At 37.8% G+C, this 1,153,433-nt stretch overlaps 6 protein-coding genes and 1 long non-coding RNA gene across 35 annotated transcripts; 4 read left to right on the top strand and 3 right to left on the bottom strand.

The window, feature by feature from the left end:
- The first annotated feature begins 57,848 nt into the window (after positions 1–57,848).
- Positions 57,849–60,063, top strand: LOC120308112. Its single transcript, XR_005556747.1, has 3 exons — positions 57,849–57,913; positions 59,484–59,511; positions 59,962–60,063. It is a non-coding gene; the product is annotated as an uncharacterized LOC120308112 (long non-coding RNA).
- Positions 60,064–150,709: 90,646 nt separating this feature from the next.
- On the bottom strand, positions 150,710–156,232 carry OXSM (3-oxoacyl-ACP synthase, mitochondrial). 5 transcript variants are annotated; one of them, XM_039343696.1, is made up of 3 exons: positions 156,099–156,232; positions 152,887–153,894; positions 150,710–151,417 (listed from the first exon to the last, which is right to left on the bottom strand). In XM_039343696.1, exons 2-3 carry the CDS (start codon positions 153,867–153,869, stop codon positions 151,015–151,017), a joined length of 1,386 nt encoding a protein of 461 aa, XP_039199630.1. In that variant the 5' UTR covers positions 153,870–153,894; positions 156,099–156,232; the 3' UTR covers positions 150,710–151,014. The 5 variants fall into 5 exon arrangements, with proteins under 5 accessions (XP_039199630.1, XP_039199629.1, XP_039199628.1 ...); XM_039343695.1 differs by lacking the exon at positions 156,099–156,232 and adding an exon at positions 155,785–155,923; XM_039343694.1 differs by lacking the exon at positions 156,099–156,232 and adding an exon at positions 155,367–155,743.
- NGLY1 (N-glycanase 1) lies at positions 155,846–189,485 on the top strand. The gene is given in 13 exon segments (XM_039343700.1): positions 155,846–156,119; positions 165,159–165,273; positions 165,905–166,037; positions 166,040–166,113; positions 175,726–175,888; positions 176,731–176,950; positions 177,618–177,739; positions 178,988–179,133; positions 179,334–179,444; positions 183,108–183,272; positions 184,330–184,515; positions 185,953–186,130; positions 188,548–189,485. Coding segments are annotated over 13 exon segments (1,914 nt in total). The 5' UTR covers positions 155,846–155,991; the 3' UTR covers positions 188,721–189,485.
- On the bottom strand, positions 166,929–174,348 carry LOC120308125 (paraneoplastic antigen Ma1 homolog). The gene has a single exon (XM_039343699.1). It carries the CDS (start codon positions 173,179–173,181, stop codon positions 172,255–172,257), a length of 927 nt encoding a protein of 308 aa, XP_039199633.1. The 5' UTR covers positions 173,182–174,348; the 3' UTR covers positions 166,929–172,254.
- A 7,946-nt stretch (positions 189,486–197,431) lies between the features above and the next one.
- On the top strand, positions 197,432–266,348 carry TOP2B (DNA topoisomerase II beta). 4 transcript variants are annotated; one of them, XM_039343675.1, is made up of 36 exons: positions 197,439–198,742; positions 212,582–212,752; positions 213,020–213,110; positions 214,940–215,003; positions 222,615–222,760; positions 223,431–223,528; positions 224,054–224,266; positions 224,348–224,521; positions 226,720–226,821; positions 226,943–227,080; positions 227,764–227,902; positions 228,253–228,410; positions 228,507–228,632; positions 229,690–229,800; positions 230,440–230,545; positions 230,821–230,930; positions 234,441–234,533; positions 234,608–234,722; positions 235,205–235,326; positions 235,716–235,864; positions 237,076–237,307; positions 243,495–243,629; positions 243,714–243,914; positions 247,367–247,562; positions 247,671–247,762; positions 249,129–249,284; positions 249,893–249,976; positions 254,697–254,894; positions 255,645–255,789; positions 259,745–259,903; positions 260,733–260,937; positions 261,277–261,356; positions 262,912–263,022; positions 263,444–263,566; positions 265,602–265,699; positions 265,879–266,348. In XM_039343675.1, the coding sequence occupies exons 1-36, from the start codon at positions 198,629–198,631 to the stop codon at positions 266,035–266,037; spliced, it is 4,914 nt and encodes a 1,637-aa protein (XP_039199609.1). In that variant the 5' UTR covers positions 197,439–198,628; the 3' UTR covers positions 266,038–266,348. The 4 variants fall into 4 exon arrangements, with proteins under 4 accessions (XP_039199611.1, XP_039199610.1, XP_039199609.1 ...); XM_039343677.1 differs by lacking the exon at positions 265,879–266,348 and having other exon boundaries at positions 197,432–198,742; positions 265,522–265,659; XM_039343676.1 differs by lacking the exon at positions 249,893–249,976 and having other exon boundaries at positions 197,438–198,742.
- A 30-nt stretch (positions 266,349–266,378) lies between these two features.
- Positions 266,379–724,933, bottom strand: RARB (retinoic acid receptor beta). Of its 13 annotated transcripts, none has more exons than XM_039343681.1 (10): positions 724,570–724,933; positions 519,373–519,829; positions 455,221–455,262; positions 353,890–354,038; positions 324,466–324,607; positions 294,740–294,900; positions 282,697–282,873; positions 273,020–273,224; positions 271,456–271,614; positions 266,379–267,942 (listed from the first exon to the last, which is right to left on the bottom strand). In XM_039343681.1, exons 2-10 carry the CDS (start codon positions 519,548–519,550, stop codon positions 267,746–267,748), a joined length of 1,410 nt encoding a protein of 469 aa, XP_039199615.1. In that variant the 5' UTR covers positions 519,551–519,829; positions 724,570–724,933; the 3' UTR covers positions 266,379–267,745. The 13 variants fall into 13 exon arrangements, with proteins under 13 accessions (XP_039199615.1, XP_039199616.1, XP_039199617.1 ...); XM_039343682.1 differs by lacking the exon at positions 724,570–724,933 and adding an exon at positions 593,201–593,336; XM_039343683.1 differs by lacking the exon at positions 455,221–455,262 and having other exon boundaries at positions 724,570–724,932.
- Positions 724,934–864,942: 140,009 nt separating this feature from the next.
- THRB (thyroid hormone receptor beta) lies at positions 864,943–1,153,130 on the top strand. 10 transcript variants are annotated; one of them, XM_039343665.1, is made up of 10 exons: positions 865,137–865,257; positions 961,731–961,840; positions 1,000,860–1,000,961; positions 1,005,343–1,005,380; positions 1,077,960–1,078,022; positions 1,115,929–1,116,076; positions 1,119,909–1,120,114; positions 1,124,663–1,124,809; positions 1,131,267–1,131,525; positions 1,146,708–1,153,130. In XM_039343665.1, the coding sequence occupies exons 3-10, from the start codon at positions 1,000,892–1,000,894 to the stop codon at positions 1,146,947–1,146,949; spliced, it is 1,173 nt and encodes a 390-aa protein (XP_039199599.1). In that variant the 5' UTR covers positions 865,137–865,257; positions 961,731–961,840; positions 1,000,860–1,000,891; the 3' UTR covers positions 1,146,950–1,153,130. The 10 variants fall into 10 exon arrangements, with proteins under 10 accessions (XP_039199607.1, XP_039199599.1, XP_039199605.1 ...); XM_039343672.1 differs by lacking the exons at positions 865,137–865,257; positions 1,146,708–1,153,130 and adding exons at positions 902,701–905,104; positions 1,133,270–1,134,555; XM_039343663.1 differs by lacking the exon at positions 865,137–865,257 and adding an exon at positions 902,706–905,104.
- Positions 1,153,131–1,153,433: the final 303 nt, after the last annotated feature.

The raw sequence follows: 1,153,433 nt of genomic DNA, 5'->3' as shown, positions 1-1,153,433 counted from the left end.
TCGCTTTGTTTCCGAAGAAACAAAGACAGCTGAGAGGCGGAGAAGGCAATGAACTCCGAGGGAACCCTCTTTCTACCCCCCTAAAAATAAAAATCCAGGGAGAGTTAAGAGGTTCTACCTCTATTCATGCGATCTCTACCCCTTCCCTTCGCCCGGGAAGGGGATTGCGAGCCGCGGGCCAGCTGGTAAACGCTGTGCTCCGCGGATCTGACACCTTCTCAGGAGGACGGCTACAAAGTAGCCGCCATCTCCACCGCTTTAACCACCGGAAGTCCATATAGATCTGTGATTTTAATGGGAGACTGGAATGGTGTCTTAGATATACAAATGGACAAAAAAGGCTCTTCTACCTTTTTTAAACAGGCTAAATTACCTAAAGCCTTTTTTGATATGAAAGAAGATTGGGAATTGAGAGACTATTGGCGTGAACGTAATCAAGAAGAAAAGGATTTTACGTTTTTTCTCAGATAGACACCAATCTTTCTCAAGAATTGATTTCTTTTTGATCACAACAGATTTATACAACAGGGTGAAGAATGTAAAAATTTTTCCTAGGACATTGTCCGATCATAGTCCAGTTTGGATGGAACTGTTTGTAGAGAAGGAAGATAGGAGATCCTGGAGGGTGAATGAGAATTTATTTAAACAAGAAAAAAATGTTCATAAATTAAAGGAATGTTTAAAGGAATATTTTACTCTAAATATGAACAAGGGAACATCAATGTCAATGGTCTGGGATGCAAGTAAAGCTTTCATGCGTGGTATTTTGATAAAAATGAATAATTTGCATAGACAGAAACAGACTCAGAAACGGAAAGACTTGGAAGAGGAGATTAAATTAAAAGAGAAACTTTTAATTTTAAATCCCTTAGATGAAAAGGTTAAAGGAGCTTTAAAATTGTTAAAAACACAATTTAACATGCTGATGGCTGATCAAGCTGCAACTAATTTGCTATTTATGAAACAAAAGACATTTTGTAATGCTAATAAACCAGGGAGATGGTTGGCTTATCAGTTAAGAAAAAAACAGAAACAGAGGAACATAGATAAAATAAATTATAATGGTAAATTGGTTTATCAGAAAGAATTGATTAAGAAATCTTTTTTAGAATACTATCAAAAATTATATAAGGGTACTAATATTCAAATTACAGATATAAATAATTATTTAGGCAAAGTTAACTTTCCTAAATTAACAGAAGATCAGGAAAAAAAGATTAACGGTTTAATTACTAAGGAAGAAATTGTTACAGCTATTAAACAATTGAAATTGGGCAAAGCGCCGGGTACGGATGGGTTGACATCTATTTATTATAAAGCTTTAGTAGAAGAGATGATTCAACCGTTGTGTGAACTGTTTAATAATTTATTACAGGGGTTAGAGATCCCTCCATCCTGGCGTAATGCATTTATATCATTGATTCCAAAAGATAGTCAAGATCTTACTTTGCCTAAAAATTATAGGCCTATATCTCTTTTAAATGTGGATTATAAAATTTTTGCAAAAATTTTAGCTAACAGGCTTATGGGGATCTTGCAGCAGTTTATACATAGGGATCAATCGGGTTTTATAACTGGAAGGTATATGAAGAATAACGTTAGACAAATTATTAATTTATTAGAGTATTTAGAAAAGAATAACCAAGTCTCTGCAGGCCTGATATTTTTGGATGCTGAAAAAGCCTTTGACCAAGTGAATTGGCAGTTTATGCTGTGTTTAATCAAGGAGATGAATTTTGGACAAAATATATTACAAGTATTATCCAATATATATCAAAAACAGACTGCTCAAATTATTGTAAATGGGGGTTTGTCAGAGGCTTTTGTAATAGAAAAAGGAACAAGACAGGGATGCCCGTTGTCTCCGTTATTGTTTGTTTTAACACTGGAAATTTTGTTGATTAAAATTCGGGAGTCTCAAGAAATAAAAGGAATAGAAATTAATAAAAAAGAATATAAATTAAGAGCCTTTGCAGATGACTTGGTTGTTACTTTGTCTCAACCTGTTTCTTCGGTGGTGAAATTATTACAATTGATTCAACAATATGGACGTGTTTCTGGCTTTAAAATTAATAATAATAAGACCAAAATATTAGCCAAAAACATGACTAATGGTGATAAACAGGCTCTAGTTAACTTAACAGATTTTGAAATTGTTGATAAGGTAAAATATTTGGGGGTTACATTATCTGCTTCTAATGTAAAATTGTATAAAAATAATTATGAAAAGCTGTGGATGGAGGTACAGAAGGATTTAAAAAACTGGAATAATTTACAGTTATCCCTTATGGGCAGAATTGCAGTTATTAAAATGAATGTCCTGCCAAAGTTTATTTTTTTGTTTCAAATGTTACTTATTTTAAAGAATGAACGTAATTTAGATGAATGGCAAAAAGGTATTAATAAATTTGTTTGGGCAGGGAAAAAACCAAGGGTGAAACTTAAAATAATGCAAGATTTTCGTGAGAGAGGTGGACTCAAGGTACCAAATATGAAATTGTATTATGATGCTGTAGTATTGACATTGATTAGCGACTGGGTGAATTTAACAAATACAGAAATACTTCATTTGGAAGGCGGGGACCTACTTTTTGGATGGCATGCCTATTTAATATTTAATAAAAAAGTGGATTGGGTTTTTAAGTCTCATATTATAAGAAACTCTTTGCTAAGAGTGTGGAGAAAGTATTATAAAAGTGACTTTAAAATACCATTATGGGCTATACCTCGGCATGCCATAGAAGGTATAAGGAAAGGGGTAAATATGGACAAGGTCTCTTACGTACAGTTACTAAGATGGGATGGCCAAGACTGGCAGTTAAAATCTTTGGAAGAATTAACACATGAAAACTTAACTTATTCATGGTTCCAATATAGACAAATAGTGGATAGATGGAAGATGGATTGTAAAATGGGCTGGCTTAGAGAAGATGAAATTTTTTTAAAACAAGTAAGAGATCAAAGGCCAACCCATATTAAGAGAGTTTATGGGGTTTTAGTGGAATTAGATTCAGAACTTGAACTAGTTAAAGATTGTATGATTAAATGGGCACAGAATATTGGTGAAACGATTTCAATGGATACTTGGGAACTTATTTGGATAAGAAATGTTAAATTCACACAAGCGCAAAATTTAAGAGAGAATTTTTATAAGATGTTTTATAGATGGCACCTTGACCCAAAGAAAATGTCCATTATGTACCCTAATCTACAGCCGAAATGCTGGAGATGTGGATATTTGGATGCTACCTATTACCATATTTGGTGGACGTGTAAGCATATAAAAGCTTTTTGGATTAAGATATGGTGGAATATTCAAAGAATTTTTAAAAGAAGGGTAAAATTTACTCCGCAATTATTTTTACTAGGTATTGTTATTGACTGTGATGCTAAGGAGGTTATATTGATGTTAAATTTGATTACAGCCGCTAGGTTGTTAATAGGACAATATTGGAAGAAGGAATCTTTGCCTACTTTACAAGAATGGTTTCATAAAGTTTCGTATTTGGCAGAAATGGCAAAGATTTCAGCTTTCTTAAAGGAGCAATCTCAAGAAAAAATTTTTGCGGTATGGGAAAAATGGATAAATTTTATACAACAAAATCTGGATATGGAAAAATATTATTTAGCCTTTTTATAATTTGTAATGATTGTTTTTTCTTTCTTTCTTTCTTCTTTTTCTTTTTTATATATATACATTTTTTTACGTATTATTATTCATATATTTTTTTTTTATATATATATGCTTTATTCTTCGTCTACTTTCTTCTTTCTTCTTTCTCTCTCTCTCTTCTTTTTTTATTTTTTTTTAGTATATATTATTCATTTTAAAGTTCATGTTATGTATATTATTATTATATATATTATTACTGTGATTTTTATTATTATTATTAATTATTTTATAAGTTGCAAATGTTATTTTTAAAATATTTGTTAAATAATCCTATATTCAGTTCTGGGAAGTCGGGGGGGGTGGGGTGGTTGGGGAGGGGGGGGTGGATTCTTACTTGTAAAACTTTTGAAAAATTTCAATAAAAAAAAAAAAAAAAAGAACTACCTGTACATGAGAAGCCTATTTCTCCTTTACATGGTTATGTTGATAACATCAGAATCCAACTCAGAGATGCAAATGTAGCATTAGTGCCAATATCTAATCTGCAAGACTTCATCATAAATATTACTTTAGCTATTGTTTATTACTTATCTGCTGATTGATTTCTCCCTTATGTTTATATGGGTACAGCCTTCATTTTATCCTGCCTACCATTCTGTGAGGCCCAAAGTCATCCTATGAGCTTTCATAGTTATAAGCAGACTTGAACCTTGATCTCCTAAATCCTAATTCAACACCTTAACTATTGTGCCACAGGAGATATATGTATTACATTAGTTAACTCCATTTATTCCTGGAGAGCTTAACTAGAGTGAAGAAGTGGTGTCATATGCAAAATTGCAAAGAATCTCTGATGAAAAAGCATCCCGTCATATTCATGTAGAAATTCTTCTCAGCAATACTGAATTAATATTTTTATTCTTAATCTTTGCTAATAATGAACCTGGACTCTGAAAGTGAAACTTTACTAGAAAACCTTTTTGCAAAACTAAGACATATTAATAATATTTTTCCTGCATTAAGCTTTCATGGCTAACACTAGAACAGTTCTTTATTTATTTTTTTTGCTTAATCCTACTCATGTCCTCTAAGCTGAAATAGAATCATGCTTATTACTTTACATTTGTACTAGCTGGAAATTTTTTAAAAGAGACGCAGTATTTGAGTTTTTCCTACAATCTGAGGAATCCTACTATTAATAAAGTTCATTTTCTCAGCAAAAAATAGTTGCTAACGTTATACTTAGGAACTGAGTATAGAAAAAACCTTAGGAGGTTTTTTCCTACCTTAGGTAATCAAAGCTCATCAAAATGCAAATTAGCAGAGTAACAGAAATTCTCTTTGGGGATTACCTGTTCGTTCCTATTTTATTTTTTGGTTTGTTCATGCACTGTTTTTTTTAAAAAAAATTAACAAAACTGAGATGCACAGAGATAAATTTTCTCAAATGGTGCTATAAAAAAGAATTTGTTGTTGTTAGTTGCGAAGTCATGTCCGACCCATTGCAACCCCATGGACAACATTCCTCCAGGTTTCCTGTCCTCTACCATCTTTTGGATTTAAGCTCACACCTACTGCTTCAGTGACTCCATCCAGCCACCTCATTCTCTGTCGTCCCATTCTTCTATTGCCCTCAATCTTTCCCAGCATTAGGCTCTTCTCCAGTGAATCCTTCCTTCTCATTAGGTGGCCAAAGTACTTGAGTTTCAACTTCAGGATCTGGCCTTCTAAAGAGCAGTCAGAGTTGATCTCCTCTAGGACTGACCGGTTTGATCACCTTCAAGTCCAGGAGACATGCAGGAGTCTTCTCCAGCACCATAGTTCAAAAGCCTCAATTCTTTTGCGCTCAACCTTTCTTATGGTCCAACTTTCACAGCCATACATTGCAACTGGGAAAACCATGGCTGTTATGTCCTGGGCCTGTGATTGACAGAGCAGGTGAAGGAAGTTGTAGAGAGACCCAGGCATACCGCGTGTCCTGCCCAGGCCAGATAGGCTGTCTCCAGCCTATTGTGCTTGTGCAGAGTGGGAAAATATGTTGCATTTATTGACTGACACTGTTCTCTGCAACAGGTATAAAAGGGATCAGCGGCATTTTGTGTTGTTCTGTTGAAGCTTGAATAAAGAAGCAACTGTTGTTACTCCTGCCTCGTCTCAATGCCTTACCAACACACAGAACAGAACATTGGTGACAAAGGTGGGATCGTGCTGCAAGAAAGCAACTAGGCTGACTCACAACGGGAGGCCGAAGTGCTTGGAAGTTCGGCGTTCCAACTTGTGCGACTCTGCCTGCCAGTACGAAGACGCTGGAGGAAAGCTCGGCAAGATTCATCCTCGAATCCCTTCACAAGCCTGAGCAGCACAAAGCATTGAACGAGGCCACCAAGAATAAACAATGGCTAAGGTAGGGCATCTGTCCAAATTCGATACAGCATACCCTGAATGTTGGAGTTGCCAGAGTAGAAAACTAGGGTAAACCAAGTTCGGGAGAAGGGCTCAAAGCCGCAATGTTACTGTGTGTCTGTGGGCAAGAGACATTTGATATTGCTGAAAATGTGGTTGCCCCAGCACCTTTGGAATCCATCGCTTATACAGAGCTAAAGAAAATGTTAAAGGACCATTTTGAACCGAAGCTATCAGTGATTGCATAGTGTCATGCATTTGAACAGCAGGACCAATGTCCAGGAGAGTCTGCTGCAGACTTTATTGCTGCTATGCAGCAAGCTGTAAGGCCCTGTGAGTTTCAAAAACTTAGAACAGCAGTTCTTAACCTGTGGGTCGCAACCCCTTTGGGGGTCGAACGACCCTTTCACAGGGGTTGCCTAAAATAACAGATAACAGCTGTCGGTTTTGGTTTCCCATTCCCGAATGGGCCGGGCCCTGGGCGGCTTCTTAAGGCACTCCCAGTTTCATGTCTCCCCGGTGCATTCATGCTGCCATCCAGCACTGCTGGGTCCCCCCAGTTGCTGCATTTAACCATGGACAAGCTGCTCTCTGCAAACCAAGTGGGCTGGCTTGAGCGCTCTTTCATGGCCAAATGGCAGGCGTGGAGGTAGACTTTTTTGCCCTGAGTAGCACTAGCGGGTAGCCAGCCAACCGCACACGGCCCCAGTGCTTTCTGCCTCCTCCAAGCAGATGCTATTCCTTCGGTGGTGCCAACCCCGCGGGAGCACATCCGGGCGGCCTGGTTGCAGAGCACTTTGCAGTGCCGACTCGAGCAGGCACTTTGGGGTGCTTGGGGCAGAGTCCTGCCGCTCTTCTCCTATAGCCCTGGCAGAGCAGCGCTGGAAAAGGGCTTCTTGATTCAGGACGAGCAGGGCCTACCAGAGACGCAAGCCTTTTTGGAAGAGCTCTTGGGAGTCCTTGTGGGAAACATGATAGCAGTATTCCAGTATTTGATGGGCTACCAGAGAAGAGAGGGTCAATTTATTTTCCAAAGCAAGGAACATTCCATTTCCAACAACATATCTTTGTGAAATAGGGTTTTCCAGCTTGTTGGTTATCAAGTCTAAATACAGAAGTAGACTTGTTGTGGAAGATGATCTTCGTAGTGTTCTTGCAAAGACTGCCCCGAGAATTTCTGATCTGGTGAGAAAGAAGCAATCTCAACCTTCACACTGATGTTGGCTTTTTACGCATCTGTCGCAAAACGTAGCAATGTAGTTTACTATTGTTATATTAAGACTGTTACCCATGCTACACCATGCTTCAAGACAAAATTTCATTTATTTGTAATTAGAAATAAATATTTTACAATATATAATTACATATAATGCTTTAATTATGTTCCATTTGTAACAATGAAAATACATCTTGCATATCAGATATTTACATTACGATTCAGAACAGTAGCAAAATTACAGTTATGACGTAGCAATGAAAATAATTTTATGGTTGGGGGTCACCACAACATGAGGAACTGCATTAAAGGGTCGCGGTATTAGGAAGGTTGGGAACCACTGACTTAGAAGAATGGCTACGGGATAGGCTAGTTTGTAGCTTGAGGAGCCGAGAACTGCAGCAAAAGATTTTTGCAAAGGAAGACTTTTCCTTCCAAGATGTGCTAAGGGAGAAAATTGGGAGAAGTTGCAATTATCTCTTTTGGGAAGAATTGCGGTGATCAAAATGAATGTCCTGCCTGAGTTCCTTTTCTTATTTCAAATGATACCTATCTTAAAGAATGAGGTCAATTTAAATGAATGGCAGAAAGGTATCAATAAATTTATCTGGGCAGGGAAAAAACCAAGAGTAAAGCTTAAAATTATACAAGATACTTGTATAATTTTATACAAGAGGTGGACTCAAGGTACCGAATTTGAAATTGTACTATGATGCTGTGGTTTTAACATTAATTAGTGATTGGGTTAATTTAACAAATGTAGAAATACTCCTCTTGGAGGGTTGGGACTTACTTTTTGGATGGCATGCCTATTTAATTTTTAATAAAAAAGTTGATCGGGTTTTTAAATCCCATATTATAAGGATTTCTTTACTTCGGGTTTGGAGGAAATATTATAGAAGTGATTTTAAAATACCATTATGGGCTATACCTTGGCATGCGATAGAGGGTATAAAGAGAGGAGTTAAGATGGATAGCGTTTCCTACGCACAACTACTCAGATGGGATGGTAAAAATTGGCAGTTAAAATCTTTGGAAGATTTAGCACTAGAAAACATATATTCATGGTTTCAGTATAGACAAAATAGTGGATAGATGGAAGATAGACCGTAATGTGGGCCTGCTTAGAGAAGATGAAAATTTTTTTAAACAAGTAAAGGATCAAAGGCGAACTCACATTAAGAGAATTTATGGGGTGCTAGTAGAATTGGATTCAGAACCAGAATTAATTAAAGATTGTATGATTAAGTGGGCACAAAATTTCGGTGAACCAATTCTACTAGATACCTGGGAAACCATCTGGGTGAGGAATGTTAAATTTACTCAAGCCCAGAACTTAAGGGAGAATTTTTATAAAATGTTTTATAGATAGCACCTTGATCCACAAAAATTGTCTCGTATGTATCCTGACCTACAGCCTAAATGCTGGAGATGTGGTTGTTTGGATGTTACTTATTATCATATCTGGTGGTCGTATAAAAATATAAAAGCCTTTTGGATTAAGATATGGTGGAATATTCAAAGAATTTTTAGAAGGAGGGTTAAATTTACCCCACAATTGTTTCTGTTAGGTATTGTTACTGATTGTGACACTAAGGAGGTTATATTGATGTTAAATTTAATCACAGCTGCAAGGTTGTTAGTAGGGCAATACTGGAAGAAGGAATCTTTGCCTACTTTGCAAGAGCGGTTTTCTAAAGTTTCTTATTTGGCAGAAATGGCAAAGATTTCAGCTTTTTTAAAGGATCAATCGCAAGAGAACTTCTTTGCGGTATGGGAAAAATGGATAGATTTTGTACAACACAGGTTGGATATAAAAAAATATTATTTAGTTTTTCAATAACTTATATATAAATTTTATATTTTATAGATTGTATTTTTTTTCTTTTTTCTTTCTTGCTTCTTATATCTTTTATTTTTACTTTAATTTTTTATATTTCTTTTCCTCTTTTTTCTCCTTTATTCTTCTTCTTTCTAAGCATTTTTTTTCTTTTTTCTCTAATAGTTATGCTTTTTACATATATATATATTATTGTTAATTATTTTATAAGTTGTATAAGTATTGTATTTAGACTTATTTATGGTTTATATTCTTCTTCTTAAAATTTTAAGAAACTTAAGAAATTTTAATTAAGCCTATATTCAGCTCTGGGAAGGTGGAGGGAGGGAGTGGGAGGGTTGGGGTGGGTCGGGTAGGGTTGTTTTTCTTTTTTTTGTAAAAATTTTAAAAATTTTCAATAAAAAAAAGATGTGCTAAGGGAGATCACAGCCAATGAAGCAGCGGGAGGAGCTTTTAAGGCCTTGCGGCTTTCCAAGAACCCTATGAGTTCAGGCTCAATCCATCAAGAGGTTGCTCGAGAGGTATCCGAACTGGATTCCAAAAATGAGATTGACCGTCTGCAGCAGCCAGCAGAGAGAAAGCCCCAAGAGTAAGCTGACAAGGGGTCTGACAAGACAGTTCTATTCCCTCAGTGTTTCAGATGTGGAGGATGCCACAAGCGTTCTGACTGTTGTTTTCACTCTGCTACTTGCTAGGCGTTTGGCCAGCAAGGCCACATAGCTGCCATCTGTTTGGATCGCAAGAAAGACCGTCCATCGGAAGAATTGCCTCGGAAAGGTATCAGGGTCCCCAGCCGGAATAGGGTGGGTTTCTGTGCGTTCCGCAGGAGCGTTTTGAGAACAGGGGCCCATCGGCCATTGAAGAAGAAGCTGTGTATTGATGTCAAATTGCAGGGGGTCCCCTTAACGATGGAGTTGGACATGGGTTCAGCTCTGTCAATCATTTCCCAGAAAACCCTCAAGCAGATCTGCTGTAGAAGCGGCCAGAGAGTTAAACTCAGGCTATCAAATCTTATTTTAACAGACTTCCAGAATCCCCAAGTCAGTAGAAAGAGGAGGCCACGCTCAGAGTGCAGCGTAGGAATTTCAAAGGGTTTCTGGACATTGTTGTGATTGAGGGTGACCGCACGAGTCTAATCGGACTCGATTGGCTCGAGACACTTGGGATTCAAGTGACTGGGCTACACAGCTTGCAAACAGCAGGCCTTGAGGAAGTTTGCAAGGAGTTTGCTGATGTGTTCAGCCCAGACCTAGGGTCATACAAGGGGCCTCCAATTGCTTTGTGGTTAGATCCCTCCATTGCACTGATTAAGATTAACCCTCATCAGGTACCTTTTGCGCTTAAGCAAAAGATTAATGCTGAGCTGGATAAACTGCTACAGCAAAGTATTTTGGAACTTGTGGGTAGCAGTCCATGGGAAGCACCCATAGTCATGCCACTCAAGGCCAACAGGAAAGTCCACATTTGTGCTGACTATAAATGCACGCTAAACAAAGCGTTACAGAGCACTCTTATCTGGTGCCTGTGGTGAGCCACATTTTGGCCTCACTTAAAGGAGGCCGAGTTTTCGCCAAACTCAATTTGGCTCAGGCCTAACAACAGCTACCAGTTGATGATGCAACGGCAGAGGCTGAGACAATCATAACGCACCGGGGAGCTTTCAAGGTAAGAAGATTGCATTTTGGGGTTAATGTAGCTCCTGGCATTTTCCAAAGCATGATGGAGCAAATGCTCTGTAACATTCCGGGAGTTTGCCCATATTTTGATGATGTCCTCATCGCAGGGGAATCAATCGAAAACCTGGCTGAAAGGCTTTGGTCCATTTTGCTGCGTTTTCACAAAGTGAGGCTGAAACTTAAGCAGGAAAAATGCAAAATTGGAGTAACTTCCATGGAATTCCTGGGGTTTTGCATAGATGCCAAAGGCATCCATCCTGCTGAATCTAAGCTCAAAGCGATTCAGCAGGCCCCAAGTCCCAAGATGAAGAGCGAGCTTCAAGCCTTCCTTGGGCTTCTAAATTTTTACCAATCCTTCCTCCCTCACAAGGTTGCAGTGGCAGAGCCATTACACTGGCTCTTGGATAAACAGTCTCCATGGAAGTGGACACAGGTCCACGAAAAGAGTTTTGCTGAGGTCAAGGCATTGTTGTCTTCAAATGCTGTTCTCAGTCATTTCAATGAGCAGCTGCTAGTGTGTATAGCCTGTGATGCATCCCCTTATGGGATCGGGGCTGTCTTAAGTCACCTCAAGGGGTTTTGCCAATGAGGCGGCTCCTGACTCTGTCACTGGGTCCATGGGACATTACACACAACTGGCTTTTCATGCCACACCTACTGCAGGCCTTGTGCCTACGGGACAGTACTCCCAACCGGGGTCTCTCACTGACCTGGGGAATTCCACCCCACCAAGGAACTCTGGTGTGGGCTTACCGGAAAGAGCCAGCTGAAGTCAATTGGACAAAGGGTTGGGCCTACCGGACCAGGCCAGCCAGAAAGATCCAGGTTTGCCCGCATCAAATGGATCTCAAAGTCCCGGCCTGCCGAGCCTGGCAGGTGAGCTCGCAGACCAGGCACTTGCAGCAGCTCCGAGACGCTTGGAGCAGGACAGAGGCCCTCCTAAATTCTTACAAGATTATGTAAGGTTCCTGTCAGTAAGTGGGCAGGCCTAGTGTTTCCTAGAAATCAGAACACGCTCAAAAGTCTACTGTGATGTTGTAAAGTATTAAATATGCTATGGAGAGTGATTTGTAGTAGTTGAAATAGTAGTATCTATTTTTTTTAACTAAGAGGAGAGGGGTGTTATGTCCTGGGCATGTGATTGACAGAGCAGGTGCAGGAAGCTGCAGAGGTTCTTTTTCTGGTCCCCTTAAAGCTTGGTACAATGGTTTAGCTGTGAGAGCGAAGTTAGGAATCCAAATTCTACAGAAGCCTGTAATTCCCAAAAAGGCACTAACTTCCTGTTTTGTTTGTGGGATGGGAATCTGTAACACAGCTTGCTTTCTCTGGGGGCCCAAAGTTCTTTGTCCTTGTGAAAGTTCATAGCCTAAATACATTACAGTCTCTTGAATTAATTATGCTTTCTTTTTGGATACTCTATAACCACAGTCTTGTAACAATTGGAGCAGTCTGGACGAGTTTTCAAAGCAATCCTCCCTGCTTTGGCCAGTTACTAAGACATCATTGACATATTGAAGGCAACAATCCTCTTGTCTGAATAACTTCAGATAAGCAAGATCTTGGGCTAGGGCTTAACTAAAGCACGTTGGCAAATTTTTAAATATACGGCTACCACAAGGATTTGATTGCTTGCCAATAGATTTATTTAGAACAGATCTGGTGGCTCCCTTGTCAACTAGCATCGGGACAACCTGTCCTCCCACCCTTATTTTAACAATGGGCTCTGGGGGTGGGGCGATAAAACCCTGTCCTCTTCAGTCTTCCCATTCCATGTCAGCTAAGCCGATCATGTTTTCTTCTCTTTCCTCTGTCTGATTGGGATAAACTGGATGCCCTCTTCCTTTGAAGCTCTTTCTGAAGCCTCTCTGGAAAGTCCCTCTAAATCCTCTTCCTCTTCCTCTTCCATACTGGTGAGATTGTCCCCTGGGTTGGCCATTCCTCTGGGGGCACTCCCTTTGCCAGTGTACTTCTTGTTTACAGATGGCACACTGATTGGGTCCTAGGCATGTTCCTCCCAATGCCACGGCTAACATTTCAACTTTCTTTTTTTCTTTTTGATCTGATTTGCGTTCCTCCTCCCTGTCACGGTTACGGAACACTTTCCTTGTGATTTCCATAATCTCTGCTATATTTTTCCCTAAGGCCCCTTCTGTCCGCTGTAGTTTCCTTCGTATATCTGGGGCACTCTTGGTAATAAATCTTTCAATTAGGAGCGGGCGGTTTTCAGCCGTCTCCATATCAAGACCTGTATTTACTTTGTAAGCTTCTATTAATCTGCTAAGGAAAGCAGTTGGGGATTTATTTTTCTCCTGCCAAACATTGGTTACGGCAGAATAATTAACTGGGCGGATGGCTGCTTCCCTTAAAGCTTCTAAACATAACATCTGATAAGCTTTTAACAAAGTCTGATGTTGGGCATTATTGGAATTCCAGTCTGGTCTCTGTTCCACAGCGTCTGTATTTCTGTGTGCCTCATAATTAACTCCTCCTTCTGGATGTCTTCTGGCTAAAACTTTGATTTTTCCTAATTTATATTTTTCTCTGCCTTCAACATCTAGTAAAGTAGCAATAAGCTGTTGGATATCATCCCAATTAGGATTATGAGTTTGAATGATATTTGCAAATAAATCAATTATCTCTTGGGGTTTTTCTGAAAATGGCCCAAAATGTAATTTCCAATTCAAAAGGTCGGTGGTTGTAAAAGGAACATATTGTAGCATTGATATGTTAGTGTTATCTGGTCCAGGAACCAACACCTCTCTTAGAGGGGCAATATTTTCTTCTGTTTTTATTTCTAACTTGCTCCTGGTGCGGCTAGAAACTGAGGTTTCACTTTCAAAGTTATTCAAGCTTTTATCTGTTTCTTGAAGGGATCCAGCTGTTGCTAATTTTCCTTCCTCACCGGCTTCTGGCTGAAATTGGGCTTCTCTTTCAGGAAGAGGGAATGGAATTTGCTGATTTATTCTCCCTTCTTCTCTTCTAGGAACGTACGGGGGTGGTCTGGCAATTTCCTCCCTATCTTCCTGGCTGAAAATCTTAGCTTTTGTTTGAGGCTTGGCTTTTTGGCTTGCCAAATATATCTTTGCACATTCTATCTGACATTTTGCTAACCATCTGGGTCTCTGTGCAATGTTGATTTTCCACTGGTCAATGTAGGAGTACTGGTCCCAATAACCATTTCCAGTCACAATTTGATGAACCCGTGCAACGAGTTCGGGATTCGCCGATCCCATTTTTGGCCACCCTAGGCCCAGGGCAGTCCACTCAGATTCACAGAATCTTTTTAACATGGCTGGATTTGGTTTTGGATCTCCATAATCCCTAGAAAAACCCTTTTTGAAATTCTTTAACATGCACTGGAGTGGCGTCTGGTCAACGCTCTCCTTTGACTTTTTCCCACCAATCTCTCTAATACACTACCATTGATCACTCAAGCATGAGCTACAAAGGTTTAACCTCCCACACAATCCTGCCTACTGAAGGCTTAAGGACGACACCTTTGCCTTCTCAGGGGGTGATCGGTCCCCTCTTCCGATCCAAAAGGGATCAGGTTTCCCCTGTTTTACAATACTTGCCTGCAGGCGTTTTCCAGACTCCTTTGTTGATTTAAGATCTGTCTGTCACCCTCACGGATCCTTAGACAGGAATGCTTCGCTGATGGGTTAATTCCCTTTCCTTCCATCGAGGTCTCCTCATAGTCAAGAGCTACGGAGCTGGCTTTGGAGCTGTCATCGTTTAGGAGAGGGGGGGCCCCACCAGGGCAATCCATCTTGGAAGGTTAAATCCTTTTTCTTAAAAGCCCTTAAAAATGTCCCGGCGGAGAAGTCGCCATAAATCTTGTGGAAAAATAAAGCCTTAAAAAAATAAAGGGCTTTTACGAAATTCCATGGGTGAAAGAGAGATCTTTATTTTTGCGCAAAAAGGTTCAGAAGTGATTTAACAATCAACAAATTTCTGAACAAGGGGGAGGGTCTAAACTAAAGCTTTATAGGTTTCTTTTTCTCAGGAACAAAGGAAGCATAGATGGAATCTTACATTGTATATGGAATCTACTTTGTGTAACATTCAGATAGTTTCTCACACGTTAGGTCCATTTCTCATGGGAATACAATGAAGGCAGTTTTTACTTTTATACAATGTTTCTAAATATGCATTAGGTCATCCACATACTGTTAATACAGCTTTTGGCTAACACAGCTTTCTTTCAGAAGTTATGCTTTTTGCTTTTAGTGATTTTTCATTATTATTATTATTTTACTTTATTCTTCTTTATTCTATGTTATTCTATTTCTTTCCCACTTTAATTTAGTGACAGTTCGAAGTTACAACAGCACGGAAAAGAATGACTTATGAACATTTTTCTCACGTACTGCCCAGAGTCACATGACCAAAATTCAGCTGCTTGGCAACTGACTCGTATTTATGATGGTTGCAGTGTCCTGGGGTCATGTGATCCCCTTTTATGACCTTCTGACAAGCAAAGTTAATGGGGAAGCCAGATTCCCTTATTAAGTGTGTTACTAACTTAATAACTGCAGGGATTTACTTAACAATGGGGGCAAGAAAGGTCGTAAAATGGGGCAAAATTCACTGAAGAGCTGTCTCGCTTATCAACCAAAATGTTGGGCTCAATTGTGGCCATAAGTTGAAGACCACCTGTATTAAGTGATTTATTGATTTAGTTTTCTTCCTAATGATACCAAGTATAGATGTTTTAAGAACAATTGCATAATGTTTGGTACTTTCACTTTCCCTGGGCTGGGGCAGGCTTTTGGAGAGAGTTTGTTGAATGGTTGGCATTCAGAGGACCCTGCATGAAATAGATTATCTGGACTTTTTTTCAGTCTTAATTCAGACCAGGTGCACTTGTGGATGATCTCTGAAAGAATCAGATCAGTGGTGGTACAAAACATTGTTTTGTGGTGACTTTTCATGGCAAAAGTCTATTTTTCAGTGATTTTAGTGATTCCCCAAAATTTTAAAAAAGAGAGAAAGGATCAGATTAGATTAAGTCATGAAAGAGGAAAAAAAGTCATGGCATACATTAGTCAGATGATATTGAGGAAATGCAACTATTCATATATACAGGAAGAAGAGACCACTTTCTCTTTGCTATGATATCAAATGTAAATGTAAGTAAATGCCTACTTATATTTTCTTTAGCAATCTGGGAGTAAATTAATGCACCATCATAGACTTTTATGTTTTAATAATTTTCTGTTTGAATACATTTCAGTGCATTAGTTAATATATTATCTAGATCAAGAAAAACAATAATATTAATTAATTGTTTCAATGGCCAGAATTAGCTTATTCCTGAGAAGTCTCCAGAAAAAAAGAAGAGAGTCTCATGTACACATTATAAAGTAACATATCGACTCAATCTACATGTTATGCTGATTTCGATGAAATGATTGCAGAGATATCCTTCCATTAATATACTCACAGCATGATATATAGAGCTGCTTAAAGACTCTGAACTTTCAAAGAGCTAGGATGTAAACAGTGTGATAAAAGCAGCAAGCCAATGAAACAAGAACTTGAGAGAGTAACCAGATTAATGCTCAAATCAGAATTATACCTGGTGGTTTATTAATACAATGGCAAGGCCCATCTGCCATAACCTCAGGAAAAACCAATCAAATAGCAAAAGTAACACAGATAGAGCTTCATTTCACTGTTATTTGAAAGACAAATAGATACACCTATGCACAAATCCCTTTATGCTCAAGTGTGTCCCATGCATGCATAAATAGCTATCCTTTGCAACCACGTAATCCATTTCCAACTGCAGTGAATTTGACACTAGGGCCATATAACTCTGTCCAGTCAAAGTAATGTCAGAAAAGATAAAATCAATATAAAAGAAAAAGTACATTTGAAGGCACTTATTAGGAGACATGCAGAGGAATGCTTTATAATTTATTTCTTCTCTCTTCTCAAAATAACAGTAGCAGCAACAACAGAAGGTGAAATTATTTAAATCAAGCTTCCTTTCAATCAATTCTTTCCAGATGTGATGGGAGTAAACAGTTCCTCAATGTTCAACTAGAGTATCATTGAAATAACATATTCCAGGGAGGGAGAGAGGTTGTAAGACATGCTTACTGAGTTTGCTTTTGTATCTTTTTAAATGACTTGAAATGATGTGAGTCAAGTGGCTTTAAAATTACTATTGCTGTCACAGTAATTGCATCAGAATTATCTGGAAAAAAATACATTTATGTGTAATTCCCTGAAATCATTGTCCAGTTTTTTTTTCTTTTTTTTTCTTTTCTTTTTTTTTTTTGCAACTTTTCCTGGCTGATGAATACATTTACTAAGTAATAAAACCTATCAAACACTGAACTGACTCCTGAATAAACACTGTCATGCAAACATAACACTGTTACAGGAAAAGTCTATGGAATTATACCTAATCTGCCAACATTTTTTTCTCTTTCTCCAACTCAAAATATAATGTTCTAGTCATAATATAATGAAAAGCTACATAAACTAATTATTCTTTTTCAGGCTGAAATTATTATTTGTATTTTTGCAGATTGTTCTGAATTATTAAAGTAATGCAATAATACATGAGAATTTCCATTAATATGAATTGTTAGCAAGATCAGAACTGAAAATAGTTTTGCTTTTAGTTTCTTCTCTAGGTATTATTAACCTGAATGGAAAATCATTTGTTTTGATATCTATACACTCTGCTTCTTCACCAGAGCTGTAAATTTTGAAGGATGGGGTAGTTTTCACACAAGTTTTCTTAAAGAGAGTATATTTGAATTAGAAAGATAAAACAGCAATACAGAAGTGCTATAAAGTTTTCTATGACTGCATTTTTCACACTTTTTGCAACTATTAAATAAACATGCAGAAAATATGGGGACTGCTGCCACTATCCCTAGGATTCTAGGATTCTGCTTTAGCTCCAGCTGCCACTGAGAAATGGTCCTTCAAGCCCCACATTACAGCCACTCTTGCCAGTACCATTCTCCGAAGCCCCAATTGCTCCCTCCCCTGCACTCTTCAGGATCTGCCATGGCCCACTTATGTTTGCCATTTTCTCCCATTGATAACAGTCATGCTGGCTGCATCAGGCCTTCTTACCAAGGCCATCTGGCGCCATCTAAGCTGCCAATATATTCTCACAATCCTTCTAAAATCTCTAATAAGAGATGGGAACAGTTGCAATGCCCTTGTGGTTGTAAGTCCAGCTGGGCCAGGATAGTAGCTGAGGCTTCCTTTGCCCTGCTGTCTAGATGATTGGCAGTGAATGTGGAGAAGTAGAGGCTCAGGCAAAATGAGCATTGGCCAACCAACTGGCATTCAGGCTAAAAAGGTGAGAGACTTCTATTCCTGGACTTGGGTGGGGGAAAAAAAGGCTATTTTTCTACTAAATATGGGTAGTTCAATTCAGGGAAATGTCACACTTTTTTTGTCAAAAGGGATCCAAGCATGTCATCAAGATAATCAAAATTGAACAAAAACAAAGGACAAATGCTCCTGATCTCTTTTTATAAATCTAGAACATATTTAATATTACAATATACTAATACATAAATAAAATATCTAATCCATCAATAAAAAAAACACAATTTTCATCCAATATTCAATCTCAGGAAGGCCCTGAAAAAATGGCTGGGCCACCATGCTTGATGACTATATGACTGAGGAATTCTGAGAGAATGGCTAGAATTTCAAGATGAAGATTCCCATGCATAATTTTTTTACATTCAGAGCAGAGAGAGGGGCATAACTTTCCCAGGGCAAAGGCTACAGTTGCCCTTTGAATAGTATAGTGATGTCATATTCAAAACTGGGGTGGATGAAGCCAGCACATATCTGGAATGATTTAATTTAATTTACATTTAATTAAATGGATTACAATTAATATAATGATTTTCTAGTTGTACATTTAATAATATTCCTCTACTGTAACCTGAAGATTACAATATGGAATAATTTTTGGATGTTTCCAGAGACACAACTTTAGGATGAGTTGTCTTGTGAATTATGGATTATGGACTTCTTATCTACAATAACACTACTTAAAAGACAGAAAAAATACTCCCAATTTTGTTTTCTTATGCTGGTCCATCGTATAGCAGTATTTCTAATTATTGCTGGTGTTGTACTTTAGTGCATAACCCTTATCCTCATATAATGTTCAGCCCAAAACCAAAACTCTTTCACCATACTCTCTATATTGCTTACTTCATATTTAATAATTGCACTACAGATATAATTACTTAGAATTGCACTGTAAGTCTGCAAAACATTTCCTCCATTCTATTTTATGATTACTGAAAGATGCAAAATAGCCTATCTGCCAAGATAGATTTTTATTCTATTTTTTCACCTTAACCAGCCATATATTTTCTTTCTTTTTCCTTTTCTTTGTGCTGAATATCTAACTGAAAGAAGCATTGTCATAAACCAACAGGTTTGTATACTACTTCACACTATTGCAATTTTTTGTAATTAGTTATTACTTCAGCCATTTCTGCATGCAACTGTTTTGAAGTGAAATAATTTCTATTAGGTTATTAGTGGACTTGAACAGCAGGAGAGTTTCTTAATAACTGCCTATTGTTGAAATCAAAATTTGAAATATTACCATCTTTAGCTGTAGGCAGTCCATCCATTTTTATTTCATTTTTCAGCATAAGGAAGAAGGACTTTTCTTCAAAGATTATGCTTTAGAGAGCACACATAATATTTAGAGGTAGCAGACAATTAACATTAAAATTGATTGATTTTTTTAAAATAAAATAAGGAAATTTTGTTAATATTTCATTACTTTTTTTCAGGACTACTAGATATCTCTCAATAGCTTAATTGCATTTTTATATTTACAATTTGCATTTTTACACATTACATTTCTTTGTAATTTGGGACTTGATGTTTCATAGCAAAAGTTGGCAATCCTCATATGGTCTTCTAAGATGATTGGTACAGTCAAAATAGAACATGCTCACATTTTGACAAAATAGGAAAAGATCTAGCTTCACATTAGCTCTTCCTATTAAAATTTATTAACAAGAGATTTTTTTAAAAATTGCTTAATGTAGGAATCCTGCTGTATCAAGTAAAGCCTAACTGGTTCAAGATGTAAAGCTCCTATGGTACTTTGAAAATATTTTTGAAGCTCACATGTAGCATCTGAAAATAATTGCCTCCTCCCATTTTTATTATCAATCAATTGTTTATCATACTATTATGATTTGTAGCCAATTACAACAGATGTAACTCCATGCATTTATTTATTTCTGTTTGAAGTCATCTAAGTATTACTGCTCCATTTAGGATTTGTAAATTATGAATGTATAACCATGAAGAATTTACCTTTGCCTGTCTTGACTGCTTCTGCATAACTTATTAGATATATGGAATAAGGCAATATTTTGATAACAGAATAATAAGAATGGAAGGTCCCTTGTAAGTCTTCTACTCCAACCCTCTGCCCAAGAGAGAAGACCTTATATCATCCTGAATAAATGGTTGTCCATTTCTTGAAAACTTCCATCCAGAACTCAAGAAGGCAAGCTGTTTCATTGATTAATTGTTCTCACTGTCAGGAAATTTCTTCTTAGTTCCAAGTCAGATATCTCTTTAATAAGCATCTTATTCCTTCTTATGCTAATAAAAAATAAAGTTATTCATATTTATCAGTTTATTCATATTTAGCATTTTATGGCATCATGTTCCTGATATTTTCTATTCCATGAAGTCCAATATTATATACTCTAAATAAGTGACTTTCTAGAATTCTAGGCAGTACTTAATTATGTTTATATTCAAATTTTATTCCAGCTTATCTTTCCCCAATGAGAAATACAGTAAGTTCAGCTGACAGAAACTGATTCAGTCAATGAGCTTTATGGCTGAGTAGGGACTAGAAATTGGGTTTTCTAATTCTACAGCAGTCCAATATTCTAGTACCATATTACTTCTCCTGATCCTGATCCAATTTTAACTAGAGTTGTATATTCTGCCTCTGAGCTCATGGTTATCCCCTTGAGAAGGAATATTAGTATTTCATATCAAAAGAGCAAAAAAAGAAATATAATAGGTTTAGACTTAGAAAATAAGCCCTGAGCCTCCCCAAAAAATCAAAATATATTTTAATCAAAGTGAGATCTTGATTGTGTACCTTTGTGATTAATTGGATTGCATGAATATAGATTTTGCTCAGGATTCTTAAAATGACTAGAATTGAATCCTATCATCTGTAATTTAGAATTAATCCTATGATTTATGGATACTTTGTATTCAGATTTGAACAAAGCATCTCTAAAATCTTCAAGACTTAATCTTCTAGTCATTCAGTAGTTTTCCTAGCCTCCAAGTTTCATTGGATTCAATTGTTCTCAGTCATTCCTTTTTTATAACAACAGGTGATAATGTTGCTGGAAAAGAATTTTAATAGCCAGCCTGACTTTGTATTTGTCAGACTGAGTAGCCAGTAGTGCAATCAGATTCTATCTATGAAGTATCAGATAACAAGACAGTGACAAACAGACCCAGTCTGTTTTATAACTTTCTCCAAGTTATGGAGAAAATATTTTTAATGAATGGGCACTATAGATATGATTAAAGATGCTACCTTTGTTATTTTTACTTTATAATTAATTACAAATATATTATCCAGATCAAAAGAAAGGTTATTTTCAAATAAATGATCAGCATTAAAACAGGAGACACAAACTGAATTGTTTCTCAGTTACCATTGTGCCAGGAATTAAGGAAGTTTAAAATGTGAATATCTCCATGTTCAAAGTATTCAGGTATCCTTTGTTTTAAAATGCCAAGAATATAGAAAAGATTCAAAATTTGAAACTGAGTATGTGTGGAGAGCCAGACCATGAATTTTAGTCTCACCTTGGGAACAAAAGAAACTAGAGTGACCTGGGGCTAATCACTTTCTTTCAGCCCTAGGAAGAAGGCAGTGCCAAATTATTTCTAAAAACCTTGCCAAGAAAACTGCAGAGACTTGTCCAGACAATCTCCAAACTCAACAGAACAAAAGGAAAAATATGTGTGAATAGAAATCTTAATTGTATTTTATAGTTGAATATGTGTGGCCACTTAAAGCCCTTCCAACTTTCCAGTGGATAACTATTACAGCCAGTGCCTAATGTGACCAATAATGACTGTTATTGTTATGGTTGGTTGCCCAGTTGGTCAGATGTTTAGACTGAATTTGGCACTTTGCTCCATCTAGCCGTCCTAAGGAACCTGGATAGTCAGATATTGTTGTTTAATAAAATTAAAGATAATGTCTATTATAATGTCTGTTGTTGTTGTTATGGTTGTTGCACAGTCAGTAGTGTACAGATTGGATTTGATATTTTTGTCTACCTATCAAGTCCTTCTTAACGACCTGGGATAAGCAGATGTGAATATTTGATGGTATTAGAAGTTATCATGGGGGGATGTAAGCTGTTCCAAATAAAGCTGCCTTTTACAATTCATTGGTAGTGAATTTGTCAAGTTGTGCTCCAGCTGTTTTGGGACAGCATTCAAAACACCTATGATTATTGGTATTATCTTTGCTTTCTTTTGTCACAGCTGCTATATTTCTATTTACAAATCTTTCCATTCGTTATCTTTTCCCGTTCTATCTCTTCTATTCTGCAGTCTCCAAGTACTGGACATCAGCTCAAATGAGGAGAAAGAGTCATAAAAGAGTTGCAGATACAACTGAAGACCTTTGAGGCCATGGGAGGAGAAAGTGCACAGTTGCAGCTCGCCAACAGAAATGAGGAGGAATTGCCTCCTCCACCTGATCCGTGAACACACAGACCTGAGAGGAGGAAGGCACAATAGAGGTTGGCAAGGCTACTCACTCATGAGGCAGCAGCCTCACCTCTCATGATGAACAGCACTGGCTAGCAGCTACTTAGCCCAGCATGGAGGGAGGGAGGGAGGGAGAAAGAGAGAGAGAGAGAGAGAGAGAATATCCTTCAGGTATTCTTCCAACATTCTGATGTACTTGCAACATTCCACACACCCATTTTCCTTGATAAGTAGAGTCTATTGATGTCATAAAATACATGAAAGGGCATGATTCATTGTCATTATTTTTCTGGTCTTTCTATAAAAGCCTTTAGTTCTACTTGAGTCCACTCCACTATTCCAGCTTATATCTAATGCCAGGAATTGCCCAGATGTTAATTGCCTTGATGATATGGCCTTCACTGAGTTTAGGTACTTTTTCACTCTCTTGATGTATTCTTTTATAACCTTTTTCTTGACTTCAGTGTGCTTGATGTTGGAAACTTGAAGGATGGCCAGATATTTTTAGTGATGGTCTTCATCTAGACTCTTTATGTTATTTCTGTTATCCCATATCTTTGCCCAAAACTGCATTGCTTCTTCCCTGTCAGGTGCTAACTGATCAGCTGCAATCTCTCCATTGATGGATTGATAAGAATGTATATCATTGTATATCTTTTATTCATTCTAAGTGGAGTTTCTAGTGATGTCATTGCAAGATGAGCACTGGGGAATGAATCTCCCTTCCCCAAGCCCGATTTCTACTAGCTGGGGAGTTCAAAAGGACCGAAAGTCTCCCCAGCGACTGGCTAAAGGGTGAAACTTTGCAAATTGCAGGCCAGCGGTAGCTGGCTTGCTTGATCCAAAGGAAGCCCTCAGGACCCGCAGGAAGAAAGGCCATGTGGTCTGCCAGAAGCAGCTGATCATCGGAGACAATGAATTTTAAAGCAGAAGGCACAATAGCTGATCTGAGTGAGATTACTTTTCTTATCTCTCTACAAGTGGAAATACCAGTTCTAGGAAACAGCATTCAACAGCATTCAAATCACTAAGCTCCAGAGAGGTGGGGAGATTTTTTTCTTATCCTTCCCTCCTGAACTGTAAGCTGCAGTTTAAGCTTTGGGGAAATTAAAACTGACTTATCACAATACTGTGAAGATGACTGAGGCATAAAAGAAGGATAATTTGGAAAACTTTTGGTTTTATAAATCTTATTTGTTTGTTTGTTTGTTTGTTTGTTTCTTGTTTGGAAGCCATCCGGGTTTTTTTATGCCCAGCCATTGCTTATAGTTTAAACATCTTGGTGTCCTTGGAATTGAAAGTCCTGAAGATTGTGGCTGGAAAAGAAAGACTCTTTTTGGATTGCGCTGTCTTACAGTATGGATTACAATTATAAATAAAATCTGTGTTTGAAGTCATCGGACTTCCCTGGATTACAAATACAGCTTGACCTAGAATCTTTACAAGCTGTTTTGAAAGAGTGAATAACAAGAAATCCCTCTGAACAGAATACTTTAGATTACAAATTTTGGTATTTTTTTCTATTTTTTCTTTTTTCCCTTTTGCTCTTTTTTACTTTTTACTATTTTTTACTGGTTTATTTCTCTTATTTGTTAGGAGACTATTGGATTATAAATTTTGACTTACATGGTGGATTACAACATATGATTTAAAGATAAAGAGGAGCACTCCTAACTTATCTAAAATTGGAAAAAAAGAATCTTCTGCAAGTCGAGTTTATCAGAGATCAATTGATACAATGCTTCAACAAAAAAGGCTAATACCTTCCAAAAAGAATTCAAAAAATAGAAGATAAATCAACTGAGGTTGACCAGAAACTAGAAGTTTTAAAAGATGAAAATCAGAAGTTGATCCAAATGAAGAACTAGAAGATTCGATAGCTGGGATCGAAATGGAAAGAGCGTCCTACTTTTTAAGATTTCAAAATATAATGGAAGATAAGGAAGAGGATCTCCTAGGCTTGATAACCGAATTACTGGCAGATGCATTAGGAACTGGGAAACAGCAAATGGAAGGAGAATTAGACCAGATCTATCGAGTCAACTCAAACTATGCTAGAAGAAATAAAGTCCCCAGGGAAGTACATGTCAGATTTCTTCAAAGATATGCAACAGATGAGATTTTGAGCAGAGTAACAGATGAACCTTTGAAATATAAAGAAAAAGAAATTGTAGTACTCAAACAAATTCCTAGGAGAATAAGAGAATCTTGAAGAGAATATCAGTTTTTAACTAGGAAATTAATTGAAAAAGGAGTGAATTTTAGATGGCTGATTTCAGAAGGGATTTTAATTTACTGGGATACGAAAAGATATAGACTGGACACACCACTTAAAGCAATGGAATTCTTTGATAACCATAGAGCATTTTGGAAAGAGGTAACCCTGAATCCAGTAAAAGAGAGAAACAAAGAAACAGGAAGAAATGACAGCATAAGGAGCAGTCAAACCAAAAGAGGAGGAAGAAATTAAAAATACATATATAGAAGAAGGAGCAAGACCAAGAGATCAGAGAAAAGATAAGATCAACTAGAAGATTAAGACCTAAATATAATTGAAAGAGATGGAGGATTTTGTCAATGAATATAAATGGACTAAATTCTCGTTCAAAAAGGAGAAAAATCTTTACACGATTACAAAAATTAAAAATGGATATAATTTGTCTTCAAAAAATGCACATTAAGACACAACATTATAAGGTGTTAGAATCACTGAAAATTGATAAACTTCAAGAAACAAGTAAAAGAAGCAGTGATAACATGGGCAAAGAACTTTGGATATAATATAGAATTAGAAAACTGGCAAAAGTTATGGGAAAGAAATGCTAAATTAACAAAAGCAGTGGCTTACAAAAAACTTTTACAAAATGTTTTGCAGATGGCATCTAACACCGGTGAAATGAGCAAAAATGTTTTAAAATACATCAAACAAGTGTTGGAAATGTAAACAAAAACTAGGTACTTATTATCATATCTAGTGGACATGCCCTAAAGCTAAAAGATTTTGGTCAACAATATACATATAGTTGGAAAAAATGATTAAAAACATATAAATTTCAAGCCAGAACTGTTTATGTTAGGCATAATAGGAGGAAAGATAGTATATGCCAAATTTACATGTATTAATTGCAGCAAGAATTGTATTTGCCCAATATTGAAAAAATGAAAATTGACATTAAAGATAAAAGGGAAAGAAGACTCAGTATACTTTAGAACATGGGACAATTTTTACCAATGGCTAGAAAAGCAAGTTAGAGAGAAAAGAATATGATATGTACTATGTAACATTCAATATATACTAGTAAAAAGAAGATTATTGAGCGATTAACTAATACAGGGCTTTTCAACCTTTTCACCAATTGTACACTTTTAGAATATGGCAATATTCGAGTACCACCAGTCACTTAGCAAGGTGTCAAAAACTTGATGACCAAAAAAATGGAAAAAAGTGGTAAAGTACAGGTAGTCCTTGACTTTCGACAGTTTGCTTAGTGACTGTTCAAAGTTACAACGGCACTAAAAAAAAGTGCCGACAGGCAGCACGTAGTGGCCAATGAGTGCCGGGCAGGGGGCGACTCTTGAGGGGTGGCTAGTGAGTGAGCGCTGCCATTGTGCCTAGTTCAATCGGTATCAGGAGTGGAGAGCAGAGCTCAGCAAGCCTGGAGCAAGGGAGCAGCCCCCCCACCCACAGCCACCCCCTTGGCCACAGCTGCCCCCCTAGTCACCATCAGATGCCTATCACTGAGGGGCCCGTCACCTGCATTTCAAAGCTGCAGGCCCAAGCAAAGAGAAATGCAGCCCATTTGCCCAGAGCCACTTGGCCAAGGGCTCCGGTTGGCGATCGCTGGGGGAAGAAGAAGAAGAAGAAGAAGAAGAAGAAGGAGAAGGAGAAGGAGAAGGAGAAGGAGAAGGAGAAGAAGAAGAAGAAGAAGAAGAAGAAGAAGAAGAAGAAGAAGAAGAAGAAGAAGAAGAAGAAGAAGAAGAAGAAGAAGAAGAAGAAGAAGAAGAAGAAGAGAGGGGGAGGGGGAGGGGAGGGGGAGAGAAGGGAAGCGCAAGTGCCTCTCTCTGTCTCTCTCTCTGCAAATGGTGGAGTACTGAGAGCCGTAGTTGAAGGCTGAAACGCCTTCAGCTGTAACTGCTCACATGTGTTTGTGTGTGTATGAGCACGTGGGCCGGGATCAATGTTGCTTTCCAGGTGATAGGCGCTTTTACAGGGCTCAGCAGATGCGCCGGGATCAGTGCTGCTTTCCAGGAGATTGGTGCTTCTTTGGGGCTCAGCAGAAACATCAGGATCAGCTCCAAGCTCCAGCTGGAACCTGGTGCTAATCCTGGTGCTTCTGCTGAGCCCTGACAGCCCCAAAGAAGCGCCAATCAGCTGATCAGCTGAAAAGCGGATGGTCGCATACCACCTGCCAGGTGCTAATATACCACAGGTGGTACGCATACTACCGGTTGACAAGCCCTGAACTAATATATTGATTATGATAATATAGAAATTAACTCTTACTTACTGTTTTTAAATACATGAACTCAGACAATATGCTGTTTGCTAAATATTAAGAATATTATTTTTAAAAAAACCCAACCCTAATCCTAACCCTAACCCTAAGTCTAACCCTATTAAAATTAATAAAATATATACAAAAAAAGAAAAAAAGGAAACCAATCTATGAGAAACAAACAAAAAATTATAGAACAGGATTATATAAAAATAAAGTACACCTGCAACATTCATCTTACTCATTTATATTTGCATAAAACTTATTTTCATATTCTAGCTCTCAAGCATTTTGATAGCCTTGTTGAGTATGTTGCATAGTAATTCAAGTATGATACTTCAAAATCAGCCATTTTATGAGAAAGTTCTTCATTAAGCATTAATCAAGCTTTTGATTCTCCATTCCTTACTCCATAGGGAAACATGTGAAGTTATCTTAATCAGCCACCTTTATTTTTTAATATGTTCATAAAAAATTAATTGGATATGAGATATTCAAGCATTCAAATATGATTTAAATATTTACACTGACTACATCTTAAATAGAAAAATTAATAAATCAATAATGTATATTTATAGCCAGCTTCTCAAGTTTATACTAATTAGCATAGCAACATTTGTTCTTGCTTTTTTAACTGCTTAGGATACAGAGTTAAATTTGAACTAGAAGCAGTTCAGCCTGGAATTCAAAAACATATTATATTCTAATTTGAAAATTAGAGGAATTTTGTTCCTATCCAAAATTGGGTCTGGGAGATGGGAAAGTAAGCAATTCCTTCTTATGACACTACGTTTCTGAAGGCAAGGTAATAGAGCAAGTGCTTTTTGATGCTTCAGTTTATATCAGAAAAAAGTTGTAATGTTATAATCTTTATTAAAATTGTTGTTACCTTCATCTGGGATAATGCTGCTCATTTGTCCCTTATAGATCTCATTTCATTATATAAAAAAAGTAAATGTTTATACCATCTGCAATTTTTAGGTAGATACTAAAAAAAATTCTATATAGCAGTGTCTTTGCCCTTGCGGTGAGAGAGATTGAGTCAGTAAATGCATGCATTAGATACTATTAAAAATAGTGCAAATTAGTGGGGGGAAAGATATATAGCTCCTAAGGTATAAGTTGATTTTAAAGTACCAAATATTTTATGATGGCCAATTCTATACAAATGACTCTGGAGTGCAGTAATTTATTAAATATGTTCATCATTAAGCAACTTCAAAACGAGATGGGTGGCAAATGAATTTAATAATAAATAAGCACAGAAATCCTACTGTAATTTGTAAAAACAGGATGGAAATAAATTAGGATGAAGAACTTTTAAGTTTTAAATTATTTTATATACTTTATTATTGATATATGAAAGAACAGAAAACATATAGTATGTGCTGAATATCTGTAGTGTATTATGTCTATAATGTGTTATCTTCATCCATTCTGGCTGAATGTATTAAATAAAAGTAGTGATGATTGTGACATTGTATTATAACAGAAGCAAATATATAATACTAAATAATCCTTATCATTTTGAATAGATTACTGTAATACTTTTTCATGGGGCTGACCTTGAAACTATCCCCAAATTCAGATAATCCAAAATGCAATGACCCATATGTTTACTGCTCATTTTCAATACTGCCATGTTGCGCTACTACTGCAGTAGTGTTTCCAAGTGCAATTCAAGGAAGTAGAGTCTACATTTATATAGCTTGAAGCCTGAGTATGTAAGAGATTGCCTTTTCAAGATAAATTCTGTTCACACAATCGGATATCTGCTAAGGAAGGATTGGCAGAGAGTGTTATTTTATAGGATTCTGCTCCTATAGAACAATCAATCCACCAACATGGAGATGCCCTAATTCTGAAAGTTATAAGAATCTGGTTCCTTGGGAGGGCATTTGGGAATTTATTGCAGAGCCATGACCACTGGAATTAGTTATACAACAGTTTTTACTATATTTTCTATAATTTTGTATTTTACTTTCTGCCTACAATCTGGCCAGATAAAGTTATGGACAGATATGGTGCCAAGAAACTGAAGAAGGACTGATTAAAAAGGGGGGAAAGAATATAAGGTAATTACTGTCCAATCAACTCTATGTTCTAAAATAATCAAGAATTGCAGCAAGGACTGTGATGTGGAGGCTATCGTACATCTTGGCACTAACGATCTGTCCCCAAAAGATGTACTCTCTGTGCAGAACAATTTCCAGAGCTTGGGGAAGGAACTTAGCAGAATAGACTGTACGCTTACTTTCTCAGAGGTTTTACCAGTGTACAAGGAGCAAAATGGAAAAGGCCAGCGCATAGCACAATTCAATATGTGGCTAACGGAGTGGTATAAAGGGAAAGGCTTTGGATATATTAGTCATGATGTCTGTAGCTGGTCCAATGAAAAGATGTACAAAAGAGATGGTTTGCATCCATCAAAGAAAGGGACTGAGTTACTTGGCTATAAATTCACAGATTTTCTGGAGGAAAATTTAAACTAAACAGCAGGGACAGTGAGTTAATTGATACAGAACAAACCTGTCCCCGGCAATCTAAAAATTATAGGGCTATCAGTGCATGTAAGAATACCAACCTTGCTGTCAAGCAAAATCAAGCCTCTAATAGTGAGTGCCACACAAAGTGCACTAACCAATTAGGTGGTAAGACAATAGGGGAACTCAGGCACAAAACAGGTTATGTAGAAAGTAAACACAGGGCTGGTCATAAAGGACTCAAATGTCTATACACCAATGCACAGAGTATGAACAGCAAACAGGGTGAACTAGAAATTCAGGTTAATGAGGGCAGATATGATATTGTTGCCATAACGGAAACATGGTGGGACGAAACCCACAAATGGAACACACAGCTACAGGGATTCAAATTATTTAAAAGAAACAGACCAAATAAAAGAGGAGGTGGAGTTTCTATATAAAAAATAACTACATCTCTACAGAAATAGAGCACAACAATGATAAAAACTGTCTGGAATGCATTTAGGTCAATATAAAAGAGGGAAAAATGACATTGCCATAGGTGTATACTACAGGCCACCCAGCCAAACAGAGGAAATAGATAAACTTTTTGCTAGTCACCTAACTAAAGTATGTAGGAAGCACATCACAATATTAATGGGGGACTTTAACTACTCTGACATCAACTGGGAGACAAACTCTGCACCAAGTGGAAGATCACATAAGTTCCTGACAAACCTATCAGACAACTTTGTCTCCCAAAAAGTAGAGAAGGGAACTAGGGGATTAGCCATTTTGGATCTAATTCTCACTAACAGAGATGAAATTATAGAAGGTGTTGAAGCCATAGGAACCCTGGGAGGAAGTGATCATGCAATATTGGAATTCAACATTATGGAAGCACAAGCAATGGAACACAGTCAAACTAGAGTCTTGGACTTCAAGAGAGTTAATTTCAATAAACTTAGAGAGGGCTTGGGAAGGATTCCATGGATGAGAATCCTCAAGGGGAAAACAACTCAAGAAGCTTGGAAAATTTTGAAAAATGAGATAATAAAAGCCCAGTCTAGCACAATACCAACAAAGAGGAAAAATAACAGCTCTCAAAAGAAACCAGCATGGATGCATAAAGAACTCTCTGACAAATTGAAAGATAAAAAGGACAAGTATAGAAAGTGGAAAGAGGGGCACACAACTAAATCAGAATATCAGCAAATAGCCCGAGCTATGCAAAGATGAAGTGATGAAAGCTAAGGCTCAAAATGAACTAAGGCTTGTGACCAAAGTCAAAAATAGCAAAAAAGCTTTTTTCAACGTGTAAAAAACAAGAAAAAAAGTTAAGGACATGATTGGGGAAAAGTAACTCATTTTTTGCATCTGTCTTTACACAAAGGGAAAAAACAGACCAACCTATCAAAAATAGTGCCATAAAAAACAGAATAGAAACACAAGTTAAGATAGGCAAGAAAATGGTAAGTGAGTACTTGTCCAGTCTAGACGAGTTCAGATCACCAGGATCAGATGGATTACACCCCAAGGATCTCAAGGAACTGGCAGATGTGATCTCAGAACCATTGAACTGTACTTACCAAAGATCTTGAAGCACTGGGGAACTACCAGAGGATTGGAAAAGAACCGATGTAGTTCCCATCTTCAAAAAAGGGAAAAATATGGATCCAGGAAATTACAGACCTATCAGCCTGATCTCAATACCTGGGAAGATTCTGGAAAAGATAAACAACAAATCAGCAAACACCTAGAGGCAAACAAAGTCATTACTAAAAGCCAACATGGGTTTGTCAAAAACAGATCATGCCAGACAAATCTTATTGCATTCTTTGACCAAGTGACAAAATTAGTGGATCAGAGGAATGCTGTGGATATAATTTACTTGGACTTCAGTAAGGCATTTGATAAAGTAGATCACAACCTACTACTCGATAAGATAGAAAAATGTGGGTTAGACAGCATCACCACCAGATGGATCTGTAGCTGGCTGACCGGCCGTATTCAGTGTGTGGTCCTCAATGGAACTGCATCTACATGGAGGGAAGTGTGTAGTAAAGTGCCCCAAGGCTCTGTTCTGGGCCCAGTGCTCTTCAACATCTTCATCAATGATTTGGACGAGGGGATAGATGGGGAACTCATCAAATTTGCAGACGACACCAAGCTGGCAGGAATAGCCAACACTCCAGAAGACAGGCTTAGGAAACAGGAGGATCTGAACAGACTCGAACACTGGGCGCTATCTAACAAAATGAAATTCAATGGTGAAAAAAGTAAGGTTCTACATTTAGGCAAGAAAAACCAAATGTACAAGTATAGTATAGGGGGTACCTTGCTCACTAGTAGTAACTGTGAGAGGGACCTCGGAGTCCTAGTGGACAATCACTTAAATATGAGCCAGCAGTGTGCTGCAGCTGCCAAAAAAGCCAACACAGTGCTAAGCTGCATTAACAGAGGGATAGAATCAAGATCACATGAAGTATTAATACCACTTTACAATGCCTTGGTAAGGCTACACTTGGAATAATGCATCCAGTTTTGGTCACCACGATGTACAAAAGATGTTGAGATTCTACAAAGAGTACAGAGAAGAGTAACAAAGATGATTAGGGGACTAGAGGTTAAAACATATAAGGAACGGCTGCTGGAATTGGGTATGTCTAGTTTAATGAAGAGAAGGATGAGGGGTTTGTCAAAAATAGATCATGCCAGACAAATCTTATTGCATTCTTTGACCAAGTGACAAAATTAGTGGACCAGAGGAATGCTGTGGATATAATTTACTTGGATTTCAGTAAGGCATTTGACAAAGTAGACCACAACCTACTACTTGAGAAGGTAGAAAAATGCGGATTAGACAGCATCACCACCAGATGGATTTGTAGCTGGCTGACCGGCCGTACTCAGCGTGTGGTCCTCAATGGAACCACATCTACATGGAGGGAAGTGTGTAGTGGGGTGCCCCAGAGCTCTGTTCTGGGCCCAGTGCTCTTTAACATCTTCATCAACGATCTGAATGAGAGGATAGATGGGGAACTCATCAAATTTGCAGACAACACCAAGCTGGCAGGAATAGTCAACACTCCAGAAGACAGGCTTAGGATACAGGAGATTCAAAAGAGGAGTGAAGAAATCAGACTCTAGAAAAAGTACAGAGAAGAGCAACAAAGATGCTTAGGGGACTGGAGGCTAAAGCATATAAGGAAAGGCTGCTGGAATTGGGTATGTCTAGTCTAATTAAGAGAAGGATGAGGGGGGACATGATAGCAGTATTCCAATATCTCAGGGGATGCCACGAAGAAGAGGGAGTCAAGCTATTTTCCAAAGTGCCTGAAGGCAGGACCAGGAGCAACAGGTGGAAACTAACCAAAGAGAAAAGCAACCTAGAACTAAGGAGAAACTTCCTGACAACTAGAACAATTAACCAGTGGAACAACCTGCCTCCAGAAGCAGTGAATGCGCCAACACTGGAAGTTTTTAAGAAGAAACTGGACAGCCATTTGTCCGAAATGGTATAGGATTTCCTGCCTGAGCAGGGGGTTGGACTAGATGACCTCTAAGGTCCCTTCCAACTTTATCATTATTATTATTATTATTATTATTATTATTATTATTATTATTATTATTATTATTATGGATCATTGCACAGTCAGCCAGATGTTTAGACTGGATTTGGCATTTTGTCTACCTATCGAGTCCTTACCCAGGACCTGGGATAGGCAGATGTGGATGTTTGATGGTATTACAGATGCATGGCTGCATAAAGATGAAATGAGGAAAGCCAAGACTCAAAATGAACTAAGGCTTGCAACCAAAGTCAAAGATAACAAAAAAAGCTTCTTTCAAAATGTAAAAAACAAGAAAAAAGTGAAGGAAATGATTGGTCCATTAGTGGGTGAAAGTGGCAAGAAGGTGACAAGCAACAGGGAGAAAGCAGAACTATTTAACTCGTTTTTTGCATCTGTCTTTACACAAAGGGAAAAAACAGACCAAACTATCAAAAATAGTGCCATAAATAAAAATGCAAGTTAAGATAGGCAAGAAAATGGTAAGTGAGCACCTGTCCAGCCTAGACGAGTTCAAATCACCAGGATCAGATGGATTACACCCCAAGGTTCTCAAGGAACTGGCAGATGTGATCTCAGAACCACTGAACTATATTTTTCAAAGATCCTGGAGCACAGGGGAACTACCAGAGGACTGGAAAAGAGCTGGTGTAGTTCCCATCTACAAAAAAAGAAAAAAATGGACCCAGGAAATTACAGACCTATCAGCTTGACCTCAATACCTGGGAAGATCCTGGAAAAGATAATCAAACAACAAATCAACGAACACCTAGAGGCAAAGAAAGTCATTACTAAAAGCCAACATGGTTTTGTCAAAAACAGATCATGCCAGACAAACCTTATTGCATTATTTGACCAAGTGAGAAAATTAGTGGATCAGAGGAATGCTGTGGACATAATTTACTTGGACTTCAGTAAGGCATTTGATAAAGTAGATCACAACCTACTACTTGACAAGATAGAAAAATGTGGGGTAGAAACCACCACCACCAGATGGATCTGTAGCTGGCTGACCGGCCGTATTCAGCATGTGGTCCTCAATGGAACTGCATCTACATGGAGGGAAGTGTGTAGTGGGGTGCCCCAGGGCTCTGTTCTGGGCCCAGTGCTCTTCAATATCTATATCAACGATTTGGATGAGGGGATAAATGGGGAACTCATCAAATTTGCAGACAACACCAAGCTGGCAGGAATAGCCAACACTCCAGAAGACAGGCTTAAGGATCTGGACAGATTTGAACACTGGGCAGTATTTAACAAAATGAAATTCAATGGTGAAAAAAGCAAGGTTCTACATTTAGGCAAGAAAAACCAAATACACAGGTATAGTATAGGGGGTACGTTGCTCAATAGTAGTAACTGTGAGAGGGACCTCAGAGTCCTAGTGGACAATCACCTAAATATGAGCCAGCAGTGTGCTGCAGCTTCCAAAAAGGCCAACACAGTGCTAGGCTGCATTAACAGAGGGGTAGAATCAAGAGGCTAAAGCATATAAGGAACAGCTGCTGGAGTTGGGTATGTCTAGTTTAATAAAGAGAAGTACAAGGGGGGACATGATAGCAGTATTCCAATATCTCAGGGGCTGCTGCAAAGAAGAGAGAGTCAAGCTATTTTCCAAAGTGCCTGAAGGCAGGACAAGAAGCAATGGGTAGAAACTAATCAAGGAGAGAAGCAACCTAGAACTAAGGAGAAACTTCCTGACAGTTGGAACAATTAACCAGTGGAACAACCTGCCTCCAGAAGGGGTGAATACTCCAACACTGGAAGTTTTTAAGAAGAGACTGGACAGCCATTTGTCCAAAATGGTATAGGGTTTCCTACCTGAGCAGGGGGTTGGATTAGATGACCTCCAAGGTCCCTTCCAACTTTACTACTACTACTACTACTACTACTACTACTACTACTACTACTACTATTATTATTATTATTATTATTATTATTATTATTATTATTATTATATGCCATCAGGAAAGTCCCTCCTGGATGTACATCCCTAACTGGGATGGGACCAGTATCCTCTGGTCCACCACATACTGGTGACCCAGGTGAGATTTAACAGAGAACAGCTGTCCCCCCATAGCCTGGCCCCAAGTCATGCAGAGCTTTAAAGGTAATAATCAGCACCTTGAATTGTATCTGGAATATCGAGATTCAAAAAGATATTGACAAACTAAAACAGTGCAGAAACAGAAAGGCAAGAAAGATTCAACAGAGGCATTTGCAAAGTTAGACATCTGGATAGGATGAATATAAGACATTGAGATCATATTGGGCAACTTTACATAACAAAAGAGTCCAAGTGTTTTGGTAGATCCAAGCTGAATATAACCCAACAGTATGAAATAGTTGTAAAACAAACAAATGCAATCCTAGTTATATCAACAGAAGTATAATATCAACAATAAATGAGGTCATTATTCCTCTCTATTTTGCATTGATCAGGCCATACATACTATAAAACAGACTACTGTATCAAGTTGAAGATACATTTTATGACAGAGATTGACAAATTAGAACATATCTCAAAGAAACTATTACGATTATAAAGGGCCAGAAAGAAAAATCTGAAAAATGGTTGTAATCATTGGGCATGTTTACTTTGATGAAAAATGCAGAGAGACCTAATAGTTGTCTTCAGGTGTCTGAATTGTTGTTAAGGGATAGAATTGTCTAAAGTTGTTTCAAACGACAGAATATTAAATTGCAAGGAAGATTTCTATTGAATATCAGGGAAAAAACCTTATTGATAATTACTGTTGAACCATAGAACAGAGTAACTTGAACGACTGTGACTCACTTTTGCTACAAGTGTTTAATACTATAAAAATGGGTTTTCTGCACAGGGCAGGGGATTAAATTAAATTATTTCCGAGGTCTCTTTCAATGTTTACATTCTGTGATTTTGTGATTATTCCTGGGATACAAAAGAGATTTAAAAAACACTTCCTAGTTCTTATTCAAGAACATACATTGCTAAGCCATGTGTAATTTAGATCAGGGCTTTTCAACCTTTTCACCAATTGTACCACTTTTAGGATATGGCAATATTCCAGTCACCTAGCAAGGTGTCAAAAACTTGATGACCCCCCCCAAAAAAAGAAAAAAGTGATAAAATACAGGTAGTCCTCAACTTACAATAGTTCGCTTAGTGACTGTTCGAAGTTACAATGGCACTGAAAAATGTGACTTATGTCCATTTTTCACATTTATGAAGCATCCCCAGGTCTTGTGATTTACATTTGGATGCTTGGCAACTGATTCATATTTCTGATGGTCACAGTGTCCCAGGTCATGTGATCCCCCTTTGCAACCTTTTTACAAGCAAAGTCAATGGCTAGGGGCCATGGCCAGCTCAATGTCACTCAGGTCAGGAGGCACCTGTGGGGACTCTGGGCAGAGTTGTGAGGGGATCTGATGGAGAGGGGTGGGCACTGGGGTGGGCACTGGGGCATGGTCCACTAGAAGAGCCTTGTTGTCCATCTTGGGCCATGTGGGGGATTCCTGGGCAGGAGAGGGCAAATGCCCAGCCCAGCCCTTGAGCTCCTGGGACACCAAGACTCTGCAGCCCAACCCAGCCCAGCCCCACTTCCCTGAGGGGGTGCCCAGCTGCGGTTACTTCTTCCTCAAGCTGCTGCTGTTGTGCCCACTCTCCTTGGCCAGGTTGCTCACATGGTGGCTGCAGGAGGTCCACTCCCTCTCCATGCGAGGAGACCCAGCTTTGTAACCAAAGCATCCTTTGTGAAAGGATGGGAGACCATCAGGATAGGCCAAGAGGAACAGCGAAGGGGATGGCGAAAGAGCAGCAGGGCTGCTGGTGGTCAAGTGCTAAGGCAGGACCTCCCTTAGACCTTCTCTCCCTCTCATAATCTTTCCTTCTTTCCTTCTTTTCTTCTTTCCTTCCTTCCTCCCTCCCTCCCCTCCTTCCTTCCCTGTTTCTAATTCCCATTGCTTTCCTTCCTCCGCAATCAGGAAGGGATAACAGGAGGGGAGAGATTGCCAGCACTGCCGGTGGCCTTGCTGTTGCCAGCCATAGCTAACCCACTTGAGAAGAGGGCGGTCCCAGTAAAAGGGAAGCCTCATGGCTGCGAGGCTAGGTCAGCGAGCAGGTGTGGTGCTGAACTACAACCTGGTGATGGCCATGAAAGCCAGAACACAATCAGCCTTAGATTCAGGAGCAGGAGGCGGCAAGCATGGAGTGCTGGCATCCTAGGGGAAAGGGAAGCGCTTCTCCTGCCTCTTTTATTTCTGAGCAGTAAGCAGGGGTGCCAGACACTCGCCACCTCCTGTGCACATACCCGGGGGACAGGGGCAGCCACTCACTGGCCCTTTCCTGCCAAAACCTTCTTTCAGATCTTCTGTCACAGTTTAGAGACTGCATTGCAAGAAGGTATCATAAAATATAGGGCATCATCAGTGTTTGTTTTTCTTTACATCCTTTTGTTGGTTTTTGTACACTTTTCAAAATGGAAGCCCCTGATGTTATTTTCTCATTCACTCTGTACTGTGTCCAAAACTCATTTATCAGATCATATCAATTATGTATACATTGGCATATTTCTATTTAAAAATGATCTAAATCTAGCAACAAAAATGCAAAGTGTTACAGATTACACGAACTCTGCTAAAGAGTTGCAATATATTTCCAACAAAGAGTACTTCTCCAAGAACTAATGTAATAAAATAAGTCATGATATTTTAACTCATTCCATTTGCAAAAATAAAATTTTATTTTACTATTAACAATTGCAAGATTTTCTAAAGGCTCATATTTAATGCCTGTATCTATATTAGCCATCAAAGCTGAGCTAATTAATAGATTGGAATAGGAAGCACTCAAGTCTATTTTAATTCATGCTTATGGGTCTAACAAATAAATAAAAGCCCTATATGGGCTTTCAATGGAATTGAAACATTGCATCTAGATCCATGTTTCTCAACCTTAGCAACTTTAAGTTGCATGGATTTCAAATCCCAGAATTCCCCAGTCAGCATGACAAGCTAGAGCAGTGGTTCTCAACCTGTGGGTTGCAACCCCATTTGGGGTCGAACGACCATTTCACGGGGGTCGCCAAACAACGCAGTCCACCATTTTTTTCCCCTTTTCCTTAGCTATGCTACACCCTTTTATTCTATTGGCTTTTGAAAGCCAATAGAATAGACTCTCTTGAATAGAGTCTAATTCTATTGGCTTTCAAAAGCCAATAGGAATTGTCCAGGCTATCTCTGCCCTGCTGAGCCCGCCAAAAGTCCCATTCTGCAAACAGTGCTGCAAGTTGTCTGCAGCAAAGGCAAGCTGTCTGGAAGTTTCCACCCCTCCCTGCTGAACAACTACTAAAAATGTAAGTAAAAGAGGGCCAGGGGTGGGAGGTGGGAGGCCGGTGGGCGCAGGGAGGGTTGCTGCTGTGCGTGGGGCCCGGCGGGTGCCTTACCTCCTTTGGGCTGGGCCAGCTGGTGGCCCAGCCGGTGGTCGGCCTGCTCCGTCTCTGCCGCTTGCCAGCTACGCCTCGGCTGGCGCAGGGGGCGGCACCACGCATGCGCAGTGCTTCCAGGCAGGGAAAGTCCTCGACTTACGACCGGTTGGGTAGTCCTCGACTTACGACCGGTTGGGGGTCGCAGCATTAAAAAGGTTGAGAACCACTGAGCTAGAGAATTCTGGAAGTTGGACACCAGACATCTCAAAGTTGTGGTTGAAAATCACTGAACTAGATACTTCTGTCTTGCCTATAATATTTATCCAAATTCTATCAATCTCACCTATATATGCTTGGGATGATGGGAATTATCACCTTATCAGAAGGATATCAAGGTGAGGAAGGCGGCTCATAAGCTCAATGCAAGACAACCTCTTTATATATAGCAAGTTTTTATTTTGCAATTTAAGACATAGCTCTTCCCAGATCACATCCATACTGCTGCAACGAAAAGTTTTATAAGAGGGGAAATTATTTTTTCTGCAGACATGAACTGAATTTAGCTCCCGACATTACAACAGACCAAGGTTGCTTTCTTTCTTTTGGCTTAGCAATATTTTTAAATTGTTTTGATTATTTGACTGCTATTTTATTATCAGTACAAAGTATGAAACACAAAATTAATGTAGAGGGACACAATTTGAGGTTTCCAAAATCTTTTATTTTAGTCCCAGATCTCCAATCTTCTGCCCCAACCTCCCCAAAAATATATCAGAAAGTTAAAAGGAGTTATTTAAGTCACTATATCCAACACCCAAACCTATGCAAGAATCTAAATATACTTCATTTTAAATTATTAAATATGTGATTGGAGAGTAATTATACTCAGTATAGTCTCAGTGTAATACAGTATAAATAAAATGACATTGAGGATTTTTTTGGGTGAGGGATGGTTGATTCTAGGGATCTTTGTCTTTCTAATCCCATCAGCTCTAAACTTCCTGGATCCAGTCTTTCTGAAAGGATTATCACATCTGTATTTCTACAGACCTGGCCTCTGCTTGCAGCAGAGAGACTTGGGGGGGGGGTTTCCTGCCTTTTAAGATCTTCTCCATTATTCCTTTGGCGAAATATAATATTCCATCTTTTTAATATTCGCCAAAATATTTCTTTCTCTGGGGGGGGTGCTATCTTCCCACATTAATTAGACCCACTATGTTCTGTGTAATACAACTTACAACCAAGCATAGTTTGCAGCCTAGTTTGCATAGTTTGGAAAAAGCTGTGCTGTCAGGTTTGATGTATTATTCATAAATTAAAATTATAGGTCAAACTCTGTTTACAGTTATCAATCAAAAACTTGTGCTATGCTAATATCATTGCAAACAACAGTGTTTGTTTTCATGATTTCACTGAATTAAATGCTTCTAATTAAGTATCTGTCATGGTTCCGACAGACAGAGATGAATAAAGCAGAACTCCAAGTCTTGCAAGTTCCTCAACGAACATGTTTATTAGTTACAAAGTATCGGCACAGTCAACAGTGAAACCAAGTCTGGATACACAAGCAACAATTTCCCAATAAATGCCCCACCCACAAAAGCTATGTAAGCAACTATGTAAGCAACCCCCTCCCTCCATTCTATGTGGCAACCTAGAATGAGAAGAAAAAGGGCTGCAACCATGCTCATTTGTAGAGTTGACAGTATCTTCAAAATTCCGCTAGTCTACCGTGTTTGCTTTATGGATTAATTTATCTGTTCACAAGGAAACCAAAAAGGACAAATACAAAGGCATGTATTTTATACATTCCTTTGGTATAAAAAACAATGTTGATAAACTTATCTAGAAATGTGTCCCAAGTCATATCCTTGCATTTGAAGAGAAAAGAAACTGGATACAATTTGGACTGGCAATATATTCTAGAAAAGCAGGATGACCCAGCTGCCTAGCAGTTCTGGAGCAAATCAGGCAGTTCTTGATTCTTTGAGATGTTTTAAGAAAGATGTTTCCTTGAATCTTTTGCAGATTGCAACAAAGGAAATACTTTTCTCTTTCATTTTCTAAAAGGAATCTACTCTAAGTAGGAAATAGAGAACTCTTTTGGCCAGTGGCCTACAATTATAGGAGTGCATGACAAAGAAGACAGGAGGTCAGAATAATTTTACCTCATTGCCTATTTTCCTTTTGTATTCCTTCTTCTCCATTTTCCCACCTCTTTACTTTCTCGCTTATATTTTTCCCTTTCTTTTTCTTTTTTTTCTCTTTTTATTTCTCCTATTCCAATTATTCGTGATCTAGAATAACTACCATGGGTTATTCTGCATCTGGATTTCTTTTTACAGTGGTTCCATTAATTATCAGAAAATGCTTTAGATCAGGGGTGTCAAACTCAATTTCATTGAGGGCCACATCAGCATTGTGGTTGCCCTGGGCAGGTGGGGGGCACGGTGGTGCAGCCTACTGGTGGGCGTGGATGGAGTGGGTGTTGCCTTCTGGGTGGGCATGGCCAGCTCTACATCATTAGTGTCAAGGGGGCCTGTGGGGGCCTGGGCGAGAATGGGACAGATCTGAGGGTCTCTGGCAGAAAGGGGTGGGATCAGGGCAGAGCCCATCAAGCCGGATATGTGAAGTAGGCGAGGGCCATTCGCTGGCCACTTCCAGGCGATGGTGCATTTCTTCATTCCTCACAAAGGGTGACACACCTTCCCAACATGCACCCAGGGGGTGGGGCCGACGCGGCAGGGGCTGGTTCCTCACTGTTTCCAGATGGCCTTGTGGAGCTAAGACTGAATGCATTTCAGCATAGATGGCACCACAAAATTGTACATTGGCTCCCAGCCGGCCTGGGCCAGGGCCAAGGCAGCGGGGGCTGTTCCCTCACTGTTTCCCGGATGGCTTCGCAGGCCACATGAAATACTTTGCGGGCCGCATCTGACCCCCAGGCCTTGTGTTTGACATGTCTGCTTTAGATCCTCTGATAGGCCATAAGCCCAGGCCCTAGTGCATCTTTTAACAACTCTCCTGAGAAAAATGAAATAAGAATCATCAGTGTAAGTCACAAGTAGAATTACACAATGAATTGCAGAAAAGACTTGGAGATGACTTAGAGATACTTGCAGGGGATGGATGTAGAACAAGGGGAGGGAAGCAGGAAATACTTCTTTATAGACACAGAAAGCCAGAAAAAAAGAACAGGCATGTTACAAAGTACAAGTAGTCCTTATTTAGTATTTGCATTATTTAGCAACCATTGCAGTTATGACAGTGATAAAAAGTAACTTTATAATAATCCTCAGATTTATGACATTTGTAGGTCTGTAGAGCAAAGGAAAGTTGAAATAAGATCATAAGCACAGTGGCGGTTTCACTTAGTGAGCATTATGGTAACTAAAAAGGAACTGCCTTATTTTTTGAGTCAGATTTACTTATAAGATATAAGATCAGGACTTCCGGTGGATCTGCGTTGGGCGATGGCGGCTACTTTGTAGCCGTCCTCCTGGGTAAGTGTAATGAACCGCTATGAACAGCAGACATCAGCTGTTCAGCGGTTCAAAATCCCCCTCCCGGGCAAAGGGGGGGGCAGAGGGTAGTCTGAATAGTGGTAGAGCCTCTTATGTACCTCCAATTTTCCTTTTTTGGGGGTGATAGAGTGCTCCCACGGAGTTCAGACTGTCTCCGCTTCCCAGCTGCTTTTGTCCTTGGGACAAAACAAGCCCTCGCAACCACCTCCGCGTTTAAAGTGATCTAGTGAGTTTTTTTTTAAGAAGCGGACAGAGTTGTTTAGAGGATTTATTTTTTTGCTTTCCTTGACTTTATATGTATTTTAAATTTAAAGGTTTATTCTTTTGTTATAGTCTTTCTTTTTATTTTTTGCTTTTTGCTGAAAGGGAAAGTAAAATGGCGATCGGCAGACTTTCTAGCGTTTTTTTTTTTGGGAAGCTAGAATGGCGATCGGCTTTTTTACCTTCTCTTTTTTTTCTTTCTTTTTTTTAAGGACTGGATGGATTTTAGAGTATTATTAATTTTTGTTGTTTAATTTTCTAAACATTATTGTTTTGGTCTGATTTTTTGTTTTGCTTTTTGTATTTTTAATAGGCAGGCATTTTGGTTTCCCCCCCCCCTTTTTTTTCACTTTAACGATTGGAGTGTATATTCTAATTTCTTTTATTGATCTATTTTTCGCCTTCTTTGATTTTATTTTAAATCCAAAGGTTTATTGTTCTGTTTATAGTCTTTTTTTTCTACTATTTGCTTTTTTGTTGTAAGAGAAAGCAAATGGCGATCGGGAGACCTTCTAGCGTTTTTTTTTTTTTGGGGAAGCTAGAGTGGCGATCGGCTTTTTTTACTTTCTCCTTTTTTTTTCTTTTTAATGAATTGGATGGATTTTAGAAGTATTATTATTGTTTTGGTTTGACTGTTGCTTTGTCTCTTGTATTTTTAAAGGGCAGGCATTCTGGTTTTGGTCTGATTTTTTGTTTTGCTTTTTGTATTTTTAAAAGGCAGGCATTTTGGTTTCCCCCCCCCCTTTTTTTTTTCTCACTTTAACGATTGGAGTGTATATTCTAACTTCTTGTTTTGGTTTGATTTGTGGTTTTGTCTCTTGTATTTTTAAAGGGCAGGCATTCTGGTTTTTTCCCTTCCCTCTTCCTTTTTTTTTCATTTTAATGATTGGAGTGTATATCTTAATTTCTTTTATTTTTTTTTCTTCTTTTCTAACTCCCTTTTTTTATTTTTTTATTTTTCTCATTATTTTAAAGATTTTCCTTTGAGGGAGTTATGATTTTCTTTTGAAGGAATTTTTGTAATTTTTAAGAAGGAGTAAAGTTTTTTTTTTTTTAAGATGGCTCCAAAGCGTCCAGTGAATCTCACAGTTCCTAAATCTTCTGTGGCCCAGCCAACAACTATGAAGGATATGCAAGAAATGATGGGAAATTTTACAATTCAAATTAGGGCAGAAATGAAAAAGATTTTGGAAGAAAATAATAAGATTTTGAGGCAAGACATAGTCTTGGCTTTAAAAGGAGTTGCTTCTGTTCTTGAAAAGTTGAATTCCCATGTGGAAGAAGTAGCTGAAAAAGTGGAATTAATGGAGGGGAAAATTGAAAATATGGAAAAAGAAATGGAAAACGAGATTCTTATGCTTCAATATGGTCAAATGGAATATGCCTTAAGAATTAGAGGCTTGGGAGAGTCCTTGCAAGGAGATCTGAAAGAGATGGTTGCAAAGGACTTTGCTGTAATTTTGAATAAAGAAAAAGAAGGAATACTTAGTGAAATTGAAAAACTATTTAGAGTCAATTCTGCGGTGGCAGTACAAAAGAATTTGCCAAGAGATGTGGTAATTTACTTTGGGAAGAAATCTTTACGCAATGAAATTATACAAGCTTTTTATAAGAAGAGATTTCAAATTGCTTCACAAGATGTTATAATTTTAAAGGAGATCCCATCTAAAATTTTAAGAAGAAGAAAGGAGTTTGCCTTTTTAGCAAATGAACTTAAAATGAGACGAATTTCGTTTAGATGGGATGTTCCGATTGGAATGGTGGTGAATTACCTGGGAATATGTTACAGACTTAATACTGTTTCTCAAGCAAAAGATTTTTATACTTCAGTATTGGGGGCATGTTCATCTCCATCTATTAAGTTCAAGACTTTGGAAGAAATGGATGTAGAATTACAGTTTGAAGACTCTAAAATTGGGGAACCCCTGTTTAAGAGATCTCAACATGTTCAGATTGAGGAGCAGGAGACAACTTGTGTAGCACAAAACTGTAAAGAAAAGCATCAACTGAAGAAGAGTAATGAAATTTCACACCTAGTGATTGCTGAATCTGTGGGAGAAGCAAGACCCATAAATCCTTTGGAGCAACCATTAAGGATGGAAGGGTCATCTGAGATGAAAAAGGGGAAATTTCAGCCTGAGGGGCGTCAACAAGTTGAGAGGAAGGGGCAGAGGAAAATCTGTGCAACATATAATTGTAAAGAAAAAGACCAACAGAATAAGGAGCTTAAGGAATCCCCACATGTACTGGCTTCTGAGTCGTTGGGAGACCCAGAAAATTTGGAGCAGCTTTTGAGGACAGATCCTAAAGCATTTGTTTTAAGCTTTATAACGAAAATGGACAATCGAGGCTGACAATAATAATATCAGTATGATAATGAATGGAGAATGAAAATGGACAATTGAGATTGATAAGGACTGGGTTTTTTGTGGTTGCAACTTGTTATTGATGAAGATTTGAATATCTATTGTGTTTATGGTGGATGGAATTTGCTATAGTGTTTTTTGTGGGTGGAATTTGTTATAAACTGTCTACTTTGGATGGAATCTGATAAGATTTAAATGAGTATAAAGGTGTTTTGTTTTTTTTTTCTTTTTTAAGTTTTAAGTAATGTATAAATTTGTGTTTTGGGGGAGTTTATGAAAATGATAATAATATTTATGATATTAGAAGGATTGGAGTATATTACAATGTGTTTAGTGTTTGGGTGGGGTTTTTAATGTTTAAAGTTTTAAGTAATGTTTAGATTTGTGTTTTTGATTGACTATAATTTGTTTGTTCTAATGTCTCAAGTTCTGATTGTTTAAATTTGTGTTTCGGAGGGACTATAACTTGTTTAACTAAATGAATTTAGATTTGCTTATGACTTATGCTAGACTTTATATTGTAGTTATAGATGTTTAAAGAAAGCAGTGCTTAAAATTGTGTCTTGGAAGAAACTTATGTAGAAGGATGGATAATATTATAAGTAAGATTAGAAGATTTTTAGAGTATATTATAATGTGTTTATTATTATTTTCTAGAAATAATTCATTTAATTTAAGGTTCTTAGGATTGTTTAGGATTTATAGGTGTCTTAAGTTTTATATGTGTTTTAAGTTCTTTTTCTTTTTTTTCTTTTGAAACATTTTGGATAAGCCTGTAATCAACTCTGGGAGGTTCAGGGGAGGGTTAGGGAGGTTTGGGGAGTTGGGGGAGGGTATGGGTGGGTGGGCGGGTTTGGGGAGGGGATTTATTTTGTAAAATGTTAAAAATTCTCAATAAAAAAAAAAAAAAAAGATATAAGATCAGATCATGAGTTTTGTGCAGCTTCTGATGTCATTCTGTTTTGGTTCCTTTTTCATTAAGAAAAACTTCCCAGAATTTCAGCAGAAATATGGTGGGCAGGAAATCTCCGTAGTTTGTATTTTTTTCTCTACCAGGTCAACAGCAGTTTGAGACAAGGATATTTATGAATAGGAAAATAAATACAATGGGATAATTAGAGCTATCATATCAGGTCCACAAAACTGAATTACCATCTGGATTTTTATAGTCCAGTTATGCTAGTTCTTGTTTTTATGGCAGGAATAGGAAGAAAGTGATCACTTTTCAGCTGTTGTACTTCATTTCCAGGCAGCAAATCAAACAATGATTTATAGTTCCCCATTTCTGGCTGAAGCTAATAGCTTCATCTTCATTCTTCCAGATTCATATGAGCAGATCTAATCCCATGTTACTGTAAGATTATTTGCACACTAGTGATTTAAAGCATCATTCAAAACTGACATTATAAAGCCTGTTGTGTTGAAGATTTATTATCATTGTGATGACTGACTGACACTATTAATTGCTACTGTGAAAATTCTCTGTAACTGTTGAAGTGTAAATCCTTGCAACTTCCAGATGGCAGTTCTAAGTTTTGGTGGGCCTTCAGTAAGATGCTCTTCTTCATCTCAAGCTCCATTGGTTTTTTCTCTTCCGTGTCCTAATTACACTTTTCCTACCAAAATAGCAAAGGCAAAACAATTAGAAATGTCAGGAGAAGTGGTTATTTTGTTTTCTATAACTTTTGTTTCTATTTGCATGCTCAAGGTAGTTGAATAAACAATAAACAGTAAATAGAAAATCAAGGATTCTTACTGTTGGCAAAATATTCCCATTTGGTTGTGGCCTTGGCAAGTTCCCCATGTTAATAGCTGCAGCTACTAGGCCAAAGATTGAATTATATACGGTATGCTCAAGGTGTGGGGAATATAACCATTCAGTTGGATGGATGTTCCCATTCAAATGCAATAAAAGTACATGACAGGTAATCTATATATGCAGTGGTCTGTCATTTTTTTAAAATCAATGCTATTTTAAGAAGAAGAATAGCTTAATAAAAGGGAGAGGTTATAATGTGGATGCAGATCCAAAACACAACTTTTGTTCATATTTAAGGGGTGAAATGTTCTTTTAGTTTATTACAACTGGAACGTTTCTAAGTGACTTTTTGGAGCATAAAATTCCAGAAGGATAACTCTTTTTTACCCATCCCTTATGGGTCAGATATTTTCTGGGGAGATACTTGCCCAATTTTAACAAACAAATAAAATAGCTATAAATATGCATATTTCAATTGTACTGGTGCAAAGTTTATTAATGTATTAATTTTTAGATTGTTAAGCAATGTTTTCAGATCCTACCCAGGCATATTTACAACACCTATGGCTACATATTTCTTTCAATAAACAAAAATTGGAGGCCTAACATTCTTTATTGTCCTTTAAGTCCAACATATCAGAAACTATAGAATAGATTATGAGGTGAAGTTAGACTCCTTTATATTATAGAGTTAAGGATTGAGAACATAAGCCCAGACCTACCTATTTGAGTAAGAGTTCAAACACTTAAGGACAAATATGCCTATTTGATAATAATTCAAAACACACAGACTATCCTGGCTGCATGTAAACCATTTTACAATCTTTAATATCTTTATAAAGATTTTAGCATTGATATTCAATGCTATAACACTGAATATTGAAGTGCTTTTACTATCTTTTTTAAAATTGCTTTCAACTCTGTGGTCCAAATAAGTTCTCAGCTACCAAACACTAAACCTTTGAGAATCAAAGCTTTAAAAACATGGATTATCATAAGGAAAAAAAAGTTATTGTGGATCTGAGGGCATGACCTACTCAAATTCTAGCATTTTTGCTACAATGATTGCTTACTGGGATTATATCTATGTAGTTTGTAATTATAAATGAAACTCTTTTAAATTAGTTTTAAATGTTTTCTCAATCTATTATACTTCTGAATGAAGCAAAGAGATAGCAGGAAATTAATTATCTGTGTGGTCCCCTGAATAGCGTGAAAGCATGTATTAAATGAACCAGCAATTTTAGACAGCCAATTATTCTGTGATTACACTGTAGACTTTCTAGAGTTTACATATGGAATATGAGCTAAGCATATATGGATCATTCCCTGAATATGAATTCTACATCAATGTTAGTAAATCAAATGAAAACAACTTACTGGACAGAGTACGTATTTGGAGATGTTAGATTTTTTTATTATAAACTATTAATAAAGATTAAATCTAAATGAAAAGCCATTCTAGCGTAATATATTAAAGTGCACATACTGTACATTAGTGTATCAAAGATTGATTAGCCTAAAATAATGTGGGAAACAATTATTTTGGTTCCCCTCCCCCAATTACTATCAAATGATATGACCTTCATCAAACTTTATTTTATATATTATACTGGCTAATTTGAATGCAATTTAGAATCAACTCATTTTTTGGGAAACTACATTTATATCAATTTTATGAAATTCCACAGAATTAAAATTTTAATTGCTCTTTAGGTGTACAGTACAAAAATCCCAAAGCATAGATATACAATTTCGTACTACAGATCCACAGAACTATGAAGCACAGAACTTTTCTTTTAGCAAGCTATTCTTTAATTACCCCAATTGCAGGAGATACATAGATTTCTTTTTCTTCTCTGTCCTCCTTAGCAGTATCTCTTCTTCCTACTATAGAAAACACATTCCAGCAGATAAATTGGCTAGTAGTTCACTTCCCTTGTACTTCTGTTCATACACTCAGTAGATTTTGAATCCATTTGGACTATAACAGGTACTGTATCACAAAATGGAAATATACTTTGTGCTACTGTGTCTGCATGAAACCTCAATTCTCTAAAACAATAAAAGCAACCTGATACAAAAGGGAATATTGAGATGAGGAGGATATCATGAATCAATTAAATGAGACAGACATAATAATCTCAGAATCAAATAATCTTGTAGACTGGCTCCCTGTTTGCATATGAATTGGTATCACAGGAGAGGGTACAGCTGTTGTATTATTTAGATTCCTAGGTGTAGCCTTTTTGTGGCTCAGCAAGGTCCCAAGTTGAAGCAGTGCTAGAAGGAGCAAGGTGAACACAATTTTATAGAGGCTAAAAAATTGAAAGGTTAGTATTTCCGAACCTTTTCCTTAATAAATAAAATAAAGAAAATCTATGTATTTTTGGAAAATACATTTTATTTCTAAGTATATTTGTGCTCTTGGAAATATGCAAATGAAGTCTAAATTCCATTCACTGCCAAACTGTTGAAAGAAATCAAACAAAGCTTTCATCTCTCATTAGTCTGAATAGAAAATATTATATAAACTGAAATTCATGTTTCATGTGAAAAATCTCCAACAAAGAATATGCAACCAAAGCTTTCTTCCAGGATATATGATGTAACTACCAGCTTTTATTGCTGTGAGTAGACTAAATATAATTGGAAGTTAATTTACCAAGGAAACCTTAATGATATTTGAAATCACAGTTGAATGCATTTGAGAGATAACAGTGAAAGCCGTCATAGCAAAAAATATCCATCATAATAGCGATAATAAATCTTAAACAGTTTGAGACAGTGACTATTAAAATCAGCAATCTTTTTGCTACTTTGTTTGCAAGCCAGTTCATGCATTAGTTTTAGATTCTCCCAGATGGATGGATGGATAAATGGATGGATGGATGGATGGATGGATGGATGGATGAAAGAAAGAAAGAAAGAAAGAAAGAAAGAAAGAAAGAAAGAAAGAAAGAAGAGAGAAAGAAGAAAAAGAGAGAGAGAGAGAGAGAAAGAAAGAACGACACTGCCCTTTTAACATCTTGCTTTTCTTTGCTAAACTTTTCAAAATCAGAAATGTGAAAAACCATTGTTTTTCTCCAAAATATAACAACTGAATTAACTCAAACAATTTAAATGACTGAGAATGACATGACTAAGAATTCATGAGAGCTACAGATAAACCTTTTTCAGTGAAATGTTAACATTATGGTACTATCATTTTCCCAGACTCCAAAGGAAGTAGGTAATGAAGAGAGAAGAGGAAGACATTGCCGATAAAATGGCAGGTCAGTAGTATTGTTCTTCTCCTTGTAGTATGTATATTGAAAAGTAAACCGTCTCATGCTGACGTGAGAACAAAAAATGAGATTCCTTCCCTCAGAGAGAACATCCATTGCTATGCCTATTACAGGATGAAATGAGGTTATGTATGACAATAATGTATTACTCTGCATGTCACTAATTCTTAACCATCTTGAATGTCTAAATTAAGTAGAAAGCAGGTTGTTCTTAGGATATTTCACTGGTATTAATGGTATAATGATTCCTTCTTCCAGCTCCAGAGGTCTTGTCATCTTACTCATTGTTGCGTCCTTCGCGAAATGGCAAGACACGAGAAGCAGTTGTAGTTCTCAGGAACTTCTTTATTTCAGTTGAGCATACTGGTTACAAGACGCCGACAACACCCAAAACTCCCGGCCTCTTTTATAGACCATTCCCGGGTCAATCTGCAACTTTTGGCGCGCCAGCACTTGCGCATGCGCACAAGTACTGGCGACAGCCTGTCTGGTCCTGGGCAGCTTGCACCTGCCCGGGACCGCCTGCAATGCCCCGAGCCTGCTTGCACAGGCTCAGGACATAACACCCCTTCCCCCCGGGCTAAAACTATTGATCATGTCATAATAACATATAACCCATTGCGAGAGTAGCGCCATACTACCTCATGCTATGCATTTCTTTTTTTCTCCCATCAGTCTCAGTGTTCTATTCCCTCTGTGTGCAGGAATGTTCTCTGTTAACTCTGTTTTGCCAATAGAGTTACAAAATCCTCTAAATACTTAGGGGATCTTCTGGCTCTCTGTGACCTCCTAACCTCTGGGTACCTGCCAAGTACCCTTTGACTGAGGGGTGATGTGTATCTGTCCCCCCTATTACACCCTGGTGGTTCCCAAGGGCTGTGGTCCAATGCCTGGCCTGCTTGCTTGCCGACCGGGTTCGTCAGGCCAGGGCTTCTTTCTTTGTTTGACCTGGTTGTCCTGCCTAGCTGCAGGCTCTCTGGCCCCTCTAAGTGACTGTCACTGTTGGGCGATTCTGTGGAACCTCCTAGGTCCGTCCAAGACCTGTCAGGAGGTTGTCTGTCCCCTGGTTCCCGTTCTGTCCCTGGGCTTGTGGGGGTTTCAGTGCCGTCCCACAACTCAGTTGTCCCCTGAGTGAAGTCAGAGGTGTTGTAGTCGGGATTCGGTTCCTCGACCACCTCCTTGTATGTTTGCCCCCTTCTAGGGACAGGGGTAGTGTCGGGCCAACTAGAAGGAGTGTGTGCCAGGTCTCTTGCGGGGTATGGTTTGTTGGGAGGCTCCCGGGTATCCTCCCTGACTGGAGTACTAAGTGATGCGAGTGAGTAGTGATTATGCCCCCGGGGTGACTCCCTGGCTGGAGTAGGCGTTGATGCCTGATGTCTAGTTGAGCTCCTTGAATTCCTGTTTGGAGCACTCGCGGAATCTTGGGATAAGCTGTCTGTAGCTTCCTCATTAATGATGGGCAGCAGCCCATACCCTTCCCTTTGCCCAAAGGGGTCCCCCTCCCCCCCTAGAAAGGATCCAGGAGTCTCAGCGGGAAGATCCCGTCTAGGGCGAAGCTGGTCGATGTGTCGATGCAGGACACGACCATTGTCCAGGGACACCTCGTAAGACAGAGGACCTGTGACCCTGGATATAGTAGCGGGGACCCATGAATGACCGGGCCCGTAATTACAAATTCAAACCGGGGCACCCACAAGTAGTTTTCTAGGTGCCCTGGGGAGTGTGAAAGAAGAAGGCAGTCTGTCCGGATACAACCGATCAAGCTTGGTAGTCAGTTTGCGCCCCCAACAAAGTTCAGCTGGGCTTCTCCCTGTAGAAGTGGACGGTGTTGTGCGATAAGAAAGGAGGATGTCAGCCAACCTGTGATGCCAGTCTCCGTAGGTAATTTTCTTCAAGGCGTCCTTGGTGATGCGAACCATGCATTCAGCCATACCGTTGGTGGACGGGTGGAAAGGTGCAGAGGTGGCATGACGAATCATGTTAGCCTGTAAGAAAGCTTGGAATTCGGAAGAAGTGAATTGAGGGCCGTTGTCCAACACGAGGACGTCTGGAAGCCCATGTGCAGCAAAAATCCCCCTCAGTACTTGAATAGTCTTTGCAGTGGTGGTGGAAGAGACAGGTACAACCTCAAGCCATTTTGAATGGCTGTCAACTAGGACCAAGAAGAATTGACCCTGAAAGAGCCCAGCGTAGTCAATGTGCACCCTAGACCATGGAGACTGTGTTTCCTCCCATCTATGTACAGGAGCTTGGGGCATTTCGGGGCGTGAGCGTTGGCAAAGGTGGCATGCGTGCACCTTAGCTTCAATGTCCCTATCTAACCCAGGCCACCACAAATGGCTGCGCGCAAGCGCCTTCATGAGTACAATGCCAGGATGACCCTCATGGAGGGAACCTAAGACCCTAGTCCTCATTGAGGTAGGAATGACAACTCTGCTTCCCCAAAGCAGACAACCCTGGAAGGTGGACAACTCGTTCCTTTTAGACCAGAAACTCTGAAACTCAGTACCAGGACAGCTCTCTGGCCATTCAGATAAAACCCAAGAAAGGACACGTGAAAGTGTGTGATCTGTGCCTGATTCAGCGGCTACATCTCTGGCATTTAAAGGAGACTCGGGCAAGGCCTGAATGGAGAGAAGATTGATAGCTGGTGCAGGGTCAGCTTCTATTACCGGTAGGGGTAATTCTACTGAGGCCATCAGCATGGCCCATTTCCTTCCCAGGTTTGAGAAATAGGGAGAAATCATAGGCAGAAAGAAAGATAGACCATCTTAGCATTCTGGGGGAGATGATTTGGGGAGTTTGCTTGCGAGTGATAAACAGTCCCAACAAAGGCTTATGGTCAGTGAATTCCGTGAAATGCCTGCCATATAAAAAATCATGGAGTTTTTTAATTCCAGCAACAACAGCTAAAGCCTCCCTGTCTATTTGAGCATAATTACGCTCGGCAGAAGACAAGGTTCTGGAGTAATATGCAACAGGAACCTGAGTTCCATCTGACCTGAGGTGGCTTAATACAGCTCCTACCCCATAAGGAGAAGCATCACAAGCGATGCACACAGGAAGGGATTCATTGAAATGTGCAAGTACACTGTTAGAAGTGAGTAAGGCCTTGACCTCATTGAAGCTTGCTTCATGTTTTTGTGACCACTGCCACACTGCCTGTTTGTCCAATAACCTGTGAAGAGGCTCAGCTACACTAGCCTTATGTGGAAGAAAGGAATTGTAGAAATTCAGAAGGCCCAGAAAAGCCTGTAGTTCGGCCTTAGACTTTGGCCTAGGAGCATGCATAATAGCCTTCAGTTTGGATTCAGCAGGGTGAATTCCAGTAGCATCAATTTTGAATCCCAGAAAATCAGTAGAAGGCACTCCAATTTTACATTTGTCCTTCTTGAGCTTGAGGCCCGTTTTCCTGAACCTTAACAGGACAGCCCTTAATCTCTCAGCTAAATTGTGTGTAAAGTCTCCTGCAATTAAGACATCGTCAAAATAGGGGCAAACCCCTGGTATACCCCGTAGTGTGTTTTCCATTACGCTTTGGAAAATTCCAGGAGCGACATTTACTCCAAATTGTAGCCTCTTCACCTTGAATGCTCCTCTATGGGTCACAATGGTCTGAGCTACAGCATCATCATCATCAACAGGCAGTTGTTGATACGCCTGAGCTAGGTCAAGCTTTGCAAAAACACCCCCCCTTGAGGGAGGCCAGAATATGACTGACCACAGGAACAGGATAGGCATGTTGCTGCAGTGCCCTATTCAGAGTTCATTTGTAATCAGCACAAATGCGAATGTCCCCATTTGCCTTGAGAGGCGTGACAATGGGGGTTTCCCAGGGACTGGAGTCAACAGGTTCTAGAACTCCTTGTTGAATCAATTTGTCCAGCTCAGTGTCAATTTTACCTTTTAAAGCAAAAGGGACACTTCTTGCTTTAATTCTAATAGTAGTGACAGCGGGGTCTAGCTTTAGTGACACAGGGGGTCCTTTGTATGTGCCCAGCTGGGGGCTGAAAACATCTGCAAATTCTTTGCAGACTTCTTGTAGGTCAAGTGTTTGCAGACTATTGAGCCCTGTGACGTGTATTCCCAAGGCCTCAAACCAATCGAGTCCTATGAGACTCGATCGTTCACCCCCTACTACTATCAGATCTAGTGGACCTTCAAAATCCTTATACTGTACATTAAGGGTGGCCTCCCCCTTAACACACACTCTGGAGTTTTGAAAGTCTATTAGCACAATGTCGGAAGGCCTCAACTTGGCCTGAGTTCCACGGCCAGAACAAATCTTCCTAAACGTTTGCATGGAAATGATTGAAAGTGCAGACCCCGTATCCAGTTCCATAGCCAATGGAACCCCTTGTAGCTTCACCTTAAGTGACAGCTTTTTCTTAATGAGCTTGTGTATGCCTGTCCTATAGATGCTTCTTCGCAAAGCGCAAAACCCCACCCTATTTTGGCTGGGAACCCTGGTACCTTTCAGGCGCAATTCTTCCTGAGGTTGTACCTTCTGACGGCCCAGGCACACAGCTGCAATGTGTCCTTGTTTTCCGCATGCCCTGCAGATAGCGGAGCGGAACTTGCAGTCGGTTCTCTTGTGGCGACCTCCACAACCGAGGCACTTGGGGAGAGCTGAAAAGCTTCCTTTCTGTTTCCCTTCCTTCGTGGGGTAGAGACAGTCCACTTCATTGTCAGGATCTTCCTCAGAGTTCCTTTGGACTCCTTCCTGGTGCACGGACGCAGCATCTGGAATGCTTTTGATCGGCCGCATGTTTTTGATGGCGCCACCCGCTGCTTCTTCTGCAGTGACCTCTCTCAAGGCATCTTGGAATGATAAGTCTTCTTTGGCAAAAGGTCTCTGCTGTAACTCTCTATGCCTTAGTCCGCATACAAATCTGTCTCTCAGTCGTTCTTCGAGGTCCTTGAACTCGCAGTGTTTAGCGGCTTTTCTCAGCGTGGCAATGTATTCCTTGGCCGATTCTCCGGGTCATTGATCCCTCTGTTCGAAGGTGTGGTGCCATGCGATGACGGACAACTTGGACTGGAAGTGCTCCTTCAATAGCTTTTTTAGATCTGCGTAGCTGACAGATTCTAGAGGAACAGGTGCTGCAATGTTCTCAGCGATTTCAAATGCATCTTGACCGCAAACGCACAGCAGGGTGGCAGCCTTTAAACTATCTTCCCTTACTTGATTTACCTTGAGATAGTTTTCCACCCTGGCTACGTAGGACTCCCACCTCTCCGGATATGAGATGTCGAATTCCGAAGCCTTCCAATTTTTGCCATTTTGTAGAAAGGAAGGGTCTATCAGCCAGCCTACCCCCGATGCTCGCTGGATTGGCGGGTAGCTGCTGAGTCAATGCCGTTCCTGCCACTCAGGACTCCTCGGGTAAGCTTACACCTTTCTTCTGTCGATGTAAGGCATCCCACCTTCGTCGCCAGTGTTGCGTCCTTCGCGAAATGGCAAGACACGAGAAGCAAGTGTAGTTCTCAGGAACTTCTTTATTTCAGTTGAGCATACTGGTTACAAGACGCCGACAACACCCAAAACTCCCGGCCTCTTTTATAGGCCATTCCCGGGTCAATCTGCAACTTTTGGTGCGCCAGCACTTGCGCATGCGCACAAGTACTGGCGACAGCCTGTCTGGTCCCGGGCAGCTTGCACCTGCCCGGGACCGCCTGCAATGCCCCGAGCCTGCTTGCACAGGCTCAGGACATAACACTCATGTACAGCAAAACTATTAAAAGGTCTTAGGCAACCTTAAAGACATCACAAAAAATACTAAATATTTTATATTTGTGAATTATATTCAACTTTAAGATTGTGTCATCTTTCTATTTTTTTGCTTATCTTTAATTATTAAGACCTTTGCTTTTGTCATTTATATTGAATTGTAGTATACAGATAGTCCTTGACTTTTGATTGCAATTGGGAATAGAATTTCTGTTGCGAAGCAAATTGATTATTAAATAAGTCCTGCTTGATTTTTCAACCTGTTTGCCATGGTGGTTAAGCAAATCACTGCAGTTGTTAAGTGAATCATGCAGTTGTTAAGAGAATCCAGTTTCCCCCATTGACTTTGTTTGTCAGACATCAGCTGGGAAGGTCACAGATGATAATCACATGACTCTGAAATGTTGCAGCCCTTGTGAATACATGATAGTTGCCAAGCATCTGAATTTTGATCATCTGACTGTGAGAATACTACAGTTATAAATGTGAGGACTGATCACATGTCACTTTTTTCAATGCCACTGTAACCTTAAATTGTCACTAAACAAGTGGTTGTATGTCTAGGATTACCTATATTTTTACTCCCATTTACAATAGAAGCAAAAAAAAAAAAAGCTATAACATCCCTTCTGCGGACTCAGAAGAAGTTAAATGGTTTGGGACATTTTCAAGACTATCCAACACTCAAAGCCTAACAGAAATTAATTTGGGATATAAATATAAATTCATTAACTATCTATTGATATCCAAAAAACACAATAGCTAAATTCACACATCGTGCTAAGCAGGATACTATGTTTCCCCAAAAATAAGGCCTAATGCTTCTTTTGGTGCCAAAAAGATATAAGACCGGGTCTTATTTTCAGGGAAACATAGTAAGAGTTTTCTGAGTACTAAAAACATAGCTAATTAATTGTATAATTCTCAGATGTAATTATCATTGATTTCTGTGAAACCTACTCAGATATTCACATTCACATAGATTTATGTAATAGCTTTATCATTTTGTTTGTGGTTGCATTTCTATCCCCTAGAAATCACTTCCTGCTGAAATCAATATGACATTGGTTTGTCTCTAAGGCTTTTCAATTGCAAATCAGAGGTTAAGTGTAATTTTCAGCACACAAAAAAAGGTGAGAATACTATATAAGCTAAACAACCCTTCGTTGAAATAATATTCCCTTAATTTAGGTACAAAGCAGAAATAGGAGTGACATAGGCAACAAAATAGTATGACAAAATTAATATTTAGTCTTTAAACTTGATAGAGTTGTTAGGCTTATGATTTTTAATGCCTAACTATTTATATATATGTTAAGGACCTCTGGACTGAAAATCTTTTATTTTATATATTGGATCAGAAAAAAAATGCATACTGTCCCAGAATCCACCTAGCTGCTTATCCAAACAAAGCATACAATAATAACAATTCAGACAAGAAGAATTAAAAATACACCGATAAAAGGAACCATAATTGGATAAAAATTGAAAAACAGTTTAAATTTTATTAGCTTTTTTCCCCTTCTCCTTAATTCTCCTTAACTATCCTTAGAATATGGGATAATTTTAAATTATCTTTAAAAAGGTAATGAATCCCAAGGACTACTTCTATTTTCCAAAATATTCCTGAGGAAAGCATTTAACATTACTGTAGGAACACTCACCAATTATAGCACCTTAGGTACAGTAATAGTACCTAAGCCATTTAACAAAAATGCCTTAGCTTTTTTGTTTCCTATTTTCTCTTCTTGACTTCTCTCCCCATTTGCGTTTTAAATGTATATCCTGGTATGGTGTCCTCAGGGGTCTCATTGTTTTGAAAATATGCTGGCAGATACGTCAGTGAAGACCCAATCATTCAAGCCAAAGATATCTAAAGGTTGAATCATGGACCAAACTTCATTAATCTGGGATGTTTCATTGCTCATCCAAGCAATTTCATCAGTCAGAGCAGAGAGTCAGAAAGTCGTTGGAATGTACCAACTTTTGCCCTATCAACTTCAGGGCTTTCTGCCCAAAAGGCATTGCAATATGTCAATGAAGGCTCAATCATCCAGGCCAAAGGTGTCTAAGGTTTTGTTTGTATGAAGTTTGTATGAAGTTGATGTGGCAAGAGTTAGTACATTCCAATAACTTTCTGCCTAATTTTGCTCTGACTGATGAGGTTGCTTGGATGAGCAATGAAACATCTCAGATTAATGAAGTTTGGTCCAATTGCCATGATTCAATCTTTAGACACAAACAAGACAAAATTTCACCCCACTATTAGAAGCTGCTATAGAAAATTTACTATCCTTACATTATTAGAACTAGAATATTTCATTTTACACATCATTACACATTTTAAAGTTTAAAATAATTACTGGAAAAATTTGTGCTAGCTGGCTTTGACCCTATTGATGCTCTGGCTCTTCCGACAGGAGGTGAAGGACATCATCAACATAATAGCAACTGGATGTTAATTTGTACTCAAAATAAATTCTCAGAATGGAGATAAGAGGTCAAGTAATCTAGTAAACTCAGTTTACTATTATTATTTTGTTTGTGGAATCGGGCTAGTATTTTTAAAAGGAAGCATTTTATTCTGTGAATTGCAAGGAGCTTTGGCTGTAATTTCTCATGAGATATTGCTAGAATTTAATAATCCTGTGTATGTGTGTGTGAGAGAGAGAAGGGAGGAGAGAGAAAATACATATCTTATGAAAGTAGAGAAAAGAGAAATAATGCAACTCTAAGAGATCTGCTTAAGATTTTTTTAAAAAGCAAGGCTTAAAAGCATCTGGAGTTCAGAAACTCCTTTATCACCTAACTCATGTTTGTACTTTGTGAGACTGGTATCTATCCAATATAATATCTTCTGCACAATCTCATAGGCTTAAAAGCAAAGAAATAAAAACACTTTCTTTCTGCCAAATCTCCTGATATTCAAACCATTCTGAAAAAGTACAAAAGCAACCTGCTCTTTTTAAAATGAACATTTCTTATGGTGTTCCTAATTTTGTACCAAAAGTGCCTGATAGAACAGAGTAATTTTGACATAAGAAAGCAACCATGTGGCTGTTTATACAAATTTAGTATGATCAGGATTATTTTGTTACTTTAGATTTATTCTTACAATATAGATTATAGAGATGGCTTGAAAATATATCTCTAAGTAAGTTTGGCAAAAAAAAATGGAACTGGAGCTCATTGTCCATTAATATGGAGGTCACTGAATTAGATGCACAGTCAATATATCATTAGAGCAGTGGTTCTCAACCTTTTTAATGCCGCGACCCCCAACCGGTCGTAAGTTGAGGACTACTCAACCAGTCGTAAGTCGAGGACTACTCAACTGGTGCAACACCGTTTGCAGAATGGGACTTTTGGTGGGTTCAGCAGGGCAGAGGCAGCCTGGACAATTCCTATTGGCTTTTGAAAGCAATAGAATTAGACTCTATTCAAGAGAGTCTATTCTATTGGCTTTCAAAAGCCAATAGAATAAAAGGGAGTAGCACAGCTAAGAAAAAGGGGAAAAAATGGCGGACTGCGTTGTTTGGCGACCCCCATGAAATAGTTGTTCGACCCCAAATGGGGTCCCAACCCACAGGTTGAGAACCACTGCATTAGAGTTAGAATGATGTGGAACTCAAATTTTCACCAAACTTCCCCTTTATGACCAGTAATAAAGAATGATGGGAGTTGCAGTTCAGCAAATCAAGAAGGCCATAGATTGCCCAAATCCAGAGATTGATCAAGATAAATTCTGTGTTGTACAATTTGCTATACTTGTATAGTCTCTTGTATGCAGATTTATTACCTCCTGAAATTAATTTTTTTTTTTAGACAGGAACATTGATTCAGTTAGCAAATTTCCACAGGCTCTGCTAATATTCTGAATGGATTGTGGACTCATTCTGAATTATGCTTTGATCTATAAATGTAAAGTATTCCAAATTATACAATGTATTGTAGAGTCTGGAGACAATTTGCTATTGGATCTGCTAAAATATTTTGAAGCAGATTACAATGTTGAATCTATATATCTCTAGCCTTATCATAATACTATGATTTTTTTTTTATATGTGCAGATGGAAAAAGTACCAAGAATTGCTACAGGTAATTTTTTGTGGTTTGTGTTTCATTTCTTTCTTAAGAAGAGAACATATACTGTATGATACTCAGCCTATCATACTACAACTACTTAAAATTAAGACACATATACTTTTATTTCCATAAAGGAGTGAGTGAATCAGTATAATTTCATTCTTTTTTTCTATGCTGTTCAGTCCTGAATTAGTTACACTCTGTTCCCCCATTAATTTATAAATATAGAAAAATATACACAATTCTTATTTAAATTCATTCTGATTCCGAAATATCCTGTTTATCAAAATTATATATTTTAAGAATGTTGATACCATGTTGTTGACAATCTTGATAGCTTAAGTACTTCATGCAGCTTTATCTCTTCTCTTCTCTTCTCTTCTCTTCTCTTCTCTTCTCTTCTCTTCCCTTCCCTTCCCTTCCCTTCCCTTCCCTTCCCTTCCCTTCCCTTCTTATTTTCAGATAACTCAGCACTGAACTGCAGCTTCAAGTTGAAAGACATAAAAACAAGATGTTTCCAAAAAGCCAGTATATTTATATTATAATTAATAATTATAATTAAACATTAACTAGTTTGATTGTGACTAATCCTTGCTGATTTCAGTTGACAAACATATGAAGAATTTCTTTGGAATCTTTGAAAAAAACTTGATTTTTTTAAAAAAAATCTTATTCATACCATAGTCAGTAACATTTCTGCCTACAGTATATCAAATGCAGATACAAATGCAAGATTTGATGGTAATAAGATGTTGGTTATTGAGTGATTTGCTGAATGTAACCTTGTCTGTTTTTTCAACACTACAATTATCTCAGATGCTACAAATGGTCAGAACAGGAAAGTATTCTTCTTCTTCTTCTTATACCATATCCATTATCGGACGTTGGCAATCATGTTGGCGATCATGTTTTTATCAGCAGCTGCACAAAAAAGTGCTGCTGAGTTTTGTCCAAAGCAGTCCCTTAGATTTTGAAGCCATGATGTTCTTCTTCTGCCTGGACCTCATTTGCCTTCAATCTTTCCCTGGAGGATTAAATGGAGTATGCCATGTTTTTCTGGGTGTCGCATCACATGTCCGAAATATTCTAATTTTTGTTTTTTAATTGTTTTGATGATTTCCCTTGGCTTTCCCAGGCTGCTTATCACCTCCTCATTTCTGATCTTGTCAACCCAGCTTATATGTAACAACTGCCTGTAAATCCACATTTCAAATGCTTCTAGTCTCTTCAGGTGGCCTTCTGTCAGAGACCAACTCTCTACTCCATAGAGAAGGATAGAAAAAATATAAGATCTCACAAGCCTGATTTTCAATCTTAGGCTTATGTCGTGACTGCAGAGGATCTTTTTCATTTTGAAGAATGCTGTTTGAGCATTCTTGCTTTACTTCAGTGGTCATGTCCCAGCTTTCATGTAAATTAGAACCGAGGTCCGTGATTCTTTCAACTTTTTCTAATGGTATTCCTTCAGAATTTATTGGTAGTAAATTAAGGGGTTGTTTGCTGACAACCATGATCTTGGTTTTTGAGGTGTTAAGCTTCAAGCCATATTTTTCAGATATTTCTGTGATTCTGTTGATGAGGAGCTGAAGGTCTTCATGCTTATTCGGAAGCAGAACTGTATCGTCAGCATATCTTAAATTGTTGATCCAAATACCATTTACTTTGATGCCAGCATCGATGTTCTCCAGTGCCTTGTTGAAGATTGACTCAGAGTAGATATTGAACAACAGTGGAGACAGAATACATCCTTGTCTGATCCTTCTTCATATTTCTGCATCAGCTGAATATTTTTGGCCTAGTCTCACATTTGCTACCTGATGCCAATATAGATTCTTTATGATTTGGATGTCTTTGTCATCTAGTCAGGATTTCTAATAGTTTGCTGTGTCTAATTTTATCAAATGCTTTTTTCAAACAATGAAGCACATGTAAACACTGTGATTAACATCTCTGCAATGCTGTGCAAGAACCTGAATGCTGAATAGCACATCTCATGTACCAAGATTGTTTCTGAAACCAAAGTATGTGTTACCTAGTATATTTTTGTGTGAATTATTCTCAGGAATATTTTCAGAGCATGACTTATTAAGGTTATTGTTCTGTATTCAGTACACTTCTTTGCATTTATTTTTTGGGGGATTGTCACAAAGGTTGATTTTAGCCAATCATTTGGTATCTTTCCTGTTTCATATATTTGATTGAAGAGCTGCAGTAAAAAATTCTTCCCATTGTCTTCCAGCAATTTTAAAATTTCTACTGGGATATCATCAGGTCCTGTGGCTTTTCTTGTTTTTGCTATTTTTATTGCATGTTCAACCTTTTCCATAGTGATGTCTGGTCCAGTTGTTATACTTCCCATATTTATATCATCCCTAATATCCTCAAAAAGTTCTTCGATATATTCCTTCTATCTTTTTAGTTTTTCATCCTCATCTAAGATAATTTTCTCCTCTTTGTTAACTAAGTTGTCGGTTTTCTTTTTGTAGAGGCCTTTTGTGTAAATTGAAATTATCATGCATACGTTCTGTCTCTTCTATTTCCTTGCATTTTTTTGCAAACCACTTTCTTCTGCCAATTGAATATTTCTTCTAATTGTTTTCTGCAATTCATTGTATTTTTCTTTGTTTTTATTTTTATAAGATCTTCTTTCATCCATAAGATGAAGAATTTCCTCTGTCATTCACTATTGTTTCTTGTGGTACCGCTCTCTCTGTTTTGAATTTGTTACCTCTACTATTGCATTTTTAAATTTATTCCAGTTCACTTCTACATCTTCATCATTCAGGTTGTTGGTTTCTCTTAAATGATTTTCTAATTCTTCTTTTATCTTAACTCCATGTTTAATGATGAAGTCTCTGTCAATTCTTGGTTTAGCAGGATTCGGGTTTTTAGTTTCACCTGGACTTCAGCAAGTAGTAGATTATGATCGGATGGTACATCTGCACCTGGGTATGTCTTTACTGATGTTACTGAGTTTCTAAATCTTTTGTTTATTGTTAAATAGTCAATTTGGTTCCTTACTATATTATTTTGTGTATCTGCTGGTGATCTCCAAGTGCAGAGGCATCTTTTTGGCAACTTAAAAAAAGTATTCATCACACATTGCCTATGATCCTTGCAGAAGTCTACAAATCTGTCACCTCTACCATTTCTGGTTCCTAAACCAAAATTCCAACTACAGGAGAATCATTTCCTTCTCCCACTTTTGCACTGAAGTCCCCCATGAGTATTGTGATATCATTACTTTTTAGAGTTTTCAGTAAACTGCTTATATCTTCATAGAACTTCTTTAAATCCTCCTCATCACTGTCAGCTGTGGGAGCTTAAACTTGTATAACATTCATATTTAAATTTACTATTTATTTGGATCATCATCACTCTATCACAGTGGTTCTCAACCTGTGGGTCGGGACCCCATTTGGGGTCGAACGACCATTTCATGGGGGTCGCCAAACCATGCTGTCCACCATTTTGTTCCCTTTTCCCTAGCTGTCCTACTCCCTCTTATTGGTGGCCACACCCACTTGGGGGTCACCACAACATGGGGAACTGTATTATGGGGTCACGGCATTAGAAAGGTTGAGAACCACTGCTCTATCAGATACAGGAATAAAGGACTTGATGCATTTATTTACAAGATTATTTACGATTATAGCTACTCCATTTCAATGGTTTTTGCTATTCTCACCAGAGTAGTAGATAGTATAATTTCCTATTCTACATATTCCATTTTCAGGCCAGCACATTTCGTTCACTCCCAATATAGTGATATTGTATTTGGACATTTCTTAGATAGTGTTGTGTGTTTTCCCAGCTTGGTATAGGCTTCTCAGATTCCATGTATCAATTTGTAGTTTTGGGTTTATCATGCTTCTGGGAGATTCCTAGCAGCCCTGCCCCATTTAGGGTGCCCGTATTCAGGGCCATTGTTAGGTTTTGCCACCATTCACATGATTTTCCTGGGAAATATATAGCATAGTAGTTTTCCCTGTGCTTTCTACACCGCTGTGCACACGCTGTTCAAGTGGCTGCCACCACACCATTTTCTGTTCTTCTAAAGCCGTTCCAACCAATATGGTCTCTGCCTTCAGTCGATACTGGGGAGCCAACTGCCACTCAACAGGCCTGTTGATCCACGGGAGGTATTTGATTCCCTCTAACCTGCTATTATAGCATAAGACTCATAATGGGTAGGGCCTCCAATCTGCCACCTGGGGACACGCTCTGTTGGGGTTCCAGGCTCCCCCTAAGAAAGGAAAGTATTACTGAGATTTAAACAAACTGAGGTCATAAATTCTTTGTCTTCTAGGAAATGCCCTAAGAGAAATAGTTATTATTGTTTTACATTAAGCTAAGACTTGCCTAAAATAGCCCTAGTACTTTAGATTGGTCACCATAACCTCTAATCCTAAGAAATTTGAAACAGAATATCAGAGATAATGCCTTCTTCATATTCATTCATAAAAATTCATACAGATTGTAGACTATTGCAGACCTGATCATAGATCTTCCTACCTTTTCCATGTCCTATGGATATTTGTACTTTCAGTAGCCCCTTCCACTTAAATATAAATCATAGCTATAGTTCAGGTCCATCAAGAATTTTTTTATAGTAATCATTTTGGCATCTGCATGTTTTTAATGTTTCTATTAAGTTGGCCAATCAACATTGTTATTTTATATTGTATTCAGTACTTTTTGCCTATTGCATTACGTAAACCTTCTAGATAGTATATACATGTAATATGAAATTAAATGTAAATGCAAATAGGAAAATAATCATTTTTATTTTTAAAAAAGTCAAAATCCAACACTTTTGTGCCAAAAAGAAAATATGTAAAGGGATATGCAGAAACCTAAGCATTTAATAACACAAGGTTGTTTAACAAAACATGAAGAGTTAGCTAAATCCTGTCTTAAGTAGCTTTGGAAAAGAATTTCATTTTCAACATAGCCAGTGCTTTTTCATAGTTCACAGGAATATAATGAATATTAAATTTAATACTACAATTATATATAGGGAAATGAACAAAGATAATTAAAACTAGATTGTGATTTTTCTTCATTGTTAGTTTTCACTCTTTTCTCATTCCATGATAGATTTAGTGCTTTGTCTTTATTTACATGAGGTTACCTTTTGATTTTTACGAAATGGTGAAAGAAGTCAAATTGACATTCATAATAAATAAATTTGTTATGTTAAGCCAATGCAGTTCTATGCTGCATTAATAGAGAGAAAGAATCAAGATCATGGGATAATATCACTTTGTAATGCCTTTGTAAGAACACACTTGGAATACTGCATCCTGTTTTGATCGTCACAATATAAAAAAGATGTTGAGACTCTAGAAAGAGTATGGAAAAGAGCAACAAAGATGATTAGGGGACTGGAGGCTAAAACATATAAAAAACAGTTGCTGGAATAGTGTATGCCTAGTTTAATGAAAAGAACGACTAGGAGTGATCTGATAGCAGTATTCCAATATCTAAGGGGTTGCCATAAAGAAAAGGGAATCAATCTATTCTCCAAAGCAGCTGAGGGCAGGATAAGGAGCAATGTATGGAAACTAATAAGGACAAATTTCCTGACAGAACAATTAATCAATGGAGAGACTGGCCTCCAAAAGTTGTGGATGCTCCAACATTGGAAGATTTTAAGAAGAGATAGGACAACAATTTGTCTGAATTATATTCCTTCCATTCCCCACCATCCAGTCATTGCTGAAGAAGCTTCTTGATGAGAAACGAAAGGTCTTCAAAGAAAAACAAAAAAGTCTAGTTGCCTCATGAAAAAGCACCTTTGGGATAACAAACGAAGTACATTTTCAAATGGCATTTCACCCTTCATTTTAGGCAGTATGGATCCCTGTGATTTTACAGTATTATTTCTTCAATCTTTTGGTTACTTGAAAGCCTTCACCAAAGCTTCATTTTTTGACCTTTGCTGAAGGAATAGAATAGAATAGAATAGAATAGAATAGAATAGAATAGAATAGAATAGAATAGAATAGAATAGAATAGAATAGCAGAGTTGGAAGGGACCTTGGAGGTCTTCTAGTCCAACCCCCTGCTTAGGCAGAAAACACTATACCATTTCAGACAAATGATTGTCCAATCTCTTCTTACAAACTTCCAATGTTGGAGCATTCACAACTTCTGAAGGCAGGTTGTTCCACTGATTAATTGTTCTCACTGTCAGGAAATTTCTCCTTAGTTCTAAGTTGCTTCTCTCCTTGATTACTTTCCATCCATTGCTTCTTGCCTTGCCTTCAGGTGCTTTGGAGAATAGCTTGATTCTGTCTTCTTTGTGGCAACCCCTGAGATATTAGAACACTGTTATCATTCACTCCTAGTCCCAGAAATGCATTGTGAAGGGATATTGCTAATATATAAAGCAGCAGAAGCTTACAAGTAATGATTAGCCAGTAAGAGCAAATATTGATTGACTGGTACTTTCTGTACCCAGAAGTTTGCCAGCTGCAACTGAGCAATAATTGCTTGAAAGAATTTTCTGAGATCTTGTTTCTTGCCAAGATATAGATAAAACTCTGCTGAAAGCATTGAGATTTGCAGATAATGAAGATTATATGAAAAAAAACATGGGTACTTTTAAGTGTTTTGCAAATGACTAGCAAAGTGAAAATGCTGATGGTGTGACAGATCTTTAAATCTTCAGCCACATTCCAGTCAATCAATAAATACTGTCAGATAAAATCAGAGGGTACTCTCATACCCAACAGGAACTATTTTTATCATTTTATCATTTATTATTATTTCATTATCTGACATGGAACAGTGGGAAAAAAATGGTAACTAAATTGTTATTCTGCTAAATGTAAAATAGCAAATTTAATTTCTAAATGGTTTCAGCTTGCTTGAGATTCTATTTCTATATGAAAGAAACAAAATTTCTTTTAGTTTTCCACCTCTGTATCTAAAGTGCATTGGGAACTATTCAGTCCAATTGTTACCAAACAATCATGATCTGTTCTGAAGATTGTATAATTAAACATTTGCTATTAAGCTAGTGTTCTGCTACCATGATAACAAATTATTCCTTATTTAGCCATTGTATTGTTCACTTTCTATGATTTTTATATGTTGTTATGTAAACCTTAGCACAAAACAAATTAATGAATTAAATCAATACTAAAAAGCTAAAATCCCAATCCCAATATCAAAGACTAGCAATAGCTTCCTAATATAGGATCCTATGTATATATAGATTGCTGTATTTGTCAAAAGAAATCTCACAAATGAAAGAAAATATATGTGTCCCAAGATAATATTGCAGAATCCAATCTGGATCAGTCACAGGGACCATAGGTTTAGTCTTCTGAGCTTTCAGACCTCTGCTGAAGCCCTTCAGGAAACTTCTCTGTACACATTCCAGTGCACACATTCTGATAGAAAGAAGTTCCATGATGATGGACCCCAGCAAGCATCCAAAAGCTTGGAAGACTAAAACTCTGGTCTGAGTGACTAACCCATTTATGATTCTGCAAAAAGATCTAAACCCATGGATCAGCTCAGCCACTTTTTTTAGTAGAAATAACAGAGTAGCACAGTTGGAAGGACTTTGCAAATTTTCTAGTCCAACTCCCTGCTCAGGCAGGAAACCCTATATTATTCCAGACAAGTGGTTGTCAATCTCTTCTTAAAAACTTCTAGTGTGGGAGCACCCACAACTTCTGGAGGCAATTCCACTGATTAATTGTTCTAACTGTTAGGAAATTTCTCCTTAGTTCTAGATTGCTTCTTTCCTTGATTAGTTTCCATACATTGCTTCTTGTCCTACCTTCAGGTGCTTTGGAGAATAGGTTGACTCCCTCTTCTTTATGGCAGCCCCTGAGATATTGGAACACTGCTATCATGTCACCCCTCGCCCTTCTTTTCATTAGACATACTCAACCCCAGCAACTGTTCCTTATATGTTTTAGCCTCCAGTCCCCTAATCATCTTTGTTTCTCTTCTCTGTACTCTTTCTAGAGTCTTTTTTACATTGTGGTGATCAAAAATGGATGTAGTATTCCAAGTATTGTCTTACCATTATAAAGTGATAATTATAAAGTGAAATTAAGACTTCATATGATCTTGATTCTAGCTCTCTGTTAATGCAAACTAGAACTGCTGGCTCATATTTAACTAATTGTCTGCTAGGATTCCATGATCCCTCTCACAGTTACTACCATTGAACTGGGTATCACCTATACTATATCTATGCATTTGGTTTCTCTTGCCTAAATGTAGAATCCTATTTTTTTCACAATTGAATTTCACACTGTTATATAGGGCCCAGTGTTCAAGTGGGGATGGGGAGTGGAGCTGCCTCACGTGTCCCTCATTTTCGTTGCAGCCAGGCCTCCCATGGATCGACACTTGCCTTGCCTTGCTCTCCCAATTCTTTAGTTTCCCCCGACCTGCATTTTGCAGTCAGAAGGCCTGTACAGCTGAGAACTGAGTATGGATTCAATCTGTAGCTCAGTTCTCAGCTGCAGACACCTTTACAGAGGTCTGATAGCAAAATACAGGCCAGAGCTCCATTCTCAGCTACAGAATAAAGCTGCTCCTTTGGCCACAGAAGAAATGGGCTGGCTGGGTGGGGCTGTTGGTGCTGCCATTGCAGGGTGAGTGGAAAAGGCACATACCTTCCCAAAAATAAGAACTTGTGCCTCTTTTGGAGGCAAAAAAAAAAGACCGAGTCTTATATTCGTACAATACACTCTGTGAAATATTAGGGAGGGGCTGTCTTCACCATCTTCTCTCATACATGATATGTTACCTCTTGGTTCTCTGGAATGAATGCCCTCTCTCCTGGGGATTCTCTGTCTCCCTATATTCATCACATCAGAAGAGAACAGGGTAAAAGGTAAGTTTCAGAGCCTGGTCATAACTAAAGAATGTCTAAATTCTGAAGTTCCCAGTGTGATATTATTGGGACCATTATTTCATAAATATTTCTTTTAGTGCCTGCCAGACTCCTTTAAACCCTTGGGGTTTCATTGATTTACATGATAGTCAGGTAATTTTAATTATTGCAAAATAGGTGAATGACATTAATTTCAGTGTAATAACTGTTATGTCCTGGGCCTGCTGAGTGACTCAGCAGTTGCAGGAAGCTGCAGAGAGCCCCGGGCAGACCACGTAGTGCCCAGGACCAGACAAGCTGTCTGCAGCCTATTGCGCACGCACAAGGTGGGAGAATCCGTTGCGTTGATTGGCTGACACTGTCCCTGCAAAGGGATATATAAAGGAATCTGCACCATTTTGTTTGGTTCTGTTGGAGAGTCAATAAAGAAGCATCTGTTGTTCGTCTGCATCATCTCAATGCCTTACCAATGGACAGAACGGAACAATAACTTTTTTTAAAAAGCCTTTCTTGGGCCTCATTTTCTTATGAAATGAAAATGAAAGGTGCCTACATGCCATTACTTGGGAGGGGTTGGTATGCCCATCAAATAAAAAATATGGAGAATAAGGAAGATGAGTTTGACAGAAATATGCCAGATATGTACCAATATAAGGAGGAGAAAAACATGACTTAAGCAGAAAGTACCATAACTGGCTGAGATACACACCTTACTGATTCTAATTCACAGTGATATAGGAAGAGGACAGCATGATCAGACTTGCAAAATAGCCACTTTCAATAAAAATAATCTGACTTCCAGTGGTGTAGCGCTGGCGATGGCGGCTACTTTGTAGCCGTGCTCCTGAGACAGCGTTTAAACCGCTGAGAACAGCAGGTATCAGCTGTGCCGCAGTTTAAAACCTCCTTCCCGGGCCAAGGGAGGGAGGGGAGTCTCACCCTGAATAGTGGTAGAGCCTCTGAAATCCCCAAAGGAGTTTTCTTTTGGGGTGTAAGGAGTGCTCCCACAGAGTTCAGGGTGTCTCCGCTTCTCAGGTGCCTTTGTCCCTTGTTGTTCGGGACAAAGCAAGACGCCGCTCCCACCTCTGCGCTTAAAGAGAACTGGTGAGTTATTTAAAAAGCGGACAGAGCTGATTAGAGGATTTTATTTGGATTTTAAGTTTGGATTTTAAGTTTAAAGAGTTACTTTCATTTTCTCTTTTTTCCTTTGTTGAGAGGGAAAGTAAAATGGCGATTTGAAGGTTTTTTTTTTTTTAAGGAGACGGAACGGATTTTGTCTATTTAATTATTTCTTTTTTCTCTTCTTTTCCTATTTTTTTTTCTTATTACAATGATTTTTTTGAAGGAGGATTTGGGTTTTTGGAGTTAATCTCCCTCTCTTTTGTTTAATTTTTTTTTCTTTTTTTTTCTTTTTTTGTATTTTTTAAAAAGGAGGAAAGAAGAAACAAAATTTTTTCTTTTAAGATGGCTTCAAAGCGCCAAGTAATTTCCACAGTTCCTAAGGTGGCTTCTTCTTCGGCGATATTACCAGTGCAACAACTTAAATCAACATTATTACCTTCTCCTCTTGCACAGTTATTAACGGTAAAAGATTTGCAAGATGCAATGGGAAATGTTATATCTCAAATTAGGGGAGAAGTGAAAGAGATTTTAGTGGAGAATAATAGGATCTTGAGGCAAGATATAGTTTTGGCTTTAAGAGGACTTGCTTCTGTTGTTGAAAAGTTGGATTTTCGTGTTGAACAAGTTGCAGATAAAGTGGAGGTGTTGGAGGAAAAATTTGAAGGCATGGAAAAAAAGATGGAAAATTCACAAGATGAGATTCTTATGTTTCAATATAGAGAGATGGAATTCGCTTTAAGAATCAGAGGCTTGAGAGAAAATTTGCAAGGAGATTTGAGAGAGATGGTTGCAAATGACTTTGCTGTGATTTTGGATAGAGAAAAAGAGGAAATATTCAGAGAAATTGAAAAAATATTTAGAGTCAACTTTTGGGTTGCAAAGCAAAGAAATTTGCAAAGGGATGTGGTAATCTACTTTGGGAAAAGATCCCTGCGTAATGAAATTATACAAGCTTTTTATAATAAGAGGTTTCAGATTGCTGCACAAGATGTTATAATTTTAAAGGAGATCCCATCTAAAATTTTAAGAAGAAGAAAGGAGTTTGCTTTTTTAGCAGATGAACTTAAAAAGAGGCAGATGCGTTTTAGATGGGATATTCCGATTGGAATAGTGGTGAGCTATGCGGGGATACGTTATAGACTTAATACTGTTTTTAAAGCAAAGGAGTTCTATACTTCGGTCCTGGGAGCACGCTCATCACCACCTATTAAAGTTTTGGAAGAGAAGAAGGTAGAACAGCAGTCTGAAGAAGCTGTATTGATGAAAGTTGGAAAACTACAGACTGAGGGGTCTCAACAAGTCGAGATGAAGGAGCAGAGAATGACTCGGGCAGCATACAAACGCAAGGAAAAGGAACAACAGAAAAAGGAGGTACAAGAATTTGTTTCGGAGTCTGTGGGAGAAGCAAGACCTAAGAGTTCTTTGATGCAATTTTCAACGGCAAATCTTCAAGCAGCTTTCTCAAGGTTATTGGATAAGAGAGATGGGTAAAGAATGTAAAGATTGTTCCAAGGTTATTGACAGATTATAGCCCATTGCGGATGGAACTGGTCATTGGAAAAGAGGAGAGAAGATTATGGAGACTGAATGAAAATTTTAGATAAGAAGTGTATGCTTAGAAACTTAAGGAGCATTTAAAGGAATACTTTGCTTTAAATATGTATAAGGGAATTTCAATGGTATAAGTAACGCTTATGTGTGTTTTTGATTGTGTTGATAAAGAAAGATGGATAAACTTTATATAATATAAGTATGATATTAGAAAATATTGTTTAGTTTTTTTGAATAATTTATATTTAAAGTTTATAATATCTTAATGGCGGATTAGATTCCAATTTACTTTATATGAAATATGATATTTTGCAATGTTATTAAGCTAGGGAGATGATTGGTTTATTAATTGTGAAAGAAACAGAAGTTGTGAATTATAGATAAAATAAATTATAATGGTAAATTGGTAGGATTGTAATGATAAAGAAATTATTTTAATGTTAAATTTAATTGGAGCTTCCGGTATGAGGCGACGGCGATGGCGGCTATCTTTTAGCCATCCAGCTGGGGAAGTGTCAGAGCCACGGAGCACAGCGCGCATCAGCTGGCCCGCGGCTCGGAATTCCCTTCCCGGGCAAAGGGAAGGGACAGAGAACGCAGGAATAGAGGTAGAACCCCTGAACCCCCTCTGGATTTATTTCTAGAGGGGGTGAAAGGAGTGTTCCCTCGGAGCTCCTGCTGATCTCCGCCTCCCAGCTGTTTTTGCTTCCTAGGAAGCAAAAGAAACCGCCGCTTCTATCTCCGTGTTTATAGTATTTTGGTGAGTAATTTTTAAACGGACGGAGCAGTTTAAAGGATTTTTGTTATATACTTTAGGTGTTTATTTTTTTATTATTTGATTTTTACTATTTTTCCTCCTTTTCTTTGTTATATTAGTGAAAGGATTTAAGATGGCGTTTTGAAAGTGTCGGAGTTTTTTTTTCCTTTCCCTTTTGTTTTACTTTCCCTTTTTAAGGACTGGCTTTTGCTTTTGCTTTTGGCTTAGAATTTTTTCTTTTGAATTGTTTGCTCTTTTATCTTTTATTCTTTGGATTTTCTCTGGATTTTCAAGGACTATAGTTTGTCTCTTTTTAAATTCTTTTTCTTTTTCTTTCCTCCTCCCTACTTGTGTGGAGGGGAAAGGGAAGTGAGAACTGCGCTTTTTAAAATGGCTTCAAAGAGACAGCAGCCTGCTTCAATACCTAAGGTTGTTTCTTCTCCTATAACTTCCACTGCACAATTACAACAACAATCTAAACATGTACCACCGGCTCAGCCACCACCCTCCCCCCCTCTGCCTGGACTTTCAGCACAAGAGGTCAGAGGCATAATGGGAGAGATTGTAGTTCAAATGAGAGAGGAAATGAAGCAATTTGCCTCACAGATTAAATCAGAAATTAAATCTGATCTTAAAGAAGAGATAACGGGGATAAAGACTAAATTGCAAGAAAATAATAATGATTTACGACAAGATATACTTGCAGCAGTTTCAGGCTTGGCTACTGTGGTGGTTAAGCTCGATGCAAGGCTTGAGGAAGTGGAAAACAAAGTTGATTCCTTTGATGATAAAATTCAAGATGTGGAAAGGAAGGTGGAGTCCTCACAAGAAGATATTTTGATGTTTCAGTACAGACAGATGGAGTATGCCCTGAGGATTAGAGGCCTCAAGGAAGATATGAATCAAGATTTGGTGGAGGTGGTCCTTACTGATCTGGCAGTGGCCTTGGATATGGATAAAGGAGAATTACATAGAGAAGTGGAAAAAATTTATAGACTTAACTCCTGGATTGCTAAGCAGAAGAATTTGCCTAGAGATGTGGTGATTTATTTTACAAAGAAGTCCCTGCGGAATGAGATTATACAAGCCTTTTACAACAAAAGATTTCAGATTGCTGCCCAAGATGTTATCATTCTAAAGGAAATCCCATCCAAAATTTTAAGAAGCAGGAAAGACTTCGCTTTTTTAACCAATGAGCTCAAAGCTAGATTGATGCCATTTAGATGGGAAATTCCGATGGGTATTGTTTTGAGCCATGCGGGGACACGCTACAGATTGAATACAGTTGACAAAGCTAGAGAGTTTTATACTTCGGTCCTGGGTGCAGGCTCAACTCCATCTGGTCAGAAATCTCCGAGTGGCAAGGAAGTCGAGCAGCAATCTGAGGCATTAGGTTTGGTTTCCGCTGGGATGATACAAGCTGAAAGGCAACGCCAGATGGAGGTTAAAGAGCAGAGGATGACTCGTGCAGCTTATAAGCGTAAAGAGAAGGAGCAACGTAAAAAAGAGCCTAAAGAGAATTCTTCTGGAAGTGCATCACCGCCGGTGGGAGGAGCAAGACCCAAGAGTTATGCAACACATGCAGCTCTTTCAGATCTTGATGGTGTCTTCTCCAGGCTGCGTGCCAAGGGAGATGGCAAAGTTTTTGACCTGGAATGTTAATGGATTGAATTCTCCTCAGAAACGGAAAAAAATCTTTTATTATTTGAAGCAACATACCAATGATGTTATTTGCTTACAGGAAACTCATATTTTACTTAAAGATCAGAAATATTTAGTCAATGCTCGTTTGGGATCTCATTTTATATCTTCTGCTCCTGGGAAGAAAGGGGGAGTTGTTATATATGTTAAACAAAACCTACCAGCTTGTCTGGTAGAATCAGATCCCCAGGGGAGATATGTGATGATTGAACTTGGTATATATGGTAAGAAAGTACTTATAGTGGGACTTTATGCTCCAAATCAACAACAGGAACAATTTTATAAGCAGTTACATCAAAAAATAACATTGCTTGACTATAGATCAGTGGTATTAATGGGTGATTGGAATGGTGTCTTAGATATACAAAGGGACAAGAAAGGTTCCTCTCCTTTTCTTAAACAAGCAAGGTTACCTAAAGCTTTTTTTGATATGAAGGAAGACTGGGAATTAAGGGATTATTGGCGGGAATGTAATCAAGAGGAGAGAGATTTCACTTTTTTTTCTGATAGACACCAATCTTTTTCAAGAATTGACTTTTTTTTGATTACTACGGATTTGTATAATAAAGTAAAGAATGTAAAGATTTTTCCTAGATCACTGACGGATCATAGCCCAGTTTGGATGGAGCTGACTCAAGAGAAAGAGGAAAGGAGATCCTGGAGAGTTAATGAAAATTTGTTCAGACAAGAGAAGAATGTTCAAAAGTTAAAGGAGTGTTTAAAGGACTATTTTGCTTTGAACATGTATAAGGGGACTTCAATGTCAATGGTATGGGATGCAGGTAAAGCATTTATGCGTGGTGTTTTGATAAAAATGAATAATTGTCATAAGCGGAAGCAGATTCAGAAACGTAGAGAACTTGAAGATGAAATTAAATCAAAAGAAAGGGCCTTGATTTTAAATCCTTCTGATGAAAGTATTAAAGAATCTGTAAAGTTACTAAGGTCACAATTTAATATGTTGATAGCAGATCAAGTGGCAACCAATTTATTGTTTATGAAACAAAATACATTTTGTAATGCTAATAAGCCTGGGAGATGGTTGGCTTATCAATTAAGAAAGAAACAGAGACAGAGAATTAATAGAGAAAATAAATTACAAGGGTAAATTAGTTTCTCAGAAGGAATTGATTAAAAAATCTTTTTTGGATTATTATCAAAAGTTATACAAATCTACTAATGTGCAACTGCTAGATATAAATAAATATCTAGCTGAGGCAAGTTTTCCTAAACTGACTGAGGATCAGAAACATGAAATTAATGGCTTAATTACTAAGGAGGAAATTGCCTCAGCAATTCAACAATTGAAACTAGGGAAAGCACCGGGTACGGATGGGTTAACAGCTGTTTATTATAAAGCTTTAATGGAGGAGATGATCCAACCATTAAATGATCTTTTTAATGGTATCTTACAGGGTTTAGAGATTCCTCCTTCATGGCGTAGTGCTTTTATATCATTGATTCCAAAGGAGGATCAAGATCTTACTTTACCAAAAAATTATAGGCCTATATCTCTTTTAAATGTGGATTATAAGATATTTGTAAAAATCTTGGTAAATAGGCTTATGAGGGTGGCGCATCATCTTGTGCATAAAGATCAATCAGGGTTTATAACAGGAAGGTATATGAAAAATAATGTTAGACAAATTATTAATCTATTAGAATATTTAGACAAGAACAACCAAGTTCTGCAGGGCTCATATTTTTAGATGCTGAAAAAGCATTTGATCAATTGAATTGGCATTTTATGCTAAGAGTAATGGAAGAAATGAATTTTGGCGAAAAGATATTACAAGCTCTTACGGTAATATATCAAAAACAAATGGCACAACTTATTGTTAATGGAGGTTTGTCGGAGGTTTTTACAATAGAGAAAGGTACTAGACAGGGGTGTCCTTTATCGCCATTGTTGTTTGTTTTAACACTGGAAATATTATTGATCAAAATTCGAGAGTCTCAGGAAATTAAAGGAATAGAAGTTAACAAAAAAGAATATAAGTTGAGAGCTTTTGCGGATGACTTGGTTGTTACTTTGTCGCAACCTGATTATTCTGCAGTAAACTTATTACAGTTGATTCATCATTATGGTTTGGTTTCGGGTTTCAAGATTAATGTAAATAAGACTAAAATCTTACCTAAAAATATGTCTAGTCAGGAGAAGCAGATTTTGGCTAACTTGACGGGTTTTGAGATTGTTAATAAGGTAAAATATTTGGGGGTGATGTTGTCTGTTTCTAATGTAAAATTATTTAAAAATAATTATGAAAGGTTGTGGGTCAGGGTACAGAAGGACTTGAAGAATTGGGAGAAGTTGCAATTATCCCTCATGGGAAGAATTGCAGTGATAAAAATGAATATTCTACCCAAGTTTCTTTTTTTGTTTCAAATGTTACCGATTTTGAAAAATGAGATTAATTTAAGTGAGTGGCAGAAGGGTCTTAATAAATTTATTTGGGCAGGGAAAAAGCCAAGGGTTAAGTTTAAAATTATGCAAGACTTCCGTGAGAGGGGTGGACTTAAGGTACCAAATTTGAAATTATATTACGATGCGGTGGTTTTAACACTAATCAGTGATTGGGTAAATTTGACAAATCCTGAGATACTTCATTTAGAGGGATGGGATTTACTTTATGGGTGGCATGCCTATTTAATATTTAATAAAAAAATGGACTGGGTCTTTAAATCTCATATTTTAAGAATTTCTTTACTTAGGATTTGGAGAAAATATTATAAAAGTGATTTTAAAGTTCCATTATGGGCTATACCTTGGCATGCGATAGAAGGAATAAAAAGAGGAGTAAAAATGGACATGGTGTCTTATAGTCAGTTACTTAGATGGGATGGGCAAAACTGGCAGTTAAGATTACGGGAAGATTTAGCGCAAGAAAATATTATTTATTCTTGGTTTCAATATAGGCAACTAGTAGATAAATGGAAGGTGGATTGTAAATTGGGTTTTCTTAGAGAAGATGGAAATCTTATTAAGCAAGTCAAGGATCAAAGACAAACCCATATCAAGAGAATTTATGGGGTATTAGTTGAAATGGACTCAGAAACGGAATTAATTAAAGATTGTATGATTAGATGGGCGCAGAATTTTGGTGTCCCAGTCTCATTGGACATTTGGGAAACCATTTGGGTGAGAAATGTCAAATTTACACAAGCACAGAACCTTAGGGAGAATTTTTATAAAATGTTTTATAGATGGCACCTTGATCCACAAAAAATGTCTCTTATGTACCCTGACGTGCAACCTAAATGTTGGAGATGTGGTTATAAGGATGCTTCCTATTATCATATTTGGTGGTCATGCAGAGAGATAAAAGCATTTTGGATCAAAATATGGTGGAATATCCAGAGAATTTTTAGAAGGAGGGTAAAATTTACTCCGCAATTATTTTTGTTAGGCATTGTTACAGATTGTGATACAAAGGAGGTTGTATTGATGTTAAATTTGATTACAGCCGCTAGGCTGTTAATAGGACAATATTGGAAGAAGGAATCTTTGCCTACATTGCAGGAATGGTTTCTTAAAGTAGCTTATCTGGCGGAAATGGCAAAGATTTCGGCTTTCTTAAAGCAACAAACGCAAGAGAAGTTCCTTGCTGTTTGGGACAAATGGATAAAATTTATACAATTTAGATTGGGTATACAAAAATATCACATAGCTTTTTTATAAGTTTTATTTTTATATATATATATAGATAATTTTTTATATATATATATAAATATAATTTTTTAATTTAATTTTTTATTTTTATTTCTTAATTTTTAATTAAGCCTATATTCTGCTCTGGGAAGCTCATGGGGGGGAAGGGAGGGTTTTTGTGAGGGGTGGGGGATGGGGGGGGTTTAATATATGTAATGTTTAGTTTCTTTTTTGTATATGTTGTCTTTTGTTTTGTATTGTTTTTGTCTTTTTGTAAAATTTATAAAACTTTCAATAAAAAAAAATGTTAAATTTAATTATAGCGGTATGGTTGTTAATAGGATAGTATTGGAAGAAGGGTTTTTTTCTTTTTTTCTTTTCTTTTTTTTCTTCTTTTTCTCTTTCTATTTTTCATACATAATGGAGTTAAAGTATTTAATAATTCATTTATTGAATGTAATTATATTTGTTTGAGGTTTATTTGAATTTAAAAGTTTTTCCTTTTAAGTTCTAGTTAACCCTGTATTCAGCCCTGGGAAGAAGGGGGGAGGGTTTTGGGGAGGGTTGGGAGGGATTGGGGAAGGGGTTTTTTATTGTAAAATTGTAAAAATCTATAATAATAATAATAAAAAAATAATCTTAGCTTTCCTGTGAAGTTGATTCTGGTTCTGGTTTATTAGGTGGGGCTAACAGAAAAAACCCACAGAAAAATAAGCTGACATAAAAAAGTTGGGGGGGGCTTATGCATTAGCAGAAGTAGCCCAAACCCATGCTTGTAAAAGCACAGAATGGCTGTTTGTGATTGGCAACATCTACTGTGGCAATCATTTTGTACAAGCATCCAGGAAAAGACTTCAAAATTCCACATGAACGTAATACTCCCAAACCTAAGAATTCTTGTCCTAACATACATTCAAATATGTTAGAATACTAACAAACATTCTCAGCTGATTGATTACTTGAATGTTCCTACTTAATCAGGACAATCTTTCATGAGGGTGAATTAGTTATTTTCTGATTTTTAATCAATGAATGAAATATACACATTTTATTTAATACTATACACGTAAATCCCAATATACATCAATTATTTCTGCCCAGGCTGTATTGGCTCTAGTTGAATGCATTCTTAGTGGCTTTTTAAGCATAATATTCGTATATTTTTCCATCAGTCTAAAATGAATTTGAATAAGAAAGGGAGAAGTAGACATATACACTCCACATCGTTGTCTCATTTTGAAAGCAGAGATTCTGTACTTTATCTTGTCTTGGTCAAACCCCAGTTAGAGCATTTTTTCTAGTGGTGATAAATAAGCTCAAGAAGGATTCAGACAAAGTAAAACAGGTTCAAGTAAGGGCAACAAGTATGATCAGAGGACTATAAATTAAAACTTATCAATACAGGTTGAAGAAGCTGCGTGGGCTTTGCATTAAGAAGAGGGGAAAAAAAACAATATAGCACTTCTTAAGTACCTGAAAAAATCACATTGAGAATACAGTTAAATACTGCTGTCTACCATTCTAGAATATGGGAAAGAATGCTTTAAGTTACAGGAAGAATTTTTTTGTCCATAAAGACAGGTAAGAAGACAAATAGAGCAGAGATCCCCAACCTTTTGGGCACCAGGGACCGGTTCCATGGAGAGAGGTTTTTCCACGGACCAGAGGGTGCATGGTTTTGTGTGCTGCCTGCATCTCGCACATGGGGCTTTGTTTGTTTATGCGGACCGGTTACTGGCATGTCGTGGCCCGGTACTAGTCCACAGACTGGGGGTTGGGGACCCCTGAGATAGAGGCTGATGCAGGTAAATTACAGTCATGAAAATCTGTAACTGCAATTTCTGTAACTTATTCCCTGCAGGACAAATAGCTTGCATAAAAAGAAGCAAACTAAATTGTAAATAGTGAATAGCACGTGAATTGGGTATACAATTGATGTTTATATCACCCAACAATAATAAATAACTAATAAAAAGTGGTTCAGTTTTATTTTGCTTTTCACAGCAGTTCATTCCCTGTACCAGTCACAATTCTATCAGATGAGAGATGATTCAAACATTAAACATCACAGATTTCAGCAGTATAATAGCAATATGAGAAACCTGGCCACAAACTATCTTTATTAGACTCTCCATAAACTTGATTATATTTTGCAAACTACATATTTTAAATATATATTTATTACTTTAGTTATGGATTTACCATGCGGAGCTGAAATCATCTATGCTTCTAAAGATGTTTATCTTTTAAAAAATACAATTACTTTGGTAGAATTTAAAAAAACAAATAAAGCAGACCTACCATTTCACTAAAACAGCATTTATGAGAGAGCACTCTAATTAATATTGGGTAAAAGTCAGCACTAGCCGAAGAGCTGCTGAAGCCATTTAACTGCAGTGGAATAGTACTGGGTAAGCTCCTAAATTCACATAATTGCTTTAATTGATACCTCCCAAAAAATGTCTGTAGCACCCCACTCAAATAATTTGATGTCTCTCAGGTCAACTAAGGCAGCCAGCCATAAGACAAGGAAATAGTATCTGTATCTTCCATTTGTGCTGTTATATTTTTTCTGAAAATGGTCTGTATGATCAGAAGGTGCCAGAAAGTTTGCTATAGATTATTTCATTGTACCAAATAATTCTAAAGGGGACTAATTAAACTAGCCAATGTGATGTAGTGATTCTGATATTGGGCTAAGGCCAAGAAGAACCAATCTATGCTTGCCCAGGGAAGGTTACATGTTGCATTAGTCAGTCTCACTCAATTATTTATCTCATTGGTTTGTTCTATTAGTAAAACTGGAGGACAGAATACTATGTTTTCTGTGTTAAGCTTCTAGAAAAAAATTGAGACATAAGTCAAAGCAGACTATGATAGATGGTTGAATGATAATTAATAAAGCATTATGTCACTTCTTAAACTTGAGTTCATTTAACATTTTTATTATACTTTTCTATTTTAAAGGCACTCAAGATAATAGAAAAGAAATAAAAATGTAGCTTATGATTAAAAACTACAAAGTTTACATTGGGAATAATACAGGATAGCCAATTTTAAGTCATCTCAATGCAGCCAGCAAATCTTCAACTTAGGATACGTGAAAAGACTGATTTAATGAGAAAATAAGAGGTATCATGATTGGATGGAACCTCCCCATCTGATCTTCCAGGCTGGGCAGATAAATAAGCAAATATCCAAAGGTGGGGTTCAAATAATTTAACAACTGGTTCTCTGCCCTAATGACCATTTTAAGCATAAAAAATTATATATATTATTTCATATATTTAATACTTAAATAAGAACAATAAAAGAGTATGTTACCATGTTTCCCTGAAAATGAGACTGATCTTATTTTAATTTTTATTTTACCAAAAGATCCATTAGATTTTATTTTCAGCAGATGTCTTACATTACAGCAGGTGGCAAGTGCATGGGGGCAGGGCATGGCCTGCACATGAGGAGGCAGCCCAAGGCCAAAGTGCAGAGCGCCAGAGGTCAGGAAGGGTGCTGAAGCAAGCCGGTGTCCTGTCTGCAGAGCCCATGCCAGTTGCCCCTTCCCTGCCAGAGCCGAAATGCCATTGTGTTTACTGGCTACTTTTTCTCTTTCTTCTCCCTGCTCCCTGCTTCCCTCGCACTGGGTGCTCCACTTCCCGTCTCTCAATTGCAGCACACATTGCAGCCCGGGATCCACTTTGGCAATGACAGGGTTTGGGGGAGAATCTCCATTTGTGGCATGCCTGCTAACCAATCGCCATGCTACGTCTCATGAGAGCACCGAAAAAAGTGTAGTCCATGTGCGACTGCCTCACACTTGTCCTGCATCTGCCATACTCTCCACGGTGTGCTGTAGCTCAGTGGTTCTTAACCTGGGCAATATTGCCCCCCAGGGGGCGATTTTGTTTTTCAAGGGGGCGATGGAACGAAAAGGGGCGACGTGGGGGCGAAGGAACAAAGGGGCAATATGGGGGCGATGGAGTGAGAAGTTTTGGGGACACTTTTGAGATTTTTTTTGTACAGTGAATTGCTGTATATCTGTCATACAAAAACATCAGATGATCGCTATTAGTGGATTGAATTGTGTTTTCAAATGTTCCTCCAGCTAGCTTCAGTACAGAACGCTGTACATATGTGAATATGCATCACTTATCTTCATGTGCTTTGTGCAGCAGGCTCTACCCATAGAGTGGCACGCCATTGGTCAGAATATGGGAGATATGGGAAAAAGACTGGAAATAAATTATTTGCATCAATATGTCCTGATAACAATTTTAAAGAAAACAAAAAAAGTGTTTGCATAAATTGAAGAATTATTTTCTATGTTGTGATTGAGAGATTATGTTGGGGGAGGGGGCGATGACAACTTCCTCATTGGCTCAAGGGGGTGATTCATTCAAAAAGGTTAAGAACCACTGCTGTAGCTGATCCAAGGTGGCCAGCCTCAGATCAGCTGCAGTGCTCTGTGGAGAACATGGTTGATGCAGGCAAGGCAGATGCGCACACAGACTCCATTGTTTCCGGCAGCGCTTCGGTGCCAGGTTGGCTGCCTCAGATCAGCTGCAGCGCTCTGTGGAGAGCATGGTAGACGTGGGATGAATGCAAGGCAGGTGCACACACGAACTCTACTTTTTTCAAGTGCCATTTTAACAACCAGTTCGCTGAACTCCATAGAAAGTAGGTAATGGTTCTGCCGAACCGATGTGAACCGTCTGAATCCCATCACTGTAAATACCCCATTTGATTCATAAGTATCAGTTGAATCTGAAAAAAGTTTTACATGAAACATAAACATCTATATATAATATTTGTATGGGAGGCCGATTAAGAAAAGGAACAGTAAAGCCCTTTACAAAAAAAAAGTATTTGAAGTATCAGCAGATAGTTTATTAAACCAACATTTTGATGAATATCATTCTCCCTGGGATCCAGTTACTTCTGATCTTGCCTTTTTTAAGTCTTTGAAGATCTGGTTTTGTCTCAAATATTGGGACACAATTATTGTCTGCTTTGAATAATCATGTTGATTTTTGAACTGCTTTTGGTTTAATGTTGTATTACATTTTATATTTCTTTTTTAGTATTCTGTTTTAATTGTGTGCCACCTTGAGATTTTTGAAAGAGTAGTTATATAAATCTTCTCCTTCTCTGGCATTGACAGAAGTTAAAAAAAACTTTCAGCCAGCAAGCACTTATAAAAATTTAGATTTTGTACAACAGGTTAACAGACTGAATATAATCTGTTCTTGCACAGGTTTCTTCATATATTTCTTTTTTCTTCCATATTCACTCTGGAGAAACATAATCTCAGAACCATTCTTGTATTCTTCACTAACTCCCTCAAACTATGATCATAAAAAATCAAATCAATGATACTTTTAAATGTAGATTCTTTCCTCTGCCATAATACATATCATTAGAGTTATTAAAACTACATATTTGAAAAGTATTTTTAAAGCAGATATTCACCAAATATATGGCACTTTTATTCAGTTAGAAATTCTGAATAGCCCAATCAGTTTTTCTATACTATCTAATCTTCAGCCCTTTTATTCATAATTAGCCTTGATTGTTCATAATAATACTTTACTTGCATACATATATTTGTCAACTCTGCCCCACAAAATCAGACTATTCAAATTTCTTCTGTTTTTCAGTTTCACAGATGCAGTATACATTTTTATTATTTTCATTTTGTTCATGTCATTCATTAATTCATGTTCTTTACCATTCAATACATGTTGTTTATCATTTACTCTTATCCAAGTAAGAATCTTACTAGGTAATGTTCTATAATATTGACCCCTACTTCTCATCATGGATTTGATCAATCAGAGCTTTCATATGTTCTTTAATAATTGAAAAAGAGAAAAGAATAGATTTCTAGGCTTAGTTGTACTAGCACCACATGTTGCATTCCATGCCAAGATATTAGTTTGGTTTATTTTGGAAAGAATGCCACAAGGGCAACCAAACCCCCATTTTAGCCTACACATTCTCACACAATTCTGTACAAGGTAGGATCTGTTATCTAGCCATTATCTTGTAAGTCAATATAGAAACTGGAAGACCATAAGTTGTAGCCCTACTTTAAGCACATGCTGATTTGGTGGCAGATTTTTAAACAGATTTAGGAAGGCATTTGGAAGGAAGCATCATTTATTCAGTTGTGATTTATAAATGAATAGATTTCACAATAATACACTAGGCATAGTATGGCACTTTGCAATTCAATGTGCCAAATACAATGTGAAGGTCAAAAATATGATAGTTTAGGCTACCCAGAATACTATATTTACATATCTTTATTATGTATTTTTTTTCTGAAAAACAGAAAAATATCCCGTTCCTACTCAGGTATACAAGATTGCTTTGAAATTCAATCTTGTTGACTTGTCATATATTTTTTCATAACTACCCTTGGGCTAATAGAATAATACTGTAGCAGCACCCTGCTACTGTGGAAATGATAAGTTTCAAAGGCATGTACTAGATTAGCTCTACTTTAAGCTTTTCACAATGAATAAAATAAATTTGCTATATGAAATGTATACTGACTTAATTCTTTGGTCTGCAAACCAACTATAAAATTTAAATGTGGGTTTCAATAAACATTTTAACTCATAATTGCTTCTTATTGCCCATGTTGAAAATGAAGTGAGCAGAAGGTGCTTGTATTAGAATTCTTAAATATAAATTTTTATTCCCAAATAATCAAAGTATAAATTATCTCTATTTTTTCTATTATTTTTAAGGAACTGTGGGAAGACAGCATCCCCCAAGCAGGAAATAGTTTGGGGAATATTTAAAAAAAAGCAGAATATATTTCTCCAAAGGAATAATAGAAACTCTTAGGCAGAAACCATCACACACACACACACACACACACACACACACACAAACACACAAGTCTCTCTGCCCCCAGCAGAAACCAGCTTTGTAGAAATGCAGACTTGATAATCCTTTCAAAAAGACTGGAGTCAGGAAGCTTGGAGATAATGATATTAGAAATACAAAGATCCCTAAAAATCTATATTCCCCACCCAAAATCTAAAGACATGACCTTTAGGACATAATAGGATTAACCCATCACCATCAGAATACCAAAAAGACACACACAAAAGCTCAGGTCAAAGTTCATGCCACAGGAACAGGAACAACTCCAAACACAAAAGTCCAAGAAGGTATAAAAACCCATCATTCCCAGCACCAGGTGTCAGCCACCCCAGAAACATGCTGCTGTCACTGAAGTTTCTGGCAACTAAACAAACAAGAACTTTTTTTAAAGCAGTCTCCATTTTGTTTATTCCCGGCTTGGACTGGACCCAGATGAAGATTTTTCTTTCAACAGAACTAATAATAACTTTTTCCTTCTTTGGTTGAGGCTTCTTTTTCTTCTTTGCAGCCAAAAAGGGGAAGGAAATGAATTGAAGCTTTGCAAAGAACCAGGTTAACTATTTTCTCCAAAAACATTTTCATGTTTTATGCTGTTTGAAATTGCTATTAGCTATGCAACAAAAAAAAATCAGATACCATATTCCTTTCCAAAATCAAGAGCACAGTAGCAATTTGAAGATTAGTTAAGACAGTGGTTCTCAACCTGTGGGTCGGGACCCCATTTGGGGTCGAACAACCATTTCATGGGGGTCGCCAAACAACGCAGTCCGCCATTTTTTCCCCCTTTTCCTTAGCTGTGCTACTCCCTTTTATTCTATTGGCTTTTGAAAGCCAATAGAATAGACTCTCTTGAATAGAGTCTAATTCTATTGGCTTTCAAAAGCCAATAGGAATTGTCCAGGCTGTCTCTTCCCTGCTGAGCCCGCCAAAAGTCCCATTCTGCAAATGGTGCTGCACCAGTTGAGTAGTCTTTGACTTACGACCGGTTGAGTAGTCCTCGACTTATGACCGGTTGGGGGTCGTGGCATTAAAAAGGTTGAGAACCACTGAGTTAAGATAAAGGATTAGGATAAGCTATTATTAGTCCTTCCTCAATACTGTGGTTCTAGTTGAAAGTTGCTACATTGTATATTACAATTAAGAAAAAACATTGGAATAACTTATTATCTATAAATTCCTATATTTCCTATAGCATGCCTATTCAGAATGCTGCAAAATTATTCCCTTTAATTTAGTAAATCAGCAGAAAATAGCAATGTGCAGAATTGCACAAATACATCAGGTTTGAAACTTCAGTGTTACCGGAGGGAAACAGGCATATGGACTACTGATTATTGATTATTAGTTATCAAACTTGCTACAGCCTTAACTTAAAAAAACAGATTTGTTGACCCAAGCTCTAAATAAATACAAAAATTCATTTGTTGCCATTCAGAAATATTTGTTATCTTGTACTCAAAGAAAAATTGATTACCATACTATTTTAAATATAGGGGAGTTTTGCCAAATTTGGCATAGATTCTTTTTGGGGGGAAATACTTTTTGGTAATGTAGATTACATCATTTAGAATAATCATAGAAATTTTAAAAATTATAGCCTCCCAAAAAAATATTTCACAAGGAAGGTGCAGTATTTCAATAATGCTCCTGGAATTTTCATTTATATCATGCTTTTGGTGAGTGGACACCTTTGTATATTGTTTGGTAAACCATTTACTGCTGCTTCCCTTGATTATATTTATATTTACTATCCTAATCAACCCCACCCCATTTGAGTTATAAAGCCTCTCATTTCCAATCAGGGCTGTTGCCCTGACTCCTAATACAATTCTAAGTATCTATGTTGGACATTGTTTTGAAATTAATGTAATGTGGTAGCTGTTCATTTCAAATGGAAATGATAAGCAGAAAATACACAGAATGAAAATTCAGAGGACTAAATCATATCCTGATCAAATATTAGACATTTGGTTCTAACCATTCCACTTTTTCATTCCTACTAACCAGCTTTAGAGAGTCAATGGTAAAAGTAACCAGGTGGCAAATCCTTTCTAAGTATAGCTTTATCTTGTTTGCCATCAGTTAAAAAGATCTTGCATTCCAGTGGATAGGTTGTAGTGAATAGTAACTGATTTAGAACAATTAAATTATTAAACAGTTAAATAACAAAATAATCTTGGAAAAGGAAGAAAGGTTAAATATGTGAATGTGATACTAAATTACATCCCTGAAATGTATAACTTTCTAAATATAGTTTATCATAGATGGGCAGAAGGTAGGATTGCTTATTCCACTGGAAAGTCTCCAGTTAGTTTTTCAACCAAAATTGTCAAGGTTGGAAAATGCTGCTCTAATATATTTGATTTAAAATCCAGCACTGATAACATGTGCACATATAAACTGCTGTTTTATATTGTGCAAGATCTAATCAATATGATTATGTATAATCAAGATTGAATTTGTTGTTTAACACTTAATGTTAGGACTTCATTTTATATAGTTATATTGTAAAATGTATTTATATTTTTAAAAATGTAAGCATGAGATTGTGTCAGAGATTTGATAAATTATGAATTTAAGATGAAAGTGAAGAAAAGTCTTTAAACACTCTCTACTACAAATGATAGAAAGGCATCACAGTTATTTTAACAGCAGCCAAAATAATTTGGACCATATCTTGAGAATTCCTACAAGGAGTCAAATATATCTGAAGGAATCTTTAACATTTGCATTTGCACAAAATCATGAACTCTATTCTTCTTAAAGTTTATTTCCTCAGCCAATCAGCTGTGATTTAATATTGCAATGAGATAAGTCACAACAGGCAAACAAGGCAGAAATTTACTTTACCTTACAGTTGGATCTCACACCAAGAATCTCAATGGACATCAGCATTAGATTTTATTGTGCAGCTTTCTCAGAACAAGTTAACAAGAATTATATATCATGTTGCAAATAGTGCAATAATATAACACAATGTAGTATGACTTTCTCCAGAATAATAAAAAAAACATCTAGTATTTCTTAATGAAAATATAATCCCTCTGACTGCAAAATTCTTGGTGTGAGATTCAAAATAATATAATTCATGATTTTTCATTGCAGTGCTTTTGTTTAAAAGATACTACAGTCTCCAAAATTATATACAATGATGGATCTCTTCTAATATGTTTGAACTGAATTTGACATATTTAACAATATGACAGCAACCAAGTTCTAATCGGAGATGAGAGGCTTTTTAATTCAAAGTAGGATGGGGTTGAGTGGATGGTGACTATAAACATAACCACTAGAATCAGCAACAGATATGTGAAGTTAATAATCAAGCAAAAGTACCATGCAAATTGGGATTCCAGGACCATTATTGATATAGTACTGTATAACTGACAGCTCCTTCATATTTCTTTGTCAGGTAATCAATTTTTCTTTGAATATAAGATAAAACTATTTTTAAATGGCAAAGAATGATTTTTGTTATACGTATATAAAACTTGAGATCATTAAACCTGATTCTTAAGTTAATATTTATCCACTAATGGAATTAAATAGTGTAACATTTATGTATAACAATTTTGGTATAATTATTATAGCATTTAAAATACATCAAGCTTATTTTGATTATTTTTATAGTTTTCTTTATAGCTTAATTTTAATCAAGTCACTTTTGAATTAAAATGAAGAAATCCGTTTCTTGAATAGGAATATTCCAAATGGCAATTTCTCCTTTATTGTAGCCTACCTTTGGTGAGCTGCCAGGGTAGTGATGGGTAATATGTGGTGTTGTAGATGCTGTTGAATTTCTTTCTTTCTTTCTTTCTTTCTTTCTTTCTTTCTTTCTTTCTTTCTTTCTTTCTTTCTTTCTTTCTTTCTTTTAGTAGGTCCAGAGCTGCTATAATTTTTGGCACAATTATTTGTGGCTCCTGATACAGTATTGTTTTGTTTTGTTTTTTGAAAAAAAAAATTCATTTCCCAGCAGTTATATGCAACGTGACTAACAGTAAATAGAAATGTGTATAAGGTTACCAGACTGGATGAAGCAAAATATTGCAGAATGGTTGGGTGGGGAGAGGGGATAGTTCTATGCAAGTGGTGGGAAAATGTGGGCGTGCACAGCTCCATTTCTCGCGCAAGTGGGGATGCATGCATACTTGAACTCACCTTTCACTTCCGAATAGCTCTGGTAATGGGCCACAGGCCAGGGGTTGGAGATCCCAGCACTAGAGAGCTAAGAAATATAAAGAACATTTTGCTGCTTATAGTGTCCTGGTAATTACCAGACTGATTGACCTATTCAGTGCTTTTTTTATAAAAAAAAAAAAAAAAAAAGTGCTGGAACTCACACACATCATACAACCCTCCTTGCCTATCCTACAAGGTTCCATCCAAAAAAGGTGCCAGAACTCCATTTTGGGCGTTCTATGAGAAAAAAAGCCTTGGACCTATTGTTGTACTATCTATGTTGCAGGGCAGATTTTCATTTTGCAAATGTTATTTTTGGCATTTTATTATAGATTTGGAAAATGAGTGCTGGACAGTTTGGAGGAAGAATGAGATTTTACTTTGGTTTGGAAATGTATGAGATTTTTCAAGACTCTTGGCTCAGCAGCTACACAGGTCTTTTTTTTTTTGCAGTTGCTCTTGGATTGATTATCTGACAACAAAATGATGTCTTCCACTTGTAGTAGAATGTTGTTTTTATTAGTAAATGACTTTAATAATTTTATACATGAAGCCTTATATGGTGTATATGTACAGTCCTCTGAACAATTTCTGAATTTACATATAAAGTTTAATCTTCTATATAATAGGCTAGAATCTAGAAAGGAAGAAAGCATTTAATGTAATAATACTACCTGGACAACTCAATCTAGTGAAGCCTAGTCCTCATTAAGTTGTCATTTTTAGAATTTCCTGTACATTGGTGGAAATGGCTAACTTATTGTTTTGTCACAGGTTTCTTTTTTAAAAAAAAACTGTATCCAATTAGATTGATTCAGACTCAAATGAACCACAAAAGTACTGGACCATTAATGAATAGGCCATTTTTTTATACCTCCCTAATAACAGTTGGAGAGACTTTAAAAATATCAAGATATAGAGGTGAAATGTGAAATTTAAAAATCTCTATATAAATTCTTTCTATTGTCTAAATTGTATAAATCCAGAGTCACTTTTAAGCATGAGATGGGCGGCATATAAATTATATAAATAAATAATTGTTCTATTGCTATTTTTCCTATATAATTACTATTACCGTACTTTCCGGCGTATAAGACAACTTTCGCAAGCTTTAAAATTGGCGCCGAAGATGGGGGTCGTCTTATACGCTGAGTCATCTTATACACCAGAAATAACGGTAGTTTCTGGCATATAAGACTACTTTCTAGACATGCGACTTGGCGCCAGAGACGGGGGTCGTCTTATATGCTGGGTCGCCTTATACGCCGGAATATACAGTATATTACTATTCAATTATTATTAATTGAATATTTGCTCTATATTAAAGTCTAATAGAACTATTTTATTGTTATAGTATTTCCTCTTTACAATTATTATCTACAGTCTATAATATTACTATACATATTTACATACTTTCCTCTTACAGATCCTGTTTGGTCTTCTGCCTTAATCCTGGTCTCCGAGTTTTCTTCTAGTTCTTCTTCTTCTAATGGCGAGCATGCCGAATATTTTCTCCTTTCCACATTGTGCTTTTCTTTGCTTTATCTCTACACTCCATTTTCAGTGGTGGGATACAATCAGTTTGTACTACTTTGGCAGAATTGGTAGCTAATTTTTTGTTGCCCAGGCCAGAATGAACTTCTGGAAGCGGCATCCACACAGAGAACTGGTTGTTCACATATTTGAATCCTACCACTGTTCATTTTCCTTTGACCATCCAGTCTCTTTTAAGAAAAAACACCTCATTTTATTTTGCTACTTTTCCCTGTTGACTGGTGATTGCAGGGCTTCCAAAACACATGTCTTCTCTATTCTCTTCCCACACCTGTTTCAAAGTTGCAGCTTTATTGGCAAATCTGCTCTGCTGACACTGGGGACAAAGACTCAAATGATAAAGGAGGAAGGCAGCAAAGGTGACTACAACTTTTCTAAGCAGCCTGCTCTCTCACATACAGTATGTTTCTCTTCAGTGAATGAGTTTACTTTGCAATATATATAAATGTAAAATTAGATAAGGTAGTACTGTTGTGAGAATTCTGACATAAGACTTCAAACTTTATGTAACTATGCAGTACAGCTATAACCACTAGCATTTTCTAAATTAACTGGTATAATTCTGCAGAATTCTAAATACAGGAGAATTCTAAGTTTCAGAGCCTGATCATAATTAGAACAACTAAATTATGCAGTTCCCAGATTGTTATTATGAAAACTGTTATATCATAAATATTTCCCTTATGTCTGCCAGATTCCTTTAATCCCTTGAAATGTCATTTATGTTGCAGACAGATAATTTTAATTATTATAAGATAAATACATGGCACCAATGTCAATATAATATTCTTTTTAAAAGCCTGTCTCATTTTGTTAGAAATAAGAAGATGCCTACATGCCATTGCTTGCAGGGATAAGAGTTCTCCTATATGCTCATCCTCCCAAAATATGTGGAGAATAAGGAAGATGAGCTTGACAGAGATGGGTCAGATCTGTTACCAAAGCAACAAGAAGAAAAAAGAAAGCTTGTCCAAAACAAGCAGAAAATAGCCCTAAGTGGGATGAGAGGGAAGAAAGGAGAGGAGAGAGAAAAGAGTGAAGGAGGGGAGAAGGAAGTAGGAAGATTGGAGGAGAAGAGGAAAAGTGGGGAGAAAGGGGAGGAGAGTGGTGAAGGAAAGAGGAGAGGAAAGGAAGAAGAGGGAAGTAGGGAAGAAAGGGAGAAAGAAGGTAGAGAAGAAGGAGTGTGGATGTAGTGAAAGAGGAAATGGGCGAGCAACACCAAAAGTCATGTGTATGTATTTATTTCATTTTATTAAAAGTATCTTATATATGAATGTAAAAAGAATGTATGTTAACATCTGATAAATATCACGGTATATGTATGGGGGAGAGTTTGGAAAAATAAAAAATTATTTTAAAAAAATAGCCCTAAGTGGTTCAACATAGACCTCCCTAATTCACATGGGCAAAGGAAGAAGAGGCATGATCATACTTGTGAGAGTCTGTTTTTATAGCCACTCCAAATAAAAGTGGACTTAACCTTCATGAGTAGTTGATTTTGTGGACATGTAAATGTAATACTGTGGGTGGTCATATTTTTGTTTTCACATTGTATTTGGCACACTGAATAGCACAATGTCATATCTTACCCAATATGTTATGGCAGAACCTATTTATCGCAAAATCACGAGTGATTTTTTTTTCTTTCAAATCTGTTTAAGGCACATATTTATGGAAAATATTCCGCCACTGTTATAAATATTTTTTGTTTGTTTGCATGCCTTTGAGTCAGTGCAGTTTTCTTGGCAATGTTTTTGGAAGTGATTTGCGATTACCTCTTTCTTAGGGTAGCGAAAGAGTAACAGCCCCAAAATCACTGGTCAGCTTTGCGCCTAAGTTGGGGCTAGAATCAATGTCTTCCAGGTTCTAGTCTGATGCCTTAATCACTATACCAAACTGGCTTTCATACATATGTCACAAGGGTATTTTTATATACAACATATATGTCTAACTCCAGGATAACTTATTTTATGCAACTTTCCCTAATATTTTTGGGAATATTTGTATACTTTTTCTTATACAGCCTATCTTATATGCTCTTTTCTGAATAACTTAGATATACTTTCACTTTTAAAAAAAAGAACTCCGATGCTGTAAGATACCTAGTATGAAAAGTTTTGGAGATTGATGGCAAATTGAAAATGATTCAGCAAAATATGGTAGCTGCCAAAAAAGAAAATGCAGTTTTAGGTTCTATTAATAGAAAAGGGTTTTTAAATCAAGGGAATTAATAGTTCTATTATATTTTATATTGGTCAGACACTCTATCTCTTTAAGATAGAAGAATACTGTAAAAGGTGCCAAGAAGAGAAACAACGATGATTAGAGACTGTAAACTAAGTCTTATAGAGGCTGAGGGAACTAGGTTTACTTAGTCACAAGAAAAGACAACAGGAGGGCGGTGGGAGGATATAAAAACATTATTTAAAAGGCTAAATGGATATCACAGTAAGAAGATCCAAATTTATATTGTTCCAGAATATAAAGCAAGGAATAATTATGTGAAGATATGGGAAGGAAGTGTCTGAATGAATATTAGGAAGAACTTCACAGTGAAATCAATTTAATAACATATTTCTTAGTCTGTTGGATGCAGGCAACAGTATGTTGTCTTGCAAGATAATGCTAGATAAAAAAAATCCTAGCTTGTGCAGAATGTGTAAATATGCTGGGAATAAAACTGGTCTTTGGTTGCTGTTAACTTTCCAAAATATGCTAACCTGACTAATACTACCCTGGTGGTTGGTAGAGAATGTCACAGTAGTTACAAATAAGGCTTGATAGAAATCTATTCTACTTTTTCTTCAATTATTAAATAGTATTGCATGAAAGGTCTGATCAATCAAAACCATGATGAGAAATAGAAGTCAGTATTAAACTGTGTCTATCAGGCATAGCCTTAAAATTAAATATTGCCTGGCTTTTTGAGTATTTTTGTTTTGTATTGTTTATATTGTTTCACAACAATAGTCATTCAAACTTTTGTGAATTGTGACCTTGAAAAGTGTCTGTTTCTTTCTTTCTCTGTCTGTTGACAGACTCAACAGCTTAGATTTTTGTTATTTATTTCCTGATTCCAGCAACTGGCTTCAATCCAGCTAAATCTGTGATCACTCTATTGTGTACATCACATGAGTCATTTCTAGGATATCTGAAAAAGTGCAGCATTGTCAATGCTATATTATAGCTAGCACATATTTCTTGAGCTTAAATACTTGTTACGAAAAATATTGTGATTGAAAAAGCAGTATGGCTATTGCTGGAAAAAGTAATTTGATATACATGTAGGCCTAAGTATATTAGTTTGCAGTTTTTCAGTGTAATTTGTGTTGTGGATGCCAAGAAAGTTAAACAGTATCATGTTCTCCTTCTCTCGCCCCAGCCCATTTATTCTCCTTTTCAATTATCTGCATCTTCCTTTGCTTGTTCAGATATCTGGTAAGACTAATTAGTCTAGCATTCTGTGCAGTGCACTCTGGTTCCACAGTAGCCAACAGGAAACAAAAAGTATAGTATGTGCAGTTATGGCTATTTTTATATTCTTTTAAATTTAACATTTGTATTATATTCTTCCTTTATGTAATAAAAATAATTTAAATTTTGTTTAAAAGAAAAAAGAATGGTGATATGTAAAAAAAAGTTTCATCAGTGCCATTGTACCTTTGAATGGTCACTAAACGAGCTGTTGTAAATTGAAGACTTTCTGTATATAAGTTGCCTTTATCTTCTGGCTTGTTTTCTCAAGTTTCCCAATCTAGCTTACAAAGTCTCATCTTTGTAACTAAGTTACAAGTTACAAAGTCTCATCTTGTTTCATTTTGCCTCTTTAAACAGTTGAAAGCTTGTTGCCTTTTAATCCAGGATGTTTGTTTTTTATTTATTTTCTCCCTCTCCACTTTCCAGGGATATGCACTGAGTGGGAAAAGAAAGCAAGTAATGTCAAGTGTTGAATAAATGCATCATGCAAATTACATATTTTTCATAATTTGTGGAAGGACATAATGGCACACATGTTGTTATTGTGGCATGTTCTGGATGTCCATGAGTGATTCATGGTTCTACAAGTATTTTCAATCCATCATTCTTTTTAAGTCTACCTTTTAAGCAACATCTTCAATATCCCATTATCACAGAAAAGACAGGAGCAAGCACTCCGCAAAGAAATGCCATCTACAATTTGGACAGTTATCTCAAATTACCTGGATTACTATACCTGAAAGAACAATTCACATTTCCACTTTGCCTATCTACTTCAGTAAATTAAAAGCAGCCCAAAGAGACAAAATATGAAAGCTACCATTCACTTATTGTTTCTTCTCTGTATTTTAAATCTTGTTACAAGAGCTCCACTTAAATGCAATGGAAAAGTATTAAATAGACCCCACCCCACTACCAATATAATTTACTTCTTCCCAATGTAGAGATCTCTTATTAAAGAATAGTTTCTATTTCACTAATGACAGTCAGCAAAATTCTCAACACAAAGCTACGCAGGATCCATTTTATCTTAAATATAATATTCCTTTCCTTTTATTCTAATTCATTCTGCAGCAATTTGGCTAGGCAAACCACTAAGGAGAATAATTAAATTGAAAATAGGTACCCCTGAGCAAAAACTGCAGGAAAAATAATTATGCTTGATGTCTAATTTAGTTTCTGAATGGAAGCACATTTTATATTGTTAAGGAATCATCATTAAAGTTTTTGATTAGAGTAAGTAAAAGTTTTTCCTTTTTCAAAAGTAATAGTAATAGTAGTAAAGTTGGAAGGGACCTTGGAGGTCATCTAGTCCAACCCCCTGCTCGGGCAGGAAACCCTACACCATTTCGGACAAATGGCTGTCCAGTCTCTTCTTAAAAATCCAGTGTTGGAGCATTTACTGCTTCTGGAGGCAAGCTGTTCCACTGATTAATTGTTCTCACTGTCAGGAAGTTTCTCCTTAGTTCTAGGTTGCTTCTCTCCTTGATTAGTTTCCACCCGTTGCTTCTTGTCCTGCCTTCAGGTGCTTTGGAGCTTAATTCCCTCTTCTTTATGGCAGCCCCTGAGATATTGGAATACTGCTATCATGTCCCCCCTTGTCCTTCTCTTCGTTAAACTAGACATACCCAATTCTCGCAACCGTTCCTTATATGTTTTAGCCTCCAGTCCCCTCCAGTGATGTTTGGCTACAGAAAAAAAGTCACACTAGTACTTGCTGAATTTTTTGTCAAATGATTGTAAATTTTAAACAAAAATACCTTTCAGTTTTCCCACTAGCTTTGAAATTTGTCTAAAGATAGCAGAACACTTTCATTTTGAAAGTTAAAAAAGAAATGTTTTGAATACATAGGCATAGAAAGGGAAAATATCAAAACCCATCTAGCTAATCTTTATGCTAGGGCTACATCTGAGATGCCAAAATCCAGGAGATCACATATGGCAGAAAATAGCTATAGTTTTCCCTTTGCTACTATCTCATGATCTTCTGGAATTTTGCAACCCAGGTCTGGTAACCTGTGCAATCCCATGAGATGACTTTTTCACTTTTTCACATTTCAGTTTTATGCACCCTTAGAGTACAGCTCTTTTAAACTAACACAAATTTAAAAGATGTCAGTGCCAGATTACTTTAGAATTTGCCTCAGGACTTGTCTGATGTACTGTTGTGCATAAATCAGACAGATGCAAATTCAATTGTAGCCTGCATGAGCCATTCATGCAATCAATGTACCTTATGAATTCCAATAACCTAGAAGGAAAATAGTACTTTTAAAATTTCAATGAAATAGAAACTGCCCGGTAAAATAACCTTCCTCAATTATTATCTATACCCTTCAGATATTCTGGGAGGCAAACAAAAATGAAACATATAGTATAATTAGAAAAATGAAACTATATATATGAAACAACCAAAAATTGAAGACCCTGATAAAATCTGCATCCATCAGTCAACCATGTCATGCTTTGGAAAACGTTTTATTGTTATAATAACTTCGTCAGCTCCAAAACCTTTCAGTAGTCTGAAAGGGCAATGCAAGTAATTTGCAAATGCCAATGGAAGAGAATTTGAAAATGGTTTTTGAGAATGACAGATATAGCATTGTTTTTGCATGAATCATTTTTATATATACTGCTGTTCTAGGCAATCTCTTATACTACACTACATAGTACCGTATTTAACTATAACTGGCATTGACTGACTGAAAATAAAATGAGAGACAATCTATTGTTAAGAAAAGCAATTTTCTAGAATTGCTTGGATGTATCTGTTTTTATGGCTTTAAAATGTCATTAGCCACTATTTAGATATGGAAAACTTTTGCTTCTTCTGCTTGAAGATGTATTGTCAGGTCCACATTGGTAGGAATGGTGTCCTGCCATTCAGCTGGAGGGGAGGGGAGGAAGGTTTTTGGCATTCTTTGCATGCTTTCACTTTTGCTTTAACCACTTGGGAATTAGGCAGAGGGATTGTCTTCGAAGAAGAAACAGACTCCTTCCCAGCCAGTTCCAGCCTAGTTCCAAGACCGTCATGTCCTGAAAGTGACCTGTTATCTATCCAGCACTTCAGCATTCTTGTAATATCCCTATAGCATCACATTGGCTGCCACTGAACCTATTAGAAGAGTTGGGTTTGGGGAAAATGAAAGAATTGCTTTGCGCTTTGTGCAGGACCTTCAGATTCCATCTGATTTCTCTACAACCACTATCTCTCAGTAAAAGTTCTTTTGATTAACCTCAGTGGAGTCAAGAGGTTTACTTTCCCGAGGAACCAGATGGCTCAGATGGCTTACAAGTATTTTGCAAACTAGACTGGGCAAAAAATCAATGGTACCTATTTAAATCACTTAAGATTTGCATATGATGTTCTTCTCTTCTCACAAGACTCAGAAGAGATACAAAGACACATACAAAAGCTGCACGATGCAGAAAAACCATTTGGCTTAAAAATAAATCTAAAAGAGAGCCAGGTTATGTTTAATAAATTCACCCAAAAAGAAAAATTTTAATATCTGGAGAAAATTAGAAGTAGTAGACCACTACATATATCTTGGCCAACAGATTTCAGTGGAAGATGATACAACAGAAGAAATTGAATGTGTATATTAAATGTGGTTGGTAGGCATTCGGTAAGCTAAGCATAATTTTCAAGAACAATCTCTCCCTATGCCTAAAGAGAATTTTTTTTATCAGTGTGTGCTACCTGCTCTAATGTATGCCAGTGAAACATGGGCACTAACCTCTGAAAATGAGTTAATGCATTGAATTATATGTGACCTGCTTATCAGCTTCTGAAAATACAGCAAAATATCATATCCAAGATGGAAGAAAACTTACCAAGTTAACTGCAAACTTTACAGTTAATTAACAGCTTCATTTTTACCTTGAACCATACTATATTTCTAAAGATTAAAATAGGAGTTTCCCTGCCTGACAAAGGAACTTACTTGTGTTATCAAATTACTGACAAAAATTGTGACATTGCTGTGCTGCAGGGGATCCAGAGAAATTCCTAGATTTAGATTTTTATCAGTGCTAAGAAGCTAGCCCAGTCTTTAAACATGTTGAAATGACAATTTGATTCTTTTCTGCTTGATTCTTTAAGAAAGGCTATTTAAAAGTATTGGAGATGATTTAGTCATTTGCCTACCCTGGTCTTTCTGATAGAATTTACAGATAACACATTTAAATTAGCTACTACCTCCTACTATGACAAATTATTAATAATCACAGTGGTAGCTTATCTAACTCACAGATATGATAGTTCCCAAACATTGTACCTATGGGGTTGGAAGTACAAAATTTAACACAGTGGGTAATAATCATAATATATAAAGATCTGAAAATTAAAATTGAAAGATTGTGGCATAAACATACCTTAGTGATCCCAATGGTTATTGGCACACTAGTTTCTATACCAAAAAATCCTGGATGGCATTTAAAAAATCTGCACAAAATTTTCATCTGTCTATTGCAAATGGCCACACTGTTTGGATCCACATATATACTATGCCACATTATAACATCCTAGGTTCTTGAGAATATTTTGATGCATATGAAGGCCAATACCTGCTAAGGAACTGGCAGCTATGATTTCACATTGTTATGGATAGAGAATAATAGAATTGCAAACTAGCCATGTATTCTAATTATGTTTTAGATTAGTCATAGCATTCTAATCTTAATTACAAGATTTTCAGTATCTAATATCAATTAATAATCTCACTATCAACCTTTCAAAATGGATCAGAAGCCTAAACATGTTCCATCCCAATTCTGCATCACAAATATTGCCTTGCTGGGATGATACAATAAGTTAGATGCATACTTGGTTTCTGTTAGTATTCCAAATAGGTATTAACATAATTCATTCATCATTTAAAGGCATACATTTAATTTTGGCTTAATATAGCATGTATACCTAGCTAATATAGTTTGTAATCAAAATAGCATAGCATGATACAAGTATAAAAAAGTCAATTGTGGGTTTACTCAGTAAATTGGTAAACAAATTATGACTACACAGTCAGCACAACTGCATCTACAGGCTTCTGTTAACGTTTTTGGAGGATTAAAGAGCTGTACCATGTGTGAAGCCATATCATGTACATACATAAGGTTAGGTTTGGAAAGATTCTGTGGATTTTAAAAAATCATGATTTGTTTCTTTTAGGGCTTACATGACAGTTTTTATTTGTTTTACACCTTGAAATATGAGAAATTGTGACATTAATTTTCATTAATTAATTTCTGAGAGTTGCAGGAGATATTTATGTCCTTATGTGAACAAGTTATTACAAGTTTTTTCATTCCCTATTAACACAATATATGAAACAAATAATCGATATAGGATCAGTACTCATCAAATTGTTTTCCTTGTTTTGTTTTCCTAAGTATCTATATTATATTAGTGTATTGCTTTTTTATTATTACAAATCAGTTTTTAAATATATATTCAGAACATATGAAATCAAACAAAACAAAATACACAAATATTAATGAAACAAACTAACATATAGAGAGAGAAAGAAAAGAAAAAGAAAACCTGAATTATTCTATTCCACTATAATACAAAAATAATAATCATATCTGTCAAAATGACTACTTTTTAAATTGTAAATTAATTTTTGACTGGGCTGAATCATACACTCCTGTCTTTCCTTTCACCGATAAAGAACCAATTCAATACTAGACTTGACAGTTTTCTGAGCCAAATTTTAGGATTCAATATACAAAAGTCTTTTTTGGAACCTCCACCAAATATTCCAATAATATTTCTTGTTAAGTTGGATTATTCAGCAAACATTATACAGTTTTCCAGTTTGCTTTTAGCATAGAAGATAAACTCTTCATATAGGTAAAAGTTAAAAACATAACCAAGGAACAATGCCTAAACCCAAGAGCTTTCTTTATTACCATATGCTGGTAGCTTATGTGTTCCAGAGAAAGAAGGAGTCATTTTTTCAGAAAAAAAGCTTTGGCAAATTGCAAGTGGCCCACAAGCCATCTGTTGCTTACAGTTTAATGCAGATGCACATGTGTGTTCATATTTTCTTGTTTACAAAGGCTTTGTCACCATGTTCTTTAGACATACATGCATTCATACGTTTATAAATAACTTAAATAGTATATCAGTGCATAAGTTGGAGAAGTCATGTTTCATATGATTCTATAATAGCAATGACCTCAGTTAAGGTGACAGAATGATTTGTCCAAAGATGCTGATACAGTTTGTGACTGAGATTGAATTATTTATTTAGCTCAGCAAATGTAGTCCTTGACTCATCTTCTCTGAACTTCGAAGGTAAGCAATATTAGTATTTGGAAGAGAGATATCATAGAATATGAAGGATATAGATTACACTGAAAAGTAAAGAAGAAGAATGCAATAGCAAATGTCCATACTGTATTGTTTCCCTCCCCTCAAAACATATAATGGATCCATCTATGCAATGACAAGTCCTTAAATTTGCTCTAGGATGTCCTTACAGTATATTACACACACGCACACATACCCACACACATCAAACTTACATTCTATCACATTTTATAAAGAACTGAAGAATATAACTATGGATTGGGATCTGAACAAAGATTCATCTGTGTATGAGGCCTTCTGACACTCTAACTGATCTTTCTCCCTTCTTTTATAGGTAACTTTTATTCATTCCATTTGACATTGCATCACAAAGGACTAAAGCAATGCTTTGTATAAACCCTTAGCTACAGTACATTATAGTAACCAAACTTTACTCAGTTTCTTAGCTGAATAAGAGTAGGATTGCCTTTAACAGTATTATGATTCAAATTGCACTGATCAGTCACTGTGCACACTGCACCAAATCCTAATGGTTTTTCACTTTAGCTTTAGCATGATCTATCAGTCCAGTCATTGTGCATTAGTCCATTGTCAGTAGCTTAATGTATTCAGCAAACCATGATTAAATCTATGACTTAAGAGGATATGTGAAATTAGCGTCTACAAATAATTAATTTAGTAAAATGTTTGTTGAAATTCACTATTCTCAATGTAGAAATTTGGGACAATTATTCATATAAATAATGAAACATAGTAATCAGGCTCCCTTATAATGTTTATATTCAAAGTAATATAAATATAGGTGGTTATTTATTTAGAACGTAATCCTGTAGGTCATTGATTGTATCAGGATCCCCTCAGATATCAGACACAGAGTCAAACATCTCTTCTTGTCATTCCCACTTCTCTCCAAAGACCATCAAGTGCCCAAAATGCTGGAAATCACTAGTGGGGAATTAGATGAGAACCGGAGAGCAGGGGATTTGCATCCAAAGCCATGCTGTAACACAAAAGAAAATTTGGAATTTCTTCACCGAATCTATTTTTTTTCTGTTGTTTGTATATAATAGAGGACATGCTCCTATTGTGGCTCACAGGGTCCTCCAATCTATTAATCTAATCTTACCTTTCCTTTAATAAAGGATTTTAAAAAAAAACACCATCATTTCTTGGGCATATATATTTAGATTGTTTCCCTTTGATCTTTTATTATGTAACAAAGTGCCCTAGAATAGACTTTCAGGCAATTGTTTTTAATGTAGCAATTTAAAAGTGTGTTTAATCAGCCTTTTTGATACTTAATGCCAGGCTTCTCAATCTGTTTTACAAAGATGTACATTTGATGAGATATAAAAAATAACAAAGAGTCATTGTGTTTCATATGCCCAGAGAACCAGCAGAAAGATTGTACAATGTGTGGGAGCTTAATGAAATCTTTTGATGAACTGCTGTAAAAAAGAAAGTGATTAGCTCCAAATGAAAAACTATGGCAACTTGTCTGCACAGTCAAGCCAAAGAACGTTCCACCATGTCCAAAGGTTTTGTTATAATTCAGACTTTGACATCTTACTTTATATAAGGAGCTCTAAATATTCATTATTTTTATTATAGCTGTTTAACAATGAGAAACCCTTTACAATTTAAGAGAAAATTGGTACAAAATGTTTTACAGATGGTATATAGCTCCATCAAAAATTACAAAAATAGGCAAACAATGTTACAATAAATGCTGGAAATGCTGAAATAAACATGCCTTACATGAAATAGGTAAGTTTGTGATTATTTTCACATATCAAACCATGATATGGTTAACTTAATTTTGACTTCATTAATTATGTTATACAAGCCACTGTTGTGTAAACCATGGATTATACACAGCCATATGTCTTTCAGTAAATTGGGATACAGCCATGGGTTACCGCAATGTATAAATTCAACTGTTCACTGGAACTGTGCCATTTATGGCTTAAACAATCAGATCCTTCATTCTGAACCTATTCAAAATTATTAGAAGGCCAATTTATGAGACTTGGGACAGCCTAATATTTTATGAGATTAGCTCTTTTGTCTTCCCACAAAATTTTCTACTTATACAAATGCTGAAAGCATTGCTTATAATTGTACCAGAGTATCTATCAGTTGGCTTAACTTCAGAGTGTTTAGAAGAAATTAACCAGCACTGAGGTAAATTGCCTGAGTAAATTGCCTGAGTATTATTTTTTCTTTATATGGAAAAATCATTCCATTGAAACTCTCACTAATAAACTATAAAAAATATATAGTAAATTACATTTAATCATGCTAAAATTCTGTTTTGCCAAAACGCTTCTGAAAAATGTAAGATACTTTTAAGGTTTTCTGAAAAGCTTAGCTTGCAGCAGTTTGGGCTATAATTCTTTTGGGTCTCCAGTTTTATGATTCCTGATTCTCATGAGGAAATTGCCAGAAAAGAGAATCAACAAGCACAATAAACCTTGTAAGAGGCTAAGGCCAAACTATAAATCATGATTAATTGAAAAATCATCACAGATATGGTCACCAGAGGATAAATGGCTTGCAGTTGTGTTTTAAGCCACAAACATGTTGCCAGAAAAACAAAAGATTAATAATGAAGAAGGAGAAGGAGTTCAGTCCTCTTTAGAGATCACATTCTAGTAAAACTTTAATATATCTCTAGAATAACAGGGAAAGGGGAAAGAGTAGATTAAATTAGAATGGAAAATTCAGTGTGAAACTTGATTTGACTGTCATGCTGTTGATTTCATTGAAAAAAATTATTTATGGAGAAAGACATACAAATTCCAATTTCCCCATTCTACTAAAAATCACCTTGTCTGTACTGTATGAAATCTTACCAAACTTTGCTTCTACTTTTCTCATACATAAGCTACCTTTCTTTCCCTTTTTCATATGCATTGTTTCCTATACTGTTCAGTTTATTCAGATCCAGGGCCTGCCTGGCTTAACATTTTTCAATTACCAGAATGCTGAAATCTTTGTTCAGGTCTGCTTTAACTTGGAGATTTTAAGGCAAATCCTAGGAATATATACTTGACAACTATATGTCCTGTTATTTTCTTTTAATTATTGTTTTGTTGTATATTAGGACTTTAGCTATAAGATTTGGAAATTATATAAACAGTACCTCTATGGAAATGAAGTTGTTTATTCTACTTTAAATCATAAAAAAATTGAAACTTTATGATTTCAGGAGTTGGATATAGAAGGATTAAAAAATCCATGTATAAAAGGAAAAAAGAGAAAAAGAAAAAAAAGAGACTTGCCTTTTGTTTTTTCAGTATGGAAACAAAATATCAGAAAATAGTATGAAACATTCCAGGAGAAACCTGAAGAATAGGGACAGAAACTAATAACTACAGGGTCAGCAATGATGTCTGCTTCTATGTCTAAAAGTTATTAAAATAAATACCTTGAAAGATCTACAGTATAGATAGCTGAAACTAACTTTAGTATTAGAGTATAAAGAAATTGTTGAATTACTGAAAAATTAAAAAAATGGATTATAAGACAGAGACGATAATTAAACTGGAAATGCAAATGATCAGTCATGATTCCTTATGGGATTTATAAAAATGGTTTGTTAATGCCACAAACAAATGTTTGAGATAGGGGGAAAAAACTGAAGAGAGATCAAATCACTGAATGAGTGAAAAATCAAGATTTCTAGAAACAAAAGGAAGCAGTACAAAATTGTTTGTTTGACCAAAGTTGAAATAAGACACATTTCACAATTTTTGGAAACCCTTTGTGGACTTTTTGTTGACACCAGAATCAAAATGTTAATAATTTATAGATTTGTACATGCATAAGTAATAATTGTGCTTTATTGCAATGACCCCAGACTATGTAGCTGCAGGACTGTTGTTTTTTCCTTCCCCATTCCAAAAACCCCTTCCAGATCTACTTAGGAAAGCAGAGGATGAAAGTTCTGCTACTGCAAAGCTGTAAGGCTTCATCCATTAGTGTTTTCAAAGCAATTGTATTTTCATTTTATAAAGTCCTCCAGGGAAAGGGATAGCACATTATATGTGTTTCTACTTCTTGGCTGTAAAATAATGCGTTAAACTGATGTTATGTCTTTCATAAATGATACAGCTGCTGATGGTTATGCTGTGTTTCATGCATTGAAATCAACACTTTCAAATGAGACACCAATTATTTCATTTTAATTGTCTGTTATTTGTAATCTATGTCCCACTATTTTTTCCTATCTGATATGTTGATCATAATAACTAATAGCATCTGGATAGAGGGTAGATATGGTTAGAAGTATTGGCTTTGTGTGCCTTCCATCTATTTAGAGCTTAGGTATGATTAACTCTTAGCTTAAATAAGGATATGAAGCTTATAGCTTACAATAGTTACCAATTATGTAAAATAAAATCTGACTTAATATATCCTCATTACAGAGTAGTCTTCAATTTTCAACAGTTGTTTTAATGACCATTCAAAGTTACAATAGCACTAAAACAGTGACTTATAACATTTTTTCACACTTACAACCATTGTAGCATCCCTATAAAAATTTGGATGCTTGGCAACTAATTCATATTTATGACAGTATGTCAGTTTAAGGAACGGTTAGCTCCAATAATCATGATAAGATGCCTAAGCAACACTAATAAGAAGAACGGAAACTTAGAACTCAGAAATGCCTCCAGAAGCAGTAAATGCTCCAACACTGGAAGTTTAGACGAAGAGAAGGACAAGGGGGCACAGTCAGCCAGATCAGACTGGATTTGGCATTTTGTCTACCTATCGAGTCCTTACCCAGGACCTGGGATAGGCAGATGTAGATGTTTGATGGTATTACAGGTATCGTCGCAGGATGGAAGCAGTTCCTAATAAGGCCGCCTTTTGCAATTATTATTATTATTATTATTATTATTATTATTATTATTATTATTATTATTATTATCACCTTTTGCAACCTTCTTACAAGCAAATTCAATGCGAAACCAGATTCACTTAACAGCTGTGTTACTAACTTGACAACTGCAGTGATTCATTAGCAACTATGACATATGGAGCAAAATTCACTTAGTGAATGTTTTGCTTAGCAGCAGAAGATTTGGACTCAGTTATGATTATACGTCACAAGGACAACCTGTATATACAGAAATATCTTTCATTGTTTAAATGAGATGGGTAAATCTCAACCACAACTCAAAGAAATCATTCAAGATTGGAAGATTTCTAAAGACTTGGCCCATAGAATTGCCTGAATGGATAACATGATAGATAACATGATAGACATGACTGAATGGATAACATCATCGTTTTTCAATCAACTTGGTTGAATATTTTTCTTCACACATCCTTTGGTGTGGAATTTTTGGTAAAAATTCTGCTGAATTTCCATTATAGACATATGCACCTGCTCTATCTATTACCCTGATAGTGGGGGAGAGAAATAGGTTGTAGGAAGCTAAGCAGAATTTAGCTTAGCTTTCTTTCTTTCTTTTTTTCTTTCTTTTTATAATATTTTATTACTTTTCTATTTTTACAGATCATAAGTGCTTAGTAAACAGTGTGTTATCTGAGTCCATTTTTTATTTAATAATACATATTAAATTCCTAATCTCTACCACTTTTTTCCAGCCAATGATAAATTACATCTCATATTTGAAATTATCCTATGTCTTCTTTTTCTTTATCCTTCAATATCGATCTGTTCATTTCTACACCGTCTGGTGTTTTCTTGATCATCTCTTCTTCAGGTAGTGTTTCTTCATTTTTCCAGCATTAAGCAAATACAATTCTTACTAATATCAATACATGCAATATTAAATATATACTTTTTTGTGTTTTGGGGTTCGAGGCTTTGAAGCAAGACACATGTTGTAAATAAGTACTTCTTTATTCATTCCTTAACTCACTCAACTCTGCAAACAGGCACGCAGGCCTTTTATAGTCTCCCAAACCCCAGGCAGTCCAGCCAATAGGGAAAACCCTTTTTTCATGCCTTGTGCATGCGCACAAGTCCGGCACCAGCCAGTCTGGTCCCGGGCAGCTTTTAGGTTGCCCAGGACTGTTTGCAACATTTCTGGGCCTGCTGAATTGCTTCAGCAGGCCCAGGACACAACAACTTCCTCATCATATTTTTTCTAATATTATATCTAATAAAAATATTTCCAATTTATAACATCTTTTCTAGCCAACTCATATCTCAATTGTATTTGCAATTGAGGCCACCTTATTAAATCAATACCTGTTCTTCCAACTCTTATTTCAGTTTTGATTGCCCTTTGGTATTCAAAATATCTTTATAGGTTACAATTTTCTCAACATTGATTAAGTTTAGGTGGGCAAAAGCTTTCCTTGTTAAAAATCATTCTGATATTTTCATATTTTCCATACCATAAAAAAATATAAATCATATCCTTCTAAGTATAGTGATCTTTTTGTGTCTAAAGTTTATCTATTTCTTTTAGCCATGTTCAAACACCTGTTTGGTAGTATAGGGCCCCCGCCAGTAGGTCAAGTCCTCTATTTTCTTTAATCTAACTCTAACTTTCTTCCTTTGCCAGATAAATTTCCAAATCAGTGTATTTAAGTCCTAAAAACGTTTTTTATGAGTACTATTTGAAATAGGAAAAACCATTTAGGTAAGATATTTTTGAGGGGGAGTTCAACCATTTATATTCACTGAAAAACTCCGACTTTCCTTCTCCCTCAGCTTCTCTTTTCATTTCTTGTTTCCCAATTTCCCAATGTTTCTCCTAAAAGTTCTATAATTCATTCTATAAAGTCTTGTTCCTTATCTTCAGGTATGTTCTGAAATCTTGAGGGATGGGATGCCTTTTCCATTTCCAGTATTGTCACTGAGTCTTCCAGGTTTTCCTTTGTCTGCATCAGTCTGTGATTTTCTTCCTTTATATCCTCCATCTTTGGATCAGTTTTTTCTGATTTGTCTTCTATTTTCTGAATTCCTTGTTCATTATTTATAGTCATTTTCTGAAGGTTTTCTAGTTATGAGTTTAAGTTAAAAACTTGCTCATTTATCTTATCCAGATTGCCTTAAGTCTCATCATAGTTTTTTCTTGAATCTTCTTTGTTTGGAATAATTGCCTCTTGAATTAATTGCAGTATAGATTACATTTCCTTCTGGAGATTGTTAGCTTTTTCTCTCTGATATACTAAGGTGGGGGCTTCGGGGGCAGATGCTGGGATGGTTTTTTATCAATTTTAGCTAGGTGTGGAGCACTCAATTTTGTTCCCACCCTCCAAACACTCTGTCAACTTTATTATATTCCCCAAATGCTAGCCTTATCTAACACAATCAATCTTATAGTCCAGGGATCTCTCAAACTTGGCTCTTTTATGACTTGCGAACTTCAACTCCCAGAATTCCTCAGCCAGTGTGCCTGGCTGAAGAGTTCTGGGAGTTGAAGTCCACAAGTCATAAAAGGGCCAAGTTTGAAGACCCCTATTATAGTCAATACAACAATATACTAATTAAATTTAAATTTAAAATCATCTCATATTTGTTAACCTTCAAGAACAGCCCCATGTAAAGTATATTGAAATAATCCATATGACAGGTGACAAAGTGATTGATATTAGAGCATCCCAGTCCAGGAATGGCTGCAACTGATGCACAGCACAAAGCTGTGCAAAGGCTCTCTTGGCTATCACATGTTCTTCAAACAGGAGTCATCAGCCCAGAAGACCTCCAATATGCACAAGGTTGTTTGGAGTAGTGCAAACCCATTCAAAGCAAGAGATTGAAAATCCCTGCATTTTGGATTCAGCTGCATGTTTGGGCTGGGTTAATAAAAACTCTTTACCAATATGTTAGCACTCATTGCAACATTTGTAAAGAAGACTTTTACGGATTGATTGTCCCATCTTTTTTTAAAGCAGAGGTTAGCTCTAGGCCAGGGGTGTCATACAGAAGCCACGCCCACCCCTGCTCCCCAAGGGGAAAAAAGCTATGATATGTCGCATCACATCACGTGACATGGTGAGTTTGACAGCTCTGCTCTAGATTCAATACTTTCAAAGGAACAGACATGATTGGATTCAGCTTGCTTTGCTTAAATTGAAAGAAAGTTTACTTCATATATTGCAATTACTCACAATGGAGCTACCTTGGATTTTGCTTTATTTCTTTAGCTTGTTATATACAGCCAGTCTATGTAGTTTGCTAATAACATAATGAAGCCATAAAACAAGGATTTTGTTAACCAGAATTAAATAAACCATGAGTTAGCACAATGTATGAACCCAGAAAATGATGAAGTCTAGCTCATGTGGAAGGATTGTATGCAAAAACTCCCTTTGGCATGTGATTATGTGAATAAGACTAAAGATAATCAGTGGATAATTACTAAGATTAACTTAGGGATGAAGACAGCTGCTTACCATGGCTGATGCACTGAATTCCAAAAGGAGTTGAACAAAGCTAGTGTCTTCTGAATAATCAAAGCCTGATTTTCTCTATTGGGGAAAACAAAGATCAATCTCAAAGCATTTTATTGTTTTAATGGAATGCAGAGCAGACTGAATTATGGCATGCAGGAATAATAAGGAACATTAACTGCATCTCTTTTTAGAAATAATCAAACTGGAATTCTCTGCCTTTGTGACTGCACATCAAATGCAGTGCCCAGTGCTTATATAAACATGACATATTTAAATTGCTGCAGGATAGTTGCTAGTAAAATGTGATCTATGTTTTATATATACAGTTTAAGAACTTTATTGAAATGTAGATTCAAGCTGTCAATAGTCTTTGAACCACAAGATTTGCCATCTCTTTCTAAGGTAATATTAGATGGGTTACACTACTGGCACACTATGTGGAGTAGAATGAGAAAGGCTGAATTTGTTTAGTTGAGAGAAGCCCTGTCTGCTGATGTATGATGCATTCAGCTATATGATACATCCAGGCACCCAAATATGATGACTGCATTAATCAATCCTGCCTTGGCATTGATGGAAATTTCAAAGAGCTATGGATAAATGCAAGTGGGGAATGAAGATATTTTATTTTCCTTCCTTTCCTTTTTTTCCTTTCCCACATAGGAAATGCCAGAAGTTGAACCCATGTAACAACGAGGCAGCTATCAAAGAGATCAAGACTGAGGCAACCAAAGATGAGTAGTGCCCAGAATTACAGAATAGCGCATAAATTGCAATCATTCCAGTTAGCTTGCAAACCCAGATAGGGGTTTGCAAGCTGGAATCCAGAGCTAGACATTTATGTGTCTGACAATTTTATAAGATCATCTTACGTGCATCTATGCTCTACTGTTAGCTAGCCATTTTGGCTAAAGCAACTAATGACTGGTTCCAATGCTCTGCATCAATCACTGCATTCACAGAGCTACTCCAGCTTACTAAAGAAAACCATGAATACCTACAATTTTACTTTGTCTGCCTTTTGCATTTTCTAATTGTGGCCTGGATATGGAATGGTTTCAGGGTCACAATCCATGGAACCATGATGACATTACTTTCAACCCATTCTCTGAATACAAGTTTCATGTCTTATAAAGGATGAATTTCTTATCAATCATCATTTATAGGAAAGAGGCTTTCCAATTTGTCTTCCAAATAGATGAACTATTCAAACATATTTAGAAAAGTAGAAATCTGTATCTTCCTTTCCCCATCAAGTCCTTTGATTGCTCAGTTAAACTTATCTCTGGAGCTCAAGTTCCCACTTGCAATCTATACTACAGTATATGTTGCAGGCATAGTCACTTTGCTTAAAAGAATTCATAACAAGACTCTATTGAGAGGATTTGCCATCCTCTTATCTTGCTAACATTGTGAATAATATCCTTACCTGATTTCTATAACTTCTATTAACAGAAGTCATGAGTTTTCATTAGATAGGACATCAATCAGGCTAATTAGGAAACAATTTTTCATAATTTTTGCATATATAATAATACCAGTATCTTTTAACTTTTCATAAATGCATATCACCTAATTGACTATTTAATGAAATTCTGCCAATGTCAGCAATTCTAATCCTAGGAAAATGACTTGGAGAAAGGAGAGGCTGAGTGACAAAACAGCCATTCTCTTTTAATTTTACCAAATGGTCCTAGTCATACAAAAGAGGAACAATTTAAAGATGGAGTGAAAAATGGTGTGTATAATACATTAAAACCTGGAATTTCCTAAGAAAAGAATGCTAAATATATATCTAATCAACTGCCAGTGTGAGAAATGCAAAACAAAATGTCCATTATTCTGTGGAAAAGGCAGAAAAAAGAAACACTAGTATTAATCCGTAGAATATATTTTTAAAAATGAACTACGTACTCTCTTGGTAGAGGCCTATTGTTTTAAAGGCTCTATCATCATATGTAATAAACATTCTTATCTAGACATAGCGTCTTGAATATCTTGATAGGTTTTGCAATATTGGGATTTAGTTTAATTACAGTGTCTTATAAATTTAGTTTCCTGAGACCAAACTAAACAAATCACATTGTTTTTCAGTACTACAGTAAGCATGGATTCAAAATACACATATAGATGCACAGACATATATTTAACAAAAAAATTTTTTTTTTTAATAATTTTATTAAAGTTTACAGATAAATTCAACTAAGTAAAATATAAAAGTTTTTTAAAATAAAAAGTTCAGATTTTTTTTAAAAGGAAACAAAGAAATACTAAAAAGTAAAAAAGTAAAAACAAAAAATATATCTGTTAAAGTCTTATTATTCACTCCTTTTTATTCAAATTTTTATTTTATTCACAGAAAAGATTAAAAACTCCAAAAAATTAAAAAAATAGAAAAAACCAAACCAAAAAATACAAAACAAGCAACACATTAAAAAAGTGCATTATAAAAGAAAAAAAGAAAAACTTAAAAACTATATGCATATTATTCCCTCTATTGAATACTGATTAACACATTAGTAAAAGATTAATTTCTCATCCATTGCAAAATAGGCCTAAAATATTTTAAACTATCATATCCATTTGCAAATTAATAACCGGTCATCTATATACTATTTTAATGACAAAATAATTAACAGGAAGAACAACAATAAGAAAGAAAGACAAGATTAAAGTTTCAAAAACCCCTGTTAGCAAACTATTGTTATGAACAACCTGTAGAAAATTTTCCATAGCATCTAATCCATCCCATATTATCACAAAGATTAACAATAATTTGTTCTGATTAAATATCCACATTTGTTTTTTAATGCCATTTCTTATCAATTGTTGTCTGATTGAATATAATAATCAAATTCAATTATTATTATTGCAAATCCATTCTCCCATTTCCTTCGATCTTCCTGGAAAGCTAATTTGCTGTAAGTCAAAGAGATATATGCCATCAGCTCAGATGATTCTATTTATATAATCCCAATTTCTTTCCAACAAATCACATTCCTTTTATAAATCTAATTCCAAAATAGCATTCCTCTGAATATTCTCTAGCCATTATCATTTCATTGAATTTTTTAAAGAAGCTTTTGACTTATTAAACGGTCCTTTCAGCCAACTCTAGTCATTGTAATTTGATCCATTGTTGCTCTGTATAAGTTAGTCAGGAAACAAAAAACACTAAAACAAAGTGAAGAAAGAAATTAAACATATTTTCTAGATATGTTGGTCCAAAGTTAAAATAAAAATATAAAATAAGAATCAAACATTTTACCAATTGTACTGTAAAGTACAAAAACCTTGTGGTGAAAGTCTAATATTAATGTAAATCAAATAAAAGCACCATCCAAGGAATGCCATGTTTCAATATAGAAAAGCAAGAATGATTCAAAACAACAACATAAATCATAAGGAGAAAGAATAAAAACAGATAAAATCCAGCAAGGGGTTAAAGTAGATCAGCATTTAATCCACCAAGCAACTTTTAAAGACAAAAAGCAAAGAAAACCAATAAATAAAGTGAAAATTAATACCTAGGCAAGTCTCCTCTTACCATGTTTTCTTTCTAATTCATAACATCTTGCCAGAGAATGATTTCTTACATTTAGATTCAAAATTTTCATATATTTCATATATTTTCATATAATTTTAAACAACTCATAGGAAAGATTTTATTTCCAATCCATCTGCCCCTTAGTCTATTTACAACTTTCCAAAATCAATGTCCTAAACACTCTTTTTGCTGTTTATTAAAAATAATAGATTTTTAAGTCCGTAAATTTACATGAAACTTCTTTCACTAAGGATTGAAAGAGAATTACCTGGTATAATGAAACGTGCCTTTCTGAAGATTCTTAATATCCAAAAAGCAATTAACAAGTAATTTCCAGAAGTGAATAAGAAAATAAGTAGATGAGCCCAGGTCCATTCAAAGGCTCCAAATGGCAGCTTGGGAAAATCTGACTTTCTCTCAATTCCCAAAACTCTAAAACCAATTATGCTATTTTCTGGTCTTCTCATGGGAAGTCTTTGTATAGAGTGCTTATGGGCAGTCCCAGGTTCTCCAGTGAATCCAGATAGGAATTTTGAGAGGCCAATAAACTGTGGTCAGCTTATTTAGTAAAAATGTTTATAAATAGAAATATTATGCATTGGTTGAGGGATACAAAGAGTTATTATTCCAACAAATTGAGAGGAGTTTAATAGTTTCCTCAGTGTTTTAAAATCTACTATTTGCATATGGAAAAAATCTGTGTAAGTACCAACATTTATATTTAAATACATTAATTCACTCTTGTTTATCCCAGTGTGAATAGCAGAAAATAAGTCTGTGTATATTTAAATAAATATTGCCCTTCAGTTTTGCAATCATATTTCAGTAGCCGAAGATCTGCAAACATTTCATTAAAATGTATTTTTAAGTCAAAATTATCAATCTGCTTGAAAGTTTAATAGTTAGAAATATGTTAAGACTTTTAAGATTTAATGCAGATTCCAGATAAAACTGTCTGAACTTCTGCTCCAAATTTTAATTGTATCCTTTAGGCTTCCAAATAATTATTTATTTCAATTAAAAGCTTCTTAGTTATGGCTAAAACAGTTAGTGAGAATCTGAGAATCTGCAATTATAATTTTTTTATTGAAAAGTTTTATACAGTATACAATATCCCAAAACCCACCCACCCCTAACCCTCCCCCCACTTCCCAGAGCTGAGTACAGGGTTACAAATTAATAATCAAATTCTAATTAACATTACCCAACTATATAAGTAACCAAATCCATAAAATACTTTAACTCCCATTTAAGATAAATATAAGTAAATTAAAACAAAAAGAATAATATAAAAAAGTCAATATTAATTAAACCATAGTAATACCAAATCTAAAATGAGTTATTATATTATCAGTAATCTGCAATTATAATTTATCCTAAAAATCAATAGGCATATGTTTTTACTCTTATTCCTTATCTTCATATTTTAATTACAAAATGGAAAATAAAGAAAACACAGAAAAATTAGTGATCTGTTTTAATAATTTGTTGTTTTTCTAAAACTGATTTTATGAGCCTAGATTTTATTAAGAGTATTAATTGATGCAGTTATGTCACACAACTAAGCCAGCACAGGATTGATTTGCTATTTGTCTTTATCTATATATTTTTTAACTTAAAATTTGCTTCTTTATATTAAACATACAGAGATTATATCATTCAATCCCCCCTGAGTATTCTAGGACTTGTAATTCCAATATATCTAGAGTGCTTTAAATTGAGGAAGGCAGATCTCTTTTGGCCAAGTAATAAATTTGTTATAATAACAGATATTTCTCCTATTTTTCTTGTGGAATTCATAGTGATGGCATTTTTCAAAACAGTACTAGAACTGTGTTCATAAATATCTCAACTCATAGGTCACATCCAAGGAGCTGAAAAGAGCATTGGCCACTCTCCCTCCCAATTTATTCTGTGCCTCTCCACTGTGCCTGTTGGGTAATTTAAAAGGGTAAATAGACAGATTCCTATCAATTTCACACCAATTTCATAAATATTTGCAAAATTGGTAAGTGCTCAAGAAAATAAGAGTCCTGGCAGTGAATGACCATCACTGGCACCATCCAAAAGTGAAGTAGGTAAAAATTATATAGAATTAGTTTTGGCACTAAAATAATAAAAATAGTAAAAAGTATACTGCTTAGCAGAGGTTATGGAGAAACCATACTGGATTTATTTTAGACAGAACTAACAATACATAGCTAGAAGAATCAAGGTCTCATTCCCAATTTAACCCAATTCAACTTTCTTGGTCTCCAAAGAATATTAGTCCCTTTTTTATATATAAACACAGATCTATCAGTGTTTCAGAAGACTTATAAATCCATGTTCACAATTATAGCATTCTTTCTGAAAAGAGGAATACTTGAGTTACATAAGGAACTTATTTAAGATCTGTTAAGTGCTTTGGAATGAATCCATCAAGCAGGCAGACCATTCTGAAGAAACCAAGCATCCATTATCCAAGTCAATAGAATATAGTATTTAGTAATTAATATGAAGTGCCCTCAGCAGCTTCGGTCAATGGATAGATCCCAGTCTCTGAAGACCTTATTACCAATATTGTCAGTGAGGCATAACAGACTATATGATAAGATGTCAGGAGTAAAGGAAAAGCCTACTTTAAATCTAGACAGCCACAGAATTTAACTTCCCACCAGGGTCTCTAGTGTACACATCTATAATTTGGGAATGTAATGAATGCAATATCATAAGGTTACAGCCTTTAAAAATGTTTAGCAAAATATTTTCATGCTGCAATTAGCAATATATATCGATGGACAATACGACATTTGCTTACATCTGCAAAAGTATAAAACATAGGCAAACCAACTGTTTTCAGCAACTTATTGCAAACAAAAATGTAAAATATCTGGAAAATAATACATCTCTAGAATAAAGTAACAGAATTATTTTGTTGTGATTTATATATTAATTTAATTTTAACCAAAGATAGTCCTCATCTTATAACCATTCATTTAGTGACCATTCAAAGTTATAATAGCACTGAAAAAAGTCATTTATGTCCATTTTTCATAGGACTATTGCAACATCCCCATGGTGACATACTCAAAATTTGGGTGCTTGGAAATGGGCTTGTGTTTACTCTTCTGGGGGCAGGTGAAGGCCAGATGGCGTCCAATAAGTAAAGTCAATAGGGAAGCCAGATTTGCTTAATGAACTTATGATTCATTTAACAATCACAGTGATTCACTTAACAACTATGGCATAAAAAGTCATAAAATGAGGCACAACTCACTTTACAACTGCCTTGCTTAACAACAGAAATTTTGAGCTCAATAATAGTCACAAGTCAAGGATTATCTGTGTATCAGTTGAATGGCACTTTAGTCTTTAGAAGCTTTCATGATACAATTTTTATCAATATACGATGCTTTAATACTTATAAATAGATAGATAGACAGGCAGACAGATAATTACTACCATAGGTTAAATGTATAAAACATTTCTTTTTGAAATGCTTCCAATTATTTTCATGTACATTCAAATAGCATTTTATTATGTAAATGTTTGTTCCACTATTTATAAAGCACTGTAATGAGAGTAACTGTATGACATGCATTTCATATAAAATGTTCTTTTTGCAAATCAAAGAAATCTATACAAATAATCTAAACAGTAACAGTAAGTGTTGTAGACACAATATAATGTGCCTAATTCCCAGTGCAAATTATCTTAATCAGAGATAAGTATGTCTTCACGGTTACAAAAGAATTGATGATGAAAAATCATCAGCCATATATTTGTTCCCCAGAGCAGACTTACTTGAAAGAAAATTGCCCCGGTGGGAAAGGTGATTTATGTACAATAAAACATTTTAGTATACATTCATAGAAACAAAGCTGTTCAATTTCTCTTATTTACAATTCAAAAATAGAACATGCCAGTGTAACATCTATAAATGAATGCTTCATTCTGTAACTTGCATACTATGCCCTCAAAGTCAAGTACTCAAAAAGCCCCAAAATGAACTGTTGATCGTGATGAATTCTAGCTCATCCTAATTCAAGCAAAGCCATCAGCAGCTCCTTTTATGCTACCTTGGTCTGACAAGATATTTCTCCCATGACTCTGCCATTGGTTCTGCAGTTTCTGAGAAAGAATTGGGAACTTTAAGCTTTGTAACAGCAGCAATGAAGGGAAAAATGAAAAGGACTTGCTTGAGCAACCTTATATTGTAAACTCCTCCATGGACTAGGTGGATGTTGAAACAATAGCTCTCATTTTCTTTATGTTTTATTTTCTCCTAAGCCTTGCCTGTGCTTTTTTTCTGCCAGAGCCTAAAACTGTTTGTGCAATTCTAATTACTGTATTTTCTGGCTTCTTTGAGACATTACGTCAAATCTAATGGACCAGAATTGAATTGATGGGAGCAGACTGAACTGAACCAGAACCCACTAAGTCAACCAGTAATCAAGCTAGAGAACAAGCCAGGAAATGAAGCAATCTCATGCAATTTAGTTAAGGCAGTTAGACAGACATACATTAATCTCCAATAGATCCAATTTACAAAACAATTCAAGAAAAAAAGTAGGACTTGGCTTATAGCCATGAAGAATTGGAAATGACAATATTGGAGCCAGCCTGTTGCCTGGGTGGATAACAAAAATAATAATAAATAAATGATAAATAATTTATTATATTATATATACCCAAAACCATGTTACAAATATAGTCTAAACTTGATCTGGATAAGAAGCATATGGAACAATCACAATTCTAGACTGTTTTCCTATTCATAGCTGAGCAATATTCTGATCTATTAGCACCCTAAGCCTTTATTTATCAATGTAATAATTATTGTTAGCAATAATTCACTTCTCCAGGCAATATGATAAGACTACAATGGGAACCTGTTTATTTGAATTACAGTTACAAAATTTAGGCATCCAGGAAACTATAGTTTTTCATTTGTTTGTGAGCAAAACTGATGGGATATTAACTTTGTAACAACTGAATACCAAAATATGAAGCCAATATCAGGTACTAGTTTTCAGTAAAATACTGCCAATATCGCTCGGATTTGGACAGACCTAGACTCCGATTGGGCAGGGCCTTCTGAGATGACTGGGGCAGGTCTTAGCTCAGTTTTATGGGATGAATTTGAGTCTGTGACCGCTGAGGATGTTGACAGAGCGGTGGGAGCAATGAGCGCCTCCACTTGTTTATTGGACCCGTATCCTTCCTGGTTGGTCTCAGCTGCCAAGGAGGTGACACGAGGCTGGCTCCAGGTGTTGATCAACGCTTCGTTGAGGGAGGGGTCTTTTCCACAATCCCTGAAGGAGGAGGTTGTGAGGCCCCTGCTCAAGAAGCCTACCCTGGACCCGGCTGATTTAAATAACTTCCGTCCAGTCTCCAATCTCCCCTTTGTGGGGAAGGTTGTAGAGAGAGTGGTGGCGCTCCAGCTCCGACAGTCTCTGGATGAAGCGGATTATCTAGACCCTTTTCAATCTGGCTTCAGGCCTGGCTTCAGCACAGAAACCTCTTTGGTCGCGCTGATGGATGATCTCTGGTGGGCCCGAGACAGAGGTTATTCCTCTGTCTTGATGCTACTTGACCTCTCAGCGGCTTTCGATACCATCGATCATGGTATCCTTTTGCGACGACTCGAAGGAGTGGGAGTGGGAGGCACTGTTTTACGGTGGTTCTCCTCCTACCTCTCTGGCCGGTCGCAATCGGTATTGGTGGGAGGGCAGAGGTCAACCCTGAGGCCCCTTGAATGCGGCGTGCCACAGGGGTCGGTCCTCTCTCCCCTCCTATTTAACATTTATATGAAGCCGCTGGGTGAGATCATCAGACAGCACGGGGTGAGGTTTCATCAGTATGCTGATGATACCCAGTTATATATCTCCTCCCCGAGCTCTCTCAGTGAAGCGGCCAATGTGATGGGCCGTTGCCTCGAAGCCATGAGGGTCTGGATGGGGGTTAACAGACTCAGGCTCAATCCTGACAAGACCGAGTGGCTTTGGATGTTGCCTCCCAAGGATCATGTCGACTGTCCAGTGTTGACTCTTGCGGGGGAAAATATACCCCCTTCGGAGCGGGTTCGCAACTTGGGTGTCCTCCTTGATCCACAGCTGAATTTGGAACATCAATTGACGGCTGTGGCTGGGAGGACCTTTGCACAAGTTCGCCTGTTGCACCAGTTGCGACCCTACCTGGACCGGGAGGCTCTCCTTATAGTCACTCATGCCCTTGTCACCTCACGTTTGGACTACTGCAACGTGCTCTACATGGGGCTACCCTTGAAAAGTATTCAGAGACTACAGTTGGTCCAGAATGCAGCCACGCAAGTGATAGTGGGTGCTCCTCAATACACCCACGTTACACCTGTCCTCCGTGAGCTGCACTGGTTGCTTATTGGTCCCCGGGTCCAATTCAAGGTGTTGGTCATTATCTTTAAAGCCCTATATGGCTCAGGGCCAGGCTATTTGCGAGACTGCCTACTACCTCATAGTTCCCTACGTCCGGTTAGATCCCACAGGCTGGGCCTCCTTCAAGCAGTGCCATTTGGCGGGGCCGCAGAGGAGGGCCTTCTCTGTGATGGCGCCCACGCTTTGGAACCAGCTCCCCCCGGAGATTAGGACCGCTCCCACCCTGTTGGTCTTCCGTAAGCTACTTAAGACCTGGCTTTTCCGGCAGGCCTGGGGTTTATAAAACCTTACTCCTGGATGATTGTTTTTATATTGTTGTTTTGTTATGTTTTATGTGTTTTTTATTGTTAGCCGCCCAGAGTCCTTCGGGAGTGGGGTGGCTTATAAATTTTAAAAATAAAATAAAATAAAATAAATATAAATCACAAAACTGCACATGACAATATGACTAATGAGTAAGCTTTTGCAATAAACAAGTATACATAAAGGGGAAGATTAAAATTCTTAATAATATAAATATACAGATGCAATAATAATTATATTAGAGCCTTTTGCTGTGCCTTTCTCAAAAGGAATCCTTTAAGCCTTTCTGTCTGAATATACAATCAAGTTTCCAAACATCTGATCCATAATAAATGTATTTTTAAATAGAAATTTAATTAAAGGTTACATTATAATAAATACTAATACAAACTAAAAAAAGAATAAAAAATGGTGCAGAAAGAAAGAAAAAAGAAGAAAAATAAAAAGAAAGGGGGAAAAAAGAATATAACAAACAAAAGACACACATAAAGAAGTGATTTCCCCCTTTATTACAATAAGTATAATCAATTTTAGTAACTTATCACTTTCTCTTCTTCTCTATAAATAAATGCATAAACCCTTGTCATTTCGGGACTGACATAATAAATATGTTAAGCAGAATAGAATCCTAAAATTAGAAATCATAAAGGAGGCCCATCTAAGCTGGACATACAGTAGTTCATGTACTTCTTCAATGGCTTGTTATAGCTTCATTTTGGCGAAATAGTTACAAATGTGATAAAACATTCCTACACAGATTAGACAAAAACTGTCATTTTAGTGGGAGTTTTCTGAGTTAAACCTATATCGGACTGTATTGTAAAATACTGGGTGCTATTAAAAACAATACATGAATATCCATTAGCAATAGCACTTATATGCCATTTCATAATGCTTTAAAAGCACTCTTTAAGTGGTTTACAGAATCAGCGTATGGCCTCCAACAATCTGGGTCCTAATTTTATCAACCTTTGAAGGATAGAAGACTGAGTTAACCTTGAGCTAGTCAGGATCAAACTTCAGGAAACTCCAACTAATCCAACTAATTTCTATAAAGACTAAGTTCAGTAGTTTACAGTGAAATCACGTGCAAGTAAGTTGGATGACCAATTAAGTTAAAAAGGCTTACTTTGGGGAAAGTGATGATAGTGTTGTAGCCTCAATCCAGAGCAGAGTATGCAATATGAAGCCTTCAGCTAAAGGCAGCCTCTGAAAGATTTGGATGAGTAAAACCTTTCCTCCACCCTAAATTCCTTAAAACATTACCAGCTGAACTTCATAATATGACATAACAAAAACATTGTTAAATGCATTATTTTATTTAACTTAATTTTAAATATCCTTAAAGAAAGGTAATCACTCAAAATTTCTATCTCACTGACTTTTTGACTTTTTCACCCAATTAAAATTTTTCAGTTCTTTTATTCCAGGTAAACAAACTGTATAAAATGTGGAATTCCATCTTTCTCTACAAGTTCAGCTCTACTCCAAATCTTACTCAATTCCTGCCTTGTTCAAATTAATCCCCTTCCATTTGTTCTGCTTGATACATTTTAAGGGGACCCAACCAAGCAATAATGCCAATGTCTTAAAATTACAATGAATAAAAAATTGTTTTTTAAGATTTCAGTTTGACAGTTTATTTATATAAAATCTACTTCCCTGAAGCTACGACTTAATTCTTTTATACTCTAAAGATATATGGTAACACAAACCTTGAAAATGAACAGACAACTTATAGTGCCAAAATGGGACCATTATTATGCTCTATTTATTCTACAGTGTATAATGAGTTGGAGCCAATTAACAAGATCAGTACCACAGTAAAATAATGGTAAATTACTGCAACTCAAGTGAGAAGAATACTTCCCACGTTATAAATACCTCTCTGCAATCTTAAAAATTTTCTTCCTTAAAGTATTGGAACTACAGTCCTTTTACAGTGCCATCATCTATTTTTAAATATGGTGAAATGAACCAGTACAAAATTAATAGGATTTCCCCTGAAACTTTTTACAGGTAGTTCTTGCTTAATAACTGTGCACAGTTCAAAGTTATGACAGTAACCACAAAAGGTACTTATGACCCAATTGCAAGGTTTTCACAGTTGTGCCATTTGCAGCATAGCATGGTCACATGACCAAGATTTTTTATAGTTTTTTGTGAGTTTCCAGTGTTTACTTCCAGTTTATAGCCATTAAATGTTTAATAAACACCACATTCGCTTAATGATTGTGACATTCATTTAACAACCATAGTATTCACTTAACAAGCACCACAAAAAAGATTATTAAAATCAGGTGCAGTCACATGTGACCCATTTAATTATCTCAATGACTTATGACTGTATCTCTGGGCCCAGTTATGAATATAAGTCAAGGATTAACTGTATTTACTTCTGTTTTTTAAAACTAACAATTGTGTAGCCTGCTCTATTAGCAGCGTTCCCTGATTGCCTGGCTGGTTGAGACCTTTTCCCTGGAATGGGGACAGGAGGAAGCCCTGAGGAAGAGGGTTATTTTTTGAATGTGCATTTTATTAAGTAAAAAAACTCAAGGTTAGATGGATGCAATAGATCAAAACTTTCCTGCCATATAACAATAGTCTTCTTTTTCCTGCTACCTGCTAAAATATAATTCATATGTGTTCTAATCTAATTTTAAGGTTGTCCAGTTAAACCATCATTTTTGAAGATGATTTTTTTCACATTTAGAGTTTCTTTTCAGACAGTTTTGGGGCCTTTTCCCTGGAATAGGGACAGGAAGAGTCTCTGAGGGAGTTTTATTTTCTGGGTGATATGGTCTCCAGCAGGAGGAGGACCACTTCAGGATGCTGAGGTAAAACAAAGAATTAAGAGGGAACTGAGGTGGGAAGAAAACAGGACTGAGAGGGAGCGGAAAGAAAAAATAGCTGCTACGACAGAAAGAGGCTGCATTACTTGAGAAAGAAAGAGAGATTGTGAGATTGCCAACCCAAGAAAGAGAAGATGGCTACCATCAGCCTGGAGACTGCATCTTGGCTATCAAAAGAGGGAGACTGGATAGCTCTCTGGCTGGACCTGAGAAAGACATGTTGAAGAGGCAACAGAACTGCCTGTAACTCCCTCCAAGTTGTGTTGGTGTGTCTGGGCTATGTGGGTTGGTCACCTGAGAAAAGGCTAGAAGGGCCTGATTGCCAGCAGCCCTTTTAGGGGAAGTGCTACAATAATAATTGGTAAAGTCCATGACATTAGCCCACGGGTGTCAAACTCGCCATATCATGTGACGTATTGCAACGTATCGCGATTCTTTTTGCATTGCCAGCAATGGGATGGGCGCGGTTTTGGTATGATGAAACCAGCCCATGGGCCAGCAGTTTGACACCCCTGCATTAGCCCAATTCAATTGTAAACATTAGTATAGTAAAGATTTAGATTAAAATTAGGAAGACATGAAAGTCATGTAAACTTATTGGCTGACTTTGAGCCACTTGCTCTCTTTTCAATCAGCCTATCTTGCTGTCATGCTGTTGTGGGTATAAATTTAAAGGAGAACTGCTTGCAAGTCAGACTGAACATTAGAAAGAAAGTTAAGACAGAAATCTAACAAACATTTTTCTCCTGCTAATCAGGTTCTGATCCAGTGATGAAATTTCCTGAGTCAGATCATCCTTTTGACCCTGTGTTATTTGAATGGCAGCAGCACAGCCACCCCTTCCATAAAACTGAAGCCATAGCCTCAAACATCAGATCTGGCTAAGATAAATGAGAAGCAAACTGTTAGTGATTGCTCTATATTTACTGCCAGGATTAGGATGAAGGGCTTCTGAGATTTTCTGCTTTCAGTGTCAACATAATTTGACTGGATTTAGGCATTATGTAATGTGGGGGTATGGGTAGCTATTGCTGCTCTGTTGTAGACAGCAAAGTATCTTTGAAAGATCACTGAATGGGAACTCTTTAAGGATTCAGGAGGAGGACTTATATACAAAGAAATGTCCCATCTTTTGGCTTCAACAGACTAAAGGATAGCTCATTTTTCATCTTTCTTTGACATGTTACCAACTCCCCTCTCCCCCTGGTTCCTACTCTTATTTTAATTTTAGGTACTTATTTATTTTCAATATTTATATAGCCATTTTCATTTTTAGAATACAAAAAGGCATAAAATGTTATCCTTTCCATAAACTTTGGAGTTCTCCTCTGTATCATACAAAACTCCTTTTTCCCCAGTGGACATATTTGACCATAGTGGCCTGATGTTTGTTCTCTGCCTCATGGCTGAAATGTGTAGTTTTAGCAGAAGGATGGTGGATTCTTGGCAGAGAATCGGATTTAGGAACATTGCCTTTGGCACAATGAGCACATTTGTTAAATTTACACAATGTTAATCCCTTCATAGTGATTTACAATCCTATTGTTATCCTTTTCTGTGCCTTTAACTATAGCTCAAATGGCTACAGAGCCACTAAATCAATTAGGAGGCAGCTTTTTGTCATAATTGGTATTTCTTTTTGTACAAAGCAGAAAGGTATATTTCACAAGTGGAAAAGCTGTGGGGTATAATTCAATACCCAGAATCCACAGGGATGGGTGGTTTTTTGTTCCTTACCATTTCTGAGTCTAAAAAGGAAACCAGAAGAAAAATCATATTTTGAAAGGCATACTCAATGCTTTTATTTTATGCTGCTCTCATGCATGCAATAAACTGAGAGTAGTTGGCATTTCTACAGCATGGGATACTTAATTCATAGAAGTCCTTTGAAACTTCTCCACAGAACACTACTAGGATTTATTTTCCAGTCAACATTTTACTCTATCTTTCTATTAATGATTACATAAGTACTAGAGTTGTAGTTTGTAACTGATGGTACATGTACTACAGATAGATCTTGTTCAATGATTGGTCACTTAGTGATCATCTGAAATTTTGATGGACCTTCCAAGAGCTACTTATATTCCATTTTTGAAATTCTGATGGCTTCCCCACTCTCCATGATCACTTGGTTGCATTTTGGATGCTTGACAACCAGATTGCATTTACAGTCATTTGCAGCATCTAGGCCACGTGACCACAAATTTTGCATTTATTTCCAGTTTCTAGCAAGAAACCCCCATTGAGGAAAACAGACTCATTTAAAGGTTGCACCAATCTCTTAACAATCATCACAAAAAAGATAGTAAAGTCAGTCAAAGTTCTGGGTTCAATTACAGTCACAGGTTGACCACCTTACTACTGCAATAGAAACTAGATATTATATGATGAGCAAGTCTTTTTAATTAAATATTTCAATTTTTTCATAAGTGATAAATATAATCTTCAAATATCTGTAAACATATAAATGGATACTGGGATTTTTATTTTTATAATGATAAGAGCAGAGCCAGTGCTTTTTTTGTAAAAAAAAAAAAAAAAAGTGCCAGAACTCACACACTTCATAAAACCTGCTTTGCCTACCCTACAAGGTTTACCTTTATAGTTGAAAAAAAACCCCTTCAATTTTTAGTGTATCTAAAAGACTAGGATTTTGTTCAAGGTAAGTTAATACTACTAATGTTACCATGTACTGTGTGGCTTTAAATTACAAGAAGGAATTTTATTAATCTTTTGTGACATTTACCATTGGTATACCCATTTAGTTTAATGAGTGGAAATGTCAGCTTTCTATGTGGAATGAAATTGGCCCAATAAAACAGAATTCGGTTGCTTGTAAAAGATTGAATTATTTTTAAGAAGTTGTCAAACAAGGTGGAAAAATATACATTTGGAATTTATAAAATAAATAACTCACAATCACCAGGAGAAATAGAAAAAAAAATTAATAAAACGAGCTTTCGTCAGGAACTTCCGACAGGGTTATAGTCAGTTAACAGAAATGCCTTAAATAAAGTTAACTAACATTTACTAACTGGCTATAACCCTGACGATGTCAGAAGTTCCCGACGAAAGCTCGATTTTATTAAATTTTCTCCTATTTCTTCTGGTGATCGTGAGTTATTTATTTTATGATATGAACATACCCAGGAGTCACATTTTTACGGACATTTCTAATCATTTGGAATTTAATATGGATATTGACTTGAAACAAATTAAAGTTGAAACTTTGTCAGTGAAAAGATTATTTTTAATTTACCTTTAAGTTAAACCCAATTTATTAAATAGGTCTGATCAAACCTCAGACTGTAGGTCTACCTTTACATCTGACCAATACATAATTAATGTATATTAATAATAATAATAATAATAATACCTCCAAATCACAAGACATTGGCTTTATTCTTATTCTTCCCCTCTGCAGTTTGAATATAAAGTATAAAAGACTAAAAAGAGATTTTTGTAGACGTCCCAGTCTTTGAACTACCCAAGGAACTGAAACAGAAAATGTTCACTGTCGGGCAAACTTCCACGCCAGCTGCCTTTCTTTCCTCTCACTTTGCCTCTTTTTAACCTCACATACACAGAAGGCTCGCTCATCCTCTCATGAAAGTTGGTCTCCATGTTTATGTGTCTTCCACCACCACCATCGCTTCCACACCACATGGTTTGACCCAGCCAATCAAGCCATGCTCTGGCTGTGGTGCTCTGGCACCTCATGGCTCCTCCTAGAGGAGGCAGACAGCGCTGGAGGGGACCCCATTTGTGCCATACCACCAGCGGGGCATTTTCAAAAGCAAACTAGGATAGAAAGAGCAACAATAGGAAAAGAATGCAACTCTGGAAAATCCATTGGAAAAAAGGTGCCAGAACTCTGTTCTGGTGCATTCTATGACAAAAAAAGCCCTGAGCAGAGCTGTTTTCTAGATTGATTAGAAACTTAAGATATGAAAAAATTACAGAGCTAGAAAAGCAACCCATTAGGTAAAAATCAAATCACTTCTATAACCATTGGCGTTAATCTGGCATTGATCTGTTGGCTGGCCATCAATGAAGGTTTCATTAATATCTTAAGGTTTCTTAAACAAGATTTAGAGAATGTATTTGTGTCAAAACATAGAGCGTAAGGCACTAAACATTGAGAACAGAGGATGAATGAAGCAGATTAGTTTGGGAACCTCCATGGACCTTTCTATGGATAACTTATAGAATAATTCAGAGTAATTACCTATGGCTAGTTAAAACATCAACATGCAGATATATGTAGAAACAATAATCTTTCTTAAAATAACTATTCCTTTCTTGTCATTCATTTTAAACTGTAGTAATTTCTATATCATTCATGTAATAGCCATAATAGCACAGTTACTAAGAACCAGGGCTTTTTTTCTCATAGAACGCCCAGAACGGAGTTCTGACACCTTTTTTGGATGGAACCTTGTAGTGTAGGCAGGAGGGGTTGTATGATGTGTGTCAGTTCCGGCACCTTTTTTTTTTTTTTTTTAGAAAAAAAAGCACTGCTAAGAACTTTACCTATATATAAAAGGGTGGAGGTTTGAAGCCCACCACAAATATTTTAAATGATAACCATTTTCTTTCCTTTAACCAGATAATTCATTTTAAGAAAAATGGGCAGGATTCCAATGTAAAATAGAGAACCTGCATTTTAAAAAATCTGTGGATAATTGAAAAAAAATAGCAACTTCTTATGTGCTATACAAGACTTTTAACTATTGTGCTATTTTAATAATAATGGTAAAGAAAAGATCTTAACCTCTGTTATATCAGAGTAACTATTGCCTCAGTCAAAAGGATTTTGCTTCCTCTGCAAAGTAGGTAATGAGATGCTGAAAATAGCCTGCAAGGAAGTAAAATGTTGCAGCAGAAATAAAGCAGAGAATAAATCTAAAGTAACAAAAAGTTTTAAAATTAATGTTCACTTGAAACCAAATTCTTCTTATTGAAACAAATGGATAAACAATTTAAAAAGAGTTATGGAAAATTGTTTTACGCATAATTTCTGCAAGATTATTTTATGTACAAAAATGGAAAGAGTCCAAAATGGGGAGTCCACGTGGATTCATATAAAGAGACATTGGCTGAAGATGGCAGACTTAGCAGAGCCTGTAAAACTGATTTGTTTAATTAGAGAAAGGACAATAAGTTAATATATTAGATATTGGATATCTCTTGTGGATTTTTTTGCAGCAAGAAAAAAATGAATCTGTAAATTTATGTGTTTGGATGATTAAAAAGGGTAGATTGTGGAAAGAAGGAAATTATGTTGTAACCTTAGAGAGAAAGGGTGAAACATAACTGTATTATAACTGCTGTTAAGAAGACTGGAAGCCTATTCTTTACAACTTTTTCTTTCTTTTTCTTTTCTATTTCTTTTTTTGTACTTTTTCACTTTTATTTTTCCTTATTTTCCATGCTTTTTCCTTTCAAAATTTGTATTGTTTTTATGCCTTGAATAATTTATATAATAAGAATTCTACATATAAAAAAGGAAACCAGAGTGACTTAAGAGAAAAAGCTACTTTCAAACCATAGTAGAAAAATGTATTTGGAGATCTAATTTGGGATGGTAGGGAAGTGAATAAAGGCTGATAGTGTCTGTTTCTGCCCTTAAAAAATAGTTGCTGTCCTGTTCTGGAAATGAGGCAACTGAAAGTAAACAATAAAGAATCAACCATAAAGTTATGTTCAATTAAACTTCCTCTTTAGTCTAGACAGAACTAGCTGTGGACATTCTGGTGCATTTCTATGGTTAGGCTCATCTAATTTTGTTCAAAATTTCTAAAAGACACAGTCTTGTTTCTTTTTTCCTTGAGTTTTTAAGCTTTTCGTGTATGATTTTCAGCTCTGAACATTTTTCTTTTCTTTAATGGATAAAGTCACTCTTTATCACAGTTGGACCACAAGCATAGAGATAGTCCATGTGAGATGCCTAGGGAGAGATATTACTCAGTTATCTGGGAGCAGTTTGATCCTGTTGGCCCTGATGAAGTGGACAGCAGCCTTGATGCTTTCAGCACCACCACCTGTCACTTAGATCCCTTGTCCCTTTCACCTCTTGGATGGCAAAAGTCTCCAGGATGGTGACTAGCTATGGATCCAGGCAGTGATTAATACATCACTAAAGGAGTGGACATTTCCAGAGATTTTTAAGGAAACCCTGTTTCTCCTTCTCTTTATAAAACTACCACCGCCTGAACAATTTTCATCCAATTTCCAGCCTTCTGTTTTTAGGGAAGGTTATACAAAAAATGATGGCCTGGCAACTTCAGAGAATCCTGGATGAAACTGATTATCTGAACTCCTTTCAATCAAGACTCAGTACTGGTTATGGGATGGAAATGGCATTGGTCGCACTTCTTTGATGAGAATGAGATGAGGGTAGTACAACCATCTTCGCTCTCCTTGACTTCTCAGCAGCTTTTAATATCATTGATCATGGTATCCGTTTGGGTTGGCTATGAGGTCTGGGACTGGGTGGAACCATTTTGTCTGATTTGGTTCATTTCTCCATGACCAGTCTCAATCAGTGTTGATAGGGGAGTGAGCATTCCAGTTCTTGGCTGCTATTTTATGATGTACCACAGGGCTTAGTATTATCTTCACTCCTTTTCAACAGTTATATAAAACTGCTGGGTGAGATCAACCGGCACCATGGGTTGAGGGATCTACAGTATGCTGATGATACCCAACTCCATATTTCCAATCTTGATGACCCAAGTGATGCTGCAGTTGTCCTCTCAGGGTGCCTGGAGGCTGTGGGAGTCTGGATGGGAGACAAAGGCTTTTACTGAACCACTGGTAGGATCGAATGGCTTTAGGTGCAGGGGGTTCTGAGATCTGAGACTTTGTTATCTTTAACTGTGGGTGGGGTACCACTGCCCCAGATAGCTCCAATTGCAACTTTGGGATTCTCCTGGACTCATGACTCCTGGTCAAGGAGCAGGGGGCAGATGCAGCTAGGAGAGCCTTTGTGCAACTTTGTGTTGTGCACCATTTGTGGCCTTTCCTGGATCAGGATTCCCTGTGCTCAGTTGTTCAGTCCCTAGTCATCTTACAGTTGGACTATTGTAATGCACTCTACATGGAGCAACTCTCAAAGAGCATTTGGAAGCTACAGCTACATCATTGTGGTGAATTCTTGGGTCCCTAAGAATGGCCCATGTAACACCATTGCTTTGTGAGCTGTATTGGTTGCCAGTCTGCTTTCAGGTACAATTCAAGGTGTTGGTGATCTGATTTAAAGCCCTTCAGGGCATGGGTCCAGGTTACTTGATGGACTGTCTCATCCCACTGGGGTTGCCCATCCCATTCATGCCAGTAGAGAAGGCATGCTGCAAGTCCTATCAGCCTGATTATTCTGGCTGGTGAGGTCTAGGAGAAGAGCCTTCTCTGCTATTGTACCTGCCCTATAGAACATCTTGCCCCCCATGTGAGATTGGACTGAACCCTCCTTTCCTTTTGTAAGGAAGCCTTAAGACCTAGTTCTGCCATTTGACTTGGGGCCCCAATGGGGTAACAACAGTGGTTGATTGAGTAACAACAGATCTCACCTCCCCCCACTCTGCCCCCAGCCTCTCCATGTATAATTAGATTTTAATGGTTGGTTTAACTTATTTATGTTTTAATATATAGAGATATATTTTATGACTATAAGCTGCCCAGGTGGTAAGTTGGGTGGCCAATAAATTTTCTAAATAAATTTTTACCCCATTTATATTGTAAAATTATATTTTACACTTGAATGGGATTGCTAGCTCATAGAGAATGCTGTTACTCTTTTTGCTTTTTTATTTTTTGTTTTAGAAGTCTTTTCAAATTTCATGCTACCTTAAAATTTGTTACCAAGCCATCCCCAAGTTCAGGATAAGCAATTTCATACTATATTTAGGTTATAAGTTTGAATTTAGGCAGCTCCTTTTCTTGGTTAAAGCTAACAATGAAAAAAGTATCATTTAGAGTCAGACTATATCTGAATGTGAATTATCTAATTTTGAGTTTTTAAACCAGTTATTGCTTACTATGGCATCATTCCAAATTTTGAAATTCAATTGGCCAATTTAAAAATTATACTTATTAAAGAAAGCCTATGTGGAGATGTGCCTAGATTCATGACAACAACATCAAACAATATATTATGAAAAATACTTGCAAAAACATTTTACTTTAGATGAAATGACTGCTTAGGTCTAAAAAATATATCTCAGCTCAAATCCAAATGTCTGAGTGTGTGTTGTAAATTTTTCTGAACCAAAATAGAAATGAGTTGTTCTAAATTTCAAAAATGGCAGAAAAAGAAATACAAAAAAATTAAAATTGGCAAAAACAAGAAAGTAGAATTGATAAATTTGCCCTAATTATATATCTCTATTTGTTTTCTTAAGTTTACTTTGGGCATTACTATGTCGTAATGTTTACAAACTTACTTTTTGATTGACCAGACAAGCTTTCATCTGCATATAGAATGGTAATCCAATATTATAACTGTTTCGCTTCAGTAAGGAGGAAGCCTAGTCCTCCCCATTTCCCTGACAGGATGAATCAGGAAGTGCACAGACTACAGGATATTTTTGATGCAACAGCTTTTACTTTAGAACATTTGACAGAATTAATTTGGGATATAAATTGCATTTTGGGGGGGAAAATTACTTGTGTAGAAGAAGGTTCATTGATTTATGAATACCAATTTATAAGCCAATGGCGGATATCAATACAAATAGTTCTACTTTCAATGCTGGCTTTCCTCATTTAGGGAAGCTTCTGAATAGATGCCACCAAAAGACAACAGATAATAAAGTAACCATATCTGTACTGCAAAGTGCAGATGACCATTCAATGGGACCAAGGGAAAGAGAAAACTTTAACACTTTGTTGTCTTTTAGTAATTTCATTGATTGTTTGATTATGTGCCATTACATGTCATCTCTTAGCAAACACATAGATTTTTTCCATGATGATCTGTCCTAATCTGATCCTTCAGGTCTTCCAACAATGTACCCATTACCACTGTAACTGAATCCATCCATCTTGCTCTTAGTTTTCCTTTTCTTTCCTTCTACCTTTGCCATGAACAACGCCATCTCCAGAGAGGTAGGTTTTATCATGATGTGTCCGAAGTAGGATAATTTGTGCCTGCTCATATTGTCTTGAGTGAGAACTCTGGTTTGATTTGTTTGATTATCATTTTGTTTATTTTCTCAGCTACCCGTGGTAATCTTCTCTAACAGCATAATTCAAAAACATCAATATATTTTCTATTCTACTTTTTTAAATATCCAACAAATTTTGCTACCATAAAGTGTCACAGAAATACAATTGTCTATACTATTTTGATGTAGGTATAGACATATTAAGGCATATAAATATTTTTTCCAAGGCTTTCATGGCTGCTCTACAAGTGCTACACTGCAGTATATTTCTTGACTGCTTATTCCTTTACTTTTGATTGTTGACCTTAAAAGACAGAAATTATCTACTACTTCAATATCTTCATTGCCAATGTTATAGCTGGTTGTTGTACTTCTTGTCATTAATTTGATCTTCTTTATATTTAAACTTACTCCCACCTTTTCCCTGTGTTCCTTGATTTTTGTTATACATCTTTGGATTTTTAGCTATCAGCTATCTGTTTAGCAGAGATTATTGATGTTTTTTCTCTAATTTTAATATCATATTCATTTTCTTCCAATCCAGTTTTCTTATTATATATTCAACATTTGGGTTAAATAAATAAAAGGTGAGGATACAGCCTTGTCTTGTTCCTTTGCTAACCTGGAGAGAGTCTATTTCATGATGTTCTCTCCATACTGTGCCATCCTGACCTCTTTGTAAGATAAAATAGATACTTGATAATTTTCTGGTATTCCCATTCTTCTAAAGACAGTCCACAACTTAATGTGATCAACATGATGAAAGGTCTTTCTATAATTGATGAAGTACACAGACTATTTTTCATTCTTTCAATTATGACAAATTAAATATACCATCACCTTTAGTAATGTTTCAATTCTTTGGCCTTTTCTAAAACCACCACCCTCTAGTGTCTTACAGGTTTTTCAGCCCTGATCTTAAAGCAACTTCATCTTTTTTAATTCTGCCTCACATGAAAATCTATTGTAAAAAGGTGCATTTCTTTAGTGAGTAGTAGAGATTTGCTGTGCTCTTATAAGATTTTCTAGACTATTAAAACCATTAACTGCAGTAATTGGCCAGAATTCTGTACTGTTTCATTAACAGAAATTAAAAATGAAAATAAAATAAGAAAATATGATAAACACAGTTCAATTGCATGTGTTTCAGGAATTCTGCCATTGGAGCTTGATGCTTTATTACATTTCAGACTACCAATGGCAGTGTCAATTTTCTTTACAGAGAAGGAAATAAATATACTAGAAATAAAGTAGAATTCTTACTAACTCACAAAACTACTAACTAAACACTAGTAGTTCTAATTTACTAAACTATTGTGGGAAGAATCCAGAGAAAGAAATATTTTGGGAAATATTAAAAAGGCAGAATATATTTCTCCAAAGGAATAATGGAGAAGATCTCCCTCCCCCCAGCCAGAAAACTAAGCAGAAACCAGCTTTTAGAAATGCAAATTCAATAATCCATTCAGGAAGGTTGGGACCAGGAAGCTATGAGATTAGGAAGACAAAGACCTCTAAAATCTACATACCCCACCCTAACTCTAAAAGACATGACCTTTGGGGACATAATAGGATTAACCCACCAATACCAAAAGGGCACACTCAGACTCAGGTCAAAGTACATGACACAGGAAATACAAAGCCTCAAATAGGAACAGGAAACAACCTATTTATATTGAAAAGGTATAAAAACCCACCACTCCCAGCAACATGTGGTCAGCTTTCCCAGAGCCACATTGCTGTCTGGCTCTGCTCTTCAATAAAGTCCAACCTTCTTTCTAAAGCAGTCTCCATTTTGTTTATTCCCAGCTTGGACTGGACCCTGATGAAGATTTTTCTTTCTACACTATTTTATTAAACTATCCTATATCTCTTTACTCAGATTACATTTCTGTCTTGGACCCAGTTCTCTTTTGTCTCACTGTTGTCCTAGTAGTGGTCCTTCTTTCTGTCCCTCAAGCCTTCTTTCTGTCCCTCAACAGTGACATATCAAATAAAACTTTGCTATGTGCCTTGAGATTTGAGAGATTTTCATCTGCCAACTTTTAAATTTAGGTTTTAAAAAATATGGAGCACCTTGGATTGCCTGTATCATGAAACTCTGGATGTCTCTGTAGAGGAGGCACTACAAAAATACAGGATAAGAAGCTTCTAATTCACTATCCCACATGAGACAGAGACTTCCAGTGAATATAGTGTTCTTATATCTGCTCTTGAGAATTGTTGAAAGCATGCTCATAATATAAAGCAACTTTCTACATTTGATGGAATCCAAAAAACCCTGTAAACTATATATAAACAACTGTCAAGCAGCAGGCTATTACCAAACATTCACGAAGAGCTAGTTTAAAGTATTTGTACCATAAACTTGAAATTTGTCCAAAAAGATAATCTGTATCTTTTCATATAACAATCTTAGGTTTTCTTTCAGCAAAGCTAATTATACTTACACTTTTTCTCTAATTTGCATTAATGAAAGCCATCCATATGAAATATCGATAGTAGATACCAAGTAGTCAGTATTATCATATATTCATGAAGGCAATAATGGCCTTGGCAAAAAGACATATACCTCAAGGATTTAGAAGAGAATACATCCCAGGATGGAATGAATAGATGAAGGACTCTACCAGACCTTCCTATAGAGTGGTGATCTGGAGATCGCTGTGTCAGCCTTGTGACAACACAAGAAACTGTAGCCATTTTACTTTTGTTGTTTATTGTAACTTTCCACTCTGTAGCTGGAGATTTTTCACGTAGATAGAATAAGGGGAGAGGTATGAGCATTCTTAGTTAGTCATAACAATTGCAGCTGTATTTTTAATTAAGGTCATTGTGAGCAAAGAATTTTGGCAGTAGGAGGGTGGTGGAGAAAAGCCCACACTTATTTGTCATTGAGGAATGTGATGTGTGACGGCATGGTTTGTGGTAAGATTTACAACTTGTAACTTTGTATCAGTGGAGGGAACTTTCATTTTTGGGTTCAACTATGTAAGTGCCGATATCTTGTTTCCAAATAAAATGTTCTTGAGGACGAATTTTTCTTTTGACTGGCTTCGTTTATTGGAACCATGACACGTTGATGATCTCTTACACAGCTTGGATGCAGTTCAACATAAGAAATGGAAACAATACATAGAATCACTAAATTTCAGCAAATCCAGCAGGAAAGCTTGGAGTTTATTAAAGAAACTGGGTGGAGCTAGACAATCGACACATCAAACACCAGTGTTAACTACTGACCCAATAGACTCTCAATTGTATCTCTTTTCAAAGAACACTCCACTGTCATCAAGAAAGCGCTTTCAGCTTTTCAGCATTTAGGCTAAATGCTTCCTAGGTTTCCTCAGATCCAGATACTGGCTTCTCCATTGGTTCCAACCAGTATTGGTTCTTTGTAGCTTCCCATAGATCCACTCTGCTTTCAAATTCTTCAAAGTTTTTGGTCGATCTAAGAAAGCTTTTTCTGGATTTTAGTCTGCTGAGCTGGTTGAAGGCCATATAGAGGGTGTTGTCTAGACATTGATTATTTGAGTCTCTCTGTGTATGCTGCTTCTTCTCTGTGAACAGCAGGCAAGGCAATGCTGGCTAGATGGTAGATCTTATCTATAAGGGTAGGTTTAAGACATTTGGTATTAATTCTGCAAGCTTCAATTAGCGTAACATCTACTTTCCCAGCATGTGCTGATTTATATCAGACTGGGCAAGTGTATTTGCTTGCTGAGTAGCAAAGAGCTAGAGTTGTTTTCTTAAGGACCTGGGTTTGGCACCCCAGGTAGATCTCATTAATTTCCTGGGGATTTATTTCATCCATTGACCTTCAGTTTAGTGTTGGTGCAGGGCTGCTTATATGTTAGGGTCCTATTTAGAGTGACCTCTAAATATTTAGGGTCCTTTCAAAAAAATAATTGAGGACAAATAAGTAAGGTAAGAAGATTAAACAACGGTTCTCCCACAAGGCTCTGTAATGGCACCTATACTATTCAACTTATACTTATCAGATATGCCAGCAATATGGGGATGCAAATTTGGATACACTGATGATTTGACTATAGCAGTACAAGAAAAAAACCATGAAGGTGGCTGAGAGTCAAATATCATAAAAACTTGGGAAAATTCTTCACTGACTGGAGGCTCACTTCTAGCACCAGCAAAACAGTAACTACATGTTTCCACCTTAACAACAAACTAGCATATGAAGCCCTGAAAGTCTACTTAAACAACTTATTTCTCTATGACTCCCATCTAAAGTACCTTGGAATAACATTGGACTGGACTTTCTCCTACAAGATTCACCTAGAAAATACGTGCCAAAAATCAATATTAGAAACAACATATTCCAGAAATTATGTGGAATTAAATGAGGAGTTTCAGCTGCCACCTTCAGGCCATCAGCAATAGTGTTGGTCCAATCCGCAGCAAAATACTGTGCCCCTGTATAGCTTAACAACTGTCATACTAGTAAATTAGATACCAGACTCAATGACACCATGAGAATTATATAGCAGATGTATTAAAACTTACTGGCTTTACTGTTCTGAGTCATAGAACACCACCGGATTTATCAAAGCAATATGCACTAGTGACAAAACAGAGAAGAATTATGAGCATCTGACACTGACACTGACACTTGTACAATATCTGCCCAACAATTTTAACATCAATTCCCAATGGAAAGCCGAACGTGTCATTCAATGCCCAGACATAGGAAGACATGTAAAGGACCCCACAAAAAAGATGCTAAGCTTTGACTACCATGTCAATAATGGACAATCCTGAATAGGATTTGTATCTGACACAGCATCTGCCAGGACTCTCTGTATAAATGGGGCATAGTGTCTGCCCCTCAATGTGACCGTGGTGTCCCATTTCAAACTGTAAATCACATTGTGACCCAGTGGTAGGCTGGGGCATATACCAGTCCAGTATCTGATATTCTTTTAATATAAATGATGCTGCACTTCAGTGGTTAGATGACTTAGACATTAATATTTGAACATAGATTTTTTTAACATTTATATTTTATTGTATATATTAATTCAGGTGAAATGTTAATATATATTGCTAGTCCATATAATAAATAAATAGAAGAATTCTAAGAAATTTAGACCTGCTGAAGAGCAAAAACCTTAATTAAAAAAGGGGAAAGTACCTATGATTGAGATTAATAAAAGATCAAATAACTAGGAGGAAGAAAAAGAATGAAATGAATAAGAAAAATCAGTGAAGAACTGGAAAAGTGAATACTGTGAACTTATACTGGCACAGTACTGGCACAGCTTGACATTCAAATTAGCTTTTTAAAGTTGCTGAACCCAAGAAATAGTTAAAATAAGCAATCTATAAGTTGTGACTTTTAACATATCATTTTCTATACTGTCAGATCTCAGTCATAATCTTATTGTCAAATATGATGTTTCTTAAAGATTCTTTTTTTGGCTTTAGAAAAAACTGTATATGCAGTAATCATGAATTATTTATTCAATAGTCTCCTCCTGAGACTTCAAAAATGTCAAGATTTAATATTATATTAAATGTATCCATTTTAAAAAAAGAAAAAAACTATCTAAACTATATGATGTACGAAGGTGCCAGATTTGATAAATGTATGCCCTAGGTTATTCGATTCCATAACTGAATAAAGTTTAAAAGAAAAATGCAGAGCAAACTGACACTCTACAGATTACCCATAATGTGGACCAATATTAATTTTTAATATGTCTGGAATTACAATATGATTTAATAAAAAGTTTTAACATAAGAAAGATAGGAGGGACTATTGTGGCTGGTAATTCCTTATTGGTAGATTCAAAGGAATAGGGCATGGTGCGTCACCAGTGTTTCATCCTGAATGAAATCCTTGGCAGAGTATTTGTTTTTCTATTCTACTACAGAATCTGAAGACAATGTTGGTAGCATTGAAAAAGTTCCAAATACGCACAAATATTTATCTTCCTGCTTTATTAGTATATTATATTATTAGATGGGATGGGCACGATTTCCATAATATAAGGAACCAAAGCTTTACAATACATTTATACCAGCATTATGTGTTGCTGTTGGGTATATTGTTACTCTCTTGGGTCATCAAGTTATGAACCCATTAAAGTGCTCTGCTCCCATCCTGGAGGCAGAAGAAAAATATGCTGGTATATTTTATACTGTCCTCATTGATGAGCCCTATTCTGCATCAGTAATGAGGTCAGAAAGTGATGCTGTCCTTAGCATTTTATTGATGAACAAGCAAAATACAATGACTGATGGATGCCCTTGGCTTCCTTTGTGTTCCCAGCTAGAAAGAAAAACATCCATCAAATTGCTCTTATTAACATGAGATGGGGTTGGGGAAATTTATAAAATTGACACATGGCTAGAGTAGTTGGTTTAGTACCCTATCCAAACTTATTATGGCTTTTTGCAAGAATTTTTACCTGCTGTAAGGAAGAGTCTTCTTTGCTTGATTCACAGTTTTCTTAAAATAAGTAGTAGTAGCTTCACTAATCCCTTTCTGTAGATTCTCTTCCTTTCTCAGGAATGTGCATATGTGTCTCTCTCTATATGTATGTACATGCATGCATGCAGCAACCAGCTTTACTTGGTGAGATAAACCAGATGAAGGAAAGAAAGAGTTGCTTGAGATAAGTGTTTTGGTGTTGACATTTTAAATAACAAAAGCTGTTGTTTGTCAAGTGACCCCTTCTTGTCCTGCAATTCTTTTCTTGCTCAGACAGATTGATAGGAAAACCTGTTCACTCCCTCACTGTCCCATACATACATATTCATGAATGAAAAAGAGAGAGAGAGAGATTCCAGAACAGCATTATTTTCAGATTAGCTGCATCCATGTCCAAAAGTTTCTTTTCAGTTGATCAGCTACACTTCCCTTCCTACTCCTCTTTTTCAGATACTTCTCTCAAGGACAGGGCTTCACAGAAATGAACCTTGATAGATAAGAAAAAGAGCAAGAAATAATAGAGCATGATTAACTGCGAAAGTTACCTCTTGTCTACCAACTCAAATATTGAAGCCCTTGTCATTTCTTTCTATTTCTTCCCAAGCTAAAAACATAGATCTTTCAAAAGAGTACTAAGCTTGGGTTCATGGGGAGGAACTCTCAGTACATTAACCAAGCACTTTGAGAAGGCCTGGTCAGATATTACTCAGGCAGATTTTTCCCTAGGAAAATAAATATCTGATGTCTTTCACTGACCAAGCCAAAATAGCCATGATAATGCCAAGAAACCAGAGGAGATGTGGTATGACTATGGCAATCCAAACAGTCAAGAACAATTATGCAAAATGTCAGCCCCAGACTTTGTCATTGTAGTTATTGTAGATTGTTAATACTACAAGATTTGCATCAAGTGAAATTGCTAAAAAACAAAATAATCCTGTTCTTTTAGTAGTCTGGAGTTCACTATCATAAGGATATGACCTTTAAAATTGATAACTAGGACATATTCATGCTGCATTTGGTAGAACATGAGATTGAGCCAATTATGACTCATTCCTGAGGCCTAAACATACCATAGCACAATATTTATATTCAGAATATAAAGATAACATATACATTGATCCAGTCTGTTGGGTCCATGGTTTTTTTAAAATATAAATCTTTTGTGAACATATCACAGTTATCTATTACCTTTCACATTTCCAAACAATTAAACTACATGCATATATAGCTTAATTAATAGATATTTTGAGAACTTTTATTTCATTCTGTTTGCTCCAAAGTTGACTGAAAATTTGTGGCTTCCAAATTCTTATAAAGATGCAAAGGTTGCCATCTTAGAATTATATTCCAATATATTGTGCATGGAGGACTGTGATCAAAGATTTGACTCCCAAAACACTGAACTGGCATTAGAACTATTTATTGTAATTGAAAGTTCTGCCAGATTTCTGTTTCCATATGGCATTATTGGTCAATATCTAATCTCAGTTCAATGCTACAAATCAAAATATAGTAATACCGCTGTCTCTTCTGTATTGTCAGCACAATGATAAATGGAAATGAACAATTACTCTCATGCCCAATGTTAGTGCTTTTAAAAATCTTTAGGTGTTGGCGTGTTGAAAAATAAACAGCACAGCAGACAACCTATGACTGCCCTAAAAAAATGTTCTGATGCTGCAGAATAATATAAAGCAATTATATTGCTTGGGAAGTACCTGAATCTAGTTGTCGATGGCAAAATCTTCCCACTGTGGATGATGATGAAAAGAAGCAGTATTGTATATTCAGAAAGTCCTGTTTCTTTCATTTAATCTATAATATCATTTGTAGGTGTTTACCTTTAAATCAGTCTTGATTCCTGGTGAACACTTGTGTCAATGTGTTTTTCTAGGCAAAATTTTAAAAGTGTTTTGCCATTTCCTTTTTCCTAGATCTGAGAGAGTACAACTGGTATTAAGTTACCTAGCTTGCTTCCTTGCCCAAAGTAAAACTTCCATTTCTTAGATTTAGTGTAGTTCCTTTAATTATTAATTACTGAAGTTAGTCTAAATGATTATTTAAAGAAACCATATACTTTGGTTTGAGATTGCGCTCTCTCTCTCTCTCTCTCTCTCTCTCTCTCTCTCTCTCTCCCTCCCTCCCTCCCTCCCTCCCTCTTTCTCACTCCTTGATTATTGGAGTACAGACATTTGATACCCAATTAGATAATAATAAGTACAGGAAAAAGTGAGATTTGTTATTTGGCAAGAATTATATAGCCTTCTGGTTTGCCTTCTCTGCATGTGCATGGATCATATGCTTCTGTGGGTGGATATTGTTTTGCAAGAGATAGACACTTTCTTGTTGGTAGATTATTTGTTTGGCTGATAAAATGGTGGCTCTGTTTATCTCTGTCTTGGAAGCTAGTTGTGTAATCAGTTGTGTTGATGGCTGTGTGATATAATAGCTCGTAGCAGTAAAAACTAGATTGGAGAATAATGGTTTTATTTGCTAGAACTGGGAAAACCATTATTTTGTTTCTTGTTAGGTGTTGGATAAAATCAGACACCAAATACCTTTATTTCTAATGCAGTGAACTAACATTATCTTAAGACTGAGTCTTAAGGCTCTAGACCTCACGATATATCTGCCCTAATTTTTAGACATTCCTTTTTCCTTTCTATCTAGAAAAGGACAGAATCTGAAAAATTATATATGGGAAATATACCCTACAACCAGTAGTGAGATTCAGATGGTTCACACCGGTTCAACAGAACTGATGCCTAATTTTTTGTTGAGTTCAGTGAACCAGTTATGATCATCTGTTGGTGCAGAAACTAAAAAAATGGGAAATATCACCTAGGGAAAGATACACTACTTTGGACTCCTTGTAACATTCTGGGAATGTCACATGATAAACTACCTTCACTTTTCAATTGTGATACAAATAAAATTTGATTGGATTTCCTCCAGAGGAAGTTAAGAGTTTCTGTCGGGGATAATGGTATCCTCAGCCACGCAGCAGGACCTAGAGCCACCTGCGCTAACCATTCCAATCCGATTCCCTTTGTTCCCGCGTTGTACTGGATTCAATCCCACACTATCCTCTCTGTAGAACTTGGAATACTTGTAGCCACCACCACACCTTTTTGCACAGGAAGACATACACCTAAACACTGTCCCTGTGAAAGGACCTCCAGAGCTGCCATGGCCCACCGGCTCCCCTCTTCTCCCTCAGCAGGCTGCCCCCAAGCTTGGTCCACCAGGAGGAGGAGGTTTCCACAGGAAAGGACCTGGCCCTTTGAGGGTGAAGTGATACTGTGCTTCTTGGAGGAGGCAGGGGCCGAAGCTGCATGGCAGAGCTGGATGCGCCTATAGACACTGGATGGAACTCCCCACCTCCCCTTTAGGCAGGCGCCGGAGCACTAGTGGAAGGAGAAGGACCAGGAGGTGATGGCAACCACTGCCACAACAACCCGGAGCAGCTGCATCGGTTCCCTCTCTTGCCTTGACAGGACATCTCTACCTCCTGCTCCCACCCTTTGGCAGGGCACTTTTTCCCTTTTGCTCAGCCATGGTGACCTTGGTCATCACTCTCTTGATATTGCCACTCTTTCCCGCCTTCTGCTGCCATCGCATCCACCCCTCCTCCATCTTCTTGAGGCTCGAACCCCCCAACATGTTTGTACCACCGGTGACCACAATGAGCAAAAAAGTTGGAGAGGAGAGCCATGCATGGTTAGGGGGCATAGGACTTAGGAATAAATCCTTCATCTCTCTAGTTTCCTGATTGGTGCATACGGGAAAGGGGGCAAGGCCACCAAGTATTAGCTGGGGTTGTGGCAGAGAACCAGTTGTTAAATTATTTGAATCCCACCACTGCCTACAACTCCATTTTGGCTCTTATTAATGTCCTTAAATATTATCTACACTGGACTTCCACAGATTCATCTGCTCTGATATTTATGTATGTACAGGTGGCATTTCCTATTTTCACACAAAGTATCCTTGAAAATTAATATCCAAGAGAGAATTGGTAGTTTGATTCTGGTTCACCTTTCAAACAATTACTTCCTTTATTTCAGGCAACATATCACTTGGCAATTTTTGCAAGAACTGCAGCATTGATGTTTGCATATATATTTAGTAGGCTGAAACTTTTATCCTAACTTCGTCAACAGATAAGTACTAGATGGCATTAAAGATACCAAAAGCTGTAGGTCTTTGCTGACATCTAGCTGTCATCCAGATTTGTAAACTCATTACATACAGACACAGAGACAAAGGGACTGTTGCTATCCCTAATCTTGTGCTCTGAGACCAATGACTGAAGCCTGGGAAAGACCTTTCATCAATCATCAGGAATGCTGATTTACCACCAGCCTATCAAGTACTTAGAGGGCAAGGCTGGGTAGCACAAGCAAACAACAGCTAACAACTTAAAAGGCAGCCATCAACATACCCCAATCAACTTATAAAAAACCTCATAAAACAGGCATTACAAATACCACCCACAGAATAGCACATACTCTGCTAGAGAGAAATTCCCTGAAGATGGGCTTCAGTATGAGTTTGAAAGCTCGGAAAACAAAATGTCTGGTTCCAGTGACTGACCCAGATTGGATCGTGCAACATTATCCTGGGACAGGTACGTTCACTTTAATTTGTTTGAGACTAGTATATGTGTGAAGGATTTGGGTCTTGTTTTTTGGTTACTTTATGCATATAGATACTGACAAATGAATCACAACAGATACTAGTGCTAGCCAAAGATCATTTGTGGTGGTTAGCTAGATTACATTGTTAAATGCTAGTTGTACATGCAGGCCACTCAAGATGATTTTTGAACTGCACTGCTGAAGTGTAGCCTGCACTCACAGCTCATTCCAATCATTGCACATTGTCTGGAAGTGGCATTATCATCTAATGATTGAGAGATCCCTCCACTAAACTCATTAAAGAGCTGCACAGAGCAGAGGTAGCCAATGTGAATCACATGCTGTAAGCAAGGCAATTCTCTCATTACCACCCAAATAGGCCATTTTGAAAAAAGCTAGCTGCTACAAGGAAATCACACTGAATTTAGGATCAAGCTAATCAGTGAGCTCTGCCATGACTGGGTGAAGAAGAGGAGGAACAGCAAATTAAAATGTGCAGAGGAGGAAGGAGAAATTACTTGTAGGAGAAGCATAAACATAGTTATTGGAACTTATCCTTTCAATTCCCATAATTTCAAAAACTTGATATTTTGTGTTAGCTATTAATATTATGTGATATAGCAAGAAAATTGTTAGAATTAGAACTGCTGTATCTTCAAGGCTTCAGATGTTTTGCCTTGAAGTGACTGATCCTTAGCATCACCCAGGTGCTAAGGATGTGATTTAAAAAAAGTCAGGGAGCAAACAGTTTATAGATCTAAATACTCCATATGACGCAGTATGGAGCCCTAGATTGTTATATAAATTAATGTAGGTAATCCCATGCCAAAAAATTATCCAACTTATTGATATTGCTTGCTGACAGAATGTTTTTGGTGACTATGGGAGAGGATATTAGTGCTAAATAATGGATTACCACAAGGTTTGGTTCTTGCGCCCCTTCTTTTCAACTTACCGGTATACATAGCCAATATGCTTCATATAAAGACCAGGAAGTTTGGCTGTGCAGATAACTGGGCTTTAGCCACTCAACATAAATCTTCTGAGATAATTGAAGATGCCCTCACTTTCAACTTAGATGTATTAGATTAGTATTTTCATAAACTGAGGCTACAGTCTAATCCAACCATGATGGAAGTTATAAAGTTTTGTAACAGATCGGTAGGCAGAGAGTTTAATATACATTTCAAGGAAAACCAATTCAATCACAATAAGTATCCCAAATATCTTGGGGTTACCCTGAGTAGGACTCTTTCCTACAAAGAAGACTTGATGAAGACTGCTGACAAATTGAAAAATAAAAATAACATCCTGCACAAATTATGTAGCACTAGTTGGGTGAAAATTGGGACACAGCTTGGTTTAGTCAGCAGCAGAGTATTGTGCCAATATGGCTTCATAGCATATACACAAATAGGATTGATGCACTATTGCATGAATCAATGTGTATTGTTAGTGGGATGATCCAAACTATTTCCACATGTTGGTTGCCTGTTTTAAGTCATTTATTACCCCAGGAGTAAAAGGAAAAAAATGCCCTCTTCCAAGAATATCTGAAGATCATTGATAATCTTCCAGCTAATATTGAGCCTATCTATAGTGAATCAGGTTGAGAAATAGACATCCAGTTATTTCTGCTGCTAAAATACTTGTACAAGATTATTTTAATATACACAATATGTGGAAACAACATTGGATAGAAAATTGCCATCTACAATGATAAAGTTTGCCTTGCACTGTCCATGGTAGATGTGCAGACACTCTCTATAAACAGAGCAGAATACTATCACCAACTTGTAACTGTGGGGCCAAAAAACAAACTATTCAACATGGAGCCAGAGGGCCAAAAATACAGCCTATAGTGGATATTTTGCTAATTTCTTGGCTGTGACAAAAGAAGCAAAAATTATATTTGTAATCTAGACATACATTCATAATATTTTAGATTTTATATTTCATATTTTGTATTTTTATCCATTGTACATCAAAATATGATGTAAATGTGTCATACGATAAACAAACAAACAAATAAATTAGTATCAATAGTTTTCTGCTGGAATAGAATCTCCATGAATAGCAACGACTACCTTTGTAGTATTCATTTTTCCCCACTTGATCTGAGAGAGAGAGAGAGAGACAGAGACAGAGACAGAGAGAGAGACAGAGAGAGAGAGATTGTCATTCCTTCTGTTCATGTGTAAATCATCCAGGGTCACTTAGATGAAATGTGTGGTGTAGAAACGTGATTGATAGATAGAAAGACACAGAGATACAGAGAAAGATAATGATAGAGAGATAGAGAGATAAATTTTTATCATCTTATAGCATATATTCTGATAAGAAAAATAATGTACTTTAATAATTTAAAAAATCACTTCTCTAATCTATACCACACAAAGCAAACTTGCTAGTATGGCTTTAGTGCCATCGTGTGGTCAGTTTGATTTTCTCTCAGAATGGCCTAGATTTTATTCTCCTTTCCTTCTTTGTACTTAAATAATAAAATTAGTCTTTGTTTTCAAAATATAAACATCTGTTCAAAATATATTTATATTAGGGAACAGAAAACATGTTGTATTAGTAATTGACAAAATTCAGCCCATAACTGAAGCTGACAAATAAGCGTGAGCATTAAGTAAATAATACTTAATATGTATTATTTAATACTTAATACTTGCTTAGTGTGAGCACATGGTGACAATCTATGCCTAGGAGGAAGTTAAAAAAAAAATCACTAAGATTCCAAAGAGGGTCTAGTTTGAGAAACTATTTCAAAACCTTTATCATGCATTCTAGATAAGCTCAGGATAATCAGACAATAGACAAAAACTTCCAATAAACAGGTGGTGCCAGGATTCATGCCTTGCCAGGATTTAGACTTCAAAGTACACCAGAATTAAATTATGATTAGAATGAAGAACAAAGACATCATAACAGAGTCAAGTTGAGATAGGATTCAGAACTCTAGGATGCCAAGATATTAAGTATTTTTAATTTGAAATACTGTACGTGGTGACAATGGAAAGGGGATATATTTTTTCAAAGTTTAAAGTTAGATTTTTTGGACAACAGATCCAGTAGTTGCTGTATTTATGTCTACTTTTGATATTTCTAGAAATAAGATTTCTAATTATTTGTTTTTCCATGGGGAAAAATGTATATGTTTAAGTTTTTCTATCTTATAGAACTTTGATTAAATTAAGAACTTTTACTGAATGAAATTAACATTGAAATATACAGTACATGCCAATCTATCACAATGAATAAAAACCTACCTGATCCAAACTATTTACTAACATTCTTCTAATTCTTTCTGAGAAGGAATAAATATGGGAAATCCTCACAAAATGCTTTGTCTTTCCACTCCACTCCATGTAAAAGCCATTGTAATATGGTGATTAAGCATTAGAGATCCAGATTCAAGTCCATTCTTGGTCATAGAAGTTCACTGGATAACCATTGGCCAGTCACTCTCTCTTACTCAATCTAGTCCACAGAGTTGTAGGAAAACCTGTATAGGAAATGCTCCATATGCCATCTTGAACTCCTGAAGGGCTACAAAGCTGACAAATATATTAAGTTTATAAAAGGTCTAACATGTCAAAGGAACATATGGTGAAAACAGATGTCTACTGGCAACTTTCAATACCTACTTGTAATACATACATAATATTGCATACAGTATAAGAATGGCTATCTGCTATTTCATCCTAAAGGAAAAATGCAATATAAGTTTAATTAAGAAATAATAAAAATTGGCTTCTGTATGATTATAAACATAGGAATGCTGATTGCTCCAAAAATTGTTTCTGAAAGTGAAAGCACATTTTGCTAATGTGCTGCTGTGCTAGAATTCTTCTGAGGATATGAATTTTGAAAAGAAAGTCAATGAGATTAAGATGTTTAACTAGGACTAAGGAAATACAGGTTCAAGTCAATCCTCAGCCATGAAAGCTTATTGGACAGCTTTGGTAATATTACTCACTCTCAGCCCAACTAAGTTCAAAAGTGGTTTGAGGGGAAAATCCAAAACTCGTATGCTGCTTTGCATTCCTGGGGGAAGATGGCATAGAAATACTATCATGAAAAAACATAAAAATGCAATATTTTATTTATCAAAAGCAAAAGTATTGAATGGCACCTTTTCTTTCAGATTATAAATGGCACATACATAACATCCCTTATACTATAACAAATATTACTTGCCATTGATACTTCACAGTAAGATTTCCCTAATTCAAACTGACATTCTAAGATCCAATTCTATCCTTAAAGGAAAAAACTATAAAGCACGGGTAATGAATTTTGGCATAATCAGTAGCTAAAATTTGAATTCTTCTTAAAGAGTTCCAAGTACACATAACGTGTACATTAAAAGAACATTAATTGCCCTTATTCAGATAATTTTGTAAACAGCTATCTTACATAACTTCTCAATGCCATTTTATTACTGTTTAATCTGGGTAGATTCCAACAGTATATTGTCAGGACTGCTTATATAGTAAAGTCATATATAGCAGGGCCCCCAACCCCCGGTCCATCGACCAGTACCGGGCCGCGGCATGTCAGCAACTGGTCTGCACAAACAAGGAAAGCCCCATCCACAGGATGCAGGCAGCACACAAAACCACGTCTCCTCTGGTCTATAGAAACCTCTCTCCACGTAACCAGTCCCTGGTGCCCAAAAGGTTGGAGACCTCTGATATATAGTAAAGTCATATATTTATAATAAAGTCAGAGTTGCTCATATAGTAAAAAAAACTTTTAGAATTCTTGGTATTCCTGGTCAGATTCAAATATATTGTATATTCCATGTATAAAAATAATCTTTTCTGGGATCCTACCTACTACAAATCTCCCTCAACATTTGAAACCTGCTCTGAAGTTTTGGAATCCCCAGCCAAACAGGATTCAAGGTGACATGAAAGGATCTATAGGAAATTAAATATTGAATGGAATGGTATTAACTTTAATATAGGAGGTACTTGGGATCTTTATCCCTACATTTTGGCTGCCATTATTTTGCCTCTCAGGAATATTATAGTATCCAAGTAATACTGATACATTTTTTATTATTTTCTGACTTTTAGTAGAAAATAGATTTTTTCCAACAATTAATTACAATTCTTAGAAAAGTTGGAATGGTCTTTTATCATATTACTTGCCAAGAATTATTAATCTGTTTTGTGCACTGAAAATAACATTTATAGAATTCAGTTGTTACTTTCCCTCTTATGCAGATAATCACTATGTATATTATTTCTCATTCATAAAAAACATTTCAATAAATATAGTTATCTGAACCAGTGGTGGGATTCAAATATGTGAACAACCGGTTTTCTATGTGGATGCCACTTCTGGAAGTCCATTTTGGGCCTGGGCAACAAAAAATTAGCTAGCGGTTCTGCCAAGTGGTGCAAACTGGTTGAATCCCACCACTGATCTAAATTCTTTTGTAACATACCATAACTTGTTATTTACTACTATATGGCTTATACTGGCTGTAGCCTGGCTTGTATATTATGTAGAAAATCAGCAAGTAAATTCTAGGAAAAAATATGTTGGCCTAAGTGCTCTGGATATTTAGATATGTTTCAAGCCAAGTCATATTAATATTTAGAATTTATAATAACATTTACATTTATAGAATTTATAGAATATATTGAAGAGAAAACAATGGGAAAAAATTGGTAAACATTTAGGAAATTTTTCAGGGAATAATAAAGGCAGGATATAAGTATCTGTATATGACCATCACAGTAATATCAGTGTTAACTGAAATCATGTGATCAAGCAAACTATCAAACAAACAAAGTTCTCTATTGTATAAGTGCTACTATTATAAGCTGGATCCCTATCCCTTCTGGATACTTTAGATTGGTGAAGGGGTGTGAACTGGATCCAAGAGACGACAGATATTTCTTTAAGAGAGGATGAGATGAAGAAATCATCTCTTGATCCAGCTACACTGGATAACTATTGCCCTGTCTCCAACTTTTCTTTCTGGGAAAAGGTTGAGGGGAAAATAGGGTGGCTTATCTTTAGAAGAAACAGCATTAATCACTTTGGTATGGCACTGTACCCTTCTTAATCCTTTAGAATTCTTAGCAGTTTTTGACACCATCAGTTAGAGCAACTTGCAAAAACCTGGGGCTGCAAATGGGGCTGAAAATTATAAGTACTGTTTTGGAATGGTTCTAAGTTCCACTCCTACCTTAGAAGTAGTTTCTAGTCAGAATTAGAAAAAAAAACTTGGACAGGTGAGTACTCTAGTGTGTGATGCTTCAAACTACCTACTTAACATCTTTATGAGGCTTCTGAGAGAGAGATACCATCAGTTTGGGATGAAAATATCATCAATTTGCTGAATATTCTTCTATACAAGCGGTTCTCAACCTGTGGGTCGGGATCCCATTTGGGGTCGAATGACCATTTCACAGGGGTCGCCAAACAACGCAGTCCGCCATTTTTTCCCCTTTTCCTTAGCTGTGTTACTCCCTTTTATTCTATTGGCTTTTGAAAGCCAATAGAATAGACTCTCTTGAATAGAGTCTAATTCTATTGGCTTTCAAAAGCCAATAGGAATTGTCCAGGCTGTCTCTGCCCTGCTGAGCCCGCCAAAAGTCCCATTCTGCAAACGGTGCTGCAAGTTGTCTGCAGCGAAGGCGAGCTGTCTGGAAATTTCCACCCCTCCCTGCTGAGCAACTACTAAAAATGTAAGTAAAAGAGGGCCAGGGGTGGGAGGTGGGAGGCCGGCGGGCGCAGGGAGGGTTGCTGGCGTGCGTGGGGCCTGGCAGGTGCCTTACCTCCCTTGGGCTGGGCCAGCTGGTGGCTCAGCTGGTGGTCGGCCTGCGTCATCTCTCCTGCTTTCCAGCTACGCCTCGGCCAGCGCAGGGGGCAGCACCACGCATGCGCGGGACTCCCGGGCAGGGAAAGTCCTCGACTTACGACCGGTTGGGTAGTCCTCGATTTACTACCAGTTGGGTAGTCCTCGACTTACGACCAATTGGGGGTCGCAGCATTAAAAAGGTTGAGAACCACCGCTCTATACATTGTTAACCAGGGCTGAGTTGTACATGTTGTGGAAGTCCTAAGTCCTGAAGACCACGATGACTGTATGGGTAGAAACAAACCCAGATCAAATGCCAAGAAAAACACAGTTGCTTACTCTTATCACTACTTGCTTATATTACTGTAATGCACTCTACACTGGACTGCCTCTAAAAATGATCCAGAAGCCACAACTGATATAATATAGAATGTCCAGGGCTTGCTGATCACAGCTGTTATGTATCTTTTAATGCTGTATATTTACAATAGGCTATCAAGTCAAATTCAAAAACTCCATACGGTAAATATAAATATATGTCATATGATTCTTTAGACTGTCTCCTGCCCCACTGGATCCCTCATTTTGTCCTCCCACCCCCAAATATGAAGACCTGGCTGTTCCCAGGCCTAGGGGCCAGGATGTTAATTCACTGGACCTCTGATGTGGGTATATAATCAATATGAGGACAGTAATATTTTCATAAGGGCCTTGATTTGGGTTTTATTGGGGTTTTTAATGGTTTGTCATTTATATTCTTTGCATGGTTTCCCTTGATTTATTTTATTTCTGAGATACTTATCAAGCATTTTCCTTGTGCTATCTGATGAAAAGAATTCAATTATTAGAAGATTTTAATATCTGAGTTCCAGTCTGATGTAATGAATAAGGCACAGGGCCAGAATCCAGGAGTTTGTTCCCTTGTTAGGTACCAAGTGAGCTGGGTGACCTTGGGCCAATTATTCTTTCTTAGCCCTAAGAGAAGGCAATAGAAACCATTTTTGAAATCCTTGCCAAGAAACTTCAGGGGTAAGACCAAACACTCATCAGGAGTGAAAAACTGAGTCAAAGGCACATTAAAAACTGAGTCAAAGGCATATTAAAAAAAAGAGGGACAAAGGCACATTAAAAAAAAGAGATACAAAGGTTGTCATAGGCTTTTAGAGCAGATGCATCAAGCTTAATAAACATTTAAATCTGCTTCTGAAACAAAAGAGAATGGGCAGCTTCTGCCTTAATTTGCTGTAACTAAATCTAGTGCCAGTCAATAGACTATATAGTAGCCCTATGTACACAAGAACTCTTTTTAACCCAGCTATTTAGTTTTACACACTTAGAAATTATTTTCTGCAATATCATACATTTCACTCTAGAGATTGAAGATGTGGGATTTGATTTAGGTGACAACACATTAATCTAATATCTTCCCCAATTTTAAATGTGTACCTTAAAATTATTTAAATGGATTGCTATCTATATTTGATCTATTGAAGAAATGGAAACATGGGTCAGATGGTTGGTAGGCAGAATGTTTTTTGTTAAAAATTTTCACCACTTGTGTCTTTAGTTGGATATAAACTGTAGTGAAGTGTACCAAATAATGCTATTTTCAGAGATGGCAATATAAAAATATACAATCTTTAACTTTTTGTATTAGTTTGGATGCTAGATATTATTATTGTTGTTTAAACTAAATATTTCAAATTATTTTACATTTAATGGATATATGTTTCTATCACTGCTGTCAATGCTGCTAATATTGAATATTCTTGCTTTGACAAAATATGCAGAACTGTCTGGTACTTCTAGAGTTAATTCAGATGAGAATAAGAGAGGAGAAAAAAGCCCGGGGAAGAGAATGGAAGTAAATCTTTGCCCTCCAGGTTAATTGGAAGATGTGAATCATGACCCCAAAATAGGGGAGGGGAAATGCCTGGAATGTTATGTGCAAAGGAAGGGAAATTCAGATCTTGGCATTCTCCATGCCGTGCTGACTCTAAACTAATAAAGACTTTTTAGGTTAAACCATGCCTGAAAGTTCTTTGAAGTGTTTCATTAGTCAGACACATGACATCTGCATTTTCAATATTACACTTGTTTAAAAAATTTCCTTTTACCCTTATTATGAAGTTGGGTTGCTAAGATATTTTATAATATGAAACTATCTATTATAGATAACACACCAAATGTTGATATTTAGCAAATGGAAGTATTTAAAAGTTTTAATTTCGTTAAATTTGTTTGCTTGGAAAAGCAAATTCCAGGGCTTTTCACAGAACCAACCACTCATTCATCTACTCAAATAAAGGAACAAAATAATTACCTCCGAAATATTATATAATGGAAGGGAATAGGAAGTAGACAAAAGAGTGGGAATTTAAAAAATGGAGGAGCACCCTTGCCTAACCTATCTTTCTGTTTAGTGTGCATAAATGTGGCACAGAAACTAGATTAAAGAAATTCGGGACATACTTATTTAATAAATTTTACTTGGCCACCTATCCTATATACATGACTTTGTGTGACTAACATTTCAAAGCAAAATAAAAATGGGATATAATAACCCGGAAGTCCTTTTTTATTCAGAATAGGTATTCACTCACTTCAAATTTTAAACAACTGTTTCAACCCCATGGGGTATTACGAATTCAAAATGTTCTGAATTTAAAACTTTTCGCATCCTTTTAATGAAGAGATTCCAGTCCTCAGAAATTCAACTGAAATAAAGCATTCTAAAGAACAAGCAAGCACTGGTAAAAATAATGTGAATTAAAAAAAATAGACAAATGATTTACATATATACATATATTTGGTAGGTAGGTAAATGGAGGCGGGAGCATGTATTTACATATACAGATTATAAGCTTAAATATTAGCAAAACACAATGATGCATTAGTTCCACCAAAACCAAAGGAATTACTGAGAGCAATAAGCCGCTGTTTACTTTTCCATTCTTGTGGTACTAGTGGAACATAATTGAGATCAAATGGTAGCTCTGTCCGATCCAGATTTAAAGTAGGTGGCAAAATTCCATGATAACAAGCTAAAGCAGTAAAAGCTGCCTCAATAGCACCTGCAGCACCCAAGAGATGACCTGTTGCTCCTTTAGTTGAGGAGACTGCAAGGGCATAGGCATGACCTTTAAAAAGGTCTTTGATAGCTTGATTCTCTGCAGCGTCTCCTAGTGGAGTCGAGGTAGCATGAGCATTGATATATGTTATATCTTCAGGAGAAATTCCAGAATCTTTGATTGCTGCAGACATGCACCTTTGGAACAAAAAGGAAGAAATTAGCTTTATCAAATATCCATTTATGTGCCTGAAAATAAGAAAACATGCAACACTGGAAGGATATAAAATGTCATGTATATAAATGAGCTTTTCTGGAATCTCATCTATTGCAATCCTGCACTGAGGAGATGCTCACCTAAACCAAGAAGTATGAAGAACTTCACAATTAAATGTTGAATTCTTTAAGACATGAATATACATTCTTTTTCTTCTATACTATAATTTTAGTATGTATTGCCAGGTTGATTAAACTAGAAAATTAAGTTCTAGTGAGCTGATAAATTTAATTATTTTGAACCTTCAGTTGTGCTAGTTGGCAAAATATTTCATCAAATGCTATGTCACTTCTTAACTGTTATGTATCATGGAGCTGAACAAGCAGAATCAATTAATAGCTGTAAATGTAGTCTTTTTTACATAATGGGGAAACATCATTATTTTAAGAATGGGTAAGGCAAATTAGTTTAACATTTTATGGAACAGAATTCATCAGATCTAACCCCTATGTAGGTACCACATAATTCATCATTATTTCCTTATTTACAACGAGATAGCATGATTGTCCCATGATTATCTCCAATAATCACAATACTATTTCAAATGGCATTATCCAAAACTATATCAGTTTCACATCCTTTCTAAATAAAAGCTCTATTTCACACTTTCTTTCACCAAATTATGAAAAACAGGTATTAAGCTAACAACTAGTACACTGGATCAGCTGTTTCTCAATTCCTTTTTAAAAATGAAACTATTATTTTGAATAATAATATATTTGAAAATGTAACTAAAAACTTAGACAGTGTAAATGAGGCAGTAATATAAAGCCCAAGAAGCAGGCAAATAAAGGAATAAAAATATTCCATTCATCAACCATAAAAAACAAATGAAAATGAAAAGACATCTTTGTAATAAACGTACTAATGCCAACCTAACTTTTATATGGAGAAACATTTTTTTCAATCAGAGTGTGACCACAAAAAAGGCTTCTCTACTAGTGTACTACTTACATAATTTTAAAGGAAGTCACTTTAAAAGAAGATATCCCTGTCATATCTGGCTTTATCTTGGGAATATGGGTGGTCACCAGAATTTGTCATTGAGCAAATAAAATGAATGCATTGGTGATTAGTTCAAATGACTGTTAAATGGCAGCCAAGGCTAACCCAACAATGTAACTTTGTTTATAGAGTAAATAGCAAGTCACAGTATCTGCTCACTGACCATGGCAGTGCACCATTCTCTTTGCCAGCAGGTTCTTCACACATGGAGACACATATATATGCACACACACACACACATACACATATCTGGTATCACTTTGTTAGCAAACAGATTTCTCAATTAGCTAGTTAATGCTCCCATATAAAAGACCTCTGATCAGCCAAAAGAAAGCCATTCCTATATTAGGAAATTATATCAATGATTTATGATAATAGTTGTTACCTTAAAGCTCCATCTCCATTTGGATCAGGTGCTGTAATGTGGCAGGCATCAGCTGACAATCCATAGCCTAAAATTTCTGCATATGGTTTGACTCCTCTCTGAATAGCATGCACGTATTCTTCCAAAACCAAAACTGCGGCACCTTCTCCCATGACAAATCCTTCTCTTAGTGGATGGAATGGACAACAAGCTTTTTGAGGGTTTGAGTTAAAGCTAGTGCTCAGAGCCCGAGCTCTGGCAAATCCGGCCAGAGCCAATGGGCTAATACAAGCTTCTGTTCCTCCCGCCAACATCATATCAGCATCACCATGAGCTATAAATCGAAAAGAGTCTCCGATGGCATGTGCTCCAGTGGTACAAGCAGTGGACACAGCATGATTTGGTCCTTTCAATTGATGTTTGATACTAATATGACCTGCTGCCATATTGATCAAAATCTTTGGAACAAAAAAAGGGCTGACTTTGTTGTAGCCTTTTGTTTTGAATGTCAAAGCTGTATCATAGATATCTTCCAGTGGAACCATTCCCATTCCTATAGCCACACCAGCTTTCAAACTATCCTGGTCAGATTGCGGAGACCAACCAGAATCTTTTAATGCTAGATCAGCAGCACCTATGGCCATGATGGTGGCAGAAGACACAGCTTTGCTGTCTGATTTTGTTATAAAATTTTCTCCATGGAACTGACCTTCATCAACCCCTTTTGGCACGCAAGCAGCAACTTTACAAGGAACAGAAGCATATTCTTCCCCTTTAAGGGCAACAATCCCACAATTTCCTTGGAGAAGATTATTCCAAACCAACTGGGTTCCAACACCAAGAGGACATACTAATCCTATACCTGTGACAACAACCCTTCTTTGACTGTGAACTAACCTAGTATTCAGACATTTTTTATTGATATCTAGATACTGCTGTACTTGTGAACTTGGAAGGCAGAGGCTTATAGCTCTGAATACAGTTCTCAAGTGCTGGAGAATCATCACTGTATTACCTCAAAGTTTATTCCTATGGAGAAGAGGAAAATAAAATTATTATTTACAAGCTTTCACTAGGGGTAAAGTTTACATTTCTTATAACAGTAAAAAAAGTATTAATCTATCAAACATGCAACATATGATAGTGTACATTTAAGTAAAATGAAATAAATGGTTTCTACATTCTAATTTTCAAGCCTAATTGAAAAATTTATGATTGCAATTTGACAACAGAGGTAAAGATTTTCTCATAAAAAGTTTTGTATATTTCAGAGTCAAATTATTCATAAATTTTCAAGAAATGGCTCTTTGATCATACTAAATTCAATGCATCCAATCAATGTATTAAACTCAAAAATATATGCATGGAAATTTTCAGCTCAAACTTTAAAAGTTTAATTATTATTTTATCTTTCTTGTAAAATTTTAGAAGTAGAACAAAACTTTGGGATTTTATTCTTTTCACAAAAATAAATAAAATAATCTGAAAAATAACTACGCCATAGTTTTGTTATATATACTGTAATACATTTTAGCTTGGAAGCAAACAGTGTCAGGCTTGATTAGTGATTCTATGGGACATCATCAAAGATTATCAAGACTGGAAAACAGACTCAGAAATTTTTTTAAAAGTCCCAGAAAAAGGAAGGATATTGGTGCAATGAAAACGGTATGGATGGTCAGCAACAATCTCAAAAACATGTTGCAGTTGTCAACTTCATAATAAGTAATTCTGTTCATATCCCTGATTTGCACTATATAATTCTCTGAAGTTTAGCCCAATTGGCTCTTAAGCTTTCTGTTTCCTCTCTTTGAGGGAACAATAGCCATGAATTGATTCAGGAGTAAAGGGCTGAAATATGTCCATAAAGACTTTTTATTGTCCGAAATGGTTTAGGTCTCCAGCTTGAGAACGGGTTTGGACTAAGAAACCCAAGATCCCTTCCAACCTTATTATTCTATGTTATTTGTGTTTAACGTGCTCATATAACACATAACCTGTTTTCAGAGGTCTTCTCACTGACTACAGCATATCTGTAATATGATGCTACTCTTTAAGAAACAGAAGTCTCCTCTTCAGCATATAACACTTATTACTGCAAGAGGCTATTTGGATCTCAGCGTAATTGGTAATAAAATGTAGACAGATTTTAATTCCAGATCACCAAAATTCAACTGCATGAGCAACAGATTTACTGTATTAATGAGCTAAGCCATAATAAATTTGACAGACCTTTCAAGTTTCACTTTCAACTGATATACAATGTTTCAGATTTAGGAAATAACTCCCATAAAGGTAAATAGGATTTAACTTTACAGAAAAATAAAAATACAAATCATTTATCATTTTATATTAATATTAATATTCATGCTTAGAATTACAGTGCAGATGCATCCAGTTGAGACTTGTTATGGTGCAATTCATAACTGCCTTGTCTTCATTCATCAAAGGGATGCAGGTGATAGTGTTTTCTATTTATAAAACATCTTGATTTCCCTTACCATTTTTCTTATTTTCTTAAAAGAAAAATGAGAACAAGGAGGATAAGATCCATGTTGCTTTTTTGATTAAAACTGCCAAATCGGAATTGCAAAAACTGGATGAGCACTAGATTACAGGAGAGTTTTCTTATCTTCTAATTATTGCCTGGATTCTGCAACACATATCAGGCAGACATAAAACACTAGCATTACCAAAAATAATTTGCTTGAAAGCGCTAGAGGGTTACCATATCTATTACAGTAATTGACAACAAAGAAGGGTTATTTTGCTGTCAATGCCATTTGGTAGCTCGGATTTCTGTAGCGCAGCGACTGCAAATCTTCAAGAAACCACTTCCGACGCGTAAGGTTCGATAAGTCCAGCAGGCTGGGTGGGGGTGATGGGGGGGGTGACAATGTAGCTTCTGCGCATGCTCACCACTGGGACGGGGAAGCAGTCCTGTCTCACGAATGAAGGCGTCATTGCCATCCCTTTCTGATTCACCATAGTCGGCGCCCCATTTAGACGCATGGTAATCTCAGGCAGCAAGATTTAGAATTGAGTGCGGGCGGGCGCGCCTCAAAAAGGAAGTTTCTTTTCTCCCTCTGGTGACGACTAATAGTAGGCAAATGCCATTGCAATGGGATGGTGGCAGTAGTGGAATCTACCACGTCAGTGCTCTCGCGAGCACTAAGCGGCCTCTCCTAGAATTCTAGAGAAACGTTTTTGGAGGCCTCGGGGTTGCTACTTACCTACGCGGGTAATATCTTCAGGTGAGAAGGAGTGACGGGTCCGCCAAACAGGAGGTGACGACGTTTTTTCCGCGAAGGCCGTCGGGTTGGGACTTCCTTGGGTATATATTAAAACAAAACAACAACAAAAATCTTATGGATCGTGGGCATAACAATTGTTTTCAGTTTCGCGGGCGGGTTACTAGTTGAGAAAGGAATTGTTCAGTTGCGCAATTTCCTGTTTTGTGGTTGATCAATTGCAAATTGAACTGTTTCTCCTGCACCTGTTTAAGGAGAAATAAGTCACCATTAAGATTTGCATTGTATACGGTACAGCACTGCTGGATCATTAGTAGTTTGTCTGTATATGCAGAGTGCATATTCCCTCCACAAAATAATGTTTGTGTTTCAGATTAAAAAGCAAAGTGATTTAATATAATTGGAGTTGCAATAGAATTCATTTTAAAAATTAAGCATATAAAGCTGACTTGGGAGCTGTAATATCATAATGGAAAAGCAGGCAAGAAATGCAGCTATCTGAAACACTTATTACCAGCATATTCAAAGATCAGCACAAAATTATAGGATAAGATTGGAATAATATACCTCTGGGTGTTTGGGGCAGCTCCCTTGTTGTTTAGAAATTAAATTGATCGCCAATGCAGCAGGGGTATTAGATTTGGAAAGGGTATTAATTGTTAAACCATATGTGTGACCTAAAATATATTAAAAATAAAATTATCAAGGTCCAAAGAACCAAATGAGATTAGTTCGATAGCCATTCTCATCCAAATTTTTGAGCTGTTTGATTGCAGAAGGGATGGTTTTTGAAAAATAACACTATATTGCTCCCTTCTAGTTTTGTATAGTACAAAACACATTTGAATGTGTTAACATTGGGAATTCCAGTTTATTCTTAGGGTTGAAATAAGTTCTGATTAAGAAGCACTAGAAGAAATTTAATTAGGGGCAAAATAGTCTCACTAAAATTCAAAGCTGTGATGACTGCCTTATTTATACCTGTCATAGGCAGAAATGGAAGAGACGGAGGAGGAGTTCCTTAGAGCAGACATGTCAAACTTATGATGTCACGTGACATCGTGCAACATATCGGAACTTTTTCCCCATTGCCGGCAATGGGATGCCTTAGAGGGAGTATCTGATACTTCAGGAAAAGCAGAAAGAATAAATGTGTTATATAAACAGTACAGGAATCTAGTGCCTACATTGAAAAGCCAGGGAATTCTGAGGAAGTCTTCTAAAAACAAATGCATTTTTGGAGAAGGTATTTCAGTATTAAACTATTAAATTACAACTCGCTCCTAAGCACACATTCCGATTCCATAAATAGATTAAAATAACTGTAATAGTAACACTTATTATAAAATACAAATCATACTTTAAGAATTACATCCCAAAATTATCTAATTATCTCTTATATAGGGATATCTCACAACTCATATCATTTTCCAAAGGCTTTCTGGAATAATGTGGGTTTTTTTTTAATTTTCCCTTGGTTGAAAAGTGACAGATGTATTGCAACAACAATAGTTTCCTCCAACAGATCCAAAACTTATAAACTTCTACATCTATTTGCAACCCAATTTGACCTTATACATTGCATATATGAAGAAAAAAATAGTTAATAGGGTAAATCAATGGCCTCAACCTTTCTGGCTTCACAGATTGGCAATGGCAGCACATGCATCTGCCATTTGCTCGGTCTGATTCACAATGGGCTGTTGACTGGGGGTTTGAGACTCCTGAGTTAAACAATGCCCTCTGTTAACAATCTATTATTATAATTTACTCGTAGAGAGTCTATAGCAGTTTCTTATCTATCTTAAATAAATTATCTCTGATCTGTCCAGAATCAAATACCCTCATTTGAGTCTTAATAATAAAACCTTTCCTTGGATTTTAATTGGGAACTTTCCCCAAAATTGCATCTCTTTTCCAAAGTTCATAAATCTCTGTTGTGAATATCTCTGCAGCATCCATTGTTGAAAAAGTCTTCTTAAAACACAACATTCATCTTGCCAAGAAAATCCAATTCATCCTTCATCAATTCCTTTATCTCAGAATTTCTTGTATTCATATTCCTTTCAATTTTTTCTGGAAGATCTATAATTTTCAAACCAAATACTTTTTTTCCTCACATTTGGCAGCAACAGATTGTATTCAAATTCATCAAGTTACAAATCAAATCCAACTGTTATTTCCTGCTTTTGGATATCATGCTGGTTTTGGGCCGCTATTGACCCATCAAATTTTTTATTTATATTTTCAAATAAAACCTATAGGTTGGAGAGCATTCTTTTTTCAAATGCTTCCCAGAAAGTTTTATCTCCTTTTAGAGACATTTTGAAAAACACACTGTTCTTTTCAGGGACAAGAGATGCAGATAAATCATAACCATAGAGAAAAGTTGAGATAAAGTTTTTCCCCAAAAAATAAATGATTTAAAAAGGGAAATTTTCCCATCAAAGTTAAAAAATAAAAATCAAAGTTCTTTTTGTTGGTGCTGATCTTATCCTGGTGCTGTTCAAAAGGAGTGGGATAACAGTGGGAATATCCCAGTTTATGACTTCTGATGGTAATATTTTTTCAGATATAGGTACTTGATGGGAATCCTCCTTCAGATCTAACTGAACAGATAGCTACTGCTGGGAGTAGGCAGTCTCAAAGTTATTCAGATCCCTGACCATGTAGAATTTTAAAATGACAACAGCATTTTAAGGTTACAGTAGAATTTGCTAGAAACCAATTGGTAATGAATTCAACCCCTGAAATAGTGATGTTAGGGAGAACATGAAATGTGTCTGCATTTAATCATGTGGTGTGGAGAATAGAGGAAATAGCCAAGAAGGAAAAGAGAAAGCTGCTATCATGGCAACAGTCAGGTATAAAAATGGCCTGGGCACTAAGTAAATGTCTCAGACAAACCTTTCCTAATTCACATTGATTTCTTAGCATGGTCTGTCTTAAATATTTGACACACTGTTGCTTTCTATATCAAGTGTGTCCAAGCTGCATCCTTCAGCTGCAGGCAGACCTGGACAGCTAGTAATGCAAGCCCACAGATCCTAAATTTTTAGTATTATGTGATTTTATATACATTAACCATATTATATTTTTTATATATGGCCCAACAGAATTCCCCTTCCTTCACTCATTACATCCCAGGCAAGCGAAAAGATTGGCAACCATGTTCAACTCCTCTAGGTCAGAGGTTCCCAAACTTTCAGTTCACTACATCCTGTCTCAGTATTTTTTTCACAGACCCCATAGATCATAACTACGCACTTCTCCAGATAACAGCTTGTGTAGTATCCAACTTAGTAATAGTAGTAAAGTTGGAAGGGGCCTTGGAGGTCATCTAGTTCAACCCCCTGCTCAGGCAGGAAACCCTACATCATTTCGGACAAATGGCTGTCCAGTCTCTTCTTAAAAACTTCCAGTGTTGGAGCATTTACTGCTTCTGGAGGCAGGCTGTTCCACTGATTAATTGTTCTCACTGTCAGGAAGTTTCTCCTTAGTTCTAGGTTGCTTCTCTCCTTGATTAGTTTCCATTCGTTGCTTCTTGTCCTGCCTTCAGGTGCTTTGGAGAATAGCTTGATTCCCTCTTCTTTATGGCAGCCCCTGAGATATTGGAATACTGCTATCATGTCCCCCCTTGTCCTTCTCTTCGTTAAACTAGACATACCCAATTCTAGCAACCGTTCCTTATATGTTTTAGCCTCCAGTCCCCTAATCATCTTTGTTGCTCTTCTCTGTACTCTTTCTAGAGTCTCAACATCTTTTTTACATCGTGGTGACCAAAACTGGATGCAGTATTCCAAGTGTGGCCTTACCAAGGCATTGTAGAGTGGTATTAATACTTCACGTGATCTTATTTTGAATATTGTTGTGTTTCCCTCAAAAATTTAAAATATCTTGTAATACTCCTGTGAGTTTGCTGTACATCCTGTTTAGGAACCTTAGTGCAAAAGATTTTCTTTTTAAAATGATAATTATATTAAGGCTTGTTATAGCATATAATACAATGAAAATAAAGTTTAAATAAAAGGGAAGGGAAAATGCAAGATGAGGGAAAAAAGGAGAGAAACAAAGTGTTGACTTCTGACTCATTCCAACACAACAAAATATTAATACATTTGCAACCTCAACTTTTTACATTACCTATAATTATTGAAAGCCAGTAGTATACCTACAAAATTACTAAATCTTCAAACTAAATTTAAATTTATTTATTTATTTTGTATTTCAGGCATTAAAAACCAGAAGTAATAATCCTAATAGAAACAAATCCAGACAAAATCTTTGTTTAAAACAGTTACATCAACAGTTTACAAAAACATTTTTTCCTCTGTTGTGGAAAATGATCTATAGTTCTATTTACACTTACTAATCTTTGTAAGCTATCATAATTTATATTAACAAAATTCATGGTTTTGTTAATATTCTTTCAAATTCTTTAACATTAAAGGAGAAACTATTTTATGTTCATTTTAAGATCCTAGTCCTGGATCGGCAACCTGCGGCTCCGGAGCCACATGCGGCTCTTTGAGACTTCTCTTGCGGCTCCCAGCGTCCTCTGCCATTTGCAGAGAGAGAAAAAGAGACAGAGAGAGGCACTTGCGCTTCCCTTCTCTCTTTCTCTCTCCCTCCCTCTCTCTCTCTCTCTCTCTCTGTAAAAAAGAGACTGGCTTCACCCTGTTCTCCGACAAGCTGACAAGCTTATTGGGTGGGGCTCCTGCCTAGGCTGCGTTTCTGCAGGAAGGGCAGGAGAGAGGCAGCCCAATAAGAATGTGGGTCAGCTTGTTGGAGAACAGCTTGAAGCCAGCTTGCCAGGTGAGCAGAAGATCGGAGAGAGGGAGAGAGGGAGGGAAGAGAGAGAAAGAGACAGAAAAAGACAGAAAGAGGGAGAGGAAGAGAGAGGGAGAGAAAAAAGGGAGAGGGAAAGAGGGAGAGGAAAGGGAGAGGGAAAGAAAGAGGGAGAGGGAGAGTAAAGGGAGAGAAAAGGAGAGAGAAATAGAGAGGGAGGGGAAAGAGGGAAAGAGAAAGGGAGAGAGAAAAAGGGAGAGGAGAGGGAGAGAGAGAAAGAGAGGGAGGGAGGGAGAGGAGAAAGAGGGGGAGAGGAAAGAGCGAGACAGAGAAAGAGGGAGAGAAAGGAAAGAGAAAGAGGAAGAAAGAGAGAGGAAAGAGAGAAAGGGAGAGAGAGGAAAAAGAGAGAGAGAGACCCCTGCCCTAGACATCTTCTTTCAATTGTGTTGGGGGATGTATAAATCACCTTTACACTCTTGGTATCAGATTGATATTTCAAAATTACAGTTAATTTGTTTGTATTGTCAAATACTCAGTAGTTTCATAACTTTCTATCATCCCTGGCTTACTCATCTCTTTTCCAATAATTATTTGAATAATTTGTTCTCTTGCTCCTGTTTTGTAATAATTTTGGAATGTAATTGATGTATAAAGTGAATTGTTTTGTTTAAGTACTTCTCCAAAATAATTTTTGCATTCTCTCTGGTTAAAATTCTTTTGATATTTCTTTACATTCTTCTCTTTAGCTCCCTTTTGTGGTCAAAGCAAACAAACAAAAGGGTTTCTATAGATCAGCTGATAATTCCTTGCCAATCAGAATTCATAAAAATCAGATTTCAGCCTCCCACAACAAAAAATCCAAAATTGCAAATTATAACTCCCAATATCAAATTGTTGTTATTGTTAGTTGCGAAGTCCTGTCCGACCCATTGCGACCCCATGTACAACATTCCTCCAGGTCTTCTTGTCCTCTATCATCTTCTGGAGTCCATTTAAGCTCACGTCTACTGCTTCAGTGACTCCATCCAGCCACCTCATTCTCTGTTGTCCCATTCTTCTATTGCCCTCAATCTTTCCCAGCATTTGGTCTTTTTCCAGCGAGTCCTTCCTTCTCATTAGGTGGCCAAAGTATTTGAGTTTCAACTTCAGGATCTGGCCTTCTAAAGAGCAGTCAGGGTTGATCTCTTCTAGGACTGACCGGTTTGAATGCCTTGCAGTCCAAGGGACTCGCAGGAGTCTTCTTCAGCACCATAGTTCAAAGGCCTCAATTTTTTGTCGCTCAGCCTTTCTTATGGTCCAACTTTCTCATCCATACATTGCAATTGGGAAAACCATGGCCTTGACTATATGCACTTTTGTTGGCAGGGTGATGTCTCTGCTTTTTAGTATGCTGTCTAGATTTGCCATAAGCTTTCCTCCCAGGAACAAGCGTCTTTTAATTTCTTGGCTGCAGTCCCCATCTGCGGTGATCTTGGAGCCGAGAAAAATAAAATCTGTCACTACCTCCATTTCTTCCCCATCTATTTGCCAGGAATTGAGTGGGCTGGATGCCATGATTTTGGTTTTCTTAATATTGAGTTTCAAGCCTACTTTTGCACTCTCCTTCTTCACCCGCATCAAGAGGCTCTTTAGTTCCTCTTCACTTTCTGCCATTAGAGTGGTATCATCTGCATATCTTAGGTTGTTGATATTTCTCCCGGCAATCTTAATTCCAACTTTTGATTCATCTAGCCCTGCCTTTCTCATGATGTGCTCTGCATATAAGTTAAATAGGCAGGGTGACAGTATACAGCCTTGCCGGACTCCTTTTCCAATTTTGAACCAATCAGTGGTTCCGTGTCCAGTTCTCACTGTTGCTTCTTGACCCGCATATAGGTTTCTCAAGAGACAAATAAGATGGTCTGGTATTCCCATCTCTTTAAGAACTTGCCACAATTTGTTGTGATCCACACAATCAAAGGCTTTAGCATAGTCAATGAAGCAGAAGTAGATGTTTTTCTGGAACTCCCTAGCTTTCTCCATGATCCAGCGTATGTTGGCAATTTGATCTCTAGTTCCTCTGCCTCTTCGAAATCCTGCCTGTACTTCTGGTAGTTCTCGATCCACATACTGCTGGAGTCTAGCTTGTAGGATTTTAAGCATAACTTTACTAGCATGTGAAATGAGTGCAATGGTGCGATAGTTTGAACATTCTTTGGCATTGCCTTTCTTTGGAATTGGAATGTAAACTGACCTTTTCCAATCCTGTGGCCACTGTTGAGTTTTCCAAATTTGCTGGCAAATTGAGTGTAGCACTTTTACTGCATCGTCTTTTAAGATTTTGAATAGCTCAGCTGGAATACTGTCACCTCCACTAGCTTTGTTGTTGCTCAGATTTTCTAAGGCCCATTTCACTTCACATTCTAGGATGTCTGGTTTGAGGTCAGTGACTACCCCATCATGGTTATGTGGGATGTTAAGCTCGTTCTTGTATAGTTCTTCTGTGTATTTATCAAATAAAGGTGGCCAATTCATGAAAATTATAAAATAAAATCAGCTTTTAGATCCTTATGTTTCTCCATCAAAATTAAAAAAGAAAAATATATTCCACGCTTCCTTACTTTAATTCACCTCTGTTAGCTTTCCTCCACATTGTTCAACAATAACAATGTCCCCAAAATGGTGCAGATTGTCAACTGTCCAGTTGGCGGATCCAGAAAAAGAAACTCCTGGGATCTTATTTTACCATGAGTATAAACTTGACTGAATGAACCGTATTGACACAGATGAAGTGAAACCCACTCTGGGTTTACCACACAAAAGCTAGCATAGTAAATCCCCCCCCCTTTCCCTGTGGACCACCCACAATTCATTACGTCTACCAATCACTTCTGTTCATTGTGTTATGGGAAACCAGTGAGCCATGTTAGTCCCCCTGCTCAATGTGTCCTTGGGTTGGGCATGCTCTCACGAGAACAATGCTCAGATGCAACTGTCCCCACCCTTGCATTCCATCCCCCCTCCCCCTTTTCTTTGTCAAGCTGCCAGCAAAGCGGAATATAGGTGAAAGTGTAAATCAGTCTTGACAGATCTTCCAAAAGGAGTAATAAGTTGTGACTGAAAGGAGTCTCGGTTAGCAAATGTAGTAAACTAATACAGTGTCTAAAAGGGAACAACATTGTCCACTTGAAAAATAAATTCTAAAATGACTGCTTTTTCACAACAGAGTAACAGCACCCAGCTAAATAGCTCACTTGGTTACTTTGAAGTGCTGCTCCAGAGTCTCCTTGCAGACCACTGCTGTATGGAGGATCTTGTGGGGTGATTATGAGGCTCTCCTCAACCCAGGAGACTGATATAAACTTATAGAACTCAGTTCCTTATTTTGTAAAATTGAAAAAGCTTTGGTCTGGAAAGAACTTTCTGGACTGGTCAGTTAGCCATCTTGACTCGAAGCCAGTTCAAAGAATTTTCAAAGATAGGCAGTGTCATATTCTGGCTGAAAAGCCCAACCAAGCAAAACACTAGAGGTATGATGAACTCTAAGGTTAACTTTATTAGTCATAAAACAATCCGGCAAGCTTGAAGAAAAGCTAACTCTGAAACTATGACAGGAAACAGATAATTAAAAGAGTAAAACTTTCTCTCCCCTTTCTGACAGTTCAGGTCACATTGTCCAATATATTATCCAGTAATTGTTATGAGAAAAAACTTTAGTTGCTAAAACAACTCTTCAGCTCTCACATTAATAAGGAACACTTGTGGATTCAAAAATTTTCCCTTTCCCCTTCCCACACTGTTGGCAAACTAGAAGCATGCACAGGTCCTAAAGATAATAGGCTTCACAGCTTGACAGGGAGTATAAAAGATAATGTATCCAGGAGCTGATCAATGTGTGAGTATCTATGAGTAGGTTTTCTTTATCTAAAAACACTCATGAGAGAGGCTAGAGGGAATTGTTGCAAAATATGGCAAAATAATGTGATTAGCCCAGCTATGTTTCCTTAAAAAATACTGATTTATCATGTAGGATAGTTGTGAATATAAGCAATAAAAGGCCTAAATCATTTTACAGACTTTATTTACTATTTAACTAATAATATCTCAGAATTGTGAAACCAGAGAACATATCTATGGAACTTAAAAGAGTCATGTTAAGGTACATGGGTACACAGACAGCCATAATTTGTTACTGAAATATGAGAGCAATGTTCTTGGCTTCAAAATATATGCACATCTTACAAAAAATGGTTAAATATTTTTCATTCTAATCAGACACCCAAATGAAGAAAAATATTGATCTCTTTGGATTGAGAATCAAGCAATTTCTACCAGATTATTGGCTGTCAGAGAAGTTGTTGAATGCCTATTTGAAATGGGATTTGTAGAGGTACTGTAGGTACCTTGAAATTGCCATGTAGAAGTATTTTACTTGATTTTTTTGAAACATCTTATTATTCTCATCCACTACAATGAAGGTATTTTGCTTCTAGTTTGGTCTTTATGTGCTAAGGTAAACTTAACCATTTTTTAAGATTGCCAACATCTATCCTTCTGGTGAAAAACATGTATGCCATATTCAATCATTCTAGATTGTATTATAATTTGTATATACACATACAAGCTAGTCATGGCCTGTTTGTGAGCCACTTGGGACTTTAGACTTTCTGCTAACTTCCCCATTGATTTTGCTTGTTGGAAACTGGCAGGAGATCACAAATAACAGTCACATGAAATCCTTGCTTAACCATTGATTCTTGCTGAAAGATGGCAACAATGATTGCTGGGATTGTCATCACTAAGTGATGTGGTCTCATGAGTTTTAGTTTATGATCACGTCATTTAATGAAATTAGAAATGGAAATTCCAATTCCAATTGTCATTATAGAGCAAGACTACCTATAGTTGGCAAGAATATTTTTTATTTATGCATTTCTTTTACCAGGTTAGAAGAGATGGTATAATTCAGAACAAAATTATTTTTAATATAGATGATTTTGCTTTTGTGATTGTAATTTCAGGGGGAAATTCATCTTACTTTTCCTAAGGAGGCATCAATTTAGCAGCTATGCAGAATTTGAAATCTAATTGCTGAAGGAAAGAGTAGCTGAATAAATGAATCAGATCAAATGAGATCAGGATCCTCTGGAAAGATACACAGCCTTCTGCTCTTCAGTCAACGCATACTACTGATACCAAATTAGACACAGATATTCAGTCTGCTGTCATGGTAACCTATTTTAAAGTTTGTTACATTGAACATTAATAATATTTGAAATTGGGAATGTAAATTAAAGACTTAAACAACAGTGTGAAATGGAAATGTAATTCATATGGCAATTCCTAGAAATATTACTTTCTGTGCTTATATAAAATTTAGATAGATAGATAGATAGATAGATAGATAGATAGATAGATAGATAGATAAACTTTATATAAGTGTTTAGTCTCCAAGCATCAGCCCAACGAAGTATGATTGCAAACATATTATATAGTATGAAAATAAAATTTATAGTGAATTTAAGGTCATTTGCATGATATTTTATAAAATATTTGCAAACCATGCTGAAATTATTTTTATGTTCTGCCTATATAATCATGCTGAGTATTATGTGAGTATTTGGAAATTTATTTTGAAGATGACTTGATCATATTGATGCTTTCAATCTCTGAATAAGTTAGAGCTTCCAAATTGGGTGAATGATCTAGTCGGCAATTTGGATTAGTGGATATATCTGGATCATATGTGCCCCTCCCTATGTTTTATATAGAAACATGTAATTATGTGTAGTGTTACCTCTTCAGAGGCCGCCAAAACCCAGGCCCTCCCAGCCCTGCCCCCCTTAGTCAAGCTCTGCCACTTTATTCTCTAGGGGTTGGTAAGATATCTTCAGGCAGAGTTAGGAAGTAATAGGCTCTTGTCACCAAGAAGGGACTTCCGGGAACAAAGATGTCCAGCCCCCCCCCCAGCCCCAATAGTCAATGCTGTGACAGTATCCAACCCGCCAAGGCTGTTGTAGCAGCAATAGTTAATGAATCCTCAACGACCTTTCAAGATCAAGTGGGGTGGAAGAAAACCCAGCTCCAGGCAGTAGTAGAAACAAAAGCAGTCAGCGTGCTATATAATGGCTTGCCCCTCCCCACAAAATCTAAAACTTGTACAAGCAGCAGTTGTCACAATCCAGGTAGCCTCCAGGCTTCACAGCAACAGTAGCTACAACCAGTCTCTTCTCTTCTTCTGTTGCTTCTTCTCAGTCAGGTCTTGGCATCAAAACCCTCCCCCCTTATTTTTATTGTTGAAAGTCCCAGGCTAACAATCCCAGCCACTTCCTTTCCACACACTCTCTTTCGCCTCCGTTTGAAATATCCTTCTCACGAAGGAAAGCAATAAAATTCCACTCCCTCTCTCTTACTCTCTCTTGCCTCTGTTTGAAATATCCTTCTGACGAAGGAAAGCAATAAAATTCCACTCCTTCTCTCTCACTCTCTCTTGCCTCCATTTGAAATATCTTTCTCACTAAGAAAACAATAAAATTCTACTCCCTCTCTCTCTTTCTCTCTCCCATTCCTCCACATGAAGGGGTCAGCTTAAAACCTCCAATCCCTCTTTATTTTCAGCTGACGAACTCCAACAGCCACCCCTTCCCTTTCCTTCCTTCCCTTTTTCTATCCTTTCCCTTCATCCATCCCTACCACACCCAAAACCAGCAACAGGTGTCCCAATTTCTCCCTTCCCAGCCAAACTCCTGCAAACACTCTAAGACAGCCCCGCTACACACTCCCCCCACCTAAACAGTTTCTTTGGTCCCCCAAAGAATAGAGAACCTTTCTACTCACCATTTATATTATTAAGGGGCGAATGTCACTCTTTCTCTATGCTGTGTCCTAGGGCATCATATGTTAGTCTCTTCACCGGGCGTATCACTCGCCTCAATCTCTGCACTTTAGGCTCAACAGCATCATGGGCGCCATCCTCTAGTGGCTCCCCATCCCCGGAAGTACCCGGAACTAGCAACTCTTCCTCTAACACTGGTGACTGCAGACCCCATGAAGTAACCTGATCCACCTCCAACAATTCCCCTGGCTCTGCAATCTCTGAGGGCAACAATCCATCCTGTCCTGATCATTCCCCAGACTGATCCCTGGCCGCAAATCTCTGGGGAGTCCCCTCGTGTTCACAAGCTTTAGGCATAGGTTCTGAACATCAAGCCCTGACTGTTCTAACTCCACCTCACCACCCACAATCCCCATATCCCCTGATAATCATAACCGACCTATGTCGCCCTCTTCTTCCTCAGAATCCTCCGCTTCCCTCTCTATAGACAAGACAGGTTTTTCCCTGGTTTCCATTCCCCTTTCCACCACACGGGGCTCATCTTCGGGAACTAGCTGGGTAGCTCGTACTGCCTCGTGCAAGGGCAATAAATGGTTCCGGTACCACGCTTTCGAAGGTCCTGTGCTTCCCTCTGGCCATATCCAGTATACGGGCAATCCCGGCAGTTTTTCACTAACCACATACAACCAGGAGCCCCACTGATCGGCTAATTTCTGCTTCCCAGCGGGGCCCAGATTTCTTAATAGCACCTGATCCCCCAACTGTAAATCCTGGACCCTTACTCTTTAGATCGTAATTTCTCTGGTTCTGCCGTTCCCGAACCCCTGCGGCCTCTGCAGCTTTTTCATAAGCTCCCTTTAAACTCTTCCTGTCCACATAATTACGATAGGACTTAAAAGAGATCTCATCCATTGAGGTACCAAAAGCTAGATCTACCAGCAGGCGGGTTTCCCTGCCAAACATTAGCCAGTACAGGGAATACCCGGTAGTGTCACTTCTCGTGATGTTATAGGCGCGCACGACGGCAGAGATATGTTCTGTCCAATGATGTTTCTGCTCCTCCGTAAGGGTCCCCAACATGTCCAAGAGAGTGCGATTAAATCTCTCAGGCTGCGGGTCCCCCTGTGGGTGATACGGGGTGGTACAGGACTTCTGAATACCCAACTAGCCCAGCAGATGTTTTACAAGCCTACTTTCAAAATCCCTCCCTTGGTCAGAATGTATGCGCTGAGGCAGCCCATAATGCATAAAAAATTTCTCCACTACCTTGGCCATTGTAACAGCGTGCTGATCTCTTGTTGGGAAGGCCTGAGCATAGAGGGTAAAATGATCGGTCACGACCAACACATTTCCTTGTCCACTTGCATCCAGTTCCAGGGAAAGGAAATCGATGCAAACCAAGTCCAAGGTTCCATAACTCTGTAAATGGCCCATTGACGCAGTTCTTGATGGTAGAGTTTTTCTCTGAATACAATGCAGACAAGATCTGCAATAATCCCCTTCTTCATGCAGGGCCAACAGAACCGATCCATTCAAAAGTCTTTTCCGGCCCCAAATGCCCATGCTCGTCATGAAGTGCAGTCAACACTGCTCTTCTGTGTTTCTCTGGAAGCAAAAGCTGCCACCTTTCTTTGAGCCCATCTGAGAGGCCCCTCTGATAGATTACTCCATCACGAAGCTGCAGACGACCCCACTCCTTGTACAGCACTCATACTCTTCTGGGCGCATCGATGAGTAAAACCTCCTGCTGACCGCTTCTCAAAGCTCTTCCAACCAAGCCACAGAGGGGTCTTCCATCTGGTCCCTCCACAGATCTTTCTCAGTCAAGGCAAACCTACCCTCCCCTCTAACCTGAATAGGATTGGAGTATAATTTGAGGACACCTGCAATGGTAACCCCCACTGATTCAGCCCCAATTGCTCCCCTAGCTCAATGCTCAACCCCTCGATACAGCGCTTGAATACCATCAGGGGACAATTGTACCCACTCTCTAGTGCCTGTCCCTGAATCTTGGGGCCTCCTTGACAAAGCATCTGCATCGATGTTCCCCACCCCTGGGCAATACTTCAAACTGAACCTAAACCCAGAAAGGGTAGCTAACCATCGATGCCCCATGGCATCCAGTTTAGCAGTAGTAAGCAAGTATGTAAGTGGATTATTATCCATTTTGACCTCAAACTCTGCCCCATACAGATAATCCCTCAACTTATCCACCACCGCCCACTTGAGTGCCAAAAATTCAAGCTTATGGGTGGGATAGTTCTTTTCCCCAAGAGTTAAACCCCTATTGATATATGCAATGGGCTTCAAACATTAATCATGCTCCTGATATAAAACTTCCCCAAGACCATCCCGACTGGCGTCTACATGTAGTTCATATGGTTGATTGGGGTCGGCATAAGCTAAGACTGGGGTGTTTGTAAGCCTCCTCTTCAGCTGATCAAAGGCCTGCTCATAATGCTCAGTCCATTCTGCCTGAATAGATTCCCGTGACTTCCTGGGCCCCCTCGTTTTATGGGTTGGATTCGAACGACCCACTGCATCATCTACCCCCTCATTTTTTAACAACTCATTAAGCGAGCGAGCTATCTTAGCAAACCCTTCCACAAACCTCTGATAGTATGAACAAAATCCCAGAAACAATCGCAATTTAGCAACACTCTGGGGCCTGGGCTAAGAAACCATGGCCTCAAGCTTAGCGGGGTCCGTTGCCACCCCCTTGGCTGAAACGACATGCTCTAAATAGGTGACAGATGAGTGATAAAATTTCTCTAACGACAATTTCAGGCCTTCCTTCTGGAGCCTATCAATACCTTCTCTAGACGTTCTTTATGCTGCTCAAGTGTCTCCCCAAAAACAATAATGTCGTTCAAATAGACCAACACCTCTATCAGGTTCATGTCCCCCACTGTCCGTTCCATATGCCTTTGAAAGGTTGTTGAGGCCCCTGACAAACCCTGCGTCATTCGATTGAATTCATAAAACCCCAATGGGCAGATGAGCGCAATTTTCTCCCTATCCTCCGGATGCATGGGGATCTGATGGGAACCACTCCTTAAATCCAGCACACTAAACCACTTTGCCCCTGACAAACACTGCAAAGCATCCTCTGTCAGAGGAGTTATATAATGGTCAGGGATGGTTCTCCAGTTAAGGGTATGATAATCTATACACATCCTTAGGGTCCCGTTCTTCTTTCGGATCACCACTATAGGGGAAGCATAAGGACTTCGGGATTCCCTAATGACCCCAGTCCTTTTTAACTCTGCCAGATGCTCCCTAAGATCATCTAGGTCACTTAAGGGAATTCGCCGAGATCTCTCCCTAAAGGGTTTATCTTCCCTCAATCGGATTTCATGTTTGGCATTCCTAGCACAGCCCACATCAAAATTGTCTCGCAAGAATAAATGTCTCCACTTCCAAAGCTGGTCTCTCGCTCTCTCTCACCACTCAAGAGGAAGCTGGGTATTCTAGGATAAAACTGATCCATCGAGACCTCTCCCTCCATCTCTCCCTTACCATCCAGAGACTCAATTGGGGTAGCTGGGCTCACCTGCCCCAACAACATCCGATTCCTCAATCGTACCAGGAGGCCTGTGATATTCCAAACTCCAACTGAGATCCGCCCCTTTCCCTGTTGCAACACCTGCGTGGAGATTACCTCTGGAATTAATTTCACTCCACCATTCTGTCCCTTTGTCCCAGCAGCCCAGGCTGCTCCCAATCTAACGTAACAAAAGCCCTCAAGCACACCACTTCCCCTGGTTGTATTACCCTCTTTTTCCTATCCAATTTCCATAACCGCCCCACTTCCTCTGCAGGGGCCTGCTGCTCCTGCCAAACCCTGACATACAGTCCGCAGCGCAGGATGAACATCCCTCACTAACGAGTCATTCCCTAATGGAATGACTGGGGTGAGTAACCACCTGACTAAACTGGTATTAGTCCCCACAATCAATGAACCCTAGCTAACTCCCGGGGGGTGAGTACACACGATAGCCAAAGTATCCAAAGTCTCCGTATACCCAGCAACAGAGGGCCCAAACGTCAATTGTATAGGCAAACATCCATAATAGGAGAATCTTTCAGTACCAATACCACAGATCTTCAAATCACCCAACTCTGTATGGGCATATATGTCAAATACTTATCATAAAAATCCCTATATAAAAACGTCACCTGTGCACCTGAATCCAAAAGGGCCTTAGTATAAATAAATACCTTCCACCTGTACCGACACCACAGGAGAGGGGCCCACCAGCTGCTGAGGAGCCATGGCTTTGGCCTCTGTCAATTCAAGGGGATGGGGGTTTCTTATCAGAGGGGATACTCCCATTACCCTCATTTTTGCCGAGGATTTCCAAGGGGACCCTCTTTTGTCGGAGCTAACTGATATGGCCGGGCACCCAGCTAGCTCCTTCACTAGGGCCCTTTGGCAGTTTCCCAACTGCACTGGGTTCTCTGATCTTCTATATGGTTTTGAACATGCACACTTATAATACCCCATGCCCCCATAATTATAACAGACCACTGATCTCATTGGATTATTATCCCAGATCGGCGGACCCAAATTTCTCCCATCAGTTGTTCCAACCCGGCCTCCAGGGGTGGGCCATCCACAGTTGACCAAGAGGCTATCATCTTGGTTAACTCCAGTATCTCGGTTTGCATCGTTGTTATCCGGTTATCCTCTTCTCTTACCTTTCTCATTCCTGGGCCTAAGGGCCGTCCTACCGACAATTCAGCTGGCATCTCCTTAGCCCCCTCCACAACCTCCATTGCCCGTACTCTCCTTATAGGCTCGTGATATCCCCAGGCATTCCCTCTAGCTTTGACCTTTATTTGGCTCCGGACAGGGTCTGAAGCCAAAGCACCCCAGGAGAGTTGTTCTATCCTGGCCTGTTCCACCCCAGCTGGATCCAATCCCCCCTTCTCCACTACCTGATATAATAATCTATTTAGGCACCTTATATATTCGGACAGCTTCTCACCCCTCTTCTGGTACATATGTTCCAACCGGAACAATAAACTAAAGACCGTCTCAACAGACCCGAACTCATCATGCAGCAAAGAGAGGTAGTCACGTACAGTAAACTGCCCCCGACTCAGTGTTAAACTTCTAATGGCCTCTGCTGCAGGGCCCTTTAAACTTTCTCTAACCCGTTGTCTTTTCTGGGTATCCGGTATATCCCATTCCTCAACTTTTATGGCCTGTTCCATCCAAGCTTCATATTTCTCTTCTCCCTCTGGCACCAGTTGCATCCCCCCCAAAATAGGTAATTTCCTATATCCAGCCCCTATACAGTAACCCCCAGTCCGTTTTTGGGCGGAAGTCAAACTTCTCCCCACCTGTGTAAACCCTACTTCTGCTATCCCTGCAGGTGGGGAGACACACTTCTCTTTCTTCTGGCCTAGTAGTTTGGTCAAAGATGTGTCCCATGTAACAGGGAAAATCACCCCCATCCTGGCATCTTCTGTCAGTTGCAAACTCTGAATCTGAAAGCACTCTGGGACACTCTTTTTCTATTCCAGCAGTACATAAAAATAGGGGGAATCCCTATCCACCCTCGTATCTACCACATATACCACATATACCAGACAAAAACCCTCCATGTCTGTAGAATTTGCTCCTCTGACCAAACATCACCAGGAACCTTGATTATTACGCTTATCCTTACTTCACTATTCTGCTCCTCACACCACCTGGTGGCCGCACTAGAGTCCATATTGTTCTCCTGGCTCATATCCTCACACAAGACTAACCTTTCCTTACTAAGGGGATATGCCAGGCAGGAAATCCCGGACGAGCCCCCATGTGTAGCGTTACCTCCACAGAGGCCACCAAAGCCTAGGCCCTCCCAGCCCCCCTTAGTCAAGCTCTGCCACTGTATTCTCTAGGGGTTGGTAAGGTATCTCTTCTAACCGGAGCTTCATGCAGAGTTCGGAAGTAGCAGACTCTTGTCACTAAGAAGGGGTTTCCAGGAACAAAGATGGCCAGCCCCCTGTCCCAGCCCCAATAGTCAATGCTGTGATGGTATCCAACCGGCCAAGGCTGTTGTAGCAGCAATAGTTAATGAATCCTCAATGACCGTTCAAGATCAAGTGGGGTGGATGAAAACCCTGGCTCCAGGCAGTAGTAGAAACAAAAGCAGTCAGCGTGCTATAGTAATGGTTTCCTCCCCCCACAGTAGTCACAGTCCAGATAGCCTCCAGGCTTCACAGCAACAGTAGCTACGACCAATCTTTTTTCTTCTTTTGTTGTTTCTTCTCAGTCAGGTCTCGGTGTCAAAACCCTCCCCCCTTATCTTTATTGTTAAAAGTCCCAGGCTAACAGCCCCAGCCACTTCCTTTCCACACACACTCTCTCGCCTCCGTTTGAGATATCCTTCTGACGAAGGAAAGCAATAAAATTCTACTCTCTCTCTCTTTCTCTCTCCCCTTCCTCCACATGAAGGGGTCAGCTTAAAACCTCCAATCCCTCTTTACCTTCAGCTGACGAACTCCAACAACCACCCCTTCCCTTTCCTTCCTTCCCTTTTTCTATCCTTTCCCTTCATCCACCCCTGCCACACCCAAAACCAGCAGTAGCTGTCCCAATCTCTCCCTTCCCAGTCAAACTCCTGCAAACACTCTAAGACAGCCCCGCTACACATGAATTCATTAAAAATTTATACGTAACCTTTGACATCTGGTAAATATTAATATTTCTGATTATTCAAAGATATACATTATTCTAAAAGTACACTAGATCAAAAATTTGTCTGTGTTAAAGTGTGAAGATTGTGGCAATCTGAGTCTGAATTCCATTTCCTTTCCTCATAAAATACCTTAGGAGACTGTGTAGAGAACAATTGATAAAGAAAAGAGGATGGGTACTTTATTTTTCTCACGAAAAGATACTGTAACATCATATTTTGGACAGTTAGTTATTAGATTCAATGTACTGTCATAAATATATCTACCATGCTTTACAATGTCTTCTAAAATAAATCCTGAGAAATATCAGAAAGCAGCAAGTGATCCATTGTCAGGTATGAATAGGCCAGCCAGTATTCCTTCAAAATCTCTGAGGAGCTTAGAGGCTGAACAAAAGAACATTTTGTAAAAAAAATGACATACATACATACATTTTCATAATCCCATATTTGGGGGTACTCTGACTCTCTCAGTGACTGATTGCAAAAGTCTGCATAATTGCTTGAGATTGTTTATTGCACTAGAAATTAATTTATTGCTTTTAGATCTGGATATATTCTGCTTATTTATTTATATATATATATCAATAGAAAAGAACATTTGTAGCTCAAGGCTGAACTACTATTTCATTACCAAACAAATAATATCATCTGAGACCAAGAAACTGGCACTAAAGAACATTCTAATCAAGGAACCATCAAGACCACTCCCATCAACATTGACAGGGCAAGCCACTAGTATATAAAATAAGAGCAAATCCCACTGCCTATTAGCATGGATAATGTTACCTAGTTTGGTTATGAAACATCTGAGCTCAGAGAGTTATCAAGCACTCTGCAATTCTTCTATATTCTGCCCTGGAATCTGATGTTAGTTGGCATAAATGTATAAATTTGTAATGGTTGCTAATATTATTTCTATTCCTAAGTCATGCCATGTTTTAAAAAAACACACCCAAGTATTTTACATTATATACTGATTTTGAACAACAGGAATATTTATGCTTGAATAGCTTGTTTGAACTTGTTTTATTTAAGTATGTGAAGAAACCTCTAATAAAAGTGCAAACATTCTTTTTGAGACATTTCAAACAGCATTTTTAAAACCATTGATCCCCAAATATATTAGGACCATAACTTCCAATATCCCCAAACAGCTTTAAATATAAATCGTTAGAATATATCTGGAGAGTCATCAATATATCTGGAGAGTCATTAAGAACATTTATGTAGAAGAATAAATTTATCTGAGGTTCCTAGACATTCTGTTTAAAACAATTGAAATGAGAATATTTTTTTTTCTTCGTCTTAGACAACTGAATCAATTTTCTTGAAGACACTTGAGTCAAATTTTCTGCACGTAATGGTATATGAAAATCCAGTTTTACAAAAGAAAGCTTTGGCTTGTATTCCACTCCAAAATCTGAAAAAGCAAGCTCAGAAAAAATTAACACAAGCCCAAAAACTGGACAGAGGTAATATCTGAATAGTTTTAAAACCTGACAGTATCAAACAAAACATTACTATATAAATGCATTCATCTGTTAACAAACAAAATTGTCACAGGAGCTGTATTTTGGAATAGCTTTAGAGATTATAAAGCTGTATATTTTTATCTGTGTGTAAGAATTGTAGCTCTGTATTTATGCAATCTGAAACAAAGATAGTTTAGAGGATTATGCAATTATTTCCACTACACTTGTTATGATTCTATTAAAGATGGTCATTTTTGTCCCTGATTTATATTTATCTAGTACAGCAAATATTTTTAATTTATTTACAAATAATTCTGATAAGTTATATTGGAAGTATTTTTTTTTTTTTTTTTTTGGTACCGGGTATCTTCAGATTAACTGCCATAATGTTGCATCTCAGGGTAGAAAAAACCCCAATTTAAATAAGACTTGGTTGAAGTTCTAAATTGAGAACTTGAATGTAAGTATTTAAGATCTGTCATCCTATTGATTCTATGTTGATTATGGCAGTGAAGATGTTTTGATATTTATGTATAGAATGCTAATATTTCCAATTTCCTGACTCATTTCTTTCAGTATCCAAGACCTTTAAAGTTACTGTATTTGTTTTCAGTAAGTCAGTAAGGAACAAGCCATGTGTGTCTTAGATTCAAATGCCCAATTAATATCTCCCTAAAATATAAGAATATTATAGAAGCTATATCACATTTGATATAAAGTTACTATTTCTTGGTGCTCCTTCAAAATTATTTTCATTTTAATTCTGTGTAATTCCTGAAATAGTTATTCCAATTTGATGTCTAGATGCCTGTTTTAATTTTAATTCTTTTTTAAATGTGTAGATTGTATTCTGAGAGAAGAGGATATTCTTCTGGTGGAGCTCATCAACTGGTTTAAATGTAGTTTTTTTAAGTGGGTAGATAGCCTACCATGTAGCAAATGTGGGGGACAGACAGAAACTAAAGATAATTTGTCACCTAACGAGGATGACCTGAGATGGGATGCAAGTAGAGTTGAAAATCATTTCTGTAACCAATGCAAGTTCAGCAACAGGTTCCCAAGGTGAGTTTAGTAAATTGTTTTAACAATTGAGTTTGTATTAGACATTACTAATTTAGTATATTGATCTCATTTATATTTCAATCTGCATAATTGGGAATTCCATATATAATGCAAGCTCACAACAACCATTAGTTGCTCTTTGCTATCACTTAGAGTAGAATGTATGCCTTACCTTCTTTCTGATTTCTTTTTAAATTATATTGGTGAGCAAAGGAAGATTGTCGTTCAGATTTTCAAGATTTACTACAAAATCTGGAGTTGAGCAGCAGTGCTATTAATAAATTTAAAATATTAAAATATCAGTCCAAGTTTTGTAGGTTTTATTTTAATCAGAAATCTAGTAATAGGACTTTATACATCTGGGTTTATTCAGATAATTATTCAGAAAATGTTTATTTAAGTCATTAAGTGTTTTTTGGGGGGTTCCACATGACACAAAAGAAACAGTAATAAGAGAGAAAAATAAGCAAATTAAAGTACCATGATGACTGTCTAAAAGAACTCTTGGATGTAATAATTCAAAAGACAAATTTCAATATAATAATATATGACCTATTATTAATTTCTACCTACTGATAGTTATGGGGAAACTTTTAAGATAATTGCATTATTTTGGTTCTTATAGTAATAACTGAAAACTTCATATTTAAAAAAATTATGTTTCCAGATACAACAATCCTGAAAAGCTCCTGGAAATTAGACAAGGGCGTTGTGGTGAATGGGCTAATTGCTTTACACTTTGTTGTAGAGCAGTAGGATTTGAAGCAAGATACATTTGGGATGCAACAGGTATAGCTGTTTTAGAATACCTTATGTTAAAATCAGAACTGCAAAATGTTCCATAAGTACTCTGAAATTGTTAATCAATAATGCTGTTCAGGTGCCATTTTAATGACTTACAGTTTATAGTATTAGTGCAATCCTATTTATTTAAATCCCACTGAGTTTACAATTGTAACCTGCATCAGAATTGTTGTAGCCTCTTAAATTTTCGTGTATGAATACATTTATTATTACTAACACACACACTTATCATCTTGACTAAGAGAGTTTCTGAAATGAAAGAAATTATTTTGGAGACATAGGTAGACTCATAAATTTGGAATTGGGAAAGGCAAATAGTAAAAAAGCTTTTTCACCAAAAGATTAGACCTAGAAAGAAGCAGATAATTGGTCTATATTTGATAAGCAGTGTGTGATAATTAAGGGAGTTTGTTAGGAACTGGGGATATCCAATTTGAGGTTTCATCCACAGAACTTTCTGAGAACATTTTCTCAGCCCATTCTACTTGCAGGTTTATGGTTGAGGTTGAAAATCAGAAAGATGGAATTTTCTGAACCTGTGAGCCTACACACACACACACACACACACACACACACACACACACACACACACACGACTTATCAGATCACAGTAAGAAGTCTATAACCTGTAGCTTGAGGTGATGTTTCTTTAGTATTTACTTATTAAGGGGACTGTCCTCTGTGGCCCACTATTAAAAGAACCAAGAAGGTATTCATATTGTTGGAACTGTAGTTATAGAATCCTTGAGAAGGTATTCAAAGAAAATAACAAGCTTTTTATTTGCCGTAACTGTTATTTAGTCAGTCTGTTTATTTAGATGTCTTTTACTCTTTTTAAAAATCATCTAGCTAAAACAAATTTAGCAAAATAAACTTACCAATTTAGCAAAAAATACAATTGTATTAATTGTATTACATCTTGAAATCTATCAATGTATAGGGAAAGGAACAAAATGAGAAAGAGATTAATACTATAATTAATACCTTTATTTGTGTATTTGTCTAATCTCCTTTCTTAACAGTCTTAAGTCAGGAGTTATCACTACAGTTAGGCAATATCATCATGCTTTTTCTTTAAGTGATCTTGATAATGCAACATCGGGAGGGTATGTACTTAAATGAGCAAATAAAATTTAAATAAAGGACTGCAGGGTTGTAAAAAAAATCTCTCTTTGAGGAGTTCAGCATTCTAAAATTGACAATCTTTTTTAATGTTCGCTGCTTTTTTATCAGATCATGTATGGACTGAAGTTTATTCTGTATCACAGAAAAGATGGCTTCATTGCGACTGTTGTGAAAATGTCTGTGATAAACCCCTTTTGTATGAGATTGGATGGGGGAAAAAATTGTCCTATATTATTGCCTTTTCTAAAGAGGAGGTAGGTGAACCGTGTTTACTGAATTAAACAGATCTTCCAAGTAGCTCTGGCTGTTCTGATAAAGCAGTTGTATAACTGCACAGCAAGAAGGATATTATTTCTTCATTGGAATATTTCTAATCTTAACATGCTTGAAATTCAGTCTATTTTCTCTCTATCATATTGTAAAAGTATTTTCTTTCACAATTTGTGCTTTTCAGATTGTTGATGTCACCTGGCGTTACTCTTGTAAACATGAAGAATTGCTTTCTAGAAGGACACAGGTCAAAGAAACTGTGCTACGAGAAACAATCAATAATCTTAACAAAAGTGTATGTAGTTTTAACTTAATTATCTGTTAAATTTACAGAAAAGTTGAATTCAAACTAGTCTTGAATTAAAGATTGAAAAGTAACCTGTTGCTATTCAGTTAATTGAGAGGATATAAAAGACTTATAGACAGATGTGCTATTTGTGTATGGAAAATTAGCTGCATGTAAATTACAAGTGATGGCAAGAAAAAAAAATTGCACACCTTCCCATATAAGTGATAAGCTGCTGCACAACTGAACATAATACTCTTTGAAAAGAGTAAGAGGACTATGTAGTTGTTGTGACATACATTCTCTGTTACAGATTTTATTTCACAGAGTCAGATTTTTATATCTTTTCCCTCAAGTCCTTATCAAAGTACTTGATTTTTGTTATGTAAATTTCTTGGATTTTTAAATCTCTCCCACCTCAGGGAATTTTAGTTGGAGAAAGATATCTATTTAGCAGATTCCATTTAGAGTTGCCTGTATGTGTTTCAGATTTATCCATTCAAGTCCAATTTTGGTGGACCTTGCAATTTTGAATTTCTTTATATCTGTTAAGTCTTGCTGGAGTCTGTGTTGCTCTCTGAAGATGATGGCTGTTCTCTTTTTGTTTCTTAAGGTTATCAATAAAAAAATTAGAGGTAGCTTTCATGAAAATAATAATTTACTCCTCTGAAATGTTCAATTATTAAATTTATAACAAATAGTATGCTCTATATGTAGATAGATTTGTTGATAGCTCATGTGATTTAAATTGATTCATCAATGATCTGATTTAATACAGCCTTGTGTAATGCTTAATAGGACAAAACACCTGTCACTAGGAATTTAACCTTTTAAAACAAACTAGCAAGAATTGTGTTACTCGCAACATTAATTCTTATATTCCAAGGACAAACATTCATACAGGTAATCATAGACTTAGGACCATTTGTTGAGTAATCATTCAAAGTTTGGTCATGCTGAACTAAGGGACAAAGCCAGTGTCTGATGTTATTGCTGTTGCAGTGCCCTTGGTCACATGATCAAAATTTGGGCACTTGGCATTTCCCATCTATGCTTTTTTAGCCCCCTGCATTTCAAGGCTCCTACTTTCTTAGCTAATCTTTACTCTGCCTGCTGAACAATTATGCTATTTGAGCCACAGTTGCTCGCTGCACAAGGTTTTGCATGGCAATTTTTCCACAAGACCTGGTGAAGATGGCCTCATGTGGTCAACAGCTACCTCATGAAGGGCCAGCTGGGCACACCTTAATGGCAGTAGGAGCAAAAAAAGAGTGAAGGTCAACTGAGACAGTAGAATGCAGGATGGCTTGCTGCCTTGGAAGGCAGAATGTAGAATGACCAAAAGGGTAGAGATGTGGGGAATAGGCAGTAGTAGAGAGTTGAAAGGGAGGCAGTCTCTTACTTGGAAGAACCAGTGTTCAGAAGTAGGAGGTACCAAGGCTGGAATAGTTTGGAGAGGGTCTTTGCCTAATAACTGGTAAATTTGCTTAACAATGGCATTGGTGAATGTCATAAATGCCATTTCTAAGTGATGTGGTCATATGACACCATACTTTTTGACCACATCAGTCAATGACAGACATTCAAGTCCCAATTGTGATTGTAAGTCAAGGAGTACCAGTATGGAATAACATTTTGATCCATCCAAATATGTTTTTCTTAATGTTTTTTTCTTCATTACAGTACACAAATAACCCAACCTCAGAATAAAATTTTCCAATAGTATAAATCCAAGTTAATGTTAAAGTTTTTTTTAAAACAGCTATATATAATGAACTTCTGTGCTTTATAACCCTAACCCTAACACTTATCGAGAAATATTACATAATCCTACATAATTCAATGGGATTTTACTTTTTAAATAAACATACGTAGGATTTCATCAGTAGTTATGCTTGCAGTAGAATTATAAACATATATAACTTAAAAACATAATTTGGACTGGGATTTCACTTATGTTTCAGTCATAAGTGGAGGTATTGTGTGATCAGACCACTGTTCTTACAACAGTTGTTAAGTGAGTCACTGCAATCATTAAGTGAATCATATATTCATTAAGCATATTACAGGGTTGTTAAGTGACTCCATTCTCCTAAGGGGGCATTTTTGTCTGAAAATATTGTCAGAAAAAAAACACATACCAGAAAACAGCTCAAAATATTGCAAATGGCAGTCACATGACCATGGGACACTACAACTTGTGTCAATGCAAGCAGATTGTGGTTTGAATACAATTACATTATTGCAGGGAGAAGGTGGCTGGAAGTCATAGCTTCAAGGATGGATCATAGGTAGCTTTTTAAAATTAGCTGTAACTTTGAACAGTCTTTAAATGAATGGTCATAAGTTGGCAACTACCTGTAAATAGAATTGTCGGTTTATCTGACTCCACATTACAGCATGATTTAAACCATTGTTAAAATATTTCAAACATTTTTATCTTCATATTTAACTGCTTTAATATTAATGCTAATTAAAATTAATTTTATTGTATGTTTTATGTCACAGGTCGGCAACCTGCGGCTCCGGAGCCGCATGCGGCTCTTTGAGCCTTCCCCTGTGGCTCCTAGCCTCCTCTGCCTTTGCAGAGAGAGACAGAGACAGAGAGAGGCAATTGCACTTCTCTCTCTCTCTCTCTCTCTCTCTCTGCGTGTGTGTGTGTGTATGTGTGTGTGTGTGTGTGTGTAAAAAAGAGAGTGCACTCACAGTGTTCTCCAAGGAGCTGAAAAGCTTATTGGGCGGAGCTCCTCCCTTTGCTGCGTCTCTGCAGGAAGCAGGAAGAGCAGGAGAGAGCTAGCTAGCCCAGCTAGGCTGATTCAGGAATTCTGGGAGTTGAAGTCCATGAGTCATGAAAGAGCCGAGGTTGCCTACCCCTGAGCTTGTTGGACAACAGCTTGAAGCTTGCTAGGTGAGCAGCAGATAGGAGGGGGGGAGAAAGAGAGAGAGAGAGAGAGGGGGAGAGAGAGAGAGAGAGAGAGAAGAGAGAGAGAGAGAGAGAGAGAGAGAGAGAGAGAGAGAGAGAGAGAGAGAAAGAGAGTGGGGGAAGAGGAGTGGCAGACCAAGGGCAGATAGAGAGGGAGGGAGGGAGAGAGACAGAGAGAGAGACCCTTTGACATCTAAAATGAAGATAACACTGCATATATCCTTTTTTTACCTGTGTGTGTGTGTGTATATATATACACACACACAAACACGCACATATACATATACACACACATACATATATATATATATACACACACACACATACATACACACACACACACATACACACACGCACACACACCTATAATAAAGGTAAAAAAGGATATATGCAGTGTTATCTTCATTTTAGATATCAAAAGGGTTTTGCGGCTCCCAGTGTTTTGTTTTTGGTGGGAAATGGGTCCAAGTGGCTCTTCAAGTGTTTTGGGTTGCCTACCCCTGTTCTATGTGGATGATTCAATAGGATACCAATTTAATAATAAATAAATATGTACATACCTACATACATATATACAAATTGCAGCTGATACCTAAGATTATATAAAATAAGTTATCATAAATTATTTTTATATCATGGTTTGTTACAATGAAATTCAGATTCTGATCCTTCAGTTTCCTGAGAATATTTGCCTCTGAGTACACAAGCATAAGATTCTGATGTAATTTTATTGTTGTCATTGATTCTAGAGGCAGCAAATACTAAGTGAGGCAAGAAAAAATGAGCTCTTACAAAGACTCATAGTAGAGCTTGTTGAGTTTATTTCTCCAAAAACACCAAAGCCAGGAGAATTTGATGGAAGAGAATCTGGATCATTGGCTTGGAGAGTTGCCAGAGGTGAAATTGCTTTAGAGGTATTTATAGCATCTAATAGCAATTTTTAGAATTCTTAGTGTAAGCTCTAACTGTGGCTTGTTGGTTAACAACAAAATTAATTATACTTACATTTTGTTGATTTTAGTTGCCAAAGATTTCTCCTATTTATTTCAGCCCAAAATTGTAATTTAGTTTTTCAATTTGTTTTAATCTCATCAAAATTTTAGCAGCAAATAGAGCAAAGAAAAGCAGACTTATTTATTCTTTAGATTAGATTCAACTTCCTATTAATGGGATACTAAAATTATAAGCAACTAAAATACAAAGCATTTTTTAAAATAATATTAGCATTAATTAATTAATACTGTAAGTACAATCATGCCTCTAGGCATGTTAGCAAAATGTGTGGTTCATTTGTTAATATCAACTAATTAATTAACAATTAATCAGTGGAACAACCTGCTTCCAGAAGTTGTGAATGCTCCAACACTAGAAGTTTTTAAGAAGAGATTGGACAACCATTTGTCTGAAATGGTATACAGTTTCTTGCCTGAGTTATGGGGTTGGACTAGAGACCTCCAAGGTCCCTTCCAACTATTATTATTATTATTATCATCATCATTATTATCATTATCACTATCACTATCATTATTAACCTCATTTCTCAAATTAATGAGAATCTGAATGTAGTTGCCTTTATTTTTACATTTTTTAAAAAATTGTGATGTACTGATCTAGTAAAAAAAAAAACCTGTGTACCTGACAAAGCCACACAAAATGCATGCAATCTTTAAATTTATTCCTCCTTCCATTTCTCCATTTTGGCTCTCTTTTTGTAAAATAAATAATGACATGAATCCAACTTATTATTATTATTATTATTATTATTATTATTATTATTATTAGTGTTGTGCTATGGATGATTTCTACTATATCCTGATACATAAAACCATAGAATTCGAAGAGGGTGTACTTTCTTTTTTACATGACTGTATATTATCTAAAATGTTTGGATCAGATACGTATTATTCATTAGTGAGGTTTATTAAATGTCTAACAAGAAACTAATTTTAAGTTTTGGGTTTGTTTATTTAGACTAAAGAAATAGTATTTATTCCAACTGTAAAAGAGAAAGCCTCCAAGCTTTTTCACCTCAGCTATAATATAGTGGAAGATTGTTATACCCGAATATCAAATAATAATGAAAAAATCAGTGGTTGGGAGAATGGCGTTTGGAAAATGTATTCTTTAGGCAGAAAGGTTGAATCAGATTGGAAAATGGTAAGTAAAAATCCGTTATTCTAAAATAGGGCTGCCCATGACTCGTATTTAAAGGGAAAAGGTGTTTGGTGTATGCATGCGGGAGGCTCATATGGCAGCCATTGGTAATTCCTTAGAACAGTTGAGTCTTTTCTGGGTATCTAGCTGCAGTATGACCTTACTAAATAAACATTTATTTATTTATTTAAAATATTTTATTAATTTTCTATTTTTACAATCAAGTGCTTAATAGACAATGTGATGACTGAGTCCATTAGTAATTCCATGGTATATATAAGCTTCTTCAAACTAAAATCAATATTACACCATCCAATACATCCTCTCTTCTTCCGGTAATAGACATTTTTCCACACTAAGCAAATACAATTCTTATTGTTGTTAATAAATATATAATTGAATATCAGCATTTGTTACAGTTTTCTAATAGTATCAATAATATCAGTTTAGAATATCTTTTCTAACCAAAACATATCTTAATTGTGCTGTGCTAGGCTGCATCTAGTTCAGCTGTGCAGCTCCATATATACAAGATTCTTAATTAAAGATGATAGTAACAAATACTATTTTCAAAGCAAGGGACTAAACCATTATCCTTTTAGTCTTGATCTGAATATATTTTAGGACATATGTGCCTCATTGCTGTATGTCAGAATCAGATAGATTTTTAATGTCTGCAGTTTTATTTTCTTGCAGATATGTAGAGTATTATTTGGTAAAACATAATACCTTTAAATAGTCCATAAAACTATCTGCATATGAATTTTATTGTAAAACCATAAGATAACATTTAATTCTACTAAGTTATATATAGAATTATTTTTAGAAGTTAATATTTTTAATAGGATGAATGCTCAGCATTCATACTGGTAGGAGGTAAACTACACATAACAGTAGTCTATATACTAAATATACTAAGGTTTGTACTTTTAAGAAGCAGCACCATTAACTAAGATTTCACTGGTATGATTATGAAGTGATTATGTATTAAGTTGAGTAATATCACAATATTGTTGTTGTTATTGTTGTTAATTGCGAAGTCGTGTCCGACCCATCGCGACCCCATGGACAACATTCCTCCAGGTCTTCCTGTCCTCTACCATCTTCTGGAGTCCATTTAAATTCACACCTACTGCTTCAGTGACTCCATCCAGCCATATCATTCTCTGTCGTCCCCTTCTTCTATTGCCCTCAATCTTTCCCAACATTAGGCTCTTCTCCAGTGAATCCTTCCTTCTCATTAGGTGGCCAAAGTACTTGAGTTTCAACTTCAGGATCTGGCCGTCTAAAGAGCAGTCGGGGTTGATCTCTTCTAGGACTGACCGGTTTGAACGCCTTGCAGTCCAGGGGACTCGCAGGAGTCTTCTCCAGCACCATAATCACAATATTAATGCACTGCAATTCACTGGTTAACATCACATTTTTTGTCATTCTAACTAGGTTTATTTAGCTCGAAAGGAAGGCTTCTCATCTGGCTACATCTGTTGGAAATTTGAATGTGGCTCTGCTGGTCTAAAAATAGACAACATTTCCATTAGAACAAGCAACCAAACATTTGAGAGTGGAAGAGTAAAGTGGACACTGCACTCTGGAAGCATTGCAGTTGATGTTAATGGAGGTATATAATTTTGCATTTGTCCAAAAAAACAATATTTGTTTCAAGAGTTACTATTTTTTTGCTCAGTATAGTAGTCCTTGACTCACAATCATTATGGAACCTGCCCACTATGGTCAAAAGTTGGAATTGCCTCACTTAACGACCCTTATCCCTGCTCTGCAGATATAATCATTAAGTGAATGCATGGGTTGTTAAGCAGAGCACAGGGTGCCATGGGGGTTCTGGGAGATCTAGTACAGGCCTTGCCTGAAGCTTCCCAATTCGACCCCCACCCTCTGAACACCTGTTCTCTGCTTTCCCCCTCAGGGTCCCACATGCTCCTCCCCATCTTTCAATCATTGCTCACTTACCTTTTATCATAGATCTCCATCTGCAAGTTCCATAGATCACACTAACAATGAGAACAAGCTGTCCAGCTTTGGCATTTTCAGAGTGGCCCTAATGAATTAAGGATGCTTGAAAAGAGTGGTCACTTCCAGAATGAAGGAATATGTACTAGAAAAAAAGCAGCTTGTTTTTCTTCCCTAGTGCTTCTCACTTGTATTCACACAACACACAACAACCTGTGTGTGAGAAGCATTGGAGGACAACGCTGGACATTGTTACCTTTGCAGGTTCTGCTGCTATCTTTTGTCCTGGGAATGGCAGTGGTGGACCTGGCAAAGGCAACTGCATATATCTCTCCTTCGCCAATGATTTTAGCTCGCTCGCATGCCTGCCATACAGCTGTCTGTCTGCTAATAAGAAGCAATGGGAAAATATAACAAAGGGATAGAAAAAGAGGCTAGATGCTGTGAGGGTGAAAACAAAGGTAGAAGAGCTTTGTCTCAGTATCTCTTTCCTGCAACATGTAGCATCTCATGTGTCCAGACTAGAAAGAGAGGCTAGAAGCTGAAAGGAGGAAAACAAAAATGAAAGAGCTTTGTCCCAGAAACTTTGGTTTTCCCACTTCTTCTAGCATGCCTGGGCTAGAAAGAAAGGCATTGCAGAAGAAGAGAGATGTTCCATACTAGGCTGCACTGGTGAGCTGCATTGCTAGCTACCATCCCTGATCTATTCCCAAAAGCATGCTTGCTCTGGGCCAAGTGGCTTAGGGATGGAAGTTTGTTGTTCTTCCCCAGTGCAATCTGCAGAGGTTCCAGAAGAAGAGCTACTGTAGAAGGTAAGTAAGTGATTGATGAAGGAACTAACAAAGTGTGTCTGAAAGCTGAAAGCAGGTCTAGTCCTGTGGGGACCCAGTGGGTGAGATGGGGTGAAAAAGACGTAGGGTGCTACAGCATCTCTCTGGTCTTAAGCAGAGCAAAATCCATACTACTCCATTTACATAGTCCTTGACTTACACCAGTTCATTTAATGACCATTCAAAGTTATAATGGCATTGAAAAAAGTGATTTATGACTGTTTTTTATACTTACAACCATTGCAGTATCTCCCTGGTCATGTGATCAAAATTCAGAAACATGGCAACTGACTCATATTTATGATGTTTGCAGTGTCCTGGATGTGTGTGTCACATTTACACTTTTGTGACCTGACAAACAAGGTTAATGGGAAAGCCAATTCACTTAACAACCATGTTACTAATTTAAAAATGCAGTGATTCACTTAACAAGTCTGACAAGAAAGGTCGTAAAATGGGGCAAAATTCCTTTAATAACTGTCCCACTTAGCAACAGAAATTTTGTGCTGAATTATAGTCGTAAGTAAAGACCACCTGTATAGAGTTTTTATGAATAATTTTCAACTTTTAATTGGCTATAGTTTAAATCAGACATTTTAATTTAGCCTAGTTACATTTTATAAATACACATTATTAAAATGGTTTTCCTACTTATTTCAGTTTGTTCTGAGCAGGCAACGAAGGATCTCTGCTTGTCCCTCTTATCTTATAAATTAATTTTTGATAAGGTATTTTCAAGTAGTATCAGTAAAACAGAACATCTTTCTCTGAACTTTCTTTGACCCTCTTCTCCGCATCCAAATCTTTTCTCTTTTAAGTAACTGTACAGAAACTTAGAAATTGCTAGGGGTGTTTTGTAACATTTTTCTAATTTTAATGAGTTTTTTTTTCTAAATATCTTTTGTATTAATGTCCATTAGTGCAACTTGATCCTTTTCTTTAAGGATATATGTTTTGCATTTTCTAAGTTCCTGCTATAGAGACTGTGGCAACTAGTTAAACTCATTTTCTGGAATCATTTTTGGAATAGTAATACCATACAGATGCCAGTTTCCAAATATGTGTAATGTACATCAGATAGTCTAATTCTGAAAATGGTCTAAGCAGTTATTATTATTGTATAATAAATAGTTTGCAGAGCTTATCAACCTATTTATATATTTATATATAAATAATTTATATATATATTGTTATTAAAATTGTTTTAACAGGATTTTTTTTTGTTTCCATTTGATAGATAAAAGGCTTCATTCTTATCCTGATATTTCCAACACAACAAATGTTATCTTAGAAGCTGAACTAAGTGGAGGAGATGGCAATATTGCATGGCAACATGCACAGCTGTTTAGACAAAGTTTAAAAGAGATTGAAGATTGTTTTGAGATAATTATAAAATTGAGTGACTTCTGAATATCAATACTCTGATGAAACTACTTCCAGACAAAATATTTTCAGAAGTAAATGAATGGTGCAAAAACATCATATTCATTATCACTGAAAATATACCGCTAATATGAAATGCAATGAAATTCTACATTACTTTGTTTTCTTTGAAAATAATGAAAGAAATATATCAAAGGGGGAAAGGATATAAAATTTTATTACTTCAAAAAGCAATTCTTTGAATACCTATAATTTAAAAAGAAGCTAAATAATCATGTACAGTATAGCATTCTCCTGCATAGTCTTTCAAATTTTAAAATATAAGTTAAAATATTTAATCTGTAAAATAAGTTTTTTAAGAATGGAATGAAGATTTTAGTGTCTTAAATCTGGGTTCTGGAATGTCATTTTTAAAAACCACTTTTGTGTGATATTTTAACATTTCTGTTTATCTGTAATTTTATAGTAGACAATTAATTGCATTACCAATATTAAACTAATAGTATAGTTACTACTGCTTCTTGTAATTTTTAATTTACTTAAACTTTAGTTTTTAAAAATGAAATTTTGTTAAGAGATAATGTTGATGTACATTATGTTATTTGGTGTAGCTTCTAATCTAGAAAAATATTAAATATATTATGTTCCCAAAATTTGGACAATTTCAATATAAAAATATATATTACTTAAAAGTGTAGAGCTTTGATAAAATATCTAATTTGAATAAGCCTGTTATATTGTATAAATTTGGATTGATCCAGATTTTTTATATAAAGTTGCTATTCTTCTTCATTTTGTTATATTTATTCAAGAGCATCTTATATTTATACTAGGGAATCGATCTGTTATAACCACCAAATATTTCATTTTATTGGTTAGGACCATTGCTCATGTTTGTCAAGATCTTTTTGGATTCTGAACTTGTCTTCTGGAATGTTGGCTATTCCTGCCAGTTTAGGGTCATCTGCAAATTAGATGATTTCCCCTTCTAATCCCTCATCTAAGTCATTTATGAAGATATTGAAGAGTACTGGGCCTAAGACGGAACCTTGTGGTACCCCTTCTTACTTCCTTCCATGTAGATGTAGTACCACTAAGGACTACTCATTGAGTATGTTTTGTCATCCAGTTACACATCATCTGGTGGTGATACTTTCTATCCCACATTTTTCTAGCTTACTAAGAGGTAGGTTATGGCCTTCTTTGTCAAATGCCTTGTTGAAGTCTAAGTATACTATGTCCACAGCATTTTTGCTGATCTACTAATTTAGTCACTTTGCCAAAAAATAAAGTACGATTAGTTTGACGTGATCTGTTTTTAACAAATCCGTACTAGCTTTTAGTTATAAATTTATTTGTGAGGGTGAAGGTTCGTTCTTTGAGCTTGTGGGTTGGTTTCCGGCCATTTCATTACCAGGCTATGTAACATCTTCAGCAGAATTTAGGGGATGTCAGTGTCAGTGTTCTGTTTATAAGGGCTTCAGGTGTGGGTATATCAAGTGAGGGTCTTGTGGTAGGTCAGGTGTGAGTCATCAGTGAGAGGCTTGTGATGGGTCTTGTGATGGAGAGGTTACATCAGGTCAGGGTCATTGGGAGGTTAACTGGTGGGACAAGGAGGGGGGACTTGTTTGGGTTGGTTGAAGGTTGGTGCTATCTCTGGCTGGCTGTGTGGTTGATTTGGATTCAGAAGGGTTCATAGGATGGTTGTAGGTTGATGTATCTGTTGATGAATTGCTTGTGGAGTGCCAGGCTTCGATAAACTCATGAGTGTGGCGTGTGTAGTATGGGCAATGATTTTAGTGTTGCTCCAATCGAACTGGTGTTGTTTGGTGTTGGTAGAGATTTTGGGATCGTGGCATTTGACTGCCAGCTGGTGTTCATGAATCCTGTTTTTTAATTGACATGATGTTTGTCCCACGTAGAATTGATTGCAGTCATTACAGTTTATTTTGTAGATGACATTGTTTCTTTCATCTTTCTGTATCTTATCTTTAGTTCTGGATAATTCCTGGCAGAATATGGCTGTGGGTTTGTGGGCTATTGCTATTCCTAGAGGTTGTAGAATTCTGGCTGTCATCACCAACACCAAACAACACCAGTTCAATTAGAGCAACACTAAAATCATCAGCCATGCCACCACCTGCCTCTTAAGTTTATCAAAGCCTCACACTTCACAAGCAATTCAGTCAACAGACACATCGACCTACAACCAGCCTACGAATTCTACAGACTCCAAATCAACCGCACGGCCGGCCAGAGACAGCATCGACCCTCAATCAACCCCCCTCCCTTTCCCAGCAGTTCACCTCCCATTGACCCTGACCTGATATAACTTCCCCATCACAAGATCCATCACAAGCCTCTCACTGATGACTCATATCTGACCCATCACAAGACCCTCCCTTGACACACCCATACCTGAAGCCCTTATAAACAGAACACTTACACTGATATCCTTTAAACTCCGCTGAAGATGTTACCTAGCTTGATAACAAAATGTTCGGAAACCAACCCAAGCTCGGAAAACGAACCTTCACCTTCATTCTACACCTGAACTACAGATATTCACCATTATTGCAAATTTTATTAGTTTCTAGATGTTTGCAGATCCGTTTTTTTATTACCTTTTTCAGTATTTTCCCAGGTATTGATGTTAGGCTAATTGGTCTTTAGTTTCCTGGGTCTTTTTTTTTTTCTTTCCTTTTTTGAAAATGAGAACCAGATCAACTATTTTCCAATCTCAGGTAATTCTCCAGTGTTCCAGGATTTTTGAAAGATGTATTACAATGATTCTGAGGCAACATTTGCCAGGTCTTTCAGAACTCTGGGATGTAATCCATCAGTCCCTGTGATTTTATATTTGTCAAGATCAGATAGGTGTTCTCTAACCATTTTCTTACTTATTTTAATTTTTATTTCTAATCTGTCTTTTATGGTAGATTGGGCTATAGTTTCTTTTTGCGTGAACATTGATGCAAAGAATGAAATAAGGAGTTCTGCTTTCTCTCTACTGCCTGTTACTTCCTTGCCATCTTCTCTCTTTAATGAACCTCCATCAATTTTCACTGTCAAACTTTAATATAACGATCCATAGCCTTTGCTTGTCCATTCCGATTACTTCATCATTTGTAACATCACTGCACATTATATAGTGATGGTGTTGTATGAACATAAGAGTTTAATGTTTGCAGATAAATAAGAATTATCTTCAGATATTAACTATTTTGATTCAAATATTGCACAAAAAGTATTCACAACCGATTAGGGCATCATTAGGCTAGTTTTGCATAAGCCAGTTTTGCTAGTTCTTCATTAAATTTATACAAATTTTAGGGAAAAAATGTCCCATAACTTTTTCATAATTCTGTTATATATTACGATTTAGTCTTTAAGAAATTACAATTGCATTAAAAGAATAAACAGGATTCCATTTGCTTATTCATTGGAATGACTAACACAGCTTATAGGCTTGATTGGTAGAGACAAAAAACAAACTAAATATTTACAGAATTACACCAGGAAGCAGAGAGCCAAGTTAAAGTTTTCAATTTTGTTTATTTTGCTTTACAATTTAACATTGTCTCCTAAGAAAATAATATATAAGAACTACTATTGTTAGCATGTATTAAGCATTAAAAGTCAGTTTCAAAGCACACTAAATCAAAGGCAAGATAAGGCAAGATCGGTTCCAATTCTTCCAGTTGCTAGACAAATCTTGCTTCAAAATGCAATTAACTTGCCCATCACCTCGGGTCATGAAGGGAATGTGATGAGACATGCTCATAATTTGTGAGAATATATGCTCCATTTGTGGGATTATAGCAGCTTTGGGCTATCCAACCACTCAATTCTAAGTTGCCTTGTCAAACAAGTATTATTGTTTTCAGATCTGCAAGTTCATAAAATGCTCAGCCACAGCTAGAACTGGATTCTCACACATTCATGAACATGTCTCATCATACTCCCTTTTGATATTACTGTTGGATTATCTTAGCCTGCAGAACAATAGATCATTACTTAGTGAACTGCCTCCAACTAAGCCTGGATCAAATGCATGATAGTAACTGCTGATTTATAGTGCAGATACTGATTTTGAATTAAGTCCTACTGAAACAAAATTATAGAATCAAAACTTGGAGGGGATCATTCGGGCCAAGGGTCAAATCAACAGCTCTGTTTGGGAATTCAAATTTATACATCCATATTAGATGGCGGTTAAGCTCTTGAGTATATTCAATTTATTTGTTATGATCTAAGAAAATCATAAAAATACATCAAATACTGCACCTTAAAAAATATAGAATAGTTACAAGACAAGCCTGAAACAGATATAATGTAAAGGACTTCTCTAATTAAAACCACAGTCTTTGGTATCTTTGTTGATTTGTCTCTTTAGAGAAGAAATGCACCTATTCAGCAAGGTATCGTGTATCAAGAAAGTTCCCCAAAGGATTTGCCTCACTCAGAATCTATTCTATGGCAATGAAGGCTTCAATGAGCCCCAAAGGAAATGCAGCCTAACCCAAAGTCTCATTTAAATGACTGATTTAGATATTTGAGCTGAATATACAAATTTATATTTTGAATTGCCCATTTCTAGTGTTAAATAAGACAACTTCTTTATTTGTAGGGCCAGGTTATTTGAGGGAACCCCTATCATCCATACTTCTTTCCTATCCAGTAAGATTGGGCAGAGTTGCATGTTGGATCCTTTCAATCAAACAATGCCATCTAGCAAGACCCAAGAGACGTGCCTTCTTTGTCACGGTATCTGCTATCTGATAATGATATCCACCCAGAGGTCTATCACATTTCCCTGCTGATAAACTTTAAAAAATTAGTCTCTCCCAGTCAGAAGTTTGTGGCATCCTATTGGTGATTTTGTTTTTGTTGTTAGAGAAGTATGTTGCTAAAATGCATTGAGCTGTCTTTTTTATTATTTTTCTGTTCTTATTTTTTATATAGGCCAGGAATGTCAAACTGCCGGCCCACAGGCCGGACGGGTCATCCAGAAGCCTCGCCCACCCCATTGCCAGCAATGGCAAAATAGTCCCAATGTGTCTCGCGACGTCACGAGTTTGACATGTCTGATGTAGGCCATCCAGAATCATTTTGGAATCAGGCAGTTACTAAATCTCCTGAATAAATATTTATATATTAGGATATGAGAATATATATACGATGAATCATGTTCAATGTAAAAATAGATTACTTATTTATTGATTTACAATAAATAAATAAATAAATAAGGATATCAATCATGTCAAACATAGCAATAAATATAAAACAGTAATATGGCAGCCCTCTATAATGTGTCAACAAAAAACATTAAAATTTTATTTATTCAATTTCTATAGCTGTCCATCTCAATCAATGACTATGGGAGGTTTATAATTAAAATACTACAATTAAAATAATAAAAACATTTTAAAACAAAATATTCAAATTATTTTGGACATTTTTTATTGTTTTAAAATGTTATGCTCAGCAGCTGAGATACTTGGCCAATTAACAATAAAACCAGAAAATATATTTAATACTCCAAATTCAGGAACACAACCAGAATTTTGAAACTTTACAAAAAGACATCAGGGTTTGGGCCATTCCTATCTCTGAGGGGAGGATATTCCATAGAGCATGGGCTATTACAGAAAATCTTCAAAATATCCAATTAAATAATATCCCAACTGCCTCTAAAAAATCTGTTTTCAGTGGAGTTTTTCCTATTCTTCCTTCCTCATATAATATTTTTTTTAAAAAAATATTTATTGCTGTGATCATGAATAAGTAAATATTTCTTCATCAGATTTTTCAGCAAAAAGTTTTAAAATTGCATCTGTTTGAAAAAGCTTTAGTTGAGATATCTATTATTTTTTCTTTCTATATGAATCAGGTGAAATGATTTAGATTAAAATTAATTACAGGTAGTCCTATACTTACGACTCCAATTGAACCCAACATTTTTGATGCTAAGCAAGGCAGTTGTTAAGTGAGTTTTACATGAGTTTACTTTTTTCTTTGTTAAAAGAATCATTGCAGTTGTCAAGTGAATCATGCATTTGTTAAGCGAATCTTGTTTTCCCTCATTGACTTTGCTTGTTGAAAGCCAGCTGGGAAGTTTACAAATGATGATCACATGACTCAGTACCATGCCACAATCATAAATATATGCCAGTTACCAAGTGCCCAAAGTTTCAACATGTGATCTTGGAAATGTTGCAACAGTTGAAAGTGTGAAAACTTGTCATAAGTCACTTTTTTCAGTGCCATTGTAGGTTTGAATGGTCACTAAACAAATGGTTGTAAATCAAGGAGTATCTGTATGTGCTGGCCTACAACAGACATAGTGAAATCTAATCTAGGGATGGACAACTTGGTACCTTACACATATAGTGGACATATTTGGGGTAATACTCAGAAAGTCTACAGCTGGTAAGGTGGAAAGCTATGATATACAAGTAGATATAAGAGTCATGTAAATGTACCTCACTTGCAATTGCCTCTGGTCACTTTGTGGACAATGGCAAAGCATCAGTTGGCTTGGAAAAGCAGGAGAAAAAGCCTAGAATTTAAACTCTAGTCTAGAGCATAGATATACATATACTGTAGGTAGTGATATTTGTGAACTCAATAGGCAAATTTTCTACCTGTCTATTTGTGTTAGACTATGAAATGTGTTCTGTTAGCTACTTACAGAAGAGGATACTCATTCCCAAACAGTTTAGATTTATTATGCCTAGAAACAGACACAATCTTTTCCCATTGACAATGCTGATAGAACTGAAGAGAATTGATCCACATAAATTATAGCTGAATTTTTTTTTAGGTTATCGGGACTAGAATTCAGGATCACCCATTTCCAGCTCATTGCCTTAAACCACCAAATTAATAATAATAATAATAATAATAGTAGTAGTAGTAGTAGTAGTAGTAATAATAATAATAATAATAATAATAATTTTATTGTCACTCTGACAGTACACCAATCGGCATACATCAAAATGAAATTTCATTGCATACAGCTTTCAAAGGGTCACCACCTCCGATATATATTTCTTGTTCGTGGCCAGCTCAAGTTACAGATCTTCCATTTTAGTCTCTAGGGAGTGAACGATGGCAAACAGGACAGATGGAAACAGAGCTCCATATGGATTAGCCCTCAAATTAGCTTGTATTCCTGCAGGACAACCTTGCCTCCTTTCCTTTTTCTGATCTTGTCTCTTCCACGTTTTCCTTAAAGAGGCCTCACTCCTTTTCCCCCCTGGAGAACGCTTTAGCTCTCATTGTAGCCTTGTCTTCTTTTTAGGACCCATTTTATATGGCAATCATCATTTTTTTATGTTCACGTGTTCAAGTCAGTATTGACTCTCAACACCTACCCTAATCCTGCAGGTTTTTTGACAAGATTTCATAAGTGGTTTGCCAGTGCCACTTTGTACTTAGGAAGGAAAAAAGGAAAAGGAGAGGGAGAGTCTGAGGAAGTCCTGCCTTAGTCCTGCTCTGCTGCCCTTTCACTATCCCCTTGCTCCCTCCTCTTGGCCTATCCTGGGGCGGTCTCCCATCCTATTGCTAAGGAAGCTTTGGATACAAAGCTGGGTCTCCTCCCATGGAGAGGGAATGGGCCTCCCTCTGACTTTGCCCTCGTAGCCATCATGAGCAACCTGGCTAAGGAGAACAAGCACAGCAACAGCAACCTTGAGGATGAGGTAAGTACAGCTGGGCGCCCCCTTGGGGAAGTGGGGCTGGGCTTGGTACCACAGGTGCTCGAGGGCCAGGCTTGGTGTTTGACCTCTGCTGCCCAGGGTTCCAGGCAGCCCACACAACTATCCAGCCACCCCCTGCATGGTGTGAGAGGAACAGTGAGGCTCCTCCAGGGGACCATGCCTTGGCACTTGCCCTGGTCCCACCCCCTTCTGCCAGAGACCCGCAGATCTGTCCCACTCCTGCCCAGGCCCCACAGGCACCCTTGACGCGAATGATGTAGAGCTGGTCACGCCCACTGTCCAGCCTACCCAGTAGGCCACACCCACCCACTCCCCTTCCAGGGTAACCGCAATGCTGATGCAGCCCTCAATGAAATTGAGTTTGACACCCCTGGGCTAGAGAGACACAGTCAATCAACTGGCTTTGTGTGTAGGACAGGAATAGAACTAGAACTCAGTCTTCTAGCTGTCTTCATCATTATGCCAAACTGGCTCTCATAACAGCTGCTGATCTCTAAAGAGGTATTATTCTCTTCAGCATTCTGTTCTTTTTAACATTTATATTTTATTGGGCTCTACTAATCTAGTTGAAATGTTAATTTATATTGCTAGACCATGTATAATATATCATACTCTAAATAAATAATGTGGATGATGTTTTTACTTAAATTATTATGAACAGAAAATTATTCTGAAATTTGAATAACCAAAAAATACCTAATCTTTTTATATTAGAAAATCTATTTGGGCAAAACTAGCAATAAAAGTGATAGTAATTAAGCATGTAAGTATTCCGGTCCAATAGTTTAAAATTGGGAGAAATCAGCTATTTTCTTAGTTCGCTTGTTTATTAATATTTTAATGGTTGTTAGTCTCTCAAGGTTACTAAATTGCAGTTAAGAGATACAATACAAATTTTTAAGGCAGATTACTCAGCGTGTTTAAATCAGGCTTTATAGATGTTTCTCAAAAAGTATCAGTAAGATTTTATTTCTATAAGGCATTGTTTTTTTCAAACAGTCTAACACCACTTAAGAGTATCCCAAATCAGGAGCAACAAAGCGATTTTAATTTAGGCACTGCTAACCGTCTGCGTCCGAAATAACGAATTTGGCCTGAACCAGGAACTTCACAACTGAAGAATTTTTCTCTTTCTGTTTCTCTTTTAACTCAGCAACGTAACCTCGATTGTCCGAAATCCTCGTTCCGAAAAAGACTTCTGGAAGCGTTGCCAACCGAGGCGATGTAGAACCGCACTCAGATGGCTTTCTTGGGATTGGTGGAAGATGTGATCTGCGCCGCTGTCATTCGATTATAATTGGCTGATAGCGGCTTGGCGGGGTGGAGAGAGAAGAGGAGAAATGGAGCGCTTGGAGGTTGCGGTGGCTATGCCGGATGGGGGCAGTGCAGTTATTGTCTGAAGATAGGGCCTTTCCGCGGGCGGAGAATTTGTCGGATATTTGCCAGGCCGCTTTTTAATTCGGGCTCTTGGCAGTTTGATCCCACTTCGAAGAAAAGAGGTGGCCCACACCTCCGCGGCTAAGGCCCGAAGCTGCTCTATCTGCTACGCCGCCGCCCAACGTTGATGTCAGGAGCGTCATCGGAACAGAAGACTTCCCCTCCCCCATCTGCGGTGTTTTCTGGGCCCTCGCAGGCTAATTTTTAGTCGTTCTTTTTCAAGCGCCAAACGGTTTTTACTTGTCGGTATTTAAAAGAAAAATCTGTCTCAAATATGAAATAAATACTTGTGACCTGAAGCGCAAGGTAGAGAAATAGAGGAAGAACCAGATGCGAGCGGGCTATAAAGCGCCTGAGGGAAATTGTATGGGGGGGTGCGTGCACGGTAAAACGTGTGTGTTTGTGTGTGCTGTGGTAGCTCACGCCGCTTAGGTGCGCGCGTGCCTCAAAGCTAAGTTAGGGGCTGTGGGGAAAACAAGTGGGCGCACATTCGCACGAGGAATCAACACCTTCAGTTTCCTCTCTCCCTTCCCCTCCCCCTTTCTCCTTTCCTCCCTGTGTGTATAGGCGCGCGCCCGCGCGTGAGCTGGGTGGGAAGAATCTGTGGATCGGGAACACCTCCTCCCGCCCCCCGAAACTGCGGTGCAGGAAACGAGGGTGTGAGTGTAGCTGTAGCCCAGGTCGGGTCCGGGGTAGCTTTTTCCCCTCCCTTCCACCGCCCCCTTTTTAAGTCTTTATATTTATAACTATTTATACTGAAACGACTGTAAAATAATGGCAAAATCAGGGGGTGGAGGTGGCGGCGGCGGCGGCGGCGACGGCGGCAATGGTAGTGGAGGAACCGGCGGCGGCGGCGGCGGCGGCGGCAGCGGGGGTCTAACCTGGGTGGTAAGTTGCCTGGCATTTTCTCCCAGTTTCCCCCTTTCCCGCTGTTGATGCTTTCCTAACAGGCCCAGGCCGGAACGAGAGGTGGAAGGTCCTAAGGGAATAATGGAGGAGCAAAGATGCTTATTTGGATGGAGATGCGGGAAGGCAATACGAGGAATTGGGGCGGGGGACGGTTATTCCCGGCCCGCGAAAGGGATGAAGGCAACGGGAATCGTGGATCTGGTGGCATGGGGAAGCTGACATGTTTGGTCTGGGCCTGCAGGATTTACTACTTCAGCAAGGATTCACTCACTTATTTAGTAGGAGGGCCTTGCTGTTCGAGTTCCTGCCGTTAAATTATATCTCTTTAGCTTAATTTTCGTTTGAGAAGAGCTATTTGCCTCTTGTATAGCTCTTAGATGTGTTTAGATTTAGACCAAGGAGGAAGCTTTCTGAACAATAATTTCACTTATATGAAAGCCAGTCCAGTTTTTGTTGTTCTATACCAACATGTGTTTTATCTCCTGTCACAAAATAAGTAAATCATGAAATGATAGCTTTTTCAATCTTGGATCATAGAGTTGAATAGAATAGGGTTAGTTGGGGGAGAGTATTTAAGGTGCAATATAAAAAAAAATAGACTCTGGATTATAGATGTTCTTTTAAGCTAATTAAAAGTAATCATTTTTTCTTAAAAGATTGTGGGGCTGGGAGAGAGACAATAGAATGAATACTGTAGTTTCCTTAGCCTATTACTAACTTCTATTTCTCTTGTTCCACAGAAAGTTCAAACAGGGTCACTTCCTTATTGTAACTGACCATAAAAAAGGCAACATAGCACAACAGTAGCAAAGCAGCTCATGCCTTTATCAAAAGGGCTTGCTGCTATTCTACAGATGTATGAACAAATAGAATGTTAGAACTTGAAGTGGTGTTGGAAAAAAAAAATCTTTAAAATCTGCTTTTTGTATTAATGTTGCTGTTTCTTTATAAAACTAATAAAGTCACACTCCTTTTTGTGTTGAAAAAAGTGTTTTTACAGAAGCAGCTGCATCTTAAAAGTAAAGGATATTGAGACTACAGTCTTATAAATTAAGATTGTGTCAGCATTGGGCTGATAGAAAAAGTGAAATATTCTTTTGCTTTTCATACAAAAGTGATTTACATTTGCAAAGTCCAGAAGAGGCAATAAAATGGATTGTATAAGTGGGCCTATAACTTGGGAATTGCCTCAACCTGTTGTATCTTATGGCAGTAAAGACTATCTTCTCATAAGCAAGCCAACTGTTCATTAAAATAACAGATCACAGACATGTTGTAGGTTAAGTTGCAAGTGAATGTTACCATTTACTCTTCAGAGTAACAATGATTCAGAAGTATTTCTTTTGATACAGTTTTCTTAATTGTCTTCTTTAAGAGATATTTAAAAGTGGGGTTTTAAATCAGGCATGTTCAACCTGGGACACACAGGCCGCATGCAGTGCTGGACAGCTAGTAATGCAGCCTCACAAGATCATAAATTTTTAATGTCATTATCTGATTTATATACATTACTATATATTTTAGACATGGTCCAAGGCAATTCCTCTTTACTCAGTGCAGCCCAGACAAGCAAAAAGTTTAGACATTCATAGTAATCCTTGTTGGAACAACCACTCATTCAGAAACCATTGAAAGTTGTGACATTGCTGAAGGAGCAGGACTTATGATCACTCTTTGTAGCCATCATAGTGTCCCTGAGATCATGTGATCGCGGTTCATACTTGGTAGTCACCTTACAGTTATATTGTTGCAGTGCCCCACAGTCATGTGATTATTGCTTGTAACCTTTTACAACTTGGAAACTTCAGTGCCATCTTCCAAGAAGCAAACTCATTGGAAAATCAGACAAGAGGTCACAAATGGTGATCACATGACTTCACAGGATTTGTCTTAACAGTTGCTAGTGAGACTGCTGCAACTGCCATTTAAGACATTGCACTTTACAACTGTGTTGCCTAGCAATAGATTTGACCATCCAATTACCATTATTAAATAAAAACTACCTGTATATTGCTTGGGATGGTACAGTATTTAAATGTGCGCTTTTCCTGTATGTTCTAAAAACTGTCTAAACAAAACATTTAGAATAGACCCTCTGGCCAGATTTATTTATTTAATCAAATTTTTATCTTGCTGGAATTGTAGACTCAGCAGCTTACAAAATGATAACGACGTCATCATAAGTAATATATTACCTACAAACCTCAAAATTACTTACTGCCAACATTAAACATCCTAGAAAAGGTCTCCAGCTATTTTTGGAAAATGGATAATGTTGCAGCCAATCAAACTTCATCAATGAAGTGTTTTATTATTAAACAACTATGCATGAAATATGCACACATATATCATTTCATTTGTGAAATAAGCAATGAATCCACAAATAATTATAATCTCCTGTTAATATTCAAACAAATATAGACATGGACATTTCCCTACAAACAGGAGATTGTAAATCCATTTTCTTCATAAGTCCAATAAACATAAAAATCACTCTTGCGCTTAGTTTCAGGCATTCAGTTACTACAGCACACACCTCTAAACAGTGAACAGTATGCACATCAGACAGCATGTGAGCGAAGTTCAGAGAAGATGGGAAAGGATTATTTTATGGCATATCTTCTCTGGTAGCTTTTAGATTGGAATTGTAGATAGATTTGTTGGTACTGGCAAAAGTTCATCATTTAAAAGTTCATAAGTAGAATAATTTCTACAAAGGCTTCTGAACAAGCAGGCCAAGACAGTCATGATTTAAAATTAGCTTTCTTTGTATTATATAGATAATAATGTGAAATCACAATTGCCAGCTCTTTAGCTGGTGTTGGCCTTCATATGTATTAAGTTCTTCCCAAGAATCTAAGATTCATAATTTGTTGACATAGTATATGTGTGGATTCAAGCAGTGTATAATTGATGGATGGCATTTTATTATTATTACTATTATTATTTGGAAGCCATTAGTCCTAGCTCCCTTTTCAGTCATAAAATGTTATTACAGTGAGAGAAAAAAATATTTTATCCCCTGCTGATTTTGTACGTTTGCTACTGACAAAGAAATGATTTTAATGATAGGTTTATTTTAACAGTGAGAGACAGAATAACAACAAAAAAATCCAGAAAAACACATTTCAAAAAAGTTATAAATTGATTTGCATTTTAATGAGTGAAATAAGATCCCCTATCAGCAAGATTTCTGGCTCCCAGGTGTCTTTTATACAGGTAACAAGCTGAGATTAGAAGCACTCTCTTAAATGGAATACGCCAATCTCAGCTTTTTACCTGTATAAAAGACACCTGACCACAGAAGCAATCAGATTCCAAACTCTCCACCATGGCCAAGACCAAAGAATTGCCCAAGGATGTCAGGGACAAGATTGTAGACCTACACAAGGCTGGAATGGGCTACAAGACTATCGCCAAGCAGCTTGGTGAGAAGGTGACAACAGTTAGTACGATTATTCGCAAATGGAAGAAACAAAATAACTGTCAATCTCCCTCAATCTGAGGCTCCATGCAAGATCTCACCTTATGGAGTTTCAATGATCATGAGAACAATGAGGAATCAGCCCAGAATTACACGGGAGGATCTTGTCAATGATCTCAAGGCAGCTGGGACCATAGCCACCAAGAAAACAATTGGTAACACACTATGCCGTGTTGGACTGAAACCCTGCAGCGCCCGCAAGGTCCCCCTGCTCAAGAAAGTACATGTACAGGCCCATCTGAAGTTTGCCAATGAACATCTGAATGATTCAGAGGAGAATAGTGAAAGTTTTGTAGTCAGATGAGACCAAAATCGAGCTCTTTGGCATCAACTCAACTCACTGTGTTTGGAGGAGGAGGAATGCTGCTACCTATGACCCCAAGAACACCATCAAACATAGAGGTGGAAACATTATGCTTTGGGGGTGCTTTGTGCTAAGAGGACAGGACAATGGACAGGGCCATATACCAACAAACCTTGGGTCTCCTTCCCTCAGCCAAGGGATTGAAAATGGATCATGGATGGATATTGCAGCATGATAATGACCTAACACACACGGCCAAGGCAACAAAGGAGTGGCTCAAGAAGAAGCACATTAAGGTCCAGGAGTAGCCTAGCCAGTCTCCAGACCTTAATCCCATAGAAAATCTGTGGAGGGAGCTGAAGGTTCAAACTGCCAAATGTCACCTTAGAAACCTTAATGGCTTGGAGAGGATCTGCAAAGAGGAGTGGGACAAAATGCCTCCTGAGATGTGTGCAAACCTGGTGGCCAGCTACAAGAAATGTCTGACCTCTGTGACTGGGCTTTGCGAAGGGGTCAAATATTTCACTCATTAAAATGCAAATCAATTTATAACTTTTTTGAAATGCATTTTTCTGCATTTTTTATTGTTATTCTGTCTCTCACTGTTAAAATAAATCTACCATTAAAATTATAGACTCATCATTTCTTTGTCAGTGTGCAAACGTACAAAATCAGCAGGGGATCAAATATTTTTTTCCCTTACTGTAGCTTATATAGCTACTACCGTAAATGCCGGCATATAAGGCGACTTCTGTGAGCGCTGAAATTGGCGCCAAAGACGGGAGTCGTCTTATACGCCGAGTCGTCTTATACGCCAGAAATACTGGTAGTTTCCGGCGTATAAGACGACGTTCTAGGAGTGCGGCTCGGCGATAAAGACGGGGGTCGTCTTATATGCCGGGTCGCCTTGTACGCCGGCATATACGGTACATTGCTAACTTTGACTTCTTAGTTTTAAGGGCCTTCTAGAGGTGTGAACTTCATAATAAGCAATGGCTTAACAAAGATTTAAGAATTCAGGCAGCTGAAACTTCCTATTTGGAAGATAGTAAGTTTGGGGAAGGCTAATATAAGCAAATAATATTATTAAAATCAAGTGATTTTAAAAGCAATTAACATTTTGATTCTTTGGTATTTCTACATTTTTCTATAAAATAAAATTGTGATTTTGCATATAATGAAAAATAGAAAAGCAAATAAATACTTAAATTCAAACACTTCATAGCTCATAGCAACTAAATAAGAATCTATTACAGACATGTGCATGCCTTAATGAAAAATATTAGCTTTTAAAAAATACAAATTGTCAATTTAGAGGACTGGATATAATCCCCCAAACTTTCTCTAAAATAATCCCAAAACAATAGACAAAGTCTCTTGTATCTGACATTAAACTGTATCTTCTCCAGCACTGGAGATGGATAATCCACGCAGTGGGTTGAGACTGCATTCCTGGCCAATCAGATCAGTCAGCCAAAGTTGCCACGCCCCGTCTTGGACCATGATCCTTTAGTCTTGACTGATCTGGCCATGCAGAGACATCTACAACTTTTGGCTCCTGGGCAGGTATAGTTCCTTTCCATTAGGGGGGATTTTTTCTAGTAGCTGAAATTGCTTAGTTTAAAAGTTAATTAGAGATAATTTAATTCAATTTAATTGACCACTCAAAAATTTCCTTGCTAAATTGTTAAACTCAGGAAGTCAGATTCCTACAGGGGAAACCACCCCCACTTAAAAGGGGGAAATCCCTAACTCCCCTCCCTAACCAACCCCAGCCACCTTCCAGCAGCCGGCAGCCGCCTTAAACAAACGGGGAGGCTCGGGCAACCCCTCGCGTTTAAAACAAACAACAAAAAAAAAGACAGAAAGGCAAGCAGTTAGCGAGGGAAGCGGAGGACAAAGGGGACGCATGCTGGGAGGGAGATTGATTAAGGGAAACAGCTGGCGTGCGAAGGAGCAGTCTTTTCACTCCAGGCTGCTCAGGATTTTTTAAACGAGGCGCCATTGTCTGCACAGCTGGAAGCACGCGCAGCTCTTTGTTACAACCGCACGTGGCATAGGCAGCCTTGTTAACACATGCGCAGTAGTTTCCTGGCAGCGGCGGCCATATTTTTTGTCCAAACAGGGGAGTTAAAGTTCCTTAAGAAAGCTAGGTTCAGCCGCTGGAGTGAATTAATAGGCAAGCAGTACTGGGGTACTAAAGCATCTATTATTCATTCAGAGACATTCAAATCAGACACATAGCTACTGGTTCCAGGACTTGGTGTCTTCTACCTAAAGTAAATAAGAACCTTTCATAACTAACTGTGTTTAGTTGCCTTTGGCTCCTTCCAGACTTCGGGTCCCCCATTAGTGGCCCGTACGCCTCTGGATTTAGTGGTGGGTCCCAGGCATCCCCAGTCGCGTGCCTGTCCTTACCCACCATAGTCAAGCCGGGTTCCAGGCATTCCCATTAGCGTGCCTGTTCTTATCCGTGCACAGTGACTAACTCTGACAATTTGGCAGAGTCTGCTCCTGAGTTCCAGACGCCCCCAGTAGTGCGCCTGTCCTTACTCAAAGTTGGAGCTCTCCTACTACCTGGGTCCCCCCTATCGCGGCCCAGCGTTAGTGGAGAATGGAGGAAGCAATCATTCCCTCCACTGGAGCCCCGCCTTCATCCTCTGGAGCACCTGCTTCAGAGGATTCGGAATCCTCTGCAGCCCCTAGAAAGGCTGCAAGGAAGTCATCAAAGAAGGCTGACAAACAGGCAATCAGAAGACACCAAGCCCTAGAAAAAGAGTTCGACAGAGCCCAGAAAAGGGCCAGAATTGAAAATAGGCAGAATGGGGGAATAGGTCCTGATCTACCGCTGGGTCTCCCTTCATCCCCACGGGCCATTTGGTCATTAGGGAGCTCATCACAGTCCCAAACAGAGGGTGGGATAGGCGAATTCTCATCGCTCTCCCGATCCCCCTCCCCACGGAGGTTACAGGAAACCCCGAGGACCATGCTAACCACAGCACCTGCAGGGTCGCAGGCAATGGTCACTCCTCCTGCATTGACGGGGGATCTGCTAGCTACCCTAATAGCACAGGCAGTGGACCGTGCATTTGAGGCCAGGGCTCAAACTTCAAAAGCCAAGTCTCTAGGACTTAGAACGAGGCATCGGGAGGAAACGGAGGACCATCAGGACCTCTCCTCCGTCTCAGACTCGTCGGTCTCTGAGGAAGCTTACCTGGACCAGCCAGGTACGTCACAAGGGATTCAAATGTCTGAGGAGGAGGAGGACACCTCACCTCAAGGGCCGTCCTTCAGCGGCCTGTTTAACCCTTCTCTTTTTGTTACTATTCTGCGCAAGGCTGAGGCCACAGCCCATCTGGGGCATGGGACACCAGCGGAGCCTGTCACAGTTGACACGGAGGCTGAGCCGACGTTCGCCGAAAAGGTAACCACTCAACACCGCATACCATGCCCGACCATGTTCCTAAACACAATAAGGAAACAGTGGGCAGCGCCAACCTCCCTACCGCTTCCTAGCAATGCGGAGAGGAAGCTATTTAACGTAGCAAGGGAGCTAGAGGGAACATTGGAGGTGCCGGTGGTGGACGAACCCATAGGTCCCCTGATATCGGACACGGCCATATCAGGAGATTTTGCTGAGGCTCTTAAAGCCGAGGACCGAAAGAGTGAGTCCAACTACAGGAGAACGCACCAGGCAATAGCTTGGGCTACCAGGGCGTCTACCTCCGCGTCCTTTTTCACCAGAGCCACACTTTGTTGGCTCCGTGAGCTACAGGGCCGGGTTCCCATGGAAGATATACGCACTCATCAGGAACTCAGCAAAATGGTAGCGGCCACGGAATATGCGTCGGACGCAACACTTTTAGCGACCAAGTTTTCAGCCAAGGCAATGGCGGCAAACAACACGAGCAGGCGCATCCTCTGGCTAAAGAACTGGCAGGCGGATACCAAATCCAAGTGGAAATTGGCTTCGGCTCCGTACCAAGGGGCAAAGCTGTTTGGTGAGGCACTAACGCCATACCTGACAGAGAACAAGGACAAGCGCAAGGTCCTTAAACACATGCTTAAAAGGCAGGACAAGAGACCCGGCTCCTGGGGAAGGAAACAATCCTTTCGTACGGAAGCCAGGGTCAACTACTTTCAAAATTCCCAACCCTTCCAAGCTAGACAGGATAGGGAAAGACAGGGGGACAGACAGAACACAAGACATAGGCAAACACAGGGAAGACGGCCCTTTCGGGGGAACAACCGCCCCTTCCGCCGTACCAGATGACTCCCGCCCAGACCTTCCCATAGGGGGCAGACTAGCAGGGTTTGCTCCCCAGTGGGAAGAGACCACCACGGACGTATGGGTCAGGAACACCATACGTCATGGTCTATCTCTAGAATTTCTCTCAAAGCCCCCGAACCGCTTCCGCCCGTGCCCCTGTCCCACAAACCCAACAAAGAGAAGGCTCATGAACGAGGCCGTTCAGCACCTTCTAAACATACGGGCCGTAGAGCCGGTGCCTATGAACCAGAGAGACCAGGGGTTTTATTCTATCCTCTTCGTGGTCCCAAAACCCTCGGGGGGTTGGAGAGCCGTTTTGGATTTGAAAAGGCTAAATTTCTACATAAAATACCGCAAATTCAAAATGCAGACACTACGCTCCATCCTTGGAAGCGTAAGGAAAGGGGATTTTCTGGCATCGATCGACCTCACGGAGGCATACTTGCACATCCCTATCTCTCTGGCTCACCGCCGCTTTCTACGGTTTGCCTACAGGGGGCACCATTTTCAATACAGGGCACTTCCATTCGGCCTGTCATCAGCGCCCAGGGTGTTCACCAAGATTCTGGCGGTTCTGGCAGCACAACTAAGAAACGTACCAGTCAGAGTCCAGTGCTACCTGGACGATATTCTAATCCAGTCATCGTCCGCCCAGCAGTCTCGGGCGGACCTAAAGTTAGTGATAAAAATGCTGCAGGACCACGGCTTCTCGGTGAACTTTCCAAAGAGCCATCTAACCCCAACTACGAGAATACTCCACCTGGGAGCGGTCATAGACACAAAGGAATGCAAGGTGTACCTATCACAGGAACGCCTCAGCAGCATAAAGAAAGCCGTAAAACAGGTAAGCCGCGGCCAGTCAGTGACGCTGGTCTGCCTCTCCCAGCTGCTAGGGAAGATGATATCGACCATAGCAATAGTTCCTTGGGCAAGGCTGCACTCAAGAGAACTGCAATGGTTCATGCTCCCGTTTCAGAGACAACAAATCAGTGCATCCCGGAAGAGGGTAGGCATACCTCTGAGAGTACGACACTCCCTCAGGTGGTGGCTATCTCCAGCTCTCCTCAGGGGGTCCCCCTTCAGGGAACCAGACAGAGTAGTAGTCACAACAGATGCGAGCTTATTCGGCTGGGGAGGCCACTTGGGGACCAAGTGGACACAGGGCCGCTGGTCAGCGGTGGATCTCCGACACAACATAAACTGGCTCGAGCTGCGGGCTATTCACCTAGCGTTAAGGCATTTTCACAGCAGCATAAAAGGCAGGCACGTACTGGTCCTGACGGACAACGTGACAGCCAAGGCCCACATAAACCGTCAGGGGGGCACACACTCTCGCTCGCTCTCGGCCGAGGCCCTCCTACTGGGGGCCTGGGCGGAACAAAATCTGCCTCCATAAAGGCCGACCACATATCGGGGGAGGCAAACATCCAAGCAGATCTGTTGAGCAGATCAACAATAGATCACTCGGAGTGGCAACTACACCCGAGGATCTTCAGGGAGGTCTGTCACCGCTTCGGGCTTCCCCAGGTGGACCTTTTTGCCTCTCCTTCCAATGCCCACCTAACTCGCTTCTTCTCCCGATTCCCATCCAAGGGAGCAGAGCAGACGGACGCGTTACGGAGCCCATGGCCAAGGGGGCTCCTGTACGCGTTTCCACCCTTACCTCTCCTTCCGGCGGTAGTACGCAAGATTCTGCGGGAAAGGGCCGAGGTAATCCTTGTGGCCCCTTATTGGCCAAGGAGACCTTGGTTCGCAGACTTGAGGAGTCTCTCCCGCACGAATCCATGGCGGATTCCTCCGGAGAGGATCTCCCTCAAGCAGGGGGAGATCTCCCACCCAGAGCCACAATGGCTACAACTAGCCGTCTGGCTCTTGAACGGTCAATTTTAGCCAAGGGGGCTTGCTCACAGGGTGTAATTAGGGTCATACAGGCATCAAGGCGCCCCTCCACGAACCGTATCTACGAGGCCACGTGGAGAAGCTTCCAATCATGGTGCTCTAAACAGGAATTGTTACTCGAAGGGATCACAATTCCCAAGATCCTAGAATTTTTACTAGATGGCCTAGAGAGGGACCTCTCGCCAAACACACTGCGCAGGCAAATCGCCGCCCTCTCAACTATACTTTCTGCCAGCCCCGGTGAATCCTTGGGCAAGCATCCCTTAATACGATCCTTCCTCAAGGGGGCTGCAAACATCAGACCGCCAACCGTGCACAGGTATCCATCGTGGGAACTACCACGAGTACTACAAGCTCTTACCAGAGCGCCCTTCGAACCACTCAAAACATGTGACATTCGCTATCTGACCCATAAGGTAGCATTCTTGGTAGCCATCACGTCAGCTCGGCGGATATCCGAGTTAGCTTCTCTCTCAATGAGGAAGGACCTGTGCCATTTTCACAGGGACAAGGTAGTCCTAAGAATAGACCCTTCATTCATTCCAAAGGTCAACTCCCTTTTTCACAGATCACAGGAAATAGTCCTACCAGACTTCTGTCCAAACCCAGCTCATCCCCTGGAACAACAATGGCACACCTTGGACGTACGCAGGGCACTAAGACATTACATTTCACGCACAGCGGAATTCCGACGCTCGGAAGCGCTTTTCATATCCTTCCACCCTGCTACTAGGGGCCGGAAGGTCTCGTCCTCTACCATCGGTAGGTGGATTAGGGCATGCATCACGGGGGCATACCAGGCGGAGTCCTTGCAAGTCCCCAAGCATATCACAGCCCATTCCACAAGGAGTGCTGCCACCTCAGCAGCATGGGCCATGCAGGCTTCTATTGAAGAGGTATGCAGGGCAGCCACTTGGGCCTCGCCCTCTCCATTCATTCGTCATTACAAAATCGACAGGTACTCCTCTGCAGAGGCCTCCTTCGGTAGGAGGGTTCTCCAGCAGGTGCTAGACCAAAGTTGCACACGGGACCAGTCTATTCCCCAACCCAAGGGACAATAGGCTTTGGTATGTCCCACTGCGTGGATTATCCATCTCCAGTGCTGGAGAAGGGGCGTTGACTTACCTGAACGCCTTTTCTCAGCACGGAGATGGATAATCCACACCCACCCTTATAGACTAGAATAATAGGGTATATTTAGTGGAGCCAAAACGTCTTACTGTCAGTCAATGGCTGCGCTCGAGTCAAGACTAAAGGATCATGGTCCAAGACGGGGCGTGGCAACTTTGGCTGACTGATCTGATTGGCCAGGAATGCAGTCTCAACCCACTGCGTGGATTATCCATCTCCGTGCTGAGAAAAGGCGTTCAGGTAAGTCAACGCCCCTTTTGTGCCAATTTATTTCACCTGTATAATAATATCTAAGCAAGTGATGTAAAATGATGCAAAGTAGTGAAATATATATTATTTATGTAAATATAAATAACAAGTTGATGAGAATGACACAAACTGATTAATTTATGGATTTAACAGACATTTTAATATGCATTTCTTTATAAATGCTCCATTAAGCTATGGATTTAACTTTGTTGCTTTTTATAATAGTGGTAAACATAAATAGCCTGAAATTGTTTAAAAAAAAAAAAATCATGAAAACATTCAGCTGGTGGCTGCAAAAACCTTTAATTAATCCTTCCTCGTTCATATTTCTTAGCTAATAAATTATTTCTGTCCTTATATTCCACTATATTTCAGCAACAAAATTATCATTTGTATTCCCCCCCCCCCAGTACCTGAATTTTATAGGAATCACAATTTTGAATAAAGCAAGTAAATGATAATTAAATTTGGATCATATACAAGTTTGATTGCATATTTTGAAAATAATCTTTTTGTTATGACTAAAATATATTTTGTAGCATTTCTTCTGGATAATTCCTGTAAATCAAGAAAACTTTTGATTTCGGTAAAAACACATTCTTCTTGTATCTGCTGATTAAATGTATATTGACCCTAGATAATTTAATGCACTAATGTAATTTCTTGTGTGTATTTGGCTATAACTACATTCTGACCAAAAATATCCTTTTTTAATAAATTGCAGACATTCCTTAAATTGATACTTTAATTAAAGTTTAAATTGAAAGAGATTTGCAAAACATTTTACTAGCCTGTGTTTATTTGACTTTAATATATGACTTAATGATCCATATTTTGAAAGGCTATCACCCATTTTTATATCTTCATAAAATTGTCAGTAGCAATCTATTTGAGGAAATTGATAGGAAAACTATGTCACTCTTAACAATATATCTAGTATCTAAATATTAGTTTCCAGAAAGCAAAAGCTGTCCTCCAATTCCAAAAACCTGAAATTATATAATTATATTGTGCCCTACTCCCAAACTAGAAATTTTTATTTATATGTCAACAATATCCGTTAAATTTTCTGTCAATTTAATTAGGATAAGCTGCATACAGAATATGGAAACAGTGAATATTAATGTAAATATGATTTTGATCCATTTTGCCTCATGTCAAAATTAAATGTTACAGTGACTTTTTACTATCAAATCTACATCTGTATTGCTTACCTACAAGCTTTCTTGATTTGAGCAAGAAAAATAATCTCTAATAATATAAGCAGTACATATGGCACATTAAATCCAAAACTACAATTAATTTATAATGTTAGGCAAAAATGTAATTCAGAGTATGCATAGAGAAATGTAAAATACTTGTTGGGAATACTTTAAACCAAGCCTGTTGTTTTTTTTTTTTTCAAATTTACGTGGTCATTCCAGAGGACAGATGTGCCAAGGAAAGAATGCATCTGTTTTAAATTATTCCTATCAGGAGCTATGTGCATTCTGCACATGTTTCAAAATACATAAGAGATGGCTCAATGAGTCTCATTGTGTGCATTTGCCAAAAAAGAATGTAAAAAGCTAGGAAAAAAATCTGCTAGGAAAGAGCATAATTACACATATGATTCACATAACAACATATCTTCTTAAATCACAAAGATATTTGAAATAAGCTAAATGATTTAAAAATTAATAGGAACTTAAAAGTTGTGTTCAAGAAGTGCGTTTACAAGAATAAATGATGTCTTATTGCATCTTAACACATTTTTTACTTCAAGAAATGAGATGAAATTGTCCAACATGGCTTGGAAAGGCAAACAATAATCTGGGTTTTTTTTTCAGTTATAGCAATTGAATTACTGAGTTATTCTAGCATGAAAGAACAATTAACTCTAGGCTCTATATTTCTCTCTGGTGGCTAATGTCCCACTGGCTTAAATGGCATTCTAGACTGACAGTTCGATTATTTAGTAATGTTTGGATTCTTGTAATCTAATTACTATTTTAATAATTTTAAATACATATTTGTTTATTAAAGGTTTAAAATATAAAAACTAAAAGATACTAAAAAAGAAAAGGAAAAAAATGCAAGAAAAAAGAAAGAAAGAACTTCCTCTCATCCCTAAGAAATTGACTTCCCACTCTCATCATGGCATATATAAACAATTTCATAATCTGTTCATCTCAACTAAGAAACATAAAACTTATTCATAATAGGCAAATAAAATAAATAAATTCCTCTTTCTTCAATTTAATTATCAGCAAAAGATCCAAACAAAGATTTTAACATTAATTAACATATATAAAACTCAACATGCTACATTTCAATAGTATAAGACAGAAGACAGAAAATATGCCCCTCCAGATTTCAAAGGTGCCCATAGTCTGAAAAAGGTAATTTAAAATTATATATATTGCAACAGAGTAAATTAATTCCCAGATTAAAGGTATTGTCATACCAGTAACGCATTTTCCAAATCTTTTGATATTTCAGACACTGTTTGATAATCAAAATAATGCTTCAAAAAAAGAAGAACCCGAACAAACAAATAAAAATGATTCAAAAAAGATGTCTGTTGAGAGAGTTTATCAAAAAAAGACTCAACTTGAGCATATTCTTCTCCGTCCTGATACATACATTGGTTCAGTAGAACCTTTAACTCAGGTAATTTCCATTTTCTTTTTATTTGAGAAGTTAATATAATTGAATATACAAAATCTTGCTTATATTTGGATGGTACAATTAGTAATTTGGATTCCCCCCCTATTTTTTAACATTTGTTAGTAGCTCAGAGTCATTTGGCAAGTGAGTGGAAATATAAATCAATTAAATACATTTCTAAAATATAATTTTAAATTTAAACAAATTAAGCATATCTTAAAATAAAAACCTATACATTTTTTATTCATAAGACAAACTTTTTATTTACAGTTGATGTGGGTGTTCGATGAAGACACAGGAATGAATTGTAGAGAGGTCACTTTTGTTCCTGGTTTATATAAAATATTTGATGAAATTCTTGGTAAGTGTTTATAACAATGATATATTAACAGCACTTGAAAATTATTTTGAGGTAGAAGAATACAGGTATATTTTGGCATGTTGTGGATATATTGTTATAAATAGTAAATGTGTTAACATGTTAAAGAGATAAAAAGACTCTTTGATAAAGGTATCATGTGTTCTTTTCTTTCCCTTCAGAATTAACTATGAATTTATTCCTTTCTAATATCTTTAAATATAGTTTAATTTTATTGTGCAATAGTGGAATAATTCTAACCTGTAAAATTTCAAATTGTACTGAAATCAATGTATGTGGATTCAATTCCTCAAGAATATTATGCAAAACATATTACAATATTAATATATTGTTAATAGTGAAAGGAAATAAAGAACAATGTCCCTTATTTGTCGTTAATACAGTTAACTGGAATAGTCCAAAGTTAGCTATTATAATGTAGTTCAAGAATTTTATATGAAATAATAGAAATATCCAGTAGTGAGTACTTTTATTTTACATTTACATTTAAAAGATTATAGCATGTAATTTAGTCTTGTAAATAAAAAAAATCTTAATTTATATACATATTATGTATATAACATATTCGTGTTATTTATCTATGACTTAGATTAAAAAAAACATTTTTATGAAAATCCTGAGTAGTGGGAAGCTATACCAATCAATGATAATAGTAATTTAATCAAGACTGCTACTAATACAACATAACTTTGTATTACATCTTCATATTTCCTCATTACAATTTCATGTCAAATATCAGCATATGCTTTTAAAAATATTCAGGTTGATTTGAATGAGGAACAAGGAACATCAGTCTGAGTCACTGTCAAATTTACATTCTTATATTACAATATCCTGAAAATCAATCATAATGAATTTTCCTAAGTATTGCAAATTAAGAGATTGCAAGAGTATTCCTTACAATCAGTCTCTTAACATTTAATGACCATTTGAAGTCATAGTGGACCTCCCAAAAATTTGGTCCCAAATTTATGGCCATTGTAACCCCAATGATCATTCACTCTTACAACCAACTGCAGAGATCCTGCAACTGCTTCTGCCTATCTCCCCAATCCCCCACCTAGGTCCCCCACAGGCCTTTCCACAATACATGGACATGTTGGGAGGGAAAAGCCTGCAAAGACCTGGTGGGAGAGGGAATAGCCTAAAAGAACACAAAGCGAAAAGTCTGTGGGACCCAATAAGGAGAGAAAAACTTACAGGGACCCAGTAGAAGGAGGAAAAGACCTGTGATAACCAAGGATGGAGTGGGAAAGGTTTTTGGGACCTGGTGGGAGTGGGAAAAGACCTGCAGCAACCCCAGGGGTGAGAAGCAGAACACAGGATGTTTTCTGAAGTTTCATCAAGAGAATTACTATATTTTTTTAGCAGGTTTCTTTAATTTTAATGATTCTTGCTTAGAAATTCAATTTTTTTCTATATGATTATATAATAAAGGGAAAACATAGATGTTGAAATAGCTTATTTGATAGAAGTATAGGAAATCTGTAAGATTAAAATATTTTATCTGAACACAAGATGACTTCAAAACTTGCTTGTTAACATTTTCATCTTAGAAAACTGGCATCCTTTAGCATACATTTTTATATAGAAAGAATAGAAACTTATTAGAAAATATAAAGTGATGATACTGTTCTAAAGCATTCTATAAGAAAATCCAATTGAACTCTCTGGCCCATAATTTTCTCTTGCAAAATTGCTGAGATTTGTTGTAATTACTGATTATAAAAGTATAGCTTTTATTTTATTAGTAACTTTTTAAAATTGTTTAATAGAAGTTATTGTTGCTAATAAATGCTTATTTATTTTAGTAAATGCAGCTGACAATAAGCAAAGAGATAAGAATATGACATGTATCAAAATATCAATTGATCCGTAAGTAAGATGTTTGTTCATTTATGAAAATAATATACTACTAAAACTCTCATTTTCTTGCTTGTACCCTCGTTAGCTCAAACAGTGTATTATACTATAGCAACTTTTGAATCAAGCTTCCTAAAATACATTAATTTAAAATATGTATAAAAAAAATCCAGTACCCATTACTGTGGAATTGAAATTTCCATGATATTCAAATCAGTTTTATTTGCAAAATTGTAGTTATTACAGTTCCCACATTTCTCTCAGTAACATAATCATGATTTCCTACACTCCTTGCTAGCTTCCCACAAGCAACATCACTCCCACTGCTTTTTTGCCCACCCACAGTCATTCTGTTTTTCTGTTTAGGTAAGTAAACATTGACTTATTTTTAATGGTCATTTGCCATCATTTTTTTTTTATTTATGGTATATACTCTTAGATGATCATGGAATTTTTCCAGCATTGGGGTTAAAAAAAATATGGTCACTCTAAAATTTAATGTTCATTTTGGTCTCATCAAACTGTACTACTTTTCTCTCAAAGGATGATCCAACAAGTCATAAGGTTGTCTAGTGTTTATACCACTGAATATGCACAGCTTAATAAGCACTATAGAGGTATTTTAAATAACGAAATATGTCTTGGGTTGTCTAAGAAAGAATTATGATTCCTGAAGGTCAATATCTTTATTTTTTTTAATGTAGTTCTTATTGTTAGAGTTAATTTGGGGATAGAAGTGTTAAAATGCTTTTTTCTATTAAATATTAAAATGGATACAAGAATTTAACTTCATAATAAAATAATATGACTTGAATATATATAAAAAGGTACTTCAATGAAGAAATTTAATTTAAATATCTGTTCAAGATATACAGATTTTTTCATGTGATTGTTTAAATTGTAACAGTTGTCATATGACATTTCTGAATGTAAAGGATAGAGTTCAAATATACTATTTTTTTGTGCAGGGTATGTGTTACACTTTATAGATGTTCGTTCCCAATATCATTTTCCACTTTTTTCATTTCATGATCTTAAGTCTTCTGGATTCAAATTCATATATTTTCTAGCATAAGTCTTCTAAGCAATGCTGTTCTATATAAATATTATTGTGATGTTTGTAGCTTCAGGTTGGCAATCTAAAAAGTCCTTTTGTCCTTTATGCCATTGATCTGACATGAATGAATATTTGTTGGATAGCTCACCAAGAAAAATATTAGTTGTATGTCTTAGATCAAGATTAGGATTTAATCATTACACACTACATTAATGTGTAGTACAATGATACAAAACAAGCTGAGTTGTATGACAATGATTTCATAATACCCAAGACAATAGAGAGATTTGCATCTGTAAAATATTTGAATATTTTTTTGGCCATTAGTACATGTTAAAGATGTTTTAATTTTTGAGGCTTCCTGTGGCGATCGCTGCGCCGATGGCGGCTTTTTTCTTAGCCACCCGTCTCGGAAATGTGTAAGAGCCAGCCAGACTGCGACCATCAGCTGTTTTGCGGCTCGGAACCTTCTTCCTAGGCAAAGGGAAGAAGGTGAGTCTTTTCTGGGTAGAAGTTGAGCTCCTCTAGTCTCCCACAGATTCTCTTTTTGGGAGACGAAGGGTGAGAGCTCCTTTGGAGCCTGGATTAACTCCGCATCCCAGGACGCCTTTGTTCTCCGGAACGGGAGAACGAAGCCAGATGCTGCTTCCACATCTGCTGCTTAAGGAGAACTGTGAGTAAAATCCAAAGCAGACGGAGCGGTTCAGGAGGATCAGAACTGTGATGATTCTGAACTTTAACTCAAGAAAGAATTAATATCTTCTCCAGTTATTATTTTAACAAATGGAGTGAGGAAAAAATGGCGGAGGAACCCTGTTTCTTTGTCTGAAGATTTTCACTTTTACTTGGCAACAAAGTTTCAACAACATAACAGATTTTGCTTATTTAAAGAGTTTCTTTTTTATGTAAGGGGGAGTTGTTTTTATTATCCCCTTATTTTATTTTGTTATAAGAAGTGGCTTTTTAAATTTTTTTTCTCTCTTTATCTCTTTCTTTTTAAAATGGCTTCAAAACGCCCTGGAATTTCTTCTCTTCCTAAAGCTTCAATTCCTTCTCCAGTAACTCAGACTATACAGCAACCTAAGCCTAAATCTCCTCCACCCTATCCTCCATCTCAGGCACTCACACTTAAAGACTTACAGGATGCTTTACAGGATGCTTTGGAGAAAACTGCACAAAAGGTCAAACTTGAGACAGAAGAGCTTTTGGAGCAAAAAAATAATGAGATGAGGGAAGATATTGTGATGGCTCTCCAGGGGCTTGCTGCCCACCTAGAACGGCTTGATGACCATGTGGATGAAGTGGTTGGAAATGTTGAAAGATTAGAGGATATAGAGTTGAAAAAGTTGAGAATAATGTTGATGCACCACAGAATGAAATTATAATGTCACAATATAGATATATGGAATTTGCTTTGAGAATAAGAGGGTTGAAGGAGAATGTGCAAGAGAATTTGAAAGAAGAAATTGCAGCAGAATTAGCCTCCATTTTGGGATGTGATCCTGAAGAAATGTTGAGAGATATAGAAAATTTTTTTAGAGTTAATTCATGGATTGCGAAGCAGAGAAATTTACCAAGAGATGTGGTTGTTTATTTTTCCAGAAGATCACTTCGCAATGAAATTATACAGGCTTTTTATAAGCAAAGATTTCAAATTGCAGCTCAAGATGTTATAATTTTAAAATAAATACCTCCAAAAATTCTTAGAAAAAGAAGCGACAGATTCAATTCAGATGGGATGTACCTGTTGGCATAGTGGTGAATTATGTTGGCACACGTTATAGACTTAACACAATTTTAAAAGCAAGAGATTTTTATGTTTCTGTTCTGAGGGCAGGTGCACCACAATCTCCAAGATCTAGAAGAAATGAAAGCAAGTCTGAAGGACAGTTGGCTAACAGGAGAAGAATTGCTGGTTGAAGCTATGCACCAGTGTTTGGAGATAAGAGAAGATCCAAGGGAACAGCAAATGACTCGTGCAGCCCATAAACGTAGAGAAAAAGAACAAACGGTAGATGTTGGAGTTACAACACAAGCGGCTACCTCTGAGCCAGTGGGAGGAACAAGGCCGAAGAGGTCATCGACTGCAAACTTAAATGCAGTGTTCCAAAAGCTTCAGGCCACTTGGGAAGTTCCTGACAAGGAATGTTAATGGTTTGAATTCACCACAGAAAAGAAAGAATTTCATTATTTGAAACAACATAAAAATGATGTTATATGTTTGCAAGAGACTCATATTGCTTTAAAGGATCAAAAGTATTTGATCAACTCCCGGCTGGGAGTAAATTTTATAGCCTCTGCTCCGCAGAAAAAAGGAGGAGGAGTTATTTATGTGAGGAAAGATTTATCACCGAAGTTAATTGACTCTGATCCACAAGGAAGATATGTTATTATTAATTTATTATTAAATGGTAAGAGAAGTCTTGTCATTGGACTATATGCTCCTAATCAGCAACAAAAATATTTTTATAAGATGATACATCAGAAATTAATTCAATTGGATTATAAATCAGTAATTATGATGGGAGATTGGAACGGTGTTTGAGATAAGAGTAAAGACAAGAAGGGCTCTTTTAAATTTCCCAATCATGCAAAACTACCTAAAGTTTTTTTTTATTTGAAGGATGATCTGGACCTTAGAGACATTTGGCGAGAACGGAATACTGAAGAAAGACTTTACCTTTTTTTCAGACAGGCATCAATCTTACTCCAGAATTGACTTTTTTTTAATTACTAATGATTTTTTTTCTAGGGTGAAGAATACCAAGATATTCCCCAGAATATTGTCAGACCATAGTCCTGTATGGTTGGAGCTATTTACTGAAGATGGGAATAGAAGGACTTGGAGACTGAATGAAAATTTATTTAGACATGAGGGGAATATACAGAGATGTAGAGGTTATTTAAAGGAATTTTTTTCTTTTGAATATGTATAAGGGTACTTCAATGCCAATGGTATGGGATGGCAGTAAAGCATATATGAGAGGGGTTTTGATTCATATGAATAATGCGCATAGACGCAAACAGATGCAGAAACGTAAAGAGTTGAAAGAAGAGATTAAATGTAAGGAAAAGGCTCTTATATTAAATCCATTGGACAATAGCTTAAAGGTTTCTATAACTTTGCTTAAGGAACAATTTAATATGTTAATAGCTGATCAGATTGCAACTAATTTGAGGTACATGAAACACAATACATTTTGCAATGCAAACAAACCTGGTAGGTGATTGGCTTACCAACTACAAAAGAAACAAAAATCAAGGATTATAGAAAAAATAAATTATAAAGATAAAGAAGTATATCAACAAAATTTGATTAAAAGGAGTTTTTTAGATTTTTATTCAAAGTTGTATGCTAGTAAAAATATACAAGTTTTAGATATAGAAAAGTATTTACAGGAAGCACATTTTCCTAGACTTACTACTGATCAACGAGATGAGATTAATGGTTTAATCACTTCTAATGAGATTATTTGGGCAATTAAGCAATTAAAGATTGATAAGGCTCCAGGTACAGATGGATTAACAGCAATTTATTGTAAAATGCTATTTGAAGAAATGATATAACCGTTGAAGGAACTTTTTAATAACATTCTGCTGGGAGCAAAAGTACCTCCATCTTAGAAGGGCTTTTATATCACTGATTCCAAAGGAGGATCAAGACTTGACTCAACCCAAAAATTATAGACCTATATCTCTTTTGAACACAGATTATAAAATTTTTTCCAAAATATTGGCAAATAGATTAATTCGAGTTTTGAAGCAATTGATCCATAGTGATCAATCTGGATTTATAACTGGAAGATATATGAAATATAATGTAAGACAAAGTGTTAATCTAATTGAGTACTTGGACAAGAACAATCAAATCCCTGCGGCTTTAATATTTGTAGATGCTGAAAAAGCTTTTGATCAATTAGATTGGCAATTTTTATTGAGAGTAGTAGAGGAAATGAATTTTGGGGATAAATTTTTGTATGCTCTTAAGGCTATATATCAGAAACAATCTGCACAAATTATAATTAATGGGGGATTAACAGAAGCATCTAAAATTGAAAAGGGTACAAGACAGGGATGTCCCTTATCCCCATTGTTATTTGTTTTAACAATGGAGATTTTATTTATTAAAATTCGTGACTCACCTAGAATAAAGGGAATAAAAATAAATAAGAATGATTATAGGTTGAGAGCTTTTGCTGATGATTTGGTTGTGACATTATCTCAACTGACTCGGCTAGGGATTTGGTTGAAATTTTAACTCAGTATGGGAAGGTTTCTGGTTTTAAGGTAAATAATAAGACTAAAATATTATCGAAAAATATGTCTATGAAGGAAAAGGATATTTTGGCTAAATTAACAGGTTTTGAAATAGTGAGAAAGGTTAAATATTTAGGAGTATATATTACAGCTTTTAATGTTAAATTGTATAAAAATAATTATGAGACATTATGGGCAAAAGTGCAAAGGGACTTAAAGGACTGGAAAAAACTACAATTATCTTTTCTGGGGAGAATTTCAGCAGTTAAAATGAACATACTCCCAAAGTTTCTTTTCTTGTTTCAAATGATACCTATTTTGAAAAAAGATGCTAATTTGGAGGAATGGCAGAAGGGGATTAATAAGTTCATTTGGGCAGGGAAAAAGCCAAGAGTTAAATTTAAGATTATACAAGACATACGGGAAAGAGGAGGACTTAAGGTGCCTAATTTAAAATTGTACTATGATGCGGCGGCTTTAACGTTGATTAGTGATTGGCTCAACTTAACAAATAAAAATATCCTTTCTCTTGAGGGATGGGATTTATTATATGGATGCCACACGTATTTAATTTATGATTAAAAAAAAGTTGATCAGGTTTTTAAAACCCATATCTTGAGAAGTGCCTTGTTGCGTGTCTGGAAGAAGTATTATTATAGGTTAAATTATAAAATTCCAATTTGGGGGATTCCTGGACACGTGATAGAGGGAATATCTAGGGGAGTGAATTTGGATAAGATTTCTTACAAGGAACTACTTAGTTTGGTTGGGCAAGATTGGCAATTAAAGTCTTTGACTGAGTTGAAGCAAGAAAATATTGTACACTCTTGGTTTCATTATAATCAATTGTTAGTGAGGTGGAGTTTAGATCAAAAAGTTGGTATCACTTTAGAGGATGTGAATTTGGTAAAACAGATTAAAGATCAAAGTCGAGCTCATATAAAGAGAATTTATAATGTTTTAATAGAATTGGATTCTGAAACGGAGTTAGTTAAAGATTGCATGGTTAAATGGGCTCAAAATATTGAAGAGCCGATTTTATTAGATACATGGGAGACAATTTGGGTTAGAAATGTAAAATTTACTCAAGCGGAAAATTTAAGAGAAAATTTTTATAAAATGTTTTATATATGGCATTTGGATCCCCAAAAGTTGTCCCGCATGTATCCGAATTTACAGCCCAAATGTTGGAGATGTGGAAGTTTAGATGCAACCTATTTTCACATTTTGTGGACCTGTAGAGATATAAAAGCTTTTGGGATTAAGATTTGGTGGAATATTCAAAAGATTTTTAAGAGAAAGATAAAGTTTACTCCGCAGTTATTTTTGTTGGGTATTATTGCAGATCTTGATGTTAAAGAAATCAATTTGATGTTGAATCTTATAACAGCTGCATTATTAGTGGGGCAATATTGGAAGAAAAACTCTCTGCCTACTATGGAAGAATGGATACTTAAGATGTCTAATTTAGCAGAAATGGCGAAAATCTCTGCTTATTTAAAGGACCATTCACAAGAAAAACATATTATGGTTTGGAGAAGATGGATTGATTACATTCAAAAGAGATATGAAACTGAAAAGTATTATCTTGCATATAAGTAGATTTTAGATAATTATTAATAGTTTTAATTATATCATTATTTTAGTTTATAATTTGTTAACACTTGTTTTGAAAAGGAATTAAAGTGTGTTAGGGTTTTGATTGATAGTATAGTTGGTTAATGTTAGTTAGATTATGTTTGTTTATTTGTTACCCTGTAATCAGCTCTGGGAGAGGTGGGAGGGGTTTATATTGTATTACATTTGTAAAACTTTTGATAAAAAAGATGTTTTAATTTTTCAGTTTTCAAATATTCTATCTACAAGGAGAAGTTATCATGTTCATCTGTCTGTTGTGAATCTCACTGCATTGAAGAAGATTGTGTGTAGTTGTAGAACACATGTGATGAGAATTGGAAAGGCTTGCAACTTTAATATTGCTTTAAGTAAAATACTGTATAGTCTAAAACATAGGCAAGATTCTAATTTGAAGATTGCAAATGCAGCCACCACTTCTCTCAGCGTTGAAGAAAAGATAAGCACTGTGCGGTGTTCTACCAGTGATATAATTGTTTGTTATGTTTGTCTTGTACGTTATCTTAATTGCTCTACCACAATGTAAGATACTGGCAGTGACTTACTGATAATCAGGTATTTTGTGAATTTGTAAACTGCTAAATATACATTGTAGCATTTGGGTTACATTGTTGAAAACTATAAAGGCAATTGTACTTTTCTGTGGTTAAAATATTTACTGTTTTCACTTCCAGTGAGTCAAATATTATAAGTATTTGGAATAATGGAAAAGGTATTCCTGTTGTGGAACATAAAGTTGAAAAGATGTATGTCCCTGCCTTAATTTTTGGACAGCTGTTAACATCCAGTAATTATGATGATGATGAAAAAAAAGTTACAGGTAAATATACTTTGTTCAGCATTACCTAAATGATAATTTTAAAGTAGTAATAACAATTTTATGCCATTTGATGTTTTAATTGGTGGAAGTTAAGAGCTTTGTAAGAGGAACTAAGTGAAAGATTTAACTTCACATTCCTGCTGCAAAATTCTAAATCAAGTGCTACAGTAGTTGTATTTTAGAACACAATACAGATAGCTCTCGACTTATGATCACAATTAAGCCCAAAATTTGTTGCTAACAAGACAGTTGTTAAAGAATTTTGCTTCATTATATGACCTTTCTTGCTACAGTTGTTAATCACTACAGATGTTAAGTCAGTACCACGGTTGTTAAGTAAAACTGGCTTTCCCATTGACTTTGCTTGTCAGAAGGTGACAAGAAGTGATCACATGACCCCAGGACATTGAAATTGTCATAAATATGAGTCAGTTGCCAAGCATCTGAATTTTGATCACGTGAGCATGGGAATGCTGCAATGGTCGTAAATATGAAAAACTCTCATACCACTTTTTTCAGTGCCGTTGTAACTTTGAATGGTCATTAAATGAGCTGTTGTAAATCGAGGACTACCTGTATACCATATGCATATGCATGGCATGTATCAAGGGGGGAGAGACAGTAAAAACAAAAACATTTTGAGAGGTATTCATGTTCCCTACCTTTTCAGGTGGTCGCAATGGCTATGGTGCAAAACTTTGTAATATATTCAGTACCAAGTTTACAGTTGAGACTGCTTGCAAAGAATACAAACATAGTTTTAAGCAGGTATGATTATTTCCCTTTGCTTTCTTAACATCTCTTATGTGGTTAAAACAGGTTTTAAAAAGATGGTAGGACAAGATATTCAGAGATAAGTTCACATGGTATTTCTCTGACTAAAACTTTGAACAATAGAATTTATTCAAATGCATGTAGAAGTAGTTTTAATCTTAATAGAGAACCTACAAAAATATTATTGTTCAGAACCCTGATTTATTTTTTCCACTTTACTCAGTATCCAGTCAATATATCATAAAATAATCTAGTGTGGGAAATAATCACATTATATTCAATGCATTAATGATTATATATCATATTGTGAACGCATGAATTATGTTTTTCAAAAGAAATATAAAATAAGTAAAATATGATATTATTTAACACATCCTTAAAGTTTTAGTTTATATGAGATCTAAAAAAAAATTATTTCAGAATGATTGAATGAAAAACATATTTCTTTACTGTTGTATTTTTGTCAGAAATTTTTTACTAATGCATATGTTTGTTTTTTTATCTTTTTTTAAAATGAAGACCTGGATGAATAATATGCTGAAGACTTCAGATCCTAAGATTAAACATTTTGAAGGAGATGACTATACATGTGTGACATTCCAACCAGATCTTTCTAAGTTTAAGATGGAAAAGCTTGACAAAGATATAGTAGCTCTTATGACAAGAAGAGCTTATGATCTGGCAGGAGCATGCAAAGGAGTCAAAGTTATGCTTAATGGAAAGAAACTACCTGTAAGAACTTTAGTAAAAATATTTATATAATGAAATTCTATATGTTCAAAGTAGAAAATGATTATTCTTGTTAAATTCTAGGTGAATGGCTTTCGTAGTTACGTTGATCTTTATGTAAAGGATAAGTTGGATGAAACTGGACTTGCTCTAAAAGTTATTCATGAATTTGCTAATGAACGCTGGGATGTCTGTCTTACTTTAAGTGAAAAGGGATTTCAGCAAATTAGTTTTGTGAATAGTATTGCTACCACAAAGGTGAGTTATTTTACCTACTTAAGAGTGATTAAAATAATACACAGCATAATCTTTGATTTGGAATTAACATACTTTTGATTTTTAACTTTATAAATTGTATTATATACACAACAGAAAATCAAATGACAGAAAATCATTGAGCTAATTTTGGTATTGATCATACATAAGCCTCAAAAAGTAATGCAAATATTTTAAATAAGTTGTGAAAGTAATGTCAAACAGGTTATTAGTTTCATATAAACAAATATAATAGTTACTGTATATGATTTGTAAAACATTGATGTCAATATCATTCAAAGTTGCATGTTGAGCATCCTCTAATGCTTACGAGCAAGACACAAAATTACGAATGTTGCCGCACCACGTGGCCGTTCACTTTTATGAGCAACCACAGTGGTACTGCAACATTCACCCTAGTTATTATCTGCCTTCCCCTCCCCACGTCTCCCCAGGCACCAGGCCTTCAATATTCACCCTGTGAAGATCGAGATACTTCATTTTTTTGGCTGCTCCAGGCCTTCAGTGCGTTCGCAGAGAATGGAGGCCTAAAGTAACACGTGAGATCAGTGTCGTGAGATCTCACACTACTGATCTCATGTGATCTCATGGTACTTTAGGCCTCAGTTCTCTGCAACAGAAGCTGCAATAGTTCTCTGCAACAGCCGGGGAATGCTTCCACATGCCTGCAAAGGCTGAATCTGGCCACCGGAGGCCTTTTCCAGGCCTCTGCTGCCTGTATCTGAGGCCAGGGAACACTTCCGTAGCCCTTTGAAGGTGGATCCTGGCATCAGAGGCTTTTTCCAGGCTAGTGCCACCCAGATCTGAGGCCAGGGGACATTCTGTGGCTCTCTGGAAGTGGATCCGGGCATCAGAAGCCAGGCCGGTGCCACCTGGATCTGAAGCCAGGAGATGCTTCTGTGGTCCTCTGGAGGCCCGATCTGGGTGTCGGAGGCCTTTTCCAGGCTGCTGCCGCCCAGAAATGGGCTTCTAGAGGGCCGTGGAAACATCCCCTGATCTCAGATCCAGGCAATAGCAGCATGGAAAAAGCCTCCAGCAGCCGGATCCACTTTCTGAAGGGCTGCAGAAGCATCCCCCAGCCTCAGATCTATCCCTTAGATCCAAACAGCAGTAGCACGGAAAAGGCTTCTGGCGGCCGGATCCACCATCCGGAGGGCCGCCGAAGTGTCTTGTGGCCTCAGATCTGGGCAGCAGCAGGAACCGCAGCAGAGAGGAGATGGATCTTTTAAAGGTGAGTCCGGCATGGCAGGAAGGGAGGAGTATCTTAGTAGATCGGGAAGGCCTCGGGGGCCTGGTCAGTCACTAGGCCCTCCATGGCCTTCCCCACCCTGAGATATCTTGTGCACTTAACAAGTTACATGCATCTTATTGAGCAAGGGAGTTATCTTGTTCGAGGTATGAGATTCACTCTCACGGGTTTTCGAGTTACAAGTGGAATGGGCAGGGTCCATTACACTCTTAACTTGAGGACTACCTGTATGTTAGTATATAGCACATCATTTAACTCTTTCTAAAACTCTGCATTTGAATATTTTTGAGCAGGCTGCTTAGTTTGTCTTAAAAAATTGGTTTCTTAGTATTATGAGTCATCCAATTCAAAGATTCTGGTCAGCACATCAGATATTTTATTTTCAATATAATTGTTACTCACTTTTCATCTTTTAATCTCATTAGTGATAGGCAGTTAAGATTGCAAAAATAGATTATTTTGGCATTATTGCAATCCTTGAGAAACAGCTTGGTATGGTGATTGAGACTATGAATTTTTATGCCACTTTAGGCATGAAATCAGCTAGTTGATCTTGGGAAGAATGTAACAACAAATCATTTCATAAAATATGGCCATAAAAACTGGATTTATAACCATATTGTACTATAGCACAGTAAATATTCCCAACATTTGTTACCTCAATGTAGTTGTAAAGCTCTACTGTACAGTTTATGGACTTTTAAATATGAAAATATATTCACATATGTTTGTACCGCATATACATTTTATGGTTAAAATACTTCAATATGAGAATAGTAACATCCCTGATATGTTCAGGATATGTGGCATTCTTTTGATTATTTAATATCTCTTTGTTCCTTCTGTGAAAATGTTCTCATTATTAGAACACAAAGTTCTAAACACATTTTTTTTGTTATTGTTGCTAACTTCTTTTATTTTTTATCTTAAGGGAGGTAGGCATGTTGATTATGTGGTAGATCAAATTGTTGGAAAATTGATAGAGGTGGTAAAAAAAAAAAACAAAGCTGGTGTTTCAGTAAAACCATTCCAGGTAAGTTGATGCTCATATTTTTAAAAAGATTGTTTCATTATTTCTGTATCTTTGTTTTCTGATTTTTCACTTCTTTGTATATATTTTATATATATATATATGTATATATATATTTGAACAGGTAAAGAACCATATATGGGTTTTTATTAATTGTCTTATTGAAAACCCTTCTTTCGATTCTCAAACAAAAGAGAACATGACACTCCAGCCTAAAGGTTTTGGGTCCAAATGTCAATTATCAGAAAAGTTTTTCAAAGCAGTAAGTATTGCATATTTATTTCATAACGTAGTCATTTGAAGAATCATTGACCAACTTCTTTAAAGAAAGTAAAATCCCTGATGTGGTTTACATTTCAAAAACTATTCTTAATATGACTAAATGAAAAGTAATAAAAAGAATAATGCTCTAATATTTGAAATGCATTTCCTTTTTAATTAATAAATACTGATGCTTGTTAACTGTCTTGTAAAATGTTTTCTAGTTTTGGGAATATAACATGCAGTTCAGTTCATAAACATTGTGGCTCTTCAAGTGCTATGTGAAAGAGCCTTGTGGCATAATAGTTAAAATGTAGTATTGCAGGTTAACTCTGCCCACAATCAGAAGTTTGATCCTGACAGGCTCAAGGTTGATTCAACCTTCCATCCTTCAGAGGTCGGTAAAATAAGGACCCAGATCATTGGGGACAATATGTTGACATTTCTAAATCACTCAGAGAATGCTGTAAAGTACTGTGCAGTGGTATATAAATGCTATTGCTATTGCTTTTTGTTAATTATAAGAATAAAAATAAGGAAATATCAAGCTGCGTAAAGAATAAATTCTGACATATTACTGCAATATCTTCTAAGGAAAAATGGATTTTAGTGCTTTAATACATTTATTTTTAATGTAAATCTTTTTCTGGTATTTTTAAATATGACTGAATTCAATTTTTATAGGCTTCTAACTGTGGCATTGTAGAAAGTATACTAAACTGGGTGAAATTCAAGGCACAGATACAGCTGAACAAAAAATGTTCATCGGTGAAACATAGTAAAATTAAAGGCATTCCAAAACTTGATGATGCTAATGATGCTGGTAAGAGCTAACAATCACTTGGGATACTTTTTATAATAATATAAATGCATCCAAATTCATTAATTAATGACTACGAACATACTTCAGGTAAATATTCTTGCTAAGTTGTATATGTTTGTTGAAATAAGGTTTTTTTCGGCATAAGTGGATTAATACTGAACATAGTTATACCATGGTTAAAGAGCCATGCTATTTAAAAAGTAAATTTATGTCAAGTATCTGTATTTTTTAATTAAATGTTTTTTTTTCTGAAAATGTGCTATTCTGTTTTAAGAATTTAGTTTGAATTAAAGATTACTTCAATCCCCTTACTTCGATTTTTTTGATTTTTTTTTTTCATTATGTTATAGGTGGCAAGCATTCTTTGGATTGTACATTAATTTTAACTGAGGGAGATTCGGCCAAATCTTTAGCTGTCTCTGGTTTAGGTGTTATTGGAAGAGATAGATATGGGGTTTTTCCACTCAGGGGAAAAATTCTTAACGTTCGTGAGGCATCTCATAAACAGGTAAAACATGTCATTCAAAGAGTTGTTGAGTGTATAGCTAATATATGTGCAAGTATTTACTAATAAAGCTTGTTTTACTGTTACATTTCTACACAGATTATGGAAAATGCAGAAATTAATAACATTATAAAAATAGTTGGACTACAATATAAGAAAAGTTACGAAGATCCAGAGTCTCTGAAAACATTAAGATATGGCAAAATTATGATTATGACTGATCAGGTCAGTTGAAATTCTAAAATTAAATATCCATCATGCAATCCTTTCTTTCCTATTCTGTTGCTTGTCATTTACCGTATTTTCCGGCGTATAAGACAACTTTCTAACCATGCAAATCTTCTCCAAAGTCGGGGGTCGTCTTATACGCCGAGTCATCTTATACACCGGAAAATACGGTACATTAATTTTCCGTATTATCCTTCAGACTTTATTTAATTTGCTGACATATTTTTTGACAACCTGCGTACTTTATACTAATTGGTGACATTGATAGTATTTTTATTCATTAAAATAAATATCATAAGTTTCCATTGACTTTATTTTTTGAAGTGATTGATTCTGGATAGAAAAGATTTCCAGTCATTTTTAAGAAGCTTCTTCAATTTTTCAAGATTTTTAATATCTTATGTATTTATAGTTTTCTGATATATTTTCAGTTATACACTGTATTTTAGCATTCATATTATATATTTTATTTTTAAAAAATAATTTTACATATGTTGCTTGAATCCTGGGTCTATATAAAGAAAAAGTTGCATTTAAAGAGCCATGGTGGCGCAGTGATTAGAAAGCAGTATTGCCAGCTAACTTTCCCAACTGCCGGCAGTTCGACCCTGACTGGCTCAAGGTTGGCACAGCCTTCCATACTTCCAAGGTCATAAAATTAGGACCCAAATTGTTGGGGACAATATGCTGACTCTGTAAATGGCTTAAAGAGGGTTGTAAAGCATTATGAAGCAGTATATAAGTTGATAATTGCTATTAAAACTGTAACATTCATTCAATTCTACATGACTTGCAGAAGAAATATTATTTATATTTCTAAACCTCCCATCTCCCTCAGAAAGATAGCTATAGAAATAATAGAATACTATATAAGCATATTTATCTGAATATAGCCTAAATAGCTTTCAAAGCACTTATAGATATATAAATCTTAATTGAATTATTTAAATAGTAAAAATAGAATCATTTGTAAAAGTTATCTCTTGTGGTAGAGTCATATTTTCTTTTTATTCAGGATTCATCCATATTTAGCCATCTTTCCTTTTTTATCCAGGATCAAGATGGATCACATATAAAGGGTTTGCTAATCAATTTTATTCATCATAATTGGCCTTCACTTCTGAAACATGGTTTCCTTGAAGAATTCATTACTCCAATTGTAAAGGTAATTAATATAGTCAGTGTACATTGTATAATTAATAAATCTTGAGGTAAAATTTATATCATTTAATATTTGAAATGAAGTATGAATATAATTCTTTCAATATTCAAGCATATTTCTTTATATATAAGAATGATTCTAGACTTAAGAAAAAAAATTTCTTCAGCAAAAGATGGATATAAAATATTTAGCATTTGTGTTTGTAGCTTTGATTGTATAACATGGGCATAATTCTTTATTGCACAGAAATAAAGCTCTGCTGAACTTAATACAAACTTGTTACTTTTATTTCTTAGTATAATGCTAGCATTTATTATTTGAAATAATCTGTCAGAAAGTTATGGAAAGTTTTATCTGACACTATTTCCACCTTTTCAAATATTCTAATTTAATTATTCAATATCCAGTCTTGAAAAGCTTGAAATAAATATATTATTCATTCTAATGACATGGCATATATGCCCAAACATGTGTACCTGTAAAATATATTGAGCTGTATTTGGATTAACCTATCATAAATCAAGTGGCATTATGCTGGCCCAAATCATACTTGAAATAACCATAACAAGTATCATGTATTTTTTTATAAAACACAAGAAAAATTATTAATTAAAATCTAACTGAAATTCTCTTTATTTTAAGGCAAGTAAAAATAAGCAGGAACTTTCCTTCTATAGTATTCCTGAATTTGATGAATGGAAAAAACATATGGAGAATCATAAAGCGTGGAAAATAAAATATTACAAAGGTTTGTACTGAGCTCCTTTTTTCCTTTTTCAAAAATATTTTTAATCCAAAGTGCACTTTAAAATGAATTAATTAAACTTGAAATTTAATTAATCTGTCATTTGCAATACTAATTGGATTAATATTTTTAAATCTTTATATAATCACTATTGGGTTAATATTAAACTGTTTTGGCTGTACTTTTTGGATGTTCTTGAGTGATTATTAAATTATTCAGTAATACATTGAGAAAAAACTCTAGATTGAAATGTCAAGCTTTTTTTCCAATTGAATTAGGTTTAGGCACTAGCACTGCTAAAGAAGCAAAAGAATATTTTGCAGATATGGAAAGACATCGGATTTTATTTCGATATGCTGGTCCTGAAGATGATGCAGCCATTACATTGGTAAATATCTGCTGGATATCTTTTTTGCTAATTATAATTTTTTAAATTATTGAAACCTGGCCTTTAAACCTGGTATATTATTTTAATATAGATCATTTTAATTGAGAATTAAGTACCTTTCCTAATTTTGTAATACTTCTTGCTGTTTACCATGTACTATCTTACATGGTCTGAACACTATATGCTGGATTGTATAAGCCCGTGGTGGCAAACCTATGGCACACATGCCACAGGCGGCACGCGGAGCCATCTCTGGTGGCACGCGAGCCTTTGCTGGGCCGAGCTGCTCCCTCCTCCTCTCCATGCATGCGCAACTCTCCACAAAGCTGCACATGCACCACGTCCACCCTGGCCAACCCACCCATGCTGCCATGACTACTATAAACACGCCTACTCGGTGGCCACGCCCCCGGCACTTGGCAATGCATAAGTGGGTTTCAACTTGCAGTTTGGGCATTCGGTCTCTAAAAGCTTCACCACCACTGGTATAAGCTAATGTAAATATATATACAGTATATGTGATGTTAGAATTAAGTATTTCTAGCATCAATCATTGTATTTTGCAGTGACAAATACAATATCTTATCTGATTATGAAGCAATGTTATCTAAATTTATGTGGCAAAAATCTGTAAGAAACCATAGTAAAAGAAAACTTTGATGAGAGCAGTGTTCTAACCCTACAAAAATAAAATAAAATGCCATAAGATTGATTCCTACAGTCTACAAAATTTCATGGGATGAAAAAATGTAGATGCATGTTGTCAGGCTGTTGAAATTTTAAAAATTAGTGGAGGGAAAAACCTAAAAAATAAATTTTGAAAGACGAGTGCTTGGAATATGCCCAAAGCTAAAAATACAAAGTTAAGCAAACTTTGTGCCGATCCTGAAACATGAAAGGTAACATATAAATTCAGTATTTAATTTAAAAATTCTTTATAAAATGAATGTACTGTTATCCCAAAGGTGCTTTTTCAAGATGCAACTGGACTTCCTTGTTTTTCTCTGAAGACATTTTGCTTCTCATCCAAAAGCTTTTTCAGCTCTGACTGATGGGATAGGGAATGGAAAAAATTATATTGCTTGCCAATAGTTGGACATTTGCATTTTTTTAGAGAGTCGTTTTGAATACAAATGACCAGCTGTCTGCAAGGAATATAAATATAAATGCATAATAGTTATTTATTTATATATATTTATATATATTTATATAAATATAAATACATCTATGTTGTTTAGATTATAGTCAGCAAACTGGAATTTATCTAGTAACATTTAACTTCCTGATGAAACTTGGAAATGAAATGTAATTTTCATCAGTTATATCTTTATATAAATGTACTACATTGAAAAGATTTTCTCAGGAAAAGCTGAATCCTCTCAATATGGAGCTATTTATGAGATCTTCTATTTGTCTTGTCATAAGAAAGTTCAGATAGTCTTCAAGTTATCATTTAATGGAGCCAGCCCATTAAATGAACTATTTTCCTTAATGATTGATTTCCTTTCCCTGCTCTCCTGAATGCAGTCATTAAACAAACATGTAGAGTTGCTAAGTGGAGCATGGTGTGTCCCAGATAGGGAGATCCTTGTAGATCCAGTGCAGATTCAAGCTCACCCCTGCCTCGGCCTCCCCAAATCCCCCACCCCATGAGATAACCCATGCTTCGCTTCTTGCCCCTTAGGGATCCCCACATCCAATTGAGACTCCGTCCCACCCACCTTCATCACAATCAAGATTCATCACACTTATCTTTTGAAGATATATGTTGCTCCAGAAGTTGAAGTAGGGAAGGAGGACAGATGGCACAATCCAACAAGCAGCTATCTTTTTCTGAAGTTAGCTACAAACTGTTTTGCCCCAGCGAAGCAGTTTGTGACTTTGCAGCATGATCACAGAAGCACCAGCTTGGAAAATGACATCCGCTTGTGGGATCCAAGCAATTGAGGCCTTTGTTTTGCAAAGAAAAGCTAAGCTTTCCATAAGTGGAGAAGTCCTATTTGCTCCACCGGTAATAGTGAATCTTTGCTTAATTAATGCCAGCAGAGCAAAATGGAAAGCCTCTTTGTTCCTCTCTGTTTTGTTCTGCTCGCATTAATAAGTTCTTTGCTCAACTAATGCCAGCAGAACAAAACGAAAAGGCCTAGTAACAGAGCAGTCTTTTGTCTTCCCTATCTCGATCTCCTTTGCTCTGGATACCTTCAAAAGGTAAGTGAGCGAATGGTGACTGGGGGTGGGAAGTAGGGTATGGAACCAGATGGGGTGGCAAAACAGACCCAGTGCCTGTGGGGAATTTGCTGGGCAGGATGAGGGGGGGTTGTGCTGCACCATGTCTGCAGTTGGTTGTAAAAGCAAATCACTGTGGGGATGCTATAACAGTCTTAACCCTGAAACTGGGTTGTAGATACCTTTTGGGGAGTCTGCCATAACTTTGAATGGTTGCTAAGTGGCTGATCATAAATCAAGGATTATTTGGATTGTGTTATCTGAGTTGAAAATATAAAATTTTGTTGTATAGTATGATGAAGGTTACTTGTGTTGGTCTTGTGAATAGGAAGGGAAGAACAAGAAGAACTTTGTCTATGATACTGGTTTCTAAATCTACTAAATCCTTTATCATGCTTGTTCTTGTTCATAAATTATCTCATTTTTAGTTTTAAATATTTCAAATCTAAATAAAGATTGAATCTTGCTAAATAAAGGTTATTTCAATACTGATATACCGTAAATGCCGGCGTACAAGGCGACCCGGCGTATAAGACAACCCCCGTCTTTATAGCCGGGCCGCATTCCTAGAACGTCGTCTTATACGACGGAAATTACCAGTATTTCCGGCGTATAAGACGACTCGGCGTATAAGACGACCCCCGTCTTTGGCGCTGATTTCAGCGCTCGCGGAAGTCGTCTTATACGCCGGCATTTACGGTAGTTAATTAGATAGATTGCTATGGATTTACTGAACTTAGAGTGTTCTTCAGCAGAAAAATGTTGCCATTCTAGTTTTATATTCTTAATTTTTTTGTCAACATAAAGAATGAGCAATATTTTTCCTGTGGCTCAAGGTTTAAAAATGTTTTTGGGGAGATATTTTGTTGCTTTTTCATTTTTGTCCCTTTTCCTTTTACTATTTTTTTATTTGGAAATAAAGGGAATAAAATGACCATTTCTCTTTTCTATCTTCTTTATTTGGTAATAAAGATAAACTAAACATTAATAAGATATAGAAATTTAATTTAAATAGTTACTACATGTTTTAAGTGTACAAGTCATATACATGATATTAAATTGCCTTCAAATTAGGACTTTTTTCCTAATCCATTAGTGTCTGTTACTTATTTTAGAATGTAGCATGGGATGGATGGACACAATATTTTCTAATAGTTATTCATTACATAGCTTACAATTATTAGCTGTTTCTAGTTTATGTCTTTGTTGACCTTGATTAAAATTTGATGTTTTATAGTGACCCCAATCTTTCTAGTCATGAGCAGTCTATGTTATATTTTTTAGGCCTTCAGTAAGAAAAAAATTGATGACAGAAAAGAATGGTTGACAAATTTCATGGAAGATAGAAGACAACGTCGGTTGCATGGCTTACCAGAGGTAATGTTGGAATATTAAGAAGAAATAAATGATGTTATTTATTACAAAGTAATAATAACTGTTATTTATTTTAGCAATTTCTGTATGGGACCGCAACAAAGCATCTCACTTATAATGACTTTATCAACAAGGAGTTAATTCTCTTTTCCAACTCTGATAATGAGCGATCCATCCCATCTCTTGTTGATGGTGAGTTCACTTTTATGATTTAAATATGTGATTATACTGGAACACAGAATACTATTATTTGCATTTTTTCTGGTTTTTTTTTTTCATTTTTAGTCTTCTATCTAGAATAAGCTTAATTGCTTTAGCAATAGCAATAGCACTCTCTAAGTAGCTGACATCAGCATATTACCCCCAGCAATTTGGGTCCTCATTTTACCAACCCTCATTTTATCGTCTTCTTTACAAATGAAGCTGTATTAAAGCTACCCTTATATTTGCTAATTTTATTATGGCATATCAGGAAATCAAATGCATAAATTTACCATTCTTTATCTTTATTAGATAAAAATTATCTTTATTAGATAATTTTTGCTGCATTTAACATATATAAATTTACTTAGATATTCTCATTAAATTGCAGTTTAATTAAGTATTTCTTCTTATATTAACATTACTTTGAAAAAGTACAGTTTTGAAATTTTTCCTTTTCTGTTTTAATTCAGGCTTTAAACCAGGACAGCGTAAAGTTTTATATACTTGCTGTAAGAGAAATGATAAACGTGAAGTTAAAGTTGCTCAGTTGGCTGGTTCTGTGGCAGAAATGTCTGCTTATCACCATGGAGAGGTGAGTATAAAAATAAAAAAATATCCATTTTACCTTGATTATTTTGGAAGAATAATTTTGCAGAGCAAGGTAGGCAGATTTGAAAAGTTAGAATTTTTTACTTCACCTGTAGTAACCTTAGGGACAGATAAAAAGAAAAAAGAAATTCCATTGAAATCCAAAGTCCTCATAGCCATATTCATTATCAACATTGTTATTTGTAATGATAATGTATAAAGTGATAACTTGATAATAAATTCTTTTCAAAATGGAATGGGGCTATTTCTTTTTTTTTTCTAGACATTGTCAGACTTGGAGCATTAAGTAATGCTCTGCAATTTATTCTATATTGACTCATAATGTTGGATTTTTCCATTTGTAAAGTAACATTACTTTAATATTTTTTCTAGCAAGCTTTAATGATGACAATTGTCAACTTGGCTCAGAACTTTGTTGGAAGTAATAATATCAGCTTGCTACAGCCTATTGGTCAATTTGGTACTAGGCTTCATGGTGGCAAGGATGCTGCAAGTCCTCGTTACATCTTCACCATGTTGAGGTAAAGTGTAGTTTAAAACAGAAATCTAAATAAGCTTTATTTGAAATAATACAAATTTGGGAGGTGTGTTATTATTATAGTGTAAGATGACTATAACTCTTATTATTATAGTGTAAGATAATAATGTAAGAAATCCATACATATTTCAGTTCCTTAGTCCAGAACTGCAACATTTTGGTCAACTCAATGGCTATAGGACAAAACACGATGAAATTTATCCTTCAGAAGTTGCAAGGAACACAAAACGCATAACCTACCCCAAAAAAAAAAAAAAAAAATATGAAGAACTCCACACCTTAATTTAATTTGTATTTTTTGTAAGAGAAAGAGAGAGCCAGTTTGATATAGTGTAAAATACCAGGTTAGAAACCAGGCTGAATTCTAGACCTACCTTATTAGGCATGAAGGCTTTGGACCAATCACTGTCTTTCAGCTCTAGGAAGGAGACAATGGCAAACCAGTTCTGGAATCTTGCCAAGAAAACTTCAGGAACCTGTTCAGACAGTCATTAGAAGTCAACACTAACTTAAAGAAAGGGAGGGAGGGAAGGAGAGACAGAGGGATTTCAATTTATAAAGTAAATCACAGTTTTATTTACTATTATTCATCTTTTGACTTTAAAACTAAGACTTATTTGGAAATACAACTAGGTCCTAATCCAAATCTATACTGTATCTTCACTTTCTTTCTAAACAATAATTCTGGTTTACCCGTACATCATGGCTTTTAGTACTTTTTATAGAGTAAAATGAGAGTAAAAGGGAAAAAAAGAAAGTGTTTAAGAATAAGTATGAATAATAATACCACAGTCTTGTTTGAAACAATATTATATATACCTATTCAATTGGGATCAAAGGGTACTTTTTCATGTAACCTGATAATTTTTGCAAAAGGTGTCTGGAAAGTGCTTGGTAGTTAGGATAGTAATTGAGGTTTTCTAACCCCTGTTGAAAATTACTTTAATATTCTATTGCCTGAGGAAGGCTTCCCACTAGATGCATTACATAACATTTAGAATACCTGTAACATTCTAATTCATTTTTTACAAAAATAAAAAACATTTGTTTTATGAGATGGGCAGCTATGTAAATATGCAAAATAAATAAATTGTATAATTTAACAATTTGTAACTTCTACAGCAATTCAGTTTAACAATTTATTGAATTACAAACCAAAATAACTTCAGAATTTTATTTGTCTTTTCTTTAAAGTCCTTTAGCAAGACTACTTTTTCCTGCAGTAGATGACAATCTTCTTAAGTTCCTGTATGATGATAATCAGCGTGTGGAACCTGAATGGTATATTCCCATCATTCCTATGGTCTTAATAAATGGTGCTGAGGGCATCGGTACAGGATGGGCATGTAAGATTCCAAACTATGATACTAGGGAGATTGTGAACAACGTCAGACGAATGTTGGATGGATTGGATCCTCATCCCATGGTAATGCAATATTCATTGCAGATTAATGTAATATAACTTTTTTTCATAAAGAGACTAAATATATTTATTTACAGAGGGACAAACTTATGTTTGGGAATCAGTATACAAAAATATGACTTACAGTGAGCAGAAGAGGCTAAGAAAACTATAGAATATTTCTATAGTCTTTGTGACATGCCAAGTAAGCCAGAAATCAGAAAGCAAGAATAAATAAAGGCTTTAAACTTTTGTTAGGTGAAAAACAAATCTGGTTCACAATCACACTAAAGAAATTGTAGAAAGAGAAGAAGAAATAAAGCAGAAGAAATTGAGCAGCTAAAATCAGTGCAGTAAGATAATATTATCTGATGCTTCTTTGTTTGATTGACTAGTTACGGTTAAAATCTTTTGCTGAAGATTGTTTGGCCTCAGTTTTTAATTATAATTATAAAACAATTTACCTCTATTCATGAAAGTATCATTTGCCCAGAAATATTGCATATATTTAGAATTTTGTATTTCTCCTTAGGTTTTATTAAATATTCTCCCAAACTATGTACTCAGTATTTTTGATATTCATACCATATCCTTCTGTTTCATTTTAACAAAACATGGTATCATTATGAATGAATATAATAATAATAATAATCATCATCATCAACAAAATCAACAAAAAAGAAAAACAAACAAACAGTGCACCACAAAAATGGAAGGTTAGACTAGAAAATAAGATCAGCAAGTTAAGATCACATGCAAGCAAGCTAGAACAGATGAAAGAAAAGAAGCTGAAGAACAAGAAGACCAAAGAATACCTAATCAAGAAATACCACTTAGAAACAAGGAAGATCAAGGAAGCACTGGAAATAATAAAGCAACAAATAACAGCTATAGCCAGGAAAATCAGTAGATATGAAGCTCGAATTGCAAACTATAGGCAGAACCTCCAATTTCAATCCAATCAGAAACGTTTCTACCAATCCATCAATGGAGAAACTGCAAGGAATCAGTCAGTACCTGACAAGGAAGAAACAGTGCAGTTCTGGAAGCAGATATGGGATAACCCAAAGAAATACAACAAGGATGCGGCTTGGTTAAAAGAGGTGGATGCAAATAAAACAGAAGTTGAAAGAACTAGTAATAACAACAAAAATGGTAGAAAAAAGAGCAAAGAAAATCAAAAATTGGTCAGCACCAGGTGAAGATGAACTGCATGGGTTTTGGTTGAAACATCTAACTGTTATACACCCACTCATTGCCAAGAAATTCAACAATATACTACAAGGAGGAGAAATTGAAAAGTGGCTAACAACTGGGAAAACCTACCTAATAATGAAAAATCCAGCAAAAGGGGCAACACCAGGTAACTACAGGCCAATTACCTGCTTACCAACAACTTTCAAATTACTAACTGGTGTGGTAGCTGATGCAGTACAACAGCATCTAGTTGAAAACAATCTCTTTCCACCTGAGCAGAAAGGAAACCGCCCCAATAGCAGAGGAACAAAAAATCAACTCCTAATAGACAAAATGATCTTGGAAAACTGCAAGAGAAGGAAGACCAACCTGAATGTGGCATGGATTGACTACAAAAAGGCATTTGACTCTCTGCCACATGATTGGATAATAAAGTGCCTAGAAATAACAGGAGTAAGTAGAAACATCAGAAAATTTGTGCAAAAATCGATGGCACAATGGAAGACACAGTTGCAGGTCAATGGTGAGAAGCTGGGAGAGGTTAATATCAAGAGAGGAATATTTCAAGGAGATTCATTATCACCATTACTATTTGTTATTGCACTGTTTCCTCTGTCAACAATACTGAATAACTCAGGACATGGTTATCAAACATCAAAAACATCTGCCAGACTATCCCACCTCCTTTACATGGATGATCTGAAGCTGTATGGAAAAACATCATCTGAAATAGAATCGCTGCTCAACACTGTCCGTATATATAGCCAAGATATTGTAATGGAGTTTGGCTTGGACAAATGTGCCACACTTACTATCAAACAAGGAAAAATAGTGAAAACTGAAGGAATCAAGATGCCCCACGAAAATAACATTAAGAGTCTGGATGAGGAAGAGTACTACAAATACTTGGGTATCCTTCAAGCTGACAACATCAAGCACACTGAAGTCAAGAAAAAGATTAGAGGTGAATACATCAAGAGAGTGAAGAAGATCTTAAAATCCAAACTCAATGGAGGAAATACCATAAAGGCAATCAACACCTGGGCAATCCCAGTCATTAGGTACACAGCTGGAATAGTGGACTGGACTCAAGCAGAACTAAAAGCAATGGATAGGCAGACCAGAAAAATAATGACAATGAATCACGCCCTTCATCCACGCAGTGACATTGATAGACTTTATCTACGAAGGCAAATAGGTGGGCGTGGAATGCTACAAGTACATCAGATGGTTGAAGAAGAAAAAATGGCTTTGGAAGAATATCTGAAGAACAATGAAGATGCACTGAAATTAGTATATCAGGAAGGCTTACTAACTACTGGAGAGACCAAACTGGCCTACAAGAAAGACCAAATGAAGAACAGAATAGAGGCATGGGAAGACAAAGCACTACATGGCCAATACATTAAAAAAATAGCTGGGAAAGCAGATAATAATAAAACCTGGCAATGGCTAAGAGCAGGAAAATTGAAGAAAGAGACCGAGGGACTAATTCTGGCTGCACAAGACCAAGCCTTAAGGACAAATGCATACAAAGTCAAAATTGAGAAGACAGCAACAGACAGTAAGTGCCGCCTATGCAAAGAAGCTGAAGAAACAGTGGACCACTTGGTAAGCTGTTGCAAGAAGATTGCACAGACTGATTACAAGCAGCGGCATGACAAAGTAGCAACAATGGTGCATTGGAAGATCTGCAAAAAATATCATTTGCCTGTAAGCAAAAACTGGTGGGATCATAAAATAGAGAAAGTCATAGAAAATGATAAAATTAAACTGCTCTGGGACTTCAGAATTCAAACAGACAAGCACCTGCAACATAACACCCCAGACTTAACAATTGTCGATAAGAAAGACAAAAAAGTCTGGATAGTGGACGTGGCAGTGCCTGGAGACAGCAGAATAGACGAGAAAGAACTGGAGAAGATAACAAAATACAAAGACCTACAAATAGAAATAGAAAGACTGTGGCAAAAGCAAGCAAGGGTAGTACCAATAGTCATAGGCTCCTTGGGTGCAATCCCAAAACAACTGGAGCACCACTTGAACACCATTGGCATTGACAAATTCGCTATTAGTCAATTGCAAAAGGCGGCCTTACTAGGAACTGCTTCCATCCTGCGACGATACCTGTAATACCATCAAACATCCACATCTGCCTATCCCAGGTCCTGGGTAAGGACTCGATAGCTAGACAAAATGCCAAATCCAGTCTGAACATCTGGCTGACTGTGCGATGATTGATAATAATAATAATAATAATAATAATAATTTATTGTCACTTTGAATGTACACCAGTCGGCATACATCAAAATGAAATTTTGTTGCATACAGCTCTCAAAGGGTCACCACCTCTAATATACACTCCTTGTTTGTGGACAGCTCAAGTTTCAGATCATCCATTTTAGTCTCTAGGGAGTGAATGATGGCAAACAGGACAGATGAAAATGGAGCTTCATGTGGATTAGCCCTCAAATCAGCTTGTATTCCTGCACGACAACCTTGCCTCCTCTCCTTTTTCTGATCGTGTCTCTTCCACCTTTTCCTTAAAGGGCCTCACTCCTTTTCACCCCTGGAATAAGCTGCCGCCTCCAACTCCTCCAAAAGCCTTTCTCCTTTTCTCTGGGCCTACCGACAGCCTCCTCCAGTTCCTTTGCTCCATAAGCCCTGGGACCTCTCCTTCTCTGCCTCCTTTGGAAACAGCCCTGATTTGCAATAGAATCCGTTGCTTTGCCAGCAGTCAGATCTTGCTGCTGGCAGAACAATTTCAAACAGCGCAAATGACTTTTAACAGCAGTTCCAAAACAGCTAAAAAATTGCCATACTAGCAAAGATTGTTGTTCATATGTTAGCTTAGTCCCACCACATTGCTCAAACACATTAAAACCTTCCCAATCATGTGACCTATATCCCTTATATCCCTCCAAAAACTTTTCACCTTCGAGAGCCAATGCAGCTGCAGCCAATCCAGGCGCTGCCATCTGAGAACATATACCATTATGGAAATCATTAGGATTAAGCCGATTTTTCCAATGCTTACTTTTTCCATCCCATGGAGGAAAACACTTATCTCCAATCTTAGTTCTGGTTTCTGCAGGTGTGGTAGGATTTTTTGTCTATTCAGACCTATCTAGGTAGAGGCTTTAAGAAAAAGATGCAGAGAGGGAAGGGAAGAAATAAAATAATGAAGAAAAAGAGAGGGATAAGAATATAAAAATAACTCTACAAAGCCCTGTAGAGCTGGGATTTGTTCTTTTGAAGAAAGAACCTTCAGCCACATGGAACATATATGGCTTGGTAAAAGCAGCTGCAACAATCAGTACCAGCAGGAGAAAAGCTGGCCTTTTGTTTTGCCCAAGAAATGGCTTGAGGAGAACTGTGGTTTTCGGGTCTCTCTCTTCCCTTTTTTTCCAAGCTAAGAAAACTGTGATACACATGCAAATAAATGATTCACTGGAAGCAATGGTGCTGCTGTTTTTCCCATTGGAGAACATCGGATTAGATGTTCAAGATAGGAAAGGTTAGGAAATGAAATCATTAGGAGTCTTAGAATGTACTTTAATAATTTGACAGTTTCAAACCTGTCAAAACCTTTCTCTAATTCAATTTACACCTTATACGCTCACATCATAGTTAAGTTTGTCATGTTTTATATTTTCCCACAGTATAAATCTCTTCTCTGTAATGGATTTACATTCTCATTCTGCTTCTCTTTTATTCAAATCAACATTCCATCCCAGATGTTTCTATTCAACTCAGAAGTGGCAGTGAAGGTGCCGCTATTCTTTCTTCTTCTCACTGATAATAACAGAGTAGCATGGCTGAACATACGGAACACATGTGACCAGATAAAATTATACAATCAAGTGGGAAATCACACTCCCAACAACAGTGGAGGTGATCTCCTCACTCATTTAAAAGAACTACTGGATATGAAAGAAAGATTTTATGCTACCCACTGTCAGCATGATGAATAGTGAGATTAGGAGCACTATCAGGGATGTTTTTTCTGATCAGAGAAGTGGTCACAACACAGGTAGAACTAGCCTAGCTAGAGATAGATAGACACTACTGGAGTGTCTTCACTGGGGGAGAACATAAGAGACTTAGAGAGAAAGGATCTCTGTCAGATGAAGATAAGGAGGCCTCTTTTGATTTTATATTACCAACAAGATGATAAAGAACCTTTGATTTAGTAAGAAACATCTACAGTGAAACTATCAACAATACTAAGAGAAATCTTCCTTGCGATGCCCAAGCCAAGCACCAGAAAGACACTACCACAAAAGACACTTTTGTGTTGAAATAATAAAAAAAAAAACACTCAACCAAAAACACAATCTAACCCAGAGGCTCCCAATTTTTTCTATACGCTGTACCCCTAGAACCCCTATGGTATATTCTCGTACCCTTTACAAAAGTTAGAAATAATGGCAACGAATTATGCATATACACTATAATTTTGAAAATCCAATATTGTCTCACACTCCCAGTTGGGAACCTGTGATCTATCCAGTCTACCTGTTCAGCAAGCTATGGAGGAATAACAGCCTTATTTTCCTGCAATGCATCTAATACTTTTGCCACACACAAATATGTAGCTCTCGATAATTTTCCTGAATAAATAAGTGAACAAGTGTAATATTTTGACCTGTTTATTAATTGGGTTCTCTTTATCTAGTTTTAGGGCTTTTTATTTTAGAGAATAGAGCACTTTTTAGGTCATATTTATGCAGAAATATTGAAAATCAAACAATCTTTTAAGCATCCTTGTATACACTCTGATTCATACTTACTTTTCTCCTTTCTCTGTGGTTATAAACTAGCTTGCTAATTTTATGGAAGAATGAATAGTGTGAAGTTTCCTACAGAAATAAGATGCTATTTCTGTATAAATGTTATTTTAGCCTTAAATATTGATTTGATTTTAAATGAATGTTTTCATTATCTACAATTATAAAAACTATATGATGCTTTTTAAGGGATGTATAATTAATGTCTATTTTTAATGTTGTAGCTTCCAAACTACAAAAACTTTAAAGGAACAATCCAAGAACTTGGTCAGAATCAGTATGTAGTGAGTGGAGAAATATTTGTGGTTGATAGGAACACAGTAGAAATTACAGAACTTCCAGTTCGAACATGGACTCAGGTAAATATTTTTGATGCAATTTTATATTTAAAATATGTCTATTATTTTCTTTACATTTTCTTTTCATTTTTAATATCTTTTCAGGTTTATAAAGAACAAGTATTGGAACCAATGTTGAATGGGACTGAAAAAACACCAGCATTAATTTCTGACTACAAAGAATATCACACTGATACCACTGTGAAATTTGTTGTAAAAATGACAGAAGAAAAGCTTGCTCAAGCAGAGGCTGCTGGACTACACAAAGTCTTTAAGCTTCAAACAAGTTTAACTTGTAATTCTATGGTAATTTTCCTCTATGTTTGACCTCAAGACGAGTAGCTGTTTACCATTTTTCAGTGTTACACTAGTAATAATACATTCTGTATAGCACATGACTAATGTTTCTCTTTATATATATTGTACAAAAATAATATTCTTTGGTCACTTAACCATGGCAATTGGGATCAGGAACGCTGTTGCTAAATGATGTGGTCATAAGGTTTGACGTTATGTGACTGCACCAATTTATGGCACAGTTCCAGCATCTCAGCTGCAATCGTTAGATGAACCCCAGGTCGCAGAATCCCATGGTCATATAATTACCATGTGCTGCTTTCTGTTGGATAATCCATTGGCTTTGTTGCTGAGTGCCTGAATCACAGTCATGTGACCACCAGGAGATTGTAATAGCTGCAACTTTCAGAACTCTTTGTAGTTATTTCTCATTCAGTGCTATCATAACTTTGAATAGTCACTGAACAAGTGGATTTCAAATAAGAACTACCCGTATAATTATTTTCGTGATTAACAGCCAAATAGTTATAAGATACATCCAAATATTTTCAGGAAGCAAAATATTTGTTGTCCAGTGTAATTTATAGATTTTAATAGATCCACATGGTCCTAAAATACTTGAATAAAAATAGCTTAGGAATTGTTCTACTCTTCAAAAGTAGTCCTGTACAAAAGGTGTTGCATAAATGTAATATAATGTAAATGTAATATAACCATGGCAGGAATAATTGTTGAGAGATTATTGACCAAAAATGCAGTTCATGCATTGAACATAATACACTCCTAATCATCTCCAACTTTTAAAGCTAAAATGGCATCCTAGCATAAAGGACTCCAATTCTTTTCAGAAGAGATTGAATTAACGGTCCTCAGTCTATTCTTTCCATTGTTTGGTGGCTTCATTCCTATTTTTGCTGTCTACCAGGTCATCTATTCCCTGGTAATTCTTCATTTAAAATAATGCTGGAAATGCTTTTTCAAGGTATTTTAAAATAAAACCTTATGCCTGGCCTATAATTATTTGTGTAGTCAAGATATTAATCAGCATTTAAATGAGCTTAAAATTCAAAACTGGCAATATTATTTAGCATCTGATTTCTAAAAGAGTGATTAAATAAGTATTATTTCATATATATGTAGATTTACAGAAAAACATAGTTTAATGTTGTATGTTTATTCAGAAGGAAGCTATATAATATTTTGTTTAGCAAAGCTTGCAACCAACTAATATGCTTAGAATTGCAACTTTAATTTCATTAAAGTTAATAACAAATAATGTTGTTAAAAATGCAGAATGATTTCTCATTGTAATAGGTTTTATTAAACATCTTTAATATGAAGTATGCAGAATAGGCTATCAGTTTATGGGCAAAATAAAATAACTTCCAATAAGTTTTGCCTAGCCACCATTTCTGTTTCCCCCATTGCTTTGAGGGGAGGCATAAAATCAACTTCTTCCTACTTCAGATGCAATAATTTAATTATTGATAATTTTAAAAACTAATTTCAAATAAGTCTTCTAGACATAATCAATGGCAAAGATATTGAACAAGTATAGGTCTTCAGATATCTTGGGATTGAGAAGATCAGAAGTGAAGCTGCTCTATTAAGATATTTTTCATATACCTGGTGGACTAAAATATTGAGAACAAAATAATATGACAACTGTCCTATGACTTCCAAAATGTGCATAGCAGAATATAGAATATTAGATGCTGTACAATGACACTTCCTCAGTAACCCGGTTTTGGTTCTTTGTTGTATTCTGTTCCTTGTGGTCTGCCTTTTTTGGCTCTTCAAGACCAGTTTCAGATTTTTTGGCATAAATTGCTTTGTGCCATTCTATGTTATTGTGGATTCCACCCTGCTGTATTGATTCCAGTTGGATTTGAGAAGCCAAAGCAGCTTTTGAGCAATGTGCCAGAGATATAGCTCTGCAAAATAAACTTAACCAAGCTTCACCATATATTTAGTGAACCCATAGAAAAGTTTTCTGCATATTAGTTCTACAGTATTGTTCCCAAAACATCAAAAGCTATTTTGATGTGTTGGAAACAATACTGTAGAACTAATATGCAGAAAACCTTTAGTCTTGCTCACTATAATATTCTCCCCTCTGGAGAAACAGTGATATTTAAAGTAGCTCAGTCCTTGTGTGAGGAGGAAATTGAAACTATGGGTCATATTTCCTCATGTATAACACAATATCTGGGCAGGGCAAGCTAATTAGTCTTGCTAGCTAATCAGATGGCAAGGTATTCCAGACAATGTAGTCTGATTCTCTGTTAGGGTTATAATTAAAAACGATGTTTACAACAAGTCTTCCAAGTGAAGTTAATCTAAGTCTTACTAGGCTTCCATAATTCAACATATCTTCTATTCCTTCCACCTCCTTCCTTGTTCTTCCTTCCTCTCCCTCACTTTTTTTTCCCTCTTGTCCTTTTAAATATACACATACCACTTCATGTTTTCTTTTGTAACTTCTTTATTAAAGTTGGTTGGAATATAATGGCCATAATCCCAACAAACTCTAGCAGGGTTACAGCAAATATTAGAATTAATATAATTTAGCATAGCTTTACATTCTCATAATGCTCTTTTTAAATTCCAGTATTACTTATATAATTTTATTTGGCCTAGTTACTTATAACATTAAATTAGTTATTATAAAATTAATTATAATTTTATTGGGTTCTTTTGCATCTTAATACCTGTACTCTGTAATTTTATCTTTATCTTATTCTATCTATATAACATTTTATTTTTATTTCTATTTTTGCATAACTGTTATTTTATTAGTTCTATGTTTGTCTATGGCTGAAATAAAATTGATTGAACTTCTGCCCAAGTTGTATAAAAACATTACTGAGCGATGGATAGTTACTAGATTTTTGCAATACTGGTTAGTTTTGTTTCCTATCACCATTCATTCAATGTTATGACACCACTGAATGAATGGTGGTTACAATTGGTCCTCAGGATTCCAGCCCTCCCAGCACCTATATAGCCATATGATTGTGATTTGGGCACTTAGCAACAATTTTCACTTATGAGTAGTTGCAGCATTCTGCAAAATAATGTGATTGCCACTTGCAGCCTTCCTTGTCAGTTCCTCCAAAAAGTCACCTGCACCCCACCTGCACATTCTTCCCTGGCCCTTTGCACTCATTCAGGCTAGTAGCTTCTTTTTACTTTAATTTAATATTTGATACTTTTGAAAAAAACAAAATGAAAAAAACTTCAGATATATTTAACAGAGATTAATGCATTCTCATTAATTTCCCAAAAAACAATTTCAGGTAAAACAAGTAAAATCTGATTTTTGAATTTAAAGCTGATAAATTTTAAGACTCTAGTTTTCTATAATAATTATACTTATTGTCTAGAAATAATAGCATTTATTTAACATTGTGGAGTAGTGGAAATAGTTTTTAATCAGTTTTTTTTTTATATTTCTGCAGGTACTATTTGATCACATGGGATGTCTGAAGAAATATGAAACTGTGCAAGATATCTTAAAAGAATTCTTTGACTTACGTTTAAATTATTATGGTTTGCGTAAGGAGTGGCTTGTAGGAATGTTAGGGGCAGAATCTATAAAGTTTAACAATCAAGCTCGCTTTATTTTAGAGAAAATTCAAGGGAAAATTGCCATAGGTAAGAATAATATAGAATTAAAGGATATTGTGAAATTTGTAACTTTCTTTTGAATTGATCTCTTTGATGCATATATATTTTTCATTACAATCTCTTTTCCCCCCATAGAGAACAAATCAAAGAAAGATTTGATTCAGATGTTAGTCCAGAGAGGTTATGAATCTGACCCTGTCAAAGCCTGGAAGGAAGCGCAAGAAAAAGTGAGTCATGCTTCCTTCATTGGTCTCTTTCATTTACTTTGTTGAGAAAATCATAGGATAAACATATAGATCTCTTCAGTAGAGTTTAAAGAAGGAGTTTAAGTCTAGGCCAGGGGTCAGCAACCTTAAACACTCAAAGAGCCACTTGGACCTGTTGCCCAGAGAGGGGGGAGGGGGGGAGCTTAATTGAAGAGTTTAATTAAAAAGAAATAGAGGCTGCTGTGCATGAGTTCTCTCCCTCTCCCTCTCCCTCTCCCTCTTCTCTCTCTCCCTCTCTTTGTCTCCCTCTTTCCAATCTTCTGCTCACTTGGCAAGCTGGCTTCATGACAAGCTGACACACATTCTTATTGGGCTGGCTCTCTCCTGCCCTTGGTCTGCCAGTCCTCTTCCCTCACTCAGAGAGAGAGAGAGAGTGTGTGTGTTTCTGCTTTCTGCTGCTTCCTGCTGAGACGCAGCAAAGGCAGGAGCCCTGCCCAATAAGTTTGTCAGCTTGTCCAAGAACAGCAGGAGGCTACTCTCTTTTTTACACACACACACAGAGAGAGAGAGAGAGAGAGTGAGAGAGAAGGGAAGCGTAAGTCTCTCTCTCTCCCTCTCTCTCTCCCTCTCTCTCTCTCTCCAAATGGCAGAGGAGGCTGGGAGCCGCAGGAGAAGGCTCAAAGAGCCACATGCAGCTCCGAAGCCATGGGTTGCCGACCTGTGGCCTAGGCAAATTGATTGGTTGCAAGAAGTACTATAATTGTATTGAACTGAAGATCCTTTTTAGAATTCCATATAATGAATGAAAATCAGGGCCAGCCTATCCTTTTCTGATTCCTGCTACTGTATAATTCATTAATAAATATTATATTGACAGGTATGAAGAAAAACAGGCAAGAAAGAAAGCAAAGTGTTGGAGTGATATCAGTATATAGTGATTTTGACTTTTTGGATTACTGTCTTTTCACAGTAAATCCTTTTTTAAAAAAATGTCCTTTTTTGGATAGAATTCAGTCCAAGTCACACTTATTTTTAACAATTGTATAGATGTTATTAGACTTTAATATTCTAGTTTTGTCTTGCATGGATATGGCAGTCTTCAGGATAATTTATTAAAATTATTGTATCTAATATTAATGTCTGTGCATAAACAACCTTGTTATTTATATTGTAAAAATTTTTGCTTTTCTCTGAAGATCTGTCTACATGCCAGTATTTTTGAAATTTGAATTTGAGCATTATATTTACTATTTTTAAAAAGTGATTAATGTTTTGATAATCTACCTAATATGTTAACAATTATTTTTCACTTTAATTAAAATTTGTATTATGTTTCCCAAGTCATTCATATGTAAGCAGTAGTATAACTAATTTTATCTTTAAATAGGCTGCAGAAGAGGAAGAAATGCAGAATCTGAATGATGATAGTTCGTCTTCTTCAGGATCTACCTCAGGTCCAGATTTCAATTACATCTTAAATATGTCTTTATGGTGTCTTACTAAAGAGAAAGTTGAAGAAATCATTAAGCAGCGAGATACAAAAGTAGGTATTTTCTGAGTTTTGAAAATGAAGGTGCTTCCTAATGTGCTATTGAGAATATTGTTTTATGTTGAAAAAAAATGCAAAATTGCATTTTATACATGTTAATTTTTAAGTTAAATTTATTTCTCAAAATGTATAATTTAATGGCATTATTATATTGTTAATGAACAACTATCTGAGTAACAATATGGTTTGCTATTTACTTGTCTTGATGATATAGATCAAAGCTCAACTTTACATTGGTTCATAATTATTGTGTAGAATCCATTGTGATAGCCACTAATCTGAATGGCTATAAAAGGTGACTGGGATAAATTTACCCAGGATAGTGTGTCAAAACCTATTTGCTTTGAAAATCTTCATCTTACCTCCCAATTGAGACAACCTTGCCTTCAAATATCAAATGTAGAGCAACATTAGAAGGAGGGAGATAGATTTCCAACTTCTATTTCTGAGTACTTAAGAACTCTGACCACTGTCAGCAACAAAATGTTGGACTAAGATGGACCTTGGCCTTATCCAGCAAGGTTATATTTATGTTCTTATATTTGCTTACCTTAAATGTTCAAAACATGTCTCTAATACAAATTATTTATTATGTCTCGTAGGGAAAGGAACTCGGTGATCTCAAAAGAAAATCTTCTTCTGACCTTTGGAAAGAAGATTTAGCAGCTTTTATAGAAGAACTTGATGTATGCTCACTTATATTAAAATCCATGCATACCATCAAATTTTATATTAGGCTATTATTGGTGGCAGTTGATTATCTTCAAATAATTAAGCTCATTATAGGGAATGGAATTTGTGTAAATTTATTTTTGAAATCTATATTTGCTGCAAATTTTGCAGTGAAGAAACAGTAGAAATTGTGGGACTTGGAATATATTTAACCAGCTCTAGGTTTAGAGTTCCTCACTTGTTCCTAGATTTTTTCTACATATTTGTAGAAATATGTAGTTACTTTGCAACTTGAAAGTCTAATAACATTTCCTTATATATATCACAAATGAGCTTTTAATTTTTTGTCTGATTTTCAAAGCGAATATTTGATAAGGAATTTGATGTAATTGTTTAATGTAAACAGTTTTTTTCTGTTCCCATTAGAGTAGAGAAAATAGTATAACTTTTGCAAAATAAAATTTAGAAAATTTGTACTGGGTTTTAAAAAAAACTGTAACAAACCACAATACTTGATTCCATTGATTCTTATAAATTTAATTCAGGATTAATTTTATACCAGTGATTTTACATTAGAATTAATGTTAGCACTCTTAAAATGTGAATTATATTAGTTTAATTGCTATTTTGGTTAATTTAAATCTAGTAAGGTATTGGAATGCATTGAAGTGTTTTAACTATTGTTTCTGATCCAATATTTCATTGGAAATTTTTTGTTATTGTTACTCTTTTATTTTCTATTTTAAGTATTTGCTTATACAATTACTAATACACAAAATAAGTATGGCATGCCCCCCAATTAGTATGAATATAATGCTAATTCAGAGTTTTAGCTTAATAATTAAATAGGAGTTGAAAAATTAAAATCAAATCAACTTTTAACTTTTTTCGTGGCTAGAAATTTAATGGAATCCATTGTTTGTATTAGCAGTTCGATATTCCTAAGAATTTAGTATGCAGAGTTTATATCCTAGAACATGGAATATAAACTCTTTTACAGAAAATAATCAATCTTTGGTTCTGTCATTCTCATGAACTTTCTTTATGTGTTAAAAGTTATTTGAATCAAAAAGTTTTAAGATTAAATCATTAAATTTATTTCAAAATTTCAATTCATCAATACTATTTTTAGGAATAGTAGTGAAAGAATATAGCTATATTATATTAAAAGACACTCTCATAATTACATGAATTATAAAAATATGTGTAATATATTAATATAATACACTAGTACAGAATACATAGGATGTATGTTTAGGTTTTGCAGAGTGTAGAAACTATTACAACAAGAACAATAACAACAACAATAATAATGTAAGAAGGGGCCTTGGAGGTCATCTAGTCCAACCCCCTGCTCAGACAGGAAACCCTATACCATTTCAGACAAATGGTTGTCCAGTTTCTTCTTAAAAACTTCCAGTGTTGGAGCATTCACAGCTTTTGGAGGCAGGTTGTTCCACTGATTAATTGTTCTAACTGTCAGGAAATTTCTCCATAGTTCTAGGTTGCTTCTCTCTTTGGTTAGTTTCCATCCACTACTTTTTGTCCTGCCTTCATGTGCTTTGGAGAATAGCTTCACTCCCTCTTCTTTGTGCCAACCCTGGAGATATCGGAACAGTGCTATCATGTCATCCCTATTCATTAAACTAGACATACCCAATTCCAGCAACTGTTTTATATATATTTTAGCCTCCAGTCCCCTAGTCATCTTTGTTGCTCTTCTCTGTACTCTTTCTAGAGTCTCAACATCTTTTTTTACATCATGGTGACCAAAACTGGATGCAATATGGCCTTACCAAGGCATTGTAAGGTGGTATTAACACTTCATGTGACCTTGATTCTATCCCTCTGTTAATGCAGCCTAGCCCTGTGTTGGCTCTTTTGACAGCTGCAGCACACTGCTGGCTCATATTTAAGTGATTGTCCACTAGGACTCTGAGATCCCTCTCATAGTTATTACTATTGAGCAAGGTATCACCTGTACTATACCTCTGCATTTGGTTTTTCTTTCCTAAATGTAGAACGTTACTTTTTTCACCAATTGAATTTCATTTTGTTAGATAGCACCCAGTGTTCAAGTCTGTCCAGATCTTCCTGTATCCTAAGCCTGTCTTCTGGAGTGTTGGCTATTCCTGCCAGCTTGAATAGATGAGTTCCCCATCTATCCCCTCATCCAAATCATTGATGAAGATGTTGAAGAGCATTGGGCCCAGAACTGAGCCCTCAAGCACTCCACTACACACTGTATAGCTGCAGTTCCATTGAGGACCACACGCTGAGTATGGCCAGTAAGCCAGCTACGAATCTATCTGGTGGTGATGCTGTCTAACCCACATTTTTTTATCTTATCAAGTAGTAGGTTGTAGTGTACTTTATCAAATGCCTTGCTGGAGTCCAAATAAATTATACCCACAGCATTCCTCTGGTCCACTAATTTTGTCAATTGGTCAAAGAATGCAGTAAGTTTTGTCTGGATGATCTGTTTTTGACAAACCCATGTTGGCTTTCAGTAATGACTTTGTTTGCCTTTAGGTGTTTGCTGAGTCGTTGCTTGATTATCTTTTCCAGAATCTTCCCAGGTATTGAGGTCAGGCTAATAGGTCTGTAGTTTCCTGAATCCATTTTTTTCCTTTTTTGAAGATGGGAACTACATCAGCTCTTTTCCAGTCTTCTGGTAGTTCCCCAGTGATCCAGGATCTTTGAAAGATATAGTTCAGTGGTTCTGAGATCATATCTGTCAATTCCTTCTGAACCTTGGAGTGTAATCCATCTGGTCCTGGTGATTTGAACTCTTCTAAGGTGGACAGATGTTCACTTACCATTTTCTTGCCTATCTTAACTTGTGTTTCTAACCTGTTTTTTACAGTGCTATTTTTGTTAGGTTGGACTGTTTTTCCCCTTTGTGTAAAGATGGATGCAAAAAATGAGTTAAATAGTTCTGCTTTCTCCCTGTTGCTTGTTACCTTCTTGCCACTTTCTCCCACTAATGGACCAATCATTTCCTTTTTTCTTGTTTTTTTACATGTTGAAAGAAGCTTTTTTTGTTATTTTTGACTTTGTCACAAGCCTTAGCTCCTTTTGAGCATTAGCTTTCCGCACTTCATCTTTGCAGGCTTGGGCTATTTGCTGATATTCTGCCTTAGTTATATGACCCTCTTTCCACTTTTTATACTTGTCCTTTTTGTCTTTCAGTTTATCAGAGTGCTCTTTATGCAGCCATGCTGGTTTATTTTGAGAGTTATTTTTCTTCTTTGTTAGTATAGTGCTAAACTAGGCTTTTGTTATCTCACTTTTCAAAATTTCCCAAGCTTCTTGAGTTGTTTTCCCCTTGAGGATTCTCATCCATGGAATCCTTCCCAAGCTCTCTCTAAGTTTATTGAAATTAGCTCTCATGAAGTCAAAGATTCTAGTTTGACTATGTTCTATTGCTTTTGCTTGCATAATGTTGAATTCCAATATTGCACGATCACTCTCCCCCAAGGTTCCTGTGGATTCAACACTTTCTATCATTTCATCTCAGTGAGAATTAGTCCAATATGGCTGATCCCCTAGTTCCCTTCTCTACTTTTTGGGAGACAAAGTTGTCTGCTAGGTTTGTCAGGAATCTGTTTGATCTTCCACTTGGTGCAGAGTTTGTCTCCCAGTTGATGTCAGGGTAATTAAAGTACCCCATTATTATTGTGATGTACTTCCTACATACCTTAGTTAGATGACTAGCAAAAAGTTCATCTATTTCCTCTGTTTGGTTGGGTGGCCTATAGTATACACCTTTGGCAATGTCATTTCCCCCCCTTTAATATTGACCCAAATACATTCAAGACAGTTTCATCATTGTTGTGCTCTATTTTTGTAGAGATGTAGTTATTTCTTAAATATAGAGCAACTCTACCTTTTCTTATATTTGTTTATCTGTTTCTTTTAAATAATTTAAATCCTTCTAGCTGTGTGTTCCATTTGTGGGTTTCATCCCATCAAGTTTCTGTAATGGCAACAATATCATATCTGTCCTCATTTATCTGAATTTCTAATTCATCCTGTTTATTGCTCATACTCTGTGCGTATAGACATTTGAGTCCATTATGATTGACTCTGAGTTTACTTTCTATATAACCTGTGTGGTGCCTGAGTTCCCCTATTTTCTTACCACCTGTTTGATTAGTGCACTTGGTGTGGCACTCGTATTAAAAGCTTGATTTTGCTTGACTGCTAGGTTGATATTTTTGTCTGCACACACATCTATGTTACATGCACTGATAACCCTATAATTTTTAGATTGCCGGGGACAGGAATGTTCTGTATCAATTAATTCACTGTCCCTGTTGTTCAGTTTAAATATTTGTCCAGTAAATCTGTGAATTTATTGCCAAGTAACTCAGTTCCTTTCTATAGTAGTAGTAGTAGTAGTAGTAGTAGTAGTAGTAGTAGTAGTAGTAGTAGTAGTAGTAAAGTTGGAAGGGACCTTGGAGGTCATCTAGTCCAACCCGCTGCTCAGGCAGGAAACCCTATACCATTTCAGACAAATGGCTGTCCAGTCTCTTCTTAAAAACTTCCAGTGGATGAAAGCCATCTCTTTGTACACTTTTTTATTGGACCAACTGCAGATACCATGACTAATATAATGGAAGCCTTCCCCTTTACACCACTCCTTTAGTCACCTATTGAATTCTGCTATACGCTGGCCTGTTCCATATTTATATAATTTATATCTAATTTTTATTTTCATGCATATTTTAGAAAGTAGAAGCTCAGGAAAGAGAGGATGTACTGGCAGGAATGACTGGCAAACCCATAAAAGGCAAAGTTGGTAAACCCAAGATGAAAAAACTTCACTTAGAAGAGACCATGCCTTCACCTTTTGGTAGGAGAATAGTTCCACAGATTACATCAGCTATGAAAGCTGATGCCAGTAAGAAATTGCTTAAAAAAAAGAAGGTAAATAAATCTTTTTAAATATATTTTGGCTAGCATATTTTAGTTTTTCCCTGGAAAAAATTATATCTTTTTCATTGGAAGCAGTTTAAAAACTACTGAACAAATACAAAATTGCAAATATTTCTTTTAAAAAACTATACAGTAAAACCGTATGGCAATGTGATTAAAAAGCATTAAAAAGGAAAAGGGGAGGACAAAATTCAGAAATGATTATCCAGCTTGTTGGCACCAAATGATTATCCAGCTTGTTGGCACCAAATACAGAGTCGTTCTAGACTACTTGACTATTTTCTTTGGAATAGCAGTATTTAAAATTCTTTAATAGTAACCTAACTAAAAAGTAATTAGAATATAAGATTTTCTTTCTGTAATACTATCCAAATATAGAATGCATATCCTTGGAAATTGAATGTTATTCTTGTCTCTTTAATTTTTACAAAGGTTAAAATGCAAATTTTTAATGTTAATTTATGAATCTTTTAGTATTGATTTTATTTTTAATGTATGTGTTTTTAATATAATTTAATTCTATTTTTGGATTTAATTTATTGCTAGTTGCCTTATATATCTTTGTGAAATGGAAAGGCAATATATGTATGTAATTTCAAATTCCAAGTTCAAATTCCAAATTTCAAATGGAATTTGAAAGATTGAGATTTATCTCCAAAGCTATATATTGAGCATATTTCTCAGTTTGCATCATTCTCTCAACCATGACATTAGCTTCACTTGTTTTCTTTTTAATTTTAGGGAGACCTTGATACTTCAGCAATAAAGTTAGAATTTGATGAAGAATTTGGTGGTACATCAATAGAAGGTACTGGAGAAGACTTGCTTAATACTTCTGTTCCAGTGATAAAGACACCTAAGCCCAAGAGAGAAAAGAAAGAGCCTGGTGAGTAATAGTGTGACAGAAGGTCTGTGCTCATAGACCATTAATCAAGCTCAACTATTACAAAGATGTACCACCAATATAGTGTATTTGTAGTATTTGAAACAATCTTTGCCTCAGATAACATGCACTGTGACTTTTAAAAAAAAGTAGGCTAAAACATTTGGATCTACTGATAAAAATAAAATAAATATGTAATTACTGAAAAAAAAATATTTAGATAGCCATACCTTTTCCATTGCCATGTCTGTAGAAGATGAAATTAAGAAGCATTTATTTATTCATTTGTATTATTTCCAATTTGTCCAGCTATTGAGGAATCAAGGACACGACAACATAATGAGATAGTAGAATCACCACTATGTGATGAACATGCAGTGAGGGCAGTCCTGTAAGACAGCAGTCCCCAACTTTTCTGACTCTGTGATTGGCAGTGGTGGTGGCGGGGGGGGGATTTGTTGTTTTGCACGCATGCCTGCCACTTGTGCAAATGGAGTTTCATGCACTCACCCACTGCTTGCATGACCTGATTCCCAACAGACTGCAGGCTAAGAAGGCAGTAGCTTGTTCAACATGGAGAAAAAAGGGAAACATCAGTGCAACTGGATCCATCTTATGACTATAATATATTACTGGATAAAAACATCATGAGATTGAATAAGTTACACCAGAGGTTAGACCAGTGGTTCTCAACCTTTCTAATGCCGCGACCCCATAATACAGTTCCCCATGTTGTGGTGACCCCCAACCACTTATACATCACCGGGTGCCAGGGACGTGGCCAAAGAAAAGGGGGGGAAAATGGCGGACAGCCTTGTTTGGCGACCCCCATGAAATGGTCGTTCGATCCCAAATGGGGTCCCGACCCACAGGTTGAGAACCACTGGGTTAGACTTTCATGTTCATGACGTAACAGGCTAACAGTTAAAGAATAAGTAAACTAAGAGGAGCAGAAGCTAGTATTGCTTCAATTGACAAATAAATTGGTCATGATCCTGAGTCCAAATAAAAGAAACATTTATTAAAGAAGAGACTATAATAATTAATACCTATAAAGGGAAATATTTGTAGCTTGGAGTTAAAATGAAGAGTCTTTGGCATTCTTTTTGGTACTCTCTGTAGCACTGATAATGTTACCTAATTTGGGTAATGAAAGGTCTGCAAGAAAACAATCAAACGCAGAGAGCATCAAGACCCCTTATAATAATTGAACTTGAAAATCAAAGTTGATTCCTCAGAAATGATAAAAATCCCATCATATGAAGAACAGAATACAATTATTTTTCATTGGTAGAAGGTGGTATTTGCAAAATAGCCCCCCTGCCCCTTCCCCAAAATAACTTATCTGTCAAATTAAATAACCACTATAGAGAATTTTAGTTTTATAAAATTGTAATTCTACACATTAGTTTTGTGTCCCTGACCTACTAGATGCCAAAAAAGTATAATAGGATTTTCAACCCAAATGTCATTACTATGTGCAATGAGAATTCCTCAATATGCTATAAAACTACAGATTAATACTGGTGCCAAAGATTGCTATATTAATATGGAATGAAGATGTGTCCCATGTGACAGTCTATGTAGAGAAGAATCTGGGTCCAGTAATTGTTCCCCATTAAGGAAAAAGGAAAAAGAGATTGTAAATTGAGGTGTAAAGGCACTGAAAACAAAAATAGAACATGGGGTCTGCTTTCACCTGTAGGAAGTATACCATTCAAAATAATAGCTAGAATACTTACCTCAAGGAAAAAATGATGAAACAATAGCAACTGATGTATTTATACCCAGAATGATATGGCCTGAATTGAATTGCTCTGGTATGAATTTTTGATAGTAAAGATAAAGAGTATTATCTTTGTAGGAACTGGGCACAAAACACATATTACTATAGTAATAATAAGTGCAGTCCTTCAGTTACAACTTTAGTCAGAGGAAGAAGTGAATCATATTTTAATTTTAACCCAATAAGAATACAAATAGAACATTTCACCAATGTCATTTAACATAATGGTAAACAATTGTGCACGATCCCCAAATTACAGGAGTTGCACTGACCACTGACTTATCTGCTTAATGTGATTCACCCAGTCTGTAATTAAAATAGCATTAAAGAGTTGATTAACATCCACATATGTTGAATGATAAACATCAATGGCAATATATAATTTCCTTTAAAATTTTGCAGATCCTGGTTTAATTTCTTCTTCTTCCGAAGACTGACTGGACAAATCCCTTCAGTTTTCTTAGCAAGGTTTTGGTTGTCATTGTCTTCTTCAAGGGGCTGAGAGAAAGTGCCTGGTGACCCAGGTCACCCAGCTAATTTTGTGCCTAAGTCAGGATTAGAATTTACTGCCTCATGGTTTCTAAACTGATGCCTTAACATTACACCAAATTGAATCTCTGATTTAGTTTTGCATAATAAAAAATCACACTGTACAGAATACAAGATATCCATAGGGCAAAGAGACATCCAACCTAAACATTACCGCTCCAAATCTGATGCAAGAGCTACCAAGTCACCCCTCTGGTCATCAAGCTATTTTTGAGAGAGGCAATGGCATTGGGATCAACTGGTGTCAGATAAAACTGGTGATGACAGCAGAGATGGCGGGGATTGCATGGTGGGTTCCACCTACAATTCCTGCTGAGTAGCCAAGCAGAGGATCAAGTAGTACTACTTAAGATATTCTCTGGAGGGGATCATTTTACCAACAGATCAAAGCTGCCGAGTAAATAACTAAATTTTGCATTTCTCTGCTATTATATTAAGCTAAGTTGTCATAATTTGAACACAGTGCTACATATCTGTCTAATGAGTCTAAGAAATTCCATTAAAACATATTGTTGCTATATATGTATAGGATAAATATATAATGCAAAAAATACGGTTCTTAAATTTTGCATTTTTATACTCAAAGCTGACATATATCCTATTCTTTTCTCAGTCTTGAAGAAGTATTTTGCAAACTAGACTGGGCAAAAGATGGAATAAAAATCAATGGCACCTATTTAAATCACTTAAGATTTGCAGAACAGATACAAAGCACATACAAGAGCTACACGAAGTAGGAGAACCATTTAGCTTAGAAATAAACCTGGAAAAGAACCAGGTTATGTTTAATAAATTCACTAAAGAAAGAAACATTTTTATATCGGGAAAAGAACCACTACATATACCTTGGCCAATGCATCTCAATGGAAGATGATACAGTAAAGGAAATTGAATGGCGTGTTAAATGTGGTTGGCAGGCATTCAGCAAGCTAAGCCTAATTTTCAAGAACAACCTCCCGCTGTGTCTGAAGAGAAAGGTTTTTGATCAATGTGGGCTACCTGCTTTAACATGGACACTAACCTCACAATCGATACAAAAAGCTACGAGAAGTGCAAAGAGCCATGGATAGAAGTTCAGTATTACAGACAAGATAGAAAGACCTGCACATGAATTAGAGAACAAACAAAAGTATACGGTATCATCAGAAGAATAAAAGAATTGAAACTGAAATGAGCTGGTCACATAGCAAGGAGAACTGATGGCAGGTGGACCAAGGCAGTCATAGAATGGATCCCACTTGATAAAAAGCATTTACGAAAGAGGCCTAAAACAAGATGGATCAATGACATCAGCAAGTATTATGGATCCAACTGACAAAAGAAAGGTTCAGGATCAGATAGGTTGGAAACCTGTGATTTTTATGGCTTTTATGGCTTCCCAATTGTAATAAATACATGCCAGTTGCCAAGTGGCTGAATTTTGATCATGTAACCATGAAGATGCTGCAATGCTCTTAAATGTGAATTACTTTTTTCAGTGCGATTATAACTTCAAAAGGTCACTAAAATAATCGTTATAAATCAAGGATTACCTGTATATTATTAACTTATGTATCATTAATCTGTGAAGGTATCAATGCTAAATGAGAGAATATATAAGGAAGATTGTTTTGCTTGTTTTAGGTACTAGAGTGAGAAGAACACCATCTGTCACAAAGACTTCTGCAAAAAAAGTAAAGAAACGAAATCCATGGTCAGATGATGAATCAAAATCTGAAAGTGACTTGGAAGAAAATGACCCTGTGATTATTCCAAGAGATTCTTTACTTAGAAGAGCTGCAGGTAGCAATGGGAATACCTATAATTTATCAAAATCATTTAGTTTTACATTGTAAATAAGCTTTAATAATTGATCGCTGTTCTCACAGTATGTAATGCTTAATCATGAAAACATTTTAAAGGCTTTTTCATGCTTTTGAAAGTAACTTTTGTGTTGTCAGATAAAATGTTTTCTTTCTGACATCCCTGTCATGCAGATCATTGTTGTATGCAACAATAATATTCTGTATAAAGTTATTCCAGTGTCAGCTAAACATTTCAGTAAGTTTGCAGTGATCTGTTGCTTATCCTTAGCATATATGGCTAGTTTTGAATGTTTTATCAGAGATTTTTCTTGATGTTTCAACTTCAAAAGTTCCATATAGCAAAACTTTTAATAAACATTTTCACTAGTGAAATTATTTAGCTGGAAATATCCACATTTTTATACCTTAATTTGCAAATGTAAATGAAATATTTGTCCACCTGTGGAATTATCTTTTCCTGGCTACTTATAAGGCCCAGAAGTCAATCCCCTTTTGGATCTTACCAAGTTTACAATGGAAAGAAAATCAACCAAAAGTAATCCAAACTTCTACACTTGTCATATTCACAATTACTGTCTTTTGAATCTGTAACAAATTATGCAATCAAATTTGCCAAAGGTGGCCTATTTAGTTTACATCACGGAATTGATTTGTTATTCAGTGTTTATTGTCCTAGTCTGATATGTTGTAAAAGTTATGTTGCAATACTATTAGTTTTCACAGAATTTCTCAAATGTTCATAGCATGAAATGCAAAGTATAACATTTAACATAAAACAAAAATTTTGGTTGTGTCTGCCTTTGCAGCTGAAAGGCCCAAATACACCTTTGATTTCTCAGAAGAAGAAGATGCTGATGATGATGAAGATGCCAACAATAATAATGATCTTAATGAATTGAAAGTAAAAGCATCTCCAAACATCAATGACAGAGAAGATGAATTTGTACCCTCAGATAGTCTTGAAAAGGATGAATATGATTTCTCTCCAATCAAATCAAAACCTTCTCCAGAGTAAGTGTCATAGATTTGGGATAGTATTTTATTAATCTCTAACTAGCAGTATGAGGATTAATAAAATGTAAATCTGTTAAGTATATATTACTTGGAGTATGTACATTTTGGCTATTGAAGTGAGGTAACACAGAGAAATGAAATATAACTAGCGATTTGATCATTCATTTTATGCATTATTATATATTATTATATATTTCCTGTACAGGTTAATCTATATTATTATATACTGCTCAGTCCTGCACCAAAATCAGATAAAATGCTACCTTTTCTCTGCAGTTTTTTCTTTAGGAGCTTAGGAAGGGGAAATTGTTTAATAAAATTCTCTTTTTATTGTAGGAAGACTTCCCAAGACAAAACTAATCAAGATTTTGGCAACCTGTTCACCTTTCCTTCTTATTCTCGGAAAGCCAATATTGGTATGTATAAAATACATTAAACATTTCAACTCAATAGACAATGCATTTTTGAATAGGGAATCTTTGCTTACCCATAGTCACTAAAGGCTACCGAACCTCTTTTTGAATCTCAGAAAATATTCTTTTCTTGGAAAACACCCAAACATTTAAGAATTTGGTACATAAGACAGTTATGTTAAGAGGATAAGAAAATATAAGTTTTTATTTCCTAATAATAATTTCCTAATGAAACTCATTAGATGCCAGAAAATGGAATTCTGTTTTTGAAAATAAGTATTTATAAAATATGAGCTATTGCTAATTCTAAGGCAGAAATGACTCCATCATAAATAAATCAGAAGAGTATTTTGTTAAATTTAATATCAAATATTAAACTTGCTGTTTAATTATTACTATTAAGTATTAGATATCACACCCTGATCATACACAAAGCTGAACCATAATGGGAGAATTAGATTTCTGTGATATTTGTAAAGCAAATCTGCTTTCTGCTTTTTATGCCTTAAAGCAGAAATGAATTATTTCAACTTTTGTTCTTGGCTGTGCCTCTCAAACTCCCCCAAAATGTTGTACACTGTACATTGTAATTCTTGATGTAATAATTATTTACATAATTACAGAGATGATAAGAATTGTATAAACTATATTTAATTGTAATTAAAAAATCACCTTCAGATTGTTTTGAAATGGTTCAGCATACACCTTAAAGGGAAAAGTTGTATATCCCTGCCTTAGGGCTTACCTGTGAAGCTGAGGAACATTGTTAACCACTTACTATTAGTTCTGTGCTAGTTACCTTCACCTACACAGGCAGTCTGTTCCACTCAGTAACAGTTTGGAGTAGGGGACTCAGGTTCAAGTCTACCTTCAACTATGGAAGTTCATGGGTAACTTTGGGCCAATCATTAGCTTATCTGTTTCACAGCTTATTGTGAAGAGTACCATATATAGCATGTTAAGCTCCTAAAAAACTAACTTAGCCAGGGACAACAACAATCTTCATCAATTATAAATCTTCTTTCATAGTCAGTTCTGAGTCATGGCTTTAATGGTTTTATATTGATCTTCCATGTCAGCTTTATCTTTGCTGCCATTATTAGCATATCATGATAATCCCTTGGTAGGAAAAAAAAAGCACCATTTGGGTTCTTCTTTGTACTTTTCTCATAGTTAAGTGCTGGTAGAGAAATGCTGTTTTCTTTAGACTGACTTACCTAGAACAACATGGTTATTTCCTGTAAATGCTAAGTAAAATACTGTTTTCAGTTCCCCTCTCTGTTGTTATATGCAAAGTATTTCATTCTGAAACATCTCACTTCACAAATGATCTTAGTTTAAAGCCAAAACACTAATTTTCTGGGGTGTGAAATGAGGTGTTCTGAGCTTTTTTTGGAATCATAAATTTTTGGCCTAAATCGAATGCCAAACATTTCAAATATTTTAAACATCTTTGTTAGCTCATATATGTTACGTCATTTTAATATGAAAAAATATTTATATTTAGTATTGAGAAAGAAATGGTATGTATGGCATTAAAATATTTTATATTCTTTAGATACATCAAAATTTGACAGTGATGAGGAAGATTCAACATCGGTCTTTTCTTCATCTTTTATTCCAAAACAAACAGAGACACTTTCAAGTAAAACAGTTGTCACTAAAAAAGGCAAGTGTTTACTAGTTAAATTTACTTTATTTGCTTTTCTAAAATTTAATGTGCTTGATAATTAGTATAAAAAATATAAAATGTGATACCTTCATGTCTTAAGATGAGAACATGCTAAACATTGCTCTGTTAAAACTTGTAGAAGACTATGTGCTAATGAAACACTGGTATGGTACTGAAGTATAGGTACAGAATACCATCTAGCACATAAAACTGTAACATTTTTGAAAATACTGCCCAAGAAGCAGTTCGTTAATATTTCCCAAGTCATTGAACTAACATAGAGCACAAAACCAAAAACAAGTACTGATCTTTCATACATAGTTATATGTGCCAGGGTATGGAATAGGGAAAAAAGAATTAATAGAAATCTAATATGTTGGTGCTTCTGCAATTTAATATTTATTTACATAATTAACAGCAAAACTATCATCAGATGTGCCCTCTAAGCTGAAAAGATCTCCTAAACCTAAGAAGATGGAAATAATAAACTCTGATTCAGAATCTGAATTTGGTATTCCAAAGAAGTCCATAGTTCCCAAAGGTAAAAAAAGCTGATGTTCTAAACTTCAAATTGTCTTAACCCTGTGACACACATTTCTAATCTTACTCTTATTTAATATTAAAGTAATTGCTTATATTGTTAAAAAGCAGCAGCTGAAGATATCTTTTTCTTGTATGTGTACTTTTAATATTTATATACAGACAAATTTAGAAACATTTACTGAACTCATCAAACAAAAGCAAGTATATTATAGTTTTATTTTATTAAAGAACCTCTTAGTGATATTAAGATCTCAGAACAATGTAAAATCAATAAAAACAGACCCAATAAAAAGGAAAAAAAGTAATTCAAACTATAATAGCAATAAGGCCATTCCTCGATGTAAAAAAAATCATTTAGTGACTGTTTGAAGTTACAACAGCACTGAAAAAAGTGACTTACAACCATTTCAGCACCCCAATGGTCATGTGATTAAAATTCAGGCACTTGACTCAAATTTATGATGGTTGCAGTGTTCCAGGCTCATGTGATTATCTTTTGTGAACTTCAGACAAATCTGGAAGCCAGATTCACTTAACAACCATGTTACTAACTTAACAACTGCAGTGATTCACTGAAATGTGATAAGAATGATTATGAGACAAAACTCATTTAAAAACTGTCTCGCTTAGCAACAGAAGTTTTGGGCTCAATTGTGGTCGTAAGGACTATCTGTACAAAAACAATTCAAATGATGTTCATTCTTATATTTTGCAAAATATAGCCCTCCCAAAGTGAGATGCAGAAAAGTACTTCTTGGCTGACGTTAATATTCAAGAAGGTTCATTTTGGAATAGGCATTCCATCAAGTATCTGGGCCTACTGTTTTTCAGAAAAAAGTCATAAAATTTGTGTGAATCTGCTTTCTGGCAGAACAAGAAATTAGCTTGTTTCTCATAGCAACACACATAACAATCCAGCAGCAGTCACCAAAACATCCAGATCTTAATTTCTTGTCATGGCAGAGGTAAAGAAAAGATGGAGGAAACAAGACAGATTTTTATCCAAATGGCCTGATTTCAATTTGTGTAGAAAACTGTAGATCAACAACCTCTGCAGTATTCCGTACTTACTAGAATTTTTAATTTTGTGAATATAGTGTTTGAATACTTTCCAAAACTAAAATATGAAATGCTTTACAGATGCTTGACATGTGATAACACAGTCGATCCCTAAAGCAGGATCTTACCACTCTGGGAACAATTATAATTGTTGCAAGAATTCCAATAGCATAAATGCATTCTGGATACCACTGAAAACAGTTATTTTCATGTTTAGAGTTAAATCTACAATAATTTGGTCTGAGAGAGAGAGAAACATGCAAAGCAGTTGAATGTTTGCCTTGTCTAGGTTAAGCTTCCATTTTCATGTTTTAGCTTCTTACATATGAGCCAATTTAAACAAAGTTTGTTTGGATTCTTTAAATTTTGTTGAAAAGGAAAAAGCTGAGTTTCCTTCAGTGCACTAATGCTTGGAAACTCCAAGAAACCTCTGTAAGTATTTCTATATACAAAGCATAAAATAATAAAAGAAAAAGCACAATTAAGATGCACAACATAAAACCAACTATGTATTAACAGCTAAAGGGTATTTCATGTAACTATTGGTTGCCATAGCATTTAAGAGATCACTATGTCTATGATATTTTAATCTATTAATATCATATTAAGGATACTAAAATTACTTTTTATTAATACAATAATTAAATTTGGATGCACAATTTCTCAAGGATAAAAACATAGTTTCTGTCTGTCATTCAAAGACCTTGCTTTGAGAAATTGTTTATACAGTAACAAATAGCAAGGAATGTTGGTTCTATTGGATTAATTATTATCTGAAAATAATAGTAATTCCTCTAAACAATTTTATATTTAATGATTTCTCTTTAAAACTTTATTTAAATTTTGTTTACTATGGTGATGATGGTGATGATGATGATGATGTTATCTATTCAGGTGTGTCATCCAGTTTTACCATTTACTATGGTAAAACATACAAAGAACTGAGGTAGATTCTCCCTTCAATCTTTCAATAGGAAAAGGCAGGGGAGCAAAGAAAAGGAAAGCATCTGGTTCTGAAAATGAAGGTGAATATAACCCCGGAGGAAAACCACCCAAGTCCATTGTGAGCAAGGTAATTTAACAAACTGCTGGATACATTTTGTGGTTATTAATGAAAGCATTATAAAACAATTCATGGGTTAGCTTGCATATAAACTGTTCTTTCTAAAAAAATTGCAACCTAATAGCTTTAAATGGCTGCATAATTGAGATCTTCATCAACAGTAACTCTTAATAATTATTTTAAAACAGAAACTGAAGAAAACAGCCTTTGATCAGGATTCTGATGTAGACATTTTCCCATCTGATTTTGCTTCTGAAACAACTTCCAGGCCACGGACAGGTCGGGCAAGAAAAGAAGTGAAGTATTTTGCAGAGTCTGATGAAGATGACGATTTTGCTATGTTTTAATTAAGTGCTGAACGAGCACACAAACTTCTAACAAATATCTTAAGTTGTTCTTTTGTCCTTTTCTGTCGCAGACTTTTTGTACATTTGACTTATTTTATGTGATGTAATTGATGGTTTTTATTATTGTGTGTAGGCATTTTAACATTTTGTTCTTACACTTACAGTTTTATGCTCTTTTTTACTCATTGAAATGTCATGTGTCTGATCAGCTTGTAGAAATGTTCTAGAGAGCTGTGCAAAAGCACACATTTTAATTGTCATGGTTCAAACCTTTTTGAAATGAAGTTTAAACATTAAAAATATAAAACCGTTCCCTTGTGTATAGAGCTCACTCTAAATAATTTTGTTTACATGGGATCAAAATAAATATATTTTATTTTTTGCCAAGAGAATTCATGGAAAAAGGTAAACAGCATATGAACATAGAAAGCATTGTTAAACAATCTCAATGTACAAACAGAGCCAGTGAAAGTACATCACAGATTTACTAGAATATATATAAAAAAAATCCACTAGTGCTTTTAATGAAACCTAAAAAAAACCTGACACTTTAAAAAATTGTAATCATTCTACCACATTTTTCACTCTGTTTTATGGTGATTAGCAAGGTGAAAGAGGCAGATTCCAACATCTGTTTCTAGGTGTTCTAGTGCCAGCCCTGTGATGCCACAGAAAAGAATGATAGGACTGAGGAACACTTTCACTAATGCCACTGACTCAGAGGTAGTGATTATGCCTGGTTATTATTTCACCAAGTTTACCTAATAGCTTGTGAACAAGTAAAATAACATAACACTGTAAAGTGTTTTTGCCTTGAAGGCTATAAATGAAGTAAAATTTCAGTATTTTTAAACGTAGAGAAGTCAACAAAGTAATAAACCCTTTGTATATTTTTAAAGTGACATTAACAATAGAACAAGTTATGTTCAAATAACTGAGCTGGCAGTTACACTCCCACAAAAGTTACTTCTGCTAATACAGTGAAATTCTTTGATCTTTTGCTGGGAAAGAATTAATACATTGAGGTCTTTAAAAAGAGCAATGATAAGTTTTCATCCTAACTAAGACTGTGTCTTTTAAAATGTTTTTATCCAGACAAGTATGTTGTCCATTTCTAAGGGATGTCTGGGACATTTCATGTACACATTTAAAAAGGGAAAGCACCAAACATCCAGGATAGAAAGTACATATTCATATATTTTATATGTACAAAGTTATCAGAAATGGTATAACCACATCTTTTAAACCTCCTCCTTGAGATCAATCTTGTCACTTGCAATTTTGGACATTCAAAAAAGGCAACAGCAACATATCAGCTTGTTTATTTCATAAAATTACAGATTCGGAGTGCAGTCCTACTAATGTAGAGAAATAATGGAACTTATGTGTGTGTGTGTGTGTGTGTGTGTGTGTGTGTGTGTGTGTGTACATGTACTCACATGGGCACATGTATGCACACATACATGCACAAACACATATATGATTCTAATTTTAGTGTACTAAACATGTTTCAAATTAAGCTGCAAGTTATTCCTTTCTGTATGTGTACGCATACTTATACCTTTACATAATATAGATACATATGAACAATTCTTGGTCCTTTTGGGTTGTAGTATCTGTAAAAGTCCAGAAAACAAGCAGCCGTAGATTGAATATGCCATGTCACCCCTGTACATCAAGAGTTAGGAATTTCCTTGGAGAAAATGTCTTACTGCACCAAAGGAGACTGAGTGATACTGCTATTATCTACCAAGCTTGGGGAAATACTTGGACTGTGGTCTGCTGTGGTTACTGTTGAGCTTGGTGTCAATGGTTCATGTCCTTCTGAGTTCTCCAACATTTCCTGGATAAGAGGTGGCATAGATCCAGGGATTTCCATTTTCAGTGTAATAACACGTTCAGCACCTTATGAATTGTTCAGCCAAGGGGGAAAAAGTGTAAAAAGTTAATTGGTTTTTTACCTTATTACATGGATTATTGCAATAAGCCATGCCCAGGTTTGGGTAATAGCAACAGGAAAACTGTTCTGCTGATTTTCTTATCTATTCAGAGCTGATGACTAGAACAAAGAATCTATGAACAATTCTAAGATATATTTAGCTATATCCTTTACTGATTAGCTGAGCTATATATCTGTGCATTGGTAGTCATCAGGTCAGAAAGCTGAATGTGATGTCTCCATTAATTTTTTCCAGCCCTCAACTCAAAGAAATTGGTAACTCGTTTTCCTACTTAATTTTTCCCCTCTTACCAAGTTTTCTTTAAAAAAATATATTGTAGTCATGCATCAGAATTATGGTGTTACAATCACAGTCAGGAACATCATCTGTATTTGCTTTTATCTGACATATTCATGAGTGAGCTGAGCCAGCAAGAGAAATAGGATATTTAGAGATAACATCTTTTAGCAGAACTTCCTTAGGATAGCATTTTCACAGAAATGGGGAAAGGATTCATGATTTATTGGGGAGTCAAAAGAATGATATGGCTTCCTGGGGAAGAAGGGAGTTTAACCAAATATAACTTGGTTATAAAAAGTGGGAAAAGGGGCACATAACTAAGGCAGAATATCAGCAAATAGCCTTAGCCTGCAAAGATGAAGCCAGGAAAACTAAGACTCAAAATTAACTAAGGCTTGCAACAAAAATAAAAAAAAACAAAAAGGCTTCTTTCAACATGTAAAAAATAAGAAAAAGTCAAGGAAACGATTAGTCCATTAATGGGAGAAAATGGGAAGAAAGTGAGGAGCAACTAGGAGAAAACAGAACTGCTAAACTTGTTTTTTGCATCTGTCTTTACATAAAAAGGAAAAAGCAGTCCAACCTATCAAAAAATGTAAAAAACAGATTAGGATGCAATTTAAAATAGGCAATAAAATGGTAAAAGAGCATCTGTTCACCCTAGATGAGTTCAAATCACCAGGACCAGATGGATTACATGCCAAGGTTCTGAAGGAACAGGCAGATGTGATCTCAGAACCACTGAACTATATCTTTCAAAGATCCTGGAGCACTGGGTAACTACAGTACCAGGGGGACAAGAAAAGGGCTGATGTGGTTCCCTTCTTCAAAAAGGGAAAACTACAGACTTATCAGCCTGACACCAATACCTGGGAAAATTCTGGAAAAGGTAAGCAACAAATCTGCGAACACCTACGAACACCTAGAAGCAAACAAAATCATAACCAAAAGCCAACATGGGTTTGATGGGTTTGTCAAAAACAGATCATGCCAAGAAATCTTATTGCATTCTTTGACAAGGTGATGAAATTAGTGGACCAGGTAAATGCTGTGGATATAATTTACTTGGATTTCAGTAAGATATTTGATAAAGTAGGCCACCACTTGCTACTTGATAAGATAGAAAAATATGGGTTAGACAGCATTACCACCGGATACATTCATAACTGGCTGACTAACTGCACTCAATGTGTAGTCCTCAATGGGATCTACATGAAGGGAAATAAGCAGTGGGGTACCCCAAGGCTCTGTCTTAGGCCCAGTACTCTTCAATATCTTTATCAATGATTTAGATGGATAGAGAGGGAATTAATCAAATTTGCAGATGACACCAAGCTGGCAGGAATAACCAACAGTCTATAACAGTGGTGGCGAACCTATGGCACGCGTGCCAGAGGTGGCACTCAGAGCCCTCTCTGTGGGCAAGCGTGCTATGCCCCAGAGATGGCAATGTTGCATCCCTCTTCAAGCAGCCGCCTGCTAACTCGCTGAGGTCCCACATGGCTGGATGAATCCTAGCATGGCTGGTTTCCCTCCCCCCATCCTATCCCTCCTGGCCTTGCATGTTCTCCTTTTCCTGGGCACGACCCACTGCATCGCCTCCTCAGCTGTCAGCTGGCCGTCGAGCTAAGAGGCAGTTTCTCTGAACTGCTGGCAGCAGGCTGCAGAGCCCTAGAGTGTACCGGTCAAGGGGCACTGTCGGCCCCCATGTGCTCGCTGGCATCTGTGTGCGGGGGGGGCAATGGTGTCAGGAAGCAGTACCCTGGCCCCTGCATCGCCTTGCCTTGCAACAATTGCACCCCCACCCTACCTTGCCTCCCCTCACCCTGCAGGACAAGCCTCCTGCCCACTGTCCCACCCATCAGAGACCTCCTGGATCTCCCCCAACCCTGTCTGGCCCCCACAGGAGTCCCTGCCCACGAGCAACATTGAGGTGACCACGCCCACCTTGGCCATACCCACCCATTCTGCCATGACCACCACAGCCACGCCCACCCAGTGGGCCACGCACCCCTGGCATCTGGTGATATATAAGTGGATTTCAGGTTGTAGTTTGGCCACTCGGTCTCTAAAAGGTTCGCCATCACTGGTCTATAAAATAGATTTAAGATACAGAATATTGACAAATTTGAACATTGGGCCTTATCTAACAAAATGGAATGCACAGGTATAGTATAAGTGGTATATGATTCAATAGTAGTAATTGTGAGAGGGATCATAGAGTACTAGTGAAAAATCAGTTAAATATAAACTTGCAATGTGTTGCAGCTGCCAGAAAAGCCAACACAATGCTAGGCTGCGTTAACAGAAGAATAGACTCAAGATCACATGAAGTGTCAATACCACAGTATAATGCCTTGGTAAAGCCTGCATCCAGTTTTGGTCACCATGATGTAAAAAAGATGTAAAAACTCTAGAAAAGAGTACATAGAAGAGCAACAAAGATGATCAGGGGACTGGAAGATAAAACATATAAAAAATGGTTGCTGGAATTGGGCATGTCTACTTCAATGAAAAGAAGGACGAGGACAATATGATAGCAGTTGTCTTTATCTGGCTCTATGAAAATTTAATCCTATATGTTACTACTTTACTTAAAAAGTCATTCTGCAATGATAACTTTTTGTTATTGATGACCTTTACATAAATCCAACTTATTGTAAAGCTCATCATGATTATGTAAATCAGAAATTTACATAACTCAAGAAGTTCAGGATCAATATTTTGTTTTCATTAAAGAATCTGAATTTATGCAAACATAACAAGCATGCCTAAGGAGTTGCTATAAAGAGTCAAGCTATTCTCCAAAGCATCTGAAAGCAGGACAAGAAGCAATGGATGGAAACTAAGGAGAGAAGCAACCTAGAACTAAGGAGAAATTTTCTGACAGTTAAAACAATTAATCAGTGGAACAGTTTGCCTCCAGAAGTTGGGGATACTCCAACACTGGAAGTTTTAAAGAAGAGAATGGACAACGATTTGTCTGAAATGGTATAGAGTTTCCTGTCTGAGCAGGAAAGACCTCCTAGATCCCTTCCAACACTGATATTTAGTAAAAGCTACTAATGCCTTTCTAAAAATGTACTTCTGTAACTCTTTTAGCATTAACCAGCTGGTCAATACTTGCAGTTTTCCTGTTTGCACATCTCCATCTTCCTTACAAAGTTATCAAACTTACCTTTTGCACTGATACTGCGCAGATCTGTGATTTTCATTAAGATCTTTGGAAACATATGAGGTTTGCTGGGTCTTCTTTTTCGGATGTATATTTTGAGAGCTTCTAATAATGGCTCCTGTAGTTCATCTACTTTTGCTGGTTCTTCAAGGTCCTGACGGTCTGAGAAAGTATAATAGTTAAAATACCCAAACATCAAACTGTTATAAACACATGCTATAATGGCTCCTATTTTCCCTTGTTATTACTTGTTCTGGAGGTTTAAAACAATTCAATTCCTACTTGTCATCCCTGTGGTTGGTAACACTCTTTGCACAACTTGTTTGTTTCTAACTGGTGAAGCTGCAACTGATGAACTATTTTATTCCTCTTTTCCAGTTGTAGACCATTGCACTGCCAAGTGTAAATATTTATTTAAAGTCCAACAGTAATTATCTATAAAATTTTAATTTGTAAAACAATAATATAAAACAACAAAACAAATTTAAAAGGTTAGTGTACATTCTTTCTTTTATCTTTTATTTCTTTCATATTCCTGATCCCAGAGCAAAATTGCCTTTGGGTGCCAGTAGGTGTCAGCAAACGATTAAAGGAAAGCTGGATCTATTGCTTTCCTCCATTCATATTTAAACATTGAAAGGTGTTGTTAATATTTCCCCCTTAATGTATCTACCACCAGATTTTGCCTGAAGGAATGTATGAAGAAATATTTAGATTTTGGCTGTGCTTTCCTCCATTTCTTTCCAATATTCAAATAATTTTTAAGTACTGGTCATAGCAATCCAACTTTGATTACAGTGTAGTTTTTTTCTCAAGACATTTCAGTATCACCTTCTTTATTTCTAATCCCTTTAGACAGAATTCTCTGTTTCACAGTTACCATACCATGACCCCCTCTTCTCTTTTTCTTCAGTTACCACCAGATTTCATCTCTTGAGTCTGGAACATTAAGAAGCCAAAACAAATAGAAAAACATGACATACAGCCTGATTACTTGAGGGATCACCTATCTCCCCACTGTATCTGCTCAGCCAGATCAATTCAGGTTTCTTCAATTAAGCAATGCTATGTATCCGAAGCCTGAAAGAATGCCTTCTCTTGCTGTATCTGCCCCTTGGAAAGAGCTCTCCCTTCCCCCAGCACTGAACAGTCCACATCCTAGTAATGTTTCAAGAGAACGGAACACCTGGCACTTATCCAAGTCTTTGGTGGCATAACTGACGCTTCCTTTTAACTTAAGTAGGTTTGTTTTGTTAACCCAGTTGATTATTCTACTACCTCACCCCCTTTTTTGTTTCATTGTTTTTATTGTCATGTTTTAAATATGTGTCAAACTACAAAATCGCTGAGAATAGGGCAGCATATAAACTGAATATATAATAACAAACAAGGCTTTCCTAATATCTGATCTCAGTAAGACAAGAAATGTTATTTTTGAGCAATAGCTAGCAAACTTCCTCCTACTTCCATGATAGTGCACCAAAATTTAAAATCTTGTTGGAAAAATCTAGAGAATGCTAGCCTATACAACTCATTCCACAATTAAGCTCATGTCATTCAAACACACCTCCACAAATTAAGCAGATGGCACTAAGCAGGCCAGTTTCAGTGTCATCCATTTCCAATGGCAGAAGCTGATTGGCAAATGTGAACACAAGATCTGTCAGGGGACCAAATCCAGCATTATGCATCTGAGTTCGGTTTAGCGTAAGGCCATCAGAAAATGTCATTGTGTCTTGTTCAGGGGTGTATCTTGTGCAAATACGGAGGATCTAGGAAAGAAGGAACAAAGAAAAGTTATGTCAATTTAGGAAGGGTAAAAATGATGAGTTTTGAAAATAATCCTTATAGTCTCCTTCAATGGGTGTGACTAGACCAAAATACCTCTCTACAATTTTGGAGCCACCTCTTAGCTAAATTACTTTTTAAAAATTCTATGCAGCCAAATCCTAAATGTTAACTCAGGAGTTAAGACTCAAATATTGTGTCTGTTCAGAAATACTTCTTTGAAGCAAAATATTTTAGGTGTTTTGGGTCAAATGCTCACTTTTTTTCTCTATCTTTTTTACATCACAAATGTTTTAATCACAAATATGTATCACATATGTCTTAATAAGCAGTAAAAATTTTCTGTCTGCCATTATTGCAACTTTTTTTCAAGTCAAGAAAGGGAAGGGGATGTATCATAGACTAAAATTGAGTGCCCTTGTCCATTCAGGATTCGGTTGGAATTGATCAAGGTTGGTTCTCTATTTGTTTGTTTATTAAATTTGTTTGCCTTCCATTTCACAGCGAAACAATAAATACATATATAAGCATATAAAATTACAATAATTTTTCATAAAAATACAGATAATGACTAAAAGAATATTATTATGCTAATACTACAAAATACTACAGTGAATTTAATTTATACAAAGCGTATCCTGATTGAATGTTAGAGAAATCTTTCCAACAGTAACAGCAGTTCAACCTTAACCCTAACCCTAACCCTAACCTGTGACCAAGGAAATAGTCTGCTTTCTATTGCTCACTGTATTCAAGTGGAAACTAGTTAGCCCTTCTGTTGTGTTTATTCTAAATTCCTTACAGCAGAAGTCTTTCCCAGCCAATTGAAGTCCACAAGTCTTAAAGTTGTCGAAGTTGGAAACCTATGCCTTACAGATCAGGATTTGGAAGTGAAGGCCCAGGTGACTCATTCTAATTTTGAACGTTCTCAGAATCTTGGTAGAATTTATATGAAAAATCACGCTGAGGCTAGGAATTTGGCAGCCTGAAATCTTAGTCTTCTCAGAATAACAGGGTTGTTATTGGAGGTTTTCTGATCCAAATCCCTGCTCAGGCAGGAAACTCTGTAACATTTCAGAAAAATGGTTATCCAATCTCTTCTTAAAAACCTCCAATTGTAACACTAACAAGTCACTGAAGGCAAGTCATTCCACTGATTAATTGTTCTAACTGTCAGGAAATTTCTCCTTAGTTCTAGGTTGCTTCTCTCCTTGATTAGTCTCTCCTTTATTAGTTTCCATCCATTGCTTCTTTCTGCCTTCAGGTGCTTTGGAGAAGAAGCTGAGTCCCTCTTCTTTGTGGCAGCTCCTTAGGTATTGGAACATTGCTAATTGTACAGAAAAAAAGAAATAGAACGTCCTGCTAATACCTCCTCATTCTGCATATTATTAATCTTTTTAGAGTTTTCCCATATAGTCCAATGGAAGAGTCCAATGGAAGTGTATGTGGGTGTATGTGAGAAAGGAATGCTGCTAAAGTTGATCCTGCATAAGAAAAGACCATCTTCAGAAATGAAAAAGCCATGATCTGAGTGAGAATGAAATAAAGTTACCTACTTTCATAAGTGCTCCAACTGAAAATGATCCTTTTTTTCCAATTATCTAATTTCCTCACTTCTAAAGCATTCAAGCTTTTAAGAATATACAAAGAGACCATCCTCTTCATCCCTGCATCTCCTAAAAAACCTGAGACAGTAATTTACTATATATTCTCCATCAGTATTAATTAGTTTCCAAATAAAATGGTGAATCCTAAAGAACCACTTCATGGCCAAACAGAACATTCAATTGCAAAGAATGGTAAGACAATGGAAACTCTAAAGACTCCAAATATTGATTGCTTTAATTTTTATTTCTAAATGAATATATTGACTTCTTTGGGTAGTTCATATTGATAAATGAGTTTTTTTCCTCTCACGGAGGGGAAGAACCATTTATGGCTCATATTCATTAAGTATATTATTTTCCTCATAATGAGACAAATCTGTATACGATAGTTATTTTGATGGGGTTATATTATGGCTGCGCTCCTAGTTCACATCTGCTGATAAAATGAAAGAATTGGAATGCTGGGTTATTAATGTCCTATGATGAGAAGAAGAAATGGGTAAATCTGTACAAACTTTTCAGACTTGAGTGAAAAGAAAAATGGTATGAGTTAAAATGACAGGGACACTTGGCTTCAATCCCAAGAATGAACTCCATATATGTAATATAAGCTGTCTCTTGTTGCTACTTGAGAAGAATGTGGTCTGATTGAGTTACACATTTTTTGCCAGTGACAACAAATATATGTGGCATATTTTGTGCAAGATCCTTTGTGGGTTTTCTTTTTTAAAAAAACCTTTGCTAGAATCATTGCCTTTAAAGCTAGTTTTAGCAAACAAATGAAGCAAAAAATCCCCAAATCTTGAAAAATGAGTCTACCATATGCATTTGTAAAAGAGATGCATTTTCAAACTTTAAGACTTATAATTCCATTATGAAGAATATATTACTTATTATAAATGTGCTAATGAACTAACTGCTAGCTAATGTGATTAAGGCACCAGGCTAGAACATGGGAGATTGTGACTTCTATGCCTGCATTAAACAAAAAACTAGCTAAGTGACCTTAGGCATCATTCTTTCTCAGCCCTCGGAAGAAGAAGGCAATGGCAAGCCACTTCCAAATTTTTTTTGCTAAGATTGCAAGGGCTAGTCCAGGGAGTTGCTTAGGAGTTCAAGACTAAATTGAAAGGACACCCACAAATGCTTGTTATTAACCATTATAATTAATTATAATTAATATTTATTTAATAATTGATGTTAATTATTTAATAATAATTATAATTGAATATAATTAATAGTGTTAATATTTAAATCACATTAAAATTCTTTCTCCAGGATGACTTCTGCTTTAGGACTCTTGAACTTTTCTCAGAGCAAATTGCTGGCTGAGCTTAAAGAAACCATAAATATAAGAATTATACAAATATATCAGACAAAAATGAAATTATTTCTAAGCCAGTTGAAGAGCCATGCTTGTAAAAGTTCCATATTTTCCAAAAGTTCTAAAAGTTATTGTGGAATGTGTGTTTGTACACATATGTACTCAGACACACATCAGCAAAAGGCTACAGGTGCTTTCCTTCCTCACAGCAATATTGCTTTATTTAAACTCTTTTCTATTTAATACACTTTACCTTTATATTTATTTATTTGTTGTTATAAATTTGTTTATAAAATTTATTTGCCACCCATCTTGCATGGGCTACTCTGGGTGACATAAAACAGTAAAATGAAAACAATGATAAAAATGTTAAGTATAACAATAATAAAGCAATAAAATAATAAAAACAATAGAAATAAACAATATGAATTAAAAGATGGTCAGGGGAACTGAAAGTGCAGTGGGGAAGTGCAATCAGTTAATTATTCCAGTAGCCACCTCCAATGTAGTACTCCCCAGTAATATTCATATGTGACTTACTTCCGAATATATATATTCCAGGAGGCAATTTTGGTGGCCTAAGATTATTACATTGCTGGGTGCCAGATTTGCGCTTCCATAAAAAGATTGCCAGGGAAGCCTCCTGGACTGTTGCAGCCAGTGGCTAACCCCAGCAGCCTATAGGAGAAGATTGTTCTGCCTACGTGAATCCTTGTTAAGCTCACAAGGAGAAATCCCTCTTCCAATAAGCAGGCTGAAACCGTAGGAAAAAACCAATCCCCTTTTATTATTCACAGACCTGAATCAATGTCCAAGGCAAACAAACACAGTTTGTAGAAATTCAATCCTCAACATGAACGGTTGCCTTCGGCAACCAACACCTCCCACACCTTCCCTTTTATTATGCAACCAAGGCGTGGCTTCCTAATGCCTTCTCCTTTGCCTTTGGAGCCACCCCATTGCATTCATCTGTCCTATTCTCTTTTCTTGCCTGCGTTTATGTGCATCCTGGATATCTTCCAGCTGTGATTCATCACTATCCAACTCAGACTCCCAATACAGCTGTGTCTCAGCCTGAGCACGAGTAGAGGGGCCAGGCTCCTCATCAGACTGTAAGTCTTGGAGTTCCTCAGAGCCATCCTCTGACTCTGATGTCACTCCAAGTTCCTCCTCCTCCTCTGATTCCTCAGACTCAGCTGCTGGGTCCACTGGCTGGTGAGGAATTACAACAGAGATAGTCATGGACCTCATTGTGGAACTGTGATTAACCTGTTTTCAAAGCAAGCACATTTTGTGGCATGTCTGAAAATCCCATCACCCCAAACCTTGGCCAAGTTGTTTGTGCAGCTTATATTGATTACATGGAGTACCAAGGCATATCATTTCTGACTGTGGGGGTGCAGTTTACCACAAAGTTTTGGCAAGAGTTTATCAAACTGATAGGTTCTTCATAGGGGCTTGGTTCTGGATCCTATCCAAGTACTAATGGATTGGCCAAGAGAGCTAACTCAATGATAAAGCAATACTTGTGTTGCTATGTGAACTACCAACAGGCCAATTGGGCAGAACTTTTGCAGAAGCGGCATACAATAATTCTCTACATAGTAGCACTGAGTTCACCCCATTCAAAATAGCAATGAGAGTGAATTTTGTGCAATGCCAGATCTACCGAGGGAATCTCCCTCCTTATTGTCAACTGATTGGATAGATAACCTGAAAACTACATGGGGGGAGGTTCACAAGGCATTGGATAAGACTAGCAAATCATGTAAGAGGCAATCCTCAAGGATTGGGGATCAGTGTACCTGTCTACTAAGTATCTCAAGTTGAGGCAGCCTTGCAAAAAACTGAGTCCTAAGTACATAGGACCTTTCTCAATTGTGAAAATTATTAATTCAGTAACTGTTGAACTATGGTTGCCAAAAGAATTGAGTCCACCCAAGTGAGTCCACCCACTGTGCATTGCAGCTTCTTGAAACCATTCAAAAGATCTAGCTTAAAACCAGGTGGAGAGGAACCTCCTCCTCCTAGATTGGTGGAGGGTGAGAAACATTATGAGAAGAAAATACTAACTCAAGGATTTTTAGGGGGAAGTTACAATACTTAGTCCAATAGAGAGGGTATCCCTTAGCTGATGCTGAATGGGTAAGAGCTTGTAACATTAAGGCTGACAGATTAATTAGAAAGTTTCATGATAAATACTGTCAAGATCCAAGAGGATGATGTTTGAATGTTTGGTTAATTATGCTTACTGTTTTCTTATGTTCTTTCAGGGGGACAGCATGTCAAGGTTGAATTGTAAGATACCTGCTAACTTCTATCCTTACTCAACTTGCCATAGAAACAAGGGGGAAGGGTAAAAAGCATGGGGAGGAAAGGGAGTTTAAGATGGTTGTCCATGGACTGTGAAAGCCTACAAGAATGCCAAGATCACTAACACAGGTGTCTGACTGACAAATGGACCATTCTCATAACAAACCAAAGACATATGATTGGGCAATACGAACACTCGGTGGGTGGGGGTTAAGGGAAGCTATTGTTAACTAGGCAGATTTTTGCATGGAAAAACCAGAGCTGGTTTTGCTTCTTCAGTTCCAAGATGTGTATTCAATAAAGTTTATCCTTTATGATACTTCAAAGCCTTGAAGTTCCTTGATTTTGAGTTCATTAGCTGGACAGTTGACAAACTCTATTTAATGACAGAGACAGCAAAAATGCCACTTATTATAAAGATAAGATTATAATATTCTGGGTTTTTTTATTAACACTAAGATGCTTTAAGGTTTCAAATAGAAATATGAAACACAAGTGTAAAGGAATAACAACAGTAGAAACAATAGTACATTTTAGGGGATAGTCCTGAATTTCTAAGATTACTTACCTATATAGTGTCAAAATTCAATATTCAGATTCTAGGATGAAAGCATTGATTATGTTTATTCTATTTATAGAGAGAAGATAAAGGGAGACATAAAGGCTTTCTTGAAATATCTGAAAAGCTTCCATGAGGACATGGAACAATTTTGTTCTATGGTGATTGAAAAACCAAACTTGAAACCAATGAGTGGAAAATGTATGGAATATGATGAGGACCATATATTAGCAAGCACTTCCTATTGATATTAGTAGTTACTTGATAGTGAAATGGCCCAGATAGTTGTACACTTCTTATTTACCTGTGATAGTCCAGATTTAAGCTCTACATAATTACTTTTTTAAAAAAGGAAAAGCAGATAGAATTTGTTTCTTTGAAAATACCACCTGTTAAAAAGAAGGCAACTTTTTAAATGCCCATGTCTCCAATCCTGTCACTGAAACATTTATCTGGGACCATAAAGCAATCTTCAAATATTCCTCATAAAATTGCATCTCTGTGCTTTTAATCATAATTCCATTGGGTTTTAACTTGCACATGGATAATTAGAAAAACATATATGGGTATGCCGAAGGACCAATGTTGGAGAATGTATCTGTAATCAAGGCTAACCTTTCAACTTTAGAGAGAGTCCTCCAAGAAAGAACTCTACCACAATTATTCCCCTAATGCAGAAGTGAACAATCTGAAGCCCTAGTTTGAAAGAGGACCATAGTTTCATTTCATGTGGGGTTTTTTTGGCTTGACAACAATAAATTCTGACTTCTCAGGAACCTGAGGAGAGATGGGGCAGGGGAAGAGAAAATAAGCATAGAAATAAAAAGAAATAAAAAGCAGTGATCAGAAGAGCATAAAGAGATATTTTTTAAAAAAAGAATGCAAAGCCTACCTAATCACTTCTACTTTTGTCCCCACCCAAACAGTGAGAATGTAAATAATCACATGATGATCAGATATCCACAACAGAAATGTCTCCATTCCTCCAGAGAGGAAAATTTGTCCAGAATACTAAACGTGGCACATATCCACATGAGATATGTTATCATCTTGTGCCAAAACCTTGGTCCAATCCTGTCTGGCATCCAGAATGGCCCTTGAAGCAAGGGGAGATTATAGACGATCATGTCTGGCTGTAGATAAATGTTCCAGGAGAACGGCAAGCTGAAAATAGCAAGCAGTCTCTTAAGAGTGAAGAGTTGGAAAGAAGTTAAGCTATGCAAACTCTCTCTTAACCTTTATTTAAAAGAGTCATACCAGCAGTAATATATTAACCATTTATTAAGCTACTCTGCCTCTCAACTGCAGTTCAACTTCCTTCTCAGAATTCTTGGTCAAGCATGTTTGGAACAGTGCCAGATTTTATAAATCATGGCATTACAGCAGTACTAATTAGGGCAGGCATGCAATTGACAATAGATGGCTCTGTCTTGAAGCAAGAGCATACACAATGAAAAGAAGGCTAACAAATGTGAAAGCCTACATGAAAAAGGACTCTGAGGAATCCTTGGTGCTTTCTGAGTTTGCTTGTTTTCTTGCAGACGTTTCATTACCCTAACTAGGTGACATCATCAGTGCTAGTCAGGGGTGCCGATTGTTGTCAGTTTATATTCTAGTGTCTTGCCTGTCTGTGTGGGTGGGGGCGGTCTTAGGGATTCTTTGATTGGGTTGTTTACTAATGGCTCTTTAGTAGTTTCTTGATTGGGGTATTGCTTACTTGATTGTTGATCTGAAGTTGACCTTGGAACTACTGTAATCTATGCTGGTCTGAGTGCTGATTGCTGGTGGAGAGATGCTGGAGTCTTTTTCTATTTGGGGCTAGTTGATTATCTCTTTTGCATGGTCTAAAGATGTTGTTAATGTCTATGTTCTATTGATGGCCGATTTGTCAGAGTGCCAGGATTCTAGAAATTCCCTGACAGTTTTGGATTTGGCCTGATCTAGGATTGTCACATTTTCCCAATTGAAACTATGGTTACATCTGTCTTTTGTTGTTGTTAGTTGTGAAGTCGTGTCCGACCCATCGCGACCCCATGGACAATGTTCCTCCAGGCCTTCCTGTCCTCTACCATCTTCTGGAGTCCATTTAAGTTCACGCCTACTGCTTCAGTGACTCCGTCCAGCTACCTCGTTTTGTCGTCCCCTTCTTCTATTGCCCTCAATCTTTCCCAGCATTAGGTTCTTCTCCTATGATTCCTTTCTTATGTTGTAAAATTAAAGAATTTTTGTCATGCCTTTTGACTGCCAGTTGCTGTTTATGGATGCTGCTAGGTGCACGCTAATCTCTTGGCCTCTTCTCATCGGCTTATAGTAGTGGCAGAGCTTGCAAGAAAAGGAAGAAGCTACAGTACTTACCATATTCCCCTCCCTAGGATTTTGTTTGAAGCTTTCAACCAAACTTTATAGGTTTCTGGCAACATAATGTTAATTGTTTTAATGGGAAATATTCCTGAACAAACCAAACTTCAAATCTACTTAACAAGATGCAGTAAGTGGAGAGCAGAAAACAGCCATTTGTTCAAAAGATATGTTTATTTCTGTTTAGAAAAGCCAGATGTGATGGAATTAATTCTGTATTACCTATTTTACCTTGAAGTAAAGATAGGGAATGTATGGTCCTTCAGTTGTTGCTGGAGCTTCCCAGCACTGTTCACAATTGGCTATACTGGCTAGAGACAATGATATTAGAAATTGTGGTTCAGGAACATCTGCCGGACCACAGAATCTCCATTCTCTCCTAAATAAGTGATTAATCACATGCATATGAACTCTCACAATATTTGCTAGGGATCACAAATTTATAAGATAGCTTGGGGGCAGTGTCTCTGAACTTTAAAAAAGGACAATATGGACAAAAGGATGTTAATGCTACAAATTCTGAACAGAAAAAGTATATTGTTCAGTTCTGCAGTATTTCTATTTCAGATGCTTTTGTTTGCCTCTAATCATGGGAGAGGAAAGGTATTTACTTTCTATTTCCAACTGTTTAAAACTGACATCGCCTCTCCTTAGAACTTGATTGGACAGATACTGGGGAATTGGGAAATGGCTAGTCACAGCTCTTCTGGAGCAGCTTTTGTTTACTAGAGGAAAGTATGAGCAATACCATTAACTATAGCTGGGGTCCTGTCATCATGCATGAGTCTACAAGAACTTATTTTAGTATGAAGCAGAACCCCTGCCTCAAATGAGTGTTTTCTCTCTCTGTGTCTCTGTCTCTCTCTCCTGTCTCTGTCTGTCTATCTACATACTTTCTCTTTCTCTCGCACACGTGTATACACATACATAAACACACACGCAGACACTGCAACACTGTCATAAGAACATGGAATTCTGCACACCAAGGACAGCCTCCTTTGTTCACAAGAATGCCTCTGCTTCATTTAAAAGTATGCTTGCCTGACTATGCTAGAGTGTATGGGGATGAATATGAAGAGGCTAGAGAAAACAGTAGAAATACTCTTGCTCATTTGTTTGCTGGTGGCGATTTATGTAAAATGTAAACTTTTCCATGGCACATGCCCACCCCTCCCCAAAGATTGTTGTGCCCATTATCTTTCTATTACTGGTATTAATCAGCAAGACTCCCCCTAAATACACTGGTTATTGGAAACAAAAGTCAACAAAACACTTTAAAGAGACAAGTTACATACCAAAATGTCCAAGCAAGCAGCCTTAAGTAGCGTGATCTGGTCTGCAATTGTCAAACTTGTGAAACCAGGCAATCGTTTTGCAAATTCCACTATTTTAATAATGCACTTTGTTGCAAGTTCACTGAATTTGTCCCAAAGCCCAAGGTCCAGACGAACTCTATGGTCCGCACTAGAGTTCTAAAAAGAATAAAATGAATCAATTGCTATGACAAAATGTAGCTAAAACAAAGACTTTCTAAAAGCAACTTATCTTAACAATTTCAGTATCAGTGGGATTTGCAGTTGAAATGCTTTTGTTTTTTAACCTTGTCTAATCTTTCCTTATATACTTTTCTTATACTTATGATTAAAGGCTCTATCTTTCTAACGGATAATAAATGACAGCATTTCTAAAGGCTACTGATCTCTTTTTCTCATTAGATATATAGTGTCTACACTGAAAATCCACCCTTTGCTGTCAGAACTGAGTAATTAATTATGTGCAACTAGAAGAATGGTTTCCATGTGTGGGAAAAACAGCTTTATTTTGCAGAGTACACTTTCCATGCAATGTGACCCCTTTTCACATGCTTACGGGTTCAGCAAATTAGTAGTACAAGTTAGCCTTTTTCTCCTATGGCTCAAAAAACTTTTACATCGCTGAAAAAAATATATTTATTATGAACAAGAGAAGAACCATTTGTAAGGCAGAGGAAAACAATTAAAAATTCCTTGTCCTTTCTCCTTGCCAAATATGGCATTTGATAATAATCTTTTCTACTCTGGGTTCAAAGTTCTTCAACTACAAACAGTTGTCCACTGAGAAAATATATGCTAGTTCTTTATTTGGTACTGTGCCATATGTTGGTGCAAGTTGTATCCAGTTGAATTTAAATCAAGGATGCATAATCAAGAAGAGGGAGAGCATAGTGGGGGACATATCTCCCTAAGTGGGAGGCTAGAACAAAGCCAAATCTGATTTATACACATTAAAATTTAATTGTAATGAAAATTAAATCAAGTAATCACAGTCAATAGAGTTATTCTCCAATATATATTTCCCATTTGATTAAATTAAAGTATACAATTTGACAGCAAGTTATGAGAAGGCTCTATAGCAGTCACATCCAAAGCTATATAAACTATATTGCTCTGGGGCTTAGTCTGTGCTATAAATGTTGAACAACTGGGTAATATACACAAGCAGCATCTTATGAAGAATATTACAGTTTTGTGATCTATCTAGAGATTGTCTGCACCTGCACCTGCAAAATAAAAAATAGAATAGCTCCTAAATTTAACTAAAGTCAGTTAAAATAAAAATATATTGTTTTTGAAAATGAATTATTATGGAAATGAACCTAACAGGAGTGGGGAGGACTGATACAATCAAACTGTTGGAACAGGGAGAAAAATATAACTGAATCATACTTTGAGGGGTCCAAGACAGCATGGTCAGCAGTGAAGGATGTTGGGATTGTTTTTACCACATCTGCTCCTAAAGTACTGAGGTAAACAGGAACTTGTGTAATTACTCCTAAAATGCAGCACAAGATTCCTTTCTAGCATTATTGTTTACATATAGAGCAAGGGTCCCCAACCTTTTTGGCAGAAGGGACCAGTTTCATAGAAGACAACTTTTCCACAGACTGAGGGGAGATGGTTTTGGTTTTGCTCACTTGGCTGTCACTCACCTCCAGCTGTGAGGCCCGGTTTCTAACAGGCCATGAACTGGTATAGGTCTGTGGTCTGGGACTGTGGACCCCTGAGCATTCAATATAGTGAAAGACTAGGAATGTCACAACTGCCCCTTAGAGATAGGATTGGCACAGGAGTGCACCAATTACAAATACCTGAAGAATAAAAATTGTGATCAGACTGAGGTTTGAGAGAATTGGAAAAGATACAAATTCAACTAATGATGAACCACAGTCTGAAATGCAAGAACTATTTTAAAACAGAAAATTTCTATATTTGCTCTATTTTATCTTCTGGTTATATATAAATTCTTTTTCTGTGTGTTTATTTTTATGCTGGTCTTTTGATCATAACAATAAATTACACTGCACTGTATTACACTAAGGTAAATTGAGAGAGAGTCCATGTATAAGCTATCTCTTAGATCTCCCCCCCCCCATTTTTAAACATAACCAAAACAATTTGTCATTTGCAGGAAACATAGATGATACCTATCTAGAAGGTAAAATAAAATGGTACTAAACACTTCCACATTTCACTTCTACAGTTTCCTACATATATTGTGCAGAGAATTGAATTCCAATATTGGATCTTATTTAGCAGATTGTATTCTAAAGGTGCAACATGACACCTGGGATAGGAGGAGTTAATAGTTTTGTTTTGCTGACTGACATATTCCCAGCTCAGGACTCTGCATCTTATAAGTATGAAAGATTTACTTTATATCCTCAAGGACCTTGGTGAAATGTTGTATATGGGGGGTAGTAGAGATAAGATCAAGATATGTAGTCATTTGGGCTGTAATTAAATGCAATAGCCAGTTTATATCCACTTTCCTAGAAAAAGGGCAATGGAGACATGAACAAAGCAGAGCCTAGAGCTTAATATTTATTCCACAATAGGGCATCCATATGGAAAGAAGTTGTTGCAGGAAACCAACTAGTGTGAACAAAATCTTCAGCAGGATCTTACCAGCGCTCTTTATCATGATTCCTATCACCCATGCAAGAAAGTTGGATGCATTTGTATCTGAGCCAATGTCTAGCAGCTCTAACAAAGCATAAATCTAATTTGACTATTATGCAACTGAAGAGAAAAAGCTGTGAATAAAGCATGAAGTTAGCTTGTTGCTTTACTGCCCTGTTAAGTCAAGAGACACTCCAACTGAAAATGACTAGATGCCTCATAACTATGGGAGCTTTAGCCAGAAAGCATTTGTGGCTTTCATTTGGTAATGGGCATTGAAAAGTATATCTAGAAACAAATACATTTTTAGCAATTCCTCTCCATACCAAATGATAAAATCAAATCAGCAATGACATGCCAAGCCAAGTGATGATGCTGGCTTAATATTAAAAAGGAGGTCCTTCTCTAAGGATACTGAGAACTATCAAGCTGAAGGGTCTAGCTTGGTGTTATGTACAATGTATGTACCAGGTATCTTTGCTGAAAGCATTCCTGAACACAACTTAAGGATCCTGCTACCCATAATGCCATAATGATGAACATATGATAGGATAAAGCTGGAAAGAACTCTAGTTCTGTTTTTATCAGCAGAAAAGCACAAGCCTACTGTACTGCCATTTGATATTTAGATTTTTTATTTATTTTAATTTTTCATTTAAGTAGGTCCCTGGTTTTTTGCCACAATTTGCTGAACCTCTTACTAAAAAGAGAAAGACAGAGAGATCACAAAAACTTTGCAAGGAGGAAAAAAGAAAACACCACAATGCACAAGAAAAAAAACAATTTTTATTTGCAGATTTTTAAAATGCTGCCTTTATTACTTTATACGTATCTCAAGGCATTGAAAATACATAAAGTCCTTCCCCCATTTTTCTGCACAGCCCTATGAGGTGAGATGAGCTGAGAGAATGAGTGGTCCAAGGTCACCCAGCAGCTTTCATGACTAAGACAGGATAGAATTCACAGTTTGCTGGTTTCTATTTTGGTGCATTAATTATTAGACCAAACTGGCTTTTCTTTACTGATTTCCACTTGCCCAATGAAACATGCTGAGATTTAGATAAGAGGAGATGCAAATTTATGAATCTGTAAGCTGAGCTTGAGCAGCCTTTTTTAAGCTGGGAATAGCGTGATGAGTAGGGCTGAAACAAGACATAAATAGGGTCAGAGCCAAAAAAAAGCACACCCATTCTCCAACAACTCTCTGTGTCATTTCTTTTTGAATAAGGCCATCCACCCATGTTATGTGTTATGTAAGATTCTTGACTTCCAGACTTCCTTAAAGAAAAAAAGATGAATATTATAATAGAAGATTCAATTCCTAGGGCAGTGATAGCGAACCTTTTAGAGACTGAGTGCCCAAACTGCAACCCAAAGACCACTTATGTATCATCGGGTGCTGGGTGGGTGTGGCCCATTGGGTGGGTGTGGCCCATTGGATGGGCGTGCCTTCTGTGGTAACGGCAGACTGGGTGGGACTAAAAAGTTCAATCAATTCCAACTTTGCGAGATCTTTTTTTTCCCACGAGAAGCTGAAATTGATTGATTGATTGAACCTTTTTTTTTGCACATGGTGGCGGGGGCCTCAAGCAAAAAGGTTTTATAAAAGCAAGCTGAAGGCCTAGGACTGGGGCGACGGTGCGCGTACCCACAGAGAGGGCTCTATGTTCCACCTGTGGCACGCATGCCATAGGTTTGTCACCACGGTCCTAGGGGATAATAATAAATAATAAAATAAAAATTAATAAATAAGACCAATCTTATTTCAGTCTGTGACAAAGTGACTAAATTAGTGGACCATACGGACATACAGTAGTATACTTAGAATTCAGCAAGACATTTACTTCTTGGTAAACTAGAAAAATGTGGGATAGACAGCATCACCACCAGATGGATTTGTAACTGGCTGATAAGTCGTACTTAACAAATAGTCCTTAATGGTACTACATCTACATAGAGGAAAGTAAGCAGTGGGTACCACAAGGTTCTGTCCTAGGCCCAGTACTCTTAAATATCTTTATACATCGTAAATGAGGGAATTGAAAAGGAACTCATCAAATTTGCAGATGACACTAAGCTGGCAGGAATAGATCTTGACAGACTTGAACAATGGGCCCAACCCAACAACATGAAATTTAATGTTGCAGAAGTGACGGAGTGCCAGGCGTATGGCCCTGAGCTCCAGCCAGTTGATATTGTGCCGGAGATCTGAGCGTGACTATCAGCCTTGAGCCCACTGTGACCGAAGGTGCGCTCCTTAACCGAACTGACTGGCGTTGGTCGTGAGGGTGATTCAGTTGGGTTCCTTGAAGGAAGACTCTCTGAGCATGGCCAGCAAGAGCCACCATTTGAGGGCTCGCAAGGTGTGATGAGGGACTCTTACCCTTCGACTGGAAGAACTGGTGTTGAACCTTTGGAAGGGGAGTAGGAACCACTGGAGGTTCCTGGAATGAAGCCTGGCCCAAGGGACGATTGCTATGGCCGAAATCATTTTCCCTAGTAATTGGGAGAGGCTGGCCAATGTCACTATCCGATCTCTGTATATTTGGAAGACTAAATCACAGATGCTGTCCCGGTGTTCCTGGGAGAGATAGACCCAGCATTCTACCATGTCTATGACAGTCCCTAGGTGCAATAATCTGGTCGTAGGAACCGTATGGCTCTTGGAGAAGTTTACTGAAAACCCGTGACTCTGGAGCACCCTTATCACCAGTATCGATGACGACTGGATTAGAATGTCATCCAGGTAACAATGGACCTGGACAGGGACCAGTCTCAGATGAGCAGCTAGAACCACCAGGACCTTGGTAAAGACCCTTGGAGCCGACAACAGACCAAATGGGAGCACCCTGTATTGGTAATGGTGACCCCTGTGGGTGAATCTCAGGAACCTGTGGTGGTTGAGAGAGATGGGGATGTGGAGATATGCTTCCGTGAGGTCGATGGACGTCAGGAAGTCTCCCCTTCTTATGCTTCCCAAGATGGACTGGAGCGTTTGCATCTTGAATTTTCAGTATGCAAGATGACAGTTTAACCCTTTTAGGTCTAGGATGGCTCTCCATCCCCCTGAGGCCTTGGGGACGATGAAGAGGATGGAATAAAATCCCTGACCTCTCTGATCCAGCAGTACCAGTTCTATGGCCCTTATGCTCAAGAGGTGACGAATGACCTCTTGCATCAGTTTTTTCTTTATGAGATTTCTTAATTGAAGACAAGAAATGAAACGTCTTGGAGGGTGGAGACAAATTCCAGGGACAGTCCATGAGAAATTGTGTTCAGAACCCAGGCGTCTATGGTGGTGGCCTCCCACTGGCGGGCAAAGAGAGATAGTCTGCCCCCAATGGGAGGAGCCACCCGAGAGTCACTTGGGTGAATGGGTGACCACTCCTGTGAAAGGGCTGTTTGCCCTGAAATTGTTGCCTGGATCTGGAAACCAGTCTGTCAGGCTGTCGGTCTTGCCTGACGGAAAAGGGACGGTTGGGATGGGTATAGTTGGGCCTAGCTCACGGCCGAAAGGACTGTCTCTGAGCGTAAGGGTTGACCCGTCTGTCAGCTCGCTTAATGAGATGGTTAAGCACCTTACATTTGTCCTTATTCTCTGTGAGGTGTGGTACTAGGGCCTCCCCAAACAGTTTGCCTCCCTGCTATGGGGCTGCTGACAACCGCCATTTAGACTTGGCATCAGCATGCCAGTGCTTTAATCAGAGCATGCGACGTGCTGTAACATTGGATGTCATGGCCCTGGAAGAAAATCTGGCAGCGTGCAGCATTGCGTTGGAAGCATATTCCACGGCCGCCAGTAGTTTACTCAGGTCCTGATGCATGCAGATATCCTCTGCGGGAATCCTGGCCTGGAGCTGCCAGAGCCAGAGAAGAGACGATCTAGTAAAGAAGGATGCAGAGGTGGTTGCTCTAATAGCCCATGCCACAGCTTGATGAGTTCTGTGGAAAGTGAGTTCCCATCTGCGATCGTCTGCCTTCAGGGTCTCAGATATATTGCCTGAAATGGCAGTAGGGGAAACGAGGGGACCCAGGGGCTCGTCCACCGCGGGAACCTCCAGCGCATCAGCCAAATCCTGGGCAACACTGAACAGTTTTTTTTGTCATTCCTGCTGGGGAGAGGAAAGGTGCCGGGGAGGCCCACTGTTTCCAGACCGCATTGAGAAAGAGGGGTGGACAGGGCACATGGTGTTGGGTCATTACCGGTGCGGTGAAGACCAGATCTGCCTCTGAGTCTGGTGTGGTTGCCGTTGTCGGTGCCAAGCGATCGGGCCCCATATGAACTGTGGAGCTAGCCTTGCGGAGCAGGGGTAGAAAAAGAGAAGGGTTAAACAGATCACCAAATGATGGTGGTTCCGGGGAAGGTTCATCCTCGCCCAACCATGGGGCATCTAGTTCAGTATCGTACTCATGAGGGGATGAAGCCCCGGTAAATATGAGGACTGGGACGGGGAAGAGGGCGCGTGTTAGGCCGCAGTAGCCGATTGGGGAATCGGGAGAGAAACAACCGACTCAGCCCTGGGTACCTGTGACCTAGCCTCGAGAACCCACTCTACCGCCTGTGCAATTAGTGCCTGAAGGCGGTCTTCCAGGGGAAAGATGACCGGCTTGGCTGTCCCGAGTCCAGCCGCAGTGGGAGTGAAGGTGGCTTCTGGAGCAGGCACTGGATCCATGGGGCGAGAGGCTCAGAGATGGGAATATTGCAGACTGGGTCAGGCGGAACAGGAGAGGTGAGAAGGTCCCCTGGTGACCAAACCCCCTGGGAAGAGCTGGAGGGGCCCAGGGGTAAATCGAAAGGGGGCGCTTCGGCCTGTTTATCTCAATCTTGACCTGCTTCTGAGCTTTGGAGAACTCTTTCTCCAGAGCCTGGTGTCTCCTGCTGGCATGCTTCTCCACCATTTTGGAGGTTTTCCCCGCAGATCTGGCCTTGGCCGATATCTTGCCTACGACCGCCTGATTGAAGGATCTGTGCCATTTCCGGGCTGAGGAAGAAGGTAAGACATCCTTGTTCATGGAAGCCGTAGTATTCTCCATCCTGGTGGATAAACTCAGGTCCACAAGAGGGTACCCCTGGTATCCTGATACAGCGTAGGCGGGAAGGAGAAAGATAAAGAGCAGGGGATGATACTGGTTGCCTGCCTCCCTGGTCACCAGGCTGGTATGTTAATTTACCGGTCGTGTGAGCAACCACGTGGTGTTGCCAGGCCAGCTACTTGAAGAGTGGCAACACAGCATATGCGGTGTGCGGACCTGTGTGACGGCAAAGTCCCCTGTGTGATGTCACAGCAGTCACTGCCTCGAGATGACCAGGTATAGAGACACCGAGCCCAGACCCTAATATCTAGATGTGATTTTGTGATTGGTGTTGAATAATTTGAGGAGAAAAAAATATGAATTCACCATGAAGCGGCCTAAATCTACCTGAAAAATCTACCCAGCTGAAAAGAAACGGGGAGTTAAATGTCAAGGCCTGTAGGCCGGAGTGGATGTGGCCTAACTGCCTTTCAAAATGGTGGCCATGAACTGAGGTGGTTCCCCTATATATGAAAGAATAAAACAGGGGAAAAGAGGATTTGGCCCCCCACCAGGGACAAGGAATTGCGAGGAGATGAGGAGTCAGAGGAGGGATCCCCCCTTCCGTGAGTGTCCAACAGCCTGGTCAACTGAAAGGCCACACAGGCCGCAAGATGGTGGCCACGTGAGGAAAAGCCCTTGCGCAGGCCACAAAATGGCAGCCACGTGAGGGACTTGGAAGCGGAGGCCCGTTGAAGGGTGAGACTAGTTTGATTGCCTCTCCCATTCTTTTCCTGGGTCCCCCGATGATCGGGCAGTGAATTGCGACCCCCCCGGAGAGCCGTTGCCGATAAATAAAGGCCAGGGAAGCCTGCCTGAGCACTTGCCAAACGTGCGCTAGCTTCAAATGGCCGTTTTCAGCTTGCGCATGCGTTCGGCTGTCCAGGCTGCAGCCGCAGTCTCCGACAAGAGAGAAGGCTTGCAAACTGATCCCAGGAGGCTGGGAGAGAAGAGACAGGCACTTTCCGGACGCGCGCTAGCTTTAAACGGCCGTTTTCAGCTGCGTGCGCGTTCGACCTTAGAGCTGCAGCTGCAGGCTCCGGTAAGGAGAGAGAGCTGAAAAAAGGATTAGAGGAGTGATCCCAGGCTGGGAAGGCGAAGAAGAAGGGACTTTCCGAACATGCGCTAGCTTGAAACGGCTGTTTTTTCTTTAACTGTGTGCGCATTCTGTAGCTAGAGCTGCAGCCGCAGGCTCAGGTAAGGAGGGAAAGCTTGAAAGGGTGATCCCAGGAAGTTAGGAGGAAAGGAGATAATATGCAGCACTGATCCCAGTGCTGCCTGAGGGAGAAACGAAGGTAAGCCTTGTTGCTGAGGGGAGGCAGCTTCCCTCAGCTTCAAAACTTTACTGTGAGGGGCAGAGGAACGGAAGCCTCCGTTCCTCAAGGAAAGGAGAAAGATGGTTTTTAGAGAATGGAACAGTCAAGCTGAAAACAGCGCTGGTACAGCGCTGCTCAGAAGACTGAGGTAAATGGAAAATCCACCAATGAGAAATCTACCTGCCTATGAGCCAAACTTGCACGTCTGTCCCGGGCAAGATCAAGTCGAGACTGGGACTCCCTGGTTCCGGGCAGGCGTAGCACATTTGGCTGACTTGATCTGATTGGGCAGGAACACAGTCTAAACCCATTGGTGGATTCTCCATCTCCAGTGCTGGAGAAACAAGGTTTTACACTTAGGCAAGAAAAACCAAAGGCAAAAGTACAGATAAGGTGAAACCTGGTTCAAAAACAGTAATTGTGAGAGGGACCTTGAAGTACTACCGTAGTGGATGATCACTTAAACATGAGGCAGCAGTGTGTGGCAGCAACCAAAAAAGCTAATACAATCCTTGGTTGTATAAACAGAGGCACGCAATCAAAATCACATGAACTATTAGTACTACTTTATAAATCCTTAGTAAGATCACACCTGGAATACTGCATCCAGTTTTGGTCACCACATTACAAAAAAGATGTGGAGAGTTTGGAAAAAGTTCAAAGAAGAACAACTAAGATGATTAAAGGCCTGGATACTAAAATATATGAAGAACAGTTGCAGAAACTGGGTATGGCTAGTCTAGAGAAAAAAAGGACTAGGAGTGGCATGATAGCAGTATTCCAGTATTTGAGAGCCTGACACAAAGAAGAGGGGGTCAACTTATTTTCCAAAGCTCCAGAAGGCAAGATAAGAAACAATGGATGGAAACTAATCAACGAGAGAAGCAACCTGGAATTAAGGAGGAACTTTCTAACAGTGAGAACAATAAACCAATGGAACAGCTTGCCTTCAGAAGTTGTAGGTGCTTCATCACTGGAGGGTTTTAAGAAAAGACTGGACAGCCATCTGTCTGATATGGTGTAGAATCTCCTGCTTGAGCAGGTGATTGGATTAGAAGACCTCCAAGGTCCCTTCCAGCTCTATTTTGATTGGTTGGCTGATTGATTGATCCCTGTCAGTTATGGTATTATTTGTAAGGGTTGAGTATCTCTTTGATTGTCTTGCCTACCTAGATTATGAGATGCCATTTAAGCTGGTTTAACTTGCAGGTCCAAAACTGTTTTAAGGCAATTGTGATTCCTTAGTAAATTGTCAACTTTTTAATTTTACAATGACCCAAATATTCAGCCCAGAGTTTTTACACTACAGATAGTCCTTGTATTATGATCAAAATTGGGACATGATTTGGAAAAGAAGGCAAAGCCCTATAAAGGAGGCTCCATTCTCGCAATCCTTCAGAAGCTTCCTTCTGCAAGCCTTTAGTGATTTGTAGAAAGAAGCTGCTTAGAGAATGGTGCAAGGTAGCCTCAGTAAAAAGCTACACCATTCATAAGCTGGGCATGCTTATCAGTGGCTGGAGAAAAACAGTGGGGCGCTTTGCCTGTGTTGGTGGGCAAGATCAAAGGCCACCAAGTTTGCACACCAGTGGGTTGGGTAGCAGGCTGTGGTTTCCTAGGCCTCAGCAGCTTTCAATGTGCTGGTAGGTCAAGTAGCAAGCTGAATCTTTCCAAGCGGCAGCAACTTTGTGCATGCTGGTAGGCCCGGCTGGTGGCTGACATGGGGGCAAAGATGGGCAAGTGGGAGGCGTTGCAGCACCCCTGCAATATAAGTGTGGGCTGACTGCCAGGCACCTCAATTTTTATCATTTGTGCAAAGGCACTGCAACAGCTGTAATTTTAGGCAAAGTTCTTAAGTTCCTTTGTTCAGTACTGTCATAATTTAGAGCAATCATTGAATGAATGGTCATAAATCAAGGACTATCTGTACATCAAACTGGACTTTCTGAAATTCATCTTGCTTGTGACACTTAATCACAGGTCACAATCCACCAAACAAATAGGTATGTTTCTCAACTGTTTTATCAAACATACACACCACATCTTATCAGAGAAAGTGGAGGCTGGTAACCCACAATAGAAACTTCAAGAGCCAGAAAAGATCTGATTTCCCTATGAGACGCTGACTCCAACAGCTGAATCAGACAGAGGAAAAAAAACCCTTTTATTTTAGAAGGTTGTGTGTTTCTCTTTTTATCATAATTAACTGTGGGGTTTTTTTTGCTTTATTTGCTAGTCTGTGACTAAATAAAAAATGATTAATTGATTGTTTCTTTCCTGGTTCTTGCCTTGCTCAAGATTTTTGATCTTCAATTCTTACCTTGTTTGACTCCTGGGATTTATTTCAGTTTTATCCTCTTCAACTGACTCAGTTATATAGTGTCTTATTCTGCTACTAAACTCTTAGCAGTGTGGCAATATACCTATAATATGTAAATGTATGTATATTGCATATGCAGATTGTATTACTAATTTCAGTTATGGATACAAATACATATATGTCTTCTTACTGGGAAGTTGGCTTCCCTGTTATGTATCCACTGGATATTGAATTATATTTTGCAACTCAACATCCCCAATTTTTGCTTTTCTTTCTTACATTTCCATTTAAAAAATGGTATTACTTTTATCGTCAGGGTGTACAACCTAGCGAGGTTATTTTTTTTTACTAGTTTCTTTTACCATAGTCCAGTAAAATAAAATAAAATCATCCACATTTCCTATTTTCACTCCATCACATATGCTGTTTAACTGATTTCAGAGGCAAGAATCTGTTTACAAGAACAAATTTGTTCTATTTATTTTTGGCCCATCAACTAAATACTATTGTTCAGTTATTTACTGAACTATCCAAGCTAGATCAGTGTAGTATAAAAGGATTCTATCCTTCTAGAGCAATTATTTTTTCTAATTCTGAGATTCCATCCAAGATTTCTGTCTTCAATAGAATAGAATAGAATAGAATAGAATAGAATAGAATAGAATAGAATAGAATAGAATAGAATAGCTCTTACCGTTGTGTATTTGCCCAACTGGCAGAGTGAAGGAAATGTTTCCTGGTGAGATTTTTTGATTTTCTCAGTGAGATCATCCAGTTCTGCTGTCATTTCATAATTCTCCAAGAATTCTTGCTTTAAAGGCTCCTTTTTCTTTTTGTTCCTGTCATTTCTGACAGCTGGAGGCAAAAAAAAATAAATAAATTCAAATTTATTATTATCTAAATTTGGTGCTTATCTAAATTCAGTAGATCTTGAATAAGTATTAAACAGGCCAAACATAGAACACAGAGAGGAAATTAGTAATTTAATAGCTTTTTTTAAAAAAAAGTGTCCATTAGATTACAGATAGTTCTTGACTTATGATCATAACCATGTTTGAAGTTATAGCACAGGTTGTCAAACTTGCAACGTCACGTGACATGTCGCAATGTATGACAACTTTTTTGCCATTGCCAACAATGAGGTGAGCATGGTTTTGCTATGATGCATCTGGCCCGCAGGCCGGCAGTTTGACACCCCTGTTATAGCTGAACAAAAGGACTTATGGCTGAAGCCCAAAATTACAGTCACTGGAGTGCCCCTATAGTCTCATGATCAAAATCCAGGCATTTGATACCTTGCCTACGTTCACAACTGCAAGGGTTCTTTAACTCCACCCCCACCTGTTTGTTTTTTCCCATCTTTGCCTTTTTGGCACCTTCCACTCCATAGTCCCTGCCATCTAACTGACTTTTCCCAGCTTCTTCCTTCTGCTACTGATCAAGCATGCCTTTTGTGAAACAGCTACTGGCCATACAAGATTTTCTTGCCAAGATTGCACAGAGTGGCTTCCTTGCAAGATTTGGGAAAGATGGCATCATTTAGCCAGTAGCCCCTTATGAAGGGCAAGGGCAGGCAACCTCTCATTGGCAACAGGAACTAGATAAAGCAAAGGTCCTCTAGAACAGCAGAGTGCAGAGAAACAGCAGCCTCAGACTGCAGGGTGACAAGGGCTGCAGCTGGGCTAGGGTGCCTGAGGTTCCCCAGAGTGGATGTGGTTTTATGCAGCACTACTAAAGATGCTGCAGCTATGTGATGCTCTGCTGGGGCTTCCTGCGGTGCTGAGGCTTTGCACTACGTTGTTGGGGCAGATGGAGCCTTCAGAGTGCTATGACTTCATACTTGAGTTATAGCCCAAGAGTTCTTTGCAGCCCCAGAGTTGCCGTGTGGCAAGAAGCTCCTGAGCTGGAGCGTGGTAAGCAGCCTGAGAGTTACATGGTTCTGGGACTGCTTGCTGCCCCAGAAGACAAAGTATAGGGCAGTCAAAAGGACAGAAATAAGAGAGGTGATAGGCAGGTGGAGAAAGTTGAAGACTTAGTGTGGGGGAGGACCAATGGTATGTTTTGAGGAGGATCATCAGCTAACAACTTATAGAATTCAGTTAATAACAGCATGGAGAGTCGCTGTTACTAAGTGATGTGACAAGTGATATTTTGTTTTATGACAACAGTGTTTAGTGATGGAAATTCTCATCCCAACTGGGATCATATATCAAAAACTACCTGTAGTCAATTGTAATAAGAAATTCTCTTTCTCTACAAAATCTGAGATTTCCTGAAGTCAATGTTAAAAATTAGAATGTTATTTTTGGCATTAGAATCACTTATTCTTATTTGAAGAAAAAGTTCTCCATATCAGGTATTGGAATGCAAAAAAAGTATCAATGAAACATAAGGGCATTATAATCATTTAGCTCTGCCTCACTGGGCCCACTGAAACTGAGGAAGCCTGGGGGTACCTGCACATCTTTGACTTTTATTTTTTTCTTTGACTATAATACTGGGAAATTAATTTTATGCAAGTTAATACATGCCAGCTTCCAGCATCATTTTTATTTCCAGAATCTGATTTCCTGATAAAATGTCCATTGGCATTAAATATTCAAACTAACATTGATTGGCACTTTTAGACAGAGATGATTTACATGGATGAACAGGTTTCTGTATGCTTGCTTGCTTGCTGCTAATCCTAAACTAAACAAATTTAGTTTCCTACAGTTCCCTTCTTCCAGAATTGTCTGTAGGGGCTGGTTAAAAAAGTTCAGATAGTGACTTTGAAAAGCTCTTTGCAGACTATGGCTTTTGCTATAAGAGGCAACTAAGTAAATTTCATAAAAATCATCTAGAACAACTAAACTTTATATAGGAAGGAATGATTTTAGTTTGACATATAGTACAAGCAGAGGACCAGAGAATAATACAATTATATAAAATTGTATTACTGATTAATAATGATTAATACAGTTGTATAAAATCTGAGCTAAGTTTTCAGTCTTAAGATTCCAAATGATATCATTGATAGTAATTAATGGAAATTCTGTCAAATTCAGCTGGCACAAAGGACCTATATATACAACTACAGACTAAAAATCTGCCTCATTCCTTTACTTACTTGCTATTGATACATATGAAAATATTCCTCAAGATACTATTTTTTATCATCTAAATTTGGTTAAGGACAAAATTATGTTTTTTGTATCATATGTATCATACACCATTACCCAGATCTCTTTGGTACATACACCATTACCCAGATTAATTTTATTAATTTGATCATTTTATGTCTTGTTACCTGTAAATCTTACTAAAGGGTCCTACAGAGGCTAAATTGACAGGACTCTTTCTTAATTCTACTTGGAAATACACTGGGATCTTTAAAGATGCAAAATATTCTTTTTTGAAATAAAACAAAATTAAAATACTTTAACGATCAACAAACTCAGAAATTCAGAGTCATTGGTAGGACAGATGCAACACAGCATAATTTTATCTGCACAAACATATGAAATAATGTTTTAGGAGAGCTCTGAATATTATTAATAGTTCAAATGAAATCTGTAAAGGTTTCTTCCCTCTCCATAATCCTTTTTGGAAGCATTGCACCATAAATGGTAGGCTGACATGGACAATTATTTTCAATTTCTGCTCAGTGCATTTGTTCCTCTCTTTGTGCAAAGCTATATTAAAAATTGAGTGAAGTTGGGTTTTTTTCTCATATTTCCACACCTCAGAAGTTCTGCTTTCCCACAATCTCATATAAACAACATTTTGTCCCTCTCTATACCAACTGGAAGTAGACCTTTTCCTGAGTGACAACTCCCCAAATTCCCAGTTAGCATATCCTGTACATTGGCCAAAAGAGAAAAAGTTACTATAAATATGATACTATACCCCAAATAGCTACCTTCGAATCACCTTTCAGTATTACACTTACATTATTTCCATTTCTATATTGGATTATATCCCTTGGAGACCAATTATGAACATATTAACATCAGGATGTCAATATTTGTAGTATCTCAGAGACAAAGGTTAATTAGCCAAGAGCTTTTGTTAGAAAAATGCTATGCCTGAAGTGGACTGAAAATGTGATAAGAATATTACTTGAATCAGTTAACTGCGGGTTTGCAATACAGTAGATACTATATGTACTCAGTGGTGGGACTCAAATATGTGGATACCGCTTCTGGAAGTCCATTCTGGGTCTGGGCAACAAAAAATTAGCTACTGGTTCTGCCAAAGTGGTGCGAACCGGCTGAATCCCACCACTATATGTACGCTACTCTTTTCAGGGAAGAATGAATGAAGCAATGTATTGTAAAGAAATTACTTATAAGCAAATAATATACCAAAGCACCCAGATTTGAGGCCAGCAAATGTTTCCACAGCCCCCTGGGGCCCAATTGGGCCTGGAAAATGCCTCTGGAGCCCTGATCAGCCCACAGGGAGGCAGAAGCATTTCCTGACCTTAGATCCAGGTGGCAGTGGCCTAAAAAATGCCTCTGGAGAATGGATTGGTCCACAGCGGGGTGCAGAAGTGTCCTCCAGCCTCAGATCCAGACCGCAGCGGCCTGGAAAAGGTCTCCAGAGCCCCAATCCAGTCTCCAGAGGCACATGGAAGCGTCCCCCAGCTTCGGTTCCATTCTCTGTTGTAAATAACAGAGGCCTAAAGTACCATGAGATCACGTGAGATCAGTAGCATGAGATCTCATCCCACTGATCTCGGTTGATCTTGTGTTACTTTAGGCCTCCATTCTCTGCAAATACACTGAAGGCATAATAATAATAATAATAATAAAGTTAGAAGGAACCTTGGAGGTCTTCTATTCCAACCCTTGCTCAGGCAGGTAAACCTATAGATTTCAGATAAATGGTTATCCAGTCTCTTATAAATTTTCAGTGTTGAAGCATTCACAACTTCTGAAGGCAGGTTGTTCTACTGATTAATTGTTCTAAATGTCAGAAAATTTCTCCTTGGTTCTAGGTTGCTTCTCTCTTTGATTAGTTTCCATCCGTTGCTTCTTGTCCTGCCTTCAGGTGCTTTGGAGAATAGCTTGACTTCCTCTTCCTTTTGGCAACCCCTAAGATATTGGAACAATGCTATCATGTTACCCCTAATCCTTCTCTTCATTAAACTAGACATACCCAATTCTAGCAACCGTTCTGTATGTTTTAGCCTCCAGTCCCCTAATCATCTTTGTTGCTCTTCTCTGTACTCTTTCTGGAGTTTCAACATCTTTTTTACATCATGGTGACCAAAACTGGATGCAGTATTCCAAGTGTAGCCTTATCAAGGCGTTATAAAGTGGTATTAACATTTCACTTGATCTTGATTCTATCCCTCTGTTAATGCAGCCTAACTGTGTTGGCTTTTTGGGCAGCTGCAGCACATTGCTGGCTAATATTTAAGTAATTGTCCACTAGGACTCTGAGATCCCTCTCACAGTTACTATCCTGAGCAAAGTATCACCTATACTGTGCATTTGGTTTTCTGTGCCTAAAAGTAGAACCTTATTTTTTTCAATCTTGAATTTCATTTTGTTAGATAGCACCCAATGTTCAAGTCTGTCAAGATCTTCCTGTATCTTAAGCCTATCTTCTGGAGTATTGACTATTCCTGCCAGCTAGGTGTCCTCTGCAAATTTGATGATTTCCCTATCTATCCCCTCATCCAAATCATTGATGAAGATGATGAAGACACTGGGCCTAGAACAGAACCCACTATACATTTTCCTCCATGTAGATGTAGTTCCATTAAGCACCACACATTGAGTACATGTCCATCTGGTGGTGATGCTATCTAACCCACATTTTTCTATCTTATCAAGTAGTTGGTTGTGGTCTACTTACTGAGGTCTAAGTAAATTATATCCACAGCATTCCTGTGGTCCACTAATTTTGTCACCTGGTCAAAGAATGTGTCTGGCATGATCTGTTTTTGACAAACCCATGTTGGCTTTTGGTAATGACTTTTGCCTCTAGGTATTCACTGATTTGTTGCTTGATTATCTTTAAATATTCTCCTTTAAAGAAGAAAAGACTGCTTTTAATTAACTTCTACTGCAAGGGAATGCAAAGTTTCTGCCTAAATGCCTACATGTTCACTAAAATGCTTTGCTCAGCATAAGTTCTCATCACTTAACTTAATAGCTTTGAGTGGCTTACAGAATGTGAATGCCTTATTTCAGAAAATATTAGGAAAAGCTGCCAAATGCAAAAGCTACAAAATGACTCACATATCACGGACTTTTCTTTCCCTTTGTTCTTTTTCTGCTATTCACAATCCATTACTTTATCTTGCCATATAATTTATATTCTCCTGAGAAAAAATATTACAGGGAACATAAATTAAGGAAATATTATTCTAGCACCTCATATTTTTATCTTTTAAATATAATTAAATTATTAGGAGAACCACTTTGGTTTAGTAGTTAAGACATCAGACTAAAAACATGGAAATCTTGAATTTTAGTCCCATCTTAGGTCCAAAGCCATCTGGGTGACCTTGAACTATTCATTTTATCTCAGTTCTAGGCAGGAGGCAATGGCAAACCTCTTGTGAAAAACTTTGCCAAGAAAACTGCAGGGACTTATCTAAGCAGTCTCCTAAGAACTGGATACAACTGAACAAAAGAAAAAAATTATCAGATGCAATTTTCCTGAAAAATATTCACCTTTTTAGTATTAATTAAGCTTAAGATTGCAATCTTATTTAATGAAAAGAGGTGCTCCATTTTAGGCAGACTTGAACAGGATTTAATATGGTGCACAGCTGAAGAAAAGGTGAAGCACTTTGCTAAAGAGTAAAGAACTTGTATAAGCATTGCACATATTTAGGAATATAATTAATTAAGTTAAGAATCTTAGAGACCAGAAAACTAAGTAAACAAATCAATAAATTATAAAGAAGGGGTTTTCAAAGTGATTCTAACTACGTGGAAATAGACATGATATAAAGCTTCTCAAACTTTTATCTCTGCACAAATGTAAGATCACAGAATGTAAACAAAGTCATAATAACTATGAATTCTACCATTGCCTGGAGATCAGTTGTAATATTAATACTGTATATAGAAGGGTATCATTAAAGGAGGAACTCTGGCACTTTTTCATGAAGTATTTGATTTAAGTATTACACAAAAATGCTTTTGTTTATGTGTATGTGTCTATGTCTGTGTGTGTATGCCATTGTATTTCATGCTTCATGTTCTGAACTGCAAGGTTGCTGCATTATAATACAGATTATTAATCTTTTGGAGCTGGGGGGGCATATTTAGGCACTTCAAGAAACATTTGGGTAGCTGGTCATGGTAACTGCTGAGGAAGTCTACCCCTTAACAAAATGGCTAACATATGTCATCATACTTATTTACCCGTTTGCTTCAATCCAATAATTTCAGCCCCCCCCCCCCGGATATTTTCTGAGCATGTGGAAATACTTCCAAACAACAGAGTGATATGCTTTAAAAAGACCTTCTTTGAAGTAAACCTAATTTTTTAAGAGTTGACCTTTGGTGTGCATCTTTAGAAAACATAAGTGTTACTGCATCCAGCATTATAGGTTTGCTGTAACACTACACATATTATAAAGTAGTGTTTATCAGTTCATTCATTTGATTAATTTATATTTATCACTTCCTTCATTAAAAATGTTCATTGTAGAATTCCTAAATATACAACGTATTCATTTTAAGCAATTTTTAATATAAAGAAAATAAAAATAATCAGGTTCCCTCACTATCTCCAGTTTGTTAAAACAATCTCTTAAACTGTTTGCAGTTTCTTAAAATAATTTCTTAATGTTCCTAAGTAGAATATATGACCTTTTCACCATAGTTTTCACTTAAAGACATGAAATCTTTAACCCAAAGTAAAATCCTCATCTTGGCAAATTAAACGTCTCCCAGAACATAAATAACATTGAAAGAGATGGACCCTTCCATTTCAGGAAATTTGACAACCTAGGCTATTTGTCTGAAATGGTATAGGATTTCCTGCCTGAGCAGGGGGTTGGACTAGATGACTTCCAAGGTCCCTTCCATCATCATCATCATCATCTATATGGACTTTCAGCAGTTTTAGCTTTATTTTATGCAACTCTTTCATTTTTTAAACAAATGTTCAAACAATGTCATTAGCATGTTCTTTTAACAATAATGTAACACTGTCATTGGAAAATATTTTGTAATATGTATAAATTATTCATTAAATAACTTCCTTAACAATTGTTTCTAAAACATGACATTTTTTCCCTCTAGTTGTCTTTAATATAGAAACCTATTTGTATATGGTTTCTATGACTTATTTCCCAAATGGTCACTTTTAATAATTTCTATAAGGAAAGAGATCTCTAAGATAAACCTAAAAGCCTGACATGCAGCGCCAGTTTATTTAAAACCCTTTCTTTTAGAATATATGAAATAAGACAATAGAAATTTTTAGAATGCAATGCAAATCTTTGGAAGACAAAATATTATTGGAAACATTCAGAATTATTGAGACATACAGTACATTGTAAAAGAAAAGAGTATATATTGGACTGACATAAATATTGGTTCATTTCTTATTTTAAAAGTTAAAGTGAGAACGTATGGTTAATATATAGTAGTTAAAGTAACATGTGATAAGTACTATAGCTGCTATGAAGTTTGTAAGAAAGTTTCCTGGCTATTGGGAAAATAAAAAATAGGATGTGTAATATTTTAGAAAACTAAACACCCTTAATTATTATTTTATATAAATAATTAAGCTTTCAAAAGTACAGGTAGTCCTTGACTTATGACTGCTTAGTGATCATTCAAAATTACAGTGACCCAAACAAAAAGTACTTGGCACATGAAATCGAAGTTTCAATAACTGTCCCCACCTGCAGCCCTAGGATCACATTTTGGGCACATGACAGTGTAGTGTCTTGCAGTCATTTGACCACTATTTAAATTCTTGGTTGAAACTGGCATTTACTTCTGGTTTCAAACAAAAAAATGTCCATTGCAAACAACGGGCACACCTCATGAATCTGTACAACTTATATTCGTACTTCAGGGCTCAATTATGATTTTAAGTTGAGGACTACCTGTAATTTTTATACACTCAGCAATCTTAAATTACTTTTCTAATGAATACATTCAAATTTATATAAAACTGATATAGTATTAATCAATAGAAATAAAACAAAAAGCTAAGACTATTGTACTACTATTCGCTTTATGGCTAATGGAAAAAAGAGTGCATAACAAATCAAATCAAAATAAAATAAAATGATTTTGTGCAAGTTAAATGCAAGTACCAAAATGCTGATAAATTCATCTATTACTTTCCTTCAGGATCTCAACCATTGTCTGGGAACACACTATTTGGTTTAGAAGGTATCCCAAAAGTTTCACAGTATTTTATGCACATTCATTTATGCATTGTGTTGTATTTGGCAATTGGAATTATTGTTGGAATAATCATTTCTAGATTATTCCAGCAACAGTGTGAGTCTGAACTTTGTCTGGCTTCAATACACTTATACATTAGATAATTATTGCTTATCATGATAAACATGATCTATTGTAACCTTTGTTGCTGTATATTGAATGACATTGAAAATTAGATTATTCTTATTATCAGAGAAACAAAAAAAGGTACTAAACATCTGTAAGTTTCATAATCAATCACTGTATGCATCTGAGGGCAATAAAAATCAATCAGAAGCCAGTGCATTTAAATCTAGTTTTTTAAGCATGACATTTTCCTTAGAGTTTCTTTCTCTAAATGTCAGCCTTTTATACTACAATGATTGATTCCATCCTCAGGGAGAAGAACATAAGCAGTTTCATCTATTTCATAGACTACATATTTTTTATATCCTTGAAAACAGAAATATTAAACATTGTGTTTTATTCTTAAATAAATAGTTTAATATTAATTATGAGACACACAAAATTTGGGTAGTTAGACTGCATCCTGGATATTTTTGCAGTATTGCATGCATTGGGCAGGTCTTGCTTATTGTAATGATTTTTCTTTACGAGCGGAACCTAATTATTGAAAATAAAATGTGGATTTCTTAAGTATGATGGTAAACCTGCCTAAAGGCTTACATATACATGGGCTTTATTTTTGCATCAGAATGTATATAATCTTGCTCTATTTCTGGAGATTTTACTTTAACTGTAAGAAACCATATGATAGTTTCAATCTGTGTCAACAATTTAATCCTCTATTATTTTAAAGATTATGTGAATGAAAAGGAGAGTGATTCTGTTTTTTAACATCTGAGGGATTAGATTCTGTTAACTTCTAATCAAAATCTGGATATGTTTTCTAAAATTAAAAAAGTATACAAAAGATGAAATAAGGCAATAGTGGTATTCACTTTATATATTGTCTGCATTGCTCTTCAGTGACCAGTAAAATGAATAAACTATATTGTTGTGAATCTGCTTTAAATCATTGCCCAAAAAAGTAAAAAAATAAAATAAAATACTTCAAGCCAACTTCTAAGAATACCTTTAATCAATCTCTTTTTTACCAGGGAATATTGGTAAAGGAAGGGCAGGGAATTTTGTCATGCATTGAGCGGTCACTATTTTAATTTCTCATAGTACCATAGAAAGGTAATATATGATGGGAAATTTAAATTGTGTTTCAATTTAATTACCCAGAGTAATTAACTGACTGATAAGTTAGAGTTTTTGCAGAAATCTACATTTATGCCTTTATGGTTCTTTTATCATTTCCTGTTTACTTTCAGCCAACAATCATTTTTGTTTACAATCATTATAAGCTTAAAAGAAACTTTTCAGTTTAACAAACTTTTAAGTTTTAACAAACTTAATTTGTTCTTTATCAAATCTTATAAAAGAAATGATAGGGCTAACATAATGAAAAAAACTAAGTTTCATTAAAATTAACATTTATTTTCCTAATGCTGTTTAACAATGTTATGCTACTACTGGTAAAAGAAGATTGATTTAGAATTTAAATCTCTTATGTTTGCTGGATCTAGAAATTTACAGACGTATAATTTGTTATTGTGGAATAATTTTTAACTGCAATTTCAACACATAATACAATTTATAACAAGTCATTCCTAGCCTAGAAAAAAACATTTTTTCTTTGTAATGGATTATCAACTTAATAGAAAAACAAAGGTTTCTATTGTAAAATTTGAAATATCTGAGTATCAATTTTAAGCCTTTAGACAGAAATCACTAAAAGATGATCTTTAAGTTGTGTCATTTCATTCCAGATATATAAGTGTCTTGAGAGCTAACTTCTTGAAGCAAGTGACCTTTAGGGATGGGGCCTTGGAATTTGTAACAGTAATTCCTTTAGACAGATGATTACAGAAATAAATAGCCTAGAATTGACCTACAATATAACCCTTAAAGGTTAATAATTTAAGAATATATTAATACTGCATTAATGTTCTATGTAACTCAGGAAAATGATTCTAATGTAGAGAAATGGGAGTTTTCAAAGATCAGCAGATCTTTTTAGTTTTTTAAAAAAGGAAAATGTTGATGGTGTCAAGTACACTGCTCCAAAGATCATTAAAATCACCATCAATAAATAGCATATAACAATGCTACCTGTTTTTGGGTAGAATTACTTATAATATTTTAATAATTACAAAATTGAAGAAATCATTATTTGTAGAAGAACTGAAAATAAAATAAATGGATCATCAAAAAAATCAACAAAGATTTCTCATTTGAGGCACAAATGACCAGTCTCAAATGATCCTTCTTCAGATACTTCATGTGAAGACCCAATTCTCTGGAAAAGAGAAAAGGGGGGGGAGGGGGGAAAGGGGAAAAAAAAGAATCACCTGCAACAAAGTAGATGGACTCAATTACAATGGCAATGAGTGCAGGTTTGGAAGACCTGAGAGATTAGATCAAGGATCGATCATCATGGAGAAAATCTATTTATGTAGTTACTAGGAGCTGAAAATGACTTGATAGCACATAATCAATAAATAGCAGAAGCCAAAATAGCATATATTATTTATTTATTAGTAATATTATGCAAATAGTCAAATAACTCAAACTGAGACAAGTAAATATCTTTTAAAATAGCTATAGTTCTGTGAAAGCCAGATATACTAGTTGCATATTACTGTCATTTTTAAAAAGATAATTATGGTTGGTTATGTTTGAAATTATGTGTTATGATAACATTTACATTTAAACAAATCGATTTGATCTTGCCATTTTGAAGTTCATTTCAGATTAACCACAGTTAGTTGAGACTTTATGTCTCAGTAAGGCAGAATTTCTTAAAATTCCAAGAACAAATTATGGCTTCTCACTTTAACTTATTAGGAAGGGTAAGCTATGGATTTTGGAAGAAAGTTCTATGATATGATTCAGTTGTAATATTTTATAAAGGCTTTAATTTTTTTTACCCTGGTCTTTGTTAGTTTTTTAAATATTTTTTTATCCTGCTTTTATTATTTTAATAAACAACTCAAAGCAGTGAACATGCCTAATATTCCTTTCTCTTCCCTGTTTTTCTTATTGACATCTTTTAATTATTTATTAGTAAAGCACCATAGCCACAAAACTGTAGTGGGTTATTAGCATTAATTTCATACTGATAATATATGTATCATTTTTTCCCTTAATATTACGTTTTTTTCTTCCCGTCTATATAATTTATTTTAATTTCTATCATGTCTGTGGGTTTTTACTGTATAATCATTGAGGTATTTTGTTGATGTAGTTGTTATATTTTACCAATAAAATAAAAATTCAAAAAAGCACACAAAATAAGACTTAAAAATGGAAGCTCTTGATTCATACCACTTTTTATCTTAAATGGTATTGAAATATTCCCTCTGTTTTCTGTATAATTTGCAATTAATTGATTATTATACTGCACACATGGTCATATATTTTAAAATATCATGAGATTTTGTAATAATAATTTCTTTTTTTTTAATTGAAATTTTTTTGAAAGATTTACAAAAAACAAAAAAAGACAACAACAAAAAACAAGACAACCCTCACTCAAACCCTCCCAAACCACCCCCTCCCTCCCCCCGAGCTTCCCAGAGCTGAATATAGGCTTAATTAAAATTTTAAAAATTCTAAAAAAAATAATCAACTTATAAGATAATTAACAATAAAATATATATAAGAATAAAAACATAAACATTAAGAAAAAAATACTTAAAAAAAGAAAAAAAGAAAGAAGAAAAGATATAAAAGAAAAGAAAAGAAAGAATACAATCTATAAAATACAAATTTAAATATAAATTATGAAAAAGCTAGATGGTATTTCTTTATAACCAATTTGTATTGTATGAAATTTATCCATTTTTCCCATACGGCAAAAAATTTCTCTTGTGATTGATCCTTTAAGAAAGCCGAAATCTTTGCCATTTCCACCAGATAAGAAACTTTAAAAAACCACTCTTGCAAAGTGGGCAAAGATTCCTTCTTCCAGTATTGCCCTACTAACAGCCTTACGGCTGTAATCAAATTTAGCATCAATATAGTCTCTTGAGTATCACAATCGGTAATAATACCTAACAAAAACCCACATCTCCAACATTTAGGCTGTAAGTCAGGATACATATGAGACATTTTTTGTGGATCAAGGTGCCATCTATAAAACATTTTATAAAAGTTCTCCCTTAGGTTCTGGGCTTGCGTAAATTTAACATTTCTCACCCAGATAATTTCCCAGGTATCCAATAGAACTGGTTCACCAAAATTTTGTGCCCATTTAATCATACAATCTTTAATTAATTCTGATTCTGAATCCACTTCCACTAGAACCCCATAAATTCTCTTAATATGAGTTCGCCTTTGATCTCTTACTTGTTTAAAGAGATTCTCATCTTCTCTAAGCAAGCCTATACTACTATCCATCTTCCATCTATCCACTATCTGTCTATATTGAAACCATGAATAGGTAATATTTTCATATACTAAATCTTCCGAAGATTTTAACTGCCAATTTTGACCATCCCATTTAAGTAATTGTGTATAAGAAACCCTATCCATTTTAACTCCTCTCCTTATCCCCTCTATTGCATGCCCAGGTATAGCCCATAGTGGTAATAATGATTTCTTTAAATCCAAAAATTTAAAGCCTTTTCTATATTTCTCTGTTTTAAGCTTCAGGTAAAATCCTCCAAGTTTTCCAAAAGTCATGCTTGATAAAACATAATGAAAATAATGGTTAACATTAAGCAGGCAGTTCAGATTGCTAAACTAGTTGGAATAACCTTTTAAAAATGCAGAATGGTTTGCACAGTTCCATTATCAGCAATCTAAAGATTTTTAAATATTTGAATTAATTTTGCCCATATTTTATGTGCAAATATTTCTCAGGCTCAAGTAACCTCATGTTGTAATCCAGGTTCTTTTTTCTTTATGAACTTTTAAAAATAAGTTATTTTGTAAAATCCTATAGTTTGATTAATATACCTATTTAAAGAAACAGAAAACATCTCACATAATTTAATAAAATAAATGTATTGTACTGTTATGCATTCTTTTCAAATTCCATCTACATCTAAACACCGTAAACTGTTAATGCAAGTAAATACTGTATCTACAAAAGATAAACATTAGGTGAAAACGTTATTAATAGATTTCAAAATTGATTTATTTTGTTGATTATTTCAACTATTTATGTTATCATATTTTCATGACTGAACTGATTCTTAAAGAATAATTCAAACCCAAAATTATTGCATCATTTTAAAAGATTATTTTTTTACATAGGAAAAACACATATACCAAACTTTAATTTCACACCATTCATCGCTTTACAACATTCTACAGTGAAGTCAATAAAGTCAAGATGGCATCCATGGATGTGCATTCGCTGAAGTTCCACCACTTTCTATGTACATCTCCCACACACAGATGCAAACAATGTGTGGAAAAAAGGGTAGATATTGTGATCACACAACCATAGCCATCATCTTGATTTGTTTTTTTTTTAATTTCTTCCCGCAGATACCTTGTATAACACCTAATAATTTTTGGTAAATGATTTTGTACCATGCAGGTCTGTCTAATGACAAAACAAGTAGCAAAAGGCAGAAAAACAGAGAACATTTGTTTCTCAAAAACACTGCTCCTGCTAAAGAATAAACTACGGCTCTGATGCTTTCAATCAAAGTAATTGCTAGAGATGCTGGATAACTTCTATGTCAAGAATTACAGTACATTAGGGAGCTTTTCCAATAAGGCAAAGTAGCAGCAGTTCATCATAGAGTTAATTCAATAAAATGTTTTCTACTTGGATTAACTGACCCAATTTTTCCAGACTCTTGAATGGGAAACAAAAGATGAAACTTGTATATTATATGGATCTGAAAGGAAGGGTCTGGGTGTTCCAGCTCGCTGAAGGCAGGCTTCTGTCCCTCTGTCTGGTTTCAACAAATGGTCTCTCATTAGATGAGTATAGTGGTCCTTAGGGAGGCCCAAGCTTGCTAAAATTTACATTACAAATAATTGTGCCCAGTTTGTATAAAGTGACATAGCTGGGATTTCATACTCTCACAGAAGAATGTATAGCTGGTCTTGCAGTCTGAAGACAAAATAATTTTGCTTTCCTGCTATTCAGAACTAGATAATACTACATTTTTTATCAGGAAAGTCCAGTCCTTTACAAAGAATCTGGATATACAAGATGAAGTAGATAAAATGTTTTGTATTTAAACAATACGCTCTTGAAACTTTTATTCTATCCATATCAGAAAGCAAACTGACATGATTTTTATTAATGTAAATATTAGGACATAACTGTTTTATCTCCCTCAGAGTCACTTCTCATGATAGGACAGCTATATAAATTTGAGAAATAAATAGAATTAATTATTTTCAAGTTTTCTGAATCCTACAAAGCAAAGATGCATATAAAATATGCGTTTATAGAAAATTTACAGTAAATTTGTACATAAATTATATGTAGGCACTGTTCAACTCTTAAACATGATTCAAATTTTGCTGTATAGTGATACAATTACACACACACATACTTGATCTTAGCCAAAGGCCAAGAAGCAATAATGATACAATTGTATAACTGCTTTATTTAAAAATAGGATGTTCAATGGAATATATACCCAAATAATTAATAATGATACAATTGTATAACTGCTTATTTAAAAATAGGAAGTTCGATGGAATATATACCCAAATAATTGTGCAAAGGTTAAGATCTCATATTTTTTCACTAGAACTAGATTTAATGAATAAACAAAATACCAATTCTTTTTTTTTTTTTTTTGTAGTGGGGAGAAGTAAGAAACATTTAAAAATGTGAAGGCGAGAGACAAAACAGGTTTTAAATATATAAGATACACATATTTTAATTTTTGTACCATAACTTACAGTTAATGTAATCTGACTTGATTTATTATTTCCAAATAATTATGCAAGGTAAAAATAATTATCTTGTGATATTTACTTTTGCAAATGGTGTGACCGATAAAAATTCATGTGCAATGGCTCAATTTACAAGAAATGAACTATTTTTCAACTTTTCCTTTTAGAGGCAACTTTTGAATTAAAGTACCTGATTATGAAATGGTCATCGTTAAATAATAATAATAATAATAGAATCGCTGCTCAACACTGTCCGTATATATAGCCAAGATATTGTAATGGAGTTTGGCTTGGACAAATGTGCCACACTTACTATCAAACAAGGAAAAATAGTGAAAACTGAAGGAATCAAGATGCCCCACGAAAATAACATTAAGAGTCTGGATGAGGAAGAGTACTACAAATACTTGGGTATCCTTCAAGCTGACAACATCAAGCACACTGAAGTCAAGAAAAAGATTAGAGGTGAATACATCAAGAGAGTGAAGAAGATCTTAAAATCCAAACTCAATGGAGGAAATACCATAAAGGCAATCAACACCTGGGCAATCCCAGTCATTAGGTACACAGCTGGAATAGTGGACTGGACTCAAGCAGAACTAAAAGCAATGGATAGGCAGACCAGAAAAATAATGACAATGAATCATGCCCTTCATCCACGCAGTGACATTGATAGACTTTATCTACCAAGGCAAATAGGTGGGCGTGGAATGCTACAAGTACATCAGATGGTTGAAGAAGAAAAAATGGCTTTGGAAGAATATCTGAAGAACAATGATGAAGATGCACTGAAATTAGTATATCAGGAAGGCTTACTGACTACTGGAGAGACCAAACTGGCCTACAAGAAAGACCAAATGAAGAACAGAATAGAGGCATGGGAAGACAAAGCACTACATGGCCAATACATTAAAAAAATAGCTGGGAAAGCAGATAATAATAAAACCTGGCAATGGCTAAGAGCAGGAAAATTGAAGAAAGAGACCGAGGGACTAATTCTGGCTGCACAAGACCAAGCCTTAAGACAAATGCATACAAAGTCAAAATTGAGAAGACAGCAACAGACAGTAAGTGCCGCCTATGCAAAGAAGCTGAAGAAACAGTGGACCACTTGGTAAGCTGTTGCAAGAAGATTGCACAGACTGATTACAAGCAGCGGCATGACAAAGTAGCAACAATGGTGCATTGGAAGATCTGCAAAAAATATCATTTGCCTGTAAGCAAAAACTGGTGGGATCATAAAATAGAGAAAGTCATAGAAAATGATAAAATTAAACTGCTCTGGGACTTCAGAATTCAAACAGACAAGCACCTGCAACATAACACCCCAGACTTAACAATTGTCGATAAGAAAGACAAAAAAGTCTGGATAGTGGACGTGGCAGTGCCTGGAGACAGCAGAATAGAAGAGAAAGAACTGGAGAAGATAACAAAATACAAAGACCTACAAATAGAAATAGAAAGACTGTGGCAAAAGCAAGCAAGGGTAGTACCAATAGTCATAGGCTCCTTGGGTGCAATCCCAAAACAACTGGAGCACCACTTGAACACCATTGGCATTGACAAATTGCTATTAGTCAATTGCAAAAGGCGGCCTTATTAGGAACTGCTTCCATCCTGCGACGATATCTGTAATACCATCAAACATCCACATCTGCCTATCCCAGGTCCTGGGTAAGGACTCGATAGGTAGACAAAATGCCAAATCCAGTCTGAACATCTGGCTGACTGTGCGATGATCGATAATAATAATAATAATAATAATAATAATAATAATAATAATAATAATTAGTAGTAGTAGTAGTAGTAGTAGTAGTAGTAGTAGTAGTAGTGTAGGAGCCTTCACTGCTTCTGGAGGCAGATTGTTTCACTGGTTAATTGTTCTAAATGTCAGGAAATTTCTCCTTAGTTCTAGGTTGCTTCTCTCCTTGTTAGTTTCCATCTGTTGCTTCTTGTCCTGCCTTCAGGCACTTTGAAAAATAGCTTGACTCCCTCTTCTTTGTGGCAGCCCCTGAGATATTGGAACACTGCTATCAGGTCCTCCCTCGTCCTTCTCTTCATTAAATTAGACATACCCAATTCCAGCAATTGTTCCTTATATGTTTTACTTGCTCTTCTCTGTACTCTTTCTAGAGTCTCAACATCTTTTTTACATCGTGGTGACCAAAGCTGGATGCATATTCCAAGTGTGGCCTTACCAAGGCATTGTAAAGTGATATTAATACTTCCCCCTTTATGGATTACTGCCTTGTCGTGGCGAAGGGGCTTGCGTAACTCAATGAAGCTATAAGCTATGCCGTGCAGGGCCACCCAAGACGGACAGGTTATAGCAGAGAGTTCTGACAAAATGTGATCCACTGGAGAAGGAAATGGCAAACCACTCCAGTATCTTTGCCATGAAAACCCCATGGACAGTACTAAAAGGAAAAAAGATATGACGCTGGAAGATGAGCCCCTCAGGTCGGAAGGTGTCCAATATGCTACTGGGGAAGAGCAGAGGGCTAGTACTAGTAGTGCCAGAAAGAATGAAGCGACTGGGCCAAAGCCGAAAGGACGCTCAGCTGTGGATATATCTGGTGGTGAAAGGAAAGTCCGATGCTGTAAAGATTTTTTCTCCATAGGAACCTGGAATGTAAGATCCATGAATCAAGGCAAGCTAGACGTAGTCAAAAAAGAGATGACAAGACTGAACATCGACATCTTAGGAATCAGCGAACTAAAATGGACAGGAATGGGTGAATTTAACTCAGATGACCATCAGGTATACTACTGTGGGCAAGAATCCCTCAGAAGAAATGGAGTAGCCTTCATAGTCAATAAAAGAATAGGAAAAGCAATACTGGGATACAATCCCCAAAATGACAGAATGATCTCAATTCGAATCCAAGGCAAACCATTCAATATCACAGTAGTCCAAATCTATGCCCCAACCACTGGTGCTGAAGAGGATGAAATTGACCGGTTCTATGAAGCCCTACAGCACCTTATAGAATTAACACCAAAAAATGATGTCCTTATCATCATGGGGGATTGGAATGCTAAGGTAGGAAGCCAAAAGATAACCGGAATAACAGGCAAGTTTGGCCTTGGAGAACAAAATGAAGCAGGGCACAGGCTAATAGAATTTTGTCAAGAGAATACGATGGTCATAACAAACACTCTTTTCCAACAACCCAAGAGACGGCTCTACACATGGACATCACCAGACGGTCAACATAGAAATCAGATTGACTATGTACTCTGCAGCCAAAGATGGAGAAGCTCTATACAGTCAGTAAAAACAAGACCAGGAGCTGACTGTGGCTCAGATCATGAGCTTCTCGTTGCAAAATTTAGGCTTAAATTGAAAAAAGTAGGGAAAAGCACTAGGCCACTCAGGTATGAACTAAATCATATTCCTGATGAATATACAGTAGAGGTGACAAATAGATTTAAGGAACTGGATCTGATAGACAGAATGCCTGAAGAACTATGGATGGAAGTTCGCAACATTGTACAAGAGGTAGCAACTAAAACCATCCCAAAGAAAAAGAAATGCAAGAAAGCAAAATGGCTGTCTGAGGAAGCTTTGCAAATAGCTGAGGAAAGAAGGGAAGCGAAAGGCAAAGGAGAAAGAGAAAGATACACCCAATTGAATGCAGAATTCCAGAGAGTAGCTAGAAGAGATAAGAATGCCTTCTTAAATGAACAGTGCAAAGAAATAGAAGAAAACAACAGAACAGGGAGGACCAGAGATCTCTTCAAGAAAATTGGAGATATGAAGGGAACGTTTCATGCAAAGATGGGCATGATAAAGGACCAAAATGGCAGAGACCTAACAGAGGCAGAAGAGATTAAGAAGAGATGGCAAAACTACACAGAAGAACTATACAAGAATGAGCTTAACATCCCAGATAACCACAATGAGATGGTCACTGACCTCGAACCAGACATCCTAGAATGTGAAGTGAAATGGGCCTTAGAAAATCTGAGCAACAACAAAGCTAGTGGAGGTGACAGTATTCCAGCTGAGCTATTCAAAATCTTAAAAGACGATGCAGTAAAAGTGCTACACTCAATTTGCCAGCAAATTTGGAAAACTCAACAGTGGCCACAGGATTGGAAAAGGTCAGTTTACATTCCAATTCCAAAGAAAGGCAATGCCAAAGAATGTTCAAACTATCGCACCATTGCACTCATTTCACATGCTAGTAAAGTTATGCTTAAAATCCTACAAGCTAGACTCCAGCAGTATGTGGATCGAGAACTACCAGAAGTACAGGCAGGATTTCGAAGAGGCAGAGGAACTAGAGATCAAATTGCCAACATACGCTGGATCATGGAGAAAGCTAGGGAGTTCCAGAAAAACATCTACTTCTGCTTCATTGACTATGCAAAAGCCTTTGATTGTGTGGATCACAACAAATTGTGGCAAGTTCTTAAAGAGATGGGAGTACCAGACCATCTCATTTGTCTCTTGAGAAACCTATATGCGGGTCAAGAAGCAACAGTGAGAACTGGACACGGAACCACTGATTGGTTCAAAATTGGAAAAGGAGTCCGGCAAGGCTGTATACTGTCGCCCTGCCTATTTAACTTATATGCAGAGCACATCATGAGAAAGGCAGGGCTAGATGAATCAAAAGTTGGAATTAAGATTGCCGGGAGAAATATCAACAACCTAAGATATGCAGATGATACCACTCTAATGGCAGAAAGTGAAGAGGAACTAAAGAGCCTCTTGATGCGGGTGAAGAAGGAGAGTGCAAAAGTTGGCTTGAAACTCAACATTAAGAAAACCAAAATCATGGCATCCGGCCCTCTCAATTCCTGGCAAATAGATGGGGAAGAAATGGAGGTAGTGACAGATTTTATTTTTCTGGGCTCCAAGATCACCTCAGATGGGGACTGCAGCCAAGAAATTAAAAGACGCTTGCTCCTGGGGAGGAAAGCTATGGCAAATCTAGACAGCATTCTAAAAAGCAGAGACATCACCCTGCCAACAAAAGTGCGCATAGTCCAGGCCATGATTTTCCCAGTTGCAATGTATGGCTGTGAAAGTTGGACCATAAGAAAGGCTGAGCGCAAAAGAATTGAGGCCTTTGAACTGTGGTGCTGGAGAAGACTCCTGCGAGTCCCTTGGACTGCAAGGCGTTCAAACCGGTCAGTCCTAGAAGAGATCAACCCCGACTGCTCTTTAGAAGGCCAGATCCTGAAGTTGAAACTCAAGTACTTTGGCCACCTAATGAGAAGGAAGGATTCACTGGAGAAGAGCCTAATGCTGGGAAAGATTGAGGGCAATAGAAGAAGGGGACGACAGAGAATGAGATGGCTGGATGGAGTCACTGAAGCAGTAGGTGTGAATTTAAATGGACTCCAGAAGATGGTAGAGGGCAGGAAGACCTGGAGGAATGTTGTCCATGGGGTCGCGATGGGTCGGACACGACTTCGCAATTAACAACAACAACAACATTAATACTTCACATGATCTTGATTCTATCCTTGTGTTAATGCAGCTCAGCACTGTGTTGGCTTTTTTGGCAGCTGCAGCACACTGCTGGCTCATATTTAAGTGATTGTCCACTAGGACTCCAAGATCCCTCTCACATTTACTACTATTGAGCAAGGTACTCCCTGTATAATACCTGTACATTTGGTTTTTCTTGCCTAAATGTAGAACTTTACTTTTTTCATCATTGAATTTCATTTTATTAGATAGCGCCGTGTTCAAGTCTGTCCAGATCCTCCTGTATCTTACGCCTGTCTTCTGGAGTGTTGGCTATTCCTTCCAGCTTGGTGTCGTCTGCAAATTTGATGAGGTTCCCCTTCTATCCCCTCGTCCAAATCATTGATGAAGATTTTGAAGAGCACTGGGTCCAGAACAGAGCCCTGTGGCACCCCACTACTTACTTCCATGTAGATGCGGTTCCATTGAGGACCACACACTGAGTACGGCTGGTCAGCCAGCTATGAATCCATCTGGTGGTGATGCTGTCTAACCCACATTTTTCTAACTTATCAAGTAGTAGGTTGTGATCTACTTTATCAAATGCCTTATTGAAGTCCAAGTAAAAATTATTTTATAGATGTCACATTTTTATTATAAATTGCCTAGACCAGTGGTGACGAACCTATGGCACAGGTGCCAGAGACGGCACTCAGAGCCCTCTCTGTGGACACGCGCTCCGTTGCCTCAGTCCTAGGCCTTCAGCTGGATTTTATAAAACCTTTTTGCTTTAGGCCTCCACCGCCGTGTGCAAAAAAAAAAACGTTCAATCAATCAGTCAATTTCAACTTCTTGTGGGGAAAAGAAAAGATCTTGCAAAGTTGGAATTGATTGATTGAACTTTTTAGTCCCACCCAGTCTGCTGTTACCACTGCAGCCATGCCCACCCAATGGGCCACACCCACCCAATGGACCACACCCACCCGGCACCCAACGATGCATAAGTGGGTTTTGGGTTGCAGTTAGGGAACTCGGTCTCTAAAAGGTTCGCCATCACTGGCTTAGACATTCCTGAGAATTTGGAATATGCAAAAATAAATTTAAATTTAAACCAACATACAAAGACATATATGTGCAATATACTGTTATATAAATTTATATTCCTACAGATACTTTCTATACTCAGCTGTTTTTCTGATTAGAACAAAATATGCTTTAGGTCCTTTTATCTTGGACATTCAGCAGGTCAGCGGTTCAAATCTCACCGGCTCAAGGTTGACTCAGCCTTCCATCCTTCTGGGGTAGGTAAAATGAGGACCCAGATTGTTGGAGGCAATGTAAATATATATATACATTGCTTACTGGTGTACACCACTTAGAGAGTGCTTGCACTTAAAGCGGTATATAAGTCTCATAAATAAATAAATAAATAAATTATACAGTGATAATTGGATCAAGCCTAAAATGAATAGATTGTGATCAGAACTTTAAATGAATATCTTAATTAAGGCACCTCTATTGCTTCACTTCTGGTTATTTAATTCATTTATTACATGAAGTTGTAAAACTAAGAACTACAAATCCACTTTTATTTCAAAAATTGTAAATTTTAAAATAAATTTGTTCAAATGAAATTTAAAATAAAACAGTGAAAACACTTCAGCCAGATGTTATGAGCCATAAGGTTAGCTTTCTGTCATATGAACACAAAGTCTCACTATGAACAGATTCATCAAATTGTAGCTTTTAGTAATTTTGGGGGGTATGCAGGGAATATATGTGACATCTGATTGAGATTCTGATGGCAAGAATTATAAATGTTTCCTTCAATTCTTCAGCCACATATTAATTCTCAATATTTATGTTATAATGCCCACACCATCTCTGATTTATGCAAACCTCATGGAAGCCACCATAGATTTTGGTTTCAGTTGAAGGAGAATATTTATAGCTCAGGGTTGAAATGAGGGGTCCTTGGTGCTCTCTGAGCTTGCTTGTTTTCTTGCAGACGTTTCATTGCCCTAAGTAGGTAATGGATTTTGGTTTCATTTATCTGATTACTCAAGCAGTTTTGAAAATGCAGGATGTCAGTTCTGTACAGAAATATATTTATAAGCATATATTTACTGAATTCTTCAGAAGTGTGAACTGCAGCAACCATAATATGAATATGAAGTATGCAAAGTCACAATGTAATTCAACCCAATAATATTTTACACTAACACTACCCCAGCATCAGCCTTCTAATGTTTCAAACATTTTCTTGCTCTGTTTTTCTATCCTTTCTTAGTGCTTGAAAATTTGTTTTAATTTTTTCTTGATGTTTTTGTACTTTGTTTTAAAATACAATTTTATTTTAAAAGGAAAAACACAGAGAAAAAGAAGAAAAATGATAAAATATGGATATCAATGTAAAGGTTTGCAGAATAATATAAAATAAAATTAAAAGCTAAATACAAACTAATCCATTGAAAAATATATCTCACTTTTATTCTTATATATAGATAGGTTCACAACAATACTTTTTACTGATGATCACCAGTAAGGAATAGCATCAGCAGATGTAAGATGTGTATCACTATAAAGAAATGAATGAAGCAAACTTGGGTAAGAAGCACCTAGGTTGACAAAAAACCTGACAAAATGGAGACTATATTAAAATAGCTATGAAAGGTTTATCACCTGTATAGTGTATGGTACAGAATATAATAAAAATATCTTCACTATGTTTAAAAATTAGAGAATAAATATTTTCCAGATAGGGAATAAATCTACTTATAAGTTTACTACATGCATTTCTCTTATGCACATATCTATATTGGGAGGGATAAGAAAATCCAGTTTCTGCTAAGAACATCTTATGCAATGTTAGTTGTTTTACTACAATGAGTTTCATATTCTGTTTGCCATGAATAATTGATAACATGGCTATTCCATACCTAAACAGGAAACATTCTTGCCCTTTGAGGAACTTTAACACTTTCTATAAGAAAATTTTATACGGTAGTCATTTAAAATACAGAATAGTCCTCAATGAAAGATTGAAAGGCTTATCTGTTTTCCTACATTTCCTTCACTGACAGCTATCCAGCAATCAAATGTCACCTGGAAAACAAGCCACTCTGATACCATTCTGCAAATTCACTGGCAGACATCTGCAGTGATGCCCCCATGCAAGTATGACCTAGTAGTATTCTGTTTATTATAGAAGGGACCAAATTACTGCCCTCTAGATATATCAGACTACAACTTCCATGACCGCTTGCTAGATAGTAAGACTGATGAGAATTGGTCCAAAACATCTAAAAGGCATCATATTGCCCATCCCTACTTAATTTCTATTGGATGCAGCAGTCTTTTCTTCCTCACTTGATTCAATTTTCTAAAATAAAGTGACTTACAAATGATTCCAATGGCTATAGAAGTACTATTCATAGGATAGGAAGAAAGCTCATTAGAGAAGTTTAGATTAATTGATGGTGCTATACAATCTTAGTTATAGAGCATAATTTAATCCTCTTATTAATTATATACTTTAAATCACTGTTCTGAATTTTAAATGTTTTAAGTAGAAAGGCAGAGGAAATCTGATAGAAGAGATCAAAGCAAGATCATAGATGGCACTGAATATAATGCAATGATGTAATTTCAGGAAAGTCAACAAGGAATCCAAATTCAAATTAATCTATATCATACCACATCAAGAATCTCCAAACCATGTCCTGGACTAGACATGTTCCAAAAGTGATGGATGCCATATAAAGATAGAGAGACACTTAATAGGGTATGCTTGTCTCATAACTAAGAGCTCTTGATCTAGAGGTTAATTGGATCACATGGGACAAGTGAGAGGAGAAATTAATACACCTTAGATGGTTTTCATTTTTTCCTTTAGCCCTTTTTAGAAGTGAATTTATACATCACCATTCAACAGGTCAGTATGTGGAAATGTGCACAAGTAGCACAGGCAAAAGAGACCTTCCTCTGTAAACATTGGCATTAATGAACAAGGCATTGGTTGGGATGAAGCCCTGAATTTTGTTAGACAGTGATGTCAAAGATACGACTGCCTTTGTTTATTTTTAATGTACTTAAGCCTTATGTGAGAGACTATTATCAACTTTCTTAGCCCTGGAAATCCATGCCAAGAAAAGCCTAACCTGCTGAATTTTGGAATTTTTTTCAGCAACTATGAATATACTTTGCCCAAAGTGTGTATGGGGGGGGCAGGGGGAGAGAGAATAATAAAATGCAAGCTAGCTTCTTGTGCCTTTAAGTGAAAGTGCTTGTAGAATGAGAGCTGCTTTATTGATTTGTTCTTCTTTTCCATATATTATAGTCCCTATTTAAGTTTAGTCTGTAGAAACTAATCAAAAGATTGTTTTAATAACTCTTCAGAGAAAGGGGAAAAACATAACAAAAATAGTTCAGATATATGTTCCAGGAACATAAATATTATCTAAAATCTAGGGATTAATTGCATTTCATTGTTCCACAACTGAAATTTTAAATAACTCTCTGGTTATTTAGAGCCATAATATGTATTCACTACTATCTTTAAAATCATATCAATGGCAAGGACTGGTCTTAAATTTGCACACAAAATTGCTTTCTGCTGAACTTCATACAAGAGCAGAACTTTGTCATAGGGATATGTATGCTTTGCCTTTTTTGTAAGATATCCATAGACACAGCAATAATAGATACACAGAGAATTTCACATCACTCAAATTGGGTACTTATTCTTCCTGTGCCCTATGAGCAGGCATTTCATTTTCTATTTTAATTGCCCATTACAATTAATTTTTCCACTGGGCTCTGACTAAGCTGTGTGAGTTTGTTTTCCTATATGGCTTTCTGAGTACCTTTTTTCTCTATGTGCAGTGAATGACACTTGTACTCATAACAAATCAAGCATCCCACTTGCAGAAGGCATACACAAGCCTCCAATAAGTGTACAAGATACAGATAAAAAAATCCAAGCTTTTCAATAAGGAATAAAGTTGCTTCTAAAGAGAAAGAAGAGGTCAATGTAGGAATACAGGTAATCCTTGCAGAGTAATTGCCTCTTTTAGCAACTATTTGCAGGTAGGACAGTGATGAAAAAGTAATGTTCTTGCATTTATGGCTTCACATGTCTGTAAAACAAAGGAATGCTGAAGTAAGACTGTAAAATCATGAAGTTTCACTTACTGATTGCTTTGTTTAACAATCAAGTTGCCAGTCCAATGGTGGTGATTAATCAAGAACAGCATATATATTTAGCATTATATGAATGAACTACAGCAAGCCTTGGGTTTACAAAACTCTTTAATTTAACTGCGAGGTTACAAGGATATTAAGAGCATCACTTCCAGTTTTGTTCCCTAGATTATTTAATTTCATCTTCATAATAAAATGAACTGTGATTAGCAATTCAATAAAGGACAGAAATCTAAGTTGCCTGTATTCTTAATCTTGCTTTCACTAGAAGCACCTATATTAAGTGTAACCCCATTTTAAACAGACATTTGAGTTTTCAGTCTACAGCCCTAATACAGCCTGCAAAAAAGCACTATTTGGCCTGGAAGTCATTTCGGAATCTTAAGGGTAAGTGTACATTTTGAAATGTTTTAGCAAGTGGGTTTTTTTTTTTTTTTTGAGATGTGGAATATAGTGCCTGCTTGTTTTTATTTTTCAAAGGAAAATTCTATAGACATCTCTAATTTTACTTCTGTGAAAATGGGCATTTTCACCAGAGCAGGTATGTGATTGGACAACTGTAGGCCTATCTCCTCCTGTTTCTTATGTGATTTATTTTTGTTAGTGATTTGCCTTCTCAATTTTTCTCTGTGAAATGGATAATTTGCTATTGAAATTCATAGCTTAGGATATGAGACTGAAGTCAAAAACCCTTGATTCCCAAAATCCAAGAGAACGAATACAATACAATGTTATGTAATACTACAGTTCACTATGTTCAATGAAATTTTTTCCATGGTAAGCATACATAATATTATGTCATTTATAGCCCTGTGTTGTATTTCTTCTTATAGCCAAATATTATGTTACTCTTATCTGTTACACAGACATTCTTTATTATAATATTATTATTCAGTTTTATGTCAATTTTTCTCATTCCCAATGCAATTAACATCCACAATTCAAATTTCTGTTGCAATAGTCTTAAGAACCGAATAACTAGTTTGTATGAGGAATTGCTAAACTCCTGCTCTAATAAACATTGTTTCATGTGGCAGGTGCAAGAAATATCTTATTTCACTCAGGGCATCTTGCTTTTCACATTCCTTTTGTGGTTAATGCTTGTAAACACAAAACAGTTTGTTATCTGTTTTGCTTTCACATCTAAGTACTGAATATTAACTGACAAGTTCCATTGTAACTGAAGAAAGTTAGCTACTTGAGTCTTCTGATATAAGTCAAGTTTGCTTATTTCTTATTCTCAGTGTAGAAAAATATAAGCTTAAGCGTAGGCAGTCAAAAGAATTAAAATGCAATTAATTACTTAATATTCACTGACTCACTAAAAGTAGAGAAGGTCAGGCACAGGACTGTTTTGGAAATCCATAAATTGGGTAAATATTAGTTATTTGATAAATATATAAAACAATCAGAAAAAAACCCAAAATGTGGCACCATGCTATCAATCTATTTTCCTAGCAACCATATCTCTCTATATATTACTACAATACTAATTCAGACTAATCCTCCTTATTCTCACTGTCTTCTTCATGATTCTTTTCAGTTTTTCTTTTGTTTTAGGGGTTGATTGTTACAAAGTTTTTTTCCTATTTCAACATACCTTAGGATTTACTCGACATACTGAGTATTTTGATTCCATTGTGTTGACATGGGAATGTTGCATTTGCTATAAGAAAGATCCATTTATCAATGTCTGTGTTTTTCTGTACTGCTGCAACTATCAAGTAACTCTAATTCAGGGGAAAAAATATATTGGATACATTTTCTTATCCTGCAACAACATCAAAGGCCACGTGGGTCACTATGTATATATTCACACATACCCTTGTTTGGCCATTTCTCCTATATTCATTTTTAAACCTGATTATACTCACCATTCTTTTGCTAACAATTTTTACTGTTACCTATTTTTATTTGCACATGTTCTGTTTTTATCTAACAGAATGAAATTCAATGGTGAAAAAAGTAAGGTTCTACATTTAGACAAGAAAAACCAAATGTACAGGTATTGTAGAGGGAGTACCTTGCTCAATAGTAGTAACTGTGAGAGGGACCTCGGAGTCCTAGTAGACAATCATCTAAATATGAGCCAGCAGTGTGCTGCAGCTGCCAAAAAGGCCAACACAGTGCTGGGTTGCATTAACAGAGGGATAGAATCACGATCACGTGAAGTATTAATACCACTTTACAATGCCTTGGTATTGTAAATACTGCATCCAGTTTTGGTCACCACAATGTAAAAACGATGTTGACACTCTAGAAAGAGTACAGAGAAGAGCAACAAAGATGATTAGGCGATTGGAGGCCAAAGCATATAAGGAAAGGCTGCTGGAATTGGGTATGTCTAGTTTAATGAACAGAAGGACGAGGGGGGGCATGATAGCAGTATTCCAATATTTCAGGGGCTGCCACAAAGAAGAGGGAGTCAAACTATTTTCCAAGGCGCCTGAAGACAGGACAAGAAGCAACAGTTGGAAACTAATCAAGGAGAGAAGCAACCTAGAACTAAGAAGAAACTTCCTGACAGTTAGAACAATTAATCAGTGGAACAACCTGCCTCCAGAAGTGGTGAATGCTCCAACACTGGAAGTCTTTAAGAAGAGACTGGACAGCCATTTGTCTGAAATGGTATAGGGTTTCCTGCCTGGGCAGGGGGTTGGACTAGATGACCTCCAAGGTCCCTTCCAACTTTATTATTATTATTATATTATTATTTATTTATGAGATTATTTATTTATGAGACTTATATACCGCTTTAAGTGCAAGCACTCTCTAAGCGGTGTACACCAGTAAGCAATGTATATATATATATATTTACATTGCCCCCAACAATCTGGGTCCTCATTTTACCTACCTCGGAAGGATGGAAGGCTGAGTCAACCTTGAGCCGGTGAGATCTGAACCGCTGACCTGCTGAACACAGTCAGCTAAAGTGGCCTGCAGTACTGCACTCTAACTGCTGCACCACCTCGGCTCTTTTATACCTAAGAGATACCTTTTAAAGCTTCTCTTCCATTTTTACTGTTAATATATTCTAATTTCTCAAGTGAACTTAGCTTTTGGATTTTTTGCATGTGTATGTGTTTCTACTGTGTCATTTACTGCTTCATATGTAGTTCTTTGTTTTCTAACTTTCTCACCACTGTCTTTTCAAGTATCTTTAAATTCTTGTACATGATTTTTCCTCTAGACTGCGTATTATAAAGGTCCTAATAAGAAAGTACTGAGTAGCAACTGAGAGGTGCTATGCACTGCAAGAATTCAAGTTACCCAAATTCTGTGCAAAAACTGCCAACAAAATGTACAGTAGATGACAGGTTTATGAAAAAAGAGACATTTGATGTTTTTACTCCAACATTTGATCTCAACTAGTCCAATTAAATAGCTAAATTCCCATGAATGTCACTATAATCTAAACAGAAAGATAAAGCAAATGATACCATTTCTACTTACATTCTTTGGACATTCCCACTTCAAAGCACTTCTGCAGTCTGCAATATTGGCAGCGATTCCTAGTGACTTTGTTAATAACACAGTTCTTATCTCGGTGACATGTATAAACCATGTTCTTTTGAATGCTCCGGCGGAAAAAACCCTACAATCGATCAAAAAATAAAAATGAGTGAACATTGTTATTGTCTTGTTCTGTGAAGTGATAGAAAGTGTCACATCATGATGCAATTTGATAACATTCGAGCTTTAAAAATATTCAACATTCAACAATAGAAAACTGTTTTTTTAAAATAAACAGTAGCATCTAATATCTAAAACAGACTATCAGCAAACAAAGGATAATGTTTAGGAAATTGTCTTGTATCAACCTGGTGAAGGAAAAACTGAATGAAACAAAGCAAAACATTTTCTATCCATTTATAACAATAAGTGAGGTACAAATGAATAGGTCAAGAGGAAAGAGAACTGGAGTAACTGGAGCTGAAGTAAGAAAGTTAAAAGAATAGAAGACCAAGCAGTATACGGACATAGCAAAACCAAAAGGTATAGGGAGACATAGTTAATGTACATTCTGTGTTGGCTTATGTAGAATTTTTATTCTTTTTTTCAATTAGGAATTATTTTAAATAGATAAAACTAATGCAAGAACCTAATTTAAAAATGCATTTTAAAAAAGAAAATACTAAAAGTGTTTTTTAAAATCTAGGGAAAGGGGGGGGGAGAAAAAACAAAGAAACTCCCTCTTCAACAACTTTATGTAACTTTTAACAACTTATCACTGCATCTTAAAATGCAACCACAGTAGACAGGGTTTAACTTCCTAGTGTGTTGTATTCATTACTTCACAGTCCTTTTCTACACATTGCATATTGTTGGTCATTCCAACAATGAATGTCATGATAAGGAAATAATGGCTAGGATTATTACGATAATGGCTAGGATTCGGTAATATGCTGGGACAAAATTAAATTGTTGGACTGGACTAAGACCCAGATAAAAGTTCACCTACAAACATGGAAACCTATCAGGTGCGTTAGTTGGTGCCAGACATTCTATTTTAGTCCAATGAATCTCATAGTAAGGGGCGTTGTCTTACCTGAACGCCTTTTCTCAGCATAATGATGGAGAATCCACGGATGGGTTGTCTTAATCTATCTGCTCCAATTAGACTAAGTCTGAAATTTAGTACCGCCCCCTCTGTGCCAACTGCACCCCAGTTTTAGGCTAAGGCGATACTCAGACTTTAGTCCGACGCATCTGAACAATATGGGAACCAGGCCAACTGACCTAATGGGAGGAGTGGATTCTCCATCATCATGCTGAGAAAAGGCGTTCAGGTAAGACAACGCCCCTTTCTCCAGCATGATTGGTTGGAGAACCCACGGATGGGACATACCAAAGCCCTGTGTCCCTAGGGTGGGGAATTAGATTGGGCCTGGGTCCCATCCAACGTTAATGCGTGTTCTAGAACCTTGCGGCCAAATGAAGCCGTAGAAGATGCATATACATCCCTCTTGTAGTGACAAAGGAAGAGTTTGCTGCTCTACAAATTCCTTCTACGGAGGCCTGAGTAGACCAGGCAGCTGTAGTAGCTGCGCCCCGGTTGAATGGGCCGTGATATGCCTGGGATCTCGCAGTGACTGAGACTGGTATGCCAGAGAAATACAAACTTTAATCCACCTGCGTATTGTGATTGAAGAAACCTTCTGACCTAGTGATGAAGGGTGATAGGACACAAACAGAGCCTCTGTTCTGTGGAAAGATGAGGTTCTCTGTATATAACAATATAAGCCCTGCGCACATCCAATTTGTTCCACTGAACCTCTATGTCATTAGATGGGTTAGGACAGAAGTCTGGCAAAACTATTTCCTGAGATCTAGGATACAAGGACTTGACCTTAGGCACGAAGGAGGGGCCTAGCCTAAGGGTTACCCTTTCCTTATGGAACGTACACAGGTCCTTCCTCACTGAAGAGTAGCCAGTTCAGATATCCTTCTCGATGAAGTTACAGCAACAAGAAATTCCACCTTCATCGATAACTGTTTAAACAAACCAGTGTCAATAGTTCAAAGGGTGCGAAACAAGAGCCTATAAACCTGATGAAGATCCCACGAGGGGTATCTATGTACAGTTGATGGTCTGACGTTGTTAGCTCCTTTTAGGAAGGAGCGTATCATAGGGTAATGTGTTAAGGATTCATTGCCACAGGAAATAACTGTGGCAAGTGCTGCTACCTGCCTGCGGATGGTGCTTGTGGAAAGCCCTTTGTCTAGACCATCCCTCAGGAATTCCAAGATAACTGGCATTGAAACCGCCAAAAGGTCAATTTTTCGAACTGAACACCAATTACAGGAGTCTCTCCATGTGGCATCGTATATTCTATTCGTCGAGGGTTGCCTGGATTGCTGAATCATAGCTATGACCCTTGACGAATATGAATCTCAGCCTAAGGCCTGCCTCTCAAGTGCCAGACGGTTAACTGGAGTCATTGAGGGTCTGGATGGCATAGTTCCCCCTGAATGTGGGAGATGCGATTTGCTGGGATCCTCCATGGAGATGATGCGGAGAGCTCCATCAGGTCAGCGACCAAGAGCGTCTCGGCCAATGCGGCGCAACCAGGAGGACCTCTGCTCGTTCGCGAAGGATCTTCCTGATTGTGGCAGGAAGAAACGGCAGAGGAGGGAAGGCATAGAGCAGTTCCCTGGGTCAGGGACTGCGGAGCGCATCTGTTCCCTCCGCTGATGGAGGTGGGAACCCAGAAAGGAATCTGGGAAGTTGTGAGTTGGTGGGGGAGGCAAAAGGTCTAAGGTTGGGGAACCAAACCTGTCCACGATCTCTCTGAACACCTTCGGATCCAGCTGCCATTCGGAATGGTCCATGGTTGCTCAGTTCAGTGAGTCCGCCTGCTGGTTGGTCACTCCGGATATGTGCTCCGCCCTGATGGAGGCAAGATTCAGTTCCGCCCAGGACCCCAGCCATTTGGCCTCCTGCATGAGAGGCCTGGACCTTGTCCCCCCTTGTCTGTTGACGTGGGCCTTGGCTGTAATGTTGTCGGTTAAAATCAGGACATGTTGGCCCTGTACTATATCGGTGAATCCCTTTAGGGCCATATGGCTGGGGTCCTGGGCGGAACTGAATCTTGCCTCCATCAGGGAGGAGCACAGTTTATATTGTTCTTTAGGTCCTGTTTGGACCACCGACCTTGAGCCCAGTGCGTGTGGAGGTGTGCCCCCCACCCAAACAGGCTTGCATCTGTGGTAATGGTAATCCTGTCTGGTTCTAATACTGCTCCCCGTGACAGCGCCGGGGAGTCCCACCATTGAAGGGAGTTCAAGTCTCTGAAATGGAAGGAGAAGCCATGTAATTCTCTGGCGTGGAGGCGTGCCCATGGCACAATTTGCACGCAGGACACCGTCTTCCCCAGTAGCTGTGATAGGGAGGCCAATGTGACTACTCTGGCCCTTTGGATCCGACATACAAGAGTCTGAATAGAGTTCCTTCGGTCCTGAAATAGGTAGACCGTACAATTGTCCGTGTCTATAACAGCGCCCAAATGGAGGAGCCGGGTTGTTGTATGACTTTTCTGGAAATTAACAGAAAACCTGTGCTCCTGAAAGACCTTGATGGCTAGGGCGAGGTCTGACTGAGCGTTTCGGAATGATGATGACTGAATTAGTATGTCATCTAAATAGCATTGAATTCTGATTGGAATTTGTCTAAGGTGGGCTGCGAGCACTGCCAGTACCTGTAAATACCCTCGGTGTCGATGAGAGGCCAAATGGTAGGGCTCTGTACTGGTAGTGGGCATAGCTGAATCTGAGGAATTTGCGGTGGTTAGGAAACATGTCTCAGTTAGGTCTATTGAGGTAAGAAAGTCACCTTGCCTGATGCTGGCCAGGATTGATTGAAGTGGTTGCATCTTAAACTTCTTATACCTCAAGTAAGGTTTAGATCTTTCAAGTCTAAGATTGCCCTCCAGCCCCCCAAGTCTTAGGGATGACGAAGAGGTTTGAGTAAAACCTTCGTCCTTCTTGGTCTTGTGTACTGGTTCAATTGCTCGTATTTGTAATAAATGAGCTATGGCCTCTGACATAAAGTCAGCCCTGGACCTGCTCGTTGGGATAGGGCAAGAGCGGAATTTGTCAGGTGGTTGAGAACAAAATTGTAGTCTCAAACCTTGCGTGACAGTGTCTAACACCCATGCATCTGTAGTGATGGTTGACTGCCCAAGTGCTGGAATAAGGGGCCAGCTGGCTTCCTATGGGAAGTGAGACTGTGAGATCACTTGCCTCGTTTAGAGGAACGGCCCCTCGGCCTTGAAGGGGCCGCTTGGCCTGGATCTGTGGTCTGCTTCTGCATGCTGAACGATCCTGCTGTCGTTCTTGTCTCTGAAAGGAATAGAGGGATGCCTGGGCCCAGTCCCAGGATGGAGCTGGTCGAAAGGCAGCCTCCTGTAACTGCTCTGTGACATGAGTTAACCAGAGTTTTACGTTTGTCCTTACCTTCAGTTAAGTATGGTTCTAGTGCCTTACCAAAGAGATGTCCACCTGTGTAAGGTTTAGAGGCCAGACGCCACTTGGTCTTGGTGTCTGCTCGCCAATTCCTGGGCCAAAGGAGCCTTCATGCTGAGATGGTCTGGCAGTGTATCTAGCCATGTGCAGCGATGGTCTGGCAGTGTATCTAGCCATGTGCAGAGAAGCGTCGGCTAGGTACTGGGATGTAGCCACTAACTTACCCAGATTTTGGTGAGCTCTGAGCTGGTCCGGAGGGATCCTGTCCTGGAGCTCACGTAACCCAAGGGCTAAAGCCCTGGCGAAGAAGGCCATGGACGTTGCCGCCTTTGTTGCCCAGGCTGATGCCAGATGGGAACTACGCAATGCGGAGTCAATCTTTTTATCCTCCGCCCTAAGTGCCTCATTTATGTCCCCAGGGATGTTAGCATTGGGAAACAATGAGTTCGAGGCTCATCAATCTCAGGAATCTCCAATAGGGAGGCCAGAGAACGGGCAACATTGAATAATGTTCTCTCTACTGCACCGGGGCATAAGAAGGATCCTCAGTTCTCCCATTGTTCTTGAACTATATTCAGAAAAAGGGAAGGGCAGGGAATATTGTTCTGCGAGACTGAGGGCTCGGTGTATATGGCGTGGGGACCCTTGGACGTTGTAGGTGGGGTCTCCTGTTCTTGGGGGAGATTTGCAGTAGTGCAGGCCCTGAGTAGCAGGGAATTAAAGAATGAATGGTCAAAGAGACTGACAGGAGGGGTGGGGTCAGAGGGAGTGATGCCCTCGTCCTCAAACAAAATCAGGCCAGATTGTTCAGCTCCTGTAGATTCCAAATCCGATGAGGGATCCTCCATCAAATCTGGAGATTGTGGATGATACGTGGCCTGGGGGGGTGGCTGTGGGGTGTTGGAGGCCACAGCCTGGGCTATCGTGGACTGAAGGAGGTCCGGATTCAAGGAGTGGTTCTCATGAGGGCGAAGCCCTGCTGCAGTGGGGGTGAACGTGGCCTGGGGTCCTGGGGTGTCCTGGTTGGTTGTGCCCCTCCCTGGGTCCACTCTTGTGGTTAAATCTAATTGGGGAATTCCCCTGGGGGAAGACCAGGCCCCTGGGGCTGAGGCACAATGTGAGGAAAGGGGTTCAAAAATGGACCTTCCCATCGTGCCTGTCAGATCTGGGGAGGCCGCTCTCAGTCTTTGGGACTCCTCCTCCCTCTGTGGCTCCCTGCTTGGCCGGGCTCGCTTGGTGGTGTTCTTTCCACTTGCCTTTGTTTGGCGTTTCCTCTTGGCCGGCTCGCTGATTTTCTCTGCCATGATGAGTTGCTCTGGGCTCAACCTTGGCAAAACGCCCCCCCTCGGCGCTGTAACTCACCAAGGGAGCCTGCAGAGATGATTCAGCCCTTGAGGGGGGTGGGCGGGGAATTAATGGGCACCGCGTCCCTTGGGAGTGAACAGGCCCTCCCCGGTTCAACGCTGTAGTCTCGAAGCCTCTGTCACCGGTGATGAACACTGCCTTCAGGAGAAACTCCAGGCAGTCTGGGCCTCAGTCACATACAAAATGGCCGCCGTGAGTCAATTCAAAATGGCGGCCGCCGAGTTCACGCCAAAAAACGGCAGTTAGAAGAAGGCCTTGAGGCCTGAGGCCTAAGCTGTGATGAGCCCTCGTTCCAAGGAATCGCTTGGGTTCCTAACGCAGCGAATGGATTCCCAAAAAAAAGGCCATTAGAAGAAGAAGGCCTTGAGGCCTGTGGCCTAAGCTGCGATGAGCCCTTGTTCCGAGGAATCGCTTGGGCTCCTAACGCAGCGAATGGATTAAAAAAAAAAAGGCCATTAGAAGAAGAAGGCCTTGAGGCCTGTGGCCTAAGCTGCAATAAGCCCTTGTTCCAAGAAATCGCTTGGGCTCCTAACGCAGCGAATGGATTACAATTAGGTGAGCTGAGAGAGGCTGAGGCAGGCCGAGGCCTAGTAAGGCCTCCAGGCTCTGAAAATTGGATCGGTGCCAAAAACTTTCTCCTGCTGCTGGGGCGGTCTGCTGAGGCCGAGGGACCTAGAAAAGGCTCCCTCCAGGCCTGATGAGCCTCGTCGTCCCTTGCGGAGCCCCCCAGTCAATTGGCAAGCTTACCCCTGCCTCTAAGGCCTCCAGGCTCTGGTTAGAAGAATGGAGCCTCTGATGCAGAGGAACGGCCCCTGGTAGGAGATTTCTCTTGCTTCTGGGAATCCAATTTTCAAGCTGATTGTGAAGCTGAAAGGCTCTCAAAGGGAGAAAGGGAAAGTTTCCCCCCCCCCAAAGGGAGGTTTTGTCAGCCTGTCAGCCTGCTAGGCTACAGGTTGGGATGAAATAAAATAGGAATACACAGTCTTCTGCTCCAGGAGCGAAGAAAAAACGCGTCTTAGAGCAAAGAGACTAAGTCTAAAACTGGGGTGCAGTTGGCACAGAGGGGGCGGTACTAAATTTCAGACTTAGTCTAATTGGAGCAGATAGATTAAGACAACCCATCCGTGGGTTCTCCATCCAATCATGCTGGAGAACTGTTATGAGGAAAATAGGTTAAGAGAATCTTATGTGTACCACTTGAGTACCTGAAAAAAAGATAAGATAAATCTGACAAATGCATTTAAAAAAAATGGATTTCCTTAACTTTTTTTTAAAAAAAACCCAACACTGCATCAAATAAGTATTTGTGTCATCCAAACAGTAAGATTATCCTTAATGCAGTGGACATCAATAGAATTATTAATGAATTAAATTTAATAATTAATTAATGAACAAATTTATACATAAAATCACAGTTTTGGTACTGGTCATTTCTCTGTTTATTGGAGGAATTCAAATTAAAATATCCCATGTCACATATTCAAAGAAGTCTAGTCCTTACCTGCTTATCAGTTCAAACTTTAAACTGTACTTATCTCAATATTAAAGCAGAATCTGTCACTACTACCATACTTACAGTTAGTTAAAGTTGCTATCATACTTTCTATAATAGTAGGTTAAATATACCTAACCCTTCACTCTGTCTTCATAGGACTTAATATGCAGATATAGTGAAACCGCAATGTAATATAATGGATTGAATTCTAAGACTTAATAGATTTTTAACCTGCAACTATCCATCAGTGAAATTAGAAAAAAAATACTTGATCACATTAGAAGATGGATCAGCCAGAATATGTTAGATTAGGGGTGTCAAACTGCCGGCCCATGGGCCGGATGCGTCATAGCGAAATTGCACCACCCCATTGCCAGCAATGGCAAAAAAAGTTGTGATATGTTGCGACATGTGATGTTGCAAGTTTGACACTCCCTGTGTTAGATAAAGGTCAAACAACATAAAACATAATGAAGTAGTTCCCATCCTCAAAAAAGGAAAAAAAAATGGATCCAGGAAATTACAGACCTATCAGCCTGACCTCAATACCTGGGAAGATCCTGGAAAAGATAATCAAACAACGAATCAACGAACACCTAGAGGCAAACAAAGTCATTACTAAAAGCCAACATGGGTTTGTCAAAAATAGATCATGCCAGACAAATCTTATTGCATTCTTTGACCAAGTGACAAAATTAGTGGATCAGAGGAATGCTGTGGACATAATTTACTTGGACTTCAGTAAGGCATTTGATAAAGTAGATCACAACCTACTACTTGACAAGATAGAAAAATGTGGGGTAGACAGAACCACCACCAGATGGATCCGTAGCTGGCTGACCGGCCGTACTCAGCGAGTGGTCCTCAATGGAACTGCATCTATATGGAGGGAAGTGTGTAGTGGGGTGCCCCAGGGCTCTGTTCTGGGCCCAGTACTCTTCAACATCTTCATCAACGATTTGGATGAAGGGATAGATGGGGAACTCATCAAATTTGCAGATGACACCAAGCTGGCAGGAATAGCCAACACTCCAGAAGACAGGCTTCAGGTACAGAAGGATCTGGACAGACTTGAACACTGGGCACTAACTAACAAAATGAAATTCAATGGTGAAAAAAGCAAGGTTCTACATTTAGGCAAGAAAAACCAAATGCACAAGTACAGCATAGGTGGCACCATGCTCAATAGTAGTAACTGTGAGAGGGACCTCGGAGTCCTAGTAGACAATCACTTAAATATGAGCCAGCAGTGTGCGGCAGCTGCCAAAAAGGCCAACACAGTGCTAGGCTGCATTAACAGAGGGATAGAATCAAGATCACGTGAAGTATTAATACCACTCTTCAATGCCTTGGTAAGGCCACACTTGGAATACTGCATCCAGTTTTGGTCACCACGATGTAAAAAAGATGTTGAGACTCTAGAAAGAGTACAGAGAAGAGCAACAAAGATGATTAGGGGACTGGAGGCTAAAACATATAAGGAACGGTTGCTAGAATTGGGTATGTCTAGTTTAACGAAGAGAAGGACAAGGGGGGACATGATAGCAGTATTCCAATATCTCAGGGGCTGCCATAAAGAAGAGGGAATTAAGCTATTTTCCAAAGCACCTGAAGGCAGGACAAGAAGCAACGGGTGGAAACTAATCAAGGAGAGAAGCAACCTAGAACTAAGGAGAAACTTCCTGACAGTGAGAACAATAATCAGTGGAACAGCTTGCCTCCAGAAGCAGTAAATGCTCCAACACTGGAAGTTTTTAAGAAGAGACTGGACAGCCATTTGTCCGAAATGGTGTAGGGTTTCCTGCCCGAGCAGGGGGTTGGACTAGATGACCTCCAAGGTCCCTTCCAACTTTACTATTATTATTATTATTAAGAATACATGGATTCTCAGATTTTTCTTGACTTGGAAAATTACTGGTGAGTGTGTATGTTAGGGTTACTTAAGGGTTGATACACATAGACATGGGTGTATGTGTATATGAGTATGTGTATATGTGCATGTATGTGTATGTGTATACACACACAAACACATATCAAGTGAATGCCAGTTTTGATGCCAGTTTTAAATTAGTCAGTTTTGTGCATAGAAAAGGATATGCAAAAGTTATAAATTTAATCCTGAATAACCACCACTATTTGAATGCAAAACATCACACAAATTTCAGCTTCTAGAAATAAGCTTCCCAGACAACTCCTAGAAGTTGGAAATTTCTCTAGAAAGAGGGTTCTGCAGCTAGAACAAACAGAGACAGATAATTAGCAAGTATTAGAGATAACATATTGCATGGAAAGAAGAAGTTCCATGCAGTGCAAAGAGCTATTTGAATTCAAATTAATGCAGATACAGGCATGATAGGATAATTAAAGAATAATGCATTTTTTTAAAAAAAAATCCAGAGTATCCGATTCACGGAATGAAAGAAACAAAACCTGCAATATGAGGAAGGACACTCTACCCATTTGACTTCCATTTATAGGTCACCTGTTTGACAGTTGTCCTGTTATACTACAAACCCAGGCAATACTTTTAACCCAAGGGTCCTATTACAACTGCTGAAGAAATAACATGAGAAGGCCCCTCTCATTTACAGGAAAAGAACAGGAATGCATTAGTACCTGTTTACCTTGTTACCCACCCCTGTTTTGGCATCTTCCCCAAAATAAAGTATTTTTCACAACCCAAAAAAGGTTGCCAATCACAATATAGGCATTTTGAAGATATTAGAAGCTACCAGAAGAGAGTACATTAGAAAAATTGGGACAGCTCTGATGAAAGAGCATGCCAGAACATTAGCTAGTAGAAAATAACCCATATAATCTTACGAACTAAACTTTTCCTGGAAATAAGCTCCTACTTTTATACTAATATTACAAAGCAAATATGAAGCTAGAAACCTTGCATTTGCCAGAAGACTTCTTGAATTTGGAACTTATGAGCTCCTGTCGCTAACTGTACCTAGAATTGGTCATATTGACTGGGACCACTAGGAACTGTAAATTAATACAAAGAGATCTTAATCCCTGATATAAAGGATGTATAATTCTCCAATCCAAAACACTTTTACAAAATACCAACAGAATACACATCAAAATCAGGCTCATTTTTCTTGAAATGTATTTTTTAATAGTACAGTCTTGTACATTTGGCATTTCCTTCTGAGAGAACTACACGTCTTACGATGAGATACGTAATTTATTATCCCTAATAACAATAATGTAGTGATTTCAAACTAATAGCCAGTAGGATATGAATTATCTATGTTATTTTTTCAAGAATTCATTTGTCCACATTTCACTCTATTTATTAGCATTGAGTACTCTTACAAGAGAGAATATTATGCCTGTAAGGCATGAGGAATTTACATGAACAATTCTCATTAGTGTTAATGGCTATTCAATACCTACATAAATCCTCTGGGTACAGAAGCATGAGGGTGTCAGTGACAAAAATAAGCAGGAAAGATATTACTGTTGCCAGATAAAATATTGTATGTACAGACCGCAGCACGTGTTTTATTTGCCATCTAAAGTAGGTTTGCAGAAGATGAATAAACAGTGGGAATGCTGTGTTTGAGCATGCTATATGCATTAACAAATTCTAAAAGACATTTGGATATTTCTATTTTAATTTAGTTAATAGATAAAATATGATGGAGAAACCCATTTCTGGAAAAAAATATTTTTATCAGATACATTCTTATTCATATATACATAGGTTACTTTTTCTTTTCCTCCTTTCCTCCCAATCTCTACAATTCAAAATTCTTCAGAACAGAATATTTGGTCTCTTTTCTCCATTCCAGTCCTTCCACAATAAATTCTCTTAAATATTGTTAGGTAGAGTATCATCTTAGACATGTTGCATTAGATGTGCTCATTTACAGATTGCAATGGGAGAAAAAACACCAAGTATAAATAATTCAAAATCGACTGTACCAATGTGTGTTCTCTGAGCATTCGCCACTGGCAAAGCAGACGGATTATTTTTCACATTTAATTGTGTTGATACCTTATCTGCCTCATCGAAAGTGGAGAATGATATGTGAAACCACATGTACCCAGGAACAAATAAAGACAGTTACTAGGTCCATTATTTAAAGCCAGAGTATGCTATCTAGACAATATTACTCTAGCACAATGCTAAAAAAGAAAAAGAAACAAAAGAAGAGGAAAAAAAGACCAAACTTCTTATTATTTACTTTTGTAATGCTTCTCTATTACGATGTCAAACATGAAAGAGTTTAGTTCAGAGATAGATTGCTTCAAGAAGATCTGAACAGATTTAATAACTAGTGTCACAAAAAACTTTTGAATGCCACCTGGATACAAAGGAGGCCATTGTAATCACATCCTCTATAATAATAAACCAAATGGCTCTTTGCTCAAAATTTAAAGGTATTTAATCCAACATAAATGTTTTGGAACATCTTGCCTTGTTATCCAACATGACGAAATGAGAGGGATCTATACCAGCATATCATATTCAGCCTTAGGGCAAATTGAGTGGCAAACAAATCTAATAAATAAATAAATATTGCTGAAAATTGGAAAAAAATCTACTCATATAAACCACTATTTTCTCAAGAGGAAAAAGCCTTGGCTTAGCATAATGTGTTTCTTTTAAAATCATGAGAATGCATAACGTTGCCTTTTTATATGCATGCCTCCTATTGACGAAGAAAACAAACTTACAAGGAGAAAACTAAACTTGCAAACTAGTTTATATAAAGTACTGGAAACAAAAAAGTGCTCCAGTGCTAGCTGAGAACTTTTAGGGGAACAGCTTTCATTAACTGTAAGTATCAGCTTTTGTACACAAAAGAAAGCTAATTCAAATGACATACAATATGCTCTTTTACAATGTTAGTACAAAGAATACACACATACTTCAGGCATCCTTTTTCAAAAAGACTGTACTTAGATAAGGCTCATTTAGATTAGCCTAATAAAACAGTCAAACACAAAAGCCAAGGAAAGATGAAGCTCTGTCTAAATTCAGCAGCACTAATACTTGCTAAGTCACACTTGCTAAGCTGATTTTGAAAAACTTAAGCAGGCTTATTTTTGGCTGCTATTTAGGTAGAAAATTCTGAGGCTATAAGACTAAGGAAGGGGAAGATGAAAGAACATCCTAGCAAAAAGCAATGGCAAATCACTTTTCTAGTGTTCTGTGATATTAAGAAAATTGCATGAGCATGTCCACAGGAACTCGAAAGAGCATTACTCTTTTTAAAATATTTATGAAGAAAATTATCTGTCTCCTTGTTAGGTTAGAATTGTCAAGTATGTATCCTAGGATGGCTTCCTTACCTTCAAGAGCTATAGAGACAGCACAGTTTCTTTTATCAGACATAATTTCTGCAACTATGAAGTTCAAAAAATAATCTTTCAAGAAAAAAATCCTATTTTCTTTCCCCTGTAACCATCAAGAAGAAAAAAAAGTTGTAGGCACCAGGCTAGAAAGCAGGAGACTGTGAATTTTAGTCCCGCCTTAGCCATGAAAGCCCACTAGGTGACCTTGGTCCGGACACTTTCTCTCAGCCCAACTGATTTCATAAGATTGCTGTTGTGAGGAAAATAGGAGGTGGAAGATACATTGAATATGTTTGCTACCTTAAGTTACTTGTAAAAATAATAAAGGTGGGATACAAATAAATATGTAAACAAGTGTGTGTGAGAGAGAGATGATAGAGAGAGAAAGAAAGAGGTAAAAAGGAAGGAAGGAAGGAAGGAAGGAAGGAAGGAAGGAAGGAAGGAAGGAAGGAAGGAAGGAAGGAAGGAAACGATTTTCAGAACTGTTTAGAGTTCTGTGTCTAGCACTTTAAAATCTATCCTGATTAGATATTAACTCTTCTACCTAATGATCTGTCCCAAAAAGATGTACTCTCTGTGCAGAATGATTTCCAGAGCTTGGGGCAGGAGCTTAGCAGGATAGGCTGTAGGCTTACTTTTTCAGAGGTTTTACCAGTGTAAAAGGCGCAAAATGGAAATGGCCAGTGTATGGCAGAATTCAATATGTGGCTAAAGGAGTGGTGTAAAGGGGAAGACTTTGGTTATATTAGTCATGATGTCTGCAGCTGGTCCAATGAAAACGTGTACAAAAGAGATGGTGTGCATCCATCAAAGAAAGGGACTGAGTTATTTGGCAATAAATTTACAGATTTTCTGGAGAAATATTTAAACTGAACAACAGGGACAGTGAGTTAATTGATACAGAACATTCATGTCCCCGATAATCTAAAAATTATAGGGTTATCAATGCATGTAACATAGATGTGTGTGCGGATAAGAATATCAACCTTGCTGTCAAGCAAAATCAAGCTTTTAATAGCAAGTGCCACACCAAGTGCACTAATCAAACAGGTGATAAGAAAATAGGGGAACTCAGGCACCACACAGGTTATGTAGAAAGTAAACACAGGGTCAGTCATAAAGGACTCAAATGTCTATACACCAACACACAGAGTATGAGCAATAAACAGGGTAAATTAGAAATTTCAGGTAAATGAGGGCAGATATGATATTGTTGCCATTACAGAAATTTGGTGGGATGAAACCATAAATTGAACACACAGCTAGAGGGATTTAAATTATTTAAAAGAAACAGACCAAATAAAAGAGGAGGTGGAGTTGCTCTCTGTGTAAAAAATAATTATATCTCTCCAGAAATAAAGCACAACAATGATGAAAACTATCTTGAATGCCTTTGAGTCAATATAAAAGGGGAGGAATGACATTGCCATAGGTGTATACTATAGGCCAGTGGTGGCAAACCTATGGCACGGGTGCCAGAAGTGGCACCCAGAGCCCTCTCTGTGGGCACGCACACCGTTGCCCCAGTCCTAGGCCTTCATCTGGGTTTTATAAAACCTTTTCGCTTTAGGCCTCCGCCGCCGTGTGCAAAAAAAAAAAAAGGTTCAAGCAATCAGTCAATTTCAACTTCTTGTGGGGAAAAAAAGATTTTGCAAAGTTGAAATTGATTGAACTTTTTAGTCCCACCCAGTCTGCTATTACCACCGCAACCACGCCCACACCTACTCAATTGGCCACACTCAGCCAGTGGGCCACACCCACCCAGCACCCGATAATGCATAAGTGGGTTTTGAGTTGCAGTTTGGACACTCGGTCTCTAAAAGGTTCGCCATCACTGCTATAGGCCATCCAACCAAACAGAGGAATAGATGAACTTTTTGCTAGTCAGTTAACTAAGGTATGTAGGAAGCACATCACAATAGTAATGGGGGACTTTAATTATCCTGACATCAACTGAGACACAAACTCTGCACCAAGTGGAAGATCAAACAGATTCCTGAAAAACTGAGCAGACATCTTTGTCTCCCAAAAAGTAGAGAAGGGAACTAGGGGATCAGCTATATTGGACTTACTTCTCACTAACAGAGATGAAATGATAGAAAGTGTTGAAGCCACAGGAACCTTGGGGGAGAGTGATCATGCAATATTGGAATTCATCATTATGCAAGCACAAGCAACAGAACACAGTCAAACTAAGAGTCTTGGACTTTAAGAGAGCTGATTTCAATAAACTTAGAGAGAGCTTGAGAAGGATTCCATGGCTGAGGGAGTCATTAGTCCAAAGTAACCCAGCTGGTTTTCATGGCTAAGTGGGGACTAGAACTCCCATTCTCCTGCTTTCTAGATTGGTATCTTAACCATTAAACCAACTGGCTCTCAGTATTCATACCAGTCATTTGGTATTCTATTCTTTGTATGGAATGCTGGCTAAGAATTCTAAGAGTTGGATTATAATGTATTTAGAAAATGCCAGGATGGGAAACTATTTTACACCTGGAAAAAAAAGATACAATTTGTTGCCAGGCCATGTTCTTGCCAGTCCCAAAATGTGAATTTATGTGGTTGAATTCTCTGTTGTAAGGTTAGGATAGAAATGTAATCTAAATGTGACAGACAGATAGAGTACAATCATAAAGTACAACCATTTAACTCTTATTTTATTCCTCTTTAACTTTTTAAGGTAAAACTTTTAGTAAGCTGAAACATACAATTATGGCCACTTTTAAGATAATTCAGCCTCATTGATTTAGAAATAAGCCATTTCCAACACTTAGATTTGTGGCTATTTAAGATGAATTTCAAATGCAAACAAATTTGCCATGTCTAGTCATGAGAAAAGCTATTTATGTTAACAGTCTCACTCCTCAAAGTGTGTTCCACCAGAGGCCCCATTAAAACTAATGGAGCCTGCACTATCACAATTATTTGTGAATTGCAACTTATGGCTTTTTCTAAGCTGATATGGCTGTAGGAAATGACAGAAAATGGCACCCACTCCTACTTTAAGAGTCCTTTCATGGCCACAGAAAGTATATATATGTTTGAGTTGAATATGATTCATCTTTTCTGAACATTTATTCATTTCACTTTTGAAATATATTAGTTTCCAAACTAAAATACTTATCAATCCACAAACAAGCAAACATATATGTGTGTACACACACACACACACACACACATTGTGTATGCATTTATATGTGTGTTTGTGAGTGAGTGAATGAGTGGATGAGTATAGCTTCCATTTTTTGGTTTGAATTTGTTCTAGTCATGTTTGCTATATATTTAGTTTATGTCATAAATACGCATCATGTTTCAGTACCAAAAGAATGTTGTCTTCTAAATATTTAGATTAGAACAAGAGACAAATCTCTAAATAGATGGATGGATGTGCCAAAGTATTGGTTTTTCCTATTTACCAGCACAATACCAACATTATTTGGGAAAAAAGCTTGGTACATTCTTTTCTCCCACATAAATCTTTTGCAAGCTGTGTTACAAAGAAGACAAAGTCAGTACTAAAGACCAGAGTTTTAAGTATCAACATTACAATTGCTGAGTCTAACATTTTTATATATTGCAAGCTGAAAGTCAAGAAATAGATCAGGAAAAAAAATTACTGCAAAGAAATTATGCTTGTAAATATTAAAAATACTCTTATATTAATTATAGTTAATTATTTTCTATTTTTCATTATAAATTTCAGAAATCCACTCTCTTCTCTATAGTACATTTATCGACATTGTATAGTGCTACAACAAGTATTTGTCATAAAAATATTAAACTTGATTATTGTTAACAAAATATCTGGGTTTAAAATTCAGTTTAAGCCATGGTTTCTGATTTTATTCTCCTCAAGACCATTGGCTTTTCAACTGAGTCTTCAGCCAAAAACTGAAGACTTGTTTAGCTTACCTAATCTTAGCATGATGAGATACCAGAGACAAATGTGAACTCCTCATATTAAAGTATCAGACTACTTATATATGACAGTGGTGGCGAATTTATGGCATGGGTGCCAGAGACGGCACTCAGAACCCTCTCTGTGGGCACACTTGCCATTGCCTCCCCCGCAATCCCCTCCTCTCCAGCAGTCCCCCGAAGGAAAGTTGCCCCTGAGCATGGTCCAACCAGAGCAGCACAGCCAAGGACATGGCAGATAGGCAGTGTAGACAAGACTCTGCCCTCACACCCCATCGTGCACAGTTGATGTTGCAAGGCGCGGGCAGAGGGCAGAGGGCCATAGCACTGCTGGGCTGCCTGGGCGATCTGCGGCGAGCCCTGGAGGCAGTGAGTGGCCCTGCGGGTAGGTGGGGTGGGGCAAAGGAGGTAGAGCGGGGGCAGGGGGTGGAGCGGGGGCAGGGTCAGTTTTTGGGCACTGTCATATGATGTTAGTCTGAACAGTTTTGACTTAGGGCATAATCAACATACTATCTGATAAATAATGATTATAAGAACCTATCTGTTAATGTGCAACATTGTGACAGTGAACAAGATTGATACTAAAACAGTTTTTTCATATGGGCATACGTTGACACTTTTAAGAAACTGCATAAGAATACAACTATATAATATATATAGTGACAAAAACTCCCCTTCTTCCAGCCTGCTCTACTGATGGGAGTACTAACTGAAATATAGTTTTATCTCCCTCAAGGAACTGAAAAATCTGTTATCTGCTCAACTTTATATACACATGACAGGTAATATATTATTATATATTTAAATAAATAATATTACAATATTATGATTAAAATTACAATAATTTAAAATTATTCTATGCTTGAAGACTTGAGATGCCCCCCCCTCCCAAAAAAAAAACCAGACTGCAAAGAATAATAGGGGCCAACTGGGGAAGATGTTGATTGGCAAATATGGGATTAAGAAAGGCTGGAGGAAAAGAAGGACGTTCTCTGCTAGGGAAGAATTAAGACTCTTAGAAAAAGTTATAAGGAAGTTAAACAAATATTTAAAGGTTATGTCAATCAAGAAGAGAGGTAATATATTTGCTAATTTAGTTACTCTAGTAAGTAAACTACTTTAGTCAAGAGGTTCAGCTTACAGTAGAAGGATTTGGTGATAAAGATAAAGAGGGTAATGGTAACCTTTTATGTAGTCAAACACTGTTCCAATTGACTTTCTAAACATTGGACTAGGTGTTAAAAATAATTACAGGTGAATATCAATAAAACAACAAGGCTGACAAGGAGAAAAGCTAACAGAATTTTCTGCAAAAATTCTTTTTTTGAGAGGTTAGTAAATTATCTATAGATAAAAGTTTAGATAAAAAAGCAAAAGAAGCTCACATGTATAGAGTGCATATTACACATTGAAGGTTGGCTACATGATATAAAAAGTGCAGAGGTAAACAAGCAAAAAGTTTTTGAGAACTTTCCATTATGTAAATTCCATCATAAGCAGAAGAATCACTGGCAAGGTATTTTTTTTTAATATATTCTTTGATCAAGCATAATTAAACACACAAGAAATTTGTCTCCAGTGCAGAAGCTCTCAGTGCACATGCAAAGCAACAGAATAATAAGTTTTTACCAGTCCCAAACTATGAATCAAATTAAAGATTAAGTAATAATAACAACAACAATGCCAATAAGAGGAAGGAGCGAAGAAAATAATAAGAAGGATAAATAATAATACTACACCCATACTACATAGGTAAATACACATAGACATTAGACAGCACTGTGAGAATTAGGTGTTCAGCAGAACTCCAAAACTTGGAGGACTCTATCCTATTACTGTGCTGTCAAATATAGTAAGATATGGTAAAACAGAAAGGCTCCTTCTAAAATCCACTCTCATCTCTATAGTTTTAAACATATTGAGCTTCAGATTATTAGAGCTGCACTACAAGGCCAATTGTTCAAACTCCCATCTATATGCAGACTCACTGTCTTAAATAGGCCAATAATCGCTGCTTTAACAGAGGGTTCCCTTGAAGTGCAATCATTAGTACTCTCATGCCCCCAACATATAATTTGTGTATAATTTGTGTAATGCTGTTGTTCTCTGTTCCCCCCACCCAGTGGCTGGGGCCAAATACCAATCTTTATTATTTGCAACCTGATCCAGCCCTTTAAAACATCCATCTTCCCATTACCCCTCATTCCAAAAACAAGTGCATCCTGAAAATCCAGATTCCATTTACTTGAGCAGTCTGAAGAAACAGAAGCACTGGGAAAAAATCCAGCCTAATCTATGACACATATTCATCTGAACACAAAAATCCACATCCCATACACACAGCATCGCTGGCAAGATCTAGATTGATCTGTATTTGTTACTGTTATGCTCACCAACAACTTAAGACCGCTTATTTTATATTTGGGTTCTTACTATATGTATTTCTATTTTTCCTAATTTCTCCCATTCGTTCCTTTAATAAAGCATCTAGATCTACACATGGTCTGTTTTATTGGAGTATAGGCAGGTTTAGCTGCAGGTCAAGCTGCACACAGAGTAACATGTAGCAAGGACAGAACAGGTATATGTAGAGAGAAGAACAATGGAGAGAGCACATAGTCCTGTGCTAATTGTCTGGGAATTAGATGTAACTTTCCCCTAGCTTCAATTGTTGCTTTCTATCTGTCAAAATCCATCTGTGATAATCCACCTACAAGTATGAACAGACACAGTGAGCTGAAACAGTTTAAAGTGAATAATTTCTGGAATGATGGTATTGAATGCTGAGCTGAAAGAGAAGATTCTTCTCTGAACAAGCAAGTTGGAGTCTTCTATCACTTGTGAGTAAAGTCATGTCCAATGACACAGATCTATTCCATTGCCAGTATTCATCACCTTACTGTCAAATTTAGCACATACATCCTGTTAATTCAGGGATATTCTCTGGTTCAACGGATCAGAGGGAAAGTAAATTTTTCACCCATTACACCCATTTTCACCCAAGATTGGAAAAGCTGTGAGTAAAGGATATCAGAAGTACTTTGAAGTTGCAGCTCCTCAATGAGACAACTTCATGCTTCTTTGTCTTTCTCAATGGAAAAAGCAGGGCCAAACAAAGCTTCTGGAAAATGCTGCCTTAAGGCACCAAGTGCCTATAGATCAGTGGTTCTCAACCTGTGGGTCAGGACCCCATTTGGGGTCAAACGACCATTTCACGGGGGTCGCCAAACAATGCAGTCCGCCATTTTTTCCCCCTTTTCCTTAGCTGTGCTACTCCCTTTTATTCTATTGGCTTTTGAAAACCAATAGAATAGACTCTCTTGAATAGAGTCTAATTCTATTGGCTTTCAAAAGCCAATAGGAATTGTCCAGGCTGTCTCTGCCCTGCTGAGCCTGGCAAAAGTCCCATTCTGCAAACAGTGCTGCACCAATTGAGTAGTCCTCAACTTACGAACAGTTGGGGGTCGCTGCATTAAAAAGGTTGAGAACCACTGCTATAGATGTTGATTCTCTGATGTATGTTTGAAGGAGGATAGTTGCTTTAGAGAGAATAATAATAATTTATTAGGGTTGTATGCCTTCCAATTCTCAATGACTCCACAAGCTGGATAGGAAGGACTGTCAAGCTGAATTTGATTTGTCAGATAAAGAAGCACCATCCTCAGACTAAGCAATGGAAAAGGATGGGCAGGAACTCAAGAAGATGAATCAAAATAAATAAGTGATAGAAATAACATGCTTATGACTGAGAATGGTTGTTGTCTGAATATGTTCTACTGGATATTTAGAACGGATGCATACCTAATTCAACTATTAAGCATATAAAGATATGTAACAAAAAAATAGATCATTAATCTACTGCAAAATTAGATAGGATAAAGTTTGTGAAATCAAAATGATGGAAACATGATGGTTTCCTAGATGACCTAAGAATTAATAGGAGACTTTTCTGATCTCTGGAGCTATTCAGTTATTCATAAAAAGAATGTGAAGGAGGGGGTAATAATTTGTTTTTTTATCTTAAGAAACTTTGATCCTTGAGCTCTATAAAAAACTATTTTATAGAATTTTTCAGTTTCTCATAAAACTCTGAAAATGGCCAAATTCAATATAGATTTGTTTGGAGTTCAGTCTGACAATGCCCAATCCGAAATGAAATTTAAAAACCTAAATCTCCATTCTCCTTTTATTTTTGTTTTCCAGTGGATAGTATTTCTATACATTATATGGAAATAAACCATGCTCTCTTTCATAGTAATAAATACCAGAAGGTTTCAAGCTCTACATACACAAATACATATATAGATGTATGTATGTATGTATATATATGTTTCAGGACAAATGTGATTATACTGTAGCAGAAATAACTACTGGAGAAAACTTGCCAAATTGCTGCCAGCTACCTGAAGGATTTTGCATGAAAAAAGAAGGAAATATACTGCCCATTCCTTAATATTATGCATTATGATTATTAAGGTTTTTTAAAAAAAATAATGCTAAAGGATTAATTCACTGGGGTTTTTTTATAAAATGAAACAGATCTCTCAGCTACTTTATGGAAATAAAAGAGCATAAAACTATTGCTTCAATTCCCTGAGCAAATGAGGCAACAAAATAAAGTAAATAGTAAGAATCATTCACACTCTCCAAATTCACTCTCAAGTTCAACCCACAATACATTGATTGTGATGGCCAAAGATGGACTATTTCAAAGGTTACTTTAATTTGAAGGCAAATCTGTTGATCACAAAATCCAATAGGCCTCCCATCTCCTTCACTTTATTATTTTTCCCAGGTGATGTTCTAGTGTTGCTACTTTGGCACTAACCTTCACAGCATAATGGAGATCTGAAAAAATAGACTGGGAATGGAGTATTGTGAAGTCAGAATAGAGCAAATTCAGATCTGCCTCCTTTACTTAGGATTAGTGAAAATCTATTACTCAGGTTCACTCTAAGTTCCAATCAGCCATCAATCAAATCCATGTATACTTCCAATATTGAAAAAAATTAAAGAAATGTTCAGAAAATTATAGCTTTCTATTCACTAAAATAATTGGATATTGTAAAATCCATATCAGAACTTTATTTTTAAAAAAGTCAACAAATATAATCATTTAGTCCATGTGCATACTAAAATCAACTTTGAAGAACAACTGTGGGTCAACATATAGTACACCTAAGCAGATATGTCTACACACAGATGCAATTTAGCACTGAAGAACTATTAATAGAGTGAAAAAGGCAATATCCCAAAAGTAATATTTGAAGAAAATAACACAATACTTTGGTATCAGTTTCTTCTTGTATAATAATAATAATAACAATAATAATCCCCCAGTGAAGCACTATCTTGACGTGGATGTGGGCTTGTGTACTCTGAGGGAGATAAGAGCTATGCCAAAGGTTGAACCATACTGGACAGGTCTCATCGGAGGAGTCAGTCAAAGAGTGTCTCTTCCATAAAAAATAGGGTGAATTTCAGAAAGCCATTCTGGCTCGGATGTCAACCGGGTTAACAAGGTCTGCACTAGATGTTGGAGTTCCTGGATATTTGGTGTAAAATGGGCTACAGGACTCAGGATTGTTGGCTAAGCAACCAGGGCCAGCAGCTGCAGAACTACTGGAATAAAAAATATTTACCTGTCACAAATATACAGTGATTGAAAACAAAGAAGTAATTACAGATCAAGTCCAATAAGAAGAAGATATCTGAAGTGAATGCACAAGTTCTGGAAAGAACAACATCCAGAATCAGAAATAACAAAACAGAGACTAGCAGATCAACATTGATTTATAATACAAAATAGAGTATTCACAGAAACAGAATTGGACAACTGCAAAGGTTTACCCAGGGCAAAGAAATCAAAGCCTTGCCAAAAGTAACTCAGAATGTAGATACAAACCAGGGGGATTTGGTAGTAGAGGAATCCAGCAGAGATATACAACTGTTTCATTTGCAAACCAGGCACCTCTTCCTCAGGAAGAACAAAGCCCGCTAACTAAAAAAATAAAAGAATTGAAACAAAGAATAAACATCTGTTCTGAGCATCTAGAACAGCACAAAAACATCAGAATAAGACTGCCTGCATTAAAGCTTATTCCAAACAAACAGGGAGATGCAAATACTGCAATATCAAGTATAAGCACCAATTCACTGCAAGAAACAAAACAACTATATAGCACAGTTGCAATTATAACTGAATACCTGGGATGCAAAATCAACAAAGAAGAAAAAAGCCAAACAGTGCACTACAAAAATGGAAGGTTAAACTGGAAAATAAGATCAGCAAGTTACGATCAGATGCAAGCCAGCTAGAACAGTTGAAAGAAAAGAAGCTGAAGAACAAGAAGACCAAAGAATACCTAATCAGGAAATACCACTTAGAAACAAGGAAGATCAAAGAAGCACTGAAAATAATGAAGCAGCAAATAACAACCAGGAAGATCAGCAGATATGAAGCTCGAACTGCAAATTATAAGCAGAACCTCCAAGTTCAATCCAATCAGAAACATTTCTATCAATCCATCAATGGAGAAACTGTAATGAATCAGTCAGGTACAACAATACAACAAGGATGCAGCTTGATTAAAAGAGGTGGATGCAAATAAAACAGAAGTTGAAGTGAAAGAACTAATAATAACAGCAGAAATGGTAGAGAAAAGAGCAAGGAAAATCAAGAATTGGTCAGCACCAGGTGAAGATGAACTGCATGGTTTTTGGTTGAAACATCTAACTGTTCTATACTCACTCATTGCCAAGCAGTTCAACCACATACTACAAGGAGGAGAAATTGAAAAGTGGCTAACAACTAGGAAAACCTACCTGATAATGAAAGATCTAGTAAAAGGGGCAGCACCAGGCAACTACAGTCCAATTATCTGCTTACCAACAACTTTCAAATTGCTAGCTGGGGTGGTAGATGATGCAGTCCAACAGCATCTAGTTGAAAACAATCTCTTTCCACCTGAGCAGAAAGGAAACTGTACCAATAGCAAGGGAACAAAATGTCAACTCATAATAGACAAAATGATCTTGAAAAACTGCAAGAGAAGAAAGACCAACCTGAATGTAGCATGGATTGACTACAAAAGTTATTCGACTCTCTGCCACATGACTGGATAATCAAACGCCTAGAAATAACAGGAGTAAGTAGAAACATCAGAAAGTTTGTGCAAAGATCAATGGCACAATGGAAGACACAATTGCAAGTCAATGGTGGGAGACTAGAAAGGGTTAATATCAAGAAAGGAATATTTCAAGGAGATTTACTATCACCACTACTATTCGTTATTGCACTGTTTCCTCTGTCAACAATACTGAATAACTTAGGCCATGGCTATCAAACATCAAAAACATCTGCCAGACTATCCCACCTCCTTTACATGGATGATCTGAAGTGGTATGGAAAAACATCATCTGAAATAGAATCGCTGCTCAACAATGTCTATATATATAGCCAAGATATTGCAATGGAGTTTGGCTTGGACCAATGTGCTACACTTACTATCAAACAAGGAAAAGTTGTGAAAACTGAAGGAATTAAGATGCCCCACTAAAATAACATTAAGAATCTGGATGAAGAATATTACTACAAATACTTGGGTATCCTTCAGGCTGACAATATCAAGCACACTGAAGTCAAGAAAAAGATTAGAAGTGAATACATCAAGAGAGTGAAGAAGATCTTAAAGTCCAAACTCAATGGAGGAAATACCATGAAGGCAATCAACACCTGGGCAATTCCAGTCATTAGATACACAGCTGGAATAGTGGACTGGATTCAAGAAGAAGTAAAAGCAATGGATAAGAAGACCAGAAAAATAATGACAATGAATCATGTCCTTCATCCACACAGTGACATTGACAGACTCTATCTACAGTATCAAGGCAAATAGGTGAGCGTGGAATGTTGCAAGTACATCAGATGATTGAAGAAGAAAAAAGTGGCTTTGGAAGAATATCTGAAGGACAATGATGAAGATGCACTGAACTTAGTATACCAGGAAAGCTTACTGACTACTGGAGAGACCAAACTGGTCTACAAGAAAGACCAAATGAAGAACAGAATAGAGGCATGGGAAGACAAAGCACTACATGGCCAATACGTGAAAAAAATAGCTGGGAAAGCAGATAATAACAAGACTGGCAATGGCTAAGAGCAGGAAAATTGAAGAAAGAGACCGAGGGACTAATTCTGGCTGCACAAGACCAAACCTTAAGGACAAATGCATACAAAATCAAAATTGAGACAGTAAGTGCCGCCTATGCAAAGAAGCTGAAGAAACAGTGGACCACTTGGTAAGCTGTTGCAAGAAGATTGCACAGACTGACTGCAAGCAGCGGCATGACGAAGTAGCAACAATGGTGCATTGGAAGATCTGCAAAAAATATCATTTGCCTGTAAGCAAAAACTGGTGGGATCATAAAATAGAGAAAGTCATAGAAAATGAAAAATTAAACTGCTCTGGGACTTCAGAATTCAAACAGACAAGCACCTGCAACATAACACCCCAGACTTAACAATTGTCGATAAGAAAGACAAAAAAATCTGGATAGTGGACGTGGCAGTGCCTGGAGACAGCAGAATAAACGAGAAAGAACTGGAGAAGATAACAAAATACAAAGACCTACAAATAGAAATAGAAAGACTGTGGCTAAAGCAAGCAAGGGTAGTAACAATAGCAATAGGCTCCTTGGGTGCAATCCGAAAACAACTGGAGCACCACTTGAACACCATTGGCATCGACAAATTTGCTAGTAGTCAATTTCAAAAGGCGGCCTTACTAGGAATTGCTTCCATCCTGCGACGATATCTGTAATACCATCAAACATCCACATCTGCCTATCCCAGGTCCTGGATAAGGACTAGATAGGTAGACAAAATGCCAAATCCAGTCTGAACATCTGGCTGACTGTGCGATGATCCATAATAATAATAATAATATTGGAAGGAATCTTGGAGATCTTCTAGTCCAACACCCTGATCAGGCAGGAAAACCTATACATTTCAGACAAATGGTTGTCCAGTCTCTTCTTTAAAACGTCCAGTGTTGGAGCATTCACAACTTCTGGAGGCAAGATATCCCACTGATTAATTGTTCTAACTGTCAGGAAATTTCTCTCTAGTTCTAGGTTGCTTCTCTCTTTGATTAGTTTCCATCCATTGCTTCTTGTCCTACCTTCAGGTGCTTTGGAGAATAGTTTGACTCCCTCTTCTTTGTGGCAACCTCTGAGATATTGGAACACTGCTATCAGGTCATCCCTAGTCTTTCTCCTCATTAAACTAGACATACCCAATTCCAGCAACTATTCTGTATATGTTTTAGTTTCCAGCCCCTAGCCATCTTTGTTGCTCTTCTCTGTTCTCTTTCTAGAATCTCAACATCTTTTTTACACTGTGGTGATCAAAACTGGATGCAGTATTCCAAGAGTGGCCTTACCAAGGTGTTATAAAGTGGTATTAACACTTCACATGATCTTGATTCTATCCCTCTGTTAATGCAGCCTAGCACTGTGTTCGCTTTTTTGGCAGCTGCAGCACACAGCTGGCTCATATTTAAGTGATTGTCCACTAGGACTCCGAGATCCCTCTCACAGTTACTACTATTGAGCAAGGTACTCCCTGTACAATACCTGTACATTTGTTTTTTCTTGCCTAAATGTAGAACCTTATGTTTTTCACCACTGAATTTCATTTTGTTAGATAGCGCCCAATGTTCAAGTCTGTCAAGATCCTTCTGTATCTTAAGCCTATCTTCTGGAGCATTAGCTATTCCTCCCAGCTTGGTATTGTCTACCAAATTTGATGAGTTCTCTACCTAGCCCCTCATCCAAATCATTGATGAAAATATTGAAGAGCACTGGGCCCAGAACAGAGCCCTGGGGCCTGTGTAATTTTCAAAATATTTTTGAGCCACTAAATCACTTAGGCTGCATTGTGATATTTTAAATGGTTCTTTTTCAGCTGCCACAATACTTCAAGTTATGAATTTATTCATGTGTCCTGCCAAATGCTGTCTATTGCACAAAATAAAGACCCAATGGAGCCTCTGAGTCTATATCATTTCAACATCACTGGATCTGCAGCAATTTAACTAATTGTGTCACTGAAGTGATTTGCCATAACAAGCAGGATGGAAGTACAATATAGACCATGGGTCAGCAACCCGCGGCTCCAGAGACGCATGCAGCTCTTTCAGCCGTCTCCTGCGACTCCCAGCCATGTGCAGTGTCAAAAAAAAATAGGACTAAAAAAGTTGAACCAATCAATTCAAACTTCTCACAAAAGAAGTTTGAATTGATTGGTTCAACTTTTTTGGTTTGTGGGACGCTGTTCGCCATGGGCTCGACATAGACGGGAGGGGGGGAGAATGACAGTTCCCGAGGGAGACAGCCCTTTAGCAAGAAGCCGGCGGTCCGAGTGGAGCAGCACGGAAGACCTACTGGTTGGTGTGGGAGGCTCCAGCGTTGCAGGTGAACAAGGCCTGGAGTCCGCAGCCCAGTTCCACACTCCGATGACCAGCTGGACCGGCTTTCACTGCTTCTTTGCAAATGAACGCAAAAGGTTTTGGGGTTTTGATCGCCGCTTAGTTCGTGCTGCCCAGTGTCTGCCTGCCTGCCTGCCTGCTTGCAGGCCTCTGTGCTCCTTCCCCGAAGCATGCAATTGCTCAGAGCCCATCCCAAAAGGTGCTGGTTCCCTGGCAGGAGCCGAGTTTGCAAGCCTCGTTGGCAAGTCAGGAAAACAAGGTCTGGAGGATTCCCTCCTGTTGCAAAGCTGCAGTGCCTGGTCCTGGGCTGATGGGGGAGGGGGTGGGGGGTATCCTTTTTCCCCGGCTGCAGGAGAAGGGGAGGTGCAGGCTGTCCACCTGGGCGGGCAGGTGAGTAAAACCCCGAAAGCAGGAGGGAACCCTCCGGACCTTCGGTTTTCTTGGCTTGCCAACGAGGCTTGCAAACTCAGCTCCTGCCAGGGAAGCTCCTTTCTCGAAGCATGCAATTGCTCAGAGCCCGTCCGAAAAGGGAAAACCAAAGGTCTGGAGGATTCCCTTCTCCTGTGGCCGGGGAAATAGGGCTGGCCCCGAGCCTGTCCTGGAGGACTTTTTAAGCCCCGGATACCCCCACCCCCTCCTTCAGCCCAGGACCAGGCACTGCAGCTCCGCATCAGGAGGGAACCCTCCGGACCGTCGGTTTTTCTGGCTTGCAAACTCGGCTCCTGCCAGGGAAGCTCCTATCCCAAAGCATGCAATTGCTCAGAGCCCGGACCAAAAGGTGCTGCTTCCCTGGCAGGAGCCGAGTTTGCAAGTCTCTATTGAGGCAGAATTCAAATCACAGGCATTGAGGAGTTTTAAATATTCACACCAAGAAATCAGACTCCATGAAATCAGCGAGACTTCCCCCGCGTGGTATGCATAACATTGCCCCTCAACCCTGACTGAAGCCACTGAGCAAATGAGGGATTCTGTCATTTGCAACATTACAAGCCGATGCTGGAGCTTCAAGTCAGTTGCTCCCGTTTAACCCACACATAACTGCTGCCCAGGATCAGCTCCTTAAGAAGCTGAGAATTCCCATAAAAGTCAGTTAAATTTAAAATATTTAAAACCGTTAACGAAGCCCCCCAAGCATTCTACGGGTGGAAAGATCCCTCGCGCTCGGCTGTTAACCGGCTCTTTTGTGGGAGGGGTCGCGCAGGGACCGTTGATTGGGTGAAACGAGCGGGGGCGATTCCATGGGAGAGAAGAGGCGGGGCATTATCTCCACGGTTACGGGGGAACACAAATCACAGTGGAGCTTTCATCTCATTGCCAAAGTGAAGCGGCGAAACCCCGTTTGGTCTCATCCTACAGTAAGTCTTCCTGGGCGGGCCTTTATCCATGTTCTGCACTGGCAATACCCGTGAAAATGATTTCATCGAAATCATTTGTGCCACCCCTCGCGTCTTAGTCAAGATTGTCAAGAGGGGATGAAGTACCACTCTGTGATGTTGGGGAGGGAAGTGTCATTCATTTACCATATTTTTACCTCGCTTTTTGGTCAGTGCACTCAATTCAGAATCAAGCCCCGTTACGTGTGCGCGCATGCGCACATTCTGCAGCTCCCAGGTTTTTTTTTTTTTGTGAGGGAAACGGGTCCAAGTGGCTCTTTCACCGTTTTGGGCTGCCGACCCCTGATATAGACCCTTAAAGAATAGAGAAAAGCTATACCAAATTTGATTACTAACAATAAGGATTTCAATTATGAAGAATATATTCTTTAAAGTCTGTTGTTAACTATATAATGTAAAAGATAAAAGATAAAAACATAATTGTCAAATATTCTATAGGAATCTATCTATACTCAAGGCCCATTTGCTCCAAGTTTCTTTTTGCTACCTATTTACAATCTTCTCTGTGGTCACAGTTTTGTTAGTTGTCATACCTGGCATAAATATAGTGTTCCAACTACCGTATATGCCGGCGTATTAGGCGACCCGGCGTATAAGACGACCCCCGTCTTTATAGCCGGGCTGCATTCCTAGAACGTCGTCTTATACACCGGAAACTACCAGTATTTCCGGCGTATAAGATGACTCGGCGTATAAGACGACCCCCATCTTTGGCGCCGATTTCAGCGCTCGCGGAAGTCGTCTTATACGCCGGCATTTACGGTACTATCTATCTATCCATCTATCTATCTATCTATCTATTCATATTCCTCTGTCTCCACTCCCTTGCATTGCCTCAGTATGAATGTGTATTTTGAGTGTAATCCTATTATTAAGCCTTTGTCACTATGGAAGGAATGCAAACAGCAACATTTAACTGAGAAGTTTGAAAACTCACCTTGCACCCCTCACAAGCACTAACACCATAGTGATATCCAGAAGATTTGTCCTGACAAACAAAACAGGGCTTGTAAACACGAGGGGGAGGAAGCGGGGAAGGTGGGCTGGGAACAAGCTCCTCAGAACTGGTGCTCTGAGTTTCAATTGCTAAAAGGAGAAAGAGAGAGAGAGAGAGAAAGAGAATTTTAATGCATTTAGCTATTGGCACTGCTGTGGTACAATAGTTACAGCAGAGACAAGTTAAGACTTTCATTAGCTGCCTGTCGTTTTCCCAAGTTTTCAAAATTCACATTATAAATTCAGAGTATACCTGAAGTTTTTACTTTCATTTTTTAGATACGCTGACATTTAAAGCACTATAACCAACATCCCATCCACCACCACCCCATATACATATGTAGATAATATCATTCAATCAATGTAATCCCAGACTACCTCAAACTGATCAAGAAATGAACCCACATTGATCCAATCCATTCAGGGATATCCACACTGTAAAAAACAGCCAAAATGGTCCATCTGATGATGCATCAAAGCTTTTTCTTTTTTAATGTCTATCATACGATCATTTAATTTTCATTTAATCACATACTGAGGACACCCTGCACCAACTCTGCGAAGAATCTGAGTGAACAATATTTTTTCATATACAAAAGTTAAATACAATAATTTGCTTTGTTTCTTCCTCCATCTTAATTTGCCAACATTTCTCAGCTAAAATAAAAAAGGAGTATAAAACTATTGAAAATAATACTAGGAAAAGTAGATACAGTGATATTACAAAATATAGTACATACAGAAGCCATTCTGAATGGCTGCCATTTTGATCATGTGGTAGCACAGCACAATTCTGAACTCTCAGTCTTCTGAAAGGCTATAAACTTGAGGTCTCTGTCGCCTTGTCTTCTCTACTTACCACCAAAAACCTAAATTCTCATGTCTCATTAAGCAAATACATTGAAAGGGAAAAAAGGATTTAGATTACAAAAATTTAGTGATCTGATAGGTTTACTTTAACATCCATTTATCTCAGTTAGGGTGCGACTTGATCATTTTGCTCACCACCTGTTCATGTGGTGGGGGGTGTTTCTGGATAAAGGAGGAATGTGCAGATGTTCAGAAAGTATAATATTTGCAAATTCATCATGCTCTTTCCCAGGCTCTGACAATTTCATTACAGACAGAAAAGAGAGAAATTTCTCTCATGGAAAATGAATTCTCCCTGTGATATGCAGAACTAGGAAAGAGACATCTAATATAAAAAAAAATCCTAATGTTACATATTTCAAGGAAACATCCCCAAAGAAGGAAGAAAATATATTAGTGCTGCATTATGTACATAACCAGTGCTTTTTTTGTAAAAAAAAAAAAAAAAGGTGCCGAAACTCACAGACGTCATACAACCTGCCTTGCCTACCCTACAAGGTTCCATCCAAAAAAGGTGCCAGAATTCCGTTCTGGGCGTTCTGTGACAAAAAAAGTCCTGTATATAACTACCAGTTGGTGGGACATTCTGTTGGTATAAAAAAAATGGTTGGGCTATATTGGCCAACAGCTAAGTTTAACAGAGTTCCCAGTACCTTATAGTATTTTTTCCTCCTAGGAGAATTATCATTTCTGAATTATCATATTGAGCTCTTAGTTGAAAAGCAAGATAAGCAAAACCTCACAGTTGCAAATTATTTTGTATAATTGATTGGCACTATTAAAGATACAGTGTCAACAAGCAGAAGCACCTATCTCACTGTAGTGATATTGGGAAAAAATATATGCAGGGTTAGACTTGTTTTATACTTCAAATGCACAGGAAATTGTAAGTTGGAAATTTCAAGACTGAGAATTAAAAATAACTTGGAATAAAATTGTTGCCAAGGAATCTACCGAACATAGTCATATAATGATCACCACAAGCTGATCTCAATTCAAGGGCCCTACTTTCTTTACATGAACGCTACCCAATAGATTCTCTGTATCTCATGATGTAATTAAATAAAAATTAAAAACAGCCACAGTAATCTAAAACTTCTTAACCAATCCCTATATAGCAGCTGTGTCCAGATAAATAGCATTCCCTGCATTGAAGGCTATTTGGAACAGCACTGTTTAACACATTTGGGAAATGGTCCTAGAAATGGGACAACCTGATCTTGAGGCAGGATGCTCAAAGCAATGAACAGAAAGTCAAAAGAGGGAAATCCCTAGCATACCCTCCCAGCCACAATATATTGTATGGATTGATTCTACCTGGAACAAAGGGGCTTGAAGCTGATAAGGACCCAAGTCTAATGGATTTTTTCGAATAACAACTATTTGGTACCAATACTTTGAACTGGTACCAGAAGCCAACTGGCAGCATTCAACAAAACTGATGGTACTTCAGTATATAGGTTCTTCCTGAGGAAATGCTGAGTCAGCTGCAAACTTCCAAATAGTTTCAGGACAGTTCCATATAAATTGAATTGCAACAAACCAAATAATAAATAAGGGCATGAATTACAAGTGTAGGAGAAACTATAACCCATGCAATATCTGAAGCTGAACAAAACATTTCCTGACTACAGTTTCCAGCTAGTGATCCAACAGGAACTGCAAGTCCAGGAGAATCCCAAGATTGCCTACTTGCTCTTTCAGGGTTTGTAGAATCCCAGCAAGAATTAAACATCCTGAAAGGATATTCCATGAACACCTATTTTATCCCATTGGGATTCATCTTAAGCCTGTTTATATCATTCAGTCCCTTACAATTTCAGGTATGAGTCTAGACCTCCACAGCATCTCCTATTCAACCCAGTATAGGGATATAAAACTTGGTATCATCTGCATATTGATCATTCTTCACCTCATACCAATGAATGATCTCTGCTAAGAAATTAAAGAGTTGGAGAGGCTTGAGTCCAGGGGCACCATATATTAGAATATTCACCGAGATTTCTTTCAACTACTCCAGTATAGAAAAGAACAGAAATACAAAAACAGATTGCCTTCAATAATCATAAATAATTAAATCAGCCATGTATTGTTTTCCCTAAGAGATATCTTCCTTTGTGACTGCTTTCCTGCAATTTAAAGAGAAAAAAAATATATAAATAGACCACTTTTTAAAAAACCTATCAAAAGATACGTTAAAAACCCTATTTATTCTATCCACTCTAGAACATGTTCATTAATTCAAAGATAATATTGCAAAAAAGCACAAGTTCCAAAGCACAGATTACAAATATATAAATACATTAATCAGATCATACCGAAACATCTCATATCCTATCCTATGCCTATCCTATGTCATTCGGAAAATAAAATTATATTTCACAATCCATATTCCAGTAGATTTTATAGTTCTAGTTATTTTAATTTATTTTAGATATGAGGCATCTATTTTTATCTGGTTATTCTGTAATCCTACTTGATAGTAAAAGCAACATGTGAGCCTCTCTGAAGTTATTCTGCCAAATAGGTATCATGTAAATATGAAAGAGAACTATGTATATCTTCTAATATATTTTACCTCTGCATTATACAATGAAATAACCACAAATTAATATAAAACTCTAGCATGAAATAAAACATCTTTAGGAAAAGGTTTCTAGTTCTCTCCTGCACTTAGGAAAATGAGAAAGCCTTTGAATTAGTGGGAGAAAAGAGGAAGGACATGATCACAAAAGTTCAGAATAATCTTCTAGAGGAAAAAAAAAAAAACAGCTTACTGATTCAGATATTCCAAAAGAAACATTTTCCATGTTTCTTAACCTTGGCTCCATATTTCTATTCTTCAAAAATTTTAATTCTTCGAATTGTGAAATGTATCAGTTTTTGTTTCCTACAGTAAAGATGATAACAATTATGTGCAAATTTAATATTATGAGGACCTGAATTGGTAGGGACAGGTTGCAAGTGGATGGAAATGGTACCTAAGGATGAGAAGCTGGCATTATGGACTGTATACAGCATAGCTGTAATTTCACGTCCTTTTCTGTGCTGTTGGGAAAGTTTAGGTTGTTGTTATCTTAGATATAGATAGAGAGGGGAAAAAACTATTGTAGAGCTTATGTTATGGTTTTCATTTGCTTCCTGTCTCAAAATGACAGGAAACTCCACTTCCATTTTTGCAGAAGTAATGCCTATAAACTTCAGAAACCATAAAAATGGAGTTTAAAGGACTTAGGTTGTCCAACTTTGCCTACAATTTTAAGAAACTCCTTAACCTATTATTATGCAGAAAACAGAATAACAGAACTGGAAGGGACCTTGGAGATCTTCTAGTCCAACCTTCATGCTCAAGCAGGGGATCCTATACTATTTCAAACAAATGGCTGTCTATTCTTAAACATCTCCAGTGATGGAGCAACCAGAATTTCTAGAAGCAAGCCCTTCTGCGGGTTAATTCTTCTCACTGTCAGGCAATTTTTCCTTAATTCTAGGTTGGATCTCTCCTTGATTAGTTTCCATCCATGGGTACTTGTCCTGCCTTCAGGTGCTTTGGAGAATAGGTTGATCCCCACTTCTCTTGGACAGCCCCTCAAATATTAGAAGATTGTTATCATGTCATCTCAATCCTTCTCTTCATTAGAACAGTTGTATCCAGTTCCTGCAAGTTTTTATCACGTTTTATCCCTCCAATGACCAAAACTGGATGCAGTATTGCAAGTTTGATCTTATTAAAACAATACAAACTGGTACTAACACTTGATATGATTTTGATGTTATCTCTCTTGATGCATCCTAGCACTGCAGTGGCCCAAAAGCTGGCTCAATTTACGTGGTTGGCCATTGGGATTCCTAGATCTATCTCATAGTTACTGCTATTGAGCTAGGCAAGAAAAAACAATGCACAACCTATTCTATACCTATGTATTTGATTTTTCTTGCCTAAGTGTAAAACCTTACTTTTCTTACCACTGATTTTCATTTTGTTGAATAGGACCCATTGTTCAAGTCTGTCAAGATCCCTCTGGATCTTAAGTCCATCTTCCAAAGTATTGGTTATTTCACTCAGCTAGGTGTTATCTGCAAATGAAGTCATTTATAATTTTTTATGAAATTATTCTTATGAATAATGAGTACAAAACAAATTTTGATACTGAAATAATTGAGGGTAATCCATTTTCACAAACCTATTTCATTTTTAGTTCTCAAGCCATGTGTTCCATCTTCAACAAATTGCTGAATGGGACATGAATGAGAAAGGAGATGGTATCAAAATAAGAGATAGGGATGACTCAACCTTTCTATTTCATTTAATGCTGCACATGGAACTTAGGAGATCAAGCTAGGCAATTTGCTCCACACAAAAGAACTTTCCCTATCTTTAAAATTTCCATACTGTTTTAGCATAATTCTTTATCCTATATGATGACCTATTTGAGCAAATGGATTAGAAACAATCTAGTTTTTGAATTCACAGTGGAAGAGTTTAGTGTGGTGTGAAATAACACTAATTGTGTCCAAAGAACTAATCTAACGAACACAAGCATCAACTTGATAACAAAACAAAAGTAGCAGCATGACTATTTAAATTAATTAATATCTAAGTCCAAATTCAAGCTTTACAATTACACTTCCTTATGAAAGAAAGGTAGGAGTACAATATTTTCTACAGCAGATATGTCAAACACGCGATATCACATGACATCACACAATGTATCGGATCTTTTCCCCCATTGCCATCAATGGGATGGGCGCGGTTTCCTGGTGACGCATCCGGCCCATAGGCCGGCAGTTTGACACCCCTGCTCTACAGTAATTTTTGTTGCTGTTTAAGGTAGGCACAAAGCGTTCTGAGAATCGATTGCAGCAGAGTGTTCTTGCTTAGATCAATAATCTATTAGTCCTTTTAAATTAAAATTAGATTTATCAAATGCCCTTAAGAAGCCTCAAAACATTCTGTTCTCTTTATTTCATTCAAGAATGTTTTTCCCAAAATCTAAAACTTTACTTTTGTTTTGCTCTGAAAGCTATTCAATTTCTGTATTGCTCTCAAAAGCTGTTTTTGTGATAGTGGTAGGAGCCACAGATATGTATGTATAAATAAATAAATTTCCCAAATAACATTCCAATGCCCTCCAATCAGAGTGTTCAAACTGCTGACATCATTAAACAAAAACAGAACTAGCTGTAACTGTAAGTACAGTTTTCAAATTGATTAAGATTCAAAAAAACATCCACTCAAGAAATCTATGTGATCCATAAACTATGGGTACAATTAGCTGCTATTTAATTTTACCTACTGCAGGAAAATAGGAACTCATAGCACTTGTTTGAAGAATTACTGAACTGAAGATTTCATATATATATCTACCTCTACTTCTGAAAGAAAATGTCCAAATATTGTCATTACATAATAGACTGCCGTGATATATATCAGTGTATGGAAATATGTAATGATATAATCACTACAACCTAGCTCTCTCTTTAAAGTCAGCTAGCTTTTCTTATAGATTGCATATGGGTTAACTCATTCCTGCCAATCTTTATTAACACAGCCTGCCCTGCACTGGATTGTAGATGCTTTGTAATGCTACTGTACCTACAAACACATATAAATAAATGAAAAGTTCCATGTCTGTTTTTTTTATATCTCTTTGGTTTTACTTATAAAATAAAACAAATATTGTTTGCTAGTATTCTACCAACTTCTGTTGTTGAGCATCACAAGTGGCTTTTTTCTGCCCAGATCATGTGGTCAGTAAAATTAGGATCCCTTACATATTATGTTTAAGATACACTTAACCAGGATGATCACTACTGTGCATAATTTTGGTGGGATTTTTTTCTTCTCAGCCGATTTCCTTCTTAGCTGTTTCACTCTCAGCTGTTTCATTTTTTTCCAATATTTTATTAATTTTTTATAGTAACAAATTCTTAATATTTTATCAGCAACATATTGTCTGGGTTTAAATATTTAGCTTACTAATACATGTTAAACTCCTTTCTCTCTACCTTGTTTTTCTAGCCATTGATAAAATGTATTTCATGTTCTAAAACAGGCATGTCAAACTCGCAACATCCCGTGACGTCGCACAATGTATCGGGCCGATTTTGCCATTGCCGGCAATGGGGTGGGCGCGGCTTCCATGTGACGCATCCAGCCCATGGGCCGGCAGTTTAACACCCCTGTTCTAAAGTATTCTGAATCTTCTTTTTCTTTCATTTTCAGTGTCCATTTCTGCAGTCTAAAATTTTCTAATTATTTCTTCCTCTGCTGGTAATTCTTCATCTTTCCAATGTTGAGCAAATAGAATTCTTGCTGCAGTTAACACATGTAACATTAAGTATAAACATTCCTTCTCATAATTTCCTACAATTATACCTAACAAAAATAATTTTGGTTTATGTGGGTTTTTTTTAGTCATTTTCTCTAACCATGTATGTATTCTTGACCAAAATATTTTGGCTTTAGGGCATGTCCACCAAAGATAATAATATGTGTATGGTTTTTCTCTATATTTCCAACAATTACTAGACATATTTTTAAACATTTTCGTTAATCTCACAGGTGTTAAGTGCCATCTGTAAAACATTTTATATAGGTAATAGTAGTAAAGTTGGAAGGGACCTTGGAGGTCATCTAGTCCAATCTCCTGCTCAGGCAGGAAACCCTACACCATTTCGGACAAATGGCTGTCCAGTCTCTTCTTAAAAACTTCCAGTGTTGGAGCATTTACTGCTTGTGGAGGCAGGCTATTCCATTGATTAATTGTTCTCACTGCCAGGAAGTTTCTCCTTAGTTCTAGGTTGCTTCTCTCCTTGATTAGTTTCCACCCGTTGCTTCTTGTCCTGCCTTCAGGTGCTTTGGAAAATAGCTTAATTCCCTCTTCTTTATGGCAGCCCCTGAGATAGTGGAATACTGCTATCATGTCCCCCCTTGTCCTTCTCTTCGTTAAACTAGACATACCCAATTCTAGCTACCGTTCCTTATATGTTTTAGCCTCCAGTCCCCTAATCATCTTTGTTGCTCTTCTCTGTACTCTTTCTAGAATCTCAACATCTTTTTTACATCGTGGTGACCAAAACTGGATGCAGTATTCCAAGTGTGGCCTTACCAAGGCATTGAAGAGAGGTATTAATACCATGGTACCAGTGGTATTTCTTTGTAAGCCACCGCTTTTATTTTAGAATTTCTTTCTCAAAGACTTTGCCAATTTTCTAATTCTATGTTATGCTGAAAGATTTTTGCCCATATTATCATTTAATTTGTTCCTCTTCCATCTTTAAACTTAACATATACTTATACAGTTTCTTAATCAATTTTTCAACTGATGGCAATAATATCTGATCAAATTCTGTCTGTTCTTTGTAAAATCCAAATGTTTTAACGTCTTTTTCATATCTCGTTTGAATTTGCAGGTGAAGCCATCATGATAGATCAATGCCCTGTTCTTCCAGTTCTTGTCTGGTTTTTAGTTTCCCTTCAGTATTCAAAATGTCTTTATAAGTCACAATTTTCTCATAGTTGATTAAATTTGGGTGAACAAACGCTTCCATTGTTGAAAGCTATCCAGGTATTTTCATATAAATTTTCGCTTTTACTTTTTCTCTTTCTAGAAGCAGTGTGTTTCTTATATAGTGGTTTTGAAAGTATCTATGTATTTTATTCTTCCCATACCACAAAAAGGCACGCCATCCAAATTGTAGGTCATTTCCCTCTAGGTATAGTAATCTTTTATGTCTAAGAGTTATCCATTCTTTTAACCAAGTTAATACAGATGCTTGATAATATAAGGCCCAATCTGGCAGCCCAAATCCTCCATTTTCTTTCGCTTCTTATAACATTTTCAATCTAATTCTAGCTTTTTTTCCCTTGCCATATAAATTTCAAAATCAATGTATTTAATTCATTAAAAATAATCTCCAATTTTATAGGTATTGTTTGAAATAAAAAGAGTAGTTTTGGTAAAATATTCATCTTCACTGTTGCTATTCTCCCCAGCATTGAAAGTAGATTTTTTCATTTTTCCAAGTCTAATTTTATTTGTTTTAGTAATTTTATGTAGTTATCTTCTTTTGTCGTTGCACATCTTGCTGTCAAATATATCCCCAAGTATTTGACTTTCTTAACTATTTGAAGGTCTGTTTTTTCTGAAGTTAATTTTTTGTTTATCTGTAATGTTTTTAGTTATCACTTTGGTCTTTTCTCTATTTATTTTCAGTCCTGCCACTTCTCCAAATTCTTCTATCTTTTTCATAAGCTTGAGACTTGTCTCAAGCGGTTCTTCTAATACAAAGACCAAGTCATCTGCGAATGCTTGTAGTTTATATTTTTCATCTTTTATCTCCAATCCTTTAAATTCTGAGTCTTACTTAATATCTCTATTCAGTATTTCTAGTGTTAATATAAATAATAATGGGATAATGGACATTCTCGTCTTGTGCCTTTTTTGGTATTAAAGTTTTCTGTAAAGTCTCCATTTATGATTACTTTAGCTGTTTGTCTATGATAAATTGTTTTAATTATATTTGTAAAGTTTTTGCCCAAATCCATTTCATTTAATTGTTGAATCATAAATTGCCAATTTACATTATCAAAAGCCTTCTGTGCATCTAAGAATATTAGCACCATCTGCTTCCCTGGATGCATTTCATAATGTTCTAAAATATCTAAGATCATTCTTACGTTATTTTTTATTTATCTCTTAGGTAAAAATCCATTTTGGTCTATATGTATAAATTCAATCAAGAATTTCTTTAATCTTGCTGCTATTATTGAAGCAAAAATTTTATAGTCCATATTTAATAGAGATATTGGTCTACAATTCTTTATCTGCGTCAAATCTGAATCTTCTTTAGGTATTAAAGTAATGTTGGCTTCTATCCACATTTTTGATATTTTAGCCTCCAAAGGTACTTCATTATACAGTTCTTTCATTAGTGGGCTTAATGTATCTTGTAGACATTTATAAAACTCTGCAGATAACCCATCTAGACCAGAGTCTTGTCATTTTTTGCCTTTTATTGCCTCTATTATTTCCTCATTGATATTTTTTCATTTAGCATATTTTATATGTTCTCTGGAATTTTTTATAACTCAGCTTTTTTATATATTGATTTATTTTTTCTTGAGAAGTTTCTTATGTGTCATAAAGTCTTTATTTTTTTATTATGTCATTTTGAAACTATAAATCATCTTTTGAATCTTGCACTTTATTTATCATTTTTTTATTTGTTTTTTTCAATTTATATGCTAACTACCTAGCTGGTTTCTTAACGTTTTCAAAGAAATTTTGTTTTGCCCTTTTAATTTGTTGGGCCATTTTTTCCAGCCTCAGTTAAGTTTGATTTCTTCCTGCTGGGGGCCCGAAAAGGCTTGAAGTCGCCCCCTAAAGATGACAGATCATGAGGGGACCCTTGTAGATCGCGGGGGAGACAGCAATCAACCCGCTTGATCCAAGGAAGCCCTCAGAACCAACAAAAAACTGGAAAAACCAGGAAAAAAACTGGCCGCATCCATGCTGTCAGTCAGAAGCTGTTGTCTGCCGGAGGGAAAAGCATTTAACAACTGTGAGCAACATGTTTGATCTGGGTGAGACTATTTTCCTTCCTCTACAACTGTAAAACCTGTTCTTGGAAAAAAAAGTGACCCAAAAGCAAAAAACTCCCAGAACTAAAGGGAGGGGGCAGGTTTCTTTTTTACCCCCTCTCCCAGAATAAAAGCAGCAGTTTAAGCCTTCTTGGGGGAAAACAGAGAAGACTATGAAATTACGTTGGATATAATACAGAGACAGAGAGAAAAAAGAAAAGTTTGGGGAGTTATAATACTTTTAACCTTTTTTTTAACCTTTCCTGGAGAGTATCATAGCAAAGTTGTTTTTTTTTAAAAAAAATCCTGACTGGAAGTGGACACCTAACAATATCTAGTGGTAAAAGAAAAGAATTACACCAAATTTTGTTTATATGCTTTGTCTATATATTTTGTCTGGAATGAGGGAACTTGGCCCAGATACAGATTACAGACTGAATCCTTTGATGTCCCTGAACTTTATAACCTTGTAGATTGCAGCTGGAAAAAGAAAAAAAAATCTTGAATTACAACTAAAATTACAAACTATTTTAAAGCCATCTGGCTTCTTTGGATTACAAATACTGTAGTTCCACAAACCACTCAGAGACAAAGTGAATGGTAAGGAATTACCAACAGTAAGACATTTTGGATTATAACTTTGGCAGATTGGCAACTCTGGACTTTGGCACAATTTTTTTTTCTTCCTGTTGCTTGGGGAGCCTGTAAACTCTTTATATTAGAACTATTTATGGACAATAGAAATATAAATATTGGTGACTTCCCTTGAAGAAGGCCCTAGTGGACTCTCAACTTTGAATAGTAGGACCTTGTGGATTATAAATTTGGACTGAGCGATACATTTGGAGTTTGGACAATTGTTCCAAAAGTGACTCTTATAAATAGAAGTGGATTACATTTTTTCCCCTTTATATCTTGATCTCCCTTTTTTTCTCATGGAGCCCACTGGATTACAGAGACTAGATAAGAACTATAAGAGTTATGTAAAAGATACATTGTGATATTGAGTATAAGATTAATGGTTTGGTTTAAGGCGGGCATTGGAGAAAAGTATTAGAGCTGATAAAAGTTTTTGGGGGGTGGAAACAAAATGAGTGTTCTGAATTTAACTAAAACTGGTAAGAAAACATCGTCTTTGCAAGCCCTGTGAATCAGAGATCAATAGAATCAATGCTTCAACAAGAAAAATCTTGTTGCATAACCTTCAGAAGGAGATGCAAGTGACACTACAAGCAATCCAAGAAGCAATTTCCTTGCACAAAGAAGATACAAGGAAAAATCATGAGGTGAAAAAAGATAATTTTGATAAAATGAATCAAGAAATTCATAATATAAGCTCTCAAGTAGAAAGCTTTAGACAGATGGTTACAAAAAATGAACAAAGAATTCAGAAAATAGAAGACAAGTCAGTAGAGACTGATCAAAAGATAGAAGAATTAAAAGATGAAATCCAGAGGCTGATGCAGGCAAATAGAGATTCGATGGCAGTTTTGGAAATGGAAAAGGGAATCTTCCTTTTTAAGATTTCAAAACATAAGGAAGGATAAAGAACTTGATGACAGAGCTATTGGCTGAAGCACTGAAAACTAGGAAACAGGAAATGGAAGGAGAGATACATCAGATATTTTGAGTCAATTAAAGCTATGCGAAGAGAAACAAAGTCCCCAGAGAAGTACACGTCAGATTTGTCAAAAGATTTATAAGAGATGAGATGTTGAGAAGAGCGAGAAATGATCCTCTGCATTATAAAGAAAAGCAAATTGTAGTGTTGAAGCAGATGCCCAGGAGAATAAGAAATTCACGAAGAGAATATCAATTCCTGACCAGAAAATTAATTGAAAAAGGAGTAAATTTTATATGGCTAGTTCTGGAAGAGATTTTAATTAATTGGGACATAAAAAGATACAGATTGGATGCTATGGTTAAGGCAATGGAATTTTATGAGAGATGCAAAGCATTCTTGAAAGGGGATTCCTTCTTATATAAATTTCTCAGGTCTAGAATGTAACATGTATCCTAATATAGGGTAATATTGTTTTCTTTGAGCAATTCCATTGCTACACAACTATCAAAAGCAATGCTTTTTTCCTCTGTTAATTTTAATTTCTTTTTTCCAATTTCCAGTTGGGTTCAGTGTTTCCTTTATCAGCTGAGGCAGGCATACAAATATACCTCTAATGTATGTATTTTGGCATCCAACTTTGCTTACAATTTTGTTTCAACAATTTGTCTGACTCTTGATATTCTTGCATTCTATTTTTCCTCGGAGAGCAGTATTACGAAATGCTAAAATGTATGAATTTAATTTGGGAATACTGGATCGAGACTGTGAAATTAACTACCTACTCAAAATGAACTGTTTATCCAATCTAATTATTGAATTATTTATTCCTTACTCAACAAATTTCAGAAATTGTAGTCCACCAGTAAATTAGTGCATAACATGTTTAAATGTAACTAAAAAGTTGGAGTCAGAATACTAGCATATTGTGTAACACTGGGAACATTGTCTTATTCAAGATTCTAGCATACGGGGGTCAAATTCAATCACGTCACGTGATGTATTGTGAAGTTTTTTGCTTTTATGGAGTCAGAATGGGTGTGACCTGCATGTGATGGATATGGCCTGTGGGCCGCCAATTTGACATCCTGCTCTAGCATAACTAATGGATTGATTGGGTATCTTTAAAAGGTTACCTTTTCAATTCCAGTTTTCTGTTTCTAAAATAGGTCTAATTGTCTACTTATTTATGGTGAGGGGAAAAAGAAGTAAGAACTGCCAAGCAGGTTGCATTGTTAAAGCGTTTGATAAGTATATGAAATTATTATAATGTGTGCTAATTATAATTAATTCAATTATTATCACATAGACAAGAAGTTCCTGATGACAGGTATGGTTATCAAAGAAAGGTGCTGTTGTATAGAAACCAAGTAGTTGCTATGGTCTGAACAAAGCAGAAAGAGGAATAACAGAATAACAAAGTTGGAAGGTATCTTGAAAGCCTTTAGTCCAATCCCCCTGCTTAAGCAGCTAACCCTATACTATTTCAGACAAATGGTTGTCGAATATCTTTTTAACTGTTGGAGAACCACAACTTCTGACGAGTCATTCCACTGATTAATTGCTCTAACTATTAGGAAATTTCTCTTTAATTCTAGCTTGGTTCTTTCCTTGATTAGTTTTTATCCATTAATTCTAGTGCAGCCTTCTGGTGCTTTGGAGCAGAGGTACCCAACCTTTTGGGCACCAGGGACCAGTTACATGTAGAGAGGTTTTTCCGCAGACCAGAAGGGGCATGGTTTTGTATGCTGCCTGCATCCTGTGGATGGGGCTTTCCTGGTTTGTGCAGACCTATTGCTTGCATGCCACAGCCCAGTACTGGTCCACAAACTGGGTTCGGGACCCTTGCTTTGGAGAACAGATTGACTCCCTTTTCCTTGTGGCAGCCCCTTAGATATTGGAGCTTTGCTATCATGTCACCCCTATCCTTCTTTTCATTAAATTAGACATACCTAATTCCTACAGCCATTCTTCATATGTTTTAACCTCCAGTTCCTTAATCATCTTTTCCCTGAACTCTTTCTAGAGTGTCAAAATCTTTTTTTAGAACGTAGACACAAACTGGATGCAATATTCCAAGTATGGTCTTACCAAGGCATTATAAAGTGGTACTAGCACTTCACATGATCTTGATTTTATCCCTCTGTTAATTCAGCCTAGAACTGTGTCGACATTTTTGGCAGTGGCAGCACACTGCTGGTTCATATTTAACTGATTGTCTACTCCAAGATCCTCTTGCAGTTACTACTATTGACCCAGGTTCCATCTATTCTGTACATGTGCATTTGGTTTTTCTTGTTTAAATGTAGAATCTTATTTTTCTCACCACTGACTTTCACTTTGTTAGATAGGGCCCAATGTTTAAGTCTCTCACAATCCTTCTGTATCTTGAGCCTATCTTCTGGAGTGTTGACTATTCCTGCCAGGTTGGTGTCATCTGCAAATTTGATGAATTCCTTCCTGTATCCCCTCATTTAAATCATTTATGAAGATATTGAAGAGTACTGGCCTAAGACAGAGTCTTATGGTACCCCGCTGCATTCCTTCCATGTAGACTACATTAAGGACTACATGTTGCGTGCAGTTAGTCAGCCAGTTTTGAATCTATCTGGTGGTGAGGCTGTCTAACCCACATTTTTCTATTTTATCAAGTAGTAGATTGCAGTCAACTTTATCCATAGCATTTTATTGATCTATTAATTTTGTCACATTGTCAAGAGTGCAATAAGATTTTTCTTGCATGATGAATCCATGTTATGACTTTTCTTGCCTCTAGGTGTTCACAAATTCATTGCCTGATTATCTTTTCCAGAGTCTTCCAAAGTATTGATGTCAATAGGTCTATAGTTTTTTTCCCTATTTTTGAAGATAAAAACTACAGTGCAGTAACCCTTTTCCACTCATCTGGTAGTTACCTAGTGCCCCAGGATTTTTGAAAGATATGGTTCAGTGGTTCTGAGATCATGTCTGCCAGTTCCTTCGGAACCTTGGGTGTAATCCATTAGTGATTTGAATTCATGTAGAGTGGACAGATCAGAGTTTCCCAACCTTTCCCGGTTAGCAGCCCAGAGGTAGGAGAGGGGAAAGAGGGATGACTTTGTGGGAGGGGTAGGCACATGTATGCATGCACTTGCACAACCATGCATTGCTTATGCGAGTAGAGTTGAGAGCACCTGTGATGCTTGAGTGAATGAGGCCCTGAGTGCCCACGACACTTAAGCGAGTGAGGCCCAAGCACCAGCTACGTTCGCACAAGTGGAGCTATGAGCACCTGCTATGCTCGCCTGAATGGGGACATGAGTGCCTGTGACCCAAGTGCAAGTGAGGCCCTGAGTGCTCACAATGCTCATAGAAGTGGGGCCGTGAGTGCTCGCAAAGCTTGTGTGAGGCTGAGCATATGCGCATAGCAGCCATCCATTCATGCAGGCCAGTTGTGAATAGGCCATGGACCAGTAGTGAGCTGCGGCCCACAGGTTGGGAATCCTGGAATAGATGGTCTCTTACCATTTTCTTGCTTATTTTGACTTGCATTCTTAAATCTATATTTTACTTATTTATAAGCATATGAGCAACCAATTATTTATATATGTATATGTATACATGTAAAGAAAATAGAAAAAGCAAGAATTTGTAGAACTCTCTTAAATTGTTATTGTAAATAACATTCATAGTGCAATAATTATTTTAAAGTCTTTCCTCACTAAGAGCTATATTTAGACAAGTTTATATCACCTTTTTTGCTTTTAATAATTGATAATTATTTTTTTAAATTTTTTTTTTAAAAAAACTAGCTCGAGGAGATGAGATTTTTAAGGAAGTGAATTGTGCTTTACAGGGGATAATTTCATGGTAGTGAATATATTTTGGCAAATTGAAGGACTTTAATATTGCGGCTGATTAAAAACAGGACAAACATTTATGGAATCTCTTTCATTTCTACTACAAATGCACAATAGTACAAGCAGAAATTTAATGCACTCCTTTCAGACAGCTGAACTTTCAAAGAATCAGTAGTTGTAAAGCAAATGGTATTTCCTGGAGAGCCCCTAGGGAAGTGGGAACACTAAGTCCTGAATCTTTCCAGAGAGAAGCAATTTGAGTTAATTAGGATGAATGGAATTGGATTTGGTCAAAACATTCTATTAACCCTAATTTCTATTGCACCAGAGAGAGGATCAGAATATGTGTACATCCACACATGCATCTGCATGCGTGAATACATCGCAAAAAAATGAAAAGCACACATCTCACATACTTTAGAAAGTCAAAAGGAAACACCAAAGTTCAACCAAAGTACAAGTAATTAGAACCAGATTCTTTGCTGCTGATATGTGTACTTCATTGTAGAAGTCATTTATAAGCTTCCAAACTCTTTTTTGTAAGGTAATTTTCATGTCTAGTCTTGGACAAAAAAAAATATCTGCTTTTAATTATCTTCCAGTGAAAGAGAAGATGAAATATCCCTATTCTGGAAAAGAGGCCTTTGCTTGTTTTCTATTTTTCTTTTCATGCATTGTTTAAAGATATACCTTATGATTCAAAACAATATGTATTTTTTATCATTACACACTTTAAAAAGGCATTATTTTGGATACATGTTCCAGAAGAAAATGTAATGACAGGAAAATAGATGAAGAAATAGTGAGAGCAGGAATAAAATAAATGTGATCACAGAGGATTGTCAGACTAGACCTGGTAACCCGGCCATGACCCTGCACTCAGACTATACTGTACATGACCAGGTCACAGAAGGTTCTGGCTGAGTCCTCTTGCTGGCTTAGGATGGCTCCCTGCTATTCTTGACACATACTTTAGAACAGGTGCAGTTCACTGAGGACAGCAAAAAAACCAAACAAACAAACTGGCATGATGAAGACTAATTTTTTTCAAGCTTTTTTTTTTGCCCTTTCCAGACAATACGGCAAAAAAGAACCTTAAAGATATATACTTTTATTTCAGTATCTTTTTACAGCTACATTTCCAAACCGGTGGTCACCTAGGTCTGCAGGAACTGTAACTCATACTCATCCCAACACATCTGGGAAGCATTAGGCCAGGAAAGGCAGTAAAAGGGTTCAACACAGGAAAATACTTAGAAAACTATAAGTTAATCAAATATATTCTGTATGCCTTACCATGAATTCTTCAGTTTAGTATCTTCCAGATATAGATATGCTAAATAGCAACTACTTCTATCAACCAACATGATCACTGCTATAAAATAAATCACAGAAAAGCTTTTGCAATGTTTTAAAGACTCATGAAAAACAACTGCTGCACCAGAGTGAATTATCATATTATCTTTATTTTTTTTAATTCACTCCTCATTTATATCCCAATTCAATTTAAATGTCCGAAACCTAAATAAGAAAATTTGCAGTGATAAGAGTTTCAACTGGGGAATAACTGTCTAGCCAGGCTTTTTTATTTTCTCAAATATTTCTGTAGTAGTGAGTTTAATATCTTTTATCAGTATTACACTCAGCTTTGTCTTTAAAACAATTATATTGTAAAATAGCTCATTTTAATTTGTGCCCATATTTTTCTGGTATTGATTTAGTAAATGTACACCTCTTTAAAACAGTTAATTGTTGGTTATTTGATAGGATAAAAGAAAAATGAAAAAATCCTCCTTTAGTCTGACTTCATCTATATGTTCAGTTGCAATTACAGGAGCAGTTCTAGAAAGTTAAATACCTACACTGATTTTTCTTTGACTAGCTTCATTGCATCTTTTTCTTCATTTTATGGAAGAAAAAAATATTATCTAATCTTCAAAATCACAGCAATACAACATAGACACAAATCCCCATAAAGACTGTTCTATTTATTGTAGTCTGCAGGTTACAACACATTTTCCATACATCTAACAATATAGCCTATAAAGGTTTATACCACTAAGTAGTTTCCTGTATGAATTTACTGAACTCAAGGGCACTGATAGCCAAAGAGACAAGCAAAGGCTACTTGGTCTTTTAAGTTGCCACATAATCTTTGTTGGCTTTATTGCAAGAAGCCTTCTGGTGTCTATAACAGCTCAGAGATTTCCCACAACATGGTTCCATTTGTAGCATTTGTCAAACTTATATGAACACATTATTAAATATAACAACAACAACAACAACAATTGGAAGGGACCCTGGAAGTCATCTAGTCCAACCCCCTGCTGAGGGAGGAAACACTATACCATTTCAGACAAATGGCTGTCCAGTCTCTTCTTAAAAACATCCAGTGTTGGAGCATTCACCGCTTCTGGTGGCAGGTTGTTCCACTGGTTAATTGTTCTAACTGTTAGGAAGTTTCTCCTTAGTTCTAGGTTGTTTCTCTCCTTGATTAGTTTCCATCTGTTGCTTCTTGTCCTTCCTTCAGGGGCTTTGGAGAATAGCTTGATTCCCTCTTCTTTGTGGCAGCCCGAGATATTGGAACACTGCTATCATGTCCCCCCTCATCCTTCTCTTCATTAAACTAGATATACCCAATTCCAGCAACTGTTCCTTATATGTTTTAGCCTCCAGTCCTCTAATCATCTTTGTTGCTCTTCTCTGTTCTCTTTCTAGAGTCTCAACATCTTTTTTACATCGTGGTGACCATATCTGGATGTAGTATTCCAAGTGTGGCCTTACCAAGGCATTGTAAAGTGGTATTAATACTTTACATGATCTTGATTCTATCCCTCTGTTAATGCAGCCTAATAGTGTGTTGGCTTTTTTGGCAGCTGCAGCACACTGCTGGCTCATATCTAAGTAATTCTCCCCTAGGACTCCAAGATCCCTCTCACAGTTGCTACTATTGAGCAAGGTACCACCTATACTATATCTGTATATATGATTTTTCTTGCCTAAATGTAGAACCTTATATTTTTTACCATTGAATTTCATTTTGTTAGATAGCACCCAGTGTTTGAGTCTGTCCAGATCCTCCTTTATCTTAAGCCTATCTTCTGGAGTGTTGGTTATTCCTGCCAGCTTGGTGTCGTCTGCAAATTTGATGAGTTCCCCATTTATCCCCTTGTCCAAATCGTTGATGAAGATGTTGAAGAGCATTCAGCCTAGAACAGGGCCCTGGGGCACCCCACTACACACTTCCCTCCATGTAGATGCAGTTCCATTGAGGACCACATTCTGATTACAGCCGGTCAGCCAGCTACGAATCCATCTGGTGATGATGCTGTCTAAACCACATTTTTCTATCTTATCAAGTAGTAGGTTGTGGTCTACTTTATCAAATGCCTTACTGAAGTCCAAGTAAATTATATCCACAGCACTCCTCTGGTCCACTAATTTTGTCACTTGGTCAGATTTGTCTGGCATGACCTGTTTTTGACAAACTCATTTTTGCTTTTGGTAATGACTTTCTTTGCCTCTAGGTGTTCACTGATTCGTTGCTTGATTATCTTTTCCAGAACTTTTTCAGATATTGAGGTCAGGCTGATAGGTCTGCAGTTTCCTAGATGTTGGCTTTTAGTAATGACTTTTAACAATGTATCACAATGATAGGACAATTTTCAGGATAATATTTTACTTTTCATATATGATTTAAAAACTCAAATATTTGAAGTCTTTAGGAAGGGATGATTTTGAAAATATTTCTATTACATCATTTTCCCCCAATATAATGTGTTCCAGATATTTGAGACGCTGTATAGGGTCCTCAATTATTGAAGTAGAATCCTCAACCATTATGATAATTGATCTGGCTGGCAGGGAATTTTGAAAGTTATGGTCCAAAACATGTACAGGTAGTCCTTGATTTATAACCACAAATAGGATCGGAATTTCTTTTATTAAGCAAGGTAGAGGTTAACTGAATCATCCCCAACGTTATGAATTTTTTTGCTGAGGTTACTAAGCAAATCAGCACAATTGTTAAGTGAATTTCATGTTTGTTAAGAGAATCTGGCTTTCCTCATTGTTGGCTGGGAAAGTTACAAGTGATGATCACATGACCACAGGACACTGCAGTTATATAAATACATGCCAGTTACCAAGTATCTAAATTTTGATTGTATGATCATGGGAACTCTACTGTTTGTAAGTCAGTTTTTAAAGTACAGTTGTAACTGTGTGACTAAGATAAGAACTACTTGCATCAACTGTTATTAAAAACAAGTGCTTTAATGAGTGATGCTCTTTTCTTCCAAAATAGAAGGACCTTACATCTTATATTGTATAGCTGCATCTGCAAATCTTCTGACTCCATATTTAACTGCACTTTAACTCTTATGAATTGTAATACAATATATGACACTTTTAAATGGCAAATTATTGTTTGAAATATGTTTCAGGATACATCCTAAACTTTTTTTTTAAATGTAATGGTACTATGCTCTCCATTACCTATTAGAAAACTCTGCAACTCTGAATGATAGTTTCTTTCCTAATGCTTTTCTTCTGGAAATGGCTATGTTCCAATTGTGATACTAAAACATTAACTATTGGGATCATGTATTATAGCCTCTACAGTTAATGTGAATATTGACCCTGACCCTGTGATTGGAGTGTATGTTTTGATAATTCTGACCTATATCATTGTCTGTAGTCAGAAGATAAAGTCAGTGTGCCTTATCACCCTACTGACATACTGACAATGAGAGCTTTCCATAATAAAGTTGCATACAAAGTCACTGAAACCTTGCCATTTATTTAAACCTTTAAGTTCAAAGATTATGATTTTTTTTTTAAAAAAATGCTTTGCCTTTGACTGGATGCTTGTTTTTTTGTTTTTGCAGAACAAAAGGAATATTTTAAATAAAATTGTGTTCAATATTTTTCAAAACTGACATTTGCTTTCAAATAGTATTGTTGTAGACTCAGAAGATGGAGGGAACAAATAAACATGCTTAAAAAAAGTCCCATGACAGGCATTCCACCTGATCTCTTCTTTTGAAAGTTATCCAAGTTATGAGAAGCAAGGGAGGAGGCAAATCACCACATTTATTAATGTACAATAAAAAACACCCATTTGGTTACCATGATTAGTTTTGCATCCTGCCCATAGGGATTTTATTTCTCTCTCTCTTTCAGGGGGAAAACAGCAGAAATCTTCTTTTTCATCGAATATAAAAAGAATGGAAATAAAAATGCAAATGAAATGTTCAGTTCAGCTCAACTCAGATTTTGAGTTTCATGTGGCCATTGCTCTTTTTTAATTGAGTTGACTGTTGTTGGGTAAAAAATGCCTGTTCTACAGATGCACTTGAGTTTATCAGATTTTTCTGGATACGATACCAGTCAATTTAATCAAAGTAAAATATTACATAATCTCAGTAATGGTATTTTGTAGGTAGCAGTGGGAGCTATAGACAACAGATAGAAGAAGATATGCAGGTAGGGAGGCTGCTTCATATGGCAGCTATCACACCTCCTCGCTTAAGATCATATCTTCTACTTTGTAACTGCTACCCAACCTCCAATTATGCTATATGACTCACATTTCTTGCTAGCCATGTGGCAATACAACATACATCTATGAATAATAATAAATTCAATACAAAATATGATAAAAATAAGAGACTTTGGAAGCCAATGCGATAGTGTAGTGGTTAAGATGCTGGACTAGAACTGGATAATAAATCCATTCTAAGCTTTGGAAACTTTTTGCTTTCCATTGTCTCTCAGGTTAACTTACCTGAGAGGTAGGTTGTTGTAGAAGTGAAACATGAAAGAAGGGTGGTGATGACAATAACATGGTCAATCTAAAAAACTGCATGGGAAAAGACGTCTGAACATACAACTAGCAATACACTGAGCACATGAAGCATTTTGATAGCTGAAAATACTATCATGTTCTTTTTATTTTAAACAAACCAATTCTCAAAAATCTATCCACATTTTTAATTAAATACCAGAAATTAGAAATTAGAAACCCCATAGGACAGAAAAGTTGAGTAGGTTTATACTAAACTACTTATTCCTAGCTGAAATTTCTTACAGGTGATAAGAAAGACCCAGGTACTCTACTCTTACCCAGACTAAAGAAGTCAGCATTTTGAATGAATGAATCCCTACCTTAGTTCTCAATCAACACAATATTCTGGACTATTGTTAATTCAATTCACAAAATTACCATAGGGCATGCGTTAATAGAACAATATATTGGGAAAAAAACACCAGAGGGTACCCATGGGAGTAATTTCCCAGAAGAAAGCTATTACAATTACATCTTACTACAATCTTATACAGTTGCTTTTAATTATTTTTAGTGTCAATCATTGTTACTAGTATCTCAGTTAATGTAATTTTGATCAATTGAGTTCTAGGTCTGGAAATAAAAAATGCAAACTCTGGGAAGAGAATGGCTTCCAGATCCCTATTTCCAATGACTTTTGAGGATGGCTATTTTTCTTCTTTACTGAAAGAAAGTTACTCTAACCGCTTACTCAATATGAGATTTCATAACGCCAAATCTTAGATGTATTTTAAATTCATGGAAAACTACCAAAGATAATCCCCAAATTCCTTGAGAAATCGATCCTCAGCTATTGATTATGCATTTATTCCTGTTTCTGGTGACTTTTCCATTATTGAATTAATTGATTCTTTTTTTTACTTTTGGCAGGCTGCTTCAAAGAGAAATCCAATGAATATGTATTCATTTTCAAATAAGTATTGTATAAAATTTTTAATTAGGTTTTCTTCATATCAGAACACAATAGTGTGCTTTACTTACTTTTATAGGAACTCTTTCTGTGAGATTATTTATCCCATTTTATGTCCTAGCTGAAAGCAGAGAAAATATAAGAGGTTTAATACCTTTAATTTATACACATTTGTCCAAATAGCATGTGAACAGACTAAAACACCAGTGTTATAATCACATATAATAAAATTGACCTTTTAAGTGATATTTATGTAGCATTTTATTACTCAATTTTCATTTTATTACTCAATTTCAGAAACTGAAAACTTTGCTTCATAGTTAAACCTTAAAATTAATGCACTGACTTAATGACAAGAATTATCTCCAACTTAGAATCATATTCTCTGAAAACTGTAGATTGTTCCAATTAATTGAGATCCCAGATGTACCGATGTGCGTTGTTAATTGATTTATATACCTTCCTATGTGTTTCAGTAGGAAAGAGTCATTTGGAAACCAGCAGATTTATTTAAGTGAGTTATGCCTGAATTATTCTAGAAGAGATGCATCTTGTATTTTTCTCCTTAGATTAAAAAAAAAGTAACAGAGTGTGCTCATTAGATTGAATGATATGCTACCTTTTATAATTAGAGCTAGCACATTTTTTAATTATACTCTTTTACTCATAGTTGCCTAAACTACTACTGCTATTACCACCACTATTGTCACAAGTTAATTATGAAAGCTTCAAACATGCAACTGTTGTTCTCTGGCTAATAATTTTTAGTTACAAAATATATTACAATGTAATATAGAGGTAGTCTTTGACATACGACTGTAATGGAGCCAACTCATTACGCTTGAATGCCATGGTGTCTGTTAAACAAGAGAGCCTCACTGAATGATCTCCCTGCTCTCCCTGATGTGGCCAATAAAGAAACACGCAGGTTATTACACATAGCATGGGGTGCCTCAGTGGTGAGGGAGAACCTTGGAGGCATAACAAGGCTCATGAATACTCTGTATTTTGGTTTATGCATGCACAAAAATCCAAGGCCTGCAAGGACCTTGTGTCTCTCTGTGTGTGTAAGCCTGTTGAGATCTTCTAAGAAAGGGGAGGAAAGGCCTTTGGGAATCCTATGTGTGTGGAGGTAAGACTGTGGAGACCTGGTGGGTTGATGGGGTAGATAGCTGTAGCGCAGTCTAAGGCCAAATGACTGCAGGGGCACTGCAATGGCTGTAACTTTGAGAACAGGTCATAGGTAGGCTTTTTTTTGGGGGGGGGTCTGTTACAAATTTCAATAAGTGACCAATCATAAGTCAATGACTATCTATATATTATTCAGAAAAACCTTGCTTAGCTATTTTATGTTTTCTCTGTATATAAAAATAAATTCACCTCAATATGGAACAAAAACAGCAATGTATTAATTGTCCTTATATTTTCTTAGGAATTGTACAGCACAGAAAAATGAAGTTATTTTCAGTACTTCCCCACAAGACTTACTATAATTAGTTCTGGGGTTCAATGGCATGATTTTTCTGAAATGAGTTTCCATAATTTTCACTGTTTCTGTAACTGAATGCTTTCAAAATTATTAGAACGCTTATTTTGAGTGCAGAAGGCCCATATTCAAATATAAAAAAATATCTAATTAATTTGACTTTATTTTATTTATTATTAAATATTAAATACTGCTAATCTGATTAGTGTCCTGTCAAATATTTAATCGTTTCCCTTATCATCATATTACAAATCAAAATAACTTTTGGAATTCTCTGAGGATCCCTGACAAGGGCTGTGGATATAGGGCCTCAGGTTGTGCATTCAACCTGAGGAATATTTAGCATTTTGGGATCTATAGTCCCAATCCATTCTGAAGTTGCCATATTGGAGAAATCTAAAATATATACAGTGCATGGAACAATGTGCCAATATACTGTAAAAAATTTCATTTACAGTACACATACTTGAGAATTTGCCTATTAAAACTATATTAAAAGTTCTCAATAACCCTGTGTAATCAAGTGTATAACAATAAAAATAACCAGCCTAGAATATTACTGCCTTCCTTTGATCCATAAGAACAATGGTATACAAATTGTTGTCATTTAGGTGAGTTGGCTAGTGTAGAAATTGAATAAATAAATAAAATAAATAATATTGTAATTATGGGGTGCAGGATTCTACCCCCGTGAACCAGAGGTGAAAAACCTGGAGCCTAATTCTCATTCTTTGTAGTCCTCCAAAGTTCCTCTGACCAAAACATTTTCTCATTAGTGTTTAAGAAATACGATAAACATGCCTAAACATGTTCAACATTATTTAAAAACAAACAACGCAAAATCCTTCTCCCAATAGTCTTTGTTCATGATCCCTGCCCACCCCTATCCTCTGCAGAATGTTTGCTGGTTGCTGCATTGATCAGTTGTGTCATACAAAATTATTTTATTACAAGGGAGAGCACTTAGTTTAATATTGAGCATAGTGATAGTGGCTGCTGCAAGGGCTTCAAGGACACCAGATTAGCTGTTTTTTTTTTTTTAATGTTGAGGTATTTACCTATGATCTCTGCATATAAAATCTGAGCTGGAAGAATGCATGACAGTTCAGTATTTACAAATTGATTTGTCGAACAACTACATTCTATTGTCTCCTCAGATAAGTTGGACCACAGTGAACAATTAAACCTTTCAATAAATAATCTGTAAGCACATTCCTTTGATTTACTGTTATTTGATATAGCAGTTAGTTTCAATGGGACAGTTAATATTGATCACACAAAGAACTACAGACAAACATGAAACAGAATTCTATGGATTATTACTTTTTATCTGCCACTCATCACACTTACTTGTAATTGTAGCAAAATTGAAAATCAATAATCATTAATGTTGGACACATTTAAAGAAATGAAGAATGAAAGTTATGCTTTGGGTTTGGTTTATGTTTTGGAAGCAATACAATAAAGTATTACAACTGAAAATAGTTAGTTTCCACATATCTTTTCTGTAAAATATTTACTTACAATAAAGAGAAAGTATTTATTTGTAGCATATATATATTAGGAAGAAAATAGATATTTTAAGATATAATTGTTTTTCTGAACTAATTAAAATAACAATAACCAATAACGTCAAATCAGAAAAACTTTCAGAATTTCCAGAGGCTATGAATAAAAGGCATGTGGTTTAAGAATTTTGAGAAAGACATCCCCAGATTGGGAAAGAATGAAAAAGCCTCTCTGCCCAAAAACTTTTTAAAAACTCATCTCTGCTCTTCTTTGTATTTAATCTCAGGTAGTTCTAAGTTAATACTTTAGATAAATGCTTTTTAAGTTTAATTAACTTCAATTGTCTTGATTAAATTATACAAATCTAAGTCTTTATTTCTGTACTCCAAACCAAAAAATAACTTGCTCATAGGCTAATCTGCTTTTATAGCCCAGTCTTTTGCTCTTGTTCTGGCCCATGTTCTCACAGTTAGTACTTGTATCCATAACTACAGAATCTTTATTTCCCTCAGTACTTCAAGCAAGTAGAAATCACTCTTCCACTACACATAGAGACACACACAATTTCTTCTAGGTCAGAAATTGACTGCAAGTGATGCCTTTTCTTTTTCTCTTTTCAAAGCAAATGGAAATGTTGCTGATACTCTAAAAGATGAAGGGGAAGAAGCTTCTTTAGAGAAGCACACTTGATTAGCAAAACTTGTATAATATCACACACATACAAATATTGAAACATAACCCTCCCCCTTAGAAAAGGGGAAATGTTTTTTTTTGCTTATATCACTGTAAATTTAAGATAATGCATGAAAATCATACTATTAGAGTATATTTGTTACAAAAATAATCCTAGATAATTAAATTGTGACTATGTTTGCATAATCAAAAGTATCTGTGAAGTAACCATTCATTATTTTTTTAAATCTATTTATTGTTGTTCTGATGCAATGAAAGAAAAACTGATTAAAATGTATAATTCCATATGCAATAGCTTCTCATTAAAGCCAATAAAGACATTTGGAGGATCATCATAAAATAATTACGTTTGCTTTCAAGAATTCTTCTCTTCAACAACATATAGCAACACAGCACTGAACTGAACACCGGCAGCTAAATTTCACTTGTCTCCATCTCCATTTTAGCTAATTATATCCTTAAGCTTTCCAACAGACTAAGCCTCAAAAATCTTTTGAAGCTGAAATGGCTCAAAGAAAAGCATCCTTTAACAGTTACAACTTTAATGAAGAAACAAAGGTAATTCAGTCCCCAAACTCTTTAATATTTCAAGGAAATACAATCTACAGTTTGGAAAAAAAAAACTTGGCTCAAATTTAGGATGTATTCAAGCTTAATTTCTCAAGCACTTACATAAATTGCCCAATCTCTACTTGGCAGTAACTGAGACTTGTAATTTGGAATCTGGCAACCTGTTCAGCCACTATGAACCAATTTTGAAGCAATTCACATGCATTTAACATAGATAAAGGACTAGAAATTCCATGTATCTTTAGTGCAAGTATGCCACATGTCTCTGGCTAAAAATGGAATTCCAAGCATTATTGTGAATGGGAAAAAATATGAATGCTCATGTGAGCAATAAGTAAAATATACCATTTACTTTTTGGTAATGTAGAAAAATGTGGGATAGATGGCATCACCACCAGATGAATTTGTAACTGGCTGATCAACTGCAGGCAACATGTAGTCTTCAATGGAATTACAACTATGTGAAAGGAATCATATAATAGTACCCCAAGGTTCCAACACACTTTCATAAATGATTTAAATGATGGGCAGAAGGGAAGCTCAGCAAATTTGCAGACAACACCAAGCTGGGGGAATAGTAACACTTTAGAAAAGATAGACTTATGATCCAGAAGGGTCTTGACAGACTTGAACACTCTATCCAACAAATTGAAAAGGTTTTACACTTAGGCAAGAAGCACCAAATGCACAGATATAGAGTAGGTGGTACCTGGCTCAAAAGCAGTAACTATGAGAAGGATGTAAAATATGGATTAGATATGAGTTAGCAGTATGCTACAGCTACAAAAAAGCCAATGCAATCCTAGGCTGCATCAACGGAGAGATAGTATCAAGATCACAAAGTGTTTAGACCACTTTATACTCCTTTGGAAAGACCATACTTGGTATACCGCATCCAGTTTTGGTCATTCTGATACAAAAAAGATGCTGAGAACCCTAGAAAGAGTGCAGAGAAGAGCAACAGAGATGCTCTCAACATATGGAGGATAAACATATGAATGGTTGCAGCAATTGGTTGCGTTTAGCCTAATGAAGAAAAAGACTAGGGGTAAGATGATAGCAATGTTCAATATTTAGATGTCAACCTATTTTCCAAAGGATCTGAGGACAGGACATGAAATTAGGGATAGAAACTTATCATTGCTTATATAGTAAGATGGCTTTTAAAAAGTATTAGGAAAAGATTAATGAAAAAGCACTGTAACAAGCAGGGAAGGACTACATTAAATTTTTAACTTATTTTAATTAAATACATTTAAATTTAGTTTAGCCATATTTCCTGTAGAAATTTGACAGCTTAATAGTCAAACAGTCTCCTCCTGGAAATATTTCATAGTTGTAAAGTTTGTGTTGGACAGCAGTGCAAAATTATAATGGACACACCTACTGGGAAAACATCCTATCCCGGTCACGGGCTAGTTACTTTTTGGTGGCTATTTGTGTCATACCAACCATGAATCTGTGTTTCTGTTGAGAATATGTTGCTGCATCTTCCCTTCTGCCTTCAGTCCATATGTTGCAATAAAATGCAGAAACTTTAAAATGAATTTGAAGAACATGTTGCTTCTTAAAAGGATTGAATCTGGGGCATCCTCCTCACAGAACAAATGGCTATAGCCAGACCTCCATTAGATCAAGTGTTTTTTTGTTTGTTTGTTTGTTTGACTGATTTCTATAGCTGCCCATCTCAGCAAATGAGTCTGGATGGTGTTGGTTTGATGTCCCTATCAGTGGTATGCTTAGTTGACCATTGACATAGTTTGTCTTATTGAACAAAACTGCTTTCCAAAGACAAATGTGGTAGCTTTCCAGTGTTCTCCTTCTACCAAGTCTTTATCTTGCTCTTGGGGAATTGACCTATTTGTGGCACAGTGCACTCTTAAACTACTGTAAAGCGAAGAACCCAATTCTATTGCCAATAGTACAATGAATTTCTATTACCAGCCTTGTTGATGCTATTCCATGGTGGTACAATACCCCATTTCCTTTTCCTCAGGCATGAATATATCCTGCTCTGGCCTTGTTGGGGTTTTTCCTGTTTGCGTGGAAAATGCTGACACAGAATAGGTTCTATGTTGAATTTAAACAAATGCAAAAAATACCTAAATGGTTTCAATAGCTTCAAGAGCACAAAAGCAGTCCTCTCAATTGTTTGATGAATACAGTTTGATTTCTCAACAACAGCCTATAATCATTTAAATCCTTGAAAAAAAATCATGTTTTGAAATTTATGAACATGTCATTTGAAGTTGGTGCACCAAACACTGTACTACAATAACTAAGTGATTATACTGTGTAGTTCCAAATATTCCATCTTTACAGAATATAGCAACCACAGAAGTAGTATTACATAAATGGCAGAAAAAATACATATCATATGTGCTGTAGTCTGGCATGCACTTATGATCAGAGGAAGTTGTTTTTCATTTCTGTTACATTTGACCTGTGATGGCAGGGACATGGAACAGAAAAGACAAAATGTAGTGCCAAAGACAGTAAAATTGGATTATTTACTATTGTATGGGGAATATATCTACTTAACTATCAGATCCTCAGAAGACCTCTTAAGGAGTGCTAAATTGGGCTACACAAATATATACTGTATGCAAAACCAAAGGGAAGCTTTAGCAATAATAACCAAATAGCTTGTAGTACATCTAAAAACTACACAATTATTAGGTTCTGCAGTCATTTCTCAAAAACTGTAAACAGAAAGGAGAACTCAAGAGATAAAAGTGAAATGTAGGAGATAAATGCTTATAGATTGTGGACATTCATAAATTGCAGTTTAGCGTATGACCCATTCTTTCAATAGTGAGCTGATTAATACCAGTTCAACAGTGTGGTAGATAATCCCAGTCTTTGAGAATGATTGTTAAGTTTCATAATTATTTCCAGCTGACATTATTTATGTTTATTTATATATATTTCATTTTTCTAAACCACCAATCTTCCTCAAAGTAGGGCTCTGGGTGGGGGAAAATATAATATAACTGATAAACAAAACAGCATCAAATTAACATTAAAATTAAATTATGATTAAAACTTTGAAAATTATAGAATAATTATACATCAAAAGGGGAAAAAATCCTGAGATGCCAATTCTGAAAGAAAAAAGTAGATATGTATATGAATATTTTCAGACTTTTGGAATTCAAATGCAGGGTTCAAAGGAGGATTATATTTAACTAATTCTGAGTCCTTGACCTAAAATGTCTTTGGCATCAGTTTTTATTTTCTATCAGGTAATGTAAGTTAACAGTAGGTTAAAGTGATGCTAAACATCAGACATTTTATTCTGAGATCAAATATGCTGCCATAAGTATGATTTAATTTACCACCTTTGTAAAAAGTGACACAGGAAACAGGAGTGAGGCAGAGACTGCATTTTTAAACTGGTAAGAGTTCATGAATAAACAAACAGCTTTCAGTAGATGGTTGAAGATGACCAATGTATGAATATAATCAATGTATAAGCAGCTTTGGAAATATACTTGTTTGGATGATATAAAGATTATTGTCACAATCTGAGATTGGACTTTATCTCATCTTACTAGCTGGACTATAATGATCTGCCAGATAACATTGGGCTAAAATCTGGAGATAATCAATGTTTTCTCCATGCAAGAAGAAAGTAACTGAATTCCCATTTATGAATAAACAATAATCAGCCTCTCTTACCTCTTAAATTCAGGTGTATTAACTTCAGCTTTTTTAAAAAAGTGGAATATATTTGAAAAAGAAGTTGGCTTCTTCAAATGAAAAAAAAAGTCACAGGAAAAATCAAGAAAGTTAGATTCACTGTTTTTCAAAGTACCCTAAATTAGTTTGGATCCATATTAAATAATAAATAAACAAGAATCTTTTAGACCAATTTACAGCAAATAAAAGCTTCCTAATAAAGGTTTTCTAGTAACCATACCAGAAATTTTATGTAAACCTACATAACAATGAATCTTCTCTTTGGCTGAAATGCAGAACCTTCAATAGCACCTGCTGCAATTCAATACCTAGGAATGTAGATATCATGTCATACACTTAAATATTTATATTCTGACTAGAGATACGAAAAATAAACAGAGAGAGTTTTCTCTTAGGATATTTATTTATAAACTTTATGAAGCTGATTACTGCAAGAATGCAGTCAGATTTAAACATTAATATTAGCCAATATTTTAGCAATGTCATGTATAATTCCAGATTTTTTCAGAGATTTTTATGCAGACCTGTAAACTATTATCCTGTAAGTCTAATTTGTGTAAACTGACATTTTTAAGACCCATACATTCTATTGTGAAAGAGATCAAAATTTTAATCCTACACACACATAAGGATTACATCTCACTCAACATAGTGTACAGTAGCTTATTTCTGAATAAACAGGATTATGTTGTTACCTTGCAATCCTATGCAGTTCCCTTAAAGTATGTATCATTTAACTTCACTGAGCTTACTTCTGAGTAGAGATACACATGGATATGTTATTACACATGTACATTATCTTATTTAAACAAACAAATAACGTTAATACCATTACACTATTTTTTCTGAAAACAATGAAAAAATATATAAGGGCATTCTAAAACAGGTATTATCCGTTGAAAAGCTGGTTTGTCACCATTTTTCTTATAAGAATAATCAGAAAGAAAATAGTTTTCATTCATTTATACTTGGCATCATTTTAAAAAAATCAGAAAAATCAGAAATATATACAAGTCTTTATCTAAGCCTTTTACATTTTCATAAAATTGTTTTAAATACTTAGCTATAGGAAAATACAATAGGTTATTTGTAAATTCTTGACTAAAAATTGTTCATTTCACTTTGGCATATTGGCCCTAAAATTAGAATATATTTTAAACTCCAATCAAAGTTTTATTTTGAGGGGAGACTCACACCTTAGCACATTTGAGAATAATATACACTAAGTGCACATACACACACACATAAATTTTAATACTGGCAATCCAAACCTTAAACATACAATTTTAGGATATATCAAATATTTACTGCATTACTGTGTAATTTCAATTATTTGCATGTTTGCATCTCACAGAATTGCCAATATTTTCCTGGGTGTTTCTGCGCTAATTACTGAACCATCGTAAGTGCTATTACTGTCTACTTATTAAACTTCTATTATCGATGCATCAAAATTGTGGAATAAATCAACTATTGCAACATGTTTATGCCCAAACCAAAATACACTCGACTATTCCTTTTTTTATATCTTGTAAAATAGCTCTTATCTCAATACATTATGCAAAACTGCACATAGTTTGTTGTTAACAAAAATAAGAAAATATTTGCAACTGGAATTACTGTTTACTATTAAGACCATATTTTTATTATAGATAATAGATTAAATATCAGAATAAAATCAAGCGTATTGCAGGATATGATAATTGCTATAAATATCACTAATTAAAAATCATAATTTGCAAAAAATAATTTCAATCTCTGAAAGTATATTTTGAAACCATTTTGCTGTATGATAGTGTAATTTAATTAACATTACACCAGCCTCTAGCAAATGGTATATTTAGAACCTGCAACTCAGAGATCAGAGTAAGCCTGTTTTAACTTGCTCTGGAGCAACTGGCACTGACTTTTAAAAAAAAAAAAAGTTCTGTTTCATAGAAATCTATTGTAGAACTCTGCAATGTTAGCTTTTTATACAAGATTGATACTGGAAAAGTTCTTGCTCCACTAGGCAACACCTTAAACATTTAAATATTTATACTATGATTACAACTAAACTATACATTATAAAATTCTTGCTAAAAAAGGAACAGAAGTGTGAAAGGTATACTGGCAGACTTAAATAAAATTCTTTCTTAGTCAGCAGTGCTGAATTAATGCAGTTTAAATACCTTCCCTCCCTAGTATGGAAATACCTTCACTATTTTAATTGTCTGTTGGTTTTACACTTTACACTTGCTTTTAAATTTATTCCTGAATCATTCTCAATAGAGAATTCCCAGAGCCTCATTTTCTAAGTTCTTTTGTTTTTATGATTAATAATGCTGATCTAATAACAATGAAAATATTTTTGATTATGGCATTTGTTATCAAAATGCTCATATGAAAAAAAATTCAAAATTTACTTCCTTTGCAGTTTGCACATTTTTAAGCTTGTGTATTTTGAAGCAATTGAGCAGCCTAAGAACCACATTGTCAACCATACTCTCTAGTTAATGGTCCACTGAAGTGTCAAAGAGCATGTTAAAACAATTTGATAGATAGTCGTCATTTATCCAAATCAGTGTCAAAGCAATGAAGCATCCTTCAAGGGTCTCCCTCCTTCCCCCATGCACTGTTAGAACTTTGGCACTGCTTGCTCTTTTTCAAACTTTAAACTAAATTATAAAAGCATGCCATGTTTTGACACTCATGTCCTTTAACCCTGGATGAATATCTGATAATTTAATAGGCATTTTAAAATAATTTTAAATTATTTTAAAGATTAAACTATAGCTTATTTTGTCCAGTTTGAACTGTTCACGCACCAAGAAAGTGCTGAGATAATTGATGGCAAAACACAAGGGGTGTTCACAGTTAGTTTTCTAGAAAAAACAGGGATTTTGTAGAGCAACAAAGTAAAAAAAGAAACGTGGCAGCATGGTCAATGCAAAGAAATAGTGTTTTTTTCTTTTTTCTTGGTCAGAAAAAGAAAAACATTTACAGAAGCCCTCAACTTCGCATTTTACCTGCCCTTAGATGACTGCTTTGCAAAACGTTGTCTTTCAGAATGCTAAAATACACCTACCTGTAGTTAAAATATTAAAATTCATTTTTTAAAAAATAGCTTATGAAAAGCAAATAAACATACAGATAAGGAAATTCTGCATGATATTTTATTTAATAAAAAGCATTACTGCATTTACATTTAATGGCCAAACTATTTAAATATACTAGAGGAATAACGTTGAAACATGAAACATGTTTAAATTTGTGATATTTTTTAAAAAAAATTGCAAAGCCAAAATGTGCATGCATATACATACACCTGCATAAAAATCTACCTGGGAAAACACACCCTTCCTGTTGTCTTTTGGGTAGCATTTTTCTCCTGTTTCTGGCATGCAAATAATTTTTTTAAAAAACGAGAGCAACAAATAAGTGCAACAAAACAATAGCAGGACCTACATTGAGCACTGTGCCGGTGCTGCCACTCTGTTTGTGCCAATCCAGTGAAGCAGGCTTTCAGAGCCTTCTCCTGGAGCATGCAGGAAGATGGACTTGCTGTGTAGAAATCCAGCATTTGACCAGGGCTGACTGCTAGGACATCCATGCAGTCAAACATGATTCCCTCTCCAGTAGGTCTGCAAAAGTGCCTTCCTCTAGGTGTGGGGGAAAATGACATATAAAAGTACATCCAACTCCATCAAACTCTGCCCCTTTTTTGGCACGTAAGCTGTTGGTCTTTTTCCCAGACCAGAATCATGAATTATGACAGACAACACAGCTAAAAGCCTGTAATTGATCCAAATGATCATTTACCATTTTCCAGGCTCTTCAGCCAATCCAGTAGAATAAAGGGAGGAGGGGAAAACAAGCAGCATTCCAAGTTCTACTTTCCCCAAATCTGTGCCCCCAAATCTTTCAGAAGCCTTCGAGCCACTTTGCCTTCCTCTGAAGCGATGGTGTTTTTTTGCTTCCTATGCAGCCTTGAAGTTTTGCGGACGAAACAGGCTTCGATAGCAGCTTGAGATCCCCCTTTGCTGCTGAATAGATCCTTCTGCTTTCGAACGGCTCACTTCCTACTACTTGTGTCACACAGAATGAAAGATTGAATTGCTTAATATATGCGAGTGAACTTTCTATGAACCCTTCCCAGGCTGCTAACCTTCAAATGACCCAACCCGTCTGACATCACCAACTCCCAGGATTCTCACACAGCTTAAAAACTCCCAACAGCCTTACAGAATAAAGCAGGGAAGGCAGGATAGCAGGCAAGTGCCCGTTCCCGCACTGAAGCAACTTCCCTTTGAAAACAAAAAGAAAAATGGAACGATATAAAACAGACGTAAAAGATGCCTTAGAATTTTAAGCAACAAAAATCTTTTCTCAAGTTCTTTCCCTTCAAAGGCTTTAAAAGCTGCTGTTTTTAAACTGTTTTATATGCTCAGTTCTGTGCACAGAACCCTGTTAGATTGTCCACAGGAGAAACCAAGATGCATTTACTCCATAGCCAAGATAGAGATCATTTTCCTGGCTGAAAACAGAGAAAGCAAAACGGGTGGCCAGAACAGAGTGAAATAAAAATAGGGAGCAGAGAATGCATTCTCAAAGCACTGGGACTTGCAAGCTTAGAATAGAATTAGAGGCATCTCTTGATCTAGCTCTGACTACTTCAAGTTTCTCTGCTTTTATTCTATAACCAGCAGTATACAGTGAGGGAGATCCCTTTGCCCAATTGGCATATGGGATGATGCTGACAGTGATGCCTTTCTTCCCTATGTGAAAATAATTGTCTCTGTTTATTAAAGACACATTCTAGCCCCTTCATGAAAATACATGGCAATTTGTCAGTCTCTATTAAAAGGTTTGCAGAGTATACTTAACAGAGAGAGCTGAAGATTTGGGTCTAATGGTTAAGGCACCAAGACAGAAACCAAGAGATCTTGAATTCTAGTCCTGCCTTAGGCATAAAGCCAGCTAGCTGGGTGACTGACCAGTCAGGAACTAGTCCAGGCAGTTACCAAGAGACAACTTTGACATGAAATGTACCAAAGCCCATTTGGGGGAATTAATGTAATTTAGCAAAACTAAAAACGCATGGAGAAAGAAGCACAGATTTCTAAGACAACTGCAAATTCCAACTTCCTATCTAAACCTTTTAGAACAACCATTCATCATGTTTTTATCAATTTACATTAAACTGCAGGTAAGGATATTTTGTGCTGGCTAGCAATTCCTTGTGAAACATTTTCATAATTTTCTTCATCTGCTATTAACAAAATGTAATGACTTCATGGAGCCAGAATGCATAATAATTTTTCTACAGTTTGTATCAATGAAGTAGAAGTATCATAGTAAATATATGAAACATATGCAATGCATTTCTTGTGCTTTATGAGTGGAAATGCTCTTAACTTTTAAAGCAGCATAAATGAGAGAGAGAAAAAATGACATGTTGCAACATCTTCAATATCAGAAAATGGCAGAAACCCATAGATTTCTTCTTGATATGGCTAAAAAGTACAACATGCACAACAATGTTTTAAGCACAATATGAATCTTCCTATAATGACTACCCACCCACTCCAATTTCAGTATCATAAAAATAGTAAATTTTTTCTAGGCAGTAGAACTATCCACAAAGAGGAACGATATAATCAGAGATTCAGTGAACTTGAAACAAGTACCAGTGAGTGCCACATGTTTTTAAATATCATTTTTTCCTCTTCAAATTTAAAATGTTTTAAAAAACAATATTAAAAAAACATTGAAAATATTTACTTTTTAAGGTTTAGGAACTGTTTTTTCCTAACCAAAGAATATATAGATAGTCTTCAAGTTATGGAGTCTGTCCACTACAGCCATAAGTTGTGACTGTTGTAAAGCAGGTCATCACATAAACTAACTCAATTTCACTTTTTTTGCAGTAATTGTTAAGCTAATTACCTTGACTGTTAAATTAATCCCTGATCATTAAGCAATCCATTTTTCAGTATGAAAGCTTTTGCTGAAAACTGGAAGTAAATGGCAGGTTTCGTCAAAAAAATATTATACATTTTTAGATACTCAAGAAATATTTCCATTCTGAAATGTATCTTACTGCCCCACAAGCCAGGGAAAGCTTTACCTCTTGCTCAATTTTGCATGGCAAATACCATTGGCGGAAAGGCTCTGTCCCTGTGATTCTGTACAATGAAAACTATGGAAATGCACATTTTATTGCCACATTTACAGAGACATATGAAAAAGATTTGCCTTTTTCTGATTATGAGATATCCAGATCAATCAGATCTGGACTATGACCAAATGTTCAGGTTCCTGCTACACAATTTTTTATATTATCACATTTTATGTAATTTATATATTATCACACTTACATAATTAATACACCAAATTTTGGGTAATTTTAGATATTAATAATATTTTGTGTAAATTTAGTGTAAATAAAATTCTTGGACCAATACAAGAAATAGCTCCTTAAGTTATCTGTAAACACTTAGAGAAAAGTCTAGCTTTAGAAACGTATAAATAAAAATTAAAATACAGCTATAAAACAATCTGGCTGGGACCCATGAATGAAACCCAAAAGCAGTAATATACAGTATATCTAGGCTATAAATAAGATACCTAAATTATGTAGCAGGAACCTGAGCACTCTCAATTAGAGAGGACTTATGTATTTTTCATAACGACAGGGTGGTCCTATGCTTAGACCCCTCCTTTGTCCCCAAAATCGACTCATTGTTTCATAGGACGCAGGAGCTTATGCTGCCAGATTTTTGTCCTGAGCCATCCCACGATTTGGAAGGTAAATGGCACACCTTGGATATTTGTAGAGCCTTGTGTCACTATATTAAGCAAACTGCCTCTTTTCACAAATCTGAAGCCCTATTCGTTTCATTCCAGCCCTCTTCAATGGGTCAGAGGGTGACTGCCTCTACTAGCGGTGGATGGATTAGGGCTTGCATAGCAGGGGCGTACCAGACACACTCATTGCCAGTTCCAAGACGAATCACCGCACACTCCACTCGCAGTGCGGCAACTTCAGCGAGGTGGGCGACACAGGCATCAATTAAAGAGATATGCAAGGCAGTGACTTGGTTGTCTCCTTCCCCATTTGTGAGGCATTATAACTTAGATAAGTTCGCCTCAGCAGATGCCATGAAATAAGAAGGGGCGTTGTCTTACCTGAACGCCTTTTCTCAGCATGACGATGGAGAATCCACAGATGGATGGATCTTGCCTTTCTGCCCTAGAAACTAAGTCAATCAATCTTTACCACGCCTCTCTTCCTCAGGCTAGGAATCCCCAGTCACAACAAAGGCGGAGCAGTTGATGATTTTTTAAGGTGGTGGCTCAAATTCTCCTGATGCAGGACCGGATGGACCTTGGGAGCGGAGTGGATTCTCCATCAACATGCTGAGAAAAGGCATTCAGGTAAGACAATGCCCCTTCTCCAGCATGACGAATGGAGAATCCACAGATGGGACATACCAAAGCCTCACTGTCCCTATGGGCGGGAAGAAGTCTGGGCCTGTGTCCCACTATCTGTTACTACCTTTTGGAGAACTCTCCTGCTAAGTGAAGCATTTGCTGAGGCAAATTTATCTAAGTTATAATGCCTCACAAATAGGGAAGGAGATGACCAAGTCACTACCTTGCATATCTCTTCGATTGACACCCGTGTCACCCACGTCGCTGAAGTTGCCGCACTGGCAGCACAAGCTCCTGCGTCCTATGAAACAATGAGTTGATTTTGGGGACAAAGGAGGAGTCTAAGCACAGGACCACCCTGTCGTTATGAAAAATACATAAGTCCTGTCTAATTGAGAGTACTGCCAAGATGTGCCTAGGCTACTAGGAAGGCGATCTTCAGTGTCAAGAACTGTAGAGTGGAAGTTCTGACGGGCTCAAATGGAGGTGAAGTGAGAGCCTGTAAGACCTTGGACAGGTCCCAAGAGGGATATCTGTGAACCACGGGCAGTTTGTTGTAGATTACTCCCCTGACAAAGGAACGTACCGTAGGGTGTTGAGCCAAGGGCTCTGAGTTGCCATATGTGAGCACTGTGGACAGGGCAGCAACTTGTCTGTGGATTGTGTTGGGTGCTAAACCTTTAAATCCCTCCAGTAAATAATCCAAAATTCTTGGAATAGGAATTGTAGCTGGATCTAATATTGTTGTCTTCCACACCAGTTACAGAAATTCTTTCATGTGGAATCATAGATTCTATTAGTTGCAGGCCTTCTTGAAGCCTGAATCATGGTAATCATGTCTGATGAGTAGGTCTCTTTTGTTAGGAGTCTCTTTTCAAATGCCAGGTGGTTAGCTGGAGCCACTAAGGCTCTGGGTGTTGTAGAACCCCCTGGCTGATGGACATTTGATCTTGGGGTATGCTCCATAGAGGAGAGGTCGAGAGATCAAGAGATCGGCATACCACGGTATCACCAAGTATCACCTCTGTCCTTTCCTGCAGTATCTTCTGGATAACTGCCTGGATCAGAGGGAGAGATGGAACACATACAGGAGCTCTCTGGGCCATGGGCTGCGTAATGTATCTACCCTTTCTGCCCCTGGAGACGGGAACCGGGAGAAGAATCTCGAGAGCTGGCAATTTGCCGGAGTAGTGAACAAGTCCAGCACTGAATGACTGAACCTCTCTGATATCTCCCGGAAGAGATCTGGGTACAGGCACCACTCGGAGTGGTCCACTGTGGCCCTGCTCAAGAAATCCACTTGCTGGTTCGTCTCTCCCGAGACGTGCTCTGCCTTAAAGGACAAGAAGTTGGTCTCTGCCCAGGTTCCTAATAATTGACTCTCGGCCATGAGGGACCTGGAGTGGCTACCCCGTTGCCTGTTGATATGGGCTTTCGCCGCCACATGTTGCCTTGCCTTGCCACCTTGTTACGAAAGTGTCGTAGAGCCAGATGTATAGCTCTGAGCTCCAACCAGTTTATATTGTGCTTCAGATCTGACCAGGACTACTGACCCTGAGCCAACTGAAATTCCAGGTGCGTTCCCCGGCCGAAGAAGCTGGCATCCGATGTTAGGATAAGTTGGTTGGGCTCCTTGAATAAGGAGACCCACCACTGGAGGGATTACAGGGTCTGTGATGGGATACGTACCTTGTGGTTGGAAGAACTGGTGCCTAGTCTCTGGAACAGGAGAAAGAACCATTGGAGGGTTCTGGAGTGGAGCCAAACCCAAGGAACTACTGCTATGCAGGAAACCATCTTTCCTAGCAGTTGAGAAAGGATTGTTAGGGGGACTACTCGCTTCCTTTGAATCTGGGTGACTAGGGATTGGATACTGTCCCGACTTTCTTGAGACAGGTAAACCTTGCACTTCCTTGTATCTATCACCATGCCCAGGTGAAGGAGGCAGGTGGAGGGAACTATCTGGCTTTTCTGAAAATTTATTGAAAACCCGTGGTCCTGGAGGATCTTGATGGACAATGCCAGTTCTGATTGAGCCAATTGGACTGAGGAGGATTGAATGAGGATATTGTCCAGATAACACTGGACATGCATCGGAATAGTCCTGAGATGCATGGCCAGCGTTGCCAGGACCTTTGTGAATGCTCTGGGGGCTGATGACAGGCTGAATGGTAGAGTTATGTACTGAAAATGGTGGCCTGCGTAGCAGAATCTGAGGAATTTCTGATGTCCGGGAGGATGGGAATATGTAGGTAGGCCTCCGTCAGGTCAATGGGCATCAGGAGGTCCCCCCTTCTGATGCCTGCTAATCCCCGTCCCTTCTGCCCTGCCAGTACCAGTACCTGGATCTCCAGGAGATGTCGAATGGCCTCCTTCATGAGGCTTCTTTTGACTGGATTTTTGGATGATAGGCAAGAGACGAAATGCCTCGGGGGGGGGGGGTGGAGGTGAACTCTAGAGCCAGCCCGAATCTGATGGTGTTGACAGTGCTGGAGTCATATTAAATAACTTTCTATCATTCCCCCCCCCCCGGAGATAGAAAAGAACCTGGCATTCCCCATTGTCTTTGGACTACATTGAGGAAAAGGAGAGGACAGGGAATGTCCTGTTGGGTAAACGTTGGCTCTGAAAAGACCTTACTGGTAGGTCCCTGACTGGTAGAAGGTTCAGCCTGACAGACACCTTCAGGACCAAGTTGAGCAGTGCTCATGGCCTTGTGAAGCAAGGATTTAAAGAGAGCCGGATTAAACAGACCTTTGAAAGGAGGGGGATCAGGAGATAAGTCCTCATCTTCTGACATCCCCTGCTCTATGTGTTCCCTATGAATGACCTTTTACTCCTGGAGGAATTGGATGGGGAAACTGCCCCTTGGTATGCGGCTGCTTCCACCTGGGAAAGATACAATACATTGATGTGAGATGGGCTCTCTGATGCTATCGACTCAGGTCGAATTCTCTGGTGTAGGGTTGAAGCTACACCTTGGGCAATAGCCTGAGAAATCAGAAGCTGCATTCGTTCTGATAGTGCTGTCTCCTGAGCCTTTGGAGAGCGAAGCCCTGCCGCTGTAGGAGTGAATGTGGTCTCTGAGCCCAGAGGTTCAGCTGTACCTGAAGGAGCAGGGATATGAAGGCCAAACCCCTCACTGGAGTGGGGAACCATCTCCACCTGTTCTGCCACGGGAAAAATGAACTTACCTGTTTCTCCTTCTGGAGACCAGGCACTTGGAGTAGCAGAGATTGAAGGAGCTTATTGAGGGCCAAAAACCAATGCTTCCATGGGAACAGAAGTAATCTGACCAACCTTTGCCTCATTTTTTTTTTGTCTTGCAGCTTTGGAGAATTGTTTTTCCAATGCCTGGTGCCTCCCGCTTGCTTCTTCTCAGCAGCTCTGGAAGACCTTTTGCCAGAGATAGCTTTGGATCTGAGTTTCCCAGCAGCCTCCTGCTTGGCTGATCCAGATTTCTTGTGCTTGGAGGAACTGCTGGAAGCACCTTGTGATATCTGAGCTTCTGTGGTTTTATCTGTCATTGCAAAATCAGAGATATCACAGAAATGGCAATCTCAATGTATTTGCAACAGAGAGGCAATCCCAATAGCAAGGAGCCAACTTGTGGTTAGAAATGGTGGTGGCGCAATCAACTTAATGGGGTAGCCAGCACACTTCTGATCCTGTTAGTGACAGCAAGACCAACTTAATGTGGTAGCCAGCACACTGATAATCCTGTTAATGGTGGCAAGACCAACTTAATGGGGTAGCCAGCACACTTATAAGCAGCGAAATCGGTGGTAGGAAGAGGCGCTGAAAATGGCAGCAGTTAAAGCGGGCACTCAGCCATGCTCTGAAGTCTTTGGAAATTGCATCCTGAAGTAGGCTGTTGTTGTTGCCTCTAATTCTAATAGCCTTAGTATGCGGCGAACTGCCAAGGAGCCTGGAATTGGAGAAGCAGCACCTTTGAAATATCAGTTTGGCCTTCTGAATGGCCTGAGAGTGTTTATAAGGCTTTCAAAATGGTGACTGCTAATAAGCAACCTCCTGCTCCGTCGTTATGTCCAAATTAATAAATGCGGCAGCTGCTTCTATGGCTGATTAATAAGACTGCAGACTGAATTCTGGCCAAAACTGACTCTATTTGAGTCTAAATGGCCCTTGCTGGAAGGGGGGGTAAAAGCAGTGCTCAAAATGGTGACCGCTGCATTTCTGTCCTGCCTGGGAGTTATAAATCACTTGAGGCTTCAGCCGAAGCCTACAGAACTGCTCTGACACTCAGCAGTTTGAAAAAGCAGCACTGATATCAGCGCAGAGAAGGGAATGTACAACCTGGGAAAATCCACAGTTTTGTGTTTCTGCTAGAAACAAAGCTAATCTTCACCACGTCTCTCCTGGGCTAAGACTAAGTCATGACTGGGGATTCCTAGCCTGAGGAAGAGAGGCGTGGCAAAGGTTGATTGACTTAGTCTCTGGGGCAGAAAGGCAAGATCAACCCATCTGTGGATTCTCCATTCGTCATGCTGGAGAAAATAATCTTACATTGTTTTACTACGTGCCAATGCAATCTGATGAAATAGTTTGCTTTACAAAAGAACCTTCAAGGGGGAAGACAAAATTGCAGTGGAATTCTGTTGCTTAACCAATTAAACAAATGGAAGTGTTGAATTTATTTAAGGGTGGTAGGAGGATGAGAATTTCATTTTCATTTATGAAATCCCCTTTCTAGCATCTTCTCTATTTTTTTCATGCTTCTGTTACACTGTAAAGGAAAACTTCATGAGAAAATATTTTCTACTGGCTGTTTCATATTGGGAAAAGTGAGCTATCAGAAGATTTCAGAATAATATGAAGATTTGTAACAGAAAACAACATTCTGTAAATATTCTTTGCTTAATGATTGGTTGTTTAGTGACTATTTGAAATTATGATAGACTTCTGTGACTAGGGGGAATCTGCCTTTCTTGGAACTCCAGAATTTGACCATTAGTATCGGGGGGGGGGGGGCGGAGAGTCCTTCATAACTCTGTTTATAGACTCAACTTTATAGACTCAACTTTATAGTTAGCTGAAATGTTCCACAATCACAAGATGCAATTTACAATTTTTTATGCCAGAAATTGACATTTTCAGCCAGTTTCCAGAAAGAAATAATAGGAATGCCTTGACTCACTTAATGACAGTGTTATTCACTTAATGACCTCTGCAAAAAGGTCATAAAATAAGTTGGTCATGCGGATACTTCAATTTATGATTGTCATGATTTACAAGAGAAATCCTATGCTCTATTATAGTCATTAGTCAAGGATTCTTTGTATGTATACATCTTCTGGTTTCTCTAAAAATAATCTTAAAAAAACAAGAAAAAAGTCCAATTATTAAATATTCTGCAAATATATAGATAGAATAACTTGAACTCGTTTTATAGGGGAAGAAAACTTTTGAGAAACTGGAAGCAACTTTGGCACAACATTAATCTTAACAGAGTGGAGAAAATATGTTGAAATTAGAGCTTTCCATGTAAGACAGTTACTGTAAGTCAAATACAATTCCATGAGCAATATAGTGGTTCTTGTTCCTTCTTTGCAACATGTTGCAAAGAGGGGAATGGATCTGTTTAATAAATATCACCACCACTTAGTCAGAGTTTTATTTATTTGTTATTTATTTATTTGTTTGTTTGCTATTTGTTTATATGTATAGAAACGTAAGATGGTTAACATGGTAATCTCCCTTTATTTATCCTTACAGCAGCAACTCTGTGGGGCAGGTTGCTGGAAAGAGCATGTGAAGCTGGCCCAAAGTTACCCAATGCATTTCCATGATTAGAGTAGGCATGAGCATGGTCTCCTCTGTACACATGCAACACTTCAATGGTCACACCACATTGGCTTTTTTATTTTAAAATGGGCATTGGAGAGAGGCATCTTCTTGAGACATAAAGGCCCATCACGTGAGTTTATTTTATTTTAATCTCTCAGTGTACCCTCTGGTGTAGAACGTAATGTGAAATTAAAAACAGATGTGTGGCTATGCCTTAAGAAAACTAAAATCATGTCTTTCTGAGATACAAATTTAACAAAAAATTATGCACCCAACTAGTCCAATGGTTGTTTTGACCAATGATATTTAGAATCTCATAAAAGATGTGCCACGAAATACTTATACAATTGATAAATTCTGTGTCAATCATAAACCTTTATTCTGTTGAGATCCAACAAAGTAAGTAGGCTATTCACTTAATTAATTAGATTTCTCAAATTATATTTAGTTGTTTTAACTTTTATGATCTGGTCTAGACTGCAATAAAATGTTAATTCATTCAAATAAATGTGCGTATAGCTCTCTTTCATGCTTCATTCTTTCGGCATTTTGAGCTATCCTCAAAGCATATATAAATTATCCTAGTGGGAAATTTTCTCAACTATCATCTGTAAATGTTCATATTAGTGATTGAGAGTCTCTGCCCACTGACCTATTTTCTGTGAACTTCTCATATATTCAGGAAATCATTATAGGATGGACTCTGCTCTTTGGACAACCTTACAGAATTGTTTTGCCAACTGATTTAGTCAAATATATTTTAAAATCGATGGTGTCATGGGATAGCAATATACATCAAATAAAGTGTATTGCTAAGAAAATAATTTCACTCCTCTCCTTCCACGTATCATATATATTAATTAAAATCTATTTCAAGAAAAGAATGTGCATGCATTAATTTAACAATTTGACTTAATAACTATGTGTTGATGTATCATTGAGTTAATAAAAGCAAGCAATTTTTTTGCATTAAAGTATGTTTCCTACACAATGGTGATCAGCTCTAACAGTTGAAAATTCTCAGAAAAACATCCATCCTCCCATTGCACAAGATGTCTGTGATTCATTAAAAGCTTAGTGACATTGCTTCCTCTTGGGGTTAACAAAACTTAAACATAAGAGGATTCAAAAACATCTTTAAAAACTGCTTTTGAAATTGATATTTGTAAATTAAAAGTAAACATCCAAAAGAAAAGAAAACAATAAAAGACAAGATGCTGGCGAAAGAGAAAGAAAAATGCTATAGTAATATAAACTTGTTTAATAATACATAAACCTCTTTAAATATATGATATAAATAAATAGATTTATTGTTTTTAGTCAATTAAATATACATCTTTAATGCTGCTGAGAAGTAAGAGCTGAATAGATACAAATAATCCCCTAATTCTGTACTGTTTTAATTCATATTTCATTTTTATCCTTCCAGAAGCAGTTCTATGATATCTACCGATTACTGAGATTTCTTACAGTTTTGTTATTGACTATCTATTGAGATCACAAATATATTTATGTGACAGAAGGTCCTAGGTTCAGATCCAGGCTTATCTAACTAAGGTTCCTATCTAATATCCAAGAAGATATCAGTCAATGTGGATTACCCTTCTTCCCTTTGATGCCCTCCGTTGGCTGCCCTGGCTTTGTTATGACAAAAGTTGTAATCCAGTACATCTGCTACAAGGTTAAGGAAAAGCTGTGTAAATAATAAGTTAGATAAACTGATGGCATGAGATGCTGCACAAGCACACATATAATCATTATTTTATTGGTTACTTTGTGGAGTTATTTTTGAATAATAAAATAATAAAACACTAACATAATAATAAAAATAAAAGATGAATTATTTCTCTTTTATTTTTAATTTTAAAATTAAAACATATAGGACAAATAGAAAACAAATCTACATTTTATAGTCAATTAAAAGCCCCAAAGTAGGGAAAAATACAGAGACTGGATATACTTTCTATTTTGGTAAGGTATTGTCCAATGTATGACGGTGCTATTGTAAGTGACACTTAATACCTTTTGAATTAAAAAAAGATCATTTTTATAATAATATATCTAAATTAACTGGATAGTTTATTATGTTTCATAATTAATTAACTTAAATTAATGTCTCGTTATTGAGTCCATTTAACACATATTAATTCTTTAGATAATCCTGATGTTAATTACTAGTATTTCTTCTCATTTTTATAAATTAGTTAATCAGCTATATTTAGCTTTGAAAATTGAAAGCTTTTTCAAGTATTTGATTGAATACTCACATTTACAATTATTACACATGATATAAAATGTGGATATTTTTCACATGAAACCAAAATCATTTAAAAGATATAGCTTTTTATACGTTATAATTAGAAAAAATATACACTGAAGCAGTAATTAATTCCTTAGTTAATTTAAATGCAATGGTGTGTGAATATTTTATGCTTAGTCATGCCTTTGAAAGATGATAATAGATAAAAATACTCTCAAATTCTTTTCATTCTTATTTCATGCCATTTTCCATTATCTATTTTGTTCCAATCTTCAACTGCAAAAATTTTACAATAAAGAGCTAACATTAAACAATCAAACAACAAAAACACAACTGCATTTGGTACTAATTGTTATTTGTCTGGATTATAAAGCAGCAATTTCTAGCCAAAGTTCAAATAAAACATCCACATTTTTTATTTAATAATGAGTACATAGAACATTCAGATCCATGAATCAGATTCCAGCCACTTATATAAGAAATAATAATCTGCAAAATTACGAATTTTTCATAGATATAACATTAAAAGCCACATTTTAAATTATGTTCCATACTTTCAAGTTAAAAATAGATAGGTCATATTTCATGAATTTTTAAGCATGTACATTGAAAGCCCTCTTGGATATTTTGTTCCAAGTACTGTACAATTCGGAGCACCAATGAATATAGTAATTACAAGCATCAGTGAATATAGTAATTACTAATAGAATTCTAAACCATTTGGATGTATGACATTTCAAGGACCCCCTTATGGGACATAAGACTGCTTGTATACTGCATTCATTATCTGAGTCCCTTTGTTCCATGCCTTGTCACCATCTCATGTTGGACATGTCGTAACCAGACCAAGATTTACAGCAAGTGCAGAGAGACCCAGCTGTTGATCACTCTGTTATCCTTCTACTAGGTACGTAGGCACAGTAACACCTGGATCTTAGGTCCAATATCCAGGATCCATAGAAGTAATTCTTAATTGTACACCAGCGAGCAGCAATATATGAAGCAGCAGCAAACAAGACTAATGTCAATGCCAAGGCATACTGACACCTATTACAGATATTCTTCCTAAAAGACTTCCTCTGGGATATATTAGTAGTTTCAAAATCTTATTTAATCTAAAATTAAATGATTAATCAGCAACAAATTAGTACTTATTCCTAACTGTCCATTTATTCCAGTTAATTTTTTTAATGCTGATTGGTACCGAATCTCCAGACATTCTGATAAGATTTTTTTCCTATCCTACCTGGAAATAACAAAATTAAATCTGAGCCACTTCTACATGTAAGACATGAATGCCTTCTTCAACATACCAATACAACTAGCTTGTTACTGAACACAAAAATGTTTTAGAATTATTACAGATTTTTTAGAATCAAATGAAAGCATAGAAACAAATTCTTCATAAGAGATTTGTTCATAAGAGATACCTTCATAAGACCTTGGTACATTCCTAAAAAGTTGTCTTGTATGCATCTTAATTTACAGCCCAAATGTTGGAGATGTGGTAGCTTGGATGCTACTTATTTTCATATCTGGTGGACTTGTAGAAATATAAAAGCTTTTTTGGATTAAGATTTGGTGGAACATTCAAAAGATTTTTAGGAGAAAGATAAAGTTTACTCCACAACTATTTTTATTGGGTGTTATTGTAGATTGTGATACTAAAGAAATTAACTTGATGTTGAATTTGATAACAGCTGCAAGATTATTGGTAGGGCAATATTGGAAGAAGGATTGTTTGCCTACTATAGAAGAATGGACGCTTAAAGTGTCAAATTTAGCAGAAATGGCAAAAAATTCTGCTTACTTGAAGGATCATTCACAAGAAAGATACATTTCGGTCTGGAGAAGATGGATTATATTCAGAATAAATATGGGACTAAAAAGTTCCATTTAATTTATGAGTAAATTTTAGAGTATTATTATTTTTAATAGTTTATTATAGTAGAATTTTTATTAGTTTTATTATTATTTTTAGTATTAGTTTTGTTTAACAATTTGGATATTGTATTGTTTAATAATATCGACTTGTTTATGTTATTATGTTTATTTTTAATTTGTTTATAGAGTTAAAGCGCATTACGGACTTGGTGATTTATATAGTTGGTTAATGTTAGTTAGAGTTTGATTATTATATCTATAACCCTGTACTCAGCTCTGGGAAGTGGGGGAGGGAGAGGGGGGGGTTTAGGGTGGGGTTTTTTTGGGGTATATACTGTAATTTTTATAAAACTTTTCAATTAAAAAAAAAAGATCTTGGTACATTCCTTTTCTCACCCTGAAATTAGTAAGAGCTGAATTCAAAGTATTTCTATTAGTGAGGGTTCTTAGTGCTCTTCAAACTTGGTTATTTTCTTGCAGATGTTTCATTATACAAACTAGGTAATATCAATGTAATGAAATGTCTGCAAGAAAAGAACCAAGTTCAGAGGACTCCTCATTTCCACCCTGAGCTACAAATATTCTCCTTTATTCCCATTAGCAGAACAACAATAGTCTACAAAAGTTATATTGATAAATATAGAATTAAACTTATATTTGCTTTTCTGTAGTATACTGAATTTGATATCTCAAAGAAATACAGTTGTTAATGATTGCCATGGTTATGCAAAGTTTATTTTTACATATAATTATACTATTACAGATATAATCATACTGCTTCTTCGCATAAAAACATTAAAAAAGAAAAAAAACTTTGCTGGAACCAAGAAACACTGAAAGAAACTTACCTCAGGGTCAATAATTTTTTTAAGCAGAGTATTGTAACTGCAATGCTGTAATGTTTAATAAAGTCACTGGGAAATGTTAAAACTACAAGTTGTTGTAATATGGAAAAGAATATAAACTATGCAAATTACAGACTATTCATAAATATAGTGGTACCCTTGTTTTAACTTTTTTTTTCATTTCTTTATGATATGGGTGGAGATATATATATGTTTTTATGGTCATGTAGGCAGGTTTTATTTCAAAAGTAAACAAAGTACATAATTAGATTAGTATTACTTAATAAGTGTGGCAATCACAGGCATAATTAAATGTGGTCTAAATGGAAATAAACAGACTGTAGTCCACAATTTTTTACCACAACTGAGCCCCAAATTTCCACTGCTAAATGAGATAAGTAAGTTTGCACCATTTCATGACCTTTCTTGCAACTGTTATTCAGGCAATCATTGCAGTTGTTGAGTTAATAACACAGTTGTTAAATTAATCTGGCTTCCCCTTTTGACTTTGCTTGTTGTTAGAAGGTCACAAAAGGTGATCACACATGACCCTAGGACACTGCAAATTGGCAAGCATCTGAATTTTGATCATGTGACCATGCTGCAATGGTTGTAAGTGTGAAAAACAATCATAAGTCACTTTTTTCAGTCTCCTTGTAACTTTGAATGGTCACTAAATGAATTGTTGTAAGTCGAAGACTTCTATCTATCACTGGGAACTTTCCATCAGAGGAGAACTTGACCTGTGGGCTAATACCCATCAATGTATTGATTTATTAGTAGATAGTTCAATTAACTTTCTAGGGGAATTTGAAATTATATCTGTAGGGTCCATGGAAAGCAGAAAACATTTTGTGAATTTTGAAAGTCAGAACTTGAGGGTTTTCTTCTAGATGCAACCATTTACTTACTTAAGCTGTTTTATATAGTTATGTTCTTCTACAAAACAATAAATTTCTTCAGCAGATTTGTGAAGTAATTTAATCCCTGCCCTGAAATAGGCAGAAAAACACTGTCTTTTCCAAACAAAGAATTTTTCTCCTGAATGCTGTCCCGTCAACACAGCTTTAAAAAATGTGTAACTAAGGCACACTGACCTTTAAACTAGACTTAGGTTTCTACTAGTTACTGCAGTAAAGCAAATAAATTTTATGCCATGAAAGATGTTGAATTAAGGTCCTATTATTGATAGGGTTGCCAGGTTAGACATTTATTGCTAAACTGCTCAGCTTCATCAATGATTTTTGTAGATAACATTGCCAGAAGAGACATTTATTGCACATGCACAGTTGTTTAACCACCACAATGATTTTTGCAGAGAACATTTCTATTCAATTAGCATTTTCTAATCTATGGGTTTTTTTGTTTTTAATCATATAAAATATATTTCATATGAAAAGATGAACCAACCTTGCTTAATTGGCAGCATCACTGGACTCAATCTCAAAAGACCTAAAATATCTCAGTTCCACTGATTCATTTGCATTGCCATTTCTGTAAACAAATGGTATCCTGATCACTACCACCCGTAACAACACATGATGATGTAAATATGACGTGAGCTGAGGTATATGACATCTGTAAGTCATGGTATTTATAACAATGTCATGACACACATTTTTTCATTTGCCCTATCCCTTGCCTTGTACTTCTTTCACTGTCCCCACCCAAGATAAATGATTCACTTATTCTTTTCAATCCACTTTTCATGATAATGTATACACCATTAAATAATTCACTTATAAAGCATTCTGCATTATAAACTAGAGTAGATGCCTTAGGAAGTGTGAATTCACCAGCCAGAATTTACCTGGAAAAATATGGTTTCTTAATTAAACTGTAGTTAAATAATATAGTTTAGAGCAATCTGGACTAGGTCTCTATAAAATCCAAGGAATTATAGAAAGTTGCATGTAATTATTTCTATCTTATAAAAAATTATAGCCTTCAAAAATATTGCAGAATAGCTAGAAATATCAATTGCAATTTTATGAATTATGCAGATGTATAAAAATAAATTCCCACTGTACTATTTTATTAATTTGCAGACTGACTACATTAGTGCTAAAACCATAATATATAGGTCAAATCATTAAAAAGTCTTCTAAAATTAAATTTCTTGAAAGTATTCCAAATTGATTCATTACAGTTTAAAAGTTTTAAATTAGAGAAAAATTGTCAAATTGTCAAATCTGATATTTTATTTTCTATAGCATTTAAAAAAATAACAAATTAAAATATTGAAGAACAAGTATAAAAAGTAGAAAGAGGGGCACATAACTAAGGCAGAATATCAGCAAATAGCCCCAGCCTTCAAAGATGCAGTGAGGAAAGCTAAAGCTCAAAATAAACTAAGGCTTGCGATCAAAGTCAAAAAAACAAAAAAAGCTTTTTTTCAAAATGTAAAAACAAGAAAAAAGTTAAGGAAACCATTGGTCCATTAGTGGGGGAAAGTAGCAAGAAGGTGAGAAGCAATAGGGAGAAAACAGAACTATTTAACTCATTTTTTGCATCTGTCTTTATACAAAGGGAAAAAACAGTCCAACTTATCAAAAACAGTACTATAAAAAACAGATTAGAAACACAAGTTAAGATAGGCAAGAAAATGATAAGTGAGCACCTGCCCAGCCTAGACTAGTTTAAATCACCAGGATCGGATGGTTTACACCCCAAGGATCTCAAGCAACTGGCAGGTGTGATCTCAGAACCACTGAACTATATTTTTCAAAGATCCTGGAGCACTGGGGAACTACCAGAAGATTGGAAGAGATCTGATGTAGTTCTCATCTTCAGAAGAGGGGAAAAATAGATCCAGAAAACTACAGACCTATCAGCCTGACCTCAATACCTGGGAAGATTCTGGAAAAGATAACCAAACAACGAATCAGAGAACACCTAGAGGCAAACAAAGTCATTACTAAAAGCCAACATGGATTTGTCAAAAACAGATCATGCCAGACAAATCTTATTGCATTCTTTGACCAAGTGACCAAATTAGTGGACCAGAGGAATGCCGTGGATATAATTTACTTGGACTTCAGTAAGGTATTTGATAAAATAGACCACAATCTACTACTTGATTAGATAGAAAAATGTGGGTTAGACAGCATCACCACCAGATGGATTTGTAGTTGGCGGAGCAGCCGTACTTAGTGTGTGGTCCTCAATGGAACTGTACCTATATGGAGGGAAGTGTGTAATGGGGTGCCCCAGGGCTCTAGGCCCAGTGCTCTTCAACATCTTCATCAACAATGTGGACAAGGGGATAGATGGGGAATTCATCAAATTTGCAGACCACACCAAGCTGGCAGGAACAGCGAACACTCCAGAAGATAGGCTTAAGATACAGGAAGATCTGGACAGACTTGAACAAAATGAAATATAATGGTGAAAAAAATAAGGTTAGGCAAGAAAAACCAAATGTACATGTATAGTACAAGTCAGTGATGGCGAACCTTTTAGAGACCGGGTGCCCAAACTGCAACCCAAAACCCACTTATCCATCATTGAGTGCTGGGTGGGTGTGGCCCATTGGGTGGGTGTGGCCAATTGGGTGGGCATGGCTGCAGTGATAACGGTAGACTGGGTGGGACTAAAAAGTTCAATCAATCAATTCCAACTTTGCAAGATCTTTTTTTTCCCCACAAGAAGTTGAAATTGACTGACTGATTGAATTTTTTTTTTTTTTTTTGCACACGGTGGCAGAAGCCTAAAGCGAAAAGGTTTTATAAAACCCAGCTGAAGGCCTAGGACTGGGGCAACGGTGCACGTGCCCACAGAGAGGGCTCTGAGTGCCGCCTCTGGCACCTGTGCCATAGGTTCACCACTACTGGTATAGGTGGTACCTAGCTCAACAGTAATAACTGTGAGAGAGATCTTGGAGTCCTAGTGGACAATCACTCAAACATGAGCCAGCAGTGTGCTGCAGCTGCCAAAAAAGCCAACACAGTGCTAGGCTGTATTAACAGGGGGATAGAATCAGGATCATGTGAAGTTTATTAGCTAGAAAACTCAAATCCAGGAACCCCCCTTAGCACTTGCACAACATCTGCCCAACAACTTTAATACTGATCCCTAATAGAAAGCCAAATGGTTACTGAACATCCGGACGTAGATAGATATATAAATAATCCCACAAAAGAGATGCCAGGCTTTGAATTACATCAGCAATGGACAACCTTGAGTAGGATTCATATCTCAACATAGTGTCTGCCAGGATTGTCTACATAAATGAAGCAGATATTTTCCCCTCAGTATGATTGTGAGGTCCCATGGCAAACTGTAGACCACATTGTGACCGGCTGTAAGTTGATGGCATATACTGGTCCAATATCTGATTTTTTTTAACATAAACAATGCCGTGCCTCAATGGTTAGATGGCCTAGACATTGATATTTGAATATTGAATATTGATTTTTTTAACATTTATATTTTATTGTGTTTTATTAATCTAGATAAAATGTTAATATATATTGCAAGTTCACTTATGATATGCCATATGCTAAATCAATAAATTTAAGGGCATGATTGCTAAGGAAAAAAATTGTAGTGTCCCCCTTCCCTTCATACTCTAAACATTTTTATTTGGTTTAATGACTAATTTAGGACTGTAGAAAATAAAATAAATCCAGGAACATTGTACAGCCAATAAAATCTTTTTTCATGATAATCTTTTTTTTCCTGATTGCAGTTCAGATGTGTCTCTCTCTTCAGACTTTCATATAATATTTATTTCCCCATTCTCCTACCACATTCACATTAAATCTAAATAGGACCTTATGCATCAAACATACATCAAAAATCTGTCCTGCTTTTATATGAAGTTCAGACTGCAGTTTAATTTAATTTTAATATCAAAGGGGCAATCTTATCACAGTATTAACCCTTTCCTATTTAAAAAAGCTTTTTAACTTTCAGCATTGTTTTTTACAAATTAGAGTACAGGAAATGAAAAAATAAGAAAATATGTAAAATCTGGATACAATTTATTTTTCTTTGATCAAGTTTCTATTTCAGACTAAAAGTTTAAATAATTTTAATTGAATTTATGATTAAAAGTAAAGATTGAATTTACTATTGAATTTAAGAATTTTAAAAAATTGTATTCGTGCCTTAAAAACCTATCTATAAGATTTTATTTATTATTCATTTGGTTTTGATGTTTGTAAAATTGTAAACAAAAGGAGCAAAAATATCAGATTATTATGAAAACACTCATAATATTATTATTAATATGACAAATATTACCATTAGTATGACAAACAGAAATCTAAATCTAAATTTGAACACAAAATGTTTTAGCATGTACATTCAATTGTTCAAACATTTGGTAGCTGATTTTCTAATTATAGAATTGCTTAGGAGTGAATTATGTCAACTATGAAATTTATTGTAGTACAAAAAGGTTAGAATAGATCTAGGCATTCAATGTCTGAATTTTCAAACAAGAAAATCATTATAACCTTTCATAATCCTACCCTCTCCTTTATTTAAAAAAACCTGAAGTAATTAACATAACAGTATTTGTATAATAAATGCAAAAGTACAATAAATGTAACATCAAACAGCATAACAGAAAAGGGGGGGAATGCCTGGAGAATTTTAATATAAACAGAACAAACTATTTGACCATACTGTTCAGAACTTTTCTTTGCCTCTTTGTGAACTATTATTATTAATATGTTAACCACATGCAGATTAGGTATAGATATCTCTTTCTAGCATTGTAATACTTCTTTCAACCAGTTTCAAGCCCAAAAAAGTCACAACCATAGATTCCAAACACTGGCATGTAATGACACACATCTTTAACATACAATAATTAGCTTGGAGTTGTATGAACAATTCTACTGATTCCAGCCACAAAGATGGCAATAATAGACAAGTAGAGTTCACATGAGCTAATTTACTAACTTCTGAATTGCATCTAAAAAATCAAGGCTGTTGCCACACATTCTTATTAAATATTCTTGGAATTAATTATTAAGTAGAAAGTTGTGGTTATTGTATTAACATTATTTTAGGATAATAGGAAACTACACTGAAATTACATAAAGCAAGTCTCCATTGGGTCACTAGGCTAAGACTTTCAAATTTGCATTTTCACAAATTGCATAAATAACTACCAATTTGCTAAAACCACAATTTACTGGTTTAACAATACAATTTCTTTCTTTAATCCCAACTACTAAGGTACTTTAGGAAATCTAACACAGTTTAAGAAAACTGTTGAGTAATAAAATGAGAGAAAATATGCCATTTTGTGACTTTCAGAAAGAAGTCAGATTATCAATAAAAGGAAATTAAGCACTCTTTTAATTAAATTTATCCTAGAAGGATAATTTTTTAAATGAATAGGATAATTTCTAGGATAATTTTTACATGGAAAATGTGAATTTTTAAATGGAAAAATATGATTATGAATGTTGCAACTAAGAAAGAGATTTAACAGATTGAGAAGATAAATGTTACTTAAAATGGTAAGTAGCATTTATGTCGTGTGAGATGGGGGCGGTCCCACTGAGAAACAAAACAAGAGAGAAAAAAGCTGGATGTCTTTATGCCATTTTTCCCAGATGGCCTCAAATGAGAACAAAAGGGCCACATTTGTAATCCTTCTGTTAACACAAACGTTTCTTTCCTTTTGGAAAAGGGCATATGGCTAATTTCTCTCTAGGAAACTGACTTTCAGGAAGAAAAAGATTAGCTAGTCGCTAGCTGTATCTTTAACATCATGGGTTATTTGACAGCTAAGATTTAATATGTGAAAAAAGTTAACTTGGCTGGTCTTCAAAACAAGGTATTCATGAGAATATAAATGCATGTATGATCTGACATATTGACTTTGTCATGCATCAGTCCCCACACCGCTCTCCGGATATGAATCCAGAGGAGGAAAATGAGTTTGAGTCAGTAAAGGAAAGAGCCAAGTGATGGCCTGGATTCGGGCTTAGAAAATGCTAGCCTAACTGAGCAGTCTCAGTTGGGTTGATCAGATGAATAACAGGCTGAAGCTGAGCAAGGCAAGCCACAGCTGCAGCAAATTGGCCAGGAGGTTCCAGGTGATGACCTGGAGCAGCTGCTGCCCATTAGCAATGAGGAGGAGGTGGAGTCCACACTTCCCCCCAAGAACACTAGGGAAGAGAGGAGTCAATCATAATGCCAGTCAGCTAGACTACTGTCAAGGAGGCAACCTTGCCTCTTGTGAAGGGCTGCACTGGCATTGCCTACTTAATCCGGCCTCAAGGACTTGAGCGTTGCTGGAGCAATGTGCCCAGTTCTGTGCCTTGTGTGCTTGTGTATCCTGACCCATTCAACTTGTGGACTGCTTTCGTGAACTACATGTATGTCTGTTGGACTTTGTTATCAAGTGACTCTTGCTGTGCTGAGCTCAGAACCTGAACCTGTGCAATGGGGATGCTTTCTGAGGACCTGCTTTTTTTGGGGGGGGGGTTGAATAAACACTTGGTGTACATGCATGTGAGGGTAGCAGAGTAGCACAGACCTATTCCAAAAAACAGATGTTGCCAGAAATGGAAAAACTATTTCCTTCTGGATTTATTCCTCACATTAGTTCATTTATTTTAAAAAAGTTCTCTGCTATAACTACAGCTAATGAGTGCTACCAAAATATTGATTTCAGCTGGAAAATTAGTTTCCTTATTTCTACTTAACCTGACCTACTTTTGCTTTCATGGCAACCCTGAATGATTATAGAATGCAATAGGTTAAATAAAGGACCAATAGATTTTCCATAGTGAATTAATATTTAGTTGGTTTCTAAAAGATTATTCTTAGTTCAAGTCTTGATTTCTTACTACTCTCCAAGTTATGTCTCTCTGTTAATTTTTTATGAAAGCTGCATAAAGAAACTATTATTTTTCTCCCCATTCTGGCTTTTTACTTGAATATTGCCCAAGCACTTTGTGTAACAAATTTTCTTATACATTCCCCAGCAGATTATTTCTGATACAACTTCTTAATGGAAACAAACTTTGGTGGGAGTGCCGGGACTGCGTATGGGTTTCCTGCTAGAAAAATACTATTAATTAAGATGATATCAAACTGAGCATGTGAGGTCGAGGAGTTATTTATTATGTGGGCTAAAAAAATTTAAATAAAATCTACAAGCCTAGTATTGGCTATAAATACTTTGGAATACATAAACATTAAAAAAAACTTAATAGTTATATAGGCCATACATTTCTGCTCCTGTCTGTCTTTGAACTTTGTGGTTTATATTCAACATTTAAAATAATCCTGCCATTAGATAAAAAGATGACTTTCTTAACAAGGTATTCTACAATAATATAGGAAATCTTTGTTCTATAGATATTTATAAATTAATTTACAACTGCCTATTAGATTTATCTTTATATTGAGTTTACTTTGATTTGTTATTCTTGGAATTTCTAAATATTAAAACTCCTAGAAAAACTGAGTAAGGCAGGCAAATCTTTTCATAAATGAACTAAACTATGAAGCAGGTTTTTCTCAATCCTGTTTAAGGTTGGATGCAAATTGTAACATAAGTATACATTCACTGAAGACAATAAATCAACCCTAGAATAATGAGGGAGAACTTGATTTAAGATTATCCATTGCTTTGACTCAAGAAAATATAACTAAAATTGATCAAATCTAGAATTCACCAGGCACATATCCCTGTCTAATTCATACAGAAAAGCATGCACATATACTGAAAATGATCTAGTACAGCTATTGGAAAACCACACAAAATAAACAAAAGAGCATTGTGGTACTTTTAAGAAATTAAAATTACTTTATATAGTAGATATTCTGATTTCATGATTAGTTTGAAAATAGATTCTTGCATTTTCCCTCTATCAGGTTACCTTTTAGCAATGGGCAACTTAGAAACTGATAAAAGAACACAAATAATCTGTGAATAAATGAGTCAATTGCATGCTTATTGTAGTTGGCTTCTGCTAAAAATAAAATCTTATGCTCACCACACAGTAGAACAAAGGAAAGTCAGGAAAAAGTAATTATGTTGATTCCTTCTTATACTTGTAGTTGTGCCCAGAAGGCAGAAACAGGCACTCTCCTTTGAAAATCACAGCAATATTTTCTCTTTGGAATAAAGTGCTGGGTTTACCTCAAAGAAAGGAGACCAGTCAACAGAAAAATACTCCTTTACAAATTCTTTTGAAGAAAACTCTGTAAAATCCAAGGGAGGAAGAAGGCATTTTAAGTAGCACATCCCATCAACATGCTGATGTTAAACTAAGGAAAGGCATTAGAAAGACAAGACTGCACAGAATTAAAAAAATAATGACCATACAAGTCATAGAAAGATAAATCATATCTCATCAAATATACCACAGTATAGGCTTCATCAAGCAAGAAGCTACTTTATCAACACATATTTAAAATTCAATATAATAGCATCTGTTATAATCTACTTTGTCCATATATCTCTTACTTTCCTTTTATATCCCTATCTTTAAAAATAATTATAAATATATTTCTTTACATGAAATCTTTAAACCTAACTAAATAAGCAATCATTAATAAATAAAAAATGGAGTGCATGGCTTTATATACTACATACCCTCAATAGGTCTCATACAGCAATGAATTAGAAAACAATTTCAATTTAACCAACAAGTTCTTTGCTTTTTGAGCTTTCAATCAGAAAACGGCATATTATATATTCAGAACAATTACAATAAATTTAATTTATTGTATTTAAGGCAGGTGTTTCAAACTCGCAATATCATGTGATGTGTCGCGACGTATCGTGACTTTTTTTCCATTGCTGGCAATGGGGTGGGCACGGTTTTGCTATGATACATCCGGCCCATGGGCCGGCAGTTTGATACTCCTGTTTTAAGCAAATGTTCATAGTAAACTCCAAAGTGTTGTCCAACTCTTGTCCGGCAAATCTTCTCGACTTCTTTCCTTGCTGTCAGTATCTATGGCTGAATGTCGTCCTCTGAGTAACCACAGATCAACATACTTTCAAGGATCGAAAAGTCTCAGAGGTGGTCTGACAAGTTTGACGAACAAAAGTTCTGAAATTGTCTTAGTCTTCAATGAAGCTCTTGTTGGGGTGGCAATTAGATTCATCTGCGAAAACCCATGTTCACATTCACTTGAAGAAATAGGAATGGTATTCAGAATCCGTATCAAATGCAACAGTTTTTCTGGATATGTCTTCAAGAAGACACAAATCATTTCTCTTTCATTTAGTTGCAGTCTGATTGACAAGTTTCTAATTCCCACTTCTCCAAATGTCAATCGGGTATTAACATCTTCAGGCCAATGTTTTTGATCAAGTACGGGAGACCAATACACCAATTCAGCGTCTTTGCTATCAAGCAATCTTTTTTCAACTGACTCTTTCAATTTTGTATAAAATGTACTGGGGTCAATGGGAGGATCCTTTCTTGAATCTTTTTTGTGAAGTAAAACTCCACAAAAGTGAAGATCACGTACAGATGGTTTGTAATTTCACCCTTGGGACATTCTTACTAATGCTGCATCTTAAAGATTTCAGCCAAGTTTAATTCATAATTGCTTTTAGTTTTTTCCATCTGTTTTTGGCTTAGATGAAGTAATGCATCTTTTAGGCATTCACCAAATAAACTAGAATTTGTCATGAGCATCTCCTTAAAGTCCTCATAAGCTGGACTTACCTATATTACCAACCACATTATTGATGGCTTATACATACTATTTTAAAGATATGATCATATTGGTTCAAGTGAATGAGATGCTCCTATAACCCAAAATGCATGCTATTAATTCATCCCTGCCAAAATAGTTGGTTATTTTCATCAGACTTAGTTCATGATGAACTTAGAACACTAAGTTCTGTTTTTTCAAATTAATCATGAAGACAGCATAGTAGGCTGCCATAGGGGTGAAAAATTGTGGCATAGCCCCCCATGTTTATATACTGCAAGTGGGTATAGTAAAGATGGAATATTATTTTTTTTTCTACTTGGAAAATGTATATATTGAGTTCCTTTTGGAAGGAATAGCAGTGGGAGATAATAGATGTCTGTAATACAAGTGCATATGCTATCTTCAACATATATGTGTTTAATTGATGGAGTCATGTTACTGACAAGGTAATGAATTGCAAAGAAATTGTGTTTTATATATATTCAACTTTGCCTTGATAATATAAACATTTTTGTTCAGTTGTTTCTTCTTAACAAAGTTCATGAGGAGATTATAAACTTGTTTAAAAATTAAAAACCCTTAAGCCCCCTGTCTTGGAACTGGGTTTGTCTGAAACCAAAAACACTTAATTCACGTTTTGCACACAAACGCAGCAGATTCCACCTGAGGGTTCTCCTCCGAGCTCTTTCTAGACCCAAAATCCACAGGAAATGCAAGGGCTATTTCGGAGACCCCAGGAAAAAAAAGAGACTTCTGACCATGTAGAAAGTGCCGCCCCACCCTGTAATTTTTCCAGGGATCCGATCTGAGCCTTTATGCAGAATTAAGCGTTGCTTCCCACCTCCCATCCCAGGTCCTCTCTTACTCCCAAGGAGACGGTGTGGTTCGGCAGCAGGGAGGAGTGCAAAGTTCCTGCCAACTCACCTCCACTGCAGATAACTTGGATGCGCAGTGTTTGCCAGTCAGGTCTTTTGGTGTGCTCAGCAGTCTGGGCAATTCCTGTTGGCTTTTGAAAGCCAACAGAGGGAATAGCACAGCCTGTGCAGGAGACAGCAGCCGAGTCTGATGGGCACAAGGGTGCGAGTTGTGCCCCGGGACTAACCATGTGCCTTTCCCCTGTTAGGGGCAGCAGAAGTTGAAAATCCATCAAAAAAAAGGTGCCAGAATGCTGTTCTGTGTGTTCTATGACAAAAAAAGCCCTGCATCTAACTCAAGGCAAACTTCTTGGTTTTACATGTTGACTAATCAAATGAAACAGATCAAAAGAAAATCCAAGTTAAAGATCTATCATTTTCTTGCTTGTCAGAAAAGCTCTGCATTTACTTATAAAGCAGAAAATGAATATTTATGCCTCTACGATCTGGTATTAATACTCCTATTTTATCTATCAGCCAGATGTCCACAACATGCAACAGTCAGAATAGTGCAATGGAAATTCATACACACAATTATCCAAACAAATCAATAACTGCTAGTAAAGTAAAACATGCAAACAATAGGTCAATACATTTTGTATAACTTGTGTTCATGCAAAAAGCAGGCAGTTTTTGAGAATACTGTTTACACAAAATCAATTTTACGAGTACACCTCAGGAGTACACCTCAATAATAATTACATTTAGAATTCAATATAATAGTCTCTAACCTAATCTAATTTATCCACATATCTGCTTGTTTTCATTTTTTTATCCCTATCTTTTAAAACAGTTTAGAAATATATGCCTTTATATGAAATCTTTAGATATAGCTAAGTAAGCCACCACTGCCTATCAATATGCTGATTAATACATTATCCAACATCTGTTATAATAAGGTGACCAACTTTTTTACAATGAAAAGGAGGACACAAATAAATTGAAGAAAAAAATATCGTAAATAAAAGAAACACTTTATTCATTGCAACAATAATATAAACAACTTGCATGTACAAAGTTTGCCAGCCAGGTGTTTTGGCACGCTCAGCAGCAATTCCTATTGGCTTTTGAAAGCCAATAGCAGGAGTAGCACAGCTCATGCAAAAGTTGAAAAAAAAACCATCTAAAAAAGGTGCCGGAAAGCCGTTCTGAGCGTTCTATGAGAAAAAAAAAGCCCTGCTGATTAGTCTTCAAATATCGAAAAGGAGGACATGTAGGAGGACACTTTTTGAGGGAGGACAGAACTTACAAAAGGAGGACTGTCCTTCCTAAAGGAGGGCGGTTGGTCACCTTAGTTATAACCACTGGTTATAATCAATAAGCTCATTGTGGACACTTGGCATTATTTCAGTTTCTCTGGCAGTAGAATTTATTGCTCTAGAGATGCCATAGGTTCTCCTTCATTGGATATGTGCAAATGATAGTTAATAATCTATCAGAGAATTATAGCTTGGATTACAGCACTGATCACAGAGCTGGATCTTTCCTACTCTAGGAATTCTAACAGAAAAATGAATGACTTTCAATGTTATGACAAGTATTTGTATGTTTAAAATAAAAGATAGCTAATTTCTTAACATTTTGGCATCTCCTTGACATTACAGATAATGTCTTGTCAACTAGCAAGTGGAAGGCATGCCATATACCTAAACTCCATGAAAATTAATGCAAGGTAACATAATCTCATTCTAGAGAAAGAGAAACACCAGTCTCCTTATGAATAGCTACCACACTGGAATATGAGTGTCTACAGACTCACTAAGCACAAAGTCTGCTTTGAAGAAAGGGTAGACTTGAGAAGTTGGAGTAGATCTCTTGCAGTATTATCCTTATCAGGCCTGTATATACAAGCTGTCCCCTCTTCTCCAGCCATGTTCCCTGTCTGGGACTTAGCTCATTGACCCAGCAGAGAAGAAAACTTGCTCCAGATCCTGGGAAGTCTTACTCGGAAGGAAGGAAGAGGTAAGAGATTATTAAACTCATGAGTTCCCTATACTGTATATTCAGAGCTGAATATATTGAACAAGTGCGAACAAGAGAACAAGTTTAAACTGCTACTATTGCTACCAAAACAATATATTTCCTTGGAGTTGTTTGACTGCTGAGGCTCTAAAGAGCCCATTTCTATTTTCAACCCTTGTCCCTGAGAGTTCAAGGGACTTGGAAGAATAAATGTCAGCAGACTCTTGACATGTTGGAGAGTGCAGTGTTTACTTTCTGTTAGTCAATTCCTCATCTCTTTGTCTACAACGTCTCTGCTACACTCATGAACACTGCATTTCGTTTTCATGTGGCATAATACTACAGAACTAAGTTGATCTCAATTTCAAATGTATTTTCAAAATAGTTTTTTCTTTTTGACTGCAAAGAACAGATGCATGGGAGATACATGTTCATATTTGCCATGGGGATCTATGATACTCTGCTCCTAAATTTTTTATGTAAAGCAAGCCAGAACAAGCCATTTAAAGTCAATCTTGCCTATGAATCTTTGAACAAGAAATATGTGGTATACAATAATCCTTTGAAGTGTTTTCACTGTCATTGTTCCAATCACAAGCATTACAGAAAGCTGTAATCAAAATATTTTAAAAGACCTTCCCAATAAACTGTAATTGTATTTACTGTATTGCTTATAAGCATTAGTACAATAAAAGTACCCAGAAACTGAATATTCTAGATGTACAAAGAAGGGCCAGTAACACAAGTATGACAGGGTTAGCAAATCAGGTTTTTAACAGCTCAAATGAAGCCATAAATAAACAACTGTGTCTATTTTGTTCGGTAAGGCATATACGGTATATCTGAAAAGTTGTTAAATATCAGAGTAGCCAAAAGAACATGACACTTTTGCTCGTTGGCTGTTTTACGCCCAGTATTCTTCAACATCTTCATCAATTATTTGGATGAGGGGATAGATGGGTAACTCATCAAATTTTCAGACAACACCAAGATAATAGCAAACACTCCAAAAGATAGGCTTAAGATACAGAAGGATCTTGACAGCCTTGAACACTGGTCCCTATTTAACAAATGAAATTCAATGGTAAGAAAAGTAAGTTTCTACATTTAGGCAAGAAAAACCAAAAGCACAGGTATAGTATAGGTGGTACCAGGCTCAAAAGTAGTAACTGTGAGAGGAATCTTGGAGTCCTAGTGGACAATTACTTAAATATGAACCAGCAGTTACCAAAAAAGTCAACACAGTTCTAGACTGCATTAACAGAGGGACAGAATCTAGATCATGTGAAGTGTTAATACCACTTTATAATGCCTTGGTAAGACCACACTTGGAATACTGCATCCAGTTTTGGTTGCCATGATGTAAAAAAGATGTTGAGACTCTAGAAAGAGTACAGAGAAGAAAAGCAAAGATGATTAGGGGACTGGAGACTAAAATATATAAAGAACGGTTGCTGGAATTGGGTATGTCTAGTTTAATGAAGAGAAGGATTAGAGGTGACATGATAGCAGTGTTCCAATATCTCAGGGGTTACCATAAAGAAGAAGGGGGCAACCTATTCTCCAAAGCACCTAAAGGCAGCACAAAAATCAATGGATAGAAACTAATCAAAGAAAGAACCAAGCTAGAATTAAGGAAAAAATTCCTGACAGTTAGAACAACTAATCAATGGAACAGCCTGCCTCCAGAAGTTGTGAATGCTCCAACACTAGAAGTTTTTAAGAAGGGATTTGTCTGAAATGGTATGAGGTTTTCTGCCTGAGCAGGGGGTGAACTACAAAATCTCCGAGGTTCCTTCCAAGTCTGTTATTGTGTTCTGCTGTTGTTCCCCAGGGACTAGTGTTGCTTTCCTTACTGCAGAAAACAGTTCAGTGTTTTTGTCAATACATGTAATATAGTAGAGAAAAAGCAACTTTGTTGAACAAAATAGAGTGATACATGAATTGCTTAAGCTAAAGAACTTGGACTGTGGCACAATAAGTGATACGTTTTTATCTCCAAATTAATGTTATTAAATTCTTCCCCATTATGTACAAAAATGAAGGCACAATACTTCAGATCTGATTCATGGCAGGTTGTTCAGCACCTGTTTGCAATTCATTAAAGCAGCCATGCCTTCGTCTAGGACAGTGGTTCTCAACCTTTTTAATGCCGCGACCCCAACCGGTCGTAAGTTGAGGACTACCCAACCGGTTGTAAGTCGAGGATTTTCCCTGCCCAGGAGCACCGCGCATACGTGGTGCCGCCTCCTGCGCCAGCTGAGGCGTAGCTGGCAAGCGGCAGAGATGGTGCAGGCCGACCACCAGCTGGGCCACCAGCTGGCCCAGCCTAAGGGAGGTAAGGCACCCGATGGGCCCCATGCGCACCAGAAACCCTCCCTGTGCCCACCATCCTCCCACCTCTCACCCCTGGCCCTCTTTTACTTACATTTTTAATAGTTGCTCAGCAGGGAGGGGTGGAAACTTCCAGACAGCTCGCCTTTGCTGCAGACAACTTGCAGCACCATTTGCAGAATGGGACTTTTGACGGGCTCAGCAGGGCAGAGACAGCCTGGACAATTCCTATTGGCTTTTGAAAGCCAATAGAATTAGACTCTATTCAAGAGAGTCTATTCTATTGGCTTTCAAAAGCCAATAGAATAAAAGGGAGTAGCACAGCTAAGGAAAAGGGGGAAAAATGGCGGACTGCATTGTTTGGCGACCCCCGTGAAATGGTCGTTCGACCCCAAATGGGGTCCCGATCCACAGGTTGAGAAGCACTGGTCTAGGATTATGTGGTTTCTTAATATGATCATTTCTAATGATAAAATGGCAACTTTGCATTATATATGATATTATCCTTTTCTAAATGGTACAATGCCTATTAAGTTGACCAACATAACTGTAGTCTAATATATATGGAAGGTATGAAATTTGGGAAGACAGCATTAGATAATGGGAAAAACAAGTATCTGTATTTTCCAACTGGTAACTTACCAATATCAGGCCAATCTAGACCAGAATATGCTAACTCTATTGCACTGTTGGTCTTTAGTAATTCAGGTTAAGGGACTGTGGTGTTGCTATGTTTGGCCCAACAAATTTCTAAAGTTTTGAAATGTATGTATTTCTTGCCAACTGCTCAAGGGGAAAAGCAATACTATTGTGTGGTTGAAACACTGGAAGCAAAAATTTCTCAAGGTGAAAGGTCACTTATATGAATAGCCAACTGTCACCTATAGCAGATGATAAAAAATACAAAGCAAGGTGTTTGTTAAATTGTGGGAAAGGCTGGCAGGACTAGTGAGAAATTTAAAAAGCAAAGGGCATAAGAAGGGACTTCATTCTTATGCTTACAGTAAGCAAGCAGCCTACTTAAATTTCTATTAATACTTAATAAAGATATTTATATAGCTATGCTCTGTAAAGTACCTAGTTATTTCAGAGAAGTTCTAGCCAGCCTATCCCTCCCCCCAAAAATACAGCCTAACATATTGGTGTGGCTTGATTTGATGCCTAAGCATCAATTGGCTTAGAAAATTCATATATTTAACCCAAAACCAAGCATAATAGCTTAATGCAGTGTAAAACTGAAATATTGCTCCCCTTTACAGAGAACAATTCCTATAATATTGCTAATGTAGTCTATGACCTTGATTGCCATCAGTGGGTTTGTCAATATTCAATACTGGATCTAGCCTTGGCTTCATTTATTTATTATTTATGGATCAATCCTGATGTGTTAAAGGCTTTGTGAGTATAAGGATAAAGCTGATTTTATGGTGTATAGCCAGGGCTGCTCTTTTTATGTCTTTAACTGAACTTAATGTTGTAAATTTTATACAGAAAACTAAAAACATATGAACCTCACTATTATAGTAATCTAATTCTGAAAGCAAAATAATACTTAGCCACTGAAAAGGATATTCAATTCATAAAACTATGAAGACTGGATGAAAATCTCTCAAGGCTGTAATGAGCTGATTTTCTTGATCATGAGAGATCAAAGCTAAAGTGATTAACTGATGAACCAAAACTGAGGCAACTAATATGCCTCTATGCTATTCTGGCTAGGAAAATCTGCCCGTTGTTCACAGAAAATGATTATCCTGAGCCGGAGAAAAAGAGATTTGCAGCTTTAAGTCCATTGCTGAATTCCCCTTCCTATTTATAGATATCTGTGCCTCCAGATCAAAGGCAGCAGAAAAGTAATGCAAGTAAATGGGTGAAAGAAAGTATCATGAAATATGCATTCCTACTCACTAGGTATAATTTTGATTATGTTCTTTTTTCATAAATTAACTGGTTGTAGCTCTGCATAATATCTGAAAAAAAAAGCAGAAGATGGTTCAGCTAAATACGTGGCTGTTAAAATCAAATGACTGAAGCCCCATCCAAAGAAAAATATTCTAAAATATAAATTTAAAACAGAATTACTGTCTTTCTATGAATTTTTCATATGATATACCTATATTTTAATTTCCTCTAGTCTTATTTCTGAGTACTCAGAGGTTAAGATCTCAATTTTTCAAAAAATACTATGTGTCTTTATATGCACATAGTATTTTTACATACACACACATATAGTATAGTTGTAAAATATATATGTATGTATGTGGGTATGTATGCACACACATACATTTTACAAACACATCCTGATATACATTGCTACTGCTACCACAAACTCATGGTGAACTTTTCTTATTTTCTCAAATATGATTTCTGTCAGGCTGTCTAAAAGAATGTGAATTACTACTCACAATTTTCAGCCCACTCAAACTTAAAAAAAAGATAAATATAAGTATGAAGAATATCTTTTGTTTCTGCTTACAAGCAGCCTTTCCCTGAGCAAGTTCCAACAGTAGCTGTCATTAGCAAAATGTATTGTTTTATTCTAACATCTGCAGGTCACATTACTCCTAGACAAGGCAAAAAAAAAAAAAAGCAAAAGGTATACTTATGCAGGTTATTGATCATCTACTCGCAATTTCCTCTGGGACCTAAAATAATTATGTGCCATAGCAGATTGTAAAAGAATAAAAATATTTAATGTGAATCCCAGTAATATTAGGAAAAAAGCATAACTTCACTGATCAAAGAAAATAAAACTGAGTTATTCCAACATTTAAATATACACAGCTCAATGGTAACATGACTGAATCCTAGGAATTGGTAGAAAACTTTAAATACACTTGGCCATTCTAAAGTCTTTATTTTGATAATAATATTTTGATGATTTTTATTGCATTTCCAGTTATTATAATATCACTTTCTATTCAAAATACCGTGAATAAATTCTTCAGTTTCACTCTTCTCTAACCTTATTATCCCAACTGTAAATCTATTTAGGCTGCTTTTACATGAACTTGCCCAAAAGCATTGGTAAGATAATTGTAATTATTTTCTTGCACATCCCCCATAACATACTGTACGCATTTACTACTATTTTCATATAAGTCTTTTTGCAAGTCATATTGCCTTTAATATGAATATCTAGCATATTTTTATTTCATGTGTGCTTTATTTTTATTTTGTAAAGTTATGAATTACACAGTGCAGATCTTCACATTTAAGTGTACTCTAGTTCAAGCAGAGATTGAGGAACTACATACAAATAGTCCTTGACTGCCAACCACAATAGTAACTCTGTTGCTAAGTGAAATAGTTGAAAAGTGAAATGTCATATGATCACATCAATTTATTACGTCAATTCTGGCTGCAGTCATTTTTCAAATAATCACAGATCATTAAGAGAGTATCACATATCCACAACTTGTGACTACCTGCAAGCTTCTCCACTAACTTTGCTTCTGAGAAGTTGCAAATGGTGATTGCATGATCACAGGATGATAAAACCATCTTAATTTGCCAAATAACCAAATTGTGATCACATGACTGTGGGAATTCTTTGATAGCTGCAACTTTGAGGATATTAAGCTTCCTTTTTCAATGCCATTGTAACCTTGAGTGGCTGATGAATGAATTATTGGTAAGCAAGTACTGGCTGCTTACAGTAAATTCATATAAAATATATGAATATTTTTCTATCTTTTCTTCATAACTCAATATTAATTTCTAATAAAATTATGTTGACCACTGGTCATCACAAGCAAACAATTTAAGATGGAAGGAGTTGGTGGCACTTTTCAGATTTTATTACATTACATTTTATTACAAGGCATTGACTCAATTTATCAGATGGCTACAACAAGCTTTTCTTCTCAAAAGACAAGATAGATAAATGCCTTAGATAAAAGTAACACCATAAAGCATGTGATGGAACAGGCTTAAACCATGACTTCAGAGGCATGGTGACTGCATTCTATATTAATTGCTCTGAATTTAAATTAACATAGCTTTTTACAATGCAGTGCAACTGTAACACTGAGCAATTTTATTTTAATAGGCTGCAGTCATATATATGGAGCTAACTTGAATGATACAGGTATTTCTCTGATAAAGAACTATGGCACACCTTGTAGGTTTGCTATATTTTTTCTTTATTACATAGTCAAGATTAGTGGGTGATTAGTCAGGCAGACTTTTAAAGGTTAGCTTTTGAAACTTCAGCTAAATTATTTAGTCCCAGAGAAGGAAAGATCCCCTGTGGCTGAACTTCAGGGACATCTTGCATAACATCAGGCACCTTTCATTTAAAAGAATTGGTAAAGAAGTGGTAAAGAATTCCTCTATGAAGCAGCATTCAAGCATCAGTGTTGGACACAAAACCACATGTGTTTGTTTAGGAGTATGCCAACATCTGTAGAAGATGTTGCATAAAGAGACTTTGCAAGAAGCCACATTTTTATAAATTTCGCCTTCCACAGCCACCACAAGGATTCAGCCATCCTATAGAAGAAAGACATAAAGTTAAGAGAAATTCTAACAAAGGTAAAAGTTTAATGTAGCATATTCTGGAAATTCGTTAAGTCACAGCATTGAATTTTCATGGCATATGGGCAACAGTATTCAGCTGTTAAGAGAAGGATTTTGATAGAAAGTCAAGATAAAAGAACAGAACTGGAAAACCTATTAGCAATTTAGCAAGTTATAGAATAGTGTGTGTTTATAATACAATCCAACTTCCTTACATGCCAGTAGAAATCACCTATCATCAGGAAAGATTATAAGGCTGATACTAAAACTGTTTCATAAATAATCTGATTAACATAGATTTCTAAAGGAAGCTCAGACCAAAGAAGAGTGGGAGATTATAAGCTTAGGAAACTGGAAAAATAGAACTACCATGAAAGGAAACTGTCAAGGTGGATAAAGGGGAAGAGGAGAAGTCATTAAAAAGAAAAGGCATGACTGTAACCTCTACAATTTATTAACTTTCAACTGAAGGTCTTGCAACCAATTTTGCAATTTTTCCTTATTTTCAAAAAGTTATTCCTAACCTGCAGAAAAACTAGGTTTTGGGGGAAACCTATCTGCACATTATTCCCTTGCTATAGTAATAATGGAAATGAATATCTAACCAGGGGATCCTGAGACAGTTCAATGTAGAATTGCTTTTACTATAACATAAGGAATAGAATAGAATAGAATAGAATAGAATAGAATAGAATAGAATAGAATAGAATAGAATAGAATAGAATAGAATAGAATAGAATAGAATAGAATAGGCATTGTCTTACCTGAACACCTTTTCTCAGCATGGAGATGGAGAATCCACCAACGGGTTTGCTCTGTCTTCCTGCCCAATAGACTAAGTCAGTCAAACTTGCCACGCCCGTTCTGGACTAGGACACACCAGTCTTGATGAAGGCGAAAGCTAAAAATGACAGTCCGACGTGTTGGCTCCCAGATCCCTAACACTGGACCTGGCGGACCTCAAAGGATGGGAGTGGATTCTCCATTTCAATGCTGAGAAAAGGCGTTCAGGTAAGACAACGCCCCTTCTCCAGCATAGGAGATGGAGAATCCACCAATGGGACATACCAAAGCCTCACTGTCCCTATGGGAGGGAAGCAGTCAGGGCCAGTGTCTCGTCCCTAGGTACCACTTGTTGGAAGTCACTCTGTCCAAAGGAGGCGTCCGCAGAGGCAAACTTGTCCAGTTTATAATGCCTCACAAATGGGGAAGGCAAAGACCATGTAGCCGCTCTAGAAATGTCCTCGATGGACCCTGCGTGGCCCATACCATGGAGATAGCAGCACTGTGCATTGAATGCACCATGACACGACTTGGAACTGGCGGAAACTTGGAATGCGATGCAAGCCCTGATCCACCTGCCTATAGTCGAGGCAGACACCCTCTGTCCCATAAAGGAATAATGAAAGGAAACAAAGAGGGCCTTTCGTTTGATATAGTAGCGGAGGGCCCTGCGGACGTCCAGTGTATGCCATTACCATTCCAAATCATGAGATGGATTAGGGCAAAAATCTGGCAATTCGATTTCCTGAGCCCTATGAACAGAGTGTTGACCTTGGGAATAAAGCTAGGGTCTAAATGAAGGACCACCTGGTCCCGATGAAAAATGCATAAGTCATCCCTAATAGAAAGCACTGCCAACTCAGATATCCGCCTGGCCGATGTGATCACTACCAGGAAGGCGACCTTGAGGGACAAGGACCACAGGCCATAGGTTCTGAGAGGCTCAAAGGGCAGCTTGGTGAGGGCCTGTAGGACCCACAGCAACTCCCAAGAGGGATACCTATGAACCACGGGGGGCTTGGTGTTGGTGGCGCCCTTGATAAAGGAGCGCATCAAAGGATGTTTACCCAATGGCACCAAGTTGACACAGGTAAGTAAAGTGGATAGAGCTGCCACCTGTCTACGTATGGTATTAGGCGCTAAGCCCCTATTGAGACCCTCCAATAAATAGTCCAAGATCCTTGGAATAGTCAAATTCGAGATAATCAGATGGTGTGTTTCGCACCAATGACAGAAATTCTTCCATATGGAATCATAGATGCGATTTGTCGCCAGCCATTGGGAGGCCTGAATCATGGAAATGATGCCTGGTGAACAGGATTCCCAAGACAGGATCCGGCATTCAAGTGCCAGGCGGTTAACTGAAGCCACTGGGGTTCTGGATGTTGCAGAACTCCCTGGCTGAGTTTGATGCGATTTGGGTGAATCCTTCATAGAAGAGAACTGAAGAGATTCACGAGGTTGGCAAATCACGGCCTCCGCGGCCAGTGCGGGGCCACGAATACCACCTCTGCCCACTCTAGCAGTATCTTGCAGATAGCTGCTGGGATCAGAGGGATAGGAGAAAACACGTAACGCAGGCCCCGTGGCCATGGACTCCAGAGAGCATCCACTCTCTCTGCCCCTGGAAACGGGAAACGGGAGAAGAATCTCAGGAGTTGGGAGTTCGCTGGAGAAACGAACAAGTCCAGAACCGGTCGGCCGAACCTCTCTGATATCTCTGTGAAGAGATCCGGGTGCAGGTGCCATTCAGAATGATCCATGGTCACCCTGCTTAAAATGTCCGCCTGTCGGTTTGCCTCCCCCGAGATGTGCTCAGTTCTGAGGGAAGAAAGGTTTGTCACTGCCCAGGAGCCCAACAACTGGGCCTCGGCCATGAGGGACCTGGACCAGGTACCCCCTTGCCGGTTCACATGGGCCTTTGCTGCCATGTTGTCTGTGAGGACTAGCACGTGTTGCCCTGAGACCTTGTTGCAGAAGTGGCGGAGAGCCAAGTGTACGGCTCTGAGCTCCAACCAATTGATGTTGTGCCTCAGGTCTAACCAGGACCACCAGCCTTGAGCCAACCACGACTGAAGGTGCACTCCCCAGCCAAACAGACTGGCATCTGTCGTAATGGTGAGCCGAGTGGGTTCCTTGAAGAATGACCCTCTGGCTATTGCCGGGGAGGACCACCACCAAAGGGATTTTAGGGTCTGGGCAGAAACTCTTACGTTCTGGTTGGAGGACCTTGTGCCTAACCTTTGAAATGGGAGCAAGAACCATTGGAGCTTCCTGGAGTGCAGTCTGGCCCAAGGAACAATTGCGATTCAGGATATAATCTTTCGCAGTAACTGGGAAAGCATTGCCAGTGTCATCATGTGGACCTTGCGGACCAGGGCTCGGATACTGTCCTGACGTTCCCGAGACAGGTAGACCTGGCATTGGTTTGTGTCTATGACCACCCCTAGGTGGAGGAGGCGGGTCGAGAGAATCATCTGGCTCTTTTGAAAGTTTACTGAGAACCCGTGGTCTTGGAGGGGTTGATTGATAACGCCAGATCCAACTGGGCGGCTGAAACGGAGGGTGACTGGATGAGAATGTCATCCAGATAGCATTGAATGTGTACCGGTGCCTGTCTCAAGTGTGCGGTGAGCACTGCCAGGATTTTGGTAAACACCCTTTGGATCTGAAGAAAGGCCGAACGGCAAGGCTTTGTACTGGAAATGATGGCCCATATAACAGAACCTGAGAAACTGCCGGTGGTCGGGGAGGATGGGGATGTGTAGATACGCTTCTGTGAGGTCTATGGACGTCAGGAAGTCTCCCTTCCTTACACTGCCCAAAATGGACTGGAGCGTTTGCATCTTGAATTTCCTGTATGCAATATGTGAGTTTAGACCCTTCAGGTCGAGAATCATCCTCCATCCCCCTGAGGCTTTGGGAACCACAAAGAGGATGGAATAGAAACCCCTCCCCTGTTGACCAACCGGCAATAGTTCTATGGCTCTTATGTCCAAGAGATGTCGAATGCCCTTGTGCATGAGGCCCTTTTTGGCTGGGTTCTTTGATTGCGGGCAAGAAATAAAGTGCCCCGGTGGGTGGGACACGAATTCTAGGGACAGACCCTATCGGATGGTTTGGAGGACCAAGGAGTCTGTGGTGGTGACTTCCTATTGGTGGGTGAATAGGGTTAGTCTGCCACCTATGGGAGGCGTTTTCCAAGAGTCACTTCGACTTTCTAAGAGGGCAACCTCCCCCTCAAGGGCCACTTGCCCTGGTACTGCTGCCTGGGTCTAGAGCCCAATCTGTCAGACAGGCAGTCCTATCTGGCCCTGAAGAAGCAGGGGGGCTGTGTGGAACCCGAGCCTGTCCCTGACCGAAAGGACTGCCCACGGGCATACTGATTAGTACTCCTGTCAGCCCACCTGCTGAGGTGGGTCATCACCTTCCGCTTATCCTTATTCTTGGTCAAATAAGGTGCTTGGGCCTCTCCAAACAGCTGACACCCTGATAAGGGGCCGTAGCCAAATGCCACTTGGATTTGGCATTAGCTTGCCAATGCTTGAGCCACAGTAGTCGTCGTGCTGTGAAATTGGAGGCTATGGTCCTGGAAGAAAACTGGCTGCATGCAGTGATGCATCAGAGACACTCTGATGTGGCAACTAATTTGCTCAGTTCTTGGTGCATATGTAGCTCTTCCTGAGGGATCCTGGCTTGGAGTTGATGGAGCCAGAGGAGAGAGGTCCTGGCAAAGAAAGAAGCGCAAGTGGCCGCTCTTATTGCCCACGCCGCCATCTGGTAAGTCCTGTGGAAGGTCAATTCCCATCTCTTGTCCTCAGCCTTCAATGCCTCGGCCATATCCCCCAACACCGCACACGAAGACAAGAGAGGGGTCAAGGCTTCATCGACTGTTGGCACCTCAAGAGCATCAGCCATGTCCGGTGCTGCACTGAACAGTTTCTGTCCGTTCCTCCCAGGGAAGGGAAGGTGCCAGGTGAAGACCATTGCTTCGAACGGCGTTCAAGAAAAGAGGGGGACAGGGGATGTGGTGCTGAGTCACGACGTGCTCAAAAAACACCAGATTCAGATTGGACTGGTTGATGGGCCTGGCTGAGGAATCTGATCAGGGCCTATGTTAACGGTAATGCTAGCCTTGTGAAGCAGTGACATGAAGAGGACTGGGTTAAAGATACTCCCAAATGGTGGGGAGTGGGGGGCGAGTCTTCCTCCTCCGACCATGGAATGTCAATTTGGTCGTGCTCCGCAGGAGATGAGGCGCTACTATGGAAGAATCAGGGCGGTGAGGGGGAACCATGGTACTCGGATGCTCCAGACTGTGGAGATCAAAGGAGAATCTACTAATGGAGTTGTTCTGAACTACCTGCAACTAAGCTGGGAGCCAAACCTGTCACATCTGTCTGGGCTGGAGACTAAGTCAAGACTGGGTGTGTCCTGGTCCAGGACGGGTGTGGCAAGTTTGACTGACTTAGTCTATTCGGCAGGAAGACAGAACCCGTTGGTGGATTCTCCATCTTCTATGCTGGAGAATAGAATAGAGTAGAGTAGAGTAGAGTAGAGTAGAGTAGAATAGAATAGAATAGAATAGAATAGAATAGAATAGAATAGAATAGAATAGAATAGAATAGAATAGAATAGAATAGAATAGAATAGAATTCTTTATTGACCAAGTGTAATTTGTCTCCAATGCAAAAGCACTCAGTGTAATGCAAAGCAGCAGAGTAATAACAATAACAATAATAATAATATCAATAAGAGGTGATATTAATGATAAGGATAATAATACTACAGCCATACAACATGTCTAGGTATACTTAAACATAAGACATATAGCCACCCATCTCAGCAATATGGACATATACATAAAATCATTAAATAATTAAAATACATAGTTGCCGAGTAAAACTATTGACATAGGTGTTAATATAGACATGGAACAGAATCCTAAACAAACCTGGTACCACAGGACTTCATGGACTACAGAAGGCCAGCAGGCTCTGGATCATCTTGGTCTCTGAAGAATATTTCAGGACTAGAGGAAATGAGGCATATTTTCCAGTCTCTACCAGCTGACATTCCTTGTCTCATGGGATCTATAACAAGCCCAACCTGCTGGCTTGAACTGGATGGTACAACCGACTGGGAAAAGATAACCCTTCAGGTAATCCAGTACCAACCATGAAGGGCTTTAAAGATAACAACCAGTATCTTGAACTGGATACAGAAATATATTGGCAACCAATGCAGCTCAAGCATTGACTTTACATGTGTTAAAAATCTGTTTACTATCAATGCAGCTGTGTTTTGCACCAGTTGAAGCTTGTGAATACGTTTCAAGGACACCCATATATATATAGAAGGCACTGCAGCAAGTCAGAATACAGATACAAGAGCATGAGTGACTGTGAGCAAAACATCTTGATCCAGGAATGAGTGCACAATCCAACCTGCCTAGCCACGGCTGCCACCTGCTCTTCTAGCAAAAAAAAAAGTGAATCTTGAAACAGCTTCTTTGAAACTGCTTTTTCCTGTAGAATTGTCTCACATGGAGATTCAGTGTCTAGTATAAAATATTTATTATCCTACTTTTCTTGCTAGAAGAGCGAGCCTCAATTCTAAGCATCAGAGAAACCCATATTCTCTCTATCTTTTTTCCCTAAGTGACAGAAAACAGTGGAGATATGGTGGGCTTTACCTCTCTTCTCTCAAAGGGATCCATTTCACTTCACTGAGCAGCAACTGAGACTACAAACTTTTATTTTATTTTCCTTTCTGAAAGGATATCTTGAGTATGATATCTTGAGTTGGAGAGGAATACTTGTCTCAAGGCAATCAACAGAGGTGAAGAGGCAATCATAATTTTGAATTTTCTTGATAACTGGGAATTTGACTCTATTCTAACTGGTTCTTGCAATCAATACACATACATTATATTTTACTTAGGCATTCATCTGAATATGACATGTTGGTGATAGACCAAGGAGAGACAGTAACTAATTTCCTGCTATCTTTGTTTAGTCCCTTCCTTTTTTTGATATCCTTGCACTGAATAAAAAAGTTCAAAGGGAACTATTCATTCATTCATTTTAATGTCTGATGATATTTATGGCTACTCATCTCATATAGCATGATTCTGGGCAGTGTGCAAATAACCATAGAAAAGAATTTTTAAAACATTTAAAAAGTATAAAAAATTAATAACATAAAAGGCTAAGAGAGAACATTAGGTTATAAACAACAGAGTGATCAAATTACTGTTTCTTTGTTATCCCAAGTCTGATTTAATAATCCTGTTTTAAAGAACTTCTGGAAGGTCAGAAGAAATGGAACCAATCTCACGTAAGCAGGATAAGGTACCACAGAGCAAGTGCTATGACACAATCAGATGTGACCCCTTAACACTGCAACAGACCACTTCTACTAAATCTAATGGAAGGGTCCATTATATAATTGGGAAGAAGTGGTCCCTTAAATAAGCTGGTCCTATTGCCATGAAGGACTTTAAAAGTCAAAAACAGTACCTGGAATTAGACCTGGAAGCAAATTGGTAATCCATGGAGCTTGCAAAGCAGAGGTGTAATATGTGCGACTCTAGGTCCCATGCGGAGCTCATTAGAGTAACCCATTCAGGAGATGACCAGGGCACAAGTGACCATGAGTGGAGCCTCCCGATCCAGAAATGGGCATAACTGATATGCAACCCAAAGCTGTGAAAATGCATTCCTAGTCAGGATTTCCACTTGTTATTTGAGCAGGAGTTTTGCATCCAGAACCCTTCAAATCCAGTACCAAAGTTCAAGAATTAACAGGCCCTAAAACAAGAATCATTCTATCTTGCTTGGATTCAATTGAAGCTTATTGTTTTCCATCCAGACCCCCAATGACAAGAGGCACCAGGTTAAGACATCAACAGCATTGCTTAATTTGCCAGAGGCAGAAGATTTATAATTGTACATCATCAGTGCTTACCTGTAATTACATGACCATCTTCTCTGCTCCTTCTCTAAATAGGGAAAGTTAGATATTGAACAAAAATCCTCCAATGTAATGGAGTACAGTGATGGTTTCTTGAGTAGAGACTGAACCAAAGACTCCTTAAGAGTGTCAAAGGAACAACCCTATCATCCTAGAAAGAATTCACCACTGCTAGAATCAATTCACAAGACACAACCAAAGCAGCTTTTATTAGCCGGAAAGGGCATGGGATGAAAGAATAGGTGACTGAACTATCAATAAGGACACTGTCTACTTCTTAGGCCCAATAGGCTCAATCTATAACTGTGTTCATTTCAATACAACTTTCCATGTAATCTGGAACTTTAATTAAACAAGCACATTCTTGGATTGGGAAAAAAGTTCACTTGGGTTCAGAAAATATTGGATAACTTTCTTTCAGATCTTACAGCTGAACATGTTAAAGACTATAAGAAGTGATGTGCAATTGACATAATGAACTATGTATGTGATCACATAAGAAGCTCCGTTGTCTCCAATATCTGCATTCAGACAAATACAGATTGGTCTATTCATCTCATCAAACAAATACATTTTGATGGCCAGTTTTGTTTAGCAGTGGTTAAGGTACGAGGCAACAACCCGGAGACTATGAATTCTAGTCAAATCTCAGGCCTGAAAGCTGGCTAGGTATTGGCACACTCACTCTCTCCCAGCCCAATACATCTCACAGAGTTGTTGTTGGGGGGAAATAGAAGAAGGAAAGAATACTAAATATGTCCTTTGCCTTGGGTTATTTATAATAATAATAAAGGCAAGATAAAAAATAAATACAATAACAATAAATACTTTAAATAATAAATACATTTTCTGAAAATGTAATTATAGAATTATCAGGTACTACTGTAAAATATCAGTGAACCACCAAATTCATGCAAAATCAGTTTGCTGCCATCATTACATTACACAGTGTACAATAAAAGCAACTGCAGTTTCCTCAGAATTTCTCTTTCTATCTATCCTATCCTTTCTGATTCTATGATGCCTGTCAACTTGACTGATGAAATGAAGCTAATACTGTATTTTATATAATCTTATTTTATATAAATCTGAGTTTGAGATTAACAAGAACTGTTAATATGAGTTAAACTTTGAGACTGTAACAAGTGGAATTGTTAGATGAATTGGGATAAGAGAAAGTAACTGGGCCAAGGTCACTCATCTGACTTTCATGGCTAAGATAGCACTGGGATCCACATTCTCCCGCTTTTCAGTTAACTACTAAACCAAACTGGCTCTGTTTGTATAGTCATGTTTTCCATTAATACTCCCTCTTGTAATTTCAATATCATTTTCTTTTTGTAGTTTATGTAACTTTTTATCATCAAATATCGTAGCTTGCTACTAAACTGCTAAGAAATACGTGGATTAAGGTATTCTTATTATCTGGATTAGAAATTATGATTTCTGCAGAAATGTGAATGTACTTAGCTAACAATCAAAGATAAATGAAATCAACCATACATGTGTTACTATATTTAATATAATATAACAGTAGCATTAATGAACATTTGTCTTTGTGTGTAGACTTGGTTCCAATCAGTTAACTCTGATAATGAAATATACAATTAAGAGGGAAGAGCCATTTTAGAAAAAGCTTAAAATTGCTAGTTATTCTGTAATACTCCATTACATAAACAATCAAATAGATATAATTGGAAAAATGACAGATGCTAAACTATGGACTAATTGAAGTGCAGCTATATAAGGGCATTACATTATTGTCCCAGTGACAATATAAACATGCCTGGGATCTTTGTTTCAAAGAAGTTTGTATCACTTATTTCCAAGAGATCAATTACTATGTAAAATCATCTGAATAATTTCAGAGCTAGAGCAATTTTTCTATACAATGTTATTGATCTTACACAAACTGTTTCAAAGGTCTGGCTTATGATTCTGGCACGAATCTGAAGGGGGAAGTGGGCTGCTACATATGACCATATGCCATGTGGTTGCTAAGATAGCTTGAGTGTAAATCACATTGGGAGCCAGATGTTTGTAGCAACTAGTTGCATGGAGATGAACATTTTATCACAATCTTTCTCAAATTCATATATTCAAGAAGCTAAGGGAATGCTAACATTTCTCTCACTGAATGGCTTGCCAGCTTCTTAGACAGATTATGTGATATAATCATAAATAGCCATTGTTAAGCAGTGAACTGGAAATCTTCAATACAATCATAACTCTCAGAAGTAAAAATAAATCAATTAGACTATAAATTCAGTGATTAATTCAACTATTATTTAAATATACAAAGCAAAAATATGGAGAGAAGTATATAACCTTCAGTTCCATTAATAAACATGAAAGAAATGTGAGCATATAGAAGTAATTGGATAAAGACCCTTAACCTTGGAGTCATTATATCATTGTTAACAATAAATAAAGCTTTTACAAGATTAATGCAGGAAACTCTTTTAAACAGGCTTCTCAAAGCCTAATTTGGATTTTAAAAACAAGAATGACATTCAGGATTAAACCAATGAAGAATTAAAATTAAATTCACTAGAATTAAATTCAGCTGACATCAAAACATAATCAAATGCAACCAAACTGCAGTCATTACAATAATCTAATTTGTGGAGCTGAGACTGATTGAGAATTGTAAGAGTAAGCAAATAGATGACAAGCAGAGAAAGAGATGAAATGCTGAAGCAAAAAAACAAAGAAATTAAATCTAGTAGCAGATGCCAAACAACCAACCAGAAGGCAATATGTAGGAAATCATGAAATCTTAACTAAAGTTGTGTCTGGGGAGATAAGGCATCTTAATGCTTCTTTGGTTGGAAACAAAGGATCCCTATAAGATAGTAGTTCTATTATTTGACTGCATTAATACAATGCTACATATTGAATCTGTCTAATCTTAATAAAATCTGCTGGTGGAAAGACATATCATATATGTCATCTACCTAGTTATTTTAAGTAGGGCCTCCTAAAAGCAGATTTTAAAGGGTAAGTTATGTTACAAGCCAGTTACCTCATTGTCCAACCAGTCCAATACTGTCTATTTCAAGAGTATGCAAGCTGTGATTCTAATATTGCATGTAGTTGTCAAAATCCTTCCTACCTCCCACAGATTGTACTTCAGATTGTGCTACCTTGAGGCATTCAAACAATTGAATGTCTTTGGGGTGAAGACGAAGTCATGAATGAATAAAACATTTATAAATCACTATGCTACTGGCCTAATATAGTAAAAAACAACAACACAACAATACAAAAGCATATTACCCCTGCATGAGGAGCAGGAAGAAAAATCCTAGCCCCACCTAATAGCTTATTGTCATAGCTAGTCAGGTTTTTATTTTCTCAAAAATAATTCCATGTGACTTTAGTCATTAAAAAATTCCCAATTCTGTCACACAGAGATAAATAGCAATTACCCAGGATCTGAGAGACTTGAGCTGGCTCATTTTGGACACCACCTTAATGAATTAGGGGAAATTTGTTTTTGGCAGTCTTGTTTATCTCTTTGGAACAAGAATCAGTATGTTGCCAAAAGGTAGTAACATTGACAAAATGAACACTCTTAATTATGTATGTGTGAAAGTAGCTGTCCCATTAGTTATCTTTTAAAAAAATGAGATGATGGTAAGCAACACTAAACCTAATCCATCTTTGCCAGTCCGTGAATGGAAGTCACACCTATTTACTACTACCTTCCAGGTCATTGGAGCGTTCATTGATTAGCCAATAGTTTATGTAAACTCCAGTTGGAAATGCTGAGGATTTAGTCTGAGATTTTTTGCCTGTAAATTAGGACTCTATCACCAAATTACAGCACTTTTCTGCCATCTCATGTATAGTATATTTCAGAAAACAAATGGCTAACTATCACCTTCTCATTTGTACAGTTGATTTTCCAGCACAATTGTCATTATCCCTGAGTTAACACAGCATTAACACAGCAATGATTTACACTCTATATGTTGCATATTTTTATGTTACAAAATGTTAATCCACAATAGCATCTAGCATGACAAGTAAACACAGTTTTCCTTCATAGCCACCTCATTTGGAATGCCAAAGTTTCTTTGCAATGACCTATAATTATCTAATAAGCACATTTAATCAATATTTTTATGCAAACCTTTTTCATATTTGCTTTTTGGCAAAGCAACAAGCAAACAAAAATGTAAAATTGTACTGTAAGCCAACAATATTTAAAGCCAACTAGGAATGTTAATGAGGAAATGTTTAAATAGAACTATATGAAAAATATGATGATACAAAAATAAAATGCAGAGACATTTACATCAAAGGCACATAAAGTTTATGAATTTGGAAAAGAGTTGTGCATTATATAACCATTCACATTAACAGTGAGAAAAATTCTCTCTGGCTTTAAATGCCTAATCGGAAAGATATATTTCCTATACACTAATTCCTGCTATCATCATTGCAGCAAAAATGCAAAGTGAAACAGAAATGGCCATTTCATGGGTCAAAACAGGATGTATTTCATCTTCTGTGAAGCTTTCTTTTTAACAAGCAACTCGGCTGATCACTGTCATTGTTCTAGATAATGAATCATCTATCCCTATATTTTCAAGTGTAATGACACTCTTGCTTATTAAAGACCTCTCTTTAATAGGGCCAGAATATTATGAACTGGCCATTCCATCCATTTTCTTGAATATGTTATTCAGTATTTTATGCTAAAGAAGCAATACACCATCCATTTTAGTACAATAATCCTTATGTTCAATAAAACTGAAGTGCTACATCATAAATCATTAGAGTCATTTATTCTACATTAGACATACTAGACACTCCATTCCATAATCTATTACAATAAGGTGAGTTTAAATATACCCCAAGGAACTACAATAATAACTTGAAGACCAAATATAACAACTGAGGATGAAATATAGTTAAGCTAAAATTGCACCAGCTGAAAAACAGTGGTGAACTTTAAATGAAATTTCAAATATGTTATAATATAAATCAAATAAATAAACAGCTGAGAAAGAATATGAAATCTGATTAAATAGTTCCTAAATACTTTGTTTATATTTTGCTTCTGTTTCTTTAGCTTATTTAGGAAAAAATAAATACCTCTTTAAAATGGAAGTGTTATGAAAATCTTCATAGAACATATATCCATACTACTTTAGAGGTTACTGATTCTTTATGCTTTCATATGATTATTTTACACAAGGTTTAATTTGTTGAGGGTTTGCATTTTCTCTTCCTAAGAGAAGAGATTTTTATAATTTTCATTTTAAATCTAGGTGCTCAGCGATTACATTCCAAATAGTTCTCATGGAGTTAATCCTTTGGCTCTATCCAACACTTCATGTGATAAACAGGAAGCTGATACGTGAAAGGGAGGAACAGACAGGAAGACCCTTATTTCCTCTTATTTCAACATCTTGTTGTTTTAAAATATTAAGAAAATCAATTTAAAATCCCAAAACCATACAAAAGAGAAATTAATAATATCAAATATCTAATATGTCTTAAAATATATAACGACAATTTAAAAAAGAGAAGAAAAGAAAAGAAAATGTTACCTGATACCAAAGCTCATTAAGCGTATTACTAAAAAAAGCTGGTTAGTGAGTTTTACCACAATGAAGAAAAGGGTGTTTTCTTTAGAATTTTATCTTCCTTGCTGTAGCATTTTTTGTTCAGTCTCTTCAATATACTAAGAAATAGCTTAAAAAACAATGAAAAACAGGCAACATACCTGCAGCAATACCATAATTATTTTACCAGAAATATATACATCTGACTCAGGGCCACCACATCATGGTCAATGTAGTATATGGTAGACTGAAATGCTTCCATAATGTCCTAAAGTGCCAGCATCATATTACTATAACTTGAAAATCAAACTTTTAGCCTGTAAGTTAATAAATTTACCAGGTAGCCATTAAGACAGGAAATACATTCTCTGATGTCATTCAAACAGTATAACTCTTGACCAAGCCCAGAAAAAGTACTCTGAGTGAATACATTCTAATTATTTGAAAGCAGGACAGAGATCATAAAAGTGCCACTAAACCATATGCAATTCTCCAGTAATGGAATTTATGGAGTAGGAACATGTCCATTGATCATTTTTGTTCTGTAAATTCATTTAAGTCCTTTACAGCATCAATACTCTTAAAAATCAAAGTTTTTCTTAAGATTATTTTGAATATTACATAATATCATTTATTATATCAATATTGGATATAAATTATTATACTGAATATAAATGCTATATCATAAATGTTAGATTTTTCATTTTATTCTTTTATTTAAAATTTGGTATCTAACCACTATATGGAATTTTATTTATTTCAAACAACAATAGAAAGATATTTTGACATTCATTTACATTTCTTAAATAGAAAATTTATTTTGTATTTCATTATTCTATTAAAACAAAAGTTCCACAATAAACCTTCTATGTCAGAATTTAATTTTTAAATTAAAAAAATCTTCAGAAATCAAAGTTGTTTATTTCTCTTATATTATTTATTTTTCCTTTTTTTATATAAACCACCTCAATTTCTTTACAGTACAAGCACAGTTTTCCTTCATTTTGTCCATTCTACTTATTAGAAATCCAAACAAGTTTATTTAACATGTTGTGCATGGTCTAAAATAGTGCCAAACATAGATTAAGGCATATGATTTTACTTTTCTTTCATCACAAGATGTCATTATTCCAACAATTATATTTGAAGTTGACTGGTAAGTACAAAAAGTGTTGATTCCTTTTCTAGAGATAAATAAATCAACAGTTAGCATCTGGCTGTTCAGAACTTTTCAGATGGCTTTGACTAACAAACTAAAATATTTCCTGAAATACTTTAAATACCAATTAAATATATATTTTTATTTGTACTGAATATTAGAATTTCTTTCTATTCTTTTCTTCTATTAAAAGATGACTCGTCTCACTCTTATTAAAAAAGTAAATGCCATTTTGAAGAAACAGTCTTTAATGAAGAAATGTCAGGAATACTGCAAAAGCTTTTTTGTACAGCTGCTGAAGCTAAGATTATCTATATTCCTAACCAGCACAAATGCTTATTTGAATGCTAATTTGAGAAATAGTACGCACAAAAGTGCCATGATTTAATTTTTTTGCTGAAGAATTTATCACAATCTAATTCATATCATGCTAAGCTATTAACTATGATTTATAAACCAATATAATCAAAACCACTTAAATCAGATTCTCAGGTAGGCTAAAATTCATCCCCTGATAACTTAAAGGATTCCTAAAAGAAATGCAGAGTTCCAAGGTAACACTACAGTGTAATTCAACCTTCTGAAGAAATATTTAAGTGAGTCTCAAGGGCCTGGCTTCCACATCTTTCTCCAGCAAAGCTGTAAAAAGGAGCTTTATAGCTTTCTGTTTTTTAATAGAATTCCTCCACAAATTAGTCTTCCTACTGAGAAAAATAGGATAAAGAAACATAGCAACACTTCTCTTTACCTGACTCTGTACATTTAATCCTAAACGTTATTATTTTACTCAAAAAGTCATTCTGCAATGACAACTTTTTGTTACTGATGAGTTTTACATAAATCAAATTTATGTAAAGCTCATCATGATTATGTAAATCAGGAATTTACATAGGTCAAAAAGTTTTAGTTTTTGTTAAGGAAACTGAATTTATGCAAACAAAACAAGCATAAATGCCCACTTATATGGAGACACAACCTATAAAGACAGAGGGAGAGAAAGATAATGGAGCAGTAAGGCAATGTGCATTTATCTGTTTGTTTGGAATTGCAGCTCTCATTGGTTCCAACCAAGAGAATCTGGAACATATGAAACCATCTACCCAGGATAGGTGGACAAAAGCATTTGTTTCCTCTTTTGCAAACAGATTTTTTTTAAATTATCTTGGTATAAAATGGTCATCATATGATTATTTCTGACATCACAAAGTAATCATTTATCTTTTAACAGATACAAGGAAATGAAACATTTATACATTTTACCATGAGCTAAATTCAACCCTCCTAATAAATATTCTAACCAAATGCAGCAGTAATTTCGCACATACAGTAGAATAAGATAGCATTTGCTGCTGATATTGATCCAACCTTTGAATAACTCCTGCCTTCAGATCAGTATCAGCATGCAAATCCTATCTTATTGTACAGTGTTTAAGAAAGTATATTCTTAAAAAATATATATGACAGATATTCATATTTGCAAATAATAGATAAACACAATAAATGTCAGGGTAGCCAACTGTGAGCTAAGATGGTAGAAACTTCTCGAGGTGGTAGAGACTCCTCAAGAGCATTTTATTTTGCTATGCGTGGTGAACTGTAGACCATATGGCAAACTTCTCTCATGCATGGCTGAATGCCTCTCCCTATACTTTGACCATTAACCCATCTCTTCGGTATCCAATATAGAATATATTCGATCATCCAAACTTCTAAGTAGTTAAAACTTTCTAAATCGTGGCTGCTCTGATTCATGACCTGGAACTAGCCACTTTCAATCCAAATGCAGTGACAGAATTATTACACTTCCTGACCAACCGGAAAAAGAACACAAGTTTTAAATTCAATTGAAAGGCGGAAAACATTTCTTTCAATGATACATAGCTTTTTTTCCCATGATACAGTGATTTACTGCAAGAAGAATCAGAATTTAACAAGACATTTGCCTCTCTCCTATATCCAAATTGTCTTATAATTTGTATCTAAAAGTAGCAAAGAAGAAGCTTTCTAGATTAACGTTTAGATTCAATTATATATATATATATATATATATATATATATATATATATATATATATATATATATATATATATATTTGTTTTCTGAGTTTTTCGCGGGTGTTTGTATGTAGGTCTTTGGTTGTTCGGGTTTTCTCCCGCGTAAAATTGGAAGTGTCTTGGCGACGTTTCGACGAAGTCCCATTCGTCATCTTCAGGCTGGTGCTTTCAGCTTCGTGCCTCGAGCAGCAGTGTGTGGTCTTGGCTGTTTCTTCCTTTTAACTGCCAGTGGAGGTATGAACTGAATGGGTGGGAGCTTGGCTGTGTTCTGATTGGGTGGAGGTGTGTTCTGATTGGTTAGGGGCGTGGCTGTGCTCTGATTGGCTGGGGGGTTGGCTGTGCTCTGATTGGCTGGGGGGTTGGCTGTGCTCTGAGTGGCTGGGGGAGTGTTCTGTTTGGTTGTGCTCAGGTTAGTCTGAGTTGCAGAGGGATTCAAGATTTTGGGCTGCCCTGCCCTTCCTTGGCTTCGCGTTCGTGGTCGTGCTTCCTCTTCATGGAGGGTGTCAGTTTGCTTCATGTATGGATTGGGGGGGTTTAAAGTGGCTAATGATGCAGCTGTGGTCTGGCTTCTGGTTTGTGGTTGTGCCTCATAGTCAGTGTGGCTTTGGGTTTGTTTTTTGCGTGGATGTTTGGTGGTGACATCCTGTGTGGTTTTTGTGAGTGTGGGTCTGGTATCATTTTTTGTGTTAGGGAGTCGTTTGTCAATAAGGGCGGGTTTCCAAATGGCTGGTAGGCGGGAGGTATCATCTCGCTTGTTCATGCTGTGTGGGCGTTCTTCTATCTCGATGGCTTCTCTGATTATTCTGTTATTAAAATGTTCACTTTTGGCAATGGTTCTGGTATTTTTAAAGTCAATTTCATGTCCTGTGGCTTTAAGGTGTTGGACCAGGGAAGATGTTGGTTCCTCTTTTTGACTGAGTTCTTATGTTCTTCAATGCGTGCACTTATTCTTCTGTTGGTTTGTCCGATGTATGTGGTGGGACAAGTGGTGCATGGGATTTCGTATACTCCTTGATTTTCTAATTCAATTTGATCTTTGGGGTTTCTAAGGATGGTGGATATTTTTCTGTTTGTGCAGAATGCTGTTTTGATGTTGTGTTTATGGAGGATCTTACTGATTCTGTCTGTGATGCCTTTATGTATGGGAGGATGGCTTTGCCGTTTTCTTGTTCTTTGTCTTGGATTTTAGTGGGGGTTTCTTTTTGGATTAGGTTTGTAATCTTATTTCTATGGAATCCATTGGATGTTAGTACATTGGTGAGAGTGTGTAGTTCGGTTTTTAGGTGTTGTTCGTCAGCTAAGCGTTTTGTTCTGGAGAGGAGTGTCTTGGCTACAGAGTTGATCTGTGCTGGGTGGTGGTGTGAGAGAGCGTGCAGATAGCGGTTTGTGTGTGTTTTCTTCTGGTAGATGGTGTGTCCTAGGGAGCCATTGGATTTCTGGTAGACTAAGACATCCAGGAAGGGAAGTTGGTTGTTAGCTTCTGTTTCCATGGTGAACTGTATTTTGGGGTGTAGGCTGTTGAGGTGTGTGAGGAAGTTGTCCAGTTTTTCTTTCCCATGTGGCCAGATTATGAAGGTGTCGTCTACGTATCTGAGCCAGAGTTTGGGTTTGTGATCCAATTTTTCTAGAGCTGGGGTTTCAAAGTGTTCCATGTAGAGGTTTGCAATGACAGGTGAGAGGGGTGATCCCATGGGTGCTCCTTCTGTTTGTTTGTATTTTTGTCCATTATAGATGAAGTATGTGTTGGATAGGCAGTGGTTGGTCAGATCTAAGATGTGTTTGGGGGGTTATATTTGTTTTGAATAGCTGTCAAGGCTTCTTTGATAGGCACTTGGGTGAAGAGGGATATGACATCGAAACTCACTAGTAGGTCGCTGGGCTGTAAGTTTTGTTTCTTTATGATCTCTATAAACTGGAATGAGTTTTTTACGTGTGAAGTGATGGATTCTGCATAGGGCTGTAGTTGTTTGGCGAGAAATTTGGCTAGGTTTTGTAGAGGTGAGCCTATGGAGCTGACTATAGGTCTGAGTGGGGTTCCTTCTTTGTGTATCTTGGGGAGACCATAGAGTTTGGGGCATCTGGATGATTTCTCTCTGGGAATGATTCTTTGCTGGATCTCTTCGCTAATGGGGAGGCTTTTATTTTGGATCTGGTGGTTTTTTCCAGGTAGGTGGTGGGATCTGTATTTAGGGGTTTGTATGTGGAGTCTTGGAGTAGGTTGGTTAATTTGGTTTGGTAGTCAGATGTGTTCATAACCACGTGGCGTTGCCCTTGTCTGCTGGTAGGATTATTATGCTGGTGTCTTCTTTAAGGTTACGTAGTGCTGTCTGTTCCTCTTTGGGTAAGTTGCTTTTGGGTGGCTTGCTGGTGCAGAGGATGTTGGTGATTTCGAGTCTGATTCTGTTGGCGTCGTCGGGGTTGATTTTAGTCAGGCTGGTTTCAACTCCACATATAATGGTTTCAGTGGGGATGTGTTTGGGAGCGACTGCAAAGTTGAATCCTTTGGAAAGGACATACAAGAACGCCAGAAACAAACCCCTCCTCCCTCACAGCCACACATGAAGCAAACAGTGCATAACATCTCAGATAGGATCCTCACCAAAGCCGAAACCAATGTCCTTTCCAAAGGATTCAACTTTGCAGTCGCTCCCAAACACATCCCCACTGAAACCATTATATGTGGAGTTGAAACCAGCCTGACTAAAATCAACCCCGACGACGCAGAATCAGACTCGAAATCACCAACATCCTCTGCACCAGCAAGCCACCCAAAAGCAACTTACCCAAAGAGGAACAGACAGCACTACGTAACCTTAAAGAAGACACCAGCATAATAATCCTACCAGCAGACAAGGGCAACGCCACGGTGGTTATGAACACATCTGACTACCAAACCAAATTAACCAACCTACTCCAAGACTCCACATACAAACCCCTAAATACAGATCCCACCACCTACCTGGAAAAAACCACCAGATCCAAAATAAAAGCCTCCCCCATTAGCGAAGAGATCCAGCAAAGAATCATTCCCAGAGAGAAATCATCCAGATGCCCCAAACTCTATGGTCTCCCCAAGATACACAAGGAAGGAACCCCACTCAGACCTATAGTCAGCTCCATAGGCTCACCTCTACAAAACCTAGCCAAATTTCTCGCCAAACAACTACAGCCCTATGCAGAATCCATCACCTCACACGTAAAAAACTCATTCCAGTTTATAGAGATCATAAAGAAACAAAACTTACAGCCCAGCGACCTACTAGTGAGCTTCGATGTCATATCCCTCTTCACCCAAGTGCCTATCAAAGAAGCCTTGACAGCTATCCAAAACAAATATAACCCCCCCAAACACATCTTAGATCTGACCAACCACTGCCTATCCAACACATACTTCATCTATAATGGACAAAAATACAAACAAACAGAAGGAGCACCCATGGGATCACCCCTCTCACCTGTCATTGCCAACCTCTACATGGAACACTTTGAAACCCAAGCTCTAGAAAAATCGGATCACAAACCCAAACTCTGGCTCAGATACGTAGACGACACCTTCATAATCTGGCCACATGGGAAAGAAAAACTGGACAACTTCCTCACACACCTCAACAGCCTACACCCCAAAATACAGTTCACCATGGAAACAGAAGCTAACAACCAACTTCCCTTCCTGGATGTCTTAGTCTACAAGAAATCCAATGGCTCCCTAGGACACACCATCTACCAGAAGAAAACACACACAAACCGCTATCTGCACGCTCTCTCACACCACCACCCAGCACAGATCAACTCTGTAGCCAAGACACTCATCTCCAGAACAAAACGCTTAGCTGACGAACAACACCTAAAACCCGAACTACACACTCTCACCAATGTACTAACATCCAATGGATTCCATAGAAATAAGATTACAAACCTAATCCAAAAAGAAACCCCCACTAAAATCCAAGACAAAGAACAAGAAAACGGCAAAGCCTCCTCCCATACATAAAAGGCACCACAGACAGAATCAGTAAGATCCTCCATAAACACAACATCAAAACAGCATTCTGCACAAACAGAAAAATATCCACCATCCTTAGAAACCCCAAAGATAAAATTGAATTAGAAAATCAAGGAGTATACGAAATCCCATGCACCACTTGTCCCACCACATACATCGGACAAACCAACAGAAGAATAAGTGCACGCATTGAAGAACATAAGAACTCAGTCAAAAAAGAGGAACCAACATCTTCCCTGGTCCAACACCTTAAAGCCACAGGACATGAAATTGACTTTAAAAATACCAGAACCATTGCCAAAAGTGAACATTTTAATAACAGAATAATCAGAGAAGCCATCGAGATAGAAAAACGCCCACACAGCATGAACAAGCGAGATGATACCTCCCGCCTACCAGCCATTTGGAAACCCGCCCTTATTGACAAACGACTCCCTAACACAAAAAATGATACCAGACCCACACTCACAAAAACCACACAGGATGTCACCACCAAACATCCACGCAAAAAACAAACCCAAAGCCACACTGACTATGAGGCACGACCACAAACCAGAAGCCAGACCACAGCTGCATCATTAGCCACTTTAAACCCCCCCAATCCATACATGAAGCAAACTGACACCCTCCATGAAGAGGAAGCACGACCACGAACGCGAAGCCAAGGAATGGCAGGGCAGCCCAAAATCTTGAATCCCTCTGCAACTCAGACTAACCTGAGCACAACCAAACAGAACACTCCCCCAGCCAATCAGAGCACAGCCAACCCCCCAGCCAATCAGAGCACAGCCAAGCCCCTAACCAATCAGAACACACCTCCACCCAATCAGAACACAGCCAAGCTCCCACCCAATCAGTTCATACCTCCACTGGCAGTTAAAAGGAAGAAACAGCCAAGACCACACACTGCTGCTCGAGGCACGAAGCTGAAAGCACCAGCCTGAAGATGACGAATGGGACTTCGTCGAAACGTCGCCAAGACACTTCCAATTTTACGTGGGAGAAAACCCGAACAACCAAAGACCTACATATATATATATATATATATATATATATATATATATATATATATATATATATATTCTATTAAAACACAATTTAGAACATATAATGATTGGCTATTGATGTTTTAATAAAACTAATTATCTACCATGAGTGCATTTTAAATCCCCGTCAAGACAGTTTCTTCTCTTCTGTCTGTAAAGCCCCGCTGTTCATCATCTCCAGAGACTTCCACTCATCTCTTTTTATATCTCACTTATGCTCCTGCTCTTACGCACACAGCTAGGAAAGATGAAAAGAAATTTAAAATAGAGCTTCTCCAGACTCCCTGTAGTAACCAAACTGCCATCATGGACTGAAAGAAAAAGGCCAGTAGCAATGGCAAAAAAGAAAGGCAAATTCATTAAAACCATGGCTCCTTTAATGGTCAATCTAAGTTCAGTGTTACTTACATGGATGAGCCTATACCAGTAGTAAGGAGCATGTAGGTTCAACATGTTTCTAGTTCAAATAGAACAAATTTATAAGTAAGTGATAGAAAAGACATTTTCTTTTGGAATGATTTACCACTGCCTTCATCCTAGGGCTGAGAGAAAAAAAACTGACCCAAGCTGGTTTCATTCCTAAGCTGGAACTAAAACTCATTGTCTCATGGCTTTTACTTTGATGCTTTAACCACTACACCAAAATGGTTTTCCATGTTTATAATACAGTCTAATAATCCTAGGATTTGCTAAAAAGCAAGATGAAGTCAATAACAGCCTTTCTGAAAGCATTCCCTATTCTCCGTCCATCGTTATGTGCCAGTATTTATTAAGACTCCAGATTCAGAGGGAAGAACATTTTACTGGATACCCTTTTTAAGAAACCAATACTTTTGGACTAAAGTATATACTGGAATAGTTATCCATCACACTGCAAAATTCATGTAGTTCAAAAGCTAGATTTTACCTTTTCTATATATTAGAGGACACTGCATGTTAAAATAAACAGCATATTTTAATTGGGCAGATGCAGATATAAAACAGAGGAAACTCATTACTAAATACAAGTGAATCTAAAAGTGGCAAGAAATAAACTGATTAGTTTATCCAAATCCTAAAATAATTAATTTTTATGAGCATTGTTAAAAGATTAAATATAAGATAAGTTTGCTTTGCCTATTTAAAAAGCATTGCTCCACTATGTGATCACTTTTATATGTATCTAGAAACATTGCAATAATATGAGGCAAGGTAAAGAAATTCAGAAATTCAGAGCAGACTTTTGATTTTGCGTCGCATCAAGACAAGATGGAGGAAGGCAGAGCTCTGCCTGATTTCACCTTCCTGGGGGCCCTGAAAAGAGCCTAAAGTCACCCCAAAGAGGTGATGAAGAAGGAGGGTGCCTTGATGATCATGGAGAGATGGCAGTCTCTCCGTTCAATCCAAAGAAAGCCCTCTAAACTGGCAGGGGAAAGACCAGCCACACCTCTGTGGCTGGCCATTAGCTGCTATCAACCAAAGAATAAAAGCTTTAATTAGCACCTCGTAAACAGCATGTTTGGAATGGGTGATAATATTGATCCTTTCTTTATTATTTTACAACTGAATTTCCTGGGAAAGGCTCCCAAGAAGCTTAAAACCTCTCGATGTGAACAGAAGTGGCGTTTTAAATTTTTTAGGTATGACAGAAATACACAATACTGAAGTGAAAGTAATACAAAGCTACAGTTTTGATAAATCTGAGAACTGAGATTTTCTCTTTGGAAAAAAACCTATTGAGATAAAATATAAGAAATCAACCTTTTGTTTTAAGAGTGAAAAATGGATTTTGAATGACATCTAGTAGTGGATTTGTGTACAGCACTATAACTAGCTCCTTGGCTGCTTGGTAACTTTCAGCTTAAGGGAGAACAGCTGGCAATAAAGGAAAATATTTTGGCATATTTATTATCTTGATCTTCATGGACTATAAATACCTACTGAGTTGGAATTTTAATCTCAAGAGCTAGTGGGAGAGAAAGAAAAACTTGACTTTTGAATACATCTGGCTTCAGGGAGGTTAAACATTCTGAACACTGGGAACATTGTGGATTACAACTTTGCCTGACTGATAATTTTCAGGATACTTGAGACAAAGGATTACTATAAAATATTGCTATTGGGACTGGATTATAAAGGTTATATATATAAAGACCAGAAAACCAGAGGAAATTTTGTTCACTCTTACTGAGATTGGTGATAATAGAGGATTTCTAGGAATGATGTCTCAAGAGAAAAAACAAATACCTTTCAGAAGGAAATGCTCTGTATGCTACAGCAAATTCATCAAACAATTCTTGCACACAAAGAGGACATAAAAGAAATCATAATGAGACTAAAAATAACTTAGATATAAAGGACCAAATCTCCAAGTTGAAGCTACAAAGTTCCCAGACAATGACTACAAAGTATGAACAGATAAACCAGAAATCAGAGTGTGAAGCAGAAGAAATGAACCTAGAGATGGAGGAGATATATACACAAAAAAAATACTCCAAGACCTACCTATAACAATGAAAATACAAAAGATACTTTACTCCTTTCTCCAAAATACACCTGATGGCAAGGAAGAAGATTCTAGAAAATGGAACATAGAGCGGGCAGGGGAAATGTCTAGGGAATGTGGATGGGCAGAGTTTCTCCCCAAAAATACTCTACCTAAATTGTCTTTCTCATGCCAAGCAGCTTTCACAAAAACAGAAAGAAAATTGTTGGGCGATTTAATTGCCTTGGCCTGGAAAGCTGCTTAGCAAAGAAAGAAAGTGGGAGTAGACTTAAAAAACAGAGGATTCGATCTATCAGAGGGGGCACTATCTATTTAATATACCTGTCTGAATATGATTAAAAGAATGGATGACCCATAGATATAACTAGATTTTTATAATGGAAGATATGATTTAGAATTAAAATAACATTTTTTTCTTTTTTTGATAAGGGGAATTTGAAAATAAGAGGAGGATTGGTATGAATAAAACTTTTTAGCTATATAAATGTAATTTTGAGAAAATCATAATTGATAAAGATACTTTAAATATTGATGAGAAATCAAACTTTAATAAGCACAAAAACATGATATTGACTTATGAATTGATATTATTTCTATAATATTAGTAAAATATGATTAAGATGTCTATATCTATCTTTGTATACATCAGTAGTACTAAGAATTGTAATTGTTTAAATAGGGGAAAAGGGAAAAAATATGGGGAAGAAAGGAAGATTAAGGAAAAAATACTGGATTGTGCAGTACTGAATAGATTTATATTGAAGAATTTAATGTTAAACATGTGAATCCAGATAACATGTTGTTTATTAAGCTCTAAAAATTGTAATTTAAAAAATAATAATAAAACCTATAAAAAAAGAAATTCAGAAATTCAACTCTGCAAATTCTTAATAGGCTGACATACACAACAGACAAATCTGTGGAAAGGAAGTTAGATACTCAACGAATTGTTTATAGTACATGTCCTATTGTGGTACAATTCTATTAGCTTAAATAGATTAAACTTGGAATAAAATACATCTGTATGCATGTGTTTAATTATATATTTTAGCATGTCTTTGAAATGATGTTCTAACACACTGGAGATTAATTAACTGCACACTCATAAAACAAATTATGTGATAATATTGTATACAAAATTTCCCACAAATTGATAACAAGCAATTTCTCTCACCTCAAACAGTTATTAGTTTTTTCATATTCACATACCATTATTCTTATATTTGTACACTCTTTTCAAAAATTAGACAGGTAGAGAATCATATCAAGATAAGCAGCCTCAATAATCAGTAGCCAAATTAGCCTAGACATTTATGAAATATTCCAGGCATAAGCCCCAGAATCATTCTGGAAGCTAACAGGGAACACTAAGAGAGCTTGTGGGATGCTTATATGCCTTTACCATTAATGGAAAAGTCATTTATTTAGACTTTGGGCTGAGTCAGATTACACAGATGTATGAAATATTTTTTAATTAACATAGCCAGGACATTCAGATAATTTATTTTGCAAAAGTAGGGAGAGAAATAATAGCTTTATGTAACATTTCCCTACAATAGTTAAAGGAGATATAGGTACGACACTAATCCTATTTCAAACTTTTCTGAATTAAAATCAACGACCAACAAACTACTTGTGGATATTGGTGGTGGAGAGTGAATTCTTACATGTTCAATGCAATCAATGAACAAGTGTGAATAAAAAAACAAAAATTAAAAAGATCTAAAGATCAAGGTGAAAATCAAATGAAGATGCTCAGACAATTAAAAAAGATAAATGTGCTGCAATTTAAAGTATTTGAGAAAGACCCTTGGTATGCTAAGCTCCGAGCCATGATTTTTTAAAAAGGCATGCAAATGCTAGCAAGTCAAGACTTCTACGAATTATGTTTTCACTCAATATTGTGCTATTTTCCCAGAATAACAGTAAATGATACATGAACTTCATATGAACTATAAGTTATGCAAGGATTTAGCACTGGCATTTTTAATCTAAAAAGTCTGTTCCAGAAAATCAATATGTTTCAGTCACAGTATTCAAATGCAATTTTCTTCATATAATAGTGCTTCTTTCTTTCTGTCTTTCTTCCCTTCTGTTTCTCTGTTTCCCTGGCTCCCCCTCTCTCCTTTTAAAGAAATAATGACTAATTTCCCATTTTTCTATGAAACAAGTAGCTGTGTTATAAGGTAATGGCATCAATAACACATTACATGTAAACAGAAAATGAACAAAAAAAATCATTCAAGGACCTTTTCAAACCAGTGTGCTTTTCATCAGTGCTATTACTGGTTCCATTCACATTATCGGATTGAACCATGCTGCATAACCAAGGTGCTGACAAGCCTTGATTACTCAATAACTCCTGTATTCCTTTCAGGCAGGTTCACTGAAAGGACAGGAACGCAGGGCCTTCCTGTGGAGCAGACAGCTTTCCACAGAGACTCAAGTCAATGAAACCCAATGCCCTTGCGACTCCAGCACCAAAATGGAGCTTTGCATTTCCTGGTATGTATTTATGACTTTTTTCCTCCTTTGTTCTCTATTGTTTTAGATAACAATTTATTGTGCAGCAGAGAGTCCAAGCCAAACATTTTAAAAACTCTTTTCATAACACTTGGAAAGGGGCAAACAGCTAAACTAACTCTGCAGTAAATCTGCGGTTGGCTCTTTCCCATGCTGCAGAGTCAACAAATCTGCTTCTCATCCAGGGCAAATCCAGACATTGCAATAACAGTGGAAACACAAATTTTGTATCCTAAGCCCCCAGGATCCTCTACTCCACCACCAGAATGTTGATCAGTAGAGCTTCTATTCTTAGCACATTGTTTCAGCTGAATTTCCCCCTTTTCTTAGTGCATTCTTTTGCAGGTCACCATTAAATAATAATAAACTATTTAGTTTGTAAATGAAATGCTACTTAAATCTGACACTGGAGAAAAAGAAATATGAATTTACTTTTCCTTATTGCAAAATTGTAATGACTCAATGATGTGTCTACTGATCCCAAACAAAGCATAGCAGACCTATTCTGGATATGCTATCAGATGAGCTTAAACTCAGAGCTCTTAAATATCCTAATGCAAAAAAAATAAAAAATAAAATAAAATCACATCTCTGCTATGATAAGGCATGTATAACTAAATTAAGCCAATTAAGGTCCAGGAACAGAGTTTGCCTGTCCTTATTCATAATGCACCTTATAGATGGAAAACATTATACAGTATAAATAACACCAATAACCTTTGTTTATAGTTTTTCTATCAGTATCATCTTATGGTGCACATTCTCAGTAGCAGCAAATGCCCTCTAAAATAGTATCCCCCTGGAGATTCATAGAGCTCTCAAGATGTTCCAAAAATTATTCAAAACTTGTTTTTCTCTGTTTAAGCTAGCTGTATAGTCACTTCTAGTCAGTTTAACTTGTTTAATTTAAAATTGAATGTTTATTTTTCTGGTTGGGCATGTTCCTTTTTTATCAGTTTTTTTTCTTTTTTAAAAAGTAAACCTTTTAGAGTCAATAACAAATTGAGCAGTCTCAAAATTTGAGTGAATGAATGAATTAATGAAGGAACGAATGAAGAAACAAACAGTGGGTTCATGCAGATAACTACTAGATTTGGGATACAGATCTTAGAATTATTACCAGCTTCTTTGATTAACACATATCTATTCTCAGTAAAAGTAAAAAGTTATTTTACTTTTATGGACCATTCTTCCATGTGACCATCTGATGCTGTCCCTCAATGTGTTATTTTATCAAATACAACTACTTCAACTAACAATACTTTTGTACTGTTGTGTACAATTGAGAATTTGGTAACAAAGAGTTTACAAATCTATGCTGGGCATGCTAAAATGAGAAAGAACTCCAATCCATTCTCCAAAATGAGAAAGAAGTCCAATCCAAGAACAACAACTGGACCTCATTTGTAGTTTTCAAAAGATACTGGTGGTTCAAAGTGCTTTAAGTTACCATTTTGTTAGCTCAATTACAGTCAAATGATTACACATTGTAAGGACAAAAGTAATGGAAAATATTTTGGCAGAACTAATATAATTATTTTATTTTATTTTATCTTGATTAATTGTATCAATCAAATTCATATGACTTCCTATCTTACCAAAGGTGATTCTGGGCAGCATACAAAACCAGAATGAGCATGACTTTCCTCAAAGCTGGAGATAGTTACAAGAAGAATATATATTCTTCCAGCTTCACTTTCTCAATTTTCTATAGAAGATGAAATCAAAATCTTGTAAAATGGACCAAAATGGAAAGTCATTTTAAGATCCATTCGGCTGTTTCCATATCATCAAGAAGAGCTCTTGATAAATGTTATAGAGCAATTCCCTAGGAATTGCTTTTGATATGTCCTTAAATTGATTATTGGGAGCAAAAGGCATATGTTGAATTATTCGGCACTTTAAGTTTCAGTTGAATCTTATTAGTCTGGCTATGAATTTTAAGACTCACTTAGTGTCCTAACTTTCACAGTTACACTTTGTGGATCATTACAGTTTATAATGTTATTAGTTATTTGAATGGTTTCATTTTGACTTCTATTGTTTTTCCTCAACAATGACTGTAAAACTGCATTTCATACAAAATATCATTAGTTGAAAGTCAGAAGAAAAGTCTAAGATATAGAGCAAATACATATTCCTCTGGGAGTTACTGACATACTTCAGAATTTGTTACTTGAAGTTGATTTGTTTCTTGTATTAATATGGAGGACCAGCTGCTATTGTAAAGTTAAGTGAATCTACGTATATTCCCAACAAATCTTGTTTTAAATCACCCAGATTTGAATAGTGAAACAAAATAGCATTACAGCAGCATAAAAAATAGAACCAAAAATTAAGACAGTGAAAAGCAGCTTGGAAATCAATATTGAAGCACAATGAAAAACCTCAGGAATAAACCAATAATAGAAACTAGTTAATAAAAAAAAAGTTTTTCACTATCTTGACACTGCAAAAAAGAAAGTCTGTCCTGTATTCTTATCACTATATATACCTCTGACAGTATGGGACAGCCTCACCCCTGCAAATATCACTAGTTAGGAAGATCACATGAAAACAGACGTCTTTTCAGATACTCTTGTTTCAAATTTAAATATGAATTTGGCTTGAAATTTAATGCAAAGCCAATAAAATTCAAATCCTACTGAAATAATGTACCACTGCAATAGATCCCAGTAAGATTCCAGTCAATATTCATTCAATCCTTTCAAAAATCACTAAAATCAGTCCTATCAGAACAAAATATTAATGAAAACTGATATTTACAGTTAGTTAAAAAAAACTATTTCTAAATCAATACTTAATTTTCCCATTGGAAAGTGGCTCAGGTTTGTGTTGTTCTCTAATTGAGGACAATGTGATTCAGGAAAGTCTTATAAAAAACATCAAAATCTCAGTTTTCCCAGGGAGGCACCCTTAATGATGGTTATGGGTGGATACTCAACACATTTAAACAACATATTAAAGACCTGGAAGCCCCATTTGACCAATATGCTTTACCCGGGAATGTTTTTCTGAGAAGCCCCTTTTTAAAACCAGTCAGATACTTGCACCACATATCCTTCCAAATTCCAAATAACACTAACTTTAGCACACTTCAATGCTTTCCTCACAGCAATATTTATTTATTTGTGTTTATCAATTTTATACTACCCATCTCACCTAATTGACTCTTAGTGGTTTATAATAGAAAAAAAAGTGATATAAATGCATAAATAAAAAATAAATATAAAATAAAGCTAAGAACTAAGTTAAAATTAAAAGATTAAAGATTAAAAAAGAAAACACTCTGTGATGACTCAGGACATGGCACAGAGACAACACAGTCAGGTGACAGTTCAAACTGCCCCTCCTCCCAAGTAGTTGGGTTAGCCTGCGCTGCTCCCGCCTTCTCTCCATTCTCCATGCTCGAGGATCAGGAGGGAGTGGTCCTTGCTCATTACCTGAGCTCTGTCTCTCATGTTCACTGCTTAGCCTCTCTTGGTCATCCTGCCCGTTCCTCCCTGTCTACAAGCCATCCCAATCCTGAAAGGCCCTGGCTTTCCTCAGCTTGCTCTTCCCCATATTCCTCTGAAGCCAACGATGGTTCCCCCTCGATCTCCATCATCTCCAGCTCCAGCTCATCTCCCTCCACAGATTCAGGCTCCAATGGGGGCATGACACTCTCATGTCACCAAATACGATTCTGTAATGCATACAACTCTTCGACTCTCATGCCAATTGGCAGAGCCAGGTCTTAATAATATTTTGGAAGGTCAGAAGATTGGGGCCTACCTCAACTATAGAGGCAAGATGTTTCAAAGTACAGGATCTCTTCCTGGATCCCAGCAGGCAAAATTCTTTAATTGATGGGATCTGCAACATACCTACTTGCTTGACCAGATGTGATAGGAAGATATAACTGGGATGAGACAGTTGCCCAGATAATCTGGTGCCATGCTACAAAGGACTTTCACGCTAATGACCAATACCTTGAACTGAACCTGGAAGCAAACTGTCATTTAATGCAGCTCATGTAGTAGATGAGTTACACAACTTGGCAGACACCCAAAACTGCTCACATTGCCACATTCTGCACCAACTGTAGCTTCTGGATACTCTTCAAGGATAACCCTATATAGAGCACATTGCAATAATCCATTCAAAAGATGACCAAGCTATTAGTGATTGAAAGAAGAGCTTCTTGATTCAAGAAAAGATGGAACTGGCCCCACAGCATGAAGTTGAGCAAAGATCCTTCTAGACACACCTGCCACCTGTTCCTCAGGCAAGAGTCAGGAGTCCAGGAGGAACTCCAGATTATGTACCAAGTCTGTCTGGAGCAGTGTAAACCCAACCCAGATCAAAGATGGCAAACTGTATACAATGGATCCTCCTACCCACAACCCTTCCATCTTACCAGGATTCAGTTGAAGCCTATTGTTCCCCATCCAGACCCCCATAGCCACCATGAAAGCAAATCTACAGCATCATTTATTTTACCCAGAACTCAAGGAGTGCAGTGACTCATGTGGTTAGGATGATATAAAAGTCACATAAATAATTACAGTACCTTTTTTCAACTTCTGAAAAAGGGTTATTGACTTAGAAGTAATCAGTATATAGTTTCAGGACAATAATTGCACCTCCATATATACCAAATAACAAGTGTTCAAGTTGAAAATCCTATCAAGAAGAGATTCTCAAATTGCCTCTCTTCTTCAGAAGACTGCAAAAATACTTTTAATTCCACATTCAACTAATTTCAGTTTTATATTATGTGTAAATGGTTAAATAAATCAATTTGAAAACATGGTTACTTCAATAAAGCAGAAGTGAAACACATGGCACTGAATTTCAATGAATTTAATGAAAATGAAACAGGAATATCTTCCTACCACGTTCCTAGAGGCGCAAACCTAAGGTCTGTTCATATTTAAAATAACTTGGTGTTCATTACATCTGAATGTGATCATTATGCTGCCTATGTGTACTACACGTAAATGCTAAAAACAAACAAAGTGAGATTTTTCTTAGTATATCTATTCATTTATTTTACAGCACAAAATATATCTTCCCTTTATATAAATGTATTTCCAATTGTTTGGCCTTAATTGGATTGTGAATCAAGCTCTAACTGTCTCTGTGACTGAATGGGGCCACCAAAACCAGCTGTATATATCTGTCCGTAAGAAAAAAAACTACTGAAAAGGAAAAAATACTAAAAAAAAAAAAGGCTTGAGCATGATTAAAGGTATACTGTGCAATGCTGAACAATATGTATAGGAAAATAATATAAAGGCAATGGGCAATGATTTATTGGTGGAACTTCAAAGTCGGAGAAAATAAAAGTGGTTGCATAATAAAGAAAATGCACTTGTATCAGGAATAAATATACCACAAGCTTTTAGAAAACAGTAAAGACTGAATGCTTTTATAGAGCATGACACAAATAGGATACACAACAAGTGCAGTATTTTTATATCACTTCAAATAAATAATATATACAGCTTACTTTTAGATAATGGTATATATTCAATAATCCTTTGTCCCATAGCTGAAAAGAAAAAAAAATGCATTAGAAGAGATGAATCATTTCTTGGAAATCTCACAAGGTAAACAAATTAAAAAAATGTTTCTGCTTCCTCTCTCCTATTGCCACTTCTAATGCACATGGACCCACTTAAGAGTAAAAAATTGTCTATTAAACACTAGATATGATCAAGTTCATCTCTCATTTGAACATGTAACAGAAAAATGAAAATAAACAAGTAAAGAGAAAGAAATGATCATATAACATTTATCTTTATGTATAATTAATATATTAATTAATTCTATATAATTATTAATTCTATGTAGTCTTTTTGGACCCAGCTGGGGAGTAAGTGCTACAGGACAGCAACTTTTGTTTTGGTATAATCAGCGGCTGAGTATTGCAGCCTATGTGGCTAAACAGTGCTCATACAAAAGCAGCGGATACCCAGCTTAATCATACAGTGAGGCTAAATTCAGGAACTATTAAATTGACACCTTCCTAATAGCTATATATATTCTATAGATTGGCCCAGTTTGGTTAATGAAAGTGAAGTTGAAGATGAATATTAAATACAGTCTTTTAATATGATTTCAAGCTATCTTCACTAATTTGCTATTTTCCATCCTTGACTTATGACCACAATGGAGCCCAATGGAGATATATGTTAAGTGAGTTTTGCCCCTTTTTATGACCTTTCTGGCCACAGTTAAGTGAATACTGCAGTTGTTAAGTTAATAACATGGTTGTTAAGTGAATCTCGTTTCCCCATTGACTTTGCTTGTCAGAAAGTTGTAAAAGGTGATCACATGACCCTGGGACACTGCCACTGTATTAAAATGAATCAGTTGATCACATGACCATGGAGATGCTGCAACGTTTGTAAGTGTGAAAAACGGCCAAAAGTCACTTTTTTCTGTGCCGTTGTAACTTTGAATAGTCACTAAATGAACTGCTGTACGTTGAGGACCAATGCCAATTATGGGAGTTACAGTACCAAGATTTATACAACATACTAACTTTGAAAAATTACCTAAGGGCCACTATTTGAAATTCTTGAGAGAATAAAAAAAATTAAAAAAACATATAGTCATGCCTGACATGTCTAAGTTTAGAGATCATTCCTAATCAGAAGTTAATTACAACACACCTCTATATAAATTCCAGTCAAAAGAGAAACATTACAAAGTACTGCATGAGTTATATCCCTATGGCTCGTGTCATTAATGTTTACAACTGTTAAGAAATACAGTATCTTGGATAATGAGACTTTATGAAACAGAGGGCAAGTATAGACTTTATACTCTCTTTGCTATTCCTGTGATTCTTCTTCCACTTTAATATCTAAATATGTTCTGCTCAGAACAGTTGCAGAAAATTTAGACAACTTTTGGGAAATGATGTAGAATTTTGAGACAATACTGATACATTATCTTGTATAAAGTAAGGTTAAGGCAAAACAGTGATCCATACTTTTGTCTGTCCATACAGCTTTTGTCTTTTTTTCTGGACAGATGGACAAGCTTCACAAATAACTAAGAATATCTACTGTATGTGGAAACTACTCAGCTTCCCTGAAACAAACAAATGCTGAGATAATTATAAAGTCAGATTAGGCAGGAAGCTTGGTGGATGTCAATGTTCATCAGGCATTATTGAAACAGGTTGCCTAACCCCGAATAACAGATTATAATTTATTATGACTATAGCTATGAATACCAAACATTCACCAATGAAAGAAAACTAATGATATCATAGTGAATTGTTAAAACCTATAAATGGGAATTATAAAATATATCGCTTTGCTAGATATATACAAAACTGTGCATTTATGATTGCTCAACTGCATGACATATATACAGTCCTGACTGCATCCTTTTAAGGATGCAAATGTACATTATAGCAGCTACATTTCACTCTAGAGATGAATTCACATATTTATCATACATGGAACGCATGGATTTAGAAGACTAAAAATTCTGTTATCTATTTCTAGGAAGTTTTACTTTAGAATTTTCTCTAATTCAAGACACTTGCATTTTAAGCTATATTAGGCTAAAACAAAACCAACTTAAAAATCACGGTGATGAAGATAATTTGTTTCAATATATTAAAATCAACTATAGTTTAGGGTTTGTACACAATGGTAAGTGAAAATAGAAGCAAACATTTCTCATCTCAACCTCAAGGCTATCCTGGAGAAGAGAAGAGAAGGCTCACGCCTAGAAATATATTCACATAAGCTATGGTATAACACCATGATAACTAGCAGCATCTAGATCAGACATGTCAAAGTTGCGATGTCACATGACATCGTGCAATGTATCAGAACTTTTTCCCCATTGCCGGCAATGGGGTGGGTGCAGTTTTGTCATGACGCATCCAGCCTGTTTCGTCGTGACGCATCCTGGCAGTTTGACACCCCGATCTAGATGATCTTAAGATCATGAAAAAGCTAAGTAGAGAGATATTTGGGGAAATAAGACTCAGAAATGTAAGTACTGGCCAAATTGGAAATGCAAGATCAAAAGAAATATTTGAATTGATAATTCAAACCCCAGAATCTGACCTGACTTGAAATAGACTTTTTTTTACAATTCATCATAATATTTGAAGTCTGAATATAATCCTACTTAAGAATTTCACTAGTTGTTCATTCTAGAAACTACTTCAATCCTAGACTAGAGAATATTTCAGTAATTGTTGCTTATTGTATGTTTGATTTTCTTTGAAGTAATATTATTTCTAGTCTACTTTCTAATCTTTACAACCAAAGGTTAATACCTCTTATAATAACTATACCTGAAAAATTTTTCCCTTATTTTTGCATTAAAGGCTCTGGTCTACTTTCATTGCATTCTTTCCTGGCTTTCTTTTAGATTCTGACTTTTTGATGCCTTGATAAAACTAGGGATATTTTTTCCCATTGCGGTTTTCAGAGGAATTGAAAATTATACATCACAAATACCCATGCTCTTGTCTGCAGTGACAATAAGCCAAAAGAAAACTTGGTTTATTTTGCCTGCTTTCTTTATTGAAATTATCTGCTGAATGTGGGCCAAATTCAAGGCAAAAGAGGTGTTATGACAGGGTAACCAAGAGCAAGCTATTTCATTTACTGTATTTTAGAAGCTATTTTTGTGATTCTGGGCCTCATATCAGTCTCCAAGTAACTCTCTTCAGTACATCTTGATTAGGATGGGGGGGGGAAGAGTTGTCATCTCAGGTAACAAACTGCCTTTGAACACTTCTGGCTGAGTTTTTTGTGATAGGAGAGATTTGCTCAAAAACACAAAAGAAAGAATGCAGAAATATTAAAAATGTATATTTAATTTCAGAAAAGGGAAAATAAGTAAATACAGATTATGCTGCCTCTGGCATTCCCTGTGCAATGTGAAGTTCACACATTAGAGGCATAGCTCAGCTGGGAAGAAAACACTTAAACAGAAGGCTATAGGAAAGGAAGAAGAATTGATTCTTCATTTGCATATCTTCCTCTTATTTTATTTTAAGCCCTCAACCCTTCTTTTAAAATAATTGGGGCATGGAGAATTCAAGGATATGCTGTGACAATATGCAGTTTGGCCCAAAGAAAATTTCAAACCAAAAGCCTTTGAATATCAGGGAGCACACTAGGAGGTGGGGGGGGGCGAGAAATGGGTAGAGAAATAATGATGATGGTGATGATGATGATGATGCAGCCAAAATCTCCATTACAAGGCAAGAATATGGGTAACCAAACACAAAAAGCTTTGTGAAAGATGGAGTGATCAAAGGAGTTCAAGATTTAATATTCCACACCAAGAACAAAAGGATGTTATTTTGTGGTCCTGTGCTTATTCCTTTGAATATAAACATTGTTCTAAGAACCATTTTTTTAAAACAATCTTTAAAGGATAATAAATTAGGCCTTGGACAACCATACAAGCTGCTACTAGATGTGAATGTGAATGTGTCTGTAGAAAAGGCTGACTTTCAATCAAAGTCTATTGAAAGAATAGTTGGATTTTCTAAAGAAGCATGTTGTGCCTATTAAGAAACTTACAAAAGGGGCTATTTTCTTGATTTATGTTTGGTTGCTATAGTGATATTGCAATATAGACAGACAGATGAAGCCTTCATTTAACAATCCCATAAGCTTTCCCTCACTATATTCAGAAGGCATACAGCTACAGTAGATAAAGTATATTGTGCAAGTATACTGTACCTATAATATATCCTAAATTAGCTTTAAACACTCTCAATAGAATTAATAAATAAATAGAATTAATTCAGGCCCTTGTACTTTGAACCATTTTCACACAGTTTTGGATCTTTCTGTCTTGATCAACAATTGTTTTGTTATCTTCTTCCTTCTCTCAAAAGAATGCCCATTTCATTTGGGCTTACAACAAAGGTTGAACTTGATTAGTGTTTGGATGAACGGCCTTAAGAAAATCCCAAAACAGAAGCAAAGTAAAAAAAAAATCATCCAGAAAGAAGACAATGGCAAAGCACGTGTCTCTTATTGCCAATAAAATCCCATGGAAGCATCCATGTAGTCATCAGGATTTGAGCTGATTTATATACAAAACAACTGTCTTGCCTCAAGGATTACAGTGGATTTCTCAGCAAAGGCCAACTGATCACCTGGAGCTATGTAGAAAGCCTAGGCAGTATAGTTACAAAAATATGTAACAGCAGGAATGGCAATCTACAACAGTAGATTGTCTTCAAGCACCAACTAGTCTTTACCTCTGGGGCAAAGTCTGGAGAACTGCAGACCGAGAATCTGCAATTATCATGTTGTGGCAGCTGATGGACACAGAACAATTATATTCAATTAAGTATATGATATACAACATTATTTCTGCACTTTTTTTTTAAAAAAAAAGACTTAATAAAGATTAGCTAGCTAGTCATGAACGTTATTACTGATATTTACTATAATTCTCCCTTAACCTTTCCTGTAACAAAATTATGTGTATTACTAAATTAGTTGTGCAAGTTACAACTGCAGTATTAAAAATGCCTAAAGGATAATGCAATAGGATGCGTAGGATCTTAAAGCATACAGATAAAAGGTAGAATCCTACAAAAGAAAGAACCCTACAAACACATTTAACAATATTCTTCCTTTAGATTTGAAAATATGACTCTGTAAGAGATGTCAGCGCCCTTTTCCCAAAAGGGGAGAGCAGAAGTGAGTTAATATTAAAATATGGCAATGGATGATTATGTATTAGACATTCCCAAATTAGGACAAACATTTATACCATATGCAAAACTAAATAAAATACATTGTCAGGCTTCCTCAAAATGAATTCACAAGAGAAAAAGGTAGTCAATTAGTTTTGATTACTGTGCTACAAAATCAGTTCAAGTTCTTTCATCTCCACTCTGTCTAGCTGCTGCGTATGGAACACTATAATGTGACATTATAGAGCTTGCCTTTCTGATTAAGCACATGCTTTGATTACCATTTTATCTTTTTTTCTCGAGTCTTTTTTCTCAAGACTATTATTGAATTACTTGTGAAGAACTAAAATGAACAAATCAATATTGGAATTTGGGTTTTATTCTACGCTACTACATTACCACAGATCATCTGACATCGAAGCTCAAACAGGATTTGGCTACATTGATTTTTTTTATATTCTAAGCTACCATGCTGCTGATGTTTGTGAACAGTTATATAATCAAGTCACTTCTCATTTTTTATTAGAAACTGCTGTTTATTTGAAATTTAATCCTTTTTATAGGGGTAGACATCCTGTGGTTTTATGTTACTAGTTGAACTAGTTCCTTGTAATAGACACAGTACGTTATAGTTCAATATTTGACAATTTTTCTTGGAAATACACCAATTATGTATTCGTCTTATGACTTAGACTTGTCTGCCATTTTGATATCTAACCTAGATTTCAAACTAGGACCCATAACACTAATATGCAAAATATTGCTTTGCTCACCTGATTTTAACTAAGAATTATGAACTAGCTCAGTTCAACCAAAGCACCAGCTCTACTTAGTGCCCTGTTTCAAAGAATGCAGTCCAGTGCATTGGAAGTATGCCCATCTTATCAGAATAAAACTGTTGGGAAATTAACAAAGCTTAAGTAGTTTGTCATTATTCTGAAATTTTTATTTCTGGCTGTCATTTTTTCTTCCTTGAATTATATGTTGAATTTTATAGTGTTTTAATTTTAAATTCTGGTATATATTATCCTAGGAGTTCAGACTGGATGGTAAATGGGTATTGCCCTTTAGTAAATGGATGTTTAAGTCAACATAGTGGCTATTTTTTCAGAGTTCCCAAAACATGCTTTTAGATTTCAAATTTGCCTGGATATTCAAAAAAAACTGAAGATCCTTTCTGTGTAAAGTATAAGTAAAGCAGGGTTCAAGATTGTGCTGATAGCTGTAACTATCTTAAAATAAATGTAAGTTCTCTTAGCTAACAGCTTGGAAGTTAAAAGAGATAAAAGTAGAGCCATGTGTATATTTCACTTTCTTCAAGTTAAATTCTCCAGGCATTCAAACATATCTTTAAACAGCTAAAATTAAATTTTAAGCAGGAACAATAAATTGTAAGAAAGATGCACTTCTGGAAAAAACCCAGCCTGAGAGTTTGGGAAGACCCTATTTGGTAGCCTTGGAGCATTCAATGTGACTTTGTGCAAATCATTATCTCCTAGCCTAACAAACATTAGAGATTTGGTATAAATATAAAAATGAGAAAGGGAAGTAGGTAAAAGGAGAGAGCCACGTATACTGATTTTAGTTCTTACAATAAGTTGGGATAAAAATGTAGTGTTAATACAAATGATATATCATACAAATTAATATATAATTATTAAAAATTTGTTTAATATACAGATGATTATGTTTACATTGTCAATACACAAGTGATAATTTACCTTGCTTACCTGTTTTGCAGTCTTGAATGATGTAAGGTAGGCCTCTAGCCAGCATAAAACTATGTTTAGATTTTACCTAATGATTCAGACTATGATGCAATATCTCACTGATACACCAAGGATAAAAATTGGGACTAAGGGCTGAATCCATGAAATCCAAAATTGCCTAGTAATCTACATATTACTAAAATTCTTGGGTCTGTTTGACTGTTTGTAACATTCAGTTGGGCAAAATGTTCCATCAAAGAGGAACAATTTTTAAATCAACTTGCCTCAAATGACCTAACGAGAATGTGTCCAAAATCTGGGGCTTGTGATTACTGTGGGATTGAAATTTAGCAAAATTGTAGCCAGTTAATGCTGCAATGCTGCCACATTGTTACAGTCAGGTCAATCACATGGTTGTTATTTAATGTTGCCTGCCAGCTTCCTATAAGAAAAATCAATGGGGAAGCCAGTAGGAAATTGGAAATCAGTTCTGCTCCCACTGTGCCTCTGGAAATAGGCTTATATATCACCTCATAGTGTTTTACAGCATTATCTAGGCGGTTTACAAAATATAAGCATTATTTGCATATTGCCTAACAATTTTGTCCTCATTTTATCAACCTTGAGCTCACCAGGATCAAACTCCAAACTGTGGGCAGAGTTTGCCTACAATACTGCATTTTAACCACTATGCCACCACACTGGCATTAGTTATTTTCTTTCTCTGCTTGTCTACAAGTTGACTTGTTGAAAGATAAAAATCAAATAAATAATAATTGTGGCTTTACATACTTCAATTTTATATACATACATTGGGAAGGAATATACATATATATGATCAATAATACTTAATAACAGACATAAATTCCTTCCCAATGTATGCTCTTAAAAATAATTCATCATTTAATTCTTATTAAGCATTCCAAAGTTTTGTTAATTTAGGTCACTTGGCGCACTTCCGGTGGTTAGCGTCGATGATGGCAGCTACATTGTAGCCGTCCTCCTGGGACAGCGTGAGAACCGCGGAGCACAGCAGTCACCAGCTGTCCCGCGGCTCGAAATCTCCCTCCTGGGCGAAGGGAGGGGGGAGAGAACCACCCGAATAGAGGTAGAGCATCTCAAACCCCCCAGGGATTTTTTTTTGGGGGGTGGAAAGAGAGCTCCCTCGGAGTTCGGGTTGCCTCCGCCTCCCAGCTGTCTTTGTTTCCTTTGGGAACAAAGTGAAACTCCGCTACCATCTCCGCGCTTAAAGGGATTGGGTGAGTGATTTTTTTCTTAAAAAAGCGGACAGAGCTGGATAAAGGATTGGACTTATTGAGTTTTATTTGCTTTTTAGTTTAGGCTGATCTTTCTTTTTTTTGTTTTTTTGTTTGTGTGGAGAGTGAAAGTAAAATGGCGATTTGAAAGTTTTTCTGGGGAAAAAAAGTGAGTCAAACAGAACGTTATGGACTATATAGCTTTTTCTTTTTAAACTTTTTAAACTTTTCTTCTTTTACTGAAGGTGGTTTGGTATTTTTGAAATATCTTTTAAACTCTCCTTTGTTTTTTTATTCTTTGAGGATTTCTTTTTTATTGTTTTTTTTAAGAAGGAAGAAAGAGGAAATAAGAATTTTTTTTCTTTTTTTTTTAAAATGGCTTCAAAAAGGCAAGCAGCTTCTACAGTTCCTAAAGTGGCTTCTTCTCCTGCGATTCTACCGGTACAACAACCTAAAGCTACACCGCCATCTTCTCCTCCTCTGCCAGTAATATCTGTACAAGATATGAAAGATATAATGGGAAATGCAGTAATTCAAATCAGAGGGGAAATGAAGGAGCTTTCAGATCAGAATAAAACTGAAATTAGAGGGGAAGTGAAGAACCTGCTAGAGCAGAATAACACTATTTTGAGGCAAGATATAGTTATGGCTCTATCAGGACTTGCTTCTGTGGTTGAGAAGCTTGACTCTAGAGTTGAAGAGGTTGCAGATAAGGTTGAAATTTTGGAAGACAAGTTTGAAGGCATGGAAAAAAAGATGGAAATTTCACAAGATGACATTGTTATGTCTCAATATAGGGAAATGGAATATGCTTTAAGAATCAGAGGTCTGAAAGAGGATATGCATCAAGACCTGACAGAGATTGTGGTGAATGACCTTGCTCTCATTTTGAAGAGGGAGAAAGAGGGAATACTTAGAGAAGTGGAAAAAGTATACAGAGTTAACTCTTGGGTCGCAAAACAGAAAAACTTACCAAGAGATGTGGTGATTTATTTTGCAAAGAGATCTCTGCGTAATGAAATTATACAAGCTTTCTATAACAAGAGGTTTCAGATTGCTGCTCAAGATGTCATTATTTTAAAGGAGATCCCATCAAAAATTTTAAGAAAGAGAAAAGATTTTGCTTTCTTAGCTAATGAACTTAAAAAAAGAATGATGCCATTCAGATGGGAGATTCCGATGAGTATTGTTCTGAGCCATGCGGGGACGCGTTATAGACTTAATACAGTCACTAAAGCAAAGGAGTTTTACAGTTCGGTCCTGGGAGCAGGCTCACCATCATCTATGATGCAGAAAGTTTTGGATGGTAAAGAGGTGGAACAGCAGTCTGAAGGACTAGGTGTGATGGTGGTCGGAGAGTTACAGTCGGAGTGGTCGCGACAAGCAGAGATTAAAGAGCAAAGAATGACCCGTGCAGCGCATAGACACAAGGAAAAGGAACAACAGAGGAAAGAAGTTAAAGAATCTCTTCAAGAAAGTGCTTCGTTGCCGGTGGGAGGAGCAAGACCCAAGAGTTCTGCAGCACATTCTTCAATGGCAGATCGTCAAGCAGTCTTCTCCAGGCTTCTGGTTAAGGGAGATGGTAAAGCTCCTGACCTGGAATGCTAATGGCCTTAATTCCCCTCAGAAGAGAAAGAAAATCTTTCACTATTTAAAGCAACATAATAATGATATTATTTGTTTGCAGGAAAAACATATTATAGCTAAAGATCAAAAATATTTAGTCAATGCTCGTTTGGGATCTCATTTTGTATCTTCTGCTCCTGGGAAAAAAGGGGGCGTAGTTATTTATATTAAGCAGAACTTATCAGCCTGTTTGGTAGAATCTGATTCTCAAGGGAGATATGTTATGATTGAAGTTGGCTTATATGGTAAGAAAATACTTATAGTGGGACTGTACGCACCAAACCAACAACAGGAACAATTTTATAGATTATTACATCAGAAATTAACTTTGTTGGATTATAGATCCGTGATATTAATGGGTGACTGGAACGGTGTGTTAGATACACAAAGAGACAAAAAAGGATCTTCTATTTCTTTTAAACAAGCTAAATTACCTAAAGCTTTTTTTGATTTGAAAGAGGACTGGGAGCTACGAGACTACTGGCGTGAACGCAATCAGGAGGAGAGAGACTTTACTTTCTTCTCAGATAGACATCAATCTTTCTCAAGAATTGACTTTTTCTTGATTACAACTGATTTATATTTTAGGGTGAAGAATGTTAAAATTTTTCCTAGGACATTGACGGATCATAGTCCAGTTTGGATGGAGTTGGTTGATGAAAGAGAGGAGAGGAGATTGTGGAGGATGAATGAAAATTTATTTAGACAAGAAAAGAATGTTCAAAAATTAAAGGAGCACTTAAAGGACTATTTTGTTTTAAATATGCATAAGGGAACTTCAATGTCAATGGTATGGGATGCAGGTAAAGCCTTCATGCGTGGGATTTTGATACAAATGAATTATGCTCATAGACAAAAGCAGATTCAGAAACGTAAGGAATTGGAAGATGAGATTCAATTAAAAGAAAAATTTTTGATCTCAAATCCTACAGATGAAAAGGCTAAAGAATCTATAAAATTGCTTAAAGCACAATTTAATATGTTGATGGCTGATCAAACTGCAACTAACTTACTGTATATGAAACAAAACACATTTTGTAATGCTAATAAACCAGGGAGATGGTTGGCTTATCAATTAAGAAAGAAACAGAGACAGAGAATTATAGATAAAATAAATTATAATGGTAAATTGGTATACCATAAGGATTTGATTAAGAAATCTTTTTTAGATTATTATCAAAAATTATATAAGAGTACTAAAATACAGGTTTTAGATATAGATAATTATCTAAATGAAGCCAACTTCCCTAAATTAACAGAAGATCAGAAACAAGAAATTAATGGTTTAATTACTAGTGAGGAAACTGAGACAGTGATTAAAGAATTAAAATTAGGTAAAGCACCGGGTATGGATGGTCTGACATCTATTTATTATAAAACTTTGGTACAAGAGATGATTCAACCTTTAAGAGAGCTTTTTAACAATATACTACAGGGTTTAGAGATTCCCCCATCATGGGGTAGAGCTTTTATATCTTTAATCCCAAAAGAAGATCAAGATCTTACTTTACCAAAGAATTATAGACCTATATCTCTTTTAAATGTAGATTATAAGATTTTTGCAAAAATCTTAGCTAATAGGTTCATGAGGGTTTTGCATCAGGTTATACATAAGGATCAAATGGCTTTCATAACTGGAAGGTGTATGAAGAATAATGCCAGACAAATTATTAATTTATTAGAATATTTAGATAAAAATAATCAAGTTTCTGCAGGATTGATATTTCTAGATGCTGAAAAAGCTTTTGATCAAGTAAATTGGCAATTTATGTTAAGATTAATTGAGAAAATGAATTTTGGAGAAAAATTTTTACAAGCTCTTGGTGTCATTTATCAAAAACAAACGGCACAACTTATTGTTAATGGGGGTTTATCAGAGGTTTTTACAATAGAAAAGGGGACTAGACAGGGATGTCCATTGTCACCACTGCTGTTTGTTTTAACTTTGGAAATTTTGCTGATTAAAATTAGAGAATCACAGGAAATAAAAGGAATAGAAGTTAATAAAAAAGAATATAAATTAAGAGCTTTTGCAGATGACGTGGTGGTTACCCTGTCCCAACCTACTTATTCGGTAGTAGAGTTATTACAATTGATATACAATATGGACGGGTTTCGGGTTTTAAAATTAATAACAATAAGACTAAAATATTACCTAAAAATATGACTAATTTGGATAAGCAGACTTTGGTTAAGTTGACAGGTTTTGAGGTTGTTGATAAGGTAAAATATTTGGGGGTTATTTTATCTGTTTCTAATGCAAAATTGTATAAAAATAATTATGAAAGGTTGTGGGTCAGGATACAAAGAGACTTGGAAAATTGGGAGAAGTTGCAATTATCTCTTTTGGGAAGAATTGCGGTGATCAAAATGAATGTTCTGCCAAAGTTCCTTTTTTTATTTCAAATGATAACTATTCTAAAGAATGAGATTAATTTAAATGAATGGCAGAAAGGTATCAATAAATTTATTTGGGCGGGAAAAAACCAAGAGTAAAGCTTAAAATAATACAAGACACTCGTGAGAGAGGTGGACTCAAGGTACCGAATTTGAAATTGTACTACGATGCGGTGGTCTTAACATTAATTAGTGATTGGGTTAATTTAACAAATGTAGAAATACTCCTCTTGGAGAGTTGGGATTTACTTTTTGGATGGCATGCCTATTTAATTTTTAATTAAAAAGTTGATAGGGTTTTTAAATCTCATATTATAAGGATTTCCTTATTTCGGGTTTCGAGGAAATATTATAGAAGTGATTTTAAAATCCCATTATGGGCTATACCTTGGCATGCGATAGAGGGGATAAGGAGAGGAGTCAAGATGGATGGTGTTTCTTATGCACAATTACTTAGATGGGATGGTAAAAATTGGCAGTTAAAATCTTTGGAAGATCTAGCACAAGAAAATATTATATACTCATGGTTTCAGTATAGACAAATAGTGGATAGATGGAAGTTAGACCGTAATGTGGGTTTACTTAGAGAAGATGAAAATTTTCTTAAACAAGTAAAAGACCAAAGACGAACTCATATTAAGAGAATTTATGGCGTGCTAGTGGAACTGGATTCAGAGGCAGAATTAATTAAAGAATGTATGATTAAATGGGCATAAAATTTTGGTGAACCAGTTCTACTAGATACCTGGGAAATTATTTGGGTGATGAATGTCAAATTTACACAAGCCCAGAACTTAAGGGAGAATTTTTATAAAATGTTTTACAGATGGCACCTTGATCCACAAAAAATGTCTCGTATGTATCCTGACTTACAGCCTAAATGTTGGAGATGTGGTTGTTTGGATGCTACTTACTATCATATTTGGTGGTCGTGTAAAAATATAAAAGCCTTTTGGATTAAGATATGGTGGAATATCCAAAGAATTTTTAGAAGGAGGGTAAAATTTACTCCACAATTGTTTTTGTTAGGTATTATTACTGATTGTGATACTAAAGAGACCACATTGATGTTAAATTTAATTACAGCCGCAAGGCTGCTAGTAGGGCAATGTTGGAAGAAGGAATCTTTGCCTACTTTGCAAGAGTGGTTTTTTAAAGTTTCTTATTTGGCGGAAATGGCAAAGATTTCGGCTTTTTTGAAGGATAAATCGCAGGAGAAGTATTTTGCGGTATGGAAAAAATGGATAGATTTTATACAATATAAGTTGGATATTAAAAAATATTATCTAGTTTTTCAATAACTTATATTTAAAATTTAAAATATCTTATAGATTTTATTTTCTTCTTTTTTAATTTTATTTTTTATTCTTATACTTTCTTTTATCTTTTTCTTTTTTCTTTTTCTTTATTCTTTTTTTCTTTCAAGTATTATTCTTTTGGTATTTGTGTTTTTTTATATATATATTATTGTTAATTATCTTATAATTTGTTTAATTAATGTATTTAGTATTTAGATTTATTTATGGTTTATATTTTTTTTAAGACTTTTTGAAGAAATTGTAATTAAGCCTATGTTCAGCTCTGGGAAGGTCAGGGGAGGGAATGGGAGGTTTGGGGAGGTTTGGGGATGGGTTGTTTTGTTTTTGTAAAATTTCAAAAATTTAATAAAAAAAAAAATTTAGGTCACTTAATGGTAGGAGGTTAAAGAATCCTTCCTCTAAAGATTTAGAAAATGTGTTGTTAGTGTTTACTTTATAAACATTATTCAACTAGATGACCCATTAGTCTAACTCAGTACCTTCGAATGAAGCTATAAATGGACAACTTGAAAAAATGGGGTGTCTTCAGAAATTATTTTTCACCCTTATCTTTTTAGTTGTGAAACCTTTAATACCATTAATGCACACCTGGTATAAATCATGATTCATATATTCTTCAGAGCTCCCAGGAGTTTTATTCTCTAACACAGAGACTGACAACTATGCTTATTTAGCACAGTTGTTTATGTATGCTTGATTCAACAGAGGACACAGAACTGATACTGCAAAACCATAATAGCACATGACAAATCAAAGTTCCTATAAATTATACAAACAAACCAAAAGGTTTTATTAACTGCAGTATATAGTGCCTTGGAGCATTTAGAGAAAGAGACAGGTGCACTAAACCAAAATATGATTGGTTCTGAAGTAGTATCTTGTTAATTCAGCCACCATTGTTTGTAAGCATGATTAATAGCTTAATGCTAATTTGAATTCAGGCAACTGTGTTTTACACAATAAAGCCACTAAATGTATCTTAGTGCAATATATAAACTAGATAACCGGCAGGAGGTTACAAGGCAGGAAGTTACAAGGAGGTCCTCACTTAACAACTGAGAATCACATTTAATGATGGCAATGAGAATAGCTGGGACTGTAATTCCTAAGTGATGCAGTCATGTAACATCACAGTGCACAACCACACTGCTTAGTAATGGAAATTACCATAGTTAACTGAGGACTATATGTAGTTTGCAAATAATTTCTTAATTATAACTCTTAGAGCAGGGGTGTCAAACTACCGGCCCACGGGACGGATGCATCATGCTAAAACCGTGCCCATTCCGTTGCCAGCAATGGAGAAAAAAATCGCAATACATCGTGACACATCATATGATGTTGCGGGTTTGACAACCCTGCATGAGAGAGACCTCTGATGAGCAAAAACTGGGTAAAAGGACAGGTAAATTTAATTTTCCAAGTTCATGGCACACAAAGGCAATTATGACCCCCAAAGAGACATGGTTCAATTAAAGCAACCATGTTCCCAACTGTTTGCTTTAATTGAACCATGTCTCTTTGGGGGTCATAAGTAAACGCAAATGTGACTCCAATAAGTTTGAAGCAGGACATTGTTCATGTTCATTACAGATATTTCTCCATGTACAAAAGTAATGGAGTTTGCCATTATGGTTTTATGCTGTATCAATCATAAAACGGATTATAATTTTATAATCTTTTTTTGCAATGATCAACTGAATCATTATGGTTTGTTTGGTCTAGTGGCTAAGATACCAGGCTAGAAAGCAAGAGACTGTTAGTTCAAGTCCTGCCTTAGCCATGAAAACCAGCTGGGAGACCTTGGACCAGTCAGTCTCTCCATCCACCTCACAGGTTCGTTGTGGGGAAAATAGGAGGAGGAAAGTGTTTCAGGTATGCTCACCATCTTCAGTTATAAAAATAATAAAAGGTGGAAAATCAATCAATCAATCAATCCATAATTGTTGTGCAAATACCACAGTCATTAAGCAAATCAATGGTCTGAAATGGGTACAGTTTTGCCAAAGTTCAGAAATGCCTTAAACTCAATCATGTGACAATGGAGGGGGTTTACCATTGAAAGTTCAAATTCAGGTCATAAGTCCCTTTTCTTCAGGTTGATCATAATATCAAATAGCCAGTCACAAGTTGAGGGTTATAGATAGTGATATAAATCTGGTCACCAGAATAAAAAAGTTTTTCTTCTTGCTCAACTTGAAATCTGAGAGGTATGTAATAGAGCTGATGTTTCTCAGGCCATTCATAAAATGGAAAACGATTTGGCATTGCTAGAAAATTGGTCAAAAATGTGGAAATTTCAATTTAGTGTTTCTAAATGTAAGATAATGTACTTGAAGAAAAAGAATCTTCTGGTACAGTATTAGACAAAACAACAAAAGAAAAGGAGTTAGGTGTGATATAGCAGATGACTGCAAAATGAGGAAATAATGTGGCCAGCCAACTGTAAAGCAAACAAAATTCTGGGATATATTTTTGGAGGGATTTGCAGCAGGAAAAAGAAAATCCTAATTCTGCTACATAGGCCTTTCATCAAACATTTGGAATACTGTGTCGAGTTGTCTATGGAGATTCTTAGTCATCCAAGTCATGGTTGTCACAAAGGTGTTTTTCAAAAGGCAACTGGACTTTGTTTTTCCTTGAAGACATTTCGCTTCTCACCCACGAAGAAGCTTCTTGGATGAGAAGTTAAAGGTCTTCAAGGAAAAACAAAGTCCAGTTGCCTTTTGAAAAAGCACTTTTGGGACTGTGCCCAGTTTTGAGACTTAAAAAAAAATTGATAAAATTGAGTGAGTCCAAAGACAGGCAATATAAATGGTGCAAGGTCTGAGAAATAGAACATATCATGAGTGTTTGGAGGAAGTGAATGTGTAGAGCCTGGAGAAGGGGAAAGGGAATATGATTGAAACTCTGAAATATATTAAGAGTGTGAATAAGATTTTAGAAAGCTGTATTTTCAATATTATGCAAAAACCAAAAACACAAGGACATAACCTCAAATTGACAGGAGGAAAGTTCAAAAGTAATGTTAGAAAGAATAGAAGCTTGGAACCAAATTCCATTGGAGGTAATGGGTCAATCATCAGTAACTTGAGTTTAAACATGCTTGGGATAAATGCATGTCTATCGTCTGACAAAAATTAAAAACATAAGTAAAATGAAATAAATGATAATAATTAAATAATTAAAAATAATAATTAAAAATAATAAATAAATTAAAAAGGAAAAAAAAACAAACAAAAAACTCAAAGAACAGACAATGGACCACTAGATCTTTTTCTGCCTTCAGTTTTCTACGTTTCTATGTTTCTGTTTCTGTTTTGGAGCAACTCAGTTCTAATAAAGTTACCTTAAATAGTTATGTAGATTTAAAGTGAGTTTGATTTATCATCTAATCCTGATAGGTATTTGATTCAACTTATTTGATCTTGATGCTTTTTTGCTTCTAAAAGTCCACAATACCAAAGATTTTAGATAAGTCAACTAAATCTCCTCCCAATAAGTCATTTTCGGAAGCTGAAACTAATACTATTTATGCAACTTTTAAACAAATCAAACAAATAATCCAGCAGAATGTTACTTTTTAATGTTTTTTAATCTTTATATGTGTTAATAGACCAGAAAAATCTATTTAGACTATTTAGACACACCAGAAATACTCAATAAGATTAGACCACAATTACAATTTAATTGCACTTTGAGACACAAAGTGACAGAAAATATTAATTTACATAGCATAAAATATCTTGTTATTTCCTCACTTTCATCTGAAATCCTCTGGATTCTTAACTTGAATTTAGACTGTTACAAACAACTTAGCTATATTGTAACAAGTGGAACACATTTTTCATGCATGACAGATGGCCAAAAGAATCACTGGAAAAGACAATTCTATACATTATTTGCAGCAATAGAGATGGCTATTAATTCTCATCTTTGAATTAGGTTTCTTTTGAGAAAGAGACAAAACATGAACTTCTGTGCAATTTGATCAGATTTCATAATTATTTTTAAATTGTAGTTTTTAAATGCTAAAACAAAATTATTTCATGTCTGCATTTTTGTTAATTTAATACAATAAATTAAAAAGCAAAAATAGCAAGTCATCCACCATATCCTCTCAATTTGCATAAAAGTTATTTATATAAAATTTGCAATTTTTCGGTTACATGATACAGTTCCAGTCAGTATTCAGCAACTTTCTCAAAACACCAAGAACATTTGTAAAAATACAATATAACTGAGAGAAAATGTCAAGATATTCCAGCCTGTAAGAAAAATAATATTGCTGACATTTGTTAAGCAATCCTTGCAGCTTGCAGGGTTTTTGGTCTGGTTACAGCCAACATTCAAATCTTCTATTTATCTTCAGGTCAGGAGTTACAGGCAGTACAAGGTTTTCTAAGCTGACCTGCTAATGACCTCCAACCAGGCCTGGAGTGACTAGCATCCCTGGGAATCAGCGGATATTTAACTTTGATGCCAATTTAACCTCGGGATGATGCTCAAAGAAACTGCCAGAGCCTTTGCCTAGAACATCACATAAATTTGATTAAATCAGGTTTTATCCATATCTTATGCTGAAGTTAAAATAACTATTAAAAAAGCAAAACAAAACAAAATAGGCAAACTTGAAGGCTGGGAACAGGAGGTGTTTCAATCTGATTCCTAAGTAGTTTATACTGATTCCTATTATAATCCTTGGTAATATAATTATATTGGGGAGGTACATTTTCTTGATCACTTAGTTGCTTTGTATTCATTTAAATGGTTGGCGATTAAACAACGAGCAGTATCAAATTGAGACTAATTTTCCCAGAACTAAAATTCCCCACAGGACAATTTCATCATGTACCACAATCATTTCCAGATGCACTGTGCTCTCTTGATAAATTACACAGCATTTTTCATTCCAATAGACAGCTAGTAAGAAATGACAAAGACACTAATATATTAATATGCACAATGCTGCATATCAGAATATCAGTATATTATATGCTTTTCCAGATTTGGTTGGTGCTTTTCAGAAATATACTTAAAATCAGTTTCAGCTAATGCTGACTATGATGTGTGTGTGTGTGTGTGTGTGTGTGTTAATTGCATGAAAAATACCTATTTTTTAAATAAATAAGTATACCCAAGTGAAGTTATTAAATTCTGGCTAAGAAATATAAATGCTATGCAGTATTGTTTCATGCCAAAGTAATTTAAAACCTACTTAATTCATTTATTATCATTCTTTATTATTTGTTCAGTGTTCAAAGAGAGTGAAGGCTTGCAAGACATTTGATTATAACAATATTTTGTAATTCTTTGTCCAAAAGATACTCTCAGATCAATGAAATCTCACAAAACATGATGATTTCCCAGTTTCTACTATTACTATATAAAGACTAATAGCAGACAAGAATTCCATAAAATTTCCTACATACAGGTTCCTGAATTTCCTACATACAGGTTCCTGCAATATAGGAATATAATACAGATATTCGTCAACTTACAACATTTCATTTAGTGACCAAAGTCACAATGGCACTGCAAAAAGTCACATGACCGTTTTTCAGTCACAACCTTTGCAGCATCTCCATGATCGTATATCAAAATACAGATGCTTGGCAACTGGTTCATACTTATGACCATTGCGTGTCCCGTGGATCATTTGATCATCTTTTGCAAACATCTGAGAAGCAAAGTCAATGGGGAAGCCAGATTCACTTAACAACCAGGTTACTAACTTATCAATTGCAGTGATTCACTTAACAACTGTGGCAGCAAATGTTGCAAATGGGGCAAAACTCACTTAATTTTGGTCTCAATTGTGGTCATAAGTCAAAGACTACCTGTACTGGTCATTTTCCAGCATGAGGATGGAGAATCCACTAATGCAGTGGTTCTCAACCTCTTCTAATGCCGTGACCCCATAATACAGTTCCCCCATGTTGTGCTGACCCCCATCCACTTATACATCACCTGGTGCCAGGGGCATGGCCAAAGAAAAGGGGGAAAAATGGTGGACAGCCTTGTTTGGCGACCCCCGTGAAATGGTCATTCGACCCCAAATGGGGTCCCGACCCACAGGTTGAGAACCACTGCACTAATGGGTTTACTTCATCTTGCTGCCCAACAGACTAAGTCTGAGAAGTGGGTCTGGGGCTTGACTGGTGGAAGGGACGGGTTGAGGTTCTTGATCAGGGTTAATCTTGGCAGATGTAGTTGCCTTAGACAGAAGAGATTTGAACAATATCGGATCAAACAATCCTACGAAGGGGGAGGGGTCCAGGGATGACTCCTCATCCTCCGACAATTGTAAGTCCCGTGGCTCATCTCCATCCAAATATGACCTCTATCCAGAGACGAGAGATCAGAGGCAATGGAACAAGGATATTCTGGGGGATCAGGTGGTATTGAGGTGGAGATGCAGGTCTGGGCCTCTGGAACGATGAGGCCATGCCCTGGGCGAATGCCTGGGCAATCAGGGCCTGGAAATGCTCAGGCCATACCCCTTGAGGCACACTGGGGTAGAGTCCAGCAACTGTGGGTGTGAACATGGCTGCAAGCCCCGGCTGACCCCTGGTTGAAGGGCTATCCCATGAAGACCTGATCCTGGGACGAGGGGTGTGTTCTCCCCCTGTCCGGCCTCCACATCTGTGGATAATGACCTTTGGACTAGAGATGTAGGTGCAAGCTAAGGATTGAAGAGGGAACCCTCTGGTGGAACCAGAGAAGTGTGAGGAGCCACACTTGGAGATTGTTTTTGGGCCTTGGAAAACTGCCTTTCCAAGGCCAAGTGCCTTCTGTTGGCCTCCCCCTCAGCCACTTTAGAGGGTGCTTTACCCAAGATAGCTTTGGCTTTAACCTTAAGCCTCTCTGCTGCCTCCAATTTGGAGGATTTGCGCTTCTTTTTTGTTGGTAGCACCGTGCGCAATTTGCGGCTCTTTATCATCAGCCATCATGCTAGAAGTCCTTCAGTATAGCACTGAGAGTGGACTCAGGATATGTGAGATGAGCATTGGGTGGACAGTACCCACGATACTGGGAGAACCAGTAATTGCTCTGATGGCACAGTGTTTGGGCAGATGGTGGCGGCCAAAACCACAATTTGGTGAGCGCCTGCCAACACGTCCTGTGCTAGAGATGTATAATCACCTGCGTTATTAGAGCCTGAGTCCTGGACCTGGGTGGTATGGGACTGCTGAGGTGAAAGTGAGTAGTTGGTTAATCACTGTATGCCCAGGGACAAGTTGTGAGTTCTGAGTTTGAAAGCTCAGAAATTGCCAAAGGCAATATTAGTCAGGGAATAATGTTGTCCTCTGTAGGTGCTGGGGATGTGAGAGGTAGAATACCAGCCCTGGATTACTTTGAAATGCAAAACAGTGCCAAAACGTTTCCAAAATGGCGGCCGTCAAGAGGACGACTTGGGGACCCCTGTGAGGAAAATTAAAGCCTGATCGATGAGACCCAGGGTCATAAAGTTGTGAGTAAGCACAGACTCTTCAGGTAATTTAATTCTCCCCTGTTCCTCCTTCTCCTCAATTCAGTTAAATAAAGTCAATTTTGAGTCCTAATTGAAATATTGGCTGTCGTTTAGGCATTTAAAATGGTGGCTGCTATCAGCGGAGCAATCCAAAGCAGCTGCGAAAGCTTCGGGCTGAAGCCCAGCTGGTCTGTGGCAGGCTGGGGAACTCCCTGTAAAGCTACCGGTCAGCTGTGCTATAGGCGTCAGAGCAGCGATCGAAAAAGAAAAAAATCGGGACTCAGTCCAAAGGCTGATCTTCGTGAGCACGGCAAACTAACCAGCGCTGTAAACGATCCAAGATAGCTGCTGAGGAAAAAGATTAAACTTTTGGAAAAGTTACTTTAAGGCTAAAAGGATTTGGAGGGTATTTGCAAGCAGCGCTGTGCTCAGCGCTACAATTAAAATCCTTGGAGAATTCACAGATGGGTACAACCTGTCAGAAGTCTGGAAAATGAACCAACCCGTCCTGCTGGGTACAAGACTAAGTTGTAACTGGGAAATATTACTCCAGCAGGAGGCGTGGCAACTTGTCAGACTTAGTCTATTGGGCAGCAAGATTAAGTAAACCCGTGGATTCTCCATCATCATGCTGAGAAAAGGCGTTCAGGTAAGACAACGCCCCTTTTAGCCCAGAATTACTTACATGCACTGGAAGTTGCTCTTCTTAATTTAAGATAAGAATTCTCTGACTTTTCTTTGAGATAATGAAACTTGAATTGGGGATCTGCTGCAGATTAAAGCTTTCCCACTAAATGCAGTGCTTTTCAATCCATAGTACACATACTACCGGTGCTACCTCAGCACCTGGCAGGTGGTATGCGTACAACGAGTTGAAAAGCATTGTAAAAAAAAGTGTTAAAAAGTGTAAAAGTGTAGCAGGGGGAATGAGCTGAAGCACCAACAACGCCACACAGGCCTGTAAGAGAATCAACAATTGCCAGGCCTCTGCTGAACACCCAGGATCTGTGCAGAGCTCCAGCTGATTGGCACTTCTGGAAGCAGCTCGCAACCTTGTGTAAAGGAGTCAGATGCATCTACACTGAAGAGAAAAGGAGGAGGGGAGAGAGAGGAGAGGATATAAAAGGAGGTTTTGGAGGAAAGGGAGAGAAAAAACATGATGTGGAAAGAGAAGTAGATGGAGTAAGAGAGACGGAGAAACATGCAGTCTTGGGGAAAGGAGTCAGCTGCAGCTACACCAAAGAGAAAAGGAAGGGGGGAGAACGGAGATGATATGGTCCATTAGTGGGAGAAAGTGGCATTAAGGTGACAAGCAACAGGGAGAAAGCATAACTACTTAACTTGTTTTTTGCATCCGTCTTTACACAAAGGTAAAAAACAGACCAACCCATCAAAAACAGTACCGTAAAAAACAGATTAGAAACATAAGTTAAGATAGGTAAGAAAATGGTAAGTGAACACCTGTCCAACCTAGCTCAGTTCAAATCATCAGGAATAGATGGATTACATCCCAAGGTTCTGAAGGAACTGGAAGATGTGATTTCAGAACCACTGAACTATATCTTTCAAAGAACCTGGAGCACTGAGGAACTACCAGAGGACTGGAAAAGAGCTGATGTAGTTCCCATCTTCAAAAAATGAAAAAAAAATGGATCCAGGAAACTACAGACCTATCAACCTGACCTCAATAGCTGGGAAGATTCTGGAAAAGATAATCAAACAACGAATCACTGAATACCTAGAAGCAAACAAAGTCATTACCAAAAGCCAACATGGGCTTCTTATTGCATTCTTTGACCAGGTGACAAAATTAGTGAACCAAAGGAATGCTGTGGATATAATTTATTTGGACTTCAGTAAGGCATTTGATAAAATAGACCACAACCTACTACTTGATAAGACAGAAAAATGTGAGTTAGACAGCATCACCACCAGATGAATTCATAGCTGACTGACCGGCCGTACTCAGCATGTGATCCTCAATGAAACTGCATCTACATGGAGGGAAGTGTGTAGTGGAGTGTCCTAAGCTCTGTTCTGGGCCTATGCTCTTCATCAATGATTTGGATGATGGGGAACTCATCAAATTTGCAGATGACATCAAGCTGGCAGGAATAACCAACACTCCAAAAGATAAACTTAAGATACAGAAGGATCTTGACAGACTTGAACATTGAGCACTATATAACAAAATGAAATTCAATGTTGAAAAAGTAAGGTCTAAATTTAGACAAGAAAACCAGAAACCAAATGTACAGGTACAGAAAAGTGGTACCTGGCTTAGTAGTAGTAACTGTGAGAGGCATCTTGGAGTCCTAGTGGACAATCACTTAATTATGAGCCAACAGTGTGCTGCAGCTGCCAAAAAAGCCAACACAGTGCTAGCCTGCATTAACAGAGGGATAGAATCAAGATAATGTGAAGTATTAATACCACTCTATAACGCCTTGGTAATACTGCATCCAGTAAATGTACTGGACTGTGTTCACTATTTAAGATCTTACAAGGAAAAAAAAATCAAATACATTTTATTCTGAAAGTAGATGATTTAAATATATTTCTTTCTCATATGTTCTTCCACTTTTATGAAAAATATTTTGTTCAGTTCTCAAGATAATCATCCTACTTTTACTGTCTTTTAAAATAGCTAATTTCTCTAATTTCTCTTAATTGGCTGTATTTTTTTTCTTACTAATGCTTCCTATCATATCCTTTATTTAAATAAAATAAAGTTGCTTTCAAAATACAAGATTAAATAGTATTCTCATTTTTTTTCAGGGACCAAATGCAGTAGGCATAATTCATACAGTACATCTCTTATATTGCAGCGATTGGAATTTGCAACCAAGCTAATATCATTTAATACTTAAACAATTTTTCAACAGTTAAGAATATGTAGAATGAAGTCCCACAGAAATTTAAGGTACCATGGTAAGAGATCTCCATATACAGACAGTTCACTTTATCACTTGCCATTTAAGAAAAAAAAATGTTAAATTCCAAATATTTACTGATCATGAATACACAACCAATCATAGTTTGAGAAACAGAGACAAGGTTTATTATATCTACAAATGATGCTCCTTAAGGAAAGACCCAGATTATTATGGAAATGCCATACAATTTAATAAAACCTCTTTGGTCATATTCTATTTCTTTCAAAATCCTGCATCAGCCATACCAGGCACATTGTGTGAAGAATACATCCTTATCACAGAATTTTTTAAACAATTCATTTTTGTACTACTTAACTAATTATTAAAATTAGTAATTATTAAAACAGGCACATCAAATACCAGACATTAAAATCTTCTTCAACAGAGAGGCATACTGCTTAGGCTATTAGAAAACTTGGCAGCCACCCAAAACCTACAATAGCTTCTAATTAATTGATCTCACCTCTAATCTGCTATTGTTCGCCCAATGCCGATCATTTGTTTGGCCTACAGATCCTATTGCCCCTTTCATTTGATTGTATTTGTTACTGTACCCTTTCTATCTCTTTCAATTAAGTACAGGTTAAGTGGTTCAACCACAAGAGAATAGGAGATAATGGCACCAATCAAAGTAATCTCTTTAATTTGCTAAATGGATTACAAGGAAACCCCAGCCAAAGTGAAGTCATTGCTGTTGGCCTTTGCTTGAACCATACACAAAGAGTATTAACCCATGAAATGCCAAACCTAATACTTCAGTATACTCATTCAACCTGGTATCTCCATATCACAGATCTGGCCATTGTACATCATTCTAAAGTACAGCCATTGCTGGCATCTGCCCAACTCAGCTACATATCTTTGCTTGCAAAAGTTAGCACTTTGGTATTGCTGGGTAAAGCATTCAAAAACAAGCTCAAATCAAAACAAGTAGATTTATAATCTCTTTAAGGACAAGCTTAGAATAGACCCCATTTTTCATATTTATACTATAAATGCAAATTAAGGTTCCTAGACATTCTTATTTTTGCTGACTGAGTGAAAATGCTAACAGTAAAAATGCTTTGTCCTTAAAATGGTATGCAGACATTTTTTTCCCCTCCCAATCCTTTTCTAATGAATTCAGAACTAGGCAAGCACCCAAAAGAGTTGTATGTTCAGTATATCCTTCACTGATCAATCAAACAGTGGTTTTAAAAATGAGAGCTGCATAAGATCAGCAGTTATTTTATTTTATCATTAGACAGCAAAGAGGGACCTAGAAAAAACAGAATAAATGCACAGAAATTACTACTATTTATTATCTAGGATATTTTTTTCAGACACAAGACTCATGTTTAATTAAAAGATGCATTTGAAGATCCATTGTTTAATTCACTACCATGATTTATATAGGTAATAACTGTTGTTGTTGTTACAGCTCAAGTAAATCAACCCAACAGAGCATTTTTCTCCAAGATGGAGATTTCCAGGTGTTGGACATCAGATCTCTTATTCTTCAGGCAGCAGGGATATTGCTCAAGAAATTACTAGAGCTTAAGTTCTGCATTTAATCCATGTCTGCTGGAATAGCCTCACTGCTGCTAAATTCTGCATAAATCTTCACTGAGAAGACTAGCTTGAATATCCATTTTAGCAAGAAGGAAGAAAATGAAAAAATATCAAAATCCGGTAAAAATACAAACATTCACTCTTGAAATGTCTGTGTCTTTCACACCATCCTTGCCAAAAAGGACTGTGCTTTCATAGATGCCTATAAAATGTTTCAGTATTACTTTTCAATAGTTTTCTAAACCTTTATTCATTGATTTTAAAGTATTCAACATTTATAACATAAATTTGGGTTCATAGATACAGACTCTTATTTTGCATCATATTATTTATTACCGACAATCCACAGGTATTTAAACTGGATTTGGCATAAGGAGCTAGACAGACAGGAAGATGTTTAATAATATTAAAGGCATTAGTGGAGGATTAGTTGTTCCATAAAAGTTGCCTTTGCAATTGACTGATGAAAATTTTTTCAATTCCAAAGTATCTGGAGCATCACTGTTCTGAAGTTTTCCTAACTTGATTTTTGAATTTGTTTGTTCCTAAGGTACACCACAGAGACCTTCCAGCTGGCTTTTTACCTAAGGTGGAATTCACGCTCTCCCAGTTTCTAGTCTCTAACTTGTACTGTAGAATAATTAATAATTCACAAAATTCTAGATCCATGAAACTTCAAAATTTTATTAGTTCTCAAGTTACATCCTTGGTAGCTATTTCTTTTCTTGGTCTACAGCTGAAGTTGAAAAAAAGGTAAAGTTATAATAAATATTATGTACACTGATACATATGAATACCCAGTTTTAAACAAATAGCTGGAAAGTAGGAGACAATGCTGTAACCACTGAGAATATCTCAGCAGAGACATAAAACTGTCGTGCAAGAAGAAAGTTCACCACTGAAAATCTCTTTATTGGAACAAAGGAAAATATTTCTTCTTCTTTACTCTCTGTAGTCGAAAAGAAGAAAAGAAAAAAGAAAGAGAAGACAAAAAGAGAGAAGAGGAGAGGAGAGGAGAGGAGAGGAGAAGGGAAGGGAAGGGAAGGGAAGGGAAGGGAAGAGAAGAGAAGCATGGTAAGAAAAAACAGAAATAAAGATCTTGAATTCACAGGATGTAATGCTGCCCTACTTCTAAATAGGTCGCAAAACAATCCTTCGCAATTCCATCTTTCTTCTCTAAACCAGACCTTCTGATTCAAGCCCCTGCCCATCTCGTTTGCTTTCCACTTGCTTTCTATCTATCAACGGCTTTTGATGCCTTTCTGTGTCTTCTGAATTTTCTTTCGGCCGCAAATAATGCAGCCAGGCGGGATTCGCCTGTGGGTTGTGCGGGCTCTTCCTCGGGGCTGGCTGCAGCAATGAATGAACCACTTTCCCGCTCACTGCTTTTCTCCGGCTGCAATGCACCAGAGGGAGTCTGGCAGCCGCGGCTTTCTCCGCCCCCGTGCACTCCTCTGCTGCCTATGCTTTCCTTCCCCATGCAGAAGAACAGTTCGGCTGCACCAAGTGCAACCGCTGCTCCTTTTCAGAGGAAGCAGCCTAGGAGAAGCAGCGGGCAGGAACCGCAGCAGCCGCCATCATGCAGCTGTCTGGCTTAGCAACAGCAGCGGTGGCGACAGCCAAATTCCAATTGCATCTTCCGGGCTCTTTTATGCCCTCCCCAGTCCCGTACCACTGGACAATGGGAGGGAGGGAAGGATGGGACAAAGAGAGGAGGAAGGAAAGGAAGGGAGGGAGGGAAGGGACAAAGAGGGAGAGAGGGAAGAAAGGAAGGTGCCCATGCCTGTCCCACCCCCCTCTACCAGAGACTCACAGATCCCCCCACATCCCCGCCCACTCACCCCCATAGGCACCCTGCAATCTGAGTGATGAGCTAGCCACACCCTCCTGGCCATTGATTTCGCTTGTCAAAAAGTTGCAAAAGGTGATCACATGACCCTGGGACACTGTGACCATCATAAGTATGAATCAGTTGCCTAGCATCTGAATGTAAATCACATGACCCCCAGGATGCTGCAACAGCCATTAAGTGTGATAAATGCCGTTGTAACTTCGAACAGTAACTAAGCAAATTGTTGTAAATTGAGGACTACCTGTACTTTATCATTTCAAACCCTTTTATGGGTCATCAAGTTTTTGACACCTTGCTGAGCAACTGGTGGTACTCGGATATTGGCTTATCCTAAAAGTGGTACAATGGGTGAAAAGGTTGAAAAGCCCTGTTCTAAACATTATATTCAGCTAGATTTTGAATGAAGGTGGTCTGCCATGAACTGCTATGCTGTACAGTTATATCAAATTGGAACATGGAATGTTAGAGGTATGTCCCCTGGGAAACTTAAAATCGTAAAATAAGAAATGATTAGAATGAGCATTGACATCTTGACATCAGTGAGTTACACTGGACAGGGAGTGGTCAATTCAAATCATACAAGCTTATGATTTTTTTTTCTGGAAACAATATCAGATGAAAAAGAGTTGTATTCTAAGTAAGCAAACAATTAGCTAAATGTGTTGAGAGTCACAGAGCATACAGCAATCACATAATATCTATCCCAATTTGAGGCAACTCAACATCTCGTTATTACAAATCTATGTTTCAACTGTAGACAAATGATGATGAAATTGATCTTTTTTAGAATAAGCTTCAATGTACTCTCAAGCAAATACCAAAAAAGGACCTTTCATACATTATGGATGAGTTCAATGCAAAATTAGGCTAAGGAGAAGTTGCAAGAATAGTAGCAACTTTGAGCTAGGTGGATAGAATGAAGCTGGTGACTGCCTAGTGCAATTTTGTCAGGAAAATCATCTCAGCATCATGAACACATAGTTTATTCAACACAAGCAACATTTATACACATGGACAACATCAAATGGACAAAATCAAAATCAGGTAGACTTTGTTTTATGTAAACAACACTGGAAAGGTTCAGTTGCATGTTAAGACACTTACTGGTGCTGATTGTAGCTCCAACCATCTGCTATAGTGGCTAAACTGAAGCGCAAACTGTGAAAAGTGAAAAAAGATAACATTGCCCCCAAAAGTGTGAACAACATCCTATCTATGTATGCCATAGATGTTAGATGTAGGTTTGGACCACTGAATTTAGAAGGGAAAGATTCACATGAACAGTGGCGAGAAATCCAAGATAACATCATGGAAATTGCTGCAAAGTATTTGCCATGCCAAAAACCTAAGAGAACAAACAAATGCCTATCTGATAACATCATCAAAATAGAAGCAAAAGGGCGGCCAAAACCAAAGGTAATAAGGACAAAATTAAAAAGCTGTATGCAGTTTTGCAACATGATGTCTGGAAAGACAAAAATAGGCAGTTGGAAGAGCAGTCACATCATCTTGTAAAAAGCTAACAGGAAGGATCATACTAAGGTCATGCAATCTAGCTTTTCAGCATGGCAAGGAACTGTTAAAGACCACAGTGGCAATGTACTAACTAAGTGACTAGTACAAGATCAAGAACATGTGGAAATAATAAACAAAAGGACTCTGCAGCAGTCTGACTTACTATCAAGATAACAATGACAGCTCAATTAATAAAGAATCAAACATCTTGAAAGAAGAAAAATAATGGACTATGGAGAAATTGCTGAACTGGAAAGCCATAGGTATTTATGGAATACCTGTAGGATTATTAAGATCAGTGCCAATTAACATCATTACTGCTCTGTGTCAAGAGATATGGACTACATGTCAATGGCTCAGAACCAGAAAAGATCTATTTTTATCCTATTAGTGAAGAAGGGGCGTTGTCTTACCTGAACGTCTTTTCTCACCATGATGATGGAGAATCCACGACTGGGTTGTCTTATTCTTCCTGCTCAGATGAGACTAAGTTTAGAAAGTTGCCATGCCTCCTGCTGGGATAGACTGACCCAGTTTACGACAAAGGTGAAGCAACCAACGATAGTCTGACGCGTTGGCTTCTCCTACCCAATACAGGACCAGACAGACACTAAAGGATGGGTGTGGATTCTCCAACATCATGCTGAGAAAAGGTGTTCAGGTAAGACAACACCCCTTCTCCAGCATGATGGATGGAGAATCCACAAGTGGGACATACCAAAGCCTCTCTGTCCCTATGGGGGGGAACTACTCTGGGCTTGTGTCCCACTGGATGATACAACTTGCTATAATACCCTCTGGTCAAACAAAGCATCCGAAGAGGCAAACTTGTCCAACTTATAATGTCTGACAAACGAGGAAGGTGAGGACCAAGTCGCCGCCTTGCAGATCTCTTCAATGGATGCATGTGTCGCCCAAGCCGCTGATGTAGCCGCACTGCGGGTGGAAAAGATAGTGATATGGCCGGGAACGGGCAGGGAATGTGACACATATGCACGGGCAATTCAAGCCTTGATCCATCTGCATATGCTTGAGGATGAGACTTTTTGACCCATGGAAGAGGGCTGAAAGGAAACAAACAGTGCCTCGGACCTGTCCGTTTGATCTGATGTTGCAGGGCCCTGCACACGTCCAGAGATGGACGAGGACAAAAATTGGGAAGTACCACCTCCTGTGCCCTGTGAAACAAGGTATTCACCTTGGGAACAAATGATGGATCTAAACGAAGGACCACCCTGTTGTCATGGAAAATACACAGGTCCCCCTGATGGAGACGGCTGCCAGTTCAGAAATGAGTCTGGCAGATGTGACGCAATCAGGAAGGCTACCTTCATAGACAGGAGCCGTAGTGTGAAAGTCTTAATGGGCTCAAATGGTGGTGAAGTCAGAGCCTACAGTACCATGACAGGACCCAAGAGAGATATCGACGTATCGCCAGTGGCTTGGCATTAGTCGCCCCCTTGATAAAGGAGCATACCATGGGGTGCTGGGCCAAAGGGGCAGAATTATCACATGTAAGCACCGTGGACAGTGTCGCTACCTGTCTGCGGATAGTATTCGGAGTTAACCCTTTATCTAGTCCCTCCAACAAATAATCCAAGATATTCGGAATAGTGATGGAGAAGGGATGGAAATGGTGCCTAGTGCACCAGAGGCAAAAGTTTTTCCATGTGGCATCGTAAATCCTATTCGTAGAAGGGCGTCTGGAAGCCTGAATCATAGAGATCACCCTCAATGAATAGGATTTTCTGGTCAGGTGCCGCCGCTCAAGTGCCAGGCGGTTAACTGGAGCCACTGGGAATCCTGGTGCTGAAGGACTCCCTGGCTGAGGGAAATACGACCTGGAGGAATCTTCCATGCAGGAGAGATGGAAAGATCCACGAGGTCAGCAAACCATGGACATCTCGACCAGTGTGGAGCAATTAATATGATCTCCGCCTGTTCCTGCAGCATCCTGGGGATGGTTGCCGGAATCAGGGGGAGGGGAGGAAAGGCATACAACAGCTCCCTGGGCCAATTGATGTGGAGGGTATCTGTCCCCTCTGCCCCTGGGGAAGGGAACCTAGAGAAGAACCTCGGAAGTTGGGAATTGGCTGGAGATGCAAACAGGTCTAATTGTGGAGGACAGAATCTGTCCGAGATCTCCCTGAACAGAGTTGGGTCCAGGCGCCACTCAGAGTGGTCTACCGTCGACTTGCTCAGGGAGTCTGCCTGCCGGTTTGCCTCCCCCGAGATATGTTCTGCTCTGAGGGAGCAGAGATTGGTCTCTGTCCAAGAACTCAACTAGTGGGCCTCGTTCATGAGAGACGTGGACCGGGTCCCTCCCTGTGTGTTCACATGGGCCTTTGCTGACACATTGTCGGTGAGCACCAGAACATGCTGTCCCGCCACTCTGTTGGTGAAGTGGCGCAAGGCTAGATGTATGGCCTTGAGCTCTAGCCAATTTATGCTGTGTCTTAAGTCTGAGTGGGACCAATGATCCTGACCTAATTGTGACTGAAGGTGTGCCCCCCAGTTGAACAAACTAGCGTCTGTGGTCAAGGTAAGCCTGACTGGGTCCTTGAATAGAGATCCCTTGGCCATCTTGGGGAAATCCACCACTGAAGGGATTGTAGTGTCTGATGTGGAACCCCTACTCTCTTGTGCCCAGAGCTGGTGCCCAGCCCCTGAAAGGGAAGTAGAAAACATTGAAGCTCTCTGGAGTGTAACCTGGCCCACGGAACGATTCCCATATAGGACACGATTTTCCCCAACAGCTGCGGCAGTACGACTAGAGGAATTACTCTTTCCCTTCAGATCCGGTGTATGAGGGCCCGAATGCTGTCCCGATGTTCCTGAGAGAGGTAGACCCTGCAAAGTTCCGAGTCTATGACTGTGCCCAGGTGAAGGAGATGAGTTGAAGGGACAGTGTGACTCTTTTGGAAGTTCACGGAGAATCCGTGAGCTTGAAGGGTCCTGATGGTGAGGTTCAGGTCTGACTGGGTGACCGGAAGGGGATTGGATAAGGATGTCATCCAGGTAACATTGAACACGAACCAGAATCATTCTCAGGTAGGCAGCTAGCACTGCCAAGATTTTTGTGAACACCTGTGGGGGCCGAAGAGAGGCCAAATGGTAGTGCTCTGTACTGAAAGTGCCGGTGGCATAGCAAAATCTGAGGAATTTGCGATGTTCGGGAAGGATGGAAACATGCAAATAAGCCTCCATTAAGTCTATGGACAACAGGAAATCCTCCCTCCTGATACTGGCAAGGATAGACTTGAGAGTCTACACCTTGAACCACTTGTAAGCCAGGTGAAAGTTTAGTCTTTTCAGGTCCAATATTGCTCTCCAACCCCCCGAGGATTTTGGAACCATGGACAGAGTGGAGTAGAACCCTTTTCCCCTCTGATCCTCTGGTACTGGTTCTATGGCCTCTATTTGTAGTAGATGTCCAATAGGCTTGGACATAGCCCCACTTTGGTTACATTCCTAAGGGTGGGGCAAGCGAGGAAGCACTCTGGAGGACTGGTTAAGAATTCCAGGGCAAGGCCATGCCTGATGGTGTTTAATACCCAAGAGTCTGAAGTGGTGGCTTCCCATGCGCTGGTAAAGAAAGAAAGCTGGCCACTATAGGAGAGGCTTCCTTGGAGTCACTTGGCCCATCTAAACAGACATCCTCCAGAACCCCAAAAGGGCCGTTTAGATTGGAACTAGGCTCTGGCCCTGGGAACTGGATGGTCCTGAGGGAGGTCCAGTCTGGAGGGAAAGGAGTGGGGGTTCGAGACCAGTCACAGGTAAACCCTGAGTGAAAGGACTGCCTCTGGGAATATTGTTGGAATTTCCTATCTGCTCTCCTAGGAATGTGTGCTAGCACCTTGCACTTGTCCTTACCCTTGACCAGGTAAGGGTCGAGTACTCCACCAAAAAGATGTCTGCCACTGTAAGGAGCAGTTGCCAAATGCTACTTAGACTTCAGATCAGCCCGCTATTGTTTGAGCCAGAGAAGTCTGCGGGCCGACATGTTTGCAACTATGGCTCATGATGAGTACCTGGCAGCATGAAGCGAAGTGTTTGCCATGTATTCAGATGTTGCGACCAGCTTGCTCAGGGTTTGATGCGCTCATACTGGTCTGGGGGAATCATAGCCTAAAGTTCGCAAAGCCAGATAATAGAGGATCTGGTGAAGAAGGACACAGATGTCGCTGCCTTCACCGACCACACCGAGCTTGGTGAGACCTACGCAAAGAAAACTCAGACCTCTTGTCCTCCGCTCTTAGAGCCTCAGCCATGTCCCCTGGTACAGTGGGGGAGGAAAATACAGAGGTTAAAGCTGCGTCCACAAGTGGCACCTCCAGGAGTGAAGAGAAGGAGGGTGCGACATTGAATAGCTTTTTCTCTGACCCACTGGGAGTGGGAGAGTGCCAGGGGATGTCCACTGCTTTTGGACAGTGCTGTGGAAGAAGGGTGGGCAGGGAATATGTCTCCCTGTGATCACCGGCTCAGAAAACAATGGGTTCGAGTCCTGGGTGGTGGGAGGGACCAGCTGTGGCTCCTGGTCTGGGGTGATGTTGGCCAAAGTATATGCCTTCAGGAGCAATGATCTGAACAGCGACAGGCCAAAAAAATGGTGAAAGAGAAGGGTCTGGAGAAGCCTCCTCGTCTTCTGACAGCTGCATGCCAGACTGCTCATAATCCTTAGATCCCGAGTCCCTGCCCTGAGAGGATCTGTCCAAAGAGGCAGAGCAAGGAAATAAAGGTGCCTCTGGTTGGGGAAATGGCATCATTGGGACTATAGGCTCCTGCCGAGGCCACTGTCAGAGGGAATAAACGATACCTTGGGCGAATGCCTGGGCTATCAATGCCTGAAGCTGATCAGGCCACGGTCCCTGCTGTTCAATGGGGCGAAGTCCTGCTGCCGTAGGCGTAAAGGTAGCCTCCAGCCCTGGGTGAACTCTAGGAGATGGGGGAACCCACCGAGGACCTGAAACCTGACTAGTGGGGATCCACCTGCCAGTTTCCCCCTGAGGAGACCAAGCCCGTGGGACTAAAGTAGATAGCACAGGCTGAGGCCCAAAAAGAGAAGCCTCTGGCGGAACACGGGAAACTGAATCTGTCCCACCTGAAGTAAGCTTCTGAGCCCTGGAGAACTCCCTCTCCAATGCCTGGTGTCTCCTCATGCTGCCTTGTAGGGCTTTTTGATAGACAAAGCTTTGGCCTTAGCCTTAAGCCTCCCCGCTGCCTCCAGTTTGGAGGACCTGCGTTTTTTGTTGGCAGGGGAGCCTGAAACGCCCTGCGCAGGCTGAGATGACAGATTGTCTACCATTCTAGCCAAGATATTCCGAATGGGAGATATCTGGAAACAGGATCGAGCAAATAACCTGTCAGATTTTGGTGTAGACAGGGCTCTGGTCAAGGCTCCTGATAGCGACAGTAGCAGACAGTGCTATGATGGCTATCTGTGATGGCTAATGTGGCGGCACAGTGCCCGCACACCTTGTCTGAGGACAGATGCAAACAAGACCCTGGGGGCTAGGGTCTGAGCAGAGCAGGTAGTAAAAAGGTGGTAGTGCCACAGGTGTGCCTGACCCATAATTACCAGATGGGGGAAGGGGGGCAAAGTGATCATGGCAGAGGTTGGATCTCCCTTTCTCAGAAGGAATCCCTAACGCTTTCTAGCACCCAGCCATGCGTAGGTGATCCAAAAATAATAGAAGGGTGAAAGCCTCTGAGCTGCTGTAGGAGAGGCAGTGCACAAAATGGTGGTCGTCCGACTGGGAGGGTGAAGGCAGCCCACAAAATGGTAGCCGTCCGAATCAAGGGGCACCCGTTTTGAGTTGAGGTCGAAGGGAACCCTCAGGGAAAGTATGTCTCGCTCAAAAGCTATTTCTAGCCAGCCAGATCAGCCGAATCAACCGTGGTGATCAATGGGATGACAGATGTCGCCGCCAGATTGCCGTCACCTCTTCCTGTCATTTGCAGCACCCCTCCTAAAATCTGAGAGGCCCTCTAGGGATAAATGGTTCTTTGCGCGGCACCCAAAATGACAGCAGCGCCAAAATGCGCTGAAATAAACGGCCCATTTAAGCTTGTTAGGGCCGGCCTGACCGTGAGGGAAAATCAGCCTGGGCCAGCTGATGCTTGCCACCGCTCAGAAGTGCGCCAATTAAGGCAGAAAGTAGGTCAATGAGGATGCGAAATCCCCAGATCACCGGGAGGGCAAAAAACAAGCAGGCAAAGGTTTTTGATCTGCGGCTCGTAAGGAAACCCCGATAGAGCTCCGAGGAGACCTCCTGGTGTCTAAATCAGCTGTGGATCGTCCATTGCCGGCGAAACAACCCACGCCGAGGGGAGAACCCTCCCAAGTGGGCTGAAGACTGAAATCCCAGGAGAAGCCTGGGCAAACTGGAACTCTTCACTTTCTTCTGAACAAGCTCTGAGTGAGTGAATCCACTGTCCAGTAAAGAATGCTAATGTTTTTGTCAGGAAAATTAATAACTCACTGCGATGAAGAAAGGGAATCCACGAGTATATTCTATCCTAGCTATTAAATCTAGAAGGAGCCATAAATAAAGCATCCTGCTGAGTGAAGACTAAGTTATAAACTGGGTCAGTCTAGCCCAGCAGGAGGCGTGGCAATTTTCTAGACTTAGTCTCATCTGAGCAGAAAGAATAAGACAACCCAACTGTGGATTCTCCATCCATCATGCTGGAGAAAGGCAATGCCAAAGACTGCTCCAACTATCACATGATTGCACTGATTTCTCATGCAAGAAAGATTCTGTTAAAAATAATTAAACAGAGATTATAGAATGTCATTGATCAAGAGTTACTTGATGTACAAGCTGGCTTTGGAAAGGGACACAGCATTTGAGATCACATTGCCAATATTAGATGGATTATGGAAAATTATGTGAATATTAAGAGGATCTATATGTGTTTTATTAATTACAGAAAAGCTTTTAACTGTGTAGAACACAATAAGTTATGGATGGTTTTGCATGATTTTTGCGTCTCAACCCATTTGATCAGACTTGTCAGATCACTATAACTGATCAGGAGGCAATAGTGAGAAAATTTTATGACAACACAAAAGGGAGTTACACAGGGATGTATCTCATCATTTTTAAAAATCTGTATGCTGTATGCTGAAGCGATCAAGTGGAAATTGAAGTCGGAAGATTGCAGGAAGAACACTATTAGCTGAAAATAAGGAAAATCTGGGGAAAAATGAAAAGAAAATTAAGGACAAAAATGAAACAGTAGATTTGAGTCTTAACATCAGGAAAATAAATATAATGACAACAACTGCAGATGGGACATAAGATATTTAAAAGCAACCAGGAGGAAATTGAATTAGTTTGAGAATTTATCTTCCTTGGATAAAAATTGATCACGAAGGCAGTTCTATTCCTGAAATCAAATGTAGGATAACCTTAGGCTGCATTGCAATGCTTAACATGAATAAGATCTGGAAAAGCAGATATATTGATAAAAAAAGCAGGCTAGTTAGAGCAATAATCTCCTTTATAATGATATATAGTTGAGAGAGCTGGACACTAAAAATGGCTGATCAAAGAAGAAGAAGAAGAAGAAACTTTTGAACTGTGTTGCTGGCGTAAATTATTGCATATACTGTGGACAACCAGAGTAATTAACAGAGAAGTGCTAAATCATATAAAACCAGATATAAAACTAGAAGTTAAATCATAAGAGTACGATTGGCCATGCCATGCCATGCCTGCAAATTCACTGAAGAAATCACTGATGCTAAGAAGGCTTAGTGGAACAAGAAGACAAGCAAAGAATATTGGCTGGCTTGATAACATCAAATCTGATACAAAGATGAATATCCAACAACTGAAAGAAGCTGTGCTTGACAGGATACCATGGAGAGCACTTGCCTATAAGATCACCAAGAGTTGGACACAACTGAATGGTTAAAACAACAACATATATTAAATGCATATGCATATACAACATACACACGGATACACACACCACACACAAACAGAGAGATATCTGCAGTTTGATCATAATCTACCAGGCTGCTTAAATTTAACACAATTTTATTGATTGGATGGACAGAAAAACAACAACATATATTAAATGCATTTTTATATACAACACACATGGATACACACAGACAAGATACACAAACCTGACAGACCTTGTTTAACTAATAAAGATATCTGCAGAAAAACTGTTAAATGTTGATTTACAGAAGGAAACGGAGAAGATTCCTACTTTTAGTATGAAAAAGTACAAACAAATGCTTGAGCATGGCTAATGCCTAACTCTGTTTTTCATATTAGACTTCAGTTTTAATCTGAACTTTGAGAAAAGAATATGTTTCACATATAACATACAATAGGGAAATAAAACCCTATGAATCAATTCTGTATTCAGATTTTTTTTAATGCAATGAAAAGAAAATGTGTGACAATTCTATAAGATCAATGCTTGAATTAGTTTGATTCAATTATTGATTTTTAATGTTAAAGATGGAACTGAAAGCAGAAGCTGGTTCAGCCTAATTTATAACTGAATTAGTTCATGCCTGAGCAGATGCAGTAGATTATAGTGAATATTGCTGGAGAAGAAATGATGCCCATATCCTGACTATAAAGCTTTTATGGTCCTTCATTAGCAACCAGATGATGTAATTTCAGAGCCCGGGAACTTTCCACTGGCTATGTATGTATGTACGTACGTACGTACTGAAAATGCAACAATATACCAATCTTATGTTGAGTATGTAAGTATAACCCAGTTGGACCAAATTCAAAATTATCTGTTCCAGTACTATGCCACATTAAACTAAAGATATGTAAACATCAGTAGACCTCTAGATGATGATAGTTCTAATTCCTTCATAGTAATAGTTGTATTTCCCAGATTGTAGCACCAGTCTGGATGCCTTATGGTAAGTGAAATATATATTGATAGCTCAGAAGGTTATCAAAGTATGAGGAAATTCTCATTTTGTATGGGCTCTAAAATCTACAAATTTATCTCTCAAATTCCATTTTTGCATTAAACTTCCCTTATTATTAAACCACTTAACTAGCAGATTAATGGATGGTTAAGGAAAAAGATCTAACAATATTTCAGTCATTTTTGAAACTGCAAAATTTGGGATTAGGGGATTTTGCTAATCTCTGACTGAAATGATACTGTGGAATGTTAGTTCAATCTTATTGGTGGGATTTTCTATGCTTACTTAATGTAGCGCTTTCTCTATACTTTATGACAGATAATTTATAACAGACCTGTGTAACCTAAAGGCTTTCAATGTATCCTTCAAAGCCTGTCCAAAATTTGCCATTGAATTGTTTCTATTATGATAAAAGAAATGTAAAGTCACTACTGCTACTGATTCAATTAATGTAATATAATTTAAATTTAATCACAACAAATTTAGTTTTTGTCCTACCTACATCTATTCCTTTAGCATAAAATTCATGACAAGTCACACAGAGACTGAATAAGGCCTCAAACTACAAAAAATCTGCACCCAATTTATAAGAAGCAAATGCATCATTCAACAAAGTGCCTTTTTTAAGAAAATAAAGTGCAAGGGAGAAGACCAAATAAACAAGACAGAAGTGTCCTTGAACTGTGGAAAACTATGAATGATATCATTGAAAAGGAGCCATTCTTTAAATGGTGTTTTATGTCTATTCAAATATAAACTTAAGTAGACTTATTTCCAGGTAAATTACAGATACTCAAGATACAACCATAATGGAGTCTACCAATTACGGTTTAAGCAAAACGTAATGACCCAGGCCTTGGTGTCTCTGATGCAGCCGTTAAACAAATGAGTCATGAAATACAGCTGGCGGAGGCCTACATAAGCCCAGGATCGCTGCCTCAGGTCTCCTAAAGCCAACCTCTACTCTCTGAGGCACCCTGTGTTCCCTCCTCAGCCCTTCAGCTTCCTTCCCACTCTGCAAGCTAGGGGAGATCAGGTTTTCTGGAGTTTGCAAACCCCCAATGAGCAAGAGGAGATAAGGGAATCCACAGCTTGTAACCTCCAATGAGCAAGGGGAGCTCAGGGGAGCTGGAGCCTGCAAGCCTCAAGTTGACTTCCCATCCAGAAGCAAAGTGAGATCAGGCCAGCTGAGATGGGCAGTTATAGAAACTGAATGAATAAATATTTTTCTTTGACCCCTGAGTTTGAATTTCAAGCAATTTTTAATCTCTCTAGGAAAAATGACACTGAAAACAAAAATAGTACTGTCTAGATAACAGGGTACCTGCTAAATACATAAAAATAGTACCCTGATTAGGATTGTTCAATACCTTATGTGATTTGTCATCAAAGAATATTTAAAAAGAGCACTTAAGCACTTCTTTTTCCTCGGTTTCTATAGATAATTTTCCTTAGTGTCATTTTCAAATTTTGGCATTCAGTACCCCAGAAGCAAATCACCAACATTTGTTGCTAAACAAATACAGATAGTCTTCGACTTACAACTATTTGTTTAGTGACCATTTGAAGTTATAACGGCACTGGAAAAAGTGACATATGACCATTTTTCATACTTAAAACTGTTGCAGCATCCCTGTAGTCATGTGATCAAAATTCGGATGCTTGGCAACTGGTTGATATTTATGATGGTTCCCCAGGGTCATGTGTTCACCTTATACAACCTTCTGACTAGCAAAGTCAATAAGAAAGCCAGATTCATTTAACCATTCTATTACTAACTTAATAATTGCAGTGATTCACTTAACAGCAGTGGCAAGAAAGATTGTTAAATAGGGCAAAACTTACTTAACAACTGTCTCACTTAGTAATGGAAATGTTGGGTTCAATTGTAGTTGTAAGTCAATGGCTACCTTTATTACAAATGTAGAAAAAGACACTTTTAAAAATAAATTAGCCATCTTAATTTGTTTTTAATTCTAGATTCCACCCCACTGCCTCCCTTTATTTGTCTTTCAGGGTTATTTCTCCCTCTGTGCAAATCTTATTTCTTAAAAAATCACTTACTCTCTTTGGGACCCATTTGCAAACACCATCACTTACCACCACAAGAAAACATTACAAGAAAACACCACAAGAAAACATTACCTCTTGTAGAAAAATTATTACATCCAGGAGTTAAACATATGATTAGCAACACAGAAAGGAAAGTATCATCAGAAAACAGCTATTAAAAGGCCACAGGTGAAATACTGTATTTGTATTGTGTACTTTTGCACAGCAAAATGATTAAAGCACAATTCAACATACACATGTACACATATTTCATGATATAATTAAAAAAAACAGTAATCACAATTCTCTCTTTTCAATCAAGCTCTAACACTGCTCTTTAAAAATATATCAAGTGGTCCAGCTAAAATGGAATGGAAATGCTAAATTCTTAAATAATTTTTTGTCTCATCGATTTTTACTGGCAAAAATAACTTCAAATGGTCACTAAACAAATAGTTGTAAGTCAAGGACTATCTGTATTTGTATCTGTATTCCTAAAGCCCATTTGTACATACTATTTATCAGATTTGGTATAAGTAATTTTTAATTTGGGGGAACTATTTTGTTCATTGAATTCAAAATTAAGTTCCATCAACTGGAGTTGGAGTCAGAAAGGTAGATCTGCTTTACTCCAAGAGTTATATATAGGGATGTGTACAACAAATGTTCAGTGACTGCAGATAACTGAGAATCAAAGACATTTGTTTACTTGTTTGATCAATTCATAGAATGAATATATACTTTTATCAATCTTCTGTAAATATTCCAACAATCCAGGTAAAATAAAAATTACCATGCTACCCTGCTCCTGAGTTGCTTCCATCAATTTCTTCCTACATGTTTATTTAAATAAATATGATAAATAAACAAATTCCTATCAGATTGACAAAAGCAAGAATACTTTTGGATTCATTTTGTGTAGCTAAGACCTGCAGTTTTCTCTGTTAAGTTTTGCCTGGAATGTTGCTGAGATATATTGAACGGATAGGACCATCCTCATTCCCCTTTTATTTTTACTTTGGGAAAGGGCTTTTAAAAAGTAAGACAGGTGCACTGCAACTTCACAAACTTACTTTACTTGTATGGGAAAATCAATATGAACAATCATGATACTGAGTCTCACCTGATGAGTCGTTATGCTCATATCTGAGAATAGAGTAGAGACAGCAAAGGATTCCCAAATCATTTGTGTTTCTTGAGAGACTTATTTCCAAGACATATATAGCTCTGTAACACAAACCAGGCATGGAATCTTGGTCTCTAATGATTGATCAATAACTGAAATGAACTCTAATGGCCCACATTAGCTTTCTAACATTACAGAACAAAATAATGAAAGATCTTAAAATAGAAAAGAGAGAAGAGGAAAACTTTTTTTTTTTTTGGCATAGCCTGTTCTTTGTTTCCCTTATCTGTCCAAAATCATCATTTGCCTCACTTGTGTTCTCAAAAAGCCAAGTTGGTGGCTTTCATTTTCTATCCTCTTTGTACAACAAACCACAGCTCACTTCATTAAGGACCCTCTTTTGAAAGTGAATAAGCTACATTTCTGACAGATCACTCACACCTAAGCAATCAGTTATGTCTTTTGTCAAAACTGTTTACTCTTTCAAACTGTGTCAAAGTCATTAAGAAAGAACACTGAGCAGGACTGGTTATTTATCCTTCTCCTTTTGACCTCCTGGGGAATTAATCTTAAACTTCCCATTTAATGATTTGAACAAAGATCCACTGTAGAAGACAGCCAATTGCATGAAGCAATAGCTATAGAAAGCCTTTGACTGAGGAACATCCCTTCCCACCATTTTTTTTCCAAATGGAATAGAAACTTAAAAATATACATTTTTAGCCATTTGAGCACAATTATACAGTACTCTCATGAAGAAGAAACAAAAATAGAAATGAATGGAAAACGAGAAACAGATCTTTATGCTACATTTAATGAATGGAATAAATTGATACTTTCGTCTGTGCTTTGTCTGTGGTTTCTTTATTTTAATTTAAATACTGCTAAATTTTTCATTATAAATTTATAATAAGGACCAGAATTTCCTTACAAGTTGCTTCTATAATCACGCAGTTCATATGATCATAAGTTTTATGGAAGACATGTAGTAATTATCAAGAGAGTCTTCTGTAATTTCTTATATTCTTAGAAGTCTTGAATTACAATGCTTAGAGTAGTGTACTTATCAGGATAGTCAATATGTACATATAGGTTGGAAAGGGATTATATTATTACAGAGATATGCAGTGCATACATACACATACACGAGTTTGTAGGTGTAGATTAATCTTTCATAGTAAAAAAACCCTATTTGATATTTGTTTCTAACGTTTCATAAATCTCTTTGTTTTATAAAAGAAAACAGTTTTTACAGACATCTTTATCTAATTGTAAGGCATTGTCTGAAATTATCCCAAAGAATAGGTGATTTATCAGTAGATTTTAGATAGTAGATCTAATGTATTTATGCCAAATAAAAACATATACTGTTAAATGTTGAGTAATATAGGCTGCAGGTAGTTGTTAACTTTATTAGCAAGAAAACTTTATTTAATTACAATTGAAACTATTATTCTTGCACTTACAAATAATAACTTCTCAATTTGCCTGTATCTCAAGTTTTGTATCAGTTTTCGCCAACAGTTTTCTATATGCTGACCATAAATGGTACGGCTTGTGTTACCTATGTATCTTGAATGTACCAAATTAGAGAAGGCTGGAGTAATCTAAATACTGCACTAAACCTTTTATGTTTTCTTGGATACCTGAAACTACAATTACTATGACTCCTTTAATCCCTAGGATCATAATAATTATAATAATGCATTTAAAAAAAATATTTCCCAGATATAACATATCTGGGAAATATAACATATAACAAAACTACACAAAGGTACTCATGTTCCTTTTAATAAATTTTAGTTCAAATAGTACCTGTTATGTTCATGGAAGACACCCTTAGAGGTAACAGAGATAAGACACCCCATAAAATAGACAATGACTTATCCTTGATGGGAGCTAGTCATAGAATTCTAAACTACTTGTTCAATGGATGGAAACCTGTCAAAGAGAGAAGCAACCTGGAATTAAAAAGAGACTTCCTAACAATGAGAACAATAAACCAATGGAACGGCTTGCCTCCAGATGTTTTGGGTGCTTCATCACTGGAGGCTTTTAGAAAGAGATCGGACAGGCATCTGTCTGAAATGGTATAGAGTCTCCTGCTTGAGCAGAGGATTGGACTAGATTAGAAGACCTCTAAGGTCTTTTCCAGATCTATTTTGAATTGAATAGTAGCACTGCTGCTAATGTCACATTAGATTATATTTCTTAGTTATCATGCTATGTTTGAATCACAGTGCAATATGATATAGAACAGAGGTGTCAAACTCTCAATGTCACATGACGTGTCGCAACATATTGCAACTTTTTTCCCATTGCCGGCAATGGGGTAGGTGTGGTTTTGGTATGATGCATCCGGCCCGTGGGCTGGCAGTTTGACTCTCCTGATATAGAAGGTCATAAAGCACAGCAGTATATCAAAATATGATCAAAAAGCTTGTACTGATTAACCCATAGTATAATTTCAGAAGTTGTTTTACCCTTAGAAAAATATATGGTGACCTACCAAAATTTCAAAATATATTTATTTCACTGTCTCTGCTCTTCAAAGAAAACTCAACAAAACATTTGTAGTGGGATGAAGATATCCATTCTTACACTGAGCCATGGTTTACTAATCAAAGTTTACAAATAGAGATAGAAGGGGCCATGGTTCACTAACTCTACCCATGCTTTATGTTCAGTCAAGCTATGTCTTATGACTTAGTATAATGATAAATGAAGATAATCAATAAATTTACAGAAGAACCATTTTGCCTATCTGAATGATTTTTAGAAAGCACAGTTTATGCAAAGAAATGGCTAGATTTATTGGGTCTTCCAGGATGCAATGAAATTGCAGAATTTTAAAACCCATGTAAAGCTTTTGTGTGATTATGTATGTAAGATGCAACCTGTCAATCACATCTGACAATCATATTTAATAAAGGAATCTTTTAATAAACAAATTTGCAAAAGATTTTAATAACTAATATAGAAACTAAAGTTTTTTTCTGTGTAATCCTAAACAATTTTTTAAAAATATGCTCTGCCTTGCCAAAAGCTCGTAATAGCACATTTAGTATTTACAGTTGACCAGAATATATTTTTTCCATACATTTCTCCCCTAACTTTGTCACTTTGCTCTTCTCTCTCCTTTGTCTGTTCTTTGGCAGTAGATGCCACACATGTTTATTCTTTCAAAATCTCTTTGAGTATGAACATAAACTTATAGAGAATCTTTGATCCATGTTGTTATAATGCTTTGGCTATTCAAGGAATTGAAGTGATAATGGAGAACTGTATCAAGCTATAAAGCACTGTGATTTTTTTTTTTAACTAAAGGCTAGTGATTCAAAGTCAGAGACAAAGTCATCTGAAAATTCAATATGCTGATATGAATCAAGGGTTTGGCAAAGATCCACCATTCTTGCCACAATACTCAGTTCTCTGGAATCAGCATAATTAGATGCTGTCACCATCAAAATCATTATTTATAATTGCATTTGGAAGACCTAGAATAGTCAGTATTTGTATAAAACTTTTTTTTTCATTCAGGATAGATGAAAATTGTCCTGAGTTAACCTTGTCTTTCAGAAGGTTCTTAATATCCAGGGAATCATTAACAAAGAACATCCTAAAGCAGTTAAGAGAGGAAATAGGGAAAACCAGTGTCTGTTTGAAAGTGGCTTAGGCAGACTGATTTTCTTCCAGCTCCCAGAGCTATTAAACCCTAAACTATTTTATGATCTTTTCACAAGGATCCTGTGTGTGAAGGAAACGTATATGAAATATGGCCAATAAAGCTAATATCCTGTGCTGCTTGGTTTTTAGAGGTAGAAATGAGTGGGCAATTGTCAAAATTGTCAATAACTTCATCCAGGAGGTAAGTGACTACATCAGATGGGCAGCAAATAGAAATAAGGCATGTGAAAATCCAGTGACCAAGGAAACAATTTTTTTTTCAAACAGAAAAAAAAGTAATAAATCTTGAGCCTTGCATCAATCATCTTTACTAGATGCACTGCTCTCTTAAACCAACACTTAAGCAACTTAATGAATTCTAGAGGCATTTCTAATATTGTGGAAAGTTGTACCACAGCAATTGCAAGGGCCAACATGAGTGAAATAAATGAAAACTGCATTGATTTCTGAAAGCACAAAGAAGAGTCTAGCCTCTCTTTTTCTCCAAGAAAATGTTTCTGAAATAAGTCATGTGGCCAAGGAAACAACTGTCATTCAAACCTTCTCAACTTTAGGATACATTTTATTTTTTCTTAAATATGAACAGGAAAAACACAAAGTCAATAGGTTAATGGTGCTCAAGAATCATTTCAAGAAATGATATACAGTTAACTGTCTTTTCTATTATACTGTACTCAGACTGATGTTATCATTCAACTGTAGCACATAAATTATTAGATACTTTCTTCATTAGATAGAGAAATGCATTATTAGTTTGGCTTCTGGATGATACATTACTCTAATGCATTATTAGAATGGTGTGTCACATCAGCAATACATTATTGTGAAACATTATCAGACCAATAGTTTACTCAATGCCAGATCTTACAGAATGCCAAAATCCTTTTGATTCATTTTAAGATGTCCATGCTGTAGCAGGGTTTTATCTAGAGGTTCATTCTTGTTGAATAACACATTATTTTGAAATAGATCAACATATGAGTTAGAATTTGTTTCAGATACATTTATGTTTTCCCTAATTATACCCAAAGGTATAATTTATACCTTTGTTAAATACTTAGCATCATCACCACTGCACAGTAGAAATGGCTAGGAGATAAATTTAGATCTATTGCTCAACTTCTAGGTAAGTTGTAATGTATAATATGTTCTGAAACATTAAAGACTTTGAAAGTTAATTCAAAGTTAATGCGTTCTGCAGTTTTATCTGTGAATTATTATATTTAATAAACAAAAATAACATATCCAAACACAACAAGAGTCCTCCACACCTGAATTGCATCATTGTTCGGTTAAATATTCAGAAATGTCCCTTTTTATGCTATTGAACATATAGAAGAATATATAAAAACTGGATTCTTTATTAGTAGTAGTATTAAAATCCATTAAAGAAATAATTTTCTATTCCAACATTTTGCTTTATTTCCCCGCAGATTAGACTATAATTATCTTCTTCATGGAAAAATATATACATATGAGACATTAGTGTATTATTTAAAAAAACTCTTTATTTTACTTTATTTTTATCTTGTCCAGTTTAATAAATTCTGAACAGTTCATGCAAGATCAAGAATGTTTAAAATGATCCATATAATCCAATAATTAAAATTAAATTGGAAAAATTAATAATCCCATGCTCTCTTCAGTCAAGCTCCAATTGGTTGTTGGAAGATTCAAGTTGGGTTGTTCTATAGAGATATACCAATTACCAAAGCCTGTTCATGGAGTCTAATTCCTTAATCTCCCATAGAAAGGAGGTCTTCAGTATTCTGGAGCTGATCAAATAAGATTGGGCAGATTCCAGTGGAAGATGATGCTCTTACAGACATCCTGAACCAAAATCATACATACAATACTGCAAAGTGGCTCTTACCTGGTTATTGCATTCTATACAAATTGCAATTTCCTAGTAATCTTCTGCTGTACTATTGCACAAAGCATACCTGAAGAATTTCCTTTCTTATTATTTGTATTAATTGCTATAAGCCTCTCTGTATCTTGCCAGCAAGAAAAGCATGATATGCAATGACATAAAGCAGAGATTATTTTGGTATCATTCTCTTCATTTATAAAAAGCAATTCTGTATTTATAGCTATTAGATAAACAGATGAAACTGCAACTGAATACATAATGTTTATTTCAATATATTCCAATTATGTTCGTCCCTTATAATGATAAACTTAATTTTTCAATACTATTATTTCTTGCAGTGTTCCACTGCAAGAAATAATATAGTATTAAATATAGTACTTCTCAATTCTAATGAGCCAAACAGCATAGTCAGTTACAAAGAAATGGACATCATTTCTTCTTATAGGATTCTCCAAGTAGACTATACTGTTGATTGAAAAACAGTACATTTCATATTAGAAATGGTGTGATGTTTGTTATCAATGTCTGCAGCAGTACCCAACTGAATTCCTTTTCCAATTCTGCATCATTAGAACTTGTTCCATTCAAATTAGAATAGAATAGAATAGAATAGAATAGAATAGAATAGAATAGAATAGAATAGAATAGAATAGAATAGAATAGAATAACAGAGTTGGAAGGGACTGTGCAAGTCTTCTAGTCCAACCCCTTGCTCAGACAGGTAACACTATATCAGTGGTGGCGAACTTATGGCACACGTGCCAGAGGCGGCACTCAGAGCCCTCTCTGTGGGCATGCGCGCCATGCCCCTGAGATGGCAACCATTCCTCTTCAACCAGCCACCTGCTAACTCGCTGAGGTCCCACGTGGCCAGATGCATCCTTCCCCCCATCTCATCCCTCCTGGCCTCACATGCTCTCCTTTTCCCGGGCATGACCCACTGCATCGCCTCCTCAGCTGTTGGCCGGCCGTCCAGCTCAGAGGCTGCTTCTCTGAACTGCTGGCGGTGGGCTGCAGAGCCCCAGAGTACACCGATTGAGGGGTCAGCAGGCTGTGGCTGCTTATGGACACTGTTGGCCCCCATGCACTCGCTAGTCTCTGTGTGCAGGAGTCAATGGTGTCAGGCAGCAGCCTCCCCGGCCCCTGACTTGCCTTGCCCTGCAACAATGGCACCCCCTACCTGCCACGCATTGCCTTACAGGACAAGCCTCCTGCCCACTGCCCCATCTGCCAGAGACCTCCTGGATCTCCCCCAACCCTGCCCGGCCCCCACAGGCGTTCTTCCCCATGAGCAACATCGAGGTGACCACGCCCCCTTGGCCACACCCACCTAGTCTGCCATGACCACGCCCACCCAGGGGGCCATGCCCACCTGGCATCCGGCGATAAATAAGTGGTTTTTGGGTTGCAGCTTGGGCACTCGGTCTCTAAAAGGTTCACCATCACTGCACTATATCATTTCAGACAAATTTTTAAGGTCCTCCCTTCAAGTTCTGAAATGTGTTTCTTTTTTTTTTTTAGATATTTTATTAAGTTTTATAGTTACAAATCTTTAGTGCTTAATAAATAATGTGTTGTTTGGGTCCACATATTTGACATTAATAATAATACAACTTCTATTCCTATTCTCTACTCCATTTTTCTAGCTGTTTATAAAATTATTCCATGTTTCAAAATATTCTGTATCTTCTTTCCCTTTCATTTTCAATGTAAGCCTATCTATTTCCGCACAATCCAAGATTTTACTAATTATGTCTTCTTCCAATGATGTTTCTTCATTTTTCCAATACTGTGCAAATGTAATTTGCACTGCTGGTAATACATGTAATATTAAATATATACATACCTAGAAGAAATAGTTCTGGCTTAAAATCTATATTTTTCTTAACATTTTGTCTAACCACATGTGTATTTTTGACCATTCTTTTTTTTACTTTAGTCCATGTCCACCAGAGGTGAATACGTGTCTGGCTTTTGCCTACATTTCCAACAATTACTAGACATATTTTTAAACATTTTTACTAATCTTATAGGTGATAAAAGCCATCTATAAAACATTTTATATAAATTTTCATCATCATCATCATAAAGTTGGAAGGGACCTTGGAAGTCATCTAGTCCAACCCCATGCTCAGGCAGGAAACCCTATACCATTTCAGACAAATGGCTGTCCAATCTCTTCTTAAAGACTTCCAGTGTTGGAGCATTCACAGCTTCTGGAGGCAGGTTGTTCCACTGGTTAATTGTTCTAACTGTCAGGAAGTTTCTCCTTAGTTCTAGGTTGGTTCTCTCTTTGGTTGGTTTCCATCCGTGGCTTTTTGTCCTGCCTTCAGGTGCTTCGGAGAATAGCTTGACTTCCTCCTCTTTGTGGCAACCCCGGAGATATTGGATCACTGCTATCATGTCCTCCCTTGTCCTTCTCTTCATTAAACTAGACATACCTAATTCCAGCAACCAATAGTAATCTTTTGTATCTAAGGGTTATCTCTTTTAACCATGTTAATGCAGCTGCTTGATAATATAGGACCCAGTCTGGTAGCCCAAATCCTCCATTTTCTTTCAGTCTTATTCTGGTTTTTTTCCCTTGCCAGATAAATTTCAAAATCGATGCATTTAACTCATCAAAAAAAATTTCTTTAATGTTATAGGTATTGTTTGGAATAGAAAAAATAGTTTTGGTAAAATATTCATTTTCACAGTCACTATTCTTCCCAACATTGATAATTGTAGATTTTTTTCATCTTTCCAAATCTAATTTTATTTGTTTTAATAGTTTCAGATAATTGTCTTCTTTTAATGTCACACATCTTGTTGTTAAGTATATCCCCAAGTATTTAACTTTCTTAACTATCTGGAGATTTGTTTTTTCTGACAGTTGGGTTTTTTGTTTATCTGTAAGATTTTTGACTATCACTTTAGTATTATCTCTGTTTATTTTCAATTCTGCTACTTTTCCAAATTCTTCAATCTTTATCAATAATTTAGGGCTTGTCTCCAAGGGATCTTCTAGTATAAATACCAAACCATCCGCAAATGCTTGTAATTTATATTTTTCATCTTTTATCTCCATACCTTTAATTTCTGTCTGACTTTTCTATTCAGCACTTCCAAGTTCTGAAATGTGTTTCTAATGCCACTCTGAGACTGAATAGAGGTTTTGTGAAAGTGGATGCCAGAGTCTGGATAAATTTGGGTAAACAGCAAATATAAATATACTATATCTTTTGATTGTTTCAACATCTTACAATCATTCTACCACAGTTCTAAAATCAGCTTTTTCAGACAACAAATAAAAATAATTATTTGATGACAAAATCCATTAAACCTCTCCTCCCCAAGTCTGATATTGTATTATTCTGAATAAAGCTGTGCTGTGTGCAAAGATCATTATTTTTCAATCTGCACAAGGGGAAATTATAAACCTTTTGTTCTTGTATCTTAAACCAAAATATACCACTATATTTTTTAAAGAAATATATAAAATATAAGAGCAAGGATTATATTATTTTGCAGGAAAGTACATTTTGTAGCCCTTTTGTGTATAGATGCAATTTGGTTATTTATAGATGATATAAGATTATGTGATTATTCTCATGCTTTCATGCAACTTAGACAATATATTAAAGTATATTTGAATTAAATATTGTAGGAATATATAATAATATATAAGGTGAGTCTGAATAATACATTACTCATTTTAGTGCAATTTATAAATTGATACCAGTGTAAACTGTGTTTAATTCAAGGTATAATTCAATTACTGAAAGTCTGGTGCTGCCATTGGAGTTTTACACAATAATTCTTTGTGTAAAATGTAGAAAAGGAAAGTTCCATTGGAAGAAGTGTTAATACCACTTTACAATGCCTTGGTAAGGCCACACTTGAAATATTGCATTCAGTTTTGATCACCATGATGTAAAATAGATGTTGAGACTCTAGAACAGTGGTTCTCAACCTTTCTAATGCCGTGACCCCATAATACAGTTCCCCATGTTGTGGTGACCCCCAAGTGGGTGTGACCAGCAATAAGAGGGAGTAGGACAGCTAGGAAAAAGGGAAAAAAATGGCGGACTGCGTGGTTTGGCGACCCCCGTGAAATGGTCGTTCGACCCCAAATGAGATCCCGACCCACAGGTTGAGAACCACTGCTCTAGAAAGAGTACAGAGAAGAGCAACAAAGATGATTAGGGGAGTGGAGGCTAAAACATATAAGGAAAGGTTGCTGGAATTGGGTATGTCTAGTTTAATGAAGAGAAGGACAAGGGGGGGACATGATAGCAGTGTTCCAATATCTCAGGGGTTGCTATTCTCCAAAGCGCCTGAAGACAGGACAAGAAGCAACGGATAGAAACTAATCAAGAAGAGAAGCAACCTAAAACTAAGGAGAAACTTCCGGACAATTAGAACAATTAACCAGTGGAATAACCTGTCTCCAGAAGCGGTGAATGCTCCAACACTGGAAGTTTCATGAAGAGACTGGACAGCCATTTGTCTGAAATGGTATAGAGTTTCCTGCCTAAGCAGGGGGTTGGACTAGATGATCTCCAAGGTTCCTTCCAACATTAGATGATGATGATGATGATGATGATGATGATTAAAGTTTAAAAAAGCAGCTCACCATGAAGAATAGTAGCAGAATATTTTTTTTTTATTAAAAAGTTTTATAAATTTTACAGAAAATAAAAGACAATACAAAAACAAAAAACAACATATACAAATAAAAACAAACATTACCCAACAAAACCCCCCTTCCCCCACCCCTACCCAAACCCCCCCTTCCCCCCCCAGGGCCTCCCAGAGCAGAATATAGGCTTAATTAAAAAAAGTTAAAAAAATTTATATTTATAAAAAAAAGAATATAAAATAGAAATATATATATATATATAAAGTTAAAAATTATGAAAAAACTATATAGTATTTTTTATATCAAATTTAAATTGTATGAATTTTATCCATTTATCCCAAACAGCAAGAAATTTCTCTTGCGTTTGACCCTTTAAGAAAGCCGAAATCTTTGCCATTTCCGCCAAATGAGACACTTTAAGAAACCATTCCTGCAATGTAGGCAAAGATTCCTTCTTCCAATATTGTCCTACTAACAGCCTCGCAGCTGTAATCAAATTTAACATCAATATAACCTCCTTTGTATCACAATCAATAACTATACCTAACAAAAATAATTGTGGAGTAAATTTTACCCTCCTTTTAAAAATTCTCTGGATATTCCACCATATCTTAATCCAGAATGCTTTTATCTCTCTGCACGACCACCAAATATGATAATAAGTAGCGTCCATACAACCACATCTCCAACATTTAGGTTGTAAGTCAGGGTACATAAAAGACATTTTTTGTGGATCAAGGTGCCATCTATAAAACATTTTATAAAAATTCTCCCTTAAGTTCTGTGCTTGTGTAAATTTGACATTTCTCACCCAAATAGTTTCCCAGGTGTCCAATGGAACTGGCTCACCAAAATTCTGCGCCCATCTAATCATACAATCTTTAATTAGTTCCGTTTCTGAATCCAATTCAACTAAAACCCCATAAATCCTCTTAATGTGGGTTTGTCTTTGATCCTTCACTTGCTTAATAAGATTTTCATCTTCTCTGAGAAAACCCACCTTACAGTCCATCTTCCATCTGTCTAATAATTGCCTATATTGGAACCAAGAATAAATAATATTTTCTTGTGCTAACTCTTCCCGTGATTTTAACTGCCAGTTTTGTCCATCCCATTTAAGTAACTGTCTATAGGACACCATATCCATTTTAACCCCTCTTTTTATTCCTTCTATTGCATGCCAAGGTATAGCCCATAATGGTACTTTGAAATCACTTTTATAATATTTTCTCCAAACCCTAAGTAAAGAAATTCTTAAGATATGAGATTTAAAAGCCCAATCCATTTTTTTATTAAATATTAAATAGGCATGCCACCCAAAAAGTAAATTCCATCCCTCTAAGTGAAGTATATCAGAATTTGTCAAATTTACCCAGTCACTAACTAATGTTAAAACCACCGCATCATAATATAATTTCAAATTCGGCAGCTTGAGTCCTCCCCTCTCACGGAAATCTTGCATAATTTTAAACTTAACCCTTGGCTTTTTCCCTGCCCAAATAAATTTATTAAGGCCTTTCTGCCACTCAGTTAAATTGATCTCATTCTTCAAAATCGGTATCATTTGGAACAAAAAGAGAAACTTGGGTAGAATATTCATTTTTATCACTGCAATTCTTCCCATGAGGGATAATTGCAACTTTTCCCAATTCTTCAAGTCTCTCTGTACCCTAACCCACAACCTTTCATAATTATTTTTAAATAATTTTGCATTAGAAACAGATAGCATCACCCCCAAATATTTTACCTTATTAACAATTTCAAAACCCGTCAAATTAACCAAAGTCTGCTTCTCCCGACTAGTCATATTTTTAGGTAAAATTTTAGTCTTATTAACATTAATCTTAAAACCCGAAACCAAACCATAATTATGAATCAACTGTAATAATTTTACTACAGAATAAGTAGGTTGCGACAAAGTGATAACCAAGTCATCCGCAAAAGCTCTTAACTTATACTCTTTTTTATTAACTTCTATTCCTTTAATTTCCTGCGACTCTCGAATTTTGATCAACAGTATTTCCAGTGTTAAGACAAACAGCAACGGTGATAATGGGCAACCCTGTCTAGTACCTTTCTCTATTGTAAAAACCTCTGACAAGCCTCCATTAACGATAAGTTGTGCCGTTTGTTTTTGATATATTACCATAAGAGCTTGCAATATCTTTTCACCAAAATTCATCTCTTCCATTACTCTTAACATAAAATGCCAATTCAATTGATCAAAGGCTTTTTCAGCATCTAAAAATATCAGCCCTGCAGGAACTTGGTTATTTTTATCTAAATATTCTAATAAATTAATAATTTGTCTGACATTATTTTTCATGTACCTTCCAGTTATGAACCCAGATTGATCTTTATGCACAAGGTGGTGCACCACCCTCATAAGCCTATTTACTAAGATTTTTACAAATATCTTATAATCCACATTTAAAAGAGATATAGGCCTATAATTCTTTGGTAAAGTAAGATCTTGATCTTCCTTTGGAATCAATGATATAAAAGCAGTACGCCATGAGGGAGGAATCTCTTGACCCTGTAAAATGCCATTGAAAAGATCACCTAATGGTTGAATCATCTCCTCCAATAAGCTTTATAATAAACAGCTGTTAACCCATCCGTACCCGGTGCTTTCCCTGGTTTCAATTGTTGAATTGCTAGCGAAATTTCCTCCTTAGTAATTAAACCATTAACTTCATGTTTCTGATCCTCTGTCAATTTAGGGAAACTAACCTCGCTTAGATATTTATTTATCTCTAAAATTTGCACATTAGTAGATTTATATAATTTTTGATAATAATCCAAAAAAGATTTCTTAATCAGTTCCTTCTGAGAAACTAATTTACCCTTGTAATTTATTTTATCTATTGTTCTCTGTCTCTGTTTCTTTCTCAATTGATAAGCCAGCCATCTCCCTGGCTTGTTAGCATTACAGAATGTATTTTGTTTCATAAACAATAAATTGGTTGCAGCTTGATCTGCTAACAACATATTAAATTGTGTTCTTAACAACTTTAAGGATTCTTTAATACTTTCATCAGAAGGATTTAAAATCAAAGACTTTTCTTTTAATTTAATTTCATCTTCCAATTCTTTACGTTTCTGAATCTGTTTTTGCTTATGACAATTATTCATTTTTATCAAAATCCCACGCATAAATGCTTTCCCTGCATCCCATACCATTGACATTGAAGTCCCCTTATACATATTCAAAGCAAAATAATCCTTTAAACACTCCTTTAGTTTCTGAACATTTTTTTCTTGTCTAAATAAATTCTCATTTACCCTCCAGGATCTTCTCTCCTCTTTTTCTTGAGTCAACTCCATCCAAACTGGACTATGATCCGTCAAAGACCTAGGGAAAATCTTGACATTCTTTACTCTATTATATAAGTCCATTGTAATCAAGAAGAAGTCAATTCTTGAGAAGGATTGGTGTCTATCTGAAAAGAAGGTAAAGTCTTTCTCCTCTTGATTACATTCCCGCCAATAGTCCCGTAATTCCCAGTCCTCTTTCATATCAAAAAAGGCTTTAGGTAATTTTGCCTGCTTAAGAAGAGGAGAGGAACCTTTTTTGTCCCTTTGTACATCTAAGACACCATTCCAATCCCCCATTAGTACCACGGATCTGTAGTCCAGCAGATTTATTTTTTCATGTAAGAGTATATAAAATTGTTCCTGTTGCTGATTTGGTGCATATAGTCCCACTATAAGTACTTTCTTACCATATAAGCCCAATTCAACCATCACATATCTCCCTTGGGGGTCAGACTCCACCAGACAAACTGGTAGATTTTGCTTAACATAGATAACAACTCCCCCCTTCTTCCCGGGAGCAGAAGATACGAAGTGAGATCCCAGACGGGCATTAACTAAATATTTCTGATCCTTAAGTAAAATATGAGTTTCCTGTAAGCAAATAACATCATTATTACGTTGCTTCAAATAATAAAAGATTTTTTTCCTTTTCTGAGGAGAATTCAATCCATTAACATTCCAGGTCAAAAACTTTGCCATCTCCCTTGGCCCGCAGCCTGGAGAAGACACCTTGGAGATCTGAAATTGCAACATGTGTTGCATGACTCTTGGGTCTTGCTCCTCCCACCGGCGGTGATACATTTCCAGGAGAAATCTCTTTGGCCTCTTTCTTACGTTGCTCCTTCTCTTTACGTTTATAAGCTGCACGAGTCATTCTCTGCTCTTTAACCTCCGTCTGGCGTTGCCCTTCAGCTTGCAGCATCCCAGCAGAAACCAAACCTAATGCCTCAGACTGCTGCTCCGCCTCTTTGCCACTCAGGGATTTCTGAACAGGTAAAGTTGAGCCTGCACCTAGGACTGAAGTATAGAATTCTCTAGCTTTATCAACCGTATTCAATCTATAACGTGTCCCTGCATGGCTCAAAACAATACCCATCGGGATTTCCCATCTAAATGGCATCGATCTAGCTTTAAGCTCATTAGCTAAGAAAGCAAAATCTTTCCTGATTCTTAAAATTTTTGATGGGATTTCCTTTAGTATGATGACATCTTGGGCAGCTATCTGAAATCTTTTATTATAAAAGGCTTGTATGATCTCATTACGCAGAGACTTCTTCGTAAAATAAATCACCACATCTCTAGGCAAATTCTTCTGCTTAGCAATCCAAGAGTTAAGCCTGTACACTTTTTCAACTTCTCTGCGTAATTCTCCTTTATCCATATCCAAAACCACAGCCAAATCAGTAAGGACCACCTCCATCAGATCTTGATTCATATCTTCCTTGAGGCCTCTAATCCTCAAGGCATATTCCATCTGCCTATACTGAAACATCAGAATATCTTCTTGTGAAGTCTCCACCTTCCTTTCCACATCTTGAATTTTGTCATCAAAGGAATCAACTTTATCTTCAACTTCCTCGAGTCTTGCATCCAGCTTAACCACCACTGTAGCCAAACCTGAGACTGCTGCAAGTATATCTTGTCGCAAAATATTATTGTTATTTTCCAATTGATCCTTTATCCCACTTATCTCTTCTTTGAAGTCAGATTTAATTTCTGATTTAAGCTGTGTAGAAAATTGCTTCATTTCCTCTCTCATTTGAGCTACAGCCTCTCCCATTATACCTCTAACCTCTTGTGCTGAAAGTCCAGGCAAAGGAGGGGAGGGTGGTGGCTGTGCCGGTGGTGCATGTTTAAGTTGTTGTTGTGGTTGTGCAGTAGAAGTTATAGGTGAGGAAATCACCTTGGATGTTGTAGAAGGCGGCTGTCTCTTTGAAGCCATTTTAAATGACACAGTTCTCACTTCCCTTCCCCCCCCAAAAAAAGAGATGAGGGGGAAAGAGAAAAATTTTTACTTTTAAAAGAGGCAGCAAAAACACTATAATCCTTGAAAATCCAGAGAAAAAAGACCAAGAAAAAAAAATCAAAAAAGAGAATTCAATACCAAAAGCAAAAGTAAAGTCCAGTCCTTAAAAGGAGAAAGTGAAACAAAAGACAAGGGAAAAAAAAAACTCCGTCACTTTCAAAACGCCATCTTAATTCCTTCTCCACAGTAATAAAAAGAAAAAAAAGGAGAAATAATCAAAACTAAATAAAAAAAATAAACACCTAAATTATATAAGAAAAAATCCTTTAAACTGCTCTGTCCGGTTTTTTAGGAATTACTCACCAACTCTCTATAAGCACGGAGATAGAAGCGGCAGTTTCTTTTGCTTCCTAGGAAGCAAAAACAGCTGGGAGGCGGAGACAACAAGAGCTCCGAGGGAACACTCCTTTCACCCCCTCTAGAATTAAATCCAGAGAGGGTTCAGGGGTTCTACCTCTACTCTTGTATTCTCTGTCCCTTCCCTTTGCCCGGGAAGGGAATTCCGAGCCGCGGGCCAGCTGATGCGTGCTGCGCTCCGCGGCTCTAACACTTTCCCAGCTGGACGGCTAGAGGATAGCCGCCATCGCTGTCGCTCCGTACCGGAAGCCCCAGAATATTTGATATAGCAGGTTCACTTTGCATATGGTTTATCTTCTTTTACTGTTATATAGTATTTATAATAAACTTATAAAACTTTATGTTTAAAAATTTAAATTCTTCATTTTTATCAAACTGGAACCAAATACCCATTTTAATTGAAATATCACATTGAATAGTGTCAATATCAATAATCTGACTATTAAATGGCATTTGTTAACTGCTCTAATTGAGATTTACCTGGACCAACATTTTTATAGTCCTGCATAACCCAATATAGTAGATTTGCAGTACAAGAACATTATTTTTTCAACAGTTATCTTACAACATATATATCACAAACTTCTCAAATTAATCAATGAATGCATTTACTTTCTAAACTATCTACCTTATACTATTCTATTGTGGGAAGTCAGCCCTCCCAGAGAAGGAAATATTAAAAGGGCAGAAAAATATTTTAAAATATTTAAAACCAACTCCGCCCCCAAGTTTCTCTGTCCCAAGCAGAAGCCAGCTCTGTACAAATGCAGATGTAAACCATCAGGAAAGTTGGAGCTAGGAGATCAAGAAGACAAAGACACCTAAAATCTGCATACCCCACCCAAACTCTGGGAGTCATTAGCTCATCACCAGGGAAGCAGGATGTAACCCTTGGGACATAATAGGATTAACCCACCACCATCAGAATACCAGAAAGGCATACCCAGATTCAGGTCAGAATATGTGACATAGGAAATACAAAGCCTAAAACAGGAAGGGAAACCACTTCAAACAAAAGGCTAGAGAGGGTATAAAAACCTACTACCCACATGTGCTCGGCCTTCTTTTCTCTCGTGTTTCCTGCCCAGAACCATCTTTCGGTCTGGCTCTTCAATAAATTGCAACCTTCTTTCTAAAACAGTCACCATGTTGTTTATTTATCCCCGGCTTGGATGAATCAGGATGAAGACTTTTCTTTCAACACTATCCTATCCTAACCTATCCTATCCTACCTAGAAAATCTGGTAAAATTCTTGCAAATGGATGTCTGCTGTACAAGGTTCAACTATGGTACTTCTGGAAAATCCAAGAAACTTTACAGTGTTGACATCTTCCTTTTGGTGTCAAAGAAAGCGTGCTTGGCTTTAGAAAGCTAAGCAAGACAACCTTGATTAGCAGCTATGCTCTTTGGCAGACTTGCAGCTGGTATTTTATTACTAAACCTCAAGGCTTTTTTTTGTCATAGAACATCCAGAACGGAGTTCCGGCACCTTTTTTGGATGGAACCTTGTAGGGTAGGCAAGACGGGTTGTATGACGTGTGTGAGTTTCGGCACCTTTCTTTTCTTTTCTTTCTTTCTTTCTTTTTTTTTTTTTTTTTTACAAAAAAAGCACTGCTAAACTTCATGAGTCAAATCATGCCATAGGAAATAACTCAATATTCAAATCATCCAACTTATAATGTATTGATATCACATATCTACAACTGCTATTTATGTCAACTATATATTAAGGACATTCAAAACAATGTTCCAAAAAAGGCAAATTTGGTGTTTGACTATATCTGGTGCATAATAATAGGACAGCTGTCTTACGCAAACATATTTATTGGCCACAATATAATGATTTTTAAAAGATTGAAATCTTGTTAAATGTCAATTATCCCAAATTAGAAAAATTAAATCTTATAAAATCCTATGGGATTTCACATCACTTAGGTATTTTCGATAAATGGTTTCTGTGAAATTTGACACGGAGTTGTGATGTTAAGTCTAATAAGTAATGTATGTAGAATGAGATCTTGGTATTAGATTATTCCATAGTTTTCAGCCCTTTTAAAAATTTTCTTAATTAATCCAATGCAAATGGTAAAGAATGTGAGTGAGAGGATGAATACAGCATTGTATAGCACAGCATAGCACACAACACAATATAACACAATACAGTATTTCCTATTGTACAAGGAGAGTTTGGGGAGTTTAGAATGGCAGGATTTTTCATTTTTTTGAATGAGATAATTGAATGAGACAGCATACCTGTCAGCAATATAAAACTTTAAATCTTAAGCTATTACACCGAAATTACTTTTGAAATCATTTAGGAATATTATTGATATAAGTCTATACTATGTGAGGAACTGGATGATTCCAGGACAAAGAGGATGACAATGATTTTCCTTTCTCTTCAGGGCTCAATTAACTGTATCACTGTTTCTCCATTTTTGATTAATAATAATAGTAATAATAATAATAATAATAATAATAATAATGATGATGATGATGATGATAATGAAGATGCACTGAAATTAGTATATCAGGAAGATTTACTGACTACTGGAGAGACCAAACTGGCCTACAAGAAAGACCAAATGAAGAACAGAATAGAGGCATGGGAAGACAAAGCACTACATGGCCAATACATTAAAAAAAATAGCTAGGAAAGCTGATAATAACAAGACTGGCAATGGCTAAGAGCAGGAAAATTGAAGAAAGAGACCGAGGGACTAATTCTGGCTGCACAAGACCAACCCTTAAGAACAAATGCATATAAAGTCAAAATTGAGAAGGCAGCAACAGACAGTAAGTGCCGCCTATGCAAAGAAGCTGAAGAAACAGTGGACCACCTGGTAAGCTGTTGCAAGAAGATTGCACAGACTGACTACAAGCAGCGGCATGACAAAGTAGCAACAATGGTGCATTGGAAGATCTGCAAAAAATATCATTTGCCTGTAAGCAAAAACTGGTGGGATCATAAAATAGAGAAAGTCATAGAAAATGATAAAATTAAACTGCTCTGGGACTTCAGAATTCAAACAGACAAGCACCTGCAACATAACACCCCAGACTTAACAATTGTCGATAAGAAAGACAAAAAAGTCTGGATAGTGGACGTGGCAGTGCCTGGAGACAGCAGAATAGACGAGAAAGAACTGGAGAAGATAACAAAATACAAAGACCTACAAATAGAAATAGAAAGACTGTGGCAAAAGCAAGCAAGGGTAGTACCAATAGTAATAGGCGCCTTGGGTGCAATCCCAAAACAACTGGAGCACCACTTGAACACCATTGGCATTGACAAATTCGCTATTAGTCAATTGCAAAAGGCGGCCTTATTAGGAACTGCTTCCATCCTGCGACGATATCTGTAATACCATCAAACATCCACATCTGCCTATCCCAGGTCCTGGGTAAGGACTCAATACGTAGACAAAATGCCAAATCCAGTCTGAACATCTGGCTGACTGTACGATGATCAACAACAACAACAACAATAACAACAACAATAATAAAGTTGGAAGGGACCTTGGAGGTCATCAAGTCCAACCTCCTGCTCAGGCAGGTAACCCTATACCGTTTCGGACAAATTGGAGATAATGGTGCTTAATAAGCAATTGAATTTAAGTAGATGCAGCTGAAAAAATTGTTTGCATTACTTTTAAACCAGTTCAGAGTCAAGACAGGCACTAGTTTTTAAAATTATTTTCTTAATAGCATATTTTGAGTAGAAGTACATATAAGGAATAAATAAAGAAATAAGTATCACTGAGATCAATTGGGGTAACAAGCACAAGATTTTTTAAATGATTGTTGCATGAACATTCTTGTTATAAAACATAAGTATGTATTAGGTGGAACAATGTAGGTCATCAAAACAAAGTTTTGGGGAAATAAACCATAGAATCCAGATAACCCATGTATTTTTCATTGTTTATATATGTCAAATCACTAGAAAAATGTATATACTTAAGAGAAAGATTAGAAGGTGCTCAGGCTGCCCAGGAATCATATTCACCAGCATCACTATTAATATAAATGATGGGACTATTATAATTTCACTATGAAATATGTTCATGATTCACTTTTTCCCATAAAATAAATAGCATTATGGAAAGATCCCAAGACTATTATCACTTATAAATAACAAATGTGCATGATGCAAATCCTATCTGAATTGAATGACATAGAATATAAAAATAGAATATAAAAATGAAATGATAATAAACCACAACCCTCTTTTAAAATACGAATTACTTAGAAATATTACCTGCATGCACACAAACAGAACTGTGTGAAAAGTACTGATTCCGAAATTTTGTGAATAGTCAAATCTTTTTACCACTGAATTATATCACTTTCATGTATTTTGATTGATAGATAGTCCTCGGCTTGCAACCATTCATTTAGTGACCAATCAAAATTACAACAGCACTGAAAAAAGTGACTTACTGTATGATCATTTTTCACACTTAGGGTCACATGGTCAAAATTCAGACACTTGGCAACTAGCATATATTTATGGTCAGGATCACGTGATCACCTTCTGACAAGCAAAGTCAGTGGGGAAGTCAAAGTCACTTAACAAACATGTTACTAATTTAAAAACTGCAATGATTCACCTAACTGTGGGAAGAAAGGTCGTAAAATGGAACAAATTCACTTAATAATTGTCTTGCTTAGCAACAGAAATCTGGGGCTTGATTATGGTCATACATTGATAACAAATATCAAATAACTCAAATATATTAATATTAGTACACCAAAATGTGATTCTTTTTGGAGTTTTTGATAAACATAAATCTGTCCATATAAAATGTATTTATGATAAAAATAATCACCTCTCACCAATGAGGCCAGTTAGTATTTCACAATCAGAACTGATTTTGACCTGATCTATCATATGCAAATCTTATAACCAATGAAATTCTCACCTATGCAGACTGTAGAAGTAAGGCATGCTTCGTTCACAAGAAATTTGCAAGATCTCTATATAAAAATCATTGAATTCTATCAGTTCTAAAAAGATTAGTGTTACCTATCTCTGCAGAAGGGTACAAAACTATTTCAAAAATCTTGAAAAATATGAAGTAGCAGTAAATCTTCTCAAGAATGCCTGTCCTGTCTACATTATTCCGTAAGAAATAATTAAGCATAAACTCCTCCAGGAGGTGACAAGAAAGACCAGAACTTAGGGAATCTGCAAGCCTCTCTCACCATGGCTAAATCCTGTATTTATGACTTTACCGTAAGGCAGTGGTTCTCAACCTGTGGGTCGGGACCCCATTTGGGGTCCAACGACCATTTCACGGGGGTCGCCAAACAACGTAGTCCACCATTTTTTCCCCTTTTCTTTAGCTGTGCTACTCCCTTTTATTCTATTGGCTTTTGAAAGCCAATAGAATAGACTCTCTTGAATAGAGTCTAATTCTATTGGCTTTCAAAAGCCAATAGGAATTGTCCAGGCTGTCTCTGCCCTGCTGAGCCTGCCAAAAGTCCCATTCTGCAAACAGTGCTGTACCAGTTGAATAGTCCTCGACTTACGACCGGTTGAGTAGTCCTCGACTTACGACCGGTTGGGGTCGCGGCATTAAAAAGGTTGAGAACCACTGCCGTAAGGAATTTTCATGACTCAAAGTGGGTATATTATATCTGTACCCGCTACTTGTCCATTGCCAACAGTGGCAAAGCAGCCCAATATAAGCTTTCATATACAGGTAGTCCTTACTTAGTGACCACTGTACAATTGACCATGCCTGATCCTTGAAGTTATGACTACTTCAGGCTCACGTGATCAAATTTCAGGCACTCAGCAGCCTGCCTGCACTTACAACCACAGTGTGCTCTTCAACTATTCCCACCTGCATATTTCCCCATCTCTGTCCTTTTGGCCACCCTATGCTTTGCCTCCCTATTTGGCCTTTGCTGTTTTCTTTCTCTTCCTGCTTTATGAGGCTTGGCTAGGATGGCCCTTTGCGAAGCAACTGCTAACTGAGCATAGCCTTCTTTCCAAGGCTGTACATGAACAACTGCCTGATGAAAGACCAGGATTACCAGCATACACAGTGGTGGGATTCAAATATGTGAACAACTGGTTCTCTGTGTGGATGCTACTTCCAGAAGTCCATTCTGGGTCTGGGCAACAAAAAATTAGCTACCAATTCTGCCAAAGTGGTGCAAACTGGCTGAATCCCACCACTGACCCTACAAAAGAATTCAGTTGCATTTTCTGACAACCATATTTTCTATGCCTGAATGCTTTTCTAATGCTTTCTCTAATGCATGGAAAGTAGAGCTAGGCAGATAACAACATATTATTAAGTCAAAGTCAATTCATCTTCTATAATGCTATAGCCTTTTTTTCAATGTGAAACAGTTTCCAATCCAAAAGATGCAGAATTGTATCTAGCAAATAGTTCCATTTGAGTATTTCATTTGATTTCCTTCTGACTATAAGATCTGATAAAACAAAGGAGGCTATTAAACATACACTAAAAGCTATGGAACTCCAGATGAATATTGTAGCTGCCACAAAACTATGTTAATTCTATAGGGACACAAGAAAACTGCAACTCACAATACTTACACAAACTATCCTATTTCCAAAATTATTTTACTTTCTCAAGAGCGTGTTTCAATGCCCTTCGTTCTGCAATCAAGAATGCTAGACATAACATGACTTGCTATGGTGTAGATTTTACAAAGAGATATGTACTAATCTAAGCTTTAACAGATGGGCTGCCTGACCAATGGTATTTTTTTTCCTAAACAGAGTAATCCTGATATCTCCTATATAATAATTAAATTCTATGCCTAAAAAAAAAAAAGTTTGTTGTACTCAAACCTGACAAAAGAAGTGGATGGTTTACTCAATTAATCAAATATTATTGTATTTTTAAATGGACAATAAGTTCCAGCAACGAATGTAATAAATAAACCATTGTGATGAATCACCAGGCTACCAAAACAATCTCATTAGGAGGGCAGTATCTGCTACAGTTTTACTTTTTAATGGATTCCTACAGCATAGGATCTAATTTGGATAAGCAGAAAATAAAGCTGTCAGCAACTAAACTTAAAATCTAATATACACAAGTATGCTTTGTCAATTTTTAGAAACAAATAGTAAAGAGATGATGAAATCCAGCATTGCAGCATTATTTTCTTATTTTCTTCCCAAGTATTCCCTAGAAGTACTCTGAAGAGTTCTGAAAACTTCCTGAGAAGATTTTGGATTGTTGTAGGTTTTATTGGGCTTAGATACTCAATCTGCATCAGGCTACACTGGATTTTATCTATAAACTATTATAGAAAATAATAAAAGGTAAATAAAGTAAATAAAAGCTTACCTGCTGGTGAGGGAAGGTTGTATTCATTGGTTGATGGATTGCCTTGCATGCCATGAAGAGTTGAAATTGAGAGTCCTCCAATGACAGGAGGAAAAAGTAATGGGTATGGTGGCCCAGGATAATGAGTCATATGTCCACTGACTGTTGGTACAGAACGTGCACGGCTGCTGGTTGTCATGATTATACCTTGAAGGGAAGAGATGTTCAGTCACTGCTCCATAGAAATCTGGAAACAGGACACCTAGTCTGGCAATACACCATGAGTTATTTTCTCAAGAGACAATTTCTCATTTTTTCTCCTTATTGAATTTTTCCAGCCATTTTCCTGGTACATTCCTGCTGTAATTATAACTTTTTGTTTAATATCACATATGGAGATGCAGTTTCTCTGTTGTTCCAAGCTTTTTCTTTTTTCTTGGAGCAATAGGTTCACTCCACAGCTGGTTGTGAAAGTGTTCTGTAGGGGACAGAAAAATAAATAGAAGCTATAAATACTAATAACTCTGCAAAATAATCTTATTTTTGATAGAAGAAAATGTTTGTATCTCAGGGTTGAATTGGGAAGTCCTTGGTGCTCTCTGAACTTGGTTGTTTTATATTTCAACATAGCTAGAACACACACACACACACACACACAGGAGGGAGAGACAGAGAGAGAGGTGGGGGAAGGAGGGAGAAAGGGACAGAAGAAGGGAGGAAGGTCTGACTCCAACTATGAATCACCTTTGCAAGTAGGAAGCCAAATTAAACATTCAATTATTATTTTTCACATTATAATAAAACATAAACATTAATCTTAGCTGATTTTATTTTTCTTGGCACAATAATCTAATCAAACCATGATAAAATTAATGAATGAATCATTTTTCATTTTTTTTCTCTTTTTCAAACAAAGACCATCCTGGGAGTAAGAAATAGATGGGATAACACCAGGAACTCAAATCAACATTAATAACAAATTAATGTGAATCAGCCTCTCTGACTGCAAAGTCTCATAGACATTCATTAATAAGGATGTATGTTTATATTAATTATAATTATGCAATATATAATCATGCCTCATCACTTTTACCTATAGATCATAAATGCAATGTTATCTTCTATGAATTCTAGTGCTCAGCAGTTTTGTTATGATGCAGGCTATCTTCACATTAGCTAAAACCTAAGAAATACTGGAGGAAGAATACTCAATTTGATGCAAGAGAAGGATGACAGCAGGATTAAATCTCTATTAAATAATCCAGAGGTCACCTGAAGTATAAGGTTCAAACAAACATAAACATTATTTTCCATTAATAACAGCATAAATGCAATATTTTCAATATAATCATTAAGAAGTTCCATCAGGCAAGTGAGCATTGAGATTCAAATAAAAGGTATAAGGAAATTTCAGCTAATGGTGTTTTCAGAGTAGACCACTGGAGCAGCAGTAGAGAGTCCAGAACAACAAAGTGAGCAGAAAGTCCCCTAACAAGCAAGAATAATTGGTGTCAAATGAGATTAATGTGAGACATAGAACTAATAACGAATTGATCAATAGATTTGCTGTAACTAATTTTCAGGCTTCTAAAGACATATATCCTGGGAATCAATTATATACCATTTTATTGTGCTTTATAGTACTCTTTAAGTGGTTTACAGAATCAGCATATTGCCTCCAACAATCTGGGTCCTCATTTTACCAGCCTTGGAAGGATAGAAGGTGAAGTCAACCTTGAGCCAGTGAGGATCGAACTCCTGGCAGTAAACTGAGTTAGCCTGCAATACTGCATTCTAATCAATGTGCCACCACAGCTCTTCCAGATAATGTAGAGCTCAGGTTGGGCTACATCATTTCTTTGTGGTGATAGGATACCAACCAACAACCAATAACACAATTAATCATGACTGCACCATATACCTAGGCAGTCTGGAAGTTTTCTCTTTTTTCCTTCCTCAGGGAAAGTGTTTCCTCTTTCTTTAAAAGAAAAACTGTTTTAAGACTATTTTTGCCAACATGTGGCAGAATCAAGGAAGTGTATGACAATATTACATGTATACATACAAATGTCTGATTGTTTTATCAAAGTTCTATATCTTACAATCCTACCAGACAATCCATTTTATAAGCAATTTTTTATTTTCAGCTTCCCCCAATACATGAATTTGTATATGCATTTGGACCAATACAGACGTTTACTATAAGCAAGTTTTCCATCTGAGAAATATTTAAAAATTAACATAGTGAATACTGTGTACTGTATATATGTTTGAACCCAAAATTGTGTTTGGCAGATTATTCCATTTCATTTGAAAAGAAATCCATGACAAATTTCTCCAGTATTCCTAAAACATAGAGATATTTCTAAAAGTCATCTGCTATATGTCCCTTCTCTGCTTCTACAAAAAACAGTATAGACTATAAATATGTTGCTATTTCATTTAAGTAAAAAATCTATATCCTGATGCACAATAACCAGTGAGCAATATTTTATATTTAGTTTTCTCTATTCACTTTCAAATACATTACACAAAAATCTCTCTCGGAAAAAAATAATACATTCAGAACTATCTTTGGTGCTCTGGTGTGGAAAAGAATAGCCTATTTGCAGATTCCCAAGCAGTTTATTAATTTAATTTATTGTAATGTTCTGCCATCTATGATGCCCATATTGTATTCAGTTATTTGGGTAGGCATATTTACATTTAAATTTAGACCATATGCATTTACATTTCCACAGAATTTGAATTTCCCTAGAAACATAGAAATATTGAGATGAAATGATATCTATTGCCATCCTTAAGATAGTATTTCTTATTAAATTTTATACAGAATCACAAATGTCATTGTAAATCTTCAGTGCAATAGTGCTGCTGTTCAGGGTGGCCTAAATGGGGGGGGGGTAAACCAATTGTTTTTCTTTTTTCAGGATGTATGTGCATGTGTATGTGTGTACGTTTGACATGTCAGCAGAATCAAGTTAGACATTTTCCAGTTTTTTACATACCAAGCTCAAAAGGTTTGTCATCACTGATCTATATAAATAAAAAGCATATTCATTTATTATCGAGTTTTGCTTTTTGATCTACCTTAAATGGCTTAGAGAACATTTTGTACTTAGCATAGAACTAGAAAAAAAGAAATGGGAAATACAATATTTTCTTCTTCCCTCTATGATCCTGAAAAATCAGAAATGAATAGCAATGTACTTCTAAACAAAAATGGATATTTCTTTTAATGGTCAATGTCTTGTCAACTGTAGTAAGATAAACTTATTTCTCCTTAGATGTTATTGTTTTCTTCAATGTTACTGTTTTTAATTGAAGTATACTTCAATGTTTGTTGAAAATTATAGTGTTAAGCCTTAAAAAATAGATCCCTATTGCCTGATAGAAAATTATAATTTTCTCAATAGACTGATATATCTTTTTGATTGGACTTTACTTTTTTTTTTGCCTGGCAGATGCTCAAATATTGTCAAACAGTATGAAAAAGTGAATGTTGTTCACATAAAAAAAGCAGGTTTCTCAATGCCTCTATTTTTCCATTCGAAGAAAACATTCAAGCTTATAATACTCCAAATGTATGCTAAACACAAACAATTTTTGAACCTTTTTGAGAGCAAATTGATCAGAAAAAACAAAAGCAAATAATAATAGCTCGGAAAAACAATCTTTCCATTTTCCTTTCACTTAAAACTTCTACTTAAACCCCTTAAGAATATGCCAGAAGATGTGTTTACTTCCAGGTAAATTAATAAGTCTTACTCCTATATGACAGCCTGCCCAGTGACTACAAAGGCTATTTAAAAAGGTGAAGAAAGCAAAATGCCAATCCATAAACTTGTTTATTTTGAGTGGGAGGGGATCAATCACTGCACAAGATGAACAAGATAAACCATGATATTGTCAGATATCCAATGGAGTGGTGTGATTTCAATGGCTGTTGCTTGTAAGCAAACTTTAAAATACTTTAAAAATAATCATAGTTTAGTCATTTGACCCCAAGATCTTTAGGGTGGTGTCCTTTCTAGGCTGAAGGATGTCTTTAGCCTCTTTGTAGTGTACTGTCTTCCAAACAGTAGTTGGTGGACATGAGAGAAGCAGCATTTGAAATGATTTGATTTACATGTAAACCTAAATAAAATTAATTATATTTAGTTTGAATACTGTTCAGTCAGGTAGTTGGCAGGAGCAGGACAAAGACTAAATTTGACTTAATTTCATTTACATTTAAACATATAAAATTAAATATATTTTAATAGGATTACTCTTTGGCATGAGAGAGTAGTATTCCAGATTTAAAGGCAATAAGGTTTCCTTGAGTATGCAGTAGTGTATAGATAATACCTGCTGGCAATTTCTTCAACCAAATATGGATTTTCCCAGGATTCTGCACTTTCTTTTCTTTAAATTCAAAGAATGGCACAGATGTAATACCAAATCATCTCTCAATTATTCAAGATTAAAAATTAAAACATGCTAACAATTTTGCAGGTTTTTGGATGTTTTCCAAGAAATCTTGCAGCTTGAGACCTCTGTCTGTACAACTTTAGCTACTGGATCTATGATAATAAGACATTGAAAGCTGAAGAAAAGGGGCGTTGTCTTACCTGAACGCCTTTTCTCAGCGTGATGATGTAGCATCCACCGGTGGGTAATCTCAGCCTTCCTGCTCAGTTGAGACTAAGAAAAAAACTTCAGCCACGCCTCCTTGGGCGGTCCTTTCCCCAGTTTTGACGAGGTGAAGCAACCATGACGAAGTCTGACGCAATGGCTCCTCCTGTAATTACACCTGCCTAGATTGACTGTTAAGGGTGGGTGTGGATGCTACATCATCATGCTGAGAAAAGGCGTTCAGGTAAGACGTCGCTTCTCCAGCATGATAGATGTAGCATCCACCGGTGGGACATACCAAAGCCACCCATGTCCCTGCCGGGAGGGACAGTCTAGGCATGTGTCTCCTGTGAGGAAACAACCTGTTGCAAGACCCTTCTGCCAAATGAGGCATCCGCTGCAGCGAACTTATCAAGTTTGTAATGCCTTATAAATGAAGAGGGAGAAGACCAAGATGCTGCCTCACAGATCTCTTCAACAGAAGCCTGGATAGACCAGGCCACTGATGTGGCCACGCTACGTGTTGGCATTGGTAAAGACTGGGATTTATACGCGTGAGCAATGCATGCTCTGATCCATCTCCCAATGGTTGAAGAAGATACCTTCCTACCCATGGAAGAGGGCTGAAAGGACATAAACAGGGCCTCCGACTTGCGAAAAGCGGCAGTCCGCTTAACGTAATACTGCAAAGCTCTGCGCACATCTAGTTTATGCCACTGTCTCTCCAGACGATGTGACGAGTTAGGACAGAAGTCAGGAAGAATCAAATCCTGGGACCTATGGAACTGTGTATTGACTTTCAGAATGAAAGAAGGGTCCAATCGAAGGACCACTCTGTCCTCCAGAAACATACACAGATCACTTCTGACTGAGAGAGTGGCCAGTTCCGAAATATGTCTCGCTGACGTGATGGCCACCAGAAAGGCAACCTTCAGAGTAAGGAAGTAAAGGGGACCTTAGGGGCTCGAACAGTGACACCGAGAGGGCTTGCAACACCCTTGGCAGATCCCATGAGGGATATCGGTGCATCGTAGGGGGCTGGTGTTAACTGCCCCTTTTAGAAAGGCAGCAACCGCCGGGTGCTGTGATAATGAGTGTAGGTTGTCGCGCATGAGGACCGTTGACAGGGCCAAAACTTGCCTGCGGATGATACTGTTTGATAAACCCTTATTCAGCCCCTCCAAAAGGTAGTCTAAAATATCAGGAATAATTAACCAATAAAGGTCTAAGGTTATGTGAATTACACCACGTGCAGAAATTCTTCCACGTGGCATCATAAATTCTATTAGTGGAGGGTCGCCTTGAGGCCTGGATCATGGAGATCACCCCAGACGAATAGGACTGTCTGACTAAACTCTCCTGCTCAAGTGCCAAGTGGCTAGTTGAAGCCACTGGGGATCTGGGTTTTGGAGATTCCCTTGACTGAGAGATATGCGACCCGGCAGAATCTTCCACGGAGGAGAGACCAACAGATCCACGAGGTCGGCAAACCACAGCTGCCTTGGCCAGTGTGGGACAACTAAGATCACCTATCTGCAAGCTAGAAATAGCTTGCAGATAGTTGCTGGAATTAGAGGCAGGGGGGGGAAATGCATACAGCAGTCCCCTGGGCCACTTGCTGCGAAGGGCGTCCGTTCCCTCCGCCCCCGGTGACTGGAACCTTATGAAGTACCTGGGGAGTTGGGAGTTTGCCACTGAGGCAAACAGATCCACTTGTGGCTGTCCGAACCTTTCCAAAATCTCCCTGAACAGAGCCGGATCTAGACGCCACTCCGAGTGGTCGACCATCGCCCTGCTCAGTGAATCGGCCTGGCGATTTGCCTCCCCTGATATGTGTTCCACGCTAATTGATCTCAGATTGGACTCTGCCCACAGACCCAGCTCCAGTGCTTCCTGCATGAGGACCATGACTGAGTCCCTCACTGTCAGTTGACATGGGCCTTGGCTGCTACGTTGTCCGTCATTATCAGGACATGCTTCCCCACCACAAGGTCGGAAAATTGACAGAGTGCTAAATGTATTGCTCTGAGTTCTAGCCAATTTATGTTGTGGGAGAGATCTGACTGGGACCATTGTCCCTGTGCCATGTGAGTCTGTAGGTATGCCCCCCAGCTGAATAGGCTGGTGTCCGTAGTCAATGTGAGCCTGGGAGGTTCCTTGAATAGGGACCCCCTGTTCAGCGCTGACGACGTCCACCATAGGAGGGACGACAGAATGTGGTGTGGAACTCTCACCTTCCTTGTTGAGGCACTCATGTTCCATCTCTGGAAAGGAAGGAAGAACCACTGGAGAGTTCTGGAGTGCAGTCTGGCCCACAGAACGATACCCAGACAGAAAACCATCTTGCCCAACAGCTGAGACAGCTGGACCAATGGAACTACCTTCTCTTTCTGGATGCCGTGAACAAGCGACCTGATGCTATCTTTGCGCTTCTGGGAGAGATAAACCTTGCAAAGGATGGAATCTATTATTGTTCCTAGATGGAGAATTCGAGTGGAAGGGAATGTGTGACTCTTCTTGAAGTTTATTGAAAATCCGTGTTTCTGAAGTGTCTCTATTGTAATCTGTAGGTCCGTTTGTGCGGAACGGAAAGAACTGGATTGGATAATTATATCATCCAGGTAACATTGTACGCGCACCGGCATTAATCTGAGGTGGGCTGCTAAGACTGCCAATATCTTTGTGAATATCTGGGGGGCCGAGGAAAGGCCGAAGGGTAGAGCCCTGTACTGGTAATGCCGGTGCGCATAACAAAACCGGAGGAATCTTTGGTGTTAAGGGAGGATGGGAATGTGAAGGTACGCTTCAGTCAGATCTATGGAGGAGAGGAAATCCCCTTTTCTGATACTGGCAAGAATGGATTTGAGGGACTGCATCTTGAATCTCCTGTAGGCCAGGAAGTAATTCAGTCCCTTTAAATCCAAAATTGCCCTCCAACCTCTCGAGGCCTTGGGAACTACGAACAGGATGGAGTAGAACCCTTTCCCTGTCTGATCCTGAGGTACTGGTTCTATGGCCTCTATTTCCAGCAGATGGGATATGGCCTTAGACACTAACTCGACCTTGTGTGCATTTCTTGATGTGGGACACTGAATGAAATGGTCTGAGGGAATGGATAGGAACTCTAGGGCAAGACCATATCTTATGGTCTCCCTTACCCAGGAGTGGTGACCTCCCAAGTGGTGACCTCCCAAGTGGTGGTGACCTCCCAAGTGTCGCTGAACAGCACTAAGCGACTGCCTATAGGAGGATCTGCCTTGGCATCACTTGGATTTCCTGAAAGGATGACCCCCTGCCACTTGAAAGGGACGTTTGGACTGGAATTGGCCCTTAGTTCCAAAACTTTGGCAGTCCTGCTGTCGATCCTGTCTGGGGAGAAGGATCGAGAGCCTCTGGGCCATTCCCAGGACTGCCCGGCTCGAAAGGACTGCCTCCATTCCCAAGAACCCCCGGCACGAAAGGCCTGCCTGTGAAATTCTTGCTGAGGCCTTCTGTCCGCCTTCTTAGAGGGGTGCGCCAGGATCTTTCGCTTGTCCTTCCCTTCTATCAGGTACGATTCCAGAACAGGACCAAATAGCTGTTTCCCACTGTAAGCTGCCGTTGATAGGCGCCACTTTGATTTTAGATCCGCCCTCCACCGTTTGAGCCACAGCAGTCTGCGTGATGAAACAGTGGCCGCAATGGACCTAGCAGGAAACTTGGCCGATTGGAGGGAAGAATCTGCCATGTATTCTGACGCAGCTACTAGTTTCCCCAACGTCTGGTGCGTACATACCTGGTCAGGAGGAATCTGAGCCTGTAACTCACGGAGCCACATAATGGACGTCCTTGCGAAAACGTCCTTGCCTTAATCGCCCATGCCGAGGCTTGGTGAGCTCTGCGAAGGGAAAACTCAAACCTTTTGTCCTCCGCCTTTAGAGCTTCCACCATATCCCCCGGGTTTGTAGATGTGGAGAACAGTGAAGTGAGAGGAGTGTCCACAGTAGGCACCTCTTTTCAGCAAACAAAGGATTGGATCCTGTGTAGAGGAGGTGGATGATTTAGGCTCCTGCTCCGTTACCAATTTGGCTGTGGTACAGGCCTTCAGGAGTAATGACCTAAACAGTGATGGATCGAAGAGACCCATTGTTGGGGTTGGATCCGGAGCCGCCTCCTCATCCTCTGACATGGGGATATCTACTGACTCCAGGTCCACAGATTCCCCTTCTCCTAATTGAAATGATGCTTCAGAGACACCTTACCCAGCTAACTGAACGCGCCCTGCTTCAGATGAAGATATGGGCGGAGGCGGTGGAACCTGGTGAAATCCCTGACCCATGGAAGAAGCCATAAACTGGTTAAATGAATGGTGCATGAATGCCTGAAACTGTTCTGCCCACATGCCTTGTTCTGTAGAGTGGACTCCAACTGCTGTAGGAGTATATGTGGCTGCTGGAACTTGTTGTGTGAAGGAAACAGAAGAAACAGTGAGGGGAGGAGGAGGAAGATGAGAGGAAGGAGGAGAGGAAGAGGGACCAACCTGTTCAGTTTCCCCTTGAGGAGACCAAGCCTTGGGGGGCGTCATAAGAAGGCACACATGGAGGCTCAAATGGGGACTGGTCTAGTGAAACAGGGGGAACCACTTCAGCCTCACTGGATCTGAGCCTTTGAACTTTGGAAAATTCTTTTTCCAATGCCTGATGTCTCCTCGAGGCCTCTAGCTCAGCAGCCTTGGAGGGTTCCTTGGCAGTTAAATGCTTTGTCTTGGCCTTTTTCTTTCCCCCCACCTCCAATTCAGAAGATCTGCGTTTTGTTTGTGTGGGGGGAACTCCAGAACCCTGCGATGTCTGAGGGGTTTCACTGTCTGCCATCGCTCGCTGGATACTCTGAATAGAAGATGTCCAGGAATGGGGGGAAAATATGTAGATCTGGTTGTCAAAGAGGGAGGTTCTCGCGCTCTGAACAACTGCAATGGCAAACAGCCAGACAGCCCACTAGAACTGCCTGACTAGGCCCTGCGACACAGTGCCGCGAACTACTAGGAACAGGTAGTGCAAATTTTCCCTCAGAAATTATGAACAGAGTAGAATTGTGTATGTATATTCTGTTAGAAAGAGGCCCCTTCCCCTTTCCGTTAGAAAGTATGCAATGGATTGCTGTATAATTCCCCCCTGAGAGCCTAACACAGTAGGCTACAGTATAGAGGATTAGGCCTGATAAGCCTCTATGGTAAATGAGGCCTTAAAATAGCAACCACGCCCAATGAAACAAAATGGCGGCCGCAAGCCTCCTCATCTCCCAAAATGGTGATGCCCCAGGGAGAAAACTTTTTCACCGTTACTCAGTCCAGATTAATAACAATAAGGGCCTTGGCAGAATTGCTCTTTCCCCTCTTAATTTATAAGGCAGAACACTTGCGATTTGTTGCGCAGCCTCCGCTGCAATCCGGACCTAGTCCTGGTCTTGTTGGAGCCTCATGGCCACGATGGTGAGAAAATGAGGCCTCCCAGCCAAGCCGCGCTCCAAAGGAACCGGACGATCAAGCCGCGTTCAAATTTGCCAAAAAACCCCCACCTCCGTTTGAACGCAGAACAGCTGCTAAGCGCTATTCCCCAGCTCGTTGGAGCCGGCTGCTATCGGCTCACAGAGGCCTAAGAGCCTCTTCTAAATTAAGACTCTAACTACCACCAAGCACTTGAAAATAAGTGAACCAAACTGCTAAACTACAAAGAAACACGAAAACAAACCTAAGTCTAAATTCAATAACTCTATTTCTGAAGAAACAATTTGTTTAAGCTAGTCTAACAGAGGAGCCACCAAAGTTGCGTCCTACTGAGCTGAGACTAAGAAAAAACTGGGGAAAGGACCGCCCAAGGAGGCGTGGCTGAAGTTTTTTTCTTAGTCTCAACTGAGCAGGAAGGCTGAGATTTCCCACCGGTGGATGCTACATCTATCATGCTGGTGAAATCTCCATTTATAAAATTTAATCCCATTGTAAATAGGCAAAAACAGGTTCATTTGATTTTTTAATGGCTCATTTTCCACTTCAAATAATTAAAAAAGTTTATAAAAATGGCTTTCTAATTCTAATGATATAAAGTAATACTCAAATTGTCTTTAAAAGTAATAAAAATAGCATAATGATAGATAAACTATGAAATAAATAAGATTTCTCTTTTATATAGAAGAGAAATCTTATTCATTTCATAGTTTATCTATGATTACAAGAAGCTGCTTACTGCATTTTGCAATAGCATAAATCAACAGAATAGGTTAGTTATGATACAAAAGGTTTTTAAAAGAGCATGTGATGGAGGAGATAAGCTGTCAAAGTGTTATGTTTCTTTTATTAATGCAGCTCTGTGAAACTAAACAGCACGAGTAATCTAATAACAAACATTCTTTGAGTTCTGTGTAAGGAGCAGAAGGACATCCAGTTATTGTTCAACCCATCCCATTGGTCCATATATGGTTTGAAAGCACAATAGAAGGAAACAGGAAACTGAGTGGTCCATCGGTATTATCTTATTAGCTGCTAATGGATATCAGAAAGGAACACGCATCTAATTCTGAGAGGCCTGTACTGATCTCCTATGTAATAACTCTTAATTAGCCAATTCTGTTTACAGATGGAACTTAATGTACCCTTTTGTCTGGAAGAGATGCAGGCATCTTGAAGGAAAAATACAAATAGGAATTTTTCTCTCTGGCATAAAGCCATTGCTATAATTCAAAAAATAAAAATAGGATACTGATAAGAAAAACAGGCACAAAATCCTTTGGTTTTAATACTGAAAGTTTAAATTATAAGATTGGCATTGAATAACATTTTTAATAAAACATTGTCTTCTCCATATTGCTTTGGATCAGCTTCCCTTATGTTCTGATCAACATGATTTTTAATATGCTGACAGAATGCTCCTATAGTGGCCCATGCTGGAGAAAAATAATGTAACACTAACTATCTCACTGATCGAATAACCAATATATCTGCTAGACCTTTCCCATCCAAGTCAAAATCATACTAGATACAGTATCTGAACTGTAAAAAGCTTGTGTGTATTAGAGTTTTTTCAACAAACATATTGCTATTACCTATATAAATAAATGTATAAATAGTTGTCCAAGCATCATGCTCCTGGGAGTTGCTGTTCTTAGAAGGAATATAAATCCCTTTGTCTCTCTATCCATTAAGAAAAATATATTTTCTGTTCTGTATTTTCATTCCATAACTCTTTCATTAGTCAGCCATAGCCCAGAGAATTCTGCAAAGAAAGATAAATGGATGGGTCAATGGATGGGTTAACAATTTTACTGTTTGTAGAGCCTTGAGAAGCCAGATGTAGGAGAACTTGATTGTGTTTATGTAAAGGATAAGTAGTGAATTTCCTGTACTGTCAACTTCCAAAACATCCTGCAAGGGAATGCATCATAATTACCTCAACAGAGAAGAGGCAGTTATAGAGAATAGAGATGTTTTATCCTTCTTCCATATAATACTGTGATTATACCCTACAGCTGCAATTATGTGCATTGCTTTATACACATACATGGTATTAAAATCAATGCCTTATACTAGTCAAACTTTGCTTAATAGGCATACATTTTTTTTCAGATTTTTAGTGGTATTTCTTGTAAAAGCAGTGCTATGTAAACTCAATATTCTTGAAGTAGGGTGTAGTAAGACTAAATTATGTGAATCCAATGCATGAGGACTGAGTCAAACATATGGTGATCAATTTTATCCAAGGTGTCATATTGATTTTCTTAAATCTCTATGCTTGACATTTATCTCTTTTGATGGGTAAATTCATCATGAACTGCTCTGGAAAGTTATATGGCCATTAAAAGTACATGAAGCAGAGCATCAGCAATGTGCCTGGAAAGACAGTCCACAGGCTACACAGCAAAAGTCTTGGAATTGGCAGAGTATATATTCTTTATCTTAGGTACTTCCAAACTATCATTAAATTTAAGGAGCATAACATTTTAGGGATCGAAAAGGGTATGTGTATCAAACTGAAAGTGTTAGGGGCCATAAAGAAGGCATAGGAAGGAAAACGTGAGCATGTCCAGAGTATAAAGTGTCTGTATGCATAACATCTTATCTTATTCTGCCACTTGGCACATTAAAAAAAGCAACAGAGGTAGATAGCACAGAAAGGCAGATGGCAGAAATAAGAAGCCACACAATGGAGATTTTGGTAGGAGCAACTATACTGCCAAAAACTCAGTGGCTGGAAGGTGTTAAATATTATTGGAAGAATCTCATGTTGTCCATGGATTATGCACTAAACACTCTTTGTTTCTGATGCACAAGTTTTTACATTGAAAATGCTGGGAAGGAGAAATAATTAATGAGGAAAAGCAAGCAGAAGAACTTTAATTTAACCATCTCCTTTCTACTGAAATAATCTCTCTTTTAAAGCTGCCATATGTTCTGTGGGAAAAACTGCCAATAAAAACCTGCTCATACAATTTGTCTTTAAAAAATGCAAATTAGATGCAAGAATATTATGTACCTGATTTGTCTTCCTGTTTTTTTCAAAAAATAATCTTAATAAACTACTGCAGGATATTCCATTGCAAAGTTTACTAAGAACTGGCTAAAATATTATATAGTGGTATGATTATCTTACCCTTCTCTTAGAGTCAAAAAGAGATAAACAAAATGTTTCAGACATGAATAAGCAAATGTATAAATAATTCATGCTTCCTTTCTAAAGGAATTTTGTGAAATTAAGTTGCTACATTGACACATTACAACAAAATTCAAGGACCTGTAAAATTAGATCTACAAAATTATCAGAAGACTCTAACAATACATAGATATACACAAGAAAACCATTCATTTTTTCTTCCTTACATGCTTTGAGATCTCAATATGCTTCAAAATAGAACCTGGATGATAAAGGAAGGAACCAACCTATGAGAATGCACTATTTTTTAAATATTCTTTTCCAGTCCTTCATTTATAAGCTCAAGCACACTTCAATCACACTAATATTTTGCAAGATCACCTAAAGATATTACTGAATTGATCATGATTATGTACCTATTTTAAAAACCATATTCTCTATTTAGTTTCTTGTCAAAAAAGTAATAAGGAAATAATGCTAGAAAAGAACAACCATTAACTGAGAGGAAATAAAATGATGTGATGACTGGGAGGGTGAAACAGCAATTTCTTACTCAATATTTTGCTTAACAGGGAGCCACAACTGCTACATGCATAATATATTAAGATAATTTAGAACTGCTAAATTATTTGCTACCACTGCAAAAAAATTAATATTGCTATGAAAACAAAGTGAATATTAAGGACCAATTTTATTGTTATTTTAACTTATATTACTACAACAATGTAAATAGGCAGAAATGTCACTTAGATAACAAGTAGCGCTACTATGTTGTATACGAGGACAGCTGGTAGAACCATATCAATATGACACAGCCATCCTAAGCCATTTTTTAAAACTTGCACCTTTGGAATGTAATTCAGAAGTGGCATTGCATCCCAAGGTTGTTTTTTTTAATATATGTGCTGTGTCAAGGATTGTTTTCTTTTTACGTATGTGCTGTGCATTTACAAAAGAGATGGAGCTTATTTTGTATATGCTGTGCATGTACGAAAGAGATAGAGCTGCACAACACTGCTTTCATCTCTCTTTCTCCTATGCTGATTCAATAACTAAAAAAGACATGCTGTATATGAGGCTCTGAATTTGGTCTGAGAAGTGTAAGAAATTAAAATTTAATTATATCTTTACCATTTTTCTGAATATTCGCTTTAAATAAGATTACAAAATGAGGAAGATGAACCTAGCAAGTGACACATGATATAGACAAATGGAGTTATATTTAATGTAGCAAGCTACAGTGCTTATTAATATGTAAAATGTACTATTTCTTGTAAATCAATCAACTGTGTCCCTTTTCAACTATTCTTTCTACTGATTATTTTTTGCAGTCACCTAATTTGCCACCGCAGACCTTGACATATACACTGCATCACTATTATTATAAAGGCATTAAACAGTTTATTTTCAACCCTACTCTATATGTAACAGGTATGTCAGAATTCTATTTTTATGAAATGTTGTGATACACATTCCACAAATGCTTAAATACCACATTCTACACTAAAGCTGGGATGGAATTATAGTGAGGAAAGAGACAAGAAAGGACAGGAGCCAGACTTTGTTATTACTATCCTCTTGACCCTTAAACTATTGAGGATAAGATATCACAAACTCCACATAGCATTCCTATTCTTTGCAGCTTTCTCTCTACCTGAATCCTCTCAATAATCTGCCTTTTATGCATGAGGATCTCTATTCATTTTATATCCACAAAAACAACCCTGTGAAATAAACTGAGCTGACTGGTGCAAAGTTCCTCAGTAAGTTTCCACAGCTTTCAGTCCTAATAAAATATTCAATTTAATAATCAATAATTATTGAAATAAAGAAAAACTGAAAAAGTAATCTCTTCTTGAGTCTTTGGCCTTTGACACATATTCAGTATCAGATTTCACACTTTTAAGAATTCTTTATTGAACATATTATTCATAGATAAAGTAAATCTGAAACAGTTACATTTTAAAGACTGTTTTGGATGGTAATTAAGCTATTTCAAAAGTAAATTAAAAAAAAGTTTCTCATTTGAAATCTCCTAATATACATCAATGAAAATCAAAATTATTAATAGGCGAGCAGTTCTGAATAAGGAGTACTAGCAAAATACAAGTCAGACAATTAAAAATCAGACATAATATTATATTGCATTAGGACATAAACTGTCTTGGAATTGACAGTGAAGATATCAAAGTAGCGTATAGCTTCTGATTTTTAGGATCAGCCATCAACAGTAAAGGAACAAGCAGGGTTCAAGAAACATGCTGCAGGGTGGCAGAACTACAAAGGATATTCAGATGCCGTGAAGTGACAGAATAGCAAAGATATTCAGATGCCGTGAAGTATCTATACTAGAAAGATAAGAACCGGGAATGCAATTGCATTCCTTGTGACACTCTATGGAAATGAAAGTTAAACTCTGAAGAAGCAGGAAAGGAACAGTATTAATGCTTTGGAACTTTGGTGCTGGAGAAGTGTCCTGAAAATGCCAAGGTCAGTCAAGAAAACAAGCTAATAGATCACTGAATGAGTAAACACAGAGTTCTCACTAGACATATAAATATCCAGGCTCAAATTATCTTAATTTGGACACTTATGCAGTAACCTAGCTCTCTGGGAAAAAAATTCTAATATTGAGAAAGCTGGAAGAAAAGAGAAGGTGTGGATAGCTAGCAATAAGGTTACAGTGGGAACAAAGGTCTAGAAATAAGATTAGAGACAGACTGTCCTGGAAGAAGAAACAAGAAGCTACAGGAAAACCCTTATTTTCACTACTCTGTTGAAAATATTTTAAAGCTTAAATTAAAGAATTCCTACTCTAATTCTCAGAATCCAATATTGTAGTGATATCATATTAGTTTCCAACTGTGTAGATTATGGTTAAAAATGTCCAGTCATTGTGCCATCAATCAAGAGTAATGGACAATTTCTATAATCAAAAGCACTGGCTTTGCTATAATTAACTCTTACTACACACAGAAGGGTTTTTATGTAACAATATGTTGAACATAATTCTCAGAGACAACACACCAGTGCATAAGATCAGGCAAAGATCAGAGAAAGTGAATTGTTTCTCTGAATAAAGGAAAATATGGAAAAATATTCGGGATATTTTTAAAATGCAGATTACTGTTGTTGTTGCTAGGATTATTTAGCAAAAGAATAATTCTTAATTGAAATACATTTGCACTTTTAGCAAAGATATGAATCCATTTCTTTTAATTTGTGAATGTTAAAGTCCAGGAGTAGTATATTAGTTCAATTACTCATTTAAATTGCCCTAGCATTTGTGATGAAATTTATAAATCAAGTTCAAAATATTTATTAAATGTTCAATTTCATAAAAGCCAATTTGACTTTATTGTGTTAAGCAATGTCATTACATTGTATTGTCATAAATCACTTGATACTCTTGGCATTGACCCTAAGTCCAATGCCAGATTTTAATGGACCTACAGCCAGATGATTTCTGGTGCTCTATGCAACAGCTATCTGATGGGCATTACCAAAGTCTATTGGGGCAAAAACGGTGTATTATAGTATGAAAACTAAAATGTTCAGAGGGACATCTGCTTGCTTTCACCATTTTAATTTATTTCCAATGCTTCTAAGATCAAAATAATTAGGAAATGATGACAGCTACAACTGTCAGATTTTTCTGTATGGGGTCATGGAACTCTGTAGTTTGTACCAGTTAACTATATTTTGCAGCAATTTCAAACACTTCTAAGCTTTGCTCTATATAAAGAATATTACAGTAGTCAATCTTGGTTAGGGATTTATATAGCAATGACACACAACAGGATTCAAAGAACCATTGAATAAAGGTCATTTTTTAAAATTGGCTAGGAAACAAGATCTAATCTATGATATATATATATATATATATATATATATATATATATATATATATATATATATATATATATATCATAGATTAGATCTTGTTTCATTATTGTTTTAAATGTTGTTTTAACAATAAATAACTGGAGTATACTCTTCCTGGAGATCGAAAATTGCATCATTGAATATATATATATATATATATATATATATATATATATATATATATATGTATGCAACAGCTATCTGATGGGCTATATATATGAGAAGTTAACTAATCAAACAAAAAACTTTAAAAATCCTGTTGTAATTTGCTTAGCTACAAAAAAGGGCAAGCTGCATTTGTTGATAGCCATTGATTGACTTAAGGTCTGTGTATATTACTAGATATTAATTACTATGTATTTTATTTCTGTATAAGATTATGTGCATTTTTGTATAAAAGCACTCCATAGCAAGTTAATTATGAAATCAAATACGTGATGTATTGGCTAGGAATTTGAGGACTTGTAGTCAAACATATCTGGAAATATCAGACTGGCAAAATTTTACACAGTAACATAGTGTTGTTATCATATTACAAAAGTGTTGCTGAACATTTATTTAATGACCACCAACCTTATTTATTCCCATTGATTTCCAATATTAATCAAGGTGGAAATTAACATTATGTCATTATGAGGAATAATAGTTCCTTTTGAAAAAAAGAACAGCAGTTACATACTCTTTCATGTTCCATTACTCCTTTTATTAATGTAGTTTGCCTTTCATTTCACCTTTTTTCCTGCATATACAATTACTCATCCAAACCCACATACATGCAATCAAACTTTTCAGTCATTCATTTTCTCTTAAATACACTGGTATATAGAGTTCAAAAAAATACTTTTGAAAACTGTACTCGATTTATGCAGCCTTCTTTCTTGTCATTTCATTCCTAATATGCTACAGATATGTTGTCATTCCAGATGAAATAATTATTTTTATAGTAGCAGCCTTCTTTTTTCCTGCTGGCTGTGTTTTCTAAAATGCCTTGTAAAATAATTCACCCTCTGTAGCACTGGGAAGGCAATTAAGACAGCATCCAAGGTATCTTAATTCTAATATTCTCATGAAGACCCCTTACCCCTTTTCTTAAAGAACCTCACCTAAGTCTTTGGTATTAGCATTCACTGAATCTCAAATCTTGGCATCAGTTCAAAAATGGCATTTAGTTTTGGACTGAAAAAGGAATATCTTCATTCTTTTTTACGTTTGCAAACACTGAAATTTCATTAACAGTTTGGAAATATCTGAATGGGAATGGTCAATCTGATGGTCAATAGTTACTTTTCACATATTTCAAGCATATACCCATCACTCTATTTACTTTCAGGATAATCAATTTTTTTGCAAAGCAAAAAAGAAGCCAAAGAATTAAAAGAATAAAATAAAGCTGTATCTTGTTAATGTCAAGACCCATCTCACAGATACAGTGATTCTGGGTGACTAACAACATAGTATAATAAAAGGTTATAAACCCCTAAAAATATTTAAATAATTGAATAGAAAAGATGAATAGAAAAGTTCAGGATGATTGGGGGTCAAGATCTCTACCCGATCAGCCACCAGGACTCTAGGCAAAGTAACAGTGTTTTAGGCTCTTCTGGAAGGGTAGCAATGAGAGAATATTCCAAAGGGCAGGGATCACAATAGAAAAGGTTCTTCTTTTGTAACCTGCCAACTGAAACTCTTTTGTCATTAAGATCCAAAGTAATCCCTTTTGACTGAAATGGGTAGGCAGGCTAATCCAGTGGTGGCATTCAAATATGTGAACAACCAGTTCTCTGTGTGGATGCCGCTTCCGGAAGTCCATTCTGGGCCTGGGCAACAAAAAATTAGCTACCGCTTCTGCTGAACTGGGGCGAACTGGCTAAATCCCACCACTGGGCTAATCTTCTCAGAATGAAATGTTTCCTCAGATACCATGGACTCTTGCCATAAAACACTTTAAAGATAATGACCAAGAGTGAGGGAAGTGAGGGCATCTGGCGGGGGTGGGCCCAGCAACCTTACACTGAGCGGCTTCGGCAGGTGCCTGGCAGGGGGAGGGAAGCAAGTGGTCTACCACCATGCTAGCGCCGCCACGTTGCTTTTCTACCCCATGCACAGGCCCTGTCCCACCCCTTGCAAGGTCCCGCTGCTCCCCTTACCCCCATGCGGCACCTTCTTTTCAGCTCCGATGCATCACTTCTTCCACCACTGTGTGGGACTAAAAATAAAATTCAACCAATCAATTCCATCTTTGTGAGATCTTTTTTTTCCATGTGAAGTTGAAATTGATTGATTGATTGAACATTTTTTTTTTGCACATGACGGGGGAGGCCTAAAGCAAAAAGGTTTTATAAAACCCAGCTTAAAAAGCCACTTGCCCAGGAAGATTTTGATGCAGGTTGCTCATGGATGGGACTTAAGGCAGTGGTTCTCAACCTGTGGGTCGGGACCCCATTTGGGGTCGAATGACCATTTCACGGGGGTCGCCAAACAATGCAGTCCGCCATTTTTTCCTTAGCTGTGCTACTCCCTTTTATTCTATTGGCTTTTGAAAGCCAATAGAATAGACTCTCTTGAATAGAGTCTAATTCTATTGGCTTTCAAAAACCAATAGGAATTGTCCAGGCTGTCTCTGTCCTGCTGAGCCCACCAAAAGTCCCATTCTGCAAACGGTGCTGCACCAGTTGAGTAGCCCTCGACTTACGACCGGTTGAGTAGTCTTCGACTTACGACCAGTTGGGGGTCACGGCATTAAAAAGGTTGAGAACCACTGACTTAAGGCCTTGGACTGGGGCAACGGTGCGTGTGCCCACAGAGAAGGCTCTGGATGCCACCTATGGCACTTGTGCCATAGGTTCACCACCACAGCTCTAAGATCACAAAAGCCACGTTCATGTAGTGGGGCAGAATTCAGAAGATTTTCATTAGATGATCTGCAATTGCTAAAATGACAGAAGAGACAGCAAGGGCATCACGAATTTGAAAAAGCATAGCATAAAGCCCAGTTGAGCGTTCTTATTGTAACAAAGAGAAGAAGACTTTTTCCCACTGAAATGGAATTCTAAGAAGTGACTTATATTTCTGCTTTTTCCTACTATGTCTACCAAACTTTTAATGGGTTGTGATATGATTTTTTGTCACTTAAAAATTCTCACATTCACATCAGTCTAGATTAGTGTTCTCAAAGTGTTCAATAATGATTCTCAAGGATTAATGGGATGAACCACTGTTATTGTTATTTCCAATACTATTAAATATTTGAAAGTTGATTAATAATCTGAAACTTTTATGAACGGGTTGATGAGCTGAAGAATTTGAGGACCTCTGGCATATACACACCATTTATACTGAGTTCATTATAGAGGTATCTGTAGCTTGTGTCATATGGTTAGACCGGAACAGTTTTAATCTGTAATATCAGAGGAAAGATGTTGCAACTAATACTTCCTCTGATCAGCAATCAAAAAAGTTTGTAATTCCTACCCAAGAGATTATTAGAGAGGCCTTATTTAATATTATCCATATTTTCTAAGGAAGGACAGATTACTTCCCTTTTTAAAGGAGAGAGTTATCAGACCTTTTCTTAAGAAGCATTATAACAGGTCAAATCATGCAATTATAGTATGATCTCTCAACACTCACTTTTGCAAAAAACAATCAAGGAACTGGTAGATTGCTATCTATTTTAGAAAGGGCATTACCATGAGTGATTTCAAATTGGCTCAAGGTATGATCTATATCTTAAATGGACTCCAGAAGATGGTAGAGGACAGGAAGACCTGGAAGAACGTTGTCCATGGGGTCGCAATGGATCGGACACGACTTCGCAAGTAACAACAACAATGATCTATAAGGTTGAGATTGCCATGTAAATCCATATGGATGATCTTTCAGGATCATGACAAATTGTGTTACTCTGACAGCTCTTCCTGACTTATTAATGATTTCTATTATTTATTTATTAAATTTATATCTAGACAGTATGTATGTATGTATGTATGTATGTATGTATATGTATATATGTATATATAGAAAGTTTTTCAGCAGACTGGTCTGATTGATTGCACCTTGGCATTTTGACTGCTATACTGAAGTTCTACTTTTTTTTAAATAATCTCTTGTGCCTTGCAGCCCCCCAACTAGGAGCATTAAGCAGGCTCAAGTCGCAACTGCGATACGTTACAAATTCAGATTTCTTGTCAGCAAAAAAGAAATCTGAATATGTATATATGTATATATATATATATATATATATTTCAATAATTTTCTGTGCTATTCACTTAAGAATCAGCCTTAGAATTTTGTTGCTCTCCTGAGATAATACAAAATAAGAAACACTGCTTCACAATCGTTTTCAGGCAGATTTAAGATAGCGTCATTTAAAAACATTTGTTCCACAAACAGATGTTGTTATATAGAATCTCCCAGGGCTCCATTCCATCTCAAATACTTTTCAATATCTCCATGAAAGTGCTGGGAAGGGCTACCAGAAAATTTGGATTTGAATGCTGTTCAGTTGGAGACTTAGGGCATCCAATCTTTTTCTAACATTTACAATTAATGATATAGGATTCTGTAGAATCTCTGCTTGTAATTGATAAAATGTCAGATGAGGCACATCAAAGTGCACCAAAATCAAGATAAAGCAGAAGGGCCATAAACTCTAGATCTGATACCTACAATGCAATCTGAGCAAGAACTAGTCTAGTCAAGAACTTCAATTTATACAGAGCTCAGCAACCAAGATCTCAATGAGACCATATTACATCTCTGCTAAAATGGCTGCCAACTCATTTGCTGGTGCAATATAAAGTATTAATTATTACCTTTAGGTTGTATATGGCTTTAGTCTGGGTGACAAGAGGTTGCCTAAAAGGTGCACCACCTATACCTGTCAGGGTTACATATCAAACGTGAGTTTGAAATTTTTATTAATCCAGCTCAACAAACTAGAACTATCAAGACTGCTGACTGAAAGCTTCTCTTTAAATCACATATTTAAAAATGCCTCAGAATACGTATTTTTAAAATAGAATTTGATTAAATTTAAGATTTTAACAGTTTTTGTTTTAAAATGTAAAGAAAGTTTAAGCTTTTGTTTTAAAAATCTTTTATACTTGTACACTTTAGTTGTTAGCAATAGAAAAAATAATAAACACAGAAATAAAAGAATAATCTGAAAATATCCCTCTAGGATTGCAACATGTTTCTTTCATAGTGCATCAAGGTGGGTGAGCTAATGTTGCGTTTAAATCACATTTGATTTTTCCACATGAAAAATATATTTGCTAATATTCCTCTTATGTTACAGAAGTAATACTGAGCGAACAATTGTCTTAAGCAAATGATAAAATGAACAGGAAAAGTGACTTGTTTTGTATAAAACCACTTTCTTTGAGCCACATATACCACAGCAACTACTAAAAAGACAATATGAAGTGGCTAGGAGGGGGGAGTAAAAATCTGAGAGTAATGAATGAACAAATTCTGTATTAAGGTGGTTATGTAAAACTGGCTCCTAAAACTTTTGAACAACTTGAAAGGAAACAGTAAAAAGAAAGAAGGGGCGTTGTCTTACCTGAACGCCTTTTCTTGGCATGATGAATGGAGAATCCACGAATGGGTTAAGTGTGTCTTCTAGCCCAATTAGACCAAATCAGTCAAGTTGCCACGCCCATGCTGGGCTAGATGCCGCCCCAGTTTCGAATAGGGCGAAGCTAATGACTGTATGACGTGCTGGCTCCCAGATCCCTGACACTGGACCTGACTGCGGACATGGGATGGGGGTTGGATTCTCCATTCATCATGCTGAGAAAAGGCATTCAGGTAAGACAACGCCCCTTCTCCAGCATGAAGAATGGAGAATCCACAAATGGGACTTACCAAAGCCCTCTAGTCCCTATGGGTGGGAAGCAGACTGGGCCTGTGTCGCGTCGCCGGCACTACTTGCTGTAACACCTGTCGGCCAAAAGAGGCCTCCGCAGAAGCAAACTTATCGAGCTTGTAATGCCACACAAAAGGGGAAATTGAGGACGTTGCCACCCTGCAAATCTAATCTATGAACGCTTGAGTAGCCGTTGCAGCAGATGTAGCAGCACTAAGGGTAGAATGTGCTGCCAGATGACTTGGAAGCGGCAAGGAGCGCATCTGATATGCCCCTGCGATACAGGCCTTGATCCACTTGCCAATGGTAGCACAAGAGACCTTCTGACCCTTAGAGGCAGGTTGGAATGAAACAAAAAGGGCTTCTGACCTGCGAAAGGCAGCTGTCCACTTGATGTAATAACACAACGCCCTGCAGGCGTCCAGAGTATGCCATTGCCATTTCAAGTCATGAGATGAGCTAGGATAAAAGTCCAGTAACACGATTTCTTGTGCCCTGTGAAACAAGGGGAAACTATGGATAGACTCACGAGATCCACAAACCATGGTTGCCTCGGTCAGTGTGGGGCAATGACTATCACCTCTGCTCGCTCCTGTAGTATTTTTCTGATGACTGCCGGAATCAGAGGGAGAGGGGGAAAAGTGTACAACAGTCCCCCTGGCCATGGCCTGTGAAGGGTGTCCACTCCCTCTGACCCCTGAGAGGGGAACCGAGAGAAGAACCATGGAAGCTGGGAATTCGCCGGAGGCGCAAACAGGTCGAGAATTGGTTGACTGAGCCTCTGAGAGATCTCCCTGAAGAGATCTAGATGCAGACGCCATTCTGAATGGTGTACTGTTGAGCAGCTCAGGTAGTCTGCCTGTCGATTCGCCTCCCCCGAGATGTACTCGGCCTTCAGAGAGAGGACATTCTGTTCTGCCCAGGATCCCAACAACTGAGCCTCGGCCATGAGAGACCGGGATTGAGTACTGCCTTGTTGGTTCACATGGGTCTTTGCCGTCACGTTGTCCGTGAGGACCAGCACAAGGTACCTCACAACCTTGTTGCAGAAGTGGCGAAGGGCCAGATGTTTAGCTCTCAGCTCCAACCAGTTGATGTTGTGCTTCAGGTCCAGCCGGGACCACCGGCCCTGAGCCAACTGAGATTGGAGGTGTGCTCCCCAGCCAAACAGACTGGTGTCTGTGGTCAGGGTTAGCCGAGCAGGTTCCTTGAAAAGGGACCCTTTGGCTAACACTGGGGAGGTCCACCACTGAAGAGATCTGAGGGTCTGGGATGGAACCCGTACCTATTGGGTGAAAGAGCTTGTGCCTAGTCTTTGGAAAGGAAGTAGAAACCATTGAAGATGTCTGGTGTGTAGTCTGGCACAAGGCACTATAGCAATGCAAGATATCATCTTTTCCAATAGTTGGAAGAGCATGCCCAGAGGCATTACACACTCCCTGCGGACCTTGAGGACCATGGTTTGAATGCTGACCTGACGCTCCCGGGACAAACAGACCTGGCAAAGGTTTGTGTCTTTTATCGTGCCCAAGTGCAAAAGGTGGTTAGAAGGTATCAGGTGGCTCTTTGGAAAGTTGATTGAGAATCCGTGGTCCTGAAACGTCCCTATAGTTAAGGCCAAGTCCGCTTAGGCATTCAGAGTGGAGGAGGACTGGATTAGAATGTTGTCCAAGTAACATTGAACGCGGATTGGCACTGATTTGGATTAAAGGGAGCTCCTGCAGTCTTCATGCAAACTATTAACGAAGTACTGCATGACCATTTATATCGTGGGGTATTGGTGTACCTTGACGATATTCTGATATATTCCAGGACCATGGATGAGCATATAAAGTTGGTTAGGGAGGTCTTGCACAAACTCCTTAAGGCCCAATTATTCGTAAAACTCTCAAAATGTGAGTTTCACAAAACCCGTATCGATTATTTGGGATATAGAATATCGGCCTCAGGTATAGAGATGGATCCGGCAAAGGTTAAAGCGGTACTTGAGTGGCAGGCACCCAGGACGAGGCGCCAGTTGCAGAGCTTCCTGGGGTTCGCGAACTTTTACAGGCAGTTCGTTCCTGATTTCGCACAGGTGGCTCTGCCACTTACAGAATTATTAAAGACACGGAAAAATCCCGTAAAACCCCGACCTGGCCAGTCGTTGGCGTGGACTAAGGAAAGCCAATTTGCATTTGAACACCTAAAGTCTTTGTTTGCCAAAGAGCCCATTTTACTACATCCCAACCCCGATAGACAGTATATTGTACAGGCGGATGCGAGTGATGTGGCGATAGGAGCTGTATTATTGCAGAGAAATAACACTGGTGATTTACAGCCTTGCGCATATACCTCGCGTAAGTTGACAGAGACTGAGAGGAGATGGGCAATATGGGAAAAGGAGGCCTTTGCCATTAAATGGGCCTTGGTAACGTGGTGACATCTTTTGGAAGGGGCTAAACAAGAAATAGAAATTTGGACGGATCATAAGAATCTGGCAGTGTTGCAATCGCCCCGACGTTTAGCATCGAAACACGTGAGATGGGTGCAATACTTTAAGAGATTTAATTTCCAACTTAAATATGTTCCTGGGGGTCGTAACTTCTTGGCGGATGCATTATCTAGATTGCCCCAATATGAGAGCCAGAAGGAGGAATTGGTACAAGCCATAGTACCTCCATATACGCAGGGAGTGGGTAGGATAAGTTCCCATACTGATACCAAAAATATCGAATCGGAATTGAGGGCAGCAATACCACAGGACCCTTGGTTCCGGGAACATAGTAATTTGTTTACCCAAAGAAATGGGTTGGCATGGTACGGAGCAAAATTATATGTACCACTTGTGTTAAGGGCTAGAATCCTTCAAAGGTGTCATGATGTAAAACTGGCGGGACATTTCGGATTCGTTAAAACATTACACCTAACTAGACGCCAGTTCTGGTGGCTCACGTTACGAAGGGATGTAGAAAGATATGTAAAAGCATGTTCTCTATGTGCTAGGTGTAAAACCCGTCCGGGAAAGCCAATTGGGTGTTTACAGACAGTAGCTGATCCGGAGTATCCATGGCAGGATATTGCCATGGATTTCATTGTGGAACTTCCAAAGAGTAAGGGACATACGGTAATATGGACGGTAATCGATTTATTCTCAAAACAAGCCCATTTCGTCCCGTGCAGAAAGTTGCCGACTGCTCGGAAATTAGCTCACATGTTCCTTACACACATATACCGTATCCATGGGGCTCCCCGGAGAATAATATCTGACCGGGGGGTTCAATTTACGGCACGATTTTGGAAGGGATTCACCACCTTGCGCGGGTCATCGCAGGGGCTTAGCACCGCATACCATCCCGCTACTAATGGAGCGGCTGAACGGGCTAATGCAGCGGTGGAACGGTATTTGAGAAGTTATGTATCATACCAACAAACCAACTGGGCGGACCTGCTGGTGTTCGCGGAGGTTGCGTATAACAACGCGGTGCACGGCAGTACAGGGTACGCGCCATTTAAAGTGGTATCTGGAAAAGACTTTGTTCCTATCCCTGAATGCCAGCAATTTGATGCACAACCATGTCTCCCACAAGAATGGACACAAAGGATTTGTGGAGCATGGGCTGCTGTGAAGACAGTGTTAGTAGAATATGGGCGAAAAATGAAAGAGCAGGCAGACAAAAAACGGCAACCCTGTAAGCCGTTTGTGGTAGGACTAGTTTATTTGTCCACTAAATATATCAGACTGAAGATCCCATGTAGGAAGTTGGGACCTAAATACATTGGGCCGTTCAAAATCATTAAAATCATTAATCCAGTTACTGTACAATTACAACTACCGCGGTTGTTAGGGAAAATACATCCGGTTTTCCATTGCAGTTTACTGAAACCAGTATATATGTACCGGACGAAAACCGCACCAGGCCCTGTTAATGATGACAAATGTGAGGTACAAGAGATACTTGACTCCCGGGTGAAACAACGTAACTTGTATTACCTGATCAGATGGAAAGGGTACCCTTTATCAGAGGCTACATGGGTACGGGCCGATAATGTACAAGCTCCTCGCCTAGTTAAAAAATTCCATATACAAAATCCTGGAAAACCAGGAACCATTAGCACAGTGGGGGTCGGGGAGGTGGACGTGCGTAAACCAAAGTAACATGTTTTGTCTTTCCTCCAGGGGGAGCCCTGGTGAAGGGGGGCAGTATGTCGGGCCTTAGCAGAGGCCACCCGGGTACCTGCTCCGAAGGCGCCCCGACGTTCCAGGCATGCGTCCCGACGGCCCGACATCCTGTTGATCAACGGGCATGTGCAGTACGCGCGGAAAGCGCTCCGATGATCAGCTGGCCTTGCTGGCTCTGCACATGCGCAGACGACGACCGGTCTACAACAACGCATGCGCAGATAGTAGAAAGGGCTAGAATTGCCCAGTGCGCATGCGCGAACGCCGGGATGAAGCCACTGACAGTAATTGAAGCAAATCAAGCTGCCGAAGTGTCGGGAAGCCGTCGAAGTGTCGGGAAACGTCGCGTGGCAGCAGCCGAAGGCTAGAACAATCGGGGTGGGTGTCCATATATGGGTCTGTAGGGCGGTCCGGAAGAGGGTGGTGGTGCCTGGGTGTTAGCGTGGGTGTGGGCTAGGCGGGGTATTTTGAATTGTATAAAAGAGCCATGATTGCAATGGTTGTCAGTGCTGACTTTAAACTGCGTTTTTTGCTGAAATAAAGTAAAGTTCTTCGTTCCTGACGTGGTGGTTCGTGTCTGTTGATTGTGAAGTCAAGACGAGGCAACAATGTGTTGGATCTTTTGTCCAGATGTTTAATAAGGTGATTGAGGACCTTACGCATATTCTCTGTAAGGTCCCCAAACAGCTTCCCCTGCTGACAGGCACCATTTGGACCTGGCGTCTGCATGCCAGTGTTTCAGCCAAAGCATAGGACGTCCAGTAATGTTGAAAGCCATAGCCCTGGCTGAAAATCTGGCCACCTGCAGTGTGACATCGGAAGCATATTCCGTTGCTGCCACCATCTTGCTCAAATCCTGGTGGGTTCGGATATCTTCCACCAGAATTCTGGCCTGGAGCTGTCTCAGCCAGTGGAGAGCAGACATATTGAAGAAAGAGGCTGATGTAGCTGCCCTAATAGCCCAAGCTGTAGCTTGTTGTGTCTTGTGAAAGGTGACCTCCTTTTTACGGTCTTCTGCCTTTAGGGCATCAGACACGTCCCCAGGAGTGGCAGTGGGAGATACTAGAGGTCCCAAGGGTTCATTCACCTTGAGGACTTCTAGGACATCTGCCAAGTCCTGGGCCATGTTATAGAGTCTTTTATCACTGCCACTTGGGATGGGAAGGGTACCTGGGGATTCCCACTGTTTCCTGATCGCATTCAGAAACATAGAAGGACATGGTATGCAGTGTTGTGTGGTTACTGGTTCAATGAAGTTCGGATCCGCCTCCGAGTCTGGAGCCGCAGTCGAAGTTGATGCAGAAGGCTCGGGACCAAGATGGGCCGTGGAATTGGCCTTTCGGAGCAAGGGAACAAAATGAGATGGATTAAAGAGACCCGTAAAGGATGGCATTTCAGGAGGGTCTTCCTCCTGATCCGACATCGGAATCCCCACGTCCGCATCATACTCATGAAAGGATGAACCCTCAGAGTAAGAAGATTGTGAAGGTGAAGTAGGTGCACCATATGCCTCCGTCGTTGGCTGGTGAATCGGTAGGGGAGAAACTGAGGTAGCCCTAGGTACCTGAGATCTCTCCTGAAAGGCGCGCTCTACCGCCTGAGCAATCAACTCATTTAGACGGTCCTCTGGTAGTCTGAGTCCAGCTGCTGTGGGGGTAAAAGTGGCTTCCAGGGCGGACGGCAGAGCCCACTGAGCCACAGGCTGCAAGATGTGTTCTCAATGAGATGAATCACCTGGTAGAGTGGTAGAGACGATGTCTCCTGTCGACCAGATTCCCAGAGGGGAAGTGGAGGGTCCCAGTGGTAAATCAAATGAAGGAACTTCAGCCTGAGTGGCTTCAGTCCTGGTCTGTTCTTGGGCTTTAGAGAATACCCTCTCTAATGCCTGGTGTCTCCTACTGGCCTGTTTTTCCTCCTTTTTTGGTGTTTTTCCTGCAGATCTAGCCTTGGCTTTAGCCTTGGCTGAAATCTTACCTGCCGCCTCTTGGTTGGAAGATTTCTGTCATTTAGAGGCTGATGAGAGAGGTGAAAGTCCCTTCTTGGAAGACCCAGATTCTTCCATCCTCATGGATTATCACAGAAGCACGATTGGGTACTCCTGGTATTCAGAGGCAGTTGTTTGTCTACTCTGGATAAGCACAGGAGCATGATAGGATAACCTTAGAATCCAGAGACAGCTGTTATTGTCTACTTGGATAATCACAGATGCATGATAGGGTACACTTGGTATCCAAGGACAGTTAATTTGTGGATAGCACAGGTGCACGATAGGGTACACCTGGTATCCAAAGATTGCTAATTAGTGGATAACACAGGTGCACGATGGAGTACACCTGGTATCCAGGGACTACTAATTTATGGATAACACAGGTGCATGATAGGGTACACCTGGCATCCAATGACTACTAACTTGTGAATAACACAGGTGCATGATGGAGTACACCTGGTATCCAAGGACTGCTGATTTATGGCTAACACAGGTGCACGATAAGGTACATCTGGTAACCAATGACTATTAATTTGCAGATAACACAGGTGCACGATGGGGTACACCTGATATCCAAGGACTGCTGATTTATGGCTAACACAGGTGCACGATAGGGTTCACCTGGAATCCAGAAACTGCTATTTTGTGGGTAAACCCAGGTGCACGAAAAGGTACACCTGGAATTCAATGCTGCTATACAGGGAGAGTCAAGAACTTACTAATATTGAGTGTAGATGAGGAGACACCAGTTCAAATTCTGCTAGAAGGAGAATTACTAACTGAGTAACTGTTTTGAAAAAGGATTCAGTGCAGGCTCCAAACAGAAAAAAACCAGATAATCATGAAAGGAACTGTTAGTTCTCAAAATGGCGGATTCAAGATGGTGGCTGATGTGAAAATGAAACTCACTGAGACTGTTCAACAACAGAGAATGGTGTTCAGATCCACAAAATGGCGGACACAATTCTTAATAACTATTTGGCCACCACTATGCATCTCTGAGTCTTCCTATAGGATCCAGAGAACTCCTCCAATGAGAAAATCACTAAAGAGCTTCAACGGAGCAGTCGAAGCCTCCTAAAAGCAAACGGAGCTCGCCTGCGTCTGCCGCCCTGCTTAGCCGCCTAATTGAACTGCCAGCCAGCTGATTCGACGAAAAAAACCTTTTCGGAGCAGCGTGTGCTCAGCCAGCAACAGGGGCTGCAATAAGGAAGTGACGATCCTTCAGCCCCCCAGAACAGCAAGGACAGCCCCATAAATAATGAAAAAAGGCAAAAAACCCCAGCGTTTTAAACTGCTGGTAAGCCTTCCTGCTGATTAGCACTTCCACCACCCCCCTCTTGAGTCGTAGCTCTTGGAGCTGCGTTCCAGACCCCAATCAGGGAAGGAAACTAAAGCAAAATAGAAAGGACAACTATAGTTGTTCCTGGAGAAATTATTAAATGAAACTGAATTTAATAGGAATCCAACAGAGAAGGTTAGGGAGGATAGAAAAAAACGAAACTGAAAGACAACGAAATGCAGAAAGAGAAGCTGATCACAGTCTCGCTTTAAGGTTAAGAGGGGAAGGAAGGGGGTTGAAATAAACAGCAATCTGAGCCCAGCGCTGAGCCCAGCACTGATCAGAAAACTATTTAAAGTAAGAAAAGATGGAAAATCCACCAATGGAGACTATACCTGCCTAAGAGCCAAACTTGCATGTCTGTTCATGGGCAAGATCAAGTCAAGACTGGGACATTCTAGCCCAGGAGAGGCGTGGCAACTTTGGCTGACTTGATCTGATTGGGCAGGAACACAGTCTAAACCCATTGGTGGATTCTCCATCTCCAGTGCTGGAGAAACCATGGATTTTTTGTCCTCGGCTTTCAATGCCTCCGCCATATCCCCTGGTACCTTGGAATCAGAAAACAGGGGAGTTAAGGACTCGTCCACTCCAGGCACATCCAGCGCCTCATTCAGGATCGGTACCGTATCTATCAGTTTATGGTTGATCCCACTGAGGATGGAGAAGGTGCCTGGCGATCCCCATTGTCCCTGTACAGATTTCAAGAACATGGGGGGGGGAGAGATTTGTTGGTGTTTGACAAACAGTTCGGAAAAAAATGGGCTAGTGTTCTGACTGGGCACCTCTTCAGGCACCGAGGGCTGCTCTGATCTTACTGGTGGTGCAGGCCTTGCAGAGCAGAGATGGGAAAAACGTGGGATTGAACAAGCCTATAAGGGGGGAACCTCCAAGGGAGTTTCTTCTTCGACTAACCACTGACCTTCCGCGTAGCCGTATTCCATGTAATCCATGAGGCCTCACTCCCACATGAGCGTGGGGACGAGTCCAAGTGCGGGTAGTGATAATCACCGGATCGCAAGAGATCCAGAGATGCCCAGAGAAGTCAATGGCGCAAGGGACGCCTGTGGGCGCGCTGAGGACGCCATTGCTTGTGCTACCGTCTGGGAGATCATGGCCTGTAATTGGTCGGTGAAGGATGGTTGCTCTACTGGCCGGAGCCCTGCAACTGGGGTGGTAAACATAGCCATTGTGCCTTTAATTGGCCCGCAAAGGATGGCCTCTCTTGGAGCCCGGGCAGTGCAGCAGATGATTCAGAGGTGGTCTCTGATACCTGATTGGGTTCTTGAGACCTTGGTTCCTCTTCTAAGAGGAAAAGGTGATCTTGACCAAAACCGCATGAAGGGCCCTGGGCAGTGTTCCGTTCTGGAGACCATGTAGGAACAGGGGAGACGATGTGTGGGCCACCCGATGGCGACGCAAGAGTGGGTGGTGGTGAGCTGATCTTTCCCTCTACCGCAAGCCTTTGAGCCCATGAAAATTGCCTCTTCAAGGCACGATGTCTGTGGCCGGCCTATTTTTCGGCCGCCTTGGAGGCTCTCTTGTCTAGACTGGCCTTTGTTTTGGCCTTATTTTTTGCAGCTGCTGTCTGGTTAGATGACATATGCTTTGTATGCCCACTGGATGTGGAAGCCTGTGGCTTGGTATTATCCGCCATTGTAAATCAGGAGTTTTCAGCAGGATAGTGAAGCGTCCCGGTCCGCAAGAGATATGGCTATGGCCCACCAATGTGGGACTGGCCTACACATGGATCTGTGAGGTCCGGCCCACCGGCAAGCTCGGAGTCACACTTAGTGATGGGTGTTGTGCATCACTAATAGCGATGACCAGAGAGGTGACGGGCCACTGTCAAAGCTAAATGTTCTTTTAATGATGGGATCCTATGTGTCTCACTTAATGGCGGCTCCAATGGTATCAGCCATTCCACTAGATGCAGACTGTGGCAAACAGGCTACAGCAGAAGAGGTCCAATAAGCAGTAATGAGCAATTGATAAAGGTAGTTATGCTTGGGATTTGGATGAGTATGGCATCCTGACTCTTTGCTTGAGGAGTGCAAACAGAAGTACCTGGCCTGGTTCTCTGCCAGGAGTTCTGGCCAGCTAAGTTCTTCTAAAATGGTGGCTGCTATAAATTTGATGTCCCAATGACTGAGCTACAGGGGACTGAGGTAAACTGAGTCCCTCGCAATGTAGCTTGAGAAGAAGCTATCCACTCTTCCTGAGGCCTCCGGTAAGGAGCACAAGGAAAAGGTGATCGCGAGTGCTTGAAAACCTCTGAAAATTTAGATGTAGCCATTGGCCGCGTGGCACTCCACAATGGTGGCTGTGGCGATTGCAAAGCAATCCCTGAAGTGAGGGCTGTCAATCTCTCAAGGAGAAGCCTCCTTCATTCCTGGTCAGAGAGAATCAAAAATGGAAATAAGCCGATCGCTGCACAGTGCTCAAAACGGCAGCCGTGACGATCAGCTGAGGTGGTCTTGGGAGACTGTTTGAAATAGCGAAGTACTTTCACACGGATTTTACTAATCTGGAGCAGCGCTGATCCCTCTTCAGGGGACTGTAATAATCCACGAAAGGAGTAAAAAGTGTGTACAATCTGTATTCTGAAATATCTGGGAGCCAAGTTACACATCCGTCTGGGCTGAGACCAAATCGAAACTGGAATGGGATCTAGCCCAGCATGGGCATGGCAACTTGACTGATTTGGTGTAATTGGGCTAGAGGACACACTTAACATATTCGTGGATTCACCATTCTTCATGCTGGAGAAAGGACCATCTTTCTATACAAAAGTGTTGTGTATTTTTTAATGTTTACTGTCTAACTCTACAGTGCTATATACCAATATTAATTTCAGAGAAGGGAAAGAGTATTTCTATTTCTGTTTCCTTAGAATATATAGAAACAGAAGTGCCTTTTTTCTTTTTAGTACATTGAAGCACTCATTTGACTAGTATATTTTTTACAATACATCTCCAAGAGGCCAGAATGAACATTTAGGATCTTGTTAGTTGTAAAAAAAAAAAAAAATGAGGCCATTCAGCATACCATCTCCACAGAGATATTCAGTGAAGTAGAAATTGCAAAGAATGCCATTCTCCTCTATCAAGAAAAGAAATAAAATGGGAGCAGAAGTCTCATTATCATGAAAAAGACTGCCACCACATACACCTTGTGCTATTTATTATTTTTCATGCCCTCACATTAATAAATAGTTGTTTATTAAAAGTGATTTACTGAACTCAGGCAAAAACTGCTACAGAGCACCTGGCTGTGGAACTAAAAACAAATAACTCAGAAGGATATTGTAAACTTACATTTAAAATATCCTGATTGCAAAGCTGAGAGACAGGCAGTTATACATCAATTATAAATATTTTAGGTAATCCCTGCAACCTTTATAAGATTTCAGAAAAGTTCATAATTAACTAAGGTGACCAAAAATCTATAGATATTCTCACTCATCCAAATCATGGTTGTCCCAAAGGTGCTTTTTTAAGAGGCAACTGGACTTCCTTGTTTTTCTTTGAAGACATTTCACTTCTCATCCAAGAAACTTCTTCAACTCTTCAAAGAAAAACAAGAAAGTCCAGTTGCCTCTTGAAAAAAGTACCTTTGGGATTTAGTGACAAAAGTATAAGGCAGGATCTGTAAGATCTTGGCCAGTTGGGGTGCCAGGAGTGAAAAATTATTCTTGGTACTAAATTCTGTATATCTCATAAAAAAGAAACCTGAAGTAAGGATTCAGTAATTTCAAAACACAGGCATAGCAAAAGGGGGAGGTGCTTTTTTCAATTATTTCAGTCTGGAGATCAGTTTTTTGGTTTCTAACAGGCAGTTAGCAAACAATTTACTCCCAAATAGTTCTTTCAGTGGAAAATAAACCATTATAAAATTAGGCAATTATTCAGAGATCATTAATACTTTACAAATGTTTAAATGTTGCTCAACATAATTAATATGCTTTCTTTATTATGAAATACTTAATTCTCATTTATCATACTGATACTGTTCAACCTATTCTATGTGAACATGTATCTCCATCTAAATCAGTGGTTCTCAACCTTTCTAATGCCGCGACCCCATAATACAGTTCCCCATGTTGTGGTGACCCCCAACCACTTATACATCACCGGGTGCCAGGGGCGTGGCCAAAGGGAGAAAAAATGGCGGACAGCCTTGTTTGGCGACCCCCGTGAAATTGTCGTTCGACCCCAAATGGGGTCCCGACCCACAGGTTGATAACCACTGATCTAAATATTATGAATGGAGCTCCATCTTAGCCACAAAAGCCCAGATCTTTTATCAGCCTTAATATATTCTGGCAAAAATATTAAATAATATCTAATGTTGACTATCACATCAATTCTGAACATAGTGCTGGTTCATAAAAGTAGCTTCTAGTAGGACAAAGATAGTATAATAACCATTCTCATCTTCTGACTGTAAATCCAAACATCATCATGCATATTAAGGTCAGTACCATATCCCACCGTGGTTTATAGAAGAATTTTAAAGATAGTTTTATTAACCAAACTTTCAAACTTGGCTATGTTTCATTGAGTTTATCTCAGGAAAGGGTTGATTTATTACTGTTTATTTTTAATCATTTTAATTTATAGTTGCTTTCACACTTTTAATGTAATTTGACCAATATTTTAAGTTTAATATAAGATAAATATTGTAAAAGTCTTAAATAGCTAGAGTTCTAGTTTTTGGAAAGGACTTCAAGCTTCACATGACAATGACTGCCTATTGCATTATTGCTGATGATTTTTAGTGATGCAATTGTCCTGGCTCTCCTAGATCTCTTGGTGACTTTTGATATAATCAACCATGGTAGCTTTTGAGGCACTGATTTTTAAAACTCCACAAAAATTAAAAGCATCGTTAGGCAGAATGATTAGAAATAAAAAAGCCTTTTTTTATTTTTTATTTCACAGCTCCCCAAAGTAGGGCTTGTTTCCCAAAAACACAGGCCTCTGCTAATTATTCACTTTACTTAGCTCTTTTTGGTTTTGAATGTCCATAGAATTAGTCTAGGGTTAACAGATCCCCAGAGTAGGGCTTGTTCCCCCAAAACACAGGCCTCTGCTAATTATTCACTTTACTTGGCTCTTTTTGGTTTTGAACGTCCATAGAACTAGTCTAGGATTAACCTAATCATGTACCCAGAGGATTGACTGACAATCTTGATGGGATTAGGCCAAAACGTCACATCCGGAGGGTGGGGGCTGAGCACGTCACTTCCTTTTAGGGCCATGACCTGTTGACGTAATCAGCACGTGGGTTTGTTTACTTTGATGACGTCACTGATCAAAAGTGCTGATAATTTTCCTTAAAAAAAGGTATACACTACTTCTACTCAGGGGTTAGGAGTAGGATGCATCATTTTCTTTTCTCTAGTCAGTTTCAGTTGGTGTGGAAAGAGATTGAACCATATGCACGTGTATCATTTGCAGTGTATCTCAACTTTTCTCCCCATATCTTTTCATGGTTGCCCTTGCCTAATGGAACACAATTCAACAGACTTTCATTCTTTTAGTTGCTGGAAGATTTTACTCAGGCGATGGGATGGGATAGAATGGGATGGGAGAATGGAGAGGATAGGATAGGGTAGGGTAGGGTTGGATTGGATAGGGTAGGGTAAGATATGGTAGGGTAAGGTATTGGAACTTGTTCAGGGCATTTTAAGAGGATTATTATTTATTTTATTTATTTTATTTATTTATTTACAAATATTTATATGCCGCCCAATCCCAAAGGACTCAGGGCGGCGTACAAAATTAAAAACAGTCATAAAACAATAAAATAAAATAATCCAGTCATACCGCGAGTCCGATCATATCCCGGCCCGCCGAGGACATCAGCCCCAGGCCTGCCAGAACAGGAGAGTTTTAACGGCTTTCTTAAAGGCCGGCAGGGTGGGAGTAGTTCGAACCTCGGGGGGAAGTTGATTCCACCAGGTCGGAGCCACCACAGAACAGGCCCTTCCCCGAGGGCCCGCCAGCCGACATTGTCTGGCCGACGGGACCTGAAGGAGGCCCAATTTATGGGACCTCACCGGTCTCTGGGAGCTGTGCGGCAGAATGCGGTCCTATAAGTAACCTGGCCCTATGCCATGAAGGGCTTTGAAGGTGATGACCAACACCTTGAATTGCGTCCGGAGACCCACAGGAAGCCAGTGCAGCTCGCGGAGGATAGGTGACACGTGGGCGTACCTTGGCACGCCCACAATCGCACTCGCGGCTGCATTCTGAACCAACTGCAGCCTCCGAACGCCCTTCAAGGGTAGCCCCATGTAGAGCGTGTTACAGTAATCCAGTCTTGAGGTGACAAGGGCATGAGTGACTGTGAGTAAAGCCTCCCGGTCCAAATAAGGCCGCAACTGGTGCACTAAGCGAACCTGTGCAAAGGTCCCCCTGGCCACAGCCGATAGATGTTGTTCCAGATTTAGCTGTGAGTCCAGGAGGACACCCAAGTTGCGTGCCTGCACTGAGGGAGGTAAATTTGCCCCCCCCCAGGACTAAAGATGGACCATCCAGTTGACCTTTGGGAGGCAAGACCCAGAGCCACTCGGTCTTGTCAGGGTTGAGTCTAAGCCTGTTCACCCCCATCCAGACCCTCACATCTTCCAGGCACTGGCACATCACGTCGACTGCTTCACTGAAAGGACACGGGGTGGAGATATACAATTGGGTATCATCAGCGTACTGATGATACCTCACCCCGTGTCGCCGAATGATCTTACCCAGCGGTTTCATGTAGATGTTAAAAAGGAGGGGGGACAGGACCGAGCCCTGAGGCACCCCATAATCGAGGCGCCTAGGGGTCGATCTTTGTCCACCCGCCAACACCGACTACGACCTGTCAGAGAGGTAGGAGGAGAACCACCGCAATACGGTGCTGCCCACCCCCACCTCTCTGAGACGACGCAGAAGGATACCATGGTCGATGGTATCGAAAGCCGCTGAGAGGTCAAGAAGCACCAGGATAGAGGAATGACTCCTATCCCGGGCTCGCCAGAGGTCATCGGTCAGTGCGACCAAAGCAGTCTCAGTGCTGTAGCCGGGCCTGAAACCAGATTGAAAAGGGTCCAGATAATTGGTTTCATCCAAGGATCGCAAGAGTTGGGACGCCACCACCTTCTCTACAACCTTCCCCACAAAGGGGAGGTTGGAGACGGGACGAAAGTTCTTCAAAACAGCTGGGTCCAGGGAAGGCTTCTTGAGGAGGGGCCTCACCACCGCTTCCTTTAAAGGTTGCGGGAAAGACCCCTCCATCAAGGAGGCATTGATTATCGCCTGGAGCCAGCCTCGTGTCACCTCCCTACTGGCAGAAACCAGCCAGGAGGGGCACGGGTCCAATAAACAGGTGGCGGCTTTCATTGCCCTCATGGCCTTGTCCACTTCATCAGGGGTCACAGGCTCAAACTCGCTCCAGATAACATGACTAAGACCAGCCCCTGGCAACTCACTGGCACTGCCCAGTCGGAGTCCAGGTCTCTCTGAATCTGAACGATTTTGTCCGACAGAAACTGAACAAACTCCTCAGCTCTCCCCTGCAAGGGTTCCTCCGCCCCCTCCACTTTAAGAAGGGAGCGGGTCACCCTAAACAAGGCGGCCGGGCGAGATTCTGCGGACGCAATAAGTGCGGAAAATTGAACACGCTTTGCCGCCCTTATCGCCACTAAATAAGTCCTAAGATAGGCTCTTAATAGTGATCGGTCAGATTCAGAGTTACTGGCCCTCCAACGTCGCTCTAGACATCTCTTGTGGCGCTTCATCTCCCGGAGCTCCTCAGTAAACCAAGGGACCCTCCGGGGACCACCACCACAGAGAGGTCGCAAAGGCGCAATTCGATCCAGGGCCCCGGATGCCGCCTCATTCCAGGCCGCAACCAGGGACCCGGACGAGTTGTGGACAAGGGAGTCAGGTATTTTCCCAAGCTCCTCCTGGAACCGGTCTGGGTCCATTAGGCGTCTGGGGCGGAACCACCTAGTCGGCTCCCTCTCCCTGCGATGGGGGAGTGATGCTCTGAAGTCCAGCCTCAATAGGAAATGATCTGTCCATGACAAGGGCGAGATCTCTATTCCCCTTAATTCCAGATCATGTCTCCATTGCCCCGAGAGAAACACAAGGTCGAGTGTGTGACCACCCCTATGAGTTGGATCCTGAATTACCTGGGTCAGGTCCATGGTTGCCATGGAAGCCATGAACTCCTGCGCCGCCTCTGAGCGATCGCCGAGTGATGGCAGGTTAAAGTCCCCCAGTACTATAAGTCTGGGGAACTCCACCGCCAACCCGGCTACTGACTCCAGCAACGCAGGCAGGGCTGTTGCAACGCAGCTGGGAGGTAGGTACGTCAGCAGCAAGCCCAACTGAACCCGTGAACCCAACTTCAATAGGAGGGACTCACACCCAACAACCTCCGGGGCAGGAATCCCACGAGGACTCAAGGACTTCCGAGCGATGACTGCCACTCTCCCACCCCTGCCCTGATGTCGAGGCTGATGAAGCACCATAAACTCGTCCGGGCACATCTCCGAGAGGGAAACACCCCCCTCAGGGCCCAGCCAGGTTTCGGTTATACATGCCAGGTCCGCCCCGCTGTCCAATATTAAATCACGGACAAGGGGGGCTTTGCTGACAACAGACCTGGCATTAAGCAACAGCAGCCTACATCAGGGCCCTGTGCTCCCCTGTCACCAGTACTACAGGATGAGCCTTTTGAGGGGCCGGAACAAGGAATCGCTCTAACATAGCGAGTCCTCGTTCCCCAAAGATGGCCTGCCCCTCGGCTCCCGCCATATCTGCCCATCCCAGTCATGACCGGGATGCTCCGACCTTCTCCCCCCCGTAATACCCCCACCCTCACCAGCCTTCTCCCTTCCTGACCAGACTTGCTTTCCATACAAACCGAGCCCAAGGGTAAGTCCTGCCCCCCCTCTACTTTTGCTATTGCACTCAGCAGAGGGGGTACCAGGCTCCACCCCCGACTCCACCATACTCATACCTCAAACACTCAATACACATTCACACTCAATTTATATACATAAAAAAATAAAAATTTTCACATTCATACGCCCTAAAGCACTGAAATTTTGTTTTGATTGTTTTATAGTTTATGGTTCTGCTTTATACTTACTGGGTTTTATTCATTTTGTGAGCTCCTAAACCATGCAAACTTTTTAAATAAATATAAATAAATAAATACAAAAAGCTCTGCAAGTCTGAATATTGGAGATATTAGATGCAATCTGGTCATTTATGTTTGACTAGCTCAGGAACTTCATATAATGAACAGGCATAGACTCTCTTCATTTCTACTTCTCAGAATGAAAGTTAGCTAAGTGGGCAGATATGGGGGGGTCTTCCAATATATAAACATCTGGCTACTTAAATTAATTGAATTCCTTTCTTTTAATTGAACTATCACTCATTTTAATTAGGATTTTGAAGAAAACCTCTCATACATAACCCCAATTCAAGAAAACACCCAGTAATACAATATATGTTTTCTGAAAGATGTGACTGACCCTCTTATCATTTCCAAAACCAGTCAGTTCCCTAGGCTAGGACTTGACTTTTTTCTCACACTCAACTTTCAATCATGCCTTTCCAAACTTCTTCCTTCAGTCCACCCACCTTCCCAAGTTCCCACTTTGTAGTGGTATGCTACATTGCCATTGTCTGAAAATCAGTTCTAATACCCAATTATCTCAGCCTTTGCATCTGTGTGTAACTAACTTGCTAGATTATCACCATTTGCCCTAATTCAATTATGAAATTGGGGGAATCCTATCATTATGCCAAGAGGTGCTTTGCATTCAATTCACTCTTGGAAATACAAGCCAGTCACACAGATTTCCAATTACTCTCTGATCCATGCTCAGATCCAGGAGTAAAGACCAGTTAAACTGAGCTAAATAATACTTCTAAACAAATATGAATCAAACAAAACTGCTTGTGGGAAAGTGAGACCAATTTTTCCAAGCGCTACACTACAGTTAGATGGATTCTTGACTCTTACTTCACAAAATATTTAAGATTCTGCTAATTTTAAAACAGAGAGGAACTCTGTTCTTTCCATGACTGTACTAGAAAGCTGTTTCAGTTTTCAAGGAAAAGAATCTAAGAAACAAAGCATCAAAAGATAGTGTAATTGATCAATCTTCTTGAAAGTATTTTTATATTCCACAGTTTTAAATCTTTCAAAAGTGCAAACCTCAGTACAAATATGATAGTTCCGTAGGGAAGGATTCCCTCCTTAATCTAAAAACCTGCATTCATTTCTTTCATATTCAACTTCATGCACACTTACTTTAATCCTTTACAGTAGCTAAGCTATTTATAAAATGGGATAAAACCGATAAAAAAAATCATAAGGAACTAAGTAGGGAAGCTGCTACTCAGTTACCATTTTAGCTTCCCCCCCGGCCCCATTCTTTAAAATAGGCAACAATATGAAATTGGATCAGTTTATATAAAGGATAATTCCAATAATTTTTCTATATGTGTTTGTATCTTAATTTCTGTTACACCTTTCTGAAGTGCAAAGCAGAGTATGCAAACATTTTTAGCTCCAATTTTCCCTAACAATACCATAGTGAGGTAAGTTAAGCTGATTGAACTAAAATCACCCAGTGAGCTTCCACAGATTTGAGTTTGGCATTTCTGGTCATATTTCACTTCACTATACAGGGAGCCACTATGAAAAATAATTGTTTTCAAGTCCATATTGGCTCTTTCAAGAGATACAGCCAACTTTTTAATTAATGCTAAATTTAGCAACAAAAGTAGACTGGTTAGTAAACAAAATGGCTGTTATGTAAAAAGAGCCATAGTGGCAGAGTGGTTAGAATGCAGTATTACAGGCTAATTCTGCTGACTGCCAAGAGTTCAATTCTGATCAGCTCAAGGTTAGCCTTCCATCTTTTCGAGGTTGGTAAAATGAGGACTCAGATTATTGGGGACAATATGATGACTCTGTAAACCACTTAGAGAGTAATATAAAGCACTATGAAATGGTATATGAGTCTAAGTGCTATGTGATATTATTCTCCTTCTTCCCATAATTCACTGTTATTTATACAGGAGAGGAACCTGACTGTCTGGGATTAAACTGTATATGGATCTCCATTTATTTCTCTCTAGTAAGATATCCCAGAGAAGGGCCACTATAAGTACACAATAATTTCCAATCAAGCAAAGCAATTATAAAGGTAGTTTGAACATGCCATGAAAATGTTTAGGATTGTGAAAATGTTGAACAAAGGGTCAAATAAATCAGGATATTTTATTGACACAGCAAGCAAACATGAAAACTCTTTAATAAAAAAAAGAATGAAGCTGTCTTGAGTTACATAACGACTAAGTGTGATGGAAAAATATTTTTATTTACTACAAACAAATAAATTTAAGTTTAATCAGCCACAGCAATAGCTGGTTAAGCTGATATGGGAAAATAACTCTGGTTACTATATTTGTTGTTTGACATTGTACTGTAATCATGATTATTATGACATATGTTTCTTTGTCCTCAAAATTTTCTTAATTCTGAATAACTTTGCTTCCAAGACATTTTAAGCATGATGGTTAAAAAAAAATCTTATCTTAAGGTGAGATGCATTCTCCATGATAAAAATGACTTTCAAAAGACTTTATCACATCTAAGACATATATGAGAACAAAGCCTAAGGCACGATGTGGGTAAAGTAAATACACTCAGGATATAACATTGGATTCTGTTCTAAGCAGAACTGAGTGAATTGCAGTCCTTGTTTTCACTTCATCCAACTTGTATGCAAAGATCAAGTATTTTGTGAGCAACCAAATTAAGCCTCTAGCAAAAATCATTGGTCTTTTCCCTGACAGAGATTATCTAGAAGAAAGAGACAGAGTACAGGGTATGCCAGGCAAAATGAAAAAACAGAGCAGATATAAAAGTTTTTGCCAAACTTCAGTCCTAATCCTCTTCAGCATACAACTCTACTCCAACAGATTAGTTTAATGAAAAGATTATTCATACCTGTTCTAAACTCCATATCTCTGATCACCTCAAAACTAACTAGTTGATTCATTAAAACCAATAGAACCAAAGTTATTTATTATTATATTTGAGTCCAATTCAATGGGTAGCTCTTGACAAATTGTTTTTGCCCAGCCAATCTTGTTGAATATACTATTTATATATAGCTTAAATGTGCACACAGAGAATATTTTGACTTTGACTAGTTTTTTTTTATAGCTGCTACGGTATCTGGCACCTCTTATTTCAAGATTAGTATGTCAAGTTAAAATACTCTAAGTATCACCCATAGATTAAAAATATAGCTCTCTGTTTCACACTCAGAACACTTCAGTGACAATAGACGCCTAAGGATTACCTGGAAATTAATTCAATATGGCTTAAGAATCAATTGCCAGTGAAAGGCATTCAGCTCCCAAGCTAGTTTTTTTTAATGAAAATTTGTCCATTTTACATTATACCACAATTATAATGTTATTTTAGATATTAATATATTTTATCTGTTTGTTATTATTTCTCAAAAGCAGCTGGTTTTTTCTCTTTTACTCTGTTGTAGTAATTTCTCATTTATTTCGCCCTTCTTGATTCACATAGTATTTTACTGAGTCTAAATCCTCTCACCAGAATAATCTCATCCCAAAATATATATTGTTATGCAATTAGTGATGCACAAACAACTCTTTTTTAATGCTATCTCAATGAATACATTTACTTTAACATCTATTCTTCTAATAAGTCATTTTGTGGGAGTTCACTGTTTTGTTTTCTTTTCACAAACATAGATGCAGTCGTAAGAGACTCTTCACTATGATTAATGGGCTCCCATTGAGTATACAGAAAATTTCCCAGTCTGGTTCCCTTGAGAATGCCCCACAGCATGGATTTCTAGGCAAAGCTAGATTAAAAGAGGAGGAGCAATAGCTATAGTCCACCTACCCCACAGCCATCAATTACATATAGTGATAAATCAACTATTTCAGCCAGAACAAAGACTAGTGTGGCAAACAAACAACAGCAGTCACAGCAAATTGTTTTGAAACAGAATATAACTTTCAAAAGGTACAATGGAACTAGCAAAGATACTGGCAAAAGTATGATAATGTGCTGCAATTTCATGAAAAATTAGACACAGCGCATCCAATTACTTCTGAATTAAATTGAACAGAAGTCAGCAGAAAAAGAAAACGAGGGAGTAGTTGCTTCTTTTTTTTCTAACTCTCCTCTTTGCTTCCTTGTTAAATCAAAGCAACTGGGAGAAGAAGAAAAACATCTTTATGTTCTTAAAAATTGTAAGGCAAATGTGTGGAATTGTGGTCCAGCAGATATTGTTCCAAAAAAGGAGTCAGAGATGACAATTATAACTTAACAATATCTGTAGGCCACAAGTTTCACACTTCCACTGTAAAATAGTATTAGCAATTTAGCAAAATTTTCCAAATAATTTGGATATAATTTGGATATATCATGACTGTAAACTGTTATATGAAAAAACATAAATATTTTATTTACATTACTTCAAAATCTCCCACTAATTACCAGACAATGTGCTTTAATTAATTTTTACAAATCATTTAAATTTCACTTCATCCCCTTCAAATCCTTGCAAATTTCAAAGTTGCAAGAACCTTTGAGACATAAGGCAGCAAAGTGAGAAATTTAATAGCTCTTCTCCTTTTTAAGCAATGGGCAATTATTCTTTAGGAGGGGTTCATTTGACCATTTCATAATCTGTGAGAAAATTTAAAATGTGATAAACTGAAGAATAATCAGAATAATCAGAACTGTTTATGGGAATTATGGCAAAGAGGATCTCTTGTTATAAGGTACAGTTTTCCTGGCAATGCTGAAAGATGTTATAATATGCTAACTTCTATACTGCTCAAGGCCGCATTAAAAATCATCCTCTGTTAAATTTCTGTTGCAAACTGAGAAGCATAGGAGAAATTGCTAAGCACTCCTAGAAATACCTTAAATTTCTGGAAGTATTTTCAGAGAAACACGTTTGATCTTCAAGAGAAAAGAAATGGAATTTCCTGCCTACCTTGCATTTTTCCCCAGTTCCCCCCTTTTTTCTCCTTTTTTCTTTTTTTCCTTTTTCCATCAGTCATTTGCACATAAATAGACCACATTTTTAAAAAAATACAATCCCCTTGACTGATACTTGAGATAAATTATTGTAAGTTGCCCACAGTCACTTCTCCTGAGTTGGTAAACTATATAAATGTGATTAATAAATAAATAAAACCCACATGGAAGCATTTCTAAACTTCTCTAGATAGTCTAAAATGAGAGCTTGGACAACTAGTGACTTAATGATCACATGAGGCCATGGAACATTCCATTTCAGTGTTTAGCTCTCTTTTGAAACCATCCTCAAGATTTAGGATCTGACCACAAAATGGCCTCCCCAGTCTAAAACCTGGTTGCTCCCTTATGCTCTTTGCATCAATGAATTTTGAGATACAATTGAGAATCAATCATTCAGTGCTTTGAAGAGATGGCAGAGGTGTGATACTGGTCAGTAATTTTTTGGATTGTTTGGGTCTTTGCCAGGTTTCAGTAAGGCAGCACCTCTAGCCTGCCTCTACAATTTTGGCTATACAAACAGCACTTACAAGAGGACTGTACATGTACAAACAGCATAAACAAAAGGAATGGTATTTTATATCTTGCTGAATTCAAAGCTCTCATCACCACCAGTCATTCCTGTCATGAAATATTTAAAATACAAGGACAACAGGACACCATTCTGAACTGCTACGCAGCAGACATTCACACAATGTACGAGTATCTAGACAAAGAAAACCTCTGATATGGACCAACAAAATCATATCAAGTTTTCCTGCAAAAATAAAGTGTAGGTTAAATTCTTATCAAATGGGGTGACAAACACTAATCAGGAAGGAGACTGGACCAATTCATGAATGATTAGTATATAGTAAGCTTGGATACTATTGATACACTCCAGGTTTCTTCTATTAAACAAAGCCATCTATTGAGATCCTGGAAGTCAACCTTGCCCTGAGATCCAAGGTCTTCTACCACTGTTTTTCTTCCAGAGGACCTTAAAGATCTGACTCTTCTCCCAGGCTTTAAACTAGGGTCCATGTATGTTACTGTTGGCTGAATACAGCATCTTCTTCACTGTCTTTTATTTGGATTCCATATAGTTATTATTATTGTCATTTGCTTAGTAGCAATTTGGCTTAGTAGCAATAAAAGGAGTAAAATCATGAACAATAATGAATTCAAATATGGGCGCAGAAATTTGGTGTCCCAGTCTCATTGGACATCTGGGAAACCATTTGGGTGAGAAATGTCAAATTTACACAAGCACAGAACCTTAGGGAGAATTTTTATAAAATGTTTTATAGATGGCACCTTGATCCACAAAAAAATGTCTCTTATGTACCCTGACGTACAACCCAAATGTTGGAGATGTGGTTATACGGATGCTTCCTATTATCATATTTGGTGGTCATGTAGAGAAATAAAAGCATTTTGGATTAAAATATGGTGGAATATCCAGAGAATTTTTAGAAGGAGGGTAAAATTTACTCCGCAATTGTTTTTGTTGGGCATTGTTACAGATTGTGATACAAAGGAGGTTGTATTGATGTTAAATTTGATTACAGCCGCGAGGCTGTTGGTTGGACAATATTGGAAGAAGGAATCTTTGCCTACACTGCAGGAATGGTTTCTTAAAGTGTCCTATTTGGCGGAAATGGCAAAGATTTCGGCTTTCTTAAAGCAACAAACGCAAGAGAAGTTTCTTGCCGTTTGGGACAAATGGATAAAATTTATACAATTTAGACTGGGTATAAAAAAATATCACATAGTTTTTTCATAAGTTTTATTTTTATATATAGAGAATGTTATATATAGATATTTTTTTATATATATAAATATAAATTTTTTAATTTAATTTTTATCTTTATTTGTTAATTTTTAACTAAGCCTATATTCTGCTCTGGGAAGCTCAGGGGGGGGGAAGGGAGGGTGTTTGTGAGGGGTGGGGGATGGGGTTTTTTTTTATATGTAATGTTTAGTTTTTTATTTTTTTTTTGTATATGTTGTTTTTTGTTTTGTATTGTTTTTGTCTTTTTGTAAAATTTATAAAACTTTCAATAAAAAAAAAAAAATAATGAATTCAAATGCCAGATGGTCAAATCACCAGAAACCATTACGATGACTTCCAGTTCTGGATCACGACGCTTGCAGCTGTGCGAAGAGACTGCTTTCTTCACCAGCTGATTCTCCGCTGCTGGTAGACCCTTAGTCAGGTCAAAAAGCCGCCCTGGAGGGGTGGCTACCGTTGAGGAGGTCCTCATCATCCGTGGGAGAACTGCAGCTTCTTCCACGGCCCAAGATTGCTCCTTTGGGCCGACGGTGGAAAGACCGGCCAGTAAAATGGTCGTTCACTTTGCCACTGTCAGAAGAACATCTAAGCGCAGGAACCACCGTGGCTGAGCCAGGTGAGACTTTTCTTCTTCCCTCTCTTGGTTCTCCTTTTTCTTTTGTGCCTGTAAAAAGCACTTTTGAAATCATTTCCCTGTTCTAAGAAAGCGGCATTTGGGAAAAGAAATTGACTGAATTAATTTAAAGTGACTTTTTTTCTATTTTTATTTTTTTATACACTTTGGGATCTTGGAAAAAATTTTTAATATTGAATTTACTACTGGACTTAGTCTACGTCTGAAGAATTCTTCTTTTTTGTGTGTTTTCTGATTTTGTTAACGTTATTCCTGGTGTCTGGGAGGAGATTTTATATTTTATTGAGGACACCTGGTGGAAAAAGTCAAAATTGCAACTGTTTCTTTTTCTGATGGTGAGACTGACTTTGACCTTCAGATTACCATAAAAGGGAAAAGACAAAGAAATTTAACAGCTGTATTTGTGTGGGTGGATACTGATTAAATGTTCCTTGAACACAGCCTCTACTAAAAGATACAGATTGTTTCTAATTATTTTTGAAATGGAGAAACCCCATGTTCAACTTACTATAAACTCATACTGGAAAAACTTTATGAAGCTACTGACCAAATACGTTCGCAAATAAAAGAGTGTACTATAGCAATAAAAAACAGAAATTCTGCTTTGAATCTACAAATTGACTCCCAGACTCTATCTGAGCATTCTACAGACCAAAAAAACAACAGAAGCGGAACCAACTAAGATTAAAGAAGATTCCACTTTACTTCATTTGCATTCTGATGAGATCTCCGAGGAACCAAAAAGGGCTGTAATTAAACCACTTACAATTTCAAAACCAACAGAAATGGATAGACAAGCTCAACCAACCGAGTACTATGGTAGCTTGGATAAGCAACTATTAACTACAAAGTTGGACATAACTGAGTCTGTTATTCAACAGTTTCAGACATGGAGACTTGACTCTTTAAACAACAAGGGATTATTTACAAAGGAGCTAGGTCTTTAAAACAGAAAAGGGGATGCTTTTGTTTGACCCAAAGGATGCTACAAGGCACAAAAAGTGATTTGTTCATTGATATAGATGTGTTGCTATGGAAACCTGTCTGGCATAAAAAGAAAGCTAGCATAAGATTTAAAAGTGTGACTTAAGGTTCTACATAACGGGTTTAAAAGGCTTATTAGATATGGATTGATTTATGGTTTAAGACAGTTAAATAAGATGTTAGATTGAATAAAAATTAATTAAAGATTTGAATTTAATAAGATGTTTGTCTATGTATTAACATGTTTGTTGTGGATAAAGTAATTTTGGGAGGGGGTTAAAGGAGTTTGACACAGATATTGAGGGACTGATAGATTATAAAGTATAATAGAGTAGAAAGGTATTTTTTTCATTTTTGTTTTTTGTTTTCTTTCTCTTTTCTTTTCTGAACTAATATTTTTGCTATTAGAAATGATAATTATTTTGTAATGGAAGAAAAATAAGAAAAAAGAAGAAATGATATTAATAAATGATTATTGATTATGTTAAGGAAAAGGAGAATAGAGAGACACCTGAAGTGTTAATTATGTATTTATATTAGCAATATCGAATATAGCAATTGAAATAGTAAAGCTTAATACAGGATTTGGACTTATTTAGATGAAATGTTATTGATTATTGTTTTGACTGACTTAGTTGTATTGAAATACATTAACTTGAATATAATATATTATTAGAGGGAATAGGGAGGTTTTTTAATGATTTAATCTGAACTATATGAGTATGACTTTGTTTTTGGACAATTGATTATCCTGCCACCATGTTGATTCTTAAGCACTTGTTTGTAAAATGAAAAAACTAATAAAACTTGTTTAAAAAAAAAGAAACCATTATGATGAATCCTACAAAAAAATGGGCCTTTTTATGGTTTTAAGGATAATATCAAGCATGGACAAATTAAAAATATGATTAGTATAGAATACATCCCAAAAGTGAGAAAATTGCTAAAAAAAATTGAGTAGTGAAAACACCATCAAAGCCATCAACATCCATGATATGATATACTGCTGGAATTATTAACTAGACACAAACTGTACTGGACAGCTTGGAGTGGAAAAACAAGGAAACCAATACCTGTTCACTATGCCTTAGATCTCTGTAGTGATATTGAAAAACTATACCTTCCCTGAAAAATAGAAGTAGGTGTTTACTTCAAATCAAACAAATTGTCAAAAAAAGAAAAACATTCTGATTAAATAAATTAAGAACAAGCATTGATGCAAGGTAAAAATTGGAACTTAATGAAAACAAAACAAAACATGAGTGTAATAAAAACACAAATAGAATGCTGTTAAGGAAAAGTACTACAGAGTTAATTATTACAAAAGATTGAGGTAAAAGTAAATATAAATAAAACCTGGCAATGTTAAAACTCTAATATTAAAAAAGTAACCAAAGGCTTGATTTTATCTGCTATTTGAATTACAACAATCAAGGCCAGAATTTGAAAATAATCAAATGATTCGAAGTGCAAAGAATCTTTGCGTATATTCTTCTATGCAAAGAAGCAGAAGAAATAGTAGTTCATAAATTCAGCTTCTGCAAAAAAATTACACTGTAATTGAAAAGAAGAAAGTGTTGGTAAATGATGTGGCAATACCAGGAGATGGAAGACAAAGATCTGGAGTATCAAGATCTTAAAATAAAAAAAAAGATTTTTTTTTACATTATGGTAGTCTCAGTGATTATGCTGATCTCAATTGTTATTGGCACACTGGGTGCCATACCAAAAAAATCTTGGAAAGCACTTACAAAATATGCATATTAATAAAATTTCCATCTGTCAATGATAAAAGATCACACTGTTTGGATACATTCGTATTTTCAAAACTTTATGATATCCTAGGTTTTTGGGAAGAACTCGATGCATATGAAGGTAAACACCAGCTAAAGACCTGGCAGATGTGATCTCACATTTTTGTGTATACACATCAAACACCCATATCTGTCTATTCCAGGTCCTTTGGAAGGACTCAATAGATGGATAAAAATGCCACATCCAATCTGAACATCTAACTGACTATTTGATAACCCATAATAATAAAAAATATGCAAATACTTTAATATCAAATATAGAATTGGAAGAATATTTGAATGATACTGAAGAGTATACATTAAAACTAGTAACCAAGAAGGTTTACTGAATACCAGAGACCAAAGTGAATTTCCGGCTGACTGTGCAACCAAACTTTAATAATAAACCAAAAGGAAATACCTGGCCCTGGATAATGAAAGTAGAAGAAGATCATCTACAATTGTTATCTGTACATATTTGTGAATGTGTCTAGTTAGCCACTGTGTGACACACAAAAGTTCTAACAAGGTCTTTATATCAACAACAGTGTTTTATTTTCACTCTATGTATGCAGCATACAGCATACACATAGCAGCTTTCTTCAATAATTTACATTGGCTAAGCCAGTGGTTCTCAACCTATGGGTCGGGACCCCATTTGGGGTCAAACGACCATTTCACGGGGGTCGCCAAACAATGCAGTCCACCATTTTTCCCGCCTTTTCCTTAGCTGTGCTACTCTCTTTTATTCTATTGGCTTTTGAAAGCCAATAGAATAGACTCTCTTGAATAGAGTCTAATTCTATTGGCTTTCAAAAGCCAATAGAAATTGTCCAGGCTGTCTCTGCCCTGCTGAGCCCACCAAAAGTCCCATTCTGCAAACGGTGCTGCAAGTTGTCTGCAGCGCTGTCTGGAAGTTTCCATCCCTCCCTGCTGAGCAACTACTAAAAATGTAAGTAAAAGAGGGCCAGGGGTGGGAGGCCGGCGGGCGCAGGGAGGGTTGGTGCACGTGGGGCCCGGTGGGTGCCTTACCTCCCTTGGGCTAGGCCAGCTGGTGGCCCAGCCGGTGGTCGGCCTGCGCCATCTCTGCCGCTTGCCAGCTACGCCTCGGTTGGCGCAGGGGGTGGGGAAAATCCTCGACTTACGACCGGTTGGGTAGTTCTCGACTTACGACCAGTTGGGTAGTCCTTGACTTACGATCAGTTGGGGGTCGTGGCATTAAAAAGGTTGAGAACCACTGGGCTAAGCCAACTGAGAGATTGGGAAATTGAAGATCCACACATCTGTATACACTAATTTACAATTTCAATTTCCAAGAGGTCACACTGTTTAATAAAGTGAAACTAAATTAATAATTATAATAACAATAATGACACTTTTGCCATTACAGAAATAAAAGTGTACATTGAAAGCCATAGAAAATGGTAAATGAGCATGAGACTAAAAAAAGAAGAAGCAAATCCAAAGTGGGATGGACCCACTTCAGAACTAGATTGTTTTGTCATATTCTAGAGAAACAGAACATATCTCCAGCAACTCAAAGTACAGCTTTCACAGCAACAAAGGCAACAAAAGTATTTCTCCGTCTCTTATGAAGAGGACTGGACTTTCATCTCTACAAGTAGAAAGAAAAATTCAATATATGCAGTAGCCAATAGGATTCACAAGGATCACAAATTCAGTGAGTTTTCCAAATACTACCTGAGTTAGTGCTTTATATTTTCTTAGCATTTACGGTTTTCAATGTATATTGCAAATGCCTCTACAATATAAGCACCTATTCTAATTTACTTAGCAGAGCTAAGCAAGGCTGAGACAGAAAGACCAGCAAAAAACTCATTGCTCTTTTACTATAACTATTCTACACTTTGGAGAAGGATTGGGATATCTCAAAGAGAAAATAGTCTAGCTGAGCAAGAAATATGTCTGGAATTAACTGGCCTTTCAGATATCACTGCATATCTTATAAATTTTGCACTGTCAAAATTTACTAGTCTAAGGCTGAAAGAAATATTACACAGTATATCCCTAAATGAAAAACAATTTAACAACTTGATTTAAAACTTCACAAAATCATGTATAAATTAGTTGTGATACAGTAATTATTAATCTTGTCTTTTAAAGAAACCCATAAAATCCCAACATCAAATTGCCTGGTGGCTTCATGTTAAAATTAACATTACTATTGTTATTACATTAGTTGTGTCCTTCTGCTTTTTCCCCTTGGCAAAGGTCAAATGAGTATGATGTTTCCTTAATAGTCAGAAGTCTTTATTTTTAATCTTTTTCCAGTGACTAGCTGTTACTTAAAGACAAAATGTCAAACTTTAAAAACCTTACATCCGTTTGAAATCAATAAAAACAGCAAGGACTCAGCATATCTGAAAACAGGACCAATTGTTTAGTTCTCTAAATATGGATTTAAAGCATACCTAATTTCACAAATATTGGTTGACTGTTATTAAACTGTGTCTAGTGGAATCTCACTGCCTTTTTCGCAGTAGATCTAGCTATGCGCACATAGCAAGAACTTTATAAATACTAAATGCCTCAGGCAACACTTCAAAATGTATCTCCAATTGAGTCCCATTGAATTTATTGGATCATACTCTCTGAATAACTGCCTATAAATGAGACTTCTAAGTCACTTAGGAGCTTAGCTCATAATTAAGAAAGAACTAGAAATCTTGCAGTCTTACGTATTTTGTTAATTACAACTTTCAGCAACACCAGCTAGGACTGCAATAGATGTACTGTAGCTCGATAGCATCTGGACTTCAGCTAAAAAAATTATATTTTAATTAATGTTATGATCCCAGGTTTCAAAGCTGCTATAAATGTTTATTACAAAGTTAGTCCACACACAGAACTGAGCTCTCACACACCCTCAAAATATTAGTATGATATAAAAAGTATATAATAATAATAATAATAATAATAATAATAATTAAAACAAACAAATTAAATTAAATTAAAACAAACAAACAAACAAACAAAATCATTGCAAGAAACAAACCAATTAATGTACAGCACAGCTGCAGTTATAACAGAATACCTGGGATGCAAAATCAACAAAGAAGAAAAACAAACAAACAGTGCACCAGAAAAATGGAAGGTTAGACTAGAAAATAAGATCAGCAAGTTAAGATCACATGCAAGCAAGCTAGAACAGATGAAAGAAAAGAAGCTGAAGAACAAGAAGACCAAAGAATACCTAATCAAGAAATACCACTTAGAAACAAGGAAGATCAAGGAAGCACTGGAAATAATAAAGCAACAAATAACAGCTATAGCCAGGAAAATCAGTAGATATGAAGCTCGAATTGCAAACTATAGGCAGAACCTCCAATTTCAATCCAATCAGAAACGTTTCTACCAATCCATCAATGGAGAAACTGCAAGGAATCAGTCAGTACCTGACAAGGAAGAAACAGTGCAGTTCTGGAAGCAGATATGGGATAACCCAAAGAAATACAACAAGGATGCGGCTTGGTTAAAAGAGGTGGATGCAAATAAAACAGAAGTTGAAATGAAAGAACTAGTAATAACAACAAAAATGGTAGAAAAAAGAGCAAAGAAAATCAAAAATTGGTCAGCACCAGGTGAAGATGAACTGCATGGGTTTTGGTTGAAACATCTAACTGTTATACACCCACTCATTGCCAAACAGTTCAACAATATACTACAAGGAGGAGAAATTGAAAAGTGGCTAACAACTGGGAAAACCTACCTAATAATGAAAAATCCAGCAAAAGGGGCAACACCAGGTAACTACAGGCCAATTACCTGCTTACCAACAACTTTCAAATTACTAACTGGTGTAGTAGCTGATGCAGTGCAACAGCATCTAGTTGAAAACAATCTCTTTCCACCTGAGCAGAAAGGAAACCGCCCCAATAGCAGAGGAACAAAAGATCAACTCCTAATAGACAAAATGATCTTGGAAAACTGCAAGAGAAGGAAGACCAACCTGAATGTGGCATGGATTGACTACAAAAAGGCATTTGACTCTCTGCCACATGATTGGATAATAAAGTGCCTAGAAATAACAGGAGTCAGTAGAAACATCAGAAAATTTGTGCAAAGATCGATGGCACAATGGAAGACACAGTTGCAGATCAATGGTGAGAGGCTGGGAGAGGTTAATATCAAGAGAGGAATATTTCAAGGAGATTCATTATCACCATTACTATTTGTTATTGCACTGTTTCCTCTGTCAACAATACTGAATAACTCAGGACATGGCTATCAAACATCAAAAACATCTGCCAGACTATCCCACCTCCTTTACATGGATGATCTGAAGCTGTATGGAAAAACATCATCTGAAATAGAATCGCTGCTCAACACTGTCCGTATATATAGCCAAGATATTGTAATGGAGTTTGGCTTGGACAAATGTGCCACACTTACTATCAAACAAGGAAAAATAGTGAAAACTGAAGGAATCAAGATGCCCCACGAAAATAACATTAAGAGTCTGGATGAGGAAGAGTACTACAAATACTTGGGTATCCTTCAAGCTGACAACATCAAGCACACTGAAGTCAAGAAAAAGATTAGAGGTGAATACATCAAGAGAGTGAAGAAGATCTTAAAATCCAAACTCAATGGAGGAAATACCATAAAGGCAATCAACACCTGGGCAATCCCAGTCATTAGGTACACAGCTGGAATAGTGGACTGGACTCAAGCAGAACTAAAAGCAATGGATAGGCAGACCAGAAAAATAATGACAATGAATCATGCCCTTCATCCACGCAGTGACATTGATAGACTTTATCTACCAAGGCAAATAGGTGGGCGTGGAATGCTACAAGTACATCAGATGGTTGAAGAAGAAAAAATGGCTTTGGAAGAATATCTGAAGAACAATGATGAAGATGCACTGAAATTAGTATATCAGGAAGGCTTACTAACTACTGGAGAGACCAAACTGGCCTTCAAGAAAGACCAAATGAAGAACAGAATAGAGGCATGGGAAGACAAAGCACTACATGGCCAATACATGAAAAAAATAGCTGGGAAAGCAGATAACAATAAAACCTGGCAATGGCTAAGAGCAGGAAAATTGAAGAAAGAGACCGAGGGACTAATTCTGGCTGCACAAGACCAAGCCTTAAGGACAAATGCATACAAAGTCAAAATTGAGAAGACAGCAACAGACAGTAAGTGCCGCCTATGCAAAGAAGCTGAAGAAACAGTGGACCACTTGGTAAGCTGTTGCAAGAAGATTGCACAAACTGATTACAAGCAGCGGCATGACAAAGTAGCAACAATGGTGCATTGGAAGATCTGCAAAAAATATCATTTGCCTGTAAGCAAAAACTGGTGGGATCATAAAATAGAGAAAGTCATAGAAAATGATAAAATTAAACTGCTCTGGGACTTCAGAATTCAAACAGACAAGCACCTGCAACATAACACCCCAGACTTAACAATTGTCGATAAGAAAGACAAAAAAGTCTGGATAGTGGACGTGGCAGTGCCTGGAGACAGCAGAATAGAAGAGAAAGAACTGGAGAAGATAACAAAATACAAAGACCTACAAATAGAAATAGAAAGACTGTGGCAAAAGCAAGCAAGGGTAGTACCAATAGTCATAGGCTCCTTGGGTGCAATCCCAAAACAACTGGAGCACCACTTGAACACCATTGGCATTGACAAATTCGCTATTAGTCAATTGCAAAAGGCGGCCTTATTAGGAACTGCTTCCATCCTGCGACGATACCTGTAATACCATCAAACATCCACATCTGCCTATCCCAGGTCCTGGGTAAGGACTCGATAGGTAGACAAAATGCCAAATCCAGTCTGAACATCTGGCTGACTGTGCGATGATCGATAATAATAATAGTAAAGTTGGAAGGGACCTTGGAGGTCATCTAGTCCAACCCCTGCTCGGGCAGGAAACCCTACACCATTTCGGACAAATGGCTGTCCAGTCTCTTCTTAAAAACTTCCAGTGTTGGAGCATTTACTGCTTCTGGAGGCAGCTGTTCCACTGATTAATTGTTCTCACTGTCAGGAAGTTTCTCCTTAGTTCTAGGTTGCTTCTCTCCTTGATTAGTTTCCACCCGTTGCTTCTTGTCCTGCCTTCAGGTGCTTTGGAAAATAGCTTAATTCCCTCTTCTTATGGCAGCCCCTGAGATATTGGAATACTGCTATCATGTCCCCCTTGTCCTTCTCTTCGTTAAACTAGACATACCCAATTCTAGCAACCGTTCCTTATATGTTTTAGCCTCCAGTCCCCTAATCATCTTTGTTGCTCTTCTCTGTACTCTTTCTAGAGTCTCAACATCTTTTTTACATCGTGGTGACCAAAACTGGATGCAGTATTCCAAGTGTGGCCTTACCAAGGCATTGAAGAGTGGTATTAATACTTCGCGTGATCTTGATTCTATCCCTCTGTTAATGCAGCCTAGTACTGTGTTGGCCTTTTTGGCAGCTGCCGCACACTGCTGGCTCATATTTAACTGATTGTCTACTAGGACTCCGAGGTCCCTCTCACAGTTACTACTATTGAGCATGGTGCCACCTATTTCCTCAAGTTATTTGTAAAAATAATAAAGGCAGGATATAAATAAATAAATAAATAAACATAGTTTTGCAATGAGCCTTCTGTAAATGTTGTTCTCATTTTCATTTGAATAAACTATATTAACATACAATAATAATAAAAAGTCTATAACATTGCCTATTAATCCATTAAGAAGAGGGATGGCATTAATGGTTCAGTTCATCTATGAGTTGCATGAGTTATTGCCAGTATTTTTAATTTTGTTTTTAAAGAAGATGATGCTTTCATACAGCACATTGCTGATTTTCCCTGTTGAAGTGATGCCTTAAAAACAGTTTCTTCTTAATAGAGCAGCTCTTGATTACTAATTACCCTTAATTCTGAAGTACATTAGATGACTTCCAGAAAACCCAAAACAAAATAAAAATTAATTTGGTTTTAAATATACAAAATCTTGGCTATTTAAAACTAAGGAATATTCAGCATGGTATGCATTTAAGGCTTTTCAGACAAGGAATAGTATTAAACTTCAGAAATATTATGGAAGAGTCATTTTAGTTTTTAAATTGCATCATTTTCTTGAGAGAGAAAATTGATTACCTCTGTGTGCATTTGTGTGCATGTTATCTTTTAAATATTTAAAGCGAATTTGGTTTATTAATACGGTGAAAAGTGGGAATGGTAATATCAGCATGTGCTAGTTATTTATCATGGTGTTAGAATCCAATGCATATGTAAAATTCATAAACGTACATTCAAAACTTGAGTATTCTAGTCACTTCCTGTTTTCATCTTTGTCATGTCCTGTTTTATGTGGTTGTTTTCACTAGGTCATATCCACTCTTTAAATGCAACTAACTATTATCTATCTATCTATCTATCTATCTATCTATCTATCTATCTATCTATCTATCTATCTATCTATCTATCTATCTATCTATCTATCTATCTATCTACTGTATCTATTTATCCATCCATCCATCCATCCATCCATCCATCCATCCATCCATCCATCCATCCAACTGCCTGGACAAGTCCCTTCAGTTTTTCTGGCATTTTTTTTTTTAGAAGTGGGTTTTCTTTGCCACCTTCTTAGGGTTGAATGACAATGACACAAACACCCAGTGTTTGTGTATATATGTGTCCATCCATGTTCCTTATTTTCTATAGTTTGGTAATGTTTATGTTGGTAACATTTTAGCAGATAATCATCACAAAACAGACAATGGTACTATATCTTTTAACTTCAGCCAATAATTTAGGAGGCTCTAGGATTTTTTTTTTTACATATGACCTTTGTAGATAAATGAATTTCATTATTTTAACAACCATGTAATGTATACATCATTCCAAAGTACTTTATAGAATGACGAATGGAAGTAAGGTTAAGCGAGTAGTCTGGTTGATAGGACTATGAGCCACAATGGATATTCAGTTGTGATTTTCTCATTTAGTGAAAGACAGAACCATCTATTCTCAGCATTAAAAGCATTTAGGATTAGTAGGAGTAACACTGGAGAAAGGAAAATATTTATGAACTGAGAACTGCAATCTATTTCTATTCTGTTTGAATTCTTATTCACATGGGAAAGCATATGAAATACAAACTCATTTGCATAGAGACATCTGGCTTGCAAGCATTAATTCTGCTGAATAAAATAGGTTAAACAGTGATGGTATATGATTGGTCCCATTTTCCCACCTGGATGGTATGATACTATTCACATCATCCACTGGCTTGAGATAACAAATTATTTTTGGCAAAGATAAAGTTAGAAACAGTTGATCAGGAATATATAGGAAATCTTTTTTCAGGGTATGGGAAACTATCTTGGTATTGATATTCACTGTAAAAAGTGATTTGATTGGAAAGAATACAACACCAAGAGAACATACTATTCTTTTGTTAAGAGGCTATGACCTGTAGGCTACAATGGTTATTAAAATAATTCTTCATCCTCACAACTTTATTGGATTCATTTTTAGCCTATACTCTTAAAGAATTTTTAGGACAGTGAGAATTTATCAAATCCTTCATCCAAATACCTAATAAAGGCATCGTACAGAACCCAGAAGTGACCTCAAAGGAGTCCTATTTGATCATTCATTTTATTTGTTATTACCTTGGAGAATCGTGTTCATAAAAAAATATAGAGCCATATTAAGATAGCCTTCACAATATTACATAACAGAACCCCATGAAAGATTATCTTAAATTTTCTGTTAATATCAAGATATATTATAGTGCTCTCATCTAAATAAATATCTTTTTGCTTTTAAAAAATTTATAGCAATTTACATCATGAAAAAAGTATTTTTAACTTATGTACTTCATTTATATTCCACATACAAATGTGAAATCATATTCCACATGTAATGTATAACCAAAATAATTAAAACAGTAATAAAGAAATAATAATCCTTCAAATATTAAAATCTGTAAAAGATTGTTGGTGATGAATGGAAAACTGAATGGATATAATGAAGCTTATTTCGCAAATGGCAATTTTAAATCATTCAAGAGATTTCTCCTTTTAATTAAATCCCCATCAATAAGGAACTTCCAAGAATTGGCAAACAATTTCTGAAATTTTGCTAAGCAAACTGCAAGGTCTTGTCCAAACAGTCACCAGGAACCAATACTGACTTGAAGCTCCCTCCTCCCAAAAGATATACTGATGGCAGATTTTGTATGCCCTTCTGAACATATCTTGAAGTTTTGCTAAGGTCAGGAACAACAGAACCTTGTAGATTTCAGGTAGAAGGATGCTTTCCAGAATTACCATTATGATTATTTTTTTAAGTAAGGGTAGCTAAATGTGGATCAATTCCACATTCCAAGTTAAGATCATTTCTCATTTGCCACTCTAATATGGCAGCAAACTTTATAACAATTTTAAATTAACATTTAAAATTGGTAGCAACAGTTGAAAAACAAACACCAGAATACAGCCCAAAGATTGCCAATAGATCAGGCACGTTAACAAAAGCAGAATCCATTTTCTTAAAATAAGCATTTGACTTTTTTCAAATCTTTTACAAATAAGCTTAATTCTAATCTCTTGCAAAGAATGCTACAGTAAACAGGAGGGCATATTTTCAGAATGTGACTGTCAACTTCCTACTGACGTCAATGGGCAGATTTGTTTTTAAAAATGTCATTATAAACAAATGTGATTTAGGAAACAGGTAGAACGCCAAAAAAACCCCACCTTGCAACAGTTACAACAATGAATGGGTATCAATTTTTAACAAATATACTACAAGTAGGAATTTTGCATATATGTGCTACCAAATGAAACTCCATAGATAAAAAACAAATATTCACAATATAAATTAAAATAATTTTTAAAACTTTTGAAAAAAGAAAACAAATAGGAAAAAGGAGAATATCTGATATTATTCTACTTCGTCTTTTTTCTTTACACTCTATTCTCCCCAGTTTATGAACTAAAATACAATAAAAATGTAATAGTGATGTCAAATGACATCTTCTCTATTCCTTTATATAATTGAGATTATGAACAAAACAAAATGGAGATGCAGTTTCAAGACTATATACTTCCAATTACTTGTTTTACAATAAATGTAAAAATAAATTAATATATAAATAATAATTCCATGACAGAAATTAATTTATGACCTCAGAGAATAAACTTAATTTATTAGCTCTTCAAAACCTAGATTGAGGGTTTATGCAGAAAGTTGTGGGAGGAATTGCAAAATTCCTTGAGGCTTACCTTTAATCAAATAGAACAGGGGCAATTTTTACTAGGGATGAAAAAGTTCTTCCTTGGTTTGCATTTTATGGAAACGTCATTAGTTCATAACATCTAAACCTATAACAAAAAAACTGGAAAAATATACTGTAAAATAGTTGTCCATTTTTCCAAATACTAGAATACTGTTTATAATTTTTAAATTGCAAATGTATCAATAAAAAGTGTTTACAACTATATATAGTACAGAAATAACCGTAAAATGAATATATTTTACAATGAATTTAAATATACAGTATATAGTAGGAAAATGCACATATAATCAGGCAAATTATCATTTGAATGTTCTTGCAGAAATTATTCAAAGAAAATTACAAGCCACTACAAAAACAGAATGCATTGAAATTAAGACTAGTGTGCATCTTATTTCCAGAATAGATGAAAATCTCTGAAAATGTTTAAAGTTATAGGCCAAGTTGTCACTCAGTGTACATAATTTGATTCCAATGTGCTGTTGAGTTAGAAAAAAAATTAAAATGTGACATTGGATCATGATATAGGAAAGGATTATATAGTAAGAAAAAAGGATGATTAAATAAATAATGGATTGTAACAGCCATTATTTAACAGCACTAGCTGTCATTAAATCATTATAAAAGAGAATAGTTATAGGCTTATTATTAACTTACATAGTTAATAATAATAATAATAATAATAATAATAATAATAATAGTAAAATTGGAATGGACCTTGGAGGTCATCTAGTCCAACTCACTGCTCAGGCAGGAAACCCTATACCATTTCAGACAAATGGCTGTCCAGTCTCTTCTTAAAAACTTCCAGTGTTGGAGCATTCACCGCTTCTGGAGGCAGGTTGTTCTCACTGTCAGGAAGTTTCTCCTTAGTTCTAGGTTGCTTCTCTCCTTGATTAGTTTCCACCTGTTGCTTCTTGTCCTGCCTTCAGGCGCTTTGGAAAATAGCTTGACTCCCTCTTCTTTGTGACATGAAAATATTCTGTCACTATATAAAATATTTCCAATACAGAGTTTGCTTCTAAATTACTGCCTTTATTTGAAAATAACACTGATTTCTGCAAGTACTTTTTTACTATACCCTCTAAAAACTGTAAGCTGGGATGAGATGACAATTCATTAAAAAAGAAGTAAATTAAAAAATTGAATTGATGGTTTCAATTCCTGTGTATTAATGAGCAAAGAAATAATTCAATGCATTTGGAACAAAACTGTGAGATTATTATAACCAATACTGTAAAATTCCAGTGTTCTTACTTTGTTTATCATAGCATTTCTCAAGTTGGCAACTTGAAGTTGTGTGGACTTCAACTCTAGAAATTTTTCAGCCAACATGCTGGTGTATACAAACAGATAGGAGATGGTGAAAACATAAGATTGAAGCTAATAAGAACTGATTTGTGTAACAGTAAACCATCATCAATGTTTCTGGAAATCACTATGTTTAGAAAGAGTAATTCAACATAGGGTTTCTCAACCTTACAGCTTTTAATTGTCATAAAAGAGAATCAAAGAACTATCTCTATCAAAGAACTTAAATTTCTCTATGAAAAAAATCAGAAAAAAATACATCGCAATAGGAAATTAACTTGTTTTTATGAGCATGTGGTTGTTTTATATATAGTTTACAGTTGCTTCAAAGACTTATTCCGTGTCCCACCTGTTCTGAAACTCTTTGGTGATATGTGCTTCACTGGTTCTCAATTACAAGTTTAGCACTGTATTTGAACTAATCTGTGGCAAACTGATTTATATTTATCAATGACCCAAAAAAATTTATGTGAAATCAGAAATCTAATAGGTCAAATATTGGACTGTCTTAAAACCAAGCTGAATTTATTAATTCTTTTTTTACCTTTGACAAAAAGGGAAAAGGAAATGTGTAAGCTATTAAAAGAATCCAAACACATTGCCGGAAAAAAATGTAACCTTCTGTCCTTACAAATCCCAACAATGCACTTTTCCTCTTCATCGCACAAGTGTGTATTATTGGGGGAAAAAAAAACCCAAGGACTGAATATCAAGGGAAGAAGAACAGAATTTATTAACCTCCATTTCTAAAGTTCTAAACTGAATTTCCAAATGAAGAAGTTTATTTCACCTTAAAGCAAGAACATGTTCCTATACAATCTGAGATGACAAGGCCTCACTGAAGTGTCAGAATTTGGTTTTTTTTTAAAATTGGCACAATATGCTTTGCTGAACTGTCTTCAAGGGAATACATAAATAGTGACTTCAGGATGCTTAATGTCATCTGTTCCCCCCCTTCCTCTTGAGTTTATAGGTCTTTTTGTTCCTTTATCATATTCTCATAAATGAATAACCGTACTGCAAATACTCACAGGAAATCAGAAAATCCATACTGCTGGGGGATACAGGGTACTGATCCAAGATAATTTTTAAATGGAACAACACGTACTTAACAGTAAATCTCAATATTAATTTCAGAGATCAGTCTAATCTAAGTATGTTATCACTGGCTTCAACTCTATCATATTCAGGGCCTTGTTGTCAGCAACCTTACAATGTAACTCTGGTTTTGACAGTTAACTGAAGAGATCAGTTAAAAAATAAAACAGATTGGAAGAGCAAAAAAAAAAAAAAGGTAGATCTGTACATTTGAATCTACACATTTTAGTTGATGCATAACTCAAATTATTTTAAACGTATTAGAAGAAACGTGACATTTTGTGTATAGGTTTGTGTAAAAGGAACCATCTCTTTATGCCAAATAGCAATAAAGAATCATAATGGGGGCGGGGGGAAGAGAAGAAACAAGACCAAATTGAAATAAAGAATATTTTCCAAATAGATCTTAATCACAAATCTAGAGATAACAAAATCTCTTCAGAAAGACAAGGAGGGTCAAGATGTATATTTAATATTATCCCATAGCTTCTTCAAAAAAATTGAAAGCTAGATATACTCATTATATAAAACTGCACTTTGTTTAACCAGTGTTTGCTAATAAAACTTAATTGGCTGAACATATTAAGTCACAAAATTTGATTTACAATGGTTTACATAGAACATATTGGTTCACACAATACCTTACAATGTGAACATTATCTGTCTGTCTATTCATCTAATTTATGTGGCTGCCAATCTCACAAGAAATGTCTCTTGGCAGTCTACAGCAAAAAATTATAAAATAATAAATACCTCAAACACATGAATATTAAAAAAGATTTTTATAAAATAGTAAAGTTATTATTGAAAATTCTGGGAACTATAATCTACACATCTGGAAGATGACCAATTTGGCTTAGTGAAATATATAAACCAAGTTAATCTATAAGTTTAAAATATCCTGAAATAAAAAAATATTCTGAAACAAAATTATGTATTTGCAAACTATTATATATTAACTATTATATTTAAAAACAGTATCTACTGATATTAATATTTAATTTACTATTATTATTTAAGTCACTGATGATTCTTGGTAGGTACAAAAACAGGTTAAAAGCAGGTACAAATTATTTGTCATCTTGCAGTAATAGTCCCTCTCCCCAACTTATCAGCCTAAATATGACTACAAGAATATCAGATGTGTCACTAAGATGCTTCATTGCATCTCTTTCCATGGTGTACCATCAAGTTTTGTTTAACCATGTTTTAGTGATATGATCTCAAAATGTTACAGATAGTCCTTGACTTATGAGCACAATTGAGCTCAGAGTTATGTTCTTAAGTCATAGCAGTCATTAAGTAAGATATCCATGTGATCACCTTGTTTAACTACCACAATTCCTGCTTTCCTCTTTATGGTCAAAAAAGACCATATGAATGTCATTAATCAGAGCATGGGGTATCTGAGAGGGTAGGTAAAGCCCTGAGAGGCCCAGCGCAGGCCAAGGTCTGCACTGCAGCACTCTCCAGCAAACATATGACTTGCCCTAGGCTTCCCAGGGATTTTCTCACTTCCTGAGGTAACCATGCTCCACTTCCTTCTCCTGCTTCAGGAAAGAGAACTGACCATATGGTACCCATCTGAAAAGCAAATCACCATTTTTGGAAGTGCCCCATATTCTGAGATTGTGAGAATAGCAGCTATTCTTAAAATGGCACCTGCTTCCAGGATGGTATCTTGTGGACCTACATACACTATAAGCAAGGGTAGGCAATCTTGGCTCTTTTATGACTCGTTGACTTCAACTCCCAGAATTCCTGAGGCAACATGGCTGGCTCAGGAATTCTGGGAGTTGAAGTCCATGAAAGAACCAAGGTTGCCTACCCCTGCACTATACGAAGGCCACATGGCAAATTGCTTACTTATCCTTCTCAAGCGATCCTTTGGAAAAGATAAGTGACATATGAAACTACAAAAATTATCTAGATAAATATACTTCTAATCACTGCTGAAAATGTGAAAAACATGAAGGGACATTTTATTATGCATGTTAGACTTGTGAAAAAGTGAAAAAATGGCTACAAATACATATGGTGATGCAGACAGTTTTAAAAATATTCAGGCAAAACAAGGCATATAGCCTTATTAGGACATATGATCATGCAACTAGAAAAGACTTTGGACAATTGGCTTTATAAATGATAACTGATAAGGCTATTATAAGCACAAAATGGAAGATTAGAAGTCTATCAAGATTCTAACCCAAGAATATACTCAGGTAGAAGCCTATCCACCCCAGGGATAAACTACCCAGACACAACTGAGCAGTGTAGAATATGAGTACAATGCAGTGAGCCCTGTGCAGATCTGTACATTGGGAAAACAAAACAACCAGTTCATAAATGTATGGCACAACATAGGAGAACAAACCCACCAGGACAAGATTTAGCAGTCCATCTGCATTTAAAAAACAAAAGGCCACTCTTTTGAAGGCAGCAAAGTTCACAGTTTAGAAAGAGGGGACCACTGATTTGAAAGAGAGGTCCAAGAAACCATCTATGTCAAAACTGAATCGCCCTCTCTCAACAAAGAGAGAGGGATACGACATGATCTATCTCCAGTTTACAACACAGTCCTTTCAACAGTTCTAAGAAGGCTCCATATTCATTTGCACTACTCAGATGATCCTGATGACATATATAAACCCCCAGGTGGCCTCAATGACTTTCTAAAAGAATGCAAATGACCAGCTTCTGCAAGAAGTATAAATCCTTCCATTCCCCACCATCCAGTTAGAACTGAAGAAGCTTCTTGGATGAGAAGCAAAATGTCTTTGAAGAAAAACAAGAAAGTCCAATTGCCTCTAGAAAAAGCATCTTTGTAAGACTAGAGAAACACCAATGAAGGAATATATTATGAAGATGGCCAAATTTGCAGAAATGGTTATATTAATTTGTTTGATTAAGAAAGGAACTGCAACTATTTTTATAAAAAGATTTGAAAATGCTTTTCCTAAGTTGCTGAAATGGATAAAAATGGACTGCTGATTTTGGGATTTATTGATTAAAAAAGGTTGTTAGAAGGAAGAAGAGAACCATGGCAAAGTGGATATGGTAATTGCTATGTTTGTAATTGCTGCAAAGAAGATTGGAAATCATTTCTTATTTTTCTTTTTCTTGTTACTGTTTTATTCTACACTTCTTTTATCCTTTTATAATATCTTTTTCATTTTATTCTTATATATTTTGGTAGTTTTGATAAATATTTATAAATATATTTTTAATAAAAATATTTATTAAAAAGGAAGACTATTCCCTAGCCAGCATGAGGATTGAAGTTTAGAATACAAAATATCAAAAGAATGGAAATAGTTGGGTTGAAGATCCTAAGGAAAGGAAGTGTAAATTACAGCCACCCAATTCAAAACCACATGGAGGTAGGAAGTACCGGTAATTAGGAACTGCCCATCACTAAGCTCTGGCGCTGATGAGTACTTTATAGTAGATCAGTGATTGATGCAAAAGTTCCTAAAGCAGATTGGTGATTGATGAGGTATTCTCCAAGCAGAACAGTATGGATGGAGAGAAAGTCCCCTGAAGCAAAAGGCGAATAAGGAGAGTTGCTTTGCAACCCATCAATAATAGGGTGAGCAGAAGGTTCCACTTGCCACACATTTTTCAGTCTTGCTGATAAATGTAATGGACACAAGCCAGTTAGTCCTACTTTTTGTAATCAATTGTATATCGTCTCCTTCTGGAAGATTTATAACCATGTAACTGGAAAGCCTGAGTGTATGGAAAGAGTGTACAGGACACTTTTAAGAGTTTATGAGACACAGACAGAGAGGGGGGGAGAGGGAGAGAGGGGGGGAGAGGGAGAGGGAGAGGGGGGAAGAGGAAGAGAGGGACGGAGGGAGGGAGGAAGAGAGAGAGAGAAAGAGAGAGGGGGGGATTTAATACTAACTGGGGTAAATGTTAAACACTCAAAGATTGACTTACTATATAATTAGCACTCACTGGAAATAGTTTAATTGGTAAAATAAAGAAGTAAGCAGTAGGACCATTTCTACTGCATTCCTTTGCAAATTCTTCTACAACATTTGAAGTTCTTTGCCAATTTTTGTGCCAATGTTTTCAATGTTACCAAGTCTATGTTTTAGCCACTGAACATTTATTATTTTAATTTATAAAATAATATAAAATATTTATAATTTTAAGCAAGCCAACTTTTATACCTTGCACAAACAATCATTCTTTCTTTGTTTCAAAATAAAAAGCTACAGCCATGAGAAATATGATTATTATACACTAAAATGATAGCATATTCACTGCTGTTATTAAATACTAAGTACTATCAGAAATCTAGGATTTGCACATGTGAAGGTTTCAATAATGATCTTTGGTTTTGGAGTAAGAACCACAAGTATACATATGCAAAAAACTGTGTGAAATAAAATATGTATCTAAAAATATGCATACTTTTTAAAGATCAGTTTTACACTAATATATGCAATAAAGTGTGTACTAGGGAGATAAGCAGGTAAAAATTCTTGTATTAGTTAAAAAGAAAACATTGTTTTCCAACTGTTTACAAACTGTTTGCAAAACTGCATATATTGTGAGTATATACAGAGAAACACATACACATTTTTGTATTTTAAAAATGTAGCCAAAGTACAAACTGGATGAACTGATATTCTAATTAAAAACACTTGAGAATAATTCTGTGTCAGTTGGGTTTTTTGTGTAAATGAACTTTTGATGCGAATCTTGGGCATTATGCTAACAAATAAAAGAAAAAACGAACACCAGGATATAATAAACCAGCCTGTTTTAATATAAACAAGCCTGTGGTTAAGAAGAGTCACTAAGCTTTCGTCTGGCCCAAAAACTGCCAGCGTCATCAGAGTTAGAATAGCAGGAGATTGGGAAGGCAGCTCATATAGCCTCCTGCCTCTGTGGAGGCTATATGAGCTGCCTTCCCAATCTCATGCTATTCTAACTCTGATGACGCCGGCAATTTTTTGGCCAGATGAAAGCTTAGTGACTCTTTTTAACCACAGGCTTGTTAATATTAAACAGGCTGGTTTATTATATCCTGGTGTTCAGTTTTTCTTTTATTTGTTTATATATATATACACACACACACACACACACACACACACTCACACATATGTAGGTCTTTGGTTATTCGGGTTTTCTCCCGAGTCAAATTGGAAGTGTCTTGGCGACGTTTGACGAAGTCCCATTCGTCATCTTCAGGCTGGTGTTTTCGGCTTCCTGCTTCTAGGAGCAATGTGTGATCGTAGCTGTTTCTTCCTTTTAACTGCTAGTGGGGGTATGAACTGATTGGATGGGAGCTTGGCTGTGTTCTGATTTGGTGGAGGTGTGTTCTGATTGGTTAGGGTCTTGGCTGTGCTCTGATTGGATGGGGGAGTGTTCTCTTTAAACCTCTACTTTAAATCCCTCCAATCCGTCCATGAAGCAAATTGACACCCACCATGAAGATGAGGCACAGCCACGAACACAAAACCAAACAACAGCATTGCAGCTCACTATCTCAAATCCCCCTGCAACTCAGACTAACCCAAGCACAACAAAGCCCCCACCCAAACAACCCCCACTAAAATCCAAGACAGAGAACAAGAAAACGGCAAAGCCCTCCTCCCATACATAAAAGGCACCACAGACAGAATCAGCAAGATCCTCAACAAACACAACATCAAGACAGCATTCTGCACAAACAGAAAAATATCCACCATCCTAAGAAACCCCAAAGATAAAATTGAGTTAGAAAATCAAGGAGTATATGAAATCCTATGCACCACTTGTCCCACCACATACATCGGACAAACCAACAGAAGAATAAGTGCACACATTGAAGAACATAAGAACTCAGTCAAAAAAGAGGAACCAACTTCTTCCCTGGTCCAACACCTTAAAACCACAGGACATGAAATTGACTTTAAAAAGACCAGAACTATCATCAAACTGAACACTTTAATAACAGAATAATCAAAGAAGCCATCGAGATAGAAAAACATAGCATGAATAAACGAGATACCTCCCGCCTACCAGCCATTTGGAAACCCGCCCTTATTGACAAATGAGTACCTAACACAAAGAATGACACCAGACCCACACTCACGAAAACCACACAGGGTGTCACCACCACACATCCACGTAAAAAGCAAACCCAAACCCACACCGATGATGAGGCAGGACTACAAACCAGAAGCCAGACCACAGCTGCATCATTAGCCACTTTAAACCCCTCCAATCCATACATGAAGCAAACTGACACCCACCATGAAGATGAGGCACAACCACGAACGCAAAGCCAAACAACAGCAACACAGCTCACCATCTTAAAATCCCCTGCAACTCAGACTAACCTGAGCACAACAAAGCCACTCCCCAAACAGAACATTCCCCCAGCCAATCAGAGCACAGCCAAGACCCTAACCAATCAGAACACACTTCCACTCAATCAGACCACAGCCAAGCTCCCACCCAATCAGTTCATACCCCCACTGGCAGTTAAAAAGAAGAAACAGCTACAATCACACATTGCTCCTAGAAGCATGAAGCCGAAAACACCAGCCTGAAGATGACGAATGAGACTTTGTCGAAACGTCGCCAAGACACTTCCAATTTTACGCAGGAGAAAACCCGAATAATCAAAGACCTACATACAAACACCCGCGAAAACCTCAGAAAACGTATATATTTATGTATATATGTATACGTGTGTGTGTATATATGTATATATATGTATATGTATGTATGTATGTATGTATTAAAAAATTAAAATGTTGAAAAAACAGTAAACCAAATGAAACAGAAACTGACCCATTTCTCCATATCTACCTAAAATAATCTTTAGAACAGGTATAAACTGAATGTAACAGCAGAATATGTATAATATACAGGAAATGCAATATGAATAGAACAGACATCTAAATAACATTTTAAACCATAATTTTATGCTGCAATTGTGTTTGGTATATTTTATCACAATGAATTAAATGGCTTTGGTTATGACACCAAGAACCAGCAGAGTGAGACTTAACACTGCACAGAAGTCGACCTATTTATTAAAATCACACAATAATTCTTTTTAGATTCACAATTACTGATCCCAGCACAAAAAGAAATTAAGGAGCAGAAGTTAGTGAATAACCCTTTAATTAGCTGAAAATTAAAATAATGATGACACAGCCATTTTCACTCTGCTGTAATTTAATGCAGAAGTTCACATAGATTATTTAAAAGTCTGTTCAATTTTATTTTCTATCTTAAATTGTTCTTTCAGTTCAGTAAATGGTTGCCTGAATCAAAAACAAAATTACTTTATTCATTTTGCATCATTTAAAAATACTCTAACTCAAATTATTCACATGCCCTCTAAATGCCCTTTTCAAAGGCTAACAAATTATATAATTCCATTAACATACAACTTGAAACCCTACAGATCTCAGAGTCTTCAACTGGAACTTAACCCCACCCAGGTGCATGAAAGAAAACCCAATACAAAAAGTTTCTCTGAATATGAAAAAAAAGAGGGGGAGGGTTAGATCTAGGCAGAATAATGTATTCTCACCCTGAAGTTTACCTTTTTTTAAAGAAACAATGATTGCAATCAGTCACACAGTTGCCATAACATCTTAAAAGAAATCTGAAAGAGCTATTCGAAGTGGTCTCTTAAGCCCCTGTCCCACAAATACTGAACTATGGATTAATGTATAACATACACTTATATCTATTAGTATTTTAGCAATAATAAATTCTATCACTTTTTAATGTCAAAGTGCTTTGCTTCCAAACAAAAGAGTTCAAAGAAAAATAATTCCATTACTTTCATTTATAGTTATTGCTTTTAAATTCAATTCAAAAATGATTAAAATTTACTTTATTTATAGTATATCCAAGTATTCAAGCCCTTCACAAGTGTTCTCCATTAGAACAGACTACATACTTTGCATTTATTAATTGTATATATTTGTACATTTTATAGTTTTTGATCAATATCCCATTGTTACTATTATTAATAGGTTTATACTGTGTTCAAAAAATATTTGGAGACAGGGATTTCCAAAGAGATCAGATCAGTACATAAGCATATTATCTTGTAAATTTCCTTTATTGCTACAAGACCCTTTCTGTATATAACTTTTCTAATAGAAAAGTAAGCATCTTTGTCTCACCATTGATCCATAAATGTATATGAAGCTAATTACCCTGTATACTGTTCTACTTGTAATTCTACCAATTACCAGGTGTTACTTTAGTCTATAATGTTCTGGCATTCATCCAAGTGCCAATGTCATTCACAGCTATCAATTCCCTTTAAATTAGAAGTGAGGAGTACTTGTCTTTGTGGGCCACAATTTTATTATTCTAAGCTGTAATCCAGCAAATGGAGGAATATTGAATTACTTTGGTATGTTTAGCGATCTATCTGGTGGAAGTTTCTTACCATTGCCTACAATTTAATTCTGGTACAAAAAGAGAAGGAATTTTATTTTTACCATCTTAGTTAGGATCCCTATCTTAAGATTTCTGCAGATTTGACTTCCCACAAGCAGCTCAGCAAGCTTAATTATCTAGTCAGTTTCTCAACTCCTTTAAAATGCTGTCAGGCTTGATGTTCCATACTTAATTAAATTCTTGCCTCACCTTGTTTTTTTACATCTTGCAATCCTATATAAAATGCTTGGCTGAAAAAGTATCACTGTGTTATTCTTACAGCCATGTAGGTAAGAAAAACTCTGGCAACTCAAGCAAACAATGTGGTTTGAGTACTTTAAAAAAAGAAACTGACTCCTTGATTGACTGGAGGGAGAACTGATTGGCTATTTATTATTATAGTATTCTGAAGTTGGCAGAACACTCCCCCTTCAAACTGGTTTGTGAAAGACTATGGTGAAAGTGGGATAAAAATACTGTGTGCAAGAATTCAAGAATGATATCTAGGACAGATTTATATTAACAGCCATTTACACTATAGACACTGTTTTTCCATTATCCTTTGGGTCAGAGAATGGACCTATGGCATCTCATCAATCTGATCTTGTAAAATCAGAGAAGGGCTTTATGTAGCTTGTTCATTACACATCATTATGCTTGCTGCGTTCAGTTTACTTGATTTACTACATTATTTCACTGTCATAGTAAGGGAAAAAATTGCTAACAGAATAATGTACTTGGTGCTAGCTAAGGCCTTGTTTCTTTAATAGAACATCTTTGCCAGCAGCTCTCCAGAAATCTCATCCAAGGGCTCTCCTTTGATTGCTTGCTACATTTGACCTTGCATGTTCAAAGTAAACTAGAGCTTTTAGACTAGAGCTTGCCTGCTGAATTTTGATGCCTCAGATAGCCGTAGAAAGAGACAGAGCAGTACCATCATTTTGTAACCTTGGGTTTACCTCAAAAGGTTAATCAGGTTTTGAGGAACAACTACAAGTAGCTTTTATTCACCAAAATATGTATTGGCTTTCTTAACGTGGATTCTTTTCTTTCTACAGTAGTAGGAATATTACTGTAAATATAGAGCTCGGTAAAAGATCCTTTAAGATGAGCCTAACAAAACTCCAAAATGAAAGTATTTATTACAAAATTCAGAACAAAAAATATGTAATGAATTACATAAATTGAAGGAGAAAAAGTTGTTTATAGCCATTAACAGTTGAAGCCATACCAGTCATGACCTTTATTGATGACATATTAATGCTATTCTTACTTTTTCATATTTATGCTGCTTAAACATTATTGAAACAGGAGCCTACTGTGTATCATTGGGATTCCAGAATCAAAAAAATATTCTGTTTTAGAGGTTGATGAGTTTTATGAGTAGCATGCTATTCATAAATGAACACTTTGCAGGGAGGTACCTAAATGCAACAGCAACACTGGTACTAAGCCCACTTAACTCAATGAACTAATCATTTATTTTATGATAATATGAGGGCTTGTATAAATTTTATTCAGAAAAGGAGTAGAATGAAAAACCATTGCCAAAATTAGGTAAAACATTAAGTTGTGTCCAATCAGATGTAAATATTATCTATTATGCATGAAAAAAAAGGTTTATACTCTTGATCAAAATATTTTAGTTTAACAAATAAAAAGCATATCCATAACAGAATAAATATTTTGCTAAAATAAAGGGAGAAATAGAAATTAAAAGCACAAGTTGTGCTTTTAAGATTAAGATAGAGAAGAACCAGCTATAAATATTCTTGTAATTACCTAAGATCCTATTGATTTACTCCAGGATGGAATAACTGTTTCCCTAATAAGGTTCCCATCTGGCTTATTTTTTAAGTTTCACAAACAGTTTACTTGAAACAGTTCCAAGGGAATCAATTAATATTGACTGAAAGATCCGTCTTGGCACAATATGGAAAACAGTTTTGAACTATTTGGTGTTTACTACAAAATAGCTTCAGCTTCTGCTAATTAAAGTTAATTTACTTAAAATAATTTTATTGCACTCAAACTTAGAAAAGAAATTAGGAAGTATGAATCTTGCTCATCAGCTGAATTTTTTTCCATTTGGGTCCTACTATAATATTTGAGATGTATAACTGTAATAATTATATATCCATATATTCATTCCCTTGTTAAGACTCATATATATTCATGTAAGGCTTTAAATATAAATATTAATATAAAAATAGTATATTAAACTTGTATGCTAGCCAATTCTCAATGACTCTCTGTGGCTTACAACAATTAAACTAAAATTTACAATAAAATAAATAAAACATAAAAATATAATAGCTAATAATTTATTTTTATCATTCCTAAATAAGAGTGTAATTAAGTTTTATTAAATTAATAACATTTTATTAAATTAAAGGTTTAAATAGTTTACCTATATCTATGGTTATTATCTCTAACTATATTTGACTAAAGACTTGATTTAAATGTTATTGTTAATACATCTAATTAACAAACAGTTCAATAGGTAAGACTTCTTCTTTCTGTTTTTTTTTCCATCTCTAGGAAACTCAATAACCCAGAACAGAAATAAGGGTACATGTTCACAGAATCATCATTCCTATCTCTTCCTCGGTGGAGAAATCCAATGTACAAGTTTGAATGCATCTAGTCAATGGGAATTTACAATTTCCCTTGGTAATATATGACACACTTGAACTGATCTTAAGGAATTTATAGCAAGATTCAACTAAAACGCTACCAACCATATAGACCATTTTTTCATGCCTTATATTCCAAGATAGTATTGAACTACTCTTGACCTTTTTCTGTATGTTTTCCTGTAGGTACAAAGGAATGTGGTCAGGGTCATCCAGCAATTCAATAGCAAGTGAAGCATGCTGGGGACTTGACAGAGGGTCACAGATCCTCCAACCCCAACTAAGAACAAATGCAATGCAGACTTTTATCTCTTGCTAGTACCAAATGCATCCCTTACCACAAATCTTGAATCCATGTATTAGAAATCTTCAGATTTTCAATTAGCTGTCATCAGATATCAACATCAGAGCAACTACAAGCCAAAGAATCTTGAAGAGTATCTTATAAATACTTATGCAGTGGCATAGCTTCTTATCTAGAATGCAAATGGATTTAAGACATTTTTTATATATCACAGAATTTAAAAATGCCAAATAACCTATACTTTATCTTCATTTATTCTACAGGGTTGTATTGGAGGGCTGGTTTCCATAGCACCAACTGAAATTATGAAAGGCACTTAGAAAAGTGGTCCATTTCCATTACTTAGTTGATGTATTTAATTGTGCTTAGATGTTTTTCAATTAAATTGCAAGATACATTTAAAATCCTTAATATAAAGAATGGTACAATTTTTTTTTCAATAAGTACATTCAGCAGTTAAAAAATTCCAAGCTGGCTTGATAAACCTATACAGTTATTTCGTGGCAACTCCAAAATGTTCTGGCAAGCATCCCTCCTCCCCTGTTTTATTATTAAAAATGCAAAGAATTTTTGCGACACTGATTTGCTCTCCGGCTATTAAGAGGCTGCAAGCCTTGGAATTGTGTCTGGCACACTGCCTGGCATATTTATTGCTACTTATAAATTAGACACTTGTGTAGGAATGCAATTTTTATGTAGGCTTCGGCCTAAATGACCCTAATAATAGATGACCAAATAGGCGTGTTATAGACTTGCTAAATAATTATATTGCACCATAGCTCCTAGTGAAACTAACAATAAGGGAGAAAGCTGCTAACAAATCAAGCTAAAAAGAGCACCTTGTCAAAACTTTCCACAAACAAAAGCATATAAAAATGACAAATGTGAAATCAGGAAACCATAATTGATCATGCACTGCTAGAAGCCTAAAAAATATATGAAGTGACTCTTTTCTTTATGTATTATATTACAGAACTATTTTTTGTTTGATGTGCATGAATTATAAAGGTTTCTAGACTTACAGAAGGAGTCTTTAAAGTATTTTTTTTCTATTTAATCAAACAGTTGATTATATACTATGTAATGGAAACAGCATGTTTCATCATTCAAGACAGATATTTTCTGCTAATTCTCAATACATTCACGATGCTTATGAGAGTAACAAAGTCTACCTTATGTCAAATAAGATAAACAGCACAAATGCCAATACCAAATGCATTATCCCAATTTATTATTATTCACATTTTATATTATGTCACATTATTTGTTAAAGCCTCATCTAGCCCTAAAAGGTTAGATTTTTTTTTTTGCTTTATGTCATGTAAAAAATGAAAGCACCCTAAAACCAACACTGAATTAGTTTAAAGCCCAATAGAAGGGTGTAATACAAAGAATATTACCACAGTTCTGAAAAAAAATGTGTTTAATGCTGAAAACTAGGAACATTTTAGAGATATCACATTATCTTATTAACATCCACCTTGGATCAGGAGCAAAAAGCAGATAGGGATGCAAATGTGTGGTTTATAAAATATCAGTAAGCTGTTATAGAGATATAATTGCAATTGTCCAATCTGTTGAAATAAAATATCCACCTTCATGTTCCGGAGCAGTAAGTTTAATTGTTAATCCAGGACAATAAACTCAGTGCTGAGAAATTGTCCATTTTTGAATTTGCTGGTTTCTGAAGAATTTCAGTTGTTCTCCCACATTATTATAATCTTTATATTTGATCAGCTGCTAATCAGAGATATGACCAAGCCCCGAAAAGAGATCAAGTTCCTCCAAGACAGGGGATCGAACTGCTGGCCTCTGGCCGGTTGCATCATGCAAAGGCCACGCCCATCCCTGCTCCGGCAATGCAAAAATAGTCACGATACATCACAACACATCACGTAACGAGGCGAGTTTGACACCCATGCTCCAAGAGAAAAAGCATGGTCAAGGCAGAGAAAGAAGAAATGGAAGGTGACCTCACAGGCCAGGCCAGAGGTAGACAGCTTTTAGGATTTTTTGTAATTTTTATAGTAAAAAAAAAAAAAGACTTCAAAATTGTGTATAATTGTGTGTGTGTGTTTCTAAAGGTCCTAAAAGTGCTTTCACTAATTATCCCCAAATTTACTTTCATGCATCAGGATTTGGGGGGGGGGGGCGGTTGACAATGGAATAACTTTTGTCTCCTAAATAAAAAAATAAAATTGATTTTTTTAAGAAGCAGCAGCACCATACATTATGATCACTAATAGGTTGTTATTTAATAGTTGGACATGCAGAGACTTTTCTCAGTTTTTTGCTCTATTCACTTCTCCAGAGAAGTAGATTGGCATTTTGTGGTAGCAAAATAAAATCTGAAATGGATTCTGAGAATCTCCAAATCTTGCTGAATAATAACTCCCATTAGCTTCAGGGATGATGACAGTTGTAACTCAGCAAAATTTTAGAGACTTATAATTTCTCAAATCCTTAGGTAAATTAACCTCCCCTCTCAGGTTCCTTTGATTTAACAAGGTCATATCTTGGGACCTCTGAAGTATTCCTTCCTTGTACAGCATCTATCCTCTAGAGCAGGGATGAGAAACTATGGTCCTTTTATGATTTATGAACTTCAACTCCCAGAATTCCTGAGCCAGCATATGGTTGGCTCAGGAATTCTGGGAGCTGAAGTCTACAAATCATAAAAGGGCCATATTTCACCACTTCTGCTCTAGAACAAGGTTCCCCAAATATCCAAATCTCCCCTGCCCAGTTCTTGTTGAGCTATGAGAACCTAGTTCTTCACCCAGACCTTCAGCAAGGAAGAACAAAACCACTTAGCTTCATCTCTTTTGCCATCTTTTATCTTTATTTTTTTGTTTTGATCTTACTGCAATTTTTTGATAGTTGTGAGCCGAGTTGTTGAGAGTCAGATTAGCCTATGATAAAGAAAAATCAAGCAACTGCCATTCACATATTTGGATGGATATTAGATCTCAGTTCTAATCACTGAATGAAATGCCATTTAAAACTCTGAACATCATAGATGAAAACGTTTAATGTCTTTGCACAATTTGCAATGCATGTTCTAATACCGGTACTTCCAATATGGTGTTTGATAAGCTACTAAATCCTTGTGATTTCATCAGTTCTCAGTCATTGGCAGTCACAAGGTACATACCAGTCCATAAATATACTTTTGTTATGCTTTTCTCCTATCCCAGAACCAGGAGGACTCCTTTTCATTGCTGGCTTTTAATACTTTAGTTCCTTGGGCAAAGTTATATTCTGAGGTCTACTATACAATAAGGTACCCTCTTTAATTTTTTTTCTTCAAGCTTTTGAGCTTTACTCCTACAATTTTTAACCCTCAACAATATTTTGTCTCAGACATTTTTTCTTATTTATTGTGAATCACAGCATTTTTAATTACTGTACACAGTAATTTTAATTACATCAGCACTTATTGTTGTCAATAATCTTATGAGGTTATATTTAACTTTAGAGTGGACAAATTGACACACAGAGTGCATCATTATAGCATTTTAAAGTATCACTTTGATAAGATGATAGTACAACTCCCTCACTTAGAATTTTCCTATAAGACCTTTGTCTTTCTTCCGTAATATTATCAGCAATAGCTGTAGCAATGATTTCTTTTACATGACTTGCAACTTCTGGTTAGTATACCATTCACTACTACTCAACCAACTTTTGGAAGCTTTTTAAAAGTGTAGAAAAAAACATTCTAAAACTATGGGAAAAGATTATCAGATGTTACACTCATACTGCATATTTTGGAGGTCTTTTCAATTTTGGCGCCCCTTAAAATTTAATACCCTAGACCAGCGGTTCTCAACCTATGGGTCGCGACCCCATTTGGGGTCGATCGACCATTTCTTGGGGGTCGCCAAACAAGGCGATCCGCCATTTTTCCCCCTCAGGGGGCGGCACCGCACATGCGCGGTGCGCATGGGGGCGGCGCTGTGCATGCGCGGCACGTTTGTGTGACGGGGGTCGCCATCACACAAACGTTGAGAACCACTGCCCTAGACGTAGAGCCAGACTTGCTGTATCCCTTAAAATCTTGGTTCTTTTATAATAAAGGTCACTTGGAATATGACTATGCTATGTTGTTTTCCATGCAGTTGTACCGTATGCCTATGTAAAGATTTAAATATCACCAATCAAGAGAAAAGTTGGCAGCAATTACCATGTAGAATATATTTTCCCATTTGTTTTTCCTGTTGGCCTATCAGCCAGTGATTAGCAGCCAAGTGTCTGTCTCTCTTAACTGCAATGACCACTACTAAAGTAACAACAGTGACCACTACTAAAGTAACTGTTCTTGGTGGTTTGGTTTATCTATGAGAAGCTGTGATATGCTCTACAATACATTCATATTTTTCCCATTTTCAACTACTGTATATGCTGGTGTATTAGGCGACCCGGTGTATAAGACGACCCCTGTCTTTATAGCCGGGCCACATTCCTAGAACGTCGTCTTATACGCCAGAAACTACCAGTATTTCCGGCGTATAAGACGACTCGGTGTATAAGATGACCCCCATCTTTGGCGCCGATTTCAGTGCTCACGGAAGTCGTCTTATACGCCAGCATATACGGTACTGTTGACATGTTAAATGGTCTGTATATTGACTAATAGACAGAGAAGGATTAAACATTCTGTATCTCTTAGATGCCATCAAATACAGGTACTCCTTGACTTACGACCAAAATTGAGCCCAACATTTTTGTTACTAATTGAGACATTTGTTAAGTGAGTTTTGTCCTTTTCTTGCTACAGTTGTTAAGTGAATCACTGCAGTTGGTAAATTAGTAGCATGGCTGTTAAGTAATTCTGGCTTCCCCATTGACTTTGCTTGTCAGAAGTTTGCAAAAGGTGACCACATGAACCTGGAACACTGCAACCGTCATAAATGTGAGTCAGTTCCCAAGCTTTTGTATTCTGATCACATGATCATGAGGATGCTGCAATGGTCATGTGAAAAGCAGTCCTAAGTCATTTTTTTCAGTCCTGTGGTAACTTCGAACAGTCACAAAATGAACTGTTGATAACTCAAGGACTACTTGGAGTCATCTGGATTATGGCTGCTTTGATAGAAACTTAAGTATTGATTAAGTTCTTATGTCTGAAAAAAAAAAAATTATGTGTAAGTAACTGAGGAATATATCAGCTTACCTTTCCAAATACATCAATAGAAAATTGTGGAATCCAGGATTCTATCTGTCCCAACCAGAACAATGGTAAACACAGAAGAAATGGTCTCTGCTTACCCTTCAACCTCAAAATGTATAGAAATCCCCCTGAAACAACAATTCATGATTCCATCTACCATAAAATACACCCCACACACAGAGAAACACACCACAAAAAAAGAGCTGCTGCAGAACAGAGGTAAATCCCAGTGGCTAAGTGGAAAGGGATAGTTTCCTAACACAGAGGTCCCCAACTTTTTGGGCACCAGGGATTGGTTCCATGGAGAAAAGTTTTTCCGCGGATTAAAGAGTACGTGGTTTTGTATGCTGCCTGCATCCCATGGATGGGGCTTTGCTTGTCTGTGCGGACTGATTGCTGGCATGCTGCGGTCTGGTATCAGTCCACGGACCAGTCCACAGACCCTTGCCCTAACAGATCTGACTGCAGCATCATCCCAAGCTGTTTTTATTCATACTTTCCAGGTAGTCCACATTGATGTGTGGTATTAATATAACCAGAAGAATCCAGTTCCACACTAGCATATCTAAAACCAATTTTGGGCCTTGGCAGCAGGTTGGCAATGAGACCAAAGTCATGCTATAAGATTATGTCTTTGACAAATAATTGATGGGCATGGAGCCAGACTGAATGAGCTCTCTCTCTGTGTGAACTACACAACCACAAATGTTCTATGATATCACGTATCAGTAAACAAATGCATACAACCAGCCAAGAAAAATATACCAATTAGGATGAAATGTGAGGCTGACGGTATCTATGGCTATCAGAGGGAAAGTGGTTCTAAAAGTGTCATTAATAAAACAAAATTGTCTTTCCATTTTCTGTACAAGTTTCTAAGAAGTAAAAACCCAGTTTCAATTTAGATGTAGAATTATTGTTATTGATCTTAGCAACAGTGTAGGATGACATCACAGATATTAGCATGATGCATTTATTATGAAATTTCCCAAAGGGTTTTCTCCCATTTATAGAATGAATGTCAAGCCAAACAATATTCATTAGCAGTTTCAGGAATCAGAGTCAGGAATCAAACTCTTAATTACATATTTTTCTCAGCAAATTAAGAGGGATGATGAGAGATTAGAAGACAATTGCTCAAGATTTGAGATTTATTAAAGAAAATAATATAAATTGTAAATTGTAACACAAGTTTTTCTTAAAAGTATTATAAAAATCCTGTGTGTTTTTAACTAAATCAATATGCTCCTATAAAATACTTATGTTCAAGTTGTATTCAGAAATAGGTAAATTTCCTTTTTTCAACTCCTGTTAACCACATCTGAACCAACAAAATTTAAAATTATCCCAAATTTGCTTCCTTAGGGGCATCATTAACAAGACCGTATAAAACAAAACAAGCCAAGTTATCTTAATATGTGATATGTAACTACTCTTTAAAAAATTAAAATAATTAGGGTTCCATACTTTGCAATGTATGTGAAAAATATTTCTCATCAAATAGGAAAGTGTAAATTACCCTTAAAAATCTTGGTATAAAATGATTTTGAAGCAAACAAACCAATATCAAAGCATATCAAAGTAAAATATAAGTATGGAAATAGTTTTGTTTATCCCAATTCAGATTTACCAACATTGTTAAATTACACTTTGCAAAATGATTACATACAGATCCCAAGAACCTGAACAATAAACCTGTTTGCAGACTTGGCTTTGCAAATTGGCCTGGACACCCAATGGTGGAGTTACACTTTGGAAATGCTGCTAGATTGACAGCAGACTCCATTGCCAGCCCTGCTTTCTATTCTTCACTTGCTCATTTTATTTACTAGTTATATCAATGTATTTTCTTTTTTTAATGATAAAAATAATTTGTTATTGTAAATCAAATCCCCAACAAGAAGAGGTTATTTGAAAGAAATGCACCAGTTCTGGAAAGAATAACATCCAAAATCAGAAATAACAGAGCAAAAACTAATAGATCAATTTTGATTTATAATATGAAATAAAGCATTCACAGAAAGAGAACTGGAAGAATTGCAAAGATCTACCCACAGCAAACAAACTAAAGTCTTGCCAGAAGTAATTTAGAATGCAAACCAGAGGTTGCTGGCAGTGGAGGAAGCCAGCACAGCTACAGAATTGTTTTCATCTGGAAATCAGAAAGCCCTTTAATTACAGAAGTAGAAGAATTAAAACAAAGAATAAGGGGCATTGTCTTACCTGAACACCTTTTCTCAGCATGATGATGGAGAATCCACGAATGGGTTTAGTTCGTCTTCCTGCCCAATAGACTAAGTCTGACAAAGTTGCCACGCCTCCTGCTGGGCTACAGTACCACCCAGTTACGACAAAGGCAAAGCAACAGACAATAGTCCAACGTGTTGGCTCCTCTAGCCGACACAGGACCTGACGGACACTAAAGGGGCGGGTGTGGATTCTCCATTATCATGCTGAGAAAAGACGTTCAGGTAAAACAATGCCCCTTCTCCAGCATGAGGATGGAAAATCCACAAATGGGACATACCAAAGCTGCCCTGTCCCTATGGGAGGGAATCAGTCTGGGCCTGTGTCCCACTTGGTGGCACTACATGCTGGAGCACCCTCCAGCCAAATGAGGTGTCCACGGAGGCAAATTTGTCTATCTTGTAGTGGCTCATGAATGGTGAAGGCAAAGACCAAGTCGCTGCCCTACAGATCTCTACAATGGATGTTTGCATTCCCCAAGCTGCAGATGTTGCAGCGCTGTGGGTGGAATGAGCAATGATACGGCTAGGAATGGACAAGGACTGTGATTGGTAAGCCTTTGCAATGCAAGCTTTGATCCACCTGCCTATGGTTGATGATGAAACCCTCTGCCCCGTGGAAGAGGGTTGAAAGGAGATAAATAGTGCCTCTGATTTGCAAAAGCCCTAAGTACGCTTGATGTACTGGCGTAGTGCCCTGTGGACATCCAGGGTGTGCCACTGAAGTTCCAAGCCGTGAGACAGACGAGGGCAAAATTCTGGCAGTATCACTTCCTGCGACCTGTGGAACAAGGTATTTACTTTGGGAACAAAGGACGGATCCAATCAAAGGACCACCCTGTCATTGTGAAAAACACATAGGTCCTCTCTGACAGAGAGCTGCCAATTCCGAGATGCGTCTGGCTGACGTGATGGCTATTAGGAAGGCTACTTTCATGGTTAGAAGCTGCAGTGTACAGATCTTAATGGGCTCAAACGGTGGCGAGGTAAGGGCCTGTAAGACCCGTGACAGGTCCCAAGAGGGATATCGATGGACAGCAGGCGGTTTGGTGTTAGTCGCTCCCTTGATAAAGGAGCGCACCATGGGGTGCTGCGCCAACAGAGTTGCATTGTCACATGCAAGCACCGTCAACAGAGCTGCCACCTGCCTGTGGATGGTATTGGGCGCTAAGCCCTTGTTGAGCCCCTCCAACAAATATTCCAGGATTCTCGGGATGGTAATGGAGGTGAGATCGAAATGGTTTCTAGTGCACCAGAGGCAAAACTTCTTCCATGTGGAATCGTAGATCCTGTTCGTTGAGGGGTACCTGGATGCCTGGATCATGGTGATCACTTTCATCGAATAGGACTCCCGGGCCAGGAGTCGCCGCTCAAGTGCCAGGTGGTTAGTTGGAGCCACTGGGGTTCTGGGTGCTGCAGGGCTCCCTGGCTGAGAGCAATGCAACCTGGAGGGATTCTCCACGGGGGAGAGATGGAAAGGCCCACAAGGTTGGCAAACCATGGCCGTCTCAACCAGTGTGGAGCAACTAGTATGTCCTCTGCCCGTTCCTGCAGTATCTTGAGGATGACCGCCAGGATCAGAGGCAGAGGAGGAAATGCATATAACAGTTCCCTGGGCCATGAGTGGCGGAGAGCGTCCGCTCTCTCCGCCCCTGAAGAAGGGAACCGGGGGAAGAACCGCAGGAGCTGGGAATATGCTGGAGAGGCGAACAAGTCCAGTACTGGGTGGCCGAACCTCTCCGATATTTCCATGAACAGATTGGGATGCAGGCGCCACTCGGAGTGATCTACTGTTGACCTGCTTAAAAAGTCCGCCTGACGATTTGTCTCTCCCGAAATGTGTTCTGCCTTGAGGGAGGAGAGGTTGGCCTCTGCCCAGGAACCCAACAACTGGGCCTTGATCATAAGGGACTTGGACCGGGTACCCCAGTCGGTTCACATGGGCTTTTGCCCCCACATTGTCTGTGAAGACTAGGATGTGTTGTCTTGCTAACTTGTTGTTTAAGTGGCATAAGGGGAGATGTATAGCTCTGAGCTCTAACCAATCTATGTTGTGCTTCAGGTCCGGCTGAGACTACAGCCAACTGTCCTTGTAGATGGGCTCTCCAGCCAAACAGACTGGCATCGGTAGTCAGAGTGAGCCCGGCTGGCTCCTTGAAAAGTGAGCCTCTGGCTACCACGGGGGAGGTCCACCAGTGAAGGGATTTCAGGGTTTGAAATGGGACCCTGACCTTCTGGCTGGAAGAGCTGATGCCCAGTCTCTGAAATGGGAGTAAGAACCATTGCAGGTTCCTGGAGTGTAGTCTGGCCCATGGTACTATCGCCATACAAGAAACCATCTTCCCTAAGAGTTGGGAAATTATGGCCAGTGTGACTACACGCTCCCTTTGAACCTGAAGGACCAGGGTTCGGATACTGTTCTGGTGCTCCCGCGACGATGCACTGCCTCGTATCTATGATCGTGCCCAGATGGAGAAGGTGAATGGAGGGAGCCACCTGACTCTTCTGGAAGTTCACTGAGAACCCATGATCCTGGAGGGCCCTGATGGACAAAGTCAGATCTGCCTGAGCTGCCCGAATGGCAATGGACTGGATGAGGATGTCGTCCAGGTAACATTGGATCCAAATAGGGACTAGTCTCAGTGCTGCCAAGATCTTTGTGAACACTTTTGGAGCAGATAAAAGGCCAAATGGTAGGGCTCTGTACTGATTGTGATAGTTTGTGTAACAGAACCTGAGGAACCTCCGATGGTCGGGAAGGATGGGGACATGCAAGTATGCTTCCATAAGGTCAACGGACAACAGGAAATCATCCCTTCTGATGCTGGCTAGGATAGATTGGAGCATCTGCATCTTGAATTTTTTGTAAACCAGACGGGAATTTAGTTCCTTCAAATCAAGCATTGCTCTCCATCCTCCCAAGGCCTTTGGAACCACAAAGAGGATGGAATAGAAACCTTCTTTTAATTGTCCCATCGGTACTGGTTCTATGGCTCTTATCTCCAAGAGATGGCGAATGGCCTCGTTCATGAGGCTCATCTTGACCAGATTTCGTGGGGCTGGGCAAGAAATAATATGTTCTGATTGGTGGTCAGACCTGGGAGGAAAGGAGCGGGGAGGCTGAGCCCACTCCAATCCTGATCCCGAACGAAAAGGCTGCCTGCGGAAGTACAGGTTAGACCTTCTGTCAGCCCGTCTGGTAAGGTGGGACATCACCTTGTATTTGTCTCAGTTCTCCACCAGGTAAGGGTTGAGGGCCTCTCTGAACAATTGTCCGCCAGTGTAAGGGACAGTCGCTAAGTGCCACTTTGATTTTTAAGTCCGCTCGCCATTGCTTGAGCCATTGGAGCCTACGAGCTATTACATGTGAGGCTATGGCTTGGGATGAGAACCTAGCAGCGTGTAGTGATGCATCCGCCATGTATTCCGATGTCGCCAGTAGCTTACCCAGATTCTGGTGAGTGCGTACCTGCTCTGGGGGAATAATGGCCTGGAGCTCTGAAAGCCATATAATGGAGGTTCTGGCGAAGAAAGAGATGGATGTCAACGCCTTCACTGACCATGCCGAGGCTTGGTGGGACCTGCGTAGGGAAAACTCAGATTTTCTGTCCTCCGCTCTCAAGGTTTCAGCCATGTCCCCTGACACGGTAGAGGAGGAAAAGAGCGGTGTTAGGGATTCATCAACAACCGGAACCTCCAGGAGCTCCGACAGGACGGGGGCGACATTGAAGAGCTTTTTGTCTGTTCCCCCTAGTGTGGGGGGGGGGTGCCAAGAGTTCCCCATTGCTTCTTAATGGTATTCAGAAAGAAGGGAGGACAAGGGTAACGGTAGGCTCGGAGAACCGTGGGTTAAGGTCTTGGTTGGTGGAAGGAACCGGTTGAGGCTCCTGATCAGGGCTAATCTTGGCAGAGGTATTTGCCATGAGCAGTAGTGATTTAAACAATGTTGGGTCAGAAAGGCCTACAAAGGGGGAAGGGTCCGGAGATGACTTCTTATCTTCTGATAATTGTATGTCCCTTGATTTGGCAAGAAAACCCAAATGTACAGATATAGTATAGGGGGTACCTTGCTCAATAGTAGTAACTGTGAGAGGGACTTCAGAGTCCTAGTGGACAATTACTTAAATATGAGCCAGCAGTGTGCTGCAGCTGCCAAAAAGGCCAACACAGTGCTGGGCTGCATTAACAGAGGGATAGAATAAGAAAACGTGAAGTATTAATTCCACTTTACAATGCCTTGGTAAGGCCACACTTGGAATACTACATCCAGTTTTGGTCACCACGATGTAAAAAAGATGTTGAGACTCTAGAAACAGTACAGAGAAGAGCAACAAAGATGATTAGGGGACTGGAGACTAAATCATATAAGGAAAGGTTGATGGACTTGGGTATGTCTAGTTTAATGAAGAGAAGGACGAGGGGGGGGGGACATGATAGCAGTATTCCAATATCTCAGGGGCTGCCACAAAGAAGAGGGAGTCAAGCTATTTTCCAAGGCACCTGAAGGCAGGACAAGAAGCAATGGATGGAAACTAATCAAGGAGAGAAGCAACCTAGAACTAAGGAGAAACTTCCTGACAGTTAGAACAATTAACTAGTGGAACAACTTGCCTCCAGAAGTGGTAAATGCTCCAACCCTGGGAGTTTTTAAGAAGAGACTGGGCAGCCATTTGTCTGAAATGGTATAGGGTTTCCTGCCTGAGCAGGGGGTTGGACTTGATGACCTCCAATGTCCCTTCCAACTTTTATTATTATTATCTTCTTCTTCTTCTTCTTCTTCTTCTTCTTCTTCTTCTTCTTCTTCTTCTTCTTCTTCTTCTTCTTCTTCTTCTTCTTCTTCTTCTTCTTCCTCCTCCTCCTCCTCCTCCTCCTCCTCCTCCTCCTCCTCCTCCTCAGAATGTGACTCTCTGTCCTAAAAGGACCGGTCAGAGGCAATAGAACACGGATATTCTGGGGGCTCTGTTTGGTAGTGAGTTGGTGTCATTGGTGCGGCAGATTCAGGCCTGGGCCTCTGGTGGAATGAGGAGGCTATGCCCTGGGCAAATGCTTGGGAGATTAGGGCCTGAAACTGCTCTGGCCACACCCCGTGAGGGACAATGGGATGAAGTCCAGTTGCTGTAGACGTGAATGTGACCTCTGGCCCTGGGTGAAGGACCCATGCATTGAGGGCCTGATCCCTGGTTGAGAGGTATCGTGTCCCACTGTCCGCCTCACCATCCAGGGACTATGTCCATTGGACTAGGGAGCTGGAGGGGGTGAGTTGTGGATTAAAGAACGAACCCTCAGCTGGGACCAGGGAAGCATGGACCATTCCACTTGGATTTTGCTTTAGAGCCTTGGAGAACTGCCTTTCCAAGGTGAGATGTCTCCTGCTGGCCTCCTTCTCAGCCGTCTTAGAGGTGTTTTGCCCGAGATAGCCTTGGCCTTGGCCTTAAGCTTTTCTGCAGCCTCCAGTTTGGAGGACTTGCACTTCTTTTTGGCGGGAGGGCCAGGAGCACTGGGTGCAGTCTGAGGTGCTGCGTTGTCTGCCATCACAATGGAAATCCCTCAGTGGTGTTCTGAGAGAAATCTCAAGATATGGGAGCAGAGCACTGGGTGTGATGATGTGCCCAGGCGCTGCAAAGAGCCAGCGATTGCTCTAGACAAAGGCGGGCCAGCACACTTTGTGTTGTGAAATTTAGAGAGGAAACCGATTGAGGCCTGTGTTGTTGAGGATACTGCCTGCAGTGGAGGCAAGGGTTGTATCGCAAGCGCCAAGAGAGGCCTCTGATCTTAATTCTCCATGTGGTCTCAACCACCAATGCCAGGATTGTGACGGAGGAGCAAGTTCATAAATGCAAAAAAGGGGAAAATTGAGCCTCTCCGTTGTCAGTTTTAGAGATCGGAGTGATGTTGACGCCCTAAAATGGCTCCCGCCTGATGAGAGTGTTTGGGAGAGCCCTAAGGGCTTAAAATCTAAGCACCGAATAGGAGGCCAAAAAAAAACCCGCAAGGGACCCTGTAATTTGGTGATCGTGTGGCCAAGAGAAGACTGCCAGTCGAATCGAGCCTCAAAATAAATAAATTTGCCTCAGAGATAGAGCAACAGCTGTCGGCGCGGCTCGCAAAATGGCGGCCGCAACGAGCAAGCCAAAAAATAGGACGGTGGCGGAGGCTTCAGGCCAAATGCTCAGCTGGCCTGCGGATGGCCGCGGTGCGCTCCGTGGAGCCCGCTGCTCAGCTGTGCTGCGGACAGCCATCCATGGGCTTTCGTGAAGCCGGCCTCAGCCAGATTGCTAATATCCATCAGCGCGGCTCACTAGTTAGTCGCTGACAACGGCCTGGGACAGCTGTGCCTAATCTGAGATCCCTGTTTGGCTTCAAGTTTGTATGAATTGGAGAGTGAGGGAAAAGCACTGTTGGGAGGATTATCGCAGCGCTGATCGCAGCACTACGATGAAAAAAAGGTTCAAGAGTTCACGAATGGAAAGTTCATATGACCTGCTAGAAAAGTCTGAAACTTGAGCCAACGACTATCGCGTCCTGTTGGGCATAAAACTATGTCGTAACTAGGTGGTACTCTAGCCCAGCAGGAAGTATGGCAACTTTGTCAGACTTAGTTATTGGGCAGGAAGACAAATTAAACCCATTTGTGGATTCTCCATCCTCATGCTGGAGAACTGACCAGCTACAATAGCACTATAGCAATGGAACAAGGTTGCCTGCATTGAAGCTTTGCCCAAAGAAATAGCATAAGCATTAAAAGATGCCAACACTGTAATATCAAATATAAGCACCATTCACTGCAAAAAACAAAGCAACTAATGTACAGCAGAGCTGTAGTTATAATTGAATACCTGGGATGCAAAATCAGCAAAGAACCAAACAAAAAGTCAAAAACTCCACCATCCAAATGGAAGATCAGGCTGGAAAACAGAAGCTCTTTCCACATAAGCAAGAAGGAAACCATCCAAACAGCAGAGCAACAAATGATTAACTCCTAATTGGCAAAATAATTCTGAAAAACTGCCAGAGAAGGAAAACCAACTTGAATACAGCATAGATCGATTTACTGAAAAGCATTTGACTCCCTGTCATTTGATTGGATAATCAAGTGCAGGAGTCTCGATAAACATTACACGCTTTGTGCAAAGATCAATGACACAATGGAAGACACGGTTGCTGGTCAATGGTGATAAATTGGAAGAAGAATATTTCAAGAGACTTTTTCACCACTATTGTTTGTCATTGCACTAATTTTCTGTCAACAATAAAGAATAACTCAGACCATGGCTATCAAATATCAAAAATATCTGCCAAACTATTCCACTTGCTTTAAATGAATGATCTGAAGCTATATGGGAAAACACTATCTGAAATAGAATAGTTGCTCAACACAATCTGTATACTTAGTCAAAATATTCAAATATTGACTAAACTGTGCCATGCTTACCATTAAATAGGAAAAATAGTTAAAACTGAAGGAATCAAGATGCCCTATAGGAATGACATCAAGAATCTAGAAGAAGATAATCACTACAAATACCTAAGCATCCTTCAAACTGACACCATCAAGCAACTGAAGTCAAGAAAAAGGTTAGACATGAATATATCAAGAGAGTGAAGATTTTCAAGTCCAAACTCAGTGGAGGAAATACCATCAGGGCAATTAACAGCTGGGCAATTGCAGTAATTAGATATACAGCTGAAAAAGTGGGCTAGACTCTGGTTCTGACTTCCAGTTTTGCGTTGCAGCAAGAAGGACACAGGAAGGCAAGGCTCTGCCTTCCGGGCCCAACTTTGCCTGCTGGGGACCCTAAAAAGGGCCTAAAGTCACCCTGAAGAGGCAATGAAGAAGGAGGGGTGTCTCGTCGATCACGGAGAGATGGCGGTCTTTCTATTCGATCCAAGAAAAGCCCTCCAAACCAGCAAGGGAAAGACTGGCTACATTCCTATGGCCAGCCATTAGCTGCTGACAACAGAAGAAGAAAAGCACCAATTAACACATCGTAAACAGCATATTTTCTGCAGTCACGATATAAGCCTAAGACTGAAAATCAGGCTTGTCAGATGTTATATTTTTTCTATCCTGCTCTATGGAGTAGAGAGTTGGTCTCTGACAGAAGGCCATCTGAAGAGACTAGAAGCATTTGAAATGTAGATTTACAGGCAGCTGTTATGTATAAGCTGGGTTGACAAGATCAGAAATGAGGAGGTGATAAGCTGCCTGGGAAAGCCAAGGAAAATCATCAAAACTATTAAAAAATGAAAGTTAGAATATTTCGGAAATGTGATGCGACATCCAGAAAAATACAAATTGCAAAAGACCCTTTACCCTTTAAGCTTGCAAGATGACCTGAAGACAAGGAAGAAGATTTTGGGGAATGGAACATAGAGCTGTCATGTTACAATTTGGGAGACAAAATGTGAGTGGAGAAATTGAAGGAGAAGGAAAGTGGGAGTTGCTTAAGGCAGGGCTTTTCAACCTTTTCACCCATTGTACCACTTTTAGGATATGGCAACATCTGAGTACCACCAGTCGTCTAGCAAGGTATCAAAAACTTGATAACCAAAAAAAAGGAGGAAAAGAGTGATAAAGTAACAGGTAGTCCTCGACTTACAACAGTTCACTTAGTGACTGTTCAAAGTTACAATGGCACTGAAAAAAGTGCCCCCCAAGCCACAGCTGAGCAAGACACCTGCCTCCCACCTGGCAGCGCTCTTCCTCCTGTCCAAGGTTTTCATTGTTGTGAGCATTTCTGTTGAGGATTGGCTGCGGGGGTGAGGTGGGGATCTTTGGTTTTTATTCCCTCCGTCTGCTGGGTGGTTGCAGCAGGTTTTGGTCACTTCACATGACCCTGGGACACTGTGACCATCATAAATATGAATCGGTTGCCAAGCATCTGAATGTAAATCACAAGACCCTGGAGATGATGCAACATTCCAGATGATCGGCGCTTCTTTTGGGCTCAGCAGAAGCACCAGGATCAGCGCCAAGCCTCAGCTAGAGCCTGGTGCTGATCCTGGTGCTTCCACTGAGCCCTGACAGCCCCAAAGTGCTGATCAGCTGGACAGCGGCACTGATCCTGGTGCTTCTGCTGAGCCCTGAGAGCCCTGAAACTCCAGCCATCTCTCACTCAGGCTTGTGCGATGCTGCCACCGGTTCAGCTCATTCCCCTCCCCTGCTACCATTTTCTAGGATGGTTGCGTACCACGTGCCAGGTGCCAATGTACCACAGGTGGTACCCGTACCACTGGTTGAAAAACCCTGGCTTAAGGAACATAAATGGGTGTTATTCCCCTCAAAAATACCCTACGTAAATTATTTTCTTCACGCCAAGCAACTTTCATAAAAACAGAAAGAAAATTCCTGGGTGATTTAATTATCTTGGCTTGGAAACCTACTTGGCAAAGAAAGAAAGCGAGAGTTAGATTTTAAAAAATAGAAGATTTGACCTATTAAAGGGGGCATCATATGTTTAAGTACTTGTTTGAATATACTTAAAAGAACGGATGACCCTTAGATATATTTAGACTTTTATAATGAAAGATACGATTCAGAATTAAAATAGCATTTTTTCTCTTTTTTTGATATGGGAAATATGAAAATAAGAGGATTGATATGAATAAAATTTTTAGCTATATAAATGTAATTAACATTGAGAAAATCATAACTGACACAGATATTTTAAATATTGATGGGAAATTAAACCTTAACAAGAGCACAAAAAATAGGATATTGATTAATGAATTGATATTATTACTGTTTGTATAATATTAGTAAAATATGATGAAGATGTTTATATCTAACTCTGTATACATCAATAGTACCAAGAATTGTAATTGTGTAAAGAGGGGAAAATGGAAAAAATATGGGGAAGAAAGGAGGATCAGGGAAAAAATACTGGGTTGTGCAGTACTGAATAGACTTATATTGAAGAAGTTAATGTTAAATATGTGAACCCAGACAACATGTTGTTTACTAAGCTCTAAAGATTGTAATTCTTAAAAATTATAAAACTTTTTATAAAAAAAGAAAATAAAAAGTGGACTAGACTCAAGCAGAACTAAAAGTCCTGGATAGGAAGAACAGAATAATAATGACAATGAATCATGCCCTTCTCAACCTTGCAGCGTTGTTGACAGACTCTACTTATCAAGGAAAATGGGTCGATGCGGAATGCTGCAAGTACATCAGATGGCTGAAGAAGAAAAACGGACATTGGAAGAATATCTGAAGGACAATAAAGAAGTTGCACTGAAGCTACCAGGAAGATTTATTGTGCACTGGAGAGACCTAACCAGCCTAGAAGAAAAATCAAGTGAAGAACAGAAAAGAGGCATGGGAAAACAAAGCATTATATTGTTAGTATCAATCACAATAGAGCTGGAAGGGACCTTAGAAGTCTTCTAGTCCAAACTCCTGCTCAAGCAGGAGACCCTATACCAATGATAGCAAACCTTTTAGAGACCGAGTGCCTAAACCACAACCCAAACCCCACTTATTTATTGCAAAGTGCCAGGGCCACATCTGCATTATGGTGCCCTTGGGGGGAGCATGGGGGCGTGGCCCACTGGATTGGTGTAGCCCACTGTGTGGCTGAGGTTGTCACGGCAGACTGGGTGGGCATGGCTGGGGTGGGCATGGCCACCTCGATGTTGCTCATGGGGGGCACACCTGTGGGGTTGGGCAGGGTTGGGGGAGATCCAGGGGTTCTCTGGCAGGTGGGGTGGTGGACAGGAGGCCCAGCATAGATGGGGGGAGGCATGCTATCCTAGCTGGGACTGGGGGGCCATGGTGCCGATAGGGTTCCAGTTTTCCCTGCTTGGGGTGGCCTTTGGCTTGCTGGGTGTGGGCGTGCTCTACCACCTCTACTTGAGCTTGCTAGCTGGCCGCTTTGCCTCCTTTATGCTGGGTGGGGCTGCTGTTCCGGGCAGCGGCAGCGGCCTAATGGACCTGCGCAAGCTGCTGGCAGTGGCAGCGCACGTGCCCACAGAGAGGGGTCTGAGTGCCGTCTCTGGCACGCATGGCATAGGTTCGCCACCACTGCCTTATACCATTTCAAACAAGTGACTGTCCAATCTCTTTTTTAAAAACTCCAGTGATGAATTATCCACAACTTCTGAAGACAAGCTGTTCCACTGGTTAATTGTTCTCACTGTTAGGAAGTGTCTCTTTAATTCCAGTAATATTAATATTGCATTATGTTAAAACAAATAGCAGGGAAAATAGATAATAACAAGACTTGTCATGGCTAAAAGGAAAGGGACTAATTCTAGCTGCATAAGGCCAACCCTTAAAAACAAATGCATACAAAGCCAGAATTGAGAAGATAGCAACAAATAGCAAGTGCTGCCTATGCAAAGAAGTTGAAGAAACAATGGTCACCTGGTTAGTTGCTACAAGATTTTACAGACTGACTACAAACAACAGCCTGACAAAGTAGCAACAATGGTGCATTGGGAGATCTGCCAGAAGTACCATTTGCCTGCAAGCAAGAACTAGTGGGACCATAAAATAGAGAAAACAATAGAAAATGAAGAAGCTAAAGTGCTCTGGAACTTTAGAATTCAAACACACAGGCACTATATGTTACATGCTATATAATATATCAGAGTAAATAAACCCAGGTACTGTGCTATTCAACAAAGTATAATCTATTATGACCTAGTCACCAACAAGGGAGAAAAAATCTCTGAAAAACCTGCCTGCACTATAATCTCTTCAGGAAAATAAATTTGTTCCAGAGAGAAATGAATGGAAGTCAGTTGGGACAGTTAAGGCATTTTGCTCTAATTTCCAGACAAATATTTGAATTACTTTGTGACATTGGAAAAAAGTTAACCTGTGATTGGAGTAGCCTATAAACCCAAAAAGCAAACAGTTCAAAATATAGAAGCCTTATGACAATTTCCCTCTCTTGGCCACTAATCTCTTGTAAACTTTAAGTATCTTGTTCTTCTGGGAATATTTTCAGTAGATTCTTCTAGAATCTTAATCCTGTTCTAACTTATTTGCATTTAAAGTTTATAAGATTACCATGTGCTAAGCATATTTTTTTTATAATCGATAGCTCTTTTGCTCTTGGGGAATGAGTTGCTTTTTTCCATTTGCCCTACAGTTGACTTCACTATGGTCCATCTTAATAGAAACAGCAGCTAAAGCTGCTTTGAAATTTTATTTATCAAAGGGGATGGGAGTGGGGGTGAGATGGCTCATGAAATTCCTTTAAACATGCTTTAATCTAACTGGAATGCTAGAAATTGCTTCCAGATGTGCTCCATGCAAAAGTCAATCATAGCTATTTATACTGACACACTGCAGTCCAAACAATCTCAATTGAAACACCATGTCTCCACTACAATAAAGTCATAAATGTCAGTTCTGTTGAATCTGGAAAGGTGTTGAAGAACTCATGCTCATAAGCTTTCCTGGCTGTTTGTTAGCTCTGGAATAATTAAAGAAAACAGCCAAGATGCTTTTCATACACATATTCTTAAAAAGTCCTTAACACTCTCAAGTCCCAGGTTCCCACCAATTACAAGATGAATTTCAATTAATAAACTAGAAAAATGTATCAGGCAAAAAAACCAAAAACAGCTGAAATAGTTAACAGAATTTCTATGTCTCCTGCATTTAATGCACACATAGCATACCTGGATTAAAATTAACTTCAACATAGTAAAGCAACAGATGCTCACCATATTATTCTTGCATTTAAAAAGCCTTACAATTGGAAGAGAAGGGTTAGGAAAGACACTTTATTTGTCTTCTCCCACAATAGTTTTCTGGAAACCTAGCTCAGAAAAAATACAGAATTTTAATACTTAAAAAATTCATTAAATATTCCACTTTCATAAGCTTCAAATATATTAATGGTTTCAGGTACCAAGCTATGAATTTTGGCTTAATTAAACAGGAGAAAGTGAGCACCAATCCTTCTACTCCATGATATTTCAATCCTTCTGCAGGCAAGAAAATAAACAAGAGGGATGGGGCTTTCTGTTAATTCACGAGTTCCTCAGGCTAAATGTAGCCAAATAAGTAAAATTAGGAAATCAAATGTAAGCCAAGGCTCATTTACAAATCTTATTATATGCACTTAAAAGCAACTCTGATTCAGACACAATATAATAAAAAGCTATCCATTTTTGAGTATTCTTTGACATAATGGAAGGAATAAATTGTGATGTATTTCATTTGTTATTAAAATAGCCTCTTTTGTTTAACATAGTATCACCATCCTGCTGCTTTCCATCGAAAATAATGAAATTATTTCAAAAATCTCACTTTGCTTTCGAATTTCCTAGTTCAAAAAACAAAGCATTGTATGTCACTATTTTAAGCAAAAGAAGTGCTTCCAAGAGCTACATAAACCAAGAATCTGATGAAATGGGTGAGTAAGCTTCATACTATTCTTTAAATGAACTGCAGTCAAATAGGTCTGTCCATCTATACTATGTTCATATAGGGAAGCTGCAAATTTTTATTGTTACATAATATCAATTGTGGAGTCCTTTCAGGGCAGAGTTTAGGTTAGATGAGGTGGTCAAATTAGTAGGATAGAGTATTATAAAAATATCAAAAGGTTTACCTCTAGTAGAAATAATATCTTTATGATATTCTTGAAAGGTATAGGTGGCTCATTTAGACAAATCTACAACTGTTGGGCAAGGAGACATTGGTACACATCAATGTTTCATATAGCAATTTTAACCTAAAACAGATTTTAAGATTTTTTCTTATTTGTTTTGTTTGGTCATTTCTCCAAATTCTAGTTCAACTGAATCAGGCATGATAGAACCACAAAAATATGTAAAAGAATATTATTCCTCCTCCATGATACAGGAAAAATATAAATTAAACACATGTAACAAAATCACTATTTGATGACAGCCAGTTAAAATATTAATAGGATAGTAAGTTTAAGTTAATAAACAAATATGTAAATTCCCTCTGAGCCACAATTTTTGATTTTGTTCCAAGATAAAGAAATCTGCAATCACTGAAAACCAAAACTTATATCTTACAATTAAGATGCAGAGCAGAGCAATAGCAGAGAAGGAAAATACTTTTCCATTACCACTGCTAAATGACCAACAACATTAGTAAAATGCCCTGGGTGTTTTCTGAGTTATAGAGAAGTGTAAAACATTTTAAATTTAAATAAAAATAATTTAAGCTAACCAATAAAGTACTACCGTATATGCCGCCGTATTAGGCGACCCAACGTATAAGACGACCCCCGTCTTTATAGCCGGGCCGCATTCCTAGAACGTCGTCTTATACGCCGGAAACTACCAGTATTTCTGGCGTATAAGACGACTCGGCGTATAAGACGACCCCTGTCTTTGGCGCCGATTTCAGCGCTTGAGGAAGTCGTCTTATACGCTGGCATTTACGGTATTCCTAAATCTGACAGATGTGACATATCCTCTAATAATTGGAATCTCAAATAATGTATTCAATATAGAAAGAATACACATTGATTAAAGCTATTCGTGCTTCAAGAATTATTTTAGAAAAGATACTTTGAATTTTGAAAACATTTCTTTAATGTAGCTTTATCTTTTTTAGGTTAATGCTTAATTTGTTGATTTCAGAAAAGGTAGGCACAGTCACACTTCTCTATGCATTAATGATTCACCTGTGGAGATGGTTACCAGCATCAAATTCCTGGGTGTGCAGCTAACACATAGGCTGACTTGGTCGCTCAACAATGAGAAACTGACAAAGCGGGCACAGCAGCACCTGCATTTTCTGTGTCACATGAAGAAAAGTACATCTTCCTTCCCCTGTCCTGACCACTTTTTACAGGGGGACGATCAAGAGCATCACAGTCTGATTTGGAAGCATCACTGCTTCAGACAGGAAGGCGGTGCAGAGAGTAGTGAGAATGGCCGAAAAGATCATTCGCAGTTCCCTCCCTCCCATCCAGGACATAGCACAGAAGCGTTGCTTGAGCAGAATCCGTAAAATTCTCTGGGACTCCACAACCTGTTTTCCTTGTTATCTTCTGGGAGGTGGCTCCGTAGTATCTATAGCAGAACATCCAGATTCAGCCATAGTTTCATTCTATATAGCATTAACCTTGTGAACTCTCAAGCTTCCTCCTTCCATTATATATTCAAGATGGACCGTATTTAATATTTATTTGCTATGTATATGTAGGGGTGTGGGTCTATACATATGTTGTTCATAGTATGTTTAGGTGTGTGTCATGTATGTGTTTCACTTTGAGAGCGGGCAACTAAATTTCATTTTTGATGTATGCCATTGTGCTCACAGTAAAAAAATGACAATGAAGGTTATCTTATCTATCTTATCTCTTATCTAATTTGTCTTCAGGCTTTAAAATAATACTGTGCTTATGCTTTTGGGTATTCTAAAATATTTCTTCTGAGATTAAGTCATTTTTATTTTAATTGTTCTTTTATATTTCTTTTACATTAAGTTAAGATATGTGGCTTGAGAATGTCTGCCTTAATTTTGTCATCATAAGTTTATTTCTGGCTTGCAAAGAAAAATAATTTATTTCCAAATTTTAGCTCACTGAAGGATTTCATATTCTTTTACTTCTTCCAGGTCAAATCCCTTCTTTTTCCAGATTTATACAAACATTAACCAATTTCAGTAAGCAAGAGAAAAGAAGGGCTTAAATGAGAATACCATTCTCATTGGGACTGCTCTGTGTTCAAGCAATTTCACTTCATACCCAGCTCAATATTTAAACAAGGCAGGATTATACTCTTCCCTTGTGTTTAAAGCTGGTCCACTCTAAAATCAATCATAAATTCAGATGCCTTTTATTCTTCCAGGAAAAATATCAATATTTAAAAACAGTTTCAGAATTGGAGATCATGGTTGAACAACTGCCTACAGGTCTAAGACAGATGCTGTTTTACTGCCAAAATACACAGAAGGAAATTCTAGTATCAAACAAAGGCTACTTGTGGTCTTTTTGTTTCACATTTTTCAGAATGTGCACTGGACAAAGAGCAGTTTTCACTGAAATGAATCAGCCTTAGGGCAACAATTCTTTTATCGTAACTGAAGTTTAAACCTACTATATACCAAGAGGTGACAAGAGACAGATATCAACATTTATCTAAACACAGCTTGGATCCAACTCGAATTTGGGTGACTATGTACTATTATCTATTTAGCAGTTTCAACTTCTCCTGTTTTTTATTAAGATGACAATATATTTAAGGTCACCATTTACTCGCCTCTCTATTTGGCCTCTGTATTCCTTTGCTTTTCTTTATACTTCTTCCCTTATACTTTGCCTTCTTTTATTGAAACTAAAGTACTGACTAAGTCCAAACTGAAATTGTAGCTTTATGTCATCATATTAACTTTGATTGTATAACATATATCCTATGGACTCTTTTCTATATAGAATTGAATCAGAACTTCAGTCTTAATTATAGCTTCAAAATAGCCCAGAATGAAATGTTTAGCTGTGCACAAAAGGAAGGTAAATGGAAAAAGTGAACATGCAGACTTCCTCTCTAGAGCACTGGAGGATGTATTGCATTGCCTTCTTTTTAATAATACTCTTACAGAACATAAAAATCATATAACATATAAAAATAATATTTTTTCATAATAAAAGTAAGCTTAGTCTACGGATTTCCATGGAAACAAGCCAATCTACAATGCTTCTACAATTTTGGTTATTAATTAGCAGAATCAAAAACTGGATACTCTATGACATTGGCTTTTTTAACCTAACATCAAACAACAGGTTTAGCCTAGTTTCAAAGTATAGGTCCATTGATGAATTATTTGCTTCTCAGTCTTTTTTCAATAACCATATACTTCTACAACAAACTATAATATCACATTTAAATTGCTCAAAATATTTTTCACTTTGTTTTTCATGTGTTCAACTGATGTACATTATTCAGTTTTAAAGACAAACATCTGATGAATTATGTGGATGAAGCTAAGGCACAGCTATTAGATACATTACATCTTTAGCACATCATCTGTAAAAATGTTCTGAGTAAAACTAACGCTCTAGGGGAAACCTGACCTTTAAGAGATTTGCCTACATTACATCTAAATTAACGTCAGTGACAGCCACTTCCATCTAAACTAGCAGGACTCTTTATTCTATCTAAGAATCTATTCATCCCCTTCACTTGTGAGTGCAAACATACATACGTGTAAATGAATGTATGTCATGCCTGGCTTACAGGGTTAAGCAGCAACGGTATGAGCTGAAACACAGGGGAGATCTATTCTATTCTTTATTCTCTCTATAGCTATATAGCTCCCTTAAAGAATAGACAACTAAGCCAGTATTTATGAGAAAAAGATGGTATTTAGGACAGAGCCATTAAACCAGTGGGTGAAAAATACATTTTCTAAACATTTTATTTTAGCCATTTTCTAAGTAAAAATATTTTCTAAACAAATTCAAATATTTCTATTTTATCCACAATTGTGTACAATATTTTAAAACAGAAGTAAGAATAATACATGAACAACAACTAGGCTAAAAACATTTAAGGATGAGAAGAAGCAAATATAGATAAATAATCAATATCCCAGAATATGAAACTTACCAGGTGTCAGAATGATAGCCATCAAATGAAAATATTTTCATAGACATAGCATTGCAATATATAATAATAGCCAAAAATTTGTCACTCTTCCATATTTAGGTTGAATTTGTGACAGATATGCCTGTACACGTAAGATTTCTCTAAGTATTAGTTATCAAGATTAAAAATCATATTTACTTTTTCTGCTGTCAAAAAATATGGCTGTGTTACAAAATTATGTATGCCCAAGATTTACCTTTTCTAATACAGTTTCCCATTCTTGAATTACAAGTTTACAACTTTTGAATTTGAAGGAAATATAAAACAATTTGCAATAGAAAAAAATGGGGCATGGGGCATGGTATTTAAAAAATACTGAAAAAAAACCAAACTTGGTTTTATTTAAACTATCCATATTAAACTATTTGGATCTAGATATTCTATTAGAATATCAACATCTTAACTACCTTCAGTAGTATCAAGGCAGATATAAATAGAAGATGATAAAATTGAATATGATGGCTTGCAATAGTTTTAATAACAAATAAAATAGTAGTTATAAACAGAACTAACAAAATGCAAAACTCTAACTTACAATTGCACTGGGCAATTAATCATGAATCAATTTACCCCAATGATCTTCTGAAATAAAATCATCTTAATTTCCTGTCAAAAAGCTATTGAAGATAGAGCAAGAAGAAGCATTATCACAAAGGTTATATGTGTTTTAAAAAATATGCCGATGATGTGATATTATATAAAGGATATATCTATTACTACATTTCCGATGCAGTTCATAGAATAGAGCTGCTGTTTCTGAGTAAAAATATCAATCATCTGTATAGTTAGGATTGGATGGTACTTAGTCCTTATCCCTGTGGTTCTTCAGTAGGTTATCTCTTGTGTGCTAAATTCCTGAACTATCTTAGAAATATGTCTATCTTCTGTATTGGACCTCCAGAATATATCTTAACCTGTCTTGGAACTAACTGTGAGTTCAAACTTAGATTTAAGTATAATTATTGCTTACTGAATTAAGGTATTTATGCAACACATTAAGGCTAAAGCAAATAAAACCAGATAGACAGGTTGCTCTAATGGTTAAGACCCCAGACTATAAATAGAAATGTGAGTTCTAATCCTGCCTTAGCCATGAAACCCAGCAGGATGACTTTGGGCCGGTCACTCTCTCATCCCAACTCACTTCACAGTGGTGTTGTTTGGGGAAAATAGAGGTGTATTAGATATGTTTGCTGCCTTGAGTTGTTTATAATGATGACAATGATGACGATAATAGGATATAAATCATCATCGTCATTTTAGCCATTGTCAATCCACTGCAGAATGAAGGCCTCTTCTGCATGTTTCCAACCAATGTGGACCTGAGCCTTTCTTTTGCCAATTGGGCCCGCAATACTTGCTGATGTCGTCAATCCATCTTGTTTTAGGTCTCTTTCATGGATGCTTTTTATCATGTAGGATCATTCTATGACTACCTTGGTCCACCTGCCATGCTGATGAAATGTGGACACTAACCTCATAATCAATATAAAAGGTATGAGTGGCGCAAAGAGCCATGGAAAGATACATGCTTGGGATTACAAGACAAGATAGAAAGACCTGCACATGGATTAGAGAAAAAACAAAAGTATATAATATCATCAAGAGAGTAAAAGAACTGAAATGGAAATGATCTGTTCACACAGGAAGAAGTGATGACATGATATAAATAAAATGAAATAAATACATAAAATGAAAACATAGATTAGTATGCTGTATAAACATAAGCCCACAGTATTCTGATGTGCTATCTTGCTGGCCTTCTACTGGACAAAATTAAAAATAAATTTAAAGTTTTGAATAGCTCTTTCCCAATTCCATCTCATCCGTACATTTCAATAGCTGACAGTATGAAACATTTCAGGCTATGCTCCCTACGCTCCCTATAATTGATATAGATTTCACAAGAGGAAAATGTAAGAGCTATTATAAAGATATAAACTTACATTATTAATGCGTAGAAATATGAAATCCCTGTATCCTTGTATATTACCCCCATAATCTCTGAACTGTTCTTGAAGTCTAATTTTTCATATTTCCCTCCCCCCTTCCTATATATCTCATTCTGTGATAGGAACATAGTGCATAAATGATATAATATGTATCACAGCAAGTTTATTTCCTGCACTAGAGTATTGCTTCTCATATTGTACAGATCACTCTGATTAACCAGGGCTCCCCTGGTGACTCATATTGACTTGGTAAGGTCACAGAGCTCATGCTGCAATTTCCCTTTGCCTTTTATAAGTATTTATCAGTACAATTTTGGGCAGGATACTGTTGCATTTCCAAGTTAATCTCTCAACCAGATAACAACATCCAGTAGCTGCATCTGGTGGGATTATCTAAACATGTAAGTACAACTAAAACTGGGACAAAATTTTATTTGTTTGAATTGGGAGAAAAGTGTGCCATTATTTTTAACTGTGATAAAAAACAAACAGATAAGTTTGTCCAAAAGATACACTAATAAGAAAATCTAATCTATAAATTTTTAAAATCTAAAATCTAATCTAAAAAATAAGGCCGATTCACAGATGAACACTGCTTATTCTTCTAGCTTTCTGCTACAGCTGAGTAATTTTTCCTACACATCTTTATTTAAATGTTTATGTGTCATCTCCATCCATTTTGCAGCTGTAGGCATTTACCAACATCTAAAATTCAATCTAAGAATGAGATACATTACAAATAAGCAATGCAGAAAACAATTATGTAAAAAGAATTTTTATCAACAAGGAGAAGCTCAGGTTCCTGATTCCTATTTCAGAAGAAGCAGAGATAGCTACTGATATTAACCATGTTTGTGGTAAGACTTGTATAAATGCTTTTTCTATAGAGCACCTTATGCAATTATTTATCAATCTGTGAGGATTTTCACAAAAAAGAACCCATCTACTCCTAAAACAGATGTATGTATCCTCTATCACAATTGAAACGGCTCAAAACCAAAAAGGACTTTTCAATAATTCAGTCTAATCCTATTTGCTTCTTCATGATTAGATTTTTTTCTAAAAGCATTTTCTTTAATATTATTATTTATATATTATATATTGCCCTTGTAGCTTTTCTTTTGTTAATTTTCAATCATGATATTATTGGATATTGGTTTTATAAGATGGTTATGTTTTTATGTAGATTTAATGAAAACAGTATAAATAGAACAAAAAAGAATTCTTCAAGGACTGTCCTAGAAACTAGATTGTTAATTATTTCAGAGAAGAGAACTCATTCATTTTGTCATTGAATTATTTTTCATTAGGGAATTATTCTTAAAGACAAAATAAAACTCTTTTATTGTTTAATTTTTTCATATAAGAATTATTATTAAAGATGAATTGAAATAAGTACTGAATTAACTAGTGGCATTGTATATGACCAAAAAATAAAAGCTGACATGCCACATCCTTTCAGTCTGACATCTTAATTCAGTGTCATTCGATACAAGAAACACAATGTTCAAATTACAATAGATAATAAATGTTGTACCTTGTTCATCCTCTGGGGTTTAAAGAAAGCTTGGTTTATTTGTTTATTATAGTAATATGCATAAGTGTGCACAACACATTAAAAACAGCGATCTTTGAAGGCATCAGATATCTCAAGTGCAAAAAAAAAATCAATATCAAATCCTGACTTTATGGCAGTTTTCATTATTGATTTTAGAGCCTGAAGGAAACAAACAATGGATGCAATCCATTGGGAATGTTCCTGTGGAAGTTGTAATCAAATAAATAGAATTTATCAAGAATGCAATACAAAAGTAACAAGATATTGTTTCTGGGGGGGGGGGGGAAATCTCAGCAATCCACATGGAAACAAATGGAAATTATTACATACTATATGTTGGTTATGAATAATATGAACATGTCTATATGGGATTATGGAGAACTGGGTATTAAAAATGTGTTTAAGTATCAACAATTTTCATTGGAGAATAAAACAGCAGTTTTCCAGAGATCAAATAATCCAATTTTTCTGGGCAACTGAAAATCATAGTCCAGTAATTAGATACAAATGAAGGAAAGACAAATTCTGCACGAAGTAGAAGATCAAACAGATTCCTGACAAACCTAGCAGAAACCTTTGTCTCCCAAAAGGGAACAAAGGGGATTAGCCATTTTGGATCTAATTCTCACTAACAGAGATGAAATGATAGAAGGTGTTGAAGCCACAGGAACCTTGGAAGGTAGCGATCATGCAATATTGGAATTCAACATTATGGAAGCACAAGCAATAGAACATAGTCAAATTAGAGTCTTGGACTTCAAGAGAGCTAATTTCAATAAACTTAGAGAGGCTTGGGAAGGATTCCATGGATGAGAATCCTCCAGGGGAAAACAACTCAAGAAACTTGGGAAATTCTGAAAAGTGAGGTAATAGAAACCCAGTCTAGCACAATACCAACAAAGAAGAAAAATAACAGCTCTCAAAAGAAACCAGCAGGGCTGCATGAAGGACTCTGATAAATTGAAAGATAAAAAGGACAAGTATAGAAAGTGGAAAGAGGGGCACATAACTAAATCAGAATATCAACAAGTAGCCCAAACCTGCAAAGATGAAGTGATGAAAGCTAAGGCTCATAATGAACCAAAGTCAAAAATAACAAAAAAAGTTTCTTTCAACATGTAAAAATCGAGAAAAAGTGAAGGAAATGAATGGTCCATTAGTGGGTGAAAGAGGCAAGAAGGTGACAAGCAATAGGGAGAAAGCAGAACTATTTAACTCATTTTTTGCATCTGCTTTTACACAAAGGGAAAAAACAGACCAACCTATCAAAAATAGTGCCATAAAAAACAGTATAGAAACACAAGATAGGCAAGAAAATGATAATTGAGCACCTGTCCATCCTAGACGAGTTCAAATCACCGGGACCAGATGGATTACACCCCAAGGTTCTCAAGGAACTGGCAGATGTGATCTCAGAACCACTGAACTATATTTTTCAAAGATCTTGGAGCACTGAGGAACTACCAGGACTAGAAAAGAGCTGATGTAGTTCCCATCTTCAAAAAAGGGAAAAAATTGGATCCAGGAAATTACAGACCTATCAGCCTGACCTCAATAACTGGGAAGATTCTGGAAAAGATAAAAAATAATCAAACAACGAATCAGCGAACACCTAGAGGGAAACAAAATCACTACTAAAAGCCAACATGGGTTTGTCAAAAACAGATCATGCCAGACAAACCTTACTGCATTCTTTGACCAAGTGACAAAATTAATGGATCAGAGGAATGCTGTGGATATAATTTATTTGGACTTCAGTGAGGCATTTGATAAAGTAGATCACAACCTCCTACTCGATAAGATAGAAAAAAATGGGTTAGATAGCATCCCCACCAGATGGATTCATAGCTGACTGACCGGCCGTATTCAACGTGTGGTCCTCAATGGAACTGCATCTACATGGAGGGAAGTATGTAGTGGGGTGCCCCAGGGCTCTGTTCTAGGCCCAGTGCTCTTCAACATCTTCATCAACAATTTGGACGAGGGGATAGATGGGGAACTCATCAAATTTGCGGATGACACCAAGCTGGCAGGAATAGCCAATACTCCAGAAGACAGGCTTAAGGAGAACCTGGACAGACTTGAACACTGGGCATTATCTAACAAAATGAAATTCAATGGCGAAAAAAGTAAGGTTTTACATTTAGGCAAGGAAAACCAAAGGTATAGTATAGGGGGTACCTTGCTCAATAGTAGTAACTGTGAGAGGGATCTCAGAGTCCTAGTGGACAATCACTTAAATATGAGCCAGCAGTGTGCTGCAGCTGCCAAAAAAGCCAACACAGTGCTGGGCTGCATTAACAGACGGATAGAATCAAGATCACATGAAGTATTAATACCACTTTACAAAGCCTTGGTAAGGCCACACTTGGAATACTGCATCCAGCTTTGGTCACCATGATGTAAAAAAGATGCTGAGACTCTAGAAAGAGTATAGAGAAGAGCAACAAAGATGATTAGGGGACTGAAGGCTAAAACGTATGAGGAACGGTTGCTGGAATTGGGTATGTCTAATTTAACGAAGAGAAGGACGGGGGGGGGGACATGATAGCAGTGTTCCAATATCTCAGGGGCTGCCACAAAGAAGAGGGAGTCAAGCTATTCTCCAAAGCACCTGAGGGCAGGAAAAGAAGCAACGGATGGAAACTAATCAAGGAAAGAAGCAACCTAGAACTAAGGAGAAACTTCCTGACAATTAGAACAATTAACCAATGGAACAACCTGCCTCCAGAAGCGGTGAATGCTCCAACACTGGAAGTTTTTAAGAAGAGACTGGACAGCCATCTGTCTGAAATGGTGTAAGGTTTCCTGCCTGAGCAGGGGGTTGGACTCGATGACCTCCAAGGTCCCTTCCAACTTTTTATGATTATGATTATGATTATCTTGAAACAACATCTCATCTCATTTTAGGTTTATTTATCTAACATGACTACATTTCCCAATAAAGCAGGTTAATGGTTCCAATATCAGTGAACATTTAGACTCACATATTTTCTGACATATAGGTTTGGATGACAGCTGCCTATCAATAGGGTCAATCAGAAAAGTACAGAAAATTAAGATCCAGATGAACATTGCAAGATTTCACAGAAGCTTCTAATAGGACAATGAGGTTAGATAGCCGGGCATAAAAACTAAACAGTCCTGCCAATTAATGAAAATACCTCAATAAGGAAAGGCTAAGAGAAAAAGCTGAGCTTTAACAACATGATTCCAAGCTTATTCTGGATCAACTGTGATGTACTGTGTTTCCCCAAAAGTAAGACCTATCCCGAAAATAGGCCCTAGCTTGATTTTGGGGATGGGCCTAATATAAGCCCTACCCCCAAAATAAGCCCTAGTTTTGAAGCAAGATGCAGGTCTAAAAATCAAACTAGGGTGCGGATGGAGCGCCTCGCACCAGGCCTCCCATGAATTGACACCTGTCTCTCCTCTCCGGCCCATTCTTCTGCAGCATCCCCTGGCCTGCATTTTACAGTCAGAAACTTTTCCACAGGACTTTCTGGATCTCTGACTGTGAAATGCAAGTCAGAACTCCATTCTCAGATGCAGAATGAAGCTGCTCCTTCGGCCGCCAAAGAAGGCTGGGCGGGACTGTTGATGAGTGGAAAAGACACATACACCCCAGAAATAAGACCTGGTGCTTCTTTTTCACACAGCATTATATTGCTAATAGTTCTGTATTATCCTAGTGATATACCACTTCCAGAAAACAGTCACAAATATTAGATTCATTACTGTAATGTACGTATTTAGTTAACAACAATGGCATTGTAACTCCTGAGTGATGTATGAAGGAGTCATTCTGCATGGAAATACCATCAGGAATTGTATGCCATGTGAAACAGGGTACAGAAAAATTCTCTTTCACCAAATTGTCCATCTCAACTCCCCATGAATATGATCAACATGGTTGTATGCAGAAATAGAGATTCTCAAAGGTATTTTTATTTAAAGCAGGCAGTTCTGAAGTCTTCCCTAATTAACATTAATGACTTTCTGCACTAGGGTAACTTTAGTTACTCTGTACTTGGCAACTATATCATAAATAGCAGCTCTTAGTAAGCAGGAACTAACATATATTGCAGACAATTCTTGTTGTTAACTGATCCATGGCAGTAAAAATCTATGTAGCTTTAACAGTATGCCTATTAAACTGATGTATATTTTATCTAAAAGATTAAAACACGATTTCTATAAAAATCACCAGCTCTGCGCAGCCTGTACCATTGACATATTTCCATAACTCCCTTGTCCCAATCAGAACAACAATGCTCAGGAAACATAAAGTTATTCAAAAATATTTCAACTTGCTTCCTTTTGATGTATGCTTTTATCTTGTAAAATGGCGATGAAATCCATAACAATCTTTTATTATTTAATATTATCAATTACAAATACAGGATCATTTCTGAATGTGGATTTTACTCAAGAAATGTACACATTTTTATTATTTTATTATTACTAATGCATATGGCTGACATTTCATATGTCTAAAACTTCAAAAATCATATATTTTAAAGAAATAATGTAATCTACAAAATCAACTGTAACAATTGCAACCAATTCTACGTGGGACAAACATCACATCAATTAAAAAACCGGATCCACAAACATCAATGGCAGTCAAACGCCACAATCCCAAATCCTTAATCTCTACCCAATACCAAACAGCACCATTTCAATTGGAGCAACACAGAAATCATTGGCTGTGCTACCACCTGCCACACTGGTGAGTTCATCAAAGTCTGGCACTCCACAAGCAATTCCATCAACAGACACATTGACCTACAACTAGCCTACGAACCCCTCAGAATTCAAATCAACCACACAGCCAACCAGAGAGAAGGCACCAATCCTCAACCAACCCACGCAAGCCTCCCAACCAGCACTTCATCTCCCAATGACTCTCACCTGATGTAACTTCCCCATCACAAGACTCTCACTGATGACTCACACCTGAACCCTCACAAGACCTTCATTTGACACATCCATACCTGACCCAACACAACACCTACTGACCACACAAAGCCCTCATAAAAAGAAGAACACTGACATTGACATCCCTTAAACTCCACTGAAGATGTTACCTAGCCTGGTAACGAAATGTTTGGAAACCAACCCACAAGCTTGGAGAACAAACTTTCACCCTCATATAATTTATTTTCATATTATGAAAATAAATAATATAAAATATTATTAAGTAACATTTATTTTTAAATAAATATTTATAAATAAATATTTATAAAATAAATAATAAATATATTATAAATAAAGAATAAAATAAAATAATATTACCTAAATTTAACATATGCATATGTTTTAATCATTTAAGGCACAATGGTTTTGATAACAGTTTATAAACATTTGCATTTCTTTGCTCCTTATTCATTTTTTTCAATCTCTACAATCCTTCTATTCTTTGAATATCCTATATAATTTTTTCTTGTTGCTAAATTATAAATACTTGCCTACCTTTAGAATTCTTGAAGATAGCATACTAAATCTGGCACCTTAATATAAACAATGAAAAGATTTCTAGGTACTTATAGTCCATTTTACAGCCTGTAAACTACTCCATTTACAATGATATTTATACTGTGCTAATAAAATTGTTACATCACCTTTATAAATGCAAGATCAAATAATTATATCATCTAGTTATTAATCAAAAAGTTATTTTAATCATAAGCACTGTTAACATGAGTCTTTTTGGCACTAAAGATTCCTTGCTGAAAAATTGCTTATCTGTCAGTCAATAAGATAAGAAGGGGCAGTCTTTGAAGAGCACTAGACTTTAAAACTGGAAATCTGCCACAAGAACTTGGTGTCCAATTTATGTATAGAAACTACTACTGAAATTAAACCATTTTTTAAAAAAAAAAAATTTTAATTTATTGTGGTAATTATAATCCTAGAGTTTTGGACTCTTATATTCTAAAAAAAACTGTAGTGAGTGCTCAAGAGTAGTCTAATTCTTGCTGCAAATATAACATAACGTTTAGTTTACCAACATTTTGTTTCTTGGTTTTGTCTCTAACACTCAATTCTTTAGGTACCTCCCTTAACATAAGCTATTCATTATTCAAAAAAAGCTGCTCTTACAGCTTCATGCACCTTTCCCTTTCACTTTATTTATACTTATTTTCCTCTGGGTTATTTTAATTCAAGTTTGGGTAAAATTCCTTCTACTCTTCTATCCTTGTTTTCTGTTTCTTTGATTAGAACAGTGGTTCTCAACCTGTGGGTCGGGACCCTATTTGGGGTCAAACGACCATTTCACGGGGGTCGCCAAACAATGCAGTCCGCCACTTTTTCCCCCTTTTTCTTAGTTGTGCTACTCCCTTTTATTCTATTGGCTTTTGAAAGCCAATAGAATAGACTCTCTTGAATAGAGTCTAATTCTATTGGCTTTCAAAAGCCAATAGGAATTGTCCAGGCTGTCTCTGCCCTGCTGAGCCCGCCAAAAGTCCCAGTCTGCAAACGATGCTGCACCAGTTGAGTAGTCCTCAACTTACGACCGGTTGAGTAGTCCTCGACTTACGACTGGTTGGGGGTCACGGCATTAAAAAGATTGAGAACCACTGGATTAGAACTATCTCCTTCATTAAGTCATTAAGCAACCACTGAATGACCACCTTGGGCTACAGCTGTTTTTAAGAGATGGTCAACACCCTGTCTCAGTCTTTTATTTGTCTGAGTACCATTCAAATTGGTTCTAGGGCATTTTATTTCCTGCTTGTTTCCAGCTTTCTACCACTAAAGCTATAAAGCATTAATAGATGACCTAATTTATACAGTGGGGTTTACTTTTTTTCACATATTAGTTCAAGAAGCATCTTTATATACCTTTGACTTCTGCTAAATTAAATTCATAGCACAAAGAATTATTTCTGCAAGTCACCTATCATCAATTTCTATGTTTGCTACACAGATTGAATACATCATAGTTTTTGTCAATCTGGGGCTGTTCAGATCTATGTAAACTATATTTACAAATAGTGACTCTATAAAGTAAATGAATGTATTATTGACAAATCACAAAGTTTAAAGTTTAAGTAGTATAAGTATAATTCAGATTCTTAAAACAATAGTTTTCTATTCAATTAAATATATGAATATATACTAATTGCATTTTTAATGTATTGGTTTTCTCTATTGACAGAGACCAAAAGTAGGCACTTTCATCTTAATCCACAAAGCCAGATAAACAGAAAATATGTGTTTCATGATGAAAATTTGAGTGTACTATCTAAATTATAAATATTTCTCTCATATGTAAACACTCCAGTCAGAAAAGGAACTTGATACACTGCATAAAGCCATATGCTAACTGTTTGGTATTGGCTTAGCATGACAGCAAGCTTTTTAATGTTCAAAAGAGAAAGGGCGTTGACTTACCTTTTTTCAGTACGGAGATGGAGAATCCACCAATGGGTTTTATCTGTCTGTCTGCTCTTGAGACCAAGTAGCCAAACTTGATACGCCCCCTGTTGCTAGGAGACCCAGTCTTGATGAGGGAGAAAGTGGCTGATGCTAGGACGAGGTGTTGGCTCTCTAACCTCTAATTCCGGCCTAACTGACCTTAAGAGTGGGTGTGGATTCTCCACCTCCATACTAAAAAAAGGTGTTCAGGTAAGCCAACGCCCCTTCTCCAGTACAGGAGATGGAGAATCCACCCATGGGACATACCAAAGCCTCATTGTCCCAGTGGATGGGAAACAGATAAGGCCGGCTCTACGTCCCCGGAAACCACCTGCTGGAGGACCGTCCGACCAAAGGAGGCATCCGCAGAAGCGAAGCGATCAATCCTATAATGGCGTACAAATGGAGAGGGCGAAGACCATGTCGCAGCCCTGCAAATCTGCTCGATGGACGCCTGAGTGGCCCATGCCGATGTTGCAGCGCTGCAAGTGGAATGGGCTTGATATGACTTGGAGCCAGCAGGGAAGAAGACTGGTATGCCTCTGCGATACAAGTCCTGATCCACCTGCCTATGGTGGAAGTGGACACCTTCTGCCCCAGGGAAGCCAGGAGAAAGGAAATAAAGAGGGCCTCAGAAAGGGTGCCGTGTGCTTGATGTAACGCCACAGAGCCCTGCGGACGTCCAGTGTGTACCACTGCCATTCCAAGTCATGGGAAGGATTGGGGCAAAAATTTGGCAAAATGACTTCTTGTGCCCTATGGAAGAGTGAGTTGACCTTGGGCATGAAGGTGGGATCCAACCAAAGGACCACTCAGTCCCGGTGAAAGATGCAAAAAATCGTTCTTGATCGAGAGAGCAGCCAGCTCGAAAATACGTTTGGCTGACATGATGGCGATCAGGAATGTGACCTTGTGAGATAAGGCCCGTAAAGGTATATTAGCAATGGGCTAAAGGACGGTTTCGTGAGTGCGCAAAGCACACGAGGTAGGTCCCAAGAGGGATACCTGTGTACCACGGGAGGCCTAGTGTTGCATGTGCCCTTGATGAAGGCGCATATCCTAGGATGGTGAGCTAGAGGGACTGAATTTGTACAAGTCAGCAACATTGATAAGGCTGCCACCTGCCTACGAATGGTCGCAGGGGCCAGGCCTCTGGCCAGACCGTTGAGAAGGTTGAGAAGGTAGTCTACTATCTGAGGAGTAGTCAAGTGGTAGACATCCAGTTGCCGCCTTCCGCACCAATGGCCAAAATTTTTCCAGGTGGAATAATAAATACGATTGGTCGCCGCCCAAGAGAGGCTTGAATCATAGTGATTGCCTATGGCGAGAACAACTCTTGCATCATGATGCTGTGCTCAAGCGCCAGGCGGCTAACTGTAACCACTGAGGGTCTGGGTGTTGGAAGACCCTCTGGTGTAAGGATACGCGATGCGGGGGAATCTTCCACAGGAGAGAACGGGAGAGATTCATTAGGTTGGCAAACCAGGGCCTCTGCGGCCAGTACGGGGCCACGAGGATCACCTCCACCCACTCTTGCGGATGGTCACCAGGATGAGCAGGAGGGTGGAAGGCATAAAGTAGGCCCTCTGGCCACGGAGTCCGCAGGGCATCTGTCCCTTCTGCCCCTGGGAAGTAGTAGTGGGAGAAATACCTGGGGAGTTTGGTATTGCTTGATGATACGAACAGGTCGAGGACCGGTATGCCGAATCTTTGGTCTATCTCAGAAAAAAGATCTGGATGTAGTCCCCATTCTGAGGGATCTATCATTGAGCGACTCAGAAAGTCTGCCTGCCAGTTCTTCTCCCCTGAGATGTGCTCGGCCCTGAGGGAGGCCAGGTTGGACTCTGCCCAGGTTCCCAGCAGCCGGGCCTCAGACATGAGGGACTTGGACCTGGTGCCCCCCTGCCGGTTCACGTGGGCCTTGGATGCCACGTTGTCCATAAGGACTAATATGTGACAGCCTCTGATCCAGTGATAGAATTGTTGAAGAGCCAAGTGAATGGGCCTGAGTTCCAGCCAATTGATGCTGTGTCTCAAGTCCACGCGGGACCAATGGCCCTGCGCAAACTGAGACTGTAAGTGGGCTCCCCAGCCGAATAGGCTGGTGTCTGTCATGATGGTGAGGCAGTCTGGCTCCTTGAAAGGAGATCCCTTGATTACCGCCTGTGAGAACCACCAGCGAAGCGACCGAGGGTGTGGACTGGGAGCATCACCTGTTGGCTGGATGCGCTGGCGTTCAACCACTGAAACGGTAGAAGGAACCATTGGAGTTCCCGTAAGTGGAGTTTGGCCCAGGAAACTATGGCTATGCAGGAGACCATTTTTCCTAGTAGTTGGGAGAGTGAGACCAGTGGAATGGTGTGGTCTTTGTATACTCGGCGAGCTAGGTCCCTGATGCTGAGCAACCACTCCTGGGAGAAATAGATCATACAATTTGTGGTGTCTATGATGGCTCCCAGGTGCAGAAGTCTGGATGAGGGAACCATCTGGCTCTTTTGAAGTTCACTGAGAACCTGTGCTGTTGAAGGACCTGAATAGTTAATTCCAGGTCCGACTGAGCTGCCCGGAAGGAAGACGCTTGGATCAAGATGTCATACATGTAACACTGGACGCGTAACGGTACCTTCCACAGATGGGTGGCCAGCACAGCCAGGATCTTGGTGAACACCCTGGGGGCCGACAGGCCAAATGGGAGGGCCTGGTATTGGAAGTGATGGCCCCTGTAACAGAACCTGAGGAACTGCCGATGATCTGGAAGGATGGGGATATGGAGATACGCTTCCATGAGGTCTATTGACGCCAGGAAGTCTCCCTGTCTGATGCCTCCCAGGATGGACTGGAGGGATTGCATTTTGAATTTTTTTGTATGCAATGTAATAGTTCAGACTCTTGAGGTCTAGAATTGCCCTCCATCCCCCCGATGTCTTGGGGACCACAAAGAGGATGGAGTAGAATCCCCTTCCCTTGTGATCCGGTGGTACCAGTTCTATGGCCTAAATTTCTAGTAGATGTTGAATGGCCTCCTGCATAAGGCCCTCTTTGATTGGATCCCGCGAAGTGGAACAGGTGATGAAGCGACCCCGGGGACTGGCCAGAAATTCTAGGGACAGGCGTTCGTAAGACCCAGGCGTCCGTGGTTGTGAGTTCTCACTGATGGAAGAAGTGAACCAGTCTTCCCCCTATGGGAAGTGTGGAATGAAAGTCACTTGGACCTCCTGTAGGGGCGTCCTGCCCCTCAAAATGGCCGCTTATTTTGGTTCTGCCTGGGTCGAAATCCCGATCTGTCATACGGCTGGTCATATGGCCGGTCCTGTCTGGGCATGTAAGGATGGGAGGACTGGGTGGCTGCTGGGCCCGCTGCTAGCCGAAAGGACTGCCTACGGGAATAGGGAGTGGCACGCTTGTCGGGCCATTTGATAAGATGAGCCACGACCTTCCGCTTGTCCTTGTTTTCCACAAGGTACGGAGTCAGAACCTCCTCAAAGAGGTTGTTGCCCAGGTAGAGGGCCATTGCAAGGCCCCATTTGGCCTTGGCATCAGCCTGCCAATGTTTTAGCCATAGCATCCTTCTGGCTGTAATGTTGGAGGCTAGGGACTTGGAAGCAAAGTTGGCCGACTATAGAGTTGCGTCTGCAGCGTACTTCATCGCCACAACCATTTTGCTTTTGGTGTGTCCGAATGTCCTCAGAAGGGACTCTGGCCTGGAGCTGATGAAGCCATAAGAGGGTAGTGTGGACGAAGGACATGCAAGTGGCAGTTTTAATTGCCCATGCAGCCGATTGATGGGGTCTTTCGAAAGGTTAAGTCCCATTTCCTATCCTCCGCTTTAAGCGCCTCAGCCATGTCCCCAGAGATCACGGTCTGGGACATCAGAGGGGTCCAGGCTTCGTCTACCTTAGGGACCTCCAGGGCCTCAGTTAGGTCTGTAGAGGTGCTAAACAGCTTTTTGTCTGTCCCGCCTACCGAGGGAAAGGAAGAAGGGGAAACCCATTGTTTCTTGATCCCTTTAAGGAATATAGAAGGACATGGAATGTGGTGCTGGGCTGCCACCATTTCAAAGAATATGGAATTTGGGCTGGAATCCGATGTGGCCTGAGGCTGGGAGAACTGGTCGGACCCTATGTTCGCCGTTGTGGTGGCCTTGCGAAGCAAGCAGAGAAACAGAGCCGGATTGAATAGGCCTCCTGATGGAGAGGGTTCTGGGGGAGGTTCTTCCTCCTCCAACAAGTTGAAGTCTGGCTGTTCACCACCCTGCGGAGATGAATATCCGCTAATTGAGGAGTGTGCGGGAGACGTGGGTTCCTGATATATAGGAATCCCCGCTGGAGGGACATAAAGTGGAATAGCTGATGTGGGAGCCTCCTAGCCGGGTGGGTGGTAAGACCGTTCTGTGAGTGTGCAGTCCACAACCTTGGACAGCAGGGCCTCCAGGCGGCTGTTGGAGAAAATATTTCTGAGGTCTGGTCCCCTGAGTCTGGCAGCCACTGAAGTCAAGGTGGCCTCCGGAACGGAACCTGAGGGGACAGGCGGTAGATTGCTTGCTGCGTGCTGAACTAGCACTGAAGGGGGACAGCGTGTGGCGGGGGTTTCTACCAGGGACCACACGCCCTGAGCAGAGGTTGAAGGACCTAAAGGAAGGTCAAATTCAGGGACCACCAATTGATCCACCTCTGATCCTGCCTGTCTCTGCACTCTGGAGAACTCCCTCTCCAGAGTTTGGTGTCTGCGGCTGGCTTGCTTCTCCGCCAACTTGGAAGGCTTCTTAAGGGTGGCCTTGGTCTTGTTTTTGAGCTTGCCTGCTCCCTCCTGTTTGGAAGTTTTGTGCTGGCCGTAACTAGAGGATGGGGAGGCAGTGCTCATGGGTTGAGGCAACGTGGAATCTTTCATCCTGGATTGAGCTATCTCAGAAAACCTGAGGGGGAGCTCTGGCAGGCAAGCGTTGGCAGGAAGAGTAATTGGAGCAAGTAACGAGGACTGCTCCCCTGACCACCTGACCAGGAATGCAAATCTATCTGGGCTGCAGTCACGGCTATTGAGGCTGGTGCCGAAGGTACGATAGGGACCTGCAACCAGGCTCCGTCTGGAGGCCTTAGGTGGCCAGTCAGGGTGCACCAGACGGCCCAATGAAGGGTGCAGAGGGCTTGAGGTAGAGGCCTAGCAAGGAAAGGATGAGGTTCAAATGGTGGCTGAGTAATTGGGGTGTGGTTGTATGGTAGCAAGTGATATGGAAACGCCCCTCAAATGTGGCCTAGGTCTGAGCAACTACTGGGTCAAGGCTTTGTGAGGCCTAAGGGAGTAACCATGTGTGTCCAAAATGGTGGCCGCTGGGAAGTGCAGTGGCCGTTATTTATGCTCAGGGCTGTGCAGGATAAACGGGGGTCTGTCCTGAAATGATTGAATAACTAAGCCACAGAGCAAGGTGTGGGCACGGAGAAATCAGTTTGAGTCTTCGTTGCCTTTAGCAGCAACCAAAATGGCGGCGGCTACTTTTTTCCCCCCGAGAATGGCCTCTGCAAGCCTCAAAAACAAGTTTCCCGACGCTGAAGTGGTTGTGGCAGTAGCACTAAGCGCTGCGTCAGAAGGGAAGCCAGTAAAACTGCCTCCGATCGGCAGGAGAAAAGAGGCTCCAAGACCAGCTTTTGATGTTCGTTGCCTTCAGCGGCAACTAAAATGGCGCCTGCGGCTGTCCTAGGACATCGGAAATGGCTCCAGGGGCCTCGTGAATGAAATTATGAGTCACCATGTGGCAGCGCTGAACACTGCTCTGCAGAATCTAATGAGGGGAGGATGACTGACAGGCTTTAAAGCAGCACTGTAAACTACTTAGGAATTTCCTCCCCCCCAGAGCCCTGGGGAAGAGAAATGGATGAGCTGCAGTTTTAACCCCCCCCCCTCAAATTGTCCGATTTGAGACAGCGCTGATCCCAGCGCTGCAGGGGGACAGTAGGGAAGGATTCCCAAGCTGCAATGATTTATCTGAATTGCTGAGGGAAACTATTAAGGAAAGGAGAATTCACAAATGGATTTCTAACCTGTTAATCTGCTAAGAGAGCCAAACCTGACACGTTTTCAAGAGCCTGAGACCAAGTCAAGACTGGGTCTCCTAGCAACAGGGGGCATGTCAAGTTTGGCTACTTGGTCTCAAGAGCAGGCAGACAGAGAAAACCCATTGGTGGATTCTCCATCTCCTGCACTGGAGAAAATTTTTTGATGAAATGCAAACTACATATAAATAAAAATTATTTAGATAAATACTTATTGGACATCTAACACCAGAGGTTAGCTGCTTCTCTGCTTATTTTTTTTATCTGCTTCTCTGCTTATTTTTTTTACCACTGTAAAAAAAATTACTCATTCCTGTAAAATACAAGGCTTAGTAAATTCCATTAATTAGTGAATAATTTGTTTATTTAATATTTTTAAATTATTCAGAATATAAATTCCCTCAAAGCAACTGCACTTTAGAACCTATCTATTAGGTTACCCAAAGGTTTATTCATCCAGTATCCTGTGTCACATTTGACATATTTATAAATGTGAACAAAATGGCAACAGTCTCTTTCCACTCTTTGTCTCAAGCAGCTGCTTATTTATGGCATCTGTAGTGATTCTAGGGCATGCAACAGCCAAAAGTAGATAGCAATACTCCTAATTCATTAATTTATCCAGCCTCTATTTAAAACCATCTACACTAAGGGCATCTCCAATTGAGTATAATCAAAAATAGTTAAGTTAGTGACTTCCGGTTCCGGATCGTAGTGTCCCTAGTCACACGATGAGACTCTTCTCCTCGTTGGCTAGTTTTCCCTCCGCCGGTAGACCCTTATCCGGGTTGAAAGTCGCCCTGGAGAGTGCGACTTCTGTCGATGAGGCGTTGCTTGTCTGTGGAGGAGTGGTGGCTCCTTCAGCTGTCTGAGCCATCTCTGAGGGCCAACGGAGAAGGAAGATCAGCCAGTAAAATGGCCGATCACCCAGCTGCTTCAAACCGCAAGTCAAACAACATCTAAGCATTGAGAACTACCGTGGTGAATCCAGGTGAGACTTTTTTTTTGGCTCCTCTCTTTACTTTCTTTTGCTTCTTTTTTGCCTGTAAGAGTTTTGTTGGAACTATTTCCCTGTTTTGAAAAAGCAGCTTCTATATGTTTGGGAAGAAAGGCGTTGAACAAAGCAATAGAATAAAATTTTAGAGACTATATTTTATTTTCATCTGTTTTGGGGTACAGAAAAAATTTTTTTTAAAGAGCTGTACTATTACTTTATGCTTGAAGATTATTTCTTTTTTCACATCATATTTTAAAAGATAGAAAAAAGGAGAAAAAATGGTGTCTGAAAAAGATTTTTTTTAATCTATTGAGGACATCTACTGGTGAAAACCTAATATTGAAATCTCTGGCTATTCTTTGGAGGAATAGACCTGACCTTCAAATTTTTTCAAGAGAAAAGATAAACTGATGTAGCAGTGGGAATTGATACTGCTCAACTTTTACTAAATACAGCCTCCACAAAAAAAAGGAAAAAAGAGACTCTCTTCAATTACTATCAATATGGAGAAAGCTCAGTTACAATTAAACTGCAAACTTATATTGGAAAAGATTTATGAGGCTACTGCAGAAATAGGTGCTACAATGAAAGAATTTACTACAGAATTAAGAACCAGAAGTTCCACTTCAAATTTTCAAACTGAACTCCAGACTATATCTGAACATTCTACAAATCAAAACTTACTAGAAGAGGAAATAACTGAGATAAAAGAAACTTTACTTTATAAACATGTCATTTATAGTTTTGAGGACCAGAAGAACCAAAGATTAAGACTTGAAACTTTAAAGCAACGAAGCTTGAAGGATGAGAGAAACAGAGGCCAAATACAGAGGATGGGATTCCTATCGCTTCAAAGGGCACTACAAGCAATAAAGAGAGATTTATTGGTTGAAAGGGAAGCTTGGTTATGGAAACCTGCCTGGCATAGAAAGAAGGCCAGAATAAGACTGAAAATAGAAATTTAAAATGATGAGTAATGGATTAAAAGGCACTGTTGATTTATGAACTGTTTTAAGGACTAAGATTCAGACTTAGAAATAAGGGGAGAAAAATAGGGGGGTTATTATTAGAACAGATATCTTAAAATAGATTAAGAATGTAATTGGTGGAATAATAGGCTTATTTTGATGAAAATTATTATGTACTGGAATGGGAAAAATGGTGTTTTTTTAGATCTGGATTGTTTCAATAATCAATTAAGTGTTTTAAATTAGTGGATGTTGTTTTTGTATGATAATATAGATGTGGTAAGGCATGATAATCAATTGGATGAAATTTGAAATTTGTTTAACGAACTGAAATATTTAAAGCTTAATATTATTTTGTCACTTTAATTATATAATGGATTAAAGGTAATCTAGAAGATTAAGAATGTATTTTTTAAAATGATAGGTTTATTTGTATGAAAATTATTATGTAATGGAATGAAGAAAATTGAAGAGATGTTTTAGATTCAGATTGAATTAATAATTAATTGAATTAATTTAATAAGATGATGTGTTTGTTTGATGACATGGATATTAGTAGTTATGATAATTAATTGGATGCAATTTGAAATTTGTCTAATAGATTGAAATGATTTAAGGTCTGACATTATTCTGTCAGCTTAAAGAGATTGATTAATTGATGGATTAGATATGTATAGGATAGATCAATATTTTATTTCAAATAGGGGATATTAGTGGAAGAAGAAATAAATAAGATGTATATTAAAATTAAGGAACTAGAATATATTTGGAAGAGATACCTGAATTGATAATGTTCTTATTTAAAGTTAATTTGATTACGGTATTTTAAATTCATAAAGCTTTAAAACAGGTTCAGGTTGAATAAATTTAAGCTAGAATTGGATTATTTTAAATATACTATGCTATTTGAGGGGAAAAGAGAGGGAATATTTGATGTATTGATTGTACTATGTATATATATTTTGTTTTTGGATGTTTCATTACCCCACCACCACGGTGTGTCCTGAGTACTTTGTTTTCAGAATTAAAAAACCCAATAAAATTTGTTTTAAAAAATAGTTAAGTTAGTGATGATAAAAGAAATATCATGCCACAAATAAAAACTCAAAAATACTGAACTCATGTAAAAACACAATTTAAAGGTGAGGACAAGAGGCCAACTATGCTTTCAGGAAGTTCTTCAGGAAATGAGCTCCATTGTGCAATCCAACATAGTGCCACTACAGGTAGTCCTTGATTTATGGCTTAGGATCAGAATTTCTGTCAATAAGCAATGTAAAACGCAACAATAATTCCTATAATCCAAGTTGCCATTATTAACTAAATCCCATGGTCATTAGGCAAGGCAACTTTCTACAGATTTCCACAACCAATGTCAATGGAGAAACTAGTAGGAAGTTATAAGTGTAAAGCGTTCAGGCAACAGCAATAGCACTTAGATTTATATACTGCTTCATAGTGCTTTATAGGGTTTATAGAATCAGCATATTACCCCCAACAATCTGGGTCTTCATTTTACCGATGGAAGGATGGAAGGCCGAGTCAACCTTGAGCTGGTCAGAACCAAACTGCTGGCAGTCAGCAGAATAAGACTGGAATACTGAATTCTAAACATTGCGCCACCACAGCTCTCTAAATTAAGCCAGCACAGCTCTCTGAAATAAGTGGCTGATGCTGGATAAAAGAGAGAGTGAACAGGAGTATGGGGAGGAACAAGGGAGCTACATGAGATATATGGCACAGAATGGTGCAAGCTGTACAGGTTGGGGAGAGGATATAAGAGGTGTGATACAGTATAGGAGAATACAAGGGGCATGCAACAAGCATCAGTGAGGATGTGTAGAGATGAACAAGAGGCCAATGCTGCAATGTGGAGGAGCTGGGGAAAATGACGTCAGCTTATTTGCCACAGCAACCTATAATTTTTCCTACTGTCTTCCCAATGGCTTTTTGGAGAAAACATTAGGGAATGCTGCAAATGGCAACCACATGATCATAGGGTGCTTGGCAACAAATCATAAGTGCAAATTGATTGCCAAGCACTCAGATCATGTTTACATGACAATCGGAATACTGTATAGACTGGGATTCTGAGGACCAATTCTAACCCCCATTTATTCAATGCCATCATAACTTGGAATGTTTAATGACTGAATGGTCATAGGTCAAAGACTACTTGTATATACAGACATATATATATATACATTCACAGACATGAACTAGACTAAGATCAGTCTATACAATTCTTTTCATTCAAAAATTGCTGGATCAGTTAGCATGCTTAAACACCTCACTCAAGATCAGTGTTCCTGATAGTGGTTAGAAATGATCAAGCATGCTGGCATTAAAATAAGATTTCTTTATACAGTAAGCTCCTCTTTTTGGCTAAAAACTCACAATATTTGTATTGTAACTATTTCACTATATTCTCTTTTATAGGATTGTCCAAAAACATAACAGCCAGATTGATAAGCAATTTAGCAACAAACTTGGAACACTAACAACTGACATATTTCTAAACATACTAATAAATATAACCATTTATAAGGAAGATAGAAAGGTAAATAGACATGCAAATCATACAGCAATACTTTAAAACATGAGTATTATAATCATAGTTTCATATATGCCACATAAATTATATTAAATTGTTTTGCAAAAGTATTGACTAATAATATTTGAAGGTAACCTAATTTTATGGTTGAAGTCCTCTAATTCTATTTCACCAATAACTAGCAAAGTAAATCTTGACTATACATATGTCCATTTTGAAAATAAATAAATAACAATATTCTCTGTATTATTTACTAGCATTTCAGCCATTTACAGAGAATGGGAATCTTTTACTGATTCATTAGAGAAAATTCTGCTGGAGGGAAACTAATTTAAATTGATTTATGTGATAGAAACTGAAAGACAACCTTCTCAAATTGGACAATGTGGCAGATGGCAATGGATTTATGCATATTTATGTAGCATGTATTTACTTGTCAACTCAGTTATCTATCTTCCTCCCAATCCATCCCTTCCATTTACAATAAACATGTTTTGAAAAGCTGGGGTTTTTTTCTAGCTTTTCATATTGCCAAACACAGAGAAAAGCATGATTTGCAAAGTTGTTTTAATGATTCTACACTTTAATTATAACGAATTTTAGCTAGTATGCTACTTTATCTTGCTACAACATGTGCATTACTACTATTCAGTGTTCTTTAATTCAGCTTGCATTTGGTAGTCCAGTTAAGTCAAAAAGATTGTTTTTTACATAACCTTTTAAAATGAAGTCAGCAACTATTTACAGCAAAAGTACATAGGTTTTTTGGTTTAAGATCTATGCTTGATCTAGTATACTGGAGGCCACATAGCAATAAGTAAATCTGGAGGCCAACAACAACCTAATTTGTATTTAATAAAACTTTAATATAAGTAACACAATTTTTTATCATGTAGCTAGGCCTTTCAATTAGTGTCACATTAAATTTACAATCTGATGACACCTTTAGAAGATTCTATGTGCCTGGTGGTGAAAGGAACATCCAATGGTATAAAGAACAATTTTGCATAGAAATTTGGAGTGTAAAATCTATGAGTCAAGGTAAGCTGGATGTGGACAAATATGAACATCAACATCTTGGGAATCAGTGAACTAATCAGTGAATGAGCGAATTTAATTCAGATGGCCATTATATATACTACTGTGGGCAAAAATCTCTTAGAAGAAATGGAGTAGCCCTCATAGTCAAGGAGTGAGAAAAACAGAATTGGGGTATAGTCTCAAAAATAACAGAATGATCTCAGTTCGAGTCCAAGACAAACCTTCAACATCACAGTAATCCAAGTCTATGCCCCAACCACTGTTGTCAAAGAGGCTGAAATTGACTGGTTCTATCAATATCTACTGAAACTAACACCAAAAAAAGATGTTCTTTTAATCATAGGGAATTGGAATGCCAAAATAGAAAGTTAAAAGGTAACCAGAATAACAGGCAAGTTTGACCATGGGGTACAAAATGGAACAAGGCACAGACAAACAGAGTTTTGTCAAGATTTGCTGATCATAGCAAACAGTCTTTTCCAAGAAGATAACTTCACACATGGATGATCAACACCAAAAATCAGATTGATTGCATACTGTACTTTGCAGACAAAGATACCTTTGTCATTTTTTTACTGTATGTGTTTCCAAAGTGAAACACATACATGACGCACACCTAAACATACTATGTACAACATATATATAGACCCACACCCCTACATATACATAGCAAATAAATATTAAATACTGTCCATCTTGAATATATAATGGAAGGAGGAAGCTTGAGAGTTCACAAGGTTAATGCTGTATGGAATTAAACTATGGCTGAATCTGGATGTTCTGCTATGGATACCACGAAGCCTCCTCCCAGAAGGTAACAAGGAAAACAAGTTGTGAAGAGGATGTATAGTGTCCCAGATAATCTTACAGACCCTGCTCAAGCAACACTTCTGTGCTATGTCCTGGATGGGAGGGAGGGAACTGCCAATGATCTTTTCGGCCATTTTCACCACTCTCTGCACCGCTTTCCTGTCTGTAGCAGTGATGCTTCCAAACCAGACTGTGATGCTGTATGACAGGATGCTCTTGATCGTCCCCCTGTAGAAAATGGTCAGGACAGAAGAAGGAAGATGTGCTTTTCTCGTGCGAGGCAGAAAATGCAGACGCTGCTGTGCTCTCTTCACCAGTTTCTCACTGTTGAGTGGCCAAGCCAGCCTACTCATTAGCTGCACACCCAGGAATTTGATGCTGGTAACCATCTCCACAGGTGAATCATTAATGCACAGAAAAGTATGGCTGTGCCTGCCTTTTCTGAAATCGACAATGATTTATTTGGTTTTTCCGGTATTTAAAACTAGGCTGTTTTTCTTACACCAGTTCATCAACCCCTCAACCTCCTTACGGTAAGCTTCCACCTTGTCATCCTGAATAAGGCCGACTACTGTTGTATCATCTGCGAACTTCACAATATGGTTTGTGGCAAACCTAGCACAACAATCATGGGTCACAGGGTGAATGGCAGCAGACTTAAGATGCAACCCTGAGGAGAACCTGTATTCAAGAAAATGGTATTAGAGGTATTTGTTCCAACTCGCACAGATTGGGGCCTGCTGGTAAGAAAATCAAGAATCCAGTTGTACAAAGGAGTGTTTAAACCTAAAAGGCCCTGTTTGTCTACTAGATGCTGGGGGATGATTGTGTTAAATGCCGAACTGAAGTCGACAAACAACAAATGCATGTATTTCTTTCCTCTAAGTGCTTCAAGCTCAGATAGAGAACGGAGAAATAGCATACTCCATAGAGCGATTTGGTGGGTAGGCAAACTGAAGCGGGTCAAATGCTGGTGGGAGGCTAGACACAATAATGTCCTTTATCAGTTTCTCAAAGCATTTCATGATGGTGGATGTCAGTGCAACCGGACAGTAATCATTGAGGCATGTAATTGTGGACTTTTTTGGCACTGGCAAAAAGATGGCCATCTTAAAACATGATGGGACCACTGCCTGCTGCAATGAGAGGTTGAAAATTATCTGTGAGAACACAAGCCAGCTCCTCTGCGCATTCCCTGAGGACACATCCAGGGATGTTATCTGGGCCTGCTGCTTTCCAAATGTTAACTGTCTGCAGTGTTTTCAGGACAGAGGTGAAATCAAAGTTTAGCACTTGCTCATCAGGATGGGGCACAGTTTTCCTAGCAGGAGTACTATTTGATGCCTCAAACCTATTACAAAATGCATTCAGTTTGTTTAGGAAGTCTGTGTCGTCCTTGCATCTCGATGGAGCCACATTATAATCTGTAATGGCCTGGATCCCTTGCCATAATTGCCTGGTGTTTGCTTGGTCCTGAAAAAAGTTCTGAATTTTGACTTCCGGTTCCTGTACGCGGTGACGCCGGTTGTCTCTGGGGACTCATCTCCAGTCCGGCCGGGTTTTCTTCGTTGGTAGACCTCTTAGTGGGTCGAAAGTCACCCTGGAGGGGCGACTACCGAGGAGGAGACTTGCTAGTGACTGCGAGAGAGCAGCAGCAAGGCTTCAAGGATAAGAGAAACAGAGGTTCAATGCAGAGGACAGGAGGCTTTTTACTGTCTCAAATGGTATTAAAGCAATAAAGAGAGACCTATCGGCTGAAAGGGAAGTGCTGTTGTAGAAACCTGCTTGGCATAAAAAGAAGCCCAGAATAAGACTGAAAAGAAAAACTTAACACTATATATACTGGATTTAAGGCATTTTAGAACTATGGATTGATTTAAGGGCTAAGTTCTTGAGTTAGAAGTAAGAAAAATGGGTGATTATTAGAATATATACATTAAATAGAGTAAGAATGTATTTTTTTTGGAATAATAGGTTTATTTGTATGAAAATTATTATGTAATGGAATGAAGAAAACTGAAGAGGTGTTTTAGATCGGGATTGAACGAATAATTAATTGAATGTTATTTTAATAAGATGATGTGTTTGTTTCATAATATGGATGTTATTAGGTTTGATAATTAATTGGATGAAATCAGAACCTTGTCTAATGGACTTAAAAGATTTAAGGTTGATATTACTTTGTCAGTTTAAAGAAATTGATTGATTGATGGATTAGATATGTATAGGATAGATCAATATTTTATTTTAATTGGGAGATATTAATGGAAGAAGAAATAAACAGGATTTATGATAAAATTAAGGAATTAGGATATATTTGGAAGGGATACCTGAACTGATAATGCGGTTATTTAAAGTTAAATTTGATTATGGTATTGTAATTGCATAAAGCTCTAAAACAGGTTTAGGATTAATAGAAATTTAAGTTAGAAATAGACTATTTTAAATATATTACACTATTTGAGGGAAATAGAGAAGGAATATTTGATGTACTGATTGAGTTATTTATATATGTTTTGTCTTTGGATTTTTGATTACCCCAGCACCATGGTGTGTCTCGAGCACTTTGTCTTAAGAATTAAAAAAACCAATAAAATTTGTTTTAAAAAAAAAGTTCTGAATTTTCTGGTAATGGGCTTGCTTTGCACCTTTTATGGCACTTTTCAGATTTGTTCTGGCTGTTCTAAGTGCCAGCATGTCACCAGATTTGAAAACCACATTCCATGCTCTTAGCATCTTGCGTACCTCATAAGTCAGTCACGGTTTTTCATTTGCCCTACAACAATGCTTTTCAGGACACAGACATCTTCTATGCACTTTTGGATTTATGAAGATACCGTGGTGGCATACTCAACATTTTTTTGTTGGTTATCAGTAGCTGCTTCCTTAATCATGCCCCAATTTGTGTACTCAAAGTAGTCTTGTAATGCTTCTATCTCTCCCTCTGTCCAAACCCTCACCTGCGTTACTGTAGGTTTCACTCTGACTAATAAAGGTTTATATACTGGAATAAGCATTTACAGTCAATAAAAACAAGACCTGAAGCTGACTATTGCTTAGATCATCAGTTTCTTATTGCAAAATTCAGACTTAAATTTAAAAAAAAGTAGGGAAACCATTAAGCCATTCAGCTGTTATCTAAATCATATTCCTTGTGAATATACAATAGAAGTAATGAATAGATTTAAGGGATTAGATCTGATATGGACAGATGTTTATAGCATTGTATAGGAAGCAGCAACTAAACCATGCCAAAGAAAAAGAAGTGCAAGAAATTGAAGTAGCTATCTGATGGTTTTACAAATAGCCGAGAAAAGAAAGAAAGCAAAAGGCAAGGGAGACAGAGAAAGATATACCAATTGAATGCAGATTTCCAGAGAACAGCAAGGAGAGGTAAGGTCTTCTTAAAAGAATAATGTAAAGTAATAGAAGAAAACAATAGGATGTGAAAGTCTAGAGATCTATTCAAGAAAATTGGAAATATCATTTTGGGCATGATAAAGGACAAAAGTGTTAGGAGCTAGCAGAAGCAGAAGATATTAAGAAGAGGTAGAAGAAATACACAGGAGAACTATATACGAAAGATCTTAATGTCCCTGATAATCACAATGGTGTGATTGCTGACCTTGAGCCAGACATCCTAAATGGGCTTAGAAAACATCATCAACAACAAAGTTAGCAGAGGTGACAATATTGCAGATGAGTTATTTATAATCCTAAAAGATGATCCTGTTAAAGTGCTGCACTCAATATGCCAGCAAATTTGGAAAACTCAACAGTGGCCAAAAGATTGGTTAAGATCAGTTTAACGTTCTAATATCGAAGAAGGGCAATGCCAAAGAATGTTCAAACTACCCTACAATTTTGCTCATCTCATACACTAGTAAGGCTCAAAGTCCTACAAGATATACTTCAGTAGAATGTGAACCAAAAACTAACAGAAGTACAAGCTTGGTTTCAAAAAGGAAGAATAACAGAATAACAGAGTTGAAAGGAACCTTGGTGGTATTCTAGTCCAACCCCCTGTTCAAGCAGGAAACCCTATATCATTTCAGACAAATTGTTGTACAATCTCTTCTTAAAAACTTTCAATGTTGGAACACTCACAGAAGAACTAGAGATCAAATTGCTGAATTATGGAGAAAGCAAGGGAGTTCCAGAAGAACATCTACTTTTGCTTCATTGACAATGCTAAAGACTTTGATTGTGTGTAACACAAAAAACTGTGACAAGTTCTTAAAAAGATGGGAGTACCAGATCACCTTACCTGTCTTCTGAGAAACCTGAATATAGGTCAAAAAGCAACCAGACATGGACCAACTGATTGGTTCAAAATAGGGAAAGGAATATGACAAGGCTGTATATTGTTATCCTGCTTACTTAACTTATATGCAAAGTACATCATGCCAAATGTAAGGCTGGATGAATCACAAGCCAGAATTAACATTGCCCAGAGATATATTAACAACCTCATATATGCAAATGATACAACTCTAATGGCAGAAAGTGAAGAGGAAATAAAGAGCCTCTTGATGAACATAAAATAAGATAATGCAAAAGTTGACTTGAAACATTAAAAAAATAGGAGCATAGTATCTGGCCCCCATCACCCTGGCAAATAAAAGGGAAAGAAATGGAAGCAGTGACAGATTTTATTTTCTTGAGCTCCAAGATCACTGCAGACAGTAACTGTAGCCATGAAATTAAAAGATGCTTGTTCCTTGGGAGGAAAGCTATGGCAAACTAGACAGCATACTAAAAAGCACAGACATCACCTTGCTGACTTAGGTCTACATAGTCAAAGCTATGGTTTCCTAGTAGTAATGTATGGCTGGATCATAAGGAAAGCTGAGCGCCGAAGAATTGATGTTTTGGAATTATAGCGCTAGAGAAGAGTCTCTTGGACTTCAAGGAGAGCAAATGAGTCAATCCTAAAGGAAATCAACCCTGTTTTTTGGAAGGACAGATGCAGAAGCTCAAATACTTTGGCCACCTAATGAGAAGAAAGCATTCATTGGAAAAGACCCTAATGTTGGGAAAGATTAAAGGCAAAAGGAGAAGGGGAAGGCAAAGGACGAGATGGTCAGTTTGTGTCACTGATGCAATAAGGGGGGGGGGGTGGCTGGTGTGCTTTAGTCCATGGAGACACAGAGAATTGGACAAAGGAATAACAAAGCCACCCCTCAGAAATGGAAAGTGCCTGATAATAAAATGTTATAATTGTCAGACTTCAAAACAGAAAACTTAGGAAAAAAAATAAAGGAATAAAGTAAATGTTTTCACCAGTTAAATTAGTCCATCGGAGAAAATATTCCAAAATTCTTCTCACAGCATTTCCTAAAAAGAAGTGGTAGAGCAAGAAGTTAATCAGCTCCACATACCAGAAAAAAACAAGATTTGTGGCATCATGGGAACAGAGAGATGGCACTAACAAATCAGCACTTACAGTAGAGTCATTATTCACCAGTAAAGTGGCAGAAAACAAACTGCTTCTTCTTGAAATTGATAAAAATATGTATAAGAAATATAAAGTAATATTTCTGATGCAATTCTGATACTACCAAGTGTCTTTGAAAACAGTTTATTATAATTACACACTGCACTGCTATATTAAGATTTAAGATTTGAATAGAACATATATCAGATTTGTGTAACTGCTGTATACTTGCCATGGGAGCAACTCTATTATGAAGGATATCCAGAGTCCCATTTTGCAAGTACTTTGCCCAACACCTAATGTGCAAGCTGGATGAAAACACTGATCAATCTAACCAATGGTAATTATAAACAGGTCTCTTTCATTACAAATTTGCTTTCTCAAAAGCTGTGCAGAAGAGGAGGATTGCAACCAAATTTTATTAAGAGAAGTGCTAGCAAAAGAGCTTCCAAGTTCAAGCACTATACTGCAAGGGTGACAGCTAATCGATAGGAAGGCACAGCCAGACTTTGCATAGCTTCTTACACATCAGGATTTCAGACTAAATGTTTATCTCCAGTACAGCCCTGAGAAAAGCCAAACCAATTTTAAAAGAGCTTTTAAAAGTTTAGAAAGAAAGGATTGGTCAAATGATTTGCTCTATCTTTTTCAGAGAATCTCTCCATCAGAAATGATCTTTTCCAGGAAGAGAAGCCATCTACTGGTTAAGAATTTTTACAAAAAAAATTAAGAGAAAGCCATTTCCAAACAAGATTTATTCTGATGAAAGGGGCGTTGTCTTACCTGAACGCCTTTTCTCAGCATGACGATGGAGAATCCAGAGATAGGTTGATCTTGCCTTTCTGCCCTAGAGACTAAGTCAATCAATCTTTGCCACGCCTCTCTTCCTCAGGCTAGGAATCCCCAGTCACAACAAAGGCGCAGCAGTTGGTGATTTTTTAAGGTGGTGGCTCAAATTCCCGATACAGGCCCAGATGGACCTTTGGGGGGGAATGGATTCTCTATCAGCATGCTGAGAAAAGGCGTTCAGGTAAGACAATGCCCCTTCTCCAGCATGACAAATGGAGAATCCACAGGTGGAACATACCAAAGCCTCACAGTCCTTATGGGCAGGAAGAAGTCTGGGCCTATATCCCACTATCTGTTACTACCCTTTGGAGAACTCTCCTGCTAAATGAAGTGTCTGCTGAGGCGAACTTATCTAAGTTATAATGCCTCACAAATGGGGAAGGAGACAAACAAGTCACTGCCTTGCATATCTCTTTGATTGATGCCTGTGTCGCCCACCTCGCTGAAGTTGCCGCACTACGAGTGGAGTGTGCAGTGATTCGTTTTGGAACTGGCAATGAGTGTGTCTGGTACGTCCCTGCTATGCAAGCCCTAATCCATCTGCCAATAGTAGAGGCAGACACCTTCTGACCCATTGAAGAGGGGTGGAATGAAATGAATAGGGCTTCAGATTTGCAAAAAGAGGCAATTCACTTAATATAGCGACGCAAGGCTCTACGAACGTCCAAGGTGTGCCATTTGCGTTCCAAATCGCGGGACAGCTCAGGACAAAAATCTGGTAGCACAAGCTCCTGCGCCCTATGAAACAATGAGTTGATTTTGGAGACGAAGGAAGGGGTCTAAGGGGAGGACTACCCTGTCATTATGAAAAATACATAAGTCATCTCTAATTGAGAGTGCTGCCAAATCTGAGATGCATCTAGCCGATGTAATAGCTACTAGGAAGGCGACCTTGAGTGTCAAGAACCATAGAGTGGAGGTTTTGACAGGCTCAAATGGAGGTGAAGTGAGAGCCTGTAAGATCTTGGACAGGTCCTAGGAGGGATATCTGTGAAGCACGGGCAGTTGGTTGTTGATTGCTCCATTGATAAATGAACATATCATGGGGTATTGAACCAAAGGCTCTGAGTTGCCATATGTGAGCACCGTGGAAAGGGCAGCAACTTGTCTGTGGATTGTGTTGTGTGCTAAACCCCTCTTAAGTCCCTCCAGTAAATAATCGAAAATTCTTGGAATAGGAATTGTAGCTGGATCTAATTGTTGTCTCCCACAGCAGGTACAGAAATTCTTCCATGTGGAATCATATATTGTATTAGTTGCAGGCCTTCTTGAAGCCTGAATCATGGTAATCACGTCTGATGAGTAGGTCTCTTTTGTTAAGAGTCTCCTTTCAAATGCCAGGCAGTTAGCTGGAGCCATTGAGGCTCTGGGTGCTGTAGAACCCCCTGGCTGAGGGAGATTCAGTCTTGGGGTATCCTCCATGGAGGAGAGATTGAGAGACATAGGAGGTCGGCATACCATGGCATCTTGGCAAGTGGGGAGCAACTAGTATCACCTCTGCCCGTTCCTGCAGTATCTTCCGGATAATTGCCTGGATCAGAGGGAGAAGAGGGAACTCATACAGGAGCAGTCTGGGCCATGGGCTGTTTAGGGCATCTATCCTTTCCACCCCTGAAGACGGGAACTGCAAGAAGAATCTCGGGAGCTGAGAATTCGCCGAGGTAGCCAACAAGTCCAGCACCGGATGACCGAACCTTTCCAATATCTCCCTGAAGAGATCCGAGGGCAGGTGCCACTCGGAGTGGTCCACTGTGGCCCTGCTCAAGAAATCTGCTTGCCAGTTTGTCTCTCCCGAGATGTGCTCTGCCTTGAGGGACGAGAGATTGGTCTCTGCCCAGGTTCCTAATAATTGAGCCTCGGCCATGAGGGACCTGGTGTGGATACCCCCTTGCCTGTTGATATGGGCTTTTGCCGCCACGTTGTCTGTGAGGACTAGAATGTGTTGCCTTGCCACTGCATTGCGAAAGTGTCGTACAGCCAGATGTATAACTCTGAGCTCCAACCAGTTTATTGTCAAGACTGCTAACATCGGATGTCCTTGTTTGCCATATATGAAGAAGCAAACCTGCATAGCACTTCTAGAGTTAAGGCAGATAGTAGTAGTCTAGAGGATGGGAAAGTATGCAAGTTAACCATAACAATGTCTGAGCACAGTGTGGCCAAGGTCAGCTCAGCTGCAACGGGAGGGGCACCTCACACTTCACATTAATTGCAGAATTTGATTGATGACTGTAAAAAAAGGAGTGAATTATGCTTTGTTACGGGTGTTTGGGAGAGGGAGGATTCAGTTTTTGGCTTAACTTTGTTAGTGCCGAAGCTATGCAGAATAATAAAAAATTATTTTAGAGGAATAAGCCTCAAAATTCTTTGAAAATCTGCTTTCTTTCGGAACCATGACATCAAGCCCAAAACCACAAACTTTTAAATTCATTTAGGGGTCCCTTACCCCAGTCACTATCCCTAAGCTAACGGGGATAGCTGACAAAGATTTGGGGAAGATCTCGCCATGGAAGAGAAAGAAGTGCCTGAGGCTGGCACCCCCCCAGCTGCAGCTTCCCCAGGAGGGGCTGCAGCAGCAGCTTCTCCAGGAAGGGAAAGGCCAGCTACCCAGACAGTAGAGAAGAAACTCTGGCAAACTCCACAGCTGGGAGCAAAGCCAAAACTATCAGGAGAGCTGATTTGGTCGTCAGACTGGGACAAGCCGAGCGAAGGCTCTGGAAGTTTCCACACAGCCTTGCCAGCAGATGAGCGTGAGTCACGATGAAGGGAGGTTTTCATATCACCTTCCTCTCAACAATGGAGAGCTGCCCGGCCATCTATCGCTGAAGACTCGGGTGAGTGGAAATACCTACCTGCAGCTTGCAGTGGGTCATTAGAATACCTAGCAGAGAGATTTGAAGAATTAGAAGTGCGGAGCGAAGAGCAACTCCCATTGAGAGAGGCCCCCAGCCCCTTCCTCGCAGATCAACTGGCTTTCCAACCCCTGGGGACCCCTGCCAGAGCCTCTAGCCCCACACAGAGAGAAAACCCAAGCCTGGGGCCCCTGCAGCAAGGTGAAATTGAGCAAACCCCACAGATAAATGATCAGACGTCTCCAAGCCTACACCAAATAATAGAGGACTTGCAGCAGTTTGGGCTGGTGCCAAAGCCAGGGGAGCTGCAGCCGGTGAGCTTGCAGATGAGGGAGGCCCAACATGTCCACCAGCCATTGAGGGGCCTACAGCAGCAGAGGGCATCACCACCCCCTGCAGCCCAACAGCAGAGAAGACTACTACAACCCCCACTTGCACAACCACCATTGGGAGGCCTGCAGCAGCAGGGGGCACCACCAGCCCCCACTGGCCAGCAGCAGAGAGCTCAGCAGCCATTGGATCAGCAGGCTGGGTGGGGCCAACAGCAACTGGGGGCACCACATCAACAGCAGAGGACCCAGCAACCGTTGGATCAGCAGGCAGGGTGGGACCAACTGCAGCAGGGGGCACCACACTGACTACTGAGAGCCCAGCAGCTGTGGGATCAGCATGTCGGGTGGGGCTAACAGCAACTGGGGGCACCACCAGCCCCCACTGCCCAGCAGCAGAGGGCCCCGCAGCCGTTGGATCAGCAGGCCGGGTGGGGCCAAAAGCAACTGGGGGCACCACCAGCCCCCACTGCCCAGCATCAGAGGGCCCCGCAGCCGTTGGATCAGCAGGCCAGGTGGGGCCAAAAGCAACTGGGGGCACCACGTCAACAGCAGAGAGCCCAGCAGCAGTGGGATCGACAGGCCGGATGGGGCCAACAACAAATGGGAGCACCCCAAGCGCAGAGACTGGACCAGCAACCGGGGTGGAGTCCGCAGCAGCCTGCATTCCCACCACCTTTCAAAGCAACATTCGATGGGGACCCAGAGAAGCTGATTTTTTTTCCTCAACCAAGTGCGTTCTCACTTGAATCGCTGGGCCTATCTCTATCCGGAACCAGGGGCCATGGTTGACGTCATTGCGACCAACCTGGAGGGAGAAGCATCGGAATGGCTGAACAATCTATATAGCGAGCAAGCTCCCAAATTGGAAGATCCCCATCTCTTTCTCTTAAGACTGAGAGAACGATTTGAAGACCCATCCATTGGCCTCAAAGCAGCAGGACAAATTCACAAAATAAAACAAGCAGGGAGGCCTGCCCTGGAGTACATGCGAGAATTCCGCAAGATAGCAGGTCGAATAGAGGGGTGGCCTGAGCAGTCCCTCATACATTACTTCGTTGAGGGATTAGACGATCACCTCTCTCAGGCCTGCATCTATCGAGAAGTACCTGATCGGCTGCAGGAGTGGTACCAGACGGCCGTGAAGCTGGACATTAAGCTCTCTCGCTATAAGAAGCCTCTCTCTCCTGGAATTGAACCAATACCAGAACGATCCAGACGACAACCAACCCCCTGGAGACCCTTAACAACTACATCTACCGAAAGACCCAGACCACCTGTGGGGCCGCCGCTTGCATGGTTCCGATGTGGACAACAGGGACATCGAGCAGCGAATTGCCCAGTTCCCTACCCTTAACAGCAGAGCAGACCAAGACCCGCAGGAAAAAAGAAACCTGATCAGCAACCACCAAGAGGGAAATCCAATTGGATCAACCAAGAACTGGCTGCCCAAGTCGCATCCCCTACGCAGGAGGATGCGGGACCAAGGCTAGATCTGTCCCTGCTCTACCCCCTCTCGACAGCGATGACGAAGGGGAAAACGACCCAATGGTGAGTCGACAAATCCCGTCTTTTTCCCTAGCCACCAAACTTATAACCCCTAAATCAGGGGTGCAAATAAACTTAAATGTGCTAATAGACTCTGGATGCACCTGATGTATTATTAGCTTACCCTTTGCTATGAAATTAGGCATACGAGCAAAATCACTCTCCAAACCCATGAGGTTTGAACAGGCTGATGGCTCCCTCATGGGAGGAATTCTGATCACACAAGTAACTGAACCCTTACGCCTAGAGATAGGTGCACATTGGGAGTTCATTCGCTTCCTGGTGGCTCCAAAAATGACTGAGGCGGTGATCCTGGAACTAGCCTGGTTAGACAAATGGAAGCCATTTATCTGGTGGGAGAAAGGAATGAGAATTATGAGACTACCCATAGGGCCTGATCCCCCCATTGATTCAACAGATGTTGCTGGGCAATTTAGGCCACCCAATGAGCGAGCGCACATGGCCACCTCACTGCCTCCAGGTGAACCAGTCATCCCCAAAGAATACCTGGACCTGGCGGAGGTGTTCAGTGAAAAAGAATGTGATGCCCTACCCCCTCACAGACCCAATGACTGCTCCATCGAACTGGTGCCCGGAGCCAAACTCCCACGTCCGAGGATGTACGCAATGTCTCCCCTCGAAATGGAGGAGATGCAGCGATATGTGAACAAAAACCTAGGGAGGGGGTTTATCGAACGGGCCAAATCTTCCATGGGAGCCCCTCTGTTGTTCAAAGAGAAAAAAGATGGATCTCTTCGCCTCTGCGTAGACTATAAGGGACTCAACACTGTAAGTGTGGAAAATAAATACCCCCTCCCCCTCCTAAAGGATTTATTGACCCATCTGGCTAAGGGGAGTGTCTTCACTAAGTTAGACCTAAGAGAGGCATACTACCCGGTGAGAATAAAAGAGGGAGATGAGTGGAAAACTGCTTTCAACTGTCCTATGGGGAACTATCAGTTCAAAGTCATGCCATTTGGACTAAAGGGGGCCCCAGCTGTATTTATGCAGTTGATTAATGAAGTTCTACATGATCACTTGTACAAAGGGGTTTTGGTGTATCTTGATGATATCCTGATATACAGCACAAATATGACTGATCACATAAAGCTAGTGAGAGAAGTGTTAAAGAAACTATTGAATGCCAAGCTTTATGTCAAATTGTCAAAATGTGAATTTCACCAACCCCGACTAGATTATCTTGGCTACCGAATTTCCAATGAGGGTATTGAAATGGATACAGCCAAGGTGAAAACTATTATCGAATGGCAGCCCCCAAGGACTCGCAAACAGCTCCAGAGCTTTCTGGGTTTTGCCAACTTTTATCGTCAATTCATCCCCTCTTTTGCCGAGGTTGCCCTACCACTCACAGAACTACTCAAAACAGGCAAAGGAGGAGGGAAACCATGACCGGGCCAACCACTAGCATGGACAATGAGCTGTCAAACAGCTTTTGAGAATTTAAAGAGACTATTCGCTGCTGAACCGGTTCTAAAGCACCCCTGCCCAGGGGAACCCTTTGTGATTCAAGCTGATGCCAGTGATGTGGCAGTTGGAGCAGTGTTGCTGCAAAAGAATAAAAATGGGATCCTGCAACCTTGCGCCTATACCTCTAAGAAATTTACTGAGAGCGAGCGAAGATGGGCAATCTGGGAGAAAGAGGCCTTCGCGATTAGGTGGGCGCTATTAAACTGGCGACACTATCTAGAAGGGAGTAAGGTGCCATTTGCGATATGGACAGATCACAAAAACCTAGAGGCACTGAGAACTCCCCGCAAATTGTCCGCAAAGCAAGTACGGTGGGCATAGTACTTTAACCGCTTCAACTTCACTCTAAAGTACATACCAGGAGGATAAAACTTCCTAGCCGATGCACTATCCCGGTTACCCCAGTACAAAAGCGAACGAGAGGAGGTTAATGAGGCAATTATCCCCAACTCACAAACTGCCGCTCAACTTACACCTCGCAGGGTCCCCAATCCTGATGACCCTGGAATGAAAAAAATAAAACGAGAGCTCCTCACTGACCAATGGTTCAAAGATAATCAAGCATCCCTAACATGCAGGGATGGCTTGGCTTACAAAGGGGGGAAGCTATATTTGCCAGAAGCACTCCGTCTTAATGCCCTCAAACACAGCCACAATGTAAAACAGGCTGGACACTTTGGATATCTGAAAACCCTACACCTCACCCACCGGCAATTTTGGTGGCCGGGACTGAAAAAGGATGTAGAGAATTATGTAAAAAGTTGTACTGTATGTGCCACAATGAAAAGAATCCCAGGGAAAACCCCAGGGTTGCTGCAACCCGTAGCGAACCCTTCTCATCCATGGGAAAAAATAGCTATGGACTTTGTAGTAGACCTACCCGAAAGTAGGGGAAGTACTGTCATCTGGACTGTAATAGATCTGTTCTCGAAGCAGGCTCATTTCATCGCCTGCAAAGGACTTCCATCTGCCCAACGACTGGCCAAATTGTTCCTGAAACATATCTACCAACCGCATGGCGCCCCTAAACGAATAATTTCGGACAGAGGGGTGCAGTTCACTGCAAAATTTTGGAGAAATTTCCTTACATTGATTGGATCATCTCAAGGGTTATCATCTGCTTTTCATCCGGCCACCAATGGGGCCGCAGAAGCCGCTAACAAAATGGTGGAGCAATATCTTAGATGCTACGTTTTTTACCAACAGACGAACTGGACTGATCTCCTCCCTTTTGCAGAGGTGGCGTACAATAATTCTGTGCACAGTAGCACCGGCTACACGCCCTTCAGAGGGGCACAGGAAAAGAGTTCAGCCCAATACCTGAATATCCTCAGTTGCCCTCCGCTTCCCAGACACTTGATCAGTGGGTGAAGGGGTGGGAAGAAGTTTGGAAAAACACCAGAATTGCTTTGAAAAGGGGTGTTGTCTTACCTGAACGCCTTTTCTCAGCATGAAGATGTAACATCCACCGATTGGGTAATCAAAGCCCTCCTGCTCAGATTTAGACTAAGACAAACTTTAGCCACGCCTCCCCTGGGCTCTCCTTTCCCAGTTTTGTCGAGGCGAAGCATTCATTAGGTCCGACACAGTAGCTCCTCCTGAAAAAAAATCTGCCTAGACTAAGTGTTAAGGGTGGGTGTGGATGCTACATCTTCATGCTGAGAAAAGGCGTTCAGGTAAGACAACGCCCCTTCTCCAGCATGATAGATGTACCATCCACCGATTGGGACATACCAAAGCCACCCGTGTCCCTGTCGGGAGGGAAGTCTAGGCTTGTGGCTCATGCGTAGAGACTACCTGCTGCAGAACCCTTCTGCCGAAGGATGCGTCTGAGGCAGCGAATTTATCAAGCTTGTAATGCCTTATAAATGAAGAGGGGGAAGCCCAGGTGGCTGCCCTGCAAATTTCCTCAATCGAGGCCTGAGTGGACCAGGCCGCAGATGTAGCAGCGCTACATGTAGAATGAGCAGTGATGTGGGGAGGAACAGGAAGAGACTGAGTCCTGTAAGCGTGAGAGATGCAGGCCCTAATCCATCTACCAATGGTCGAGGATGATACTTTCAGACCCATGGAAGAAGGTTGGAAAGACACAAACAAGGCCTCCGATCTACGAAATGCAGCGGTTCGCTTCACATAGTGATGCAAAGCCCTGCGTACGTCTAATGTATGCCACAATCTTTCAAGACGGTGAGAAGGTCGCGGACAAAAGTCCGGAAGAATCAGATCTTGATACCTGTGGAAGCTAGTATTGACTTTCGGAATGAAAGAAGGGTCCAATTTTAGGATCACTCTGTCATCCAGAAAAACACAAAGATCCTCCCTGATCGAGAGTGCAGCAAGTTCCGAGATGCGTCTTGCTGAGGTGATGGCTATCAAAAAGGCTACTTTCAATGAAAGGAAGTGTAGTGAACAAGATCTGATGGGTTCAAATGGTGAACTGGTAAGAACCTGCAGAACCCTTGGCAGGTCCCATGTGGGATATCTGTGTACTACAGGGGGACCTGTATTAACGGCTCCCTTAAGGAAGGCCGTAACAGCTGGATGATGAGATAGCTGTACCTGATCCTCGCAAATGAGGACCGTGGATAGTGCTGCGATCTGCCTACGGATGGTATTGTGAGACAGTCCCCTGTTTAGTCCGTCTAAAAGGTAGTCCAATAATATCGGAATGGTGGTAGCCAGTGGGTTGACCCTCCTGGTGTTACACCATGCACAGAAACTTTTCCACGTGGCATCGTAGATCCTGTTAGTGGAGGGACGTCTGGAGGCTTGAATTATAGCAATCACTCCAGTCAAATAGGACTGTCTAATTAAGCTCTCCCTTTCAAGTGCCAAGCGGCTAGTTGAAGCCACTGCGGGTCCGGATGCTGGAGCTGACCCTGACTGAGGGAGATGCGATCTGCTGGAATCTTCCAAGGTGGGGAGATCGATAGGTCCACGAGATCTGCAAACCAAGGACGCCTTGGCCAATGTGGGACCAGCAAGATTAATTCTGCCCCCTCTAATAGGAATTTCCTGATGACAGCTGGAATCAGGGGAAGTGGAGGGAAGGCATACAGAAGTGCCTTGGGCCATCTGCTGCATAGCGCATCCGTTCCCTCCGTCCCTCGTGACGGAAACCGCGTGAAATACCTGGGAAGCTGAGCATTTGCTGGCGAAGCAAACAGGTCTACCTGAGGCTGCCCGAACCTCTCCGATATTTCCCTGAAGAGGTTCAGTTCCAATCGCCCCTCCGAGTGGTCTATCGTCGCCCTGCTTAGAGAATCTGCCTGACGATTCTCCTCCCCGGAAATGTGTTCTGCTCTGATGGATTTCAGATGGGATTCTGCCACAGACCCAATGCTAGGGCCTCCTGCATGAGGGACCAAGATTTGGTCCCTCCCTGTCTGTTGATATGAGCCTTGGCTGCAACATTGTCCGTCATTACCAGGACATGATTCCCCTTCACTATGTTGGAGAACTGGCAAAGAGCCAGGTGTATTGCCCTGAGTTCTAGCCAATTTATATTGTGCGTGAGGTCGTGCCTGGACCATTGACCCTGAGCCATATGTGTCTGCATGTGCGCTCCCCAACCGAACAGACTGGCGTCCGTGGTCAGGATAAGTCTGTGAGGCTCCTTGAAGAATGTCCCCTTGTGTATGGCTGGTGACCCCCACCATCTGACTGACTGTAGAGTGTGGTAGGGAACTCTCACCTTCCGTGTGGAGGCACTCATGTTCCGCTTCTGGAAGGGAAGCAGGAACCATTGTAGATGTCTGGAATGAAGACTGGCCCACGGCACTATTCCTAGGCAAGAAATCATCTTCCCCAACAGCTGTGACAACTGGACAAGGGGAACTACCTTCTCCCTCTGGATCCTGCGAACTAAGGATCTGATACCGTCCCTGCGTTCCTGGGAGAGGTAGACCTTGCATAGGTCTGAATCTATCACCGCCCCTAGATGCAAGATCCGAGTGGTAGGGGTGGTGTGGCTCTTCTTGAAATTTACTGAGAAGCCGTGTCTCTGAAGTGTCTCTATTGTAGTCTGTAGATCTAGTTGAGCAGTGTGGAATGAACTGGACTGAATGATTATATCGTCCAGGTAACATTGTACTCTTACCGGTATTAATCTGAGATGTGCCGCTAATACTGCCAGTATCTTTGTGAATACCCGTGGTGCCGAGGATAGACCGAAGGGAAGTGCCCTGTACTGATAATGTCTGTTTGCATGGCAGAAACGGAGGAATCTGCGGTGATGTGGTCTGATAGGAACATGAAGGTAGGCTTCTGTCAGGTCTATGGAGGAGAGGTAATCTCCCTTCCTGACACTTGCTAGAATGGACTTGAGGGACTGCATTTTGAACTTCCTGTAGATTAGGAAGCGGTTGAGTCCCTTTAGATCTAATATCGCTCTCCATCCCCCTGAGGGCTTGGGAACCACGAAGAGAATGGAGTAGAACCCTTTTCCTTTTTGTTCCGGAGGAACTGATTCTATGGCTCTTATTTCTAATAAGTGTGATATTGCTGTGTCTACTAGTTCGGCCTTGTGTGCGTGTCTTGAGGCGGGGCACTGAAGGAAACGGTCTGGTGGTATGGACTTTAGTTCTAGGGCTAGACCGAATCTTATGGTCTCTCTCACCCAGGTATCGTTTGTGGTGACCTCCCAAGTGTCGCTGAACAGGGTTAAGCGTCCGCCTATGGGAGGGTCCAATCTGGCGTCACTTAGACCTTCGGAATGGACGGCCTCCCGCCCCCCTGAAGGGACGCTTGGTCTGGAACTGACCCCTGGCTCCTGAATTCTGGTGGTCCTGTTGGCGATCCTGTCTGGGGGAGAAGGATCGGGAACCTCTGGGCCAATCCCAGGACTGCCCTGATCGAAAGGGCTGCCTCCATCCCCAAGAACTTCTGGCCCTGAAGGACTGCCTGTGAAATTCTTGTTGAGGTCTCCTATCCGTCTTCTTGGACGGATGAGCTAAGGCTTTTCTCTTATCCTTCCCTTCAACCAGGTACGGCTCTAGGATTTGGCCAAATAAATTCTTGCCACTGTAGGTGTCTGTAGCAAGACGCCATCTTGACTTTAGGCCAGCCCTCCACTGTTTGAGCCACATGAATCTGCGGGACGCAACTGTGGCTGCAATAGATCTGGCCGAAAATTTGGTGGAGTTGAGGGAAACATCTGACATGTATTCCGCTGCTGTTACTAGTTTACCTAGAGTATGATGTGCGCGTACCTGGTCTGGAGGAATTAATGTCTGTAGTTCCCGGAGCCACATGATAGAAGTTCTCGCGAAAAAGGACGAGGACGAAGACGCCCTAATGGCCCAGGCAGAGGCCTGGTGAGCCCTGCGGAGAGAAAACTCAAAACGTTTATCTTCCGTCTTGAGATGTTCGGCCATGTCTCCAGGAACAGTGGATGCGGAGAACAAAGATGTTAATGGAGCGTCCACTGTGGGAACCTCTAGAAGGGAAGAGAATGCAGAAGATACATTATACAATTTCTTTTCTGTGCTATTAGGAGAGGGTAGGGTGGCCAGTGAGGTCCACTCTTTTTCCACCGTCTCGTGGAAAACAGCTGGACAAGGAACTTGTTTTTCCTCTACCACCTTTCTAACAAACAAAGGGTTTGACTCTTGTGCAGCCGAGGTAGATGGCTTGGGTTCCTGCTCCGAGACCAGGTTGGCTGTTGTGCAGGCTTTTAACAAAAGAGATTTGAATAGGTTTGGATCAAAAAGCCCCGATGTTGGGGTTGGATCCTAATTTACCTCCTCATCCTCAGACATAGGTCCTTCAGTTGTCACCAGGTCAACAGATTCAGTCTCCCCAAACTGAGATGAAGTCTCAGAAATACCTGAACCCGCTGACTGGGAACGTCCAGTGCGGTCTGCGGGCAAGGGTGGAGAAGGTGAAACCTGTGAGGGACCAGCTGCTAAGGAAGAAGACATGAATTGATTGAAGGCCTGGTGCATAAAGCTCTGAAACTGTTGAGCCCATAAGGATCGCTCAGCTGAAGGCACACCAGCAACGGTGGTCTCAGGAGTATGCGTACTAATGTTAGCAGGAGAAATGGAAGGCCCTGGCAGAGGGGATATAGGGATATGTTGTCTAGGGGCAAATAGACTGACCTGTTCAGTTCCCCCTTGAGGAGACCCTGCCCTGGGGGCTTGATAAGACGGCACCAGTGAGGGTTCATAAGGTGAGCTGGCCAGAGAAGCAGGGGGAACCAATTCGGCTTCTCTGGACCTGAGCCTTTGTGCTTTGGAGAACTCTTGCTCCAGTGTCTGGTGTCTCCTCGAGGCCTCTCGCTCAGCAGTCTTGGAGGGTTCTTTGGTTGATAAATGCTTGGTTTTAGCTTTTTTCTTCCCCCCCGTATTTGAATCAGAGGATCTGCGTTTTGCTTGAATGGGGGGAATATCAGAACCCTGCAAAGCCTGAGGAGACTCACCATCTGCCATTGTGCCCAGGCTTTCCAGGTAGGAGAAGCCCTGGGGTGGGGGTAACTACGCAGATCAAGTTGTCCGGGAGGGAAGCTTCCCACGCCCTAAGACAACCACAATGGCAAACAGCCAGAACAGCTGTCTAAAACTGTCTGCTGGGCCCTGCCGGCACAGCGCCGGGAGCTAAACAGAACAGGTCAGGAACCCCACAATTTAAGATAATAGGTGTTATTATTGTTATTATTATTTTTATTTTATTTTATCTTATTTTATTTTACTTTTGTAATCAATCTCTGAGAAGCAATGCGTCGAAAAAACAACAGCTAAACCCCCAAGAGGACCCAACGCAGTGAGTCACTAATGCTAGGCCTGAATTGGAGGCAAACAGCAACCTTAAAATGGCGACCACACCCAGCACCAAATTCAAAATGGCGGCCACAGGTCTTCTTTGTGCCTAAAAATGGCCTCTCCTCTTAGTCAGAGCTGTAAGACAGCTTCTCCAGCCTCGTCCTTGAAGTCCCCATTCAGGCAGGCAAAAAGACGGAGGGAACCTTACACACACTTCCCCCCTTACAGCTATAAGGCACCACAAACTACTTGCGATTCTGCAGCCTGGGGGAGTCTCTGTGCGATCCTGGATAGAGCCTCGTGGCCACGAGGCAAGAGAGAAGCTCTGGTAATCGGCTGAATTCTCCAGAAACGCTGGCAATAAAAATTGTTATCACACACAAGGGAAGCCTTCCTCAGTGTGCTGAACAGATACTCTGAGCTGAAAACTGCCTCAGCGGCAAAGCTCCGACGATCCACGAGGCCAATTAGGCCCTCTGGAAAGCAACTCTCCAAGGTTGCTAATTCACTGTCCTTTACTAAAAAAAAACAAAAATTATGTAAAGAGTACACTACAGGAAGCTATATTAACAATCCTAATGCTACACTATTTAAACTAACAATTGCTGAGGAGCTAACAAAACTGTGTCCTCTCTGAGCATAGACTAAGACAAAACTGGGAAAGGAGAGCCCAGGGGAGGCGTGGCTAAAGTTTGGTCTTAGTCTAAATCTGAGCAGGAGGGCTTTGATTACCCAATCGGTGGATGCTACATCTAACATTCTGGAGAAAGACTTTTGAAACCTATAAAAAGCAGGCTGATAAAAAGAGGGCTCCCCAAAGGACATTGCAAGTTGGGGAAAAGGTCTATCTGTCAACTAAATATCTACACCTCAAATTGCCTAGCAAGAAACTGGGACCCAAATTCCTGGGGCCTTTCCCCATAGTAAAGATCATCAACCCGGTCACAGTAAAATTAAAACTCCCTAAACTGTTAGGGAAAACTCACCCAGTTTTCCATTGTAGTTTGTTGAAGCCTTATTGGGGCTCCACTTTAAGACCTCCTCCAAAGAAGGCACCTGGGCCCCTCGTAGTGGCAGGGCAGACCCACTATGAAGTGAAATGTATTCTTGACTCCAGAATTTTTAGAGGGAAATTACAGTACTTAGTACAATGGAAGGGATACCCGTTGTCTGAAGCCACCTGGGTGAAGTCCAGTGAAGTGAAAGTTGACAGATTAGTCAAAAAGTTTCATGTTAAACACCCCAACAAACCAAAGAATAACCCTTAATCTATACTTATGTTTATATTCCAGGGTCTGTCCTTTTTGTAAGGAGGGCCGGATGTCAAGACTGCTAACATCGGATGTTCTTGCTTGCCATATATGAAGAAGCAAACCTGTTTTATTTAGCCTGTATAGCACTTCTAGAGTTAAGGCAGATAGTAGTAGTCTAGGGGACGGGAAAGTATGCAAGTTAACCATAACAATGTCTGAGCACAATGTGGCCAAGGTCAGCTCAGCTGCAACGGGAGAGGCACCTCACACTTCACATTAATTGGAGAATGTGATTGATGACTGTAAAAAAAGGAGTGAATTATGCTTTGTTACGGGTGTTTGGGGGAGGGAGGATTCAGTTTTTGGATTAACTTTGTTAGTGCCGAAGCTATGCAGAATAATAAAAGATTCTTTTAGAGGAATAAGCCTCAAAATTCTTTGAAAATCTGCTTTCTTTTGGAACCATGACATCTATATTGTGCTTCAGATCTGACCAGGACCAACTCTGGGCCAATTGTAATTGCAGGTGCACTCCCCAGCTGAACAAGCTGGCATCCGATGTAAGGATGAGTCGATTAGGGTCCTTGAATAAGGTTCCCTGGCCATCACTGGGGAGACCCACCACTGGAGGGATTACAGGTCTGTGACAGGACCCATACCTTGTGGTTGGAGGAACTGGTGCCTAGTCTCTGGAACAGGAGCAAGAACCATTGGAGTTTCTGGAGTGGAGCCGAGCCCAAGGAACTATTGCAATGCAGGAAACCATCTTTGCTAGCAGGTTGAGAAAGGATTGCTAGAGTGACTACTTGCTCACTTTGAATCTGGGTGACTAGGGATCAGATACTGTCCCGACGTTCCTGAGACAGGTAAACCTCGCACTTCCTTGTATCTACCATTGTACCACCGTGCCCAGGTGAAGGAGGCAGGTGGAGGGAACTTTCTGGCTTTTCTGAAAATATCTTGGTCCTGGAGGATCTTGATGGACAATACCAGTTCTGACTGAGCCAATTGGACTGAGGAGGATTGAATGAGGATGCCATCCAGATAACACTGGACACGCACCAGAATGGTCCTGAGAGGTGCGGCCCACGCCGTCAGGACCTTTGTGAATACTCTGGGGGCCGATGATAGGCCGAATGGTAGAGCTCTCTACTGAAATGGTGGCCTGCATAGCAGAACCTGAGGAACATCCAGTGTGTGGGAAGGATGTATGTATGTCAGGAGGTCCCTCCTTCTGACCCCATCCCTTCTGTCCTGCCAGTACCGGTTCCATGGACTGGATCTCCAGGAGATGTTGATTGGCTTCCTTCATGAAGCTTCTTTTGCCCGGATTTTTGGATGATGGGTAAGAGATGAAATGCCTCAGGAGGTGGAGTTGAACTCTAGAGTCAGGCTGAATCTGATGGTGTTGAGAACCCAGAGATCTGTAGTGGTGTTCTCCCATTTGTGTGCAAAGAGAGGCAACCTGCCTCCTATGGCAGAGGCACCTTTGGTGTCACTTGGACCTTCTGAAAGGACAGCCACCCATACCTCGAAAGGGCCGTTTGGCCTGTAATTGCTGTCTGGGTCTGTCCCTGTTACCAGATCTGTCGAATTGATGTTCTGGTCTGGGAAGATAAGGACAGGAGTAATGGGTGAATTCCAACCCTGTGTCGATTGAGCAAAAGGACTGCTTGCGGGCGTAAGGGGTAGCTCTCCTGTCTGCTCTCCTAATAAGATGGGACATGACTTTATGTTTATCCTTGTTCTCAATCAGATAAGGGTTTAGTGCCTCTCCAAATAACTGGACTCCCATGTAAGGGGCTGAGGCCAACCACCGCTTGGATCTAGCATCTGCTCACCACTATCTGAGCCACAGAAGTCTGCGAGAGGTAACATTAGATGCTAATGCCCGGGAGGAAAATCTGGCCCCGTGCAATAATGAGTCAGCCATGTATTCTGATGCAGCCACTAATTTGTGTAAATCTTGGTGCATACGTACCCCTTCTGATGGTACCTTAGCCTGTAATTGGCGAAGCTAGAGGAGTGAAATTCTGACGAAAAAAGAAGTTGATGTAGCTGCCTTTACCGCCCATGCTGAGGGTTGGTGGGTCCTGAGGAAATTAAGCTCTGCTCTCTTATCCTCTGACTTCAGAACCTCCACTATATCTCCAGATACAGCAAAGAAGGGAACCAACATTGCTAAGGGCTCATCTATAATGGGGATTGCCACCACCTCTGACTATGTTGGAGCCATATTAAATAACTTTTTATTAGTCCCCTCCAGAGATAGAAAAGTACCTGGCGTTCCCCATTACTTTTGGACTACATCAAGGAAAAGGGAAGGACAGGGAATGTCCTGTTGGGTAAACATTGGCTCTGAAAAGACCTTACTGGTAGGTCCCTGACTGGTGGAAGTTTCAGCCTGAGGGACACCTTCAGGACCAAGCTGAGCAGTGCTCATGGCCTTGTGAAGCATAAGGATTTAAAGAGGGCCGGATTAAACAGGCCTATAAAAGGAGGGGAATCAGGAGACAAGTCCTCATCTTCTAATATCCCCTGCTCTATGTGTTCGTTGTCCCCTATGAACGACCTTCTACTCCTGGAAGAATTGGATGGGGAAACTGGCCCTTGGTATGCGGCTGCTTATGCCTGGGAGAGGCACGATATATTGCTGTGAGATAGGATCTCTGATGCTATCGACTCAGGTCAAGCTCTCTGGTGTAGGGTGGAGCTATACCTTGGGCAATAGCCAGAGAAATCAGAAGCTGCATAGTGCTCTCTCCTGAGCCTCTGGAGGGTGAAGCCCTGCTGCTGTAGGAGTGAATGTGGTCTCTAGGCCCAGTGGTCCAGCTGTACCGGGAAGAGTAGGGATATGAAGGCCAAGCCCCTCACTGGAGTGGGGAACCATCTCCACCTGTTCTGCCATGGGAAAAATGAATTGGTGGGCCCTCAGGGAAGGGCCTTTTCTGTGGTGGCTCCGACCTGGTGGAATCAACTTCCCCCCGAGGTTCGAACTACTCCCACCCTGCCGGCCTTTAAGAAAGCCGTTAAAACTCTCCTGTTCCGGCAGGCCTGGGGCTTATGTCCCCGGGGGGCCGGGATATGATCGGACTCGCGGTATGACTGGATTATTTTATTGTTTTACGACTGTTTTTAACTTTGTACGCCGCCCTGAGTCCTTTGGGATTGGGCGGCATATAAATATTTGTAAATAAATAAAAAATAAATAAACTGACCTGTTTCTCCTTCTGGAGACCAGGCACTTGGAGCAGCAGAGGTTGAAGGAGCTTGTTGAGGGCCAAAAATCGATGCTTCCATGGAAACAGAAGTAATCTGACCAACCTTTGCCTCATTTTTTTGCCTTGCAACTTTGGAGAATTGTTTTTCCAATGCCTGGTGCCTCCTGCTTGCTTCTTTCTCAGCAACTTTGGAAGACCTTTTGCCAGAGATAGCTTTGGATCTGAGTTTCCCAGTAGCCTCCTGCTTGGCTGATCTCCATTTCTTGTGCCTGGAGGAACTGCTAGAGGCACCTTGTGATATCTGAGGTTTTATCTGCCATTGCAAAATCAGAGATATCGTAGAAATGGCAATCTCAATGTGTTTGCAACAGACAGGTGATCCCAGTAGCAAGGAGCCAACTTGTGGCTAGAAGTGGTGGTGGCACAACTAACTTAATGGGATAGCCAGCACACTTACAATCCTGGTAGTGGCAGCAAGACCAACTTAATGGGGTAGCCAGCACACTTCTGATCCTGTTAGTGGTGGCAGGACCAACTTAATGGGGATAGCCAGCACACTGATAATCCTGTTAGTGGCGGCAAGACCAACTTAATGGGGTAGCCAGCACACTTATAAACAGTGAAATTGGTGGTAGGAAGAGGCGCTGAAAATGGCAGCAGTTAAAGTGGGCACTCAGCCACACCCTGAAGTCTTTGGAAATTGCACCCTGAAGGAGACTGTTGTTGTTGCTTCTAATTGTAATAGCTTTGGTATGTGGCGAGCTGCCAAGGAGCCTGGATTGGAGAAACAGCACCTTCGAAATATCGCTCCTTAACTTTGGCCTTCTGAATGGCCTGAGAGTATTTGTTTGGCTTTCAAAATGGCGGCCATTAGTAAGCAACCTCCTGTTCTGTCATTATGTCCAAATTAATAAATGCAGCAACTGCTTCTATGGCTGACTAATAAGACTGCAGACTGAATTCTGGCCAAAATTGACTCTATTTGAGTCTAAACAGCCCTCGCTGGAAGGGGGGTCCCCCCCACTCAGGAACAATAAAAGCGGCACTCAAAATGGCGACCACTGCACATCTGCCCTGCCTGGAGCTATAAATAGCTCGAGGCTTCAGTCGAAGCCTACAAAACCGCTCTGACACTCAGTGGTTTGAAAAAGCAGTGCTGATATCAGCACAGAGAAGGGAAGGGAAGGTACAACTTGGGAAAATCCAGTTTTGTCTTTCTGCTAGAAACAAGAGCCAATTCACCATGTCTCTCTTGGGCTAAGACTAAGTCATGACTGGGGATTCCTAGCCTGAGGAAGAGAGGTGTGGCAAAGGTTGATTGACTTAGTCTCCAGGGCAGAAAGGCAAGATCAACCCATCTGTGGATTCTCCATTCGTCTTGCTGGAGAACACTAGATTCTAAAAGCTAAGGATAAGATGGATTCACACATCATAAATACCAAAGAAACTACTCTGCTTCTCCTTCACAGATAACTACAATGATTCTTTTTTTGAGGGAAAAGTGCATATTATTTATTCTTCACATGAAAAAGTAGAAGGATAAGGAAAGACAGTTCTTTTCATTTTGTTTTCTTCCCATCTTCTAAGTATAGTTTAAAATATCGATCGATTCTAAATTTAAAGTATCATTTTACAAAAAGCAAATAAATCAAACAAAGAAGACTGCTTGAAAACATTCATTGATTAAAAATGCACCAGTCACCAATAGCTGGGAGAAAATGACCAAACTGAAGTGAGCAATAAGGGAAGGATGTACCATATCACATCTGTGGAACATCCTACCTTCTAATTCTAAGGCAGTGGTTCTCAACCTTTTTAATGCCGCGACCCCCAACCGGTCGTAAGTCAAGGACTACTCAACTGGTGCAGCACCGTTTGCAGAATGGGACTTTTGGCGGGCTCAGCAGGGCAGAGACAGCCTGGACAATTCCTATTGGCTTTTGAAAGCCAATAGAATTAGACTCTATTCAAGAGAGTCTATTCTATTGGCTTTCAAAAGCCAACAGAATAAAAGGGAGTAGCACAGCTAAGGAAAAGGGGGGAAAATGGCAGACTGCATTGTTTGGCGACCCCCGTGAAATAGTCATTCGATGCCAAATGGGGTCCCGACCCACAGGTTGAGAACCACTGTTCCAAGGTAAGATTTGCTCCCACTCTCCTATCCTTCCCCAAGAGCCTAAAAGACCTGGTTCTGCCAGTTGGCTTTGAATCCAAATGGGGGAGAGTTCCACACTAACTGCTGGGTTAATGGCAGACTCCACTTCCCCTCCTTGTTCCCTACTCACTACCTGTCCTCATCTTTCTTTCTTCCTTTTTTGGTAATCATATAGTTGCATTTCTCATTGTGTTCTTTTTCATTGTTTGTTTTATTGTTTTATTAGCTTCTGCTCTGGTCACACGTATTTCATTTTTTTCCTTTTTATTGTTGTAAGCCACCTACAGTAGCTTCATAGTGAGACAGACAGCAAATAAATGTAACAAATAACAATAATAAATAATATCAGAAAATACAGTTATGCAGTGCAGCATCATAGTATGTTAAGTATTTGTGCCAGTACAGTAACTTCAGATCTTGAGTTTGTTGGTAATGGTCCTTCCATTACAAACAATTATTTTACAAATAGGTAAAAGTTCTCAGTATGAGAGCCAGTTTGGTGTGGTGATTAAGGCATTAGGCTAAAAAAAGGGAGAGTCTGAATTCTAGTTCTACCTTAGGCATGAAGCCAGTTGTTAACCCTGGGTCAGTCATTTTTCTCAACCCTAGACAATGGCAAACCACTTCTGAAATCTTCCCAAGATATTTGCAGGAATAGTCCAGCAGTTGCCTGAAATCAAAACAGACTCAAAGGCATGTATGTAAACACACACATATATGTGTGTATCCACGCAAACAAGCATACACAAACACATACACATACACAAACAAGCGCAATAGCAGAAACGAATTTTGGGTAGAAAGAAAAAAAAACTGGTTTATGAAACAAACAACCTTACCCTGTACCTAGGAGATGGCAAAAATAGACACTGAAGCAGTTCTTGTTCATGTTCTTACTTCTCATTTTATTTTTTTGGAAATGAGGCATTTTAAAAAATCAATGAAACCATGTAATCAGTAGGTTGAAATTAAAGAAGGTTGTAAGCATATTATCTAAAAAATTCTATTTTCAGAGTGGCCACTAAAGGAATTGAGAGAAGCCTACAAGCAGGATTGCCATTACAGCAAAGGTTCCCAACCTTTTGGGCACCAGGGAGAGGTTACATGGAGAGAAGTTTTTCTGTGAACCGGAGGGGCGTGGTTTTGTGTGCTGCCTGGATTCTGTGTATAGGGCTTTGCTTGTTTGTGCGGACTGGCTGCTGGCATGCCACAGCCCGGTACTGGTTCATGGACCAGGGGTTGGGGACCCCTGCATTACAGGACTCAAAATGTCAATGCACATAAAAAGAATTGTGGCTGCCATTTTGACAACCGACTTATTGCCACCATATTAAACTGTAAACAACATATTAACAAGACAGACTTTTTCTCCTACAAGTTTCCGGGTAATTGGTTCAGTTCCCCCCCAAAAAACATTAATCTGGAGCAGGTATGATTTTATGTATTTGATTTAATGAATTTAAATTTAAAGAACTTAACGTCTTTTCCTGAAGTCTCTTTGCATTATTTCTACATTTGTGACTACATGATGCATTTTCAGCAGATAAGACTAATTTTATAAGCAGTACAAACTATTTCTAAGCATATAGAAACAGTTCTTTTCTATAGGTTGTAGGACACATAACAAAAATATAATAAAATACAGCAAGACAAAGGTAGCTGATTGCTAGCAAGAAAAGGCAGGTGACCAAAAGCAACAGAGGAATGTTATTAAAAGCATCCCATTCATCAAGTTTGATTAGCCCCTTATGTCTTGCTCCCAAGGTGGAAATTACATGTCTGGATTTCAGCAGTTCAAATTGTTTCATTAACAGCCTTCTAAGCATTTGGCCAGGCTTGCATCTTTTATGACTGACTATACTGAATGGAGCCTATCAATCTTTTCTTTCTTTCTTTCTTTCTTTCTTTCTTTCTTTCTTTCTTTCTTTCTTTCTTTCTTTCTTTCTTTTTTCTCTTCTCTTCTTTTTGCTCTAACTGGCAGCAGAAACAAGGAAAATAAATATTGTGGTTCCACACAATTTTCAGAAATACCTCCTTTCCTTTCATTCTACAATACTACAGCCCATTTTATTCAGCAGATAACCTAATCATCTTGCAAAGTTTCAGAGCTGGGAGAATGGGTAGAGAAGGTCTACCTTATATGTGTTAAACAAAATTCCTTCTTCCCTATTTTCCCAGAGCAATATTTTATTATTAACAAAGGATTTTTTAGCATTAGTATATAGATAGTTCTCAATTTATAACTATTCGTTTAAAGGTAATCCAAAATTACGACAGCTGTGGAAAAGGTGCTTTACAGTCCATAAAGGACTTCAAGCCATTACAACCATTGCATCACCACCTCCCACAGCCATGTGATCACAGTCTGGATACTTGGCAACCTGTTTGCATTTATAACCAGTTGTCAAGCTCTCTGACATCACTTGCTCGATATTGCAATATTCTCTGATGCCTTCAGAGTACATCACACAATCCTACAGTTTTTGTTTTGTTTTGTTTCTTTGGTTTCCTGTTAAACTAACAGGAAAGGTGTTAGTGATTTTTGAGTAAGTATTTCTATAGTCATCAATATCATTTTCTGTTTGGCAGTGATATATCTGAATTATCTGTATTTCTAAAATGTATTCCAATAAAAAGGAATGCACAAGAAAAGCTACTAGCATCTGCTCAAAACCCATACTTCCCCTTTTGTGATGGTGCTCATTTGTATAATTCCTTAAAGCACTAAGTGCTTAAGCAAGTTGCATTTTATACAATATCTCATTTATATAATTAGTAATAACATATGGCTCACGATCTGTGTGGGAAATCTAGAATAAGTTTTGGCAAGTTGTCAGACTTAAAGAAATACTGTTTCAAAATGAAGCTAAGGGGAATTTGAAGAAGAAAACAAAGATTTACATTGTCCATGGGGAAAACAAACAAACAAGCAAGCAAACTAAATAACAGCATACTTCAAGAAGTTTACATTATTTGAACAAGATAAATTTGACCTTTGCTCTTTAAATTAAAGATAGAACAAACTGTGACTTCTGATTCTGCCTTGATCCCCCCAAAAAAGTTCCAAATTCAAACATTCCAACCACAATCTAGAACCAGCTGTTTATTATCCATGCATCTGTCAAGAGAACTTAATAGGAACAACATGAAGGTTTAGAATACTGTAGAATTTTAGCTTACTCTTCTAAGTTTGCCAGAGCTTAAACTAACCCTAATTTAAGTCTCTTTCAAAGTGTGATGTAACAGAGAATACAAAGATCATCTCTGAGGCCACTCCATAGAATAAGTACAGGAAAAAGTGCATGAGTTTGAAGCTTATTTATAAAATACTACTAGCTATATATCCATGCTACATTCAAAACAGATCTTTTAAAATTACCAAAACAATTAAAGATATGTTTCCAGGGTTACTAAATAAAATTCGTTATGAATAATTTTTCTGTAAGCATTGAAAACACTGGCATTTTTGAGCAGTTGTGGATTAACCAAGTTCATGTGGAAGAACTGCTTAAGACCCCATTTCACATGAATGAATGTTGGGAAAGAGAAATAAATCTAAGTAGATTTTTTTTTGCAAATTAGAAAAATATGTCTAAGGTGGAGAATTTTTTTAATTAAATAAAAAAAGAAAGAATGACAGTGACTTTTTAGTGAATTTTTATCTAGTGGCAGAAATACAAATTAAAATGCACCTGATGATCAGACTGTATTCAAGAAATCAAACTGTATTCAAAACAATAAATTAAAGTTTGTAATAGGTTCCTATAAAAGCAACAAAGCACTCTATTGCCTAAACATATGATTGAATTTTGATCTCTGTGTATACTAAATATATCTGAGTCCCCTCCCCCGCTTTTAACACATATTTATACCAAAATCAGTATGGTTAGAAAAGGAGTCAGGATTTAGAAAAAGCTTCTGTCAATTAACAAATCCTTCTTTCTTTAAAAAATTCTTCTTTCCCTAACAAAAACTTCTCTAGTTCTAGTTCCTTCTAGTTCACAAAATAACTATTCAGATCTCTGTTTCATACAACATTTTTAGAGTGGAAGTGTCTAAGCACTGTTACAGAAATGACAGAGGTTTTCTCAAACCTGATGTGCTCCAGATGTTTTATATATATATTATATATTTTTATCAATCAGAATGAACTGGAAAGTCTTCTAGTCCAACCCTCAAGCAGGAGACCCTATCCCAGTGGTGGCGAACCTATGACATGGGTGCCAGAGGCGGCACTCAGAGCCCTCTCTGTGGGCACACATGCCGTTGCCCCAGCCTTGCCTCCCCCCGCGACCCCCTCCTCTCCAGCAGCCTCCCTGAAGGAGATTCGCCCCTGAGCGTGGCCCACGGGAAGCAGCGTAGCCAAGAACATGGCAGCCAGGCAGCATAGACAAGACTGTACCCACACACCCCATCATGCAGTTGATGCTGTAGGATGCGGGCAGAGGGTGTGGCCGCCATGGTGCTGCTGGGTTGCCTGGGTGATCTATGGTGGGCCATGGAGGTGGTGAGTGGTCCTGTGGGCAGGCGGGATGGGGGATGGAGAGGCAGAGCGGGGTGGGGCAGGGGGTGGAGTGGGGCGGGCAAGGTTTTGAGCACTCGGTCTCTAAAAGGATCACCATCACTGCCCTATCCCTACACCATTTCAGACAAGTGGCTGTCCAATCTTTTCTTAACATTAATCTCCAATGATGAAGCAACTACAACTTCTGAAGGCAAGTTGTTCCAGTGGTTAATTGTTCTCACTGTTAGAAAGCTTCTCCTTAATTCCAGGTTGCTTTTCTCCTTGATTAATTTCCATCCATTGTTTCTTGTATTGCTTTCTGATACCTCAGAAAATAAGTTGATCCCTTCTTCTTTATGGCAACTCTCAAATACTGGTATACTGCTATCATGCCACCTCTAGTCCTTCTTTTCTCTAGACTGGCCATACTCAATTCCTGCAACTGTTCTTCATATGTTTTTCTCTCCAGATCCTTAAACTTCTTAGTTGTTCTTCTTTGCACTTTTTCCAAAGTCTTACCATCTTTTTTGTAAGATGGTGACCAAAACTGGATGCAATATTCCAGGTGTAAACTTCAGGTGATTTTGATTCTATGCTGTTTATACAACCAAAGATTTTATAAGTTCTTTTGGCTGCTGCCACCCACTACTGCAGTGGTTCTCAACCTTCCTAATGCTGCGACCCTTTAATACAGTTCCTCATGTTGTGGTGATCCCCAACCATAAAATTATTTTCGTTGCTACTTCATAACTGTAATTTTTGCTACTGTTATGAATCGTAATGTAAATATCTGATATGCAGGATGTATTTTCATTGTTACGAATTGAATGGGCCAATGGGCCATGCCTTCTCAGCACCCGACAATACATAAGTGAATTTTGGGTTGCAGTTTGGGCACTCGGTCTCTAAAAGGTTCGTCATCACTGCCCTATACCATTTCAGACCTTGGCTGTCCAATGGGCCACGCCTTTTCAGCACCCAACAATACATAAGTGCGTTTTGGGTTGCAGTTTGGGCACTCGGTCTCTAAAAGGTTCGCCATCACTGCCCTATACCATTTCAGACCTTGGCTGTCCAGTCTCTTGTTAAAAACTTTCAATGTTGGAGCATTCACAGCTTCTGGAGGCAGGTTGTTCCATTGATTAATTGTTCTAACGATCAGGAAATTTCTCCTTAGTTCTAGGTTGCTTCTCTCTTTGATTAGTTTCCATCATCTCTTCTTGTCCTGCCTTCAGGTGCTTTGGAGAATAGCTTGACTCCCTCTTCTTTGTGGCAACACCTGAGATATTGGAATACTGCTATTAGGTCACCCCTCGTCCTTCTGTGCATTAAACTAGGCATATATGTTTTAGCCTCCAATCTCCTAATCATCTTTATTGCTCTTCTCTGTACTCTTTCTAGAGTCTCAACATCTTTTTTACATTGTGGTGACCAAAACTGGATGCAGTATTCCAAGTGTGGCCTTACCAAGGCATTGTAAAGTGGTATTAACATTTCATGTGATTCTGAGTCTATCCCTCTGTTAATGCAGCCAGCACTATGTTAGCTTTTTTGGCAGCTGCAGCACACTGCTAGCTCATATTTAAGTGATTGTCCACTAGGACTCTGAGATCACTCTCACGGTTACTACTATTGAGCACGGTATCCCTTACTGTACTATGCATTTGGTTTTTGTTGCCTAAATGTAGAATCTTACTTTTTTCTCCATTAAATTTCATTTTGTTAGATAGTGCCCAATGTTCAAGACTGTTAAGATCCTTTTGTATCTTAAGCCTATCTTCTGGAGTGTTGGCTATTCCTACCAGCTTGGTGTCATCTTTGTACTTTTGGTTTTTCCTGCCTAGGTGTAAAATCTTGCTTTTTTCCACATTAAATTTAATTTTGTTGGATAGGACCCATTATTCAAGTCTGTCAAGATCTTTCTGGATCCTGAGTTTATCTTCTGAGCTGTTGGTTATTCCTGTCAGCTTAGTATCATCTGCAAATTTGATGAGTTCCCCTTCTATTCCCTCATCTAAGTCATTTATGAAGCTATTGAAAAGTACTGGGCATAAAACGGAACCTTGTGGTAACCAACTGCTTCCTTTCTTCCATGTAGATGTTGTATCATTAACTTTGCCATGCTATCTGGGGATGAACAGTATATATTGGACTTTGTTTGTAATCTAATATATATGAAGATAACTTCAGTGATTTATAAAGTGATTTATATAATAAAGGCTTCCTATGGATCCAAAATGTTAGCTTTCTTTATCTAAATGACTAAACTGTCAGTTTGTGAGATGAATAGCTGCATAAATTTAATAAATAACAAAATAATTTTCAAAGTTGCATCCACCATTATAGAAGTTATGGAAATTTAATAATTAATAAATTAAATAATTAAAGGGCCCATCATGATTAAACATCCAAAGCTGATAATTCATTGTGTAAATTCTCTCCCCATAATATTATTCGAAACTTTGAGATACATCAACCTAATAGTAAAACTACCAGACACCTCATTATGGGAAACATCATGCCAATCAATCTTTGGTTCATTCTTTCTTGATGGTTGCTTGGTTTTAATAATTATACTTCCTATGTAAATTTGTGCAGAATCTGTAGAGTGAAGTTAAAAATGAATCTAAAAGAGATACATGTGCCTACTATAAAAGTTTAATCAAATGGAAATCTTGCATTTGTGGAAAGAAACTAACATATTAGCATCAATAAACACAGCTTTCACAATATTACCTTTCAGCATAGAGTAGCCTCAGGCAACATCACAGAAAAAATTGCCATTCTGTCACAATATTGACTAGTACAATCATCCAGAGCAGTCTTTATATGCTTTCAAAAGCCAACTGAAAGAAAAGGCTGCCTTGTTATTCCATGTCATTGAACTGCTCTATCTAGTAAACTGAGAGACAAGTTATAGAAATCAATTGCTATTGTTTATCATTCTAGCATATATTAAATTACTGGCATCAATCAACCATTGAGAAAAACCGCATCAATGAGTAACACAACAGAAAAGCACTTTATAGTTTATTCCAAATAGACTAATTCTAATTACTAGAGGGTTAATAGTTTGGAGACTCCAATTTATAAAACATTTAGCCTTTAACCCTATAGAACAGAATAACAGTTGACCGGGACCTTGGAGGTCTTCAAGTCCAATCCCCTGCTTAAGCAGGAAACCTTATAACATTTCAGACAAATAGTTGTCCAATCTCTTCTTAAAAACTTCCAATGTTGGAATATTCACAACTTCAAGTTGTTCCACTGATTAATTGTTCTAACTGTCAAGAAATTTCTTCTTAGTTCTAAGTTGCTTCTCTTTTTGATTAATTTTCATCAATTGCTTCTTGTCCTGCCCTAAGCTGCTTTGGACAATAGCTTGACTCCCTCTTCTTTGGGACAACCAATGAGATATTGAAACATTGCTATCATGTCACCCCTAGTTTTTCTCTTCAATAAACTAGACATACCCAATTCCAGCAACTGTTCTTTATGTGTTTTAGCTTCCAGTCCCCTGATTATCTTTGTTGCTCTTCTCTGCACTCTTTCTAGAGTCTTAGTCTTTTTTACATCGTGGTGACTATGCAAAGTATCATTTCAGAGTTATGTATTCCTAACCCAAACTTTGCCTCTATCTACTCCTCCTCTATAGAATGTTCAATAATGCAAAAAATGAACAAATATTTAAAAATGTAAACAATTTACCATTAAGTTTGGCATGTTTGCCCATTCTTAATAAAGACATGCAAGCTCTTTGAAACTCAATTCAGATTAGAAAGTAAATTAGGAAATTAAGTTTCGAATGTAAAGAACAGTGACAAAGAGCTATTTCCTCTTGTACCATTGACCAAAATTTTCTGGATGAATAGCAATTCCATCTTTTGGGACAATTATTTAAACGCCTCAAGTATCCCAATGCCATGTCTTTCACAACCTCCAGATATTGGATCAAGGTTTCAGTAGGATTTTCAGCTTCCGATGGCGAGGGAGGCGGGCCGGGTGGCGCGGGGGAGGCTCCAGCGCAGTGGACGGCCGGGGTGGAGCGCAGCCAGGCAACTAGGAGGCGTGGGGACCAGCTTGGCGCTGCAGCTCAGCTCAGCTCAGCCAGCAGCAGCAGCAGCACGTTGCCAGAGCAGGGTGGGAAGAGAGGGGGTGGTGGTGGCAAGTCATGAAAGCAGCATCCACACATTCAGGGTGCAAACGCCTTGGACGGTTTGGCTCCCCCACCCCTTTATTTACTGATCTGCCACAAGCTCATGCAAACAAGCCCCGAGGAGTTCTGAACAAGCAGTCATTTAAAAAAAAAAAAGCTTTAAGCAACGAGGCAGAAAGGGGAACTTGCTCACGGCTCTTTTTTTTCCCTTTCTCAGTGACTGGGAAGGCAGCAGCCAGAGACACCGCTGCACAAAGGGAGGTGGAGAGAGGGGCGAGGGGGAAAACTTCACTCAACTTTCGCCCTTCTCAGACCCGGTTCCCTTCTGGTCGACACCCATCCACCCACCTGCCCCCTTCACCTCCCGCTACAGATCGACGCTACCCCTTGGGAGTATTTCGCCAGGCTTTTTTTTTTACCTTGGCCCTGCGCTTCTCCCAGGTCCAAGAGGACCTGAAATACGCCGAGCAGGAGGTTCATAGCCGTGGCGACGCAGCAGTAGCTGCTCTGCAGTGGGTAGCACAACCCCACCATGCTGCTGAGGCAGCTGCTTTCCTGTCTGCCTTGAGCAGAAATTCTCACTAGTGTCTTGGTTCCTAACCATCGGAAATATGTGTTTTCCGATGGTCTTAGGCGACCCCTGTGAAAGTGTCGTTCGACCCCCAAAAGGGTCACGACCCACAGGTTGAGAACCGCTGATCTAGAGTTTTATGACTATATGCTACTGACACCCCTGAGTGGCACCATTATACAAATTATATAAATAAAATGGGATGTTGTCCATTCCCTCTGAAATCTGTTGCATAAAGTCAAGGTTTTACTGAATTTCTCCTTCTCTCTTCCTTCTTCTCAGAGAAGGAAGTAAGAAGAGAAGAAGGAAGAGAGGAGAAATTCAGTGAAGGCTTGATTTTATGCAACAAATTTCAGCAAGAATGGACAACATCCTTTTTATTTATATAATTTGCATATATCAACAAGAGAGATTTATCAGTTTCTTATTTATTTCCAATTAAGTTCTAAATTCTAAACCTAACAATTACTATTCAAAGCATGATTTAGGGCATCCTAATAAGATTTTGACAGAATTTCTGGGCTATAATTCCCTCTTACTACTGCAGCCAATATTTTTGGAGATTGGCAAATGCTGTCATGAGATAAACAAAGGTCATAAATGACACTATATTATTTGTTTTCATAAATGACATTTAAGACCAAATACAAGATCATACACAATTATAAGCTGATTTACAGACATTTCTGTGGAAAATTTATTATCTAAATCCTTTCCAGTCATGAATTCAGAGTGAAGTATGGAATGAAAACAACCTTACTAATTTTGGTTTTGATTTTTTATTTATAAATTAACTCATTTTAGTTAAATTCACTTTAATTATAAATTATGAAATAATCATGAGATAAATAAATTGTAACCTTCAGTTCTTAAAGCATCTTATCACTGGTAGATAGACCTAAATAGCATAAAGTAATATACTGTCTTGTGAATAATTCAAAAGAATCCAACAAGAATACCTCATTGTGACACTGTAGAACTTTTTATCACAAAGAGAGGAGTATTAAGATAATAAATCAATTTCTTCAATATGGAAGCAAGAATATATCATTTATTTGCCAGTCTAATATTTTTAACTCTTATAATTTTATTAAAATGATTAAATTTAGTATCTCTTAAAAGGCATTACTAAATTATTTTCCCTCTAGAAGGTATCTGTTGAATTTTTATTTCATTTATATTTTAAAAAATGTTTGATTTTTAAATCTGAGCAAAAATACATAGTATCATGGCTTACAACAATATGCATGAAGTGCTAGTGCAAAAAATTAGAGCTTCAGCAGACCCTGCAATATTATGAAGAATGAATGCCCAATGTTATTATTTATTATTTCAAAAACTATGACACATTAATACTCTGTGCAGCATTACTGAATTAAACTATCAAAGAAATAGATTCTTCATACCTTCGGGTAGAAATTTTTCCTTGCCACCGTAATACTTTATGTGCATACTTCCAAGAAAGACTACAGAGCATACTAGTTCATTAAGGGAGTGGGAGAATCAATTGTAAAATGAAAAAGGCTGAGTGTGGTCATAATTCAAAGAGATGAATATGGTACATTCCATTATGTTGTAATCAGTTTCTCCCTTCCATTCTATAAGCGCCAATAGCTTATTCTAATTTGGAAAATGAACAATTTCACCTCTTCACTCCATGTCTTTCCCGGACAGAATGAAAAAATTCAATGTGCTGAAGACAGTTTGTACTTAACATGGCCTTTGACACAGATAATAGTGAAGTTGTTGGCCATTTTTTTCCTTAATAAGAAAAACATTTAAATGCTACTAATACTGCTGCCTTAGCAAACTGTACCGAACAGATGAGACTTGCTTTGCAAATGACATATGGAACATTAATCAATAGTGGTTTTTATTTCAATTTATTATAGTTCTTCTCTGGATAGGATGGGGCAGCATACACTGAAGTCTCTTGTAATATCATTCCACAAATAATACAATTACTAGATTCTGGATATGAATTTTAAACTATTTCTAATTTATTAAATAAAGGCAGTGAGGCAAATATCACAATTAGGAGACAGAAAAGGGGCGTTGACTTACCTGAACGCCTTTTCTCAGCACGGAGATGGATAATCCACGCAGTGGGTTGAGACTGTATTCCTGGCCAATCAGATCAGTCAGCCAAAGTTGCCACGCCCCGTCTTGGACCATGATCCTTTAGTCTTGACTCGAGCGCAGCCATTGACTGACAGTAAGACGTTTTGGCTCCACTAAATATACCCTATTATTCTAGTCTATAAGGGTGGGTGTGGATTATCCATCTCCGTGCTGAGAAAAGGCGTTCAGGTAAGTCAACGCCCCTTCTCCAGCACTGGAGATGGATAATCCACGCAGTGGGACATACCAAAGCCTATTGTCCCTTGGGTTGGGGAATAGACTGGTCCCGTGTGCAACTTTGGTCTAGCACCTGCTGGAGAACCCTCCTACCGAAGGAGGCCTCTGCAGAGGAGTACCTGTCGATTTTGTAATGACGAATGAATGGAGAGGGCGAGGCCCAAGTGGCTGCCCTGCATACCTCTTCAATAGAAGCCTGCATGGCCCATGCTGCTGAGGTGGCAGCACTCCTTGTGGAATGGGCTGTGATATGCTTGGGGACTTGCAAGGACTCCGCCTGGTATGCCCCCGTGATGCATGCCCTAATCCACCTACCGATGGTAGAGGACGAGACCTTCCGGCCCCTAGTAGCAGGGTGGAAGGATATGAAAAGCGCTTCCGAGCGTCGGAATTCCGCTGTGCGTGAAATGTAATGTCTTAGTGCCCTGCGTACGTCCAAGGTGTGCCATTGTTGTTCCAGGGGATGAGCTGGGTTTGGACAGAAGTCTGGTAGGACTATTTCCTGTGATCTGTGAAAAAGGGAGTTGACCTTTGGAATGAATGAAGGGTCTATTCTTAGGACTACCTTGTCCCTGTGAAAATGGCACAGGTCCTTCCTCATTGAGAGAGAAGCTAACTCGGATATCCGCCGAGCTGACGTGATGGCTACCAAGAATGCTACCTTATGGGTCAGATAGCGAATGTCACATGTTTTGAGTGGTTCGAAGGGCGCTCTGGTAAGAGCTTGTAGTACTCGTGGTAGTTCCCACGATGGATACCTGTGCACGGTTGGCGGTCTGATGTTTGCAGCCCCCTTGAGGAAGGATCGTATTAAGGGATGCTTGCCCAAGGATTCACCGGGGCTGGCAGAAAGTATAGTTGAGAGGGCGGCGATTTGCCTGCGCAGTGTGTTTGGCGAGAGGTCCCTCTCTAGGCCATCTAGTAAAAATTCTAGGATCTTGGGAATTGTGATCCCTTCGAGTAACAATTCCTGTTTAGAGCACCATGATTGGAAGCTTCTCCACGTGGCCTCGTAGATACGGTTCGTGGAGGGGCGCCTTGATGCCTGTATGACCCTAATTACACCCTGTGAGCAAGCCCCCTTGGCTAAAATTGACCGTTCAAGAGCCAGACGGCTAGTTGTAGCCATTGTGGCTCTGGGTGGGAGATCTCCCCCTGCTTGAGGGAGATCCTCTCCGGAGGAATCCGCCATGGATTCGTGCGGGAGAGACTCCTCAAGTCTGCGAACCAAGGTCTCCTTGGCCAATAAGGGGCCACAAGGATTACCTCGGCCCTTTCCTGCAGAATCTCGCGTACTACCGCCGGAAGGAGAGGTAAGGGTGGAAACGCGTACAGGAGCCCCCTTGGCCATGGGCTCCGTAACGCGTCCGTCTGCTCTGCTCCCTTGGATGGGAATCGGGAGAAGAAGCGAGTTAGGTGGGCATTGGAAGGAGAGGCAAAAAGGTCCACCTGGGGAAGCCCGAAGCGGTGACAGACCTCCCTGAAGATCCTCGGGTGTAGTTGCCACTCCGAGTGATCTATTGTTGATCTGCTCAACAGATCTGCTTGGATGTTTGCCTCCCCCGATATGTGGTCGGCCTTTATGGAGGCCAGATTTTGTTCCGCCCAGGCCCCCAGTAGGAGGGCCTCGGCCGAGAGCGAGCGAGAGTGTGTGCCCCCCTGACGGTTTATGTGGGCCTTGGCTGTCACGTTGTCCGTCAGGACCAGTACGTGCCTGCCTTTTATGCTGCTGTGAAAATGCCTTAACACTAGGTGAATAGCCCGCAGCTCGAGCCAGTTTATGTTGTGTCGGAGATCCACCGCTGACCAGCGGCCCTGTGTCCACTTGGTCCCCAAGTGGCCTCCCCAGCCGAATAAGCTCGCATCTGTTGTGACTACTACTCTGTCTGGTTCCCTGAAGGGGGACCCCCTGAGGAGAGCTGGAGATAGCCACCACCTGAGGGAGTGTCGTGCTCTCAGAGGTATGCCTACCCTCTTCCGGGATGCACTGATTTGTTGTCTCTGAAACGGGAGCATGAACCATTGCAGTTCTCTTGAGTGCAGCCTTGCCCAAGGAACTATTGCTATGGTCGATATCATCTTCCCTAGCAGCTGGGAGAGGCAGACCAGCGTCACTGACTGCCCGCGGCTTACCTGTTTTACGGCTTTCTTTATGCTGCTGAGGCGTTCCTGTGATAGGTACACCTTGCATTCCTTTGTGTCTATGACCGCTCCCAGGTGGAGTATTCTCGTAGTTGGGGTTAGATGGCTCTTTGGAAAGTTCACCGAGAAGCCGTGGTCCTGCAGCATTTTTATCACTAACTTTAGGTCCGCCCGAGACTGCTGGGCGGACGATGACTGGATTAGAATATCGTCCAGGTAGCACTGGACTCTGACTGGTACGTTTCTTAGTTGTGCTGCCAGAACCGCCAGAATCTTGGTGAACACCCTGGGCGCTGATGACAGGCCGAATGGAAGTGCCCTGTATTGAAAATGGTGCCCCCTGTAGGCAAACCGTAGAAAGCGGCGGTGAGCCAGAGAGATAGGGATGTGCAAGTATGCCTCCGTGAGGTCGATCGATGCCAGAAAATCCCCTTTCCTTACGCTTCCAAGGATGGAGCGTAGTGTCTGCATTTTGAATTTGCGGTATTTTATGTAGAAATTTAGCCTTTTCAAATCCAAAACGGCTCTCCAACCCCCTGAGGGTTTTGGGACCGCGAAGAGGATAGAATAAAACCCCTGGTCTCTCTGGTTCATAGGCACCGGCTCTACGGCCCGTATGTTTAGAAGGTGCTGAACGGCCTCGTTCATGAGCCTTCTCTTTGTTGGGTTTGTGGGACAGGGGCACGGGCGGAAGCGGTTCGGGGGCTTTGAGAGAAATTCTAGAGATAGACCATGACGTATGGTGTTCCTGACCCATACGTCCGTGGTGGTCTCTTCCCACTGGGGAGCAAACCCTGCTAGTCTGCCCCCTATGGGAAGGTCTGGGCGGGAGTCATCTGGTACGGCGGAAGGGGCGGTTGTTCCCCCGAAAGGGCCGTCTTCCCTGTGTTTGCCTATGTCTTGTGTTCTGTCTGTCCCCCTGTCTTTCCCTATCCTGTCTAGCTTGGAAGGGTTGGGAATTTTGAAAGTAGTTGACCCTGGCTTCCGTACGAAAGGATTGTTTCCTTCCCCAGGAGCCGGGTCTCTTGTCCTGCCTTTTAAGCATGTGTTTAAGGACCTTGCGCTTGTCCTTGTTCTCTGTCAGGTATGGCGTTAGTGCCTCACCAAACAGCTTTGCCCCTTGGTACGGAGCCGAAGCCAATTTCCACTTGGATTTGGTATCCGCCTGCCAGTTCTTTAGCCAGAGGATGCGCCTGCTCGTGTTGTTTGCCGCCATTGCCTTGGCTGAAAACTTGGTCGCTAAAAGTGTTGCGTCCGACGCATATTCCGTGGCCGCTACCATTTTGCTGAGTTCCTGGTGAGTGCGTATATCCTCCATGGGAACCCGGCCCTGTAACTCACGGAGCCAACAAAGTGTGGCTCTGGAGAAAAAGGACGCAGAGGTAGACGCCCTGGTAGCCCAAGCTATTGCCTGGTGCGTTCTCCTGTAGTTGGACTCACTCTTTCGGTCCTCGGCTTTAAGAGCCTCAGCAAAATCTCCTGATATGGCCGTGTCCGATATCAGGGGACCTATGGGTTCATCCACCACCGGTACCTCCAATGTTCCTTCTAGCTCCCTTGCTACGTTAAATAGCTTCCTCTCCGCATTGCTAGGAAGCGGTAGGGAGGTTGGCGCTGCCCACTGTTTCCTTATTGTGTTTAGGAACATGGTCGGGCATGGTATGCGGTGTTGAGTGGTTACCTTTTCGGCGAACGTCGGCTCAGCCTCCGTGTCAACTGTGACAGGCTCCGCTGGTGTCCCATGCCCCAGATGGGCTGTGGCCTCAGCCTTGCGCAGAATAGTAACAAAAAGAGAAGGGTTAAACAGGCCGCTGAAGGACGGCCCTTGAGGTGAGGTGTCCTCCTCCTCCTCAGACATTTGAATCCCTTGTGACGTACCTGGCTGGTCCAGGTAAGCTTCCTCAGAGACCGACGAGTCTGAGATGGAGGAGAGGTCCTGATGGTCCTCCGTTTCCTCCCGATGCCTCGTTCTAAGTCCTAGAGGCTTGGCTTTTGAAGTTTGAGCCCTGGCCTCAAATGCACGGTCCACTGCCTGTGCTATTAGGGTAGCTAGCAGATCCCCTGTCAATGCAGGAGGAGTGACCATTGCCTGGGACCCTGCAGGTGCTGTGGTTAGCATGGTCCTCGGGGTTTCCTGTAACCTCCGTGGGGAGGGGGATCAGGAGAGCGATGAGAATTCGCCTATCCCACCCTCTGTTTGGGACTGTGATGAGTTCCCTAATGACCAAATGGCCCGTGGGGATGAAGGGAGACCCAGCGGTAGATCAGGACCTATTCCCCCATTCTGCCTATTTTCAATTCTGGCCCTTTTCTGGGCTCTGTCGAACTCTTTTTCTAGGGCTTGGTGTCTTCTGATTGCCTGTTTGTCAGCCTTCTTTGATGACTTCCTTGCAGCCTTTCTAGGGGCTGCAGAGGATTCCGAATCCTCTGAAGCAGGTGCTCCAGAGGATGAAGGCGGGGCTCCAGTGGAGGGAATGATTGCTTCCTCCATTCTCCACTAACGCTGGGCCGCGATAGGGGGGACCCAGGTAGTAGGAGAGCTCCAACTTTGAGTAAGGACAGGCGCACTACTGGGGGCGTCTGGAACTCAGGAGCAGACTCTGCAAAATTGTCAGAGTTAGTCACTGTGCACGGATAAGAACAGGCACGCTAATGGGAATGCCTGGAACCCGGCTTGACTATGGTGGGTAAGGACAGGCACGCGACTGGGGATGCCTGGAACCCACCACTAAATCCAGAGGCGTACGGGCCACTAATGGGGGACCCGAAGTCTGGGAGGAGCCAAAGGCAACTAAACACAGTTAGTTATGAAAGGTTCTTATTTACTTTAGGTAGAAGACACCAAGTCCTGGAACCAGTAGCTATGTGTCTGATTTGAATGTCTCTGAATGAATAATAGATGCTTTAGTACCCCAGTACTGCTTGCCTATTAATTCACTCCAGCGGCTGAACCTAGCTTTCTTAAGGAACTTTAACTCCCCTGTTTGGACAAAAAATATGGCCGCCGCTGCCAGGAAACTACTGCGCATGTGTTAACAAGGCTGCCTATGCCACGTGCGGTTGTAACAAAGAGCTGCGCGTGCTTCCAGCTGTGCAGACAATGGCGCCTCGTTTAAAAAATCCTGAGCAGCCTGGAGTGAAAAGACTGCTCCTTCGCACGCCAGCTGTTTCCCTTAATCAATCTCCCTCCCAGCATGCGTCCCCTTTGTCCTCCGCTTCCCTTGCTAACTGCTTGCCTTTCTGTCTTTTTTTTTTTTGTTTGTTTGTTTGTTTTAAACGCGAGGGGTTGCCCGAGCCTCCCCGTTTGTTTAAGGCGGCTGCCGGCTGCTGGAAGGTGGCTGGGGTTGGTTAGGGAGGGGAGTTAGGGATTTCCCCCTTTTAAGTGGGGGTGGTTTCCCCTGTAGGAATCTGACTTCCTGAGTTTTACAATTTAGCAAGGAAATTTTTGAGTGGTCAATTAAATTGAATTAAATTATCTCTAATTAACTTTTAAACTAAGCAATTTCAGCTACTAGAAAAAATCCCCCCTAATGGAAAGGAACTATACCTGCCCAGGAGCCAAAAGTTGTAGATGTCTCGCATGGCCAGATCAGTCAAGACTAAAGGATCATGGTCCAAGACGGGGCGTGGCAACTTTGGCTGACTGATCTGATTGGCCAGGAATACAGTCTCAACCCACTGCGTGGATTATCCATCTCCAGTGCTGGAGAACATAATTTATTCTTTGGGTGTTATTTCCTATACTTCTACTTGAAAATTCATATGTGGCAAATTTATTATATTTCATCCAATAAGAATAGCAGGGCTGATATATATATCTGAATAATTCATAATAAATTACGTTAATCTTTCTTTCATTTATGATGCATGTGCATCTTCCTCTCTTTCTTTTTAAACATGGTCATTAATCAGATCCTCTGTGCCCTAAACTAAGCATAAGCTAGGCAAAAATAGAGATCAACCTGCCTATCCACAGAAATTCTTTAATAAAAATGCTGTATGCTAACCAAGAGAATTCATACTTTCCAAACTACTGGATAATGTTGATTTCTTTATAGTGCATTACCTGTGCTTTTGCAGGTTAAGACAAACACATTTATGATAAACTGTTATAAAATCAAACACTTTTTCTAAATGAGTTTATTCAAAGTGATTAGTGCAAAAAAAAACAATACCATACTCCTATATATTGGTAATTTATTTAAATTACCACTTCAACATAATATCAATTATTTTAATACATCCTTGTACTATTTCTACTATTTGTTAGCTTAATGCCTATTATGAATTAAATTCTTTTAATTTTTAAGCACAAATATACCCTATTATCTTCAATTTTTTTATTCTTCGATTCAGTTCTGTTAAAAAATCAGGATATAAAATTTTTGTATTATTATTTATTATTATATTCTCCTCTTCAAATGAATATATGAGACAAGTACCCCACAACTGGTAATAGTTTGTTTACCTTCTACAAATTCTAGGGAATATTATTTACATCCAACAAAAAGCAATATGCTTTGTGTAATCTCATATTATTTATTTCTTTAACCATTTTTACGTATTACCCTGTCCACAAATTTGTTGCAGTATATCAAAGACTTTTTAAAAAATTACTAACACTCCCAGATGGCTATCACTAAAAAACACACCCAGTTAAAAGCATCATGCTTACTTAATTTAATATAACTAATTTTATTTTGATAAAAAAGGAAGATGTGGAGGGAAAAGAGATGCACAGAAATACTGCACACATGTGGATAGGTAGATGGAGAGAGGGAAGAGGAGGGGGAGGAGGAGAGGAAAAGAGTAAGAGAGGGAGGGAGAAAAAGATAGATCCAGGTTTAATATAGTAGCTATTCATCGCTAGACTGAATTTTTGAACATTACTTAAGCATTTAACATTTATCAGAAGCCTGCTTTTTTAAGCATAATCAAATCCCACTCTGATTGACTATCCAACTTTATTGGTCTATAGCTCTATAGTGACACTAATTTCATCAAACAATTAAAGAAGGAAATCCGCACTATTACTAAGAGGATATTAGCCTGGCTATTGCTTTCTTCCAGATTTAATAAAGCTATTAAGAGAAACAAGGCTATCAGCTACAGGTTGATATATTAAGGAAAATTGTGGAATTCATACACTGCTTCCAAAACCCATATTAATAAATATACATTCAATATTTCAATTCAATCTTATTTCCCCCTCTCTTCATTGCAGAAATATGCAAATGAGGATACACATAAAAGTCAAAATATAAGCCATTCTTTTTTTCATTGGAAACCTATTTGTGAAATCTAACCATGATAAAGTATTAGAATGTTTTGAACAATATTAGTTGGTCTTTCTGTTTTACTGATTTTAATTCTTTGATTTTGTACTTTTGTTTTGAATTTTGTAAACTCTGAGTTCTGTAATTCTGTTGTAGCATTGTCCTTCAAGATGGAAAACAAACCCTAAAATATTTTTTTTAAAAAATACCAAATTTATTCTTTCAAAATCAAACATTTAGAAAAGCATTTGTTTCTTCCCCAAAAGGAAACAGTATGATATACGTATAAAATGCAGGTTTCCTAGTTTCTAATATGGTGCCTTAATCACTAGACCAAACTGGCTGTCTAATAACCAATGATCTTCAATAACCATAGGTTATTCAGAAAATAACATTTTTACTAATTTATTATCCTTTTTTAATATTGCCATTCTCTTAGATGTGTTTTTAGTGTAAGATGCTGACAGATGTCTTTGAAAATTTCTTTGCATATGTTATAGTAAACCTGGATTTTTTAACCATATGCTGAATATTCTACTTTTGGCTGTGTGCACACGATCATGATAATGCTCATATAAACACAGATCCAGAACCAAACAAAATGTATTTTGGTTCAGCGTATACAAGAAAAATCATACAAGTATATTGCATTAGCTGATTAGCACAATATACATATATTCAAAATTATATATCACACACTCATTAGGGTTGGGATTTTCTTTAAAAAAAAGCCTACACTGTTCAGTTAGTCCTTGAGTTAGAACCTGCTACTTAGCATCTTATTTGAAGTTATAGCAGAGGACTATACAAAAGCTATTTACCACAATTCGCAAAGTTACAGATATGACATCATCCTTGTAATAGTTCACCCATACAACCATCCACAGGAATGCTGCAATGACCTCTGCCTAGATTACTTCCACCCTTACTAGCAGGTCCCCATTGGCCTTCAGTCCGCTTCCCACCCAACTCCATTATTCCCACAGCCTCCTTCTCACTTAAGGTGACCAATCGTCCTCCTTTAGGGAGGACAATCCTCCTTTTGTGAGTTCTGTCCTCCCTCAAAAAGTGTCCTCCTACATGTCTTCCTTTTCGATATTTGAAGACTAATCTGCAGGGCTTTTTTTCTCACAGAACGCTCAGAATGGCATTCTGGCACCTTTTTTGATTTTTTTTTCAACTTTTGCATGAGCTGTGCTACTCCCCCTATTGGCTTTTGAAAGCCAATAGGAATTGCTGCTGAGCGCGTCAAAACACCCGGCCGGCAAGCTTTGCACATGTAAGTTGTCTGCAGTGAAGATGAATTGGCAGGAACTTTGCACCCCTCCCTGCTACCCAACTACACCATCTCCTAGTTAGTCCCGAAGATACCTGGAGGAGACTGGAGTGGCGACACCATGGTAACTTTCTCTTGATTTTCAGTCCTGCTAGGGCAATAATGGCTGCGGGCGCAAGAGGCAGGGGCGGCGGGGCTGCTGCGGGTGGGGCAGCTGGTGCTTTGGTAGCCGCGGGGCCCGCTCTACATGGTGGGGCAGCAGTGCTGGTGGGGTGGCTGCGGGTGGGGGCGCGGCATGTAAGCATAATTACAATCTAAAATGTTATTGTTACAAATGTTTTTATTATGCATTTATCATATAGTGTATTCTGTATTATTGTTGCAATGAATAAAATGTTTCTTTTATTTACGATATTTTTTCTTCAATTTATTTGTGTCCTCCTTTTCATTGTAAAAAAGTTAGTCACCTTATTACTCTTCAAAGATCTCCAGAACTCTGAAGCTTAGGCTAGGGAACCATAGCAAGCCACTTCACTGCTAGACCATGTGTAGCAATCCTGGAAGCAGCTGACATTTTACAAGCAGCCACATTGAACTGTGGTCCCTCAGAAAATGGTGGCCCCTTCCAAGATCGCATCATGTAGCCCAAAAATGAAATAGCTTTCCCAGGGGAGGAGATGTCTTTATGAACCCAGCAGAAGTGAAAGCAGACCAAAGGCTATGGTCGCCCGAAGTAGTGGGAAGCAGAGTATGAGCGGAGGGAGGCCTTGCGCACATGAGCCTACGCCTGCCCTTGGCCTCCCATCTGAGGCACTCCATGCACTACAAAACAACCCATGTTGTAATTTAACATATCAGGAAGAGCAGTGGGTGGGATCCTGTTTGTGCAATAGAATAAGATAGTAACATAAAATCTCAATGTTTTACTTTTATATGATGATATATGCTAGCCATTTCTATAACAACAAACCTATCCAATCAGCAAAACCCAAAACTAAAGTTTTATTTTTTTCCATCTCAAGCACAAAGTCCAAAAGCAGTTTATAAGTAAAATCAAAATTGTGTTCTTTTAATTAAAGCAGTCAATTTAGCCATTTAGCTTCATCAAGTTTTGCAGCCATTCATCCATTGCACTATTCCAAAGAAGTCCTCATAAAAATGCCTGAAGTGATATAGAGTGTTTTTAGAGAGATACTTTTAAAAAAATCATTTTTAAACAAAAAAAATTTTTTGAAAATATTTAGCATGGCAACTTAAATATACTTCCTAAAGTAAATCAAGTATTTATTCATAAACAGGCAGAGCCCATGAATAAGTGTATGCAGAACTCTCCAAATCTACCTGAACATGCTGGCTGGGGAATTTTGGGAATTGAATTGTACATTTATTAAAGTTGTCAACATTCCAATCTCCTGTTGGAACTGAAAAAGTTAAAAGCAATGTTTTTAATGTCTGATCTTCAAAAGCAAATTTACATTCAATTCTACAAATGGTAAAATTGAAACTTTGTTGCTTTCCCTCCCCCAGCCCCTAGACCAGGGGTAGGCAACCTCGGCTCTTTTATGACTCATGGACTTCAACTCCCAGAATTCCTGAGTCAGCTATGCTATGCTGACTCAGGAATTCTGGGAGTTGAAGTCCATGAGTCATAAAAGAGCCGAGGTTGCCTACCCCTGCGGGCCGAGACAATAGCTTTATTCTTGTTCTTCTCCCAGAAGCTTTTCTTTTGGAAGAATGATTCTGAACTGACATAATTTTTATGTAATGACAGGAGGTCTCTACCAAAAACAGTGATTTCTCACAGTTGGTATCATTTTTCACCAAAGTAATTGAAGAATTTTCTGAAAAGCAAAAAGAAATAAAATACAAAAAAAGCATTCAAATATTCTGGAAATCTAACATATTTACTATATATACAAAAAAATTAAAGAGGACTTAATTTACCCAGAAGCATTTTGCTAGCAATTGAAATCTTTACAGAATCTTCCCATTACATTTGAATAAAAAATGCATCTGGCCGCTGAGGCTATGTGGCCAATATTTGTCGCTAAACAAGTAACGAATTGCTTACTATCATGCAAACTATAAACCAATTTTTTTTAAAAAAATATCAGAACAATTATAAAATTGACATTATAAATATCATGACAAATGAAAGCAGGTGAAAAGTTAGATGATCTATTGCCATACACAAAAATAATTGATTTTTCTCTGATTACTGCTTAGGTGATCAGAATGTATTACGTACTTGTTGTCTGCTTGCACTGTGTTTTATTAATGATCCAAATCAGACGTCCAGTTTGAAAATCAATGCTTACTTCATCATTTTTCCTTGAAAGTTTCTATTATTCACAATTGATTTAACAGAAATGAAAGGCTTACTATTAACAAGAGCAAGCTACTGACACTTTGAAGATGAATTATTGAACTTCTGAAAGTGAATTAACTGAACCACAATCAAGAGCATTGTTTGACATCTCCCCCCTGAAGCAACACAACTGAAACCAGCACTGCAGTCATATCACTTAACTAAAAATCACATAAATAAAAAAAAGAGTGATAATTTAAAATCTACTTGGCTTCACTAACTACCCAGCAGATTTTTAAGGTTACTAATATATTCAAATACATACTTATTGCAGGATATACATATTTTATGTAAGCTCATTATTTTTTTTCTGCAGCTAAAAGACTAAAAAACAGGGAAGCAGGTAGTGGATTAATTGAAGTTTTACAAAAACAATGTAAATATTCCTGTAACAATAGAGGTTTCATGCAAAATACAATTTACAAATAGTCCTTGGGTTATGACCATAATTGGGATCAGAATTTCTATTTTTAAGCAAAGTGGTCATTAAGCAAAACATCACCATGTCAGGCCAGCAGCACGAGAAGACAATGAAAGTCAACCCAGGGTGTTGACATGGAGTACAGAAAGGGTAGGTGACAGAATGAAGGTTGGCCAAAAGAACAAAAATGGAAGAGAGAAAGGCAACTGTGGGGATACTGAAGTTGAAGCAGTTTGCATAGGGCAGAAACACATGACCCAACTTTAACTGCCAGTCAGTTGCCAAGCATACAAATTTTGATGCCATGGTCATGGAGGCACTGCAGCAACCAGAACTTTAAGATGGGTCTCAACTACTATTTGTTTGGGGATATCATTAACTATGAAGAGTTGCCGAATGAATGGACATAACTTAAGGACTACCCATAATATGATTTCATCCTTCAGATTAATACTATAAGCAAAAGGATTTAATCATAATTTCAAACAATTCTTGCTTGAAAGAATTGTTACTTCTGGAAGAGGAAAATATCACCAACACCAGTGATCTAAAGAAGACTCAAAGACTTACCTAACATTGAAATTTCAAAATAGCCAATTATGTATAAGTAATTTTCTTGTACTGAAAAAATTGGTAGGAATTCTTACTTGTAAAAATTAACTTGTGATATAACCTTCCATCAATACAAGTTTATTAAATTCACAAGTCTTGTTTAGGGTTGTGCACTTGTTTATTGGTGTTAACCCCCCCCAAGTTTATTTTAATAAAATGCCAGATTTACATTTTAATATATTTATGCAAATCATATCTCCCAAAATACACATGCAAGCGCGCGCGCACACACACACCTTGTTCTTATAAACACTGAATAGGAATTGATGTAATAATATCTTATTCATGATTTCAAGAGCTAAATGACGGTCAAGGTAATTACATTGTTTAGCTGTCCTAAACTTTAATTTTGCAGAATATTCTGTTTGGTCAAACCAGCCCCCTTCAGTTCAAAAAGAAGTTTTCCCTTAAAGTTTAATTGTCAGTAGGAATATTTCTCTGCAGTGAAACAGGATCAAGACCTATCTATGCAACAAAAAGGTACCAGGAACACAAGGAAGAGATTAGAATTTCTCCAGATAAGACAAATAATAAATATCTGCGGCTTTATTATTAAATTAATTCAAATTAAAATTAATTAAACATTTAAGTATTATATGAAAATAAGTGTGCTTCTGTAGGTTTCAAGCTCTTTTGATTTGAATCAAATATGGTATCTTTTGAACTATCCATTTTACTTTGGAATTTGCAGGCAGTGCTATAATGTCTTATGTGGAATTTAGGGTATACACATATCTCAGGGAAAACCACTTTGCATCTTAAGAAGACAGAACTCTTGGAATAGTTCTTCCAATAGGCATTCTTTATTAAGAGAAAATGGTTGCAGGCATTCTAGACAGGACTTGGGGTCCAAGCTCTCCCATTCAGGGTTTTAAGGGGTTCCCCAGTAGCCCCACCCAATCACCCTCTTCTTCCAGCGACAGTCTTAGGCATTACATTCCCACCCCCTTTTCCTTACTGTCGGCGGGAGGGAGACTTCAGAGAGGAGTACATGAAAGGTAATAGCCCCATTGTTATGGTTAGTCCTTTTGGTGATATCCACATCTAGTCCCTTTGAAGTGTACTGAAGAAAGTGAGGGCCATAAAGCCCCTTTGTTCACCCCAGAGAAGGCAGAAATGGGGTTTTCTATAGTTGATAACTAGAGATGAAATATAATTGGATTCTGACATCCTGCCCCCTTAAAAATAAGATAGATCCACCTGAAAGAAAACAAAACAGGTATAAAAGTTAGTCAGGCTTGTTAGGATACTCTGTGTGAAACTTCTTTAATAGCTTCAGGACTCTGACATGACGTTTATGGACCCACTCGTTTTGTGAGGCAGGGAGATGTTTCCAGGCAACTAGGTACTGAGTCGCTCCATGATATCTCCTAGAGTCAAGTATTTCCTTTATTTCAAAGTGTTGTTCGCCCTCCACCATGATTGGAGGTGGTGGGGGGGATTTTTGGCCGTAAAGATGACTGATGCTCTCTTTTCAGTAAGCTGCAATGAAAAATTGGGTCTATTTGCCTGAGATTTTGGGGTAATTCTAATTCTACTGTTACTGGGTTTATGATTCTTTTAATTGGAAAAGGCCCTATATATTTTGGTCCAAGTTTTTTACAGGGCTGTAGGGACTTTAGGTATTTTGTAGATAAGTACACCATTTCTCCTATAATGAATAGTGTAGGCTCAACCCTTTTTTTATCGGCTTGTGCTTTGTATGCCTGCCTAGCTTCATCTAGTGCTTTTCTAACTATTGGCCAGGTGTTTTGTAATTGTTCCATCCATTCTTTCAGTGATGGGATCGTTGGTTCGTTTGGGGTTAATTCTGGCATGGGGTTGAAACTTTGGCCAGTGGCTATTTGAAAAGGAGTGTAACCTGTGCTGGAGTGGACTGCATTATTGTAGACAACTTCTGCAAAAGGGAGTAAGTCCGTCCAATCGGTCTGTTGGAAATTAAGAAAACATCTTAAATATTGCTCAAGTACTGAGTGACAACGTTCTGTTTGTCCATCCCCTTGTGGGTGATGGCTAGATGTCAGTCCCTGAGTGATTCCTAAAAGGGATAAAAATTCCTTCCAAAATGCAGACGTAAATTGCATTCCCCTATCAGCGATGATGCGTTAGGGTGCCCCATGCAATCTGTAAATGTGCTGGATGAAAAGTTTCGCTAAGGCTTTTGTGGTGGGAATCTTTTGGCAAGGGATAAAGTGCACCTGTTTGGAAAACAAGTCTGTGACCATCCAGACAACAGTATTCCCATTGCTTTTTGGCAATTCCACTATAAAATCCATGGCTATTTCCTTCCAGGGGGCTGAGGGATTTGCCACTGTTTGTAATAGTCCTGGCGATTTCCCTTGCAACCTCTTTGCAGTTGCACATTTTGGGCAGCTGGCCATGTAGCTTTCTATGTCCTTTTTTATGGATGGCCACCAAAATTGCCGTTTAATTAAGTATAAAGTTTTTACAAATCCAAAATGCCCTGCTGATTTTGTGTCATGGCAAAGCTGCATGAATGTGACTCTTTCGGTTGTTGGTATATATAACTTTTCCCCTACCCAAGGCAACCTGTCTCTCATTGTGCACACATTTTTGTTTTTCTGGAACCATTCATCTGTTTCCAAACTTTTCCGGAATTCAATTCCAGTTTGGCTGTCCAGTTGTGATTTTAATTTAACTTGGGTTCTGGTGGTTACTGGTGCTGCCAGTTGTGACTCTGCCATCATTGGTTTAGAGTCTGTGGCTCGTATGCTGTTATATTGGGGCATGCGAGATAGTGCATCTGCCAGGAAGTTCTTTCTCCCCGGTAAATGTTTGAGCTTAAATTGGAACTGGTGAAAATGCTGGGACCAGCGGGCTTGTTTGGGATTGAGCTTCCTGGGCTTCCAAATTTTTGTGATCAGTCCACACCTGGAAAGGGATTTTGTTGCCTTCCAGGAACTGTCGCTACGTGAGTAATGACCAACGTATTCCGTATGCCTCTTTCTCCCATACGGGCCAGCGCTGTTCTGTTTCCGTGAGTTTCTTGGATGTATATGCACAGGGTTGCAATACCCCTTCATCGTTTTCTTGTAATAGAACATCCCCCACTGCCACATCACTTGCATCCGCCTGTATTATGAAGGGCTTATCCATGTCTGGTTGCCTCAGTACTTGTTCGGCATAAAAAAGTCTCTTTAATCTCTCAAACGCTGCTTGGCACTCCATTGTCCATGTTAGTGGCTGGATAGGTTTTACTGAGGATGCTCCCTTCATTTTCAGTAAGTTAGTGAGGGGCAAGGCTATCTGGGCAAATGAGGGGATGAATTGGCGGTAAAAGTTTGCAAAGCCCAGGAAACTTTGTAGCTGCTTTCTTGTGCGGGGTGGTGCCCAATCTAATACTGCTCTGACCTTCTCTGGGTCCATTTCAATGCCCTGGGGGGATATGCGATAACTTAGGTAGTCTATCCTTTCCTGGTGGAATTCGCATTTCGAGAGTTTGGCATATAGGTGGGTGGCTCGCAGTTTCTTTAAAACTGCTCTGACTAGGTTGACATGTTCCTCTTTTGTTTCGGTGAAAATACGAATGTCGGCTAAGTAAACAAAGACCCCCTTAAACAGGTGCTCCCTTAGAATGTCATTGACTAATTGCATAAATACTGCGGGGGCCCCTTGTAATCCAAATGGCAAAACTTTGAATTGATAGCACCCCATGGGGCAGTTAAATGCGGTCTTCCATTCATCCCCTTCCTTAATTCTCACGCGATAGTAAGCTTCCCTTAGGTCTAGTTTAGAAATTTTTTTCCCTTTCGAGAGGTGTGACAGCATGTCTTTCATGAGGGGCAGAGGGCATAGGTTGCTTTCACTGATTGTATTCAGGGCCCTATAATCCATGCATAAGCGTAAAGGGCCATCCTTCTTCTCTCTAAAGAGGACCGGGGCAGCCACTTTAGGCTTGGCTGGCTCAATGAACCCCCTTTCTAGGTTTTTTTTATGAATCTTTACATTTCCTCCTTCTCCTTTGGGCTCATGGAGTATAATCTGGGCTTCGGGAGTTTTGCCCCAGGCTTGAATTCAATGGCACAGTCTGTGGGTCGATGGGGGGGGAGCTCATCCGCCCTCTCCTCACTGAAAACTTCAGCAAGGTCTCTGTATTCCTCTGGTATTTCTGGTGGTCCCTTTTCCTCTCCCATGGATGCTTTTTCTGTTCTTGATTCTGGTAGCCCCCCCTTGGGATTTTAAGTCCATAGGGTCCCCCTTCGGGAATTTGATTTCTGCCATCTTCCAATTCACCCAGGGGTTCCATTTTTTTAACCATTCCATACCTAGGATTATTGGGCATTCCATGCCTGGAGTCACCACAAAGGTTATGTCCTCCTCATGTTTGCCCAGGGAGAGGTGTTTTTTTGTAAAGTGGCTAGGGTAGCTGGCACCCGCCCCACTATGGATCAATCTAACTGGCCAAATGAGATTGCTTGTTCCAGTCTCCTCAATGGAATGCCCAGATTCCCCACTACTGTCAGGCTAATAAGGCAGCGGGTGCAGCCAGAGTCTATTAAGGCTTTCACCTTCACGGCTTCAGGCATGGGGGGAATTAATATAGTCACTGTCTTGAGGATGAGTGCGATGTGTCCACTTACCAGGGGTTCGCCCTCCGAGCTGTCGTCTGAGGCGTCCACCAGCCCTGTGGTGTAGGCTGGAGTTCTTTCCCCCAATGAGCAGAGGTGGGGAGTTCCACAATCTCCATCATTCTCATGGCAGTTTCTTTTGGCTTAGCTGGAGACTTTCTGGATTTGCTGATCGGGGATCTGTCTGGGTTGTTCTGGGGGGCTTTTGAGTGGCATTCTACAGCTCTATGCCCTTCTCTTCCACACTTGAAACACTCCATTTGCTTCTGGACTGTAGCCAATGGTTTCACTGGTTCGTGTGTCAACTCAGGCAGGGAGCGGCTCCTTGTCTATGTCTCTTCAATATGTCGATCTCTGCTTCCTCTGCCAAGACGTACCATTCCTCAAGTTGGTGTGGGTCCCCTCAGGGCAGGCAAGCATCATATAGGTCATAATTTAGTCCGTCTTTGAAATGGCTAAGGAGGATGTCTTCTGGCCAGTTCAGTTTGCTGGCAATGGCCCGGAATTCTTGCGTATATTCGGCCACTGGGCATTTGCTTTGCCTCATCATTTTTATCCTTTTGCGGGCTTTGCGATCAGCCAGGGGGTCTTCAAGTCGCTTTCTCAGAGAGGACATGAAACGGTTGAAGTCGTTGAGCTCTGGGGCATTGGAGTCGTGCAAGGTCACCACCCAATCTGCAGCTGGTCCGTCCAGGGCAGATTGCACAATCCGGATGCGGGCTTTGTCGCTGGGGATGTCCCGCCCGTATTCCTCCATGTAGTTGAGGACTTGGGTTAAGAAAACCCCCAAGCGTGTTGGCTCCCCTTTGAATTTCACATCCAACGGCGGATGTCTTGGAATGGATCGGTGCCTCCGTCTTCCGTCCAGATCGCCATCTGTGGTTCGGCAGGGGGTGGGGACTACTGGATCAGCAGATGTCCCCGGGGCTGCAGGTTCCACTTCCCCCTTGGTGTCTCTCCCTTTGCGGCTCCAGGAGCTGGGGCGGCCGTAGGGCTCAGGATTCTCCTCTCCTAGGGAGCTGAAAGTTCTCTTCATCAGGTCAATAGCTTTCTCTAGGATCCAGTCCGAGTACGGTGCCCAGCTCCCTTCCTCTTCACTTGCGTGCAGGGATTTCTCCATCTCCTGCTTCCATTCTGGTTGCTTGGCCCCCCGTCTCAGGGTCATCTTTCTTGATTTCTTTCCCCACTCGCCTTTCTTTCCAACGCCCATTGACCACTGAGGTTTGTGGTCCCATGTCTCCACCACTTCTTCTCCTGAGGAATCTGACCTCTCAGATCCCAACATCCAGCAAGATTTCAGTCGAGGCAGCGGCTCCCTTTCCGGGGAGTTTTTCCCCTTTATTGGTCCATTGTCTGACATGGTAATTTTTGCAAAAATCCCCCGGCAAGGGTCTCCCTTCCAGGTGGATTAATTTTGCAAGTCCTGTCTAATGTAAGGACCCACCCCACTTTGCATCTTAAGAAGACAGAAGTCTTGGAATAGTTCTTCCAACAGGCATCCTTTATTAAGAGAAAATGGTTGCAGGCGTTATAGACAGGACTTGGAGTCCAAGCTCTCCCATTCAAGGTTTTAAGGGGTTCCCCAGTAGCCATACCTAATCACCCCCTTCTTCCAGCGACAGTCTCAGGCATTACATTCCCACCCCCTTTTCCTTACTGCCGGTGGGAGGGAGACTTCAGAGAGGAGTACATGAAAGGTAATAGCCCCATTGTTATGGTTAGTCCTTTTGGTGATATCCACATCCAGTCCCTTTGAAGTGGACTGAAGGAAGTGAGGGCCTTAAAGCCCCTTTGTTCACCCCCTTCCCTACAGAATCCAGAGAAGGCAGAAATTGGGTTTTCTATAGCTGATAACTAGTGATGAAATATAATTGGATTCTGACAGTGTGCTACCAATAAATTTTTATCAAGACTGCCTTCCCATCAACACTAAGGATGTTGCCCAAGTTTCAAATCAGTATGAGGTCAATAAACACAATGGAAGTAAAATGAAGACTAGAAATATGATTTTTCTAGATCAATAGAAAGTTCAAATATCTAGGAACAATATTCACAATGAAGATAATAAAATGGACGAAGAAATTAACATACAATGTATTAAGGCAAACCAAGTATTGGGACAGCTTGCTCCACTCCTACAACATAAGGCAGTACTGATCAGCATAAAGAAGCATCTCATACAAAGCGTATTCTTTGCTACTCCAGGTTACTAGTGCCAAACATAGACACTTACAACAAAACATAAACAAAAGTTAGTTGCCACAAAAATGAAATATTTGAGGAAAACTGCTGGAGTGATCAGAATAGATAAAATCAGAAATGAGACCATAGAATTGGCATAGAACTAATCTTAAATTATATAGCAAAACTGCAAATAAAGCAGTTGTCTCACCTGGAGAGGATGTTCTGGGATTCCATACCCATACAAGGATACAGAAAAACAGAAGGAGGTCAAAAAAAGTACACAAGGCAGGCCCAGAAGAAGATGGAGAGATAACAACTATTAACATCAATTAACAATGGTTGAGGCCACCAGAAGAGCAACACCTGAAGTGGAGGAGGAGAAAGAAAAAGAAGAGGAAGAAGAAAAAGAGGAAGAAGAGGAGAACGAGAAAGAGAGGGAGAGGGGAAGAAGGAAGAAGAGGAAGAGAAAAAGGAAGGAGGAGGAGGAGGAGGAGATGATCTGCTCATATTTTAGCAATCATTACTATACTAATATTAGCAGATAGTAATATCTAGTCAACGTTGATTGATTTCATAAGCAGGATCAACCTTAGTTATTACTTGGATGTATTACCACTTGTGAATTTCAGCACTACTGATTATGCAGTTGAAAACATTCTAGAAAAATGGAAAACCATTTCCATAAAACTACCAAGAAGAAGTCATGCTTGATATATAATAGCAACTTTTAAAAACATTATTATTATACCACATCTAATACCCTTACCCATCTGAGACATCTTGTTTGAAGTAATATTATGTGCTTTAGATCAGTGGTTCTTAACCTGGGCGATATTGCCCCCCAGGGGGCGATTTTATTTTTCAGGGGAGCGATGGAATGAAAAGGGGCGACGCGGGGGCGAAGGAATGAAAAGGGGGCAATATGGGGGCGATGGAGCGAGAAGTTTTGGGGAAAACTTTTGAGACTTTTTCGTACAGTGAATCGCTGTATATCTGTTGTAAAAAAACATCAGATCACTCGCTATTAATGGACTGAATTGTGTTTTCAAATGTTCCTCCAGCTAGCTTCAGTACAGAATGCTGTACATATGTAAAGACGCATCGCTTATCTTCATGTGTGTTGCGCAGCAGCCTCTACCCATACAGTGGCACGCCATTGGCCAGAATATGGAAGATATGGGAAAAAGACTGGAAATAAATAATTTGCATCGATATGTCCTGATGACAATTTTAAAGTAAACAAAAAAAGTATTTGCATAAATTGAAGAATAATTTCCTATGTTGTGATTGAGAGGTTATTTTGGGGGAGGGGGGCGATGACAACTTCCTCATTGGCTCAAGGGGGCGATTCGTTCAAAAAGGTTAAGAACCACTGCTTTAGATGAGATGTTTCTGAAAAGTATTTGCAGCTAATTCACAATCTTTTTCTTAGGAGAGACTATTTATAAGAAACTTAAAACATCCCTATTACTATAGTTCACTGATTTAATAATTCAGGATTTGGTTATAACCCATAAAACTTTACAGGACTAAGGATTGGACAGTTACAGTTATTCATTTGCATATATCAGCCTGCCCTCATTTTGAAAGCCATGAAGTCTCACTCATTCTAACGAAGCTATCAGAGAATCTTCTGGCAAGAATACAAGATAGGACATTCTCACAGTCCATTTATACATGCTGGAAGTCCGTGTTAAGAGGTCATAAGCTATATATTCCATATTATCCTAACGGAGCATTTTTATTTACAGTATACAGACGCAAGGCAATCTACTACTAAGTTTGATATAATCCAATAGGTGCTGTTATTTATTACTTATTTGTGTGTTTGATTTAATCAGTCTTTAACGACTTTTAATATTTTAATTTGTTTTTCTAGTTATATTTCACATAAATGCATATCCTCAAATTTAGCAAATAGCCAAGTGCTTTTCAAAAAAGCTCAATGAATTTCAGTAATACATAACAGTAACCAAATTGTTTTATACTTAGAAATCTGGTTGTAATCCAAAATATGCAAAGTGGTTGCACATCATATAGGAAAATGTGCATTGAATAAGCAAAAATGCTCTTTCCTGGTTTCAAATTTAAGATTATCAAGGAATTATTGTATAATATTTGTTGTTGAAACCATTTGCAAGGAGGCATACAGAGTGATCCAGTGGGAAAGAATTTAAAGATACAGGATGGAAAACTGAGGGCAAGTTCAAAAGTTCAGTTTGGGTGACTGCCATCACATGTTACATGATTGTTGACAAGAACACTAGGTGGATAAAGACCTAGGAGTGATAAGAGGTAATTGTCACTGATGATTTATCACCATATGGCTGTCCACAGCGCTTTCACGCAGTAGAATACATCAATGAGTGAATTCACACTTGACAATCCTATCTATGAGAGGGTGAAATTTGATTCCTTGGCTTATATTTCTAAAGACAAAATACAGTTCTTCTCAAATACATTTACCAGAAGGTTAGTGTAAAAAACATCCACTCGCACCCACACACACATCCGACCAAGGTGACAGAGACAAGGAGAAAAGAGAAAAAATGCATGTGACAATGTGAGTATTATTGTATTATAAGAAATGCAACTGTTCAATCTCATGCAAAATGTTGACCTTACATTGTGACATTCAAGGTTCTTAAATTACAATATATTGGATTCTGGAGAAGAACTTGATGCATATGAAGATTAACATCAATTCTACAAAACAGTTAAAAGTGGGAAAGAATTAGCTATAAATAATAAAAAGCCTGTTAAAGAAAAAGACTCTAAAATTTGGGAAATATTTGTGGGAAAACAACAAGAATTACAATAGGAATTCAACATGGATCAGACAAGTTGAAAACATAGTGAAAATACTAAATATGAAAGACATTAGAATAACCAAATAAATAGTATGAAAGCAATAAGAGAATGTCAAAAACTGAAGTGCTACTGAATCAGATGAGCTAAATGAATTCTGGCTAAAATCATTGACGAGTCTGCACTTGTGGTTGGAGACCAGATGAATAGGTCTTTGGAAGCACCAGAAAACAAAGAATGGCTAACAACAGGAACGACATTCCTAATTCAAAAGGGATAAGGAAGAGGGGAATGAATCTGGAAATTACCAACCCATCACTTCTTTGTCAACAATGTATGTTACTTATGGGCATAATTGCAAATAGCTATTTGAAAAGAAATGATTTACTCTGTGTACAACAAAAAGGGTGCTGCAGAAATTCAAGAGGAACAAAGCATTATTATTGAATAACAAATTAGTTTTAAAGAGTTAAAAAAAATGCTTATGGCCTGGGATAGACTATAAAAAAGGAATCTGATTTTACTTCACATAGCTGGATACGGAAATGTCTCAAACATTTTTGGAATCAACAGAAACATTCTGTAATACAATGAATACAATGAAGTTTTGATGAATAAAGCTAATGGGGAAGAGTTAAGAGAAGTCAAAATCAAATGTGAAACTTTCCAATTTCATTCATTATCACCTTTATTCTTTAAATGGACCCAGTGTAAACAATTTTAAACAAGCAAACTGTGCATATGAATTAGCCAAAACAAGAATAATAATGAGTGAAGTCAATCAAGGAAAGCTCTTGAAAACTGATTTATTAACTGGAAGATCAAGCAAATACAAATACAATCTTAGACTTATAGAAGGAAAAGCTGATAAAAATCCCATATGCTTATGGTTAAAATCAGAAATAATAAAGAAAGAAACAGATGGTTTTGTTTTAGTGACTCAAGAACAAGTTTTGCCAACTAACTGCATGAAGGCAAAAATTCACCATGTAACAAACAAAAACAAATGTCACCTTTGTGGTGAAAGGGGCATTGTCTTACCTGAATGCCTTTTCTCAGCATGGTGAATAGAGAATCCACGAATGGGTTAACTGTGTCTTCCTGCCCAAATTAGGCCAAGTCAGTCAAAGTTGCCACGCCCATCCTGGACTAGGTCAGGCCCCAGTTTCGAATAGGGTGAAGCTAATGACTGCATGACGTGTTGGCTCCCAGATCCCTAACACTGGACCTGACTGCAGATAAGGGATGGGTGTGGATTCTCAATTCATCATGCTGAGAAAAGGCGTTCAGGTAAGACAACGCCCCTTCTCCAACATGAAGAATGGAGAATCCACGAATGGGACATGCCAAAGCCCTCCTGTCCCTATGGGGGGGGGAGCAGACAGGGCCTGTGTCACCGTCGCCGGCACTATCTGCTGCAACACCCCCAAAGGAGGCCTCTGCAGAAGCAAACTTATTGAGCTTGTAAAGTTGCAGAAAAGGAGAAGGCAAAGACCACGTCGCCACCCTGCAAATGTCATCTATAGACGCTTGTGTAGCCCATGCCACAGATGTACGGCACTACGAATGGAATGTGCCGTCACATGACTTGGAACTGGCAAAGAGCACGTCTGATACGCTCCGGAGATACAGGCCTTGATCCATCTGCCAATGGTAGAAGACACCTTCTGGCCCTTAGAGGAGGTTGGAATGAAACAAAAAGGGATTCTGACCTGCGAAAGGCAGCCGTCCACTTGATGTAATAGCGCAACGCCCTGCAGACGTCCAGAGTGTGCCATTGTCGTTCCAAGTCATGAAACGGGTTAGGACAAAAGTCCGGCAACATGATTTCTTGCACCCTGTGAAACATAGTGTTAATCTTGGGAAATAACGAGGGATCCAAACACAGGACTATTCTGTCTTGGTGAAAGACACATAAATACTCCCTGATGGAAAGAGCTGCCAACTCTGAGATGCGCCTAGCCGAGGTAACTGCAGGTAATTGTCTCTCAATCTTGAGAGACAAGGACCGTAGGTTGCAGGTTCTGATGGGTTCAAAGGGCGACTCGGTAAGGGCCTGCAAGACCCGCAGTAACTCCCAAGTGGGATATACCTATGAATCACGGGCGGTTTGCTGTTCATCACCCCCTTGATAAAGTGCTATCCGATATTTACCTGTGACAACTGGAGTCCATCCTGGGGTGCTGAGCCAATGGGCCCGTTGTCACAGGTAAACACCGTGGATAGAGCCACCTATCTGCAGATAGTGCTGGGCGCTAAGCCCTTATCAACGCCTTCCAACAAATAGTCCAAGACCCATGGAATAGTAACATCCGAGAGAGTCAAGTGATTCCGTTCACATGATTGGCAGAAATTTCTCCATGTGGAGTCATAAATGTGATTCGTTGCCGGCCTTTGGGAGGCTTGAATCATAGAAATTATCCTATTCATGTGCTAAGAACTGGAATACAAATGCCAGATGGTTAACTGGAGCCACTGGGGCTCCAGGTGTTGTATGACTCCCTGTAAGAGTATTATCTGATCTGGAGGGATCCTCCATGGAGGAGCCACGGAAAGGCTCACAAGGTCTGCAACCATGGATGCTTCGTCCAGTGTGAAGCAATGAATAACACCTCTGCCCATTCCTGTAGTGTTTTCCTGATGACTGCCGGAATCAGAGGAAGAGGGGGGAAAAGCGTACAGCAGGCCCCCTGGCCATGGACTGCGAAGGACGTCCGCTCTCTCCACCCCTGGAGAGGGAAACCGGGAGAAGAACCTTGGGAGCTGGGAGTTCGCCGGAGAGGTGAACAAGTCCAGAATCAGTCAACCGAACCTCTGTGATATCTCCTTGAAGAGGTCTAGGTGCAGACACCATTCTGAATGGTCCACTGTCGACCGGCTTGGATAGTCCGCCTGTTGATTCGCCTCTCCCGAGATGTGTTCAGCCTTCAGGGAGAGGAGATTGTGTTCTACCCAGGATCCCAACAACTGGGCCTCAGCCATGAGACCGGGATCGAGTACCGCCTTGATGGTTCACATGGGCCTTTGCCGCCACATTGTCCGTGAGGACCAGCACATGGTGACTCGCAACCCTGTTGCGGAAGTGGCGAAGGGCCAGATGTATAGCTCTGAGTTCCAACCAATTGATGTTGTGCTTCAGCTCTAGCCAGGACCACCGGCCCTGAGCCAACTAAGATTGGAGGTGCGCTCCCCAGCCAAACAGACTGGTATCTGTAGTTAGGGTTAGCCGGACGGGTACCTTGAACAGCAATCCTTTGGCTACCGCTGGGGAGGTCCACCACAAAAGGATCCTAGAGTCCGGGATGGAATCCGTATCCTTTGGTTGGAAGAGCTTGTGCCCAGCCTTTGAAATGGGAGCAAGAACCATTGAAGGTGTCTGAAGTGTAGTCTGGCTCAAGGCACTATAGCAATACAAAGTATCATTTTTCCCAATAGTTGGGACAGCATAGCCAGTGTCACTACATGTTCCCTGTGGACCTTGAGGACTATGGCTCGAATGCTGTTCTGACGCTCCCGAGACAGACAGACCTGACGAAGGTCTGTGTCTATCACCGCGTCCAAGTGTAAAAGGCGGGTTGAGGGGATCAGCTGACTCTTTTGAAAGTTGACTGAGAACCCATGGTCCTGAAGTGTCTTTATAGTTAAGGTCAGGTCCGCCTGGGCGGTCAGAGTAGAGGACGATTGGATTAGAATGTCATCCAGGTAACGCGGATCGGTACTGATCTGAGATGTGCGGCGAGCACCACCAGGACCTTGGTGAAAACCCTGGGAGCCAATTAGAGGCCAAACGGCAGGGCCTTGTATTGGTAGTGGTTATTGGAATAACAGAACCTGAGAAATTGTCGGAGGTTTGGATGTATGGGAATGTTGATGTCATGAAGTCTCCCCATCGGACGCTGGCCAGAATGGACTAGAGTATTTTCATTTTGAATTTGCAACATGAGAGGTGGGAATTTAGGCCCTTGATGTCGAGTATCGCCCTCCATCCCCCTGAGGCCTTCGGACAACGAAGAGGATGGAGTAAAATCCCTTTCTTAGTTCATCTGCTGGTACCCTCTCTATGACTCTTATACTTAACAGGTGCTGAATGGCATCTTCCAAGAGTCCCTTCTTTACTGGATTCCTTGATGGGAGATAGGAAATAAAACGTTGTGGAGGTCTTGTCACAAACTCCAGAGACACCCAAGAGTCTGTGGTCGTGGTCTCCCATTGGTGGACAAAGTAAGTTAGTTTGCCACCTATGGGAGAGGTCCTCCCCGAGTCACTTTGACCTACCGAAGGGATGACCTCCCCTGCCTCGAAAGGATCGCTCACCCTGTGTCTGTTGCTTGGATATGTCCCTGTAGCCGGACCATTTGATTGGTCAGGGACATCAAATGAACGGTCCGGCCCTGCAGGAAAGGGCCGGGAGATGTGCCCTGAGGCTGAATCTGGTCCCAACCTAAAGGCAGAACGGCGGCCATATGGGAAGAAACGGCCAGACCTCCTGGAGAGATGGGAAAGTACCCTCTGTTTCTCCCTGTTTTCCACTAGATAGGGAGCAAGGACCTCTCTGGAGAGACGCCCTAGTACGGGACGGCAGCGACACACCATTTTTGTTTAGTATCAGCTCTCCAATTCCTGAGCCAAAACAACCTTCATGCGGCAACGTTGGAGGCTATGGCATGAGCCGAGAATCTGGCCGCTTGAAGAGACATGTCTGCCATATACTCCAAGGCTACCCTTAACTTGGTTAAGTCCTGATGGACTCTTATCTCCTCTGGAGAAATTCTAGTCTGGAGTTCATGGAGCCTGGTGAAGAATAATGTTGAGGTGGCTCTTATTGCCCATGCTGAAACCTGGTGTGTCCTGCAGAGGGAAACCTTGGATTTTTTGTCCTCGGCCTTCAATGCCTCCGCCATATCCCCTGGCACCTTGGAATCTGAAAACAAAGGAGTTAAGGACTCGTCCACCCCAGGAACTTCCAGCACCTCATTCAAAGTTGGTACTGTGTCAATCAGTTTACGATTAATACCCCCAAGGGAGGAAAAGGTACCTGGCAATCCCCACTGCCCCTGTATGGACTTCAAGAACATAGGAGGGCAAGGGATCTATTGGTGTTTAACAACTGGTTCAGAAAACAGTGGGCTGGTGTCCTGACAGGTACCTGTTCAGGTACCAAAGGCTGATCCAGACTGATCTTACCGGTAGCACAGGCCTTGTGGAGCAGGGATGGGAAGAACGTGGGATTGAACAATCCCACGAGGGAAGGAACCTCCGAGGGAGTTTCCTGATCATCCGACCACTGACCTTCCATGTTGCTATACTCTGCGTAATTTGAGACCTCATTCCCACCTGAGTGTGGGCGCGAGGCAGAATCTGGGTAGTAATAATTGCCGGATCGCGAGGGGCCCGAGAAACCAGGGAGGCCATTGGGGCAAAAGACGCCTGTGGACGCACTGTGGACGCCATTGCTTTTGCAACTTCCTGGGATAGCATGGCCTGTAGTTGGTCTGTAAAAGATGGTTGCTCTGTAAAAGATGGTTGCTCTATGGACTGGAGCCCCGCTGCAGTGGAGGTAAACGTAGCCCTTGGGGCCTGTATTAGGCCCACGAAGGACGGCCTCTCTGGAGGTCTAAGTGCCTCTGCAGTTGGGGCAAATGTGGTCTCTGGCACCTGAAGGAGGTCTCGAGTCCTTGGTTCCTCTTCGAAGAGGGAAAGGTGTTCCTGACCAAAGTCGGTTGAAGAACCCTGGCCAGGGTCCCATTCTGGAGACTATGCAGGTGTGGGAGACTCAAGGCGTGGACTACAAGGTGGCGTCGCAAGTGTGGGAGTGGGTGAATTGACCCTTCCCCTTACTGCCAACTTTTGAGCACATGAAAATTGCCTCTCCAAGGCCCAATATCTGCGACCGGTCTGTTTCTCAGCCGCTTTGGAGGCTCTCTTGTCCAGACTGGCCTTAGTTTTGGCCTTGATTTTAGCAGCTGCTTCCTGGTTAGAGGACTTATGCTTTGTATGTCCACCCAGAAGTGGAAACCTGAGGTCCAATGTTATCTGCCATTATAAAGCGAGAGTTTTCAGCGGAATGCTGAAGCATCTCAGTCTGCAAGAGATGCGGCTACAGCTCACCGAGATGGGGCTGGCCTACACATGGATCTGTGAAATCCAGCCCATCGGCAAGCTCAGAGCCACACTTAGCGATGGATGTCACATGTCACGTAGTAGTGATGGGCAAAGAGCGAAATGGCTACCATCAATGCCCAGGTCGCATTTAGTGACGGGATCCCACTTGTCTCACTTAGTGGAGGCTCCAACGGTATCAGCCGTTCCACTAGATGCAGGCTATGACTGGCAAGACCCAAAGGGTTGAGCTTTCAGGAGCAATACGTGTTGAGGAAGGTAACTGATTCTTGTTAATTCCAATTGACCCAAAAGCTGTTTAGTCTGAATATGCAGTCGCCAGATTGCCTTGATTAGCAATAACAGGTCCTGATATACTACTGAATTAGTTGCCAACAAGTTGTAATACCAATCCAACGCCATTGGATTGCTCACTCAATTACTCCGTCTGGAGTTCTGGGCCTTTGAAGGCCTGATGCATTCCAAAATGGTGGCTGCAACTAGTTGGGCAAGGGAAAACAAAAGCAAGATGGATCTAACTGATTCTATCTGAAGTACAATCCCTGACGATTGCAGGCTGAAACGGAGCTATCTGCCTCTGTTTAGTCCGGTAAGGGGAAAATCTAAATAAAGGAGATTCAGCCACTGGCTGTGCGACGCCCCAAAATGACAGCCGCAGTGATCTGCTGAATGATTCTCAAGGCGAGGGCAATCTAAATAGTCAGAAACCAAGCTTTATAGCCTTCCGGTAAGAGACAAAACAGTTACTGAGCCATTCGCCGTGTGGCGTCTCAAAATGGCGGCCTTGGCGATCCACTGAGTGATCTTCAAGGCGAGAACAGTCTAAATAACCAGAAATCAAGCCTTTTTAGCCTTTTGGTAAGAGAGAAACAATTATTGAAGGTAAAAAGCCGTTCACCGCACGGCGCTCTAAATGGCAACCGCGACGATCAGCTGAGTTATCTGTGCGAGGCTGCTTAAACAACAGAAGCACTCTGTAAAAGATTTTACCGATCTGGGACAACGCTGATCCCAGCACTGACCAGATGGTAACAGAAAGGGAAGAATCCACAAATGGAATAAATTGTGTACAACCTGCCTTTCTCAAATTAGCTAGGAGCCACGTCCGTCTGGGCTGAGACCAAATCGAAACTGGGGTGTGACCTAGTCCAGGACAGGCGTGGCAACTTTGACTGACTTGGTCTAATTTGGGCAGGAAGACACAATTAACCCATTTGTGGATTCTCCATTCTTCATGCTGGAGAAAGGATGAAACAACTGATTATTTGACCAGTGGCTGTAGCAAAATTTCACTAACTGATTATAACCAGTGTCATGATCAAGTTATGAAACTTTACCAAAGGGTTAGTTTCAAATGTAGTAAAAATTGTTAGGGCTATCAAGTTAGGAAGATTTTTAAAAATGAGGTGAAAACCTTTAAGGGACTTTAAGATCCAAATAGAGAAGCATCGTATTCATAACATATCTAATATAACACTTATTGAACAAAAAGTCTGGTTCACTGAAGTTGCTATATTAGGTAATCCTAGGATTGAGGAAAAACAATGAGAAAAAAATTACAAAATACCAGAACTTGAAGAATGAAGATGATCACTTAAGGAAAAAGAAAGGACTCCCTCAACGTCTGGAAATATTAAATTTATCAGACCTGACCACTCTAATTTTATAAAAAAAAAAAAAACCCTGCTTGGAACAGCCTATATTCTTAGATGATACCTTAATAATTCTAAAGTCCTTAGTTAAGATTTGAATTATTAAGTTTCCACCAGTTTTACACTGTGAGCCTAACTATAGATTATCTACACATAATATATATCACATCTGATGTATACAATAATAATAATGAGGAAGAAGAAATTTGCTTTATGGAAATCCAGAAATTGAAAGCTAATTATCGACAAACACTGTAAAATTTTTTTAGCATGGATATAGCAAACAAATTTGGCCCAGAAAAATGTGCTACTGTAGCATATAATAAAGATAAAATCACAAACAGCAATGACATTGAAACGCTGACTGGCCAAACTATAAGGAGCCATCAGAATGAAGTCCACAAGTATCTATTCCCACAGAACTGGAGGCAAAGATTTACAGGTAGTCCCTGATTTACAATTATTTATTTAGAAACTGCTCAAAGCTACACTTTTGCTGAAAAAAGGGACTTACGACTAGTCCTCACACTTACAATCATTGCAGTGTACCTGTATCACATTACTTGCAACCAACATGGATTTAAGATGGTTGCAGTATCCCGGGGTCATGTGATAACATTTGCAATCTTCCCAGCCAGTTTCCGACAAGGAAAGTCAATGGGGAAGCCACGTTCACTTATGACTATATGCTTCATCTAACAGACACCATAATTCACTTCACATCAATGTCAAAAATGGTCATAAAATCAGGCACAACTCACTTAGCAGCCATCTCACTTAGCAACAGAAGTTCCAGTCACAATTGTCATAATTCAAGGACTATCTGTATTTTAAGTCAAACAAATTGTTGAAAAAGAAACATATGCAAGCTATTCAAACTAATGCAATCAAAGCCAAAATGGACAAATCATCAAATGATCCAAAGTGCAGACTAATGCAAAGAAGCTGTAGTTCACATACCTTCAAACTGATTATAAACTATGACAACACAGTGGCCAAAATGATTCACTGGAATATCTGTAAAAATTATCATGTACCAGTAATTAAAAACTACCAAAATCAAGGATTTAGAACAGCCATTATATGCTTTCTTCACAGTTGCTATATGTGCGTGTATGTGTGCATTCACAGGCAAATCTCCTTTTGTTACATTTTAAGCAGAAAACACTTTTCTAATTACTTAGAAAATATCCTTCCCTGATGAGAATATAGGCACCATGGATAAAAATACCAAACATTCTATCAGCATTCAGCTACTTCAAATAAACATTTATGCTTAGCTATGGAAATACATGTCCCCCCCCTTTTTGCATAATTTCCACTTATTTCTTTAAACCAAATGGGTATGTAAATTTTGTCAAGGCAAATTAGGGTCCCAGTGTTTGTGAAAACTGAAAGTTCATGAGAAATTAGTAGGGGTTTTGTCAGAGAATACTAAAAATACAACTGGGAGCTGGAAGAGATATTTACTTTTAATGAAGGCTGTCCCTAATTGGTTGGAGACAGTTCTTTTAAAATCAGTATGCTATCTCTTTTGTCCTCCTTTAGTGTCAAATTTGATTTAGACTTATCCAAGTGTTGAGGCGTACCTACTCTGCAAAGGGATTGATGGGTAAGCATAGGTTCCAGATGGTTGCAGAAAGGCTGAACGCATCTCCCAAATCTCATCTGTACACTGTGCAGATGCGCATCCTGTCTGGCTTCCTGCTGGTGCTTTGTTCAGTGCCCCCTGACCAGAACATTAACATATACAGAAATATAAATGCAACAGCTATGCAACCATCTCCAAACAAGAGACATGTATGTTCTCTAACATGCAGCAACGCAGAAGTCTAACACAGCCTTTACAGTACAGCACTCCATTTCAAGAGCAGGTGATTAGTGGAAAACTAAAAATGAAGGACTAAAAGTCTGGCAGAATGAATGTATCAGGAGAGGGACAGAGAGAGAATGCCACCTATAAATAAAATAAGGGGACTTTCCCTCCACTTGATCCTGCAGAGAATTTGGTGTTGCCTTCATTTGTTCGATTTCAACTTTGTCCCAGGGTGAAGCTGAAATAATGGATTGTTTAACACAATACTAATTAAATCAATTAAAATGTTATTAAAGTTATCCAAATCCCCTTTATTATAGCCTTCATTCTAGCTTCAAGCACTGTACACAGAAGTAGTGGTTATCTTTAGCCATGTTTAATGATGGTAGCCATTATTACAGTACTTTATAATAGCTTTTAAGAGATTCATGCTCCAAGAATGAGCTCAAGAAAGAAACATCTTGGTTTCTTAACCATGGCTCAGTAATCAAAAAATGTAATATGTATCAATACACTTATTTTTCAGAACTGCTATGACTAATATTTAAACTTACCTTACATTACAACATACCATATGAATAGCAGAAGCAAAGCACATGTGACAGTGGCACCTAAAATATCTCCTACCTTGAGGAGAAAAAGGAAGAAATAAAAAGCCCATTAAAGCACAGAATAATAATAGTAAAGGAGCTTTACTTGGAACAGCTTGCAGTCCTGCTATGATACTGTTAATGCCAGATCAAACAACATCTGCCTATCCCAGGTCCTTCAGAAGGATTCCATATGTCAAATGCCAAATTCAGTCTACACATCATGCTGATGGTGCAACCAATCCTAATAAACATGACGTAATGATATAGTAGCAATAGCAAGTCCTAGAAATAAAATGACAAAAAAGAAACTGAAGTCAGGTTTGATTTGTGAAATGTTTGTTTCCTTTTTTATGGTATAGTAGCTGTATAGTCATATCATATGAATTCTATAATATCCAGAAATGCTTTTATAAAAAGTAGGAGTATCCAATTAAATCTTCCCAACCTAGTTTATTCTAAACTAGTTTAATTCCCTAAATTTTCTCTGCCCATGCCAATTGGAATGCTAGGTGTTGTAGTCCTCATACATCTACTAGGAATTGAAGTGCCCACCATAGTTTTCATCAATTTGTGGAAAACTAAAAACAAATGTATCAAAGTGCATATATTTCTATTGCCTCTAAGTTATAAATAAGCTACAGACAAACTGATCATCCATTAAAACAATTTTCAATCAACTCCAAAAAACTAAGTACTATATAAATGTGTTCATTAACTCTGCATTCTGTATTTCTAACTTATACTGTACATTGTAATTTATATTGTACAAATATGCATTTACTGACTATATTTGATATGAGTTGCTAATCTGTATTTTCTTTTCTTTATATTAATATCTTTTGAAATCACTGACTAATGCCGGTCTTATCTTTCCTACTGCTAGTGAATTTTTTAAACTAGCTATAAGTAAGATACATAGTATGCCTATTTTTTTTAAAAAAGCTAAAATTTTATTTCCTGTACTTGTTTGTCCAAATGCAGAACAGAGTGTAGAATTGTTCCAACTACTTCCCTTCAACAAAAAAAAACACAAAATAAAACCCAAGTTATGGCTTTGGTTTAAGGGAGCAAAAGAACTTCCCACAACAATCAGAACAGGGCTGGAAAAGACCTTGGAGATCTTCTAATCTCTTCTGCTCAAGCAAGAGATTCTATACCAGTGATGGCAAACCTTTTAGAGTGCTCAAAAACTGGCCCTGCCCTTGCCCCACCCCACCCCCACCTCACCTGCTCGCAGGGCCACTCACCGCCTCCAGGGCCTGCCGATCGCCATGACAGCCCAGCAGTGCCATGGCAGCCCTCTGCCCGCACCCCACAGCATCAACTGTGCGCGATGGGGCGTGAGGGCAGAGTGTTGTCTACGCTACCTGGCTGCCATGTCCTTGGCTGCACTGCTCTGTGTGGGCAACGCTTGGGGGCAACTCTCCTCCAGGGGGGCTGCTGGTGAGGGGTCGCAGGGGGAGGCAAGGCTGGGGCAATGGCCTGCTCGATGCCACTCACTGGACACAGTTGACTCGAGACAGCTGGGTTGGAAGGGAACAAGTCACATCAGCTAACTCGGTGTGGGGGCAACTCAGTCCTCCACAAACTCCTTGCCTTCCCAAACTGCTAGCAGCCAAGTGCATGCACATATATAAACACACACTGCATTCCAAATTTGGGGACTTTTATCCACAGAGGAAGGAGAGGGCCTACTCTTCAAGCCCAGGCATGATTGGCAGTTTGCTAGCTCAAATATGGATAAAGGTCTCCAAGCTTGGAATGGTGTGTGTGTGTGTGTGTGTGTGTGTGTGTGCGTGCGTGTGTGTGTGTGTGTGTGCACAGCCTTCCAAAGGAGATGTTCTTCTCCCAAACCCAGACATCATTGGTGTTTCCCTGTCCAGTGCCCCCTTCCAGCAAAACAGGAGGTGGAGGACGATACTGCTGAGTGTGGAAGCACGGAGCAGAAAATTTGCAGGAAGTAGTTTCCTCCAAGTCCAACTTCTGCCTTGACAGATCTCTGGAGAGCAAAAGGACGTGGCGGGGAGCAGCACTCCCAGGTCCTGCACAAAGGAGGCTGGCTCTTCTTGAAAGGGAATTCTGATTTCCAATTGTGCGTGGTAAGGATGCTGTTTTGTTGGGTCAGCCTTCCCTCACACAGCTACCCTGCCACTCCCTCCTCTCCAGAGATCTGCAGGGGAGGCAGATCTGGAGGACAAGGTGCAGCCTCCATATTGGCCATTTCTACCTCTCCAAGCCCTCCTCGATTAAACATACATTATATAAATTAAAACACAGCCCAAAAGAAAACATAGTTAAATCACTAATTACAGCTCTTCACATATTTTATGGAAAAACCACCTTTATTGATGTTAGGAAGGAAGAGCAAACCTTATTAAGGAACTCTTAACAGGAAGGGAATTGAAAACCCCAAAAGGTCTCATTCTTTCTAATCTGCCTTCCCTTTGAGCCTTTAGTTCTCATTATTTTATTATGTATTTAAGAAGATTATCAAAGACCTCCGTAGCTCAGGATATTCACCTTAAAATGAGAATCCGGAAAACCTAGTTAATCTGCAATACCACCCTATGAAGAATGAAGATAACCTTTGGGCCTTGCGAGCATGCAGGTATTAAGACAGAATATTTGTGGCACATCTATCAGCAACTGGAAGAGCATAAGTCCATGTACTTTCCTTTCCTGTCCCACAACTCAATCCATATATCCTTTAATTTTCAGAATTCTTTCTCCAAGGGGGAAAGGAAATTTCATAGCCTGCAGGTTGCTAGCAAAGTCATCAAAGAACATAGTTATTACTACTAAAGGCAAGAATAAATAACGAAACAATTTTGCAGCTCTCTTCTGTTACTATATCCTCTTACCTCCAGAATGTGGCTTAGGATTGCACAAGGGGCTAAGCTAAAATCCAGTTGACTAGTTTGCAGCCAGATGTTCCGGACAGACCTTGCCAATGTGATTTTAATAACCCAGGAAGGGACAGGAAAACCTGAGGAAAACTTGGCAATCAATAAACCATTATTGACTATGCTTGTTTTGCCATATTTTGATTTTCTTCCCCAGCAGCAGCCCATGGATTTTAGAACTAACTGCTTCAGAGCCTTCCTGATCCCAACAGGGCTGAATTCGGCTTCCCCAACACCCCCCCCCCTTGCGGCTACCTCCTTTGGAGCCATCCTAATGCCGATAGGCCTGTAAAGCGCGGCTCACCTGGCACTTCCCATTCACATACACATGTTCCTCCAATATTCTCTCCATTCACACATACACACATTCCTCCAATATCTTCCCCATTCACACACACACACACACACACACACACACACACACACACACACGTTCCTCCCAAATCCTTTCCTCTCTGTCTCTGTCTCTCTCACTGCTTCTGTGAGAAAAGCCTTTTCTCTTCTGCCTTTCTCCAGAGTCTTTTCTTCTCTCCTTTTCCTGTCCAAACTGCCTCCTTTTATATCCCTTCCTATCTCCATCACCTCCTCCTTCTTTCTCTTCCGGGTGAGCCAGAAGTGCCAATGCTAGGGCCTTTGCCTCACCCCAAGCAGCCCTGCAACTCCTGATGACTCTCTCATGGCAAGTCCTGAGCTTTGGCTCATTCTCTCCCCCGCTACCCTTGACTGAGCTGGGCAGGGCCGCATACCACCTGCCATGTACCAATGTACCACTGGCAGTACGTGAACCACCGGTTGAAGAACCTATTCTAGGACTCCAAGATCCTTTTCACAGTTTGATTATGTACTTTGATCTCATTCTTTGATCATGTAGGCCTGGCCTACATTCTATTACCTGGGAAGACCGTAAAAAATATTTTGATTTGGCTGAGAGCAGGTAAAGATATAAAAGTGCAGGTAAAGATATAAAATTCAAGCAGATTCAAATGATTTCAGTCCATTTGAGAATGTACATCATATCATTTCAGAAAGATTCACACTCTGCATGTGAAAACTTCCATTTTCATGTTTAGTTCCATTTCTAGTTAAAAGGCCAGGTAAGAGCTGATGTGAAAGACTTATGCCTAAAACCATGAAATTAGCTATCAGAGCTCAATGGACTAGATGGATACCAAAAGCAATGAGCAGTATAGTTTTTTCCAAAGGTTTTTTAGCAAGCCACAGAAAAATATATGAATTTGAGAAAAAATGTTCATTGCAGTTAGTCAAACCAGAAAAGCATATGATAAAGTGAACAGACTTCGCACATCTATGTGAAAATGAAATTAAATATTGAGTACATCAGAATGTAGACTGTGAAGAATGTGTGATTAGAGCATGGTTGGGAATGTGAATATTGTATGTATACCTTTTTATATGCATATGCCATATTGTTATCTGAGAATCAAAATAATATGCAGAGAATATTAGACTGAATAATGCAACAAGGAGTAAGGATCCAAAAAAAATTATCAGAGATCGAAGCAGTTGTTTTTGATACAGAAAGTGGGCTGAACTATTTCAACATAGCCACAGCAATAGAAATAGCACTTAAGACTTATATACTGCTTCATAGTGCTTTACAACACTTTCTAAGCCAGGTGTCCCCAGCCACCAGTTCACAGAATGCCAGAAACAGGGCTGAACAAACAAGCGAATCCTATCTGCAGGATGCAGGCAGCAAATGAAATCACGCCCCCTCCAGTCCATAGAATAATCTTTTTTCCAAAAGGTTGGGAACCGCTGCTCTAAGAAGTCTTACAGAGTCAATATACTGCCCCCAACACTCTGGGTCCTCATTTTACTGACCTCGGAAGGATGGAAGGCTGAGTCAACCTTGAGGCAATGAGAATCAAACTCCTGGCAGTGAGACTGTAATATTGCATTATAATAAATGATAAATAATAGCAAAGACCTGAATTCATGTACCTCAGTAGAATGGATACTAAATATGAGGGAAAGGATGGAGAATCTTTAAGAAATACAATGATGGTAGAAATGTAAGTAGATATTCATAGTCTGTTACAAACAATGAAGATTTGTGGCGGAGGAAATGGCTGAATGTAAAATTGTTCTCATTCAATTTATTATACGGAAGTGAAATCTGGATAGATCAACAATACCCAAAAAGTAAATTGAATGCTGTGAAAATGTGCATAATACATGAAGAAGAGACTGAGTAAAAAATAAACTGAATAAAAATGTAGACTAAATACACGAATGGTTAGTAATAAAATACACTGAGATAATTTGGTCATGAAGATAATGAATGAGGATCAAATCATAAAGCAAATATATCAAGAAAAATTGTATGGATCAAAAAGAAAATAAGGGTTAGATCATAGAAAATTGTGATCATTTTTATGAAACCATTAAAAAGAAGTGAGAAATTTCATGTGCAAATGGTACTATATGAAATGGTACATAGATGTAGTGAAATCGAGGAAAGAAATTGCAAAATATAATTAATAGTGTTGGTATAACTTAAGTTTTATTTCCATACATTTCTTTATCTTATAACTTTAATATCTGATTTATTTTTATTTCTTTTCTGCATTTGGGGAATACTGTTTAATCCAAAAGGGAGTATTGCGATTATCATATAACGACATATGTACATTATTTACATACTTTTTTTCAAAAATAAAAGAAATATAACCTTGTGGAGTTACTACAAGAACAATCAAAATTACCTACCGCATCTATTTCTACGACCTTGTGATCAGTTTTGTAATTCTACAATCAATCACTAAGATGCTGTAAATTAGTGTGTCTCTTGTCTATTTTTCAATTGATATATGATGAATTGTTATTTACCCATTTTCAGCATTTTAGAGTTGGCAAATACTCCTCATTTAGTAGTGCTTTGGATTGTGAAAGCAGGTGATATATGAAACAAAAGCTCGCCCAAACCAACATCCTAAGACACTCTTGCTAAAAATGTGGAGTTGTACATTTTATTTCATGCCATAAACATATGTTTAGTGGTAAAGGCATCAAAACAACATATTTAAAAGTATGCCATTTAAATTATGGGTTAAACTTAACTACACTTTCTTAGGAAGCAAATGTTCATGAGTGTGTTTTATCATTTAAGTCAAGAAAAGATTCTGGTGAAATAGACTGCTTGCTTAACTTGATAACCCTGAGAACTATATTTTTCTGTAACTACCTTATTTGATAAAAGAATTTCATTCATGATCACAAGGAAGATATTAACAGGCTAACAAACAATATCAATATCTTTATAGATGTATACAAGATTATGGAAGGCTTTTTCAACTATATTTAGTTGGCGGTAACTCTTGCATGTTTTTATCTATTTGCAGATATAGCAATAATAATAGCACTTAGACATATATGCCGCTTCAGTGCTTTACATCTCCAACAATCTAGGTCCTCATTTTACTGGCCTCAGAAGGATGGAAGGCTAAGTCAACCATGAGCCAATGAGACTCGAACTGCTGGCAGTTCGCAGAAGTAGCCTGCAGTAACCACTGCGTCACCAGGACTCATTAGGATGAGCATATATACATATATAAACATACTGAAAATTAATTTATTTTTTAGATAATTATCTTCCAGAAAATTCTAGATTTATCTTCTTGTAAACGTACTGTCAAACCTACAAAACTACTTTGGTTACAGCCATCTTTCTTCGTTTTTCGGCTTGCCACAGCTATGGGGGAAGGGAAGATGCATTCTTCTAGTTCAGTCAAAACAATAACTTTCTTGTGCGAACCAAGGTCAAATCACTTAAGTGTTTGGCGGGCTAGAATTACTGTTAGAGAGCCCCCCAGAGATGTTAATTGGAGAATGTGATTTATTGCATAATTAGTGAGTGAGGAGTTTAACTTCTAATTTGTAACCTTTGGGGGGGGGACTTCCAGTCTTGGTTTCACCTATGTTCATGCTGATGTTATGTAGCCATTAAAATTGTTCTTTGAGGAAAAGCAAATGCCTCACAGTTCTTATTTCTACTGGTCTCATCTATCAAAACAATGACACATATATATAATTTAATTTATGATTTCCCTGAATAACTATGTAATATTCTGCATTTAGACTATACGAATAAAATTTACAAAATCTATACTTTCTTTGGATTTTTCTTTTATTTCCTGGAAAACATAAGGAAATTATTAATATTTATTCTTCTTTTAATTATATTTCAGTTTTCCTCTAAGGCAGCAAGATGATATTGCATCCTAATGACTTTGTAAGTAAGTTGAATTGAGTTGAGATAAAGTAAAGGCTCCAAATCAGTCAACTCTATGGCTGATGGAAGATTTGAATCATGGATTTGCCCAGTTGCACTGTAATTACCATATTGATCAACTCTCAAATATTATTCTGACTGAAGCTTGCTTTATATACTGAATGTTAAAGAAAATATTTATATTGTTCAGGGTTATTAGAGACTTCTGATTATTAGTAACAAAAGTTATAGTATTCAAAGATGAATTAAGATTTTGTATCATATAGATACTAAAGTTATAATCTTCCTTTATATCAGAAAAACTCAACATCAGATAGTAAGATATTATAGTCCAGCTACTAAGGTATTGCAGTTTTCAAATAGCTTTCAGCAAACATGTTACAATAATCTATCATCAAAGGAAGGATTGTTATATAGCTACCAAAAATATTTATTTAAGGAAATCCTACTTGCCTTGTCCCTGAAGATAATGTTGAATGTGCAAGGGCAATTCGGAAATAAACATCCGTTTGGTTATCAATGACAGACATTCGCAGATACAGAACTTTTATTATACACATTAGAAAACTACATTCCATTACTTTTCGATATAATAGCTGTTCAAATTGAGGCACTTGTCATAACGTCTTATAAGATTTGAAATTCCTTAGTTGTAGTCGCTCGGCACCAAATCTGGGCTATGGGGGGGGGTTGATCAAAAACATCCCAATGGAACTGCTTTAAAAGTTCTTGGGTGCATCTAGCGGTGTGCGGATTAGCATTATTGTGAACCAACACCACACCGGAAGTCAGCATGCCCTGACGCTTGTTATGGATGGTTTGTCTGAGTTTTCATAACGTTTCACAGTAGACTTCTGAGTTGGTTGAACTACGCTCCGTGAACTTCACTAGCAGTACTCCTTTAGCATCTTCACATGGTGTTAGTGTTGGTTCATGATAATGCTCGCCTGCATGCCGCTAGACGTATCCAAGAACTTTTAAGCAGTTCCGTTGGGATGGTTTTGATCACATACCCCATAGCCCAGATTTGGGAACTTATTAAGGAATTTAAAACCTTGTAAGATATTATAACAAGTGCCTTAATTTAAATGGTGATTATGTTGAAAAGTAATATAATGTAGTTTTCTAATGTATACAATAAAAGTTCTATATCTGCGAGTGTCTGACATTGAAAACCAAATGGAGGTCTATTTCCAAATTGCCTTCATATTTGTTCCAAAAAGGTTGTAAGGGTCAAAGAATGAATAAACCTTGAACATAATCTATTTTTCATCTATGCCAAGTTATTCTGCAACTTATTATTTTAATTTTCTTTTGGCTTAAATATTAATTTATTTGGGATAGGTTTTGTAACAAGAAAAAATATTGGTCAAATTAGGTTTAATTTATGGCCTGCATCTCTATAGTAATCAATTGATTGGTTCTACAAATCAATTTCTCTCTCCTGCAATTAAAATACACTTTTTTGTTGTTACCTTTGTGACATATTAAACTCACTCTGACAGCAAGTTCAGTAATTTGAAAATGGACCTCTACATCTCAAAACTTCAGGTTTGATTTATTCATTATGGCTTATGTTTTAATTTTTGCTTTTTATAACAATTTAGCAAATTCCGTTTGCTTCTGCATTGTTCTCCATCATACCAAAGCACCAAGAATACAAGTAAAAACAAAATTGTTTCAATTCAATATTCTGATCACTTGAAGAAAAGTGATCAAAGTCATCTTATTTAGTATGATAACATGGATGAGAACATTAGAACTAAGGCAAAAGTAAGAGCAAATTGGAAAATGCTAAAAATTAAGCCTGTTTACTCTGATGGAGTTGATGCCTTCTATCTGCCATCAGCTACTCAGAATAGTACCATGGTATGTATCTGTTATGCTTGCATTACTGCCTAATCTTGCGACACATGGTAGTTTATGCTAGCTATTAAAAGCAATTAAAACACCAAACCATTAAAAGCAATTAAACCCCGAAACAGTAACATAATAAAATAATTAAAACAAGTAAACATTTTCAAATACTCAACTATCAAGCAACATTAGCTATCAAATGCTGTGCAGAATAGCCCTCTCTTGGCAACTTTATAGAGAAATATCAAGACTAGTACCAAACAGACCTCTAGGGAAAAACAAGTCCACAAAGTGAGGGCACACCAGAGATAGTCTTCAAATACCCACAACGACAATCTGTCATTCAAATTAATAGATGTATTGCTTATAAGAAGGATGCTTTTTAAGGCATTAAAACAATTAACCCTAGGAAGCTAATTTAAATTATCTTTAAGCAAAAAAAATTAACTTACCAAAGTGTATGTTCTAAAGAAAAGAAAAAGACTACTTGTAATCCTAAAATAATTTGTCAAAATGAGATATTAGACTATACAGAATGACAAAGGTGGTTAAATTTTCTTCATTGATATAGATCCTTGACTTACAATTGGTTGCTTAGTAATTATTTGAAGTTATAACAGAGCTCTGCCCCAAGGTCTATGATCTAGTTTCAAAATTATAGCCGTTGCAGCACCTCTGAAATCATTCATCCCTATGGCCAATCACAAGGACATTGCAGTGTTCACCCACCCACCCAGACCCAATTTTTCCCTACATCCACTCATCCAAACAAATGAGATCAGGCTGATCAGGCCATAACATGCACAAATCAGGTGGAACTTGTAAGCCTCCCGCTTCCTTCCTACCCAGCAAGGAGAGATCAGGCCATCTGCAGTTTGCAAGCCTCCAGCTGCCTTCCCATCCCAACTTGCAGGACTCGGCCTACTCTGGGGCTGGGCAACTCCCAAGTTACCTTTATATTTTTTGCAATAAGAGAGGCTTTCTTACAGAATCAGCTGTTGGCAAATTGTATTATTCTCACAAACCTGTAGGGCAGTGGTTCTCAACCTTTCTAATGCCGTGACCCCATAATACAGTTCCCCATGTTGTGGTGACCCCCAAGTGGGTGTGGCCACCAATAAGAGGGAGTAGGACAGCTAGGGAAAAGGGAAAAAATGGCGGACAGCATGGTTTGGCGACCCCCGTGAAATGGTCGTTTGACCCCAAATGGGGTCCCGACCCACAGGTTGAGAACCACTGCTGTAGGGGCTCTCTTTTTAAGGAAGTTCCATATACTCCATAAACAAATAGAATCTTCTTAAAAAAACCGAGCTCTTCACAGCAGGGGTCCCCAGGCCCCAGGCCATGGCCCACTACTGGACCTTGACACGTTTGGAAACCGGGCTGCAGAAGAGATGAACATGCACATGCCTAGCTCCATTTGTGCACGTGTGAACAAATGGAACTGCTCGTGCGTAACCATTCCCTTCCCCTTCCCAATCCACAAAGATGGAAACATTGGGGATAGTTGCTTTACAGTATCGCAGAATAACATGAATTTGCCACAGTGGAAACTCCAGCCAGTATGATCTCTTCTTGCTCATTGGAAGTTGCAAATTCCAGCTGGCCTTATCTTCCCTTGCTCAGTGGAAGCTTGCAAGCTGCGACTGGCATGATTTCCTCTTGCCATTTAAAGCTTGCAAACTCCAGCCAGCCTGATATCCCCTAGGTCTCTGGATGGAAAGTAAGCTGAAGGACTGCAAGATCCTGAGGAGCAAGCAGAAGAGAATGAGGTATTTCAGTGGGTGGGAACAGCTACTTTCCTAGACAATCTATGCTCTACTTAACCTTTGTGTTTGTTTAGCAGCCGCATTAGAGAGAGCAAGGGGTGGGAGTCCTTAAACAAGGCCATCTCACTTAATGACCAAACTTCATTATAGTCATAACTTAAGGACTATTTATACGGATAGTCACTAGTCTGATTAGATTGGAAGTTGATAGGATTGTGCCCACTAGCACACTTGATACATTTCAGGACTCTGGACAACTTATATGGTCCAAAGTCACCCAAGGGACATCTATGGCTAAGGTGAATCAGAATCTCTGTCTCCCAATGCCAGTCCAAAACATCCAATATTAATCACTATGTTATACTAGGCTTCCCTACAAGCATTTGAACAAAGGAAATCTTGAGTATCATTGCAAGATGATTCTTCTTTCCAAGCCCTATTATATCACATCTGCATTTTTTTCCCAACTGCAACTATTATTCTGCAAGATTCTGAAAGTTTGGGAGAAATATCATACAGTAGTTAAGTAGACTTTGTTTTTCTGGAGTAGAATTGTTGTGTTTCAGGACAACTAAGTGGTATTAATTTTGTATTATAAGTCACAGTAGCTGAGATTTATGGAAACTGAGAATTTCTGCCTTCTGGAGAGCACCAAGTGGCCAACTATTCTACATCTGGAGAAACACTGCCCAAGAAAGGTCTTGTTATGAACTTATAGCACACCAAAAATCAAGAGCAACAACATGTACAGTACTTAATTCCATGTGTATTAGGTGAGAGAAAATGTTTGACTTGCAATTATGAGTTTTCTTTTGTTATCTATAAAAATACGTTATCTCCTTTTCTTGATTTTATCAGACAATTTAGAGTTTAGAAACATATTTTTTACTACTTTGGGACCTCACAGAATTTAGCTCACTTACATAGCAGTCTCCAATAGATAGATGATTATGTTAAAGACAAACTCTGGTGAAAAAGGCCCATTTTCTGTTTGGAATGTAAACAAATAAGAGGCCAGATTGTGAAATTACAATTCAATTTTAATAATCAAAGGAGAAATGTTGCTGCTTCAGAGGAGAACAATTTTATATTCTAGTTCAATTTTGTTCCATAAAAAGTTCAAGCTAATTTAAAAGAGTCCCCAAAAGAGACTGTAATATTCAAACAAATTTGTTCATAGTGAAGGTTCTTTAACCCACAGAAATGGGTTTACTATACGATTTTGCTATGCCTTTATGCAAGTGATGATAAAAAGAATTATAAAAGACAGATAATAAAAGCAAATGGGGTTGTTTTGTCCTTCACTTTATATTGTCAGATTTCTGAGCATAGTTTAGTGTTTTCTATTCATGACTTTAGTTTATTAAATTACTCCCTAATGTCTTAGATGTGCCATTGTCTGCAAATAAGAAAATACTAAGGCATTAATGTTAAATTATTATTGTTAATGATGTAAATAAGAAAATAATTACTACATCGTATCATCTATTATAAGTTCATTACCATAATCCTTGTAAAGCTTTCATTTTCTTCTTACAATTATTTTCCCTTTTTTGAGCTATTTTATTGCTTCATCAGTACTTTACAGCAGTTTCACATCCCATTTAATCCTGCTTAAAGCTCCATTTAAAACTTTCCTTCTGATAGTTAAACTGCCTAGCCATATTTTTCATTTATGTCGCAAGGCTTCCACAGTAACACAGAGAGAAGAGGCATTTTTATACAAGGTGTTTTTTAAGAAAAAAAAAATTAGCGGAGTTTAAAAATCTGCCAATCTGCTTTTTTCACTTCTTAGGAGTTTTACTATAAAGGCAATCAATCTCAACTGCTTGCTATCAGAGCACATAATTTTAAATTCCAGTCCAGCCTGTCCTGCAAGCATAGCATCAGTTTTATCCAGATATCTATTTACTATGATGGCTGCTCCCTTTGCCCTGCTGGAGAAACGTGTAACTTTCCTGCAAAGCTGCTAAAAAGTGAGCTCACCCCATGTCCAATCAACCCCGCCTTTAGAGGATACTAGGGACAGTTCAAAATAACCACTGCCGTTTTGAACCTCAGGTCCTATTTCTCCAGCTTCACATCATCATCATGATGACTGCTAGTTCTTCATGTCACATAAGCATCTATGCCGCTTGCAGATATACATCTGGGTATACCAAGAAGAGACACTGTACTGTACATCAGAGTAGAAGAGGAAAAGCAACCAACTTTGGCTGTCAGCCCGAACTTCGGGCTCTTAAGTCGATACCAAACTTTAAAGAGCGTTATTCCTGAATTGCGTGAAGAGCAGGATATAGCTAGGACGGGGCAGTCCAGCAGCGACTTTGTTTGCATCAGGTCTGTGCTCTCGAAACAGCCTACCGAAACGGCCGCCCGTTATAAACTTTATTCTAGGCCGCCTCTTGTTCTGCTGCTGCAGAAAGGAGACCTATCAATATCGAAATACTCCTACTCTGTCTCCGACCTGCAGTTTAAAGCACCATCACCACCCCGATTTGCTTGCTTGCGCTTCCTTGCTGCTCTTTACAAAATGAATGTCAGTTTTTTGGAATTCAAAACGGCCAGCCAGCATGTTACTCGTCCAGCAGAGTAGGAACAGGACCATTTTGATTCTCTATCTACGCCCTCCCCTTACAGGACACAGTGGAGTTTCTAGACAAAATAAATGAGGGAGGAGACGAATAAACCTCATTTCACTCAGCAAAATAAAGTGCTCGGGGGGGGTGGAATTTCATGCCAAGAAAAGCAGCGGGAGCCACAACGAAAGCTGCAGAGCATCCTTCTATCGGTCTCACTTTTTCTTTGTTTTATTTATTTCCTGTACAATTAATTAACTATGCTGTGGGATGAAGAAATACAAAAATTAATGCAACTACAAATTATACCCCAAGTCCCAGCAAGGCTTTTACAGTACCTTGGCGGATGCACGCTCCCCGTCGCCTCCTGCCAAGAGCACTCGGTACCTCTTCCTAGATTAAGAAATAGCAACAAGATCGCCACCGCCGCCGCTGCCGCAGCTCTCGCCAGTCCACGTGCCGTCCTGCCACGCCTACCGGCGTGGTCTTTAAGCTTTTTGATTTACTTTATCGCTGCCGGTGCGTCTCTTTATGGCTTTTACTTAAAGCTCTGCTTAATCGAAGCTATTCTAAACGAGTAGCCGGAGGAGAACCTGAACGCCGAGCGGTTTCCCGCCCTCCCCAATTTGCTTTCCCAAAGAAGGCAGGTTTTTACTACTGAGGAAAGGTATGCGTGAAACCCTGTACTTCTTTCTTCTCCTTCTTCGTCTGCAGCAGCTCGGTTTCAAGGCTCTGGAAGGTTATTCGAGAGTAAAGGGCAGTGAGAAAAGGCACAACTCACCTTTTCTCCCCGCGCACTTCTCTAAATAGTGCTTTGTACAACAATAACCTCAACTATAGGGTGCTGCCACAATATGAGGACTAAAGCAAGGTTCCCAAGGAGATCCCAGTCTGCTTGGAATGCTTCCTAATCCTTGGGACATTTGAAAGTCTGAATCCATTCTGCTAGCTCCAAACTGTAAAAGTCAATATGCTAAACTAAAATAATCAGTTAGCAAGTTGCAATAGCTGCATGGCTTTTGACTCCCTGCAAAACCAAATCAACCAAATTTATGTGGGTGCAGTACACACTGCACACTAAGACATAATGGTTTGTTTGGTTTTAGTTTAGCAGATAAGTACTATATGCAAGCATAGACTTAGCAGGATAAGGACAAACTTGATTTTGTGAGAGTATGTGAACATGCTTGTTTGTTTTTGAGTCCAAAGAGTTTTCAGGTTGCAATGTTACAGTAACTGAAGTCAGACCTAGAATTTTAGGCAGTCAAACCACATAGTTTATACATTAGACAAATTATGGTATGACTATTAGGCTTTGGTTTGTTCGTTTTACAGGCCATTATTCCATTATTTGTGGCTTTGTTATAAACCAAATAAATTGTGATTTATTTGATAAATTATGATTAGATAGACTATGGTTTAGTAGCTTTTACTAAAATTTAAGGAAGACCGAGATTCTGTCCACATATTTGACAAAGAATTTTGTGATAAATCCATAACCAAGTTAACAACTCCTTCCATATAAAATCCATCATTCTACTCCAAGCATGCTTTTACATGAAAATGCAGAAAGGAGGTTTATCTCTTGCTAATAATCAGAAAACAGACCAAAGGCTACATATTTTTGTCAGAAGTACACAATAATACACCACACAGGTCAACATGTGCTCTTGTTATACTGTCTTTACTAACTGCATTTAATTTAAAAGCAATTGATTTTTTAAAGATTAATTTGCTAAAAGTACATGGAGATTTCTTCTAATACTGTATATTGTTATAAAAATGCAGAAGCTAGGTTTTCTTCTTTACCTAGTCATTCTAGATATAAACTAAATGCAATTTGCAGTACCATGACCAGACCTTGAAAATGTCAAGGGTTTCAGAAGAGAAAGGATAGGTTTATAACATATTAAATCACAAAAAAACAAATCAGGTTTTAGCCATGTATGAATGTATCCAGAATAATTAGTTTTCAATTCAGTATGCCATACCAACCCAGACAGCTACTTATAGAACTTAACTAAATAAATCATTGGTATGTAGGTTATGCAAACAAAGCGACCTTTCCTTGCCCAATCAAAATTAATTCAGATTAATATGGATGTTCTTGTAAATATTTTTATACTGCATCAGTTGTTAAGGCTGTGCAATGTTTGAGATTTGAAGCACCAGGAGCAACTTTAACAAACCACAATGACATCCACATGGTATCCTCTGTGATGTTTCCTCATGTATACTGGCAGCTTTACATTCTTCTGACATGAATATGTATATATATAAGCCACAATATTTGCATCAAGACATCACTCATCTCGGCAGACACCTATTAGCACATATGGAAACCCCTTAATCTATGCACATGCTAACATGGACTCTTCACACCCAAAACCCTCTTTTCCCTGAAAATCCAAAAGACTGTATAGTTCTATCAATAATGATACACATCATATATAAGCTATACATCCTACCACAGTGCTGCCAGAGCTTTATCTGAAACAATAATATCCAGCATGTAAAGTTCTTCACTTTAAAATGTTTAAAATTTGTTTTCAAAAATCTACAAATATCCCTAGAGCTTTCGTAACATGAGGTTGAAAAAGTGAGGAAACAAAGGTTCAAGTTTCTCCTTAGCTATACAGCTTATCAGTGAATAGTTCAAGATTCCTGCCTTAGTTAAAATATTTTTCAGGATAACTATGAGGATTAAAAAGGAATAATGATTTAGGCTACCCTAAACTCCTTAGAAGGGCCAGATGAAAATGACACTATAAATATAGAAGACTTTGAGAAGACATGAATAAAGGGATCCCATACCATTTACTTCTATGCTACATTCTACTGTCAAGCCATGAATTAATAGACTGGAAAATCTATAAAGAATGTTCCATCGTTAAGGAGTTGTGAAGAAATAAAGCAAAGGGACCATTGCTATTGTTGAGATGCAAAAGAAGAACAGCTTTCAAACAGTTTGATTGTCAGATTTGGTCCTGTGAGACTTCAGTTATAGTTGCATCCTGAATGCCTGTGGGCAAGTCACTATTGCTCACCAGAATAATGAACTCATTGAGTTTAAATCTATAGGCTATCTTTGTACAACATGCTTACTCATGGCTAACTTAATAATGGAATTAACCCAATTTCTTGAGTTCACTAAATGCAGTCAGGATTTGCCAAAATGCATTAGTTTCTGATTCAGTATCTATGGAGATTCTCAATCATCTAGGTCATGGTTGTCCCAAAGGTGCTTTTTCAAGAGGCAATTGGATTTTCTTGTTTTTCTTTGAAGACATTTGCTTCTTATGAAGAAGCTTCTTCAGCTCTGACTGGATGATGGGGAATGGAAGGATTTATATTTCTTGCAGCCAGCTGGTCATTTGCATTTTTAGAGCATCTTTGAGGCCACTTGGAAGTTTATCTGTGTCCTTAAGGTCACCTGAGTGTTGGAAATGGGTGTGGAGCATTCTTGGAATTGCTGAAAGGACTGTATTGTAGACTGGAGAAAGATAATGTCATATCCCTCCCTCTATGATTCATTATCATCATGTATGTACATTTATGATTGAATACATGAACTTACTGAACCTTCAAGCATGGAAGCAGGGCCTATTCAGAGCAGGAAAAACTTGTGATCCACAAACGTTGCTGAATGATAGCTCTGAACAGCTGTAGCCCACATGCTAACTTTGTTGTTTATTAACATATGGCAATCACTGGTCTTCCATGGAGCAATAGCAACTGCTGAAGTGAACAGTCATCTTGTATTGCTTTTGTGACTTATGTATTGCTCAAGTGTTTACATTTGCTAACACTTGTTCTGCTTTGCTTCCTGTCTGGCCAATAAATCTGTTCATATGTGTGCAGATCAATAGTTTTTTTAAAACTATTCACCGGAGTGCTCTCTTTATATTGTAAACAACAAGGACACATGCTATGTTATGTTACAGTTTACATAACTGTGGTTTGCAGTACACTTTGAGGTTTATATTAATACTCTGAATTATAAATTAATTACATGAACTGGGCTCAAGCTATATATCAGGCTAAAATGTATTGATATGTTATGAGAAGAGAACTCAATCTCCCCCTTTTATGTTCTTAGGAACACATAATGCCTAGCAAACAAAAAGTAAATTCTATAAATGATTAGAGTGAAATTTAGTGTTGATCTATATATATAATATAGCCTATCTGACAATACTCTTATAAAAAAACTGAAATGCTTTATCTCAGTTCTTCATATGAATAAATATATTGCTATCTGGATGTATTCACTCAGCATATTAACTAAACTACTAACTTGTCTGATTTTATGCAACACAATAAACCATCAGTTAATTATGCGGATTATATTCACATACTATGGTAATCTATAATCTATAAACATTTAAACCTTGTTAGTTGTATAAGTCTATTGATTCTCTTTCTTAGAAATGTAGGCATTCTGTTCAGATGCTGCATTTCAAAAGTACATAACATGTTGCTCTGAGCCAAGTACCAAACTGGATAATAAAGTTTGTGAATGTTAAGATGCTATTTGTTACAATTTTTGGCCTTCTCCTAATTGTCCTTAGAAATTTTAGGGGAAAAAGCTTTATTATTATTATTATCATTACGGATCATCGCACAGTCAGCCAGATGTTCAGACTGGATTTGGCATTTTGTCTACCTATCGAGTCCTTACCCAGGACCTGGGATAGGCAGATGTGGATGTTTGATGGTATTACAGGTATCATCATTATTATTATTATTATTATTATTATTATTATTATTATTATTATTATTATTATTTGTATGTCATTTTTATAAACCTAGGAAACAATCTTTACCCATACAATATAAATTAGTACCCTTGCTCAGAAAATACCTCAGAAAACACATCTCCCTCCCCTCAGTGTGTTTAGTGATGTAGAATCAGATAAATAATAAAGCTGGCAAGCATTTACAAAGGAAGATGTTCAACTACAGAGACTGCGTCCTTGGGGGTGGGGGAGGATAATGGTCCAATAGCGTGCCCTAATTGCATCTTGAGAAACAGCATCCGAAATCTCCCCAAGAGGGGAAGGAGACAAGGCACAGAGATGTTTGACAGCCGCTCCCCGGGTGCTTGTACACGCGCCAGAAGAGTGATTGAGGATCAAAGAACAACCATCGGGGCCAGGGACAGGCTGCCAGATGCGGAGCAACTTGGCGCATTATGGATGAGCACAATCAACGGGCCGATGACGCACTCAAGAAGCCGGGTGCAGAGGCTAGCTCCCAGATCTCCTTTTACTCCAACTCTGACGACGTCGGCAGAGTGGCCGACGAAAGCTTAGTGATTTTTTAATTACAGGGTTGTTTACATTAAACAGTCTGGTTTATTCTATCCTGGTGTTCGTTTTTCTTTCTTTTAACTTAGGCTAAACTAATATGTGTACATTATGTTTAAGATGCGTAATATGCTATAATGCAAATCTGCTGGAAAGTAAGCCTAATGTAGGAGTTAGACATCTTTGTATTTTTTTTTACTACAACTCCCGCAATCCTATGCTATTAGTTGGCTAATCTGTTTGGGATTGATGGTGATAGTCTAAAATATCTAGAAAAAAAATAAGGTGTACTGTTAATGACTTATACAATACAGTATGATATACTATTAAGTAAATGAATGTAAAATTGCATTGTGTCCTTTCTAGTGCCTAAAGAATAATTTGTAATTTTCCATTCAATATGAGAACTCTTTCCTCTTTGTGGGACAGTTTATCTTAGAATAGCAATTACAGAATCTTTAAACACAATGGAAGAAAAAAAGATGTATCAAATTTGACAATCCAAGTCAGTTCAAGGAAATATTGTATAAACATTATTAAATGTAAGAAACCTATGTCAACATTCAACAATCTAACATGGATTTTTCATCATAAGCGATTATTAACTTTTTATTTATAATTCTTTTTAACTTTATGTTGCTTATGTAATAGACGTTCCAACAATGATGCAACATTAATTAGAAATCCTTACTCTGTAACAAATAGACTATATTTGAAAGAGGAAATTTAGAATTATGTCTGGAATATGCACACCATTTCTGATTCTGATTTAGCCTCTAGGGCTGATAATGCATTCTTCCCATGTGTCAAATTAGATTAAACAATCTAATCAGATTAAACAATTAGATTAAAAGTTTGACTGGAATCAAAGTTCAAAAATCAAAACTTCTTTAGATTTCTTATAACATAACCAAAGGATAGGTTAAGAGTAATTAACCCAGGGACTTCCGGTGGATTTTGCGTGCGTGATGGCGGCTACTTTGTAGCCGTCCTCCTGGGTAAGTGTAAGAACCGCTATGAACAGCAGATATCAGCTGTTCAGCGGTTCAAAATCCCCCTCCCGGGCAAAGGGGGGGGGTAGAGAGTGTCTGAATAGTGGTAGAGCCTCTTTCGCACCCCCCAAGTTTTTTTTTGGGGGGGTGAAAGGAGTGCTCCCACGGAGTTCAGACTTGTCTCCGCTTCCCAGCTGTTTTTGTCCTCAGGGACAAAACGAGCCGCCGCAAACACCTCCGTGCTTAAAGAGAACTGGTGAGTTTTTTTTTTTAAATGGACAGAGCTGAGTAGAGGATTTAGTTTTTGCTTTCTTTGACTTATTTGGATTTTAAGTTTTAAGATTTGTTTCTATTTTTATTCTCTCTTTTTATTTTTTTTCTTTGTTGAAAGGGAAAGTAAAATGGCGATCGGCAAACTCCTCGGTGTTTTTTTTTCTGGAAGTTAGAATGCTGACCGGCAGGCTTTTTGGTGTTTTTCTTTCTTTCCTTTCCCTTTCTCTTTTTATTTCCTTATGATTGGAATGGTTGTTTTTGGTATCTCTAAGTATTTTTTTTGGAACGGACTTTTTTTATTTAATTATTTTTTTTTTTCCTTCTCCCTTTTTTTTTCCTTTGAACTCCCTTTTTTTTTATTGTAATGACCCTTTTTTGAAGGACTTTTTTTCTGTTTAATTTTTTGTAATTTTTAAGAAGGAGTAAAACTTTTTTTTAATTCTTTTTCTCTTCCTTTTTTTCCCTTTTTTCTTTTTATTATAATGACCTTCTTTGGAGGGAGTTATGATTTTTGAAGGAATTTTTATAATTTCTTAAGAAGGACTAAAGGTTTTTCTTTAAGATGGCTCCAAAGCGTCCAGGGATTTCTACAGTTTCTAAATCAACAGTTTCACCCTCTTCTGGGGGTCAGCTAATAACTATGAAGGACTTGCAAGACATGATGGGAGATGTTATAATTCAAATTAGGGCAGAAATGAAAAAGATTTTAGAGGAAAACAATAAGATCTTGAGACAAGATTTTGTTTTGGCTTTAGAAGGTGTTGCTTCTGTTCTTGAAAAGGTGAACTCCCATGTGGAAGAGGTAGCTGAAAAAGTGGACATAATGGAGGGGAAAATTGAAAGTATGGAAAAAGAAATGGAAAATGAGATTCTTATGCTTCAATATGGACAAATGGAATATGCCTTAAGAATTAGAGGCCTGGGAGAGTCTTTGCAAGGAGATCTGAAGGAGATGGTTGCAAAGGACTTTGCATTGATTTTGAATAAAGAAAAAGAGGGAATACTTAATGAAATTGAAAAATTATTTAGGGTTAACTCTGTGGTGGCAGCACAGAAGAATCTGCCAAGAGATGTGGTAATTTACTTTGGTAAAAGATCTTTACGCAATGAAATTGTGCAAGCCTATTATAAGAAGAGATTTCAAATTGCTTCACAAGATGTTATAATTTTTAAAGAGATCCCATCTAAAATTTTAAGAAGAAGAAAGGAGTTTGCTTTTTTAGCAAATGAACTTAAAAAGAGAAAAATTTCATTCAGATGGGATGTTCCGATTGGAATGGTGGTGAATTACCTGGGGACATGTTATAGACTTAATACTGTTTTTCAAGCAAAAGATTTTTATACTTCGGTCCTGGGGGTATGTGCATCGCCATCAATTAAGTTTAAAGCTTTGGAAGAAAAGAATGTAGAATCACAGTTTGAAGAGCCTATATTTATGAAAACTGGAGAATCTTTGTGTGAGAGGCCTCAACAAGTCCAGGTTGAGGAGCAGAAGACAACTTGTGCAGTATATAATCCCAAAGAAAAGCAGCAACAGAAGAAGGTTAAGGAAGTTTCATATTTAGTGGTTTCTGAATCTCTGGGAGATGTTAGACCTACAAAGTCTTTGGAGCAATCTTTAAGGGTGGAATTGTTGCCTGAAATGGAAACTGGGAAATCTCAGTCTGAGGGGCATCAACAAGAGAGGAATGGGCAGAGGATAACTTGTACAACTTACAATTGTAAAGATCAATACAAGGAGGAATTTAAGGAACCCTTATTGGCTTCGGAGTCGATGGGAGATTCAGGAATTTTGGAGCAGTCTCCTAAGGCAGAACTTGCAGCATTTCTTACGAGTTTGATACAAGAATGGAGAAGGGAAATGGAAGAATGGAAGAATGGAGAATGGAAAAAACTGGAATGTGAATAATTAATAATACTAATATAATTGAGATTGATAAGGATGTAGTTTTTTATGGATGGAATTAGTTATTGGTGAAGATTGAAATGTTTAATGTGTTTATTAACTTTGTTGTTTTAAGTTTTGAACCTTTAATGATAATATTGTTTAAATTTGTGTTTTGAAGGGATTATAATTTGCTTATTTTAGTGAGTGGATTCTAATGTTTTAAATTTTAAAAATTTGTGGTTTTGGAGGGAGTTTATATAGAGTGATGATTGTATTTAGATTTGTTTAGGATTTAAAAGTGTTTTTAGTTTTTAAATATTATTATTAATATTTTTAAGACAAAATAATTTGTTTAATTAAATGTGCTTAGATTTGTTTAGGACTTATAGGTTTTTTAAGTTTTTGTTTTTTTTTTTTTTTTTTTTTCTTTTTGGATAGGAGAGAAGATTATGAAGATTGAAGGAAATATGTACTTACTTTAAGTTCTTTAAGAGTATTTAGCTTTAATGGTATAACAAAGATTTGTATGTTTATTTTTTCGTTTTAGGATAAAGAAAGAGGGAGAAATTAGATTTTATATTATAGATATAGATATTCAAAGAAAGTAATGTTTAAATTTGTGTTTTTGGAGGGAGCTTATATAGAATGATGATTGTATTTAAATTTGTTTAGGTTTTAAAAGTGTTTTAAGTTTTTTTTTTTTTTTAATTAAGCCTGTACTCAGCTCTGGGAAGTCCAGGGGAGGGTTTGGGAGGTTGGGAAGGGGGGGGGGGTGAGGTAGGGGGGGGTATGGGAAGGGGATTTGTTTTTGTAAAATGTAAAAATTTTCAATAAAAAAAAAAAAAAAAAAAAGAGTAATTAACCCAAATGAGACATTTTCTGGTTCCAAGGGTCAATCTTCTATTGGTAAGTTTCCCCCAGTTCTTTTTGCTGCTCTTCTTGTTATTGTCACCTTGCTGATGAATATCTGTAAGTAATAAAAGTAAGCAGAAGGGATAACTGACAGATTGAGCAGCACAAACAGATTTCCATTACCCTGGAAAATGTGTGTAATCAGATATAATTTTCCTGCTGGATTTTCAGATATTGCTATTTCATTTCTTGCCAGTTTAAGTCGTAGGTGTCTGGAATATTGTTATTCTTTTATGTATTAGTTACTCTTATAATATTTTCTAAATAAGTTAAAATAAATATAAGTCTCATGTTTCTGTTTAACTACTAATACTTTTAAAAATAATATATTTTTATTTGAAGATTAAGGGTTTTTACTTTGGAATGTTTACACATCAATTTTTGAGACCACAGTTTTGAATATAGAGGCATTGGTAGTTAGGCGGCAGACAAATGGAATGAATACATATTTACGTACATTCATACATACATACAATTGTGAGTATGGAAGTGTGAAAAATATAATTTTCACCATAATTTTTCTTATATATCAACAATTAATAAAATTTCCATGTAAATGTAAACAAAAATCTCCTTCCTTTGAATAAAAGAAGTTTTTATTTCCATAAAAATCACTCTGGATTTTCTCTTGTATAATCTTGACCATTCCTTGTTGTCTTTGATTATAATGATTGATTTCTAACAATATTATTCTCCAGGTATGCAGTTATAGCATCTATCATTTTTATTTTTGTAGCAATTTAGAAATATTTTTCTTTATCCATGGTTTCTTTCATTTTATCATTCCACAACTTCCCATTAGTATAATTCCACAGATTTATATCATACTACAATTCTTTTAACTCAGTAGCAAGCAGCTTCCACATTTCCTTATACCCATCTTTTATTCATTCTATTCCCATACCTTTTTACTGTTTCTACTACTTTTCAATCAAAGGCTAGTACTTTCTTTTCCTACAATTCTTTTGTTTTCAGAGTCATTTTCCACTTCTTACCTTTTATTCCACAGTTATTTTCCCAGGTTCTATTTTTATCACTTTCAAAAAAAAAAAAAAACAACTGTCCGTATTCAGAATCTTGTTACCTCTTTTTGTTTCACTAGTTTTTTGTCTTTCATCACAAACAATCCAATCATACTTTTCGATTTTTAATTCCTTTGTTGTGTACTTATGCTTTTTCCACATATTCAGATCAAATCTTTTTGTAAGCAGACATTCGTCAAATATTCAGCATTCTGAGTGGTGCAGATTTTTACTTTGTTTTTTAATGTTCTTTCTACTATCTATTCTTCTAATCTAATAGATTTTCTGTCTCCTGTATCACCTTAAGGTATATAGTGTCTGTTGATTTATGGTTACATTCATATATCCAGAGATCCATGAAAATATAAGTTAACATTATTAATGCTATTTTATCATATTTTTAAAAATCTGCAGGAAGGAGCTGAACTACTTGCTGAATTCATTCATTTTGCTAAATCATTGTTGAGTTAGTAACTTCTAAACTTATTAACAGTACTTAATCTAGGAACTCTTATCACTACGCAATGCAATTGTAAGGTACAATGTAATGCAACTGTGATGATTTACTCTCTCTCAGCTCAACTAACTTAACAGGGTTGTTGTGGGCAAAATAAGAAAGGAAGGAGTATTGTGTATGTTTTCTGCCTTCAATTATTTATAAAGTGATAAAGGCAAATAAAAATAGTAAATTATAAAAAATAAATAGTAAATTAAATAAAAATAAAAGTGTTGTGATTTGCAGGTTGGGTTTGACAGATGGCTAGGTTCATGGATTAGCTACATTTCAAAATTCACTCTCCTCACCATCCAGCCTAAGCAAGCCTGTGTTTGTTCAGACAAAGCACAAGTGACTTTTAACAGAGCTCCTGCTTTGTTTGTACAATTCTCATCAGCTTTAAAACAAATATCACCCTTTTGAAGTTGCTTTTGACTTCAAATTTGAGATCTCCTGGCTTTGTATGTTATGCGAATTCTAGCATATTCATTCTTATGTATTAATTCACTTTAGCTTAGAGTAAAATCTCAGTGGTTTTTGCAATGCAGTTAAGTCTAGGGTTAAGGCTATATATTTACAATGTCTTAGAAGGGCTGTAACCAATATATTATTAAATGTTGTTTGACTTGCTGAAGAATAATGTTGATATGCAAAGCAGAATTTTGACAACAGAAATAATTGTATGGAGAACACACAAGGTTCTGATCTGATAATATATTTCATAATATGGGATATGAAAGGAAATGGAAACTTACGTTGATGTAGGAATGTCTTTGCTGTATCATCACTTGTCACATCTGGGTTTTGAATTTGTCTTATATATTGAGTATATTACAATAGCTAGAATAGATGAGTTATTGTGCAGCAGAAGTTTAATTAGAAATCTCTATCATGACAGACTTTACAGTATGCTAGTTTGCTTATATGTTGTCCTCATAACATCTGAATTAATTTGTCCTTAAACATTTGTGCAATTCTGTGCTTTAAGAATCTTGAATAAGAATCCATCCATTATACATTAAGCTTATGGGTCATGAAAAAAGTTGATGGAACTTCTCTGATCACATAGGTATGTTGTGTGAACAGACTTACTTGAATAACAAATAGAAAGACAATCTCCACCTTTCTTCAATAAGTCTTAGATTCAAAATTAATAAACCCCAAATAATTAGATCAGAAAATATCAGTCACAGTTTACAAACCCAAAGGATTTATTCCTTATACTTAAGTATAAACTCAACTATTATATTTTTCAAGTTGAATCTATTCACATTGATTAAAATCAAACACAATTGAGTTAGAAATAGTTACAAATTAATAATTCTCTCTGGTAATTGGAATAAAGATTCCTATCAATGCGTCTGTTTTTATAAACAAAAAAGTTTACATGTTTTAAGTAACAATTTCAGAACTTTTGAAAATGTGCTTTTGGAAATAAGGCTTGCTTTAGTTAAAATCTTTCTTGTGAGTTATATAAACAGTCAAGCGATTAGGCATAACACCTGCAGTGATTCACTTAACAACTTTGGCAAGAAAGGCCTAAAGGTTTAACAATAATCTGGGAGTCCATCAAAACAGCAAGAGAGCTCTTGACATTGGAAGGTACAAGTGAAGAACAAGATCCAAGTACAGGTGTCCTCGACTTATGACCACAATTGAGCCCCAAATTTCTATTGCTAAATGAGACATTTGTTAAATAGGTTTTGCCCAATTTTACAATCTTTCCTGCCAAAGTTGTTAAGTGAATCACTGCAGGTGTTAAGTTAGTAACATGGTTGTTAAGTGAATCTGGCTTCCCTATTAATTTAGCTTGTTAGAAGGTTACAAAAGGTGATCACATGATCCTGGGACACTGCAATCATCATAAATATCAGTCAGTTATTAAGAATCTGAATTTTGCTCATATGACCATGTACATGCTGCAGTGGTCATAGGTGTGAAAAATGGTCATAAGTCGCTGTTTTCAGTGACGTTGTAACTTCAAACGGTCAATAAATGAATTATTGTAAGTCAAGGACTACCTGTAGCTCATCTTTGAGTTAGAGAAAAATGCAAGGGAATTGCACATTTATAACTGGTAACCATGTTTATGTACTAACCAAAGCCAATCATAATTTTTTTACTGACTGGGCTAACATACAGCAAGAAAACATGGTCCTTTCATGATAATGCTTCTTTCAGGGAAGTTTATAATATTTTTAGCAGATGGCTTGTAATACCTATGCAGATTTAACAGTTATTAAAAAAAGTTAGTGGTACTTGAAAGAATGTGAAACCAAGTGCTTCTAAGTTCTTGTGGTGTCCCTATAATTGTAATAAGAATAAACTAAATAAGAAAGATCATAGACCATAACATACTCTTCAACCCAAAGTGATTTTTATTGAATTTATATTGGGAAAAAATAAAAGTTTTTAAAGATATGGTTTGTTTCTTAATTTCAGCAAAATATACATAATACGTTAAGTATAGACATGTTATTTTATCTTAGAAAAAAGTTTTTTTAAGAAGTTTTTTATGCAGTATGCTGTACTATGTGCAAATCTTGTTTTCTCCTCTCTGAACAAACAGCACCTGGTTTATTTGTTTTTCCCTCCTCCCAAAACTAACTAGATTTAATCAATATTTTACAATTTAAAGTCTATTTTACTACTACTGCTACTAATAATAATAATAAAAGTTGGAAGAGACCTTGGAGATCATTGAGTCCAACCCCCTGCTCAGGCAGGAAACCCTACACCATTTCGGACAAATGGCTGTCCAGTCTCTTCTTAAAAACCTCCATGTTGGAGCATTCACCGCTTCTGGAGGCAAGTTGTTCCATTGGTTAATTGTTCTAACTGTCTGGAAGTTTCTCCTTAGTTCTAGGTTGCTTCTCTCATTGATTAGTTTCCATCCGTTGCTTCTTGTCCTGCCTTCAGGCACTTTGGAGAATAGCTTGACTCCCTCTTATCTATTTAATTTAATTAATTGGTGCAGTGGCTCAACAGTTAAAGACACTGAGCTTGTTAGCTGGAAAGCTGACTGCCAAGTTTCAGACCCCTCTGCGTGATGTGGTAAACCCTTGCTACTTGCCCCAGTACTGCCAATCTAGCAGTTTAAAGCATGCAAATGCGAGTAGATAAATAGGTAGCACTTTGATGGAAAGGTAACAACTTCCATGCATCTCAGCATATAGTCTTGCTGACTACATGATGAGCAGTACTGGCTTCCTCAGCTAAGAAACAAAGATGATCATCATCCCCTAAAATCAGTCATGACAGGGAAAACCTTCACCTTTATATGAGTTGAACTCGTGTTTGTGATATGAAATGTTGGCCATACCTCTCGCCTACCCTTCTATTCAGGAAATAGAAGGGTAAGGTTTGGACCCAGATATTACAGCCAGGAAGCTATGCGTATGCTTTAAATCTTTGTTTGTTAAAGCTCCTAACTGCCTAACACTGGTCCTAAATGGACAGGCTTTACTTTTTGTAGAAAAAAATATTCTTGATTCAAGAGGGTACTTGGAACAAAAAGAGAAGAAAATTTTAAAATGCTAAATTTCTCTTCTATTTTTATTTTGACCAGTTCAGATTCTGCAACCTAGACTTTGTCCAAAATTTATGCCAGCCGGTATCTAAAAGAAAAATAATCATATTGTAGAGGTAAGATTTTCACCTCATTCCCTTTCATATCTAGGTTAAATGATTATTTAAAAACTACAATTAAGATTATACCGAAACATGAAAATATACTACCAACTTTTTAAAGCAATTGCTGCCTTGTGAATAATTAAAGTAAAAATTGCCAATGGGGGGATACCTGCAAAGAACTCAAAGGAACTTTGCTCTTGGAGTGTGTATTTAAGGGCAATTTCACTGTATTCCTGCATAATTAACAATTATTTCAAATTCACCTTTCATGATTTAAAAATCAGTCTGTACGTGAGCAAGGTAATGTCTTGAGTCTGAGGAAACAAGCATGCTCTAATATCCATGGAAAAACCACTTTTTCATCAATTATTCCTCACTGAACATTTCTGCTTGACTTTGGATTTCCCACTCTTTGCCTCAATGTAAAATAAAATGAGGTTTACAGCTCTATGGGGATTCATAATAATGAAATCTCTTGTTCCTTGTTTATGACAGTAAATATCAAAAAGGAAATTAATTTGATGATCCCAAGTTAATTTACTGCAAGCTGTGATTCTTCAAATATGATATGATGGTGATGGTGCAATAATTAAAGGAATTATAATTGTTTTGTTTGATTTAATTTCTTAACTTACATTGATTTTTTATACTGAAAATATGGCAGACTATTATCTACCTCACAGTAGCCTTTTTTAAAGCTAGCATTCTCTAAATATATTTGGACTACAATTCTCAGAACTCACTAACCAAATAGTGACCTATTCAGTGATGTCAGTGTATGCCTTCTTTATCCCAAAGGGTTGTATATGTTTAAATACATTTTTCAGACAGGTAAAGTATCTACATGGTAAAACTTGCCCCTTGAAGGTCATAATTGCCTATCCTTTTAGTCATGGATATTGAAAATATTTTCTTGAATGTCCTATTAAGTTGTAGAATATTCACTATTATGTTTAGAGAAAATATGCATTAACCTATTAAAAAAAGTACTCGTAAGGATCCTATAGTGAAGAAATATATTAAAACTAAAAATATGAGTCATTCTGAGAAAACTAATCTCTGTATTTTTAAGAATTGGCACCAATTTGATGGCACATAATCACCAGAGATCTGATAGAAATAATCATTAGAAATAATTAGAAAAAAATAGACTTTGGTCTAAAGTAAAAAAAAAAAAAGGTATGAGTAAAATTGGCCCCGCTAAGAAGTGTTCAACAAACAGCAGATATTATCATCTGGAGATTGGTAGTGGCAGCAGGTGCAGACCTGTTCCAAAATAGTTCTAGCCTGTGAGAATAAGGCAGCACTCACTGGCTGAGATGAACAATAACAAAATGTGCAAGGTGCTAAATACGTTGGGTCTTAAATTCCTTTTTGTTTCCGTTTTGGGGTTCCTAATACTCCATTGCTACATACTTTAAGTTACTTTAAAAGAAAAGTTTGGAGGACTTCCAGTTTTGCGTCGTAGGGCATGGATAGCGAAGCTCCGCTTCCCACAGCCAGATTCATCCTGCCAGGGGAACTCTAAATGGGTCTCAAGTCGTCCCAAAAAGGTGACCATGAAGGAAGGGCACTCCATTGATCACAAAACAATGGAGTTTGTTTCGTTTGATCTGGAGGAAGCCCTCCAACCTGACAGGAAAAAGGCTAGCATGGCATCAGCGTCTGATGTCTGAAGCAGCTGAAGTATGAAGTAGCTGAAGTCCAAGAGCACGAACAAGAACATCGGTGAACAACATGCTCAGAACTGGTGAGAGTATCGATCTTCTCTCTTCTATCTACTAACTGAATCCTTGGGAAAGATCCCTGAAGCAAGAAAACCTCCGAAAGTAAAAGGAGGGGTCTATGGCCCATTCCTTCATAGATGAAAGCGGCGAATTAATACTAAGGGGGAAAGAAATAGACTGAAATTAAATTTAAACTACTACAGTCTGGACAAATCTAGAAAGTAAAAAAAAACTGTTAAGACCACACCTAATACGGTTTTAATGAAATTATAAAAAATATATAACAATATATATTTGAAAAAACTAAAAAATGAATAACTACTGACACCTGGTGAAATATTAGAGCACAGAACACTACCAATAATGACTCAGAAACTGGCAGGATGCCTAGAAACAAAGAATAATTTGTTTCCTTAAATTTTAAATAACTTTGAAGACAGCTGGGAACAAAGAAAGTTGGCCCAGCCATAAGATTAAAAAGTGTTCGAAAGAAAAATACTTGCATTGTTGACTAAATTTAAGAATTGTTTAGAGAAAAAGAAAAACTTTGGCTTTTATCTAATCTTTTAGAGGAGAATTTACAGGAAGAACTAATGGTGGCGTAACATACTGAATTGCAATTTTGACTGATTGATAATTAATCCCTGAACTAAAATATTGATGAAAGACTATTTGAAGGGGGGAGAACAACATGAATATCATACACTTATCAACAAATGACAGGACACCACACTCAATATTCACTTCTGAAGGATTCATTCCTGAAGGAACATTAAAGACTCTCAGAAGCAATATTTCAAGGCAAGACAAATACTTTCCAAGAGGAAATGTAAGCAATGTTATGACAGGTACAAATGACAATGGATTTAAACCACGAGGAAATTCAGAATAGCTTTGATGACATAAATAAGCACATCTCTAATCTAAATCTACAATCAAAAACCCAGAAAATGATGGCGAATGAACAAACAAATCAGATAACAGAACACAAATAGAAGAACATGATCATATTAACGAAGCTACAAATGAAAAAATTACAATTGAACACAAACAGGAAATAATCTACAAGACTTTGATATAACAATAAAAATGGAGTTGACTATAGAATTCCCAGGAGAACCATTAGAGTTTGGGAGACAGAAAGTATATATCCTACCTATTCTATCTTTTGTATTACCATCAATACTTGCAAATTTGCAGGAACTGCCAGGTAAGCAGAATAGATCAACTTGGAAAGCTATTCGGCAAAAGAAGAACGCTAGAGACAGATTCAAGAGATTTGACTTGCCCTAAAAGATGGAATATTACATGAGTAAACACTTGTTTGAATATGATTAAAAGAATAGAGAACTATGAACATAAAGGGGCCATATGACAAGAGGGATAAGAGATTTAAGTAATATAGTATGTTTTACAATATATGAAATGTAAAAATATTGGGAGGATGTAACTTTTATTAATATAAGTGAAATATAAGCTGATCAGAAAGGATGTTATACCCAGATTTTATAAGATAGACAAGAAGTATAATACATGAAATATGAAAATATTGGGATGGTGTACCTAAATGTAAAAATGTGGATATCTAGATAACTAACATTAAGAAAATCACGACTGATAAGAATGGATTGAATAAAAGGGGAAATTAAGCTTAAACAAAAATCATGAAAATAGAATGCATGGTGAACTAATGAGATGATAGTTATAAGAATAATATAAGCTGATAAAATATTATACATAGATGTTATCATCTGTATAAATATGAAAGATGTCTATATTTAATCATATATTGAAAATATTAAGTATTAAGGTTGAAGAAAGAGAATACAAATGGGAGAAAGGAAGATCAAAGAAATATATTATTAATATACTAATTATGGAATTATCAAATTTAATCATTATTGACTACTAATTAATTATTATTGCCTTTTTTTTCTTTCTCAAATATATAAACACACTGTACACCAGGCACTGGAGATTGTTATTGTTAAAAACCAATAAAATGTTTTTTTAAAAAAATAAAGAAAAGTTTAATGTGATTTGTGACAATGCTATACCTAACATATTTATTACACTGCCTGCTAATACAATACATGTTTGAACCATTTGCCTTGCTTTTCTCCTGAAAAAGTACTATATATAACATTCTTGGTTCTGTTTATGCCAGTATGTGCCTACTAGATTCTTTCCTAGATTGCTTCCCTCCCCCCAGGATTCATTAAGGAAGCTGTCCTATCAACAGCCATTCATATTATTAATTTTTATTTTTTTCAGGAAGAATTCCTTACCAGTTTGTTGGACTCAGGCAATTTAACAGCTATTGGTGTGTGTTCAATATGCCACGATTTGCCTAGCTTGTAGAAATATTTCCTGAATCTCAAGGAACTATTAGATACAGAATTATCTTCATCATGGCCAATCTAGGAATAATTGTGGAAGTTATAGAGAGAACCTTGATCATTTTCATCAGTGATCTCTATGAGGAAAATGACATGGAGATTAACTCATTCGATATTATACAAACCTCAGTGATAGATTAACCACACTAATAGACAATATTAATCACAATATCTCACAGAAGCACTTTATTTTGGTGGTAGTGATGGTAAATTTATTTTTCTGAGCAAAATCACCTAAAATTGTCCAATCACTTTAATATTTTTTTTCACGGTATTTATTGTCTGTTCCCAATCTTATATCTGTCTATTAACCTATTAACAAATAGCATTCATGAATTTCATGTAAAATATCAACTATATGTCAATTGTGCTAAGCTATACTTTTCCTGCAACTCTTCATAGTCCTTGTATATCTTTAACTTTAAAGCACTGAATCTGTGGGATAAGACACTGAATTAAAATAATATAGGTAATCCTTGTATAATATATGTTTGCTCAGCAACTGTTCAAAGTTACAGTAACACTGAACAAGGGGAGTTACAATCAGTCCTCAAAGTTCCAGCCATTGTAGGGCCCTGAGGTCCTGGGAACAAAGTTCAGGCCCACCCAACTACCTTTTAGCCACTAGTTGTCCCCATTGCCTCTTCCTGACTGCCACATCATGCAGTCCTACTGTACCAGCCAGGGCCATCTCTTACACTAGTGCAGCTGGGGCTTCTCTCATGTTCCACCCAGGGCCTTTGTTTGTGCCCTGTCTAAGGCCTACTTTTGTTATAGATGTCTGGTACATGAAAGAAGACTGACGGCGCTGACACAAAAAATGTACCCTTTCCAGGGTCTTTGCAGCTGCACATGGCTAGGAATATCTGTCTTTAAATTTGTAAACATATTGCACTGTGTTCTTGACTAATCACTTATGCCTTAATTAGTTTGTATATGGACTGTTGCAATGGACTTTATTTGGGGATGCCCTTGTAGAAAGGGCAGCTCGGAAATTGCAGCTGAGCCAAATGCAACGGCATAGGTCAGTGGTAGCAAACCTACAACACATGTGCCACAGGCGGCACGTGGAACTGTCCCTAGTGGTACGCGAGCCATTGCTGGGCCGAGCTGCTTCCCTCCTCTTTGTGCATGTACAGCGCTTCGCGCTCTCTGTGCATACACAGCTCTTCATGCTCTCTATGCATGCGCAGCTCTTTGTGCTCTCTACGCATGCACAGCTCTCTGCACATGCGCAGCCTGGAAATAGACAAGAGGGTATAAAAGAAGCAACTTTGGGAGGATGCAGCATTTGTGGCAGAGAGCGACAGAAAGTGAGCACGAGCCAACAGCGGTAAGTTTCAGCAGTAGAGGGGCTTGCCTTGCCTTGGGCGGTGGGAGCAGAATGTTAATGGCAGCTGGGGTGAGTAGGGCTGTCTTCACTTGTATGCCCCATGTGAGGTCCACCTCCTCACGTGGCCCCGCTTACCTAGGTGGTGCCCAGCTCTATCAACACCACCTCAAAGGCCACCATCTCCTCGGTCTGCTGCTGCTTCTGCAGCGCGATCTTCTTGCTGAACTTGCATGGGTTGGACACAGCCACAGCAGATGAGGCAACGGCTGCTGGGGAAGAGGCTGATCCAAAGAGCCCAGTTCGGCAGCCCCGGAACCCCCCACTGGTGCCACCATTTTGCATCTCCTCAGCACAAGGAGGAGGGGAAGAATGAGAAGCCAAGTTTTTAATGCAACCAGAATACGGTGCAAAAGTGGATGCTGGGATTACACTTGGGGTGGAATTCCATTTTTTGAAATGGTGCTGATTGCTGTTTTTAAAAATCAACCTTATTCACCATCGCCTCATGTCCCACTTTGCGCAGCCCACACGGCACAGCGGGAAACTAGCAGCATACGAGGCAGCCGCCGGGGAGCAGCCCAGCACGGCAGCCCCAGAACCCCCTGCTGGTGCCAGGGAATTACCTTGCTTTGTGCTGCTTTAAGCATGGCGAGGGTGAAAGCAGGCGTTAATGATGCGTTAATGGGGGCCAGGGCCGGGCTGTGTTGCCTTCTGTGCTGCGAGCAGCAGCTGCACATTAATGGTGACTGGGGCCGGGCCGGGCTGTGTTGCCTTCTGTGCCGCGAGCAGCGGCTGCATGTTAATGGGGGCCGTGGCCTTGTATGCCACGAACAGCAGCTGTTAATGGGGACCAGAGCCAGGCTGTGTTGCCTTGTGTGCCGCAAGCGGCAGCAGTGCGTTAATGGAGGCCGGGGCCGTGGGGGCTGTCTTGCCTTGCCTCGCGCTCCTGCAAGGCGGTGGCATTGAGCACTAATGGCAGCTTCGTAGGGGGTGGCAATGGTAGGGAGGGCGGCCTGGTGTTTGAAGCTGCCTCGGCTGACTGCTGGCCTCAGCAGGCCCCAACGAGGCAGCATTCACACACTCACCAGCTGCCCAGCCTCAGGGTAACAGCGAGGGGTGAGCGTGCGCCAGAATGTGAAAAATGGTCTTAAGTCTCTTTTTTAAGTGCCGCTGTCACTTTAAACAGTCACTAAGTTAACTGTTGTAAGGTGAGGACTACTATACTTCATCACTTTTCTTCCTTTTTTGAGGCGTCATCAAGTTTACATCAAGTTTTTGACACCTTGCTAGGCAACTGGAAAAGCCCTGTTACCGTACCCGGATTGCAGCTGCTTTATTGCAGGTATGTGGAATGGCATGGGACCCACAGGGTTTGCAAAGTTAGGTGAGGAAGTTGATTACAGCTTTTTAGGAAAGATAAAATAGACAACCAAGAATGCTTTATTGACCATTCTTTGTCCAGATTTTATATCAATTACATTTGCTAATACAGGCATTCTGCTTCAGATTTCTCTGCTATTTTCAGTATCTGATAAAATGAATGAATACTTTTCCAACAACCTGTAAAATCCAAGACACTGTTTTCATTGTTTAATTCCCCCTTCCTAGATTGTTGATTCAGGGAATATCCATTTCTTTAGCGTTAACTAATAGTGTTAGTTTTTTAGAGATAGATTTGTATTGGTAGCTTCGTTTTTTTTTAAATTTTGTGTTTTTCTAGACTCCAAGTCTTGTACACCCATCCAAAAATGACGACAGCCAAAAAATAAAAAACAGATAGTGGAAGATCATTCCAAGAGGCCTGGACACAGTCATTTGGAATGATTGAACACAGTGGGAAAGCATTATGTGTTCTATGCAACGAAAGTATTGTGTGTCGCACATCAAGTTTCAGATGGCACTTTGAAACCAACCACAAAAATGTAGCTCAAGTTGGAGATAATGAAAGGAAATAGTTTCTTGAAGGGAAATTGAGGAGCTATCATTTCCAGCATCTTAGTTTTTCTAACTATCTTTCCAGAACGAATCATCTGACAGCTGCCAGTTTTAAAATTTTACTGTGCATAGCAAAACATGGTAAGCCCCTCTCTGATGGGGATATTATCAAAACAGCCATGTTGTCTGGGAGTGATTCTCTTTTTCATGATTTCCCATATAAGGAAAAAAATATTCAACACATCTCTGAGATACCACTGAGCAGAAACACTATTAGAGTCCAGTGCATGGCAAGTGATGTTAATCAGCAGCTCACCACTGACTTACAAAAGGCAGCCTGTTACTCCATGTGCTTGGATGAAAGAACAGATATCAATAACCATGCAAGGCTGGCAGTAATTTTGTGTTATGCTGTTGGTGACATGAGAGAAGAGCTGCTGAAACTGATGTCTTTGCCTGAAAGAACACAAGGTGTAGATATTTACAATGCTGTGAAGGAAGCTTTTTTATCACAAGACATAAAACCAGAAAAGGTGGTTTCTATTACAAGTGATGGAGCACCTTCTATGGTGGGGGCAACATCTGGTTTCATACAATTGTTTCTTCAAGAAACAAAACATAAAGTAATTCAATTCTATTGCATCATTCACCAGGAAGCTCTTTGTGCCAAGGAAACCAACAAAAAATTTGACAATGTCCTCAAAGACGTCACAAAAATAGTAAATTACATCATGGCTCATGCTCTGAATTGTCGGCAATTTCAATTGCTTCTTGAGGTTCAGGCATAGTATGATTGTTTATTTATGTATAACAATGTGGGTGGCTGAGCAGAGGATGAATCCTAGAGAGATTTGTGGCCTACTTGGATGAAATTCAGCTGTTTATGCATGAAAAAGGGCAAGAATATGCACAGCTCACTGATATGGCCTGGTTTACTAACCTCATGTTTTTTTTACATACTTTACATACCACTTCAGTCTGCTCAACAAATAATTACAAGGTGCAGGAAAAACAGCAGAAAGGATGTTTTGTGACATCAAAACATTTGAGACCTTGAAAGTGGGCAGCTGAAATATTTTCCTAGTCTAAAAGTTCATTTAGAAAATTCTACATCATTTGCAGACAATCCTACAAGCCATCAGGAAATCTACAAGGAATTTTCTAGCATTGTAGCAGCTGCAAAGGTAAATTATGAGATAAGATAACCTTTATTGTCATTTTTATACTGTGGGCACAATGGCACACATCAAAAATGAAATTTAGTTGCCCGCTCTCAAAAGTGAAACACATACATGACACACACACACCTAAACATACTATGAACAACATATGTATAGACCCACATCCCTACCTATACATAGCAAATAAATATTAAATATTGTCCATCTTGAATATATAACGGAAGGAGGAAGTAACAGATTTTCACAGTTCCGTAAAATGGAGGCAACCCTCTGTTTTCTTACTTCTCCAGATAAAGCCAAATTTGAAGAACTTGATCTTTCCTGCTTAGAATGGTTAGATTTAGGAAATCTAGAAATGGAGCTACTGGAATTTCAGGAAAATACTATCTGGAAAAATCAATTCTGTGACCTGCATGAAATGCCAGAGAAGATAGAAGGGATGACAAAGGGGCAGCACAGTTCTGAGAACGAAATCCTCAAAGTGTGGATTTTTCTGCCAGATAATTTTAAATTTAAATTTTAAGCGCTTGGGATTGCTTTTCTTACTTTGTTTGGATCATCTTACGCCTGTGAGCAGCTGTTTTCAGCTTTGAATTATATAAAATCTGACACCAGAAGCAGATTTAACAGATGACTTGAGTGTTGCATGTGTTGCTCTCAGACTTACAAACTATGAGCCAAGGGTAGATAAATTATCAGCAGGCATACAGCAGCAAAAATCACATTAATTCTTTAAAAGCATGCCAAATGCAAACTTTTACTTTTCAATAAAAACTTGTTTGTATCATTGAAAGCTCTGTTGTGTTTTTGGGATATGGAGTGAGTGGGGGATTTTTACTTTTTGCCTCATTTTGCTCTTTTTAAAAAAACGGCCCAATGTCCCCCTGCATAGCCAGAAGCCTTGCACTATCGCCGTTGTCCTACAATGCTCCCCCAGCCCCTCTTTCCCTTCCTTTGAAACAAACAATCTCTCGAATCCTCCTGTTTCTTCCTTCTGAATTAAAATGAGAGAAAGCCAAGTTTTTTCTTTTGTGGTCTTTACATATTTAACCTGCTGCTAGAAGGAAGCGGGGAAGAAAACCATCCTGAGACACTCTTCTGTTTTAACTTTTTTTCCTTGTTGCTTTTTTAGAGTTTTCATCCTGCTTTCGTGAGAGGTATAGCTGCCCTTCTCCTCCAAGCCATCAGCTGAGCAAGATGCCCGCCTGCCCACGCTCTTCCCCCTGTTTGAGGCTGTTTGCTTTTTTATTCCCCTCCCATCTTCTGGGGGGTTGCATCAGGTTTTGGTCCCCTCTGTCGTGCTTTGAGGTTACCCATGAAGCACATTTATTTGGGGGGGGGATTCCCACTCTGGTTGCTAAGCTTACTTAAACCCTCTTCCACCTCCTCACTGGAGCCCCCCTTTGTCTGCAACCAGCCACTGCCTTAGCCCCTGCCTCACCTTGCCTCACCTTGCCCCACGGCAATGGCACCCCTGCCCTCCCTCCTCCCTTGCCTCACCTCACCCTGCAGGATGAGCCTCCTACCCACTGCCTTACCTGCCAGAGAACCCCTGGATCTCAATCCTGCCCGACCCCCACAGGCATCCCTCCCCAGAGCAACATTAGGTGGCTACGCTCACCCATGCTGCCATGACTACCATAGTCATGTCCACTTGGCCAAGCCCACTCGGCTATGCCACTGGCACCCGGCGATGCATAAGTGGTTTTTGGTTTGCAGTTTGGGCACTTGGTCTCTAAAAGGTTTGCCACCACTGGCATAGGTAATTATGGGTGTGCCTTTGCTTTATGTATGAGCTGCACAGCTTACTGCTAAGGTTCTGGCTGCAGTCCATTGTGCTGTTTGATGTCTATAAAGCTTTCATATCATAGGTCCTTGAGGACTGCCTTTCTATTATTGTTTTTGCCTATATGCTATGATGCTGCACATTTCATCTTAAAAGCATCTAATGGGAACTGGGAACTTGCCTTCTAGAAAAGTTTCCTTCAGAGACTCAAGTTTCTCCAACCCTGCTGTCATTTAAATGACCCTTGAAAACCATTTTTTTTCTTTATGCCCTAGATTAAATGGAGGATTTATCAACAAAGTCTTGTTTATTGTTGAAGCATTGGGAGGGGGGTTTGTATCATAAGTTTTTAATATATATACATCCAGAGTAATTATGAATTGTGCACCTTTATAAGGTTATTTATAAGTATGCAAGCAAAGAAGAAAGCAAATAAATAAACATACAGGGTTAGGGCATCACAAGTATTGATGGAAACTTTTTGAGGTACCACATTAATCCTGTTTCAGACAACTTCGCTGATTGCTTCCAATGCCTTAGCATGGTTAATACATGACAATCCACTCTTGGCATACCTTATCAGTAGGACATCTATTACAGGTAGCCCTTAAGATACTACCAGTCACCTTCGGTGGTGAAATTATTACAATTGATTCAACAATATGGACGTGTTTCTGGCTTTAAAATTAATAATAATAAGACCAAAATATTAGCTAAAAACATGACTAATGGTGATAAACAGGCTCTAGTTAACTTAACAGACTTTGAAATTGTTGATAAGGTAAAATATTTGGGGGTTACATTATCTGCTTCTAATGTAAAATTGTATAAAAATAATTATGAAAAGCTGTGGATGGAGGTACAGAAGGATTTAAAAAACTGGAATAATTTACAGTTATCCCTTATGGGCAGAAATGCAGTTATTAAAATGAATGTCCTGCCAAAGTTTATTTTTTTGTTCCAAATGTTACCTATCTTAAAGAACGAACGTTATTTAGATGAATGGCAAAAAGGTATTAATAAATTTGTTTGGGCAGGGAAAAAACCAAGGGTGAAACTTAAAATAATGCAAGATTTTCGTGAGAGAGGTTGACTCAAGGTACCAAATATGAAATTGTATTATGATGCTGTAGTATTGACATTGATTAGCGATTGGGTGAATTTAACAAATACAGAAATACTTCATTTGGAAGGCTGGGACCTATTTTTTGGATGGCATTCCTATTTAATATTTAATAAAAAAGTGGATTGGGTTTTTAAGTCTCATATTATAAGAAACTCTTTGCTAAGAGTGTGGAGAAAGTATTATAAAAGGGACTTCAAAATACCATTATGGGCTATACCTCGGCATGCCATAGAAGGTATAAGGAAAGGGGTAAATATGGACAAGGTCTCTTACGTACAGTTATTAAGTTGGGATGGCCAAGACTGGCAGTTAATATCTTTGGAAGAATTAACACATGAAAACTTAACTTATTCATGGTTCCAATATAGACAAATAGGGGATAGATGGAAGATGGATTGTAAAATGGGCTGGCTTAGAGAAGATGAAATTTTTTTAAAACAAGTAAGAGATCAAAGGCCAACCCATATTAAGAGAGTTTATGGGGTTTTAGTGGAATTAGATTCAGAACTTGAAATAGTTAAAGATTGTATGATTAAATGGGCACAGAATATTGGTGAAACGATTTCAATGGATACTTGGGAACTTATTTGGATAAGAAATGTTAAATTCACACAAGCGCAAAATTTAAGAGAGAATTTTTATAAGATGTTTTATAGATGGCACCTTGACCAAAAGAAAATGTCCATTATGTACCCTAATCTACAGCCGAAATGCTGGAGATGTGGATATTTGGATGCTACCTATTACCATATTTGGTGGACGTGTAAGCATATAAAAGCTTTTGGGATTAAGATATGGTGGAATATTCAAAGAATTTTTAAAAGAAGGGTAAAATTTACTCCGCAATTATTTTTACTAGGTATTGTTATTGACTGTGATGCTAAGGAGGTTATATTGATGTTAAATTTGATTACAGCCGCTAGGTTGTTAATAGGACAATATTGGAAGAAGGAATCTGTGCCTACTTTACAAGAATGGTTTCATAAAGTTTCGTATTTGGCAGAAATGGCAAAGATTTCGGCTTTCTTAAAGGAGCAATCTCAAGAAAAATTTTTTGCGGTATGGGAAAAATGGATAATTTTTATACAACATAATTTGGATATGGAAAAATATTATTTAGCCTTTTTATAATTTGTAATGATTGTTTTTTCTTTCTTTCTTTCTTCTTTTTCTTTTTTATATATATACATTTTTAATGTATTATTATTCATATATTTTTTTTTTATATATATATATGCTTTATTTTTCGTCTACTTTCTTCTTTCTTCTTTCTCTCTCTATCTTCTCTTTTTATTTTTTATTTTTTTTCTTTTTTAGTATATATTATTCATTTTAAAGTTTATGTTATGTATATTATTTCTATATATATTATTAATGTGATTTTTATTATTATTATTAATTATTTTATAAATTGCAAATGTTATTTTTAAAATATTTGTTAAATAATCCTATATTCAGTTCTGGGAAGTCGGGGGGGGGGTGGGGTGGTTGGGGAGGGGGGGTGGATTTTTATTTGTAAAACTTTTGAAAAATTTCAATTAAAAAAAAAAAAAAAAAAAAAAAAGATACTACCAGTCACTTAATGGCTTTTTGAAGTTACAACATCCACCCTCCAAAAACTATGACCTCATTTCAAAGTTGTGAACATTGCAATGACCCACAATCATTTGCTCTTATGATTTACTGCAGGAACACTCCAGTGCCACCCTACTGGAAGCTTGCACGTCTTGGACTTACTTCCCACATATCCATCTCCCATCCTACCCTTACTTTTTGAAGATTTCCAGATTTCATTTTGGAGAAAGATGTCAGGCTACGTGTCTCTGGGTCTTCTCAGAAGTGGCCATTATTTTCAGTGGACCCACAATTCCTAGCCTGCATGGCAAAATGGTGGTTACTTTGTAAGCTGCCACATAGTTCAGGGATGTACCCCTCTCTTTGGATGCCATAACACAGCCTATATAGCTTTGTAGAACATTTCTGCAGTACTGTGCAGACCTCATTAAGGCAGCAACATGGAGCAGTTCATCCCTGGGCAGCACAGTAGCAACCTAGAAGCCAGCATTTTGCTCTTCCTATTGGGTGGTCAAAAATGATGACCACTTCCAAGAGCCACCACACAGCTCAGGGATGAACTGCTTCATTTTATTGCTTTAACATGGTCAGCACATAACTATTAAGGTAGCAAAACGGAGCAGTTTGATCTTGGCCACATGCTGAAAATGACAGCCATCAGTTCCACCCTTTTTCTCCAACATAAGGATCTTCAAAAGATGAGGAGGAAAGTATGGGACCCGGGGGCTGGCACAAATATCTGCTGGGACCAATTGGGGGAAGGGAAAGACCTCTAGGAACCCAAGGGGAGAAAGCAGAGCTTGGGTGTCTCATAGGAGTAGGAGAGATTTTGGAAGGCCCAGCCTGAGCCTGAACTAGGCTTCTAAGTGCTTCCCCCACTGTTGAGGCACCCTCTTTTCCAGTCAATAAGTTTAACATCTGCTCCAGGGAGAGCAGGCATGGGGATCATTAAGCAAGGCTGTCTCACTTAATGGCCATCACATTTGTGATCATAACAGGCAGGCTCTGTTGTTGTATTTCAAGGAGTACCTGTATAAGCCACAATATAAACATAATATAAACATCAGCTACCAATTCAGCTTTCTTTATGGTGGATAAAACTTGCAGTTTAATTTAATGTATTCGTGGATGCATGTGAAGACAATTCCTTTTGTTTGTTTGTGACTTGTAAGGTCACTGAATGAGAAAGGTGATTTATTTCATAACTCTCTGCATTCTTCTATGCCATTTCTATTTTTTTAACATAAAAGTTGATTTGTTACTAAAATGCACAACTATATCATAGTAGCTTGCACTAATATGTAAGGTTGTTGCATTTCATAGATCAGTGATGGCGAACCTTTTAGAGACCGAGTGCCCAAACTGCAACCCAAAACCCACTTATGCATCGTCGGGTGCCGGGTGGGTGTGGCCCATTGGCTGGCTGGGGCCCATTGGGTGGGCATGACTGTGGTGGTAACTGGGTGGGACTAAAAAGTTCAATCAATCAATTCCAACTTTGCAAGATCTTTTTTTCCTTGCGAGAAGTTGAAATTGACTGATTGATTGAACCCTTTTTTTGCACACAGCGGTGGAGGCTAAAGCAAAAAGGTTTTATAAAACCCAGCTGAAGGCCTAGGACTGGGGCGACAGCGTGCGTGCCCACAGAGAAGGCTCTGAGTGCCACCTCTGGCACCCATGCCATAGGTTCGCTACCACTGTCATAGATTGTATAGTTAAGTATTCCTCACCTTACAACCACAACTGAACTCAAAATTTCTGCAAAGCAGTTATTAAGGGACTTTTACCCCATTAATCCCTTTTTTTGGCCAAGGTTGTTAAGCGAATCATTGTAGTTGTTAAGTGAATGGTGTGATCATTAAGCAAATCTAATGGCCCCCATTGACTGCTGCTTGTTGGAAGGCAGCTGGGAAGGGTACAGATAAGTGACTGCAATGGTCATAAATATATGCCAATTGCCACATATCCAAATTATGATCATGAGCCATGAGCAGACTGTAACAGTTGTAAGTGTGAAAAACCGTCATAAGTCACTTCTTTCAATAATGTTGTAGCTTCAAATGGCCATTAAACAAATGGTTACGAGTCAAGAAACAATAATAATAATAATAATAATAATAATAACAACAACAACAACAATAATAATGTTGGAAGGGACCTTGGAGATCATCAAATCCAAACCCCCTGCTCAGGCAGGTAACCCTATACCATTTCAGGCAAATGGCTGCCCAGACTCTTCTTAAAAACTTCCAGTGTTGGAGCATTCACCGCTTCTGGAGGCACGTTGTTCCACTGGTTAATTGTTCTAACTGTCACAAGTTTATCCTTAGTTCTAGGTTGCTTCTCTCCTTGATTAGTTTCCATCCGTTGCCTCTTGTCCTGCCTTCAGGCACTTTGAAGAATAGCTTGACTCCCTCTTCTTTGTGGCAACCCCTGAGATATTGAAACACTGCTATCATGTCCCCCCTCGTCCTTCTCTTCATTAAATTAGACATACCCAATTCCAGCAACCATTCCTCATATGTTTTAGCCTTCAGTCCCATAATCATCTTTGTTGCTCTTCTCTGTACTCTTTCTAGAGTCTCAACATCTTTTTTACATCGTGATGATCAAAACTGGATGCAGTATTCCAAGTGTGGTCTTACCAAGGCATTATAAAGTGGTATTAACACTTCACGTGGTCTTGATTCTATCCCTCTGTTAATGCAGCCGAGCACTCTGTTGGCTTTTTTGGCAGCTGCAGCACACTGCTGGCTCATATTTAAGTAATTGTCCACTAGGACTCCGAAATCCCTCTCACAGTTACTACTATTGAGCAAGATACCACCTATACTATGCCTGTACATTTGGTTTTTCTTGCCTAAATGTAGAACCTTGCTTTTTTCACCATTGAATTTCATTTTGTTAGATAGCGCCCAGTGTTCTTTTTCTCGCCCAGACTTTCTAGATGGTCTGTATTCTCTCCTTCTCTTTCCCCACCAATCCACATCCATATAGCTGTCGTTTCTATGGGTGCCGCTTCTTTCTCTGATGTCCCCCACTCGTCTATTGTTACTAAGATAATCCTATGCACCGTTCTGATCTATCTGGGTCATTATTGTGAGGTGGGATGGCTCGACAATCAGTTCGTCAATGTTATGAGTTCCATGAGTACACTCCTGCTTGATCGTCACTGCTCTCCCCACTCCCTTCCTATCGTCTTCTGCATCTTTGCTCCACATACTACCATCCGGACTCCGCACTGTACCATCTGGATGGAGGGAGGGGGGACTCCGGTCTCTCTGGACACCATCACACTCATCCTCCATCCCCCTCGCCCCTCCAACACCTCCCATTTGTGTGCGATCACAATGTGGTGCGCTTGGGTCCATTAGAGCTGATATTATAGGATGCAGCGGGCCGGTCGTCGGGCCACTGCAAATACGATCCCCCCATGCATCATCCTGCCGGAGTTCATTCTTCTCCCCCCCCCCCGGATTCCCCATCTGTGCGTCGCCGCTCTCAAAACTGTTCCACACTCCACATAATTCTGGTTGGATCGGCGTCGCCAGGTGGAGGGGTCGTCTCATCATCTCTGGGCCGATCATTTTCCCTCTCCTAGGTTGCAGGTGGGTGGTTGCTATTCCAAGCTGTCTCCTTGTTTCTACATCTGCAGTACTTCTCTGTGTTCTAGTTGGGGTGTCTCGGGTATTCCCAATGTAAAAATTCCGGGCTTCAATCTTTGTCGCCTCTCTGATCTTTTGGAGGCGCGTACGTGCCACGGGGGCGACGGATGTCTTTAGATATTGTTCCTTCTCCATTGAATTGTTTATATCCTGTTGGGGGGTTAACACCTCCTCCTTGATCTCCCTTGTTGGTATATTAAATGTGCCATCAGATTGTCCGCAACGGGGTGGGCAATTGTCCACACTCCATGATCTTAACGCTAGGTGCGCTGGGCAGAGGTCAATATGCCGGTTAATCGAGTCTCTGTTGGAGAGCCACGCTTCTTTAAGTAAGCGGCCTCCCTTTGTGTTGTCACTGGCTAAGACGCGTACTTCATTGAAGTTGAAACAGTGGCCAGATTCCGCCATATGTACCCATACTTGGGAGCGCTGCTCGCCCCTTTTTACTACCAGTTTATGTTCGTGGACCCTGTGTGTGTGTGTGTGTGTATGTGTGTGTGTGTGTGTGTGTGTATAAAAAAGGATATATGCAGTGTTATCTTCATTTTAGATATCAGAAGCGTTTTGCGGCTCCCAGTGTTTTGTTTTCAGTGGGAAACGGGTCCAAGTGGCTCTTTGAGTGTTTTGGGTTGCCTACCCCTGAACTAGACATACCCAATTCCAGAAACCATTCCTACCTGTACAAAGACCATGGTGCATTCTAACTTAGATTTATTGCTAAACTTCAATCAAAAATACTATATATTTGTCTCAAAAATGTACATTTCCATAATGAACTTCTTAATGTATTTTTACTTTTAATATCTTAATTTTGTATCTAACTAACAGCTAATTGTTTATATTGCACATTATTATTCATATCCTTTCCAGCATCCTTGATATGTTTCAATTAGTACTAACAGACTTCCCCCATAGCCATCACTCTCCAATTCTGATTGAAATTGGTCAGTTATACCCTTGATGTTGTCCTTTCCTCACCCACGATGGAATTTTAAGAGGGAAAAATTGGATATATTAACTGAAAACGTAGAAAAATGCTTGGGCTGGATCCTCCCTAAAGCTAAGAACTATGAGCGCATATACTGTATATGTGCAGCAGAAAAGCTATTCCTAGAGGGTATTCCAAGCAGCATATTCTGGGATGGAATGATACTTGTGAAAATCTGTATCAGGAATTTCTAAAACTGGAGATCATGAAATTGCAGATGACTTGCTACATAGTCCAGATGCAGTTATTTAGAAAATAAAATGTAAATTAGCATGCTGTAGGGGGCAGGAGAAGAAGCTGCATGCGATCCTATGCCAGAAGAGTGACAGCTGAGGCTAAATGAGGGGAGACTCTGCACTTCTTTTTCCCTCAACACATGGGCACCGGTGGCAGAATTAAGCTCAGCCTATTAATTCGGCCCTTCCTTATGTGGCCCCTTGGGAAAATTAATTGCCCACCCCCGGTCTAATGTAGTCTTGGGGACTCTGAGTTGCCCATTCTTGCCATAAAACATATTTTATAAGATATGTAACATAGCAAGCCACTATGTCAGCACTGTATGTCAATTAAATTGTATAAAAAGCACAAACTATATAGCACAAACTATATGTCTTCTTACCATTTCAGTGATAATTAATTTTCTGTTAAATGAGCAGCATTACATTTTATACTGCAAATATTCTTTGCAGCTTGCTATCATGCAATGCTTTATAAATGATACTGGATAAACAACAGCTGTGTGAAATTGTGGAAGTATTCATCAACGCATACGTTCATTAGCAATAAATCATTTTGATTTGTAAGATGCTATTGGCTGCCATGTAATATTTTAATGGCCTATGATGCTTTACTATTGAACAGTCAACTGAAATTATACTTCGTGTAGTTGCCTAAACAGTTAAGCAAATTTCAACTAAACCATTTAACAACTACTATTAGCAGTTATGCCAGAGATGGCAGAAGATAAAGAAAAAAACCCTTATCTTTCTTTTTTTGAACAAAGGGCCCAGTTTGGACTGGCTAGAATTGGTCTTAGAGGCAAGAGAATTTGGATGTTTTAGGGGCAAAATCTAGGAAAGCTATAATGGACTGAAGTCTGGAAGCTACTATAGTACCAAAGGTTAGTGGAGATGACCATAACAAGGCTACTTAATCTAAAGAGGCCTCAGAAGCAAAGCTGTGTAGACTTGAGATCATAGGAAGTGTCACTGTCACCCCAGACATTATCTGCAATCTATTCTGTTAGCACAGGAGGAAGCATGGGATAGAGGCCTTAGTATTACTGAATTCTGAATGAAAGACAGAGAGCGCAGGTCACTTCATGGAAGTCTATCTGGCTGAATTTTGTCCATTTCGTTTCTCCTCAGAACATGGGAGATGGTGTGACAGATTATGTACTGACAGTCTCTAGCTATTTTGAAGAATATTGTTTTGAAGGTATCCAGATGCAAAGCCTTATTTGTGATGCAAAGCTAAAGGGAAAAACGGAATGTATGACTATTGTACTATCCTCCCAATTGTAAAGCAACATCTCTCAATTTCATTGTAGGAGTGGTTCCGAATTCACTCAAACTGTTAATACTGGGTGTTTTCAATCTTCCTTCTTAGAATCAGGAGTGATTTGGAAATACCATGACAACTATGGGCTTGTTACAGATTAGCATTGGCTTGACTTTAGATCTGGTATTCATCTTAAAGTAGATATATCATAATATGCTTTTGGGGACCCAAGACAGTGGCCTGCCTTAGCATTTGTGGATTGGAACCTTGGTCATCCTGGCTAGGGAAAGGAATAGGAGATGGATCCAGGCTGTAGCCAATGCCTCTGAGATAAGAGGAAATGCCAGAGGTCCTTAAATAGGCACTGGTTCACACACACTTAGAGGCCAGGCCTAGATCCAACAAAAGTGTACAACTCTTGTCATATTTCTAACTTTTTCTTCTAGGAGAAGGTTATTGGCAAGATGATAGGGCTGCAGTTGCAGAAGGCTCTGGAGGATACAGTTTATCTGGACCCGTAGCTGTCTAGCTTAGGCCTGGACATGGAACAGAAAATATATTGGTTACCGTCATGAGTGACTTGTAGTGAAGCATAAGTATACTTGCCCTTCTAGAACTCTCAATAGCATTCGATATGATCAACAATAGTATTCCTAATTACTATTTTTATTATTTTTATTTTTTAAATTTTTTTGTTTTATTATGTAAATTCTGTAATCTTGTTTTCAGGTTGTCAGATAAGCTTAACGAACAAATAAATTGTGCAAATGCATTCCTTGCCACAATTTTCAGTGCCAAATTGTGAATCTGCAGGGGTGCAATATCTTCTACAATCTTGCTTTTTTCCAACCAAAACAGCCTCAGTACAGGTAGTCCTTGACTAACAACAGTTCATATAGTGACCATTCAAAGTTACAACAGCACTGAAAAAAAGTGACTTATAACCATTTTTCACACTTACAACCATTGCAGCATCCCCCTGGTCATATGATCAAAATTCAGATGCTTGGCAATAGACTCATATTTATGACCATTCCAGTGTTCTGAGTGCTAACTTTCTGACAAGCAAAGTCAATGTCAATTCATATAATAACCATGATACTAACTTAACAACTGCAGTGATTCACTTAACAATTGTGGCAAGAAAGGTTATAAAATGGGGCAAAATTCACTTAAAAAATGGTTTACTTAGCAATTGAAATGTTTGGCTCAATTGTGGTCATAAGTATTAGCTAAATTTAGTCTTAGCTTATTGGCTAAATTTAGTCTTAGCTTATTCTCCTTGATTCAATTGATTATCAAAATTAAGCATTACTAATTGCTTCCTTGCAACTAAAAGATAAACAAAGCTAGGTGTTATCAGTGTACTGATAGCACTCCACTCCAGAGCTCCAAATGACCTACCACAGTGATGTCAAATATTGAATAGTATAATGAGGAAGATAAAGCCTTGAGGGCACTACAGATCAGCGTTGTGGTTTACTAGCACCAATCTTTCTATAACTCCCAACTAACCACTGCAAAGCAGTATATTCCCCAAGGTCTTATCCAGATACACAATTCAGAAGGACTCTATGGTCAATAGTATTGAAATTTGCTGAATCAGAAACTTAATATGAACACTGAAATCCCACAAGATATTTGGAGTGATTCAGCTCCATGTCAGAAATAATTTCAGTTGGCTCAGGAACAGAGTATTACATAACAGGGTGAACAGTACACTCACATATTCCTACATTGCCACAGCATCCAAGCACCATCCATTCAAAATTATCAGATTCTCAGAGGCAGTTCCTATTGATTGCAGTCCCTTATCTCTGCACTTTCCCTTACCCCCTCAATTTCAGTATAAAGTTCTGGACTAGCATTTTTCGCACAGGTGTGAAGTGTGCTTTTCAGATCAATCAAATGTTTATCCATTGTTTGTGACTGGAATTTACCAAGCCTGGTACCATGAAGTGAGAACTAATGCCTGGTCCGAAGTCAAATGATAAAAGTGGCACCAGAATCTGGACCCTTAACCACTATATCAAACTGGCTTTGTTACAACCAGCAGGACACCATTTCCTAAAGAAAGTCCCCAAAGAGCAGTTCCAAAGATAATCCCTTTGGCAACATTTCTTTTATGCCCAGCATAAGCTAACAATCTCTTTGGGTAGAGAGATTCCATCTGGATAGTTTTAAATAACTTGTAAAGAGCAGGCAACAGTGCAGCTTTTCTCCTGGGTGCTAATATAAAATGATATTGTGCATTGATTCATTTAGTTTCCCCTTGGAGCAGTGGTTCTCAACCTTTTTAATGCTGCGACCCCCAACCGGTCATAAGTCGAGGACTACTCAACCGGTCGTAAGTCGAGGACTACTCAACTGGTGCAGCACCGTTTGCAGAATGGGACTTTTGGCGGGCTCAGCAGGGCAGAGACAGCCTGGACAATTCCTATTGGCTTTTGAAAGCCAATAGAATTAGACTCTATTCAAGAGAGTCTATTCTATTGGCTTTCAAAAGCCAATAGAATAAAAGGGAGTAGCACAGCTAAGGAAAAGGGGGGAAAAATGGCGGACTGCGTTGTTTTGCGACCCCCGTGAAATGGTCGTTTGACCCCAAATGGGGTTCCGACCCACAGGTTGAGAACCACTGCCTTGGAGCCTGATGATTATTTGGTAATATTTATTAGAATGGTAGAAAACAGAGCTGTTTGAGTAAACTGTTGCCTTTGTATGATCAAACTTAATATTATATAAAACATTTCAAATTTGTTTCAAGCTTAAAACAGTTTAGAATGGTCAAAATATTGTAAGGATACTTCTGTTGTGGGAAGTGGGAGCAATCCATTCAGACTCATGGTGATTATCTGAACTCAAAGCTGTCACTTTGAATTTGAAATGTTCAAATTTGAATTTCTGTTAAAAACATTCCTAAAGATAGACAAGTTCGTGTATATATGTGTTCGTGTGTATGCAAAACAATTTGGAGCAGTTTGCATCTTCAACCTAGCACCTTCAAGATGTGTTTATTTACAGACTTTATATATCTTTCCAATTTACTAACTTTCAGCAGCATACAATTCCTCAATATGTAACTAGGGTTAAAAACAGTTTTAGTTTAAAAACAGCCACTGCATAATGTTTTTGGAGAAATCTTGATTATATAGACTAGATAAGCCTTCAAATGTAAACTAAAGCACTTGGGAGGCTTCATATAAGGAACTGGAAATATGTCAACATTGCACTAAATGATGCTTTATTTTAAGAATGGTTTATTGAAATAGACACTGTTCACATAATTCACCAAATCATAAACTATGGTTTACCATCCACATTGAATAAATTTATATTAGGAACTTGTAGCCTTTCAGATCAAAACCAAAATGCTGTTTCAGAACAAGTGAGAATATGCATACTATACCTGTTTGCAACTTTTTAAGGAACTGCACCTTTTCCTGCATGAAACACCTTGTCACATCTTATGGTTCCTCTTTAACTCAAATATTTATTTTTTCTTAGTTTGCACATCTATAAAGAAAGTCTGGGAAGTTCCTTTAACACAATACTCATGTTTTACTGACAGGTATAGAACAGGTATAGACATTTTGCTTTCAGATCTAAAGCTCTGCACATTTTTACTTCTTATATCATGCTATCCCAAAATATAATACGCTATAGACACTCAGTTACCCTGAACTACATATTTCAAAAAACAAAACAAAAACACAGGTAGTGTAAATGCACAAGAATTGGCTATCTCAAAGATGCTTTTTCAAAAGGCAAGTGGACTTTGTATTTTCCTTGAGGAAGACATTTCGCTTCTTATGCAAGAAGCTTCTTCAGTTCTGACTGAATGGCAGAGGACAGGGTGGAGGAATGGAAGGATTTATATTACTTTGCAACCATATGATCATTAGCACTTTCTCTGAGAACCCTTGAGGCCACTTCAGGGTTTGTCTGTGCCCTTTCAAATGCAGATGGACCACCAAATTTAGTCCTGATGGGTTTATTCTCCTATGCTGTGCCCTGCATTTGTGAAGTGGTTGGGTTCCTCTCCCCCCCCCCCATGTAGATTGCATTGTATTGCATATATCACCTTGCTCATTTTGTGTCTGGATGTTTTATCCTTGGGGTAGACAAGCTTCTGCCTTAGAGTATTCTTGGGCATAAAGTGTACATGGATGTTGTATTTGTTGAAAATTCAGGTGATCCTGAGAGCACATATAAACCACAAATAGCTTCAATGGCACTCAGAGAAAGTGAATATAAATGCTCCCTCTCTTCCCCCCATACCATTCATTCAAAATTGAAGAATCTTCTTGGATGAGAAGCAAAACATTTTCCTCAAGGAAAAAACAAAAGTCCACTTGCCTTTTGAAAAAGCATTTTTGAGATAACCATAACTGTGATGACAGAATCTCCATAGATGAGAACTGGCTTAATTTTCAGTGTGTAAATGACACTCAACAGAATAAGCATTTTGGATCATTTACAGGTTAAAATTTTAAATCATAACATAATTAATAGATTACATTTGCATTTGGAAAAACTTTAAGACAAAAAGAGAAAAACAATCTTAACATTAAAAATATACTGTAGCATCAGCACAAAATTTTTAAAAAATATTTACAAAATGATAGGGTTCACTTATCATATTAACCATAAGATGTTTGCTTGGAACAGAGCCATGGTCATCTTTAAATCATGGTTTATAGTAGCATATTGTTTAGACTCAGTAAGTATGGCTTGCTTAATTAACCACTGTTACTACGGCTTAGAATAATGTTTAACCCATCTAATATTAGACATGGAAAAGACTGGAACAAAAAAAAATGACTAAAAAAATTCCAACTTAATTGCTTTCAATTTTATAGGAATAAATCTTTGGGCAGCATAATCTTAGATATTTTTACTGAATAAAAAGAGTTTAAAATAGGTTGGCATTATAATAATAATAAAATAATAATAATAACATTGGAATCTCCTGTTCAGGCAGGAAACCCGATACCATCAGGCAAATCGTTGTCCAGTCTCTTCTTAAAAACTTCCAGTGTTGGAGCATTCACCCCTTCTGGAGGCAGGTTGTTCCACTGATTAATTATTCTAACTGTCAGGAAATTTCTCCTTAGTTCTAGGTTGCTTCTCTCCTTGATTAGTTTCCATCCGTTGCTTCTTGCTTTGGAGAATAGCTTGACTCCCTCTTCTTTGTGGCAACCCCTGAGATATTGGAACACTGCTATCATGTCATCCTCCTCCTTCTCTTCATTAAACTAGACATAACCAATTCCAGCAACCGTTCTTTATATGTATTAGCCTCCAGTCCCCTAATCATCTTTGTTGCTCTTCTCTTTCTAGAGCAGGGGTGTCAAACTCGCAAGTCACATGACTTGTCATGATGTATCGCGACTTTTTTGCCATTGCTGGCAATGGGGTGGGCGCAGTTTTACTATGATGCATCCGGCCTGTAGGCCAGCAGTTTGACACTCCTGTTCTAGAGTCTCAACATCTTTTTAACATCGTGGTGGCCAAAACTGGATGTAATATTCCAAATGTGGCCTTACCAAGGCATTGTAAAGTGGTATTAACACTTCACGTGATCTTGATTATATCCCTCTGTTAATGCAGCCTAGCACTGCATTGGTTTTTTTGGCAGCTGCAGCACACTGCTGGCTCATATTTCAGTGATTGTCCACTAGGATCACGACATCCCTCTCACAGTTACTACTATTTTTATAACAAATTTTTTATTGGTTTTCCAGTTTTACATTTGAGTATTTGGAAAGTATTGTGGTGATTGGGTTAGTCAATAATTCAGTAACAAAATCTTTAGTACATATCTCAGGTTACATCATCAAAAATTTCTTCTCTGTTTCCCTTAACATTTACTATATCATATTTAAGCTAGTAAATTTCTAATTATATCAAACTCAGTTGAAACATTTATCAATATGTTTTTTGCTTATACATATCCATATCCTGTTTTTAAGTTTTACCTAATTTTTAATTGCAGTATTCCAATCTAACCTTTAATATCCATAGTATTTAAGTCTCGGGTAACCCAAATTTCCTTTATTTCACTACATAAAAGTTATAATATCTAAAATACACATATTACTTACTTAAATATATTCTTATTTTATTTCATAAACATTTTCTATTTCTCATCATAGTACATCACCACTTAATAATGGAGTATCCTTTATTATCTCAAATCCATCATCTGTATTATCTGGGCTAAACAATAATTCAAAGCTATTTCCTAATAGTTAATTTTCATTTCCCTTATAAGTCTAAATCTTCAATATTAAGCCTATTAATACTTTATTTTTTATTATTTTCCAACAATATTTAAATCTAATAATCAAATTTCCCTTCATCTCAAAATCTCCCTTTAGCCCATTAGTTGATACTTTAGGATCCTCTCTAATAAATCAAAAGACCCCATTTTTTAAACCTAACTCTAGCTTTCTTTTTATGCCAACCAAGCTTCTGTACCAATTCTTTTAGATCATCAGATAGATCTCCCTTCATTCTTGTGCATGTTACTTGAATTAAAGGAGACTATCTAGTTGTCAGTTTTCTAAAGGAACTGGCCCATATAGTTGTCAATTTTCTAAAGGAACTGGCCCATATAAATCATTAAGTTGTCGCCCTGGTGGCTCAAATCCCCATATTTGCTCTAGTATAGTTGTCTTCAATTCAATCTGGTCTTCTTCTTCCTCAGGTTTCTTCTGGTTTAAGTAGAAAGTCATGTCCAATTTTATAGTTATTGTTTGATTGTCTAAGTTTTCAGTAAGCTGTAGTTGTTGATCTTTATATTACTTTCTTCCTCTTCTGTTGTTTTTTGAGTTGTAGATTCTTTAGTTGCAATCAGGGTTTCACTTTGTAGATTTAAGCTGGTCTTTCAATCTAGATTTAATTATCTCGGTGGCTTCCAGAGGTTTTTCAACTATAAGTTTATAATTAAGTAACATTTGTTGCTGGTCCTCCTCCATTTTTGACATAGTTATAAATAATCCTTTAGTGGAAGCTATTTATTAAACAAGAGTCAGTTCACCTTCATAATTCCTAGAAACCAATTTCACTGCCCAGCTACTCTCAGCTTATAGTCTCTCTTAGATAATACCAAGGTCAAATCTGGGCTGTAAGTAAGTCGCTTGTCAATAATAATAAAAATAATAGATTGCTGTACCAAGCTTCACCACAAGATGTCCCTGATAGCATTGAAAGTCTTTTCCAAATCCCCGGCTAGGTTTTTATCCAATTTAAGTTCTTTTTCTTCTTTTTTTACAAGTAAATAAAATAGCAAATCTCCAGAAGAGTAGGAACTTTTGGGGTCCCCAAATTCCAAAAAGAAATATAAATCCAGTTATATTAAGTTGTTGAGTTGATTCTTTTCAATGCTTTGTTTCCCCAGGTAGTTAAACACCGCCATTTTAGAGGATGCGGGAAAAATTCCCTTCCCTCTCTCCTCACAGGGGGAAGAGTTTCAAAAAGAAAAGTTACTTGGGGTATAGAGAAGGTAAAGTCTCACCCAATTCCTCCACATTGTTTTCAAAGTGCTTGTTAGTAATTTTGGCCTCGGCTTCTAGCAGCTTAGTGATGGGGCATGTTGATGGCCGTTCTTTTCCCCATCAGTTAGAACAGCTGCCCCGGATCAAACGGAAGGGCTTCTGCCCTTCCACAATCACTCGGGGGTCCTCTTCAGCTCATTGCCCCTCCAGGGTGACTTCCGACCCTCTTCAGGGTCCCCTGGCGGGAGAAAACCGGACAACGGAGAGAGCGATCACCCTGCACATCCGCCTGTGCTGTGATTGCAAACCAGAAGCCTCACAGTTACTACTATTGAGCAAGATACCACCTATACCAGCGGTTTTCAACCTGTGGGTCACGACCCTTTTAGGGATCGAATGACCATTTCACAGAGGTCTCCTAAGACCATCGGAAAACACATATTTCTGATGGTCTTAGGAACCGAGACACCGCTCCGCATCCATCTCCGCACGGCCTCCTCCGCCATTTGCAGAGAGAGAGAGAGACAGGGAGGAAGTTTTGCTTCCTTTCTCTCTCTCTCTTAGGTGGACTTACCTCCTGCAAGACTCCTGACTGGCCCTGCGCCTGGGTGCCGCACCTCCTAGGAGAAGCGCACCCAGGGCCTCGTGGCCTTGGAGCCGCCCGGGGAAATCTCGGGATCCCTGTTGGGAGCAGCCCACTGGAGGCTCCGCTGAGTGGGCCAGCCCTCCCTCAAGCCGCAGCCCAAGGGAGACCAGCTACTGCAATCCCTAGCCAGCCCGACCATTGGACCCGCTGGCCAGGAAGGCACGCTGGAGTCCAGGCTGCCAGGAAGGAAGAAGGAGATTCAGCAAAGATAGGAGAGGAGAGCCGCCTCCTGGTGCCCAGCGCTGGCGGCGGCTTCCATGCCATCCTTTTCCTCCTCCCCTTCTTCCTCCTACTGCCCCCAAGGCGGCTTGGGCGGGCTCCGGGGCAAGAGGGGTGCCTGAGGGGGGAGCAGCCAGGCTGGACAAGGGGCTGGCAGGCCACACAGCACCAGCCCCCACCGCGGCTCCATTGGATGGGTGGAGGGCGAGGCCGGGCAGCATGGGGGCGGCAGGGATGGCGGCAGCGGTTTTCTCACCCTTCTCCTCCCCTTCTTCCTGCTGCCCCCAAGGCAACTCAGGCGGGTGCCGGGAGGAAGAGGGGTGCCTGGGGGGAGCAGCAGGCTGGCGGAGGGGCTGGCGGGCCACGCAGCACCATCCCCCACCGCAGCTCCATTGATGGACGGACCAGGCCGAGCAGTGCAGGGGCAGCGAGGACCCTTGATGATGCAGCAGCGGCCGCCACTGCCAACGCTGCCGCTGTCTCCGCCGCCCCGCGCTGCCCGACCTGGTCCTCCATCTATCAATGGAGCTGCGGTGGGGGCTGGTGCTGCGTGGCCTGCCAGCCCCTCCGCCAGCCCACTGCTCTCCCCAGGCACTCCTCATCCTCCTAGCTCCCACTCGAGCCGCTTTGGGGGCAGCAGGAGGAAGGAGAGGAGAAGGGCAAAAAACCTGCTGCCACTGCTGCAGGTCAGCTGAGCTGCGGCGCCGAGCCGGTCTCCATGCCTCCTGGTTGCCCGGCCGCGCTCTGCCCCCAGCCGCCCTCCACACCCTGTGGGAGTCTCCCCCACACTGCCCAGCCTGCCTCCCTCGCCATCGAAGGCCGCCTCTGGCACCCAGCGCGGCCGTGGGGCTGCCGGGCAGGAGTGACTCCTTCCCAGCTTGCTGGGCTCCAGGCCTCGGAAACGGCCAGGGGGTGGGGAAGAGGGTGAGGTGGCAGTGATGCCCGCATGTGAGTAGAGGCCAGCTGGCTGGGCTGGCAATGGGGCCCCGAAATCAAAGGAGAAAACTCGTTTCAGAGCTGTAAGAAAGGATCCCTATCTCTCACCCCGTTCGCCGCCACAAGCAGCACCAGAGTTTGGAAGGGCTCTGCTCTGGGACTCTTGGCTATGGGGCAGGCCAGCGGTGGCTCTGCTCAGATATGGGGGATGAAAAAAATAGCCGGAAGGGAAGAGAAATCATTCGAATGGACCCCGCTTTGGATAAGGCTTTGCGGCTCGGAGCATTTTGTTTGGAAACGTTGGCACCAGTTTTAATTTGGGCTTTTGTGCTTTCTTACCCCTGCACGCACGCGCCTTTGCATTTTCCCTAGTGGAAGCCAAAAAGGGAGGGGAAGGGGCAACGGGAAGCATCCTTTGATACATCATTTACACTCCCACCTCTCCAATCAGGCTTATTTGGAAATTGGTCCGATGGACCTGGCTTCCTCAATCAGCCACTGGGGGTTAAAATATCTTTCCCCGTCGAGCATTATAAGCACCTTTTCCTTCCTTCCTTCCTTCCTTCCTTCCTTCCTTCCTTCCTTCCTTCTATTCATCCATCTCCTTCCCTTCCCCTTCAATCTTCCTTTCTTCTTTCCTTCCATCCATCCATCTCCTTCCCTTCCCCTTCAATCCTTCCTTCCTTCCTTCCCCCTTCAATCTCCTTCTCCATCTCTTTCCTTTCCCCTTCAATCTCCTTCCTTCTCCATCTCCTTCCTTTCCCCTTCAATCTCTCCTTCCTTCCTTCCCCCTTCAATCTCCTTCCTTCTCCATCTCCTTCCTTTCCCATTCAATCTTCCTTCCTTCCTTCCTTCCATCCATCCATCCATCCATCTTCTTCTCTTCCCCTTCAATCTCTCCTTCTTTCCTTCCTTCCTTCCTTTCTTCCTTTCCCCTTCAATCTCCTTCCTTCTCCATCTCCTTCGTTTCCCCTTCAATCTTCCTTCCTTCCTTCCTTCCTTCCTTCCTTCCTTCCTTCCTTCCTTCCTTCCTTTCCTTCCTTCCTTCCTTCCTTCCTTCCTTCCTTTCTCCTTCAATCTCCTTCCTTCTCCATCTCCTTCCTTTCCCCTTCAATCTTCCTTCCTTCCTTCCTTCCCCTTCCCTCCCTCCCAACATTTTTGAGCAAGGAAGAGTAAGCTTCTCCAGCGAGCATTGTTATATTGTTTTTGTGACTAATCACTATGCTTTAATTATGTTCAATTTGTAGCAATGAAAATACACCCTGCATATCAGATATTTACATTACGATTCATAACAGTAGCAAAATTACAGTTATGAAGTAGCAACGAAAATAATTTTATGGTGGCGGGTCACCACAACATGAGGAACTGTATTAAAGAGTCACGGCATTAGGAAGGTTGAGAACTACTGACCTATACTATGCCTGTGCATTTGGTTTTTCTTGCCTAAATGTAGACCCTTACTTTTTTCACCATTATACCGGTACATCATAAATCATCTTTCTTTATGTCTTTCTCACATATCTATACAAACATCCCCACAATTAAAACCTGAAGTCCTGTATTCTAAATTCAGATGACATTTTCTGTTAATAGAGTACCAGTATTTCAAACTCTGGTTGCGCCTTTTGCTTTGATTTTATGAAGCTTGTTGATATTTTAGTTCTGCATCTATAACAAAATCTAAGGGGCCACCACATTTTATTGCCTGTACAGTCAAATCTGTAATTTGGTCATTTTCAGACAGTCTATTATTTCAGCTGCTTTCATCCTTTATAGTTAGATCAGATTTATAGTTTTCATGATATACTTCCCAAAGCACTTACCACTGAGAATCAGCAGCTCTACAAATCTTTGACCAGCAAACCTTCATCTTCCCTGCTAATTTGTGTACTTGTGAAGGAATGTAGACATAAATTATGCAAAACATCTTAGGAAAAAGCTAATGTCAATCTAATCTTAGGCATACAGATGCAAACTCAGTTGAAAGTGGTGGCTAAGGGCTTACGCATTAGTGTATTAATTTTTTGTTTGTCATATTATATCAGCTCATTCTATTCACAAGTTTGCCACTTACACTATGTGGACGAGTATTTGTCAATGTAATATCTAAGATTTCAAAGAATTTATTTAATCAGCAGAAAATAAAATAAATCTCTTCAACACAAAATCTGAAGAAGTAGACAATATATTTTTGCCTTAGAGAATAGCTATATTTTCATCTATGATATCAAATAAGCACACTTTTCTGATCTTTTGCAGTTTTGTAGAGAATATTTTGCTTTTTTTACACATCTAAAGGACACTTAAGCATTGCATAAGTATATGAATATGTATACATATATAGTAAATAAACTGTATATAGTTTCAGGTCAGATATCTGAACACCAAATTTGACACAAGGACCAAAAAAATTATAATCTAGAAATGTGGTGCACCCCCCCATAACATGATTGTTTAATAATAGAGTTGGGAATTTTCTTGATGGCATGGGAAGAATATTGATCTTATATTGATAAACTGACTTACAAATACAAATCACTAAATTTTTCAAAGTAATCAGGTTTACGTGTCAGAGAATTTAATTTGAATTACAGCCCAGGCTTGAAACCTAATAGAAATGCGATGCATTAGCCTTAACACAGGGAAACATTTTTAATCATAACATATACTTTTTTGTTTAAATATAAAAGAATGTGTTTATCCCTATCATTTATCTACAGAATATAAACATTGCATTTTCTTCGAAGTATGGCTATGGAGATTATGGCATAAGAATCTGTATATTTCAGTATTTGCCATCAATCATGAAGTTTAAACTCAACTATGTATTGAATCCTATATACAGTTTATTGGAAATTAACTTTACAAAAATCCACTGCAATTATCAGAAAGTTAGTAAGAGTTTCTATTTTAATCTTCTTTTTAATATTAAAAATACAATACATTCATGTACCTCTCTTTAGTATTCTGGGTTTAATAGTAAAATAGTAAAAACTGTTTACTAATAAAGCATTACAGGATCTGTAGAGTAGATTGAATTTCATCTTTGAAAAACCCAACATTATTTTCTTTCTTTTGGCTCTTTGGTCAACCACCATTTATTTATTTATTAAAATTATATGCTATCTATCTAACTTTAGAAAGCAATACAGAGATATTATGATATGACAGATCAGTTTGTACAGTATGAATTAGAAAGCAGTTGTAAAAGAATGAATTACTGGACCTATTTCTAAAATTCCACTATCTGGTTATGGTTCAGATAAATGATGAGAGTATTTGAAAGACGTTTATATTCTTTATTGTTCAACACTAACATCATTAATTTAAAAAAACTGTTGTATTTTCATGAGTATGGAATAGATTGTATCTACTGCAAAGCTACCATTGTCCTATTCCCAGTATATCTTAATTGGAAGTATACTCTTAATTTCAGAGGGAAATAAATATGTATTCTGAATCCTATTTTAGCTGCAATATAACTAGCAGTAGCCACATTGCCCTATTTTATAATTTCAGTTAACTTTTACATTATTTTTATAGTATCCTGCAATCCCTCTGCTGTCTAGGTCACACAAACTGGATGCCTTGTCTCATTCCTTTTTCTAGATATTCATTGTTTTTATTGCACAGCATTTTTAACAGAAAGGGTTGATATTAAAATATGTTATTTTACCAGTCTCAAAATGGGACACTGAGAAAAACTATGCTATTTATAAGACAGATTCTACTGCTGTCTCAACTACATTTTACTTTCTCCAAATAAACTGACATATCTGAATTGATACTTTGTATTTATTGCTATAAAATTTAAATATTAAAATTGCTGGAAGACAATGGGAAGAATTTTTTACTGTAGCTCTTCAAACAGATATATGAAACAGGAAAGATACCAAATAATTGGCTAAAATCAACCTTTGTGACAATCCCCAAATAAATGGAAAGAAATGTACCGAATACAGAATAATAAGCTTAATGAGTCATTCCCTGAAAATATTCCTGAGAATAATTCACACAAGAATATACAACAAAATTGAAGAGCATCTAGATAACACACAATTTGGTTTCAGAAACAATCTTGGTACATGAGATGCGCTGTTCAGCATTCAGGTTCTTATACAGCATTGTAGAGATGTCAATCACAGTGTTTACATGTGCTTCATTGATTTTGAAAAAGCATTTGATAAAATAAGACACAGCAAACTATTAGAAATCCTGAAATAAGGGTGACTAGATGACAAAGACATCCAAATCATAAAGAATCTGTATTGGCATCAGGTAGCAAATGTGAGACTAGGCCAAAAATGTTCAGCTGATGCAGAAATAAGAAGAGGGGTCAGACAGGGATGTATTCTGTCTCCACTGTTGTTCAATATCTATTCTGAGTCAATCTTCAACGAGGCACTGGAGAACATTGATGCTGGCATCAAAGTAAATGGTGTTTGGATCAACAACTTAAGATATGCTGACAATACAGTTCTACTTGCCAGTAAGCATGAAGACCTTCAGCTCCTCATCAACAGAGTCATAGAAATATCTGAAAAATACGGCTTGAAGTTTAACACCTCAAAAACCAAGATCATGGTCGTCAGCAAACAACCCGTTAATTTACCACCAATAAATTCAGAAGGAATACCACTAGAAAAAGTTGAAAGGATCATACACCTTGGTTCCAATTTACATGAAAGCTGGAACATGACCGTTGAAGTAAAGACAAGGATAGAAAAAGCTCGAATAGCATTCTTCAAAATGAAAAAGGTCTTCTGCAGTCACGACATAAGCCTAAGACTGAAAATCAGGCTTGTCAGATGCTATATTTTTTCTATCCTGCTTTATGGAGTAGAGAATTGGTCTCTGACAGAGGGCCACCTGAAGAGACTAAAAGCATTTGAAATGTGGATTTACAGGCGGCTGTTACGTATAAGCTGGGTTGATAAGATCAGAAATGAGGAGGTGATAAGCCGCCTGGGAAAGCCAAGGGAAATCATCAAAACTATTAAAAAATGAAAATTAGAATATTTCGGATACCCAGAAAAATACGGCATACTCCATTTAATCCTCCAGGGAAAGATTGAAGGCAAACAAAGTCCAGGCAGAAGAAGAACATGGTGGCTTCAAAATCTAAGGGAATGGTTTGGACAAAACTCAGCAGCACTTTTTTGTGTGGCTGCTGATAAAAACAGGATCGCCAACATGATCGCCAATGTCTGAAAATGGATATGGCACAAGAAGAATAATTTATTGCTATGTAATAAATCAATAAATAAACAAATAAATAAAGCTTAACTTTCTTCCTCTTAGTATTTTGGAAGACCTTAAAAATGTAGCTTTTCCAACAGCTCTGGGGATCCCCTGGGCAGCCTGCATAACGACTATATTGTGTTTAAATGGATGTTCTTTTCCAGCAATCTCCCTTTTATTTATATTGTTATGTTTTTAAGATGTGTGGCATTGTTTAAATTGCTCAGAGTTGTGTTCACAGCAGAATAAATACTGAAAATGTTAAATATTATGAGAATTGTTGTTATTAATGTTGACTTTTAAATGCCACAATTTTAACTAAATCAGTGGAAGGAATTTCTGTCATTTTGGTAACTCAAGCAAATAACTGTGTTTTGCGAGAATAAATCATATATATTTTGTGCTTCCTGATTAGTTTTGATGTACTGTGCCATATAAAAGTATTTGCATATTTAATCCAGCATTACTTTATGTCAAAAGCTAGGTCCATTCGAATATAGGGAGACCTCTACTTATTTACTGTAATTGAGCTCAGAATTATTGATATAAATTGAGGTATAACATGACTGATCCTGACTTTTTGACATCTTTTGCAGCAGCTGTTAAACAAATGATATGGTTCTTAAGTGAATATTGCGGTCATTAAGCAGATCCATTTTTTCCAATGGTCTTTTTTTTTTTTTTTACTAGAAACCGGAAATAAACACTGGAAACTGGCAAAAGAAATAAAAAATTGCACTCATGTATTTGTGGGACACTGCAAAAATCCGTAAAGGTAGTCCATTGCCAAGCATCCAAAATGTGATCCCATGACCACAGATATGTGTGCAGCAATAGTAACTTCAAAACCAGATTGAACTCTGGGGAGGTTTGTCATAACTTGAAGAGCCATTAAGTTACTAGTGTTATGTCAAGGACTACCTGTAACTTAATATAATAGTATAATCAAAATTAACTTATTCTAACATTATAGGGCAAGCTGTAACAGCTATTGATTCAAATAATGCTGAAAGAAAAAAATGGTTTCTTTTTAAGTACTAACAGAATAACAGGCTTGCAAGGACTTTGGAAGTCTTTTAATCCAATCCCCTGCTCAAACAGAAACCCTGTAACATTTCAGACAAATGGATGTTCAATCTTTTTTTAAAAAAAAAAACCTCCAGTACTGGAGCACTCACAACTTCTGGTGGCAAGTCATTCTACTGATTAATTGTTCTAACTGTCAGGAAATTTCTCCTTAGTTCTAGGTTGATTCTCTCCTGGATTAGTTTTCATTCATTGTATCCAGGTGCTTTGGATAATAGGTTGATCCCCTCTTCTTTGTGGCAGTTTCTTAGATATTGGAACATTCTATCCTGTCGGCTCTAGTCCTTCTTTTCATTAAACTAAACATGCCAAATTCCTGCAACCATTTGTCATATATTTTTACTCCCATCCCATAATCATCTTTATTGCTTTTCTCTGAATTCTTTCTAGTCTCAACATCTTTTTTTATATCATGACAACCAAAACTGGATGCAGTATTCCAAGTGTGGTCTTACCAAGGCATTATAAAGTGGTATTAACATTTCACATGATCTGGATTCTGTCCCTCTGTTAATGCAGTCTAGAACTGTGTTGACTTTTTTGGTAGCTGCTGGCTCATATTTAAGTGATTGTCCACTAAGATTCAAGATCCCTCTTGCAATTACTACTCTTGAACCAGGTACCATCTATTCTGTACCTGTGCATTTGGTTTTTCTTGCCTAAATGTAGAACCTCATTCTCATAGAATGGGGAGAGAGATCTACTCTCAGAAAATAAAATTCATTGTTTAAGATGATATTCCAGATCCCGTAGGATTTTTCTGCATGATTCCTTTAATGTATAAGAAGATAAAAAATATCTCTGGTTTTACACTCTTGTATTTCTAAGGTTCCTAATAAAATAAGGGGAGAGCTACATGTCTAAAATATAATTTGTTACAAAGCAATACAAATTCATTATGAAATATCTAATTTATATTTTTGGTTTGCTTTATGAAAAAATTGAATTGATACTGTACTAGATATTGATATCTAGAAAGATTCCTCTATCTGGAAAGGTTTCTCATTGTCTCAGTAACTGTTAAAGTAAAATGGATAAGAAATATTATTGACAAATGATGCATATTTTTCTGCTTCTATCTTATTCAGGAAAGGCAAATAGTAGAGTTTTATTTTATTCTTATTTGGTTTCCGGGCATCTTACAAAAATCACTATTATTCCCTTTTCTGAGGCCTCTAGAAAAAGATATAAAAATAATTTGGCAAAATTTCACATGGTTTATTTTGTGAATTTTATTTGGTTGCCTTGTGTTGGCTTTTAAGGGTGTGCATATACCAAATCAAATCCTAAATTAAATATTTAAAAAGCATCTTGAGTTCAGTAGAAGCTTGTTCTTTGAAGCCAGCTTTACAAGCAAAATGATGTTTAACTTTTTAGTTGATAAGGCACAACAAATCATGTTCTTCCTGCATCAACTCAGGAGCTGTTGATAACATTTTTATAAAAGAATTATTATCTGTCATATGTATTTCTATAACTATCTGGTTTGATACAGCAGCTAAATAGGAGAGGTACAGACTCCAAAGGGTAGTTAAGAGTTCAGAAAAAATAATTACAACCAACCTTCCTTCCATAGAAGACCTATACATTACACAGGTCAAAAGGAGGGCTGAGAAGATATATGTAGATCTCTCACATCCGAGACATAAATTGTTTTAACTCCTCCCCTCAGAGCGTTGCAGATCAAAACCACTAGACACAGGGACACCTAAGCCTCATAGTGCTGTGTAATGTCTATGTATATTTATCCATGTAGTATGGCTGTAGTATTATTATTATTTATCTTTCTTATCTTCTTTACTACCCCCTGTTGTTGGTATTATTATTATGATGATTATCATTATTCTGTTGCTTTGCATATACACTGAGAGCTTCTGCATTGGAGACAAATTCCTTGTGTGTCTAATCACACTTGGCCAAATATAGTATTCTGTTCTGTTCTGTTCCATTTTGTTAATGATATGGAATTTATACATGCATATTGAGAAAGGATATTCATGTCAAATAAAATTAAAAGATTGAATGTAATCTATAATCTTGATAATATGGAAGAAGTTTATAAAATCTAAACCAGTGATGGCGAACCTTTTAGAGACCGAGTGCCCAAACTGCAACCCAAAACCCACTTATGTATCCTCAAGTGCCGTTGGGTGTGGCCCATTGGGTGGGTGTGGCCCATTGGGTGGGCGTGGCTATGGTGGTAATGGCAGATTGGATGGGACTAAAAAGTTCAATCAATCAATTTCAACTTTCCAAGATCTTTTTTTTTCCCCGCAAGAAGTTGAAATTGACTCATTGAACCTTTTTTTTTTTTTTTGCACACGGTGGCGGAGGCCTAAAGCAAAAAGGTTTTATAAAACCCAGATGAAGACCTAGGACTGGGCCGACAGCACGTGTGCCCACAGAGAGGGCTCTGAGTGCCACCTCTGCACCCGTGCCATAGGTTCACCACCACTGATCTAAACTGTGGTATCAGTTACTAAGTCACTGATGTACTGGTGATACCTAACAGTGTTCTTTTAACCACGTCTGGCTTTATATGATCTAAGTTTCTTTACTAGATTTATTGATTTAGAGAAAGGATATAGAAAGTGAATAGGCCTCACTTATTTTCTGTAGGTATGTAAATTGAAAGTAAATTATTAAATATGGTATGGGTAGTATAATAAAGTGCACATTAGAATTAATGAAATGCTTAGATGGTTCAACTTTGTATAGAGAATAAGACAAGGATCTTAATGTTCTCTTTAGTCTTTTAATAATGTAAAGAAAGCTTGTGGAACTGATAGAGGGACATTGACCAAGAAATGTATGTTTGCTTTTGCCAATAATGTTGTGTTGTTAACTGAGAATCAAAATGATTTGCAGCAAATATTAAATAAATTGTGTGATGCAAAAAGAAATATGAATTAGAAAAATAATGTATCAAAAAGCAAGGAGTTACATTCAACAGAAAAAAATGAACAAATGCCTCCCCCCAAAATAGATGAGTTTGTGTCTACTAAATATGGATGGAGACATTTTAAGACTTGAATAAAAAGCTAATGGGGGAGTTTGCAGTCTTTTGTGAGTAATGCATGTTTTTGAAAAAAGCAAAAATGGCTATATGTAAAATGGCTTATATGTGGAAGTAAAAAATTAAGTATATAATAAGAAATATAAAAATAGTTTGAATACAGAACAACTGCACTATGCAATTGTATACACTATGCATATCTAAAACATGAGATATAATGAAAAAAAGAATAAAAAATGAATGGTAGTTTATAAATATAAATTGAATAGACATGAGTGACTTGTACAAAAAGGTATTTTGAAATGGGTTGGCTATATGTATAGAATGAATGAGGGTCAAATTGTAAAATGTATGAAGAAGGAAAGAAGGGAAGAGAGAGAAAGAAAGTTCTTATTGGATTGAATTCATGATAACCTCCAAAACAGAGTAGTAAGATAATTAAACAACAAAAATGTAACATACAATTAGTATACGGATACAATGAATGATGTGGAAATACATAATGCATAGTGTTGATATAAACTGGATAGTTTCTTTTCTCTTATGTCTTAATTTCATTATTTCAAATTATTTCTTCATTTTTCATAATGTTTCTTGCCCCAAAACAAATTATAATTACATAATTATATCCAAAAGCGGATAGTATTTTTAATCACTATGTGCTTTGAGTATTTTTATTGTGTATCTTTGTTGCTTTTGATATAGATTCTTAAATTGAAATAAGTATATTTTATAATGTTAAATCAAATAGACTTTCCTGGGCTTTGATTTTGAAAAAAAGAACATTTTCAGAAGCAATTTTTTCTGCTAAACGAAAAGAAACAGAAATAAACTTTGTGATCAGACAATGATGGTAATGTTGTCAGATATTTAGTTGTAGCACACTACTTCTGTGAAGGTCATCATTTCTTTCCATCACAATGAATAACTGACTGAACAAGAATCTCATATTGCACTGTGCATTTTCAAAAAAATGATTCATGCTAATGGTGAATCTCAGGGGATTGATGCAAACAGAATAACACAGCTAACGCTTAAAAAATGATTAGCAATATGGAAGCCTCATGAGCAAGAGCTCATGTACGCACAGTTGATTGTAAACACCAAAGAATAAATACAACTGGAAGTCATAAAACTGGATAGACTATCAATCTGACAGTTCAAGACCTTTTGGGACGCAAGTCATAAAATATAAAATTACTTACACATTTCTTGATTTTTACCATATATCTTTTATAGGATAGTGCATGAAAGACATTTTCAGAATTCTGACACGTTGGTGCAACATAAAGAGGCAATTGGAATCAAAGGATGCTATGGAGGAGACATTGCTCTCTCCCATCTTAACTATGATCGCTTGTCATTATCTGATGCTCGCAGGAAATTTATTTCAACATAGTGGAATTTGAAATGGATTTTTTTCATTTGCTAGATATCACTCTATAAATAATGACAAGGAAAAAAAAGTGACATTTAGGGGATATATTTCACTGACCCTTTATGAGAAACATAAACCCATTTTCTTGTATGACATTATTTCACTACAACTTCATTTAAATATGCAGAAAATTAATAGAATGCATTTACTTCAAAAACTGTATTACTCTGAGATAACTGATAGATTATTACAATTTTAAATGGCCTAGCATGTCAGATTCTTCATATGAAAAATTCGTTTGTCATTTACTCTAATTAAGTTAGGTCCATATATCATGAGTGATTTGTTTGGTTTTAACTCAGTCAGAACCCAGCTATTGTATTAGTTAGCCATAGTTTTTAACTTACTATGTCTTATGTAGCCAGGCATTTATTTTATTCAGCTAATCATGAATAAAACAAAGTATGGCATGCAATGTGAATACATCACTACCCTTTCTGAAGAAAAAAGATATATTGTATTCAAAGAAAACATCTCAGTTTTTATAATTGAGAGCTGCCTCTTAGTGGAACACTAAGAGAGTTAAATGTTCTCCTTTGCTTCAGGTATATAACAGATTAAAAGCCTAACTATTGGGGATATAGCAGAAAAGTTATATCTTTGTATATCATTTTTCTTTGGTTCTCTGCATTTTTTATTTTATTTTTTATATTATTTCTTATCTTATCTTGTGTTAGTTGGAAAAAAAGGTTGGGTACCACTGATTGAGATATACTACAAGTAAAAATAAAACAAGATTCCCTGTCTCATCAAGAGGAGCATGACTTTTGATTAAATTCAGTCTCTAATCCATCCCTTCAGTAACTGTGTAAACAGAACTGAAATAGAAAGGAATACAACTGGAGTGGAGTAATTAGGCCAGAATAACCAGTTGGGTAAACAAGTTTCTAAATCAGCTAAAAAAAGAAAAATCTTTTGTGCATATTTGTGCAAGCAACAATCCAGTTAAATTATAGCTGAGTAGACAACATATTCTGTGTGAGCTAAAACCAATGCCCGCTGTGCTAAGTCTTTTCACAGTTCCCCAATCTCAGCATTTCAATTTATTGTACAATAATTAGATACTATTGTTGGTTGAAATAAAGGAATCAGCATCCAGTAATTACTTCACTGTAAAATGTAATGAGTTTTCAAGTACTGGCTTACTGTAAAAACTGTGTGGTAATAAATACAGCACAGTTTTCTAGCAATAAACTTGCATTGAATTCTCTTAGTGTATTTCTTCATGAAACATGTTTATGTGATAGTCTTCCAATTTTATGGCTGAAGTTTATCACTATAAGGTGGATTTCATGACAGCTGAATAACTACATTCAGTTAGACTTGTCACCATGTGCCTTCAGTATCAAGACACATGCTGATTATATCAAATGCTGTTGACTGTCTTAGAGTTTCAAATAGAAAAGATGATTACATTGTTCTTTGTAGATGTGATGTAATGATATTCACATTGCACGAAAATAAAGGTCAAGGTTGTCTAAGGAATATCGGATAAATTATCTGGTGAAAGGTTTGTAATATATTAATAATGCACTAATAGATTCAAAACTGGTGTTATATGAATGTTTCTGTATTTTTTTTAATGCAAGAAGCAGTATTTGTGTAAACCAAATGACTTACTAACTAACCTCTGCAAAGAGAACAAAGCTATTAGAGCCAATTAAAATATTCATTGATGTAGCACAGATTGCTATATCAATGGAAACATATTGTGAAAATAAATAACATCCAAAGAGAGTCTTGTTGCATAGACAGGGTATATGAGATATCAATTCGATTGATTTGTGTTAGAATAAATTTTTAATAAAATTAATTGGAGTGAAAATAGAAGATGGTAAATTTTCTAGCTCCTGGAAATGGGTTACCAACCTCACACGATGGGCGTAAAATGGAAAGCAATTCAATGGATCAGACTATTAGCTTAGACTCTTTTTTGCTATTGCTGCACTAAGCAATCTGAAAGATCACACTGCTCAGCCTTTGGAAAGTATTCCTATCTGCCTCCACCTTGGATTTAGGTTTGCAACATGGTAACCACTAGGTCCCTTAGGACCTTTTGTCAGATAATCTTACAACTAGGGCAAGTATTTCTTAGTGTTAGTAGTTTTAAGACATTTGGACTTCCATGCTGATTGGGGAATTCTTGGTCCACACATCTTAAAGTTGTCAAGGTTGAGAACCACCAAATAGATGGGGTGCAGCCAATGATGGGATTCAAATATGTAACAATCGGTTCTCTGTGTGGATGCCACTTCCAGAAGTCAATTCTGGGCCTGGGCAACAAAAAAATAGCTACCAGTTCTGCTGAAGTGGTGTGAACTGGCTGAATCCCACCACTGGGTGCAGCTTGAAAAAGATTGTCAAATGGCAGGGTATCTTGTCAGATGTACCCTACAATGCATGAAATATAAATAAATAAAGTAAAATGTTGATTCTCTGGCTCTCCATTAAACTTATTTGGGATACAATAGACAATGCATTACTTTCAACTCTACTCCCGAGCAGCAAATAAAGTCTCTTGTTTTCAAAGCAGTCTATAGCCTTGACAAAAGATATGTAATTTACTGTACATAATTATACATCAAATATAAATGGATGCAAGTGAGGTAAAACTATCACTGATACCAGTTTCAATTGGTATCAGTTTAACTGACACACTTTCCTGTCAGGCAGTCTATTGAACATAAATTATAACATCATTATATATTTAGTGGTATAAAAAGGTTCTACAAAACATCAATTTGTTTCAGTGCAGCTTATTCAGTGTGACTTGTCTTTCTCCTCAATCCTATATTATTAAGGCTGCAGTCCTGCATAAATGAACCTGATGAAACATCACATTGAACATAATTAGTTTTACATAATGAGCAGATAATTAGATAGTTGAAAATATAGTCACTGTTTTTTTTAACCAATACCTACTTATACTGGAGGTAGAATGGTCATTTTTCCCATGACTGGATTCATTTAGTGAGTTAACTATGATAATCATTATTTGTTCAATAAACTACAATTGGCTGAGTTCACATAACATATGAAGCCATAAACCATAGTTTTAGAAAAATGGCTTAGTTTACACACTTAGTCTTAACAGGTCTTTTTTTTTTCAGATAACTGCTAATATGAACAAAATCCTGTGCTACTGTTAAACTACCGTATTTTCCGGCGTATAAGACGACTTTCTAAACCATGAAAATCTTCTCAAAAGTCGGGGTCGTTTTATACGCCCAGTCGTCTTATACGCCAGAAAATACGGTATAGTTAAATTGTAAAATGCATTGCTACAGATTTTGTGATGGACATCAATGTTAAATGCTTCCAGATAACACTTTAATTATCACATGAATAATCTCATCCCATCTCATGAGCTTTAAGTATCTAGATAGCATTTCATTTTGTAACTCATTTACCATTTACTGCTGCTTCTTATTTATTCTTACTTATTTATTTACTCTTCTTTCTTTCAACCAAGACAACATCTGCAATAGTGATTATATTGTCTTCAGAGCCTTGGTCAATACTGATACTTAAGACATATCATCATTTAGATGTCAATGTGTTGTAAAGAAGGCAAAGAAAAAGGCATTGCTGGAACAATAGATTAAAATAAGGTAGCTGATGAACAATTGTGGGGTGAAATTTTCAATTGTTTTTGGGAAAGAACTACAGCAGTGATGGCTGCCCCAGCCCTGCCTCCCCCCCACAGCCTCATCTTCACCAGCAGCCCCCCTGGAGGAGAGTCGCCCCTGAGCATGGCCTACGCGGAGCAGCGCAACCAAGGACATGGCAGCCAGGCAGTGTAGACAAGACTCTGCCCTCACACCCCATCGCGCACAGTTGATGCTGCGGGGTGTGGGCAGAGGGCGTGGCTGCCATGGCGCTGCTGGGTTGCCTGGGCAATCTGCGGTGGGCCCTAGAGGCGGTCAGTGGCCTGAGGGCAGGTGGGGTGGGGGGCAGGGGGTGGAGCAGGAGCGGGGCCAGTTTTTGGGCACTCCATCTCTAAAAGGTTCGCCATCACTGAATTACAGCAACCCGATCAGCAGTACTAGTTTCTATTAATTCTTGTGCCAGAAATTTTGATTTTAATTCAGATGTGCCAGTGTATTAAATGTTTAACCTGAATGCATGTGTCTGTATCATGGGTGTCAAGCTGCCGGCCTGTGGGCTGGATGCGTCACACCAAAATCATGCCCACCCCATTGCCAGCAATGGGAAAAAAGTCACGATACGTTGTGACACATCACATGATGTCGCAAGTTTGACACCTATGGTCTATATCATAAACTGAGGGTGTTGTAAAATTTATTAACCTATTTCTAGGAAATGTAATTAAGGAAATTCATTCAGAGCATGAATCAGTGGATTGAGAGTTATACTGGTAATCCTTGACTTACAACAGTTCCTTTAGTGACCATTCAAAGTTACGATGACTTTGAAAAAAAGTGACTTATGATTGTTTTTCAAGTTATGGCCATTGCTGCATCCCCATGATCACGAGATCAAAATTCAGATGCTTAGCAAGTGGTTCATATTTATGATGGTTGCAGTGTCCTGGGGTCATGTGATCAGCTATTGTGAATTTCTGACAAGCAAGGTCAATAGGGAATCCAGATTCACTTAACAACCACATTACTAACTTAACAAATGCAGTGATTCACTTAACAACTGTGGAAAGAAAAGTCATAAAATAGGACAAACTCACTTAACAAATGTTTCACTTAGCAACATAAACTTTGGGCTCAATTGTAGTCATAACTTGAGGACTATCTGTATGTTCAGAAGTCATTGTGCTCTATGGCAGAGGTCCCCATCTGTGGGCTGTGGCCTATTGGCCACCAGGGCACAGGACAGGCTGGTCAGTGCACGCACATATATGTATACCCCCCTCACTTGTGATAGCGCTTCAGCTGTGGGGCACAAAAACAGAACATCACACCATGGGGCGCAAAAATGAGCTGCTGAAAATGGGCTACCACTACATCTCAGGGTGCAAAAATAGGCTGCCGCCACTGTGCCTTAGAGTGCAAAAATGGGTACTGTGCCATGCAAGAATGGGACGGGGCTATCAAGTATCATGCGGGCACTAGCCCTGCCCTGTTTGTGGCATACGCGTGTAAAATGCTTCCCCCCCTTTTCCTCCAGTCCGCCAACCAGCAAAGGTTGGTGACCTCTGCTCTATGGCGAGGGATTGAGTTTGCCATTTTCAGTCAAAATAATATTGATGCAATATTTACTGACATTACAAATATGTTCCTAGTTGCTTTTCCTTCTATGAGATAGATTTAGTATGAATTAAAATAAATACCTTCTCTTTTTTTCTACATGGAAAATCATGCCTTAGTTCATACTCCACTGAAGATCAGAGAATACTATTAGATACTTTCATAGGCACATCAGTAATCATATTTTGCTTAAAAGTATTTATAGAAGCAAGTCTTTAGAGAAGCATTAGTGGGGTTATGGCTCAAATGGTTATGGTGCATACTTATGTCCTTTGCCTAATTATAAACTTCTAGAAACGGTCCAAAGTAGGGTCCTACAATCACTTTTTATGTACCTAAGTTTGTGACAAATGTATTACTAAGGCAGGAGGCAAAATCATTGAATGCAGAAAATTTGTGGGCAAAGGCCAGATTAGTGTATTTAGAGTCAAATAATATTTTTTAATCAAGGTGCACTTATCCTTAAATGTTCGAGTCAAAATAATGTGGCTGTTACTGGTTTACATTCTTGCAATTGAAAGAATAGAATAAGAACTATCTAGTCTACCTTGAAGGAATTAAAATGCTTCTGAACTTGCTTAATATATTTTGATATATTTGATACATATAGTATCCCAATTTTCAATCAGAAACTCTTAAGTATAAAGAGCTGTACAGTTTTATGAAATTAAGTTATTCCAATCAAATTTAACTGTTAGACTAATCTATATATAAACATTGTGTGCAATACATCAATGGATAGGATAGGATAGGATAGGATAGGATAGGATAGGATAGGATAGGATAGAGTTCTTTATTTGTCAAGTGTGATTGGATACACAAAGAATTTGTGCTTAGAAATTTATTTTCTATTTCTATTTTATCTAGTTCAAATCTTTCTTGCACTGGAAAGAAATTTCAGTGCAAGAAAGAATTGAACTAGATAAAACAAGTAATGGGTTTGATGTTATAAAAATGAATTCTAAATTGTACTATGTGGTAATGATGATTTATAAATTATTACTGAATTTGAAGTTAATAATCATAAAAGTAGAGTTGGAAGGGATCTTTGAGGTCTTCTAGTCCAACCCCCAGCTCAGGCAAGAAATCCTATACCATTTCAGACAAATGGTTGTCAAGTCTCTTCTTAAAAACTTCCAGCATTTACAGCTTCTGGAGGCAGGTTGCTCCACTGATTAATTGTTCTAACTGTCAGGAAACTTCTCCTTAGTTCTAGGTTGCTTCTCTCTTTGGTTAGTTTCCATCCATTGCTTCTTGTCCTGCCTTCAGGCGCTTTGGAGAATAGCTTGACTCCCTCTTCTTTGTGGCAACCGTGAGATATTGGAATAGTGCTATCATGTCTCCCCTAGTCCTTTTCTTCATTAAACTAGATATTCCTTGTATGTTTTAGCCTTCAGTCCCCTAATCATCTTTGTTGCTCTTCTCTGTTCTCTTTCTAGAGTCTCAACATCTTTTTTACATCATGGTGACCAAAACTGGATACAGTATTCCAAGTGTGGCCTTACCAAGGCATTGTAAAGTGGTATTAATACTTCACGTGATCTTGATTCTATCCTTCTGTTAATGCAGCCTAGCACTGTGTTCGCTTTTTTGGCAGCTGCAGCACACTGCTGGTTCATATTTAAGTGATTGTCCACTAGGACTCTGAGATCCCTCTCACAATTATTACTATTGAGCAAGGTACCACCTATATTGTACTTGTGCATTTGGTTTTTTTCTCCTAAATGCAGAACCTTACCTTAATTTGGAGTATGAATACTTGAAGCATTATAACTTCAACTGGCAAATATATGGCATAATATAATATTTGAACAAAGGGAAAACATATGAAGGGATTAAAATTTACATTGAACTATAATATAAATGATTTTTTTTATAAAATGATGTATGATTGGTATTTTTCAAAGATGTATAAAAGTATTTCAAATGTATGTTGGAAATATAATGTAAAAGAAGAACTTTTTATCATTTTTTTGTAAACTTCTGATAAAGCAAGTGAGGTAAGATTTATATTTAAATACAAAAGATTCTCAGAATATAAAAATCAAACCAGAGACTTTTCTTTTAGGCTTAATGGATTTTAGGCTTAACTTGAAAAAGAATCTGGAACTTTGTTGTTATATATTATAAGGACAGTATTGCTGTATTGAAAGCAGCAAGAATGCTTTATGCACAAAAATGGAAAGATACCCCATTTCTACAATGGAAGAATGGCTGGAAAAACTAATGGAATTAGCAGAGATGGCTGAACTAACTGCTTTAATCAAAATAAAGAATACATTCAACTTTGGATTTTATACTTCAGCTAGAAAAATAATGAAATGTTGACTTTGGATTTTGCTGATTAGTTATGTTTGTTGTAAGAGAAATAGTGTAGCTACTTAATTATTAAGTATGTAAAAGGTTATAATATTATTTTATTCTTCTGCACTGAAAAGAGTCAGATATCAATGTTTTCTTTGTTCTTCCCCCTTTATCTTACACTTCTCTCTCTTCTCTTATCTCTTTCCCATTTTCCCACTATTTTCATTTTCATTTGTATTTTAGATAATACAGTAATAGAAATATTTAATATGAACTAATGTTTTAATAGGAATCAACCAGTAGAAAATTGAGATCTCTATGTCAGCCCAAGGAAACAAGCATCATTGGGAGTCTTAATGTAATGCAGTTAGGGTATTGCAGCAGACTCTTGAAAGCCTTCTAAAGCAGGCAAGTCAAACTTGTGATGTCACACGACAACACGCAACATATTGCGACTTTCCCCCTATTGCCGGCAATGGGGTGGGTGCGGCTTCGGTGTGACGCATCCGGCCCACGGGCCAGCAGTTTGACATGCCTGTTCTAAAGCCTCTCTCTACTTATACTTAACATAATCCAGGTGGAGTTATTTTGAGTTTCTTTCTGTTTCTTCTTTCCCAGGAATCAAATATCTTTTTTGTAGTGGTTTCGCATTCCCCTCCTCCTTCTCTGACTGAAACCCATTCCTTCTCATTTATGTTACTTGGTGGAGAGGGGAGGATATTGGTACCAGGCATTCATATTTATAGTAGCAAACAATCATCAAGGCAATGTTCATCTATTCCTTAGCATCTGAATGTTCTTACTGTTTCAGTACCTTGCATCACAGGCAGATCTTGACTTACAGCCCGACAAAATTACAAAAGATCCCCCCCAAAAGTTACTTACAACCTTCAGTTACAGCTTCTGCAGCACCCCCATAGTCATTTACCCTTATGAATGACCACAGGAATACTGCACCCCTGCCTATCTCTCCCACTCATCCTGCCTTAACAGATTCCCACAGGTCTTGGGTCTGCTTCTCTAGCAGAATCATCCACCTAGGCCAGGGGTCTTCAAACTTAGCCCTTTTATGATTTGTGGACTTCAGCGTGCCTGGCTGATGAACTCTGGGAGTTGAGGTCCACAAGTCATAAAAGGGCCAAGTTTGAAGACCCCTGACCTAGGCAAACCTGACTTGGAGAAACATTTCCAATGCAAGGGTGAATTCATAAGGTGAATTCATAAGGATGAATTCTACCAAGCCTCTGCTTTAAATGGGTATTACACTTCATAGCTTTCATACTCAAACTTATTTCTAATCATTTTGTTGAAATAGAAAATGATTAACAGTGAATTAATAGAGAATAATTCAACAGTGACAATATAATCAGAAAAGAATTGTAAGCTTAATACCAATTAAAATGAGGAAAAACTGAGGGGAAAGAGTTATATAATATTAATACAGAGCTCAATGCCTTAACATAAATCTAGACCACATAGAAAGATACTATTTCATTTTTAATTTTTACAATATAAACACTTGAATCCATTCTTTAAACACAGGAGTATGCATTTATTTCTATCTTCATAATATTTGCTGATTTCCAGGCTTGATGCAGCCAGACTTCTTCACATGATATCAATTCCATTTTTTTCTGGAGTACAACTCAGTCTCACATTTACATATTGAACTGCTTTATTTTCACACAGAATGATAATCTTACATATAATGATTTGAACCAGCTATCTCTCAAAAAATAAAAATAAAGATCATGTGAGTCAGTGAACCTGATGTCTCACAATGACAACAAAAGTAGTCAACTATCCAAATGTTAAATTTTTATTTGAGATACTGTATATCAATACATGTACAACAAGTTTGGCTGGTGAATGAACACATTTTCAAATGCTTTCATTCTCTAGGATTTGAAGGAGGCTCTACAAGGTCATATAACTCTGTTATATTATTCAGCAATATTGCTTGGCTCAGCTTCTGACCTTCACAAGCCTGGAACTGCTGCTTCCTTCTGTCTTTGATTCTTCTGTTCCCCTTTAGATAAGGAGTCCTCATGGTATTATACAGACAAGAAAAAAGAAATGAATTATAAGAAGGATAAGCTAGCCTTGTCTCAATTTCCCACTCCAGTTTTGCAAAAAATAAAAATAGAGAGCCTTTCCCTCCATTTCTTTCATCTCTCTTTTCCTTTTGTATATAATAAATGATGTAATTCAATAAATCTATCCATAACTTTCAGAAATATTTCAAATAAAATATATCTGAATGTATTTAAAAAAACAGTTGAAACTTGCAGTTAATATCAGCTAAAATACAATCTCATTTCAGCTGCTATTGATAAATGGGTTTATGTTAATGGAACCTTAGCAATTGGAACTTTACATATTTTTAAGGGATCCTATACAATCCCAAAGGAAACCAGAATATTTCAGTTTAGCTGTCATATAACAAAACATCTATGTGCTTATTAATTTATTAATTAAAAAAGTTACTTATACAAACCATAGCCTGGAAGTGGAAGAAATGGAAGCATAACTTATAAGTGTGCCATATTTTAAAAGCTATTTCAGTGCTATTTCACTCTTTAGTGCTATAGAAATAACTACAAGTTTGCTGAATTGTACCCACACAGCTAGATATATTTTTTCATCAATCCTTTGAAATGTTAATTAATGACACAACTATGCTACAGTATACTTCTTTCACATGTATTATATACTTGGATTAGACATCAAAGGGGTTGGGGCTGGTTTTTACTTTAATCAACAGTAAACCTAAGGCCAATCTGGATTGATGAATCAAACGTAACAGAATAATTTCCCTAATCTGTACAGCCTATATGTGTTGATCCCCTCCACCCCCAAGTTAAGAAAGATTGCCCTACAGCAGGAAAAGAAAAATGTTTTAGCTGTTGCCATGATTTTTCTTTCTGAAGGCCAAAAGTGATGATGTAATATACACAACATTAGGATTACCTTATCTTGTTCAAAAGTCACACAGTGATTTCCACTATTAGTAATACAATAAGACTACAGAGAGCCCTGGGCTACTGATCACCACCACAGAGTTAATCAAACTTTATTTCCTGCTATAAAATTCCACATATCCATTCTTCAGGCAACCTCAGATTCATGTTAGTACTTGAAATAAACTGCTTGACAAAATTATCATATCCAGCATTCATCATAAAAAATGAATACATTGTGTGGATTTAATTCTCAGCTTTTAATAATACCTGTTGCCAGTTTATGGAGTTATTTCTTTCCTTCCGAAATTCCAGATATATAATGGGTTCATTAATTCTGGTTTGTTTTTTTCCTTGCTTTTACTTTGGTTTCCCCATATAATTTTAATGTTCTATTAGTACTTTCTTGCATAGAGTATAAAAACAATTTTGCCTAAAAAAACCTCCATGAAGAGAAATACTCAGTTAAACCTCCTGAGGCATATACATGGGTTCTCCTGATAGACGCTTGAGAAATGCTACACTAACCCTGATGAATAGAGATCTTCATGGTTTTTATGTCACTTTAACTTACCATTTTTCCCATTTCACTGGTTGTGACTTACAGACAACAAGTAAATTGACTATAAGAGAACTTGGTTTTATGTAGTGCCTTTCAGACTCATGGAATCTCAAAGCTATTTTGAAAGTAATGGGTTGTTTAGTGATTGTACAGATGAATATAACACTCATCCTGCATTTTCCAATACTCCATGCCTTGAGACAAAATCACATTAAAACTGAAGATACTGGAATAGCCTACTTGTTTAAAACATTGATGTAATTTGATGGGATATTATTTATTTTTGGAGCTATATTTTGCAACAAAAAAGAACAAATCAATTCTATCCAAAAACAGAAGTACTGTAACGTTCCTATGTAATCTAGAGTCAAAATTGAATTAGGTTAAACTGAATGTCACATACAAAAAGAAACTGAAAGCCTAGGCTATAAATCTTGGCTTCTTCATCAGATAAGAGAATATTTTGAGTTTCCAAAAGCTGGATTTATTTTACTTTTGTTAAAATGGAAACTATACTTACATCGTATGTTATATAAATGAATATCCACTCATGAGGACTATACTTCACTCTCTTCTACATATGACAAAAACATTGCATTGGATGATTTGAGGATTCACAAAATGTATGATGGAATTTTAAAATCTGTTCTACTAACAGAATGGCAGCTCAAATCGAAGTATACAAAAAGATGCTTTGCTGTGGGACATCCTTTAAATCACCCAAGCATATCTGAAATAGCTTACAAGAAAGACTTAAGAATTTGTTTTACCTTCAGAATTATACATGCTAATTGAATTACTACCCATATTTAAATGCTCCATTGTACCTTATTAAAGTCCATAGCTATAACAAAGGAAGGATTTACTATTATGCTTTTAAAAAAGTTAAATGAGGCCTATGTTTTGTATTTTGTTTTTCCTCCACAAACCTTGTGGATTCTGCAAGAAATCACACATCCAAGAATCCAAATGAATATTGATAATTTTTAGGCAATCCTGCACATATTATATACTCATGAAGTTCTTTGAGAATTATTTTTTTTATGTTGGAGTACTTTATGATAATCAGAAGTAAGATTAGGGAAAGAAGGAAAAAATATTGGGTTCATGCCTAGAATGCCGGGGTAAAACAGTCAGCACACACTGTTGACATTAAGGGAGGCAACAGCTTTATTTATTTTATGATACCAGAAAAACTGGCAAATGTTTGTTCTGATTAAAAAAAGTAACAAAGAAATTTCCAGGCAGTTTTACATATAGGATGTAAAATTAGCCAAGGAAGTGCAGTGTGTAACATCTGTGAATGATATGAAGTATTATCTTGAAATCTAAATCTTCATATTTATGGTCATCAAAACTAGCTAGCTAAATTGGGTTGTATTCAAAATAAACAGTAATATAGCATTTGTTGAAACTTCCAGCATCAACTTGAACTATTTTCCTGTTAAATATACTTCCATTATATATGTTTACAGCTGTATACTAAATACATAGAGTGTATTAAAATGTGGCATGATAGCTGTCTTCCAGTATGGGATACCACAAAAATGAGAAGATCAACTTATTTTCCAAAGCTCCTGAGGGAAGGAGAGGATGCAATGGACAGAAGCTTGTTAGAGAGAGATCCGATCTGGAACCAAGGAGAAATTGCCTGACAGTGAGAATAATTAATCAGTGGAACAGGTTGCTTCCTGGATTTGTGGGTACTCCATTGCTGGAGGTTTTCAAGAAAAGATTGGACAACTATTTGTCTGGGAAGTATAAGGTCTCCTGCTATGGGCAGGGAGTTAGCCTAAAAGACCTATAAATTCTATTCTATTCTATTCTATTCTATTCTATTCTATTCTATTCTATTCTATTCTATTCTATTCTATTCTATTCTTGTCCTATCCTACCCTACCCTACCCTACCCTACCCTATCCTATCCTATCCTATCCTATCCACTGATGTATTCCACGCAATGTGTATATATAGAATAGATCTAACAGTTAAATTTGATTGGAGTAACTTAATTTCATAAAATTGTACATTATGCTTTGAGTTTCTGATTGAAAATTAAGATACTACATGTATCAAATAAATATTCAGAATATATTAGGCAAGTTCAGAATCATTTTAATTCCCTCAAGGTAGACTTGATAGCTCTTATTTACAATGTTTCTTTTTTCAAAAATCTCCAAGAATCTTTGTTGTTATATTAAGCTAATATCTCCTTCACATACCAGAATAAGTGAAGAAAAAAGTGTATTTTACTCTTTTGGTGGGAAAGGGAAGAAAAAAGAATAGTGGATTCAGTAATTGATGGCTCTGCCCTCGAAATGATTTTTGTGATCAGATTTAGTTCAATTTCATTATTTTAAGAGTGGTGATTAGAACCTGTAGATATATCCTTTTTCACATGTCTTATTGTGGCTGTTTTATTTACCTGGTGGACCAAAGAACATTATTTATTAGGAAAAAAATTGAGTGAGTAATTTTTTTTCCTACTTTCAATGACTAAAAGTTATGAGAGAGCTAATTTCAATAAACTTACAGAGAGCTTGGGAAGGATTCCATGAATGAGAATCCTCAAGGGGAAAACAACTCAAGAAGTTCAGGAAATTTTGAAAAGTGAGATAATAAAAGCCTAGTCTAGCACAATACCAACAAAGAAGAAAAATAATAGCTCTCAAAAGAAACCAGCATGGCTGCATAAAAAACTCTCTGATAAATTGAAAGATTAAAAGGACAAGTATTAAAAGTGGAAAAACTAAGGCAGAATATCAGCAAATAGCCTAAGCCTGCAAAGATGAAGTGAGGAAAGCTAAGGTTCAAAATGAACTAAATCTTGTGATCAAAGACAAAAATAACAAAAAAAGCTTCTTTCAACATGTAAAAAACAAAACAAAAGTTAAGGAAATGAATGGTCCATTAGTGGGGGAAACTGGGAAGAAGGTAACAAGCACCAGGGAGAAAGCAGAACTATTTAACTCGTTTTTTGCATCTGTCTTTACACAAAGGTAAAAAACAGTCCAACCTATCAAAAACACTACCATAAAAAACAGATTAAAACACAAGATAGGCAAGAAAATGGTAAGTGAGCACCTGTCCTGCCTGTTCAAATCACCAGGACCAGATGGATTACACCCCAAAATTCCCAAGGAACTGGTGGATGTGATCTCAGAACTACTGAACTATATTTTTCAAAGATCCTGGAGCACTGGGGAACTACCAGAGGACTGGAAAAGAAGTGATGTAGTTCCCTCTTCAAAAAGGAGGAAAAATAGATCCAGAAAACTACAGACTTATCAGCCTGACCTCAATACCTGGGAAGATTCTGGAAAAGATAATCAAACAATGAATCAACGAACACCTAGAGGCAAAAAAAGTCATTACTAAAAGTCAAAATGGGTTTGTCGAAAACAGATCATGCCAGACAAATCTTATTGCATTCTTTGACCAAGTGACAAAATTAGTAGACCAGAGGAATGTTGTGAATATAATTTACTTGGACTTCAGTAAGGCATTTGATAAAGCAGATCACAACCTACTACTTGATAAGATAAAAAAAATGTGGGTTAGACAGCATCACCACCAGATGGATTTGTAGCTGGTTGACCGGCCATACTCAGCGTGTGATCCTCAATAGAACTGCATGTACATGGAGGAAGTGTGTAGTGGGGTGCCCCAGGGCTCTGTTCTGGGCCCAGTGCTCTTCAACATCTTCATCAATGATTTGGACGAGGAGATAAATGGGAACTCATCAAATTTGCAGACGACGCCAAGCTGGCAGGAATAGCCAACACTCCAGAAGATAGGCTTAAAATACAGAAGGATCTTGACAGACTTGAACACTGGGCACTATCTAACAAAATGAAATTCAATGGTGAAAAAAGTAAGGTTCTATATTTAGGCAAGAAAAACCAAATGTACAGGCATAGTATAGGTGGTACCTTGCTCAATAGTAGTAACTGTGAGAGGGATTTCGGAGTCCTAGTGGACAATTACTTAAATATGAACCAGCAGTGTGCTGCAGCTGCCAAAAAAGCCAAACACAGTGCTAGGCTGAATTAACAGTGGGATAGAATCAAGATCATGTGAAGTGTTAATACCACTTTATAGTGCCTTGGTAAGACCACACTTGGAATACTGCATCCAGTTTTGGTCATCACAATGTAAAAAAGATGTTGAGACTCTAGAAAGAGTACAGGAAAGAGCAACAAAGATGATTATGGGACTGAAGGTTAAAACATATGAGAAATGGTTGCTGGAATTGGATATGTCTAATTTAACGAAGAGAAGGACGAGGGGGGACATGATAGCAGTGTTTCAATATCTCAGGGGCTGCCACAAAGAAGAGGGAGTCAAGCTATTCTTCAAAGTGCCTGAAGGCAGGACAAGAGGCAACAGATGGAAACTAATCAAGGAAAGAAGCAACGTAGAACTAAGGAGAAAGTTCCTGGCAGTTAGAACAATTAAACAGTGGAACAACCTGCCTCCAGAAACGGTGAATGCTCCAACACTGGAAGTTTTTAAGAAGAGCCATTTGTCTGAAATGGTATAGGATTTCCTGCCTGAGCAGGGGGTTGGACTAGATGACCTCCAAGGTCTCTTCCAAGTTTATTATTATTATTATTATTATTATTATTATTATTATTATTATTATTATTGCTAGTATCTACTGCAGTCAAGAAGAGGCAGCTTCCTGGTTGTCAGTCTTATACATAAGAACTCGTCTGCCCAAAATTTGCTATGCAGCAATTTAAAGAAACATAATTTGGATGTTTGTATATCACTTTATATGAAACCTTCATATCTTAATATCAATCCATCTAGGACTTCCGGTGGCATTTGCCGTGCCGATGGTGGCTTTTTTTTAGCCGCCCGTCTCGGGATTGTGTAAGAGCTGGCAAGACAGCAACTATCAGCTGTTTTGCGGCTCGGAAATTTCTTCCCGGGCAAAGGGAAGAAGGTGAGTTTTTTTCTGGATAGAAGTCGAGCTCCTCTAGTCTTCCAGAGATTATTTTTGGGGAGACGAAGGGTGAGAGCTCCTTCGGAGTCCGGAATAACTCCGCATCTCAAGACGCCTTTGTTCTCCAGCGGAGAATGAAGCTAGACGCTGCTTCCACATTCTACATAAGAAAGAACTGTAAGTAAAATTTAAAGCAGACGGAGCTGTTCAGGAGGATCAGAACTGTGCTGGATTTTAACTTTAACTCAAGAAAGAAATATTGTCTTCTCCAGCTATTATTTTAACGATTGGAGTGAAAGGAAAAATGGCGGAGGAATCCTGTTTCTTTGTTTGAGGGCTTTCACTTTTACTTGGCAACAATGTTTCAATAATGTAACAGACTTTGCTTACTTAAAGAGTTTTTCTCTTTTTTGAGTAAGGGGGAGTTGTTTTTATTACCCCTTTATTTTATTTTGTTATAAGAAGTGGTTTTTTTCTCTTTTTTCTCTTTTTTTCTCATCTCTCTTTTTTTTAATGGCTTCAAAATGCCATGGAATTTCTTCTTTTCCTAAAGTTTCAATTTCCTCTCCAGTAACACAGACTATACAGCAACCTAAACCTAAGTCTCCTCCACCCTCTCCCTCATCTCAAGTACTCACAGTTAAAGATATACAGAATGTTGTACAGAATGTTGTACAGGATGCTATGGAGAAAACTGTGCAAAAGATTAAGTTTGAGACAGCAGAGCTTTTGGAGGAGAAAAATCATCAGATGAGGGAAGATATTGTGCTGGCTCTTCAGGGGCTTGCGGCCCACGTAGAACGCCTGGATGATAGGGTGGATGAGGTGGTTGGAAATGTTGAAAGATTAGAAGGAAGAGTTGAAAGAGTTGAAAATAATGTGGATGCAGCACAGAATGAAATTATAATGTCACAGTACAGAGATATGGAGTTTGCTTTGAGAATAAGAGGGTTGAAGGAGAATGTGCAAGAGAACTTGAAAAAAGAGATTGCAGCAGAATTAGCATCCATTTTGGGATGTGGATTTGAAGAAATGCTGAGAGATATAGAAAAAATTTTTAGAGTTAATTCATGGATTGCGAAGCAGACAAATTTACCAAGAGATGTGGTCATTTATTTTTCCAGGAGATCACTTCATAATGAAATTATACAGGCTTTTTATAAGCAAAGATTTCAAATTGCAGCTCAAGATGTTATAATTTTAAAAGAAATACCTCCAAAAATTCTTAGAAGAAGAAAGGATTTTGCTTTTTTGGCTGAGGAGCTTAAGAAACAACAGATTCAATTTAGATGGGATGTACCTATTGGCATAGTGGTGAATTATGTTGGAACACATTATAGACTTAATAGAATTTTAAAAGCAAGAGATTTTTATGTTTCTGTTCTGAAGGCAGGTGCACCACCATCTCCAAGATCTAGAAGAAATGAAAGTAAGTTTGAAGGACAATTGGCTGCAGGTGCAATGTCACCAACAGGAGAAGAGTTGTTGGTTGAATCTATGCAAGAGTGTTTGGAGATAAGAGAAGATCCAAGGGAACAGAGAATGACTTGTGCAGCCCATAAACGCAGAGAAAAAGAACAACAAAAGGTAGATGCTGGAATTACAACACAGGTGGCTACCTCTGAGCCAGTGGGAGGAACAAGACCAAAGAGGTCATCAACTGCAGATTTAGATGCAGTGTTCCAAAGGCTTCAAGCCACTAGAGATGGCAAAGTTCCTGACATGGAATGTTAATGGCTTGAATTCACCACAGAAAAAAAAGAAAGTATTTTACTATTTGAAACAACATAAGAATGATGTTATATGTTTGCAAGAGACTCATATTGCTTTAAAGGATGAAAAATATTTGATTAATTCCCAGCCTCTGCTCCGCAGAAAAAAGCAGGAGTAGTCATTTATGTGAGGAAAGACTTTTTAGCGAAGTTAATTGATTCTGATCCACAAGGAAGATATGTTATTATTGAATTATTATTAAATGGCAAGAGAAGTCTTGTCATTGGACTATATGCTCCTAATCAGCAACAAAAATATTTTTATAAGTTGATACATCAGAAAATAATTCAGTTGGATTACAAATCAATAATTATGATGGGAGATTGAAATGGTGTTTTAGATTCAAGCAAAGACAAGAAGGGTTCTTTTAAATCTCCTAATCATGCAAAATTACCTAAAGTTTGTTTTTATCTGAAGGATGATTTGGAACTTAGAGACATTTGGCGTGAACGGAATATGGAAGAAAGAGATTTTACCTTTTTTTCGGATAGGCATCAGTCGTACTCCAGAATTGACTTTTTAAAATTACTAATGATCTTTTTTTTAGGGTGAAGAATGCTAAGATATTCCCCAGAATATTGTCAGATCATAGTCCTGTATGGATGGAGTTATCTACTGAAGATGGGAACAGAAGGACTTGGAGATTGAATGAAAATTTATTTAGATATGGGGGGAATGTACAAAGATGTAGAGATTATTTAAAGGAATTTTTTCTTTTGAATATACATAAGGTACTTCGATGCCAATGGTATGGGATGCCAGTAAAGCATATATGAGAGGGGTCTTGATTCATATGAACAATGCGCATAGACGCAAACAGATGAAGAAACGTAAAGAGTTGGAAGTAGAGATTAAATTGAAGGAAAAGGCTCTTACATTAAATCCACTGGACAATAATTTAAAAGCTTCTATTATCTTGCTTAAGGAGCAATTTAATATGTTAATAGCTGATCAGATTTCAATTAATTTGAGGTATATGAAACATAATATATTTTGCAATGCAAACAAACCTGGTAGGTGGTTGGCTTACCAACTACGAAAGAAACAGAAATCAAGGCTTATAGAGAAAATAAATTATAAAGGTTAAGAAGTTTATCAACAAAATTTGATTAAAAGGAGTTTTTTAGATTTTTATTCAAAGTTATATGCTAGTGAAAGCATACAAGTTTCAGATATAGAAAAATACTTACAGGAATCACATTTTCCTAACCTTACTATTGATCAAAGAGATGAGATAAATGGTTTAATTACTTCTTTTTTTTTTATTAAAGAGTTTTATAAATTTTACAGAAAATAAAAGACAATACAAAAACAAAAAACAACATATACAAATAAAAACAAACATTACCCAACAAAACCCCCCTTCCCCCACCCCTACCCAAACCCCCCATTCCCCCCCCCAGGGCCTCCCAGAGCAGAATATAGGCTTAATTAAAAAAAGTTAAAAAAATTTATATTTATAAAAAAAAGAATATAAAATAGAATATATATATATATATATATAAAGTTAAAAATTATGAAAAAACTATATAGTATTTTTTTATATCAAATTTAAATTGTATGAATTTTATCCATTTATCCCAAACAGCAAGAAATTTCTCTTGCGTTTGTCCCTTTAAGAAAGCCGAAATCTTTGCCATTTCCGCCAAATGAGACACTTTAAGAAACCATTCCTGCAATGTAGGCAAAGATTCCTTCTTCCAATATTGTCCTACTAACAGCCTCGCAGCTGTAATCAAATTTAACATCAATATAACCTCCTTTGTATCACAATCAATAACTATACCTAACAAAAATAATTGTGGAGTAAATTTTACCCTCCTTTTAAAAATTCTCTGGATATTCCACCATATCTTAATCCAGAATGCTTTTATCTCTCTGCACGACCACCAAATATGATAATAAGTAGCGTCCATACAACCACATCTCCAACATTTAGGTTGTAAGTCAGGGTACATAAAAGACATTTTTTGTGGATCAAGGTGCCATCTATAAAACATTTTATAAAAATTCTCCCTTAAGTTCTGTGCTTGTGTAAATTTGACATTTCTCACCCAAATAGTTTCCCAGGTGTCCAATGGAACTGGCTCACCAAAATTCTGCGCCCATCTAATCATACAATCTTTAATTAGTTCCGTTTCTGAATCCAATTCAACTAAAACCCCATAAATCCTCTTAATGTGGGTTTGTCTTTGATCCTTCACTTGCTTAATAAGATTTTCATCTTCTCTGAGAAAACCCACCTTACAGTCCATCTTCCATCTGTCTAATAATTGCCTATATTGGAACCAAGAATAAATAATATTTTCTTGTGCTAACTCTTCCCGTGATTTTAACTGCCAGTTTTGTCCATCCCATTTAAGTAACTGTCTATAGGACACCATATCCATTTTAACCCCTCTTTTTATTCCTTCTATTGCATGCCAAGGTATAGCCCATAATGGTACTTTGAAATCACTTTTATAATATTTTCTCCAAACCCTAAGTAAAGAAATTCTTAAGATATGAGATTTAAAAGCCCAATCCATTTTTTTATTAAATATTAAATAGGCATGCCACCCAAAAAGTAAATTCCATCCCTCTAAGTGAAGTATATCAGAATTTGTCAAATTTACCCAGTCACTAACTAATGTTAAAACCACCGCATCATAATATAATTTCAAATTCGGCACCTTGAGTCCTCCCCTCTCACGGAAATCTTGCATAATTTTAAACTTAACCCTTGGCTTTTTCCCTGCCCAAATAAATTTATTAAGGCCTTTCTGCCACTCAGTTAAATTGATCTCATTCTTCAAAATCGGTATCATTTGGAACAAAAAGAGAAACTTGGGTAGAATATTCATTTTTATCACTGCAATTCTTCCCATGAGGGATAATTGCAACTTTTCCCAATTCTTCAAGTCTCTCTGTACCCTAACCCACAACCTTTCATAATATGGTTTAATTACTTCTGAGGAGATTATTTGGGCAATTAAACAATTAAAAGTTGGTAAGGCTCCAGGTACAGATGGATTAACAGTAATTTACAATAAAATGTTATCTGAAGAAATGATAGAACCATTGAAGGAACTTTTTAATAGCATTTTGTTGGGAGCAGAGGTACCTCCATCATGGAGAAGGGCTTTTATATAATTGATTCTGAAGGAGGACAAAGATTTGACCCAGCCCCAAAATTATAGGCCTATATCTCTTTTGAATACAAAATATTGGCAAATAGATTAATACCAGTTTTGAAGCAATTGATTCATAGTGATCAATCTGGATTTATAACTGGAAGATATATGAAATATAATGTTAGACAAATTGTTAATCTAATTGAGTATTTAGACAAGAACAATCAAATCTGATTTTTTTAGATGCTGAAAAAGCTTTTGATCAATTAGATTGGCAATTCTTATTTAAAGTAGTAGAGGAAATGAATTTTGGGGATAAATTTTTATCTGTCCTTAAGACTATATATCAACAACAATCTGCACAAATCATAGTTAATGGGGGATTAACAGAAGCATTTAAAATTGACAGGGATGTCCTTTATCACCATTGTTATTTGTTTTAACAATGGAGATTTTACTTATCAAAATTTGGGAGTCACCTTGTATAAAGGGAATAAAAATAAATAAGAATGATTATAGGTTGAGAGCTTTTGCTGATGATTTGGTTGTGACATTATCTCAACCGACAGATTCGGTTAGGGATTTGGTTGAAATCTTAATTCAGTACGGGAAGGTTTCTGGTTTTAAGGTAAATAATAATAAGACTAAAATATGTCTATGAAGGAAAAGGATATTATGGTTAAATTAACAGGTTTTGAAATAGTGAGAAGGGTTAAATATTTAGGAGTATATATAACAGCTTCTAATGTTAAATTGTATAAAAATAATTATGAGACATTATGGGTAAAAGTGCAAAAGGACTTAAATGATTGGAAAAAATTACAATTATCTGTGTTGGGGAGAATCTCGGCAGTTAAAATGAATATACTTCCAAAGTTTCTTTTTTTATTTCAGATGATACCTATTTTGAAAAAAGATGCTAATCTGGAGGAATGGCAGAAGGGGATTAACAAATTCATTTGGGCAGGGAAAAAGCCGAGAGTTAAATTCAAAATTATGCAGGATACACGAGAAAGAAGAGGACTAAAGGCACCTAATTTAAAATTGTACTATGATGCGGTGGCTTTAACGCTGATTAGTGATTGGCTCAACGTAACAAATAAAAATATTCTTTCTCTTGAGGGATGGGATTTATTATATGGATGGCACGCGTATTAATTTATGATAAAAAAGTTGATCAGGTTTTTAAATCTCATATTTTGAGAAGTGCCTTGTTGCGTGTCTGGAAGAAATATTATTATAGGTTAAATTATAAAATCTCAGTTTGGGGGATTCCTGGACACATGATAGAAGGAGTATCTAGGGGAGTAAATTTGGATAAGATTTCTTACAAGGAATTACTTAGTTTGGTTGGGCAGCATTGGCAATTAAAGCCCTTAACTGAGTTGAAGCAAGAAAATATTGTATATTCTTGGTTTTATTATAATCAATTGTTAGTGAGGTGGAGCATAGATCAAAAGGTTGGTATCACTTTAGAGGATGTGAATTTGGTAAAACAGATTAAAGATCAAAGTCGAGCTCATATAAAGAGAATTTATAATGTTTTAATAGAATTGGACTCTAAAACGGAGTTAGTTAAAGATTGTATGGTCAAATGGGTTCAAAATATTCAAGATCCGATTTTATTGGATATATGGGAAACAATTTGGGTTAGAAATGTAAAATTTACTCAAGCACAAAATTTAAGAGAAAATTTTTATAAAATGTTTTATAGATGGCATTTGGATCCAAAAAGTTGTCTCGCATGTATTCGAATTTACAGCCCAAATGTTGGAGATGTGGAAATTTAGATGTAACTTATTTTCATATCTGGTGGACCTGTAGAGATATTAAAGCTTTTTGGATTAAGATTTGGTGGAATATTCAAAAGATTTTTAAGAGAAAGATAAAGTTTACTCCGCAATTAATTAATCTTATAACAGCTGCAAGATTATTGGTGGGACAATATTGGAAGAAAAACTCACTGCCTACTTTGGAAGAATGGATACTTAAGGTGTCTAATTTAGCAGAAATGGCGAAAATCTCCGCCTACTTGAAGGACCATTCACAAGAAAAATACATTATGGTTTGGAGAAGATGGATTGATTATATTCAAAAGAAATATGAAACTGAAAGTATTACCTTGCTTTTGAGTAGATTTTAGATAATTATTAATAGTTTTAATTATATTATTATTTTTGTTTTAATTTGTTAATATTTGTTTTGAGAAAGAGTTAAAGTGTGTTATGGTTTTGATTGATAGTATAGTTGGTTTATGTTAGTTAGATTATGTTTGTTTATTTGTTACCCCGTAATCAGCTCTGGGAAGTGGGAGAGGGGGAAGGGGTGGGGAGGTTTATATTGTAATAAATTTGTAAAACTTTTAATTAAAAAAAATATCAATCCATCTTTCCTATAATTTTCTTTTCATTTATATGAAAAGCAAAAATGTATGTAGTTAAAGATTCAAAATCCTTGCACCAATGTGCAAAAATAACTAGGAACAGGAATTGAGTTCAACACTTGTAAGTTTATTACATGCTACCAATACACACAAGAATTTGGTCTACTTATGGTTAAGCCAAATTGGCCTTAGATGAAGGTCAGTGGAATTCATGGGAGAGTGGACTTGGCTTTTTTGCAGCTACATAGCAATTCCAAACTTGTGATATGTTGATGGTCTCTTCTCAAAATGAAGAATTCATGTAGACTAAAACCACAGTCCAAAATAGTCCAAGACTAGGGGGAAAGAAAGAATAAATAACTAATGATTAAATTACTCAGGTGTAAAATTAAGTACTTTATTTATAAAATCAATTGATTTCCCTGATCCACTTGTATATACTAACCATTCTCTGTCTGATCTATCTGTTTATAGTGTTACTTTAACCACTGAAGAAATCCCATAGGATTTTAGAACTATTGCTTTGAGTTACTGGTAGACTTCGAAAGCTTTGCATTTGCTCAGCATTTGGTTCTAGCATTAATAATAATCTATCAGATATAAGAATGTTATCATATTCCATCATCTTCCTTTTGAGAGAACATCATCTTAAATCTATGTTCCTTTACTTTTGGCTAAATATGATATTGATTTTCTCTTTTTTATTACAAGAAGATTAAAATAACATTTTAAAGAAGATTATGAATGCCACCTTTCATAGAAATTGTAGGAGATGAACAGACTGAGGCTGAAGGATGGGTTAAAAGTATCATCAGTTTGGAATTGCCATGAATTCCATTGACTTTCATCTAGAGCACAGGTTCCCAACCTCTTGGGCACCAGGGACTGGTTCCGTAGAGAAAGGTTTTTCCGTGGACCAGAGGGTGCATGGTTTTGTGTGCTGTCTTTATCTCGTGGATGGGGCTTTGCTTGTTTGTGCAGACTGGTTGCTGGCATGCTGCGACCTGGTACTGGTCCACAGACCGGAGGTTGGGGACCCCTTATCTAGGGCCAATTTGGATTGACCATAAGTAGACCAAATTCTTGTGTGTATTGGTAGCATGTAATAAACTTCTAGTGCTTCAGCTCCTGTTTCACTAATATTAACATTAACTGATAGCAGTGGAGAATAGTCCTGCTATGATTGTTCTTTTCACTAGTTCTTGGTTTTAAAACTAATTTGTTCTGAGCTATACTTTAAATTATGGGCCTAAAGCTTTAATTTGACTTTAATAAACCAGTTTTTGTCAGGTTTATTAAATTCACTTGACTTTACAAAGAGCACCCACAGAGACTTATGAATATGCAAATTGGAAGTGTGGTTGAAAAAGAATGAAACTCAATTACACCTATAATAAAGATGTAATCACAATTTTAATTATCAATTAACATTTAAGTAACTTGATTAGCATATAACAGGAAGAAGAATCCACTAGAAAATTAGATTTCACTGTTAATTAGGATCTGCAGAAGCTAATTTAGGGTTTGAACTCAGAATAGTATAAAACATGATCAAGTGTTACCAATTATGTAAATTATCAGTGCTATATACAGCTTTTAATAAGAAAATAACTGACAATGCATCACTGGTTTCCTGCCATTCCTCCTCTGAGTTTGCTTCCTCTAACCTTAAAAATGAGGCTTCAGTCTCACTTCTCAATCAAAAATAGACCATTGGGTTTAGTTTAGGGTCTTGAAGAGCCTCAGTTTAGCACCTCACTTATCATGCCTCTTTTTCCTTTCTACTTATTAGAGAAGCTTTGTGGACTATCAGAAGGCATGGTGCGATCAGAAAGTGTGATGCAAGCAATGGCTAGAGGTAGATAGATTTAACATTTAATTTTTGAACTTTGAACTATGGTGCTGGAGAAGACTCCTGCGAGTCCCTTGGACTGCAAGGCGTTCAAACCGGTCAGTCCTAGAAGAGATCAACCCCGACTGCTCTTTAGAAGGCCAGATCCTGAAGTTGAAACTCAAGTACTTTGGCCACCTAATGAGAAGGAAGGAAGGACTCACTGGGAAAGATTGAGGGCAATAGAAGAACGGGATAACAGAGAATGAGGTGGCTGGATGGAGTCACTGAAGCAGTAGGTGTGAACTTAAATGGACTCCAGAAGATGGTAGAGGACAGGAAGACCTGGAGGAACGTTGTCCATGGGGTCACGATGGGTCGGACACGACTTCGCAATTAACAACAACAACTACAATCCTAGTATTCCTCTTGACATCTCAGACAAAGTTAACAGATTCTGCCACCTACTGAGATAGATACATTCTAGATAAGTACATTGAAAAGTTAAAGGGAAATAATAGTGATGTGGACCAGATGCGGAAAAGAAATGGGTGTAGAATGCTTAGGAGTAAGAGTAGTCAAGGATGTATTGGTCGTAATTTCTCACTTTTGGCAGCAGTATTGTTTTCAGGAGTCAGGGGAAATGAAATGACAGGAATCACCAACAGACTATCTTCAGCAGACCTACAGTGGATATAAAATTTCTTCATTTTTTATTATTTTTCCATCTAACAGATTTTAGTTTGTCAATTGAATTGTTCAGTGTATATGTTACCTTAAAGGTAGAAAAAAAAATTCTGAAGTGATTTCTCTTGGTCTGATTTTTTTTACATCTGAGAAACCTGGCATTTTTAACAGGGGTGCATAAACGTTTTATATTCACTGTAGTTCAACAACTCGATCCCAGAAGTAAATATAGCTTGAATAAATCACCATACCATTGTTTTTCATTTGTAGGGCCATATTAGAAACTGCCAAGAGAGTTGACCTTCTCTCAGAATCCTTTCTTTTCCATTATCTTCTATGGATTTTCACTTTTATCCTTTATCCTTTATCCAATAATGGTGTCCATCTACACACTACACTTTCACTAGCAGCTGCAACCAGAATCATCTTTTATATGGTATGAATGTGAAAGTTGGACCATAACAAAAGCTGAGCGACAAAAAATTGAGGCCTTTGAACTATGGTGCTGGAGAAGACTCCTGCGAGTCCCTTGGACTGCAAGGCGTTCAAACCGATCAGTCCTAGAAGAGATCAACTCCAACTGCTCTTTAGAAGGCCAGATCTTGAAGATGAAACTCAAATACTTTGGCCACCTAATGAGAAGGAAGGGCTCACTGGAGAAGGGTGTAATGCTGGGAAAGATTGAGGACAATAGAAGAAAGGGATGACAGAGAATAAGGTGGCTGGATGGAGTCACTGAAGCAGTAGGCATGAGCTTAAATGGACTCCAGAAGATGGTAGAGGACAGGAAGACCTGGAGGAACATTGTCCATGGGGTCGCAATGGGTCGGACATGACTTCGCAATTAACAACAACAAATAAATCAGCAGAGGTCTTTATCTTAGGCTGAAGGCCTTCAAAGTTGAAAGGTGTAGTATTATATATAATAAACTCACATACTTCATAATGGAACATATTTTTTTGCTATTCATTGACTTCTCCAACTAGATTCCAACCTGCCTCAAGAATCCTTTTAGTACTTACTCTGTGAAAGCTTTGAGTCAATAGCTTTGCCAGCTTGCCAATTCAAGGAAAGACAAAGGAGAGTAAATGTGTTTACGCATATTTTACAATTCCAAGTGTAAGAGGATAAATATTCTAATTACAACATAGAATATGTATTCAATTTTCTCAAAAAGTTTCCACTGACTCTATATACGTTTCCATTTTAGATAATATTGCACGTTGCTTCATTCTCTTGAAATTGCTTAAGACAATTGATACAATTTATTTTCCTGTTAATTCTCTCTTAGGAGATGGGATGTCAGAATTATGAAAGCAATGTCACACATCATGATGAAAGCCTTGATTTTTTAAATGCATATCCTGTGGACGCCACTGCCTGTATTTCAAAATTATACTTTCCTGACAATTCTTCAGATGCATAGAAAGAATGAAATTCATAGCAGAGGTAAAGTTCACAGCTTAAACTAAAAGTATGAAATATTTGCAATTCTCAAATTTATCTGTGATATCTTATCAGTGTTGGTATAAAATCAAGATCAATGTCATCCTTTTTTATTTTTTAGCTTTAAATGTAAATATGATGTGTTGGAGCGTGGAGACATGGAAAAAAAGGATAGGGTCAGGACAAATATGCCAAGGACAAAAATAAAATTTGTCTTAATTTAAATGTAGGTAAAGTTAAGTTATATTAATTCATAACAAGTTAATTAAGAACACTGTATACGTTAAGTCTATTAAAATGATACACATAGTCCATTTACCTTTAAGCCAGGGGTGTCAAACTCAATTTCATTGAGGGCTGCATCAGCATTACGGTTGCCCTTGGGGGGCCAGGTGGTGTGACCAGGGTGGTGCGGCCTACTGGCTGGGCATGGATGGAGTAGGTGTGGCCTACTGGGTGGGCATGGCCAGCTCTACATTGTTCACATCAAGGGTGCCTGTGGGACCTGGGCAGGAGTGGGCAGATCTGAGGGTCTCTGGCAGAAGGGGGTGGGACCAAGGCAAGTGCCAAGGCATGGTCCATTTCTTCATTCCTCACAAAGGGTGACACTTCCCCAGCATGCACCCAGGGGATGGGGCCGACGCGGCAGGGGTTGGTTCCTCGCTGGTTGTAGACGGCCTTGTGGAGCTAAGACTGAATGCGTTTTAGCATAGATGGCCACCACAAAATTGTACATTGGCTCCCGGCCAGCCCGGGCCAGGGCCAAAGCAGCAGGGGCCGTTCCCTCACTGTTTCCAGGATGGCTTCGTGGGCCACATGAAACCACTTCGCGGACCACATCTGGGCCCCAGGCCTTGTATTTGACATGTCTGCTTTAAGCCAATTTCCGCTTTCTTCTTGTCATTTTACAGATTATAGCTTAGTGGCATTTTCTTTTTGGATTCCAAACCTATACACTTTAAGGCTGACATGTAGCCTTAGCTTAAGTTGTTTATTCATGCAGTAGAACATGCAATTAGCCTTCATAACCATCAGACAGAATTAACTAGTAACAATCTTATAGTCTCTTTCTATGCTTTTCATGAGTGGACTTGGCAGAAATAGACAAGAAAGGCATCAGAAATTAGTACCCAGTTTATTAAACAAATTTGATTTCTAAATGGGATAGAGATTTATATAACTATCATTTTTATTTTAAATATTTAAAATTTTTAAATCATATAAGCCATTTAGTCTATTTTTCTAAAATCTAGGTGTGTGTGCTTCAGTTTTAAGTAAACAGTGTTTCTTAAAGAAGCTTAATTAAAAAGTTAATTCTAATTCTTTAGGTGTTATTCATTTGTATTGAATATTTGACTAATTTCTGTTCAACATATTGCATGTATGTATGTATTTATATATTTATGTATTTATTTAGAATAGAATATAGCTGGAAGGGACCTTGGAGATCTTCTAGTCCAGCCCGTGTTTATTTGTTTGTTTCAGCCAGTGAAGCAATCAATTTATATAACCAACCATTTCACATGGTGGGATGAAACTCACACATGGAACACACAGCTAGAGGGATTTAAATTATTTAAAAGAAACAGACCAAATAAAAGAGGAGGTGGAGTTGCTCTCTATATAAGAAATAACTACATCTTCACAGAAATAGAGTACAACAATGATAAAAACTGTCTTGAATGCATTTGGGTCAATATAAAAGGGGGGGGGGAAATGACATTGCCATAGGTGTATACTACAGACCACCCAACCAAACAGAGGAAATAGATGAACTTTTTGCTAGTCAGCTAACTAAGGTATGTAGGAAGCACATCACAATAGTAATGGGGGACTTTAACTACCCTGACATCAACTGGGAGACAAACTCCGCACCAAGTGGAAGATCAAACAGGTTCCTGGCAAACCTAGCAGACAACTTTGTCTCCCAAAAAGTAGAGAAGGGAACTAGGGGATTAGCCATTTTGGATCTAATTCTCACTAACAGAGATGAAATGATAGACGGTGTTGGAGCCATAGGAACCCTGGGAGGAAGTGATCATGCAATATTAGAATTCAACATTATAGAAGCACAACCAATAGAACACAGTCAAACTAGAGTCTTGGACTTCAAGAGAGCTAATTTCAATAAACTTAGAGAGGGCTTGGGAAGGATTCCATGGATGAGAATCCTCAAGGGGAAAACAACTCAAGAAGCTTGGGAAATTTTGAAAAATGAGATAATAAAAGCACAGTCTAGCACAATACCAACAAAGAGGAAAAATAACAGCTCTCAAAAGAAACCAGCATGGCTGCATAAAGAACTCTCTGACAAATTGAAAGATAAAAAGGACAAGTATAGAAAGTGGAAAGAGGGGAACATAACTAAGTCAGAATATCAGCAAATAGCCCGAGCCTGCAAAGATGAAGTGAAGAAAGCCAAGGCTCAAAATGAACTGAGGCTTGCGACCAAAGTCAAAAATAACAAAAAAAGCTTCTTTCAACATGTAAAAAACAAGAAAAAAGTGAAGGAAATGATTGGTCCATTAGTGGGTGGAAGTGGCAAGAAGGTGACAAGCAACAGGGAGAAAGCAGAACTATTTAACTCATTTTTTGCATCTGTCTTTACACAAAGGGAAAAAACAGACCAACCTATCAAAAATAGTGCCACAAAAAACAAAACAGAAACACAAGTTAAGATAGGCAAGAAAATCGTTAGTGAGCACCTGTCCAGCCTAGATGAGTTCAAATCGCCAGGACCAGACGGATTACACCCCAGAGTTCTCAAGGAACTGGCAGATGTGATATCGGAGCCACTGAACTATATTTTTCAAAGATCCTGGAACACAGGGGAACTACCAGAGGACTGGAAAAGAGCTGATGTAGTTCCCATCCTCAAAAAAGGAAAAAAAATGGATCCAGGAAATTACAGACCTATCAGCCTGACCTCAATACCTGGGAAGATCCTGGAAAAGATAATCAAACAACGAATCAACGAACACCTAGAGGCAAACAAAGTCATTACTAAAAGCCAACATGGGTTTGTCAAAAATAGATCATGCCAGACAAATCTTATTGCATTCTTTGACCAAGTGACAAAATTAGTGGATCAGAGGAATGCTGTGGACATAATTTACTTGGACTTCAGTAAGGCATTTGATAAAGTAGATCACAACCTACTACTTGACAAGATAGAAAAATGTGGGGTAGACAGAACCACCACCAGATGGATCCGTAGCTGGCTGACCGGCCGTACTCAGCGAGTGGTCCTCAATGGAACTGCATCTATATGGAGGGAAGTGTGTAGTGGGGTGCCCCAGGGCTCTGTTCTGGGCCCAGTACTCTTCAACATCTTCATCAACGATTTGGATGAAGGGATAGATGGGGAACTCATCAAATTTGCAGATGACACCAAGCTGGCAGGAATAGCCAACACTCCAGAAGACAGGCTTCAGATACAGAAGGATCTGGACAGACTTGAACACTGGGCACTAACTAACAAAATGAAATTCAATGGTGAAAAAAGCAAGGTTCTACATTTAGGCAAGAAAAACCAAATGCACAAGTACAGCATAGGTGGCACCATGCTCAATAGTAGTAACTGTGAGAGGGACCTCGGAGTCCTAGTAGACAATCACTTAAATATGAGCCAGCAGTGTGCTGCAGCTGCCAAAAAGGCCAACACAGTGCTAGGCTGCATTAACAGAGGGATAGAATCAAGATCACGTGAAGTATTAATACCACTCTTCAATGCCTTGGTAAGGCCACACTTGGAATACTGCATCCAGTTTTGGTCACCACGATGTAAAAAAGATGTTGAGACTCTAGAAAGAGTACAGAGAAGAGCAACAAAGATGATTAGGGGACTGGAGGCTAAAACATATAAGGAACGGTTGCTAGAATTGGGTATGTCTAGTTTAACGAAGAGAAGGACAAGGGGGGACATGATAGCAGTATTCCAATATCTCAGGGGCTGCCATAAAGAAGAGGGAATTAAGCTATTTTCCAAAGCACCTGAAGGCAGGACAAGAAGCAACGGGTGGAAACTAATCAAGGAGAGAAGCAACCTAGAACTAAGGAGAAACTTCCTGACAGTGAGAACAATTAATCAGTGGAACAGCTTGCCTCCAGAAGCAGTAAATGCTCCAACACTGGAAGTTTTTAAGAAGAGACTGGACAGCCATTTGTCCGAAATGGTGTAGGGTTTCCTGCCCGAGCAGGGGGTTGGACTAGATGACCTCCAAGGTCCCTTCCAACTTTACTACTATTACTATTACATAGTGAGTCTGAGGAGCTAACATAATAGAAATGTCTCTCTTCCAAGGACCTGCTGGATGACATTTCCTAATAGATGGAACTAGACCACTTCTTTTCTGTTGAACCAAATGGGATAGATAGAAATAATTTCAGGAAGGCAATGCCATAGATAATCTGGCTCTATTGCATGAAGCACTTTATTGGGAAAGATAAGGGACCTTGAATTGCATCCAGGAACATATTGGAAGCCAGTGCAACTCATGGAGCAAAAGTATAACATGGGCATATCAAGGTACACCTTTGACTGCTTGACTGTTGTATTCTGGGCCATCTGAAGATCCAAATGTTCTTTAAAGATACATTGCAATAAATTACTGCTGGGGCAAGAGTGACCATGAATGGTGCCTTTTGATCCAGGAAATGGTGCTATTTCTCCTCGACTCAAATCTCCTGTTCAAAGAAGAGCTAGCAGTTCTTCTTTGAACTGCTGGGTCTTATTTGAACAAGAGCCTTGAATCTAGGAGAAATGCAAAACTGCAATTTGATTCTGTTTGGGATAGTGCGACCCCAAATAAAACTAAACAAATCAAATTACCTGATTCAGGTGAAACCAGAGCCATTTGATCCTATTAGGGTTGTGTTGAATTCTGCTTTTCATCATCCAGATCCCTACAGACTCCAGATATTGAAAGTGCAATTCAAGAGCATATCTCAGTCTGGATGAAAGTGTCAAACTTAGTACCATCTTCAAATTGGACCATGGTGCACAAAGGTAGATATAGTGGGGAACAGCAAGTTGGCCATTATAATAGAAGGAAGATCTGCCTATTGGTGTTGGTTTGTTCCAGGCAAGCTGCATTAGCACTACCTGGGGGAATAATTGTGGATAAGGTTAAGCACTCATTTTAGCACTTGTTCCACCCTATACAGTGGCATTAAGAGCAGTAAAGCATCAATTTTTCTTTGCCAGATTCCTTCCGAGCAACTAAGTTCACAATAAGACAGGGAAGAATAAATGGCACAAAATGACTGCCATATGAATTTATGGTTTTCTTCCAGAGAAAGTCATTTGTGTCCACTATCCATTTTGTCAGGAGAATACCTTGTGCTATAATCTTTTATTATGATGATGATGATCTGTGGAGCTTGAAGAAGTAGGTAGTTTAAATTATTAATTCTTCCACCTGCAGATTAGACCCATGCCCTTCCTGATTCATCATGAGTCCTTCAGGCAGCCAGGTAGAGTTGTGCAGTTGGGTTCAGGAGAGGTTCTCTGAGGGAAGGCATTATGCCTCCAGGAATGAAAGTTGTAGTGGTAGTAGTAGTAGTAGTAGTAGTAGTAGTAGTAGTAGTAGTAGTAGTAGTAATAGTAGTGGTAAAGTTGGAAGGGACCTTGGAGGTCATTGAGTCCAACCCCCTGTTCAGGCAGGAAACCCTACACCATTTCGGACAAATGGCTGTCCAGTCTCTTCTTAAAAACTTCCAATGTTGGAGCATTCACCGCTTCTGGAGGCAGGCTGTTCCACTGATTCATTGTTCTCACTGTCAGGAAGTTTCCCCTTAGTTCTAGGTTGCTTCTCTCCTTGATTAGTTTCCACCCATTGCTTCTTGTCCTGCCTTCAGATGCTTTGGAAAATAGCTTGACTCCCTCTTCTTTGAGATATTGGAACACTGCTATCATGTCCCCCCTCGTCCTCCTCTTCATTAAACTAGACATACCCAATTCCAGCAACTGTTCCTTATATATTTTAGCCTCCAGTCCCCTAATCATCTTTATTGTTCTTCTCTGTACTCTTTCTAGAGTCTCAATATCTTTTTTACATTGTGAAGTTATAGTAGTACACTATAACTTCAAGAACCATCTCTTGCTCTGAGTTTTTTGACAAATTTTGCCCCATCACCAACCTCTGCTTTTGAGAAATGAAGAGAATGTAATACTAGAAGAAATAAATGTTCTACAATAGTCAGAGGATATGAGTGTGTTTGACCCCTTGGCTATCACCTCAGGCTAAGTCTGACATGTAAAAATTCTGGGAAGAAAGATGCTCAGATTGAATTCTGTCATGATAGCATGCTGTTTATCTGTAAACATCCAAATAAATATCAGCCATGTTAGTTATTCTACTTATGGTCTTGTATCCTCTGAAAAAGTTACCCATGACTTTTGGAACCTTACAGAATCTTGGCTTCTCCTGGAAAGTGGGCCACAGAGTCTTTCCCCAGGTTGGCTGATACACCAGTTATTGGTCTACTAACATCAGTGACTGTTGCAACATACTATATCTGGGACTGTTTTGAAAGTTATTTGGTAGCTGCAGCTAGTATAGAAACCACTGATCCAACTCGTCATAAGACAAACATGCTACTTCAGAACAACACCTCTTTTGATTCCTAATAGAATTCTGGCCTCAATTCATGATGTTGATAACCATCTAATATTATCAAACATTTTTGCTTCCTTTTATCATTATTATTCCCATAGGAATAAATTATAAAGGAAACATTGATGAGTTATTGAATGTGGCTTATTTGATTATGTATGCCTATAAAAATAAAACAAATCCATCTATCTTGTCCTTGTTGAGAAGAAGATAACTGATGTGTCCTGAGCCTGCAAGAGCTGAAAGCAGGCTTAGAGTGTTGCAAATGGTCCCGGGCATTCCAAAAGAGTGGTGCCAGCTTTGGGCACATGTGCAAGGCGCAAAAATGCTCAGTTCCTATTGGTTTACACTGTCTGGGATTCTGGCCCTATAAAAGGCCTGTGTGTCTTTTACTGTTTGCTTGGTTGTAGGAGAGAGAAATAAAGAGCTTGTTATTTTCCACCATGTGTCTTCATCAACAACTGGTGACGAAGGTGGGATCCCTGCAAGCAATAAAAAGAATTAAGGACTCAGCCAGGAAATCCTGACAATTGGGAAGACAGCAGCTGAATTAGCATTTCAGCCTGCCAGTACAGCGTCGCTGGAGGTGACCTTGGCAAAAGGACTCTTTCCCAAACATCAGCTTGCAGAGGAGGCAATTAGTGAAGATCGTAAAGTTTAGGATGTCGAAGATTGGCCGCTTGACTGATTTTGATGTCTCCCATCCAGAGAGATGGAATTCCTACATAGTACAGGTGGAGAACTACTTTAGAGTAAATCAGATAAGGGAAGACAGCCTGAAGGCAGCAACTCTTTTGTGTGCCTGTGGACAAGAAGCTTTTGACATCGCAGAAAATCTGGTGGCTCCTGCATTTCTGGAGTCAGTAACATACGCTGACTTGAAGAAGATGCTGAAGGAACACTTCCAGCCGAAGTTATCTGTCATCATTTGGAGGCACACGTTCAAGCAGAGAGACCAGAGGCCGGGTGAATCTGCTGCGGACTTTATTGCTGCCTTAAGGCAAGCAGCCAGGCCTTGTCAGTTCAAGGATCTGGAAGAAAGGCTGTGCGATCGCTTCGTGTGTGGCTTAAGAAGTGGCTTAAGAAGCAGAGACCTACGTTTGCTTAGAGAAGATGAGAATTTTTTTAAACAAGTAAAAGATCAAAGACGAACTCACATTAAGAGAATTTATGGGGTGTTAGTAGAACTGGATTCAGAAGCAGAATTAGTTAAAGAATGTATGATTAAATGGGCACAAAATTTTGGTGAACCAGTTTTATTAGATACTTGGGAAACTATTTGGGTGAGAAATGTTAAATTTACACAAGCCCAGAATTTAAGGGAGAATTTTTATAAAATGTTTTATAGATGGCACCTTGATCCACAAAAAATGTCTCGTATGTATCCTGACTTACAGCCTAAATGTTGGAGATGTGGATGTTTGGATGCTACTTATTATCATATCTGGTGGTCGTGTAAAAATATAAAAGCTTTTTGGATTAAGATATGGTGGAATATTCAAAGAATTTTTAGAAGGAGGGTAAAATTTACCCCACAATTGTTTTCGTTAGGTATCGTTATTGATTGTGATACTAAGGAGACTACACTGATGTTAAATTTAATCACAGCCGCAAGGTTGTTAGTAGGGCAATGTTGGAAGAAGGAATCTTTGCCTACTTTGCAAGAGTGGTTTCTTAAAGTTTCTTATTTGGCGGAAATGGCAAAGATTTCGGCTTTCTTGAAGGATCAATCGCAAGAGAAGTATGTTGCGGTATAGAAAAAATGGATAGATTTTATACAACATAAGTTAGACATAAAAAATATTATTTAGTTTTTTAACAATTTATATTTAAAATGGAATATTTTGGTTTTTTTTCTTTTTTTTTCTCTTTCTTTGTTCTTCTTTTTTCCTTTTTTTTCATTTTTCTCTTTTCTAAACATTTATTTTTTGTATTCATGTTTTTTATATATATACTATTGTTAATTATTTTATAATTTTTCTAATTAATGTATTTAGATTTTTAACTAATGTTAGATTTATTTATGGTTTATATCTTTTTTTAAGATTTTTTGATGAAATTTTAATTAAGCCTATATTCAGCTCTGGGAAGGTCGGGGGAGGGAATGGGAGGGTTGGGGAGGTTGGGGGGAAGATTGTTTTGTTTTTGTTTTTGTAAAATTTTAAAAATTTAATAAAAATTATCTTTGAAACCAAGAAGCAGAGACCTACAACAAAAGATCGTTGCAAAAGAAGATGTTTCCTTCCAAGACGCGTTACGAGAGGTGGCAGCTGAAGAGGCAGCAGGCGGTGCTGTGAAGGCTTTGTGGCTTACCAGGAACCCTCTGACCACCACTACTGTCCATCAAGAGGATGCTCGAGAAGAATCAGAAGCGGATCATGAAGAGGAGGTGGACAGATTTCACCAGCCAGCAGAAAGAAGGCTGAATGGGCATCCAGACAAGGCCCCAGCATCTCTTCAGTGCTTCGAGTGAGGATGACGCCACAAGCAAGCTGACTGCAGGTTTTGCTCCATCATTTGCTGGGCGTGTGGCAGGCAAGGCCACATTGCCTCTGTCTGTTTAGCTCACCAGAAGGTCCAACCTCGGGAAGAATTGCTTCAGAAAGTTACCAGGGTCCCCAGTCAAAACAGGGTGGGTTTCTGTGCATTGCGCAGGAGTATTCTTAGGACAGGGACACACAAGCCCCTTAAGAAAAAACTTCACATTGACGTGCAGTTGCAAGGGGTTCCCTTATTGATGGAGCTGGACACAGGGTCTGCTCTATCAATCATTTCAATGGACACCTTTAAAAGGATTTGCAGCAGTAGTGGCCTTCTAATAAAACTCAGATCATAAAATCTAATACTTACTGATTTTCAAAATTCTAAGGTCTGTGTAAAGGGGGAGGCTACACTCAAGGTACAGCATAAGGATTTTGAAGGTTCCCTGGATGTGGTGGTAGTTGGGGTGAACATACGAGTCTTATTGGACTTGATTGATTCGATGACATCCTCATTGCTGGGGAGTCATCTCAAAATTTAGCAGAAAGGTTAAGGGCTGTCTTGCTTTGTTTTCGAAAAGCAGGCTTTAAATTAAAGCAGGATAAATGCAAGATAGAAGTCACTTCCACTGACTTCTTAGGGTTCAGGATTGATGCCCAAGGCATTCACCTTGCTGAATCTAAACTGCAAGCTATTCAGTAGGCCCCAAGCCCCAAATCCAAGAGTGTGCTGCAAGCCTTTTGGGGGCTCTTAAATTTTTCCATGCATTTCTCCCACATAAGGCTGCTGTGGCAGAGCCGTTACACAGGCTCTTAGACAAGCAGGCTCCATGGCAGTGGACTAAAGTCCATGACAGGAGTTTCAATGAGGTTAAGACCTTGCTCACTTCAAATGCTGTTTTAGCGCATTTTAATGAGCAACTGCCTGTTTGCATCGCATGCAATGCATCTCCTTATGGGGTGGGAGCAGTACTTAGCCATCTGAAGGCTGATGGGACACAAGTCATCTGCAGAGCAGAATTACGCTCAGATTGACAGAGAAGCCTTGGCCATAGTGGCTGGCATAAAGAAATTCCATGATTTCTTATATGGCCGCCACTTCACGGTCTATACAGATCATAAGCCTCTGCTGGGTTTGTTTACCTCTAACAAACAGACATCACACATTATTTCTCCACATATGCTGAGATGGTCCATTTTCCTGTCAGCATATGACTACACTCTAGTTAACAAACCTGGAAAAGAGATGGGTCATGTAGATGGTCTAAGCAGGTTATCTCTGAAACAGGTAGAGGCAGACCCTGCTCCTGCCATTAATATTCTTTCCATTCAGGAGTTGCCAGAATCTCCCCTTAATGCTAGGGATATGGCTGCAGAAACTGCCACTGATCAGTCTACATGTGTGCTGACCTGAGTGTTGTCAGGATGGCCTGACAAGTGCCCAGATACTGAGTTCCAAAGCTTTTGGCACAAGAAGCATGAGTTTTCCATTTTCAAGGGGTAGCCTATTATGGGGTAGCAGGGTAGTAATCCCAGCCTCATTGAGGTCTAGAATCTTGCTCTCTCTGCATGAGGGACATCCTGGTATAGTAAGGATGAAAGTGCTTGCACGCAGCCATCTTTGGTGGCCTGGGCTCAATAAAGCCATTGAGGTTCAGGTGCACGGATGCCAACTGTGCCAACAGTCACGGCTGAAATGCCTCAGGCCTCAGTACATAGGTGGGAGGAAACTCAAACCCCATGGTCATGGGTGTATATAGATTATGCTGGCCCTTTCAGGGGCAATTTTTCCTGATTGTTGTTGACAGCCATTCCAAGTGGCTAGAGGTTGTTCCCATTTCCTCCACTACTACTGCCAGGACCATCCAGGTGTTGAGAGGAATTTTTGCCTCTCATGGGCTTCCAGATGTCCTGGTTTCAGATAATGGCTCTCAATTTACCTCTTCAGAGTTCCAGGCTTTTCTTCAGGCCAACTTGATCCGGCATGCAACGATTTCCTTCTTGCACACCGCACCACACCATGCACAGCCACGGGGAAAAGCCCTGCAGAATTCCGCTGGGGTCACCGCCTCATCACCAAACTGGACAGGTTGCACCCAGACTGGGTGGCTTCACAGGTGTCATAACCATGTGCACCTAGGAGACTTCAGGTGGGCGATCCGGTTTGGGCAAGGAACTATGGGCCTGGACATCTCTGGGTCACAGCTGTGGTCTGCAAGGTCTCTGGGCCGTTGTCATACGAAGTTGCCTTGGAAGATGGCCGCGTTCTTCGCAGACACATAGACCAACTGCGTTGGAGGCTGGACAACCCCATCTCCGCTCCTGGCTCTGCTCTGGGGGGGGGAGGACCATAACATGGGTTCTGAGTCACCAGTTCCTAGGCCTAACAGGGTCTCACAAGCTGCTGAGGCTGTTTGGGGATCATCCCAAGATTCCGCAAGTGCTCCAAGCAGGAATTCCCAGGATAGGGGGTCATCCCACATATCTGTTAGTGGTCCAGATAGGGAGTCACACCGGGGGTATCCACATTATTCAAACATGTCAGATTGTGCTCCAGACAGGGAGACTGACCATGGGTATCCACATAAATCACATAAATCCATAGAAAGGGAATTCCATCAGGGGCACTCTCATAATTCAGTTATTGCTACGAAAAGGAAGTCAGTAGCAAGGGGGTTTGCCATGAGGCGGCTCCTGACTCTGGCACCTCTGACACGTGCTTGGGGCTACGGAGTACTGGGGCGCTTCTGCCACTCAGGCCACTCCAACTGCTGGCCTTGGGCTCGAGGGACAGTGTTCCCAAGAGGAGTCCATTGTGGACTTGGGGACTTCCACCCCTCCAAGGTACACTGGCTTGGACTCAGAGGATCCAGCCAGTCAGCAGCTGGGTGGGGCACCTGGGTATCTAGGGCACCAAAGTCCTGGCCTGCCTAGCCTGATAGGCGAGCAGGTAGGCCAGGCACCCTCACCGGCCCTTAGAAGGTCACAGTGGGCCAACTGCCCGCCTAGACATCTAGGAGATTATGTGAGGTTCCTGTCAACACATAAGGAACCTTGCTATGAGGTCGCTGAATGAGGGGGTTAACACTTGGTAAGAGTCTCATATACTATTTTGATTTTGGATACATTTATTTGAGTAAATGATTATTTTTTCTAAAAGGCTGCCTGCGTGCAGACCCGAGCATTTCCACCCTCTTTGCATTTCAATAATGCATCTGTGTTCCACTCTCCCTGCAGTGCACGATGTACCTGTGCGGATGCTAGGTGTGTTTCATCTAGGGGGGAGGGGTGTTGTGTCCTGAGCCTGCAAGAGCTGAAAGGAGGCTCAGAGTGTTGCAAATGGTCCCGGGCATTCCAAAAACTGCCCGGGACCAGACAGAGTGGCGCCAGTCTTGAGTGCATGCGCAAGGCGCGAAAATGCTCAGTTCCTATTGGTTTACACTTTCTGGGTTTCTGGCCCTATAAAAGGCCTGCGTGCCTTTTACTGTTTGCTTGGTTGTAGGAGAGAGAAATAAAGAGCTTGTTATTTTCTACCATGTGTCTTCATCAATTGCCGCTGAACCAAAAACACAACAATAACTAATTGAGGATCTGGGTGGGGGATATAGTCATCTACTGTATCCTTCTGAATGCTTGTTATATTTTCTTTGATCTGGGATATTATTCACATGTTTATGCGTAAGATAGTTTCCACTATCAGTTTGGTTGCAAGATTATTTAACAATGTTATTCAAGCATATGGATTTCTTATTTCTTTTAATTCTGTAAATAGAGCTTGCTATATTCAAGCTGTTTGGTTATATAAAAATCTTTACATTGATAGCCTTCCTTCTTTTCCCTACAGGCAATAGTTGCTGTCTTAGCCATATTACCTTAGACTGAGAGAAATCAACAAGAATTCATGAAATTCATCTATGTTAGAATGCTAATCAAATTAAAACTTTTCAAGTAATGAGTCTGTAACTGATTTTGTATGTGGTATTAGGGAAAAAGTAGGTGAATGGTGTTAATGAAGACCAAATGAGATAATGTATAATTTTGTTTATTGTTTCATTTGCCTTATTTTCATAATATAAATTAATAGTAACTAATCTGTACAAGAACCAGCCTCTGGGGGACGAAAGGAGAGGAGAGAGAAAAGAGTAAAGGAGGGGAGAAGGAAGTAGGAAGGTTGGAGGAGAGAGCGGTGAAGGAAAGAGAAGAGGAGAGGAAGAAGAGGGAAGTAGGGAAGAAAGAGAAGAAAGGGAGAAAGAAGGTAGAGAAGAAGGAATGTGGATGCAATGAAAGAGGAAATGGGCCAGTAACACCAAAAGTCATGTGTATGTATTTATTTCATTAAAAGTATCTTATATATAAGAATGTAAAAAGAATGTATGTCAGCATGTGATAAATATCACGGTATATGTATGGGGGAGAGTTTGGAAAAAAAAATTAAAAAAAAAAAGAACCAGCCTCTAGCATGATATAATATTTACATCACTTTCAGGAATGTCTTTGGGGCCCAGTTATACTGGAATAGCAGAATATATTCTGGAGATGAGAGATCCTTGGTGATCTCTGAGGGCTGTTTTCTCGCAGATGTTTTATTATCCAAACTAGATATCATCATCATTGACATCAGTTGACATCATTGATGATGTTACTTAGTTTGGGTAATGAAATGTCTGCAAGAACACAACCAAGCTAGAGAGCACCAAGGACACCCTCATTTCAACCCTGAGCTACAAATATTCTCCTTTATTGATATTCTGGAGAGCTAATTTGTCTTTTATAAATGTAACTTCTCTGGCATGGCAGCCAGTTTGAAAACAAGCAAGTCTCCCATGGCAGTTATTTCATGGCTATGCCCACAGAATTGTACCTCCCTGCCCCCCCCCAAAAAAAAGTTACCTCTGTTTGCTTAACAGTGTACTGAATAAGCACAACAGGCTTTAAACAACATAATCTGTCACAATCCATAGTTTCGGTTTATTGCATCTCATGAATTTTGCCTTATCAGCTATAAGAGTTAGCTTCATGACATCCAGTATGCCAAAACTAAATTCTAATTTAATAGGGGCAACCAGGTGAAGGGGTATAAAAAAGGAGGTCAAGATGGCAGTTATGATCATGTGTCAGAACCCTGCAATGCACATAAAAAGAAACACACAACTGATCACAGAGTCATAGAAATCATTTTGGCTTTTTTACCTTACTGCCAACACTCTTGTAACTTAGAGTAGGCCAATAAAAAAAATGAGAGGATTACTGTATATATCTTTTCTGCATTTAAATGAGTTATATGCACACAGTGGATATAAAAAGTTTACACACACCTGTTAAAATGCCAGGTTTTAAGATATAAAAAAATCAGACTAAGATAAATCACTTCAGAATTTTTTCCACCTTTAAAACAACACATGGGAAAAGGTTTTGTCCTCTGTAAAAAAACAAAAAAAAATCCTAAGGAAGTGAACATAAACTATTTTATCTGTATAGCAAACATGTAAGATAAATTGCATTGAGAAAAAGGGATGATCATTAGGTCACTCAGTTACAAGGGTAAAAAAAGAGTAACTAAATCCAACATTCTAACCATTATCCCAAACTGGCTTTTATTTACAACTTTCCCAAATTGCAGGAAATTATATATTTTCTCTTGTCACATGTTGCTTAGTATGGAAAAACAGAAGCTTGAGTTAAACTTACCATCAACTTTTGACGTTATCTCAGAATTTCTTTAGGGCTGAATACCACAAACTATTTAAGCCCTAATGATTGTATTTATCTCTTGTTTTGAACTAAGTTGGGTCAAATTCAAGTCATTGGTTTCTTTTAAAGCCTAACAGATGGGTCTGGTTTCTTTTTTCTGGGACAGATATCCTTGAGATGTAAGAAAGCAAAATGAATTGCTGTATATCTTATTGTAGTATGTATAAACACATAAACTGCATTATGGGAATACAGCCAGGGCTTTGCTACTCTAATTTTAAGAAAATACAAATAATTCTGAAATCCCAATAATTCTGCTTAATTTTAAAGTTCAATTGCCTAGCAAAACTATGAAATACTTTCATTGAGAAGCACTCAAAAAAATATTCACATAATACATTGTATTCAGGCATGTCTTAAATAATATACTACATTGAATATCACAATCTTCCTAAAAAGTAACGTACAACTTGAGAACAAGTTTAACATGACTTACTGTATATACTGTTCATAGTCTTTTACCTGAAACTGGAAGACCTGCTTTCAGAAATAGCAATAACAAGAGCACTTAGACTTATATAATAGTCCACAGTGCTTTTCAGCCCTCTCTAAGCAGTTTACAGAGTCAGCATATGGCCTCCAACAATCTGGGTCCTCATTTTACCGACCTCAAAAGGATGGAAGCCTGAGTTAACCTTCAGCGGGTCAGAATCAAATTTCTGGCATTTGGCAGAATTAGCCTGCAAAACTGTATTTTAACCAGTGCAGCATTATGGCTCTCTAAATAATACTAAAAGATAAAAATAATACTTAATAAAAAGTAGCTTTATTTGTTGCTTAGAGACCTGACATCAACAAAAAAAGATTTTAAATTAATAGAATATAGACCACAGGTCGGCAACCTGCGGCTCCGGAGCCGCATGCGGCTCTTTGAGCCTTCCCCTGTGGCTCCCAGCCTCCTCTGCCTTTGCAGAGAGAGACAGAGACAGAGACAGGCAATTGCACTTCCCTGCTTCTCTCTGTGTGTGTGTGTGTCTGTGTGTCTCTGTGTGTGTGTTTTGTGTGTGTGTATTTTGTGTGTGTGTGTGTGTGTGTATGTGTAAAAGAGAGTGCACTCACAGTGTTCTCCGAGGAGCTGAAAAGCTTTCTGGGCGGAGCTCCTCCCTTTGCTGTGTCTCTGAAAGAAGCAGGAAGCAGGAAGGGCAGGAGAGAGCTAGCTAGCCCAGCTAGGCTGACTCAGGAATTCTGGGAGTTGAAGTCCATGAGTCATAAAAGAGACGAGGTTGCCTACCCCGGAGGTTGTTGGACAACAGCTTGAAGCTTGCCAGGTGAGCAGCAATAGGAGTGGGGGGGGGAGAAAGAGAGAGAGAGAAAGAGAGAGAGAGGGAGAGAGAGAGAGAGAGGGGGAAGAGGAGTGGCAGACCAAGGGCAGATAGAGAGGGAGGGAGAGAGAGACCCTTTTGACATCTAAAATGAAAATAACACTGCATATATCCTTTTTTTTACCTGTGTGTGTATGTAATTTTATTCTCTTAAAGCATTCTCTTGGTGATCATTGTTTTAATAGTATGGATATTCCCAAGAGTCATATTTTTACTTTTATTTTAATGTGTATATGTGTGTGTGTGTCTGTGTGTGTGTGTGTATACACACACATATACACATACACATGCACACACACACACACACACACACCTATAATAAAGGTAAAAAAGGATATATGCAGTGTTATCTTCATTTTAGATATCAAAAAGGTTTTGCGGCTCCCAGTGTTTTGTTTTTGGTGGGAAACGGGTCCAAGTGGCTCTTTGAGTGTTTTGGGTTGCCTACCCCTGATATAGACCATATTCAAATTGTCTGGATATAGCAGTTTGAAAGCATGTAAATGCAAGTAGATAAACAGGTACCACTGTTGGGAAAGTAGCAGTGTTCCATGCACCTTGGTGTAGAGCAAACATGTCAGACTCGCGATGTCACATGACATCATGCGACATATCACAGCTTTTCCCCCATTACCAGCAATGGGGTGGGCACAGATTCGTTGTGATGTGTCTGGCCCACAGGCTGGCAGTTTGACACCCCTCGTGTAGAGTCATGCTGGCCACATGACCACGGAAATGTTTTCAGATAATACTGACTCCCTCAGCTAAGAAACAAATGAGCACCCCTCCCTAAAATCGGACATAAGTGAACAGAAGAAACCTTTACCTTCACAGACATACACACATAAACAAAAAAAAACCCCACAGACACTTGCACACAATTTGTTCAAATAATTGTTCATACTTTAGAGTAATAATTCAGAACGATTTTTAGTATTAATTTCCTTCTTTTAGTCTTTTGTATTATGTTAACATTTTGTTTGCTGCCTTGAGTATTCATTTGAAGAGAAAAATGAAATCAGCAGTATCTATGCTTGACCAGGTAATTTAGCTAACCTTAGAGCAGGGATGTCAAACTTCCGGCCTGCGGGCTGGATGTGTCATCCGGAAGCCAGGCCCACCCCATTGTTGGCAATGGCAAAACCGTCCCGATACGTTGCACAATGTCATGTGACATCACAAGTTTGACATGTCTGCCTTAGAGCAATATTATTTGTCACATGTTGCAATTTAGCTCATTCTGAGTCAGATTAATTATGCTAAATATGCTGGTGGCCTTATAGAAATTTAGAAAGACTTGGGAAATTAATTGGACAACTTGTGGTTTCTTCTGATATAACTAAAGAAAAGCTGTATCATTGCTCAAATTAAGTAGTGTGTTCTATGAGTTAAACAGTCAAGAGAAGATTAGATATTTCTAGTAATTTGTAATTTCAAAAATATGATAGAAAACTACAGACAGGATGTATGCAAGATATGGTCAAGAAAGTCAAAATAGAGGCCATACAATGCACATAAAAAGGGGGAGGGATCTTAACACTTTTTTTCTTTTTAACTATGAATTGCACATACCACTGGAAATGTCATACTAGCTTCAATCAGTTTTATTTCTTTTTATAGCTAAATAATATTTCTATTCTCTTACCAAATTCACAACAAATGTTTGCCTATTTCATGCAATACAACAGTGTAACATATTTTTTTCTAGTGAGAATTAGATTATTCTCAAGTATGCTGCTTGTTCATGATCCTTTATTTATTATTTGTAGGTAATGATTCAAAAATTTGAGGCCTCTAGTATGTTACTGAGTTAGTTGTAACCCAAAATTGTTTTTACTTGCCCTGGACAATATGTCTCCTGAGACTCAGTTGAGTCAAGTTTGCAAAACTTGCAGATGTTTTTACCAAATATTCTACACCAAAGGGCAATGCAGGAAAAAAAGAAAAAAGAAAAACATGATGTAAATAATAGTCCTTGCTGACGTTCTTTCATTTGCCAAGTGATCCTTTTTTAAAAAAAACAACAGGTAACAAAAGTAGACACGTTGATGATGGATTATTTTGTTTTGTTTTGTTTTTTTCCATAGTAAACAAAAATCATGTGGAGAGAATTCCTTCATTTGTAGTAGTGAATATTTGATACAATGTAGATTTGCAGATGACATAAAATTTGAACGACTTATATTAAGCTACTATAGTAATGTAGCTTTGGTCTCAGGTGGATTTAATTTCATTGATTTTAACTAGTGAATCTGATTTACAGTCTTTTATGAAGCTAGAGTAATCTTGAGCTTTTGCCATTAAAATAATTGCCCTGAAGTGTGTCTGTGATTTCCAAAAATGTTATTTGAAGCTGCCCTCATGTGGTGAGAGAAAATATTGCATCAAGAAGCATATTAAAGCATATTGCTCCAGTCTTAATCCATATGCAATAGAATATGTAAAACTGAATACAACAGTATAATCTACTATATTTTACTTTACTTGTAATGCTTTGTAAATGTACCTATATACAGTAGTAATTATTATTTGCAAAATAATGGGGTAAATACAATTTCTAATCAGAAACCACTCAGCTACTGTGTTCATATGCAAAATGAAAATTTGTAATGGAGAAGTTAAATTATGTACTAAAATCCTGATTAATGTTGCAAAAGAATGCAAAGGGTGAGGGAGGGGATAACTGGTAAGAAGACAAGGAAGAAAGTCTAGCTAAGATCGCATAGGATTGTACTTTTTAAAAAAAGGGGGAAAGCATAAGCACTATATGTAGGTTTAGCAGAAAAAGGAATAAAATCCTGGCAGTAACTCATGAGCAATAGCAGAACCCATAGGAAAATCAATAGAAAGTGAGATAAAGTTAAGGAAGCAGAGAGAGAGAGAGAGAGAGAGGGAGGGAGGGAGGGAGGGAGAGAGAGAGAGAGAGGGAGACAGAGAGAGAGAATATACATGATTTTTTTAATAAAGGTTTTTATTGACTTTTATAAGGTTGAGGAAGGGATAGTAATTAAGGATAGGGATTAAGGTTCGGAGTGGGCTTAGAGTCGGGATTGGGGTTGGGACAGGATTGGGAACAACATTGGGGTTGCCCCCCAGTAACATTTTCAAGCTTTAGCAAACAGACTCTTGTCTGGGTACGTATGTTCAATTAATACTAATTAATATAATAGTAAATAGCTGTGGTGAATATAATAAACAATAATCATAAACAGTATCAGTTGGTCAATACATATCATTCTTCTTACTAATATATATTCTAAGTAACATATCACATTCATCTCTCACTAGTTCGTTTTCCTAACCATTGATAAAATTTATCCCATGTTTTCAAATAAATTGAATCTTCTTTCTCTTTAATCTGTAAGGTTAAGCTATCCATGTCTGCACATTCTAAACTTTTCTTAATTAAGATCTCTTCAGTTGGTAAGTTTTCATTTTTCCAGTATTGGGCAAATACTATTCTCATTGCTATCAATACATGCAATATTAAATACTCATTCTCCTTCTCGTACTTAGCTCCTAATATGCCTAACAAAAACAGTTCTGGTTTAAGTTCTGTCTGTATTTTAGTCATCTTTTCCAGCCATGTATGTATCAAGTCAGAACTTTTTCGGTTTAGGGCATACCCACTAGATATGGTAATAAGTACCTGGCCTTTGTTTACATTTCCAGCAATTATTCAAAGTATTTTTAAACATTTTAGCTAATCTTACTGGTGTCGTATGCCATCTATAAAACATTTTATACAAAGTTTCTTTATATGAAACTGCTTTAGTCAATCTGATGTTTCAATCCCATAATTTTTGCCATTCCAAATCTATAGAATATCCAAAGTTTTTTGCCGATGTTATCATTATTTCTTTTACTTATTATTCTTCCATCTTCAAGTTTAATAGAAATCTGTAAAGTTTCTTGATCAGATTTTCATCTGTTCTTTATAATACATGATTTTTGATCTGTGTTATGGCAGAATAGGAACTTGTGTAGATCCTGCACTGAAACAATGAATATCTAGACAACCACGGTCATAGATTTGATTGAGGAAGAAGGGATATCTTCATCCAAAGACGTGATATAGTTTAGGCCACAGGTCGGAAACCTGCGGCTCCGGAGCCACATGCGGCTCTTTGAGCCTTCCCCTGCGGCTCCCAGCCTCCTCTGCCTTTGCAGAGAGAGACAGAGACAGAGAGAGGAATTGCGCTTCCCTGCTTCTCTCTCTCTCTCTCTCTCTCTCTCTCTCTGTGGTTTTTTTTTTGTGTGTGTGTGTATATATAAAGAAAAGAGAGTGTACTCACATGTTCTCCGAGGAGCTGAAAAGCTTACTGGGCGGAGCTCCTCCCTTTGCTGTGTCTCTGCAGGAAGCAGGAAGCAGGAAGGGCAGGAGAGAGCTAGCTAGCCCAGCTAGGCTGACTCAGGAATTCTGGGAGTTGAAGTCCATGAGTCATAAAAGAGACGAGGTTGACTACCCCTGATCTTGTTGGACAACAGCCTGAAGCTTGTCAGGTGAGCAGCAGATAGGAGAGGGGGGGAGGAGAGAGAGAGAGAGAGAGAGAGAGAGAGAGAGAGAGAGAGAGAGAGAGAGAGAGAGAAAGAAAGAGAGCAGGGGAAGAGGAGTGGCAGACCAAGGGCAGATAGAGAGGGAGGAGAGAGAGAGAGAGAGAGAGACCCTTTTGACATCTAAAATGAAGATAACACTGCATATATCCTTTTTTTACCTGTGTGTGTGTGTGTGTGTGTGTGTGTGTGTGTGTGTATATATATATATATACATACATACATATACATATATATATACACACACACACATACATACACACACACACACACACACACACACACACACACACCTATAATAAAGGTAAAAAAGGATATATGCAGTGTTATCTTCATTTTAGATATCAAAATGGTTTTGCAGCTCCCAGTGTTTTGTTTTTGGTGGGAAACGGGTCCAAGTGGCTCTTTAAGTGTTTTGGGTTGCCTACCCCTGAACTAGGCAATAAAGTTAAGAAGCTAGGAGCACAAGTAGTGTTTTCATCAGTACTCCCAATGAAAGGCCAACACCCACTGAGGGAAAAAAGAATTTTAGAAATAAACCATTGGCTAAAGAGTTGGTGTCACCAAGAAAACTTTGGTTTCCTGGATAAGGGACTGCATTTCCTATATGAAGGACTCTTGGCAAAGGATGGGCTGCACCTCATGAAAACAGGCAAAATGTATTTGGAAAAAGTTTGGCCCAACTTTGTCACCCAAAAGGTGTAAGAAGAAACTTACATAAAGCTATACTGGACTTAATCCTTACAAATAGAGAAGTGATAGAGGGAATTGAAATTACCACAACCTTGGGTGAAAGTGACCATGTCATACTGGAATTTAATATAATGCAAACACTAGCAATAGAAAACAGCCCAACCAGTGTCTTAAACTTCAAAAAATCTGATTTTAACAAAATCAAAGAGAACCTAGGAAACATCCCATGGATGGAAACCCTAAAGGGGAAAACAACCCAAGAAGTGTGGGAAACACTGAAAAATGCAATCATAAAATCCCAGATCATCACAATACCATTGAGAAAGAAAAACAAGAATTTCAAGAAGAAACCAGCATGGCTGCACAAAGAACTCTCTGGCAAACTGAAAGACGAAAAGGAAAAAATATAAAAAATGGAAAGATGGGCACATAAATAAGGCCAATTTTCAGCAGACAGCCAGAACATGCAAAGGTGAAGTCAGGAAAGCAAAGGCTCAGAACAAACAAAGACTTGCAACAGAAATTAAGGATAATAAAAAAGATACTTCCAACATATTAACAACAAGAAAAAAGTCAAGGAAACTGTAGGCTTACTAAAGAGAGAAGATGGCAAGGAAATCACAGGCAACAGGGAGGAAGCAGAGTTGCTTAATTCATACTTTGCATCAGTCTTCACACAAAAAGAAACTATAGCCCAACATACCAAAAAAAAAAAACAAAACACTGCAAAAGACATACTAGAAACAAAAATTAAAATAAGCAAGAAAATGGTAAGAGAACACCTATCCGACCTTGATGAATATAAATCACCAGGACCCAACAGATTACATCCCAGAGTTCTGAAAGAGCTGGCAGATGTTATCTCAGAGCCATTGAACCACATCTTTCATAAATCCTGGAGCACCGGGGAAGTACCTGAGGATTGCAAAAGGGCTGATGTGGTGCCCATCTTCAAGAAAGGGGAAAAAATGGACCCAAGAAGCTATAGACTAATCACTTTAACATCAATACTTGGGAAAATCCTAGAAAAGATAATAAAAAAACAGATCTGCAAACAACTAGAAGAAACAAAATTATAACTGGTAGCCAGCAGTTAAAAACAGATCATGCCAAACCAATCTTATTTCATTCTTTGATAACATGACCAAATTAGTAGACCAGCAAAATGCTGTGGACATAGTATACTTAGATTTCAGTAAGGCATTCAACAAAGTAGATCACAATCTATTGCTTGGTAAGCTAGAAAAAGATGGAATAGATTACATCACCACCAGATGGATTTGTAGCTAGCTGACAAACTGTACTCAACAAGTAGTCCTCAATGGTACTACATCCACATGGAGAGAAGTAAGCAGTGGGCTACCACAAGGTTCCGTCTTAGGCCCAATACTCTTCAATATCTTCATCAATGACTTAGATGATAGAATTGAAGGGGAACTCATCAAATTTGTAGATGACACCAAACTGACAGGAGTAGCCAACACCCAAGAAAACAAATTCAGGTCCAAAAAGATCTAGACAAACTTGAATAATGGGCCCTATCCAACAAAATGAGTTTCAATGTGGAGAAAAGCAAACTTTTACGTTTAGGCAGGAAAAATCAAAGGTGCAAGTATAGATTAGCTTAAAAACAGTAACTGTGAGAGGGACCTTGGAATCCTAATGGACGATCACTTGACTATGAACCAGTAGTGTGCAGCAGCAACCAAAAAAGCTAATGCAATCCTGGATTGTATAAACAGAGGCATAGAATTAAGATCATGCAAAGTATTAGTACCGCTTTATAAAACCCTAGTAAGACCACACCTGGAATACTGCAGCCAATATTGGTTACCATATCACAAAAAAGTTGTTGAGAGTTTGGAAAGAATTCAGAGAAGAGCAACTAAGATGATCAAAGACCTGGAGACTAAAACATATGAAGAACAGCTGCGGGACTTGGGTTTGGCTAGTCCACAGGTTGGTAGCCTGTGGCTCCGGAGCCGCATGCGGCTCTTTGAGCCTTCCCCTGTGGCTCCCAGCCTCCTCTGCTTTTGCAGAGAGAGGCAATTGCACTTCCCTGCTTCTCTCTCTCTGTGTGTGTGTGTGTGTGTCTGGATGTGTGTGTGTTTTGTGTGTGTGTGTGTGTGTGTGTGTGTGTGTGTGTGTGTGTGTGTAAAAGAGAGTGCACTCACAGTGTTCTCCGAGGAGCTGAAAAGCTTTCTGGGTGGAGCTCCTCCCTTTGCTGTGTCTCTGAAGGAAGCAGGAAGCAGGAAGGGCAGGAGAGAGCTAGCTAGCCAAGCTAGGCTGACTCAGGAATTCTGGGAGTTGAAGTCCATGAGTCATAAAAGAGACAAGGTTGCCTACCCCGGAGGTTGTTGGACAACAGCTTGAAGCTTGCCAGGTGAGCAGCAGATAGGAGAGGGGGGAGAAAGAGAGAAAGAGAGAGAGAGGGAGAGAGAGAGAGAGTGGGGGAAGAGGAGTGGCAGACCAAGGGCAGATAGAGAGGGAGGGAGAGAGAGACCCTTTTGACATCTAAAATGAAGATAACACTGCATATATCCTTTTTTTACCCTTGTGTGTATGTAATTTTATTCTCTTAAAGCATTCTCTTGGTGATCATTGTTTTAATAGTATGGATATTCCCAAGAGTCATATTTTTACTTTTATTTTTAATGTGTATATGTGTGTGTGTGTATATATATATGTATATATATATATATATATATATATATATATATATATATATATATATATACATACATACATACATACACACATACACACACACACACACATATATACATACACATACACACACCTATAATAAAGGTAAAAAAGGATATATGCAGTGTTATCTTCATTTTAGATATCAAAAGGGTTTTGCGGCTCCCAATGTTTTGCTTTTGGTGGGAAACGGGTCCAAGTGGCTCTTTGAGTGTTTTGGGTTGCCTACCCCTGGTTTAGGCAAAGAAGAAGATGAAAACCCCAACAGTTCATGTATGCTTCTGAACTAGCTTCCACCATTCGTCATTGTGGGGGTTGAGCATTTTAGATGGATAGATTTCACTTGGCTTGGGTGAACACAAAACTAACCTAGTCCCAAATCATAGAGAACTTTATTAGTTATGACAGCACTTTAATTGCATGCAGAAACAAATTTAAAAACTCAACACTAGTCCTGTAACACCATGTAACATGAAGTAATGAGATCCCCTCATTAATATGCAAGCAGCCATCGTCTATTGTTTCTAGATGGTCTTCAAGAATAGTCCATATAGTCCTGTTTGACTTGGGATAGAGATGAATATTGAGTACCATCATCATAATGGTTTTATATCCTTATCTCCTGAGGCGAGATTGGCTCCCACTTTCTTAACCTTTCACAAGAGCCTGCAGACTTGACTCTGTCAGAGGACTTGGGGTTACAATGGGGAAGCATCACGCTGGACATGGTTGATGAATTAAGAGGCAACCCCACCTCATCCTGTGCATCCTGTTTCCTCCCTTCCCATCTTTTAACTATAATTTTATCTTGACTGGGTTTTCTATTTTTATTGTTTTAGAGATATTTATTTGTTATGATTTCAATGTTTTAAGGTGTCCAGAGTTGTTTTGTCATGAAATGGGCAGCAAATAAATTCAATAAAAGAATAAATATAGATTTTGAATAAATCAGAGAAATTCCTGGGAAACCCTACAGTACAATCACTGAAGGCCCTAATTCTTCTTTCCTACTCACACCAAATGGAACCATCCAACTAGGAAATAAGAGAACTATAGCAAAATGTTCCCTCCCAATCCTAATGCTTGCAGGCAATTCAGAACACCAAGATTAATACTCCTGAAGTCTGCTGAGAAATTCAGCAGGGAAAGGGACTCACACTCCCTATATACAAATCCTGCCACGGGTCATCCCTCAAAATCAGCTACTCTGCTAGAAAGTATTATAGCAGGATGATTACCTCCCCTCTTTTTCAGTAAGCGTTCAGGCCCATCATGGGGCAAAAATCATGTCTGCTGATCTTGAGAAAAACCATGTAGCTTTCTCAACAACTTTCCCCCCAAATGGAAGTGGCCAACGGTTGACTCATGTAGTCGATCAAGACTAGTCCCTTTAAACAGAGGTTACAATTTTCCTTTTGTAAAGACACAGCTTCCCATATTTCTGTTGGGCTAATTGAACCAGCTAAATGGGACAAGGATTAATCCTGCAAGTGACATAATTTGTTTCACTTTTGGCTTCTTCAGGATTTACAGGCCGAACTAATTCCTAATGATACTGCAATATGTCACCCCTCATCCTTCTTTAGAATCTGCCCAGCTAGCTTCAAACTCCAAGCAAAGTCAGCAGTTTTACTGAGAAATGAGCAGACAGAAAGTCACAGTAGTCTTCTACCCTATTTTGTCTCAATAAACACCAGGTTGCTTTAAGATGCTATAAGAATGGAGAAGTGTTACTATTGCCCTACTCTTTTTTTTTGTTTTGTTATGCTTAATCCTGAGCTCATGCTTATTTACAGTGGCTTTTTCCCAGTCTTAATCCAGGAATCTCTTTTGGCACTTCATCTCCTGGAGTTCCTCTGTTTACTAGGGAGCCATCTAAAACTGACAAAAAAAGAAGCAGCAGCTAGTCAGGATTTGAAGGTTTTTCAACACTTCATAGACCCCAATGTGATCATTCTCCAGATTGGCTAAAGTACTTTCCAGATGTTCTCTGACACTTGATGGACCATAAAATCAACTAGTCTTCCCTGAGGAGATTATTTCTATTATTAGCATAAAATAATAATAGACTAGATATGTACAAAAGTCATTGTGATTGAGCTTTTCTGTCAGAACTACTAGAAATAATATTGGCAACATCTTTGTTTGCCATGGTTAGAGGTTCATTAAAGTTAAAATATAATTCCAATAAAGATCTAATGGCAATTCTTTAGTTACTTTAATAGCCATAGGATCTTGATTTACAAAAACTTGATTCACTGCTGATAATTGCCAGAACTATATCAGCTAAATAATATCTACTAAATATTTCATAAGAACTAAATATTTTTAAAAGTTTGGAAAATTTGCTTGACTCATATATAAAAATACATGATGCTAACTTCTTTGATTAAAATAAGATTACCCAAACTTAATTATAATTTCAGTAGGCAAGATAAAAGCCAAGGATCTTAAGTGTCATAGGTTTCAGAGGATCTGTTTTGAATATAATTAAATTATATTAAATTAAATATAATTTGAATCCAGCCCTTTGGTTTGTACAGATCATATTTTCCTATAAGGAAATCAAACCATAGTTGCACACATTTTAAATTTTGTACATGAAAATAAAAGGTAAAAAAGCCAAATTAGCTTCTTCTTGTAATAATATACATATGTTGCCATTATATTTGAATGAGTACATCAAGAAGGAGGACTGGAAAGAAAGAATGAGGGACAGAAAATGTTATGTCCCGAGCCTTTGCAAACGGCTCGGGCGTTTGCAGGCAGTCCCGGGCAGGTGCAAAGCTGCCCGGGACCAGACAGGCTGTCGCCAGCGCCGTGCGCATGTGCGGGTGCTGGCGCGGGAAAAGTAACCCATTTACCCGGGAGTTGCCTATATAAGAGGCTGCGAGGCGTTTGGGCGAGGCTGAAGCCATCTTCATGTAAGCTGAACGCTGAATAAATGAAACTGAGAACTCCAGCTGCTTCTCGTGTCTGTTTCCCGCCACGGACTCAACACTGGCGATGAGGATGGGATGCCTTGCACTACCTGGAAAGGAAGAAGTGTAAGCTTACCCAAGGAGTCCTGAGCGGCGAAAGAGGAACGGCGTCGACTCGGCAGCTGCCCGCCAATCCGGTGCGCATTCGGGGGTAGGCTGGCTGATAGACCCGTCTCCTGAAGATCCGAAGATGGCGAAAATCGGAAGGCTTTCGGAATTCGACGTCTCACATCCAGAGCGGTGGGAGTCCTACGTATCCAGAATGGAGAACTACTTCAAGGCAAACCAAGTGAGGGAAGATAGCTTGAAGGCGGCCACCCTGCTTTGCGTTTGCGGCCAAGACGCCTTCAAAATCGCAGAAAACCTTGCAGCACCTGTCCCAGTAGAGTCTGTAAGCTACGCAGACCTGAAGAAGCTGCTGAAGGAGCACTTCAACCCCAGGGTGTCCGTTATCTCATGGCGCCACACCTTCGAACAAAGAGATCAACGGTCCGGTGAGTCAGCCAAGGAATACATCGCTGCGTTACGGAAGGCCGCCAAGCCCTGCGAATTCAAGGACCTCGAGGAACGACTGAGGGACCGATTCGTGTGCGGGTTAAGGCATCGCGAGCTACAACAGAGACTTTTCGCAAAGGAAGAATTATCCTTCCAAGACGCCTTAAGGGAAGTCACCGCAGAAGAAGCAGCAGGCGGCGCCGTCAAAAACATGCGGCCGATCAGAAACAGTGCAGAGGGTGCGTCCGTGCACCAGGAAGACGTCCGACGAAACTCCGAGGAGGATCCGGACGAGGAAGTCGACCGTCTACACCCTGCGAGGGAAGAAAACCAGAAGGGAAGCTCTTCGGCTCCGCTCAAGTGCATCGGCTGTGGAGGTCGCCACAGGAGAACGACTGCAAGTTCCGCTCCGCTACCTGCCGGGCATGCGGTAAACAAGGGCATATTGCAGCTGTGTGCTGGGCCGACGAAAGGCACAACCCCAAGAAGAACGCCTGAAGGTACCAGATTCCCCAGCCAGAATAGGGTAGGTTTTTGCGCTTCGCGAAGAAGCATCTGTAGAACAGGCACACACAAGCCCATGAAGAAAAAGCTGTCACTCAACGTGAAGCTACAAGGGGTTCCATTATCTATGGAACTAGACACAGGGTCTGCCCTGTCCATCATTTCATTGCATACATTTAGGAAGATTTGTTCCAGAAGTGGGTCTAAGGCCAAGTTAAGGCCTTCTGATATTGTATTAACAGATTTTCAGAACTCAAGAGTGTGTGTTAAGGGGGAGGCCACCCTTAACGTGCAATACAAGAGTTTTGAAGGTCCACTAGACTTATTAGTAGTAGGGGGTGAACGAACGAGTCTCATAGGACTCGATTGGTTTGAGGCCCTGGGGATACACGTCACAGGACTCAATAGCTTACAAACACTCGACCTACAGGAAGTCTGCAAAGAATTTGCAGATGTTTTCAGCCCCCAGCTGGGCACATTCAAAGGACCACCTGTGTCCTTAAAGCTAGACCCCACTGTCACTCCCATTAGGATTAAAGCAAGAAGGGTCCCTTTTGCTTTAAAAAGTAGATTGCCTCTGCCAGTAGTAGAAGCTGACCCCGCGCCAGCTGTCAACATTCTATCAATCCAAGCCTTGCCCGAGCTCCCTCTTAGTGCCAGGGATGTTACCGCTGAAACAGGTACAGATCACACACTTTCACGTGTCCGCTCCTGGGTCCTGTCCGGGTGGCCTGAGCACTGCCCTAGTCCTGAGTTTCAGAGTTTCTGGTCCAAAAGGAACGAACTGTCCCTTTCTCAGGGTTGTCTGCTTTGGGGAAACAGAGTTGTCATTCCCACCTCAATGAGGACTAGGGTCTTAGAATCCCTCCACGAGGGTCATCCTGGCATTGTTCGTATGAAGGCTCTTGCACGCAGCCACTTGTGGTGGCCTGCTTTAGATAAAGATATTGAGGCTAAGGTACACGCATGCCACCTGTGCCAACGATCTCGCCCAGAGATGCCCCAAGCTCCTGTGCATAGATGGGAGGAAACACAGTCCCCATGGTCTAGGGTGCACATTGACTACGCTGGGCCCTTTCAGGGCCAGTTCTTCTTGGTCCTTGTTGACAGCCATTCAAAATGGCTTGAGGTTGTGCCTGTCTCATCCACCACCACTGCAAAGACTATTCAGGTACTGAGGGGGATTTTTGCTGCACACGGGCTGCCAGATGTCATTGTGTCCGACAACGGCCCTCAATTCACCTCCTCCGAATTCCAAGCTTTCTTACAGGCAAACCTGATTCGTCATGCCACGTCTGCGCCTTTCACCCGTCCACCAACGGTATGGCTGAACGCATGGTGCGCATCGCAAAGGACGCCTTGAAGAGACTCACCTACGGGGACTGGCATCACAGGTTGGCTGACTTTCTCCTTTCTTATCGCACCACACCGTCCACTTCTACAGGGAGAAGTCCAGCTGAACTTCGTTGGGGGCGCCAACTTACTACTAGACTTGACCGGTTGCATCCGGACAGACTGCCTTCATCTACCTCACATCCTAGGGCACCTAGACAACTACTTGTGGGTGCCCCGGTTTGGGCTCGCAATTACGGGCCTGGTCATACATGGGTCCCCGCTTCTGTGTCCAGGATCACAGGTCCTCTCTCCTACGAGGTTGCCCTGGACAACGGTCGTGTCCTGCGTTGGCACATCGACCAACTTCGCTCTAGGCGAGACTTTTCTGCTGAGACTCCTGGGTCTTTTCCAGGGGGGGAGGGGGACCCTTTGGAGCAAAGGGAAGGGCAAGAGCTACTGCCCATCTCCACTGAGGGAGCCACAAACGGCTCGTCCCAAGGTTCTGCAATTGCTCCGAAAAGAAAGTCATGGAGCTTACCCACACAACAGGCACTCACGCCTACTCCAGCCAGGGAGTCACCCCGGGGGCATACTCACTTTCCACACACATCACACAGCACTCCAGCAACGGAGGATACCCGGGGGCATCCCAACAAATCATTCCCCGCAAGAGAACTGGCACACAATTCCCAAGGTTGGCCTGACCTTACCCCAAATCCTACAGGGGGTCAAACATACACAGAGTTAGTCGAGGAACCAAGTCCCGACTACAACAACCCTAGCACAAATCAGGGAACACCTGAGTTTTGGGAAAGTACAGAAACCCACACGAGCCCGAACACAGAATGGGGTTCAGGGAATGGACAGCCTCCTGACAGGTCTTGGACTGACCTAGGAGGTTCTACAGAGACGCCCAGCAGCGGCTATCACTTCAAGGGGCCTGAGGGTCTACAGCTAGGTAGGTCAACCAGGTCACAAAGTAACAGAAGCCCTGGCCTGACGAGCCCGGTGGGCAAGCAAGCAGGCCAGGCATCGGGGCACAGTCCTTGGAAGACACCAGGGCACAATAGAGAGAACAGGCTCACGCCTCCCTCCAGTCAGGGGACTTATGCCAGTAACCCAGAGCTAAGAAGGTCACAGAGAGCAAAGAAATCTCCTAAGTATCTAGAAGATTACATAACATTGCTGGCAAGGCAAAAGCCAGTAATCAGTGGGAGCACTGGGGAGCAAAATGTCATATAAATAAATGTTGTATGTTGGTAGTAGTTTTAGCCCGGGGGAAAGGGGTGTTATGTCCCGAGCCTTTGCAAACGGCTCGGGCGTTTGCAGGCAGTCCCGGGCAGGTGCAAAGCTGCCCGGGACCAGACAGGCTGTCGCCAGCGCCGTGCGCATGCGCGGGTGCTGGCGCGGGAAAAGTAACCCATTTACCCGGGAGTTGCCTATATAAGAGGCTGCGAGGCGTTTGGGCGAGGCTGAAGCCATCTTCATGTAAGCTGAACGCTAAATAAATGAAACTGAGAACTCCAGCTGCTTCTCGTGTCTGTTTTCCCGCCACGGACTCAACAGAAAAATATTTCTGGAGTTTAATCTGATGCATTATTGCATATTGCACATTATTTTTGGCAGGAAATTGATATATTTTCTAAATTATTCTTGGGTGTACTCTTACAAGGTATTCTTCCAATTTGATATTGGATAGGAAAAAAATCATATTATAGGTATAATGGATATAGATCCAATAATTAATAACTTTTTCTTTTTAATAATTTTCTTTTAAAGGATACTTCCCATAATAATACCTTGTATTAGAGATGATAAGTATTTGGAGGGATAAATTTCATTTAAGGGGTTAAAAAGACTTTTTATAGATATAGATTGATGGATAGAATATATATTCATTATTTATAGATAGGAATGTATTTTTGGACTGATATTTTTATTTCAGGAAAGACAATTATTTTGTAATAGAGGGAGAAGAAGAGGTATTTGTGACAAGAGAAGAAATAGTATTAATAAATGATTTATTAGATTAAGAAATAAGTTATATGTGAAAAACATAAGAATGTTGTTGTTGGAATAATATATTTATCTTAGATAGAATTATTATGTTAGGGAAAGGGAAATGAGGGATACCCGAAGTGTCAATAATATGTTTATTTAAGCTTAATTGGAATATGGTAATTGTAAATTAGTAAAGCTTAAAAACAGGACTTGGATTTTTATAACTGAAATGTGATTGATGACTGATTTGATTGATTGAACTCTGTTCAGAAATGTATTAATCTTAATATGTAATATTATATGTGGGAAATAGAGAGGGAACTTCTAATGAACTAACCTGAGCTATATATGTATGACTTTGTCTTTGAACAATTGACATCCCCATCACCACGTTGTTTCTCAAGCACTTTGATGTAAAAATGAAAAAAACCAATAAAATTTCTTATATAAAAAAAATATTTTAAGGTTTTTATATTTTTTAATATAAGTTTTTAAAATTAAAAAAAAATAAATTAAAATTATCCCAGACTGAATTGTCTGACAGTGGAATATTATTGTACTAATGGCTGTGTGAGGAATCAGCAGATGACCCTCAGAGGTAGAGATTAATCAAGACAATAGTAGAGTAAGTTTAAAAAAATAATTTGATTGCTAAAGAAATAAAGGATCCTATTATTACTCAGCACAAAAGAGCATTTTAAAAATTTGTTTCTCTTTTTTTTTTCAGTTGGAAAAAACAAATCATGGTACAAAATGAAGATTATGTCATACATAATTTATTACCACAAAATTTACAATGTGGGCAGCTAATTTTACAATCCAGAAATAATGAATTAGCCAGTCAAAGGTGTGATGTTTCTCTAAGGAAATGACTGCTGTTTGTGGCATTTTAGCTAAAAAAATGTACAATATACTTCAACTAACTGGTTGGAACACATTCACAATCTGGGTAGTACTGCACAAATGACCTGTAGAAAAAAGTTATGCAGATATAGCATTCTTGGGGCAGGTCTCAGCTGATTCAGCTTTGCATGATAGCAATTTTCAAGCAATTTTCAATTTTCAAAAGAGAGGCCAGTAGAATAGAGCAGAATATTTGCTTTTCATGCAAAATGTTAGGTTTAATCTTTCCGTTTTAACTATGGCTATAAAAATTCATGATTATAACACTGGAGAGCTGCAACTAGATTTATCTAGAAAAATGTGTTCATGTAACACATATAAATTCAGAACTATGGAATCTGAGCTGCAAAAAATCTGCTCGATCTGTAGTTGAAAGCCATCTAGTGGCTATTCATTCATTCATACAATCTAGATCTTGCAGCTATACTTAATCAGATTAATTAAAGATCTTATTATTGTATTTGCACAACATGGTAAACCAAGCATTAAAGTTGGTTTGTTTTATGAATTCATGTCATGTGAAGCCAGACGTTGGATTGTCAGTAACCAGGTTAATGTAAGCCATTGAGTGCTATAATTATAGGATCGTTTTTCCTCCCACATTTTCAGAAAACTAAGTTATGTTTAATTTTATAAATGTGAAAATATGAAATGCAATCAGGGAGAAGTGGGACAGAGAAACAGCATAACATGGCGAATGAATGGCTGCACATGGAGTTGGAGGCAGCTGGCAACAGAGAATGAGAGAGCCAGTTCCGGAGCACAGCTAAGCATCCTAACGCTAGAAAAAAAGGTAACGGAGAGCAGCGAACTGGCATCTAAACAGCAGCGAACTGGCATCTAAACTATTGGAAACAGCAAACTGGTGGGTCATAGCATTCACTCAGCAATTGCCTAGGCCCACACCCCAATCAAGGCAGCCTAGCTCGAGGGGACAGCCAAGCAGCCCAACGCAGGGTCCAGCAAAGCAGAGACAGCCCGACTCCCACAGCCCTCTCCCTGCCTCCCTCCAGTCCCATAGCCCTCCCCAGGGGAGACTTGCCTCAGGTGGAGGATTGGATCAGCATTCTCTCCCCAGTGGGATCAGCACCTCCTTCCCCGCCTCCTATTAGCCTGGCCTGGCAGAGGGCAAAAAGCCTACAGCTTGGCTATGAGGAACTGGAGGCAGCAAAACCTGAGGTGGGAGGGGAGCCGTATAAACTACATGTTGATGCTAGTCAGGATGTTCTTGGGGGGTATTGTATCAGGAGCATGATAAACATCTGCAGCTCATTGCATACATCAGCAGGGGCCTAACTTTAGCCGAAAAGAATTATCCCACCCATAATCTGGAATTTTTGACACTTAAGTGGGTGGTAGTAGATAAATTAAAGGAATACCTATATAGGACAGAGTTTGAGAATAAGACAGACAACAACCCACTCATGTACTTGCTCACAACCACCAAACTTGATGCCATGGGGCATCGGTGGCTAGCTGTCCTTTCCGGATTCAGGTTTAGCCTAAGGTACTGGCTGGGTGTGAGGAACAGGAATGCAGATGCCCTGTCGAAGAGACCTCATGATACGGAGGTACATGGTGGAGAATGGGTCCAATTGACCTCTGATGGTATTCAAGTGTTATATCAGGGGCTTGAGCACCGAGTTCGAGGAGCAATTGGGGCGGCGGCAGTCGGGGTCACTACTGCAGGTATTCCTAAATTGTATTATAACCCAATTCAAGTTAGAGGGGAGGGTATGTTTGTTCTGATTAAGAAAGATTTGAAAAGAGACCAGGCAGAAGACCCCCTTTGTGGACTGTCTGAAAAAGCTTTGGGAAGTAGTCAGCGAGAGGTTTTACTCACTGTCCCATCGAGGGGATCACGGGTGCTGTATAAAACGTGAGATCACTTACAGCTCCGGAATGGTGTAGTTTATTGGAAGGGTCCTTCTGATGGGCCTGAGGAGAAGTGGCAACTCTTGCTCCCAGAAAAACAAAGGGAGGCAATGTTGACTGCGCTACATGACAAACATGGACATCTGCGGCCAGAGACCTTTACGCTAGTGAGGGATTGATTTTATTGGCCTTGTATAAAGACAGAGGTTGGGGACAATTGTCGATCCTGACTGCGTTGTATCCAAAGAAAGACCCTACCTTCCAGGGCTGCACTGATGGACCATCTGCAAAGCTATGGGCCCTTGGATCTAGTTTGCATCCATTTTCTCTGCCTAGAACCAGATACAAGTGGGTGAGGAAATGTATTGGTTGTAACTGATCATTTCACTCGTTATGTACAAGTCTTCCCAACAAAGCATCAGTGTGCCACCACAGTAGCCAAAGTACTTGTAGAGAAGTACTTGTAGAGAAGACAACATATTTCTATAGTTGTACATGCATATAATAGCACAAAAAATGATGCTACTGGGTATTCCCCATATCAACTGATGTTTGGCAGGGAGGCTTAAATGCCAGTAGATATAGCATTTGGATTTCAATGGATGAGACCTCATTTAGGTCACATCGCAATTATGTAGACAAGTTGAGGAGGAATTTGAAGATGGCATATGAAAATGCTTCAGTCATTGCAGGGGTTCGAGAACAGAGAAATAAGAGGAACTATGATCTGAAGGTGTGGGTTCAGGATTTGCAACCTGGTGATCAGGTGTTACTGAGGAATCTGGGTTCCCCTGGGAAGCATAAACTGGCAGATTGATAGGGTTCTCAGCTGTACATTGTCATGAGAAGGTAGATGGATTGTCAGTATATCAGATTCGACCAGAAGGGAGTTCAGGGTCACTGAAAGCATGGCATCAAAATCATTTATTGCCTTTAAATGAGGCAATAGGAGTCTCTCAGCCAGTTGTTGCAAAAGCAACTGAACCCTGCTCAATAGGGGGAAGACCAGAGACTTGAGCACAACCTGATCCACTTATGAGAGGAGAGGAGGAGGACTCTGAAAAAGAAGAGAGTGGTATGGGTTGGTTGTGGTCATTGAAAGACATTGGAGCCACTTCCCCCACATTAGATACTGAGGTGGGGCTTGAACAGCTTAGACCAGATGCCCCTGAGTCTGTACTCAAAGCTTGGGAATGAGGAGAAGTCCTCAGAGAACCTGAGGCAGATGAACAGTCTGGGGAGCTGCTGGGGTAGGAGGATGTGCCATTAACTCCAGGGGCCCCAGGGCTAGAGGAGTCTATAGAGATAGGCCCAGTTATTCCACATGCTCCACGACCGCCAGAATTAGAGAATGGGCCTCCAGCCCTGGAGATATTTGGGGTGGAAAGTCATGGGAGGATGACATTTGTATTATTGCTGAGCCCAAAGTATAGAGACCAAGGTGGATGATGCACCTAGCTTTGACATATGATGCTCTGGGCCACAGCAAAGAAGAAGTGATACTCACTGCTAGATGAAATTCTGATTTACCTCCGGACACCTCAGGTTCCCGGTAACTATTTTTTATTCTTTGGGGGACCAAAGAATTTTTGGGAGGGGGAGTGTGTAATGAGCTGGGTGAGACTGGGGCCGGCTGAGAGGTTTTGCAGAAGCCCTGCCGATCCAGCAGGGAAATGAGGAGCTTTGGTAGCTGCTGTGGATCTGGTGGTAGGGCATGGCTTTGAGGAGGGAAGAAAAGGTAGGAGGAAGTCGAAAGGAGGGGGAAGAGAAAGAAACCAGAGGGAGGTTTTTTGCAGGAGATTGGTGGAGCTATCTGAGGAAAAGAGAGCAAGCTTAGCTTAATGGAATCTGCTGTCCAGAGCTAGCTGAGTGAAGAGAAAGAGAGAGAGTAAGAAGGCCAGACGAAGAGAGGGAGAAGGTAGGTTGAGGAGCTTTATTTTTTCTCCCTTATTGGAGCCAGCTGGGTGAAGGGAGAGTCAGGAAAGAGTTTGACTGGGTTGAGGGTATGTCTTTTAGTGGGAAGTTGAGGAGTTTTTATAGGATTTGCTGGAGGAGGCAAAAAGGCATTATAATAGAGGGAAGAAAAGGATAAATAAAACTAGCACAATAGTAAGAAGATTAAATAAATAACAAGGCAGAAAAAAAGATTGAAAAATAGGCATAATTATCCAGAGAAGCTAGAAAAAAGGCTAACAGCAAAGCACATCCACCAACCAAAAATAGGGATTTTCAAACAACAAACTCATGGAACAGGTGACTGATATTATGTGGTATGCAATACATGTTCCATGTATGTGCTCATGCCCAAAGAATACCCAAACTATACATGCATTAAATGTAAATTATATAAACTACAGGAAAAGGTTAGCAACTTAGAGGCAAAGCCCAGTGTACGAAAGAAAGCTCCACCCAAACCAAAACAAATAATGAACAAATAACTCCCAGAAGATTTGACCCTATTGATAAACCCTTGGAGGAAGACAAATGGAGGTATGTCACACAGAGAAGAAAACACAATACTCGAAGAAAGAAACAGCATACAACAAACAAAACCCTTCTGCCCAGTCCTACCCTACCAGAAGCTGCCCCATTAAAACTGAGCAATTGATTTCTCCCTTTAGATGGAAACACAAAGACCCACAAACTCCCCCTCAAAGAAAACATGCAGACACCTAGAAAAGAAACTACTTCAAATATCCCTTAAAAAGTCAATTCAAATATCCCTGAAAAAGCCACATCAACAAATACACCTGAGATAAACAGAAAAGCATCCAGACTGCAGCCCCCCCAAAAGAAGATGAGGGTTGGTAATAGGAGATTCTATCCTCAAAGGAACAGAATCATCCATATGCAGACCAGACATACAATCCAGGGAGGTATGTTTTGCTCCCTGGAGCAAAAATCAAAGATGTGGCTAAATATCTAACCAAAATAATTAGGCCTACAGATTACTATCTCTTCCTCCTCCTCCATATTGGGATGAATGACACGACAAACAACCTAAATACAATAGTGAGAGATTACAAACAACTAGGCCACAGGTCGGAAACCTGCGGCTCCGGAGCCACATGCAGCTCTTTGAGCCTTCCCCTGCGGCTCCCAGCCTCCTCTGCCGTTGCAGAGAGAGACAGAGACAGAGAGAGGAATTGCGCTTCCCTGCTTCTCTCTCTCTCTCTCTCTCTCTCTCTCTGTGGTTTTTTTTTGTGTGTGTGTGTATATATAAAGAAAAGAGAGTGTACTCACATGTTCTCCGAGGAGCTGAAAAGCTTACTGGGCGGAGCTCCTCCCTTTGCTGTGTCTCTGCAGGAAGCAGGAAGCAGGAAGGGCAGGAGAGAGCTAGCTAGCCCAGCTAGGCTGACTCAGGAATTCTGGGAGTTGAAGTCCATGAGTCATAAAAGAGACGAGGTTGACTACCCCTGATCTTGTTGGACAACAGCCTGAAGCTTGTCAGGTGAGCATCAGATAGGAGAGGGGGGGAGAGAGAGAGAGAGAGAGAGAGAAAGAGAGAGAGGGAGAGAGAGAGAGAGAGAGGAAAGAGAAAGAGAGAAAGAAAGAGAGCAGGGGAAGAGGAGTGGCAGACCAAGGGCAGATAGAGAGGGAGAGAGAGAGAGAGAGAGATCCTTTTGACATCTAAAATGAAGATAACACTGCATATATCCTTTTTTTACCTGTGTGTGTGTGTATATATATATATATATACACATACATACATACATACATATACATATATATATACACACACACACATACATACAAACACACAAACACACACACACAAACACACACACACCTATAATAAAGGTAAAAAAGGATATATGCAGTGTTATCTTCATTTTAGATATCAAAATGGTTTTGCAGCTCCCAGTGTTTTGTTTTTGGTGGGAAACGGGTCCAAGTGGCTCTTTAAGTGTTTTGGGTTGCCTACCCCTGAACTAGGCAATAAAGTTAAGAAGCTAGGAGCACAAGTAGTGTTTTCATCAGTACTCCCAATGAAAGGCCAACACCCACTGAGGGAAAAAAGAATTTTAGAAATAAACCATTGGCTAAAGAGTTGGTGTCACCAAGAAAACTTTGGTTTCCTGGATAAGGGACTGCATTTCCTATATGAAGGACTCTTGGCAAAGGATGGGCTGCACCTCATGAAAACAGGCAAAATGTATTTGGAAAAAGTTTGGCCCAACTTTGTCACCCAAAAGGTGTAAGAAGAAACTTACATAAAGCTATACTGGACTTAATCCTTACAAATAGAGAAGTGATAGAGGGAATTGAAATTACCACAACCTTGGGTGAAAGTGACCATGTCATACTGGAATTTAATATAATGCAAACACTAGCAATAGAAAACAGCCCAACCAGTGTCTTAAACTTCAAAAAATCTGATTTTAACAAAATCAAAGAGAACCTAGGAAACATCCCATGGATGGAAACCCTAAAGGGGAAAACAACCCAAGAAGTGTGGGAAACACTGAAAAATGCAATCATAAAATCCCAGATCATCACAATACCATTGAGAAAGAAAAACAAGAATTTCAAGAAGAAACCAGCATGGCTGCACAAAGAACTCTCTGGCAAACTGAAAGACGAAAAGGAAAAAATATAAAAAATGGAAAGATGGGCACATAAATAAGGCCAATTTTCAGCAGACAGCCAGAACATGCAAAGGTGAAGTCAGGAAAGCAAAGGCTCAGAACAAACAAAGACTTGCAACAGAAATTAAGGATAATAAAAAAGATACTTCCAACATATTAACAACAAGAAAAAAGTCAAGGAAACTGTAGGCTTACTAAAGAGAGAAGATGGCAAGGAAATCACAGGCAACAGGGAGGAAGCAGAGTTGCTTAATTCATACTTTGCATCAGTCTTCACACAAAAAGAAACTATAGCCCAACATACCAAAAAAAAAAAACAAAACACTGCAAAAGACATACTAGAAACAAAAATTAAAATAAGCAAGAAAATGGTAAGAGAACACCTATCCGACCTTGATGAATATAAATCACCAGGACCCAACAGATTACATCCCAGAGTTCTGAAAGAGCTGGCAGATGTTATCTCAGAGCCATTGAACCACATCTTTCATAAATCCTGGAGCACCGGGGAAGTACCTGAGGATTGCAAAAGGGCTGATGTGGTGCCCATCTTCAAGAAAGGGGAAAAAATGGACCCAAGAAGCTATAGACTAATCACTTTAACATCAATACTTGGGAAGATCCTAGAAAAGATAATAAAAAAACAGATCTGCAAACAACTAGAAGAAACAAAATTATAACTGGTAGCCAGCAGTTAAAAACAGATCATGCCAAACCAATCTTATTTCATTCTTTGATAACATGACCAAATTAGTAGACCAGCAAAATGCTGTGGACATAGTATACTTAGATTTCAGTAAGGCATTCAACAAAGTAGATCACAATCTATTGCTTGATAAGCTAGAAAAAGATGGAATAGATTACATCACCACCAGATGGATTTGTAGCTAGCTGACAAACTGTACTCAACAAGTAGTCCTCAATGGTACTACATCCACATGGAGAGAAGTAAGCAGTGGGCTACCACAAGGTTCCGTCTTAGGCCCAATACTCTTCAATATCTTCATCAATGACTTAGATGATAGAATTGAAGGGGAACTCATCAAATTTGTAGATGACACCAAACTGACAGGAGTAGCCAACACCCAAGAAAACAAATTCAGGTCCAAAAAGATCTAGACAAACTTGAATAATGGGCCCTATCCAACAAAATGAGTTTCAATGTGGAGAAAAGCAAACTTTTACGTTTAGGCAGGAAAAATCAAAGGTGCAAGTATAGATTAGCTTAAAAACAGTAACTGTGAGAGGGACCTTGGAATCCTAATGGACGATCACTTGACTATGAACCAGTAGTGTGCAGCAGCAACCAAAAAAGCTAATGCAATCCTGGATTGTATAAACAGAGGCATAGAATTAAGATCATGCAAAGTATTAGTACCGCTTTATAAAACCCTAGTAAGACCACACCTGGAATACTGCAGCCAATATTGGTTACCATATCACAAAAAAGTTGTTGAGAGTTTGGAAAGAATTCAGAGAAGAGCAACTAAGATGATCAAAGACCTGGAGACTAAAACATATGAAGAACAGCTGCGGGACTTGGGTTTGGCTAGTCCACAGGTTGGTAGCCTGTGGCTCCGGAGCCGCATGCGGCTCTTTGAGCCTTCCCCTGTGGCTCCCAGCCTCCTCTGCTTTTGCAGAGAGAGGCAATTGCACTTCCCTGCTTCTCTCTCTCTCTGTGTGTGTGTGTGTGTCTGGATGTGTGTGTGTTGTGTGTGTGTGTGTGTGTGTGTGTGTGTGTGTGTGTGTGTGTAAAAGAGAGTGCACTCACAGTGTTCTCCGAGGAGCTGAAAAGCTTTCTGGGTGGAGCTCCTCCCTTTGCTGTGTCTCTGAAGGAAGCAGGAAGCAGGAAGGGCAGGAGAGAGCTAGCTAGCCCAGCTAGGCTGACTCAGGAATTCTGGGAGTTGAAGTCCATGAGTCATAAAAGAGATGAGGTTGCCTACCCCGGAGGTTGTTGGACAACAGCTTGAAGCTTGCCAAGTGAGCAGCAGATGGGGGGGGGGAGAAAGAGAGAGAGAGAAAGAGAGAGAGAGGGAGAGAGAGAGAGTGGGGGAAGAGGAGTGGCAGACCAAGGGCAGATAGAGAGGGAGGGAGAGACCCCTTTGACATCTAAAATGAAGATAACACTGCATATATCCTTTTTTTACCTGTGTGTGTATGTAATTTTATTCTCTTAAAGCATTCTCTTGGTGATCATTGTTTTAATAGTATGGATATTCCCAAGAGTCATATTTTTACTTTTATTTTAATGTGTATATGTGTGTGTGTGTGTGTGTGCATATATATATATATATATATATATATATATATATATATATATATATATATATATATATACATACATACATACATACATACAGACATACACACACACACACACATATATACATACACATACACACACCTATAATAAAGGTAAAAAAGGATATATGAGTGTTATCTTCATTTTAGATATCAAAAGGGTTTTGCGGCTCCCAATGTTTTGCTTTTGGTGGGAAACGGGTCCAAGTGGCTCTTTGAGTGTTTTGGGTTGCCTACCCCTGGGCTAGTCTAAAGAAACGAAGAAATAGGGGAGATAGCAGTATTCCAGTATCTGAAGGCTGCCACAAGGAAGAGGGAAGAAGCCACGTTGTTCACCAGAGGGAAGGATGCGAAAGAATGGTTGGAAATTGATCAAAGAGAGAAGCAACCTGGAACTAAGGAGAAACTTCCTGACAATCAACCAGTGGAACAGCTTTCTTCCAGAAATTGTGGGCGCTTCATCCCTGGAGATTTTTAAGAAGAGACTAGACAATCACCTGTCTGAGATGGTATAGGTTCTCCTGCTTGAGCAGGGGGCTAGACTAGAAGACCTCCAAGGTCCCTTCCAGCTCTATTCTGTTCTGTTCTGTTCGGTTCTAGATTTCCCCAACTTGGTACTGTCCAGATATACTGGTACTCAGTCTTAAGAACTTCTGACCATCAGAAAGCTACTATATATGCTGTTGATGTGAAGTCTTACTATTAAGATACTATTCAAATGGAATTTTGTCTGAAAAGGATTCATGACTTTGTAGGCTACTCAGACTTTCAGATCTTTTTCGGTTCAGACAATTATCCCAGACATTAAAAACCATTCTAGTTTCAGTAAAACCTTGTTTTGTGATGAGGGAAAGAAGAGAGTTTTGAAAAAAAAAAAAAACCCAGCTATAATCAGGCATGTCAAACTGCTGGGTACAGGCTGAATGTATCATGCCGAAACTGCACCCACCCCATTATTGGCAATGGGAAAAAAGTCACGATACATCGTATGACGTCGCAAGTTTGACACGCCTGACCATAATTATATATAAAAAAGGTATGTATTTGTGGGGGTTACATCATATGCTCCAAAGAGTAAACTGCTCCTGTTTGTTTGGTATAATTTGATGGGAATATTACAATAATGGCTGTTCATACAACTGAAAAATAAATTGCTAAAAGTAATGTGGACCTTTGTTTCACCGAGTATCTAAAATGATTTCTTATATCTTTGTGGAAGCAAGTCTTTTTTTTTTGTTAAAAAAAGGAGGAAAAGATGAAGAATTGATTTGGATTTATTCTTCTCTCAGCTGCCTTGTTGAACAAAATTCTGTTGCATGTTATTTCAACTTAGCAGAGAATCTACCCAAGAAAGAGCTTTCTTGGTGCTTTCAGCAGTGAATAAACTTTACTAAGATGCTTTATGAGCACTATTGCTTTCCCACCTTTTCCAACCTTCTTAGCACATCCAGAAGAGATCCCAATTTCTATCTGTGGACCCAGTTTCTTATCTGCTTGTGGTTTCTGGAGTATCGAAGAATTTGGATCTTTCTTTTTTGTGAACTTTTAAAGTTTTACATTCTCATAGGTAGTGCTTTTAGAAGGACTGTTGGCATCCATTGATTCCCTTGACTCTCACCTACTTCAACAATTTGTTTAGCAATTATATATATATATATTGCTGAAAATAGACAAAAATAATCAGTGGATTTCTGGATTTGCTGAATAAAAGGGTTGGAATGTCAGAAGAAATGAACTATAAAATTGATTTTAAAGGGGAGATAAATAATAGAAGTCTGAAGATTGGAAACAGCTTCTTTAACTTTCTCTTTTCTCTCTTTTTTCTTTATATGCAGTATTTTTTATGTATTTTAATTTTAAAATAAAAAGAAATACATTCAGAAAATTTAACCCATAATGTTATTTTTAATGTTTCTAGTGGAACTATCCTAGATATTCCTTTTTTCAGAGAAAAAATAGTCTTTTACTGTGTTATCACACCATTTTTGCTTATTTATTGGCAAACTTTCTGCTGACCTACAAGAGACATCTAACTGGAAAAATAAACAAAACAAATTAGAAGAATTTCAAGACAGAACACTTATTGTAAGATAAGGCTCAAAATAATTACAGGTTGAACCTAAATATCAAATCCCCTTATCTTCTCAGGTGAATGTATTTTGGGAATGTATGGTGTCCTGTTAAATTAATTTCAGAGAATTCCAAGAGTTACTGGCAGAGAAAGAGAAATATGTGTCCCACATAGAAAAATCTGTTCATTCTGATGAAAGTTTCTCCGTTCAGCAATTGTGGTTCTTAATCTGGTTAATGTTTAAGACCTGATTAGTAAGATTCATTTGAACAGTTACAAAGAGAAGGATTGTTTGAGGGATTTGGGAATGAATTGTCTTAGCTGTTTTTGTGGACATAGACATACATAAACATTTGCCACTTCTGAGCCAGCACACAGGCGACAGGAACAACCTTTCACATTTTGGCAGCTTTTGAACAGTTCAGTATGTAATCAGTGTACAATTCCATCATTTTTTTTTCAATAAAATTGTCACAGGGTGACTCAGTATTTATACTCTGGCTCGGAAAAGGTTTGAATGAAAGGATAAGATGGCACCTTTCTGGCCCCATAGAAAGACACTAACATCAAATCCACAAATCTCAAATGCACAAAAGCTAGATTTATCACACAGATCTCCCTGATTAGATTTATCTATGGAGATTCAACCCATGTTCAGTCACTAATGGCAGATATATAGAGATAATATACCGTAAAAATTGCCAAAGATACAACTGCAAAGGTTATATTGCATCTTTTTGACACATAGCAAATTCTCTTCCAATCAAATGAGATATATGTAGATATATATGCATAGACATCTTAACTAACCCTATATTCAGTTTCATGGCATTCTTCTGGCAGCAAGAAAAAAATATGGTATTTTTCTATGCCTTTGACTTTTTGCTTGAACAAGCTGGAAAAGAGTGTTATTTAATGTACTTTCATTAGGCTTTAGTTGTATTTTAATTGTAATTATTTTAATGTTTTTCTTGTTAGTCCTTTAAAATACATTTGTCAATGAAAAGGCTGACTAAAAGCTAAGAATTAACTAAATTGTTTAACTAGGCATTTTGTTTTAATTGTGTTGGCTATAATGACCTCTGCTTGTTTTTTTAATTTTCTGTTTTATATCAGACTTGACTGAAAACTGATTTCCATGTCTGCTATTCATCTTAGGGAAGTAGGGCAGAGAAAAATCTTGGTTATACTGCTTTCAGCAACAGCACATTCCTTTACTTCTCTTGGTTTTATACCATACTGCATGCAACTAACTTTTGTTAAACTGCTTTTCTAACACAACCAATAAGCAGAAAATTTGTCAAGGTGATGAGAAAAGAAAGCAAGCATAGAGAAAAAGAGGAGGCAGTTTTCTGCACAAGATTACTCAGTTTCACAAAAACAAAGACTTATTTATAATTGGGTAGCTGACTAAATAGGTAGAAAGGTGATACAGTCCTTATAAATTAATGTCATAGTAGTTTTCACAATAAAATAGCTTAACTGAATGAGTAACTTTGATAAATAAACTAATAAATTTAACTAGAAAATGCAAAAGATGTAAACATGGGAAGACATATAGGGAAATGAAACTGAAATTATTTATTGAAGAACATTTGAAATGTTACTTGCTATAAACTCCTAGGAGATAATTGTGGGTGATGCTTGAAAGTATTCGTCAAAAATTATTTAGAAGGCCATGGTTGGGATCCTAGATCTTAAAGGAGAGTTCAAGCAAGATTTTCAGATCTCAGGTACCGTTACATGGTAACCCAAATAAATTACCTCAATGATCAGAAAATCAGCAACATTTCATGAAATGTCACAAATTTTTGCTATGAGTCTCATAGGGTCTCAAGTAAGGATGCTAAAATCACATGAGTTCTCAACCAGGAAAGCAAAAAGATCTTATAACATTTCTTGGTTTATTTGTTAAGAATGGGAAAGATTCATAGACCATATTTTAGATTTTACAGATGTTCTGCCAATGGTGGATATTTTTCTTGCTGCCTGCTATATCAGAGAAAGAAATATGAAAAAAACATATAGGCAACATTTCAGAATCAGAATAGAGCTGGAAGGACCTTGGAGGTCTTCCAATTTAATCACTTGTTCAAGCAGGAGACCCTATACCAGTGGTTCTCAACCTTTTTAATGCCGCGACCCCCAACCGGTCGTAAGTCGAGGACTACTCAACCGGTCGTAAGTCGAGGACTACTCAACTGGTGCAGCACCGTTTGCAGAATGGGACTTTTGGTGGGCTCAGTAGGGCAGAGACAGCCTGGACAATTCCTATTGGCTTTTGAAAGCCAATAGAATTAGACTCTATTCAAGAGAGTCTATTCTATTGGCTTTCAAAAGCCAATAGAATAAAAGGGAGTAGCACAGCTAAGGAAAAAATGGTGGACTGCATTGTTTGGCGACCCCCGTGAAATGGTCGTTCGACCCCAAATGGGGTCCCGACCCACAGGTTGAGAACCACTGCCCTACACCATTTCAGACAAGTGGCTGTTCACTCTTTCCTTAAAATCCTCCAGTGATGAACCACCTATAGCATCTGAAGGGAAGTTGTTCCACTGGTTAATTGTCCTCACTGTTAGGAAGTTTTTCCTTAATTCCAGGTTGCTTCTCTCTTTGGTCAGTTTCCAACCATTGTTTCTTGTCTTGCTTTCTGGTGCTTAAGAAAATAAGTTGACCTCCTCATCTTTGAAGCAGGCCCTCTTATACTGGAATATTGCTATCATGTCACTCCTTCTTTTCTCTAGACTAACCAAACCCAACTCCTGTAGCTGTTCTTCGTATGTTTTATTCTCCAGGCCTTTAACCATCTTAGTTGCTCTTCTCTACACTTTTTTTTCCAAAGTCTCATTATTTTTTGTAATGTGGTGACCAAAACTTGATGCAAAGCAGTACTAAAACTTGATTTTGATTCTATGCCTTTGTTTATACAACCAAGGATTGTATTAGTTTTTTTGGTTGCTGCCATATACTGCTGGCTCATGTCCGTCTCACAGTTACTGTTTTTGAGTCAGGTGTCACCTAATCTTTGTGGGGTTTTGCCTAAGTGTAAAACCTTGCTTTTCTCTCCATTAAATTTCATTTTGTTGGATACAGCCCATTGTTCAAGTCTGTCAAGATCCATTTGGATCCTGAACTTGTCTTCTGTGGTGTTGGCTATTGCATTTAAATCATTTTGTCACAGGCATTTGTTATTTCTTTAAGATTCCTTGTTTAGACATTTGTATTATGTAAGTCCTGGCCAAACATTATTCATCTGGTACCTACTGGTAGATATTGCTTTATTCAGCTGCTTTTTTGTCACAAAATAAATCCTTTTTTCAAATTGGGGGAGGGAAAAACGTGTGAAGGCTAGAATTGATGTAGATTGGCAAGAGAGAAACAGAACATTGTTTCTAATTTCCAAATCATCACATTTCTAAATTAGATTTGGGGTAAGAATATCCTTTACAGTCAGCACACAAACCAAGCAGAATTGGGAAAGAATAATAATTCAGTCTGCCTCTTGTTTAACATTCAATATATTTTCATATTTGCTACCAAGGAACAAAGATACATTTGTCATAGCAGTTTGTCCATCAGCATTTGTTTTTTTCTGTTCATGTGACTGTACTGTAGGAATGATTAATGATTGTATTAATGATTGTATTAATCTAGCTTTACTTCCTTCTTTCACAGCCTGCTCCTTTTACACTTTCTGCTCAGAAAACAGACCATATATGTTTAGAATAAAATATGTTTTGAAAGAATATATATAAGTAGTGATCATTAATAATGGATATCTTTTTATATTTGTGATTGTTCATACCTGAAAATATATGTAATGCCTCCATGTGCAAGTGTGCATCTATATATACAGAATATGGAAACAAATGAAACTGATAAACCTTTAATATGCCAGTCAATATGCTGTTGGTTTACTTAATGCCAGGAAGGAATTCCATGCACTTGTCTAAGTCATTCAATTAGAATATAACATTTACACCAAGATGCACAAGCTTGCTTGGGAATAAGGCTTGCTTGAGGATGATGGCATTGTTTATTCAACACACATGGAAGGTGCCAGATGTGTATAAGTGTGTTTGTGTGAAACTATTTGTGTATACAAATATTACTATTTGTGTATACAAATATTACTAAATTATGGATTATTCTGCTCCTCTCCTCTCCTTTGCAAGATATCTGTCTATCAATCTTGAATTAGAAAGGATAGAGTAAAGAAGTGCAAGTGTATTGTTTTGCCAAATATTTGTTGTTGTTGTTAGTTGTGAAGTCATGTCCGACCCATCGCGATCCCATGGACAACGTTCTTCCAGGCCTTCCTGTCCTCTACCAACTTCTGAAGTCCATTTAAGCTCACGCCTACTGCTTCAGTGACTCAATCCAGCCACCTCATTCTCTGTCATCCCCTTCTACTTTTGCCCTCAATCTTTCCTAGCATTAGGTTCTTCTCCAGTGAGTCCTTCCCTCTCATTAGGTGGCCAAAGTACTTGAGTTTCAACTTCAGGATCTGGCCTTCTAAAGAGCAGTCAGGGTTGATCTCCTCTAGGACTGACCAGTTGATTGCCTTGCAGTCCAACGGACTCGCAGGAGTTTTCTCCAGCACCATAGTTCAAAAGTCTCAATTCTTTTGCGCTCAGCCTTTCTTATGGTCCAACTTTCATAGCCATACATTGCAAACCATGGCCTTGACTATATATACTTTTGTTGGCAGGGTGATGTCTCTGCTTTCTAGATTTGCCATAGCTTTCCTCCCCAATTTCTTGGCTTCAGTCCCATCTGTGGTGATCTTGGAGCCCAGGAAGATAAAATCTGTCACTACTTCCATTTCTTAAACAAATCTATTTGCCAGGAATTGAGAGGGCCGGCTGCCATGATCTTGGTTTTCTTAATCTTGAGTTTCAAGCCAACTTTTGCACTCTCCTTCTTCACCCGCATCAAGAAGCTCTTTAGTTCCTCTTCACTTTCTGCCATTAGAGTGGTATTATCTGCATATCTTAGGTTGTTGATATTTCTCCCAGCAATCTTAATTCCAATTTTTGATTCATCTAACCCTGACTTTCTCATGATGTGCTCTGCATATAAGTTAAATAGGCAGGATGACAGAATACAGCCTTGCCAGACTCCTTTCCCAATTTTGAACCAATCAGTGGTTCCGTGTCCAGTTCTCACTGTTGCTTCTTGACCCGCATATAGGTTTCCCAAGAGACAAATAAGATGGTCTGGTACTCCCATCTCTTTAAGAACTTGCCACAATTTGTTGTGATCCACACAATCAAAGGCTTTAGCATAGTCAATGAAGCAGAAGTAGATGTTTTTCTGGAACTCCCTAGCTTTCTCCATGATCCAGCGTATGTTGGCAATTTGATCTCTAGTTCCTCTGCCTCTTCGAAATCTTGCCTGTACTTTTGGAAGTTCTCGATCCACATACTGCTGGAGTCTAGCTTGTAGGATGTTAAGCATAACTTTACTTGCATATGAAATGAGTGCAATAGTGAGATAGTTTGAACATTCTTTGGCATTGCCTTTCTTTGGAATTGGAATGTAAACTGATCTTTTCCAATCTTGTGACCACTGTTGAATTTTCCAAATTTGCTGGCAAATTGAATGTAGCACTTTGACTGCATCATCTTTTAAGATTTTGAATAGCTCAGCTGGAATACTGTCACCTCCAGTAGCTTTGTTGTTGCTCAGCTTTCCTAAGGCCCACTTCACTTCACATTCTAGGATGTCTGGTTCGAGGTCAGTGACCACCCCATCATGGTTATCAGGGACACTAAGCTCATCTTGTATAGTTCTTCTGTGTAATTTTGCCACCTCTTCTTAATCTCTTCTGCCTCTGTTAGGTCACTGCCACTTTGGTTCTTTATCATGCCCATCTGTGCATGAAACGTTCCTTTCATATCTCCAATTTTCTTAAAGAGATATCTGGTTCTCCCTATTCTATTGTTTTCTTCTATTTCTTTGCACTGTTCATTTAAGAGGCATTCTTATCTCTTCTAGCGATTCTCTGAAATTCTGCATTCAGTTGGGTGTATCTTTCTCTTTCTCCTTTGCCTTTCGCTTCCCTTCTTTCCTCAGCTATTTGCAAAGCTTCCTCAGACAGCCATTTTGCTTTCTTGCATCTCTTTTTCTTTGGGATGGTTTTAGTTGCTACCTCTTGTACAATGTTGCGAACCTCCGTCCATAGTTCTTCAGGCACTCTGTCTATCAGATCTAATTCCTTAAATCTATTTGTCACCTCTACTGCATATTCATCAGGGATATGATTTAGTTCATACCTGAGTGGCCTAGTGTTTTTCCCTACTTTCTTCAATTTAAGCCTAAATTTTGCAACGAGAAGCTCATGACCTGAGCCACAGTCTTGTTTTTACTGACTTTATAGAGCTTCTCCATCTTTGGCTGCAGAGCACATGGTCAATCTGATTTCTGTGTTGATCGTCTAGTGATGTCCATGTGTAGAGCCATCTCTTGGGTTATTGGAAAAGAGTGTTTGTTATGACCATCGTATTCTCTTGACAAAATTCTATCAGCCTGAGCCCTGCTTCATTTTGTACTCCAAGTCCAAACTTGCCTGTTATTCCAGTTATCTTTTGGCTTCCTACTTTAGCATTCCAATCCCCCATGATGATAAGGACACCATTTTTTGGTGTTGATTCTATAAGGTGCTGTAGGGCTTCATAGAACCGGTAAATTTCATCCTCTTTAGCCCCATTGGTTGGGGCCTAGATTTGGACTACTGTGATATTGGTTTGCGTTGGATTCACACTGAGATCATTCTGTCATTTTGGGGATTGTATCCCAGTATTGCTTTTCTTATTCTTTTATTGACTATGAAGGCTACTCCATTTCTTCTGAGGGATTCTTGCCCGCAGTAGTATACCTGATGGTCCTCTGAATTAAATTCACCCATTCTTGTCCATTTTAGTTCGTTGATTCCTAAGATGTCGATGTTCAGTCTTGTCATTTCTTGTTTGACCACATCCAGTTTGCCAATTCAGTTTGCCAAATATAGTCCAGCTTAAGAAGCAAAGTGTGAACACTGGATTCAAAATAATCACTTGAGAATCTGGTGTGAACTAATTTGCAGTCTGCTGTATAATCTCTAAATAACTTTGCAAGAGCAGTCAATTATGTTGACACGTTGGAGGAATAGACTAGAGATATTACATAGCTCTCTGTTTTATGCTTTTCTTTAATGTTTAAGAAAATCTTGCTCCTTATGAATATACTGCTAGAAATAACTGTAATTACATCCTATGATTCAGCTATTAACTATCCTGGAGTGCATTATGCATGTACTTGAACCATTACCATGAATGTATACCTCCAACCTATGAGTATCATTTTATTAGTAGTTGTTTGTGGATTTTGGCAGAAGCAGTTACTAAAATATTCAAATCAACTAATTATATAATACTTTTAATCAGCTGTATTATCATAAGAAGTTGCCTTTCAAATGTATTGCTAGGCAAGCACACTTAAATGCATTAATCCAATTTCTAAGTAAAGACAGGCACAAACTCTGAATGCAGCCTGCTTTAGGTATGTATTTATATTCCTGTTGTTGTTATATTTTTATTCTTTTTTTCGTTCTGGAGTTCAACACAACATATGTGATTCTTCCTTTTTCATGACAATTAAGAGAAAAAAGGTATTGGTTCCAAATCACCAAGGAAATTTTATGACTGAATGAAAATTTAAATCTGAGTTTTTCTGCTCTAAGAAAAAACATTTAACCCATTACATTATAATATTGCATTTTAAGAAACTTTTTCTCCAGAGAGAGAATATGTATCTGGATTTCTTTCTCCACAGTAATTGTATACAAGCCTGCTTCATGTGGGAATAAGATTTTACAAACTTGGATTGCTTCTCTATAAACATGCTTAGTAATATCCCTTCATTATTAGGAAACATAAGTAAAACTGATGAAACTTTATGCATTTTTATTTGCATAAAAACTATTGCTATTAATTTTTTTTCAAGAATATTAAAAGTCTGACATACTTTAAAAGTGGGTTCTGAGTTCTGAAGATGGAAGTGAGGGAATTTTTCTTTCTCCAATATGCATGGCAGTGATTTTTTTCTCTTAGATTTTCAATGTAATAAGGAGTGATAGTTATATGCCATCTCCAAACTGCTTTTGAAGAACTGGGAGGTGAAACAGACGCAAAATGGAAGTGTCAAAAGAATCATAAAATTTGGCTTATTTAAGGCATCGGATACAATATTTGATTCACTATAAAGCAGGTATCAGGCTTTCCAGTTTCCTCTGATATGCCTTGAACTATTTTGGTAGGGATGCTAGGGAAAATGGTAAATGTCAAAGTCTCCATCAGCAGTTTATTTTTTTCTGTTCTTGTGACTGTACTGTAGGAATGATTAATGATTGTATTAATCTAGCTTTATTTCCTTCTTTCACAGCCTGCTCCTTTTGCACTTTCTGCTCAGAAAATAGACCATGTATGTTTAGAATAAAATATGTTTTGAAAGATTATATATAAATAGTGGTCATTAATAATGGATATCTTTTTATATTTGTGATTGTTCATACCTGAAAATATATGTAATGCTTCCATGTGCAAGTGTGCATCTATATATCCAGAATATAGAAACAAATGAACTAATAAACCTCTATAATTTTCCAATATAAAAATTAATTTTCCATATGTATACAATTAACAATTCATCTGTTGCTTGTAATGGCTTTTGATCTATTTACTTAAAGAAAGTCAGGGATTACTTAAAGGGATGTGGTGGAAATCATAAGCCATTATGGGAAAGTTTCTGGTTTAACGTAAATAACAATAAGACTAAAATATTACCGAAAAATATGTCTACGAAGGAAAAGGATATGTTAGCTAAATTAACAGGTTTTGAAATAGTGAAAAAGGTTAAATATCTGGGAGTATATATTACAGCTTCTAATGTTAAATTATACAAAAATAATTATGAGACATTATGGGTAAAAGTGCAAAAGGATTTAAATAATTGGAAAAAATTACAATTGTCTTTGTTGGGGAGAATCTCAGCGGTTAAAATGAATGTTCTTCCAAAGTTTCTTTTGATACCTATTTTGAAAAAAGATGCCAATTTGGATGAATGGCAGAAGGGTATTAATAAATTTATCTGGGCGGGCAAGAAACCAAGAGTTAAGTTCAAGATTATACAAGATGTACAGGAAAGAGGCGGACTTAAGGCACCTAATTTGAAATTATATTATGATGCGTTGGCTTTAACATTGATTAGTGATTGGCTTAATTTAACAAATATAAATATACTTTCTCTTGAGGAATGGGATTTACTATATGGATGGCATGCATATTTAATTTATGATAAAAAAGTAGATCAGGTTTTTAAATCCCATATTTTAAGAAGTGCTTTATTGCGTGTCTGGAAGAAGTATTATTATAGGTTAAATTATAAAATACCAATTTGGGGGATTCCTGGACACCCGATAGAGGGGGTATCCAGGGGTGTGAACTTGGATAGGATTTCTTATAAGGAATTACTTAGATTGGTAGGGAGTGATTGGCAATTAAAATCGTTAGTTGAGTTAAAGCAAGAAAATATGGTACAATCTTGGTTTCAGTATAATCAATTGTTGGTTAGGTGGAAGTTAGATCAAAAGGTTGGTATTACTTTAATGGATGAGAATTTGGTAAAACAGATTAAAGATCAAAATATAAAGAGAATTTATAATGTTTTAATAGAAATGGATTTGGAAATGGAATTAGTTAAAGATTGTATGGTAAAGTGGGCTCAAAATATTCAAGAACCGATTCTATTGGATACATGGGAGGTAATTTGGGTTAGAAATGTAAAATTTACCCAGGCACAAAATTTAAGATAAAATTTTTATAAAATGTTTTTATAGATGGCATCTGGATCCTAAAAAGTTGTCTTGTATGTATCCTAATTTACAGCCCAAATGTTGGAGATGTGGTAATTTGGAAGCCACTTATTTTCATATATGGTGGACTTGTAGAAATATAAAAGCCTTTTGGATTAAGATCTGGTGGAACCTTCAACAGATTTTTAAGAGAAAGATAAAGTTTACCCCACAATTATTTTTATTGGATGTTATTACAGATTGTGATTTTAAAGAAATTAATTTGATGTTGAATTTGATAACAGCTGCAAAGTTATTAGTAGGGCAATATTGGAAGAAGGATTACTTGCCTACTATAGAAGAATGGACGATTAAAGTGTCAAATTTAGCAGAAATGGCTAAGATTTCTGCTTATTTGAAGGATCATTCACAAGAAAGATACATTTCAGTCTGGAGAAGATAGATAAATTATATTCAGAATAAAAAACTAAATGAAACTAAAAAGTTTCATTTAGCTTACGAGTGAATTTTAGAATATTATTATGAAATATGTGAACAGGAGACATCAAGAAAATACCAAATCTATAGCCTAGATTAAGAACCTAAAAAATCCTGGAAAAATACAATTGCAAGATGTGTCTATACTGTTGTCAAAAAAACCCTATATTAATAGGTTATAAGTATAGTGAACAAGAAATTATTAGAATTATTATTTTTAGTATTAGCATTGTTTAACTATTTGGGGACTGTATTGTTTAATAATTAGGATATTAATTTGTTTATGTTCTCATTATTATTATGTTCACTTTTAATTTGCTTATATTTATGTTAAAGGGGAGCTAAAGTGCATTATGGATTTGGTTATTTATATAGATGGTAATGTTAGTTAGATTATGATTATCATATTTGTAACCCTGTATTCTGCTCTGGGAAGTGGGGGAGGGAGAGGGGGGTTTTGGGTGGGTTAATATTGTAATTTTTATAAAACTTTTTAATAAAAAAAAGTCATGCAAAAGAAAATCTCTTATCGTACTTACTGTCTTTGATATTTATTTGTTAGATTTTTATCCTCCCTTTATTACTCTGTTGGAAAATAATATTTTTACAATCAGTGTAAGAAAAGCAAGCAGACTGATAACAAAGTATGAGTCTTACTATAAAAAGGGAGGTAGAGAACCAAGCTATTCTAGGTGTCAAAGCCAAATAAAGACATTATGACATAAAACTTCTTTTGAAACTCACTTGTGTAAATTAGGCAAAATGTAGGAAATTAATGTATATTAACTATATTAATAATAATGACTATTTTATTGTTAAAATCATATTTTCAGATTAATAACACCACCTGTTATTACCATATTTACTGTATTTTTCTGTCTATAAGACGCACCCTTGTATAAGACGCTCTGGCATGCGAGTTTCTCTGTGCTGATCAGCTGTTCAGTGCTCTGCTAAACAGCTGAGCTGGCAGATCTGGAAATTCGGACGGCCGACGATCTGGCCCCCTCTCCCCTCCTGTTCATGGCAAGTCCACAGGGGCTTGACACCTCTACCAGGCGGCATGGCAACCCACACAAGCATGCCCTGTGCTGCAGAAGTTACCATTATTTTTCCATGTATAAGACGCTGCACTTGTATAAGACGCACCTGATTTTTGAACAGGGTATTTGCAGGAAAAAATAGCGTCTTATACATGGAAAAATACGGTAGCAGGGGAAAAATCATTGAATATGTTTAGTGCCATCCATGAATGTGTAAAAATAGAATATATTTGAAATCTATTCTGAATATATTTGAAATGTATTTATTAGTCCATTAAATATCTACATATCATTCCCTCTTGAAAATATATTCAATTTTCCTTAAAACTTTTAGTTTCTATTGTTTTAATTAAATGTTTATGTCAACTTTAGAATGAGCATGGCTGTAGCTATTTTTTCTTTCTCATTTCTAGTTGACACATAGCACAGAGGAAGAGGGGTTGCTAGGTGTTGCACTAGACAAAAGACTTTGTCTTTTGGACTTTCTCTCATGGGAACCAAGGTCAACGGCTGCTCCCGAGACTGTGGACTGAGCATTTCATGAAAAATCCGCTAACAAGCTGAATGGAGAAACGTAGCTGCTTGCATAGCCTTAGGGGTGGGATTTTTTAACTTTGTATTGGGGAATTGTTATGCATCTGTTCAGACTTCTTTTCACTTTTTAAATGCCGATATTTTGTATCAATAAACGTATTCTTTGAGGAATTGCAAACCTCAGAGTTCTGCTTTATTTATCTCTGTCTGTTGGAACCTTGACAGTTTAATTAAATATATTGTCTCCTAGGATTAGAAGATTGATCTAAACTAGATGACTGTAGATAGATATCAATAGCAAATTATTTTAGAGAAGAAATAATATTGTTGTTAGTATCTTTAGGAGAAATAAATGAGGAAGCATGCAGAAGTTCATCTTACATGGACTGATGATATTGTGACACAAGTACAAAATGGAAGAATTTATGATATGATGTAGAGTGTGGTTAGGAATAGGATGCCTAGGCGAAGAGATTCTCACAAAGGGCAGATTAGGTAAAAGTTATGAAGAATTTGAATGATTTTAATGGCTGTGTTTTAGCTTGTGCAGTGGAATATAAGCCTTGATAGCAAATATCGGTCATGGAGACACTTAGCTAGCCTATTGAACACCTATTAGGTAATCCAAAATAATTGTGCCCAAATGCAGGGAAAGCATCCAAACTACACACAATTGTTTTAGTAGAGTAATAGATATGATTCTTTACTTTATGCAGAACACAATGAAAAAGGCATAAAACTTAATTTCTCTCAGCAGGTGGCAGCATCTGCTGAATGTCTCTGGATTTGGAAGATAAACTTGGATTTGTCTCTATATATGTGAACAGGAGACATCAAGAAAATACCAAATCTATAACCTAGATTAAGAACCTAAAAAATCCTGGAAAAATACAATTGCAAGATGTGTCTATACTGCTGTCAAAAAAACCCTATATTAATAGGTTATAAGAATAGTGAACAAGAAATTATTAGAATTTAAGTTCAACTTGGAGAAAAAGTGATGTTTCTCTCCTCTAATTTGTACAAGATTTTCCTCCATCTCTTTTGTAATTGGAGAATAGAGCAGAATGGATAATCCAAGTAAACAAGAAATTGGCTGGTAAGGGAAGATTCTTTGGGAAGTAAAATGCTGATCCTTATAATCTGGGAGTTCACAAACCAGCTCTTCAAATTTGTACTCAACAACATAATCCATGTTGTCCTGATGATGATTACAGGTTTCCCATCCCGGTTTTACAATGTTCTGCGTTTCTATATAGTTCCACATCTGGATCTGTCTTTAATATGGAATATTGGCTTTAAAATATTTGCTTTCTAATAGCTTTACCTTAAATATGTTTTTTTTCAAATCAGAATTAATGTTATTTATTGACTGATTACAATTATAAAATAAAATTGTATGCCATCTTTTAAAGAAAAACCTTCCAAAGTCATATAACTTTTATGCAGTACTATAAAATATATTAATAAAAGCACAATGTAAAAGCATTAAAGCATTTTGTAATAGCATTTGATATAGTAGTAGTATTTGTTTAAGAACTTTAAAATATTTTCAGAGTTCTTTCAAAAGCAAGTAATTTACATGCTAAGAAGAAGATTCTATAAGCACAGGTATGCAGAATGTCTATTAAATAATATGATCCTAGAATCTGGTGTTAATTCTAAAATTCAAGCCTTGGCTATATGAAAGAAGAAATATGCTCTTTGTTTGTTTGTTTATTTATTTGCAATTTTGTGAAGCCAAGTCATCCAGAGTCATCTGAAGTGAAATGGCTAAAAATTTAATAATCAAAATCAGTAATCAAATCACATCTAAGAACATATGCTAACTGTCTGTCCATAAAACCTATACCTCCCATCACCCTAGCTGGAAATCATGGTCACTATATGCTACATGTGCTTACATGTGGTTGGTGGGTTTTCTTTTTTTAATGATGCATTAAAATCATAGCAACATGTCCCTCTTTTCAATAGAAAAACAGAATTATTTGTTTGTTGTTTAATGCTGATGTAATATACTTTGTCTGATGGAACAGAAATGCCTTACTCACTGGTAAGTATATCAGCTTACCTGCACTTTTTATACGGCAAATATTCCTCGTTTTTGATGCATCCTCATATGTATTTTTTTTCCTATCAGAGGTGAGACCAAAAAAATGCCTCTCCTTCTGAACAGAAAGTTTGGTGTAGGAGGAGATTATTGCCCAGGTATTCATATTATTTAAAGAGATTACCAATGTTTTGAACTGTGCTGAAGCTTTGAATTATGTTGAAACAAATGAGGAGCTGGGATGTTTCTGCCTCTGCATTCAGAAGGAATTACAATGCCCAAAAACCCAATTTCCATATTCATTGAGCATAACCAGATTTGCTGACCCTAGAAATGGCACAACTGGGGCACTAACCCATCCCAAAGTTGATGACATATTAATTATATGCTTGTTTTAAAATTGTTTTGATTGTACTTTTGTTGCTTTCCACTTTGAAATTCTTTGGTAGAAAGACAGGGGATAAATAAATTAGAACTGCCAACTAGTAGATCATAATAGAGAATATTTTAATATGATTTTATTTTGCTGATAATGAAATTGTTCCCTATGATTAATCAGGAGCAAATAAGCATAACTGCAATAAATCACTCAATTAAGTAAGAACATCCCTGAATGCTCAGCTCAATGATTATTCACTGCATTTTTAATTTCTTTCTTTCTCAGTGGTGTGAAGAATAGCAACTAGCAGCCTTACAAAAAACAACTGTATACAAGAGTGTGAGGGAGACTGGCCCGGGATTACCTAGTGAATACTTTGCTGCTGTGGTCTAGGTCCTCTCTCAATATTTTTCAACCCCCTTAATTGGCCCTCAATTACTTTTGTATTTTTGTATATTATATGTGGAAAGTGTGGTGATATAGTGGGTTGGACTTGGAACTGGAAGCCCACTGGGTGATTTTGGACCAATCAGTTTCTCAGCCTGAAATGTTTTAGTGGTTCTTGTTGGGACAGATCAGTGCTCTTAAACTTTTTTTTCTCAGAACCCCTTCCCAATTTCAAAAATGACAGAGAGGAACTTTGAAAAAACACTGGGATAATATTAAAGAAGAACCCACCCAACATTGTGCTCTCACTGAAAATGCAAGATATATATTTTAAAAACACTTTCCTAATCAGATTAAAGTAATAACCAATTAGTTTGCTTTCAGTTTTTTTGTACTTTGTACTCCAGTTGAGTACAACTGTGAATTTTACACACACAGAGTCAGAGACAGACAGACAGACAGACAGAAAGAAAGAAAGAAAGAAAGAAAGAAAGAAAGAAAGAAAGAAAGAAAGAAAGAAAGAAAGGAAAGATTTTATACAGAAAGAAAATGTGGTAAAATTGCCTGATTCTTAATATGGCAGAGTTGGGACAAGTAATTTAAAGGAATGCATGAATTGTTGCCCAATAAGAATATAGCTCTGTTCAGGCCTTTTGCTTTAAGGTTTAATGAACACATGCCAACAGGAGAGCAAGAAGTAGCTTGCTAGCTCCACTAATCTGTTATCATCCTTGGTAAAGCTGGATGTTTGCAGTGAGATGCCTTTTTCTATCCAAGTAGCTGTTGCCCAGATTGAGAACCATGGAGGAAGAGTTTCAGTTGCAAAGGAAATTTATCCAGACTTTCTGCTGTGGGAGTTCACCTTCGTCAAAAGGCACTGAAGTTAGCAACAACATGTATCGCAAAGAGAAGAAATCAGAATATTTGTTCTTGTCCTAGAGCTGAAGGCCTGAAAGAAGTAGATTTCTTTTTAAAATATATTGAAATGTTTTGAATGAATTCTATCCAAAAGCTTTTAATCACTTTCCGGGTTTTGCATCAATTGCTGTTTTTAATTCATCACTTTATATATTTCTTTTTTTATCCTTTACTTTTCTTAGGATGCATATGCTTCAGATTGTGCATCACTGAATGTGGAAAAAGATGTCTGTTTGTTTACTGTTTGATAGCTGTATCCTTCCTGGCTGGCTAGAAGTGTGGCACATTGCCTGTAAGGTTGCCAGTTTTTTCTGACTGACAGTTTTTCTATGCCTTCAATAATGGATAGACAGGAATAACTTAATCCAGTAGAATTCTCGTATCAAGCACTGCTGCATTGGGAAATAGCTTTCAGAAAGACAATATGACTGTATTAGTCAAAATACACTGTAATGCAAACAACAAAAAAGCTTGGGGCAGTTCCTCAAGCGTATTACATCATAAATTGTTTGATGGAGCAGATTCTTAATTACACCAAACCAAATCTTGGAGCTCTCTAAGAAGGGGGATGGGAGAAGAGACTGTTTGTTCTGACTATTAGCAAAACTGGGACACTGCATTTGTCACGTGCCCATTAAAATAAAAAATAAAAACAAAACACAGTATGGAAGCACTCTCCATTCACCAAAAGGAAGATCGGCAAATATATCAACAGCGTTTTAAAAAGGTAGATGTGCCATCCCTACTAACTTTAAATATTTAGGTTGCAAATTCTGCCCAAGTCATTAACTTTTTTTAAAAAAAAATAAAGATGTAAACGACTGAGGAACTAGGTTGGCTGCCCAATATCCTACACATCGTAAGACCTCTGCGTCGGTATTTCAGCATTCATTCGAGGGGTGTGCAAAAACAGACGCGGAAAGATGCGTAACACAAGTCGGCGGAATTGCAAAGAGCTCTCGCGCTGTTCTCTGCCCAAGAACCGGGCGTCCTGCTCCTTTCTGTCACTCACTGGCTCATTCCCGGCCTCCCGCACTTCCCTCCCTCCTACTCAGCCGGGTTACTTCAGGACACAGGCCGCTCGTCGCCGTGGGAAGCCCTGGAGTGTCTCCTTGGCGTCTCTCTTGGCCTCTAAGCCCGCACTCGGCAGGTGAGTCCTGCTCCTTGGCCAATTTCTGTTTTAGGAGCCGCCGGTACCTTCCCTTCCCGTCTTTCTTTCTTCCTGTACAGAGGGGGAGGCTTACTCTGACTTTGGAGAACAAACAAGCACAACTCGAGCGGAAAAGGAAAAGATAGTTGGCCACAGTGGATGTGGGAGGGGGAAGCAAAAGGAGGAAGCTTCACAAAACGGAAACGGAGAAGGCCAGAGATGGATAGCATTGGCGTTTAAATTAAACATATGCTGCAGGAGTTTCTTGACCGATCTGAAGAATTTGCGGGAAGACGCAGGACCACTTCTTGAGGGAAGCGGGGAGGGCGACTTCCCCGCTCCATCTTTTGCACGTGGGTCCCTAAGAGCCTTCCGTTGCGGCAGACATAAAAAGGCGGTGTGGGAGTGTGTTTGTTGTTCATTTAAAAAAAAAAATCAGACTGTTGAAAGCATAAAATAAAACAATTTGGTATATATAAACAGTGAGACAGTTTACTCCTCGTGACTTCACAGTCGTGTCCTTTACTGGTAACAATATAGAAATCGTTTTTTTCAACTTGCCAATTTACTTATTTATATATTTATTTGGAGAATTTATACTCTCAGTGACTCTGGGCGGCTTACAAAAAATAAAAACCTAGTATTACGAACAGTAAAAACAATAATCTCCCGCAGCCCTGGCGACAACAATCAATCAAACAACCACTTGATGAGTTCCATCCTATCCTGTCGCGCTAGGGTTCTTAATGGTCTGCTGCCTAAATACAAGCCAGTACTGGAGCTGACTGATCCAGTGCAGTCAGCTTGGTGGACTGAGTGTGAAATGCACTCATTCTCAGCTTATTTCCTTAGAAATTGCACTGTTGTTTTGTGGATCTTATTTCCCTCATGGAAATATTTTTAGGCAGTATTAATATTTTACCTTTTTCATCAAATAAAATGGTCTTGCCCCTTTACAGAAGTATTTCAGTCAGGCTTTACACATCCTACTGATGGTTTATTGGATAAAACCTGTTAGATCCTTTTCACATGATATGTTAAGCCATGAATGTCTGAAGATTGTCAGCATAAATTTGCTTATTATCTGCAAACTTGTTAAGCTGATAAATAGGAATCTACTGTAATTCTTGTAAGGTGGCCCATAATATAATGTGCAGAAGATTTTTTTTACCCTGGCATATCTATTCATCAAAAGTCAAATCAACCTTTATTGTCAAAGTGTAACATGTGTACAATGAGATTGGCTGAACCTCCCTTTGTGCACCCCCCTACACAACACAGTGTCACAGTGACAACAAACCCACCATCTTATTACACCATGTGAACTTATTGCACAATGCGCTGACCCCGCAAGTTTATCATACATGGAGTTATTTCCCATTCAGGAGTCTAACAGGCCATGGGTAGAAACTGTTCTTCAGCTTGTTGGTGCGGCTGGCTATGTTTCTATATCTCCTACCCGATGGTAGGAGAGTAAAGAAATGCCGACCAGGGTGTGAGTCGTCCCTGAGGGTTTTCCTCACTCTTCTAAGGCAATGAGCTCTAGCGATGTCATCTAGTGGTATCAGGGGACAGCCCATGATGTTTTGTGCTGTGCTCACCACCCTCTGTAGTGTCTATCCACGGCTGTCAAGCCAGCATACCACACCATAATACAGTGTGAGAGGACACTTTCTTTTTTTTTTTATTGAGAATTTTTAAAAGTTTTTACAAATAACAAAAAAGAACAATAACAAACAAACAAAAAACAAAACAACCCTCACCCAACCCCTCCCAAACCACCCCCTCCATCCCCCCCCCCGAGCTTCCCAGAGCTGAATATAGGCTTAATTAAAATTTTAAGAAACCTAAACAAATTTTAACAACTTATAAAATAGTTAATAATAAAATATATATGACATAAACATTAAAAAGAAAAAATACTTAAAAAGGAAAAAAAAGAAGAAAGAAAGAAAGAAGAAAAGAAATAGGAAAAAGAAAAAAAAGGAAAAAAGAGAAAACAATCTATAAAATATCAAAAATTATATACAAGTTATAAAAAAGCTAAATGATATTTTTTTATATCCAATTTATGTTGTATAAAATTTATCCATTTTTCCCATACAGCAAAAAATTTCTCTTGCGATTGCTCCTTTAAAAAAGCCGAAATCTTTGTCATTTCCGCCAGATAGGAAACTTTGAAAAACCACTCTTGCAAGGTAGGCAAAGATTCCTTCTTCCAATATTGCCCTACTAACAGCCTTGCGGCTGTAATCAAATTTAACATCAATATAACCTCCTTAGCATCACAATCAGTAACAATACCTAACAAAAATAATTGCGGAGTAAATTTTACCCTCCTTCTAAAAATTCTTTGAATATTCCACCATATCTTAATCCAAAAAGCTTTTATATTTTTGCACGACCACCAAATATGATAATAGGTGGCGTCCAAACAGCCACATCTCCAACATTTAGGCTGTAAATCAGGGTACATAAGAGACATTTTTGTGGATCAAGGTGCCATCTATAAAACATTTTATAAAAATTCTCCCTTAAGTTCTGGGCTTGTGTAAATTTAACATTCCTCACCCAGATAATTTCCCAGATATCCAGTGGGATTGGTTCACCAAAATTTTGTGCCCATTTAATCATACAATCTTCGATTAATTCAGATTCTGAATCCAATTCCACTAGAACCCCATAAATCCTCTTAATGTGAGTTTGTCTTTGATCCTTGTTTAAAAAGATTTTCATCTTCGCTAAGCCAGCCCATATTACAATCCATCTTCCATCTGTCCACTATTTGTCTATACTGAAACCATGAATAGGTAATATTTTTATGTACTAAATCTTCCAAAGATTTTAACTGCCAATTTTGACCATCCCATCTAAGTAATTGTGTATAAGAAACCCTATCCATTTTAACTCCTCTCCTTATCCCCTCTGTCGCATGCCAAGGTATAGCCCATAAAGGTATTTTAAAATCACTCTTATAATACTTCCTCCAAACCCGAAGTAAAGAGATCCTTATAATATGTGATTTAAAAACTCGATCCACTTTTTTATTAAAAATTAAGTAGGCATGCCATCCATAAAAGTAAGTCCCAGCCCTCCAGATGGAGTATTTCTACATTTGTTAAATTTACCCAATCACTAATCAATGTTAAGACCACAGCATCATAATATAATTTCAAATTCGGTACCTTGAGTCCACCCCTCTCAAGAAAATCTTGCATAATTTTAAGCTTTACCCTTGGTTTTTTCCCTGCCCAAATAAATTTATTAATGCCTTTCTGCCATTCATTTAAGTTAAGCTCATTCTTTAAAATAGGTAGCATTTGAAACAAAAAAAGAAATTTTGGTAGGACATTCATTTTAATCACTGCATTTCTACCCATAAGAAATAGCTGTAACTTATCCCAATTCTTCAAATCTTTCTGTACCCTGATCCACAACTTTTCATAATTATTCTTATACAATTTTACATTAGAAACAGATAAAGTAACCCCCAAATATTTTACCTTATCAACAACTTCAAAATCTGTTAAATTAACCAAAATCTGCTTGTCCCGGTTAGTCATGTTTTTAGGTAATATTTTAGTCTTATTATTATTGATTTTAAAATCCGAAACACATCCATATTGATGAATCAGTTGTAGTAACTTTACTACAGAATAAGTAGGTTGAGACAGAGTAACCACCAAGTCATCTGCAAAAGCTCTTAACTTATATTCTTTTTTGTTAACTTCTATTCCTTTTATTTCCTGTGACTCTCGAATTTTAATCAACAAAATTTCCAATGTTAAAACAAACAATAACGGTGACAATGGACATCCCTGTCTTGTACCTTTTTCTATTGTAAAAACCTCTGACAAACCCCCATTAACAATAAGTTGTGCCGTTTGTTTTTGATATATAGCACCTAGAGCTTGTGATATTTTTTCTCCAAAATTCATCTCCTCAATTAATCTTAACATAAACTGCCAATTCAGTTGGTCAAAGGCTTTTTCAGCATCTAAGAATATCAGCCCTGCAGAGATTTGGTTATTCTTATCTAAATATTCTAATAAGTTAATAATTTGTCTAACATTATTTTTCATAAACCTTCCGGTTATAAAACCCGATTGATCCTTATGTATAAGCTGCTGCAAAACCATCATAAACCTATTAGCTAAAATTTTTGCAAAAATTTTATAATCCATATTTAAGAGAGATATAGGCCTATAATTCTTTGGTAAGGTAAGATCTTGATCCTCTTTTGAAATTAAGGATATAAAAGCACTGCGCCATGACGGAGGAATCTCTAAACCCTGTAATATATTATTAAAAAGCTCACATAAAGGTTGAGTCATCTCTTCTACTAAGGTTTTATAATAAATGGATGTCAAACCATCCGTACCCGGCGCTTTACCTAATTTTAATTGCTTAATAACTGTCACAATTTCCTCATTAGTAATTAAACCATTGATTTCTTGTTTCTGATCTTCTGTTAGTTTAGGAAAGTTAGCCTCACTTAAATAATTATTTATATCTAAAGTTTGTACATTAGTACTCTTATATAATTTCTGATAATAATGTAGAAAAGATTTCTTGATCAGCTCTTTCTGATACACTAATTTACCATTATAATTTATTTTATCTATAATGCTCTGTCTCTGTTTCTTTCTTAATTGATAGGCCAGCCATCTCCCTGGTTTATTAGCATTACAAAATGTATTTTGTTTCATAAACATTAGATTAGTTGCGGCTTGATCAGCCATCAACATATTAAACTGTGTTCTTAACAGCTTTATAGCTTCTTTAACCTTTTCATCTGAAGGATTTAAAATCAAAAACTTCTCTTTTAGTTTAATCTCATCTTCCAATTCTTTACGTTTCTGAATCTGCTTTTGTCTATAAACATTATTCATCTTTATCAAGATCCCATGCATGAAGGCTTTACCTGCATCCCATACCATTGATACTGATGTTCCCTTATACATATTTAAAGCAAAGTAATCCTTTAAGCACTCCTTTAATTTTTGAACATTTTTTTCTTGTTTAAATAAGTTCTCATTCACCCTCCAGGATCTCCTCTCCTCTTTTTCGACAGCCAATTCCATCCAAACTGGACTATGATCCGTCAGTGACCTAGGAAAATTTTTTACATTCTTTACCCTATTATATAAGTCTGTTGTAATCAAGAAAAAATCAATCCTTGAAAAAGATTGGTGTCTATCTGAGAAGAAGGTAAAATCTCTCTCCTCTTGGTTACGTTCACGCCAATAATCCCTCAACTCCCAGTCCTCTTTCAAATCAAAAAAGGCTTTAGGTAATTTAGCCTGTTTGAAGAAAGTAGAAGAACCTTTTTTGTCCTTTTGTGTATCTAAAACACCATTCCAATCTCCCATTAATATCACAGACCTATAGTCCAGCGAAGTTATTTTCTGATGTAACAATCTATAAAATTGTTCCTGTTGCTAGTTTGGTGCGTACAATCCCACTATAAGTATTTTCTTACCATATAGACCAAGTTCAATCATAACATATCTTCCTTGAGGATCTGATTCTACCAGGCAGGCTGGTAGACTTTGCTTAACATAAATAACCACACCCCCTTTTTTCCCAGGGGCAGGAGATGCAAAATGAGATCCCAAGCGAGCATTAGCTAAATATTTTTGATCTTTAAGTAAGATATGAGTTTCCTGTAGGCAAATAATATCATTATTATGTTGCTTTAGATAATAAAAGATTTTCTTTCTTTTCTGCGGGGAATTGAGGCCGTTAACATTCCAGGTCAGGAACTTTGCCATCTCCCTTGACTGGGAGCCTGGAGAAAACTGCCTGAAGATCTGCCACTGAAGAATGTGTTGCAGAACTCTTGTGTCTTGCTCCTCCCACCGGCATTGAAACACTCTCATGAGAAGATTCTTTAGCTTCTTTCTTCTGTTGTTCCTTTTCCTTACGTTTATGTGCTGCGCGGGTAATTCTCTGCTCTTTAACCTCTGTTTGGTGCAGCCATTCCACCTGTGATTTTCCAGCAGCCATCAAACCTAGTCCTTCAGACTGCTGTTCCACCTCTTTGCCGCCCAGAGCTTTCTGAATCATAGATGGAGATGAGCCTACTCCCAGGACCGTATTATAAAATTCTTTGGCTTTAGCAACCGTATTAAGTCTGTAACGTGTCCCCGCATGGCTCAAAACAATACCCATCGGAATCTCCCATCTGAATGGCATCAATCTTGTTTTAAGTTCATTAGCTAAAAAAGCAAAGTCTTTTCTATTTCTTAAAATTTTAGATGGGATTTCCTTTAGAATGATGACATCTTGGGCAGCAATCTGGAACCTCTTATTATAAAAAGCTTGTATAATCTCATTACGCAGAGACCTCTTTGAGAAGTAAATCACCACATCTCTTGGCAAATTCTTTTGTTTCGCAATCCAAGAATTAACTCTGTAAATTTTTTCCACTTCTCTACGTAATCCATCTTTATCCCTATTCAGAACAACAGCTAGATCATTCATCACCATCTCCATCAGGTCTTGATTCATGTCTTCTTTAAGACCCCTAATTCTCAAAGCATATTCCATTTGCCTATACTGAGACATAAGAATATCCTCTTGTGAAGTTTCCATCTTTTTTTCCATATCTTGAAATTTATACTCGAGGAGGTCTACTTTCTCTGCAACTTCTTCCACTCTGGAATCCAACTTCACGACCACAGAAGCCAATCCTGATAAAGCTGTAACTATGTCTTGCCTCAGAATAATATTATTCTCCACTAAAAGCTCCTTCATTTCCTCTTTAGTTTCAGATTTATTCTGTTCAAGAAGATCTTTGTTCTGTTTAAAAAGGTCCTTCAGTTCCTCTTTACTTTCAGACTTGCTCTGTTCAAGAAGTTGCTTCATTTCCTCCCTGATTTGAGATACAGCATTTCCCATTATATCTTTAATATCTTGTGCAGACAAGGCTGGCAAGGGAGGAGAAGATGGAGATGTAACCTTAGGTTGCAGCACTGGTGGTGTAACTTTAAGTTGTTGTTGTACAGTTGCAATTACAAGAGAAGAAACCACCTTAGAGACTATAGAAGCTGGTTGTCTCTTTGAAGCCATTTTTTTTAAAAGTCTTATTCTCTCTTTCTTTCTTCTTAAAAAAAAAGATACTAAAATCCTTAAAATTAAAAAAAGGACGAGAGAGAGTGCAAAAAAAAGAACTTCCAAAGCGCTTTAAAAGAAAAAGGAAAAAAGAAACTTGAAAGAAAAAAAAACTGAGCTCATTTAAGTCCGTTCTTTCTTTCCGGAAAGGAAAAAAAAAAAGCACTTTCAAAATGCCATTTTACTTTCACTCTCACTCTCCACCGAAAAAAAACAAAAGAAAAAAAATCAGCATAAGCTAAAAGAGAAATAAAAAGAAATACAACTCTAACTCTAAGTAAAATCCTTTAAACAGTTCTGTCCGCTTTAAAAATCACTCACCAGAAAACTTTAAGCGCGGAGATGGCAGCGGCGTTTCACTTTGTTTCCGAAGAAACAAAGACAGCTGGGAGGCAGAGAAAGCACGAACTCCGAGGGAACACTCTTTCTACCCCCCCAAAAGAAAAATCCAGGGGGGGTTAAGAGGTTCTACCTCTATTCGTGTAGTCTCTACCCCTTCCCTTCGCCTGGGAAGGGGATTTCGAGCCGCGGGCCAGCTGATGTGCACTGTGCTCCGCAGATCTGATGCCGTCCCAGGAGGACGGCTACAAGGTAGCCGCCATCATCGTCGCTGACCACCGGAAGCTCATGAGAGGACACTTTCTATAGTGGACCAATAAAAGAAGGTCATCATTCGTTGTTCCACTTTGTTCTTTCACAAGACCCTAAGCAAGTGGAGTCTCTGTTGGGCCTTTCTGGCCACCTGGGTTGTGTTGATTTTCCAGGTGAGATCTTCATTGACTCCCAGGAATTTAAAGGAAACTCTTTCCACACAGTCCCTCCCGATGTAAAGTGGGGCGGGTTCCTCTCTTCCTGACGTCTAACACCATCTCCTTTGTCTTGCTGATGTTCAGGTGCAGATTGTTTTCTAGATACCATGAGGATAGTTTTCGTACCTCCCCCCTATATGCCGTATTGGGTCTTATAAGACCCAATACGGTGATATCAGCTGCGAATTTAATGATCGCAGTAGATGGGTCAGACGATACACAATCATATGTGTACAGTGAATAAGGTAGGGACTAAGCAAACAGTCCTGTGGCGAACCAATGCAAAGCTTCAGGGAGGTGGATATGACAAACCCGACCCTCACTGTTTGTGGCCGGCCCCTCAGAAAGTCTTTGATCAAGTCACAGATGGAGGGGGGGGGAAATCCAAGTCAGTCAACTTTTCGATAAGGATGCTTGACAGAATAGTATTGAAAGCCAAGCTATAGTCAATGAAAAACATCCTGACATAGTTTCTGGATTTCTCCAGATGGCTCGCTACAGAATGTAAAGCAGTAGCAATGGCGTCTTTGTGATAATTGCTTTTGAATGGAATCTCTGGTCTGTTTTTAACATACTTGGTTTTGTTTATATATATTTTTAGTTAGTTCCCTGCCAGTTATTTCCACCTTCCAGTTTACTGACACTGGCAAATTATGCTTTAGTTAAAAAAATGAAAAAAGAAATAATGGTCTGTCCATTAATTCACTTGTCATTAAGTGTGTGGGTTAGAATCAAGTGTTTATTCTTCATCAAGTGCTTTGATGAATTTTTTTGATATTCCACCATTGTCTTGTTTTTTTATTGCATATAAAGCATGTTCCACATTAAATTTCACTGTGGGAATTTATGAAGTCATAGGCATATATACTTTCTTTTTTAGATGCAATTCCATAAAGTTTTTATTTGGATTTCTGGATAAAAAATTGAAAATATTTAAAATGTTTAAGCAATGAAGGTGTTCTTTGAGAATACATTACTGCCTATATGAAGAAAAGTCTTGGGTGATCTCTAAAGTATATATTGAAAATAAATATTGTTCTGAATAAAAAAATATACTTGACTTGAGAAGTTTTGACAGTTCTGAATGGATAAAAAAGAATTATTTCTGCTCTTAAGTAAATCTTAGAAATAAAATATTGTTTTGAAAACAAGACCCTTGTCTTGAACAATTAAGTAATATATGAAAATAAAATACTATTTTTATTGAGAAATAATCTTAACTCCAACTCTAAAGCAAATCTTGAAAGTAAAATACTGTGTTATTTTCGGACTCTTGGTTTTTTTAAAATACATATAGAAAACTTATGTCAATGGATAAAAATAAAAGAGTAATGAAGAATCTGTGACTTTAGAGTTCTCTCAAAATCTGTTCTGCTTCCATACTGTATTCATCTTCTATCAGCAGTTTCTTCTGTATAACCTATTTTTACCTTATTCCAAGGGAGGAGTATGTCCCATCAGCTGAGGAGTATCTATTCTGTTGATTGATTGATTGAATTTCAAGAGCACCCATCTTTTTCAATTAAAAACTAATTTCATTCATTCATTCATTTATCATATTTCTAGGCTGCCCATTTTCAGTTAATAACTGTAATCAATATTGGCCATTTTATTCTCTATTCTTGATAACACTTCTCTCCCTAGAATTGGTCATTGCAAAGGAGACCATCATTTCTTCATGTATTAAAGACGAAGATGTACATCCTCTCCAATAGTAGATTTCAATATCCTTAATATGTTCAGGACATGGTTTAATTTTCTGTGCTTCCACATAGTTAAATCATACCTCTCCACCATAGGAATTTTCTAAATAAACTGCTGACATTGGTTGTGATTTTGCTAATGGTAGTATAGCAATGTCAAGAACATTCATTTTTCCATTTATTTACTCCAATGAGGTTTTAATATAAATGTTGCTTGTTAAATTCTAAGTTGGTACACAAAATAATGTGTAATAATAGGGAGCCATAGTCCCTATATACTAACAGTGAGAAATAAGAGATGAAAACTTCTGCAATAATTATAATTTTTGCAGTTATAATGTCACAGTTATTCTTTTTAATGTAATAGTTATTCTTTTTGATTTATTTTTGTTTTAAAATAACAGGAATGAAAATAAAAAATATTTATAGTACAAAGACATACATTCTTTAAAAAATGGATAAAAAGAGTTTTTAAAAAGTGAAAAAATACAACAGAAAAAAGAAAAAAACCCTAAATGTTATATTGTTTCAACAGTTAGAATTGCATATATACCTATCTAATTCCTAATACATTTATATAACGATCATTCATCCTAAATCTACTATAATTTGTAAAAATAAATTACATATTTCATTATACTTTCTATACAAAGTCTATGTCTAGGGCAGGGGTTGGCAACCTAAAATGATGAAAGAGCCACTTGGACCTGTTTCTCTCACAAAAAAAACCTGGGAGCCGCAGAATGTGCGCATGTGCACACACGTAACGGGGCTTGATTCTGAATTGAGTGCACTGACCAAAAAGCGAGGTAAAAATATGGTAAATGAATGACACTTCCCTCCCCAACAATCACAAAGTGGTACTTCATCCCCTCTTGACAATCTTGACTAAGACGCGAGGGGCGGCACAAATGATTTCAATGAAATCATTTTCACAGGTATTGCCAGCACAGAACACGGATAAAGGCCCGCCCAGGAAGACTTACTGCAGGATGAGGCCAAGCGGGGTTTCACCGCTTCACTTTGGTAACAGCACAAGATGAAAGCTCCACTGTGATTTGTGTTCTCCCGTAACCGTGGAGATAATGCCCCACCTCTTCTCTCCCATGGAATTGCCCCCAGTTGCTTCACCCAATCAACGATCCCTGCATGACCCCTCCCACAAAAGAGCTGGTTAACAGCCGAGCGCAAGGGATCTTCCCACCCGTAGAATGCTTAGGGGGCTTCGTTAACGGTTTTAAACGTTTTAAATTTAACTGACTTTTAGGGGAATTCTCAACTTCTTAAGGAGCTGATCCTGGGCAGCAGTTATGTGTAGGTTAAACGGGCGTAACTGACTTGAAGCTCCAGCATTGGCTTGTAATGTTGCCAACGATGGAATCCCTCATTTGCTCAGTGGCTTCAGTCAGTATTGAGGGGCAACGTTATGCATACTACGGGGGAAGTCTCGCTGATTTATGCACACCACGGGGGAAGTCTCGCTGATTTCATGGAGTCTGATTTCTTGGTGTGAATATTTAAAACTCCTCAATGCCTGTGATTTGAATTCTGCCTCAACAGAGGCTTGCAAACTCGGCTCCTGCCAGGGAAGCAGCACCTTTTGGGACAGGCTCTGAACAATTGCATGCTTCAGGGAAGGAGCACGGAGGCCTGCAAGCAGGCAGGCAGGCAAGCAGGGAGACGCTGAGCAGCACGAACTAAGCGGTGATCAAAACCCCAAAACCTTTTCCGTTCGTTTGCAAAGAAGCAGTGAAAGCTGGTCCAGCTGGTCGTTGGGGTGTGGAACTGGGCTGCGGACACCAGGCCTTGTTCACCTGCAATGCTGGAGCCTCCCACACCAACCAGTAGGTCTTCCGTGCTGCTCCGCTCGGACTGCCAGCTTCTTGCTAAAGGGCTGTCTCCCTCCGGAGCTGTCTTTCTCCCCCCCCCTCCCGTCTATGTCGAGCCCATGGCGAACATCGTCCGACAAACCAAAGAAGTTGAACCAATCAATTCAAACTTCTTTCATGAGAAGTTTGAATTGATTGGTTCAACTTTTTTAGTCCTATTTTTTTTTTTTTTTTTGACACTGCACGTGGCTGGGAGCCGCAGGAAACGGCTGAAAGAGCTGTCTTTTCTATTCAGAATCAGAAAATATACAATTGTTGGTTTCCAATACTTAATATTTTACAATAGATAAAGATGCTGATATAGTTCTAGATTTGAAAAGTGATTTTTCCCTCATTAACAATAGATGCATTTTCTATAAAGACATTCTCAGAATTGAAGAACCCCATAGAAATTTTGTAAATAAAGAATGTAGTTTTCTGAAAATATTTTATTACACCCTTATAAGATGAAGTAACTATCTGTATGTGTCTCCTTCTGTATTTGGGAGTTTATCATCAATAGTTCGGGAAGGGTTTGCCCTACCCTAAACACTTTTGGTGTATAATTTGGAGTCCTCATGGAATCCCAGCTCTTGCTTGAAAAGCAAGTGCAGTCATGGCTTGGAGGATCTTTGCATAAAATATCTTGTTATTTTACTAAAAGCGTCTTTTATTTTCATAAATATTGAAGTAATACCATGAGGTTTATAATGTCATCTGAAAATAAAACCAATTTATATTCAACTGAATTATACTTTCCTGTAGATTTCCTCATATTGCCTAATAACAAGCCAAGGATTCCAAGCAGATATTAAAAAGCAGTTCTTTCTTATATCTTTTTTGTGTTTTATGCCAGATATACTAATGTATTGTCTGTCAAAAGCACAACCAAAGCAAAACATCAGAGCCATTGCATTCTCTAATGTATACTTTATTGAGTAAATACAAACCAGCAGGGTTAAAGGAAAGCTAGCTCTGAGGAAATGGTGGGAAGCAGTTAATTAAAAGGATGGAACTTTCCCTCCCCTCTCTGACAGGATCAAGTCACATTGTCCAATACATTGTTCAGTAATTATTATGAGAAGAAACTTTCATTTGCCAAAACAACTCTTCAACAGCTCTGGCTCTCACACTGATAAGGACACCTGTGGATTCAAAATTCTCCCGTCCCTCGCGCACTGTTGGCAAGTTAGAAGCATGTAGCAGTCCTAAAGACCATAGGATTTGTAGCTTGACATTGTCTCTTTCAATAGTTATCTTGCTACAGAGACTCAATAAATTAAATACAGTAAAATAAATTCTGTTGATTTCAACGGGATTTAACCTAGATGCTTTTGTGTAATGTTGCAGATAATACTGTATTAAATTAGCATCTTTGATAATTCTGTTTGAAAGATAGGATAGAAACATTAATAATAAATAGTATAATAGTTTAAAATATTTTTGTCCCAGATTTACAGGATTTTAAAAGGAAAGTAGCCAACCCACACATCTTAGACTTCATGAAAATCAGGTTGAGGACAGATCATACTGGAGAATATGAGATTGCTAAGCATTGACATTGACCTGATAGAAAATAACAACAACAACAAAATCCTCAATGTAAATGTTATTGATTAAGTAAGCACACACATGAAATATCCTGCTATAAAATAAAAGAGTGTTAAAACTCAACATAAATAATTACATGTGACATAAATAGGAATGAAATAGGGAAGGGATATTGGATATGTTAATGGAAGAAAAATAGTTGAAAACAAGGCCAAATAATGAAAGTAGCTGAAAGTAGCTGAAAGTAGCTGAAACAAGGCAGGAGTTTAACATGGTTGTGAGTGTGAGAGCTTTCCCTCTGCATGATGATTGAGAATATGAATTAGGAATCTTAAAAATCAGGATTTGCAGTTGACCAGTGAATCTCTGTATAAACAGAAACTCTCTTTTGTAAATAATAGGCATGTGAAGGAGAAAGGAAGGGAATAGCACTAACCATGCTTACTTATTTAGGACTTGTATTTACTGTAGAGTAAACATATATAGATTTCTGTAATCCATGATTGTGTGTCTCTCTGTCTGTGTACTTTTGTTATGTGCTTCAGTGATGAAGTACTTTGTTAGAGACAGTAAAAAAAATATTTGGACATGGAAGATGAGTTTTACAAATAGATGCCTTGTTTTATAGGCAATTAATTTAATCAGATGTCATAATTTAAAATAGTATTTATTTTGTCTTAATATTCTAAATTTCAACTTCCATATATTTGCGAATAAACATGTATTTGTGTTCTGCTTTACCATCAAGTTATTAATAGTTATATCAGTTTACTTGAAAACAGGAAAAAAATGAAAAATTAAATTGGAAATAATTTGATATTGCCTGAAACTAGAACTTCGGGCAGCATATAAAAATTATACATAAATGTGTACACATCAATATTAATTAAAATAGTAATCCAAATATTTTTTTATTTAATTTATGTTAAAAATAGAAAGTTGAATTTAAAAGTTATAATGCACTGGTAAACATCTGAAGGCCTTCTGGAAAAACCATATTTCATCATCTTCTGGAAGGCTTGCAGGAGGGAGTCATTCTGAGGCAAGATAATTCAATAAATGGGACTTCCTATAGGGAATACCAAGTCTCTTCTTGCCACAACTGCCGTTAAGTGGGAGCTATTAACAAATGTTTTCTGGTTGTTTGAGTAGGATGGGCTGAGGTTATCAGGGAATGGTGGTTCCTAAAATCCACCTAAATCATACAAAACTTTGAGGAGCATCTTGACTTGTGCTTAGTGACCTGTTCGTAATAGCTCCCACAGAAGAAGTGCAACAAGGCAGTATTGTAACTGACTATTCATACATGCTGTTGTGTGCTGATCCATTAGAACTTTCTGAGTTGCCCACATAGAGAAAGCTACAACAATTGAGAGGTAGATATGAGCAATCATTTTAACTTCATCCTGTTCCAGGTAAAATGGCAACTGGCACACAAGAGTTATGCAAAAGCTCAGCCTATTCTTCAAGTAGGAGTTTGAGCCCAAGAGGACTTCTTTATTGTGAATTCTTTTCTGGGGAAAAATAAGACCATCAAAAACAATGTAAACCCAGATCATATGTCCTATAAATCAACAATTACTTCATTTTAATGGAATGAGTCTGATCTTATTTTGGCCTATTCATATTCTCCAGACTATGGCTCATGATTTCCATTACATCTCTCAAAAGTCTAGACTATAGGTGTATAATTCAGTATCTGTATATTGATGACATTCATTCCAACTGACAAGAAACCTCTTCATATAGATATTATATAGAATTCATCTCTTCTTCTTCTTGTGCCATATATGTTATCAGACGTAGGCGATCATGTTGGCGATCCTATTTTTATCAGCAGCCACACAAAAAAGTGCTGCTGACTTTTGTCCAAACCAGCCCCTTAGATTTTGAAGCCATGATGTTCTTCTTCTGCCTGGACCTTGTTTGCCTTCAACCTTTCCCTGGAGGATTAAATGGAGTATGCCATGTTTTTCTGGGTGTCGCATCACATGTCTGAAATATTCTAACTTTTGTTTTTTAATTGGCTTGGCTTTCCCAGGCAGCTTATCATCTCCTCATTTCTGATCTTGTCAACCCAGCTTATGTGTAACCGTTGCCTATAAATCCACATTTCAAATGCTTCTAGTCTCTTCAGATGGCCTTCTGTCAGAGACCAACTCTCTACACAAGGGGTGTCAAACTGCCAGCCTGTGGGCCGGACGGGTCATCAGGAAGCTGCGCCCACCCCATTGCCGGCAATAGCAAAACCGTCCTGATACGTTGTGCGACATTACGTGATGTCGTGAGTTTGACATGTCTGCTGTACACCATAGAGCAGGATAGAAAAAATATAACATCTGACAAGCCTGATTTTCAATCTTAGGCTTATGTTGTGACTGTAGAAGATCTTTTTCATTTTGAAGAATGCTGTTTGAGTTTTCTCTATTGACGGAATCAGAGACCAGTTATTGCAGGATGCTAAGAGGAACTCTTCTTCTCAGTGTTTATTGCTTTTTATACAGTTTTCTAAGTAGCATAAGGTAACATGGCAACAGCATAGCAACAGCATATATATTGGTGAAACTCCTTGCCAATCCTTAAGAATATACCAGCCAGGAGGCACCAGACAGGGAGCAGTTTTCTGCAACATCCTGTTGGTATAAACTAGCTGATATCATGTGAGCTATGTGAGGTCATGTACCAGCCTGGCGTAGTTTCCCACAACACCACGGCAATGCGAACGGATGAGATCATGTAGAGAAAAGAGGCATGCAGGCTTTGGAGGGGCAGTTTGCTGCTCACGACCTCTACCTGACCCCTACACTCTATCCTTGTCTTTACTTCAATGGTCATGTCCCAGCTTTCATGTAAATTAAAACTGAGGTGTATGATCCTTTCAACTTTTTCTAATGGTATTCCGTCCGAATTTATTGGTAGTAAATTAACACGTTGTTTGCTGATGACTATGATCTTGGTTTTTGAGGTTTTAAACTTTAAGCCGTATTTTTCACATATTTATATGACTCTGTTGATGAGCTAAAGATCTTCATGCTTACTAGCAAGCAGAATTGTATCTTCAGCATATCTTAAATTGTTGATCCAAACACCATTTACTTTGATGCCAGCATCAATGTTCTCCAGTGTCTCGTTGAAGATTGACTCAGAGTACATATTGAACAACAGTGGGGGCAGTTGTCTGACCCCTCTTCATATTTTTGCATCAGCTGAGTATTTTTGGCCTAGTCTCACATTGGCTACCTGATGCTAGTATAGATTCTTTATGATTTGGATGTCTTTGTCATCTAGTCCCCCATGTTTCAGGATTTCTAATAGTTTGCTGTGTCTTATTTTATCAAATGCTTTTTCAAAATCAATGAAACACATGTAAACTGTCATGGTTCCGAAAAGAAGCAGCTTTTCAAAGAACTTTGAGGCTTATTTATCTTAAAAAATCCTTTTATTGCTACATAGCTTTGGCACGTACAATAATGAAGCCAAAAACTGAATCCTCCCACCCCCAATCACCTGTAACAAAGCATAACTCACTCCTTCATTTTACAGTCATCAATCATGTTCTCCAATTAGTTTGAAGTGTGAATTGCCCCTCCCGTACTCCTCCTGTTACAGCTGACCTTGGCAATGCTGTACTGAAATATTGTTATGGTTAACTAGCATATTTTCCCATCCGCTAGGCTAGTATTGTCTGCTTTAACTCTAGAAGTGATATGCAGGCTAAATAAAACATGTTTGCTTCTTCACATATGGCAAGCAAGAACATCCAATGTTAGCAGTCTTGACATCCGACCCCCCTTACAAAAAGGACAGATCCTGGAATGTAAACAAAAGCATAGGTTAAGGATATTTTTTGGTTTGTTGGGGTGTTTCACATGAAACCTTTTGACCAATCTGTCAGCTTTCACTTCACTGGATTTCATCCAGGTGGCTTCAGATAACGTGTATCCCTTCCATTATACTAGGTACTGCAACTTCCTTTTAAAAATTCTAGAGTCAAGACTATGTTTTACTTCTTAGTGGGTTTGTCCCACAACTACAAGGGGCCCAGGTGCCTTCTTTGGAGAAGGTCTTAAAGAGGAGCCGCGATAAGGCTTCAACAAGCTACAATGGAAAACTGGGTGAATTTTCCCTAAAAGTCTAGGGAGTTTTAGTTCTACTGTGACCGGGTTGATGATCCTTACTATGGGGAAAGGCCTCAAGAATTTTGGTCTCAATTTCTTGCCAGGCAATTTGAGACGTAAATACTTAGTTGACAAATAAACCTTTTCCCCAACTTGGAATGTTCTTTGGGGAGCCCTCTTCCTATCAGCCTGCTTTTTATAGGTTTCAAAAGTCTTTTTTAAAGCAGTTTTTGTGTTTCTCCAAACTTCTTCCCACCCTCTCACCCACTGGTCAAGTGTCTGGGAAGCGGAGGGCACCTGAGGATATTCAGGTATTGGACTGAACTCTTTTCCTGTGGCCACTCTGAAAGGCGTGTAGCCAGTGCTGCTGTGCACAGACTTATTGTACGCCACCTCCGCAAAAGGGAGGAGATCAGTCCAATTCGTCTGTTGTTAAGAAATGTAGCATCAAAGATATTGCTCCACCATTTTGTAGCAGATTCTGCAGCCCCATTGGTGGCAGGATGAAAAGCAGAGGATAGCCCTTGAGATGATCCAATTGGATTTTCCTCTCGGTGGCTACTGATCAGATTTCTTCTTCGCTGTGGGTCTCGGTCTGCTTTGCTGTTGGGGTAGGGAACTGGGCAGTTCGCTGCTCGATGTCCCTGTTATCCGCATGGAGTGGCGGCCCTGCAGGTGGTCTGGGTCTTCCGGTAGATGTAGTTGTTGGGGGTCTCCAGGGGGTTGGTTGTCATCTGGGTCATTCTGATTTCGGTTCAGTTTCAGGAGAGGGAGGCTTCTTATAGCGAGAGAGCTTAACGTCCAGCTTCACCACTGTCTGGTACCACTCTTGTAGCGGATCAGGTACTTCTCGATAGATGCAGGCCTGAGAGAGGTGATCGTCTAATCCCTCGATGAAGTGGTGGATTAGGGAGTGCTCAGGCCACCCCTCTATTCGACCTGCTGTCTTGCGGAACTCTCGCACATACTCCAGGGCAGGCCTGCCAGCTTGTTTTATTTTTTGGATCTGTCCTGCTGCTTTGAGGCCAATGGATGGGTCCTCAAATCGTTCTCTCAGATCTAAGAGAAAGAGATGGGGATCTCCCAGTTCGGGGGCTTGCTCACTATATAAATTATTCAGCCATTCAGCTGCTTCTCCCTCTAGGTTGGATGCAATAACGTCGACCATGGCATCTGGGTCCGAATAGTGGTAGACCCAGCGATTCAAGTGAGAACGCACTTGGTTGAGAAAAAAAAACAGCTTCTCTGGGTCCCCATTGAAGGTTGCTTTGAAGGGTGGTGCAAACACAGGCTGTTGCCACCCCCATTGGGGCTGTTGCTGCTGGCCCCACCCTGGCTGCTGGTTCCACAGCTGCTGGACTCGTCTCCCAGTTGCTGTTGGCCCCATCCTGCCTGCTGATCCAATGGCTGCTGGGCTCTCTGCTGTTGACGTGGTGCCCCCAGTTGTAGTTGGCCCCACCCTGGCTGTTGTTGCCATACCAGTAGTACTGGCCTCTCAAGTTGTTGGAGGTCTTCCCCAGGTTGCTGTCTGGGTGGGGGTTGCTGCTGTCTTCTCTGCTGCTGCCAGTGGGGGCTGGTGGTGCCCCCTGATGCTGTAGGCCTCTCAATAGTGGCTGTGCAAGTGGGGGTTGTAGTGGTCTTCTCTGCTGTTGGACTGCAGGGGGTGGTGACGCCCTCTGCTGCTGTAGGCCCCTCAATGGCTGCTGGACAAGTGGGGGTTGTTGCTGGGCCTCCCTCATCTGCAAGCTCACCGGCTGCAGCTCTCCTGGCTTTTGCACCACCCCAAGCTGCTGCAAGGCCTCTATTAATTGATGTTGGCTCAGAGATGGCTGATCACTCATCTATGGGGGTTGCCCAATTTCACCTTGCTGTAGAGGGCCCAGGCTGGGATTTCCTCTCTCTGTGGGGCTGGAGGCCCTGGCAGGGGACCCCAGGGGTTGAAAAGCTATTTGATCTGTGAGGGAGGGGCTGGGGGCCTCTCTCAATGGGAGCTGCTCTTTGCTCCACACTTCTAATTCTTCAAATCTCTCTGCCAGGTATTCTAATGACCCACTGTGAGCTGTAGGTGGGTATTTCCACTCACCCGAGTCTTAAGTGACAGACGGCCGGGCATATGCGATATGTAAGAATCCCTTTGTCGTGACTCACGCTCATCTGCTGGCAGGGCTGTATGGAAGCTTCCAGAGCCTTCACTCGGCTTATTCCAGTCTGACGACCAAATCAGCTCTCCTGATAGTTTTGGCCTTGCTCCCAGCTGGGGAATTTTCAAGAATTTCTTCTCCACCAGCTGGCTAGCTGTCGTTCCCCTCCCTGTGGAAGCTACTGCTGCTGTCGTTCCCCCACCTGGGGACGCTGCGGCTGGGGGGGTGCTGGCCTCAGGCATTTCTTCCTCTTCCATGGCGAGATCTTCCCCAAATCTTTGTCAAACTATTCCCGTTAGTTTAGGGATAGTGACTAGGGTAAGGGACCCATAAATGGTTTTAAAAGTTTGTTGTTTTTGGCTTGATGTCATGGTTCCGAAAAGAAGCAGCTTTTCAAAGAACTTTGAGGCTTATTTATCTTAAAGAATCCTTTTATTGCCTCATAATTTTGGCACATACAATAATGAAGCCAAAACCTGAATCCTCTCACCCCAATCACCTGTAACAAAGCATAACTCACTCCTTCATTTTACAGTCATCAATCACATTCTCCAATTAGTTCGAAGTGTGAATTGTCCCTCCCATACTCCTCCTGTTACAGTTGACCTTGGCAATGCTATACTGAAATATTGTTATGGTTAACTAGCATATTTTCCCATCCGTTAGGCTAGTATTGTCTGCTTTAACTCTAGAAGTGATATGCAGGCTAAATAAAACATGTTTGCTTCTTCATATATGGCAAGCAAGAACATCCAACGTTAGCAGTCTTAACATAAACACTGTGATTGACATCTCTATAATGCTGTACAACAACTTGAATGCTGAATAGTGCACCTCATGTACCAAGATTGTTTCTGAAACTAAATTGTGTGTTACGTAGATGCTCCTCAATTTTGTTGTGTGAATTATTCTCAGGAATTCATATAGATATTAAACAGGATGGGAGAAAGACCAATATATTCACTCTCTCTCACCCAGCAATTACTATCTGAATCCATATGTTCAGGAAGGAATAGAAAGATGGTAGCAGTATCCTACCAGCTCCAAACTTCAGAGGTAGTCCAGAAGGATACTGTGCTTGGCAATATAGAATGCTGCTAATAAATCTATCATCCAGCCTAATCACATCATCCAAAATCATGATTAATATTTTCCATATCCAATCCTGACCTCAGATTGCCAAGAATTTACCTCCAAAGCTTCTCCAAACTCTTTTCTCTTAAAAGAGAGAACCTTTAAAAAGAAGGGTTGGCGAAAGGATGGCAGTTGTCTAGTTTTGTATTGAGCATCTTGGGCAAATCAGTGCCTCTTTAAGGGCTTCTGATATCTCCCTTCTCTCAAGGAGACATTGATTATGTTCTGGATTCAACTCCTTGTTCTCTTCTTGACTGCTTTGATTAGCCAAATATGTCAGACATCTGATTTACAAGTGGTGGAGCTCAGATTGCAGAGGACACTGTCAATTTCCGTAGAATCCTAGAGATAAGATATCATATATTAGCCAAAAAATTTGAATTCTCAATACTTTTGTCTATTTTGCTTCCAATGCAAAGTGACTAATTTTATTTATGAAATGGTCAGCTAAGCAATCACAGCTTACTTTCACTGGCTCTTCTGAGATATCATTCTCCTAAAGAATGTGGGACATTGAGCAGTGGAATTCGCTGATACTTTATTGACACAGTAAGGTATAAAGCAATTTTTCTTTGCTACCTGGTTCTTACTTGTGTCCTATTTGCTTCTTTTATGTCAGTGTCATTCTAGATGTGTTTTGCCTTCTTCATTTTCTGGAACCCTCGTTAAACCAGGGAGTTGCATGGGATTAGGGAGTGGAAAAAGCTTTGTGGGTGATTCTGTTCAGTTCCCTAAATGCTTCCATGTTCTAGAGATCATGTTGAGAAAATACCCAGTGCTATCAGGAAGCTTGCTGGATCTCTCAGATGTCTAGGGCAACCCATCTTAATGGTCCTTCATCCTCCTTGCAGAAGTTAGTCATTTAACCACAATATATAAAATTTTATATGCAGTACAAATGTCCAATCATAATCTATGGTAATAAAACACTAGAAGGGACGTAAATTCTTCAGGCCACCATATCATTGATGGAGACTAAGCATCTATCAATCATTGTTCATACCAAGTTTTTTCAGAGCAAAAGAATTACAACAGCTGAATCATAAGAGTTGAATCCTAAGAGTCACAGTTCTTGCTCTGTTAATTTCCAAACTATTGCTAACTTTCAAAAAAATATGAACTTTTACAGAAAGCAATTAGCCTTTCAGAAGCAAATATGCAAATGACTTTTTATGCAAAATAAAGCCACTATAACATGTGATCACATTATGAAAAGCTAAGGTTGATGTTAACCCAATAAGATAGACCAAACTAGGAAACTAGTGCCTTATAAGTCAGGATTATTTGTATTTTAAGAACTATACTAATAGAATATTGCAGGTCTGAATGTGCTTCCCACTCCTTCATTTTATCTTCTTGTAAAGCAGGGAGAGACTTGTCTGAGATATTTTCTTGGACAGGCCCAAGCCCCACTTATCTCATAATTGCTTTGGTAGTGAGGGTTCTTCCTATCCTTCAAGGCAATTTTCTATGTTGTCTACAGTTGCCTTTTAAGAACTCTTTTTTTCTCCAAAAGAAAGTTGAACCCATGAATTTTATACATTTATATTCCACATATAAAATTCAATTAATACTCTTTGGCTGGGCATTCTAATTTCATATTCCTTTTCTCTTCATAAATTTTGAATAATTTTAGCATTATCTAACAATCATGCATAAATACATTGTAGGCTTTTTGTATTGGAACAAACACTTAAATCCTGTAATATTAAGGGGATTCTAAAATCTCAATCTAGATTTGAAAAGATACATAATTAAAGATTGCAATTGTATTCTTTTTAACATTGGGTACTTATATTTCCATCCCTTAAACCAGGGCTTTTCAACCAGTGGTACTGGTATCACCTGTGGTATATTGGCACCTGGTAGGTGGTACGCAATCGTCCTAGAAAAGTGGTAGTGGGGGAGGGGAATGAGCTGAACTGGTGGCAGCACCGCACAAGCCTGAGCGAGAGATGGCTAGAGCTGCAGGGCTGTCAGGGCTCAGCGGAAGCGCCAGGATCAGCGTTTTTTCAGGACTGTCAGGGCCCATGGAAGCGCCAGGATCAGTGCCAGGCTCCAGCTGGAGCTCAGCGCTGATCCTGGCACTTCTGCTGAGCCCAGAAGAAGTGCCGATCAGCTGGAATGTTGCAGCATCTCCAGGGTCTTATGATTTACATCCAGATGCTTGGCAATTGATTCATATTTATGACGGTCACAGTGTCCCAGGGTCATGTGAAGTGACCAAAACCTGCTGCAGCCACCCAGCAGATGGGGAAAATAAAAACCAAACATCATCCCACCCCACCCCCGCTGCCAATCCTCAATAGAAATGCCCACAACAATGAAAACCTTGGACAGGAGGAAGAGCACTGCCGGGCGGGAGGCAGGTGTCTTGCTTGGCTGTGGCTTGGGGGGGCACTTTTTTCAGTGCCATTGTAACTTTGAACAGTCACTAAGTGAACTGTTGTAAGTTGAGGACTACCTGTACTTTATCACTTTTTTCCTTTTTTTTTTTTTTTTTGGTCATCAAGTTTTTGACATCTTGCTAGGCGACTGGTGATACCCGGATATTGCCATATCCTAAAAGTGGTACAATGAGTGAAAAGGTTGAAAAGCCCTGCCTTAAACAACAGCAACAAAATCTATCCATAATTGCCTTATTATTATTTTCAAGTATGAATGCCCACATTTGAAAGATTATAGACAGATTGTGGGTTAATAAACTGTCTTGGCAGCACTGGGTATCTGAATTAAGAGATTCTTTTAGGAATCAGGAATAATAACCATTCCTAAAGAGTATAATCAATGAAATATGTTTAGTTTATTTAAACTATAATTTATCTACTTTATCTATTACTTAATTTAAAGCTTTAATATTATCTATTAAATTTATACATACCTGACTCCTAACAGTTCTTGGCAATTTAAAATACAGAGAAAAGTACAAGAGATATATTGCTCAAACATAAGCCCATTCTTTTGCTAGAAGCTTCTTCAAAGCAGCAGGCTACACCTCAACCATCTATGGAGTTTAGCATCTTCTGGATGGCCTACAACAAAGCCCTCAGAAGTGTGAGGGTTTCTTCTTTTTTATATACAGGGCTTTTTTTGTCATAGAACGCCCAGAACAGAGTTCCAGCACCTTTTTTGGATAGAACCTTGTAGGGTAGGCAAGGCAGGTTGTATGACATGCGTGAGTTCCAGCACTTTTTTTTTTTTTACAAAAAAAGCACTGTTTATATATATATTTCTTAATTCTCACTTTGTTGTGACTATAAGCTTGTCCCTAGGTCAACTGCCATTTGTAGGACATATTTATCTGAATGTCTGTGTCTTTGCAAATATGCTCATAAAGGACTATCCTGGTGCTTTAGGTCATCTTCACAACTTTGTATCATTTTTTTCCCCTATATTAGGAGAAGTTGAAGTATGGATGTGGGAAAACAGTAAACAATTTTTAATCTGTTTATATGAGTGAAAAATCTGGATTCCGCTATATCCACTATATCATTCACCATGCCAAAACGTAGATATGGATATACTTAGATACACAAATACTACCAGATAGGAGCAGAATTATTAGTAACATATTTCGTGAATGACAGCTCCATGCCAGCTGCAAAAAAACCCAGGAAGAAAAGATTCAAAATATTCAGAGACTCTACCTCAATCAATTCATTAATAAAGGAAGGCTGCAAATTCCCTCAGTTTCCAGGATTCTATATTTTGTTCCTAATTCTAGAACAAAATACCTTTTTAAATCTGTACTTTTTGCTTTCTTCAATATGCAAATGTAAGAGATTTAATACTCTATAATCTTAGTTAATCATTATCATCAAGATAAAACTGAAATTAGGGCACTATTCCATATGCCTCCTTAGTAACTAAGATAGGAAAACCATATTTTCCACTTTCTAACTTGTTAAATATGCTGAATCTAAGATTGTCCAGGAGAACAAATTTCCAATAGTTAACTCTGTCATTTCTTGATTTAAGAAAGAAAATGAGCATTGTAGCTTAAATTTAAATTTGGAAATTTAATATCACTGATCTAAATTTTCAATTGTATTTTTATAGCTGAAAAATTAGGAGAATTTTTAAATTCATCTAAGTTAAAATTTAAAAAGACATATACAGTATATATAGAATGAAATAGTTCAGATAATATCAGTACCAAAACTTTTAATTGAAAAATATTATTTTTCTCCAATATTCATTTAGGTGAAGCCCATATATGCAAATATACATCTGAAGTTTAATCATCTGAAATATACTATACATTTAGGTATTTTCAGACTAAATATCTGAAGTTATTTGTCAGCACTATTGAAAGTGCCCAAAAAAAATTGTATTTGATTTTGACAATTTAATAGTGCCCAGAAATATCAGCTCATATACAGAAATTATTGCTACATCCAAAGAACTCCAAAAACATAAATTAATCTTATTAATTTATGTATGGAAGACTCAGACTCATCAAGAAGTTAAGGACTAGGTGAAATCCTTACTTGCATGGATTAAATGCAGTTTTGCCTAACTACATGCGAATGTGAACCAAGTACAAATTGATCAGTAAAGAGAAGGTAATCCTATTGTATACCCCCTTCCAATATAATGTTTTATTTCTAATAGTATCTGCAAATTGTAACCTATTTTTAAAAGTCTTTTAGAAAAAAATAACATAAGATACTAGAATGCGCTGAGATGTATAAACTTACTTTAGAAATAAAAGACAAGGAAGCAACAGAATTTTATGAGATATGGGACAAATATTACAATTGGTTAGAACTGAGGAATAAAAAAGTATGAGAAGTAATGTAAATAATTGTAAATATATGTAAGAGATATAGGACACAGTACTGTTAAGGAAAAAATGTGTATTTTGTATTTTGTTTTTTGTAAAGTGAAAAAGGAAAAAGAAAAATTAAAAAAGAAAAAATAACATAAATTTGTCCCTGCCTTTTTGATAGTGTGGCCTTTTTCCAGTGCACAGTATGCACATATATACCTCTTGCCTCTTGTACACATTTGTTGGAGGAGAATTGCAGAACTGGTCTCAAAGAAGCTTAGTAATCTCCATACATGGGTATTGACCATCTTTATTACAACTTCCTATTGTGTATCTAAATAGCTGACTCCTATAAAGTATAATTTTGTCATCATTGTAATTATTTGAAATAGGAAGAACTTCTAAGTTTGTTTGTTAGTCCCCGATTTCCAATCCATTACTAATTGTGCAACCAATATAATAAAGTAGATCACTAATACTTTTGGATTGGAAGGATAATTTGTGGGATACATTGTTTTCATACCAATATGCTTTTATGTGAGGTATTAATATATGACATTATGAATAAAAATAGTCCTTTTTTGTTTGAAAGTACAGACTGTCCAAGATTTGCTTTGAATTTTCACAGTAAGACATCAGGAAATTTGGAAAGAGAACTGAATTTCCATAGTCAGACATTTTTGTCTCAACCACAGCATAATTTTTTTATACGATTGCATTATGCCTTTAGTTAATAAAATTGTTGATTACCTATGGTAAAAATGCTGTTGGCTGTTTGCCCAAGATAAGTTGAGAAAGCTGTTATTTGAAATAGGCTTACGCAATGTGTAGCCCACAGGCAATACATGACGTGGCAACCATTTATGGCATTCTTTCATATTTTTATATGCTTGGTCTTATTTACCAGAGCAAAACCAGAGAGTTTATCTCAAAATAATCAGATTGCAGTGTATAGATAATGCATGCTGCATATGATCAAGGTTGCATATATACATCCTAGTTATAGGGACTCTAGAATGTTACTTTTTCCAGACACAAAATATTTCAGTAGTAATGAGTAATTTTTCATAACTGTTTAATTCATACAAAACTAACCAGTGCTGCCGAATAATGGTTGAAGACACAAACATTTTTCAGTGTTTCCTAAGGATGTCATAAAAATCTAGTAAAATGGCATATTGTTTTCTTTAAATAAAGAAATATCCATTTTTTTGTGAACTCTGATACTCCCTGAATTGCCTATTTCTTTTGCAGATAAGCTAAAATTTCTATAAAGGCTAACACTACTACTACACTACTACTAAGTATTTATTTGCAACCAGAACCTTTAGCAAAATACATATAAAATTACAGCAATCACATCATTCAATATATTTCCTCTATTATTAACAATATTGGTCAGGGAGTGTTTTCGTATCTTCCTTGCAGCCATTGCAAATAATGCAACTTGTTTTGTTACATGTTTATCTTCATCCTACCGCAAAAAATAGCTTTTTATTCTTCTGAATTAGATTGATTTAGTTGGATCAGCAGGGATGTAATAAATCTAGTTCTGGCTTCATGATAAGTTATGGATCAAATCTTCTACCTGTACATTATTACAGATGCATAAATGGAGAGCAGATGGTATTCCTTTGTGTCTTTCATCCGATAAGCTATTGGCATTGTTTGGAAGTAAAGTTCTGTAAAGGCTTGTGTCAAGCAACGGGGTGTGAACAGTTCTAAATAATGTGACATTTCTTTTGCTTCTTTAAAAAAATCATACTACTTAACTAACTTAAACTTACATATCTGCTCTCAAGCTTCTCTAAAATCTTTTAAAAAATAATGTATGATACAGTAGCTCATGATTTATAAAGAGTTGTGAGAGTAGTTTTAGATACAGATCCAGCCATCTGTTCTCATTAGGTTGTTTGTTAAAGCATTGTTTTGCCAAGTAATATCAGGCTTAAAGGATACTTTTCTATAACATAAAATTATTGTTTTCTTTACTCTTATATTTAATAATGGCATGTCCATTTATAATTTCAATATTGCTGCTGATATGTATGAGGGTATAGCTAAGATTGATCTTGCAAATTTCTTGGAACTATTTTTAATTCTTCTAGTTTACTGAAACTCCGAAATGGCACCGCATATACCAACTGTGATAATGTTTTCCCCTGGAAGAGCTTCAATGCTGCAGTACTAACTGTCCTCCTTTTTGAGTAAAAGATGGAGGAAATGGTCATCATTGATCTCATGATTGTTGTTCTTATTGATGTTTTCCACTTCACTAAACAGGATACCCAAATACTTAAATAATCTTACTTGTTCTATATCTTTATCATCTAGGGCCCATTTATGTCACTGCAAAAATTATTTCTTTGGTTTTGGAATATTATCTGTAAATATTCTTTCCTATAGTAAATGTTAAATTCAGTTAAGATTCTTCTCATTCCAGTTAATGTCAATATGAGTAGTTACTTTTCTTCTGTGCTTCTTTTTTTCCCATCACATCTTTATTAAGTTTCAACAAAATATAAAATACAAGGAAACAAAAAAGAATTTAAAAAGGATCAGAAAAAGAGCAAAATTAGGAAAAAGTAAAAAAAAACTTCTCACTTTCTTTTGGAACAAATACAATATAAAATACATTAACTTATTATTCTAAAATTGGCAATAATACACAATATTTCTATAATGATAAACAATGAAATCCCAAAATTAAAGTTTTATTTCTTACAGTTTTAAGCAAAAAATCAAAAAGGGTTTTCCGGTAGAAACAAAGCTAGAAAAAGACTTCTTTAATTAATCTTTCTTTAAGTAGTTAGTATTATTACCTCAGCCAGTTCTAATAACTCTAGCATTTATTCTTCCATTGTAGGAATTTATAAATATTTCCATCTCTGTGCAAACAGAAGTCTCACTGCTGTCGTTATTTATAGAAATAAAGTCCCATGTTGTCTTTCAAACTGTTTATCCATAAAGCCTAAAAGGAAATATTTGGTTTCAATTGTACATTTATTATAAGAATTCTGTGAATTAAAGTACATATCTGATCCCAATATTTCTTAACTTTCTTACACATCCAGCAAAGAGATGAAAACTGCTTTCATATTGATTGCATTTCTAATATATATTTGACACTTTCTTTGACAATTTGTCCTATATTAGATACCAGAGGTTATAAAAATTCAAATTATTATTCAATTTAAAGTTCAATCTTTTCCCATTGATCAAACATTATATTGTATCCAAAATGTTGTCTGTTCCATCATCCAGTCTTTAACAAATTCACTTTCCGTATTCATTTTTAATACATTTATATATTTTAGTGATATGTTCATCATTATTACACAAATCCAGTTCAGTCAGTTTTCTCATTTACAAAATCATAGTTCTTCTTGTCAAATTTAAATCTTCCTGTCTACTAAATTCTTGATAAGTATAACCTTTTGTTTCCCATTCTTCACTTGTTTTTAATTTAGCCTTCAAGAAAGTTAGGATAAATCAGCATAGATTGACCAAGTTTGTGTAACTATCTTTTCTCTTCTTAAAAATTTCCTTGGGTGACAACCATAAAAGAATTTGGAGAGACAATCATGCTTAATTACATTTGTTCCAAATCCTTAATATAACACACCTAAGAAAATTATTTTATATATTTATATATATAAAACTGTGTTATATCATAGATAGGTGCGCCACTTGTCTTCTGTGCATCTCAGTGATTAGGTTTAAAGAACGATTCAGTGCTTGCTTTTTCCTAGAGTTTCTTTATAGGACACTTTGACCTAATTTAAACATTTTAGAAGGTTGCTGAAGCATGTACTAATAACCTGTTGCCAGTTTGCTATCAATTATTAATAAAACTCCTTTAGAAGATCAGTTATGTTCTGAAAAAAGGATTTTGACATTCCATTTTGACAAAAGTGTTGCAAGCACTTTTGCTATTTCTTAATTTTGTGGAAGGGAGTAGGGCCATTATTAACAGTAAATAAATCATTTGTTTGGGGAAAACATCATTGCTTTAAGTTCAGATGATTACTAGTCCCTTTAGTAAACTGAAAGTCAAAAAGGACAAATACAAAAAAATGGAAAGAAGAGCACATAACTAAGGCTGATTATGAGCAAACAGCCAGAACATGCAAAGATGAAGTCAGGAAAGCAAAGGTTCAGAATGAACAAAGACTTGCAACAGAAATCAAGGATAATAAAAAAAGATTCTTCCAACATATTAACAATAAGAAAAAAGTTAAGGAAACTTTAGGTCCACTAAAGAGAGATGATGGCAAGAAAATAGCAGGCAACAGGGAGGAAGCAGAGCTGCTTAATTCATACTTTGCATCAGTCTTCACATAAAAAGAAATTATAGCCCAACATACCAAAAAAACCACTGCAAAAGACAGACTAGAAACAAAATTAAAATAAGCAAGAAAATAGTAAGAGAACACCTATCCAACCTTAATGAATATAAATCACCAGGACCTGACAGATTACATCCCATAATTCTGAAGAAGCTGGCAGATGTTATCTCAGAACTATTGCACCACATCTTTCATAAATCCTGGAGCACCAGGGAAGTACCTGAGAATTGGAAAAGGGCTGATGTGGTTCCTATCTTCCAGAAAGGGGAAAAACGGACCCAAAAAACTACAGACCAATCAGTTTAACATCAATACCTGGGAAGATCCTAGAAAAGATAATCAAAAAAAAAAAAAACTAGAAGCAAACAAAGTTATAACTAGTAGCCAGCACGGGTTTGTTAAAAACAGATCATGCCAAACCAATCTTATTTCATTCTAGTAGGTCAGAAAAATGGTGTGGAGGTAGTATACTTAGATTTCAGTAACGCATTTGATAAAGTAGACAACAACCTACTCCTTGGTAAGCTAGAAAAAAGTGAAATAGACAACATCACCACCAGATGGATCTGTAGCTGGTTGGCAAACTGTACCCAACGACTAATCCTCAATGGCACTACATTCACATGGAGAGAAGTAAGCAGTGGAGTACCACCAGTGGTGGAATTCAAATACCTGAACAATTGGTTCTCTTATTCGATGCAGGCCTGGGCCTCTTGAGGCCTAGAATGGACTTCCGGAAGTGGCATCCATGCACTTCCAATGGGCTGTTCTAGGCCTGGGACGCCTCTGAGGCCTAGACTGGACTTCTAGAAGCCAGCTGGTTCTCTGAATGCAGCAAAATTTAGGTATCGGTTCTACTGAACTGAAGCAAACCACCACTCGGTACCATAAGGTTCCGTCTTAGGACCAGTACTCTTCAATATCTTCATCAATGACTTAGATGAGGGAATTGAAGGGGAACTCATCAAATTTGCAGATGACACCAAACTGACAGGAGTAGCCAAACTCAGGATTCAAAAAGATCTAGACAAATTAGAACAATGGACCCTATCCAACAAAATGAGTTTCAATGTGGAGAAAAGCAAAGTTTTATGTTTAGGCAGGAAAAATCAAAGGTACAATTACAGATTGGGTGAGACCTGGCTTAAAAATAGCAACTGTGAGAGGGATCTTGGAGTCCTAGTAGATGATCACTTGACTATGAGCCAACAGTGTGCAGCAACAGCCAAAAAAGCTAATACAATCCTGGGTTGTATAAATAGAGGCATAGAATCAAGATCACGCGAAGTATTATTACCACTTTATAAAATCCTAAAAAGACCAGACCTGGAGTACTGCAACCAGTTTTGGTCACCAGATCATAAAAAAGATATTGACAGTTTGGAAAAAATTCAGAGAAGAGCAACTAAGATGATTAAAGGCCTGGAGACTGGAACATACGATGAATGACTGCAGGACTTGGGTTTGGCTAGTCTGAAGAAGGGAAGAAATGGGGAAAACATGATGGCAGTGTTCCAGTATTTGAGGGGCTGCCACCAAGAAGAGGGGGTCACGTTATTCACTGACGCACCAGAGGGCAGAACAAGAAGCAATGGTTGGAGACTGATGGGGGAGGGAGGCAACCTGGAATTGAGGAAAGATTTCTTGACAGTGAGAGCAGTTAACCAGTGGAACAGCTTGCCTCCAGAAATCGTGGGTGCTCCATCACTGGAGATTTTTGGGAAGAGGCTAGACAGTCACTTGTCTGACATGGTGTAGGTCCTCCTGCTTGGGCAGGGGCTGGACTAGAAAATGTCCAGGGTCCCTTCTAGCTCTATTCTATTCTAGTAGTTGCCTAATTACAACCTCTTCCTATTTGTTCTGATAGTGAGCAAGTAACACAATTTTTCAGTGTTCTTGCCCTTCCCATCAATTATAGCATAATTATTTTCCAAAAATGGAAGGTCACGATGAAATAAGATGAATTCAAAGGCTAAATTTAAAATACATGCAATTTAAATTAAGTTGATTCCATCCACATAAAATATTTATTTACCATGTGTTTCACCATGTTTGCTTTCTGTCATGATAAACATAATAATTCCCTGGCAAAACCTGGAAAAACTCTTAGAACTACATCTAAGGATTTGAGATTACAGGTTTTTTTCATGTTGGGATCAAGAAAATGATCAAAATTATACTACTGTATGTTCTTATTACACTAGATTTTATCAGACACAACAATGCTCTGAATGTTATGCAATCATTGCACAGGCATGAAATTAAATAAAACTTAATATAAATAATTAAATAGAAATAGTATTTGCTCTGGAGAAACCACTCCCAAATTTTAAATACAAGTGTGGCTTCTAGAGTAATGATAAAAGACAGAAGATGGAAAAGCTGAATGGAAGTGGAGAGTGAGAATGTTTTTAATTTGTTATTAGTGAGGCTGAGTTAAACCACATATTTTTCAGTCGAAATTAGACTGTTGGCTGTAATTTTTCTGGGTTTGCATTCTATGCATAAATAATGAGGGAAGCATAAAGAATTCTCTCCTCTTCTCTCCTTTCTCCCCTCCCCTCCCCTCTCCTCTCTTCCATTATTAAAGCCAATGATGTCATTGATGACAAATGTTATGCTGTGTATGTAACACAGATTTTTAAAATACATTTTAATTTTAAAAATATAAATGTGTGCTCTGCTCTGTACTCTGAAGTAAACAGTAGTAACCAGATTGATTATATGTAGTGCATTCCTCAATATTACATTTGTACACCCATAGAGTGTGTGTAATTTTCTGCAATAACAACAGGACTGATTATGGGCAGTGCATACATCCATCTAGAATCTGTGTATATCAAAGAACAGATAAGTCAAATATTTTGAAATCCTTCCCCATTTTTCTCATGCATTTTTATATACGTTTCTTATTTCTTCTTAGGAAGAATTATCTGAAATTGATGATAAGGAGAGTGAACAAAAGAGAACAATATTTTACATTCTTTTTTGAGTAGTAATAAAAACTATCAGCAAATATCAGTTGTGATAATAGTTAAGGATTCTAGTTGTTATGATGGTCAAGGATAAGAATTGTAATACAAAAATAACATTATATGGATAACATGTGCTATGTATTGAGAATTAAAAGAAATCATTTCAAACTTGTATACAGTACATTTTAATAATTCATTCTGTTAAACACTTCATAGCAAGCATGGATGTATAATTATATAGTCTATATTGAGTCTACAGATATATGATACGATATATCAACAACAACAACAACAACAATAATAATAAAGTTGGAAGGGACCTTGGGGGTCATCTAGTCCAACCCTCTACTCAGGCAGGAAATCCTATACCATTTCAGACAGATGGCTGTCCAGTCTTTTCTTAAAAACTTCCAGTGTTGGAGCATTCACCACTTCTGGAGGCAGATTGTTCCACTGGTTAATTGTTCTAACCGTCAGGAAGTTTCTCCTTAGTTCTAGGTTGCTTCTCTCCTTGATTAGTTTCCATCTGTTGCCTCTTGTCCTGCCTTCAGGCGCTTTGAAGAATAGCTTGACTCCCTCTTCTTTGTGACAGCCTCTGAGATATTGGAACATTGCTATCATGTCCCTCCTCGTCCTTCTCTTCATTAAACTAAACATACACAATTCCAACTCTCACAGTTGCTACTATTGAGCAAGGTACCACCTATACTATACTTGTGCATTTGGTTTTTCTTGCCTAAATGTAGAGCATTACTTTTTTCACCATTGAATTTTATTTTGTTAGATAGCGCCCAATGTTCAAGTCTGTCAAGATCCTTCTGTATTTTAAGCCTATCTTCTGGAGTGTTGGCTATTCCTGCCAGCTTAGTGTCATCGGCAAATTTGATGAGTTCCCATCTGCCAGTTCCTTCAGAACCTTGGGGTGTAATCCATCTGGTCCTGGTGATTTGAACTCATCTAGGGTGGACAGGGGCTCACTTACCATTTTCTTGCCTATCTTAACTTGTGTTTCTAATCTGTTTTTTACGGTACTGTTTTTGATAGGTTGGACTGTTTTTTCCCTTTGTGTAAATACGGATGCAAAAAATGAGTTGAGTAGTTCTGCTTTCTCCCTGTTGCTTGTCACTTTCTTGCCACTTTCTCCCACTAATGGACCAGTCATTTCCTTAACTTTTTTCTTGTTTTTTACATATTGAAAGAAGCTTTTTTGTTATTTTTGACTTTTGTTGCAAGCCTTAGTTCATCTTTGTAGACTCGGGCTATTTGCTGATATTCTGCCTTAGTTATGTGCCCCTCTTTCCACTTTTTATACTTGTCTTTTTTGTCTTTCAATTTATCAGAGAGTTCTTTATGCAGCCGTGCTGGTTTCTTTTGAGAGCTGTTATTTTTCTTCTTCATTGGTATTGTGCTAGACTGGGTTTTTATTATCTCACTTTTCAAAATTTCCCAAGATTCTTGAGTTGTTTTGAGGATTCTCATCCATTGAATCCTTCCCAAGCTTTCTCTAAATTTGTTGAAATTAGCTCTCTTAAAATCCAAGACTGTAGTCTGACTGTGTACTATTGCTTGTGCTTGCATAATGTTGAATTCCAATATTACATGGTCACTACCCCCCAAGGTTCCTGTGGTTTCAACACCTATCATTTCATCTGTTAGTGAGAATTAAATCAATATGGCTGATCCCCTAGTTCCCTGCTCTACTTTTTGGGAGACAAAGTTGTCTGCTAGGTTTGTCGGGAATCTGTTTGATCTTCCACTTGGTGCAGAGTTTGTCTCTTAGTTGATGTCAGGGTAATTAAAGTCCCCCATTACTAATGTGATGTGCTTCCTACACGATATGATACGGTATGATAGCTTAGGAATGAGTATAAGTTTTAGGGTTTTTTCACTCAGCATGGCATTCACTCATTCATTTTTAATGCAAGTTTACCTCAGCCAAATTCTTAGAACTAAGATGGAATGGATGGAAGAACAACACTTTGATATAGTATCTTGTTCTGCAGAAGAAAATGCTGTAAATCTATAATCTTACTTTGCTAGGCTGTGGATTGATTAAAAATACTACACTTTTACAACATTCTTCTGATTCGTCCGAGTGCAAGAACATGTGGCAAATCATGCTTCATCTATTTCTGGAGTTGAACTATAATATTTAATATTGCTGATAATGATATTAATGTACCAAGATTTCACTTTTGTGAACAATGCAGAAGAGTAAGCGGACATGAAATAAATTATTTCTTTGTTCATGACACACCTCTGTATGTCTGCTTTTTCATAATTGCAAAACGATGTCTACTCATCATATTATTATTTTATGTAGTCACTCTTCAATCTTTTCTACAAACAGAAGATGTTAAATAGTAACTGAATTAGATTAATTTATGAGTTTTTTTTTGAACTACAGGTGATTTTTTTCATTTTTGGATTTACATACAGCCTATATTTATTAAATGGTTTCTTATCCACATAGATACTCTATGAGAATTTTTCTGTTCCTAAATTCATACTGATTTCATGTAGGTGACTCATTCTTGGCAGAAGTGTTCAATTTATATTTTAATTTAATCTTCAGTACTAAATGATGTGAAATTGCAAGTACAATTTAACATTGGTTTAGTTCACATTTTAGATTACTCATTGTTTTTGTACCTAGCAACCATTTGAAGCTTTCTTTCATTTAGCCAACAAGAATATATTAGATTTCAGTTTGAGTATATGAAGAATCTGTATCTAAGAAACAATTAAGTAGTTACGATTGATTATTAAGTCCTATTCAAGTGTTGGTTATGGGCTTGTCTCCTTGATATTACAGTACCTATTTCAGAAGGCAAAATAATTGGAATGTGATTTACAAATAATCCATTCAAGCTTATATATGGCTATGCAAAGTGGCTTTAGATTTTGGGCCGTGCTGGTTCCAAAACTATGCCATCTTTGGCACTGGAAGGGATTAGATGGTCCCAGATGAACCTGGTGCACAATCTTAGGATCTTCCTGGAGTCAAGACTCCTGCTCAAATAGTAGTTGGCAGTTATGGCTAGAAGGGCATTTGCACAGTTATTCCTGATTTGGGGGACTATGTTCTAATTACTCATCCCTAGTGCCTTCTGACCGGATACGCTGTGCTTAAGCTAGTGCAAAATGCAGTGGCACAGATAGTTATGTGTGCTTCTAAAACAGCAGCAGTTACTTGGTTCCTCCTTGCAATTCAAAGTGCTCGTTTTGACCTTTCAAATTCTTCATGGCATGGTGATGGGTCATTTGAGGAACTGACAATTGCTTATTCTACTTTTTACCTTGTTTCTTGGGCAACTACACTTGACGGCCCAAAGATTCTGCCCTGATGCCCACCTTATAAAACACTTTTTCCCCTGCCCTTGAAATGAGGTCAGCTCTATCTCTTTTTATATTCCGCAGATCTGTCAAGATCTGATTTTGTCATCAAGTCTAGGAATCTCAGGGAACTGGTGAGATCTTGAGATGGCTCTGTTGTCAATCAAATATCTGAAATTGCTTTTTTTTAAAAAAAAATACATAGTTTTTAAATCATTTTATTACTATAAGTTGCCCAGGGACACTAGGGTCAGTTCTTCTGAGATCAGCAGCTATGTAAATAGTATGTGTGTGGCCAGATACATATACAAACATAAACCCTAACCTCAAATAATTAATAATTCAATTTTTAATGATAGCTATCTCAGCTATTTTATTTTTAATTATAGTCAAGCTGCTAATAGATAATTTAAAAGGTCATTGGAAACAAAAGGAGCCTAATAATGTCATATTAGATATCAACAACCATTGATTTATTGACATCTCTTACATCCTCTTCTACCAATCATGCTTTACCTTTCCTCCATGCTAAAATTCCCATGACATTGGCTTGACATTCTGTGGCTGCTAAATGAATGCTGGTTTTGCTGAGTTTGATAGGTTTGTAGGCTATGGAATAAGGTTTATTCCTCTTCTCCAAACTAACATTTGATGTAATTTATGATTCCTCTCACCCACCAATATATCTCCAAATGCATCTCAGATTTAGAGATTAGCTGTAGAGACTCAGGGCCTCCTGGCCCAGTTTCCAGTTTCTTTTAAAGTCCTGAAACTATTGTTCCATTTAGATACTTAAGTCTTCAGGTTTTTTGCTTGAATATTAATGGCTTCTTTCTCTAAAATATTTTTCTTATTTTTGGATTATTTTATGAACTCTCAAAATAGCTTATTTCTCTTCCAGTTCAGAAGTAAATCTATAGAACCTGGAAACAATGGCTTTGTTTTAAAAATATTTGAACATAAATGGTGACATATCTAGATTGGTATTTTAGGAAATACCAAAGTATTGAATAAATACAATTATAAAAGTAATTGATGGTTTTAAGCTTATTAGTTTTAATCTTTCCTTTGGGAGGATTTAGACTGAATGAACTGAAATAAATGGTATTTAGGTTAACTCACTATTAAAATATTCCATCAATTTCACTAATGAAGTATAGTAGTTAAAATGCTAGACTAGGAGTGGGTAGATCCAGACTGAAATCATCATTCTGCCACAAAAATTCACTAAATGACTCTCAATCCAACCTGCCTCACAGGATTGTTGTGAGGATAAAATTAAAGGATGGAAAATTATATATATTGTCATGGGATGTAACTCCAATAACTAAGGCTAAGTGGGCCTGATGTAGATTCATTTTTTGTTATAAATGGAAAGGTATTGTACATTTTTAAATATTTGCATAATATACTTTTGTTTACAGAAGTACTTGTCCAATATCTTCCTAACTACTTAAACATGTATAATTAAAAAAATCAGTCTTTAGTTAAAAGCATACGCATTTATTGTTACAAAAAGAAACAAAGGTTGTACATATTTCAAAAATGATTCAGAAAGTTTACATAAATACAACACCTTTCTTTAAGTTTACATAAATACAACACCTTTCTGCTATTTATCAAAGCTGTCTTACTTTAGGCTACATATAAATAAAATATGGGGAAGCTGTTTCTTTAAAAAAAATCCTTCAATTAAATGATATTGTTATAACAGCAACTTTTTTTGGGGGGGGGAATCTCATCCAAAAACCTCAAAAATGTTGGGCTACTTTAATGAATAGAAATACTGCATTTGTTCTCTTGTGAAGTCTGATGCTTTTCTTCCTAATCATTTTTTAAGCTTGAACAACTTTATGGAAAGCTACATAAATGTATCATTTTTTTTCAATGAGTGAACACAATGAATGAGAATAAAAGTTCACATTAAAGATTAATTCATTTAGTTTCCTACCAAGTTGAACTATTGCAACTTAAAACTAAACTTCATTTCTAGAAATCATCTGGCTTGCTTGGATAACAGATGTAAGTATATGGTTCATACTTATAAAGGAAGAGGAAAGAAATCAAATTTCAAATCTGAGAAAAAAATACTGTGCATACAATTTTTAGAGTTAACTACATCGGAGAGAATTTAGGATGACGTCCTCTTGAATAAGGGTAGGATTGTAGCCTTTCTGTAAATTTGATAAGAATTTACATATAATAAACAAAGTTTATTAAATATTGTTTATTAAAGACAATTGTGTAAATATAAGCAAGCCTTTAGCTTTTCTCACATCTTCATATTTACTATTGATCCCCAGACAGTGTATGAATCAGTTTTTATTGCTGATAGTTTCAGCTGAGATGATATACTGTAAGAGTAATGCTAGTTTTATTTAGGAAATATATGTAATTTGATGGTAGATTTGAAATCCTTTATGTTGTGACTCACAGAGTGGCTGAAATATTATTTTAAATATACTGCCTGAAATATTTAATAAATGTTAAATATTTTGCATCAAAACAAAAACTACATATGCATTCTGTCATTTGTGTTTAATGCTACTGTTCTTACAAGAAAAAGGCATATCATAAATAACATTGTGGGGCTATTTATCATCTCTGTCTATCTCTGAATAGGAAGAGGAAGACATATAAATTTAATAAAGAAATCTACCTGAATTTCCGAAATCAAAACAGTACAATTACTTGATACTTCAAGCCAGTAATTTGTTTTAAGTCTGTACCTAAAATATTTATATTTTAAGACTGAAAAGCATTAATATCTGAAAAGAATGAAAATAAAAGTGGTTTAAAAGTGGTTTTCAATCTGAAATGTTTTACAAATGATTAGCTAAGTATCAGTTTAATGCATCCACATAAAGCAACACTGTAGTATCTATAATGGTTAATTTGTGGTTCTCTTTAAAAAAGAAATTAATATGAAAGATTTTTGCAATGTTATAATTCAGTAGATACCTGTGAAAGGTACACAAGGGTATGCTGAGCTCCCATTGTTGCCAGTGATGATTTTATGGTTAGATAATTTCTAGATTATAACAGCTGAAGTTGGAATTTAAACTCTTTCCCTCCTGATCATAATTTCTTAGGGAATGGAAGGTTCCCTCTGTCCTTAGCCAAATAAATACATAGTTAAACATCCCACGTTTCTTGGGAGAATTATGGAAATGCTGAACGAACAGCCTCACGAGTGAAACCTGCCTTGGCGAAGTTTGGCAACAGTTGAACGGACGCCTGAACGCCAGGAATTGCTTAAGTCAGGAAGGTAGCCTTTTCTTCAGTCGATTCCTTCCGCTTGGAGAGGCTATTTCCAAATCTGCATTTACTCTCCGACAAAAATGATGCTGGGGCTTGCCAAAACAGTCCCAAGGAAGTGAAAGGCTGGGGAGGAGAACCGGGCACTTCCCGGCGAGGCGTGTTACAGCGTTGAGCGTCGACTTTAGTTCCTGTGTGCTAAGCTTGAGTGCTAGAAAGGAAAGATGAAACATACCGACACTGAAGAACACGTCGATTAGCAAAGATAGAGGGGGCTGCCGTTTGTATCCTGGAGGGCTAGATCTACATTTGGCTGGCTCCTTCGTTCTTTGCGGGCTGGGCTAGGCTAGGCTGGGCTGGGCTGGGCTGAACTGAACTCTATCGCCTCTCTCCCCCTTGCGTACTCGCATCTCCAGCTTTTCAGCACTGGCTGGGCGGGTGTTGCGTCTTGCCTCTGCGCCTCCGGCTCCCGGTGGGGCGCGAGGGGAAACCAGGTCACCAACGCCGAGACAGAAAAACCGGCTTGGGAAGTGGGACTGATTTAGGTGCTGCTGCTCGCCATCAGGCTGGGAGGTCGAAAGGGAAGCGGAGGATTCTCTCCCGCATCCCACTTCACCCGTATTGGCACCTTTTAGAATAACAAGCACCAGTAAGGGAAGAAAACAGGCCGGAACGGCAGCAACAACAACCCTTGATCCCGGCTGCGGAGTTGTTTTCGGTGAGTGGGTTTGCTGTTGTGTCAGATTTATCTCCTTAGACTCTAGGCAGGAGTTCCCAGCTGGACTTAACCGAAACGGGAGCAGATGTGATAGCAGATGTTTGGAAACGGGTTATTTTTAGAAACTGGCTGGGGTCGTCTGAAACGCACATTGGAGGGGCTACTTTAGCTGAGGGGGAGGGGAGGGGAGGGAAATGGTACAGGACCTCAGCAATCGTATTTCCAAGGATCTGTGTTCGTCAAATGTTTTCATTTCTATGTATTTCAGTCGCGATCAATCAGCCGAGGATGGAAGAGATAAACTGCAGATTTCTTTTCCTCGCGTTCCTGTACGTGAGCGTATATGTCTGTGTTTGACTTTTTTTTCCTTCCGAGAAGTGAATCGGGGTTTTCCACCTTAGCTCTTGACAGAATATGTCATCGCAGGATTTTTCACTTTATTAAAAAAATAAATTAAAAAAAAAAAAACAATAGCTGTCCCGCCCAATGTGTACTTAGTTGTCTAAAGTATGTTGCTTTTTTGTTTGTTTTTAATGTCTGTGGCATAGTCGGTGCAGTCGCGATGGACGGAAAGAGTGGAAGTTTCCATGATGAGTAAGTTATGTGACAAGGGATCTTGTAGGAAGATGTTCTTGCAGCAACTCGCGAGAAACGGGTTACGCTGCAGATTGGGGGAGAGAGAGACTCCGGGTGTCTGACATGTTTGTGTGGGCGTCTGTTGAAGATGCTTCAGAAAAAAATGGTGGGATGTGGGGTTTTTTTGTTGTTGCTCTTCTTGATTTTGTTTTAAAGTTTTCTGACTTGTATGTCAGCTGAAATCTTAAATAAATATTTTTTAGAACTGAGGTCAGGGTGCTTTGTTCTCCAACAAACTCAAATCCTTGTGTAGGAAGACTTTACACAGGATCAGGTTTCAATAGCTAATTTTTTTTAAAAAGCAGTTGACGCTGAGATCTTCTACAACTAATATATTTATTATATGATTTTATACTTCATTTTCAGATCCTCCTCCTCCTCCTCCACCTCAATTTACAACTGTATCTAAAGTAGCAGCCTTTTAAATAATCAGCAATATTACATGTATTTCTCAGTGTTCTGGGAAATGTCAAGAGCAGCCTTGATGGTTATCCAGAGGCATTATTATACAGCTGATAAAACAGCTTTTGGCAGCCATCAGATGTGCTGGGTTTAGTTCCATTGTGGCCTATGGGGAAATCTAACAATTGCAAGTCTAATTGTTGCAGGTTCAAATGAAATGGCAGGTTCAAATCTTAGAACAGGATTGGCAAGATAATGGTTCAAGGCCCTACTCAAGCATGTACTTTATTGGGCGATTTGAGCCAGCTTGTTTTCCATTTTGCCCTTACACTTTCAGAGAATCCTGGGAGTTGTAGTTCAAATTCATCTGAAGAAAACCTAGGAAGCCTACTAGGAGTAGAGTAGAAAGTTGAGTCTGATCATCCCCAGATTTAATCCAAAAAGGCAGCTTTCCTGATTTGGAGCCCTACAAATGTTTGGTGCTATAACCTTTCCTTTGTTCAACAAAACAGTTACAGTGCAATATATCCAGAAGGGCGCAGATTGAGGCAGTATTCTACAACTATTATCACTAAAGCTAATAACATGAGAGTGGTTTACAAGGACAATGAAAATATTTGTTTCCGAAATAGCTATCATTTTCTTTCCTTATTTTGGTTACTGTATAGGTTTGCATATAGATATTCATTAATCATTAGTCTGATAAAATCTGTCATTTTCTTCTAAAATGAAGTGTGTTCTTCTTGAAAGCCAGTTCTTCTTCTTGGACAGTTTGTCCCAACAACACCCTTTTCAGAAGCATGTTTTGAGCAATCCAGTAATGAATTTAAGCATAGGAACATTAGGAGTTGTTAGTCAGATCATTGATCCATGTACCCCAGTAATGTCAACATTGACAGAGTCAGAGCTGAATTATAAGATTTATTTGGTTTTGGTTTAGTGTGTTCTAGTATATAATACGGAAAAGACTAGTTGTTAGTATAACATGAAAAATATTAATGTCTTGTGTTTTATCAAATAAACCATATTTCTGATATCTGAAGCCATGCATTTCCTGAGACTAACATTACAGGGTTCCCAGTGGAGTTTTGTAATTCTATCTGAAGACACTAGTTACTATTTTATACGTAAACAATATTTTCTGCCTTAATCCCCTCTCATAATCTTTTTAGAATACAGAAAACACTATGCTGTTTACTTCTACTTGTTATGTTTTGAGTCTCAGTAAACAACAAATTGATATCCAATTATAAATTTAAAATTTAGCAATATTTTTCTCTTTATAAATTAGTCTAGGAATTTCAGTTGTGGGAAACATTATTATAGTCATGAATTCCAAACAGAATTGATAGTATTCTTTGGAACAAGCCACAATCTTTAAACTGGTATAAAAGTGATGTAACACTTCTGTAAACAGATCCTGATGAATTTACAGCACTTTGAACTATTATGACTTCTTCAAAATGATCTTGTGAATTGCTTGCTGAGGATGTTTGTCTTTTTAGAAATCCTAGCTCCCTTGGAATTTCAGGAAAGAATAAGATTCCTTAGGAAAAGAAAGACTGTTTAATATGTTAAAATCTGAAGTGCAAGTGCTTGTTTTGCAAAGAATCAGTTTTACTGCATGTTATTCACTGGAATCAAATGGACACTGATTTGATTTATAGACTGAAACCTAAAAATACAAACTCATTTCTGGATCAGGATTCCTTGACTGGCTATTCTGGGATAAGAATGTGAACTCCGCCGATGTATTAAACTAAATACATAGATAGCTTTTATGAAGCTATGTGCTATTGGAATCTGTATGTTGAGATCTGTGACCTATTTTATACATGAACATTAACAAATAATATTTATCCAAAATAAAGCCACTATCATTCCCAAATCATTATATATGCCAGTGAAGGCGAACCTTTTAGAGACTGAGTGCCCAAACTGCAACCCAAAACCCACTTATACATCGTTGAGTGCCGGGTGGGTGTGGCCCATTGGCTGAGTGTGGCCCATTGGCTGGGCATGGCTGCAGTGGTAACAGCAGACTGGGTGGAATTAAAAAGTTCAATAAATCAATTCCAACTTTGCAAGATCTTTTTTTCCCGCGAGAAGTTGAAATTGACTGATTGAACCTTTTTTTTTTTTTTGCACACATGGCAGAGGCCTAAAGTGAAAAGATTTTATAAAACCCAGCTGAAGGCCTAGGACTGGGGCGATGGCGCACGTGCCCACAGAGAGGGCTTTGAGTGCCGCTTCTGGCACCTGTGCCATAGGTTCGCCACCACTGATATATGCCAACAAAATCTTAAACAAGATTCTTCATCCATTTTAACTAAAGTGTCGCACTAGTGGAAACTATCTTAAAGATATCTTTTATTCAGAAATGTATATATATGTGTATTACACCTTTGTGTACCTGTATGTATGTATGTATGTATGCAGTGCTTTTTTTCTCATACAATGTCCAGAACAGAGTTCTGGCACCTTTTTTGGATGGAACCTTATAGGGTAGGCAAGGCGGGTTGTATGACATGTGTGAGTTCCGGCACCTTTTTTTTTTTTTTTTAGAAAAAAAGCAATGTATGTATGTAAATATGTAAATTTACAAAAAGACATATCTGGGAAAGGAGAGAATCAAGATATAATAATAATAATAATAATAATAATAATAATAATAATAATAATAATAATACTGTGCGATGATCGATAATAATAATAATAATAATACCCTGACATCTGTTTGGCAACAAGCTGTATAGTCAATTCCTGTAGCAATTTATGACCAATGGTGTAAAACAATATTCATTGATCTGAAAAGACCCTAAACCTCTTGTAAAAAGATAAAAAGGAGCAGGATAAGTTGCCCATAAAATCAGTTGATAAAATCAATTGCCCCCCTATCTGAAAAAACTGTACTTAATGAAGAAATACTTACATGCACATATTTCCCATCATTTTTCTGTTGTAAATAATGAAAAAAGAAAAAATACAAGAATGGAAGGGATTAGATAACTATACCCACCAAATAATTAAACATTTGCCTCTACTTCCTTCCTGAGCAGGTGATATATATGTGCACTGTTAAAATCAGACTAATAGTAGAAGTTGACATGTATCCCTATGAATTAGGCAACAGTGATTATTCCAGTGATTTCCCAATAGAATGCTGATTTAAACCAGGCATGTTAAGGTTTAGAGGTATTAAAGGAATATGGAATGGCTGTGATAATATATTCTGCTATGTGATAAATTATGTAACTTATGTTGTTGTTGTTAATTGCGAAGTCGTGTCCGACCCATCGCGACCCCATGGACAACGTTCCTCTAGGTCTTCCTGTCCTCTACTATCTTCTGGAGTCCATTTAAGTTCACACCTACTGCTTCAGTGACTCCATCCAGCCATCTCATTCTCTGTCCCATTCTTCTATTGCCCTCAATCTTTCCCAGCATTAGGCCCTTCTCCAATGAGTCCTTCCTTCTCATTAGGTGGCCAAAGTATTTGAGTTTCAACTTCAGGATCTGGCCTTTTAAAGAGCAGTCAGGGTTGATCTCTTCTAGGACTGACCGGTTTGAACGCCTTGCAGTCCAAGGGACTTGCAGGAGTCTTCTCCAGCACCATAGTTCAAAGGCCTCAATTCTTTGGCGCTCAGCCTTTCTTATGGTCCAACTTTCACAGCCATACATTGCAACTAGGAAAACCATGGCCTGGACTATACGCACTTTTGTTGGCAGGGTGATGTCTCTGCTTTTTAGTATGCTGTCTAGATTTGCCATAGCTTTCCTCCCCAGGAGCAAGCGTCTTTTAATTTCTTGGCTGCAGTCCCCATCTGAGGTGATCTTGGAGCCCAGAAAAATAAAATCTGTCACTACCTCCATTTCTTCCCCATCTATTTGCCAGGAATTGAGAGGGCCGGATGCCATGATTTTGGTTTGCTTAATGTTGAGTTTCAAGCCAACTTTTGCACTCTCCTTCTTCACCCGCATCAAGAGGCTCTTTAGTTCCTCTTCACTTTCTGCCATTAGAGTGGTATCATCTGCATATCTGAGGTTGTTGATATTTCTCCCGGCAATCTTAATTCCAACTTTTGTTTCATCTAGCCCTGCCTTTCTCATGATGTGCTTTGCATATAAGTTAAATAGGCAGGGCGACAGTATACAGCCTTGCCGGACTCCTTTTCCAATTTTGAACCAATCAGTGGTTCCGTGTCCAGTTCTCACTGTTGCTTCTTGACCCGCATATAGGTTTCTCAAGAGACAAATGAGATGGTCTGGTACTCCCATCTCTTTAAGAACTTGCCACAATTTGTTGTGATCCACACAATCAAAGGCTTTTGCATAGTCAATGAAGCAGAAGTAGATGTTTTTCTGGAACTCCCTAGCTTTCTCCATGATCCAGCATATGTTGGCAATTTGATCTCTAGTTCCTCGGCCTCTTCGAAATCCTGCCTGTACTTCTGGTAGTTCTCGATCCACATACTGCTGGAGTCTAGCTTGTAGGATTTTAAGCATAACTTTACTAGCATGTGAAATGAGTGCAATGGTGCGATAGTTTGAATATTCTTTGGCATTGCCTTTCTTTGGAATTGGAATGTAAACTGACCTTTTCCAATCCTGTGGCCACTGCTGAGTTTTCCAAATTTGCTGGCAAATTGAGTGTAGCACTTTTACTGCATCGTCTTTTAAGATTTTGAATAGCTCAGCTGGAATACTGTCACCTCCACTAGCTTTGTTGTTGCTCAGATTTTCTAAGGCCCATTTCACTTCACATTCTAGGATGTCTGGTTCAAGGTCAGTGTCCATCTCATTGTGGTTATGTGGGACGTTAAGCTCATTCTTGTATAGTTCTTCTGTGTAGTTTTGCCATCTCTTCTTAATCTCTTCTGCCTCTGTTAGGTCCCTGCCATTTTGGTCCTTTATCATGCCCGTCTCATGCCCATGAAACGTTCCCTTCATATCTCCAATTTTCTTTTTTCCTTTTTTTTGTAAAAATTTTTATTTCAATTTTCAATACATTTAATACTTTCAATACATTATATAAAAAAAATGAAAAATAAAAATATCTTTAAAATAAGACCTTAGGTGTCGCTCGTCTATCTCCCCGCAACTGCGTCCACCCTCTCAACCTTCCTTCCTACTTCCCTACTCCCTCTCTCCTCTCATCTCCTCTCATCCCTTCCTCCCATCCAACTTCCTTCCATCCCTTCCTCCTCCCCTCTCATCCCTCTTCGGATACAGTTCAGGGGAAATACCTGAGCGGCACCTCCCTTTGAATTACTCTATCTATTAATATTTCTATATATCTTACCTACTTAATCCCACCCATCCCCTCCCACCCTAACCCCCCCCCCCCCGCTTCCCGGAGCAAAATACAGGGTTATTATAAACAAAACAAACAGAAGCTATAACTTTTAAAACAAAAAAATTATACAATAAACAAATTCATACTTAACCCTTAACTCCCTCTAAACTTTAAAAATAATAATATAAACAAATCTACTATAAATCAAATATTATAAAATTCTATAAATAATAATTATTACATCAAGAAAAAATTAATCATAAAATAAATGGAACTTTAAAGTTCCATATTTATTCTGAATATAATCTATCCACCTTCTCCACACTATAATAAATTTATCTTGTGTATGGTCCTTTAAATAAGCAGAAATCTTTGCCATTTCAGCTAAAGTAGAAATCTTAAGTATCCATTCTTCTAAAGTAGGCAGTGAATCCTTCTTCCAATATAAACCTACAAGTAACCTTGCTGCAGTTATTAGATTCAACATTAAAAGAGTTTCATTAACATCTAAATCCATAAAAATGCCCAATAAAAATAACTGAGGAGTAAACTTTATCTTCTTTTTAAAAATCTTTTGAATGTTCCACCAAATCATTATCCAAAAAGCTTTAACCTTCTTGCAGGTCCACCAAACATGAAAGTAAGTTGCATCAGTGCTACCACATCTCCAACATTTGTGCTGTAAGTTAGGATACATACAAGACAATTTTTTGGGATCCAAATGCCACCTATAAAACATTTTGTAAAAATTTTCCCTCAAATTTTGGGCCTGTGTAAATTTAACATTTCTAATCCAAATATTCTCCCATTGATCCAATAAAATCGGTTCCTGGATATTCTGAGCCCATTTAATCATACAATCTTTTACTAACTCTGTTTCCGAATCCAATTTTATTAACTCATCGTAGATTTTTTTAATATGAGCATGATTCTGATCTTTAATCTGAATAATCAAGTTTTCATCTCCTAATGTTATTCCAACTTTCTTATCTACTGTCCACCTATCCACAATTTGTATGTATTGAAACCATGAGTATAAAATATTTTCTAGTCTTAATACGTCTATAGATTTTAGCTGCCAATCATTACCTGACCAAATTAATAACTCCTTATACGAAATTTTATCGAAATTCATCCCCTTAGAGACTCCCTCAATTACATGTCCAGGAATCCCCCAAATAGGTATTTTATAATTTAACCTATAATAATACTTCTTCCAAACTCGAAGAAAATTTCGTTTTCCTTATTAGACATATTTTTAGATAACATTTTAGTTTTATTATTATTTATTTTAAAATCAGAAACTTTTCCATACTGAGATATAATTTCCAACAAATGACCAGCTACTTGAGTAGGTTGTATTTACTTCTATCTGGTGAAAGCTCACTTTCCTCCCTTCGCCTGGGAGGAAAGTTCCGAGCTGCAAAACAGCTGATTGTCACTGTTCTGCAGGCTCTTACGCATACTAAGACAGGGGGGAGGGCTTAGAGAAAAGCCGCCATTGCCGCGGCGCTAAACACCGGAAGCATATCTCCAATTTTCTTGAAGAGATCTCTGGTCCTCCCTATTCTGTTGTTTTCTTCTATTTCTTTGCACTGTTCATTTAAGAAGTCATTCTTATCTCTTCTAGCTATTCTCTGGAATTCTGCATTCAATTGGGTGTATCTTTCTCTTTCTCCTTTGCCTTTCGCTTCCCTTCTTTCCTCAGCTATTTGCAAAGCTTCCTGAGACAGCCATTTTGCTTTCTTGCATGTCTTTTTCTTTGGGATGGTTTTAGTTGCTACCTCTTGTACAATGTTGCGAACTTCCATCCATAGTTCTTCAGGCATTCTGTCTATCAGATCCAGTTCCTTAAATCTATTTGTCACCTCTACTGTATATTCATCAGGAATATGATTTAGTTCATACCTGAATGGCCTAGTGCTTTTCCCTATTTTTTTCAATTTAAGCCTAAATTTTGCAATGAGAAGCTCATGATCTGAGCCACAGTCAGCTCCTGGTCTTGTTTTTACTGACTGTATACAGCTTCTCCATCTTTGGCTGCAGAGCACATAGTCAATCTGATTTCTATGTTGACCGTCTGGTGATGTCCATGTGTAGAGCCGTCTCTTGGGTTGTTGGAAAAGAGTGTTTGTTATGACCATCGTATTCTCTTGACAAAATTCTATTAGCCTGTGCCCTGCTTAATTTTGTACTCCAAGGCCAAACTTGCCTGTTATTCCGGTTATCTTTTGGCTTCCTACCTTAGCATTCCAATCCCCCATGATGATAAGGACATCATTTTTGGTGTTAATTCTATAAGGTGCTGTAGGGCTTCATAGAACCGGTCTATTTCATCCTCTTCAGCACTAGTGGGTGGGGCATAGATTTGGATTATTGTGATATTGAATGGTTTGCCTTGGATTCGAATTGAGATCATTCTGTCATTTTGGGGATTGTATCCCAGTATTGCTTTGCCTATTCTTTTATTGACTATGAAGGCTACTCCATTTCTTCTGAGGGATTCTTGCCCACAGTAGTATACCTGATGGTCATCTGAGTTAAATTCACCCATTCCTGTCCATTTTAGTTCGCTGATTACTAAGATGTCGATGTTCAGTCTTGTCATCTCTTTTTTGACTATGTCTAGCTTGCCTTGATTCATGGATCTTACATTCCAGGTTCCTATGGAGAAAAAATCTTTACAGCATTGGACTTTCCTTTCACCACCAGATATATCCACAGCTGAGCGTCCTTTCGGATTTGGCCCAGTCACTTCATTCTTTCTGGCGCTACTAGTACTAGCCCTCTGCTCTTTCCCAGTAGCATATTGGACACTTTCCGACCTGAGGGGCTCATCTTCCAGCGTCATATCTTTTTGCCTTTTAGTACTGTCCATGGGGTTTTCATGGCAAAGATACTGGAGTGGTTTGTCATTTCCTTCTCCAGTGGATCACATTTTGTCAGAACTCTCTGCTATGACCTGTCCGTCTTGGGTGGCTCTGCACGGCATAGCTTATAGCTTCATTGAGTTACACAAGCCCCTTCGCCACGACAAGGCAGTAATCCATAAAGGGGATGTAACTTATAAATGCTAATAATTCAAAATCTTTGACAATGTGAGATGCTGAAGCTTTTATTTAATCAGAAAACAGTTATCTAATGGATCATAGTAAAATAAGATTCTACCAGGTAAATCTTTGACTAAAAAAATTGAAGTCAACGCCATCACTTCAGCAGTAAGTCTTCTCAAACATAGCCTGTGAAAGAAAATATCATCAAATGTCCATAACCTGTGTAATGTTTCAAGTATACTTGTTTAGAATCATGAAGAATCTATTTCATTCATGGGTTTTGTGGCATGATAGCCTTTTCCCAAAATCTGTCTGGAAAACTAGATCTTGCATTGCAATGTCTTTTTTATTGGAATCTATTTATTCCATAGCATTTCCATTAATTGTATGAATAGATTCTGGGCTAAATAGTTTACATTTAGTATTTGTAATTGGGAACATATTTAAACATATGCAAGTTGTTGACATCCAATGCTTTTTGCTAATTATTTCATATTATTTTTAAAATACATTTTGGTATGATTCTTGGATGAAACAAAAGAGATTGTAAAATTTCAGTGTTTTGGAAGAGCTTGAGCTAGGCATTAGAAGGGAAATGTGGGCCTAGGGTTAAGAGTTATGTATGTCCATTGGAATTGGAAAGATTTTTTGACATTATTAAAATGAACAATTTCATTTATTTTTATAAGCTATCTTTATGATGGAGGGATATTAAGAAATATAGGAGAAATCATGATTTTTAGTTTGTTAGATTTCATAATCACTTTATGAAATTAAATATATTATATATGTTGTTATTAGTTGCAAAGTCATGTCCGACCCATCGCGACCCCATGGACAACGTTCCTTCAGGCCTTCCTGTCCTCTACCATCTTCTGGAGTCCATTTAACCTCATGCCTATTATTTCAGTGACTCCATCCAGCCACCTCATTCTCTATCGTTCCATTCTTCTATTGCCCTCAATCTTTCCCAGCATTAGGCTCTTCTCCAGTGAGTCCTTCCTTCTCATTAGGTGGCCAAAGTACTTGAATTTCAACTTCAGGATCTGGCCTTTTAAAGAGCAGTCAGATCTCCTCTAGGACTGACTGGTTTGATCGCCTTGCAGTCCAGGGGATTTGCAGGAGTCTTCTCCCACACCATAGTTCAAAGGCCTCAATTCTTTTGCACTCAGCCTTTCTTATGGTCCAACTTTCACAGCCTTACATTGCAACTGGGAAAACCATGGCCTTGACTATACGTACTTTTGTTGGCAGGGTGATGTCTCTGCTTTTTAGTATGCTGTCTAGATTTGCCATAGCTTTCCTCCTAGGAGCAAGCGTCTTTTAATTTCTTGGCTGCAGTCCCTATCTGTGGTGATCTTGGAGCCCAGGAAGATAAAATCTGTCACTACCTCCATTTCTTAAACAAATCTATTTGCCAGGAATTCAGAGGGCCGGATGCCATGATTTTGGTTTTCTTAATGTTGAGTTTCAAGCCAACTTTTGCACTCTCCTTCTTCACCTGCATCAAGAGGCTCTTTAGTTCCTCTTTACTTTCTGCCATTAGAGTGGTATCATCTGCATATCTTAGGTTGTTGATATTTCTCCCAGCAATCTTAATTCCAACTTTTGATTCATCTAGCCCTGCCTTTCTCATGATGTGCTCTGCATATAAGTTAAATAGGCAAGGCGACAGAATACAGCCTTGCTGGGCTCCTTTCCCAATTTTGAACCAATCAGTGATTCCGTGTCCAGTTCTCACTGTTGCTTCTTGACCCGAATATAAGTTTCTCAAGAGACAAATAAGATGGTCTGGTATTCCCATCTCTTTAAGAACTTGCCACAATTTGTTGTGATCCACACAATCAAAGGCTTTAGCACAGTCAATGAAGCAGAAGTAGATGTTTTTCTGGAACTCCCTAGCTTTCTCCATGATCCAGTGTATGTTGGCAATTTGATCTCTAGTTCCTCTGCCTCTTCGAAATCCTGCCTGTACTTCTGGAAGTTCTTGATCCACATACTGCTGGAGTCTAGCTTGTAGGATTTTAAGAATAACTTTACTTGCATGTGAAATGAGTGCAATGGTGCAATAGTTTGAATATTCTTTGGCATTGCCTTTCTTTGGAATTGGAATGTAAACTGACCTTTTCCAATCCTGTGGCCACTGTTGGTTTTTCCAAATTTGCTGGCAAATTGAGTGTAGCATTTTGACTGCATCATCTTTTAAGATTTTGAATAGCTCAGCTGGAATACTGTCACCTCCACTAGCTTTGTTTTTGCTCAGATTTCCTAAGGCCAACTTCACTTCACATTCTAGGATGTCTGACTTGAGGTTAGTGACCACCCCATCATGGTTATCAGGGATGCTGAGCTCATTCTTGTATAGTTCTTCTGTGTAATTTTGCCACCTGTTCTTAATCTTTTCTGCCTCTGTTAGGTCCCTGCCATTTTGGTCCTTTATCATGCCCATCTTTGCATGAAACGTTCCCTTCATATCTCCAATTTTTTGGAAGAGATCTCTGGTTCTCCGTATTCTATTGTTTTCTTCTCTTTCTTTGCATTGTTCCTTTAAGCGGGCATTCTTATCTCTTCTAGCGATTCTCTGGAATTCTGCATTCAGTTGGGTGTATCTTTCTCTTTTTCCTTTGCCTTTCGCTTTCCTTCTTTTCTCAGCTATTTGCAAAGCTTCTTCAGACAGGCATTTTCCTTTCTTGCATTTCTTTTTCTTTGGGATGGTTTTAGTTGCTACCTCTTGTACAATGTTGCAAACCTCTGTCCATAGTTCCTCAGACACTCTGTCTATCAGATCTAATTACTTAAATCTATTTATCACCTCTACTGTATATTTAGCAGGGATGTGATTTAGTTCATACCTGAGTGGCCTAGTGTTTTTCCCTACTTTCTTCAATTTAAGCCTAAATTTTGCAACGAGAAGCTCATGATCTGAGCCACAGTCAGCTCCTGGTCTTGTTTTTACTGACTGTATAGAGCTTCTCCATCTTTGACTGCAGAGCACATGGTCAATCTGATTTCTGTGTTGACTGTCTGGTGATGTCCATGTGTAGAGCCGTCTCTTGGGTTGTTGGAAAAAGTGTCTGCTATGACTATTGTATTCTCTTGACAAAATTCTATCAGCTTGTGCCCTATGGCCACCCCTCCTTTTTGCTGTGCCCTGGTCCCCATCCTTAGTTCTTGCACTGGATGCACTGGAGCAACGTAACAACTTGCAATGAATGCAATGAGCGCCAGCAATGCTGGATCAGAACGGTTAGCCCATGTGACAAAGAACTATAACTGCTAAAAGGAAGGAATCTCCAGCGTGTCCAGTGCAAGAACTAAGGAGGGCACAGCAAAAAGGAGGGGTGGCCATAGGACAAGAGGCTTTAGGGAACCAATCTACAGCAATAGGCACTCGGACACGAACCAGGCAGACAAGGAGAGCAACCATGAGGGAAGAAATGACTCCTGAGCTTAAGAACACCCGGACAGATGCGGGACAGCTAGAAACAATATGGCCAATTGGAGCAGGTAGACCGGTAACTCACTCCATGAGCAGAGTGCAACAACGGCCGGCTTTATAAGCAAGCTCCCAAAACGCTGGCATTTTACTCTGACGACGTCGGCAGTTAGTCGTCGAAAGCTAAGTGTATTAAACAGTTTTGTTTGTATTTTATCCTGGTGTTCGATTGTTTCTTTTAAATATGAGTATACCCAGGATTCGTATTTTTAATGTAATTAAGTATATATATGTGCAGCAGTCCCTTCTGGATAGGGTTTACAGGAAATACATATAATCTGTAATTTTTAGGATTGTGGATTTTAAAACTAAAGTTATTAAAAATCAGTAGTTGGAGCAATATGCTTTTCATGAAGCAGATGAAAATGCTGATTTGGGGCTGAAGACTTGCTGAAGGAATAGGCTTTCTGAAAATCAGTACTTGGTTGAAATGTTCTTTACAGATCTCCCCTTTTTGGTCTCTAGAACATTTGTCATAACATCCATTATATATGATTTTTTTTTGTTCTTCACTTCTTTGGATCAGTCATTGAAGAAATAAACCAACTAATAAATCCAGCAATCTATTGAAAATGTGGCATAATCAAATATGCAATAAACTATGTCATAATTTACACAATGCATGATACTTTGTCATTTTCTGGATTTTATTTTCAGTTAATTGTCATACAAATCTTAAATCTTACATTATAGAATCTTAAGCTACACACATAAACTTGGATGAAAGTCTACCCTCAAAGGTTTGAAACATGATTTTTTGATATTTGTTTCTGATGTTCATTATGATTTCTTTTAAGATTACTAAAAGGGATCAAAGAATGTAACAGCATCTGGCTGACCTAATCTGGGAAGATAAACCATGTTCGGCATAGTTAGTGCTTGGATGGGAGATCATCCAAGAATTTCAGGTTGTAAACTGGAATTGGAATTCAAAAAAATCCTGAAAGAAGGTAAATGTATAAATGTATTCATGTAATTATCAAAATCTAAATTCAACTCCAGGGTATCCCCAGATAGATTCCTGGTTGATCTTGACTAATTATAAAATGCTAGGTAAGGTTCCACCTGGTTAATATTTGATAGATTGGATTGGATTGGATTAGAAAATCACAATAACATGTAAGTTGTCAAGAACACTGCTGCTACATGTTCATTGAGTCACCTGGTATGTAACTCAATTCATAGGAACCTTTATTTCTTCCCCTCCTCTTCTAAACCTGGATTTCCGAAGTAGACAGTTATTTTTTTTAGTCTATTTCACTATTTATCGTAATTATGCATTTTCACTGAACGTATGCACTCAGTTCTATTCACAGATAAATATTAATGTTTTAAGATTTTTTTTAATCTCTCTGAAACTTTTTATCCTTTTATTTTTTATTATATACACACAATTTCAATATTTGGGTGTGAGACTATATAAAAGGAAGATATGATGCTGCAAAGCCAGATGAATTATTCCTGTATGTTCTGCATCAGCCTGATGTCTATAGATGTCTTGGTACTACATGTAGTTCTCCTTTAGTTTCTGGCAACTTGATCATTAAATGAAGTGGTCATGAAGTAAAAATTGTATGATTTTATTTCACCTTTCCTGTGCTTTACAGCATCAGAAAGATATGACCCCAAATATCTGGGTGAAACTAAACAGTGGGAAATTGATTCACAAGGAAGCCAGGTAAAAGAACAAATTTTCTAGCCCTTTTCCCCCACTCCCCCATCTTTTGGAATGCTTATCCTAGCACTGGGATAAGTATCAAGAAAAAAAATTGATACTTGATTTATTCTTTGGAGAGGAAAGGATTACAAGAGAGTAAGCAGGCACACAGTGGGGAATGTTGTTGTTTGCCTAGCACAGGGATCTTCAAACTTGGTCCTTTTATAACATGGACTTCAACTCCCAGAACACTGGCTGAGGAATTCTGGGAGTTGAAGTCTACAAGTCATAAAAGGGCCAAGTTTGAAGACCCCTGGCCTAGCACAGTGGTGACGAACCTATGGCACGTGTGCTAGAGGCAGCACTCAGAGACCTCTCTGTGGGCACATGTGCCGTTGCCCCAGCCCCGCCTCCCCCGTGACCCCCTCCTCACCAGCAGCCCCCCTGGAGGAGAGTCTCCCCTGGGCACAGCCCGCATGGAGCAGCGCAGCCAAGGACATAGGTGGGCAGCAGGGACAAGACTCCGCCCTCATGCCCCATAGTGTGCAGATGATGCTGCGGGGTATGGGTGGATGGTGTGGCTGCCATGGTGCTGAAGGGCTGCCTGGGTGATCTGTGGCGGGCCATGGAGGTGGTGCGTGGCCCTGTGGGCGGGTGGGGCAGGGGGTGGGCAGGGGCGGAACAGGCAGGGCAGGAGGCGGAGCAAGCAGGGCAGGAGGCAGAGTGAGGATCGGGGCAGTTTTTGGGCACTTGGTCTCTAAAAGGTTTGCCATCACTGGCCTAGCAGGTTTACTGCCACTATCTTAGGAGGTAAACAAAGGCCTTTAATGAGAAACTGATTAGGCTCTTGTCAATTTTAGGCAGCAGCTGCAAGCAAATTTAAACTTCTAACCAGCTAATCTTGCAGAGATGAGCTTTTTCATTTGTGATTTGCACTTTTTGGGGAACAGCAGCACTGCAGAGAAAAGCAGCTCAAGAAGAGACAGCTTATTTAGGCAATTTCTCAGTTCTGATGCTTAGGGGGAGAAAAAAAATGGGTCAGACACAGGATAATGTGTACTAACTGACTAATGGCAAACATAGAGTATGACCAACCCTACATTGGTCATAAAATTCCATTTATATCATCATTGTAACTACAAATGGTCACTGTCTGAAGCAGTCATTAAACAAAGACTTCCTGTAATATTATAAAAATATGCATTGCATAGTAAAATCATTCTGCATATGCCAGGGTCAGCAGCATAGTATCTTTGGATAGCAATATAGGTTGCTGCAGCTCAGTGATTCTCTATTCAGAATAAAATAAAGATGATAGAGGATCATGGAAAGACTTTGTCTGTTTGTGACTATTATGGTCACCATTGTAGCCTTTTAGTTGAATTTGCAGGTTTCAATATACACCATGTTGTCAGTGCATGCACAAAATTTCAAATATGTCCAGTATCTTAAAAATGTTGCCTAACTCTCTTATTTATTTAATTATTAGATTTGTTTGTTGCCCATCTCCTCCTGAGGCCACTGTGGGCGGCTTACAGTGTTAATTTCATAATCAACATTAATTTCAATAATTGTTTATTAATTAAATGCTTGGAACTGCCTGGTGTTTCAAGGTAAAACTTGAAACTTTCCTTCAGATTAATTCCACAGATTAGAGATAAACTCTAATTTACTGCTCTTGAAGAATATTGTATGCAGATTGGGGATCCAGTGATCTCAGTAGACAAAAACATCATGTGGTACGGTTGTTGGAAGTCAATGTATATTTTTCTTCTCCAGATTTTTTGCCCATCATTTTAGTGGACAAGGTACTTAGGGAAGGTGTTCTTTTAAGTTTTGCATCCTAAGCCATTTAGAATTTAGTGTCATGCCTTGAATTAAATGGTTCACAGTTATGCCATTTTAATGGTTAAAGTTTAGAGTTAGATGATCCTATGTGATTGCCTTACTTAACAATAGGGTAACTGAACTCTGGAAAGCTACACTTTTTAGCATGTCTTCAAGAAATAATTCCACATAAAAGACATTGCATACCATTTATACCATGTAAGTAAATCCGTGTTTAAAAGATGTTCCATTAATCACTTCAATTCAATAATACGAGGTTTCTTCTATGGCTAAAAAAACAGCAGTCACTTAAGGGTTAAAAAAAATCAAATAATTTTATTGTCTTTGACTGGCTCTTACAGTAAAAAAAGAGAAATGATGATGATGGTGATGTTGGAAGGGACCTTGGAAGTCATCTAGTCCAACCCCCTGCTCAGGCAGGAAACCCTATATCATTTCAGATAAATGGCTGTCCAGTCTGTTCTTAAAAACTTCCAGTGTTGGAGCATTCACAACTTCTGGAGGCAGGTTGTTCCACTGGTTAATTGTTCTAGCTGTCAGGAAATTTCTCCTTAATTCTAGGTTGCTTTTCTCAATATCAATATCAATATTGATTGTATCAAAATAATTTGATACAATCTACTGCTGGGGGAAAACTGATAGGACAATAAAGTATACAACAATAAATAAAATGATAAAAACAATAAAATGTAGCTACTTAAAAGTTTTGTGCAATTGTGTAACTTGGTGAAGTTATTTGGCTCCCTGATAGTAAGTATGAGGTTAGCATCACTTAAAAAATAATAAACTTAAAATTTATCAATATGTTCCTCAAATTTGAAGATGATTGGTTGAAACCGGAACATGTCTTGAGACATCATAAAAAGGACAGTGTCTAAGGATACTGTATGAATTTTTACCTTCTTTGATCCACAAGGCCAAAATTTCTGCAAATAAGGAATCCCATGAAATCTTCCTACTAGCAGAACTTATGGGATGACATCAAAGCAGGCTCTGGAGAAAATGCATCTGTATTTACTTAGGATTAGATTGTATAGTTATCCCATAGTTAAAATTTAGTACTTAACATTTGGAAAGAGAATTCAGGGGCAATTATGATGTCATTTTGACGATCAGTATCCTTGATTCTCTCTTTTATTATTAATTTGGCTTCATCAGAGTTAATTGCCCTAAATATTCAGAAGACAAGCAAGACTGCACTGTTCTATACACAGATACAATGCCCTAGTCTAGGCCTGACTAAAATTTAACATGTTCACTTCAAGCCTGAAGACTGCATTGGGGCTGCATTTTGGGATGTTGAACAAAGTCCTAAGGAAATTCAGTTGAATGGCTTTGTAAGACCTTTGTATAGGTCAAGTTGTATCTCTGTAATGGTTAGGAAACTTTTAGCCATAAGCAATCAGATGGCTGCTGGAATGTAATTTGCCCTCTGTTCCCTATAACATTTAGTTATTGCTTGTGTGCTCTTCTGGGCAGTAGAAGTGGAATAATTTACCTGGGCTGTTAATATTCTGGAGGATCAAGGTTGACTCAGTCTTCCACCCTTCCGAGGTTGGTAAAATGAAGAACCAGATTGTTGAAGGGGGAGGCAATATGCTGACTCTGTAAATTGCTTAGAGAGGGCTGTAAAGCACTATGAAGTGGTATATAAGTCTAAGTCAGCAGTTCTCAACCTGTGGGTCGCGACCCTATTTGGGGTCGAATGACCATTTCACGGGGGTCGCCAAACAATGCAGTCCGCCATTTTTTCCCCTTTTCCTTAGCTGTGCTACTCCCTTTTTTTTATTAAAAGTTTTACAATTTTACAATAATATCCCTCTCCCACTACCTCCCAACCCTCCCCAAAACCCTCCCCCCCTCTTCCCAGAGCTGAATACAGGGTTAACAAGAACTAAAAATACAAAGCATTTAAACTTAAGTAAACCTAAAACAAAAATTACATTAAAAAAGAAAAAAAATCCAATATATATATATATAATAAAAAAGTCCAATATATATATATAATAAAAAATACTTATTGTCTTAAACTTTAAACTTTAAACATAAATTATTCAAAAGCTAAATAATATCTTTTAATATCATACGTATACTGTATAAAGTTTATCCATCTTTTCCACACCAAAAGGTATTTCTTTTGCGATTGATCTTTCAGATAAGCAGAAAATTTTGCCATTTCAGATAAATAAGAAACTTTAAAAAACCATTCCTCCAAACTAGGCAAAAATTCCTGCTTCCAATATTGTCCTATCAACAACCTTGCCGCTGTAATTAGATTTAACATTAAAATAATTTCTTTATCATTACAATCAACAATAATACCTAACAAAAACAATTGTGGAGTAAATTTTATCCTTCTCTTAATTTTTTTTTGAATATTCCACCATATCTTTATCCAAAAAGCTTTTATACTTTTACATGACCACCAAATATGATAATACGTTGCGTCCAAACAACCACATCTCCAACATTTAGGTTGCAAATTTGAATACACACGAGACATCTTTTGTGGATCAAGGTGCCATCTATAAAACATTTTATTAAAATTTTCCCGTAAATTTTGAGCTTGCGTGAATTTAACATTCCTCACCCAAATTATCTCCCATGTTTCTAATAAAACTGGCTCATCAAAATTTTGAGCCCATTTAACCATACAATCTTTAACTAATTCTGTTTCTGAATCCAACTCCACTAATACATCGTAAATTCTTTTTATATGAGATCGACTTTGATCTTTAATTTGTTTCCACAAATTTTCATCCTCTCTAATCAAACCAACTTTATAATCTCTCTTCCACCTTTCCAATAAATGTCTATACTGAAACCACGAGTAAATAATATTTTCTTGTGCTAATTCATCTATATATTTTAATTGCCAATTCTTCCCATCCCAATTAAGTAATTGTTTATAAGAAATACTGTCCATCTTCACTCCTTTCCTTATTCCTTCTATTGCATGCCCCGTGATAGCCCATAATGGAATTCTTGAATCTATTCTACAATATTTCTTCCATACTCGAAGTAAAGAAATTCTTAAAATATGAGACTTAAAAGCCCTATCCACCTTCTTATTATAAATTAAATAGGCATGCCATCCATATAATAAATCCCACCCCTCCAAAAGGAGTATATCTACATTTGTTAAATTTAATCCAATCACTAACCAGTGTTAAAACCACAGAATCATAATACAATTTGAAATTTGGTACCTTGAGTCCACCTCTCTCTCGTGCGTCTTGTATGATTTTAAATTTAACTCTTGGTATTTTCCCTGCCCAGATAAATTTATTAATACCTTTCTGCCATTCATCTAAACTTACCTCATTCTTCAAAATAGGTATCATTTCAAATAAAAAAAGAAACTTTGGCAAAACATTCATTTTAACCGCTGCTATTCTCCCCAACAAAGATAATTGCAACTTTTTCCAATCATTTAAATCCTTTTGTACTTTAAGCCACAACTTCTCATAATTATTTTTATACAGTTTTGCATTAGAAGCGGATAATAATACCCCCAAATATTTTACCTTATTAACGATTTCAAAACCTGTCAATCTGACTAAAGTCTCTTTATCCGAATTAGTATATTTTTTGGCAATATTTTAGTCTTATTATTATTAACTTTAAAACCGGAAACTTGTCCAAATTGATTTATCAATTGTAACAGCTCCATTACTGAATAAGTTGGTTGAGACAAAGTAACAACCAGATCATCTGCAAAGGCCCTTAATTTATAATTATTCTTATTAATCTCTATTCCTTTTATTTTAGATGATTCACGAATTTTAATCAGCAAAATTTACAGAGTTAAAACAAACAACAAGGGTGACAATGGACAACCCTGTCTAGTCCCCTTTTCAATTTGAAATACCTCAGATAAACCTCCATTAACTATAAGTTGTGCTGTTTGTCTTTGATAAATTGCTCGAAGAGCCTGTAAAATTTTATCTCCAAAATTCATTTCCTCAACCAATCTTAACATAAATTGCCAATTTACCTGATCAAAGGCTTTCTCAGCATCTAGAAAAATCAATCCTGCAGAGATCTGATTATTCTTATCCAAATATTCTATTAAATTGATAATTTGTCTAACATTATTCTTCATATATTTTCCAGTTATAAAACCTGTTTGATCCATGTGTATTACTTGATTCAATACAATCATAAGTCTATTAGCTAAAATTTTTGAAAAAAATTTATAATCTGCATTCAAAAGAGATATAGGTTTATAATTTTTTGGTAAAGTAAGATCTTGATCCTCTTTTGGAATCAAAGATATAAAAGCCCTACCCCAGGACGGGGGGGTCTCTGTTCCCTGTAATATCTTATTAAAAAGTTCCTTTAAAGGTTCTATCAACTCATCTATCAAAGTTTTATAATAAATTGATGTCAAACCATCAGTGCCCGGTGCTTTACCTAGTTTTAATTGTTTAATTGCCATCATAATTTCATCTGTAGTAATAAATCCGTTAATCTCTTATTTCTGTTCTTCTGTTAACTTAGGAAAATGAGCATCTTGTAAATATTTATCTATATCTGAACCCTGTACTTTCTTGCCCATATATAATTTTGTATAATAATTTAAAAAAGATTTTTTAATCAATTCCTTCTGAAAAACCAATTTACCATTATAATTTATTTTATCTATAATTCTCAACCTTTGTTTCTTCCGCAATTGGTAAACCAGCCATCTCCCTGGCTTATTAGCATTGCAAAATGTGTTATGTTTCATATAAAGCAAATTGGTTGCAGTCTGGTCAGCCATTAACATATTAAACTGTGATTTAAGTAAATTTATAGCTACCTTTGCCTTCTCATCTAAAGGATTCAAAATTAAAGCTTTTTCTTTTGATTTAATCTCATCTTCCAACTCCTTACGTTTTTGCATCTGTTTTTGCCTATAAGCCTTATTCATTTGTATCAGAACCCCACGCATATAAGCTTTACTTGCATCCCATACCATTGACATTGAAGTTCCCTTATGCATATTTAAAATAAAATATTCCTTTAAATAATCTTTAAGTTTCTGAACATTTGTTTCTTGTCTAAATAAATTCTCATTCAGCCTCCAGAATCTTCTCTCCTCTTTTTCCATGGTTAACTCCATCCACACAGGACTATGATCTGTCAATGTCCTTGGAAAAATCTTTACATTCTTTACCCTAAAATATAAATCCGTTGTAATAAAAAAAATCAATTCTTGAAAAAGATTGATGTCTATCAGAAAAAAAGTAAAATCTCTCTCTTCCATATTATGTTCTCGCCAATAGTCTTGCAACTCCCAGTCCTCTTTCAAATCAAAAAAGGCCTTAGGTAATTTAGCCTGTTTAAAAGAAGTAGAAGATCCTTTTTTATCTCTATATGTATCCAAAACTCCATTCCAATCTCCCATCAATATAACAGATCTATAATCCAATGAAATCAATTTTTGATGTAAAAGCCTATAAAATTGTTCTTGTTTTTGATTTGGAGCATACAAACCCACTATAAGTATTTTTTTACCATACATTCCCACTTCAATCATTACATATCTCCCCTGAGGGTCGGAATCTATTAAAGAAGCTGATAAATTTTGCTTAACATAAATAACTACACCCCCTTTTTTCCCAGGAGCAAAGGATACAAAATGAGATCCCAATTGAGCATTAACTAAATATTTTTGATCTTTAGAAATAATGTGTTTTCCTGCAAACAAATAATATCATTATTATGTTGCTTCAAATAATGAAATATTTTCTTCCTTTTCTATGGAGAATTAAGGCCGTTAACATTCCAGGTCAGGAGCTTTGCCATCTCCTCCATCCATTAGCCTAGAGAAGACTGCTTGGAGATCTGCCATCGAGGATTGCACCAATGATCTCTTAGGTCTTGCTCCTCCCACAGGCTCAGAAACAAATTCTTGTAGAACTTGTTTAACCCCCTTCTTCTGTTGTTCCTTTTCCTTATGCTTATGTGCTGCTCGAGTCATTCTCTGCTCCTCATCTCAGCTTGTTGGTACCACTCAGCCTGTATTTTCCCAGCTTTCATCAATACAGTTTCTTCAGACTGCTGTTCTACCTCCTTTTCTTCCAAAACTTTCAACATTATAGGTGGTGATGAGCGCGCTCTCAGGACCGAAGTATAAAACTCTCTTGCTTTAAAAACAAGTCTATAACGTGTCCCTGCGTGACTCACCACAATTCCAGTTGGAATATCCCATCTAAATGGCATCTGCCTCTTTTTAAGTTCATCTGCTAAAAAAGCAAACTCTTTTCTTCTTCTTCTCCTTTAAAATTATTACATCTTGTGCAGCAATCTGAAATCTCTTGTTATAAAAAGCTTGTATAATTTCATTGCGCAAGGATCTTTTCCCAAAATAACATCTCTTGGCAGATTTCTCTGTTTTGCCACCCAAGAGTTAACTCTAAATATTTTTTCAATTTCTCCAAGTATTTCCTTCTTTTCTCTGTCCAAAATCACAGCAAAGTCATTTGCCACCATCTCTCTCAAGTTTTCTTGCATATTTTCCCTCAGGCCCCTGATTCTTAAAGCATATTCCATCTCTCTGTATTGAGACATAACAATTTCATCTTGTGAAATTTCCATCTTTTTTTCCATTCCTTCAAACTTTTCCTCCAATATGTCCACTTTATCTACTACTTCTTCAACACAAGAATCCAACTTTTCAACAACAGAAGCAAGTCCCTTTAGGGCCAGAACTATATCTTGCCTCAAAATATTATTATTCTCCACTAAAATCTCTTTCACTTCTCCTCTAATTTGAGATATAACATTTCCCATAACATCTTGCAAGTCTTTTACGTAAGTGGTTGTACAGGAGGAGAAGATGGTTGTTGGGCTGGTAATATCGCCGGAGAAGAGGCCACCTTAGGTACTGTGGAAGCTTGACGCTTTGAAGCCATTTTAAACAAAGGAAAAGAAAAAAAAATTTTTTTTCCTCCTTCTTAAAAAAAAAGTGCAAAAAAAGTCCCAAGCAAAAATAAAAAGATAAACAAAAGAGAGGGAGAATAACTAAACACAAGTCTCTTTCAAAAAACCATAATAATAAAAAGCAAAAAAAAAGATAAAAAAGGAAAAAGTAACAAAGTAACAAAATCCGTTCCGTTTCCTTTCAAGCACTCAAAGAAAAAAGCCTCAGATCGCCATTTTGCTTTCCCTCTCAACCAAAAAAAAGAGAAAGTGAAAATAACTCTTTAAAATTAAAGTCCAAATAAATCCAAAAAGTAAAAATTCCCCGATCAGCTCTGTCCGCTTTTTTTAAATTAACTCACCAGTTCTCTATAATCGCGGAGGTGGGAGCGGCGTCTTGCTTTGTCCCGAACGACAAGGAACAAAGACAGCTGAGAAGCGGAGATTCCCTGAATTCCATGGGAGCACTCTTTTTACCCCCCAAAAAAACTTCTTTGGGGATTTCAGAGGCTCTACCACTATTCAGGGTAGAACTCCCCTCCTTTTAGCCCAGGAAGGAGGTTTTGAACCGCGGGACAGCTGATATCTGCTGTCCTCTGTGGTTTTAACGCTGTCTCAGAAGGACGGCTAAAAAAATAGCCGCCATCGACATCGCGACACCACCGGAACCCTTAGCTGTGCTACTCCCTTTTATTCTATTGGCTTTTGAAAGCTAATAGAATAGACTCTCTTGAATAGAGTCTAATTCTATAGGCTTTCAAAAGCCAATAGGAATTGTCCAGGCTGTCTCTGCCCTGCTGAGCCCGCCAAAAGCCCCAGTCTGCAAACGGTGCTGCAAGTTGTCTGCAGCGAAGGCGAGCTGTCTGGAAGTTTCCACCCCTCCCTGCTGAGTAATTACTAAAAATGTAAGTAAAAGAGGGCCAGGGGTGGGAGGTGGGAGGCCGGTGGGCGCAGGGAGGGTTGCTGGCATGCATGGGGCCCGGCGGGTGCCTTACCTCCCTTGGGCTGGGCCAGCTGGTGGCCCAGCCGGTGGTTTGCCTGCACCGTCTCTGCTGCTTGCCAGCTATGCCTCGGCCGGCGCAGGGGGCGGCACCACGCATGCGCGGTGCTCCCGGGAAGGGAAAGTCCTCAACTTACGACCGGTTGGGTAGTCCTCCACTTACGACCGGTTGGGTAGTCCTGGACTTACGACCGGTTGGGGGTCGCGGCATTAAAAAGATTGAGAACCACTGGTCAAAGTGCTATTGCTATTGGGTATAACAACATTCTTCAGTGCCTCACTTCCATATAAAATATGGTTATACATTCAATGCTATGGAGTCATAACACTATACCAGATAATTTGAGTTGATGGGTTTTATTTTTCAAGAAATAACATTGGGAAATAAATACCATAGCTCTATAATGCCTGAAACTCATTTTTTAATGTATAAATACAATGAAAATATTATTGGGTAGGGGAGAATGGGATATGTTGGCAGTCATTAGTAAAAACCCAGCAAAGAAATTACAAAAATATGTTTACTATGACAGTTCAGCCTCACCATTAATTTCATGGGATTAAGTTTATTGCCATCCCAAGGACCAACATAGTATGATTGTTCACTCAAGGCACTATAGGAATGCCGGTATAGAGAATACAATCCACAATATCCAAAGTGTTCATTATTAAATCAAAGTTGCCTTTATCATCACATGGTATGTGGAGCAAGAAATGATACCAAAAAAGTGTATGATTAGAAATACTCACTGGTCAAATAATGGTTATCACTATAAAAGTCATGCTTCAGCAGAAGTGCAATCAGAGTTGTGCAAATGTATCAACTCCAAATACTGACACAGTGAGGGTCCATTAAGGGACAGCATTAATAGAATGAATATATCCAGCAGAGAGCAGAATGGGTAGCAAACATATATGCATGTTTGGGAAGAAGACAAACTGCATAGGCTGTCTCTTTTATATTTTTCTTTTCTTTTATTCATTTATATTTCACATTTCTGAATCACTATATATAATAATGTATACAAATGTAGATTGTTGATTTTGTAGATTATAGCTATCAGATGTTTATCTGAGTATATTTATTATATTGAAGAGTAATGCTTTCCTCTCCTCTAATATATAATTTAAAAATATGGTTATAAAAATAACTGTTATTTTTTTCCTTTTTAAAAAATTGGATATTTTTATTTCTTTGTTTTACTCTTTTTCACTTATCTGAAAATTATTCAGTCATTTGTTAACAATTTTTTTAAAAAATAAATGAATCCTTACATCTGTAGAAAATCCTGAGGCTGCAGTAATTGGTATATTGTTATTGCTTCCTAAACTACTTTACCAATTATTTCCTCTGCTGTAATGTGCCATGCGGTCTGCCTTTTGATCTTTAAGCTAACCTGCTGCTTTAGGCCACACTTATCCTGTGTGTGTGTGTGTGTGTGTGTGTGTGTGTGTGTGTGTGTGTGTGAGAGAGAGAGAGAGAGAGAGAGAGAGAGAGAGAGAGAGAGAAATTGTATATGAGTGTGTCAAATGCCAAAAAATAGCATTATGCCATCACAATCAAAGCTCCCCCCCATTTATCATTCTGATACCATACACATGTATAAAAGGGAAAAAACTTATGTTGCAACAACATGATTATGTTTTCACCATTTTGACGAAAAAAAATCCCTGATCTTGGATATGCCTCTGCTTTAGGTTCATTAGAAGTTGCTGCCCCATCACTATTGTTTGGGTAGCTACTTGTTGCTTGGCTTGTTCATATAAAAGAGTAGAATGTTTTCTCATAGGTAGTCTCCAGCACTTAACAAGTGTTTTATCTTATGAGCAGAATTATTATATAGACAGGGCTGAGTTTTACTTTTGTTACTATTGTAAATGAATAATAATATTTGTTCTTATTAGAGAGGAGTAAAAGGCTTCTGAAGGACATTTTTACACCAAGGATCCCTTCACTTTTTTTCTAGAATTTTGGTAATGCAGCTAGTTCTCAACTTACAACAGTTCTTTTAGTGATCATTGAAAGTTACAACACTGAAAAAAGTGACTTATGAGCATTTTCACACTTATGACCATTGCAACAACCCCATGTCACATGATAAAAATTCAGATGCTTGACAGCTGGTTCATATTTATAACAGTTGCCGTGTTCCATGGTCATGAGATCATCTTATGCAACCTTCTGACAAGCAAAGTCAATGAGGAAGCCAGATTCATTTTGCAACCATGTTATTAATTTAACAACTGCAATGATTCACTGAACAACTGTGTCAAGAAAGGCCATAAAAAGGGGCCAAACTCAACAAATGTCTCACTTAGCAAAATAAAGTTTGGTCTCAATTGTAGTCGTAAGTCAAGGACCGCCTGTACAAGATTATGCATAAAAATACAACATCCAGATTCATACCACAACCCAATTGCGTCAAAGCTAAGAATATCATGTAGTGAGAGCAATTGGGACTGGAATTTCTGTCACAAAGCAATATGGTTGTAAATTGACATAAGGTGAGTATGTTTATTTATTTATTTATGAGACTCATATACCGCTTTAAGTGCAAGCACTCTCTAAGCGGTGTACACCAGTAAGCAATGTGTATATATATTTACATTGCCCCCAACAATCTGGGTCCTCATTTTACCTACCTCGGAAGGATGGAAGGCTGAGTCAAGCTTGAGTCGGTGAGATTTGAACCACTGACCTGCTGAACACAGTCAGCTAAAGTGGCCTGCAGTACTGCACTCTAACTGCTGCGCCACCTCGGCTCTTAGCTTAGTTGCTTAGCTGCAGCAATTCTGGCATTTGCTGCTTGCTATTTAATTGTAATACTGGGATGTTAAGCAAGGACATCATATAGTCACCATTTTTGACCTCCCTCTATCTTTCCCTTTGACTTCGTTTGAAGGAAGCCAGCAAATGAAGTTGTAGATTGTGATTCTGTAACTGTCAGGTGCTGGAGGACTTGTGGTAAGTTCATTCAACACTATCACAAGTGCAAACAGTACTGAATGAGTGGTTATTAAACAAGGAACACCTGTACAGGTGTATTAACTATGAATTCTGGGAGTTGTAGTTCCAATACATTTAAAGAACAGTAGTTGAAAAAACCATCAAAACATTTATAATGGGCAAATTTTCAGCATTTTTGAAATTAACAGTTAAAAAGATATTACAAGGTCTACACAATGGATATTTTATATGACATTTAAGAATAATGAATTCAATTTAAATTATGTATTTTTGTTTTTCAAAAATCTCTTACAAGTAGAACATGTACTGACTTATGAATGACATTTAAGTATTCACAGAATAATTAGTATAACATCACTTGTCTGTAATTGCACTTCTGCTACAATTTTATAATATTGAATAATAAAACTTACTCTTCAAATTTTGTGCTGGTATGACCATATAATCTTGTGAAATTGTGGAATATGTCTATAAATAGAGGAATATGTCTAAAATATAAAAGCAGCATTGAATATTTTTATGCAGAATAACATATTTTATTAATTCAAGAAGTTTCATTCTTTTTGTAATGTTTATTGAGCAAAGATAGAACTATAAAGTTTATTTTAATTTAACCAGTTTTAGTTAAACTTGGACTTTGGATTGTGATAGAAATTATCAGAGTATTAAAAAGAATAAAAATAAAAGCAAGAGATGAAACTAGTCATAATTACATATTATTAGCTAATGAGTGTCCAGTATAAACATTTGTGTGTTGGCTTCTGAAATAGTTTTCAGCTTCTATATAATGAGTTTCTATATAATTAATCAGTAGTTTTATATTATATTTGATTGTTTCCTTTCAAGATCCATCTTTTGTATAACTATCCAATACTCCTTAAATATCTTTTGAAATGTAATATGGATGGTTCTGGTTTTAGCAGTGACAACTAGTTTTATGCCTTGCAGTAGCTGCCATTTGTTACTTGATCTTCATTGTTGGTAATTACTTTGGTAATGCAGTGAAGAGTCATGTGGTAATATAACCAACATAGCCCATGCTGAAAACATTGCAACATCACATGCTAATTATGCTACTAACAGTGATGAATGAAGCCTGTGCCAAGATAAGAAATCACAGAGTGCCCTGTGATTATGCAATTTCAAACATGTTACTGTGTGATTTAATTACTGGGAATAGATGGGAGGTGGGTATTATTTTAAAAAACCAAAAGTAATTTCATAGGATCTGGGATGCAAATATCACTTAATGGCAGTAAAACAAGTTTTCCTTGTGTCATTGCTGCCATATATTGTGTCTATAATAGCCTTAAAAAGAATGATAAATAGTTTATGCAAAGCCCAGTTAATATACAAATATTAGCAAAATTTATTCAATATGAAAGATGTCATCAACTCACCTTAATCATAAAAGAAATTGCACTGTTTCAATGCTTTTCTTGCATTTGTGAAATTGAAAGGAAGGAACAATACAGTCTATTATTTGCTGTGTAAACCTATCTCTGGAAGACCTTCCTACTCTAGCAGACATATTCCATTGATAATACTTTCTACAGCAATTTATGCTCTGTCCTCAAAGTCTATTTGCTGACAGGAACTCCATTTGTTCTGAGAATGATTTCCTTTCTTTATTTTTTTTTTTTAACTGTTGGACTGAACAGTTAACATCACCAGTTACACAATTTTTTTCAGATACTATTGCTTTATGTCTAAAAACACACTCTTAAATTTAGGATCCTATATAGATGCACATCATTTTCTCCTGCATGACGAGTGGAGAATCCACCAATGGGTTTTGCTTGTCTTCTGCCCTTAGACTAAATCAGCCAATTTTGCTCCGCCTCTCTTCCTGGGACCTCCTTCCCCAGTTCTCAACTTAGTCTCAGCCCATTCAGACTGATATTTCTGGCTCCAGAAAGAATTTCCTAAATCAGGTCATATTTTTTCTCTTTTCTCTCAGTGGATTGAATTAGTTCGAAGGGAGGGGGAGGGAGCAAGGACGAACTGGTGTTCACTCCTTTCCTTAGCCGGGCGATCGCAGCGCTACCGCAAGGCTCTTAAAACAGCCAATCGTCAGACAGAACAAAGAGCCAGGGCACCATTTTTGTTTGATCTCTGAGCGAGCTCCAGGGCGGGGGGGGGGCTTCATTTCCTTCATTCTTCCTAGCCAAGTTAAAAAAAAATTAAAATTTTTTAAAAAATCAATCATTCGAATACCTCTTCAAAGGAAAGACAGTCACAAACCTGTCAAATTGCTCAATTGTTTTCCTGAACTAAACCTGCACAAGGCCTCTTATTTGAGATTTCTCCCAATGTTTGAGCTGGGATATCTTTTCTGCCAATGGCAGACACAAACACCACCCAATCACTACAGGAATCCCCCATCAGCCCTCCTGGGTGCAAGAGGCCAAGATCATCTAGCCAGGAGGTGGCGGGCAGAATCAAGGCCAAAACCTTTTCTGGCAAAAGGCCTTCCAAGGCAGCGGATAAGGAGGCCAAATGCAGACACCAGGCCCTGGAAAAACAGTTTTCTAGGGACAAAAAGAGGCAAGCCACAGCAGAGGACGGCCTAGTTCCACCTAATTACAAAGAGGAAGAAATATTTGGGCCAAGGAAGCCTGGTCAGGAACCTCTGGAAACAGGTTGATGCAGTACAGGCAATCGAATCCCCTCTTAGTGAAGGGCTTGAAGGCCCAGGGACGATGACAGGTAACCAAGGAGCATTGTCATCGGAACACTTACAATCTCTGATATCTCAAGTCGTCGCTCAGGCCATGGCCTCTTCGAGACATCATTGTTCCAGGGCCGGGTCCATGACTTCAAGAGATCTCTCCCTCCTCTCTCAAGAGGAAGCCTGTGAGTACCAGGAATCAATCTCTCCTTCTCGATCTTCCAGAGGCAGGAAATCTCCTGTTGAGGACTAGAACAGACAGATCAGGTGCTGTCAGAGGATGATGACATATTCCCAGACCCTCCACCGTTCATGGGTCTATTTAACCCCATCCTATTCAAGTCCCTCCTTCACAGGCCAGCAGCACTGCCAAGATCGAGACACCTTTGATCCCTCAGGAGGGACCTTCAACTAGTCAGGTAAAAAACAACGAGGTGTTTTCCCAACCCACCTACATACAACAATTTATTCTCTGTCCCCCTCTCTTTTTTGATTCAATTCAGAATAATATAGGGGCACCAGGATCTTTCCTCCTGATGGGGGAAACAGACAAGAAACTGTTCAACATAGATCCTGGCCTATCGGAGGTAATAGAGGTCCCGAAGGTAGACGGGCCTCTAGCTGTGCTTTTCTCCCCATCCACGATAACCGGAGACACAGCGGAGGCAAGTCAGAAGATAGGAAGGCGGACCTCACCCTCTGCAGGACACACCAGGCCTCGGCATGGGCAATCAAGGCAGCTATTTCTACCTCCTTCTTTGCTAGGACTGCACTACTCTGGCTCCGTCACCTCCAGGCAAGGACTTTCACAGGGGAGGGGAGAACCCACCAGGACTTAAGGAGGTTAGTGGTGGCAGCAGAATTCATGACAGACTCAACCTTGCACGGAGCAAACTATTCTACAAGGGCAATAGTGTACAACACGGCTGCATGCAGATTACTGTGGCTCAAACAGTGGCGGGACGACATTAAGGCGAAGTGGCGGTTGGCGGCAGCACCCTACAAGGGTGGCATGCTTTTTGGTGAGGCCCTTAATCCTTATCTGATAGAAAACAAGGATAAACGCAAGGTGTTGGCCCACCAGTCAAAAAGAACGAAGAGGAGAGTCTCTTCCTACCCTTGCAAACTGTCCTTTCGATTTGAGGCAGGCCCAGAGCAAAGCTCCTTTCCCCATCCCTATCAGCCCAGATCAGACCAACAGGGCGATACAGTAGGCAGCAGAGACAGATTTAGATAACAATTCCACTCAAAGCAGCCTTTTTGTGGAGTGGGGGATCACCCCTTTCGCAAATCCAAGTGACGGCCGGGACGGTTCTCCCATTGGTGGCAGGCTGGCTCTTTTCGCACACCACCATAGATCTTTGGGTCCTAAACACCATCAGATTTGGCCTCTCACTAAAATTCATTTCCAAATCCCCGAACCGTTTCATTCCTTGCCTGTTGCCAAGGGATCCAACCAAAAGGAGGCTCCTCAGAGAAGCCATCCTGCAACTACTGGACATCCAAGCGATAGAGCCGGTGCAGAAAGGGCAACAGGGGCAGGGGTTCTACTCCATATTGTTTTTAGTCCCAAAGAGTTCGGTGTGTGTTTGTGTGTGTGGAGAGCAATTCTAGATCTAAAAAATCTGAATTCCTACCTAGCTTACAGAGGTTCAAGATGCAGACTCTCCAGTCAATATTAACAAGCGTCAGGAAGGGAGATCTCCTGACGTCCATAGATCTGACGGAGGCCTATCTTCATATCCCAATCCTACCAGAACACTGAAGGTTTCTCAGGTTCTGCCTCACAGGGCAGCATTTTCAATATAGAGCTCTTCCCTTTGGCCTATCTTCGTCCCCCAGGGTGTTCACAAAGGTTCTGGTGACCATCGCAGCAACCTGCGGGCAATTCCGGTGCGCATCCAATGCTACCTGGATGATATCCTTATCCAGTCCTCATCCGTCCAGGCAGCACAATCAGATCTTACACTGACCCTAAGGTTCTACAGGACCATGGGTTCTCCATAAACTTCCAAAAGAGTCAAATGGTCCCATCGACCCGTCTCGTTCATTTGGGAGCAGTGATAGACACGCAAATGAAGGAGTTCCTGCGTTCCTCTCTTAGGAACGCAGAAACAGCATTCGAACCCTGTCCAGGTTAATCCGAAGAAGGCGGACCACCACACTGGCTACACTCTCCAGCTTACTAGGGAAGATGATATCATGCATAGCAAAAGTGCCATGGTCACGGCTACACTCCAGAGACTTGCAGTGGTTCCTACTCCCATTTCAGAAAGAAGGAACTGGCGCCTCCAACCGAAGGGTAAGGATACCACCAGGAGTCCTGAATTCACTAAAGTGGTGGTTGTCCCCAGCTATGACAAGGGGACACATATTCAAGGAGACTGTCTGAGTCACCTTGACCATGGACGCCAGCCTATTTGGTTGGGGAGCACATCTACAATCCAAATTGGCACAGGGCCAATGGTCAAAGGAGGATCTAAAACACAACATAAACTGGTCAGAGCCATATATCTGGCCCTCCGTCAATTTCACAATGCTCTGGCGGATCAACACATCCTAGTGCTCACGGACAGCATGGCAGCCAAAACCCACGTCAACCAACGGGGGCACGCGGTCCAGGGCCCTCATAGACAAAGCCAAATCTCTGGAAACCTGGGCCGAAAACAACCTAGCCTCCCTCACGGCAGAGCACATATCAGGAGAGGCAAATCACCAGGCAGACTCTGAGCAGGGCAACAATAGACCACTCAGAGTACCCTGCTCTCTTCAGGGAAGCATCAGTACAATTTGGCCACCCAGTTCTGGATCTATTTGCCATCCCCAAGAATGCTCAACTTCCAAGATTCTTTTCTTGCTTCCCATCTCTGGTGGCGGAGAGAGCCAGAGGCATTGGCCAGAGGGGTTGCTATACGCTTTCCCACCAGTTCCTCTGATACAAGCCACCATCAGAAAGATATTGCAGGAACAAGCGGAGGTGATACTCATTGCACCGCACTGGACAAAATGGCCGTGGTTTGCTGACCTCGTAAGTCTTTCTACATCCCCACCATGGAGGATTCCGCACGATCAAATCTCCCTCAATCAGGGGGCTCTACTTCATCCAGAGCCACAGTGGCTCCAATTAACCACCCGGCACTTGAACGGAGCTTCCTAGAAAGGGAGAATTTTTCATAAAGAGGACAATCCAGGCCTCAAGAAGGCCCTCAACAAACAGAATTTATGACTTCACGTGGAAAAACTATTACAGCTGGTGCACAAGGCAGCAGCTAGACCCCTTTAGTTTTTCTATTCCAAGAATCCTAGACTACTTAGTGGAATCTTAGGGGCTTGGCACCCAACACAATTCGTAGGCAGGTGGCCGCCCTATCCACTATTCTTACATATGGTAAATCTGAACCACTTGCCAAACACCCAGCGGTGCGTTCTTTCGTTAAGGGTGCAATAAACAGCAGGACACCCATGGTCCACAGATACTCCTCCTGGGATCTGTCTAAGGTCCTACAAGCCATTACCTCACCTCCATTTGAACCTGTCAGGACCTGCACTTTACAATTCTTGACCCTTAAGGTCGCATTTCTGGTCGCCATCACCTCAGCAAGGTGCAGTTCAGAGTTGGCAGCTCTGTCAGTTAGAGAGGATCTCTGTACCTTCCACATGGACAGTGTGATCCTATGTTTGGACCCCTCCTTCATTCCCAAGGTTAATTCCCTGTTTCACAGAACACAGGAGGTGGTGCTACCAGATTTTTGCCCTCAACCTTCCCATGAATTGGAGTGCAAATGGCACACCCAGGACGTTCGCAGGGCCTTAAGGCAATACATTAAGCAAACGGCACCCTTCCACAAATCGGAGGCCCTGTTTGTTTCCTTTCACTCACACACAAAAGGTCACAGCATCCACAATTGGTAGATGGATCAGGAAGTGCATAGCAGTGGCGTACCAGGGACAGTCACTAGTAGTCCCCAGAAAAATCACCACACACTCCACTCGCAGCACTGCTACTTCAGCAGCGTGGGCGACTCAGGCTCCGATTGAAGAAATATGTAGGGCAGCAACATGGGCGTCACCCTCTCCCTTTATAAGACACTACAGGTTAGATAGGTTCGCATCTGCGGAGGCCTCATTTGGCAGGAGAGTCCTCCGGTGCGTAGTATCAGAGTGGGGGACACAGGCCCAGACTGCTTCCCACCCGCAGGGACAGTGAGGCTTTGGTATGTCCCATTGGTGGATTCTCCACTCGTCATGCTGGAGAAGGGGCATTGTCTTACCTGAATGCCTTTTCTCAGCATGATGATGGAGAATCCACTCCCACCCTTAGGGCCAGTCAGGTCCTGTACAGGGAGGAGGATTGAGCCAACAATTGAAAACATAGCCAAGAGTTTTTGCCTCAGTTGAGAACTGGGGAAGGAGGTCCCAGGAAGAGAGGCGGAGCAAAATTGGCTGACTTAGTCTATGGGCAGAAGACAAGCAAAACCCATTGGTAGATTCTCCATCGTCATGCTCAGAAAAGGCGTTCAGGTAAGACAACGCCCCTTCTATGCTGTTTATGTTTTGATGTCTTTCTGTTACATCTCAGTGGTCACTATTTACAAAAATTTGTGTATAAACAAAGACATGTAGACATTCAAATTTAATGGTTTAGTAACACTTAAAACTCTATGATTTCAGTATTTAGATTTTTTTTCATCTGAATTTACTTTTCATTTTCTAGAAAATGGCTTAAGTCAAAATTTGAGTTCTTGCAGCCCTTTTACAAAAATTATATAAGTGATTGGTTAGTGATTGTAATAAAACTACTACTTGGTAGTAGTGATTATAATAAAACCACTACTACTACTATTATTTTTCTTGTTCAGGCACTATTTTATTTTTCAGGCACTATTATCATAAATAGTTGCATAAAATATGTGAAAGTTGGTTTAATTCAAGCTAGTTTTTGAGTAACTATCTGAATACATGAAAAAACTGAAGACCATAGTATTGGGAAAAAGCAAATGTTATTCTGAATTAGGCCATTACTGAATATTGTTTGGCTTCACAAAATGTATGTATTCAGCCATGGTGATTAATAAATTATGATTTTACCACTGAGTAAATGTGTGAATCAGGACACTATGGATTTTAAAGTAAAATGTTACATATATTATGAATCTAGCCTACATTGTATGAACTTTCTTCACAGGGAGGCTCTGCTGCTTTATTTTTGCATCAAGGATAGTTTTATATCCACACTGTATTAATTTGGATATCGGTGGGATCCTATCATATATTTTTTTGCAGAGCAGTTTGTGAAAAAATAATTTGAAGATGTAAACAGATGGCAAATACCACTAGGATAGTTTTTTTAAAAAAAATATGTTGTTTAAATGCAGATATTCTATGATTAAAAACTAGGGGCCTAAAAGGCAGTCAGTATTTTGAAGAGTGCTTGCTATTTAATAATAATAATGATGATGATGATGATTATGGGCAGTGCATACATCCATCTAGAATCTGTGTATATCAAAGAACAGATAAGTCAAATATTTTGAAATCCTTCCCCATTTTTCTCATGCATTTTTATATACATTACTTATTTCTTCTTAGGAGGAATTATCTGAAATTGATGGTAAGGAGAGTGAACAGAAGAAAACAATATTTTACATTCTTTTTTGAGTAGTAGTCATAATAATAGAAACTATCAGCAAATATCAGTTGCAGTAATAGTTAAGGATTCTAGTTGTTATGATGGCCAAGGATAAGAATTGCAATACAAAAATAACATTGTATGGATAACATGTTGTGCTATGTATTGAGAAATTAAAAGAAATTGTTTCAAACTTGTATACAGTACATTCTAAAAATTCATTCTGTTAAACACTTCATAGCAAGCATAGATTATAATTATATATTCTGTATTGAGTCTACAAATATGATATAATAATAGTAGTAGTAGTAGTAGTAATAATAATAATAATAGTAGTAATAATAAAGTTGGAAGGGATCTCGGTGGTCATCTAATCCAACCCCCTGCTCAGGCAGGAAACATTATACCATTTCAGACAAATGGCTGTCTAGTCTCTTCTTTAAAACTTCCAGTGTTGGAGCATTCACAGCTTCTGGAGGCAGATTGTTCCACTGATTAATTGTTCTAACTGTCAGGTAATTTCTCCTTAGTTCTAGGTTGCTTCTCTCTTTGGTTAGTTTCCATCCATTGCTTCTTGTCCTGCCCTCAGGTGCTTTGGAAAATAGCTTGACTTCCTCTTCTTTGTGGCAGCCCCTGAGATATTGGAACACTGCTATCATGTCACCCTCGTCGTTCTCTTCATTAGACTAGACATACACAATTCCAGCAATCGTTTCTTATATGTTTTAGCTTCCAGTCCCCTGATCATCTTTGTTGCTCTTCTCTGTAATCTAGAGTCTCAACATCCAAAAGTTTTGGATCCAAAAGTTACAAGTCATCAATTATACTAAAGGGTGACATGTCAACTGTAGATTCCAGAGCCAGTTGGGAGAGCCAGATCTCGACATTCCGGAAGGCCCCGATGGGTATCAGCAATGGAACAAGGAGGTGACCCAGCACAAAACTATGCTCCCCACCTCCAGTTCCCAGGATACCTTGATTGATAGTATTAAAGGCAGCCAAGAGATTAAGAATAGCCAGGATGGAAGGCTCTATGCAACTCCTGTAAGAGGACATCCAAATGCATGACCAATGCTGTTTCGGTCTCATATCTGGGCATGAAAACCAAGAGGTTCAGATAATGCAACTCATTTTATATATTATATCCAAAAACATTTATCCATTTAGTCATAAAGTCTTTAACGTATTCATCTTGTATATTCATTTCCAATAAAAATCTATACATCTTGGCAATAACATGTTCATAATTCAAGCTGCCTCCAGAATAAATGGTACCTTTTCTAACATAGTTATTTGATATTTTATAGCACATTATAATTATGTGAAAGTAGACTTTAGATCTGGCAAAAGTTTTATTAGGAAATAAAGCTAGATCATTTATTAATACAGGTAGTTTATTAATTATTTATTGATACAATAAATAACTAATTAATTTGTTTACTAATACAGGTAGTCTTCAACTTATGACCATTCATTTAATGATGACTTAATGTCCTTGGATAGGATGATTTCTGCCCAGTAAATAACTTTTAACCACTGCAAAATGTCGCATTCTCGTCCACAAAGAATTTCAGCCCTGTGCCAGCAATAGGCATGAAGTTGAAATCCTTCAGCAGGGAGGTCTTTCAACCACACCTCAGAAATGAGAGGGAACTATCCAAGCAGGAATTTTAGTTCCTGAGTGGAGAAACAGTGCAGTAAGGTAAGGAATGTGAAGTGCTGGGGGGGAGGGAAAGGCGTTGAGAACCCCAGTGCAGCCTGTATTTCTCCAGTTGGTTTGAAAATCCTGCTTGGCTTTTGACCGGAAGTTTTCAACCCCTGAGCACAGAGACAGTGCAATAAAGTAAAGTAAGCATATGTTGCCTTAGGGGAATAAGGGAAGTCACACTCAGGTGTCTCTCAACTTTGGCAGGAAGGATTTTTAGGTCATGAGTGGGGAGATGCTTATATACAGCCAGCACCAGGACTCACAGTTTTCATTTGGCACTACCTAGAGAGCTGCAGGTTGGCCATCTGTAACTGAACATGAGGATCTAATGTGTCCTTCCAGTTAATTATTGATTGCCTGGACAAGTTCCTGAAGTTTTCTTGGCAGATTTAGGAAGTTGTTTACCATTGCCTCTTTTCTAGAGCTGACACAATGACAAGCCCAATGTCATCCTTCATGTCTAAGGTAGGATTAGAACACACAATCTCATTGTTTGTAACTAATGGACAACATTTTGAATAATGTTAACAAGGTCTGTTGTTTCTCATGTAATCTGGACAATTTAACCTGAAATATATTATTTGCATCATGTGTGTAGTTATATAATTTATTTCAAAACATATGCATTAATTTACATTATTTATATTGTTTACATCATAATTACTTTTCATAAGGTTATGTTACCAAAATAATTCTCTTTGAGTTCTATTATTTTTTAAAGTAATAATTGATAGGATCAGTAGATCAGCACTCTTCCAATTTTATTTTATGTAAGCATAATTGAATTGCAGATAAAACAGATGCTTTTATCATGCCATTTTAGTGATCACATAGTTGTCCATTAAATTAAATAAATTGTTCTTGTTCTAGCCTATTATACTAGGGGATGGTAGCATAGTTGTTGACATTTGGTGGTCAATAAGCTTTTATGATGCTGTACTGTAATGTAAGTCCTCTAATAAAATTTTATTTAAGATTTTTTTTATTACTTTGGCCTTATATTTGCTACGATGAAGTAATATTAGGAAGATATCTTAAATGTCATAAGTCACATAGTAAATGCCTTATCAAAGGAAGAGAATAAGGTAGAATATGGAGCCCAGTATGTGCTTCAAGCTTACAGCTTACAAAAGCCAAGCCACAAAATGTTGATGTGAATCAGTGAGCTACAAGATCTTTTGAACACTTCCATTTCTTCCTCCTTTTTCCTAAAGATATTCCTAAAAAGAATATTTTATAAGAATCATGATACTAAAGACGATTGAATATAGGCTACAAATTAAGGCCATTTTACAGCTCATTGCAGGAATTTGGACTATTGTGGCTCAATAAATGGGGGAGAAAATTATGAAAGTGTTATCATTTTAATATTTGAAGTAGAATTCTACAACCAATCAGGAAGTTTTGAACACATTATTGCTGTTGCATTCTGCAAAATTGAGAAAGCCACAGTGTACCAAAAAGAAATCAATATGTGCTTTATTGATCAGAGAAAGACCTTCAATTGTTTGATCATCTCAAACTATGGAATGCTTTTAAAAGAATCAGAATCCCAAAAGATTGCATTGTCCACATGGGAAACCTGTATACAAGTCTGAAAGCCACAATATATACAGATCATAGCAAAGCACATAGGCTCCAAGTTGGCAAAAGAGTGAAACAATGTTGTACTTTCTTTCTTCATTTATTTAACATATATGCCAAATAAATATTAAATGACGCTGGATTGGAAAAAGATAAGCACGGTTTTAAAATTGGAAAAAGAAACATCAGTAACATGTGCTATGCTTATGATAAAAGTTAGACTGGTGAAAATGTAAAGGATTTGAAAACTTTTGTAATATAAATCATGGAGCACAATAAAAAATGGGAATATAATTAAATATGAAGAACTGATAATGACAACTACAAACACAGATGAAGATACTGAGGTAGTAAATAGGTTCTGCCTTTTAGGATTGACTATAGCAGCGGTTCTCAACCTGTGGGTCGTGACCCTTTTGGGGGTCGCATGAGCCTTTCACAGGGGGTTGCCTAAGACCATCAGAAAACACATATTTCCAATGGTCTTAGGCAGGGCTTGTCAACCGCCTTCTCTCCCTCCCCCCCTCCGCTCCACCTCACTTGTTTGTGGAAAATATGCTGCTTGGTGGCAGTCTGTACGAACTCTACCAAATGTGCCCTGCAGGGGGCGCATGAAGAGCGCAGGTGCAGAGCAAGGCCCTCCCCTCCCCAGAGACTCATTGTGCAGCAGCCTGATTGACTTCTTCTCATGCACGCAGGACAGCGAAGGAGAGGCTGCTGCAGCACCCAACTCCTGCGCCTGTCAGCCGGTGACCCCCGAACTTGGGCCAGCTGATGCAAGAGGGAGGGAAGGAGGAAGAGACGCTTCCTCCTCTCCTAAGCTTCAAAGCACAATCGGCTTCCCAAGGGCGCCACAATCCTCACAAAAGCAGGGGAGGGGGAGAAGCAAAGGGGGCGAGAAAGCTCGCGGCAGGCTCGAAGCAGCACCTGCCAGCATTGGTGATGAGAAATTCCCCACAAACCCAGGGAAGGGGTGGAGAAAAGGAGCCCCCATTGGGAGAAAACCGCCACCTTCTTCTCCTTGGCTTTGCACTCTTCTGTTTCTCGGCAGCTGGGCTGGCAAGCCTCTCCTGGCTGGAACTTCCTTTCCTTCTCTCCCTCTTGATCTCTTCCTCCTTCCTTCCCTCTCCCATTGTCCCTTCCTTCCTTCCTTCCTTCCTTCCTTCCTTCCTTCCTTCCTTCCTTTCCTTCGCCTCCCTCTTTGTCCCTCCTTCCCTCCCTCTCCCCCTTGTCCCTTCCTTCCTTCCTTTCGCTTCCCTCTTTATCCCTCCTTCCCTCCCTTTCCCCCTTGTCCCTTCCATTTTTCTTTCCTTCCCTCTTGTTCAGGATCGGGCGAGCCTCTACAGCTGATCCGCGCTTCTGCAGCTGTAGCTGCTCTCCTTGGCTCCTGCCCAGCAAACTTGCTCGCTAGAAAACATGCGCTTGCTAATTTAGCAGAAGCGCGAATCAGCTGTAGCCCAGCATTGATCCTGGAGCTTCTGCTAACTTAGCAAGCAGCATGCTTTTCGGCAAAACTGAGCAAGTGAGCTGGGCGAGCTGTCTCTGCCTGTGCACAGGCAGGTTTGCCGGCAGTAAAACCCCAGCCACACTGGCAGCCTATCCCCCTCCCCTTGTCCCTTCCTGGGCATGGAGAGGGGGAGGAAGGAAGGGACAAAGAGGGAGGGAAGTAAGGAACAATGAGAGAGGGAAGGAAGGGAGGAAAATGGAAGGGAGGGAAGGGAGGAAGGGACAAAGAGGAAAGGAAGGAAGGAAGGAAGGAAGAGACAAGGGGAGAGAGGGAGGGAAGGAGGAAGAGACTAAGAGGGAGAGGAAGGAAAGGAAGGAAAGAAGAGAGGAAGGAACAATGGGAGAGAGGGAGGGAAGGAGGAAGAGACTAAGAAGGAGGTGAAAGAAAGGAAGGAAAGAAGGAAGGAAGGTACAGTGGGAGAGAGGGAGGGAAGGAGGAAGAGACTAAGCAGGAGGTGAAAGAAAGGAAGGAAGGAAGGGACAATAGGAGAGAGGGATGGAAGGAGGAAGAGACTAAGAAGGAGGTGAAGGAAAGGAAAGAAAGAAGGAAGGGACAATGGGAGAGGGAGGGAAGGAGGAAGAGACTAAGAGGGAGGTGAAGGAAAGGAAGAAAAGAAGGAAGGAAGGGACAAGGGGAGAGAAGGGAGGGAAGGAAGGCAGGCACCCACCCCAGTCCTATCCCAGAGACCCACAGATTCCCCCCACAGGCACTCTGCAACCTGAGTGATCAGCTGACCATACCCCCTGGCCGTTGATCACGTGACCCTGGGACATTGTGAACGTCATAAGTATGAATTGGTTGTCAAGCATCTAAATGTAAATCACATGACCCTGGGGATGCTGCAACAATCATAAGTGTGAAAAATGATCATAATTCACTTTTTCAGTGCTGTTGTAACTTCAAACAGTCACTAAGCAAATTGGTATAAGTCGAGGACTACCTATACTTTCCCATTTTTTCCTCTTTTTTTGGTCAAGTTTTTGATACCCCCCCCCCGGCCAGCTGGATGGGGGGTTGGGGGTCACCACAACATGAGGAACTGTATTAAAGGGTTGCGGCATTAGGAAGGTTGAGAACCACTGGACTACAGGAACAAGTAGTCAAGAAACATGCTGCAGACTAGCACTTGGTTAGAGTAGCCTTGAAGAAAACAATATTCAGATTCCTAGATATGTATATTTGCAAAGATCAGAATCATCCAGGAAATAGTTTCCATGCTGTGGAAACAAAAGTTGAACTTCAAAGAAACTAGCTGAAAAGAGTATTGACACTTTTGAAATTTAGCATTAGAAAAAACTGGGAATAAAGAAAATATACAAATGGATCATTAAGCAAATCACTTCGGAGTTTTCATTGAAAAATCAGATGCATTATGTGAAGACCTATCTCCCTGGAAAGATTGAAATGTTGGATAAGATGGAAAGAAAGGAAAGATGAGCTCTAGCAGCAAGAGAGATGGACCTAATCACAGTGGCAGTAGGTACACCATTATGACACCTGAAGGACTAATTTAAAAATAGATTGTCATGGAGAAAAATCTATCCAAGTAACTGAGAATTAACATTGACTTGATGGTCACAATCAATCATAAAATGCAAAACCTGAATTGAAATAATATGGCAAAAGCCATTCTTAATTTTTACAGTCTTGCAGAGTGGGCAAGATTGTGTACCATCGTCCCAAAACAGAAACCCTGGATGGTTTATAAAAACCCTAGATGGTTTTTGTTAAGTCCTCAGCGAAATGGCAATGACGCAAGAAGCAGTTGTAGTTCTCAGGAACCTCTTTATTTCTGTTCAGCATACTGGTTACAAGACGCCGACAACGCCCAAGTCTCCCTGCCCCTTTTATAGGCGATCCCGGGCGAAACTGCAACATTTGGCGCGCTTGCACTCTGCGCATGTGCGCGAGTGCTGGTGACAGCCAGTCTGGTCCCGGGCAGCTTGCACCTGCCCGGGACCGTTGCAATGCCCCGAGCCTGCCTTCACAGGCTCAGGACATAACAGTTTTTTATAAACAACAACAAAAGAAGCGAAGTAAGCTATCAGTTTGGTTTAAATTACTGTTAAAAATCACAACTCCTCCCACACAAAAGCAAGATATTCTGATTCTTTTTTCACAAACTGCAGTACCCAGCTGCCTGTCTTTATTTTATTTGATCAGAATACAGTTCATCCAATGAACTATTCTTTACAGAAGCTTCAGCAGCTTGAAGGATCTGCTAAAACTTTGCTGGACCCAGCCAACCTTGAATGATCAGAAGAACTGGATTATTGCTGTATTTTATTTAATATAAAGGAGGAGGAAAAAAAAGACAAAGAATGGAAAATTAAACTGTTATACTTTCATTTAATTGAAGATTGTTTTATTTTTCACTATTAAAGGATTCATGACTCACCATTTGTTCAGGGATAATTATATTTTAAACAAATCATTTAAACATTTGAAAGGAAACCCAACTTTTTATTTTGTCCAATATTTTGTTCAGATACAGTTCTATAATTATTATTTAAATAATTGTAGGAGAATCAATCTTATGAATATTTTGAATTAGATGCATTAAATGAGATTAATTGAACTTTATCTTATATTTCTAGGACTAAATATAGTGTTAGTCCCTAATTTTGTCCTATTGTTTTATATCAAGTCCTCATGCAGCTGGGCAAGATCAAGGAACTAAGAAGGTATTTAAGGCTGGTGTAAATGCAGAATCTTAGAAACTGATTTCAATCCTCACCATAGTGAATTAATTAAGGCAGAATTTTGGATTCTTTTTTTAGTGACCTAACATTCATTTTTTATGTTTTGATGTTTCTTTCTACATGGCTGGTTTCAGCTCCTGTTTATGAGATAGGAGTCAGGTACTTTTTCTGCGGTCACTTGATTGTTAATGTGTGTTCTCTCCTGTACTGTTTGTCCAGCCTCCACCAGTGTCTCCAATTGCATTTTTACAACCTCATAGTACAAACATTAATCTTCACATGAGTAATAATGCCTGTATCATAAGGGAAATTAAATAAACCCATGTCTATAAAATATACTGGTTCAATCAAACTTTGCAAATTTTTGAGTCTATTTGAAATATCTGAGAAATCAGAATGGTGGTGTGCAAATAATTAGCAAATGACTTGTAGGTTGGGGGAGCAAGCCACAATGTTGTCCCTTGTAGATTATAATGGAGCATCAAGATATTATTCTTTGTTAACACAACAAATATCGCTTTGTAGATCAGAATTTTATAGTGATTGAAGTACAATAAACTACTTCAGGTACTAGACTAATTATACCTAGTTATCTACAATATTTTATAGGATGAGGAATTTCATGGGTCTTTTTCTATTTTTCTCTCCCCAACCACACTAAGAAAAAAAAATCAGTGTTTCTGAGTGGATATTTAAATGACCTATTTAACCTGGCAAACAACAGGAAAGGATTTATAGTTTTGTTCACTGGATTAAAAGAAGGACTCCCACTTTTATAGTTTTGTATTTATATTATGAGACTCAAACATTTTAGAGACTTAAAATAATTGGTTAAAAATTAGAAATAAAGACAAAAATAGTATGAGTAAGCTTTAATATATCCATATGATTAGAATATCTGTTAATTTTCTATAAGATTCAGAATATCTTCCTTTCCAAGGTTTATATTTTTAAAAACAATATTTTAACATGGTATTTTAACTAGGCCACTCAGGTATGAACTAAATCATATTTCTGAGGAATATACAATAGAGGTGACAAATAGATTTAAGGAATTAGATCTGATAGACAGAGTGTCTGAAGAACTATGGATGGAGGTTCGCAACATTGTACAAGAGGTAGCAACTAAAACCATCCCAAAGGAAAAAAAAAATGCAAGAAAGCAAAATGGTTGTCTGAGGAAGCTTTGCAAATAGCTGAGAAAAGAAGGGAAGCGAAAGGCAAAGGAGAAAGAGAAAGATACATCCAATTGAATGCAGGATTTTGAAGAGGCAGAGGAACTAGAGATCAAATTGCCAACATAAGCTGGATCATGGAGAAAGCTAGGGAGTTCCAGAAAAACATCTACTTCTGCTTCATTGACTGTGCTAAAGCCTTTGATTGCGTGGATCACAACAAATTGTGGCAAGTTCTTAAAGAGTTGCGAGTACCAAATCATCTTATTTGTCTCTTGTGGGTCAAGAAACAACAGTGAGAACTGGACAGGGAACCACTGATTGATTCAAAATTGGGAAAGGAGTCTGGCAAGGCTGTATACTGTCACCCTGTCTATTTAACATATGCAGAGCATATCATGAGAAAGGCCAGGCTAGATGAATCAAAAGTTGGAATTAAGATTGCTGAGAGAAATATCAACAACCTATGATATGCAGATGATACTACTCTAATGGCAGAAAGTGAAGAGGAACTAAAGAGCCTCTTGATGTGGGTGAAGAAGGAGAGTGCAAAAGTTGGCTTGAAACTCAACATTAAGAAAACCAAAATCATGGCATCCGGCCCTCTCAATTCCTGGCAAATAGATGGGGAAGAAATGGAGGTTGTGACAGATTTTATTTTCCTGGGCTCAGATGGGGATTTCAACCAAGAAATTAAAAGACACTTGCTCATGGGGAGGAAAGCTATGGCAAATCTAGACAGCATACTAAAAAGCAGAGACATCACTCTGCCAACAAAAATGCGTATATCAAGGCCATGGTTTTCCCAGTTGCAATGTATGGATGTGAAAGTTGGACCATAAGAAAGGCTGAGTGACAAAGAATTGAGGCCTTTGAACTATGGTGCTGGAGAAGACTCCTGAACTATGGTGCTGGAGAAGACTCCTGCGAGTCCCTTGGACTGCAGGGCGTTCAAACCGATCAGTCTTAGAAGAGATCAACCCTGACTGCTCTTTAGAAGGTCAGGTCCTGAAGTTGAAACTCAAATACTTTGGCCACCTAATGAGAAGGAAGGACATTGGAGAAGAGCCTAATGCTGGGAAAGATTGAGGACAATAGAAGAAAGGGACGACAGAGAATGAGGTGGCTGGATGGAGTCACTGAAGCAGTAGGCGTAAACTTAAATGGACTCCAGAAGATGGTAGAGGACAGGAAGACCTGGAGGAACGTTATCCATGGGTCTTGATGGGTCGGACATGAGTTCATAATTAACAACAACAACAAAATTTCTCCTTTTCTGGCTCAGCTCAGAAATTGAAATCCAATACTCCTAGAGAATACTAGGTTGAAGAATTTTAATTTAACAGAGATTGCTATTTTTCCTATTTCATCCTGACAAGAATCACTTCTTTCACCTAAAAACTAGAAGGACCCGATTTCATTAAAAGGTGCAAAATAAGCAATAGATACAAGTTTGACATTTAGGATTCAAAACAGGGGAAAGTAATAGCTAATAACAATATCTTCCATGATACTCCATTATGCTGGTCTGGAACGATAATTATATTGATTGATCCAGTATCATTGAAAAACCATTGAGCAAAATGTTAAAAAAATAGGCTATTTCAAAAAGTCTCAACAAACCAAATGTTTTTTTAACATATTATAATAGTTAATAAGATACTGTCCTTGTTATATGTACCATGAGTAACTTGCATATACAAATCCAGTTTCTCGTCCCTTCCCTTTTCTGCTATCCAATCTCAATTTAAATCCTACTTTAATTTATCCACTCTGTGCATCTGTTGAAGTGAGGTGTAGTTCACAAAACGTTTTTACTGGAATAAAGTTTGTTAATTTGAAAGACTTTCAGATTTTGAGCTATCATAAACTAACATACCTCTCCTACAATATTTTCATCTGGAGTTAATTTGACCTGTTTCATTCAAGTCAGAGTTTTGGGGCAAGGAAATCCTTGGCGAAGGGAGGGAGGGAGGGAGGGAGGACATTCAGTTCTTAACTGTAGTTTTTTGACAAGCAGATTCCAGAAATATCAAGTGATTTCCTTTTATATACTGTATATTCCGGTGTATAAGGCGACCTGGCGTATAAGACGACCCCCGTCTTCGGCGCCGAGTCGCATGCCTAGAAAGTCGTCTTATACGCCGGAAACTACCATTATTTGGCGTATAGACCCCCGACTTCGGCGCCAATTTTAAAGCTTGCGAAAGTCGTCTTATATGCCAGAAAGTACGGTATATATCTGCTGTTTTCTCTATTTTAAATAGTGTTAGGACACATTTAGTTGTCAATTCATTGTATAAGTTTTATGTTCTTAACTGTCACTGTCTTATGATTAAAAAAACAATCATGCCAGACTCAAACTGTGAGAGGAAGACAGTGTAGCATAGGAAAAATATTTTAGATTTGTGGCTCCCATAATAGAAATAGGGAAATGTCAGTCTGGATTATGCTACTTTTCACTAAATGCTTCCATTCCCTAAACAGCTTTGAATGTTTTTTCCCTAAAAACTTCTCTATAATATGACCACATAACAAAACAGGGAGACTTTGGTTATCTCAATCTTATGTAGGGGTAGAAAACTCATGTGAATCAAAAATGGTACAGGAAGTCCTCACTTACCGACAACTCTTCCAGCGACCCTTCAAAGTTGCAATGGTCCTGAAAAAATAAATTTGTGCCCGATTATTACTTAATAATAATTATTATTATTTACTATTAATACATGTTGTGGATGTGATCTCTGCTGGGAAGTGGAAAGAAGAGATTGGAAAAGAATACACATCAAAGGCAATGGGGAAATCACTACAGAAATCACTTGATAGGATCCTTCTTTTGGAGGAAGGGCAAGGATAGAATAGGGGCTGTGATTGGCATGTGAGAAGGAGATGTCTATGTGGATCTACAAAGTAAGAGGGAAGAAACATGTGACTCTTTCTCTTCCATCAGAACACTCCTATCAAGTTGCTTTATCTCCATGGCAGTACCAGGACTAGTTCTGGGGTTTTGGAATTGCATTGCTTAAATAGAATAACTGTGAATAGACAAAAGCCTTAAAGTTATAGGCTCCCTGGTAGGAACTATTAACCTCAGAAAAAAAAATGATATTATCTTTGGTACATATAGAATTTAATTGCTGCATTAATTTGAAGCATTTGTTAGTAAAGAACAAGGAATGCTGTTTTTTTTTATAAGACCTGAGCATAGAATATGGAAGCAAATAAAACACTTTTGTGTGTGGCTGAATTAAATTATAATTCGATTGCTCAAGATTGCTTTACTTCTCAGGCTTACTTGTATCATTCACATTACCTACTTTACAGAGAGTAGCCCTCTGTTTGAACTTTAGAAATAAAGATCACATGTAGAGAGCACTAGGCTCTAAATTAATTTAAGAAGCATCTTGCGGGCAGATTCTGAACTTTTCTCCATTAGTGAGTTAAAATGTTTTCCATTTAACCTTATATTATACTGCCATACAATTTATTGTCCCTTTGCCGACATTTAGTCTGGGTCAATTTCTTTTGTATTTAGTAATTTGATTTCTCTTCAAGGAAATGAGTGAAAACAGATTCCAAACATCTTGAGTTTGTCCTTGATCAATATTATAATAAAAGAAAAATACTAACTTAATATGAATACAACTTTACCATGGACAACTTAATCCTGTCACATACTCAAACTAGGAATAAAATGTCACATGGAAATGGTACACAATAGGCTGTAGGCGTATTTGTGTTATGGCAATAGCTGCAAATGAGAAAATATTGCGAGAAACTATGAAACATGTTATATATTGATGTCATAGTTTTATTAAAAATTACATATGCACAAGGTCATGAGCATAAATATATTTTATTCTGTACTTTTAAATGACATCTTTGTTCATTTTCTTTCTTTTGGTAATATAAACTTCTCTGGGTGAATCATCAGCACAGCTTTACTCATCTTATTATAACCACACACACAGTAATCCACATTGTGATACCCTAGGTTCCACATATGGTCCCTCAGGAATTGTGAATGCAGTTCCAAGAGTCCTTATGAAAATTGCAGCTGACATGCTGTTTGTATTAGATGAAGAATTATGATGATGATGATGTACCTGGGCAGCAATCATACTAACTATATTTAATTAATTTTTATGAAATGCAACTAATACAGTTAAATTTCTGTGCCTGGGACATATTACAAAACAAATATTTTGGAGTATGCTTATAAGGAGCATTTGGCAACATTCTTAAAATCTCAGATACATCATATTCTTTCTTAAATAAATATAATGAAGAGGTCAGACTGACCATTTAAACAAAGCATCTTATGTTTTATAACTAATATGGGCTGAAGAGTTGTATTTATAAAAGGTTAATTTTTATGGAGAAAATTTATAGAATGAATTTATACATACTTGACCAAAAACAATTACTTTTGTTTTTTATATTATCGTTTATTCATTTGAACAGAATAACCGAATAACAAAGTTAGAAGGGACCTTGGAGTTTTTCTAGTCCAATCCCCTGCTCAAACAGGAGACCCTATATCATTCCAGACAACTGGCTGTCCAGTCTCTTCTTAAAAGCCTCCAGTGATGGAGCTCCCATAACTTCTGGAGGCAAGCCACACTAATTAATTGTTCTCACTGTTAGGAAATTTTTCTTAAAAATTTCCTACTTGTACTGATTCAGCTAGTTCTGATTGACATCAATAATAACCCAGCAGGTGGCAGACTTCGATTTAATTGCTCTATTTTTTCTACACTCACCAGAACAGAGATGTGAGACCTCTGATTCAATAAAAAAGCTTATTTGCTTAGTACTTCAACTGATAGGCTTTTATTTCTTCAGAAAGCTTAGAGTTTCCTGCATTACAGGTAGTTTTCATATTATGACCACTTTTTCAGCCACCATTTGAAATTACTTTGAATGAAGAGACTTACAGTTGGTCCTCAAAGTTTTGACCTTTTGCAGTGCCCCAATGATCATGTGAACAAAATTCAAGCAGTTGACAAACAGCTCATACTTATGACCAGTTGTAGCATCCCATGGTCAGATGATAATCATTTGCAACTTTCACTGGCGGGTTTCCAAATTAAAATAAAATCAATGGGGAAGCGAGCTGGGAAGACTGCAAGTTGCTTGTATAAGACTCCCAACCTCTAGACTTTCTTCACTCATTCACAGTCATGTGCCCCAATGCCCTCTTCCCTCAGCTTCCTTGTACCCTCTTCCCTGGTCTTCTTGTACTTTGTACTCTACATGCACACATACTGTGCCTTCTTTCTTTGTCCTCCCTGCAGTCCCAACTTGCCCTCTTTCTCTGTCCTTCCTTAGCTTGTGCTCTGTTATCACAATACAGTCTACCCCGACTTGTATGCAGTCTGTGTTGAGCCTACTCTTATCAAGTAAACAGGTGTTTTACTCACCCTGGGAGCATATCTGGTTGGGTTAAATATGAATGTTTCCCCTAATTTTATCACCCCCCACTTCTGTCAGATAAAAGTTACTTTTTCAGAAAGCTAAATAGCAGCGAAGCTGGGAAAAATGAATTTTATTTTTTTATTACAAAGACTGCTTTATTTCATTATGTCGTATTTCTGATCTTATTGGATCAGATAATCACCCAAATTGGTGTTACTTGATTAGAAAGAGGAAAACAAATAGAATGAAAAAGTGTACGTCACCCACAGCCTACCACCACCTTCTAAGAAAGATTATAAGTATAGTGATGCCACTGTCAAAGTTATTCACAACTTATTTAGAATGAAATTATTAGTTATTAGGGAGGCTATTGTATGTCTTGGCAGAAAGTATTACTTGACCTACAACCATTTTGTTTAATGACTGAAGTTAATAACAGTGCTGAAAAAATTACTACTGATCCTCACATTTACAACTGTTATAGTGTCCCTGTGGTCATGTAATTAAATGTTGGCATTTTTCAAACTGGCATGTATTTACAACAGAGTCACGTGATCAACATTTTCAACCTTCCTAGAGAGCTTCGAACAAGCAAAGTTAAAGGAGAAAAGTGGGATTTGCTTAGTGACTGGATTATTCTTTTAACAACAGTGGTGATTCGCTTAACAATAACTGTGGCAAAAAAAACATAAAATTGGGCATGACTCACTTAACAACTGCATTACTTAGTGACAGAAGTTCCAGTCCCAATTGTGGTTATACATTGAACACTACCTGTATAACTTTCTAACAAACACAATTTACAGTGGTGGTTTCCTGCTTGTTTTCAATTGTGTGAGGAGATACTAGTTTGTATCTCCTGCAAAATCTGAATCAGAAATAAAAATACAATTTATTACAGGTAATCCTTGATTTATTATAACAATTGATACCAATATTTCCATTGTTTAATCAATGCAGTCATAAAACATGACCACATTGCTTAGCAAGGGCAATCCCAATAGTCCTGGTTGCAACAGTTAACCAAATCCCATCTTCTCCCAAGATATCTCTCTCATATTTTCAAGAGATAAAGGGTTGCATTATTGTCATATATTGTCATCCAAACAAAAGTCACCCTAAAAGTTTAGAGTGAGGCCCATTAAGAGACCTATGTGATGCCTCTTGCATATCCTCATGTACCCTCGCCACACTGTATTGTGTCTCTCATGCACCTTTTTCACCCCTATCACAGTGCCACGCATCCAGTGGTGGGATTCAGCTGGTTTGCACCACTTCAGCAGAACCGGTAGCTTATTTTGTTGCCCAGGCCCAGAATGGACTTCTGGAAGCAGCATCCACACAGAGTACTGGTTATTCACCTTTTTGAACCTCACCACTGCACGCATCCCTTCACTCATTCCCTCACTTGGCACCAGCTATTTACCTACCTGCAGGCCTGACACTTGACAGCTTCCTGCCAGCTCCCTTACTGAATTTGGTTGTGGGAAGCTGGAGGAAATTGCTTCACCTAATGACTATGGAATTCAGTTAATGAAAGCAGCTGGGAATACATGAATACTAGAAATACTAGAACTACCTAGTATAGCAAATAAAATTAAAAATATATGAAGTAATTTGAGAGGAATACATTAAATAATTTGAGTGGATACAAAAGTATGGAGACTGTTTTAGAGATGTGTATGGGAATTATAGTAATGTATTATTATACATAAATTGAAGCAAATAGTAAAAACTGTTATCATCCAAGGAAGTCATACATGTAGTATGCAGACATGTTAGGATATGAATGCTTGTACTTTTGGAATGGGTATTGGACATGAGTCAGTTAGTTAGTGGACATCAGTTAGTTGAAAGATTGATGATATTTTTTCCTTGTACAAATTGAAAGGTTAGGGCTTTCTGTTAAACAGAAAGAAATAAAGAAAACAATTGCAAGATATTCATATGTGGCAAAGATCTAGAGGAAGTAGATGAATATGTATATCAGTAGAATATTTACTAAAGATAAAAAATGGAGAGATATGAAAATTCTGGAAGAAAAGATATAGATAATTTGTGGTTATTGTGATAAATTAATATTTATCAAAATAAACAACCACAGCTATTTCTAAGAGCATGCTTCTGCCCATTTTATTATATGGAAATGAGAGCTTGATAATGTTAGGAAAAAGATAAGTTGCAATAAGTTATTTAAGAAGTATATGTAGTAGAAGAAGAAATAGGCTTGAATGATTATTGCTAAGTGCACTGACTATCAAATTGTGTGACCAGTACTAAAGAAGTACTTTGAGATAGTTTAATCTGACAGAATGGACTTCAGGAGGTTACATTTTTGTGCTCTTCATTTTATAATTTTGAAATTTATTAATAAATGTTGGGTAGTAATTTTTAAATTGAATTTTGATTGAAGCATACAGTATCAGTATCAGCTGCAGTTTGACTGCACACCTGCAGGCATGCCAATAATAAAGAATGTAAACTAAAGGTGGAATTACAAGCGTTTTATCTTAAAAAAATATTTTTAGTTGAGAGTGCTTAATGCAGGAAAATGGAAGAACACTTGAGAACATAATGAGTAGGAGGGATATTTATTTATTTATTTAGCGTATGGCATATCATACACAGACTAGCAATATATATTAACATTTCACCTAGATTAGTAAATCACAATAAAATATAAGTGTTAAAAAGATCTATATTCAAATACCATTGTCTAGATCATTTAATCATTGAGGCCTAGTATCGTTTATGTTTAAAAACAGATACTGATCTGGTATAAGTCATCAGCTTACAGCCAGTCACAATGTGATCTACAGTTGTTGTGAGACCCCCACAATCACACTGAGGGGAGGATACTTCGCTCCATTTATAAAGAGTCCTGGCAGATGCTGTGTGAGATGTGAATTCTATTCAGGATTGTCCATTGCAGACGTGGTATTCAAAGTCTGGCACATTTTTTGTGGAGTTCTTTATATGTCTTCCTATGTCTAGATGTTCAGCAACCCATTTGCTTTCCATTGGGGGTGAATGTTAAAGTTGTTGGGCAGATGTGCAAGTGCCAATGAAGGCTTCTTGGATTTTCTGGCTGATAAATGAGGAAGGTCAGCATGCACTAGCAGGAGTGAGTTGTTCATAATATTTCTGTATTCTCTTACCTTGTCTTCCTAAAGCTAGTGGTGCTATATGGCTCAGAACAGGAAGCCACCAAGTCAATGTGGTTTTAATACTGTACATCTACTTATAATCCTCATGGTGTTGTTGAGTCTGGCATCTAACTTATTAGTATGGCAGCTATTAAACCATACAGGGGCACAATATTCTACTGTGGAGTAGATCAACCCTAGTGCTGATGACCTGAGAGTGGCAGCTGAAACTCCCCATTTAGTTCCACATAATTTCTGGAGTATGTTGTTCCTAGTATTGATTTTGCTACCATATTCTCTAGGTCAGTGGTTCTCAACCTGGGGGTCGGGACCCCATTTGGGGTCGAACGACCATTTCACGGGGGTTGCCAAACAAGGCTGTCCTCCATTTTTTTCCCCTTTTCTTTGGCCACGCCCCTGGCACTCGGTGATGTATAAGTGGTTGGGGGTCACCACAACATGGGGAACTGTATTATGGGGTCGCGGCATTAGAAAGGTTGAGAACCACTGCTCTAGGTGTATATTATAGGAGAAACAAAAAATTACAAAGAGGTTATAAAACCAAGCCAAGATCTATTTTCCTCCAACAGGACTCTCATCTAACTCTTTCTAATGAAAACCTGAAGCCATCCTATTACTGGTCATTAGATCCTCAATGTATGATTATAAGAAAGCCGATGGAAACTGGAGTAAATCTAGCCAAAGAATGTGCCTTCATGAATCAACAATCATGTATGGACAACAAATGATACTCTGGTACAAAGGAATTCATCTATGCTGGAAGATGAGAAGGCCAAGGATATAAATGATCCTCTCCTCCAGGCCCAAAAATCAGAAATTCTAATGAATCATTAAGATCAGGTTTGCTAACATTAATAGACATTTTAGCAAACAACAACCGGATCTCAACAGACTAGCCGAGATTTGGGAACAGGATATCTCCATGAAGAAATACTTTTTAGCCGTGGATCAAGATCTATTACAAACATTGATAGAAGTGACACTTTTTACGACATTCTTTGCCAGGAAGGAAGGAAGGAAGGAAGGAGGGAGGGAGGAAGGAAGGAAGGAGAGAGGGAGGGAGGAAGGAAGGAAAGAAGGAAGGAAGGGTGAATTGGTTGAAATGAAAGGAATACTGGATGGATTTTTGCTCTCTCCAAGTAGTATATCTGTGTTATATTGTTGCAGCAGCTAAATAGTTCTATTGTTTCTTCTCTGCAGAGGTGGGATTTGCTGTCTATTGCTGTCTTCTCAATGCTGGCTTCATATGCCAGAATTAGCCCTTCTGTCTCTTTCTTTAATTTGCCTGCTCTTAGCCATTGACAAGTCTTATTGTTATCTGATTTCCCAGCTATTTTTTTTATGTAATTGCCATGTCTCTTTTTATTTTTTTCATTTGATTTTTCTTATTGGCCAATTTGTTCTCTTTGATATTCAGTTCTTGGTGTATTATTTCCAAAGCATCATCTTCGCTGCCCTTTAGATATTCATGGCTTCTACTTCAGCTTAAGTCCAGTCCACTATTCTAACTGTACTATATATCTAATAACTGAAATTGTCCAGGTATTCATTTCTTTGATAGTATTTTGTTACTGAATTTAGATTTTAAGATATTCCCTCTTCTGATGTAATAATAATAATAATAATAATAATAATAATAATAATAATAATAATAATAACAATAATAATAATAATAATAAAGTTGAAAGGGACCTTGGAGGTCATCTAGTCCAACCCCCTGCTCAGGCAGGAAACCTTATACCATTTCAGACAAATGACTGTCCAGTTTCTTCTAAAAAGTGTTGGCGCATTCACCACTTCTGGAGGCAGGTTGTTCCACTGGTTAATTGTTCTAACTGTCAGGAGGTTTCTCCTTAGTTCTAGGTTGCTTCTCTCTTTGGTTGGTTTCCACCCGTTGCTTCTTGTCCTGCCTTCAGGCACTTTGGAAAATAGCTTGACTCACTTCACGTGATCTTGATTCTATTCCTCTGTTAATGCAGCTTAGTACTGCGTTGGCTTTTGGCAGCTGCAGCACACTGCTGGCTCATATTTAAATGATTGTCTACTAGGACTCCGAGATCCCTCTCACAGTTACTGCTATTGAGCAAGGTACCCCCTATACTATACCTGTACATTTGGTTTTTCTTGACTAAATATAGAACCTTACTTTTTTGCCATTGAATTTCATTTTGTTAGATAGCGCCCAATGTTCAAGTCTGTCCAGATATTCCTGCATCTTAAGCCTATCTTCTGGAGTGTTGGCTATTCCTGCCAGCTTGGCGTCATTTCTAAATTTGATGAGTTCCCCATCTATCTCCTTTTGTCTAAATTGTTGATGAAGATGTTGAAGAGCACTGGGCCCAGAATAGAGCCGTGGGGTACCCCACTACACACTTCCCTCCATGTAGATGTGGTTCCATTGAGGATCACACACTGAGTACGGACAGTCAGCCACAGATCCATCTGGTGGTGATCCTGTCTAACCCGCATTTTTCTATCTTCTCAAATAGTAGGTTGTGATCTACTTTGTCAAATGCCTTACTGAAGTCCAAGTAAATTATATCCACAGCATTCCTCTGGTCCACTAATTTTGTCACTTGGTCAAAGAATGCAATAAGATTTGTCTGGCATGATTTGTTTTTGACAAACCCGTGTTGGCTTTTAGTAATGATTTTGTTTGCCTGTAGGTGTTCACTGATTTGTTGTTTGATCATCTTTTCCAGAATCTTCCCAGGTATTGAGGTCAGGCTGATAGGTCTGTAATTTCCTGGGTCCTTTTTTCCCCCTTTTTTGAAGATGGGAACTATATATCCCCAGTGCTCCAAGATCTTTGGAAAAATATAGTTCAGTGGTTCTGAGATCACATCTGCCAGTTCCTTAAGAACCTTGGAGTGTAATCCATCTGGTCCTGGTGATTTGAACTCGTCTAGGCTGGACAGGTGTTCACTTTACCATTTTCACTTACCATGTATTCACTAACTTTCTTCTTGACTTAACCGTGCTTGATGTTATCAGACTGAAGGATGCCCAGATATTTGTAGTTATCTTTTTCATCTAAATTCTTGATTTTATTTCCATAGGTCATTTTTATTTTTTTAATTTTTCCTTATTTTATCCCTACTGTGTTAACTTTGAAACATAATATTAATATGGATATATATAGATTTCCAGATTCAGGATTTCAGTTGTCAGAATTCTCAGCAATGGCTCTATGGGATGAAAAAGTCAGGGATTTGAAGTCCAAAACTCTGGAACTTATTAAAATTGGGAAACAATGGATTAGAGGCCCAAATAATGGAATTCTACATATGGTAGTTTTTCATTTTGCACTGAAGTTAAGAGGATCTGTTGATGCATGCCTAAGATTACTCTCTGTTGAATGAATATGATCTAATAAATGTGGTAATTATAATACCATCAAGACTATAATTTTTCCTTCAGCAAATTAATGTAGAGCTAAATCCCAGTTAAAAATGGCTCTTTTTGAAAGCCATTTAATTTCACTCTTCAGAGAAAGAGCTGAAGCTAAAAGCACAGACATTCCAAACTTTGCTTTGGTTCTTAACTGTGTGAAATTTCAGTGCAGTTCTTGCACTGTGTAATTGGACATATGTATTTATAAATATGTTGTTACATCCCATTAATTTCTAAAGCAGAAGAGCCAGGTGTAAAATAGCAGGCAATTTAGATTCATCAAAGCTGACAAAATCTTTCAGTAGGTAGCCATTCATATATAAATGGGTCTGCTTGTATGAACCTTTTCTAGCACACAGTATCTCTAAGATATACATCTGCTAATTTATGCTATTTTTTATCACCAGATGCTAACAACAGAAGACCTGTGATCCTTATATCTGCACTTATATTTGAAACAAATATGGTTTCTGTCATCCTGCTGATTCGTATCTCTAGTTTATGGGCAAATTCTAAGGTCAGTTTAAAGTGCTTAAATTCTGATAGATGTTTAGGAAACAGACAAAACAAAATTCACAATTATACGGCAGTGCCTTTTCCAGAGAAAAGAGATAAGCTCCTCTGTAATAAATGTCTAAAAATGTTGTGTAAGATGTCACAAGGCAAAGTATACTTTGCTTTCCCTTCAGAGTGTATAAATCTTTTACCTTTTACTTAAGAAACCACAAGCCAGCAGTTGCTTTTTATTCCTAAGAATATACAAAGTATTTTGTGTGATCTTGTTTGCAGTAGATCAATTAATAATTATAAAGCAACAATGCATTTGTAAACATGCAAGATTTGCAACTTTGGAAGAAAGTTTGGGATTTTTTTTCTTTTTCTATTACACCTTGGTAAAATTCTACACCGTAAAACTATTAATTACAACTAAAAAGTAGGTTTAGGCTATAGAAAGAAATAAAATGAATGGCACACAAATGAAGCAAGGATAATTGGAAGTTAAATCATTCTCACATATTTCAGAATAACTGATTTCAGTTCAATTAATTCAAGAATTTTTTTAATATAGGTGGTTGATAAACTGCCATATAACATCTGAGTCAGTTTACAGTTTAATCAGTTAAGTCTTAACCGTATTATTTTTAGATATACTTCTTAGCTACATATAATGCTTTTCTGAGGTAATGTAGTGTTTAGATAGGTTTTAATGGTAAATATTTAAAGATGATAGCTACCAGTCAAGGCATGCCTATAGCAGCACAAGTTATTTACTATGGGCATGTAGTATGAAGGAGATTTTTAATGTGGGAATGTTAATCACCAGATGACTGCAGAATGAAGCAGTAGTTTATTTGTTTGTCTTCAGATTACATGAAGAAATAACATGCCTACTCATGGCATTCCATATGCTCATCTGGATTTGTTTTGCAGAAATCTTGGGCACATAAAAATGTTACTGATATGCTTTGTTGAAAATGAAAAGGCAAAGAGCAATACATAAATCTCTGATTATACCACTTCATATCTCATTTACCATTGGGGAATTACATGTGTGAACAGGTTACCATAGGTAAAAAAATCTTTGTACGCTTTATTTAAGGTTACTGATGAATATGTTTTAGTGAAGGCATTGAAAGCTTTAGCTTCAAGGCCTAATAGATTCTAATGAATATAAATATGTCAGGCCCAGAATTGTTATGTTGTGTATATATGAGAAAGGGACATCATGGATCATAAAGCCCTGGGCTTATAGCTTGAAGTCATTGACAATACATTCAGGACCAAATACAGTTCAATAAGGGGGACTATATTGTTGAAAGAAAAATTTTCATCAGGGTCCAGTCCAAGCTGGGAATAAACAAAATGGAGACTGCTTTAGAAAGAAGGTTGTAGTTAATTGGAGAGGAGAGCCAGACAGAAAGATGGCTCTTGGAAAGCTGACCACATGTAGCAGGATTTTATACCTCCTTTGGGCTTTGTATTTGGAGTTCTTCCTGCTTGAGGCTTTATATTTCCTGTGTCATGTTCTTTGACCTGAGTCTGAGTGTGTCCTTTTGGTATTGGTGGGTTAATCCTATTATGTTTCCTGTCCTTAGAATTTGGGTGGGGTAGGTAGATTTTAGCTTTCTTTGTCTTCCTAATCTCTTCAGTTTCTAGCTGGAAGGCTCCAACATTTCTGAAAGAATTATTGGATTTGCATTTCTAATAGCTGGCCTCTGCCTAGTTTCTGCTTAGGGAAGAGGGACTGCGGTTGGTTTCTGTCTTTTTTTTTTAAGATCTTCTCTATTATTCCTTTGGGGAAATATATTCTACCTTTTTAATATTTCCCCAAATGTTTATTTCTCTGGATTCTTCCCACAATATGACATGAGGAAAATATGGGATCATATTTACAAAATATTGCATGAAAAGCAGCTAAAACCATCAATATATTTTGGAAGGAAGATGGAAGGTGACTATTTTAAACACTCTATCAAAATAATTGATAAAGGAGTCCAATGTACCCAAGGATAATCATAAAATAAAATAACTAGTGGCAGTGAAGATGCCACTTGCAGTCCACACATTCATTACAGTTATGCAAATAGGATGATTTGTGCAATCTGAAGACAAACCTCTCAAAGCCTTTGAAATGGCTCTCAATTGACATGATTAAAAGACTGTAGGCAATCAACATAATTATATGTTGCCAAGTTTTAATATATTGCTTAAATTCTGAGACTTTTTGCAGATGTTTCGAATATGCTTGTGTTCTGGAGAGATTCTTGTTGTTCTTTTTATTTCTGTTTTTATATGTAGAAATCTATAATCTCACATATACACATTAAAAGAAGTATTTTATTCTATTAAAGTTTCTCTTTTTTTGAATATCACAGCAACAAAAATAAATACTACATGAGTACCATGTCATATAATATGAAACATATTATTATGATTTTCTGTTATATTGATAATAGAGGTGTTGTCCACACTCTTAAATCTTGTTGTCAGCAGCAGTAAACCTTTGTAGTTCTTATCTTGGATAAACTATTAAACTCATTCTAAACACTGAGCAATTTTAGATCAGGATAAGAACATTGATGGAATACAGTAGCAGATCTGGGTGATTTGCAGTATAGTACGCAAGTTAAAGCTTCCAACATCTAGTAATTAGCTATAATGATAAAAAAATAACAATGTTTATTTAGTCCTGAACCTTTTGGCTAAATAAAGACAACTTGTTAGAAAACAGGAGGCATTCTGAATATGAAGGTATTTGTGAATTTTTGTTAGTTTTGATACTAAAGCTAAATCCTTATGCCTAGTTCTGGGTGTTAATCTCAATATTAGTATTAGAATTTTTAATACTGCTTTATAAAACCCTAGAAAGAGCACACCTAGAATACTGCAACCAATTCTGGTGACTATACTATAAAAAAGATGTTGAGACTTTGGAAAAAGTTCAGAGAAGAGCAATTAAAATGATCAAAGGCCTGGAGACCAAAACATATGAAGAACCGCTGCAGGACTTGAGTTTGGCTAGTCTAAAGAAAAGAAGAAACAGAGGCAATATGATAGCAGTATTCCTCTATTTGAGGAGCTGCCACAAAGAAGAGGGTATCAAACTATTCTCCAAAGCATCAGAGGACAGGACACGAAACAATGATTGGAAACTGACCAAAGCGAGAAGAAATCTGGAATTAAGGTGAAACTTCCTAACAGTGAGGACAATTAACAATGGAACAGCTTGCATTCAGAAATAATGGGCGGCCGGGGGGGTGGAGCCAGCTATCAGAGCTGGCAGCGGTGCGAATGGTCTCTCTGGCATCGCCAAACGCTCGTCCTAAGCCGGTGGGGCTCATCCAAACTGAAAGAAGCCTTGGGGCAACGGAAGGTATGGGCGATCTGCTGCTCTGCTGTTGGTGGCGACTGGTGATGGGAAGCGGATAAACCCAGACGAGCGGATCGGGAAGAAGATGGCCAAAAATGGCCACTGAAGCTGACAGCTGGACAGAGTAAGCGAGGAAATAGCGGAACGATGGTAAATTGGATTTGACTAGATTGACTTTTCCCAAAGCTTTGTGAGCGGATTTGGTAGATGCATCAAATGAGAAAGCGGAAAGGGGAAGCCTGGAAAAAGAGAAGCTGAAGGAGTACAGGGGAGGCAGCGAGTGAAAGTGGCAGGAAGAGTACCTGGAAGGGCCTGATATGGAGGAGCCAGGCTGCACTGATTAAAGACCTAGCACTTTAAAGTCACATAAAAGGACAGGAATCTAAAGGTTGATTCCTGTCCTTTTATGTGACTTTAAGCTAAGAACCTTGTCTGAGAGTCTTATGGCCTTTGGCTTTTGCCTTTGACTGCTGAGTGGATTGGCCGGCGGAAAGGTGCCTTTTTTTCCCCTTCTCCCCGGAAAGAGATAGAGATTGCATGACAGGAGGAATTGGAACGACATAGAGACTGACAACTTTGGAAAGTGTTGTTGAGGAGATAGCAGGTGATTATATGGACGTATAGAACAGAATGGTTTGGGACAGAAGAAAGAAGATAAGCGAAAGGGTATTAAAGAGAGATTGAAGGGTTTATTGGATTATACAAAGAAAAAAGGAAATGCTGGGAAAGTTTAAAGTTAACATCAGAGATTGAACTATTAGAACCTATATTTGTATTAGTATTATATTGATAGATTTACATAGATGGAATATACCAGCGATATTGTTGTTTAAACCCCTGAGAGGGAAACAAGGTAAAGGGACAAAGTGGAAGAACGAAAAGAAGGAAGTGAAAGTGGATAGTTTGGAAGAAGAGTAAGTTGTGGGAAAGTTTATTTAAAATGGCAAGCAATCCAAACTTAGCTAAGATTGGTGGGGGGAAGAAAAATGCAACACCAGGTTCCAGTCCCATGAGCTAAAGATCGTTAGATGACTTGCTTCAAAAAGAATGTTCCAACCCACTTAAAGAATTACAGGCAATGATGCAGGCAATGCAGGAAGTCATGATGAAGAACCATGAGGAAATTAAAACGGAACTAGAAGTGGTTAGGAATGTTACTGGAGAAATGAGAGAGAAAATTCAGGCAATGGATGGAAGATTTGAAGCTTTTCAGCAGCAAATTGCAAAAAATGAGCAGAAGTTGCTGGTAGTAGAGCAAAGATTGGATAATGAAGAAAAGAAGGTGGAAGAGATAGAAAAAAAACTTAACTGTGGCTAATAAAGAGTTAATGACAATGGTGACGTTACTGGAAGCAGAGAAGGCGACCCAATATCTTAGATTCCAAAATGTTATAGAGGAAAGAGGAGAAGATCTTCCAGACAAGATGGCGGATTTGTTGGCAGGAGCTCTTGAGATTGACAAAGAAGAGATGATTGCTGGAATGGATGAAACATACAGGGTGCAGACAAACTATGGATACGACATAACCTTCCTAGAGAGGTCCATGTGAAGTTTATAAAAAAGAAAATTAGAGATGAAATATTATATAGGACACATGACGAACAGTTAGAATACAGAGGGAAACAAATTATTGTGTTAAAACAAATACCTAAAAGGATGAGAGACCTCCGAAAGAACTACCTCTTTCTGACGTCCAGGTTACATCAAAGTAATGTAACTTTTAGATGATTAACACCAGAGGGGCTTATTGTGACTTGGCAGGAGAAGAGGTTTAGATTGGATATAGTGGAAAAAGTGGAAGACTTCTACAGGAAATACTGTGCCTCAGAGGAAGACCTGAGAGATCTCAGAGAAGAAGGAGCTACAGTTGAAAAAAGAAGAGATATTGAACGAATGTTGGAGAAAAGTGGGACAGAGCAAAGCATGGAGGAAGTGAGAGGGGGAAGAGGACAAAATAGGCTAGAACAATAGGGGAGAAGTTCAGAGGAGGCGAAGGAAATAAGAATTATTAGAAGCACAAAGACATGACAAAAACAGGATAATGGGAGAGGAGTATAGGATTTGGTCAACAAATATTAGAGGGTTGAACGCACCAATAAAACGTAGGAAAGTTTTAGTAAGCTTATTAAATTAAATGCGGACATTATTGTGTTACAGGAGGTTTACATAAAAAATGATCAAGAATATCTATTAGAACAACCTAAATTAGCTAGGCTATATGTTTCACTAGACGAGAAAAAAAAGAGGAGTAGCTCTGTATGTTAAGCAGAAGATAACTTTGAAACAAATTTATAAAGACAAAGAGGGAAGGGTTTTGATAATTAAGGCTAAACTGAATTAAAAAACATAATAATTGTTGTAATATATGCCCTCAAGTATCCTTTTTAAAAAATCTCCATAATAAGCTGAGTGATAAGATGGTTTTTGTATAATCGGAGATTTCAATGTGATCGCAGATAAAACAAAAGACCATAAAAGCACGGAGGCAAGGGAAAAAAAAAAACATTTCCCAAAACTTTTTTTGAGATGTGTATAGATCTTAGCTTACATGATGTTTGGAGGGAAAGGAATTATGATAAGAGGGAATACACATACTTTTCTAATAGACACAGATCATGGACCAGGATAGACATGCTATGGTTTTCAAAAGAATTAGACTCGGAAATCCAAGAAATTCATATAGAATCTAGCCTCTGGACAAACCATAACCTGATGAGTTTTCGCATGAAAGGACAAAGAAGCAGGCCAAGATGGACTCTCCAAAGAGCGATTCTCAAAGAAAAAGAATTTAAGGAAAGTATGGAGAAAGAAATGCACTTTTTCTTTCAAGCAAATGACAATGGGGATACATCCTTGCAGAACATCTGGGATACGGCTAAAGCATACATGAGGGGTGTAGCAATCTTGTACACGGCAAAGAGAAACAAAGAGAAAAAACAATATAGGATGAGGCTTGAGGAGGAATACAAACAGGTCGAAATACAATTTCAGAGAGTTCCTGAAAACAAAGGATTGAAAAATAAAATGGATCTAATTAAACATAAACTTTGTATAGAGGATTCGGAAAAGTTAGCACAAAAATTACAGGCAGCTAACAAAATAACTTTGAGTGAACAAACCGGGAAGATGGCTGGCATATAAATTAAGAAGACAGAAAGAGAAGCTACAGATCATTAATTTGGAAGATGAGAAAGGGGAGATTCAGGGGGAGGAGACTAAAAAAAGGGGAATTTCTCAAAGATACTATGAAAAATTATATAAGAGAAATGAGGGGAAAAAAGTAGAAAGGATAATAGAATACTTAGAGAATGCAGATATACCAAAGATACCAGAGGAAATAAAATCTATGTTAAATGAGGAAATAAGAATGGTTGAAATAACCAGGGCTATAAGTAAACAAAAGATCAGTAAGGCAACTGGCCCAGATGGAATACCAGCGGAACTATATAAAGAGCAACAAAGTGTACTTAATCAATACTTACTAGAAGTTTTCAATGCCGTATTAACTGAAGCGAGAACACCTAAGTCCTGGACAAAGGTAAACATAATATTGATACCAAAAGAAGAAGCAGAAAAAACACGGATGCAAAATTATAGACAAATATCATTATTGAATTCTGATTGTAAAATTTTTGCCTCAATAATTGTGGAGAGATTTAAAAATTATCTAATTGATTTTATACATTCTGATCAAAATGGGTTTTTACCAAACAGGCAGACTAAGCGGAACATAAGAACAATCTTAGACATTCTTTAATTTTATGAGTCGCATAGTGATCGTCAAGTGGCACTTCTGTTCCTTGATGCATAGAAGGCTTTTGACAATGTCAATTGGCTTTTTATGATCCAACAATTAAAATCAATGGATGTTGGGGAAAATTTTTTAAACGTGATAACTGCAATATATTCTGAACAAAAGGCCCAGATCATAATAAATGGAGAGGCCACTGATAAATTCAATATACAGAAAGGCACAAGACAAGGATGTCCTCTCTCGCCATTGTTATTTATATATACATTAGAAACTCTTGCTAGAGTAGCAAGACAAGAAAAGTAGATTAAAAGATTTAAGATTAAGAAAGAAACATACAAACTTCAAGCTTGTGCAGACAACTTAGCATTTATATTAGAAGACCTAGAACAATCAGGGCAGAAGTTATTCAAAATATTGGAAGAGTATGGAGATCTGGCAGGTTTGAAAATAAATAGAAATAAAACAAAGATTATTACAAAAAACATGACTAATATACAAAAGGAAACCTTGAGGAAAAATTAGGTATACAAGTAGTTTCCAAATTAAAATATCTAGGGATAGTTATTTCAGCATGCTGCTCATCAATTAAAGAAGATAACTATGGCAAATTGGTAAAGAATATAAAAGTAGATTTAGACCGCTGGAAAAATTTACATATCTCATTTCTCCGGAAAATTGCAGCAGTGAAGATGATCATCCTACCCAAAATAATATTCCTGTTTCAAAACATCCCAATTCAATTAGACAAGAAATTTTTCAAGGAGTTGAATAAATTAACCTTAGAATTTGTGTGGTCAGGAAAGAAGGCAAGAATAAAATTAAAGGTATTACAGGATGCCAAAGAGAGAGGAGGTTTAGATTTCCCAGATTGGGAGTTATATTACCAAGCAGCGGCCCTGACGTGGATTAGAGACTGGATAACCTTAGAAAATAAAAGATGCTTACATTTAGAGGGTTACGACCTCCAGCAGAGTTGGCATGCTCATATTTGGATGGGGGAGAGCAGAAACCACTAGTACTTTTTAAGACATAAGGTTCGACAAGAACTAATAAAAAGTTGGAATATAATCAAATGTCAACATTATACAAAGATCCCGGCTTGGTTATCGCCATTAGAAGCAGTCACATATCCCAATCTGTATAGGAAAAACAAGGCTATTATTTATAAAGACATCTTGACAGAAGAAGGTTATTTAAAACAAAAACAAGAGCTAAAACAACAAGGAATAGACATGGAGTGGTGGTCTTATCTCCAGATACAAACAAGATACATGAAGGATAAGCAAGAATGGGGTATTAACAGACAAGATACGGGATTAGATAAAATACTGCTAGGCCCGGAGAAAAAACAAATTAAGAATATTTGTAAATACTTGTTGGAATATAAGCTATATGAGGAGCAGGTTAAAGAAACAATGGTGACATGGACAATGGATTTAGGATTTAATATAAATATGGATCAATGGCAGCAAGTATGGGAACTAAATAACAAAATCACACTGGCGACATCATATAAAGAAAATCAGTATAAGATGGTTTACAGATGGCATCTCCCCCCCAGCCAGATTAGCCAAAATGTATAACGGATACTCACCTATATGTTGGAAATGCAAAAAAGAAAAGGGCACATTTTTTCATGTATGGTGGACATGTAGAGAAGCACAGGTGTATTGGCTTATGGGCTGGGAATGGACAATAGAAATGACTAGACATTACTATTAGGAATACTAGGGAAAAATGTAAATAAATAAAGGTGACACACATCTCTCCATACATGTATTAAGGGCGGCAAGGATACTATTTGCTCAAAAGTGAAAAGTGATGGAAGTACCGAGTGGGGAAGCGCTAATTAAGAAAATTATGTATTGCGCAGAACTAGACAAGATAACTAAAAGATTAAAAAATCAGGAAGAAACAGAATTTTATCGAAACTGGAATAAATTTTATAAATGGAGGGAAAAAATGGGGGTCAACAGCAAAGATATAAGTTAAGACAGAAACTAGGAATGTACAATTTTATATAGATATATGTAATTATTGTACAATATGAACTGACAAGACGGAGATGTATGTCAAAGATGATTTATCATGTTCAATGTTTTTAATCTTTTTTTTCCTTTGTACACCATAAAAAAGTTAAAAAAAGAAAAGAAAAAAGAAATAATGGGCGGCCCATCCCTGGAGATTTTTAAGAAAAGACTAGATAGTCACTTGTCTGAAATGGTATAGGTTATCCTGCTCAAGCAGGAGACTAGAAGACCTCCAAGGTCCCTTCCAGCTTCTATTCTATTCTATTCTATTCTATTCTATTCTATTCTATTCTATTCTATTCTATTCTATTCTATTCTATTCTATTCTATTCAAGAGAAAGAAATACAGAGAGAATATAAAGTCTGCATGTTCTTACTATAGATTCAATTACATTGTTTAAAAACTTGTTTTGGAAAATCATAGTACTGTGAATTGTAGGAAATAATATTCACACTCATTAGCAAGATAAAACTCCACTGACAATCAAAGCTGTGTATCAATGTGGTGCTCAAACTCTACAGAAACAATTCTATTGAAATGAGATGAAAAATTGTAAACAATATAGGAAAAGAATAAAAAAGAAAAATATGTTCTATTTAATTCAGAATATTATTAGACTCTGACTCAGCTTCACTTCTGGGAGCCTCATTTGAGAAAAGTTGGCATTTTGGAATATTTGTCTCTGCCTCTGTATCTGTTGATGCTGTTAAGGGCAGCAGAATGAATACCATGTGTTGTTTCTCGTTTTGGCAGATACTGCTGAGCAAATGTTTCTGTGGGCAGAATTGCCATATCAGGCTTTCTGGCAATCATGGTTAATTTTTAATCCATATTAATGTCCTTTTCATAGTCTCCTTTTTAGAAGTTGTTAATACATAGCAGCTGACTAAAATTCCCTGCTTCTGATTAACCAACAGCTTAATTATGTAGCAGCTTTTGTTGTCTCTTGAACTTGATGGATGAACATGGTACAATGTACAATATCTCATCCAACAAGTTTTCCTTTACATTTATGTTTGCATTCTGAACTGTGCTATGACCTTAGTTTCACCTTGCAGAAGATCTTTATCTGATTTTTTTCGTTGCTTGCAAAATATCAATAGGACTTAGCTAAACTTTTTAAAATAAATGGAACAAAATCCCACTGACAATTTGGGTATCTCTTGTGATTCAGTGATTTATGATGCAATGACTTGGGTGACTTGCTTCTGCTTTCTCATGACTTTTATTGTTTTATCAATGTATAAAATAAAAATAAAAATAGAAAATTAAGGGAAGGAAAAAGGGGAAAAGAAAATATTAGATGCAAGGGAAGAAAGAAAAAAGCATTGACTTCCAACTCTTTTTAGCACAGTAAAAGACAACAATATTACAGCCTAAGGTTTTTACTTTTACACATTAGTATGTCACTAGCTATTTCTATAACAAAAAATCTATCTAATCGGCAAAACCAAAGTTTCATTTTTCTATCACAAGCAGAAAATCCAGAAGTGCTGTACAAATAAAAAACATAATTAAATATCTTCCCCTCTTTGAATAAAACAATTAATTTAACCATTCCTTCTTTATCTTTCTTGCTGTGGAAATAATATACATTTCTGTTTGCATTTAATAATCTTGATAAATTATCACCATTTATATTAACAAAATTCATTGTATTCTTTCAGATTCTTTAGCAGATTTCTTCTGCTTTCAACATTATTATATGCAAGAACCTTATGTTATCTAAAGATCATGTTATAATTGCTAGTTTATTTATTTGTTGTTAAATTTATTTGCTGCCTATCTCTTTGTGGGAAAGTCTAGACCAGAGGTGCCTAACCTTTTGGGCAGCAGGAACTGGTTCCATGGAGAAAGTTTTTTCTGAAGACCGGTGGGGGCATGGGTTCTGTGTGCTTTCTGCATTCTGTGTATGGGGCTTCATTTGTTTGTGTGGCCCGGTTTCTGGAATGCAAGACCGGTGCTGGTCCACAGACTGGGGGTTGGGGACCCCTGGTCTAGGCAGCTTACAATTTAGCTTATCTATTATTTTTATGAGTATTATATTGTATTTTAAGAATGGCTAGATATATTATGTTGGGTATATTGTTAGAATTAGAACACATACTTTTTCTAAATGTTGCATTTCATGGATATTCATATCCATATCCTTCTTAAATTGGAGAGATGATGGGAATGAAAATGGTCCCATCTACAGTTTGTTTTGCATTTAAATAGCAATAAGGATATGTATGTTTCATCAAGAACACAAACATTATTCAGCCAAAATATAATCTAAAGATTATTTAAAGTTTTTAGCTTTTCCCACACATTTCCATTTATTGAGCCATTAATTTCAGTTAGGAAATACTGAGACAAAAAGTCTGTATGTGTGTTTCTGTGCACACGTGCATGCGTGCGTGCACAAACATGAGTTCAAAGGGCCTTACTATTGTGTAATGGTCCTTCCTCTATGCATTTATTGGGGAAAAAATAAAAAATAGTTCCACAAGCTAAATCCAACATTAATAATGTTGGGCATGTTTATAGTGCTAAAATATTATATAAAAGATCTCAGTATATTATTGTTTAAGGAAAAACTATCATCAGGGTCCAGTCCAAGCCAGAAATAAACAAAATGGAGACTGCTTAGGAAAGAAGGTACAGTTTATTTAGTTGCCAGAAACTTCAGTGACACAGCATGTTTCTGGGATGGCTGACAAAATGGAGCTGGGAATGGGTGGATTTTTATACTTTTTGGAGATTTTGTGTTTGGAGTTGTTCCTGTTTGAGGTTGTTCCTGTTCCTGTGCAATGAACTTTGACCTGAGGTTCAATGTGCCCTTTGGTATTCTGATGGTGGTGGGTTAATCCTATTATGTCCTAAAGATCATTTAATAATAATAATAATAATAATTATTATTATTCCTTGTTTTTCTAATCCCATCAGTTCAAATCTTCTCTGGAGCAGTGGCTGAAAGCATTTTGCTTATGAATAGGTGGCCCAGTCTTTCTGAATAGGATTATCAAATCTGCATTTCTACAGAGTTGGCCTGTCCAGTTTCTCCCTGGGGAAACTTGGGCAGAAAAGCCTTTAAAGATTTTTTTTCCCATTATTCCTTTGGGGAAATGTAATATTTTGCCTTCTTTAATATTTCCTTCTCGGGGGCGGTGCTGACTTCCTACATTATTTTGGGAAAATAAATTGTATCAAGTAAGATGTTACTATCATAACTTAGCTTTTATGATATGGATGTCATATAATTTTATTGATTGATTAATTGAAATTATTTGCTGCCAATCTCATAACAAAACTGGGTGGCTATATGATAGTTGAAGAAAATCTGATAACACTTTTCTCCCATTCCATCACCCTTAAGAATGCTCACTCTGATGCTGTGATAATTAGCAGGAAGAAAACTACTGTTTGTATTTATATTTATTGGAGATGAAAGATTATAAGGGAGAAAACAAACATACAATGGGAATACAGATTTAAAGGAATATGCTAGAATTATCTGGTTGCCTAATAGGCTCATGGCTGCGAACCTCAAGGTGCTTAGGAGGCAAAAGAAAGCCTTTACAGATAGTCTTTGACTAATGACCATTGTAAGTCTATGAGGTTATACAGTGCGTCATCACATGACTGGACCCAATTGAATCTACCTTCTCTAATTACACTGATTCTGTAATTTACCTGTAAAGGTCACAAATCATAATGATTTCACTGCAGGATGCTGCAAAGACAGGCTATAAATCATTTTTCTGAGGCAATCATAAATGTGAACTGTGATTCTGTAGCGAAGACTGATTAGGATTTTTTCAGTTACAAGCATCAGTTGTAACATCATAAATGAAGACTTGGTGACAAAGTTACTTTGTATTACTGTAGTAACTGGGAATGGTCCCTCTCTGAGGCAGTTGCTAAATAAGAATTACCTGTAATGCATATGTCACAGGTCTGCAACCTGCGGCTCCGGAGCCGCATGCGGCTCTTTGAGCCTTCCCCTGCGGCTCCCAGCCTCCTCTGCCTTTGCAGAGAGAGACAGAGACAGAGAGAGGAATTGTGCTTCCCTGCTTCTCTCTCTCTCTCTCTCTCTCTCTCTCTCTCTCTCTCTATGTGTGTGTTTGTGTTTTTGTGTGTGTGTGTGTGTGTGTGTATGTAAAAGAGAGTGGACTCACAGTGTTTTCCGAGGAGCTGAAAAGCTTACTGGGCGGAGCTCCTCCCATTGCTGCGTCTCTGCAGGAAGCAGGAAGGGCAGGAGAGAGCTAGCTAGCCCAGCTAGGCTGACTCAGGAATTCTGGGAGTTGAAGTCCGTGAGTCATAAAAGAGACGAGGTTGTCTATCCCTTATCTTGTTGGACAACAGCTTGAAGCTTGTCAGGTGAGCAGCAGATAGGAGAGGGGGGGAGAAAGAGAGAGAGAGGGAGAGAGAGAGAGAGAGAGGAAAGAGAGAGAGCGGGGGAAGAGGAGTGGCAGGCAGACCAAGGGCAGAGAGAGGGAGGGAGGGAGAGAGACAGAGAGACCCTTTTGACATCTAAAATGAAGATAACATTGCATATATCCTTTTTTTACCTGTGTGTGTATGTGTGTGTGTGTGTATATATATATATATATACATACATACATACATATACATATATACACACAAACACACACACACAAACACACACACACACCTATAATAAAAGGTAAAAAATATATGCAGTGTTATCTTCATTTTAGATATCAAAATGGTTTTGCGGCTCCCAGTGTTTTGTTTTTGGTGGGAAACGGGTCCAAGTGGCTCTTTAAGTGTTTTGGGTTGCCTACCCCTGGCATATGTCATGGTTCCGGTAGATGAGACCAGTAAAAAGACAACTCCATGGCAAGAGATTTCCTTAAAGAACATATTTATTGGCTACATAGTATTAGCACAATCATAAGCGAAACCAAGACTGAAGTTCCCTCCCAAAGGTTACAATGTTGCAAAGTTGAACTTCCCACCCCAATAATATGTCATAAATCACATTATCCAATTAACTACTTTGGTGGGCTTTCTAATGGAAGTTTCAGCCCGCCAAAATTCAGGCAGCAATGATCTTGGTTTCTACAGGACAATTTACTGTTTTGTCTAAACTTAAAAGTACACATCCCCCCTCCAATTCTGTGGCAACTGAAAACAAAGAGGAAATGGCTTCAGCCAAATTTCTTTGTAGCATTGACAGCATATTTATCCCACAGTTTCTTTTATTAAACTAATTTCAGTTTAATAGAATAGAACAATAGGGCTGTCTTATTAAAACATAATGTAGTATGTTAAAGTCACAAAGACTCTATTGTTGCATATTCCTCTTTCTTTTCTGTTGGTTTTGTAAATTTGTAAACTGTTGCTCTGTCTTAGAGTAATCATAATCTGTTGTTTCATCACTACAATTGAATAAAGCTGGATCTATCACCTGTCTGTCTGTCTATCTACCTAGATTACCAAAGGATAATTCTGGGTGGCTTACAATATTAAAAAAATAAAACTATATAAATAGAATGCAGCAAAACTTTAAAAATACAAGATACACAAAATCCTAGTTTACCTAAATCATATTTAACATTAACCAGTGTTTAGATCATATGATATTTAGATAATCCAGACATTTCAAACTCGCGACGTCATGTGATGTTGCGCAACATATTGGAACTATTTTGCCATTGCTAGCAATGGGGTGGGCGCAGCTTCTGCATGAGGTGTCCGGCCCATGGTCCGGGAGTTTGACAACTCTGAGATAGTCCTTGCTTAACAATTACAATTGAAACTGGCAACACAGTATGTTACGCAAGACATTATATAATGGCAATTTATAATTTTACAGCTGGCTTTTCCATTGATTCTGCTTGTCAGAAAACAGCTGTGAACCATGCCAATGGTGATCACATGACTGAATGCTGCAACAGTTGTAAATGCTCATCAGATGTGAAGCGCCCAAATCTTAATCACCTGAGTATAGGACACTGTGACAATCGAAATTGCGAGGACCAGTTGTTAAATTACCTTCTCAGTACCATTGTAACTTCAATGGGCAATTATTAAGGAAAGACTGTCCTACTTAAATATAGTTTGGGATAGTTGACAGCAAAAAATGTGTTAATTCTGTGGCTGTGCTCGAAAATGTAGTTTAGTGCCACATATGGCCTGTTGTGCCATTTACCTCGAGCCTACATATGGAGTAGTCCTTTCTCTACCATGAAGAATGGAGAATCCAGGAATGGGTTAATCTAGTCCAATTAGACCAAATCAGTCAATTTGCCACGCCCGTGCTGGGCTACGTCCCGCCCCAGTTTCGATTTGGTCTCAGCCCAGATGGACGTGGTAAATTGGCTCCCAGAATTAATTCAGCAGAGCAGGTTGTAAATTCCTTTTTACATTCATGGATTCTTCATTCTGCTGCCATCTGATCAGTGCTGGGATCAGTGCTGTCCCAGATCGGCGAAATACTCTCAGGAGGACTCCGGAGGTTTAGCTGATCGTCGCAGTGGCAGTTTTGAGCGCCGCACAATGATCGGCTCATTTATTTTTTATTTATTTATTTTTATTATAAATTTTTACAATTTTACAATCAAAAACCCCTTTCCCAATCCCTCCCAACCCACCCCAAAACCCTCCCCCATTCTTCCCAGAGCTGAATACAGGGTTAACTAGAACTTAAAAGAAAAAACTTTTAAACCCAAATAAACCTCAAACAAATATAATTACATTCAGTAAACAAATTATTAAATACTTTAACTCCATTATATATAAAAAACAGAAAGAGAAAAAGAAGAAAAGAAAAAAATAAAAAAAACAAAACTATTCTACACTTCTAAATAATATCTTAAACTTTAAATATAAATTATTCAAAAGCTAAATGATATTTTCTTATATCATACTTATATTGTATAAAATTTATCCATCTTTTCCACACCAAGAGGTACTTCTCTTGCGATTGATCTTTCAAGAAAGCCGAAATTTTTGCCATTTCAGCTAAGTAAGAAACTTTAAGAAACCATTCCTGCAAAGTAGGCAAAAATTCCTTCTTCCAATATTGCCCTATTAACAACCTTGCCGCTGTAATTAAGTTTAACATTAAAATAATCTCTTTGTCATCACAATCAGAAACAATACCCAACAAAAACAATTGTGGGGTAAATTTTATCCTTCTTTTGAAAATTCTTTGAATATTCCACCATATCTTGATCCAAAAGGCTTTTATGCTTTTACATGACCACCAGATATGATAATACGTTGCATCCAAGCAACCACATCTCAACATTTAGGCTGCAAATTTGAGTACATACGAGACATTTTTTGTGGATCAAGGTGCCATCTATAAAACATTTTATAGAAATTTTCCCGTAAATTTTGCGCTTGTGTAAATTTAACATTCCTCACCCAAATAGTCTCCCATGTATCTAATAAAATCAGTTCATCAAAATTTTGAGCCCATTTAACCATACAATCTTTAACTAATTCTGTACTGAAAGCATGAATAATTAATATTTTCTTGTGCTAATTCATCTATGGATTTTAATTGCCAATTTTTACCATCCCACTTAAGTAATTGTATATAAGAAATACTATCCATCTTAACTCCTTTCCTTATTCCTTCTATTGCATGCCATGGAATAGCCCATAATGGTATTTTTGAATCAATTCTATAATATTTCTTCCAAACCCGAAGTAAAGAAGTTCTTAAAATATGATACTTAAAAACCCTCTCAAGTTTTTTATTATAAATTAAATAGGCATGCCATCCATATAATAAATCCCACCCCTCCAAAAGGAGTATATCTACATTTGTTAAATTAACCCAATCACTAATTAATGTTAAAACCACAGCATCATAATACAATTTCAAATTTGGTACCTTGAGTCCACCTCTCTCTCGTATATCTTGTATAATTTTAAGTTTTACTCTTGGTTTTTTTCCCTGCCCAGATAAATTTATTGATACCTTTCTGCCATTCATCTAGGTTTGCTTCTTTCTTTAAAATAGGTATCATTTGAAATAGAAAAAGAAACTTTGGCAAGACATTCATTTTAATCGCTGCTATTCTCCCTAATAGAGACAATTGCAACTTTTTCCAATTCTCTAAATCCTTTTGGATCGGCTCATTTATTATCAGCCCGTTTCTCTCATGCGGGGAGGACCTCCGGGAGACAAACTGAGATTTCAGTCAGCCAGTCCTCGCCTCGAGGAATACTCAATGGCCGCCGTGGCCGCCATTTTGGAGCGCCGCATGGCCAACTGCCGTTTCTAACCATCTGCAGAGGTTTCTGATACTTGCGGTGCTTTTTACACAGCAATTTCTTTACTATTGGAAAAACTCTTCCCTTACGAAGGTCTCAAGAGGGAAACTTAGCTTTCGTTTTTAGCAAGCTCAGGGGTCCTTATTTGCTATTACATCAGTTCCCTCATAGTAGTGGTAGCGGACGCCATTTTGAAACGCTACAGGCCTTCAAAATTAAGCCAGAACTCCAAACGGACTAATAGGTCGAGCAAATCCTGTGGCCTTTTCCATGCATGTCATTTGCAGCACAATCAGAGTATCAGGGTCCATTCTGACTGATCGCAATTTAGTGGATACCATTATAGGATGGTTTTTCAGAACCATTTGGCCTTACCATTTATCATTTACATTCCCCAACTGAAATTAATAACTCATTTGGGCCCACGGCTATAGCCTGTTTGCCACAGTTTGCATCTAGTGGAGGGGCTGATACCGCTGGAGCCACCACTAAGTGAGACAAGTTGGATCCCATCGCTAAAAGAGCCCTTAGACTTGTCAGTGGCTTGTCAACTCTCTCCTCATCACTTCTAGCGATGTGCGACACCCATTGCTAAGTGTGACTCTGCACTTGCTGGTGGACCGGACTTCGCAGATCCACGTGTAGGCCAGTCCCACCTCGGTGGGCCATAGCCTACCTGTTGCAGACCGGGACGCTTCAGCATTCTGCTGAAAACTCCCGATTTACAATGGCAGATAACACTGAGCCACAGGCTTCCACCTCTGGTGGACATACAAAAAGTAAGTCATCTAGCCAGACAGCAGCTGCTAAAATCAAAGCCAAAATTAAGGGCAGTCTTGACAAGAGAGTCTCCAAGGCGGCGGAAAGATAGGCCGGCCGCAGACATCGTGTCTTGGAGAGGCAATTTTTATGGGCTCAAAAATCAATGGTAGAGGGGATGCTCAGCTCGCCCCCATCCACACTTGTGTTGCCCAGAGGTGGCCCACACATGGCGCCCGCTGCTCCTACATGGTCCCCAGAATGAAACACTGCCCAGGGCTCTTCACATGGTCTTAGTCAGGATCACCTTTTCCTCTTCGAGGAGGAACTAGGCTCTTGAGAACCCGAGCAGGTGCCAGAGACCACCTTTGAATCATCCACTGCATTGTTTGGGCCTCCAGAGAGACTGCTCTTTGCGGGCCAATTATAGGGCCCAACGGCTACGTTTACCCCCACGCTCATGTGGGAGCGAGATCTCAGATTACACGGAGTATGGCCATGTGGAAGGTCAGTGGTGAGACAATGATGAACCTTCCTTGGAGGCTTCCCCCCTTATAGGCTTGTTCAATCCCACTTTCTTTCCATCCCTGCTCTGCAAGGCCTGTGCCACCAGTAAGATCAGTCCTGAGCAGTCCTCGGTGCCTGACCAGGTGCCTAGTCAGGACACCAGCTCATTGTTTTCTGAACAGGTCGTCAAACACCAGCAGATCCTTTGCCCTCCCATGTTCCTGAAGTCTGTACAGGGACAATGGGGATCACCAGGCACCTTTTCCACCCTCGGCGGTATCGACTGTAAACTTATAGACACAGTACTGACCCTGAATGAGGTGCTGGACATGCCTGGAGTGGACCAGTCTCTAACGCTCTTATTTTCAGATTCCAAGGTGCCAGGGGACATGGCGGAGGCATTGAAAGCCGAGGACAAAAAAAATCCAAGGTTTCCCTCCGCACAACACACCAGACTTCGGCATGAGCAATAAGGGCCTCCACCTCAACTTCATTCTTCGCCAGAATATCTCTGATCTTGCTCCGTGAACTCCAGACTAGAATTTCCCCAGAGGAGATAAGAGTCCATCAAGATGTAACCAAGTTACGGGGAGCCTTGGAGTATATGGCAGACGTGTTTCTTCAAGCGACTATATTCTCGACCCGTGCCATAGCCTCCAACATCACCGCACGTTAGTTATTTGGCTCAGGAATTGGAGAGCGGATACTAAACACAAATGGCAAGTGGCTGCCGCCCCGTACCAGGGCAGGCGTCTCTTCGGAGAGGCCCTTACTTCCTACTTAGTGGAAAACAGGGAAAAACAGGGGGTACTTTATTACCTCTCCAAGAGATCAGGCCGACGCTTCTTCCCGTATGGCCGCCATCCTTCCTTTCGGTCACGACCAGATACAGTTCTGGGGCACATCTCCCAGCCCTTTCCGACAGGACCAGACCACTCTTTGGACTGGTCCGGCCATAGGGATAGATCCAGGCAACAGGCTCAGACCAAGCGTCCCTTTTGAGGCAGGGGAGGCCGTCCTTTCTGTAGATCAAAGTGACTCAGGAAGGACCTCTCCCATAGGCGGCAGTCTAGCTTACTTCATCCACCAATGGGAGACCACGACCATGGATGCTTGGATGTTAAGTACCATCAGAGATGGTCTGTCTCTGGAGTTTGTGACGAGGCCTCCACAACGTTTCATTGTCTGTCCTCCATCAAGGAATCCCGTAAAGAAGGGACTCATGGAGGATGCCATTCAGCACCTGTTAAGCATAAGAGCCATAGAGAGAGTGCCCACAGGCCAACTTGGACAGGGTTTCTACTCCATCCTATTCGTTGTTCCGAAGGCCTCCGGGGATTGGAGGGTGATAAATTCCTATCTCTCGTGTCGCAGGTTCAAAATGCAAACACTTCTGTCCATTCCTACAGTGTCCAATTGGGAGACTTCATGACATCAATAGATCTTACGGAGGCATACCTCCACATTCCCATTCATCCGAATCACTGAAAATTTCTCAGGTTCAGCTATTCCAATAACCACTATCAATACAAGGCCCTACCGTTCGGCCTCTCATCAGCTCCCAGGGTCTTCACCAAAGTCATAGCGGTACTCACCGCACATCTCAGATCTGTACCAATCCACATTCAATGTTACTTGGACGACATTCTAATTCAGTCGTCCTCTACTCTGACTGCCCAAGCGGACTTGGCCTTAACTATAGGGATGCTTCAGGACCACGGATTCTTGGTAAACTTTCAAAAGAGCCACTAATTCCTTCAAACCACCTCTTACATTTGGGCGCAATAATAGACACAGACCATTATCAGGTCCCAGGAGTGTCAGGTCAGTATTCGAGCCATGACCCTCAAGGTCTGCAGGGACAGTGTAGTGACCCTGCCTAAGCTCTCTCAACTATTGGGAAAGATGAAATCTTGCATTGCTATAGTTCCTTGGGCCAGTCTACATGCAAGGCACCTCCAATGGTTCTTGCTCCCGTTCCAAAGACTGGGCACAAGCTCTTCCACCCAAAGGTTACGGGTCCCTTCCCAAACAGATCTCTTCAGTGGTGGAGCTCCCCAGAGTTAGCCAAAGGGAACCTGCCCAGCTAACCCTGACCACGGATGCCAGTCTGTACAGCTGGGGGGTGCATCTCCAATCTCAGTTAGCTCAGGGCCAGTGGTCCCGGCTGAACCTGAAGCACAACATCAACTGGTTGGAGCACAGAGCTATACATCTCGCCCTTCGCCACTTCCGCAACAAGGTTGCGAGGCACCATATGCTGGTTCTTATGGACAATGTGGCAGCAAAGGCCCATGTGAACCGTCAGGATGGTACTCGATCTTGGTCCCTCATGGCAGAGGCTAAGTTGTTGGGATCCTGGGCAGAACAGAATCTTCTTTCCCTGAAGGCCAAGCACATTTCAGGGGAGGCAAACCGGCAGGCGGACTATCTGAGCCGCTCAATGGTAGACCATTCAGAATGGCGTCTGCATCCAGATCTCTTCAGGGAGATCTCAAGAGGTTCGGTCACCCGGTTCTGGACCTGTTCGCCTCTCCGGTGAACTCCCAGCTACCACGATTCTTCTCCCGGTTCCCCTCTCCGGAGGCGGAGGGAGCGGATGCCCTTCACAACCCATGGCCAAGGGAACTGCTGTATGCCTTTCCTTCTCTCCTTCTGATTCCAGCGGTCATCAGGAAAATACTACAAGAAACATATTCCTTGCCCTGTACTGGCCGAGGCGACCGTGGTTTGCGGATCTTGTGAGCCTCTCCATAGTTCCTCTGTGGAGGATTCTTCCAAATCGGATAGTTCTCTTACAGGGAGTCATAGAGCATCCAGACCCACAGTGGCTTCAATTAGCATTTGGCATCTGAACGCCGGTTCTTAACACGGGGCTCCTATTCACTGAGAGTGATTTCAGTGATTCAAGCCTCCTGGAGGCTGGCGACAAACCACATGTATGACGCTACATGGAAATTTTTTTGCCACTGGTGTGAAGGGAACCGCTTGGCTCTCTCAGAGGTGACTATTCCATGGTTCTTGGACTATTAGTTGGAGGGTGTGGATAAGGGCATAGCGCCCAACACTATCCACAGACAGGTTTCCATGGCCACCGCCTTTTCCATGGTGTTCACCTGTGACAATTCGACGCCATTAGCTCACCACTCCAGGGTCCGCTCCTTTATCAAGGGTGTCACGAATAACAGGCCACCCGTGGTTCATCGTTATCCCACTTGGGAGTTATCATGGGTCCTACAGGCCATTACTGAGTCACCCTTTGAGCCCATCAGAACCTGCAACCTACGGTCCTTGTCTCTCAAGGTGGCCTTCTTGGTTGCAGTTAGCTCAGCTAGACGCATCTTGGAGCTGGCAGCTTTTTCAGTCATGGAGGACTTATGTGTCTTTCACCAAGACAGAGTGGTTCGGCGCCTGGGCCCTTCTTTCATTCCCAAAATTAACACCATATTTCACAGGGCACATGTGTTGCCGGACTTTTGTCCCAACCCGTCTCATGACTTGGAACGGCAATGGCATACTCCGGACGTCCGCAGGGTGTTGCATTATTACATCAAGTGGACAACTGCCTTTCGCAGGTTGGAAGCCCTTTTTGTTTATTCCAATCTGCCTCTAGGGGTCAGAAGGTCTCTTCAGCTACCATTGGCAGGTGGATCAAGGCCTGTATTGCAGGGGCATATCAGACGCTCTCCCTGCCAGTTCCAAGTCATCTGACAGTGCACTCCACCCACAGTGCTGCTACATCCACTGCATGGGCTACACAAGTGTCCATAAATGACATTTGCAGGGCAGCAACGTGGTCCTCGCCCTCCCCGTTTGTGCGGCATTACAAGATCAATAAGTTCGCTTTTGTGGACACCTGTTTTGACCGACAGGTGTTACAGCAGGTAGTGCCGGCGACGGTGACAGAGGCCCAGTCTGCTTCCCACCCATAGGGATTAGAGGGCTTTGGTAAGTCCCATTCGTGGATTCTCCATTCTTCATGCTTGAGAAGGGGCTTTGTCTTACCTGGATGCCTTTTCTCAGCATGATGAATGGAGAATCCACCCCCATCCCTTTTCTGCAGTCAGGTCCAGTGTCAGGGATCTGGGAGCCAACACGTCATACAATCACTAGCTTCGCCCTATTCAAAACTGGGATGGGACCTAGCCCAGCATGGGCGTGGCAAATTGACTGATTTGGTCTATTTTGGCTAGAGGGCTACATTAACCCTTTTGTGGATTCTCCATTCATCATGCTGAGAAAAGGCGTTCAGGTAAGACAATGCCCCTTCTTCAAATCTTTCTTGCATTAGGCATGTTTAGAAGCCAAATATTTTCTTAAACCTCCCAGATGCTAAATTTCCTGCTTTGCAGTTACCAAACTCCATTTACTTTTTGAGCATTGTTCTCAAGATATATTGAAAGTATGGTATACTTTTGGAAGATAGATATTGTGAAGTCCCATATTAAATTTTGATTTTCTGTAGTCTTCCTGTCTTTAAAGCCCCGGACATCTTGGCAAATTGATTAAAATCTTGCAAGTTATTAACTGTTGAATTCTCAGAGTTGAAGTACACACATCTTCAAATTACTGAAGTTGAAAAACATTGGTTTACATCAAAATATCAATGAGATGACTGTTTTTAACTACAATGTCTTAATAGGGATGGTAATGGTCAGTGAACTGAAATTGTATTCCAGAATTTTAAAGCAGTTTGGATCAATCAGTAAAAAATGTTCTTTTTTTAAAGTGCCTCTTTGATTTCGCAGAAACTGATAGCTTGCAAATGGAAGTATTAGAGGTAAAATATTTTCTTATAATCCAAGCTCATTTTCATCCAATATTACTCCCATTCATTTCCACAAAATTCTGGCTTGTTATCTGTACTGTTTAATATCTGTGTGGACCAACTGATGGAGATCATACATACCTTCAAAGTTGGATATCTTTAGTATTATCTGGCTTTATTCAGATGAGTGCTTGAACTCAAATGCTTGCAGGAAAAAATTCAAGGACACAGTTTTTGATAAGCTAATTTTATTATACGAACTAGGAAAGCCATAATTTCAACAGAAAATCGCAATTATTGACTGTAAGCCTTTATTAGCCACTAAGTTCTTTTCTAATTGTTTACAATCGTTTGTAATTGTGTTTTCAAAATTTTCTTTTTCAGGAACACTGTTATTTTTTAGCTTCTTCTGCAACAGAATCCTACTTATCATTGTTTTGAATTCATTAAAATTTATTTTTTTTAAAAAAATCCAAAATACAGATTTGATTTATTGAGCTTTACTATAGTTTCTCTTAAAATGAAGAATTCTGCATTATACAATCATTTTCACCCAGTGTTCTTGTTATTTCCTCTTCTTTGATTAAAATTTGTCTATTGAATAATTCAGTTCAGTGATAGCCGATTTTCTCTTTCCCTGCCCTCTTGGTTTTTGTTGTTATTTTTTTACTTCAAACTATTTCCATGATCTTATTATTTGTCTTTAATTTTTCATTATCAATTACATTTTCTTATTAGCATAAATATTTAAATAATTATTCTGTAATAATCTTTCAGCTCCATGCCTTTCATATACTTTTGACTAGACATACAATAATCTACGGTATATCAGCTTTAGAGATTCAGTTCAGAAGGCTCTAGGTGAAAATTTATGGCAAAATAGAAGGTACCAGGATAGTATGGCAGTGGAGATTGATAAATTCTGCTGGCACAGTCTTTCTGGATTAAGAGAGACCATGAGACTGCCCTATGGTACTCTGGACAATTGCTCCTTGTGAGGTTTTTGTAGTCAACTCATGAGTTGAATGGTTAGGAATTGAGGGATTTCAGTCAAGCTCACAGCTGTAATGCAACTTACATGGATTCACTCACTTTGTTAAAATGTTCAGAATTTATAGCCAAAGAGAGGTTTTCTGGATAAGGCAGAATAAGAGAATTCTACTTGGTGACATTCTTTCTGGACTAAAAAGGGAAAAAAGGTGGGGTTTAAATTTAAGATTTAAAAACATTTGTGGGTATTCCTTGGAAACACATGGTGAAGCACAATAGATGTGTATGCCAAGAATATATAATGCCAGCAGGTTTACCCAAGGCACTAGGAACAACACAGGAAAATTCTGGAAGCAAAAGATTATTTTAGTTAAATAGCAGAAACATCATTTCTTACTGTGCTGGGGAAGACAGTGATGAATTATTCTTTTTTTTTTTCAAAGAAATGATTGATGTTAGCAGTCATAAAGGCATTGTAAAAGATATTTAGATGCCAAAATATGTCTATATCTGAAAGCTCAACTTTGAATAAGCAGAATAGAAAGAATATTAACATTTTGTACTTTGCTGTTAGAGAAAACCCAGGAGAATACCATGACTAGTCAAGAAAACATACAAATTGATTCAGAGAAAATAAATCTAGAGTTTCTATTTAAGGTACAGATGATTGGGCTCAAATTATCCTACTTAGTATTTATTAGGCAAACACCTAACTCGAAAGATAATTCTATAATCTAGGAAAAGATGGAAGAAAAAAGAAGTTGACCAGCTGCAAAGTAGATTATTATAGCAGGTAAGGATGTATTGTTGAAAGATCTGAAGAACCAAGTTGGATATCAATCCTCCTGGAGAAAATCTATGAATGTGGTTGGTAAGAAGCTACACCAATTTAATAGCACAAACAATGAATCTGATCTTTATAAACAAATCTCAGATAAAATATTGTCTTCACCTGTGCACATTTATATTTAAAATAAGAACAAGGCAACTACTTGTAGAAATCTGAAAAATTTTCTTCAGTGTGTTCTCACAATCAATAATCTTGCATTGATAGAGATCTGAACTGTTGAGTCAGATATGGTTTCATAATCTTATTCAGGACATTGAGCTGCTCTAACAGTGAATATTATAGCACAGCTTTCTGTTAGAGGCTGAATGTACACCAACACTGTAATGGATGCAGTTTGATAAATTCAACAATCCAATTCCATAAACATCAAGAAAAAGGAAAAAAAAATACTGGCTTTACCCAAATGAATGTTGGTAATTCATAACTTTCATTCATTTCTCTCCAGTGCAGCCCTTGGACTGGCCCCCAAATATTAAGTACCAGCCAACCAAATTTTTCCTGTTTTGATATAGAAAGCAGCCAGGGAGATATTATGTCCTTGTGCTTTTTTTTCCTTTGTATTAACTGGAATTATAAACATGAATGTTATAGTCTTTCATTATTTTAATTAAATCAAAAAAATTGTGGTTATTGATTTCTGAACAGAAATTAGAACGTTATCCTACTGAAGCCTAGGGCTGAAATGCAGTTTTATATCATTGAAACCTGTGAGATCCCTAAATTTTTATTTAAGGAAATCAAAGCAAACATGGCTGTAAAATTTTGATATACAGGCGTAGCGGGGCTGTCTGAGAGTGTTTGCAGGAGCTTGGTTGGGAAGAGAGAGATTGACACAGCTGCTGCTGGCTTTGGGTGTGGCCAGCATGGGCGGAAGAAAAAGATAGAAAAGGGAAGAAAAGGAAAGGGATGGGGTGGTTGTTGCAGTTCGTCAGGTGAAGGTAAAGAGGGAGTAGAAGTTTTATTTGCTTTTCTTCATAAGGAGGATATTTTAAACGGAGGCTAGAGAGAGGGAGAGTGGAATGTTATTGTTTTCCTTTGTAAGGAGGGTATCTCAAATGGAGGAGAGAGAAAGAGTGGAATTTTATTGCTTCCTTCATAAGGAGGATATCTCAAATGGAGGCAAGGGGGAGGGTGTAGAAAGGAGTTGGCTGAAGCTCCTAGCCTAGGATTTTAACAATAAAGATAAAGGAGGGAGGGAGAGCTTTGACGCCGAGACCTGACTGAGAAAAAGCAACAGAAGGAGAGGAGAGACTGGTGGTGGCTACTGTTGCTGTGAAGCCTGGAAGCTATTTGGACTGTGACTATTGTTGCAGGTACAAGTTCTAGACTTTGTGGGGGAGTTGTCCACCAATGGGTTTTCACTGTCTGTCTGCTCTTGAGACCAAGTAGCCAAACTTGACATGCCCCCTCTTGCTAGGAGATCCAGTCTTGACTTGGTCTCAAGCTCTTGAAGAAGTATCAAGGTTGGCTCTCAGGTTTAGAGATCTTCAATTCAATTAGCAAGTCAGATACTATTGTTGGATTCTCCTTGTTTTTAAAATTTAATATTCCCTAATAAATGATTCTCTCTCTCTCTTTCAAAAAAAAAAGGTTAATTTCCCCAATTTTTTTTCCCCAAGACGCTGGACTCAGTGCAGCTCTAACTGGCTGATTTGAGGCTTCTGGGTGTGTGTTGGGGGGAAAGTACCTCTCCGCTCTTTTCCCAAAGACTCTGCGGGAGGGGGGAGGAAATTTTTTTTTCCAATTCCCTGTGGGCCTTTCTATGATGTTCAGCCCTGCAGCCACTATCAGCCCCAGAACTTTCCCCATAGTCCTTGACACCTCCAGTGGCCGTTTTAAATGGCCAAAAGTCGCGTCCGCCATTTTGGACGGCTGAGGAGCTCAGAAATCAAACGGAGGTTTTTCCTTCATTTTTGCAATCAGTTTCTGCAAAGTTTTAACTGGAGCCCTGCTTTCCCTGCACAGCGCTTTGCGCTGCAGTCAGCTTACCCCCACCCATTAATCTTACCTTGCCAAGCCTCTGGAGGCCATTTCAAACGGCCTGAAAGTTTTGGATGTCCGATGAGCCCAAAATTCAAACAGAGGCTGTTACAATCAGTTTTCTGAAGCAAAATTATTGGAGTCCTGCTTTTCGAGACAGGGGCTTTCACAGCAGTTCCCTAATCGATCTCAGGAAGCCTTAACAGAATTTGCCGCGGCCGCCATTTTGGGCATGCCACGCAGTCGGCCTTTCATTGCCATCAGCCAAATAATTAACTGAAGGCCTCAACACATTACAGGGTGTTTCCATCAGACCTTCAGGCCATTAATTTCAGCACATCTGAGAAACCATTCTAGCCCTGCACAGAGACTACCATTAGGCCTTATCAACTGTAACATTCTTTACAGCCAATAATTAACTGACTAGGCCCAATTCTCAGGTTACCATATTGTTTTAAAGCCACCATTTTAAATTCATGTTGTCTCTGCCAGGCTTCATCTCAGGCCTTCTGCGCCCTTCATTGGGGCTTTTTTCTGGTGCACCTTGACTGGCCACCTAAGGCCTCTGGGCAGAGCCCAGAGAGTGGCTCCAAACGTGCCTTCGGCATCTGACTCAATTGCCGTGACCGAAGCCCAGAGAGAATTTTTTGCTGGTCAGGTGGTCAGGGGAACAGTCTTGTTACTTGTTCCAATCTTGCTCCCGCCAACGGCTTGCCTGCCAGAGCTTCTTCTCAGATTCCCTGAGACTGCTCAACTAGGATGGAGGACTCCATGTTGCCTCACCCCGTGGGCATTGTCTCTTCATCCAGTTACGGCTGCCACAAATTCTCTGAACAGGAGGTGTCAGGCAAGCCCAAATCTAAGGCCGTTCAAGAAGCCTTCCAAGTTGGCGGAAAAGCAAGCCAGCTGTAGGCACCAGGCTCTGGAGAAGGGGTTCTGCAGAGCGCAGAGACAGACCGGATTGGAGAAGGATCAATTGGTGGCCTCGGAATTTGACCTTCCTTTAGGTCTTTCAACCTCATCCCAGGGAATGTTGTCTCTCACAGGGACACCCACGACACTTAGTTCCCGACCTGAAATGACACCACACACACAACTATCGTCTCGGGTTCAGCTCCGGGGGCCACCTTCACAACAATGGCTGCAGGCCTCAGGGGAGCAGACATCGGAGGCATTTTCTCCGACGGCTGCCTTGAGACCTTGCTATCCAGGGTTGTGGACCGTGCTCTAGCAGAATGATCCTTCCATCTATCCAGGCAGGGGTCTTCTTCGTTGGGCATGTCACCTTATATCCCTCCTATGGAGTTTCCTATACTTCAGGAACCCACATCTCCTGCACACTACTCCATGAGCGGACTCTCATCCCCGCAGAGTGAGGAGCAGCCGGAATTTAACCTATCAGAGGAGAAGGAACCTTCCCCTGAACTCCCCCCATTGGGAGGCTTGTTCATTCCAACTCTGTTTCTTCCCCTGCTTCGCATGCCACATCAACGGCAAACATAGGGCCTGATCAGTTCCCTCTGCCGCAGGCAACATTGGATTCCAGTCCAAATCCGATATTTGTTGCAACGGTGGCAGCACAACATCACATTCCATGTTCCTCTATTTTTCTTAAAGAAATCAAAAAACAGTGGGCCTCCCCTTCCTCCCTTCCTTCAGTAAGCGAGACTGATAAAAGGATTTTTAGCACTTCCACAGATCTCACTGAGACCCTGGAGGTTCCCAAGGTAGATGAAGCCTGGATCCCTCTGGTATCCCAGATGGCGGTCACTAGGGACATGGTGGAGGTTCTTAAAGCAGATGACAGAAAATGGGATTATACCTTTCGAAAGACACATCAATCAGCAGCATGGGCAATTAAATGGCTACTTGCGCGTCCTTTTTTGTGCGGACCACTCTATTATGGCTTCGTCAGCTTCAGGCCAAAATCCCTGCTGAGGACATTCAGACTCACCAGGAACTAAACAACATGGTGGCAGCCACTGAGTATGCTGCAGATGCGACGCTTCTGTCGGCCACCTTTGCATCTAGTCCCTTGCAGACAACATTACAACCAGAAGGATACTGTGGCTGCAACACTGGCAGGCTGACACCAAAGCAAAATGGCATCTGGCGACTGCTCCATATCTGGGCTATTGTCTTTTTGGGGAGGCCCTGGTCCCGTACCTGGTGGAAAACAAGGACAAGCGGAAGGTCATGGCTCACTTCAATAGACGGTCCGACAAACGTCCCGCTCCATATGTCCACAGGCAGTCCTCTTAGCCGGCAGCAAGTTCAACTGCCAGTTCATACACACCCAAGCAGGACAGGCCATATCTCTGTCCGTATGGCAGGCTGGTTTTTCGGCATCAATAACAGAACCAATCTAAAGGGCCATTTCGAGGGGCAGGTCACCCCTATGAGAGGTCCAAGAGACTCTTACACCACACTTCCCATCAGGGGAAGGCTGGCCCACTTCTTCCATCAGTGGGAACTCACATCCAGGGATGCCTGAGTCCTACAAACCATCTGGTTTGGTCTGTCCCTGGAGTTCCTAGCCAGCACCCCAGACTGCTTCATTTCTTATCCCATTTCCCGGAATCCATTCACACAGAGACTCATGCAGGAAGCCATTCAGCATCTTATAGAGAGTCAGGCCATAAAGCCGGTACCTCCGAATCACATAGGAAGGGGATTCTACTCCATCCTTTTTGTGATCCCCCAATCCTCAGGAGGATGGAGAGCAATTCTGGACCTCAAGGGTCTGATTCATTACATCACATGCACGATGCAATCACTCCAGTCCATCCTGGACGGCATCAGATAGGGAGACTTCCTGGCGTCAACAGACCTCACGGAGGCGTATCTCCACATCCCCATCCCTCCAGCTCACCGGCAGTTCCTCAGGTTCTCTTACAGGGGCAGGCATTTCCAGTACAAGGCCCATCGGTTTGGCCTCTCCTTGGCTCCCAGGATATTCATCAAGATCCCAGCTGTATTGGCGACCCACGTAAGGAAGGTACTGGTAGGCGTCCAGTGTTGACTGGATGAAATCTTGACCCAAGCGTCGTCCTTCCGGGCAGCTCAGTCAGACCTGTAACTAACTATTCAGTTCCTCCAACAGCATGGGTTCTCGGTCAATTTCCAGAAATGCCAGACAGTTCCCTCATCCAGTTTTCTGCACCTGAGAGCCATCATAGACACCACAAACTGCAGGGTCTATCCCTCCCAGGAGCGGTTGGTCAGCATCAGGGTTCTGGCTTGTCAGGTGTACAAGGGCTGCACCATTTCACCGGTCTGGATCTCCCAGCTTCTGGGAAAGATGATCTCTGGCATAGCCATAGTTCCCTGGGCCAGACTCAACTTTCGGGAGCCTTAATGGTTGCTCTGGCCATTCCAATGAGCGAATGCCAGCGCATCCGACTGCCAGGTCAGGCTCCTGATCCACACCCTCAGATATCTATGAAGGTGGTTATCGCAAGTGGTGTCCAAGGGGTCACCTTTCAAGGAGCCGGAACACGCCACCATCACAACAGTCGCACGTCTTTTCGGTTGGGGTGCCTTTCTACAGTCTCAGTTTGCACAGGGCCATTGGTTCCGTGCAGACTTGAGACACAACAGCAATAGGCTGGAGCTCAGGGCCATCAATTTAGATCTTCGCCAATTCCGGCTCTGGATCAGGGATCGTCAGGTATGGATCCTCACGGACAAAGTGAGGCCCATGTGAACCGGCAGGGGAACACCAGGTCCAAGTTCTTTATGTCCAAGACATGGCTACTGGGGCCCTGGACAGAGCCCAACCTGGCCCCTCTCAGGGCCGAACACATCTCGGGAAGGGGATTACATCTGGATCTCTTTGGCAAGATCTCCAGCAGGCCCGACCATCTGATCTTTGGCATGTTTGCAACATCAAACAATGCCCAACTCCCCAGGTACTTTTCCCGTTATTATCTTCCAGGAACGGAGGGAACGACTGCCCTGCGGATTCCGTGGCTACAGGTTTTCCTGTAGGCCTTCCCTCCCCTCCCGTTCATTCCGGCGACCATCCGCAAACTGCTCCAGGAACAGGCGGAAGTGAGCCTTGTGGCCCTGTATGGATCACAGAGGCCCTGGGTTGCCGATCTGATGAATCTCTCCTGGTCTCCCTTGAGGGAGATTCCTCCGCATCGGGTGGCCTTGCCCAAGGGGTCCTCCAACACCCAGACCCTCAGTGGCTGCAATTGAACGTTTAGTGCTTGAGTGCAGCATCATGACACAGAGTTATTCTCATCACGGGCAATCACTATGATTCAGGCCTCTCGTCGCCTGGTGACCAATCGCATTTATGATTCTACTTGGAAGAATTTTTGCCATTGGTGTAGAAGGCGACAACTAGATATCTACAAATTGACCATTCCTCAGATCATAGATTATCTTCTGGACGGTCTGGACAGAGTACAGGGCCCCAGCGACTATTCGCAGACAGGGGGCGGCCCTGTCAACATTACTCACTTGTGCTGATTCAGTTCCCTTAGCTCACCATCCCAGAATACGAGCCTCCTGTGGTACATAGGTACCCCTTTTGGGAATTGCCTCGCATCCTTCGCGCGCTAACAAAAATACCTTTTGAGCCCATAGCTACTGTTCCATTGCGGACCTGTCTCTTAAGGTTGCGTTCTTGATCGCCATCACATCAGCCAGACATATCTTTGAGCTGGATGCTCTCTCGGTCAGAAATGACCTTTGTATCTTTCACAGTAATCGGGTGGTCCTTTGTCGGGACCCTGACTTTGTGCCCAAGGTAAACTCGGTCTTCCATAGAGCACAGGAAGTCATCTTGCAAAATTTTTGCCCCAATCCTTCCCATGACTTGGAGTGGCAGTGGCACACACTGGATGTGCAGGGCACTGCGGCATTACATGAAGCGCACAGAGCCTTTTCGTAGGTCTGAGGCCCTATTTGTCTCTTTCCGTCTGGCTTCTCTGGGACAGAAGGTTTCTGCTGGCACTATTGGCAGATGGATCAGAGCCTGTATTGCGGAGGCATCCCAGTCCTCTTCCCTGCCGACTCCAACTCATCTTGCTGCCCATTCCACTCGCAATGCTGCGACCTCTGCGGCATGGGCCACTCAGGCGTTCATCGAGGAGGTTTGCAGGGCTGCAACATGGTCCTCGCCCTCCCCGTTTGTCCGCCATTACAGGATCGACCGCTTTGCTGCGGCGGATGCTTCCTTTGGTCGGAGGGTCCTTCAGCAGGTGGTCTTCGGGGGCACTATTTTGGCCTTATCTGTTTCCCACCCATTGGGACAGTGAGGCTTTGGTATGTCCCATTGGTGGATTCTCCATCTCCTGTACTGGAGAAGGGGCGTTGTCTTACCTGAACGCCTTTTCTCAGTACGGAGATGGAGAATCCACACCCATCCTTTAGGTCAGTTAGGCCAAATTTAAGGGTTTGAGAGCCAACACCTCGTCCACCTTCAGCCACTTTCGCCCTCGTCAAGACTGGATTTCCTAGCAAGAGGGGGCGTGTCAAGTTTGGCTACTTAGTCTCAAGAGCAGACAGACAGTGAAAACCCATTGGTGGATTCTCCATCTCCGTACTGAGAAAAGGTGTTCAGGTAAGACAACGCCCCTTTTCTTCCAGTAGAACGTTTAAAGATTTAAAAGTTTAAAAGATTTTAAAGAACTTTTAAAGCAAAAGTTCTCCAGATTTTTGGGGTTTTTTAAGCATATGCCAGCAGAGTTAAAATGCTACAGTGTGAGCCATCATAATTCAGACTAAAAGACTTATCTAGCACTCTTTATTGTTGGTGAGTTAAGAAGATACACATTTTTTAAAAAACAAAGCAGCATGAAAGAGAGGCTGAGCTTTTATTTTGTTTTTGTTTTTATTTAACAGTGGAATGTTTCTCAAAAAAAAAAAAAAAACCCTGCATCAGTTGGACTAGTTCCTATTATTTGAGACAAATACCTGCCAGTTGCTTACTAAATCACATTTCAGAAATAGCCTGAGGTAGTTTTAGATGACTTGTTGATACATGGCAATGATGAGTTGAACAGAATTTTGTCTAAATATCACAATCATTATTGTATTCGTATCCAAGGGATTTAGGAGGACAGTGGTATGTTAGAATACATTTAAATGTCTATTTAAAGAGCAAACTATATGTTTCTGGTTCCTAAATGGCCCAGCTCATTTAAACAGAGCCATATTCCTACAAGTGTTCTTTAAGATGGCGGCACCTGGATCGGCTGTGGCTGCATTGACTCTTGAAGGTGAAAAGTTTTGGGAGGGATATTAAGGGATATGGGCCACATGATCAGGAAGGTTATGATGTGTTTGAGCAATGTGGTGGAACTAAAGTAACATACAACTAACAAGCTTTGCTGGCATGGCGAGTTTCTAGCTGTTGGTGAGACCGCTAAAAGTTGTTGGCATTGTTTGCAATTGTTCTGCCAGCAGCAAGATCTGACTGCTGGCCCAGCAATGGATTCTATTGCAAATCAGGGCTGTTTCCAAAGGAGGCAGAGGAGGAGAGGTCCTGGGGCTTACGGAGCGAAGCAACTGGATGAGGCTGTCGGCAGGCCCAGAGAAAGAGAGAGAGGCTTTTGGAGGAGTTGGTGGCGGTGGCAGCGTGCTCCACGGGCGAAAAGAAGCAGGGCCTCTTTAAGGAAAAGGTGGAAGAGACAGGATCAGAAAAAAGAAAGGAGACAAGGTTGTCATACAGGAATACAAGCTAATTTGAGGGCTAATCCACATGGAGCTCCATTTCCATCTGTCCTGTTTGCCATTATTCGCTCCCTAGAGACTAAAATGGACGATCTGAAACTTGAGCTGGCCACGAATAAGGAGTGTATATCGGAGGTGGTGATCCTTTGAGAGCTGTATGCAATGAAATTTCATTTTGATGTATGCCAATTGGTGTACATTCAAAGTGACAATAAAGTTGTTGTTGTTATTATTATTATTTTGGTACAGCAAAGTGGATTTAACTAATGTGGATGCATATTGTTGTTCATTGTGATTCTCAAACTTGTTGAAGTTATTATAGGGCATTCATTACAGTTTTTTTGGGTCTATTCTGCCTCAACTGTGCTGTAAATATTCATTAATGGTGAATATTGTCGATTCTAAGCTTAATGTATACATCTAGACTACACTTTAATTGTTCAGTCTCCTCAATCTCATGTTACAAGAAATCTAGATCACATTGTCTTCCATTTTTAATCCTTTAATCCTTTCCACTCACCCACCTTCCATAAATTTCCTGAGAAAATATACTCAGGAGAAAAGGGGGTAACACTGGAGGTCAGTGTTTTTCTAATTTGGCTACTTTAAGAAATGTGAATTTCAACTTCCAGAATTCCCCAGCCAACATACCAGCTAGGGAATTCTGGGAGTTGACATTCACACATTTTAAAAATTGCCAAGTTTGAAAAACATTGACCTAGCGAGGAAAAAAAGGAGCTGTCTGACAAAAGTTGCTGTTTGTCTTCTTTCCTCCCTTCCCCCCCTTTTTCAGTTGAAATTACATGGTGCATATTAATTAACTGAATGTTCATCTAGCTAACAATCCCTGTCCCTCTACCTGAGCTATTGAACCAAAAATAAAGTATAGCATAAATATTTTTCTGTTTATAGATGGACTGATTTTCTTATGAGTTAAATTATAATTATTTAAACATTATAACATCTATAAAATGGCGGTGGCATTTTAGGTTGATTCTCTATTGCTTGAAAACTGTGGAGCCTTATTTTCCAGAATTTGAACTCAGCTAAAATAAAATGTAAAGGAAAATATTCTTAAATGATTAGTATTGTGTTATATTTTGTTTACTAGGTTTCTTCCATTTGAATACTGCTGGTAAAATCAAAGCTGCTATATTATCTAAAGCTGGGTTTTGAAACTGGTTGCCAGGGTTTTCCCCCCATGGTTTAATGCAAATTTGACAGTTTACTTTTTTTCATCAAGCAAAAATATGAAAATGTTCAGAAATAAACCAAATTTGTAGGGGTTCTTTTTTCTTATTTTTTGTTTTTGCTAAGCAAAAATATCCACAAAAGACTTGTTCTTTGGGATGTTTGCGTGTTTTTTTCCTGTTGCATAGTTACCTGTGTGTGAGTGTTTGTGTATGTGAGTGAAATATCCTTCAGTGTTAATGAAATCAACATGCATAAATCACTCCTCTAGTTTTTTTTAAAGTGCTGTAAATACATGTTCATGTTCATGCTCAACACGTTTGTGCAAATAGTGGAAATATAGAAAAGAAAATAAGTAGCCCTCATATTAAAAATCCACAAATACAGGGTTCTTGAAATTAATAAAATGTTGTGATAAATCCAAAGATTTTGGCTGCATATGTATGTATGAAGTCAAACTTTTTCACAACCAGAGGTTTTGGAACAACAAAAACAAAAAAAGGGGAATCTTTATTTCCCTGTCTGCCTCCCTCCTTTCCCCCATCAAAGTATGTTTTGGATTCTAGCAAGAACACTGTGTTCTGAATTAAGAACAACCTACCAAAAGTATTTAAAGTAGGAAATACTGGAAGCCTATGCTTAGTGCACTTGGATTTGCCAGTAGACCATCTACCAAACAGTAAATAAGAAACTTGCATACCTTTTAAATCTTTTTTATTTGTTTGCTTTAGTTTCTTATGAAAAGTGTTTGTGTGTGGGGGGGGAGGAGTGAGTGTTATAAATATTTCCACTTTTTTAAGTAGTAGTTTCTACACTCTTGTTAAAGAGAAATGGAAAATAATGTAATTAATTAATGCTAAGCTGATTTTGACAAAGTGGGGAAAATACAGTCCTGAGATTTTTTTCTTATATCTCCTCCCTCTTCCACCCCACATATATATAGTACGGAAAGTCAGTTTCATTTTTGTAGTTTTGACAAAATATTAGTTTTTCAAGTTCAGATAGGGTAAATAATTTATTCTTAACTTACTTAGTTCCTTAAAAGACATTTTGTGAAAATGAGCACCAGATAAATCACAGTCAGTTTCCACTTAGGTTCTTACTGCAGGTCATATTCACTTACGACCACTCGTTCAGTGACTGTTTAAAGTTGCAATAGTGCCGAACAAGTGATACTTATAACTGGTCCTGAAAATTCTAGCTATCACAACACCATTATCATCATGCAATTATAATTTGAGTGCTTGGTAACCAGATTGCCTTTATAACAGTTGCAATGTTGATTGCCATTTACTACCTTCCCTGCCAAGCAAAGCTAATAGAGAAACTTGCAGGGAAAGTGACAAAGTCTCTTTGGCCTTCCTGCACACCATATTGTGTCCTGTACCGTGTATTGTGTACTGTCAGTCTCCTGGCTGTTGCACCTACCTGCACCCCTTCCTTCAGCCTTCCTGTTCTTGTGTCAACCCATGATCCCTTTCGTGCAACCTCCTTCCCACAACTTGCATGCAGTCTGCACTAGGCCTCCCAAGATCTGCCCCACTCCCTGCAACGCTCCACATTACTTACCAGGATTCCCAATGGGAATCCCAATTTGATGCCAGCTAGGAGTTTATCTAGACAGCATACTAAAAAGCAGATACATCACCCTGCCAACAAAAGTGTGTATAGTCCAGGCCATGGTTTTCCCAGTTGCAATGTATGGCTGTGAAAGTTGGACCATAAGAAAGGCTGAGCACCAAAGAATTGAGGCCTTTGAACTATGGTGCTGGAGAAGACTCCTGCGAGTCCCTTGGACTGCAAGGCGTTCAAACCGGTCAGTCCTAGAAGAGATCAACCCCGACTGCTCTTTAGAGGGCCAGATCCTGAAGTTGAAACTCAAATACTTTGGCTACCTAATGAGAAGGAAGGACTCACTGGAGAAGGGCCTAATGCTGGGAAAGATTGAGCGCAATAGAAGAAAGGGACGACAGAGAATGAGATGGCTGGATGGAGTCACTGAAGCAGTAGGTGTGAACTTAAATGGACTCCAGAAGATGGTAGAGGACAGGAAGACCTGGAGGAACGTTGTCCATGGGGTCGCGATGGGTCGGACACGACTTCGCAATTAACAACAACAACAACAAAGGACTTTCTGGATTTCTATCACTAAGTGATGTAATCATGTCATATTGCACTTTACACCATCATTGCTTAGCAATGGAAGTCCCAATTGCCATTATAAACTGAGGACTGCTTGTATATCTATACAGTATATCTATAAGGAAGGCCATACATCAATTCAATATTCTGTGTAAGACTTTTTGATAGAACTTGCTACAAAAGCCTATTAATGCTTCAGAATAATTATATTCCAACTTAACAGTTCAGCCAAATAAGAATTAAACCACAAGATACTATCTTTCAAAGTAATATGCACAAGGGCTTAATCAATACTTCCTTATTTTACATATTCAAATATTTATAAATGTTTAATTTATATTATTCAAATCCAAGCAAGAATGATAATTTTAGATTCTAAAGGCTATTCAGGTAAGAGAAGTAATTACATTTAAGCTGTATGTCAGATTGTTAAAAAAAGTATTCTGTTATTGTTTCAAACTTTGATGTTGTATTTTGTCATTGTGTACTGCATCTAAAAAAGATATACAACATGCCTCAGGTCAATTACCTAGTATTTGTGAGCTGCCTATGCTATCTGAGTATTTACTATTCTTTCCTACGTCACAAGCCCCTCAAGATCATTAAATAGGTCCTATAATGCAAGTGGTACAAGTGGTTACTACAATCACCATTCCTTCCTGCTACTGCCTGTGTTTCTTCATCTCTTTCTGATCTTTCTTTCTCTCCAGCACTCAGCCCAAAAGTCACCTTGGTGCAATCTGTGGGAAACTCTACTAGGTAATTCACTAAAAACAGATCACGCTGACTCATGAAGTTTAGGAATTGGTTTTCATCTCCCCATGAATTCTTGGATAAAGTCTGTGAGAACACAGAAATTCAATCTATGCTGCAGGCTGTTGTGCTGATGCTTAGTGATGTAAATTCTTTCTCAACTATAGTGTTAATTGCATCATGGCATATGGCAAATGCATCATTTAGAAATCTGCCTATGTTGGTGTTACAACAATATTGCAGCAAGATGCTTAGCAGATGGTAGGGTGCCCTGAAGATTGGAAGCCATCTCCACTAACAAAGGCTAGATCAGTGATGGCGAACCTTTTAGAGACTGAGTGCCCAAACTGCAACCCAAAACCCACTTATGTATCATTGGGTGCCAGGTGGGTGTGGCCCTTTGGGTGGGTGTGGCCCATTGGGTGGGCTTGGTTGTGGTGGTCACGGCAGACAAGGTGGGCATGGCTGGGGTGGACATGGCCACCTCAATGTTGCTCATGAGGAGGGACACCTGTGGGAACCAGACAGGGTTGGGGGAGATCCAGGGGGTCTCTGGCGGGTGGGACAGAGGCTTGTCCTGCGGTGTGAGACGAGGTGAGGCAGGGGATAGGGCAGGGGTGCCATTGCCACAGGGCAAGGCAAGGCAAGGCAGGGACCGGGGCAGCTGCTGCCTGACACCATCGGCTCCCACACACAGTGAGCGCATAGGGGCAAACTGTGTCCATCAGCAGCCACAGCCTACCAGCCCCATGGTTTTGGCACGACGTGGCTGTTTGCCACCTTGCACATTGCACCCAATGCGGATGCCATGAGGCTGTGAAACAAGCTGGGCAGAGGTAAGGAACCAGTATACCAGTTTCTTACCACCACCCGGCTTATTCTGTGGCCTCATGGTAGCGGCATTGGGCAGGAGGTGGCAAATGGCCAGTTTCAGCGCGAAGTGGTTGTTTGCCTCCAACTGCGGCCACTTGCCACCTCGCGCATCGCATCCACCTCTGTCACAAATCTTTCCAGAAACTCATCGCAAAGGACGCCCAGCACGAAGGATGCCAGCACAACTCCCAGGAGCCAGAGGGGCGCTTCATGGCAGCGGTATTGGACAGGAAGCAGCAAACGGTCAGTTTCAGCACAACATGGCTATTTGCCACCTCACACAATGTGGCTTGGCCGAAAGCGGACGTGAAACAAGTGGGGCAGGCTCCCTCCTCATCTGCCCATTCATCTACAACTTTGGTGGCTCTGTAGGCAGAGCTGTGAAGTTCTCTTCTCTGACAGAGAAGAGAACTTCGCAGTTCTGCTTACAGAGCCACCAAAGCAGCAGGTGGAGTGCCAGAGACTCGGGGAGGGAGGGCGGTTAAGTGGGCGGTCGGGCCTTTGGCAAGAGCAATGTGTCTGAGCGAAAAGCAGCCTTGGAAGAAGTGGGGCAGGTAAGGAAAGAAATCCTCACTCCCCCCTCTCCTAGAAATTGCCTTTCTTTCTTTACCTGACTTCCAGTCCCGTGCCATTGCTCCTTTGCAATCCGCCACCACCACTGCATGCAAAGAAACAAAAAAAAGGTTTTTTTGGGGGAAAAAAAGGTCAATCAATCAATCAATTCCAACTTCTCGTGAAAGATTGCAGTTGGAATTGATTGATTGACCTTTTTTCTCCAAAAAAAAGTCCTTTGTTTCCTTGCACGCTTCAGCACCCTGTCTCCCTGAGCCTCCGGCGCTCCATCTGCTGCTTTGATTGGCCTGCCAGCCCCCACCTCAATGCTCTGCCCACTGCTGCCTAGCATGGCCACCCTGGGGCTGCAGGGGCTGGCCTGGCATAGGAAGGGCATGTGCCCCACCCTCCTCCCACTATGCAGGGTAAGGTTGCCATGCCCCCTCTCAGATGCCATCGCCTCCCCTAAGTGTTTTTTTTTACTAACCTGCCTTTCAGCTGCATTTCGTTTCTCCATTTGCTTCTCAGCCTTCGCCGCATGTTTGTGGGACTATGGGTAAAAAAAAAAAAAGTTCCATCAGACTTTCTAACTTCTGGAGATCTCGTGAGAAGTTAGAAAGTCTGATGGAACTTTTTTTTTTTTTAGTCCCACAAACAAGTGGCAAAGGCTGAGAAGCGAATGGAGAAAGGGAATGAAAGGCAGGTTAGTAAAAAAATGCTTGGGGAGGCAGAGGCGGGCGCAGCAACCTTACCCTGCACGGGTATTGATGCAGGTTGCTTATGGACGGCACTGAAGGGCTAGGATTGGGGTGATGGCGCGCGTCCCCACAGAGAGGGCTCTGCGTCCCACCTGTGGCACGCATGCCATTGGTTCACCACCACAGGGCTAGATGGTCAATCTTTGTTGAAAGAGAATGAGATTTATATCAGCTCCACCAAATCAGGAAGCTGACTTTGCAGGAAGAAAAGTGCTTTTATTGAAAGTGGTTAAAATAACAGAACCTTATAGTTTGTTTGTGCTGTACATCCCCCCCCCTTCTTATACCCACTGAATCACAGGAAAATGTCTGCCTGATCCATTTTGGGATATTTTCTTGTTTCATAGAGGTTTTTTAAAAAATAATTCTAGGTACTAGCACATTTCTATCAAGGTCAACTTTGTTACTCTCTACTACTATCGGTAAACCTAGTTTAACCAAGTATTTTGGGTGAGGGACTCTTATCACAAATTGTTTGAAAATTTAAATATATAATGTCAGATGTGGGTTCACTTTCACAAATAATGTTTACTCTGCTCTGCCTTTTTTTGCCTTTCCAATCATAGCAAACAGCAAATGAAAAAGAAGACATAAAATGTCTAATCTGCTGTTACTGAGCTTAATAACAGCAGGAACCATCTGATATTGGGTAATGGCAGAGGGCCAGAACAGTGAGCCACATATTTTTTTGTCTTCTTTGCAGTTCTTTGCAGGTGAGAAAGAAGAGTCTGGCCAAGTCAGTGGAACAGCAGTGATGACCGTTACTGGACTGTAGACATTGGGCAGGAAGTGCTTGTCACAAGATGCCTGCTTTACATCCTTCAGCAACAATGCTAGAGCACAGTGCTTTCCTCTTCTAGGCCTCCTATTATTGCTCATAATGATCCATTCTGCTGCTTTATCATTGCCAGTCTGCCTTACATATTCAGACATTGCAGAGAAGGAAACAAGAGCTGTGTGCAAATTGTTGATTCAGCTAGGAGTGGAGCAAGTGGAGCAAGTGCTAGAGGCTGTTAGCAGTAGTAAGCAGCTACTCAATATGGCTATTGAAATTCTCTGTGAAAGGAAGACATAGGAATAGCAAAGATAACTGTGATAACTGTGATTAATGATTTTTTAACTGCTTAAAGCTCTTCCAGCTAAAACATTTCTTGTAATAATAATGATTAATGTCAGAAATGCACTCACCAAATCTATACTGACTGGTATTGATTGTTACCTCCCTACTTTTTGTTGTCTACAAAATTCTGTATATGTCATTACATTTTTATAAAAAGTTGGTGCAGATTTTAAATTTTCATGATCTTCATTGAACATCAACTTTGTTGAAATATCTGAGATACTTCCCATTTATCTTGTCTGGAAATTAATTAGTTTAGTAAAATAGACAACATCTTCCCTAATGTCATATTCTTCATCTGGAGCATCTTTTAGATTGAATGCTCTACCACATTACAGTGCAGCCTTAAGACAAAACAGTTTGTTTCTCTTTGCTTTAGGTCTGAAGCCAAAATCAGACCTAATTTTTGTATCAGTGAGTTCTTCCAGGCTAGAGGAAGAGATAAAAGCTAGTTCAGTCTTTGTTGGGAAGGAAAAAGACGATTGTTATCAAACTTTTGGGTGGTTATTGCCAAAGGGAGATTATAATACATGTTGAAGTAACAATAGCAAGAATGTTTTGTGCTAGTATTATATGGTATATTGATTGTAAATTCTGTGTTATTGACAAAAGTGCCTATAGATTTCATATTTACATATATGCAATTTGAGTTTAGTTTATAAAATGGGTAGTAGTAATTAATCTACTACTACTGGATAGATATGATTAAATTTTGATCCAATTCTCTATCCTTAGCATTTTATTTTTTCTATTTAAATCAGTACTTACATTATGAACTCAGGGTTATTTGAAATGTTTTTTGCAGAAAATTTAAAATGTAATATCATTCAGAGTATTATTGAACTAATATATTTATTTATGTCTATATACTTTTTAATAACCTGTCAGTTTTTCATTTTTAAATTTATCTTGACTTTAGGATATGAACCAGAACTTGTATTAGATAAACAGTTCAGATATTGCAAATGATGCTACTTTAAACTCCTGCTAGAGTTATGATATTATTAGCTCTTGGTAGAACATCGTTATATGCATAAATTGATTATTATTTTTTAGAATGAATGTATTATATTCATTCAGTTAGCTTTTGTTCTTTTTAAATCATTTTTGCTTTAGTCTTTGTTGTACAACTATTTTAGGTAATAATAATAAAGCATATTATGTTTTTTTTTATCTGGTTCAAATTGGAAAGATACAAATACAGTGCAAAAGTCAATGAAAATGCTCAGTTATCCAGATAGTCTTACCTGGAAGTTCAGTCATGGCAACTATACTTCTTTTCTTTCTTGGTTTGAAATGTTTCGCTGTTTATCCAGACATACTTGGCAAATAACATACTTGGCAAATAATAATAACTTAAAATATTATGTACTTCTGATTAACATTCTGCCTTGATACTTATATTATAATAAGTGATAAAATGTTTTTCTTTTGGGGGTTATGTGAACTTGATCATTGAGCCTTGTAGGCTGTGATTTATTTGGTATAATTTGGCACAATGTGTGAATTCAGACAGTTACTCCTTATTCAGCAAACTCTGGCCTACTTGCAGTGTGTGAACCAAGCAACTTTAAGAGTACATTATAATGTAAATGATTGATTTTAAAAAAAGAAACAGAACTATGGTATTTTCTTTTTATTGCCATATTGGGTACAGAAGCAAATATTCTTTTTATTGCCCAGGATTACTAATTTTTCTTCTTTGGCTATCTAGGACAAGATACTGCAGAATGTCAAGGACTGAAATCAAATATTTGGATATGATTACATCCATCTTCTAAGCATTCTATCATGCTTTTAAATGCTTATTTGTCAATGTAGAACCTTCATTTCCTCAATTTATTAAGATAATAGGCTTCTACTACATATGTACTACTTCTATATGAACTGTATGTTGATGAGATCTATTAATATGTTTCCAAAGCAAATCTTAGTCAAAAGCTGAATGAGAATGCAAACTTGCTGACACAGGGCAAGTGACTGATCTTTTATCTAAAAGTAATTGTTGGTTTAAAAACAAAACTAACCAAAACTATTATTTGCGTTCTTTAGCAACATTCAAATTTAAAGGCAATAATGCAGGTAGTTATCTTACATTGAAGGATATTAAAATAATGTAAGGTAGTTGCTGCAAATTTGTTTATATGTATCTAAATATATCATTAAACACTGGCTTTTTTCTCTTTCTTCACAGTATGCAAGCAGTTCTTCTGCTTCAACCTTCTAATCCAAGTAAGTGACAATAAATTAAATTATAGCACAGCCATTTCCACCCTGGGATTTCACATGTTATAGTCAGAATCTATGTGTTGGGCTGTAGTTCTCAGTTCAGATATGCAAATTGCAATTCAACCCATTGAAATAGCTCAAGATTGGGAAAGTTTTCTATAAATGTAGAAAATGCATAGTCTGAAACATATTTAACATAGGTGAAAAATGCTTTTAAAAATAAGTCTGTAGACTCTAGTGTAACTGAAAGCAATGCTTTGGGACAGCTGGAGAAAATACGGCTCATATAATACATTATCAGTTATTAAAATAATTTCAATATATTCATGTTTTCTTTTGACTGTAGAAAAATTGAATTTGTTTCTAACTGGATTTCAACTAGCTCAGTGGAGGAAAAATGTTAGGTTGTGTCACACAGCATTAAATTTTCTTTCTCTTTATAAAATATATACCAGTATATAATTTAATAATCAAATAATGATGGTGGAAAATTAGGAACAGCAAATAGAAAGAAGTAACTTTGAAGTGCACAGTGTATTCAGCAAGTAAAACATGACATTTAGGCAAAAAGTTCAGATTTATAATCATTTTAAATTTTCTGTAGTGCTCATTCCCAGGTATGTGGAACCTTGCCTTCATATTTTTGGGAAAAATCTAGTTATGGCATTAATTCAGGACTTCCTAGCTAAGGAAAAAAGTATGCATAGGTAACTCCCTGATATGATGGTTTCTAGTTAACTTAAATTGAGGATGAGCTAGTTGCAGGAAAGTGGATTTATATAAATTGGAGAGAAAAGTATGAGTGATGTATGATGGAAGATCTATGACATACACATTTGTGGGTACTGATCTGTAAGTATTCGTAATTCACATTTCTTTTTTTTTTAAGTAACACGGAGTTGGGTTTTTAAATCCATACATTTTACAAATTTGTCACTGAAGTTCCTAATTCAAAAACTGAACATAAAATATTCATCTTAAGGAAAAATACACACAATGCATTATATTAATAAACTTAAACTATGAAAATAAAATGCATAAATACAAAAATGGATATATTAGGAAATCACACATGAAGATATGTACTGTGTAGTTTGCAAACAAAGGGAGGAAGAGCATCAGAATGAAATAATGATTGGGAAAAACAGAAAAACTATTACTAACTATGCTACAATAATAGAATGACATATGCTCTAGCCTTGCCCTTCAGGTAGGCTTACAAAGTTCCTGCTAAAAATTATAAATAATCTATAGACATAGTTCTGAGCTAAACGAAGTAAGGGCTGATTCCATATAAGTTAAGGTGAAAAATGTTTTCATTGTCTGGTTGTGAGCAGGACATTTAAGATTTCTGCTAATAGAGGAAAAATATAATTATAATTGAAAATGACTGGTATTGTTTGTATGAAGGAAATATAAGAAAAATTATAAGAATGCTATACTCTTATAAAGGAAAAATTTTCAAAAACAGCAGTGTCTCCAGGCGATGAGCACCACACCTTCTTGAGTAGAAAACTGCTGTGTGGAATTCACTGGCATTCAGTTTCCTTGCTTTGATTTCATTTTTGCTTTTTTGTTCCAATTATTTTATAGAGAATTAATTAATGGTTTCAAACATAGGAGATTATTTTTCAGGATGGAAATCTTTTATAATTGTGCCAGCCAAGATATCTCATAACATAAAAGTTCTGGGGCTATGTATGATTTACGGTTGCTCTTATATCTAGTGGATGCGTAGCACTGATATAATGTATTTCATAATACATCCTTAAACAGTCAATAAAAATAGGCTATTAGAAAAACACACTTTTATATCTAAAATATGTGTGGTTCATTATAGTCAGTGCTGGGTTTTGCTGACTCCTGTAGGAATGGGCATTCTTTTGATGGCTGATATGCCTATATAACATTGTTTGGGAACATAATGGGCTACAGAAGCTGGAGCAATGATGCAGAATAGATGGAGCTGTATCATGCATATAGCAGGAACAAATTTTCTAATTTGTTCCTCTATGGGGATAAATGATTGGAAGCTGCCCAGAGTTTGATATAAGATGGGCACCTATAAAAATGCTTTAAATAAATAAATAACTTTATTTATAGAACTATGTTAAGCATATTTTAAAATATATACTCCATTCTCATGGGTTTTCTACTTTAAAATGGCAGATAAGTAACTGATTTTTAGTGGTGGTGATCAGAGAGGGTGCTAGTAACTGCAGATAAAGTGGCTGGCAAACCTTTGACTTCTTGATGTCAACTGCTAATCTACTATACTGCTAGTCTGCTATAACAATGCTGACTATACACACAACAAAATACATAATACTGTAATGGTAAATATATTTGTGTAAATGGAATAATTACAAATATTTATTATATCAGAAATAGAAGAAATATATTTTTGTTACCTTTCACCTGCTTTCATTTGATATTTTCAATTGCTTTCTTGTCTTGAAACAGTTTTAGTAGGATTGATTTGTGTTCTGATCTTTAACAGTTGGCAATGAATTGCTTTGTGGGTGACATGTAAAAGCAAAGTCAGCATCAAGAAGCAGTTTAAACAGGTAGAAAGAATTTTTGGAGCCATAAAAAAAGTTCACAGAGACATGAGATTCTAAAGAAATGATTAATCATCATTGCAAAGCTGTAATTACATTAAATGAAAAGATGATGATACCCTTAAACATTTTATATTTCCATTATCCATTGGAGTACAGCTTCTTGATTTTACCTTTCCCCTGATGACAATGCTCTTGGAGAAGTATGGTATTTTCATAGGCCAGTGGTGGCGAACCTATGGCACGGGTGCCAGAAGCGGCACTCAGAGCCCTCTCTGTGGGCACGCCTTTGGTAGCCCCACCAAGGGGCTACCAAGGCCTTCAGCTGGGTTTTATAAAACTTTTTCACTTTAGGCCTCCACCACCATGTGCAAAAAAAAGAGAAAAGGTTCAATCAGTCAATTTCAACTTCTCGCGGGAAAAAAAAGTTCTTGCAAAGTTGGAATTGATTGATTGAACTTTTTAGTCCCACCCAGGCTGCTGTTACCACTACAGCCACGCCAGCCAATTGGCCATGCCCAGCCAATGGGCCACACCCACCCGGCACTCGACGATGCATAAGTGGATTTTGGGTTGCAGTTTGGGCACTCAGTCTCTAAAAGGCTCGCCATCACTGTCATAGGCTGTATACTTGCACAGAAACACAAAGGGATATGGTGAACAAATTCATTATTATACACACAAGGAGGCCCCTGTAATCTTCTCCCACAATCATCCTAGTGCACTCTCTCACATTCCTCATCTGTGAGCTGATGGAAAGTGACAGTCAGGCAATGTTACCTTTTTAGTGTGTGATAAATTTTCTAATTACAGTTGGAAATCAGATGAATAATCATATTAATTGGGGGGTTATTGCAAGCAGAAAGGGAGCAGATTCAGAGCCATGAGAGTTGTCTTATGACAATTATCTATGAAAATTCTATGAGCTGATCCATGAAGAAGTAAGAACAACAGGAACACACACACACACATCCAGAATGGGAGAGAGTTTTCAGTGGAAAAGCAGGGGTCTGAAAGCTGTTCTTTTTTTTTTTTTTTATTAGAGTTTTATAAATTTTACAGAAAATAAAAGACAATACAAAAACAAAAAACAACATATACAAATAAAAACAAACATTACCCAACAAAACCCCCCTTCCCCCACCCCTACCCAAACCCCCCCTTCCCCCCCCCAGGGCCTCCCAGAGCAGAATATAGGCTTAATTAAAAAAAGTTAAAAAAAATTATATTTATAAAAAAAAGAATATAAAATAGAAAATATATATATATATAAAGTTAAAAATTATGAAAAAACTATATAGTATTTTTTATATCAAATTTAAATTGTATGAATTTTATCCATTTATCCCAAACAGCAAGAAATTTCTCTTGCGTTTGACCCTTTAAGAAAGCCGAAATCTTTGCCATTTCCGCCAAATGAGACACTTTAAGAAACCATTCCTGCAATGTAGGCAAAGATTCCTTCTTCCAATATTGTCCTACTAACAGCCTCGCAGCTGTAATCAAATTTAACATCAATATAACCTCCTTTGTATCACAATCAATAACTATACCTAACAAAAATAATTGTGGAGTAAATTTTACCCTCCTTTTAAAAATTCTCTGGATATTCCACCATATCTTAATCCAGAATGCTTTTATCTCTCTGCACGACCACCAAATATGATAATAAGTAGCGTCCATACAACCACATCTCCAACATTTAGGTTGTAAGTCAGGGTACATAAAAGACATTTTTTGTGGATCAAGGTGCCATCTATAAAACATTTTATAAAAATTCTCCCTTAAGTTCTGTGCTTGTGTAAATTTGACATTTCTCACCCAAATAGTTTCCCAGGTGTCCAATGGAACTGGCTCACCAAAATTCTGCGCCCATCTAATCATACAATCTTTAATTAGTTCCGTTTCTGAATCCAATTCAACTAAAACCCCATAAATCCTCTTAATGTGGGTTTGTCTTTGATCCTTCACTTGCTTAATAAGATTTTCATCTTCTCTGAGAAAACCCACCTTACAGTCCATCTTCCATCTGTCTAATAATTGCCTATATTGGAACCAAGAATAAATAATATTTTCTTGTGCTAACTCTTCCCGTGATTTTAACTGCCAGTTTTGTCCATCCCATCTGAGTAGCTGTCTATAAGACACCATATCCATTTTAACCCCTCTTTTTATTCCTTCTATTGCATGCCAAGGTATAGCCCACAGGTCAGCAACCTGCGGCTCCGGAGCCGCATGCGGCTCTTTGAGCCTTCCCCTGTGGCTCCCAGCCTCCTCTGCCTTTGCAGAGAGAGACAGAGACAGAAGGAGGCAATTGCATTTCCCTGCTCTCTCTCTCTCTCTCTCTCTCTCTCTCTCTCTCTCTCTCTGTGTGTGTGTGTGTGTGTGTGTGTGTGTGTGTGTAAAAGAGAGTGCACTCACAGTGTTCTCCGAGGAGCTGAAAAGCTCTCTGGGCGGAGCTCCTCCCTTTGCTGCGTCTCTGCAGGAAGCAGGAAGGGCAGAGGAAGCAGGAAGCAGGAAGGGCAGGAGAGAGCTAGCTAGCCCAGCTAGGCTGACTCAGGAATTCTGGGAGTTGAAGTCCATGAGTCATAAAAGAGACGAGGTTGCCTACCTCTGAGCTTGTTGAACAACAGCTTGAAGCTTGCCAGGTGAGCAGCAGATAGGAGGGGGGGGGAGAAAGAGAGAGAGAGGGAGAGAGAGAGTGGGGGAAGAGGAGTGGTAGACCAAGGGCAGATAGAGAGGGAGGGAGAGAGAGACCCTTTTGACATCTAAAATGAAGATAACACTGCATATATCCTTTTTTTACCTTTGTGTGTATGTGATTTTATTCTCTTAAAGCATTCTCTTGGTGATCATTGTTTTAATAGTATGGGTATTCCCAAGAGTCATATTTTTACTTTTATTTTTAATGTGTATGTGTGTGTGTGTGTGTGTGTGTGTGTGTGTGTGTACACACATATATACACATACACATACACACACACACACACACACACACACACACACATACACACACCTATAATAAAGGTAAAAAAGGATATATGCAGTGTTATCTTCATTTTAGATATCAAAAGGGTTTTGCGGCTCCCAGTGTTTTGTTTTTGGTGGGAAACGGGTCCAAGTGGCTCTTTGAGTGTTTTGGGTTGCCTACCCCTGGTATAGCCCTTAATGGTACTTTGAAATCACTTTTATAATATTTTCTCCAAACCCTAAGTAAAGAAATTCTTAAGATATGAGATTTAAAAGCCCAATCCATTTTTTTATTAAATATTAAATAGGCATGCCACCCAAAAAGTAAATTCCATCCCTCTAAGTGAAGTATATCAGAATTTGTCAAATTTACCCAAGTCACTAACTAATGTTAAAACCACCGCATCATAATATAATTTCAAATTCGGCACCTTGAGTCCTCCCCTCTCACGGAAATCTTGCATAATTTTAAATTTAACCCTTGGCTTTTTCCCTGCCCAAATAAATTTATTAAGGCCTTTCTGCCACTCAGTTAAATTGATCTCATTCTTCAAAATCGGTATCATTTGGAACAAAAAGAGAAACTTGGGTAGAATATTCATTTTTATCACTGCAATTCTTCCCATGAGGGATAATTGCAACTTTTCCCAATTCTTCAAGTCTCTCTGTACCCTAACCCACAACCTTTCATAATTGTTTTTAAATAATTTTGCATTAGAAACAGATAGCATCACCCCCAAATATTTTACCTTATTAACAATTTCAAAACCCGTCAAATTAACCAAAGTCTGCTTCTCCCGACTAGTCATATTTTTAGGTAAAATTTTAGTCTTATTAACATTAATCTTAAAACCCGAAACCAAACCATAATTATAAATCAACTGTAATAATTTTACTACAGAATAAGTAGGTTGCGACAAAGTGATAACCAAGTCATCCGCAAAAGCTCTTAACTTATACTCTTTTTTATTAACTTCTATTCCTTTAATTTCCTGCGACTCTCGAATTTTGATCAACAGTATTTCCAGTGTTAAGACAAACAGCAACGGTGATAATGGACAACCCTGTCTAGTACCTTTCTCTATTGTAAAAACCTCTGACAAGCCTCCATTAACGATAAGTTGTGCCGTTTGTTTTTGATATATTACCATAAGAGCTTGCAATATCTTTTCACCAAAATTCATCTCTTCCATTACTCTTAACATAAAATGCCAATTCAATTGATCAAAGGCTTTTTCAGCATCTAGAAATATCAGCCCTGCAGGAACTTAGTTATTTTTATCTAAATATTCTAATAAATTAATAATTTGTCTGACATTATTTTTCATGTACCTTCCAGTTATGAACCCAGATTGATCTTTATGCACAAGGTGGTGCACCACCCTCATAAGCTTATTTACTAAGATTTTTACAAATATCTTATAATCCACATTTAAAAGAGATATAGGCCTATAATTCTTTGGTAAAGTAAGATCTTGATCTTCCTTTGGAATCAATGATATAAAAGCAGTACGCCATGAGGGAGGAATCTCTTGACCCTGTAAAATGCCATTGAAAAGATCACCTAATGGTTGAATCATCTCCTCCAATAAGACTTTATAATAAACAGCTGTTAACCCATCCGTACCAGGTGCTTTCCCTGGTTTCAATTGTTGAATTGCTAGCGAAATTTCCTCCTTAGTAATTAAACCATTAACTTCATGTTTCTGATCCTCTGTCAATTTAGGGAAACTAACCTCGCTTAGATATTTATTTATCTCTAAAATTTGCACATTAGTAGATTTATATAATTTTTGATAATAATCCAAAAAAGATTTCTTAATCAGTTCCTTCTGAGAAACTAATTTACCCTTGTAATTTATTTTATCTATTGTTCTCTGTCTCTGTTTCTTTCTCAATTGATAAGCCAGCCATCTCCCTGGCTTGTTAGCATTACAGAATGTATTTTGTTTCATAAACAATAAATTGGTTGCAGCTTGATCTGCTAACAACATATTAAATTGTGTTCTTAACAACTTTAAGGATTCTTTAATACTTTCATCAGAAGGATTTAAAATCAAAGACTTTTCTTTTAATTTAATTTCATCTTCCAATTCTTTACGTTTCTGAATCTGTTTTTGCTTATGACAATTATTCATTTTTATCAAAATCCCACGCATAAATGCTTTCCCTGCATCCCATACCATTGACATTGAAGTCCCCTTATACATATTCAAAGCAAAATAATCCTTTAAACACTCCTTTAGTTTCTGAACATTTTTTTCTTGTCTAAATAAATTCTCATTCACCTCCAGGATCTTCTCTCCTCTTTTTCTTGAGTCAACTCCATCCAAACTGGACTATGATCCGTCAAAGACCTAGGGAAAATCTTGACATTCTTTACTCTATTATATAAGTCCGTTGTAATCAAGAAGAAGTCAATTCTTGAGAAGGATTGGTGTCTATCTGAAAAGAAGGTAAAGTCTTTCTCCTCTTGATTACATTCCCGCCAATAGTCCCGTAATTCCCAGTCCTCTTTCATATCAAAAAAGGCTTTAGGTAATTTTGCCTGCTTTAGAAGAGGAGAGGAACCTTTTTTGTCCCTTTGTACATCTAAGACACCATTCCAATCCCCCATTAGTACCACGGATCTGTAGTCCAGCAGATTTATTTTTTCATGTAAGAGTCTATAAAATTGTTCCTGTTGCTGATTTGGTGCATATAGTCCCACTATAAGTACTTTCTTACCATATAAGCCCAATTCAACCATCACATATCTCCCTTGGGGGTCAGACTCCACCAGACAAACTGGTAGATTTTGCTTAACATAGATAACAACTCCCCCCTTCTTCCCGGGAGCAGAAGATACGAAGTGAGATCCCAGACGGGCATTAACTAAATATTTCTGATCCTTAAGTAAAATATGAGTTTCCTGTAAGCAAATAACATCATTATTACGTTGCTTCAAATAATAAAAGATTTTTTTCCTTTTCTGAGGAGAATTCAATCCATTAACATTCCAGGTCAAAAACTTTGCCATCTCCCTTGGCCCGCAGCCTGGAGAAGACACCTTGGAGATCTGAAATTGCAACATGTGTTGCATGACTCTTGGGTCTTGCTCCTCCCACCGGCGGTGATACATTTCCAGGAGAAATCTCTTTGGCCTCTTTCTTACGTTGCTCCTTCTCTTTACGTTTATAAGCTGCACGAGTCATTCTCTGCTCTTTAACCTCCGTCTGGCGTTGCCCTTCAGCTTGCAGCATCCCAGCAGAAACCAAACCTAATGCCTCAGACTGCTGCTCCGCCTCTTTGCCACTCAGGGATTTCTGAACAGGTAAAGTTGAGCCTGCACCTAGGACTGAAGTATAGAATTCTCTAGCTTTATCAACCGTATTCAATCTATAACGTGTCCCCGCATGGCTCAAAACAATACCCATCGGGATTTCCCATCTAAATGGCATCGATCTAACTTTAAGCTCATTAGCTAAGAAAGCAAAATCTTTCCTGATTCTTAAAATTTTTGATGGGATTTCCTTTAGTATGATGACATCTTGGGCAGCTATCTGAAATCTTTTATTATAAAAGGCTTGTATGATCTCATTACGCAGAGACTTCTTCGTAAAATAAATCACCACATCTCTAGGCAAATTCTTCTGCTTAGCAATCCAAGAGTTAAGCCTGTACACTTTTTCAACTTCTCTGCGTAATTCTCCTTTGTCCATATCCAAAACCACAGCCAAATCAGTAAGGACCACCTCCATCAGATCTTGATTCATATCTTCCTTGAGGCCTCTAATCCTCAAGGCATATTCCATCTGCCTATACTGAAACATCAGAATATCTTCTTGTGAAGTCTCCACCTTCCTTTCCACATCTTGAATTTTGTCATCAAAGGAATCAACTTTATCTTCAACTTCCTCGAGTCTTGCATCCAGCTTAACCACCACTGTAGCCAAACCTGAGACTGCTGCAAGTATATCTTGTCGCAAAATATTATTGTTATTTTCCAATTGATCCTTTATCCCACTTATCTCTTCTTTGAAGTCAGATTTAATTTCTGATTTAAGCTGTGTAGAAAATTGCTTCATTTCCTCTCTCATTTGAGCTACAGCCTCTCCCATTATACCTCTAACCTCTTGTGCTGAAAGTCCAGGCAAAGGAGGGGAGGGTGGTGGCTGTGCCGGTGGTGCATGTTTAAGTTGTTGTTGTGGTTGTGCAGTAGAAGTTATAGGGGAGGAAATCACCTTGGATGTTGTAGAAGGCGGCTGTCTCTTTGAAGCCATTTTAAATGACACAGTTCTCACTTCCCTTTTCCCCCCCCCAAAAAAAGAGATGAGGGGGAAAGAGAAAAATTTTTATTTTTAAAAGAGGCAGCAAAAACACTATAATCCTTGAAAATCCAGAGAAAAAAGACCAAGAAGAAAAAATCAAAAAAGAGAATTCAATACCAAAAGCAAAAGTAAAGTCCAGTCCTTAAAAGGAGAAAGTGAAACAAAAGACAAGGGGAAAAAAAACTCCGTCACTTTCAAAACGCCATCTTAATTCCTTCTCCACAGTAATAAAAAGAAAAAAAAAGGAGAAATAATCAGAACTAAATAAAAAAAAATAAACACCTAAATTATATAAGAAAAAATCCTTTAAACTGCTCTGTCCGGTTTTTTAGGAATTACTCACCAACTCTCTATAAGCACGGAGATAGAAGCGGCAGTTTCTTTTGCTTCCTAGGAAGCAAAAACAGCTGGGAGGCGGAGACAGCAAGAGCTCCGAGGGACCACTCCTTTCACCCCCTCTAGAATTAAATCCAGAGAGGGTTCAGGGGTTCTACCTCTACTCTTGTACTCTCTGTCCCTTCCCTTTGCCCGGGAAGGGAATTCCGAGCCGCGGGCCAGCTGATGCGCGCTGCGCTCCGCGGCTCTGACACTTTCCCAGCTGGACGGCTAGAGGATAGCCGCCATCGCTGTCGCTCCGTACCGGAAGCCCCTCTGAAAGCTGTTCTTAAGAAGTCCTAGTGCTGGCCTGGTTTTATTTGAGGTGTTTATTTATTTATTCAAAAGATTTATTTGGCCACCCACTCACTCTCAGTCTTGCTGTCCTCTCCTCTCAAATTGGCATGCAGATTGCCTTTGTTGAGCATTTCTTAGTTGCCAACATGTTCTTGCTGCTTTCCCTGACAGGATCTGGCCTGTCTTTATCCAAACCTGATTTCATTTGCTCAGGGTCAGTGTGTCCTGGAGCAGTTGCAAGTGTTCGATTGCCAATTGAATATTTGGGCTGCTGATGTATACAGTCTGCCTCAGGATTCATTCAAGATTATAGCACTCCTGGAGAAAGCTTGTTGTATATGATGATTCTATCCATGTTATTCCAGAGGATGTCCTTCTCTGCATTTTTTTTTAATTCACAAGAAATAAAGTTGCAGTTCTGACTTTTTTTTATTGAAAATTTAAAAGATTTTACAATACAAAAACAAAACAATTTTCCCCATCCCTCCCCAACCCTCCCCTTCCCTCCCCCGACTATCCCAGAGCTGGATATAGGCTTAATTAGAATTTCTTCAAAGAATCTTAAGAAAAGTGTAAAATATAGATAAATCTAGATACATTACTTAAACAAATTACTAAATAATTAACAACAATAAACTATAAACAAATCTAAATACATTACTTAAACAAGTTATAAAATAATTAAAGGTAATATATATATATATATATATATAAAAAGAAAAATAGAAAAGAGGAAAGAAGAAAATAATAATAATAAAAAGAAAGAAAAAAAAGGGGAAAAAAGTTTGGCTTTTCAAGAAAATTGGCTTTTCAATATAAATTATTAAAAAGCTAAATAATATTTTTTAATATCCATCTTGTGTTGTATAAAATCTATCCATTTCCTCCATACCACAACATACTTCTCTTGAGATTGATCCTTCAGGAAAGCCGAAATCTTTGCCATTTCCGCCAGATAAGAAACTTTAAAAAGCCACTCTTGCAAGGTAGGCAGAGATTCCTTCTTCCAACATTGTGCTACTAACAACCTTGCAGCTGTGATTAAATTTAACATCAATGTAATATCTTTAGTATCACAATCTGTAACAATACCTAATAAAAACAATTGTGAGGTAAACTTTACCCTCCTTCTAAAAATTCTTTGAATATTCCACCATATCTTAATCCAAAAAGCTTTTATATTTTTACACGTCCACCAAATATGATAATATGTAGCATCCAGACTTCCACATCTCCAACATTTAGGCTGTAGATCAGGATACATACGAGACATTTTTTGTGGATCAAGATGCCATCTATAAAACATTTTATAAAAGTTCTCCCTTAAATTTTGGGCTTGCGTAAATTTAACGTTCCTCACCCAAATAATTTCCCAGGTATCTAATAGTACCGGTTCACCAAAGTTTTGTGCCCATTTAATCATACATTCTTTGACTAACTCTGCTTCTGAGTTCAATTCTACTAAGACCCCATAAATTCTCTTAATGTGAGTTCGCCTTTGATCTTTTATTTGTTTAAACAGATTCTCATCTTCTCTAAGCAAACCCACATTCCATCTATCTTCCACCTATCCCTTATTTGTCTGTAGTGAAACCATGAATATATAATATTTTCCTGTGCTAAATCTTCCATAATTTTAACTGCCAATTTTTACCATCCCACCTGAGTAATTGTGCATAAGAAACGCTATCCATCCTAACCCCTCTTCTTATCCCTTCAATCGCATGCCATGGAATAGCCCATAGTGGAATTTTAAAATCATTTCTATAATATTTCCTACAAACCCGAAGTAAGGAGGTCCTCATAATATGAGATTTGAAAACCCTATCAACCTTTTTATTAAAAATTAGATAGGCATGCCATCCAAAAATTAAATCCCAACCCTCCAAGAGGAGTATTTCCACATTTGTTAAATTAACCCAATCACTTATTAATGTTAAAACCACTGCATCATAATACAACTTCAAATTCAGTACCTTGAGTCCACCTCTCTCACGAATATCTTGCATAATTTTAAGTTTTACTCTAGGTTTTCTCCCTGCCCAGATAAATTTATTAATACCTTTCTGCCATCCATCTAAGTTAACCTGATTCTTTAAAATGGGTATCATTTGAAATAAAAAAAGAAACTTTGGCAACACATTCATTTTAATCACCGCAATTCTTCCCAAAAGAGATAATTGCAGCTTTTCCCAATTTTTCATATCTCTTTGTATATTGACCCACAGCCTTTCATAATTATTTTTATACAGTTTTGCATTGGAAACAGATAAAGTAACCCCCAAATATTTTACCTTATTGACAACCTCAAAATCTATCAAATTAACCAACACCTGCTTATCCAAATTAGTCATATTTTTAGGCAATATTTTAGTCTTATTATTATTAATTTTAAAACCCGAGACTCGTCCATATTGATATATCAATTGTAATAACTCTATTACAGAATGAGTAGCTTGAGATAAGGTAACCACCAAATCATCTGCAAAAGCTCTTAGTTTATATTCTTTCTTATTAACTTCTATTCCTTTTATTTGCTGTGAATCTCGAATTTTAATCAACAATATTTCCAAAGTTAAAACAAATAGCAACGGTGACAATGGGCAACCTTGTCTAGTCCCCTTCTCTATTGTAAACACCTCTGACAAACCCCCATTAACTATAAGTTGTGCCGTTTGTTTTTGGTAAATAAGACCAAGAGCTTGTAAAATTTTTTCTCCAAAATTCATTTTGTCAACTAATCTTAACATAAATTGCCAATTCAATTGATCAAAGGCTTTTTCAGCATCTAAAAATATCAATCCTGCAGGAATTTGATTATTTTTGTCTAAATATTCTAATAAATTAATAATTTGCCTAACATTATTCTTCATATACCTTCCAGTTATAAAACCTGTTTGATCTGTATGTATAACATGATGCAAAACCCTCATAAGCCTATTAGCTAAAATTTTTGCAAAAATCTTATAATCTACATTTAAAAGAGATATAGGTCTGTAATTCTTTGGTAAGGTAAGATCTTGATCTTCTTTTGGAATTAGAGATATAAATGCTCTGCCCCATGACGGGGGAATCTGAGAACCCTGTAATATGTTATTAAAAAGCTCAGTTAAAGGTTGAATCATTTCTTGTACCAGAGTTTTATAAAAAGTAGACTTACAGCCTAAGTGTTGGAGATGTGGCTGTTTGGACGCCATTTATTATCATATCTGGTGGTCGTGTAAAAATATAAAAGCTTTTTGGATTAAGATATGGTGGAATATTCAAAGAATTTTTAGAAGGAGGGTAAAATTTACTCCGCAATTATTTTTGTTAGGTATTGTTACTGATTGTGATTCTAAGGAGGTTATATTAATGTTAAATTTGATTACAGCCGCAAGGCTGTTAGTAGGGCAATATTGGAAGAAGGAATCTTTGCCTACCTTGCAAGAGTGGTTTTTTAAAGTTTCTTATCTGGCAGAAATGGCAAAGATTTCGGCTTTTTTAAAGGGGCAATCTCAAGAGAAATTTCTTGCTGTATGGGAAAAATGGATAAATTTTATACAACATAAATTGGATATAAAAAATATTATTTAGCCTTTTTGTAACTTGTATATAATTTTTGATATTTTATAGATTGTTTTCTCTTTTTTTCTTTTTTCTATTTCTTTTTCTCTTTCTTTCTTTTTTTCTCTTTTTAAGTATTTTTTTCCTTAACGTTTATGTCATATATATTTTATTATTAACTATTTTAAAAGTTATAAAATTTGTTTAGGTTTCTTAAAATTTTAATTAAGCCTATATTCAGCTCTGGGAAGCTCGGGGGGGGGGATGGAGGGGGTGGTTTGGGAGGGATTGGGTGAGGGTTGTTTTGTTTTGTTTTTCTTGTTGTTTTTTTGTTGTCATTTGTAAAAACTTTTTAAAATTTTCAATAAAAAAAAAAAGTAGATGTCAAACCATCCGTACCCGGTGCTTTACCTAATTTTAATTCTTTAATCACCTTCTCAATTTCCGCACTAGTAATCAAACCATTAATTTCTTGTTTTTGAAATTCTGTTAATTTAGGGAAGTTGGCTCCATTTAAGTAGTTATCTATATCTAAAATCTGCACTTTAGTACTCTTGTATAATTTTTGATAATATTCTAAAAAAGATTTCTTAATCAAATCCTTCTGGTAAACCAATTTACCATTATAGTTTATTTTATCTATAGTTCTCTGCCTCTGTTTCTTTCTCAGTTGATAAGCCAGCCATCTCCCTGGTTTATTAGCATTAAAAAATGTATTTTGTTTCATATTTAATAAATTAGTTGCAGTTTGATCAGCCATCAACATATTAAATTGTGATTTAAGCAATTTTATAGGTTCTTTAACCTTCTCATCTGTGGGATTTGAAATCAAATTTTTTTCTTTTAATTTAATCTCATCTTCCAGTTCATTACGTTTCTGAGTCTGCTTCTGTCTATTAATATTATTCATTTGTATCAAAATCCCTCGCATGAAAGCTTTACCTACGTCCCATACCATTGACATTGAAGTTTCCTTATGCATATTTAAAACAAAATAATCTTTTAAGTGCTCTTTTAACTTTTGAACATTCTTTTCTTGTCTAAATAAATTTTCATTCATCCTCCACGATCTCCTCTCCTCTTTTTCATTGACCAGTTCCATCCAAACTGGACTATGATCCGTCAATGTCCTGGGAAAAATCTTAACATTCTTTACCCTGAAGTATAAATCAGTTGTAATAATAAAAAAATCAATTCTTGAAAAAGATTTGTGTCTATCTGAAAAAAAGGTGAAGTCTCTCTCCTCCTGATTATGTTCACGCCAATAATCTCGTACTCCCAGTCTTCCTTCAAATCAAAGAAAGCTTTAGGTAGTTTAACCTGTTTAAAGGAAATAGAAGATCCTTTTTTGTCCCTTTGTGTATCTAAAACACCATTCCAGTCTCCCATTAAAATAACAGATCTATAATCCAACAAAGTCAATTTTTGATGTAACAATCTATAGAATTGTCCCTGTTGTTGGTTTGGTGCATAAAGTCCCACTATAAGTACTTTCTTTCCATACAAACCAACTTCAATCATAACGAATCTCCCTTGAGAATCAGCTTCCACCAAACTGGCTACTAAATTTTGCTTAACATAAATAACTACTCCCCCTTTTTTCCCAGGAGCTGAAGATACAAAATGAGATCCCAAACGAGGATTAACTAAAAAATTTTGATCTTTGGGTATAATGTGTGTTTCCTGCAAACAAATAATATCATTATTATGTTGCTTTAAATAATGGAAAATTTCCTTTCTTTTTTGGGGAGAATTGAGACCATCAGCATTCCATATCAGGAGCTTTACCATCTCCCTTGACCAAAAGCCTGGAGAAGACTGCTTGAAGGTCTACCATTGAAGAATGTACTGCAGAACTCTTAGGTCTTGCTCCTCCCACCGGCAACGAAGCAATTTCTTGAAGAGAGTCTTTGTCTTCTTTCCGTTGTTCCTTTTCCTTGCGTCTATGTGCTGCACGAGTCATTCTTTGATCTTTGATCTCTGTTTGTTGTAACCACTGCGGCTGTAGCTTTCCAACAGCCATCACTCCTACTCCTTCAGACTGCTGTTCCACCTCTTTGCCATCCAAAACTTTCTGCATCATGCATGATGGTGAGCCTGCTCCCAGGACCGAACTATAAAATTCTTTTGCTTTAGAAACTGTATTAAGTCTATAACGAGTCCCCGCATGGCTCACAACAATATCCATCGGAATTTCCCATCTAAATGGAATCAATCTTTTTTTAAGCTCATTAGCTAAAAAGACAAACTCTTTTCTCTTTCTTAAAATTTTAGATGGGATCTCCTTTAAGATAATGACATCTTGGGCAGCAATCTGAAACCTTTTATTATAAAAAGCTTGTATAATTTCATTATGCAGAGATCTCTTTGCAAAGTAAATCACCACATCTCTTGGTAAATTTTTTTGTTTAGCAATCCAGGAGTTAACTCTGTAAATTTTTTCAATTTCTCTAAATATTTCCTCTTTCTCTCTATTCAAAATAATAGCAAAGTCATTTACAAGAATCTCAGTCAGATCTTGCTTATCATCTTTCAGGCCTCTGATTCTTAATGCATATTCCATCTCACGGTACTGGGACATAAGAATATCCTCTTGTGACATTTCCATCTTTCTCTCCATACCTTCAAACTTTTCTTCCAACATATCCACCTTCTCTGCCACTTCTTCAACTCTAGAGTCTAATTTCTCAACCACAGAGGCAAGTCTTGTTAAGGCCGTGACTATATCTTGCCTCAAAATAGTGTTATTCTGTTCTAAAAGATTCTTCATTTCCCCTCTGATTTCAGTTTTGTTCTGATCTAAAAGCCCCTTCACTTCCTCTCTAATTTGAGATACAGCATTTCCCATTATATCTTTCATATCTTGTACCGTTACTACTGGCAGAGGTGGAGAAGGTGGTGGTGTAGCTTTAGGTTGTTGTACCGGTAAGATTGCTGGAGAAGAAGCCACCTTAGAAACTGTAGCAGCTGCTTGCCTCTTTGAAGCCATTTTCAAAAGGGAAAAAAAAATCTTATTTCTTCTTTCTTCCTTCTTAAAAATAAAAGTAATCCTCAAAAAAAGAAAAGAGAGTTTAAAAGAAAAGAAAACACCAAAGATAAATCCACCTTCAAAAGGAAAAAGAATTTTTTTTTAAAAAAAGAAAGCTGTTTAATCCATAACGTTACAGTCACTTTCACTTTCTTCTGGAAAAAAAAACTTCAAATCGCCATTTTACTTTCACTCTCCAGACAAAGAAAAAAAGCAAAAGAAGAGAAATAAAAGGATCACATTTCAAACTAAAGTCCAAATAAAGTCCAATAAATCAAATCCTTTATCCAGCTCTGTCCGCTTTTAAAATAACTCACCAGTCTCCTTTAAGCACGGAGGTGGCCGCAGCGTTTTGCTTTGATCCCGAGGGATCAAAGGCAGCTGGGAGGCAGAGGCACCCGAACTCCGAGGGAATTCTCTTTTTACCCCCCCCAAACCTGGGGGGGTTTAAGAGGTTCAACCTCTATTCAGGTGATACTCCTCTCCCTCCCTTCGCCCAGGAGGGAGATTTTGAACCGCGGAGCAGCTGATGTATGCTGTTCTCCGCAGTTTTCACGCTTCTCCCAGAAGGACGGCTACAAAGTAGCCGCCATCACCGGCGCGAACCACCGCAGTTCTGACTTTTTAAAATACTTTATTTTAATGGTTAAATCATCTTAGAGTGAGTGAGTCAGTAAAGAAATTCAAGCTTTTAATTATGTACAGTATGTTGAACTTAATAAAAATGAAAAGGCAAATAAAGGAAAGTGGAAAAGAGAACTGAACAATTAACTTGAAGAATGTTGTTTTTTTGTATTTTTAAAAGATAAAATGAAAATGTCTTTGAATGGTTTAAATTAAATGTGTGAATCTAGAAATATAGCTTAGGCGTAATTTTTATTTTGACTGTGTATGTTTAGGTCCACTTTTTCTTTGATATAGACCTTTTAAAATCAGAATTGTGTCTAAATTAGGAGCAGACAAGCAGCAATCTCTGGTCTCTCTTGAGCTTCATATTTTTCCAATAGAAAATCTAAATCATGTTCTTTGACTTGAATTTTATTATGATCCATGACTTTTAGTGAGTAAAGATCTAGGGTCTAAGGAGGAAAGAGTCAATATATCAGGGAAGTCTGTCAAAGATTAAGACATAGAGTTATGTGTAGTTGTCACTTCTACCTAGGATCAGTACTTGATTGGATTTCTGTTTGCTTTTTGTTTTCTAATAGTTGATCTGCTCATTGATGGTCAATATTTAGGCTTAAGTATCTAGATTAGGGTCCTGGGAGCAAAATGTCTGCCTATTGGGACTGATGTGTGCCCAGATTTGGATTTTTTGGTGCATATGACTTTTTGGGATTGTCTGATTTATCTTCTTTCAGTGAGCAATATTTCTCAAAGAAGGCCATGACAAACACATGCTAAAAATATTCACTTCAAGTCCAGTTGGTAGCTTCAAATGGACTGTAAATCTTCATCATCGTCAGCAGAAATTCTGACAATCCCAAAATTCTTTGAAATGGAAGTGAATAACGCTGAATTTGGGATTAAATTTAAGACATGGTTCCTAATTGCTGGGACCATAAATTTGAATAGTGAATTAATGTGTGATGATTTATTGGTTTAATTTTTTTATAAATTGAACTGAAATAATTCTTTGGTAAATACCAAAATATCTCTTGCATATCATATAGAAATTTAATTATTTAAGATCTCAATCAAAGCAGTTTGGTGTAGTAGCTAAGATGCTGATATTGAAATCAGGAGAATGTGAATTCTAATTCTAGGCATGAATACTAGGCATGAAAATAAGCCAGATAACTTTGGGCCAGCCCAACCCACTTCCCCACATTTGTTATTGTGGTGAAAATAGGAAGAGGAGGAAGTGTTATGTATGTTTGCCACGTTGAGTTACTTCTAAAGTAATAAGGATTTTAAAAAAGATTGTAGCTTAACTAAGATTTTCTGCCAGATGGATTGCTTCTGCTTCAGTAACAAAGATTCATTACATTTAAAGAATTGTGCTTAATCAAAACAGGAAGTTATTCACCATTTATTGAGATTTGAAATGAAATAAGAATGAGTTAAAGAGCACATGATAAAAAGGACTATGCATATACAACTCATTTTGGAAAAGAATTTGGTTAAAAACATTACAATTAACCTTATAATTTGAGAAATAATTTCTACTAAATGACATATTACTGGTACATGACTTCAGAGAAATTATCTAAGATGCATAAAGATGCTTCTAGTCAATGATGGAAATGTAAAAAAATAGGAACAGATATTTTAATATGCATATTAGTCTTCTGAAAAAATATTAAATACAAATACATATGATGAAATAAATATTTTTAAAGAACAATAATCAAAAACTAGATTTTTTTAATGCAACTTCTGGATAACCAATTAGAAAGCACTTAACAGAAGATTAGTTTTGTACATGGTATCTGCAGCAAGACTATTATATACAAAATACAGGAGAAATAATGACAATACCTACAATAGAGGAATGGATTGTGAAAATATTAATCTGCAGAAGTAACAACATTTAATTAGAGATGAAAAACTAAGTACCTGTTGAAAGTTAGGAGCTCCACCCTCCTAGAGAAGGAAATATTTTGGGGGGAATATTTAAAAAGGCAGAATATTATATTTCCCCAAAGTAATAAGAGAAAAATCTTAGAAACCAGCCTCTAGAAACCTGCCCCAAATACAAACTCAAGAAACCACCTTTTAGAAATGCAGATTCAGTAATCTATTCAGAAAGACTGGGCCATCTATTTATAAGCAAAATGCCTTTAGCATAGCCCCAAAGAAGGTTTGAGCTGTTTGGATTAGAAAAACAAAGACTCCAAGGAACATGACTTTTAGGAGTATTAACCCACCACCATTAGAATACCAAAAGGCCAAACTGAACCCCAGGTCAAAGTTCATTGCACAGAACAGGAAAAACTCCAAACCCAAAGGCTCCATTTTGTCAGCCACCCCAGAAACACATGCTGTGTCACTGAAGTTTCTGGCAACACAATAACCAAACCTTCTTTCCTAAAGCAGTCTCCATTTTTTTATTCCCAGCTTGGACTGAACCTGAAGATTTTTTCTTTCAATATACCTTTATAAAATACTGGAAATTGTTTTAAGAATTTTGAATGAAAATGGACAAAAATAAAATGGTGATTTTGGATTTGCTGACAAAAATGCTGAATATAAGAGAGAGGGAAACTATATAATAAAATCTTAGAGAAAAGGAGTAATAAGCTTTTGGGATTAATAAGAAACTGGTGTAAAGAAGATCAGAAATGGCTTTATTTTTTCTTTTTTTCTTTATATTGTCTCCCACACTTTTCCTTTTATCTTTTTCCTAATTTTCTCTTATTTTTGTTTTCATGTTTATCTTTTAGTCATGTAAAAATCTTCAATAAAATTATATTTAAAAAAATAAAGCACCTATAGCCCAATTTTATTTTCCTCTGAAAATAAAAATATTTGTTATGCTGTGCTTTGTAGCTGGAATTAAATTATAAGAAGTTTTCAGGAGACTTCTTAATCTTACCTTATACAGGCAGTTCTCATTTAGCAATCACATTTGGGACCAGCAGTTCACTTGTTAAACAAAGAGGTGAGATTACAACTGTGCTTATTATCTTACTTCAGATTTTTATTTTGTTTTGCTTAAGGACCTGTAAAGATCCTACATATAAAGGATAGTCACGAAGTTATTTTTCATCACTCTTATAACAATGAATGGTTGCTGTGCAAGACAGTTATTAAACAAGAACTACCTGTATAAGGTCTAAGTCTGTAATTAAAAGCCATGAACCCACAAAGTGTAAGAACATCCAAAGATTATAAGGTCAACACTAGGTGGAGCTTTAGTATTGTTTCAGTAGTAACTGTCAATATCAGTTTATAGAGATTTTAAAATAATATGTTGTTATTTTCTATGGTAGGAGGATGAAAATTTGTTTTAGACCAGGGGTTCTCAACCTTGGCAACTTTAAGACTTGTGGACTTCAACTCCCAGCTTTGCTGGCTGAGGAATTCTGGGAGTTGAAGTCCACAAGTCTTAAAGTTGCCAAGGTTGAGAACCCCTGTTTTAGACTATGAGAGATCATACTTTTGTATGTCCTGAATAGAGCAATTTGCCTATGTTGCATTTTATTTTTAGATTTGAATTCACATTATAAGAGAAATTATATCTCTTATATCTCTATTTATTGTTATGTTTCAATTTTTCAGTCTTGTGTCATATAGATATAACAGTATAACACAATTGGAATGGGATCTTCCCCATGTTCAAACAGAATGGTGTCCAATCTCTTCTTTAAAATCTCCACAAAACATATATTATGACTTCAATTCCTGCGGATTTTATGTTTTATATCTGATTATATTATATTTTTAATCATAATGATGGTATAGATGAAAATGGTGACATTCCTAAGAGATTAAAAAAGTAAAAAGGAAATATTTTGGGAGAGGGAATTGCATTAAAAAAAAATTCTGGACTGATGTAGGTTTTAAAGTTGTTTCTTTTATAGATTTCAAAGTTTGAGGTGATGGCCAAAGAAAAAGGTGCTTCCAGTTGTAAAATCTTCAAGCTTCCTCTGTCCTGCAGGACACGCAATCCAGTCCTCTAATTTAATATTAACAGAATTAAATGGACTGTTGCCCATTTTACCACATTTCTAGTCCTGTAAAGTCTGGCCAGGAAGTCCAGAATAGATTCATCAAGTTTTGCAAAGATTAGCAAGAAAGCAAGAGAGTATAGAAGGCACTGGTTTCTCTATTGTGAAAACAACAGTATATTCTAGAAGCAAAAAGTACTACTTGTTTTCAATATGTAAACTGAAATCATCTGTTCCCTAAAAACATATATCATGTGTAGTTTTTAGAAAACTGTATGCAACAGCCTACATATTACTTTGGAGAGTTAAAGAATTCAATATGTGAATACTGTGATAAGCCTTAATTAATCTAAAACAATTATCATCCATTTGTTTTGCCTGGCATTTACAGCATTAACTGCAAAATGCACTTTTGGGAACTACCCCGAGAGAAAACTCAGAAACTGCAAATTATTCAGCTGTCTTTCTGGCAGTTTTGCATTTATTTCTGAATACAACTCCAAGGGTTGTTTTTATTTGAATTGTAGGTGGGTTATTACAATGCGTTGCTTCATGTGCTTTTAAATTATTTTAATTTTATTTGTTGCATGCTAACTGAATTTGGAAACTTGTTTTATGTCTGTCTATAATTTGCTATGTTACTGGGTTTTAATGTTTAAACCAGGGCTTTTTTTGTCATAGAACACCCAGAACGGAGTTCCAGAACTTTTTTTGGATGGAACCTTGTAGGGTAGGCAAGGCGGGTTGTATGACGTGTGTGAGTTCCAGCACCTTTTTTTTACAAAAAAACAACAACAAAAAACAACAACACTGGTTTAAACTATAATGTATGTTTTCTTCTGGGCAATTTTTGGGCTTAAACACAATAAAAACCATGTTAAGAATAAATCAGTATACATTTCTTGCATTCAAGAGCATATCTTCACCAAGCAATCCAAGCTTTCTCCACAAACTTTTACCATTTATACTGATATTGACTTTATCACCATAAAATATGATTAGATTTTGTATCTATGGGTTACGTGTGTTTGTGATTTTGTGTGTGTGTGTAGTACAAATTACAAGTGTAGTACAGATTACAAGTTAGTACTTTCAAGTACTTGGCAACATCTTTGATTATTTTTTTAGATTTTTTTTAAAAATGACATTGATAATTATCTAGTTTTCCATATAATTTGAAAAAAAAATAAGGTTTTTTTCTTTAGGAAATGACTACTTCATATTGATGTCTATAAACATTTTTCCTACACAATATTCAGGGGCATAATGGATCTTTAGACCAGAAATGATTTACTGTAAAAGGAAGATTTATTTATTAACTATAGTTAATAATAAATTGAGCAACATTATAAAAAATAAGCAGAGCATGAAGCATCAACAGTACAGATTGTTTGTGGTTGAACTAGTGCATTGTATTCAACTCTTGATAGCTTAAGGTTTTTCTCTCTCAGCACAAGCACCCTCACAGTTTTTCACTGTAATAATTTTGAGTTATTACAAAGACACACACTGGATTCTTTCTGAAATTATTTACAGATGTTAAATGCCTTTTAACCTTGGTGCCTTCCTGAATCCATCCTCATCTGGAGATATTTGAGAATGAATATGGGATACAAAATTTCATCTGGGCCTTCTTAAGTGAAGCAATTTTCTAAAGCATTTTTTAGAATTGAAAAAAATGATACTTCCCTAATGGAATTACAAAAATGCTACTATTTATTATTAGATAGGATATCTGTATCCTTTCTTAACTAGTCTGTGAATGAACCATAGGTGCTAGATCTTGAGACAGAGTTTTGTTGCATGAGTTGTGTCTTAAAAAGAAATAGTTCAGAAACTTTGAAAGTAACCAGAGGTTGAAAAGGACATTAGGTCTTGGAATTACTGTGCCAAGAAACATTCTTGACAAGAAAGAAAAAACATCTAATTTTGTATTGGGAATACTCTGGTTTGTATACATTATTTTAATTTCGAAGGGAATTTGGGTTTAATTTTTGAAGTTGATAAATGTAAAATTCTTGGAAGGCTCCTCTGGATATATTGAATGTTAAAAAATAACAATATCTGCCTTGAGTCTCTCTCTATTCCAGACTCACCTTGGAAAGTGAGATGGGTGGCAATCACACCATTCATCCTCATTTGTATGTGTAAATGTGTAGTGATTAAATAATAAATGGCTATTCTAGGAACTTTCTATAACTTTCTTTCTGGCCAATATTTGTAGTATTAATAATTCTTGTAAACAAACAAAAGTATTCTTAAAACCGATTATTTGCCTGAGCAAATTACAGCACATAGACAGAATGGGACAACTCGCTACAGATGGGTCACCATTGCTGGCTTGCTGCCACTGACTTGGCCCAGTTGGGCTTACCATGGGACAACTCGCCCAATCAGCTTACCATGGGACAACTCACCGCAGGCAGCTTGCTGCGGGGCAATTCACCACATCAGAGTGCTAAGGCGAGGGGAATCTCCTCCTCCTCCTTTTTCACCTCCTTCCCTTTTTGATCCAGTTTATGATCTCCCACAATGCTCCTTGAACTCTGTGGCAGAAACTCCTGTGTGCCAAAAAGTGTTTGGCTTTCTCCCAAGTGATCTTTTTTCCATCTTTCCATCCCTGCTTCATCCTCCCCAATGTTTTTCCCAGTCTGAGCTATAGAGGAGAAGGAAGAGGTTCCCTAGTCTATGACATTTCCCCATTATATCACATTAGACTGATGTAACTTGTTGAGTCCTTGGCGAAAAGCAGACGCGAGAAGTAGTTGTAGTTCTCAGGTTCTCTTTTATTCTGTGTTCAGCTTACAGATGAAGGCTTCAGCAACGCCCAAAAGCTCCCAGCCTCTTATATAGGGAGTTCCCGGGTCAATGTGTTACTTTTCCCGCGCCAGCACCCGCGCATGCGCACAGGTGCTGGCGACAGCCTGTCTGGTCCCGGGCAGCTTGCACCTGCCCGGGACTGCCTGCAAATGCCCCGAGCCCGTTTGCAAGGCTCGGGACATAACACCCCTTTCCCCCGGGCTAAGACTACTACCAACATACAATTATTTCTTGATGCAGTGTTCTACTCCCCAGTGCTCCTACTGTTTACTGGCTTTTGTTTGGCCAGCAATGTTATGTAATCCTCTAAGTATTTAGGAGATTTCCTTGCTCTCTGTGACCTTCTCAGCTCTGGGTTTCTGACAGGTGTTCCCTGACTGAGGGGAGACGTGAGCCTGTTCTCCTTATCATGCCTTGGTGCCTTCCAAGGACTGTGCCCCAATGCCTGGCCTGCTTGCTCGCCCACCGGGCTCGTCAGGCCAGGGCTTCTGTCACTTTGTGACCTGGTTGACCTGCCTAGCTGTAGGCCCTCGGGCCCCTTGAAGTGATAGCCACTGCTGGGCGTCTCTGTAGAACCTCCTAGGTCCGTCCAAGACCTGTCAGGAGGCTGTCCATTCCCTAAACCCCGTTCTGTGTCCGGGCTCGTGTGGGTTTCTGTACCTTCCCAAAACTCAGTTACTCCCTGATTTGGGCTAGAGGTGTTGCGGTCGGGACTTGGTTCCTCGACCACCTCCCTGTATGTTTGACCCCCTGTAGGACTTGGGGTAAGGTCAGGCCAACTCTGGGGATTATGTGCCAGCTCTCTTGCGGGGTATGATTTATTGGGATGCTCCCGGGTATCCTCCCTGACTGGAGTACTGTGCTGTGCAGGTGAATAGTGATTGTACCCCCGGGGTGACTCCCTGGCTGGAGTAGGCGTGAATGCCTGGTAGTTGGATAGGCTCTTAGAATTCCTGTTTGGGGCACTCGCGGAATCCTGGAATGGGCCGTTTGTGGCTCCATCGTTGGAGGTGGGCAGCAGCTCATGCTCCTCCCTTTGCTCTAAAGGGTCCCCCCTCCCCCCTGGAAAAGACCCAGGAGTCTCATCTGAAAGATCCCGCCTAGGGCGGAGTTGGTCGATGTGCCGACGCAGGACACGACCGTTGTCCAGGGCTACCTCGTAGGATAGAGGACCTGTGACCCTGGAAATAGAAGCAGGGACCCATGTATGACCAGGCCCGTAATTGCGAGTCCAAACCGGGGCACCCACAAGTAGTTGTCTAGGTGCCCTAGGATGTGAGGTAGATGAAGGCAGTCTGTCCGGATGCAACCGGTCAAGCTTCGTAGTAAGTTTGTGCCCCCAGCGAAGTTCAGCTGGGCTTCTCCCTGTAGAAGTGGACGGTGTGGTGCGGTAAGAAAGGAGAAAGTCAGCCAACCTGTGATGCCAGTCCCCATAGGTGAGTCTTTTCAAGGCGTCCTTTGTGATGCGGACCATGCGTTCAGCCATACCGTTGGTGGACGGGTGGAAGGGTGCAGACGTGGCATGACGAATCATGTTAGCCTGTAAGAAAGCTTGGAATTCGGAGGAAGTAAATTGCGGGCCGTTGTCAGACACGATGACATCTGGGAGCCCGTGTGCAGCAAAAATCCCCCTCAGTACCTGAATAGTCTTTGCAGTGGTGGTGGATGAGACAGGTACAACCTCAAGCCATTTTGAATGACTGTCAACGAGGACCAAGAAGAACTGGCCCTGAAAGGGCCCAGCGTAGTCAATGTGCACCCTAGACCATGGGGACTGTGTATCCTCCCATCTATGCACAGGAGCTTGGGGCATCTCTGGGCGAGAGCGCTGGCACAGGTGGCATGCATGCACCTTAGCCTCAATGTCCTTATCTAAACCAGGCCACCACAAGTGGCTGCGCGCAAGGGCCTTCATGCGAACAATGCCAGGATGACCCTCGTGGAGGGACTCTAAGATCCTAGTCCTCATTGAGGTGGGAATGACAACTCTGTTTCCCCAAAGCAGACAACCCTGAGAAGTGGACAACTCGTTCCTTTTGGACCAGAAACTCTGAAACTCAGGACTAGGGCAGTGCTCAGGCCATCCAGACAAAACCCCAGAAAGAACACGTGAAAGTGTGTGATCTGTGCCTGTTTCAGTGGCAACATCCCTGGCATTCAGAGGGGACTCGGGCAAGGCTTGGATGGATAGAATGTTGACAGCTGGCACAGGGTCAGTTTCTACTACTGGCAGGGGCAATCTACTGAGGCCATCAGCATGGCCCATTTCTTTCCCAGGCTTGTGGAGTAAGGAAAAATCATATGCAGACAGAAAAATAGACCACCTAAGCATTCTAGGGGAAATGATTTGGGGAGTTTGTTTACGTGTGGTAAACAATCCCAGCAGAGGCTTATGGTCAGTGAAGACCGTGAATTGCCTGCCATACAAAAAATCATGGAATTTTTTAATTCCAGCAACAACAGCCAGAGCCTCCCTGTCTATCTGAGCGTAGTTGCGCTCAGCAGAAGACAGTGTTCTGGAGTAATATGCAACAGGAACCTGAGTTCCATCAGACCTGAGGTGGCTCAGGACGGCTCCTACCCCGTAAGGGGAAGCATCACAAGCGATGCACACAGGAAGGGACTCATTGAAGTGTGCAAGTACACTGTTAGAAGTGAGTAAAGCCTTGACCTCATTGAAACTAGCCTCATGTGTTTGTGACCATTGCCACACTGCTTGTTTGTCTAATAGCCTGTGAAGAGGCTCAGCTACACTAGCTTTATGTGGAAGAAAGGAATTGTAGAAATTCAGGAGGCCCAGAAAGGCCTGAAGTTCGGCCTTAGACTTTGGCCTAGGTGCTTCTAAAATGGCAGTTAGTTTGGATTCAGCAGGGTGAATCCCAGCAGCATCAATTTTGAATCCCAGAAATTCAGTAGAAGGCACCCCAATTTTGCATTTGTCTTTTTTGAGCTTGAGGCCTGTTTTCCTGAATCTTAACAGAACAGCCCTTAGCCTTTCAGCTAGAATGTGTGTGGAGTCTCCTGCAATTAAGACATCATCAAAGTAGGGGCAAACCCCCGGTATGCCCCGTAGTGTGTTTTCCATTACGCTTTGGAAAATCCCAGGAGCGACATTCACTCCAAACTGTAGCCTTTTTACCTTAAAGGCTCCCCTGTGGGTCACAATAGTCTGAGCTATAGCAGCATCATCATCAACAGGCAGCTGTTGATACGCTTGAGCTAGGTCAAGCTTTGCAAAAACGCGCCCCCCCTTGAGGGAGGCCAGAATATGACTGACCACAGGAACAGGATAGGCATGTTGCTGCAATGCCTTATTAAGAGTGCATTTGTAGTCAGCACAAATGCAAATGTCCCCATTTGCCTTTAGAGGTGTGACAATGGGGGTCTCCCAAGGGCTGGAATCAACAGGTTCTAGGATTCCCTGTTGGATCAGTTTGTCTAACTCAGTGTCAATTTTACTCTTTAAAGCAAAAGGGACCCTTCTTGCTTTAATTCTAATGGGTGTGACAGTGGGGTCTAGTTTTAAGGACACAGGAGGTCCCTTGAATGTGCCCAGCTGGGGGCTGAAGACATCTGCAAATTCTTTGCAGACTTCCTGTAGGTCGAGTGTTTGTAAGCTGTTGAGCCCCGTGACGTGTATCCCCAAGGCTTCAAACCAATCGAGTCCTATGAGACTCGTTCGTTCACCCCCTACTACTAATATGTCTAGTGGACCTTCAAAATTCTTATACTGTACGTTAAGGGTGGCCTCCCCCTTAACACACACTCTCGAATTTTGAAAGTCTGTTAACACAATGTCAGAAGGCCTTAATTTAGCCTGAGTTCCACTGCCGGAACAAATCTTCCTAAATGTATGTAAGGATATGATTGAAAGGGCAGACCCCGTGTCTAGTTCCATAGTTAATGGAACCCCTTGTAGCTTCACCTTGAGTGACAGCTTTTTCTTGATGGGCTTGTGTGTGCCTGTCCTGAAGATGCTTCTTCGCAAAGCGCAAAAACCTACCCTATTCTGGCTGGGGACCCTGGTACCTTTCAGGCGCAGTTCTTCCTGAGGTTGTACCTTTCGTCGGCCCAGACACACAGCTGCAATATGTCCTTGTTTCCCGCACGCCTGGCAGATAGCGGAGCGGAACTTGCAGTCGGTTCTCCTGTGGCGACCTCCACAGCCGATGCACTTAAGGGGAACTGCAGAGCTTCCTTTCTGATTCCCTTCCTTCGAGGGGTGGAGATGGTCGACTTCCTCGTCCGGATCCTCCTCGGAGTTCCCTTGGACGTCCTCTTGGTGCACGGATGCAACATCTGGACTGTTCCTGATCGGCCGCATGTTTTTGACGGCGCCGCCTGCTGCTTCTTCTGCGGTGACCTCTCTTAAGGCATCTTGGAAGGACAAGTCTTCTTTGGCGAAAAGCCTCTGTTGTAGATCTCGATGCCTTAAACCGCACACGAATCAGTCCCTCAGTCGTTCTTCGAGGTCCTTGAACTCACAGTGCTTGGCGGCCTTCCTCAATGCGGCGATGTATTCCTTGGCCGACTCTCCGAATCGTTGATCCCTCTGCTCGAAGGTGTGGCGCCATGCAATGACGGACATCTTGGGCTGGAAGTGCTCCTTCAATAGCTTCTTTAGATCTGCGTAGCTGACAGACTCTAATGGGACAGGTGCTGCAAGGTTCTCTGCGATTTTGAAGGCGTCTTGACCGCAGACACAAAGCAGGATGGCAGCTTTCAAGCTATCTTCCCTCACTTGGTTTACCTTGAAGTAATTGTCCACCCTGGCTACGTAGGACTCCCACCGCTCTGGATGTGAGACGTCGAATTCCGAAAGCCTTCCGACTTTTGCCATTTTCAGGAGACGGGTCTATCAGCCAGCCTACCCCCGAATGCGCACTGGATTGGCGGGTAGCTGCCGAGTCAACGCCGTTCCGCCGCTCAGGACTCACTTGGGTAAGCTTAAACCTCTTCCTTTCCAGGCGATGTAAGGCATCCCACCTTCGTCGCCAGTGTTGAGTCCTTGGCGAAAAGCAGACGCGAGAAGCAGTTGTAGTTCTCAGGTTCTCTTTTATTCTTTCTGTGTTCAGCTTACAGGTGAAGGCTTCAGCAACGCCCAAAAGCTCCCAGCCTCTTATATAGGCAGTTCCCGGGTCAATGTGTTACTTTTCCCGCGCCAGCACCCGCACATGCGCACAGGCGCTGGCGACAGCCTGTCTGGTCCCGGGCAGCTTGCACCTGCCCGGGACTGCCTGCAAACGCCCCGAGCCCGTTTGCAAGGCTCGGGACATAACATAATTAATAAAAGGAATTGTCTGTGTTGAGTTGTCAGGTTAGCCAGGGGAAGGCTGCCAAGGTTAGCCGGCTGGGATGAGCCTGGTGGCAGCGAGGCAGCCCGAACAAGGGAACAGCAGTGAAGCAGCAGCAATGAACCAGGGGCAGCAAGTTGTCCTAGACCTGCATGTAGAATATCCTGATTATTTTTAATTATCCAACTAAACATCTTTCGCAGACTTATGTTTCAAGGGCTGGTCATAAGTATCATTCATTTAACACCACCATAACTTTAAACATTTGCTGAACAAATGGTCATTTAATCTGTACCCGTACTTAAACTTACATACAATACATTAATGAGCAAAGATAATTTCTTCAATATCAGGAAAACATAAAATCAGCAGCAACTAATTTGTCTTAATTATATTGACTTTAACCATCAAAATATCTTAGGATATTTTGTAAAAAAAAAAAAAAAAAGGAATTTTCAACCCTGAAACAAGCAGTACTTGGCTTGGAAAAACATAAAGTGTCCAAGGAGATTCTCAGTCACCCAGGTCATGGTTGTCCCAAAGGTATCTTTTCAAGCAGCAACTGGACTTTCTTTGCTTTTCCTTGAAGTCGTTTTGCTTCTTATCCAAGAACTGAACTGAACTGGAGAGACATCATCATCATCATCATAACAACAACAACAACAACAACACCTGGCATTGGCTAAGAACAGGAAAATTAAAGAAAGAGATCGAGGGACTAATTAATTCTGACTGCACAAGACCAAGCCTTAAGGACAAATGCATATAAAGTCAAAATTGAGAAGACAGCAACAAACAGTAAGTGCCGTCTATACAAAGAAGCTGAAGAAACAGTGGACCACCTGGTAAGCTGCTGCAAGAAGATCGCACAGACTGACTACAAGCAGCGGCATGACAAAGTAGCAACAATGGTGCATTGGAAGATCTGCAAGAAATATCATTTCCTTTAAGCAAGAACTGGTGGGATCATAAAATAGAGAAAGTCATAGAAAATGAAAAAAAATAAACTGCTCTGGGACTTCAGAATTCAAACAGACAAGCACCTGCAACATAAAACCCCAGACTTAACGATTGTAGATAAGAAAGACAAAAAAGTCTGGATAGTGGACATAGCAGTGCCTGGAGACAGCAGAATAGACGAGAAAGAACTGCAGAAGATAACAAAATACAAAGACCTACAAATAGAAATAGAAAAACTGTGGCAAATGCAAGAAAGGGTAGTACCAATAGTAATAGACACCTTGGATGCAATCCCAAAACAACTGGAGCACCACTTGAACACCATTGTCATTGACAAATTCGCCATTAGTCAATTGCAAAAGGCGATCTTACTAGGAACTGCTTCCAACCTGCAACGATATCTGTAATACCATCAAACATCCACATCTGCCTATCCCAGGTCCTGGGTAAGGACTTGATAGGTAGACAAAATGCCAAATCCAGTCTGAACATCTGGCTGACTGTGCGATGATTAATAATAATAATATTAATATTAATAATAATAATAATAATAATAATAATAAAAGTTGGAAGGGATCCTGGAGGTCATCTAGTCCAACCCCCGCTCAGGCAGGAAACTCTATACCATTACAGACAAATGGCTGTCCAGTCTCTTCTTAAAAACTTCAAATGTTGGAGCATTCACTGCTTCTGGGGGCAGGTTGTTCCATTGGTTAATTGTTCTGTCAGGAAATTTCTGTCTAGTTCTAGGTTGCTTCTCTCTTTGATTAGTTTCAATCCATTGCTTCTTGTCCTGCCTTCAAGCACTTTGGAGAATAGCTTGACTCCTTCTTCTTTGTGGCAGCCCCTGAGATATTGGAATATTGCTATCATGTCACCCCTAGTCCGTCTTTTCATTCAACTAGACATACCCAATTCCAGTAACCATTTCTTATATGTTTTAGCCTCCAGTCCTCTAATCATATTTGTTGCTCTTTTCTGTACTCTTTCTAGAGTCTCAGCATCTTTTTTATATCGAGGTGACCAAAACTGGATGCAGTATTCCAAGTGTGGCCTTACCAAGGCATTGTAAAGTGATATTAATACTTCACGTGATCTTGATTCTGTTGTTGTTGTTGTTAATTGCGAAGTCGTGTCCGACCCATCGCAACCCCATGGACAATGTTGCTCCAGGTCTTCCTGTCCTCTACCATCTTCTGGAGTCCATTTAAGTTCACACCTACTGCTTCAGTGACTCCATCCAGCCATCTCATTCTCTGTCGGATCTTGATTCTATCCCTCTGTTAATGCAGTCTAGCACTGTGTTGGTTTTTTTGGCAGCTGCAGCACACTGCTGGCTCATATTTAAGTGATTGTCCACTACTGCTATTGAGCAAGGAACCACCTATACTATACCTATATATATATATATATATATATATATATATATATATATATATTTTTGCCTAAATGTAGAACCTTACTTTTTTCACCATTGAATTTCATTTTGTTAGATAGCACCCAATTTTCAAGTCTGTCCAGATATTCCTGCATCTTAAGCCTATCTGCTGGAGTGTTGGCTATTCCTGCCAGCTTGGTGTCGTTTCCAAATTTGATGAGTTCCCCATCTATCCCCTTTTGTCCAAATTGTTGATGAAGATATTGACGAGCACTGAGCCTAGAACAGAGCCCTGGGGCACCCCACTACACACTTCCCTCCATGTAGATGCAGTTCCATTGAGGACCACATGCTGAGTACAGTTGGTCAGTCAGCTACAAATCCATCTGGTGGTGATGCTGTTTAACCCATATTTTTCTATCTTATCAAGTAGTAGATTGTGATCTACTTTATCAAATGCCTTACTGAAGTCCAAATAAATTATATCCACAGCATTCCTCTGGTCTACTAATTTTGTCACTTGGTCAAAGAATGCAATAAGATTTGTCTGGCACGATCTGTTTTTGACAAACTCATGTTGGCTTTTAGTAATGACTTTGTTTGCCTCTAGGTGTTTGCTGATTCGTTGTTTGATTATCTTTTCCAGAATCTTCCCAGGTATTGAGGTCAGGCTGATAGGTCTGTAGTTTCCTGGAGCTATTTTTTTCCCTTTTTTGAAGAGGGGAACTACATCAGTTCTTTTCCAATCCTCTGGTAGTTCCCCAGTGCTCTAGGATCTTTGAAAAATATAGTTCAGTAGTTCTGAGATCACATCTGCCAGTTTCTTGAGAACCTTGGGATGTAATCTATCTGGTCCTGGTGATTTTAATTCATCTAGGCTGGACAGGTGCTCACTTAGCATTTTCTTGCCTATCATAACTTGTGTTTTTAATCTGTTTTTTATGGTACTGTTTTTGATAGGTTGGACTGTTTTTTCCCTTTGTGTAAAGACAGATGTAAAAACGAGTTAAATAGTTCTGCTTTCTCCTTGTTGTTTGTCACCTTCTTGCCACTTTCCCCTAATAAAGAAGCTTTTTTTTTGTTATTTTTGACTTTGGTTGCAAGCCTTAGTTCATTTTGATCCTCAGCTTTCCTCACTTCATCTTTGCAGGCTTAGGCTATTTGTTGATATTCTGCTTTAGTTATGTGCCCTCTTTCCATTTTTTATACTTGTCCTTTTTATCTTTCAATTTATCAGAGAGTTCTTTATGCAGCCATGCTGGTTTCTTTTGAGAGCTGTTATTTTTCTTCTTTGTTGGTATTGTGCTACACTGGGATTTTATTATCTCACTTTTCAAAATTTCCTAAGCTTGTTGAGTTATTTTCCCCTTGAGAATTCTCATCCATGGAATCCTATCCAAGCTCTCTCTAAGTTTATTGAAATTGGCTCTCTTAAAATCCAAGACTCTAGTTTGACTGTGTTGTATTGCTTGTGCTTCCATAATGTTAAATTCTAATATTGCATGATCACTTCCCCCCAAGTTTCCTGTGGCTTCAACCCCTTCTATTATTTCATCTTGGTTAATGAGGATTAGATCCAATATGGTTAATATCCTGTTCTTCTCTACTTTTGGGAGACAAAGTTGTATGCTGGGTTTGTCAGGAATCTCTTTGATCTTTCACTTGGTGCAGTGTTTGTCTCCCAGTTGATGTCATAGTAATTAAAGTCCCCCATTACTATCGTGATTTGCTTCCTATATACCTTAGTTAGCTGATTAGCAAAAAGTTCATCTATTTCCTCTGTTTGGTTGAGTGGCCTATAGTATATACTGATGGCAATGCCATTCCCCCCCCCCCGCTTTTATATTGACCCAAATGCATTAAAGACAGTTTTCATCATTGTTGTGCTCTATTTCTGTAGAGATGTAGTTATTTCTTATATAGAGAGCAATCCACCTCCTCTTTTGTTTGGTCTTTCTTTTAAATAAGTTAAATCCCTCTAGCTGTGTGTTCCATTTGTGGGTTTCATCTCACCATGTTTCCGTAATGGCAACAGAATCATATCTGCCCTCATTTACCTGAATTTCTAGTTCACCCTGTTTACTGTTCATACTCTGTGCATTGGTGTATAGACATTTGAGTCCTTTATGACTGACCCTGTGTTTATTTTCTACATAACCTGTGTGGTGACTATATTCCCCTATTTTCTTACCACCTATTTGGTTAGTGCACTTTGTGTGGCACTCGCTATTAAAAGCTTGATTGCTCTTGACAGGAAGGTTGATACTCTTGTCCACACACATATCTATGATACATGCACAGATAACCTTATAATTTTTAGATTGCCGGGGACAGGGATGTTCCGTATCAATTAACTCACTGTCCCTGTTGTTTAGTTTAAATATTCCTCCAGAAAATCTGTAAATTTATTGCCAAGTAACTCAGTCCCTTTCTTGGATGGATGGATCATCTCTTTTGTACATTTTTTCATTGGACCAGCTACAGACATCATGACTAATATAACCATGCCTTCCCCTTTACACCACTCTTTTAGCCACATATTCTGCTATACGCTGGTCTTTTCCATTTCTCATCTTTCTTGGATGAGAAGCAAAACATCTTCAAGGAAAAACAAAGAAAGCCCAATTGCCTCTTGAAAAGCACCTTTGGGACATCTTACAAAGTGATAACAAAGTAATATTTTAAAATTCTATGTTATACAAGTTTTATTAATTTTTCAATTTTACATTCAGATATTTAGGAAGCAGCGTGGTGATTGGGTAGTCAATAGTCCAATAACAGAGTCTTTCATACATATCTCAGGTTACATCATTAAAGGTTCCCTCTCTGTTTCCCTTAATTATTATATCACAGTCGAGTTAATACATTTCTAATTATAGCTCAATCAATCAGTACATTTGTCAATATAATTTTACTTATACATATCCAGGTCCTGTTTTTAAATTTTACCTATTTTCAATTATCATATTCCAATTTAGCTTTTAATAGTATTTAGACTTCAGGTAACCCAAATTTTCTAATTTCATTACAGAATAGTTATCGTATCTAAGATACAGATGTTATTCAGTTAATTACATTCTTACTTTATTCCACAAATATATTCTATATCTCATCCTAATATTGCATTATTTATTAATAAGCTATCTTTTATCGTCGCAGACCAACTTCCATATTACAATTCAAAACTATAATCTAATGGTTAATTTTCATTTCCCTTATACCTCTAAATCCTAGATATTAGGCCAATCAATATTTAAAAATCTCCTAAGTAAGATTTTAAGCTCTTCCATTATCAATCAACAAAAAGAAAGAGGAAGAGAAGGAAAAATCGCATTTTTAAGTCTAACTCTAGCTTTCTTTTTGTGCCAACTAGGCTTCCATATCAGTGCCTTTAAATCCTCAGCTGTGTCTTCCTTCATTCCTACCTGTGTTGTTTGAATCAAAGGAGAGCATCCAGTTATTGGCTTTCCAAGGAACTGGCCCTTTTGTGATCATTACATTGTTGCCCTAATAACTCAGATCTCCATGTTTGATTTAAAATGTTTGTCATCAGTTCAGTCTAGTCTTCTTCTTCCTCCAGTTTCAACTGGCTAAGATAAGAGGTCATGTGCGGTGTTGTAGTTGTTGTTTGGTTTTCTGGGTTGTATAAAGTCTCAATGTGTTGTGTTTAGTAATCTTTAGCATCCTCCATCTTAGTGTTGCTTTCTTCAGTTTCTGTTGCTTGTTAAAAGCGGAGAGGAGATTTCAGGAGGCTTTCACAGAAAGATAGTTGGGATATAAGAAAGGAAAGGTAGGATCTCACCCAAATGCTCTGCGGTGCTTTCGTTGTGCTTGGTGGTAATTTTGGCTTTTGGCAGGCACGATCTTTACTCCAATGGTCCAAAGGAGCTGCCTTGGATCAAACAGAAGGGCTGCTGCCCTTCTGTGATCTATCGAGGGTCCTCCTCATGATCATCACCCTTCCAGGGTGACTTACAACCCTTTTCAGGGTCGCATGACAAAGGAAAACTGGGCGGCGGAGGGAGCACGTCCACCAGCGCCACTATCCGGAACCGGAAGCCTTCCTTTGAAATTCTAAGCATTTCAGTGCTTAGCTAAATCTGAGTGGGCTGTGTCCATGAATACATCAGTATTTAATCAGACTGGCACATTAGATAAATTTTATGTAGATGTGGGAGTTTGGCTGACCATAGCATGGCAAGTAAAATAATATTATCAGTAGTTGCTACTGACTTAAATGCTGATATGAATGAGCGTAAATTATTACATACCATGTTAATCAACCATGGAACAACTATTCTACAAAGACACCTAAAGTTCTTTGATCTGAACAAAGGTATAACCTCTAAATTCTGTTATTTCAAAGGAACTTTAGCTGTATTCTTGACTATGAAAAAGGAATCCAAGCTGCTTGCTTCTGTGGAATGCTTTAACTATTATTCAGATATTATTTATTAAGATGTCCCAATATTGTAGTAGAAGTGCACTCACTGAAAGTAATTTCAAATTTTATTTAATTAATTTTATTTTAATTGCTTTGTATAAGTTAGCCTCTGCCTAAATACTTCAAAATCCATAATTGTGGATACAATCACTTTATTAAAGTATTTTAGGAGATTTGAAAGATTACAGTCTCTTTTTTGAGATCTTTAGTCCTCATAAAAGAGATTAATTAAATATTCATTGTTTTGTTCACGTTCTTGTAAAAACAACATCTGGTTTGAAAAAAGTTGGAAACTGTTTCAAGATTGAAACACAAATGTTTGCCAAATCCATAGGCAGATTCTCTTGGAATTTGGCAAAGCTGGTTTCAATGAGTTAGTACTGAATAGACACTTGCACAGCTGAATGCATACTAAGTACTCTTCCATAATCATTTAGTTAAATTAAATATTTGCCTACATTTGTCTGAGTAATTACATTTTAGCAAATATTTGTTAAGAACAATATTTAGCCAACATATTTTTTTATCAAGGAACACAAACAGATGGAATTGAATTAAATTTATCATATTGAAATAGTTAACTCACACAGGAAATGAACAAAAGGAGAACTTGGAATTTATTAATTTATTAACTAAATTGATATTTAAGATTTTTGATCTTTAATAAATCAGTTGTCAATTTTACTTGGTGTCATGTTGTCCTGAAGAAGATAGCTACTCTGTGAGTTCTTTCTACTTCTTTCTTCCCTAGCATTAGAGGCTCTGGTAAAAATCAAGATAACTGCAATCACATTGTGAAATTTCCTGCACTTAAATTTGTAGTTGTGTCAAGGTTTGGGTGTGTGCGTGAGGGAGAGTAATGTGTATGAGCTTACATTTATTTGAAAGGAGCTTTGTAAGAACAGTATCCTGTGCCTTATTTAAAAATCATCTTGTGTCTAATGGAAAATTATATTGGAAGACATGTCATCACAGTTGATTAATGCTCTTGTATGAAGCTACACTATTTTTAGAGTCAGTTTTACTTTCCAAATTTTACAGAAGTCTGTTATACTGAGAACAGCTTCACTATGTGGCTTGATATATTACTCTACAAAGATATTTTATCAACTGGAAGAACTTGGTTTTGTCTAGAGCAATAATTGCTGTCTGGACAAAAGCAATGTCTATGACTTATATGAAGGATATTCCTTATGTTTTTTTTTAGTCAGTCAAACCTTATCACAGCAAGCATTTTGAAACTTCTTCCTTATAGTCTGGTACGGCAAAGAAAAATGACATTCAGAATAGAAGTCAACTCTGAAACAAAGAAGCATCCAAAATAATGAAAGGCTAATTTATACTAAGGATAAGAATGTGTACATTATCTGCTATTTTTTTAACACTAAACTATTTTATGGACCTATCATTAATTAAATGCTTTTCTCATGGAGATGCCTTGTTAAATTACATAAAGTAATATTACATAGGGCCCCAAATTGGCATAGGCTGTCAGTCAGTCTTTCAAGAATATTCCAGAGATTCAGTGATTGTATGTGAGATGAACACTTCGATAGTGGAATGCTACTACAGGTAGGCCTTGATTTACAAACTACAATTGAGATTAGAATTACCTCTTCTAAGGAAGGTGATTTTTAACGCACTTTTATGACCTTTTTTTGTCTTGGTTATTAAGCAAGTCACTGTAGTTTGTTAAGTGAACCATGTGGTCACTGAGTGAATCTGGCTTCCCCCATTTACACTGCTTGTTGGAAACTGGCTGGGAAGGTTGCAAATGGCAATCACCTGATCCTGCAACCCTCATAAATGTATGCCAGTTGCCAAGCACCTGAATTTTGATCATGTGTCTATGGACATGCTGTGATGGTTGTAAGTGTGAAGAACAGTTGTAAATCACTTTGTTCAGAGTCATCCTAACTTCGAACAGTCACTGAACAAATTATTGTAATTTAAGGGTTACCTGTATTTGTATAGCTGTAGATTCCTCACTGTATGTATATGACTTTGGGGCCATATGTGATTTCAGACTAAACTTTAAAAGACAATTCTGATATATTTTTGATTGAAATAAGAGATCCATCTTAAACACTATGTTTCATATTATTGCATTTATGGTGCATTTTTACATTCAGAAGGAATGAAGTATTTGGTTTTGTGAATAATTAGTCAAAGTTCCGGCTGATGATCCCAACGAATGAAGCACACCTGAGACATTACGATCTCTAATGCAAGACTTTATTGAGCACAATATACCAGCACTAATGATGAAAACCAGCTCTGGCAATATGGCACCAGAAAGATAGTTAAAAGAGTAAATCCCTCCCTTCCCTCTCTGACACTTCAAGTCATATTGTCCAATTAATCTTCTGGCTGTTGTTATGAGAAAAAAGTCTGCTCACCATAACATCTCTTCTGCAGCCTTGCTTCTCAGCGGATTAGAAACTACCTGTGTATTCCATACATTCCCCTCCCCCCTCAGAACTGTTGGCAAGCTAGAAGTAGCATGGCTGTTCTAGTGCAAGCAATCTTGTAGCTTGACAATAATAATAAAAAGCAGAACTCCCCAATTCTTTTCTGATTAGGATTTCAAGAATTTGTGTGGGAAGGTAATCTTAATTTAATCAGACTGTTAATAAGATTACACTGATTTCATATAATACAGACATTTCCATCAAGTCTCATGTCTTCAAGTGTTCATATGAAAATGTTTGAACTTATAAAACAATTTGAAATACACAGCTAAATGAGCTGTATTTAAAAAAATAAAGATGGCAATTTTCTGAGAGAGAAGATTCAGGATATATTGTCGAAGCTATAAATTATTATCATTAAAAGCAAATATCAAACCTACTACAAACTCTTATGTACTTTAAATAGCAATTTTAATAGTAGTTTTATTTTTCTTTTTTTTAAATCTTAAAATACATATTCATCTGATTTTGATTGGTTTCTAATGTGTACTTCATATGGTTCATCATCTCATACTTCAATACATCTAGTTGTATACTAGCATAAGAAAACAGCAGAACAAGTTATGTAAGTCATTCTTACAATAGTAAGGCCGAGATCCATTTAGGTTGTTAAAAGAAAAAAATCAACAGCAAATGTTCATCTAAAGCAGGGATGTCAAACTGCTGGCCCACGGGCCAGTTTCATCATACCGAAGCCATGCTCATTCCACGGCCGGCAATGCAAAAAGAGTCACGATACGTGCCATATCACATGACATGGTGGTTTGACACCCGTGATCTAAAGCTATCATGGTCAATTAAGTGAGGAGGAACTGTAATATCTTGATGTAAAGGAGGAAAATGCAGTATATGTTATAAAGAAAAGCTGATTTCGCATATATATAATTACGACCTTTCTTTTGACTTTGATACAATCTAAGAAATGTATTAGGCAAGGATTCTTTCTTTTCCTTTAAAACAGTGGTTCTCAACCTTTTTAATGCTGCGACCCCAACTGGTTGTAAGTCGAGGACTACCCAACTGGTGTGTAAGTCGAGGATTACCCAACCGGTCATAAGTCAAGGACTACCCAACTGGTCGTAAGTCAAGGACTTTCCCTGCCTGGGAGTGCCGCGCATGCGTGGTGCCGCCCCCTGTGCTGTCCAAGGCGTAGCTGGCAAGCGGCAGAGACGGAGCAGGCCGACCACTGGCTGGGCCACCAGCTGACCCAGCCCAAGAGAGGTAAGGCACCCACCGGGCCCCACGCGCACCAGCAACCCTCCCTGCGCCCGCCGGCCTCCCACCTCCCACCCCGGCCCTCTTTTACTTACATTTTTAGTAGTTGCTCAGCAAGGAGGGGTGCAAACTTCCAGACAGCTCGTCTTTGCTGCAGACAACTTGCAGCGCCGTTTGCAGAATGGGACTTTTGGCGGGCTCAGCAGGGCAGAGATAGCCTGGACAATTCCTATTGGCTTTTGAAAGCCAATAGAATTAGACTCTATTCAAGAGAGTCTATTCTATTGGCTTTCAAAAGCCAATAAAATAAAAGGGAATAGCACAGCTAAGAAAAAGGGGAAAAAATGGCAGACTGCGTTGTTTGGCGACCTCCGTGAAATGATCGTTCGACCCCAAATGAGGTCATGACCCACAGGTTGAGAACCACTGCTTTAAAAAGACAGACATGGTGAACAACTTTAAGGTGTGTATGTGATATACTGACATAATATCATTGCATATTTATAAATGATACATGGGATGAAGAAAATATGGAATTCAAATCAAGATCCTCTTTATGGAATCTGAAAAAAATCATAGAAAATATTTCTTGTCTCTTTTCTATGAAAAACACTTTTATAATCAAACTTCTAGAGACTTCAGCAAAAAGATAATAAAGAGAAATGTGAAAATATAGAAAAGATTAAACAGATACAAATGAGAGGAAATAAACAATCACAATTGTGCCCTCCCTTCTTTTGGTACTTTCACATTTTTTATTCAAAATTTCTTTATAACGTAAAATATATAAATTGAAAATGTTACAAAATTATTTTGGTAGAAAAGGTCATTTTCTCATGTCAACAACAGCAGATATACATATAAACTGGGTTAACATATAGCACTAAATCATAAGATGCTTTGTTTGATTTGAGTTAAGCTATGCATTGGTTAGAGAGCCTTTAATACTCTTCGTACATAGAAGTACATGTACATTTGTGCTAGATTAAGGAATGATATCAGGGCAAGGTGTATATTCATGGCATGTATTCAAAGCATATAAAGTGCTTTTGTATGCTTTCTATAAAGAATAATAGAATAACAGAGTTGGAAAGGATTTGAGAGGTCTTCTAGTTCAATCCCCCGCTCAAGCAGGAGATCCTGTAATATTTCAGACAAATAGTTATCCAATCTCTTCTTCAAAACCTTGTAGTGCTAGAGCATCCACAACTTCTGAAGGCATGTTGTTCTACTGATTAATTGTTCTAACTGTCATGAAATTTCTCCTTAGTTCTAGGTTGCTTGTCTTAATTAGTTTCCAGCCTCTTTTTTGTGGCAGCCCCTTCATTTCACCTCAGTCCTTCTTTTCATTAAACTGGACATACCCAATTTCTGCAACTGTTTTTCCTATGTTTTAGCCTCCAGTCCCCTGATCATCTTTGTTGCTCTTCTCTGTACTCTTTCTACAGTCTCAACATCTTTTTTTATTGCAGTGACTAAAACTGGATGCAATATTCCAAGTATAGTCTTATTAAGGCATTATAAAGTGATACTAACATTTCATGTGATCTTGACTCTGAGGGGTCCTTGGCACTCTTTGAGTTTGCTTATTTTATTGCAGACATTTCATTATCCTACAGGTAAGTAGGTAATATCATTAGGACTAGATCCTGAATCTCTGTTAATGCAGCTTTTACTTTTTTGGAAGCTGAAGTACAGCGCACTGGCTCATTTTAAAGTGATTCTCCACTAGGACTCCAAGATCCCTCTTGCAGTTACTACTGTTGAGCTAGGTACCACCTAATCTGTACCAGTACATTTGGTTTTTCCTTGCCTAAATGTAGAGCTTTACTTTTCTCACCTTTGAATTTCATTTTGTTAGATAGGGCCCAGTGTTCCAGTCTGTTGAGATCCTTCTGTATCTTGAGCCTGTGTTCTTGAGTGATAGCTATTCTCCAACTTGGTGTTATTGCAAATTTTATGAGTTCCCCTTCTGTCTCCTTGTTTAAAAAATTAATGAAGATATTGAAGACTACTGGACCTAAGACTGAGCCTTGGAGTACGCCACTGCATATTTCCCTCCATGTAGATGCTGTTCCATTAAGATCTACATGTTGAGTGTGGTTTGTCAGCCAGTTGCAAATCCATCTGATGCTGATGCTGTCATTTTTTTATCTTATCAAGTAGTAGGTTGCGGTCTACTTTATCAAATACCTTACTGAAGTCCAAGTAAATTATATCCAGAGCATTTCTCTGATCCTCTAATTTTGTCACATTGTCAAAGAATGCAATAAGATTCATCTGGAATGATCTGTTTTTGACAAACCCATATTGGCTTCTGTTTATGACTTTGTTTGCCTCTACATATTCAGATTTGTTGCTTGATTATCTTTTCCAGAATCTTCCTAGGTATTTATGTTAGACTCACAGGTCTGTAGTTTCCTGTATCTATTTTTTTCCTTTTTTTTTTTTGAAGATGGAAAATACATTAACACTTTTCCAGTCATCTTTTTTTTTGTTATTTTTAACTTTTATTGCAAGCCTTAATTCATTTTGAACCTTAACTTTCCTGACTTCATTTTTGAAGATCCAAGCCATTTGCTGATATTTTTAGTTATGTACCCTCTTTCCACTGTTTTGCTTGTCCTTTTTGCCATGCTTGTTTCTTTTGAGATTTCTTATTTTTCTTCTTCATTGGAATTGTGCTAGATTGGGCTTTTATAATCTCAAACATAGGTTTTCTCCCTAGCATCCATTCTCAGTGTCCTGCCAGGCAAAGGAAATTTTTAAATAGAGTCCTGGGATATTAGTATTCAAACTGACATGGAATTAGTAGCTAAAAATAGACTTCCAAAATTGGCTAAGAATATAACTATTTTTAACCAGAAAAATAATTTCTATTGAATATGATACAGTCTTTAATAAGGGCCCATTATAGAGCAAAATTTGAGTTATTGCAGGGGTCCCCAAACCCCGGTCCGTGGACCAGTACCGGGCCACAGCATGCCAACAATCGGGCCACACCAACAAACAAAGCCCCATCTGCGGGATGCAGCAGCACACAAAACCATGCCCCTCTGGTCCGCGTAAAAACCTCTCTCCACATAACTGGTCCCTGATGCCCAAAAGGTTGGGGACCTCTGAGTTATTGGATTCGATAACCAAATATGAGCATTTCCATTACTTGCCATATTTTGAGAGAACCTGCATATGCAGTACCCCAGCCATTGAAAATATTTCTCATATTTTGTTTAATTGTCAATTATATGCCCATATTAGGCTTAAATAATTATCATCTCTTTTGGAAAGAACAGCCCACTGGGATCCTAACCACAGATTGTCATATTTCATCTTGGGCTCAAATGTACATATTGTATATAGTATAGAAAACCGCTAAGTTTATAACTGTAACAACTGATTGATAATGTTTAACAAATTGGGATAGCCTAAAAGGGAGATTCATCTCATTACTGTTGTTTGTATTAACACATTTGTATTTTATAACTTTATTTCCTCCTATCTTATTTTAAAATTAATTGTGTTTATTTTATTGATAAGATCACAAAAATAATCAATCAATAAATTATTACTACTTCTGTCAAAATGTCTTTGCACCTAATAACCTTATCTTTCCTGAACAAATTTGGGTATATAACTGCCTCCAGTGGCGATAACCAAGTCGGAATCTTTGTGTAGTATTGAGATTTGACAGTATTCCAACTTTTAATTAACCCTTGCAGGACCTTGTGTTTTAAAAAATATTGGTAATTTCTATTTTGCCCCTTCCACATATGAGCATGCCATCCCTGCTGAAGATCATAACCCTCTAATTGAATACATCTTTGATTCTTTAAGGTTATCCAATCACTAATCCAAGATAGGGCCACGGCAGGTAATATAATTCCCAATCAGGAAAGCCTAAACCACCCCTTTCCTTGGCATCCTGTAAAGCCTTTAATTTTATTCTAGCATTTTTACCAGCCCATACAAATTCTAAAGTTATTTTATTTAACTCCTTAAAGAAATTTTTATCCAAGAAAATTGGAATATTCTGAAACAAAAAAATCAATTTGGGTAGGATATTCATTTTTACAGCAGCAATTCTCCCAAGTAACGAGAGGTGTAAATTTTTCCAACGTTCTAGATCAACTTTAATTTTTTGCATTAATTTAACATAATTATCTTTTTTAAGTGATGAACAACGTGCAGAAATGATTATCCCAAAGTATTTAAATTTAGAAACTACTTGTATACCTAATGTAACCTCAAGGAATCTTTTTTGAATATCAGTCATATTTTTAGTGATAATCTTGTTTATTTTTAAACCTGCATAATCTCCATAATCTTCTAAAATTTCAAATAATTTCTGCCCAGAGTGTTCTGGGTCTTCCACAATAAATGCTAGATCATCTGCATAAGCCTGAAGTTTATATTCTTCTTTCTTAATCTTAAATCCTCTAATCTGTTCTTCTTGCCTTACCGCTCTAACAAGAATTTCTAGAGTATAAATAAACAGCAATGGCGAGAGAGGGCATCCCTGTCTAGTGCCTTTCTGTATGTTAAATCTATCTGTTGCCACCCCATTTATTATGATCTGCGCATATTGTTTGGAATATATTGCAGTTATAATGTTTAAAAAATTTCCTCCGGCTTCCATTAATTTTAATTGTTGAACCATAAATTGCCAATTAACATTATAGAAAGCCTTTTGAGCATCCAAAAACAGAAGTGCCACTTGCCGATCTTTGTGTGATTCATAAAATTCTAGAATATCTAAGATTGTTCTCATATTCTGTTTAATCTGTCTATTTGGTAAGAAGCCGTTTGATCCGGGTGTATAAAATCTATTAAATATTTTTTAAATCTCTCCGCCATTATTGAAGCAAAAATTTTGTAATCTAAATTCAATAAAGATATGGGTCTATAATTTTGTATCCATATTTTTTCCGTATCTGCTTTTGAAATCAGTGTTATATTTGCCTCTACCCAGGACTTAGGTATTTTAGCTTTGGTAAGTACTGCATTAAAGACCTCTAATAGATATTGATTAAAAACACTCTGCAAGTTTTTATATAATTCGGCAGGTATTCCATCTGGGCCTGTCACCTTATTAATTTTTTGTCTATTTATAGCCCTAATTAATTCAGACATGCTTATTTCCTCATTTAACATAGATTTTATTTCCTCCAGTATTTTTGGCAGCTCTGCCTTTACCTTTAAAATCTAAGCAAGAGTTAAGACAATATGGAATAGAGATAGAATGGTGGTCCTATCTCCAGATCCAAGCAAGATATCTGAAAGATAAACAAGATACAGGTCTAGATAAAATTTTGCTTGGTCCGGAAAAAAAACAAATAAGGAATATTTATAAACACCTATTGGAATACAGGTTATTTGAAGAACAGGTTAAAGAAACAATGGTAACATGGGCGATAGATTTAGGACACATCAATTTGGATCAATGGCAGCAGGTGTGGATGCGAAATAATAAAATTACATTGGTGTCATCATACAAAGAAAATTCGTATAAGATGATTTACAGATGGCATCTCCCTCCAGAGACTCAAAAATCAGGATGAAACGGATTTTTACCAAATTTGGAATAAATTTTATAGATGGTAGGGGAAAAAATATGGAAGTCATTGTAATGAGATAAGTTAAGATTGAGATTAGAGTGTTGTTATTGTAAAGGTTTTTTTCTTATATTAGTAGTTATTGTGAATATGAACTGTGATGTGTGTCAAATCTGATTTACCATGTTCAATGTTTTTAATTTTTGTTATTCAATAAAAATATTTTTTTAAAAAATAATAAATTATTATTATTACAAAACTCCCTGATTGTTGATGTTGAGCATCAAGTTCTGATGTAACCAAATTCTACTTTTAATCATTTAAATGCTGGCAGTGTCGCTGATTGCATAAAGTGGATCACATTAGAACAAATATAAGTAGAAAATCACTTCAGATATACTTTCGAACATGGTAAGGTTGGTTTAACGTATGGAGTCCTTAGTGCTCTCGGAGCTTGGTTGTTTTTTTGAAGATGTTTCATTATTCAATTATGTAACATCTTCAGTACTAGAAGGGAATGGGGTTTGCTCTCATTTTGTATGTTAGTGGCTTGCCTTAGTATAGGTGGGACTGTTGTTTTCTTGGTTGTTTCTTGGAGTATTGGAGTATTATTTATTTCTTGATGTTGGTCTGATATTAACCTGCTTATTTAAATGTTGGTTGATGGCGAAGAAGTGTTAAAAGTATTTTTGTTTCCTTTTTAGCTTTTGATTGTCTTTTTTGAATAGAATATAAATGTGATTTATCACTATGCATCCATTGATGGCTGATTTCTGAGTGCCAGACTTCTAGGAATTCTCTAACATTTTTGAACTGGTTTGGTTTGGAATACTCACATTTTCCCAGCAGAAACTGTGGTTTGTAATTAAAAAACATTTTCATAATGTTTTCTGACTGCTAGTTTGTGTTCAGGGATGCGTTCTGCCAATCCTCTGCCTGTCTGTACACTACATAGTGGCTATTGTAGTCTTTACACTGTATGTTTAGATGACTCCTGTTTTTTCTTCTATGACTACTGAGTCTTTTGGTTTAAATATATTTTGAAGAGTTTTGATTGGTTTGTGTGCTATTTGTGTGTGTGTGTGATGCCTTGTAATTATAACAGTTTGTTGCTTATTTTTAAGATTTTTTTTAAACAAAATTTATTGGGTTTTTTAATTCTTAAGACAAAGTACTCAGGACACACCATGGTGATTGGGTGGTCAAACATCCAAAAACAAAACATATATACATAATACAGTCAATACATCAAATATTCCCTCTCTTTTTCTCTCAAATTGCATAGTATATTTAAAGTAATCCAATTCTAGCTTAAATTTATTCAACCTGAACCTGTTTTAAAGCTTTATGAATTTAAAATACCGTAATTAAATTAACTTTAAATTAAAACATTATCAATTCAGGTATCCCTTCCAAATACATTCTAGTTCCTTAATTTTAACATACGTCTTATTTATTTCTTCTTCCACTAATATCCCCTATTTAAAATAAAATATTGATCTATCCTATACATATCTAATCCATCAATTAATCAATCTCTTTAAGCTGATTAATAATATCAGACCTTAAAACATTACAATCCATTAGACAGACTTCAAATTACATCCAATTAATTATCATAACTACTAAGATCCATGTCATCAAACAAACACATCATCTTGTTAACTCAATTAATTATTAATTCAATCCAAATCTAAAACATCTCTTCAATTTCCTTCATTCCATTGCATAATAATTTTCATACAAATAAACCTATCATTCTAAAAAAATACATTCTTAATCTTCTAGATTACCTTTAATCCATTATATAATTAAAGTGACAAAATAATATTAAGCTTTAAATCATTTCAGTTCGTTAAGCAAATTTCAGATTTCATCCAGTTGATTATCATGCCTTACCACATCTATATTATCATACAAAAACATCATCCACTAATTTAAAACACTCAATTGATTATTAAAACAATCCAGATCTAAAAAAAAAAACAACTTTTCCCATTCCAGTATATAATATTTTTCATCAAAATAAGCCTATTATTCCACCAATTACATTCTTAATCTATTTTAAGATAACTGTTCTAATAATCACCCCCTATTTTCCCCCCTTATTTCTCAGTCTGAATCTTAGTCCTTAAAACAATTCATAAATCAACAGTGCCTTTTAATTCATTATACATCATTTTAAATTTCTCTTTTCAGTCTTATTCTGACCTTCTTTCTCTGCCAGGCAGGTTTCCATAACCAGGCTTCCCTTTCAACCAATAGATCTCTCCTTATTGCTTGCAGTGCGCTTTGAAGCAATAGGAATGCCATCCTCTGTATTAGGCCCCTGTTTCTCTCATCCTTAAAGCTTCGTTGTTTTAAAGTTTCAAGTCTTAATCTTTGGTTCTTCTGATCCTCAAAACTATAAATGACATGTTTATAAGATAAGATCTCTTTTATCTCAGTTGTTTCCTCTTCTAGTAAGTTTTGATTTGTAGAATGTTCAGATATAGTCTGGAGATCAGTTTAAAAATTTGAAGTGGAACTCTGGTTCTTAATTCTGTAGTAAACTCTTTTATTGTAACACATATTTCTGCAGTAGCTTCATAAATCTTTTCCAATATAAGTTTGCAGTTTAATTGTAACTGAGCTTTCTCCATATTGATAGTAATTGAAGAGAGTCTCTTTTTTCCTTTTTTTTTGTGGAGGCTGTATTTAGTAAAAGTTGAGCAGTATCCACCCCCACAATTCCCACTGCTACATCAGTTTATCTTTTCTCTTGAAAAATTTGAAGGTCAGCTCTATTCCATCTCCAAAGAGTAACCAGAGGTTGCAATATTAGGTTTTCGCCAGTAGATGTCCTCAATAGATTAAAAAAGAATCTTTCCCAGACACCATTTCTCCCCCCTTTTTTTATCTTTCAAAATATGATGTGAAAAAAGAAATAATCTTCAAATATAAAGTAATAGTACAGCTCTTAAAAAAAGTTTTTTCTGTACCTCAAAAACAGATGAAATATAAAATATAGTCTCTAAAATTTTATTCTATTCCTTTGTTCAATGCCTTTCTTCCCAAACATAAAGAAGCTGCTTTTTCAAAATGGGGAAATTGTTCCAACAAAAACTCTTACAGGCAAAAAAGAAGCAAAATAGAGTAAAAAAGAGGAGCAAAAAAAAAAGTCTCATCCAGATTCACTATGGTGGTTCTCAATGCTTAGATGTTCTTTGGCTTGCCGTTTGAAGCAGCTGGCTGATTGGCCATTTTACTGGCCGATCTTCCTTCTCCGTCGGCCCTCCAAGATGGGTCAGACAACTGGAGGAACCACTGCTTCTCCACAGCCGAGCGAAGCCTCATTGATAGAAGTCGCACCATCCAGGGAGACTTTCGACCCTCATAAGGGTCTACTGGCAGAGGGAAAACTAGCCGACGAGGAGACAAGTCTCCTTGTGTGACTAGGAACGCTGCGATCCAGAACCAGAAGTCATTTCTAAGATATTTTTAATGGATAACAGTGTTATATTTTTCATGCTTGTATTGACTGTGCTGTATTGATGAAATTTGATAAAATTGTGTGGGTATCCATTTTGTAGGAAGATATTGTACAGTTGGTTTGTTTCCTTTTTCTGCTGTTCAGAGTTTTGCAGTGTGTATAAATATAAATAATGTTTTTATACAACTTGTCTTGTAGGAGATTGGTTTGTTACTTTGGTAGCGGACCACTGTGAATAGTTTTATGATAGATTTGTTTTCTAATTTGCTGTAATTTCTTCTGCTAATGAAAATATCCAAGGGTAGTGTACTATTGCTTTCATCTTCTTTGTGGATTTTATTTCTTCAAAGATGATGTTTATTGTTTCATGTGTTTTTACAAGTTGCTCCTTTTTATTATAACAAGGTATCATCTATAAATCAGATGTATATTTTTGTATATATGAAGTACTATAGTTTCTAAATGTTGCATTACACTAAGGCTCTGTTGTGAGTCCTGAAAATGGTGGTCTCATTCCCATTCCTCTATTACAGGTCTATTACAGCATGCAGTGCTTCCACATTTCCCTGATTCCTGATACCCTTTCTGGACTTAATATTTGAACAGGTTTTTTTCTGGTTTCCGAAAATTTCATTCTGTCTGCATATTCACTAAACTTTTAATATAGTTTGTCCTGCTTAATTCTAAAACAGTTGAGGGTGCAGAAATGTTACAATGTAAGAAATAGGATATATGCTATGGAATTAAGAATACTTGAATTAGAAATTTCATGGATCAGGCACTGGTTTCTGCACCACTGTGAGATTTGGGATTATTAGCTAACTATTTGCTTCTACAATTGTTAGCAAGTCAGAGCACTTGTGAGCAAACCACAATTAGGCAGAGCAGGGTTTCAACTACCGGTAGTGGCTAATACTAGCAGACAGGAATTAACCTGTGGAATCCAAAGCTTCTTAGCAAGTCAAATACTCTAGAAGTAGTTGTCTTGCAACTCAGCAACTCAGCAATTCTCTGATCTGGTCCTTGGTTAAATGCTTATCTCTTCAGAAGTATACAAGTAAGCCTCAAGCTAGCAAATGGGTAACACATCTGTCAAGAACTTATCATTTCTTCTGCTGTTGTAGCTTGGGGTAGATAATTACAGGTTTCCCACAGTAGATCTTACCAAAGTAAATGGAGTGTTTCAGGGATATTTCTTTGACTTCTCCTCTTCAGTTTCAGTAATCTTGGTGTTCATGTTTATGGGACATTTTGAAAGCAGTCCAAAATTTGCCTGGCCTGCAGTACCAGAGGGTCCATCCAATTAAATTTTCTGACTACTACAGCATTTGCCTTTCTTGGGACTAAGCATTTCTTACTGGAAATGGAGAAAAGGTGATCAATGATTATAAACTCAAATCTTTTTTTTCTTATTGTCCTAGTTTGCTTGCCAACAAGGTACCAAAGAAACAGTGTTTAAGAAAATAATGTATTAAGAGTTTAGTGCTTCAAGTAAGTCAGTATTTTTCTTTCTTGTTATAAGATTAGTACATTTTTTTAAAAAAACAAATAGCATTTGTTTTTATTCTTATTTTGTTTTTATTGCCTGCAGGAAAAAGAAAGAACTGTACGAAAGGAGTTAGAAATCCATCCGACTGAATGGATTATTGGACAACTATAGCTCTGTTTATCATTAGTTTTTTCCTCTAAATTCCACTCTATATTAGTTTACAGGAATTATTGGATTCTTTTCTCACACATTTATAGTTAAATGGTGTGTGAGGTAAGAATAAAAAGGGCAAGTAGTGTTATAGTTTTGATAGTTCTAGAATTTAGATTGTCTTTAGAGAAGAGGTCTTTATTTGATTTGTTGTATCCTGCTTTTATTATTTTTACAAATAAGTAGGCAATATCCAACATACCTTGCTCCTCCTACTTTCTTCACCAAAACCCTGTGAAGTGGATTGGGCTGAGAGCGAGTGAATGGCTCAAAATCATCCAGCCAGTTTTCATGGCTGGGTGACTTTGGGCCAATCTTTAGTTGAAACTGTGAGTTAGATGTTTTATTTATTTTATTAGAATGTTTAAACTTGAATATGCCTGCTTGTTCTGCTAACATAAGGTGATTGACTCTTTTCTAGCTCTTATAAACTTTTGCCCTGATTTCATATGCCTGTCTGACTGGAATTGGGATTGAGTAAATGGCAGTTCATCCTGTTTTGCTCCATGATTCTGAGAAAAACTGTGTATAGTATGTTTGACTAGAGTCATGCTCCCATTGTAAGATGAAAGGATAAGGCAAGAATTAGCAACTTTTTCAGGCAGTGGATAATTATTACACAACTTTAATATGATATTATGGATGCAAAAAGAATCTAAAATAAAAATAAAAACTAGAAACAAATTATTTGGAAATATAATAACCCTATAATTTTAATAATGCATTAAAAGCCATACCTTGCCTTGTATTTTTTCTCTGATAATAATGAATACTTAAAGCAAAATATTATGTTGCTTACTCACACTGCTATAGTTCATGAAATCTTTAAAGACTACTTTATTTATATTTTTTTAATTTTTAATACCTGAATTACTTGTAGTAAGGGCTTTTATGTTATTTAAATATTTTCCTATACTATTTGTTATAGGCTATCCAGCCTTTATTTAAATATCTAGCAGAAAAGAATCTTACAATTTTCAAGACAGTCTCTTCCATTATTGAATTTCCATTAAGAAATTCTTCTTGCTTTCTAAATGAATTGGCTTCCTTATAAAGTAAGGCCACTGCTTCTTCTTTTTTTAAACAAGTTTTATTAATTTTCTAGTTTTACATCCAAGTATTTAGGAAGCAGTGTGGTGATTGGGCAATCATAGTCCAATAACAAGCTATTTCGTGCATGTCTCAGGTTACATCATCAAAAATTCCGTCTCTATTTTCCTTGATTATTATATCACATTCAAATTCTAATACATTTCTAATTATAACTCGATCAATTAAGATATTTATCAATATATTTTAACTTAACCCCCCATGTGTGGGGATGAAACCCACACATGGAACACACAGCTAGAGGGATTTAAATTATTTAAAAAAAACAGACCAAATAAAAGAGGAGGTGGAGTTGCTCTCTATATAAGAAATAACTACATCTCTACAGAAATAGAGCACAACAATGATAAAAACTGTCTTGAATGCATTTGCGTCAATATAAAAGGGGGGGAAATGACATTGCCATAGGTGTATACTATAGACCATCCAACTAAACAAAGGAAATAGATGAACTTTTTGCTAGTCAGCTAACTAAGGTATGTAGGAAGCACATCACAATAGTAATGGGGGACTTTAACTACCCTGACATCAACTGGGAGACAAACTCCGCACCAAGTGGAAGATCAAACAGGTTCCTGCAAACCTAGCAGACAACTTTGTCTCCCAAAAAGTAGAGAAGGGAACTAGGGGGTTAGCCATTTTGGATCTAATTCTCACTAACAGAGATGAAATGATAGAGGGTGTTGAAGCCATAGGAACCCTGGGAGGAAGTGATCATGCAATATTAGAATTCAACATTATAGAAGCACAAGCAATACAACACAGTCAAACTAGAGTCTTGGACTTCAAGAGAGCTAATTTCAATAAACTTAGAGAGGGCTTGGGAAGGATTCCATGGATGAGAATCCTCAAGGGGAAAACAACTCAAGAAGCTTGGGAATTTTTGAAAAATGAGATAATAAAAGCACAGTCTAGCACAATACCAACAAAGAGGAAAAATAACAGCTCTCAAAAGAAACCAGCATGGCTGCATAAAGAACTCTCTGACAAATTGAAAGATAAAAAGGACAAGTATAGAAAGTGGAAAGAGGGGAACATAACTAAGTCAGAATATCAGCAAATAGCCCGAGCCTGCAAAGATGAAGTGAAGAAAGCCAAGGCTCAAAATGAACTGAGGCTTGCGACCAAAGTCAAAAATAACAAAAAAAGCTTCTTTCAACATGTAAAAAACAAGAAAAAAGTGAAGGAAATGATTGGTCCATTAGTGGGTGGAAGTGGCAAGAAGGTGACAAGCAACAGGGAGAAAGCAGAACTATTTAACTCATTTTTTGCATCTATCTTTACACAAAGAGAAAAAACAGACCAACCTATCAAAAATAGTGCCATTAAAAAAAAATAGAAACACAAGTTAAGATAGGCAAGAAAATGATAAGTGAGCACCTGTCCAGCCTACATGAGTTCAAATCGCCAGGACCAGATGGATTACACCCCAAGGTTCTCAAGGAACTGGCAGATGTGATATCGGAACCACTGCACTATATTTTTCAAAGATCCTGGAACACAGGGGAACTACCAGAGGACTGGAAAAGAGCTGATGTAGTTCCCATCCTCAAAAAAGGGGAAAAAATGGATCCAGGAAATTACCGACCTATCAGCCTGACCTCCATACCTGGGAAGATCCTGGAAAAGATAATCAAACAATGAATCAACGAACACCTAGAGGCAAACAAAGTCATTACTAAAAACCAACATGGATTTGTCAAAAATAGATCGTGCCATAAGACAAATCTTATTGCATTCTTTGACCAAATGACAAAATTAGTGGATCAGAGGAATGCTGTTGACATAATTTACTTGGATTTCAGTAAGGCATTTGATAAAGTAGATCACAACCTACTACTTGACAAGATAGAAAAATGTGGGGTAGACAGCATCACCACCAGATGGATCCGTAGCTGGCTGACCGCTATATGCAGCATGTGGTCCTCAATGGAACCACATCTACATGGAGGGAAGTGTGTAGTGGGGTGCCCCAGGGCTCTGTTCTTGGACCAGTGCTCTTCAACATCTTCATCAATGATTCGGATGAAGGGATAGATGGAGAACTCATCAAATTTGCAGACGACACCAAGCTGGCAGGAATGGCCAATACTCCAGAAGACAGGCTTAAGATACAGAAGGATCTGGACAGACTTGAACACTGGGCACTAACTAACAAAATGAAATTCAGTGCTGAAAAAAGCAAGGTTCTACATTTAGGCAAGAAAAACCAAATGCACAAGTACAGCATAGGTGGCACCATGCTCAATAGTAGTAATTGTGAGAGAGACCTCGGAGTCCTAGTAGACAATCACCTAAATATGAGCCAGCAGTGTGCTGCAGCTGCCAAAAAGGCCAACACAGTGCTAGGCTGCATTAACAGAGGGATAGAATCAAGATCACGTGAAGTATTAATACCACTCTTCAATGCCTTGGTAAGGCCACACTTGGAATACTGCATCCAGTTTGGTCACCATGATGTAAAAAAGATGTTGAGACTCTAGAAAGAGTACAGAGAAGAGCAACAAAGATGATTAGGGGACTGGAGGCTAAAACATATAAGGAACGGTTGCTAGAATTGGGTATGTCTAGTTTAACGAAGAGAAGGACAAGGGGGGACATGATAGCAGTATTCCAATATCTCAGGGGCTGCCATAAAGAAGAGGGAATTAAGCTATTTTCCAAAGCACCTGAAGGCAGGACAAGAAGCAACGGGTGGAAACTAATCAAGGAGAGAAGCAACCTAGAACTAAGGAGAAACTTCCTGACAGTTAGAACAATTAACCAGTGGAACAACCTGCCTCCAGAAGCGGTGAATGCTCCAACACTGGAAGTTTTTAAGAAGAGACTGGACAGCCATTTGTCCGAAATGGTATAGGGTTTCCTGCCTGAGCAGGGGGTTGGACTAGATGACCTCCAAGGTCCCTTCCAACTTTATTATTATTATTATTATGGATCATCGCACAGTCAGCCAGATGTTCAGACTGGATTTGGCATTTTGTCTACCTATCGAGTCCTTACCCAGGACCTGGGATAGGCAGATGTGGATGTTTGATGGTATTACAGATATCGTCGCAGGATGGAAGCAGTTCCTAATAAGGCCGCCTTTTGCAATTGACTAATAGCGAATTTGTCAATGCCAATTGTGTTCAAGTGGTGCTCCAGTTGTTTTGGGATTGCACCCAAGGAGCCTATGACTATTGGTACTACCCTTGCTTGCTTTTGCCACAGTCTTTCTATTTCTATTTGTAGGTCTTTGTATTTTGTTATCTTCTCCAGTTCTTTCTCTTCTATTCTGCTGTCTCCAGGCACTGCCACGTCCACTATCCAGACTTTTTTGTCTTTCTTATCGACAATTGTTAAGTCTGGGGTGTTATGTTGCAGGTGCTTGTCTGTTTGAATTCTGAATTATTATTATTATTATTATACATGTCCATGTCCTGTTTTTAATTTTTACCCAATTTCAATAACAGTGTTTCAATTTAGCCTTTAATATCCACAATATTCAGATTTCGGGTAACCCAAATTTCCCTTATTTCATTACAAAATAGTTGCGATATCTAAAATACACGTATTATTTACTTAAATACATTCTTACTTTATTTCACAAATATATTCCATTTCTCCAGCATGAGGATAGAGAATCCACAATGGGTTTACTTCATCTTCCTGCCCAATTAGACTAAGTCTGATAACTTGGCATGCCTCCTGCTGGGTCAGAGCCTAACCCAGCCTTGACTTAGTCTCAGCCCAGCAGGACACGATTGTGTTGCCTCCAGTCATCAGACTTTAGTCTAGCAGGTCGTATAAGCTTTCATTCGTGGATTTTTCCTCTGTTTTTTATAGCAGCGCTGGGCTCAGTGCTGAGGCAGCATCAATCAGGTGTTTTCTGTTGCCGTTTTTCACTTTTAGCCTCGTTTGGACTCAAATGCCTGACAGAGCCACGAGGGACTTCCAAAGGCTGTCAGAGGCCATTTGGAGCTTCTAGCTCAGCGGAGCGTTGACGGCCAGTGACTGGCTGGCTGGATGGTTGGCTCAGCCTCTCCCCACCGCTCTGTTCCGTGGGGAAGCATCTGAATTCAGATACTGAAAAGTTTTTAAAAACAAAAATGGCATTATTGTATTTTTCAATTAAAGAATGATGCATTGCTCTTATTATTTTCTAAACTAATATTCCATGATAGATTCTAATTGAAATTTTTTCTCTCTGTATGAATGTGGTTACCACAGCAGCTTAGTATAAGCCATGATTAATAGGCAATAGAAACTTGTACTAGAAAATATATAATCACAAATAAAAAAGACTGGGAAAATGTCAAATAGATTAATTCATAGAATTTTATCACCCTTGCAATCAAACTCCAGTTTATTCTAAACATTCTATCCTAATCTGAACAGATTTTGATATGAAAGAGGCAATTCTCCTGATAAATATCTAGGTCAGGGGTGTCAAACTGCCCAGACCGGATGCGTCACATAAAAGCCGCGCCCACCCCAGCTCCAGCAAGGGGGGAAAAGTCACGATACGTCATGACATATCACAGGCCGCAGCAAGTTTGACACTCCTGATCTAGGTTTTTTTTAATTATTTGATTAACTTTCATAATAGGAGCAGAATTTGAGAATGTTTTTTTTTTTAAAAAAAACCCTTCAGAGAAATCAGTAGTTCACATCTCTTTCAGCTAAATGCAGTTTAATATTATTTGTGAGAATGTCTGTAAAATGAAACAAAGAATTTGCTGCTGGTTGAAATACATCAATATATTTGTTGTACAATTAAAGTTTCTGTCCTAAGCTGAATTCTTAATATTAACATCACCATTATATTGTTATTTTTTATTGTTTGGGCATGTTGAGAAAAGGAAGGAGAATAGACAAGACAAAATAGGCAACCACAACTGAAAAATCAGGAAATGAAAAGGGAAAAAATGCACAGGTCTGAGCTGCTGTTGAAGTGAGACAAAAATGCCGTATGGAAGGGAATTTCACATGTGTTGAAGGGCGTTCAATTGGTAAATAATTAGAAAAACTTAATAAATAAAGTTTAGTATAATTTCTAAATATATAATGATATTTACTTTCAGATGAAACCAAATCTGGGTAAAAACAGTACTGCTTATAATTTTCATTGCTGGAAGAAGTAAGGGTTCAGGAACATTTATGTAGTTATAAGAGTAGGAGCTATACAATTATAGTCAGTGTTTTTTTCTTGCCAATGTTATTTTCACATTCAGTTTGACATTTAAAGAAGTTTTTGATCATGAAACTGTGCATTGTGAAATTGAAATATATATTTATCATTTGAAGAAATAGCTATTTATCACAAAAGAGACTATAATTAGTGCGATAAATTTAAATTATGACCTTTTACAATGCAAAGGTAAAATATAATGCTGTGGCATAAATGAGTTGAACAGTAGTACCTAATTGCTAACATATAACTTAAATAATATACCAGTTTAATTGCAGACAAAAAAGTCCTGAAATTAGTTTTTCATCCAAAATGATCAGCTGCTCATGATTGTCTTCTCTTTTACTTAGGACTCAATTGATTTATCTTGGCAGTTTCTTTTGAACATTTTGGTTTAGCAATACTTACAAGACTGAAATAAGATTTTTAAAAAAATTAAAGTTAACTGTCTCTTTTTCAGAGTTTGATCAGATTTGATGAAGTTCAACATTTGGACATACGAAAAGTTTATACCATTGATTCCAAATTTTGCTCCAATTTCCATATTACTTTAGGTATGAACATGACCAAGCTTCATATGTATAGACAAAAAAAATAACATAGCAGATTACTTTAATATAACTAAACTGCAGTTTGGCAGGTCTCATTTTTATTATAGAGTTGAAGGAAAAGTCTTCATCAGGCTCAATTCAAGCGGGAATAAACAACATGGTAACTGCTTTAGAAAAAAGATTGCAGTTTATTGAAGAAGAGAGCCAGACAGAAAGATGGCTCTGGAAGAAAGGAGAGAAAGCACATGTAGGGAATGGGTTTTTATATCCTCTGGGGTTCTTGAGGTTATTTTCTGTTCCTGTTTGAGTCTTTGTATTTCGTGTGTCATGTACTTTGAACTGAGTCTGAGTGTAGCCCTTTGGCATTTGTGGATTAATCCTATTATGTCCTGTCTTAGAGTTTGGGTGAGGTATGTAGATTTTAGGTGTCGTTGTCTTCCTAAGCTTCTAGCTGGAGGGCTCCAACCTTCCTGAATGGATTATCACATCTGCATTTCTATAGAGCTGGTTTCATCTTGGGGGAGGGAGATTTGGGGCTATTAAAAAAATCTGGGCATACTTTTCTGTCTCTTTAAGATCCTTTGAGGAAATATAATATTCTGCCCTTTTAATATTTCCTTCTCTGAGGGGGGGGGGCTCACTTCCCACAAATCTCCCCTTTGTGCCATAAGAGTGTGTATAAAACACTTTTACTGGCACAAAATTAAAATTCTTCTGATCAGGGAGGCTTGATAGACAAGCTTTTAAACTGTTAATGCACAAAAAAGGGGGGACACACTAATAGAGGTAGTAGGAAAAAATCCCTGCAGTGGCTCCCAGAGGGGAGCTTCCAACCCATAAAGTTCTAAAAGTAAGGGCAAAAGTTCTGTTAGGTGGAAAAGAAATTTATAGTGTCCAATATTCTGTGCCAATTATTTTCAAATGTTGGATGTCACTTTGAGCTTTCAGTCAGGTTTGCACATTCCTCCCAAAATTCTTCACAGCTATGTTTTGCCTCAAAACATAACCACTGGCTGCCCATTTCCAAGGGTTGTTTCTGCCGTAGCTCTTAGTTCAGTGCATCCAGGTTTGTGATGTCCAATTGAGGTTAGCCAGTGTGCAAGCCAGTCTATTAATTTTCTTAAATTGCACATAGTGAGCTCTAGGACTACCACTTTGAGTCCACCAGTGCAACATATTCAGGGATTGGGTTTGGAGATCTCTTTCCTGCTACCTCCTCAGTGAGGGCATATGAATTGCAAATCACCTGAGGGGACCTGGTTCCCCCACCTTGGAATTTGCAGCAAGTTGTGCATGCAAAGCTTTGGTACCACAGAGCAAAAATCAGCCTGGGGAGCTTTACTGAAGTTAGGTAAAAGGGATAGACTCAATGTGATTATGAATGGTGCAACTACAAATACAAAACAGGCAATACAAACATTCTGGACAAATTTTCCTCCCACCAGACAGAAGTCCAAGGTGTTCAGTACTTGCTGTGCCAATCATTCCCAAATGCCATCCCTCCATGAACCCATTTAACTGGCTGATTACATTACAAATGAGGCAAGAAAGGAATCCTTACAGTGAGTTTCCACCCTCTCCCCATAGTTTTTCCCTGTTGTCTTCTGAGGCTTTACATGAGGGTCAATGGGTCCAGGACTCCTTCCATCCTCTGCAGCTTTCACAGGCTTCTGGGGGAATGCTAGCACTTGGGAAGATCTGTTCCAATCTGGTTGCATGGTGGCTTTTAGTGGATGGCTGGGTCAAACCCAATTCCATGGCTCAAATGAATGGAGGGTCTCCTCTGGGTCAGTGTGGTCTGCTTCCAAAAGGTTATGGGGGTCCCAGAAAAGCCCTGAGCAAAGCCCATTCTTCAGAAATGTCTATCTTTTTTTTTCTTTATGCCGGCTAGAATGGGCAATTTGCCTCTTGTCCCACACCACAAGCAACTCTCCTAGGGGGTTCCTGTCATAACCCTCAAGCTACAGCTTCCCATGTTCCTCTTCCAATGGGGGGTTCAATTGGCTTAGCCAGGTCTCCCTTTGTGACTAAACTCTGTCACTCCACCTGTCAGTTTTTGGACAAAAGAAAGTTGTCCGGGAGGATTCTGGTCCCTCAGAGTACGGGCACCTCCTAACCGTACTTTGGTCACTTTGTGGACCAAAAAGCGGTCCAGGAAGATCTGCCACCCCCAACACAGCAGGTCAGGCACTTCCTGACCTTAGTCTTATCTTAGTCTTATTAACATTGATCTTGAAACCCGAAACCAATCCATATTGATGAATCAGCTGCAATAACATTACTACAGAATAAATAGGTTGAGACAAAGTAACCACCAAGTCATCTGCAAAAGCTCTCAACTTATATTCTTTTTTGTTAACTTCTATTCCTTTTATTTCCTGCGACCCTCGAATCTTGATCAACAAAATTTCCAATGTTAAAACAAACAATAACGGCGACAATGGACATCCCTGTCTAGTACCTTTCTCTATTGTAAAAACCTCTGACAAACCCCCATTAACAATGAGTTGTGCCGTTTGTTTTTGATATATCGCAGTAAAAGCTTGTAATATTTTTTCACCAAAATTCATCTCTTCAATTACTCGTAACATAAAATACCAATTCAGTTGATCAAAAGCTTTTTCAGCGTCTAAAAATATCAACCCTGCAGGAATTTGGTTATTCTTGTCCAAATATTCTAGTAAATTAATAATTTGTCTAGCATTATTTTTCATATATCTACCAGTTATAAAACCAGATTGGTCCCTTTGTATGAGGTGGTGCACAACCCTCATGAGCCTATTAGCTAAAATTTTTGCAAAAATCTTATAATCAACATTTAAGAGAGATATAGGTCTGTAATTCTTTGGTAAAGTAAGGTCTTGATCCTCTTTTGGGATCAAGAATATAAAAGCACTGCGCCATGACGGAGGGATCTCTGAACCCTGTAAAATACTATTAAAAAGGTCAGCTAATGGTTGTATCATCTCTTCCATTAAACGTTTGTAATAAACAGATGTCAAGCCATCCGTACCCGGTGCTTTCCCTAATTTCAATTGTTTAATTACTATCACAATTTCCTCATTAGTAATTAAACCATTAATTTCATGTTTCTGGTCTTCTGTCAATTTAGGGAAATTAGCCTCACTTAAATATTTGTTTATATCTAGAGTTTGTACATTAGTAGATTTATATAGTTTTTGATAGTAATCTAAAAAGATTTCTTAATCAATTCCTTCTGGTACACTAATTTACCCTTATAATTTATTTTATCTATTATTCTCTGTCTCTGTTTCTTTCTTAATTGGTAAGCCAACCATCTCCCTGGTTTATTGGCATTGCAAAATGTATTTTGTTTCATAAACAATAAGTTAGTTGCAGATTGATCCGCCATCAACATATTAAATTGTGTTCTTAGCAACTTTATAGATTCTTTAATCTTTTCATCTAAAGGAGTTAAAATCAAAGCCTTTTCTTTTAATTTAATCTCATCTTCCAATTCTTTACGTTTCTGAATCTGCTTTTGTCTATGAAAATTATTCATTTTTATCAAGATCCCACGCATAAATGCTTTACCTGCATCCCATACCATTGACATTGGTGTCCCCTTATACATATTCAAAGCAAAATAGTCCTTTAAACACTCCTTTAACTTTTGAACATTCTTTTCTTGTCTAAATAAATTTTCATTCACCCTCCAGGATCTTCTCTCCTCTTTTTCTTGAATCAGCTCCATCCAGACTGGACTATGATCCGTCAACGACCTAGGAAAAATCTTTACATTCTTTACCTTATTATATAAATCCGTTGTAATAAAAAAAAATCAATCCTTGAAAAGGATTGATGTCTATCTGAAAAAAAGGTGAAGTCTCTCTCCTCTTGATTACGTTCCCGCCAGTAGTCTCTGAATTCCCAGTCTTCTTTCATATCAAAAAAGGCTTTAGGTAATTTAGCCTGTTTAAAAAGAGGAGAAGAACCTTTCTTGTCCCTTTGTGTGTCTAAGACACCATTCCAATCCCCCATTAATATCACGGATCTATAATCCAGCGAGATTATTTTCTGATGTAACAGTCTATAAAATTGTTCCTGTTGTTGATTTGGTGCGTAAAGTCCCACTATGAGTATTTTCTTACTATATAAACCAAGTTCAATCATTACATATCTTCCTTGGGGGTCTGATTCTACCAGACAAACTGGTAAGTTTTGCTTAACATAAATAACCACTCCCCCTTTCTTCCCAGGAGCAGGAGATACAAAATGAGATCCCAGACGGGCATTAGCTAAATATTTTTGATCTTTAAGTAAATATGAGTTTCCTGCAAGCAAATAACATCGTTGTTATGTTGTTTTAAGTAGTGAAAGATTTTCTTTCTTTTCTGAGGGGAATTAAGACCGTTAACATTCCAGGTCAGAAACTTTGCCATCTCCCTTAACCAGGAGCCTGGAGAAGACTGCCTGAAGATCTGCCATTGCTGTATGTGTTGCAGAACTCTTGGGTCTTGCTCCTCCCACCGGCAATGAGGCACTTTCCAAAGAAGATTCTTTAGTTTCTTTCTTTTGTTGCTCCTTTTCCTTACGTCTATGTGCTGCACGGGTCATCCTCTGCTCTTTAACCTCTGTTTGACGTTGCCATTCCAGTTGTTACTTCCCGGCAGAGATCAGACCTAATGCTTCAGATTGCTGTTCCAGCTCTTTACCACTCAAAGGTTTCTGAACAGATGACGCTGAGCCTGCACCCAGGACCATATTATAAAACTCTTTAGCTTTAGCAACCGTATTCAACCTATAACGCATCCCTGCATGGCTCAGAACGATACCCATCGGAATCTCCCATCTGAATGGCATCAATCTTGCTTTAAGCTCATTAGCTAAGAAAGCAAAGTCTTTCCTGTTTCTTAAAATTTTAGATGGAATTTCCTTTAAAATAATAACATCTTGAGCAGCAATCTGGAATCTCTTATTATAAAAAGCTTGTATGACTTCATTACGCAGGGATCTCTTTGTAAAATAAATCACCACATCTCTGGGCAAATTCTTCTGCTTTGCAATCCAAGAATTAACTCTATAAACTTTTTCCACTTCTCTGCGTAATTCATCTTTATCCATATTTAAAGCAACAGCTAGGTCATTAAGCACCATCTCTGTCAAATCTTGATTCATGTCCTCCTTCAGACCTCTGATTCTCAAAGCATATTCCATTTCTCTATACTGGGACATAAGAATATCCTCTTGTGAAATCTCCATCTTCCTTTCCATATCTTGAAATTTATCCTCAAAAAAATCAACTTTATCTGCGACTTCCTCCACCCTCGAGTCCAACTTCACCACCACGGAAGCCAGGCCTGATAAGGCTGTAACTATATCTTGCCTCAAAATAGTATTATTATCCTCTAATAACTCCTTCATTTCCTTCATTTCCTCTTTGCTTTCAGATTTGATCTGTAGAAAAAGCTGCTTCATTTCATCCCTAATTTGGGATACAGCATTTCCCATTATGTCTTTAATCTCTTGTGCAGACAGGCCTGGCAAAGGAGGGGAGGGTGGGGGCTGCGCTGGTGGTACAGGTTTAAGTTGTTGTTGCACAGTTAAAGTTGTGGGAGAGGAAACCACCTTGGATAGTATAGAAGGCGGTTGTCTCTTTGAAGCCATTTTTCAAAACAAAATTATCTCTTTCCTTCTTTCCAAAAAAAAAGAAAAGGGAAATAATAATTAAAAAAAAAACAAAAATACTGTAATCCTTAAAGTTCCAAAAAAAAAAAAAATCAAAAAAGGAGTCCAAAGCTCACTCAAGAAAAAAGAAAAAGGAAAGTAGAAAGAGAAAGTCAAAAACAATCATTTAAGTCCATTTCCTTCCAGAGAAATAAGAACAAAGAGAAAAGAAAAAAAAAACCGAGCACTTTCAAAACGCCATCTTAATTGCTCTCTCCGTACCAGCAAAAAGGAACAAAGGGAAAAAAGACCAAAATTAATTAAAAAGGAAAAGTAAAATACTAAACTCTAAAAGAACATCCTTTAAACCGCCCTGTCCGCTTCAAAAGTAACTCACCGAAACTCTTTAACCGCGGAGGTGGAAGCGACGTTTCCTTTTGCTTCCGAAGAAGCAAAAACAGCTGGGAGGCGGAGATAGGCAGGAGCTCCGAGGGAGCGCTCCGTCTCCCCCCTCAAAGAAAAAATCCAGAGGGGGTTCGGAGGTTCTACCTCTACTCCTGCAGTCTCTACCCCTTCCCTTTGCCCGGGAAGGGGATTCCGAACCGCGGGCCAGCTGGTGAACGCTGCGCTCCGCGGATCTGACGCCGTCCCAGGAGGACGGCTACAAGGTAGCCGCCATCATCGCCGCTGCCTACCGGAAGCTCCAAATTCTCATCTATTTTTAACAAAAATTTATCTAATGGGGTCCGTTCTTTGTAAAAATCTGTTGATTTTATATCTTTTTTGTATCTTGTTTGAATTTGCAAATAGGACCACCATGTCAAGTCAATACCTTGTAGTTGTAAAGTTTGCCTGTCCTTAAGTTTTCCCTCTTTGTCTAAAATGTCTTTATAACTAACCAGTTTGTCATAATTAATCAGATTTGGATAAGCAAATGCTTCCATTGTTGAAAGCCACTCAGGTATTTATATATATATATTATGTTTAATTTTCTCCCATTCTGAAAGTAGTACGTTTCTTATTGCGTGATTTTGAAAGTACTTATGTGCTTTAGATTTCTCGTACCATATAAAAGCATGCCAACCTAACTGAAGGTCGTGTCCCTCTAAGTAAATCAATCTTTTATTTCTCAATACAATTCATTCTTTAAGCCAAAGCAAAATAGCCGCTTGATAGTAAAGTCTCCAATCTGGAAGTCCAAAGGCCTCTCTAGCCTTAGATTCTTGTAACAATTTACACTTGATTCTCGCTTTCTTTTTGTGCCATATAAATCTTAAAATCATTGCATTTAAATCATCAAAAAAAATCTTAGTAAGTTTAATAGGCACTGTTTGAAATAGGAAAATTAGCTTTGGTAAAATGTTCATCTTAACCGTCGCTATTCTTCCTAGAAGTGATAATTGAAAATTTTCCCATCTTTCCAAGTCTATTTTTATTTGTTTCATTAATCTCTCATAGTTATCTTCTTTTAGTGTAGTATATTTCGCCATTAAATAAATACCCAAATATTTGACTTTTTTAACTATTTGAAGATTTGTCATTTTAGCGAGTTGAATTTTCTGTTTGTCTGTTAAGCTTTTTGTTATTACTTTAGTCTTTTCCCTGTTTATTTTCAGACCAGCTACTTTTCCAAATTTCTCAATTTTCTGCAAGAGTTTATCAGCTGTTTTCAATGGCTCCTCTAGAATGAAGACCAAGTCATCCGCAAAGACCTGTAGTTTATATTTCTGGACTTTAATCTCCAGACCTTTAATTTCTGTATCTTGTCTGATATTTCTTGCCAGAACCTCTAATGTAAGAATAAACAACAGAAGAGACAATGGGCATCCCTGTCTAGTGCCTTTTTTAATCTCAAATCCATCTCTGTAATCTCCATTTAAAAGTATTCTTGCTGTTTGTTTCTTATAAATTGCTTGAATTGCTTTGTTAAAATTTTCACCAAAGTCCATTTCTTAAAGTTGTTGAAACATAAATTGACAATTTAAGTTATCAAAGGCTTTTTGTGCATCAAGGAATATAAGTGCCATCTGGTTCCCTGGATGAATTTCATAGTACTCCAAGACGTTTAAAATAATCCTCCAGTTGTTCTTTATTTGTCTTTTTGATAGGAAACCATTTTGGTCTGGGTGTATAAATTTATTTATTTATTTATTTATTTATGAGACTTATATACCGCTTTAAGTGTAAGCACTCTCTAAGCGGTGTACACCAGTAAGCAATGTATATATATATTTACATTGCCCCCAACAATCTGGGTCCTCATTTTACCTACTCCGGAAGGATGGAAGGCTGAGTCAACCTTGAGCCGGTGAGATTTGAACCACTGACCTGCTGAACACAGTCAGCTAAAGTGGCTGCAGTACTGCACTCTAACTGTTTTTCATTCTTTCTGCCATTATTGTAGCAAATATATTGCCCTTTTAATATTTCCTTTTCTGAGGCAGGGCTGACTTCCCACAACAGTTTAGAAGCGATATAAATATATATTTATTTAGAACTTTTAACTTTTAACATTACATACTTATTTGAAAAGGAATCTTATGGACATGTTGCTGCATTTATATATGGTCTTGAGAGGAGGATTAGTTACTGTTAATTCAAAAGTACTAGATGGTAAGCATACTGTAGTAATTCCTCTTCTCATTTTTCCGCCACTACAGCAATTTCCTTTGAGAAAAAAAATGATCAAAATCACATAGTGTATTTCAATAGCAAAATAGGGACTAGAGCAGTGGTTCTCAACCTTTTTAATGCCGCGACCCCCAACTGGTCGTAAGTCGAAGACTACTCAACCGGTCGTAAGTCAAGGACTACTCAACTGGTGCAGCACCGTTTGCAGAATTGGACTTTTGGTGGGTTCAGCAGGGCAGAGACAGCCTGGACAATTCCTATTGGCTTTTGAAAGCCAATAGAATTAGACTCTATTCAAGAGAGTCTATTCTATTGGCTTTCAAAAGCCAATAGAATAAAAGGGAGTAGCACAGCTAAGGAAAAGGGGGAAAAAATGGCCGATTGTGTTGTTTGGCGACCCCTGTGAAATGGTCGTTCGACCCCAAATGGGGTCCCGACCCACAGGTTGAGAACCACTGGACTAGAGCCTTGATTTCCTCCTGCTTGTAATCTAATACTTTAACCACTATATCCCATTGGATCTTATAAGCAGGAAAAAAAATTCTCTATTTTTCACAATATTACTGAACTTGCTTGGTTAAAAACTGATGTTTGAAAAAAAAAGTAGGAGAGCAAAGAAAGCAGCTTTAGATCGTTCCCAAACAACCTTAGCTCTTCCTGTTCCATAGAACACAAATACAATAGGCTGACAGTACTTTTATTTGTTCTTAAAGCAGGCTGAGATGTTTCAGTCTAATATATGTTAATTATAGAGAAATTTAGACTAAATCAGACTAAACCACTTTTTCCACACTATATTTATATAAAGGCACTATGCAGATCATGACTTTCTTTCTATAACATTTGTAATATTGAAGTCATTGAATGGATTTTATCAGTTTTGTGTATTTAGATGAAAAATAATTTTAGCTTGACTAAAGGAATATAAGTAGAAATGCAGTACATTTCAACACAGTACATAGGAGATGGTGCATAACACAAATAATATTTTTGGACAAAATCAAACTTCATGAAAATTTCACTTTACTTTTTATTTCAAAACCAATTGTTCTCATGTCCTATATAGTTTGCTTTTCATATAACTAAACATCATATGAAAATCTCTATTACTGTATGCTTCAAGATCAATCAACTATTAACAATACATATAATTTAAATATATATTGTTTATTTTGAGGCAGTTTCCACTTCTTTGCAATAAATAAACATCCAGTATTATTTATCTTTGCAAAAAATAAACATCCAGTATTATTTATCTTATAAAAGGAATCTTTTTTGCCCCTTCAGTGCATTTTCACCAAAATACCAGTAATAAAAATTTGGGAATGGGTTGCAGTTTCTCTAAGAAGTTTTTAAAACTTCTGTCAGATATCTTTTAAACAGATATCTGTTATCCCTCATAATCTGAAAAAAAAAATCCCTTATCCAATATGGGTAGATTCTATGGGTAGACCCATAGACCAGTAGTTTCTCACTTGCAACTAGTTTCTCACTTTTTTTTACTATGTTTTAAAAAATAAAAATTTTATTAATGTTTTATCTTTTTTACATGTCCAGCAAACATGATAAAATTTCCCTTCATGTAGTTCATGTTTCCAGCAAAGATTCAAAGTTCATTTATACATTATAGACAATTTCTCTGTTAACAAATATAAAAAATGCATCATCATATAAATTATCTTTAAGGCTAAAATATCATGTAAATTTCAGTCCTTTCAATCACATATTTCTATACCGGTCCATTTGTATATTGTAACCAAAATCTTCAACCCAGTTTGTCATACTTTATTAAACTTGTTCTTTTTCTGTCTCATATTTCAGCAAAAGTTTATATGTATTAGCAATAACATTTTCATCATTAGTGTATAATTCTATTTCAAATTAATCTTGCTTTGTTCAAAAGCGTAAAATCTTCTATTCTTCTTAAATCTTCCTATTAATTTTTCATAGGACAAACCAAATAAACAAATCCTTCTGTTATCAAATCTTTTCTTGTTTTCATTTTACAATCCCCTTGAGAAAATTCCAGGACATTTTGGGGGATTAACCATTTCTCAATTGGTTTTATTTACTTCATTGCAGTGTAAAGAACAGTAATTTTGATTCTGAAAATGCCAATAGAGAGCAAGTTTAATCCATTTCATGCACTGATTCCACAAATCAAAGCCTGACTAGAAGCAGGTATTAGCACTGCTGGGGAAAATGTAGGATCAAAACAGGATTAATTTATTTTGTACTCCTGTTGTTCATGTCTGTTTGTAAAATATATTCCTCTAGACATGCTCCCAAAGTTTGAAAGTTTTGGATCAATGTTTCAATAGATTTCTGTTCTTATACCAGCAGGAAGTAGAAGGAGACCATTTTCACTTCTCTTCTGCAGCTTTCTACTGCTACCTATCAAGCTATTCGCTATCTTCTGAAAATTTGGGGAGCAACAGTGTCCAACTTTTCCAGTTTGGTGGCTTGGTGTGGAGGTGTGTGTGTGAGTGGCAGGCATGTGCACATAGCTCTATTTGTGCAATTGGTGGGTGCACATACCCTCCACTTGTGCGAATGGAGCTTTGTGCATGAATGGAGGGTGTTTACACCCGCATATGAATCATCACTTGTGCAAGGAGGGCGCTTGTGCTTGTGTGCAAAGCTCCACTTGTGCAAATGGAGTTTCATGTGCGAGTGCAAACGTCCTCCAGTCAAACGAGTGGAGCTTTGGGCACACATGCTTGCCCATATCTTCCACAGCCTGGTTTTGAACAGCCCACAAACTGGTACTGGACTGTGGCCTCAGGACTGGGGATCTCTGATGTAAAGGATTGCAGGAGAAAAAGGGAAATGAACATCAATGATCTCCTGCCTCATTCTGTAAATGTAAACGCTCCCATGAATTAAAATAAGTCTTCCAATATTTGATTCATTCTGATTATGCAGTAAAGAAAAATAGTCCTCAGTATTAGCAACTTACATTGAAACTGAAACAGGAATATCGTCTTCCTTTTTTTGCACAATTAATTCTGTTTATAAAGCCTGCCTCAATTTTTTTTTCTAGAATCGGGAACTATTTATCAATTGCAGTGATTTATTTTTTATGGTAATGTTTACTTTTCAGATATAAAAAACATCTACCCTTAAAGTATGCTAATTTTATATTTCAGATTGAAACCTTTTGGCCACTCCTAAATATATACACTGCTGTTCAATATTATTTCACTTATTGTAGGGTAACAGATGGTTAACACATTAATTCGCCTTTCCTATGCCTAGCTTAGTGAAGAGCTCTTTTTTGAAGGTTAAATTATAATTAATAAATCTACTAATCAAGTTGTCCAAAACTTGTTATCTTACTATTTGACATTTTAGTAGCCTTCTCCTAAGCTGATTGGCAATTAGGGTGACCTGAAAATGATGATAAAAACACTTACTATCTATCAGCTGCCATCAAGAACAATGATGAAAATTCATATAGAAGATAAACTGTCCCTTATTAAAATTTAAATGAGAGTGAAAGTGCTCTGAACTGATATGGAAAAGTTTGCATCAAAACTATAATTTGTTTTAAGAATTAATACACTAAAGCTTCTTAATCAGTAAACATTAATTTCTTATGTCACTTTTGAAGGAATTATGTATAGTTTGAGGGAATTGTGCTCAGAATGTCACTGATAATGTATTTACAGCACAATTTAATTTAGTTTAAGGTTACTTAGTATAAGTAATTTAGTTTAGATTATTATTATAGCAGTTAAATTTAGTTTAATATTAAGTATGTTAGTATATTTGGTATATGACATTACTAAGAATTTATCCATTAGTGGTATTAGTTCTTATCACATAGGCCTTATATACAGTAAAAGCTTAATTGAGTTCTATAGATTCAATTTTATACATACTAGATTAATTTTAGGTAAAACTCCTTCTGACAGACAAATATTGTTTAAGTATAAGCTGTCACTTATTTGTAGAAGTTAAACTTTATTAACAATAAATTGACATGGGTCTTATTATTATTTATATTAAGTAGGATATCAAATTGCTATATTATTTCTATTCTGTTTCATTGTATTTTACTTTTTTTATCTTGATATGTTTAATGGGCCTTTTATATGTAATAGGGAAATCATTTATAATAAAGAATCAAATTAAAAACCATAAATCAAACTGGTAATTTGAATGTTCAGAATTGAAACAGAAGATGAGTAGTTTCAGCAGCCCATAAAACTTGATGGAATAACCATCTTTTTAAAGACTTCTTTAAAATCAGGAAGGAGATGATTTGAATATCATGGCAAGATACTGTTCAGAGAAGTAGGACAATAGCTGAAAATACATGCTTTTATTTTATAACATAACCCAATGAATGTTGAGGGTATACTAGGTTTTTCTGAGCAGGTTAAGCTTGCTAAATTCTGGACATGTTGTTTCAAAAATGTTTACCTTAGGTCAGTGGTGGCAAACCTATGGCATGGGTGCTAGAGGCGGCACTCAGAGCCCTCTCTGTGGGCACTCGCGCTGTCGCCCCAGTCCTAGGCCTTCAACTGGGTTTTATAAAACCTTTTGGCTTTAGGCCTCCACCACCGTGTGAAAAAAAAAAGGTTCAATCAGTCAATTTCAACTTCTCGCAGAAAAAAAAAGATCTTACAAAGTTGGAATTGATTGATTGAATTTTTTAGTCCCACCCAGTCTGCCATTACCACCACAGCCATGCCCACCCAATGGGCCAAACCCACCCAGCACCCAAGGATGCATAAGTGGATTTTGGGTTGCAGTTTGGGCACTTGGTCTCTAAAAGGTTCGCCATCATTGCCTTAGGTTAAATTATTTTAAAATTTTAAAAGATTTTGTTGTTTTCTTTTTTAGCTATCCTTTAGCTATCCTTTGCAAGTATAGTTCACTTTTAAGGAGAAAGACTATTGATTTAGACATAAAGTCATAGGGCTTAGTAGACAAAGTGTTTTCATAGTTTTTGTGGTTTGCTGGTTGTGGTTGAAAATTTTTGTGGTAAGTTTCAAGAAAAGACCAGAAGCCACCCTTGCTTCAAGAAATCATAAAATTTGAACACAAGGAATTTTGGCTTAGAGATTCCAAGTGTTTAGCTGGGGAAGATTTTGTTTTCTGTCCCCAATCATAACCCTTCTAGCAATAATCGATAAAACTGCCACAACTTTATGGGGTATAGTATAGGAAAGAAAGTAGTTTGTCAAAGATAAAAGTGTAGAATAAAAATTGCTCGGAAAAAAATAGAATTGGCTGAAGTATACAAAATATAGAAGCCACACAAAGGTCTGGAGACATTTTTGTCTAGATCAGAGAGATGCAGGAGAAAAAGAAGCATTGTTTCTTGAAACATGACTGATGGTTAATGAAACTTTAACCATTTCAAAATAGAAGTTGATCTATTTTGTTGGTCATTCATATTCTTCTTCATTCCTAAGAGAAACATTCATTCATTCTTCATTCCTATGGAGAAACAAGCAAATTAGTATACTTTTTTTTCTTTTGGGCAAAATGTTAGCTGCCATATGATTCATATCACAAGAATATCCAGAAATAGTTCTTATTACATGAATGCAATCCTTCATTTCTTTAGGAAACTCATCAAATTTCCTAATTTTAATCTACGTATGTCCACAGTAGACTACCAACTATCAATATTCTCTACATAAATATTTTCAGATGACCACAGGGAAGGGCTAGAGGCAAATATCCCTGACAGTTATCCTAAGGTATTTCTCCTATGGTTAAGGTTTCTATAGGTGATCATATTTATTATGTCCAATCCTGAGCAGTCTTTGCATAAGACCAAAAATAAATAAATAAATCAAGACGAAGAGCAAGAAGATAAAATGACATACAAATAAGTACAAAGGCAGCCAAAGAAATAGTTAAAGGATATAGGAAAGAGAAAATATGAATAACTCTCCTTTGCTCTTTGGAATGTTCATTTTGGTACTGGAACAAATAGCAAGAAGGGAATTAATGTTTGCATTTACATTCATTAGAAAGGAAGGGATTACAAGAGGGATGGAGGATGGGGAAAAGACATTGAAAATAGTGTTCTGTCATTGGCAGCCATAAGTACACTATACAAAGAGTCCAGTGTATTCTTGATTGTATGCCTGCTTATTCTCTTATAATCCCTTCTTCTCTATTCTCTGTCTATGGGTGGTGGTGGGGACAATAGGTTAGGCATTGACTGATGAGTGCCAGAAAGATCATAAATGCAGACATTAGTAATAAAATTACTTTTTTAGCACCATCATACCTTTGAATGAGGCAGTCGGTAAGTAAGGACCATCAATAGCTTCAAGATATTCCCAAAGGCACTTCCTAGAAGTACATTTCCTTTCCAAGCTATGGAAAAATCCTTCTCAAAACAGCAGAAATAATCCAGAATAATCTTAGCATTCAACACCCTACTTCCAAAATGTCTCTTGCATATTAATATATAATAAAGTATATTAATTAAATATTGACAAAGTTACTTTTTCAACAGGTGACACAGGTGAAGGAGAAGAATGAGAATGACTACATTCTTTTGATCCCAGCAGCATGTCAGGTATGTAGATTTTTTATAAGATATTTGTCCATATGTTATCAGCTTATTTAAAAATGTAATCATATGTGCTACAATGCTGATACAATGTATATACAATTATGTGATCTTTATTTGTCTCATTTTTAAGGATTCATATACTCCTTAATTCATTACACACAGTAAAACTGAGCAATAATTTTTACTAAATGAATATTGATCTACCTGTCAGTCTTCCTGTGTATCATCATTCTATCTATCATCTATCTCAGAGATGTGCAAAATTTTCCTTTCTATACATTTTCAACATTTATTAGCAAACAACCTGAACTTTAATACGTTGTTGACATCTACTGTATATTAATGGTTTTTTTCCTTTAATTGGTAAGAGGTTCAGGGGGCTCCAGTTCATACCAAGATTGCATGTTGTGAAAATCATAATTATCTGCCTTCAACTACTCTTCTCATTTTTCTCCATTAAATCAAATATTAAAAGTTGTAGTATTATAATTCTGAAAGGCTAAATACATAATTAAAGCATATATATGTCTACAAACTATAACCAATTATTATATTTATTAAAATTGAATTTAAGCCTAAGTTTTAGCTTGTTAGACAGTCAGTAATATAGAAGCCAACAGAAACCAATTGGGCCTCTCACATTTAATTCCATTTCATCCCTCCCAAAGCAGCGTCAGGGTCTGCAGTAAGCATTCTGAAGAGAAAACTCTTCTCTGATCTTTGGTGGTTGTGCTTCTGAAATAAGCAGATGCAGTGCAAACATCTACAACCAGGTAGAATAAACCCTAATAAGAAAAAGAATCTTTAGCCTAAGGTAAATAATGGCACTAAATAAAGAATAGCAAATCTGTTAGACACGTGAAGTAAAATATTTTCCATAAACTGGATAGTTGTCCTTGAAAAATGTAAAGAATTGATGAAATGTTAATTCAAAACTTTGTATCAAGATTGAATAAGGTTGTACTCCTGAATTTCATCTAACAAGGATAAAGACAGCTTAGAAATTTCTTACAGGCGTTCTTCAGAGACCACTAAATCTGGCTAATATGATTTTTCTTTTTTTTTAATGTAGTTTATATGTTAAAAAATAAGATAAATACTTGGCCTGCTCAATAGGGAATTATTTGAAAGAAAAAGTGATACTGCCAGCCTTGAGGAAATAGTAATGTTGTCAAGGTTCTGACTAATGGAACACTTCAAATAACTTCCAGGCATTGTTTATTCTAAAAAGTCTTTAATCATATGAACACAGTGTTGGCACAGCATGGATGGATGCCAAGATCTGAAATATCCACCCCAGAACAATTATTTTGCTAGCATTTTTCCTCCTCTTTTGCTGTCATAAATCACGTTGTCCAACCAGCCTGGGGGATAAAGGTTCACTTCCTGCACATTCTTTTTCCCCCCTCCCAGCATCATCTGAATTAACTCTAAAAGTACCAGACAGTTCTGCATATTTTGTTAAAGCAAGAATATTCAATATTAGCAGCATTGACAAATGTCCCTCCTCTTTAAGAGTGCATTACTGAAACCTTCCATTCTAGATAACTATCAGTTTTTAGTCTTCCCTTTTGGGGGAAAAATTAGATAATATTTCAATCAGTCATTAGATTTTGGGGGGGAGCTGTGGAAAAAATTAGTTGGATGGCAATTGCAGAGATTTATAAAGATAATGGATCATAAAAAGACCGAGGAGCACAAGAATGGAATAATAATAATAGTAATAATAATAATAATAATAATAATAATAATAATAATAATAATAATAATAATTAATAATAAAGTTGGAAGGGACCTCATCTAGTCCAACCCCCTGCTCAGGCAGGAAATATTATATCATTTTGGACAAATGGCTGGCCATTCTCTTCTTAAAAATTTCCAGTGTTGGAGCATTCACCGTTGTTGGTCTTGGAATTAATGTGGTTATTATTAATTGGTGTGAGCCCTGTCATACTAGTATATCATTTATTGTTCTGGTTGTTTTAGTTCAACCTATCTGTTTATGGGGGTTCTAACTGATTTAATTATTTTTGCTAGATTTTTTTATTTTGGTAAGCCACTCAGGATCTTCTGGAGTGCACAGCAATAACAAATTGTTAAACAATTAAATACATTTAATTTAATTATTAATCAAGCATAGACTGTTGTTTTATCATGATTAATAAATGTTATTTTATCATGCATTTAGATTTTGTATACTAATTAAAATCTAAGAAACTGGAAGAAAACATTTTTACTTAGGACTTTATTCTCTCAATAAATGATAAATGCTTGTTAATTAAGATTAAACTGTTAGTGTTAGAATGATAAATTTGAATCCATATATTCAAATTAGAAATCCATGTCTGAGTTTTAATCATTTGTACCTTAATGGTTATAGAGGAGATATATGCATGGAGGAGGGAGGGTTTCAGAAAAAATAATAGATGGTTAGAATAAAAATAAGTTACACCATTACCATAGGTAATATATTTTTTTAAAAAATATTTTATTAGGTTTTATAAGGGTAGAGAAGGGATAGGGTTGGTGTAGGTAGGGGTGGAGTTGGGGAATAGGGTTGGGATAAGGGTAAGAGTAGATACAATGGTGGGGTTGCTCCCCACAAAGAGTTCAACACTTTAGCAAGCAGACTATCGTCCAGGTACAAATATTGAATGACAGTAGTTAATATAATACTAAACAATTATAATCACTGATAGTAACAATAATCATAGAAGTAAAGCTTAGTAAATATCATTAATCCTGTTAAATTTCACAATCCTTTCTCGCTCTAACGTAATGCTAGCCATTGATAAAAATTTTCCCATGTTTTAAAATACACTGAATCTTCTTTCTCTTTAATCTCTAAAGTTAGTCTAGAGGCCATTTCTGCACATTCTAAGATTTTCATGATTATAATCTGATCAGGTGGTAAATTTTCATTTTTCCAAAATTGGGCAAATGCAGAAAAAATAATAGATGGTCAGAATAAAAATCAGTTACACCATTGACATAAGGAAGGATAGAAAACCTCTCAAGTCCCTTGATAGTTCTTAAGGTTCACAACCCAAATACAGTATATAAAATGAGGGAAGAAAGACTCTTTTCAAACTATCTTGCAGATTTTATTGGAAGAGCTAATCTTTCATTATATTTCTAGCATTAAAAGCATGCTCTGCTTCATTTATTTCTGAGGTTTCCTTTATGTGTGTGTATCTATTTGAATCCATATTGCCTCTTCATGAGTGCTTAAACTAGTCATTACATTTTTCTCTATTTCCCCTATACTACGTTACTGTTGAGTCCATCGCGAAATGGTAAGACACGAGAAGCAGTTGTAGTTCTCAGGAAACCTTTATTCTTCAGTTCAGCTTACATTGGAATATCGCGGCAAAAGCCCACACCTCGCAGCCTCCTTTTATAGGACTTTCCCGGGTCAATGTGTTACTTTTCGCACACCAGCACTTGCGCATGCGCACAAGCACTGGCGACAGCCTGTCTGGTCCCGGGCAGCTTGCACCTGCCCGGGACCGCCTGCAACGCCCCGAGCCCGCTTGCAAGGCTCAGGACATAACAGTTACCCTCCTCTCTGGCCCTTCTAAGTGACTGTCACTGTTGGGCGTTTCTGTAGAACCTCCTAGGTCCGTCCAAGACCTGTCAGGATGCTGTCTATCCCCTGAATCCCATTCTGTGTCCGGGCTTGTGTGGGTTTCAGTACTGTCCCAAAACTCAGTTGTCCCCTGAGTGTAGTCAGAGGTGTTGTAGTCGGGATTTGGTTCCTCGACCACCTCCCTGTGTGTTTGCCCCCTTCTAGGGACAGGGTTAAAGTCAGGCCAACTAGGAGGAGTGTGTGCCAGCTCTTTTGCAGGGAATGGATTGTTGGGATGCTCCCAGGTATTCTCTCTGACTGGAGTACTGGGTGATACGGGTGAAAAGTGATCATGCCCCTGGGGTGACTCCCTGGCTGGAGTAGGCGTGAATGCCTGATAACTGGTTAAGCTCCTAGAATTCCTGTTTGGAGCACTCGCGGAATTTTGGGATGGACCATTTGTGGCTCCCTCATTGGTAAGGGGCAGCATTCCATGCCCCTCCCTTTGCCCAAAGGGCTCCCCCTCCCCACCTGGAAAAGACCCAGGAGTCTCAGCGGGAATGTCCCGTCTAGGGCGAAGTTGGTCAATGTGCCGATGCAGGACATGACCATTGTCCGGGGATACCTCGTAGGATAGAGGACCTGTGATCCTGGATATAGAAGCGGGGACCCATGTATGACCAGGCCCGTAATTATGAGTCCAAACCGCGGCACCCACAAGTAGTTGCCTAGGTGCCCTGGGGTGTGAGACAGAAGGAGGCAGTCTGTCCGGATGCAACCGGTCAAGCTTGGTAGTCAGTTTGCGCCCCCAACGAAGTTCAGCTGGGCTCCTCCCTATAGAAGTGGACGGTGTGGTGCGATAAGAAAGGAGGAAGTCAGCCAACCTGTGATGCCAGTCCCCGTAGGTGAGCCTCTTCAAGGTGTCCTTGATGATGCGAACCATGCGTTCAGCCATACCATTGGTGGACGGGTGGAAACGTGCAGAAGTGGCATGACGAATCATGTTAGCCTGCAAGAAAGCTTGGAATTCGGAGGAAGTGAATTGAGGGCCGTTGTCAGACACAATGACGTCTGGAAGCCCGTGTGCAGCAAAAATCCCCCTCAGTACCTGAATAGTCTTTGCAGTGGTGGTGGAAGAGACAGGTACAACCTCAAGCCATTTTGAATGGCTGTCAACGAGGACCAAGAAGAATTGACCCTGAAAGGGCCCAGCGTAGTCAATGTGCACCCTAGACCATGGAGACTGTGTTTCCTCCCATCTATGCACAGGAGCTTGGGGCATTTCAGGGCGTGAGCGTTGACAAAGGTGGCAAGCATGCACCTTAGCTTCTATGTCTTTGTCTACACCTGGCCACCACAAGTGGCTGCGTGCAAGAGCCTTCATTCGTACAATGCCAGGATGACCCTCGTGGAGGGAAGCTAAGACCCTAGTCCTCATTGAGGTGGGAATGACAACTCTGCTTCCCCAAAGCAGACAACCCTGAGAGGTGGACAACTCATTCCTTTTAGACCAGAAACTCTGAAACTCAGGACTAGGACAGTGCTCAGGCCATCCAGACAAAACCCAAGAAAGGACCCGTGAGAGTGTGTGATCTATGCCTGATTCAGTGGCTACATCCCTGGCATTCAAGGGGGACTCGGGCAAGGCTTGAATGGAGAGAATATTGATGGCTGGTGCGGGGTCAGCCTCTATTACCGGCAGGGGTAATCTACTGAGGCCATCAGCATGGCCCATTTCCTTTCCAGGCTTGTGAAGTAGGGAAAAATCATATGCAGACAAAAAGATAGACCACCTGAGCATCCTGGGGGAGATGATTTGGGGAGTTTGTTTTCGTGTGGTAAACAGTCCCAACAAAGGCTTATGGTCAGTGAAGACCGTGAAATGCCTTCCATACAAAAAATCATGGAATTTTTTAATTCCAGCAACAACAGCTAAGGCCTCCCTGTCTATTTGAGCATAGTTGCGCTCAGCTGAAGACAATGTCCTGGAGTAATATGCAACAGGAACCTGAGTTCCATCAGCCCTGAGGTGGCTCAGTACAGCACCCACCCCATAAGGGGAAGCATCACAAGCGATGCACACAGGAAGGGACTCATTGAAGTGAGCAAGTACACTGTTAGAAGTGAGTAAGGCCTTGACCTCATTGAAACTAGCCTCATGTGTTTGAGACCACTGCCACACTGCCTGTTTGTCTAATAGCCTGTGAAGAGGTTCAGCTACACTAGCCTTATGTGGAAGAAAGGAATTGTAGAAATTCAGAAGGCCCAGAAAAGCCTGTAGTTCGGCCTTAGACTTTGGCCTAGGGGCTTGCATAATGGCTTTTAGTTTGGATTCAGCAGGATGAATCCCAGCAGCATCAATTTTGAACCCCAGAAACTCAGTAGAAGGTACCTCAATTTTACATTTGTCCTTCTTGAGTTTGAGTCCCGTTTTCCTGAACCTTAACAGGACAGCCCTTAGCCTTTCAGCTAGAATGTGTGTGGAGTCTCCTGCAATTAAGACATCATCAAAATAGGGGCAAACCCCTGGTATACCCCGTAGTGTGTTTTCCATTACGCTTTGGAAAATCCCAGGAGCGACATTTACTCCAAATTGAAGTCTCTTTACCTTGAAAGCCCCTCTGTGGGTCACAATAGTCTGAGCTATAGCAGCGTCATCATCAACAGGCAGCTGTTGATATGCTTGAGCTAGGTCAAGCTTTGCAAAAACGCGCCCCCCCTTGAGGGAGGCCAGGATATGACTGACCACAGGAACAGGATAGGCATGTTGCTGCAATGCCTTATTTAGAGTGCATTTGTAATCAGCACAGATGCGAATGTCCCCATTTGCCTTAAGAGGCGTGACAATGGGGGTCTCCCATGGACTGGAGTCAACAGGTTCTAGAATTCCTTGTTGGATCAGTTTGTCCAACTCAGTGTCAATTTTACTCTTTAAAGCAAAAGGGACCCTTCTTGCTTTAATTCTAATGGGAGTGACCGTGGGGTCTAACTTTAATGACACAGGGGGTCCTTGGAATGTGCCCAGCTGGGGGCTGAAAACGTCTGCAAATTCTTTGCAGACTTCCTGTAGGTTGAGTGTTTGTAGGCTGTTGAGCCCTGTGATGTGTATCCCCAAGGCCTCAAACCACTCGAGTCCTATGAGACTCGTTCGTTCACCCTCTACTAGTAGTAGGTCTAGTGGACCCTCAAAATCCTTATACTGTACGTTAAGGGTGGCCTCCCCCTTAACACACACTCTGGAGTTTTGAAAATCCGTTAGCACAATGTCAGAAGGCCTCAACTTGGCCTGGGTTCCACTGCCGGAACAAATCTTCCTAAATGTGTGCATAGAAATGATCGAAAGTGCAGACCCCGTGTCCAGTTCCATAGTTAATGGAACCCCTTGTAGCTTCACCTTAAGTGACAGCTTTTTCTTAATGGGCTTGTGTGTGCCTGTCCTGTAGATGCTTCTTCGCGAAGCGCAAAACCCCACCCTATTCTGGCTGGGGACCCTGGTACCTTTCAGGCGCAATTCTTCCTGAGGTTGTACCTTCTGACGGCCCAGGCACACAGCTGCAATGTGTCCTTGGTTTCCGCACGCCCGGCAGATAACGGACCGGAACTTGCAGTCGGCTCTCTTGTGGCGACCTCCACAACCGATGCACTTGGGGAGAGCTGAAGAGCTTCCTCTTGGTTTTCCTTCCTTTGTGGGGTAGGGACGGTCCACTTCCTCATCTGGATCCTCCTCTGAGTTCCTTTGGACTTCTTCCTGGTGCACGGATGCAGCATCTGGACTGTTTCTGATCGGCCGCATGTTCTTGATGGCGCCGCCCGCTGCTTCTTCTGCAGTGACCTCTCTCAAGGCATCTTGGAAAGACAAGTCCTCCTTGGCGAAAAGTCTCTGTTGCAACTCTCGATGCCTTAGCCCGCACACAAATCGGTCCCTCAGTTGTTCTTCGAGGTCCTTGAACTCGCAATGTTTGGCGGCTTTCCTTAGTGCGGCGATGTACTCCTTGGCCGATTCTCCAGGTCGTTGATCCCTCTGCTCGAAGGTGTGGCGCCACGCGATGATGGACATCTTGGGTTGGAAGTGATCCTTCAGTAACTTCTTTAGATCTGCGTAGCTGACAGACTCTAAAGGAACAGGTGCTGCGAGGTTCTCGGCGATTTCGAATGCGTCTTGACCGCAAACGCACAACAGGGTGGCAGCCTTCAAGCTCTCTTCCCTCACCTGGTTCACCTTGAAGTAGTTTTCCACCCTGGCTTCATAGGACTCCCACCTCTCTGGATGTGAGATGTCGAATTCCGAAAGCCTTCCAATCTTCACCATTTCGTATCAGGAAGGGTCTATCAGCCAGCCTACCCCCGAATGCACACTGGATTGGCGGGTAGCTGCCGAGTCAACGCCGTTCCTGCCGCTCCGGACTCACTCGGGTAAGCTTACACCTTCTCTTCTTCGATGTAAGGCAATCCCACCTTCGTCACCAGTGTTGAGTCCGTCGCGAAATGGTAAGACATAGGAAGCAGTTGTAATTCTCAGGAAACCTTTATTCTTCAGTTCAGCTTACATTGGAATATCGCGGCAAAAGCCCACACCTCGCAGCCTCCTTTTATAGGACTTTCCCGGGTCAATGTGTTACTTTTCGCACTCCAGCACTTGCGCATGCGCACAAGCACTGGCGACAGCCTGTCTGGTCCCGGGCAGCTTGCACCTGCCCGGGACCGCCTGCAACGCCCCGAGCCCGCTTGCAAGGCTCAGGACATAACAGTTACCCTCCTCTACTCTATCTTACCCTTCTTGTCCTATCCTACCCTATGCTATTCTACCGTACCCTAACTATAGAATTTCAGTAGGCAGATCAGTTAAACCAAAAGTAATTTCAGTTACTTTGAAAGCAGAAAGATGCCATTGATCTGATGGAACTGAAGAGAAAAGCATTAAAGTCGCTAGCTGAATAGTTATGAATAGGTAGATTATTTTATACATTAATACTCCTTTTTAAGTAGCATAAAAAAGAAAAAAAGGAAAGTGGAGATACAGCTACCAAGCTATAGTTTATCCTTCAATTTTCTCACTCAAATAAAAAAGAAACAATACTTAAATGATTTGAGTCTTCTGCTGAATTGATTGAAAAACTCTGTCAGAACAACCATTCACAAAACATTATGTGTAGGTGCATATCCTTGCAAGTATCATAAGGGAAGTAAAGTAAAATAATTTAAGCCTTTATATATGAAGAACATCAAGTGTGCAAATTATCATCATTTTTATCAACATCATCTTTACTTACAGTCTATCATACTGTAAATAAATAAAATAATTTAATTTATAAATAATTATATCTGAGTGTATATGTAACTGAATAAAACATCCACAACGTAGCTACAGTTTTAAATGACAAGTAGTTATGGCAATAGATAAAAATCACATTGATTCCATATAAGAAGGGATTTTGTAGTTAAATTTCTTTGAAGATAATTATGAAGAACCCATTGTTTCAGGTCCATCAAAGCTTTTTCAGAGTTGAGCACCTTGATCTAAATTTATGCTTTTCTTCCAAATTAATAGGTAATTATCTTAAAAGATCAAGAAAGCAAGGGAGTTATCTTTAAGATTATTGTAATTCTAAATTTAGGGTGGCAGAACCACATACAAGCCTTTATCAAGATAGTCCAATCTCCAGGACCAATAAAACATTGGAAATATGCTGGGCGCTCACAGTAAGGCTCTTAAAATTTAAACTGGATTATAGAAGGCTTGAGTAATGGTGATCACAATCACTGTGTGTCACTTAACAAATGGCTTATTACCTTAGGTCTAGATATTTTTATTCCAGCGGGGCATAATTGCTGCAGTAGCAGTTGCCATAAAGTAAAATGGCCTTTGCAAGTCTGTCAGCCCAAATAGAAATGGCCATTAGTTGTTCTTTCCAATATGCTAAGGAATGAATAGAAGTGCCCAGGCATATAAATAACTTGAGATGTTCAAAAATGAACCCCTTTGTTTTCCAAAAGCAATGGCAAATTACCAAACTTTTATCATTGTGTTATAATGAGATGCCTTGTCATTATAAAAGCTCATTTTCTTGATAATTAGACTGCATAATAATGCAGATTTTGTGGCACTTCTAGTTTCATTTTTCCTTTAATTCCTATTGAAAATGAAGATTTTGTAGGAAGAAAGTAGATTAGAAATGTGGATGGTTTAGAAAAATATTCCAAAATACATTTTACAGTACTATTTCTAGACCAATTCAAGACTGCAAAATAGCATGCAATTTTTTATGTTTGAGAACTGTTTATTAAGAGAGATTATAAACAAAACAAAAGGGTGGAAAGGAGACACTGAATGGCTAATGGATAAAAAAATAGATATAGTGTTAGCATTTCAGATTTTGAAATTAGCATCTATGAAGTGCTGAAATTATTTTGAATTTTAACAAGAACTGAAAAATTGCTGACATAAAGGAACAATGATTGATCCCCATTTTTTAAAAAAAATTAAAATCAATTCCATCGGAAAATCCACTTAATGCCTTAATAAGGAAATATTTCAAATATTTTTAGGACCATCGTGCTTTTCTTTATGACCAATCATCCCATAGAAGCATGAGAATGCATAAGAAAGTTGTAGTTTTGTCATTGTTTGACAAATAAATGTGTTAATTTGCATGTAAATTGAGACTGAAGAAATCTATTATTTAGTTGAATTGGGAATAGGTTGAAAAAGAATCTGTCCAGCCACTTTTTCTTTAAGTATTGTTCTTCTCTTCTGGCTAGAAAATAATAAATTAGTATTGTTGTATTGAGTTCATTTAACTCTAGCTCATTTGTTTTACTTTAATGAAACTGTGATTATAAATTGGATTATATTTGATTTCATTATCTCTCTTGAGTTGAATTCTCTGAATCTAACTCATATCATGTCTGTATATCAAGAAATCAAATATCTAGAATATAGCTTTCTTATAAGGAAGTTATAATAAAGAAAATTTATATATAGGGTTTCAGTTCATTAGGTGTCATTTTTGCCATTTCTGCAAATTCCATTAACTTAACCATCCATTCTTCAATTTAGGTAATTATATGTCTTTCTAATTTGTGCATGTAGGAGTCTTTTCACCGTTACCATGTGTAAAAATAAAGTTCCATAAGTTCTTTTGAACTGTTTATCCTATAATCCCAAAAGGAAAATCTCTGGTTTCAATAGTACATTCACTTTTAAAAATTTCTGAATCAACATACATATTTGAGCTCAATATTTTCTAGCTTTCTTAAATATCCACCAAACATGAAAGAATGTACTATTTGATTATATTTCAAATATTTGAAATCCAGTTTTTGATCATTTATTCAGTGCTGGATATCAAGGATACATCATCCTCGACTTTCCACAAAGGCATAAAATCCTGACTTTTGTAGGCCTTGGATTGAGATAGTTGGGACCAAAATTTATGTCTGTATATTGTGCTTGTATCATATTTTGGGTTTTGTTTACAGTGCTTTTTATGTTATTTGTGAATTATCCAGAATTATTTGGAATCCAAATTTAAATAAATAAACAAGTTTTAATTAACCAGATAGTGTTATTATGCGAAAGCTATTAAAACTTATATGCATAAACCATAAAGAAATAAATGCTTAAGGCTTAGAATTAGTCGAAACATATTTGGGATAAACACATGTCCATCATTTGATAAAAATAAAAAATAAATAAAATATAAAAACAATAAACAAACAAACAAATAAATAAAAAACAGAAAACAAACTCAAGGAGCAGACTAGGTCTTTTTCTGCTATCAGTTTTCTACGTTTCTATTTGTTAAAGGATTTGGAGTAAGTCAATACTGTACAATGTTTGTATTTTCTAATTGCTGGTATGTATGCAGTGTTATATTGGTATGAAAAATAGTTTGTACTGGGCTTTGGTTCCAGTTGTGGTATATGACAAAATGCTGACATTAAGATTAGCAAAGAATCCTGCATGTGACATGTACGTGATGCACTTTGGCAATCTAGTATATTCTTTATGTGAACTTGTCAATTAACCAAAGATATGATGGGTGACCAAGGTCAATGGGCTCCTATGGGGATGACCACAATATGAGGAAGATTGCTGTTTGGAATACTATAGAAATAAATGGCAGTCAATATTTCGAGCTTTAAAGGTTAAAGCACATTAGAAAGCCTTCACACCCTTATTGTTATCTAAATAACCTGCACTGGAATAATATCAGTTATTGATCAATAAGTATATTAATATTTTAGAACACCTAATTACACTTTTAAATAATGCATTGCAAGTAAAAGTTTAATAGTTTAAAACTACAAAATAGCAGTATATTCAATTAGAATATTTATTTTCACAACTTGGTCTATAATTACTTAAGTAGCACCTAAATGTACCTTACGAACAGTGCTGAAATGTGTTCTGAATTATTCTAAATTTATAATATTTTAATAGTTAATTAAATAGTGCAGTTAAAGTGGGTATTAGTTTGGGTTTTTTTTAACAAGGATTTTAGAATGAAGACTTGGAATATCCCATAGTAACAAATCAATAGTTAAACATATTATAGAATACAACACATGGTATAATCTTAAAATGAGATGAATTCACAACAGTGCCACTTCAGATTTGCAATTTTAAATCGATGATATATGTTTGCTCTCTGCTTTTGAACAGGATCTCTATTGTAATGGTAATATGGCAATGGAAATGTAATGGAAATCAATATCACACCATGTGGTCATAATTCTCTGTTTAAAAATGAAGCTGTACTGTCTATATTAAATACCATGTTTGTATTTTTTTCTTTCCTTTTTCCTATTTCTGTTTTTCCTTTTTTATATGTTTCCTTTTTATTTCTATATATTAAAGTAAAATTTAAAAATGTAAATGAATTCAACGAAAATCTCTCTCCTCCTTATATTGTGCATTTGTAAAACCAAGAGAAAGGAAAAGGAATAAATAGATCTGAATGGATGTGGTGTAAGTTTCTAGAGTAGAGTTGATTAATGTATGAATGGAAGTGTCCAAGAAATTTGTGGAATTATGCTAATGAAGTGCTTGGTGGAATAACACAGTAAAAAGTGCTTATAAATAAATCTATTGCAAAATATTTAGATAAAAGATGCAGTACAATAGTATAAAGAATAAAAGATATAATGAAAGAGAGTAAAGAACAGTGCAGAATTTTTAAAAAGCAGAGAAAATGCAGAGCAATATTGATGGCTTTTTAAAAAAACGTGGATAGCTGAAATAAGTTAAACAAGTTAAACAACACTACCCTAAAAATTATTTTCCTTGTTTGCCTGTTTTCTGAAGAATAAGGTAAAGGAGATATAGAGAAATCTATTTAATATAAGCAGATATATAAATAAACTTTTAGATATTTTTATAACAAATATAATGTGTCACAAATCTTAGACAGACATAATTTATTAGACAACTTATAGTTACACTAATGGCGACTGTCAGAGAGAGAGTCAAGCAGGAAATTAGTCTGAAATCTTTATGTGAGGCCCAAGATGGCAAACTCCAAGTGCAGCCAAGGACATGGCAGCCAGACAGAGTAGACAAGGCTCTGCCCGCATTTCCCATCGTGCACAGTTGATGATGCGGGGCACGGGCAGAGGGCATGGCTGCTGGGCGATCTGTGGCGGACCCTGGAGGCAGTGAGTGGCCCTGCGGACAGGTGTGGTGGGGGTGGAGCAGGGGCAGGGCAGGGGTGGAGTGGGGCGGGGCCAGTTTTTGGGTACTCAGTCTCTAAAAGGTTTGCCATCACTGTACTAGGGAATTCCTTGAGTTTGGCATTCTGACAAATCAGTTATCAGCAGATACATAGAGATAAGACATAATCAAAAGTCGAGGAAGGAAATAAACAGTCCAACATATCATCTCTAGCAACCAACAATCAGATAAGCAGGAAATAGCTCCAGATAAACAGGGAAGAAACAATATCATAATCAAAGAATTATCAGAGAAATAGTGACATCCCAATCAGTTTTGGTACAGCAAGTTATGCAGTTTGGACTCCACTACTGTACTGACATGCAGTTCATCTACAAATGGAAATAATTCAACACCATTTTTACCCTACCTAGATGTGGTTAACCAATTAAGATCATACCAAAAACAAGGTGTGTAATACTCCGGGTCTCAAGGAAGCACACATTAATATCTAAGAAAGTAAAGATCTCTATTATATTGGCAAATGTCAGTGTTCGTGGGATTACCATCTGGAGATTATTTAAAACAATAGTATGCAGAGTTGCAAGGAGAAAGCCAGAACTCTCCAAAAAGAAAATTGCTACTCATCTACAGTTTGAAGAGGCTAGGTGCATAAACAGAAAGCTGTTAGGAGAGTGTTCTATGGATAGACAAGACCAAAATAGAATTTTCGATTTGAATGAAAAAAAGTTATATTTGACAAAAGGTAAACACTGCATTATAGTGCAATAAGAACAATATCCCATCTGTTCAAGTATGGTGGTGGTATGTTTTTTTTTTCTTGCTTTCCTGCCTCCAGATCAAGACAACTTGCTCTCATTGATGGAACTATGAATTCTGAATTGAACCAGCAAATTCTACAGAGGAATGTCAGGGTATTTATCCATGAACTAAAGCTCAAGAAGTGAGTCATGCAGCATGACAATGACGCAAAATACACAAGTGGTATGGCTGAAGAATGGTTAAAGCAGAAAAAAGTTAATCTTTTGGAATGGCCAAGTCCTGACCTTAATTCTGTAAAAAATGTGGAAGGATCTGAAGCAGTAGTTCATACAAGGAAGCTCACCAGCATCCTTATAGCTATTCTATAACGAGAAATGGGCACAAATTCCTCCAAGCTGATGTTCCGGACTGACAACAGACACCTTTAGCTTCAGTTATTTCATCTGAAAGCAAATGTTTGCATATTTTGTCACACACAAATCTGTAACTTTGGGTTTTTCTCAGTAAATAAATAAACAAGTAAAATGTTTTTCATTAAATTTGTTTAGTTAGGTTAAGTTCTCTTTATCTAATTTTAGAGAACAAAAAATATTTTAGGTCTTATTTATGCAGAAATATTGAAAATTCAGAAGTGTTCATAAAATTTTAAGTATCATTGTATAAACGACTAGCAAACCTCATTCATTCAGTGCACTGATGATGCTAGCTATCCTGGTAACATAAAAATATAGAGACCTAGTGGTCCATTAAGTCTGCCGTTTGAGTTTATTTTTTTCTTTTTAATTAATTTATTCATTTACTATTTATTAATTATTATTTTTATATTCTATTTATTTCTATTTTTCTTATTTTTAACTTTTTGTCAAATGGTGAATATATGTTTATCCCTAATATGTTTAAACCAAGTTGCTGATGATTTACCCACTACTTCCACTGGAAGTTGGTTCCAAGCTTCCATACTTCACTTCTGTGAAGTAATACTTTGCAATAGAATAGCACTTAGACTTATATGCCGCTTCAAAGTGCTTTGTAGCCCTCTCCAAGGGGTTTACAGAGTCAGCATATTGTCCCCAACAATCTGGGTCCTCATTTTATCGACCTTAGAAGGATGGAAGGCTGAGTCAACCTTGAGCCAGTAAGAATCAAACTGCCGAACTGAAGGGAGTCGACAGTCAGTAGAAGTAGCCTGCAGTATTGCATTCTAATCACTGTACCACCACAGCTCTAATATTTCTTTTGAACTTTCCTCTTTCAATTGAACATTATGTATCAATGTTCTTGATTTTTGCTTAATATTGAAAAAATTGTCTTTCAGCACCTTATTTATATCCTTAGTACATTTAAAGGTTTCAATCATGTTCCTCCTTTCCGTTCTGTCCTCTAGGCTCTACATATGCCATTTCCTCCAATCTGTCCTGATGTATTTTGTCCCTCAGACTTTGTACCATTTTTGTTGACCATCTCTGGACTCACTCAATTTTATCAATATCTTTTTTAAAATGAGATTTCGAGAACAGGACAAAGTATTTCAAATGGTGTCTGACTAAAGCCCTATATAGTGGGATAAGGATCTCCTTTTTCCTCCTGGGGATCCCTCTAATAACAAAAAGTCTGCAACAAATAATCAAGCTGAGAAAACACCAAGAACCAATTCTGGTTTACATACAGTATATTGTTCATTATTGAAATATCATTTTAATTAAAGTGACCTATCTTATATCTTATAGCTAGAAAATCATTGTTTTTAAACTCTCACAGTGATATTTAATAAATCCTTGTTACAGAGCTAAATACATTGCTTAACATTGGATTCCTCAGTATATTTCTCTTCAAAATAAAATGATCTAATTAGGTTGGCTTGTCATTTGTCCTAGATACAGTTGATTCATAATACTATACATATCACATTGGTATTTTAATGGTATTTTGCAAAAACTTCAGTCATGACTGATATTGTCATTTACAGTGTTTTACCAGTGTTTTTTTCATAATTAGATATTATTATTTTCTTTAATTAACTGATTGCTTATAACTACACTGAAAGTTAAAATCTTATAATTACCTATAGAATATTTTTATGTAAATTTGAATTACATTTATAAATACATAACCACCCCCAGTTCAATATAGAATTGTGATATAAATATAGAATTGTGATATATATTACACTAATGCTAGTCAGTGTATGAATAATGCCAAGGTTGTTATAAGTCCCAAAGTAGGAGTGGCATCTGATTATTACTTGTGACCACAGGGCTGACCAGAAAGCAGCAATAGTAGTAAGACTGGAGTTGCTAACTGTGCACACATAAGGATGTTAGCCTTAGATAACTGAGTATCCCTCAGGTCAGCCCACAAAAAGAGCCATGTCAAACAAGGCTGAATCCTTGATGTTTTCTGTTTTAAGTAGCTGAAAATTGTTCATGACCAGCTTCGACCTTCAGGACCTTAAATGATCATATGAGCAAGTCAATAAATTGGTGGTAACTTGCCCAGGGCTTCGTGTTTTAAACAGCAGAGTGGTGAAAGTTTCTTGTGTACATAATTACCTTCGTTGGATAATACCGGTATAAAAAGGATACTAATTTCTAACTTTCTAACTTCACTGAATGGAAGCTGACTGTGGTGACTAAAAGTACATGGCTGGAAAACTGTACATCTTACCAGGGCAATCAGTGATGCATGTGAATTCCACCTGATCAAGAAAAATTGAGAAACACTTCCTTCCAGAATTTCACAGCTAAGCAGGATCTTGGTAAAGTTTGTCAACCATTTTTTTAAGCCTGCAGATTATGATCTTTCATCTTAGGATGGGCTGATGCACTTTTCTAGCAGAAAATAGAAATGGGGTCTTGTTATTTACTGAGAAACAGTAGTGCATGGAAAAAATATGTGAAAATAACAATATTTTGAGAGTTCAGCACTTCTCAAATTGCTGATTTGTCCATGCTGGGGGTATATGCTTTCCAGACTGTATAGATATGATGACATTTCAAATTACAAGGTATCAATTCAGGAGGCAAAATGAAACAGTAATTGGAGTTATTATATAGCAGAAATAACATGCAACAGATATGCAATTCACTGTATGAACATAAACTAAAATTAATACTTTATAGAAGTAGTCTTCATCATGGTCAAACACTCTTTTTAGATTCTATTTACTGTTTAGAATAGCTAAATGTTCAGTTGTATTCTTTTTCCCCACTAAGAAACGCACTTAAATGCATCTAAATAAAAGTGCTTCATAGAACTTGGCAAGGTATTGATTTTCAATGTAATTAGATTACATTTACTCTGTCCCTTTTGCCTTTATGGTCAGATTGACTCATTTTTTGCTTTAACTTCAAAATACTGATTACTAAGAATATTCAGTACCATACTGTCAAGTCTATTAATATATAATGATTTTATCTTTTTAACAAAAAGAAGTGACGGCTTACATTTTTGTTTTATTCTGATTGGAATATGTATTGTTTGTACCTTGTATAGGAAAAAAATTCAAGATGTGGTGCTCTAAAGGGAGGTATGAAACATCGTTCTTCTTAAATCCTGTGTAACATCAGGAGCATAGATTATAATGTCACTAAGGGGATCACCTTATCCAAAAGTTAAACTGGTCTAATTTATTTCGATTTGTTGGTCCTTTACCTCAGAATGCCTCCAGCTAACAGATGTCAGGTGCTGATCGCTTTAACATCTTAGTAAAGACAGTCAGTTGATGCCAGGCAAGTCCAGGGTGGCTTTTTATGTGGGTTACAGAGATATATCCTGTATACTTGAGTAAATGAAGAAAACCCTTTTATGTCAAAAGGGATGAGTTAAAGTGTTATCAAGTGATAAACAGTCTAATTAGTTAATAACTGTTTAAAATGATTAGGCTATATATATGCCTTATACATTTGGCGGCCTTCAACTTGAGGTTGCAACTGGGTTTTGGAAAATTGCATTAAAATGATGTAAATACTACAGACAAAGTATTTCTATAAATAATATGTATCCATATTTATTTCAAAATATCCAAGTAGCTTACACTTGACATTTATCAACAATAACAAACAGATTGAATATTGAGAATTATGCTGTCCATTTTAGATTCATGGAAAATGAAAATAATTATAATTTATTAAACATATTTGCTGTCCGTCTCTCAACAACTCTGGCTGCTCATAAAAATCACCAAAATTATAGTAAAATCAATAAAAGATAAAAGATAGCAAGTACCATCTCTCAACAACTCTGGCAGATCATAAAAATCACCAAAATTACAATAAAATCAATAAAAAATAAAAGATGGCAAGTACAATAGATTATATAGAATGAAGCAAGGGATCTTAATTCTCCTTGCCAAAGACCTGGATGAAGAACCAAGTCTTTATAACTGTTCTGAACAGCAGAATGCTGACCGTCTTCATCTCAGATTTAAATTAAACTTAAATTAGCAGTTTGTTTATTTGTTTATTTATTTTGGTGCCCTTGAGTCAGTTTTGATATAATTTTATCAAAAATTATAATTGCAACAATAAAAACTAATACAAATGAAAAAGAAAAAAGAAAGCTCAGAAAATAAAATAAAATAAATAAAATAAAGAGAAAAAATAAGAATATAGTAAAAAAAGAAACATATAAAGAAATTATTCTATCACAACAAGTATAAACAATTTTAGCATAATGATGATGATGATGATAAAGTTGGAAGGGACCTTGGAGGTCATCTAGTCCAACCCCCTGCTCAGGCAGGAAACCCTATACCATTTCGGACAAATGGCTGTCCAGTTTCTTCTTCTCTTAAAATACATCAAAATGATCTCTTCCCATATCCCTTCTTTTACAAAACCTTAGAGCCTTGATATTTCAATCCTGATAATCAGCAAAAATTAAGATTACTAGAGATAACAACATTGGATTTTTTGTATGTCTAGTGCAGACATGTCAAACTCATGACGTCATATGACGTCATGCGATGTATCAAAGCTTCTTCCCCATTGCCGGCAATGGGGTGGGCCTGGTTTTGTCGTGACGCATCCAGCCCTTGGGCCGGCAGTTTGACACTTCTGCTCTTGCATAACATCTTTATCCATCCTATTGTTGTAAGCTTTTAATTTTTAAATCCAGTTTAAGATCAGTCTTATTCTTGTTATGATAAAACTTAATTTATTTCCATTAACTTTTTTAAACACAATCTGTTAATAGAGGCAGATACTTTTCAAATTTTCTGGATCTGCTAAAGATTGAAGAAAACTCAATCTTGAAGGAAACTAAAACCTGTTGATCTGAAAGTCTTAATAGCTAAAAAGCAGTTAATGAGCAATTTGCAAAAGTGATTAGACAAGGAAATATGTTTCCATTTGAAGGTCCCAACTTTGTTTTGAGTAAGATGGCTATTCCCTCATCCTCTTGTGCTCTAAACCAGCCAGAGACCTCTATCTTGCCGTCCTTTTATGAGGAACAATTATCTGGGCAACTCTAAATTCTCTCTTTGTCTAAGAGGAATTACAATTAGCTTGTTTACTCACTGTTATTCAGCCTCTCTTTTTATGGATCCATCTTCAGTTTGTTGTATTATCCCTAGAAATGCCTTTAAGTCAGTATTGAAAAGTTAATAAAGTTAGCTTCTTCCATAAAGGGGTTCAGAAATTGCATTTCTTGCTTTGTAAACTACAGTAAAACACTTAGTGACCCAATGTACATAGTTATGTCCTTGATTGCATGAAGTTTTATTAACATAAATATAATTTATTTATATTCCCATTCTCATTATGTTAAATAATGCAAAAAAATTACACATGGCACAGGGTATTTAGATTCTGTGTCAGCTGAAACTTATTTTCATATTTTTTAAATCTGTCTTGTTAACTATTAATAATTAGCATTTAACTGGGGAAAAAAGAACAAAAATTTTGAATCATGTATATTTGCTTGATGATATATGCTATGTTTAAGTTGTTTTCATACTTAGAATATTGCCTTATCTATTATATTTAATTATGTTGCATAATTTTGTTAAATATAGTATAGGTAGTCCTCAACTTACAATAGTTCATTTGTGACTATTCAAAGTTACGACACTGAAAAAAGTGACAAAAGACCATTTTTCACATTTAGAAACTGTTGCAGCTTCCTCATGGTCATGTGATTTGCATTCAGATGCTTGACAACTAGTTCATATTTATGATGACTGCCTTGTTCCGGGATCATGTGGTGATATTTTGCAATCTTCTGACAAGCAAGATTAACAACTGAATTACTAATTTAACAACTGCAGTGATTCAGTTAACAAATGTGGCAAGATAAGTGTTAAAATGGGGCAAAACTCACTTAACAAATTTCTCACTTAGCAACATAAATTCTGGGCTCAGTTGTGATTGTAAAATGAGGATTATCTGTATTTTTATCAGAGAAAATGTTTAATACAAGTTTAGTACCTTTTAATGTACATGTTAGTGGGAAGCTCATATATATAGATTAATGTATATATAAATTACATGGTACTTATATTATATTTTATGTCTTAAAGTTTTCAGTCTCTTGATTTGCATTCCTTTAAAACTGTTGTTATTTTTTTCTACTGGAATAATTTAAAATATATAAAAAGGGTTTTAATTGGCAAGTATGTTTGCATTTTAAGAAAGAGAAAAGATAGATGAGCAAAGACAAAAAATAGTCTGGTACACTATGCTCATGTTTAACACAGATGAAAAGTGAAAAATAGTTGATTGGCATCCACCTTTGACAGAGGATTGAAATGAAAGCCTTTTAATTATCTTATTAATCTGAATACTTAGGTTGTAGTTTAATAAAACTTGGTACACACACATATAAAGGGCTTTTTTTGTCATAGAACGCCCAGAACTGAGTTCCGGCACCTTTTTTGGATAGAACCTTGTAGGGTAGGCAAGACGGGTTGTATGACGTGTGTGAGTTCCAGCACCTTTTTTTTTTCTTTTTTTTACAAAAAAAGCACTGCATATATAAAGAAAAAGCATTCAGGGGAAAAAACACGTAGAAGAGTAAAATTAAATAAAAAATCTAAAAGCTTTACAAATTTACATTATATTTTTTTCAGGATTAATTATAAACAACTATATATATTATATTATCCTAAAAAAATTAAAATCACTGTTGGACTCTAAACAAAATATAAATGTCAGGAATCGTGGTAATCATATGAACAATAAAATGAAACAGTAAAATTCAAGTGTTTATCCATATCAAAGGCTGCTAAATCATGTATAACTGAAATATATAAAATTCCAAATTTTAGGTATGCAGTAAATCCATGGAATCTAAAAATAATTTCCAATTTGAATTAAATTTTGTTAAATTTATTTTTAAGATATGTGATTATTTTTGCTATTAGAAATATTTACAAAATTTGGATAACCGTTCTTCTAGTTACATTACGTAGCTAAATCAATACATTTTATGGCAATATACAGTTTAGTAAAATGTTTACTAAATGTAGTAAAGATAGTACAATTGAAAATAAATTCAACATTAAAAAATTGTTTTAAACTGATATGAATCATTATATTTTATTGAGTTTTAGAGCATTACTACCAGATATTATGACTCATAAGCCATGACTTATATACATCGATGATCCTTACTTATGGATCAATACATCATGATTGGACCTGATCCTTATGTAACAACCTGAAGAAAATGAACTATTTGTTTTAGTGATCAGAATTGGAATAATAGACAATAATAGAACATCTTATGCCAATTTTCTGTTAGCATAGTAGTCATCATGAATGTAATGTTTTTTTTCATTGAAATTTCTCTTTTGTATTTTAATTTACATGTCTAAATTCTACAACTAAATTTGGAAAATTTGGGATATATATTTTCTACAATAAATAAGAAAGTGAGGATAAATCTGGACTAATTCTTTTCCTGTATCCTCAATTTTCCATATATTTCTTATTAGTGCATTCTTTTAAAATTACTTATTTCTACTTGTAACAATCCAAGGTTATTTTTACAGACTGTCTGGATGTCTTGTTCCTTTCACAAAAACATGGTCAGGACACAATGAGTCACAATTCTTCTGTGATTCCAGTTAAGCATGGTAATAACAATAATTTGAAGTTACAAACTGTCAACTATCCTGTCAACCATTTGTGTCCTGTAAAATCTTTCATTCTTTAATTGGACCATATATAATTTGTTACTTGTTTATGCTGATCTTTTAATACTTTGTTTAAAATATTTATTGGAATCATTTTAAACAAATTGAATTTTAGTAAAATATCCATTTTAATACTTGCAGTCCTTTTTAACAAGACAGCTTTAGTTTTTTGTTGTTGTTATAAAATATATCTGCTGTTATATTTTTCCAGATCTGAAAGTAATTACTTTCATTTTTTGTCAAGTAAAAGCCTCATACAATTTTGAAAGAGCTAATTCAGAACAGAGCAAAGATGGACAGAACGAATATAATATATTTATACTGAGACGTTTCATGAAAAGAGAAAAGTAAATTGAAAAATATAAATTAAACTGCTATTGTGGAATTAAGTTTGTTTAAAAAAAACTTAAATATGTTGGGAGCAATTAATTCTAGCCTGGGAAAAGACCCTCTCAGGTTTTAGAAAATGCTACTTCTACCTTTTTCTATGCCTGAGGAAACTTTCTGATCTTTGCAAAAGGGAGAGATGGCAGGCAACAGCTTTTAATACTGAGGCAATCAACATGGTAGAGAAAGAATTATGCTTCTTTTATTTTTTCTCTCACAAGCATTCAAGAAAGGGCTTTCTGCAAATCAGCTAATGAAGTTAGAATAGAATCTGATTCTAGACATTAAATACATTAGATGTTTTAATATGCAGCACTGAACAGTTCCCTAAAAGAAAAGTATTTAGAAAAAAAGTCTCTTTGTAGGACATTTTTTATATGAGCACTGTTCAGTTACTTATCTTAAATGGAGGCCATTTTACAAATAGCCATTATGTTCACAAAGGCATCTACTATACCGTGAGTGCTCTAAAAAGCATTTCATTAAAAAAAGGTCTCTTTGTTTCTTTATTTTTGATTTGATCCTTGTTTCAGCCCTATTTCAGGGTAGGGAATGGCCTGAATCTATGGACTGATTGTGACATATGAATACCAAAGAAAAGGAAATGATGTATTATAATGATATGTGAGAATGACTTTATAAGACAGAGAGAAGAGCCCCAGCCAGAAAATTGGCTGGATAAGAGGAGTCCTCTGAGGTTTGGAAGCCATTCCTAAAATTCCTAGAGGGATCTTCTCCCTCTCTTTGGAAAAGAATAATAAATTGCAAGATTGCTATAAGTCTTGTGAGGTAGTCCAGACTAATGAATTAATTCTACTTTATTGCAAGATTATTTTAATAGAAACTTGCAAGTCTGAAAGGTCATTTCCCCCCCCCCCGTCACCTTTACAGTTCAAAGGACTAGGGAGGGTCCCTTCTAAATCATTTACCATATCCATATTTCTGCTGCAAACTAAGCTGCCTCCTACCTGTCCATTTCCCTGGTTGTAGTTCTTACATACATAGATGCAAGTACAGACTTTATGAATATGTGTGTGGAGAGAGAGGGGAGGGAGGGGGAGGAGAGAGAGAGAGAGAGAGAGAGAGAGAGAGAGAGAGAGAGAGAGAGAGAGAGAGAGAGAGAGAGAGAGAGAGAGAGAGAGAGATTCCCTTTACAGTGCCTGAACTTTGAACTTACCTTCCTCTTCTGGCAAGCACAACAAGACATAGAAAGCTCTAAGTTATTGAACTGACTGATTATTACAAATCATCATAAATCAGGTTGGCGACTTCAGACACAGTGATCATTAGATAAATATCAGATTTATCTTCAGATACAATGAGCTGATAAATACAGTACATCTCTGTTTGCTTCAGAGATGAGAATTGAAGTCTGATTATTATAGCACATACACTAAATGGTATATGCTGAGCTGTACAATATATGGTCAATGAACCAATGTAACCTCCAATTGGCAAGGGAACTGTCTCAGGAGGGACCCTTCCTGATCTTCTGGAAAGTAAAAGTAAAGGAGGGAAGAAGTCTTTTCAGACTTGTAGGAAAGTTCTGTTACATTGTAAACTTACAAAAAATATAGTATTAATATTCATGGTTGGTTCTTCTTGTCTAGAATATATTGAAGGGTTAGATAGATAAAAATGACTGTATTGGAATCCATACAATATTGTAAACTCAGATCTGCTCTGCTTCAGAAATCCTTGATGCTCTCTGAGCTTGGTTGGTTTTTGTTTTTTTGGGTTTGTTTTTTTTTTTGCAGAAGTTTCATTAACCAAACTAGATAACATCATCAGTGCTCTTAAGGAGTGCAGTTTGCTGTCGGTTTATATTCTAATGGCTTGCCCTCTCAGTTTTAATGGAAGATTTTTTAAATAGACTATTTAATGTTAGCTTCTTTGGCAGATCCTTGATTGGGGTATTATTTATTTCTTGATTGTTAGTCTGATGTTAATCTTGGTATTAATCTAAGCTCATCTGGATATTTATTCCTGATGGGGAAGTGTTTGGGTCTTTTTGTTTCCTTACTGCCTTGTTGATTTTGCACAGTCTGTAGATGTTGTTTATGTCTATCTATAGATGACTAATTTGTCAGAGTGCCAGACTTCCAGGAATTCTCTAGTATTTGGGGGCTTGGCTTGATGAAATGATGAAAACTTTTAAAATATGAACAGAATTAATTAATTAACATAAAATTAATCTGATTTCAGTTGGGAAACTGTGACCATCCTAGACCAAGCCAAGTCCAAAAATGCTAGAGAAATGCTACAAGTATTCTCCTTTATCAATATTGGATCTTTTAAGTAAATTCTCATGGATTTTAGTCAAACTTGCCTTGAAGTAAATGTAGTATATATTAGCAGATAGGTCAGTCCGATATTGGCCAGATGTAAATGTGATACTGAATTGCATTCCCAAGATATGAAATGACAGTTAATGAAGAATCTTGGCTCTGACAAGCCTCTGGTTCAGATAAGAGAATTATGTAGAAAACATACAACCAGATGTCAAAGGATGGATTTCTGCACAATTAATTGTGCTTTAATTGATAGAACCAGAATTCTTTATCAACTTTCATTTTGCTTCATTTTCCAAGCAGACAGGTAAGGGCTTGGATTGCTGTTCCAAATCTTTTCTCTAACTAAAGTAAGGTAGTTTGTTTTCTTTTCCTATCTTTCATTAGGGAGATAAGGAAGGGATTTTGCAATTATATTAGGTTTAATATAGTCAATATTTCCCACAGGAATAATTTGCACAAATTTGGGCTTGGAGAGGAACTGTGACAATTTGGACCATTGAACAACCTCAAGATAATCAATACCAAACCAATATATATGTGTGTGTGTAAATTTCTTTCTTGGACGTATAGAAGAACTTTGAAAGAAATTTTGAAGTGTGAAGGAATTCATATTGGAATTTGAACCTGAAATTATTTGTTACATTAGTTAGAAGCAGTCCAATACACAAAAGTAGACATCTGGTTTTAGAGAATAGAGATCAAATACAGAAACATAGCCTAAGGTGTTAATCATAATCCTGTTTCAAATCTATATTTTGTCATTGTGCTTACTGGTAATTGTGGATAATCGCTGTTTCTTACCTTACTCTGTTGCATAGAGTTTTTGTAAGAATAAAATGAAAGGAAAATGGTCTATCTTGCCTTGAATTTTTGGAATTATAATTGCAATTAATGACAATAATAATCGATTGCACTTACATACTGAATCACAACCAACACAATTTTACTGTAATTTTGTACTCTGCAAATAAAATGTTAGCTCTTGAAATCAATGAATTATTTCCTGTAGGTCAAAGCAGTCAGAAAGTAGACAAATTCTGTGGTGAAACCCCAAAACTTCTTCAACCCTGCAGGCAGTGGTGGGATTCAGCTAGTTCGTACCATTTTGGCAGAACCGGTAGCTAATTTTTTGTTGCCCAGGCCCCAAATGGACTTCCAGAAACAGCATCCACACAGAGAACCGGTTGCCTGCTGGCTATACCTAATTAGACAGTAAAGCAGCAGAACTACTGTACTTTGGGCCACCTTAAAGAAAAAAATGGGATTTTATATTTGATGGATTTTTTTCAAGCTTTTCTGGTACATTTCTTTTTATTTCGCATTCTTACAAAAAAATAGTCTATGATATTTTACATCTCTGGTAGGGACTGATGTTCTTTGATATAAAAGAAACACTCCTGGAAACAGATTCCTGTGTTCCTACAACCCACACATCACCCCCTTGTAAAAGTCCTCTTCATTGTCATAACACTACTGCAAAATCTAATAGTTCAAAATATTTGTAATGCTGCCATCTAGGTTAAGGACTGCATTTTTTAAATAAGTTCAAACAATTGATCATTTATATGATATTCACTTTAAATCATGTTAATTTAATAATGGCAGCTTAGTCTTGTAAATTTTTATAACTGGTCTGTATTACTAAATATAATGCTAATAAAAAAAAATCACTTGTTTTTCCAAATAAATATTTTAAATGAGTAGTTTATTAAACATCTGTTCCTCCTATAACCTTATGGCTCCTTCCTGCAAAGAAATGGAAAATATAACAATTGTTTACATGGGGTTTTTTTTATTAATGGTCAAGAAATTACAGCATCAGAGAACATAACTCAAATTGAGGAAATATATTGTAGTTATTGATTTCCTTCAAATAATGACATATTTACACAAATTGCTATTGCTGAACTAAAATCATCAACCATTATTTTTAAAATTAATGTAAAATTTTCAGCTGTACTTTGATAAAAATAATATAATTCAAATTTTCTTCATTTTCTTTTGCAGTGATGTCTTATTTCAACAAGCTGAAGGGTTAATTATTTTCTTGCACTTTATATAATTTTATGTTAACAATGAAGTATTCCATATTTTGTTTTATTATGAATGGTTATTATATATAGATAGTATATGGAGTTATATAGTATAAAATGGATAGTTCTGTAAATGCAGTCATAAATCCTGATATAAAATAATATAGATAATTTCAGTTCCCTGTTTTTACTTTTTAAAATTTTTATAGAATAATAAAGCCTATTTCACTGGAAGTTGCTCAAATTATTTTATTTCTAAACAACATTGATTTTCTTTCAGGCAGTCCCAAGCACAGCTATAATTCATTATTGCTATAAGTGTCCCATTTTTATACTATCCATAGATTTTCTTTGCTCACAATCTGTGCATTGCTACTGCCAGATGGCCATTCAGTTGAGAGTTTGTTTTCCATGAAAATAAATTTACATTGAAGTTTATTGGTTGTATTTATTTACTTATATGGAATATTTCTATTCTCTCCATTACCTAACATCAGGATAGCTAGCAATGTAATTTAAAAAGCAAAATGCAATAACAACAAGTTTTGAAATATTAAATAGTAACATCTAAAGCAATTAAAATACATAATAATATATTTAAAACATGATGAAATAATTAAACAATAATTAAATATCTTTGAGTTTTTTTCTTAAAATGTAATAAGAAAGAGATTTGTCAACTCCAGTGACTGTTTGCTTAGAAAAATGAACTCCTGTCCAGCCAGAGAAAGGAGAATTAGTTAGCAATGTCTTGTCTTGTCTTATCTGTCTCTCTGTCTGTTTCTGTCTCTGTCTCTCTCTCGCACACTCTCTCTGTCTCTCTCTCTCTCTGTGTCTCTCTCTCTCTGTGTATTGAGATCCACAAAAGTTACACAATGAACTGTCTGGGAATAAGCTATCCTATACAGTCTGTCTCAGTGGTGGCAAACCTTTTAGAGACCAAGTGCCCCAACTGCAACCCAAAACCCACTTATGCATCGTTGGGTGCCAGGTGGGTGTGGCCCATTGAGTGGGCATGGCTGTGGTGATAACGGCAGACTGGGTGGGACTAAAAAGTTCAATCAGTCAATTCCAACTCTGCAAGATCTTTTTTTTTTCCCGTGAGAAGTTGAAATTGACTGATTGATTGAACTTTTTTTTTTTTTGTACATGGCGGTGGCGGCCTAAAGCAAAAAGGTTTTATAAAACCCAGCTGAAGGCCTAGGATTGGGGCGACGGTGCATGTGCCCACAGAGAGGGCTCTGAGTGCCACTTCTGGTACCCGTGCTATAGGTTCGCCACCACTGGTCTATCCTAACTCAGGTTAGATTGAAAAATGTAGCTTGAATATATGATATACTATAACTTTATTATGTTTTGTCTAAATTATGGAAAACATTTGTGTAGCATTAAAGCAGAAAAGAAATTTTAATACAAATTAAATAGTAAGTTTGGAAATATTTTCAATTCATAATTTTCTGCCTGCTAATTATTTATAAGTGTGGTACACAATCTAGCTGAAATAAAACCTATTAGATCCCTAAGATATCATAAGGATATATAAGGATACATTATTAGAAGGTAGCCTTCCATTAATTAATGGAATTACATTTTGCTTGCCAAATGAAGTACCTGAAAATTTTTCCTTACCTAAATTTGTATTATACATAAATATCCAACCATCATTGAATTTGTGCTTCTGATTCACCTTCAGCATTTTAGGATTTTATATTTTTATAACTTGTAAGTAGTTCTTATTGAATAATATCAGTCAATGTATTGGGGAAAACAAAAAATGACAATTTTTTTTATATAAGCAGTAGTTTTTTTAAAAAAATATGCAGGACAATCCTATTTCAATGTTCCTTTTTAATATGCTGCCATTCTTTTGTTCTTGAAAATTGCTCCTTTTAAAGATATTAATGACTTTTCACTAGATTAGTTTCCAAATTAGGAATATATATTTAACATGCCGAAACATTAAAAAATACAATACAAATTAATATTATTGGCCAGTAATTATTTGTTTTGATTTGTTTTTATTTTGCACTTCTAATAGAGAGAGAGAGAGAGAGAGAGATTGCTAAGAGAGTGGGCCTGCTATCATAGACTTAGGCATCATTTTGAATGTTTGTTTTATGAAAGTGTATGGGATCTAAAATAAATGTTAAAACGTTCTTTTAAACTTGATAAGTATTTATCTAATTATTAATTAATTATTATTAACTAGAAGGCAATGTGAATGAAACAGATGCAGAAACAGCTCACACTGGGAAGAAAGCAATTTAATGAAATACTACTGGAAAACCAATTAAGCTTAACTTTAATTTGTAAGCAGTATTCTGCTTGCTGATTAAGGAGGCCTGTTTTGTAATTTCCCACCTGTTGAATTCAATAACGTATCTGTTAAAGTCAGTGAAGTCTGAGAAATCTGCTTTCTTGCAAATGTGTTAAATTACCAAGCAGCAGGGAGTTTGACCTAAGTATGTGTAAGGCAGGAAAGGTCCACTCAGATAATTCTGCCAATCAAAATCAATACAGTAAAGCAGATAACAGATTTAGACACTAAAGTTTTGTTTAAAACCAGACTTACTGCTGGTGTCATCAGCATTGCCCTTTAGGATTTTTCAATTAATGCTGAAAAGCAGGATTATTGATTTTTGGATTTTCAGCATATCGTCCTTAGGATTGCTTAAGTGTTCTTTCTGTTGCTCACACTTAAATTGATAGTGCTAGACGCATAGTTAAACTCTTTCCTTAGTAATAATTTTACAGTCTTAATGAAAGACAATGGAACTGGTTTTATAAAATAAGCATTCATCCCCCAAAAAGTGGGGTGGTCTGGGAATTGTTTCTTTGCCTGAGGGCCAAGAGTAAGCAGTATCTTCCCTAAGAATTAGCATGCAGTAACAGATTAAGATATTTGACTGTCATAAATCTGCTTTCCAATATATGGGACTCATAGGGCAGTTCTCCATCTATCCCTAATATAAAGAGGGTATTAGCCCGTCATTGGCTGCTTTAAAGTTAAGCATACAGTTTTACTGTTCCCTTTCTCAGTGTCATACATCTGTTCCCTACTTTCTTGTTCCATGCATATGCACATCGAGTGTATATGCATGTGAATGTGTGCACGCATATGTGGAGTATAGGCTGAGAGAGGATAACAAAATGAACTATTGGGTGCAAGAAATTTATGAATCTCACTCAGCTGCTAACAGCAACTGCTACATGCAGCCTTCGGATTATTGCACTTATATCGAAGATAGTCAGAGTTACGGCAGTTGTGATGCTCAGGTCCTGCACAATAATAACATATATATGGAACAGGCCTGGGCAGTGAATCAGCCTTATACCTGTAGTTACCCTGGAAACGTTTTTAAGAGCGAGTATTCTGACATGGACATGGCCCTGCATCAATACAACCAAACTGAATATTTCACTGAAGAAAAGCCTACTTTTTCTCAAGTGCAGTCACCAGCCTACTCTCAGAAAAAAGGTATGGGAAAATTTTGTCATTTCTTAATAAGAGACAGAGACAGAAACAGAGACAGATACAGACAGAGAGAAAGAGAGAGAGATCAATATCATCTGTCTGAATCTAATTCTTTACAAAAGAAAAAGCATACTTTTCTGAGTTACGTGCTTAAAGGTAAAGACTGCCTGTCTAGAATTCGAAACAGTAGCAACAGATGTTGCTAGGTGATTTGAAATGGGTTTATTTTGAAGCATGATAGTGACATGCAGGTATTTTTGTATTAATATCAGGAAGCTTTTTATATGTATATAATATTTTCAAATTGCCAGTCTACCATGCTATTTATTTATATATGGTTTGAATGAATGGAAGTTTCTTCTTAACAGTCTATTCATTCATTTATAAAAGGTGTGGTCTTCTGTATCTTCATCTCTTAAGTGGCCACTGTCTATTTAACATCTTTAGTTCTAACTGTGTATGCAAAAATTGCCATACTGTTAATTTGCATAAAATACTAATCACTGGATTTTATAATATAGACAAAATTATATTTATAATATAAAACAGTTCAGGAAAAAAACTGTTAGAAAAACAAAGTGAAACTTTACTTTTTCATCAAATTGATCAACACTTGGGTTGCTGGTGGAGTTAATAACTGGTATAAGAGGATAATTCTAAATAAAAAAATTCTATATAATATTGAAGGATGCCTTTATCAAGCAAGCAAGCTGTGAAATATTATGCAGTGTAATCTGAAATAAAGCAAACAAGCTGTTCAACATCTGTAAAAAACATTTAGCTGTATGTATACAAAATATTATTTCTTCTGTAATACATTTTATTTCATAGACCACTATTCTATTGTCTTTACAATGTTAAATGTTACTTTTCTTGACAGTCATAGCAGATCTGTTTCTAACACTACAAGTAAGTTGAGTTAGTTCAAATATTCTAAAATATTTGAATGAACGGTCTGCTGTTTGATCATTATTTTCCAGCTATTCAGGCTGAGCCAACTATAAGCAATTAAAATCTGAGCAAATATCAAAATTTTCATTTCTTTTAAAACAATTTTGTAGATGAATGTTATCTATTTAAAATAGTATGCTATAATATTTAAAAATGTTCTTTTGCTCAGCTTGAGATATATTTAGTAGCATTTATTATTCTTAAATTATAACTTTTAGTAGACAAAGTTATTCAATAGTTTTAAAAAAAGTCTAGAATTTTTTTTAAATAGTTACTAAATGGTAAAAATTAGATTTAAGGTATTCTTCACATTTAGAATGTTCAGAACTGAAAAACTGACCAATATGTGTTTAAAAGGTTTAATGTATATTTAAAAACTAAGATTTTTTTTAAAAAAATTAAAATAACGCAATATCTGTATCTTCTTTTTTCTTTTTTTACTTCCTTCTGTTATTTCTTTTATGTCTTTGTATTTTTCTCCTTTTTTGAATCTTAATGTAAATAAATAAAAGATATATACTTTTTATTTTGTTCATCTTTACTCTCTATCTCCATCTTTGGTTAGAAACCATGTAATCAACAGACTTGTTTTGTTGGCAAATATTAGTAATAACGTTAAGCAAAACTGCATGACATTTTGCAGTTATCTCCACAAATATAACTTCACAAGATTTCTATCCATGTAGAATTTGTAAACAATTATATGACTGTAAAATTAAATAATTATTGATTATTAACATGTTATATTATAAAATTTATTCATATCAGTCTTTAAAATTACAGATTAATACATTAGTTGGTACAACTAATTTTATGTTAGCAGACTTTAAATATTAGTAAATAGTGGCTATTTCATGGAATTTTTATTGTGAGATTTTCCTCCATTAACTTTTTCTTGTTTGTTTTCAGGTAAATATAAAAGCTTTCCAAATATTTGGCAGTAATATGTTGCTGTCAATGAATGAAGCTCATATGACTGTACAAACAATTTGTGATCATTTTCTTGGTCAGCAAATATAGTGTAACATATTTGTTGATCCCATTGTAATGGAAATTATAAACATATTTTATGAGATGCTTTCAGCCAAGCCTTGATAAAAATTTGATCAACTAATCCTCTCTTGAAGGCAGACAGCTGTAATATAAACATTTGGGACACTATTGATCCACAATTGATTTTTTTTTAATTTTACATGCATATTTTTCTTGCTGTTAGCAAAGTCTTAATATTATCTCATTAAACAAAATTAAGATTTAAAGCAGGTGTTCACAGTTGGCTTTACAAGCTCTTTGTATTTATTTCACGTAACTCTGAATAACTTGACTTTTATTTGTTATACTTGCCACTATGTTTCTATTGGCTAGTACCTAAAAATTAAGAATCATACCTTTATATTTTTAAATTATTCCTTAAAAGAAGGTAAATTTCTAAGTTTTTAATTCTGAGCAAAATGTGCTTATAAAAGTTGCATGGCTTGTGAAAAAAGGGATCTACATAATAGGCAGAGTACAATCTTAATTCTAAATAACAAACATTATGAAATGTACATGTTTTATACTTAAATCATAAAGTCCCAGCTGTTAGAGAACTTTGAGAACTTTCATTTAAAATCTTAGCTACATTTAAATTTCAGAAAATTAATCAAGATGAAAAAAAATCAGGATCTTTATTATATGCTAAAGTAACTCATGGATTATTGGTGTTATATATGGTAACAGCAACAAGATTACTACATGCACAATGATGAATAGTATAAAAATACCCTCAACCAAGGATGAATAGCAAAGATGGTAGAACTTTACAGAAATTGCCTAAATTAACTTGTTTGATTAGAGAAGTAATAACTATTACTGTTATAAAAGATTAGAAACTAGTGATTTCTGAATTTACTAACTTTATATGTTGTATATGTATATGAGGAGATGGGAATTATGTTATGTAATTGTGAAGAGGGAAATTGTATCAAGTATTGTCTATAACTATTGCAAGGAAAATCATAAATTGCTTCTTTAAATACTTTTTCTTCACTTTATTTTGTTCTTTATCGTTTGTACTTTTATTTTTGTATTTATTTTTTAACTTTGTAAAAGATTCTTTAATAACAATTATTTTTTAAAAAGATATATGCTAAAGCAACATATGTGGAAATGCTGAAAGGGAATTTCTATGTTGGGATACATTGGTTAACATAATCCATACTTCTCCTAGAATATTAGGGAAATGAAAACCTATATAATTCATTCTACAAGAACTTTCCAATTCAAAGGATCATTTAGAAAAGTAAAAAAGTATGATTTCCTTTTTCTTTAATATTGTATAGGCATTATGCATGTTTTAGACAATATTAATCACAGCATTGTATATTCTATTTCTCTTCAAAATATCTAACAGTTTATCAATAAGCAAATTGTTTAATTGAACAACCATAGAGTGTTTATTGTGTATCTGTTCATTTATTTTTAACACATTTTTACTGAGTGCCAATAAATACATTGACAAAAATTTTGATGGGGCAATGGAGTGGGAGTATATTCTTCTTATATTCTAAAATGTTTGAATTTAGCACATATACCATGATCTTCCATATTTTTCAAAGCAGACAAATGATTCAAAAAGCAGCTAAGTGGACTTGTCTAAGAAACTAATCTAGTTCTATCTGTCTTATGCAGCAATTGATTCTACCTTAAATTTAGGGATATATTTCTTAATTTGAGCTAGGATTTAATTTGATTGTTAGTCATATATTAATTCATATCTCATATTACTATAAAATGAATCTTCTTCAAGTCAATAAGACTGATTCGAGTCTGGTTCAATATATTTAAAAACAATACAACACAGATTTAAGAGCAAGACTTGCAGTTGGCATGTTCATGAATAGTTCTTATCAAAGAGGTTGGAAATAGCCAGAGGCTTTCACCATTTGCTCAGGTAACCCTCTACAGCTTGAACAGAACACAATTTTCTTTAAAAGAGTATTCTTTCTGTATAGAAAGAACTGACATATTTTTGCTTCCAGGAATGAAATGTAATTCACTCCCTTGAAGCATTAGCAGCAAAAATAAATTTGAAAATTCAGTTGTACAAGAGAGGCAGGCACTCTTTATCAATATCACTACTATTACAATATCGTTAATATATCAGCAATCCTCTGTGATATATTTTAAAAAGCTCAAATGTGGTAAATATTGCAGTGACTCCTGCTAGTGCTTGTTACTGGTAATTTTGGGCCAAGAGCCTCAGATTCAGAAGTAAGTGTCTGAGCTCCCTTTATGTTCCCACTAACACAGAGAGAGGTAAATCCAAATAAATCTCTTTTAATAAAGCTAAAGAAAAAACTGTATTTAGGTTTATATTCTATGCAAACGTGTATCTTATTTCTCAGTTTTAATCATTATAAACATTGAACATAACAGTGATACACACACAACCCACATAAACTGACCACATGGACCTCTAAATCTAAATAATAACATTTCTTCCATCTTTATATAGTATTCCCTAGGGAAATGTATTTTACACTGTTAAGAATTAGTTGCACAAACTTTTTTTCTTATACCATCAAGCTTTAATACATATTATTGAAAATTCCTGTGACAGCTGGACAAATCCCCTTATCCCTCACAAATTAAGCAAGATGGGCAGCAGACAAATCTAAATTTGGGGTGCGATCGTTTTTTTAAAAATCAGCAAAAACTAATTCTAGTAGGTGTTACCTAACCTACAGAAAAAAGAATGTACATGAAGTCCGACAATTTCCAGTCAGTTTTGTTCCCATAACTGACCTACAGAGAGAAACTGATTAAAAGTATCTGCAGCCTTTCAGAGATGGATGGAAGAAGAAAAGTAAGAATCATTTGGCAAGGGGAAAAAAATGGGCCCAGATATTTAGAAGCCACAAGACCCCTAAAATGCAGTCTTTGTAATCTCCAAGTTTCCTATTTGACTGACAATAGCATCATGAATAGCTTAGAGTTTTATGTTAATTTATGTTAAGTATAATCTCTATTAGGTCTAAGGTTTCTTCCAAATATTAATCTATTATTCACCATTCTTCTAGGCCAGTTTTATTCAACCTTGGCAACTTTAAGATATTTGGGTGTCAACTCTCAAAATTGTGCAATGTGTAGATGCATGTTAATCCTGGCAACTATGTTTTCTTTAGCAATTTTAGCTTCCTAAATTATTTTCTTTTCGTATTTTATGATATCTTGATTCAGACTGTTTAATATCTATGTATTTTCTGCCTCTGTTTAAGAAACTGTTATGTCAGAGTAGTAAGTTATATTAACATGCATTAAGTAACAGGGATTCTTTTCAAATTTAGTTTTTGCAATGATAAACTTTCTTTCTCTCTTAATTCTTTGCAGGGTACATACCCAGTTATTTAGACAAGGATGAGTTATGTGTTGTTTGTGGTGACAAGGCCACTGGATATCACTATCGTTGTATCACTTGTGAAGGTTGCAAGGTAATGATAGCAGTGTAAATGAATAAGAGCTAGAAATCATAAGTTAGTTTGATCTCCTATTATAGATATCACATTGGTTTAAATGCCATGTAGAGACAGCATATGTTATATATAGCAAAACAAGAATATTCCTTTTATAATATCACAAAATAATGTTTGTGCTTGCAATAGAAAAAAGGCTCCCATTTTATTGATTGATTTTAGAATTTTAATATACAATAACAATAAAAAATCATATGAGGTATAAGAAAAAGAAAATACAGTCTAGAATTATGACTTCCTCCCTTCTTTTTATTGATTAGTTGCAGTCTTACTCTTTTATCTCCCTCTTCTTTGTAATTATCTTCACAGAAAGAAGGGTCTCAGCATTTTCAAAAACTTGCTTTGGACTATTCTGTGCATAATATTTATGTGTAAATAAATACTAGTCCCCACTAGCACTAGTCTGAAAGCTTGCAGAACTAAACATCTGGTCCCATTGACTGATTCGGATTGGATCCTGCAGTGTTTTATATAAGAAATTAGTTGTACTGACTGGGATTATGTTTTACTTGCTGTCCTTTACCTTCGGTCCTTTATTAATGACTTGGAATTGAGTCCTGTTCTCTCAAGGCCACGTATCAAACATATCTTCCTTTGTAGTCACCACCAGCTATACGTTTATGTCAATTTTAAAGCAGAAGTGGGCAAGGATTTTTTTTTCTACAGCTGCAAAGTGAAAGAAGGTGACATGGTGACTAGTAATCACTAAAAGCAAAGAAAGAATTTTAATTAATTTTTTTGTGGTAGAGTTCAGGATACTTATTTTTTAATAAAAATAAAAATCGTTGTGCTAAATCTGTCAGAGATGTATGCAATATAGTATTTATTTAGCTTAAAATAAGTTATTTGCTACTAAATTCTACTAGCATGTTCTTAGGGGCTTCCAAAGGCCTCAAGCTGGCCACTAGTTATGCTGTAAAAATATTTAGAAACTGGATTTTTCTTGCATCTACCTCACTGATAAATAAATGAAACAGTTCACACATCACACTAAGTCAAACTACATAATGGCTTAATGCAGTGTGTGAATTAGCCATCTTTAGGATGCAGTAAATTTTGCTAATGTATTTTATAAATCACTTTGTAATAGTATTCTTAACAGAGGTCTTTGTTTCATAATCCTCCTAATAAAATTGTTAATCAATTTATAATTAATTAAATAAATCATAATTTACTGCACCAAAGAATTTTTCATTTTTTATTTTAGTTCTGTAGCATACTGTCAAAGTGGTACCAGGTATGTGGCCACTGATTTCACTGAGTCTATAATTCATCTTCAAAACTGTAAGAGAGGTAAATGGTAAAGAGGTTCTCCTCTCTTTAGAGCTAGTTTCAGCTTCTGGTTTCTTCATATATCAGCATAGCAAATGGAAATGAGATACTGTTTTATATACATTAGGTTAACCTTAAAAGAGATTTCATTGTATGTTATAAACAAAAATTATAGCTAAGCCATTCTTATACATTTCAGATAAATAAAGTACAGCCTAAAAAATACTCTTGGGATCTGTTTGGTCAAAATGTCTGTGAACTGAATCCATCTAAAGTGTCATGCTATAAAATCTAATTTAATACCTATCTAATGTGCATTCAAATTTTATGTATCAGTAACATTACAGTTTACCAGAAGGTAATTTTTTACAGAGGTCACAGATTACTTGTACGAGTAGGATGTCAGCAGTATACAAGAATTACTAATCATTATTTTCTTTTAGAAAACAGTCCATGAACCGGAAAAATCCATCAGACCTTTTAATCTTCTGTCCTTTAAATCAGCTCATCTATAGTAACTAAACAAAAGTTGAGTACAGTTGAGTACAATTTCTCCAATTAAATAGTTGAAATCAGGTGCAGCATGAGACATGTTCTTATTTGTCAGGAGTTACTTCTAAAGTTATCTTTTAAAAAATGAAATAAGACGTAAAACTGATGCCTAACTTAATATTATAGTTAAGCTTCAAATTCCCAGTAGACAGAGTGGCCAAAGAAAATATAATTCCAGAATCAAATCGCATATTCTTAAGGGTTTATAAATAAATACCAAAGTAAAATGTCCTGCGTACTTTATACAGAAAAATCAGTGATTTGGTAAAATTTTGTAAATTCTTATTCACACAGGGATTTTTCCGAAGAACAATTCAAAAAAATCTTCATCCAACTTACTCCTGTAAATACGAAGGAAAATGTGTAATAGACAAAGTCACAAGAAACCAATGCCAGGAATGTCGCTTCAAGAAATGCATCTATGTTGGCATGGCAACAGATTGTAAGCTTTTTTAAATTTCCTGTTTGTTTTCTTTAGATATGTTTATTTCAATTTTTGTGATAATCAGTTTTTTATTTCAATTTTTAATTTATATTATATGCCAGTTGAAAATATTGATTATTTTTTTCTGAGCTTTAATTTTCTGTTAACTCTTGAAAAGATTATGCTTTCTTCTGGCCAAATGATTTTGTGCAATATTAAGAAGATGAATAATTTCTGTCACAGAAGTGGGAAGATTTCTGAGCAAAGTCCTGCAGAGGAGGGGGGGGGGAATCAAGCTTAAAGATTTGGGAAAATGGGAAGTTGGATAATGTTGCATGAGTCATCCTGCGGTTGTTTGTTTTATTTTTAGTCAGAACTAAAGGGAACACTATTTCACTTTTAAGAAAATAGAATATATGGCTGCAAAATTAACTCTTTGCAAGGTTGTATTCCCAAAGTTTCTCAGCAAATTTGCAGGAGCATCTTAATTAATGTGAATTGGAGTAATTATAATTAAAAATTGCAGCCTCAGCATATTAGTCTTAATGGTTTATAAGAATATAACAAAAATCATATTAAAAATATTAAAGTAATCCATTTTTTTCAAAACTTCTATATGTGTAAAGAGGTGTATAATTGTTTAAATACATATAAAAAAATTCCAAGCTACTTAGCTCATGAATAATTAAATTACTAATCACGATGTCTATATATTATCTTAATATCCCAGGTAATGTACTTCTAAATACTATTTGTTGAGCAATATAAGACTGGAACAGTAGCACTGTGCTCAATTATCTGGGTTTTCTAAATATTTAGTAGAAGCTGTACACTATTTTTGGTAGTGCTTGCTCTGATCCAACAGGATTTTATCTAGGTGCTTATGCTTATGTCTATTCTGATTAGCAATGTCTCTTCAGGTATGAAAATTAGGTTTTTCATATACCTCTCCTTCTTCCTTTTAATTAAAAAGTTGCATGCTAAATGGGTTCTGTACCATTGAGTAGGCATGATTAGACACAATAATTTTGGACAGCATATTTCCATGCAGCATTTTTTCTCTAGATTTGGGATAAAATGTTAGTAGTAAAATGCTTTATCATTTAGTGATAAAGAGAGTTAGTGTTACTTTCTTAGAGGTATATCTTGACCAGAAATCTCATTTTCTGTCTTCTCCACTGTGTCATATAATATGGTAGCAATAACACTTAGACTTATATACCACTCCATAGTGCTTTATAGCACTTTCTGAATGGTTTACAGTGTTAGCATATTGTCCCCAATAATCTAGGTTCTTTTTACCAATCTCAGAAGGATGGAGGGCTGAGTCAATGGGATCGAACTCCAGACTGATTATCCCTTTTTTCCAATCTCTACAATGGCTAGTCTGCCAACTATGGAGGATATGTTCTCACACCAGAGTCTCTGGGCAATTGCCATGTCACTGAGGCAGGCTAAAGACAAGTGTTTTCAGTAAAAAATACTATAAGACTTCCACCATGAAAACGTCTTGATTCAGTGGAGGAAGAGTCCGAAAGAAATTGGCAACCTGTAGGGCACGGGTCGACAACCCGCAGCTCCAGAGCCGCATGCAGCTCTTTCAGCCGTCTCCTGCGGCTCCCAGCCACGTGCAGTGTCAAAAAAAAATAGGACTAAAAAAGTTGAACAGCCCTTTAGCAAGAAGCCGGTGGTCCAAGCGGAGTGGCACGGAAGACCTACCGGTTGGTGTGGGAGGCTCCAGCATTGCAGGTGAACAAGGCCTGACGTCCACAGCCCAGTTCCACATCCCGACAACCAGCTGGACCGGCTTTCACTGCTTCTTTGCAAACGAACGCAAAAGGTTTTGGGGTTTTGATCGCTGCTTAGTTCGTGCTGCCCAGCATCTGCCTGCCTGCCTGCTTGCAGGCCTCCGTGCTCCTTCCCTGAAGCATGCAATTGCTCAGAGCCCGTCCCAAAAGGTGCTGCTTCCCTGGCAGGAGCCAAGTTTGCAAGCCTCATTGGCAAGTCGGAAAAACAAAGTCTGGAGGATTCCCTCCTAGTCCTGGGCTGACGGGGGAGGGGGTGGGGGTATCTGGGGACTAAAAAGTCCTCCAAGACAGGCTCGGGACCAGCCCTCTTTCCCCAGCCACAGGAGAAGGGGAGCACAGGCTCTCCACCCAGGCGGGCAGGTGAGAAAAACCCCGAAAGCAGGAGGGAACCCTCCGGACCTTTGGTTTTCTCGGCTTGCCAATGAGGCTTGCAAACTCGGCTCCTGCCAGGGAAGCAGCACCTTTTGGAATGGGCTCTGAGCAATTGCATGCTTCGGGGAAGGAGCTTCCCTTGCAGGAGCCGAGTTTGCAAGCCTCGCTGGCAAGCCGAGTTCTTTATCCATGTTCTACGCTGGCAATACCCATGAAAATGATTTCATTGAAATCATTTGTGCCGCCCCTCGCGTCTAGGTCAAGATTGTCAAGAAGGGATGAAGTACCACTCTGTAATTGTTGGGGAGGGAAGTGTCATTCATTTATCATATTTTTACCTCGCTTTTTGGTCAGTGCACTCAATTCAGAATCAAGCCCCGTTATGTGTGTGCACATGCGTGTACATGCGTACACGCATGCACACATTCTGCAGTTCCCAGGTTTTTTTTTTGTGAGGGAAACGGGTCCAAGTGGCTCTTTCACCGTTTTAGGTTGCCGACCCCTGATGTAGGGCCCCAACTGGCCTGCCACAGGACCATCCATCCCAGATGATCCTAGCCTTTGTATATCTGTGGCCATTTCCCTTTTGGCTCTTGGAAAGAACAAAGTATTGTTTGGCAGCCATTTTTTCTCTTTTTGCCTGGTGTAAATATGAGTCCCTTATGAAAGTTGTACTGTATTCTTTAAGGTTAATATTCCTATCAGCAACCTCCCTATTGTAACCTCTATGATTGTGGGGGACCCCACTGCTCCAGCATTAGCAGTTTTCCCAGCAGCATAAAAGAACAACGATCACCATCATCAGCATTAAGGAATCTGTGCTAGGGCAGGGGCAGAAAGGAAGTTGACAAAGAATGGGAAGGGTCTCTCCCTTCTCTCTCAATAATACAATAAACAGCAGTAGAAATCATTGTTCATACTCTCATGTGAGGGCAGTGACTGTCCATATTTTCTCCAGTTTTCCAGGACAGGAGAATACATCTTCACGGTATGGGAAAGGCCTCATAAATGTCCTTGCCATATATTCAGTGGTTATGTGAAGAGAAAGTTTGTACTTAAGGCTCCTCTATATCACAGTCAATTGATGGTCAGCCAGGATTCTCTCTTTATGTAATCCTTCATATATTCATAAGGGAGAATCTTCATGTAAAGCTCTTTCATCTTAGCCTCACAGTCAGGTGATGGCTGATAGTGGAATAGCTGCATGATTTCCTCATATTTCATTGGATATGGAAAATCATGTGATTATCCCAGCTACTTCTGCATTCTTTCTCATTTTGAAAAGTACACAAAACTGAAATATTTTATCATAAGATTCTGTGTCTCATCTTTTGATCTTGAAGACATGATACCCTTCTAAGAGATCTGACAAGGATTTTTTTTGAAGCTCAGTTTGCAATAGCATAGAATAGGCCAAACATAATCGCATTGAAATATTTGGTTTTTCTCCATGAATTTCCATTATTTGGAATTCACTTGGATTTGGAAGATGTGCGTGATTAGTTATAAAAACTTCAGATTTTTCCCTGGCTAATCATCCTGTTATTTGTCCACTACCAATCATTCCTACTCAATTATTAAGGTATTGAGTAGTATTACCTGAATAATCAAAAGAGATAGTGAGGTCTATTTCTAGTCTCCTTTTCTATAATATATTCTTTTCTCATTAGTGGTGTTGGATGACAGCAAACGATTAGCAAAAAGAAAACTGATTGAGGAAAATCGGGAGAAAAGACGTCGAGAAGAATTACAGAAAACAATAGGAGTGAAACCTGAACCAACAGATGAAGAATGGGAGCTTATTAAAATCGTTACAGAAGCACATGTGGCCACAAATGCACAAGGAAGTCACTGGAAACAGAAAAGGAAATTTTTGGTATGTGCTACTATTTAGAACTGCCTTTTCCTTATCCAGATGAGCTCTGTGATGAAAGTGTACATCATAGTAAATGTACTTGCTCACCATTCATAGGATAGATTTTTGCCATTTTGATGGAAGAAGCCTAAAATCTATATTATAGGATTAATATAGCAAGAAATAAGCAAGGATCTCAAAATCCCTCTTCAAACTGCAGAAAGCAAATTCTAGCCCATCCATTTGCATTCTCACCCCATTCACTGCCACCCTTGAGCTCCTCCCAGATGTAAATACCACCCTAAGCTGCCAAAGGTTTACATAGATGGGAGTCCATTGCCCTCTATGTCTGAATTATATGACTGCATGCAATGCTTCTGCTTAATATTCCCTGATATACTGGCCCTCCATTCATTTGTTTAACTGTGTTTTAATACCATCTGTATTAGTGCATGCCATCATATTTTAAAGCAGTGAGTAGTAAATTAATAATACAGAATACTTATTATATGGAGAAAAGACTTTTATTGTACCATGCAGTAATTATTTTTTTTAAATAGAACACAATAGATTATGAACACATGGTTATTTCTCACATAGTTATTGCAATAAGTAAACAAAAATCCTTAATAGTAATCCTCTGATAAAACTCCATGGAAACCACTGATGTCATTGGGACCATCATAGCATAGGGACTGTTATTTTTTTATATTCTTATGGCATGTTCTAATATTCAACTATTCTAGTTTAATAGAGGCCAAATATTATAAATTATTATCCTTATCCATTTTATATATTTTTTAACTTTCAAGTTATAACAGCTCCTTCTACAGGAGAAGGATTTAGTTTTGGATAATGGTAGAATAATATAAGAATCATCAGTCCTTACTTTTAAAAAATGAAATATATTGTATTACTGGAGCTTTCAAGCATTCCATAATTTTCTCTGTTAGATGGAGAGAATTCTAAACCAATAGGGTAAATTTTTTCAGTCAAAGGTCCACAGTCAAAAATGGATTAGAACAGAATAAAAAAAATGGGTAGAAACAAGGTTAAAAAAAACTAAATTATATTAATTAAAGTTTATGATCTTATATGATTATTCCCAATTTATTTACAATTTTTGCTCCTATCATATTAAAAACTATAATTCAGTAATACTCTTAGAGGGCATGAACAATCAGAGGTTGTGCACCTTCTAAACTAAATGGAAAATAAAACAACATACAGTGAGTCTAGTCACTTTTAGGAAGTTTTTGAAAAATAAAGTTTAAATGTTCAAATTATGGGTTATCACAATGATTTTCCTACATTAAATACATTAAAGAAGGGCAAGAAAAATAGGTTATTTTGCCCCAGGGAATAGAAATGTAATTACATTAAATGATGAAAAGATAGTTATTAAGGCACTGATGTGCTGCACTTCTCCTGGCCCCATCCATACAGCTCCTTGCCCTGAATGAAGACAACCCATTATTTCTAGAGGATATGTACTTACAGCAGTACAGTATATCATCAGCCCACAATGGAGGCAGTCCAAATATACTTTCTTCTTGAAGTGTTTTTCTTTGTTATCTCAATTCAAGATCTTCCATCTGGACAATCATGGTGCATGAAGGAGAGTGCTAGGAGATGATACAGCGTGAAGAGCAATCTGCTTGGCTTCTGTTGATCCAGCAGGTCTTTTGTGGAACTATCAAATTCTGTTTCATTGATTGGACTGATTTGGTTGTGAGGGCTTTCACTATCACTCCATTTTCCCTGTTGTAACTGGGTTAATCAGGCAGAGAATGGGAAGCCCTAAAATTATTACCCCATCCTTGGCTAAATGAATTTAATTGGAACCAGTGCTTTTTTTCTAGAAAAAAAGGTGCCGGAACTCACACATGTCACACAACCTGCCTTGCCTACCTTATAAAGTTCCATCAAAAAAAGTGCCGGAACTTTTTTGCCCTGATTGGAACTGTAATTGAAAATATGTGACTGTTGCAGTTCTTTGGCCTGTGAAATGAAACATTGCCTTTCCAGTGGCTCCTGTTCTTAACAAAGTCCTGGCCCTTTATTTCATCTCTTCACATAATATTCTTAGAATAGTTTACAGTTCCTAAATTTTGCCAAAGCAAAATCTTTGCTCAAGCTACATTTTTCAGCACTTAGATGGCTGTCAAACACACACACTAATCTGTTTGCTGCCCTCTAGTGGGTTATCTATGAACTCATGGTAATAAGGAATAAATCATTCCATCAGTGGAATAAAGAAAGTAGGAAAAAAATAGTAGTGCATGGAATAACTAGAGCATGTCAGTTGGAGCAGTTAATTTAGAGTATTTGTTTAAATAATTTATAAGAGTTTCTTATTTTCTTCTAATTGTAAAATCATACAACATAGAGAAATATCTATCACACAAATAAACAAATACACTAAGTATAATAATTTAATATTAATATAAATAGCTGTCAATAGCAAGATCAGAAAATAACTATATAGATTGTTCACAGAAATTACTAGGTGACATAATTTCAATGACAATAACAGATAACCTTCATCTTTCAGTCTTTCATTTAATGACCTTCCAAAGTTATGACAGCTCTGAAAAAGTGATCTATGATTGGTCCTTGCACTTACTACCAACAGTGTCCCCACAGTCATGTGATCAAAATGTGGGCAGTTCAGGTTCTTGGTAGCTGACATGAATTTATGACAGTTGAGGCATAACATGATCATCATTTGTGAGCTTTCTAGGAGGCTTCCAAAAAGCAAAGTCAGTGGGCAATCTGGATTTACTTAATGACCATGTGATTTGCTTAACAATCATAGCAAAAAAGGTTATAAAATTGAGCACAGCTTACTTAATGACTGCATTGCTTAGCAATGGAAATGCTGGCCCCCATTGTTGTAAATTAAGTACTACCTGTAATCCATATTACCGTTTTAATTCATAGATATTGAATGTTAATACCAGAAACTTTTATGGGAACTTTTTAATGTGCTGAAATATAGGAAAAGTATACATATCCATGTACAGAGGTTTTTTGACATAAAAATAAATTAAAAACTAGGCTCTAAGGCAGGTAATTGACTACTGCTAAAAAGAAAATTCAGATAATAGATAATTTATAAGTAGTATACACTATTTTTTATTGAATCTATATCTCACATTGTTATGTATCAGCTTCTTTATGAATTTGAACTAGACAAGTATTTGAATTTGGATTCCAAGTATACGGATTCTAAAAACACCCCCACACATCTGGTACTATTCAGGTGCAGAAATTATCTTTGAATTGAACTCTACTAATAAATAAAAACTGAATTGAGCAACAAAATTGTTTGTTAGTTAATATTTGGAATTCTAGAAGGATCCTAAAGGAGGAAAGTGAAATTGCACTTCTGATCAATCCTGAGATTCCATTAGGGAATAGGAAACTGGGTCCAGGTCATTTCCTCAGTCAGAACATCCTATTTAAGGATATAATACTGGTTATAAATATGTGGAAGAGTACCAACACTAAAATTATATTTATTTTAAATATAATCTAAAAATTCTAGAATAGGTATCCTTCCTGTGTTGCAGCAGAATACTGCATAATCTTGTGTATCTTTGTGCTTTGGTGATGCAGTCTTTTGGGAAGACATCTGAAGAAATTGGAACTGACTTGTCAACAGACCTTGGAAACTTTTCTTGTTTCTTCTAATTTTAATTTAGATATAGCCATAGAATTGTAAGCCAGTTTTCCTTTCCAAGAAAGTAGAATTGATTGATTGATTATGTGCCATCAAGCCGGTGTCAACTCTTAGCAACTACAAAGATTTTCTCTGTTATGATCTGTCCCCAACCCAGTCTTTCAGGTATTCTAACAGTGCATCTTAATTTAAATATCAGGGTATGGATTGTTCAACTCATACAGCTTTAGGTTAAGAGACAGGAAATAAAATCTTATACAACTTTGATCTGAATCTCCAAACTTAATTCCATTTTCAAAAACAGGGCAGGTAACAAAAAGTTGAAAAGCCCTTACTGATTTCTTTCCTATCTATTTATCTTATCTGTTAGGCTGTTCCAGCTGAAGAAATATCCTTTGTTTGTCACGATCTTTCAGTGAAGAGTAGTGATCAGAAAACAAAGGGAATAACAGTACATAAACATGTAGTAACTATACAAATGCATACATACATATCCATATACTGTATATACATAATAAACATAAGAAATACAGTTTATGCAAGAGTTAATATGGGCTATCTTTTTAGTTTTCAAAGGAAGAATATTCTTAGATGGGCTAGGGTACAGCCTTAGATTTAGGTTTTCATATACAAGCTGCCACACTGCTTCCATTATTTTTTTAAAATTAGCAAGTAGTTATTACACTTGCAGTATACACAGATTATTACACAAATAATCACTGGTACATCAAAACATATGTACATGGATGTAAATTTATCTTACACAGTAGCCAAGACTTAAAATTAAGCAAAATTAAGTTGCCAACATTGCACAGTTTTAAAAAGAATCCATATTTATGGTAAATAAATTACATTCTTATAATGTTTTTGTTTTCTGTTGTTAGCCAGAGGATATTGGACAAGCACCAATAGTAAATGCCCCAGAAGGTGGGAAAGTAGATTTAGAAGCTTTCAGCCAGTTTACAAAAATTATCACACCAGCAATCACAAGAGTGGTGGATTTTGCCAAAAAGTTGCCTATGTTCTGTGAGGTATGAATTCCTTTTCTATTTAATTTGATAGCATTTTTATTGTTGATATTATTGTTGTTGTCCATAGATGCTTTGTATTATCTTATAATAGTTCAGAACGAAAAAAAAGAAAAAATATGGTCCATGTTGTGCATATAGGCACCCAATACAAGTGGGCTGAAATAAAACATCATTTGACAGCACAGATCAGATCTTATCTTAGAGTTTTCAGTGATTTTTCCAGAGGGTAATAAGAGTATTTTCATCCTGGATCTTTCCCTGTTACTATACTTAATTCAATCTTGCCCCTTTTGGATGGAATTTGGACAGTTTAAAATATCCTTAAGTACCTGTAAATGGGCAAAACAAATTCCACCAACACCCTGAAAAATGCCATTCATTTCTTTTTCTAGTATCATCACAGTATCACCAGGTGGCTTTCTGTAGCCCTTCCAAAGCCAGACATCAGTTTTGCAGGCCTAAACTCATGAAGTACTGTCTATCTCTGGTGTAAAGTAGCAACATGAATTCAGTCAAAGGGCCAGGAACTGCTTTTATGATGTATGCTAGGCTCTCAGAATTTTGACTTACTATTTACCAAGATAGGATCTGAAATCCCTGTGCCATTATGTCTGCTTAGAATTAAAAGGAAGTTATAAAAATACATGGGCCACTCTTCTTTATCTAAGTGAATTCAAATCAAAGTAGAATTTAATATGGAGTAAACCATCTTTCAAATGTAGGTCCTATATAACTGAACAGCCTATAGTCATTTTTGCAACAAACTATAGAGCATACTTAAGAAAGAGCATATCTTTTTCAAGTTATTTTTGTGTATATCAGACATGCCCTGAAGCGGGGTCATTTTATGGATAAATAATGTATTTTTTATCATGCTTAACCTTTGGTAGTGATCAATTTGTTACTTCCAGTTTAATAGCTTAGAATGGCTACCTTTTTCTTTTAGTAAAACTACAGTATATACCTTTATTTCTGTTGCCTAACTCAAAAGAACCATTCTCATTGCAGTCTAATTTTTTCCCAACCTTGTTTTGCAAGCCCTTAGGAAAAGAGAAACTTAATTTGCTGGCTGTGGGTTCATATTAAGACCTTGCCTGCTGTTTCTCTTTCCCATGGTCTTTTTCCTACAACCCCCATTACATTCCAATGTAGAAAACTGTTTGGTGCACAATGGTAGTAGGCCATTATCCAGAATATTGTTGCTGCTATAAGAACCTGGTCATGTACTTCCTTACACCATTTCCTTGCCTTGACTGTTCTTCCTGAGGATAGAGGAGGAGAAAAGGATTATACTCAAATTGATGCTGTTTTCCCTGGAGAAGATGAAAGATATAAGGGCAGGCCCATAAATGAATAGCTTAATATGGATTACATAGAACATAGAATATGCCTATATTGGGCTTCTCTTTTCATATTATAATAAACAAAGTGTGTTCAATCCAAATTGAAACTATTTGCCCACTCCCATTACATATAATTTTTGGATAGCTTTCATGAGACACGGCACCTAAGATTAAACCAGCATGGCTGCATAAAGAACTCTCTGACAAATTGAAAGATAAAAAGGACAAGTACAGAAAGTGGAAAGAGGGGAACATAACTAAGTCAGAATATCAGCAAATAGCCCGAGCCTGCAAAGATGAAGTGAATAAAGCCAAGGCTCAAAATGAACTAAGGCTTGCGACCAAAGTCAAAAATAACAAAAAAAGCTTCTTTCAACATGTAAAAAACAAGAAAAAAGTGAAAGAAATGATTGGTCCATTAGTGGGTGGAAGTGGCAAGAAGGTGACAAGCAACAGGGAGAAAGCAAAACTATTTAACTCATTTTTTGCATCTGTCTTTACACAAAGGGAAAAAACAGACCAACCTATCAAAAATAGTGCCATAAAAAACAAACCAGAAACACAAGTTAAGATAGGCAAGAAAATGGTTAGGGAGCACCTGTCCAGCCTAGATGAGTTCAAATTGCCAGGACCAGATGGATTACACCCCAGAGTTCTCAAGGAACTGGCAGATGTGATCTCGGAGCCACTCAACTATATTTTTCAAAGATCCTGGAGCACAGGGGAACTACCAGAGGACTGGAAAAGAGCTGATGTAGTTCCCATCCTCAAAAAAGGAAAAAAATGGATCCAGGAAATTACAGACCTATCAGCCTGACCTCAATACCTTGGAAGATCCTGGAAAAGATAATCAAACAACGAATCAATGAACACCTAGAGGCAAACAAAGTCATTACTAAAAGCCAACATGGGTTTGTCAAAAATAGATCATGCCAGACAAATCTTATTGCATTCTTTGACCAAGTGACCAAATTAGTGGATCAGAGGAATGCTGTGGACATAATTTACTTGGACTTCAGTAAGGCATTTGATAAAGTAGATCACAACCTACTACTTGACAAGATAGAAAAATGTGGTGTAGACAGAACCACCACCAGATGGATCCATAGCTGGCTGACCGGCCGTACTCAGCGAGTGGTCCTCAATGGAACTGCATCTATATGGAGGGAAGTGTGTAGTGGGGTGCCCCAGGGCTCTGTTCTGGGCCCAGTACTCTTCAACATCTTCAGCAACGATTTGGATGAAGGGATAGATGGGGAACTCATCAAATTTGCAGATGACACCAAGCTGGCAGGAATAGCCAACACTCCAGAAGACAGGCTTCAGGTACAGAAGGATCTGGACAGACTTGAACACTGGGCACTAACTAACAAAATGAAATTCAATGGTGAAAAAAGCAAAGTTCTACATTTAGGCAAGAAAAACCAAATGCACAAGTACAGCATAGGTGGCACCATGCTCAATAGTAGTAACTGTGAGAGGGACCTCTGAGTCCTAGTAGACAATCACTTAAATATGAGCCAGCAGTGTGCGGCAGCTGCCAAAAAGGCCAACACAGTACTAGGCTGCATTAACAGAGGGATAGAATCCAGATCACGCGAAGTATTAATACCACTCTTCAATGCCTTGGTAAGGCCACACTTGGAATACTGCATCCAGTTTTGGTCACCACGATGTAAAAAAGATGTGGAGACTCTAGACAGAGTACAGAGAAGAGCAACAAAGATGATTAGGGGACTGGAGGCTAAAACATATAAGGAACGGTTGCTAGAATTGGGTATGTCTAGTTTAACGAAGAGAAGGACAAGGGGGGACATGATAGCAGTATTCCAATATCTCAGGGGCTGCCATAAAGAAGAGGGAATTAAGCTATGTTCCAAAGCACCTGAAGGCAGGACAAGAAGCAACGGGTGGAAACTAATCAAGGAGAGAAGCAACCTAGAACTAAGGAGAACTTCCTGACAGTGAGAACAATTAATCAGTGGAACAGCCTCCCTCCAGAAGCAGTAAATGCTCCAACACTGGAAGTTTTTAAGAAGAGACTGGACAGCCATTTGTCCGAAATGGTGTAGGGTTTCCTGCCCGAGCAGGGGGTTGGACTAGATGACCTCCAAGGTCCCTTCCAACTTTACTATTATTATTAAATGCTTAAGTTTTTCATTGTGTGGTAATGTCAGTTTAGATATGTCTACTTTGTTTGCTTATTTATTGAATTTACTTGCTGCCCATCTCACTAACCAAAATTCTGGGCAGCCTACATGCATTCTTCAACTTTTCAAAAAGGGAGAATTGACAGTACATATTTAGCATACCATATAATTTACCTATTAGTGGGATATGTATGAAATAGAACAGTTTTTCAGAGCCTACTCAACCTGAACAGAAGCATCTTCTGATATAATCCTAATCTAAACATGTTAAACTTTCATAGACTACATGATTGATGATTTTTGCAATTGGAGTTGACATAAAACAAAACAAAAATGTTAATCCAAATGTCACGTTCAAAATACCCACTCTTCAGATGATATTGTTAAACAGGGAATGGGGAGGAAAATTATGACCCTCCAGATGTTACTAAGCTGCCACTATCCCTTAGCATAGTCTGCAAGCTACCTGGACACTGAGAGTCTTAATTTAGTGATATGGAAGGTATATAGTCATTATATTTTACAACATTGCTTGTTCCACATTGGGTAGCAATATTATTTAGATGTATTTAATCAATTTATTTTTTTTCTGAAAAATTAAAGAAGGATTTAGAGCATTTCAATCAGGAAATGTACTAAGCTCTGTGATTAAAGATGACTGGCAATATAATGGTACAGATACATTTTTAAAAGCACTGATTTGAAAGCACAGCATCTAGTACTAGATTGCAAAGAAACAGCACAGATGCTGTCCATATCTTTGCTGAACTTCTGTTCATGGTATGCTCCCATTAGGAGTTCTATGTCACTGAACCCCGTTGAAATTCAGAGCAAAATCAACTTTTTCTCTCCAGGATGATCTGACTCAGATTGCAGGAGTTTGCTGGATGTTAGGTAGCCAACAAGAAACCTTCAGTCCAATCAGCAAATAAGAGCAAGAGGAACATATAATATTCTTACTGTTAGAGAGCAGTGAGAGTTACAGTTTTCAACATAATAATTTAGCTATGGTTTCCTACATTAGATCAGACATGTCAAACTCGCAACGTCACGTGACAGTGCACAATGTATCGGGACAGTTTTGCCATTGCTGGCAATGGGGTGGGTGCGGCTTCCAGATGGTGTGTCCGGCCCATGGGCCAGCAGTTTGACACCCCTGCACTAGATATACCCATCTCAAGATGTTTCTGAAGCTCACAGTTAATCCTCTATTGCTTTCATTCTCTCTCTCTCTCTCTCTCTCCCTCCCTCCCTCCCTCCCTCCCTCCCTCCCTCTCTCTCTCTCTCCTCTTACTGTTTTAAAATGTGCTTCAGTGCTTTTTAACTTACAGAGGAAAAATGAATGGTTTGTCTTTAAGTTTTCATCAAAAAGCACTGGAGTACATTTTAAGTACATATAAAGTTCTGCCACAGAATCCACAAGTTTGTGTCAAAAGCACTGAAATACATCAGATACATATAAAATACTGCCATTTCAGCTTTAAATAAGTTTTTGTTCATTAGAGAGCAACGGTAAAAAGAAATGTAACAGTTGGTATTTTAGCAAAATTGGAGATTGATTTTAGAATATTTTCCCTCAAACTGGCTCCAGGGCAGTATCTAACTGTTTTGTAGCCATTTTGCCTGCTTTCTGTTATACGTCCTAATAAAAGAGATAACACGCTCAGGTTGGCTACTATTTGGTTAAGGAACATTATTCATTTATTCTGTAGTTTTCACCTGTTTTGTAAAATTCTACTCCTTCACAGAAACATATGGCACAAGGCTGATAGCAATATGTACTGAAGGAATTGTATTAATTTCAAAATGATCTCAGAATAAATATTGATAATTTATCTCTCAATTTTCCTATTTTATTCCTTATTTATATTGTTAAGAAACAACATTACTTTCTTTGAGAATGAATATAGTTGTAGTATCTTTCATTATGACTCCCTTTCCAGTATAGATTATTTTGCCTGTTTTTCAGGAATGTCAATTATAGTTCAATTAGGCTATCAGTAAATCAATCACTGTACTCCTCACGCTGACAAATGAAGAAAAGAAAAGGAGGAGGAGGAGGAAGAGGAGAAGAAGGGGGAAACATAATATTTGTTTTTCCATATGAAGTCTTGTTTAAAATTATTTTTTTATTTTACTTATTTTGTCTTTTTCTAAGCCCAACTACTTGCCAACAATTCTTTTGTCATTAAAATATGGCTTTCAATTTATGAAGGCAAACCTTTGTTGCTTCTAGAATGGTTTTGGCAATGCTAAATGTAATCACTACGTCTGTAAAACTAATTTCTCCTTCCTCACTGAACAGACAGAGGAAGAAAGCAGTCATAGTTAAAAATAAATATCTTCAGATGTAACCACATGAAAGGAGACTTTTATTAGCACAATTAATTACCACATAACACACAAAATCAAGATGGTATCTTTCTCTGAATATTCTGTTGATTTCTATTTCTAATCTATAGAATTGGCAGTTTATAAACTGATTTAATAATAATGCTCAATGAAAAAATATTTTGAGTACAAAGTTGCCAATTTTATTCACTTTCCAGTCACCACCATCAAGAATCCTAACAAAAATCAAATTTAAAAATAACTTGTAGATTGGCTTTTCATCAGCCATTTACCATGTAGGAGAAATTCCAGATGTACTGTGTATACATATGCTGATATTTGTCTAAGCAGATCTTAACCATTTTAAAAGTTTGGAATTAACAGGGCTTCTAAACGGATGGTTTCAGACAAAGGTATTGTATAGCTATTCTATCTTTCTCCTTTTTTAAAATTAAAGTGAAAGAAGAAAATATTATTAACAATTGTTTAAAGGACCCAATCTTCTGTGAATATAGCAGGGATAGTCTCTAGATTTACATCATAATGGGGAAGATTTGTTTTTATGTTTGTTTTTATTATGCATAAAAATATTTTTTCTGTGGAAAAATTTATTCCACCTGCAATTATTTGCAGCTGCCATGTGAAGATCAAATTATACTTCTGAAAGGTTGTTGCATGGAGATCATGTCCCTCAGAGCAGCAGTGCGCTATGACCCAGAAAGTGAGACCTTAACACTAAATGGAGAAATGGCAGTAACAAGAGGCCAGTTGAAAAATGGGGGTCTTGGTGTAGTATCAGATGCCATTTTTGACTTGGGTATGTCGCTATCATCATTTAACCTTGATGACACAGAAGTTGCTCTTCTTCAGGCTGTGCTGCTGATGTCTTCAGGTGAGTGTGAACATTTTTTTTAAATATTATGAATCAACATCCTGTAAACCTTATAGAAAGATTAACACAAACTTTTTCAAACAAAAATAATAAAAATTAGATAACACTGTTAAAAAATCATTTATTATACAATGCTGATTTTGTGGCATTCAGGAACTTTAGTACAACAGATTTTCCTTAATGAGTTTGGAGATAGATCTCCACAGAAACTTTTGCTATTTCAAGTGTTCGATTAGAAAGCAAAGGGCCAATTTTTCCCTATGTGGGCTCAAACTCTGTAATTCTTGCTGTCTTTGATTTCCCATCCATTGGCAATGATAAAAGAGGAAAGGAATGGAACCACAAAGAAACAATCATTCAACAACTGCACTTCCTTCTTAGAATAAAAAAAACAACAATTTGTTAAATCAATAACTTAAAAAAAACTATTATACATGGTTTTATAATAATGTAGATATAATTGACTGCTTGTGATTGTGTATGAATATGGACCATAGACAAGCATTATGGTATAATTTCTGCCATATGGACTAGCACGTAAAAGAATCCTGGGCAAAGCTTAACATGGTTGCTGTCTTAGCTATAGCAGATCAAATAGGTGTTAAGAATTTATTTTAAAATGATAGTGAATTTTCCAATGCAGTGACCAAGGAAGTAGAAATAAAACATTGGCTTTTGCCCCCCCTCTTTTTTATTTTTATATAGGTTTTTCTTGGTGGAGTTGCAAGAGCCTTAAGTGTTATTTATGTCCTAATAGCTGTTGTTAATCCAGAGGCCAGTTGGTTTGGTGGTTAGATCATATTCAGAATCTTCTCAACTCTGAAACTCTCATGTGGTCTGGAGTCAGTTGCTATCTCTCAGCCCTATTTTATCCTTTTCTTCTTTTCACAGAGCTCTGAGATGAACAATTCACATTGCTCTGAGCTCTTTGGGGGAGAAAAGTAGAGTAAAAGTAGAAAAGTCAAGAAAGGGATGTAGTTCACAAATCAATTTTAATGGAAAGAATGAAATCTTCACTATGACTTGAGAGGCTCTGAAGAAAGCCTAACTCCCTTATGTGAGATGTAAAACTCCCAAATTTTGATATTCATAATACGAAGACAAGTCTGGTTAACAAAACAAAGGTTTATTGGAGAATAACATAAAAAGAATAAAAAGGAAAGAGAAGAAAGAAGAGGCGTTTGCAAACGCGGCCTCCTGGATCCTTCCCTATGGATTGGGTTCCAGGAGAGCACTGGCCTGGTTTCAAGTTCTGCATTTTATACCTCTACTATGCATGTCACATCTAAGGAGCTCTTTTATCTTTATAGATGTACTTTGAAGTTGTACTTAAAGTCATCCTGACCTCTTCCACCCATCTGCTGTTATCTTGTTTATTTGTAATTTTCACCTAGGGTCAAAATCCCCCTCTTTGATAGTAGGGTTTTTACTCAAAGTGTAAGTTCTTGTGTCCGGAGGATTTTTAGGCAGTAAACATTGAACAAATCTTCTCACACATTTGGCAGTGCATTGCTACATTTGTGTTACAGTGTTACATTTGTGTTAAATAGACAGTTTCATATATTACATTTCTACAATTATTTTCTACAATTTTATAAAAGAATAACTTTTATTTCCTTCAATCCCCCCTTTTTCTCTTCCACCTGAATTTATTCTTTTATACTTTTAATAGTTCATAACTTCCTATATTTTCTTTAGATTCCTGTGCAAGCAAGTTATCATATTCTGAGTCTTCTTTCCCCAGTGTTCCCCAATGGTCCTTAAATGGTCCTTCCTTCTACCAAAGAAGGTACAAAGGAAACAACAATAGCAGAAGAAAAATTCTGCAACACATAGTCCATGTTCTAGGAACACGATTTACAGGGTAGTCCAATCCATTGAAGTTTTTCTCCCACTTGGATGGAAACAGTTCAACAGGTGAGGCAAGTCGAAATTTCATTTTCAGGCCGTCCAGCTGCAGAACCTGTCACTGGAGAGGATATAATGGGACTTTCCATGGACTCACGCTTTGATTCCTTAAATCAGGAGGACTTGGCATAGTTGAGACCACTCAGGACTGGTATTTCTAGGTGACAGTTCTTTCCACCTGAATCCACTCTCCAGGAACAATGGCCAGAGACAGGTGGTAAGGCAGCCTGTACTGAGATAGAAGACAAAACCTGCGCCAGATTATGCAAATACTGAGTAACTTTCTTCTTTTCTTCATTGACATTCTTGAACCTTCATGTAACAAAAGCCTCCCATACATCATTTCAAAGAAACAAAAACAACTTTCCAGTTGAGGCCTACGTTGACATGGTCTCACCACTAAATGTTGTAAAGCTTTTTTATTTACTTATATTTATCACAGATTTGTTTAACTAAAGTATAAATACAACCATCCTGTTTTAGAAAATATTAATCATCCCTTGCGACCCCCCCTTTCAGTGGCTGCTTCTGTGTTCTAGCCATTGTTTTTTTTTTCAACATCCGTCTCCCATCTTGCAACATCCACCTCCCATCTTTAGTACATTCTTGTTCCTTCAACATTCTAAGGCTTGTGTTAAGGCATACAATTCACACATTTGGGCTGACCACATTAATGGCAGTCTCCCTGCTTAATGCATGCAATTCACAAGTCTGTGCAAACCAATTTAAAACAACTTTCCTGTTTCTTTCTTCTATTATACATTCCTTCCTTCCCTTCTTCCATTCTAACATAACTTCTTTCTTTTCTTCTTCCACCAATATTCAAGACTCCATAAACATACTTGGAGTCAGTGTATATTTTCTCTTTCTCCCTTTGTCATTTTTACACATTACTTACATGACTCTAATGGTTGGACAGGCTTTAAGAGTATAATAAGAACCCCCCCCCCAGACATACCACCTTGTAATGTTCCAATACATCTTCTAAGACTTAATATCACACTCTATCTCAGGGCTTTTCAACCTTTTCACCCATTGTACCACTTTTAAGATATGGCAATATCCAGTACCACCAGTCGCCTAGCAAAAACCTGATGACCAAAAAAAGAGGAAAAAGTGATAAAGTACAGGTAGTCCTCGACTTACAACTGTTTGCTTAGTGACTGTTCAAAGTTACAATGGCATTGAAAAAAGTGGCCCCCAAGCCACAGCTGAGCAAGACGCCTGCCCACCCAGCAGCGGACTTCCTCCTATCCAAGGTTTTCATTGTTGTGAGCATTTCTGTTGAGGATTGGCAACAGGAGTGGGGTGGGGGGTGTTTTGTTTTTATTTCCCCCATCTGCTGGGTGATTGCAGCAAGTTTTGGTCACTTGGGACACTGTGACCATCATAAATATGAATCAGTTGCCAAGCACCTGAATGTAAATCACAAGACCCTGGAGATGCTGCAACATTCCAGCTGATCGGCACTTCTTCTGGGCTCAGCAGAAGCACCAGGATCAGTGCTGCTTTCCAGCTGATTGGTGCTTCTTCAGGGCTCAGCAAAAGCACCAGGATCAGCGCCGAGCTCCAGCTGGAGCCTGGCACTGATCCTGGCGCTTCCATTGAGCCCTGACAGCCCCGAAGAAGCAGCAATCCTAGCACTTCTGCTGAGTCCTGACAGCCCTGCAGCTCCAGTCATCTCTCACTCAGGCTTGTGTGGTGCTGCCACTGGTTCAGCTCATTCCCCTCCCCCGCTACCACTTTTCTAGGATGGTCGCGTACTACCTGCCAGGTGCCAATGTACCACAGGTGGTACCCGTACCCCTGGTTGAAAAGCCCGCTCTATCTCAAACCCTGTGCACTGAACACAATTAATACAGTGAGAGCAGCAACAACACCCACAAAGATACCCACAAAATCAGCACATGTGGGAGGCTTTGGTTTTCATTTGGTTCTAGATAGAAAAAGAAATATAAAGTTTACTCCTTTTTCCTCTATTACCCCTCCTTCTGTCACGAAGATTGACTATTAGTCCATTAAGTCCTTCGGAACTTTAGCTTCAGTGGATCTCCTTTGTGAGATTCCACTTTCCACTCCTCTGGGGCTGGCATGGGCCCTTTTACTCGGGAGTAATGGGTCCAACCTTTTTCAGCTGTCTGGATAGCTGTCTCAGTGGTTAACAAGACGATGTAAGGTCCTTCCCAAGTTGGAGTTAGTTTTTCATCTCTCCAGGCTTTTATCAACACCCACTGTCCTGCTTTGTATTGGTGTATTGCAAAGTCCAAGGGTAGAGTTTGGGCAAGAATGCCTTTCTGTCACAGGAGAGAAAAACATCTGGACAGTTCAAGTACATATTTTCTAATCTTTAAATTATCTTTTAATTCAATTCCTGGTAATCCCTCCTTCCCCATCTACTATCGTATCTTCATTATGTCTTTCTTTTTCTTGTTTTTTTCTTTCTTTTTTTTTCCCCCCAACTACTTTGCTATGAACAAGTGTATACCTCCTTTAGGCTTCCTGATTAAAATTGCCCACACTTGATAAGAAATGCTAACCACCAAGACGTCCCCAAATGTCAATTTTTGACAAAAATGCTACTGGCTGCCTCTTTCCCCCCAATTCTGGGTCAAAACCTCCTCCAAGCCATTACTTTGTCCTTGTTTATAAATAAATTACCTAGCGGAGCCAACAAAGGAGAGCTCACCAAACTCTGTTTGCATTTGTTAACATAAGCTCTTTTTCTAACAGTTTTGCATACAAATCTTTAATCAAAACAGCATAGCTATTTATAATCCCAAAATTTTTCTCAACTTCTTTGTTTTAACTTCACAAAAAAATAAACAAGTTTAACAAGATATACTGAGTTACTGAAATAGTTTTTTTTTTATTGAAAATTTTTATAAGTTTTTACAAAAAACAGAAAGAAATACAACAATACAAAAACAAAAAACAACATATACAAAAAACTAAACATAACATCCCCTTCCCCTTCCCCCCCAAAACACCTCCCTTCCCCCCCCCTGAGCTTCCCAGAGCAGAATATAGGCTTAATTAAAAAAGAATTAAAAAATTATATATAAAAAAGAAAAAAAAATAAGACTAATATATATATATGTATATAAAAATAAGAATTATGAAAAAGCAATATGATATTTTTTTATATCCAATTTAAATTGTATAAATTCTATCCATTTATCCCAAACAGCAAGAAATTTCTCTTGCGTTTGTTCCTTTAAGAAAGCCGAAATCTTTGCCATTTCCGCCAAATAGGACACTTTAAAAAACCATTCCTGCAGTGTAGGCAAGGATTCCTTCTTCCAATATTGTCCTACTAACAGCCTTGCGGCTGTAATCAAGTTTAACATCAATATAACCTCCTTTGTATCACAATCAGTAACTATACCCAACAAAAATAACTGCGGAGTAAATTTTACCCTCCTTCTGAAAATTCTCTGAATATTCCACCATATCTTAATCCAAAATGCTTTTATCTCTCTGCACGACCACCAAATGTGATAATAGGTGGCATCCAAGCAACCACATCTCCAACATTTAGGCTGTAAGTCCGGGTACATGAAAGACATTTTTTGTGGGTCAAGGGTGCCATCTATAAAACATTTTATAAAAATTCTCCCTTAAATTCTGTGCCTGTGTAAATTTGACATTTCTTACCCAAATGGTTTCCCATGTATCCAATGGGACTGGTTCACCAAAGTTTTGGGTCCATCTAATCATACAATCTTTAATTAATTCCGTTTCTGAGTCCAATTCAACTAGCACTCCATAAATTCTCTTAATATGGGCTTGTCTTTGATCCTTCTCTTGCTTAATAAGATTTTCATCTTCTCTAAGAAAGCCCACCTTGCAATCCACCTTCCATCTATCTGCTAATTGCCTATATTGAAACCAAGAATAAATAATATTTTCTTGTGCTAACTCCTCCCGTAATTTTAATTGCCAATTTTGTCCATCCCATCTGAGTAGCTGTCTATAAGACACCATGTCCATTTTAACACCTCTTTTTATTCCTTCTATCGCATGCCAGGGTATAGCCCATAATGGTACTTTAAAATCACTTTTATAATATTTTCTCCAAATCCTAAGTAAAGAAGTTCTTATAATGTGAGATTTAAAAGCCCAATCCACTTTTTTATTGAATATTAAATAGGCATGCCACCCATAAAGTAAGTCCCATCCCTCTAGATGGAGTATCTCGAGATTTGTCAAATTTACCCAGTCACTAATTAGTGTTAAAACCACCGCATCATAATATAATTTCAAATTCGGTACCTTGAGTCCACCTCTCTCACGGAAGTCTTGCATAATTTTAAACTTAACCCTTGGCTTTTTCCCTGCCCAAATAAATTTATTAACACCCTTCTGCCATTCACTTAGATTAGTCTCATTCTTCAAAATCGGTAACATTTGAAACAAAAAAAGAAACTTGGGTAGAATATTCATTTTTATCACTGCAATTCTTCCCATGAGAGATAGTTGCAGCTTCTCCCAATTCTTCAAGTCTTTCTGTACACTAACCCACAACCTGTCATAATTATTTTTAAATAATTTTGCATTAGAAACAGATAGCATCACCCCCAAATATTTTACCTTATTAACAATTTCGAAACCCGTCAAGTTAGCCAAAGTCTGTTTCTCCTGAATAGTCATATTTTTAGGTAGGATTTTAGTCTTGTTAACATTAATCCTAAAACCCGAAACCAAACCATATTGATGAATTAACTGTAATAACTTTATTGCAGAACTAATAGGTTGCAACAAAGTGACCACCAAGTCGTCTGCAAAGGCTCTTAACTTATATTCTTTTTTATTAACTTCTATTCCTTTAATTTCCTGCAAATCTCGAATTTTGATCAACAATATTTCCAATGTTAAGACAAACAACAACGGTGATAGTGGACATCCCTGCCTAGTACCTTTTTCTATTGTAAATACCTGTGACAAACCTCCATTAACAATAAGTTGTGCCGTTTGTTTTTGATATATTACCGTAAGAGCTTGTAATATCTTTTCACCAAAATTCATCTTTTCAATTACTCTTAACATAAAATGCCAATTCAATTGATCAAAGGCTTTTTCAGCATCTAAAAATATCAGCCCTGCAGGGACTTGGTTATTCTTGTCTAAATATTCTAATAAATTAATGATTTGTCTAACATTATTTTTCATATACCTACCAATTATAAACCCAGATTGATCTTTATGCACAAGATGATGCACAACCCTCATAAACCTATTTACTAAGATTTTTACAAATAACTTATAGTCCACATTTAAAAGAGATATAGGTCTATAATTTTTTGGTAAAGTAAGATCTTGATCCTCTTTTGGAATCAAAGAAATAAAAGCACTACGCCATGAAGGAGGAATCTCTGAGCCCTGTAAAATATCATTGAAAAGATCGCCTAGTGGTTGGATCATCTCCTCCATTAAAACTTTATAGTAAACAGCTGTCAACCCATCCGTACCCGGTGCTTTCCCTAGTTTCAATTGTTTAATTGCTATCGCAATTTCCTCTTTAGTAATTAAGCCATTAATTTCATGTTTCTGATCCTCTATCAGTTTGGGAAAACTAACCTCACTTAAATATTTATTTATATCTAGGATTTGCACATTAGTAGATTTGTATAATTTTTGATAATAATCTAAAAAAGATTTCTTAATCAATTCCTTCTGAAAGACTAATTTGCCCTTATAATTTATTTTATCTATTATCCTCTGTCTCTGCTTCTTTCTTAATTGATAGGCCAGCCATCTCCCTGGTTTATTGGCATTACAAAATGTATTGTGTTTCATAAACAATAAGTTAGTTGCAGCTTGATCCGCCAGCAGCATATTAAATTGTGCTCTTAACAACTTTACAGATTCTTTAATATTTTCATCTGAAGGATTTAAAATCAAAGACTTTTCTTTTAACTTAATTTCATCCTCCAATTCTTTACGTTTTTGAGTCTGCCTTCGCTTATGAGAATTATTCATTTTTATCAAGATCCCACGCATAAATGCTTTACCTGCATCCCATACCATTGACATTGAAGTCCCCTTATGCATATTTAAAGCAAAATAATCCTTTAAAGACTCCTTTAGCTTTTGAATATTCTTTTCTTGTCTAAATAAGTTTTCATTCACCCTCCAGGATCTTCTCTCCTCTTTTTCTTGAGTCAGCTCCATCCAAACTGGACTATGATCCGTCAACGACCTAGGAAAAATCTTTACATTCTTTAGTCTATTGTATAAGTCCGTTGTAATAAAAAAAAAGTCAATTCTTGAAAAGGATTGGTGTCTATCTGAGAAGAAGGTAAAGTCTCTCTCCTCTTGATTACATTCCCGCCAATAGTCCCTTAGTTCCCAATCCTCCTTCATATCAAAAAAAGCTTTAGGTAATTTTGCCTGTTTAAAAAGAGGAGAAGAACCTTTCTTATCTCTTTGTATATCTAAGACGCCATTCCAATCACCCATTAATACCACGGATCTATAGTCCAGCAAAGTTATTTTTTGATGTAGCAATCTATAAAATTGTTCCTGTTGCTGATTTGGTGCATAAAGTCCCACTATGAGTATTTTCTTACCATACAGACCAAGTTCAATCATCACATATCTTCCTTGGGGATCTGATTCTACCAGACAAGCTGGTAGATTTTGCTTCACATAGATAACCACTCGCCCCTTTTTCCCAGGAGCAGAAGATACAAAATGAGATCCCAGACGGGCATTAACTAGGTATTTCTGATCTTTAAGTAAGATATGAGTTTCCTGTAGACAAATAACATCATTGTTATGTTGCTTCAAATAGTAAAAGATTTTCTTTCTTTTCTGTGGAGAATTCAATCCGTTAACATTCCAGGTCAGGAACTTTGCCATCTCCCTTGGCCATGAGCCTGGAGAAGACTCCCTGGAGATCTGCCATTCCTGCCTGTGTTGCAGAACTCTTGGGTCTTGCTCCTCCCACTGGCGATGAAACACTTTCGGAAGAAGATTCTTTAGCTTCTCTTTTACGTTGCTCCTTCTCCTTACGTCTGTAAGCTGCACGGGTCATTCTCTGCTCTTTGACCTCCGTTTGACGTTGCCATTCAGCTTGCAGCATCCCAGCAGAAACCAGACCTAGTGCTTCAGATTGCTCCAACTCTTTGCCACTCAGGGGTTTCTGAACAGGTGGAACTGAGCCTGCACCCAGGACCGTGCTGTAGAACTCTTTGGCTTTATCAACCGTGTTCAACCTATAACGCATCCCCGCATGGCTCAGAACAATACCCATCAGGATCTCCCATCTAAATGGCATCAATCTGGCTTTAAGCTCATTAGCTAGAAAAGCAAAATCTTTCCTACTTCTTAAAATTTTTGATGGGATTTCCTTTAAGATGATGATATCTTGGGCAGCAATCTGGAATCTCTTATTATAAAAAACTTGTATAATTTCATTACGCAGAGACTTCTTTGTAAAATAAATCACCACATCTCTAGGCAAATTCTTCTGCTTCGCAATCCAGGAATTAACTCTGTAGATTTTTTCCACTTCTCTGCGTAATTCTCCTTTATCCATATTCATAGCAAACTCTAATATTGCTTTTAATATAAAGTTAGTCAAATTCCAATTTAATCAAATTCCATTCAGATAGAAACAAATTTCCATTAAATTTCCATTAAATAGGGAAAACATTTATAAATCTAAGCAAAACAATTTAGAGTCATTTCTTTTGGTTGATAGGTCTAACTCTAACTAAACAATTTAAACTCAAAAATTTCCAAAAAAAAGTTATCCAACAATTACTGACCCCTCTTTTGAGTAGAAAAAATTGCAAGCTGAAACTGTAAAAGTGGGCATTAGATTTCACAGCCACACCACCTTTCTCAAACCTGAATTCTAAGCAGAGAAAAAGTTAAAAAGATCAACCCCCCTTCTCCTTTCACTCTCTCTCCCTCTCAAAGCAACAAAGCCAGAAAAAAAAAGCAGGGGGGGAAGGGGAGTTGTGTCTGCAGATAGATTTTGAAAAGACATTAACACACTTTTGAATAACATTTGCAAAAGGGAAAGAGCAGAACTAATAGGCAAGAAAATGGTATAGGATTTCCTGCCTGAGCAGGTAACTTTGGGCTGTTCTTAAGAAGGCGAGGAAAAAAATAAACAAACACATCTTTCTTGTTGGACAGACAAACAGAGGATGTTTCTTTTGGTATCTTCTTTTCTCTTGAGGTTAGTAACAGTCATATTTACTTCACCCACAAAGATTCTGGCACATATATACATACCAAGACAAGGAAAAGAGAACAGAAAACTGACTGGGAAAAAAGTCTTTTCACTCACACACAGAGACATACACACATTTCTCTCATTCCCCTTATTTCCCAAAATTTCCTTTTCTACCATGGCTCCACATGGGCAGAGCCTGGGAAACCCATTTACAGACACAAGGCGTCCGCTGCTAGCAAGATGGGTTTTCCTGTTTGAAGCTTCTCAATTTTACAGTTATTTTTTTTCTTTTTTTTATTATTATAAATTTTTACAATTTTACAATAAAAACCCCTTCCCCGATCCCTCCCAACCACCCCAAAATCCTCCCCCATTCTTCCTAGAGCTGAATACAGGGTTAACTATAACTTATAAGAAAAAACTTTTAAACCAAATAAACCTCAAGCAAGTATAATCACATTCAGTAAACAAATTATTAAAAACTTTAACTCCATTATATATAAAAAACAGAAAGAGAAAAAGAAGAAACGAAAAAAAAAATAAAATAAAATAATAATAATAAAAAAACAAAAAAAACTATTCTACACTTCTAAATAATATCTTAAACTTTAAATATAAATTATTCAAAAGCTAAATGATATTTTCTTACATCATACTTATATTGTATAAAATTTATCCATCTTTTCCACACCAAGAGATACTTCTCTTGCGATTGATCTTTCAAATAAGCCGAAATTTTTGCCATTTCAGCTAAATAAGAAACTTTAAAAAACCATTCCTGCAAAGTAGGCAAAGATTCCTTCTTCCAATATTGCCCTATTAACAACCTTGCCGCTGTAATTAAATTTAACATTAAAATAATCTCTTTGTCATTACAATCAGAAACAATACCCAACAAAAACAGTTGTGGGATAAATTTTATCCTTCTTTTGAAAATTCTTTGAATATTCCACCATATCTTAATCCAAAAGGCTTTTATACTTTTACATGACCACCAGATATGATAATACGTTGCATCCAAGCAACCACATCTCCAACATGTAGGCTGCAAATTTGAATACATACGAGACATTTTTTGTGGATCAAGGTGCCATCTATAAAACATTTTATAAAAATTTTCCCATAAGTTTTGCGCTTATGTAAATTTGACATTCCTCACCCAAATAATCTCCCATGTATCTAATAAAATCAGTTCATCAAAATTTTGAGCCCATTTAACCATACAATCTTTAACTAATTCTGTTTCTGAATCCAATTCCACTAAGACACCATAAATTCTTTTTATGTGGGTTCGGCTTTGATCTCTAATTTGTTTTAGCAAATTCTCATCCTCTCTCAAACCCACTTTATAATCTATCTTCCACCTTTCCAATAATTATCTGAACTGAAACCATGAATAATTAATATTTTCTTGTGCTAATTCATGTATGGATTTTAATTGCCAATTTTTACCATCCCACTTAAGTAATTGTGTATAAGAAATACTATCCATCTTAACTCCTTTCCGTATTCCTTCTATTGCATGCCATGGAATAGCCCATAATGGAATTCTTGAATCAATTCTATAATATTTCTTCCAAACCTGAAGTAAAGAAGTTCTTAAAATATGATACTTAAAAACCCTATCAACTTTTTTATTATAAATTAAGTAGGCATGCCATCCATATAATAAATCCCAGCCCTCCAAAGGGAGTATATCTACATTTGTTAAATTGACCCAATCACTAATTAATGTTAAAACCACAGCATCATAATACAATTTCAAATTCGGTACCTTGAATCCACCTCTCTCTCGTATATCTTGTATAATTTTAAGTTTTACTCTTGGTTTTTTCCCTGCCCAGATAAATTTATTGATACCTTTCTGCCATTCATCTAGGTTTGCTTCTTTTTTCAAAATAGGTATCATTTGAAATAAAAAAAGAAACTTTGGCAAGACATTCATTTTAATTGCTGCTATTCTCCCCAATATAGACAATTGCAGCTTTTTCCAATTCTCTAAATCCTTTTGTATTTTAAACCACAGCCTTTCATAATTATTTTTATACAGTTTTGCATTGGAAGCAGATAAGATAACCCCCAAATATTTTGCCTTATTAACAACCTCGAAACCTGTCAATCTAACTAAAATCTCCTTATCCAAATTGGTCATATTTTTTGACAATATTTTAGTCTTATTATTATTGATCTTAAAACCTGAAACTTGTCCAAACTGATTTATCAATTGTAACAACTCCATTACAGAATGAATTGGTTGAGACAAAGTAACAACCAAATCATCTGCAAAGGCCCTTAATTTATAATCATTTTTATTTATTTCTATTCCTTTTATATTAGGTGATTCACGAATTTTGATCAGCAAAATTTCCAATGTTAAAACAAACAACAAAGGTGACAATGGACAACCCTGTCTAGTCCCCTTTTCAATTGGAAATACCTCTGATAAACCTCCATTAACTATAAGTTGCGACGTTTGTTTTTGGTAAATGGCTCAAAGAGCCTGTAAAATTCTATCTCCAAAATTCATTTCCTCAACCAATCTTAACATAAATTGCCAATTTAACTGATCAAAAGCTTTTTCAGCATCTAAAAATATCAATCCTGCAGAAATCTGGTTGTTCTTATCCAAATATTCTATTAAATTAATAATTTATCTAACATTATTTTTCATATATCTTCCAGTTATAAAACCAGTTTGATCCATATGTATCAATTGATTCAACACAGTCATAAGTCTATTAGCTAAAATTTTTGAAAAAATCTTATAATCTACATTCAAAAGAGATATAGGTCTATAATTTTTTGGTAGAGTAAGATCTTGATCCTCTTTTGGAATCAAAGATATAAAAGCTCTACCCCAAGATGGGGGGGTCTCTAATCCCTGTAATATATTATTGAAAAGTTCCCTTAAAGGTTCTATCATCTCATCTATCAAAGTCTTATAATAAATTGATGTCAATCCATCAGTACCCGGTGCTTTGCCAGTTATTTTTTTTCTTTAGGTTTACAACAACGACTTACAACAACAACCCATCTTCTTGAGAGTTTCCCTGAGGTTCTTCATTTGACAGCCACTCAAAACTCTTTAACACCAGTTCGCTTCCCTTTAGACTGGCCTTCCCCCTCTTGGGAGTAAGGGACCTCAACCTTTCAGGTCTGCACTCCTCTGGACGTACCAGTGTTCCCAGAACACAGTCCATCACACTCACACAGCCGTTATCGCAGAAATCCTCCCACAATCGCTCTCCTGACCACCCAGGTACAATTGCATGGTTCCCTACTTCGGGGCAAAAGTGTCTTACCTGGGCCAGTGCACTGTGTTACCTGGTCTGGGCTTCAGTTGCTGATTTTCTTCCTTTTTTCCTGTTCTTTGATTTTTGTAAACCAGAGTTGTCAATTTAGTTTGGCTTAGAGCCTGCAAGGGGAAACTAGATCTCAGATAACTCCAGGCAGTTGAAATCAACAGGCGCGCTCCTGGATTTTACTGAGAACAGTGTCCCCTAGAAACTCTTAATGCCCGCATTCTCCACCAAGATTGTGAGGTGTAAAAACCCCAAATTTTGATACTCACAATATCTGACAAGTCTGGTTAACAAAACAAAGGTTTACTGAAGAATAACATAAAAAGAATAAAAAGGAAAGAGAAGAAAGAAGAGGTGTTTGCAAACGTGGCCTCCTGGATTCTTCCATATGGATTGGGTTCCAGGAGAGCATTGGCCTGGTTTCAAGTTCTGCATTTTATACATCTACAATGCATGTCACATCAAAGGAGCTCTTTCATCTTTATAGATATACTTTGAAGTTGTATTTAAAGTCATCCTGACCTCTTCCACCCATCTGCTGTTATCTTGTTTATTTGTAATTTTCACCTAGGGTCAAAATCCCCCTCTTTGATAGTAGGATTTCTGCTCAAAGTGTAAGTTCCTGTGTCCGGAGGATTTTTAGGCAGTAAACATTGAACAAATCTTCTCACACATTTGGCAGTGCATTGCTACATTTGCGTTACAGTTTACATTTGTGTTAAATAGACAATCTCATATATTGACATTACATTTCTACAATTATTTTCTACAATTTTATAAAAGAATAACTTTTATTTCCTTCATTTACCACAAGCAAAATTGGTCTTCTAGAAATGTAATTGCCATTGAGAAAAGAAGAAAAGAACTAGTCTTGCAAGAGACTTTATTTGGTTGTCATTCAACTGTTATAGCCTGTTGTTGTTGCAATGAATCCTGAACAAAAGAAAGAATACATAAGGAAAAAGGAATGTTCTGAGAGCTGGCAGCTCTCAAAAAACTGGAAGTAATAATGTAATCAAGTCATTAAAGAGACAACTTTCAGTCTATTTACTTCTCTCTCTCTCTGACAGAGGCTCTCCCTCCAGTGGGGGCTTACTGCACTACTTTTTAGTTTGTTTTCTTTTTTGTTTAAAAAGCACTTATATTTGCTGTTAAATTTCAGCGGCATTGTTTGGGTATGAATGCGTGGACAGAATAATCCAAAGACCATGAAAAACCCTTCTAGACACAATATAGCTCACATATCAGTTTTAGGCAACTGAAATATTGCAACAGAGTTTGCAATTTCAGCCTTAATGGAGTGAAGTATTGCATTATGTTATCCAAATTGACAGATAATTGGGTTTTCCAGTGAATGCAACAGGTCCCAACTTCTGTCCAGTTTAAATATGCTCAGAGATCAGTTATCCTCAGGGGTAAATTTTAATTTTGTGAAAATAGCTAGCACAACCAGGTAACACAAACTTCAGACATTTTTAAGCATATGATGCAAATTTTAAAAGGCAGGGCTTTGATCAGCTGATTGTAAGCACCATTTTGATATTGTTGACTCTGGCAAGACATACACACACAAACACACACACACAGTCCACCAGAGTTCATTTGGAATACTCCCCCAAAAAACCCAGGCTTGCTTTTCCTATCAATAGTCCCTTTTCCCAAGCTAGTTCACAAGGAACAATGAAAGATTCAAGTTATGTAGCCTGGGGAAATGTAATGGAAGGAATATACTTTTTAAGGTGAATGAAAGCTTTTATTTTTTTAACTAAATCTTATATTTACAGATCGCCCAGGTCTTATCAGCATTGAAAGAATAGAAAAGTGTCAAGAAAGTTTCCTCTTGGCGTTTGAACACTATATTAATTACAGAAAGCACCATATTGCACACTTTTGGCCAAAACTGCTGATGAAAGTGACAGATCTACGAATGATCGGAGCCTGCCATGCTAGCCGCTTCCTGCACAGGAAGGTGGAATGCCCCACAGAACTCTTTCCTCCTTTGTTCTTGGAAGTGTTTGAGGATTAAAAAGACTGGAAACATTCTCAGAAATTCTATAGCACTACTGGGTGTCATTTCATTCCATTGCCTAGTTTTTTCTTCTTATTTTTGGTCCATTCCCATTTTGTACCACCTCCTTTGGAGGATTATTTTTAATAGGCATGAATGAATGAAGATATCCCTTCAATGCGGGTACTTGTCACAATTGCGTTTTTTGTGTGTCCTTTACTCCTTTCGATGTGAATCCTTTGAGAGTTTAACCTTGAGAATTTTAAGTTTATTCACCAGCACTCAGGCGACCCATGTTTATACTCATTGTTTGGAGAGATATGGATAAAATATAAATAAATTGAGGAAGCAAGAAAATGGATAGATAAATCCTGCCTTATTTTATACAGTATTAACTCACTTTCTGGACATGAGACTTATGCTGAGCAATTCAGAACAATCTAGTAACTGTTAATCTTGCTGAAGATCAAATGAGATCAGTTGCAGTTATATACAACTTTAAATATAATTCAGATGTATTGAGTTCTCTGCAGTGTGCTCCCAAAACCAGGTATAGGATTGCAACTTTAGCTATGCCTAATTTCACCTTGTCGTGCTTAAGAATAGATAGTTTTATCCAAGTAAAACTCCCCCGTAATCATAATTTTATCATCATTTTCAGGTTGTTATTTTAGAAACTCAATTGCAGGTAATCCTCTTTTAATGGCTGCCATGTTTAGCAACTGTTCAATTACAGTGACATTGAAAAAGTAATTTTATGATTGGTCCTTGTACTTATGACCATTGCAGCATCCCCATGTCATTGACATTTGAATGCTTTACACAGCGTTCCACAGTCACATGATTGCCATTTGTGCACTTCACAGCCAGCTTCCATCATGCAGAGTTAATAAAAAAAGCCAGCAGTAAAATCACATTGCGGTCACGTGATATCTCGCTTTAATGACCATGAGTGATTTCTTAGCAGTGGGAGTGACACCTTAAATCCACTACAGTCATATGACGCTTCACTTAATCAACCTGCCGATCTGAATTGTGGTTGTTTAGTGAGGACCACCGTTGCAAAAAAAAACCCAAAATGCAGTCAGAGTCCTTTTTTTCTTCCAGGTGAACACAGTTTATCATTTCCTCATTTATTCAATCCCAAAGCAAAAACAATACAGGAAGGGAATAAGTACATTTAAAATTTCCACAGAGCCAAGGCCCTTGATCTCTTTGCTTCTTAATGGTAATTTGGATACATTAGAGCAGGGGTGTCATATTCGCAACGTCACATAATGTCGCAACATATCACGACTTTTTTCCATCACCGGCAATGGGATGGACATGGTTTTGCTATGATGCATCTGGCCCGCGGGCCGCAGTTTAATGCCCCTGCATTAGAGTAATAGTTAACTATATTTCTTCCACTTGCCAAAAATTATTTTAATAAGTAACTGAGTCAGTAGGAAGATATACTACTACTATTCTCAGTAATTCTGGACCCTTGGCACTTATATGTTTTAAATATTGACATGATAATGATTTAAGGGGTTCCCTGGTTCCTCCATTTTGTCTTTTCTAGCACATGCAATTCCTAAACCATAAAACATCTGTGCAATGAATTCTTCCCAATTTAATATGATACATCAGAAAGGTTTTCTCTGTCCTCTTCCCCCCCCCAACTCAACAAAAATTAATTCCAGTTATCTGTAATAAACCTTTTCACTCCCTTCTGTATAGTCATATATCCGTTTTCTACCTATATACCGACACCTTTTCAGTGACTGTAAAGTACCCTGAATCCTAGGATTTGTGAATCACATTTTATACAACCAAGAGATACAGGCCTTTAATTTTTTGTGAACAAAAACATGACATGGAAATCCGTTTCAAGAAAAAAGATTTGACAGAATGTAAATTGTTAGATACACTCAAGCTGTTGGATCTATTCCAAATGAATAGCTGAAATTCTAGATTCCAAATCATTTTGTCCTCTTTAGTAATATTTGCACTCAGGTAGACTGTCAGTGTGGACAACATTTGAATTATAAGATTCTTTTCAGCCATGCTTAATTCCATTGACAACAGAAGTTTTTTTCAATGTATATGCACCCAATAGCCACCCATTCATGATCAGAGCTCAGTGCAGAATTAGGTGTACTGTATTTAAGTTATTTTCAATGACTTAAATACACTTGATTTAAGTTTACAAATGGTAGTTCTTGTCAGTAAATGTGAAACCATGCAGTAAAACTTTCAGTCTATATGAATTGGAGAGAAGAAACGCTTCTTAATGGCAGGCTAACTTCAGTGTTTTAGTTTTTACAAAACAAAAGTTCACATTCCAGCTTGCTTTCTGTAAAACATTTTTGGTTCTCTGGCAACCTAAATCAAGATGTCAGTGAGTTTTCCTTATCAAGGATTGTTTTTTCTCCTGGATGATATCTTCTATGGTAGGGGTCCCCAATCTGTGGCCGCTGTCCAGTACCAGACTATGGCCTATTTGCAACTGGATTGTGTGAGAGGCAGACTGGCATGTGTGTGCAGCTCAACTCACATGAGTAGTGGGCGCCAGCACTTATAATCCCGCTCTCATGAGTGGCGGGCACCAGCATTTGCAGCTCTACATGCATGAGCATGCTGCTCACACAAATGGATCTGTGTATGTATACGTGTGCACATCTGCCCCATTCCCTCTTCCCCTTTCTCCCCACACAAGGCCGTCAACCTGTAAAGGTTGGGGAATGCTGTTCTATGGGGCTTCATGGGCAAGGGATGAATCATCTTCCTTTGATAAACTAGGCATGCTTACAGAATAGTCATATAAGGATATTGTCATTGGAGAAATATTTATAGACTATGCAGTTTCTTATCTTGTACAAATTTTTGATAACATAAACATTTACATATTTTCAGAGTTGACTATTAGCTTGAGAGCTCTAAAAATGATTGTCCAAAAACATAGTTGAATCAACTTGATATTTTTTCCAAAATGATCACATTTACATTTGTCTAGCCAACATATGTGAAGAATTTTGGTGGCAATCAGCCTATTTGGTAAGAAAAAAATGAAAATGTACCATGTTGTATGTTTTTTTTTTCTCTTCAATTCTACCTTTTCAGAACTCGGAGGTGTCCATTAGACCAGATGTTTTCATCAAAATAATGATAGCATTGCACTATTGCATTGCAAACTTTAGTTTTTTTTATATATGTGTGCAGTGTCATGACATGTCAACATGCCAGAGGATCACCTAGTGGCAGTAGAGAGACCATAGAGAGGGGATTTATCTTATTTTCCTATGCCATTTTTACTTTTAAATCTCCATCTCTTTTTTACTTTGCTGCAAAAAATGCATGATTTGAATATCTGTTATTAACTTTATAAGTAAAATTATATTCTAGCTGGTTTACATCACAACACAAATAGTTATTATTTTTAAAATCTTTCTAGTATTGCTATTCATCTTCTCTGTCCCAAATATAAATATCTATATTAATGTTTAGTTCCATGTAAACCTGTTGAAGATCATAACCTAACAGAAAAGGGGCATCCAGTAATGACTAGAGTACCTCACTTAATCTTTGGCCTTAAGTACCCGTGGAAATGTTGAGATTTTCTTCAAAGTAAAGTAATAAATAGAATCTAGGATTATTTTTCAGAAGAAGTCCAAAGTTTTGTTTTGTTGAAGGAGACAAGGAATGAATCTTGGATCCAACATGATACTCCACAGCTTTTCAATAATTTATTACTATAAGAAGAGAATATCTACTCCCATCCATTTATCTTGATTAGTAAGAAATCTCCCTATTACTGTGGAACAGTTTCAACTCTAGAGAACTATAAGATGTTATGTATAAAACATATAACAAACTAATGAATGCTATGTTTTGATTTGCACTAGCTCTTTATGATGTGGTATTCTAAAGCTTAGCCCACATTTAAACAAAAATGCATGAAATTGGTTCATATTTGATTTTCAGTGTGCTTTATGCTATTTAGACAACAATTCATCAGAACTCAAGAGCCATATTTTGATTTGTAGAAGATTAATCTCTCATTATTGGTTATCCCAACCCGAGGATTCCAATTGCTCTTCTTTTTTCATGTGTAAGTGTGCTCATGTTACAATGGTTTCCAATTTTAGTCACACCAGAGAAACATATTATTTTAAATTATTAAAATCTGATACCTCGGATTTCTTTTCGACAAATAAATCCTGCAAGCACTGGTATAATAGTTTAAGAAACATCTGGCAGCATCTTCAGCTATAGCTTTCATAATGATTACTAGGAGAGGTAAATTGTACACCCATTTATTCTTTGTGGGGAGGTCTTTTGACTGACTACAAAATATCTGTTTTTGACTATGCAGCTTTAATTCTGATTGTTTATGATGTCCCATGATGTTCAGGTTTGTTTTTTGCTGTAGGTATAGTATCAAGTGGAGCATCGTATAAAATATTATTTCTCTTTTTAAAAATAATTGTTATTTTAATGTGTCCTGCTCTAAATGATAATTATTTAAGCTGCTGTGGGTTTGGTGTTGAGTTCCATAATGTTTTTAAATTGGGAGAGAAGATAGTGATGGACTCTACAGTGACTTAGCCATTTTAAAAACAATAGTACTGTGCCAAAATATAGGTGTCAGAATCAGATATTGAACATTTGTGATTTATCTTTGTGTTAATGTACTGCAGTAGAATTAAAAAGGCAATGCAAAGTCAAAAAAAAATGGTTGGAAGGAAATCAGCTCTATAGACCACAAGATGAGCACATTGTTGTTAATGATGTATTCTATGCTATGTAATCTTAAAATGTAGATATCATATTGATATGCCACATAAATTGTCAATAACATCATTCTTAAGGTTTTTAAATCTTAAAGCTTTTCAAATGGAGCCAATATTTTTTGTAGGATTAGGTCTTTATAACCTCTATCCTCTGCTGAAAATTAGACTCAAAACCTGTGAGACTCATTCAATTCTTGCTTTATTAGAAAACAAGTGCAGTCCATAGGATTTTTAAAAAAAGATGAATAAAATGGGCAATTCGCTATCAGCCATTTGTACCAGAACAAGTTTCTGCCTCATTTTGATAGTTATGAAAAATGTTGAAAAAGTTGGGCACTCATTCATGATCTACTAAGAAATATTTCTTTGCTTGCCTTTTTTCAGCTTTGAAATAGCAGGAGATATTTTGCTATGTTCTCTTGTAATTTCTGCTAGTTTGATTTATCAGAAATTTCCTTGTGATATTAGGATGATATGACCTATATAAACTTTTATAGAAACTTAATATCCTAAGTAGGAGGGATTTATTTTCCTCAAAAATAAATAAATAAAAAAATAAAGATAACTAATTTAAAATAAAATAGGATTTCTTTTTAAAAACACAGAAACATAAATACAGATTACTATAATTCTAAAAAAAACTTTGGCCTTTCTCACTAAGTTTTCACTGTGTTGTATAAGTGCTATCAAATGCAGAGTCTGCCTTGCTTCTGTATATTAATCCTCATTCAACTATGTTGCCTTCAGAAGCAGTATTGTGCAGGTAAAAAGCTATTTGTGACTGTTTTGCACAGTTTAACTTTATAAAGCTAATTGTTATTTATGCACAAGACAATCAAATGTAAATCTACATACATGTAGATGGAATTGATGTAAATTATTGAGCACAATTGAAAATATTAATTTTGCAACTGAAATTATGAAAGTGAGAAATAAGATCATACTATGGATTGATAAGACAACTTTTAATTCTTTAAACTATTCTTTTCTTATGTCAATTATTTTAGAATTCCATAAAATGACATTTTGTTTCTTTTCATTTTATTAAGATAGATGCTGCTGAGCTTTGGATTAGCTTTGTTATGGTTTGGATTTCTTCAGACTAAGTTTGGAAGTACACAGATTTATTAGAAAGGCTAAGATTTTGGGATTAAAATTTAAATGTTTTGTTTGTTTTGTTCTGTTTTTTTCCCCTTTCAAACAGTGTTAAATATATGCTAGATGAGTAATATTTTTTCAGTCTAAAAACTATATTAAATATGTGATCATAAATGTTTTAAACTACCTGAAGAGAAATTTGTATATTTGGGAAAAATATAATTTTACATAGCTTTTGTATGCAGATATTAATATGCAATTATGACTATAGTGAGCATAGATTATTATGTAAGCTTGAATTCTAAAAAGAAACATCTTACAATTTATATGTGTTGGTGTCTCTTATTTCTTGTCATTGAATTTCTTTTCTTTTTAATATTAGATCAATGCTTAGAAATATATCCCCCTTTAAGATAGGATTGCAAATTTCCCTTTTCTTTAGGAGTACAATACACTTAAAGTTTATATTTGATGCCATCTAAGAATCATCCAGATTGTGCAGCCCAGACCTGATAGTCTTATTTCCAATAGTGCCCTATATATTTTATTTCCCAAAATAAAGTCATATGGAAAACGAAATGCAACGTATAATATAGAAACCTTGAGCTCATTCAGGTTCATTGCTATAG

The sequence above is a fragment of the Crotalus tigris genome, unplaced genomic scaffold (assembly GCF_016545835.1).
Source record: "Crotalus tigris isolate CLP2741 ecotype Arizona unplaced genomic scaffold, ASM1654583v1 scf7180000017871.4482833, whole genome shotgun sequence".
NCBI classification, from domain to species: domain Eukaryota; kingdom Metazoa; phylum Chordata; class Lepidosauria; order Squamata; family Viperidae; genus Crotalus; species Crotalus tigris.
Note: the sequence above shows the minus strand (reverse complement) of the source record. Positions and strands in the feature narration are given on the sequence as shown.

What these genes read in the sequence shown, in the direction of transcription:
- RARB (XM_039343679.1), bottom strand. Translation starts at nt 388,198, where the DNA reads ATGTACTTTTATATGTCATTTTCCCCCACACCTAGAGGAAGGCACTTT. An exon ending in GTGCTTGTGAGGGGTGCAAG is followed by an intron (nt 324,608 to 353,889) that starts GTGAGTTTTCAA and finishes GATCGATTGTAG; the next exon opens with GGTTTTTTCCGCCGGAGCAT. An exon ending in CATCTGCTTAATTTGTGGAG is followed by an intron (nt 271,615 to 273,019) that starts GTGTGTTTGAAT and finishes ATACTTTCTCAG; the next exon opens with ACCGTCAGGACCTTGAAGAA.
- OXSM (XM_039343696.1), bottom strand. Translation starts at nt 153,869, where the DNA reads ATGATTCTCCAGCACTTGAGAACTGTATTCAGAGCTATAAGCCTCTGC. An exon ending in AATGGAGATGGAGCTTTAAG is followed by an intron (nt 151,418 to 152,886) that starts GTAACAACTATT and finishes TTTGTTCCAAAG; the next exon opens with GTGCATGTCTGCAGCAATCA.
- TOP2B (XM_039343675.1), top strand. Translation starts at nt 198,629, where the DNA reads ATGGCAAAATCAGGGGGTGGAGGTGGCGGCGGCGGCGGCGGCGACGGC. An exon ending in GCGGGGGTCTAACCTGGGTG is followed by an intron (nt 198,743 to 212,581) that starts GTAAGTTGCCTG and finishes TTGATATTTCAG; the next exon opens with ACACTGTTTGATAATCAAAA. An exon ending in CAGTAGAACCTTTAACTCAG is followed by an intron (nt 212,753 to 213,019) that starts GTAATTTCCATT and finishes TTTTATTTACAG; the next exon opens with TTGATGTGGGTGTTCGATGA.
- THRB (XM_039343674.1), top strand. Translation starts at nt 1,108,021, where the DNA reads ATGAACTATTGGGTGCAAGAAATTTATGAATCTCACTCAGCTGCTAAC. An exon ending in AGCCTACTCTCAGAAAAAAG is followed by an intron (nt 1,108,349 to 1,113,667) that starts GTATGGGAAAAT and finishes AATTCTTTGCAG; the next exon opens with GGTACATACCCAGTTATTTA. An exon ending in TGTTGGCATGGCAACAGATT is followed by an intron (nt 1,116,077 to 1,119,908) that starts GTAAGCTTTTTT and finishes TTTTCTCATTAG; the next exon opens with TGGTGTTGGATGACAGCAAA.
- LOC120308125 (XM_039343699.1), bottom strand. Translation starts at nt 173,181, where the DNA reads ATGGGGGTGATTTTCCCTGTTACATGGGACACATCTTTGACCAAACTA.